At 38.8% G+C, this 1,153,433-nt stretch overlaps 1 protein-coding gene and 2 pseudogenes across 3 annotated transcripts; 1 reads left to right on the top strand and 2 right to left on the bottom strand.

Annotated features, from left to right (window-relative positions):
* Positions 1-43,513: 43,513 nt before the first annotated feature.
* LOC128564153 (uncharacterized) lies at positions 43,514-43,632 on the top strand (annotated as a pseudogene).
* A 335,620-nt stretch (positions 43,633-379,252) lies between these two features.
* Positions 379,253-1,082,429, bottom strand: SNTG1 (syntrophin gamma 1). 3 transcript variants are annotated; one of them, XM_053558928.1, is made up of 18 exons: positions 1,081,638-1,082,429; positions 696,388-696,441; positions 685,654-685,788; positions 665,187-665,243; positions 655,054-655,111; positions 653,882-653,925; positions 653,752-653,793; positions 620,737-620,839; positions 604,287-604,369; positions 597,591-597,721; positions 584,840-584,969; positions 556,413-556,451; positions 488,023-488,139; positions 486,273-486,344; positions 454,654-454,806; positions 450,062-450,154; positions 418,137-418,247; positions 379,253-379,471 (listed from the first exon to the last, which is right to left on the bottom strand). In XM_053558928.1, exons 2-18 carry the CDS (start codon positions 696,412-696,414, stop codon positions 379,313-379,315), a joined length of 1,554 nt encoding a protein of 517 aa, XP_053414903.1. In that variant the 5' UTR covers positions 696,415-696,441; positions 1,081,638-1,082,429; the 3' UTR covers positions 379,253-379,312. The 3 variants fall into 3 exon arrangements, with proteins under 3 accessions (XP_053414903.1, XP_053414904.1, XP_053414905.1); XM_053558929.1 differs by lacking the exon at positions 1,081,638-1,082,429 and adding an exon at positions 833,392-833,468; XM_053558930.1 differs by lacking the exons at positions 450,062-450,154; positions 454,654-454,806.
* LOC128564018 (cyclin-dependent kinase 1-like) lies at positions 795,844-796,646 on the bottom strand (annotated as a pseudogene).
* Positions 1,082,430-1,153,433: the final 71,004 nt, after the last annotated feature.

Raw genomic sequence — 1,153,433 nt, 5'->3', positions numbered from 1 at the left:
GCTAATGGTTTATCAATTTTGTTTACCTTAAATCGAGTAATATTATCTGTTTTATGATTCTGGAAGCTCTGTTGTCAGGTGTGTATACATTTAGGATTATTATGTCCTCTTGTTAAATTATTCTCTTTATCATTATGTAATGACCCTTGCCTCTTTTTACTATTATTGATTTAACATATGCTTTATCTGAATTAAGAATAATACCTCCTGCTCATTTTTGGTTTCCATGTCCCTGGAGTATTTTTTCCCCCACTCCTTTACGTGAGTCTGTAACAACTTTATACATTAAGTGGTTCTCTTGAAGGCAGCAGATGTTTGGGTTGTTTTTATTAATTCCATTAATTTAGATCTTTTAAGTGGAGGTATTTAGAACATTTACATCCAAAGTAATGATTGATATGTGAGATACTCTTACAATCATTGTGTTGATTGTTATTCAGTTGCTTTGTATACTTCATTGTGCTGCTGTTTTATAAGCCCTGGGAGGTTTATGCTTTTGAGTGTTTTATACTGTGAGTTATCAACCTTTCATTTTGATGTCTAGAACTCCTTTGAGCATTTCTTGTAGGATCAATCTAGTGCTGACAAATTTGCTCAGTATTTGCTTGTCTGAGACTTTATTACGCGTTCATTTGTGAAACTTAGTTTTGCAGGATATAAAATTCTTGGCTGACAATTGTTCTGGTTAAGAAGACTAAAGATGGTAAAGATAATACCCAACTCCCTTCAGGCTTGTAAGTTTCTGCACTTAGTCTGATAGGTTTTCTTTTATAAATTACTTGATATTTTTGTCTTGCTGCCATTAGAATTCTTTCTTTCATGTTGACTTTAAGTACACTAATGACTATATGCTGTGGTGATGTCTGTTTTACAATGAATCTCCTAGATGTTCTTTGAGCTTTTTGAATCTGGGTGTCTAAATTCTTAGCAAGACCAGTGGAATTTTCCTCAATTATTTCCTTAAATAGATTTTCAAACTTCCTGCTTGTTCTTTTTCCTCAGAAATTTCTGTGATTCTTAGTTTGGGGGCATTTACGTAAACTCATAATTATCAAAAACTTTGCACGTGTCTTTTAATTCTTTTTTCCTTATTTTTGTCAAAGTGGATTAATCCAAAATATTCATTCTTTAGATTGGTCTATTTTATTGTCTGAGCTTTTAACTTCATTTTGTAAATCCATCAATGTGTCTCTTAGCAGAAGTTCAGAATTTGTTTGTTTTTTTTTTTAAATAAATATATCCCTATAGTAAATTTTTCATTCATATTCTGGATTTTTTGTTTGTTTGTTTCTTTATATTGATTTTCATCTGTCTCTTGGATTTAACTGATCTTTCTTACAAACTGAGTTTTGAATTCTTTTTCTGTTATTTTATCCTTTTATTTTCTTTTTGGTTATGATTCATTAATAGAGAGTTAGTGTGATCCTTTAAGGGATGTAAAAATATTCTGTTTGTTTATATTGCCAGAATTCTTATACTTTCTCCTTATTTGGAGAAGCTATTCCATTTTATTTTTGACTTTACTTTTGTTTGAGTGAAAATTATTTATTTAATTAATTTCATTTCATTTTTACTTTTTACTTTTTCTTCCTTGAGAGTGTGCCTGAAATGTATCTTGTAGTTGTTCATTTAGCTTCAATTTGAAGTACTTTCAGGGTGCCAAGATTCTATATATGTTCCATGGTTATTGATAATTTTTGTCCAGTGTCTTTTTTGAATACTCATGCGGGAGAGAAAGTACAATAAAATGTGTCCCAAAAAAGGACACCATCTTGTGTACCTTAAATATATACAATAAAATTTTTAAATAATGGAAAGTACTAGGGTGTAGTTCATTGAACCACTAAGCCAATGGCAACACTTATGTGTAAGATCCAGCTGTGGTGATGTGCTTGTTTTCTGTCTGCTGTGACAGTGGGGTAGTCTGTGAAATGCCTGCCTGAAGAATTCTTTCTGAAAAATTTCCTTCCTATTCAGCCCTGAAGTAGGGGAGAAAGACTGGCAGAGCTGGGTCAATAAGCTTTCCCTCGTACAAACCAGTGGTGGGAAAAGCACCAATCCTGATGAGGGTGGTGGAGAGAGCATGTGTTGATTTCACAGTGGTCTTATTTGGAGGTGGGGTGAGCAGATGTGTCTAAGTTCATGGCAGTGGGAGGTGGGGGAAAGGGGATATCTCCATTCCCATGTCCCTTCCCAAGCTCTGGTCTGGGCTTTTGGGTAGGAACACTTTCCCACCCTACAGACTCCATTCTCACTTGTGTTTCTACTGGGAGGGGTATAAACAACTTCAGATCACAAGCCAGGAGCTCTCAGGTAGAGGAGAGCATTCACTCTGATTTACTCTGTCCCGGGGAGCACTATCGCCCATGGCAGCCTCCTATCTCAGGATTTCAGGAATCCTGCAGCTCTCCTGTGTCCCCCTGGACTTCTGTGGTTGGCACAGTCAGAGTGGGTAGTGGGAGTGTTTATGTGGGATTCAGTGACCAGGAGACTGAAGCGCTGAGACCCTCTGAGCAGAACACACACACATAAGCAGTATGGAACCTTGGCTCAGGCCTGGGGTTGGGTGACACTGGTTGGGCTGGCAGCTCAGGTCTCTGCCTCTGACAAGCCCTGAGTTTGCCCACTCCAGAAGAGCTTGGGCTTGTGAGGGCAGAGGGCCTTTCCAGCAGTTTGGAAGCTGGCTGTCTGCCCCAGGTATGAGGGGAGGAAAAATAAACACCTGCATCTATACTTTCCTTGGGTCTGCATATTCCTTGGGGATTGATTTCTTCCTATAAAAGATTTTATTTACTTCTGTTTTCTTCTTCTCTACTGTTTTTATATTGTTTGTGTATGCTATGATTTGAAGGTAGGTGTTTTAATTCCAGAATGATAGTATTAGGAGGTGGTGACTTTGAGAAAGTTATTAAATCATGAAGGCTCTGTGTTTGTGAATGAGATTAATGTTCTTATAAAGGAGTCTTCAGAGAGCTACCTGTCCCTCCTTCCCCTTTTTCCATCTGAGGACACAGTGCTCATTCCCTTTGGAGAATGCAGCTACAGGGAACCGTCTTGGAAGCAGAATATGCCCTCAACAGACACTGAATATACCAGTGTCTTGGTATCACACTTATCAGTTTCCAGAACTATTATTTATATATTTCTATTATTCATAAATTATCCATTCCTGAGCATTTTGTTGTAGCAGGACAGGCATACTAATAGAATGTAGATCCGAATCCTGACCTACATGTATCATTATCCTTCTTTCTGAAGAATTTCCTTCAACATTTCTTGCAAGGCAGGCCTACTAGCAACAAAGTTCTTCATACTTTTTTTTTTCTTATTGTTGGGGATTCATCAAGGGTACAAAAAAAAACAGATTACATTGATTCCATTTGTTAGGTAAAGTCCCTCTTATAATTGTGTCCCCCCCAAAAGGTGTGTCACACACCATGACTCCCCACCCCCCTCCCTCCTTCTCTTTTTCTCTGCTTTCCCATTCCCCCACCCCCACCACATACTAGATCATTAATTGTCCTCATACCAGAATTGAGTACATAGGATTCTTGTTTCTCCATTCTTGTGATGCTTTACTAAGAATAATATGTTCCACTTCCATCCAGGTTAATACAGAAGATGCAAAGTTTCCATCTTTTTTAATGGATGAATAGTGTTCCAGGGTGTACATATATTAATGCATTCCTGGGTTGGTGGGCATTTAGGCTGTTTCCACATTTTGGCGATTGTAAATTGAGCTGCAATAAACAGTCTAGTGCAAGTCTCCTGCAATAAACAGTCTAGTGCAAGTCTCCTGTGGTAAAAGGATTTTTTTTTTCTTCTGGGTAGAGGCCCAGTAATGGGATTGCAGGATCAAATGGGAGGTCTAGTTTGAGTTCTTTGAGGTTCTCCATACTCCCTTCCAAAAAGGTTGTATTAGTTTGCAGTCCCACCAGCAGTGTAAAAGTATTTCCTTCTCTCCACATCCAGGCCAGCATTTGCAGTTTTGAGATTTTGTGATGTGGGCCATTCTAACTGGGGTTAGATGATATCTCAGGGTGATTTTGATTTGCATTTCTCTGATAATTAGGGAAGATGAGTATTTTTTCATATGTTTGCTAGCCATTTGTTTGTCTTCTTTAAAGAAGGTTCTATTCATCTCTCTTGCCCAGTGATCTAAGGCATTGTTGGCTCTTTTGATGTTTATTAATTTGAGTTCTCTGTAGATTCTAGTTATCAAGCTATTGTCCAATTCAAAATATACAAGCATCCTTTCCTATTGTGTATGTTATCTATTTGCTTTGGTTGTTGTCTCCTTGGCTGTACAGAAGCTTTTCAGTTTAATTAAGTCCCATTTGTTTATTTTAGCTGCTCCAATTGCCATGAAAGTCTTCTTCATAAAGTCTTTCCCCAGGCCAATATCTTCAAGTGTTTTTTCCATGCTTTCTTTGAGGATTTTTATCATTTCATGCCTTAAGTATAAGTCTTTTATCCATCTTGAATCAATTTTAGTGAGTGGAGAGAGGTGAGGGCCAAGTTTCAGTCTTTTATATGTGGTTATCCAGTTCTCCCAGCACCGTTTATTGAATAGAAATTCTTTCTCCCAGTGCATGGTCTTGTTATCATAGATAGGTGGCTATAAGATGTTCGTTTCATCTCATGGTTTTCTATTTGGTTCCAGATATCTATGTCTCTATTTTTGTGCCAATACCCTGCTGTTTTGATCACTATAACCTTGTAGTACAGCCTAAAGTCTGGTTGTCTGATGCCCCATGGTTTTATTTTTATTACTAAAAACTGACTTAGCTATATAGATTATTTTCTGATTCCATACAAAATGAAGAATTATTTTTTCCAGGTATTAAAAGTATGATGTTTGTATCTTAATAGGGATGGCATCGAATCTGTAGATTACTTTGGGAAGTATAGACATTTTAACAGTGTTGATTTTTTCTAGCCATCAGTATGTATGTTCTTCCATTTGTTAATATCTTCTGCTTTCTCTGTCTCTCTTTTTTTTGTAGAAACAAAGTCTCACTTTGTCACCCTCGGTAGAGTGCTGTGGTGTCACAGCTCACAGCAACCTCCAGCTCTTGTGCTTAGGCAATTCTCTTGCCTTAGCCTCCCAAGTAGCTGGGACTACAGGTGCCCACCACAATGCCTGGCTATTTTTTGGTTGCAATTTGGCTAAAGCTGGGTTTGATCCCACCACCCTTAGTATATGGGGCTGGTGTCCTACTCACTGGGCCACAGGCGCTGCCCTCTTCTGCTATTTCTTTTTTTAGGGTTTCATAATTTTCTTTATACAGTTCCTTCACCCCTTTGTTAGGTATATTCCTAGGTACTCCATTTTTCTTTGAAGCTATTGTGAAGGGGATTGTGTCCTTAATTAGCTTTTCATCTTGGCTGTTATTGGGTTATACAAAGGCTACTGACTTGTAGACATTGATTTTTTTTTTTTTTTATTGTTGGGGATTCATTGAGGGTACAATAAGTCAGGTTACACTGATTGCAATTGTTAGGTAAAGTCCCTCTTGTAATCCTGGTAGACATTGATTTTATATCCCAAGACATTACTGTATTCTTTTGATCACTTCCAGGAGTCTTGGGGTTGGGTCTTTGGGCTTCTCTAATTATAAGATTATATCATCATCAAAGAGGGAGAGTTTGACCTCTTATGTACCCATTTGTATGCCCTTTATTTCCTTCTCTTGCCTGATTGTATTGGCTAGAACTTCCAGCACTATCTTGAATAGCAGAGTGATAGAAAACAAGCTTGTCTGTTTCTAGTTCTAAGTGGAAAAGCTTTCGGTTTTACTCCATTCAGTAAAATATTAGCTTTGGATTTGTTGTAGATGTCTTTGCTCAGTTTAAGAAATGTGCTGCCAGTGACTATATTCCTCAGTGTTCTAACTAGAAAAGGATGCTGGATTTTATCGAATGCTTTTTCTGCATATATTGAGAGAGTCAAATGGTCTTTGTTTTTGCTTCTGTTGATATGGTGAATTACATTTATGGACTTGCATCCCTAGGATGAAACCTACTTGATCATGATGTATGACTTTTTTATGAGAAACTGTAGTCTATTGGATAGGATTTTGCTTGGAATTTTTGCATGTGTATTCATTAGTGAAATTGGTCTCAAGTTCTTCTTTTTAGTTGTGTCTTTTCCTGATTTTGGTATCAGGGTAAGATTTGCTTCATAGAACATGTTGTGGAAGATGCTTTCCTCCTTAACTTTTTGGAATAATTTCTGCAGTATGGGAATAAGCTCTTCTTTGAAGGGTTGATAGAATTCTGGTATGAAGCCATCCAGACCAGGGCATTTTTTTGTTGGGAGACTTTTTATTGTTTCTTTGATCTCAGTGCTTGAAATTGGTTTGTTTAGGAGATTTATTTCTTCCTTGTTAAGTCTAGGGAGAGAGTGTGTTTCCAAATATTGATCCATTTTCTTCACATTGTCAAATTTCTGGGCATAGAGTTTCTTGTAGTATTCAGAGATAATCTCTTGTATGTCTGTGGCATCAGTTTTTATCTCCCCCTCATCATTTCTGATTGAGGTTAGTAGAGATTTTACTTTTCTGTTTCTAGCTACTCTGGCCAAAGGTTTATTTATTTTATTTACTTTTTCAAAAAAACAATCTGTTTCATTAATTTTCTAAATGATTTTTCTGTTTTCAATTTCATTAATCTCTGATATAATTTTGACTATTTCTTTTCTTCTCCTGGGTTTAGGGTTAGATTGTTCTTCTTTTTCCAATTCCATAAGATAGCTTGTGAGTGTGCTGATGGGAATTTCTTTAGTTTTTGTCTGAGAAAATCTTTATTTTTTCCTTCATCTTTGAAGGATAATTTCACAGAAAACAGAAATCTAGGTTAGTAGTTTTGTTCTTTCAACATTTGAAATATTTTGTTCTATCCTTTTCTTACTGGCATGATTTCTGAAGAGAATTCAGATACAATCTAATGCTTGCTTCTCTATTGGTGAAGTGTTTTTCTGACTTCTTTTAAGATTCTCTTTGATTTCCTCAAAGGTTGAATCTGATATGATTATGGGTAGATTTTAACTTTTCCACACTAACCCTCTAACTATTTGTCAACCACAGTTAATTTTTCTGCTCTCAGTGCTGACTTGAGCAGCAGATTTTGCCCCCAGAGCTCTGTCCTGGTAACTTGTGATTCTGTGCCTGTCTGTCTCTCCAATTTTGGGGGTCAGTGATTGGTTTCCTTATTTCATTTCTCTGATAGATCTAAAAAGAGTTTTTGATTTTCAGTTTGTTCAGTTTCTTTTTCTTGTGGTGGGGATAGAAGTAGTGACTTTCAAGGTCCTTAATATCAGACTGGAAACTAGAAGTTACCCATTTTTGTCTTAATCTTTTATTCTTATTCTACCTCATAATTTATGAATGACTGTTACACAATTCCATCTAAAACATTCATTTAAATGGATTTGACTAAGAGTAACTGAAATGGCAAATCTCCCTTTTTGTGATATCTCTAAACTTATTTTACTTTTTCAACAAACAGATATGGTAGCATTAATGAAAGGTATATTAATACTTGATATGTCTATATACCATGTCTTTAGATTGCCAAGCCACTCTAAGTAACTCAGTCCTCTTTAATTACCAAAATTTCAAATATTTGTAAGGCAAGATATTCATGGGTACGAAACCTAATTTAAAGTACTATTTACTTAAATATGTGTTTTAGGCTTTAGTTATATTGACATTACCATTATTGACATTTATGATCCATTGAAGATTAGAGTTGAGATTTTAATTAAATTGGTTTTTGGATTCTAACACAGGTGCTAGCAAACTGATAGCAGTAGGTCAAATTCAGCCCATCAATTTTTTTATTTTTTTTATTTTTAGAGACAGGGTATCACTCTGTCAACCAGTCTACAGTACAGTGATACAATCATAGCTCACCACAGCTTCAAACTCCTGGGCTCAAGTGAATGTCCTGCCACAGCCTCCCGAGTAGCTGGCACTACAGGTGTGAGCCACTGTGCATTCCTGTCCTTCACCTGTTTTTGTAAATAGAGTTCTACTGGATAATAGCCACTTACTTACATACTGTCTCTGGCTGCTTCCACATTGCCATGGCAGAGTTGAGTAGTTGCAATAAAGCCTGTTATGTCCCACAAAGCCTAAGATGTTTACTCTCTGAACTCTACAGAAAAAAGATTACTAACTCTGACCATAAGATGTAGAGAAGATTTTGAGTTTTTTTTTTTTTTCAATATGCATGCATTTAACAAGCTAAACACTTTATCAGGGTAAATTTGCTGAGATTTTAAAGTCTATTCTAAAACTTTATATGTGTTGTAGCTCGTTTGTATTTGTACACCTATGGGGCAGTAATTTAAAAAGGAAAAACTTGTCATTTATATAGTTCATTGAAACAGTTTAGAATAGAGTGGAAATGAAATGGAATGTTTATAAATGGAAATGAAATGTTTTTTGAGTTTATATTGCACTTTATTAGATTTTCTTGATGTATGTCATATGAGCTGAGACAATTAAGTTCATGAACTCATCCTAGAAAAAGTGCTATATACTTCACTGCTGAAGATCACTGTGGTCACCTTCAAAGTCCTCCCCTTGGGAAGTTGTGCACTGATACCAGTCCTAGTTCACCCTCCAAAGCACTTTCTCTAGGAAGAGTTCACGAACTTAATTGTCAGCCTCAGGCTTTTAGGTTACCGCGGCTGCCTCCTGTTTTTAGTATTATCTGCTCACCTCCCACTCACTCCTCTTCACTCCTTTATGACTCTTATCATATGGCTTAACTCTTTCCCTTTCACTTCCCTTTCTAGCACTACTCCTTGTGACTTATACAATGATTTTAGATAATCCTCCCACCTATTCCATCTGCTCATATACCATGTGTTCACTTTCCTCAGCTCTGCCACCCTCCGTTCCATGTCACATTGCTAACCTCATCACCACCAATTGCACCCCCACTGCTCTTTCGCAGTGCCAGTGTGCTATTGAATCCTCCTTACCCAGCCCGGATTTCATGGCATATTGCTATAATTTCTCTTTTCCAGACATTCTTAACTCCCTCACCTCTTTGTCCTGTGCTAGAACATCAACCTTTACGAGTTTAGTCTGTATCTTTGGTTCTTGGGGTGCTCTTGACCAATGGACAACCAGATACCCCAAGGTAAGATAAGTATAAAAGAAAGTTTATTGAGGAAGAGAAATACAGGTTTACAGATTTAAAGCAAGATATAGACTTAAGATACATTCCCCATAGACAGCAAATGGGTCTCCATGGCCAGGGCAAGTAGGCAAAGAAGCGAAGGTTTTGGTCCGTGGTTCTCTTTTATACACCTGGGTCAGGCCTATCCCAACCATTGTTCAGAAGTCCCCTTGGAACCAGAGTCTTACTATACCTGCAGAGCTCTCTTGAGCCTCTCTGAGATTTAAACGGATGACATGATAATTAGCCCTAAGACTGTTGTAGGTCATCTTCAAGGCTCTAGTGTACCTGTTGCCAGGCTGGTGGGCCACAGAGTCTCCTACATCCTTTTAAAGTTGGCAGCTAAGTTCTGATTGGCAGATGGGTGGAGTGATCTCTGTTCCCCAGGTGTGTGCAATCACTCAGGAGAAGAATAAGGTAAGATGAGTACTTGGGGCCCTGCCTTGTCTTTTTTCCCTAGGAGAGCTGATCTCTAGCTATCTACCTAACATCTCAACTCCATTTAATAGAAGAACAAGGTAGTATATATTTACTGGATGGATTTTCTGTAGACAGTGTCTTCAGTTCCTCACCTGGTATTCTTTCCTCCATCCACTCTAGTCAATCTTTGATCTCACCTCTGTGTTGTCAAATGCAGCACCCACTTCTTTGTTAATGTCTGACCCTGCTGATTTTCGGTATTTGGCACAGTTGACCATGCCCTCCATCTCGAATTCTTTTTTTCCACTGTACTTCTATGTAAACAAAATGTACAGTTTTTTCCTCCATAAAATATTTTATCATCTTTTTTTGTTTTCTATTCCCCCCACCCCTGTTCCTCTTCCTTTTCTTTTCATCTTAAACATATTATAGCACTTGCTCACAGGCTTTTGGTCTTATCTGTCTACCTGCCCTCCCTATTTCTCAACTCTTCCATGGCTTTTAATACAATTGTATATCAGTGACTCTAAAATACATTACTTAGCCCTGACCTTTCTCCAGAACCTCAGACATATATCAAACCGTGCCCCTGACATCACCATTTGGAAGTTAAATAAGTTATTTCCACCTTAACATTCCCCAAATAAAACTCTTACAACCATGTTTCTCAAATTCCAAGTTTCGGAGTAATACATCATCATAAATGATTTCCTCTTTCATTGTTAGAGTTCAGATTCAATCCTTCAGCCAGCCTTAGGTATTCTAAGGCTAAAATATGTTCTGAGTCTGACCACTTATCACTTCTTGCCACCTTCATGTTTAATTCCTTAATGGAGTATCTATCACCAAGTATCACCTTATTAATTGCATCTTTATCTCTCTACTTTTAGTTTTAGCTTCTTAAAATCAGTTTTTCACATTGTGATTAGTAAAGAGATTTTTAAAATGTGCCCATGATGCACTTGGTTAAAATTCTCCAATGCGTGTGTGTGTTTATTCCAAACATTTATCCTTGCCTAAAAGTGTCTGAAAGAATTGGCCCGTAAATATATTTTCAATTTTCCCTCCTTAATTGAGTACATTCTGGCCTGATTGACTTTCAAGCACTGAAGTACGTTATGTTCAATCCTAACTCACTAGTGTTCCCTCTATTCAGATGAGTCTCTTCTCCCATCTCGCTCACTTTCCTTTGGGACAGGGTTTATCTGATCAACTGTTGAAAGAAGCCACACACTTACCATTTCACAATCTCATTTAATTCTCTCTCTAAGCCCTAAATGGACACCGATATTATTAGAATATAAGCTCCATGGGAGAGAGAGTCTTCTGTGCCTGGGTTCAACAGGGCCTGGCACCATCTCTTTGTTAAAATATCAATGAGATGGCAAACTCTGGACAGATGATGAAAACCTAGGGGGACATCATGGAAATACCTATAGAAACCGTGGTCTACCCAGATGAGAAGGAGAGGAAAAACATTTCAGAACAGAATTTGACAGTAAATAAATTTGTTTAATTCAGTCAACAGACAAGGGAATTTAGTTGGTGGGGTTTGCATTTAAATCAGGTGACTTCATGTGCCCTGCAGTTCTTAGTAAATCATGGAGATTTATTTTTGTGACTGAGAGGCTTTGTGGTCTCAGCTGGTGTCTTAGGCAAGAATTGACACCTATTTCTGACCAAATTGGTTAATATCAACCTACTTTAAAGGGAATACTGATTCATTTAAAATGATATAATTGTTAGTAGGTAAACATCAGATATGAATTCTAGAAAAACTGGAATTAAATATTAAAGATTATGAAGAAAATAAAATTCATTATGTGAATATTTCTGTGCGATATGGGGAACAACTGTGTATCCTTATTAAACTTAAAATAATTTGGCAGATTAGGGACCTAATCTTATATTTTTATTTGAAATGTGTAAAGATAGTAATTATGTTTACATTCATTATTGGAATGTATAAAGGACGTTTTTACTAAGATTGTAATACTTAAGCAAACTTAAATTTATCAACTTCATGAGCTCAACTGATGAGATTTATAAGACTTATTTAATAATTGGAAACATTTTGTTTGTTAGAAGTTTAGGCATTTAGAAAATTTGGTGTGTGAAGTTTATAATATTTACAATACATAAGGAATTTTAACTAAGATATAAAAGCCTTGTAAGCGACTTGCTAAAATGTACTATATTTATACACACAGCAATAATTTTTACCATCTAAATTTTATAACTTAAAAGTCTTTCTACTTTACCTTGACAAATTAAATAACAGTAATAATTTAAATGGAGTCTTTACTATAAATAGAACCACCCAAGTGAAAGCAGACGTGTCCGAATTCTCATAGATATTATCTAACGTTTTTATCTTCTTTGATCTTTATAAATAAACCCCTCTGAGATTAATATTACAAGTATTACAATTCCTATCTTAAGATAAAATACAGAAATTCATACTGGCTTCATCAATAACCAATACCCTTCGTCATCTGTGGGTCTTATTTCCATGTTTCTGCTGCCTGAGGTGCTTCGTTTATCCTTTTATCTCCTTCCTTTTTTGGGAATAATTCCTACTTTTGTTTCCCCAAATACAGTAGAACTTCTGTAAGTTGACTACCCAAGGGACTGTAACAAACTGGTCATCTTATGGAGGTGGTCAACATAAGGAACAGGCCTCCTTCACGGGTCCATAACTGCACTTTCCTCTCTTGTATAGTCCTTTATTAGGGAACATCATATGATAAAATCATACATACAGCATCATGCAAAATGGATACATTTACTGTTTGCTCATGGTTTAATCATTCTTTCTGAAAAGAGTCAATATTTGTTTCTTGTTCTTATTACAAATGTAATTGGAGCAAGCACTCTCAATGCTGGCTGCACCACTCAGCACACCCGGGCTTTTTCTAAAGCAAATGACTTTAACCTGATTATCAGATGCCTAACGTGCTCTTCTTTTGGAGTCTCTGCAATTTCTGTGTCGTCCCACTTGCTTCTTCCACCTAATCAGCTGCTTCCTGCACTTTCATGCTGGTCTGTACTTATCAATATCGTTTGGAAAACTGCTTCTGGATCAGACACACTACAGATTGCCGCCTCACCATCCATTGCAACAAAACCCTCAGGCTGGACCTGAGCGGAGATGTACCTCTGTCCCCAGTTTCCCTCCTTCATTGGACATAAGGCTGAGGGGTGGGTGGGTGGGTGGGTGGAGGTAGGACTGCTCCCCAGTCAAAACAGACAGTGAGGAGCCCCTAAGGACTTTCACTGATCTGTGCCCATTGGGTCCCTTATCATGTAATTAAACTTGCAAATTTCAGCCCCAGGGGTTCTTCAGGAAAGTTTCAGGGAGGAAACATGTGTATTGAGAAGTTTGTTCTGTAACCCCAACCTGTCAATGACTCTGGAGGCAGGAGGCAGCAGCCAACGCTGCCAGGGGAGGGGCAGGGCAGACCAGGAGGTTTAGTCAGTCTGTGAAAGCCGGAGCAGATTCAGACTCAGGTCCCTTCTCCACCCAAGGGAGGGGCCCTCTCCTCTTGAGACGTATTTTCCCTGTAGTTTGTGTAGTTTGTTCCATAATAATTGTGTGCTGGTGGTTATTGCTTTGTATTTATTATACCAGGTACCAGTGCTCTTTCCTGGCACTGGGGGCCAAGAACCAGGGAACCTCCTTCTCCAGATGATCCAGCAGCCACGTCTAGGGCATTAACTGAGGAAGGAGACCAAGTTGCTTCCACAGGCGGGCCCCAGGTTTGTGTTGTAGCAATGACCCACCGCAGGAGGTGGGCTCAGAAGTGAATTTTAGATGTTTTGGTCATATCTCCATCAAGAGGTTCGATTTCTGAGGTCGTATTTGGAGGCAGAAATTTCAATGTCATGTTTCTGAGACGATCTGCTTGTGGGTGGCCAGGACAGTTGTCTCCTGTCAGTAAGGCAGACCACTTCTTCATTTCTCAGTCGATACCCCTTACCCTCTCCTCAAATAGGGCACAAGACATTCATGTGCATTTGTTTGATCTCCAAGTGAAGGGGAAGCCTCAGGCTTCAGATTCTGGAAAGGCTGTCGCTTTGCTGGCCACCAAGGGCTTTAGTTTCTCTCCAGTTGAGCTAGCGCAAAGCAGAACCAGGAAACACTCTTCGGAAAGTTTTCTGCTGTTATATTTGTCAACCTTCATGACAAGGCTCCTGTCAGGAATTACCTTGAAAGAGTCTGCACTTGTCAGCATTAAAGATGTTGTCATCTTTGAAGCCTGTGGTGAATTCCGGAAACTTTTCTTTTTTCCAGACCAAGTCTCACTCTGTCACCCAGGCTAGAGTACCCAGTCATCAGCCCGGTGGTTTATTTAGCGTTTCCTAGATCCTAAGTTCACTGTTGAAAGGCTCCTATTTTTCTTCCATTTGTTAATGTCCTCTGCTATTTCCCTTCTTAGGGTTTCATAATTTTCTTTATAAAGGCCTTCATGTCTTTTGTTAGGTATATTCCTAGGTATTTCATTTTCTTTGAAACTATGGTGAATGGAGTTGTGTCCTTAATTAACTTCTCATCCTGGCTGTTATTGGCATATACAAAGGCTACTGACTGTGTGGACATTGATTTTATATCCTGATACATTATTGTATTTTTTATGACTTCCAGGAGTCTTGTGGCTGAGTCTTTGGGGTTCTCTAAATGTGAGATCATATCATCAGAAAAGAGGGAGAGTTTGACCTCCCCTACTCCTATTTGAATGCCCTTTATTTACTTGTCTTGCCTAAATGTATTGGCTAGAATTTCTAGCACTATGTTGAATAGTAGTGGTGACAGAGGACAACCTTGTCTGGTTCCAGTTCTAAGTGTAAAAGCTTTCAGTTTATCTCCATTCAGTAAGATATTAGCTGAGGGTTTGTCCTAGATAGCTTCAATCAGTTTAAGAAATGTACCACTTATGCCTATTCTCTTCAGTGTTCTAATTAGAAAAGGATACTGGATTTTATCAAATGCTTTTTCTGCATCTATTGAGAGGATCATATGGTCTTTGTTTTTGCTTCTGTTGATATGGTGAATAACATTTGTGGACTTGGGTTTGTTAAACCAACCTTGCATTCCTGGGATGAAACCTACTTGATCATGATGTATGACTTTTTTGATGAGAAGCTATAAACTGTTGACTAGAATTCTGTTGAGAATGTTTGCATCTATATTCATTACTGAAACTGGTGTGAAGTTCTCCTTTTCAGTTGGGTCTTTTCCTCATTTTGGTATCAGGGTGATGTTTCCTTCATAGAATGTGTTGGGGAAGATTCCTTCCTCCTCAATTTTTTGGAATAATTCTGCAGTATTGGAATAAGCTCTTCTTTGAAGGTTTGATAGAATTCTGGTGTGAAGCCATCCCGACCAGGACATTTTTCTTTTGGGGAGATTTTAATTATTTCTTTGATCTCAGTGATTGAAATTGGCCTGTTTGGGAGATATATTTCTTCTGGGCTAAGTCTAGGGAGAGGTGTGATTATAAATATTGATCAATTTCCTTCACATTGTCAAATTTCTGGCCATAGAGTTTCTGGTAATATTCAGAGATGATCTCTTGGTATCACTGTGGCATCAGTTGTTATTTCTCCTTTATCATTTCTGGTTGAGTTTATTAGACATTTTACTTTTTTATTTTTAGTTAGTCTGACCAAAAGTTTATCAATTTTATTATTTTTTAAAAAAACCAACTCATTGTTTCATTGATTTTCTGAATGATTCTTTTGTTTTCAATTTCATTAATCTCTGATTTAATTTTGGATATATCTTTTCTATAAAGAAAATTTTGAAACCTTAAGAAAGGAAATAGAGGAGGACATTAACAAATGGAAGAACACACCATGCTCATGGCTGGGAAAAAAATCAACATTGTTAAAACATCTATACTTCCCAAAGCAATCTACCAATTCAATGCCATCCCTATTAAAGTACCAACATTGTACTTTCAAGACTTATCGTACTTTCAAGACTTATCGTACGTTTAAGACTTGGAAAAAAGGATTCTAGATTTAGTATGGAACCAGAAAAAAAAGCTGTATAGCTAAGGCAGTTCTTAGTAATAAAAATAAAGCCGAGGGCATCAGCATACCAGATTTTAGGCTCTATTACAAGGCCATAGTGGTCAATAGAGCATGGTACTGGCACAAAATAGAGACATAGACATTTGGAATCAAATAGAAAACCAGGAAATGAAACTAACAACTTATAACTATCTAATCTTTGATAAACCAAACAAGAAAATATACTGGGAGAAAGAATTCCTGTTCAATAAATGGTGCTGGGAAAACTGCATATCCACATGCAAAAACCTGAAACTGGACTCGCACCTCTCTCCACTGACAAAAATTAATTCAAGATGGATAAAGGACTGAAATTTAAGGCATGAAATGATGAAAATCCTCAAAGAAAGCATAGGAAAAACACTGGAGGATATTGGCCTCAGGAAAGACTTTATGAAGAAGACTGTCATGGCAATTGCAATAAAAACCAAAATAAACAAATGGGACTTAATTAACCTGAAAAGCTTCTGTACAGCTAAGGACACAACAACCAAAGCAAATAGACAACCTACACAATGGGAAAGGATATTTACATATTTTGAATCAGACAAAAGCTTGATAACTAGAATCTATAGAGAACTCAATCCGCATGAAAAAAAGCCAATAATCCCATATATCAATGGGGAAGAGAGATGAACAGAACCTTTTCTGAAGAAGACAAATGAGTGGCTGGCAAACATATGAAAAAATGCTCAGATAAATGCCAATCAAAACCACCCTGAGATATCATCTAACCCTGGTGAGAATGGCCCACATCACAAGGTCTCAAAATTGCACATGCTGGCATGGATGTAGAGAAAAAGGAGCATTTTTACGCTGCTGGTGGGACTGCAAAATAATACAACCTTTTTTGAAGGAATTATGGAGACACTTCAAGGAACTCAAGCTAGACCTCATGTTTGATCCTGCAATCTGATTATTGGGCATCTATCCAGAAGGGGGAAAAAAAAAAAAACAAAACTTTTACCATAAGGACACTTGTACTAGACAATTGCAGCTCAATTTATAATTGCCAAAATGTGGAAACAGCCTAAATGCCCACCAACCCAGGAATGGAATAACAAGCTATGGTATATGTATACCATGGAATACTATTCAGCCATTAAAAGAAATGGAGACTTCATAGCATTTGTATTAACCTGTATGGAAGTGGAACACATTCTTCTTAGTAAAGCATCACAAGAATGGAGAAGTATGAATCCTTTGTTTTCAATCTTGATTTGAGGACAATTAATTACAATTAATGACATGGTGGGGGATGGGGAAAGGGGAGAGCAGAGAGAGAGAGAAGGAGGGAGGGGGTGTGGGAAAGGAAGAGCAGGGAGAGGGAAGGAGGGAGGAAGGTGGGGTCTCAGTATGCGACACATCTTGTACCCTCAATGAATCCCCAATTAAAAGAAAAAAGAAAGCCTCCTATTTTTTCACAATTCAGGTCTTGATGTTGTTACATCTTTTCAGAGTGCAGTAGTTCTGAAGGAAATATTGTGAATTAAAGAGGTCATATGTATAAACTCTAAAACCAGAATGTAACCCACTGTTTATTAACATTGAGGCTCTGCTTCTTTCAATTTCATTGTTCCTTCTTCCAAGTCAATGCTTATATTTTAAAAGCCTTTGAAATAAATATTTTATGAAAATGGTTCCTATGACTAGAATGGAAAAGGTGGATATTAAGATACTACCATATCTTTTAAGATTAAATAAATCAGGATATTTTCCTATGTGTTTTGAGTTGATCGTCAGTGGGAAATGAGCCACTGTGTCCATACAGGTCCCTGAGAAATACAGATGGAAGATACCGTATGAGTATACAACATGTTTTCAGATTCTGGGCCTGTCACACTCTGCCTGGCATCGTCAGTATCCTGCTGGCACCCCTAACACACAATGAGACACTCATCATTGCTAAATACAGATTAAAATTGTTCCCCTCTAGTAGCTGAAACTCCACGGGTACAGCAGATGGATAGATAGCCCATGAAATTCACAATGCCAGACAGTGCAGGCTCAGGGACACCAGGTGAGACACAGTGTGGGAGCCTTAGAGAACCCAAAGACCCCGCTGTTGGAGCACAGAGGGGGGCTCTCCTGGCAGAGGTGCCTGAACAGCAGTTACACCAAGAACAGTGCCCAGCCCGAAAAGGAAATATTTGTGGAGTAAGTAAAAGATAGTACAATTAAATCCCAAACTTTATGAATAAAAGATTTTCATTAAACACTCCAAAAATATCTTAGAAAAACTAATCTTCCCTTTGCTTCTCCCACTTCCAATCAATCAATATGTGGGGTTTTAATTTTTTGTTGTCTGTTTGTTTTTAGACAAAGTCTCACTGTGTCCTTGGCTAGGGTACTGTGGCTTCATCCTAGCTCACAGCAACCTCAGCTTCTGGACTCAGCCAATCCTTCTGCCTCAGCCTCCCAAGCAGCTGGGAATATAGGTGCACACCACCAAACACAAGTAATTTTCTCGTTGTTTTTTTTTTTTATTAAATCATAGCTGTGTACATTAATGTGATCATGGGGCACCATACACTGGTTTTGTAGACCATTTGACACATTTTCATCACACTGGTTAACATAGCCTTCCTGGCATTTTCTTAGTTATTGTGCTAAGACATTTACATTCCACATTTACTAAGTTTCACATATACCCTTGTAAGATGCAATGCAGGTGTAATCCCACCAATCACCATCCCTCTGCCCATCCTCCGCTCTCCGTCTGCTCCCTCTCCCCCCTTTTTTTTGTAGGGGGGGTGGTCTCATTCTTGCTCATGGTGGTCTCGAACCCCTCAAGTCAAGTTATCCTCCTGTCTTGGCCCTCTCAGAGTGCCAGGATTACAGGAAGCCCCTGTGCCCTGCCCTGCCCTGTATGTGTTTTAACAGGAATATTTTAAGGCTTTAACCTAAAGAATGATCACAGTGAACTGTTAGAGTTCCATGAGTAACCTATATAGGGAAGCTCTGAGAACTGTTCACAGTTGGGCGTGTGAACAGCTGCCCTCGCTAATCTGAATAAGGCACTGGACAGACACATAATGAGGTTTCGGGGAGGAAGACTCTGGAATCACAAAACATATCCATGTGAGATGAGGATAAAGCAATAAGAAAATAAGATAAAGGGGCTTGGAAAATACATTTTTGGTATGTTTACTTTCATTGTGTTTCTTTGTAGTTTTCTGCATTTTTTTCTGCTTTTACCTTTAAACACATTTATGCTCAACAAGCAAACACCTGCAGTTTCTGAGACTATTTGCAAATGAGAATTTGAAAGAAAATCTTGCAGATAACAACACACTCACACAAAATTAACAAGCTTAGAGGCAGCTCTTGAACTATCAAGGTTATTAAAATGAAATGCAAAATCCAGATTAATTTTATCACATTAAATAAACTAATGGATTAATTAAAGTCCTCACACATACAATGGTTTGAAGGAAATTATAATTTTGAAGCTACTTCTTTAGGGATAATTTCATTTGAGTAGGTCAAAAGATTTAATCATTTTGAATTCACAAATGTTTTTAATAACATTTACAGCATTAATGCAAAACAAGACTTCACAGCAACATTTATATTATGCCCTACATGACCATAAAGCAATACACTCCCTATGTTTAATCTATAGGTACTCAGGTTTTTCATTAACATTATAAGCGTTTTCTGATTAAGTCAGACCAATATAACCCTACACGTAGCATTAATTTTTCAGAGATAGAGAAAAAAAGTTTAAGGGCTACTTTACTTTCTAGATTCATTGACTTAGGTCAATATGTTATTTATAAAAATTACAGCAAGTTTTTGGAATAATTATAAGAATTTTATAATGAATATCAATGTCAAATCCTTTCCATCTCTGAAGCCACAACACATTGAAAGAGGTGCCCTTTAAATGTGTGGGTAATGTTCCAAAGTAGTTTGGATTGTATCATGCAAATTTAAAAATAATTTTCATTTAGCTTTACTCAAGGATATCCAATTAAATATTAATTAGTTTATCTATGAAAGCTAATATCAAGGGGAAAATTTTAAACCTTAATCTCTTGGTGCCAAACATTGTATGTTTTTTATTTCCCACTTTCCTGTATCACTCTTCTTCTTGGTTTTATCTGATGATTAGAATATTCAATTTTCCTTCATGATACACAATCAACCTCATCATTTTAGTACAATATTTTGCTGATAACAGTGTACTCATCTGCACGGCATACTCACCTGATATTAGTTTTGATCAAGCCAATCAGGTTTCCTATCCATGTTCTTTATCATGTAATTGATGACAATTTGAGTTGCTATTTTTAATGCAGGTGTTATTTGGGTGATCCTATTGTAGAGTAAAATTTGATCCAGTCCTTACCACAGCTTCCAGTGTTATGTAAAATATGTTATTTTCCATTATGTTTTTTTTTAAAGTGCACCCAGAACATTAATCAGACTAGACTTTTAAATTATTCAGTTTGGTATCGATATGATACCAAAATTATATGGTACATAATATCAGTATGAATTTAAATTATTCAGTTTGGTATCAATATGATACCAAACTTACATGGTACATAATATCAGTATGAGTGTACAGTGTACCTATCTGAGCGGGATTCCTGTTTCTCCAGGGTTTACTGTCTCTGTATCAAAGTCTATGTAAGAACGAAAGGGCCTCATATATGGCTAGTAATCATAGTTTTGCCCAAGTGTGCCAAAGAAAAACGACAATGATAAAAAAAAGACAGCAAAACAAGCCTCAAATCCATTTAGAGCAGACTTTGGCCACATTTTGAAATGCTCAGTTGAGTCATTTGCTTCCATTTATCTTCTTTTTCCTGTTGCTTCTAATTCTATTATAAATGTGGACAGGCTGTATTTACCTTTTGCTATATCTTTCAAACATGCTAACTACCAGGGGACAGTAGAATTTATATGATTCTTGGCTAAAATTTGGTATAATGTACCAAAATAGAGTAACTTTAAATATTTCTTCATTTATTTATATCACCATGAATAATCACAAAAAATAATTTCAATCTTCAGATGTTCATATTAGAAATGTGAACTCCTGGGCTTCCATTTTCCCTCGCTTGCTTCTGTCTAGTGGAGCCCTCTGCATGGGGACACGGGCTCACTGCTTCCTTGCTCTGTCCTCAAGCTTCACTGCAGGAGGAAAGGCATGGAGAGAACAGGAAAGGTGTCCATGTGATGACGGCAGCTAATTCGTTCAAACACGCCGGGTTTCTATTTCATGTGTAAAATGGAAAAGACGGATTAGTTGATCTTCTGGCAGTAAGCACTTATGAATATACTGTCATGGAAGATGAATTCTTGAGGAAATTACATAAGAAAAAGGAAGATACTTTACACACATTTTTTATACTCTGGAAATGGGTGCAAAGCTTTCCAATTTTTAAATCTTATGAAGTTCTTACACAGAGACAACACAAGAAAAGTAAATTACAGATTGACTAAACCTAGAGTATAAATTGAAATATTCTATAGAATTTAAATAACATCAGCATGAATTAATAAAATTTATTACAATAATAAAAAGACAATAAAGTTTAGGGAATTAACGAAATAACAATAAAATATTTCTCATCTGAATAACTACAAATGAGGATATTATTTATTTGCTTTTCAAAACATTTAATAACATTCAGGAATAATTCCTGATAGAGATCTTGGAAAACTAATAATACAAGACACCCTCTATAACAATATAAAATGTTTATAACATACTATTGGCTAATGTCGTATTCTAGTGAAACATTACTATTAAAATAGGAAAACAAAGATGCCTCCATTCACTATTATCATGACCAAAGTTGTATAAGGGATGAATAAATGAGAAATCTCAGTATTAATAAAGGAAAACACATGGTTGTTATTTGCAAATTATGTGATTATATATTTTGAAAGTCAAAAGAATAGAAAAATTATAGGGAACCTTAACCATAACACTAAACCTAACACTTTAAACTTGTTATGTAGTGAGAACGTTCGATAAAAGTTTTTGGGGAGATGGTCAGGTACTGGTTGAACCTGGGAAAACCAAGTTTCTAATGCATTAGTATAATAACATTTGAAATACAGAATATTCTATATTTATACCTACTTATTTATTTATATTCAATTTATAGAAATTGTTGAAATAGTCTAAAGTTATTAAAGTACAAAAAAATAGACCAACATCCAGGTCTATAAACAACAACTCAACTGGATAGTTGGCACCAATGTGGCTCCTTTGCTCATTTCTTCAAGAAAATGTTGAGTGGCTCATGCACAACCTTGCTTACGCAGTGAGGATTGAAGAGCAAGAAGACAGATCCAGTTTTGTAGTTTCATTTTATATTCTATAATGGGAAAAGGATTACATTCACATAGCAGCAGTTTATTCAATTTTAATTAATGCATTTCTATTTGGTAAAATGCAAAGTTTCTCAGCGGTTGCAAGAATGTGCTTGGAATTGCTCTCAGGCAATGGGAAGCCATTCTTCATTAAAAAAAAAAACAACATGCCAATAGATATATGGAAAAATAGTCAATCTCAGTAGAAAAATATATCAATAGAACATCATGAAGACAAATGTTAATGAAAGCAATCATTCTTAACAGGTACAATGATACAGGGACTGTCACACACGGACAACAGTGTCAAATGATGTGAGCTTTCTAAAAGGAATGTGAATACATCTGTAGTTTAAGACGTGTTCATAATCAATCAGTGGCTGACTTTCTATAGTGACATATTCTATGGAAATAATCAGAGAAGATGGCAAGATAAATATATTCATGATAGTATTTTATATAAAAATGTTTTATTTTTACTAGTAATGAATTGACTTACAAACTAGGGAGTGAGTACAAATGCTTTGAAGTAAAGCAGACCTCTAGGCAAGAATTTCCGCCTCATGCTTTTTCTGTAATCTTGGGCAATTTCCCTACCATCTCTGAGGCTCAGTTTTCCCAGTTGTACGAGACTACTGTAATAACAATTTATTATTGAAAGATCTAATAATTGTAGCACTCTGGGAGGCCAAGGTGGAGGACCCTTGCGTTCAGGAGTTTGAGACCAGCCTGAGCAAGGGTGAGACCCCATCTCCACAAAAATTAGCCTCATGTCCTGGTGGGTGCCTGTGGTCCCAGCCACTTGGAAGGCTGAGGCAAGAGGATCACTTGAGTCCAAGGGTTTGAGGTTGCTGTGGGGTATGATGATGCCATGGCACTCTACTCATGGCATCAGAGTGAGACTCTGTCTCAAAAAAAAAAAAGAAAAAGACCTAATACTTATACAGAAATTCACAATAGAGTATTATCTGAAAAAGTAAAATTCAAAATATTATATATCATTCAATTTTTAACTACATAATCCTTTTCTATGTATACATCTACACATGGATATAAACACAATGTCAACAAGGCTTGATTCTAGGTACAATAAGGACATATTGTATATATGCATCTATGTCAAGTATTAATTTTAACAATTTAAAAAACAAAACATGCACATTCCTGGCTGTCGTAGTGTTTATCAACAAAGAGAAAATAGACATATGATTAATTAGAGAAAATTAAATATTACTAGAGAGTATAAGAGTATTTACCTCAAGGTTTAAGGTGAATCTAACTAAATTATTCCCTTTCTTTTCAAATTTTATAAATGACATGCTATATGTTAGTTTAATCATCAGAAAAATGAAATTTTTGTTTCAATTCATCCATTGATGAATATACTTTCAAAAAATGAATAAGGGACTTTCAATACAACACACACACAGACACATAGACACACATAGCACAAAATATATCTAATATACCAGTGGTGCCAAAAAATGTATACACATTTTAAGGTATTTTGTTGGAAGTAAAATCATCCATTCCCCAAAAGAATGTGAATTGCAAGTAAAGTGGATGTGCGCTAACTTGTCTAGGTACACTTGACCAGTAATGGTCCCCGTAATTCAACTTCAAAAAGCTAATGCACAGATAATATCACTTAAAATGTGTTTACGTTTATTGCCATCCTCTGCATCAATACATTTATATGTAGACATGGATGTCTATTAAAGAGAGACAGAAAAAATTAATATTTTAAATACTTTGATTCTTTTTTTTTTTTTTTTTTTGAGACAGAGTCCCACTGCACCACCCTCGGGTAGAGTGCTGTGGCGTCACACAGCTCACAGCAACCTCTAACTCTTGGGCTTATGCCAATTTTCTTGCCTCAGTCTCCCGACCAGCTGGGACTACAGGCACCCACCACAACGCCCGGCTATTTTTTTGGTTGCAGTTTGGCCAGGGCTGGGTTTGAACCCGCCACCCTCGGCATATGGGGCCGGCGCCTTACTCACTGAGCCACAGGCGCCGCCCTAAATACTTTGATTCTTGAAAGTCATTTCTCTTCATGTCAGTTACTGGGCTTGGGACAAAGTAGATGCCAGACTTCACTAACTACAACAAAAATTCAGAACATTTGTTTGAAAAATGTGCAAATGAGTCTTTGAAAAATCTGAGCAAAGTTCGTAATGGGCAACACTGATCTAACAGACAAGTCTCACCGGCACTGGGACTTTTCGCTGCCACTGCCCAATCCTGGGTCAGGCCATGCTCCTGAGATCTTTCCATGAGAAGCGGCTGTTGCTTTTCCAGTTTTATTCAGATCTCCCCTTTAATGCGTCAATCTCCACGGCTGTCGCTCCTCTCCAGGGTCCAGCTAGTGCATTAAAACAGTTGGCTTGTTTAGTCATGAGGAGAAAGATATTTAGAAGGGAAAGGGAAATTCCCAGATTGTTAATTAATGGGAAAGCAGAAGTAAAAAGAAATTGGGGAAAGTTATAAATAAGGTTAGTGATTTTTCAACTAGGGCCGTGGAGAAATGAAAAGCTCAAAACAAAATTTAGAGTTGCACTTCTGGGCGATGAAGCAGCCACCAAATTAAAAAAATCTTCCTAATGTGGTGAGACACGGGAAGCAAATAGAAAGAACATTAATAATATCTTTCTGGAAGGATATTTGTGGAAAAAAATGAAGAGTTGGCTCTCTGACAAAGAGATAAATATATTCAAAGGACATCAAAAGAACTGTGCATGTGTTCATCATTCATATTTAACGGTTCAAAAAGATTCTTTTCAGGAACTTGGCAGTAAATACAGTCACAGTGGTGAAGTGAAATGCCTTTATAATCCACATATTAATTATTTCAAGTACAGAACTGAATACCAAGACTAGAGGTATGTGGCGGTAGCTTATATCCTGCAGGCAAAACCCTAGTTAAACACTCCTGGGCAAATTCACATTGTAGTAAGTCACAAAACAAGCAAATAGGTATGGGCCTGAGACAAAATATATGTGGTATGAGGACATGACCACTAAATACATCATTCAGTGTCCAATCAGGCAAATATTACAGAAAGCACACCAGGTATATTTATGTTCTACATGAATAAGAAAGTTGATTTAAAATAGTTCAATTGTCACACAATTTGCAGTAACAGGCAAAGTTTGCTAGTGAAAATTAGTGATATCAAATCAGAACATGATGCAAGTTCATTAAGGTTATCAAAACCAGATGCCTCACCTCTGTCACACTGAAAAAGAAAGACGTTTCACTCTAAAAGTCTGTTCCTTGTTGGCATTCTCATTTTTAGCAAGATAGGAACTGTCCTATCATGAAAAATACTGGATGACTGAGAAATATAATTATAGAGAAAGATAACATTTGGATCGACAACTTCAGTTCACATACACTGAATACATTTTAAAATTTTCAAAAGCATACAGACATGTAATGTCACTACTGAGAAAAGCCTGAGTTCCAGAGAGCTGACCACAGTAGCAAAACTGAAGCTTGGATGAAACCTAGAATCTTTGTTTTAAACATTTAGATTTGGTGAGTTTTTCTTTAAATCATCTGTTGCTTATTTATTGGTATGTAACAGCTTATTTGAAATGGTTTGCATTAATAATTCTGCAGTAATTTATCACAGTTTTGAGATTTGGCATTCTGAAGACATGTGTATGCCCATGGATTTGAAGTAAAAATAACTGCGTACTTGCATTTGAGGGTCTGGAACTGACAGGAATTTTTCAGACCAAACATTCAGGAACAGAGCACCCTGACCTTTATGCCCTCAGCTGGAGGGACTGCACTCATTCATTTGTCCATAACATTCATTAACAGTGAAAATGTGTTTCCACTTTCCAAGTCCTGGACAAATAATTCTCAAGACCTTATACCCTTAGACAAAGGACCCACAGGGAGTCTCCACATTTGGGACTTTCCTTCTGCCAGAAGCTGTGGTGCTTTTTACAACTTCCGTATCGCTTTCTGTCTAATAAAATCCTGTCTTACCCACTTGGAATCGAATTGAAAACCAAGAAATGAAGCTAACATCTTACAACCACCTAATCTTTGATAAACCAAACAAGAACATACCTTGGGGGAAAGATTCCCTATTCAATAAATGGTGTTGGGAGAACTGGATGTCTACATGTAAAAGACTGAAATTGGACCCACACCTTTCCCCACTCACAAAAATTGACTCAAGATGGATAAAGGACTTAAATTTAAGGCATAAAACAATAAAAATCCTCCAAGAAAGCATAGGAAAAACACTGGAAGATATTGGCCTGGGGAAAGACTTCATGAAGAAGACTGCCATGGCAATTGCAACAACAACAAAAATAAACAAATGGGACTTCATTAAACTGAAAAGCTTCTATACAGCTAAGGAGACAGTAACCAAAGCAAAGAGACAACCTACACAATGGGAAAGGATATTTGCGTATTTTCAATCAGACAAAAGCTTGATAACTAGGTTCTATAGAGAACTCAAATTAATCCACATGAAAAAAGCCAATAATCCCATATATCAATGGGCAAGAGACATGAATAGAACCTTCTCTAAAGATGACAGACGAATGGCTAACAAACATATGAAAAAATGTTCATCATCTCTATATATTAGAGAATGGCCCACATTATAAAATCTCAAAACTGCAGATGCTGGCGTGGATGTGGAGAGAAGGGAACACTTTTACACTGCTGGTGGGACTGCAAACTAGTACAATCTTTCTGGAAGGAAGTATGGAGAAACCTCAAAGCACTTAAGCTAGACCTCCCATTTGATCCTGCAATCCCGATACTGGGCATCTACCCAGAAGGAAAAAAATCCTTTTATCATAAGGACACTTGTACTAGACTGTTTATTGCAGCTCAATTTACAATCGCCAAAATGTGGAAACAGCCTAAATGCCCACCAACCCAGGAATGGATTAACAAGCGGTGGTATATGTATACCATGGAATACTATTCAGCCATTAAAAAAAATGGAGACTTTACATCCTTCGTGTTAACCTGGATGGAAGTGGAAGACATTATTCTTAGTAAAGCATCACAAGAATGGAGAAGCATGAATCCTATGTACTCAATTTTGATATGAGGACAATTAATGACAATTAAGGTTATGGGGGGAGGAGGAAAAGCAGAAAGAGGGACGGAGGGAGGGGGTTGGGGCCTTGGTGTGTGTCACACTTTATGGGGGCAAGACATGATTGCAAGAGGGATTTTACCTAACAATTGCAATCAGTGTAACCTGGCTTGTTGTGCCCTCAATGAATCCCCAACAATAAAAAAAAAAAAAAAAAAAAATCCTGTCTTACCAACGATCTGTGGTCCATGGGTTCATTCTTTGAATCCCTGAGACCAAAGACCTATTGAAGAAAGAAATTCCAGTACATTGATACATATTGTTTAATTTGTGATATATCAACTTTATAGATCCAAAAAAAACCCCAAAAACAAACTAGGTGAATTCCTTGCTTTCCACTAGGAAAGCTGAAGAACTCAAAAGGACAGACCTGCAAAGCTATTCAGAGTTCACTGGGACACTGGCAGGGGGTCCTTCGTTTAGAAAAGTAGCAACATGTTTAGATTTGAATATGACTAAAAGGGATTTATTTGGTTTAGGAAAATTATAATGTGCAATAGACTAGCAAAGGTTTCTGGTTCCTAGATTTATCAAGAAGATACTTTTATTCTTTGTGTTTGGAAAACATATCCATCTGCATTCAAAATAGCTTCAATTGGTATATAGCTTTTGCCTCAATTGTGGGGATTTAGAATGATTAATTTCTGCATACTTATCTGCATTTTCTAATTTTTCTACAACAACCATTAATTAATGGAGCAATACATTCATTTGGAAAGAAAATAGCTCTCAGACCTCATTTACTAACTTCTCAAAACCCTTGGTTAAGAAAACCTGAACAAAAGAAAAAAATAAAAAGAACCTACCTTCTAGTGGTAGATGAGACTGTTACTAATCTTGTAACCCCTGGGATCCTTTTTCCTATTGACATCACCATGAATATAGAAGGAAAATGAAATAAAACAAAGCATTAGCAGTTGTGTTTCGTTTGTTTATTTCAGTGCATTTGTACAATATATATATTTTTTTTTCTTTTTTTTTTTGCAGTTTTTGGCCAGGGCTGGGTTTGAACCCACCACCTCCCCTATATGGGACTGGCGCCCTATTCCTTAGAGCCACAGGTGCCACCCCCATTTGTACAATTTTTTGAAATACAAATAAAAAGTATGTATAGGTGATGAAAATAATAGTCCAATAAAAGGCTAATAATACCTGTATTGCTTACTTGTTAATTTCATTTTTTCTTTTCTTTTTTGATTTTTACTTTCAAGAACTTTAAAGCTGACCAGCTGTCCTCAGCAGTATCAGTCTGCCCTGCTGTGTGTAATCCTAATTAAAATGGTTCATATGCTTTTAGTATCATGTTACCAGTGCCCCTGGGGTCTCCACGAAACTAACCTCATAGCTTCTCATACTTTCACTCCCCATATTTTTTAAATGTATTTGAATTTCTCTCGTACTTGGTAAGAAGGTTAGAATGTTTCTCAAAGATGAGTGTTTAAAACTCAGTTGTAAAAAAATAAGATTGAGGGACAAATGTTCTCTTAAAGATAATCACTTTTAATTTACCAAAAAGTAAGTTTGGATTAAAAAAATTCTTTTGAGGCACATATTTCAGAAACGTTGTCACTATTTTGTTTGTAAAGAAATATTTCTAAGGCCCTCAAAGGTCTACACACTGAGTTTACCAATATATCTTCTTGCACAACAAAAAGAAAGGAATGTCAGTATTATGTGGGTAGCCTCATGATTAGCATGGGTGACCTCATGATTAAAAAAATAGTAATTAAATTTCATAAGGAAATTTTAAGCTGTGGCACACCTTAGGAAAGCAATTGTCTAAAATAGCATAATAAGATTCAGAACCATGATTTTCCTTGAAGGTCAGAACAAAATGCATCACTTTTTTGTGGATTGCATTCATAATCCAGTGAATTTGTAATTTTTCAAAAGTGACAGAAAAACATTTTTGGAGGTTTTTAAAAGACATGCATAACAAAATGACTACTGTTCTTTGACAGAGTTTTGGGGCATTATATATGATATTTATTCAGAAGTTAATTAAATATATTCCAATAACCACCACAACCCCCCTTAGAAATCTGTCCACAACCATCTTAGATAATCACAATCTGAGGTATTTCATACTATAGTAAGTACAAATACTGGTAACTTTTAAAAATTTAGTCAATTTAGCAGGGTGTGGTAGCTCACACGTATAATCCTAGCACTCTGGGAGGCTGAGGTGGGTGGATTGCTTGAGTTCATGAGTTCAAGACCAGCCTGATCAAAAGTGAGACCCCATCTCTACTAAAAACAGAAAAACTGAGGCAAAAGGATTGCTTGAGCCCAAGTTGGAGGTTGCTGTGAGCTATAATGCCACGGCACTCAACCCAGAGGGACAGCTTGAGACTCTGTCTCAAAAATAAATAAATAAATAAATAAATAAAAAACATTCTACTTAAAATAAATAAATAAAATTTAGTAAATTTTATACTAAAAATGATCTGAGTTTAGGGTAATATATTTTAACTACATTTGTGTTGAGTAAAATTGGTGTTTGGTTACATCCTCAGTGAAAAATGAATACGGAGACATCTTATTGCAAAGAAACAATAAGATTGCCTGCCTCGTCTGAGCATTGGGTAGAACATATCTCATCTACTAGACTCATAACCATGTGTCATCCGTCACATGTGTTTGAATTTAAATCAACTGTATGGTCCTGAACACTAGAGGCTTATATATAAAATAAAAAGATAATGCCAAGATAATGGACTTACGTTTCTGGTAAAATAAATCTCAAAAGATTTCTGGAGTCAGCATTTTCGTGGAAGCCACAGAGGTTTCTCATAAACAAATAGTGCTGAATGAGCTCAAAAGCCGAAGCGCGTAAGAACTGCAGAAACAATGAAGGGCTCGGCATACGGAGGATCGCAGCCCAATGTTTATGAGATATAAACTAAGAATGTTTAAAGCGATCCAAGATATTTAAAAAGAAATACAAAAAGTATGTGAAGGAAAGCGTCTAAGAAAAATACTGGCTGGGTTCTAAAAGAACCAAATTACATTTTTAAGGAAAGAAAAATAGCCATTAAAATGAAAAAAATATTTAAAAAGTTAAATAGATTACACATAGCCAAAGAGAGAATTAGTGAGCTGGACTAATAAGCCAGCCCATAGATCTAAAGAAATTACATAAAATAAAGAACAGATGTGGAGCCTTCTTTTCCTGATTTGAATCCCTTTTATTTTTTTTCTGTGGTCCGATTGGTCTGACTAGGACAGAAAACAAACGGGGGAACACATAGAAAATATAAAAGATGAGTCAGAGGATGGAATGAGAATTCCTCAAATATAATCAAATTGGATTTATAAAAAAGGATATTAGAGGGAATTGAATCAGGCAAATTTTGAAGAGCTGGTTTAGAAATGTCCAGAATTTCTGCTTAATACTTTCCATTGCATCTTTAAGTTATGGGGGCAAGACATGATTGCAAGAGGGACTTTACCTAATAATTGCAATCCAGTGTAACCTGGCTTATTGTACCCTCAATGAATCCCCAACAGTAAAAATTTAAAAAAAAAAAAGATATAAAGTAGAATGAAAATAAATAAATAAATAAATAAATGTCCAGAATTGATGAAAACTCTAAGTTCCAAGAAGGACAAATTAATAATTGTGTAGAGTAAAACCTGAACACCCACCCACGAAGAAAAACAACACCACAAAAAGATAATGAAAACATCTTAAAAGTAGCCAGTGAGGAAAAAAAATCATTTAGCGCAGGAAGAATAATTAAATGGGTAGCAGCCTCACCATGAGCAACAACAGAAGATAGAAGGCAACACGGTTTCTTAGCTCTGCAAAGAGCTAAGAAAAAATTATGCACCCAGAATTTTAACTCAAGTTAAATTATCATTTTACAAAAACTGTAAAGTGTATATATTTTCAAATCAATAAAATGAGAGTTACAGCTATTATCAGACTTTTACTGACGAAAATCCCAGAGCATGTACATGTCTACTGTGAAGAACAGTGAGCCTGAAATAAAGGTCTGAGAGGCAACAGCGACAACAACAAAACTCAAAACCCCAAACAAAACAAAAACAGTGAACAAAGACATTTTGAACACATTATCAAATTTCAGAAAAACAAGGTGAAAATGCAAAGTGGTATAACTGCTCTTGAAAATAGTTTTTATAAAGTGAAAAATATACCTACTTCATGGATGCACGAGAAGCGTTCCCTGGATGGGGGTTTCTCCCAGAGGGCCGGGGGGTTCTCGGCTTCCCCCAGGAGCGAATTCAAGAGCCAGCCACGCTGGAAAGCAAAAGCAGGCTGTGGGAACAGCGGAGAGCAACCAGGATCCCCTCTCCAGTCAGAGCAGCAGCTGTGAATCGCTGGTCACTGTCTTTGTGGCTAATTCTTATATACTAAGCAAGGAGGGAGGGTCTCCTCCCTTTCTCAGCTCTGTAAGGTAGTTTCCTGGTGTTGCCATGGTTACTGCAAACTGTCATAGCACTGATGGGAGTGTTTTGTTTTGTTTTGTTTTAAGCACGGTGCAGATTATAATCAGTGTATAACCAGCTGAACGGTTTGGCAGTGGCTGAGTTCTATTCCATCTCATGGCAGTCGCTTTCAGCCAGTTCTTCCACGTGCTGTTATTTGTTTCCAGAACTATGTAACTTTTGAAACTTAGTGCTGCCCTTTGATCGGTGAAAGCATAGTAAAGCATCACGAGAATGGAGAAGCATGAATCCTAGGTACTCAATTTTGATATGAGGACAATTAATGACAATTAAGGTTATGGGGGAGGAGGAAAAACAGAGAGAGGGAAGGAGGGAGAGGGGTGGGGCCTTGGTGTGTGCCACACCTTCTGGGGGGCAAGACTTGATTGCAAGAGGGACTTTACCTAACAAATGCAATCAGTGTAACCTGGCTTATTGTACCCTCGACGAATCCCCAACAATAAAAAAAAGGAAAGTTGGGGTAGAGCCATACCATTTTCTCTCACAGTAGAAAATAAGAAACTGTTGCTATATATAACATAGATAAACCTCAATTATATTATTTCCGTGAAAGAAATCTATCTCACAAAATTACAAACTGTATAATTTCATATTAAGGACATTCTGGAAGAGGCAAAAAAGAGAACAGATCCTTAGTTTCCAGCTGTCAGGGATGGAGGGAGGATTTGACCACCCAGAATAGTGCAAGGCAAAGCTCTGGATGTTGGAATCACTGTCTCCTGCCAGGGGGGTGTTACATGAGTCTGTTATGTGTTAAAAACTCAGAATTTTACACAAAAATTAATTATAGTGAGTATAAATTTAAATGTATATATATTTTTGAAATACAAAAACGAACAATCTCTACTTTTTCCAGTCGAGCGAAAGAATACATTATTTGGCTTTATCCTTTGATTAGGAAATTCTACCTCACTCAAGTGGAAGTTATTAGTTTAATTTTAGAAGTATACATTTGTGAAAAAACAAGCATCACGTGTATTCAGAACTATCTGAAACCAGTAGATTAACAACTACATGATCACATGACATAAAAACTCCATTAAATTCCAGTTTGGGGGGAAGGGGTTGGGTAAGTTGGTGGGTACATCACATGGATAGATGGCGAACTTCTTGGTTGAAGGGCACAGCTACAATCTGGACTCTAACTATACAAAAGTAAACTATGCAATCTAATCATAGGTACCTTCATATGTGTATTACTCTAAAAAAAAACAACAAAAAAGTATACATTTTAATTCAAAAAAGAAATAGATATAAATCCAGTTAGCAAAAATTAAACACCTTTTTTATAAAAAGAATACAACTATTTGCAAATATTCTTATTCCTTTATCAGGTGATATATATCATACTCTTTTTTTTAAATTAACATGTTTTTCTGAATTTGCATGTTAATTGGTCAATCTAGAAAAGTGAGATTATTTAGATAATTATGTCACTATCTATGAATAAAACATTACACAATATTGACTACGTGAAATAAAAACAACATTCACATTAATAATAATGAATAATTTGGAGAGCTAAAAGCAAAACTAAAATCATGACCAATATTACTTGTAAAACATGAAGACCATAATGATCTTCAAGGGTTGGGTGTCCTATAGATCCTAATATTATTTTTGAGGTGGATGAAGCCTATATAATTCATACATCTCGTGTACGTTGACTGCCACACTAGAAAAAAAAAACAATTTTCCTGGGGGAAAAGGGTTTTCATTAGGTTAAGACAGATCAAGAGACATTTGAGTTATATATACTTCATAAGGCCGTGGGCTGAAAATTTGTGTGAGTTAAATGCAACTCATGTGGCAGTTAATGTGCTTGACCTAATAAATCACTGTGGCTCCACGAAAAATTTCTTTTTTTCTAGTGTGGCAGTCAATGTGTTAATACTGAAATAATCGGTAATATAGTAAAATAAGAGAAAGAAAAGTTTATTTGGAGGGTAGTAATCAGAAATGTCTTTATTTTCAGAAAACATGGTTTTCTTCTTAGGAAATACAATAACCTTTTCACTATTTATTGATTTTGCAATGTAATTTAGCAAGGATGCTCGATATAAAATCCATTTAGGAGAGTGAATTGCCTTCCCATACCAGCAACGAAGTGAGGAAATGTAGTTTTGTAAAAGTACCTTAAAATATAAGTGACCTAGAAGAAAACAAACAACAACAAAAAAAAGGTAGAAGATTTTGTAAAGAAAAGCAAGAATACATCTTTTTTGCTACTGTTAAGGTAGCAGTTCCTCCTAAATTAATCTATAAAGTCAATGCAATTTCAATGAAAATCTTACAGTTTTTTTCATATACTTTATATTTCAGAGATACATGTGGAAATTCCAAGGTCCCCAAATAGTGACAATTGAGGAGAAGTAAATTTAGGCTGTATTTTTAACAGACATAGAAATTCTTTTGACACGTAAGTAATTGAAAGGCAGTGCTACTAAAGAATTGATGGACAGCCCAAAGCTAGAGAGTGGAGAGCTTGGAGGTTGACTAACACATGTTATGGGGAGAGGGACAGTCTGAACCCTCTGTGAGGAAAGAATGAAAGAAAGAATTAAACTAATTAATAAACCATACTGGTGCTATTGATTATTCATATGGAAATAATAAGTTGTATCCTTACCTGAGACATGCAAAGATACTTGGGTTGATGCAAAACCAACCTGTGAAAATAAAATATTAATAATTATATAAAATCCATGTCAATTTTAGAGAAAACTGTAATTTCTCCTACATTACAACAGAGACTTTTATAATCTACAAAAGTCTTTATAAACAACAAAAATAGACATTCCAGAAGCTGGGAAAAGGTATTTGCCATAAAGATTTCCACAGACAATTATAATACAAATATACAAGGAAAAATGCTGCAATTAAAAAAGAAAAGGAAAATGCGTAATTCAGATGGTGATGCTTTTTTCTACAGTTGCGAATGTAAGATAAATAAGCCCATGCAAATCTGATCAATTTTACCAGAAATTAAGAAAATGCAAAGCAATACCAAAATGATATGCAATATAGAAACAATTTATTTAGAAAAAATAAGGTCTGTCAATAACATGTGTAGCAGTTTGGAAAATAGGGATAAAATTCTCTACCAATAGGGGAGTAATTGGTCCAGAAGTTTTGCGGAAAAATCTGCCTAAAAATGTGAAGAGATCCTTATGATGTAACACAAAATTTTTCTCTTTGGCGTGAAATTCCTGTTTATGAGCACAAGGAGATATACACAAATTACCCACGTATAGGAATAAGAATGGATGAATACTGTGTATCGATGAAACTAAATGCTATACAATGGTTAAAATTAATCACCTAGAGTTTTATTTAAAACAATGCAGCAAAAAAACTTGCAGAACAGAATGAAATCAACCAGTTTCGTTATCCACATGGTGCCAGCTCATTTGCTCTCGGTCAGGGCTGGTGTCTCAGAAAGATTCTGGGATACTCCCATATTCCTCATTTTTAAATGGCTGTATTAAGCCATACTTTACAAACCATAAGGTTTATCTGTTTAAGTATGCAATTCAATTTAAAAATTACTAGTGTAATATCTTTGCTTTTGAATAAGTGAATAAAAAAAGACAACTTTTATGTGATTATTCTGTCTTTTATCAATACTTAAAAATTTATCTTTTACCAAAGTTCTCTGGCGTATATTGTGTGTGGATGTTACTGTCTGGTATCGCGAACTCAAACTGAAAAACTTCCCTTAGTCTATTGGAAAGGGAGGTCTGCTAGCAATAATGCTCTGCTTTTGTGTACCTGGGAATGTCTTGATTTCCTCTTCATTTTTGAATAACCTGTACTCTAGAGAATAGGATTCTGGGTTGACCACATGTTTTTTCTTTCAACATCTTGAAGAAGCAACACATTGCCTTCTTCTGTGCACTCTTGCTTCTGAGAGATCAGCTAATGACATTGTTTTTGATTGCCTTCTTGCTGGTGACTCATTTTTTTCTGTTGCTGCTGTTTCAACATTTTTAGTTTTGGCTTTTGACATTTGGAGTATGATGTTTTTGGTTGGGAATGTTTCTGCATTTACATCCTGCTTGTGGTTTATCTTCCTAAATGTGTAGATTAGTGTTTTCAGCACATTTGCAGTTTGTGCCATCATGTTTTGAACGACGTTCTGTCTCTCTTCTTTTGGCACTTCCGTATGCACACGTTGGCAAGCTTAATGTTGTCCAGCTTGGCTCTGAGGTTTTATTAACTTTTCTTCATTATTTTTATCTCTATTTTTCTGATAATGTAACATCTATTATTTTTTTCCAGTTCATTTATTCTTACTCCTAGGAGCTCAAATCTACTGCTGAGCTATCTTAGTAAAATTTTTGTTTTGGTTATTATCCTTGTTAATTTCAGAATTTCCATTTGCTTCTTCTTTCTGATTTCTGTCTCTGCATTGATATTCTTCAGTTGATAAAAACTTGTCCTCATACTTTACTTTTATTCTTTATTCACAGTTCTTGTAGCTCTTTGAAAAACTTGGCTAAATCCAAGTTCTGGGCTCTCTCCAAGATAACCTCTACCACCTGCTTTTCTTTTTCCTCTTTATGGTTTAAATCATTTGAGCCTTTTGCACATCCTATATTTTTATTTCCAAGAGTGACACCATTGTTTCATGAGTGGGAATAAGAGAGGGAGAAACTTGACAGCTCCCAGTCTTCTTATCTTTGTTGTCCCAAAATTGATCTTCTGTTAGACCAGTGCACTATTCCTGGGGTAATCTGGGCCCCAGAATTAGCATCTTTATGTGTTGGGATAAAGGTTCTGCCCTTTGAGTGTCAGCTGGTGAGGAAAGGGAGTCCTCATTCCCTTGCTGCACCTTCTGTACAGAGAGCTGAGGTGTACCACGTTCCTACTGGGTGAAGTACTATTCCCAGACTGGGTCTGTGGGGAGAGGGAGCCCTGTTTCTTGATTGCTTTGTCAGTGTAGAGACCCCATAAAACATGTGGGAGGTGAGTGGAAGCAGACTATGGTTCAGATGAAGCTGACCTTGCTGTTCTTACGGAGACTTGGGAGATGCTTTTGAATAACTGTCTCTCCATTTGATCTATGCCATTAGATAAATCTTCAGGGGCGTTAAGTCTTCATTTATTATACTTTTTACCAGTTCAATCAATATTTTACTGTGAAGAGGATTTGCCTAGCTCCTCCCTCAGCCCTCTGGAAATCACTTATTTATGCTTATCAGCTTATTTTCATTGTAAAGGGCTCAAGATTCCATACACTGTCAGCACTGTAAAGGCAGGGAGCTCAGGAAAGGAAGTGAGAAATAGCACCAGCTGTAAACACCACCCTTCTTCTGAAAAAAAAAAAAAACAAGGCCTCCACCACCATAAATCTATAAATCCTTAGCCAAAATCATGTTCAGAGTGTCTCTAGCTCCAAAACCACAAATTACATTATTATCATTATTATTTTATTTAGTCTTTATGCTTTCTGGTGGAAGTAGCTACTAAGATCTAGGTGTTTGTTACATCAACAAGTAGTGCTTGTTGGGAGGCAATTTTGGAGTGTTAAGCATGGCTGTTATACCTATAATTACAATTTTGATGCAATTAGCACTCCAAAGAAAATTGGAAATACTCATTGCCTCAGAATGAAATAATGATTGCATGAAAACTGGATAATATGTTAATACATACGGGTACACAACTTGATTTAATTTTGGTGAAAAGTAAGTAACTACCTTTTGAATTGGATTGCTAATTCAGCAGTGGTTGTAAACCTACACACTAACAAGAAAGAATCGATGTAATCGTAGATAAAAGCGAAGCTTTCTTGAGTGATGACACGATTACAGTAACATCTGGCTCCTGTTCTCGGTACATAGCACTCACTCTCGTATTTATTTTCCCTTGAGAAGATAGGTTCTATGCAAAGGCCTGACAGTTCTGGGACCCAGATGTTAAGAAGGAGTTTGTAATTTTCTGTAGCACCATCTGGAGCGCCTCTTGTCAGTTACTTTTCTGGCACATAAGGAATTATTTTAATAGCTGGATATTCTCTAGTGATTACTTAACTACTTACAGTGGCTTTGAAGAGAAGATTCTTGGTGTATTTTCTTTACTTTTACATATCATTTACATCATACATATCATAAAAAATTACTTCTTTTCACATATCACAGGTCTATGTTAGAGTCAACCGAATAAAATTTTAAGCAACACTCCTGCCCACTGCAAATCGTAGTCTTTGTGTTATGTATTGACACAGCGCATGTGACGTCTTGGCAGTTCCTTTTTGTCCTAAGCGAGATTAAGTTACCTGACAGCGTATAGAAAGGTAACAGATGTGTACAAAGGTAAGAATAGAGGGTATCTAAGCCTGGTGGTGACGTAAGTGGCTCTTTTCATCACTTTTTCTCTTCTCTCATTAGTAGGGTGGAGCATGAAGCCAGCATAGCTGTGCCTTGAGAGTAAGGAGATGGTCCTAGAGATTCCACACATCCTTTATTTATGGCTGTATCTCTGTACATGGCTGGTTTAAATTTATAAACTGACTTAGTTTTTGATCATTTCAAATGTCTGCTCGTCAATCACTTTCACCAAAGTAGTTGTCAGAAATTTATGTACATCAGACCAAAAATCCCCGAGAGTTTATCTCACAGGGATTGAAGCCACAAAGCTTTCGGGATAGTCGGTAGCTAGGCGAGTCCCTGTGCTTGAATTTGCTAGGCAGGGTGCAGGGAAATAATAAAGATGCACCTAAGCATTCTTTAATTTTTCAGAATTTGCAATTACAGGCACACACCACTTAACAACAGGGATGTGTGCTGAGAAATGCATTGTTAGGCAATTTTGTCATTGTATGATCATAGGATGAACTTGACACAACAGTAGATGGGTCACCCTGCTGCACACCCACACTCCTAGGCCAAGAACCTGGACAGCATGGTGTTGCACTGAATATTGAAAGAAACTGTGATATAGTGGTAAATATAAACATCAAAAAGGTACAGTAAAATACTGTATAAAAGGTAAAAAATGGGCATTAGCATGCACAGGGCTTGCAGAGATGACGGACTTGCTCTGAGGGAGTCAGTGAGTGAGTGGGGAGTGAATGGGAAGGCCTAGGACGTGACTGCAGACTTTATAAGCACGGCACACCCAGGCTACACTAAATTTATAATAATAATATTTTTATTTCATTAATAATGAATTATCTTACTGTAACTTTTGTAACTTGTAAATCTTAACTTTTTTTTTTAACTTCTTGACTCTTCTGTAATAACATTCAGCTCTCAACACACACATACACATTGTACTGCTGTACAAAAAATATGTCCTTTCTTTTTATTTTGCATTTTTTCCAAGGCATTTTTTTTTTTTTTTCAGTTTTTGGCCAGGGCTGGGTTTGAACCCACCACCTCTGGTATATGGGGCTGGCGCCCTACTCCTTTGAGCCAAAGGCACCACCCTATTTTGCATTTTTTATTTTATTTTATTTTTTTTGAGACAGAGCCTCAATCTGTCACCCTGGGTAGAGTGCCGTGGCATCACAGCAACCTCCAACTCCTGGGCTCAAGCGATTCTCCTGCCTCCACCTCCCAAGTAGACACCTGCCACAATGCCCAGCTATTTTTTGGTTGCAGCCATCATTGTTGTTTGGCAGGCCTGGGCTGGATTTAAACCCGCCAGCTCAGGTGCATGTGGCTGGCGCCTAAGCCGCTTGAGCCACAGGCACCAAGCCATGTCTTTTCTTTATATCCTCTTTTTATGAAGTTTTTTATTTTTTCTTTTCTTCTTTTGCCGTTTTTGGCCAGGGCTGGGTTTGAACCCGCCACCTCTGGCATATGGGGCTGGTGCCCTACTCCTTTGAGCCCCAGGCGCCGCCCTGAAGATTTTTATTTTTACCTTTTAGACTTTTTATTAAAAACTAAGACATGGACACAGACATTAGCCTATGCCTACACAGAGTGAGGATTATCTACATCTTGTCCCACTGGAAGGTCTTCAGGGGCGTAACAGCTCCACTGTAATCTTATGGGACTGTTACTGTATGAGTAGTTCATTGTTGACTGAGTCATTGCTATGCAGTGCATGAATGCAGAACGTTGCAAAACTCTTATAAAACAGCTTAATAATCAGTACAACCTTCACTTTGTAGAAAAAGTTGGTATTTATTGTGTATCACCAGCTTAACCTGCACAAATATTTGGGTATGTTTGTGGACATAGCCAGAAAAAAACAGCTTATTTATATTTACAAATGTCAGTTTTTCGTCTCTTAGTGTTATAATTGGACCTGTACAACTCTCTTAGATATAAGAAAAAATTAAACATCACCTGAAGAATTTCACTTGCTAAAAAAAAACTTTTAATAATTAAAAATTATATGAAAAATATCCATTTTGGTCAAGGACACATAAAAGAGTTAGGAGGAACAAATTTCTAGAGCTCTGTTGCACAGCACGGTGAGTACAGTTCACAATGAAGTGCTGTGTTTTTGAAAAATGTAAAGAGAGAATGTTACGTGCTTTCCCAACATCTCAAAGTGCATTTTCTCATTAGCTAGGTTTAAGCATCCCTCAATGTATACGTACTCCAAGATGATTAATATTTGTTCATGCTTTTAAAGCTTATAGTAGACTGGGGTTACTGGGGTTAGTTCCTAATTTACACTCAATTTTATGGTCTAACACATTAAGGTAGAGTGAGGCAATCTGAGTTCAGAATGCACAGTTTTGACAGCTGAAAGTATAAATCATACAACATTAACAGGTATAGCCATTGTGTTAATGGGTTTTAAAAAACATTTTCTGTAACTCGTTAAATCATAGAATGTTTATTGTTGTATATTAAAGTCTATTATAAAGTGATAGTAGATGAGGTGATATAGAATTGAAATAAGGATAGAATCTAGGAACAAAAATACTTCATCTTGTAATGAGAAAAAAGCATCACTGCAATGTAGTGGTGAAAAAATAATGGCCTCTTAAAGATGAAATTGTTAACCCGTTTGATTTAATAATAATTCTTTTTCCTACTTTAATCATTTTTAAAAATCATTTGCACTTTAATTTTAGATTTAGAAATGAAGGGTGAAACAATAAAACCTTTAGACGTGTATATGGAAGACTATTTTTATGACCTTAAGCAGAAAAAGAAAATGCACTAACCACAAAGAAAATGTTGCTGAGTTGCACTTATTTATGCATAAGAACTTCCCATCGAAAGACAAACTTCAACTGAAAAGCCCACAGAGACAGGACACATAATCCTTCATGCAGGTAGAGGTAAGGGGCAGATAGCGATCCAACAGCACACTCACTTTCAGAATACGAAAGAGCTCTAACAAATCAATAAGAAAGAAAAAAGACAATTTGACATAAAACTGGCAAAAGTCTTGAACAGAAACTTTAGATGGGAGGATATCCAAGTTTAAAATTAAGGCCTGAAAATCTTACTTTCCATCAAAGAAGGGCAAATTAGCACCACAGTGCAGCATCCCTGCCCGATCACCAGGCAGGCAAAGAGAAAAACCGCTCTGCACCTGCTGTCAGGTCTCTCTCATTGCCTGACGCTGTCAACCCTGCTGGTGTGAGTGTAAATCAGTGCAGACATGTCAGGAAATGGGCAGTCTCTGTGAAAGCTGGACTGAAGGGTCCTTTCTTACCAATAGTTCCATGCCCACGTATCCAGTAAACTAAAATAAAAACACATATGCACCAAAATACACATCAAAGATTATTATTGCCCAACTATTCATAATAGCCTCAAAATTAAAAAAAAATACAACAAATGTTCTTCAGCATACAGTATATCTATAAATATGTTAATAGAAATAAAATATAATCTATGAAGCCACATACTAAAAAGTGTAAATAATAAACTATAATCTATCAATGAAAATAGAATACTATACAGGGCAGCACCTGTGGCTCAAAGAGTAGGGTTCCAGCCTCATATACCGGGGGTGGCAAGTTCAAGCTCGGCCCCGGCCAAAACTACAAAAAAAAAAAAAAAGAATATTATACATCAATATAAATAAACAGAGAATAATTATACGCAGCAATCTGGATAAACTAATACAATGCTGGGAGAAAGCAGCCAGACACAAAGTGTGCATTCAGGTGGTCTCCCGGTTACAGACAAGATACCTTGCTGAGAATATCTTAGATTAGATTTGCATGTAACTTGGATCCCTGATAACAGCACATACATGGTAATAGTGGTAATGATAATAACAGTACTGTTATGTTTCAGATGTGGTAATGATGATACTAGGATAATCAAAATATTACCTTTGTACTTTACTAATAAGCTATAGGAACTATTGTGCGCTTTCTTTTTTTATTTTATTTATTTATTTTTTTGGCTGGGGCCGGGTTTGAACCTGCCACCTCTGGTGTATGGGGCCCGGGCCCTACTCCTTGAGCCAGAGGTGCCATCCTGGGCTCTTCCTTTTAATTTAAACAGATCATAAAAACAAACTCAAATGAAAAGTTTAGATGGGAGATAGGAGAAAGTTCAAAAGGAATATTAAAGGTTAACCATCAGCTAATGTTGCATCAGTGCTAGGCTAGTAGAAATGGTAAGCTTGTTTTGATCTCGTAACCAAGTAAATAATCATCTATTTATTTTAATGATTAATCCCCTATGCTGCTTAATAATAATCGATGTTTCATTGGCACACTGCCTTTACATGTTTCCTCTATTCTCACTTTATCCTGTTTAATTGCTCCCACAGTCAAGCCCAATGCTTTCCCAGTGAATAATGGCGTCTGCTCTTTCTCTGACACTTAAGCATTTCACTTTTGGTTTCCATTGTAATCATCTTTCTCTTCTCTGCAGGCCACCAAGAATTGCGGTGAACTTTTTGCTTTGGAGAGACCATCATAGGGTAATAGACTCACGAAATCTAATAAAAAATTTAAGGGTACCGAGAATTAGGTTACACTAATTGCATTGGCTAAGTAAAGTCCCTCCTGTAATTGTGTCCCGCCCCCAAGAGGTGTGCCACACACCGTGGCCCCATTCTCCTCCCTCCTCCCCCCTGCCTGCTCCCTGGTTCCCCTATCCCCTACCTTGTATGTGTTTTTATTTGTTTCAAAGTAATATGAGGGCACAAATTTTTAGGTTACATTGTTTTCAATTCTAAGGTAAAGTGCAAGTTGTAGGGAGCCCTTCACCCAGCCGCAGCGCTGGACACCCTCAGCTGTGCTCATGGAGGGAGATCCTGACGATTGCTCTCCCCGTAGGGCCCTTTCTTTCTCCCTCCCCTTCCTAGACTATATTTGTATCTTTTCTTTTGTGTGGGGGCAAGGAGTTGTTTATGCATTGGTTTCATATTAGTATTGAGTACATTGGATTTTTTTTTTTTTCCATTCTTGAGCTACTTTACTAAGAAGAATGTTTCAGCTCCATCCCGGTAAACATAAAAGTTGTAACGTCTCCAACTTTTCTTACAGCTGAATAGTACTCCGTGGTACACATGTGCTATAGTTTGTTAATCTGTTCATGGGTTGGTGGGCATTTGGGTTGGTTCCATGACGTGGCAATTGTGAATTGAGCTGCTATAAACATTCTGGTGGAAGTATCTTTGTGGCAAATTGTTTACATGCATGGAAGAAATTAGTACCCAAATTATTAATTTACTTATTTAGTTATAGATTATCCTTATGGGGAGCTTTGGGAGCTGGTGGTGCTGAAGCCAGGGCTGCATCTGTCTTTAGTGGTAACAGTGACTGGGGAGGAGGCTGCAGGTGTGTTCTGAGGTGCTGGTCATGTTCTCTTTTTACCTTCAAAGTGCATGCAAGTGGATGTTCACTTTTTAAAATATGTATCAAACCGTACACTTGTTGTCTGTTCAATTTTCTACATGTATGTTACAGCAGTTTATTCACAATGTCACTTCAAAAGTATGTTTCCAAGGGCTGTTGGTGGCCATGAGATTTCCCCTGCAAGAGCAATCTGGAGAGCTATGGACAGCTTAGGGCGGCACAATAGCGGCCGCTGCCTCTGCCTTTCCTGTAAGATTTTGGGACCAGGGCTGGAAATAGTCCACTCAAGGCCATGTCGATGAACATATTCGGATCAGCTTCTTGTTTTAGAGCTTTCATGCCCAGCTTTTGTTCTGCAGGTTGCCCCCAAATCTCCTGGAGTGTTGACTACTGAAGAATTTGAAGACATTAGCCTGTTTCTCAAGCTGTGCTTTCGACTAAGATGGATGTTACTGGCTTTCTTCACCTATGACTACAGAGTTGGAAAAGAAATGTGGTGGCAAGAGGCGGGAAAAGAGGCAAGAGGTTATTTTAGGTGGAAACAGTAAGTTCTGTGAGCAAAGTCCTCTGTTTCTGCCAACGCTATCGCAAATACCTGAACTATTAGAAGAACAATAACAAAATCTCTGAAAGTGAAAAAAAAAAAAGCTACTTCAAAGTTATCGGAGACTATTTCTTAAAGATACTTGTAAAGACCTAACTTGAAATTTCTTTTATTCCATCATCTGAAGTCATGACATCGTCTTCGTTCCTGAAGGAAATTTTCCTGGAAGCAGATTCTGGGTTGACAGTACTTTCCTTTATAGCACTTCCTACTGGCCGTGGAGGCTTCAGAGAGAAATCGGATGAGATTCTTACTGTTTAAATGTACAAATAAGGTGTTGTCTCCCTCATTGCCTTCAAAAAATTTGTCTTTAGTTTTAGAAGTTTAAACACGACGTGTCTTGCTGTGGGTGTGTTTGAGTTTATCCCGTTCAGTGTTCACTAAGGTTTACACCTTTTACTCAATTTAGGGAGTTTTCAGCCATTATTTCTTCAAGTACTTCTCCAGACTGGTTCTCCTCTTTCCTTGCAACAGTCTGACAACATGAAGGTTGAAAATTTTGTTAAAGTTTCCTTTGTCTCTGAGGCTCTGTCCATTTCTTTCAGTCTATTTTTTCTATCATTCAGATTGGGTAATTTCAATTATTCTTTGTTTGTCTGTTTGTTTGCTTTTGTTATTTTTTTCCTTAGCAGGCCTGGGCTGGGTTTGAACCCAGCAGCCCTGGTGCATGTGCCTGGCACCCTAACCACTGAGGTACGGGCGCCCAGCCTGGTAATTTCAATTATTCTATCTTCTACTTTACTCTTTCACCTTCTCCCCACTTCTGTCTTTCTGTTGCACACATACATTGAAGCTTTGTTTCAAGTGTTTTATTTTTAAGTTCTAAAATTTCTATTTCGTTTCTCTGTTTCTTTCTTGAGACTTTCCATTTTTATACTTATTTCAAGTATATTTATAATTGCTTTTTAAAGTGTTTTTATAATGGTTGCTTTAAGGTATTAAAGCATTTTAGTTTTTTTTTTTTTTTTTTTTTTTGAGACAGAGCCTCAAGCTGTCACCCAGGGTCGAGTGCTGTGGCATCACAGCTCAAAGCAACCTCCAACTCCTGCGCTCAAGTGATTCTCCTGCCTCCACCTCCCTCCCAAGTAGCTGGGAGTACAGGCACCCACCAGAACACCTAGCTATTTTTTGGTGGGAGCCGTCATTGTTGATTGGCAGGCCTGGGCTGGATTCGAACCCACCGGCTCAGGTGGATGTGGCTGGCCCCTTAGCCGCTTGAGCCACAGGCGTGAGCCACATTTAAGTATTTTTATAATGGTCGCTTTAAGAATCTCCATCATCTTTGTAGCAGCATCTGTGGATGATTTTTTCATTTAAGTTGAGATCCTCCTGGCTTTGGGTGTGGTGAGTGATTTTTCCATTGAAAGTAAAATGTTTGGGTATCAGTTTATGAAGGTCTGGCAGTTATTAAACCTCTGTTTTAGTTGTTTAGCTCAGAGGAATGGGGGTGCCCACTTTATTTGGCAGGCAGAAGCAGAACTCCGTTAAAGACTCCTAAGATTCTCGTAATGACACTGAACCCACCTGGACACTCCAGGATGATCCTCTCATCCCTTGAGTTTAATCACCTCCGCATAGCGCGTTTAAACACATAAAGTAAAATACTTGCATATGACTGAACCTAAGCCATGGACATTTTAAGGGGCCTTTATTCAACTTGCCACACCTCTAGCCAAATCATTGTCAATTTTCATGGTTTTCATTGCCAAAATGTCAAGGTTTTCATTCTCTTTTCTTACCTGAATGTGGGCCACCGTTTCTCCTTTGACTACTGCCATAGAGGCTTACTACTATAGCAAGGATTATCAATTAAAATTCTGGAGGCTTCTTGACAGAGATGGGAATTGAGATACATTTTTAAAAGAATGACATATACCTCTCAGTGTGCACGCGGTGTGCAAAGAGCATTTCAGCCATGAGCGACTGTATACAAACTGGCTCACATTTATTGAGCGTCTACGATGTGGAAGGCCTCGGCACTAATCTCCGCTTGTATTAGTGTACAAAACGTCAAAAAATAAGAAAAGTGCAACCTGTTGAGATGTCTGTAGAGAAACTTACATAGAACATGTACTATGTGTCAGACCTTCAACTGAGAATAGACAAAGTACAGGAAAAATAGTATGCAACACTTGCCTAATTCAGCTTAAATTTAATAAATGGAATGTATCGGGTGGTGCCTGTGGCTCAGTGAGTAGGGTGCCGGCCCCATATGCCGAGGGCGGTGGGTTCGGACCCAGCCCCGGCCAAACTGCAACAGAAAAATAGCCGGGCGTTGTGACGCGCGCCTGTAGTCCCAGCTGCTCGGGAGGCTGAGGCAAGAGAATCGCGTAAGCCCAAGAGTTGGAGGTTGCTGTGAGCCGTGTGACGCCACGGTACTCTACCGAGGGCGGTACAGTGAGACTCTGTCTCTACAAAATAAATAAATAAATAAATAAATAAATAAATAAATAAATGTAATGTTTTATTTGAAATTTGAAATATGATATTATATAAGACAGAATATTGTATCTAAGTCCCCAGAGGATTTGCACAAAATCATCTAGTGATTCAGGAAGATTTTATTTGTTCTGTTAATAGAGGTGGAAAAAGTGGAGAATGTATAGGGTACAATCAGAAAGAACAATTGACAGGTTGCTACAAAATTGGAATGAAAATCAGATACTGGCAGTTTACACAAGTAGACAGGATGGGCAAAATAGCCATCACCAAAACAACTCAGGATATAAGGACAGAGAGGGTAAGAAATGAGGAAAGTTAAAGATAATTTAGGCATTTTGCACTTCCAATTTTGTATAATGTCCTTCCTTAATTTCTCAAAGGTATGATATGTTTTCTTTCACAAGAAACACGGATATATGGAGACAGGCTTGCAGCAGTCAGCAGTGGGTCTTATTTCCATTAATATTACACTGATATGAATTACCACCGTCCTGACCTTTCCCAGAAAGATGTACCTATGTTATGTTTCAGAGTCAAAATATCAACTCCAGTGTCACAGCAAATTTAAAATATCAAAGTTCAAATCAGTTTTCTAGTTACCAGAACACAAATTGTTGAATCATAGCCTACATTCACCTAATGCTCTAGAGACTACAGATAAAATGTGTTGTTAAAAGGAGGGAAATTTGTCTCTGTGTGTGGATTTTATTAAATTGCCATAACCTTCTAAGCCCTTGATAAGTGTGGGTCGTTAATCAACAGGTTCTTGTAATCTGCAGATTGAGTGGGCCATTTTGGGACAATAACCTATGCAGACAATTTTATCACATATCTTAGATATAAAAATCTTTTAAAACTAGACTTTAACATTTTAAATGTGTCTGGCTATTCACTAAATTTAAAAGTGACTCATTCTCACCTGCTGAGACCTGGCAGGTGGATTGTTACGGGAAGTGAACATTCTCAGGGAAACTATAGCAATTTATGTTTCCTCAGCAGGTCACATGCCCTCCACTCACCAAAAATAAATAAATAAATAAAAGAATAGTTGAATGTTAGCAGGGGAAATATATTAATATTTTTCTATTCAAGAGAACAAACTTATAATTTCAGTGCTTTAATAGAGAAAACAACAAAAAACCCAGTTAGACTTCAAGAACAATATAGGATCATTATAAACTATAATATGCTTTGCAAATTTCACACAATGCAGAATTGATTGACAATTAGTTGATTATTATTGCCTGACTTTTAAAAATAATGCTTCAATAAATCACTTACAGGCAGTCCCAGAGTTACAAACATTCGGCTGAAGGGTGGCTCCCACTTAACAATGGAGGCTATTACAGGTACTAGGTAAATGTACCTGTTCCGACTTACATACAAATTCAACTTAAGAAAAAACCTATAGAGCCTATCTCATCCATAACCCAGGGACTGCCTGCAGTAGAGACATCTCATGTTTGTGGATGTTTGAGATGTGGACAGTGCTGAGCAGTTGCTGTTGATGGGAGAATGTCTCTGTTCATGTTTTCTACCCCACAATTTAACGCCTTAATGCCTTTCCCATTAGAGTTTTCTTTGTTTTATCCTAATTTTCAGTACTTAGATACAATATTCTGTCTTATATAATATCATATTTCAATTAAAATAAGGGCTACGTGTGAACACACTGCATCACCAGACCGCCAGAGCCAGTCTGATGATCAAGGCCGGGTGCACAGTGTGGAAATGCCGGGCAAAGTGGGGATTCACTCCTGGGCGGGGCAGAGCAGGATGGAGCGAGACCTGATCCTGCTACTCAGAATGGCGCATAATTCAAAACTCATAAATTGTTTATTTCTGGAATTTTCCATATTTTTGGACCACAGTTGAACAGGGTAACTGAAACCATGGAAAGCAAAACCAGGAATAAAAAAGGATTACCATATTTACAATTACCACCAAAAGGGGCAATATACCTATCAGGGGTAATTTTTACCATAAACAGCATTGCCTACTAACATACACCATTAGATTTTAGGGAACAGAGGCAGGAAATCAACCAAAGGTCAAATTCTTATGAAGAAGGGGCAAAGTTTTATTAAACCTTATGCATAATTTTTTTATTCTATTTATGTTTGATGTGTTACATTATATTAATGGATTTATTAATGTTAAACCCAACTTGTAATGCTAATAAAAGTTTCACTTTGTAATAATATATTACTTTTTATTTATGTTACTTTTAATAAATATTACTTTTATTTCTTGTCAGTCTATTAAGAACAACTGGTTTATAATATTTTTCTTATAATGTTATTGTCAAGTTCTTTATTTCTCTTCTGTTTTCTGAAAGGTATTATTTATCTGTTCTGTGAATTTTTGGTGAAATTCACCAGTGAAACAATCTAAGTTTTGAGGTATATTCCCTATGGAATGTTCATAAGTACAGATTTAATCCTGAAGATCTGAAATTTAAACTTTTCCTTGGATCTATTTTGATTTATTTTTCAATAAATTTATACAATTGATATAATTCTTTCAGTTTATTGACAGAAATGGTTCAATATACATAGGATGTATTGAAATATAATACACCATTTCTGATATTAGTAATTTTTGGTTTAATCTCTTTTTTTCCCTCTTGCTCAGAATTTTGAGACATTTTCTAAATTTGTTAATCTTTTTAAGAATCAACTTGTGGCTTTGTTGATTTACTTTCTTTTCTTATTTTCTATTTAACTGATTTCTGCTCTTTATTTTAAGGCTGAATACTATTCAGGGGTGAGGTTACACCACAAAACGTGGGTCCAGCGTGGAGTCCTGGGCTCCCCATGCTGTTCCTCCTCCGTGTGTGCAGCCACCTTCCCCATGCACCTCCAAACACAGAGGAAGCTGCTCCTTTCTCTTTTTATTATTTCCTTTTCTAAAAACTATGTACAATTGGTCAACAAACACATGAACACGGTTAGTCATGAACAAAATGCATACCAATACCACAATGAAATACCCTTTCATATCCACTAAGATGGTGATAATAAAAAACAAACAGATACAAATCAGCAGATGTCGGGAAGGATATGAAGAAATTAGAACCCTGTACATTGTTAGTGTTACAGCCACTACTGAAAGTTCTCTGGAGCTTCCTCAAGTCTTTAAACACAAAAATGCCATATGACCCACCCATACTCCTAGGTGCATACCTAAAAGAATTAGAAATCAATATTTACATAAATACTTACACACAATTATTCACAGAAGCACTATTCAAAATAACCAAAAGGTGGGACTAAGCCACATGTTTATCAAAGGACATTTGGCATGTGACAAAATGTGGCCTATCCACACAATTAAACATTATTCAGCCTTTAAAAGGAATAAAATCCACTGTATGCCGCAGCATGGATGGACCTGAGATCACCAGGCTAAGTAAAGTGAGCCAAGCGGTCGAAACAGCCGAGACATTGGCAAATCAATTCTAATGTTTACATGTAAAGGTGAGACCTAGACTAGGGAGAACGTGAAACCATGATGCCAAGGCTTCACAAGGCTGACATAACGCAACTGTCTAATGCTGACCAACGAACAACCACACAGGTCAAGGAAACAGAATGTGGAGCCCAGAAACAAACCCACACAAAGACAGTACAGGGAATTTGACTAAGGATTCAACTCACTGGAGAAAAGACAGCTTTCAACCAAATGGTGAATTAAAAAAATACAATGTAAAAAAATACAAACTCTAAACACAGATTTTATGCCTTTTACAAAAATTATCTCAAAATTGATAATAGACCTAAACATAAAATGTGAAACTATACAACTTCTAGAGAAAAATATGGGAGAAAAACTCTTTCACCATAAATTACAGAGGCAGAGCTAAAAACATTTGATAATTGGGACTTTATTAAAATTAAAAATATTTTCTATGCAAAAGACCCAAGAAGAGAATGAAAAGACAAGCCACAGACTGGCAGACAATATTTGTAAAACATGTATCTATTGAAAGCTTCCCCATGACAATATGCAAAGAACTGTCAAGATTCTATATATATATATATATATATATATATTTATTTATTTTTATTTTTATTTTTTTTTTTTTTGAGACAGAGCCTCAGGGTGACGCCCTGGGTAGAGTGCCATTGCATCCCAGCTCACAGCAACCTTCAAATCCTGGACTCAAGAGATTCTCCTGCCTCCGCCTCCCAAGTAGCTGGGACTACAGGCACCTGGCACAACGTCCAGCTATTTTTTGGTTGTAGCCATCATTGTAATTTGGCAGGCCCGGGCTGGATTCAAACCCACCAGCTCAGGTGTATGGCACCATAGCTGCTTGAGCCACAGGCGCCGAGCCAAGATTCAATATTAACAAAGAAACAACTCGATTAGAAATAGTCAAAAGATCTGAACAGACATTTCACCAAAGATATATAGACAGCAAATAAAGCTATGGGGAAGTAATCAACATCATTTGTCATTAGAAGGGTGTAAAGGAAAACAATCCCAGACACGGTTATTATGCCACTATCAGAACAGTTAAAATCCAGAACTCCAACAGCGGTGAATTGGGTCAGGGAAGCAGAGTGGTGGAGACTCGTTCCTCATCAGTGGATGCAAAGTGACACAGTTACTGTGGACAGGTGTTGGAGAGCATCTTACAAAGCCAAACATAAACTCATGAAACAGTAACTAGACTCGAAAGTATTTACTCAATTCATTTGAAAACTTAACGTCTGTCTACACATAATCCTACATGCTTGTGTGTGTGGTAGATTTATTTATAATTGCTCAAAGCTAGAAGCAATGTCTTTCGGGAGGTGCCTGGGTAGACACACTATAGATTAGAATATCTGTACCATCAAATACGATTAGGTATAAAAACAAATGAGCTATACAATCATGGAGAACATACATGACTCTTAAATACACATCGTTTTTTTCAGAACCACGTCTGAAAAAAACGTGGTAGTGAAGATCGTATGATTTCAATTATATGTCATTCTTTGGAAGGAAAAACTATGGAACAATGAAAAACTCAGTGTTTACTCCAGGTTTGAGGTGGGAGGGGATTGAATAGTGAAACCGTTAGGTGTAATGCTCTAATGGTGGATAGATGTGACCGCGCATTTCTGAAAAACCATGGAAATCGACAGCACACAGAGTGAACTTTAATGTGTGGAAATTAAAAAGGATTATTGGGAAGGTTGGATGACAACAGAATGGAATGTAGAATGTGACAAAACTATCTGATAGTATTAAAAAGTCAATATTAAAAAAATAAAAATATATTGTTCAAAACTAAAAAAAACAAAAAAAAAATTCAAGGAACAACCTCACTGATAGACATAGGGGAGTGAGTTGGTACCGTAAATAACTGAAAGCTCACTTTATTTAGCAAGTGCATGAGAATTATATCCCATTAAAAATAAAAGTTAAAAAATAACTGTATTCTAGTTGCTAAAGTCATTTCCCATTGGGGTACTGGTTAATAATCCTATGCATGGACAGTCAAACTGATTGTTTTAGTAAATGGTTGGAGGATGACGAGACCCAGATTCAGAGGGCCAGGCTGCCCTCCGGTGCAGGATTAGAGTTGGAGAGGTCAGTGTGAGCTCGTGTCCACTTTAAGATACATAAAGTTACACATAGAAATGTTTGTGTGGGTGTGTGTGCACGTGCACACCCACACTTATGTATCCTCTTATTTGGTAGCTGAGAAGTCCTGGGTGCAAGGCTACCCCAAACCTTGGTTTTTTGTTCCATTTGCCAAAGAAAGCAGAGTCCCTTAAAGAAATGGCAATACTGGGGCAGGAAATATACAAGATAAGCCTTGAGTATTTTATAGGGTCAAAAAATTTAAAAGTGCTAAAATGCTCCCCTCACCCCCCCAATGATAGGACTATGTCAAGGGGATATAAAAGCCAACAAAATCCTCCCAATGTCTAAATATGGTATAATTTGAGTATTGGATTATAAGCCTAAATAGAAAATATTCATATTCCAACTGATGAAAATGTATAATTGAGTAAATAAACAAACAGAGGAGACTGGAGGAATTTCCAGCTCAGAAGCATTACAAATATTGTGTAGAATAAATGCTCTGTCCTTGAGAACATGGGGATACCTCCCCCCCTTCATTGGATTTGCTGCTATAGCGACACAGTAACTTTCTTCTGTGGAGGACACTATAGGAAGGAAGAAGAATAATTTTATCATGGAAAAGAAATGACAAAGACGTCCCCCCTCAGAAGATCAAGGCTGACATCAACAGGGCAAGTCATGTTGACAGTCTGTACCTTTGCTATGATGTGGTGTGAATGGCACTTTTCCTCCTCAAAACTGAGAGCCCCAGCCTGATCATGCGATAACATCACACAAATCCCAGGTGATCAATATTTGGCAAAATACCTGACCAATAGTCCACTAAATTCTCCTGACATTCAAAATCAAAGTCTGAGAAATTGTCACAACCCCGAGGAGCCTAAGGAGACATTTCTACCAAGTAAGTGTAATTACCTGAGATGGGAACAGAAAAAGGACATCAGAGAAAAACAGAAAATATGAGTTACGTATAGACTTTAGTTAATAATCTAGCAATATTTGTTTAGTAATTGTAACATAATGCACTGTACCTAGGTAAGGTGTCCCTAATAAGGGGAGTAGGCATTAGGACATATGGGAGCTCTTTGCTCTGTCTTTGCTATAACTCTATAAATCTAAAACTCCTCTAAAGTAAAAAAAGTCAAAAGCATTGTTTTTCTTTCTTTTTTATTGTTTGGGATTCATTGAGGGTACAATAAGCCAGGTTACACTGATTGCAATTGTTAGGTAAAGTCCCTCTTGGAATCATGTCTTGCCCCATAAAGTGTGACACACACCAAGGCCCCACCCCCCTCCCTCCGTCCCTCTTTCTGCTTTCTAATATAAATATATCTGTTTCTGAAGGCAAATAATCCTTGCATTATTTGTACAAATACATACAATTTTAAATTAAATTATGAAGGTAACAGCATGAACCTGTCACCAGAGATGACTGCTCTGTGTTGTTCTAAGCATCTGTGAGCCCAAGACGAGCTGGGCGGCCTCACCTCAGATAAACAGAGGGAAGCATTTCATTTGCCTGTTCAGCTTTCCTGCCAAAAAGTAACCCATCTTTTTCATCTTTACATTTATATTTTCAATTTTGTTATTTTTATCTATTTTGGAGAACTACCTCAAATCTATTGGACTAGGAAAATATATGAATGAATAAATATACATATTGCTTACTCTAGTGATTTCAATCTTCTTTGAAAACCTATTATTTTTGAACTTTTTTCCCTAAACACGTGCTCTGTTGTTTTAAGTTTTTGGTATCTTACAGCATTTATCATCAAGTTTTCCACAGGCAAAAAAAAAAAAAAAAAATTAAAAGCAACGGATTTGCAAGAAACTCATCATCAAAAAGTTATCTTTCCATTTGAAGGAATCCAACAAAAAGAGAATGCTGAAGTGTTTAAATAGTTATTAATTATTGGTTACATAAATCTGAGGTCAAGGATTAAAAATTCTTCATTTTCTTAAATGAAGTAATATATTCCATGAGTCTAATGCTAAGAGTTGTTCTGTCTTGCTATGAAGGAGCACCTGAGGGTGATTTATTTATAAAGAAAAGTAGTTTCGTTTAGTTCACAGTTCTGTAGGCTGTATGAGGAACACGGCACCAGCAACTGCCTCCAGAGAGGGACTCGGGAAGCTGCCACTCACGGCAGAAGGCAAAGAGGAGTGGGCACCACAGGGCCCAGGGAGAAATCAAGGGGCAGAGAGGAGGGAGGTGCCGGACTCTTTCTAACAGTCAGTTCCAGCAAAGTAATAGAGAGAACTCACTGGTTACCATGAGGGTGGCACAAAGCCATTCATGAGGAATTCACCTCCCATGACCCAAACATCTCCCACTAGACCCCACCTCTAACACTGGGCATCACATTTCAAGGTAAGATTTGGAAGGAGCAAATATCCAGTTTGAGACGTTTACATGAACTTCTTCTTTTTTTTTTTTTAGGATGTATTGCTTTTAAATTCCCCATTCTAAAAATCACCTTTTTAAGCTATATGATCCAGTCAAATCGTTTTACTTAATACTATTTTTTTCTTTGTCTTTTTATTGTTGGGGAATCATTGAGCTTACAAAGAGCCAGCTTTCACTGCTTGCAATTGCTGGGTAAAGTCCCTCTAATAATAATGTCCCATCCTGAAGAGGTGGGCCACACCCTGTGACCCCCCATCCCCTCCTTTCCTCCCTCTCTCCGCTCCCCCATTTTCCCTTCCCACACTCATGGACTAGCATCAGCTGTCCTCATATCACAATGGACTACATTGGATTCTTCCTTCTCCATTCTTGTGATGCTTTACTAAGAATAATGTATTTCAACTCCATCCACATTAATACAAAAGATGTAAAGTCACCATCCTTTTTGGTGGCTGAATAGTATTCCGTGGTAAAAATATACCACAGCTTGTTAATCTATTCCTGGATTTGTGGGCATTTAGGCTGTTTCCACAATTTGGCAATTATAAATTGAGCTGCAATAAACAGTCTAGTGCAAATGTCTTTATGATAAATGTTTTTTTTTTTTTTCTTCTGGGTAGATGCCCAGTAATGGGATTGCAGGATCAAATGGGAGGTTTGAGTTCTGTGAGGATTCTCCAAACTTTCTTCCAAAAGGGTTGTATTAGTTTGCAGTCCCACCAGCAGTGCAAAAGTGTCCCCTTCTCTCCACAATCACGCCAGCATCTGCAGCTTTGAGTCTTTGTGATGTGGGCCTTTCTCACTGGGGTTAGGCGATAGTGATATCTGGTCACTGCCATTCTACTCTCCAACTCCACGAGATCAATTGTTTTAGTATTTAGCGCCCACACATGAGTGAGAATATATGAGATTTGTCTTTTTGTGCTTGGCTTATTTCACTTAGCATAATGTTCTCCAGCATGTTGCAAATGACAGGATTTTCTTCTTTTTATGGCAGGATAATATTCCATTGTGTGTGTTTACCCCATTTTCTTTACCCATTCATCCGTTGATGGACACTTAGGTTGATTCCAAATTTTGGTGCTGTGAATAGTGCTGCAATAAACGTGGGAGTGTAGATGCTTTCTTTTGGATACATTCCCAGCAGCGAGATTGCTGGCTCATCTGGTAATCGTATTTTTTTTTGAGGAACCTCCATGCTGGTTGCATTAACTCACATCCTCTGCATGTGCAAATTTTAAGGCCAATAAACTCTCCCCTACAAAGTGAGTTAGCACTTGGTGTTCCTGTTTTTACCGTTCTCACTCAATTCCTGATGTCCTTGTTGTTTGGACTGAGTCCCACTGACTATTAAAGAAATCTTAATGATCTCTCATGGGCCCTTGATTTTATATTACATTTACCTATTCATTAATCATGATTAGAGAGATATTACAGTGATACAAAATCTATCTGCTTTAAGCTCGTATGTTCTAATCACTCACCTGCTATAGTTAGCTTCACCTACGTCTTTGATTAAACATTCTTTCTAATTCCCTCTCACTTCACCACATATCTCTAGGTTATTTCGGGGGTCTTCAGTTATTAACCCAAGATGAAAACTGTATGCCTTTAATTTCCTGTAACATAACTTTCTTTTTCCACTTAACTGCCATTTACTGTGTTCCAGGATTTGTACCAAGAGTGTTACAAAACCCTTGCACATTTTAATGAGGTGAATGTTTGTACTGGACTTTAGGATGTAAGGATGCCGAGGCACCAGGAGACCCAAATCTGGTCCCAGAGTCCAGCTCCGCCCCACTGGCACCAATGCCTCTTGCTTTCTAAGACTGTAGGATTTATACTTCCAGATTTGTTTGGTGGCTCTGTCCTGACCTAATTAATTAGAATATTGTTTTACCGAAAGAGAAACCGAAAGGCTGAAATAAGAAATGACACCCATGACTACAGACGATCTAGTTCTACTCTAGAAAATAGTAGCTCAGAATCTGAACTGGAATGCATTATGCACTTTTGCGTTCAGACCTCTGTGCTGCCTCACCCAGCCCACTCTGTCCTGGGAGGCTGAGCCATGTCCCGGTGTCAGCAGTGTCCTCAGACTCTGGCTTCTCCCAGATTCGGACAAAGAAAGCATGTCAGGGAAGGAGAAAGGTGAGCCTGGGGTTTTCATTTTGGAGAATGATTTTCTGTGGGGTCATTTCTCAAGCAGAAGGTATGCCTTTTCTCAGAGAATGAAGGAATTGAACATTGCATGCTTTCTATGTGGTTTGGAATAGCTAATGTAAAAACGTGAATAGATACTACTTTTGTAAAAACAAGATCACAAAATGTTCTTTATTCTTTTGTTTTTGGATAAAAATATTTTTTCTGTCTTAAACTTTTATTAAAAGCCCAAAACACATTATTATGCTAATAGGTAAAAATGTACCATTTAGTCCAATCTTATCAAGAATGTAATAGCCCACTATTCTGCTTTATTTTATAATAATATTTTACCTTGTTATATAAATGTAATAAGCTCTTGAAAATTCGATTTTCATCAAAGAAACCATCTGTTGTGGATACTATGACAACTGGGACACTTCTGATCAACTCTAACACGGGACATAATGTGCCTGACTCTATTTCTGTGTGGGAGTATTGGGCTAGTCAAAGTAAAGTTCAGAAAAGGAATCCTAGGTGACAATGTACACCTATAATTTTTATAGCAAATTTTGAGTCTATATGAGGTTTATGTTCTGGTACTGTTCTATAGGGAATGGAATTCTGTCTATATATACTGCTGATTTTCCTAACACAGCACACTTTTCATAAAACAGATACAAAATAAATATTTGATAAATTGGTAAATACTCTCTGAGCTCATTGTTCAGAAAGCAATTCAGCAAGGATCTATGGAGCCAGTTTTACCCATTCATCTGTATATAATGTTACACTGAACCAAAAATAATGATCATTTCAAACTTTATGAAGGATTTTTGCATATGAATTAAAGGTCATTCTCTCCAAATTTTATTGTTTTCTGAGGCAAGTAGGGTGACCCAGTCTACGCATTGCACATTATTAGCATCTATAAATCCAAGACCATTAATTTACTCTCTTTTCATGAGGAATACATAAGACCTCATCTAAATTTTATTATAATTAAAATGAGTTCGTCTTTTAAATCTTAGGCTTTCTGAAACATCCGACTCTTAGGGATTCTTTTTTTTTTTTTAATTGAAGTAAAATTTCTATACAGTAAAATACACAAATACACAGTGTATATCATTATGAATTCTTATGTATATGAACACCTGGGTAGTCACTGAGCAAATCAAGACATAGAACATCACCCATGACAGAGACTCATCATGGCCCCTCTGAGACAGCCCCGTCCTGACAGTCAGACCAGTATCACAGGGGACTATCATGGCTCCTCTGAGAGAGCCTCCCTGGCCAGTCAGACCACTATCACTGTGGACTATCACGGCCCCTCTGAGAGAGCTTATCCTGAGAGTCAGACCACTGTCACTGTGGACTATCATGGCTCCTCTGAGAGAGCCTCCCCTGCCACTGAGACCACTGTCACTGTTGACTGGTTTGTCCCAGCTTTGAACTTCAAACAGATGAAATAATTTTGTGTACACTTTTTGGGAGGATTAAAATTCGTTTATTTTTCTTGCTTTGAATAATAATTCCATTTTGTTGAGTAAGCAATTATTGCTTTAATAAAGATGATGTGCTATATTTGTTCTTTCTTGTATTTATTGACATGTGAATTATAGCCACTTTTGGTGATTATGACTTGCACTAGCATGGACATCCTTTTGCATGGCATTTGGTGGTCACACTGCTAGGAATGGAAGTGCTGGGTCTCAGTGAGCACATGTTTAGCTGTAGGCAGGTCCTAACACGTGTGGCCCTGCACAGCCCACCCCAGCAATGCATGCAGGCTGAATCGCTTCATTTCCTTGTTGCACTTGGCATTGGCTCTCATTTTTATTTCAGCCGCTCAGCTATGGTTATTGTTGCTTTTCATTCTCATTTCATTTCCAATTTGCTGATAATTGCTTTTCTGTATTCCTCTGATTGACGTTAGCAGTTCTTTATATATTCTGGAGATAAATCCTCTATTGCAATGTACTGTGGCTACCTCCTCCCGGTCGGCCTTACGTATTCGCTCTCTTAATGGAGTCTTGTTGACTTGTGGAGTTCTTTATTACATGACGCTTTTTGCATCCTATTTAAGAAGTCATTGACTTGTGGAGTTCTTTATTATATGATATTTTTTGTGTCATATTTAAGAAGTCATTGCAAACTTTAAGATAAAGCATTCTTCTTTTATTTCTTCTATAACGTGGTAGTTTATCCTTTTACATTAAGTCTATGGTCTGTTTTTGTGTTGCCATTAGTCCTTGGAGGGAGCTCCTCATAGGTTTATGCTGATCCAGGAGAATTTTGTCTTCTCACCAAAAATAAATTGGCATAGGATGAAATCTCCTGTCTGTATAGCCGTGAGGATATTATACCTCACTACACAGCCAGAAAGAGTAAGTTATTCTAAGTAAATAAAGAACAACTGTGTAATTTTGTTGGCTGAGATTGCCCTGAGTAGTAGGAATTAGTAATGGAAAAGCCAATGGTGATGACGCTGATGTATCTGTAAAGGTGATTCCCTCCAACCAAGTGTTAGCCAAACAAGTGTTAAAAGAGAAGTTCACAAAATTTCCCATCACAAAAAGCGTAGGCTTTGATTGTCTAGTATAATTCATTTATGCCTAGGTCAGTTATAGATGCTAGGAGGAAGGCATCTTCAAAAATATGTATTTCATAATGATTATTAATTTATTTTCTTTACTTCTGTTTGCAATTTTATTGACAGTGTTTGGATGTTAACAAACATTGCAAGAGCAAGTTTTAATTCTTTAAAGTAGAGGTGTCCAACCTGCTTGGATGTTAACAAACATTGCAAGAGCAAGTTTTAATTCTTTAAAGCAGAGGTGTCCAACCTGCTGCCCATGGGCCATATGTGTTCTGGGAAGGCTGTGAATGTTGCCCAACACAAACTTAATTAGAACACTCAGATTTTTATGTGATTTTTTGGTGGAATTCGATTATGTGATTCTTGAGCTTGAACTTTGTAGATGATGGCATCATGTTGAATAAACGTACACTATCACTATTTGTACACACTTGCAGCTTTAGTTTTACATTCTACACAGTGTGTGGCCTCCAGTGTGTTACCTTCCAAGCAAGGACCCTCAAATCAACACCATCAGATGTCACATGTGCTTGTGGTGATGTGGTGAGGCAGCTATTATCAATATTAATATTGATAATATTAATTTTAGGTGATTAATATTACTCAGGAGTCAGATGAGCATTCCTATTTGATTATTAAGGTATTTTCACATCTTGGTGGTGCCTCACACTCGCCCAGAGTGCTTTAAATTGGCTTCTGCCTCACCCTACATTGGCTGCCCGGCTGTGGAAGGCCTAACCCTTGCTTTCTATGTTCCTGTCAACTAATTTTCATAATAAAAGTAAATACAGTCCCTTACAGATGAAGCAGAGAGATTATTCAGTGAAAGTGGACAGGAAATTACTATTTTTTTGACACAAATAGTAAGGTACTCTGCTTAATTTATAGGGAATTTGAGCAAGTTTTCAACAACTAGAATTTGAAAAAGCATTGTAAACCATGCTGCCAAATTCAATGCGTATGAAGGATTGTGTCATGACGATAAAATAGTGGAACTGGAAAAAAAGTCATTTCAAATTCTTTTTAAAAAGATTGCAAGAGGGACTTTACCTAACAGATGCAATCAGTGTAACTTGGCTTATTGTACACTCAATGAATCCCCAACAATTAAAAAAAAATAGTCAAAACATTAATAAAAAAAAAGTTACACCTCAGATGGATTCCCTTGTAGAAGCTAGTTATGTGATAGTGTATATAACAGCAAAAAAAATTAAAAAAATAAACCAATCAAAGCCATTTTCTAATGATCAATTTTTTAAGCAATGTGTGGAAAGCATGGCAGATATAATTTGCCTGGAACAAAGGAAGGGCATTTCTAAAATCAGTTTCTTTTACCAGAGACATTGGAGGAATTGGAAAAACTAGCAAAAGAAGTTTGGAGAGTGAAGCTGCTAATTTTGAATTTCATACTTTGAGGATGGATGACAACATTGACTACAAATATGGCTCAACTTGCCATTTTTATTAGAGGTATTGATAGTGAATATAACATTACTGAAGAAATGATTTCTTTAGTGCTATTAATAAATGCAAATCAATCAAGACATTTTATACAAAGAGTGAAAACCATGTTAAAATGATATCCCTTGTCCATTGCCAACATAGACATGTCTGGGGAGTCACTGATGGTGCCGGGCGATGGTAGTGAAAGGAAGAGACTTGTAAAATTAATAGAAGATGATGAAATTGCTTCCCAGACTCACCTTTGATGAAGTGTCATTGCATCAGACATCACGACTATTTATGAGTAAAAGCTTTAAAAAACGTATAATGTCATGCACATCATCATCAAGAATGAATTTCATAAGGGCCAAGGGAATGAATCACTGCCAATTCCAGGCATTCCTTAAAAGTGTGGATGCTGACTATGGAGACATCACTTACTTTTTGAAAGTAAAATGGGTAACTGGAGGCCACATGTCAAGATTTTATCATTTGTGACATGTTATCAAGTTGTCTATGGCATCAAAAATCACATTTCTGCCAAAACTTGACAATGAAATCTGGCTTGCATCTTTTGCATTTTTAGTGGATTTAACTACTTATTTAAATGAGTTAAACATACATCTTCAAGGTGAAAACCAACTTATTAACATAGTGTTTCAAACCATAAGAACATTCTAAATGAAACTGAAATTATGGCAAGCTCAAATTAAGGCAAACAATTTTATGCATTTTGACACATCAGTTAAATACAGTCCTGTGGGCAGTGAAAAAAATTATCAGCCTCACTTTCCAATTTAATATATAAGAATTTGAAAATAGATTTTAAGGAAAATAATCAGTATTGGGGGTCATTTCAACTCCATTTTCAGTTGATATAAGCATGTTACCTGCCAATTTTCAAATGGAATGCCTAAAGCTGCAATCTGACATTCAACTTAAAGAAAAATTTGATCATGTCTCTTTACTGCTTTACTGGTTCTGTCTTCCCAGGGACAAATGTCCCTCACTTCACAATCACACCTCATTCACGTCATTGCTTTTTGGCAACACCTACATTCATAAGCAACTATTTTTCAAGAATGAAGCACATTAGAAGTAACAATTCACAACCCAAATATCAGATGAGCACCTTGAGAACGCCCTGAGAATTGCAGATGCTTCCACTGAAGCAGATACTGATGCATTCGTTTCTCAAATCAATGTCAGACTAGTTTTACATTGTCCACTTTTCTTTTACTTTTATAATAAAAATATTTAAAAAAATTTTATTACTTAGATATGTCCATTTTTATACTAGTCACTGCAAACTTGGGACCTGATGGGGGAATTTCAAAGGCTCTCTCAACAGGCTAGTACATAATTAGGATTTTTTTTTTTTTTTTATTGAATCATAGCTGTGTGCATTAATGTGATCATGGGGCACCATACCCTGGTTTCATAGACAATTTGACACATTTTCATCACACTGGTTAACATAGCTTTCATGGCATTTTCTTAGTTATTGTGCTAAGACATCTACACTCCACATTTACTAAGCTTCACATATACATATACCACAATTTATTAATTCATTCGTGGATCAATGGGCACTTGGGCTTTTTCCATGACTTAGCAAAATGAATTGGGCTGCAATAAACAGTCTGGTACAAATATCTTTGTTATAATGTGATTTTTGGTCTTCTGCGTATATGCCTAGTAAAGGAATTACAGGATTGAATGGCAGATCTATTTTTAGATCTCTAAGTGTTCTCCAAACATCTTTCCAAAAGGAATGTATTAATTTGCATTCCCACCAGCAGGGTAGAAGTGTTCCCTTTTCTCCACATCCACGCCAACATCTCTGGTCTTGGGAGTTTGTGATATAGGCTAATCTTACTAGAGTTAGATGATATCTCAAAGTAGTTTTGATTTGTATTTCTCTGATGATTAAAGATGATGAGCACTTTTTCATATGTCTGTTGGCCGCACTCCTGTCTTCTTCAGAGAAGTTTCTCTTCAAGTCCCTTGCCCAGCCTGCGATGGGATCACTTGTTCTTTTCTTGCTTATACGTTTGAGTTCTCTATGGATTCTGGTTATTAAAACCTTTGTCGGAGACATAACCTGCAAATATCTTCTTCCATTCTGAGGGCTGTCTGCTTGCTTTACTTACTATGTTCTTGGCTGTGCAGAAGCTTTTTAGTTTGATCAGGTCCCAGTAGTGTATTTTTGAAGCTGCTTCAATTGCCCGGGGGGTCCCCTCATAAAATACTCACCCAGACTGATTTCTTTAAGGGTTTTCCCTGCACTCTCTTCTAGTATTTTTATAGTTTCGTGTCTTAAGTTTAAATCTTTAATCCAGTGAGAGTCTATCTTAGTTAATGGTGAAAGGTGTGGGTCCAGTTTCAGTCTTCTGCAATGTGAGAATTTTTGTGCTTATCTGTGTTGGTGAATGTCATGAAAATTATGCACAAATTTTATTTTTGCTCATCTAGGTTTGTTTATTTAATGTGTGGCCCAAAACGACTCTTCTTCCAGAGTAGTCCAGAGAAGCCAAAAAATTTGTACACCTTGCTGTAAGGGATTGATTTGACTACAATAGAACTATTAAATAATTTCAAAGGCATGAAGAAAGTCAGTTTTAAATGAAGATAGCAACATGCTAAAACCTTTTCTCAAATATTGCTTGTTTTATTTTTAATCATAGGTTTTTTGATGTGGAAAAACGATAAATTAAATTAGTAATAATGAGATTTACTTTTTAAAAATTTTCTCAGATTAATATGAATCTCTGTCTTTTTTTTTTCAACTTTTGTCTTATTGTAAGTATTTAACTTATTTTATCAGTAAAGTTAAAGTGAAGGAGTCTATAAAACAGAAATAAGCAGGCTATAGTTTTGAGAAACATTTGCTGCTGCAGAAAGGTTCTAAAGGAGATACTCCAGTTACCTTTATTCGTGTAGAATTTAATCAAGTGGTTCTGGGAGACTCTGCAAAAATTACTGTTTCTCCAGATGGAACTGCAAAATACAACTTCACTTGCAGTTTTGAGTTTAATCCTGAAGGAGGAATCACTTTAGACGACCTCGCTCACAAACTTATGATCTTCAAGTCCACAGGCACGAGAACTTAAAGAGCAAGAGGAAGTGAAAGGAAAATTAGGGCAAGGAAACAGATAAAAGAAATCACTCATGAGGAAGAATCAGCAGAAAACTCCAGGCAACATGAAGAACCAGTCCAGAACAACCCCGCCAAGGGACCATGAGGTAGCTACTGCAGAGGATTCCACCTATACAGAAATGTTAGGAATGACAGAAAGGGAATTTAGAATACACATGTTGAAAACAATGAAAGAAATGATGGAAACAATGAAGGAAACTGCTAATAAAGTGGAAAATAACCAAAAGGAAATCCAAAAACAGAATCAAATAAGAGATGAACGATATGAAGAATATAAAAAGGATATAGCAGAGCTGAAGGAACTGAAACACTCAATTAGGGAACTTAAAGATGCAATAGAAAGTATCAGCAACAGGTTAGACCATGCAGAAGAAAGAATTTCAGAGGTAGAAGACAAAGTTCTTGAGATAACTCAGATAGTAAAAGAGGCAGAAAAGAAGAGAGAGAAAGCAGAACGTTCACCGTCAGAATTATGGGACTTCATGAAGCGTTCCAACATACGAGTTATAGGAATTCCAGAAGGGGAAGAAGAATGCCCCAGAGGAATGGAAACCATACTAGAGAATATTATAAAAGAAAATTTCCCAAATATCACCAAAGATTCTGACACACTGCTTTCAGAGGGCTATCGGACCCCAGGTCGCCTCAACTCTAACCGAGCTTCTCCAAGACACATTGTGATGAACCTGTCCAAAGTCAAGACAAAAGAAAAGATTCTGCAAGCTGCCAGGAGTAAGCACCAGTTGACCTACAGAGGCAAATCCATCAGAGTGACCGCAGACTTCTCTAATGAAACTTTCCAAGCAAGAAGACAATGGTCATCTACCTTTAATCTACTTAAACAGAACAATTTCCGGCCCAGAATTCTGTACCCTGCTAAGCTAAGCTTCAAAATTGACGGAGAAATCAAATCATTTACGGATATACAAACATTGAGGAAATTCGCCACAACAAGACCAGCTCTACAGGAAATACTTCAACCTGTTCTGCACACTGACAACCACAACGGATCAGCAGCAAAGTAAGAACTCAGAAATAAAAGGACAGAACCAAACCTCCACACTGATGCAAAAGATAAAACTAAGCAATGGACTCTCACAAAATAAGACGAATAGAATGCTACCACACTTATCAATTATCTCAATAAATGTTAATGGCTTGAATTCCCCACTGAAGAGACATAGATTGGTTGACTGGATTAAAAAACACAAGCCATCCATTAGCTGTCTGCAAGAAACACACCTGGCTTCAAAAGACAAATTAAAGCTCCAAGTCAAGGGTTGGAAGACAATTTTTCAGGCAAATGGAATTCAGAAGAAAAGAGGAGTTGCAATCTTATTTTCAGATACATGTGGATTTAAAGCAACTAAAGTCAAAAAAGACAAAGATGGTCACTTTATATTGGTCAAGGGAAAAATACAACAAGAAGACATTTCAATTCTAAATATTTATGCATCCAATTTAAATGCTCCCAGATTCTTGAAACAGACCTTACTCAGTCTGAGCAATATGATATCTGATAATACCATCATAACAGGGGACTTTAACACTCCTCTTACAGAGCTGGACAGAGCCTCTAAACAGCAATTAAAAAAAGATATAAGAGATTTAAATGAGACCCTAGAACAACTGTGCTTGCTAGACGCATGTAGAACACTCCACCCCAAAGATAAAGAATATACATTCTTCTCATCACCCCATGGAACATTCTTCAAAATTGATCATATCCTGGGACACAAAACTAATATCAACAGAATCAAAAGAATTGAAATTTTACCTTGTATCTTCTCAGACCATAAGGCACTAAAGGTGGAACTCAACTCTAACAAAAATGCTCAACCCACCCAAAGGCATGGAAATTAAACAATCTTCTGTTGAATAACAGATGGGTGAAGGAAGAAATACAACAGGAAATCATTAACTTCCTTGAGCATAACAACAATGAAGACACAAGCTACCAAAACCTGTGGGATAATGCAAAAGCAGTTTTGAGAGGAAAATTCATCGCTTTAGATGCCTACATTCGAAAAACAGAAACAGAGCGCATCAACAATCTCTCAGATCTTATGGAATTGGAAAAAGAAGAACAATCTAAGCCTAAACTCAGTAGAAGAAAATAAATATCCAAAATCAAATCAGAGATCAATGAAATTGAAAACAAAAGAATCATTCAGAAAATTAATGAAACAAGGAGTTGGTTTTTTGAAAAAATAAATAAAATAGATAAACCATTGGCCAGACTAATGAGGAATAGAAAAGTAAAATCTCTAGTAACCTCAATCAGAAATGATAAAGGGGAAATAACAACTGATCCCACAGAGATACAAAAGATCATCTCCGAATACTACCAGAAACTCTATGCCCAGAAATTTGACAATGTGAAGGAAATGGATCAATATTTGGAATCACACCCTCTCCCTAGACTCAGCCAGGAAGAAATAGAGCTCCTGAACAGACCAATTTCAAGCACTGAGATCAAAGAAACAATAAAAAATCTTCCAACCAAAAAATGCCCTGGTCCAGATGGCTTCACTCCAGAGTTCTATCAAACCTTCAAGGAAGAGCTTATTCCTGTACTGCAGAAATTATTCCAAAAAATTGAGGAAGAAGGTATTTTCCCCAACACATTCTATGAAGCAAACATCACCCTGATACCAAAACCAGGAAAAGACCCAAACAAAAAGGAGAATTTCAGACCAATCTCACTCATGAATATAGATGCAAAAATTCTCAACAAAATCCTAGCCAATAGATTATAGCTTATCATCAAAAAAGTCATTCATCATGATCAAGTAGGCTTCATCCCAGGGATGCAAGGCTGGTTTAATGTACTCAAGTCCATAAACGTTATCCACCATATTAACAGAAGCAAAAATAAAGATCACATGATCCTCTCAATAGATGCAGAAAAAGCATTTGATAAAATCCAGCATCCTTTTCTAATTAGAACACTGAAGAGTATAGGCATAGGTGGCACATTTCTAAAACTGATTGAAGCTATCTATGACAAACCCACAGCCAATATTTTACTGAATGGAGTAAAACTGAAAGCTTTTCCTCTTAGAACTGGAACCAGACAAGGTTGTCCTCTGTCACCTTTACTATTCAACGTAGTGCTGGAAGTTCTAGCCAATGCAATTAGGCAAGACAAGGAAATAAAGGGAATCCAAATGGAAGCAGAGGAGGTCAAACTCTCCCTCTTTGCTGACGACATGATCTTATACTTAGAGAACCCCAAAGACTCAACCACAAGACTCCTTGAAGTCATCAAAAAATACAGTAATGTTTCAGGATATAAAATCAATGTCCACAAGTCAGTAGCTTTGTATACACCAATAACAGTCAAGATGAGAAGCTAATTAAGGACACAACTCCCTTCACCATAGTTTCAAAGAAAATGAAATATCTAGGAATATACCTAACGAAGGAGGTGAAGGACCTCTACAAAGAAAACTATGAAATCCTCAGAAAGGAAATAGCAGAGGATATTAACAAATGGAAGAACATACCATGCTCATGGACGGGAAGAATCAACATTGTTAAAATGTCTATACTTCCCAAAGCAATCTACCTATTCAATGCCATTCCTATCAAAATACCAACATCATACTGTTGAGATTTGGAAAAAATGATTCTGTGTTTTGTGTGGAACCAGAAAAAACCCCGTATAGCTAAGGCAGTTCTTAGTAATAAAAATAAAGCTGGGGGCATCAGCATACCAGATTTTAGTCTGTACTACAAAGCCATAGTGCTCAAGACAGCATGGTACTGGCACAAAAACAGAGACATAGACACTTGGAATTGAATTGAAAACCAAGAAATGAAACTAACATCTTACAACCACCTAATCTTCGATAAACCAAATAAGAACATACCTTGGGGGAAAGACTCCCTATTCAATAAATGGTGTTGGGAGAACTGGATGTCTACATGTAAAAGACTGAAACTGGACCCACACCTCTCCCCACTCACAAAAATTGATTCAAGATGGATAAAGGACTTAAATTTAAGGCATGAAACAATAAAAATCCTCAAAGAAAGCATAGGAAAAACACTGGAAGATATTGGCCTGGGGAAAGACTTCATGAAGAAGACTGCCATGGCAATTGCAACAAAACAAAAATAAACAAATGGGACTTCATTATACTGAAAAGCTTCTATACAGCTAAGGAGACAATAACCAAAGCAAAGAGACAACCTACACAATGGGAAAGGATATTTGCATATTTTCAATCAGACAAAAACTTGATAACTAGGATCTATAGAGAACTCAAATTAATCCACATGAAAAAAGCCAACAATCCCGTATATCAATGGGCAAGAGACATGAATAGAACTTTCTCTAAAGATGATAGATGACTGGCTAACAAACACATGAAAAAATGTTCATCATCTCTATATATTAGAGAAATGCAAATCAAAACAACCCTGAGATATCATCTAACTCCAGTGAGAATGGCCCACATCACAAAATCTCAAAAATGCAGATGCTGGCGTGGATGTGGAGAGAAGGGAACACTTTTACACTGCTGGTGGGACTGCAAACTAGTATAACCTTTCTGGAAGGAAGTATGGAGAAACCTCAAAGCACTCAAGCTAGACCTCCCATTTGATCCTGCAATTCCATTACTGGGCATCTACCCAGAAGGAAAGAAATCCTTTTATCATAAGGACACTTGTACTAGACTGTTTATTGCAGCTCAATTTACAATCGCCAAAATGTGGAAACAGCCTAAATGCCCACCAACCCAGGAATGGATTAACAAGCTGTGGTATATGTACACCATGGAATACTATTCAGCCATTAAAAAAAATGGAGACTTTACATCCTTCGTATTAACCTGGATGGAAGTGGAAGACATTATTCTTAGTAAAGCATCACAAGAATGGAGAAGCATGAATCCTATGTACTCAATTTTGATATGAGGACAATTAATGACAATTAAGGTTGTGGGGGGGAAGGAGAAAGAGGGAAGGAGGTAGGTGGGTGGGGCCTTGGTGTGTGTCACACTTTATGGGGGCAAGACATGATTGCAAGAGGGACTTTACCTAACAATTGCAATCAGTGTAACTGGCTTATTGTACCCTCAATGAATCCCGAACAATAAAAAAGAATAAATAAATAAATAAAACAGAAATAAGCAAATAAATGTTACACACAGGATGTCCCCATGCTCTTAAAAACATAAACTCTTGGGCGGCGCCTCTGGTTCAGTCGGTAAGGTGCCGGCCCCATATACCGAGGGTGGCTGGTTCAAACCCGGCCCCGTCCAAACTGCAACCAAAAAATAGCTGGGCGTTGTGGCGGGCGCCTGTAGTCCCAGCTACTCGGGAGGCTGAGGCAAGAGAATCACTTAAGCCCAGGAGTTGGAGGTTGCTGTGAGCTGTGTGAGGCCACGGCACTCTACCGAAGGCCATAAAGTGAGACCCTGTCTCTACAAAAAAAAAAAAAAAAAAAATATAAACTCTTTAAAGAATTTCTCCTCTCAGCTTCATCAAAGCTTAATTCACAATTGGAAAGATGCGGAAACAACCCCAGTGCCTACCCCTATCGGAATGGATTTAAAATGTGGTACATACCGACCGTGGAGCACCACTCAGCTGTAGAAAAGAACAGTGATCTAGCATCTTCTGTAACAACCTTGATAGAACTGGAGATGGTTTTTCTAAGTGAAGTATCTCAAGAATGGAAAAGCAAACACCACATGTACTCTGAATTGGAACTAATCAGTCAACACTTACATGCACATATGGAAATAAAACTCAACTTAAGTGAAGCAGGTGGGAGGAAGGAGGCGGGAAGGGTGAGTTCACACCTGATGGGACAGTGCACACTCTCGGGTGAGGGGCACCCTTACAACTTTGACTTAATCTGTACAAAGCAAAGTATATAACCAAAATTTGTGCATCCCCATAATATTCTGAAATAAAAAAATAAAATTCTTTCTTAGAAGGCCAAGTAATAATAATTATTATTATTATTATACAGTAAAAATTTAAGTTAAAGACACAGGTGTCAGCATGCCCTGGCTCTTTTGCCCACCGCTGACGCAGGTTCTGTGGTTTCCCCCAGTTAGTGCCTTAATTGTGTTTATCCACTGGGCTTAAAAGATGAGAATGTGTTGGGCAGAAATTCGTCTTATTTGTAAGTAAAACAGGGACTAGCAGCTTGTGCAGAAGATGTTACAATTAAAGAGGCAGGTCAAGTGAACCCCGTGTACCGTGTGTGAGTGCAGGAGCCTCCGGGAAGCTTCTTGAAATTTCCTGTTGCCCATCATTGCTCCTCACAGCGGACACTCAGTCCCCCGAGACTTAATGAATAAAAGTGAAGAAGGCCCCAAACCGTCCTTCCACTTGATGGAAAGACAAACCGTCACTTCCACGTGATGGAGAGCCACCGGGGGCCTCTTCACTTTTAATGGGGAAAAAGCCTAGTCAAACACAGCCTTTTAAAAAAGATTGCAGTTAATAATATTTAAGTTTATTTTTTACCTGTTTCCTTACTCGAAAGCCAGAGCAAACCAGAGAGGGACCCTCATGTGCTTCTTCCACCGTTGACTTGTCAACATTTAGGAAGGTGCGTTTCATCTGTTACTAGAAAAGCCTGTGAAATGTCAAGGATAACCAATGAAGGATTCTAGTTACTACCTTTAGATGTTCTATAAAGTAGGGATTATCAATTACTGATAATTGAAATACTCACTGAAATATATGTGTACACATCAAATTGAACCATTCATGTCAAACCGATTTATTATCTTTAATTAAAAATGATAAGAAGCTGCACCCTGTGAATGGGATCCCTGAGACAGGCTCCCTTCACTCAGTTCACACACCCCACTGTGTGATTCTAATTGCCAGAGAAATTAAGATTTTCTATTAAATGCCAAATGAAAGCTACCAATTGGGAATAATTAATTAACACGTGACATTTCTAGCTAAGAACCTGACATGTAGCAGGCATTCCCTAAACATTATTTTCCTTCTTTACTACTTTCCCACACTGTATTCAGTTCAAAGTCAATTGGAAACAGAGTAGCTCATTTCTGAAGTGTGAAGCCTTAATTTTAATGGTAGGGAGAAATTGCATCTGCAATGCAAATAAAAATACAAAATTTGTAAAATCTACCTACAGTCATACAATAGGAAGCATGTAGGCTCAGGAATTGGGCTGACCTGGATTTGCATATGTATTGCGTCCTTATTAACTGATTAACCTGGGATAATTGCTTTTTTTCTTTTTTGCTTAGTTATAGCTATATACAGTTAGCCCTCTGTATCCAGGGGTTCTACATCTATGGATTCAACCTACCACAGATCAAAAATATTAAAAAAATAAAATATTATAATAAAAATATAACAATAAAAAGACATAAAATATAGCATGACAATATAATGTATAGCATTTACATTATTATATTAAATTAAAATACTAACACCATTTTTGTAAATCTAGAAAAAATAGTTCTACACTTTGTATGGAACCAGAAAAGAACCTGAATAGCCAAAGCAACTTTAACAAAAAAAGAGCAAAGTGGTACAAGGCTATAGAAAACAAAACAGCGTGGTGCTGGCACAAAAACAGAGACATAGAGCTATGTATCAGAACAGAGATCACAGAGGTGAAGGCATCTTCACATTCCCATCTGATTTTTGACAAAACTGATAAAAACATACACCCGGGGGGGAAAAAAATCTCTGTTCAATAAATGGGAAAGCTGGATAATCACATGGAAAAGACTAAAACAGGATCCACACCCCTCACCACTCCCCACAATTAATTCACAATGCATAAAAGATCTAAATCTAAGGCAGGAAACTCTAGGAATTCTAGAGGAAAATGTTGCAGAACCTCTTATAGATACTGGCCTAGGCAAAGAATTCATGAAAAAGACCCGCAAAGCAATCTCAGCAACAAAAATAAATGAATGAGACCTGATAAGGCTAAAAAGGTTTTGTACAGCCAAGAACAAAATCAAAAGAGCTAATGGACAATCCTCACTGCAGGAGAAAGTGCTCCCCTGTCAGACGTTTGATAGAAACTGCAACCAGAATCTGCAAGAACTCAGGCAAATCACAAGAAACTAAACAACCACATTAAAAATTGGCAAAAGACACGAACAGAGAATTTTCAAATGAGGGTACAGGAATAGATAACAAATGCATAAAAAAGTGCTTAACATGTCTAATCTTTAGGGAAATGCAAATCAAAACCAAAACAAGATCTCACTTAACTCCAGGGACACAAGTGGCTTATAGTAAAAAGTACCAAACCAACAGACTCTGGTGTGGATGTGGAGAGAAAGATCTTAAACGCTGTCGGTGCAACCTCTACAGAAAACTGTATGGAGATACCTCGGAGAACTTAAAGGGTTCCTACGTTTGATCCAGAAATCCCATTGCTGGGTATACACCCAGAAACAAAGTTCATTTGATAAAAAGGACCCGTGCACTCGAGTGTTTACAGCAGCACAAGGGTAAAGATGTGGAAACAACCCAAGGGGCCACCAATCTGTAAGGGGGTAAGACAGGTGGTCAGTGCATACTACGGAGTCCTGCTCAGCCGCATACTAAACGGTGAGCTTGTATGTTCTGGGGCAACGTGGATGGAACTGGAATTTCACAAGAATTGAGAAAGGAACATGTGTACTCAATACCGAGTTGAAACTAACTGATCAACACTGAAGTGCACGTATGGAAGTAAAATCTCAAAGAAAATCAAACTGGAAGGAAGAAGGGGCCATGACTGTCGGGTTCAGTGCACACACGACTGTCGGGTTCAGTGCACATACGACTGTTGGGTACAGTGCACACACGACTGTTGAGTTCAGTGCACACACGACTATTGGGTACAGTGCACACACGACTGTTGAGTTCAGTGCACACACGACTGTTGAGTTCAGTGCACACACGACTATTGGGTACAGTGCACACACGACTGTTGAGTTCAGTGCACACACGACTGTTGGGTTCAGTGCACACACGACTGTTGGGTACAGTGCACACACGACTGTTGAGTTCAGTGCACACACGACTGTTGGGTACAGTGCACACTTTCTGGGTAAAGGACACACTTACGTGTATTACTTTGATTCAATCTGTACAAAAACAAAGCATGTAAGCAAAATATCACGATCTCCTAACATTGTGAAATAAGAACTATAGTAGTCTAGATCTAATCTAAAATATACAGGAGGCTGTGCTTAGGGTACATGCCAACACTGCGCCATGTCATGTACGAGACTTGAGAATGCACGGGGTGTGGTATCTGAAGGCGTTTTGGAACCAATTGCTCACAGACGTAATTGCCAGGACTGACTGACTGTGCTGTTGCGGTTATACTTAGTAAAGAAAACTCTGCACTGTACTTTCTTCCATTCCTGAGGATAATCATTTCCAAAATTATAATCATTTCCAATACCACCATGATGTAAGCAGACCGTCACTGCATTATTATACATAACCATATGAAATAGAGAATTAAACATCACAGTTGTGTTTCAATTCTGTCCCTCTTCTTTCTGCCTGAACGTTTTTCTATCTGGATCCACACATGCCAACGTGAAACAGGGGATTCTCATCTGGACGTTACCTAGTCCCACTAACGCTGGAATAGCGTGTCAGTGTTACATATTCCAGTTCCAGATATAATTTTGTTTGAAATATGTTTTCTCGTGTTTAAAAATGTGCAGTAACGAGTCATAGATTTTATTTTTTCATAGATTTTAAGTTTAAGCTCTAGCCTTTCCACATCAAGGGCAAAATTTCTTTCAATAGCACATAAAATGTTTATGATCCACGAGCAAAGGAAATCAGTGCAGACATTACATATGCAACATCGTTGGCATGACAAAAAAAGATGAAAGAGAAATACCGTGTGGTTTAAAAGCCCACATTATACAAAGCGTGGGACTGTGCTTCAGGCATTCCTCCCGTTCAACAAGAGCTTGAGGGCTTGCCTTCCTGTGACAGGAGCATGTGGGGAACTGTCACGATGATCAAACCACCTCCAACTTCACAGGTATTCAGGGTGCCCGTTCCATGTTTGTCTGCTTTGAGGCTTAGATTTCTAAACTGAAAATGGGTATGAGGAGACAGCCACTCTATGGTTAAAGCTTCCCAACAACAAAAATGGGAGTCAGCCTAGACCACGGTGCTGAGGCGGCCTGCTTACCAACCAGCCAAATCATTTAATCAGTTGACATGGAAAGTGAGAGGGGACAAGGGAAGGAGCTTCAAGGGGGACAGGGAGATGCCTGGCCTGCTGAATCAGGAAGTCTGGAGGGCCCATAGCAATATTCAGCTGTGAGGTCAACACTCAACAACTCTCACCAGTAAAGGAAAAGAATGTGGATGTGAGGTAATCGAGGTAATCAATAACCCTCAGAAAAAGACAATAGTCAATAAACAACGCAACAGGAGAAAGGTGACTGGAGGCCAGAGAGACCAATGAAAGAGTTACAATTTCAAATGGAGAGAAAGGATATTTACATCTCTACACTGCCCTTCCCACATCTTTCTCTCCCAATATCTCTCATCTCACTCATGAGTGGGCTTCACTTCAACTCTGTGGAAGTGCTCTGCGCTTTCTCTTTGTTCTTAAATAAAACTTCTCTGTATTTTACTCAAGCCTGTGTGAAGTTACTTTTGCTTCCTATCCCTGTTTCCTGCGCTGCTCCAGTTTTATTTCTGGTTTCTACACTTTCAACTTCACCCATGCCTCAGTTGAACTTTCTGGTTGTACTGTGTGATCAAACTGGGCCAACTGGGTTGGGGGAAACAGGACCTCCAACTTCCAACATAGAGAACTAAAAATGACTTCACTTTGAAATAATTGGGTGTGCTCTCTTCCCTTTCAATTGGTTTAATGTCTTGAAGAAATCTCAATTGAAGAAGGAACTCAAAAAGCTATTACCATCGTTGCCCACCTTGAAAAAGATCTCAAGGCAAGAAATACATAATGATGTCACCTGAAAATATGTATATACGCACAAAGGCAGGAGCACATTTCATATATTGACATTTTTAAAGAAAATTGATTTAAAATGACTGTTTTTAGCAAGCAATCTTAATGATAAGTTGAGCTAATTAAAAAAGCATACTTGCTGCCAAAGGAAAAAAAAGTGAAACATTGATTTAAAAACAAAAATTATAGCTCTGTAGCTATTTAAACCTTCCCAGGAAGTCAATGGGGATGATTGAGTGGGAAGATTTTCTGCTTTTAATTTTACTGATTTAATTTCAAAACTCTGTTACCCTCTGTGAGTGATGATGGGAAACATCAAGTTGGATTCATTGGCATCAGGCAGCTGCTAGGAAGTGAGGGAATTAGAAAGGCAGGTTTCAGCAAGAGCAGAACGGTATCCGTGACCTTGAGGGGGTCATTGATAACTGAACACACATCTGAAAGGAGGCTGTTTAGATATCACATTCAGAAGATTTGGGAGGAGATAGAGAAGAAATGTGTCCCTAATTAGCAAAACAATGTTATGACAGGAAGGAATGACTGTCCAGTAGATGGGGATATACATTATGAATATGTCTCTGGGGGGAAAGACGGTACTTGGTGCATCACAAGTGGGTTCTGTTAAAATAGCTACGAGGCTGAAACAGAACGGTAAGTTCAGGTGGAAGTAATTGAGAATCATTCCAGGATGATTTTTGAGAGGATGCGTGAATCTGTTAGAAGAAAACCTCACTTTAATCCATTATTTTGCTACAGCTTAATGACAAGGTAAGGATTAAGATCTCAGACTCCTAAGAGTATAAATGAGTAGTAATAATAAAAATAACAATAATGATAATTTCTAATATTGTAGACAGAAAAAAAAAGCCATATTCTTTAAAATAATGTACAGAGGTTTATTCTGAGCCAAATTAGAGGACCCTGACCTGGAGCCACCGCCAAGAAGGTTTGAGCAAGTGGACTTGCAGTGGTGGGATTGCGGTTTGGGCTCATACATTTCAGGGAGACAGGAATCACAGGTGAAGTCATAAATCAGTGTGGGCTGAAAGGTGGGACATCTCAAGAGGGGAGCTTACAGGTTACAGGGGGTTTAAAGATTCTTCAGTTGAGAATTGGCTGAAAGAGTTAGGCTCTAACTGACCAGGAGTCAGGGAAAAAGAATGTTAAGGGTCTGCTAATCTGAGACAAACCGCAGGATGTATCCCCAGACCCAACTGGTGTGCTGTGTATGTTGAGGCCCTGAAGGTCTTGTTAATGAGTCACACAGGACATCTCTAAGGAGGGAGGGGACATGATGGGGCCTGTCTAATCTCCTTTCTCATGGCTAGCAACTCAGTTTTAGGGGATCCCCTTGGCCAAGAGGGGGTCCAATCCTGGAGATCTTTCTGGAGGGGAACTTAAGATTTTGTTTTAATTCTGTATATAGTAGTATATGTATGCATTTAGTTCCTTGCAATTTTATCACAGGCACAGATTTACGGACCATCATAAGCATCCCCTGTGGCCCCTTCATGACCACAGCCTTGCTCTTCACCCATCCTTGTGCTGACCTAAAAAGAAGACGCTGAGGCAAAATGAATAAAGAGGGTTTATTTGAGCCAAGGTCGAGGTCTGCAGACTGGGACACACTTTGAGGTTATCACAGAGAACACTATAGAGAACAAAAGGGAGATTCAAGTTTTTAAAGAAAAAAGGATAGATCAAGACGGGGAGGTCATTACAAACGTTGTTTGCCAAAAATGGTCATTGCTGAACAGAAATGCCATTAGTTACAGATTGGCTACACTCCCATGAACTGCACGGTGTGTGTCATTTTGTGGCTACATGGTGTCAGTCTGTCTAAAGCCCACAGTGGGAGGTGACTACAAAAAGTAATTATTTATCTCAAGAGCAAGTGAGACCTAACTACGGTTACATTTTAAATGCCTTGCTGGCTGGCGTTTAAAACTTTTTTTTTTTTTTCTTTTTCACCTAATGCCTAGAAACCACAAATGCCTTCTTCAGGACTATAATCATGACATCTTAAGAATGTTAATTAAATGGAATCTTAAAGTGTGCAATCTTTGAAATTAGCTTTCTCCACTCTACAAAGTCCCCTGAGACCTGCCCAGGCTGAGTGGTCCAGTAGTCCCTTCCTTGTAACTGCTACGCGTTCCATGCTGTTGCTGTGCCCAGATGGATGCTTCATTCAGCTCTTAAAGGACATCCATATTGTCTCTGAGGTGTTGGCTATTACAAATAAAGCTGCTAGAAACATTCATATACAGGATTTTATGTGAATACGCATTTTTATTTTTCTGGCATAAATGCCTAGGCGTGTAATTGTTAGTCAAACTAACCACTTGTTTTGTTTGTAAGAAACTGCCAGCTTGTCTGCAGAGTAGCTGTGCTATCTTACAATCCTGGCAACCAGAACTGTCCGAGTGATTCACTGTTCCCAGCATTTGGCATTGTCATTTGTTTTTCTTTAATTTCAGCCATTGTGATAGGTGTGGCCTATTTCATAGTGGCCTTAATTTGTGTTTTCCTACTAGCTGATAGTTCTGACCACTTTTTTATATGCTTAGATACCAGGGAAAAATATGTTCATGCCTTTTTTCAATTTTCTAATCGTTTTTCCTCCTCTTGAATTTTGAGAGTTCTTCATGTCGGTGCCATCACCGAGGAAGCAGGCTGGACAATGGATTGTAAGCTCAAAGCTTGCAGGAGGTGCCTCCCCATGCATGTCAGGGAAAAGGCCCCAGCAAACTCTGCAGCTATTTACTGAGAACATACGCTCCTCCCCCAGCCCCACCCCCCTTTACTGGAGTTCCACAGCTGATCAATTTCCAGCTGCCAAAGTCTGATCATTAATGTTCAGTAACTGCCACTTTGTCTCTGCAAGCCTGACTCGGTCAATCGCCACTTTGTCTCTGCAAGCCCACTGTCCCATCTTGCTGCACAGGTTGCTACATAGGTTGTTACATAGATCACTACATATGTTGTTACACGGGTTGCTATGTACCCTGTTACATAGGTTGCCACATATCCCCCTTTTTGGATTAAGACATTCTTATGAAGGGTGAAAGAAAAACCTGTAGTTATTTATTTCATTTGCTCTCCTTGTCAAATAGCGTTCCTTCTAGTTAAGTGGGGGGAAAGAAAGAAAAAGGATAAGAAAAAAACACACAAAATAGTTAACAAAACTACATCAAAGGAGTCAGTGAGGGCCTTCACAAAAAAAAAAAAGGGATTTGTGTATATCCAATAAAGAGTCTCTCATCTTTGCTGATATACAAAGTTTGTTATGAGTTCCAATTTCCATTATCAAAGCCGACTGCTTTGTTCAGAACCTTATTAGAGCTTGGAGGGTATGGACTGAGCTCACCTGGGCCTAGAGATTGGGAGGTTTCTTAAGTGATGGAACCCTATATCGATCCTTTCAGAAGCTCTAACTGCCCTTGGAAAAAGAGTGCTGACCGCTCCTAGCTACTTCCTGAGGATGGACGATGATATGGGAGGCTGTTAGAGGATTCTCTGAGGAGGGTGATCTGGGGTTCACCGTAAATGACAATCGGGGTGGAAAGTTTGGAGTAGAATGTTTTCATGAAATTTCAGGCTTAGGAAATTGAGGTTCCTTCTTCAGGCTGAAATGAGGGAACCTTGTATCTGTGGAAGGAGTTACTAAAGACAGATTCATCAAGGTATTGGCAACGTCTCCTGCTCATGTCGAGGTTTAATCCATTGAACAGGCAGCCACTGCTTTCTTTGTTGTTCTGTAATGATATGAGCAAATCGTCGACCGCAGTGTGGCACTTAACCAGGTTTCCATCAGACATATCAGATTTCTTACAGAAAGTAGGTTGCTGCACTTGGGAAGGTGGTGGATGGGTGAAAGATGTCTGGTGATGTTCAGCAGCTGTGTTTCCATCATTGTTGATATTCAAAAATTAAGGGTGAACAGGGCTCTAGTGAGGATATATAAATAGATTAGTTAAAGCATAAGTTAGTAGTCCTAAAGTAGGATATAACCAATTAATATGACCTAACAATTTCTGAATGTCATTCAAAGTAGATAAGAAATCTAACCAAAAATTAACATGTTGAGGGAGAATTTTGGTTTGAGTTCATTTATATCCTAAATAAGTATAGGGGGGTGTGATTTAAATTTTTTCAGGCACAATTTGAGGCCATAGGATTTCAAAACAAATATGGCTTGTTTAAACATGTCCTGTAAAATGACCAAATTTTGGTGAGCAAGTAAAATATCATCCATGTAATGAATGATACAGGCTGTAGGATATTTCTTTCTAAGGGGCTGCAATGGTTTATCCACAAAATGCTGATACAATGTCAGGCTATTCAACATACCCTGTGGCAGAACCTTCTACTGAAGGCGTTAGCAGGGTCTCTGCGGATTACAGGAAGGGACAGAAAAGGCGAAATGGGGTCGATCCTCAGGATGAAAATATATAGTGAAAAAACAATCTTTTAAGTCAATTATATACAAATACCAGTTAGAAGGAGTCATAGAGGGCAAAGGAAGGCCAGTTTGCAAAGAACCCATGGAGATAATAGTTTCATTGACTTTGCGGAGATCAGTGAGCATTCTCCATTTGCCTGCTTTTTTATAATAAAGATGGGAGAGTTCCAGGGGCTAGTGGAGGGCTCAATATGTTCTTATTCTAACCTTTCCTGAATTAAAAATTGTAAACCATCGTTCATGGCCACTGCTCCACCCACACTGGATTAACGCTCTTCCAACATAACCTGAGAGCATGTTTTGAGGCAGTGACATCTAGGTTACTTCGATAAAAGATTTAGAGACATCTTCAGGTGCCTGAACCTTTTCCCAGGTTCAAAGACAGCACAGCTTTGTTTGTATTATAGCTATATCATCATAATGAAGTTGTTTCGGAATGCCCATCCACTGACCAGAGCCAGTGAGCTGTTCTGAAGTCATGGGAACATTCTTCTGCTGGTTCTGGTGACTTATCAAGTCAGCCTCTTCCTTCCACCAAGTTTTAAATTATAAATATTGACCATATTCCAGAACAGTTCTGGCCAGCATGTCCCAATCATGTGGAATAAGATGCTGCTCTTGCAACCAGTCCCTGTAATAAGCGTCTAGAAAACAGGGACTGCATGCCGTACTGTGTTACAGCTTGTTTTAGATCTTTTAGAATCTTAAAAGTAAACTTATGATGACTAAAGTGTGAACTCCCTTAAGGATCATAAGGGGGTGCTGAGGGCAGTGCTGGAAGTTTTATATGAATAGTAGCTGCAACAGGAAAGAGCCCCAAAGTAACTGCTTAATCCTGACTTTAGGGTGTGACTCGACTTAGCTTTATTGAGGGACGAAGGTGGCAATGGGTGGGAGGACACAGAGTCCACAGACTCTTCCACATCCCGTTCTCATTGAACCTGCTGCACCAGCTCATGACCGTCTTTATCAGTCTGAGACTGTTGTGACTCCACGGACCAGAAGCCACCCATTGCTTTCCTGTAAATATTTTTGCTATTTAAAAAGCTCTCTCCCATTTCAATTCTCATTCCCACTGGTAGGATAGACAGGGAGTGGCTTATTAATTTGCCAAAGGTCTAAATATACCTTTGGTCGGTGCCTATGACTTGCCAAAGTTGTCACTCACCCTGAGTGATCCTGTCCTTTGGTAGGTTACCTATGATTTGCCAGAGATCTTAATATCCCTTGGGTTAGGCACCTGTGAATTGCCAAGGGTCTCACTTTAAGTGACGTTACCCCCTTGGTAGGTACCAATGGTGCCCAAATGCTATGTTGTCCCTTGGTCAATCTGGATAGACAGTCCCTTCTCCCTCCCTGTAATTCCCTCCTGCCATACTACCAAAGGGTACACTTACACTGAATGGTTTTCCCCTTTGGTCCAGGTCCGCTACCCTGCCAACTATGCCAGAATGTCAGTGCTATCACCAAGGAAACAGCCGGAACAATGGATTGTAAGCTTGAAGCTTGCAGGAAGTGCCTCCCCATGCGTGTCAGGGAAAAGGCCCCAGCAACCTCCGCAGCTGCTATTTATTGAGAACAGGCGCCCCCTCCCCCAAGCCCCGCCCCCTCCCTGGAGTTCCACAGCTGATCAATTTCCAACTGCCGAAGTCTGATCATTAACCTTCAGTAACTGCCACTTTGTTTCTGGAAGCCTGCTGTCTGTCCCGTTCCTACAGATTTAGCTGCACAGGTTTCTACACAGGTTGTTACATAGATCACTACATATGTTGTTGCATAACCTGCTACTATCCTATTACATGTACCATAGGTTGCTACATCTTTAGATATGAGGCCTTTGTCAGAAATGTGGTTTGTGAGTGTTTTCTCCCAGTCTGCAACGTGCTAAATTCTTAATATCGACTTTACAGAGTTAAAGAAAATTAATTTTGACAAGGTTCAATTGAACACATTTTTCTTTATGGATTGTGCTTTTGGTGTCAAGTCTAAGAACTGTTTGCTAAGCTCTAGGTCACAACAATCTTCTCTTATTTTTTATGCCTTACATTTATGTCTGTGATCTATTCTGAGTTAAGTTTTTAAAATAAACTATGAAGTGTAGGCTGTGGTAGTCCCCCGGTGGACATGCCAGCACTGTTGGTTGAAAGGCAATTTTTTTCTCTCTCAAATTGTCTTTGCAAATTGGTCAAAACTCAGTCAGGTGTATTTGTGTGTGTTCGTTTCTGGGCTCTCTGCTCTGTTCCGTTGGTCAATGCCTGTGTCCCCCCATTACACCAGAGAGTCTTGGCTGCTGGAGCTGTGTGTCAACCTTAACATCAGGTACAGTTGTCACCAAAGAGGGTCCAGCTGCCTGTCACTGTCAGCCAATATGCAGACAGGGGACAGGTCCACCAAACTTTGTCAGAAGGCCAGGATTCTGGAGAGCAGTGAGAGCAGCCTCTCTAAGACCATTCTGTCTTCCACTTCCAAAATCACCTTATCTTAATCGTAATTAACACTTACCTTAAACAATAATAATTACCACAACCCATTACCCATAATAAACAATAATTGACATAACCTATGACCCAAAACAATGTTTCTATTTCAAAAGTTAATCTTGGCTTGGTGCCCGTAGCTCAATGTCAGGGCTGGTGGGTTTGAACCCGGCCCAGGTCTGCCAAAAACAACAATGACAACAACAACAACAGCAACAACAAAAATAGCCAGATGTTGTAGCAGGAGCCTATAGTCCTAGCTACTTGGGAGCTGAGTTAAGAGAATTACTTAAGCCCAAGAGATTGAGGTCATTGTGAGCTGTGATGCCACAGCACTCTACTGAGGGCAACATAGTAAGACTCTACCTCAAAAAAAAAAAAAGTTAATCTCCTAAATCAATTGCCCTAAACTACTCAAGATACACACGTTTAAGGTCAAAGCTAAGTTTACAAAACAACAAGAGTGGAGGACAGGTCACTTAGGACGGAAACTGGGCAGACCAGCTGGGCCGCGTCCGCCCTAGTCCGCTAGGCTCCGTCTTATTCTCACTGCATGTGCCGTCACAGTGATGTCTCCCACATTCCTCTTCATCAGATTGTCTTATGAATTATACAAAGTCAAGGTTTCATGCCTTTCCATATAAGTTTTAGGATCATGTGGTCTGTGTGTACAATAATACCTTGCTGGGATTTTGCTAGGAATTGCCTTAAGTTTATATATCCATCTGGAAAGAGCTGACATTTTTACTAAGTTGAGAATTCCAATCCGTGAACATAATTTCTCTGCATTTATTTAGGTGTTCTTTGATTTTTTTTCATCTGAATTTTTTAATTTCAGAGTACGGATCTAGGACACATTTGTTAGATTTATACTCAAGTGTTTCAAGTTTGTAACAACTGTAACCTATATTTTGTTCTTAATTTTGGTTTCTATATGTTTATTGTTATTATATGGAAATATAATTAAAATTGTGACAAGCATTTCCTTATGAATACTTCTACATTTCCAGACAATGCTGGACACTATGCAGAGTTCCCACTAGCTTCATATCCAGCTATAGCCACTGTCAACATTCCATATCAATATGGAACACTTGTCACAATCAGTGGAACAAAATTAATATATGGTTACCATCCAAAGTCCACATTACAGCAGATTTCCTTACTTCCAACCCAATGTTCTTTCTGTGTAGGATCCATCTAGGGCACCACACTGCACACAGTTCTCACGGATCCGCCAAGGCCTGTCCACCCAAGACAGTCTCTCAGACAAGCCCTGCACTCAGTGACGCTCCAGAGTTCTGGTACACACTGGTCCATGGTGTTATAAACAAAGGATTGAATAAATAAATAACTAAATAAATGGGAAGAATAGACAAATACCTTATGCATAAGAATTGCAAATAATTTATGCATATATTTGCCTTAATCCTTTAAAACTTTTTCTGTAATTTGTGATTCTTGGACATCTTGGGGTTTGTCCTTACCAGGGCTAATTTCTAGAGATAGTAGAGAACTGAGCTGAGAGCCCACCTTTCACATGCAGACTCACCAATCTAGAGCATCCCCAACTTCCTCTTTACCCAATTTACACACCAAGCCCATATGTTTCCTACCCTAAATCACCCAGACACCCAGGGACCATCCCTATACCCAATCTAATTGAAATTAGATTAAGTACATTAAGTACACCTTAAATACAAAGGTGCTTACCCTGCAGTGCCTCACACTTCTCATGAAAACTACAATAGTAACTACAATAGTAACCACTTGTTTCTTCCACCTCCTGGTGGTGCTCCCCACATCTCACGTGGCCCCTCCATTTGGAAACTGAGTAAGAGACCCCCAAATTATACCACAGCAAAATTAAATTTCAACTATTCTTCAATCACAATATTAACACAGTAAAAATCAGTCCACAGGACTTTTATAATTGGTTAAGCATTTCATTTTTATAGTTGAAATATTATTAACATTGAAATTATATAAATAATTTCTTAAGGCAGAAGGCAATGAAAGAAGAGAAGGTCTAAATCACAAAATCTTATAACAAATTTCTCAGGGAAACAAAATCATTGTTTTAACATTAATAAAAAGATAAGTCTAAGACACAAAATTTGTGTGTGCACGTGGAAATGAAATTCATCTATAAACTCAAAAACTCATTCGTAGATTTGATATAAAGGTTTTTTTATGTGATTATTAAGACTTTCTGAAAAAGGTCCAGTCTGAAGCTTGACAGGTTTAAGACCCAGAAAAGGCCAGAGTTTTAGTGGGAGGCCCCACACAGGAGGCATTCTCTTTTCCTTGGGGGAGGGTCTGCTTTTGTTCTAGTCAAGTCCTCTACTGATTGGAGGGGTCCCCCTCCTAGGAGGAAGGGCAGGCTGCTTTACTCCGTTGACTAACATAAACATTACTCTCAACCTCACAGACACACCCAGACTAACATTTGCCAAAATATCTGAGCACCACACAGCCCAGAAAGTTGACCCATAATTTCGCCACCACAGTTAGTAAAAATAGTGTGAAAATTTACATTTTTTATCCATAAAATCTATAATGATGTATTTGGCAAAATAAAATTCTATTTCTTGTAGATTTGAATTAATTTCGCCAGGGACTGCATAGGTGTGATATAACAAGGAGTGGAACAGAACATGGAAAACTAGAAAACCCACATGCAAGGTGTGTGTTTATATATATACATATTCTCTTGGAGAACCCGGATGACACATTTTTCTTGTTTCCTTTGGGAACCTTTACTGTCATGTCTTTTGAATTTAGATATACAATCCACATATTCTTCTCATGTGGAGCAACAAGTTACGAGGGTTATTTATATAATGTTGTGTGGATTTGTGCAAATAACTAACTTTACATAAGATATCATATGCATTTATAGTCCTGGAAAATTTCTAGAAGGAAACTGAGAATTACTACAAGTGATGTTTCTATGGAAGAAATCAAGGTATCATCAGATGCAAGGGGTTGAGCTTTTACTTTATATGAATCAAACACAATGTATTATCATAGTTTAAATGTGCTTGAAATCTATCTCTAGCCAAATAGATCTCAAAAACCATCATTTTAGGGTGCCAGAAAATAATATTGTAGCGTTCCAGAAAAGATTGAGATGAAAAATGCATCAGAAAGTGTCTCTCAGAAAGCAAACACTGCCTTTTTTTTTTTTTCATTTTTGCGCCAAAGATCAAAATCAGAAAATGTTCCTTGTTGCTGAGAATCATTATATATTCTCTCAAATGTCACTTAGATGGCTCCAAACCAGCATGGTTCTTAGTAGTTACACTGTTTTTTTTTTAATAAGTTGATACAGAAAATATCAGCTGTGAATAGGCTGAGTAATAAAGCCTGCAGGAATTAAAAGGCTCCTTATAATCTTCCTGTGATTTCCAATAGGCAAAACTAATTGAATCAAGTCCAGCTCAGGTTCCATTTGCTTACTTTATGGGAGAGCAAGGAATTGAGAGTATCTTTGGAGCAAGCCTATCAACACGTACTGTGCCTGATGGACTTTCAAAGCCAACATCTCAATGATTCACAGCCTAAACAGGGAAGAGTTCTACAATATGATCTGAGACTAGAAAGGCACTTTAGTGCAATGCAACTTACCATATCTGTTCCTCATTTCGTCATGTGGGAAAAGAACGGAATTACGTTAGTGACCTAAAAATGATGACTGTGTCCTTGAATCTAGATGAATCAAAATCTAAGTTTTCTAATGAAAGATTTATAACCATAGGAGAATAAAGAAAACGTATAAATATGGAAGTGATTTTCACCTAGTTAATACTCTGACAAGCACCACCTTCCCCGTCTCACGTTGAGGTGTTGGCATTTTCAACTTATTGAATAAAGTCACCATCATGACTCATGCACAATGATGAACCCCAAATTGTAGTCATTACAAGAAGTCATGAACCTCAATTCCGTAAAGAATAAACCCTCATTTTTTCCTGAATGATAGCAAACTCTAGCATTGCACAAGTATCTTCATTTGCATCTTGATGTAATTCATCCTCAGATCAATACTCAACTTGATCAACTAGTAACAGAAAAGACCATCTGCATATTAGCTGGGAAATGTAGGTCTGCAGTCCCGGGTGAGGGTGACGGTGTTAGGGTTAGCTGACCCGGATATTACTAGGAGAGAAGGCTGCAGCTCCTGTTGACACAGAGGAAAACATCTTGCTTGACCTTACCTCTAGGCTAATTTGAGGAATGATTCCTATTGATGACAGCTTAGCATTTTGGGTTTTCTTCAGGTAATTGTAATCAGAAGCACCTCACACTAGTGGATTTGCTCCTCCTGTGTGACCTTACCAGCTCAGTACTCAGAAAACTCTGTACGTGTAAATCAAGAATATACTGCTGGGTTGAAGTTCAGGAATCCTGAGCTAGACCACAGGGCGTTGCCTCCTGCCTGCATACATTGATTTAAACACAAGACAATCAGCAATTCTACAGAAAAACAAGTGATTATTGCTCTTTTCATATTTTTTAAGTGGGTTAGCAGAGAAGATTCTGGCCTCCTTGTGGGCAGAACCATTTTGCTTGAGTGCCCAGAAGACCCCAGGATAAGCTATTGCCCAACAGGGGGTTAAGCAGGTCGATTTGTCTAGTCACAAATCCTTCGGGATCTCATCGTGTCTGCCATGTGCTTGTCTTTTCTGACTCTATCAATGGAGATAAAAATACTGATGAAAGCTTTTATATTTTGAAAAACAAGAATATTTAAAATGCAAACCTTCATCAGACATGTGGAACAATTTGCCACACAAGAGAAAGTGTCATTCTAATGAGGAGGAAAGGAGCATTCTCCTACTTCTGAACAGGCTCTGTGGAAGATAGTTATCGGTTTGTAGTCTCAGAGCGTCATGTCATTTTCCTTAGAGGGGAAGGTGTCAGTGTCAAGGTGGTTGTGAATTCTCAGACCAAGGGACAGGATCCCTCAGAGCCCCTGAGGAGCAGGTCCTGGAGGCTTGCGGTGAGGTCCCTGCTGCTGGTTCCAAGAGCCTCAGCTCTGGCTGGGAAGGAAGTGATGTGGAACAGGGAAGGAAGGAAACAGCTAATGGTGCTTTGAAGTTCACAGATTTGCTGGAGCTCACCTGTGAACCATCCCTTATAGCACAGCTGCACTCCAAAACATGGCGAGGGGCAAGCTGGTGCAGGGCGGGGAGCCTGGGAGGGCTCACAGGGACAAGAGGCAGTGGACCGTGGGTGATGCCTGCCAGTGTGTCCACGTTGGCATGCTCAGGCTGACAGACTCAAGACAAGTGGGTTTGTGTATTAACATAATATTCTAGCGCAGACTAAAACCACTTGAAACAAGCCTGCAGCATTTTTATTATCAGTATAGACAATTTAACTTATATAAAGCTATTAAAAATACCACATGTCATCTATAAATTAAAAGCTTTTTTTGTTGATAAAATATCCACATACTATTACAATAATTAAAATAATGTATATGTATATTTGTATATATGTGTATATATATGTATAGTCAACCCACTGTTTTATGTGTAAATCTTGGCAGAGAGACAGCATTTCAAAAATCCCCTTATGCTTTCCATAATTTTTATTTGTGTTTTGAAATATGTAAGGATACATCTCTGGAGAATGGAAAGATGTGTGAGAAAAGTTTTCCGTAAAATACTACATTGTATTAAAAAATAAAGTTATTGACAAAAAATGAAGTTATTGACAATGAAGTTACTGCACGACGGAATTGAATGAAGTCTTATGTCTGAGGATTTCATTCTGCTGCAGTAAGTTCTGATAGTTAATGTCAGGATGCTGCCGTAGATATAGCAGTATACTTGTAATTTACTGGGTAGATTTCCTTTTTAACCTTTTATAAAGTACAGTTCATTTGATAGGCTAAATAAAATGTTTACTTTTCCTTAGAAAAACACAAGTATACTTACGATAAGAAATTTGACATTTATATTCAAAATTTCATTACCCTAATTTGAGAGGCAACATAAGCAACATAAACCTTTTCTAAGGTTTAAATGAACCTTAGAAAAATTTTTGTAAGAAAAAAATATGCAAATATGATATTGACTGGGATATAAAAATTAATATTTTCTAGAATTGTGCTAAATTATATCACATCTATAGTATTGAAAACTAGCTGGCTGTTATTTGTTTTAGAATAATATGGTTTATAATTTATACATTATAAATAAATTGACTTTCTGTGGAAATTTTCAGCTACCACTAAAGCCAACAGAAAATTATCCTCACATCTGCTTTGCTTTATGGTTCAAGACGTGGGCCTCATCTTTGAAAGATTATCTGCTCCATCACTGATTAAAGTAAAATGTGTATCTCAAAACAAGAATGACTTATTTTATACAGTGTGAATCAATGTTACAGTAGAAAAAGAAATGTGGTGTATACAGAAAATAGAAAAAATGATACGTTTATGCTGTATTTGGACATCGATGACTTCATTTTTCAAGACTTATGATCTAACTTCCCTTTAAACGGCTTGCTGTCCTAGAAAGACATAATATAAGCAGGACTTTTGCTACTTAATATCAGAAAAAAACAATGTTTACTTGCAAACATGTGCTACTTAATGCTACTTGATACTTTCCTGGGAAGTAGTTACTAACTCAGTCACAAATAGTTATATGCAGTGTGTATAAACATAGATCAAAAGGGGGTTGTGTATATACACAGAGAGGGAGGGGGAGACTGAGGCAAAGGGACAGCTGGACAGAAACAAAAAGAAAAATTTGTTAATATTTCACAATGTTCATAAAATTTCAATTGTTCAGACAAATTAAAAAGAATAACAACACAAAAATAAATTTTATTTTCTTTTATGGCTTTTATTTGAATATGAGATACTTTTTAGTAATTCAGATTAAGATAATGCCTTATAAGACCATCTTTTCAAAGAATTAGAAAACCTCATTCTCCTCAGTCACCCCCTTATTCAGCTATCTGGATGCTTCCTACAAAGATTTACTTTAAGAAATATTGGTAAAAAGCATCAGATTAATTGGCAGACACCCAATTAATGCTAGTTCCCCTTACCTTTGTCATTTCCAATTATAACAGAGATGCAGAAAGCCATTTCTATTTTAATTGTTCAAGGTTAAAATACATTTGTTAAGCCAAAATTTGTTTAATTCCCATTTTGTAAGAGACTACTTATCTGGTCTTTCAAATAAGATAAAAAAATTCTGAAAGCATCTTTTTTTCCGTATGTTTTTCATGAAAAAGTAAACATTTTATTTAAGGTGGAACTCAGCCTACCAAATGAACTATGGGTATTTTATCAGAGATTAAAAAAGAAATCTACCCAGTAAATAGTGCTACTATCTCAATAGTAGTATTCTGATATTGACCACCTTGCTGTAGAAGGAGTGAAACCCTTAGACAGAAGTCCAGACTTCAATTTAGTTGTAGTGCTTGCTGGTTCCTTTACATTTGCAGTTTTGGATTTTTGTATACTTTATGTGTTTGTGTCTTGGTTAATGGTTAGGAACATCCTCTGTAGTCAAGCTGTCTGAATTCAAACCCACCTGGGCAACCTTACTGAACTACGTACCTCACAGGCCAGAGTTTTGTCATCTGGACATGGCAGTCACAGGATCCTTCGCATAAGACAGCTTTGAAGGTAACTGGTATGTTTTAACAGATGCATAAATGTAAGTTATTTTGTCCTCATTCTCAGTATTATTGGAGAAGAGTAAATATTTACACTGTGTTTGCTCAACCATTGACTTATGCAAATGTAATTAATTTTGCCATTACTATTTTGGTTTAAATGGATGTTGCCCAGATATTTTGACAAGTCAATAATTGCAAGCATTGAGTATTTCGTGAGAAATTCTGTAAGAATAAAACAGTACTCAGTATAACTGTTATGTTAGGTGCTAAATAGATGCCTTTTGTTTTATTAACAGGATAAATTAAAATTTATTTAATTTTTTAATTTTCCCTAGAAAATTGCCTCTCATATTCATAAACTTTCTTCTATTTTGTTGTTTCTTATTTCTGGCTAACTCCATAGCAAAGAAAATGCCAGAAGACAGAGCAGGGACAATATTTAACAGCATGATGTCGTAAAACAAGGAGTTATGTAAACTGCTGAGAACCAAAGAAGGAACTTGACAAAGCATCACAGGAGCCCTGGTGAGGCTGCAGTGCCTCCAGGAGCATCACTGACACAGCTCCTTTAAAATTTACAGTAGGTTAGCTGGAAATAGATCATATTGACCATAAAAGATACCGTAAACGAGTATAGCTGAACTTTAGTTTAAATACACCATTTTAATCAGTAAGATTGGATAGTCTTATTCTGGTAGAATAATTATTCAACTTGGATTTTTTCACACTGTTAATTTGGGGGAGTTCTGTGAATGCCCCACATGTGGATGGCAATGACACAGCTGGGCAGAAATCAGAGTGCCTTGCTCTCTGGGATATCTGTCTGGCTGCTGCGCCTGGTTCCTCACAGTGGCCTCCTGTTTGTGAGCTGGCATAATCTTGGTGGGGTTGGGCTCTCAGCTTTATATTTCCGGAAACCCAGAATCATCAATTCCTCCAAGTCAATTGGTCTCCTTAGAATATCTCTTGATGACAAAATTCACAAGAAAATAGCACATGAATCAAAATACAATAAAAAAGTGTAATGCAGACCAAAGATGAAGGGAAAAAAAAAAAACTTTAAATACACTGAAATTCCAAGGAAATAAATATACTTGAGAAGACGAATGTATTCAGAAGATGCTTAGCCTAAAAACCAGGAGAAGATAAAAGTCTGACGCCTTGGCATAAACAAAACTACTGTTTTTTATTCTTCATGTTCTAACATAAATTTCTCAACCTTTTGATTATAAAATTACTATTAAATTTGATTGTTCTTGAACACTGATGGATTCAATTTAAAACTTTTTCTAGAGCTGTGTTAAGGAAAATAGTAAATCTATTATCCATCCTATAATTTTAAATGACTCTCATGTGTTTGCTATAAAATTCTCATGATAATATAACTAATTTTTGCCAGCAGGGTTTATATTTTGCTTTTTACCAAAGTAAGATCTCTCTCTCTTTTATTTTATTTTATTATTATTTTTTTTGAGATGCAAATAAACACAAAAGAAAACTTCCAGCAGTGTTCTTACATCCAATCATCATTCAGAATCTAGGAAGTTCATAAGTCACTGGCAAGGTCAAAATCTCTATTTTTAAATAACAATTGATTGGTTAAGTAATTTTGAAAAAGTTACTTAGGGCAGCGCCTATGGCCCAAAGGAGTAGGGCGCCGGCCCCATATGCCGGAGGTGGCGGGTTCAAACCCAGCCCTGGCCAGAAACTGGAAAAAAAAAAAAAAAAAAAAGTTGCTTAGACACTCTGTGTCCATGCAACTGTGTGAAATGCGTGGAATCCGGAGATAATCATGATAACTTAACTAGCTGACATGCTGTTTGGAGCACACAGGAAAATAGCAGAATAGCGCATGGCAAGCGGCAGGTGTGGTATGGTCACCTATCAAAAAAGAGGCCAGGTCTTCTTAAAGAGTAACTATTGCAGTTCAGCCGCCATGGACTTGCTCCTTCCTTCTGGGCCCTCCGTTTTCCAGCTGGAAAAGTGGGAGCCACCCAGTGACCTTGTAACTTGAGAGGGGACGCGGCTGAGTCCCCTGGTTTTCTTACGGCCTCCCCTGCATCCTGGGCTGAGTCCTGCAGGACCCGCAACTCGGAACAACAGAGACAGGCGAGAAAGCTCCAGGGAAAGCCAACGGTCCAAGAAAGAACAAACTAGAAATGAGAAAACCATTTTAGTAACACCAATTCTAGTGCACCTGAATTCCAAAGGACAATCGGGAACGATGCTCCACCCCAACCCCTCCCCTGCTCGGAGGTTTCCCGCGACCCCCCGGAGAATCCCGAGCTGAGGGAGAGAGAGGTGCTGGGATTCCCCAGAGATGCAGATCTTCCAGGCCCTCTTCTATGGAAGTGGCTTCATTTCAGGCAAGGTCAGTACAGCTGAGCAGGGGCCTCATCGTCCGTCCCTCTCTGGCGGGTGCGAGGTGAAGCTTGAATTCCTCCCACAGGGCAGGGTCAGCAGGGCCCAGCGGAAAGCCGCAGCTGCGTCCTGCCCACCCCAGCGAGGCGGGCTGAAGGCATGTGGCCCAGGGGTGGGTGCCACCTGCGTCCTGGCCCAGCAGCGAGCCGAGCATTCACCACCACCCTGCACCAACCCAATGGTGAATCACTCCCTTTTCCCACTTTGTGTTGAGAAAGAGCTGAACTCACACCACTGCCCGGAGGCGAAGAGGCAGCGCAAGTCTGCAGCGGACCTGCCTGGTGGGTGCTGGCCCGGCTGGGGAGAGCTGACTGAGTGAGGTGCTGTGATCAGTACCCCCCACTGCTGGGAGGGGGGAAGGGGAGATTGAATATACACCCCACCCACCCAGAATTCCTGAAAGTGCCTATGTGAAAATAATGCAGTGCCATAAAGCAGAAATAGTAGTAAAAGTCTGATTTCTGTGAAAGTATAGATACAGCCAAGAGGGCAGCAGCTTTTGTCCCTTAACTTTCCTGCTGCGGTAACTGCTTCCTGCAGAGGGGGGCCGTCCTCCTGCACAGGGAGCGATTTCTGACCTTCCCAACCACTTCTGTAGAGAGCATTGCCATGGGCATGAGAAATCTTTTTTTTTAATTTTCTTTTTTTTTTTTGGTTTTTGGCCGGGGCTGGGTTTGAACCCGCCACCTCTGGCATATGGGACCGGCACCTTACTCCTTGAGCCACAGGCACCGCCCCGGCATGAGAAATCTTTCAGATTCTACACCGGAGGAGGACTCACTGGTGTTCACTGGATCCATGGACGTGGAGGTGGATCCTGGAAGCCTTCAGTCCCTTACCCACGAACTGTCCCATCCTATGAGCTCATCCCCAGCCAATCAGCAGACTCAGTCCCCCCCCACTTTGTTTTCCAAACCACCATCAAAAACCTTAGCCCACAAATTCTTAGAGAGATGGATGAGAGAAATTCCTCCCATCTTCCCATCCGATGCCTTCAAAAATTTAACTCTTCTCCACGGCAACACCTGCTATCTAGTATCTTGGCCTCTAGGGGGCAGTAGGTCAGGGGCCCAATTTGGTGGTAACCTTCCCACTGTATCTCCATAGGGGAAGTGTCTGCTAAAAATTAATAAAGATAAATACAAATATAAAATTGAGAATTTCATGACATAATGTTTAAAATGCCTATGATACAATAAAGAAATCACTTATCATGGGAAAAACCAGGAAAGTCACAATCCAAATGAGAAAAGATAAATAATAGTCATAAACACTGAGATGACTCAGATGATGAAATTATGCAGCAAGGTTATTAAAGTAACTATAAAAATTTATACTACCAACAATTACAAATAATCTTGAAACAAAAGAAAAAATGACAAATCTTAGAAAAGAAATAGAAGTTGTAAAAAAATGAATTACGTACAATTAAAGAACTGAAAAAACATCACTGAAACAAAACCACTCTCTGGGCTCAACAGCAGAGTGGAGATAAGAGAAGATAGAATCAGTGACATTAAAGATGGAGCAATAGGGAAGGGTGATGAGGAGAGAGAGAGGGAGGGAGAGAACAGATCAGAGAAAAAGGAAAAGCTGACAGAGTCTAGGGATCTGTGAGATGATAACAAAATAGCTACTATTACTAACTTGTACTGCTGGAGTTCCAGAAGGAGAAGAGAGAGAGAGTGAGGCTGGACTAGAATCTTCAGTGACATAATGGATGGAAACATCACAAATTTGTCAAGAGACATATCATAAATCTCATCTAGGATAACCCAAAGAAGTAAGAAATCCAGGTCAAGGTCCATCCTAATTCATTTGGTGAAATTTAAGGCAAAGAAAAGCCTTGGAAACAGCCGAGAGAAATAACTGATTACTTATGGAGGAAAAATTGAGTAAAGCTGACTATTCATATGAATCTATGGAGCCAGAGGAAGGGCACACCATTTTCCCTCATTTTCCTTGTGTAACAGTTTTATTGGAACATAAATCACATACCATAAAATTCACCAATTTAAAATGCATAATTCAATGTTTCTTATGATATTTATAGAGCTGTGTCATCATCACCACAATCTAATTTTAGAACATTTTTATTACTTGAACGAAAATCCAATATCTATTATCAGTTACTCCCCGTTCCCTCTACCACATCCCCGCAAGGCTGGGCAACCCCTACTCTGCTTTCTACCTATGTAATTGCATATTGCAATTCCTGTACATAGAGTCAAATAATATTTGCTTTCTTTTGACTAAAGTCTTCAGCTTAGCATGATGTCTTCAAGGCTCGACAGCGCACAGCACGTGTCATTACTGCATCCATTTTTATCACCAAAAAATATTCTCTTGCACAGAAAGACCATGTTTTTCTTTATTCATTCATTGGTTCATGGACACTTGGGTTTTTCCACTTCTTAACTATTATAAACAATGCTATTACAAATATTTGCATTGAAGTTTTGTAGAAATTTCTACTTTTCAATTTTTTGGACATTAGTCTTCTCTGCGAGTGAAATTGCTGAATCATGTGAAAACTATGTAGCTAACATTCTGAAGAATTTCCTACAGGCTCCCCTCTCTTTGTAGAGGCCCTTAGGTTAAAAACACTTCCTTCTATAGATTTGTGAGCTACTTTTTTTTTTTTTTTTGACGTTTTTGGCTGGGGCTGGGTTTGAACCCGCCACCTCTGGCATATGGGGCCAGAGCCCTACCCCTTTGAGCCACAGGCGCCACCCCACGCTACTTTTATCATGAATGACAGTTGATATTTTCTCATACTTTTGCTGTTTTTATCAAAAATGATTAATAATGTGGTCTTTTTTCTTTTTAATAATTCTGGATCAAATTAGCAGTATCTTTCTTCTCCAAAACAGGACCATCAGCACGCATTTTCATTTATTTTCCCAGTTCTTCTCCTAATATTAATTAACAGAAAATATAGTTATTTTGGCTCGGCACCTGTAGCACAGTGATTACTGCATTGGTTATGGCCCCAGCCACATGCACTGAGGCTGGTGGGTTCAAGCCCGGCCTGGGCCAGCTAAACAACAATGACAACTGCAACAAGAAAATAGCCAGGTGTGGTGGGCGCCTGTAGTCCCGGCTACTGGGGAGGCTGAGGGAAGAGAATTGCTTAAGCCCAAGAATTGGAAGTTGCTGTGAGCTGTGATGTCACAGCACTCTACCAAGGGGAATATAGTGAGACTCTGTCTCAAAAAATAACAAAAAAGAAAATACAGTTATTTTGATGTATACACACAATCTTTCCAGTTTGACCCTGAAAGTGGATCCCCAGGGCATATTGTAAGTTGATATAGATTGAGGCCTAGAAGCTCTAAACATTTTACAGTAGTATTTATTAAGGAACATTCACATACTTCTGCTCAGCAAGTAGCCTGGGCAAGGTCATCAAAGGATCCAGGCAGATGCGAAAGGAGGGGATTCTCCCCTGACCTAGAGGTTCAGTCTGTTTTGGGATGTGGAGGCCTAGGGAGGGGTCTGAGTCTTCCCAATCATTAACACTTCACTTATAAAGAGCTCAGCATTTCCCATTACTTCTTGAATTTTACATATGAAGTTTCACATTTAGAGACCATTATGTACACGTATCATGTACACAGCAGTATTTAGGACCTGACTCTGTGCCTGGTTTTCTTTCTTTTTCCTAATCCACATGGCACCAAGTCAGTTATAGAAACTTGGCCATTCTCTGACCATAATCCAAACTAAGACATTAAACTTAGACCTTGTCGTATTTAATTGCTAAGTTCCATAATGCAGGAAAAGGTTGCCAGGTCATATTCCTGGCATCTCACCTGCCCACTTCTTTTTTTTCTTTTTCTTTTGAGACAGAGAGTCTCAGTATGTCACCCTTGGTAGAGTGCTGTGGTGTCACAGCTCACAGGAACCTCAAACTCTTGGGCTTAAGGAATCCTCTTGCCTCAGCCTCCCGAGTAGCTGGGACTACAGGCGCCCGACACAACGCCCGGCTATTTTTAGAGACCGGGTCTCACTCTGGCCCAGGCTGGTTTTGAGCCTGTGAGTTCGGGAGATCCACCCGCCTCAGCCTCCCAGAGTGCTGAGATTACAGGCTCAAATGCCCATTTCTAATGGTGTCAAACAGCAGTCACATAGCGCAAAGCCTTGACTCTGATGCCTGGTCCTGGGTAACAGTCTCCGTGCTGGCATCCAGAGCTAGTGCTAATCCTCACTGTCCTCCACTCAAACTACATCAGAGTCACATTCTGATTTCTTACACCTGTCCCTTATTAGCCAGCTGATTAGCTGTAGACCACAAAACTCTCTTTCTACCTTATGTAGAAAATGACCTATTAATAATGTCAACATATCAAAACTAATGGAAGTATGAAGTGATATTTATTCGAAGAGGATATGACATGTAGGTATAAGAATTCCATGTAAGCAAAAGGTAGGCTATGTATTTAAGCGAGACAATTGCACTATTTAAGGAAACTCAGATATTAATGAGAAGGAATATGTCTTTGGCTTGCAGAAACGTGGAATATTTATTTTCTTAGTGAATTTATTTTCTAAATTTTTTTTGCTGAGAAATTTTATCACAACATTCTATGTAGGATTCTGCTGCTAGAATGGGTGAACAGCCAAGCATTTCGGAAATCACCCAAAGGACACTGTTTGAGAGTCTGGCTACCACACTGAGATTACAGAGAAACTCCCGAGGCGTCTAGCACATTGGCGTTGCTAAGGGTTGGTAGCTGTGTCAATGTTATTTTCTTTTCTTTTTGCAAAATCACTAAAATTGATGCTCTTTGATAGTGTCAAGCAAACCTGCTGTCTTCAACACTAGTAGTAAGTTTTTGTTCTCTTACCAAATGAGATCTGAGGGTTATGACGTGGTGTGAAATATCTCTTCAGACTCTCTTGTCATAGACACGGTCAAGTAATCTTCATGCACAGGAGAAGTAAGGAGGGCTGTTTTGCTTTTGGTGTCAGTTTGAGAATAGCTTCAGCTTTTCACATGTAAGATGTCAGAAATTTCTTGATAATTAACATCGGAAGTAGGCCCCCTCTTCACTAGGAGAAAAATGATTAATTCAAAATGCTCTGTAGTTTTTTGAAGCTCAAATACTGTGAAAGGAAATAATTATATTTTAAAGAATTTGAAAGAGAGATGTAAATGTGTCAGGCCAGGCTCCGGTGAAGGCACTTAAACTACAAATGTCATCGCTAAATACCAGAGAGAGGTGTAAAAATGTGATTTGTGAAGCATATGGCCTTGTCAAAGAAGGACTGACAGCCCTCCTACTGTTTCTAACTGAATAATTCAAGAAAATTTGATAAGCTGAATAGTTTGAAAAAATGGTGAACATCTGTAAAAGCTCAGCTTTCTGCTGTGGCTGTCACCTTCACAAGTTCGGATGTTAATGTTGGTACCTGCAGTACGGCTTCACGTGGGTAAAAAGTTTCATGTCTCTGATATGTGAAAAGGGCCTTGAAGAAATGGGATGTCAACAGGAAAGGGTATCATTATAGTTGACAGAAAACTGGTGATGACCCCAGCTTGTTAGCAAATGTTCCCAGAATAAAGCTGCTATCATACTAAGATTGTCTTTATGAGTTTTGGCCAAGCAGTTGACTCTCCATGCATTAGACATAATTTTAAGTAGGAAAGTTCTGAATTTTAGACCAACCTAAGTGTGTGTTTGAGTTTCCTGTCACTGTAATAGCATGGGCCTGAGCTACTCAGCTGCTGCACGACCGTGATACCCAGAGGCCAGGACTCATCTCCTCCAGGTTTCAATGCAAGTCTGCATTCCTATCATTTGCACAAAAAAAGTAGGAACAAGAAAATGCATTCTACCCCAACGTAAAATGACATACGTGTGATATAAAGAGATAAGGTCATTGCTGGGTCATGACGTTTCTTTTATGTAAAATCTGCTAACTTAGAGTTAAGCATTCTGAAGAAAGTAACAGAACATGGAGGTGGAAACCAGCCTAGTAGAGTAAAAAAGCCTTATCACTTAAACTCAGAATGTCCTGGGTGTGGCTTCTGCTCCGCCATTTACTTCCTTATTATGCAATGTTTCTCGATCATAACTACCTTGTCCAGGTAATAACAATCACTAGAGCAGGGGTCCTCAAACTTTTTAAACAGGGGGCCAGTTCACTGTCCCTCAGACCATTGGAGGGCTGGACTATAGTTTAAAAAACAATATGAACAAATTCCTATGCACACTGCACATATCTTATTTTGAAGTAAAAAAACAAAACAGGAACAAGTACAATCACACCGCCTCATGTGGCGTTTGAGGACCCCTGCGAGGGCTATAAGCGCCAGATGTGTTAATGAATACGAGAATATTTTTCAAGTTTTAACCTCTAAGTCAGAGTCTTTGAAGTGTTTTTATCTCATAGCACACTTGAATCTATGAAGCACATTTAAATTATGTTGATTAAAAAAAAGTAAAAAAAGAATATGCTTACTGTGCTTTGAACTTCATTCAAAGGTAATTTAATTTAAATCTTTAAAGGCGCAGCTAAGATCCTCTCACAGCACACCAGTGTGCCAGGTGAAAATCGCTCCTCGACGTGAATGCTACTTAGCTTTATCAAATACATGTTGTTTTCAGTGACTAGACATGTTTTATTTCTGCTGTTTCAGAATCTTATTGGTAAACTTTCCTAGTGAGTTAGGCTGATGCCATGGCACTCTAGTCTGGGCAACAGAGTGAGACTGTCTCAAAAAACAAACAAACAAAAAACAAACATGGGGTGGGAAGAAGGTATCCTGGTGTTACAGAGGGCTGAGTCGGTGGGCATGTTAGTCACAGACTCACCTTCCCAGGTGTCAGTAGTTTGTTTTACTAACATAACTCTGATAAATATAAAAATGTATAAGTTTAGGGCGGCGCCTGTGGCTCAAAGGAGTAGGGCACCGGCCCCATATGCCGGAGGTGGTGGGTTCAAGCCCAGCCCCAGCAAAAAAACTGAAAAAAAAAAAAAATAGTATAAGTTCATCAGTTCTTTGCATCTACATCTTCGAATAAGGCCATTATTCTTAGAGTGTTTTTAGTGGGGTGCTTCGTGGGAGTTCATGAAAACTCTGTTGAGGACAGAGGTCTCCCACCTCCCTCTTCCACCATCACCTCTTCTGTCTCCTCCTGAAGTAGAGAAACCTCCAGATGTCCAAGTTTTAAAGTGTTCTGCAATCAGTCATTTGTAAGGAAACTTTTTCCTCCTTTTATGTTGGAGGAAATTTGATAGAAGACAACCTTAGAGGTGCCCCTTGAATCTTGGTGTCATGCTGAGTTTTTATGACATGGCTCTTTCTGTTTTTATTTAAAATCTCCTCATTCTCACAGGGCTGCATAAACCCTGGGCAGGAAAAACACAGCAAGGAAAGACACTCGCCCAGAGCTACCCTTTCCTCCAATCCCTACTTCACTTATGATGAAGTTCTCTTCCAAGGAGATTTGTGGCACCTTTGAAAGTCAGTTTAAGGAGGGTGCCCCGAGCTTGTGGGCATATTGAAGTGACTTAGTTTGGGCTGCCCTGTCTGCTTTGGCACAAAAAAAAAAAAAAAAAGAAAGAAAGAAAGAAAGAAAAAGCACATTAATAAACTACATGCATCTGGGCATAGACAATGTTTCAAAAAAAGCCCAAGTGCCCATCGATCCACAAATGGATTAATAAATTGTGGTATATGTACACCATGGAATATTATGCAGCCTTAAAGAAAGATGGAGACTTTACCTCTTTCATGTTTACATGGATGGAGCTGAAACATATTCTTCTTAGTAAAGTATCCCAAGAATGGAAGAAAAAGTACCCAATGTATTCAGCCCTACTATGAAACTAATTTATGGCTTTCACATGAAAGCTATAACCCAGTTAGAATAGGGGAAAGGGGGAAAGGGAGGGAAGGGAGGGGGGAGGTGGACAGAGAGAGGGGGATTGGTGGGATTACACCTGCGGTGCATCTTACAAGGGTACATGTGAAACTTAGTAAATGTGGAATGTAAATGTATTAGCACAATAACTAAGAAAATGCCAGGAAGGCTATGTTAACCAGTGTGATGAAAATGTGCCAAACGGTCTATGAAACTAGTCTATGGTGCCCCATGATCACATTAATGTACACAGCTATGATTTAATAATAATAATAATAAAAACAGAAATGTCACTTGACTCTTTCTTTAAAGGAAACAGAACACTTTCCAGAATCATTATCTTTATTCTTTACCAGCCAAAAAGCAGCATGCTCTGCTACTGAGTTTCTTGAAGGAACCAGGCTGCCTGCCTTCGGTCACTGTTGCTTTCAGCTGAGTTACAACCTCTGGCTTCAGAGTGTTTCAATGCTGGCATCATTTCCATTAGTATTCTAAGAAAAGGAAAAGAAAAGCCATTATCATAATTTTGTAGAAAATAATCGAATTTGTTTTGATGTAGACAAAAGTCATTTCACTTTATATTTTATTCACCTTGAACCATCCAATGGCTTTGTAAAGAAAATGAAAACAAATAGAAAAACAAATACTTGTCTTTGCCAAGAGATCTTTCTTTATGCGCCATTACAGGTGGGTTTATTTTTCAGCAGTTATATAATTTGCATTCTTTGTAGTGATATATAAAATATATTTTTTAATATTATTTCAGCAGCCAAAGAATCATTTACTGCTATTTTTTGGCTCCAGAACACAAAAGCTCTCCTTGTGAGGCTTAACGGCATATTTCATCTTGGACCTCTGGTCCATTTTTCCTGGAATCCCCATTTCTGGGGTGATTTGGTTGACATTCTGCTCATTCACATGGCTGAGGAATAGTGGTATACTCTCTGATACTGGATATACAGTTAGTCTCATTTCCACGGGTATGAATTTCCATCTGTGAGACGGTTAAAATAATATTCTTGCTTTCCAAATATTACCTGCTGAATCACAGTTGAGCAAGAAACAGAAATCCTTTAATGGAGATCCATTGCAATACTTGATTTTTAAACAATGTAGGTTTCATGACACTTTTTTGTATTTATGCAGCATGATTTATAAAGGGCCAAGAGCACATTTGGAGTCCCCCACTGCATCCTCAGCCCTGTGAAAGATTGACTTTTGTGTAACCAGTCCAAAGGCTAGGAAGGCCCGTGGCAGTTTGTACCACGCTCGTGATGAAGGCTCTCTGCATTAGGTGTTGCTGAGGGACCTGCAATGAAGGTAGCCACAAGTCCCCAGAGCCCTTCAGGCAACACTCAGATTGATTGACTCAAGCCAAGTAAACAGAACTACAAATCTGTTTATTAGCCTATACACCAGTAAACTTGGATTGGGGCTCAACTCCTGTGAACTACACACTAATTATGCTATAGGGACATGAACTGGGTGCTGCTCAGGCTGACGTGACATTACAGCTTAGAAACAAACAGGAAGCTGCTCTGATCTCCCCTGTGGTGTCCGGTAGCCACTTCAGAACAGTTATGTCTGGATTATAATTAGCCTGGTAAGGCTTGTCTTAGAGCGGTGAAGCAGCATGGGTGAGGAGCCTTGAAGAAGAAAAAGAGAAAAATGGTCAATGTAATTTGAACATTTTTATAGAGTTCTTGTAGCTCAAAATTTTATGGGGATATAACTTGACTTCCAAAGTAAGTAAACCCCAAATCAATGCTCTTCCTTTTTCTGAATAGAATTTATATATAATCACAACAGGTCACTTTGCAGGACAAAACTGGAGATGTGAGTAATGTGTGAACTAAAATGAAACAATTTAGAAAATAATTTATACTGCTTTCTTCATTTTGTATGTTGTACCATAGAAGTTAAAACAGGATATTTATAGCTTTCATATGAAGGCTGTAACCCAACTATAGCACAAGAATTTGGGGAAAGGGCCAAGGGAGGGGGGAGGTTCGGGTGGAGGGAGGGTAAAGGGTGGGGCCACACCTACGGTGCATCTTAGACTGGGTTGAAGGCTACGTTGAACAGTCTGATGAGAATATTTCAGATTGTATATAACCAGCACCTTGTACCCCTTGATTGCACAAATGTACACAACTATGATTTAACAATAAAAAAAATAAAAGAATAAAAAAAACAGGATAGAGGTCAGCTTTATAGGTAATTATCATAGTAATATTATTTAGTAGTCAATTAGCAGAAATAGCCGATAGAGAGTTATACTATTTTTATTTTTTAGTTCAGGTGAATGTGTGTGTGCATACCAGGTCCCAGTATTTGAATTTTTTAGGTACAGTCCTTTTTGTCATTGTATCTCCCACCCAAAAGGTGTGCAATACCCCCCAGTGATGTACTTGAACATGGGTATCACCTGCAACTTGTTTTTTGCTAATACAAAATGGCCAACGTGAAAGATTTTTACAGATGGAATTAAGGCCTCAAATGAAATGATATCACGTTTATCAAATGAGAGGCCATTCTTGGTGGCCTGATGTAATCAGGTAAAGTCTCTTAAAAGGGGAATAGCTCCCCCAAGGGGAAGGACTCCCCCTTGTAGCTTAGTGAAGTAATTGGCCATGTCATCCCATGTGACAAATAATTGTGGGTGGTGTCTAGACCACAGCCAGTGTTAGAGCCAGGCTCTCAGCCACACTGCTATAGGAGATGAATTCTCCCAAAACATGAATGAGTGTACTCTTTTCCAGCCCCCTTCTTCAGATGAGAATGTGCCCTGGAGACATCTTGCCTGAAGCCTTGTGAGACCCTGAGCACAGAGTCCAGCAATGCTATACCTCGACTCCTAGCTCTCGAAAGTGTGAGACTGTCAATGTGTTGCTTAAATCCACTAAATTTATGATAATCTGTTCTAGTAGTCCTTTCCTCCTAGTGACCTGCCCTAGAAACAACTTTGTTCTTCTTATCACTTTAATTAAAACTTGCCAGAATAATTAGCGATCCAGGAAAGTAAGCCATTTCATTTCTTTCTAGCAATTCCTGGAAAAAAAGAAAAAAAAACTCACGTCTGCTGAAGGAGATCAAGTCTCTTCATCTGTGAATGTCCTTTGACCCATTTTGCCATATTTATTTAATCCTCCTTTTTGCTATCACACCATCATCAATGAAAATCAGCAGCCTCTCTTTTTGCTCTTATTGAACTCATCAATCAACTTATTATTTTGCCAACTCCAATTAATAGATTGAAATTTTTCTTTGTATATTAGATCATATCTTAGCTACAAAATGGAAAATTTTAATGATACACTTTGTTTACTTCCCATGAACAAAGCCATCTATGCTTGGAAATACAGAAAAATATTCTTGTGACACTAAAAGGTAATTCTGTACAATCATTGATCTATAATTTTAGTAGATTTTCTTCTACTGTGTAAGTTCTTTTCCTTGTAAGTCTATGCATCTACAGATATTTTTTCAATACTGATTTGTTGTAGTGCCTTGTATTTAATTCCCCAAGGAAAGTAAATATAGTTCTCCAGCCACCCTTCAAATCAGGTGTACACAAAATTACTGTGGACTTGCATGTTTATAAGCTGCCACAGGAAAATGGGGGTAAAGTCAATGTTGAAACAAGAGTGAAATCTCATCATGAATCTTCATGATAAGGAAAAATATTTTCACAAGTCAGAGTCAGAACAAAGATAGACTCCTGCCCCCAACCCCTTGGGTTCAAGGAGGGGCAATCCCCTTGAACCCAATCCCCTGTGAAGCAGGCACCTGGAGTTGTAACTTGCTTAGGCAATTCCAAGAATTCTAACTGTTGTCCTCTGGTCCCTGTCCAATGATGTGTTTTCTTCTTTTTATAAACTGATCTTATGTAAATACAAAATAATTTCATTTTTGTTTTATCTGCTGATATTCTCTGGAATTTCCTTATTCATTGAAAAGAAAAAAGTATCATCTCTCTTATATTGAAAGTTTTATTGGTATTGAGTTTCCTTTTGATTATAAATTATGCATGGTACATTGTTAGTCATGTTCTGTAATTTCCACGTACCACTCAATAAGTTTGTGTATGGACATAGATTTTCAGGCTCATTTACTTGACAGAATCTGTCAGGCACGATGAAGCAGATGTCTTTTTCTAAGCTATCTCGTGATATGAAAGTTAGATAATATTAACCCAATCAGGCTCATATCAAAAATTTTGATTATTTCTTATTTAAGTAAAGTAAAAATCAGAGAGATAAGAATAAGAAAGGGGAAATGGGGAAGTTATTGGAAGCAAAACACATCTGGCTGTTTTAGCTATCCTAATGAATCCTGATACTCAACTACTGAAGTAGGTGTTATTAGCCCATCTGTCTTGATGTTGGTAAAACTGAAACTCAGAATAAACACATTGAAACCTATTCAGAGCATCTTGTGTTTGTGGAACACTGTACAGTTACTGCATATTCCAAAGTCATGTAACAAATACATAACAAATAACAATTTAACTTGACTCTATGTTAAATGTTAAATTCCATGTTATTTTTCACCATAATAAATTAATAAAGTAAAACTAAACAAAAACATGGTTTTTGGAGCAGGTAAGTCTGTTTTTAGTTCTGGCTCCATCATTTACAAAAGGAGTTATGATGTAATTTCCATCATGATGGACCTTGTCTCTCTTTCTTCCTCATCGACACATTCTGTGACCTTGAGAGACGAGAAGAACTGGAAGTTGACCTTTACCTCCGATGTTACCTGTTACTACTCGAACACTCTTCCACTGAAGAAGGCTCCAAAACTACTCTGTCCTTTTAAGATTTCACAGAATATGTTGCCCTATCTAACTTCTAATTATATCTGGAAACTAGTGGAAAAAGGATTTAGTGAATTTGTTTCCTTGGGGGGAAAACTCAAATCCCACTCCTTGAAGGAAGCTTTTATAATACATTGATATGGAAATGACACCAGCCATCACAAAAAAAAAAAAATCGGGATTTTTTTGTAATGACGTGTGAACATAATTTTCAGACAAAGTTGTCACATATGTAAACTCTTGATTATCTAAATTAATGGAAGGAAGTGGATAGGGTTCAATAGTGAATAATAAAATATTCTGACTTGAAAGTGACTGCTTTGGCCATTTTTTTCATTTAGAAAAGACTCAAGATGAGCTTTAAATAAATTAATTTATGCAGGTAACAGTGAGACATTGATAATAAATAAATGAATAAATAATAGCAAAGATACTTCCTTAGGCGCCATTAAAGGAGAGAGAGGGAGAGAGAAATAGAGACTAATAAAAGATGAAATCCGAGATCTTAATTTGGGCCTGTCCTGGAGCAAGAGAAGGCTGTGGCTCTGGCTGATGTTTATTATGGGCAAACACCTGAAACAAAAGTAAGCAAAATGTTCTACTACCCCTAAGTCCCCCAGGCTCTTCTCTGCAGAGGGAGTAGTCAGGACCATGGCTGATTCTGATGACATTTCACTTTCTGTGCTAATGTTCCTGCTGACTTTGCCCCACAAGCCTTTCTGCCAACCTCAATTTACCTGCTCTTTTTAATTACCAGTTGTTCACAGCGCTTCTCATTTCCATCTCAATATGCTCATATCATCAAGTTTTCATTTGTAAATTAGTACATATGTGATTTTCATAATGACGTATCAATAATCATAACTGATTTATAAAGTATCTGTTTACAATTTTTAGGGCTCTAGTTTTTAATATCTTTTCACAATTTGAATTCTTGTCACTCCAGTTGGAACTATATGTTGAACTAACTTGTTTTAATTCTATCATATCTCAATGTAAACTCATCTTAAACATCTGTGGGTAATGACATTTGAGTGCAAATTGTTATTCATCTGAATGTTTCTCCTTTACTATTCTTGTTATTAATATGACTTTCTGTGTTAATAAGCATCACTCGTATCATAAAGCTCCCAGTTATTTAATGAGCATGGAATTAAACTTGCACAAGTCTTACAAGGGATTTAAACGTGACTGAAAGAATATTAAATAGATATAAGTCTGGCTGCGATAATTACCATCTTCAAGGTCTGTAAAAGTATTAAATTCTGATAGATTTAATAAAAATTATAACTAATGTATTTGGCTTAGTGCTTCCTAAATGTTTTGCTTTATTTTTACTCTTTCCTGAAGATTATATTTTTCCTATACAACTTGCATTTATTTTTTGCTTTTCAAAGTGCATTAAGTATTAACCTGTGATGTTTTCTTTAGATGCATAATAGACTTTTAAAAAAATTATTAAAAAGCTACAAAAGTCCATTATTTAATCCCATGACACAGAAATCTGCAGAGGTGATTGAGAACTACTGGAGCCTCTCTTTGTTCAGAACCTGGCTGAGTGTCCTCTACTCCCATTTAATAGACATAACATTACAAATAAAACACTGGAGAGTCAGGTGATTATTTGACACCAATCCAAACATAACAAGAATGTAAATACACTCACGGCATAGCGGTGCCCAAGTAAGAAAATAGTGCGAAAATGATCAGAACAGATACACACACACAGAGGAAAGGTGAGTAACAACAAAAAAGCAAAACAAAAGTTCTTTTTGAAAACTTAGACCACTAAGAAAAATATGTTTACAGGCCTCATTCTGAAAAACCATAAGTGTAAATAAAACACAATTTGTCACAGAATTTAAGGCCCCATCATGCCATTTAAAAATTATTTAATAAAATTAACTTTAAAAAACACACTCAGGTGAGAAATATTACTTTGGCATGCACAGACTTGAAGGAATTTGTCTGGATAGGCTCTGCTCCCCATTTCTGTTCAGATCCCAATTTATGCTCTTTTTGATGCAAATTCTCAACTTATTACTGTTCATTCAACTCTTTCTGGAAACCTAAATGACCAGTGAGGGGACAGATTCAATACGCATTTTGTCTACAATTCTTCATTTTATAATATGTGTTTTACTCTCTGCTTGCCTTTAGCACAGTGGTTCTCAACTTTCCTAATGCCACGATGTATTTTCATTGTTACAAAGCGGTCGCGACCCACAGGTTGAGGACCACTGCTTTAGCATTTATTTAATGTGAAAGATCGTTTGTGTTTTTTACCATGTATAAATGAGTTTCCCAAATTAGTGGCCGTTACCGATATAGGGTGTATCCATGACTTTATATTTTACTGTGTGAAGCATTTCATTAGGAACTGTGTGTGTTTTCTTGCCTGTTTTTCATTTTAGCCCTTGACTGAGCAAGGATGTTATACTGGTGTGTCTGAGATGCCAAAACAGTACCACGGACTGAGTGGCTAAAACAACAGAGATTTATTTCTCACGTTTTTGGAGCCTGGAAGTCCAAGTTCAAGGTGCCAGAGTGTCTGGCGAGGCCTCCCTCTGGCTTGTAGACAGCCACATCCCGGCTGTGTCTTCACGAAGCCTTCTGTCTGCTCATGTCTGGACTGAGAAAGAGTGATCTATCGTGTCTCTGCCTCTTCTTATGAGGACCTGGAATTAGGACCCCAACCTTAGGACCTCACATAATCTTTTTTTTTTATTGTTGGAGATTCATTGAGGGTACAATAAGCCGGGTTACACTGATTGCAATTGTTAGGTAAAGTCCCTCTTGCAATCATGTCTTACCCCCATAAAGTGTGACACACACCAAGGCCCCACTCCCCTCCCTCCGTCCCTCTTTCTGCTTCTCCTCCCCTCCCCATAACCTTAATTCTCATTAATTGTCCTCATATCAAAATTGAGTACATAGGATTCATGCTTCTCCATTCTTGTGATGCGACCTCACGTAATCTTAATTACCTTTTTTATGTTCCTATCTTCACATTTGGTCACATTCTGAAGTACTAGTGTTTAGGGCTTCAACACATGGATCTTGGGAAGATACAGCTTAGTCCATAACAGATATTTCTTACATATTGTTTATAATATTAAACAGTAAATATCATTAGTATAGTGAATAGTAATATCTTATTCTGTCACCCTCCCTAATTCTAAATAAAATAAAATAAAATAAAACACATAGTTATAACTATGTTCCAGAGTTTGCATGCTGCATATTTATGCTAAACTTTTTTTGTTTATCTGAAATTCATGTTGAACTGAGCATCTTGTACTTTTGTCAAATCTGGCAACTCCAATGCTTCCTCCCACCCACCTTAAGTCTTCCTCCCACCCACTAAAAGTCTTATTCCCTCGGGCATTGACAGATCATCATGATTCTTTTGGAACTTGAGCTGAATAGAGCCTTCTTAGCTAAAGTGCATCCCTTTATAGAGCCTGGATGCTTGCAATTGATGTATCTATAAAAACGTACAAACCTGGATACTTTTCTTCAATTTGTCTGAAAAATCTATCCCAAATCCAGAGCTCCCTGAAAGATTTGCTGAGAGCTTTGTAGCAAATAAAAATAAAATTTTATTTCTCTCTTTTCCCAATTCCACTTTCTTCACTTCTCTTGATCACAAGAATTCTCCCCAGTAAACTTCCTGTTTACAGATCGCTATCTCAGAATGCAAAACCAGATTCAATGAATGGATCCATTTTGTTTATTTCTCTTAATTTTTTTTATTAAATCATAACTGTGTACATTAATGCATTTATGGGGTAAAATGTGCTGATTTTATATACAATTTTGAATGCTTACATCAAACTGGTTAACACAGCCTTCACCCTACTTGTTTAATTATTGTGTTAAGACGTTTATACTCTACTCTTAACAGATTTTACATGTGCCTTTGCAATGTGCACCATAGGTGAGGCTCCACCCAACCTCCCCCATCCCCTCTCCTCCCCTTCCTCTTCCCTCCTTCATCCTGGACTATGGATGAGAATATTTCAGATTGTATATGAAACCCGCACATTGTACCCCTTGATTGCACTAATGTACACAGCTATGATTTAACAATAAATAAATAAATAAAAAAGAAAGTGTGGGTGATCATATATTGGTTTCATAATGGTACTGAGTACATGGATTACCCACTTAGAATGGACTCAAAGAAGAAAAGCACACTGTAAAAGATGCAGGCTTGGGTGCAGCAAGTCAGCTGTCTGGGACACATGGCCTGTTAACCCAACCATGTGAGACTCTAACGTTCTTATCATCCCATGTGGACTCCAGAGAAAGCTCCTGCAGGCAAACTGCAGCACCCACTTGTAGGGTATTGGAGCCAGGTCATGCCATCTGCAGATAATAATTACACATTTAAAAAATCAAACAAACAGGTTTTCATATGCTACTTCAACTGACCATACGCTATTAAACAACCTTGTAGCCTGAACCTCCCATCATGAGTTAAATGATATCAGAGTCCTCAAATGGTAAGATGATTTTGAGCCTAGAGCAATCCATATGAAGGTGGGAGAGGCACCTTCTCAATGAGTAATGGGCAGGCCCAGAGTAAGATGCATTAGCAACATCCCAGACCCCATGTCTCTCATTGCTGCACTGGGCTATGTCTTGTCATGAGAGGGTATGAAGAATGAAGAAATGGTTGAGCTTGGTTCCCAGAGCAGTCAGCCTGGTCGCAAATACAAGCCAAAATAGAAAGTGATGCATTTGAGCCCCATTCAGGGGTACCCTGGAAGACAGTTGTGAGTAGAAATAGGGCAGAGGACAGTGTAGTGCCTGCTACGTGAGGGAAAAGAAGTGGTGTGAAGTAGGGACCTGAGCATATATGTGGTTTACCTCATTGACCAAGGACCTAAAAAATAAAATTGGAAGATTGAGGACAAAGAGGTCTTGGAAAGACTAGAAGGATGAGTTGGTCAGAATGGGCAGTGTGAGGTATAAATAACTGATGGGATGATTCTCAGAGGGTGTCTGTTCTAAGGGAGATGCTCGTCTTCAGGTGGGACAGACCAGGAGGGAGAGACCACCAGTATGGATGTCACTGGCCTTGTTCGCTGCATTTCCCAGGACTTATGTAATCATTTGCACACCACTGCAGGCAGGGGTGGAGGCCACCAGGGGGTCAGCAAGGACTTTCTCTTGCCAGAACAGGTCTGGACACCACTCCCACTAAGTGCTAATGGCAGGACCCTACAAAGAGTCCCCAGCATGGTGTAGTTCCCTGGGATTACGAGCAGAGGTAGAGGCCTCCCAGAGGTCATTTAGTTCGTTGGACAAATTCCATCCTACTTGGGGTAGGGATTTTCTCCTGGGGAAAAATATCGATTTCAAATATACTTCTTTCTTTGTCCACGTGTTTCTGGCAGCATGACTGTCCGGGGACGTTTAGAAAGCAGAGATGGTATTCTACACTTACTGCTTATGACTAAGGAATGTGTTGTACAGGGAAAGGTATGAGACTTGCCACTGGATTCGTTTGGCAAATCCCATCACGAGCTGCTGGCTCCATAGTTCTGTGAGATAGACTACAAATGGCTCCGTCATGGCAGCCTCTAAGAGATGGTATGTGACAGTTTGTGTCTTCCAGGAAACAGACTCTCAGAGGGCGTACGAAGTCTGATATGGTCCTTAATAAATTTCCTTGTTATTTGCACCTGTGGAAAAGAGGGAAGGAAGCAAAATTGGACAGGGAAAGGTGACCTGTGATTTAGACCTGAGAGCCTCTGCAACCCCATAGGCTACCCTAAAGCTGAAAAGGGCTGGGTTGTCCAACACTGGGCTAAACAAGAGAAACTTGTAGCCTATCTCAGCCAGTCATTAGATATGGGAGATATAAAGATAAGAAATGACCTTGGGCTTGGCAACTCTCCAGAGCTCGGGCAATTCCTGAACAGGCTGACAACTAAAGATGGCCTGCTGATAACCACCTAGCACTGTGACAACAGTCCCAGAGAGGGTTTTGGTAATGTATCTCCCTGTCTGTCATCATCTACACTTCAGATTAGTAATATGTCCCTACTGGATAAAGAATTTGATTTAAACACACAACCAGCATATGGAGCTGTTCCCCATCCACAGAATACAAGCCTTCAAAGCCAGGGTGTGGAAGGAGGAGTTGGTACTGAGTGATTCCTCATGATTCCTCCTTTCAGCCACTGAGAAATTTCTGCTTCCAATCTCACCCTTGGATGTGATAGCTTTGGAGGTCCTAGTTCCCAAGGGAAAACCACTTCCACCAAGAAAGTTAGCACATCATTAGAAGCTGGGATGCTCGTTAGTGTGTTGTGGTATCTGTATGCCACTGGAAGGATGGGCAGAGACGGCAATTCTGTTGGTTAAGATGATTGGTCTTGTTGCACTTGTTGCCACCTGTAAGAAAAACTCAGACCCCTCTTCAGGTATAAATCAGATGGTGATTTATTACACCTGTGCAGGGGGCCGCTGCCCTAAAGGGCAGGCAGCCCCAAAATGAGGAGTAGGCTGATTTTTATACTCTTTTTTGTCCTGTGTGACCGGCAAGCAAGTGAGCACAGAAGCAGAACGTGGTGATTAGCTCAGGGCAGGGTTACAGTCAGGGGGCTATAGCCTGGTGGTTGGCATTGGGTCAGCTTGGGAAACTCAGTAGCTTGGGGAACTCAGCTTGAGTAAGCTTTCACCATTGTTTTACCTGTGGCTAGGAGTCTTTGGGAACTCATAGAACTTCCTTATTCTATTCTGAAAACTGTTCCCGGATTTTGCCTGGGGGAGGGGGTTGAGACGTGCCGGGACTCAGACTCAGACAGTTAGGGGCCTTTAGGGGTCTTTTTGCTAAGTCAGTTATTACAGTCTCACTTGCCCAGAGAAAACCATGTTACTTAAACACACGTGGGCCTAGGAGACTACACCTCAAGGCCAGGTGTCCCAGGGCACATTATGGTGCTCCTGTGTCCAAAAGTAAATGCCAGTACCTTGATAGCAACAAGAGCCCTGGGACTGAGATCCCTCAGAATGGAAGATTTGTTTTACACCACCTGTATATAGCCTCGTTTAGTCACGGTATGGGAAGAAGTTAAGGGGAACAGATTCTAAAGTGAAGGATGGCAGACAGAGCTTGTGGATACCTTGCTCTACCAACCATTTCTAGGGGACGATCCTGGTAGTTAGAGGTATTTTATCTCAGTTATGCTCCCCATTCCTTCTTCACTATTCCGTCAGTGTGTAAGTGGAGTCTAACAGCACAATTTAGTTTCCAAATGGAAATATAGTGATAATTGCATCACATCTCGGTACCCAGTGGTCAGAGATAGCTTGCGACTGACTCCCTTATACTTAAAATGAGAATTTCTTCATGTGAATGAAAGACAAGAAAGACTGTTGAGCGGACAAATGGTTGAGTTTTGCCAGTAAGTTTCCATTTTCCTCTTCTGGACACATTCTGTGACCCCCCTTGCCCTGCTCTGCCATGCGTGAGGCTCTGCCGGATGTTCCCGTCACCCAGACCCTTTGCTGGCTGGCTTCTAATTGAGGAAGAGAAATGGGATACTGTCAGGAGAATAAAATGCAGGTCAGGGTGTTTCTTCCCTGCTCCGTGTGCTGCAGTGTCAATGACTTGCTCTTGATGGTTCACACATGTTGCTGTTTTCCTTAATCCTGACCACACTCTAACAGTAGCCCCTTAATTAAGGTGTCAACAATTAAACCATTCTGCAGTGGGTACTCTTCCCTGCTGGGACTTGGATGGTTACAGATTATTTGAACTCACAGTATCCATATGCTGTATCAGAAACATATAACCTTTAAACCCATTAATTGTTTTACACCCGAGAGTCCACTGGCCTCATTGGTGATTCTGTACAGAGTGACTGGTGTCTCTAGAGTCATCTGGGAATGTTATAGACAAGTTTTTCGTCATCTGCTCCTGGTGGATTTGGCCTGATCATCAACACAGGGCTTCAGTCAATAGTCAGCAGGCTGAACCCACATGCATGAATCATGCATGAAGTATCTTCAACTTAATAAGAGCTTTGCAAAGCAGGTTTCTTTATTAAATATGTATAATGGGAAAAAAGGAAGTGCTTATGATAAACAATGCTCTCTAAGCGACACCATGAAACAATGATCAACCCCCTTGATACGTGGATGTGAAACAGCCTTCAAGGCCTGAAGTGATACTTCCTGGCTCTGGGTGGGCCAAAGTGTGCAGGAGGTGCTCAATAACAAGCCTCTCAGTGATGCCGTTGCCTGGAGATAATTCCACACTCAGCCTGCTGTTTCTATTCCTGGGTAGGCCTTAGGGCTCTTTTGCCTTTTCTGTATCTTTATTTCCTGATTCACAATTTTTGGAGTAAAAACCTAGGTAGTCTCCCATTGATTGAATTGCCCCCCTGGCTTAACCTTTAACTCAGACAACGTCTGAGTTTCTGTAATCATATATACAGAGGGTGCCAAATAGAGGTACACACGTTTTAAGAAAGGAAAAAAAAAACTGATTGAAATTATACTATTCAAGTTGTGCTTGACTTCTCCAATTACAAAAAATGCACAAATGTGATTTGTATTCATCTTTTTCTTATTGGTATATAATATAGTTTTATTTTTCTTTCTTAAAAGGTGTATGCACCCTTTTGGCACCATCGGTATTTAGAATCGATATTTTAAGTGCTTAAGGTGAGGAACTGGCACATACGTGCTAAATAAAAATTCTTCCTTAAAAATAAGATGCACATTTGACAGATTACAGGGATGTGGGGGAGGAAAAAAAAACATAGCCTTGCTGTTCTGACCACACCACAGCAAATATGTGGGCTTCATAATCTTCTGTGCCATCCTTCATTTTTATTAAATGCTTCGGCTGCCACCTCAAGCATCTAATGACTCCTTACAAAATTATTATTTCTATACTCTGGGTGACAGGAGATGGATCAAAGCTGCGTGTAGAAATCTAAATAACATCAGTAACATCAGAGAGTTGGTTCTGCTATTTTGAACCTGTCCAGAGTGTTTTTCCAGAACAAAAGTATGTAAATGAAATTTTGAGAAATAGACTTGAGTGTATTTTCAACTAATCGACATATCATGTTAGTTTAAAATACTAATAGGCCTAAAGTACTACATGTGGTTTTCTTTGGTAATGGCTTTAATTAAAATATTTACATGTAGAGTATATTATATATATCCCCCAGTGTTGTATTATATCATACAAAAAGTTATCTGAGACTTTATTCTGATACATTGAGACACAGTTTAAGAGGCAATTGTAGTTGTTTCACCAGGACAGGTATTTATCTGCCTGGCAAGACCGAGTTTATGCAGGTAATCAGTTTATGCTTCTGACTCCATGGAGTAGTCTAAGACATACTACTAATATGGAGAATTGGGAAGTGCACAAAAAAGGTTTGAGGTTTTTAACATTCTAAGTTGAGATATCATTAACCCATGAACTAGCTATTGAAAAACATTCATTTTATAAACAGTTGTTAAATTCTTTCATTTATCTTACAGCTATTTCTTGAATCTCATATATTTTTAACTAATGCCTACTTTCTCACTTAGACATTTTCTTCCCAGTAAGGTAGAAACATGTAAATTGTTAAAAAGTAAAACTTTGTCATTATGGATAGTGCACTTAGATGATCAATACTCGAAATGATTATAACTGCTGTTATCTAGAGAAGGCTTTCATTCTTTCAGGAATTAAGTGCCTTACACAGTTTTCATTTAATCCAAACAACCCAAGTATTATAGTTGTCTCTTTTTTATAAATGAAGAAACTAAAGGTAACACATGGTAAGGATTTGCCAGAGGTCTGAGGGCATATTATTAGGGGCTTAGGGATGTGAGCACAGACATTTGACTCTGTGGGTGGTGTGGGCAGAGGGCTGGACGTTCCATCCCAATCTCCAACCTTGTTTACTCCAAGGCAGCACTGAGACCATGGGCCCTGGGAGGCGGGAGCTCCCTCTGCCACACATTTACAGCTGTAGTGTCTGTTGGATAGACGGACTCTGCAGCAAAAATAAGGAACGACTCCAATTGCACTCAAAGCAAAATGACAACCTTCATGGGAGAATCATCTTAAAGGATAAACTGTGACAAGCTGTGTCTGCAACCCTGGTCATCAGGGGTCTCGTCACCAACTCCAACTGAACTCATCTTCTCCTGATGATTTGCCCATGGTCATGATGAAGGAAAATCAGCCTGACCCTCTCCCAGGATCAATATCTTCTTTAAAATAAAATATTTTATACCATTGGTGATTTATCCACAAACACCAGACAATTGAAATAGTGTACATTTATTAATATTAATTTGTATTATTAAAAGTGCTATATTTATGCAGAGGCTACAATTTAACTTTAGAAATGTTGGTCTCTTTTGCCAGTATGAATTAATGGCATGACACAAATCACCACACAGCATGTAATTATTTGGTAATGAGTTGTAATCATAAGTAATTTCCCAAAGAGTAAATTAAGTATTCATTAGAAAATGCAATCACTATTAATTATATTATTTCAATTAAAAGGCAAAAATACATTTTTGTATGAATCAGTGATTATTTTAGTATCCAACTTTGAAAAAAATCCAGTCTCTGCACTTTCTAAAAGAATAAATACAAAAAATAAAATGGGCATGAATATATTTATATCACATCCAGTGTCTATGGGTTTGAGGACGTACTGAAATGATCTGTGTAGCCATTTTTAGTCTGCACTCACATGAAGCTATTGATTCAGCATTTCCAGAGGAAAGTAAAATCCTTTTCTGGACCATACAATATGAGCCATCCTTCATATTTTAACAACTAAAACCTGCATGATGAGTAATATCTCAGTTTCCTCAGTACAGTGTTATGGTGATGACTTACATAATTCTTATAATTACATTACAATTATTTTGTCAGGCTTGTTTCCCATTATTTATTGCCATTCCTCTTGTGTTGGGGGAACGGGGCTGCGTCGTAGGTCGTGAACACTGCTGCCACTTCCCCACTTCCACATCCTAGCTTGTATTCTGTTATTTGTCCTTTCTCTCTCTCTCTCTCTCTTTTTTAATTAAATCCTAGCTGTGTACATTAATGCGATCATGGGCACCATACACTGGTTTTATAGACCGTTTGACACATTTTCATCACACTGGTTAACATAGCCTTCCTGGCATTGTCTTAGTTATTGTGTTAAGACATTTACATTCTACATTTACTAAGTTTCACATGTACCCTTGTAAGATGCACCGCAGGTGTAATCCCACCGATCACCCTCCCTCCGCCCACCTCCTCCCTCCCCTCCCTATTCTTAGGTTCTAACTGGGTTCTAGCTTTCATATGAAAGCCATAAATGAGTTTCATAGTAGGGCTGAGTACATTGGGTACTTTTTCTTCCATTCTTGAGATACTTTACTAAGAAGAATATGTTCCAGCTCCATCCATGTAAACATGAAAGAGGTAAAGTCTCCATCTTTCTTTAAGGCTGCATAATATTCCATGGTGTACATATACCACAATTTATTAATCCATTCGTGGATCGATGGGCACCTGGGCTTTTTCTGTGACTTAGCAATTATGAATTGGGCTGCAATAAACATTCTGGTAACAAATACCTTTGTTATGATGTGATTTTTGGTTTTCTGGGTATATGCCTAGTAGAGGAATTATAGGATTGAATGGCAGATCTATTTTTAAATCTCTAAGTGTTCTCCAAACATCTTTCCAAAAGGAATGTATTAATTTGCATTCCCACCAGCAGGGTAAAAGTGTTCCCTTTTCTCCACATCCACGCCAACATCTCTGGTCTTGGGATTTTGTGATATGGGCTAATCTTACTGGAGTTAGGTGATATCTCAAAGTGTTTTGATTTGCATTTCTCTGATGATTAAAGATGTTGAGCATTTTTTCATATGTCTGTAGGCCATGCGCCTGTCTTCTTCAGAGAAGTTTCTCTTCAAGTCCCTTGCCCAACCTACGATGGGATCACTTGTTCTTTTCTTGCTTATACATTTGAGTTCTCTGTGGATTCTCGTTATTAAACCTTTGTCGGAAACATAACCTGCAAATATCTTCTCCCATTCTGAGGGTTGTCTGCTTGCTTTATTTACTGTGTTCTTGGCTGTACAGAAGCTTTTTAGTTTGATCAGGTCCCAGTAGTGTATTTTTGAAGCTGCTTCAATTGCCCAGGGGGTCCTCCTCATAAAATACTCACCCAGACTGATTTCTTAAAGGGTTTTCCCTGCACTCTCTTCTAGTATTTTTATAGTTTCATGTCTTAAGTTTAAATCTTTAATCCAGTGAGAGTCTATCTTGGTTAATGGTGAAAGGTGTGGGTCCAGTTTCAGTCTTGTACAGGTTGCCAGCCAGTTCACCCAGCACTATTTGTTAAATAGGGAATATTTTCCCCACTGAATGTTTTTAATTGGCTTGTCAAAGATTAAATAATGGTAAGTAGCTGGATTCATCTCTTGGTTCTTTATTATGTTCCAGACATCTGTTTTTGTGCCAGTACCATGCTGTTTTGATCACTATTGCTTTATAGTACAGTCTGAGGTCTGGTAGTGTGATTCCTCCTGCTTTGTTTTTATTTATGAGTAATGTCTTGGCTATTTGAGTTTTTTTCTGATTCCATATAAAACGAAGTATTATTTTTTCAAGATCTTTAAAGTATGACAGTGGAGCTTTAATAGGGATTGCATTAAAATTGTATGTTGCTTTGAGTAGTATGGACATTTTAACAATGTTGATTCTTCTCAACCATGAGCATGGTATGTTTTTCCATTTGTTAACATTTTCAGCTATTTCTTTTCTTAGAGTTTCATAGTTTTCTTTGTAGAGATCTTTCACATCCTTTGTTAGATAAACTCCCAAATACTTCATTTTTTTTTTTTTTTGGCAGTACTGTGAATGTAATAGAGTCCTTAACTGTTTTTTCAGCTTGACTATTGTTGGTATATATAAAGGCTACCGATTTATGAATGTTGATTTTGTAACCTGAGATGCTGCTGTATTCCTTGATCACTTCTAAGAGTTTTGTGGTAGAATCCCTGGTGTTTTCCAGGTATACAATCATATCTTCTGTGAAGAGTGAAAGTTTGATCTCTTCTGATGCTATGTGGATACCCTTGATCGCCTTTTCTTCCCTAATTGCAGTGGCTAAAACTTCCATTACAATGTTAAAGAGCAGTGGAGACAATGGGCAGCCTTGTCTTGTTCCTGATCTGAGTGGAAATGATTTCAATTTAACTCCATTCAATATGATATTGGCTGTGGGTTTGCTGTAGATGGCCTCTATTGGTTTAAGAAATGTCCCTTCTATACCAATTTTCTTAAGTGTTCTGATCATGAAGGGATGCTGGATATTATCAAAAGCATTTTCTGGATCAATTGAGATAATCATATGGTCTTTGTTTTTTAATTTGTTTATGTGCTGAATTATACTTATAGATTTACGTATATAGAACCAGCTTTGAGACCCTGGGATAAAATCCACTTGGTCATGATGTATAATTTGTTTGATGTGTTACTGGATTCTGTTTGTTAGGATTTTGTTGAATATTTTTTCATTTATGTTCATTAGTGATATTGGTCTATAATTTTCTTTTCTTGTTGGGTCATTTCCTGGTTTGGGGATCAGGGTGATGTTTGCTTCATAGAACGTGTTGGGTAGTCTTCCTTCTTTTTCTACATTTTGGAACCGGTTGAGTAATATAGGTACTGGTTTCTCTTTAAAGGTTTGGTAGAATTCTGACGTGAAGCCATCTGGTCCCGGGATTTTCTTTTTAGGGAGACTTTGTATGGTTGATGCTATTTCAGAACTTGATACTGGCCTGTTCAACATTTCCACTTGATTCTGGCTAAGTCTTGGAAGGTGATGTGCTTTGCGAGTATTGGTCAATTTCCTTCAGATTTTCATATTTCTGAGAATAAAGTTTCTTGTAATATTCATTAAGGATTTTTTGAATTTCTGAAGAGTCTGTTGTTATTTCGTCTTCGTCATTTCTGATTGATGAGATTAGAGATTTTACTCTTTTTTTCCTGGCTAGGTTAACCAGGGTTTATCTATTTTATTGACCTTTTCATAAAACCAGCTTTTTGATTTATTGATCTGTTGTATAATTCTTTTATTTTCAATTTCATTTAATTCTGCTCTAATTTTGGTTATTTCTTTTCTTCTACTGCGTTTGGGGTTAGAATGTTCTTCCTTTTACAGTTGCTTGAGATGTCCCATTAAGTTGTTCACTTCCTCTCTTTCCATTCTCTTGAGGAAGGCTTGCAGTGTTATAAAATTCCCTCTTAGGATTGCGTTTGCGGTATCCCAGAGGTTCTGATAATTCATGTATTCATTGTCGTTTTGTTCCAAATATTTGGCAAATTCCTTCTTAATCTCATCTCTGACCCAGCTGTCATTCAGTATAAGTTTATTTAACTTCCATGTTTTTGTATGAGTATGCAGATTCCTGTTATTACTGAGTTCAACTTTTATTCCATGGTGGTCCAAGAAGATGCAAGGAATAATTTCTATTTCTTTAAATTTACTGAGGTTAGACTTGTGACCTAAGATGTGATCGATTTTGGAGTATGTTCTGTGGGCTGATGAGAAGTATGTATATTCAGTTCTGTTGGGATGAAATGTTCTGTAGATGTCTGCTAAATCCAAATGTTGGATGGTTAGCTTTAAATCTAAAATTTCTTTGCTCAGCTTCTTCTTGGAGGATCTATCCAACACTGCAACACCTGCTTTTTCTGATTACCATTTGCCTGAAATACGGACGACCATCCTTTCACCCTGAGTCTATATTTATCTTTTAAGGTAAGATGTGAATCTTGTATGCAGCAAATATTTGGCTTGAGTTTTTGTATCCAGTCAGCCAACCTGTGCCTCTTTAGAGGACAGTTTAAGCCATTCACATTAACGGAGAATAATGATAATTCTGGTAATATTTTGGGTATCAAGTTTTTTGAAAGTGCAGTGGACATTTTTAATCCTTTCAGACTGTGGAAGTTGGAGTTTGATCAAAAGTTTTGAGTGAGTTTACTTTTGTGGTAGAGTATTGGGCTGGTCATTATGGAGGACAGGTCTGAGAATATCCTGAAGAGCTGGTTTGGTTATGGCAAATTTCTTCAACATATGAATGTCATTGAAGTATTTAATTTATCCATCATAAATGAAACTCAGTTTAGCTGGATACAGGATCCAGGGTTGAAAGTTATTTTGTTTTAGGAGACTAAAAATCGATGACCAGCCCCTTCTGGCTTGAAAAGTTTCAGCAGAGAGATCTGTAGTCATTCTAATATTTTTCCCTTTGTAGGTAATAGATTTCTTACGTCTGGCTGCTTACAGAATTTTGTCCTTCATATTACCTTTAGTGAAGTTAATTATAATATGCCTGGGGGACATGTTATTCAGATTGAGTCATGCTGGGGTTCTGAAACTGTCTGTTAACTGAATTTCAGAATCTCTTGGCATGTCTGAAAAATTCTCTTTCATAATTTCATGGAGAAAGGCCTCTGTGCTTGCGAGGCCACTTCATCACTTCGAGGGATTCCAATGAGACGAGTATTAGCCTTCTTCGAAGTATCCCAGAGCTCTCTGAGAGAATGATCCATTTTTGCTCTCCATTTCTCTTTCTCTTTGAGAGTTTGGGAGCATTCAAAGGCTTTGTGTTCAGTGTTAGAAATCCGTTCTTCTGCTTGCTCCTCTCTGTTACTGAGTGATTCTACTGTATTTTTCAGATCTTTGAGGGCTGCAATTCTTGCTTCAGTGCATCAAAATCTTTGGTGGTTTTGTCTTTAAATTCGTTTAATTCTCGAGACAACATTTGAATTTCTCCTCAAATTTCTAATTCCGACTTTTGAATTGCTCATTGAATTTCTAATTCCAAATTTTCCTCCATTATATTAATCTTGCTTAAAATTCAAATTCTGAATTCGATTTCTGACATCTCAGCCAGCTGTTTATGAATGGGATCTTCAGTTACATCTGCCATATCCTTCCTTGGGGGAGTTGATCTATTCTGGTTATTCATGTTACCAGAGTTTTTCTGCTGATTCTGCCCCATGATTATTTTACACTGTTAGATTTTTTTCCCCCTGGAGCTTTGTCGAGCACCTGTACAGTGTTATGGCCTGAGAAACTGTGGATCTGTTTGGTGACAGTGGTTCTATCTTGTTTTCAGCTGGTCTCTGTTAGACCCTAGTGAAACAGGTACTCTGGGTTGAAGTCTCAGCTATGGAGAAATACCAGCAATTAAGTCACCCCGCCCCCCACAGGCAACAATTGGAAAGGAAAATCAAACCTTCCTACAACCACACACCCAGGGCACCACTTGAATAGTCCTTGGGCAATTGGCTCAGTTCAAAAGGTCCAAATCAATTGTCTCAGTCAGCACCTGTCTCAGGTGGGAAGAGTTTAAAAGGTCTCTGGCAACTGGATCGCAGGGGTCTGGTGACAACTCAGATATGACTTGCTCTGGTGCTCTGTGAAGTCAGGAGGACCCACCCAGCAAATAGATTAGTCTTCGAATGTTGATGCCTCCTTCCCCACCTTGCACCTCTGTCATACCTAGTCACTGATAACCCCACAGGGCTGTGACCCAGTTGCCTCCAGTGAACAGATACTCCAGGGGTTTGCACCTGCCTGAATCACAAGGAAATCTATTTCTGCTCTGCCAGGCTGCTGTGCTCTGCCTCTATCCAGCAGTGGGAGGTGAGGCCTGACAACCTCAGGCGCTTGATGGAGGCTGGAGGGTGTTCATCAGTTCTAGCCCTGCCCCTGATTGATGTTACCGACAGAACAGAACAGAACAACTTAGTGTGAATTTGTTTCTGTCCCTACTAAATTCCCCTGCAGAAGAGAAGCTGTTTTGAGTTCCCAGAGCCTGTGCCTCAGGCCCTGTCTTTGCTCCTGCAGGTTTGTATTCAGTTAGCTGTCAGTTCTAGCCTCCTGCCTTCCTTTGTCTATAGATGATGATGCCCTGAGGGCCGAGTGCTTCTTAGGCTCAGTAGACTGGTCCTCTGGGTCATCCCTGCTCTGGGAATTTCCCGGCTCTGCAGGTATGTTTTCTAGTTCCCATGCTCCACCCAGGCCAGTACCACCTCAGGCAAACCCTTTACTCACAGGGCCTGTGTTTCCATCCTAGATCTGTTCTGTGGTGGTTGCCACCTGAGTAGATGCCCGGCCTCCTCTGATTGACCAGGGAGATGTAGGTGTGGCTTCGGAATATCTGGGAGTGAGCCCTATTGTTGCCAAAAATGGCTGCTGCTCTGCACCTCAGGGCACTGCCGCTCCGGTGTGGTTCCCTCTAAGCCGATCGTCCTCTCCTCACTCCCATGCCACAGAGTCAGCACTGACCAGCTGCAGTCTAGGCCCTGTCCACACCCCTTGAGAAATCATCCAAGAATCTGGACAGTCCTCCAGACCTCAGAGTGAGAGTGGAGGGGAGTGCTGGGAGCTCAGAATTGCAGGTAGAGAATATATACAGTTTTATACAGTTTTATGCCTGGCAGGAGAACGCTGTGGCACCCTAGTAGGTGAGGTAGGTCCAGTTTTTAGAGGGTCTCTCCTGTGGAGTGTAGTGGGAGGACCTTTTAACTTTGGTCATTTGTTTGTGGGGCACTCTGAGCCATTCTCATGGGGGAGGGGACTCCTGTCCTCTTGGTGATGGATTTTGTACCTTTTGTTTATATCCTTGGGGTCACAGCTCACCTCAGCAGTGTTGATGTGCATTCTTCAACCTTATCTCTTGATGCAGCTCAAATCTACCAGGTTATTTGCTAAATTTATGTCCTTTGACACTCCTTCTGGATGGGAGCCTCTGTGGAAAGCTGGCTTCAGTCAGCAACTTGTCTCTGCCCTCTGTCCTTTCTCTTTGGATGCTTTTGATTCACCAATTCATTGAATTTATTGAGTTCATTTACATTATGTTTTTTAATTAAAGTGAAATTCACTAATCATTAAACTGATCACTTTAAGGCCAAAAAAATTAGTGAGCATCATTTATTACATTGCTGCCCAACTTCTGAATCTCTCTAGTTCAAAAAACGTCTATATTGTCACAAAAAGTTCCAGTATTCAATGAACAATTACTCTTTATATCTCTCTTTCTCATTCCCTCAAAACTACTAATGTGAATTCTGTCTATATGGATTTACCTACGAGAAATATTTCCTATTAAAGGAATCAGATAATGCATGATGTTTTGTGTCCTCTTTTATTTAGCATTAAGTTTTTGAGATTTATCACCCTGCAGCATACATCAGTAAGTACCTAATTTTTTCTGTATGAATAATCTTTTATTGTGTGTATATACACAGTATTTGTTATCCATGGATGAACATCTGGGTTGGTTCCTCCTTTTGGCTTTGGCGAATAGTGCATCTATGAACATGCACATTTTCATTTCTTTGTGGTATATATCAAGGAATGGAATGTCTGGATCATATATGAACTAGAGAATTTCAACAGCATTTGGGTAGAGAGAAGAAAGATTCAGCAAGCTTGAAGATAAGACAGTTGAACTTTCTGAGGAGACCAAAGATAAAAGAATGAACAACAGTGAACAGAATCTTAGGGAACCGTGAAACACCATTGGGGTGCTCACAATATGCATTCCAGGAGACCTAAAGGGGTGAAGAGAAATAAAGGGTTAAAGAAATATTTAAATAAATATTAGCTGAATTTTTTAACAAATGGTTAATCTTTAACAAATGGTGCTGGGACAACTGGATTTTCACATGCAAAATAATAAGGTTGGATCCTCCTACCTCACATCATATTAACTCAACATGGATCAATGACTGTTTATGGCGATACAACTCTTAGAATAAATTCATAGGAGTAGATTTTTAAGACCTTGTATTTGGCAGTGGATTTTTAGATATGACACCAAAAGCAATGGCTGCAAAAGAATAGTTGTTAGACTTCACAAAAGTGTTAAACTTTTGTGCATCAAAAGATATTAATAAAGTGATAAAACCTATATGACAGGAGAAACTATTTGCAAATATTATATCTGTTGAGGAAGTAATACCCAGATATGTAAAGAATCCTTCCCAAAGGGGAAAGAGAGAACCAAAGCAAAGGTCAGCCTTTGGTGCCTGTCCCTCAGGAAACCGCAGAAAGGTCAAAACACAGTATTTTACTAACATAAATTTTAAGAATCACAGTCTTTTGTGATTGTGCATATTCGTCTCCTGGCACCAGCTGGCCACAACAGAAACCCAGGAAAATGGGTTGTCCAGTCCACAGGAAAGACCCTGCTGTTGGCTGGAGCTTGAGAGATGGTAGAGGAACAAAAATGCCGCAGCACTTTTCAGTCTTTCTTCCCGTCCTCTTTCTTTCTTTCTTTCTTTCTTTCTTTCTTTCTTTCTTTCTTTCTTTCTTTCTTTCTTTCTTTCTTTCTTTCTTTCTTTCTTTCTTTCTTTCTTTCTTTCTTTCTTTCTTTCTTTCTTCCTTCCTTCTTTCTCTCTCTCTCTCTCTCTCTCTCTCTCTTTCTTTCTTTAGCAGAACATTTATTTCTGTGCTCTTCTGAGCACAGAAAGGCCACAGCATTTTCTTACCAAATGCCTCCTGTTCCTTTCTTCATTCCATAGCAATCCAGTTGCTCTGAGTGTTGGATTAGAGTCTAGAATTACAATAAAATTATTTCAAACATTTTCTTTTGATGTAATCTTCTCTTTCTTTCCTTTGAACATTTAAGTTTTAAATTTAACCCAAGCTAAACTTTTATTACTCTTGGTCTTGCCCAGATCAGTAAATGACTCTTATTTTTTTCTGTTTTCTTCCCAACTTGCCTTATTCTACTGACATAGAAACCATATAAGATCAAGCCTTCCATTTAGTCCACTGCTATGTGTCTGGTATCTCAAAACTGGATGAGCACTCGATAAATATTTGTTGAACAGGTGTTGAACTAAGTCATCATCTTCCCACAAAGTTATTTTTAGGTTCCCACTACGAATTAATCTCTCCTGCTTACCCCGCAGGTTGTCTCTTGCTGTGATTTGTGTTAGAGTCTGCCTCTCCTCATGCGGCAGTACATGGTCTGTAAACACCTGGACGATGAGGACATGTTTTGTTTACCTTTATTAATTATTGTCATTTATTAATGACAGGCATAGCCGCTCAGCTACTGTGAATGGGTTTTAAATCCCTAGATGGATTCTAAGCACAGAGGAGTTTATTTAGAGGAATGGGGAGTCTGCATCACATAAATAGCTGGCTTCTCCCCAGACTGTCTCCCTTCCGTAGGTGGTTGTCTGAACCTAGGCTCTGCTTATTTCCCACCCGATTCTCAGTTGTTAGCAGCTCATCCTCCTTCCTTTCCCCTCTCATATCTCACTGGGTGCAACAAAGTGCTGTTATATTTGTTGATTTTTGTCAAAGACCTAAGCTACATAGTTTGGGCCCAATAATTATTGAAAATAATCAGAGGTATGGTTGAAATGGAGCAAAGTTACTTTCAGGAACCTCTAATATAAATTGTCCTTTTTTTCTTTTTCTATTTGTAGAGTTTTATTGTTTGGAAACACCACGATTTTCTTTTTGTGGGCCATTTATTAAAACTTTTATATTTATCTCAAATCCTTCCTTTCTACTACTTCTCAGATTTTTGGTTGTTTTTTAGTAGTAGACTGGTGATAAAGAAAAAAAGAAAAATACCAGTTAGGACAAAAATGTGTTTAGAAGGTAACTAGAACCCAATATGTAAGAATTATTATTCTATCACAGTATTACTTATGGTACAAGGTGGAACCAATCATCATTTACATTTGTAGTAAGAAAATTGTCAGGGAAGTTTGGAATACTTGTATACAGAAAGGGGTGTCAAGGGACCTTACACAATATTGAGAAATAAATTATAAAATGTTAATTAAAAAGAGAATGAAATCTAATATGGTGTATGATTCTAATTTTGTTTTATTGTTAAGTTATTCAAATAACAAATAATTACTATTTCAATAATGTTTTGGCCCAAACAATGTAGTTTAGGTCTTTGACAAAAATTAATAAATATAATAGCACTTTATGGACCTTATTTCATTTTTACAAAAACATACTCAACATATAAATCAAATATAGCTAATTCTTCATTAAAATTTTAGGCTTGGTGCCTATAGCAGAGTGTTTATAGCTCCAGCCACATAAACCGAGGCTGGTGGGTTCAAACCCAGCATGGGCCAGATAAACAAAAATGACAACTGTAACAAAAAATAGCTGGGCATTGTGACAGGCACCTGTAGTCCCACTTACTTGGGAGGCTGAGGCAAGAGAATCACTTAAGCCCAAGTGTTTGAGGTTACTGTGAGCTATGACGCCACGGCACTCTACCAAGGGTGACATGGTGAGAGTCTGTCTCAAAAAAACAGAAAAAAAAATTCAAAGGCTTTTGTGAGACCTGTTATGCCTAAAATTTATATACTCAGTCAGTCAATTCAACAAATATTTTCTGAGAATGTAAAATATGCTGATTACTTTGCAAGGTGCTGGAGCTGGGTTGTTGAGTGAAATAGGACCTTTCTTTCAGAACAATAGGTTTTTCTTGGACCTGTTAGAACCTGGCATTGTCTTCCTGTTATGTTCACCCACCAGATGAACTGGGTGAAAGTACACGTGTCTTAAGGCTAAGGCTTATACCAGTAATAGTCACCTCTCTCATACCTAGCACCGCGTCTGTCACGGAACAATGACCGAGTGTGTGTTTTCTAAATGAACACATTGAGAGGAATTTTCAAAACTTCAAAATTCATTGTAAGTTTCCAAGTCAAAATTACCAATGAAGTAGTGAATAAGACAAGGAGATAACACATAACTGTACGATAGCCACAGGTCACACCTGTTGTACAGAAATTACTTAAAGAGCTATTTCACATTTTCCTGTTTTCAAAGAAAAATGAAAGTCAAGGTACTTTGATAAGAAAGCAAGAGCTGATGACTGAGAAGTGTGGCTGTTTAGTGTTGCTAAGTTTAATCAAACTTTTTAATTTAATTTTTTATTAAATCATAATCATATACATTGATGGTATGGGGTACAAGGTGATGATTTGATATACAATGTGGAATGCTTAAATCAAACTTAACATAATTATCACCTCACTTACTCTTTGTGGTAAGACATTTGTAATTTACTCTTAGTTGTTTTGAAATGTCCCCTTGCATTGTGCACATTAGCTGAGATCCCATCAAACGCCTTTCATCCTCCCTCCGCTCGCCCTCCCCATCCTTTCCCCTCCTTGCTAGACTGAATGTGTGTTTTATCATTTATATGAGTGTCTAAGTGTTTATATATTGGTTTCATAGTCGTACTGAGTACATCGGATACTTTTTTCCCCACACTTGAGATACTTTACTAACAAATGTTTATTGCAGCCCAATCATAATTGCCAAGTCATGGAAGCAACCCAAATGCCCATCAACCCATGAATGGATTAATCAAAAATACTTTAAGATGTTTTAAAATATATGTTCTTAATAATTAATAAAGCACAATAACATTTTTTCTCATACAATTATAAATTTAAATACATATTTAAGAACGACTTTTCTGCTTCTTCTGAAAGTACCTTTGTACTAACTTAGAAAAGGGTGAGTACTCATTTGGAAGGAACAAGTGTGAAGAGATTTTCTGGGAAGGAAAATGTTCTTGCTTCTGTTTTTTATTTATTTATTTTTTAATTAAGTAATTTATTTTTTATTGTTGGGGATTCATGGAGGGTACAATAAGCCAGGTTACACTGATTGCATTTTTTAGGTAAAGTCCCTCTTGCAATCATGTCTTGCCCCCTCTTGCTTCTGTTTTCAACAGTATAAAACTCTGAGCTCAGGGATGAAGTGGGACTTCTGCAGGTACATTTTGCTTCTTCAGATTATGTGAAACCCCACTGCCCTCTTAGCTTCTCTCGGTTGTAGCCAAGCTGTGATCTAAGCATTCATCAGCTGCATCTGCTATGCAGGAAAGGCCTGGGCTGGCCCTGAGGGTTCCCAAGAGAACTCAGGGCAGTGACTGATGCTCTACCCTGGTCCTCTTTGGTCTCTTCTCCTTTGAGCCTGATGTTGAGTGGATTCAATTTATCAGAGAATGACCACTTGTCAGAAAGAGGTGAGCCAAGCTCTTTCTCCTGCCCCAAGCCCTTTCCCTAAATCATTACAAGTCATATGTAGGCTCTCACAAGATAAGAGATAATGTGGCTATAAAAAATAAAGCTATAAAAATTTTTGTAACTAAATAAAGAAATAAACTTACACTGAGCATATATACGTACATATATATATAATATATATTTGAAATCAGAATGAAGAGAATAACTTAAAAAAACTCCTAACTGCACAGAGTTTGTAGGAACATGGCTTTTATTACTGTTCCTGTAGTTTGCATGGTATTTGTTCAAATATGAAGAGAGAAATTTGTGTGTATTATCTTGTTACAATTTCCTGGTTTTAACTTTCATTATATATATTTATACATTTATAATCATAATCAACATATTTTATATGGCTTCAGAAGCAAAAGCTATTGCTATTGTGTTGAGACCCTCAAATCACATACCTTTTTGATACAATTTTAACATCGATGATGAATTATTGAAAATGTATGCTTTGTCTTAATTCTTTAGGAATAACAGGTAAAAACAGGAAGTAACTCATCTGACCTTCAACAGGCAAATGGTTAAACAAACTATCCTACATCCAGAACCTGGAATAGTACTCAGCAATGAAAAGGAATTGACTGTAGATACATGTAACAACCTGGAAAAGTTTCCAGAGTTATACTCAGAAAAAAAAGCCAATCCCCGAAAGCTACAAACTCTGAGTTTATATTTTATAACATTTGCAAAAATGACAAAACATGGGAAAGGAAAACAGCTCAGTTGTTGCTAAGGGTTAAGCATGGGTAGGATTGATGGTGTAGGCCAATGGGTATGACTGTTGGTGGGCAGTGCCAGGGCAGCAGTGAGGAAAACAGTCTATATATTGTCTGCAGCAATGGTGGTATCTTAGCTGGATATACTTTGATAGTTTTGCAAGATGTTGCCCTTGGAGAAAACTGGATAAAGGGTACATAGAATCTCTGTACATAGTATTATTTCTCACAACTGCTTGTACATCCATAATTATTTCAAAACAGAAATTTTAGTTTGAAAACAGTGCTTTGGATATAAAATCAATACATATATATGAAACTTAGTAAATCTGCTAGCAATGGGAACATTAAGAACTTAATCTCCCTAGGTCTAAATTTTACTGTCTACTGTGCGTAAAATGAGGCTTGCATAATACTGCTGGCAGTGTTTTTGAAGTATCTGACATTATCTATATAAAGAGCACATTTTAAAATATGAATAGTTGAGGCCAGGCATGGTGGCTCAGACCTGTAATCCTAGCACTCTGGGAGGCTGAGGCAAGTGGATTGCTGGAACTTGCTCAGGAGTTCCAGAAAAAGCCTGAGCAAGACCTAGACCCCATCTCTATTAAAAATAGAAGAAACTACCCAGATATATGGTGGGCACCTATAGTCCCAGTTACTTGGGGGGCTCAGTCAAGAGAACTGCTTGAGACCAAGAGTTTGAGGTTGTTATCAGCTATGACACCAAGGTACTCAACCCAGGGCAACAGAGTGAGACTTGGTCTCAAAAATATATATATATATATATATATATTTATACACACACACACATATATGTATGTATATGAATAGTTGATAAATCTAAATACATATATTTTGAAATAAGTTCTTTATGAAAATTCAGCTTTGTTTTTCAATCTATAGATTATAAAAATGCCTAAATGTTTACAACTGCAAAGTATGTATAACTTGTAACCTGCTGTAAACACATGGCAGGCAGATGCCCTCAGGTATGAACTCTCACAGGTTGAAGGAGGCTGATGTTACACCTCTTGGCTTCCTTTCCCCAGGGCTCTAATACACACATTTGAAGAACTATTGATTTATAACATACAGGATTACAGCTTTTTAAAGCATGTGGTAAATACTGTGTAAAATCATTTAAGCACACTGTGTTGTAATTATGTTTTCTGAGAGGTGTAAACAGAAGGTTTTTATGCTTGGTTTTATGATTACATATTTTTAAGTAATACTGTAATAAAAATGATTTACCACTGAGGTTCAAAAAAAAATCATTTAAGTACATGTAAATTGTTAGATTGATGCAAGATAAAATAATAGGTAATATAATTTGAGCTTTAATGTGGATTGTTAACACTCACCTCATTTAGTCCTCGTAGTAACTCCATAATATTGGTCTTGTTCATAAATCCATTATGTTGATTAAAAAAATACACAGAAAAGGGTAATAAATAAGTTTCTAATTCATACAATAGTGAATGAAAAGCTGTTTCTAATATCAAGCGGTATGAGTGCCAATCAGGTTTCTGGATGACTTTCCGAAGCTAAGTATACATGCCGACTCATTGATCTTGCAATTTCTTTTTTTTTTTTTTTTGGCCGTGGCTGGGTTTGAACCCGCCACCTTCGGCATATGGGACCGGCGCTCTACCCCTTTGAGCCACAGGTGCCGCCCGATCTTGCAATTTCTGTATCTTGATTTTTGTCATCAAAATGTACGTATTAACTGCAAATGACTCCCTTTCGTTACCCTTGATTGAAGCTGGCCAATGGCTTCAAGGAGGGTGTTGAAAAATATCTAGTGAATCAGCCTTTTGCAAAGATGGGTTCTACTTCTAATGACGGCAGGTAACAGCAATTCCTATCAAAGAAAATCGTTAAGCAGCACTGAACGTTGTAACAATATTGAGATGGGTATGTGGCGGTGGACAGATGAATGTGAGCAAAGACCCAGAAGGCTGAGGTTTCACAGCATCCTCATCTATTGTCTAAAACTCTGTGACTGCTCTTTCCTCCTTGGTGAGGACTGGATCCCTTCACTGGGCTAAGTGGGCCCTTTCCTCCAGAGAGTCCCCACTGTGACTCATTTCCCACTCCCGCTAAAACAAAGTGGTAACCTTTGTGGAAAAATGACTATTTGCCAGGTATTTTTTTTTTTTTTAACTCCTACAGGGCATTTGTTTGTTTACATGTTTCTCTCTTGTAGTTCACTGGAAGCTTCTGGAAAGCAGCAATTTCATGCAGTTCCTGGTACATAAAGGCTTCTCTTTGAGTGTTTAATTACATTCAATTGGAACTTGAGAGTGTTTTATTGTGTTACACTTTTATTTTGGCCATTCTGCTTGCCTGTTATAACTCAGACTTTTCACGTTTTCCTGGAGATATGTCTTATTCTTGGAAAGACATCTTGTTATTTTTCTGCTCAGTTAATGTATGCTTTAGGTAGACAGATCGACCTTAGAACAGTTAGACACTATTCAATGAACAGATAAAGATACCATTAATTAAAAAGCCATTCCTAATTCACCTAACTAAAGAGAACAACAATTTCCTAAAAGATTGGTACATAGACATTAAACAACAAGATCTTATCAAATTGCTGTGTTGTCTTTAACTCTGGTTCAGTGTGGGTACTTCTGCAAATGATCCTATTAGTACTATTCCCTTCTCTCTAGGAAATAGCATCATTATTGGTTCATCTTCATTATCTAAGCAGGGAACTCTAGTTAACTTTTAATATTTAACTGCCTAAACTTTTCAGATAAGCATTACATAATTAGGTGGTTACTGACCAAGACCAATCACTGTCACAATAAAGTAATCACCGCCTATCAGTATTATTGTCTTCTATTTCTAATCCAAAGTGATATCCCCAGGTGAATTTACTGATAAATATTTCATATAAGAATATGAAAATAAAATAAGGCATTTCAAGGACAAGACTTAATTTGTTAACTGTCAAGAATAAATTTAAATGACCTGAAAAATGTTCATGACATTTCTTGACTATCTGAACATTCATTTATTCATGAATTATTGAACTCACGCTTTAAAATACTGTTCCCAAAACCTGAACAAAAGATATCTGCCCCAACAAACTCTGAAACTTTATAAATGAGAATTTAATGTGGTACAGGAAAAGACATTTTAATGACAACAATGTGAGTCATTGACTACTGAGAAAATGAATACAAATTCTCATAAAATATTTATGCAGTTGAAAATATAAAACCAGCTGATGCATCTGATGCTCGGAATATGCATATTCCAGAGTGAAATTGCATTATCTTACTAAGCAGTGTCAAGACTTTATAAATACGTGAATTTAATAAACGTTCACAGCTCCGACACAGTGAGTGCCGACCGTCTCTGTTAGATTTTTATCTGGTTGATTCACTGTTGGAAGTGGTTCAATAATGAGATCAGTAACAGGGGACAAGTGTCTTCTTCCATCTATGAACTTGTAGTTAGGGATAAGTAGGTGTTAAAGATCTCACTAAAAGGCAGGGAGGCAGCCACCTGTGTGAGGGAAGAGAAGGAAGGCCAGGAAGAAATATGATGTGACTGAATCTGATCTTTAGGCAGAGGGGAAAGAGCAAGGAGAGTGCCAAGAAAAATAATTAGCTCATTAACACAGGCTGTAGCCGGACTCCCTCCCTCTCTGCTGGGTCCTTGGTCTTGGAGATTCACAGAATGAATCCATGGACCACGTGAGTCAGGGAAAGGACAGATTTTATTGACACATAGATAAGCCAAAGAGGGGAGCAGAGCCTCTGGCAGCAGAAGGGGCACCTGAATGGCCGCGCTGTGTGGGCTTTCTATCTAGGGGTTATATACGGCTTTTCCTATCCTATGGATAGGGGGGTCTTAAGGAGATGGAATGTCCCACCATTTGGTACCAGGAGCCTAGAGGCAGAAGTTAATTATAAAACTTCCCCTGTGAGGGACTGTGGTCCAGCTTGGGCATATTCCCTGCTCGAGAGAGGCAGCCCAGATGGGATGCCGGTTAGGCTGGTTTTTACCAGACTGTTTGTGCCTAGAGATGGGGTCTGCAACGAGACTGATCTCTGAGCTCACCCAAGCCTAGAAAATGGGGGTGGGTGGGAAGGGGGAGGTGTTCCTGGCCAGCCCTGAGTGGAAAACCCTATATCAATATTATGAGAAAGGGTATGGATTAGTGATCTTTATGTCGGGTCTGCAGAACCGAGCTTAGTATGTAACTAATTTATAAATTAACTGTTCTTGGAAGGATGGTCACACTTGGACTTTAATGGTTTTCAGAGAGTGGTGCAGTTGGCTTTCCATATCCCGGGCTCTGAGTCTGATAATTCAATAAACTGCAGCTCTAAAATATTTGAAAAAATATATAGCAATAAAAAGTAAAGCAAATAAAAACCAATACAGTGTAAGAACTATTTACATAGCCTTTACATTGTATTAGATATTATAAATAATCTAGAGATGCTTTAATGAATAGTATGTGTGTTGTTGATATGCAAATACTACCCCATTAAAGATAAGGGATTGGAGCATCCACAGATTTTGGTATTTGTGGGAGGTCCCGGAACCACTTCTGTTGCCATGACTGAAGGACAACTGTACTGATGAGAGAAAAAATGCCCCAACAGCTGGCAAAGGCTGCAGACATACAGTAAAGAGATGGCTGCTCGATTTTCTGATTAAAATCATCCTTGGATGTCTGATCCCAGGTTCAGACACTGAAAGGATAATAATCCCCCTACTTGCTTGCGAGGGACCAAGTACATAGGGCTGCCTGCTTTCTGTTAGGCATCTAATTCCACTGACCTTTACACAGTGGAAACACCTTCTGACAACATAGCAAATGTGCATTCTGGCTTTCATTCTTTACATGGATTTCAAGGTGGAGAGACTGTTATTTTTTAGCCTAGACACTCAAAGATTTATAAATTCCCCTCTCTTCTTACCCTCTGTGCAAACAGAGAGGACGAGGAGGAGGGTGACTTGAGCATGGGAGCAGAGGAGCAGAGGAGAAAGCCTGTGGGCAGCTAAGGCTGCCCAGGGATGCAGCCAGTGTTCCCACTGCGCTACCGCAGTCCTGAGAGCCAGACCGCCCCGGCGTGCCCAAGGGGACCCTCACCAAGCCTGGGGCAGGCATTATAGAAGATACAGAAAAGAACCAAAATTAAAGTGAATGGTGGGCCCAAGGAAGGCGTCTTTTGGCAAATGAAAGCTAAAGCAGTGACACAGCGTGTTATTAGAGAAAGCATTTCCACCTTGAAAACAGAACAGTGCATTCTGAGCAGCAAGAGAGCTCACTGATTTGTCAGCAAAGTCAGCCTAAAAAGGACTTCTGTCTACACAGACACAAATGGTCTCAGAGTACCGAGTAAGAATGGATCTCAACTCACGATTGTTCTCAGCCGTTTGTAATTCAAGTCAATGGAAAAATATTATTGGAAATGGAGAGACTTAGAAAATGCATGTTCCATTTTTAAAGATTTATTTGACAACATATTCCCCAGGGTTATGAAATGAATCTACAAGAAGGGCTTAAGACTTTTCAGAGCCATCAACACAACTGGCACCAGTCCAGGCGAGCACCAGGCTCAGCTCCTCCCAAGGAGGGGCCTGTGTTCCCGCCTCCTCCCTCCACCGGGGAGAGTCCCCTTCCCAGGGCGTGGGCTCTGAAATCACTGAGGAAGAATCCATTGTTGAACCACAGAGTTTAGTTTCTCTTTTGACTTTCTTCCTCACATCTGGGCAATCCCAGATTTCTAAAATGATAGATTTCAGAAAATCAGTGTATTCAGAGTAGAGAAGGCTGGCGGGTAAACACCGTATGGTCCAAGGGAAACACTGTAGCATTTTATTTGTCACCTTCCAAGTTTTATCACTACAGTGAGGAAAAGGTTTTCTTCCAATCTGTGGAAGACACACATACACACATAGCCCTCATAAGGACAAAACAGAATTTCACTTACACTGTACTTAAATTCATAATAAAGACCCATACACAAAAAAATTCCTAAAGGCATCAAACTGCAAACCTTCCTCTGCCAACAATACTCCTAATCTGACAATGGAAGGAATCTTTGGAATTAAAGATGCTCTTCAATTTATGATGGGGCTTATGTCAGAATAAACTCACTGTAAATTGAAGATATCTTAAGTGAAAATTTAATACACCTAACTTACACAGTTTAGCCCAAGCTTATCTTAAATGTACTCAGAGCACCTGCAAGCCTGCAGTTGGGCAAAATCACTTACTACAAAGTCTGTTTTATAATAAATGTTAAATGCCTGTGTTATCTACTGGATACTGGACTGAACATGAAAAACCGAACAGTCACATGGGAACTCAAAATGCCATTTCTGTAGAATGCATATCACCTTCACACCATCATAAAATAAAAAAAATTGTAGTCAGCAATTTGACTACAATTAACACTCAATTTAATAGGTTTATGTTTACTTTCTCTTATGTATAAACAAAATTTTCTTATCTGGTCATTATTTACACAGCTTTTGTTCAGTTTATTTCCCCTTTTTTATTATGTTATAATTTATACTGAGGAGGGAGAAATAAATCATACATTTTTTTGATGATCCTGAGAAAGCCACAGGCAGCTGCATGAACTCTTCCTCCAAAGACAAGAACAGACTTTACACTGAACTAAAAAAACCTTGGGGGAAATGAGAGAGGAAGGGAGGGGGTTGGGGGGGAGAGTCTATGTAACAAATAACAGCACCTTGGTTTCTTGAGAAATATAAGCATTAACTCTTTGTACTCCTTGTGATTTTTTTCCTGCTGATTAAAAACTTTCCTTTGATCTAACATCGGTAACTTTAACTATGTAGCTGATTTTGAGCTGAAGAGAAAAGGGCATAAAAGAGTTTGAAAAGAGCTGTGTCCCAGAACTCAGCATTTTACACCTGGAGGCACCTGAACTCTCCCAGTCAATTAAAGGTTCCTTTCTCTGTGTTTTTGGTATAAGTGTCTGTCAGTTTTAATTTGCCATTTTCCTGAAACAATATATAGTAAAGTTAACCCATTTTAATGTCCAATCTTGTGTACATTAAAATGATAGCTAAGTTAGGGACCGTCTGTATATTATCTTAGTCATGACCTATATTCTTACATGCCCCACCCTACCCCACTGGTCTCTATACATGGAAGGGAAACATGTCTCCAACACCCTCAGAGACCAGGAGTCATGTCTTTTTAAATTTGTTTTTAGTTACCTGTCACTTTTATTAATGAGATTCACACCCCCAGACCTCGACCTTGCCGTTGTTTCCCACCACTCTGGCTACTTTCTACGCTTCCCAGTTCTAGGGACAAGCAGCTTGGTGCTCAGTAAGTATTAGGTGAGGTGCAGAGTCAGTTCGATGCTTGCATGTGGTTCCCACGGGGGGGGGGGGGGCGGGCCCTGCTGCAGGTCCACCCCAGCACCCACAGCTGGGCCGTTCTTTCCTCCCCTGCAGCCCACGGCTCTCAGGGTAGGAAATGCTGCTTACCCATCTTCACAGCCTGGTTGCCCAGCCTGTTACCCAGCCCTGACTCCAGGTGGTGTGGGTAGAAGATTCTGGAAATGATCAGCACTCCTCACCCCACCTGCTCTGCCAAGAAACGTGCTCTGTGAGCAGAGAGAGCCACTCTGGTGGTGCCTATCAGGAGAGGACCTGGCACGGGGGGAGAGTGTGGAGAGTATACACACAGCAAGTGGTTGCTATGGGGGATGTGTGGAGATGGGTGGAAACAGACTGAATTGTAGATAAACCTGAGAGACAGGTCTCCCGCTTCAGATGACCTTGGGGCCAGGTCTATCAGTATGCATTAGGGAAGTCAGCAGCCCCTTCTGACTCTAAATCAGGTTACTCAGGTTCTACAGAGGAGAGGCCAGTGCTTTCTGATCATGAGTGGCCTTTAATTAAAAATATTCTTTATACCAACGGGTCATATTTTGGGGTGAAATTTCCTTAGCTCCTTCAATAGCTTCTTTATGGCATATTTTCTAAAGTGTATTGATTAATCTTCTGTTTTTAGAACACATTTACGAGTATGCTGAAATTATCTACTATATTGCTTAATGCATTAAACAACCTAATTGCTAATTTACTATCATAAATGTGTGTTTTTAATTTGTGAGATAGAGACAGGCAGGTAGATCAATTTTACCATTTGGGGGCTAGTCTCGTTCAAAGGAGACATAGAAAGAAAGGTGAAATATTAAGGGAAATTATTACCTTCTGACAAAGGACCTTAATATAAGACTGAGAAATTATTATTGTGAACAAATTACCTGTTTTCGTTTTTGTTTGAGAAAAATAACACAACAAAACCACAAGTTCTCTTGTCGTTGTTCTTTCCCTGCTTCTATAGTATCTAGAAATAAGAGGGTAGAAAAAAAGCATTACTTAAACTACGCTCAGCAAAAATGGAGTAAGACCGTCCACTTGTGCCTGAGGAGTTGGCAGGTGAGAAAAGTCACCATCCAACAGCCTGATTTATTATGAATCGTGCACGTTATCTTGCTGGAGAAAGGTTCCGGACCCAAGGATAAAATCATTCTGAGAAGGGAGAGGAAAGGAAAACGGAGATCAAATTTGTGCAGTTAAAGTGGCCTTTATTGCACCTGGAGTGCAGGTGGGGTGAGATTCCTGACCAGGGAGAAACCCACACCTGGGCTATGGCGGGCAGGGATTTAAAGGGTTAGGGCAGCCAGGATTGGTGGCATTCTTAGTTCCTGGGAGGGACATGAGTCTGACCCTGCCTACTCTTAATTCTATCCTACCAGCGTCTTTAGTTTATTATAAGGAGGTAGGGTGATGGCCGTGGCTTCTCTTTCTTCTTGAGGGGTGGGGGCTGTGGGGGCTGCCTGTGAAAAGAATGGGGGGGGAGAGGAATGGTGTTGATAGGAATTCTTTGATTTTTCTTCAGTTTGAGGTGGTTGGTATTTAGTAGGGTGATGATAGGAGCAGTTTTCAGGTGATTGTCAATAAATGGAGAGATTTCCTATTTCCCGGGAGGGACATGACCCTTCCTGACCCTGCCTGGGCAGGCCATGAATCTGACCCTGCCTGGGCGGGGCAAGTACTCTTGATTCTATCAGCTGAAATTCTGGTTCGAGATTCAGAACCTCAGCTAATCACATGGATGAACTATCCACTAAAATATATCTCTTAAAAAAGACATAATATATGAGAAAAACAATTTTATATAAACTATTCTCATTATGTAAATAGTTCATAAATGTATGCTCTCACGTTGTCCCCATAAATGTGTATGTAACACACACACACAGTGGCTATAAAGTTTGTGTGCTATTTAAATTGCATATATAATGCGTATAATGTGTGTGTGTGCATGCACACACACACATTTATTTAAAAGTTTTTAAAACTTCAGAAGAAAAATACTAGTTAAATAAGAACCATTATTAAAGACATACATTTCTCATGTTTTGAACAGCATCTTTTGCTGCCAAATTGTTTGAAGAAGAGCTAACAAAAATTTTCTCAGAAACTTTTTAATGCCTAAATTTGATCAAATTGCTACCACCCCAGATAGGAATGTAATCTACCACACTTACATTAGAATAATATTCGGCAACTATTTGTTTAAACTGATACCAATACAGAATTTAAGTTATATGTCAGGTATTCCCTCAATATTCCCTCAATCTCCACGGCACTTACCAAGTCATACTAATAATGAAAACTACACCATTAACAGCAAAAGCTTCCCTATGTGCTAGGCATTGTTCAAAACGCTTTACATTAATTACTCATTTAATTACCAAAATGTTCCCATAAAATATGTTGATTCCAACTTATGAATGAGGAAATTGGATACCAAAATATTGAATATCTATGTCTTCCCAAGGTCATAAGCATGCTCAGCAGCAGAGCCAGGACTGAATCCCAGAAGAATGGTTTTAATGTCAACTTTTTACCATTATACACACTATTTTATCTTCGTATAAAACAAACACACACACAGAGCTTTCTTTAAATTCTGTTTAAACTCCTTCTTTCTCCCAGCTGACAGCAATCAGTCTTTTTCTGTGTTTCAGGTAACATTCCACAGAGCCTCTGGTGTGCTGTTAACCTCCGTGCAATGAGTCAGTAAAGCTGTATGTATTAAATTGCAGGTGATCGTATGCTGATTGGGGCAAACCAAAGAAAGATTGCTCCTACAAAAACTTCAAGTAAACCTATGATTCAGTGTAGTGTTAGAACAATTGCCACAAATATGCAAATATCCTGGAAGTTACTTTATTATTTATTATTATTGAGGTTAATTAATTTACTCAAATTTACTTAAGTAGTAATCATCAAAGACAAGACCCACATCTAGGCATGAAAACTCTAGAATCCTCACCCTTGACCACTATGCTATCAGGACAGCAGTCCAAACAAGGGATAAAGATCCATGCCCTCATGTCATCAGCATTTGACAGTAGCTGGAACCAAAATATGAAACCAATGAAATTGTGTGAGGAAAGCAGTAAATTATTTCACATAATTTACTGTGAAATTCAGAACATATAAGCGTTAAACATACAGGCAGAAATAGGGAGTGTCAGGATAAATGCCAGCTCGGTGCCTGGGGCCCGGGAGGACGGCTCAGAGCCACAGGGGTAGCCATTTCAGTTTCAAGGAAGAACGGAGGGGTTTCTGACCAAGAGTTTCAGCAAAGAAAAGAAGTCTGAATCTTATGAAAGCATCTATGATCTAGAGTAGTTTTAGCAGAATCGTGTGCTTGCAAAATATATTTCAGAGATAGAGATTTGACAAGGGAATTGAACATAAAAAATGGAGATAGCAGATGTGAAACCTTTACTTTTTTTATAAACTTGCCTTAGAAAAGAAAAGGAACTATTTTCAAGTGTGAGACAAGGTCAAACGTTGTTTTTTTCCTCCATTGGGTTGACAAAAAAATGTGTAGAGGAAAAACATTCTAGTCTAGAGAAGGAGGTTGAACACAGAGGTGAAAGGAAAAGAGGGAACACTTACTAGAGGAAATTACTGGAAGACATAACAAAAAATAAAGTCAAGATTTTGACTTTGAAAACTTCACAGTTGGATACTGAGAGAGAAGGTCGACACAGATGAATGCTCCCACTGAGGACAATTAGAAAAGGTAAGCAAAATGCCAAAAATTACTTGAAGGAATTGGAGAGCTTTCTTGCTGTCGAGAAATTAAAAGTCCAGATCCCGGAGAGAGGGAAGCTTATGGAGAAAAGCTGAAGCATGTGCAGGTGCCCTTAAACATTGCTGATTTTTGGTGAAGGGAAAAGCTGAGGAGACAGACAGAGGGCGATACTAACAGGAAGGGGCATCAACATATTTTGGACAAACATCACGGAGTAGAAAGAAGAAAATCTCATAGCTGGCCAAGTCCACAGGAAATCAGGGGCCAAGACTGGAGTAGGGATGTGGAAGTGATATTTAGCACCTCAATTCTGTTAAGAGATTGCCTAGACTCATCTATTGGGGACAGCATGACAGTAATCTACGTAGTCATCTACACACAATGCAAAGCCAAAGAAAGCTTCAAAGTAGGGTGGAGATAGTGGCTGTTGTTGGCCGTTCTAGGACACAGAATGGAGGACTCAAAAAGCGGGAATTAAGTATCAGCCTGAGATCTCACTTACTTCCCCTGAGGCATTACACCCTAGGAGTGTGGGCGAACCAGAGAGAGACGCCACCTTACAAGTGTCAAGTGCAGGGACCAGATGGCAGGTCCCCGCATTCCCAGGTTCTTGGTTCCCAGTATAGAAAAATGGTGACTGTTTCCCAGCTGACAGAACACAGGACAGAACAGGCAGGTACAAGCAGGCAAAGCACCGAAGTTGCTTAAAGCACAGGGCTTTCCGGGAAGGAACGGGCGCGCTCCAGAGAGGAGGAGATCCCAGGTTTAACAAGATTTCTCCTTTTATGCTGATTCTCTAATTTCATGTTAAGTGGGGGTAGGATAGTCATGATTTTTCTTGGAAAGGGTGGAGAATTCATGGAATTAGGATCCCTCCCCTTTTCCATCTTGTAAGACAATTTCTGGGGGTTGTCATGGCATTTGTAAAGTGGCACTGGTGGGTGTGGTTTTTACTATGTTAATGAGGGTAGGTCATTTAAGGACAGTTACCTCAACTGTGAGCATGCTCCAAAGACCCTCTTTGGTGGCCTTGATCATATTTCCACTTTGTGGTTTTTCTACTTCTGGTGGGTCAGTCCTTGGAGACCCCCCGTCATAGACTAACCATCTCATCAGCCTTGGGGGACCCACATGATATGTCATCTGTTCTTTCTTGGTGGCCCACTCTAGTGAATTTGTTTCTCCTACTAGACCAAGCATCTCCCGGAGTTGTCTTGTCTTGGGTGTACCAGGGGTCCTCAAATGATGGCCGGTGGGCCACATGAGGTGGTGTGATTGTATTTGTTCCTATTTTTTTTTTTTTGTTTGTTTTTTTTTTAATTTGGCCGGGGCTGGGTTTGAACCCGCCACCTCCGGCATATGGGACCGGCGCCCTACCCGCTGAGCCACAGGCGCCGCCCCCTATTTTTTTTTTTTTTTTTACTTCAAAATAAGATATGTGCAGTGTGCATAGGAGTTTATTCCTAGTTTTTTTTTTTTTTTTTTAAACTATAGTCCGGCCCTCCAATGGTCTGAGGGACAGTGAACTGGCCCCCTGTTTAAAAAGTTTGACGACCTCTTCAGGAAAACCACCTGCTCCCTTCCTCTTTATCTCTCCCTAACACTAGGACTCTGAACAAGCATGATGCAGTTCAGTCTCTACTATATTTGAGCTTATCTGACCTTTTCTTCACTACCCAAACTCCCAGAGTGCAGGATGTAACCTCTGTGGAGGGAGGGAGCATCATCCATAGACTTTTCAATTTCATAGAAAATTCCCAGAAGTCATTAAAAAAAGTTCCACCCATGCAAATGCAAACAAAGGAGAAGAATCGACTATAGAGATGACCCTCCAGGTGACCCACATCAGAGTGAAGGAGGACAAATAACTACCTTTATAAATTTTATAATTCAGTGAAAAAGCAACCAATAAACTAACAGAAAAATAGATAGAAACTTGAGATTTGCAAAATTCCAATAAGCACAATTATACTATATTTAACTTTAGTAGTTACCTGGGAAATGCAAATTAGACTCTCAATGTCTACTTAAAGACCTACGAAACACTGAAAAGTGAAATGTCAGATGATAGGAGGGTTGACAAAGAAACGGAGGAACTGGACTCTTCATACACAATCAATAGTACTGCAAATTTCACAATTACTTTGCCAATGGCTTGTAAGTATCTACTACAGCACACATGTACCCATGTTTATAAGAAGCTCAAAAATGGACCAAATTAATGTCAGTTATTATTACCCAGAATAGTAAGTAATCTTTGGATGGGTAGTGACCAGATAGGGGCACAGGAAGGATGTACGGAACACTGATGTTCAAGGTCATCTGTATATCCCGAATCACATTCTCTTAAGCCTTTCCTTTTAGCCATTCTTGTGGCACTGAGGTGAACGGGGTGCCTTTGGCTACTTTTATGTCATTTGCACCAACTTTTTGGTATTGAGTCTTCAGTCAATCTAAAATGACTTTTGAGTTTGTTGTTTTAAGTAGGATTGCCTTCCCCTAAGAAGTCATTTTTTTCATTTGTGATTTATCTTTTTTGTTATTTTAGGCCATCTTCCAATCTGAGGATGCTTATATTTCTGAACTCCTGGAAACATTGCTGGAATTATACATTAAATATTGCCTCTTCGCCCTGCTCTTTGTTTTTTGCTTCCTAGAAACCTTATTAAATGCAAGTTAGAGTTTTTTAATATACGTTCACTTTTCTTAATTTCTCTTCCATAGTTTCTACCTCTGATTTTTGATAATGCCCAAAGTTTTATTTTCAAATTCCCTATTCCTTGAGGGGGACAATGTCCTAGGCACTAATTTTTCTTAGGTAATTTCAAGTCTATTGTATAATTTTTATTTTATTTTACTGGTTACTTTTAAAATTTCTATGTTAAGTGGGCCAATTCTCTTTCTCTCTTTTGCTACTTTTAAAATTTCTAACATATTCATTTGGTTATTTTTTGTAATCAATTTTTTAATTTCGTATCTGTTTTTATTTTTTCACATGGTTTATTTTTTCTTTATTTTGAAAATAATAATTGTAGCATTAGATAGTTTGATTGATTCTGTTTTGCATGGTTAATTCTCCTCTCAATTGTTGTATGTGTTGAATGCCTTTCATGGAAAGAAATTTTCTAATACCTCTTGTATTAACGCCAATATTAAATATAATTAACATTTAATAAGCCTTTATTTTGAACTGTGTTCTTTATAGCAGATCTGTGTTTCTATCATTGATGTCATGTGAAGTTAAGTAGTAGTACATGTCTAAGAATAATAAAAGCTAACAATTACATAGTATTTTCTTTTTTTTTTTTTTTTTTGTGATTTTTGGCCGGGGCTGGGTTTGAACCTGCCACCTCCAGCATATGGGACCGGCACCCTACTCCTTGAGCCACAGGCACCACCCTACATAGTATTTTCTAATAAGTGTATTTATTCCTCATTAAAGTAATGATACTGTTATTCATCATTGATACTACATGAGGTAGATTTTGTTATTCATCTCATTTTGCAAATAGAAAATTTCAGGAAAGGAGGGCTTAATTTAAATGTTCAAGACCTACGTGGTAGGTGAGAGAATCATAAATAAAAAAGTAAGTACCACTGCTAATGTGAATGAAATTCAAGAACAAGAGTGAGTCTAAGTGTGCTAAGCACAAATATCTATCTTTTTAATATGTGACATTCAAATTCTCTTTTATCTTGAATATAATATTCAAAGCCTAGAAGTTCAACATATAGTTGCAGATATAAGGCTGACACCTAAGGGAATGATATAATTTAATATTCACTCTATCTTATAAAGTATTAATATGTTTCAATAGTTTATAAGGAATGATTTAAGTATGCAAAAGTTTATGTTAGTGTACTTAGAAAATTACTTTTATAAAACTGTTAGTTTCCATGATGATTTAAAAATTCATCTTTGCCTTCAAAAACTTTTCTGGTTATTGGCATTATGTACTAGTTATTGGAAAATAAAAATTATATTACAAAAAGAGAAGCAATTTGGCTTTAGGACAATGAATCATAAAAGGTCATGAACTACACAGAAGAGGGCCCCCCAGCAGGCTGTGGCATTGGCAGCACCTGTACCCAGAGGAGAGGGTCCTTGCAGGCCATCCATGGAGATTAACTCCTTTTCAACAGTGTTGTGTATGTATAACTTTGTAAGAAACTACCAAACTATTCCCGCCGTAATGCATGAGTTATGATTGCTCTGAAACCATGCCAACATTTACTATTGTCATCTTTTATTAAATTTCAAAATATTAAGGGTATATAAATGTTTTGGTTACATGGGTCGCTTTTGTAATGGTTGAATCATGGCCATTAGTGTACACACCACCCAAATAGTGCTAACTGTACTGGTCAGGTAAGTTTAAGCCCAGCCTTTATGCCCTTCCGGATTCCACGGAGCTTTACTTGTCTCTGTGCACACGTGTGCTCATCAGTTAGTTCCAGTTTAGTAAAGGGCATGTGTGATGTTTGCCTTTCCATTCTTTAGATATTCCACTTAGGATGATGATCTCCAGTTCCCTCCTAATTGTTCAAAAGGCATTAATTCATCCCTTTTTGTGGCTGAGTAATACTCTGTGATGAACGTGGGCCACACGTTGCTAATCCACTTGTGAACTGAGGTGTGCTTGGGTTGATCCCCCATCTTCGCAATTGTGAATTGTGCTGCAGTAAACATTCAAGTGCAGGTGTCTTTTTGATAAAACAACTTCTCCTGTGGGTAGATACCCATACAGCAGGTCTGCTTGTAGCTCTTTGAGGAATCTCCATACTATTTTCCATAGAATTTGTACTAACTTTCAGTCCCACTGATGGTGTCTAAGAATTTCTATCTCCCTGCATTCATGCCAACTTCTGTTACTTTTGGACATTTTTGTAAATGCCATTCTAATAGGGGTAAGGTGGAATCTCACTGTGGCTTTTATTAATAATTTGCATTTCCCTGATGATCAGCGGCATTGAACATTTTTTCATATGTTTATTGGCCATTTGTCTATCCTCTTTTGAAAGCTTCTGTTCATGTCTTTGCCCACTTTTTAATGATGTTGTTCGGTTTTTCCATGCTGATTTGCTTGAGTTCTTTGTAGATTATGGTTTTTAGCCCTTTATCAGATGTATAGCTTATGAATCTTTCCCCCTGTTCTATAGATTATATGTTTGCTCTGTTGATTATTTCCTTACCTGTGCAAAACTTTTTAGTTTAATTGAATTCCATTTATTTGTTTTTGTTGTTGTAATTTCCACTGGGTTCTTAGTTATAAATTCTTTGTGTAGGTTGATATGTGGAAGAGTTTTTCCTACATTTTCTTCTAGAATTTTATGGATTCATGTATTTAAGTACAATCATGTACTTAAGTCTTTTATCCATCTTGAATTATTATTGTCATCTTACTTTATTTCAGCCATTCCAAGTATGGCACTGTGACTTTAATCTGCATTTTTCCACTAATATACAATAGGCTCTCCATAGCTGCAGGTTTTGCCTCAGCAGATTCAACCTACAATGCAGCAAAAATATTTGAATAAGAATAAATAACTATAAAATAATGTAAATATGAAATATAGTGTGTCAACTATTTACATTATATTAGGTATTATAAGTTATCTAAAGATGATTTAAATTATATAGGAGTATGTGTTTGTCAGTTATATGAAAATACTATTCCATTTTATATAAGAACTTGAACATCAGGGATTTTGTTATCCCCGAGAGCTGGAGACTGTCCTGGATCAGTTACCTCAGATGCCAAAAAAGACTGTACTAAGCATGTGCTAACTGACCATTTTATACCTTTGTTTACAAAATGATTTTATAAGTATATGAGTTCGGGCCAAGTGTGGTGACTCATGCCTGTAATCCTAGCACTCTGGGCGGCTGAGGCGGGTGGATTGCCCTGAGTGTGGAGGTTCAAGACCAGCCTGAGCCATAGTGAGACCCCATCTCTACAAAGTAAAGCTGGGCGTTGTGGTGGGCACCTATAGTCCCAGCTACTCAGGAGGCTGAGGCAAGAGAATCACTTAAGCCCAAGAGTTGGAGGTTGCTGTGAGCTATGATGCCACAGCACCCTACTGAGGGCTTCAAAGTGAGAGTCTGTCTCAATAAAATAAATAAATAAATAAGAAAAAAAAAGAAAATTAAAAATAAGTCAAACTGAGGCAATTGAAAGCAAAATTTGGAAAAAAAGTATATGAGTTCAGACAATTAACTTTGCTGACTCATTCTAGAAAAAGTGCTGCATACCGGCTGGCATCTGTGGCTCAAAGGAGTAGGCCGTGGGCCTCATATGCCGGAGGTGGCAGGTTCAAACCCAGCCCCTGGCAGATACTGCGGGGGGTGGGGGGGAAGTGCTGCATACCGCATTGCTGAATATCAATGAATATCATTACAGTCACCTTCGAAACACTCTCCTTGCACTTACTGTGTGCTTCAGAGGATTTTGAAACTCTTTCTCTGGAATGGCTATCAGAGCTGTCATCCTCTGAGGATAACAATCAAGTTTGTGAACTTATTGTAGAAAAAGTGCTTGGATGTACTATAACAGTTCTGATGGCCATTCTAGAAAAAGAGTTCCAAAATTGCTTTGAAAGGTGGGCTAGGCACCAGCGTTGGTGCTTAAGTTCCCAAGTGGAGTACCTGGAATGTGACCTAGAGATACTCAGCAGTAAGCTATGCAGGACTTTTTCTAGGATTTGTTCGAAAACTTATGTTAGACCTCACAGTTTTTGTGTAATTTCTTCAAGAAATTTTTATCTACCTCAAGTTCACTAACTTTTCCTCATGTTTCTCTGTAGTGATTTTACGTTTTTGACTCAAATAAGCGGAAGCAGAAGGCCTTTTCAATCCGTGACACAGACCCTGAACTTTTCATTTTCCAAACCCCAAAATAGAAAATTTACTTACTGGAGATATAACTATCACTGGGCTTTGTGCTCAGAAAATAAATTGGTCAACTACTCAATAAACCAACCCACTCTAATGTTTTGGTACTTTTCATCCTCTTTTGGATACAGGGTTTTAGATTAAGCTTTAATCCAGCAAACAGTAAGTACTAAACACAGACTTCCTGGCTCCGTGTCGCTCCAGCAAAGAACAGTATTTTGAAGCATTTGGCTCTTCCCAGTGTCATTAATTACATCACCACGAAGAAAAGCTTCAGAAAAGCCAGAGCACGTCCCTTCAGTATCTTCTGTTCCCAATTTTTATACACCAGATCTCAGTCCTGGGGATTCCAAATGTTGCCTGTGACTTGAAAGACAGGTCAATTACCAGTTTGCGGGAGCAAGTTGATAGGAATTGGTTATTGCTCTATTTACTGTAATGTGAGACTATAAAATCATGTGCCGACCTCTTTAGAGTGTCAGCTCCAGATTGGAGAGGATCGTCGCCTTCTGTTGCTTGGCCTCTGCTCTCATCACTGCCGTATGTGGACAACGGTTTTTTCAAAAAACCTCCTCTACTTGCCATTGCCATTATATTCTGTCACACAAATTTCTGTGTCTACTACAAGCAATGTGGAAAAAAAAGAAGTCCTTATTTTTACTCACTCATTTATGTTTTTTTTTTCCTTCTTTTTCTCCTCAAGTGACATATTAGAAATACTTCTTCAAGACTAACAGGCACAAAAAATGTTTCTTTAAAAAAGAAAAATGTTGATTAAGTTATAATCAAAGCTCATTACTTCCCACAAAAGGGAGGAATGTGGCATCCATGTGACGTTTCCTATAAAATTATGAGCAATTTCCATGCATTTGCCTTCAACTTTAATACATATGTGGCACTTATATTTAAAAAAAACCCACCCAACTTAAAATATAACTTCTGAAGAGTATTTTTCTATGGGAAAAACTATAAAATATGGAACATTCCTTATTATTGCAACACACGTAACATAATTCCCTGCTGAGTTTGTGTAAATTCCACAAATCTTTCAGAGGTATCTGAGGAAAATTATATTTTCAGTTGTGTTCACTGTTTGGGAAGAGTTAGTTTAGAAAATTTCATTTGATCATTTTCTTTGTATAAATTAAGTAAAAGGTTAATCTGTGTTTGTTCCTGTGTTGATACAGGAAGAATCTCACAAGCAAGTTGATTAAAAGCTACGTACTGTAACTATTATTAGATCACATTTTAGTTCAAGCACTTTTATAGTGTGTATTAAAATGTATATTATTCACTTTCTAAAATTTGTTTTTACTGTATTACATTAAAACCTGAGAGTACATTTTCTCCGTTGAGCAACACGCACAGAGCATAGCAAAACATAATGACTACTACGATAGATAGTAGCTTGTTACATTGACTGTGCCAAAAACTCAAGTCCACATCCTCCAGGAGGCGTTTAACAGCCTAGACTTTAGGCCGTACTGAATCATCGCAGAGCAAGTCATTGATGAAGGCAGTGTCCTTGTTATCTTTTAAATGCTGCTATTTACTAGCCATCCTGGAATATTTATCAGTCAGATGTCTCCATTTGTTTGGAAAAGAGAATGTTTTTCTTTAGTAATTGAGAGTTGAAAAATAAATCCATTTCTTTTTTAATCTATAAATAGTATTTATTAAATTTACACTGTTCTCATAACCCCAGGTTTCTTCCCAAGAAAGCTCCAATGCTTGTATTATACCCCAAGGTTAAGAGCTGGAGGTTGTGGAATTTGACTTCTAGCATCTGTTTGATCCTGAAATGAAACCCTTCTTCCCAACCTTCCCCCTCCAGTGTGAGAACGCTCTGGGGGCTGTCCCTGCTCTTCCCGGTCACCTTGCTTCCTGCATTGTCAGCAGATGTGACCCTTAGGACTGCAGCCGCCTTCTTGCTGTGAGATTTAGGATGAAGCTGACAGATCAACCAGGACAGAGGGAAACATGCAGAGAGCTGGCTGCAGAGCTTTGCCACAACTTTACTGAGGCCATCGTGTTTCCAAGCTTCTCGTTTGGTAGACTATAAACGTCCTCCTCGTGGTTTCAGCCAGAATGAATTGAGGATCCCTTTTAATACATCCCGGGACATCTCCCCAGCAAGATTAGTTAAATGTTTTATTGCAACTAACGTTGTGACATTTCCAATTGTTTGAAAAAATATTAAGTGGCTTTATTATGAAATTATCTTAAGAAGGAATGTTCATTCCTCAATATATAAAATGTCCAAGTTGATTAAAGTCAAAGCCCTGTCTCCAGATAAAGCCCAGCATTCACCTCAATATACACATGGCACTTGTATGTGTTTAAATACAGAAAACTGAAATTGTGTCTTATGAGGAATGTATGTGCATAGGAGAAAGCCACAAAATAAAAATCCTTCCCACTGATTAAAACACACTTCATGTGGTCCCTGCTGAACTTACATAAAGAGGGACCTGAGGGAAATTGTATTTTCAGCTGTTTTCACTGTCCAGGGGGAGTTCAGGTTGTAATTATTCTTTTTATTGCCATGAATTAAAAAAAAGAATATGGTTAGACCTTCTCTTCACAAAAAAATTAAAAATAATAAAAATTTTTAAAAATTAGCTGTACATGGTGGGTTATACCAATAGTCCCAGCTAACTGGGAGGCTGAAGCAAGAGGAACACTTGAGTCCAGGAGTTTGGGGCTGCAGGGAGCTGTGGTCATGCCACTGCACTGTAGCTTGGGCAACAGAGAGTGACCTTGTCTCAAAAAAAGAAAAATCGTTTATTTTGTGTTTGCTTCCCCATTGACACAGGTAGAATCTCTCTAGCTAGCTGTCTAGCTTTTATGAGGGCATTTTCCCCAATGTTCAGTATTTGAATGTACAAACTATAAAATGTATGTATCAGTGTATAAAAATAAGGAGGTTTTGGGACAGATGAGAGCAACAGACATCATCTGATACAACAGCCTTAATTTTACTGCTTTTTGACTTTTTTCAGCCAACAGTTTAGGATATATTTTCTGGAAAAAGATACTCCGGAAAAACAATTTTCCTGTACACATTTCATCTTTCTGATCATTCAAATTCATGATTATTAGAGCATCATTTCCTATATATTTAATAACTTATAGTAGAGATTTTATTAATAGCATTTATTCTACCAGTATTAAATCCAATTTCAAAAATATAAACAATATAACAATACTATTTACACCTAACTTAGGGGAAAAATACTCTCATCTAAATTTTCATATGCTGCAAATGGAAAACAAAAACAAAAAGCATGGTTATTTCCTTGTGGGTAAGCTGATTTCAAAGTTATTCTTATTTAAATTTAATCACAGAGTTTCTGTTATTAGCAAGAATTATGCCTTGATTTCCACAGACTCTCATACACATTCTTCTGTATTTTATATCATAGATAGTCCACACCCAGACATCATGTCTCTGACTTAGATCCTGACTCCTCAATTACCATTTTACTATCAACTCTAAAGTCTCAGGTTGTACCAACTATCCTCAGAGGAAAATAGAAGAAAATATTGCCCTTGTTGGGGAAATAAAACGCTGCACTAAGCAGAACTGACTTTCAATATGTTATAAGCATGTACGTCCATCAGGGCCATCACTCGTGTGCTAAGTTGTTGGGGAAAGGAATTGCGGAAGTGATACGAAGTTTTGTTAACATTTCTCCTTTAAAAGCAGTTTATTCATACAACTGTGTCATTTGACATCAGAATAAAAGCAAGTTATGTGTTTTCTCTCTATAATATACTGATGTGAAATACCTAGCAATGATTTGCTGTTTTCTCAAGTCATAACTTGGCCAGTTTAAATCTCTTCCGTAGACAGAAGTCCTGTATACAGGCTTTTTTCTTTCTTTTTCTTCACATGAGGTGGAGAGAGATGGTTCAAAAGCATCCTGTGCTTTAAAACATAGAAGGATGATGCTTCGAAACAACATCAGGGCACATGAAGGTGGTGGGCTTGCTTCTGCCTCTCAACGTTCACCTTCTCTCTTCCGAGACCAGCGCATCCTGACTGGGCTCTGGTAACACAAACCTCAGATGGTGATTTTCACCTGCAGCGTTTCTTCTCAGTCTGTGTAGGAGTGAGTCTTTAAATTATTCAAAGAAGGTGCTTCTGGAACATCTGATATACTGAATAATGAATAAAAATTTAGGAGTGTAATTTAACAGCCTTGTACGCTAATTTTGTTTTATTTTCTAGAAACTTAAATACACTAGTAATTACCCAGCCTATTGGGCTGCTAAAGCAACATTTTAAAGTTTAAAAGATGGGGCAGCTTGTTTCTTTTTGCATCACATTTATTAGGTTTCACATTAGCACCCAAAATGTACACCAGATTCCTGAGATCTATGGCTGAAATATAAAACTTCAATCTTAAACGGTCTGTAAAGCTAGTAAATGATGCCCCATGATCATATCAATGTACACAGCTATGATTTAATAAAATAAAATAAAAAAACTTCGATCTTTTTCCCCCTCTACAATATTTTATTTTCTTGCTAGTGAGGTCATGAGAAATCATGGTGACCTTGACTCTGTCCTATTCTTAATGTATGTTATTTTCCAGCAGCCATGCATTCTCAGGAATAGACCCTGAGGGAACAGCCTGTCTAAATTATAGTTAGAGGGTCTCAAAACAGCTTTTTTTAAAAACCAGATCACCGTGTTCAAACTAGATATTTTTATAATCTTGTTTTACAGAATAAATGTGATCCATAATCAATTGATAAAGGATTATCATGGGTTTTCCCAGAGTTTTTGGAAAAGAACTTTCCAAAAAGTTCCAAAAGAATAAGACTTGCTCAGTTGAAATTACCGAGCAGCAACTTGGAACGTGAGCTTCCCACTTGCAAAGGCGTCTAATCACTGAAATAGACACAAATGGGATATTTTTGTTATTAAAAGAGTAATTGTAATCTAGAAAATTGTTGCGAAAGCACCGGCCTGAACCAATAGCTCCGTGATAATAGATTCTTTTTTTTAAGTTACAAGTTTGGGATGTTTTGGTATTTATTCCGTCCAGCTGGAAAGCAGGATGGCAGCTGACGTGCTGTCCTAGATACACAGGTGCAAGGCTCATGTGTTAGCATATAGTTGAAACGTTTTTCCTAATTTGTAGCTTAAAAATAGTAAAGAAGGACTGGAACAAATATTGGAATTAGTAATATCTCCTGAAATACAGACATATGGTAACCCTAATTGTAAATGTTGGCCTTGGCAGTGTGTATATGGAACATGGGGTCAGCAGCTGAGATTTTAAAGTAATACTATTTCCATCGTGAGGTATATATTTGTTTCCTAAAGAAAGGCAGAACCATGGTATATGTGTATGGTCTCATAACGGGGAAAATAAATAGGCGTAGATTTCTTTTAAATGTTTAATTCAATTTAAACTTGATTTTCTTATTTTCAATTTCCTCAAGAAGAGTGAATTGCTCTTTCTTTGTAATTGTATTTATCCTGCAGTGGTAGCCTTGCTAATCATCATTGCTTATTACCTTTCTTATTCTGGAAGTAGACGACTTGGATTCAAATTCTAGAATGACAGTGCTGGTTGTTTAACTTCAGTAAGGGATGCGATCTCTGCTCTTCATCTTCTTCATCTGACAATGGTGAAAAGGGTGCAACTACCTCATCAGGTTCTGTAATGATGACAGGTAATTAATGTACGCCAAGCACTTCACACTGTCTGGCACACATGGACATTAGTTATTTTTGTTAGTTATGCTATCAGTACACATCACAGTGTATGTATTAATAATTATATATTAATATGTAGTACAGCATAATTACATATTAATAATGCTTATGTTGTCGTATAACTTTTTAAGGCATCAAACATTAATGTCATAATTCTCTTGCTCATATGAATTTTCAAATTGTATACTTATTTAAATATAGATTTTGTGTCACTCGTGTGCATAAATAAAAGGAAAACATAAGAAAAATAATGGATCAAGGTATTCCTTTAAGAACTTTGTTTTAGAGTCTATTTCATTGCTACAGTTTTTAATTCAAAGTCCTTGGTGCCCACATTTTTCTACAAATTATTTTTCTCTGTGCTATAAAGAGCTAAAAGGATAGAGCTTTTCTCATTAAAAAAGATATTTCTGGAATTTTCTTCTATGTGGTTGATGTGCATTCTATAAGTCATGATGCTGAGCTACCAAGACACTGAGCCGCTTGGTAGAGATGGTCAGGGATCCTTTATCTCACCAAACTTTTACTTAGCTTTCTATCAACTCCCCTGACATTCATCCAGGGTTCTGAGGATGCTCAGCCAGAGCACTGAGGAAAATCTCTTTCTTAGGAATTGCTTTGCAGGTTAAAACTAGACACGGAAGCAACTGTCAGTGGCCTGTAGTAATTTTTAGCTTCACAGTGGTATGCTGCTTTTTATAATTTATACTCATGACCTTGATCTTTGCAACATGTTATAATTTTAAAGCATGTCAAAAACTGGATACATCAGAGTTGTCTCTAGTTTTTTCCCCCAGATTTAAATCACTTTAAAAATGAAATAGTTTTTTGTCAAAGTAGCTAGGAAATTGCTAAGACATTAATGTCCGATGCCTTAAAAATGGTTCTAGGTTATGCACGAGTCAGTCACGCCAGTCTTTCCTTGCTGTGGATTTCTTAACCTCTACTGGGGAGAATTTGACATTTTTTGGTGCCTTCATTTACATCAGATGCCATATGGTATGTAATCTTTTTGAAATACCTTTGTAACAAAACATGACTCTTGTAGTCAAGTGCCACACAATAATATTTCAGTCAATGATGGACCACGTGTAGAGTGATGGTTTTATAAGATTATAATACTCTGTTTTTACTACATGTTTTCTATGTTTTGACAAGTCTAGATACACAAATACTTACCACTGAGTTACAGTTGCCTACTGTGCTCAATGCAGTATGGTGTGCGGGTCTGCAGCCTGGGAACACTCGCCCCTACCATACAGCCTAGTGAGTAGTTACACCATCTGGGTTTGTGTGAGTGTCCTCTGTGATGTCCAGACAAAGACAAAGTCACACCGCTCAGGATGCAGCCCCCTTTTAAAGAAAGGTATGGCTGTACCTGAAAGTATCTTCTTAGGTCTGTTAAAGTACTGGGTTTTTGCCTCCCAAGCCAATGTACCATTCTGGTCATCACTTTAGATGATAAACATTCAACAAATTCATTGCTTTTAAGCTTTGATTAGATTCTGCTCTATTTCATGTCTTTTAATTCAGTGTTGAATGTTAGTATATTTTAACATAATAAATGTCAATTAAGTTAAACATATGCACAATGAATCATGCATATTTCTCAAAGCTAGTGAGAACATCTGTTCTCAAATTTTTACACTCATGTGCATTGAGAAATACTTCATGATAGCTGTATAGCTGACAGTAAATTTTAGACACATTGACTGGAAGATACACTCAATTACAGAGATGTTAAATGTGGAAATTGCCCCTTAAAACAGACAAAACATAAACTCACGTAAAACTGTATGTTTTAAGATCAGAAATTGGCCATTTCCAGCTGGTGATTCACTCCTGGCTCAGAAACAGAGTATCAGTGTAGTGTGACTATGCATGAGAAAATCATAATGGCTTTCACGACAGTTCAGTCCAGGAATTTTAAAGTTAATGAACTTTTAGTACGACACTGGAGATATAGGCATGACTTTATTGACTCAACATTTTTTCTACTTATCCTAAAATAATAATTGTAAAATTCATAGAGGTAAGGTATTATCACTGAAAAATATCTACTGTAGCAACATGAAACTTATGCATTTACCATTTTTATGTACCCAAAATAAAAATCCTGTGGGAGTGGTGGTATTTTCACTGAGACGAGATGAGAATTAGACCTTTAGGGAAGATATTTTTAAAGAAAGTCCCTTATCTTAGTTGTCTTGTATGCTGCTATAACAAAATACCACAGACTGGACTATTGACAAGCAATTGAAATTTATTTCTCCTAATTCTGAAGGCTGGAAAGTTCAAGATCAAGGTAGTAGTGGATTTGATGTTTGGAAAGGGCTGCTCTCTGCTTTCCACGATGGCGCATCCTCTAGAGGGGATGAACCTGTGTCCTCACACAGCAGATGAAAGAGAAGGAAGGAGCCACCCCAATCCTTTTATAAGGCATTAATGCCAGCCATGAACTCCTGTCTCACGACTTACTCACCTTCTAAATGCCTCCTTCTTATTACTCTCACATGCACAATTAAGTTTCAACATATGAATTTTGAAGCACACATTTAATCCACAGCAGACGTCAAAAACGTAAGAAGGATAATGGATCACTTCTGAGCAGTCTAAAAAACAGTTAGTTATCAATAAGAATGTTAATCAGTTAGATGCAAGCATTCCAAATTGCATATCAGATCTGCACATTGTACCCCAGAAAGGCAATAATGTACACAGTTAGGATTTAATAAAGAATTTAAAAAAAAGAATTACAATCCCTACACTATTATTTTTTTCCTTAGTGTAATTAATTATTGAAGAAAGTAAACTTTGATGCCAAGATTGGCTCTCCAATAGAGGAAAGCTAAAGGATATATAGTATTTGTAGACCCGTAACATTACCTACACACATGATTTCCTGACAGGGTAGCTCAATAGATTAAATTAAATTCCTAATGAAGATCATAAAATATCAACTATACAAGAAACATCTAAAGGCACGTCCAAATTTTTTTTCCCTCTGGCCACACTGGAAGAATAAGAGTTGTCATGGGCCACACATTAGATACTAACTAAACACTGATGAAAGCTGATTAGTGTACTTTTCCTGATATCTGACACCACATACAAGTAAAAAAAGTCCTCATAAAATCAGCACGCGGCCCACATGGCTGTGGGTTGGACACCCCTGAGCAAACTGTTAATTGTCCTGACCTGCGGGACAGCAACGGGGGGCGCAGGAACCACCTAAAGGAGAAAAACAAACAAGGGGCGCGAGAAAGGGAGACAAGACAGTTTTCTGATCAAGTCTCCAACTTTATTGAAAAAACTTGTGCCTTATAAGCATTACGGGGAAGGTGGGTGTGTCTTGTTGGGAGGTTCAGAGGAGTTGTTAACTGGGGATTGGCTAGAGTAAGTAAGATGGGGCATAAGGTGATTGGTTGGCTAGTTGCCAGGTAAAGTTACCGGGAAAAGGTAAAACTGTTTTTTACTTGAAGAGGAAGTAAGGCCGAGCTGTGCCTTCTTTGGCTTCCGACATCTCCTCCCTTTTTGTTTTAAGGAGGTGGGCATTAACCGAGAGAGGGAGTAGTGACCTGGCTCCTCTTGTGGATTTCCCAGATCCACATTTGTTATTTGCGGTATCTTTCGGAGAGGAGAGGTAAGCGAAATTTTTGATACCAACCTCTATGCAAGCCAGGTTTGCTCTCAGAGAAAAATCAGAGGGGGTCTGATCCTTCATTTGACTTCTCCTTGGGATCGGGAGGTCAAAGGATTGTGGGACCTCCTCTTGCAATGCCTTGCTGTGCACTCAACTCGGTGCCCATACCCTTTTTTCCTTTTTTTAGGAATGGGTAAGTGTACCTCTGATCTATACACTGCCCTCATTATGAGGGGAAGCCATAAAAGTCCGTTTCTTGGTCAGACAAAGCCAGGCGATGGTAGTGAATTTGAATTGGTTTTGCTAGGGCAGAGTCTATTTGTTGTTTAATGAAAGTGGTGACCTTTTTGAATAGCCAGGGGCCGAAGGAAAGGACTAATAGAAAACCTAATAGGGGGCCTAGGAGTGGGAGGAAATAAGGAAGAAGTCCATTGAGGGAGGAGATAAGGAAGAAGTCCATTGAGTCCTGACCAAAGGGGGTTATCAAGAAGTTCCTTTCTTCTTTCTTCGAGCTGGTCTTGCAGGTTTTTTATCTTGTCTCAAACAATGCCTGAATTGTTGGCGTAGAAACAGCATTTTTCCTATAAAGCCAAACAGATACCTCCCTGCTCTGCCGTGAGGAGATCTAAGCCTCTACGGTTTTGTAGGACTACTTCTGCTAGGGAGTCTATTTGATCTTGAAGATCGTGAATTGTTTCAGAAAGAGCTGAGACATCCTCTATTAGTTGATGAGACAGTTTGTGGTAGGAATGTATAGATATTCCTGTTCCGGTAACTCCTGTGGCTACTGCTGTAGTGATGCCTAGTCCTGCTATTAGTGGGATAAGTTGAATAGCTCTTTTAGAGCGTGGATGTCCAGCTATATAATCAAGACTGGGGAGAGGAACAGGTTGATCTCCTAGTATAATAGAGATATCAGGGAGTAGTTGGGCGGTTACGCAATAGCCTGTCCAGTTACCTGGTAGGGCAGTGTAGGCCAAATTTCCTCCACATACAAAAACATGTCCGGGAGGGGGGCACCGGTGTGAGGTGTTGTTAGAAATGGAGGAGCAGTTTGTGAAGGTTATGCTTCCTAAGTCTACATCATAATTATTGTTCTGGGGAGCTTTGTATATACAAGGGGTTTGTATAAATTCTATAGGTTGGACTCTAAAAGGTAGACTGTCGCTACAGTTTAGATGTGAGTTGTTTAGATGTGAAGTGGAGGTGTTTGTTAGTAGGGCTAGGGGCATAGGCGTGCCAAGAGTTAGACATAGCCAGCAGTTTGCCGTGAGGGTTGGGTTGGAATTATTTAAAGCTTTGAAAGTGGCTTCTAAAATATCAGAGGTTTGGACGTCGAGATCTATGTCTCGAGATTTAGGTAAAGCTAAGGGGTGGTATTGTAGGGGAGTATATTTTTCTCTAATTATTTTTTCAATTTGTTTTTGAACTGCATCTTCTCTTATCCTATCTGATGGCCCACTGCCATCAGATGTGTGAATTGGTGGTTTTAGTGGCCAGCAAACATTTTTGCCAATAGTGCCTAAGCAGGAGGCTTGGGTGTATTTGGAGTGTCCCAGGTTATGAGTAGAATCAAGCTCACCTCCAAAGGAGCCAGAATAAGTTCTTTGTAAAATGGCAGTTAGATATGTGTTGCCGTTTGTGTGGGTGCACTGCTGGACACTATTGTAGCACATACAGTGCATTTGATCGGTTATTTCGCACTCCGTGGGACAAGGTCCTGGTTCGTTTTGAACTGGGAGTATTATTTTGGGTGCATTAACACACTGCCAGTTTTGTTTATGTCCTCCTCCTACCTGTGACGTGAAAGTTAAATAGGTGGTTTTGCCGCTGCAGTCAACTTGGCTAGTATGGGAGGTGGGTATTATTGTAGTCGTTCCTCCCTTACTGTCACAAGGTGCCCCATATAATTTTTGGAGTAGTTGTTCTATGGTAATTGGGGGCCCCATGCCACCTAGGGTAGTGTTTAATAAGGTAAAGAATATTATGGCAGGGTTAGAATTTTGGCTACGGGTGACTGGAAATGTAAGAACAGGGGGGTTGTCTTTGGCCCTTTTTGTTTTCCCTATTTTTTGTGGTGGTGAGGGAGATGGATTATTGGCGGTGAGGGTGGGGTTTAGTTTAAAAAGTTCAGTTTCAAGGGCCTGAATTTCTTTAATAAGGTGAAGGTGCTCACGCTTGGTTTGTAATATTTCTTTGAGGGAGGAGACTTCTTGAGTGAGTGATGTTTTTGCTAGTCGGATGGGGTCAAGTGGGAGATTATTGGGTATAGAGGGAGGTTTTGGAATAACTGAGGTGTTGAGGTTGTAAGAGTGTGGGTTATGGGGAGGGGGTTATTGATGACAGGGGCTGTAAGGCCCCAGGGGTTATGGTAATGGACAGCTTGATTTTCTAGGGATTCTTCTTCCTCAGGGTTTAAATGATGTATTTGATTATTAGAAATGAGCGATGGGTAGAGTTTGGGAGATGAAGGTTTTTGAGGGAAAGGGTTGGTAACATTTGGAGTTTTAAGAGCGTTGTTGGGGCTGTTCGGGGTTTTAGGGGAAACTGGGGGGTTGTCAGGAATTTCTACCGTGACAGAGGGGCAGGTGGAAGGAGGGCGAGAAGCCTCTTTAAGGACTTCTTCTCCTACTTTGATGACATCTCGAATGTCAGGATCTAGTGAATGAACTTTTAACATGTCATGAATTAAATTCCAGTAGGAAAAGGCTGTAACTGGGACTTTGTCAGGACCAAAGGTGTGGTAAAAGTCCTGCAAGGCATCTCCTACTCATTCCCAGCATTTTTGGCTGATTGTTCCCTCTAAAGGGAACCAGGGGCAGGTGTCATGAATAAGATCAAAAAATTCTTTAAGGTCCTTTCTTTTAACCCTTACTCCTCGCACTGTGAGTGATCCTTTGAGTCTGTCAAGGAACATTTCATGTGTACTAAGCGAATTCCCCATTATGTTGGCTGGATGGCTCTCTCAGGATCTCGGTTCACGCAAGTCTCCAGTCGACTTGGAACTTAAGTTTCTCTGTGACCATTCTCCCTGTGCCTTACGATCTCTGCTCGCATGTCATAGGTCGGCAGCTATAATCCGCCTGCTCGGACCCTCTCAGGCAGGACAGCTGCCTACCACCCTCAGGCATAGCCTTTGGGAGGCAGCGTCCCTGGGAATGCCCTTGAGGTGGACGACCGTATAAGACGTAGCGAGCTCAGAGTTTGTTAGAGAGTGTTAGGCCAAAAAACTAGTCCAAGTGTTTTGGAGTTCTCACTGCCGAAACGGGTACCTCTCGTCCTTCCCTGCTTTGGCGATGTGAGTGTTGATAAGTGGATTAGATCCCGGAGAGCCAATAATAACAGCCAAGACAAAGGGGTGAAATGTTTGAAATCTTGTAAGTTATCGTTTGCCTACCTTCTCTTCTGATCCGTCTCACGGCGGGTGAACCGAGGCGATCTGAATGGGGAGTGCACGCGGGTCCTCGCTGCAGGTCCGAAGGGTGCCCGGCCGGGGCTTCTGTAGGCAAGCGTTCTCCTCCAGGGGGTCCCGATTGCCCCACGTTGGGCGCCAGGATGTCCCGACCCGCGGGACAGCAACGGGGGACGCAGGAACCACCTAAAGGAGAAAAACAAACAAGGGGCACGAGAAAGGGAGACAAGACAGTTTTCTGATCAAGTCTTAAACTTTATTGAAAAACCTGTGCCTTATACGCATTATGGGCAAGGTGGGTGTGTTTTGTTGGGAGGTTCAGAGGAGTTGTTAACTGGGGATTGGCTAGAGTAAGTAAGATGGGGCATAAGGTGATTGGTTGGCTAGTTGCCGGGTAAAGTTACCGGGAAAAGGTGAAACTGTTTTTTACTTGAAGAGGAAGTAAGGCCGAGCTGTACCTTATATGGCTTCCGACAGTTAATGAGAACAGTTTCAGTCTGTATATTAAACATTAGGTGTTTATGACCATTACAATAAATTTTTGCTTAAAAATATATTCTAAAATAATTTTACAGCAACTTGATTATGGCAGTTAGATGGATATATTTGACATATGAATTAATCAGAAACCAGGTTACCTAAGGGTTTCAGTGTTTTGTCCCATATGTGTGTGAACACATGGGTATATTTTCTTCTGTCAGAAAGAATTTGAAACATATTTCCCCCTAAAGACACAAAAAATGCATTTTCATATGTGGATACTAGAAAGTATCATTGCTATTAAATCTACTGTATCTACTGATAGTCCACTAGAAATCAAAATGCATTTTTTGGAAACTTGTTTTTTCTTTTTGGTTGCAGTCTTGGCCAGGGCTGGGTTTGAACCAACCACCTCCGGTGTATAGGGCTGGCGCCCTATTCCTTGAGCCACAGGCACCACCCCAAGGTGCATTGAAAATAAAGCTATGTCAAAGTGAACTATGCTCTTTTATTACTTTCATCAGGTTAAAAAAAGTGATTCAGTTATTATTTTTCTGATTAGAATATAAAGTTTTAGATCACTGTGCATGATGTATGTTACATGTAAAATTATTCAGTAATTTCATCTTATTAATTTCTGATGTTCATAATCGAACAGGTAGATAAATTCAAAAGTACTTGGTGTGTATTTTAGGTTTGAGAAAACTAGTAAATAATTCAATGTTGTTGGAATTAAGGCTTTCACTGCAAGGGGAGGGAGAGAGAAGTACGGACATGGAGAGACAAAACTCAGCAGTGATGCACACGCACTTAGTACGGTGTTAGACAGTGAACGTCTTAACCCAGGGGTATCTAGCAAAGAATGCAGGAGTGATTTCACACCAGAAAAGAATTCAGTGAAATTCGCCTATTAACAAAGTAGATTAAAAAGAAAAATCACATCCTCATCCTTTCCTCAGGCTAACCAATCCACATGTGGGCCAAATTTAGCCCACCACTTGCTTCTGTAAATAAATATTAACACAGCACGTCCACAGGGTTACTAAGGTTTGCACTGTTTTTGTGCTACAATAGCAGTGGTTATTTGTCACATCAGAGACTATATGCCCTGGAAGAATTAAAATATTTTGTATCTGGACCTTTACAAAAAAAAGTTTGCTGGCCAGGAGGGGTGGCTCATGCCTATAGTTCTAGCACTTTGGGAGGCTGAGGTGAGAGGATCACTTGACCCCAGAGTTCAAGACCAACCAAAGCAACATAAAAAGACCCTGTCTCTACAAAAAAATAAAAAATAGAAAGTTAGGCAAATGTGTTGGTGCACTCCCACAGTCGCAGATACTTAGGAGGCTGAGGTGGGAGGATCCTGAGAATCCATGAGTCTCCACAAAGCAAGACACCATCTTATCAAAAAGTAAAAAAAAGAGAAGGTTATTGATTCCTGATCTAAAGAAATGTGGAAAATGCTATTGGCAAAATGAATGGCTATTTATAATAAAATGAAACTCAATATCTGGATGTAAAAAGGAAGAACTGGTTCTGTTAACATGTGTACTTTGAAAATGTCGTGAGTAAAATGACACGATTGACTTTAAAAACATGTCAATTAATAAACACCACAGTCTAGAGCAGAGTATGTAATACTGCTGTTTGATACGAGACTTGGCAGCGTGTGTGTGTGTGTGTGTGTGTGTGTGTGTGAATAAGTATGTGAAAATGTCAAAAATGACAATCATTGGATGGGTTAATTGGGTATATCTTTAGAGATTGTTATCATATTTTAACTATTACTATAATACATTTTATAATATTTTATGTTTTGAAAACCAACAGAAACTGTCCTTTTTGTGATATAAACCTATGAAGTTGAAGTATGACAAAATCTTCTTGGACTATGGGACGCTCACAGTAGCGCATTTGTGAGTGGGTTAGCAGGAGGAAAATCATTTGCAGTGGGTGTGACTCATTAGCATGTAGAGTTTGACGTCTGAATTTATCAGAAGTGAGACAGATTTTAAAAGCTTAGAGCACTTTTAGAGAATGATTCGATATTATATTTCTAAAGATTAGAATGAAAATCTCTATTTAATAAGATTCCTGGACTCTGACATTTATTTACTCCATTTACTTATATTCAGCACAACATCATATTAATTAAATGAAAAAATTTGAGCATCCATTGAAGTTTACTGTGACTGGATTTAAATAAACATCTTGAAAGAAGAGCTTATTTAAGAGTCTGCATTACACTGGATACAGCGTGATATTGCATGGGGACTTGGGGATTATAAAGATAAAACCAAAAATAGCTTTGAACTTTTCTTGCTGAAAAAGAAAATAAACAGAAGGGAACATGAGAAAATAAAGTCTCTTGGCTCAGTCCGTGTAGCTCAGTGGCTAGGGCACCAGCCACGTACACTGGAGCTGGCGGGTTCGAACTTAGCTGGGGCCTGCAATGAAAAATGACAACTACAAACAAAAAAAGAAAAAAAAAGTAGCCAGGCATTGGGCTGTAGTCCCAGCTACTTGGGAGGCTGAGGCAAGAGACTTGCTTAAGCCCAAGAATTTGAGATTAGCTGTGACGCCACAGCAGTCTACCCAGGGTTGAGATTCTACCTAAAAGAAAAAGAAAGTCTCACTTTCTTAACTGGTCACATTTATATATGAGGAAAAATGATAAAGGTGAATTCACAAATGAACCCCCTATCTCCCAAAGCACCAGTCCTAGGCAACCAGTAATCTACCTTGGTAGTCCATAGGTCAGCCCACCTGGACATTACACACAGATCAGTGGTACCAGCATGTTCCCTCCTTCACATGACGCCTTCGGTGTTTATCCACGCTGTAGCATGCATACTACATCATTTATCTTTATTGCCAAATAATATTTTATTGTGTAGATGGATCACATTTTGTTTATCCATTCCTCAGCTGAAGAACTTTTGAATTATTTCTATTTTTTTGACTTTTAGGGAAAATGCTGCTATGAATATTTGTGTACACTTTTTTTCAAGGACTCGTTTTCATTTTTTCTTTTGGGCATATACCTGGAAGTTATACTATTGAATCCACGTAGCTTACAGTTTAGCCAGTTTGTGATGAGAGGTTGGACCCGAGCCCATACTTTTGCTCTGCATTGAAGAACATGTGTATGCTGCTGGGGGAACACTGGGTGCACCTGCGTGCATGCAGACACACACACACACACACACACACACACACACACACACACACACACACACACACACACACACACACACACACACACACACACGGCCTTCCTAGTCCCCAAAGATGACGTGATCTCAGCGGGTTCTTCTCAGCTGTCACTTCCCTTGTTTCTCTCAGATATGCTTTTGGCTGCTTTTCCTTTTCATGCACTATTTCCACAATTACGCTTGTAACTGTTCTCCCCCAAGAGCCCATTGTCTTTCGTATTACCCTTAGGTCTGAAACCCCCCTGCTCGCTCCCAGACAAGTTCAGTTCCTCAAACAGCTGTGGATTTCTTCTCCCTCCAGCCCTGCCTTTTCATCGGGACACCTGTGCAGGAGCTGAGCTGGGGTATTGGCCGGCATTTCCTAGAGGGACACTCCTGCCGTGCATGGGTACTAAGTGCTCGGCGTCCCCTCATAAGCATGGCTTGTTCTCAGGACAGGATCTGCACTGTACGTGGGAGCTGGGCTTCCGGAGACTGAGGACCCTGCAGGGAGCTCTAGCCTTAGCTACACCTGAGTAGAGCTCTCATTCTAAAAGCAGGTCCTGGTGGGGAATGGAACCTCCGGCTTTGGGGTTATACCCAACCAGAACTGAGTCTCTGCAATACGGTGTTGAGGCGAATGAAAAAGGCCAGGCCCCCACCCCCATCTCTGGGTGCAAGAACAGCTCTAAATTGGAAGCTGGGAAGTAAGAGAGACCTGGAAACTTTGGCCATGTGATCTGGAGTAGAGAAATCAAGGGACAGCTTTTCTAATATAGAACTGTGGAGTGCAGTTAAGGGACAGGGGGTGGCTTAGACACCAGACTGTCACATATTTAATTGCTTTTAAAAAAACGAATGTTTATTCATTTGTTGTATGTCCTTAGGTTTATTTCTTAAGGTTTTAATTAATTATTTTCCATAATTTCTGTGAACCATTTGGTAAATAAGACTTTTTCTAAACATCCTTTATCAAGTGGAGAAAATTTTAGTTTATTCCTAGTTTGGTGATAATTTTTACTAGGTACTAATATTAGATTTTGTGTAAATTTTATTGAAATATACTTCACATACCGTACAATTGACCTATTTAAAGCATGTGAGTCAATAGCTTTGAATGTGTTCATGGCTTTCAATTGTCACCGCATACATTTTAGGACATTTTCATCTCATAATTAAAACCTGTGTCTTTCTTTATTCCCTTTCAGGTTTCCCATGCCACAGCCCTAAGCTAATAATAACTTGTTTTCGGTCTTTATTTCTTAATAAGAGTCACATGCAATCTGTCCTGACTGGCTTCTTTCACTCAGCATTAAATTTTTAATGTTCACCCACATAGTTCTGGATATTAGCACTTCATTGTATGACCAAACAATATTTTATTCCACAAATATACCACACTTTTGTCTATTGATTTATCACTTGGAAATTTGAGTTATTTTTACCTTTTGGATATTATAAAAGCTCTGATGAGTATTTTGTATAAATTTCTATTAGACATATGCGTTTATTTTTATCAAGTATACACCTAGGAAAGGAATTGTCAAGTTAAATGGTAACTCTATTTTTAACTTTTGAGAAACTGCCAGACTGTTTTCCTACCATTTTACATTACTGCCAGCAGTGTATGAGTCCGAATTTCTCACATTCTCGTCAACACTTGTCATTTTCTGAGTTTTATGAATATATCCCTCCTACCGAGAAAAAAGTGGTATCTCATCGTGATTTTGATTTGATTATCCCTTAGCAGTGATGTCCAGCATATTTCCATAGGCTTACTGGCCATTTGTGTGTCTTATTTACAAAAATATCTATTTAGATCCTTTGTGCTTTCAATTTTTTTAAAGTCTGTATGTTATTGAGTTGTAGGAGCTCCTTGTATATATTTTGGACACATTTACATGTGTCCAAAATACACATTAAATATGTAATTTGCAAACATTGTCTTGAATTCTGTAGTTTGTCTTTCCACTTTGTTGATAGTGTACTTTTAACCACAACAATTTTCAGTTTCGATAGAGTCCAATGTACCTGTTTTCTTTTATTGCTGTCGCATCCAAGAATATCTTAGCAAATACAAGGTGGTAGATTCATCCCTGTATCTCCTTCTAAGATGTTTACAGTTGTGGCTTTAGAATTTTCTCTTTATCTATACTCGCATTTTTGTTTAGTTTACTTCGCCCACTGTTATGATAGCCACATCCGCTTTCTTATGGTTGCTTTTTGCATATCTTTCCCTCTGTCCTTTCATCTTAATCTATTCGTGTCTTTAAATCTAAAGCATGTCTCCTGTACACAGCATTTAGTTCCATCTTTTGTTTTTAAAATTCAGTCTGACAATTTTTGCCTTTGATTTGCATTCTCTAAGTCGTTAACATTTAATTAAACAAAAATTAAAATAATCATATTAATTATTAATATAGGTGTTTATATCTACTATTTTGCCATTTGTTTTCTATATGTGGCATATATATCATTATTGTTTTTCTATTCCTTCATTTCTACTTTACATAAGTGAAAATTAATGTAACATTTTAAATTTCTTTAATGTATTTTTAACATAATGCACTGAGTTATTCTTTTCCTTAGGTTCTAAATATTATCACATTAACTTAGTAAAATATACTTTATGTTTATGTAACATTAATTTCAATTATATACAGACATTATTTCTATACAGCTCAATTTCTCTTTCCCTTTCTTGTGAATACATAAGTTACAAACTCAACAATACATAGTTACAGTTATTACCACATACAATTTTATGTCTTTTAGGAAGCTGAGAGAGTAAATACATTTATTTATAATTTTCTTATATTATCATTCTTATTTCCATTTCTGCTTTTATTTATGTATTCCTATGGCTTTAAATTACTATCTGGGGTCATTTCTTTACCATAATACAGCTTTACTCTCCCCTTTATGTGGTTTGTTATTAGTCTGGGACATTTGCTTTCGGCCTGAGAAATTCTCTTCAGTATATGGTATAAGGTTCCTCCAGCAATGCATTATTTGTTTTTACTTTTTCATAGGTGACTATCTCTATTTCATTTTGATTTATGACACATAGCTTTGCTGGATATCTAATTTGCTTTACTGAACTGCACCCCTCAAATATAAATTTCAAAATTTATACTCTGAAACCCTCACCCAATGTTTCAGTTTTTGGAGAAGGGATCTGTAAGAGGTAATGAAAGTTAAATGAGATAAAAAAGGTGGGGTCTTAGTGTGGTAAAAACAGTACTTATAAGAAGAGAAAGAGCTCTTTCTTCTCAATCTCTCTCTTCCTCTCTTGTTTTTCTTTTCATATATGTGTGTGAGTGTGTGTACATGCAGGCAATAAATAAAGGCCAGGGTGCAGCAGACCATATAGCTTTAAGGAAAGGAGAAGTGAGCATTATGCTCGGAATGCTCCGTAAATATAAGAAACACCTGTAACATCTTGGTACTATGACACCTTCATGATAAGGGCCTGGGGAAGGGATTCGGCTCTCCTAACACGAGAGAAGATGAGACGAGAACATCAGTGCTTGGCAGTCTCCACACCGGTGGTGCAAGTAGCCGTGCGGTCACATCTATAAGTAGCTGCAGGAGCAGGCCGTAGAAGCCGCATTCTTTCATGGACCTGCTCATTCTCACTGCTTTGCTTCTCCTGCCCGCAGGGCAGCTGCCTAGTGTCTTTTGAAGAAGACAGTTAAGATTCATTTTTCTATTAAGACTGCTCTTCTCCCTCTAAGATTGTTTTTCTCTTTCTCTCTCCCTTCTGTTAAGGCGAATAGCCTCAAGCACCTAAGGGTAATTGTTCTGGAGGAAGATAATAGCTTAGTAGTCTGTGTCTGGACCATAGATAAGCCCTGCCAGAGACCTGGCCAGTCCTGGCCCCAACACTAGGGAAAGCCATACCCGGAAGGGTAGCTGTCTGTAAGCCAGGAAATGAACTCTTAGCAGAAACTGAGTCAGCTGGAAACATAAACTTGGACTTTCAATCTCTACAACTGTGAGAAAATAAATTCCTGTGGTTAAGCCACCTAGTCTGCAGTGTTTTGTTATGGCAACCCAACAGACTAATACAGATTATCCTAGCGTCCCATCTCTCCCTCCATGATAAACAGCCAGCTGTTAATTTTATTAACATTTTCTGCAAAGTGACAAGTAGTTTTTCTTCTTGCTGTTGGCTTATCACTGGCTTTCGTTATCTTTATTACAACATGTTTGTTTTCAAATATTTTTGTATTTCTCCTGCTTGGAGTTCTTTGAGCTTCTTGAATATGTAGATTAATGTTTTTATTCAAATTTTGTGGGTGAAAGCTAGAGTATGCTGGCATTCCCCCATGAAATCTCCAGTGGGTTATGGCCTCAAGTTTCAGATTTGCCCTTGCAATGCATGACTATGCTGGCGAAGGAGGGTTGGAATGTCCAGCAGATTAGATAATAGTCTGGGAGATGTCTAGTTAGAGATTGACAACTTAGGGACAAGAATATAAATAAAAGTAGAAAGTTAAAAATAAAACTAGAAATTGATAGTTGCCCCTGCAGATGCCCTGCATCCCCAGGCACCTTGGCCTGAAGGCTGTGACTCTCTTTCTCTATCTTTCCCCCCAAGTATTCATTGATTTATAGCTTAGCACTTCCCTGTTCTTCCCTAAACAATGAACTCCCTTTTTAATTGAAGCAGGAAGCTGTTACCTTTTCACTTTTCAGCTTGTGAATACATGCCCCCAATTTTCTAAATAAATACAGCCCTAAGTCCTGGGCTGGGGATGGTGCCTGTTAGCCTCACCAGAGGCTGGCCTGGTGTCATCTTTCATAGGTCAGAACATTCCGTGTGTGTGTGTGTGTGTGTGTGTGTGTGTGTGTGTGTGTGTGTGTGTATTTGTCTCAGCCCTTCTCTTCCTCTATCTGACAGACCCTGGATAGTTGGGTAAGGAGGAACCCCCAGTAGACTGTGTTGTGGCTTGGTTCCTGGGTTGCTGCAAAATTTAGGACATTTTTAGATGGAGTTCTTTCTTTGAATATTTTTTGACAACTTTTTCTCTTCTTTTTTTGATATTCACATGGCACATATGTTGTTTCATTGGTGTGTTTATGGGTCCCACTTTTCTCTGAGATTCTGTTCATTTCTTTCTTTTTAACCTATATTCTTCAGATTCCATAATTTTGTTAATTTATCTTTAAGTTCACCAATTTTTATTATTTCCAGTTTATTATTATTTTATTATTTCCAGGGTATTCTGCTGATACCCTTAGTAAATTTTTATTTCATTTACTGTAATTTTCAGTTGCAGGATTTCAATTAGGTTCATGTAAAGATCTGATAATTAAGTTCATCAACTTGCCACTGTGCACTGACATCGGCAGCACTGTACAAACAACTCGGTAAGATTTTAGAACCTTGATATATCAGTGTCTGTCAGCTGTGATCATGTCAACATGTGGCAGTGTCTTGATGAGTGGCACTCATTATTGTTCCAGTGTGTTTTGCTGTTGTGAGAATGTCAGGGCTTGAATTACAACAGTGAACAACATTACATTTCTTGTTAAATTTGGCAAGAGTGAAAGTGAAATCAGGGACATGTTAGTACAAGTTTATGGGGATAATTCTATGAAGAAAATGGCAGTGTACAGATGGATTAAACATTTTTCTGAAGTGAGAGAAAGTGTCACTGATGAAAAGAGGCCAGGGTGGCCAGTAAGGAACAGAACTGTCAAAAAAAATTGCAAAAACTCATTAAATTGTGGATCAAAATCATTGGCTGACTGTGAGAAGCATAGCAGACCAAATAAATATTGATGGAGAAACAAGAAAATCTTATCTGAAAATCTTAGCTCGAGAAAATTGTGTGCAAAAATGGGCTCTTGCATCACAACCACACACCACCTCACACAGCACTGTTTGTGAGGGAGTTTTTAGCCAGTAAACAAATAATCAGATTGGAACACCACCCCATTCACCTGATCTGGGCCCCAATAACTTTTTTCTTTACCCAAAGATAAAGAAAATATTTAATGGAAGACATTTTTATGACATTCATTACATCAAGGATTATATGATGATAGCTCTGATGGCCATTCAACAAAAAGAGTTCCAAAACTGCTTTGAAGGTGGTGGCATCAGTGCATAACTTCACCATAAAGTAATAAGGGGAGTACTTCAAAGGTGACTGTAATGGTGTTCAGCAATGAGGTATGTAATTTTTCTTGGATGAGTTCACAAACTTAAATTTCAGACCTTGTATATAAAGACTGTCTGGAAAATATCCAGACAGATACATCTCTGTTTTTTATAATATGTGGCTGGATATTCCATGGCTGGATACTTTCCAGACACACCTTATATAGTATTATAGTATATCATCTATCTATATGTATATAACTTCTGTCTTCTTTTTATATTCTCTATTTGATGAGACACTATCATAAAAGCTCCCTTTTCTTCTTCAAGCACAGTTTCCTTTCATTATTTGAATTTGTATATGTATACACACACATACCTGCATAGATCATTGCTTCTTTGAAGTATTTGTCTTCAAATTACAACCTCTGGCAGCTCTCACAGGCAGTTTCTGTTCTCTACTTTTTTCTCTATGTATGAATTACACTTCCCTGTTTCTCTGTATGTCTTATAATTGTTATAAAGGATTCATGGTTTTGGATAAAATATAGTAGCAACTCTGGAAACTGTTCTTCACTTCCCCAGTCAGGGCTTGTTACTGTTAATTGGATTTTCTTTGCCTGTTTACTGTCTTCATTGATTATTTTAGTGGACTCTAACCCCCCTGCTGTGTAGAGACTCTACTGTTGCCCCTCACATGGTTAGCCTGACATAGCATTGGGTTTTGTGGAGTCCTCTTTGATTCTCTCTTTTCCTCACATTTAGCTGTTAAACTCTATCCATTTGGCAGGGTTATTGTTGTATTGTTTTCAATAATGCCCTGGAGTATATATCGTTCCTCAGAATAATCTACCTACATCAAGGCTTCTTCACAGAGTTAGTGTTTGAAGTCATTTAAACTTTGTTCTGATCTTAGGAGGGCTTTTCTTAGCTGACTCTAAGTTCTCTGTGGGAAACTTGCCTGTATTATTTTTTAATTTTATATCTCTAGTAAATCTACCAGTCTTCTCTTAAATTGCTTTTCACTACAACTTCCATTGTTTCTGATATTATTTTAGGCTTGAACTTCCCCCACATTCTGTTGCATATGAAATCAGTTCTTTTTGGAAAAGCTTTGGCCTGCCTCCCCAGGACAAATTCCCTGAGCCTTGGTTCTTGAGCTAATGGGGGAGACAGTGGCATGAGTTTATCTGATTGGCACCCCCATTTGCGAGTGAGATACTCAATGGAGTGGGGGTATGGAGGGCAGAAAGATGCGACTTCTTATCGTCTAGGCTTGCTTCCTCCATTGCAGAATCTCTGCTTTACAAAAAAGCTTGTTCTCTGGTGATCAGGGTCACAGTTTTCTCTACACCCCACATCCAAGGTAGAGTTTCAATTCAATGACTGTGGGCTGTGTGAAGGAGAGGAGACTTCCTACCTCTTAGCTCTACTCACCTGGAATTTAGTTTCTACAACAGATTGCTGAGGCAGAATAATAACTGCTGATATCCTGCCCCTCCTGGTAAGTAATAAGGTAACAATTAGGTTAAATTGTTTGTATTTGTTAGGTACAGTCCAAGAGGTAGTTGAGCCCTTCACAAAGGAGGTTTGCCATATACCCCTACACTGTGCCCTTTAGATGAGAGATCATCAATCCTCCTCCTTCCTCCCTCTCTCTTCCCCCACTTGAGTTTAATTGTGTTTTCTCTTGTGTGTGCATGTGGTTGCTCATCTGCTAGTTTCATATTAGTATTGAATACATTGAATACTTGCTTTTCCATTCTTGTGATACTTTACTAAGAATACAAAAGATGTAAAGTTTCTATCTTTTTATGGCTGAATAGTATTCCATGGTATACATATATCACAGTTTATTAATTCATTCATGAATTGAGAGGCACTTGTTTCTTTCCACATCTTTGCTATCGTGAATTGAGCTGTGATAAACTATTCTAGTACAAATTTACTTATGGTAAAATGATTTGTTTTTCTTCTGGGTAGATACCTAGTGATAGGATCATGGTATCAAATAGAAAATCTACTTTTAGCTCTTTAAGGATTCTCCATACTTCTTTCCATAGAGGTTGTATTAGTTTGCAATCCCACCAGCTGTGTAAGATCAACTCCCACTGGATAAAGATTTAAATTTAAGACATAAAATGATAAAAACTCTAAATCAAAGTGTGGGTAAAACTCTTGACAATAATAGCCTTAGAAAATATTTTATGAAGAAGATCTTATTGGCAATTGAAGCAAAATTAGAAATAAATAAATGGGCCTTGGTGCCTGTACTTTAGTGGTTAGGGCATCAGCCACATACACCAGGAGCTGGCAGGTTTGAACCCAGCCCAGGGCAGCTAAACAACAATAACAACTACCAAAAAAAAAAAAAATAGCTGGGCATTGTGGCAGACACCTGTAGTCCCAGCTACTTGTGAGGCTGAGGCAAGAGAATCATTTAAGTCCAAGAGTTTGAGGTTGCTGTGAGCTGTGACATTACAGCACTCTACCAAGGGAAACACAATGAGACTCTGTCTCAAAGAATAAATAAATAAATACATAAATAGGATATGATGAACTTAGAAAGCTTAAGCTAAGCTCACAATAACTAAAGCAAATAGACAACCTTCCAAAGGGATGAAGATAACTGTATGCTACAAATCTGACAAAAGGCTGATGACTAGATCTACAGAGAACTCAAACTAATCAACAAGAAAAGAGCAAACAATCCTGTTTATCAGTGGGCAAGAGACATGAGCAGAACCTTCTCCAAAGAAGACAGTTGAATGGCCAATGAACATATAAAAAAATGCTCATTGTCCCTAATCATCAGAGAAATGCAAATCAAAGCCACCTTGAGTTAACACTCAACCCCAGTGAGAATAGCCCCCATCACAAAGTCCCCAAGTTGCAGATGCCAGCATGGATGTGGAGAGTGGGAACACTTAGTCTGTGTTCTTGAATACATGTTTGTTCCCTTGCTGTATGACCTTAGGAAAATTTCCAGAGACATTAAGTTCTTTTACAGATATCTTTCAATAGTTCCTGTAGGTAATGTGTTTGTAGAACACTTAATGTTGCGAGGCAGGAAGTTCAGATCCTGTCAAATGTTTTTTCTTTGCCAACTGATATGATCAAATAATTTTCTTTCCTTAGCTTTTTGATGTAGTATATTACATTGGTTAATATTTTAATGCTGAACCAGCCTTGAATGACTTGATTAAATGCCACTGTATATATACATATTATAAATGTTCCTATACATTGTTGGATTCAATTTGCTAATATTTTATAGAGAATTTTTGTGTTCAAGTTTATGACAGATATTGATATCTTATATTTCCTTATTATAAGGGCTTTTTGTGGCGTTAGTATTGGAGTAATGCCTGCCTCATAGAATAAATGATGAAGTATTTTCTATGCTTTTACATCTTCGAAAGGAGTGGGGAGAATTACTGTTATTTCTTCTTCAAATATTGGCGAGAATTTTTCTTCTACTTGTTTAAAGTAAAATTTCTTTCATTTCTCTAGTTTTCTAATGTGGAAGCTTAGGTTATTAGTTTATTAGTTTTAAATCCTTCTTTATTTCTCAAGTATCCATGTAATGCTACAAATTTATCTCCAAGTATTTTTTTTCTGCCTCCTACAAATTATAAGTCTTCTTATTATGATCTGAATATCAACTCTATATAATTTATATATTTTTTAAAAAGTTAGGTTTTTTTTTTTGGTGGGGGGCAAGAATGTGGTCTATGTGGGCAACTGTGCAGAGAATGTGAACTCTATTGCTGGATGAAGCATTACACATGTGCCACTGAGCTCCATATGACTGATGGTGCTGTTGGGCACGGATTGTCAGGACTGGAGAGGAAAGTGTCACCCTCATGGCACAGTGAAGGGATTAACTCAAAATCAATTTAAGCCCATGATGCTTCAGCTCAATGAAGCAACCACTGCCATGGGGGAGGCTGCTAACTTTGAAGAGGCTGATGTTGAGACTCTGGAAGACAAAACTCATATTTATGAGCAGAGTGATAGGAACTCCCATAAAGTATCTGTGGGTCTTTATGAATGTTTTCAGACACACAAAGAAAGATGAAATCTGTGCAGATGGAAACAATGATGCCCTCCCAGCAACACCAAAAGGCTGAGCAAGGTGAAACTCACACAGGTGAGTCAGAAAGGATGCTGCCGACTGAGGAAATGAAATAATGGACCCTAGGATGGGGCATCTCAGGACTTTTACAGTGACCCACATATCCAGTGACGACAACGACGATGGGAATGAGAAAAAGAAGGAGAAATAAAAGAAAGACAGAAACTGAGATAAAGAAGGGAACAAAAACTAAACAGAGACTCACAACTTGGCCCAGCTGACACGTGGGAATTCACTAAAGTACTTTTTATAACGAAGGATAAAAGTGCATGGATCATCTTTTGCACCCCTGCAATGTAAGTTCCAAACTCACTGTTACTATCTAATGAAATGTGCCAACCGTCAGAGCTTCATAGTCATAATTTTCATGTTCTGGGGGTCAAGTTACCAGTGTTCCAGGAAATTCTATATATTTGGTTAAAGTATTTCCTATATTCTTAAGAGACTTTACAAATATAAAATAGATCACAGGCACATGTGCCTCACCTTAACCATGGCTACTATTGCCTTGCCCAAATCCCCCATGATCAGAGCACCCATCACCCTGAAATATCTGAGTGGGCAAGGCCATTAAGATCAAATGAACATTAAGTTTAATTTAATTTTAATTTGATCTTTGGTATTTTCAAATTGTCTTGATAACTTTGGACTCCATGGACCTTTTCTCGGTTAACACACTTGATATGGACCAATGTACATTACAACAGGGGTTTCAAGATTCAAAACCATCATAAAACCTAGTTAGGAACAGAAAAAAGTTTGCTGCTGCTTCTTTTTTTTTTTTTTTAACAATTTGACTTGTTCTTTAAGCTGGAAAGAAAAAGTGGCTCCTCACAGGGGACCCTGCAACCCTGGTGCTGTGGCACATTAAGACCCCTACACACAATATTTCAAAATTGTCTTAATATTTGTTGCAGAGCCAGCAGGCTGGTAATGAATCTCCTCAGATTTTCTTTTTTCTGCCAGTCTTTTATTTGTCCTTCCCATTCAAATGATTATTTTTCTCAATATAGAATTATAGGGGCTTTTTTCTTTCAACACTTTAAATATTTTACTGCACTCTCTTCTTGCTTAGTTTCTGACTAAAAGTCTATTACAATTTTTGTCTTTGCTCTGTAAATAATTGATTAGGAGTAATAAGGTGGTACAGGGAAGTCGGAGAAAACTCTCTGGCCTCCTGGATAGGAAAGTTAAAAAGGGCCCAGCAGCAAAAGAGTTGTTTTTCTTTTCTTTTCTTTCTTTTTTTTTTTTTTAGAGACAGAGTCTCACTTTATCATCCTTGGTAGAGTGCCGTGGCATCATAGCTCGTAGCAACCTCCAACTCCTGGGCTTAGGTGATTCTCTTGCTTCAGCTTCCTGAGTAGCTGGGACTACAGGCATCTGCCACAATGCCCAGCTATTATTTTTTTATTTTTTTGGTTGTTGCAGTTTAGCCAGGGCCGGGTTCGAACTTGCCACCCTCGGTATATGAAGCCAGTGCCCTACTCATTGAGCCACAAGTGCGGCCCAGAAAATGAGTTTTGGAAACCTTGTGACTCAATTGATGGAGTGTGACCTGTTTGTCACAAAATGCAGTTTTTAGCTTGTGACGTAAAGTGAAGTAATGGTCATAGTCACAAAACAGTGCACACAGCAAAGGTCACAAACATCACAGGCTAAAGACACTACCATACAAATGTCAGGAAAACAGCAGGCAGCAATTACGGCCAAAAAGAAAAGAAAAATAAGCGTACGCGGCACCTGAGATCAGAAGTGCGCTGGAACTTTAAATCGTAGGTTCGTGGGTGGTCAGATGAAGAATTGAAACACACCAGCAGCAAACAACAGACTAGTGTGGGCGGGATAAACCCCGGCCTAGGAATAACCCCCTGTTTAGGAATGAACCCTCGTTTAGGAATAAACCCTCGTTTAGGCCCACTCCTTGGAACAGGAGCAACCGCCTCCCTGAAGAAAGCAGCACAGGGAAAAGCCTCTGTGGCCACCTACTGCTGCCGGCCACCTGCCTTTGGAGAAGCCCCTTCAACACACACCTGGGAGGAGCCCGGCCAGAGTCTCTCCACTGGAAATGCTCATCCCAGTGAACAGGACAACCAGGATGAAATAGAGATGCATACAATGTTAGCACACTCAGAGTTTATTGAAAGACCAAGGAAAGCTCTACAAGGTCAAGACAAAGCCCAATAGTTAGAGAGGTGGCGGAGTTAGCTCACCACCCATTGCTCAAGCTCTTACTTCTCAGATATCCTGGGGACTACATTCACCAATGGTGACATACTTTTATCTCTAGTTCTCATCTTTTTTTTTTTTTAACGATTTTTTTTTATTAAATCCTAACTGTGTACATTAATGCATTTATGGGGTACAATGTGCTGATTTTATATACAATTGGTTAACTGCTCTCCGTGGAGTGGTCAGTACCTTCTGATCTGTGGGTCTGCCAGCCTGCCTTTAGGTAAATTCCTCCCTGTCCTGAAATCCAGTTTCCTTTTGTTACTTTTTAACCGTTTCCATCAGGTCTGCTTCCTGCTTTTCAGAGATCCCCCTGCAAGGTCATCTGTGACCGATGAGAAGTGGCCAGAATGCCTAAGGACCTAGGGGGAGCAGTGAAAAGCGTTCTGGATAATTGCAGGGGACTAAGATAAGACACTTAGAGGTGTGCGCTGTCTTTGTGTGGAGTCTCCTCTCCCTCGCGAGCAGGATCCTTTTCCAGTCTCTCTAGAGAGGTCTATGCTTATGATTTACTTTAAATAAATGGTACTTTCCCCCTTTATTTTAAATAAACTTTGCTTCTCTTCTACTGAAGTGGAGTCTTGACTGCTCGTTTCTGCCTCCTGTGTACCTTACTTTCACTTTAACTTGGCTGAACTTTCTGGTTCTGCTGAGTGAGTGGACAAAGTCTAATTATGGTTTTGATATTGTGATATAATTTAGGAGATATTACCTTTGGGAAAAAGAGAATGAAGAGTAAACAATAATTCTCCATGTTATTTCTCATGAATACATGTAAATCTACAGTTATTACAAAATGAAAATGTAATTTAAAATAGATCCTGCCAGAACTTCAAATGTCTGATGTGATCTCATAATAGTTATACAAGGTCCTTTGGTAGACTTCCTACTGGTCATATCCAATGTTGGGAGCAATAAAAATTCGGACTTCAAAAATAGCAGAACTGCAATTTCACTGTTGTGTGATCGGAGATGCGAGAGAGTCAGCAGCTTTGCCACAGGTGTGAGCTCGCTCCTGCAATGTTGATGGGCCCAGGAATGATTGACTACACACAAAAAAAATGACATGTAGCAAAGAAACTTTATTTTGTGCCACCTTATATACATTGGTGGTCACGTAGAAGCTTAATCTATAAACTTATTATTACCTAAATCTTTACATTCCTCTCAGACATGCGTCAACTCTAACTACAGATCTGATTAAACATAACACAGAAACTGCAAGGGAAATGAGGAAGTGAAACTCCTCATAAGCACATTCAATTTACCCAGCATAGATTTATGGCTTTGTTTCTCCACAGCACAGAGACCTATAGGCTCTTTGTGACATAATGTTTTCACATATGTCAACCTCTGATCCATGACTCTAGGATTGAGACTGTAACATCTGTGACCCTTCAGGTCTGACGGAATGCATGACTTCAGAGCCATTGTTCCTGGAATTTTTCGTTTCCATGGAAAGACGCCCTGTGTATGCTCAGGGGAGCCCAGCCCTCTGTCCAGCCTTTTTGCTATTTGCAAAAGCTGCTTCTGTGTTAGCAAAAGCCAATTAACTCCTACCAGGCTCCCTTCATGTGCTTCATATGGGGAGCTCTGTCGCCCCACATTTCACCTCAATGGTCAGCATCCTGAGTGAGGAAACAAACTGAATTAAATGTTTTCGACAAAGACAGCAGGAATACAATAGAATCATGTGGCAAGAGAGGAGAATGCGGGGGAGCATGACATAGCTGTCCATACACTGGACTCTACCATTGTCAAACTGGAAGTCCAGGAGGAACAAAACCTTGAATTCTTTTCCTGGTCATACCACTAAAATCTGTAAAAGAAAAACAACCAGATCACCAGGACTCGTGTGTCCATGTGACCTCTGCTCCAAAGGATTGTGTTACCTTTGGAAAGAACGGTAGAGTCTTTACAGAGCTGTAGCAAGAGGAGTGAGCCAAGTTTGTCTAGTTTCTAGAACAGTTGTTCAAATACAATTCTTTGGAGAGAGAGGAATCATTTTTTGTGGGTTAGCAGTCCAGGCTGAAGAATTGTCCTTTTGTGAGAGTCGTGGTGAAGAGTACGTAGACACTGAGACCATGTGAAGGTCACAGGCAAAATTTTATTCTTTCAGAGTGTGTTATAACCAAGAGAAGGATTGGAGTCAATGCTATTTTCATAGAGAAAAAAATGAGACAAAACACAATCATGGCACTTTCAGAATAAGTCTACAACTTTAAGCTATTTTGAGATTTTTTTTTCATGTCCCTATATTTTTGTTGTTGTTGCAGTTTTGGGCCAGGGCAGGGTTTGAACCCACCACCTCTGGTATGGGGCCAGCGCCCTACTCCTTGAGCCACAGGTGCAGCCCCCATGTTCCTATTTATCAGACTATTCTGAAAAATTTGCCCAGAATTACCAGTTTGCTATTTTCACATGGCAAAGTAGAAATCACTCAAAGCTTCATTCTTATCTGACCTACCTGACTCTAATTTGGAATAATTAATTTTTATACAAGTGAACTTTCCTACAGCTGACTGGGACTGTAATTGTTATCTAAAATAGTGTTAGTATTTGTGGAAAATTTATTTATTAAGTGAAATTGGTTTATTTTAACTATAGACCTTTTTAAAAACAATAGTAAGACTTTTCTATGATGTACAAAATTATCTTGCAATTCACAAATTATATATAAATTTGTTTTGAAGCTCTCTTAAATACTAAAATATTCTGCAGTGTGTGGACAATATTTTCTGTACTATCAAATTATGGAACAAGATGGAATATAGTCACTGATTGAACCAAAAAAATAAAAAAAGAAGCATCAAAATAAAGCTACTAGATATATGTTTAATAAACCTGAACAATAATTACATCCTCCAAAAAATATATGTTTAATAAACCTGAACAATAATTACATCCTCCAAAAAAAATTTTTTTTCTTCAACAATATTGATTTAAAGGCATTGTGATAGATGTTAGCAAGTTAATAATCAAAGACACCATCATCACCTTCAAAAATTGTATATTTTATTTATTTATTTATTTAAAGAGAGAGTATCACTTTGTCATCCTGGGTAGAGTGGGGTGGTATCACAGCTTACAGCAACCTCAAACTCTCAGGCTCAAGCTATCCTTAGCTGCCCACATAGCTGGGACTACAGGTGGCCCCCAAAATTCCTAGCTGTTTTTTTTTTTTCTTTTGCTATTTTTAGTAGAGACAGGTCTTTCTCTTGCTCAGGCTGGTCTCTAAGTCCTGAGCTCAATGAATCTTCCCACTTTAGTCTCCCACAGTGCTAGGATTACAGGTGTGAGCCACCATGCCTTGCTAATAATTTCATATTTCAATAAGACAGAAAGAAAGTCATGTTTAAGGCACAAGAAATTCCAAGAAGATAATAGCAGGAATACATCTCTAGTCTCACTATCCATCAATCCAACCTCTGCTTCTCTTCTGCAAGCGGGTGCTGCAGCAGCCCATCATCCAGGGCCCCTCCAGTCTGCACAGCTGGCTTTTGCCATTGCTCTCTGGATCCCCAGATGTCTAGGTGAATATCAACAGGCAATTGAGTGTTCAGGAAGACCAGGGAGGATGGCCTCTGAAAGGCTAGCTGGAGTAAAATTTTGGTTGGAAAGGAGTTTGTGGGGGCAGTGAAAATGTACTTCCCAGATATGATACTTTGGGAATCACATTTGAGCAGTGGCTCCAGCTCACGTGCTCTGAAGTTCATCCCCATGGTTTCTTACAGGAGGCGACTCCCATGGATGCTCCCAGACCCAGACCAAGTGCAGCAGGGATACTAAGGCACTTGTAGGAAGGAAGGGTACCCTGTGACGGGATACTTTGGCCTGAGGAATTTGCATCATCCTTATCAGCATTCTAAGCCTTCACCACAGTGGAAGACTCGTCCATCCAACCTTCCCCTCTTCCTAGTGTTGTTCATGGAGGCCACCTCTGCATCCTGCTCAGTCTGCTCAACCACCCTCCTCTGGCTCCCACGCCGTCTTCCCTCAAAGCAAATTCCTCTGGTAAATCTCTTGCACCTGTGACAGTTGATCTTGGCATCTGCTCCCCATGGCACCTGGATTAACACATGCTTCTTTATTCACATGTAAGACTGCGGATGCGTGCCCCAATATTTACTCCAGTTACCGCAAACATACAAAAATTATCTGACGACACACCAAAGGGAACCCAGAAACCAGGAAGAACAATTAGAAGTCCATAAAGAGAATGGGAGATTATTGAAGAAATGTGACTTGAAAACTAATTTAAAAATGTAGCAATATAAGAAAAGTACTTGAGATCTAAGCATAATATTTAAAAACATTATAACTGAGTCTTGTAATTTAACACACAAAATCAGTAGATGTGTCTCCTCATTGGTGACTATTTATTTGCAAATTAATGTATCTCTAAACTCAGGGAAAATTTACAAGAGAAAAATCAGATATGATGATAAACTCATAAGATATTGTATGTCAATTATAAGAAGCTCAGAGGTATAAAAGGGAACTCATAGAGGAGAAAAGAATGATTAAATCAATAACATGATATTCTGAGCATGATTTCAGATTCAAAGAATTCAAATATTTTAGGGTAGACTGATGGAAAATCACCATGACATATCTTGATGATTCCTACATGTTCTCAAATTTCTAAATTTCAAAGATAAGGATAAAATTCTGCAGATAATCTTAGGAAGAACATACTACCTGCTAAGGAGAACATTAGTCTGGTATCAGGGTTCTCATCTGAAGTGTTAGGAGATAAAAGCCTGAAATATCTACGGAATACTGAGGATAAAGGTCTGAAGCTAGTAAGGGACACTCACAGGGGGGAGTTCCCCCTGGCTGAAATTTGGGAGAGAGCCATGCAGACTAAGGGACACCCATGGAGGAGAGCTCCCCCAGCTGACATTCAGGAGAGAGCCATGCAGAGTCAGGGACACCCACGGGGGAGAGCTCCCCCGGCTGACGTTCAGGAGAGAGCCGGGCAGAGGCACAGGGATTCTGAGTGCACGTCAACCACATAATGCACTCAAGACAACTGTTTGTAGAATTCTTCTATAGAACTACAACTTTTCTAGCATTCTACAAATATCAATTTATTTTATATTTACAACTCTGTGAGATTGATGTATTTATTCTGTTTTCAGATGAAAATCCATGTCTCAAAGAGGTTAACAAATACAGGCAAAGCACAGAACTGGCAGGCTAGCCTTGGATGAAAATTAAGTGCCCTTGACCAATTTCCTTTTAAAAAGTATCATTTTTTAGATTGATGCAGTTGTGATGAGAACTAAAATACTAGTTTTATATTTACTGTGCTATATTTTTACTGAAATACGAATGTAGGTTTTTGTGTGTGTGTGTGTGTGTAAAAGAGACTTCTTGATAAGCTGTGCTTTAGAGGGTGGACTGGGCACTGGCGCCGATGCAAAGCTTCCCCGGGGGAGTACCTGGTAGGTGCCCAGAGTGATATTCAACACTGAGCTACGTAGCACTTTTTCTAGGATGAGTTTGTGAACTTAACTGTCAGATCTCATGTGTTTCTTCAATACATATATAAATTTAATGGCACTATACAAGATTTAATAAATATTTTAAGGGAACTCACTGTTTTTTATTTTTGTGTTTATGTTTAAATATTTATCCTTCCCAAATCATCAGGATCTCTTGGACAAAAAGGGGAAACGCAGCAGCAATTTTACAGACTTTGAAATGCCAAGGTGAAAATTCCCCAGCACATCAGAAAAAAATTACTGAGGTACAAATGTTATCTGCAGAGATTTTATAAATCTAGGTTTTTCATCTTACAGTGGTGCGTTTTCTTTTTAAGGAGACAAATGAACCATGTGGTACACTACCATGTTAAAATTACAAATGATTACATGTTAAATAGTTCCTAAGAAGCTTGCAGGCGTTAATAGACTTCTGATACTGATTGACCTATTGTTAAGGGGAGGACTAACAGCATTATTCTCCTGAACACACTTATAATGAAAGAATAGGGCTTTGACCTTTGAATTTCCTATAACATCAGTTCCACTTTACTTCTTTATAATTCCTGCCAGCATATGACTGTTGACTATAGTCTGTTCTGTGCACAAGGAGTTCTGCATTATGAAGTGTTAGTTTATGTAACGCTGCAGGATAGCTGGGAATCAGAAATTTTTATTATTTCTCTGCCAAGTACAGAAAAAAACATAATGACTTGTCTTATGAATTCTAAGAAAACCTCATTATTTTATGATCATTTCATAGAAAACTACAATATTCTTAACTTATTTTGGTGGTTAAAAATAAGGAATATGTTGTTTTAAAAAAGACTAGCTTCATAATATCAGTGAACCCTAAAAAGAAAGAAATCTCTAAGGGTAAAACGAGAATCACATATCATAGCTCAGCTGGATGTGTTCAGAGTTAATGTCTGCAGCATTCATAAGGAAGTGAGATTCATTTCTAATGAGAGCATTGAAAGGCATGTGTTAGGTGTTGAACATTTTTTCCATGCTAATTATTAAATTACTGTGGCAAAGATGTTCGTGTTATTGCTTACTTCTTATTTGGTTGCCTCAAATGGTTATTTTTATTATCTTTGATTATGGGCTGCTGTAAATAAGACGGGAAAGGAGTTCCCCAGTCTGTTCTATGCTGGGCTGTTTTATTACACTCTGGTTGAAGGTGCTGGCAACGTACCTTTGTTTGAAAGAGATATAAATTTGAGTTGACTTTAGTGTATGGCCCTGTGATATGGCCAATACACCAAAGCATTAGAAAAACAGTTTTACTGGACACCAAATTTTATAATAATAACTGTGATGTTTCATTGGTATAACAGAGACTAAGTTCTCAGTAAATCATTGTTTCATACACGGTACCTTTTTCCAACTCAGGACTGTATTGCTGCCTTTTAAAGAGATTATTAAATGAGAAGATTGAGTTAAAATGATAGAATGTCTTTATCCATCATTACAGTAATTGTATTGCTTATGTTTCTTACAAAGCAACTAAATGTCCCAAAGGCTGATGAGGCAGACTCAGCACTCAATGACTTAGTTTCCACTATTGTGCAGTTAAGATCTGAGAGAATATCATGTCAGAAAATAAGATAATACATCTGTTTCAGATGAAATAACAATGGAAAAACTCATTCAGAAATACTATGCCTTGTCTCCTTGACACCCTCTCTCACACACAATGAGGAGTCCTGCCACCCATCTGAAAGTCTCCTTCTTTCCATGTGCAGAGGCCAGTAACCAAGCTCTAGCCTAAACAGCTGAGACCTTTGCTGTGTCACATCACAATTCATCTCCTGCAGTTGTCCATTTCTGCCTCCTTCACTCCCTGGCAGGTGTTGACTGGGAGGGTCACCAGCAATAGGGTTCCTGCATGCAAAACTATTTCAGGGTCTGTTCCCCAGAGGATCTAACCTTTGATACTTAACTAAGCTTTATATGATAAGCAAACAAATAAGTTGTACTATAAAATGTTCTTTTCAGTTGTCTCTTATGCAAAGTACATCTATGCATAGATTATTCTGTATAAGATCTTAAGATAAGCAATGGAGTTGACTTTACAAACTCTCATGTTTTTGTATGATGACCATTTTTTTCCCTCTGTGGCCATATTTAAACAATTTCATAAAAAATACTGACAATTGCAGCCACGTTAAATATAGAACTTTATAATTTTACGTCAAACCTTTAAATGCTTCATGTCATGTTTTATCTTTGAAGTATTTCCTATGTAACTAAATATTGTGTGGAAGAGATTTTTAAGTGTAGAGTATAAATGTCTTAACACAACAATTAAATAAGTGAGGTAAAGGCTATGTTAACCATTTGATGTAAGCATTCCAAATTGTATACAAAATCAGCACAGTGTACCCATAAATGCATTAATATATACATGATTTATGTATTTATGATGTAATAAAAAGAAAATTAAAAAAATAAGATGAACATGAGAAAACGTTTTTATCTTGCTGCAGGTAGATTGCAAAATTAGCTCTAAGTTTTCTAGTGAAAACACAAGAAGATAATCTGTACCTCTTAGACATCATAATGCTAATAAAGAAAAGACTGATACCATTTCCTCAAAGCAATTAAATCAAAATCCTCAGGAATGAGATATAGGTATCTTCAAAATACCCATGGCTACTCTGAGTGAGTACACGGGGCTAAATATAAGTTGCACATATCCATGGGTTTGAACGAATGTATAACGATATATATCCACTATCATAGTATCGTGAAAAATACTTCCACAGCCCCTGGCATCCTCTGTGAGCATCATTTATTCATAAGTATTTATGTATAGTCATGCATCTTACAAGGCTGTTGTGAAAATCAAATTATGTCATAAATATAAAGCCTTTGGCATATTGTATAGTTAAAAATAAATACAGTTAACTATGACAATAAAAAGAGAATTTGATATTCAGTATTCATAATATCACTGGTAATTTTAGCAAACTAAGTTTCAGGAGAGTGGTGTGGACAGAAATAAAATTTCAGTGAGACTGATTCATGAATGAGGGACCAAGACATGGGGATGTGCCTGAAGATGATGCTTCCGAGAGGAAAAAAATCAATGTGGAGTGGACCTCCTATTGACAGAGGTTCTTCAAGATCAAGGGATGAGCTTATCTATTTGCCTTAGGATAGAGGTGCCTGAGTAGAAGCTTCCAGGAAGATGCTAAGATAAAGGACAGGTTGCTGATGTGAGAAGACATTGGGTAGGTCGATTACGCTGAAGTCCGTCCCTGGCTATCAAAGCCTTTTGATGTTATGTCTTGGCAGAAATTATTCACTAAATTTGAGTGAACTAGGCTACAAGTGAGGCCTGTGTTGGACTCGTGGCCTGGGTAGGATATCATTTTACCTAATGTTTTCTTTTATAGTTAATTTTCATTTGCTTCTGTAAAATACAAAATGGTGTTTCTGCTTAGAAATTCCATACAGTTGTGTAATAAAGAATGATGTTCCTGATAGCCAGGATATGTTTATAATAAATTCCAGAGATTTCAAATAAAAGAAAAAAAGCTTGGCATTGATCATAAAATGTACTAATGTGACAATTTAACTTAAAATATGTTAAGTACTAGGCCTAAACATTTGTAAACTTTCATGAACGTAATTTTCCTTATTGGTATCACCATTGCCATGAAGCATCTGCCCAGAAAAGTAAGACATTCTTATTCTATAACTTGTATAAATGTTATGCCCATCCTAGGTCCTCTCTGAATTTTTCTTTTCTTTTTTCCTTTCTTTAAATTTGTGTTTAGCCCACTTACATTTAATATAATTATGTGGTTTGATTTATTATTTATTATTTGTTCATGCCCTCTTTTTTTTAATTGTCATTTGTACATAGATCATGAATACATTTATGCCATTATGGGATTCAATGTGTTGATTATTTTTACACATTGGAGTGCTTACATCCTACTAATCAACATAGCCTTCACCTCCTTTACCCAATTAGAGCATTCAGACATTTGTGTTCTACACCTGATAGATCCAACTTGTACTTGCAATGTGCTCCATAAGTGTGGTCCCCCTACTAACTCTCCCTTTATTGACCCACCCACCTCCCCTCCCCTCTCCCTTCCCTTCCCTCCTTCATCCTAGGCTATAGTTGTGTTTCATTTTTCATATGCAAGTGTGAGTGGTTATAAATTGGTTTCACAGTAGTGCGCAGTACATTGGATACATATATTTTTTTTCGTTGAACTTGCTATTCTCGTCTTCTCTGCTAAATTATTATTATCATGTCTAGTTCGGGTTCCATGAACAATATCCCAGTGGGCGAGTGAGATAAATGGTACCATTTTCTATCCTAATCAAAAACTGAAAGGGTCTCCAGCAAAGGCAGCCTTCCGGCGTCCCCCACGTCCTGCACACTGCCGGCTGGTGCTGTTATGGGGCAGCTTTTCTGTCGTGGTGACGAGCAGCGGCCTGACACGCGGCCCAAGAGCGCGTGGCGAGTTGCAGCCTGGTGTTGACGCGGGGTTCTCACTCCAGCACCCATATGGCCTTTTGACTTTCTACTTTCCTGAAGAAAAGAGGAGGCTGTTTTATTATTTTCATGAGGGCCTGTTAGCTCACTTGCCTTTTAAATATTTTCAGGAGAAAGCAGTATCTTTCTGTTCCATTCATGGATTTCTTGTTTGGCACTGCAGGTGGCTTTAAAGAGAGTTAGATGACCTGCTTGACCCTGGCCACTGAAACGACCAGACCAGAGAAAGACCAGGATGCAGTCAGGCAAGTAGGGCTAGAAAAGAATAATTGCTTTCTTTTATTTCTCATATTATGCCCTCCCCTATATTTTATTCCAACGAGTTACTTCTTGGTTTATCTCACAGGCTTGTCATTTTAAATTTCAATGAGTGGTTCTGGAGTTTTGATGAAGAATTATTTATTGCTTTTTGGCTTTGATTTTGCGGTCAGAAGTATTTGAGATGTTTGAATAGCGGAAAGATAAGGGATTCTGGATTTATCCTGCTTTGAATTACTTTTGGAAATAATTCACTAAGCTACCCAGTAGCATTTATTTGCATCACCTCATAGCATCTGGGAACGTCTTATCTTTACGCTGCTGTTGAGATGAGGTAATGGCCTTGGTTACACGGAAATGAAGACATTTGTAGTTGTCTCTGTTCTTGTTTTATTTGGGAACTTAATAGATTATGCAGCTGGCTGTGAGCTCTGCAAGCAAGAAGGGTTCTAGAGAGAGCCATCTATGGGACCTCATATCTCAGAAAAATGAGTTCTGACCACGATGCGCTTCCACTGAAGAGAAGAGTGTTTTCAAATCTCAGGTCATGTTAGTTTGTGAACTAAATGCAGCAGCTGGAGGGGAAGCTTTCCCTCCGGGAGGACAAAGCACAGCCCCTTCTTGAACTTTATAGCTTCCAGTGCACCAGAAAACACATAGCTCACTGATTCCACTAAGAAAAATTTTTTAAAATACGGAAATGTATTTTGTAAATCCCAAGGAAAACTACAATTTGTCGTCTGTTATGTTTTTAATAATTATTCTCTTATTCCTAGGATTTTCTTTCTAAACATATTTAAAGCTTGCTTTTTCCATAAAATTGAATCAAACATGATTGTTAAGTTTTACGAAGTCCTAAAAACAGATACCTGAATAAAGTTAAATAACCCTTCCCAAGGGCCATTTAACTGTAATGTTTTTTTTTTTTTTTATTGTTGGGGATTCATTGAGGGTACAATAAGCCAGTTACACTGATTGCAATTGTTAGGCAAAGTCCCTCTTGCAATCATGTCTTGCCCCCATAAAGTGTGACACACACTAACATTATTTTTAAAATTAAATCGCCCTAACATATTGGAATCATTCACTTTTGAGTTATAATTATTTTTAATAGATTTTCAAAATTCTCTTCAATTTTAGGATAAAGAAATATGAATTTCAAATTTAATAATCCTGCCTATTTTAAAATAATGTATAATCCCAAAGTCCTGAAAATTCATTAGGGGACATGTTCTTACACAACCACAGAACAATTAATAAAGTAAGAGCGCTTAACACTGGCAAAATACTGTAATCTAACTTGCAGTCTGTATTCAAATTTAAGCAGTTGTCTCAATATAAACCAGAAATCCATCCTTTTACCAGTGTAGACTGTGTGCCTGTGCCATAGTTTATAGAAATGATTTTCTACAAATGATCATTTTGAAAAATGTTGGCTTGCTTTCAGAATGGAAGCCTGAGTTTAACATGTTGAACTTTGTTACAGATTTTATTAACTATGTGTTATTTTCTTTTTGTTTTTAATTTTACTGTGGAACATGATATTTTTACCAAGACTTGTGAAAGCCTGTGTGGCAGTATTACTAAATTTATATAGCAATATACTACCAGATATCTGCAACTTTAAAGTGTTTTTATGATCAAAACTGTACATACCTATCACTCACAAATACACGGTGGAAAAATACACAATTATCTTTCAATTAATATATTCAATGAAAAATATTATTCTCTTGTAGGTTTTTTAATTTAATAATTAACATTGTGAACATTTTGAATTAGGGACCAGAATGAAGGTTATTCCAAGGTTAACAGCTGGTTTTGTTCAGCTTTTAAACAAGAGCAGTTTTCCAAGCTTGCTTTTCTCCTAATTAAATTTTAAGAGAATATAGGTATTCTGGATTTCAGTTTCCTCCAAAACAGTGGCACAGGATATTTTTTAAACTATACTTCATAAAAGAATAAATAATGTTCTTCCTTTTTTTTTTTTGCACATTATACAACATGTCCGAAAGGTGAATAGCCCGAGTCTCACAGCCGCTCTTCTGTTTATGCTGAAACACAGATGGCCTGGTATCCAGAATAATGGTGCATAGGGACCTAGTGTCACCACGATCCTGTTTTGATAAATGCACATATTTCTATACAAATATTGCTAAGCCTTCCATGATTTAGTTTTCTCCTTCAAGTATACCTCTTCTTTCAAAACTGGATAAGTTATAAATAAAAGCTTGCTCTTAATTTCATAATTATCTCACTTTTTTTCTTTTCTCCCTCCCTCCCTCTCTTTCTCTCTCTCTCTTTCATTTCTTTCTTTTCTTCATTTTAATCTGCTTCCCAGACCAGAGTGTAATGTAGTGGCTCTGTTATGTCTCAATCCTGGACTCAGGTGATCCCAGTGACCCTTGCATCTCAGCCTCCCGAGTAACTAGGACTATAGGCATATGACACCATGCTTGGCTAATTTTACAAATTTTATTGTAGAGGCAAGGTCTTTCAAATTTCTGGCTTCAATCGCTCCTCCTACCACAGCCTTCCAAAGTGCTTGCATTACAAGTGTGAGCCACCATAGCTCACTTAGCCTAGCTCACTTTTTGCGGTCATCTTTTCTTTTCTATCATTTCAATTTCTTCTGCTTTACAAAAAATAAATGTGTTTGGCTTTCTACAAATTGACTTCAAGGAATTGCTTGCTTAAAGTCTTCACAGATGACAGAAATCAAATTTATTTCATAGTTTTTGCAAATAACCCTTGAAGGCCCTATAAAAGAGAGGCATGGGTCATCTTGCCCTGTGCTCGGTAGGCTATGTTCTTGGGTCTGACCTTGTCCCACCTGTGAACATGTCATTATGATTTAATAACTTTATTTTATCTCTGAATATGTCAGCTGCTCACGTGATAAAACAGAAAGCTAGAATTTTAGCATTGAAAAACAAATCACAAAGAAAATTCCTAATTGCGTCTATTGTCCTATGGTGGCAAAATTCAGAGGGAAAAGATAAGTGACACAAAAATATGTTCTGCAAAGAGCCACCAGGAAGCAGCTAGGTCAACACAGGTAGAGTCAGGAGAGGAAGCCAGTATAGTGCCTCTATCCCCACACCGAAGGCCGTTTAGAGGCCATCCTCAGTTTGAAGTCACAAGATTTGATGTAGAGAAAGGCAGCAGAAAGCTCTCCTGAGGGAAGCCCCTAGAATGACAGGAATTCAGAAGTGGCCTTTACTTCTCCCCAGGTCCGGACTTACAGAGGCTGGCAATATTTTACTTATTTATTTTTTATTGTTTGCGATTCATTGAAGGCACAAAGAATTAGATTGCTTTACACTGGTTGCATTTGTTAGATAAAGTCCCTCTTATCATTGAGTCCCACCCCCAGGAGGTGTGTCGTACACCATGACCCCCATCCCCCTCCCTCCTCTCCTCTCCCTGCTCCCTCAGTCCCCTACCCTATCTCTTGTATTAGCTCATCTACTGCCTTCATATTAGAATAGAGTACTTGGGATTCCTGCTTCTCCATTCTTGTGATGCTTTACTAAGAAGAATGTGTTCTACCTCCATCCAAGTTAATACAAAAGATGTAAGGTCTCTATCATTTTTAATGGCTGAATAGCCTTCCGTGGTACAGACATACCACACCTGTTAATCCATTCCTGGGTTGGTGGGCATTTAGGCTGTTTCAGCATTTTGGTGATTATAAATTGAGCTGTGATAAGCAGTCTAGTGCAAATGTCCTTATGATAAAAGAATTTTTTTTCTTCTGGATAAATGCCTAGTAATGGGATTGCAGGAACAAATGGGAGGTGCAATTTGTGTTCTTTGAGGATTATCCATACTTCCTTCCAAAAAGAGTGCTTTAGTTTGCAGTCCCACCATCAGTGTAAAAGTGTTCCCTTCTCTCCACATTCACACCAGCATCTGAAGCTTTGAGACTTTGTGATGTGTGCCATTCTTACTGGGGTTAGGTGATATCTCAGGGTGGTTTACTTTTTTATTTTATTTTTTGCATTTTTTGGCCAGGGCCAGGTTTGAACCAGCCACCTCTGGTATAAGGGGCTGGCGCCCTACTCCTTTGAGCCACAGGTGCCGCCCTCTCAGGGTGGTTATGATTTGCATTTCTCTAATGATTAGGGATGATGAGCATTTTTTTGTATGTGTATGTGTGTTAGCCATTTGTCTGCCTTCTTCAGAGAAGGTTCTATTCATCTCTCTTGTCCAGTGATATATGGGATAATTGAGTCTTTTTGTTGTTGTTGATTGAATTGAGTTCTCTATAGATCCTAGTTATCAAGCTTTTGTCTGATTCATGATAGGCAAATTTCCTTTCCCATTCTGAAGGTTGTCCGTTTACTTTGGTTATTGTTTCCTTAGCTGTACAGAAGCTTTTCAGTTTAATTAAGTCCCATTTGTTTATTTTTGTTGTTGTTGCAATTGCCACGGAAGTCTTCTTCATAAAATCTTTGCCCAGGCCAATATCTTCAAGTGTTTTCCTCACACCTTCTTCGAGGATTTTTGTTGTTTCACGCATCAGTTTTAAATCTTTTATCCATCTTGAGTCAATTTTTGTAAGTGGTGAGAGGTGCAGGTCCAGTTTCAGTCTTTTACCATTTATTGAATAAGGGTTCTTTCCCTCAGTGTATAGAACTGAATAGAAAACTATGAAATGAAACTAATATCTTCCAGCCACCTGGTATTTGATAAACCAAACAGGATGGCGAATTTTTGAAGCTAGTGCATGAGTCATCAGGAGCCTGACTCTCCCTGCGCAGGGCACTTCTGGCCTGCAGGGGGCGCTGACAGATACTTGTGTCCCCGCAGGATGCAGCCTGTGCTGGCAGATTGGGGGAAGAGCTTAGGCTCAGCCAGCCCTGCAGGCCACCAGGGGCACTTTCTCAGCACCTCTGGGTGACACTGTGAAAGCACGTGGGCTTGGCCACTGGGCCGGGGCTCATGAAGGGATGAGTCCATTTTTAGTGGAAGGAAAGAAAACAACTTCTTAGCACTCTGTACTGTGAGTTGATCCTGGGCACATTCTCCATCCTTCATGCTTCTCTGTTCCCTCCTGCGTACCCTGGAGAGGGCCAGTCACTACACTGGAGGCTGGTTACGAAAACTGTAGAATGCCTAGAACAGCGCCTGAGATGCAGGGAGCCCTTCATGAGCACTGGTAACCCTGACTGCAGGGAGCAGGCGTCGTGCGTCCTGGGTGGTGGGATGTGACAGAACTTGGCTGAGGGAAGGTGGCCTGCTGTGCTCCTGCACAGACAGCACCCTGCGGCCCTCTGCCAGGTCTTCAGCTTGCGCTGGAGGCTGTCTGCACAGGTGCTAGTAAAAGTGGGCGTCTTGTTGTTTCTTTTGATTTGGCTAATTTATCATCGAATGCCTTAGGAAAGTAGTATTTAACTTATAAGAAAATAAAGTTTACTGTTTATTTCCACTGCTTTAAAAAATTGCAATAGGTAAAAATTAGGGAAAATATTGCATTAGAAAACAATATCTATAGTTCTTGTTTTCTAGAATCTCAAGGTGATATCAACACAAAATTTAAAAATTACTTTTGAAATTTCTTAAGAAAATCATTAAAAAGGAAAATTCTGGCTTACTCTGAAGCTGTAGGTACCCAGGTGCTTAGGTGATGTGAGGACAGGTGTGCAGACACCATGCAAAGAGGGGGACCCCTGTGGCCGCCCCCTGCTCTGTGGGGGGCTCATCACTACCTCAGTTCAGCTACTGCAGCCCTTGTGGCCATGCTGGTTCTGTTTGTACGAGGACCACTGCTTCCTGTAATACTCTGGGCAGTTCACTACAAAAGCCAAAGATGATACACATGTGCGTGATTCATCCAAAGTTTCCCAGGCCTCAGGCTATGAAACGATGTTTCAAAGATGCTCAGACCCACAGATGAGCTGCATACTGTGGAAAGATTGCTGCTTTGAGAGTTCTCACTGCCCAGTTCAGTGTTTCTAAGCCAGTTTTGTGAAGGGTAAATATCACTAGAACAAAGAAAGTAGTCAAATCTGTTGGCTTCAGAGTAGATCTTTGAATCTCTGGTCTCTTTGCGTCTTTGAGCCACTTGAATTCTTCTTTGAGTTTTCTCTAGTCAAAATGCTATTTGACTAGAGAAGAAGTATTTGACTAGAGATAAATTCTTGCTTTACTGTAACAAATGCAATGTTTGGACTTGAGTGAGTGAAGATGATCTGGAGATCACAGAGAAGGAAGGAAAGCCCTCCTGTCTGGAGTAGCCATGGAGGGAGAGATTCCTAAGCAGAGAGACCAGAGGTTGAGCTGATAGCCCTGTTAAACCTGCCTCAGTGCCCTGATTGTAGGATAGAGCTGGGTGCATAGAAAACTCATAGAAACTGAGAAAAGCGGGGTTGGAGCCCCAAACATAAGGCATGACCTGACCTCCCCAAGTGCAGCTAGAATGTTACAGGCCAGTAACAGACATGCCGCCAGCCCAGCAGCTGCCAAGTCCCACTATCCTAGAGTCTGGGAGGAGTCTGAAGTGCTGAAGGCCACGAGGGCTCACACAAGTGATGAGGTCAGATCTCTTTGGCTTTGGAATAGGAAGGTTTCCAGACTTGGTCCCCTAAAACACTGGAGGCAGAGGCAGACGATGCCTTGGGGATCCAGATGGTAAATGTATAAGGCTCAGAAGATGCAGCCCTGACCAGAGTCCTCTCTCACGGCCGCATGGAGCCTGGAAGTCCCCACTTTCTGGTACTATCATTGAAACAAGAAGGAAAAGGAGAAAGACTCTGAAAGACTAAGCACTCCCAATAACAGTAACAACGTCCCACCTTTCTATGATATGGCCCACATAAGCTACACTCAGTTGAAACAGTTTTAAACCTTAAGAGTTATTTTTAAGGTCCAAGTTAAATTTCATACATGTGTCCATTTCATCATTCCCTGCTTCTACCCTCTACCCAGCATCTTTTTGAAAATGAAAAGGAACATTAGAGCAATATGTTAATTACTGGAAGTAAGGCTCCCCTGGGGACACTGGCAGCTCTAATGCGGAGGACCTGGCTTGTCATCTCTACTGCAGACAGCTGCACGGCAGCAGCTGGAGCCTCATGGACAGACCCTGTATGCGTTTTGTTTGACTTTCAGTATGGGTGGCAGGTGTCATTCCTAAAAATAGCATTTGAATTAGTTGTGAACATTGAGATATTAGGAGATTTCCTAAGTGAATCTGGATTCTGGACTTCTGCTTACATTGTAAGACTCTCTGGCAAGACTCAGCTGGACTGAGAAACAAGTGCCTTCTTTCAACAAAATGTTCCCCTCCCCAGTGAGTGGCTCACGCGCAGTTCTCTCCAGGGTACCTCAGAATTGTGGGCTTTGCCCAAAATCATCCCTTCAGAGGCACAAGGAAGCAGCAGGAGACTTCAAGACCATAAGGGGATGAAAGTAGTGAAGAAGGGGCAAGGGTTTGCATTTGGTCTGAGGCCACCAGCCATGGCAGCTGCAGGTGGCAGCAGCTACAGCAGTGGCCAGAGTGTGCAGACCAGGAAGGCCGTCCCTGTGGGGGACTTTTGGACTTGGGCACACAGTTGAGTTACCTTGGGAGACCTTGGGTGACCAAACAAGTGACTTTGAACAGAGCTCAGAGATCTGGACTGACTCAGTTGGAAGCCTGGCTCTCTCCTCAACCTGTTTAATATACAGGACTCAACCTTTCCAAACAGGGTCCCGTAGCTAAGCAGTGGCTATCCCAGTAAAGGGTGCATTGTTTGGATCTCTCCGAAAGTTGCTGCCCACTTGTCAGGCACCCCAAATCAGCCTTGCTCTAGGCCCCTGAGGGCTGAGCCTACAAGGCAACTTTCCCACAATGGTTGCCTGCACTCCCTGCAGCCAAACAATGAAACCTCTGTTCTGCCCCAGCAGTTCCGTCCTGGCCTTTGGCCATTGTTCAAAGTCATTTGTTCACTCACCCAAGGTCTTCCAGAACCAGCCTTGCTCTAGGACCCTGAGGGCCAAGCCTGCCAGGCAGCGCTCCCACAATGGCTGCACGTGGCCTGCAGCCAAACAATGAAACCTCTGCTCTGCCCTGTCGGGTCAGTCCAGATCTCTGAGCTCTGTTCACTTGTTTGGTCACCCAAGGTCTCCCAAGGTAACTCAACTGTGTGCCCAAGTCCAAAAGTCCCCCACAGGGATGGCCTTCCTGGTCTGCACACTCTGGCCACTGCTGTAGCTGCTGCCACCTGCAGCTGCCATGGCTGGTGGCCTCAGACCAAATGCAAACCCTTGCCCCTTCTTCACTACTTTCATCCCCTTATGGTCTTGAAGTCTCCTGCTGCTTCCTTGTGCCTCTGAAGGGATGATTCTGGGCAAAGCCCACAATTCTGAGGTTCTGAGGTGCCTGGAGTCTTCTCTCCCCTATGTCCCTGAGCCCGGTTTCAAAAAAGCTGTTTCTCAACCGCTATCTTGTTCTGTCCTCCCCTAGGGTCCTTTCTAAATTTGAACTTCTACCTCTAGAATTCTCCAGTCACGATTACCCATCTAATAAAATCTCAGTTCCTCCTTCCTTAATTTTCTGAAGATTATGAGCCACATTTTCTCCTCAGCCAGCTTTTCTTCACCCTAATACATCAATCAAATAAGAAGTATTTCCTTTTAAGATATCACAAAAGTTCTTTGAGTACTTATATTCAAAGTACAATTCACTTTTTCTTCTAAATATTTTTTTTCCAAATTTTAGAGTTTCTATCAGAAATATTTCTTTATTAAATGTGATCTCAAAATTTGAAATTAATACATGGAAATTTAACAAACTCTTTTATTTCTTATTTGAAGTGAATCATTACATTTTGTCTATTTATTCCTTTCTGCAATGTGTGAAGGAAATATGTATAAGTCTAACAAATTTTTAACCTTAATGATGGGCAGTTATTCTAATATTTGTATAAAAATCATGTATGTTATTATAAACTTGTCAATTCCCATACCACTACTGTATAGTTTCTGGAGTATGCTATTTGAACTGAATAGTCATTTATGGGTCTTATAAGGTAGAATCAAATAAACGTAAATGATGATAAGTTTTAATGTATTTTTATTAACAATAACTTTAAATATTATAATTTTTCTCAATATCTTTTCCAAAGAATTAGAGGAGTATGTACCATACAGTTTGCATCATTTAATCTTTACAAATCCTGATGGATTTTAGTCTGTTGTCTTTCAGGTAAGGAAACCAGGCTATGTGAGGTGAAAACATGCTCCAGGCCTAAAAGCTCAGAAGAGTCGAGGCTCAAGCAGGTTTCATTGACTTCAAAGTCCATGGTCTTTCTATAGTAGAACAAAGTTCAAAATACAGAAACTTAATAAATAGTTTATTCTTACAGTACAAATCACTGGAAATCTGCTCACCCCCATCTTCTAAAAAAGAAAAAAAAAATCATCTCTCTGGAACTAGAAATTTCTTATCTCTAAACTAAGATACTATCACTGTAAGAATTTCCATGCAGCTCACTTTAATATAAATTTTTGACAGTTCAAAAGCTCCAAAAATCTCTTTTAAAAAAAACAATTTATTTTCTGACATATGTTACACAAACAAGTAAAATAATCTGTTGCCCAACTCATACATTTAGAGGGTTTTCAGAAGGCTCCATTCAAGCCTCCACCTACGTCAGGCGGGCAAGCCCTGGATCCCTGGGGAGGGCCCAGAATGGCATTGACCCCAGGGGGAGACTCCTTGAACTAGAGTTTGGTTGACTTTGCAGTGGACATTTGACATTTTGGTTTCAATGTCCCTTAGAAAACCTGATCAGCCAGTGGTGCTTCCAGAGCCAGTCTTTCCATGAGCAGTGAGGATTTCTCACTCCATCCACCAGTACTCCCATAGTCCTTATTTTCTGTCATCACTAACCCAGGAAAGGGACCTCCTCACCTACCTCACGGTCCAGCCCTCCCTCATCCTGCTGAGCTGCCTTCCAAACACATCTGCTAATTAATACCAACTAAGCTCTATTAAAACAAAATGTTAGAAAATGTGAAAAAAAAAATTTCCGTCTTAGTAATATTTTTAAATATTTTGTTTTATAATTAGAAAACTAACATATGTTTGCTATACAAAAAATATGTGAGCTGCTATGTGCTAGATATTATAGACCATTTAAATCTCTCACATCTCAGTGATTGAAGTTTTAATTTTGTTTTGGAAATAAAATAATAACACGTGTGAGGTCACTTGGAAAAATTCATTAAAATGTATAAAGGACTAAAAGGAAAGAATAAAAAATTTCTACTCAGAGATTAAAATGTTAATGCTTTTAGAGATGCTTCCAGAATTTTCTCTGAATATCAGATTCTTACTCTTTTTACAATGACTTTGGATTGCATTTTTATGTTGTGATGTCATAATACTATGAATGTATCAAGACTTTGTCAGCATACATTTGTAGATTTCTTTTTGTATTGCTCACAAACTGAGAAGAATTTTTACATAGTTCAGGGGGGAAAGAAGAAGATTCTATTCCATGACAAATGGAAATTATATGAAATTCAAATTTCAGTATTTCCCAATACAGTCTTGTTGGAATGCAGCCAACCTCATTCATTTGCATTTTGTCAATAGCCACCTTTACACTAGAACAACAGAGTTGATTAGTTGTATGAGAAACTATATGGCTTACAAAGCCTAAAAAATGTATTAACTTGTACATTACAGAAAAAATATTTTCTCTGACCACTTAGATTTAGGAAAAATACTGGACATTATGATTCATCTTCTCATACTCAGTTGGCAATATGACCAGAAAGAATCCTGTACTATACCAGGCCCATCTTCCAAAGGTCTCTTTGTTCAGTCAAAAACCATAAATCATGTTGACAACATGAAACATAAAGTTAATTTTAGTGATTTAAAGCTGGGTGCCCTGAGCAATCATTAACAGTCAAAAACAAAAAAGAAGGGGCAATGCCAGAGGGAAAATCATGCAAACACGTCATGTGACTGCAGCACACACTTTACAACTAGGGGATAAATTGTAACTTTCCTAACTTGCTTCAGTGATTCCCACCTTTGCCTGGCCAGGGCTCAGGCAACAGTGAACTTTAGTTGTTAAGCATTCTGTTCTCAGCCTCAAGATATCAGTTGGGTTCTCTGTGGCACCTGGAGGGACAGGGTCCCCGACTCTGGCCAAACAGGACCTCTGGAATGTTAGCTCTGAGCCCCCGGGTGCCAGATACCCAGTGTAAACCGCCAGGCTATTGCTAGCCTTGAGTGCAGTGTGTCAGCACATGTGGGTTTTCAGGGTCCTGGACTCTGGTCACAGGCCCTCCAGAAATGCCTGGCCTCAACTACACTCCAAACCTGACTCCCTCAGATCCTTACGTATTAGTCACTTTAAACCTAACTCTTATTTCCAATAAAGAAAGCTCAACCACCCAATTCTTCGAATAAGGACAGGCACATATGACTATTATAGTATTAAATAGTCAGCAAAAGAAGCAGTGTTCAGCTAATTTTCCACTGTTGTGCAACCATTTGTCTGGAGTCCCTCTAAAGAAGGGAATGAAACCTCCTACCCACAGTGCCCCATCTCTGATACCAAAATCTAATGGGTACGTGGAAAATGGCATGATTTATTTGGAGTTCAACAACCCCAACAGATTCTACAAAGCTTTGAACAAAAAATTTTCTCCCAGTCACAGTTTGTTATTTTTAGGGGATATGAAGAATTAAACTGATGCTGGAAAGGATTAGTTTGAGCAGTTGTGGGACCACCTGTCACGTGTGGCATGACAGAGACGCCTAGCTGTCTGCTAGCTAGAAATCTGGGTCTACGGCCAACCCCAGAAAAGGTTATTTGGGATGAAATGTCTTTCTATAAAACCTGCAGTTCATTTTATTCCTACATGTCTTTCAATTTGTAGATATTCCCCTGGTGTTCTAATAACTTTTATTAAAATCTTGGATTTTTATTCTTATGAGATTTTTCTTTCATTTTTCACAATACCTTTGTAGAAAAATGAGATGTCTCTGAATATGTTAAAAAGAAGCAAACTAATGCTTTCTAATATAAATTAATTGAATCGCTTATTCTCACAGACCTTGAGTTTCTTTAAACGATAATAGGATTAATAATTTACAATGTAGAAAGGGGAAAGTATGAAGGGCCCAACACACAGAACAGCTGGCTACACATCCGGAAATGCTGACCTGGTGACTACAGGACAGATGTCCAAGAGAGTTTGATATTGGGATGGCCCAGCATGCAGAAAAATTGTGAAAGAATGGAACAGTGCAGGGAGAAATGACAAGAAAAGGGGAAGATTGAGTAGATGAGTGGGTTGAGAAAGAAAGAAGTCATTCACTAACAGAATTCCTCAAAATTATTTTGAAGTTCTGATTCAATGTATATGTAAAAATCATGAAAACACCAAGTCACATGGAACTCTGTATTTAAGTGTCTTTTGTTCTTGATGGGGTCAATGCCCTTCAACCATACACTACCAGGAACCTGCCTCCCAGCCGTTCTCATGTGATCCCTTGTTAACAATGAAAATACATTGCGGCATTAGGAAGGTTGAGAACCACTGCAAGAACAAGTTGGGTATTCATCATCACAGAAGAGGGAAAATGGGAAGAAGGAAACCAGAGTCGGATTGAAATTTGTCCGTTTCATTCCATTTGAGCTTCCATTCTAGGTGAAGTAAGACTGGACATATTTCAAATTTTATTATACTGTTCCACTGATTATGCTTTGGCTCTTCTGTGTGGAGCAGAAAACAAGGGGTCCAGGCCTCCAGTTCTCAGCATATGGGGGAATTCATAATGTTTAGCAAATTGGTGGCAGTGGTACACCTAAAATATTCATCCTTTGATTATTACTGTAGGAAAGTAGATTGTTAAGTGACATCCTAAAGGGATAAATATTAATATTATTGACTAAGGTATTTACTTAATTCTTTAGACAGAGTCACACTTTGTTGCCCAGAGTAGAGTGCTGTGGGGTCATAGCTCACATCAACCTCAATATCCTGGGCTTAAGTAAACCTCCTGCCTTAGCCCCTTGAGTAGCTGGCGCTACAGGCGCCTGTCACAACCCCTGGAGAATTTTTCTCTTTTTAGTAGAGACAGGATCTCATTCATGCTCAGGCTGGTCTTGAATTCCCGAGCTCAGGCAATCCACCTGCCTCGACCTCCAAAAGTGCTAGGATTACAGGTGTTACCCACAGTGCCCAGCCTTGGCCAAAGTTGATAAAAGTTGTGAGTAGATCAGATAAATAAAACATAATTACGACAAATTGGTGTATTTTTTTTCTTCTTATCCAAATCTACTAAATGTTTACTATTAACCATTTTGCCGGAATTTCTTAACCATTTGCAGATTCATTGGTCCATGAGGTGGACTCAGGGGTTCAGCATCTGGTCCTGTAACTCCAGCTTATCACAGCGATACGGTGCAAAGCAGCACCAGACAGCAGACAGACACACGGGTCCAAGTCCATAGGGACTTTGGGGAAGGGGCACACATTTCCAAAAGTGCCCTCCCAAGGAAGACACACAGGATGTGCTTGATTCCTCCAGCAATAAATTGTGATAACAAATACAAAATATTTTCTACCAGGTAGCTTATTAAAGACCCAGTAGTAGCGGGGGTTTTCAATGGAGGTTGGTCACCTAGGTACCCTCTGCCTAGCATGTACCAAAGTGAGTGGTGGAGCCCTCAGTCTTTTATGTATCTTAGAATATCATAACGTAATGTTTTTAATGTATGCTAGGTCAACAAAATAATCTAAGCCTAAATTTCACATAATATGGAGGGCAATAAAAATGCATCTTGCCTAGAAATCCTGAAATGACTCAGTGGACAAAGTAAGTACAAAAGAACAACAAAAGTCTGACAGCTGTTCACAGGGAGAGATTTTTGCCTGTGCTATTTTATGGGAACAAATACTTACAATTTAATTATATCTGACAAGCTAAGGGGAAGAAAACAAAAGCAAATAATCAAAACCACAGTCTGGAATACGTATTCTCCAGAAGCTAATGGGTAAGTGTCTGGAGTTACTGTCTCCTGGAGGATTGGAGTCACACTGGGAACATGGTTAAAGTTATCTTATTGCTGGGGCTGTAATCAGAAAGCTTACCATCAGCCGCGTGCCATTTGTAGATGGTAGAATATTTTGTTCAATGTCCTCACCTGTTTCTGTCTGAGAGGAACCCCGTTCAGGCTGCATCTCCTCCTATATATCAGTAATAATTGATTTTGTTTCACCACCAACAGGGTCTTTTCCTTGGCATTAGTGATTCTAAAACCTTCACATCACTCTTGTGTGGCAATCAATAAAAAGTTCACCTCAAGCAAAGGAAGCCCCAAAGCAGGTAATCACACTATAACCACTGACTAGATTACGGCTCCCTGTTCTCCCAGAGCTCTTCCATTTTCCAACTGTCAGACAAATGAATTAAATTTACGAACTGATCTTGCACATTCGTCTGGGTTTTAATATGATGAATTTTATATTATACCCTATTTCTCTAGGTACTAGATATAAAATAGTGAAGAAAACATGGTCCCTGCCAAGGAATGGAGGGAGGCAGACACATAAACAGACGCTTTTGATAGAGCAATAGATTCTGTGACAAAAATAACTAGTGGGCTCTATAAAAACCCAAGAGATGAGTTGGTTTTAATATATATACTTCATCATTTTAAAGCTGTACACAGATGTGTTGTTAAAAAAATCTTGAAAATGTTTTAAAACAACACTCCTCATTTAGCTGCCAAATGTCCGTGGAATGTTTATGGAGTGATCTTTCACCACCCAGAGGATATTGCATAAGAAAAGCCAATTTAAAAATGGCTTCGCATACTTCTAGCTTGACTGAGAAAAAGGGTTCCCTAGAGACTATCTGAATCTGCGCCCTTTTCATCATATAAGCAGTGATATTCTCAGGCAGTATTTGGATGGCCTTCTCTGCCGTGCTAACGTGTTTTCGTTCATGTGCTTCTCCACACCGGCAGGCCACTTTACACAACCTTCTTAGAGTTTGGTGAAGGCTTTTACTCAAGGTAGGGATGCTGTGTTCTCAAAACCCACACATCAGGGCCACTCCAAGTAGGCCAGCCTCGGCAATGAGCTCATAAAGGGGACAATAAGGGCATACACACACTGAAATTACAGCATCAACAGTAACGTAGAATGTATTTGTGGTTACAGAAAACGCAGAAGCATGTGGGACTTGTGACAATGCTTTAGAAACTGATGCAGGATGGAGGCTGTCCACCATTTAAACTAGTCTTCATTTAAAAATAAAACAAAGAAACTCTGCACAAAGGATAGCCATCCTAGTGTACAGTTTTTGCTTTTGGTTTTTAATTTCCTAAAGGTCTAATTTAAAATGTTAAAATGACTGGAAGGTAAAAACAAAAAAATTACATGACTTCATAAAAAAAGGGACACAGCAGCTACGTGACTAGACACTTTCACAAACTCAGTGCAAATGGAGAGAAAAGACCCCCCAACAGCCTAACACCTGCATGCCACATGCCTCCAGCATCTGTGTGCAAAGAATCTAAAGGAGGAAACTGTGTGGAGGATAAACCCGAGCACTGCGGCCCCATAGACGACCAGGTAAGAGGGGGGCATTTTGCACAATCTGAAATTTGAGTACTAGGGGTCCAGGGTAGAAAGGCTTGAAGAGCCTGAGCTCTTCAACATGGAAGGCCTCTCAGAACTGATGCTCCAGGGCATCAAGGCCCCACACTGAGGAGGAAGGACTGGGGGGGGGGGACAAAAGAAGTAGGAGAGGGAAATCAAAACAAGGAAAGCTAAATCTCAGATAAAACTGACAGATGGAAACAGGCCCAGAGGGCCTCAGAACAGCAAACAGACAGGAAGACCTCCTGCAATGCTGGTAAGGTGTCGTGGACTTTGCAATATGTGCTAAAACACACACACACACACACACACACACACACAGAACCAAAAATTTGGAAAATAGGAATAAAATAAACTATTTCAGAAATAAGTGACAATTAACAAAATTTCAGCATTACCAAAAACTAAAAGGAACATAAAAAATAATTGATTACGTCTTAGGAGAAAAATTAAGCAAAAAGAAGGACAGTTTTAAACATTGAAAAAAAAAACAAAGAGAGATTTCTAGTTCTTAATAATATGAAGCCAGAACAACCAAAAACCCTACAAAAATATGTGAAAAACTGGTTTTCAAGCCCTGGACAAAAGACAGTAGAGCATTATATTCTTTGAGAAGGGGCAGCAGCAATGTGAACGTGGCAGTGACTCCTGATTTGCTGTTGGAACGCGCCGTCGATGGCGGGGTAGGAAGGGGAAGCCCTGACCCAGCCTGGTGACCCCACTGAGTCCACTAGAGCAAGAGCTGAGCTCCAGGAGGCTGAGTCAGCCAGAACGGAGGAGAGTCCCACCAGAAGAGGGCGCGCCACAGACCTGCTGGGGGTTCTCTAGAAAAATACCTTAGGCCAGGAAAGAGCCACTGTTAATAAATAGACAGACAATTTTGAATGCTCTAAAACTAAAACAGGACCCAGAGCAGATCAGACCTCTAAAACTGCTCTCCCAAATCTTGAAAGCAAACCTCAGCTATCTGACTGATTTAAAACAACTATTTTCCAAAGCAAAGAAAAACTTTATTGAAAGAAATACAATAAAATGTGACAACCAAGAACATCAAATTCTAATGGGTGATGTCCAGTCAAAAAGTTTTAGGCATTCTAAAAGGTAAGAAAAGGGACCCATGAACATCAGTAAAACCAACCAGTAGAAACTTCCATGGAGGTAATCAATAGAAACTCACATGGGGATGGTAAAAACAATGGAACCACCAAAGATATCAAAAGATACATTCTGCAGGGGCAGCCCCTGTGACTTAGTGAGTAGGGCTCCAGCCCCATATACTGAGGGTGGCGGGTTCCAACCTGGCCCAGCAAACTGCAACAAAAAAAATAGCCAGGCGTTGTAGTGGGTGCCTGTAGTCCCAGCTACTCGGGAGACTGAGGCAAGAGAATTGCCTAAGCCCAAGAGCTGGAGATTGCTGTGAACTGTGACAACATAGCACTCTACCAAGGGCGACAAAGTGAGACTCTATCTCAAAAAAAAAAAAAAAAAAAAAGACAAAAAAGTAAAAAAAGCAGATAAGTTGATGCAGAAACAAAGAACATACTTGAATTCATAGCAAAGAAATTCTCTAAAATTTAGTCAAAAAGGAAAAAGAATAAAAAACTTAAATAGAACATCAGTGACCTGTGGGATAATATTAAGCAGCATAATGTAGGCATAATTGAAATTCCAGAGAAAGCAAACATATCCAAGAAGCTGAGCGAACTAAAGTAGAATAGACAAAAAGCTATGATGAAGTTGCTGAAAACTGGTGTAAGTTTTCACAAAGAAAGCCAGAGGAAAAAATACTCACTACATACAGAAAACTATTATAAAGGCCAGACGTCGTGAAATGGTATAATACTGAAGACAGGCTGTATTATGTTAGAAACGTCTAACAACCACTAAGAGAAATGGAGGAACTGATAAGACAATAGTAGAGGTACAATAGAAACACTAAACTATCCTAATTTAAGCCTAACCCATAACAATAATCACATTCGATGTAAACTGTCTAAATATCCAAATTAAAAGGCATACATTATATGTCATATTGGATAAAGAACCAACTATAGGCTGTTTAAAAAAAACTCTACTTTAAGTAAAAAATCAAATATGAGTAAAAAGTGAAAGGTAAATTGATAAAAAAGATATATTATGCAAACATTAAACATCACCGTCCGCACTCAGAAAAAGAAAAAAAGGGATCAGTGGCCATTGTAATCTTAAGGAAAAGTAGACTTCACAGAAAGGAGTATTACCCTGTGTAAATAGGCTTATTTGTCATTTATCATTTATCATGTGATAAAGGGCTAATTTATCAAGTGAACATGATTACACTAAAGCATAATATTTAAAATTCAGCTTTGTGTAGTGTAACTGGGACTGCAAAGTAATGCAACCTTTTTGGAAGGAAGTATGGAGAATTCTCAAAGAACTCATATTAGACTTTCCATTTGATCCTGCAATCCCATTACTGGGCATCTACCCAGAAGAAAAAAAAAAAAAAAACTTTTATCATAAGGACACTTGCACTAGACTGTTTATCACAGCTCAATTTACAGTCACCAAAATGTGGGAACAGCCTAAATGCTTATCAACCCAGGAATGGATCAACAAGCTGTGTGAATGTGTATACCATGGAATGCTATTCAGTCACTAAAAAATAGGGAGTCTTTATAACTTTTGTATTAACTTGGATGGAGGTAGAACACATTCTTCTTAGTACAGCATCACAAGAATGGAGAAGCAAGAATTCAGTGTACTCAATTCTAATAGGAAGGCAGTAGATGAGCTAATGCAAGGGGTGGGGTAGGGGAATGAGGGAAAAGGGAGAGGGGAGGAGGAGAGGACGGGGGTGACCATGGTCATGGGGGTGACCATGTATGGCACACCTTTCGGGGGTAGGACACAAGTACAAGATGGACTTTACCTAACAACTGCAATCACTGTAAACTAATTCTTTATACTCTCAATGAATCCCAAACAATAAAAAAACTAAAAAATTAAAAAAACATAAAATTTAGCTTAAAATCATTTAAACAAATCTGTTAATGTAAAGAGAAATAGAAAAGTATTGAAGTAAAGTTGAAGATTTAGACACTTTACTCTCAATAACTGAGAATAAATACATGGAAAACAAGTGAAAATACATAAGCAACTTAACCTAATTGATGATTACAAAGCATTTGACTAAAACCAAATGAATAACTTCATTAAGTGTATGTCTGACATTCACCAGAATGTATCATACACAAAGCCATAAAACAAATCCCAATACATTGGTGAATATTCATTAAAAAGTTATCTTCTCAGACCACAGTTCCTATTACACTATTAATCAGTTACCTGAAGGTAATTGAAAATCCCAAAATGTATAAAAATTTTAAAATGCACTGTCAAGTCACCCCTGGATAAAATAAATCACAAGGCAAATTATAAAATATTTTAAACAAAAGGAAAATTAAAACATACACATGCGGAACTAACAAAATCACTGCTTTTAAACATACATATATATGTTTACTTTCATGAAAGTTTTTTTCTTGTACGTAAGAAAAAAGAATTTTTTAAAAATCAATGATCTAAGCATTGACCTGAAGAAATAGTGAAAGAAGAGAAAAACTTTTTAAAAGGTAACCAGATGGAAAAATTTAATAATGTTAAGTACATAAGTCATTAACAAAGAAAAAATAATAGTAAAAATTAATGCAACTCGGCAGTGCCTGTGGCTCAAAGGAGTAGGGTGCTGGCCCCATATACTGAAGGGGGTGGGTTCAAACCCAGCCCTGGCCAAAAAAAAAAAAATTAATGCAACTCAACAATTATTTGAAAAGATCAATAAAATTTAAAAAGCTAAAATCAGACTGTTCAAGGAAAAAGGAAGAAAACACAAATTAGTAATATCAAGAATAAAAAAACTGTCACTGGAGGTTTTTATAGGAAATAAAGGATAGCAGGGGAATATTATGAAAAATTTTATGCCAATATATTTAATAACTTTGAAGAAATGGACAAATTCCTTGAAATATGAATACTGTCAGAAATTGTAAGAACAAATACATGATCTTATCATCTTCATACATTAAAAGTATATATATATTAAAAAATTGACTTTACCCTAAGAAAAGAAATAGCAGAGGATACCAACAAATGGAAGAACATACCATGCTCATGGCTGGGAAGAATGAACATTGTCGAAATGTTTATACTTCCCAAAGCAATCTACAGATTCAATGCCATCCCTATTAAAATACCAACATTGTACTTTCAAGACTTGGAAAAAAATAATTCTTCATTTTATATGGAACAAAAAAAAAATCCCATATAGCCAAGGCAATTCTTAACAATAAAAACAAAGCCGGGGCCATCAGCCTAAGTGCCACAGTGATCAAAACAGCATAGTATTGGCACAAAAATAGAGACATAGATATTTGGAACCAAATAGAAAACCAGGAGATGAACCAAACATCTTACAGCCACTTAATATTTTATAAACCAAACAAGAACATATTCTGGGGGAAAGAACCCGTATTCAATAAATGGTGCTGGGAGAACTGGATATCCACATGTAAAAGACTAAAACCAGACCCGCACCTTTCTCCACTCACAAAAATTGATTCAAGATGGATAAAAGACCTAAATCTAAGACATGAAACAATTAAAATCCTCAAAGAAAGTGTGGGGAAAACACTGGAAGCTATTGGCCTGGGGAAGGACTTTATGAGGAAGACTCGCATGGCAATCGTAAAAACAAAAATAAACAAATGGGACTTTTTGTACAGTTAAGGTGACTACGACCAAAGCAAACAGACAACATACACATTGGGAAAGGATATTTTCATATTTCAATTCATACAAAAGCTTGATAACTAGGATCTACAGAGAACTCAAAGTAATAAACATAAAAAAAAAGCCAACAATCCCTTAGATCACTGGGCAAGAGAGATGAATAGAACTTTCTCTAAAGAAGACAGATGAATAGCTTACAAATATATGAAAAAATGCTTATCATCCCTAATAACTAGAGAAATGCAAATCAAAACCACCCTGAGATATTATCTAACCCCAGTAAGAATGACCCACATCACAAAATCTTAAAACTGCAGATGCTGGCGTGGATGTGGAGAGAAGGGAACACTTTTACACTGCTGGTGGGATTGCAAATTAATACAACCTTTTTCGAAGGCAGTGTGGAAAACTCTCAAAGAACTCAAGCTGGACCTCCCATTGGACCCTGCAATCCCACTGCTGGGCATCTACCCAGAAGAAAAAAAAATCCTTTTATCACAAGGACACTTGTACTAGACTGTTTATTGCAGCTCAATTTACAATCGCCAAAATGTGGAAACAGCCAAAATCCCCACCAACTCAAGAATGGATTAACAAGCTGTGGTATTTGTGTACTATGGAATACTACTCAGCCACTAAAAAAGAGAGCTCACATCCTTTGTATTAACATGGATGGAGGTGGAACACATTATTCTTAGTAAAGTATCACAAGAATGGAGAAATAAGAACCCTATGTACTCAATTCTGATAGGAGGTCCTAGTACACAGTGGGGTTGGGGGGACCGGGAGAGCAGAGAAACGGAAGGAGGGAGGCCGTGGGGCATCAAGGGACAGGGTTCAACTTTTGGGGGCGGGACACAAAAATAAAGGGTCCATATCTAACAAAAGCAATTAATGTAACCTATTTCTGTGTACCCTCAATAAATCCCCAAAAATAAAAAAAAAATTGACTTTATAGATAAAAACTTTTCCACAAAGTAAACTACAAGACCACATCATTTCAGTGTTGAATCTTATCAAACTTAAAGAAAGGAAAATTAACAATTCAACTTTTCAGAAAGCAGAAGGAGAAACAGCTTCCCAACTCATCCTAGATCTTTATAAATCCAGCAGTACTTTGACAGTGAAACCTGAAAAAGACATTACAAGAGAAAACAAAAGACCCAAAATCATTCAAAAAGTCTTAACAAGTGTTTAGCAAATTTAAACAGTATTTTCAAGGAATGACATATCATGACCAAGTTGCAATTATTCTTTAAATGCGAGGTTTGTATAACATTTCAAAGTTAATCACATTAATCCCCATATTAAGTCACTAATCTCATATGCTTTCAGTAAACATAGTAAATACATCTGACCAAAGTCCACGTCCATTCTCATTAAACACACTCAGAAATTAAGACTAGCGGAAAACCTTATCTTGAAAAAAGCATGTATGAAATGCCTATAGCTTAATAAATGGTGAAATGTTGAATACATTTTTCATAAAATCAGGAATAAAGCAGCAATGATCATACATATAACATTTTTTTAGCACTGTACTGGTGGGAGAACCGGTGCAATAAATTAAAAAAAAAAAGAAATAAAAGTCATCAGCTCAAAAAGGAAGAATAAACTATCTTTATTGGGAGATGATGTAATTATCTTTGTAGAAAATCTTACTAAAACTACAAAGAAGCTATTAAACTAATAAGTGTAAATTTATAGCAGGACATAACAGTGAATATGCCACAATGAGGTGTATATGTTAACAACAAACAATATTTATATTTAAATATGCAGTTTACAGTGCATTTGCAATCATATCAAAATATGAAATATTTAGGTTTGAAATTAATTAAATATGTGAAAATCTCATGCAATGAAATGATAATATTGGCTGTAATTATTTAAAATGTCTGAAACAAATTGATAGTTTACCTTTATGTACTGTAGAACTTCCTATTTTTAATATATCAATCTTCTCTTATCATCTATAAATTCAACATAATCCTAATCAAAATTCCATAGGAATTTTTTAAAATAACATAAATTTCATAAATTTTTAATTTTATGGAAAAAATGACCTAGAGTAGCTAAGTAAAAAAAGAAAAAACAAACGTGGAGGATTTTACTTACCAGACTTCAAGTCTTACTTGCTCAGTTAATGCTCATTTAAAGAAGACGAGATGGTCCAGGCAAAATGAGTTCAGAAACAGAACTACAGAGATAGGTCAAGAGTGTGTTGTTTTGTTTATTTTTTTGACACAAGTGCCTAGACCAATCAATTTGAAATGAAATGAGATTTCAACAAATAGTACTGGAAAAAAAATTGAAAATTCATTTGCACAGTAATGAACTCCAGCCATTTTATCATACCATATGCAAAATTTAAGTGGAAACACATCATTAACAACATTTAAGAAGCAAAACTATAAAACTTTTGGAAGAAAGTGTAGCAGATAATCTTTGGAATAATAGATCAGGCAAAGGCTTCATAGATAAGAAGCCAAAGTCCAAAACATAAAAGAAAAGGATTAACTAGTCTTCAATAAAGTTAAAGACATTTTGTATTCAAAAGATAAAGCCATTTCAAGCTATTTATTTGGTTTTCTTTTTAATTCAAAAAGAGAATAGCTTTTCTTATTTTCTAATCTGACAGATTTTCCCTTCCCTATTAAACACACCCTGCTTACTTTCACACCTTCAAGTTACCTGTCGTTTCTCTAGATCAGGTGTTAGAAACCATTTTTTGGAAGGCTCCAGAGAGTAAATATTTTATGCTTTATGGGCCATAGAGTCTAGTCACTACTGCCCAACTCTGCCATTGTAGCACAAAAAAGGCTTTACAGTGGAAGTAAATACATGGTCCTATTTCCCAATAAACCTTATCGGTCAGGTTTGACTAAGTGTGTCAACCACTGCTCTAAACCAGTCCAGTCCAGTAGAGCCATAAAGGAGAGCTACAAGGAATGTTTGAAAAATGACATTAATTTTAAAAATATATTTATTTGACCGAAATATACAAATGTTATCATTTTACATGTAATCAGCATAAAGCTTTTTTATTAAAGATATTTTACAATTGTGGTTCCATACTAAGACTTTTAAATTCCAATGTGTATTTTGCACTGTGGTGCATTTAAATTCAGACGAGCTGCATTTCAGGTCCTCAGTAGCCACAAAAGGCTGAAGACCACCTTACTGGACAGCTCAACTCTCGACATTTGAGTTTGCCGCCACCCAGATGGGACCTATAGACGTTCCAAGGGAGAGTCCAGATAAATGCATTATCTCGTCATTGTCCCTTGCTTTTCTTTCCTGGGATTATTATATTGTGGAATAAACAAAGAAGAGCATCATTAGAGTTCATGGGTGTTGTGGCTCAAAGGGGTAGGGCACCGGCCCCATATGCTGGAGGTGGCGGGTTCAAACCCAGCCCCAGCCAAAAACTGCAAAAAAAAAAAAAAAATAATAATAATAAATAAATAAAAACTAAAATAAAAAAAAAGAGTTCATGGTTGTTTATTTGTTTGGCTAATTGTGCTTACAATCTTGATTTAAAGTTAATCTTCATGCAAAGATCTCCTCTGTCACTGTTTCATTGTCTGACTTTCTTCCTATCAGGGTGGCTACTCTGTCTTTTCTCTACATTTTGAAATGGGAGTTATACATACAGCACATTATAAACTGATATTTCAGGGACATGCATAGAGGTCACAGTGCTCAGAATCAGGAAATAATGGAGTGCTGATTTTTTAATGTACATAAGATATTTGGATAGACAAGAGTCATATACAGCTCCACGTAAAGTTGTCACACAGCATAAAAATAATTTGAGGTTATGCTTTTTCTTTTTTTTTTTTTTTTGGCCGGGGCTGGGCTTGAACCCGCCACCTCCGGCATATCCTACCCGTTGAGCCACAGGCGCCGCCCAACGTTATGCTTTTTCTAATTAGGATAATGACATCTTTATTACTTGAAGTTTGGGGCATTCCAATTTCCCCCTTCCAAGGTCAACAGGAAGATTTAAGTGGCCTATATGGAAAAAAATTAATAAAACAAAATACATAGCATAGAGGAATTAGAAGGGAAATTAACTTGTATTCAAGGATATTGTCTTGGGAGAAGGGAGGAATTGCCCTCTATTTTCACTCAGGATAGAACGAAAGAAATTAGCTTCATTGGTAATTGAAAAAATTTAACCTACATATTACAAAGAAACTTTTTTCAGCAGGAGGATTGCAAAAGAAAGTGTTATCATGGGAGTCCTTGACATTTCATTTTCACAATTATGTGGGTTTTCAATGAAAATGTAAACAGATAATAATTTGAGAGTATTATTGCGATATAATTTTTCCCTAAAAAGTACAAGGAAGTAATAGAGAGACAGTTGTGGTTCTCTCATTCCTTTAATTTTCTGTTCACTTAGAGATATAAGCATCTGTTTCAAATGAAAACCACAGCTAAAGGGATGGCTGGAAGAGCTGAGGACAGGTGCCGCGGCTGTGGCCCACACTCTCGGTAAAGTGTAGGGGACAAGAGCAGCACTGCCTGCCACATACTACACAGCAGGGCCCAAATCAGACTCACAAAGGATGTTTCAGTATGATCTTTTAAAATACACACGTATGATGGAAAAACTGGTAAAATCCACGTTTTTACAACGTTTTCAAAGAGAAACTGCAACTTTTAGTTTGTCGTTTTAAAAATTGTAGACCATTGCCAAATTTATATTTCTTTTAGAATATGTCTGTTTTAGAATTAATTCTTTTTTATTCCAGAGTATTACAACGATCTTGTTTACATAAGTTGCCTTTGTACAGTTTGAGTCCAGGTTGTAAGTGTGCCTGTCACCCAAACCGTGTGCAACGTACCCAGTAGGTGTGAATTTACCCATCCTTTTCTCCCCCCCACCTGCTTGATTTCCAATGAGTGTTATTTCCATGTGTGCACGTAAGTGTTAATCAATTAGCTACAATTTAATAGTGAGTACATGTGGTATTTGTGTTTCTAGTCTTGTGACACTTCACTTAGAAGAATAGCCCCTTGTTCCATACATGTCAATATGAGATGTATTCATCCACCATCTTATTTCTTATGGCCCAGTAGTACTCCTCAGGTAATTATTATAACTTTTTGACTTTTTGGGTTGTTATGTTGTCTTTTGATAAAGATAACAAAAATCACCCCCAAACTCATTTTTTTTTTTTTGTTTCTTTGTGGAGACAGAGTCTCACTTTATCGCCCTCAGTTGAGTGTCATGGCGTCACAGCTCACAGCAACTTCCAACTCTGGGCTTAGGCGATTCTCTTGCCTCAGCCTCCCGAGTAGCTGGGACTACAGGCGCCCACCACAACACAACCAAATTCTCTTTTTAAAAATACTTTTCACCTAGAAAAATTTCTTTATTTCAGCATGAAGGACAACCTTTAACATTTCTTGTAGGGCAACAACCCATTCTCTAAGATTTTCTGTATCTGGACATGCCTTATTTCTCTTTCATTTTTGAGGGATAATTTTGTTTGAAATAGGACTGTTGGTGAACAGCTATCTGTATTTTGTTATTTTAAATATCTCACCTCACTCCTTTTTGGTTTTTATGGTTCTTAGTGTGAACTTGGCTGTTAATCTTATTGAGGATTACTTTTAGTAATGCATCACTTTTTTCTTGATGCTTCCAGGATTCTCTCTTTGTGTTTCAACAGAGTTATAATGTTTCTCATGTGTAGATTCAGGTATTGGGAAGTTTTGATAATGATTTCTTCAAATTTTCCCTCTACCTTTTCATTGTTCTCATCTTCTGGGACTCTCCTTATGTGTATGTTGGTATAGTCAATGGTGTCTGACAGATCTCTTAGAACTTTTTCTTTCTTTCTTTTTTTTTTTTTTTTTTTAGAGACAGAGTCTTACTTCGTTCCTGTGGGGAGAGTGCTGTGGTGTCACAGCTCACAGCAACTTCCAGCTTTTGGGCTTAGGCGATTCTCTTGTGCATGATTTCCTATAGCTTTTGAGACTATAAATGGCAATTAATTTAAAGTCTTTTTTTCAAGAAAGTCCATATGTAAGCTTCCTCAGGGCTGATTTTTATTGATTTCTTCTTTTCCTCTACATAAGCTATACTTTTGTTATTTATTTGCCTATCTCATTTTTTGTTGTTGAAAACTAGACATTTCGAGTATTATAATATGATAAATCTGAAAATCAAATTATTCACCCTCCTTAGGTTTTGTCATCGTTCTTTACTATGCATTATAGTTTTTTGTTTCACGCCTTTTCTATACTATTTTTCAAAGATTGTATTCTTTGTCATGTGTGATCTCTGAAATCTCTGTTCCTTTTTATTTTATTTTATTTTATTTTTTGCCATCATAGGGCACCATACACTGATTTTATAGACCATTTGACATATTTTCATCACACTGGTTAACATAGCCTTCCTGGCATTTTCTTAGTTATTGAGTTAAGACATTTATATTCTACATTTATTAAGTTTCAATGTACTCTTGTAAGATGCACCATAGGTGTAATCCTATGAATCTCTGTTCTTATAGGTTGTGGTAAGATACTGTTTTTTTCAAAATTTCCATACAGGTCTGGAGCCATAAAATGAGAAGAAAAACAATCAAGTAAAAAGTTTCCCAGGATTTTTTGATTAGTTCTGTGTTGTGACACTCCTTTACCACCTCAACAGTTTATTTAGATCTCTTCCATAGCCTATACTTTCTGCTTATACTAAGAGATCAGTTAGAGGTGAAAGGTTAGGTCTTTGTCAGTTTTTTTTTTCTGAGTATGACTTTTTCTCTGAATATGTGCATGATTTTTTAGATACCCCAATATATACAGGATTTTTCTGAAGCCATGATTTCTTAAAAACGAACTCTTTCCAAATCCTTTTCTCCAAGGCTCTTTTGCATGTCTATTATTTGTCCTGACTGTAATTTTTGTCCCAGGCAATATGCTCTTTAATTTCCCTTTGAATGATGTCAAATGATGCCATCCAGTTAGACACTTTTCAACCCTAAAAGAATCTGCATTAGGCTCAACAAATTAGTTGAATTAGTCAATCAAGGAAGCCCCTTCCAGGTCAAAATAGATAAATATTCCTTGAGAATAAAGTCTGCTCTTCTTTCATATCAAGATACCCACATTAGGAACATAGACATGTTCATCTGTGGGAATACATCCTCTTCAAGACATTCTAGGAAAGTGGGATGAAGCAAGACTAAGTCAAAATGCCACAAAGCCTTGCTATCATTCTTAAGATACCTTTTTCTTGGTTCACTTGATTGCTGTAACTAGTCACTTGGTTGATTTGACTATTCAGAGTTATGGAAAAGTTAATTCTGACATCTTTTTTCACTGTTTCTTTAGAAAGACAGGCATTTGCCATTTTCACTGAAATTACCTTTCTTGCCTAGGTTTTGACGATAGTGGAACATTGAATATATACCTAGAGAGAGAAAGAGAGAGACACACAGAGAGAGAAATTATGATTTTTAGGCTGAGGATATGCCTTTTACATATTAAATAAAATGAATAAACTCTTATTTAATTTAACTTTTGATTGGCTGCTTGGTGTTGCATTTTTGTCAAATATTTTCTGTGTATGTATATTACTGTATTGTTACTCTCTGAAATTTATACATATTTTAATACATTTCTTAATTATGATCAAGCTTTCATTCCTGAAATCAATCCCATTTGGTTATAATATATTATTATTTTAAAGTCTAATTCGATTACATTTGTTTCTACACTATTTAGGGTTGTTTATTGATATTTAAAGATATATTTGTCTGGAGTTATCTATATTGTGTAATTGAATATGGTTAATTATTAATTATACACTGTACCTTATAAGAAGTATGATAGTGCCCCTTTTTCCTATGCTTTGGAGCATTAAAATAGCCATGACATTATATGACATATGCCATTGTTTTTAAACACTATAAAATTTAATATCATAAGGAAAATCATTTAATTTGAGATATTAAAAAAACATTTTCTTTTGAAGTTCAATTATTTTCAGGATACCAGAATAAAATTAGGCAGAACGAATCAAACATATTATTCAATATATTAGTGTTAGAGAAGGATTAATCCATCTATCAAATCAAATAAAAATTATTTCTAACACTATTTCTACCTATTCCCATTTAGGCCTAAAACACACCTTGACTTTTTTTTTTTTTTAATGAAAAGGTAGATAATGTAGACTAACCTTCTCCCTCCAGGACAAATTTCGCATCAAACACATTAGGTGCAAAGAACTCCCTTCAACTTAAAATGTGTGAACATAATGTTAATCTTCCGTTTATATTCAGCAGAACTGTTAATTAAATAGCTCACACTTCTTTAGCTGCTTTTATAACACAGCTTCATTGGATGGAATTTCTGAAGTAGTCTGCAAGGAATTAAACAAATATTTGGAAAAATAGTGTGTTTGCATCTCTAATTTGAGAAGATGGTTGACTAAATATACATATTTAGGGAGTGAGAACCCTGAGTTTTAATGATGAATTCATGATGCTATTATTCAAATGAAAAAAACTGTGAATTATTTATAAAAAATAAGAGAAAAATTGAAGATAAAATGGTTATACACTTTTAAAAAATACCATATAAACTAAAACTAATTTTTGAAGACTAAAGTTACAAATTATATCATTTTCAGCAAAATTTGCTCTACAAAATAATTGATAAATATTTTCTGAATGACAGCATTTCATGCATTCACATATGAAAAATTTCCCTTCTGAGGAAAACCCAGAGACTGTTGATGCATTCGTAATTCTGTGAAATAATTTCTTTTAACTGGGAATGTTATCAGAATTTTCCAAAACTGCTTAGAAAATTATTGAATTAAAATACTGAATTAACAATGCAACCCATCTTCCCAAAATATGGAGAGACAAGTGAATACAGATACCGCACTTGATTTTAACCAAAAGGCCATGAAGCAATGACAAGTGAATACTGAGAAATGAATATTTGTTTAAATGAGGTCTTTCACAGGGGGGCATTAACTGACAGAAACACTTGAAAGGTAATTTTGATGAATAGCTGGAGTCATAATTTGAGGTAGTATGACGCGAGACCCTACTGAGAGTGACAGTCTCAGTGATGGCATAATTTCATAGGCTTTAGCTCCATAAATCCTATCAGGTTGGGCATGTGAGGACCTCCTACCTATGGGGAGAGAGGGAAAAAGTAACAATTGTGAAAAACATGAAGACTTTCTTTGCAACAAAGGCTTCTGCTGTAGGGAAAAGATTCCAGAGACCAATTCTAAAATTTTATCTCATGTTGGGAAAAGAAATTAATCCCTCCATCCTCTAGATTGCCAGGCTTCTTGTGACAGCTGGGGGTTTATAATTCAAGGAAATACATTGACAATGCTGTGGACAGGAAGGAGAATAAGGTTAGGAGGGAGGGGTAACATGGACTATTCTACTGAAGAAACTAATAAAAATTAGAGCTCCAAGATATGGTTCAAATATGAGATTTAATGGAACATTAAATGAAAAGCTTTGCTTCTTTAAAATTACCACCACACTAGGGTTCTAGTATAGTAACAGTAGATTAGAACTGAAAGAGCTACAAGACACATATTCTCTCAAGAGCAATATGTAAGTGTGATAGTTAATTTTGTGTCAGTTTGGCTGCGTTAACAGTGACCAGATATTTGATAAAACATTACCCTAAGTATACAAATTTCTGTGAGAGTGTTTTTGGATGATATTTATATTTTGCTTTTTTTTTTTTTTTTTTGAGACAGAGAGACAGAGTCTCACGTTGCCACCCTCACTAGAGTGCTGTGGCATCATAGCTCATAGCAATCTCAAGCTCTCTGGCTCAAGCGATTCTCTTGCCTCAGCTTCTTGAGTAGCTGGAACTGTAGGCAGCAGCCACAATGCCCAGCTATTTTTTGAGTGAGGTCTTACTCTTGCTCAGGCTGGTCTTGAACTCCTGAGCTCAGGCAATCCACCCACCTCGGCCTCCTAGAGTGCTGGGATTACAGGCATGAACCACCATACGAGCCCTGAGAGTCACACTGAAACCGTTGCACTTGGAGTAAAGAATATTGCTATGCATCTTTACATCGGCATTATCCAATAGGTTAAAGTCCTGTATGGAGCTGGCTGATAGACCTCCCTGGGAAATTCTGGAAGTGGGCTGCCTTTGGACTGAAATGGGATTATCGGTTCTTCCCGTATTTCTACACTGCTGGTCCATCCTTCAGATTTGGACTTGCCAGCTTGCACAATAGTGTAGGCCCATCTTCTTCTCCCCATATTATATATGTGTCGTTATCAGTTTTGAGGAGGATCTGACAACACAACGTGAAAATCCACGGTCAAGAAGAAAGACAAAAGCAGACACTAGACGACTTTGAAGACTCAAGTATTTATATTCCAAACAAACAGTAAACACAGACCAAGTCCCATCAAATCAGCCTAAATACTGACACCAAAATTCTATTTCCTTCAATTCCGACTACTTGATAAATGTTCTATTTAATAATAAATAATTATAAGGCACCTCTCTTAGTCTGTTTATATGGCTACATGAAGACGTCAATGAATGGGTAATTTATAAACTATAGAAATGGGTGCCTTACAGTTTTGGAGTACAAAAGACTCAGTGAAGCTATAGGCAGGTTTGGTGTTTGATGGGGGCCTTGTGTTTTGCATCGGAGAGGGCACCTTGCTGCTGTGTCCTCACATAAAAGAAGGTGGAACGTTAAGAAAAGTTAATTCTCTTTGAAACCTCTTGTAAGGGCATTAATAAGTTTATCAGTCCCGAGCCTTCATAACTTAGTCATTTCCCAAAGGGGTCCACCTCTCAATACTAAAAAAATGGGAATGAAGTTTCAACATAAATTTTGGAGAGGATACACATTCTAATAACACCAGTCTCCAAAAGGCAAAGGAAAACACAGTCTGAAGAGAAAATAATTATGAGAACTAGAACCAAATATGATATAGATATTGGAACTATGATGCAGAATATATAAATCTCATTCATGTGTTAGGTTTTCTAATAGAAAAAGTAGACAACATAAAGAGATAGACGATGTAAGCAAAGGGATGAAAATACTAAGAATAGAATAATACAGAAATGTTAGATAATAAAACGTGTGGTATCATAAATGAAGAGTGCCTTCCATATGCTTATTGACAGACCGGAAAAGGCCACGAGAAGAAACAACATCCTGAAGATAGGTCTTCAGACATATCCCAGATTTAACTGCCAGGGGAGAAAGAATGTGGAATAAAAGAAAACGTCCATGCTCTCTAGTACACTATCAAAATGTGTAACGGTCATGTTTATGGAATCCCAGAAGGGAAAAAATGTGAGAAAAAAGCAGAAGAAATATTTGAAATAACGGCTGAAAAATGTCAAAATAAATTGATAAATATTCATTACTTTGAGGATTAGAAGACTCAATATTTTAAGATATCAGAGTTTTCAAGCTAAATTTATAGATTAAAAAAATAGAATTAGAGCAAGATATTTTAATAGATATTGACAAATTTATCCCAAAATAGTATAATGTCATAAGGTAAAGGACCTCGAATAGCCAAAAAAATTCTGAAAAAGTACAACATTGTTGGAGGATTCATATTTTCTGAATTTAAGACTTATTAAAAAGCCATTAAGACATCTTGGTATTGCTAAAAGAATAAACACACAAATTAATGATGCAGAATCAAGAGTCAAGTAAAGGATCCAAAGAACTATTCTTGACAAAAAATTATCTTTGACAAAGGATAAAATACAATACAATAGAGAAAGAATAGGCGCTGAAAAAAATAAATGGCGCTGAAAAAACTGGGCATCTATATGAAAAAATAAACTTATGCACAGAAATTAAAGCAAATATGTATTAAACCTAAATGTAAAATGCAAAACTATAATAAATACATGGGAAAAAAGAAAGAATAAAGTTGAAATTAAATTATAATCATGAAAGTATAATCACAAAAACGATGAATTTGAACTTTATTGAAGTTACATATTTAATTACTAAATATAATATTGTATCTGGGATGAGATTCTGGGATTTTAAAAAGTGTTTGGAGTTGGGCAGTGCCTGGGGCTCAAAGAAGTAGACCAGAGGTGGCGGATTCAAACCAGACCCCGGCCAAAAACTGCAAAAAAAATTAAATAAATAAAGCGTTTGGAGATTTCCTCCCCAGACTTAAAATATACATACTATTTGATCCAGCAATCACACTTCTGGGTATATACCGAAAAGAAAAAAGGTCATTTTATGAAAGAGACACTTGCACTCAAATGTTTACAGTAGCACAATTGACAATTGAAAAGACGTGGAAATAACCCAAGTGTCCACCAGTACATGGATAGATTAATAAGTGGGATATGCATACTACGGAGTACAACTCAGGCATAAAAGAAATGCTGATCTAATATCTTTTGTGACTAAATGGAACTGGAGATCATTCTGCTAAGGAAACATCACAAGAATGGAGAAACAAACACATGGACTCCACAACAAATTGGAACTAATGGATTAACACAATACTTAAGAGCACTGTGTAAGTAAATCTCAATGAAAATGCAGCTGGAAGGGTGGAGAGGATGGGAAAATTCATACCAACTAGGTACTGGGCACACAATCTGTGTAAAAATCACTTATAACTTTGACTCAATCTACACAAAAACAAAGTATATAAAGAAAATGTGTACCCCCTAATATTCTGAAAATTTTTAAAAGGGGGAAAAGACATTAGGTAAACTCAATAAAATCTGAATAAAATGTGGACATTACTTACTCCTAATGTATTGTTTCACTAGTTGTGACAAATCTAATAGCAGGTCTCAGTAATAGGGAAAAACAAATGGAGAATGTGGGAAGTATCTATACTCTCTTTACAACTTTTGTACAAATCAGAAGCTATTCTAAAATAATAAAAATTCAATTCAAATAGTTTTTTCAAAATAACTTCAGACTATTTCAAAGCAATATTGGTGTTGTCTTGCTTCTTGTAAAAGTATTAGATTAGATGACATTTATAGAGTATCACTATATGCTTTAAACATCTAAATGAAGTATTTAATTACAAAAACTTATGCATTTCTACAAAGAGCTCAAGTTGGGAAGACCCTAAATTTTTACATATATTTATATATGTAAAATTGAAAGTATCTTTTTAGTTATTAGAAACAAACTAAACAACAAATAAATGTTATCTCACACTATTAAAATATATTCTGAAAATTATTTAGATTATTTGAAAAAAGTTTAATATTAAACAATATGCAACTGTTTTTTCTTGCTATAGTAGTCAGAAAACCCAGACAATATTTACTACAGGAGCACTTTCTTAGAGAATACAATTTCATATTATCTGGAGACAAAGTTCAAAAAGTATGTCAGGAAAAAACAAAACCATATTTATGATCAAAGTCTATTATATAGAAAAAGTAAATTTGTTTTTTTAAAGTATATTAATATTTTATTTTAGTACACTTAGAAGACACAAAAATAAATAAAAATATATTGTTGTGAGTTCTACACCAGTGTTTTAACTGTTAGCATAAAGACAAAAAGGCACAGTGGTGAGGATACAGCAGGGAAATTGTAATCTAGGCAGCTAAAAGCTACCATTCTTTCACAGACACATCAAAGAAAAAAGTATAAATTATAAAAAACAATTCTGTTAGAGATCTGGAAAACAGTTGAAGTCTTACGGCAAACAATGTTATAAAGAAAAAGAGAATTTTAAACTCATAGGAAAGCTTTCTGTTGATTTTGACTGCTCTCGTCCCACCCTGGCCTGCACACTGGCAGTATTAAAGAAGAAAGTCCACATTTCAAGAGTGTAATCCTAGTCCCTGCTCCCAGAAGGTGAAGAGTAGACTTTATTTTCAAATTATTATGTTTGTCTTTCTAATCTGTTCACTCTAGACATTTCCTAAAGGATGGATGCAAACACTCATTGTCATTTGGCCTAATTCTGAACTCACTCAGGGTAACAAAGTTGTATTTATTTATTTATTTATTTTTATTTGAGACAGAGTCTCACTCTGTCGCCTTGGGTAGAGTGCCATGGCTTCATAGCTTACAGCAACCTCAAGATCTTGGACTCAAGTGATTGGCTTGCCTCAGCCTCCTGAGTAGCTGGAACTAAGGTGCCCACTGCAACGCCCAGCTGGTTTTTCTATTTTTAGATATGGGATCTCACTCTTGCTCAAGATGGTTTTGAACTCCTGAGCTCAGGTGATCCACCTGCCTTGGCGTTCCAGAATGCTAAGATTATAGGCATGAACCACCACACTGGGCCATAAGCATTATTTTAAAACACCGTAAGGAAAACAAACACTCTCTGCTGATCAGAGGCAAAAGATTACAGCTAAGACACATAATACACAACTAAACGTGGTTAGCAAAGTTTGTGGAGTGTTTCAGAAACTATGGTATGCAAAAGCACTCACATATTCTGAGGAATTTAGAAAGCCACATGAAGACAAGTGTTTCTCCCGCTCCCACATCTCTGGCAGTCAGGAGACTTCCAAGTTCTTAAAAGGCCTTTTATTTTATTTTTTAAATTTCAGGTTAATGTGAGGGTACAAACAACCAAATGACAATATTTCAATTTGTTAGGTAGAGTTCCTCTTGTATCTATGTCTTGCACCAAAGAGGTGTGCCATACACTCCTACATTATAGAACTGGGAGTTTCTTGAGGACAAAGCCCCAGTCTGCCAGCCCTGATAGGGTTGCTCCCTGTCACACAGATGCAAACCAAGATGCCAAATTGCTTTTGCATCCCCTGTGTGCCCTTGTCCTCTCAAGGCAGCTTCAACCCCTCACTTCTCATTTTTCTCATTCCCACACAAAACATTCTCCAGTTTGAGCCAAGACGCCAGGAGCCACAGGGTTTGGTGGGTCCCAGAGGATAAGTGTGACCCAGAGCCTAGACATTTTAGGTGAGCCCTCTTCCAGAAAAAGGGACAGAAACAACCAGAGTTCTAGCTTTCCTCCATCTAGGCCCTTTTCCTTCTCTTCCCTTCCTCCAACTCTACATGTGAAGAGAGACTATTGAGCTAGAACTCCCAGAAATGGTTGCATCCACACGCTGAGGCTTCCACAAAGAGTGGGACTCAAACCCTTTCCTTTTAAAAACCTGCAGAGGACTAAAGGGTGCTTCGACTGTGAGCTCCTACTCACTGGCTCTCCCTGGTACTGCTCACCCAGCTGCTCCACCAGGGCAGGGCACACCCTGAAGCATAGGGAACATCAAACCTGCTTGAGTAACCAACCCACAGGTAACTTGAGACCAGCACACACCTCTTGCTAGTATTGTCATGGATTGATCTCTGAGGGTCAAGTCCTGAAGGTCAGATTCTGTTCCCAAACGACTCCATCATGGTGCTCAGGGGCACAGAACAGAGATTTGTGAACTAATCTTGGGAGGAAAGGGAATCCATTTGGGTAGAAATAAGCAGAAAGTGCCATGGGGATCTGAGCTGCCGTGTGCTCATGGGGCACCCCTGCCCACAGAGGAGGGTGTACTTTCAGCCGAGGGTGGGATGCTAGATAAGAAAGCTCCCATTCACAGCACTACTGCTGGGGATCTTGGCTGGTATGGGCTCCTGCCTGCTGAAAGACACTGGAGAGACACTGTGAAGCAGGAGATTGGGGATAAGAGCAAAATTCACTCACGACACCCACAATGTGAATTTCAGATGGCCTTGACCCCATAAGCTGTCTTTCTGGCTTGGTGAGGCACTGCATTCCCTCCCTGGTGGGTATTCCTAGCAACCTGGGCAAGATCTCAGCCCCTACTGAAATAGCTATCTTAGTGACTTTTGTGTAGCAGACTCACCTGACTGAGACCCATGTAGCCTCACCCTGCCACCTGCCTCTGCTGTAGTGAAGAATACAGACTCACCTATAAGTTCCAAGGCCTTGCCTGCCGGCTGATGCAGTCTAGTGCTTCTCCAGAGAAGCTAGAAGTGGTCACAGGCACAAAAAGCAACAATGTAGCTGTATCCTCCCACCCCCAGCCAGCACTGCCTAGTGGTAGGGAGGTTAATTTGTACAGCCCTTGACAACATTTATTGACTTAATCATATAGAGGGTGGTTGGTTCTTACCAAAAGCATCACCTACCTTTTCAGAGATTAAAATTGGGTGTACCAATATGATTCACATTTTTAAAAAGTCACAGGGCTGGGGAAGGAGAAAGGATTCCAAAAACCTCCATCTTCCCCCATCAACAAGAGACAGAGAATCTGTCCACACATAGCTTATCATCACTTAACTTATCAGCAACTACAAACTGGGAAGAACACCACACAAGGATATTTATAACAAGGTATCCATCCAGAACCTAGACCAACATCAAAGCACTTACCAGCAAAGCCAGAGTTTCTACCCAACATATGCTATAAATATACTTATATGAGTGAAGGGAGAGGAAAAAACCCATTGAAACAAAAGACAATTCAAAATTAAGAAGTGATAGCTGTTGCAGATGAGAAAGAATGAACAAAAGAACACTGGAAGTATGAAAATTCAGAGCAAGGGACATCCCCCAAGGTGGGACAGCAGCTTTCTACCAATGGATCCCAACCCAAATGAAAATACTGAAACAACAGATATGAATTATAAGGAAACTAAATGAAATTGAAGGCAAAGTAGAAAACCAACTCACAGAAACCAGAAGAATAATTTAGGAAATTAAAAAATTATTTCTAAAGAAATAGACATAGTAAAAAAAAAATAGAACTTTTGGAAATGAAAACTTCATTTAACAAAATACAAAACACAGTAGAAAGCTTTAAACAGACTAGAACAGGCAGAAGAAATAATTTCCACACTTTAAACAGCTTTTTTGAATTAATACAGTCAGTCAGAAATAAAGAACAAAGGAACAACAACAACAAAAAAAAGCCTACAAGAAATATGGAATTATGTAAAACTGTAAAATATAAGAATCATAGATATCCCTCTCATGAAAAAGAACATACAAAAGGGCTGTAAAACCTATTTGAGGGAATAAGTGAGAAAAAAATAATTAAGGATGACCAATGCATTTTGCAACAAATTGAATGAAACCAGAGACTATCCTAAGTGAAGTATCTAAGGAATGGAAAAACAAAATCACATGCACTTGCTATTAAAGTAGAACTGATGAGTGAGCATCCGTGTGAACAAAGGAAAGAAAAGCTCAGTGGAAATCAAGCAGGGTGGTGGGGAAAAAAGAGGATTGGTAAAAATTTACCTGATGGATATAAAATACACCATTTTGGTAATAGACGCATTTCTAGTCATGACTTAAGCTCATTATAATAAAAGTGACCCATGTTGTCAAAAACATTTGTACCCCTTAGTATTTTGATATAAAAAAAGAGCATATTAAAACATACATGGCCTAACACTCTTCTGTAGCTGGCTTAAGTCTGTTAGACCTGTCCAAAAAAAAAAAAAAAAAAAGGCTGAACATGAAATAAAGTAAGAGAGACTTAAGTGACCACATATAATAACGAACACAACCCTTGCAAAAACAGTTTGGAAAACTTAGAATAAAAATGGACAATTATAACCTTCAATAATTAAAAAAAGCAAACTCTGGGGAGCAGGAGGAACTAATTTATGAAGTTTACATATTATAATATTCAAATGTCCAATTTTCAATAAAAAATAACTTCTTGATTATCAAAAAAGTTATTGAAAAGTATAAATTTTGAGAACCCTCACTTCTTGATTTTGAAACTTATAATAAAGCAACAATAACTAAAACATTATTATTCTAATTTAAGAATATGTGTTTCTACCAATGAATAGAACTAAAAGTCTACAAGTAAAGTCATCAATAGCCAATTAGTTTTTGATAAGAGAGGCTGTTCATTGGGGAAAGAAAAGTTTCACCAATAAATGATGTGGTATCAACTGTATATGTACGTGGAAAAGAATGATAGTAAGCTCCTAATACACAGTTATACAGCACTTAGTTAAAATGATCAAAAACTTAAATATAAGAGCTAAAATCATGCTTGCTTAAAATGATCTTACTTAAAAGTTTACTTAAGATGGTTCATAAAACAAATTTAAGAGCAAAATTTGCAATATTCTTAGAAGGAAATGGGTAAATTTTTATGAACATGGATGTGGTGAACTTTTAAATATGACTACAAAAACATCTGTAACAAAATTTAAAAAATAGATAAATTGATCATTATTAAAGTTAAAACATTTATTCTGTGAATTGAAGGATATTACCAGTAAAATACATTCTAGAGCAGTGGTTCTCAACCTACAGGAACTGTATTAAAGGGCCATGGCATTAGGAAGATTGAGAACCACTGTTCTACAGAATAGCACAAAATATTTATGACTAATATACCTGATAGGAGTAGTATCAAGAATACTGGTCTTCATCCCAACAATGAGGAAAAACAAAAAGTCTAAAATAAAACAATAAACATTTCTAAAAGATATATAAATGGCCGGCACACACATGAAAAGTTATGAAAAATAATTATACCTTAGAGAAATGAGCAGCACACGAGGTATCATTTCACAGAGACTAGGTTGGCTATATCTGTCCATCTGTCCATTTGTCCATCTGTCTATCTATCTATCTTTTCATCTATCAAGAGGAATTTAAAACAAAACAAGAATTCTCACAAATTGTTGATGAGAATGTAAAATGTCCCAGGGTATATGGAGTGTACAATGAGGCCACTGCACTCTACTCAGAGAAACAGAGCCAGACTCTGTCTTAGAAACAAAACAAATTAAAAAAAAAAAAAAGTGAGAGAGAAGCAAAGTAAATCATAAGGAAGAGAAAATATATTTATTATTCCTTAAGTGGAAATAGATCATCATAAAGGTATTTATCTTCATCATCTTGGTGTTGCATTGTCTGAGGAGGAAGAACACGCGGAGGGCTGATCTTGCTGTCCCAGCAGTGGTGGAAGGAGAAGAGGTGACGGAGGAGAAGGGGAAGACAGCAAAGGAAGGTGCCACCGGCGTTAACTGTTACTGAAAAAAATGAACATAAAAGTGGACCTGTGCAGCTCAAACCCATATTGTTCAAGGATCAATTGTATAACCAAAAGAACTGAAAACTAATAATTGAACACACACATGTTTACAGCAGGCCTAGTCACAATAGCTAAAGGAAACAGTTTAAATATCTATTAACTCATGGAACAACACAAGGATGAATTAAGGCCTTTTGTGACAATTTGGATGGAACTGGAGACCATTATCCTAAGTGAAGTATCTAAAGAATGAAAAAGCAAACACCACGTGTACTTGCTGTTAAATCGTGACAAACCAACCAGTATGTGCGTAGGCAGAGGGAAGTAAAACCTCTGGGAAATCTATCTATCTAACAGGTACAATGGTGAGCGCACTAAAACCCTGACTCAAGCATAACAAAATAAATATATCTAACTGGAACATTTGTATCCCTGTAATATTTCAAAATTTTAAAAAGAGGCCCGACTCAAACAAATCCACATATTATATGATTCCATTTATGAAAAATAACCAGAATATATACGGCATGCTATTGGTTGGTTCCCAGGGGGAGGAGGAGCGTAGAAGAATGGGGACAAAATATTTAATACAAAGAGACTTTAGGTGGATAGAAATGTTTCGGAACTAGATAAGTTGGTGATTGCACAACATGGAGCGTGTACTGGATGTTCACGTTAAAATACGTTTTTTTAAATTAAAATTTGAAAATATTTTAAAATAATTACAAAATGTAATATAGAGAATTATAAACAGTTTTCTTAGCTATTAGTAGTCTTAAGAATTTTAGTGAGACACGATTAAGCTAAGAGACCCTTAAACTGGAAATGTATTGAATGCATTACCATTTCCTTGGTGTTTAAAGCTGTTTAGTTGATGGATGTTACTGAGATACTGACAATTTTTGACACTCTTGAGTGACAGCATGAACTGAGCCAGAGGGTGAAATCAATTTCTGTACATCATCAATGTTGGTGCTTCTTATGAAATTTCATTTTTTATGAGAGTGATATTGTTTATGTATTTTAGACTTACAAAAATTGAAAGCAGAGAAATTCAAAGAGAAAAAGTTTTAAATCTTCATAGAAGGTATGAATAGCAGCAAAATACTATATCTATCCATTTAAATAAAATAATATTATTTTAAATTATAGCTCTGCTAAAAAGTGTATTTATAATTTATATATTTTAAATACTACAATTAAAATCATTAAAGGAGGTATAATACTTTAGAGCACTTAAAATCAGATGCTTGACCAATACCCTACATTAAGTTGATGAGTCATTAGGGTTAGCTTATCTACCTGGTCCCACTAGATTCTGAGATGTTAGTAAGAAACCTGGCTGAGAGCAGGTGCTTCCTAAGCAGCACACAGCTTCCACTTCCGTGGGTGGCAATGAGGAAGGCTTTCAGAGAGGTCAGTTCCCATGGGCTTTTAAAAAGAATCCAAGCGTTGTGCTTAAGACTCATTGTTGATTTCACTATTTTCTACACAAGTGCTTGACAGGGAAAGGATATATTTGTTTGGGGGGGTAAAAAATATTTTATCAATAGTTCTCCAGCAGAATTATGAATCTGTTGGACACATTGAAATCTTTTTAATTTGAATTTATAATTCAAATGTAGATAGAGTGAACTTACCAAGCCATTTCTACTTACTTTGTATAACCAAAGGAGATAACATTAATTTTTATAGTATTCTGGCTGTAAAGAAATTCCTTTTTTATTCTTTCTTTTTCCTTTTCTTTTTTGCCTTGAGACAGAGTCTCACTCTGTTGCCTAGGCTAGAGTGCCATGGTATCAGCCTTGCTTACAGCAACCTCAACTCCTAGGTTCAAGCAATCCTTCTGCCTCTGCCTTCTAAGTAGTTGGGAATAAAGGCCCAATGACTGGCTAATTTTTCAATTTTTAGTGGAGATGGAGACTCATTCTTGCTCAGTCAGGCCAAACTCTTGACCTCAAGCAATCCTCCTACCTTGGCCTCCCAGAGTGCTAGGACTACAGGCGTGAACCACCACAATAGGCCTTAGTCTTTGTTTTACTTGAAGTTTTAAACAAAGCATTACATATATACAGAAACAAACGTAAATCTTGACCATACAGCTTGATGAATTTTTACAAAGTAAACATATCAATGAAACCAGCACTTCCATGAAGAAACAGAAAGTAATGATTATCCCAGAAGATCTCTTGGTATCTACCACTCAAAAATTGCCACCGTCATCACTTGTAATACCATACAAGATTTTTCTTTGTTTTGTGCTTTATTAAGTTGGAGCTACATAGTGTATTTTCTTCCATGACTGACTTGTTTTGTCAACATTATATTTGTGGGACCTATCCTCTGTTTGGATTCAGCAAGAGTTTATTCATTTTCTTTGCTTTATCATATTCCATTTTCTGATTATATCAGAATTTAGTTTTGAATAATTTATTTATTCTACTTTTGATCTACTAGCTACTATTCATTCAATTTTTAGCCAATATGAAGATGACTAGAGTATTGTCATATTTTTATTATGAACTTATTAATACATTTCCCTGTTGGGATATATATCTATTCTATACATGGATAGATTTTTGTATCTATGAGGGCTATATTTCTAGTACACATATAAAAAATGATATTTCTTTGTAACCGAGGTTTTACAAGAAAGTATTTTAAACACTTCACTACTGCTGTTTAGGGGCTGTTTATCCAAGCGCACTGATAAGCCCCTTTCCCTTGGCACTGCAGGCCTCTATGATCTGCCTCTGCTGCCCTTTTTGTTTTATTTTCTTTTTTTAACAAGCTGCAGCTATAATACATTTTTTTTGGTGTGTGGTTTCCCGAGCATGCTAAGCTTGCTATTCAGAGGATTTGCACATGCTCTTCCCTCTGAGGACATTCTCTGTGCCCACTCCTCATGTTTTCACTTGCCTGAAACTTTTTCATCTTTCCAGATAGAAAAAGTCAACCAAACCATTTACAGCAACATCTCTCCATCTCCCCACTTGTAAATTAGAACTTGGACTCTGTGAAGGCTAGAAATGTGTTTGTATTAATCCAAATGTCTATCTGCTACCAGCAGAAGTTATAGTTAAATAAACACTTACATAGGGTTTCTTCAAAATGTACTTGACATTAAATATCCCAACATTCATAAGGAAACTTTATTGGGACATTGTTTTGTGGCTTTAACAAAATATAGTAAACCAGTGGAAATCCCCCTCCCCGTGTCTACCTGCTTCCCTTTATGATATATTTCCTAGGTATTTCAGTGATAATAGTGTTTTCTGGGACATAGTGTTGGGGTCCCAGGCCAGGGGCAGGGTCCACTAAGACCTATGGAACTGGAGGCAACCGATTGAGAAATACAGAGTTAGAAATGATGGAAAAGAAAGAGACATGAGACACAGAATAGAATAAAAAATGGGAACTCTGGGGTCCATTGCCTGTTTATGGGATTCTAGCAATGGCCAGAGTGTTTGCTCCACTCTAGGGAGGTGTTAAAGTTCCCTGTGGAGTAAAACACCACTGGTGTTAATCTCCTTTGAGGAGTCAATGGGAGGGAGGAATTTTGCTCCCATCATAACCACAGAGTATCTTCCCCTGCCATAAGGGATATAAGCTCTTTTTTTTATATCTCAGGGCTCAAGCTACTCCCTTGATCTCTGCCCCAGGCAAATGCAAATCTCCACAATGGATATCTGCTTTGCCTGTTTACTAGGCAGAAAATGATCCAGTTAATGTATCTTTCTAGGTCTTTGCCATGGCCTCTTCTACAACCATTTTTTCCTCAGTGCTCACAGACCCAGCAGGGGTGTCTGTAAGCTGTATCGCCAACAGGCTAGAATTTCAAAAAAGGCAGGAAGCTTGCTAGCAATGGCTAGCTTAAATGTAAGCTAGCTGACTTTTCTTTGTTCCTATTCACTCAGCTTATTTTTAAATTTTCCTCTTTTTCTGGGGGTGCTTTCCCTTGCCAAGAATGGGGTCTTTGGCCCTCACTCTTCCTGCATATAGTCAAGAAAAATTAGGCTAGATTATTTTTAATTAAAACAATATCCCATGTCATATGTCTTTTTTTTAGTCTATTTATTTATTTTAATTTTTTTTTTTGAGACCATTTCACTTTGTCATCCTGGGTAGAGTGTTGTGGCATCACATAGCTCATTGCAACCTCAAACTCTCAGACTCAAGCAATTCTCTTGCCTCAGCCTGCCATGTAGCTGGGACTACAGGCGCCCACCACAACACCTGGCTATTTTTAGAGACGAGGTCTCATTCTGGCTCAGGCTGGTCTTGAACCTGTGAGCTCAGGCAATCCACCCACCTCAGCCTCCCAGAGTGCTAAGATTACAGGTGTAAGCCACTGCATCCAGACCATATGTCCTTTGTTTTTAAGAATGTATGAAATGTAAAAATAAATTTTGTTTTATATTATTCACAGTTTTTAGTATTACTGAAGTATAACATTTATAATATTACTGAAATATAACATTTATATAACAATATAAAATTATATTGTCCTTATAATTATGGGTTTTAAATATTTATAGAAAATAGCATTTCATAAACATTAAGTAATGCAATTGTCTACATGCATTGAGTTTTTATACAAACAAAATTCTGATAATTTACAACTGAACTAAGTCATTAAAAATCAAAAACTACAATAACAAAAGAGAATAATAATTTTCACTACACTAGGGAAACCAAAGAGCATGCTCACTCATATGTTTTCCTGCCAGTTTTCCACATGAATTTTCCACTAGGAGAGGTTATGAATAGCTAAAGTTTGAAAATTAAATAAAAGTAAAATCTTATCTTCTATTGAACACTTAAATTTTCCATGCACTGTAATAAGTTTACTGCACATAGTTTATGTTTTAATGCTGAAACATTTTCTATACCCACTCAACCACCTTTAAAGACAAGAAAACTCCAAGGAATTTGCCTGATTCACCCAACTTGCAAGTGTTTTAAGTCTAGATAAGAATCCCATCACTCTGCTGCAGAGACTGAGTCTCCAAGTTGTCTCAGCTCAAAGCCAATATGCATATGAATTACTGATTCCATAGGTCTGAGTGTCTCTATTCAGCTCCTAAGCTGAGGAGCTCCTAAGTGAGGATGACCATACTAGTCCCAGGACCATGCTTTGGTCCAAGAAGCTTCTACGCTAGATTTTCTCTATTTGAATGGCAGTTGTGAGGACATGGAATACCTTAAGTGATTGATTCACTATAGCTCTTCTATTAAAAAGGAAAAAAAATACATATAACTGTTTAAAACAAAATCATTTTGTATTTTTACCATAGGAGGAACCCAGGTTTTCTTGGGTCATAGTTTCTGAACTTTTTGGAGATGTCTTTTTACTTTCTTAACTTTATAGAACTTTTAAGATTGCCTTTATCATAAGAAGATTGCATAATTTGGGCATAGTACAATACATATTACTTTCCAAATTTCCTTTGGGAAAACTTTCCTTTCTCACCCTATCTGGTTCTGCAAGGCCTTCTAATAATCATACGTCATTAGCTTGTAGTAATTATTTATCTTTAATTATTCTTGTGACTCACTCAAAGAGAATAACACAGAGAGAACTATAGATGGAAAGCCTATAAATAAGCCTTTAAATGGTTCATTTTGTGAAGGCAAGTTTGAAGTCTTTTGTGAGTTAGAAAGGAAAAAAACCTGGATAGAACTTCATATGTGGCTAAAGGCCTGGTCACATAGAAATGATTAAAGGCCTGGCTTCCTGGGGGCAGGCCTGCAGGCAGGTACTTGTATACCTCAGGAATTTTCAGACTACTCCTTAAAGATGAATGGTCTGTTGAAGGTCAAGCATTCAAACAGCTTATTCCCCCAGAACCTTGTTTTGTGGTTTTGTTTTTGATTACTTAGCATAAGAATAGCTTTAGATAATGTTAGTGGAGTGGTTTTCGGTTAATCTATAGACTCATAGGCGCCAGGCAGTGAAAGGCCTGGGGCTAAGGTTTAAGTCATATGTTTATTGATTAATTGTGTGTAGTATTGCCTATATAAGCTTTGGTGGAAGAAATAAAGTTGCTGCATGCCATGAGAGAGCTATAGCCTTCCTTATTCGCCATACAATTTCATTGCAGGTCTTAATCTCTGTGGCACCATACAATTTTGTTCAGGAATCACCAGACCATGATGATGCAATCCTGGAGATGTCTGTGGTCATTTCCCCTCTTCTATACCTCCTACACCCCACTGGGTCAAATATGGATGTAACAGGAGAAAATGACACTGTCAAAGGGAAGGGAGGGGTAAAATCTGAATCAAGATCTTAGGTAATGCGGGAGAGAGGTTAAGAGAATTCTTTGATGTTCATCACATCTAGATTTTCTGAAGTGGTCTTATCCCTACGTTTTCCAGTTTTAAAGGCCAAGGAGGGGAGAAGCTCCCAGACATGGGCAAAGGGAAAGGAAGAGACCCCCCACAGAACACCACGCTCACACAATGGGCCATTATTTTGCTTATTTACAGGAGAACCCCTTGACCCACACAGGAATTGTGACTAACAAAGGGAGCTGCCTAGAGATTGTACATAGATGTTTCTCCAGAGAAGGAACTTGCACAACTTGCACTGAATCCTGTAATCCATATGAGTCCTGAGAAGCTGCAGTTTGGTGTCATTCTGGGAACCCTGCTGCCAGGGTCTGTGCCCTGCCCTAAGGCTCATGCTGCCACTGTCGCTGCTAGGCCAAAGCAGGAGAAGGGAAACCAGGTACTTACACTCAATTCTAGTAAAAATCCCCACTGCTGCTGCTATGAGATGATGTGGTATTGAGACATGAAGAAACTTCATCTCCCACAGCTGTCTGCTTGCACTGTTCCCACTGAGTGACCCCACCCTTTCTGGTGGTAGACAGGTCCACAGTGCAGCTGCTACTACCTGAACATTATGCCAGTACCCTAACCCTAAGGACAGTACCACCCCTAAAATTTATAGCCAGAACCTGAAAGTACTACCAGGACACTGAGGACAAATCTGCTGTTCTGGTCCCATTCCTTTAGCAGTCAAGCATACTGTCCAGGGACCACCCAGACCAATCTGCTCCACCAAGAGTTGGAGAAGAGGCTGATCCAACCTGCGAATTCTGCTGCAGCTGGTGCCCAGCACATGTACTCCCAGCAAGCCAGTGGGCTGGCCTGCCTAACCTGTCAGCACAGATCACTTGAGTCCCAGGGGTCTACTATTGATTGCCACGGTCCACAGTACACCAACTTCCCAGAGACCCAAGAACTTTTACAACACTTGACCCATTGCTCCTACTACTGGTATTTGACCAAGTCACCTGAAGGCCTAATAACTGGCCTGCCTTGACCACTAAACCCTGGGATAGCATATGCTGCACCAGAGTGCTAAGATGGGCACACTCAGCCCATTCCTGCCACCAGTTGGGTTTGAAGACTGGCTAACCTGGTGTCCTTGTCCCCAGAAAAACTCACTATTAAAGACTTGACTAATAACCATACCCTAAACCACTGAGGAAAGACACCACACATGCTTTTTATAGCTGAAGATATCATAAAGAGATTACATTACTGCATGTTCCCCCCACATCCCCCAATCAAAGCCAATGTGCCCGCCAACAAACAACATAAATAGATTTTCAGGAATAAGTCTTCACCTATGAAAGCAAATAAAAAATATTAGAAGTGAGTATTATACCAGGTGAGCAGATACTAAGATAAAGACACAGGAAACAGGAGAAAGCAAGGAAATATGACACCCCCAAATGAACAAAAGAATCATCCAGCAACAGATTTCAATGAAAAAGAAATTCACAAAACAACAGATAAAGAATTGGAAATATTGATTTTAAAAAAGCTCAATGAAATACAAGAGAATTCTTAAAAATAATACAGAGAAAACTGCAAAACAATTGCAAAACTGTAAAACAAATGAGAAATCTTAAAGATAATACAGAGAAAACTTCAAAACACAATAATGCAGAGAAAACTATAAAACAATATGAATCAGAAATTTACCAAAGAGATAAATATTCTTTAAAAATACCCAAATGGAAACTCTGGAACTGAAGGGTTCATTGAATAACATACGAAAAGAATTCAAACTCTTCAGCAACAAGATAGATCAAGTAGAAGAAAAACTGTTGAAACTTGAATACAGGACTTTTAAAATAATTGAGTCAGAAAAAGACAAAGCAAATAAATTAAAAAGAAGGGGCAAAGCTTTTGTCACATTTGGGACAACAAAAAGTGACCAAATATTTTAATTCTTAGTGTCCCCATGGGCAAAGTCAATACAAAAGGGCTAGAAAACCTATTTTAAAAAATATTTGATGAAAATTGGGCGGCGCCTGTGGCTCAAGGAGTAGGGCGCCGGCCCCATATGCCGGAGGTGGCAGGTTCAAACCCAGCCCTGGCCAAACACTACAAAAAAAAAAAAAAAAAAAAAAATTGATGAAAATTTCCATAACCTAATAGACAATCTAAAAACATAGACACAGGAGGCCTCCAAATCTCCATACATATATTATGCAAAAAAGCCTTCATGGCATAGTATAGTCAAAGTGTCTGGCATCAAAGCAAAAGAAGATGGGGAACACAGCAAGAGAAAAGTGTGTAGTCGCCCATAAAGGAACCCTCATTAGACTAACAGTGAACTTTTTAGCAGAACCAAGCATGCTAAGAGAAAATAAGATGGGATATTCAAAGTGCTAAAGAAAAAATTGCCACCCAAAGTTACTATATTCATCAAAATTATCCTACAGATCAGCCCACAAGGCTTATGAAAATAGATATAAAAATACTTAACAAAGTACTAGTTCACCTAATCCAACAGCAAAAGAAAAATATAATACATCATGAACTTGTGGGATTTGTGACAGATATATAAGGATGGTTCAATATGTGCAAATCATTAAACATACATCAACATAATGAAGGAAAAATTACTATGATTATCGCAGTGGGCACAAAAAAGCATTTGACCTCCTCTGCTCCCATGTGGATTCCCTTTATTTCTTTGTCTTGCCTAATTGTATTGGCTAGAACTTCCAGCACTATGTTGAATAGTAAAGATGACAGAAGACAACCGTCTCTGGTTCCAGTTCTAAAAGGAAAAGCTTTCAGTTTTACTCCATTCAGTAAAATAGTAGCTGTGGGTTTGTCATAGATAGCTTCAATCAGTTTTAGAAATGTGCCACCTATGCCTACACTCTTCAGTGTTCTAATTAGAAAAGGATGCTGGATTTTATCAAATGCTTTTTCTGCATCTATTGAGAGGATCATATGATATTTATTTTTGCCTCTGTTAATATGGTGGATAATGTTTATGGACTTGCATATGTTAAACCAGCCTTGCATCCCTGGGATGAAACCTGCTTGATAATGATGTATGACTTTTTTGATGATAAGCTATAATCTATTGGCTAGGATTTTGTTGAGAATTTTTCCATCTATATTCATGAGTGAAATTGGTCTGAAGTTCTCCTTTTTGTTTGGGTCCTTTCCTGGTTTTGTTATCAGGGTTATGTTTGCTTCATAGAACGTGTTGGGGAAGAATTCTTTCTTCCTCATCCTTTTGGAATAATTTCTGCAGTACAGGAATAAGCTCTTCTTTGAAGGTTTGATAGAATTCTAGTGTGAAGCCATCTTGACCAGGGCATTTTTTGGTTGGAAGCTTTTTTATGGTTTCTTTAATCTCAGTGCTTGAAATTGGTGTGTTCAGGAGCTCTATTTCTTCCTGGCTGAGTCTAGGGAGAGGGTGTGATTCCAAATATTGATCCATTTCCTTCACATTTTCAAATTTCTGGATATAGAGTCTCTGTTAGTATTCAGAGATGATCTCTTGTATCATCAACTATGGCATCAGTTGTTATTTCCCCTTTATCATTTCTGATTGAGGTTATTAGAGATTTTACTTTTCTATTTCTCATTAGTCTGGCCAAAGGATTATCTATTTTAATTATTTTTTCAAAAAACCAACTCCTTGTTTCATTAATTTTATGAATAATTCTTTTGTTTTCAATTTCATTGATCTCTGACTTGATTTTGGATATTTCTTTTCTTCTACTGGGTTTAGGCTTAGATTGTTCTTCTTTTTCCAATTCCATAAGATGGCTTGTGAGTTTGTTGATGTGCTCTCTTTCTGTTTTTCAAATGTAGGCATCTAAAGTGATAAATTTTCCTCTCAAAACTGCTTTTAAAGTATCCCAAAGGTTTTGGTAGCTTCATTGTTGTTATGCTCCCTCTTTGCTGATGACATGATTTTATACTTAGAGATCCCAAAAACTCAACCACAAGACTCCTAGAAGTCATTGAAAAATACAGTAGTGTTTCAGGATATAAAATCAGTGTCCACAAGTCAGTAGCTTTTGTATATGCCAATAAAAGTCAAGATGAGAAGATAATTAAGGACACAAATCCCTTCACCCTAGTTTCTAAGAAAATGAAATACCTAGGAATACACCTAACGAAGGAGGTAAAGGACCTCTATAAAGAAAATTATGAAATCCTCAGAAAGGAAATAGCAGAGGATATTAACAAATGGAAGAACATACCATGCTCATGGATGGGAAGAATCAACATTTTTAAAATATCTATACTTCCCAAAGCAATCTACCTATTCAATGCCATTCCTATTAAAATGCCAACATTGTACTTTCAAGATTTACAAAAAATGATTCTGCATTTTGTATGGAACCAGAAAAAACCCTGTATAGCTAAGGTAGTTCTTAGTAATAAAAATACAGCTGGGGACATCACCATACCAGATTTTAGTCTGTACTACAAAGCCATAGTGCTCAAGACAGCATGGTACTGGCACAAAAACAGAGACATAGACACTTAGAATCAAATAGAAAACCAGGAAATGAAACTAACATCTTACAACCACCTAATCTTTGATAAACCAAACAAGAACATACCTTGGGGGAAAGACTCCCTATTCAATAAATGGTGTTGGGAGAACTGGATATCCACATGTAAAAGACTGAAACTGGACCCACACTTTCCCCCACTCACAAAAATTGATTCAAGATGGATAAGGGACTTAAACTTAAGGCATGAAACAATAAAAATCCTCAAAGAAAGCATAGGAAAAACACTGGAAGATATTGGCCTGGGGAAAGACTTCATGAAGAAGACTGCCATGGCAATTGCAACAACAACAAAAATAAACAAATGGGACTTCATTAAACTGAAAAGCTTCTGTACAGCTAAGGAGACAATAACCAAAGCAAAGAGACAACCTACACAATGGGAAAGGATATTTGCATATTTTCAATCGGACAAAAGCTTGATAACTAGGATCTATAGAGAACTCAAATTAATCCACATGAAAAAAGCCACCAATCCCATATATCAATGGGCAAGAGACATGAATAGAACCTTCTCTAAAGAAGACAGACAAATGGGTAACAAACATATAAAAAAAGTTTATCATCCCCATCTATTAGAGAAATGCAAATCAAAACTACCCTGAGATACCATCTAACCCCATTGAGAATGGCCTGCATCACAGAATCTCAAAACTGCAGATGCTGGCGTGGATGTAGAGAGAAGGGAACACATTTATACTGCTGGTGGGACTGCAAACTAGTACAACCTTTTTGGAAGGAAGTATGGAGAACCCTCAAAGAACTCAAGCTAGACCTCCCATTCGATCCTGCAATCCCATTACTGGGCATCTACCCAGAAGGAAAAAAATCCTTTTATCATAAGGACACTTGCACTAAACTGTTTATTGTAGCTCAATTTACAATTGCCAAAATGTGGAAACAGCCTAAATGCCCACCAACCCAGGAATGGATTAACAAGCTGTGGTATATGTACACCATGGAATACTACTCAGCCATTAAAAAAAATGGAGACTTTACATCCTTCGTATTAACCTGGATGGAAGTGGAAGACATTACTCTTAGTAAAGCATCACAAGAATGGAAAAGCATGAATCCTATGTACTCAATTTTGATATGAGGACAATTGATGACAATTAAGGTCACGGTGGGGGTGGGGGAAGGGGAGAGCAGAGAGAGAAAGAAGGAGGGAGGGGTGGGGAAAGGAAGAGCAGAGAGAGGGAAGGAAGGAGGGGGTAGGGCCTTGGGGTGTGCCATGCCTTTGGGGGGCAAGACATGATTGCAAGAGAGACTTCACGTAAATGCAATCAGTGTAACCTGTTTTTTTGTACCCTCAATGAGTCCCCAACAATAAAAAAAAAAAAGAAAGGTTTCTGTTAATGTCTTTTGTCCAGTTCTTAATGGGGTTGTTTAATCTTCGTGTTGATTTCCTTAGTTCTTTGTAGATTCTGGTTATCAGCCCTTTGTTGGCTGATGTAGTATGCAAATATGTTCTCTCATTCCGTAGGTTGTCTGTTTCCTTGAGTGTGTCCTTGGCTGTGCTCAAACTTTTTAATTTGATATGCTTCATTTATTTATTTTTTTGTTGTTGTGATTGCTTTTGAGATCTCGTTCATAAAATCTTTGCCTAGAGTGATGTCTATAAGAGATTGTTCAACACTTTCTTCTAGAATTCTTATTGTTTCATATCTTAGGTTTATGTCTGTTATCCATCATGAATTAATTTTTGTGAGTGGGGAGAGATGTGGGTCCTGTTTCAGTCTTTTACATGTGGCTATCCAGTTTTTCTGGCACCATTCGTTGAATAGGGATACTTTGTCCCAGTATATGTTTTTGTCTGCTTTGTCAAAGTTGAGGTGATATGAGGATGGTTTAATATCTGAGTTCTTTGTTCTGATCCACTTTTATGTCAGTACTGTGCTGTTTTAATGACCATGGTCTTGTAGCATAACTAGAAGTTTGGTAAAGTGATGCCTCTAGTTTTGTTCTAATTGTAAGACTGCATTTGATTTATTTTTCAATTTCATATGAAGTGTTTTTGCAAGATCTGTGAAATATGATGTTGGTATTTTAATGAGAATGTATTGAATCTCAAAATCATTTTGATTAGCCTAGACATTTTAACAATGTTGATTCTGAGATCCATAAGCATGCTATGTTTTTCCATCTTTTTATATACTCTGCAATTGCTTTTGAATTAAAAAATGATTTATAATCCTCCCTATAGAGGTATTTTACTTCCTTTGTTAAACATATTGCTAGGTATTTCATTTTCTTTGATGCTATTGTGAATGGCATTGTGTTTTTTATTTGATTCTCTATGTGACATTTGTTGGCATATATGAAAGCTACTGATTTATGTACATCGATTTTGTAACCTGAGATGTTGTGGTATTTATTTATCAATTCCAGGAGTACCTTTATTTCTTTGTATATTTTTTGCTTGGAGGATCTATTCAGTTCTGTCAGTAGAATGTTGAAGCTCCCGGCTATTATGATGCTATTGTTTATTATTTTGTCTAGATTAAGTAGGATTTGGCTTATAAATCTGGGAGCATCTAGGTTTGGTACATAAATATTTAGGATTGATATGTCTTCTTGTTGACTTGTTTCCTTCACCAATATATAATTACCATCTTTATTTTTCTTTACTTTTGTTGCTTTGAAATCAATGCTGTGATAAGAATTATGACTCCAAGTTTATTTTGGTTTCCATTTGCATGGAATATTATTTTCTATCCCTTCATCCTGACTCTGGATGAATCATTATGGATTAGATGTATTGGAGATAGCAGACACTTGGATTTTTAAAAATCTATTCAGCCAGCCTATGTCTTTTCAGTGGGGAGTTTAAGCCATTCCCATTTATTGAGGGAATTGATAAGTGGGGTGTAGTTTTAGTCATCCTGTAGTGTAGAACGCTATTGCTTTATTTTACCTCTTGGGCCATTCTGATATCTAAGCTTTCCCCTTTAGTTGCCAGGTAGTTTTATACTGGTAGGAGTCTATAGTGCTGCTCCATGTATAATTGCAGATCTGACTACTTCCTGTAGGACAGGTCTAGTGGTAGAAAATTTCCTTAAAGTTTGTTTGTCAGGAAAAGATATAATTTCTCCATCAAATGTGAAACTTAGTTTTGCAGGATATACAGTTCTGGGCTAGCAGTTGTTCTGTTTAAGAAGATTAAAATAGTGGCCCACTCTCTTCTGGCTTGCAAGGTTTCCATTGAGAAATCCACTGTTGACCTTGTGGGTTTTCCCTCATAGGTCAGATGTTACTTACATCTAGCTGCTTGTGCAATTATCTCTTTCATCTAGACTTTGGCCAAGATAATTGCAAGGTGTCTTGATGAACTTCAACGTATAATGTGTCTTCCTGGAGTTTGATGTCTGTCTAATAACTGGATGTCTGAATCTCTGAGAATGCTTGCAGAATTACCAATTATAATATCTTCAAATAGAGTGTCAGTGCTTTTGGGACTCTCTTCTTCTCCTTCAGAGATACCTATAATTTGCATGTTTGTATGTTATCCACAGTCCCAGGTCTCTCTGAGAGATTGCTCTGCAGAGCTTGTCTGCAAGCTCTGAAATTATTTCTTCTCCATGGTTTAATCTGTTGTTGAAACTTTCAAAAGTGTTTGAAACTCCCTAAATAACTATTTTAATCCTTTAAGCTCTATTATTTGTTCCTAATGTTGCCCAGTTCTTTGGTAACTTTTTTGTTAATATCCTGGAACATCTTTTGATGTCTCTATGATTTTATAGTTCTGTTTCTGAATAGAGCAATCTGATTGGCAGTTGCTGCTTGTGCTTTCCCTCGCTTTTCTTAGGAGTGGTGTGTCGGAAAGCCGCTTCTGGTTCACCATTTTCCCCAGAAACCCTTTCTAGCATTTTAGATTCATTTTATGGTTAATGAGGATCTCCTTTAAACTGTAGGATCTGTGAAACACATTTAGGAATTATAACTTTATCATCCTAATAGAACTTATTCTTTTGTACCACTCAGCTCTTTATTATGAAATAATGGTCCCTTTTTACTCATTGCAAATTGGGAAATATGTATATGCATGAAAATATAAGAAAAATAGGAAAAGAAGGAAAAAATACTTTGAGCCAAGAACAAGTACTAAATATTACTAGATTATCTAAGAAAACTGAAAAACAAACCAATTTTTGGAATTCTGTCAATTTCACACTCTTCCACTGAACAATGCTGTCTAGACAGTATCTTGAAAATTTAGGGTTAACTATTGAAAGAACATTATATTTAGAAATAACCTGAGAAAAAAATGCTGAAGTCTCACCCCCAGTAACTCTGAATGAGACTGCATTTGGAGATGGGCCCTTTAAAGGGGAAATTGAGGTGAGCATGAATCCAATATAATCAATGTCCATAAAATATGTATTAATACACAGATATTCAAAAGGTCCTGTGAAGATGCAGCGAAAGAATGGCCATTTACAAGGAGAGAGGCCTTGAGAGAAATAAAGCTGCCAACATCCTGATCCTGAACTTATAGCTTACAGAATTGTGAGCAAATACATTTCTGTTGTTTGAGCTTCCAAGTCTGTGGTTGTTTGTAATAGTCATGGAAAACTAAAGAAGCTTATGAATTGTCTCGATTTCTTCTCACAGTGGGAGAGCGGTGAGTACCTAGAATGGATAACTTGTAGCTAATAAGCACCTGAAAAAAATAAACCATCTGATTAATCCAGCAGATTAGAGTTTGACAGAGATAACACCAAGTTGGAGCATGACAAAATAATTAATGAAGCACAATGAAACTTTTCATTGAATGAGTATTGGAGAGAGAGAAGATAGCCTGTAAGATGCAGTTAACTGACTGCCACATTGAATAGTTTCCAAGTTTCATTCATTGTTCCCAAATATTATAATTCAAATCTCAGCTTATCTCTTTTCGTAAATCATGGAACCTGACTTAATCATTCTTAGCTTCAATTTCCTTATTCTAAAATATGGATGATTATAGTTTCTACCCCTGAGGAGGTTGTAAGACTTCAGAGTTAACACAATTGGATTATTTAAAGCATTGGGTTGCAGATTGTTCACACTTGGTCAATACCATTTTTTCTTAATCGACTTACTGCTAACTCTTTCAGAAACTTCTAAGTGTTTACTCCAGTGCTATGTAAAATATCCAGATCAAATTTGAGCTTTATAGTGTCATACTTTAAAATACTACTTTTATCATTTATGAAGTGGTTTCTGTGAAGTAAAAATTTTTCTTTTAGATGAATATGTTAAATGTAATAGATGTTTGGTAAATGAGTGTGTCTTTCACAACTGGCCAATCATCCTTTATAAAACTTTTGGCCTAGTAAAAGCGGAATATGGAAAGGGTTCATTGGTGGAAGCCATGCAGTCTAAACGAAAAGAGTTTCCAGAATTTGTGGTCACAGATCTGAAAAATAAAATTAGTATTATCTCCCTTTCTCCAAAATATCACAAAGGAAGGTGGTATTGGTATTTCCTTAGATAGGCACTCTCCAGGGTAAATTCCTACAGCCCACCCACCCTTGCCTGCAGTGTGAGCTAGACCTCATGAGTCACTTTTAATAAATAGAATATGGAAAATGATAAGGTGTCACTTTCAAGGCCATATTTACATTACCATGAATTCAGTATTTTTCACACCATGTTGCCTTCTTGCTTGTTCTCCCTGATGGAAACAAGCTTCCATGCTGTGACCCGTGCTATAAAAAGCCCAATAGAGAAAGTGAGGGAAGCCCCTGGCCAGCTGCCCATAGGGAAGAGAACTCAGGCATCAAGCACATAAGAGAGCCTGGACCTTAGTCCCCCTCAGTGAAGTCTTCCAAGGAGATAGCAGCCTTGCAGGGGATGCACATATTATCAGTAGTACAAGATATGCCTGTTGGGCAAAAGGGTCATTTTGTAACCTGGGCCTTTTAAACAAATTCTGAGTGTCTAGGTCATCTGATTTTTGAAAGCCTTCTCTAGTGTGGAGGCTTCTGCTGGGCAATTATTTGAAATATGGAATATGTTCACATTCTGTGCTAATCCCAGAAAATCCATACAGATATTTCTCCCTTAGTTCTTCTTGTTGCCAATTTTCCAATTTTGTGCCTTTCAAGTCCTTGACTATCAGGGAAACTTGTTAATCACTACCACGAATCAACAGGTATCCAAACGTAGAAACATTTTTTTTTTTTTTTTTCCTATCGAAGTAGGTGAATTCTGCTTCGTGGTGTGGTTCCTTTTCCTCATGTATTTTGGTCTCCAACTGAGCAGGGATAGTTTAACGTCCATCACTGCCAGCACAGACTGCAAAGTCAGGCCCCAGCCAGAGCTGCGCACTGTCCTGCTCTGTGAAGCAGAATGCACCGTTCTCCAGCTACACATGTGGAAGGAAACATAGGTAAGGAATCAGAAGGAGCTGCCACTGGGAGTCTGAGTCACCTGCTCCTGTAGTTCATCTACTTTTTTGATCTATTTAGGATGAGTCTCATGCCTTGGACCTTAAAAGACAAGGAAAGTGGTCATTTATTGGGACTGAGAGGTTTATGAGGGAGCCTCCTGATAGGAATCATTGTCTTCCATTGAAGGATGTGGCCCAAATGCAGAAATTCAGCAGTGAGGTGCCAGATACTCGACCTCTCCCTCTGTCCACTCTACACTCCCCATCCAACAGTGTGTCCCACTGGAAAAACCCAACAGTAAGTCAGAGAACAGAAGCAGCTGGTCATGAAGTCAATAAAGTCAGAAGGTCACCCTCCTAGGGCACAGAACAGAATGGAAAATGGTAGGGCAGATCTAAAAGAGTAAGTGAAAGTATCCAGAACCCTTAGTATATATAGTTTATTACACATTGATTTTCAACATTTTCTTGGTCCATAAATTTTAAGTTTACTTCCTTTAATCAGCATATAGATAAATTTTTGTTGTTGTTATTGCTCTGTTGGTTGACTGGCTTGGTTTTAATCTAAGTCCATTACTTATGTATTTTAAAAAGTTTGTTTAATATGTTTTAATCACTACAAATGACTGATTTTTATCAATTTGGGTTGTATTGGACTGCGTACGGTGGAAAACAGTTTAGAGTGCCTTCACCGAATGGTTTAATTGTTTTTTCCTATAAAGAATATCTGAGCTCACCATGCTGGGCTGGTGTTGCTTCAGAGCAAGTTGTGAAGGAAAGACACATGGAGTTCCCCCTCCCAACCTCACAACTGCAAAGCACATGATTTACCTGCAGGCATCATTTCTGTATTAGGCAATCTGACAGTGCTGGCAGGGGGAAGAAAAAAAATAGATGCTAGTGGAGGCTGTATCTTTTTGTATAAAACATGAACTTATGCCAAGATCTATTCTTCTTAAATTTGTTAGCACTGAAACCATCACCATCAGTAGACAAAAAATTATTACTTTTAGGAGAAAAATTACAAATTCTTTTATCAAGAATATTGAGTAAACAATCTGAATGTCTGTGTCCCTATAAAGGTGTTGAGAGTACTGGTTAGCCACATATACAAGACCTAAATTGAACCCACACTTCTCACCACTGGCCAAAATTGACTCTCACTGTATACACAATTTAAATTTAAGACATGAAATAATAATAATCCTAAAAAAGAGTGTGGGAAAAATGCTTGAAAATATTGGCTTGGGAAAAGATTCCTCTGGCAATTGAAGAAACTCCAAAAATAAATCAATGTGATTTGATCAAGCTTAAAAGCATCTATACAGCTAAGGACACCACAACCAAAGCAAATAGACATCCTTGAGAATGGGAGAAGATTTTTGTGTGTTAAAAATCTGACAAAGGCCTGATAACTAGAATCTACAGAGAACTCAAATTAATTAACAAGAAAAGAACAAACAACCCCATTTATAAGTGGGCAAGAGACATGAACAGAAACTTCTCTGAAGATGACAGATGAATGGCCAACAAATACATGAAAAAATGCTCATCATCCCTAGTGATCAGAGAAATGCAAATCAAATCCACTCTAAGATATCACCCAACCTCAGTGAGAATAGGCCACATCACAAAATCCCAAAACTACAGATAATGGTGTACTTGTGGAGAGAAGGGAACACTTTTGCATTGCGGGTGGGATTGCAAAGTAATGCAACCTCTATAGAAAGACGTTTGGAGAATTCTCAAAGAACTAAAAGTGAATCTTCAATTTGCTTTCACAATCTCATTACTAGGTATCTACCCAGAAGAACAAAAATAATTTTGCCACAGAACATTGCACTAGAATGTTTTATCACAGTTCAATTCACAATTGTCATGATGTGGAATCAACCCAATTGCCCATCAATTCATGAATGGATTAGCAAACTGTGGTATATGTATATCATGGAGTACTATTTAGCCATAAAAATGAAGGAGTCTTTACATGTTTTGTATTTACCTGGATGGAGTTGAAGCACAGTGTTCTTAGTAAAGCATCACAAGAATGGAAAAACAATCTAATGTATTCTACATTAATAACTGGAAAACAGTTACTATAATTGGAAAAACAATCCAATGTACTCTATACTAATATGAAACCAATATATAAACAACTACACATCCACACAAAAGGAAAACACAAGTATATTCATTCTAGTGAGGTTGAGGAGAAAAGAGGGAAAGGGGAAATGGAAGGAGAGGGCAATTGGCGGGATCTCACCTAATGTGCACAAGGTGAGGGTGTTCAGCATGCCCACTCGGTGAAGGGCTCAAGTACAACTTGAACTTAGAAATGAAACCAAAGTGACATCAACATTTGTAACTCCTTGATATTTATAAAACAAAACAAAATGAATAAAAATCAATGTTCAGCAATTGACCCCCTCCAAAAATTGAGTAAACATATAGCAGTATCTGCTACACATCACACCCAGATATTTTCCCTCTTTATGTTCTTTTGCTATCTGTACACCAGGTTCCTCCTTGTTTTCGTTCTTATTTTCTTTCTTGGACTTCTATAAGATTGGCTGCCTTTCCTTCATTCCCATTTCCTCCCTCAGTGTGGGCCTTCAATGTCGTGTTTCTATTCTGATGTTTACTTTAGCCTCCAATGCGTGTACTCTAATGTTTCAAACTAATCATTATCTCTCTCCTCCTTAAGACTGATAATATATATTAAATTCTTTCACTCTAATAACCTGGAATATGAAATACTTTACAATTTTTCTTTTCTTTTTTTTTTTTGCAGTTGTCACTAACAAAGGGGCTCTGAGGGACAGCTTAGTAGGTAAGAGTGGTCCAGGCTGGCTTGAGTGAGGCAGAGGGAGGAGACTGGGGAAATGTTCTTGTGTAGGAGATTAATTTTCCAGCTGGTACTAAGGAGGAAGTTCATATGTATAGGGTTTTTAAATTATTATTTCAATAGATTTTGGGAGGGGGTGGAAGTGGTTTTTTGTTACATGGATGATACATAGTGGTAAAGTCTGTTTTTTTAGTGTATGAGGAACATTCGCAGAATGCATATTGTACCCAATAGGTCATTTTTCATCCTTCAGCCTCCTGGTACCCTCCCCATTCTGAGTCTCTGATATACATTATGTTCATGGTTTAGCTCCCACTATAAGTGAGAACATGCAGCATTTAATTCTCCATTCTTGAGTTATTGCCCTTAGGATAATGGCCCTCAGTTCTATCTAGGTTGCCACAAAAGTCATTGTTTTATTCTTTTTTTATGACTAAGTAGTATTTCATGGTGTGTGTGTGTATCTCACATACATATATACGTATATATGAGATATATACATTTCACATTTTCTTTATCCACTCATCCATAGCAAATACTAAGGGAATTTGTCACTCTTGGGACAAGTCTATAAGAAATGCTTAAAGGAGCTCTAAATATCAAAACAAAAGGTCAGTTCTCATCAGTATAAAAACATTCAAAAATAAGAAAAAACTCACAAGTTTTTAAAAACAGTAACACAGAGACTATAAAGCAACTGGGTAATAGTCAACATGATGACTGAAATAATATCTCACATATTAATATTAACTTTGAATGTAAATGGTTTAAATGTACCACTTAATATATATAGATTGGAGGAATGGATAAAAAAAATGACAACACAAAAATCTGCTGCCTTCAAGAGACCCATTTAATGCATAAAGAGTCTCATAGACTCAAAGAAGACAGAAAAAAATATATTTCACACAAATGAAAACCTAAAGTGAACAGTAGTTACTCTTATATCAGATAGAATGGACTTTAAATCAGTAAAAGTAAAACATAAAAAAGACAAAGACAGTCATTATATAATATAATGAGATGAATTCAACACAAAGATATAACAAACCTAAATGTACATGCATCAAACAATAGAGGTCCCAGGCTCATGAAACAAATACAACTAATATTCTTCTTAGTAAAGTACCTCAGGAATGGAAAAAAATATATATCCAATGTACTCAATACTACTTTGAAACCAATTTATAATCACTCACACTTGCATATGAAAAATGAAATACAACTATAGCCTAGGATGAAGGAGGGAAGGGGAGGGAGAGAGGAAGGAAAGGGGGTGGGTGGGTTGATAGAGGGAGAGTTAGTAGGGGGACCACACCTATGGAGAATATTGCAAGTACAAGTTGGATTTATCATGTGTAGAACACAAATGTCTTAACACTGGAATTGGGTAAACAAGGTGAAGGCTATGCTGATTAGTAGGATTTAAGCTCTCCAATTTGTACAAATAATCAACACATTGAATCCCATAATGGCATAAACGTATTTATGATCTATGTACAAATGACTTTAAATAAATAAATAAATAAAACTTACACACACAAAAACAAATATCATCAACGTATAATGCTTGCATAATTTTTGAAACCTCTGTGGTTCATGATTATCTTAGGAGGTGACCATTCTGTTTGCACAAGCCTTTTGTTTTTTATTTATAAACATCAATTTGAATGATATATCCAATGATTTTTAAAATACCTATTTTATTTTCTCCTAAATACTTTTCTTTCTCCTAAACACTTTTTCCTTCATTATATTTGTACTTCTGAAGAGTGTCAAATAAATTTTGGTACACAAACCTAACAGAGGATGAAAAATATACAGAAGTCTTTTGGTCATTGTTGTTTGTTTGTTTTAATCAAATGGATGGGTGAGAGGATCTTGTCACAAAGTATTATACGATGTTCTTCCTATTATATAACTAAACAGACGAAAACATTATTCTTTCTTTCTTTTTTTTTTTCACTCACATACACATTGTCCACTCACAAATACCTAAACTTGAAAAAAATTATTTAGGATACTGAAGAATTATCTGATATTTTACTTACATGATCACATTCACCACCATTGTTATATTTTCAAGCACTGCTATCTGATGGTAGCATCTTTTGATTTTCTAAATTGTGGCATGTCTTTTTCTGTCAATATTTTCTCTTTGCCATATTGATGCAGAGAGACAGATTCATTCTCAACTATGGTCAATAAAAATTAAAATCAGTCTACAAAAATGGTGTCTCTACTTTTCTAGGTGTTTTTGAAAATGAAACATTCTGGGAAATACAATAAGAAAATTGAATGGTGATGAAATGGTAACAGTATATCACAGTTTACACTATCATTTTAAGCCAGGGATAGTCAAATTTTACTGTAAAGGGCCAGGTAGTAAACACTGCAGCTTTGCTGGCTATACAGTCTCTGTATAGCCTGGATTGCACCGCTGTAGCATGAAAGCTCTTATACAGAATATATTATTGGTGCGCTTAGATGTGAACCCATAAATTTTCATTTATGAAAACAGGGGGTGAGATTTGGTTCATAGCCAGATTGTCAACCACTATTTCAGAGATTTTATAAGGCATATATCTCCTTTTTGTGGTATATTTTATCGTAGTTGGGAATAATTTATATACAGTAATAAAATATCACAGGATTAAAATGTAAAACAGCAAGTATAGGAAAATAGCAGATAGAATACAGAAAAATAAGGTCATAAAATCTCATGATGTATCTGAGACTTATAAAAGAGTCCAATAGAGTAATTTCAAAATAGAATGCATATTATTCCATTGAAAATTAGTAAATTTTATTTTTAGATTTTGAATTATTTTTATGAATAAAATCATTAAATATCAATTCTTGTAAACACTTGCAATAGCTTAAAAAATAACTCATATTCAAGACCAGCCTGAACAAGAGTGAGACCCCATCTCTAAAAATAGTCTGGCACTGTTGTGGGCACCTGTAGTCCCAGTTACTTGGGAGGCTGAGCAAGAGAATTGCTTGAAGCCAAGAGTTTGAGGTTGCTGTGAGCTGTGATGCCATGACACTCTACTGAGGGCAATAAAGTGAGACTCAAAAAAAAAAACCCAAAACTAACTCATAAATTAAAAGTATGTCCAGTGGATGCTGATGCTATACTGAGGTTCTTTTTATACAGAAATAGAAGAAAGTCTTAAATTGGATAAATAAAAATGGAACCTTTTCATCACCTTCTGCTCCAAACTTTGTTACCTGGTATCTGCACAGAGGATGACAAAGCTGTGTGAGTTCCAATGGGCCTGCGATCCAGCTACCAATCTGGCCAACAATACCAGCAATGTGAAAAAAAGGACTGGTTTATAAATTGAAGACATATTATAAGAAGAATAAACAAAATCAATCAAGATATAACACAACTACAACCCAAGATGAATAGGGGAAGAAGAAGGGGAGGGAAGAGGAGGAGGGAGGATGGGTGAAGGGAGGGTAATTGGTGGGACCACACCTATGGTGTATTTTGCAAGACTATACGTCAAATCTATTACGTGTAGAGTATAAATATCTTAACACAGTAATTAAGAAAGTTGGGTGAAGGCTATGTTAACCAAATTGTACATAAAACTAGCACATTGTACCCCATAAGTGCATTAATGTATACAGCTATGATTAAAAAAAAAAGAATAAACAAAATTGCAAATATTAAGTCCAAGAATGCTGAGGGGTACTAAATTTATCTAATTTTGGTAGTGACCACTGCTTCTCCTAAGAAGGAACATGAATTCTCTTTGAAGAAAACAATCAATTTAAGCCCTCAGGATATGCACAAAATAAGATTGAACAAATGTAAACACATAAATGTGGTATGTGGTATAAAAAATGATATAAACAAAGAAAAGTTATAAATATCATCCCAATGACTTTATAACCTCATGTACGTTAGATGTCATATTTATCACATGAATGTATAAAATGCTTTTAAAATTAAAAAGTGGCATAAAAAGTAACAAAAGCCATCAAATGATTTGAGATCATCAAAATGACCACTGAGATTTGAAAAGGATATATATCTGTCTTCATGTCTCTCTACCATCTATCAATCACCTATCTATCATAGTAGAGATATCTATCTATCTATCCATCTATCCCTGTCTCCTCTTCCTCCTCTCCTCCCTTTCTCTGTGTCACACACACACACACACACACTCATCATCTCTATTGTCTATGTATATATTTCAAACTTTGCTTCACTTAAAAAATCTTGTTGATTTTTTTTGTACTACATTCTTCTTGCTCAAATCTGTCTTCTCTTCCGTGGCACCACCATCCCTCTCCTAGGTGGCCTCATGTCTCCCTTGTGCTTCTGCAGTATCTTCCAAACTGACTTCCCAGAGCTCCTGTCACCACTCACTATAACCAAAAGGCCTTTGTGTGTGTGTTTTTTTTTTTTCAAAATGCATTTTTACTCATGTTACTTACCTCATTATATCACAATTATCTACCACCACCCTCTTAAAACATATGGCAACCGGGTACTGCTCTTGGGATAAAATCTGGATGGTGGGTGCCTCTGTTTTGCCTCCACTGTCACCATGTTCTCTTTTGCATCAGCCACCTGTATTTTACACCTTCTGGCCCTTCTTAGGTCTTTCTCACTTGCTGTGATTCTGTTCTCTCATCTCTCTTTCAGTGACCCTGTCTGTCCTTCCTGCATGAACTCATCATTATGCATCCATAGAGGAGCCCCTGTATGTTACAAGCAGGGGCTTTCCTCAGTTCAATATAAAATTCTACCACTTTGAATCCTCCTTGCTGGTTTGACACTTTGGAAGAGTATAACTGTACTTTTATCTGAGTGCCAATTTTATTGTTAGCCGTCTCATCTACCAACTGCAGGCCACATGAGGGAAGGAAACAGCACCTTGGGCTCACTATGGCACCTCACATAATGCCTTCCATATTGTGGAAGATAAAAATATATTTACTGAGGAAAATGATTGAATAGTTAGCGTTTATGTGATGGAAACAGTTGGCCTGAGAAAATGCTATTATAGTGACTGTCATGTGAGTATTAGTTTGTTAAATGGAGAGAATCAGTGTGGTTGCCACAGACATCAATTAAACATAATGCAGCAAAGCAAGTGGATTCCAAATTCTTTTTATTTTTTATTATGTACAACACAAGGAGTGTCACTAATCATTGAGAATTAAATGGGTATTAAATAAATTGATATTTAGAACACATTTGCATTTTAAATGAGTACATTTATTCTCCTATATATGGTTAGAAGAGAAAAAAGAACACTCATTGCTTTTCTGAATAATTCAATTGTAAAAAATTTATCTTAAAGAACTTATCTCAACTTTCCTGACCATGACTTTGACCTTGTCTGTCCATCTGTCCTTGGCTGTCTCTCAGCTCTTAGGCTCTCATGCAGTGATAACTGTTTTCTATTTTCAGTTCATATGAGCTCAGTCCTGCCTCAAGTTTCCTACTTTATAGCTGCTTTTTTAGCTGTTTCTTTTCTTCTCCACATTCCTTCTTCTGTTATCCTAACTGGCACCTATTCATTCTTAGAACTTTCATTTTCTCTCTTCTGTGCCTCTCTTCAAAAACTGTAAACTCCATCAGGGCACGGAAGGCAACTTCCCTTCTGCTACAGTACCCACTGATTATTGCAGTACTTGGCACATAGTAAAAACAGGGAGGATGTGCAGAACAAAGGACTCAAATTCATGGGGTCATTTCACTTTTCTATAATTACAAACTGTGGAGATAAGTGCCCAAGTCCTAAATAATGGTATATATATATTCAGTAGTATGTCATGATGCCATTAAAAATGCTAAGTATATCATAGCATTATCAAATGATAATAAAATGACATAATAATGTGTAAGTAGTGTGAAAACAACTATGTATAAAAAATTGTGCGGAAATTATATAAAAGTAACATATTTAACGTATAATAAACATTGTATGAGGACTGATACAATTTAAAAAATTAAATAATTTCTTTATAACATTTCATAACGTATGTTAAGACTATATAGCTGATATTAATAAATAAAGCAAAAATCAACTGAAAAATAATTGAGAGCCTTCCAATGATGTCATGTTTTATAATTTTTGAAAGTTAAGAAAAATGACTGTCTTTGTTGTATTACATGGGATAGAGACACCAGCTGTTTAATCAAAATCATATTCAGAAGTCAAATGATTAGATTTGACTTTTGGTTTTAGAAACAAACATTTAATTTGATTTTACTTCCTATGACCAAAGTGGATTTTTTTCTTCATACATATATACTTGTGTTTAATATCTACTTGTGTAACAGCAAGATATAGTGAGAGTCCGTCTATGTATTTGGTATAAGATTATATATATGGTTTATATACTGTTGCCTATAAATGCATTTTGGCCTAAGTACATACAAATATATGTGGACGCCGACATAAACAATGGATATTTACTGTATAATAATGGTCTCTCCAACATCAAGTTAACACAGCAGATAAGGCCTCTATATACCTCTTCTCTTCTTTTTCAAATCCTTAAAAGTTACATATATGTGGGGAGAAGTGTGTATTTAAAGGGAATGAATCTATAATAGTGATGGCAGCAGATAAAAAGAGAAAGTGTTACTAAGAGAAAGTATATTTTACAAACATTTAATCCAAAAATTTCATTGTCTGAGAAAATCGTACCAAGGCTCATATAATCAAAGACATTCTGCAGAGCTAAAAGTAATTCTAGAATGAGGTATAGCAGGTGGTCTCAGAAGAAATGAACGTAGGGTAACTGGGGGGAGGGGGCATGCACTTGGGGGATGACTAACTGGGAAAACACATTTCTTTTTACTACATTTCTTTCCTCTACTATATAGACAAGGCAACAATGGAGCTGTTTGTCAAGAATATAGAACATTGAAAGAGTCTTCACTTGATCTTAGCCAAAAGGCCAAGAAGCGATTGAAAACGAGCGTGGTCACACTTAGTTAATGAGCACCCAGGAGGAAGACACAGCCTCACACTATAAGAAACACAGATTATGCTGCAATCTTTTGTTAGGTCTTTTAAATAATTGCTTTCACAGAAGGTAAGCAGAAATTTTCAAACAAGAAGGTAAGTTGACAAATATAAATTGCTAAATATCAGCCAAAAAATCACAGAAAAAAAGAAAGGAGGATAAAGTAGAAGACATTTAAATTAAATATAACAAAGATTCAGTAGGCCAGTGCATCTATTAACATGAGATAGCAAAACTATAATTCTGCTTCCAAGTAGGATGTAGAAGACTACAGTCTCATCCTGAAATGACAACCAGAAAAATCAAATAGTTTAAAAAAATCATCATGTGTATATATATTTATGACTTCAGAGATATGAGGAATCAGAAGAGTATAAAAAAACTAAATTTCAGAGTGTGAAATGCTCTTTTCAACTGAAAATCAGTAGCTATTTCTCTTTCTGGGTCTTTATATCTACTGTAAGAGCAGCCAGAAGAAATTACAAAATGGACAAAGAGATTCTCTTGGAGGAGCAAAAACTCATCACGACTTTAGGAGCCATGCAAACTGTTATGACAGATTGGGGGGGTGTTAAGTTCCCAACATTCAGCTGGCTGTCACCTGACAAATTACTGTAGAAGTCTTGTATTAAATAATGGGCAGTGTGAAAAATGAGTATCTCAAATAAAAAAAGACAGAGTGAGAAAGCACACATTTATTTAGTGCTTTGGTCAAAACTTCCAGCACAGACAAGCCTGTGGTTGACCCAGGACAGGGCTGACGCTCCTGAAACCAGCTTAGCTCCATTCGAGGTAAACTTGATCAGAATGGTCATTCCCTCTCCCAGCTGATTTTGATATGTAGCTTGATGATCATACTCAAGGACCAGCGTACTGTTTAAAAATCATGATATCTGAGAAGAAATCACATGTCCAAGAGAGGCAAACCCCGAAGTGGCAGATGCTTAAAAGCAGGTGGAGGCTACAGACAGGCTACGTTTAGCAGAAAGAGTAACAGCTGTCCAGTCCCCTGAAACCACAAAAGCTGGAGATGATGGAATGCCCGAGGAGTGGATTTACTGTCATGCCTTACTTAAAAAAAAAAAAAAAAAAAAGTATTATAATAAAACATTTTTCAAGACATGGGACTAGAGGCTCTGAAGGACGGCGCTTGCCCATGACACTTACACGATGTCCGTTTAGAGGACATTTTAATAGAAAGAGAAAGATGCCAAGTAGAACTCAAGAAATCTGAGGAGTCCAGGGAGAGTTAGCCTGGAGCACTCAGCCCGGAGTTAGGGGGTGCGCGAGAGCAGAGCATCCCACCTGCACGCGAGGGCTCCATCCATGATCCTCAGCCCGTGGGCCGTGAGAGGGAGTCAGGTGTGCCACGAAAAGTTTTAAAGATCATTAATTAAATTATTTTCAAAAGAAGTTCAAAGCACAGTAAGTATATTCTTTTAAAACTTTTTTTGATCAATGTAATTCAAGTGTGCCATGGAAGTTTAACTGCAGGTTCAAGTGTGCCATGAGATCAAAAAGCTGGAAAAGTACTGGATCGCATGGACAACGCTGAAGGAAATCATTTCCAGCCTTCACAGAGCCAGGGACATCGTCTCTTCCCACCAGCCAGATTGGAACAGCTCGTGTTTCTTGGGGCTTTGGTTAGAGTGCTCAGAAGGATCTTGACTTCGTAATATGGAAAAGTAAGTCCTAAAGTAAACTCAGCTGTGGTCTCACCTAAATAATCTTAAAATTCAATGTATGAAAGGATCAGACTAATTTCATGAACTTAACTGTGACCAAGAATAAAACCTCCAAATATGGATAGGAATTATAAAATATCCAGCACCCCAAAAGGTGAAAGTAACAATGTTTAGAATTCTATGAATCATTATCAGAGAGAGAAATAAGCAAATATGTCCAATAAGGAAAAGAAAATGAAAACCAGGAAACGCTATATAGAACATTAGGATTAGTGGACAAGGATATGAAATCAGTTATTATAACTCTAATGCATAACCTTCAATAAGTTAGAGACTTGTAAGTTATTAGAAAGACCCCAAACAGACTTCTAAACCTGAAACTACATCTGTGGTATAAAATACCCTGGATGAATTAACAGGAGATTAGACATGCAGAAGGCGAGGTTAGCAAATTTAAAGACAGTGATAAAAATTATCAAGTTGAAAAACAGAGAGATAAAAAAAGAACAAAAGTCACTGAGCATCAGGGAACTGAGGCACAGTGTTCAAGAGCCTAATGTTTGTGTGATTAGAGACGCTAAAAGAGATAGAAATTTAAATAGAATGGCCTGAAACTTTCTAATTTAATATAAATGATAAATACCACAGATCTGAGACCCCCCCATGCAGCCATGGCACAATAAATAAGAAGAAAACATATCAAATGATACTTAAATCAAACTCCTCAACACCAGCAATTAACTAGAAATTTTTACAAAAAGCCCAGGAATAAAAAGAAGTTACATATAGGACAAGAAAGATAGGGGTGGCCCCTGTGGCTCAAAGGAGTAGGGCACCGGCCCCATATGCCAGAGGTGGTGGGTTCAAACCCAGCTCCAGCCAAAAGTTGCAAAAAAGAAAAAAAAGATAAAGATCACAGCAGCCTTCCCGTGTCTTGCAAGTTGGAGGACGCTAGAGTAACATCTTTAAAATTATTGAAAGAAGGGTAAGCTTTCAGATAAGAGTTATAGTAATAGAAAATATATTTCAAGAATAACAGAAAAAAAGACTTTTTCAGACATACAAAAGCTGAAGGAATTCATCTCCAACAGTTTGTAGAAATTTGGCACTTCATGAAAAAAGGGTCACGATAAAGAATAATTATAGGGGCAAATATACAATGAATCCGTATAATTATTTAAATATCATTAAATTGTTTAAAATAATTGTTTAAACAAACAAATTTTAATATATTTAAGGTAAACTCTATGACAGCAACGGCTGTAAGTATGGAAGTGGTGTGAAGTGGTGTCACATGGCTGGAAGAAGAGGTAGCCACAAGCCACAGAAACACAGGGTACACCTGACTGCAAGCAGATCAGAATGACACAGGACAGCTCTTCTGTCTTGAGAACAAGTAAAACAGAATTATAAAAATTAACTAGTCTTAAAGAAGGCAGAAAAATGGAATAAAGTAACAATGGGACAAGTAGAAAAAGATAAAACTTTATTTTTTGTTAGATACACACAAAAGCTATATTAATATAAAACACTCTGGGACTTTGCCTGACAAATAAAAAAAAACATAGAATAAAGTAGCTCAATGAGAAAAAAAAAAACATATTCTGAATCATAAAACAAGGCTCAAAAATTTAAAGACAAGTCAAGTCATATTAAATATATTTTCTGGCAAAAATAGAATTAAATTAGAAATGAATTATGGAACAATATTTTAAAAATGTATAAAAACTGAATAACACGCATTTTTGTAATCCCACAGGTCAAAAAAGAAATCAAAGAAGAAATAACAGTGAATTTTCAATATAACTAAAATGAAAAATAAACTATCAGAATTTGTGAGATTCTGAAAATAACACTTAGGGGAGACTAACAGCATCAAACGCCTACACTAAAAAGAGAAAGCTCTAAAATCAGAAATTTCAACTAAGTAAGTAGAAAAACAAGAGTAGACCAAATCCAAAATAAGCTCCAGGAAGGAAATAATAAATCACAGCAGAAATCAATCAACAGGTAACAGAAAGGCAATCAAGAAAACCAGTCAAACCAAAAGCTAATTTTTTGAGGAAAAAAAAAGGCGGTGCGCAGTGGCTCAGGCCTGTCATCCTAACCCTTTGGGAGGCTGAGGCTGGGGTATCGCTTGAGTTCAGGATTTGGAGACCCATCTGAGCAAAGCCAGACTCGAACAGAAAAACTAGCTGGGCGTAGTGGCAGGTGCCTGTAGTCCCAGCTACTTAGGAAGCTGAGGCAGGAGGATCGCTTGAGCCCAAGAGTTTGAGGTTTCTGTGGGCTGTGACACCACAGCACTCTACTGATGGTGACAGAGAGAGAGAGCATCAAAAAAGGAAAAAAAAAAAAAGCCTTTCAAAAATAAAAACTAGATCTGGAAAAAAAGGAGCGTTAACACAAATTACTAACATCAAACATTTTTAAAAATGTCATTGGTACATATTATGAGGATGTTACAAAGGAGAGTATTATGCCAATATTCACACCAATAAGTTTGACGACTTCATAAGAACAATTTATTTGGAAGTCGCTACCTGTCGATGTATTTAGAGGAAACCCATGATCTGTGCAGTCCTGACACAATATGAGAAACCGCGTCAGTCGATAGGAGGCTCACACGGCGGCACTGGACTTCAGAACCTGGACAGGCAAGTCAGTCTCCCGTGGTCCCTGCAGTCAGGGGCATTCTCTCTGTCAACTCGGTCCTTCTCTCCCCAGGCTGGGGACAACTTCTCCACGTTCTCTCTTCCTGAGGGGAACTCTCAAGAAAGAGAAAGCAAAGCACTGCCCCTGCCAGCTGACCTGGGAGCTGCAGCTGGAGGCCACCTGGCCCTTTCCTGTGACCAACCTCAATTTGCTCTGTAGGTTTGGTGGCTTAGTCGGTGTGAAGACCCAAACCCTCACTCCTGGGGGGTCGTGGCCTTCCCACGCGGGGCTGCTGCCTGTCTCCACCCAGGGGAATAATGAGACAAGAGAATGGCGGGGCCACCTTCCAAGTCATCCCGAACTGTCTGCAGTCCTCTTCCTGGTGGTGGGATCTGTTGCCACCAGAACTCACCCCCTCAAAAGGCCTAAGAGGCACCGCTTCCTGCTCCGTGGGAGGAGTTCTAAGATGCGAGTTTGCCTTTTTCTTGTGTTAGATTAAACTAAACTTTAAATCAAACTAAAACTTCCTACCTTATCTCTAGTCCCCAGGTAGCAAACTGCAGGCCAAGTTACCACTGAAGCCAACTGAAGGCCTCATTCTGGGGGATTTTTTCTTTCTTTCTTTTTTTTTTGCAATTTTTGTCTGGGGCCAGGTTTATGGGGCCAGAGACTTACTCCTTGAGCCACAGGCACCACCCTTCTTTTTTCTTTTTCTTTTTTTCTCTTTTCTTTTCTTTCTTTGTTTTCTTTTCCTTTTTTGTGGTAACAAATAGCTGAGTCTCAGAGGATCACAGCAGCTGAGCTTCAGCCAGTGAGAGGCTTCCAACAAACCATCCAAATAAAGCAAAGGCCCAGCCACAGGCAGCCCAGCTGTTTCTGTCAGTGAATTCTCCCTGTCCACTGCACAGCGGACCTCTCTGAGCCTCTTCTGGCTCCAAGGGCTACGCTATTCCCAAATCCTACTTTGTGTAGTGAAACCCTGCTACATTTAATTTACCTCATTTCTTTCTTTAACACCTGACAGTGATTATTGTAGAAAACTTCTCTGTATTTGACCCTTAAAAACTTCACCAAAAGTTCGGCTCCCACCGTGGGGGGCCCTTGTGCTCTCCCAGTCCTTCCACTGGGTACAGTGGATGTTGTCATGGACCATGTGACTCCACAGGACGCCCGAGCAGCACAGATGCTTCTGGACGGAACTGTGACAGCTGGAGAGAGCATTCACGTAGTCTTGACACAAACCATAAATGAGCATTGTAATCCCTTCCATCCAAATGTGAACTGTTTCTGATGCTCTTTTCTAATTAGAGTAAAAAGAACAAATTGCCAAATAAATGTCTGCAAACCTCATCCCTGAGGGCTCTCCATCTGCCCTGGGAAGCAGCTGTGGTCAGGTCCCTTGGCTAAGTCTGCAGCATCTCCAGGACTGGACTAGAGTAGCAAGTGACCTGATTTCTCATGGGAAACACCACCCCTGCAGCTTTTAGGTTTTTAAATGTGGTACTAATATCAGTGATATTATCCTGTGGAATATGCCACTTTTTTTTTAGTATGGTATGACCAAAGGCTGTCCTCAGGGCTATGGTTTTATTTAGTGCCTTGGTGGAGCAGGGGGCTGTTTGAGAGGTGTCCTTCCATGTGGGCCTGAGCACTATGATATATCTTACCACACAAGGCCAGGATCGCATGTGCCTGGAGTCCACCTGCCAAGTACACACTGACTAAATACACTGCAGAAATACCACCAGGTGGACCCACAGACACTGTCTACCCATGAGGAGTTTTAGCCACTACTCCATGGGTCACCTGTGTTTCTCACACCATATTCTAAACATTTTTGCTCTTGGAATCTGGGAATAATACCATCTGGGGCTCTGTGGCCTTTTAAATTCAAAAGGCCTGGTTATGCCCTTTCCTCAGGGCACCGCTATTCAAGAAAATGGCCTTATGGGTCTTTTAAGGAAATGTGGGGGATTCAGCGAGCACTGTGCCTGCTTTGCTGCTGTAGGTCCTTTCTCCCAGGGAGCTGACGGCCCACCGTACCCGTCAACAGCTGAGTAAGATATTTTTAGTGCCGCAATTGCCCTTTCCTCTTCCACTATGATTTTATTTTACTTTTTTGGAGTTGAGATTAAGCAGTGCACATGTCAGCTTCCAGGTTTTCCCCTAGAGTCTCTGTGCTATTAACCATTGCCTGCACTTCTGGACCTTCGGCACTCTGTGAACTTCCAGAATAATTGTGACTTCCTGGCTGCCAGGGGCACGGAGAGGCAGGCCTCCAATGCCCTTGGCTATCAACGAGGACATCTCCGTGCATTCCTCTGCCACCCTGGCTCTAGCCTAAAAAGGAGAGCCACTAGCTGACTTGCTCGCACCAGGACACCACAGGGGTCCTGTGGGTTGACATGCAGGGAGCCCTTGCCACCCCCCACACACCTCCTTCCTCAGAATCTCTTCCTTTCTTCCCTATCTGCTGGGGCACTGGGCATTTCTACTTTACCATGTGCTGGTCACTTTTCTAGGCTTTCAAGATCCATTAAAATGGTGATTCCTTGCCAGAATGTTAAATCCCCTGTTCTAAGAAAGTGCCTGGAGTCAATGAGTCCCAGCTTGTTCAGTCTTACATCTCAGCCTCCCTGATCCAGCGTCCTCTAAACCAGCCCAGCTGTGCTCCCCCTTTCAGCAGCAAACATGTCTGTCCATCCCAGGCCACAGAGGTCATGCTGGGAGTTACCCTTGGAAGATTTGCCACTTGCTTGGGGCACACAATTTAAGGGAGTACCAATAAATCAGTAATCAAGGTAACTACCATATTAATCCATTTTTACATGAAAATTTATGCAAAAAAATCCATGTAAAACACAGTCCAAATTTTAAATAAAGGAGGAAAGAAATAGCTCTCATCTTAGTCCCATGTCATCACCATCCTAATCACTGTCCTTGACTGTGGACCTGGTAACCGTCCTCCCTCTCTGTCCTCTTTTAGGCTATTCCTAACATTGTCACAGGCAGGCTCGGCAGAGCTCTCCTCACGTGGGCTGTCTGTCCACAGTTCCAGGCACTGTGCTCAGCCTTCCCCTTACTGCAATCTGCTGATCTAACAAAAGTGATAGAAACTTTCAGTTATAACCGAACTGAGCTTCTCTAAATCTTCGGTTTGCTCTGTATATATTTGTAAAATGGTTTTGTTTTGTTGTTTAACAAATGCTACTACCACAATTTTTCTCCCAAAGCAGTATTATAAATTATAGCTCAAACAGCTTGAAACTTGGTTAGGGAATTTCAAGTTAGCTAGAATTTCTCTCAGTCAAAATTTTAAAAAGGCTGACATGGTTTACACAGAAACTTTTGTCATGGGGGTTATATATATTTTTAGAATAAATAACTTTAATGCAAAGGAATGCAATATGAGAAGCTTTCCATATATTTTTATCTTTCTGAGTCCCTAAGAAACGTTTGTCATTTATGATAACTGAGAAACTTAATTCTCATTATTTGTTTTATTTCAATAGAGTGTATTTTTGTAAGAAACTTAGTTTCCTTTTAAATAATAAAAGTAAGACTACCAAAGCTTGGGAAAATCATTGCAGCAATTAGTGAGATGGAGAGCAGACGCAGGTCACAATGCTGGCCTGCCGCGTTCATTCTCCTGAATTTCTCTTTGTAGGTTTAGAATGGTTATAATGCCTTTGTTCACAATTTCCTTACAGAAATTGTGTGTAGCCTACCCAAGGACATTTTATTGTTTGCAAAGTGCAGTTAGTGAAGTGAAAAAGTAACATGAAAGTACGACAAAGTGAGTGATACTATTTATGGTTTATTCTCTAAGGAGAATATGGAGTAATTATTATCTATAGTTCATTCTATAACACCTGTGCCTATTACTACAAGTCTGAAATCTCTTTTACTTTTTAATTTCTTCCCACTGGCAAAAGGCTTAGTAATCCAATTTAGTTTTTAGCCCTAATGTAAGAGCATATCCATACTCAAATAAAATTATAAATTGTTAAGATAATTTGAAAGTCCTTAAGCTATATTCTGATGTTTACTGCTAGTCAGTTTATTTCAAATTTGAGTGTTTGTCTTCCATCAGGCTTATGTTGCACTTTAATATGTCTTTACTCAGATAGTTTTTATTTAGTCTTTAATGTTGTTAGACTAGTCTTTGTTATGATTTTCTGACTAGAGGTAAAATATCAGTCTTGCTTTTTCAATTTGCCTTTTTTACAGGAATGTGAACGTTCCTTGACACTTAAGAAATCCCAATTCTCACACCTAGTGAGTCATATTATTAAGAAATAAGACTGTCAGCTGATTCATGTGATTGAGACAATGTCCAGTAGGAATCATTGGTGGCATCTTATGATGACTGAATTGATAAACAATGAATAAACTCACATGAGCTCTTTTTTTTTTTTTTTTTTGTAGAGACAGAGTCTCACTTCATGGCCCTCAGTAGAGTGCCATGGCCTCACACTGCTCACAGCAACCTCCAACTCCTGGGCTTAAGCAATTCTCTTGCCTCAGCCTCCCGAGTAGCTAGGACTACAGGCGCCCACCACAACGCCCGGCTATTTTTTGGTTGCAGTTTGGCCGGGGCCGGGTTTGAACCCACCACCCTCGGTATATGGGGCCGGCGCCTTACCGACTGAGCCATAGGCGCCGCCCCTCACATGAGCTCTTAATCAATCTTCAAACGATCTTCTTTAGAAAATATGTGTGGTCTTTGAAGTAAAAAACATGATAACTTAGGCATAATTATTAACGATCAAATGTTTGAAGCTTAGCTGTTTGGAGTTACTCCCCTATGATGACCTAGTATATTAGCTGACACAGAATTTCAGCCCAGGCCTTCTCACTGCATGAGTGTAATTGCTATACCTCAGCTACCTTTTCATATGTCAATAGTAGGTTGGTATGAAGGTTATGAAAGCTGACTGTATTGTTTGCACAGTGCTGCCAGTGTGAGCGCACATTGGCAAATTCACAACTTCAGTGTCAGACCTCCTATAGTAGCACACAGTCCTGCAAGGGCAAAAAATCCTTTCAAAGTTCCAGACAGAGCAATGGAGTTTCACTCATCAAGTGTTGGTATAGCATCAAAGAAGAATATCCAAAATTATCTGAAAGAAACTTCTCATTGTTCCAACTGTGGGAGGCCAGATTGTCTTCCTACCTTCAACTAAAACAACATATTGGAAAGGAGACAGGAGAATCCAGCTGTCTTCTGTTGAGACATTAAAGAGATTTACAAAGCTGTAACCAATACCATTCTTCCCACTAGGTATTTTGTTTTGAAAAATAAAACTTGCCTTTCTCTCTTTTTCTTTCTTTCTTTTCTTTTTTCTTTTTTTTCTTAGTATGTTAGCACTTTTTTTTTTTCAGGGTAACAAAGAGAGATTTTATTTTATTTTTTTCCTTTTATTAAGTCATATACACATAGATCATGAATACATTTATGCATTTGTGGGGTACAATGTGTTCATTTTTTATCCAATCTGGAGTGCTTACATCAAACTAATTAATATAGCTTTCACCTCATTTACTTAATTATTGTGTTAAGACATTTATGTTCTATTCTTGATAGATTTGACTTGTACCCTTGCAATATGTTCCATAGGCATGGTCCCACCGTTTACCCTCCCTCTATCAAACCTCCCCCCTCCCTCTCCCATCCCCCTCCACTTTCATCCTTCATCCTGGGCTATAGTTGTGATCTATCTTTCATAAGAAAGTGTGAGTAATTATAAATTGGTTTCATAAAAGTACTGAATACATTGGATACTTTTGCTTCCATTCTTGAGATAGTTTACTATGTTAACATACAAAAAAATAGAAGAAAAATCATGAAGCCTATCGACCAGTTTACATGGGCATAAACTGAATCCTAGAAAAATGGACTTGACTAAAGTCTAAAACAAGTTTTGTTTCCAGAATGAAAAAAAAAGTCTCTGCCTCTTTTTTTTTTTTTTTTTTTTTTGAGACAGGATCTCATTTTATCACCCTCGGTAGAGTGATGTGGGGTCACATCTCACAGCAATCTCAATTCTCAATTCTCTGGCCTCAGCTTCCTGAGTAGCTGGGACTACAGGCACGTGCCATAACGCCTGGCTATTTTTGTTGCAGTTTGGCCAGGGCTGGGTTCAAACCTGCCACCCTTGGTATGTGGGGCTGTTGCCCTACCCACTGAGCCACAGGCACTGTCCAGTCCCTACCTCTTGATTTCAGACTACAACATCCTTTCTTGGTGAAATGTACACAGACAGACCTCCACTCATAACAGTACCAGGAATGTTCACAAACAGCATTTCATAGCAAGATTTCAATGCTTTAGAAAATACTATTTCAATGCACATTCTATGTCAACTTTTGTTATTTCCCTTTTTTTGGTAACTGCTCGAATCTCATTGATAAACTGATTTTAGCGTGTTTGTTGGTGATCTAAAAACAACCTAAGTATATGCTGTTTCACATTTTAACTTAATTGTTTTGCAGCTCAGGAAGGATAGTTGCTTCCTTTGTGCCTTGCGATTTACATCTATTATTCTTTATTTTTGAGTAGACACATACACAACCTATTACAATATCCTCTCTCAATTTCAGGTTAAAAATAATGTTGAGCAATTTTGGTGTTTACAGTGTTTACTGGGAACTACCAACTGTGGCCACCCAAAATGAGCCTACAATGGTTTTATTTTCCTATTCATTTTTCTTTGCAGACAAGGTCAAATAAATTTTTCACATTAGAAGAGATTCTTAGATCCAAATTGTACTATAGTCATCTATGGATGTTAGGTAGAGGTTGTGGTTTCAAGTTGTCACTTGGCATGAATCAAAATATAAATCAACAAAATCTCAGGAAAATATATGCCGCACTTTTACAAATAGCTTTTGAGGTCCTATCTAGGTGAAGAAACGTAGGATTCAGTTATTTTAAAATGTAAACAACCAGCCACATTTATAATTCAGTGAATATAATCCCTCTTCAGGGCCTTCATCTGACTTTGGGTAGATATTTCATGCATGTCACCATGTTAGCATGTTTAATGTTTTTAACCTGCTTGATGGAAAACTAATAGATTATATTTATCATTCTTTTATTTTTAGGACAATAAATGTTTGTGTAATCAATGAATGATCGGCATATTTACTTGGTTAGTAGGTAACTGTTATCAGAATGAAGTGTTTTCATTCATTTATTCTACTATACCATCAAAAAGATGGCAATAAAGATTGGTGTGGGTGCCAAGGAAGGCAGAGCCTACAACTCGCACAGCATCAGATGTCAGCGTTGAGCAGTCTTTTTCAACCCTTTTTATCTCAGGTTGAACCTCTAGTTATACTTCCACAGCACTTAAATTATGTTGATCAAAAAAAAAAAGTGAAAAAGGATATACTTCTTTTGAAAATAATTTAATTAAGAATCTTCAGAAATTTTTCCAGCACTGCTAAGATGATCTCATGGTACCCCAGTTGAAAATCACTGGCCTAGAGGAAGGAGAAGCCTCGCGGCTGTTGCAGTGATGAGCTACCAGTGGACGGGCTGTCAGAGCATGACGTCCGTTCATTTCCGTGTCTTTTTCTACAAAATGAGGGCAGTAGTTACTAACCCTGTATGCAGGGTTGCTTTCAGGAACTTGATGCAGTTCTTCATTCAACATGGTCTTGCTCTAAAGAATTTTCTGTTGCTCGTGACATACTATCTGTGAAAGTCCTTCAAAATAGTGCATTATACATCCAATAAAAATTAATGAGATGATTTTGTTGTTATGTTTCTTTAACAATATTTTATTAATGGAACCAAGTTGAGCATGTTTTTATGTATGTACAAAGCAGAGTCACATTGGAAACTCTTTGGGCCTATAGATGAGAGAAAAGACAAATGAGGATGTCCAGAGGTGACTGGATAAAGGGACGATGTGCAGAATCCCTCTGCTGGCACTGCTGCCAGGGTCATGGGAAGATTGCAGGGTCTTTCAGATGATGAGTAGACACACTGTATGAGAAGCATAGATGATGCTTCTTGAGAAAGATCCTCAAGACAGTGGGGGAGGGGGATAAGATAAGAATCAAGTTTTTTTTTCATGATTAAACACCTTCAACTTTGTATGTTTCTCTTCTTCTTTCCTGTTTGTTTTCTAGTGCTAGTGACATTGTCCTCTGTGCATTTGTGAGGCCTTGGGCTATCTTACGAGTCATTCTGCTAGGTGGTCAATGTCTTCTGTCTTGTATTCTGTTCATGTTTTATTACTTATGAAATAGAATGAATTTAGTAAAGGTTTAAATCCACCTGCTATTTCCCAGCAATATAGAGAAATTTTGAGAGCTGGTTAAATGCTCAGACTCTTGATTCAAGTAGACTTGGGTATGAATTCCCATTTTTCATACACTAGCTATATTGGCTCAGGTTAATATTTTAGTTATCCATATTTGTGTTAACAACCCACTTAAAACTTAATGACTTAAAATGATAACTTATTTTTCTTATATGTTTATAGGTTGGGAATTTACGCAGATCTCAGCTGGGCAGCTGTTATGCCCTGAGTTATTTGGTATAGTCATCGGAATGGCTACATTCAGCTCGTGATTATTTTTTGGCTTAGAAATTTGAAATAGTCTTCACTTACTTGTCAGATGCATTATCAATCTTCTTGAGGTCTCTCTCTCTCGTTGCTTGGTACACTACCCTGAGCTTATTTATAATAGAACGTGGCAAATGGCTTTCGCCAAACCACAAATGTAAGAAGTGCCAGAACTCTCAAAGTGTGAAACTGCACCTGGCACAGGAACATTTTTGCCACAGTCTATAGGTCAAAGCAAGCATCAAGTCCAAATGGATAGAGAACATTCTGGGCAAGAGAATTGCAAAGTCATAGATTCCAAGGCAGACGCAAACTTGACGTGGCGGGATGTTCTGGAAAACCTTGAGTTGCTCCTCAGTGTAGTAGGAAAGGGGGGAAGTATAAGTGATGTGAGTGACCAAGTAATTTCGGCATTTTGAAACCAAAAAGGAACATTGGATTGCATAAGTATGTATTTCATAAAATGTTCTAGACTGGAGAGAAAGATTTGAGTAATTATTTCAGGGATTTGTATTTTGTGTTGTAAATTTGTAATTAGCTTCCTCCTTTAAGGAAATTGGGGTGGGTGCTATTTATTTATTCAGGGAATTAAATTTCTTTCAGGTCAGCTTGATCTTTTCAAGGCTAGCTTTTAAGTTTTGTTAGGGTTTGGGTTATTGAGGCCATTGGCCATAGAGATTTTTCAAAGAAAACAGTAAGTGAAAAAAAAAAGTGGTAGTAAATGAGAAAGGTAGCTAAAAGTTTAATTGTCAGTAAGTTTTTCAAATCTACAGATTTAAATTTCTATTTTTTCATCACATGATGTTTTTTCTTGAAAATTTTTTGTTTCTACTCATATTTCTATACATGAAGTACACATATTTCTTAAGATTTTCCCCCATATGAATTCTTGTTCAAATATCTTCATCTTAGGTCATCTTTAGCCTTTGAGAAATGTTTACTGTGTGACATTTACAGAAGCTGTCATTGTTTTCTTGGAATCATCTTTACTCTTTCTATGTTTTTGTCTCCTTATGTTAGATCATTACTTTTTATACCCCATTTTTGCTATAATTGACGTATCAAATGGATAGCCACATTATTGAGCTGCACTCCAAATTAAAAGTATACATTTAAGAAATCTATGTTAATATTGACACATGAAAAGACTCATTTCTAAAATTGGAGATTTTAATGTAAGTTAGGTTTCTAAAACCTAATAGTTCTTTTTTAATTTATCATTTGTGTGCATTTGTGCAAATCAAATATCCATTTTATTTATCATTATTGTGTTTGGGGGTTCTGTCTCCTAGATTCTGCGTTTTTCTTTTTCCTGACATTTAAATTTAATTATTTTTATTATTTGTTCCTGTAGACAAAACTGAGCCAGTATCCAGAACGCAGGGCAGTCAGCTGCTGTGATGTTTGCTCTTTATTTTCTGGTGCAATACATCAGTTTTGTTCTTTTGTTCCTTTTGTGTTAAAATGCTTTATAGATATTTGCAGGAGCAGTTTGGTCTTCTACTTCCCTTGATTGAATTTTATACTGATGGAAAAAGTACCTCAAGTTCAAAAGCAATGATCTTCTTTGGCTTCTGTCTTTTGTTCTAGAATACTTTTATCATTTGTTAACACATTCAAAGTGTAATATTAATACGAGGATTTTATTTATTTATTTTGTCTGTTTTTCACCCTCAACCCTTATAGTTCAGATAGGATTTCCAAGGACAATGAAAGAAATATAAACATGTACTCATTGAGCTAAATTAGAGCTTTTTTCCCCAGTAAATATTATAATAACATCATAAAAACTTTTCTGCTCAGACTAGGTAAGAAAAAAGAGGCTCATAAAACCAGTGTCTAGAATAAAATAATCAATGCTATTATGTATATTCACAATAAAATAATATTATGAACAATTCTGTTCTAGTACATTTTAAATTTTGGATTAAAAGCACAAAACACTACCTTATAGGTATGACTAATAAAAACAGATACAAAAATCAATTAAAAAGTCAAATAGTCCAAAATACATTTTTTTAATTGAACTCATTATTAAATTATTCCAACAGCAAAAACAGAAATGACATGCCCAGATGACTTCACAGGTAAGTATTCCAAATATTTAAATAAGAAATAAAACAATCTTACGTTAAATCTTCCAGATAATGGCAACAGTCGAAACTGTTTTCAGCCTATTTTTAAAGACCAGCCTAACCTTGAAACTGGCAAGGATATTATAAGTAAAAGAAAATACAAGTCTATGTACCTCAGGAAGCTATACAAAAATTCCAAACAAAATGTTAACAAAACGTACATACTGAATGTTACACATAGTATGTCTGTATCTATCTATACCTGTAACTCTATATCTCTATATCTGTCTTTCTGTTATGTGTACTTAACAAATCAAAACAATGTGAGGCTACTCTAATAATGCTATTTTGGGTTACCATTTTAATCAAAGAAAACAGTCTCAACAGATATAGAAAAATACTTGATGAAATTTAAAACCTTCTTATCATTTAAATATTTATTTTATCAGATAAAGGAAACCTGTGAAAATCTTTAGTAACTATCGTAATTACAAGTAAAATATTTTAAAATTTCCCCATCAGAAACGTGACAAAAATTTGCACCAGTAATACTATACAATGCAGGGTGAATGGGAAGAAAAATATGGGTGTTACAATAAATTCATGAATTCATCCAAGAAAAAGTGCTACCTACCTCATTGTTGAATATTGTTACATCACATTCAAAGTACTCCCTTTGGGATGCTATGCACTGACACCAATTCCTAGCCCACTTTGCAAAGCAAGTTTGAAACTCTTTCCAGAATGACCAATGGATGGCATCATATTACCCTTGATGTCCTGAATGTCATCAAAATGTCTTCCTTTCGATATTTCCTGTAACTTTAGGTTAAGAAAAAGGTGTCACTGGAGCCAGATCAGGTGAGTAGAGAGGGTGTTCCAATAGAGTTGTTTGTTTACTGGTTAAAGCCTACCTCATGGACAGTGCTGTGCAAGCTGATACACTGTTGTGATGTAAGAGTCATGAGTTATTGGCCAAGATGTTAAGATTTTCCTAACTATTTCTGTATTGATCTTTACTTGGCCTACTATGCTTCTCACAGTCAGCCAATGATTGTGACACACAGCTTGATAAATTTTTACAATATTTTCATCAAAAACATTGGCTGCCTTGACCTCTCTTTATCAGTGACACTTGTCTTCCCTTCAAAAAACATTTAATCCATTTGTACACCATCATTTTCTTTATGGCATTACAACCATAAACTTGGACTACTAATGTGTCCTGATTTCATTCCTACTCTTGCTAAGTTTAACAAGAAGTTGTCAGATCTCATATATTCCCATCAACATTACGAAATATTACTTTTTAAAGTAATAAATTACTAGAAATCCCTGTGGAAAAGAGAAAGTCTGGTATTATTTGCCTGGGATATTACACCCTTAAATGCTGAGGATAGATTCCACGTATAATGGAGATCGTGTGGTGTTTGTTTTTCTGTGTCTGATTTATTGTACTTAGCAAAATATGAGGATGGTGTAAAAATTAAAAGGGAAAGACTTCTTTGCAGGTTGACATAATTATGTATGTCATTAATCCAAAAGAAACTTGTGATGAATCTTTAGAATTAATTTTTACAGCACCCATGACATCAGATAAAAAAAATAATATACAAAACTACACATATTAAAGTAATATTTTAAAAAATGGCATTAAAAAGTCAAAGAATGAGGAGCAAACATGATAGAAGTTTCTCTGTCTTAATTAGCTCAGACTGCAATAACAAATTTCCATAGACTGGGTGGCTTAAAAGAACAAAAATACATTTTCTCGCATCCTGGAGGTTAGAAGTCCCCATTTCTACTGCACTGCACTGCCTGCCCGTCCGGGTCCTAGTAAGGGCTCTGTCTGAGGCTTGCAGACAGCAAACTTCCTGTGCTGTCCTCGCATGTTGTGCACACACACACACAGAGGGACACCGTGGCTCTTCTTTTGTAAGGACACCAGTTCTAATGGATTAGGGCTCCACACTTACAACCTCATTTAACCTTAATCAACTCCTGAGAGGCCCAGTCTCCAATACAGTCATGTGGGGGAGTTAGGAATTTAACTTATGAATCTGAGGACCCTATTTCAGTGCACAGCACTGTTCAAAATATCTACATATCGCATTGCAACATTCATATAGACTAAAAGAATCTAAATAATTGTCCATGTTCATAGACTACAAATAATATTCTAGAAGTTAGTTTTTAGGTGAAATTAAATATCCATCAAATCCTGGCACATCCTTTTGAAGGAACAACCACCTGATTCTAAAATTTATACAGTTGATTCATGTAAACAACAAAAATAGGTCAATAATCATAAAGAAAAAGCATGAATTTGGAGAACTTATCTCTTGGATAAAAAAAATCTTACTATTGTATAATTATAATTTTTAAAGTGTCCCATGGAGCAAATATATTTCAGGACAATGAAATGCTAAAAGAGTCTAATTACTATATATCTGCACATTCATATGTATGTATGTAATTTTATCAATGTACATACCCATACACTACAGTTATATGTACATAGTTACATACGTGTATATATGTGCACACACGCGGGGCAGAACATATGTATATACACATATTGCTATAATTATATGTACTTAGTTACATATATGCACATCTAATCTATATACAGTTACACACATATGGCACAAGTGGCCCTGCAGAGCCTTTTAATGGACCCGTAGTGCTACTATGCTTAATACTGGAGACGCTCAGTCGAATGCTGACAATTAAGAGTCTACAGTCACGGCCTGAACTAAAGCATTATTTCACCTGAATGTAATTCTGAGAGATCGACATTTCTGAATTCATGACACAGAGATATATGGTATAACAAGAAAGGATGGTTTTCTTTTATATTCATTTGCAATAGTTTTCTTGGTCTTAAGTTGAACAGCCCGTATTACCCTTCTTATCTCACCATGACAATAGGGCAATTATTTCTCTTTGATCTAAAAAGTTTAAAATAAAATCAACACAAGAGAGTTTATTTAGGCTCCATGCCTGTAGCAGAGTTACAGCACCAGCCACGTACACCAAGGCTGGCAGGTTTAAACCCAGCCGGGACAGCTAAACAACAATGACAAGTGCAACAAAAAATAGCTGGGCATTGTGGTGGGCACTTGTAGCCCAGCAACTTGGGAGGCTAAGGCAAGAGACTCGCTTCAGCCCAAGTGTTTGAGGTTGCTGTGATCTGTAATGCCACGGCATTCTACCCAGCGAAGACTCTGTCTGAAAAAATAAAAAGAGAGAGAGAGAGAGACAGAGAGAGAGAGAGAGTTTATTTAGTAATTAGGACCTATGGGACTCAGCTGTGTATTAGGTAGTGAAAGGGTATATGAATACACTTTCAAGGAATACACAGTGCCTTTTAAAAGTGATTGGAATACTTGCCTCATATTTGTAGTAATTCAAATATAAAGCAGTATTATGAATGTCAAAACTGTATATGACACTCCCATGAGTCAAAACTATGATACTCTCATGAAGAGAGGGGGAATAAATACGTTTGTTATATTTCAACTCCATATTCTCCACTATTCCTTACACCCTCCTATTATATTCTCAGTTTAAAATTTTATTATTTAAAAAATGATAACATTTTTAAAAGGATTACAATGAGAAACACATCTTACCTGACTTAAATCATCAGGTAAAACATACAGAAATGTCTCTTAATCTGGTCATGCCAATGTATATAAGGTATAGGTAACTGGGATGAAAAAGAGAATAATTCCAGAGAATGAGTTGTAGAACCATGTCTTTCTTTGGTGCTTCTTTTCTCATTAAAATTCATCTCACAAACTTCTGAGTGACACAACTAATCCTGAAAGATTTGTAACATGCATCGTGTTTTCTATGAGATTTTTTAAACAGAAGAATGACAAGGGCTTTTATATGATTCATAATCAATATAGGAGAGATATAGTTGATATTTGTGACTAATTATATAAAATGAAATAAGCAAAAGGTAACTAAAAATAGTGGTGAAATAAGACATAGAAATTTAAAAAGGGACAATTGATAATCCTAGTTTTGAGAACTAAAATTTATATTTTTGGTCAATGCTATGTTATGAGTTAAATGTCAATTTAAAGAATTAATTTCAATTGTTAAAGCCAGATTCCTGCAGAAACATGCTGAGTACCATGTTAGAATAATTAATGGAAATTATTAGAAATTAGAATCAGACATTGCCCAGTGCTTTGGGCATAAAATGTGCATTAGAAGCAAGATATGCAATGCTTGGGAGCTCTGAAAGCAGACTGCCTTGGGTTTTGAAATTTCATTATGGAAAATCTATTAAAATCATGAAGTGAAAATTATAGTATAATAAAATCCTTATTTTCTTTAGTTTACAATGAATCTTAACTAAGTTTATATCTGAGCTATTTACTAGTTCTGTTAAATTATAGACAGGAAACTAATTTTCACTCTAGCTCATGCTAGTTTTTGACAAATTTATGTTGTGTACCTACTGTGTTTCAGGCCCTATTCTAAGTCCCCTGGATATAAGGTATTTTTATCAAAAGGAAAATATTGACTTAGAGTTGATGGCATAGCTGCTCCAAGGTCTGAACTTCCTAAGATCTGAAGTTCCCAGACAGCGTCTCTGCCTGCCTCCAGATGGTTCATACACCCCTGGGTCACAAAGCAACATGAGCAGAAACGAGGATGTTTACAGAGCTCTCTCCCCAGAGCCAATGAAGAAGCACACATCTTCTTGGATTAAATAAATTGGAATAGCATTCCAAAACCAGATGTGTGCTGTTTCTCAAATCTAAAAGAGCCCATTAACTCTTCACCTTCGCGGAAGGAGGAAGTAGATTTATCAACTGTGCTTGGCCTTGAAGCACATATTTTAATCCATCCTAAATCTCTCTGTCCTAAGATTTCACCAAGGGAGTGTATGTCCAGATTTGGGTGAGATTTATTTCCTAACCTCTGGCATATGCGATTGACCAAAGTGTATAGGTGTCTTGCTGTTTGTCTCAGCATGAACCATCTATACAATAGATTAGAATAGATGGTTCATGCTGAGACAAATTAGAACCATCTATAGTCCAGATTTGGGTGAGATTTATTTCCTAACCTCTGGCATATGCGATTGACCAAAGTGTATAGGTGTCTTGCTGTTTGTCTCAGCATGAACCATCTATACAATAGATTAGTGAGACCTCCTGTAGAACAGAGTGAAAAGTCACTGCTCCTGAGTCCTGGTGATGTCAGGGAGCTGGAAAGGGTGTAATAGAACGAGACAGGAGAGCAAATGTGACACCCCACATCCATCAGCGTGAACCAGACTTCCGATAGCCACTCCTCAGAGCACAGGGTCAATTTGTCAGTTCAATTTACCCTAATTTGCTGATTTGGTTTTACGACAAAAATAGAACACTCAGGGATCTAAATGTAGACCTGCTGTTTGACCCTGCAATTCCTCTTCTAGGTGTATATCCAAAGGACCAAAAATCATTTGGCAATATATTTGCATCAGATTGTTCATTGCAGCTCAATTCATAATTGCCAAGTCATATAAGAAGCCCAAGTGCCCGTCAACCCATAAATGGATTAATAAATTGTGGTATATGCCTAACAAATGCAATCAGTGTAATCTGGTTTATTGTACCCTCAATGAATCCCCAACAATAAAATAAATAAATAAATAAAATAAAATAAAAAATCATAAAAAAAGAAGAAGTAATTTGAACTTTCAAGTCTCATTAGTGCGTCTTACAAGGGTACATGTGAAATTTATTAAATGTAGAAAATGAATGTCTTAACACAATAAATGAGAAAATGCCATGAAGGCTATGTTAACCAGTTTGATGAAAATATTTCAAATTGTAGATAAAACCAGCACATTGTACTCCATACTTAATGTACAAAAATAAATAAATAAATAAATTGCGGTATATGTATACCATGGAATACTATGTAGCATTAACAAAATGGAGACTTTACCTCTTTTATGTTTACATGGATGGAGCTGGAAAATATTCATCTTAGTAAAGTATCTCAGGAATGGAAAAAAATATATATCCAAGGTACTCAGTACTACTGTGAAACCAATTTATAATCAGTCACACTTGAGTATGAAAAATGAAACAACTATAGCCAAGGATGAAGGAGGGAAGGGAAGGGTGAGGAAAAGAGAGGTGGGTGAGTCGATAGAGGGAGGGTTAGTAGGGGGACCACACCTATGGAGCATATTGCAAGCACAAGTTGGATCTATCAGGTGTAGAACACAAATGTCTTTAACAATGTAATTGGGTAAACGAAGTGAAGGCTATGTTGATGAGTAGGATGTAAGCACTCCAATTTTTACAAATAATCAACACATTGAATCCTATAATGGCATAAATGTATTCATGAACTATGTACAAATGACTTAATAAAAAAAATCACATCTGGAATAGCAAGTATATTTGGAAACCCCTAATTTAAATGTCTGTGAATCCATCCATCATTCTCTGAAGTACTCCTGTCTTCTGCCCAAGCAAAAAAGACAAGTTGAACAGCAACATGGTAGAAACCATCACACCTGCCTCTTTCTGGGCCTGTCTAATACTTATCTCCGCAACTCCATGTTTCTTTGCGTTATAGTTTAGTTAGGTGGAAGTCCTTCTCATGGCCTGTCCTACCTTAATAGCCCTTGTTCCATATGTCAGGAATCCAGTGTAGAGATCTACTGGTTGCTAAATACATCTGTTCTAACCATGTTATTTTAAAAAGGGGAAAAAACTGTGGGATGTGCCCAAGTATATTTATACCTATTTTTAGATTGACCAGGGACAAAATTCTTTTAATCCCCTGACCTCTATGAGTCACTTGCTGACTTTTGTATCAGGGTATTGTTTTTGATCTCAAGGAATTAATGACAATTCAGTGTCCGTGTCCAGTAGTATTTAAAAGTCTGGCTTTTTTCTCTTCCTTATGGCATGGTAAGTGGCATCCTGTGCCTTGGCCATGGTCAGGAGGATGACTGACCATGGTGTGGGCTGGCAGGCTATGGCTTGTGGGCCATACTTGACTCAGGCACTTTGCTCTGTAAATAAAGTTTTATTTTGTACACCATCTTTGACCTACCCTACAGCTTCTTTAACCCTAGTTGTTGATTTGAGTATTTGCCCCCAAAGCCTTGATTATTTCCTATCTTTTCCTCTATGAGAAAAATTTGCTGACGTTTGATTTATAGTATAAATATCTTGGTGATGTACAGGATCTTTTCTTAAAGTCCTGATCTCTCTTTGTAAGGAGCGCTGGTTTTGTGAATTGCCTCAATTGTGATAATTGGTTGAGAGATCGGGATCCTCCTGTGATGATTTAAGCAAGTCATCCTTTCTCCAGATCTAGAACTTTTCCACTGGACAAATCAGCTTAGGCTTCCAAAGGCTACCCGTCTGTCTCAGCTGTAGAAAAGCCACCATCATTCGCAGGGGTCCAAGACATTTGTGGTTTAATCTGTATGGCCAAGAATCTGCTGTAGTGCCTGGGAAAGCAGGCACGTCCACCTTGTCTGGTAGTTAAGTGGCACCACTTAGCCACTGTCTCTCTACCACCCTACCCACTGACTTTAGAGGGTCCCATGCAATAGCAGAATTTTCCTTTGTCATTTCTGCCTGTGGTAGCCATTACAGAGATCTCGAAAAATATCAGTGAAGCTCTGCTAATTCCACTAAGATGGAATAGCTCCATGCCTTCCAAGTTCTAACACCTACAACCAAAACACCTGGACATAATAGCAAAATGCAAGCTTAAGAAGACTCTGAATGGTGGGATGAAGAAGGATCATGACCTTTGGCCTTTAGGAGAAACACCAGCTTATTTCCTTAGGTTTCCTTGTTGCTTCCCATATATTCCGGACAAGATGCCACAAAGCCCCCAATCCAAAAGTATAAAGCAACGGACAAAAATGCTACCAGCAAACCTGTCACTGCCTCCTCCCCCCAGCAAAAGGTCCATCCAAAAGTTGCCTAACAACTGAAAACCTTTTGTGGCAAAATTCACACAAATCTAACAGGAAAATTCCACCCCACTGGGGTTTCAGCAGAAGTTGATCTTGCTACATTTCCCAGGATAGTCTCTTAGCTTCCTCCCAACTTATAGAAAGGACCAGAGGTACAATTTGAAGAAGTATTTGCACTTGGAGCATCAGTGAAATGTGTTATAGGGTGTACTAGAGAAACTCAGAGATCAGGCACCCAGGGATTTACAATTAACATGATATATTTAACATTAATTAAGTTTCCTGCAGAAGCCTATAAAATTGTAATCATCATGTTATCTTTCCATGTATAAAAAAACACAGAGAAGAGAGAAGAAAAGATAAAGTTTTTGTAATGTCAAAAGAAATAAATATTGATCTATGATCTTGGGAAAGCTGACCCTGTGTCCAGGATGTCATCTACTTGTGGAAAGAACCTGCCAGGTCAGTTTGACTTTGGGGTCTCTAAGGGGTATACAATCCCATGAGGCTGGAGGGGCCCTCTTGAATGGAGAGATGTGAACCCAAAGCTTGAGGATCTGAAGTTTTCCTGCAGTGCAGGTAGTGGGAAAAGTTTGCTATGGCTGCTTTCAAAGGAGTTCAAATAATTTTTTTTTTCCTCCCTCATGTAGTCTCCAATAAACCCAATTTATTGATTATAGATTATGAAAGACCTATTTCTCATCAATTGGTGGGTCATGAAATGCTTCATCTACCTCATCTTTGGCATAATTTATTAAAGCATTACAGCATTGAGTCATGTCAGAGAAGTAGGGGCATCAGAGGTCTTCAGTACATATTTAAGAGGGAGTGAATTTGTCTTTTCCATTGGAGGTGAATCTGATTGCCATCAAAGCCAAAGCAACCAGTTTCAGTTTTAAAATGCTATGGGTTCTTGCAGTCTTCCAAGAAGATTGAAAAATATGGGAACAATGGCAATGCCATTATGTTTGTGATTTTTTTTTTTTTTTACTTGTTGAATGAAACGATTACTCTTATCACTGAGAATTTACCCAGGAAAGCTCCATAAAGGAAACAGATACTCTAATATCTTAGCTAATGTTAAACATCGGTCTTCTTTCAGGGGAATGCTCTATCTAACCAGAGAATGTACAGACTATTCTAAGAACATACTGATATTCCCACAAGGGTGGCAATTGAATAAAACGTCTCCATGAATGTTTAAATGGTCCAGCAAGTGGCAGAGATGGACCACCTGAGGCTTTTACTGTCTTACCAGGATTATGGGTTTGGTTATAAATCATTTAACAATTTTAGAGCAGTCACTTCACCAATATTTTCTTTCATAATTTGTATCATTTTATCTATTCTATGATGGGTTATGGAATGCAGAAATTTAATAATGGAAACTTTATCTACTCAGGAAAAGCCAGGAGACTATCTGGGCCCTACATCCAGAACTAATCCATAGTTAGTATTAAATTTACATTGTTTTTCAGCGGAAATCAAGCAAGAGGGAGCAGGGAGGAGGTAAAGATCAAAGACCTACCTACTGGGTCCAGTGCACACTGTTTGGGTTATATGCACACTTACATCTGTAATTCGGGCATTATAAAAGTGATCCATGTAACCAAAACCATTTGTACCCTCTTAATAATTTGAAACAGAAAAATAAACTTACCATGTTTTTTAAATACCAATTCTGTTTCCGCAGTTCAGGTGCAACATGTTTATTGACTAGGTTATCACAGATGATTTGACTTGGGTCAATCTTAGGGGGTTCATTTGAATTGCATATTTCAATTGCTACAGTACAAGAGAACAGCACACAAATATTTCAAAGCATTTATTTGGTATTCAATTAATTCTTATTCTTTCTGATGTTAGATTTTTATGAACCGGTTTCTTCATTAGAATTCTGGAAATCTTTACCCAGTCCAGTGGTGTGAGCTAAAAGTTATAAGAAAACTGTACTTGTCAGAATTCTTTCTATGAATCTGCTCAAAGAGAAACCCCTTTAGGATTATAGTTTCTTGCAAAAGCTTTCAAGACGATCAGAGTAAATAATTAACTGTCCTATAAGTGATAAAAGATTTAGAACTATTATAGTTAAAGGTCTACTTTTGTAGTTTCAAGCTTCTGCCTCGTGGAACAAGTAGAAATTGCATACAATGAATGTTGCATTTTTATATCCATAACTCTGGCAAAATTCTCAGGGTTTTCTGCTGACACTATCTTTGTTCTTATGCCTCATCTTATGCTATGAAACCTTGCATCTTTCCTCCCCACAGATGCTGGAAACCCTGGCTGCCTCTGCCTTCATGTGGACTTGAAGGCTAGTGGTCCGTGATTAGAACTGCTCTCTGTGTTCTATTCCTGCACTGCGTCTGGTTATGATTTTCTTTTTTTATTTCAGATTAATATGAGAGTACTAATGTTTAGGTTTATACTGTTTTTGTTTCTAAGATGAAGTTCTAGTTGTAGCTGAGCCCTTCCCCCAGGGGCAGGCTGAACACCTTCACATTGTACACAGCAGGTGAGAATTTGCAATCACTTTTCCTCTCTCTCTCCTTTCCTCCTCCCCTGCACTTGTGTCCCTCCATCCTGTGGGCATATAGCTGTTTATATATTGGTTTCATATTAGTATTGAGTACATTTGATATTTTTTCCCCATTTTTGTGATACTTTACTAAGAACCATATGTTTCAATTCCATCCAGAAAATAGAAAAGCTGTAAAGCATCCATCTTTCTTATGCCTGAATAGTAGTGCATGGTTATACACACACCACCATTAGTTAAGCCATTCATGGGTTGATGGACGATTACAACCTCCATGGAAAGAAGTATGGAGAGTTCTTAAGGAACTCTCCACTTTCCATTTGATCCCTCAATCCTACAGATAGGTATCTACCCAGAAGAAAACAAATCATTTTACCACAAGGACATGTGTACTAGAATGTTTACAGCTCATTTCATAATTGCCGAGATGTGGAAGCAACTCATGACTGGTTATGATTTTCTTTAAGCTACTGTAAAAAATACTAGGCCGTTTGCGGTGGCCTATGCCTGTACTCCTACAACTCTGGGAGGCTGGAGAGGGAGGATCGCTTGAACCCAGGAGTTTGAGGTTGCTGTGAGCCAGGCTGATGCCACAGCACTCTAGCCTGGGCCACAGACTGAGTCTCAAAAATAAATAAATCATTGATTAATTATTTCTATGAGATTTTAAAAGAGGATGAAATACCTTGTAAGAGTATGCACTCTTAAATCAATTTGTCATCTCTATGTGGTTGAAATCAAACTCTGAGGATTGATCAAAGACTCCATCATTTTAATCGCTAAGGACTATTGTTTGTTTATTTATTTGGTTGCCTTGTGGCTTTTAATACCCAGCCCTCTTGAGAAGCCCACTTCTTTGGAAACACTTTGCTGTCGTGTTTCCAATTCGTCTCCAATCTATACAATTAAAGACTTCTCAAGGTCCGCCTCCAGGTAATTTCCTCAATGCTCAGTTCTTAGGGGACTGTGTCCCCCTCACGACTTCAGTCGTCAACTCTGACCTATGATACCCAGGTGCGTTCACAGCCCCAGTCTTCTCTGCCATTTCTCCCTTTTGGATATTTTCATTGGTGATGATCTAATTTTAATGTTTAAAATTAAACTTATAATTTCCTAAAATAAGAAATCCCAAGCCCTTCACTGATAATACTGCCATTTGTCTTATGCATTGCTGTAAAATATGCAACTTAAAAAATAAGAAAAACACCCTCTGTGTTTCTTTTTTGTTGTTATTAAGCTAGTCCTTATTCCATATTAATTATTTCCCCATAACATCACTTAAAACCCTCTATTCTCCCTCCCACCATCCGTTTGTATCCGTATATTAATTCTGCAACAATGTGAGAATGTATTTATTCTTCTAAATTTATTTCTCGATCTCAAATCCTTCTTATTGTCATGTCAATTTAATCTTCCAAATACGCGTTACCATGTTTGTAGCCCCAATTTCCTCTTCTTGTATCATATTTTATACATTATAGAATTGTGAAATTTAAAAAAAAGAATTGTGAAATAATAATTTCCTTACTTTATAAGTAAAGCATATATATAATCACCATTTATACTGTATATCACATAAGACTACTGTCCAGAAATGGACTTATTTACTCAAAGTCCTATAGCAAGGAATGTCTACACCAGAGCTTAAAATGAGACATCTGTGAAAACTTGACCCCAATATATCTTTCTGTGGACTTTCATTACATGGATTTTTAAACTATTCCATAGCATGTGATTTCACATATTTTGTAAACATTAAAATGATCAGATTTAGTTAACAACTTATCTCCTCGAAACAAACATTTGACATTTCTCTCTCAGATTAAATGAGAATGTAATTGTTTTAGTATTTCTAAACATTGATAAAATTCAAATGAAGTATATGTGTACAACTGTATCAGATTAATAATAATGAACTATAAGTTATCTTAAAAATATTGTGTCATATTTATTTTCCCAATTGCTCATCATACTATTTTATTTCATTGTGTGTTGGGCTTTTATATAGTGTTCTCACAATATTTTTATCTTTGAATACTTTTTTAAAAATAATTAACTAGTTATACATAAATCCCATAATCAATTGTTCTTCTTGGGTAAAGATTTGGATGGAAATTTTCCCTTTGGACTACAATAGTAACAGTTATAATAATAATTTCTATAATAGGAATAGTAGCATATTAATAATACCACAATAATATCTACATGTAATATGGTAATTACAAACATATTTGTTTAAATGGGTTAAATAATTTTCTGTGGTCAGAAGTGTGTTTATAATAAATGTAATAGATGTGACAGGAGTCAAAGTGCTCATAGAAGACCAGAGGTATGCCAAAATTTTTTAATAGCTATTTTATAGGGTATGAATAGGAAAAAGATTTAATAAATGTAGTACATGTCAATTAAAGTTGCACTTTTTTTTAAGAAAGAAAAATATTCGTCAGTAGGCTAATCATTTAGCTTTGCTTTTATAAGACCGAAGTCGTTGATAAGCTTGTTTTCAGCAAAATATTAGCTATATAAAGCTTTAAAATACTTTAAAGTGCTGGAGTAAAATTATTTTTATATATAATGCATGGAAAATAAAAGTATTCATAAAAGAATTTTATTTGTCTTTTACCAGTATTTGTTCTTATAAATAATCGCTAATGTTTATTCTGTTGGTATACAGAAAATACACATTCACTTACATATAATATGAGCTCCACTGGCAGTTACTCCCATTAGAGGAAAACATTCCCTTCCACTTGATTTGCTACACAGTCTTTTAAAGTATGGCACCCGTAAGTCCTTTAAAAATATGACTTTTCTAACTAAAAATGAAATTGTCAACCTTTTACTAGCACTTTTATTATCTAGGTTTTCATTCTTTAAGTATAAAGGATTAAATTTGCATTTAAATATGGTAAATGAATATAAAAATCTCTCGGACTTAGACTTTTATTTTCTTCTTAAAGTTCTTTCAAGTTACTATATTTTAGGACTTCACCAAATCAGCTCACTTATCATTTGGATACCTTTGTAATTTTTGTACCAAGATTATAATACACATATTTACATCTAAAATGCATAGTTTCTCAGTATCCTATATGCATTCATACATTTAATTTCTACAAAGTAATATTACAGCAATTATTAGTGGATGACACGCATTATTCAGGAAAGCAAATTTAAAGGGCTCGGGGAATTCATATTAGGATTGTATTATTTTCCTGAGACTAGTCTATTTGGAGATGTATCTTTATCATCCATCTTTACTGTTTTTCTTTTAAAATTTATCTCAATTTGTCACAATCTATATATCTTCATTAGCGTATCCTTTAGGTTGAATATCCCTTGTCTAAAATGCTTGAGATTAGCAGTGTTTTAGATTTTGAATTTTTTCAAATTCTGTAATATTTGTATGTACATAATGAGATCTCTTGCTGTTGAAACCCAAGTCTAAATATGAAATTTGTTTGTTTCATATATACTGATGCTTACAGTGTGAGGCTTTTTTTTTTTACAGTATTTTAAATAATTTTTTATGTGAAACAAAGTTTTGACTGCAGCCGATCACACGGAGTCAAGTATGGAATTTTCCACCTGTGGCATCATGTCAGCGCTCAAAAGTTTTAGATTTTGGAATATTTCAGATTTTATATTTTCAAACACTCAACCTATATTTAATTTCCTCTAATGTAAAGCTGACACAAGGTATCAACATATCATATCACCAACATAATTGTAATAAAGATTTAAAGTCCATTTACCCACAGGGAAGCATCTGTCCAACATGTTTCATTATCCCAGAGTTGTCTTCCTAATCCATTGCTCCATCAATGAATTTCAAATTCATCAGAAATTTCTGCAATAATTATATATCTACTACCAAATCCAAAGATTACTATTCATTTGAATTGATTTGATTAACACAGTAGCCATTTATGGCTTCTGAAAACACCCTCTGTGGCAGGCAAGATAATGACCCACCAGAGATGTCAAATTCCTAATCCCCAGAATCTGAGTACATGTTAAGCTAGGTGGCATAGGGCAAGTGAGGTGACAGGTGGAATTAAGGCTGCTGATCCTTTTACTCGGATCTGAGGGGATTAGTCTGGATTATCCAGGTGGGCCTAATGTGATCATAGGAATCCTTAAACGTGGAAGAGGAAGGCAGAGTCTTGGAGAAACAGCATGAGAAGGAGCTGACCAGCCCTGGCTGGCTTCGAAGACGCTGGAAGGCTGCGTGAGCCAATCCAGATGAAGCACAGCCCTGCTTGAATTTGGCTCCGTCAGACTCTTTGCTTTACTGACCTACAGAAGAATAAGGTAATAAATTTGTGCTGTTTTACACCATGTATTTGTGATAATTCGCTGTAAGAGCCGTAGAAAACTAATACCTTCTCTTTTTTGGAGTACAGATCCCACGCCCTCCACGCTTCCTTCTGTACCCATAACCACATTTTTAGATTCCCTTCCTGGGCTCTCCTCCTATTCCTGATGTTGGCTTTCCTTTGCAACTTTTTCTGGGCTGTTTCTCCCTTCTCTATACTCTCTCTTTCCACATGTGCCTGCCCCCAAAATCCCTGTCTCTGGTCCACATCATCTTGTGTCTGAACTCTTATAATCAATATTTATGTGAAGATTCTTCCTGCTAAACTTAATTTATTTTCATTGTTTACAGTATTTCATTGTTTGGAAATTTTACTATTATTTAGCTACTGTGTACTGCCTGCTAGGAACAATCTCTCTTGGTTGTGGCAAATATAAGCACCTATTCCTATTAAGTTCATGCCTAGTGGAGGGCCTATTAGAGCATTAGGTATTGACAAACAGTTTTCCAAAAGATTGTACAAGGGAGATGCCTGTGGCTCAAAGGAATAGGGCGCCAGCCCCATATGCCGGATGTGGCGGGTTCAAACCCAGCCCTGGCCAAAAAAAACTGCAAAACAAACGAACAAACAAAAAATAAATAAAAACTGATTGTACAAAATTAAAGTCTTACCAGCCGTGCTTGGGGATTTTAATTCATATGCAACCTTGCCCACACGTTGTATTATACCATTTGAAAATTATTCTGTCAGTTTCTTTTGGACATTTAGTTTTTTCTTTTTTTTTTTTTTTTTTGTAGAGACAGAGTCTCACTTTATGGCCCTCGGTAGAGTGCCGTGGTCTTACACAGCTCACAGCAACCTCCAACTCCTGGGCTTAGGCGATTCTCTTGCCTCAGCCTCCAGAGTAGCTGGGACTACAGGTGCCTGCCACAACGCCCGGCTATTTTTTGGCTGCAGTTTGGCCAGGGCCGGGTTTGAACCCGCCACCCTCGGTATATGGGGCCGGCGCCTTACCGACTAAGCCACAGGCGCCGCCCCAACATTTAGTTTTTTCTGATGGAAAATCCACTGCCATTTCAATTGGTTTTCTCCTATAGGTAATGTGTCATTTCTCTCTTTCCAATATATATATTTTTATTTTTGTCTTTGCTTCTAAGGAATTTGACTATGATATCGTTTGCTGTGGACTTCTTTAAATTTTTTTCTCTGGGATTCATGCAGCCTTTTGGCATTTAGATTTTTGTCTCTTGTCAAATTTGAGAAGTTTTCATCATCACTTTTCTTTTTCGCCCTCTTCTGTGACTCGAATTACACAAATGATACATCTTTGTTAATGCTTCGGCAAGTGTCTATTGCTCTATTTATTAATTGTCCCTCTGTTCAGATTGGATTATATTGCTCTGTCTTTTGGTTCACTGATTCATTGTTCTGTCTAATTCAATATGTACTTGAGCCCATCCAATAAGCTTTATTTGGTTATTGTACTTTTATAAAATTTTTATTTACTTCTTCTCACTTGTATTTCTTTGCTGAGACAGTTTAAATAAATGTTTCATTGGTTTCAAATATGTTCCTAGTGACTCAGTGAAACATTGTTATGACAATTGCTTTAAAGTTTTTGTGACACAATGACTATAGGTAATATTATGTCCTTTTGGTGTTGCCATGTCTTGGTTTTGGTTTTTATTTTTCTTCATACCAGTTGAGCTTTCCTTGATTCTTAGTAAACAAATAATTTTTGATTGAAACCTTGAGGTTATAGATGCTGTGCTTTGAGTCTTCAAATCTTATTTTCTATTTTACTTGGCCTTTTCCAAAATTTCTACAATGGTTAAAAATAAAAAAGGTGTCATCCCATTACTACCATGTGAGGGTAGCAGTCCAGGATCTCCACTCATCCCCATGTCATGGGGTCCTTACCACCAGTAGGTGGCATGGAAATTCTTGCTCCCCAGGCCTCTGATAATACTTTCTTGGTTGGGAAGGTTGGGAATCCGTCAACATGCTTGCTTCCACATGGCCTCCACCAACTCCAGGAGGGACAGCGATGACCTTACTGGAAAGCCCTAACCACCCGTAGGCCTCCTCTGTGAACACTGCGGCAGGAAGGAAGAGCAGGCCCTTGTTACTGCTGAGGGGTGGAAGTTCAGCATGAAGGGTAGACGTCTTGGCTCTCTGTACAGCATTTGCCAGTGTGGAGGAAGGTGGAACCAAAGGTTTTTATTTTATTTTATTTTTTAAGGTTTTTGCTTTTTTGTTTCTGCTTTTTGCTCTCTGCAGTGATCAGCTAGACCAGCGTGGTTATTGTCTAAAACACACACTGGCGCCCCATGAAAATTTTAAAGATCATTATTTTAGAATGAAGTTCACACAGTAAGTATTTTCTTTTTCTCCTCCCCACCACCCCTGCCTTTTTTATCAGCATAATCTAAGTATACCACACAAGTTTAGCTATAGATTCAAGTGCACTGTGAGATAGAAAATACTGAAATACACGGGTCTAAAAGTTGTTCTTGCTACATTACCCTTTTCCTGGGTACTAAGCTGTGTTTATCTGTATCCATAGTTGACTGCTGTTTGTGGGGCCGGGTTTGTGGGGCCTGGGCTGCTTCATCCAAAAAGTACAGGAGGCAGAAAGAAAACAGAAATGACTGCACTGTTCTTCTTTGGTTCCCAGAGTCTCTAGGTGAGTTGTCTTCCCCTCTCCACCTTTCTGATTGCTTGATATCTAAACACACACAAATCCAGGGATTTTAGATGTACTTATGCTTTTCTAATCTTCTTGAACATAGAATGTTTTTACGATCACTGATTTAATGTTTAAACAGATTTTACCATTTGTATCATTTCTCAGCCTGTTTCAATTGCGGCTTACCAATCACGTTTTCTTGTGCCATTGATACCTCGCAGTTTCTTTTTGGATGTCAAGCATTTTGAATTTGTTATTATTGGGTGATAGATTTCATTACTCCTCTTAAGTCGTCACAAACTTTGTTAGGTGATACTATAATATTTAGTTTCTTGAATTCACTGCTTTGTTATCAAGGTTCAAAAGTAGTTTTCCAGGTCAAGGCCCTTTGGAGAACTTTATTCATTGGATGGTCTATTTGGAAATCCCTTTTCTTAGGCTCTGGGAATATATAGTCATCTGTCCTCTGTGAGCAGTGGGGATCATCATGCCTTCTTCCAGTGATTTTGTCCCATCATTTGTAGTTTTCTTGTAACTTTCTCATGTAATAACATTTTCTTTTTGTAGTTTACTTTGTTGTAAGAATATTTAATATAAAAAATATGGGTGAATGGACTGTTTATATTAGGAGTAAGCTTTCATCAAGTCCATAGTAGGCTATTAGTAGTTAAGTTTTGGGGAAGTCAAAAGTTGTGGAAATTTTTTTTTTTTTTTTTTTTATTGTTGGGGATTCATTGAGGGTACAATAAGCCAGGTTACACCTATTGCAATTGTTAGGTAAAGTCCCTCTTGCAATCATGTCTTGCCCCCATAAAGTGTGACACACACCAAGGCCCCACCCACCTCCCTCCTTCCCTCTTTCTGTTTCCCCCCCATAACCATAATTGTCATTAATTGTCCTCATATCAAAATTGAGTACATAGGATTCATGCTTCTCCATTCTTGTGATGCTTTACTAAGAATAATGTCTTCCACGTCCATCCAGGTTAATACAAAGGTGGAAATTTTTAATATTGTAGGAGTTGGCACCCCTAATCTTTGCATTATTCAAGGGTCAATTGTATAAATATTTTTGATCTTTCAGTATTACCATATATCTGGTAAACTTGATTATTATTAATTCTAGCAAAGTTTATTTTTTATATTCGTTAGGATTTAATGGAAAATAATGTCATGTGTGAATAAAAATAGTTGCATCTTTTCTTTTTATACTTACTTTCATTATTTTTCTTGTATTGGTGTTTTGAGACAGAGTGTGACTATGTCACCCTCGGTAGAGTACCATGGTGTCACAGCTCACAGCAACCTCAAACTCTTGGGCTTAAGTGATTCTCTTGCCTCAGCCTCCCAAGTAGCTGAGACTATAGGCGCCCACCATAATGCCCAGGTATTTTTTGGTTGTAGTTGGCATTGTTGTATGGCAGGCCTGGGCAGGACTCAAACCTGCCAGCTCTGGTGTAGTGGCTGGCACCGTAGCCCCTGAGCTCCAGGTGCTCAGCCTTTTATTTTTCTTGTATTCTTATTCTCAAAACAATGTTGAATTGAAGTGGTATTAGCGCTATCCTTTCTCTCTAATATAATTAGAGAGAAACATTCAATTCGTCATTATTATCATGCTGGTAGCTGGAAGTATTTTTAGAAGCTTTTCAATGACGTGGAATGACCTTTTTTCTAGACCTGACATTCTGAGCATTTTTCTCATGCATGGGTGTTGAATTTATCAAAACCCTATTCTGCACATGTCAAGATGATCATATTTTTTTCTACTTTGTTCTCTTAATTTGATGGGCTATGTTTATGGATTTTTTGTGTGTGTTAAGCTAGTCACATTTCTGAGATGAATTTAACTGGATTATGAAATATTATTATTAGATATTGCTGTACTACACCTGTTCATTCTTTGTAGAGCATATCTATGTGCATAAAAGATATTAATGTGTAATTTTCTTTTCTTTTACATGTTGTGATATGTCCCGAACTACACTCTGAGGGTCTCACAAAATGAGTTTGGAACTCTTAAGTCTTCCCTGGCTTTTGTTGTAAAGAGGAAGGGCATTTCTTCCCACAGAGCAAATTCTGTGGCAAGGCTTGTCCCGTGTTTCACAATCACCAGCAAAATTAGCAAGATCGTTTTGCCCTGGTTGTGCCAGAACTTAATGTTTCTTAGCACTTTGCTGCATTTTCCTCACTAAGCCACAGAAAATTGCCCTTGGTTAAGCCTCATGATATCACGTACACTTACAAGCAGCCAGGTTCGGAGCCAGGAGCCCACCAGGGAGCCCCACACACCCTTCTAAGCACCTGGTTCCTGCAGCGCTCAATCCTCCTGTGCTCTGCTGTCTCTCCTCTACCAGCAGAGCTGGTTCAATAATTTGTGAGACCCAGTGAAAAATCTTATGTAGCTTACCTTGTTAAAAAACAGGGGAAAAAATATCATAATACTAAATGAACAGCTTTTTACTTCTTCAGTGGTCTCTCTTTCTCACTTGATTGGCCATGGTATTTTGATTTGCTATTTAATTTGATTTATTCTAAAAAATGTAATTTTTATAATTAATTTTACTGTTCTTCGTTCTATTGCCAAGTGTCAGCTTTTAAAAACAAAATTTAAGAGCACTCAATTCATATGTGAAACCAGTAACATCACACAGTTTGCTCTTGCAGTTCATATCCCTAATTCATTGTTACCCCTCCGCTGGACACACTGCGGGAACTCAGCTGTGTTAGGGTTGCCTGCTGTTGTACCTGTGTGCTATCCAAGCTTTCTAGCTCTCTACGGCTTCCTGAGAGGTCAGAAGGACCGAAAAGAGAGAAAATCTGGACTGGCCAGTGTTTCCCTTCACTCTGCTATCATTTTCAGCACAGTTGGGTAGGGAGGTGACCCGAGTGAGAACCTGCGTGGCAGAGCCCCTTACCACCTGTCCGCCTCCTTCCTGTGTTGGAAGCAGGCTCTGGGTGGAAGAAGTGTGGGCTCTGGGCTGTCACCTGCCCCTACTCTGTCCCATCATGACACGCCCCTGCCACCCCTACTCGGTCCCTTTGTGACATGCCACCTCGCACGCATGGGAATTCTCACGGGCTGTCGCACAGTGTGAGCCCACGGGAATTCTGTGTCTGCGGGCGTCGCGTACATTGTCTGTGAAGGGGGAGCAGGAAGCGCAGGGCTCACCGGCCAGCAGCTCCTCCGCTCACACACAGGCCCTATCGCCAGGCTGGACCTCGATTCGGAAAGACCAGTCTAAAGACCAAGGTCCTGAGAATTTCAAGACAGCAGCAGCAGAGGAGTAAACCAGCGCCGGCCCTTCGGTGGGTGCGATGCTGGTCCTGCCTGCTGCCCCCCGCCCGCCTCGGCTGCGCCATGACCATCTGTCCAGCAGGGACCTGCCCCCGCAGGGTGGAGGTCAGGGGTCGGCCATCCTCGCAGGGCCCCCGGCTGCTTCAGGCACTCCCCTCTTCCCAGGGGTGACGACGCCCCTATAGCTGTGAACCCAGAGCCGGAAAAAGGAAGCTCGTGATATTAATTTAATATTTATTAATTTCTTATTTATTTTCATTTTATAGCGGATTAAGGGAATATGGAAAGTCTGGTACCACTCTCATGCACGAAAAATGGAAGTTGAATTAATTTAGTTATAACTTTGCAAATGGCTGTGTTTTCTTCGGATTGAACAATGATGATTATTACATAATTAAATTCACTTGAAAATGCTTTTTCAAGTCATAGTGAATTATGATACCAACAGAGTGGCATTCATGTTAGTCACACTTGATACTTTTGTTTCTGAGCAGAGTTGTTTGAAGGTGTTTTCTTAAACTGTGATTCATCTCTTTGCAAGAGTCTGTCATCCCTGGATGTGGCAGCAGAAGATTCTCACTTCTGCAGTGACCATCAGGCCATCAAAGACAGACAAAGGGGACTCAGGGCACCACACACAGTCAGCCACCAGACTCCAACCTTGGATGCTGAGTAGACCGTCTCAGTCTGTCCACTGAAGAACAAGTTTACCATCTATCTAGTTTCCATTTCTGATTTATGAGCAAAAGCTGTTTAGTGGAGGAGTCTTTATGCTTCTATGGAGTTCCTGTTTTCTCAATGGTGTTATAGAAAAATAGTATATTGTGATATTTAAATGTAATTATTTCTAATCCCCCAATATTTAATTTATTCTCCAATAAATTTACATCGCTCTTGTCATAGTTCTGTTTGTTCAAGACTGTAGCAAGGTAAGAAGGGGAATGATCTCTAAGAATTTAAGTGTGATTAACTCCAGGGTAATTTACAAGTAGTCATTTGGATTAAAATGATGCAATTATTCCCTGCTGCTGTATGAATCTTTAATAATTGGGAATTAAAAGATGAGAAAGAGAAGAATAATGAGACTTAATTAAAATGACTATTCAATAGCTAGTCGCTTAATTCACATTTGATGGTAAAGTAAATTTTATCTGTTTTCACATTTATTCAAAAGAACATTTAATGACATTTTTCAATAATTTCCTCTGCCTTACCTCTGTCATTACTGGAGAATTACAAGGAAAGAAACAATGATTTTCTTCTCTGATACTGAAATATTCTATTCTATTGTTGCTAGGCTACAACAGATTTCAAATGCTGTTTTATGTAAAATAACTAAAATTATTTGTCTTAGTAGGAATATATTGGTAGTAGTCTTTAAGGTTACATGTAAGTAAACATTTTTTACTTGGATATGAATAAGGATTAATATAATTCTATTTCTAGAACAGAGGAAGCTTAAGAATTCTGACTATAGATATCTTTTAAAATTTTTAATTTTAATTTTCTCTTAAAATTACAAAGACACATTTCTTTAATAATTTTTTGGAAGAAAAATATCTAAGCAGAAGAATATAGTTGTCCATAAAGTTCATGTACAATTTACTATGGTAAACTATTTTAAATTGCTCACAAATTTTATGTCCATGCTGTATATTTGTTTGGATCCAGATATATTCTTCCTGAATAGGCTTAAATTTAGTATGTTATATAATTGAAATTATTTTTTCTACTATACACAATTTTCTCCTTCATTGAATGTTCAAATGTATTTATTGCTACCTCATGATGTAAATTTATATAAAATAATAGATAAGTTTCTCAAATACTCAAGTAAGCTACTAATTGTTATAAATGCATTTATATCAGAATATATTTCTTCAGACTATTTCTTTAGGGTGTTTATGAAAGGAAATACCGTCTTGCCATGTAAAGTTAAATATTCTCTCTTGAAGTTGCATGTTCTTTTGGGAAATAGATCATCTGGCAAAATGTAGATACAGATAGGTAGAGTTGTTTTTCTTTTTCTATTTCAATATATCAAAGGTGCAATGTTTTTATTTTTATTTATTTATTTGCAGTTTTTGGCCGGGGCTGGGTTTGAACCTGCTACCTTTAGCGTATGGAGCCAACGTCCTACTCCTTTGAGCCACAGGCACCTCCCCTGTGCAATGTTTTTATTAAATGGATATCTTGTATAATGTTTAAGTCAAGATTTTTAGTGTGCCTAGGTGTAGATTTTTTTTAAATGACATTAACACATCAGACCCTACAGAAGGGATATGTTATAGTCCTCAGTAGATATTAGCACTATTTTCATATTTCATAATATAATTCTTTAATAAGGAATTCATTTTCTTTTTGTTGTTGTTTGTGATTTTTATTTTTAAAACAAAAGGAAGAGTACCTGGAAAGTACCGGCAAAATTGAGAGGTGTTGAGTGGATGTAAAATTAAAGTGCATAGATAATAAACAGTTCGCTCCAACAATTTGTTGAAACTAGTAAAGAGTAATTACTTTTTAAAAATAATTGCTCCAAATGATATTAAGTATTTTTTTATGAACATATCATTCACACCATTCTCACCATTTGGGGAACTTCTTTTAGAGTAGAACTATAGTGCAGTTTGGGGGACACTTGGTGAGTGGTGATCAGCCAGTTTCAGCACAGAAGTTCGACCCTGGCTCAGTTTTGTGAGTCGCACTTGTCAGCCTGCTTCCTCGTAAGACACATCCGTGTCTCTTAATGTTCTTAGAGTGTATGTCGGTCTTTATAGCTCTCCTAAGTGGATGGAGTTTGCAAATATATTTCCCTATAACTTATAACGTTTTCCACCAGTTTGTTAGTTCCCTTATTATTATTATTTTATTTTTTGTAGAGACAGAGTCTCACTTTACTGCCCTCAGTAGAGTGCTGTGGTGTCACACGGCTCACAGCAACCTCCAACTCCTGGGCTTAGGTGATTCTTTTGCCTCAGCCTAGTTCCCTTTATTATTAAACAATAAAATATAGGGTTTGGAAACTCCTTAGCAACAAATAGGTGCTTGTGTGTGCTTGTGTATCTCCTAATTTAAGTACTATAAAAAACAAGACAAAAATGTTCACATATGCCTGAGTGACAGATGCCTACAGTGATAATGAAGCCCTTACAATAAGAAAAAGTAATTGAAATTGTAAAACCATCATCCCCCTTCCATGTTTTTTTTTTTTTTTCCCCTTTCATGGTTTTTTAATGACAAAAGGTATTTGGCAGTCTTTCCCATCCTTCCTACTGTCCTTTTCATTGCAGCCATCCTGTGAGGACGACGTTGCTATGGCAACTATTTTCCACCCAGATAAGACTTGCTGTGTTAATAATATCCCATGCAGACTGCTGGCGATCAAGTTAGAACTGCCTAACATCAGTACGTGCATATGAGGAAGGAGCATTCAGAGTTCCTCGCTGTTGTTTATAACCACACCATACATTGAGAGGTCAGCTCAGAATCACTTTCCTCTTGCAGGTGTACACTCCCTTCCCATGTAGTTAATTTTTAAAGGGAATAGTTGTCAAACACGGGCCTGTACATCTACCACCTGGCAATTACTTGTTATGTAAACTGTGAGAAATGAGATGTATGATCTTGAGTAGCCACTGCTGAAGTCAGAATCAGTTTGTTCAAAGATCAATAGTGTTGCCTTATTCTCCCTTCCTTTCAACACATTTGAGGAAAATATTAAATAGCTGCATTTCTGAAGCAAGAATTAAATTTTTTTATTGTAGAAAATTCCATTCCTTGAAACCAGATGCTCTATTTGTATTTTATAAGAATATAGATGTTTTATAAAATTTGCCACAGATTAAGTAAAAAAGGAATACTCTCATTCATTGTATGAAACTGGCATAGTAATTTTTGCCAAATTATGATAAGGCTAGTTCAGGCAAGGCAAAGTACAACCCAGTATCACTCAGAAACAGAAATGTGACAATTCTAAACAAAGTATTTTTGAATGGAAGGTTTTAATATGTGTATCACAATCAAGGTGCGATTGTGGAAAAGTGCACATTTACGTTAGTATTTTAAAAATATTAAATATAATTCCCATATTAAAAAAGTAAAGGGCAAAAACTTATTTTAATATCAATAGATTCAGTGAACCATTTGATAATATTCAATACCTACATCTTAGCTAATTACGTTGAAATATGACTTTAATATTAAAGAAAACACAATAAAAGACCAGGAAAAAACACCCTTCCTCCTAATTAACATTTTCACTACAAGGCCAGACAATAAAGTTCACAAACTCATCTTAGAAAAAATATTACATACCTCATTGCTACATATTGCTCAAGTCACCAGATGGCCAAGGGACCTACTTCTAAGTTTCATCATGCATACTAAAGCATAGTAAATTCTTTGAAATAAAAAATTCAGCAAGATTGTTGACTTAAGGTCAATGATCACATTGTTATTATATAGAAGACTCACATGTCCCAATTTTAAATTTAAGATTAAGCCACAGTAATCACACACACACACACACACACACACACACACACACACACACACCCTGACAAAACACGAGCAAAAACCCTAGCCTATAAGAAGTAAAGTCTGTTGGTGACTGATTGATAGTCATGTTTAGTTTCAACTTTTTACAGGCTAGACAACTGGGAAGGTTTCCCACATAACACATGGTATTTTCTCCATTACTCTTTTCATCTGTAGATAAGAAGGAAATGGAGTAAATGAGGACCTCACAGGAGGAGGGTCACTAGTTGGGGAAACACTGGTTTGGGAGTCCCTAAGCCCCAGAAGTACAAGCAATTCAAAACATAGTCTTTAGGCGCAAAGTGCTCGGCCTCACAGCTCCACCCAGCGGCGTTGCTGCACAACTCGGCCTCGGAGCGGCTGTTGGACTTCCATTCTCCAGAGCCTCCACTGTGCTCACCACCTCCCATTGTGCCCAGGCAGATAATGCGTTCCAGTCATCTGGATCAACAGGAGACAGATTTGCATAGGTTGTAGATCACGCAGTTTTGAGTCCGTGTCTGATGTCCAAAGTGCCTTGGGTTGTTGGTTGAATGAATTTTACATTTCAGAGAGAAATATATACTCATGACCAATAAGAGAAATTGAAATATTACCTCGAATAATTCTTATCACTTTGTGTAATAGAATTATACCCCCAAGCCTTTGCATTGCCTCTAAGTAAACAGTTTCTGTGTGTTTTGATATTTTATCTGTGCAACTTAATGTGGGGAAACTTTCAGTTCTGGACAGAGTATCTAAAGGCAATAGGTTCTGCTACCACCTCTTTTGCATGTGCTGTGAGAAGCGCAGGCCAGGGGAGCATGTCCAGTTACCTGATGACTTGGAATGCCAACAATGAGGAGACTGAAGCCGAAGCCTGTTGAGCTCCACTGAGCCTTGCAAATTCCGGTTGATTCTCACCTGAGGGATTATGAAAGGAAAATAAATGTGGCTCTGAAATCCTGAGCTTGCTTTTTAGTACAGCAAACGATGACTAACGAACGTTGTCACGACTGGCAAAGTAGGTAGTAATCATCAATTAGCAGTTAGGATGCAAGCACAGAAGTATTGGATAAGTTAGCTTTGTTCTCTTTGTAGAGTGGCCAGCGCACAGGAATACATTATGCATTGGTTTGCTAGGGCAATAAAAGTTATCAACAAATGGATGATTTAAAACACAAATTTCTTACTTCACAGTCTGGAGACTAGAAATCTAAAATCAACATGTGATCAGGGCTATGCTCCTTCTGAAGTCACATTCATCACTTCAATGTGTCTGGTGATTGGCTGGCAGTCATTGGCATTCCTTGGCCTACAGGTGCATTAACACAAGCCTTTCTGTGCACATGGCCTGTCTCCCCACCTTCTCTCTGTTTGCACATGGCCTGTCTTCCCACCTTCTCTCTGTATGCACAGGGCCTGTCTCCCCACCTTCTCTCTGTGTGCACATGGCCTGTCTTCCCACCTTCTCTCTGTGTGCACATGGCCTGTCTCCCCACATTCCCTGTGTGCACAGGGCCTGTCTTCCCACCTTCTCTCTGTGTGCACATGGCCTGTCTTCCCACCTTCTCTCTGTGTGCACAGGGCCTGTCTTCCCACCTTCTCTCTGTGTGCACATGGCCTGTCTTCCCACCTTCTCTCTGTGTGCACAGGGCCTGTCTTCCCACCTTCTCTCTGTGTGCACATGGCCTGTCTTCCCACCTTCTCTCTGTGTGCACAGGGCCTGTCTTCCCACCTTCTCTCTGTGTGAGCATGGCCTGTCTTCCCACCTTCTCTCTGTGTGCACATGGCCTGTCTCCCCACATTCCCTCTGTGTGCACAGGGCCTGTCTTCCCACCTTCTCTCTGTGTGCACATGGCCTGTCTCCCCACCTTCTCTCTGTGTGCACATGGCCTGTCTTCCCACCTTCTCTCTGTGTGCACAGGTTCTGTCTCCCCACATTCCCTCTGTGTGCATGTGGCCTGTCTTCTCACCTTCTCTCTGTGTGCACAGGGCCTGTCTTCCCACCTTCACTCTGTGTGCACAGGGCCTATCTTCCCACCTTCACTCTGTGTGCACAGGGCCTGTCTTCCCACCTTCCCTCTGTGTTCACATGGCCTGTCTTCCCACCTTCCCTCTGTGTGCACATGGCCTGTCTTCCCACCTTCTCTCTGTGTGCACATGGCCTGTCTTCCCACCTTCCCTCTGTGTGCACATGGCCTGTCTTCCCACCTTCTCTCTGTGTGCACAGGGCCTGTCTTCCCACCTTCACTCTGTGTGCACAGGGCCTATCTTCCCACCTTCCCTCTGTGTGCACAGGGCCTATCTTCCCACCTTCACTCTGTGTGCACAGGGCCTGTCTTCCCACCTTCCCTCTGTGTGCACATGGCCTGTCTTCCCACCTTCCCTCTGTGTTCACATGGCCTGTCTTCCCACCTTCCCTCTGTGTGCACATGGCCTGTCTTCCCACCTTCTCTCTGTGTGCACAGGGCCTGTCTTCCCACCTTCTCTCTGTGTGCACATGGCCTGTCTTCCCACCTTCTCTCTGTGTGCACAGGGCCTGTCTTCCCACCTTCTCTCTGTGTGCACATGGCCTGTCTTCCCACCTTCTCTCTGTGTGCACAGGGCCTGTCTTCCCACCTTCTCTCTGTGTGAGCATGGCCTGTCTTCCCACCTTCTCTCTGTGTGCACATGGCCTGTCTCCCCACATTCCCTCTGTGTGCACAGGGCCTGTCTTCCCACCTTCTCTCTGTGTGCACATGGCCTGTCTCCCCACCTTCTCTCTGTGTGCACATGGCCTGTCTCCCCACCTTCTCTCTGTGTGCACAGGTTCTGTCTCCCCACATTCCCTCTGTGTGCATGTGGCCTGTCTTCTCACCTTCTCTCTGTGTGCACAGGGCCTGTCTTCCCACCTTCACTCTGTGTGCACAGGGCCTATCTTCCCACCTTCACTCTGTGTGCACAGGGCCTGTCTTCCCACCTTCCCTCTGTGTTCACATGGCCTGTCTTCCCACCTTCCCTCTGTGTGCACATGGCCTGTCTTCCCACCTTCTCTCTGTGTGCACATGGCCTGTCTTCCCACCTTCCCTCTGTGTGCACATGGCCTGTCTTCCCACCTTCTCTCTGTGTGCACAGGGCCTGTCTTCCCACCTTCACTCTGTGTGCACAGGGCCTATCTTCCCACCTTCACTCTGTGTGCACAGGGCCTATCTTCCCACCTTCACTCTGTGTGCACAGGGCCTGTCTTCCCACCTTCCCTCTGTGTGCACATGGCCTGTCTTCCCACCTTCCCTCTGTGTTCACATGGCCTGTCTTCCCACCTTCCCTCTGTGTGCACATGGCCTGTCTTCCCACCTTCTCTCTGTGTGCACATGGCCTGTCTTCCCACCTTCCCTCTGTGTGCACATGGCCTGTCTTCCCACCTTCTCTCTGTGTGCACATGGCCTGTCTTCCCACCTTCCCTCTGTGTGCACAGGGCCTGAGTTCCCACCTTCTCTGTGTGCACATGGCCTGTCTTCCCACCTTCTCTCTGTGTGCACAGGGCCTGTCTTCCCACCTTCCCTCTGTGTGCACAGGGCCTGAGTTCCCACCTTCTCTGTGTGCACCTGGCCTGTCTTCCCACCTTCTCTCTGTGTGCACAGGGCCTGTCTTCCCACCTTCACTCTGTGTGCACAAGGCCTGTCTTCCCACCTTCCCTCTGTGTGCACCTATCTCCATCTGCATTTTCCCTTTTTCTCAAAACATCAGTCCTAATGGATTAGTGTCTACCCCAGTGGCCTCATTTTAACTTAATTACATCTGTAATGACTCTATTTGCAAATATAGTCACATTCTAAAGAAGTGAAGGATTAGGACTTCAACATACTTTTTGAGAGGGAGAGGAATATAATTGAAGGCATAAATACTACTATTATTTGGATTAATGCCATTAATTGTTTGAATTGAAAGTCAAAGTTTTTACCAGAAATAGTAGGTATAAATATTCTTTGTGTTAAGACCCCAAGAATGCATAAGTAAATTCGCACTACATGTCAGTATCTTATGCAAATCCCTGAGGAACACTCCCCCATCAAGAACTCCTTTATTTTTTTCCTAAATAATCCCATCCAATAGATGTAGATCAATGTGACATCACCATATTTTTACTGAAATGAAATTGAAACCCTAAAGGGCCTTCCAAACATACATCTTTAAAATTCTGGGAATGTACTTACAAAATTTTCCAAGTTATGATATATATACCTTTTCATGATTCTACTTTGGTCTCTGATTATTCCAAAAATGACTAGACCCACATTATTCTGAAACTCCTGCTAAGTGAAGCTATTTTTGAAAAATGGGGAGTGACATGGTGATTTATCTTAGTGCCTACGTTTATATTTAAAACATACTATTTTAAACACAAGGAAAGATGTTAAAAATAAAAGAAAATGAATTAAGTTTCCTTTATGGAAAAATGATGTCCTTGAAAAGTCCTATTAAATTACTTCTTTTATTTGTCTGCTTTGTACTTTCCTTGCAGTCAAGACTATTTTGTCTGTTGTCTTTGGCATTACTTTGTGCTGAAGCTACAGTCGTATTTAGAGCATCAGGAGTAAAAGGTAAATGCAGCCCCTCCCACTGACTTACTTTCTTAAGGAAGGAATGCTTTCATCTGACTGGTGTGTCCTCCCTGCCCCCACCCCCCTGCTTTGATAAGCCACCCTCTGAGTAATTCATCCACACACAGTGACTTGCTGCCAATGGGCTCTCGAAACCAGTGAGACAGGCCAGACACACTAGAGGAAGAACTCTGATTGTGAGAAAGGAGCGGTTGAACAGACAACACAGCTGACACCTGCAGTGGCTGAAGACCAGGGCATGTCCCAGATGCCCCTGCTCCAGAGGGGGCCAGGTCCCTGCCACTGCTTATTCTAGAAACTGTTTATTTGATTCTATGAAATATTCAAATGTCCATCTGGCGGACCCATCTTTCAGTAATCACAATCTATTTTATTATTTGGAGCTCAAAACAAAACAAAACAAAACACCCTAATATAATTTCGGTGATAGCAATGTCTGCACATCTTGGCAGGCCCTGGTTAGTGCTGTGCCTGTGGCCGTGTGGGACCATGAAAGCACATGGGCCTGGGGGATCTAACTGGCTCCCTATCACCATTCTCACTTCACTGAAATATCCCAGCAGTTTCCTGAATTCATCCTCTCAAGCCCATCCTGTACGTTACTGCTAGAGTGATATTTTAAAATTGAGGCTGTTAATATAACTCCCTTATTCAAAAGCTCCCAAGCCTGCCTCACCATCTGTGAAAAGTCTTTTTGTGTTCCTCGGACCAGCACTCAACGCCTCATATAATACGATTTGAGCTTCACTTTTTAGCTATAAAGTCTTACTGTCCCTCTCTCATGTGTGGTAAATTTCTGAAAAATCAAACAGTGGATACTCCACAGATACACTCTTGTATCTTTTGATCCTCATGTCTTTGCTTCTGTTATTTTCTCTACTAGAATGTGCGTCCCTCCTCAAACTGTGTATGAAAAATTCTACCCAGACATTAAGTTCATGTGAAAATTTTGCCTCATTATTTAAAAAATCCTTATAATTCTTTTGTCCCTTTATGTTATTGACCCTAAAATCATTAACTAATGCTCTTATATTAATAGTATGCATTTTTATTTTATGTAATAAATAATTTATATAGTAGAACCTCTAAGTTGACCACTCAAGGGACTGTCACAAACTTGTCAACATACAGGTGGCAACCATAAGGAACAAGGCCCACTGTCCTGATACGTACATGTACTTTACTTTCTGGTACAACTTTTATTAGAGAATATCCTAAAAAATCATACATAATCAAAACACAGTAATATCATACACTTGGTACTATACAAAATCAATACATTTACTGTTTGCTCATGGTTTAATAATTCTTTCTGAACAAAGAAAATCAATTTTAGCCTGTTTCTTATTCTTATTACAAAACGAATTGTAGAAAACACTCCCAACACCAGCTATACCACCCAGCACGCCCGAGGATTTTTTCCACAGCAAATGACTCCAACTGCATTATCAGGTGCCTGACATCCTCTTCTTTTGGAGCCTCTGCCATTTGCATTGTCCTCACTTGCTTCTTCCACTGTTTCAGCTGTTTCCTGCATTTTTATGTGGGTTTGCTGTTGCATCATCCATTGCAACAAAACCTTCAGAATCCACTCCTTTGAATTCTTCCGTGGGAGGTAGACTGTGTGATGAACCCAAAACATCATCTCTTGATTTGTGACAATTCCAACTTTCTTGAAACACTTCTGAATCATTTCTGGCTGAACTTCATTCCAAGAACGGACCCCAGGCCAACGTCCAAAGTGTTAACTGATGAAGTGGATGCAGTTGCTTCCACCGGTGGACCTCAGGTCTGTGTTTTAGTAACCACCCACTGCAGGAGCTGGGCCTAGTAGTAAGTTTGGAATGTTTTGATGATGCCTTGGATTTTTGAGTTCATATTTGGAGGCAGAAATTGAAGCGTCATGTTTGTGAGATGATTTATTTGCGGGTAGTCAGGAGAGTTGTCTACTATCAGTAGAACAAACCATTTCTTCTTCATTTCTCAGTTAATACTCTTTGCCCACTCTGCCAATACGGGCCCAGGAATCCATGCACATTTGTTTGATCTCTACGTGATGGGGAGTCATTGAGCTTTGGGTTCTTAAATGCATATGTCTTTGGTGGTTTAACAATCACAAAAGGCTTTAGTTTCTCTCCAGTTAAGATAGTGCAGAGCAGAACTGTGAAATGTTCTTGAGAAATTTTCCCTTCTTAAATTTCTCACCATTTATGACAAGGCTCCTGTTAGGCAATGCCTTGAAAAAGAGTTCACACTTGTCAGTGTTAAAGATATCATCATCTTTGGAACCTCTGAGAAGTCTGGGAACTTTGTGATGAACTTTTCTACAACTTCTACTGGAACATCACTGGATTCACCACACAAGACTTTCTGGGAGATCTCATTCCACAGTTTAAGTATCTCAATCCAACTTGATGCATGGAAATCTACTACCCTGAATTCCTGTGTGAGATTCTTAGCAACGTCTTGGATAATTGACCCATAGATTTGGGTGTTAACTGCCCCTATTCATCTGGACAAGCTTAATGTGGCTTCATTGACTTCACTGAAGGAAGTTTTCCTCCTTTTCCGCTGTAGCTTTCCACTTTCCTTACTGTATCTCTGCAAGTACTCATGTTTACATTTTTGGATGTTGCTAACTGTGGTCTTGCTAACACCAAAATGTTCTGCTGTCTTTGGCTGCTGCTTTCCAGAAAAATGTAGAATTTCAACCCTTTCCTTCAATGTAAGTTCTTTGAGTTCTTCCCTTTGGTCCATCATGTCTTTATTAATTGTAAAACTTCTCAGTAATTACAGTATGTACCTACGATTCATAACAGTTCTTCACATCAAAAAGTATCTTTCGCAAAACATGATAAACACTAGGATGTTAGGTCTAGTCCAATGTGTGATGATAATGCAACGTGAATATAGAACTTTTACTAAGGAAAAAGTAATACAACAAAGGAACAAGCCCACACTTCTACCCCATGGTATATAGTGTACTTAACCAGTCAAATTATAGAGATAAATTAATACTGTGTCTCACAGTCCAAGTGGTCAAGATACAACCTACAGTGGTGATTAATATGCAGAGGTCAGTCTTCCATTGAGTACATGTGGTCCATGTCTGGTCTGTGGAATTAGGCCAACTTAAGGAGGTGGTCCATGTAGGCAGATGGTCAACTACGGAAGTTCTGCTGTACTTATTTACAAACAAAGATAAAATGTTCAAGTAAACACTTTCTCTACCACTATAATAGAGAGAACTTGGAAAAGGGAAAAAAGGGTAAAAATGTTTTCTGTATTCTTAAAACCCCCTTCCCTCTTTTTGGCAATTATTTCCTACCTCTGGCCAGTGGTCCTTTGTTGTTTGTACCATAAGAAAGGGCTTAATACAATTTTCTAGGCAAAGGTCCAGGAGATCATGCAATTGTCTTCATCAGAGAGGGGATTGATCAGAACCATCAAAGATAGTTAAATAAAAATACCCTGTAAGTTGAAAACCCTCCCTTTAAAAGTTCTGAATTTCTGCAAATAATTAGGAAGATGGCATGTTTGGATGAGGATCCCCTCATTTGCTGCCAAATTAATAAATTCCTCTCTCTTTTTCCTCAACCATTTTTCTTCATTCTTCTCATGTGGGCTTGGGGGCAAGGAAAAGTTTTCTGTAATGAAATTTGGCATCCGTGGGTAGACCCATCAATTTCCCGGTGGAATAGTATCCCATGACTGGTAGAAAAGGTGGGGAACAGCCTCAGGTTGACTCATGTGTTTTTATGGGTAGCATGACATCTTTTGAGGAAAGAAAGAAAGGGATACACTCACCCCCAATAGGTGCCAGGCACTGTTTAGCTCCAGGAGGTCCTGACTTTTTCTCCCCAAATTAAATCCAGTTCTGACAAAATTGAAACTAAAATTGAGGAGAAAGAAATAGATTTGGAAAGTTTCCTAACAGCCTTGGCCATGTGTTTGAGTAAGTTCCTGGGTGTGCACACTGAGACCCTTGATTCCACCCATTTGGGAGTGTTCCAGCCCTTCTTCCTCTATGGCAGGGCATTATGTTTGGATTCATTTAAAGGTGCCGTTGGGGTGGAAGTTATGAGGTTGAATGGAGCTAGGAAAATTGGATTGGATACGGAGCTCATTTGCAGTTCCCAGGAAACCTGGCAGGGATTAGACATTGGTTCTCACTTGAGAGAATTTGGCTCTGGCTTTGCGGTTCCCATTTGGTAGGCCTTGGCATTTGGGGGTTGGAAATGCCCTTTAGTCTCTGTTTTTGCTCTTCATGAGCTTTGTTTCACATGGGATGCTCCACTTCTGTTCTCTGTGAAAGTCCCTTAGAAATAAATTTGGCTGAATGACCAACTTACAGCTATGAACCCATTACTAAAGAAACAATAGTGTCAAGTCAACGTACATGCTGTAGTGTCAAGAGATGTGGCTATTGAATGAAATCTTCATTTATTGTACTCTCGTACAACTGGAATTATTTTGGCTAATGGTATTTGGTAAATTGGACAAGATCCCATAGGCATAGTCTTCCATGCAATTGCATAAAGTCCTGGGTGAAAGTAAGATAGTACCTGTGTTTATAAAAGGGAGGAATTAACCAGGAGCTATTATACGGTCTTACAGTTGCACTTATTTTGCTGAGCTGCACTTATTTTGCTGAAAGTCAAGTGGATGGGACAAGATCCCATATGTAACCAGGTTGGATCTCATGAACCTTTTACCTGTTTCTAGCCTATGGGCAACCCTTTGTGATTCTTTGTTTTAAACTGACAGTCAAATTATCATGGCACACACCAGAATCTGGGTAAGCTTCTAGGTGCCAGCCAAAGCAAGGGCTGAGCAGCACTGTAGCTCCAGGGTGCAGACATGGTAGGAGGGGGGACCAGTGGGCATAGCCCACCACTAGGCAGCAGTAGGGATGACCACTCCTTGCTCAATTGCCCCCAGGGCACCCACTGTGATGCCTGCTGCAGCTGGGGCAATCCACAGGAAGTTGCTGATAGGGCCCCGTAGAAGACCACAGCTGGCCATGAAGCTGACCTCCCCCTACAATCACCCTGAGGCAATGGAAACCTGGTGCCATGACTGGAGCTAATTCTTTAGTCCTACACTCACTAGTTTATGACTCAGGGTTGGAAATGATCTCTTCTCTAAGACCCAAAAGAGAACCAGAGAACTCAATTTGGCCAAGGGCGCTCAAAGCCAAGACAGGGCAATTTCCAATATCAGACAGGGGGCTTGAATGTGCATGGAAAGGGCAGAAAAAGTCACCCTAGATGGATGCACAATCAGTGTGCTTCTCAGAAAAAGGAAGGACATTGGGAGGGTCACTGCCAGGGCTCCAGATAGGAAATCCCCAGGAGAGCAAATGTTTGTTTTCAAGGCCAGGAATCAGATGATGAAGGAGGGGGCCCAGAGCCTCCTGTCTCACTAGTTGATTCAGTGCAAATACCCCACAGGAGCCCTGGGTATAATTGACAGTGTGGACACACTGGTAACTAGCCACAGGGGCAGAACTGGTCTGGGCCCCTTCTCCCAATCACTGCCCCAGCCTCTGGCACCAGCTGGGTACAATGTGGTGCTTTGTAAGCCAGATAGGGGACCATGGGGGCAGGGGGTAATGATGAGGCAGCTGTAGGGAAGCAGTGGCCTAGATATGGGCCAATGAGTGACTATGAATGGTACTCAGTTGCACTTGAATGGCAGACTCTTCAGACTGGGGTGGCCTCATCATGCTGCTGGACTGTATTAGGGGTTTAAAAGGGCGTTGTTTCCCTACTTAATGAGAACTTAGCAGAGGACTTGCAGAACCCACATTGGATAAATTTAGAAATAGCAAGTTGCTAAACTGGGGTTCCTAGAAATGGCAGGGTTCTGTCACATCTGGGTCTCAAGCTATGGAATAACATCAAAAAGCCCATATGGGGCCCTCACTATAGACTTTCAAAATGTTTTTGATTAGTAGATACCTTTCCCATCTGACCTAAATATAGAGAGCATATAAACTTACCAGGAACCTTCTGAAGGAACCCACTCTAACATGCGCTCCTACGAGGAGCTACTGGCCTACAACAGGGCCTTCACTGAGTTCCTGAGTATGTACACCAGTGGGAGGAAAGAAACAGGACCCCTGATATGGCAGCAGTGTAGGGGAAAAGGCCAAGCTGATGGAGAAGGGCAGGGTGCTAATGAATGCTGTGGTCAGGCAGCTACAGAGACTGCTCAACAGCTCCTCCTCCAGTGGGAACATTAGCATGTTCTTGACTGGTGACTCCATTGTCAACAGGACTCAGGAGCACTTTAAGTTAATCTGAGCCCCACAGAGGCCTGGACATTCAGCAAAAGTGCTAATGAACCCTGCTCAGGTAACTCAGCAAGTAAGCAAGGCCCTACACCTGGGATGGAAATTGTGTGCATCCTGAAATTGATGCTAGAGTGTGATAGGTGGTGCTGCTTGCCCCTATCTGGATAAGGGTAGCCTCTAGAAACAGGCCTTTCTAGCAATGAGAGGTAATTATGACAATATAACCATGAGTAAGGAAAGCAGAGTAAAACAATATGTCGAATGAGTGGGTCAGAACCAACCACTTGGCATGAGTTTGCTTCTTTTAGGTCCCCACTCCAGTTAGAAGAAAAGTGAAAGGGATCTTATGAAGAGCTTCTAATAACTCACACCTCATTGAAATTGCCAGGAGCAAAAGTCTTAGGTCCATCATATCAGATTCAAGAGATACGCTAAGGAAGAAGAGGATCCAATCTCCAGAAGATGGGCCAGCTTTTGGGTGATGTAATGTATCTGCTTAGCAAGAAGGAAAGATGAAACTGTTCATATTTTTGCCAACCTTTCTTTGGTTATTTGTTATGTCTAAGGACAGAGAGGTAACACCTTAGTAAGGATTTCCCAGGCTATCGCCTATTCTGCTGATCTGTATTGCTGCTGGGTTTGTCATCCTAGACCATGTTTGGTGCAGGTAGGTATTCCTGTGCCGACGTCTGAATTAGCAGAAGCTGATCTCTCAGACAAATGGCATAAGGAGACTAGTAACCCCATGCTGAGAGGTCCATGGTCCTTTCCTACCTAGCCTTGCATCTTTACAGTGGCATAAGTAAGTCTAAACCTTCCAATCCAAAGCATCACCCCAAATCAGCAGGAAATACCTTAATGACTATGTTGCCCCTCCTCCCACATGGGAGGGTAAAATGGACAGTGGGGTATATATTACAGAAGGGACAGCCTGAAAAAGGGTAAAAATGGTTTCTATCTTCTAATACATCCTCCACTCTTTTTTTTTTTGCAGTTTTTGGCCAGGGCTGGGTTTGAACACACCACCTCCAGCATATGGGGCCAGTGCCCTACTCCTTTGAGCCACAGGCACAGCCCAATCCTCCACTCTTTTTGAGAATTAAAATGTGCATCTGTACCTCAGGCCAGGAGTCAAAGTGTTCTTTGTACCATAGGAGGTGGCTCAATGGAACCGTCCGGGCAGAGGTATTGGAGGTCCAGGTCTAGGAGGCCATGAGATTGCCTTTGTTAGAGATGAAATCAATCAGAATCATCATTCATAGTTTAAACAAGATACTTTGAAGCTGAAATTCCTCCTTTTAAAAGGTATGTATTTCCATTTATGATGATGGCAGTTTAAGATGAGTCTCCATCCTCCTCACTTGTCAGCAAATTAATAAACTCCTCCTTCCTTTCCCTCAACCACCTGTCCACATTTTTCTGATGTGGGCTTGTGGACAAGTGCCGAACTTTTAGTAACACCACCTAGACAATGGTCTATGTAGTAGATCCTCAGCAAACATTTTTACCTTGAACAGAAACTTGAATCATTCATACCTATTTTTGTTCTTGGATGTGCCATTTAATGTATCAGATAGGTACTATTAAGCTAAAAGTAATAGAAAAATCCAAATTGGCTTATAACATAAAAGAGATTTATTAACTCATTAAACTATAAAGTTTCAGCCTAGGACTATAAAGAGGCAGGGATTCATAATGTTCTGGCCCCTTTTCTTTCACAATTGTGCTGGTTCTTCCCTGCTTCAAGTAGAGTTTTAGTCTTTGCTGATTCAAGTCAGAGATGACACATGGGCCTGGACACACATGGTGGAGTAGAGACCCTTGTGGGTGGCTCAGAGCAGAAGGAATGCCTTTCTAGAAGATCCAGAAAAAGTCCTTGAAATGCATTGGCTAACGTTGGGTAACATGCCTATGTTAATATCCCTGTGAAATGGGATTGCCAGGTGATAATTCGTGTAGGCCAGACTTTCTGAAGCTATTGCAAACAAAGGGTCAAAATACCCCTAGACCACCAGGCACTGCTATGAATTTAAGAAAGTGGTCAAGTTTTGTTGAGGCAAGGAGACTGCAGAGGAACAAGTATAAAACAAAACTGGGTGCTGAGAAGAGAGAGACCCGGTAGGAGGAGTCACACGTACAATGGGCCGAATCTGGCCCACAGCCTTTGCCTGACACCAGCCCAGGGCCTTGAATTTCTATATCCTCCCTGTTAAGCAGGTCTTCAGAGATTGCCCTCCTGTTTTCCTTTTTAATCCTATACAAATTTTCTGAGATGGCCCTCTTGAAACAGTCAGCTGCAACTAAAGGAGGAATGTCATAAGATCACAGAGATTTCAACCTGATGTCTTTGAGTCCCTGAAACAACTTCCATTGCGCCTGCCTCTGGACTCTGTTATGCATGAAAAATAAAACTGTGAAGTCAGTGTAATTGGGTTTTCTATGACTATGAGATGAAAGTAGAACTAAGTATAATGGTGGGAAAGCAACAATTTTCACCCCAGCAAACATTGAAAGAGGCGTGAAAATCCAAAAATTAAAATGAGTATTAGATAGACCTGGTTCTGCTTTTAACAAGCTACCAGATGTTCAAGTGAGAAATTCATTGAACTTTAATTTTACAAAGCGTGTTGTGTTGAAGTACAAGGTATCTGATGTTTAAAATCCTTTTTCGCTCAAAAATCTGAGGAATTTACAATAATTCTATTAATAGATCTTAAAATATATAGTTTGAGTGATTTACAGTTCAAAATGTGGAATAATTTTATTTATTAAAAGAATTTTCAACTCTTTGAAAAAGAAAAATTACCAGCTATGACCTGAGTGACATTGCCTGCTTTGGGGGGAGCAGCACACAGGCCTAAGTAGGAGCAGTCAAATTCCAACAAGTGCAGAAATGCAGAGGGGAGGGGGATTCCCTTCTGCATCACCCCAGGCAGGCTTTGAGAACCTTGTTTATAATTCCTTGCTTCTGACCTATTTGGAGAAAGATCATTTCTCCTGCCTTCTCCAGTGTATTTCTTTCTGTATTTCAAAACTCTCTGCTCCATTCCTTCAGGGAATGGCTATCAAAGAATACTTCATGGTGCCCTAGGGTCCCCAAGAAAGTTGCAGAGGGTCTTTATATGAAAAACCTACTTTTATGATGATAAGGGACTATTATTTGCCTTTTCCCCGTTGGACATGAGCACTGTTGGGCCATCATCCACAGGGCTCTAGCTGGGGCTCTGAGCAGACGTGAAGGCCTGGACGGCGACTGCACCAGCAGCTGTCACCCCACACTACCACCACCACCACCACGGACAGACACTTATGGAAAGAAAAATAAAGTTGGTTCCACTTTAAATATCCTTGATGACTCAGTAAAAATGATGAGTTTGACTAAATCGCACCTACGGTCTGCGCAGGTCTCAGTATTCGGGTAGTCGAAGGACACAGAAGTGCTTCTGAGGCGGGTGACCTCTGAGGACGCTTAGGGCGTGAGCTGAATTAATTGCTTTAATTAATCGAGCATCATTTTTCCCTGGCAAAAATGACTGACAGGCAAACTAGCATTAATTTGGTTTAGATGCTTGACAGATATTTTCACAAAAATAGAATAAAGTGGGCTGGCCCCTTCCAGGAAAGTCAATGACGACTGCTTCGTTTGATTGTTTTGTCAAACTCAACCCTCTAGGGAGAGTGACAATTTTGGAAGACTGCGCTGCCCGCATGACAGCTTTCTGTCATTCAAAGACATTTTTTTTTGTTGTTGTTGTTGTTGGGGATTCATTGAGGGTACAATAAGCCAGGTTACACTGATTGCAATTGTTAGGTAAAGTCCCTCTTGCAATCATGTCTTGCCCCCATAAAGTGTGACACACACCAAGGCCCCACCCCCCATCCTCTGTCCCTCTTTCTGCTTTTCCTCTCCCCCCATAACCTTCATTGTCATTAATTGTCCTCATAGCAAAATTGAGTACATAGGATTCATGCTTCTCCATTCTTGTGATGCTTTACTAAGAATAATGTCTTCCACTTCCATCCAGGTTAATACGAAGGATGTAAAGTCTCCATTTTTTTTAATGGCTGAATAGTATTCCATGGTATACATATACCACAGCTTGTTAATCCATTCCTGGGTTGGTGGGCATTTAGGCTGTTTCCACATTTTGGCGATTGTAAATTGAGCAATACAAAGACATTTTAATGAGATGGGTGCTGATATAGTAAAGACACTTCCATTAAGGAATGTGTCCTTACAGTTAGGCGCCATACAATGGCGTCCGGTCAGCTGGGAGCTGCCCACTGACATGTGGTCCAGTGCTGAAAAATTCTTACCGCTAGGGGTGCCATAGCTCACAGCCACCAGGAGGACCTAGTGCACCTGTTCCTAAGGTGTCTTTGGTGCAGCTAGTGTAAACAAATCTACCCCACTGCCAGTGGTAGAAAGATCTAGCACATACAATTATGTCAAGTTCATAATACTTGACAATCAGTTATTACTGGCTTATGTATTTACTATATTACTATGCTATACTATTACTATACTAATGCTTTTTCACCATTGGTGTAGACTGTACTTCTGATTACGTACATGCCTTATGAAAGAGTGAACTGTAAACAGCCTCGGGCAGGTCCTTCAGGAGGTATCCAGAAGGCAGCACTGCTGTCCTCCGGCTGACCGCTCCCCGTGTTATGACTGCCCCTGAGACCTTCCAGTGGGACGAGATGTGGAGGTGGAAGACGTTGGTATTGATAATCCTGACCTCTGACAGCCCAGGCTAAGGTGTGTGTTTGTTTCTTGGTTTTTAGCAAAAATGTTTAAAAGGTAAAAAGACAGAAAAATTTAAAAATACAATTCTTCTATAGAGAAAGGGTATTCCCCCAAACTACTTTTGTACAGCTGAATAACATGTTAGTGTTTTGACCTAAGAGTTACTACACGTTACAAATGAGTCAGAGATTAAAAAAAATTAAAGTTTATAAAGCGAACTATTAATATATAAATGTTGCCGCGGACCGCCGGTCGATGGGCCTCAGTCCGAGGGTGCTCAGGGCGAACGGTACAGGTTGGCTGAAAGGTCGACGCAGGATAAAATGACAGACTGCCACACACCACGAGTGATGAAGAAAGCAGCTGTACTTTACTGAATTTTGAGTTGATATTTATACATTTTTGACAAAGCATTACAAATTACAAAAGGTATTTTTACAACTTGATGAGCCTTACAAGTTATTATCTAACCTTGTAGATGTGAGTATTCAACCATCCCACTTGCACAATGTCCTGCCCGCAAGGGGTTTTGCCCGCAAGGGGGAATAAAGGTTATTGGTTATCAGTTGTGTCTTTCACTACCCCTTATCTAAGTAAATGCTTCAAAGGTTAAAGTTTTAAAACGTGAAAATTCTTTCTTTATAACTACTAGTATTAGTAATAATTCACAAATTATTTACTTCTAATGTGATTAAAAGATTTCATATATGTGTGGGTTATGTAAGTGATTATAGTATTAGGAAATATATGAAATGTAAAGGTATGTGGAAAGTTTTAAGTCGTGGGTGGCTGTGGGTGGTGTAAGCACATATCTGGATGGAACATCTTGTTTGCTGCTCCTGCATTGTCTCAATTCACTGACATTTATGATAGGGGCGTGCTATTGCACCGTTCCCCCTGGAGACACTGAGTCTCCACAGGCATTCTTACTATGTTTAATTATGGATCAGTAAGTCATTATGTTTATTCTTAGTTTCTAAAGACAATCAGGCATTCAACTGAACAGACAGGTTTCATTCACAGGCATTCCTCAGGCTTTTATGCCGCACCTTAAGTAATTACGTTCAACAAACAGCATGCTAGGCAACTTCTGCGCTGCTGTGCATACTAGGGGTGCTGGGGGCTTCGCTCCGGGGAGCACAGACCACCTACCCATGCGTTTTACAACGCGGACAGCGCCACCTCGCTGCGGCTTGATGCCGAGGGTGCGGCAAAATGTTATAGTTACATAAGGTTAATTTGATATTGAATAAAGTAAATTTTTTGCAAATTCACTGTAGTCTACGTGTCCAGAGTTTATGAAGTCTATGCTCATGCACAATAATGTCCCAGGCCTTTAAATTCACTCACCACTCACTCACTGACTCACCCAGAGCAACTTCCAGTCCTGCAAACGCCATTCAAGGTAAATGCCACACAGGTGTGCCATTTTCAAATCTTTACAAGAGCTCTCCCTGTAGCTCTTTTATGTTGAGATACGTTTAGATACATACTCAACACTATGTTGCAGTTGCCTACAGTATTTAGCACATGTCTCCCTGCACAGGGTGGACTCTGACATACGGTTTACATGTGTAGGAGGCTCGACCATCTAAGCTTGTGTCAGTACACTCTATGATGTTCACACAACAACAAAATAACCTGATGATGTGTTGCTCAGAACATATCCTCGTAGATTAAGCAATGCATAATTGAATGTGGAAGATCTGTGTAAGTAGTGAGCCAAGCATTTCTAAATGACTCACACATAATGTAGGAAAATCATGCATGGGTAAGAGATCTATGTAAACAGCAAGAGAGAATGATGCTCTTTGATGTAATAGCAAAAAGTTCATTGATATGACTTCAGAATCCATGTTGCTACAAAGTCTACTGATACTTCTTGAGTTTTAGGGTAATATGAAAGAAGAACATTCATAATTGTTTAATGATGCAGTAGATCCTCAACAGTTCCACCTCCCTATACCGACCACCTCCTTAAGTTGACCTAATTTCACAGACCAGACATGCACCACAGGCGTGTCAGTTCAGCAAGCCTTGTTCCTCATGTCGACCCCTCCATATGTTGACCAGGTGGTTACAGTACCTCGGGTGGTCCATTCACAGAGGTTCTACTGCATTTTAAATATTTAAGTTATTTATATTATGTGAGAGATTCAATATTGCCATTTTATATGAGTTAATATGTACCTATTTACTGAATTTCTCATTATCAATTTATATAAGAACTATTGAAACATATGAACAAAAGCACATTAGACTCTCAATAATTCTTGAGATAATAGAATCTGAAAATCATTCTTACATATAATTCTTTTGTATTTTTCTTAGTTGCTTATGCAAAACAGATTATTTGGTCATAGAACAAAATGTTATCCTTTATTAGAATTATTAACATTTGTAAAATAATTATACTGACAGCAATTTCATTAAACTGAATCTATTTAAATTTTAAAGCATATGTATGTATGTTTATTTACACATATAAACAGGATGTGCACAGAAACACATAGACACATGTGTGCCCACTTACATGTCTACACATATAATCTCTGTTTTACTGTTTATTTATAGGCATTCATTTATGTGCATTTGCATATGTGCATATACAAATATAAATGTATATAAGAATGGTTAAAGAGATCAACAGGTATGGATAAAGACATTAATCACAGTAAACATATTTATTCACATTTGTTTGAAAATTATCATTTTGCTTTACATCCCAAACTATGCAGGGTATTGTAAACAATATAACAGGTATGCACATTTCCTGTTCTCAATTAAGGGGCATGCAGTCTAATTAGGGTGACAACTCAAAAATAATGTACATTTTTCTGCTAGGTCCAGCTGCAAAAGTTATGTAATTATGCCTTTGGTAAAAAATATAAATGGGAAAACTAGAGTATATACATGTTATGCGATTATTTTACTTTATTTACTGTAACTGAATGAGGATAAGATTGTAATGCATTTTAATAAGTACAGCCTTCTATTTATCTTCCCACTTTTAGTGTTTGGTGGTATTATCTCTCTAAAGCACTTGAAAAAAAATAATTGGGCACCAGGCTAATGAAAAGCTTAATGGCAGAGAGAGCGTTCAGTGCACCATGGAGCTTGGTGTCCTACGTTCATCCATCCTCAAACTATCCTTTCCAATTTCTCCCATGATTCTGGTACAGATTTATGAGTCACCTTGCTACACCTTATAAAAATAGCATTGGAAGAAATGATCTAAATGAAATGATTTTTCATTTTCATAAGAAATGAAAAATAAAAGTGATTCATGAGGTAGGAAAGCTAGTTATGATTTCATGACTTTTGTAAAACACAAAAAATAAGGTAAAGTAATTCGGAAGACTTCAGGTAGCCTAAAAGTCCCTCAAGATACAAAAGACTGGCATGGGGGAAACAGACCTCAGCTGTTCTCCATCTGTATTAGGAATAGTGAGAGAACCAGACCGACACCATTTTAGTTGTTCAGTTTCATTTTCTCCGCCATTTTATTGTGAAAGTTTTACTTTCCTGTAAAAGCAGGCATTTCCCCAAAATGACAAGTCACCATGAGTCACCGGCTTCCAATCGGGAACCACCCTCTGGATCAGGCCATATGGCAGGCCCAGCGGCAGCCAATCCAGAAGCAGCCCCTTTGTTTAAATTGTATACGCCCACTTTGCTGTGCTACACTATAAAATACCCCTGCTACAGAGCTCAGGGCTCCTGGCTCGGATTCGTTGCAGCGGAGCCCTCAGGAGCCCAAGCTTGAGCTTGAGCTTGCAATAAAGGCTCTTTTGCTTTTGCATTGGACTCAGCTCCCTGGTGGTCTTTGTGGGGGATTTTGAGATCTGGGCACAACAATAGAACAAGAGAAAACCTAAACATTTATAGAATGGCATGTGCAAGTTTGCATTATGGAGATGTATAAATCTAGAAAAAAAAAAGGTATTGAAAGATTTAAGGCATAGAATGTGTCCCCAGTTCTACAGTGCATACACTTAAAACATCCCTTTGATTCAGCTTTATGATTAAAAAGCAAGCACAAGAGGCGCCGAGCATGAGGGACAGGGGAGCAGTTGACTTTAGGGTACAGCATGAATTTAATAGGAAGAAATGAGAATCGGGGTGTTATTTTTTTCTTTGTTGAATTTTGTCTCTGAATGGGAGAAAAGAGAGTTAAAACATCTGAGATTGGCAGTGCTTCTTCAGTCATGCAAAAAGAAATGGAAATAACATTATTTACGCACAAATTCTGTGAATTCTGTGATGATACTAACTGCTCCTGGCCCCAAGTCTTTAGCAGTCATAAACCAAAATGTTAAGTTTGCACAGGGAAACTAAGGCAGTAAGTTTTCATCATCAGAGAACTAATAAGTAGCCAGCCAAGATGGATAAGGGAACCATCGCACAGAAGGGGTAAATGTAAAAAAAGGAATCACACACTCTTCTTGCCTTGAAGTGTTTTATGAAGCTTAAATAAGAGAATCAAATTTGGCATAAACAGAAAGAATTACATATGTAGGCCATTATTCCGAGGACCATACACTTTCTCTTTGTCTATACATTCAAGTTAAGAAGAATCTTACATTTAAATTATATGTGCAGCTGAAAAATTAGCCATTGCCCATAGCTAATTAAAAAGTTTTAGTAAGCTCCTACTTTGTATCCGGAACAGCGGATATAAACATGAAAAGGCTGCTAATTTTATACTGCAAATGGATATGATAAATGCTGTAATTTTCCCCCCAGAGCCTTCGTATATTAACTGATTGTGCTAGTGTAGTGCAACCAATCAAAGCAAGCATCCTGGGACATCAATTAGGACATGTCATAAGCAGGAGAGAAACTGTTATTTGCGTATATGAAACCTAATATAGCTGTGAGGTTGAAACAAGCTTTCTACATATTTCTAACAAGCCCAAGACAGACAGCTCAGATGATCAAGGGAAATGAAACTTGTTTTTTTTGAGGTAAGATTAAAAGATGAAAACTCTGGTGAAAGCTGAATGATCTGTCCTTAGCCTAAAATGAGTAATGTCAGAGAAGAGATAAATTTTCTAAAAGGCTTTAAATATAAAAGATTTTAAACTGAGGGCGGCGCCTGTGGCTCAAAGGGGTAGGGCGCCAACCCCATATACCAGAGGTGGTGGGTTCAAATCCGACTCCGGCCAAAAAAATAAATAAATAAAAAACAATGAAAAAAAAAATAAAAAAGATTTTTAACTGAAACAATGATGAACATCAGAGAGGACTGTTAACCTGAGGATAAAGGGATGGGGCTCAAGTCCACCCTGGCCGAGAGAAGAGCGGTGGAGAGACCCCATCTGTAATTCTAACAGATCACTGGGCAAAGCCAAGCCCAACATGATGGGGTAAAGTCAACTTTGTCACCTTGGAAGTTCAGGGGGAGAAAAATGATGTGGCATGCATAAATCTTTAAGCCATATTCACAAACTCTTTATGAATTACAGCCATCAGGGAGTGGGGAAGGGCACACAGACTGCAGCGCTCCCTCCAGTTCTGCAAGTCCCTCTGTAGACATTGCAGTGTGGCCCAGAGAGATGTCGCAGTCGTAGACGGGATGTCGAGGAAGACTGCCCCCAATTTAAGCAATGCAATTTAGTAGAAACCATCAGTATTAATAGAGAATGCCTTTATGAAAAACTTTAAATGATTTTGCCATTCTCAAGCCAAGTTTTTTTCTGTCATTGCTACTAAACGTCCTCTTTTCTGAGCTGCTTCTTTAGTACAAATGTGTAATAAATATATGTTGATTTTCCATCTTTACTTTCTAAAAGTGCACAACCCCAGATGTGGAAGTTTTAGGTCAGTAATACTGCAGTGGAAGATTACAAATAATTCTGTGTGAATGCTGAATGCACAGTACAGAAGGCATCAAGAGGGGTTTCCAATTAGCTGATAACATGCAAATGGAGTAAAAATGATTCAAAAACACAAGGAATTAGTCTGTGATTTTCATGTCTAGCATCATTGTTCTTCACTAAGAACGGAGATTTATTGTACATCTGACATTCCAAATTCAAACATGAATATTCTTTGAATTATCCACCCTCAGTTTTAAATATGTCAGCTTCTCTCTCACTACTCATTAACCTATAAAATCTAGAATGAATCGCATCTATACCAGTAATGAATAATAAATAATGTTCACAGTAGTGAAACATTTTAACAAATTCCCTTTGGAATCAGGATTAGTCATTTGTCTGAAGTCAAAATATTTTTACAAAAATTTCTGTGACTATTGAATCTCATCCACTATTTTAAGAATTCAGAAGACCAACTCCAAATTTTGTAAATAAATTTATTTTAGGGCCTGTGGGTCAGTGGGTAGGGCGTTGGCCCCTTATACCAAAGGTGGCAGGTTCAAACCCTGCCCTGGCCAAACTGCAACAAAAAATGGCCGGGCGTTGGCGCCTGTGGTCCCAGCTACTCAGGAGGCTGAGGCAGGAGAATCATCTAAGCCCAGGAGTTGGAGGTTGCTGTGAGTTGTGATGCCACAACACTCTACCAAGGGAGACACAGTGAGACTCTGGATCAAAAAAAAATACATAAATAAAAATAAAATTAAAATTAATGTATTTTATTACTACATTTGTCTTATATAATTTAGCAAATGTGTAGACCTTTGCATGTTAAGAAAAAGTTGAATAAAAGGTTTTAAGAGCTAATATCTCACTTTAAAATGCATAAAAGAACCTGAACATAGACTTTATTTTAATTATTTCAGAATAGTTTTGATTTGAGGGACAAAATATAAATAATTTTGTCACAGGATTACAGCTGCTTTTCCCTCTCTCTCTCTGTCTGTAAGTCAGGACGGGCAGGGTGGGTTGATCTAGACAGTACTGCTAATGTGTTGTACAACTCTTCCGTGTCAGTTGATTCTTCAAGCCATATTCACTTGCTGAAGAAGAGGTGAGGACAAAACTAACCAGGCCAGCTCACAAATGATGAGATGGAACTTCCAGTAAGCATAATAATGTCCCCAGGACCTAGATGTCCAGGCTATGCCTCTAAGAAAGGCAAGAAATAAGAAAGTTGGTGATGTGCTTTCTTTTCCAAATGAGGAAACATAATGACCAAAATACATAATGACCAAAATAATGACCAAAATACATAAAACTTCTTCCTAGTCTCACTCACCAATGCCTGTATCATGATTTGGGATTTTAAATAACTACTTTTAGTAGCATCACAAGAATAATAGAAATTTAATACTTACATTAATTGGCTTTTGCAATTGTGGATATTAGCAGTTGACCATATGGCATAATACATGTAAGCGTATATACACACACGTGAACACAGCTGTTTATATACACACATGTATTTCTACCACATTCCTGGGTGTTATGGTAAATGTTTCTGTTAACATGCTTATCACATACAATATAAGAGCTTATGGGACACAAGTCTCCTATTCGTGTTTCCTTGCTAAATGTTTTCATTAATAGAGCATTACCTCTAAGCCATCATATTTTTCCCACTTACTGTGTGTATATATATATATATATATGTATGGTATACATAAAGTTCTTGTGCAATTTAACCCTGTATATATTTTCGTATATATATTAACTTTAGAAAGCCAGTAAAAAAGAAAATTAGTTTAAAGAAAGTAAAATGAAGCCCATAGACTAACAGTATTTATCTATCATTCATTACTTTCATCTGATACTTGGAAGTTCTTTGACTGCGACATTCACTTTATATGAGACTTCCAGGTTCAGCTCTGACTTTTAAGGAGCTTTGGAGGTCATTACTCCATAGGAAGCAAAACACAGAACAAAATGAATAATCAATGAGGTATTTGGACTCATAGAGGTCCAATCCAAGCTACCACTCAGAAACCTGGTGAAACAGGCAACTCTTGGGGTTCACAAGCAAGACCTTCTGATCTGGAGAAACCACCAGAGCCACAAACTGGTGGGATCGCATAAGTGGGAATTTTGATGAATTGGAGGAGGCTGAGTGTGCACTGGTTTGAGAATGAGAAGCACTTGGGAACTGTAATCTTAAGGGCACCCCGCATTTTGTACACTTTGCCTCTGGAAACCCATAGGTGCTCATGGTGAGAATCCAAGCACTCTCTTCTCGTGGCTGAGGCAGGTGGTGGGAAGAGCAGGCTTGTGCTGGATGTGTAGGGCGTCTCATCTCCAGGATAAAACTCTTAGCAGAGCCACACCCCATGCAGAGGAGGCCATTTCTCTGATGTAGGTCCCTCTAGCCTTCCTGTCTCGCTTGAGAATGTCACACAGGGACTCATGTTCAGATAAATGAATGAGGTTTAAGAGTGAAATTACAGAGTGATCCCCAAACTGTAACACCACTCAGGGAGGTTCCCAAGGATTGACAGCTAGAAAAGCCCCATGATACCTGGCATAGACTCTATTTAGGGAGGACTTACAAGAAGCCCTAAAACAGCCAGGAAGTGAAACCAAAAACAAAATCCCAAGCTTTCCGCTTCTGAGGGCTAAGCGGACCCCAGTAAAATCTTACAACTGAGTTCTCAGCCAAGTGGGGTCGGGAGGTATAATGCACAAGTATGCATGTGAATGTTTTCTCTTTCCATAAATATCCCAAACTCCTCCTATAGCTTGTCCAATAAGTATATTTCACTGCCTTATCCAGTATAAATTCCTGTTTCCAATTCTCCTGCCTTGGAGCACATATTACTGGTTTGTTCTTCCTTGCAGCCTGCCAGAGTGGCCACTCTGAGCAGAAAGCATTATGAGAAGTAAAGCTTCCAGGTGGCACCTGTGGCTCAGTGGGTAGGGTGCCGGCCCCATATGCCGAGGGTGGTGGGTTCAAACCCGGCCCTGGCCAAACTGCAACCAAAAATAGCTGGGCGTTGTGGTGGGCGCCTGTAGTCCCAGCTACTCTGGAGGCTGAGGCAAAAGAAACACCTAAGCCCAAAAGCTGGAGGTTGCTGGGAGCTATGACACCACCGCACTCTACCAAGGGTGACAAAGTAAGACTGTGTCTCTTAAAAAAAAAAAACAACGGGTGGCGCCTGTGGCTCAAAGAGTAGAGCGCCGGTCCCACATGCCGGAGGTGGTGGGTTCAAACCCAGCCCCGGCCAAAAAAAAAAAAGAAGAAGAAGAAGGAAAGCTTCCCTTTTCTGAATTACAAAGTTTGTTATTTTTTTCAGTTAACAAAACCAAGCGCCCCAGTGCACTTATAAGGTACAGCTGCCATAAACATTTAAATATAGCACAACTTTGACCCCGTTTTACACAAATCCTATTATCTCAATTAATTTTACCTCTTTAAACAAAAATGACAAGCCCTGCCAGAAAGCAAGAAAAGCCACAGTTTGAAGAGAGAAAATAAACATCAGAACTAGACTCGAGTATAACATAGGTTTTAGAAATTACACAGAAATTTTTAAAAACTATGATTAACAGTAATTGTATTATGAAATTATAGTTAATATGTAAGTTAATATGTTCATATGGAAAACATCAGAGTACCTGAGAAAACAGATGGATAATTTACCCAGAGAAGTAGAAGCTCTACAAAGGAATCAAAAGAAAATCCTGGAAATGAGGAACACTGCCACAGAAATGAGAAGTGATTTTCATGAGCTCATCAATAGACTAGACACAGCCAAGGAAAGAGAAGGCAAATTTAGAAGGCAGTTTAATGAAGTTCCCAAACTGAAATGCAAAAAGAAAAGAATAATTCAAAAAATTGAGAGTAGAACATTCATAAATTTCAAAGGTTGGAGAAAAGGAGGATAAGGAGAGGACGCTGCAGAAGAAATATTTGAAATGATAATGGTTAAGAACTTTGCAAAATTAATGACAAACACCAAACCAGAGAGGCAGGAAGCTCAGAGAACACCAGCTGGACATATATGCATAAATCTACACCTAGGAATATTATATTCACACTAACAATACTTGAGAAAAGAGACACCATTAGAAATAGCAAAAGAGGCCGGATGCGGTGGCTCACACCTGTAACCCCAGCCCTCTGGGAAGCCGAGATGGGTGGATTGCTTGAGCTCAAGGGTTTGAGACCAGCCTCAGCAAAAACAAGACCCACAAAACTAGTGGGGCATTGTGGCGCTGAATCGCTTAAGCCCAAGAGTTTGAGGTTGTTGTGAGCTGTGATGAACAGCACGCTACCAAGGGCCACAAAGTCAGATTCTGCCTCAATAAATAAATAAATAAATAAATAAATAAATATAAAATAGCCAGAGAAATAAAATACCTATTCAACAGACATAATTGTAAGAATTATAGTGAACTTCTAAGAAATCATCAGATAGTGAAGAAAGAAAATCAATCTGGAATATTCTATCCAATGACACTACTCTTCACATGGGAAGGAGAAATAAAAGCTTTCTCAGACCAATGGAATCTGAGAGATCTTTTTTTGCCATAGTATTTTCCCTGCAAAAATGATAAAATGAATTTTCCATAAAGGAGAAGAATATGTCAGAAATTAAAATCTACATCAAGAAAGAAATAAGAAAATATTTTATTTTTCTTATTCTGAATGGGCCTAAAAATAACTGTTTAAAATAATTATGGTTGCAATTTATTGGGTGATAATAGCATCTGGATAATTGAAATGAATAATAAAAATATGATAAGAAAAAAGAGGCAGAAATTGAAAATAAAATGTAAGGTATTTGCTTCACACACAAAGTGGGTTAGTGTGTGTTGAAGGTGGAATTAGATGAGGTAAAACTGTGTAATGCAAACTCTAGGGTGGTTTTTACACTAATAAAAAGAGAACTATAACAAACAAGTCAGAAAAACAGGGGGGAAAAAAAGAACAAATGCAATTAATGCAAAACAGTTACAAACGTGATAGATTTTAAAGCCACCATATTAATAATGACTTTAAGTGAGAATGATTTAAATACACGAATTAAGTGGCAGAGACTATCAAGAGTGGATATACAACATTTTATTGTGTATGAAAACCTGTTTAAAATATAGTGGCTCAGGTTAAAAATTAAGGATGGAGAAAAATAAACAATTCTAACACTAATAAAGAGAAAGCTGAAATAGATATGTTACTTTGAGACACAGAATTCAAAGCAAAGAAAATCACAAGAAATAATGAGGAGTGTTACACAGTGATACAAGGATTAATTCTCCAAGAAAAAATAATCATCTCAAATATGGATGGAGTTAGGAACATCAAAATACACAGAGTTAAATTAATAGAACTTCAAGGAAAATAGAAAGATTGGACAAATACAGAAAAAACTGGAATAATCATCACTTCCTTCAGCAGTATTTTGGGAGTGCTAGAGTTTGTTCTTACAATTTCAGTGTTTTTTTTTTTAACTTGGTCTTTTTATCCTAATTTTGTTATTTGTGATGATTTCTTAGCAGCAAGCTGTCTCAAATTCATCCATAGGGACCATTCTGTTGAGATGTGCATATAGTATTTGCACAGTACATAAGACGCATAAAGTTGTAGGTAAGATTTTTCATACATCTCTCACTCTTCCCATCCCCCCGCCTTTCTCTCACTCTGAGAGCACCAAATAGTTGTTCCAAAGGCCCCCTTTTCCCTCTCTTGTCCATATTCTCCAATGCAATATCCCTAACACAGAACATATAGATTTAGCTTCACTGGCAATCGTCTAACTAGAAAATACTTAAGTTTCTGGCTCCTCAGAGTTCTCATTTCATCCCCTGTTTGATTACATTGATCTGCCTAGAAAAGTCACAGAAACCCGCAGTAGTAGAAAGCCGGTGAGACCTTCTGGGTCACAGGGAGTAAGCCAGTTGAAAGTGTGAATATACATGGCTAATACAGCTCAGATGATCCTTGTTTGATTAGATTTATTACATGTTTATATACACTCATCCGAGGCTCAGAATCAGTTTGAATTCTCTGCTGCACCATTTTCTATCTTCTGATTACAACAGCAGCATCTGCAGCTGTAGATTGACCCTATCCAAGGAGTCAGCATCCAGGGCCCAGAAAGGAACCCCCTCTTGTCACTCACTTTGCTGAACACGGCAGATGTCATGGAAAGGGGCAGAGGTGGAGCTCCCGGCATCATGAGCCTCTCCTGCACTTGTTCAGAAAGGGTTAAGGTTTCTTTCTGTTTGTTATTTATCAGGCCATAAAAATCTAAAGGAAAACTTTGACTGTTTCATAATTGAACAAAAAAATTACTTTGAACTTTCTATCTCAGGCCAATCTCTTTTGGTACTTCAGAAATCCTGTTTTTAAATCAACCATAGGCTCATAACAAAGAATAACTTACAAATCTCTGAAACAAATTGAAACTAGATAGAAATTTCCGGGAAATAAGAGAGGATGTGAATGCATGGCTCACGACAAATCATTTCCAAAGACATGGGCAGATGGAGAGCTTATTCCCTTTAAAAATTCATTACAAAGGGTGGTGCCTGTGGCTCAATGGAGTAGGGCACCGGCCCCATATGCTGAAAGTGGCAGGTTCAAGCCCAGCCCCGGCCAAAAACTGCAAAAAAAAAAAAAAATCATTACAAGTACAGCACATTTACTATGATGAAGAGAAATATAAAAAGGGGTGAAAAAAACTCAGGGCTTTATTCAGAGTATACTTAACTTACAAATTCTAGGGTGACTACTATGACACGTTTTTTATTTTTAGAAACCAAATACACTGTCTTTCTCTATACATGCATACGCACATTCACCACCAAAGCACTGCTATTAAAAAGCTAATAAATTGATCAATTAAAAAAAAATCTTGCCCTGGGAGAATACTTGTCCTGGGTAGCTGTCATTTGTCCCTGCCTGAGACTGTCTCTCAAACCCACATACAAATCTAGTTCAATTATTCCTAGCTGTTTTCCCTTTACCCAGGAGAAAGCAAGGTAAACTTCAAAGGAGTTTTTAAATGCAAAACAGAAAACTGAAATCCTTTTAAATGACACACACACACACACATACATAGTACACATATATTCAATTTTTTATTATCTTAAGCTTGGGGGTAAAGACATTTCAAAAGGAAAAGGCAACTTTTGAAAAGAGGAGTGGATAATGAGAGGGAAAATATGGTTACTTTTAAAGAAAATTTCTTTTTAAACAGAACCATGCCGAGGTAAGATTTGGCTTCTCTTAGGTGATTAAAGACTTCTTAAAATGATTATTCCTGAAATCATCAGAGAAACAAGAAAAAAAAATTAGCTATGAAAAAGGATGAAAAGCAATAGCATAAAATACATTTTTATGTTTATTTCCTGATATTTTCCATTTTATTATAAGAAGCAATATAAGGTCAAAAGCTTTTTATTAACTCTTTTATCCTTAAAAGGATCCTTTGAGTTCTTTCAAGGCCATCCATCCTAAGGACCAGGTCCCATCTCTAACTTTCCCACCACCAACCTGAGAGTTAGAAGGACATGAAAAAAGGTTCTTTCACATACAGTAAGAACTTAAGAAATTTTAGTTGCCTCTCTGAGGCATTATAATCAAAGGCTAATTTGCAGAGAAGTGTGTAGAGAGGAGTCAGGCTCCCTGTTCTACATCTGAGGCTGCAACTGCCGGGGAAAGGAGTGTCTGGAGATTACTCAAAAAAGAAGAATCAAATCACTTTGGGGCTAGAAATTAGTGCCAGGGTCTCAGAATGGCACAAAGATGTAGGAATTCTTGACAGTTATCTAGAGAAAAAAAAATTTTTTTTTTGAGACAGAGCCTCAAGCTGTCACCCTGGGTAGAGTGCTGTGACATCACAGCTCACAGCAACCTCCAACTCCTAGGTTCAAGCGATTCTCCTGCCTCCACCTCCCAAGTTGCTGGGATTACAGGCACCTGCCACAACATCTGGCTGTTTTGGGTTGCAGCCATTGTTGTTGTTTTGGCAGGCCCGGGCTGGAGTCGAACCCGCCAGCTCAGGTGTATGTGGCTGGCACCTTAGCCGCTTGAGCCACAGGTGCCAAGCCTAGAGAAACGTTTATGTCCATAGAGTTTATATGTGTACAATTTCTTTCTTCTTACATTAAAAAAAAAAAGGCAGACAATCACAGAAAGCAAAGTTAAAAAAAAATTCCTTTGTTACATAAAATAAGAAGTAAAAGCTTTTTACAACTTCTGACCTTCCTTTTCCATTCCATTAGTAACTATGGTTAAAACTTTGCTATTTGTGAATAATGCAAAAGGAAAATTAGAAAACTATTCAGTGTATAATCATGTCAAAAGAATAATACTTAGGAGTACGTTTATCCGAGGTGGTAGAAGACTAGCCCAGTGAAAAAAACAAAATACTGCTGACGAAAGTTACAGAAAACCAAATACATGTAAAGGCACCTACCTCCATTAGTATAATTTAAGATTTAATATTGTCAAAAATGACAATATTTCTTAAAGTCATGTATGTCCTCAATGCAATCCCCATCCAAAGCTCAATCCCTCTTTGGAAAAATGGAAATTCAATCCTGCAGTTAATGAGGAGTTGCAAGAGACTCTGGACAGATAAAATAATCTTGAGGACTGCAACATGCGGGGGACACACACACTAGCACATGTTTCTACAAAGTTTCAGAACTTGAGAGTAGTATTCAGTCATAAAATGGTATGACGTTCTCGTGTCTGCTACAACATAAATAAACTTAGAAGACATCATTATGCCAAGTGAAAGAAGCCGTACATAAAAGGCAACTTCTTGTAGGATTTCATTTATAAGAAATATCTTAAGTAGGAAAATTTATGGAGGAAATTTCAGTGGTTTCCAGGAGAGGGGAGAGAAGAGGGTGGGGCATTAGTGATTATGGAGTTTCTTTGGGGGATGATGAAAATATTTTGGGAGGAGAGACTAGTAATGATCACTGGAGATTGTGGTTGTACCAAATGTCGCGTAGTCGTACTCTGTAAGATGGTAAGTCGTGTTATGATGTGCATACTTTTTCCAAATAAAAATTAATCATAATTCCTATTAAAACAATTTAAAAATATTTTGCTCTTTATGTTGCTAAAACTTTATCATTTCTAAAGATAGATCCGTATCGATCCATGTATGTGCAGGTTTACACAGTGTTCTGCTGATTTCCTTTTCTTCTTTTTTTTCAGAGACAGAGTCTCACTTTATGGCCCTCGGTAGAGTGCCGTGGCCTCACACAGCTCACAGCAACCTCCTGGGCTTAAGCGATTCTCTTGCCTCAGCCTCCCGAGTAGCTGGGACTACAGGCGCCCGCCACAACGCCCGGCTATTTTTTTTTTTTTTTTTGGTTGCAGTTTGGCCGGGGCTGGGTTTGAACCCGCCACCTCCGGCATGTGGGACCGGCGCCCTACTCCTTGAGCCACAGGCGCCGCCCAATCTGATTGTTTCTTACTTTCTTACTAATAGTCTTTGCATTTAAGGAAAATTAAATGCCTTATCTAGTATATGCCTTGCAAACATTATCTCTTTTTCTCTTGTTTCTGTTCTCAACTTTATTTATGGTGACCCTCACTTTAGAAGCATTTATAATTCTTAGTAGCCATATCTGTTTTATTTTTCCTTTATGGTTATGTACATTTCCTAGAAAAGACTAATTTGGTTCCGATCTCTTAACAAAAATGCTTTCCATTTTTTTCTAATCACTGTGTTACTTTGAAGAAGTTGCGTTGGTCTGTGCATTCATCTGTGATCATTAATAATCTCAGAGAACATGAAGAGTTTCTGGCTGCAGAAAGGAAGATCATTTAGGAACTGACTGTCCAGACATTCTTTGTTCTGTGAGTCAAGCTGAGCATGGGGGAAACGACTCCTGAAAAGTGTTCTTCAGAGGCAGGACCCCTGGGAGAGATGTGCAGACCTATTTGCCATAGAATGAACATCTCTGTCCTCCTGTGTGAGTGCTTCAAGGCAGACGGGCAGACGCACAGCTCACAGAAGCAGGCAGCTGCTGGCCCCGTTAGGAATGCAGGGCCCACAAAACAGCTGTGCTCCATCGGCTGCAGACGTTCTATCTGTATCTGTGGGGTGAGGACAAAGAGGATGCCAATGACACTCATGACCTATAATGAGTGAACAGCTGCTTCTGTGAAGTAATTAAACCTGAGACTGGCCTCCTCATTCTGCTCTGCCACTTTGATGCATCAATCACAATCTCATAGTCTCCAAAATCTGCTCCACGATGCTCTGAATTAGTCAGGGGCATATGCACTTTACATGGCAGGAAACCCAAATTAACAGCATCTGATTCTGCTCTTGTATTCCAAGCTCCCCAGGCATTGATCAGTCTCTTAAAGCCATCTGAGTTGGCCCTAAATTTTCTGTTGAACCCACGAATGTTTTTAGAAACAATTATGAGGACTCGGATGATATTCTATGATCTAATGTTTTCCAAAACTTAGAAGTGTGTAAAAACTTCGTTCTAAATATGCATCCATTAAAGCTTGTTGTGAGCAGTTGAAGTGACCTTTGGAAATTTAAATTTCAGTATATTAGAAAGCAAAATTTGAATGTTATAGGAGAAAAGTTTGTCTGGGAGACCAATTGCTTCTTTTCAGGACTAACCATTTGTTTTTCATATTTTTCCTATTTCCTATTTCATTTTCACTTATCACTATAATTTGGTAAGTGTATACTTTGCAAAGATTATATATTCTGAAGCATGGAAAATTTGTAACACTAAAAATAAAAATATTTAAAATTGACAAACCTCTGATGGTAAACAAATGTTACTAAATTATGCATTTAAAGTAAATGTGTTAGACTAGTTATAGTGCCAGTATCCTATTTTAGTACTGTAAAATAGGTAATTTAATACACAGATTTGTGGTGACACAAAGTCAATGAATATTTGTTTAATTAAACAGTTCATTTGTCATGAGTATTCATCTTCTGTTATCAGACTTTTCATTTTTGGAGTCATTAAATACCCTTAGTTTTACAAAGGAACTAAACACTTAGAGAACACAAATCACCAAGGGCAATTCACGTATCAGTTCACTAGATTTGTTGATGCACTTGCCTGAATCTCCTGTCTTTTCCTGGAATTGACAAACCCAGAAGGGAAAACATCTGGTGTGGGCATTTCATGACTAATAATATCTTTAGAATGGACAAATAAAGAAGTGGCCACTTAGCTCATGCTATGCTGTATAATTTTAGTTTCAATCACTGACGCCAGGAAATTCAAGATACATTTGTTTTCAGTAGCTTGGATTAAAGACAAGGGCACCTTGGAAAGGTAAAATTAAGAAAAATAAGGCAAACCTCATAATGCCTTTCAAGAAAATTTGATTGCCTAATTTGTGTCTGTGGGAGACAGAAACTAATAGAGCAATATTACAGCCTTCAAGGAGCTTATTAGAGGAACTGAACAAATACAATGAAAAACGATCAGAAAAATTTGAGTGAAGGCTATAGTGGGAAACATAAGTCACAACTGATGGGCACAGTGTGTGGGAGTGCAGAGGAGGGAGGCCGCACCTTACATCACGAAATGAGCAAGAAACCCCGGCAGGTTATCCAAGTAACAGATTGCCTCAAAAGGGTTAAACTCATAGGTTGAATTCAAAGTTCATTAGCAAACAGAAAAAAATGGATTAAAAGGTTGATTTTCTATAAAGTACATGTATTTGTGCATATAATTATTTAAAACTGAATAACTCTTGACAAGCACTTTGAACTAAATGCTCATCTATATACTTTAAATATCAACAAAATCAAGTTCTTCCTATAATTTATAATGCATATGCCGAAATTTAATTAACAACTATGCTAGCCCATCTAAGAGGTATGAAACATGTGTATACACAAATGGCGTCTCGTTTTGTTTTTCATTTAATTACTTCTGGGACCTAAATTTGAGTAAACCTCCTTTTTTACTACAAGTCTTAAAATAAAAATTAAGTCACATGTTTAATTTTGGAAAACATGGGTAACATATGGAATAGAATAATATTGGACAAAAACAACACATACTTTTTTAACACACTCACATTAAACGTTTATTTATCAAAGACTATGGTTAGAAGGGAAGGGGGGCGGATCAGAAGGGAACACAGCTTCAGAGGCTTCCTGGCTGGACTGTACCACCTGGGCCAGCTTCTCTCACTTGTTCATGAGCTTCTAGGGTCCTGTGTGTCTTGTGTGGCTTCACGGCTGTTTCTGTCTGTCACTGAGTAATACTTCATGTTAGGGTGCAGCACGGTGTGCTTATCCATTCACCTACTACAAGGCATCTTGGTTGCTTCTAAGTTTGGAAGTTATGAACAGGCTCTTATAAACTGCTGTGTGGACACTCCCATGGAGAACTGTTGATGGACTGTATGACAGAAATATGTTTGTTTGTTTGTTTTTCTTAAGAAACTGCTGAAGTGCTTTCCACAGTGGCTATTCTCACCAGCAATGAAGGAGAGTTCCTGACGGTTTACTCTATACCATCATCCGGTGTTGTGAGTGTCTTGGGTTTTAAACATTCTAGCAGGTGGATAATGGCATCTCATTGCTTTAATTTGCATTTTTGTAATAACAAATAATGTAGAGCATCTTTTCATATGCTTATTTGCTCTTTGTGCATCTTCTTTGATGAGGTGTTTGTTGAAACGTTTTACCCATATTTTAATTGGATCTTCTGTTCACGTTTTGTTCCTTTAAGAGTTCTTTGGGTATATTTCGTAATAGTCCTTTGTCATATATATTTTTGAAAATATTTTTTCCTGTATGTGATTTGTATTTTCTCTCTCTCTTTCTTTCTTTCCTTCCCTCCCTCCCTTCCTTCCTTCCTTCCTTGTTTCTTTCTTTCTTTCTTTTGAGGCAGAGTCTTACTTTGTTACCCCTGGTAGAGTGCTGCAGTGTCATAACTCACAGCAACCTCCGACTCTTGGGCTCAAGCAATCCTCTTGCCTTAGCCTCCTAAGTAGCTGGGACTATAGGCACCCCCAACAAGATCCAACTATTTTTAGAGACAGGGTCTCACTTTTACTCAGGCTGGTCTTGAACTGAGTTCAAGCAATCTACCTGCTGGAGCCTTCCAGAGTGCCAGGATTACAGGCACGAGCCACTGTGCCCAGACGTTTTTCTTAATAGTGCCTTTCATAGAAGTGAATTTTTGGTTCAAATGAAGTCCAAATTATTTTTCATGGATCATGCTTTTGTTTTTGCATTTAAGAAATATCATCACACTCAAGTTCATCTACATTTTCTCCTCTGTTACCTTCTAGGATTTTCTTACTTTCTCATTTAGTATTTAGGCCTGTGACCCATTTTGAGTTAGTTTTTATTGAAGTCATAAGGTCTGTGTCTAGATTCATGTCTTTCTATTTTTTATTTTTGTATATAGACATCTACTTGTTACAGCTCCATTTGTTGAAAAATCTACACTTTTTCCATTTAATTTATTTTGCTTCCATTTTTGTGTAGTTTTCTTTCTGGCTCTATATCCATCCATTGATCTATTGTCTCCTTCTATAATTTCTAATAAGCATTATTTGATTGGCACTCAGTTTGAATATTTCTAATTTTTCAAATAAATTGTTCCTTAACTTATTAGTGAAATAGAAACATATTGATTGGTTTCTACATATTTGGATTTTTCCAGGTATTTCCCTTTTGTTATATAATGTGACTCTACTATGGATTAGGGACACATTTTTTATTATTTTATTTAGCTTTATTGAAATAGGTATGTTTTATAGCCTGTTACATGGTCTGTCTTAATAAGTCATGTATTTTTGAAAAGCATATGAATTGGGCATTTGGGCAGAGTTTTCTAAATACTTCCAAGGGCTCCATTTAAATAATAACATAGTACAAATATTATTCATTTTTAATCGATCTTTGTCACTTTTAATGTTTTAATTTTTGAGAGAGAAGTATTAAAAAACTACAACTATATCCTTAAACTTGCACATATCTTCTTTTTCTTTCTGTGGTTTTGCTTTACGGGTTTTGATATTTTGTTATTAGCGGCACATTTATAACTGCATTTGTTATGTCTCTTTAATGAGCTGACCCTTTTATCATTGTGAAATGACCCTCTTTTACAGGTAAAGCCCTTTTCTTGTTCATCAGAGTCTCATACAGCCACTCTTTTTATCTTATTATTTGCATTGTATGGTAAAAAAACTTTCCATCCTTTTGCTTAATTTAACTTACTTTGGAATAATTGTAGATTGACCAGGACTTGCAAAAATGCAAAGGTAAGTTCTTTACACCTTTTATGAGTTTTTGTATGTTGTAACATCTTGTAGAAGTGTAGAAATTAACACTGGTATAATCAAAGAGCTTCCTCATATCTCACCAGCTTCACAGGTGCTTCTGACTGCGACTGCACTCGCGCACACATTCATTACAAGATTCCATTTCAGAACCACCCTTATTCCTCACCCTCATTGTTAATGCCTAGCAAACACTATTCCCTTCTCCATTTTTAATTCTGCTGATTCAAGAATGTTATGTAAATGAAATCACATATGTAATCTTCCAGATTGGCTCATTTTCATTCAGCATGAATGTGTTGAAATGTCAAATTGTGCTCACAATGAAATAAAAGGATCACCAAGTGGCTAATCTAAGGAGGAGAACCTCCCAGCCATGGTCACTCATGGAGCATATAGAAAAGGAGGACATCACATGGCTGGAGGCTGTCGTGCTGGCAGAGGGAACCTCCGCCTTGGATGTACACAGTTGTCCTGAGAGGCCAGGTGCTCAGAAGCCGAGGAAAGAAGAAAAACAGTCATGGAACACAACTCTGTCCACAGCTCTAATGAGCAAGCAGATTCCTACAAAAGATTATCAGAGTCTCACCACCACCACTACCACCACAGTGCTTGCCATTGGGGCCAGCAGAGCACTTCATGGTGGAGCCAGTAGGTATGAATTTTCCTACTCCACCTGCCCCTCTCCTAGCTTTATTGTCATTGAGATTTACTTGCTTATGTGCACTTAAGTGTTGATTTATCAGATGGAACCTGGTGTTGAATATATATGCTTGGTTTTACATTCCTGTGATGTTTCACTCAGAAGAATGGTCTCCAGTTCCATCCAGGTTGTCACAAAAGATTGCCTTTTTTTTTAATGGCTAAGAAGTACTCCATAGTATGCATATACCACATGTATTAATCCATTCATGTATGGATGGTTTTCCTCCCACATCTTTGTGATTGTGTATTGTGATGCTATAAACATTTGTGTGCAGATGTCCTTTTTATAAAATGACCTTTTGTCTTTTGGGAATATACCCAGAAATGAAAATGGGGTCAAATGGTTTGTCTACTTTAAGTTCTTTGTAGTATCTCCATACAATTTTTCACACAGGTTATACTGGGGTGCAGTCACATGAGCAGCGTATCAGAGAGTTCTTTTCTCTCTGCACCCTTGCCAGGGTCTGTTGTTTTGGGACTTATTAATACCAGCTTTTCTCTTTGGAGTTTGGTGATGATACCTCTTTGTGGTTTTGATCTGCATTTCCCTAATGATAGAGATGTTGAGCATTATTTCATGAATTTGTTGGCCATTTGTGTATTTTCCTTTGATAAGTATCTTTTCATGTCTTTCATCCACTTTTTAATGTGGTTGTTTACTTGTTTCTTGCTGGCTTGCTTGGGTTCTTTGTAGATTCTGGTTATCTGTCCTCTGTTAGATGTACAGCATGTAAATATTTCCCCCTATTCTGTGTGTTACCTATTACCTCTTTGAATTGTGTCACTGGCTGTGCAGAAGCTTTTTAATTTGGTCAGGTCCCATTCACTTATTTTTATTGTTATTGTAATTGCTTCTGGGGTCTTTTTCATGAAGACCTTGTTTCAGTCTTTTAAATGTGGCTATCCAGTCTTTCCAGCACCATTTATTGAATAGTGGTTCTTGTCCCCAGTGAATGTTTTTATCTGTTTTGTCAAAAATTAGATGGGAGTATGAAGATGATTTCATCTCTGAGTTCTCCATTATGATCCATACATCTGTGTTTCTGTTTTTGTGCCACTATCTAAACTAAAACTATGAGCTTGTAACATAGCTTGAAGTCTGGTAAGGTAATACCTCTCACTTTCTTATTATTATGTAAGGTTGCCTTGGCTATTTGGGGTCTTTTCTGATTCATACTAAACATTGAACTATTGGTATTTTAACTGGACTTGCATTGAATCTTTAAATAACTTAGGGTAGTAGAGCCAATTTAACAATGTTGATTCTGCCAATTGATAAGCATGGTATATTTTTTCATTCATTCATGCACTCTGCTATTTCCTTCCCCAGTGCTTTATAATTTTCCCTTTAGTGTTATTCACTTCCTGGACTAAATGGTTTTACACCTGAATTTTATGAAACCTACAAACAGGAACTTGTACCTATACTCCAGAAATTATTTCATAACATCCTCCCCAGTATGTTCTATTAAACCAATATTACCTTGATACCAAATCCAAGAAAGGACACAACTAAGAAAAAAAACTACAGACCAATATCCCTTATAAATATAGGTGCAAGATTCTCAATAAGATTTTATGAAACCAAATTCAGCAGCACATTAAAAAAATAATTCACCACAACCAAGTGGGCTTCATCCCTGAGATGCAAGGATGGTTCAACATACACAAGTCTATGAATGTAATTCACTACACAAATTGGTGCAAAAACAAAGACCGTGTGATCTTTTCAGTCAATATAGATAAAGCATTTGACAAAATTCAGCACTCCTCATGATAAAAACACTTAACAAAATTGGTATAGATGGCATATATTCTTCAAAGTTATAAAGGCAATATACAACAAACTTATAGCCAACATCATATTAAATAGGGAAAAACTAAAATCATTCCTCCTTAGAACTGGAACTAGGTAAGGTAGCCCACTTTCTCCACTTTTATTCAACATAGTGCTGAAAGTTCCTGCTAGAGCTATCAGCCAAGAAAAGATATCAAGAGGTTCCAAATGGGATAAGAAGTGCTCAAACTATCACTCTGTGGTGACAATATGATCTTGTATCTAGAAAACCCCAAGATTCAACTAAGAGACTCCTGCAACTTATGTATAAATTTAGCAAAGTCTCAGGTTCCAAAATCAATGTACACAAACCAGTAACTTTCATACACACCAACAACAGTCAAGCTGAGAATCAAAGACACAGTACCAGTTTATGGTTCCCCATGATCACATTAATGTACACAGCTATGATTTAATAATAAAAAAATAAAGGCATAAAGCCCATGTCCCCACCAAACAAACAAACAAACAAACAACAACAAAAAAACAAAGACACAGTACCTTTTGCAGTGGTAACAAAGAAAATAAAATATATAGGGTTTTATTTTTTAAATTTAAGTGCCAAGTATAAATCATTTTTTTTTTTTTGCTTTTTCTATGTGTGCCTGGTTTCTACAATTTGTGTGTATGTGGGAGGAAAAGCTGCCCAAGTACTAAACAAATATTTATAGTACCATTTTAGTCCCTCTTTGTCAGACTTTGAGTATACAATTTCTGTTTGTAAGTTTTGATTTCAGTTTTACTTATTTATTTAAATTAAAAATCAGCCATCACATAACAAATCTATAATGTATGAAACTAGATTTTAGTTACTTCTTAGGGACAGGTCTTGAGGGTATCATTCCTCATGTTGTTATGATGACATTAAAGAAAAAGGCATTTCTCAATTCCCTTTAATGACTAGTGTATATTCTTTCATGTAACTCCAGGGAACATTTGTAGAACGATGGAATATAATGAATATGATTAGGCAAAGTGACAGTAACATATGGCACTGTGTAAAGTATTTTATTTAGTAAAACAAATATTTTAAAGGGAGAAAACATTTCTTCTTTAAATGAGAGACACTGCTTGTTTTATTGTAATTTAGATATTTGCCTTATGAGAGTGTGCACGGGTTTTTAATTAAGAAAAATATAATGTCTTCTCCAAGGGCCTGGTGAGCTTGAAATGCTGCACACCCTTTCTGCTTAAAATGGGCTGGTTTGGAGAAGAGAGAACAAATATACTACATGCTTCTTGGAAGTAATCGTGGATTGTATCATCGGATTCTTATTTTCACTTTGGTCACTTATTGGCAAGGATGACTTTGAGAGAATACTATGGTGCTGTATATTCATTTCTAAGATTAGAAATGTATTTTTAAGAATAGAAATAAACCAGCATAGTTTTAGTATCAGGTGTGATTCTCTTTTAACAGGAAAATTCATGTAAAACTTCTGCTATTCTCTGACATTTCAACTGTCTACGGTATAGCCAAGGAAAAAAGAGAAATGGAAATTCCCTTAATATTTGAACAGAAGCCACAAAAGCCATGAATGACTTAGTTGGGAAACATACTTCTAGAAAATACCATTAGACCTCTAAAAATATTTATCATGATTCTATTTATCATTTCTGTCAAGTTTTATCATCTCTTTTTTTTCCGCTTTTTTTTTTTTTTTTTTTTGCAGTTTTTGGCTGGGGTTGGGTTTGAACCCACCACTTCTGGCATATGGGGCCGGCGCCCAGTTGAGCCACAGGCAATGCTTCTGCTTATTTTTGTTTGTTTGTTTGTTTAATATAGGTATTAAATCTTGAATAGCTAGAAGAACTGCCACATTCTCAACACAAAGAAAAGATAAAAGCTCTAGGTGGTGAATATTCCCATTACTTTGATTTGATTATTATATATATATATATTGAACCAAATGTTGCCTGTGCCCCCAAATATGTACAACTATGACATATCAATAACAAATTATTGAAAAATGAAGATGGAGTACCTATTAGAAATTACAGAAGTCAGTGTGGGAGTTGTCACCACTAAGTATGGGTCTATTAATGTTTTAATAGAGACTGAGACATCTCAGTGGCTTTTGGGATTACATGAAGTCATAATGCAATAAAATACTTGATGGTCTTGAGTAGCCAAGTAAATAATATTATTGTATTTTTTTCCTTTGAAACAAAGTCTCACTCTGTCACCCCTAGTATAGTGCCCTGACAGTGTCACAGCTCAGAGCAACCTCAGCCTCTTGGGCTCAAGTGATCCTCTTGCCTCAGCCTCCAGAGTGGCTGGGACTACAGTCACTGGCTGGCACACAGAGCTATCATTGCATTTTCTTTAGGAAGGAAGACTCATTTAGGTAATTCCGAAAAATTATAATCATATTTCTTATGATAACATTATACAGGCCAGGCACAGTGGCTTATCACTCGAATGCTGGCACTCTGGGAGGCCAAGGTTGGAGGATTGCTTGAGCTCAGGAGTTCAAGACCGGCCTGAGCAACAGGGAGACACCATATCCACTAAAAGAAGAAGATTGAGGCCGGAGGATCACTTGAACCCAAGAGTTTGAGATTACTATGAGCTATGATGATATCAGGGCAGCCTGATATCAGGGCAACAGAGTGAGACTCTGTCTCAAAAAATAAAAGAAGATAGATAACATTACAATAAGAAAGTAATGACAATAGCAGCAACATCAATAGAAGCTAGAAAATTCAGAATCACACTCCCCCCCACTTCACCTCCACCCCCAGAAAAGGGGAGGGAGCTGAGTAAAAAGACCTTTCTGGCTGACCTAAAAATCATTTTTCTGAGAAGGGTGTGAGACATCCTAAGCATGAAGAGGCTTCATTCTGGGGTTTCAGGCGTGCTCCCTGGTGTGGGGAAGGAGGCTTCATTCTGGGGTTTCAGGCGTGCTCCCTGGTGTGGGGAAGGAGGCTTCATTCAGGGGTTGCAGGGGTGCTCCCTGGTGTGGGGAAGGAGGCTTCATTCTGGGGTTTCAAGCGTGCTCCCTGGTGAGGGGAAGGAGGCTTCATTCAGGGGTTGCAGGCGTGCTCCCTGGTGTGGGGAAGGAGGCTACATTCAGGGGTTGCAGGCGTGCTCCCTGGTGTGGGGAAGGAGGCTACATTCAGGGGCCACAGGCATGCTTCCTGATGTGGGGAAGGAGGCTTCATTCTGGGGGTGCAGGCGTGCTCCCTGGTGTGGGGAAGGAGGCTACATTCTGGGGGTGCAGGCATGCTCCCTGGTGTGGGGAAGGAGGCTACATTCAGGGGTTGCAGGCGTGCTCCCTGGTGTGGGGAAGGAGGCTACATTCAGGGGTTGCAGGCGTGCTCCCTGGTGTGGGGAAGGAGGCTACATTCAGGGGCCACAGGCATGCTTCCTGATGTGGGGAAGGAGGCTTCATTCTGGGGGTGCAGGCGTGCTCCCTGGTGTGGGGAAGGAGGCTTCATTCTGGGGGTGCAGGCGTGCTCCCTGGTGTGGGGAAGGAGGCTTCATTCTGGGGGTGCAGGCGTGCTCCCTGGTGTGGGGAAGGAGGCTTCATTCTGGGGGTGCAGGCGTGCTCCCTGGTGTGGGGAAGGAGGCTTCATTCTGGGGTGCAGGCATGCTCCCTGGTGTGGGGAAGGAGGCTTCATTCTGGGGGTGCAGGGGTGCTCCCTGGTGTGGGGAAGGAGGCTTCATTCTGGGGGTGCAGGGGTGCTCCCTGGTGTGGGGAAGGAGGCTTCATTCTGGGGTTTCAAGCGTGCTCCCTGGTGAGGGGAAGGAGGCTTCATTCTGGGGTTTCAGGTGTGCTCCCTGGTGTGGGGAAGGAGGCTTCATTCAGGGGTTGCAGGCGTGCTCCCTGGTGTGGGGAAGGAGGCTACATTCAGGGGTTGCAGGCGTGCTCCCTGGTGTGGGGAAGGAGGCTACATTCAGGGGCCACAGGCATGCTTCCTGATGTGGGGAAGGAGGCTTCATTCTGGGGGTGCAGGTGTGCTCCCTGGTGCGGGGAAGGAGGCTTCATTCTGGGGGTGCAGGCGTGCTCCCTGGTGTGGGGAAGGAGGCTTCATTCTGGGGGTGCAGGTGTGCTCCCTAGTGCGGGGAAGGAGGCTTCATTCTGGGGGTGCAGGCGTGCTCCCTGGTGTGGGGAAGGAGGCTTCATTCTGGGGGTACAGGGGTGCTCCCTGGTGTGGGGAAGGAGGCTTCATTCTGGGGGTGCAGGCGTGCTCCCTGGTGTGGGGAAGGAGGCTTCATTCTGGGGGTGCAGGTGTGCTCCCTGGTGCGGGGAAGGAGGCTTCATTCTGGGGGTGCAGGGGTGCTCCCTGGTGAGGGGAAGGAGGCTTCATTCTGGGGGTGCAGGGGTGCTCCCTGGTGTGGGGATGGAGGCTTCATTCTGGGGGTGCAGGCATGCTCCCTGGTGTGGGGAAGGAGGCTTCATTCTGGGGGTGCAGGTGTGCTCCCTGGTGCGGGGAAGGAGGCTTCATTCTGGGGGTGCAGGGGTGCTCCCTGGTGAGGGGAAGGAGGCTTCATTCTGGGGGTGCAGGGGTGCTCCCTGGTGTGGGGATGGAGGCTTCATTCTGGGGGTGCAGGCATGCTCCCTGGTGTGGGGAAGGAGGCTTCATTCTGGGGGTGCAGGCGTGCTCCCTGGTGAGGGGAAGGAGAACTGGAGACAAGGGCAGGCTGTAGACTTGGTCATGGAAAAGTCGCAGAGCTGTGCAGAGAGAAGGGCTTAACCTAGCTAGCCTTGCCCAAGGGACCCAGGTTGACCATGTGACCTGGCTAAGCCTGAGGCAGGCTCTATTCAAGGGCAAGTCAAGGGTTTCTTAAAACTAAAGTGCAGCAGCACCCAGGGAGACCCACAGCTGGGACTCTCATGCACCTTTATTTTCTATCAATTCCTATATCTTAAAACTCATCTCCAGCATTTCATGTGAAACTGAAGCTTGAGTTCATAGAGCAGATTATGATAGCATCCAGAGGACCTTTCCTCCAAAATATAGAGCTAAACTGTTAGCCACTGATGGATGAATGAACAGCAGCCAGCTAGAATGCCAGCAATCCATGAGCAAAGCATATCTAAGAAATGAAGAAAAAATAATTACGGCCTTAAATCACAAAAGTTAACTTTACAAAAAATTTTATGTAACACAAACGTAAAATTTGAATAATATCTGTTTTGATCTTTCTACATGTCTGAGATGTGGACCCCGAGTAGTAAGATGAAAGGCAAGAAATTAGACAACGTGAGTACTTTTTTAAAGTAGATGAAATTTGTCAAAAGTGTGAAGACATAAAACTATTTTGAATTAATTTAAAAATTTCCTATAAGCTGTATATTGCAAAATTGATTCTGTAGGATATCAACTGTTGTTTTGAGACTAAATTTGAGTATCTGAGTAAAACCAAAAAATACCAAAGGAAGAAGTAACAGTTGGGGACGGTACGATGAACATGTGTGGGGCATGATTCAAAGCGCAGGTGACAGTCTGGTGGCTCAGGACAGAACACCTGGCAAACAGGCATCTTCCCCAGGGAGAAAAGTGTGACTAAATCTGAAGCCGGTATACTTCTTGGGCAAAGTTTTGTTCAAACAAAGAAAAGTCCTATTGTTCTCGGACTTCTTACAAAATCACTGTAAAACAACGGACTTATTATAACAGAGGCAATGCTTGGAATATAAGCTCTCAGCTGACTTACCCTCCTTTTAGGCAAACTGGAGAGAGACAAGGTAACATGTATAAAAAATTAGCAAATGTGTTACTTTAGAAAAATGTTCTATTTAAATGAGAAAAGAGGAAAAAAGTTAAAAAGATAAAAACGTAAAATTAAAATGAAGGAGAAAGTTAAATCACTCAAATGAGCTAAATTAGAACATAAGTGCATATTAGAACAAAAGTGCTAACAATGATTAAAAACGGCAGTTTAGGCAGCACCTATAGCACACTGGTTACAGCGCTGGCCACATACACTGACCCTGGTGGGTTCGAACCCAGCCTGGGCCAGGTAAAACAACAATGACAACTGCAACAAAAAATAGCCAGGCATTGTGGTGGGTGCCTGTAGTCCCAGCTATTTGGGAAGCCAAGGCAAGAGAATCACGTAAACCCAAGAGTTTGAGGTTGCTGTGAGCTGTGGCGCCATGGCATTCTGTGAAGGGCAACATAGTGAGACTCTGTCTCAAAAAAAAAAAAAAAGCAGTTTAAAGTTCTTTTTACCAGGGAAGCGTTAAAAACTCAAATGGTAATATATATTTATATAAAATTAATATGTAAATTTGTATACACACAAAATGTATCGTCCTGAAAACAGCAGGAATCATAGCACTACACATTTCTTGATTTAAGATTCATCCAGGGGCGGTGCCTGTGGCTCAAAGGAGTAGGGCACTGGCCCCATATGCCAGAGGTGGCGGGTTCGAACCCAGCCTTGGCCAAAAATAAACTGAAAAAAAGAATTAAAGATTCATCCAATTTTTGGATACTGCAATTCAAAAATAACATTTTTCGTAGAATAAAGTAGATACTTTATTTTAAACACAATTTATTAGTAAGAATTAAATATGTACTAGTTTCTATTTTAGGAAGATAACATTTGGTATTTTATGTTGATCACATTCTTGGAATCATCTGCAATTAAGTACGGCTGAAAGGTAGCATACTGTTATTTTTTTAGTATATTTGTTTGTTTGGTTTTTGAGACAGAATCTCATTATGTCGCCCTCTGTAGAGTGATGTTGAGTCACAGCTCACAGCAACCTCAAACTCTTGGGCTTAAGTGATTCTCTTGCCTCTGCCTCCAAAGTAGCAGAAACTACAGGTGCCCACCACAATGCCAGGCTATTTTTGTTGTTATTGTTCTGGTTGTCATTGTTGTTTAGCAGACTGGGGCTGGGTTCCAACCCGCCAGCTCCTGTGTATGTGGCCGGCTCCTTAACCTCTGAGCTATTGGCTTATTTTTTAAGGTCTATCAGTAAAGGTCACTGGATTAACTGCAAAACAGGATGAAGTTAGGAATCGTTCTTATTTATAATTTATGGAAAACCTTTGTCAACTTATTTAATATATGCTCTTTTGTAAAGTGCTTGTTTGTTCACATTTTTAAATCACTTAAGATTGAGCTAAGTTTATATAATTTATTTTATAGAAGTCAAATACACACACAGAGTCAAATCGCCTTAGTCATGGTAGTTTTGCTGCATAAAGTCACCACAAACATCAAATTACTAAATAAATTGCTTCTAGGAGGAAATACAGGTTTAAGTTCCTGCCAGCCTCTGGTGATAATATTTTTATAAACTGATCAATATACAAGCTGTTCTATGCATGATTCTTTTTTAAATCACCTTATTCGATATGCTGTCTAACTGAACTCAGGGCCAACAGCCCTATTATTTATGACCGAATAAAGCTTACTTACCACGGGTATTTCCCCACAGGGCAATCACAGCCTTGGTGCACTAAGAAACTCTAGACCCAGGTTAACAACAGACTCGGGGAACACTTTAAGGACCAAGTTCCCCCAAAAAACTACAAAAATGAGGGAAACTTTTAACTACACCATCAAACAGACCCTTGTTTATAACATAAAAGCTGAAACCAGAAAGCAGAGGGTCATCTTATCTGACCTTAGAAGGTCAAATTTTTCACCCTTCTGTGCATGACCACAGGTGGCCATGAATGTGGGGCTATGACAATTGCTTTAGTGGCTACAAAAAAATTTTTAGGAAGTATGAAAATGTGAAATACAAAAGTAATGATGATCAACTCAATGTGATATGTATGAGATATGTATACACTTGCATTTAAATTTAGACACACACATACTTGTATATATAATATATGCATTAGGAGGTGTGTGCATTGTTTTGAATAATACACTGTCCAATAAATATATTTTGCATGTCTTTTCCTAGTCAGTGACTTACCGAAACCAGTTCTCAAGGTGAATTTTGATGAACATAAACTCTTAATTTAAACATAGTCTAATTAATCAATACTTTATTAGTGTTTACTGTTGTTTATATCCTATTTAGGAATTCTGCCTAAACCATGGTCACAAAGCTGTTCTCTGTTTTTTCCCATGGTGCTTTTAAAATGGTTTAGAACATTAATTTTAAATATCATGTTCAAGAGTTTAAAAGAATAAAATAAAATCCACTTACAAAGCTTTAAAGTATCAGTATAGATTCATTAGTTAATAAATATAGTTTAGTGATCTCTATTATTTTAATTTAATAAAAAGAAGTATAGTGTTTTCTCAGGCAGAGTAAAATTATTGACAGGTAGGTTAACACTGTGCCGCACCCCCGGCATCAAGCCGTGGCGGGATGGCTCTGTCCGCGTTGTAAAAACTGCGGTAAGGCGGTGGGTGCTTCTCGGAGCGTTGCCCCCAGTCCCCCTGGTTTGCGACAGCAGCGCATAAGTTGCCTAGCATGCCTTTTAGTGAACGTAAGAATTCATGAGGTGCGGCATAAAGGCCTGAATAACCTTTACCCTGAAACCTGTTTAAAACTTGTTTGTTGAGTTGAATGATTAAATGTTGCCTGAATGCCTATAGAAACTAAGAATGAACATAATGATTTACTAATCCATGACTTCATCTACTCTAAGAGACTGAATGTCTCCAAGGGAACATGTTCCCACCATAAAAGTCAGTTAATTGAAACAATGCATCAAGAGAATGCAGAAACGGTGAGTTAAGATGTTCCTACCAGATACCCACTCCCTCCAGCTTCTTATCTCGTTCTTTGAAACTACATTCCTTAGTAAAGTCTTTCTCTGAAATCTATTTTTTCACTATAATTGTTTTCCACACAATTTTACTCATTACTCTTTAAAACTTAAATCTAACACCTAAATCATACACACATAACTCAAATTACATATAAAATCATAATTAAATGTAATGAAAGAAAAATATAAAATGTGAACAAAGCAGTCCCACAAAAAAGGAAGGTTTAAACATAGATTAAAGAGAAGTAAAAAAGTAACTGCTGATAAGCAGCAGTCCTTGTTCCCCCTTGCGGGCAAAAGCATTGTGTAAAAAAGACGGTTGACTACTCACATCTACAAAACTCGATAAGAACTTTGTAAGCTTCAGCAAGTCATAAAAATATCTTTTGTAGTCTGTAACACATTGTCAAAAATGTATAAATACCATGCCTAAAAATCAGTAAAGTACAACTGCTTTCTTCATCATCTTTGGTGTGTGGCAGTTTGTCACTTTCCTGCGTCGCCCTTTCAATCAACCTGAGCCGTTCTCGCCCTGAAAGCCCTCAGACTGAGACTCATTCGACTGGCGGTCCGCGACAGCTGGCGCTTCGAACAGGGACCTGAAGGACAGGTGATCTTTCTTTTTCTTTCTTTCCTCTCTTTTTCAGATTGAAGGCGACTCTCACCAGGGAGCTGCAGTCCCGCCGGTAAAGGCTGACCGGTTAAGTGTGAGTAATCCGCAGGGCAACATGGGGCATACATTGGGTAAGGAAGAACACATGCTCAGTGTCATGATACAGCGTTTATTAGAAAAAAATGGTTTTCATGTGTCTCTCAAACGGTTAGAGGAGCTTATGCATTTCATAAAGTTGGTAAGTCCTTGGTTTCTGGAGGAAGGTTCTCTCTCTCTCTCCGATTGGAAGAGAGTGGGACGCGAAATGCGGAAATATATGCAAGAACATGGGGAGAAGGTCTTGCCCCCTCAGGCTTTTCCTTTATGGTTACAAGTTAGAGAACTTTTGGCTGACAATACCTTTTTAGAAGCATTTATAAGAGAAACTGACTCGGAGGCTGGTGATCATGAAACTAAGGTGGCACCTATTTGTGATGAGGTTCCCCCCGAGGTTCTTAAAGATCCTGAACCGGTACCAAACACTGAGAGCGTTGTCCCTTCGGCTCCAACGCTCAAAGACATTTTACCGCCACTCCCACCGGTTGATAATTCCTCAGACAGTGATGAGTGGGATGTGATCGATGAACTTACTAAATCAGATGAGAGGGACGGAATGAATGATTCTATTCACCCCCGCCGAGCTTATCCGGCAGTTCGCGTCCCAAAGGTCGCATCTAAGACATCCTCACGAGCCCCACTTCCCCGTGTGCCTCCTTGTCTCCCTCCACCGCCCGCGGGCTTTCAAGCGGCGGTGCGAGAAGCCCGTCAGCAGGGAGATTTTACATTTGCTTTCCCGGTGCGCTTTCCCACTGAGGAAAGGGCACCACCCACCTGGGAACCTCTGTCGTTAAAGACGCTTAAAGAACTGCAACAGGCTGTCCGTACATCGGGAGCTTCTGCCCCTTATACTTTACAAATTGTGGAATCAATTAGCAGTCAATGGCTTACCCCGTATGATTGGCAGCAAACGGCCAAAGCCACGCTTTCCCCAGGTGATTATATTTTATGGAGAACAGAATATGAAGATAGATCTAGAGAAAGTATTAATCAGCATGTGGGAAGAAAAGCACAGCCCACACTATCCATGCTTCTAGGAACAGAAGAATTTGCCTCTTTTGAAAATCAAATTAAACTACCCCGACAAATTTTGGAAATAGTCAGCCATAACGCAGTCTCCGCTTGGCGAAAAATACCTCCTCCGGGAACCAAGGGCACAACTTTAGCGGGCATAAAACAGGATATGGAAGAGTCCTATCCTGCCTTTATTTCTCGCCTAGAAGAAGCTATTAATAGAATGCTTCCACCATCAGAGGGAACAGAATTATTACTCAAGCAATTGGCTTGGGAAAATGCAAATACGCTGTGTCAGGACTTAATACGTCCACTCAGGAAAACAGGGACTTTACAAGATTATATTAAAGCATGCATGGATGCCTCACCAGCAATTGTCCAGGGAATGGCGTTTGCTGCAGCTATGCGGGGTCAGAAATTTAGTTCATATGTCAAAGGTGCTTTTGATAGAGACCCCAGTAATACATGTTTTGGGTGTAATCCCCCACATGACTTACCCACTTGTTATAACTGTGGGAAGCCAGGTCATATACAGAAGGATTGTAAGAAATCCACCGGTGCTAATAATAATAATAATAAGTCCCGTGGAATACCCCCGGGACCATGCCCACGTTGTAAGAAGGGCAGGCACTGGAGAAATGAATGTAAATCTAAATTTCATAAAGATGGAACCCCCTTGTCAGACAAGGGTGCTAACTTTATTGATACCAATCAGACAAAAAACTAGATAAGGGGCGTTCTCCTAGCCCCGACTCCAAGGGAGAGTCTCCTGCTTCTACCGCAGTACGACCTAAGTTAGAGCCCACATCTACTATTAATTGTATACCACCTGAATGGACAATTCATGATCTCCCACGTGGGACTCCTGGCAGTGCAGGTTTAGACCTTGCCAGTTCTAAAGATGTTATCATATCCAAACATGATGGTGTTGTGTTAGTTCCCACAGGAATAAAAGGAAAGTTATTACCAGGTACTGTTGGTGTTATATTGGGACGTAGTTCCAATTACACTAAACATTTTGAAGTTGTTCCAGGAGTAATTGATTCTGACACTGAAAATACAATTAAAGTCATGGTAAAGTCTTTAGTAGAAACTACACAAATTCATAAGGGACAAAGAATTGCTCAGTTATTGTTATTGCCATATATACCACTCCCCACCTGGCATTTACATGATGCCAGGGGAGAGGGTCAATTTGGATTTACTGATCAGGATTGTGTGGCTCTTATACATGATCTATATGATAGACCAATGTTAAAAATGAAAATAGAAGGCAGGCCCATTAAGGGCCTGATGGACACAGGCGCTGATGTAACCTGCATTGCTGCCTCCGACTGGCCGAGATCCTGGCCGGTTCATCGAACTGGGTCTTCTTTAGTTGGTCTCGGTTCTGTTTCTGGTGTCATGCGTAGTACATCTCATTTGTTATGTGAATATAAGGACAAGAAAATTTACTTTCAACCTTATGTGTTACCCTCTCTACCCTATACTTTATGGGGACGAGATCTTTTACATGTCCTAGACATGAAACTAGTCACAGGGGACCAACTGAACGATCAGTGTTTTTCATAGGGGCCACTGCAGAAAACTATGCCTGTAAGATAAAATGGTTAACAGATGTTCCTGTGTGGGTTAGTCAGTGGCCCCTAACAACAGAAAAGTTACAGGCATTACAAATTTTAGTACAAGAACAATTAAATAAAGGTCATTTAGAGGAATCCACTAGTCCATGGAACACTCCTGTGTTTGTCATTAAGAAAAAATCTGGCAAATGGAGACTTTTACAAGATTTAAGAGCAGTAAATGCCATTATGGAAGACATGGGCTCCCTTCAACCTGGGCTTCCGTCTCCTGTAGCAGTACCAGAACAATGGTCACTTATAATTATAGATCTGCAAGACTGCTTTTTTACTATTAATTTACATCCTGAGGATTGTCCTCGTTTTGCTTTCAGTGTTCCTTCTCTAAACTTACAGGAACCGTTTAAAAGATATCAGTGGAAAACTTTACCACAGGGCATGAAAAACAGCCCTACTTTATGTCAAAAATTTGTAGCGGCTGCGTTAGCAGCACTCAGAAAACAATTTCCTAGTGCTTACATAATTCATTATATGGATGATATCTTGCTAGCTCATCCTGAGCTGCCAAAAGTACAGCTAATGCTAGAAAAGGCTATAGAACAATTAACTAAATTTGGCTTAGTCATTGCCCCAGAGAAAATTCAGAGAGATAAACCATTAAGTTATCTGGGACAATGGATTCACTCTGATTATATCACACCTCAAAAGGTTCAAATACGAAGAGATAAATTACAAACTCTTAATGATTATCAAAAATTACTGGGGGAAATAAATTGGATTCGACCTTTTCTAAAAATTACTACAGGAACTCTTAGTCCTTTGTTTGCTATCTTACAGGGGAACTCCAATCCCCGTTCCCCTAGACAATTAACTCCAGAAGCCTTGCAGGCTTTAGAAGTTGTTGAACAAACTTTAACCCAGGCCAGGGTTAAACAACTTAATTATCAAAACCCATGGTCTTTACTCATTTTTTCTACTGAGTATACTCCTACAGCTTGCCTATGGCAGGAAGGTATTTTAGAATGGCTTCATTTACCACATGTTCAGACAAAGATTGTTGCTGACTATCCTTACCTAGTATCTTTATTAATTGATAAAGGAAGAAACAGATCACGGGAATTATTTGGTAAAGATCCTCATGTAATTGTAACTGCTTATAATAAAACTCAAGTAGAACAATTATTTCAAAATAATGATGATTGGGTATTGGCCTTACAAGGCTATGCAGGTCAAATTTTATACCATTATCCTAAACATCCTTTAATTGAATTTACAAAAACAATTTCTCTTATATTTCCTCTTATGTGTTCCAAACAGCCTCTATCTAACGCAATAACCTTATTCACAGATGGTTCCTCCACAGGACGGGCTGTAGTTTTCAGTCCAGGCCTGTCTCCTATTATTAAGGAGGTTACACAAGCCTCTGCCCAACAAACAGAGTTATGGGCTCTAATCTCAGCTTTTAATAACTTCGAACAAAAATTTAACTTGTATACAGACTCAAAGTATATTGCTTCTCTTTTTCCGGCTCTTAAAACTGCTCTTTTAACAGGAACCTCAACTATTTTACCTTTATTAAAGAAACTACAAACTTTAATTCAACAAAGAAATAATCAATTTTATATTGGTCACATAAGAGGACATACTAATTTACCTGGCCCTTTGGCCCAAGGAAATGCCACTGCAGATTTGTTGACACGTACTATGGTAGCATCAGTGGCTGAAGCTGAAGAAAGCCACGCCTTACATCACCAAAATGCTAACGCATTAAGAAAAATGTTTCAAATTACTAGAGAACAGGCAAGACAAATAGTCTTAAAGTGTAAATCCTGTCCTATTACTCATCATCCTTTAAAATTCGGTGTCAATCCTCGTGGTTTACGCCCCAATGTATTATGGCAAATGGATGTAACACATGTCTCTAGTTTTGGAAAATTACAATATGTACATGTTACTGTTGATACTTTTTCTCATTTTATCTGTGCCTCTGCAAGACCTGGCGAGGCCTATAAAGATGTTGTACAACACCTATTTTACTGCTTTCAGCAGCTAGGTGTTCCTCATCAATTAAAAACGGACAATGCTCCAGCTTATACCTCTCGAGCATTTGAACAATTTTGTATACAGTGGAAAATTTCTCATTCTACGGGGATCCCGTATAATCCTCAGGGTCAAGCGATTGTTGAAAGAACTAATCAAATATTAAAATTACAAATTGAACGCCTACAAAAAGCTCATAAATATTTCTCTCCTCATCATATTTTAACCCATGCTTTATTCGTCCTAAATCACCTTAATGTAAACTCCAACAATTTAACCCCTGCTCTCTCCCATTGGCAGCCACAATCGGCTGCCACCCTTCCTAAAGTTCTTTGGAAAGATTTATTATCGGGCCAATGGAAAGGCCCTGATGTGTTGTTAACCTCCGGACGAGGCTATGCTTGCATATTTCCACAGGATGCCGACTCTCCCATCTGGATTCCAGACCGGCTCATCAAACCGGCTCCTCCGGAGACCCCGGCGCAGAAGACAACGCCTGCGGCGGATGAAGATCCTATCTGCACAGATGAAGACGACTGTGACAGTTTCACCGAGACCCTCCAAGATCACGTGGACACAGATCCGCACCCTGGTGAAACAAGCTAAACAACTTCTCATATCTCAGACCAGCCCTCTAACTCCAACAATGTACTTTGTTGCCTTTTTATCATTAATTTCTACTCCTACGGTAGAAACTGCAGCTTATTGGTCTTATGTTCCTAACCCTCCATTATTACATCCTGTAGGCTGGCTAGATACAGACCCCATAAAAATTCTTTCTAATGATTCAATCCGCTTAGGAGGTTTAACTGACTCAGAATCCAGACATCATGCTGCGGCTTTGATTAATTTCACTGGCAAAGCCGACTCCTTGCCTATTTGCTTTACTTTAAAAGGCAAAACGCCTCCCTTTTGTTTACCCACAAGTTACAGAGTCTTTTTATCTGATGCTCCTGATCCTCATGATGTCAATAGACGTTATATGTGGGAATATGAAATACAAACTATTGGAAGTCCTGATTATAATGAAACTTGTTTATCTGTAAACCACTTACCTCTCCCTAATTGTAAAGAAAAATATAGAGATAAAAATCATTTCTGGGAATCCTCTTTAACAAAAACCCCTACTTGGCTTTCTTGCGGATTCCCAGACGCTGCTAACAAACATTCTCCCATTAATTCTAATACAATTATCTGGGATTATTCTCCTACTTCCTGCTATGATCATAACCAATATTTATCGAATCAATTAGATAAATTTCATAAATATCAATGGTTTGGTAGCCCTCAACCAGTACGAAGGTGGTTCACACCTGGTTTAGTTGAGCCCATATGGGTGGCTCAAAACAATAATAACACTCAAATACATTATGACTTGTTTAGACTTATTGCTGCTTCTAACTTAATCTTAGAAAAGAAACCTAATATGCCTAAACCTAATCCAATTTCTATAAGAACTTGTGTTGGATATCCATATGCTCTACTTTTAGCTCCAAATAAGTATCTAACTATCACTCAATCTAAAAATTCTTACCATATTTCTTGTACCGCTTGTAAAGTTACAAATTGTCTTACTTCTACTGACTTGTTTAATGAACGTTTATTTAATTCTGTTTTAATTGTTAAAAGACCCTCTTATGTATTACTGCCTGTTGATTTACAAGATGATCCTTGGTATGATAATTCTGCTTTACAAGTTCTACATACTGTTAATCAGTTACTCCGCCCTAAGAGGTTCGTGGCTGCTTTAATTCTTGGTATTTTAGCTTTAATATCTATAGTTACAACATTTGCTGTAGCCACCACTGCTTTGGTTCAAGAAGTTCACACAGCTCACTTTGTGAATTCTCTCAGCAGCAACATCACTCTAACTTTAATGACTCAAGCCAGTATTGATAATAAACTTGAAGCAAAACTTAACATCTTGGAAGAAGTAGTTTTAGCCTTAGGACAAGATATCAAGTTTATACAACATAAACTTCAAACCAGATGTCACTCTTCCTTTCCTGCTATTTGCGTCACTCCTTTACCTTATAATATGTCCACTTCCTGGGACAAAACTAGAGCTCATCTACAGGGTGTCTGGAAGGACAATGATATTACACATGATTTACATACTCTCCAAAAAGATATCACTGCCATCAGTGAAGCTCATTTACCTAGCACTTCTCTTGATTCACTGGCTCAATCCCTCTCTGACAATCTTAAATCTTTAAATCCTGTGTCTTGGATTCAGTACATTGTGTTTATTGTCATTATTGGATGCCTGGTATTTTTTGTTGTCTTACTGTTACCATGTCTCCTTCGTTGTGTCTTTTCCTCCTTAAAGGCTGTTCGCCAAGACCTCTTTGAGCTACGTTTCATTAACAAAAAAGGGGGAAATGCTGCACCCCCGGCATCAAGCCGTGGCGGGATGGCTCTGTCCGCGTTGTAAAAACTGCGGTAAGGCGGTGGGTGCTTCTCGGAGCGTTGCCCCCAGTCCCCCTGGTTTGCGACAGCAGCGCATAAGTTGCCTAGCATGCCTTTTAGTGAACGTAAGAATTCATGAGGTGCGGCATAAAGGCCTGAATAACCTTTACCCTGAAACCTGTTTAAAACTTGTTTGTTGAGTTGAATGATTAAATGTTGCCTGAATGCCTATAGAAACTAAGAATGAACATAATGATTTACTAATCCATGACTTCATCTACTCTAAGAGACTGAATGTCTCCAAGGGAACATGTTCCCACCATAAAAGTCAGTTAATTGAAACAATGCATCAAGAGAATGCAGAAACGGTGAGTTAAGATGTTCCTACCAGATACCCACTCCCTCCAGCTTCTTATCTCGTTCTTTGAAACTACATTCCTTAGTAAAGTCTTTCTCTGAAATCTATTTTTTCACTATAATTGTTTTCCACACAATTTTACTCATTACTCTTTAAAACTTAAATCTAACACCTAAATCATACACACATAACTCAAATTACATATAAAATCATAATTAAATGTAATGAAAGAAAAATATAAAATGTGAACAAAGCAGTCCCACAAAAAAGGAAGGTTTAAACATAGATTAAAGAGAAGTAAAAAAGTAACTGCTGATAAGCAGCAGTCCTTGTTCCCCCTTGCGGGCAAAAGCATTGTGTAAAAAAGACGGTTGACTACTCACATCTACAAAACTCGATAAGAACTTTGTAAGCTTCAGCAAGTCATAAAAATATCTTTTGTAGTCTGTAACACATTGTCAAAAATGTATAAATACCATGCCTAAAAATCAGTAAAGTACAACTGCTTTCTTCATCATCTTTGGTGTGTGGCAGTTTGTCACTTTCCTGCGTCGCCCTTTCAATCAACCTGAGCCGTTCTCGCCCTGAAAGCCCTCAGACTGAGACTCATTCGACTGGCGGTCCGCGACAACACTGTAAGTAAAATGAATCCAAACTCTCAAACTTAACAACACTTATATAGTATTTAATATGTGGCAGACATTGTTGTCGTACTTCACAAATATCAAATCACTCTCAGCCCTTAAAAATTCCATAAAAGAGTATGGTTGCTGCTGTTTTGTAAGAATTACCTTGCAGCCAAGAGAAATTAGTTAACTTACTGCAGTTTATGTACCTTTTAAGTGACATGGGGACTTTGAACCTAGATGGCCTGACTTTACCATTTTTGCTGTGCTGCTTAAGATATGCAACCTGGAAGTAGTAAAGTTAATTAAAATGTTAAATAAAATTATTAAAACCAGAATAAAACAAAAGCATATCATAAGTATTATATACGATTGTCAAGAATTGTGAAGGCTCTGAGATTTCTCTACTTCAAGCAAACTCTTGGCAAGCTCGCAATTTTGGAATATTGTTACAAGATGTAAGACTCCCGAATAAGTGACAAAGCTTGCTTTACTAGCCACAGCAATTGTAGTAGCCAGAGCTTTATTATTTTTGTGCTAGTTTTCCAACCCTCAATTCTGGTAGGACAAAGAGAGGGTCAGGTGACATACACACTGAGTTCCATAAAAATAGAGGGACCCAGAGCTTTGTAAGGGACAGTAAGCATGTCTGAACAGAGCTTCAGAGGAAGGCACCATCTTTATTACCCTGAGCAGTAAGTGTGCCACCCTTGATCCAATAGGAAACATTATCTCTAGTATCCAAGGGCTTATGCCAGCGTGCTATGGACAAAGAACTAGCTCTGACTGTCAAGGCAGTTACTTGGCTATAAAAACGTCCTTGCTAATTGCTATTATCTGAGTGTTTGTGTCTCCCCAAAATTTACCTGTTGAAATTCTAACCTCCAAAGTGATGGTATTAGGATAAGGGCCTCTGGGAGGGCATTAGGTCCTAAAGACAAAGGCCACGAGAACAGCATGAAGCCCGTATATTTTGCGGCATGCAAGGGCATGGTGAGGAAGCATCATCTATGAAACCAGAAACTCTCCTTCGGCGGACACTGAATCCTGCAGCAGCTTGATCTGGACCCAGAACTGTGGAAAATAAATTCATGTGGTTTATAAGTTGCCCAATTTATGGCATTTTGTTGTAGTTGCCCAAACTGACAGAACAGAAAAAAGGGACGTCAGCGGGTCACTTTCGAAAGAGACCATTGGAAAATTGTCTCTAAAAAATTGAGCACAGAGGAAGTTTTTTTATACTCCAACATAAAGGAAGCCATGGAGGAGAAGCAGGTTCATGTCATTAGGTCATAATTTGAGACATGAGCATGTTAAGCAACTGGCAATTCACATATCAAGGAGGAAATGTTTTGTTTTTGTTTTTTTTTTATTATTGGGGCATCATTGAGGGTACAATAAGCCAGGTTACACTGATTGCAATTGTTAGGTAAAGTTCCTCTTGCAATCATGTCTTGCCCCCATAAAGTGTGACACACACCAAGGCCCCACCCACCTCCCTCCTTCCCTCTTTCTGCTTCCCCCCTCCATAACCTTAATTGTCATTAATTGTCCTCATATCAAAATTGAGTACATAGGATTCATGCTTCTCCATTCTTGTGATGCTTTACTAAGAATAATGTCTTCCACATCCATCCAGGTTAATACGAAGGATGTAAAGTCTCCATTTTTTTAATGGCTGAATAGTATTCCATGGTATACATGTACCACAGCTTGTTAATCCATTCCTTTGACAACATATAGTGCTTAGCACTTCACGCGCGTCAGTGTGGGAACATGTGAGAGTCGGGGTACAGCAAGCCACCAACTCACCCCAGAGCTCTGCTGTAAGCAGAAACGCGCACATTTGTAAATGGTCAGTAAGGGTAGAAAAGAAACCTCAACCCTACTAGTAATTAAATAAGACGATAAAATTACATATCCATTCATGCCCATTGGAAATTTATGCTTTTCTATATTGCTGAAAGTCACGTAAAGTGATAGAATATTTTTATGAGGAATCCTTTACATATTTATTGAAAATTTTAGATTATTTATACCTTTGCCCCTACAATCCTACTGTCAAGAATGTGTTCGTATCTTTTATAAGATATCCACATTATGTGCTATATCCATAATAACAGCATTTGGATAAGTCAACACTGGTATAAATGCAAATGTGTAACAACATAAGTTTTAAATTCATGGGCAAATACAAATAAAAGAATACCTTAGCCATCAAAAAATATTGATGTGAGAAATACATAAAGAGAAAAATAAATTTCTTCAGCCTATCAAGTAACATAATAGGCTAGAAAATAAAGTAAAATTTGAAATTTCTCTTAGCTACATTCACGTATGTGTGCATATGAAGATAATTATAAAGATAATAGAGGTTTATGCTGAGATCATGAGTGATTTTTATATCCAAATTTACAATTTCTTTATTTTCCATTTTTTTGTATGTAACTTTTAAAATTTGATATTTGAGCCAGAGGAAGTCGTGAAGATAGTACAAAGCGTCTCTCTGTCTTCACCCAGTTTCTGCTAATAGTCACATCTCCTGTAATCAGAGCATACTGTCAAAATTCACAGTTTAGTTTGTGTGTCACACATATAGATGTGTGTGACCACCACAGTCAAGATACAGAACCAACGAAACTACAAAATATTGGTAAAAGGAATTGAAATGGCCACAAATGAATGGAAAGCTATTCCAGGTCCCAGAACAGAAGAATTAGTATTGTTAGAATGTCCTTATTGACTAAAGTAATCTATAGATTCTGTGTCATCCCTATCAAAGTGCCAATGACATTCTACACAGAAATAGAAAAATAAACTATAGAAATGATCCCTGAAAGTATACGTCAGATTGTATAAGAAAATCAACACATTGTACCCCACATATGCATAAATGTATTCATGATCTATGTGTATATGACTTCATAAATTTTTTTTAAAGAAATAGAAAAATAAATTAAAAAAATAAACATGGAAATGCAAAGACCCCCTTTCAACACCTCCAGTAACCAAAGCAATCTTGAGCAAAAAGAACAAAGCTGTTTCTTCTGACTTTTCTGAGCATTAAAAAAAAAAGAAGAAGAATGAAAGAAGAAAAGGCAAAAAAAAAAGAAATAAAGAAAGGAAGCCGGAGGCATCACACTCACTGACTTCAAAATGCAGTCGTGAGTTGCTGAGGCGCCCAGGGACACATTCTGAGAAACGTATCTGCAGGGATTTGGTTACCAAGTGAGAAAGAAAATGTACACTTACAAACTCAGGCAGCGCTCGGGCAGGCCATGGGGAAAGCTGCTCCCCTCTATGGCCCACTGATCACATCTGGTTGTGTGGTCACTTCCTAAGTTTCCTGGAAGACAATTTTTCTACTGAGCAGGAGAGAGGAATGGGTAGGGTGTGTGTGTGTTGGTGGGGGTGGGTTGGCGCTGCTCTGCAGCCCAGATCCTCACAGGCCCCTCATCAGTACCAGCCTGGGACTGGGGAGTTGGGGACCACAAGGACAGCCTATTGCTCCCAGGTTACAAACTTGTACAGCAAGTTCAGAACCCAGTACTGCAGATAGTTGCACGCCATAGTACTTGTGTATCTAAGCAGAAAAGTTAATTCTATGAAGGCTACAAGCTCCATTATAATTTCACGGGAACACCATCATATATAAAGTTCATGGCTGAGTGACAGTTCCTGATTCTGCACATGACTATGTACTACAAAGTTACAGTAACCAAAACAGAACCATACTGTCATTAAAACAGAAACATAGACCAATGGAACAAAGGAGAGAACCCAGAAATAAATCCTAAATATACGTCTCCTGAAAGAAGACACACAAATGACCAACATATACATGAAAAATGCCCAACATCCCTGAGCGTCAGGGAAATGAAAATTGAAACTACAACGGAGTATCACCTCATCCCTGTTAGAATAACTACTATCAGAAAGATAAAAAAAATAATAATAAATACCGGCACGGCTGTGGAGAAAGGAGAACACTTACACGCTGGGTGGAAATATAAAGTAGTGCAGGCCTACTGGCAGACTGTGGAGGTTCCTAAACTAAAAATAGAGCTAGCGTATAACCATCAGTCTCACTACTGAATATATATCCCAAGTCGGTATGTCAAAGAAATATCTTTATTCCCGTATTTATTTCAGCACTATTCACAATAGTCAAGATGTGCAATCAAGCTAAATACCCACCTACAGTTGAGTCGAGAAAGAAATTACTGTGTATGTATACAAATATAAAATATGCTACTTATATTAAATGTAATACTACCCCACCACACACAAAAAAATGGAATCCAGTCATTTGCAGTGACACAGATGGACCTGGAGGCCGCTGTGTAAGTGACACGAGCCAGTCACAGAAAAGCGAGCCCTGCGGGGCCTCACTCACACACCACATCTGAAATGTTGACTCGCAGATGTGGAGAGTAGAATTGTAGTTACCAGAGCCTGGGGAGGGGAGGGCGGAGTGTGGAAGAGGCTGGTCAGTGGGTACAGAGCTGCAGTTAGGCGGCAAAAATAATTTCTGGTGTTCTATTACACAGTTAGGATGACTATAGTTGAATACCCATGTAGTGTATATTTCACAATAGTTAGAAGAGAAAAATTTTGAATGTTATTACCACAAAGACATGAGAAATGTTTACGGTGACAGAGGTGTGATGAGGCTGTAATTACCCTGATTGCAGAAATACATGCACTGAAGCATACACTGTACCCCATAAATCTGTACAACTATTATGCCATTATAACTACAAATTAATAACAAAAGATACAGAACTATGATCACAAAGACCTGACAGCTTTGCCCTCTCTTCTACTCCCTGTTTCCCTGTCCCCCTCTTTCCGTAGCCAGTGGCAACGAGCCATTGTTTTCAGGATGTTTCATAAACAGAGTCACAGAGCACTGGACCTTGGGGAGTGGCTTTTTATTTTCCCACCGTTGACATCCATCCACGTCCTTGGGTGAATCACTCCTTTGCTCCTTTTGAATTCTGAGTAGTAACTCATGATTAGCTTTCACCCATTAGGTACCATTTTGGTTGTTTCTAAGTTTGGCTACTGCAAATAAAACTTTAATGAAAGTTAGCTCACCAGTTTTCATGCGAATGCACACTTCACATTTTCTGAGACAAATATCCAGGGGCCAATCCCTGCATCAATGGCGTTTGTTTATCTTTTTTAAGAAACCGCCAACCTGTTTTGCCATGAGGCTTTAACATTTTACCCGCTCACCAGCAATTTAAGAGAAATTTTTCTGTATTTTTGCCAGGATTTATTCAGTGTTGTTGGGTTTTTTTTTCTGTTTTGTTGAGTGGTTTTGGGAAGCATGTAATGACATATCATCGTCATCCTCATTGGCATCTCTTATTGACTGGTGATATTAAACATATTTCCATGTACTTATTTGCCCTGTGTATTTTCCCTTCTGAAATGTCTTGTCCTTTTTTGAAATAGAATGTGTTCTTTTTTTAATAATGAGTTTTCAAGTTCTATATATGGTCCCGGTAGTCTCAATAGGCAACCATTGTCATATGTGGTCTGCAAATATTTTCTTGGAATCTGTAGCGCATCTCCACCTCCATAGCAATGTCCTTCAGAGTGTGAAGTTTGGTTGTTAAATGTTTGGATATTTCATATCAGGCTTTTGGGGTGATGTCTAAGAAATCTTCAGCAAGTTCTCAGTCTTATAGTGATTTTTTTCTTTTGTTAAAAGTTTTATAGTTGTATATTATATTCTACATTGAAATTATTGATTTAAGTTAATTTTTACATAAAGTGTACAGTTTAAGTGGAGGTTCTTTTTTCTTCTTCTTCTTTTTTTTTTTTTTTTTGCCTGTGGATATTCGATTACTCCATCAACATTGGTTGAAGAAATTAGCTTTCATTCACTCTTTATGGATGTGATATTGCTGAATTAACTTACTAGTCCAAGGAGTGTTTTTTTTTTTTTTGAGATAGTCTCACTGTGTCACCCTGGGTAGAGTGCCGTGGTGTCATAGCTCACAGCCACCTCAAACTCTTAGACTTAAGTGATTCTCTTGCCTCAGCCTCCCAAGTACCTGGGACTACAGGCACCTGCCACAAAACCCAGCTATTTTTTTGTTGTAGTTGTTATTGTTATTTAACAGGCCTGGGTTGAGTTCGAACTTGGCAGCCCTGGTGTATGCGGCCAGCACCCTAACCACTAAGCTACAGACGCCAATCCTGGAGCATTCTTTTTTTAATGTTTATTTTTTGCAGATTATTTTATTTTCCATGTTGAAACTCATGTATTATATAAAAAACAAGAAAGTAATGTTTCTTCTATTCAGAACTATTTTCTTTACTGGCCTTACTGTTTGGGCTAGAATTCCCAGTGTTATTTTGAATAGCAGCAGAGAGAGCTGAAATCTCATTGCTCTGATTTTAAGGGAAAAACGTTCCATGTTCTCTATTAAGTACAAAGCTTTTTGTCAATATTCCTTATCAAGTTGAAGAAATTTCTGTCTATTCTCAGTTTTCTGATAGTTTTTTATCATTACTGAATGACGTTAATATTGTCAAATGATTTTTTTGCAGCAATTGTTATAATAATGAAATTTTTCTTTTCTTCTTTCTTTTTTACAATAAACTATTTTTGTAATGAGGGAAAAGCATTTTTAAATACATTTCTCTCCTGTTCTTTTTTCCTCTCCTGTTTCTACTGTCTAATTCGAGGACTTTATCCCTTTGACAAGCATTATTCTTTTGAGATTCAGGTTTGGTTTCCATCACACACACACACACACACACACACACACACACACACACACACACACACACATATATATATATATACTGCCCCCAGGTTTTCTGAAACCCTGCTCTGTCACCACGGGCCATCTTTTTCAGCATCTTTAAGTTTTCCTTTTTCTTACGTAATGTGATCATAATGATTTGTTGAGAAATTTTGTCTGTCATCAGTTATTGCTTTGACCTCCTGCTGATATTTTAATGAGGCTGGATTTCAATAGTTTTACTTGGGGTTCTACAAAATATGCATGGGATTCAATGTTCATCCTACTGATCCCCTTTAAAATGTCCTCTTATCTTTTCTGTACTGGTTTTGGGTCTTAAACGTCCTTACAAAACAGTATTCCTAAAGACTTACCTCTCCACAACAATCAAAAAGTTGTCTTCTGTGAGTTTTTATAGTTGCCCCCCTCTAGTGTCTATTTAGTAATAAGCATATATGCTGTTCTAAAGGTAGCTCTGTGTGTGCATGTGTGCATAAATTTGTAAATGTAATTATAAATTATTGAGGACAAATTTCTGTTTACGTTAATTATGCCCAGCACACATGCATGACACACCTAATGAATAATTGTGATTCAAAAGCATGTGTATACTAGCACATTTGGTATTTGTTAAGAAAGAAATCACAGGTTTGTGCAAAATACATTGTAGAGCTACAACTGATACCCATACAGTTACTTAGCAAATAGTGTTCTAGTTGCCGTGGTTGTGTAGCAGAACTCTGAAAAGTTAGTGCTTCTAAAGAAATCAATGACCTTATTTTCTCTCACAGTTTCTGTGGGTTAGAAGCTCAGAGTTCTTCAGCGGTTGCAGTCAGAGCCCCACTGTGCTGGAACAGTGGCAGAACAGTGGGGCACCTCTTTCTATTCATACCCTCTCAGGGCCCTCCCCAGGGCCACCTCTGATGGGCAGGTGTGAGCTTCCACACACAGCAGCATTTCATGACAGTCAGACTGCTCACTGGCAGCCGAAGTTTTCAAAAATGAGTATTACAGCTAATGAATCAAAAGCTTCATTATTCCTTACAACTTAGTCTCAGAAGCAAATGGCTTCAGCAGGACTTAATAGAGAATTGAGAGTTCTATTAAGCTCAGTAGGAAAATTAATTGCATGTAAATCAGAAAGGAAGAAAGAACACATCTTTTGAAAGTTTCTGGTCTTGTCTTCTGCCTCCTTCTTAATGTTTTTATTTTTCTTGCTGATTTGCTTGAGTTTTGTAGATTCTGGGTATCAATCAGACCTTTATTAGATGTATAGCTTGCAAATATATTCTCCTATTCTGTAGGTTATCTATTTGCTGTGTCGTTTCCTCACTTGTCCAGAAATTTTTTAGTTTAATCAAATCCCATTTATGTATTTTTCTTGTTGCTGTGATTGCCATTAGGTCTTTTTCATAAATTCTTTGTCTAGGCCAATACCTAGAAAATTTTTCCTTAGAATTTCTTAGAATTATTATGATTTCATACATTATACTCAAGTCTTTTATCCATCTTGAATTAATTTTTGTGAGTAGTGAGAGATATGTATCCTGTTTAATTCTTCTGTGTGTGACTATACAATTTTCTTAGCACCATTTATGGAATAGGGCTTCTTTTCCCCAAGATATATTGTTCTTTGTTTTGTCCAAGATCAGTTGGCTGTATGTATATGGTTTTAGTTTTGAGTTCTCTGTTCTATCTCATTGGTCTAGTTCTCTTTTCTTCTGCCAATAACCAATATAGATATATAAAACATCAACATCACTAATCACCAGAGAAATACAAAATAAAGCACAATGACATACCACCTTACCTCTGTCAAGCCATTATTAAAAAGTCAAAAAACAATAGATGCTGGAGTGGGTACAGAGAGAAAGGAACACTTACACACTTTCGATGGGACGGCAAATTAGTACCACCTCTCTGGAAAGCATATGAGGATTCCTCAAAGAACTGAAAGACCTACCTGGCTCAGCTCCTGTAGCTCAAACAGTTAAGGCACCCGCCACATACATGGCCTGCCAAATAACAATGACAACTACAACCAAAAATTAGGCGAGCATTGTGGTAGGTGCCTATAATCCCAGCTACTCGGAAGGCTGAGGCAAGAGAATCTCTTAAGCCTAAGAGTTACAGGTTGCTGTGAGCTATGACACCATAGCACTCTACCCAGGGCGACAGCTTGAGATTCTGTCTCAAAAAAAAAAAAAAAAAGGAAAGTAGACCTACCATTCAATTCAGCAATCCCAATACTCCGTATTTACCCAAAGGAAAATAAGTCATTTTATGAAAACCACATGAGCACTCAAATGTTTCCAGCAGCACAATTCACAACTGCAAAGATGTGGAATCAACTCAAGTGGTCATCAGTTGAAGACAGGATTAACAAAATGTGGTGTGTGCATACTATGGAATATTAGCCACAAAGAAGGATGACTTAATGTCTTTTGCAACAATTTGGATGGAACTGGAGACCATCATCCTAAGTGAAGTATCTAAAGAATGGAAAAAGAAACACACGTACTCAGCATGAAGTTGGCACTACTTGATGAACCCACATGCACACAGAGGGAAGTGAAATCCAATGGAGATCACATGGGGGAGGAGGGGGAGGGACAGGTGAAAACCTACCTGGTGGTACATGGACACCATCTGGGGGAGGAGCACACTTGTAACCTTGAATTAAACATTACAGAAGCAACCCATGCAACCTAAAACATTTGTATCGCCATAATATTTGGAATAAAAATGAAAAGAAGGGCGGCGCCTGTGGCTCAAGGAGTAGGGCGCCGGTCCCATATGCCAGAAGTGGTGGGTTCAAACCCAGCCCCGGCCAAAAAACTAAAAAAATAAAAAAAAATAAAAAAATGAAAAGAAAATGAAAACCCTCTCTGTTCTCAGATGACATGATAGCCTCTATAGATAATTCCAAAGAAACTACAAAAAAAAGAAAAAAACACTAAAAATATGCAGTGAATGAAAACAAGTGAGGAAACAGAGGATCAACTCACAAAAAATCAGCTATATTTCAGTATATTACTAATAAATACATGTAAACTTAAATAAAAAATAAAATTCCATTTATGATTGTTCTAATAATGAAATGCTTATGTGTAACCAAACCAAAAATGCACAGTATTTGTATGCTTAAAAGTAGGAAATGCTAAACAAGTCAAAATAGATCCAAATAAAGAGATAATTCATGTTCATAAATTCACTATAGGAAAGACGTCAGTTTTCCCTGAATTTATATACAAGTTTAATGTGATTTCTTATTAACAAAGTCTTTACAAAATTGATATGGTATCGCAAAGAGATTAAAATTGCTGAAATAATTCTGAAAAAAAATAATAAAACAAGGAGAACTACTCTTAATTTCAAGACCTATTATTTACAACGGTAATAAAGACTACGAGATTTTGTCACAGTGATAGACACATGGTTGAATGGAAAAGAGTTGAGAACCCAGAAGTAAGTTCACACAAGTACAGCCAATGGATTTTTCTGAAAGCTGCAAAAGAAATTTAGGAAGGAAGGATAATCTTAAAGAAACAGTATTAGAGCAACTCTGTGTGTGTCTACTATATCATATGTGTATACAATACACATATAAAATATATGTACACAGGCTCTGCACCTGTGGCTCAAGCAGCTAAGGCGCCAGCCACATACACCTGAGCTGGTGGGTTCGAATCCAGCCCAAGCCCGCCAAACAACGACAGCTGCAACCAAAAAATAGCTGGGCATTGGGGCAGGTGCCTGTAGTCCCAGCTACTTGGGAGGTGGAGGCAGGACAGTCGCTTGAGCCCAGGATTTGGAGGTTGCTGTGAGCTGTGATACCACAGCACTCTACCCAGGACAACAGCTTGAGGCTCTGTCTCAAAAACAAATATATATATATATATATATATATATATATATATATATATATATCTCATGAAAAGGACATACTGCATGTGCATCATATATATTGAATACATATGCTGATTATATATACAGGCTGGACAGAAAGCTCGGGTGCAATTTAAAATAGTTTAACATAGTAAATTTCACATAAATTTTGTGTCCACCCTCTGTATCCAGTATAAATCTTGCATATTTATGTATACAAAAATGCACACCTCAATCTAATTCTCATTTCAAAATGGTTCTTAGATTTAAATGTAAAAATGTAGAAAATCCTGAGGAGGTAGGGCTTGGTCCTATGTTCTTAGATATGACACTAAAAGTATGATTATATATAAAACAAAAGAAACTGATTTCATTAGAATGAAAACATTTGCCCTGCTAGTTGAGTTTGCCACATTGAATTGTACTAAATCATTTGAGGAGAGACTTTATATCAAGTATGTCTATCACAGGTGCCGCAGTGATTAATTACAAATCAGGGTTTATATACTTTGGATTTTTTAGCATTTGTTTAGGAAATATTGTAATAATATTTGTTGAACATTAATACTGTACCACTGTGATAACATTTATTATGGAAAATTCTCTGGTGTTGGCTGAGTGCAATGGCTCATGCCTGAAATTCCAGCACTCTGGGAGGCTGAGGCAGGAGGATCACTTGCGTTCATGAGTTCAAGACCAGCCTGAGCAAGAGTGAGACACTGTCTCTACTAAAAATAGAAAAATAAGCCGGGCATTGTAGTGAGTGGGTCAGTGTCTGTAGTCTCAGCTACTTGAGAGGTTGAACTAGAAAAATTGTTTGAGCCCAGGTGTTTGAGCTTACTGTGAGCTAGGCTGATGTTACGACACTCTGGCTTGGGTGACAGTGAGACTCTGTCAAAAGAGAGAGAGAAAAATAAATTTCTAATAAGTAATCTTACTATGTTCACCAGCTGAAAGAATGAATAATCAGAAGAAAAATTAAAAAGAGATTAATTCACTTTCTGAAAAGTTACTGCTATTTAGGGTGAGAACATTTATCTATTTAGAAAAAGCATGCAATAGCTGGGGGGTACCTGTGGCTCTGTGGGTAGGACACCGGCCCTATATACTCAGGGTGGTGGGTTCGAACCCAGCCCTGGTGAAACTGCAACAAAAAATAGCCAGGTGTTGCGGTGGGCGCCTGTAGTCCCAGCTCCTCAGGAGGTTGAGGGAAGACAATCGCCTAAGCCCAGGAGTTGGAGGTTGCTGTGAGCTGTGATGCCACTGCACTCTACCGAGGGTGACAAAGTGAGACTCTGTCTCTACAAAAAAAAAAAGTATGCAATAGCAGTCAGATTATAAAGCACGAGAGAAGGAAAAGGCAGGTGTCGCCACAGAGGAAGCAGCTCTTTGGCAAAGGAGAGACAAGACATCAACAGCTAAAGAGAGGAGAGTGGCGACTCTGAGGCTAATCGTAATCATTCTCTCCTTTTAAACAGAAGATGAGAAGTGGTAAAGTAAGTCTAAGATTGCAAGTATGGCTATATGTAATATGGAATCAATAAAATAATATAACTATCATAAAAATAACTGACAGGAAAAAGTACTTCTTGCTTTTGATTTTGCTTTGTAAAAGGGAAGAGATGCTGTTATTGTTTTGAAGATAATCCTCTGGAACAGCTTTATTTCTAACTTTGTATGATGAAATCTCTTCTGAGAGCCTGGAGGATAGTGAAGGATTAATTTTATTATGTCAACCATGAAATTGAAGTGAAAGAAACAGATCATTTTTTTTTCCTGCTCTTTCAGTGATCTTTTCTCTACAAAGCTCTGTGTCTACCATTCTTTCCCGTCTCTTTCCTTTCTCTAGAAATATAAAAGTTAATTATAGAAGAAAGGACTTTTACGAAAACAGAGTGTGCCCTAAAAGCAATATTTACACTGGTAAATATTGTCAAAATAAACTTGTCAGAAAACTGAAAATTAACCAAAGTTTGCTATAAACTTAAAAGTGTTTATCTAGAAAAATAGATGAATTGTGCTAAAGATGGTAAGATTTATGGCTGTGGAATTTCCTCTATTCTCCATGCTACAGTGGACAGGAGAATCAAGAGCCCATTTACTATGGAAACTTAAAGCTCCACAAATGAGCAATCTCATCCCCAGAAGCTCCTGGATAGGGTTCATTCTCAAGGATTCTCTTTATTAAGATTGTCAGAGAGTGCTGTTTTTAACACTTTACTTCTCCTAACTTAAAAAAAAAAAAACCTTCATAAAACAATCATGATAAAATTATGTTGGGTATTTAATGCATATAAATATGCCAATAGCAGCACAGAGGAGAGGAGAAAATGGGGCAAAAGTGGAGCAATGTTTTTGGGAAATATTGGATTAATTTGGTATCAATCCAAACCACATTTTAAAATTAAGATATCAATTCAATCCCCAGATAATTATTACAGCTTGTTAAAAATGTAATAAAAAAGGACTTTAAAATAAAAGTGAAAAAATCTTATAAGTATGATATTCAAACCCGATAGAATTAAATAACAAGTCAGCATTGATACAATGTTAGCTCATTTTTGAACCTAATAGAATAATGGAAGGAAATCTGATAACTGTATTATTTGGAAATTAAACAACATACTTTCAAATACAAAAATGAGTCAAAGAAGAAACACAAAAGAAATTAAGAGGAACTGTGATGTAAATGAAAAGTATAACACAATAACCAAAATTAATGCTAATAAGAAAGTTTTTAGAAGAAAATTTATAGCCATAAATTCCTGTATTCAAAAAGAATATCTAACATTAATAACCAAGCTTTCAAATTTAAGAAACTGAAAAAAAAAAAATAGAAAGAAATGAAAACAAGAAGTCCAGTGTAATCTCAAATCATGGGTCTAGGAAAGAAAGAAATAATACAGATTTGGACAGAAATAAATGAAATAGACAAAGGAAAAGAATAGGGAAAATGTTAGTTATTGGAATAGAAAAACAAAATTAAAAACATTTTAGCTAGATTAACAAAAAAAATAAGAGAACAGACTCAATTTACTAAAATCAGAAATAAAAGAGATAGTATCTCTTATAGATTTGGGGGAAATAAAGAGGATTTTAAGAGACTACTATGAATAACAGTATGCTAATAAATTAGATAACCTAGAAATCTCATACAAATTTATAGGATGTACAAGCTACAAAAACTCATTCTCTAAGAAATTAAAATCTGATTATATTTATACAAATAGATTGAATTATTAATCCAGATAAAGATATCACAACCAAAGGGAACTGTAGACCAATATCCCTCATGAGCATTCATATAAACAATATGAAATACAATACAAACAAGTAGATTACAGCAATATTTAAAATAATGTTACATAATATGGTCAACTAGAATTAATCTTGGAAGGCAAGGTTGGTTTTTACCTAAGAAAGCCACTTAATCCAATAGGCAGTATCACTAGGATAAAGAACAAGATGAATCACAATCTTTCAATAGGTGTAAAAAACAGCGCTTGACCTAATAAAAATCATTATTTTCAGATAAAAACACTCAATAAACTAGAGTTTATTGAATGTTTTCTCAACCCAGTGAAGGCCATTAAAAAAATTCAAAGCTAACATTGTGTTAATGCTGAAAGACCATTCTTCCTAAGACAGGAAGACCTACCCTTCCTACTTCTATTCAATATTTTAGTGGAGGGTTTAGGCCAAATTGGGAAAAAAAAAAAAAGCATCTGCATTTGAAAAAAGAAATGAATCTATCCTTACTTACAAATGTCATATATATAAAAGCTTATATATAAAGTTTTTAAAAAAATAATTTTCTTTTCAAAAGCAGCTAGAATGAATAAACAAGTTTAGATAGTTGTCGCATTCGATATGAAAAATACATTTGTAATGTGCAGAAATTGTAAGCCTCATGTATTGCTGATGGAATGAAAAATGTTTGCAATACTGCAGAAAAACTGTGGTAGTCACTAAAAATTTAAACTCAGAAATCCAGAACTTTCAGTAATGTTCCAGCAATTTCTCTCCTAGGTAACCAATGAAATTGGAAACACAAGTCCACACAAACATTTGTACATGAATGCTCATAGCAGCATTATCCACAATAGCCAAAAGATGGAAAATCAATGTCTATCAACTGATAATGGATATTTAACAATAAAAACAGATAAAGTCCTGAGGCCTGCAGCGCATGGATAATCCCTGGAAACATTATACAATGGAAAGAAGGGAGTCTCTAAAGAACATAACTTGTATGATTCCATTTACATAAAATATCCTGAACATTCAAATCCACAGAGGCAAAAATTAGGTTAGTGTTTATTGTGGACTGAAGAAATAGGCAAACTAGGAAAATTAGGTGTGGCTGTCAATAGGTCTGGGGTTTCTTTCTGTGATGTTGAAAATATACTGTCTTTTGATGGTGATGGCTGTACAATTGTGTCATTGTACTAAAAAACACTTTTTATTATACATTTTAAAAGGGCAAAAATTTATAGTATTTTAACTATAACTCAATAATTTTCTGTGAAAAAAAGTTAATGATATTTAAAAGGATATATGTACAAAAGTAAGCTGATATAAACAGATAATTCTCAAAATGTCAGGCTCTTATATTGGCAATATTGTTCATTGCTTGCAACTAGAAAGTTTGCACACCAACATTTATATGTTAGCAAGTTAGGAGTTAGAACTGCCATATATATAATAAATAGAAACTATAAAAAATTTATAAAAATGGTGTGTTCAGGTTATAGCAAAATAAAAGTAAGTAATACCACTGGATATAGCTGTTAAGTTTATTGCAAAGCTCATAAAATTAGCTCAATACATTGTGTTTCTCTCGTTGAGTTAAGTGTATACTGGATTTCACCTTCACGCTTGAAATAAATGCACACCTAAGCTTAAAGTTTGTAGGCAACAGAAGCAATCAGCTGCAAGTTTGGATTAAATTTGGACCTGTAGCAAAACCTTTTCGCAACCTGATACTAGAATTGTCACTAGTAATATTAAATAGCATCTTTTGTTATTCATATTTATTTTAGAAAAATTAACAGAGACATTTTCTTACTGTTTTATTTTATTTATTTATTTGTTTATTTATTTATTTATGTATTGTTGGGGATTCATTGAGGTTATAAGAAGACAGGTTACACTGATTACATTTGTTAGGTAAAGTCACTTTTACAATCGTGTCTTGCCCCCCAAAGGTGTGGCACACACCATGACCTCACCCTCTTCCCTCCTTCCCTCTCTCTGCTCTTCCTTTCTCCTACTACTCCCTCCTTCTTTCTCTCTCTGGTCTCCTCTTCCCCCACCCCCACCTTGTCCTTAATTCTCACTAATTGTCCTCATATCAAAATTGAGTACATAGGATTTATGCACCTCCATTCTTGTGATGCTTTACTAAGAATAATGTCTTCCACGTCCATCCAGGTTAATACAAAGGCTGTAAAGTCTCCATTTTTTAATGGCTGAATAGTATTCCATGGTATACATATACCACAGCTTGTTAATCCATTCCTGGGTTGGTGGGCATTTAGGCTGTTTCCACATTTTGGCGATTGTAAATTGAACTGCAATAAACAGTCTAGTGCAAGTGTCCTTATGATAAAAGAATAGTTTTCCTTCTGGGTAGATGCCCAGTAATGGGATTGCAGGATCAAATGGGAGGTCTAGCTTCAGTTCTTTGAGATTTCTCCATACTTCCTTCCAAAAAGGTTGTATTAGTTTACAGTTCCACCAGCAGTATAAAAGTGTTCCCTTCTCTCCACATCCACGCCAGCATCTGCAGTTTTGAGATTTTGTGATGTGGGCCATTCTCACTGGGGTTAGATGATATCTCAGGGTTGTTTTGATTTGCATTTCTCTAATAATTAAGAATGATGAGTATTTTTTCATGTTTGTTAGTCATTCATCTGTCTTAATTAGAGAAGTTTCTATTCATGTCTCTTGCCCATAGATATATGGGATTGTTGTCCTTTTTCATGTGGATTAATTTGAGTTCTCTATAGATCCTAGTTATCAAGCTTTTGTCTGATTTAAAATATGGAAATATCCTTTCCCATTGTGTAGGGAAAGTCTATTTGCTTGATTGTTGTCTTCTTAGCTGTACAGAGCTTTTCAATTAAGTCCCTTTTTTTTTTTTTTTTTTTTTTTTTTTGTAGAGACAGAGTCTCACTTTATTGCCCTTGGTAGAGTGCCGTGGTGTCACACAGCTCACAGCAACCTCCAACTCCTGGGCTTAGGCGATTCTCCTGCCTCAACCTCCCAAGTAGCTGGGACTATAGGCACCCGCCACAATGCCTGGCTATTTTTTTGTTGCAGTTTGGCAGGGGCCGGGTTTGAACCTGCCACCCTTGGTATATGGGGCCTGCGCCCTAGTCACTGAGCCACAGGCATCGCCCAAGTCCCATTTTTTTATTGTTGCTGTTGTTGCATTTGCCATGGCAGTCTTCTTCATAAAGTCTTTCCCCAGGCCAATATCTTCCAGTGTTTTTCCTATGCTTTCTTTGAGAATTTTTATTGTTTCATGCCTTAAATTTAAGTTCTTTATCTACCTTGAATCAATTTTTGTGAATGGAGAAAGGTGTGGGTCCAGTTTCAGTCTTTTACATGTGAATATCCAGTTGTCCCAGCACCATTTATTGAATAGGGAGTCTTTCCCCCAAGGTATGTTCTTATTTGGTTTATAGAAGATTAGGTGGTTGTAAGACATTAGTTTCATTTCCTGGTTTTCTATTCGCTTCCAAATGTCTATGTCTCTATTTTTGTGCTAGTACCATGCTGTCTTGACCACTATGGCTTTTAGTATAGCCTAAAATCTGGTATGCTGATGCCCAGCTTTGTTTTTATTACTGTTTTTTTTACTTTGTTTTTATTACTAAAATCTGGGTATGCTGATGCCCAGCTGATGCCTTAGCTATAGAGGTTTTTTTCTGGTTCCATACAAAATGCAGAATCATTTTTTTGAAGTCTTGAAAGTACAATGTTGGTATTTTAATAGGGGTGGCATTGAATTGGTAGATTGCTTTGGGAAGTATAAACATTTTAACAATGTCGATTCTTCCCAGCCATGACCATGGTATGTTCTTCTATTTGTATTTGTATTTTTTTATTTTTTTTATTATTTATTTATTTATTTTTGTAGCAACAGAGTCTCACTTTATTGCCCTCAGTCACACAGCTCACAGCAACCTCCAACTCCTGGGCTTAGGCAATTCTCTTGCCTCAGCCTCCCAAGTAGCTGGGACTACAGGCACCTGGCACAGCACCCATCTATTTTTTTGTTGCAGTTTGGCCGAGGCCTGGTTTGAACCCTGCACCCTTGGTATATGGAGCTGGTGCCCTACTGACTGAACCACAGGCACTGCCCTGTTCTTCCATTTGTTAATATCCTCTGCTATTTCCTTTCTTAGGGTTTCATAATTTTCTTTATAGAGGTCCTTCACCTCTTTTGTTACGTATATTCCTAGGTATTTAATTTTCTTTGAAGCTATGGTGAAGGGAGTTGCATCCTTAATTAGCCTCTCATCTTGGCTCTTATCAGCATATACAAAGGCTACTGACTTGTGGATATTGATTTTATATGCTGAGACATTATTATTTTTTTTTATGACTTCTGGGAGTCTTGTGGTTGAGTCTTTGGGGTTCTCTAAGTATAAGATCATATCAGCAAAAAGGGAGAGTTTGACCTCCTCTGCTCCCATTTGGATTCCCTTTATTTCCTTGTCTTACCTAATTGTATTGGCTAGAGCTTCCAGCACTATGTTGAATAGTAAAGGTGACAGAGGACTACCTTGTCTGGTTCCAATTCTAAGAGGAAAAGCTTTCAGTTTTACTCCATTGAGTAAAATATTAGCTGTGGGTTTGTCACAGATAGTTCAATCAGTTTAAGAAATGTGTCACCTATGCCTATACTCTTCAGTGTGCTAATTAGAAAAGGATGCTGGATTTTATCAAGTGCTTTTTCTGAGTCTATTGAGAGGATCATAAGGTCTTTGTTTTTACTTCTGTTGATATGGTGAATAACATTTATGGACTTGCATATATTAAACCAGCCTTGCATCCCTGGGATAAAACCTACTCAATCATGATGTATGACTTTTTTTGATGATAAGCTGTAATCTATTGGCTAGGATTTTGTTGGGAATTTTTGCATCTATATTCATTAGTGAAATTGGTCTGAATTCTCCTTTTTAGTTGAGTCTTTTCCTGATTTTGGTATCAGGGCGATGTTTGCTTTGTAGAATGTGTTGGGGAAGATTCCTTCCACCTCAATTTTTTGGAATAATTTTTGCAGTATGGGAATAAGCTCTTCTTTGAAGGTTTGATAAAATTCTGGTGTGAAACCCTCCGGACTAGGGCATTTTTTTGTTGAAAGATTTTTTTATTGTTTCTTTCATCTCAGTGCTTGAAATTGGTCTGTTCAGGAGCTCTATTTCTTCCTGGCTAAGTCTAGGGAGAGGGTGTGATTCCAAATATTGATCCATTTCCTTCACATTGTCAAATGATAGAATTTCTGGTAGCATTCAGAGATGATCTCTTCTATCTCTGTGGCATCAGTTGTTATTTCCCCTTTATCATTTCTGATTGATGTTACTAGAGATTTTACTTTTCTGTTTCTAGATAGTCTGGTCAAATGTTTCTCTATTGTATTTATTTTTTCAAAAAAAAAACCAAGTTTTTGTTTCATTAATTTTCTGAATGATTCTTTTGTTTTCAGTTTCATTGATCTCTAATTTAATTTTGGATATTTTTTTTCCTCTGCTGGGTTTAGGCTTAGATTGTTCTTCTTTTTCCAATTTCGTAAGATGGCTTGTGAGTTTGTTGATGCACTCTCTTTCTGTTTTCGAATGCAGGCATCTAAAGTGATAAATTTTCCTTTTAGAACTGCTTATGCAGTATCCCACAGGTTTTGGTAGCTCATGTCTTCATTGTTGTTATGCTCAAGGAAGTTAATGATTTTCTCTTTTATTTCTTCCTGCACCCAACTGTCATTCAACAGAAGGTTGTCTAATTTCCATGCCTTTGTTTGGGGTTGAATGTTTTTGTTGGAGTTGAATTCCACCTTTAATGCCTTGTGGTCTGAGAAGATTCAAGGTAAAATTTTTCATATCTTTGAGGGCTGCAAATTCTTGCTTCAGTGTGTCTAAGTCTTTGGTGGTTTTGTCTTTAAATTCGGTAAATTCTTGAGACAACTTTTGAATTTCTCCTCAAATTCCTAATTCCACTTTGTCAATCTTGTCTGCAATCCAAATTCTGAATTCGATTTCTGACATCTCAGCCAGTTGTTTATGAATGGGATCTTCAATTGCATCTGCCATATCTTTCCTTGGGGGGGTTTATATATTATGGTTATTCATGTTATCAGAGTTTTTCTGCTGATTCCGCCCCATGGTTGTTTTACTCCCCTTGATTTTTTCCCCTGGGGCTTTGTCGAGCGCCTGTACAGTGTTGTTGCCTGCGAAACTGGGGCCCTGTCTGGTGTGGTGGGGCTAAGTGGTTCTGTCTTGTTTTCAGCTGGTTTCTATTCCACCCTAGTGAAACAGATACTCTGGATTGAAGTCTCAGCTGTGGAGAAATATCAGCAACTAAGTCACCCCACCCCCCACCATCAAACAATTGGAAAAGAAAAATCAAACCTTCCTACCACTGTGCACCCAGGGCACTACCAGATTTGTCCTCAGGCGATTGGTTCATTTCAAAAAGTCCAAATCAATTGTCTCAGTCTGCACCTGTCTCGGGTAAGATAGTTTAAGAGGTCTCTGGGAACTGGATCACAGGGGTCTGGTGACTACTCTGGTGTGGCTTGCTCCAGTGCTGCGTGGAGTCAGGAGGAGCCACCCAGCCAATATATCAGTCTGGGAAGGTTGATGCCTCCTTCCCCACCTTGCACCACTGTCACACCCAGTCACTGATAGCCCTGCAGTTGGCTGACCCAGTTGCCTGTAGTGAATTGGTACTCCAGGAGTTTGCACCTTCCTGAATCACAAGGAAGTCTACCAGGCCGCTGCGCTCTGCCTCTCTCTAGCAGGAGGAGGTGAGGCCTAACAACCTCAGGCGCTGATGAAGGTTGGGGGGTTTTCATTCAGGTCCAGTCTCGCCCCTGATTAACGTTACTGACAGAACAGAACAGAATAACTCTGCAGTACCCCTACAGAAGAGAATCTGAATTGAGTTCTAAATCAGCTTGTCTTTGCTCTTGTATTGTCTATAGGCTGACGATCCCCTGAGGGCCAGGTGCATCTTAGATTTAGTAAAGCCGACCTCTGGGTCGGCCCTGCCCTGAGAGTTTCCCCGGTTTGCAAGTTGGAGTTGCCTCAGGCAAATTCTATACTCAGAGTCTCTGGTTGCCCATGGAGACGGGGTGTGGCTTTAGAATATTATATAGTGAGCCATATTGCTAGCAAAAGAGGGCTGCTGTTTTATGGCTTAGGCAACTGCTGCCCCGGTGCAGCTCCCTTCCGGCCAACCGTCCTCTGTCCGCTCCCGTACCCCAGAGTCTGCACCAACCAGCTGCAGCCCAGCACTTTCTACACCCCTGGAGCAATCGCCCAAGAGTCTGGACCACTGGAGGACAGGCCTCCAGACCTTGTAGCAAGAGCAGAGGGGAGCACGGGGAGCACTGGGAGCCTGGGGTTGTGGGCAGAGAACACACAGCTTTACAGTTTTATGCCTGGCTGTATTGTCACCAAAAGATGGCTGTCGCACTGTGCCTCATGGCACTGCCACTCCGGTGCATTCCCCTCTCCGCAGACCGGGACTGGCCTCCAGACCTCAGTGTGAGTGAAGGGGAGCACTGGGAGCTCAGAATTCCAGGCAGAGACTATATACAGTTTATACAGTTTTATGCCTGGCAGGAGGACACCATGGCACCCTAGTAGGGGAGGTAGGTCCAGTTTTTAGAGGGTCTCTCCCATGGAGTGTAGTGGGAGGACCTTTGATCTCTGCCCAGTTGTTTATGGGGCACTCTGAGCCATTCTCATGGGGGAGGGGGCTCCCGTGCGCTTGGTGATGGATTTTGTACCTTTTGTTTGTATCCTTGTGGTTGCAGCTCGCCTCAGCGGGGTTGACGTGCGTTCTTCAACCTTTTCTCTTAGTGCAGCTCAAATCCACCAGGTTACTTGCTGAAGTTTTGTCCTTTAACTCTCCTACTGGATGGGAGCCTCTGTGGAAAGCTGGCTTCAGTCAGCCATCTTGTCTCCTCTCCCACTTCTTTTTTTTAAGTCTTTTGTACATAGATCATAAATACATTTATGCCATTTTCAATGTGTTGATTATTTGTACAAATTGGAGTGCTTACATCATACTAATCAGCATATCTTTGACCTCATTTAACCAATTATAGCATTAGGACATTTGTGTTCTACACATGATAGATCCAACTTGTACTTGCAATGTGCTCCATAGGCGTGGTTTCCCGTATTATTTCCTATTATCCCTCCTACTTCCTCCCCTACCCTCACCCTCGACTTCCCTCCTTCATCCTAGGCTAAAGTTGTGTTTCATTTTTCGTACGCAAGTGTGAGTGATTACAAATTGGTTTCACAGTAGTACTGAGTACATTGCATACTTTTTTTTCCATTCCTGAGATACTTTACTAAGAAGAATATTTTCCAGATCCATCCATGTAAACATGAAAGAGGTAAAGTCATCATTTTTTTTACTGCTGCATAGTATTCCATGGTGTACATATACCACAATTTATTAATCTATTCATGGGTTGATGGGCACTTGGGCTTCTTCCATGACTTGGCAATTATGAATTGAGTTGCAATGAACAATCTGGTGTAAATATCTTTATTGCCAAATGATTTTTGGTCCTTTGGATATACACCTAGAAGAGGAATTGCAGGATCAAATGGCAGGTCTACATTTAGATCCCTGAGAGTTCTCCAAACTTCCTTCCAAAAGGAACATACTAGCTTGCATTTTCACCAGTAGTGCAGAAGTGTTCCCTTTTCTCCACATCCACGCCAACATCTGTTGTTTTGGGATTTTGTGATGTGGGCTACTCTTACTGGAGTTAGATGGTATCTCAAAGAGGTTTTGCTTTGCATTTCTCTGACGATTAAAGATGAGGAGCATTTTTTTATGTGTCTGTAGGTCATGTGTCTGTCTTCTTCAGAGAAGCTTCTGTTCATGTCTCTTGCCCACAATGAAATGGGATCACTTGTTTTTTGCTTAGTAATAAGTTTCATTCTCTGTGGATTCTGGTTTTTAGACCCTTGTCGGTAGTATAACTTGCAAAAATCCTCTCCCATTCTGAGGGCTGTCTATTTGCTTTACTTAGTGTGTTCTTGGCAGTGCAGAAGATTTTAATTTGATCAGATCCCAGTAATGTATTTTTGATGTTGCTTCAATTGCCCTGGGTGTCTTCCTCATGAAGTATTCTCCCAGGCCAATAAGTTGAGACTATAATCCCTGGGGGATCTTTAATGCGAATATGTTTAATAAGCAAATACAGGGCATATGGCCTCACAGCAAGGAGAGATACCACAGCATCATCTCTCTGGCATTGGCCTTAATTTCTGTGGCTCATTTTTGCCACTTGAGGTCCCTTGTGCCACACCCTTGAGTCCTCTTGGTTTCAACCTTGCAAACCTCTCTCAGTTCTCAGTTGCCCTGTGATCCTTTCTGCTCAGAAGCTTTATATCCAGGGAAACCTCTCCCTGGAAACTCACCAACAAACTGCATGAAAAACTTCTGGTCATTGTTCAGGTTTTATTTATTTTTTAAATTTTTTTGAGACAGAGACTTAGTTTGTTGCCCTGGGTAGAGCTCAAGTGATTCTCTTGCCTCAGCCTTCTAAGTAGCTGGAATATAGGTTCCTACCGCAATGCTCAGTTATTTTTTAGAGACAGGGTCTCGCTCTTGCTCAGGCTCGTCTTGAACTCCTGAGCTCAAGCGACCCCCCCCCCACCTTCCCAGAGCGTAAGGATAACAGGCATGAGTCACCACACCTGGGCCCTGTTCAGGTTGTATTTTAATATTGTTTTTTCAATAGAACTATCCCTAAAATCATGCTTTCCTAACACAATTACCAAGAACTATTAATTGTATTTCATTATTTCTTGTTATATGTTATAAAATGAGAATGACAGCCTATTTATTTGCAAAAGTTAATCAATGGATAAAGTGAAATAGGTTGGATATAAATGCAAGTTTCTTGTACATATTTTATACATGAAATAAGGAAAGAAGGTCCTTGAGAAACTTAGGACCTAAGAAAAAGAATAGTAGAAAACTCCTCAAAATTTCTTGTAGCCTTATGTATCTCAGATTGGGCATCAACTTGAAAAATCTACAACCCAGAACACCAATGAGTGTGAATATTACAGAAAAGCATTTCTTTTTAATCTATTGATACAGGATTTCCCCACTCAGAACCGTACAGAGATTCCCCCATTCTCTAGGCCCAGGTAAGCTCAGAAATCAGACCCCCATTTCCAGGCACAAATAGGCTGCTTTTTCCAGGCCACACAGTCTGGGCTTTAACAAGGTCATGAACAAAGAAGCCTGCGATGTTTTCCAGGTGGTTCCACCTTGAGTAGGAAGCACACACCCCAATCCCTTCCCTCAGACAAAAACTGCAAAGACCTGATAACCTCATCCCAGGGGAAGGACTGCATTCAACTTTGAGAACTTGGGGTGATTGACAGGTTGGGGAGTCAGACAACAGATTATATAACATTACATCACGGGTTGGTTACATAACAGTTTCCCTTTCTAGGTATGCCTTTTCTATGCTAATTAGATGGTAATGAGCTCTAGGTCAATTAAAGGTCACTAGGGCCCCCCTTATCATGTATGTTTCCCAGGGCACAGCTCCTAGCTACAATTCAGTTCCTTGCCACCTGTTTACCTTCTGCCAGACCTAACAGTTATGTATTTTTGATGCTCTATGTTTATAAATCAATATTTTTCAGGGTTAATAAAGATGAAGAGAAAAATTAGTCTTACAACTCAGAAGAAAAATAAAATGAATAAAATTAGATGTGTATTATTAGCTACAATACGGAATGAATCGAAAATAATCTGTGGGCTAGAAGAATTGGATTTTAATGTAAATTCTAACACATTTTTCCCTTTGAATAATTTGAAAGCATTCTAAAATTTGCTTTTGTTCTGGGCAATATCAATAGTGAATACATTTAAATGTTTTGCTCCAAATTTGTTAACTATATATGTATAATTAAATACATTTTCCATCCATAAGATAGATGATCTAGTTATTGTCACTGTTTTCTTTCATGATCAAATTTTGCCCTAAAAATTAAAAATTGAAATAACTCTGACAAAGAGTTGATAATTAGAATCTGCAGAGAGCTCAGAGTAATCAACAACAACAAAAAAAGAGCAAACATTACTGTCTACCAGTGGGCAAGAGATATGAACAGAACCTTCTCTGATGAACAAACATTTGAAAAAATATTCATCATCTCTGATTGTTAGAGAAATACCAGTCAAAACTACCCTGTGGTATCACCAGTGAGAATGGTCCACATCACAAAGTCCCAAAGCTGCAGATGCTGGGTTAGGTGTGGAGACAAGGGAACACTTTTACACTGTTGGTGGGACTGCAAATTAATAAAAGCTTTTTGGAAAGAAGCATGGAAAATCCTCAAAGAACTCAAATTAGACCTCCCATTTCATTCTGCAATCCCATTGCTAGGCATCTACCCAGAAGAAATGTCCTTTTATCATAAGGACATTTGCAGGAGACTGATTATTGCAGCTCAATTTACAATTGCCAAAATGTGGAAACAATCTAAATGCCCACCAACCCAGGAATGGATTAACCAGCTGTGGTATACATATAACATGGAATACTATTCAGCCCTTAAAAAAGATGGATCTTTACATCTTTTGTATTAACCTGGATGGAGTTGGAATACATTCTTAAAGTATCATAAGAATGGAGAAGCAAGTATTCAGTGTACTCAATTATAATACGAAGCCAGTGGATGATCTATTAGACATGCAGATAAGAGATAAATCAATTCAAGGTGAGGGTGGGGGAAAGAGGGAATGGAGAGAGGACGGAGGTTGGGGGCAGTGGGATTAGGGCGCTCCCACTTAATGGGCACAATGTTATGGTGTCTGGCACACCTCTTGGGGGCAGGACACAATTATAAGAGGGACTTTACCTAACAAATGCAAACATTGTAATCTAATTCTTTGTACCCTCAATTAACCTGAAACAATAAAAAAAAAAAAACACTTTATTTTAAGTCAATAGTTTTGCGAATCATTTGAGGTAATTATTTGCTATGATAGACCTCACCCTCCCATCTAATGTGTTTATTAATAAATCACACCTTGAACATGAGATGTTCTACAAAGAGAGAACTCTGTCTTTGTACCATTTCATAATTAACTTGAAGATAGATTATTATAAAGGGCTGTATCAATGTAACAGTTCTATCCACATCAGTTTTGCTCTTACTTTGTTAAATAATCCACAAATTCTTTTTGGAATAGTTTTCTTTGCTGAGAATAGTTTTGCTATTTTTTTTGGACAGTCTATTATTACTTGGTTAAGCTATTGGTATAACAACAGCAGCTTCTCACACATAAAGTATTTCCTTTGCTCTAGGTCAGTCTCCGATGTTTTTCTCACGAATGTTTTGGAAATTCATAAGACATTCCTGTAGATAACTTATTCTACAATATTGAATATGAATAGAAAACAACGTAAATTGTGAACATGCACTCCCTCTTGCAAATACCTGGTACAGTTCATCTTCCATATTTGATAATTTAGATCCTTCACAACGATAAGAGGATTTAAGAAAATACTTTTCATATTCTCATTTGGAATTTATTTCTAACTATTGCCCTGGTTATTGATTTTTTTATTCTCTTCTCTTATTCTCTTCTTTATTATGATTACTTACCATGAACATTTAACAAATTATGAAGGGTTGATTTATTTCTGGATGTTCTCAAAACTTTATCTCTCTCTCTCCTTGATTCTAGTGATACACTTCATATTGTAGATAAAGATAATTGTTTAAATAATAAAAAAAATTTATATAGTTTCCTTGGTTAAAATGTTCTAGTATTTTCCAACTGCCAGTTCACTAAATGTTAAACTCCTTGTCATAGCATAAATTATTTTCAAAGTATATACCCAATGTTCTCTTTCAGCCGTGGCTTCCTTCACAGAAATTACAGGCAGAACTATATTTCCATGTCTTTAAGCTGCATGTTTATGGTATTAGAAATCTCTGTCTCATGTCATTACAAAAAATTTCCAGCTATCTCTATGGTTCTCCTGTAATCATTTGAAAAAATGCATTACCTTACAGTTTCTAATCTTTTTCTTCTCTTTAGCTTGAGTAGATATTAAGATGAAGAGTGGTGATAGATGGAATGCTTTGCCCCTAAGATCAGGTTCAAGGAAAGCTGTCTCCTCTCAACAATATTCTTTAGTGTTAAACTGCAAGTAGTAACCAGTGACATTTGATAGGAAAAAAAATAAAATTTATAGCATATAAAGGGAAAAACAAAAGTCTCTATTGCCAGCGAAATGACTGTGTAGAACATTTTAAAAGATCTACAAAGGGCACTAAAATTGATAAATCCATTACAAAGAATCAAAGTTGTCATGCTTTTAAAGACTCCAAGTCTTTGGGTGTATAAGCATTTTACAAATGCCATCTTTCTTTAAATTTGGGATATGATGGGGATCTCATAGTTAATAATAAATATTGGTGAACTGTAACAGATTATGTCCCAAATGGTCTGCACTCCAACACAGACAGGCCACATTTTCACCATTTTCATTGTAGTTAAACCTTTCGGGATCATGTTTTAAACATGTGTATGTAAAAATTATGAATCAAATCCAAAGAAATGAAAATACAAATGTAATAAAAAGTATTTGTTTTATTTTCTGGTATGCTTCATTAAAAAAGGTACAGTTTTATTAGTAGTACATTAATGAACTGAAAGAACAAAGTGACAAATTTTTGCCACAGATATTTACATTTTACAAACATCCACTAAAACAATTAAAAATGAAATAAATATATTTACATTTTATATTTCTGGTATCTTCATTGCACTTTTAATATGTATAAAATATAAAATATTTATTATATTTCATTTATTTTAAAAGCAAATTCAAATGTGCAAATAAATGATATTGTGATCTTTAAGTGTCCAGTAATAACAATAACTCATAAACAAAGATTTTAGAGGTATGAATAAAGCATTTCCTTAAGGAGAACTCATGAGCACAGCAGTATCAATAGTAGCAAAATGTTTGTTATTAATATCCGAACATCCACACTTACCTTAAAAAATCAAGCACAAGATCATCCTTGTGCTTTTAAAGCTTCTCCACACTGCTGATTTCTAGCAGTTATTCTAAATTATTGTTAGAATTATTATTTTTCCTCAGTAATAAATCAAGCTTCTCTTAAATCCAGCATTCAATGTAGACAAAGTTTACAAACAAGCTTTGTCATTGTAAAGGAGGAAAATGTCAGTCTATAAACTAGTGCACCCAAAGGAAAATTTATCTGCTTGCATGGCTAATACGGACTTGAAATTTATTTTCAAGTAATTGCTTTTTTTCTTGCTGAATGACAGTTTTATGAATGAGGGTTTTAAAACTGTAAGTTGGTACATGCCTGAAATATGGGCAAGACATGATTACCTGATTATTCTCCTTTAAGAAAAAGTTGGGCCGTTAGTGTTGGGGTACATATGACATGTACATGATCTATTAGAGTATTTTTGAAATAAATTCATGTTGCAATATAACAAATTAAAAATGCCCCTGCTGTAATATACTTCAGCTTAAATGAACTGCTATTCTTTATCTGGCAAAAAACGTTATTATAGTAGTTAAGAGTTTTCAAATGATTTTTAACTGCATTCTCTGACCTAAATACTATAATTTCCCCCCGTAAGCCTGTGATATGTACACTGTAATGGACCCTTTAATGATAACACACACACACACACACAAACACACACACACACTCACACTCACACATCCCAAGGCACTGGAGGGGTTAACACATTAATTAAGCATTCAGCTGTTAAAATATGTTCAGTGCATGAGCTAGGATTTGATGAATAAATCTCATGCATCTATTTCTAGAAATAGAAATTTATAAGTATTTTTGTTTTATTCTAAACTTTCTCATTCAAATAATCCAAGTTGTAACAAATAACAATAGCTAATAATCACATCATAAAGAAAAGCATTAGAAACTAATTGCTAAACTGATGAAAAGGAGAATATGTTCCTAATTGATTGCTGTTCCACTAATCATGTTAAATAGCAGTTTAGGCCCATTGGTTTTTTTTATCAATAGTATCAAAAATAATCACATTAAGTTTTGATCAAGCTATAATTTACAATGTAATTTAAAGTATATTAAATTTAGGCATATGAAACTGATTCTTTTAATATAATTAATACTCAGCATTTTATTATATTACTATATACACATATATGTGTGTTTGCAGATATTTTACAGAGAGATACATATATTCATACATATCTCACTGTTGGCCTTTTCCTTCATCATACACATGAGCATAGGCTAAAAATTTATAATACAACAAAATGCATAATTAAGTAAATAGGATTGTTTTATTTTAAAACAGAATTTTTACAAAATTTGATAGTAAGTTTATAAATAATTTTATTACAGGTATGTAATTTTTAATATTTTTTCTTTGATGTTGAATAACTAGCTCATGTCATGTTGTTTTCAGACCAGATCATCACCTCATGGGCACGTTGATTTACCCCACTACGAGGCACAATGAGATTTAATTGTGGTTAGCAGCAGAGATTCTATAATGAACTTCCTGCCACCGCTTACAATCCCAAGGTGGACATATACAACTCCTGTAACTATTTTCCTCTTTGGTGGGATTTTAATTTTATGACTCTTGTATTTGATCCAATTACTGAGCAATAATTCCATCCTGCTAGCCTAATTATAGATGTGTATTTAGTTTTATGGTCAAAATAAATGAAATTGAAACTGTTCATTGTCCAATTTGTCACAGTTCTTTTGATAAAGGTACCTCATATTCAACTCAATGCTTTGCCAGGTACAATTATAACCTTCACTTTTTCTTTTCCATTTGATATGTTTAAGGATTAGTCTGATGCAAAATGAATTATTATAAAAATTATGAAAATGGCTGAATGTTAATTTTCTTGATTTAATGTATCTTTATACAATAATTTTGCTTCCTTCTTGAAGGACTTTTTTCTCTTAATTTGAAAACTGAAAATTGAACCACTGTATTAGATACTTGGTCATCTTCACCAGGAAATCTTCAATGTTTGGTTTAGTTGGGAGCGTAGGTGTCAATAAAAAGTAATTTTTTTCTTTTTTTCTAATAGGGAGTTAATTGTTTAAAAGAAGATCTCAGTAAAGCTGTAGAAAAAGACAGAGGTTTTCGGCGCTGTACACATAGTTGCTTAATACCTGGAAGCTAAGTACCTGCACTGAACGTCCCAGCACTGGAACATTCCCAAAACGAGGTTATCTAAAATAACCTGCATAGGTTGCCATTATTTAGTCACTTCCCATGACAGGTAAGATATAGATTATAGCCTTTATTTTCAAATATCACCTCATGAACTATTACTAAAAGGAAAAGATGTCCTTTAGCTAACGTAAATAATAGCTTTGAGACTGGCCATGATTCACTGGCAGATTTAGAATTACCAAGGATTTTTTTCTCACAATATTATTTGTGGATATTGTTTTCTACACAAACTTTTTTGGTGTGTCATTGAAAATTTAAGAAACTTAAATGTGATAGTAAATCTCCTTAGGTAAAATATAGATATTTTTTAAATGAAGGCAGGGACAAGAGGTTCATGAATGGTTTTATCATTTGTAATTATATTAATATTTGGTTGACATCGGCAGCGAATAAAACATTTCAGTAACCGTGATCCAAGGGAGAATTCCATTTCACACGCTATGTGTCATAAGTAAACATAATTATCCTTTTGCATTTTTTTTTCCGACTAGTTTACAATAAGTTAAACAGAACTGGAGCGCCGCTATCTGTCATGTGAGGAGGACCGCAGGGGAAATTTATAAACACAAACTAAAGCGCCCGGTTCTTTGGTGAACCGTCCCGCGCGCTCCCGGCTGCCACCTGCCAAGCTTGTAGCCTCTCCAATATCCCTCCTAGAACAAGGGTAGGGCAATAGCTCCTGATCCTGCACAACACCTATTTGTCATACAAAATAATCTAAAATACAGAAATCACCATTTAATTAGGTGTTTTTATTTATAGATAGCTTACAATTTTTATATTATTTACATACTTCTTCACATCTTTCCTTCGTCTCCACTTTGGGTGAAAGCGGTGAACCTGCTGGTAAAAAGCGGCCGAGCGAGGAAGGATTCACAGATGGTTTCCAGAAGACCGGTGTTCTGAGACAGCCCAGGACCTCCGTTTTGCTGCTGACACCACTGCTGACTGGGAAATACCAGGGTTTCAGGGTGTAACGTGAGGGCTGCTTCCAGTTTGCACAGTCACAGCCGCGCGTCAAGCCGTGAACTTGGCTTTGCTCGTGGTCGCAGAGCCCGCAGCGCCAGAAGCTGTCGCCTGACTGCCTAAAAAAAGAGGGTCCAGACAAGCCACTTTGGCAGCAAAGAATGAATGAATGCAGTGAAGAACAGCGAATAAATTCGAAAATTCCAGCTCCTGAAAGGGAAAAAGAAAGTAGGAGCACAAACGAGAAATCAATTTCTTTAATAATAGGATAACTATAATTTTTCTTTCATGTGCAATGAATCTGTGATAGGATTAATGATGCCTGGAAACTAATGTCTAATGCAGATATTTCTGGTCAGTGTGTGTGTGTGTCATAGATGTGGCAGGCAGGTTTACTTCAAAATGTGGTGGGCAAGTGGTAGGGATTGATAAACTGTTCATTTTTCCAAACTGAACTTTTGATAATGTCTGAATATCACAAGGGTATAAATCAAAGCTGTCAAGTGTAGAACAAAAATGTCCTAACACAATAATCAAGTAAATGAGGCAAAAGCTATGTTGATTGGTTTGATATAAGCACGTCAGAGTATATAAAAAAAATCAACACATTGTACCCCACATAGGCATAAATGTATTAATTAAAAAATAATAATAATGTATAAATAATGAGAAAGCTGAGAGTACTTTAAAAATCAGGTTTATCTCTTTATCCGCATACCAGATGATTAAATATGGATTAGCATAATGAGAACATGCTCTTTGCTATGTTTTAGAATGAGTTACTGTTTATTATTTGTCATAGGTATCTGAATGAAAAATGTGAAAAGCAAGGGAGGTGCGTGTTCTTGACACACGGAGCCAAATGGTTCACTTCTAAAAAATAACCCATGCATTAGTTTTAATTGTTGCAGCTGCTTACTGAATGATGTATATGACATATTTATTGAAAGAACATAAAAGTCAATTAGAACCCACTAATTTATTTTGGGTTTTTAAGTAGCTCACTTACCAGTGCTAACCAAAAGATATATATTACAGTGAAACAAGGAAAAGTTCATTCAAACCACAAATGATGTCAGACTCGCTATAAAATCATGAGACAATGCTCAGGACAGATTTTGAAAGATGATGTTGCAAATATATTCTATAAAAGAGCATCATCAGGCCCGAAATCATGTTTTAACTCCAAGAGGATTGAGAGGAGACTGGTGTATTTATGTGCTTAATGAACTAACTTTGATGACTCTGTCACAAAGAGAAAAACGAGAGGCTAACCAACCATGGGAAATTGCTGAGAAGCTAGTTGCTATTTTATTATATATTTGTAATAATGAATGAGAATTATAATTGATATGCACACTACTGATAGTGTATGCAATTTATAGTAAAGCATGTGGCTGTGGAAACTAATAGAAAATATCCACTCAGGACACATAATAATTCTGTCATGTACCAGAGAGGTATTGAACTAAAATACTTCACTCTCAGGGTGTTTTCTTGGGTCATGATATAGGAGCACTACAGGGCATAACACATGTTCGTGGCATGAGAAAAGAAATAGCTGTGTGTTCTCAGAAATAGCTGTGCGTTCTCAGTTTCCTTTGAGCATTTAATAATCAGCTTCCTATGGCAAATACTTACTGTAAAAACTGGCAAAAGCTATTCACTTAATCCTTCTAATTCCCTGGAATGCTTCCACCAAAAAAAAATTTTTTTAGTATCTCCATCATGATTACCTTCAAAGCTTCATTTTTAAAGGATCCACTGTTTCTCGCAAAGTAGCCATGCTCTCTTGCCTTAGCTAGCCCTGAAAATTCTCCATCCATCTCATCATTCTTTGGGCAGCCAGCTTATTTTCCATGAAGACTTTGAATATTTTTTTGTATCAACCCATGTTAAGTCTACCCGGTATGAAAAGCGTTGGAAAGTTTGGGAAAATAAGAGATTTTTCTTTGTATTTTCCAAAAGCAACAATAACGTCAACAACAACAAAACCATGCAATGTACTCTTGGTGAAGGGTAGAATATTGCTGAATGTTACAGCTAGGCAGAACTATTATAGTGAATACCTTTTTCTCAGAAATAATTCTATTAAATCTTTATTAAATTGGAGATTATATTTTGATGAAGAAGGAAAAAAGAATCCAAATATAGAAATATCTAAACATTTCAATTATTCATACCTTGTCAATTATTTGGAAATAATTTAATGCGGATTGAAGTTTTAAAATGTTTACAACTCTTTCTTTCTTTTTTTTTTTTTTGGCCGCAGTGGGTAGCAGACAGGAAATAATGGGAATTTAGAATGAACACAGGAAACTGAAGTGGGTTCAAGTTTGGCTCTTGATTCCAATTTCAACTCATCTTTCTTGTGCCTCACTGGTCAGCTTTGCAATCATATCCACTCTCATAGTTTCAAGGGTCCTTGTCATGTCAACCCCCACCGCCTTTTTTCTCCTTTTCCAGGTGAGTCCTACATCTACATTCCCAGCCATCTACCCAACACCCATAATGACATCCACCAAGTTAGTGGATATCCCTGGGAGGGAGCTCTTCCCATCTTCATTAATCCCCCAAATCTCATTAAATACAAGCTATCTTCAAAATTTAAGAACATTCATTTGATAAATATTTACTGAGTGTTTCCTACACTTTTATTCCTTTGAGGGTGGTGAAAGATAATAGCAGTAAACAAAAAAGATTTGCATTCCAGTGACAGGAGACAGCATATAGGAGCATAAATAAATGCCAGAATATGAAAAGTGCAGGGAAGAAAATAACTCAAGTGAGAAAGCAGAGGACAGGGTCCCTCCAAAAGTTCAGGACCCCCAAGTTCTCCACCAGGATGACCAGAGTCTATCATGGACACAAAAGGACATCTCAGCACTTGGCTCACTCAAACATCAACCAGGAATGGGGAGAATAGAGCCCTCAAAACAACTTCCAACAGAAGCAAAGAAGGTGTGGCTGATTCACACTCACAAGTACCATCCACCATCACCAAGAGGCCATTTCAGCCACAACCCTAGAAACAAAGAAAATCCAAGGGAAGAAAAAAGGGCCAGGTGCAGTGACTCACACTCTGGGATGCTGACACAGGGGATACCTTGAGCTCAGGTGTTCGAGACCAGCCTGAGCAAGAGTGAGACTTTGTCTCTACTAAAAAAAAAAAATAATAAGAAGAAGAAGACCATCTGGGTGCTATGGCAGGCACCTGTAGCCCTAGACCAGGAGTTTGAGGTTGCTGTGAGCCATGACAGCACTCTACCCATGGGACTCTACCCAGGGTGACATAGTGAGACTGTCTCAAAAAACAAAAGAGAGTGAGGGGAAGATGGAAGACAGAGAAGTAGGTAGGGGAAGGATATAAAGAACAAGAAACAACACATGAGGAGATATCAACAAAAAACCACTGGCAACAGAATCAGAATAGGTCAACTCCCTAAATGGATCACAATGTAGCTATTATAGAAGAATTGTGGAAATGACAGAAATGGATTTCAAGGTATGGATGGCAAAAACAATGAAGGGAATTGTAGGAAAAGTGGAAAACCAACAAAAAATGAAATCCAAAAATTGATCAGAAGAATTGACATATGCCTGAAATTGATCATTCTCTAAGGAGAATGAGCTCCAGGGAAATGGTACCAAAAGAAAAGAGACACCTTATACTTATAAAGTTTTTCTGTATGAAAGGGGTCATATTTGAAAGTCAAGGTGAACAACTGGAGGAAGAAAGTTGGGATGTCCAGAAAAGGAGGAATTGTGGGAAGAGCAGGATTGGCATTAAAGATCAAGATTTGGGTTTTGGATATGTTCCAACAAGAGCCTGTTAGATATGCTAATCAAGGGATAAGTAGAGAGTTGACCATATCAGGGTAATTTAAGAGAAAAAATAAGAGTTGAAAATAAAGCTTATGAGGTATGAGCATTTAGATGCGCTTGGTCCAGATGAGAAGATCTGGGTGTGAAGGGTGTGTAAAGAAAACGCCTGGGCACTCCTTCCTGGGACCCTGCAGTATGATGATGTAAGAAAGTGGGAAAAACAAGCACAGAAGAGCCACCAGCAGTGGCCACAAAAGTGAGAAGTAAAAACAGATTCTTGTAAAAAGACAACTGGAAATTGACTATGGGATGTACCAACATGGAAGTTATTTTTATCCTTTACAAGAGACTTTTTGTCCAGAGAGACCAAAGACTTTTAGCAATGGGTTCAGGAGAGATTGGGTGGAAAGGAATTAGATTTCTTATAGATGACTTTCTTTTGGAGAAGTCTTTCCCCCCTTACAGGGAGCAGAGAAATGAAGAAATAGACACAACCAATAATATATTTTTGGAGATAAGAAATTAGTATGCATTTGTAGGATTGCTGCTACGGAACAGTAGAGGGCTCACATCTGAGGACAGCTGTAGCAACTTCTTGAGCAAAAGAGAAGGGTGGTGGGCTGTTGTGCCAGGTGGGGAGGTGGCATGAGAGGGAACCTGGGTCCTGACCAGAGTGGCAGGAGAGGTGATGGGCACCACACCACTCGGGAAGATGGAGGAATTTGGGGTGTGTAGATTTGCTTAATTCTGGTCTGTAAGTGAAATAAGAAGGAAGGTCATTGACTGACAGGAAGGATGAAACAGGAAGTGTTGTAAATGTTGACAAAGTACTAAATAATTTCTGAGTATTATTCTAGGCATATCATCTGAAATTAACCTTTCTCAGTCTATCTACTCCTTAGAAACTTTTAACAACTCTCTGAGTCTACGGAATCTATGTGTATATTGGAGAGTAACACTCAGTGGACCCAATAAACCCATCACATACATTTCATACTTGTTTCCCACTTCAACACCATCATGCTGCACTCAATATGTCACTAAAAGAGCAATAAGTCTTCTCGAGTGTGAAAACAAAATAATTATTGAAAATCTGGGGAAAAATAGCATTTTATCAATTCTTTGGCTAATAGCATGATGGTGTTTCCACTCTCGCTCTTGATTTCATGATTGTTCTCTCCCTAAGACGGGTTTCTCTTTCACTTCCACTGTGATGCTCATCCTTTCTATTTTTTTTTTTTTGTAGAGACAGAGTCTCACTTTATGGTCCTCGGTAGAGTGCCGTGGCCTCACACAGCTCACAGCAACCTCCAACTCCTGGGCTTAAGCGATTCTCTTGCCTCAGCCTCCCGAGTAGCTGGGGATGCTCATCCTTTCTTCAAGGCTAAATTTAATCCCTTCATGACCTCACCGTCGTCAGGTAAAACACAGGTCTCTCCATCACTACTTCTTTCTTTCAAACCCCACTAGTCACAGTCAGATTTGCTTATGCCCCTAATGGATAATTGAATATGTTCCCTAGTTTCACAGACCCCAGTCTGTGTCATTCACTTTTTTTTTTCCACAGCAGCCTCATGGAGCTATAATTCATCTGTTTAAAGCAAATAATTAATGTATCACAGCACAGTCACAGAGTTGTACAACCATCACCATTATCAAATTTTTGAACATTTGTATCATCCCCCAAACGTATCCTATACCCAGCACAATTTACTCCCCACGTCACCCCTCTCCAGCTCCTGGTAATCATTCATCTATTTCTCTTTCTATAGATTGGCCAATTCTGGACACTTCATATAAATAATACCATACATATGAGAACTTTTGCGACTGATAGCATTTATTTAATGTTTTCAAGGTTTATCAGGTTGTGCATGAATGGCACTCCTTTTATCTTTATTGCTGGATAATAATTTCTTGCACAGACATAACCAATTTTCTTCTTCCATATTTATTACTTGTTGAACATCTGTGTTGCTTCCATTTTTAGTTATTGTGAATAATGCTGCCATAAACATCTGTACACAATTTCTTCAAGTGTGTATAAGGACATATGTTTTAATACCTAGGAGTGAATTTGCTGTGTCATGTGACAACTTCATTTTGTGCTTATTGAGGAAGCATTGAGCAGTTTTCTAAATGCAATGCAACATTTTACATTATCACTAGCAAAATCTGAGTGCTCTAATTTCCCTGCATCTACTTTAGTCATTGCTATTGTCTGGTTTATTTATTTTTTAATTTTTTAAAATTTTTATTTTTTGGCTGGGGCTGGGTTTGAACCCACCACCTCTGGCATATGGCACCAGGGCGCTACCCCTTTGAGCCACAGGCACTGCCCTGTCTGGTTTATTTTTAATATCATATTTATGCTAGATGGTGGGAAGTAGTATCTCACTGTGGTTTTGATTTGCATTTTTATTGCTAATGATTCAAGCATAATTTTTTTGTGCTTATTGACCATTTGAATATCTCCTCTAGACAAATTCAAAGTCAGATCTTCTGGCAATTATTAAGTGGGTTATTTATGTTTTTATTTATGGATTCCAAAAATCCTTCATCTATTCTGCATAAAAGTTTTTTGGATATACAGTATTTGAAAATATTTTCTCCCATTCTGTAAGTTTTATTTTCATTTTCCTTGTGATGTTATATTCATCACAAATGCTTTTAATTTTGATAAAGTCAAATTTGCTTATTTTTATTTCTTTTGACTCTTGTGGCTTTGGTGTTAAATCTGAGAACAATTACCAAACCCAAGGTCAAAAAGATTCACTTTTATGTCTTTTTTAAAGAGCTTTATTGTTTTAACACTTACATTCATGTCTATGATTTATTTTTAAGTAACTTTTCCATAGTGTGAAGAAAGTAGCCATTATATAATTTTTTTGAATTAGATGAGCAGTTTCCCCACTACCATTTGTTGAAAAACTGTTCCTTTCACATTTTATTGTGCTGAAAAACAAGCATGCCAAAAGTCAACTAACTATAAATGAGCTTTATTTCTAGCCTGTCAGTTCTATTCCAGGGTTCTTTGTGTCTGTTCTTAACGACAATACCTGAAAGCTGTAATTACCACATTGCCTTGAAAGATGAAAGTGTGAGTCCTCCAACTTCTCCTTTGCCAAGATTATTTGTCTATTCTGGATCCTTTATATTTACACATATATTTTAGGATCAGCTTGTCCATTTCTGCAAAAAGGCAATTGGAATTTTGATAGGAATTTTATTACATATGTATATTAATTTTGAGAATATTGCTATATTAGAAATATTACAATTCCTAGTGCAACTACATACATGATCTGTAGTTCCACTTTTTAAATCTTCTTCATTTCCTTTCCATGATTTTCAGTTTTCAATGTATAAGACTTGCACTTCTTTTGCTAAATTTATTCCAAAGAATTTTATTCATTCTGATGCTATTGAAATGGAATTGTTTTCTTAATTCCATCTTCAGATATGCATTGTCAGAGTATAAAAAAACCACAACTGACTCGTGTCTATTGGCATTGAGTGCAGCAACCTTGCTGATGTCATTTCCTAGTTAGTACTAATAGGTTTTTGGAGGATTCGTGAGAATTTTCTCTATATAAATTCATGTCATCTAATCTGTGGCTCAGATTTCCTATACATTGTTGATGGACCTCGGTAAAGCAGAGATCATTGTCTTGATTCTGATTGTTAGGGAGAAAGCATCCAATCTTTCTGGTCTTAAGATTTTTTTCAATGTACTTCTTATAAAAGGGTGTTTGATTTTGCAAATTTTTTGCATCTCTTATGCAATGATTATGTATTTTTGTCCTTTTTAAACTACTATGGTGTATTATAGGGCTTTATTTTATTTTATTTATTTATTTATTTATTATTGTTAAATCATAGCTGTGTACATTAGTGCAATCAAGGGGTACAATATGCTGGTTTCATATACAATCTGAAATATTCTCATCAAACTGTTCAATGTAGCCTTCATGGCATTTTCTTAGTTATTGTATGTAGACATTTATATTCTGCACTTAGTAAGTTTCACCTGTACCCATTCTAAGATGCACCATAGGTGTGGCCCCACCCAGTACCCTCCCACCATCCTGACTTCCCCCCTCCTTTCCCCTCCCTTGGCCCTTTCCCCATATTCTTGTGCTATAGTTGGGTTATAGCCTTCATGTGAAAGCTATAAATTAGCTGCATAGTAGGGCTGAGTACATTGGATACTTTTTCTTCCATTCCTGAGATACTTTGCTAAGAAGAATAGTTCTCAAACTAAAAAGCTTCTGCACAGCCAAGAACATAATAAGTAAAGCAAGCAGACAGACCTCAGCCCTCTCAGAATGGGAGAAAATATTTGCAAGTTATACCTCCGATAAAGTTTTAATAACCAGAATCCGCCTGTAGCTCAAGGAGTAGGGCGCCGGTCCCATATGCCAGAGGTGGCGGGTTCAAACCTAGCCCCGGCCAAAAAAAAAAAAAAAAAAACCAGAATCCACAGAGAACTCAAATGTATTAGCAAGAAAAGAACAAGTGAATCCATCTCAGGGTGGGCAAGGGACTTGAAGAGAAACTTCTCTAAAGAAGACAGATGCACGATCTACAAACACATGAAAAAAAGCACATCATCCTTAATCATCAGAGAAATGCAAATAAAAACTACTTTGAGATTATCACCTAACCCCAGTAAGAGTAGCCCACATAACAAAATCCCAAAACTAGAGATGTTGGTGTGGATGTGGAGGAAAGAGCACACTTCTGCTCTGCTGGTGGGAATGTACACTAATACATTCCTTCTGGAAGGATGTTTGGAGAATACTTAGGGACCTAAAAATAGATCTGCCGTTCGATCCTTTAATTCCTTTACTAGGTTTATACCCAGAAGACCAAAAATCACAATATAACAAAGACATCTGTACCAGAATGTTTATTGCAGCCCAGTTCACAACTGCTAAGTCATGGAAGAAGCCCAAGTGCCCATCGACCCACAAATGGACTAGCAAATTGTGGTACATGTATGCCATGGAATATTATGCAGCTTTAAAGAAAGATGAGACTTTACCTCTTTCATGTTTACATGGATGGACCTGGAACATATTCTTCTTAGTAAAGTATCTTAGGTCTTTATTTTAAAATGCACATCTATCATTTGATCCTGGGATATTGCTCAAGTGATAACAATACATATGTATGTTGCTGAATTTGGTTTGCTAGCATTTTGTGAAGGATTTTTATATTTATATTCACAGGAATATTGATCTGCAGTTTCATCTGCTGACTTTGGTTTTGCTGTCAGGGCAATTCTGATTTCAGAGAATAATTTGGGGAGAGTTTCCTCTTCTTTTCTTTTAGCTATCTTTGCAAAAGATTGGTAATACTTGTTCTTTAATTGTTGGGTTTGGTGGAATTTGCCAGATAACTTTATCTAGCCTTTCTTGTGGAAAACAATACTATTCCAATATCTTTACTGTTTCTCCCAAAGTCTATTTCATGAGTTGGTGCCTTTTTAGAAATATATGTACTTCATTTAATTATGTAAATTTTAGTAAATAATAATTTGGTAATTTTTTCTTTTTAATCAAAATTCAGTGTCACATTCTCATTGTCTAAAGTTTGAACCCTCTCTCTCCATCTTTGTTCATCTAATTAAAGTGCTGTCAGTATTGTGAGCCTTTCAAAGAACTAGATTTGGGGTTTTCCTATTTTCCCAATTATCTTATTTATTCTCCATTCATTTATTTTTGGTCTAAACTTATCATTCCTTCTTCCTGTTTGTTTTTGGATTAATTTTCTCTTTATTTTATTATTGAGAAAGGCTGGGTTATTGATTACAGCATTATTTTTCTTAATAGAATAACCAAATTACCTCTAAACAATCTATAGCCACATATCATAAGTTTTGATGTAGTGTGATTTCATTTTTATTTATCTCATAATATTTTCTAGTTCATTTAAAAATTCTTTGATTTTTCTTTTGACCCATTGGTTATTTGGAAATATTTTTTGTGATAGCATTATATTTGTATGTTTTCCGAATGACTTTCCATTATATATGTTTAATTTAATTCATTTTATATCAAAGCCCATAATTTGTGTGATTTCAGGGTTTTTTTATTTTTTTATGGCCTGACATACATGTGGTATATCCTAGATAATGTTGCTTGTACAATGGAGGAAAACAATGTGTGTTCTTCTGCAGTTAGGTACAGAGTTCTAAACATGTCTGCACATCTGCCAGGTTGATCATGTTGATAGTCTTTTGTGCTCTTGTTAAGGTTCTAATTATTTTATTCATTAATTAAAGTGCAGTATTGAAGACTACAACTAATCAACTGCACTTTCCATTTTCTCTTCAGTTGCATCAATTCTTGTCTCTTAGCTCTATTTTTATCATCAAATGTGGTTATAAGTATTACATCTTCCTGGAATATTGATTTATTTTCCATTATAAAATGCCCTTCTCTGTATCTTGTACCAATTTCTGTCTTAAAGTCCTCTGTGTAAAATTACTGTAGTACTTTAGTTCTTTTTTCATTATTGTTTAAATGGCATTTGTCTTTAAATCCTTTTACTATTAATCTATATGTGTCTCTAACTGTAAACTATAAATAGTTCTACTTCTGGGAAGATGAAGTAGACATATATCTCCCTATTGTTCTCCCTAAGTGCCACTACAATCCTTGTATATCATATGTAAAACAAACATAAGATTTCAAAAGTAAACAGTGAGGAGTTCTAACCCCCCTAGTTAAGGAGGTGTTAGTAGACACCTGTCAGGAAATCTGATGTCCTACTCTTGCACAGCAGATGTGAAGATCCCAGGGCTTAGCTGTCAGTGCAGGTCAATCACGGAGCCTGAAATTCTACCCTACATGGAAAAAGTATGGTACTCTCCTTTGACTTGAGAAAAATGTGCTCATGGAAATTAGAAAAAAAATTAAGGTTTAAGTAAGGTCTAGAGTCTTATAACAAAAAATCAAAATATCCACTTCAATTTGAAAATCATTCATCATGACAAGTATCAGAGAAATCTCAAATTCAATAGAATACTTATAAAACAAACAACAGATGTCAATGCTCATATGATACCGATTTGAGAATTACCTCACAAATATTATGAACTATTCACAACAAAATTATTCACAGCATGCTTGAAACAAATGAAAACCTATAATGTCTCAATAAAAAGATCAGAAATCCTAGCAAAGAAATAGAAGAGATGAACAAGAATTTAATGGAAATATTAGAATTGAAAAATACACAAGTAAATAAAAACTGAAAGGATAGCTCAACAGCTAAAAGAAGGGGAAAGAGAAAACAATCAGTGAACCGGGTAAAGAACAATGACAATCAGTTAGGATAAAAGTTATAAAACAGATTGAAAAAAAGAAAGACCCTGGAGTGAAATGTAAGACTGTAGTAAAAGATATAATATTCATATTGGAGAGACCAAAAGAAGAGGAACAAAATAGACAAACTAAAAAAATTAAAAGAATGTGGGGGACTTAGCTGCCTTACAGTCTTAACCCTCAGGGGCAGAGTGAGACCGGTTTTGGCACACTGGTCCACAGGCACGGGAACTTAAAGAGCAAGAGCAAGAGAAAGGAAAATTAGGGCAAGGAGACAGATAAAAGAAATCACTCATGAGGAAGAATCAGCAGAAAACTCCTGGCATCATGAAGAACCAGTCCAGAGCAACCCCGCCAAGGGACCATAAGGTAGCTACTGCAGAGGATTCTACCTATAAAGAAATGTTAGGAATGACAGAAAAGGAATTTAGAATACACGTGATGAAAACAATGAAGGAAACGATGGGACAATGAAGGAAACTGCTAATAAAGTTGAAAATAACCAAAAGAAAATCCAAAAACAGAATCAAATAAGAGATGAACAATATGAAGAATATAGAAAGGATATAGTGGAGCTGAAGAAACTGAAGCAGTCAATTATGGAAGTTAAAGATGCTGTGGAAAGTATCAGCAACAGGTTAGGCCATGCAGAAGAAAGAATTTCAGAGGTAGAGGACAAAGTTCTTGAGATAACTCAGATAGCTAAAGAGGCAGAAAAGAAGAGAGAGAAAGAAGAACATTCACTGTCAAAATTATGGGACTTTATGAAGTGTTCCAACATATAAATTATAGGAATCCCAGAAGGGGAAAAAGAATGCCCCAGAGGAATGGAAGCCATACTAGGGAATATCATAAATGAAAATTCTGCAAATATCACCAAAGATTCTGACACACTGCTTTCCAAGGGATATCAGACCCCAGGTCACCTCGACTCTAACCAAGCTTCTTCAAGACACATTGTGATGAACCTGTCCAAAGTCGAGACAAAAGAAAAGATTCTGCAAGCTGCCAGGAGTAAGAGCCAGTTGACCTACAGGGGCAAATCCATCAGAGTGACTGCAGACTTCTCTAATGAAACTTTCCAAGCAAGAAGAAAATAGTCATCTACCTTTAATCTTCTTAAACAGAACAATTTCCAGCCCAGAATTCTGTACCCTGCTAAGCTAAGCTTTAAAATTGATGGACAAATCAAATCATTTACAGATATACAAACATTGAGGAAATTCGCCACAAAAAGACCAGCTCTACATAAAATACTTCAACCTGTTCTACACACTGACTGTCACAATGGATCAGCAGCAAAGTAAGAACTCAGAACTTAAAGGACAGAACCTAACCTCCACACTGATGCAAAAGATAAAACTAAGCAATGGACTCTCACAAAATAAGATGAATAGAATACTACCACACTTATCAATTATCTCAATAAATGTTAATGGCTTGAATTCCCCACTGAAGAGACATAGATTGGCTGACTGAATTAAAAAAACACAAGCCATTCATTTGCTGTCTGCAAGCAACACACCTGGCTTCAAAAGACAAATTAAAACTCTGAGTCAAGGGTTGGAAGACAATTTTTCAGGCAAATAGAATTCAGAAGAAAAGAGGAGTTGCAATCTTATTTTCAGATACACGTGGATTTAAAGCAACTAAAGTCAAAAAAGACAAAGATGTTGGTCTTTTATGTTGGTCAAGGGAAAAATACAACAAGAAGACATTTCAATTTTAAATATTTATGCACCCAATTTAAATGCTCCCAGATTCTTGAAACAGACTTTACTCAGTCTGAGCAATATGATATCCGATAATACCATAATAACAGGGGACTTTAACACTCCTCTTAAAGAGCTGCACAGATCCTCTAAAAAGAAATTAAACAAAGATATAAGAGATTTAAATGAGGCCCTAGAACAACTGTGCTTGATTGACACATATAGAACACTCCATTCCAAAGATAAAGAATATACATTCTTCTCATCACCCCATGGAACATTCTCCAAAATTGATCATATCCTGGAACACAAAACAAATATCAACAGAATAAAAAAACTGAAATTTTACCTATATTTTCCCAGACCACAAGGCACTAAAGGTGGAACTCAGCTCTAACAAAAAAGTTCAACCCCACCCAAAGGCATGGAAATTAAACAATCTTCTGTTTAATAAGAGATGGGTGCAGGAACAAATAAAACAGAAAATCATTGACTTCCTTCAGCATAACAACAATGAAGACACAAACTACCAAAACCTGTGGGATACTGCAAAAGCAGTTTTGAGAGGAAAATTTATCACTTTAGATGCCTACATTTGAAAAACCGAAAGAGAGCCCATCAACAAACTCACAAGCAATCTTATGTAATTGGAAAAAGAAGAACAATCTAAGCCTAAACTCAGTAGAAGAAAAGAAATATCCAAAATCAAATCAGAGATCAATGAAATTGAAAACAAAAGAATCATTCAGAAAATTAATGAAATAAGGAGTTGGTTTTTTGAAAAAATAAGTGAAATAGATAAACCATTAGCCAGACTAACAAGAAATAGAAAAGTAAAATCTCTAGTAACCTCAATCAGAAATAATACAGAGTAAATAACAACTGATCCCACAGAGATACAAGAGATCATCTCTGAATACTACCAGAAACTCTATGCCCAGAAATTTGACAATGTGAAAGAAATGGATCAATATTTGGAATCACACCCTCTCCCTAGACTTAGCCAGGAAGAACTAGAGCTCCTGAACAGACCAATTTCAAGCACTGAGATTAAAGAAACAATAAAAAACTTCCAACCAAAAATTGCCTTGGTCAAGATGGCTTCACACCAGAATTTTATCAAACCTTCAAGGAAGAGCTTATTCCTGTACTGCAGAAATTATTCCAAAAAATTGAGGAAGAAGGAATCTTCCCCAACACATTCTATGAAGCAAATATCACCCTGATACCAAAACCAGGAAAAGGCCCAAACAAAAAGGAGAATTTCAGACCAATCTCACTCATGAACATAGACACAAAAATTCTCAACAAAATCCTAGCCAATAGATTACAGCTTATCATCAAAATGTCATTCATCATGATCAAGTAGGCTTCATCCCAGGGATGCAAGGCTGGTTTAATGTACTCAAGTCCATAAACGTTATCCACCATATTAACAGAGGCAAAAATAAAGATCACATGATCCTCTCAATAGATGCAGAAAAAGCATTTGATAAAATCCAGCATCCTTTTCTAATTAGAACACTGAAGAGTATAGGCATAGGTGGCACATTTCTAAAACTGATTGAAGCTATCTATGACAAACCCACAGCCAATATTTTACTGAATGGAATAAAACTGAAAGCTTTTCCTCTTAGAACTGGAATCAGACAAAGTTGTCCTCTGTCACCATTACCATTCAACATAGTGTTGGAAATTCTAGCCAATACAATTAGACAAGATAAGGGAATAAAGGGCATCCAAATGGGAGGAGAAGAGATCAAACTCTCCCTCTTTGCTGACAATGTGATCTTATACTTAGAGAACCCCAAAGACTCAACCATAAGACTCCTAGAAGTCATCAAAAAATACAGTAATGTCTCAGGATATAAAATCAATGTCCACAAGTTAGTAGCCTTTGTATATGCCAATAACAGACAAGATGAGAGAGTAATTAAGGACACAACTCCTTTCACCATAGCTTCAAAGAAAATGAAATACCTAGGAATATACCTAACAAAAGAGATAAAGTACCTTTATAAAGAAAATTATGAAACCATAAGAAAGGAAATAGCAGAGGATATTAACAAATGGAAGAACATACCATGCTCATAAATGGGAAGAATCAACATTGTTAAAATGTCTGTACTTCCCAAAGCAATCTACCTATTCAATGCCATTCCTATTAAAATATCAACATCGTACTTTCAAGATTTGGAAGAAATGATTCTGCGTTTTGTATGGAACCGGAAAAAAACCCATATAGCTAAGGCAGTTCTTAGTAATAAAAATATAGCTGGGGGCATCACCATACCAGATTTTAGGCTGTACTACAAAGTCATAGTGGTCAATACAGCATGGTACTGGCACAAAAACAGACACATAGACATTTGGAATCGAACAGAAAACCAGGAAATGAAACTAACATCTTACAACCACCAAATCTTTGATAAACCAAACAAGAACATACCTTGGGGGAAACACTCCCTATTCAATAAATGGTGTTGGGAGAACTGGATATCCACATGTAAAAGACTGAAACTGGACCCACACCTTTCCCCACTCACAAAAATTGATTCAAGATGGATAAAGGACTTAAATTTAAGGCATGAAACAATAAAAATTTTCAAAGAAAGCATAGGAAAAACACTGGAAGATATTGGCCTGGGGAAAGACTTCATGAAGACTGCCATGGCAATTGCAACAACAACAAATATAAACAAATGGGACTTCATTAAACTGAAAAGCTTCTGTACAGCTAAGGAGACAACAACCAAAGCAAACAGATGACCTACACAATGGGAAAGGATATTTGCATATCTTGAATCAGAGAAAAGCTTGATAACTAGGATCTATAGAGAACTCAAATTAATCCACATGAAAAAAGCCAACAATCCCATATATCAATGGGCAAGAGGCATGAATAGAACCTTCTCTAAAGAAGACAGACGAATGGCTAATAAACATATGAAAAAATGTTCTATTAGAGAAATGCAAATCAAAACCACCCTGACATACCATCTGACCCCAGCGAGAATGGCCCACATCACAAAATCTCAAAACTGCAGATGCTGGCGTGGATGTGGAGAGAAGGGAACACTTTTACACTGCTGGTGGGACTGCAAACTAGTACAACCTTTCTGGAAGAAAGTATGGAAAAAACTCAAAGCACTCAAGCTAGACCTCCCATTTGATCCTGCAATCCCATTACTGGGCGTCTACCCGGAAGGGAAAAAATCCTTTTATCATAAGGACACTTGTACTAGACTGTTTATTGCAGCTCAATTTACAATCGCCAAAATGTGGAAACAGCCTAAATGCCCACCAACCCAGGAATGGATTAACAAGCTGTGGTATATGTACACCATGGAATACTATTCAGCTATTAAAAAAATGGAGACTTTACATCCTTCATATTAACCTGGATGGAAGTGGAAGACATTATTCTTAGTAAAGCATCACAAGAATGTAGAAGCGTGAATCCTGTGTACTCAATTTTGATATGAGGACAATTAACGTCATGGTGGGGGTAGGGGAAGGGGAGAGCAGAGAGAGAAAGAAGGAGGGAGGGGTGAGGAAGGTGAGGAAAAGAAGAACAGAGAGAGGGAAGGAGGGAGCGGGGGTGGAGCCATGGTGTGTTCCACACCTTCTGGGGGCAAGAGAAGAATGCAAGAGGGACTTTACCTAAAAAATGCAATCAGTGTAAACTGGTTTTTTGTACCCTTAATGAATCCCCAACAATAAAAAAAAGAAAAAGAGAAATGATGACTGAAAATTTACCAAAATTGGTAAAAGACTAGATTCTATCATTTAAAAGGCTGAGTGAAACACACAGAGGATAAACTCCAAGTGATCCTTGCCAGACACATCACGGTCAAGGTTCTGGAAACTAAAGACAGCAAATAGTTGTGAGAGTAGCAAGAGAGAAGCAGAGTCTTACCTATAGGTGAACACAATTCAAATGACAGAGAGTTTCTCATCAGAAACCATACAGCCAGAAGGAAGTGGGAAGAATTTTCAATTACTGAAAGAAAAGAACTGTCAATCCTGAATCCTATCAGGCAAAACAATGCTTCAGAATTCAAGGGGAAATCAAGGCATTTTCAGATAGATGAAAACTGTGTAAATTTATAAAAAGACCTCACTTAAAAGAATGGCTAAAAAAGGAACAAAAAAGAGACAAAATAATAAAAGTAATCTTGGAACTTGTGAAGAAAAAAAGAATACAATAAATAAAATTGTGCATAAAAATCTTACTTCTATTCTTGAGTTTTCTAGTTTGTGCTTGAATATTGAAGCAAAAGTTATAATACTGTCTGGTTTGGTTGTTAACATACATAGAAAATGTATTTTTAAATTAATATATAAAATTTTATAATGTGTTATGGAATATGAAATATATTTTAACATAATATGCATTACAAGTGTACATATTTATAATACATATAGTGTGTATAAATACAAATACACTAACATGTAATATAAAATATTACAAAATATAATATTCTATATATTGTAAAATGTAAAATCTCACAAGACAGATAAAGAGATTTAAAATAAGTTACAGTTTATATACTTGAACTGGTTGATAAGCTGTGGACTCAACTGGGATATGAATATTTACATATATGAACTGTAGTTCTTAGACTAATCACTATGAAAAGCAAATGTTGAGCTACACTTAAAAACACTCCAGAAAAAATTGATTTCTAAAAAAGTTCCAAAAATGCACTGGATAGCAAGAAATGTAAACATAAAAATAAAACTAGAGGGTGGCACTTGTGGCTCAAGGAATAGGGCGCCGGCCCATATATCAGAAGTGGAGGGTTCAAACCCCCAGCCCCAGCCAAAAACTGCAAAAAAAAAATAAATAAATAAAAATAAAAAATAAAACTAGAGAGAGAAAAGACAAAAATATATGTAAACTAAGTCTTCACATCTATAATTACATTAAAAGTGAATCATCTAAATACACCAATCAATACACAGTGATTGGCAAAATAGATTAAAAAGAATGTTCTAAATGTATGGTAAAGGATAAGCTCACTTAAATATAATGCTATAGTTATGTGTAAAGTAAATGGATAATAAATGTTGTATTAGGCATACTCTTATGAAGAAAAATTATCTATTACTGTATTAGTATTAGGTTAAACTTTGAAACAAAGGAAATTATTCAACACAAAGAGAGAAATTAAAGGACAAAAGTACAAATCTTCAAAGAAAATATAGCAAATATAAATACGTATGTACCAACAAGCTGCAAAATATGTAAAGTGAAAACTGACAGAATTTAAGGGAGGAATAGATACATTCAAAACTACATTAGAAACTTTAACATCCCTGCTTAACAAAATGACAGAACAGTTAATCAAAAAGTCACCAGTAAAACATAAGAATTTAAAAAAAACCACCAACCAAGAAGATCAAATGGATATTTTTAGAACTTTTGGCCAACATGGGTAGAATGTACATTATTTGCAAGTTTTCATGTAATGCCTATTACAATAGACCACATCACTGGCATTAAAGAAAACAAAACATTTAAAAGCATTAAAATCTTAAAGAGCGTATTTTCTAACCACTATAGAATCAACATGAGGAAAAAAGTAGAGAGTGGCACCTGTGGCTCAGTGAGTAGGGCGCCGAACCCATATACTGAGGGTGGTGGGTTTGAACCCAGCCCTGGACAAACTGCAACAAAAAATAGCTGGGTGTTGTGGCAGGTGCCTGTAGTCCCAGCTACTTGGGAGGCTGAGGCAAGAGAATCACCTAAGTCCAAGAGCTGGAGTTGCTGTGAGCTGTGACGCCGCAGCACTTTACCGAGGGTGACAAAGTGAGACTCTTTCTCTAAAAAAAAAAAAATAATAATAATAAGGAAAGAAAATAGAAACATTTTCTCACATTTGAAAATGAAGGCATACATTTTCAAATAATTCATGACATGGAGAAAAGTCTAAAAGTAACTTTTTAATGGTCATTTGTTTCTTTTTTTTCTTTCTTTTTTTTTTTTTTTTGTGTTTGTGTTTTTTTGGCCGGGGCTAGGTTTGAACCTGCCACCTCCGGCATATGGGTCCGGCGCCCTACTCCTTGAGCCACTGGAGCCACCCTAAAAGTAACTTTTTAAAAGAATATATTGAAATGAATGAAAAAATATCAAAGAAAACCAGAAAGAAAATGTTCTATCTTTTGACTATTTCATTGTCAATATTTTGTTTGCATTCTTATAGTAGAGTGTTTTTGAGATGTGACCACTAGGCAACAATTAATAAGGTTACATAAGACCTTTTTGTGTTATTTCTTACTAGCTCATGCAAATCTACATTTATTGAAAATATACGGTGAAGTCTAAAAATATTCACTATCTAAAGGGTATTATACAGCAATAATGTTTTTAAAAATTCATTATGCTAATCTCTGCCTTTTGATTGGAATGTTTGATACATTTACTTTTAATGTAATTATAGATATGGTCAACGATGTCTAGCATTTTACAGGTTTTAATGTATATGCTAGGTCTTTTGTTTCTTTTTTTTTTCACTTTTGGGCATGTAAATTGATTAACATTCACATTCTTTCTCTCTATTTATATATAATGTACATTTCTTTTACTAGGTATTATTTAGTTATATCTTTAGTCATTCCAAAGAATATATTTCTCATTTTAAAAGAATCTAGTTCAAAACCATGACTTCGTTCCAAGATTATTAAGCAATTTGCTCCAATATATTTCCCTTCTCTTTCTATCCCTCTTTGTGCTCTTATTGTAATACATATTACATCTTTATGTATTATAAGCTCAACAATACCATTTCAAATTATTATTTTATGCATTTGTCTTCTATATTGGTTAAAACAAAAGAAGTTAATATAATGCATTTATAATGTAATTTACATTTAATTATATAGTTAATTATTACAGTGTTAATTATTTCCAAGTGTAGATTCAAATTATTATCTTTCATCCTTTCATTTTATTATGAGGGGATTTTTTATATAGTGACAAATTCTTTTATTTTTCTTAGTCTCATTTTTATACATAATTATGAGTTAATTTTTCTTCATTTTTGAAAGAGAGTTTAGCTGGATAAAGAACTCTTACTTAATAATCTTTTCGTTTCAGTGCTTAGATGCATCATTCTACTTTAAAGCTTCCATGGTTAACTATGAAAAATCAGCTGTTACTGATGGCTCCATGCACGTTGTGATTTTCCTTTTGCTGTTTTCAAGATTCTCTATTTGGGGCTTTTAGCATTTTAACTGTGATGTTTGTATCTCTTTATTTTTTTTATCTTACATATAATTCACTGAGGTTTTCAAATATGTATGTTAATCTCAAGTTTGAAAATTTTCTAGCTCTTATTTCTTCAAATATTCTTTCTGTCTCTTCCTTCTCCTGCTCTGGCATTCCCACTATGTTTATGATAGCACAACATATATTCTTATATACATTTCTAAGAGTCTATTAGTCCTCCTCCTCCTCCCCCTTCTTCTTCTTTTTTGTTTTTTGGTTTTTGTTTTTGTTATTCCCCAGACTGGATAATCTCAGTTTCCCTACTGTCACTGAGATACTGTGAATGCTTCAAGTTCTCTCATTCTCTCTTTACAAACTTAATTTCCTCTAAGGATTTAAAAAGTTTCAGTTATCTCATTTTTAAAATACAGAAGTTCATTTGATCATGTTTATATTTTTATCTCTTCACTGACATTCTGTGTTTGGTAAAAAATGATAATTCTTTGGCATGGCTTATTTTATCCTTGGAACATACTTGTAGTAGACAATTCAAAGTCTTTTTCTAGTAAGTCCACCAGATGATTTTCCTCAGGGAAAGTTTCCATTGATAGCCTACTTTCTTATAGAAGTGCCACAATTTCCTTTTTTTTAATTTTTAAAATGTCCCATAATTTTTTTTTAAAGTGACAAAGAGTATATTATGGAAGTCGGAATCTCTTCTCTCCGTCTAGTCTGCTGTTGTGGAAGCTGATTCTTGCTGTTCTTGCTTTTTTTCTCTTCTAGTGACTTTCCTGCAGTGATTTTCTACATTCTACTTCCTGGCAGCGTGGCCGCCAGAGTCTCTGCTCGGTTAGCTGAGTAGTCACCTAAGGATTTGACAAAGATTTCCATAACTGATGAGAGGTAAAGCCTTCCAGCTTTTCCCTGGGGGTGTGTGTGTGTGTAGTGTGAGAGTGTGTGTGTGGTGTGCGTATGGTGTGTGTGTGTCAGTGAGTGTGTGTAAGTGTGTGTGAGTGTGTGAGTGAATGTGTTTGAGTATGTGAGTGTGAGTGAGGGTGTGCATGTCAGTGGTGTGGGTGTGTGTCAGTGTGTAAGTGTGTGTGTGAGTGTGTGGATTCAGTGTGTAAGCGTGTGAGTGTGTGTGAGTGAGGGTGTGCGTGTCAGTGGTGTGGGTCAGTGTGTAAGTGTGTGTGTAAGTGTGTGTGTGAATTCAGTGTGTAAACGTGTGAGTGAGAGTGTGTGTGAGTGTGTGCGTGTCAGTGAGTGTGGGTGTGTGAGTGTGTGAGTGAGTGTCAGTGTGTAAGTGTGTGTGTGTGTGTGTGTGTGTGTGAGAGAGAGAGCGCGCGCGTGTCCGGCACTCTTCCCAAGCTCTGACAGTTTCCATTTCTTCCCTGGCTCCTTCCTCCTTGCCCAGAGCTTCCAGATCCGCGGGGATGAGAGATCCCAGCGTCCTTGCTGACCATGCCCACGGCCCCCATGTTCTTGTTTTCTTCTAGGTTCTCAGGACCATCCTGGAGCCTTTCACGGCCCCGTATGGACATGTTATTCCGCGGATCTTGTAAAGACTTTCGTTAGTTCTTTGTCTTTACAGCTGGAATGTCCAGCCCGGACGGCTGCGATCCTACAGGCAGCGCTGGCCTTCTCCGGTCAGGTCAATATTTCTGGCGAGGGCTCTCCCGATGGTCACGGCCGAGTGCCGCCAACAGTGACAAGGCCTGAACCTTAGTCCATTTGTGCTGCTGTGATAAGATACCTAAGGCTGGGTAATTTATAAAGGAAAAGAAGTTTGCAGTCCTCGGGGCTGGAAGGTTCATTACTGAGCAGCCGCAGCTGCTGAGGGCCGCAGGTGACTTGACTTACAGGGAACGTGGGAGAGGGGCCGGCGCGCAGAGGGACCAGGTGCCGAGAGCGCAACAGGAGGGAGCCCTGGAAGGCCGGGCCGTTGACAACCCACTCTCGGGGAGGCTAATCTGTTCCCACGACGCCCCTCACCCCTCCGGAGCGTATTATCTGCTCACCCTCCCTCCAAACACCTCCCACTAGGCTGCCCGCACCTCCCACCCTTCAAGCCACATTGGGGTTGAATTTCAGCCCACACTGCAGACCATGGCATTCCAACCTCACTGCCTCTCAAATTTACGTCCTTCCTCCAATGCAAGATACAGTCATTTCATCCCAGTAGTTCCAATAGTCTTGTTCCAGCATCACCTTGAAAGCCCAGAGACAAAAAAATTCTCATTTAAGATTTATGTTTATCTGGCTATGAACCTATAAAATAAAAAACAAGTTGTATACTTCTGAGATACACTAGTGGGACAGATATTTAGTAAATATCCCTATTCTAAAAAGGCAAAAAGAAAGGAGCGGCAGACTCCAAGCAAGTCTGAAATCCGACAGGGCAGACATTAAATTTTAGAGAAGAATAATCCTCTTTCACTCCATGTCTTGGACACGGGGCACACTGGTGAGAGGGGTGGGCTTGCAAGGTTAAGGCAGCCCAGCCCCATGGCTTTGCTGGCGTGTCCCATGCAGCTGCCTTCAGGGGCTGGAGTCTGTTCAGGGCGTTGTTCTGCCCAGGTCTGCGCTGCCTGGTGCTGGTGGCTCTACAATTCTGGGGTCCTGAAGACAGCCCTGACTCGGCAGTTCCACCAGACATTGCCCTGGTGAAGACTCTGTGGAGCTTCAGCTGCTCACACCTGCTGGCATTGACCCATGAAATGTGCCCTGACCTTCTTGTGCTCTGTGACAGGTCTCTGCTCCTGTGTCTTTCCTTACATCCTTTACAATCTGGCTGGAGCAAGTCATGTCACCATTGCTTCCCCGTTCCTGTGCCCACAGCATCCACACCAGGTTGGTGTCAAAGCTGACTGCCATGTGCCTTCCCAAGAAGCAGCCTACACCCTACCTGGGTCACCTAAGTCAGAGCTCCAGCTGGAGCAGCAGAAATGTGGGGAGCAGCATCCTGAGGGCACAGAGCTACGCACCCCAAGCCTGTACCCTGACACCATCTCAGGGGCCTCTGGGCCTGATATGTGCCGAGCATCAGAGGTCTATGAAACACCACCAGGGTCTTTCCCCCATTGTTTTCACTCTCAGCCCCTGGTTCTCGGTACTAGCTGTCACTGGGCCACGCCAGCACCACTCTTGTCACTACCCACACATCTTATAACTTTTCACATGAGCAGTCTGCAAATACTTAAAAATTTTACACTCTATTACAAATTTCACATTTAGGTCATTTCTTTGTTCTCAAATCTTACACATGCAGTTTGAACCACACAGCTGTCTGAACGCTTTGCTACTCAAAAAATTTCTTCTTCCAAGTATTTCTCACTCTTAAGTTTGACATTTTACAAAATACCAACATTGACACATGCAGCCAAGTTCTTTGTAAGGTGTAGTAAGAGTTGCCTTTATTCCTAATGAAGATATTCCTCCATTAAGATATTCATCATTTCGACTGAGACCTCATAAGTGTGGTCTTTAATTTCCACACATCTGTCAGCATTTTGGTTACCACCACTTAACTCATTTTAAGAAGTTCCAAATTTTCCCTCATCTTTTGTCTTTTTTTGAGCCCTTACCAAAATTCCCTTTAATGTTCCATTCATTCCAATATAGGATTTTCCTAGCCTATTAATATTTTCAGTCACTACACATTACCTAGTACCAAAGCTGCATGCACATCTTTAGGTATCTGCAGAGCAGCACCCAGTTTTTTTGTCTTAGCCCATTTTGTGTTGCTGTGATGGTGATTTATAAAGAACAGATACTTATTTGCCTCATGATTATGGTGTCTGGAAGGCTTGAGATTGGACACTGCATCTGCTGAGGGCCTCAGGATACTTCCACTCCTGGAGGGAAGTGCCAGAGAAAGCCAAAGAGAATAGACATTTAACAATATGCTCCCCCTCATGAGCGCTACTGTAGTCCTCTGAGAATAAGAATTCACTCACCATTGAAAGAGCTCATTACTCTATTCATGAGGTCCACCCCATGACCCAGTCACTCCCACTATACCCACCCCCAGCACTGCCACATTGGGGGTAAATTTCAGTAAGGGTTTCAGAAGGCACAAATCATATTGAAGCACAGCAGCCTGTGAATGGACTTTTCTAGAGAATTTCAGATGGGTCATATAATTAAGATCTTCTGGGGATTAGGTTTTTGAGGAGCACCCTTTAGTGGGTTCTGAGCAGATAGGTTTCATAGCTCCCACATGTTCTAGGCCACTTATTCAAGGCAACAGTGGAGGTCTGGAGAGGGTCATGGAGACATGAGTTAAAACACTACCGAGCTCTCTGTTCTTTCCAAACACCCATGTTTATTTTTATTTTTTTTATTGTTAAATCATAGCTGTGTACATTAGTACAATCAAGGGGTACAATGTGCGGGTTTCATATACAATCTGAAATATTCTCATCAAACTGTTCAATATAGCCCTCATGGCATTTTCTTAGTTATTGTATGTAGACATTTGTATTCTGCATTTAGTCAGTTTTGCCTGTACCCATTCTAAGATGCACCGTAGGTGTGGCCCCACCCATTACCCTCCCTCCACCCTATTTATTTTGTTTTAATAAATGCTGTACAGCTATTGCAAACCTTTGATTTATTTCAGGAATTTCGTAAAAAGATGATGCAGAGTGTTTTCTCATTGCTTTTCAAGAGGAGTGTAATTTTAAATTTCCTTATTGTACCATTCTGGAAGTCCAACACTGGCTTTTGATTTCTTAGAATGCCTAAAGCAGGGGTCCTCAAACTTTTTAAACAGGGGGCCAGTTCACTGTCCCTCAGACCATTGGAGGGCTGGACTATAGTTTAAAAAAAAAAACTATGAACAAATTCCTATGCACACTTGCACATATCTTATTTTGAAGTAAAAAAACAAAATGGGAACAAATACAATCACATCGCCACATGTGGCCTGCGGGCCATAGTTTGAGGATCCCTGGTAAGGTATAAGAATTTGTAAAATTTTGTGATCGATAAATACCAATCAATTTTCCTTCCTATATTTATGTGATCAGACAAGATTCCAACCTATTGCTATTATCCCTTCCTCTAGTGGGCTCCCAAGGATGACAGCCTGTATCTCCTTCTGTTTTGGATTTTGGGTTTATTACTTATCTCTGTCTCCTGGCTCCTATTACTGGGCTGGGTAAATAAAAATAGAAATTTATTACATTGTCAATCTGTACTCAATTGTTTGGTACTTTTAACACCTTGATGTAATGGAATAATGTTTCATAATATCTTATTTTTTTTAAGCTAATGTAAATAAAATAAGAGATTGATATCTTAACATCCTGTTTACACCATTCTTTACAAATTAAATCAGTGAATGGAAATATGTCATCCAAGGTCCTAGTACTTGTGGTCACAACCTTGAATGAGGCATGAGTACAGCAGTTAAAAACTTGTCTGGGGCATAGAAAGGCCAAAATTTAATCAGTTAGTGGAATGTCTTAGGCAAACGACCCTAAGGGAAAGTAAGCGAAGGATCCTTCCATGGTAATTGTTTAACTAACCAGATAGTTTTTCACATTGAAATTAAGTTTGTTATTTTTTTTTAATATTTTTATGGTTACTCTATTTTTTGCTACTTTTTCTTTTTTATAAGAAAATAGTACGGAACTTAGTTGCTATGCTATTTATTTTGTTCCTTTCTCTGCATGGAGAGTGCTTTCAAGTAAGTTTTCAATTTTTAATATTTTGATTTTTTCCAATGTTTTTATTTGTTGGAATTAGATAAAAGTTGTTACATTTCTTCTATCTGTACATGACAAAAAGAAAAAAGAGCGTCAGACCACTAGTATGTTTCCTTTGACAGCACTTATTTTGGAAACAAAATATATATACATTATATTTTGCCTAAAATGTGTCAAAGTAAGTTTTATAGTCTACTAAGAAAAAAAGCTGCTCTAGACTCAGGAGAAATGGACAGATAAAATTCAGATTCCTTATGGAAAAAAATGGAAGATTTGAAAACTAAATTATGTATAAAAAAAAAAAAACCTCAATAAGTCATAAAACTAATTTGGAATTCTCAGTGATTCCTAGAAGTTTAAAAGCTCTTTTAAAATAGAGGCACTGTCCTGTTGAGATATCACTTTTACCACATACTTCTGCTTTTTAGTTCAATCATTGCTCATAAAATCAGTAGATACAGAAGTTACGTGCACAGACACACACACTTATGCACGCACACACACACAAACACCAACAAGTCGGAACTTTTTGTCCTCCTTCATTTCTGTCTATTTCGGTTCATTTTATACCATGAAGCATCGCCAGGCACTGATTTTTTGCAAGGCCTGTGTTATACTATTAAACAGCTGCCCCTCCTTCCCTCTTTCTCCTCTTCCCCTTTGTGAATCACCCAGCGCTTTGCATGGCTTGCGATGAAAGAAAAAGAGATCTTAGTTTTAGAAACCTTTGGTTCCAGATGCAGGAAAGAGTTAAAAACTGAGAAAAGCCAGATAGACTGAGAGCTGATCCTTTATTTATGATGCAGAAGAATACCCTTGATCCCAAATACCTCCCAGCTTCGTGAATATTAAAGTGCCTGATTTCTAAGACTCAAGCACCAAACACCAATTCATTTAAATTACCACCCATCCTTGTCTAAAATGCAAACCTCAACACATCATGAATTCTTTAGTGGGGATCTTGGACAAATTGAGCATGCAAATCCATCCATTGTGTTCTGTACTCAGTCTTTATGTTCAAATCACAGACCTTTTCCCCCTAGAGCAACCCTTTAACGTGGTCACTTTCACCCACAATATATAATGAGAAAATGATGATTTTTAGAGATTAGCTGGAAAGTGAGGTTACTGGGATTCACCCTCTATTTCTGATTTGAGTCTCACTTGGAAATTTCTCTTATGGCAAAATACAGTCCTTGAAACTGTGGTAATCAAGAGCAGGGAGAGCTGTGGGGGGAAGGAGCCTTCAATGAGCAACTCTATTTAAAAATTTTTCCAAATTCTTCACAGTTGCACTAAATAGAAAAGGTTTTTTCTTTTTTTCTTTTCTTATTACAGTGTACAAAAGACTCTATCCTGACTTCCACATCTTAAACTCAGTGATTTGGATTAATACACTGTGTATTATCAGCTTAGGAAATATTTTAACAGTATTTTGATGGAGCAAATTGTGATGAATTTCAATGAATAACATTGCACCAATATTTTTAGAGTACAGCCTGTCTTGAAATAAGGAGATTCTCTGGCCATTTTCTATCAAATTACAATTTAAGAAAAAAAAATACACATACATAAAAATAAATATAAAACATTTATAGAACTAATAAATATTTATTAGAACTAATAAAAAATATTTTTAACAAGAAGATTTAGTCATGCACAGCTATGGGATATATTAGTAATCCTAGGTATATTAGTGTTTATTTGAACATCTTATATAAACCACATTTTAAAATTCTCAATAGCAATAAAATGAGCTTTTTGTAAATTGTGAAAAAAGCTACATGGCTTCCATTGGAAACCATGCCCTTGTTCTACTAGGCAAGTTCTAAGAAGTTAAATGAAGCCTTGGAAAACAGATGGGAAATTTATAAATCATATACAGTACATATATGTTTTTTACCACATTGGAAGAGACTAAAAATAAAATATAGAAAGATAAGTCTTCAAATACTTAGCAACTAAACATCCCATTTCTGAAAATCCATCTCTTGGAGACTCCAGTTTCCTGTTCAGCATGTAAGAACCTGGACATCGCTATTCCATCCTAACAAATGAAATATCAAACAAACTAAAATGTTGACAGCTTTCCTTAGCTCTGTCAGAGATGTGAGGCCGCAGAGTGAACCATTGCCTCCAAACTTGTGGAAACATGCAGTCAAGTGCAGAGAATCATGGGCTGCTGGGGCAGAAACCCCCAACCCAAACCCCTGCAGGACCCTGTGTTGAGGAGGGAAAGCAGATTGAACTCTAACTGGTGAACTGCTGGAGGCTCTGAGTGGATGAGTCTAAGAGATAAGAACTCCAAGGACAGCCATTATCGGTCTGTGTGAGTTTTATTTCCAGGAACTGAAACTGGTTCTTACCAAGAGTATTGGAGAAAATCCATTTGGGCCTCTGATGCAGGGAGGGGAAACTCATTTTGAAATAGCTAAAGCACAAAGTCCTTAAGAAGGTCTGCCCCAGGAGAAACTAGATAGCCAGAGCTTAAACTGCAGGGTTGTATCAGAGCCCGAGTGACCCAGGGGAAGTGAGCTGCCCAGCTCCAGCCTCCTCCAGCCATCCTGTCCCTCTAAAGGGGGCTGGCTGAGAAGCACCTGTGAAGTCTCAGCCAGAGGCTTAGGCTTGCTAAGAGGCAGAGACTTCCTCGCAGCACTATAATCATGCCCTGCCCTGCCCTTTCCACCACATGACTGAAGGCCTGTTTATAGCAGTTCCTCTTACCCAGTACATCATGTCCACCTACCAAAAATTACAAGGGTACATGTGAATCCTAGTAAATGTGGAATGTAAAGGTCTTAGCAAAATAACTAAGAAAATACTACAAAAGCTGTGTTAACTAATGTGATGAAAATGTGTCAAACGATCTATGAACCAAGTGTGTGGTGCCCCACGATCAAACTAATGTACCCAGCTATGGTTTAATTAAAAAAAAAATAATAATAATAAAATTACAAATCATAATAAAAGGTAAAAAACACAGATTGAAAAAATAGAACAAGCTTCAGAACTAGATGAAGGTACGGCAGGGGTGTGAATTGATCAAATCAGAAGTTTAAAGCAGCTGTGAATAAAATGTCTTGGGCTTTGAGGGGTAGAGTAGACAGTGTACAAGAAAAGACGGGCAATGGAGCAGAGACAGAAGGCCTGGAAAAGGAAGCAAAAGAAATGCTATGTATCGTGCAGACAATCATTTGCTTAAAATAACAACCAAGTATTAGTTTACAAATGCAGATGTATTCATATACACCTATATGTGTAAATCAAAGACTGACAGCAGTGATGCAAGGGCCGGAGAGAGGAATTAGGATGATTGATTATTATAAGGCACGCACACTATTTAGGACGCAGCACAGTTGTTTTTTTTTTTTTTTTCTTTTGCAGTTTTTGGCCGGGGGCTGGGTTTGAACCCGCCACCTCCGGCATATGGGGCCGGTGCCCTACTCCTTTGAGCCACAAGTGCCACCCAAGCACAGATTTATTTAAAAGCGGACTTGGATGAGTAGTGTTCATTGCAAAATCTAGAACAACCACTAAAAAAAAAGTATAGTTTATGCTAATGCAAATGGAATTTTATACAATGTTTAATTAAAACTACAAAAAGTAGGAAACAATGGAAATATAAGAATAAAAGCAAAGGCAACAAATTGAAAAGAATAACTAACAAAGATGGTAGAAAGCACCCAGTTCTATCAGAAACTGTTTTGAATATCAGGGCCTTAAAAGCACTAATTAAAAGACAGATTTTCAGAGTGAATCAAGAAAGAAGTCCGCCATATATGTTGTATGCAAGCACCTGTGGCTCAGTGAGTAGGGCGCCGGCCCCATATGCTGAGGGTGGCGGGTTCAAACCCAGCCCCAGCCAAACTGCAACAACAACAACAAAAAAAATAGCCAGGCGTTGTGGCGGGCGCCCATGGTCCCAGCTGCTCGGGAGGCTGAGGCAGGAGAATCGCGTAAACCCAAGATTTAGAGGTTGCTGTGAGCCGTGGGACGCCACGGCACTCTACCGAGGGTGGTACAGTGAGACTCTGTCTCTACAAAAAAAAAAAGTAAATAAAAAAAAAAAAGAATTCCATTTGAAGTATACACACACATACAGATTAAAAATAAACGGTTGGAAAAATATTTATCATGGCAATACTAATGAAAACAAAGTAGTTTTATTAAATCCAGACAGAGTAGATTTAGCCAAGGAAAGTGATCAGGGACAAAACGAGGGGCTTTACATAATGATAAGTTGTCAATTTTTCAAGAAAATATAACAATCCTTAATATGTATGTGCCTAATAAAGAGCATCAAAATATGTGAGGCAACACTGATAAACTGCAAGAAGAAATAGATGAATCTGCTATTATAGTTGACACGAAAGATTATTCAACATTTGAAAATCAAAGCCTGTTATACTACATCAACAGGCTATAGGAGAAAAATCACACAGTCATATCAGCAGATGTAGATAAAAGCATCTACTACTCATTCATTATAAAAAATATTTCTCAACATATTAGAGTGTGAGGGCATGCTCAACCTGATAAAGACCACCCACTCCAAACCCTTGGCTCATGTCACGCTAGTGGTGAGAAATTCAGAACGTTTTAACTAAGATAATAAACAAGCCAAGATGTTCCCATTCACAAGTTAGTTTAATTGATATAAACCTAACTAAAAATAGATACAGAAAACTAGAGACTTTGATAAAATAAGTCAAAAAAAGAACTAAATGAACAGAAAAATATTTCATGCTCATGGGCATGAAGACTCAATAATGTGAAGATGTCAGTTCTTCCCAACTTGAAATACAGATTTAATAAACTATCAATCAAAACCCCAGCAAGTTATTTTGTGAATATTGACAAACTTATTCTAAATTTTGTATAAACAGGCAAAAGCCTTGACGCAGTGTTAAAACATAGAAACAAAATTGTAGGATTGGCATTATCCAACTCCAAGACAACCTCTGACACTACAGTTAACAGTGTGATGTGGGAAAAGAACAGACAAAAAGAATGACGGAGCATTACCAGGAGCCCTGAGACAGACCCACACAGACACAGTCCACTGCTCTGGGGCTGGGAGCAAAAGCCTCACCAGGGAGAATGTATACTCTTTTCAACAAATGTTTTTTGAACAATAGACATTCATATGTAAAACAGGAACCTAATCAAAGCTCACACCCTTCATAAAAATTAATTAAAAAGTGTTCACAACGCAGAACGTAAAATGCATATAAAACTCCTAGAAAATAACATACAACCGCGTCCAAGTGACCTTGAGTTTGGTCATGAGCATCTATATTCAACACTAAAGGCACCTACCCATGAAAAAGCAACCGATGAAGTGGATGTCACGGGAATTAAAGTTTCCTGCTGTGTGAAAGATGTCAAAAGAAGAAAAAGGCAACAAGAGAATGAAAAGATAAGACACAGCCTGGAAAGAAATATTTGGGGGAGATATGCTAGATAAAAGTGTTAATAAAAATTTACAAAGACCTGCTAAAACTCAGTGACATCCAAATAAACACTCCAATCAAAAACAGTTCAAAGGCTTTAACAGACACCTTACCAAAGAATATGTTCAGATGACAAATATGCATATGAAGAGATGCTCCACGTCATATGTGGCTGGGGAAGTGCAAATTAAAACAGTGAAATGCCGTTATGCACCTGCTAGATGGTCACAATCCAGAATACTGTCAACACCAAATGCTCACAGAAAGGTGGAGCGACAGAAATGCTCCTTTATTTCTGATGAAGAAGAAAAATCATGCAGTCACTTTGAAAGACAGTTTGGCAGCTTCTTAAAAACCTAACATACTCTTGCCACATGATCCAGGGATAACTCTTCCTGGTATTTACTCAAAGAAGTTGAAAACCAATGGCCACACAAAAGCATGAACACAACTGTTAGGGCAGCTTTAGTCATAGTTGCTAAAACATGGAGGCAAACGGGATGTCCTTCAGAAGGTGAAGTCATGGGGGAGCTTAATGGCACGCTGCCTACAACACGATTCTCCTAACTGACATTCTGGAAAACAATGGATACATGAAAAAATGGGTGGTTTTCTGAGGTTGGAGGGAGGTAAGGATGAAGAGGACTTACAGGGTCCTGAAACGACAGTGCCTGATACCATGGCAGATACTTACCATTGTACATGTCTGTGTATCCAAACTTATAGAATGTATATCACCAAGAGTGAACCTAGTCTAAAAATGTTCTGAGGAATTCATCATTGTAACCTATATGCCACTTTGGTGGGGCATGCTGATAACGGGTGAGGCCGTGTTTGGGAAGGGATAGGTGGTATATGGAAAATCTTTGTACCTTACACTCAACCTTGCTGTGAACCTAAGAGTGCCCTGAAATAATAGTCTACTTAAAAAAGAAAGAGGGAAAAAATTCATTTGTCAAAGAGAAAGGTTTAAAAGAAATACAAATCACATAGGATTAATGAAAATAGAAATAGGACAACATGTCCACTTTGGGGGGAATGTGGCAAATGCAGTGCTAGAGGAAAAATATGCTATGAAATGCTTATATTAGAAAAAAAGAAAGTTTAAAGTCAGTAATTAAAATTCTATTTCCTATTGTCAGCAAACATGAGTAGTTTGACCTCTTCTTTCCTAACTTAGATACCCTTTTTTATTTTTTCTCTGTCCCAATCACTCTGGCTAGGATGTACAGTATGCTGAATAAAAGTGATGACAATGGACATCCACACCCTTTTTCTTGCTCCAGTTCTTAAGGGGAAATGCTTTCAACTTTTTGCCATTCAGTATGATGTTAACTGGGTTTTATAATTTTGAGGCACATTTCTTCTGTGCCTAGTTTGTTCTTGTATTTAGAAAAACATAAAGACTCCACCAAAACACTCCTGGAATTGATAAATCAATTCAGCAAAGTCTAAGGTTACAAAATCAATGTACACAAATTTGTTGCATTTCTATATATTAATAGCAGTCAAGCCAAGAGTCAAAACAAGGGCTCAATACCGCTCACAATAGCTATAGAGAAAACAACATGCCTAGAAACACACTTAACCAAAGAGGTGAAAGATGTTTACAAGGAAAAGCACAAGACACTGATGAAAGAAATCAGGGAAAACACAATCAAATGGAGAAACATCCTTAGTCATAGATTGGCACAATCATTCTTAAAATGTCCATACTGCCCAAAGACATTTACAGATTCAATGAAATCCCTGTTAAAGTATCAGTGTCATATTTCACAGATCTGGAAAAAATAACCCTTAGCTTCATTCAGAACCAGAAAAGAGCCCAAATAGCCAAAGCAATCTTAAGCAAAAAGAATGAATCTAGAGGCGTCACATGACCTGACTTCAGGTGACCCTCCAAGTTTGCAGCATCACAAGAGTGTGGTGCTGGCATAAGGGCAGAGGTGTAACCAATGGAACAAAATAGAGGATCCAGTAATAAAACAACATAGCTACAACCAACTGATCTTGGAAAAAGCAACAACAGGCCCTGGGGAGAGGAAGCCCTTTTCAAAAAATGGTACTGGGAAAACTGGACGGCTATGTGCAGAGGAGCAGAAGAAGACCCTGTGTCTCACTATATAAAAAAACAATTCAAGGTGGATAAAAGATGTTTATGGCCTGAAACCATAACAATTCTGGAAGAAAACAGGATTTCTTTTTTCTAGACATTGGTCTAAGCAAGTATTTATGACTAAGACCCCCCAAAGCAAATACAGCAACAACAAAAATAAATAAATGGAATTTAATTAAATTCAAAATGTTCTGTGCAGCAAAGGACATAGTCAACAGAGTGAATAGACAACCTACAGAATGGGAGGAAATATTTCCAAACTATACATCTGACAAAAGACTAATATCAAGAATATGCAAAGACCAGCTCGGCGCCTGTAGCTCAAGTGGTTAAGACACCAGCCACATACACCAGAGCTGGTGGGTCTGAATCCAGCCTGGGCCCACCAAATAACAATGACAACTACAATCAAAAAATAGCCAGGCATTGTGATGAGCGCCTGTAGTCCCAGCTACTTGGGAGGCTGAGGCAAGAGAATCGCTTAAACCCCAAGAGTTGGAGGTTGCTCTGAGCTATGACATCATGGCACTCTACCAGGGTGACAGCTTGAGACTCTGTCTTCAAAATGAAAAAAGAATATTCAAAGACCTAAAAAAAATTACTAAGAAATAAACAAACACATCAAAAAGTGGGCAAAATATATGAACGTTTTTCAAAAGAAGATAGACATGGCCAAAAAACATGAAAAAAAAATGCACAACTCATTCGTCATTGGGGATATGCAAATTAAAACTACCAGGAGATACCAACTTACCCCTATCAGAATGGTCACTAATAAAAAGTGAAAAAAAATAGATGCTGGTGTAAATGCAGAGAGGAAGGAACACTCGTACACTGTTGGTGGGACTGCCTCTATGGAAAACAGTGTGAAGATTTCTTTGTTTTGTTTTGTTTTTGTTTGTTTTTGGCTGGAGCTACGTTTGAACCCACCACCTCTAGCATATGGGACAGGCGCCCTACTCCTTGAGCCACAGGCACCACCCAAGTGTGAAGATTTCTTAAAGAAGTGGACCTTCCATGCTATCCATCAATCCCACTGCTGGGTGTCTACCCCAAGGAAATGGTGGTATTTTATCAAAAGACACCTGCACTCAAATGCTTATTGCAGCACAATTCACATTTGGAAAGATAAGAAAATAATGTAAATGCCCATCAACTCCCAAGTGAATAAAGAAAATATGGTATATGTATCCCATGGAGCAGTGCTCAGCCATTTATATTGTGTACGTATCCCATGGAGCACCGCTCGGCCATTGATACGGTGTACGTATCCCGTGGAGCAGTGCTCAGCCATTGATACGGTGTACGTATCCCGTGGAGCACCACTCGGCCATTTATACGGTATACGTATCCCGTGGAGCAGTGCTCAGCCATTTATATGGTATACGTATCCCGTGGAGCACCGCTCAGCCATTTATATGGTATACGTATCCCGTGGAGCACCACTCAGCCATTTATATGGTATACGTATCCCGTGGAGCACCACTCAGCCATTTATATGGTATACGTATCCCGTGGAGCACCACTCAGCCATTTATATGGTATACGTATCCCGTGGAGCACCACTCAGCCATTTATATGGTATACGTATCCCGTGGAGCACCACTCAGCCATTTATATGGTATACGTATCCCATGGAGCAGTGCTCAGCCATTGAAACAAATGACATCATGTTGTTTGCAGCAACTTGGATGAGAATGGAGACCATTTTCCTAAGCAAAATGTCCGAGGAATAAAAACTCAAATGCCATATGTCCTCACCAACAATTGGAGGCTAAACAATGGGTACAAAGGGATATAAACAGCCTTAGAAACCAGGAAGGGGGGCAGTAAAAGTTAAAAACTTACCTACTGGGAACAGTGAACACTATTCTGGTGATGAGTGCAGTAAATGCCATGACTTAAGTATTACAAAAGTTACTTATGTAATAAACACATTTGAACACCCTTAGTATTTTGAAATTTTAAAAAAGAAAATAAAATGCTGCTTCAAAAGGTTAAAAAATAAAAACCAAAGTAAGCAAAATATAAGCAAATAATAAAAGAGCCTGATTTATTAAATTGATGCTAGGGCACAATACGGAAGTTCAATGAGAAATCAATGCTGGTTCTTTGAAATGCCTCTGTCACGATTAACAGAAAAATAAAGAGGCACACACACATAAAAGTAAACAATATAATTAGAATTATAATTCTATTTTATAGAATTTTATAATTAATTTTAATTTCTAATTTTATAATTAATTTTATAATGGATAAAAAAAGGGAAAAGGCACTTCACTAAAGAGACTACGTTGCTAGACAATATGCACAGAACGGTTTTTCATCTCACTACACATTAGGGAAATGCAAACTAAGACTATGATGAGAAGAACTGAAATTTAACCCAGTAATGATAATATCCAATACTGGCGGGGAAACTGGATCTCTCAGACTTTGCCGACAGGGATTTAAAATGTTATAGCCACTCTGGAATATAATTTGGCATTTTGTTTCAGACTAAACAAACATTTTCCATTCTATAGAGCCATTTTCACTTCTGGGCATATATCCCAAAGAAACAAAAACTTGTTTCCTAATAAAAACCTCTTTCCTTTCTCCACACTACTTTCCTTTCTCTGCTCCACTGATGGAAGGTAAGCTTACTGCTCACAGGCCTCAGTTATAAATGTTATAAACTCATTAGCGAATGTTCCATTTTTACTTTTAGTTTTTTCTGAGACAGAGTCTTACTCTGTCAACCAGGCCACAGCACCATGGCTTCAGCCTACCTCACAGCAACCTCAAACTCCTGGGATCAAAGTGATCCTCCTGCCTCAGCCTCTTGAGTAGCTGAGACAGATGCCCACCACGAAGCCCAGCTAATTTTTCTATTTTTAGTACAGATGAGGTCTCACTCTTGCTCAGCAGGTCTGGAACTTCGGAGCTCAAGGAATCTTCCTTCCTTGGCTTCCAGAGTGCTAGGATTACAGGCATGAGCCACCACACCTGGACTTATTTTTACTTTTTATTCAACGTCTATAATGTCAGCAGAGGTGATAATTGGGTGATGCACCAATTATGACTAAAAATTGTACAGAGCCTCCATTCTGATTGGCCAGCCTCATTCATGGCTAGACAGCCTCAGTATTTAAGTTGGTATTTCCTGTGCTATACGTGGAGGTAATATTTTTGCTGATTTTACAGATGGGGATGCTAAGTTATAATGAATTTCAGTAACGCTCCAAATATCATAGTCTTTGATTATGTTTAAGACTTCTCTTTCCACCATTCCCACAATTGCTCCTGAAAAGTTTGAGAATTATACTCAACTAAATATTTCATCTAAAACTAGTTTTTAAGGAAATAAATTAAGAAATAATCTTATCAATCACAACAAAAATAATATTTAACATTTGCAAAACATGATACATGCTGTACTAAACTGAAGTCTAAGTACTGTATTTAGTAGTCACTTGATTGTATTTGTCTCTTTTCTTCATGTGCAAAGAGATTCTTAGATCATTCAAAAGTGTTATAAGAAAAACAGAACGAATCAAATATTCTAGTGCTATTGGTAACAGGTGGATGAGGTTCCCCATCAGCCAGAAGAATGCGGAACTGACAGCATTAACATCACTAACAAACATTAGGGTACATGATGGCCTTTGAAAGATTAAGACATTTGAGAAGAGCTAAAAGTAATAATTTTGACAGTATTAATACTGCATTTTTGATAGTAACACTAAGAATCAGTGTTAAGTGGTTGCAACAAAGCTATAGATTTGCCCGTGGTGGTGGTGGGGGAGGAAGGCACAGACAGGTCTATGTTTAGAGAAGAGGCAGCATGAAGATGCGGATATGAAAATTTGGGGGCCAGTTAAAAACAGGGAATAGACGTTATCAAGGCACTTTCTAATCTGATAGAAGACATATACATGGGTCATTATGAAAAGTTTTGAGATATACAAAAATCAAGATCATAAAACCTGTGTGGGCAGAAACAAACCCAGCAACGCTGAGAAGCCCCAAAGGGCGAGACCTGCAGGGTGACCAGGAAGAGCCCTGTCCACTGTGCTGCTTGTCGGGGAAATAATGGACCATGAGACTGGCTATCTCAAAACTTATGTAGTGACCTATAGTCAAGGCTGTGGGAAACACCAATGCCTTAGTGACAGACAGAAAGGAGCCAGGCGAAGGGTGTGGTGGTCACAGCTCCCACTTTAAAGGACCTGCAGTCCTGGCAGTGAGAGGAAGACAAGTTGACAGACAAATCTAAGACAAGAATGGAGCATCCTCGAGAGATTCAGACAAAAGGCTTAGGAGGAAAATCAATAGAAAAGCATGAGGTGGTGTTTAGGGCAAGAAGCAGCCAGTGCGTGCAAAGGAGCGAGTGTAATCTGCACACAGAGCGGCATCACAAGGGACAGGGGACATCACACAGGGCAGTCCCAGGGCGACTCTCAATGTCAGGGACAGCCTTCGTCCCCTGAGTTTAATAGGTACAGATGTATGATAGAATTACGGTATTTTAGTCCATGGCTGAAACATTGCAGTGGATTTTCATGTCCATATAAGTATTTTTTTTTTTTTAATTTTGGTATTTGCTGTCTATCCTTTCCTCCACACTGGGATAATGTGTTTATAATGTATCACAACTCAAACACTGCTATTATGAACTTCACCTCAGATAGTGAAAAGAACTTAGACTTTGAATGTTAAAAAATATGTATTTATAAAAATAAAAGTAGTGGGCGACGCCTGTGGCTTAAAGGAATAGGGCGGCAGCCCCATATGCCGGGGGTGGTGGGTTTAAACCCAGCTCCAGCCACAAACTGCAGAAAAAAAGAATCAATCAATCAATAAATAAATAAAAGTAGTGAATCTTTGTGACACATTCAAAACTGTATAGTTAATACACTCCAGGATACTAAAAATTTGTATGGGGCAAAGCAAAAATTGTTCATTTAACTTATCTTCTTTTTATTTATTTATTTATTTATTTGCAGTTTTTGGCTGGGGCTGGGTTTGAACCTGCCACCTCCGGCATATGGGGCCAGCGCCCTTTGAGCCACAGGCACCTCCCTAACTTATCTTCTTTAACATAGCATTGCATGGGGAAAATGAATTGATTTAACAAATAGTTTTCTGTAGGGATTTATATTCACATTTAAATAGAAAATAAAACATAAGGTCTTACTTGTTCAGTATTCTAAATTATTATTTAGAATGTGAAATCACCCAGTGACTGTCTTAGCTCCCAGAATGTTATTTTAGTGTGACACAAACACAGTTCATAAGGAATTACAACTAAGCGATGTAATTAGTTGTGTGTAATTTATTTGAACAATGCCTTTCAGTGAAAATTTGCCAATACAATCTCAAAGTGAATCCGTTCTTTTGACCACAGAGATCTTCCAAGCTAAGTGAGGAGTGTGGACTTTCACCTTGGTTCTCTGAAATCCCCCCCAGGTTTCCCAGTGGCATGGATGCATTGAGAGATGTGTTACGGGACGAATTTCTTGGGTTTACCTTTGCTTCAATCTGTTTAGTATCTGGATTCTGAAACAAAAATTTGATTTTGCTCTTGCCATCATCTGACGAGCCTTTAAGCTGAGAAAATTTATATCTCCAAAGTACAGCCTAAAGGGAAAGAAAGAGACAAAACATGTAAGTCAATAGAATGAATAGCGCCAGTCAAACCAGAAATAGTCCTTTTTTAAATGGTCAAAGTTAATCATGGAAAGTTTGTGCTATGTCCCAGTATTTAAAATTAAATTAAATATGTATTTATTAAATATTCTAGTTTATTATTCAATACAAATATCCCTTAATTTTCCTAGGTAACATTTGCTTTTAGTATCTTTCCTTAGGAGCACATGAAATACAAATTCTTCTTTCTTTTTCAGTAGGAGTGACAGATGACTTTTGACTGATCATTCTGGAACTCTCCTCTTGAAGCTCAAACTAAAGGCTGTTAGCTTTACTCAAATGACAGATCAGCTCGAATAAACAATTATGACAACACCTTACAGGGCGTGCTCTGGTGACATTAGACTAGAATAAGCATTTCACAGAGCCCTCGGCCTCGGCCTGTAGGATGGGAAGTACAGGGAGGGCCACCTGTTTCCAAAATATATTTTATCAATGTTGCCTTTTCAAATAGTATTACGGAGATACTTCAGCTTTCGTTGGCAGTCTGTGGAAATTGTCTATTACGATTTTTGAAAGTGTTTTATTTCTGGCCCATAGAAACTGTGACTTGATTTCTTCTCTCTTCTGTGTCACAGATCCTGTCACTTGAGTAAATGCTGCACATTGTTCTCGCACTGATACCAAAGTCCCAAATGCCCAGGGTGAAAGGTGACTGTGTATGTGTGATTATGTTATCACACACCATGCACTTTTCTTAACACTCTTTATCTCATTAAATATACGATGCCAAGACATACATTTAATAAATTATGATTTTGAATATTTAAAAAAAAATGATTTCAGGTGTTTTTAAATAATCAAGAAAACAGCTGATATAGTTGAATGTTTATTTAGTGCAATCCTATTTAAGCTACTGACTGATAAGATAGGGAAGAAATGGTATAAGATGCTATACATCTCATGTATTTTCTCATAATAAATTTTTATAGAAAAAAGTGTATCTTAGAAAGATTGTGGGTTCAGTTCTGTAACACTACAATAAAGTGTAGATCACAATAAATTAAGCCACACAATTTTGGGGGTGTCACAGCACATATAAAAGTTATGTTTATACTAAATATATTCTTTATTAAATGTTCAATAGCATTATGTCTAAAGAAAGTACACAGCTTAATTTAAAACACTTATTAATTTAAAAATGCTAATGATCATCGGAGCCTTGGTGAATCATATTTTTTGCTGGGGGAGAGTCTTTCCATGAGTTGGTGCCACTGATGGAGCAGGTTGGAGGCTGCTGGAGTCTGGGGTGGCTGTGGCAATCCTTAAAACAAGACAGTTAAGTTTGCCACATTGACTGACTTGTCTGTTCACCAATAATTTCTTTGTACCAGAAAGAAATTTGGCCACCTCCTCAGGTTCCAGATGATACTGTTTGATAACATTTTACTCAAAGTACAATTTCTTCCAAAATTGAATTCAATCCTCTCAAATCTTGCTCAATCTTGCTGCTACTTTATTAAGGTTATGTAATATTCTAAATCCTTTTTTTTTATCATTTCAGCAATGTTTACAATACATGTTATCTTCACCAGTAGTAGATTCCATCTCAAGAAATTACTTTCTTTGCTCATCCATAAGAAAAGCTGTTTATTCATTAAAGTTTAATCAAGAGATTTCTGCAATTCAGACACCTCCTCAGGTTCCACTCACTCTCTCTCTCTCTTTTTTCTTTTTTTGAGACAGAGTCTCACTTTGTCACCATCGTAGAGTGCACTGGTATCATAGCTCACAGCAACCTCAGACACTTGAACTCAAGTGATCCTCTTGCCTCAGCCTCCCAAGTACCTTGGATTAAAGACACCCGCCACAACACCCTGCTATTTTTAGAGACGGGGTCTTGCTCTGGCTCAGTCTGGTCTCCAATTCTTGAGCTTAAGCAATCTACCCACCTCGGCCTCCCAGAGTGCTAGGATTACAGGCATGAACCACTGCGCCCAGCTAGGTTCCACTCTTAATTCTAGCTGTCTTGCTATTATATTTTGACCAAACCTGCAGTTAATTCCCGCATTGAAGTCTTAAAACCCTAGAAGTCATCCACGAAGGTTGGAATCAGCTTTCTCAGAACTCCTCTTTATGTTGATATTTTGACCTCCTCCCATGGGGAGGGCACACGTGTTCTTTTTTTTTTTTTTTTTCAGTTTTTTGGCCAGGGCTGGGTTTGAACCTGCCACCCTTGGCATATGGGGCTGGCGCCCTATACTTGAGCCACAGGCACTGCCCGACACGTACTCTTAATGGAATCTAGAACGCTGAATCCCTTACAAAAGGTTTCCAACTGATGCTTCCTAGATCCATCAGAGGAATCACTAGCTGTGGCTCATGTAGCCTTATAAAATGTATATTTTCAATAATAAGAAAGTAAAAGAAAACTCCTTGATCTATGATTTTCAGGATGGATGTTGTGTTAGCAGCATGGAAACAACATTAATTTCCTCCTACATCAGAGGTCTTTGGTGACCAAGTGCACTGTCAATGAACAATAATATTTTAAATGAAATCATTATTTTCTGAGAAGTAGATTAAAATAGTGGTATTAAAATAGTAAACCATGCTGTAAACAGATGTATTATCATCTAGGCTTTATTGATTCATTTCCAGAACATAGACAGGGTAGCTTTAACCTGATTAATAAGGGCCTTAGGATTTTCAAAATGGTAAATAAACACTGGCTTCAATTTAAAGTCATCACTATGTTAGCCCCTAACAAGAGAGTCCGCCTGTCCTTTGAAGCTCTAAGCCAAGCATTGGTGGCTCCTCTCCATCTATGAAACTCTAGAAAACATCTTCCAATAGAATGTTTTGTCTCCCCTGAAGGTCTGGTGCTCAGTGTAGCTACGTCCCTTAGTTATCTCAGCCAGATCTTCTGAGTGACTCTCTGCAGCTTCCCCATGAGACTTGCAGCTTCCTCGTGCACTTTTACATTAGGGAGACGGCCCCTCTCCTTACACTTCCTGAAACCAACCTCAGATAGCTTCAAACTCTCCTTTGCAGCTTCTTCACCTCTCCCAGCCTCCATAGCAGAGAGAAAAGGTCGGATCTTGCCCTGGATAGCATTTGACTTAAGAGAATGTTGTGGCTGGTTTCATCTTGTACCCAAACCACTAAAACTTTCTCCACATTAGTGAGAAGGCTGTTTTGCTTCCTTACCATCTAGGTGTTCATTGGAGTAGCACATTCAATTTCCCTCAGGAACTTTTTGGTTTTGGTCTTCACATCCTGGCTAACAGGTGCAGGGAACGTAGATTCCAGCCTATCTTGGCTTTTGTCTTGCCTTCCTCGTCAAGCCTTAATCATTTCCAGCTTTTGATTTAAAGTGTGAGACATGCTACTTTTTCTTTCACTTGAACCTCAGAAGTCATTCTAGGGCTCTAACTGGGCTTCCATCAATACTTTGTGATCAGGGAACAGGGAGGCCCCTACAGAGGGAGAGAAGTGAGGAAGGGCTGCCCAGAGTTGCTGTCGGAACACACACACCATCTGTTGGTGAAGTCCATAGTTGGAGGTGGGCATGGCTGTGTTGCCCCAATTACAGTGGTAACATCAAAGATCACTGATCACAGATCATCCTAACTGACAAAATATTAATGAAAAAGTTGGAAATACTGTGGGAATTGCCAGAACACAACACAGCAACATAAGAGTGAGCATGTGCCCTGGGGAAATGGCTCTGGCAGACAGCTGGACACAGGGCAGCCACAGACTTTCAGTTTGTGAAAGACACAATGTCTGTTCCCTGCAGTAAAGCGAAGCACAGTGAACTGGGGTATGCCTGGAAATAAGCGTCTTTGGATGCTTTGTGTGACTATATTTGCTACGTAAAAGAAAGGTACCAAGTTCTCCACATTCTCACTCAAACTTATTCTGAACTCTCCTCCCTCCCCTTCTCCCCTCCTCCCCTCCCCTCCTCCTTCCCTTTCCTCCTTTTTCCTTTTCTCTCTTTTCTTTTTTTCTTCAATAATAATAACTAGCCCAGTGAGCGTAAAGTGATATCTCATGGTTTTGACTGACATTTTCCTAATGGCTAGAAATATTGAATTATCTTTTCATGTTCTTATTATAAAGTTGTATATCCTCTTTGGAGAAATTTCTGTGCATGTTTTTCTCCATTTTAATTGGGTTGTTTGCTTTGTTGTTATTGAATTGTGGGAGCATTTTATGTATTGTGGGTACTAACCCTTTATCAGATACATGATTTGTAAATATATTTTTCCATTCCGTGACCAGACTTTCTATTGTAGTATTCTTTGATGTACAAAAGTTTTTAATTTTAATGTAGACAAATTATCGATCACTGTTGCCTATGTTTTTGTGTCATATGCAAGAAGTAACTGCCAAATGCAAATGCATGAAGCTCCCCCCCCATGTTTTCTTCTACTACTTTTATAGTCTTAGCTTTTATGTTAGGTATTTCATCCATTGAGTTAATTTTTGCATATGATATAAGCACCCAATTTCATTCTTTTGTATGTGGGTATTTAGTTTTTCTAACACCCTAAATTGAAAAGTCTGTCCTTTCCTCGTTAGATGTTCTTGGCACCCTTGTTGAAGATCCCTTGACCATATAAGTGAGGTATTATTTCTGTGCTCCTTACACTATTCCATTGATCGTTGTTGCCCATCTTTACGCCAGTACAACACTGTTTTGATCAGCTATAGCTGTAGTAAGTTTTGAAATCAGGATTGAAAGATCTCCCATTTTGTTTTCTGTTCAAGATTATTTTGGCTATTTGGAGTAATTTCAAAATTTATATGAATTTTAAGATTCAGTTTTCCATTTCTTCAAAGAACAGCAATGAGATTTTGATAAGAATTGCATTCAGTTTACAGATTGCTTTATACCATATTGTCATCTTACCAATATTAAGTCCTTCAATCTGTGAGTACTGGGTGCTGTTTTATTATATTCCTGTCTAATCTCTTTCAGCATTGTTTTGTAGTTTTTAAAGTACTAATCTTTCTTCTACTTGGATGAATTTATTCCTAAGAATGTAGTAAAATTTTTGATGCTATTAGAAAAAGAATTGTTTTTTCTATTTCTTTTCTAGATTATTCATTGTTAGTACATAGAAACACAACTGGCTTTGTGTGCTAATCTTGTGCACTTCAACTTTGCTAAAATTATTGATTAGGTAAACAGGTTTTATGTGTGTGAGGTATGTGTGCGTGTATGGTTGCCTACTTGTAACATCATATCTGCTGTGAACAGAGATAATCTCACTACTTATTTTCCATTTTGATTGCTTTTCTTTTTCTTGCCTAATTGCTATGGGAAGGGATATCAATACCATAGCAAACAGAGGACGTCAAAGAAGCCATCCTTGTCTTAGTTCTGATCTTATTAATAAACTTTGTCTTTCACCCTTGAGTATTATGTTAGCTGTGGGTTTTTCCTTGTACAGACTTTATCTTGAGGAAATTTCCTTCTGTTGCTTGTTTATTAAATGTTTTTCCAGGAAAGTTTGATGCATTTTGTCACATGGTTTTCTCTGCATTAATTGAAAAGTTCATGTATGTTTTCATTTGATCTTCATTGTATTAATTTGGTGTATTACATTGTTTGATTTACATATGCTGAAACTTCCTTTGAATTCCAGAAATAAATCCCATTTGCTGGCCAGGGCACATTGGCTCATCTATAATCCTAGCATTTTGGGAGGTCAAGGCGGAGAATTGCTTGAGACCAGGAGTTTGAGAACAAGGCTGAGAGCCTGTCTTAGTTGGGCATGTTTCCACGCACCTATAGTTTCAGCTTCTATGGAGGCGGAGGGAGGAGGATTCTTGAGCCCAGGAGTGGGAGGTTGAAATGAGCTCTCGTGATGCTGCTACACTGCAGTTTGGGCAAGAGTGAGGCCCACGTCAAATAAATAAAACAAAAGAAAACAAAAATCCCACTTGCTTGCAGTCTATAATTTGTTTAGTACATTGCTAAATTGTTTAGTTATATTTTTGGAAGATCTTTTTTTTTTAAGTATAGAGGATTAAACATCATACTTACTACAACAGCCACCAATATCATAAGTCATCTGAGGATTACTGAGAACAAGACATTCTCCTGGCAGGCCTCCTCCTCCCACTCTTCTTTCCTCGCTTTCCTTTCGCGTTTTTTCCTTCTCTTAAATCTATGAACACACCACTATACGTTTCCCTTCTTGTACTGTCTTCATTTCACGTCATACATTTTTGTATGTTGTGCTTTGGTTTTCATTTTTCTCTATGTATTTTCTAATTTCATCTGTGATTTCTTCTTTATGTAATTGATGGTTTAAAAGTGTGTTAGTTTCTACTTCTTTGGATATTCTGATTTTTCTTCTGTTACTGATTATAGTTTCATTCCATTGTAAGCAGAAACAAAATTGTGTGTAATCTTTTAAAATTCATCACAATTTATTTTGTGTCCTAACATATGACTTTTGCTGAAGAAAGTTCTGTGTGTGCCCTTCAGGAAAAAAAAAAAATCTCTTCTTATTCTCTTGACCATGAAATCTAGCTCATTGATTGATTCTTTCGTGGACTATGCCTTTGTGTTGTGTCTAACATGCCTATCACAAATTCAAAGTCTTCTTTGTTTACTCCTGTGTTATCTTCTAGTACTTAGTTGTATACTCTTTCATTCACATTTAATTTATGTTTCATTTGTTTACGTTTTGGTCTGTGATCCTTTTTGAATTAAGTTTTGGGGAGGGTATAAATTCTATAAAATGATTAATTTTTTGTGCATGTGGGTGTCCAGTTGTTGAAAAGAATATCTTTTTTTCTATGGTATTACCTATTGCCCATTGTCAAAGATCATTTTGTGATACTTAAGTTGGTCTATTTCTAGGTTCTCTGTTCTGTTCCATTAACGTATTTGTTAATTTCTTCACCAATATCACACTGTGTTGGCTACTGCAGCTTTATAGGAAATCTTAAAGTCAGGTGATGTCAGTCCTGTGGTTCTGTCCTTATCCTTCAGTGTTGTCTGTGCTATTTTGCATCTTCTTTCTCTCCATATAAACTTTAGAATCAGTTTGTCAATATCCACAAAATAACTGTGTGGAAATTTGACTGTTGTTAGTAGGATTGCCCTAGTTCTCTGCTTCGTAATTGGTCTTCTGCCTTGCTGTTTATTTTATGGGGTATATAAGCTTTTGCTTTATAGGGTATATAAGCTTCCAATTCTGTAAATGTTTGCTTTACATATTTTTGAACTCTGATAGTTGAGACATGTTTTTTATGCTTACTATTTTTGTACCTTATTAATGTATATGTATATGTAAATGTATACATGTAATATGTATGTATTTTATATATATATATACACATCAATATATCATGTCCTTCTCTCTATCTTATAACAGCAAATTAAAGTCTTTTTCTTTCCTGCTTTTAGTTTAAACACTCAGATCTCTTTTGGGTTCTATTTGCATGGAATATCTTTTCTCACCCATTTTCTTTTAAATCATCTAATATTACATGTAATATTAGTCTCTTGTGTACACATATAATTAGATCACTTCTTTTAATCCAGTATGTGTGACAAGAAGAATGTGAATTATTGTTTAATGGCAACAGGGTTTCTGTTTAGGGCAATGCCAAATTTTGGAACAGAAAGTGGTGATAACTGATGACTGCACAATGGTGAAAGTTAATTGATGTCACTTAAACATACATTTAAAAATGTTTAAAATAACATTTTAGGCTGCGTGTCTCTCTCTCAAATATTTACATATAGGTATACACACATCATATAAAACTACAATTTTAAAAAACTAACAACAAAAAGGATTCCAAAAACACTATTTAAAATTTTCATGCCTCAAAAATATAATAAAAATAAGAAAATCATAAATGCCTCAATGATAATTGTAGGAAAATTGTCCAGTAAAATGTAATAATATTGAGACAAGCATGAATTTATATAAAATGTCTACTGTTTTAATGTAATTATCACTAAACCTTTTGAAGTGGTTACTGTATGTTGAACATTTTTTCTAGATATTTAGAGAGAAAAATACATTTTCATTATCCTGAAGACATTAATCTCTGTATAAATAAATTCCCACACTTTGTTTCTTACCATGAAAAACTATGCAATTTATCAAGAAGCAATATCTAATCATTTCAAATAGTCTTACATGTTTTTTTTAAACCTATTTTTAGGCAACACCATTTGCCAATAAAATTATCTGGTACAATTAGCTGTTTTAGAAAAAAAACAAGTGGCATTCTTTTTTTTTTTTTCTTTTTTGCAGTTTTTGGCCAGGGTTGGGTTTGAACCCGCCACCTCTGGCATATGAGACCAGCGCCCTACTCCTTTGAGCCACAGGCATCACCCCAGTGACACTCTTTATCTCACAGCTTTCAATAAATCAAATCTCTTATACTTAACATTTTTAAGTGAAATAACTTAATAATCTAAATTATAGGAAAATATCAAGGATTATATAACTAAATATTTACTAATTTTTGAAAAGAGTCCCAAACTTAGGAGTAATAAGAAATTAGAAATTCATTTTTGAACAATTACTTAAGTTCGTCAAATAGTAAAATATAAGAAAACACCCAAACACCTGATTTAAAAAAAAAAGGATAATATTGTAAAAAGAAACCATTCAAAAAAGGGAAAAAAAAACATTATTCTTATATGAATAAGAATATAAATTTTTCATATAAATATATGAAAACATGTTCAGTTTCATTAGAAATCAAGATTATATTAATATTTCAATGACTCTTTTCCAATTGTTAAATTAGTAAATGTGACTAAAAATTATATTAAGAAGGCTAACAAGGTTATGTTGAAACAAATACTTTCATAACATTGCCCATGATAGTATAAAATCTTAAGACAGCAATTTTCAATACATATTTTAAGCTTTAACGTTGTTAATATTATTTGATTCAGAAATTTTATTTCTAAAACTAACTATGAGGAAAGACAGCAAAAAATAAATACATTAAAAATTTTTCATTAGTAGAGAGAATTTTACAACACTTTTTGTTAAATAATGCTCATGAGAATCATGTGAATACATAGAAAGATGCAAGTAACATAATATTCAGAGGAGCATAAGGACATGAAATTAATTGAGATAACTCTGCTAAAACAGAGATGCTCATGAACCAGAGAAAACATGTGTGACAGAACACGGCACCATCACGCAGGCTCTGACATTAACCTGCTATATAGTTTTGGAGAAGAAACTTTTATTTCAGTGGCGCCCATAGCTCAGGGGCTAGGGCAGCAGCCACATACACTGAGGCTGGCAGGTTCAAACCCAGCCTAGGCCAGCTAAAACAACAATGTCAACTGCAACAAACAAATAGCTGGGCCTTATGGTGGTCACCTGTAGTCCCAGCTACTTGAGAGGCTGAGGCAAGAGAATTACTTGAACCCAAGAGTTTGAGGTTGCTGTGAGCTGTGACACTGTGGCACTCTACTGAGGGTGACAAAGTGAAACTCAGAAAGAAAGGAAGGAAGGAAGGAAGGAAGGAAGGAAGGAAGGAAGGAAGGAAGGAAGGAAGGAAGGAAGGAAGGAAGGAAGGAAGGAAGGAAGGAAGGAAGGGAAACAAAATGAAACTTGTATTTCTAGCTTGGTTTAGCTATAAAATGAAAAGTTTTCAAATTCTCAGATTATATTTATAAATTTGAGAATTTTTTATATGTAGTCATAATAGTATAAAACAGAAATTTCTTATTTCAACTAGATAAGCTTTTAAAAATGAATATATTTTAAAAACTTGTTTTAAGTAAAACATAACAAAGTCTTCCGGATGTCAGAATGCCTGTGTGTTGAGGGATAGGAAAATGGTTTAAGACTTCTTTCAATATGTAGCATGTGAGTAGGGAACCCTTTGATGGATAATGTACCCATTAGTGAATAGAATTATTGACCAAAAGATTTATCATTTAAAAGTAATTCAGTAAATCATGGAAAGAGAAGAATCTAGGCAAACTGTGTAAATAGATAACACTTTAAAAATGTTCACTAAGGCTAATTTGTAGTTATTATCAATGAAAAGTTATGAAGCGCTGAAAAAATGGTTCAATTCAAGGAGCCTTTGGCAATCATGTCCAAGGATTATGCCAATATTTTGTTCTTAAGATTCTGATTAGCATCGTGGCAATTATGTTAAGAATATTAATGATGAAAAAGATGAGTAGGTACCACCCTGTACCTACTCATAGCATGGAAGCATGTAATTCCATGACAGCATGTGATTTATCTTGCTCTGGGTGAGTATGACTGTGGATTCCTGCACTAGCTCTGAGACAGACCAGATAGGACAGTGCTTGGAACGCTGTCAGACGTGGATGGTGAGTGGGATCGTTTGTGGTTATTTAATATACTTTCATATACTCAGAAACAAAGTGCTAGTGAAGAAACAAAGCAAAGGGTATTTCTTGCTTCAAAAGTGGGCTAGTCTGGGCAGAAAGTAAACAAAGATGTAGTAACAAGTACTCTATGAAACACTTGTAGGATGTTGTCAGAAAAATTAGTTTGCATGATGCCATAATCTAACTTAGAAAATAAGTAAATTTATTCACATTTTTTTTAATTCTCCTAGAGTTCATGCACAATGGTGTAGTCAGTAGGGGTCTACATGGAATCAGCACAAAGGATTCTCAAGACCAGAAACTCCACTCTCTCCTCAGCACCCACTTTTGTGCCAGCTTCTCCATAGATGTGACTAAATTCTATACCAGAAAATGAAGATACTTTCCCTTATTACAATGTATATATCCTAGGGAAAGTAATGCATTTTTTGGCGGTGTACTGAAATAAAAATGAATACTAATCTTAAAGCCATAAATTCTGAAATGTAATCCAAATTTTATATACTACTTAGAAGCCACATGACTTTGGGCAAGATTCTTCATTTATTAGAGCCTGAGTACATTCTTTTGTAAATTAGAAGTAATCATGTCTGACTATTCTACTTTAAAGGTTACTGTGAAAATGAATGAGATAATAATTCTTATAAGATTGCTTTGTAAATTGCAAAGCACTATTTTTGAATTCAAAAACATCCACTAGTTAAAACTAGTTTAATACAGTTTTTTTTTTAACAGAACAGTAATCCGAGGGCAAATTATAATGTGGAAAGTCCCCTGAACGTGAATACGGACAGTACAACTTCTGGGAGTACAGGGAAGCAGAGGTGAGGAGTTTTATGAGATAAATATTGCATACTTTATGTATTGATGGACTTTTCCATAGTCTTCTAGAAAAAGTTGTAATATTAAAATGTCATTTGATCATAAGCCTAAGTCATATAATACATCCTCTTTTAATAAAATAAGTCCCAATAAATGTCTTTAATGATTTTTCGGGACCCCTAATGATATGCACACAGACTATAGCTATGGGTTCTGCTATATCTGCAAAGAACATCCTCACTCTGAATTCACTTCTACGATCTTGTGTTTTCTCCTCTTTACTGCATAAAGCCTTCTGCCCCTAACTTGAAGCCATCTTTTTATGGCTTCATATGGTTTTGTTCCATGGTCCACATATACAATCCATTCATGTGTTGAGGGCACTGGGTGGTTTCCGCATCTTTGCAACTGTGAATTGTGCTGCTACAAACATTCCAGTGCATGTTTTCTTTCATTTATTACAAACTGGGTGGTAAGCAGTGCAAAGATAGTGCAGAAATAGAGAGAACAGGTATAATTTTTGATTGCGAATATATAGATCCTTCGGGAGATATTCATTAACTTAATCCTTCATTTTGAAATATTTAAATGACAATATTATTTTTCAAACTCTTAATATATCTACACATTCCACCCCTCTCAGTATGTGGCATGGCCCAGTCCACAGGCCACATCAACAGAGAAAACTCAGAGTGTCTTTCCACAGTCCTTGTTGCCCTTCCAAATGGATTTTTTGTCTCCATCAATTCAAATTACCTTTCTCTCATTAAAAAAAAAAAAACTAGATTAATATTAGAGTACATATGATTAGGTTACATAACTTGCTTTTGTAAGGTTAAAGTCCAGATTGTAGGTTGCCCTTCACCCTGGAGATGTGCAATGCACCCGTCAGGTGCGTATTTACTCAACCCCTTCCCCTGCCCACCTCCTTACTTGAATTAAATTGTGTGTTTCTCTCATGTGAACATTCTTGTGATACTTCGCTTAGAACAACGTTTTCCAAATCCATCCAAGTTGTTACAAGAGATACGAAATCTCCATCTTTTTATGGCTTCATATGGTTTTGTTCCATGGTGTACATATACAACCCATTCATGTGTTGAGGGCACTGGGTGGTTTCCATGTCTTTGCAACTGTGAATTGCGCTGCTATGAACATTCCAGTGCATGTTTTCTTTCATTCATACAATGAACTGAATCTTGTGCTTTCCTTGTATCAAATTCTGGATTGCATTTTTCACCTTCCAGTCTCCTCTGAATCTATCAACCACCATCTATCATGCCCTTTTTAAAAATCCAACCACTCTGTGGCATCACAGCTATATGCTGTGTTGTGAATACAGGGTGCTCCATCCAGATCAGGGCCAGCACACACATCTGCCAGCTGCTAGGAACCTCCACTCCTAATGGACCAGGATATCTGTGTCCAGGATAGTGAATTCCTTGGCCACAGGGCACGGTCTTGCAATACTAAAATCCTAGCTGACATGGAATACAAATTTTGGTCCTGTTGCTGCTGTTGTGATGCCTCTGTAGGATAGTCCAGGCTTTGGAGTTACCCTGAGGTGTGATCAGCACTGAGTGCAATTAGCTGTGAGTCAGCTGTCCCTCTTCTCCAATCTGCTCTCTTTTCATACAGGTGCATCTCCAGAGAGCATTATGTAATAAAATTACAAAGGGACTTAAAAAATCCAACAAGAAATGGAATTAAAAGATAACATTTTCAAAAACTCTATTTCTCTCTTTTGTAAGTGATGATACCAGCCATTTTGTTCATCTCTAAAGAACTGAGATTCATGGGAATCTAACCTTGCCAATGGAGTCTCTTTTACATTATAAGCTGAAGAAAAATTTTTGGCCTTCAAATTTTTTTATGACCAGGAAATGCAAAGAATTCAGAAGGAGCAAAGTCAGGACTGTAAAGTGGATGCCTAGTGCTTTCCTTTTGAAACTTTTGCAAAATTGCCCTTGTTTGATGAGGAACAATCAGGAACATTTCCTTGTAGAGAAGCACTCTCTGGGGAAAGTTTTCCAAGGGCATTTTTCTGCTAAAGCTCTGGCTAGTTTTTTCAAAACACTCCCATAATAAGCAGATGTTTCTGTTCTTCAGCCCTCCAGAAAGTCAACAAGAAAAATCCTTTGAATATCCCCCCAAAACTCTTGCTGTGACCCTTTCTCTTGATCTGCAGGCTTTTGCTTTGACTGAATCATATCCAGCTCTTTGTAGCCATTGATTTGGTTGTGTGTTGTCTTCAAGAGTGTACTGGTAAAGCCACATTTCATCTCTTGCTAAGATTCTTTGAAGAAATGCTTCAGGATCTTAATCCCACTTGTGTAAAATTTCCATTGAAATCTCCGCTCTTGTGTACAGCGACATGGGCAGCAATGGTTTTGGTGCCCATTGAGTGGAAACTTTGCTCACCTTTAATTTTGCATTCAGAGTCGTGTAAACTGAACCAATTGAGATGTCTGTGGTATTGCCTATTGTTCTGCTTTTTATCATGGATTCTTGTCAATTATCTTTTTCTGGGGATGATCTGCCACTGCAGGATTCATCTTTAACATCATCTTGTTCACTTCTTAAAACAAATTACCCAATTGCTGATTGTATTGGGTATTATATTTTCCCCATAACCTTTATAAAAAGCATCAATGATTTCAAAATTCTTCCACCCAAGCTTCACCACAAATTTAATCTTTGTTCTTGTTTCAATTTTAGCAGAATTTTTGTTGCTCTGATAGGGGCTGTTTTCATACAGATACCTTATTTTTCTTATTTTCGTGCAAAAAATTTGAAGTCCATCCATAATATACTTTCCATGAGCTTTATGAATACCCCTGTAGTTCTCTGCCTTGGGTACTACCTCATAGCATTCAGTCCAAGGTAGTTCATGCTGTCATAGTCCTCCGTGGAGAAGCAAAGGTGCCATCTTGGCAATAGCTTGTTTGCTAACAGTCTGATGACAGAATATCCTATCACTGGTTGCAGAGGAAGTGAAAAAACTTAATTTTATTCATTATAATATGCTATACCCTAGACATGAAAACTATGTATTCTGGGAAAAATAAACTGTAGAATTTATATTAAGCCTTAATGAGACAATTACAATATAGACCCCCTGGTAAACTAAAGGAGTAAAGTGATGTCATCTCCAGAAAATCTGTCCACCATTTCATAGGCATCCCTGGGCATGCCACTAGGTCTTGGCAGAGACAGAAGTTCACATGGGGCTAAAGCTATACATCATATTTGGATTCTGCTGCCCTAGTATGTTATCATGTGTGACAGGTCTATTAAAAACAAGTTGTAAGATGTAATTGATTCACTAGGATCAGGGATGAACAGAGCCAGAGGACAAGCAAGCTGCACCAGCGAGCAGCCCGATCCAAATCTCATCACCAGCCTAGGACCTGCACCACCTCATCAACTCACAGACACGCCACATGGGAATAGTCCCTATGGCTGCCTAATTAGGACAAAAAGGCTGAGATTCTTTACAAAATGAGAAGCTCAGTGTGTTAGTTCAAGCTGAATATTGAAAGTTACTACACAACATTCTCTGTGTTAGACGACTCTCATATACAGCAGTGAGGAGAAAACTCTGCCACTGCACTGAAGCTTGGGCAGTGCTTCTAGGTATCTGCTTTGCACAAACACAAGTTACCTGAGATGAAAATAGACCTGGATTCACAGGAAGAGGTGAGAGACTTCATTTAGTCAGGGATATAGAGGATAAGAAAAATCAGAAGATTAGGAGCAAAGGGGTCCAAGGGTGCCATAATACCCAAATACACATAATATTTCAGCAGCTTTACATCAGCCAGCCTCTGGCATTGGAATAAAAGATGTTTGAACTAAAGGAGTCCAGAAATGATCCCAACAGAATGGGGCCCCACTTGCCAAGGGGAACCCAGCCTCTCCCACAGGTCACTATCCAACTGTTACCTACAGCAATCAACAAGGAGCATTCAGGATGTCACCAATGTTCCCCAGTTAATGATACAGATTGATGGCATTGGACCCCTTCACCCCAGAGAGGCAGGAAAAACATACATTCTGGCCATGGGTTTGTCTTTCCTGTCATAAAAGCTCAACATTTTAGGACCTACGGAGTGTTTTCAGGGATGCTCATAACTTAACCCATACCAAGGAACTCATCTTACAAGAAAAAACAAGCAACAAAAAAAGATACGCAAGAGCGGGACACAGCCATGGGCTCTAGTGTCTCACTCAGTGCTGAATCACCCAGGAGCATTGGGCAGGAGAGCACCGCTCACTGGCTTCTTAAAATATAGCTAAATAAGTCATCCAGAAGAGGGACACAATTCCCAGGGTGTGGTATATACCCTGAATTTCGGTCCAGCATACTGTTCTGTGTCCCCAGGGGGCAAACCACATGCATCAAAGAATCAAAAGATCGATTTAGAGCTGGTTGTAGCTATGATCTTTCCTCTGCTACAAAATGCCTTTCAAGGGTAGTTTCATCAGATTTAAACCCTTCTTAAAACACGGGTTTTGGAAGATCCTCGAAGATAAGATTTAGCCCTTGCGTAAATCTCTAAACTCATATTTTGATGTCAACGTTCAAATACACTCTGCTCCAGCCATGCTACTACTGGTACACACAATTCACAGTCTCAATGCTTTTCCCCAACACTTTCACGTTGCCAGCTGCCCCTGCTGGCCCTGCAGCCTTAGGGATCTTGCTGGAGAGTCTGTCCACTTTGGCTACTTAGTATCTCATTTTAAGTTTCCTCTCCAGCAATATCATACTTCCTCAAGGAAGGCTTTTCAAAAATACACTAGAGGTGGAATAAGTGCCCTTATTAACTGCTCTACAACACTTTGTGTGATAGAATGACAATGTGCTATTTCTATTTTTTAATTTTAAGAAATGAAGGATGACAAAGCTGTTAATGACTTCAGTGAGAGCATTTTCAGTGTAGGATGTCCGTGCCGTGAGGAGCTGCTGGTCAGGTGTTAGTGAGGGTTTAGGAAGTCAAATCTTCATGTGTAGGATGTACATTAAACACACACCATTTGGCCTTAAAGGAGGATAGAATGTGAAGACTTGAGTTATAGGTTAGGATGTGGAGGGAATAGAGTAAGCAGAACTTTATTTCTGTCTAAAGTGTGGAGGAACAAATAACACGACCAGTCCTCCAGGCCTGCTCAGGATGTGCGAGTGGAGGAGGCACATTCCCTTCTGTGACTCAGCTTCCCTTGCACCAGCTTTGTGTCTGCTCATCAGCATTCATATCATCAGCAAATATTCTACTGGGTCAGCATGAATGGAGCAGGCCTGGTACTCGCTGGCAAAATTAAGTGCATTTGGCCAGCAGGTGCTTAAAGACAGCTTGTTCTTCAGTCTCTTGCAGTGAGAGAAGTACATGAAAACTTTTGTTATCTGTGGACCAACACACTTGCTGTGACCTGTCGCCTAGTAACGGGCCATGGAAAATAGAAGAAATCAGAGGTGGCGTGTAGATGAAATAGGTGCAGGAAACAGAGGGTGACTGGTCATTCTGCAGGGTTTGTAGGCAGTAATCTGAAGACGCCTAAGAAGTTTTGTTATTTATTGTATGATTTAAATATGAAACTATTTTACAGATTGGAGTCTTTAAAAGATGCATGAGATTATTTCAACTAAAAAATAAAATAATAGTGAGCATTTTGTGAAAAATTAACTAGTGAATTTTAGTAAATAAAAAAATTGATAACAAGTTTGCAATTGTACAGAATGTTTCATGAAGTTCGCCCAGCCACGTGAGAAGAAAGATATCACTGACCACATAACAGCCAAATAAATCATATAGTTAGCCTCTGTTTAAAATACAGGACTAATAGTTACTTAGCAAACACTGCCCAAATAAGTTGATCTAATACTGTGTATATTTAGATGGAGAAAGTGTATTTGCGAATCATTCTTTATGCATAACTCTTTACTTAGATCAAAGGACTCGCTGTCTACAAAACAAATGTGTTCATTTTGGATTTCACATTTTCTTATTTATGTATCAAAATGAGACAATTCATATTGATATGTCTCCATTACCACTAGAACTTCGCAAACAATTAAGTGGCATCAGCTTTTTATCAATGCTTCAAATAAAAATCAGTTACTCTAATAACTGGTTTGTTTGTTCATTCCATTTACAGATTTCTAGCAAAGTTTTAGAAATTTTATTCTTTCAAAATTGAAATGTCTCTCTTATTTTGAAATCTGTCATAAATTCATCTAAGACTTTTACTTATCATTGGTCAGCTTATTTATTATAGCACTGACCATATGAATATGTACTGTTGATAGAGCGCAGTGTTATAGTAAAATCAAATTCTCCTAAATTAAGGAACATATGTAACTAAAGTGTACTTGAATTGATTTTGGTGAATATAAAATTTGTAATTGCATATCAACAAGCTGTGTGATCCTCTACTGAAGACCATGTAACAAACATGTTTATTCTCTGTCTTAAAGCTTAATCAATACAAATGTCTCTCAATTTTTCTTTAATGTGCCTCATACATGTTTGCATTTTAGACATGACAGCCTTCTAAAAATAACTCTTAATAGAACAATTTTACAGGTGAAGTCATATCAGGAAACCAATTTATTAGCTAATAAACATATATTGCCACATTTGGGACAATAAATTGCAAGGTCACCCTACTCATTAGCCACAGACAGTCCCAACATCCAACTAGAATGACAGGTAACTCAGAGCACAGGAAAATGTGTGTGTGTTTCCCAGAGATCAAGCCTTCCAATAACCACAGTTTCACAGTATCTTTCATGTGGTACCTGTGTTGCTTTGTTTGTGATTATTCCCCTAATGTCTGTGATATCTTTATTATCTCCCAAAGCCACTAATGACCATCCTGTTTCTGGTTTCTGAGATTCTTTTTTTTGGAGACAGAGTCTCCCTCTGGTACCTAGGCTAGAGTACAGTGGTGTCATCATAGCTCACTGCAACTTCAAACTCTTAGTTCAAGCATTCTCCTGTCTCAGCCTCCCCAACAGCTGGGACAACAGGTACAGGGTGAGCCTTGAGTGGACAGTGAGTGATATCTCCTGTCGTGCCAGCCCAGGTCCTCCTCCTCTGCAAGACTTCACCCAAAGGACCTTGGTTTCAGATAGGACAATTCCTACTACCACCAGTCATCTTAATTTGTTGAACTTGATGGACATCAAGTCTAAAAGGAGGGGAAAAGAGGAATAAAAAAACCCCTAATTGCAATGTATGGAGAAATCAATGAATGTTTTTGAAATCTAAAATTTGGCCAGAATGGTCATGATATGCCATCATTGGCAAGATTTTTACTTTCCCAAGTCTTTCTATGGACTTGACCATCTCTCACTTGCTCCCCTAGAACAAGGAAGGCAAATGTGGCCCAGTATGTTTGATGAGCCTCATAAGCACAACAAAATCTGAGAACGTTTTTATAAAAGAAAGTCATTTCACAAGGTTTGACCAGGCCTCTCCCTCCATGCAGCATATTTTATGCAATGATAGAATATGTACTCTGAAATAAAATATTTAAGAAAGATACATATTGTGATAATGGACCCAAAATGCCTTATGGACCTCTGTAAACTTTTTTGATTTTGACAGTCAAAAAACAGTGTTTGACTTAGGGTATCCTTTGGATGATTATGTGAAATGGGAAATACGAAATCTACCTGGCCTTTAAAAATATGACTAAACATCTGACGTACATAAAAGCTACAAAGAAAGATGGAAAGGGAGGACAGTGGGGGCAGCACTTCCGACACCCAAGAAGAGTCGCAGAAGATTGCAACAGAGAGCTGTAGGAACTATAGACCCAAACCGGATCAATACTTTCATAAGTAAAGAATTTGAGAGAAACGTAAGTTCCAGACATTAATCATTGCCTATGAGCTACTATCTGGAGTAGATCCATATTTTTTTTTTACAATGGTGCACGCAAACAGACAAATGCAAAAGAAGCTCAAATGCAAGCCCATTTGGGGTTCACAATTTAAGCTCAATCTTCTTAACCAGATAGTAGTGTTTACATCATATGATGACAAATAATGATTAAGCCATGTGCAGTGGAAGATGAAATATTGAAATTTTATCAAGCAGCATCTTTCATGTAAGGGAAATGAGACATGTAAGTAACCCATTATTCATTCCTGATGCTGAATCATGTGATGGGTGGACACATGCACAAACCTTAACTCATCTGAAAATGCTTCATTTTATGTGTGCAAAGCATTCTGAGGGTCTGCCGCATCCCCGCAGTGGAGTCTCACCTTGTTATTTGTTAGCATGAGCATAACACCGTGCTTGGCTCTTTCATACGCTATCTCTAACAGTAGCTTGAGTTGCCATTAATCAGATACGCAATTAAGGAAGCGTCATCCACATTCACAACACCCACAGCCAAGAAGTAGGAACTAAACCACGTCTGTCATTCTCCACACTTCATATTTCTTCTTTTATGCCAACCTGCCTCCTTGATTTTCTATAATTATTTTCCTAACTAAACATCAGGGGCCCATTTATTGAGCACGACTATAAATGAACTTTTATTGCAAACACCTGACTCCTTCCTTAAAATAGAGGAGAGACTCGGAATCCCATTTAGAATAAGACACTAAACCCAGAAAAGTAATTTACTGATTTACTCAAACAATGTGCTCTGAGTCATCAGTTCTTCATAATAACACCGCTGCTGCTATTTTAAACTGCCTTCCCCTCTATAAGTAAAAAGGTTCCCATAAGCCATTCATCTGCGTTAGATCTATTGTTAGAATTGGCTTAAAGTTTGGATATGCCAGTGAGCTACAGCACTTCAGTGGGAAGAGAAAAACACTAATTAAAAAAAACAAAAGAGCAAAAGCCTTCCTTAGCTCTGAGTTCCTTAGATGCAGACCATTCAAAAAACGTAATTCATTAATAATATGTAAATGGTTAGCATCATTGCAGTAATGATCATGAAAACTTGCATGCTGAACAAAAATAAGCCCCCAAATTCCCAGTGTATCTTTTATCAGGTTTTCTTATCAGCTCACTGTTTTCATGCCCCAGAGAAAAATTCCTCTTTAAGAAACCGAAGCAACTTTTACATCTGAAGGTCTATTAAACACTGTTTGTTAACCATTTTGAAAGAAATAGAAGTAAGGTATTTTGCTACGTGGAGTGTAAAAAACACTTGAGATCAATCTATACGGTTTATACATAACATTGAACATGTTAAAAATTATAACACAAATTTTTTGAAGGGATCGTCTGTTTATACCTCCTCCAGCACCAACCACCTGGAATTTGATCCTTGACTAACATGCGCCAATGACAACCACAAGCCCGCCTTTCGGGGTCCCCAGCTAAGCGGGGTTCAGGTTTTCCTGCACAGTTCTGTTTCTCTTTTGCGTTATCCCTCTGCTTTGGCAAGAAGCCCCGGTGCACAGATCACCTCCTGCCTCCATCAATCTCACCTTTCACTCCTGGAAATGAATTCCAGGCTAATATTATTCTAATAAGTAACTCTATTTCTTTTGTTTGTGAGGGAGGAGGCTCATTTGGGAGAAACCCATTAGAAAACTCTTTAAAAAGCTTTTTTAGAAAACTTTTTAGAAAACTTTTTTTTTTAAAGTATTGCAATGCATATTTGTTTTCTTTAAATGTCATCAATGTAAAATCATTTTGCAAGAAGACTTTCTTGAGTAATGTACATTATGAAATCAATATATTTTTTAACTGGGGTATTGTTTGCGCACAGAGGAAGGCACAGATCGCAGGGCAGAGTTCAGTGAGTTTTAGACACGAATGTGCACAGGCAATCGATTTTGAATTCAAGACCTCACACATTTCTACCCCTCCAGATGCCCCCTCAAGTTCTTTTACTGTCCACGCCCCAAAGATAGTAAGGAGCTGATTTTCATAATCATTATAAAATTTAGAAAACAAATTTTTAAAGAGATATTGATTTTTACCTATATTCATACTTCCCATTCATTCTCTGAATTCATGTAAATTTATTTTATTTAAATATGTCTTTAATTTATTACATTTTTCATTAAAACCAGACCTTCAACTGTATGTTAATTTTATGACTGTAAATTTGAATGATGATAAAGGGATAAAACAAGAACTATTCAAAGATTATAAATTGGATAAACGCTTACGTTTGCCATTTATTTCTTTTGGTGATATTATATTCATCAATATATTGGTTGCTACTCATTGAATTGATTCTGCGTTTTTGAACAATGCTTATGCCTGGGCAAAGAGATTAGAGTTAATCTGTAGATTATCTCTGTCAGATTCAATTGCAGTCTATTGTGCTGCATGAGATGAGTGTCTGCCATGCTCTGCTCTCGAACAAGGGACATCTAAGTCAGATTCCTAAAGAACGTGTATGTATACCATGGACTACTATTCAGCCATAAGAGAGATGGTGACTTTATATCATTTGTGTTTACCTGGATGAGTAGAAACATTCTTCTTAGTAAAGTATCTCAAGAATAGGAAAAAAAAAAGTATCTAGTATACTCAATACTAACATGAAACCAATATATAAAAAACTACATGCCCGCATGAAAGAAAAACACAAGTTTAGTCTAGGGAGGGTGAGGGGAAAGGTGGGAGAAGAGGGGTAGAAGGAAGGGTGAGGGGGGACCCTCACCAAATGTGCGCAATGTGAGGGTGTGCAGCCCGCCCCTTGGGTGAAGGGTTCATCCACAACTTGAACTTCACCTTAGAAATGAAAACAGCGTAGCCTAAACATGTGTACCCTCATAAGAATCTGAAATCTAATAAATAGTGTTTCTGGATGAAGATTTGCATTAAGACTAAATGCAAGCTGGGCAAAAATCATGTGCTCATGTGTAAAGCATTGAGTCCTCCTGAGCCACTGAATACCGTGGACACAGCAGGAGATGAAGCCCAATCTCAGAGACCAGTGCACGAAAGAACTTGTATGTTATGCAGAGATGTTGTCATATAAGCAGCAGGAAGCCTCTGAGGTGATGTGACAAGGGACACTGGCGGCACGGCCAAATTCACATCTTACAAGCCACATTAATCTGTCAACAGTGTGGAAGACGGAACCGGGAGGGATGTGACTGTCCTCATGACTCTTCAGCTTCTCTCCACACCCTATGAAGGTGCCGGACCCAAACCTTCCCCTTCATTAGACTGCAGACTTCTTGAAAGCGGGGACTGCACCTGTTTTTCTATTCCTGCTGCTGAGTGAGGGTCATGAAGCACAATTCCCACACCGTAAGAATGTGTTCAGTAAAGAAATTAAGAGGTGCTACTTGGAATATAGGCCGTGATCCAAATGAGGAGAGTTACCCACGTTGTAACGGCAGCAACTGAAATGAAGGAAGGCCTCACAGATCAGTCACTGGGAGTTCTCTACAAGACCGAATGGGAAAGTTGAGGTTGAAGCAAGTCGTACGGTTGCCAGATTTCTTTTGACAAATGAGATAGGAATACAAAAAGAGCCAAACTAACAGACAACGACACCATCGGCATGGACCGCACGGCAGGAGATGTGGTTGTGTCCAGTCCTGTGGAACAAGACGTGCGTCTCAGCTGGAGCTGATAGAAGGGAAATGCACTATCTTTAGGACAGTTGCCCAAATTAAAGATCAGATGAGATTGTCTAATCAATCAAGCTCAGAGCTTCGCCTTCAAACAAATTTCATCTAAATTTATTTCCCCCAAATTCCCTCCATGTATATGGGGAAAATATATATATATACACACACACACATACATACATCTTATATATTAACCACTTAGAGGAGTTTTCACTTTGAGAATTTATTTGAAATTTATTAAGAAGATTAATATGGTTCTGTTAAAAGGTGTTTCTAAAATTCAGATTATAGAATAGCTTAAGAGTATATCAGTCTGGTGAGTTGATGCTCAGAGAGCTTATTTTAATTATATGAATTAAAAATTTTGAAAAGAAAGTCCAAAATACATGTTGTAAAAATAAAGCACTGGTTGGGTGGCATCTGTGGCTCAGTGAGTAGGGCACCAGCCCCATATGCCAAGGGTGGCGGGTTCAAACCCAGCCCCAGCCAAACTGCAACAAAAAATAGCCAGGCATTGTGGCAGACGCCTGCAGTCCCAGCTACTCGGGAGGCTGAGGCAAGAGAATCCCTAAGCCCAAGAGCTAGAGGTTGCTGTGAGCTGTGATGCCACAGCACTCTACCCAAGGAGACGAAGTGAGACTCCATCTCTAAGAACAAAATAAATAAAAAAAATAAATAAATAAAAATAAGGCACTGGCGGGTGGCGCCTGTGGCTCAGTGAGTAGGGTGCTGGCCCCATATACCGAGGGTGGTGGGTTCAAACCCAGCCCCGGCCAAACTGGAACAAAAAAATAGCTGGGCGTTGTGGCGGGCACCTGTAGTCCCGGCTACTTGGGAGGCTGAGGCAGGAGAATCGCCTAAGCCCAGGAGTTGGAGGTTGCTGTGAGCTGTGTGACGCCATGGCACTCTACCGAGGGCAATAAAGTGAGACTCTGTCTCTACAAAAAAAATAAATAAATAAGGCACTGGCATATGTCATGTCTCCATACTATTAGACATGGCATGTTATTTGGTATTCTTAACATGCTAATTTTGTTTGGGGAAATTTTATATGCTGTTTATGTAATGAAAATACATAGAAAAACTTGTTTTGTCAGAATGTATTTCTTGGGTTGTAAGAGCATCTCAGTCTATTCCTGCTGCCATAACACAATACTCAAGACTGGATCCAGTTATGAACAGGAGAAATGTATTTCTCCAGGTTCTGGACACTGGGACTCCAAGATCAAGGTGCAGGCAGCTTCGGTGTCGGGTGAAAGCTTGCCCCCTGTTTCCAAGATCACACCTTGCTGCTGTATCCTCACTTAACAGAAAGAGGAAGGCTGAAAGGGGCTAGGCACTCCCTTCAGCTTCTTCATGAGTGCTCTAATCTCATCCATGAGCTTGGAGCACTCAGGACTCAGCCACTTCCCAGAAGGCGCCACCTCTTAACACAGTCACATTACATGTTACGTTCCACCATAGGAATTTGTAAGGACATATTTATTTTTAAACCATAGGTAGTGTTATATGTGTGTGTTTGTGTTATATGTTGCTACTGTTGTTTTTTTGGAAACGTGATAAAAATTCAGTCACAGTTATGACTCATATTATCGATTCTCTGTAAGAGCCAACTTTTCTAGTTACCTTTTTTTAGTATCTGAATACACAGTGGCCACCGTAATGGGCAGCAAGGGCATCAGTGAGACGACTGAGTTTTCTGAGATCACTGCATCTGAGTCAATACATCTGGGCAGTCTAGGAAGCAGCCACTATTTCCATTCCCCTCCCATTTGTCTGTTGGCTGGGCCACGGACAGAGATGGAGCACTTTATTAAATAACTGCCAAATAATACAGAGGTGTCTGCATATTTTTATTGTTGAAGCAGCACTATCCTTCATATTTATTCATATGATTTCTAAAATTTAATTATGACGTTTATAAGTATGAATCAATTGTTTATTCTTTATTTCCATGAGTATACCATAACATTTCTACAATTCAAAGAAATATGTATTTCTAGAAATCAATGGTTTACATTTGACTCAAAGGTAAAAAAGCACCCCTCAGTAAACTATTGTGTCCACTAAATTAAAAACATAATGAATCGCTTTGGGATGTGTAATCTTTCTGTGTTGAGTCATCTTGATTTAGACTATGTTGCCGTGGCCATACTACTGCAAGTGCTTGAAGCCGAGAGGCTGAATTGCTCAAGCTAAGTAAGGGCAGGTCCCTGTTTCACGCCGGCATGGCTCTGCATGTGGGGTTGTTCCAGCCAGAACCCAGACTGTATTTACTCAAAGAATTTAGGGTTTTTTTCATATGTCAGTTTTCTCGGGGCAGACACCAGACTGCCAAAACTTTGTTTGTGTGACACCACAGAGTCTTCTGGGGAGGAACTCATCCTGAGCCAGGCAGAGAGGGTCCCACAGGATCACACAGTTCAGGGAGAAGCTGTCGCAGATGCATTTCGGTGTCCCCAGTAACCTGCCTGCTCTGCTCACCATGTCTAAATACGATCGTGCACCACAGTGCGCTTGGTGTGCTTTTCCAAGAGATTTAGAAAAGACAATTGACCCAGTGTCAGAGGCACAGCGTGACTTCTTGTCACCCAGAGAGTGAGAAGCGTCTCATTTCACGTTGTACACGACTGCGAGGCGAGTGACATCTCATTTTACATGTACATGGCAACTACGAGGCGAGTGACATCTCATTTTACCTTGTAAAAGTGAGAATCTGTCTCTCCCCCCAAATAAATAAATAAATAAATAAAATTAAAATGTCACCATAATCCTTTGAGAAAGGTGCCATTTGCACTTTCTATAGAGAGTCCACTATAGAGATGAAGAAAATGAGGTTTATGATGGCTGTGTGATTTGCAGAGGTCCTGTAGCTGTTAGGTTCAGGGAGCAGCAGCGGCTCACTCATGTGCTCTGGCATGATGGTTCCTAGGTGCATAGAAAAGGACAGAATGGGAGCTGAAGAAAGATCCCTGGACTATGAGCAACGTGGAAACACTACTGAAATACTTCAGCAACTGTATCTTTCATTTCAGAGTTTATTATTTTCAACATGCTATCTCATTTAATTTTAGAATAATACTGCGAGCATTAACGTAATGTAATAAATGTAGGTAATAATACAGGGATAGTTATTCCCAGTTAATACTTGTGAGTTTCGGAACTTTCATGAAAATCCAAACTGATGAGCCCAACAAAGACAAACTCAAGATGGTGGTGGTGTCAGAGATTCTTAATAGTAAAAAAAACAGAAAAAATAAACTTTTTCAAAAGCCACAGAAAGGCAGTAAAATTAAACGTTTAAAATAAAAATAAAATATATCAAAAGCCACAAAAGGCAGTAAAATTAAAAATTTAAAATAATTAAGGAAAAGAAAAAAGATATAAAATTGAAGAGTAAGAATATGGTAAGCCAAAGGCTTTTTGACACTAACCTGCTTTTGTCCTTTATATACTTTAAATTGTAAATATGGGCCATAAAGTGTATGTTAATTTTCACATTACTTTGTCATTAGTGAATGTTCTTGTATTTCAAGAAATGAATTAAAAAAGGCAGAAAATTTTAATTTTATATGGATAGCATCTAAGTAACATATTGTGGGAAGATAGGTTAATGTCTCTTTTTTGAATCTTTATTTTAAAGATCTCTTTGAAGTGCTTGAGGACTAGAAAAAAATGTTTACCTAATCAATAGTTTCCCTATATGTCTGAGTTTGTTTTTCAATACATGCAATGTCTTCATTTCCTAAACGCAAAAAAGAAATCATTCATCTGAAGAATATAAAAATGTCATGAAGTAGATGTTTTGGTCCGTCTTTTAGAGCTGTAACTTACACAATTAGAAAAAGATCGAAGGCATTCTTAAAAACTGCTGTGGCTCATACGAATACTGTCATTGCTATGACATAGGTGTATGCATATTTAAGATTTCTACTTATATAGAAGATATTTCCAAAAGCATTCATTTTGATATTTTCAAATTTTCCTTTTGGTTTTATAATAATTATCTTTGATGTGAAATAGTTGAAATAGTATAGAATAAAGAGCTTGAAATTTTATTTAGAAGATTGAATCCTATTTTGAGAGGTTTAGAGTATGGAATTTGTATAATAGTTATAATGTTGTAAATGTTTTGCAGAAAAAAATCAAACAAATATATCATGTATTTGTGTGTGCGAGTACATGAAAGTCACACACCTTTGGGAGAAACAGTACTCAACACTCCTTCCGTTTATGGAAGCCATATCAGGGATGTGTGAAAATGTAAATATACATGCACAGACCATATTAATTTCTTCTCAAATTTTACTTTGACATTTGCAGAAACCAATGTGATTCCATGGATTAAGTGGATTACTTAGAGTGATATATTTCATGAATTACAGATGTTAGTGAGTCAACAATGAATTTAACTCTGAATCACAATTATTTTGGAATAGAAGGCAGTCCTCTAATTTTATAGAGAAACTCTGAAAAACTGAAAGGAAATGATTTCACTTAGGGTTACATTGATTCTTACTGTGCAACACACTTTCCAACCATTTTTTTGTTTAAACGTCACAATAGGCTGGCCCCTTGGTGTGGCAGCTCACACTTGTCATCCCAGCACTCTGGGAGGCCGAGGTGGGTCGGTCACCTGAGCTCAGGAGTTGGAGATCAGCCTGAGCAAGTGACACCCCTGTCTCTACTAAAAATAGAAAAACCAGCATGCCCCTGTATTCCCAGCTGCTTGGGAGGCTGAGGCAGGAGGACCTCTTGAGAGCAAAAGTTTGACGTTGCAGAACTTAAACAGAATGTAAGTTCCTAAAATGAAGGTCACCATACATGTATATGAATTTTACATTTCCCTGATAATAATGCCTTTAATTTTTCTTCAATGTAGATTATTAACGGAGACAAGAAGAAAACATAAAATTGTTATAATCACTTCTCACATGCGATAGAGCTGATTCATTAGAATGTTGCTATTTTACTTCAGAGTTATTACCTTCATAGATCTGTTAGCCCATTATAATTAAAAAATATATCTTTTTAACATACTATAGGTCAGTACTGCCTCATAGGTTTTCTGAAGCAAGGAAGCCTCTTTAAGAATTCCAGCATTTATCAATTTCAACTATTAAAACATTGAAAAAATAATAAGAATTATCACGCTAGGAGAATTTTAAGGAACTTAGTGATTCCAGATGCCCCACCCACTCCACAGGGAAATAGCAGTGATATGAGCAATACCTTCACTCAGGTGCAAGAGTCCAGATTTATGCTGCTCCGTTCACTGCAAGGTGCATTTACAAAGAAGGAACATTCCCAGTGCTCCCGTTACCGTGCTGGAGCCTGCGATTCCTGGATGGCAATAGGACACGGCATGAGTGGGTGGCACAGCCTTCATCCTTGATGCCACCATTAGAGCTCCAGTTCATCCGTTTAATACAGACAAAAAGCACAGCCCCCAAATTTGTTTTTTATAGAATTTCATGGTTTTAAAAGTTTGAAAGTTATTCTTATAAGACATCCCAGGGAAACGTAACTTTCCATCAATTCAGTCTTGCCGCCATCATCGGTGGAATCTGTGCCTCTGCCAGAGTGATCTTTGCAGGCTAGAAATTAGATCTGTGTCAACCAAGCCCCAGACCCTGACCTTGTGGACCAGTTGATTTCTCCAGCGTGGACTCTCCTGGGCCCTCCTTGAACCTTCAGCTTCAGTCAGCTGAGCATGTCTTAGTGCTGTGGAGATACCATGATCCTGTGTCCAGCCTCCTTTTGCATCACTGTTTTCCTCAGGACTTGCCGTTCATGCACAGGGTTTTTTCAGGCCATCGTGCAGTGGTGGATGCCAGCGGAGGGCAGAGCTGCAGGGTGTGTAATCTGGGCCGCGTCAGGCTCTCTCGCACTCAATCATGAGTTCTTCCACTAGTTTTATACTGTCAGATGCACATCTGATCATTTCTTTCCTACCTCTCAAACACTTCGAAGACTCTTAGGATGACATCCAAATTCTGTAATAGGACTTCTTCATAATCAGGATCTGAATTATCTGCAAAGCTGACCTCTCATCTCCTCTGCCCTCAAATGTTATGCCCTTCCTCACTTACAGGCATTGGTCTGAATAATTTTTCCTTCCCATCTCACAGTAACTTCCACGACGTCCTCTTAAGCACCCAACACTGACCGTCTGCCCTCCTGTGCATCTCCACTGATGACAGGAATCCAGTAAATACTTACAGCACTCCTGCAACCAAACGTTTCACAACTCTGCTGGACTTTCAGTGCATTCTTAAGGATAATTTCTGCATGAGTATGACTTACAGTCTCTAGATATTATTTAATTCTTTTAATAAAATGTTGGACGACATTTGAAGTTACATATAACAATTGTCATTTTTCTATTTAAAGATTACTTGTAGGCTCCCTTAGTGAAGTGGGGCAGGCTTCTCGCAGTCAGGTTGGCGCAGATGTGTACCCAGGACTCTCTCCATTTATGGCTGTTGTGCTGCTGTCCTGCTATAATTATCAACAGCTAGCACTTTAACTGTCCAAGTGGCCCTCTGGATACTACAGCCCTCTGCATTATGTGTATAGATTCCTTTCATGCTCTCCTGAACCTCAGATTGCTTTGAGTTAGATGCCTCCAATGATAGAATCAGAAAACAGGAAGAAGCAACGGTGACTCCTCAGAGCCTTTCCTTTTTCCCAAGTGTCAAGTTTAAGCTGACTAAACTCACATTTCATAGTAAGTAGTTTGCCCTAGGGGGCATCATAATGAAGGAGTTCAGGAACTTTCACCCAAAATATGACTCCCGGATGTAAAGAGTATTTTGAATTCAGGCCCTTAGAGACCAGTGGGTCCTGGAAGGGCCCCACCTGCATAAACCAGAGAGATCCATCAAATAGACCAAAGGCCTCCGTTCCCCTCCAAGGTGTTTCAGGGAAAGAAGATCAAGAATGCAACCTGACCAGCCCAGACCATTTTAACATAATACCTGTCTCTTAGAGTAATTTAATTTGCTAAGAGACTCATTTACAGGTCAGTCTGTCTCCCCCATGCAAACATCCGCCCTATCAAACATGTACTGCCCCTAAACAAAGTTACCTCTCTTCCTTATACTCCCCCCACAAAATGGGGCTAGAAAAGTTTCTGGATCCCACTGGGACATGTGGCAGTGGCTCTGTGATTCTTTCCATGCATACAGGAAATGACCCTCTCTCTAAACCTAACTGCCCTGGGAGTTGCTCTTTCAGCAAACTTTTGGGGAAAGGGCAAGTTTCCCCTCACTCCCACAACAGCCATTTCCTTAGACTCCCTTGCTGAGTCACTCATTCCTGACACACTTAGGGCAGAAGCAGAAAGGTATGTTGGAGAGGGCACTGGTGTCATGATTTTCCCCTTATAGGCAACGTTAACAGGACATCAGCTTGACTTGGGTTAGACTAGACTTAACTCAAAACAGACTTACTGAGAAATGTGTTCAGATGAACTCTCTTGTTCCCCTCTCACTTACTAGTGGAAGCCTCTTCCACATGGATGCCATAGAGTTTGGTGACAATCTTGGCAATGATTTTTTCTTTTCAAAGTTATATTTCAACTTCTATTCAATCAGTTTATTTCTAAATTTATCTATTAATTTAACACTCACAGGTGTATCCTGATTGGATGAGTATTTGAATCAAAAGAAAGTCTTTAGTATTAGAAAAAGTTTAGGACAGTTCCAGCTAAGTGTAATCAACAGAGACACTGTCATCTGAAATTTCTTAATTACAAAAATAGTCTTTTGGCACCCATGCGAAGGTGCTATGCCAGGGGATTACCAAGTATGGCCAGCATATCTGTGTTATATACTTTCACAATGTTAAAGTAAAATGAAATACTGGCCTCTTGAAGTAATACGAACTTCTGCATCATAATCTTGACCGTTGAGTTGCAAAGAAGAATAGCCTGGTCTCTGAGCAGCTGGACCCCCCCCCACCCTCCGGTCAGATGCTCACCTTTTCCAAAATGACAACATGGCCCACGGTCTCCCAGACTCGCCCTGCCTCTCGTGTATCACTGCCCTATTTTGTTGACATTTGCTTTAGAAAATCCTGCCTCAGCCTTAATTTCTAGATAAAACATGTGTATCCAAGTAGGAAATGACTCATTATTCCTTAAAACTAGTGATAAGGAACAAATTAGCCAATTTACGTTTCATACTTTGACAGAGTGGAAAGTGGAGTTTATCTAAGGAATTGATGTCTTTCAAGAGAGGGAAGAGGTTGACCTCCTGTGACCAGAGCGCTGACTTAGAAACTATAGCAACTGTGGGGAGGAGGTTAGCAGTTGGATGGGGGTCAGTTGAGCTTTAACATCACCTCCAATTAAAATAATAATAATAATGATGATGATGCTTTGCAATGCTTTGACTTTGCCGTGTGTTACTTCTTAATCACCAAGGATAGGACTTTTCAGATGTGACTGGCTGAGAAGGCGCTGTTCCTCCTCCAACGTGTGTCTCTCCCAGAGACACCTCACTGTGCAAAGGGCACCTGTCCATTTTGCACAACATCATTAAGTCACGTGTTTGTAAAGATTGCCCTCACTGGTAGGAACTTCAAACTTCAAATCGCACCACAATGTAATTCTAAAATGTCAGCTACAACGACTAGAAAACACGTTTTTCTTATTTTTATGTTGTAGCTGTTGATGCAGAATCATCATAAAAGAATAGCTTTTTAACAAAATTATTTTTTGGGGGAGAAAACATCCCCTCCATTATGAATGCACACCTTTAGGAAATGAGATATCCTAAATAGATTGATATTGATTTTAACATTGTTAAAATGTTTTGTTGTACTACATTCATTTTATTAAAAATTCAAACTTTTTTCCATAAACTATTTGAATGATAATTTACCTTCCATTACAGAAATGAGGATCTTAAATTAGACGCCCAACAACCCATTAGAATGCCGGGAGGAATTCAATGGTATCTCAGCGGTTCCTAAATCAGAATGCCCACGGCACAGCTCTCACAGCCGACCCAAACGCATTACCTTTGTTGCGGTATCGAAACAGATGAACCCTGTGCTGAAGTCGATCGTGAGTCCCATCAGGTGACTCTCCAGCACACACGGGTAGGTCTTGCACTAGACGGAACAGAAAGGGCCATTACTTCTCAAATGGCAAGTCAATCTCAAAGACGGTGACAACTCCCACAATAAGCATTTCATAGCATATCTACCTTACATTAACAGTAATTGTGTGAAGACAGTATTATCAACATCCTAAGGCTCATGGGACAGAAGCTGAGAGTGGCTGCTGCTTGTTGTGTTTTTGTGACTTCTCAAAGGGCAGACAGGGACACGTTTCCAATCCTGCTCTAACTTTGTCTTTCCATGGTGTCATTCTCTCTCTGCTACATTGACAATGAAAATGGCATAAAAATATTTACATATGAGCAAGAATATGTTAAGTTGCTATATCATGTAGCCAAATTCATTCAACCAAAAGAAATCGTTTCTAAAGATTAATGATGTAGATAAATTCTCAGCCTATCAATTCCATGGATATTATTAAAAAAGACTTCCAGGCACACACATGCAGATGGGTAGCAGAGGCAAAAGGAGACACCTTGATCTTAAGATCTCTACATGTTCTTTCATATGGCACAAGCTATTTCCCAAAGCCGTTTACCACTTGCCTGCTTATTTGTATAAAACTACTGATTCGTTACAAATTAACAACTAGTGACTTTTCACATGGAGATCAGATTATAACTTTCCTTATATATAACAAACATATTGTGATGCCTAATAAATATGGACGCTGAAATATAAAAAAGAGGATACTAATCAAATATGAAATAAAAACTTGGGGCTTATATACAACATGATAGATATCTATAGGCTAGTTTATTTGCATTTAATTTCAAACAATAGTGAGATTCCAATGGTGAAAAGTCCTTGTGATTCACATACAAGATGAGAGATATTTATCTATTTTAAGCAAATCTTTCATGCTAATGCTTATATTGTTTTTATTTTTACAACACTGCATATAAAATTTATTGATTGAATCACAGTTTAACTGCAATTGTGATTAAATGCGTCTAGCTGCCTTCACCAAAAACCCATATTCATGCATTTAAGCCCAATTTGCATGAGAACATTATAACAATACCGAATTATCCGCTTTGAGTTAAATTTTTCCAAAAAGCAGACTAGAGAACATAATAGGCCTCAAAAGTCCATTTTGAAGAGCAGTTATATTTGTTTAACACGTGAACATCTCGTATGCTTACATCGCTCGTCAGTACTTTATTACAACTATTATCAGCACCAAGGAATATTCAAGGCGATATAATTTCATTCTAATTTAGACTTAATTGTTTGCTGTTTTCAAATCTGAAAATGCCAGGTTATAACACATTTAGCAGAATGCATTAAATTTTTCTTATGAAGTTCAGCATTACATCGTGTGCATGAGGAAGCAATAATCAACTCCGTATTAAGTAATATTTCACAAAATCACTAACCTGTACTCTTCAAAACAGTCAAGGTCATGAAAGACAGGTAAAGGAATTGCTCCAGATTAAAAGAAACTGAAGAAATCAGACAATATAGTCTTAAATTGGATTCTAGTCCAGAAAACATGCATTTTCCCTTCTGCTATAAAGGACACGATAGGTCAATTGATGAAATGAGAATCAGGTCTGTAGATTAGATAACAACAGTGGACCGTACCCAGGGTCTTGCTCTGGGGCATTAATGTTAACTTTGGTCGCTTGGTTACGGCAGTGGGTCTAGGTTTCTTCACTATAAATTTTGTCCCTTTGTTTTTTCCCTTTGTAATTAAAAAACACTCTGTGCATATATACGGCAGGAGGGGCGGTACTTTGAGATGATGTAGAAACCCTTTATTCTCATTAAACATTTATCCTCTAGTTTTAGCATCAAAAAAAAAGTTCAGCATTACAAACTAATGCTGAACTGCAAACTAGATTACAAACTAAATTAGATTTTATCAATGATCATTAAACTAAAACCAACAGATATGTTATAAATTGAGACCCACTGAAGTTTAATTCTATAACTTATAATCTTAATAACATATCATGAATATACTTAATATATGCTTAATATTGGAAAATAGTTGGTTTATTATTTAATTTCTGTTTAATAAAAGAGAAAAAGAGAAAATTTCTGTTTCATGTAAGAAAAAAGTAATAAAGTTATTCTCTTGGGGAAATTCAAATAAATAAGAAACACTTTGAAATTCAATTTGTTAATTTTCTTTCTGACTCTTTCACAATAGAACTAGGGTCCTTTCTTATTTAATTATCTACTAATTTTAATGGCAGTAAAATATCAAGAATATAGAAGAAAAACATGTAAGGTTCTTCATGTCGATATATCACACCTTGAATTTTAAAAATAACATTAACAAAGTGTTTGGCTATTGATTACTGATTTCTGGTATAGTAAATAAGAAATTATAAAATCAGTAGAATGAAAAGCTAAAAGGGCATCAAACATTTTACTTTTCACTTCCAACATTTTTATTAAATTGGAATTGTGAATAAGTAGATCGTCCAATGTGTTTTGCTGAACATCAGTGTGGAGAATACAAGTTCAGATTCAAAGAACAGAATTAAAATACAAAGCACAAACAAAATTTCATCTCTATTTCTTTTCTAAACTTCAGGAATCTTAAGTTGGCATAAAAATGTAGAAACTGCCATGCAGTTGTTTCTACATGAATTAGAATATTCTAACAAAACACTAATTAAAAAAACCTAGCAGTGTCAATATAAATAACCAATATGTCAACCATCATTCAGTTGTTATATTGTATTACTTTAAAATGGTCGTAGTCATTGACACTTGGGAAAAACAATATTTAAGATAGTTTCCACCTTTCCATTTTTGATATTAGTGTATTTTATTGAATGGTGTTTCTATAAGCTAAATTATAAAAAGTATATTTCAACTACTTTAACTTCTTTTGGATATATGAAAATAAAAGCAGAATTATTAAACAGTGTCTATTGAGCAATAAAACAATGGAAATCTGGGTCTTCTCCTTGTCCATGTCCCCAATTGTCACATCACCCTGATGCAACTTGATGTCTTGCCTATAGAGGTTTGTAGTCAACGAAGGAAATAAGTTTACTATGTTGAAAAAACTGTAACCTCCGAATTGCCATTATAGTCAAATGTTGGGTTATCATATTTGTTTTCAAAATTAAGCGCCCTTGTGTGTGTTCAATGTCTTACCCTGTGAGTCCATTTGTGTGTGACAAGCTCACCACAGCCTTTCTATTTTCTCACAGCCACAGAACCAAGTGTGGGGGCCTGTCAGATTCTATGGTCTCATGAATCACAGAAGCTCAGGGCTCTATGGAGTTTGATCTATGGACTTCTCACTTAAGAAATAATCTGTTGGGGGCAGCACCTGTGGCTCAGTGAGCAGGGCACCGGCCCCATATACCAAGGGTGGCGGGTTCAAACCCAGCCCCGGCTGAACTGCAACAAAAAATAGCCGGGCGTTGTAGCGGGTGCCTGTAGTCCCAGCTGCTCAGGAGGCTGAGGCAAGAGAATCGTGTAAGCCCAAGAGTTAGAGGTTGCTGTGAGCCGTGTGACGCCACGGCACTCTACCCGAGGGCGGTACAGTGAGACTCTGTCTCTACAAAAAAAAAAAAAAGAAAGAAAGAAATAATCTGTTGGACACCTGTGATTTGCAGAACGCAGTGAATCCCAGGCCACCTCTGACTTAGTGTAAGGAATGGCAAGCATTCATCATTCCACTGCAAGCCACAGTGGGTGTCTGAGCAGTCCCTCCAAACAAGAAAGGGACCGTGTGTTCAGCCTTGGGAAGAGGAAAGAGTTTGAAGGATCATTGTGAAAGGGGGAATGGGAGTCAGCGGGCAGGGCACGTGGATCTCAGGAACACCACATCGTCTTTGTGGATATAAGATCTTTTGAAAAAGTCTCAAACACTGTATTTTTTTTGAAGGGCAGAGTCAAGGAGAAGACTTTCTAGGACAAAGAGCATTACAAGTGAATAAAGCTAAGAGGTTGGAAATGAAATAGTCCTGTTTGGAGAGCAGAAAATGACCTTGTAAACAATTAAAATGAGAGCATTGTGTATATTAGATTAAAACTAAAGCAGTGTCTAATTAAAATTAGAATATAGTTTTGATGAGTACCAGGAAATGGCTTAGAATGATCAAATTATGGGAACATTAAAATTAATTAAATTAATTAAAATTCAGAGCCGTATTACTAGTCATTTAACAGCAATGGCTAATCATGGAATATGCAGAGGGTGCCAAAAAATGTGCATACATTTTAAGAAGAAAAAATACCTGTATTAAAATCGTAATACTCAATATATACTGACAAGTCCTGTTATCTTATGTACTGTGTCTTCTATCTCTTGTAATTGCAGATGTCAAATGTGACTCGAATATTACAATCTTAAAACATTTTTCCCTTCTTAAAATGGAAACACTTTTTTGCACCCTCTGTATTTAAGAGGAATATCAGGGCACTGTTTTCATCCCACTTTGGGTTTATATTAGAACTCTAATGCAGTGGTCACATCTCTCTGGGTGTCACAGAGTTATAGTCACACAGCTCCTCACCTGTATCCGTTCCACTTCTAGGAAAGTTGCTGTTTGGAAGGCTCTTTCCCACTGCGCCAGGTCACAGTCTAGTTCGACAGAAAAGTAGAGGTCTTCGCCCGACTCAGACTGCACAGTGAAGCAGTGTTTCCGCCGGTCCAGCAGGTCACTGTCCTGGTGAAAACCTGGAGTTACAAAGGCTGACATCCATCCATCCCTGTGCACTGCTAACACCGCTGTTCCTAACTGGAACAAGGGTGGATGCCACAGTAAAAAAGCAAACTGTCTATGCGACATTGAGTCTTCACTAAAAATGGTTCAGCAATCGAGACTCCAGGCCTCAAAGTCCACAGCTAGCACATCTGTCTTCCCACCGGAACAGGCCGCTAAATAGAAGTTAGAGTTTCTGGCTTCAACTCTGCCTAGGAACACAACTACCAAAGTGTTGAACACGGGAGACTCAGCTTATTACAGTTCAAAGGGGTGACACACAATCTTTGCTCTTCCTTACAGAACTGTCAAGACGTTGAAATTAAATAATTCTTGTGAATGTGTTTGCAAATTTTAAAGAGCGTTATAAGCATCCTAGGTTTTAATTGAATTGATTTCTGAAGCACTTAAAGAATCATCAAAATACTTTGAGAGAAATATAAGGGAAATGAGTCTAACTCAGCTACAGCAATTCTACCGCTTTAAAAAAAGCACATTTACCTTCCTTGTAACTCTATTGCAGTGGGTCAGAATGACTTTGACACTGACAATTTCTGGGTCTTACCAGAAGTTTTTAACTAAAAGATTCACAGATGTATGTGCCCTCCAATTGAGTAGATGTTAAAATAAGAAGAAAATGCATTAAGAATTTATGAAATGGGATAACCTAGTGTCATCTGTGAGACATGGCCTTTGAAATGTGGTCCTACACTGCCTGTGGGTGTTTGGTCCCCCACAACCCCATGTACAATGCTGGCCCCACAGGATTAAAATGCAGCTGAAAATTTCTACCTCCTGGTGACATGGCAGCAGTCCTAACATTGCAGTAAAAAGCATTACCCAGGTAGCTGTGGGGATGCCAGTGTTGATGCAGCTATTACACAATAGTCAAATAAAAGTATAGCACATACAATTGCACAGTACGTGATACTTGATAATGATAACAAGTGACTGTGTTACTATTTTCTAGATTTACTACACTGTACTTTTTGTCATCATTTTAGAGTGTACCACTTCCACTTTTTTTTTTTTGAGACAGTCTCACTTTGTCACCCTCAGTAGAGTGCTGTGGCATCACAGCTCATAGCAATCTATGTGTGTAAGTCAACATGACGATGTTCACACAATGATGGAATCAGGTCTCAGTGCGGTGGCTCATGCCTGTAATCCCAGCACTCTGGGTGGCTGAGGCGGGTAGATTGCTTGAATTCAGGAGTTTGAGACCAGCCTGAGCAAGAATGAGACCCCCATCCCTAAAAAATAGCTGGGTGATCTGACAGGTGCCTATAGTCCCAGCCACTTGGGAGGCTGAGGCAAGAGTATCAATTTAACCCACGAGTTTGAGGTTGCCATGAGCTATGATACCACAACGCACAACTGAGGGCAGCAAAATAAGACTGTCTCAAAAAAAAAAAAAAAAAAAACCAAACCAAAAACAAAAACAAAAACAATGGAATGAGCAACCAGGGCAGCATTTATCAAAAAATACCCCATCATTAAAACAGCTGATGACTCCATATATGTAGGACACTAAAAATTGTCAAAAAGTTAATCATTGATATCTTTAATCTTTTTTTATATGTAGGTATATAAACTGCCAAATGTTAGATGGAATCCTCTGCTTTGGAAAATTTTAGAAATAATGACTACTTTCCTCTTTTCTCACTGTGATTCTTTTTTTTTTTTTTTGTAGAGACAGAGTCTCACTTTATAGCCCTCAGTAGAGTGCCGTGGCCTCACACAGCTCACAGCAACCTCCAACTCCTGGGCTTAAGCGATTCTCTTGCCTCAGCCTCCCGAGTAGCTGGGACTACAGGCGCCTGCCACAACGCCCGGCTATTTTTTGGTTGCAGTTTGGCCGGGGCCGGGTTTGAACCCACCACCCTCGGTATACGGGGTCGGCGCCCTACCCACTGAGCCACAGGCGCCGCCCCCTCACTGTGATTCTTACGATTGCTGGGAGGGAGCTAAGGAAAGGCAGTTGCCTCCACGCTGTAGAATTCAGCTCTGATGCTGCTGCAGCAACACTCAGGATATTGAGAGGGCAGGACACAGTGTTTGTAGGTACTGATTTTCCTATTCTGTCTGAAGGGAGAAAAAAATGGATGCACAACATTTTGGGGAATATAATCCAATGATAAGCACGTTTCAATGTTCTGTTTTGCAATTTGGAACTCACAATGTCTAGGGAAGACAGCAACAGATAATAACCACACAAGAAAATATGTTAGTACAAACTATGAAAAATGTCATTTAAAAAAAGAATAATGTGATATTGCACCAAAATAGACTGGGAAGCCAGAACAATGTTCTTTAGGAAGTAACCTTCTACATGGTGGGAAGATGAGTAGAGGATGGATGCTAAATACAGAGGGAAATGGTATCCTTTCAGAGAGGGTGACAGATTAGCTGAGGTCAAAGCAAGAGTAAGTGGGAGAATCTAGAAATCAAGAGAGAGTGGGGCGGTGGGGAGAAGCTAGATGGGGGAGGACCCTGAGCCATTAGTCTGGCTATGAATTTTGGACTTGAACATAAGTTTAATGACAGCTACTGCTGCACAAATTTTACTATGCCCTTTCTTTTCACTGCAGATATTTCAGCATCTACATTAGCTTTTGAATTGATAACATTGGCACAAAAATTATAACTAAATACTGCAGAGTTTCCAGAAACTTTGCCAATTTTATGGTTTATTAAATTGGCCTTCACTTTCCTTTCTAATATAAAATGTTAATCAATGCCATTACTAGCCAGAAAATTTTTATTTTTTTTCTTTTCATAAATTTCATGTTGCAATAGGACCTTCCAATGACATTCATGTAAGATTTCCTGTTCTCTTGGCAAACCTTTACCTTTAAATCTCTTAAAACTTAATTTGATGCCTTTTGTTAATGTTACCCAAGCATTCTTCACACAATGAGCTGTGAGGAACCCATAGTGTGAGGAACCAGGGCCTCAGTTTAATGATGGAGACAAATATGTAAAAATAATATAAACCATTATGACAGTGCAATAGAGGTTAACATACTAAGGAAACAAAATGAGGGGGACTAAACCATCTTTGAGAGAATATAGGAAGAGGAAAGTTGTACTCTTGGGAGAGACCGAGGCATCATCTAGGACTTAGAGACAAACACAAGGGGCCTGTGTGGTCCCACTGTGAAGTCCACAGGAGTGAACAGCCAGGAGCAGCCACTAGGGGCTGAAGGTCTGGGTGGTCCCACTGAGAAATCCACAGGAGTGCACTGCCAGGAGCAGCCACTAGGGGCTGAAGGTCTGGGTGGTCCCACTGAGAAATCCACTGGAGTGCACTGCCAGGAGCAGCCACTAGGGGCTGAAGGTCTGGGTGGTCCCACTGAGAAATCCACTGGAGTGCACTGCCAGGAGCAGCCACTAGGGGCTGCAGATCTAGGTGGTCCCACTGAGAAATCCACTGGAGTGCACTGCCAGGAGCAGCCACTAGGGGCTGCAGATCTGGGTGGTCCCACTGAGAAATCCACTGGAGTGCACTGCCAGGAGCAGCCACTAGGGGCTGAAGGTCTGGGTGGTCCCACTGAGAAATCCACAGGAGTGCACTGCCAGGAGCAGCCACTAGGGGCTGCAGGCCTGGGTGGTCCCACTGAGAAACCCACAGGAGTGCACTGCCAGGAGCAGCCACTAGGGGCTGAAGGTCTGGGTGGTCCCACTGTGAAATCCACTGGAGTGCACTGCCAGGAGCAGCCACTAGGGGCTGCAGGCCTGGGTGGTCCCACTGAGAAATCCACTGGAGTGCACTGCCAGGAGCAGCCACTAGGGGCTGCAGGCCTGTGTGGTCCCACTGAGAAATCCACAGGAGTGCACTGCCAGGAGCAGCCACTAGGGGCTGCAGGCCTGGGTGGTCCCACTGTGAAATCCACAGGCGTGCACTGCCAGGAGCAGCCACTAGGGGCTGCAGGCCTGGGTGGTCCCACTGAGAAATCCACTGGAGTGCACTGCCAGGAGCAGCCACTAGGGGCTGCAGGCCTGGGTGGTCCCACTGAGAAATCCACTGGAGTGCACTGCCAGGAGCAGCCACTAGGGGCTGAAGGTCTGGGTGGTCCCACTGAGAAATCCACAGGAGTGCACTGCCAGGAGCAGCCACTAGGAGCTGCAGGCCTGTGTGGTCCCACTGAGAAATCCACAGGAGTGCACTGCCAGGAGCAGCCACTAGGGGCTGCAGGCCTGGGTGGTCCCACTGAGAAATCCACAGGAGTGCACTGCCAGGAGCAGCCACTAGGGGCTGCAGGCCTGGGTGGTCCCACTGAGAAATCCACTGGAGTGCACTGCCAGGAGCAGCCACTAAGGGCTGCAGGCCTGGGTGGTCCCACTGAGAAATCCACTGGAGTGCACTGCCAGGAGCAGCCACTGGGGAGTGGCAGGGCAGACAGGAAGGAGGCTGAATGGCTCCACGGCCAGAGAGACTGGAGCAGGTGACTGGGAGGAAGGAGAAACTGCAGAAAAAGTAGCATGGTTGGCTTCTACCTCAGATAGTTAGTGAAAAGTGACTAGTACAACTATTTTAAAGATCTTCTTTCAAATAAATCATTTAAAATAACTGATGCTGGATTCCCTCTTTGGCATCTCAACCTCAGCTGTCTAAGACAATTCAAGAGAAGTGTCTCTTCAAGTGGTTGTAGACATCATTGAGTTACATACAAGTTATAATACAGGATGTCCCAAAGGTTACCCATAAAGTCATCATACATAGGGAAAATGAGAAATTGTAGCCAAATGTACCTTTATTTGCAAACTATTCGTTACAAAACTTTTTACAAAATATTCTTTACATATTGGCCGCCTCTTCGCAATACATATATGTATATGTAATATATATATTTCTATATATTCATGCAGTTTTCTCATTCACCCCCCTCTCTCTCTTGCCTGTACATGCACACACCTGCTATAGGGAGGTGGTAAGAACCCAGCTGTAGCTTGAGACAGCTGCCTGGATTTATTTATTTATTTTTTATTTATTTATTTTTTGAGACAAGTCTTACTATGCTGCTCTTGGTAGAGTGTGTGGTGTCACAGCCCACAGCAACCTCAAACTCTTGGGCTTAAGCAATGCTCTTGCCTCAGCCTCCCAAGTAGCTGGGACTACATAGCTATGTTCAAACCAGGTTCGAACCCTCCTAGCCGCTGAGCTACAGGGGCCGAGGTGTTGCCTGGATTTAAATCAGATCTTTTCCCTTTAGCATCAGGTAATCTTGGGCAAAATGATTGCCTGCCTTCACTCATCTGTTAAAATGGAAATAATTAATTGGTCTCATAGGATTAGGTAAGATATTACGCATAATTTTAGCTTAGTTTCTGATGCATACAAGTTCTTATTTTTGACATTTAGTGATATCAATACTCAGTAATGAGAATACATACATTATTCCCTAACCTCACTCTCTTTGACTAGCTCTCTGTACACATTTTTCTGTCTGTGTTCGTGTAACTTTTGCCTCTGTAGAAACAATAGCCTCCAGAATAATTTTCTACTCTTTGAAAAGTATCTTTTAAGAATGGTAATAGTAATAACAAACATATCTTGAGCACTGTGGTGCATATGTCTCAATTTTCTCACTTCTTTAGAAGTACCCTCGATTATGTCAGATTAGTTCCAAGTCTCCTGGACACTCTGCAGACCAGTAACCATATTCTGTCCTTCCCAGGGCACCTCTCAGATTTATAAAGCAATATTCCAAAGAAACAACACATTAGAATATGTTTGCTCTAAAATACTCAGAAGTCAATGGGTATAACTGAAGTTTATTTTTATTATACACATAAAAATAAGCTATGTTTAAAAAATAATTCTAGAGATTATAGATATCACTAGCCAGAAATTTTCTATTTTGCTTATGACATACAATACTAAAGGCAGAAAAATCTGCAAAAAATTATATGTTAAAGCTTTTGTGTGCGTCTCCCCTTTACACTGAACTCACTCACCCAACATTGCTAACTGGATGAGTCACCTGTTTCACATTTCTTGGGGAAGTCCACTTACCATTGCTCCAATAACACCTATTATTTTTTCCCTTCAAGTTAATGGCATCTGTGGATTTTAGAACAAAATGGAAAAGAAATAACCAGAACAAGGATAAACATGTGCTCATTATTATGTTGAACATAAACTCAAAAGCACATCACTCATCACTCATCACTGCTGGGGACTGTTGAGTGAGCTACTGTTTCTTCACTGGAACTTATGAGGAATCAGGAAATAACTCAGTCCTTAGGCCTGCAGTTCTCTAAATCCACAAAAATTCTAATTTTTAAGGAAAAAATAAGAATGGGTCTAGGAAGGATTCTTCAGCAACAAATAATTTTTATTCGTTTGCTGATATTCCAATAGTTAAAAATGTAAGAATAAAACATACTAGCAGAATTAAATCTTGCCAGAATTAAAACTTGACTAATTTAGAATTAGACTTCTAAGTATAATATGGTGCTAAACTGTCTAATCAACTCTACATCAAGTCCTGTACAGAAAATGGAGTTTTAATAACATATTCCAATGCTATTTTTCATTTTTATGAAGAATATGATTTCATAAAAATGAACAATAGTGTTCTTGACATTACCACAGAACAGAACTTTTCATGAAATTAAAATCCTGTCAGTCATTTTTTTCACCATTAGATTTTGGAAAAGACAAAGTTGGGAAATTGACTCAAAATTTTATAAATCTGACTCCATATATCACCAAACAGAAAGGATATTTGAGAATTATTCAGCTAATGTTACTAATGTAGACAGATTAACTTTTAAGTCATATTAACTGAAAAATTATGTAATCTCCACTTTAATTTTTTAAAACTTTTTGCTATGTAGACATAAATTAAAAATCAGTGCAGGTAATACACATGAATTCTGACTATTTCCCTGTTTTATAACTATGGTAGACCATCAAGAGATGAAAATTACTTTTCTATTGAAATGTTACCTAATGCCCACCACAGTAATTATTTTTAATATCATCTAGCCTTTAAGTTATTACTAAAATAGTCACAAGTAAATTTCATGATCTAAAAGGGAAAGGAAAATATCTCACTTTTATTGAAAAATTATAGATATATATATATATGGGGCATGAAGTTGCATTATGATTTTTGCTTATAATGTGGAGTGGTTACATAAAGGCCATCAATATATTTATCATTTCTGTGATAAGAATATTTGAAATTTGCTTTCTTAGAAAAATGTAAACGTACAGGACTCAATGAATAGCTACGTTTATCATGAGGCGAAATTGATTTCAAAAACAAATTTAGATTTAAAATACACCTTCCTGAAGATTCTTGTGAAGGTTAAACAAGTCGCTAGATGTGTATCACTTAGAGGAAGGATCGGGGTGTGTTAAAGTCCTCTATAATGTCCCTTCATTTTACTATAATATTAACCATCATTAATGTTGACTATTAAAAAAAAAAAAGAAAATATGACTCTGAGTCCTGTGTGTATTTCAGTACCCTAGAATATAGCATGGCCCTACAGTGGTAGGATGTCAGATGCATAAGGCAGAGCCAGGATACCTCCATCTTCCAACAAAATCAGCTACCAGGATTCACTCAAAAGGATGCATCCTTGTCAGAACTGTGAATTATACAAGGCTTGACAACTAAGTTCCAGAATTTGCCACTGTGTGCTGATGTTGACGCCCTGTACACACAGGTCTGTGGAGTTTCATAACCTTGATGCATCAATGCCTCACGTGGACGTGGTGGCATCTTGGTGAGTGGCGTTCACATTTGTGTTTGAGTGTTTTTGTGTATCACTAACAATGTCAGGGCTTGAAGTAGAACAATAAACGAACATTAAATTTATCATTAAACTTGAAGAGAGTAGAAGTGAAAACAGGGACATGTTAGTTCAAGTTTATGGGAATCGTGCCATGAAGAAAACGGTAGTGACAAATGAATGAAACATTTTCTTGATGGGAGAAAAAGCATCAGTGATGAAGAGAGAGGTCAGGGAGGCCAGTGATCAGAAGGACTGACAAAAACATTGCAAAAATTCATCAAATTTTGCGTCAAAATTATCTGTTGACTGTGAAAAGCACAGCAGACCAAGTAAACATCAGTAGAGAAATAGGATAAATCTTAACTCAAAATCTTACAGGAGAAAGGTGTGGGCAAAAATGGTCCCAAAATGTTCACTGATGAGCAAAAAGAAAGAGCTCACGCAGCACTGAGAGGGAGTTTTAACCAGTAAACAAATAACCATATTGGAACACCCTCCCTACTCACTAGGTCGGGCCCCCAATGACTTTTTTCTTCACCCGAAGATAAAGGAAATATTGAAAGACAGACATTTGATGAGATTCAGAGCATCAAGGGTAATACAATTCCAGTTCTGATGGCCATTCTGAAAAAATCTTTAAAAATTTCTTTAAAGGGGGAATTAGGCACTGGCACCAGTGCATAGCTTCCCAAGGAGAGTACTTTAGAGGTGACCATAGTGGTATTTGGCAATGAGGCATCCAGCACTTTTTCTGGGATGTGTTCATGAACTTAATTGTCAAGCCGTGTATAGACAAATCTGATATTCTCTAGAGATCATGTATGTGGTGTATGTGGGTGTTCTTTTACAAGTGTGTGATTTCTGTGCCAGCTTAAAATAACTACGTACATACTAACCTTGATCCCTATACAGATTTATTTATATTTCTGTTAATAGCATTTTTCATTAGAATAAAATCATTTATATTAAGAAATGATTGTATAGATACTATCTCATTTTCCATTCTGCATTTGAGAAAATTAAGGCTTACAAAAACCAAATGACTTAAGTCCACACATTCTGAAAATTCAGAGCTAACTGGAATTAATAGGTAAGATATGCTTTTTAAAAACATGACCACCATCTACACATTTTTATTATTGTAAGAGTAACAGGGCCGCACCCGTAGCTCAGTCGGTAAGGGCACCGGCCACATACATCTAGGGTGGCCGGTTTGAACCCAGCCCAGGTCTGCCACACAACGACAACTGCAACCAAAAAATAGCTTGGCATTGTGGGGGGTGCCTGTAGTCCCAGCTACTTGGGAGACTGAAGCAAGAGAATCGCGTAACCCCAACAGTAGGAGGTTGCTGGACACTACAACACTCTACACAGGGTGACAGATTGAGACTCCAACTCAAAAAAAAAAAAAAAAAGATGCGTAGTCTAAGATTAAAATTTTTATATTTAGAAATCTGAGAGAAAGTGGTTTATATAAGGTGGTTCTGAGATAAATTTCCCCCTACCTTTATGGCAGTTTAAAATGACAGAGTTCTTCCCACTGGCATTTCTCATGTCACCAGAACTTACCTGATTCGGAAGCAAATACATTAGTCCCTAACTGGGAGCAAAATCAGAGTTATTTCTCCAGGACTTTGATGAGCAGGGACTACATCAACCCCAACCAACTTCCTGTACTTGTAGCCATGCTAGAAGTAACATTCTTAATGATCCCTTTATTAAATCTGGATACAAGCATTGCGTTACCTCCTTCACTAACTCAGTTATGTCTCAGGTGGCTTAGAGAACCCATCTAGAAAAACACGGGACATCTTCAAAGCGAAAATACATTTTATATGCTAATGTTTATAAGAAGCGGAAGGATCACATATGAAATGCAGTCATCGAACCCCCCACTTTTTATCTTTGCCCTTCATTTGCATTGTTGATTTCCTATGCAATATATCTGAAGCCGTTTTCATTATTATTTTGATTAATATAAGACAGAATTTCCCCTTCAACACCATTATCATTGAAACAAATAAGATGCTTTACCAATATAAATGAGCATTATTAGAAACAGAAAAGCAAACAAGTAAGAGAAACACAAAACAACAAGATTAATTTTGTGTATTATTGAGCAGGATAACTTTCAAAGTTGCCTAGTGGGATTAATGGTTTGAATTAATAGTTTTAAGTTTTATCTTCCAGATTTCAATCCTAATGTTCTATCCCCGAGAATAATTACGTTGTAATAAAAAAAGTTTTCAAACTCATGCTTACACAACTCACAGGCAAAGATTGTATGGTTTTCCAGAGAAACAGCTATTCAGAGGGGGCAATGACACTTGTCCTATAAATGGAGATATTACAAGTCCACACACATTTGGAATGGAGACCGGGAGTTGGTCCTGCCTTCAAGAAATAATTCATATAGTCCCAAATTTAAATGCATCCTAAGAATGGAATTTTAATTCTTAACTTATAATACGTGGTATGTGGAATTTGTTCTTCAACGTTCCAGAGTTCCTTTGTGAAAACTCCATTCCTTGCACAGCAGTTTATACTAAGTTTTTCTTAATTTTTCCTCAAATGTGATTAAAACCAGGTGGTCATCAGTTTTTAAAAAGTAATCTTTTATATCCTTGAGGATAATTATCAAGTCACCTCTCGCTTTCTTTTTATGAAATCAAATGAAGCAAATTACTACTTCCCTCCTGGGTGCTATGGTTTCACTGTTTAATGGTCTTAGTATCTCTCTGCTGCAACCCAGCCAACTTTCCACAAATCCCACAAGTAGTAAAAACCATACACTAGCAGAACAGACTCATAAGGCTCTGACCAATGTGGGGCATAAGGACATGCCTGTGTCCCTGGAGCTGCACGTCTGTTCATGTTCCCTTGTATCAGGGCCCTGCCTGGGAGGGTGCAGAAAGTCCAGCTCATGGTGGGAAACTGTACCTGGCAGCTCTCTCCCTCCTAAAATGTGTTCAGTTAATCCCACACATTTTGTCAGATGAAAGGGAAGTGTTCAGCCAAACTGTCCAACTGGTCTCATTTACATAGAAGACATAATCCTTGGCCTGGCTACTGAGTCCTCTTCCAAAAGACTGACTCAGGACCCAGGGGTGCTATTCCAATCCCTGTCCCATTAGCTGCTGTCCTCTCCCAACTCCTCGCTTTACAGCTCTAAAATATAAATAACTTTCAGCTGTGGAAACCTTTTCTTTTTTTTTTTTTGTGGTTTTTGGCTGGGGCTGAACCCGCCACCTCTGGTATATGGGACCGGCGCCCTACTCCTTGAGCCACAGGTGCCGCCCTGTGGAAACCTTTCCAAGGTGTGCTTGAGACGGCAAATGCCTTCCGGATTTCTGCAAAAGGCATTAATTCATCCTTTTTATGGCTGAGTAGAATCCCATGGGGTGTGTGTGTGTGTGTGTGTGTGTGTAATTGCACATGAACTTTATATCCACCCTGTATATATATAAATACACACCATATTGCCTTTATTTTTTCTACTTTTTTATTTCAGATTACTATGAGGATACCTCATTAGGCTACATTGTTTGCGTCAGTAAGGTTAAGTTCAATTTGCAATTGAGACTTCACCAAGAGGTGGTACTGCCATTTACTAAGGATGATAAGAAAAGGCGCCTGTGGCTCAAAGGAGTAGGGCGCCAGCCCCATATACTGGAAGTGGTGGGTTCAAACCCAGCCCCGGCCAAAAAAACTGTAAAAAAAAAAGGGATCTTGAGGAAGTGACATTTGAGGAGAAGCGTGAAGCAGAAGGGAAACCATGTGAGGTATCCGAGGAGAAAGGCAACGGGATCAAAGGCCCTAAGGCCTGCGTGTTCCCACATGTGACGGGAGAGTGATCTGAGGTCTGAGTCAGTTGGGAGCAGCAGGAGGCTGGAGCCAGCAGGTGCTGCCACAGGGACCCCATGGGGGGATCTTAGAGACGCCCTGGCCTGAGAGCTTCCCATCTTCCTTGAGCCAAATTGGAAGCTAAGCGGGGAGGGTTAATGCAGGAAATCAGGTGAGAAACGTGATAGTCCACAGGAGGCCAGGGTTTGGGAGGACTTTGCTGATGTGTCTGTTGAGGGCATGATAGATTTCTGGGGCGACTCCAAGGTCTTGGGTGTGAGTAGCTAGACATTTAGAAATGGCTGCTGGCAGTGTGGGGAGATCTGGTAAGTTTGAGATGCGGATGTCACTTGGAGGCATCTAGAAGGCACTAAAAGCATTTATTTGAAATGCAAGGATGATCTCTCAATAAATTCAGCATCGGTGGCTGTAAGTGGCATTTAATGCAAAGCGATTGAAAATTGGCTGGTAGTACCCAAGGAGCGAGCCTCCCACAAGGTCTGTTAGCATTGCTGGGTTATTCTGAGTAACTCTGGGTCCTCCTCTCTCATTTTTCTACAAAATAGTACAACCATCAAAACATCTCAAGAATAAATTTCCTTTTACAATCCCACAATAGCATTATTGTCAGTTTTACACATTCTCTTAAATGAAAAGCAGATTACATGTTGTGTAAGTACAAATAGCATGCATAATTTAAAACTATAAAATGCCATATATCAATATGTGTATCTGTGCTCATTAAATATATTTTAATCTATATAACATTATTGGAAAATACATGTTATGAAAATAATTGAGCATGAAATAACTCAGATCTATAATTCATATCTGGAATAAACATATCCCTCTCTTTTTTTAAATGTTATCTATACGCTTTATAATGTTTATTATATTAGTTTGTTTCAACATAAAAAATATAAGAATATCATTTTTATACCTCTGATTTTGTATAAATATGAAGCATATAGGTGTTCTTCTGTCTAAAGCAAATTATTACATCTGCACTCATATTTGATAAACCCTTAAAGTCCTTCATTGATCTATTATATAGCTTTTATTATATTAGGTCTCTAATTATCAATTAAAATAATTTCTATGTCAGTTTATCTTTTGTTGAAAGGGTTATCATTCTGTTTATTTAAAGTATTTCTCCAAAAATAGAAGTATACTGAGTAAGTATACACAAAAGTAAATGAAGTTTATCCATCTGTTCAATTCTATGTAATGTGTGTTTGCACCTTCCCTTCCTAAAAAGGCACTTATCCTCAGGGTCATTCTGACGGCGCTTCAGTGCAGAGAGGGGCTGTCTGCCTGCAAGCCATTTACTCTCAGCCTCTACACTGGACTGAAGTTGCAAGAACGTAGCTGTTCTTCCTTATGCTTACTTTTAAGTGGCAGCCCAGTCTTTCCTGGTCACCGAAGCCCTACGATGTTGCACTGAAGGACTGTGGGTCAAAGTGTGGGCTGGTGAACAGGGGACATAGGGAGAGGGTGGGGCAGAGGGTATTGGCAGAGATGCTGACCAGAGCCACTGCCATTGGTGACTTATACTCTAGCTCAGGGGTCCTCAAACTGCGGCCCGCGGGCCACATGAGGCAGTGTGATTGTATTTGTTTCTGTTTTGTTTTTTTACTTCAAAATAAGATATGTGCAGTGTGCATAGGAATTTGTTCATAGTTGTTTTTTTTTTTTTTAAACTATAGTCCGGCCCTCCAACGGTCTGAGGGACAGTGAACTGGCCCCTGTTTAAAAAGTTTGAGGACGCCTGCTCTAGCTGATAGCACTCTGCCCTGTCACGATTCAGTGTGTGCAAGCTCAGCAAAAAGGGAATCTCACAACGAGGCCTACTAAGGACCACATTTATGGTCCAATGAGGAAAAGTACATGTATTATGATGATGATGATGATGATTTTGGTGGAAAAGATCTTCATTGATCTTTTGTCTGTCTTGTACATTTTTTTATTGACAAGTAAAAATTGTATATATTTATGGCCAAAAATGAACTTTTAATATATGTATTCATCTAAGTGAATACCATCCTGGAATGGTTATATCAAGCTCATTAACATACATTTTATTTCTCATACTTAATTTTGTAATGAAAGATAAAAATCTACTATCAGTAATTTTCAACTATATAATATAGTATTATTATAAATAACTATTAATCAGCATTTTCAATGTGTAACTTGAATATAATACAACTCAGCAGCTTTAAAAGAGTTTGAAAAGCATGATATAAAGTATTTCCACCACTTCAAAATGTTTCTTCATGCCCTTGTGTAGACAGCACGTTCCCGTCTCCTGCTCCTGATAACTACTGCTCTGATTTCTGAAACTTTTCCACAATGTCAAATAAATGAATTGGAGAAATTTGACTCTCAGATCTGGTTTCTTAATTAGCATTTTGAGTTTCATCCATGTTGTTTGATATGTCAGTATTGCTTTTTCAGCTGTACAGAATTCTATTGTAAGGATATAACATAATTTGTTTATCAATTCACAAGTTCACCAGCATAAAAGTTGTTTTCAGCATCTGGATATTATGAATGAATCTGTTATGAATTGTCAGATACCAGCCTTCATGTGCACACATCGTTTCATTTACCTTGAGTAAATTCTAAGGATTTCTAGGTCTTCTAAGAAACTGCTAAAGTGTTCTGGATTCTGCCTGCACCATTCTGCATTCTTACCAGCAAAGTGTGAGATTTCTCTTTGTATTTTATCTTCCCCAACCCTTGGTGTCCGGTCTTAGCAAAGGCAAAACACAGCCTATGAGGTTTGTGTTTTGTGAACATACCCTTCAAAAAGACTCCTGCCCAGAATATCTAATTCTTCAACATAAGAAGAGAAGTCAATTTAAAAAACATATATGTAAAAGTTTGAGAAGACACTTCAACAAAGAAAGAATTATTCTTAGTGCTTTGATGTCATGCATATAATTTTGTGCTATATATATTGACCATCTCCATCTCCATCAGCCTTTTGTCCCTAAGTCAAGACTTGGAAGCTATAAAAAGAGCAAACAAAGATTCCTGACGTGGTTTGCAAATTCCATGTGAGATCAAAAGGAGAGTACGCTGTTTGATTTGTTCTGTTTGAACTGTTATATGTAGCAAATCTTTATAATAAAATTATCTTCACATGCAATTTCCTTTTTGAAGAAGCTATCTGCCCTGCATGTCTGGCCTCCTCCTCCTGCTGACAAAGGATTTCAGCAGATGGATCATCAAGTTGTAGGAATTTCACATGACGGAGCCAGTTACTGTCTTCAAAAGGCTTCTCATACCAAGGGCAGAGGAGAAAAAGCAGCATGTTAAGGGCCAACTGAGCGAGGTTATAGTCCCATGTCTGCCTCTGACTCCATGCAACAGAAGAACAGCAGGTCCAGGGGACCCATCCCACCCTGATAAAGCGTCTGCATGTCACGCCCACTTAGATGGGATTGCTGAGAAATGCCACCATTCAGTGACGGCCTCATTCTGACCACTTTCAGTCTCCTTTCCTGTGGTGTATATGTGGGTGCAGTGGAGCTTAGACCCACGCAGAACAAAGGAATCTTCCAAGAGTCACAAAGATGATCAAATGCCAACTCACCACTCCAGAAATTCACCCATTCTCTTAATTCTGAGCACTTGGTCAAAAGTCTGTCTTTGGATTCCAAGGATGGAGGGGCCCCTTCATTCAAATACTACTTGGACCAAGGTATAATAAACCTATATATTTAGATTTGTCATAAAGAAGTTACAACATACAGAAAATGGGTGTAGAGACTACATTAGATAAAACAACAGAAGAACTGTCTGAACATGGTTGTTCATGCCTTATAATCTTAGTACTCTGGGAGGCTGAGGGGGGAGGGTTGCTTGATGGCATAAGTTCAAGACCAGCCTGAGCAAGAAAGAGACCCATCTTTACTACTACAAGAAAAAAAAGAAAAGAAAAGAACTGCCTTGGACAGGGCTGATAATGCTTCAAGGGCAATTTAGAGACAGAAATCACTAACATATATTTAATGCTTACTAAGCACCCATTTTAATCAGCTTTATTTATACTACTAACCCTATAATGTAGCCATAATTCTAATTCCTGATTTAAAAACGAGGACTCTTATGATAATTAAGTAATATATCATTGACACATTGCTAGAAATTTCTGGCGACAGAATTCAAGCCCAGGAAACATGAGGCTGGTTCATTCTATTAAGAACATACTTTTGGATATACACCTAGTAGAGGAATTGCAGGATATCCAAAAGACCAAAAGTCATTTGGCAACAAAGATATTTGCATCAGATTGTTCATTGCAGCTCAATTCATAATTGCCAAGTCATGGAAGAAGCCCAAGTGTCCATCGATCCATGAATGGATTAATAAATTATGGTATCTGTACACCATGGAATACTATGCAGCATTAAAAAAGATGGATACTTTACCTCTTTTATGTTTATGTGGATGGAGCTGGAAAATATTCTTCTTAGTAAAATACCTCAGGAATGGAAAAAATATATATCCAATGTACTCAGTACTACTATGAAACCAATTTATAATCACTCACACTTTTATATGAAATATGAATCACAACTATAGCCCAGGATGAAGGAGGGTAGGGGAAAGGCATTGGAAGGGAGAGGGGTGGGTTTATGACTGAGGGTTAGCAGGGGGACAACACCTATGAAGTGTATCGCAAGTGCCAGTTGGATCTATCAGGTATAGAACACAAATGTCTTAACACTGTAATTGGGTAAATGAGGTGAAAGCTATGTTAAGTAGTAGGATATGAGCACTCCAATTTGTATAAATAATCAACACATTGAATCTCATAATGGTAGAAATGTATTCATGATCTATGTACAAATGACTTAATAAAAAAAAAGAACGTAACTGCTATTCTTTCTCTCTCCATCAACTAATCTAGTAATCCATGTTAATCAGCCATACAGAAATAAAGTAATATCTACTACATATTGAATGAATGACATATAAATATGCTTATGGGAATAAAAGGGTTATGAAATTATTCCTGGAAATACATTGTAACCATGAATATGTTTGTAAGATTTGTTTCAGTTTCTGTGAAGTCCATTGGCTGTTACAGAGAAAATAACAGTGGAACATTATTCTATGTGTCAAAAAGTTAGCTATATTTCCAAACATTATAATCAATATCTTCAAGACACAGTGACAAAATACACACACATGTGTGTATGCATGTGTTTATGTACCTGCATCCTTAAACATATCCGTGGAAAAGAAAACACTCCACTTGAGTGCCTGTTTCTCTTGACTATTCTGGCCACGACAAGTTGGAACATGATAAAGAGTGTTCTCGATGGATGGATTTTTAAAAGATTATGAATAACATCCATTTTGACAAGAGTCTACCACAGAGGCAAGTGATTCCAAAGGTAAAGTTTAAATGTTCCTAATTATATTAGCTAGGAAATGAGTTAATTGAAAATATTTCAGATATTTCAGTATGGCTGAATATCCTTTTTTCTTTACATATGTTAGAAAATAATTTTAAAGCTGCCAATCTGGAAGGAAAAAAATAAATAATGAAACCTAACCCCCAAAATTAAGTTTAGTAAATCAGGTCCATGTAAGTCTTAAAAATCAAAAACAGGACTCTCTCCAAATCCCAATTCAAATTGGATAAAGATTTGACCCATTTAATGTAAATATCATAGCCCTGCAAAACCACACTGTCCAAGTATAGGCTAGTAAGGACAGAGAAGTGGTTGTTCCAAAAACTTGCTTCCTGACACATCCCTGGTACCGAGTAGCTGAATAGTTACCACAGTGACTAAAATCTTCACCTTCTCGTCCGTTAAAAGGTATGGTGAGAAATAAAACTGATCAATTTTTTTAATACAAAAATTTTAACTAGCAGGAGGTAGAAATCATTTTATATATGTTGCTGCACTTCTATAAAAAATCAGTCATAGAAGTTGATGTTATTCTAATGAAAATAGGAAAATGTCAAGAACAATGTTCTTACTGTTAATAACACAGTGTGTGACAGCTAAAATATTACTGATTTTATTAATAGTGAATTAATATGATTGAAACCTTGCACTGCCCATTGTCTGTGCCACTGTATCATTTTATATTCTAAATAAATTTAAGGATATTTCAACACTTTTATACAATATTTCTTAATGGATGAAGACCTCAGAAGAGGATGGCACCTAGTTTCCAAATACTAAAACCATATTTTCACTTTGAAAAATAATAATACCTATCAGATTTCAGAAGGGAGAACAGTTTTAAGACCATCTGCTATAGTAAATATGCAAGGCAGAAAATTTCTGTAAACAGAAAACCAAATGTATAAAGTTTAGAAAGATTATGGGAAAACCTGAAATAGATGTGAAGGAATTGAAGCAGAATAGAGGATTACAAATAAATCTCTTCCTAAGGGATGAATCTTATGATTGGCACCAAAATGATTTGGGTGACAAAACCTATTTTCTAGCTTTCTTCTTAGATTAAGAATATGTTCAGAATAATTTTTAATAACCACAAATTAGTACAGAAGACAAATAATTTATTCTAAATACTTTTGAACATTCAATTTCCACATTTTATAATATTATAAATATTTATTTTGAATGTGTGGGCAGATTTTCCTAATGTAATCAGACTCACATATTTTTACTTAAATTTTTGGAATAAATTAAAATGTTAGGATTTAAAGCAGCAGTGTGCTTCAGTGCTTATTTTCAGAGTAATATGAAAAGATTTAAGGGGAATAGATTTCTGCAATACAGAAGTTTGTAATCATCCTAAACATTATTGCTCTGAGATCTTCTTAGATGGAGAAAGAATGCTCCATGAATAACTAAACTTTGAGTAAGACAAAGATCCAGTTTATGCTGCATATGTGTGAGTTACTTTCACCATAAATAAAGGAAAGCAGAATTACATATAATTTTTGTGCATATTATGTTTATTTGCATACCAGTGGGCGTTTAGGGACATAAGAAAAAAAATTGTCCTGGCCCTCCCATTGGTATGCAACTGTTTAATAAGGTAAAGTTACTGAATCCTTTATGACTACATTCTTTTGCTAATAGATACTTGTTTCCTTAAATGAGGACCTTGAGTTGCTTCAGAAGTATCTTGTGAAAATTGTATGAATGTGACTTTTATAAATAAAAGGCAAATATTTTGAGAATCATGCCATAATTTAGAGACCATATACATTGATTTAAAATGTTTTGACAGATTCAAGCTTTGTTCCCATTTGATATATGAAATGCAGTGCAAATGGCATTACTCAAAAAATAATAATGTGAGAAAGATAATGGAAATATATGTGCCACTAAATAAGAACAAACTGAAGGACCAGAAGCTCTCAGTTTGAAAACAAAGCTGGAAAAGCATATGAAATGATGCCTTGATGTCTTTGAATGTTCAAGAGTATAAAATCGTCAATGAAAGAATGTTTGAGAAGTGAGATGTAATACCCCCAGGCTTAGAAAATGTCTTGAAAAAATAAAAATAAATACTTTATATAACAAATTATGAATTTGTGAAAGTTTCTATCAAAAGAGAGTAAATGCTAAAGCAGTAGTAAGTCTAAGAAAATGTTATAACACAAATATAAAATCATATTTTTTAATATGATTATTGCATTTTATTATGACAGGAAGCTTGGTTTGAAGTTACTGGGGTTGGCTTTATGATTGGCAGTAATTTCCTCTCTTATGTGTTATTATAGGGCATGTTCACAGATAGAACTCAGGATGGCTGCACCTCAGTTTTTGCCCAGAGCAGCAACCCTGAAACTTTAGTGTATAGCTTGAAAAACCTCTTAAAAGTAAATGAAGTTCTGTTATCAGAGGAAAAAAAAATAAAAATGTAATTTAAGATGCCTGGATTTTAGGAAAGGATTAAAGGATTAAATATTTTTTAGCAATTTAATTATAAAGTATTCAAAAACAAAGAACCATTATCTCTATAAATGACTTAATAAAATGTAAAACGATTAAAAAAATCAAAAAAAAATATCTTCAAAATCAAATCTGATGATTGGGGACAGAGCAGATGGTGGACCAGAAGGATTATTCAGCTGAGCTCATGTAGAATGACTGGGGAAAAGGAGAATCTAGCCATACCTGGCACAGGGACCTTACCCAGAGTCAGCTCAGAGAACACAGCAAGAAGGTGGTGAGCTGGATGCAGCATATGATCCAGAGTGGTGGAAATCTAATGAATTAGGCAAGTGACTGGGATCTGCTTGTCCCCCACAGATGTTCGGGAAAGGAGGAAACCTATCCAGAGATTTCAACTGTTGGGGACAGCTGCGCATTGAGTGGAAAGCTTGGAAGAGTGGGCAGACATGAACAGTATACAGCAACCAGATGTGAATGCCTATTGGAGTGGAATTGCCATAGGTTTGGTGGCTGGCAAGGCAGCCGTACTGAGATGGTCTCAGAGGTTGGGGGCTTGCCATTGTGGGAAGGTCATGAGAAGGTCTTAGCAGGGGCCTGAAGCATGGCTATCTTAATTCCGCCTTCCAGGATCAGAACTTCACTCTTGGGACAGGCTGAGCAACTCCTGCACCCCACAGCAACTTGAGTCAGAGGGCACTGTGAGAACTGCTCCTGAAAGATTCTTGTGAGCTTTAAGATCCCAACATGGCAGGGTCTGAATGCTGGGGAAACAAGCAGTTGATCACCAAAGGCAACTAAGTATGGAATAAGGACCACAGAGGTTGCTGACTGCATTCTCTGTCTCAAAAAACAAAAACAAAAACAATTACCACCTGGTGTCCCATTGACACGTTGCAACATATTGTCATCAATGGCAAAGACTTCTATTGTTTTGTTTTGTTTTGGGGAAGAGGGGCAAGAGGAAGAGTTTGGCTTGCACAGACTAAGGTCATATCAAGATATAAGTGCTAAGACAAAATAATTTTAAGCAAATGAAGCAGTGAAAAGGAAAAAGGAGGACAAGGAGTTGAACAAGAAGAAAAAACACATGAGGAGGAACCAACAGAAAAATTTGGGCAACATGAAAAACCAAAACAAAAGCACTCCCCCCAGGGACCATGAGGGAACTTCTACAGAAGATTCTGCCTATAAAGAAATAATGGACTTGACAGAAATGGAATTTAAAATATTGATGATAAAGACAATAAAAGTAACAGACAAGACAATGGAAATACAGAACCAAAAGTCAGATGAGAGGTATGTAGAATATAGAAAAATATGACAGAGCTTAAGGAAATGAAGAAGACAATCAGGGAATATAAAGATGCAGTGGAAAGTAGCAAAAATAGGTTAGACCATGGAGAAGAAATAACCTCAGAGCTAGAGAATAATGTTAACTCAGGTAGTTAAAGAGGCAGAAAAGAAGAGAAAAATAGCAGAGAAGCTGCTTAGAGAACTTAGAGACTCCATGAAGCATTCAAACATACAAATAATAGAGATTCCTGAAGGGGAAGAAGATTATCTCAAAGGAACAGAAGCCTCCTGGAGACTGTCATAAATGAAAACTTCCCAAGTTTTACTAAAGACCCCAACACACTACTTTCAGATGAATATCGAACAACAGGTCATCTCAACTCTAACAGAGCCTCTCCAAGACACATTGTAATGAACCTGTCCAAAGTCAAGATGAAATAAAAAATTCTTCAAGCAGCCAGGAGTAAGTGCCAACTGACCTACAGAGGTAGATGCATTAGGATGAGAGCAGACTGTTCAATTGAAACCTTCAAGCCAAAAGAACATGGTTATCCACTTTCAACATTCTTAAACAAAACAATTTTCAGTGCAGAATTCTGTATCTTGCTAAACTAAGCTTCAAAATTGATGGAGAAATCAAATCTTTTGCAGATATACAAGCACTGAGACAATTCGTCACAACAAGATCAGCTCTACAGAATATACTTAAAACTAGTCTCAGCACTAAGCAACACAATGGGCCACCATTGTGGTCACACCAGCAAAGCAAACACCTAGAAACTAAAGGACAAAACTTAGCTTCCACAGTGGTGCAAAGGATAAAACCACACAACAGACTTTCACAAAATAAGATGAATAGAACTCTACTACACTTATCAATTCTCTCAATAAATAATGGACTGAGTTCACTACTGAAGAGGCACAGGCTGGCTGGTTGGATAAAAAAACACAAGCCATTAATATGCTGTCTCCAGGAGACACACCCAGCCTTGAAGGATAAATCAAGATTCAGAGTTAAGAGATGGAAAACAGTATTTCAAGCAGGTGGATATCAGAAGAAAAGGAGGAGTTTCAATCTTATTTTCAGATAGGAGTGGATTTAAAGCAACTAAAGTTAAGAAAGACAAAGATAGACACTTAATACTGGCCAAAAGAACAATACAACGAGAAGACATTTCAAATTTTAATATTTATGCACCCAACTTAAATACTCCAAGATTTGTGAAACAGACCTTAATGGGTCTGAGCAATGTGATATCCCATAACACCATAATAATTAGGGTATTTTAACACCCAGACTTTAACAGATCTGCACTGATCTTCTAAACTAAACAAAGATACAAAGGACTTAAACGTGATCTAGAACATCTAGGATTAATACACACATACATAACACACCATCCTAAAGCTAAGGAATCTACATTTTTTTTCTTGTCAGTCCATGGTACATACTCCAAAATCAACCACATCCTAGGACACAAATCAAACCTCAGCAAAATTAGAAGAACAGAAATTATAACTTGTGTCTTCTCAGACCACAAGGCAATAAAGGTGGAACTCAACTCCAACAAAAATGTTCATCCCCACACAAAGACTTGGAAATTAAACGACTTTATGCTGAATTATAGTTCAGGAAGGGATAAAAGAGGCAATAGTTAAATTCCTCAAACATAACAACAACCAAGACACAAGTTATCAAGACCTGTGGGATACAGCAAAAGCAGTCTTAAGAGACAAATTTATCACATTAGATGCCTAAATTAAAAAACAGAACATGAGCTCATCAACAAACTCATGAGCCATCTTAGGGAATTGGAAAAAGAAGAACAATCTAGTCCCAAACCCAGAAGAAGAAAACAAATAACCAAAACTAAATCAGAGATTAACAAAATTGAAAAGAAAAGAATCATGCAGAAAATTAATGAAACAAAAAGTTTTTTTAATAAATAAAATTGATAAACCTTTTGCCCAATTAACTAGAAATAGTAAAGTAAAATCTCTAATAAACTTAATCAGAGACAATAAAGGGAAAATAAGAACAGAACATATAGAAGTATAAGAGATCATCTCTGAGTACTACAAGAAACTCTATGCCCAGAAATTTGACAATGAAGAGGAAATGGATCAATACTTGGAATCAGACCCTCTCCCTAGACTTAATCAAGAAGAGATAGATCTCTTGAACAGACTGATTTCACAAGTTGAGATCAAAGAAACAATAAAAAATACCCCAACAACAAAAAAATTCCCTCATCCAGATGGCTTCACACCAGAATTCTATCAAACCATCAAAGAAAATCTTATGTACTTACTTCAGAAATTATTCCAAAAAATTAAGAAGGAAGGCATTTTCCCCCAATATGTTCTGTGAAGCAAACATCACCCTAATCCCCAAACCAGAAAAAGACCCAACTAAAAAGGAGAATTTCAGACTAATTTCACTAATGAATATAAATGCAAAAATTCCCAATAAAATCCTAACAAATAGATTACAGCTGCAATTTAAAAAAACCCTTCATCACAATCAAGTAGGTTTCACCTCAGGGAGGCAAGTCTGGTTTAAGATACGCAAATACATAAACATGATTCACCATATCAACAGAAGCAAAAACAAAAACCCTATGATCCTCTCAACCAATGCAGAAAAAGCATTCAATAAAATTCAACATCTTTTTCTAATTAGAAAACTCAAGAATTTAGGCAAGGAGGCACATTTCTTGATCTGATCAAAGCCCTCTATGAAAAACCCACAGTGAATATTATACTGAAGGGAGTAAAACTGAAAGCTTTCTCACTCAGAATTAGAATGAGACAAGGTTGTCCTCTACTATTCAATGTAGTGCTAGAATTTCTTGCCAATACAATCAGGCAAGAGAGAGAAATAAAGGGTATCCAAATGGGCCCCGAAGAGCTAAAACTCTTGCTCTTTGCTGACTATATTATGTTATACTTAGAGAACCCAAAAGACTCAACTGCAAGACTCCTGGAAGTAATCAAAAATACAGTAAAATCAAAAAAAAAAATACAGTAAAATCACAGGATATAAAAATCAATGTCCACAAATAAGTAGCCTTTGTATATGCCAATTACAGCCAAGATGAGAAGCTAATCAAGGACACAATTCCCTTCACAGTATCTTCAAAAAAAGTGAAATACGTAGGAATATAGATAACAAAAGAAGTGAAGGACCTACAAAGAAAATTACAAAACCCTAAGAAAAGAAATAGCAGAAGATATTAACAATTGGAAGAACATACCATGCTCATAGCTGGGAAGAATCAACATTGTGAAAATGTCTATACTCCCCAATGCAATCTACAGTTTTAATGCAATCCCTATTAAAATACAATCATCGTATTTTCAAGATCTGGAAAAAATAATTCTTGTTTTGTATGGAACCAGAAGAAACCCCATATGGCCAAGGCAATTCTTAGTAATAAAAACAAAACTGGGGTATCACCCTACCAGATTTTTGGCTATATTACAAGGCTGTAGCAATCAAAGCAGCATAGTATTGGCACAAAAATAGAGATATTGACATTTGGAACGGAATAGAAAACTATAAGATGAAACTAACATCTTACAATCACCTGATCTTCGATAAACCAAACAAGAACATAACGGGGGCAAGAATAACTCGTGTTTGAGAACTGGATAAGTACACGTAAAAAAATGAAACTGGACTTGCACCTCTCACCACTTACAAAAATTGATTCAAGTTGGATAAAAGATTTAAATCTAAGGCATGAAACAATGAAAATCCTCAAAGAAAGTGTGGGAAAAACAAAGTTATCAGCCTGGGGCAAGATTTTGTGAAGACGATTTCTGTGGCAATTGCAACAACAAAAATGAACAAATGGGACTTAATTAAACTGAAAAGGTTTTGTACAGCTAAGGAGACAACAATCAAAGCAAACAGACAACCTTCAGAATGGGAAAAGATATTTGCATATTATTAATCAGACAAAAGCTTGATAAATAGGATCTACAAAACACTCAAATTAATCAACAAAAAAAGACCCCACAATTCCATATGTCACTGGGCATTAGTAAAATTTACTAAGAGACATTAGTAAAACTTATTCTATAGAAGACAGACAAATTCCTAAAAACATGAAAAAATGCTCATCATCCCCCCAAAATCATATATATATGTAAATATATATAAATATTCAAAAATGCAGACACATCTTTTTTTACTAAGATGTTACTAAGGTTTGAATGTATCCCCCAATTTTTTCTTTTTTGTTTAGAAATTTAATACTCAAAATCATATGTTGCTAATGAGTAGAGCCTTTGGGGGCTAATTCGGCTTACATAAGCTCCTCAGGGTGTGGCTTCACAATGACATTGGTGACATTATAAATGAAGAAACCTGAGCCACTAGGCTTGCCCAGGGAAGTTTCTATCATGTTATGACTCAGAAGGAGGCTGTCAACATGCACTTGAACTTCCCAGCCTCCAGAACCATGAGCTAAATAACCTCTACTCTTCATAAATTACCCAATCTCTGGCATTCAGTTATAGCCACAGAAAACAGGCTAAGACAGAGGGTCAAACTAAGAAAGTAACTTTTTTTCCAAAAGTGGTAACTTCAAAGGCAAGTGACACTATTTTCCATGAATACTTACCATCGGCATTAAATTCTACTGTAAGTTTATTCTTAATATAAATATGGACTTCTGGAAGTATTTTCATCTTTCACAATCCTTTAGCACTTGCCAAATAATGATATCAATACACTCAGATATCAAATATTATATTTTTTATATTTTGTTTCTGTTATATCTTCATTTCTGAGTATAGTATGTATTTCTATATTGTTGTACATTGATTTATTTTTTTTTATTTTAAACGAGTCTATAAGAAGTACACTCTAATTTATAAATGTCCCTAATTTATAAGTAAGTGTCTCTTTTCTATTCTAAGTGTCAAGTAGTTTTGGTAAAAGAAATAATAATATTGAGTTTGGCTTTTTAATCATGGACACAGTAAATATATGTCTAGAAAATATATTTGATATCAAAATATAAGGATCATAAATCCAGACATTATTTCTTAAAATGTAATTTTGTCTTACTTTTAATTTTAAAACCAAAGTATTTTGAATATATTTCTTTCTTTAGTCCACTCATTTTTACTAGTATTTCTTTTCAGTTATTCTTGATTTGAGGATAGTTTTAGTCAGTACTGCTACAGAGTGTTCTTGCCTAGCCTGACTGCCTCTAGGGGTCTCTCATGACCTATGACTTGGTCTCTGTGTGAAGGTTTGCTTATTCTTATTGCTTGGTTTACAATTCTCTTTCTATAGCAATTCCTGAACTGTCATCATTTTTAATATAATCAGATTTAAAGAACATTTGCATGTGAATTGCAAAGATTTGTTTTCTGAAACATATGTGAACTACCAGTGTGATAAGTCATGCCCCCTTAACCCCATACATCAGTGAGCATTTTCTGCAGATAAGAATGTGAGGGCATTCATCTACGTAACTACAATATGACCATCAGAATATGGCATTTGACATCAGGTTTTGCTGTTGTCTAGTCTTTACACTAGAGTCATGACCCGTCACTTCGGAATCCCGTGTTGCATATTGTGTCCGTGGTCTCTTCTGTTGCCCTCAGTGGGAACAATGCCTTGGCCTTACCCTTAGTTAGCGACTTTGACACTGTCAAAAGCAACAGGCCAGTTAGTTTGTAGAATGGGCCTCACCTGGCTCAGACCGGAGTAGATTAAATCCTGGTAGATTTGTTTAGGTTAAGTTGTATTTCACCCTTTATGACATGACATTAATGGATATTTTATCCTGGTTAGACTTCATGCAAACTGTTACCAGGAACACCACCATCCCGCTGTTCTGCTAGCTGAGACATTCTACCACCCTACAAGACATGCATGATTTTGATTTGTTCCATTAGTAACATATTCACTTTGATCAATTTACAAACACAGTGCTGCCATTCTTGAATGCTGTAAAGTTTCTCTTTCTTAGAGAAATTCCTTTGTGAGGTGAAACTTTGAAACTATGTAATCTACCCCTCATCAAATTGTCCACTTATTTGTTTTTATGAAGATGGATTCATGGTTTCCTGTTTTATTTGCTGAGTTATGACTGATGACGATCACTAATATTTTAACCCATATTTGCTCTCAATTTGTCCAAGCTTTCCCGTGGATTCTCATTTCCTATGAAGTTGGTTTCTGTGTCTTTTGATCTGTTTCTATCCTTCTTTGAGTGCCTTTTTATTTTATAGCACAATGAAATGATTTAGTCTTACCTTTTGCATTCTGTACTGTAATACAGCCATCAAAGCATTTCTCTACAGAGTTCTGGTTCCTTATAGGGGAGAATGGTATTTAGAAACCTGTGCTGAGTATGTTCCTTGGTGGTGAGACTCTGACCCAGGTGCCCTGAAGGCTCTAAAGGGACAGAGTAAGGTCGCGTGTCTGTGCACACACATTCCCATCTATATTTTTATAGCTAACTATAGTTTATACATATTGCAAACTGAGGTCACATTCAAACATTTCTAATTCTAATCCAACAGGTCAGGGTTAACCTAGTCTTCTTTCTTTGTTTCCATGTTTATAACTCTCATCTCTGACAGGTGAATTCAGGCTCCCATTTTACTTACCCCATGACATAGGTACTTGGTTGAGCCATCTCTCTCCCTACCTTACCCCTACACACTCCCAAAACCCTTCTCACTCAGCCCTGTCAGGTATGTGTTCTTGGAATATTTTTTAAATGATTTAGAAAAATATCAGTGTGACAATATTGATCATTATGTGTACTTATCAAGATTTTAAACTTGATATATGTAATGTAAGTCTGAAAAGCAGTGCCCTTTTAAAAAATAAAGCAAAAATCAGCTTTATGATAAAAATACTTGTTCACACCAAATCTAATGCTATTTCTTAAAAGGGAAGGCTTTAAATACCAGCAAAAAATGCCTGCTGTTTTTGAAGGGTTTATCAACCAAATTATATTAGGAGGTGCCTTTTGAAAACAATGGCGTAGGACTTGGCTATTCTGAGTAAAGTTGGACTTCGATTCATTCCTTCCATGTTTCCCATTTTTGATCTGTTAACATAACACCTGCTATATCTTGGCTTCACATCATGCAGTTGGTCCTGTCTTCAACTGAACTGCCAAATTCAGCTGGAGGATGAAATCAAAGTTCCACTGAGTTGTACATGAGCTAAGGACCTTGCGTGTCCTCCAGGAGGGATATGACTTTGGTGCTCAGATACAGGAGGAAAGACGCAGGGGTATCCCTGTCTTTCTTGTAGACACTGGCATCATATAATTCATGTTATCCGAAGAGGTGATCAAAGAATACACAGCTCTCCAAAAGCATAGGAGGAAAAGTTCTAAACAGGCATGCTTAGTGAATTAATAAAAAATATAAGATATTTTAATAGATTTTATTATTTATTTATTTATTTATTTATTTATTGAGACAGAATCTCATTCTGTTGCCTGGGTTACAGTGCCATGGCATCACTAGCTCACACCAACCTCAAACTTATGAGCTCAATTAATCCTCCTGGCTTAGCCTCCCAAATAGCTGGGACCATAGGTGCCCCCCATCACACCCAGCTCATTTTTCTATTTTTAGTACAGACTGAGTTTTGCTCTTGCTCAGGTTGGTCTCAAACTCCTGAGCTCAACAACCACCCACCTTGGCCAGTCAGAGTGCTGGGATTACAGGTAAGAGCCACTGCACGCTGCCATGTAAAATAGATTTTAAATATTTATATTTGTTAACTTTAATAATTATTCTACATTATGATTCTTTTCTCATACTCAGTATTCACTTTCATGCCTAATTTTGTATTCCTAATTTTACATTTTATTTAATTCATGAAGGCCCAAGATTGAGTAACTGATAGGTTCCCTAACATCTGGACACAGCCTGTTCATGAGCACAAGAGGGCCTCTAATGCTCAAATGGACTCAGTACTATGACTTAGCTCAGATCAGCTAAGTGCCTGAGGATCAAATGGACGCAGTACTGTGACTTAGCTCACATAAGCTAAGTGCCTGAGGATCAAAGGGACTCAGTACTGTGACTTAGCTCAGATCAGCTAAGTGCCTGAGGATCAAAGGGACTCAGTCCTGTGACTTAGCTCAGATCAGCTAAGGGACTGAGGAGTGTTGACTTTTATTTCAACACTCTAGGAGAGGAGAGGTGGAGAGGAGAGGATCTTGATCTTGATCTTGACACACGAGAATGTGCTAGAACATGATTTGCATGCAGGAAAATAACTGGGTAGCACTGAACCAAATGGCCACCCCTCTGTTCTCAGCTGCACAGAAGTCTCCTTTGGGGAAGGGGATGATTGAAAGATGATTTTTGTATGTTAAATGGAGAACTGAGAGTAGATTTATCTTTTCTTTGATGTCTGAGAATATTTATCTCCAGGCCTCACTAACTTATGTGAAAATTTTCCTAACAACTCATAGGCTTATATTGAATGCTATGTAAGAAGTTAAAATGAGAACTACTCTTTGGTTTTAATTTGGTCAGAGTGCAAATACAGGCATTCCCATAGTTACTTGCGATGGGAGTTTAAGCTGGTATGGATTCCTTAGGAGGCAGTGTAGACAAATGAATTTAACACCTTGAATCTATCGATCGGTCTATAAAATATATTTTTTCATACAGGATTTCCAAAACTCAGAATTTATATTAAAGGAAATAACTTAGAATTTACATCACACTCGGTGAGTAAAGATCAGTTCTTCCCTATTCTTTTTCTTGTTTCCTTTATGTATTTATTTACTGTTGTAGTCACCTTAACAAAGTAAGCTCAATGAAAGAAGTGACTTTTTCTACCTTGTTCTCAGCCATATATCAAGTGCTCAGATTACCTGGAGTACAGAAAACACCTAAGAATTTTTTGTTAAATAAGTCAAATGATGACTCAAACTGTGATATGCCTGATAGCAAGAATGATTGAGGAAAGAATGTAAAATGTAAAAATTGACTAAATATGGTGAAATGATAGAATTGATCCAATCTATAAAAGGATACAAGTTTTTTTGAAGAAAATTAATTGGCTTAGAAGAGAAATCTTAAGACATTTTAACATGAAAGAGTAAATCAAAAATAGCATAATGTTAAATTGGTCGTAAACTTATAATTAGAGAAAAATCAAACATTGAGTGTTTATGTATGGTGACCGAGCCAGAAGTCAAACATGATTTTTATTTTGTCCTTCAAAATTGTGCTTATTTAAAGTATGGTAACAAACTGCATGATGTTGCAAGGTTTAAACAGTGTCTTTTGCTAAGAGGGGCTTATTGAGAGTATGTAGCTATTTGGGGAAAGTTTAGAAAGTAATTTCTCTAAATAATAACATGAAATATGTGTTGGATTGTTAGGATGCAAAAATGAAGCTGATTTGAGGAGTGGGTTGTTGCTTGATTTATTCTAAGTCCCTCAGCATTTTTGTTAAAAATAAAAAATATGTAATTAGAAAACTGTATCATTATCTATTTTTTTTTTTATTATTTAAAGAAATCAGAGTTGGGTATGCTCTCCTTTCCACAGATATTGGTCCATCTTTTAGGAATTGCCAGAACCTTCTTTACTAACAATAAACTCACATGTTCTAGGTTGTTCTTCCACTATTAGACACTACAGAACTCAAACCACACACGGTGAGGAACAGTCTATAAGCTACGTTTTCAGTCAGATCGCATGTGATAGAGAATGTCAGCTTTAATCTATAGTTCTCTGTAGGGAGGAACACCACGAACGCTGAGGTAATTACATCTTTCTGTCTCTCTGCCTTCAGACAATTTTGAACTATTTATTATATTTTAAGTCTTCCAGCACTGTCTACTCTACAAAGTCTTTAACTAGAAGAGGAAACCTCCATACAGCACAGGAGACTCAGCCCCTCTTGGTTACAGGCACGACGTTGAATGTAAGCAAAGATTTAATTATCAACCTGTAGTGCTTCCTAGCCTGCAACCCCCAAAGCGGAAAGCGAATGTCAATTGGTTTTCAAGTCATATAAGCTATTTTCATTTTAATCCTTTAAAAAAGGCTTTGGCACCAATTTGGAATTTTACAGAATTCCTGATGACTTGAAATTACAACTATCACGAGTGTAGCTCAGAAGTTTAACTGATTCCTGACAACGGCATACTTAGCGAAAGACACCTCAGGGTTAAAAGCAAAACAAAATAAAATCTTTCTGCATTGACAATGATAAAGTCTGCATTTCCTAATTCCAGGCCTTGCCTGAATCTTTGCACATTTTGTTCATCCAAATAAATAAATAAAATAAGAAAAAAGAAAAATATCTTTAAAAAAAACCTATGCTAACAACTGAAGTTTAAATTCAGGCTAATTCCAGTCAAAATTCTTCCTTCTTCCTCCATGAACTCCTGGCCCAGCTTCTTCCCGTTTCATCTCCCACAGGGACAGCGGCAGAACCTGTCAGTTATCTAAGCCTATGCACTTTTCTGCATGTTGTACTTTCTTATCCTTTATATATTTTATTGTCTTTATTTTTTCGTTCATATCTGTGAGTAATTTGTGGTTTTGAGCTTCTGATGAAACCAGACCTGCTGTTTGCTATCCATTGAAATGATGACTACTTATCGATCATACCTTGAGAATCTTGCACATAATCTCATAAACTGAGAAGGTTTTTTCTGCTCTGGTCCAATCCCAGGTGGTCACCTTTAAAAGATTAAAAAATATATATATATGTCATTTGTTTTAGAAAGTTGTTTTCCTCTCTATTTTGGTTGTGTAATATGGTGGATGATAAGGGAAACTTTCAGAGATGTATCCTTTTAGACACTCAACTGTGACACTCTTTTCCTAAAGGTCCTTGTATCATATTTTTATTTCCTCTATTCTAAGTTTTGTCACCGTTTCTCTTTTCCTTTTAGCAAACATTTTACATCATGTACAACAATTTTCACTCGCCCAATGTCCTATGTATCTTTTTTTAAAAGTGTACATTCTCTACATATAAATAATAAATACACTTCACACTTGGGTGGCACCTGTGGCTCAAAGGGTTAGGGCACCGGCCCCATATGCCAGAGGTGGGTGGGTTCAAACCCAGCCCCTGCCAAAAACTGCAAAAAAAAAAAAAAAAAAAATTCCACACTTAAAATATTTTTTCCCAATTTACTACCAGATAAACAGAGAAAATATTAAGTTTAATTATTAAAAGAGGATATAATTTATATTAAGAAATTCTAATATGGCTGATGATTTTGTAAAGACATCAAAACTACAATGAAGTTGCTTTACTTATTGATATTTAAAACATATATTTGTCTCATTCCTTTTCATAAAAAACATTCAAAATAGGGCTACAGTAAAAGACAAATGTTTATCTTTTCCCTGACTTCCTGGTGCTCTAAACACCGTGTAAACATAGACATTTACAATGCCAACAAGTCGAGCCGGATGACTTCTGGAGCTACGTATCTTTGGACCTGTGAAGGAGGCTCTGGCATTTGTTATTTATGTTCAGTAAATATTTATTGAATGTCTACTGTGCTGTAAGGCACACATTTCCAAAAGCAAGATTTTAGGGGCAATAGGTCTCCATCCATATTTAGTACAAAGCCCAAGGACTAGAATATAGAGTGTAATAGATGATCAAAAAAATATTGATTTCATTTAGAGAGACCTGGATAACACAGATAAACATATTTCGACTGTCATAAATGTTAGCTCACCAGAATGTAGTTTCGATTCTTTACCAAGAATAAAGCCTTCTAATTTAAACTTTAAACACTAAAAAAGTTTGCCTAAAGTTAAGATAACTTCTAACTAGACAAAATGCTATCATTTTGAGTTTTACTTAACTATAATTTGGTGATAATAAATTAAATATAAGTTAAAAACTTACTATTAGTAATTAAAAGTGTCAAATAAATTTAAAAGAGCCATCAAAATTCTCTTTAAATAGAAGAGGTTCATAGCATATTGAGTATAATGAATCTTTAAACTACTTACTTTTATTCTACCCTTGATAAATTCATTGCTTTAATTTTTAATCAATTAACAAAATACACTTAAAATTTCCTTTCTTGGGACTTCATGGTATTTTTAATAGTATTATAATTTTATTCATTATTCTTCATGTTCACCATCTAAACAAATGATTTCTACACTTTTCAGGGTTTATAAAGTAAATGTTTAATGCCAGAACATGTTCCTTTTAAAAAGCTACTTTAGCAACATCTGTACTAATGGTTTTTTTGTTTGTTTGTTTGTTTTTTCTGCATCTTATTTTCACACCATATTGACAATATGCTATTTGGTATTGTTAAGTTGGGCATCAGTTGGTTGTGAAAACATGGGAAAAACAATAAATTGGGAGAGAAACACTCACTGGAGGGGCCAGAAACTTGTACAGACACGAACCCCTGAGGGCCAGAAACGCTGGCGAGTACGCTTGGTCCTGAAGGGGGTCCTGCTCTCGTATTTCACACCAGCCCATGTAGACTATCTGCAGGGAAATCAGATGCAGTTAACTGCCAAGAAACTTCTTACTTTAGGTATCTTACACATATTTAACATGCATGGTGTTATTATAATCTCTCATAAAATTATGAAATTAATTGGTACGAAAGTACATTGAACAGATTTACCTTGAATAAATGAATACTGGCCTTTGACAAGAGTTTCTTATATGTTTTCATCACCATTTATCATGTGTTTTGATGTTTGTTTTTATAATCCAACCTACCATGAGTTATATTACCCAACCTCTGCCAGTTACTACTACAAAAAATATTCAATTGTGCCAGGCGCAGTGGCTTATGCCTATAATCTTAGCACTCTGGGAGGCTGAGGCAGGTGGATTGCCTGAGCTTGCAGGTTCAAGACCAGCCTGAGCAAGAGAGAGACCTCGTCTCTAAAAATAGACAGGTGTTCTGGTGGTGCCTGTAGTCCCAGCTACTTGGGAGGCTGAGGGAAGAGAATTGCTTAAGCCCAAGATTTGGAAGTTGCTGTGAGCTGTGATGCTCACAGACCCCATGTTTTTCCAGGCATTATATTTATTCACAAAAATAATTGAATTAGTCACATCTCATTATTTCAGCTTGTCTTAAATTAAGCCTATAAGATAAGAATATAAAGTTTATGATTAAACAAATTAAGCAATTGGTGTTTGGCATACCTTTTGGGGGCAAGACATAATTACAGGAAGGAATCTACCTAACAAATTCAAATATTGTGATTTGGTTGTTTGTACCCTCACATAAACCTGAAACAAAAAAAATAAAATAAAATAAAGAAATTGTGATTTCAATAAATTAGCTGAAAATAAATCAAACTTGGTACAAATTACAATAGGAATTGAAACAAAAGTCTCTTGCTCTTTTGATGAAATTACATATTCTCTGATCTCTTAGATTACAAATGTATGCTTTGAAATTTATACCATAAGGCATTTATTCATAGAGACATCACTTTTTAATAATAATGTAATAAGAACCAGCTATAAAAACTGATTATTTTGTATTTCTTATATGGCCAGGAATATTTAATCAGATAACATCCTAGTTTTAAAAGAGTGAATGAAGCTTAACAGATGACATACCATAAAGAAAAATATAATTTAGTGAAATATATGAGTATATTTAAGGAATCATAATAATTGAGAGAAATTGAAAAAAGAATATAGTTAGTTTACATCTTTTATGGTTGTGTATTAAGCAATTTGCCAGGGAAAATTGGGGAGAAAATAATGTGCTCAAAGCACTAGATATTTTATAAGGTATTGAAGAACAACCCATAGTAATATGAAAATAGAAATGATTTAACATTAACTCAAATGTAGGGCCAATTTTTGACACAAGGGCAATTTTATATAAATGTCACATGAGAGACTGGGCTGATTTGCCCAGACTTATAGATTCAGGGAAAAATATTAAAGTGCCGGACCCTCCAAGTGTGACAGCCGTAGTAAGTAGACTCTGCTTTTATTTAAGGATTAAAATGAATCTTAACAACAAATGTTAAAGTAGAAATCAGTGAGCCTTTGCAAGGATGAGAGCCCAGATTTAAGCCATTCAGACGGTCCAGAAAACGTCAGGCTTGAAATGGTTCATGGTGGTCTTGGGTCACAGTTCTTCCAGGCTCCTGGCTAAAGAAAGTGAAAACTCTCTGTGGATAATAATAATATTACATCTTTTGTTTTATTGCAACTATTTTAGAACAGAATAAAAATAACTAAGAATGAAGGGAAATAAAATACTATGAAGGACAAATAAAAACAATAGAAAGCAGAACCCAACATTCAGACATTTCTGATTTTGACATTTTATCCCACTGACATTCATTTAGCTGTGCTTGTAGTGGGTAAGGAGTCCAATATATAGAAATTCAAAATAAACAAAAGGAAAAGAAAAACAAATATTAAATAGTACTAATCAATCCAAAAGAAAATAAGGAGATAAAAGGAAATAGAATTGATGGGAAAATGGAGGCCCATGGTAAGGTGTTGAATGCAGCCAATCTAAGGTACTAAAACAACTGTAATTATGATTTTATTGTAGTCATAATAACAATATAAAGCAGTTAATTAAATAAATGTGCTTTCATAGATTCTCACAGTGCACTAAAAAAATAAAATAAATAGCAAAAACAATCACCCTACATTCTGTCTCAGTAAGACACATCTAACGCATAAAAGTACAGCAAACTTGTAAACAAAAGAATAAAAAATTTTATACCCAACAGAGGCCAAATACTGGAATATTAATATTAGAAAATAAGCCAAGCATGGTGACCCAACCCCTACAATTCTAGCACTTTGCGAGGCCACAGAGGGAGAACTGCTTAAGGCCAGGAGTTTGGGATTAGCCTGTGCAAAAATGTCAAAAAAAAGTTGCCTAGTATGGTGGTGTCACTTGGGAGGCTGAAGTAGGAGGTTTGCTGGAGCCCGGGAGTGGGAGGTTGCAATACTGTAGCCAGGGCAGCACTCTAGCTAGACCTAATCTTGAAAAAAAAAAAAAATAAAAGGGGTGGTGCCTGTGGCTCAGTGAGTAGGGCGCCAGCCCCATATGCCGAGGGTGGCGGGTTCAAACCCGGCCCCGGCCAAACTGCAACAGAAAAATAGCGGGCGTTGTGGCGGGTGCCTGTAGTCCCAGCTGCTTGGGAGGCTGAGGCAAGAGAATCACGTAAGCCCAAGAGCTGGAGGTTGCTGTGAGCCGTGTGACGCCATGGCACTCTACCGAGGGCAGTACAGTGAGACTCTGTCTCTACAAAAAAAAATAAATAAATAATAATAATAATAATAATAAAGAAGAAAGAAAGAAAAATGAAAGAAAAGAAAATGTAGACTTAAGGCAAAAATCATTTCCTGAATAAAGAAGGACATTTCATAATGATAAAGTGTCAAATCTACAAAGAAAAGGAAGCGTGGCATGCTTGGAATTCATGTATCTGATAATTCATGTATCTATCATGTATCTGCTAATTCATGTATCACCTTTAAAGAAAGTAAATCAGGGCGGTGCCTGTGGCTCAAAGGAGTAGGGCACTGGCCCCATATACCAGAGGTGGAGGGTTCAAACCCAGCCCTGGCTAAAAACTGAAAAAAAAAAAAAAATTATAAATCAAAATCTGAAAGAACATGAACCCAAGAAATGGACAAATTGATAACTGCAGAAAAATAATTTAGCAAAATTCACCAACTAAGTAATAAGATGAGAGTAAAAATTACACTGAGGCATAAAAGTTTTAAATATCACATACACTTTTCTGAATTTATTATACCCGAGGCACTGGATTTGACAAAAACTGAGCAAAAATTATTTTCAAGTACGATAGAAATGGCAAGAAACTGTTATACATTTAAAATAATTGCATTACTGTAAATGGTAATAAAATCAGTTATAAACAAATTTTATCATATTATTCAGATGACATGTGTCCTAATTGGAATTAAATGAGACGGCAATATTCACAGATAATTAGAATACCCCCTTACAAATATTTCAAAATTAAACAACGTACTTCCACGAATCAAAGGAAAAATAAAAAATAAGGTTAGAAAAGAGTTTGAACTAAGTGATAGTGAAATATGATGTACCAAACTGAAGAGATTCAACATGGCTATTCTTAGGTTTTTGAAGTCTATCTGGATGCCTTTGGTAAGGCTGAAAATCTAAATCAAGAATCCAGATCAAATTTAGAAACAGAGAGTCTTGGAGAGACCAAAAACCAAAGTTTACAGAAAATAAGTATCAGATGTAGCTATTAATAAAATAGAAAATAAATATATAGTAGATATTCAACACAAGCAAAAATAATTATTAATAAGGAATAGTAATGTAATTACTCACGCAAGAACTACCTTAAATTACTAAGATCCATTATAACAGATCCTACAGATGTTATAGTTCTGTTAAAGGATATTATAAATAATATATTGCAAGTTTATTTGAAAATTTAATGAAATATATTAATATTGGAAGAATATCAAAATGGATACAGGAAGAAATTTTTTTTTTTTTTTTGCAGTTTTGGCTGGGGCTGGGCTTGAACCCCCCCCCTCACTCCTGGTATATGGGGCCAGTGCCCTACTCCTTGAACCAGAGGCACAACCCTGGGAAGAAAAATTTTACATAAATAATGCTATAATTATTAAAGCAGTTTAATCTATAATTTAGAACATTCCATTAAAGAAAACCTGAGAATCTAATGAATCTATCATCAATGGATTAATTGTTAATTAATTGTTTAAAAAATGATCTGAAAACTTGGACAGTCTTCCAGAGAATAGATTCAGTTGGGATCAATTCCAATGCAGTTTATTGAATAACCATAACCTTAATAGAAAACCTGGAAAGAATGTTTATTATAAAAAAGGAAATTTACATTTTAACCATCATTTACACAGGAAAAATTAGAATAGAAGAAAACCTCTAAAATCTAAAATAGGGTATTTATATTTTAAAAAATCTGTTAGTTTGTTTAAAGATTTCCTTAAGATCAGTAACAATACAGAAATATCCATTATCACCACTAATAATAGACAATTTTTAACTTTTACCCAATGTGGCATGTAAAGAAAAAGAAATTAAAAGTGTTAGAGAACAGTGGGATGGGGGCACATCTCTGGCTAGCAATCTACTTTTCTTGTCATGGATAAGATTTGTTTTTTAAAAATTAAATTGTGCAGCTATGTTTTAGAACCATTCTGTATATGTATTAACAGTTTGTAAAATCTTATATTTAAAATACCATATAAGCTACATTATTAAGAATAGGCATGTAACAATATTTCATTACAATAATTTAGGGCTTTCCGAGTCCTGTCAGAGAAGAGTGTCCTGACAACCATGTTTATGGTGCCCCATCACTCAGGGCCTATGGCACAGAGATGAAATTTTACTTATGATGCATTATTATATTCCTTTAATCATTATTTCTCAGTAAGTCACAGTTTTTTTTTTTTTTTTTTGTAGAGACAGAGTCTCACTGTACCGCCCTCAGGTAGAGTGCCGTGGCCTCACACGGCTCACAGCAACCTCTAACTCTTGGGCTTACGCGATTCTCCTGCCTCAGCCTCCCGAGCAGCTGGGACTACAGGCGCCCGCCACAGCGCCCGGCTATTTTTTTGTTGCAGTTTGGCCGGGGCTGGGTTTGAACCCGCCACCCTCGGCATATGGGGCCGGCGCCCTACTCACTGAGCCACAGGCGCTGCCCCAGTAAGTCACAGTTTTAATTCCATTTGATGAAACTCATAGTTTCTCTGTTTATAACTCCTGAGTAAAAGTTAAAACTCATCTATTATTAGTGGCGATAATAGGTATATTTCTGTGTTGTTATTTATCTTAAGGAATTCTTTCAACAAACAGAATTTTTTTTTTTGCAGGTTTTTTTTTTTGGACGGGGGCTGGGTTTGAATCCACCACCTCCATCATATGGGTCCAAAGCCCTACTCCATTGAGCCACAGGCGCCGCCCAACAAACAGAATTTTTTAAAATACAAATACCCTCTTTTAGATTTTAGAGGTTTTTTCTATTCTAATTATTTTCTGTGTAAATCATGGTTAAAACATGAATCTCCATAAACATTCTTGCCAGGTCTCAAGGAAAACTAGATTGGTGTGATGTGTACAGTCACGGGAAGAAATGTTTAGTTCCCTGGTGACTCCCTCCTGGAGTGAGTTGTCCTTTGAACCTCCCTACTTTGCTGCAAGCTGAATTATTAAGAGTGGTGAATTATTACCATTCAAGAAATATCTTCATTGGATGCAATTTTATTATTTTTAAACTGAGTGCAGCTTTGGGGAATAACCAAGACTGTAACTGATAAAAATGAGACTGTTGGCTTCTTACCTATGTTTCCTCACTCTCGCCCTCTGGGTAGGAAACACTTTTCCTTCTAGGACTGCAGAAAAGGAAATGGGGTTCTGCTTAATTGTGTAGCGATATCAAAAAGTACCTTTCTTTTTCATCATTGCCAAGACTTATGTACAGTGTCTAAACAGTTGGAGAGACATAAATTTTCAGTGACTCTTCCTACGTGTATCTGAGGAAATCATTCTAAAGAAAAACTATTATTACTTCTTTTTTGAAGTTAAAAATGGCACATAAAGCCATAATAGAAACAGGATATTTAATAAACAGACAGAATTAAAAGGAAATAGTTTCCTATGCACTTGACATGACCAGGGAACTTCCAAACATTCATCTTGTTAAGATAAATATTGTGGAAACTTTCCTACTTTAAACCAAATGTATAATTGCCTCAAAACACACCTGGTATGTGATATCTGAACTACACTGTGATCATTTATTTTTTATTATTTTAAAATTGATTTTACTTTATTCTTTTAAACAGATTTTGTTTTAGTAGGGACATTTTAGGCTCACAGCAAAACTTAGTAGGCAGCACAGAGTCCCATGTGCCTACTGGACCCCAGGCAGCTGCCCACTGCCAGCACCCTCACCGCAGCCAGACCCATTTGTGGTCTGCAGGTTGTTTCCGATGAGGTGTCTCATTAGGTATTTTGCCTGTTTTTAGTCAGAGTATCTCTTTACTTATGGTTGAGCTTTACGAGTGCTCTGTATTTTTCAGATAATGTTCCATCAGATGTGTCTTTTACACATATTTTTCCCTACGTCTGTGGCTTGTTCTCAAATGGGGTCTTCAAACTATGGCCTGAGGGCCACATAAGGCAGTGTGATTGTATTTGTTCTTGTTTTTTTTTTTTTACTTCAAAATAAGATATGTGCAGTGTGCATAGGAATTTGTTCATAGTTTTTTTTTTTTTTTAATTATAGTCCAGCCCTCTAACGGTCTGAGAGACAGTGAACTGGCCCCCTGTTTAAAAAGCTTGAGGAGGGGGGCGGCGCCTGTAGCTCAGTGAGTAGGGCGCCAGTCCCATATGCCAGAGGTGGCGGGTTCAAACCCAGCCCCAGCCAAAAAAAAAAAAAATGGTAAAAAGCTTGAGGACCCCTGTACTGAGCTGAAGAGGTTTTTACTTTTAATGAAGTCTAGCTGATCAATCATTTTTTTCATGGATTGTGTTTTGGTGTTGTATATAATAAGTTATCATCATACCCGAGGTCATCTAGACATCCTGTCTCATCTTCGAGAAATTTTATGGTTTTGCAATTTACATGTAGGTCTATGATTCATTTTGACTTAATTGTTCTAAGGGTGTAAGATCCCTTTGCATTTTTTTTTTTAATTTTTTTTTTTTAAAAGTACTTTTTTTTTTTTTATTAGTTTTTTTTTTTTTTAATTTGGCCGGGGCTGGGTTTGAACCCGCCACCTCCGGCACATGGGACCGGCGCCCTACCCGCTGAGCCACAGGCACCGCCCGATCCCTTTGCATTTGGATTTCCAGTGGCATCTGTTAAAAAGACTATCTTTTCCTTTTCCACGGTATTGTCTTTTTCCTTTTTCAAGGACTAAAAGATTCATGGGAGTCAATTTACGGGGCTTTCCATCCTGTTCACGATCTGTCTGTTTCGTCACTGCCACCACAGTGCCTGGCCATCTAGCTGGGCATTGTGAGTCCTGCAGCTCTGTCTTCTCCTAACCATATCTTGTTGGTTACTCTGAGTTTTTTTACCTCTCCACATAAACTTTGGAACCAGGCTGTTGATATCCACAACAGAATGACCATATCTGTATATTTATCTCTAGTTTTTGGAAGACAAGAGAAAGGCCGGGCATTAAGGTGTTTTATAAGCAACAATCAACAAAACCTGTAGGGACATACTCATCTTTACTAAAACTGAAAATGATGAATTACTGCAGCTTGCTAACGATAATACTTTAAGTCCTTGACTTTATTATAAAATCAGCCCCCAGGTTTACCTGTACTGTGTCTCGGCTGAGGTGGAGACAGCAGGCCTGGGTGACAGCTCTGCGGCCGTGCGGCTCCCAAGCCCAGCAGCATCAACCTCACTGCAGACTTGGTAGAAATGCAGGCTGGGGGGACGGCGCCCATGGCTCAAAGGGGTAGGGCGCTGGCCCCATATGCCAGAGGTGGTGGGTTCAAACCCGGCCCCGGCCAAAAACTGCAAAAAAAAAAATAAAAAAAGAAAAGAAAAGAAAAGAAATGCTGGCTGGAACATATTCTTCTTAGCAAAGTATCTCAGGAATGGAAGAAAAAGTATCCAATGTACTCAGCCCTACTATGAAGCTAAATTATAGCTTTCACATGAAGGCTCTAACCCAAGTATAGCACAAGACTATGGGGAAAGGGCCAAGGAAGGGGAAGGGAGGGGGGAGGTTTTGGTGGAGGGAGGGTAATGGGTGGGGCCGCACCTATGGTGCATCTTAGAATGGGTACAGGCGATTGCACTAATGTACACAGCTATGATTTAACAATAAAAAAAAAAAAAAGAAATGCTGGCTGGGTTTCTGCGCCAGACCTACTAACTCACAGAGAGAAACTTCAGGGACAGAGCTCACCTCCGAGCGTCTCAAGGAACCTTCCAGATGATACTGATGCTGCCTCACCTTGAACTTACATGGATCCCCGAGTCAGGGACAAAGCCGTCTAATTGTATTAGAATCCAAACAGGGTAAGGCCGTGTGTCCAGGTGAACAGGACTTACTACTAAAACGGAAGAAACCATAATGTTCCCGCATGTGTAACAGAGTAAGAACTGACGGCCTTTTGGTGAACAAGGTATTTCCAAATACAACAAGGTGGACCAGTTTATTGCCAGCCAAGTCGGCTTCAGGAACAATGAGTTAAACAGGCGGAAATCTTTAAAGGAGGATGAAGATGTTTGAGAGATTGCTACAGTATTACCAAGGCAACGCAGGCAGCAGCAGCCCAGGGTCCAGGGACAGAAACCTCCCCTTAGCACCACTTCCCCATGGGCATTTCTTCACTGTAAAATAGTTGCCGAGAGGTTCAAAGAGTGAATCCTAGCAGTTTCAAAGGGGTAAGTGTCACACGTTGGATTTCAGAGCCATCTAAGAAAAAATCAACAGGATGTAACTCAGGAGGACATGTCAGCCAGCCACAGGCCGTGCCTGAGAGGGGCCGGAACTCTGCGCTCGGCCTCTGCTCAGTACCTCACTTGTATCTGATTTTGTTTTGCCAGGAATAAAAGTAGTTTCTCCCTGGAGGCAGAGTCCATCAGTAAGAGCCTCCAAGTACACCTGTCTATTTACATGCCATGGCTATTCTCTAATCCATATTTATACACCATACAAGGAGATAAGAATGCAACTTAGAAACCAAGAGATGAAATGAGTTAGAGGGAAAAGGAGACACACACACAGGAGGTTCAGATTTTAGAGGCGCCAGACAGACGCTCAGCTACCATGTTACATATGTTAAAACATCAGAGGAGCAGTGAGAAAATTAGATTGGATAGCTGGAAATAAAAAAAGTAATAATGAAATAGATCCCTGGAAATAAAAATAAAATAACCAAAAATACAAACTCAAAGTATAGATTTACCAAAAAATTATATTTAATTGAAGAGAGGAACAAAGAATACTGTGATTTTAATAGTCACTGTATACAAAATAAATGTAACATTCATAAAATAAGTGTAACAATGAATTACATTTTTGTTGTTGTTGTTGCAGTTTGGCTGGGGCTGGGTTTGAACCCACCACCTTCACCACCTTGGATATATGGGGCCGGCGCCCTACTCAGTGAGCCATAGGCGCCACTCCCAATTAATTACATTTTTGTATTAAAAATATCATTTTTGTGCTCTGATGTGTGTGCACATATTTTTAGCAAAAAAATTAAATGTTACAACTCAAAGCAGCCAGAAATATGGGACAGTCCTCTAGGCCACAGCAACATGAGAGGATATGGTGTTAAGATGATCTGCCTGCTTAGAGACCCCTCACCCCACAGCACTTGACACCCTGCACAGCTGCACAGTTAGCCTCGAGCTCCCAAGGGAGGGGCTACTTGCATCTTTGAAATTACCCTTCGTCCTTGAACAACGCAGAAGTTAGGTCAGCTGCTGAACCCCCAAACCCTGCACAGTCAAGAGGCCCACATAAAATTCTGACTGCCTCCAAACTTAGCTGGGAATAGCCTACTGGAGGTCTTACCGTAGTGTAAAGAGTGTAAAGAGTCAGTTCACATGTATTCTGTATGTTATTCGTATTGAATGCCATATTCTTAGAATAAAGTTAACTGGAAAAAGTTACTAAAATAAAAAATCAAAGGAGGACAAAGTATATTTACTACCCACTGAGTGGAAGTGGCCATGACCAAGGTCTTCAGCCTTGTCATCTTCACGCTGAGCAGAAAAGGGACAGGAGGGCTGGTCTCCAGCCTCAGGCAGGGCGGATCCATATGCAGGTGGACGCATGAGGTCCAAACCCGCGTCGCTGAGGAGTCAACGTCACAGGCATCTTCCTGTGCCACCTGCTTTCTTATTCTTCTCGACAGCAACATGAAGCCCTCCCCCCACCCCCCATGAATCCTATGTCTGCTTTTGATGTTGTTTACAGGAGACTTCTGGAAGAATTACAGTTACACTGTTGACACCATGTGATCGCTGCACCCAATGTTTACACACTGGTGTCCTCTCTCAGTGTCCAGGGCAGTGAGATGAGGCAGTGGGATCCCTGCTGCGGAGCCCCAGGTACGTCTTGACAGGCTCCTCCACCTTCCGATGGGGGCATGGGGGCGGGGCATCCTTTGTGCTCCTTCTGTGTTTCCTCATTCAGGGGTGTCACGCCCAGTATTGAAGCCATTCGAGTAACAGGCCAGCTCACGTCTCATCATGGCCTTTCATGTCATGATATTTGGCATCCAAGTTCAAGTTCAGCTTCCCTCTGAAACCAGGGGTGTCAGCCTGCTCTTATTTCCTCCAGTGCAGCCATCAGACTCATTGCCCAAGTCCCTCCCCCAAGCTGCCCCTCTCCCTAACTCTCCTGTTACTGTGATAGATGTTTCTCCATGTAACTTTATTTCCCTGGGCCTTTTACAAGACTTTTGTTGTGTTACCATTTCTCTAAGATGGATCTTAATAAAACGAATTTCAAAAGGAGCTTTAATTGGACAAGAAGTTTCAAAATGAACTCAATATACCCGGAATGCTCTGGGATACCCAGAAGGCACATGGTTGACTGTGAGTTTACACAGGAACCTATTGTTTTGTATCAGCTGTAGGAGGCCATCGCCCTTCCCTTCTGCCAGCTGCTCCCTGAACACCACTGCTGAGATAGCAATTACTGTGCCGGCCCAAAGCCCCTCAAATGGGGGACTGTGGAAATTACCCTGATTTGTCACCACAGAGGGTTGGCTATAAGAGCTTCTTTCAAGACTCTGAAATAAAGCAGTTTGGGATTATGCCAGGGCATCTTGGAGAGCAGCAATCAGAAAAGAAAAAAGAGACACCAGTGTCAGCCCAAGAAAGCAGGTAGCCGGGCAGCTGGCCGTGTGCACAGAGAGGAAGGGGACAGCCATTCTCTGCTGACACCGCCTCAGTGTCACTGGAAGTAACGTTGTTTACCCTAGGTTGACTTTTTTTCTGACAATTAAAATAGTTCTAGGCCATCTTGATTCATGATTAAAGAGTAAAACTCAATGCTATTTGTTTGGGTTTTTGCTGAGAAATATGTCAGATATAATGACATTCACAGCATCTGCCTGTAAGGGTGACACTGTCAGACGATTGGAAGCCTCAATACTGGTCACCTCACCCCCATCTCCTTCACCAGCAACCACTGTTGGGAGCAGTGGGGACGCAGCAGTGATGTAAAATAGATGCAAATACCTGCCTAATACAACTGAGAGTCCACTTTGGATGACTGATAATAAAAAGGAGAAAAGTGAAACATGTGTTATGTGAAATGGAAAGAGGTTCTAAGGGGAATAAAGTCAATACATCAAGGAAAAGAACACAAAAAATATTGGGAAGGCTCTGAAATTTTATCTCAGGTTTCCATAAGATCCCACCGATCCCACTGAGAGAGGCACAGGTGGGGATGTGGAGGAGAAGCATTGAGGCAGAGAGACCAGCAGAGGCAAAGGCTGAAGTCCCAGGGCCTCTCCAGCTGTGGCAGTGGGGGCAGGGCGGGAGGCGGCCGTGATGCTGGAGAAAAAGGATTTGAATGGTGCAGGGACAAGAACACCATACGGCGCGTGACCTCTGCTGTGCACAGCCTTGCAGGCCACTGGAAGAACTTTGACGTTAGCTGTGAGTCAGACAGCAAGCTCTTGGAGGTGTGGACAAAATTTAATCTGCGTTTTGACCTGAAAGTGAGAAAGGAAGTGAGGAATCCCCTTGAGAACGCTCTGCGATAGATCACGTGAGAGGTGATGGAGGCTGTGAACAAGATGGCTGCAGGGAGACTTCACACAGGGGTTGGATCTGGATATATTTTGAAAGTGGAATTTAACATATAATGTAAAAAGAAAACCAAAGTTAAGGGTGATACAAAGTTTTTGACGATTGCCATCAGGAGACTGGCAGAGACTCTTATGCAATGGGAAAGGCTTTCAGAAAACTAATTTGGAGAGAAAACCAAGAGCTCAGTTGTAGACATTTTAAGACTCTTGACCAGGTGTGGTGGCTCACATCTACAATCCTGATATTCTGGGAGGCTGAGGTGCACAGATCGCCAGAGCTCAAGAGTTTGAGACCAGCCTGAGATGAGACTTATCCTCTATAAAAATGGAAAAATTAGCTGGGTGTTGAGGAAGCTGCCTATAGTCCAAGCTACTCAGGAGGCTGAGGCAATAAGATTGCTCAAACTCAGGAGTTCAAGGTTGCTGTGAGCTGTGATGCCATGGACTCGACCCAGGGTGACAAAGTGAGACAATGTATTTAAAAAAAAGACACATCCAGTGTGGTGGCTCAGGACTGTATTCCTAGCAGTCTGAGAAGCTTAGGTGGAAGGATTGCTTGAGCTCAGGAGTTCAAGACCAGCCTGAGAAAATATGAGCTCCTATCTCCTGGGCATTGTGTCCTGCACCTGTTACCCCAGCTACTCAGGAGGCTGACGCAAGGGGTGCCCTCGAGCCCAGGAGTTCAAAGTTGCTGTGAGCTATGATGACACCATTGCTTCTATACAGGGCAACAAAGCAAGACTCTGTGTCTAAATCAAACTAAAAAAGACTGATGTGATAATTTTAGAAAGTAAAAGGGAACATCAGCAAATAAACTTGAAAAGCATTCTGGAGTTCAAAGTAGAGAGCAAGACTTCTTATGTAGTGTCTTCAGTCTAAGACTGGTATTGTAAGGACTGAAAGCAGAGGAGGTCCTGGAGCAGCAATGTTTGGAGTGAGGGAGAAGAGGGGAAAATCCAACCAATTCTGATGTCACGGAAGACAGATGACAAGAGGGTACTGGAATGTGTCAAATGCTATGGACGACTCAACTACTGTGAAGACCAAGAATTGATTATTAGATGTAGCAAACACAGTGTTCATTATGGCCTTGATAAAAGACGTTGCCTGGGATTCGTAGGGGCAGATCATGATGGGATTTGGTTAAAGAAAGAATGTCAGGAGGCTAATTGGAAATGGTGGCTATAGGCTCTCTTTCAAATAGGTTTGCTTTAAATGAGGGCAGAGAAAGACAGAGTCGTAACAAAGGTTCAGCAGAGAGAGAGACAATGACTATGCAGGGACAGAGAAGGGAGAGCGCCGAGCAGTGGGCCTGAGTGAGCGACCGTAGGGGACGGAAACACACCCCACTTCCAGCCTTGGTGGAGCTCAGTGCAGGGGGGGCAGATGTGCTCAGTCCCCCTCTGATTGCTTCCATTTTCTCAGTGAAGTAGGAAGCAAAATTACCTTTTGAGACTAAGGATGAGGGCAGTGGTGTTGGAGGCTTAAGGAGACAGCAGAAATTCATTTAAAAGAGATGGAGAGAATGGCCTGGGGAAAACTGGAAAAACTGCAGGCAGCTTTGGGCATCTACTTGAGGTCAATGATCCTGAATTTAATGTGAGAGTCGTCACCATGGCTGTTTGTTTTTCTTCAGTGATATTTAGCTAAGTGAGGCTCACCATGCAGAAGGAAAATTAGGTTTAGTCTGAATTCAGGGAAAATAAGGAAAAATAAGGCAGCAACGTAGCTGAGGATATATGCTGTGCTCTGGTGACTGTACCTGACTATGAAATTGAAGCAGTATAGGGCATGCGATGGAGGAGGCAAAATGAACAGCGATAGATCAAGAATGTGAAAGTTCATTAGAATTGGAGTATTGCAGAATGGGCACTGAGCTGGACAGAGTGAAGTGACACTCTAGGGAAGATTTTTAAAGATTTAGATGATGGTTGTGTGTCTGGGATAGTGGATGTTGGGATTGTGCAATGCACGTAATCTTGAGCTCAAGCAATTCTCCCGCCGTCGCCTCCCAGAGCACCAGGATTACAGGCGTGAGCCACAGCACCCGGAAGAAGCGTCTTAAATATCTAAAACTGGGCCCCTGATTTTCTCTCCCATCTGGTTTCTCAAAGTCTTTCTCATCTCATAAGAGTTTTCACCACTGTCGTGATCGCAAAAGTCAAAAACTTCATAGTATCAATCCTTAACTTCTGTTTCCCTTCCACATTATCTGTGCACATGCAGCTGGGTGCGGGTATGTGTGCATGTGTGTGTATAATACAGGGCTGGAGAAAAGATCGGACAGCAAGAAGAATGCCTATTCATGTCCAAGGTCAAAGGATAAAACCAGGGACTAAAACTAAGCATCCCTTGAGGAACTGCAGAACTGAACCTTTCTCCACAGGGCGGCCAGTTTTCAATCAGAGCAGGAGGGTGAAAACAATACAGAGGAAAGAGACGGAGGAAAGAAGGGCTGTGCAGGTGACTGACCCTGTCTTTATAAATCTTTCCACCTCTACCACGTTCAGAATAGCAGAGCCGGAGGGGAAGAAAACAGCCTGGCACTAGCCTCCAGACAGTGCCAAATAAGAGAAGCCCTTCCTTTCCATAGAGGGATCCACAGTAAAGGAACTCAGCGTTCTTGGTTTCTTTTATCTAACCACATTCCCCATATAGCTAAACTTTTTATTAAGCAAATTAATTGATCTATAATATCTAATTAATGCTTTCAATATTAAGTCACATTCAGTTTTGGTGACAATATGTTTAAATCCACAATGATAACACCCCCAACGCATTTCAGGACCAAATAAGAACTTGAAGTGACTGAAACAGCAGGGCACAACATGAGGTTTGCTATCTAAAAACAATGAAGCCATTCCTGGATCGATGGGCACTTGGGTTTCTTCCATGACTTAGCAATTATGAATAGGGCTGCAATAAAGATTCTGGTACAAATATCTTTGTTATGATGTGGTTTTTGGTCTTCTGGGTATATGCCCAGCAGAGGAATTACAGGATTGAATGGGAGATCTAATAAATTGTGGTATATGTACACCATGGAATACTATGCAGCCTTAAAGAAAGATGGAGACCTCACCTCCTTCATGTTTACATGGATGGAGCTGGAACATATTCTTCTCAGTAAAGTGTCTCAAGTATGGAAGAAAAAATATCCAATGTATTCACCCCTACTATGAAACTAACTTAGGACCTTTACATGAAGCTATAACCAAGTTTCAACCTAAGAACAGGGGGAAGGGGGCAAGCGTGGGGAAGGAGGCGGGAGGTGGGTAGAGGGAGGGGGATTGAAAGGGTCACACCTGTGGTGCATCTTACAAAGGTACATGTGAGCCTTGGCAAATGTGGAATGTAAATGTCTTGACAAAGTAACTAAGATGATGCCAGGAGGGCTATGTCAACTAATGAGATGAAAATGTGTCAAATATTCTATGAAACAAGTGTATGATGCCCCATGATCATATTGATGTACACAGCTATGATTTAATAAAAAAAAATAATAATAACAAAAAATAAAAATAAAAACAATGAAGCTTGGCCTGCCACTTAACTGAATAACAGGGGTCACAGAGGTAAAAAGATGTGTCAATAGATACCTATGGAGCAAGGAAGCTCTCATTAGAATGGTGTGTTGAAAAAGAGACTCAAGGGGTTTCTTCTGCTGGAAAGTATGTCTACTGAGACACATGCACTTAGAGATGTAGATTCTTAAAATCTCAACAAGATTCTAAGAAAAAACTCAAGCTCTCCAAAGTTACTGCTTCTTTTCTTACTGGGTACACCAGTACCTTGAAAGGGGTTTTCTAGGGAGATATGGAGGAGTGGTTTTCTCCTGCACAGCCTTCTTCAACAGAGGACGGAGTCTAGTACAGTGTTCTGGGAAAATTCTGGGAAATCTATTCCTTGATTTTTCACTCAGGCCCAGCAGAAAGGAGAACAGTACCAGAAAAATCAATATTATTATGCGATAACTTTGAATCTATGCTAATTTACAAATAATTACAAATGTGGTACTTTACAGGAGCATCTCACTTCCAGGTAGCAAAATCTGTGTTAGTGCTCGTCGTGCCATAAAACAGCACCACTTTATTATAGTATAATTCTGTGAATCAGAAAGCTGAAACAGGGCCTACTGATCTAAATTCAAGGTATCATCAGTAAGTGGGTGGTTTCACCTTCTGGGAGCTCTAGAGAAGAGTCCCTCCCCTTGCCCTGTCCAGCTCCTGGAGTCCACTTGTTGTGTTTCATAGCTCATAAACCCTTCTTTCTGCAACTTCAAAGTCAGCCAGGGAGCATCTCTGCTCTGCTTCCATCAGACACAGGATTCCCCCAATCAGGGCTGGACAGGGGCTCCCTATTTCCTAGGCCTGGGCAATTTCTTGTAAGTTTCTTCTGCCTGCACAATTAATTCCATGTCAGCTAGGCCTCTGGAGAGCTGGAGGGACTGCATTCTTTCATTTGTTAATACTCTCATTAACATTGAAAAGGTGTTTTCCACACACCAAGTCCTGGTCAAATGTCAATCTCAAGACTTTAGACCCCTAGCAAAAGACCCACTCAGAGATTTTCCACTTGGGTCTTTCTCTCTGCCAGAAGCTCTGGTGCTTTTTATTCCTTCCGTATTTTCTATCAATAAATCTTATGTTACCGCTGATCCCTGGTCCATGGGTTCGTTTTTTGAATCCCTGAGACCAAGGACCTACTGCAGAAAGAAATTCCATCAACACATCTTCCATCTTCCATAGGCAAATCATCTCTCTCTCTCTCTCTCTCTCTCTCACACACACACACACACACACACACACACACACACACACCCTGCAGGAAAGATTATCTTTAAGGATTTATGTGATGACATTTGCTGCAGCTGAATAATCAGATAATCAGTGTCTCCATCTCAATGTCCTCCCCTAGTATTATACCTGTAAAGTCTCTTCCCATGTAAGGTAAAATATTCATAATTGCCAAGGATTATGAATTTTTAACATTGTCTTAGGGTGACATTATTCTATATAGGACATCATTGATTACTTATGTCTTGAAAGCAAAATTGTAAGGTTCAGTATGTTGAGAGACTGTGCTTGAAGAATTTAACTTTAATATATTAGCGTGGTTTACAGAAATTGTTTCACAGAAAATTATACTATTTAATTTTAATTAACTCTTGCATCTTAAAGTGCTTTAATTCAAAAACAAAATAATATCTAGATAGTTAGAAACAGATATATTTTAATAGATTCTTTGAAAAACTAAGTTAATTAATATTGATATCTAATTGAAATACATTAGCAAATAATTCAAATTAATCCTAAGGTTTTTTTTTTGTTGTTGTTGTTATTCATCTCCCCTTCATCAATAAGATAAAGCAACTAATTCTGTGTGTTGTTTGCATCAAAGACTGTACTAAAAATCTTGAAAAATAAGATTTAGGACACCAGGATCCTAAACCTGTTTGTAACATTTACTTGAATTTGACCTTGGGTGAGTCAAGGCTAGAAGAATTAAAATGAAATAAAAATGGTCAAGCATTTGTTAAGGAATATAAAAAAGCAAGAGCTTATTTCCTTAACTTTTAAAGCTGAAGACAGCAAGAAAGGACAGAATACTTTTTTTCTTCTTTTTTTTTGAGACACAGTCTCATTTTATCACCCTCAGTAGAGTGCCATGGTGTCGTATCTCACAGCAACCTCAAACTCTTGGGCTCAAGTGATTCTCTTGCCTTAGCCTCTCTAATAGCTGGGACTATAGGCACCCACCAAAACAGCTGGCTATTTTTAGAGATGAGGTCAAGCTCTGGCTTAGACTAGTCTTGAGGCTGTGAGCTCAGGCAATGCACCTGCCTTGGCCTCCCACAGTGCTGGGATTACAGGCATGAGCCACTGTACCGGCCAAGGATGGAATACTTGAAAATGCCTGTTTAGGCCTTTTGGAATAGATCATTAGTTTAGATTAGAAGGTAGTGACACTTGGCCCCTGTGGTTAATGTACACTCTTTTTTTAAGGCCAATTTTAACATAATTTCTCTTGTCTACTCTCCATACTTTCTTTTCTCAGACTTTGAAATTGGTGGACATAAGACCACCTGCATGTCATGAGTAGGATCAAAGTTCCTCCCTTCCCCTCAAATTATCCTGATGATTTCCGTATTATTTGAAATGGTTCTTTTTTTTTTTTTTTTTTTGAGATGGACTCTTCCCTTTTCACCCTGGTACAGTATTGTGGCATCTTAGTTTACAGCAACCTTAAAAAATTATTGGGCCCAAGCAATCCTCTTGCCTCAGCCTCTTGAGCAGCTGAGATTACACTCACCACAACACCTAGCTACTTTTAGAGATGGTGTCTCAATCTTGCTCAGGTTGGTCTTAAAGTCATGAGCTTAAGCAATCCAGCCACCTCATCCTCCCAGAGTGCTCATTTGAAATGCTAACATACTTAAGAACACAGTAAAAACCCTGTGAAGTTTTAGGTGTGGGGGGGCACTTCCTTATGATTATCTGTGCTTATGAAATTGCTCACCTCTCCTAGCCTCATTGATTATTAGATTGCTAATACCTGAGCGAGTGAAGTCATCTTTACAACATGACCCTCCTCCTTGATACCTGGCCACTCTGGGGTGCAAAAGGGGGCACAGCAGTCTATTTTAATCTCCTTAGGAATAAGGGCCACTTACTTATATTTAAAAATTATCATGTGTAGATAACATAACGAGTGGTTACTAAATTGAATTAAACTTTTGGAATCTTTCACTTTTTAAATGAGTGAACTCAAGAATTCCTAAAGCTAACTCTAAGTTAAGGAATTTAGCTATATACAAGAGAATTTTCATCATTGTAAAACATCTGACCATAGGAAATAAGGACAAAATGCAAAGATGTAGAGATAACTTAGTAAATGAATGGGACAGATGCAGTTATAGATTCATAGGGGCTCTAGTTCCCGTGCTTTTTTGCAAGTAGGTATTACCATATATCTAGATCTGTCCTATATGATGTGAGCAGAAATGATGCATGTATTCTCAGGAAAGTCTTTATCTTATTCTACCAAACAGATGCATTTTGATACCAAGAACTTGGCATATCGGAAAGCTACATGAAAACATCTGAATCATGGTATGGAGCAAAATTGCCCACCAATCAAGAACATGTATCTCAGTCTGTGAAACAGTATAGTGTTGGAGACATTAGACATTTGGGAGCCTATTATGGCAGATAACTTTCTCTACTCTAATAATTACAATAATTAGAGAAAATTGTATTGTTATAATTAATTTTTTCACATATGAGAGCAGCATTGTTGTAATTTTTTGAAATATTTATATAACATAACTAAATATAAGATGGTCTATACCAAGATATTATATCCTTTTAAGGCTTAGTGTCTTACCTATGCAAAAATAAGATGATGGGTTTACAATAATTCCCCTTTTTTGTTGTAATCAATTCCTTATAGATTGCCTAAATTTGTGAGGCATTTACAGGGTTTGAGAAACGAAGAGACTAATTCATGAGCTACACTAAGCAACAAGTACTCTTTGAGTTTCTAGATTGTCATAAGACATTATTACAGGAAGTTGCTAAAGACCAAATGTTTGTATCCTCCCAAAATTTATATGTTAAATCTCAGTGTCCAGTGTGATAGTATTTCCAGGTGTGGTGTTGGGAGGTGATTAAGTTGTAAGGATGGAGCCCTTGTGAAAGACATTAGTGTCCTTACCAAGGAAGCCCCACAAACCTTTCTGACTTCTCCTGCATGAGGGTAAACCAATAAGACAGCCATCTGTAAACCAGGAAGGAGATGCCCCCAGATACCGAATCTGCTGGTGCTTTAATCTTGGATTTATCAACTTATAATATTGTGAGAAATAAATATTTGCTGTTATAAACCACCTGGTCTCTGGTGGCTTGGTTATAGTAATCTACTGGAACTGGCATAGCAATCATGGAGTTGTAATAGAATCCCTAAGAATTATTTAGGATTTCTGAAGGATCAAAAAGTCCATTAGGGAGGAAAAAGGTTTAAATTCTAACATGCTGCTCAGTGCCCCCTACTCTTAGTAATCCATTTGTCCTGAGTATGGTAGGAACTCATGAACACATGGATTTTACTCCCATGAATATCTAACTTTATATGGCAAAGAAGAGGAGTGAGTACCTATACAATTAAAGTTCCTAATTAGTTGACTTTAACCTAATCAAGTGTGATATTATCTGGGAGGAGGATAATCAGGTAAGCCATCTACAGGAGATTGGAAACAGCAGGGACACACAGCCACTGACCTTGACAGAGCAAGCAGTCTTGTGGAGAGAAGCCTGTGTTAGGAAGTGGCAGGTGTGTTCTAGGAGCAGGGGGCTCAGTTGGTCCTATAATCTGAACTGAATCCCTGAAGAGGATTTCAAGTCTCAGATGAGATAACCACCCTGGCCACATCCTTCACTGAAGCCTTGTGGGATCCTGAGTAGTATCAACCCAAGTCAAGCCCCAACTCTTGAACATCTGGAACTGAGAGATGGCAAATGTGTGTTATATAAAGCTACTGCATTTGTGATCATTTATTATGCTGCAATCTGCACGGTAAAGCTAATATTGATTTTAGTAATAGAAATGGTGTTGCTATAATAAATATATAAGCTCCGGGGGCAGCTTTGGAATGGGAAAGTGGGTAGAGGCTAGAAACGTTTTTGAGGAGCATGATAAAGAAATCCTAAACTCCCTTAGAAAAAGACTTAATTAACTGGAACTGTTACTAGAAGTATGGGTTCAAGGACGCTATTGGAGAGAATTCGGAAGGACAGGAGACACACATTATTGGAAAGTGGAAGAAAGGAGATCTTTGCTATGTAGTGGACATAAGCTTGAGAATTTGTCTTAACAATTCAATTATGGAGACAAAGTTGTAAGGAGTGAACCTGCTCACACACCTCTGGAGATTTCCAAGCAAAGTGTTAAAAGTTCTGCCTAATTCCTTCTTGCTGAAGAAGAGAAAGAAAGTCTCAGTGAAGAACTAAATGCAAGGAAACAAGGATGGAAATTTATAAATGTTCTCGCAGGTTCTCCAGGTAGCAAAAGATGCTGAAACCTGGATGGTCCCTGAAAGTTGTAGCCCAAGTCACTTGGACTGGGACTATGTATTCTTTTGTTAAAATCTCAGAAAAATCAAATTTTCACACAAAGTGTCCTTTCAAGAGATTAAAGTTATAACTCAGAGATATTCTCGACCAAACTGGTGGCTATCTAGAAATCTGAAGACAGTTGTTCCTCAGCCCTGTCAGCAGAAAACCAAGACAGAGAGGGGGTTAGCGCAAAAGGATTTGTGAAGATGGCTGTTACCCAATGGAGCAAAGAACCCTGAAACCTATGATAAATCCATAAATAATTAAGAGAATTATTTCAGCATAAATCCTGTCAGCTTGAACTACGAATGGGACAGAGTGAGTGTAGAATGAAAGAATTTCCTAACTCCCTAATTTCTAAATTCTACTGGCAGGAAGCCGTCTGGTGAAACTGCTCAGCAGCAAGCATGTGATGGTCACTCAGAGGGTGTGCCCCAGACCCTGGAGGGCAGAGGCAGAGACACCACCAGGTCTCAAAACCCTATCAAAGAAATCCAGGCTTTTTCCTGCTGGGTTTCAGAGCTATTATGGACCAGTTTTTAGACTATTTTTGTCTGTACATTTCCCCATATTTTGAACCAGAGTGTCTAGTTGCCATCACATGTGCGTCCCACTGCTGAGTGTGGTGTTGGGGGAACATAAACAATTACGTTAGTTTCACAGGCCCACAGGTGGACAACAGTTGAGCCTCAGGAGCTCTTCAGTGTATAATAACAAGAAGTGTCACCTGTACATGGTTTATGTGATTTAGATGACGGGCTGGACTTTGTCATGATAAAATTTAGATGAAACCCTATTTTACATTTGGGAGGAACACCAGACAGAGGGGCCAGAGTGCAGGATGTCACAGCCAGCACCAAAAGGTCACTTGAAAGGTTGTTGTGTTTTTATACCATTTTTAAAATAAAATTTTAGAATGGAAAACAGATTATTGGTTGTCAGGGCAAAGCATTGGAATGGTTATAAAGGGCAATAGAAGGGGGCACGGTGGGGGTGGCGGGGTGAGCATTTCAACTGGTGGTGGATATATGGACACATAGGTGTTCTAAGTCATTTGAAACAAATTACACACACAACAAAAGTGTGAAAAACTAAAATTATAAAAACACTTAAAAGAGAGAGAGAGATTTTTTACCAATATTATTTTCCTTGTTTTGCAAAATGATGCCTTTGGGGAAACTTGGCAAAGGGGAGCAAGTTCTCTTTTCTTTTTCCTGAAAACACATGTAAATGTACAATTATCTCAATTTCAATATTTCAACATTTACTTACAACAAAGCAACCTGGATGAAAAATTGTGTTTGAAAAGACTAAAGATGATACGAGTTCAAAGACCTAACAGCACAAGACAGGAATTGGGTCCCGGAAGAGGGCTCGTCTTTCCTGTGGGCATCCGTGAGTGGCCAGCTCTGCAGTGGTGATTTGTGCCATAGCTGTCCCCCCAAAAAGAGGGCCTTGAATCTGCCAGTTGGACATTTCCAAGAAGCAAAGGTGCTGGCAATCATTCATGCATGTCAGTAAACACATGACAAGATTTCACAGCATATTAGGGGCACATTGACAAGAGCCACAGAGCAACCTTGCTGAGCCCGCTGAACAGAGGGACCATGTCTGCAGGATGGGTGCTGAGCCCAAACAGCTGTGGCAGCCTGGCGCACATCTCCAGGCTTCTGCCGAGCTGACCCACTGGTGACCCAAGCCCAGGCATATTGGGGAACCTCTGTGAATATACAGCTACAGAGAGCCAGGGGCTTTATTTCAGGTGGCAGAACGGGGAATAACATTTGCCCCTATGTGGAGGCTGTCACTATTACATGTAATGCCAAGACGCAGCTAGGCCAGCTGGCTGTGTTCCTGAATACCCCATTTCCATTTGGCAAGTTGAGCCTGCCTCATCCTTTCCCCCTTGTTGGAGGAGTATCTCAGTTGACCCACCCCATAGCAGGGTTAACTCAGGATGTCCTGGGCTTCCCTGGGTCAGCTCAACAGCAGACAAAGAGATGCTTTTCAGAAGGGCTTCAGAGCAGCTGTATCAAGGCAGGACTGAGTCCTGAGAGTAACTCCATCCCCCTCCTCCGGGGCTCTAATGAGCACAAGGTCTGAGCTCTTCTCTGCGTGTAGCTATCCTCCATTCAGAGGGTCTCCTCTGGCACTTAGGGGACAGAGGAAAGTACCAGCTCACGATGTGTGAATTCCTGATTACTGTACACAGGGATAGGAAGCACCAGCCAGTGTGCACTGAGGTGGCTCAAAAAACTGAACACCAAGGACACCGTGGCTCTCCTAACCTGTGAATCCTTCCCTAACCCATCTGTTGACCACTGACATACCTCATGGGAATAAGTAGGTAGTGACCTGGACATCTGTGATAGGCAGAGCCTTGCAACTTTAAGTCTGTTTCCTACCCAGTGTTCCCCAGCACATATGACGGTTATGTGTCAGCTCCCTTTGGGGGCAGAGACCTCAGCACACCTCTCCTGCCCCCATAGTGATATTTCCCTGATACGCGGCCAGGGTCGAGGTGGACACTCAGCGAGGCTGAGGGCATAGAAAGAGAAGGTTGCTGTGTGCTCGTGAGCAAGGTGCATTTGCCGTCCTTGATGAGCACAGCTCTTGCCATTCATCTCTAAGACATAAACACCTTCCTCTCTATTCCTTCAGGGGAACCAAGAAAGTTCTGACTATTTCCCTGTTTTTTATCCAAAGTGGCTATGACTTTTCCTTCTTGAATGCTCAGAACAGAAGCATATCTGTAAACACTGGCTAAAAAGAGAGGAATCCAGCTATTTCAGGGTGATGGACCTGAGGTGGGCTGCTAATTTGGAGAGCAAGACCACACCACCCTGCTCAAAGAACAATTTGAACCACCTACGGCATCATTTGGGAGGCTATTTTTGAACCTAATTCTCAGCCTTCTGCTTGTAAATTCTCCTCAAATTACTCCTTGTTAACAGGCCATAAAATGAGGACAGCTTTATGGGCTGGTTGACAAATTTATTTCACTAATATATTTGTCACGAATGTCCACGGCCTTGTCTCCAATCTAATTAATCATTCTCCAGGCCCTCATCCTTGTTTCCACCCAAAAGCCTGGTCTGTCAGCATCTCAGTCTCACTGCCAAACGGTTATGGACCATGAAGGGTTCAAGGTTTTACAAGTGCATAAGTTAGTCTATCACAAGATTATGGACACTGGCAGAAAGCACAATATTTTTTTTTTTTTTTTGTAGAGACAGAGTCTCACCTTGTCGCCCTTGGTAGAGTGCCGTGGCGTCACACAGCTCACAGCAACCTCCAACTCCAGGGCCCAGGCGATTCTCCTGCCTCAGCCTCCTGAGTAGCTGGGACCACAGGTGCCTGCCACAACGCCCGGCTATTTTTTTGTTGCAGTTTGGCGGGGGCCGGGTTTGAACCTGCCACCCTCGGTATATGGGTCTGGCGCCCTACTCACTGAGCCACAGGCGCCACCCCAGAAAGCACAATATTTTTGAATTAGACATGAAGAATTTATTCACCATGGCACAGCAAACATGTTGGGCAAACATCTTGTGCTGACAAATACGGACTAATAGTCTGCACCGCACCTTGTTCAAATACAACAGCCTTCCTCAGATTGCTAGTTTGGGGTTTTCATATACCTTACTGGTTTTATGATATTTGACTCATAGCCATACATGATTTACCCTGTTCTACATATTTATGATTTCAGAATACAAATAGCACAAAAAATATATTTTTCTTAAGCTGATAACAAATAATATAACTGATATTTATTTACTGTTTTATCATTTATTCTCCCAACTCCCAAGATTATACCTATCCTTTATTAATATGATATATATATATAAACATACTGTAGTACACGTCTGTATTTTGACCTGGTTTTGTCCTCCAGTGAGTGGCATATCCCAGGCTTGTGAAAATTAAGCACTATTGAGAAATGTTTCTCTTAAACAGAACAGTATTTCTGCTTCAAGTGAGTTCGATCAAAAGTAACGTATTAGTCATGTCTTCTAAGTTAGACTTTGACACTACGAATAACACTGAAACCTAGACTAGTAAAATACAGCAGCCATGAGCTCTGGTTTAGTGCCTGCCTCATAACCAGCAGGAAGGGACAGTGCAGTGAGGGGAGTTTCCACAGAGTCTGGACCGTGTGGCCCAGAGAAATTCATTAAACCATGGAGAGGGCGATTGGGCCTCTTCAGCCAAACACTCTTACCATATTTCCATGGCTCGTACCACTCACATTTCCCTTCATGTATCAAAGGGAATAGATTATAGAGTTTGGAAAACGGAATCACTCCTAAAGAAGTAATATAATCAGAATCATTCCTGGTGCTTAGGAAGGAGTGGAAGTCAAGAAAGTGTTGTATTTACTTTCAAAATAATTGTGCCCACATATGGTACTGTGAGGAAATAAAACTTCCGGATTCCTGAGTGCTCCCTACACAGCCCTGCCTCCTGAGATGGGAATATATTTAGGAAAAGGCAAAAATGTTTGCCTCTACTTCTACTAGAAACTTTTCTTTTTTTCATGTACCATGAGAATTAGATCTGTAGTTATTGTTCTAGCCAATTGTTCAGATGTGAATAGAAAGCATGACAAGCCTTCCCTCATCTTCCCAAGAGTGTGGAGTGGCTGTAGCCCAGACCAGGTCCCCACCAACGTCCCCTCACCTGGAAGGTGTCTGGAAGACCAAGGTTTTCTCTCCCTATATATGTGCATTTCAGAAAGGGGAAGACCAGGGCGGCACCTGTGGCTCAAAGGAGTAGGGCACTGGCCCCATATGCTGGAGGTGGTGGGTTCCAACCCAGCCCTGGCAAAAAAAAAAAAAAAAAGGAAGGAGAAGACCAGTGGGTGTTTTTATCTGCTTTGTCAAAGATCATTTGGTCATACCTAGATGGTTTTATTTGTGGGTTCTCCATTCTGCTCCACTGGCCTCCGTCTCTGCCTTCAGGCCAGCTCCAGACTATTTGGGTGCTATGGCCTTGTAGTATAGTGTAATTTGAAGCCAGGCAATGTGATGCCTCCAGATTTGTTTGTTTTGTCAAATATTGCTTTGGCTATTTGGGCTCCTTTTTGGTCCCCAAAGCAACATGGGATAATTTTACTTAGTTCTATGAAATATCATATTGGCATGTTGATGGGAATTGAGCTGAATCTATAAGCCGCTTTGGGCAGTATGGACATTATAATTATGTTGATTCTACCAATTCATGAACGTGAGATGTTTTTCCATTTGTTTTTGTCATCTATGATTTATCTCATCAGTGTTTTGTTGTTCTCCTTGTAGAGATCTTTCACCTACCTTTTAAAACATATCCCTAAGTATTTTATTTTCTTTGTAGCAATTGTAAAAGGTATTGAGTACTTGGCTATCAGCTTAACTATGTACTAAAAAATATACTGTGAAAGCAATCTATTCAATAAATAGTGCTGGGGAAATTGGACAGCCACGTGTAGAAAAATGAAACAGGACCTCTTTCACTTGCATACACAAAAATAAATTCGAGATGAAATAATGACTTACACTTATGACAGGAAATAATAAAATTCTAGAATAAAACATATGCAAGACTCTTCTAGACAATGACGTAGGTAAAGGATTTATAACTTAGACCCAAAGGCAAATACTGCAACAACAAGAATAAATAAATGGGATTAATTACATCAAAAAGCCTTTTCACAAAAAAGGAAATAATCAATAGAGTGAATAAAAAATGTAGAAAGGGGGAGAAAATATTCTTGAACTACTCCTCTGACAAAGAACAAATGTCCAGAATCTACAAAGAACTCGAATAAGCAAGAAAAAACAAAACAAAACAAAAAATAAATAACTCCATCAAAAAGTGGGCAAGGGACATGAACAGATTTTTTTTTCCCCCCAAAGGAAGATAGACAAATGACCAACACACATATGAAAAATGCTTACTATCACTAATCGTCAATGAAATGCAAATTAAAACCACTCATTTTAATTTCATTAAAATGAGATATCACTTTTACCCCTACCAAAAAGCCCATTACAAAAAATAGTGATTTAGTATCTTTTCTAACAACCTAGATGGAACTTGAGAGCACTCTTTTAAGTGAAATATCACAAGAATGGAAAACCAAAAATGGCATGTACTTAATACTAAGTTGAAACTGGTTGATCAATACTTATGTGCACATACAAAACTCAATAGAAATCAATAGGTGGGGCGGGGAAGAACGGGAGGAGAAATTCAGACTTCAGTGGTGCAATGCACACATTCTCAGTGAAGGGCACACTGAAAATGCACAAAAGCAGATTATATAACCAAAACGTGTTTACCACTATAATATTCTGAAATTAAAAAACGAAAAACCAGGGCCTGTAGTACCAGCTACTCAGGAGACTGAGGCAAGAGAATCGCCTAGGCCAGGAGTTGGATATTGCCGTGAACTGTGATGCCAGAGCAGTCTACCGAGGGCAACAAAGTGAGACTCTGTCTCAAAAAAAAAAAAAAAAAAACCAAACCCAAATTTTGAATCACAACAACAAAATACTGAATAGCAACAACAAAATTTAGAAAATGCTAGATGCTGGTGTGGATGCAGAAAGGAAAGTTTACATAATACACTGTGGGTGGGAAGATTAGGTCAACCACTATGAAAAAGAGTACGGAGATTCCCGAAAGAACTAAACGTAGACCTACTGTTTCATCTGGCAGTCCCACTCCTGGATATCTACCAAAAAAATGAGTCATTTTACAAAAATGACACTTGCACTTGAAAGTTTATTTTAGCACAAATCACAACTGAGAAGATATGGAGTCAAGCTAAGTGCCCACAGTGCACAAGTGGATGTGGAGAATGAGGGCCATGCGTGAGGAACGAGACAGTATCATTCACCTCAACTTGGATGAACCTGGAGACCGTTATCCCAGGTGAAGTATGTCAGGAATGGAAAAACAAGCATCACATGTCCTCATGAATAAGGGACAGCTAAATGACGGGCACACACAGGCACCAAGACGGAAGGGACATTGGGAACAGAGAAGGGGGATAGCTCAGAGGAGGGCAAGGGATAGAAACTTCCCTATCAGGTACGGTGAACACTATTCTGGTGATAGATACAGTAAAAGCCCTGATATAAGCATTATATAAGGCATCTATGTGACAAAAACATTTATACCTCCTTAATATTTTTAAATAAATAAAATAATTAATCGCAATTTCTAAATAAAGCTACCACATTGCTTATAATCCTTTCATTCATTTTCTTATTTAAATAGTCATGTGCTTTCTCTATTTTATGTTCAAAAGGAAAAGTAATATCTATTTAGATGTTAATGTCCATGTAAATATGAAATTATCTCTAATAAAATTAGATTTAAAATTTTGCAATTCTTACAGAGAATTTTTCTGTGGTGTCACGTATTAAGTTTTCATTACTACTAAGCATTGCTTGCTAGTAAGTGGATGATTTTTTTGTCTTTAAAGAAAACTTTTACATGATGGTGAGTGGAGTTTATGCTGTGAAATAGTAGACAATTTAATATTTTCATAATGATTAATGAATGTTTATACATAAATCTCCTATGGAACATGATATGGTTAATATTTATAGTAACCATTAAAATAGGAAATGTATTGTCATACTTTCAATGAGTCAACAAGGTCACTATCATAGAAATTTCTTTCTCATATCTATCAATCTCTAGTCAATTATTCCATATTTTTGCACAATTTACCTTTTGACTGTGAGCTTATCTTAATCACTAACATGTATCTTTACTCTTGTGCAGGTATTATGTTTATAAAACATGATTTTTTACAGTTAAAAAAGGACAAAAAGGAGACAATTTTGGTCTTGGAGATATCTCTAGGTCATGAAATCCAGAGATGCCTGGGATTTATCAGCTCTTGGAGACACAGGTTTACATTCCAGAAGATTAGGCAGGACGTTCACAGTCCTTTATATGCTGTCTCTGAAGGTCAAGTCCTAGGCAGGTCTCCTCTTTCAGGACACAGTGGGACAGTTGTTATTCATTAGGCCACAAGTAAAGAAACCTGTCATTCTCTCATCTGTCTCCTAGGAGAGTAACTTGGTTCACGGAGAAACATGACATCAGTTGTCATTGCATTGCCTCCAGGTGCAGGTTCCTGACACTGAGGTCGCTTTGCTGCAGATACGGCTTCATGTGTGAAGAACAGGCGATTTGTTCTCCCTGTGCGTGTGGGTGTGTGTACATAAGCACACACACAAACGCTGGAGGACATGGTTCCGAACGCAGATTAACATCTTAGAACTTTGTAGGTCTTGACAAAACCAATGTATTTACTATGTGTTAAACACAATTCTGTGTTATTTACATCTATTAAATCACATTTTTCTTTGAAACAACCTTCAGCAGATAAGACAACTGGAAGGCAGAGTTTAGGTCAACTTCTAAGGGCATTCAGGCTGTAAGAACTGTGGGGAAAAGAGATCTGGTTGGCGTAACTCCAAAACCTCTGGTGTTGATTTCTATGTTGGCTTTATCACACACAGTATTTATCAGGATGTGGGAGCTCAGGCCAGTTAATTGCTGCATTCTGTTCTCTTAAATCCTTAACCTAAGGTAAGCTTACCTCTCTTGCCTTTTTCAAAAGCAGAGATAGTATGTACTATTCTTTTTTCACTCAATGAGAGTAAGATACAGATAGAGATATGAATTTCAAGCCTCATCTTACATTTCATGACCCTGGATAGATATACAGATTATCTAAATAATTTAGACCATCCATAAATCCCTACTTGGCTTTTATCACCTGTCAGTTTTCAGCAACAAATACTCCAATAAAAATTTAATCATGTAAGTGTTGATAGTTGCACATTAATCAGATATAAGAGGTAATCAACTGATTTTTCTAGGCCAGGACATGGAACGCCAGGCAGTGCATAGGCCCTGGCCTTGAGCCAAGGTCACATGTCATTTCCTTTATCATGGCAGCCAAAGTCATTAAGCAATAAAAAGCAGAGAAGATGAGGAATTTACAGTTTACGTGAGCAGAGGAAACAATACAGTCCGTATGTCCCTGGCATCTCTAGAATAAAGCACTGTATATAAACCTTCCAGAAAAGGGCTTCTAGGAGCAGGGCCTCCATTCCCAATGTTAAGGATTTGACCATTCTCTCAGCTTGAAAAAGTGGTCAGTATCATTGAGGACACATTTAAACAGTCCCCAGTCGTAAGAAGCCTGAGGGATTTGCAGACACGATGTATTGCCCCAGAACTTTACATTCATTATCTGAGTACTGCCAGTAAGGATTACATGGTGTGGTAAACTCTTCTGGGAAATTTTCTCTGTATCCGAATACAGTTGGCTTCTCTCTATCTTTGACCAAAAAGAATGTATTTGAAGCAACAAGTATAAGACGGCTGTGAACTAACTACAGCACAGAGAGATGGTAAACAGAAAATACTATTTTGAAAAAGAATATTAACAGAAAATACTGAAATAAAATTCAAATTGTGATTAAAAATTACACAAATGAAAAGAATTTGTAAAAAAAAAAATCTCTCTATAGATGAGTAAGAAAACAAAGAAGATATAAAGACCCACACAAACAACACAGGCTGTGCCTTCCATCCCCGGACGTTCTCTATCTTATACCTGAAAAGTTTCACTCTTTGGCCAACATCCCCCATTTCCTCATTCCACAGCCAAGAACCACTGTTCTACTCTCTGCTTCTACAGTTTCGCCTTGGTCAGATTCTACATATGAGTGAGGTTGAAGCCAGAAAAGAGGCTTAGGAGGTGGCGTCTGAGAAGCTGAGCGGAAGCCGTCCCGCTGACCCAGCCTGCTCGGCCCACATCCTTTCCCACGTGTTCTGCCGAAGGTTCTGCCACGATTGAGACGATGTTTGTTTATCTCAGAAGATTTTGGAGGAGGTAGGAGCACATATTTCTACTGTGACTACTACTACTATTTCTACTGTTGTTATATTGTTAAAGATTACTTTGCAGTTGTTTTCTTTGATGATTCTTTTGATATTTTGTTAAAGGTCACTTTTATTGTTACACTGGTAGAGTGAAGGCTATTTTATGTTGTTTAAGCATGGTTACATTGTTACAGTAAAAGCTACTTTAATGTTGCTTTCTTTCAAATAAAGTTAAAATTTTCTGTTTGTTTCTTTGTATTCCATTATAAAAAATCACTACAATTGTAACTGAGGCAGAATTCAGTGTTTGAGAGATGACTGTCCCTGTTCTCCAGAATTCCTGGCCTTCTGATAATAAAGCTTGTTGGACCCAATTCCCCTGTGTCTCTGCATTTGGTTGGCAGTGATAGGAGCTTGACCCTCCTCTTCCTGTAACAAGATCATGCTTTGTATTTTCGAGGGGGAAAAGTCAGATTAGTGGTATCACTAAGAGTGACAGAACACAAACTGAGGGGACATGCAGGGATTTTGGGGGGTGCTGGGAATGTGTACATCGTGATAGGGACTGTGTTACTCAGGCACATGAATTTGGCAAGACTCAAATTTGTTTTAAAAATTTGAAATTTTAAATTTTACAGGCGCAGTGATTCATGGCTGTAATCCTAGCACTCTGGAAGGCTGATGGGAGGAGCATGTCTTGAGCTCAGGAGTCCAATACCAGGCTGAACAGGAGTGAGACCCCATCTTTATTAAAAATAGGGAAGAACCTAGCTGGACTTGATGGCAGGTGCTGGTAGCCCCAGCTACTTGGGAGGCTGAAGCAAGATCACCTGAGCTCCAGAGTTTGCGGTTACTATGAGCTATGGTGATGCCACAGCACTCTACCCAGGGCAGCAGAGTGAAACTGCTTAAACAAATTAAGTAAATGAGCAAAAACATCCAGATGGGCTTTATTAGTCTTTAAAAATATAAAATATAAAATAAAGACCAGCAGTGAAACAGGAGAAGAAATATAGCTTACTCCCTTTAGAGAAGAAATGGAAACCAAGTTGAAATTGAAAGTCACTGTCAGAATTGATCCTGCTGAAAACGTGAAGGATAATGAGCAGAGCTGAGAAAACAAGGGAGTCAGAAGAGACACAGGTGCAGAAGATGACAGCCCCAATGGGGACCTGCCGGTCACAGCAGAAAAGCAAAGCAGACCCTGTGTGCCCAGTAGTGCCCCTAAGCAGGGTGAGAAGAACTGAATGGAAGCAAAGATAATAGTAAAATTGTGAGGAAAAATGTGCAAAATATAAGATGGTTTGCATCTATGAGTTAAATAGACACACCTTGTTCCAGCAATAATCAAACTGCCGAGTCAATTGTGAGGCCTAAATCCATCAAGGTATTAAGGTATTAAGCTTCAGAAAAAAGAATAGAATGTCCTGCTCAGCCAGGTCAATAACCAAATCTCAAACAAGGAAAGAGAAAAAACAAGTTGCTCCGTCACCTACACTGCAAAATTTAGCATGAGAAGGTAGTAATGTTCTAAATAAAGAAAATATGAACTTTCCTATAACTCTATGATTCTGTGAAATATACATTTAGTCCTTGCCCCATTCACCGCTTTACAATCTCTGGGGCCACGAGAGGAGCTGACGGATGATTGGTCATCAATGGACAACGATGTGAAGCAAGGGCTCAGATGGGCTTTCAGGTGACTGAGCACATGGACGGATGTTCCTGGAGGGCAGTGTGCATGGAGAGGACTCGGATGCTCCCACCCCTTAACCCATAGCTCACCCCGTGCCTCTCTTCCATTTGGCTGTTCAACTGCGTCCTTCATGAAGTCCTTTGTGATGACCAGATGTGAGTCAAGTGTTTCTCTAAGTTCTGTCAGCTGCTCTGTCCAGTTAATCAAAGCCAAGGATGGAGTCACGGGGCCCCTGGTGGATCAGAATTATAAATGATGCCTTTATTCTCTCACAGTTCTGGAGGCTGGAAAATTCATGATCAAGGTGCTGACAGGTTAAGGCCCAGCATTTCTGCTTCCAAGGTGAGACCTTGAAATCTGGGTCCTCTGGAGGGAATAAACAATGTGTCCTCACATTACAGAGGGGAGGAAAGATGGGGAGCCAACTCCCGCATCCATCCATTCACATCCAGACCACAGAAGGTAACTGCCAACAATCTTATAACTGGCATCCGAAGATCAGGGGTGGGGGGCAATCTTTTGGTACTGAGCCCCCAGCCTGCAGGGTCTGACCTGGAATCTTCAGGTAGATAGTATCAGAATTTAATCAAATTTGAGGTCATCCAGCTGATGTCCACCGGAAAACTGCTTGGTGAGTATGGGAGGGCAGAACTCCACATGGCTAATATCAGAAGTGTAGTGTGGATTGGAGCTAAAGAACGCGAAAAATACTTTGCTATTTTTCCTACCCCCAGTAAATACTGACATGCTGTTCAATGTTAAGAGATCCTGTTTAAAAAGTTCTGAACATGTAAAAAATAATATTTTAAAAGTTGTTCCCATAACACTTGAAGAACATGTAGGAGGACAAGCTTATTCAACTGGAGAAATGATTAGAAACAAAACTAAAGTGAGATGGTGTGGAATAGCAGAGACTCTGCCCTCTGTGAAGAGCAGGACTGAAGCAGAATGGTTGTTATTGTTACAACAGAAAATTAAAATGCTGCCCATCATCACACCGGAGAGGATACGTTATAGCTGGGAGTGGTTGGAGAATGAGAATAAGATAATTAGGTTTCTTGTTATATGTGGCCACTTGTTGAAATACATCATTGAATGCTCAAAAATCTAGTGCTAAGGAAGTAAATATATCAAAGGTATCAATGTTATTTATTAAATCATAAAAACATTAGTGAAGGAAAAAAGAAGAACAAATTTATATATTCTCTTATGCTTCAAATTAGGATTCTACATCTTACATCTGAGGAAGGGTGGGATAATTGCAGATTGGAGGATTACAGTAAGGTAAACACTCTTAACTAAAAGTAATGAAGAAAGTGAAATATTAAAAACAAGCAAAAAAGGCATACTCAAAGGAGGTTGGTGTTCAAAGGAAATTCAACACATATTCTCTTAAGTATGGTAATGCCCCCAAATATAACTAAGAAGATCCTGGATCTAGAAGAATAATATGAAAAAGCACCCGCCGTCAGACCAGGAAAGCCTGTGTGTGAATTTACATACACTTTGAACAACTTCGTAAGTCTGAAACGGTGGGTGCCCCAAGTCTCGCTGGGAGGGAAAGCACACAGGAGTTCTCTGTCCTCTAAAAGAAGCTTCAAAAATAATTCAATAAATTTCTCTCTCTCTCTCCCTCTCCTTCTCTCTCTCTCTCTCTGCTAGCAGCATGGATCATAGCTGCTACACCTAGCAGAAAACTCAAGTAATTTTTGACAAGTTCATGACTAATTTGGATGAAAGCAGAAAATACCCTTATCTACAGCAGAGTGGCACAAAGTGGAGGCTACCAGCTAATACATGGGAGTAGAAAAGCAAAACTTAAATACTTCTGGACAGAATGACATAAACTGATGGAATTTCAGAGTATTAAATGTTAAAGCTGTCACTGACTTTTAAATGGAAGTTAACTTTGTAAGTGTGAGTGGGATACCCCACAAAGGCAATACTTTCAGAAAAAAGAAATAGCTGCCTGAATGGTCCCAAAAGCTAACAATTTGTTCTGGGCATTTTGATCTTTACTTATTTTTTCATAGACAAAAAGTGCATATATTGACAGTGCATAACGCGGTGTTTTGATACATGTATGAAATGTGGAATGGCTAAATTGAGCTCATTACCAGGTTCATGACTGTACTTTGATGTGGCTGTCAGAGGTGTTGACAGAGCCTCCAAAATCTTCATTAAATATGGTGCTTACACATAGGGAAACAATAACGCCTCCTGTGATCTACATTAGTCTGCCACAGCTGGAGCAATGTGTGCAAAGTAGTAAGGGTCCAGTGTCTAACTGTGTCAATAACTAGCTGTGCGGCTTTGTTCAGGTCTTTCTCCTTAATGGACTGCCCATTAACAGTCCATTAACACAGGGACACGGCCCATCAACATGATGTGGGATTGACTGGGGCAGTGCATGTGAAGAACTTAGGAAAGGACCGTGGTTATCGCTATTCTGAAACTATATTTGAACTCAGAAGTTGACCAATCACTATAGGGTGATGAGGGAAGACCAAGAGAATACCGGTGATATGTGAAAGCAACTGCCAAGGAAAACAAATAAAGAAATTGAGTATTTGGATCTTGACGAGAAGATGCGGAGAAAGAAACATTTCCTTGATTCTACAAATGTCTCCATGTGGAAGCCGGCCCGGCCTTTCTTGTTGCCCTCCAGACTGTGTTGTGGTGCCCTTGGGTGGATATTGCCAGAATCATGACTTTCTGTCAGTTTTGAGGAAGCTTTCAAAATAGAAATTTTTCATGAATAGAAAGGACTAACTTACAAATAAAGGAGTTAGTGGTTGTGAAGGTGTGACGCTAAGTACCGTGAGCTGCAAAGATGGCGTAAGGAATGGAAGTTGGGCCACACACCACAGTTTGCAGCCATTCTTTTTCAAGATTAGAACATTGCAGCTCAAAAAAGAAAAGTGTCAGGACTGCCTCAGACTGCGGTATTTCCAAATGATTATGTTTTCTAGTAGCTGTGACACCACCCTGGTCTTCATTCTCTCAGACAATGCTAGGAACCGTGTTCCATTTGTGCCTCTTTTGACTTAAAATGACCATAAGGGTCATTTTGTTCATTTTGGCAAAGTTGATAACAATTGAGCCGTGCCCACAGTGACCCCCAAAACAGCCAGAACTTCTTGGTATGGAAGCAAATAAAACACTTCTTTAGAACTGCCACATAAAGTGTGAAAAGCTACTTGTTAGGATTGGTTTACAGAAAAATTTTTTTAAAGAGATTAAGAACTAAATCATGTCATAAAAATACATGAATTCTAGCATAAGGCACTGAAATTAAAATGGTACTCGTGGCTCCTCCAACATAGCTGTAAGGGAAACATTTTTTACAACATTTGTTTAGTAGATTTGTTTTATGTGATTATACATATATAGTAAAACCTCTCTGTAAGTTGACCACCAGGGGACTGTAACAAACCAGTTCACATATACAGGTGGCCAACATAAGGAACTCGGCCTACTGTGCCAATACCTACATGTGGTGCATGTCCGGTCTGTGAAAATTAGGTCAACTTAAGGAGGTGGTCAACTGTGGAAGTTCTATTGAATAGCCATAGTCATGAAAACATCTCTGACTCAACAATTACACGGTGAGAAATTTTCTAAGGAAATTATTAGAAATACAACAAAAAAGAACATGCAAGATTATTTCATTGAATTTGTGTTTGTGGGAGAAAAGATATAGAAAAAATACATTTACATTGCGAGACAAAATAGCTCGACACAATTGTAGGAAATCAGAATTCAAAAGCATACAGAGAAAAACTCACACTAAAGTAACTGAATATAACTTTAAATGTTAAATGATAATAAAAGTAGGCTCTCAAGTAAAAATTATTTAATGTTTGGTATAAACACAAAGAACACATATTGATTATTTTTAAAACATAATTAGCTCTGTATGTTCAGCTTATGACGCCCATGCTTCTTTTTTCTGTTTTTAAATGTTTAACAATGTTTACTTCATTTACTTCTCTTGTAAAAATAGGTCTTCACTCAACTCCTGGCCTCAAGTGATCCTTACACTCCAGCCTCCCAAAGTTCTGGGATTATAGGTGTGAGCCACTACATCCAGCCTCTTTTGTCTCTTTTGATGTATTTTACAATTTTTCATACTGAAGACATTTATTTTAAAATAGAAATGTTATAAAGTATTTCAATATATATATAAAGAATTAAAAGTCATTATATATATATATATATTTGTTTGTTTGTTTGTTTGCAGTTTTGGCCGGGGCTGGGTTTGAACCCACCACCTCCGGCATAGGGGGCCAGCACCCTATCCTTTGAGCTATAGGTGCTGCCCAAAAGTCATTATATATTTTTATGTTAAAAGTGGTGTGAAGGAAAAGACCAGGGCAAGGGGAGTTAAGGTGGCTAACTACATATTCCTGATACTCATCTCTTCCACGAGGAAGAACCCAAATAGGGAGCAGATAACCACACTCAGAATAGATCATCTAAAAGAGAACACTGGAATTCAACACAGAATGACAGAAAACACCCACACCCAGGAAGGAGAGAGGAGCAAGGCCGCCTTCTTGGCTGGGATTGGCTGGAACCTAGAGAGGCTCCCTTGAATGGGACCAGGAAAAAAAAAAGGAAAGGTGAGACAGCCCCCTAACCCCATTGTCGCATTTCCATGTAGATTCCTGCAATCCTGCCCACAGGAGAGCCCCTCGCAGGTACTGAGGAGAGGGAGCTTCCTGGAAACTGCACAGTGGCACTGCTGCCTGGAGCTTACAGGCACATATCCCCAGCTGCAGCAAGGCAAGGTTTGGAGAGCCCAGCCAAACCAATCTGCACCCGGTTCATCAGCCCCTACATCTTCACTTTCCCAAAGTTCCATAGACAATATCTGTCTATGGCTGCCAAAGCTGAGATGTGAAACACTGGCTGCAACCCCTAATCCTAGCAGAGGGCAACCAAGCTTTTTCACGTGCCATGAGGACAAACTCCACTGCCACAGTTCCAAATGCTGTGAGCCACTGTCACTAGGGCCAAAGCATGAGCCAAGCTCATGACTACCAGCAGTTGGCCTATGGTTGCTACCACTGAAAATAACCCCAATCTCCCTGGAGGTAGGACTCCAGTGCAGCTGCATTGCACCTGAGCATTTTGCTGAGGGCCTGGGCATCATTCCATCCCTGCCCACTATAACCAGTACAGGTGCACACACCACTAAGGAGCAAGAGGACAAGTCTACTCAACCCAGCTCCATCCTCTACCAATCCCTGAGTACTGTCTATAGCTTGAGGATTACTTAGCTTAATCCACCACCACTGGCATCTAGTGCTCCTCCCAGACAGAGTCTGAGGTCAGCCCCACACAACTTGCCATTATCACCACAGCTGGAACCCACCCCCTACCCCCACCATATTCCACCTACAGGCATTGGGACTGGCCCACCAGCCCATGGTCATCACCACCAACACTAAGTGAACAGCTTGGGACCCAGAGCGTTGGCCCACCACTGCTACTACCATCACTCATGCCACACTGACCTCTTATGGGCACAATACACTCAGCCTTTTACCTCACTGCTGCCATTTCTAGATCCTGAGCAAGGAACCTAGAATCCCGAGAATTGTCCACCAACACTGGTAACACTGGTACCACCAGATTCTGCAGCAACAAATTCCAACCAAAGAGAAGTTTACGAAATCATAGAAAAGAATTCAAAATGAAATTAAGGAAGCTCAATGAGATACAATGAAACACTGAAAATGATAAAAAAAAAAAAAACCCAGAAAAACAATTCAGATATGAATGAGAAATTCACCAAAAAGGTAGATATCATAAACAAGAGGCAAACGGAAATTATGAATCTGAAGAATTCATTGAACAGCATGCAAAATACATTCAAAATCTTCAATAATAGACTAAATCAAGAGGAAAAAAATCTCAGAATTTGAAGAAAGATCTTTTGAAATAACACAGTGAGACAAAGATAAAATAGAATAAAAGGAATGAGAAAAGTCTATATAACATATAAGACAACCCGAAGCCATAGCCATTTGCATTTTCAATGATACAAAAGATAAAGCAAGAAATGAAAAATTTAGAAAACCAATTTAACAAAATAATAGGTGAAAACCTCCTAAGTGAAGAAAGAAAATTAAATTAAACATCCACATACAAGAGACTCAGAGATATACAAACAGACATAATTCAAAAAGGTCTTCTTTGAGAAATTTTATAATCGCTGTCAAAGACAAGGACAGAATTTTAAAAATAAAAATAGCAAGGGAAATTTCTAGTCACTTATAAAGGAACTCATCCAGACCTACAGTGAATTTCTCAACAGATACTTTATAGGAGAAGAGAGAATGGGATGATATATTCGAGGTGATGAAAGAAAAAACGAAAGTCAGCCAACAATGCTATTTACAGAAAAATCATTCATTAAAAAACAAACAAATAAACAAAACTAATGTATTTCTGAACCAAGAAACAGTTGAGGGAGTTCATCACCATTACACTGACCCTGAAGAAATTAAGGGAGTCCTATATGTGGAAGTGAAAAAACAATATCTGACATCATGGAAATTCATAAGAATATAAAACCCACTACTTGGGCAAAAACACAAATAAAGAAGAATGTTACCACTACAGATAACCACTAAGCACAATGACAAACAATAAGAAAAAAAAAACAAAATAATAAAGCATATATGAAATAACCAGAAATCAATTAATAAAATGTTAGAAATAAACCCTCACATATCAATAAAAACCTTGTATATAAACATACTAAACTTTCCACTTAAAAGATAAATATAGGGTGAAATAGTTTTGAGGTTTTCAAATGTGATCAACTATATGCTGCATACAAGAAACTCATGTCAGTTGTAAGAACACATGTGGATTCAAAGTAAAAGAATAGAAAATGATATTCCATGCAAACAAAAATAAAAAGAGAGCATCAGTGAGTGTATTTATATCAAATAAAATAGTAAAAAGAGATAAAGAAGATCATTGTATAATGATAAAAGAATCAATTCAGCAAGAAGATATTAAAATTCAAAATATACATGTCCCTAATATCAGGGCACCTACATAAATACAGCAAGATAAGTAGACATAAAGGAATAGATAGACTCCAATACAATAATATTGGAGACTTCAACAGCCCACTCTCAGCATTAGACAGATCTAGTCATAAAATTAACATAGAAACATTTGGTTTAATTGCACATTAGACCAAATAAACTTAACTGACATTTACGTAACATTTTATCCAACAACTACAGAATAGCCATTCTTCTCATCAGCACATGGGACATTCTCCAGGACAGACTATATATTAGAACATAAAATTTAGTCTCAATAAATATTTTAAAAAGTTAAAGTCATATCAAGTATGTTCTCAGATCACAGTGGAATAAAACTAGAAATCAATAACAAAAATGCTCCTGAATAACCACCCAAGGAAGACATTTAGGAGGAAATAAAAGAAATCTTGAAAAAAATGAAAATCAAAATACAACATTCCCAAGCATATGAGAAATAGCAAAAACAGTATGAAGAGGAAAGGTTATGGTGATAAGCACCTACACTGAAAAAGCAGAAAGACTTCCAGTAAACAATCTAACAATCCATCTCTTAAAAAGCATGGCAAAATTAGTAGAAGAAAAGAGTAGTAAGTATCAGAACGCAACAAAATGAAATAAAGACTCTTAAAAAGAGAATAGAATCAATAGAAAGAAAAGTATTTTTGAAGAGACATAAATCTCTTGCTAGCATAACCAAAATAAAAAAAGAGAAAACCAAAATAAACAAAATCAGAAATGAAAAAGGGACATAACAGTTGTTACAACAGAAATACAAAAGATCATCAGAGACTATTATGAACAAGTATAACATTTACAAAGTGGAAAACCAAGAGTGGATAAATTCATAGACGCTTACAACATACCAAGATTAAAGTAAGGATAAATTTAAAAACCTGAAGAGACCTACAAGGGGTAATGAAATTGAATCAGTAATAAAAGATCTGACAATTAAGTTCACGAACTTGCCACTGTGGGCTCACATTGGCAGCAGTGCACACACAACTCAGTAAGGTTTCATGTCCTTGACATAACAGTGTCTCACATTTGGGTTTACATTGACATGTGGTGGGGTCTTGCTGAGTGGTGTTCATGATTATTGTTTCTTGTTTTTATTATGTGCTATGGCAAGAATTTTTGAACTTTAATTAAAGCAACAAACAAACATTCATAAATTTCTTGTTAAACTTGGCAAGAGTAGAAGTGAAATCAGGGACATGTTAGTCCAGTGGTTCTCAACCTTCCTAATGCCTCCTAATGCCATGACCCTTTAATACAGTTCCTCACATTGTGGTGACCCCCACTCATAAGACATCAATAGCACAAAGTGTGTGAGGTGAGGCTGTAAAGCAATAGAGTTTTTTTGTTTGTTTGTTTTTTTTTTTTTTTTTTTTAGAGACAGAGTTTCAGCATTTCACTTTATTGTCCTTGGTAGAGTGCTGTGGCATCACAGTTCACAGCACCTCCAACTCCTGGGCTTAGGCGATTCTCTTGCCTTAGCCTCCAAAATAGCTGGGACTACAGGTGCCCATCACAACACCTGGCTATTTTTTTGTTGCAGTTTGGCTGGGACCAGGTTCAAACCTACCACCCTTGGTATATGGAGCCGGCGCCCTACCCGCTGAGCCACAGGCACTTTCCAAGAATAGAGTTTGCATATCTGATTTAAGTTATTTATTATCAGTATGAATTGGACCATTATAAGTTTAGGATATTATATGTAATCTCCATGGTAACTAAACGAGAATATCTATTAAATGTATGTAAAAGGAAAGATGAAAAGAATAAAAATTTCATTATTTAAAATAAACTAAACACAAGCAATATTATAAGGAAACAATTGAAGTATAAAAAATATTTAAAACATTCAGAGAAAAACAAAATAGCCAATATAAGGCCTTCCCTATGAGCTATTACTGTAAAGGTAAATGGATTAAGCTTCCCAATCAAAAGATACAGCTTCGGTAACTATCCACTGTCTAAAAAAAGACTCACTTTACATCTAAGAACACAGATAGCTTAAAACTGAAACAAAGAAAAAGATATTTCATATAAATAGTAATGAAAAGAAAGTAGGACTGACTATAATAATATTATGCAAAAGCTTGATGCAAAAAATTGTTACAGAGAAAAAATGAGAATCACATTAGAGTCAATTCACCCCAAGAACTACAACAATTACAAACAAATACACATCAAATATCAGAGCTCTTAAATACAGGAAGCAAACACTCACAAAATGGAAGGAAGAAATAAATCTGTAATAATAGGAAATATAAATATCACTTTCAATAATTGATACAAAAATCAGATAGAAGATCAATGAAGAAATGGAGAACTTCAACGATGCCATAAATCAATTTGACTAAAAAACAAATACAGAAGATTCTGCCCACAACTACGACATATGCATTTTTCTCAAGTTCACACTAAATGATGTTCAGAATAGACCATGGATTATCACAATGTAAGTCTCAATACATTTTAAAAGATTAAAGTCATGCAAGTATCTTTTTCTGGTCACATTGGAATAAAACTAGAAAAAAATAACAGAAATCTAAAAAATCCACATATGCGTGGAAATTGAACAGCACACTCATAAACAGTTGGTGAAAGAAGAAATCACAGGGAAATTAGAAAACTTGAGGCAAATGAAAATAAAACTATAATGTGTCAAAATATACTGGATACAGTAAATAACAAAATGTAAAGCTGTAAAGGTATACATTACAAATTAGAAAGACTCCATATTAGATAATATCAGAGAAATGCACCAAAACACATTAAAGAGATACCACTATGCACCTATCAGAATGGCCCCAAATCCGGAATGCTAGCAATGCCAAATGCTGGTGAGAATGTGTAACAACCAAAACTTTCAATCTCATTGTAGAATTCTAAAATGGTGTAGCCACAGTTTCTTATACACTCTTACCTTGCAATCCAAAAATTATGTTCTTTGGTATCTACATAAAGCCAGACAAAGACCCTACAAGAAAAGAAAACTAAAGACCAGTATCCATAATTAAAGAATCCTCAATAAAATGCTAGCAAACAGAATCCAACAGCACATTAAAAGGATTATGAACCATAAGCAAGTAATACTTATTCATGGAATGCAAGGATGGTTCAACCTAGGAATATTAATATAATAAAACACATTAACAGAATAGAAGAATACATAATCATCTCAACTGAAGCAAAAAAAAAAAATTGACATATTCAACACCCTTTCATGGTGAGAACACTCAACAATCTAGGCATAGAAATACAAAATATAATTCTAAAACAAAACAAAAGCCATATATAAAAACCTATAGCTAACATGATACTCAATGGTACCAAACAAAAAATTTTGCTCTCAGATCAAAAACAAGAGAAGATTACTCATTCTTAGCAATCCTATTCAACATAGTACTGGAAATTCTTTTCAGAGTAATTAGTCATGAAAAAATAAAAATTAATGCTTCCAAATTGTAAGGATCAATTAAAACAATCTCCATTTACAGAGAACATGATCTTCTATGTAAAAAAAATCCTAAAGATCTCTCTCTCACACACACACAAAAGCAAAATATAGTTAAAGCTAGTAAATTAATTTGGTGAAGTTTCAGTATTCAAAATCAATGCACAAAAGTTAGCTGCATTTTGTATCTTAATAATAAATAAAGATTATGCATTCATAAATGGAACTTCTGGAAATATATTTATAGAAATCATCTCTTTTATTTTGCAACATTTAATTCTGAAGAGACATAATTATGAGGAGATATAATTGATCTATTCAAAACTCCTTATTAGTCAAAAAATTCTACTTTATTCTGTTTTTAGAAACTTAATTTTGGTTGGCTAACATGTTTAAAATAATAGAAAAGCAATAATGTTGGCACAAACTTTATTTATATTATTTTTTAATTATAAGTAATTTGATATTTGCCAATATATTCTTTTTTGACTATAGTCACAATCATAATTTCACCTGGAATATGGAAATGTCCTTGCTAAAGTGTAATTTTTAAAAGTAAATTGATATTACGGTGAATTTACAAATAATGAAAATTTACGGTTTAATGAAATGACTAACTAAAAACAGAAACTATGATGGGGAGCTTCTCAAAGACAAAGAACACGTCACACGTTCACATTTTCAAACATGTTCCCCCCCTAAATTATCTGTAACAATCTAATCTGAAGTAATAAAACAGATTATTATCAAAATATAGCATTAAAATAGCATTAACTCTACAGCTGGGGTGTTTGGGAGTATGTAAATAGCATTGGCATCATTTATAGAATACTATGTACTCTTTAATGCAGAAATATTTACTAGGTGCTGATTATTTTCCAAGTGCCATTTCATCGACTTAGGATACCCTGATGAACCTAACTGACATTCTTTCCACAAGTGGTTCTTAAATGCAGACCAGAACACTGCATGAGGTGGTTGCAAAGAGCTTAATCAGAGAAGTCAGGGTGGTGCAATAGGAAGGTTGCATGTGAGGAGAATCTTAAGGAGGTGGCAGGCAGGGCAGCCTGGAGATGTCAGGTGGAAGAGCATTTCTGCCATAGAAGGGGCAGCACAAAGACCCAGAGAGCCACAGTCCTCCGTGTATTTGCCCATTGGCCCCCAGAGAGGCATGACTGTACCAGAAGGGAGAAAGACACAGAGCTCTGGATATGAAATCAGAGAGATGCGATTTTTTTTTTACTGCAAGTTAATTTTTTTCTCCCATTATTCCTATGAGTTTTATGTAATGAAACAAAATTAAATACTTGTAAATTATTATAGTATTAAAATTTATGTCCAAGGTAATTTCTAATCCAATAAATCTTGCATGTGCATACTCAATTACTTCCCAGTACAAACTTGTCAGGAAATGAATGAAATGAGGCTTTGCGGTTGATCTTTTGCTGTCTCAGGCAAATTACAAGCCAACTCTTTCTCTCTGACTGATTCTTAAGTTTATATTTTCTCTCGCTCATCATCTATGCATACTCTCTATATGTCTGAGTTAAAAATCTAGAAAACAATGGACATAACATCTTGGCTTGTCATCATCTCTAACTAACAATACATTAGTAAAACCTGTTTAAATTTCTCAGCACAAAACACGTCAAGGGAAATAAAAGACAAGAACCTCCTTCCTCCAGCTTCTCTCTACTCCTATTCCAGCTGTTGAGACTTGTGAAGTTTCTTCACACAACCCTCTCTCTGGGTTGCCCAGAGGCATGTGTTGCCCAGCCAGGGGCATGTGTTGTTTTTCCCAGGAATGTGAGAGCATCTCTGTGAAGTCACAGGTCTGAGACATGGCCGTGTTCGGTTCTAGGGCCAACATGGCATCTCAAAGAAATCTGAATCTATGTAAAAGATCCGAGAAAAATCTAATGAAGAAATATGAAATTATGACTACATCATAATGAAAGAAAATGGCCTAGAGGGTAGAATTCTCAGTAAGTAACCACGTCTCACAGAATGGTACCTCTTTATGGTCCCAGCCTTGCTTAACACTCTGATTTTCCATTTTAGTTAATCATCTCCAACCCTCTCCCCTGGGTAGAAAGCCCTTCCTGACCCAGCACGCGCCTCCTCTCCAGGCTCACCAGGGATCTCTTACTCTAGCCTCCACCCCTCTCCAGCTACAATCACTTTAATTCTAGAAGGCAGCCAAGATTAGTTATTCATAAACAGGTTGCTCCTTTCAGGCATCCTCAAACTTTTTAAACAGGGGGCCAGTTCATTGTCCCTCAGACTGTTGGAGGGCCGGACTATAGTTTAAAAAAAAAATCATGAACAAATTCCTATGCACACTGCACATATCTTATTTTGAAGTGAAAAAACAAAACAGGAACAAATACAATCGCACAGCCTCATGTGGCCAGCAGGCTACAGTTTGAGGATCCCTGTCACCTTTCCCAGGCTGGTGCTTTCTTTCTATCTAGATCTCATATGAAAAGATCACTCCCTGGGTGAGAACATTCGGGCTGAAATTGCCACCCAGTCTCTACATGGAACAAGCTGGTACATTTCCTGTAAATATGTTTTTGTTCATTGTTTTCATGCCTTAACCAGAATTATAATGCCAATTCTATAGATGAGAAAACTGAAATCCAGAAAGGGCACCTGTTCTGGATGAGGTTCCTCAGAAAGATGAGCTGGCCTGGCTCCCAGCCCTATAACACGCTGCAGTCTTCTGTGTGACAGGCAGGCTGGGACCCCTGGTAGAGCAGACATGCTTCTATATTCCACTCCCTGGATCATATGAAAATGTTCCTCTACATGCTGAAATGGACTTCACAGATATGAATTAAGGTTCATGAGTTTCTGATGGAGATATCATCCTGGATTATTCAGGTGGGGTCTTAAAAGTGAGTCCTTACACGTGGAAGAGAGAGGCAGAAGAATACATCCAGACAAATGTGACCAAAGAATCAGGAGAGATCCAAAGCATGAGGTGGCCTCAGAACACTATCGCTGGTTTTAAAGATGGGAAAAGATTGGCAAAGATTGTAGTCACCTTCGAGAATTTTGGGATGGTCTCCCTCCACTGATCACCCCAGGAAAGAGGGAGCACAGACCTGCAGCAAGGAACTGTGGGACCAGCCGTCCCAATGAGCAGGGAGACGTCTCCCTTCGAGCTTCCACAAAGGAGCACAGCCCTGCTGACACCTTCACTTCTGTCCATTGAGGACCACATGAGACTTCCAACCTACAGAGATGCAAGATGATCAATCTGTGCTCTCTGAGCTGCTGAATCTGTGTCAATTTGATGTGGCTGCAGCAGAGAAAGAACACAACTGCATTACTTCCCTGCAAATGCGTGAGGCAGAGAGGCTCAAGAGCAGCAGGCAATTCATTCCAAGTGGAGCGGGGTCAAGTCCGAACTTTATGAAAGGAAAAAGACAATGGGAGTATTACCAGCATGGGCAAGAGCCCACTCTGATTCCTGTCAGCTGTGTATCTTACACAGACTCAGAGGCCATGAAAACTTTGGTAAACTATTTTAAAATAAAAATAAGAGTGCTCGGTGCTAGCCAGAACCCAGAGGAAGCCAAACTCTCACAGATGCATAGGTACCGTGAAGGCTATCCTAGGATCCAGTGTTGCTGTTAGTATCAAAATAATTGAAAATATTGGTCACATTTGAAATAAAATTGATTTCTGAAATGAATCTTAAGTTCCTAGGCAGAACATACGGAGCATCTGTATGTGTGATGGTGTTCAGCACAGCGCTATGAACCACCTACAGTGCTGTCATAGAGAAGCCAAACATGTGCATAACAGAGAGCTGAAACTATGCAGAATAAAATGCCACTTTGTATTTAATATATCACAAAAGGTAACACAAAGAATCGACGGCCTTATGCATAAAAGAAACTGGAGAAAAGATCATGGTTATGGTGATTGCCCTTGGGAAACAACAGACGTCACTTTACATGTTATATGTATAATTCCATCCTGCTGGCACAGTCTAAAACGCATGTCCCACTGACCTCAAAGAAGCAAATAGCCATGTTGTGAAGTCCCTGACCACGCAGCCCCATGGCAGGGAATTGGGGGTGGTCTGAGAAGCTATGTCTCCAACTGAGACCTGTAGGAAACTGGTCCATCAGTCACACAGCTTCAAGGATCTGAATTCTGTCAACAACCTCCTGGGAAAGGAATCGAATCATTCTGCAGTTGCGCCTCCAGATGAGAAGACGACCTGACTAACAACTGGATCGCGGCCTGCCGAGACCGCGAGCGGAGGAACGAGCTAAGCTGTCCAGGAACCCTGACCTTCAGAACCGCATGCGTAAACATGTGCTGTTTTAAACTGGTTAATTTGTGCTGTTACTGAAGCAAGCAAAACTAATACAGGCTTCCAATGAGATACTTAAAAAAAAAAAAAAATCTTACCTTAGAGAGAAATGTAATACATGGTGGGAATATCACATGAATAGTATGTAGGTACTAAAATAGTGATTGTGAATAAAAATAAACAGTGAAAAACATTTAGATGAAAATCACTACACAAAAAGTAAATTCCTTGGTGACATGAAATGTACAGAAAACCTTTAGAAAATATTAAGGCAGAACAAAGTAACAGTTACAGAAGCACTTAGGTATTTTGTTGTTATCATTGAAGTTATGAAGGTAGTGGTTGTTTCTCTTTTGACGATTTTCCAGTTATTTGTAATTTTTGCAGTTTTATAATAGACTTCACAAAATTAGAAATAACTTAATGAAAACATCATAGAAACTTAGGAAGAGTTAAGTACTGTCTTTAACATTTACTTTTCTTAAGTTAATGATGAAGAAATTGCAATCTGCCAAACTTTCTTCCGTGCACAGCAACAAAAGAGCAGTAAGATTCCTAGTTTTACAGACCTTGAATTCTTAGCTCATCTCACCTTTCCCAAAGGAGAGCATTTTTCTTTTTGTCTTTCTCTCTCTCTCTCTCTTTTTTTTTTTTTTTGGTGTACATGTATGTATGTGAAATTCTTAATTTATATTACTGCTATAATCATACTGACCTTTTTATTTACAAGATTCATTTGTTCACTGAGATTTGGAAAAAAAATGACTAGCGCAATTACAAGAGAAAGCTCTGGGAACGCTAATGGAAAGTCCTTACCCATCCAACTTGTTTTATTATAAGTGCAATAAGAAGAAAAAGAAAGAAGGGAAGAAATGGAGGGAGGGAGGGAGGGAGAGAGAGAGAAAAAAAGGGAGGGAGGAGAGAGCGAGGGAGGAAGGAAGGAAGGAAGGAAGGAAGGAAGGAAGGAAGGAAGGAAGGAAGGAAGGAAGGAAGGAAGGAAGGAAGGAAGGAAGGAAGGAGAAAATTAAGTATACCGTGGTTTTTGTTAGTGATAACTGCTATGCAGACCAGTAAAGCAGAGTGGGTGAAGTAGAAAGATGGGACAGTGGAGACAATATTCTAGAAAGGTGCAATTCAGAAGTGGTAGTTACTAAGATACACAGGAAGTGAGGAAGGTGCCCAGCCCATAGGAAAGTTTTCTGGGCGGCGTCTGTGCTCAGTGATTAGGATGCCACCCCATATACTGAAGGTGGAGGGTTGGAATCCGACCCGGCCAAACTGCAGCAAAAAATAGCTGGGCAGGGCGGTGCCTGTGGCTGAAAGGAATAAGGTGCCTGCGCCATATGCCGGAGATGGCAGGTTCAAACCCAGCCCCAGCCAAAAACTGCAAAAAAAAAAAAAAAAAAAAAAAAGTTAATGAATAATGAATATTCTACAATAATTTCTTAGAAGGAAAGCATCTTACAAGGGTACTTGTGAAACTTAGTAAATGTAGAATATAAATGTCTTAACACAGTAACTAAGAAAAGGCCAGGAAGGCTATGTTAACCAGTATGATGAAAATATGTCAAACGGTCTATAAAACCAGTGTATGGTGCCCCATGATCGCATTAATGTACACAGCTATGCTTTAATAATAAAACAAAAAACCTTAAAAAAATCTAGAGATTAAATGGATCTGTGTCTGAAGAAGGAAAAATAGAAGCCAACACATTAGTTTATTTTGACCCATAGTTTAAGTCATCTTAAGACTTTCACGTGAAGAAAATTATTCTGCTGTACTTTTCAAAGAGGCCTTGAAAGAAAAGGATGAAGAGAAAGACTAACTGTGGGCAAAAATGATAGACGTCATGTTTTTACTAGGTGCTGAATGATTTGTTGGAGGGAGAGAGTGGGAAATTGTCATTTCTCAAGAACTCTCCAAAAGCTTCCAATTATTAGAATAATACACATACAGCTAATTTTTGTAATTTTTTCATTTTTGATTTTTTACTTTGTATCCTCCACTTTATTAAATTCAATTATTTTATTAGGGCTTTATTTTTTTTTCAAGGGAGTTGTATATATCTGTATAGCAATCATAAGGTTTATTTTTTTTCAAGGGAGTTGTATGTATCTGTGTAGCAATCATAAGGTTTTATATATATATGTAAATCTTGTCTGTGGAGAAAAATAATTTTATTTTTTTCCTCTTAAAAAAAAAAAAGAATACTCCTGATCTCATCAAGAAATTACACCAGTTATTTAAATAGAGAAAATTTAATGTAAAGAATATTACCTCAGGTGTAAAATAAGTTAGTGGAAAAGAAAGAGACCATTACGGTATCACAAAAACAGCAGCGAGAGGAATCAGCCCAAAGGGAAAAAGGAAAGACCGTGCGTGCTTCCAAGCTCCCGTCTGTCCTCCCTCCGCAGAAGCACTGCAACAATTGGCCCAGGGGACTGTGGAGCTGTGGAGCCCCAAGCCTGCAGGAAGGAAACCGGGCAGAGTTTCTAGGTTAAGTCATGAGACTGAATTTCTTCTTCTCCAGGCAATCTTGGGGTTTGCTCGGAGGCCTTGGCCTGACTCCTAGGGCCACCCACCCCGGGCACCTGCTTTCGTCTAAGCCCTCTCTTTATAAACGTTCGTCTCAGTTACAAAACAGCTTCACAGCAACATCCGGATTAGGGTTTGACCGAACAAGAACATATAAAATTCACCACCGCAGACGGGAATAACTAAGTTACGCGAACTCCGTGGGGGTGGGGGGTGGAGTCATTCCTCGGCGAGTGAAGTTCAAGGGCGACCTTCTGGGTTGGGGTCGCGCCCGCAGACCTGGGGAAAGCGCCCTTGGCAGGTGTCTTGCGGGAAGGCTCACACTGAGGCGGGTCCTGCAAACGCTGGAGAACTGTCAGCAGGATTCAGCTCCGCTCCGGACCGCACCTGCCGCCGCCCCGAGGAAGCGGCCTCCCCGGGACGCTCCCGGAGCGCGGAGCGGGTGGAGCCCGCGGGCGGCGGGAGGAGGGCGCGAGGAGGGCGGGGGCCTGCAGCCTCCTCCCCGTCCCGGCCTCCCTCCCCGCAGCCTCCTCCCCGTCCCAGCCTCCCTCCCCGCAGCCTCCTCCCCGTCCAGGCCTCCCTCCCCGCAGCCTCCTCCCCGTCCTGGCCTCCCTCCCCGCAGCCTCCTCTCCGTCTCGGCCTCCCTCCCAGGAGCCTCCTCCCCGTCCCGGACTCCCTCCCCGCAGCCTCCTCTCCGTCCCGGCCTCCCTCCCCGCAGCCTCCTCTCCGTCCCGGCCTCCCTCCCTGCAGCCTCCTCCCCATCCCAGCCTCCCTCCCTGCAGCCTCCTCCCCGTCCCGGCCTCCCTCCCCGCAGCCTCCTCCCCGTCCCAGCCTCCCTCCCTGCAGCCTCCTCCCCATCCCGGCCTCCCTCCCCACAGCCTCCTCCCCGTCCCAGCCTCCCTCCCCGCAGCCTCCTCCCCGTCCCGGCCTCCCTCCCCACAGCCTCCTTCCCGTCCCGGCCTCCCTCCCCGCAGCCTCCTCTCCGTCTCGGCCTCCCTCCCCGGAGCCTCCTCCCCGTCCCGGCCTCCCTCCCCGGAGCCTCCTCCCCGTCCCGGCCTCCCTCCCTGCAGCCTCCTCCCCGTCCCAGCCTCCCTCCCTCCAACCTCCCTCCCGAGCCCGCAGAGCCGGAGCCGGCTGCACCTGCCGCCGCGGGGAAGGTCCGGGCCTCCCGCGCAGAGCGGCGGATGACTGAGCAGCGTCTGGCGTCTTGGCGGTGACCCGCTCTGCGCCACGAGCCCTCCCGTAACTGTCACCCGCGTCCGGCCACGCTGTTCCTTCACTGCGTGACTCGCACGCGGAGCCCATTCCCAGCTCAGGAACTGGCGTTTGCTTCTGCCTCTGCCCAGAAAACTTTTTTTTTTGCCGTTTTTGGCCGGGGCTGGGTTTGAACCCGCCACCTCCGGCATATGGGGCCAGTGCCCTACTCTTTTGAGCCGTTATTAACTTACAAATATCCTATATCATTTTCTCTTGAGGTAAAAGAAACTGCTTCTCAATACCTCTGATTATCTTAAAATACCACATTATCAGAGATCTTTAAGTTATTTTTATTAAGTAATAATATTTTGTTATATTTTACATATACTTTGGCATACATAATGTGTTTTTGGTTTTGCCCATGAAACAAAAAACTATGCTAGGATTCCATAAGATATCCAAGTAAATTTTATTTTTGACAATTTCAGTTTGTCATTAATAAAAATTGAGCACATTATTATAGTTATTCTTCTAATCTGCCTCTTGTTCAAACTGTGATTAGTGTTCACTCATGCCACAGTAGGTAGGATTATGTAATTAAAATGCAAATTTCAACATAGGTCACTGCTCACTGAGTAGTTAAAAATAACTACAAATGTTATCATGACATTCTACTATGTGTCAATTTGTTAGAACATACTTGGAGGCTTAGACAATTAACTGTCCCACTAGACATCTAATTTCATTTGGGGGGTAAAATAAAATTAATAAGTGAGAAATTTTCCATATATGGGATAAGAAAACTATCTCTTTGATTCCTTGTGGTTGCAAATGGTCTGATTTTCCTGCTATGAGAATTATAGGCAACTTATTCTAGAAAGAATTAGGCTACTGAGTGTTTAAAAATTATTTCAGCAATATGTTAATATTTTAAAAAATATAATTGAATTAAAATTTACCTGAAACTTTAAGAATCATGTTGTCACAGAAAATCATGCCTAATCTAGCTCTTATTTCTGTGTAATAATTTGTGTATAGTATGTGATTGTTTTCATTTTATTTTTCATTTATTGAAGTTATTAAATAATAAATAAATGTTTATTAAAAATAAGTCCAACGTACAAAAATACACAAAAGCCAATCCAATTCGAAAGTTCTGTTCTTACTCTTCTTCAGCTAATTTGCCCCACACAGGAGGACCACTCCCAGAAACCATCTCATGGATACCATTCTAAAACTTGAAAGAAATCTGTGCATGTTGACATAAAAAACTTAAACAGATGGAATTATTTTATGAGTGCATGAGTGTTTTACTATAGAACTTTTGTTTTCTACACAAATAGGCCTATTCAAGTATGTTGGTATAATTTGTAAAGTGATTGATACAAATTTATGTAACCAGTCCTACAATAAAAATAATTTACGTTGTCTTTCAGTTTTCTATTTTATGTAATTTCTTTGTCAACAATATTCTTCTAAAAATGAAAATTGTTGGGAAAAATGGTGTCTACAATTTAAATTTTGATACTTAGTACAAATGGTCCTCCAAAAATTATATAAAAATTCACACTCTCGGTAACAGTATATGTATATGTCTGAAAATTTAAATGTATTAAAATCAATGTTTTGAAAAAAATCTATATTTTGAATAGCATGTGTTTTTAAAAACATAAAGAGATTAATTGAATCTAATTGATGAGACCTGTGCTGTTCAAAATATCTGTGTTTTCACAAATTAATTAAGTGTGGGAGAATGTAGCTAAAATGTATCTTCATACATTTTCTGTTTCCATTTATCTCTCACTCGACCATAATAAAATCATAAACAATAGAGTTTATACTATTTCTTTTGAATTTGCAAATGTATTATTGAACTCCATTACTGCTACTTACAAAGAATACAGTCTTGGTGACAGATGTCTTAGTTCAAGGAAAACATTCTTTTAATAGTATAGCAAGACATGCCTTTCACTTCCTCCAAATCTCAAAATAAAGGTGTCTTAAACTCAGGAAATTTTGAGTCATTAATATCCTACTTTTCTAGTCTCACCCCAATAGGCTCAACTTCATCTATGAATTCTACATGTATTCTGTATAAGGAAACATGGGAATGAATTCACTAGACTGAGGAAGTGAGACTTACCAAAAACTTTGCAATTTCCCTCCCCTCCCCTCCTCCTGTCCCCTCCCTCCCTTTCTCTCTCCCTCTCTCTCTCTCTCTCTCTCTCTCTCTCTCTCTCTCTCTCTCTATATATATATATATATATATATATATATATATATACAGAGTTTCAAGCTGTTGCCCTGGGTAGAGCGCTGTGGCATCATAGCATCATAGCTCACAGCAACCTCCAACTCTTGTGCTCAAGCGATCCTCTTACCTCAGTTTTTCTATTTTTAGCAGAGACAGGGTCTTGCTTTTGCTCAGGCTGGTCTTGAACTCGTGAGTTCAAACAATCCACCTGCCTCAGCCTCCCAGAGTGTTAGGATTACAGGTGTGAGCCACCACATCCAGCCTCTTTTGTTTTTAATTTTCATGGTCCCCTGGTTCTGTAGCAATTTTCCCAATTATAAGATTCTAACCTTGCACTTGGATTTGACAAATACTCTTCTCCCCCTTACCCACTTTTTACTTGGGACAATTTCTTTCTTTCTTTCTTTCTTTTTTTATTTTTTTTATTTTTTGAGACAGAGTCTCAAGTTGTTACCCTGGTGTACTGAGCACTGTGGCGTCACAGCTCACAGCAACCTCAAACTCTTGGGCTTAAGCCATTCTCTTGCCTCAGCCTCCCAAGTAGCTAGGACTACAGGCACCTGCCACAATGCTCGGCTATTTTCTTTTTGATTGTAGTTGTCTTTGTTGTTTGGCAGGCCAGGGCTGGATTCAAAACTGTCAGCTTCAGTGCACGTGGCTGGTGCCCTAGCCACTGACCTACGGGCACCAAGCCTATGTGGGACAAGTTCTTGTCATATACACATTGGAGTTCAGACACTAAATGTATATCTGAAATGGTTCTTTAGGACTAACCTGCACAGATGATCTGGAAAATTAATTGGCCAATGTGGACTTCCTGAGAAGGATAGATTAGAAACTTGGCTTTGTACTCAAGGTAGAGAATAAACTCAGTTCACACAGTGAAGCACAGATAACAGAATATGTTCAATATCTTAGGCCTAGGAGGGAGGATAACCATGACTCTAATTCAGATTTTCTAACTTCCATCTTGCTGTCTCCTTGCTAACCTCATATTCATTTCATATAAAATACTCAAATGTAATCCTTCCTTCTAACACACAGCGCAATGCATGACAGCATTAACAGAAAATGGCAATAGAGAATAGCTGAATTCCACTTTCCATTAGTCAAAATTCAGTGCATTATTATCAATTTTTCTTAAGGCATGCATAGAACAACGTTTACTGAGAAAGATAAAGGTAGTTTACGGGGTAAGGGCAAGATGAAGGCGTATGGATGAAGATGCTTTGCCACACACACCCAGCAGGGCTTCATTGCCAAGACACGTAAGCAAAAAGGCAAAAAAGCCTCAATGTATTAATTATTAAAGATAAATTTAGAGAAAAAGTTTAGAAAAAAATTACATATTTAGTAAGACATGGCAATACATTATAAAGCATCAACATATTACTCAAAGTTCTAAATCTAAAAAACATTTTTTCTTTAATCTTTTTACTGTGAGTTAAGAATATGCAAAATATTTTCTGTATTTATACGACCTTAAAAATATCTTTCAGTTGTTATAAAAATAAAAACTCTTAAAAACGTAAAATGCACAAAGGTTAGCATGGTGGTTTCAAATGCCGTGTTATGCATTTGTTTATTATAAGGTTACTGCAAAGTGCATTATGCGCTTATTTGCACTTAATTTTTTTGAGGTGGGGGTCTTGCTATGCTGCTTATCCTAAACTTGAAATACTGGGTTCAAATTCTTCCCACCTCTGTCTTCTACGTAGCTGTGGCATCATCAGTATACTCGTCTTTGTCCTTCATAATTTAGAGAGTGAGATACCCTTTCCAGTGAGTGGTGGTGCAGGGAAAATTGGATAGCTCTAGGCAGAAGAGTAAAAGTGGACTCCTGTCTTTTACCATATACAAAAATCAAGTCAAGATGGATTAAAGGCATAAATGTCAATTTGTTCTCAATTCTGTTCCATACATCTGCCTTTCTATTTTTGTGCCAGTATCATGCTGTTTTGATCACTATAGATTTATATTATTTCCTGAAGTCTGGTAGAGTAATTCCTCCTGTTTTGTTTTTATTTCTAAAAATAAGATCCAAACAAACAGAATTTAACAGCCCATCAAAAAAATACACCATGAGCAAGCTGGTTTTATCCCAGGGTTATAAGGTTGGTTCAACATACACAAATCTATAAATATAATACATCACATCAATAAAATAAAAAACAAATACCATATTATTCTCTCAATTGATGCAGAAAAAGCTTCTGATTATATCCAGCATTCTTTCATGGTCAGAACACTTAAGAAAATAGATTTAGACGGGTCATTTCTTAAACTGATAGAGGCCATCTACAGCAAACCCACCGCCAATATCATATTGAATGGAACAAAATTGAAAACATTTTCACTCAGATCTGGACCTAGGCAAGGTTGCTCATCGTCTCCACTGGTATTCAACATAGTAATGGAAGTCTTAGCCATCACAATCAGGCAAGAGAAAGTGATCGGGGGGATCCAAATGAGGTCAGAGGAGATCAAACTGTCATTCTTCCCAGATATGATCTTATATCTGGAAAACCCCAGGGACTCAACTGCAAAACTCTTAGAATTGATCAAGGAATACAGCAGTGTCTCGGGATACAAAATCAATACTTAAAAATCAGTAGCTTTTATATATACAACAATAGTCAAGCTGAAAAAATAGTGAAGGACTCTATTCCTTTTACAGTGGTGCTGAAAAAGATGAATTATCTGGGAATTTACCTAACAAAGGCTGTGAAAGATCGTTATAAAGAGAACTATGAAACTCTGAGAAAGGAAATAGCTGAAGATGTTAACAAATGAAAAACACACCATGCTTATGAGTTGGAAGAACCAATATTGTTAAAATGTCCATATTTCCCAAAGCAATATACAAATTTAGTGCAATCCTTATTAAAACACCACGGTCATACTTTAAAGATATGGGAAAAATAGTACTTCGTTTTATGGAATCAGAAAAATCCTCGAATAGCCAAGGTTTTGTACATTTTCTAACTCTGTCCCTGCAGTGGCTGCTAAGGTTTCAGTGGGACCCTTTTCTAAGATGACGTCTTCTCTCAGACATTCTTACCCGTGTGACGTCCTTTTGATGACACTTATAATAGCTCCTCCCCCTTTGCCTTAAGCCTACATATCGTCTCTGCAGTAATTATACACCATTTCTATTTTGCTACATCTTATCTACTCAGATCCTGAATGATACAAAATAGAAATATAATTTTCCATAAAACAAGTTTAAAGCTGGAACATAAACTGCCAAAAACAACCCTTGTGAGGCTCCAACTTAAGACAGATCAGAAATCAAGAAATGTTGTAAAACTCCTGCTCCCGCCATCAGTCCTCACTCCCAGCGAGATGATCACATTGCTCCTGCGCACCTGTCAGGAAACACAACGGCTTTCAGACCAGGCTGACCGGAATCAAATGCAAGTGAGTAACATTAACTTGAGGCTTTGACGATTTAAACAACAAACTGGGTAGAACGCAAGGGAGCAAATCTCACAGTTTCTTAAAGTAAGGGTGTGACGTTTATTGGGGACATTGTCTGACAACTCACAAATTTAACAGGTTGACTCTAGAAGGGAGAAAGCCAAGTAAGGGTAAATGAGCTCTCCACATATGCCTGGCTGACTGGGAACCAGACACACGGGCAGAAGAGACCCACAGGGCACAGCAGAGAAAAAGCCAAGAGTCACTCGGGAATCGCAGAAATTTGAATTCACTTCTCAATGTAAACAGACCAATGAGCGGATAGTGGAAACCTACTGATTTCAGATGCCTTCACATAATCTCTCCCCAAATCATCCATAGTCATAAAGGTATAAAGATACAGGAATCATACCCAGAAACACAAATAAAAAGTAAAAATGAGGGTTAAAAAAAGTGACTAGAAATATCAGTGGCTGTATACCACAGGAAAGACAGATCCTGATGTTTATGCCTAGGGATCTTATAATAAAATACAATTAAAAACTGCAAGAAAAAAATAAATACATAATTGAAAAAAAGTGTCTAATTTGTATCTAAAGATTATGTGATAAGAAAAAGAAAAGAAAGTTTGATTCATTCCTAGGGGAAAAAGCAGAAACTGCCTTTGAATAAAAATGGATGATAAATTTTCCAAAGAAATCATAGAAGCTATTAAACATATGTTGACATAGCTTATTAAAAGACAATATAGTGTTAATGCCTCAATAAATTAACATCTTCAATACAGAATTAGAAATTACAAAAAAAAAAGAAGAATGAAAATTCCAGAGTAGAAAAAAACAGAAAATAGAGCAAAAGAGAAAGAGAAGAAGAAAGAATTAGTCAATTCTAAGATATGTTATTAAAAATTATCCAATTTAAAAAGCAGAAAGAAAAATGAGGAACAAAAATAAAAGAGGGCTGGGTGCCCATAGCTCAGTGTGTAGGGTGCCGGCCACATATACCCAAGCTAGTGGGTTCGAACCCGGCCTGGGCCAGCTAAACAACAATGACAACTGCAACAAAAAAAAAACAGCCGGGCGTTGTGGTGGGCACCTGTAGTCCCAGCTACTTGGGCGGCTGAGGCAAGAGAATCGCTTAAGCCCATGAGTTTGAGGTTGCTGTGAGCTGTGACACCACAGCACTCTACCGAGGGCGACATAATAAGACTCTGTCAAAAAAAAAGAAGAAAAGAAAAGAGGTTTCTTTTAGTACAATGTTAAGCATAACAACATATGTGTAATGAGAGAGAGTAAGGAGAAAGTTGTTACTATTCAAAGAAATAATAGCTGGCAACTTTTAAAAACTCAAGGAAAGACATTAATCTAGAGATTCAAGAAACTGAATAAATCCCAAGTGGAGAAAACACCAAGAGATCTGTTCCTAAACACAACATGGGTCAAAACCCAATAGCCAAAACAATCATTTTGTGTGTGTGTGTGATTTTTTAAACTTTCAGAATATTGTGTGGGTAATATTTTCGGTCAAAGTTCTAAGTGTGTCCAGCCCCCTGGCAGTGTGCATTGTACCTGTTAGGTGTGAATGCACCCATCCTCTCCCCCATCACCTGCTTAATTCCCACTGAATTTTACTACCATATACATTATTATTCAGCCATAAAAACAAAAACATGGCGAACTAATACCTTTTGGTAACAACATAGATGGAACTGGAAATTATCCTCCTACATGAAGTATCACAAGAATGGAAAAGCCAAAAGAATAAAGTTAAAAGCATCACTGCATTGACTTCAAAATAAACAATAAAGGTAGAGTAATCAAAACCTGCATGATACTGGCTTAAAAACAGACACACAGACCAGTGGAATCGAACAGAGAACCCCAAAACAAATCCATACATTTATGGTAAATTCATTTTCAACAAAAGCACAAGAACGTATATTTGGGAAAGGAGTGTCTCTCATAAATGGTGCTGGGAAAACTGTGTATCCATATACAGAAGAAACTAGATTCCTGTCTCTTACCATATACAAAAGTTAACTCAGAATGCTTTAAAGACTTACTGTAAGATCTAAAAGTATGAACCTAACAGAAGAAAACATATGGGAAATGCTTCATGAAATTGGACTGGGTAAGGATTTTGAAGACCTAAAAAGCACAGGTAACAAAATCAAAAATAATCAAATGGGATTCCATCAATCTAAAGGCTTCTGTACAGCAAAGGAAACAATGGAACAAAGAGATGGGCTGCAGGATGAGAGGGGCATCTGCAAAGTATGTATCTGACAAGGGGGTTAACATCCAGAATATATAAGAGACTCAAACAACTGAACAGCCTAAATAAATAAATAAATAAATAAATAAAATATTTAAAAATACAATTAAAAATGAGAAAAAAACCTGAATAGACATTTCTCAAAAGAAGCCATATAAATTCCAGTATGTATGTAGGCCAGGACATCTGCCCAGCAGATATATAAAAAAAGGCTCAACGTCACTAATTATCACAGAAGTGTAAATTGAAACCACAGTAAGATATCACCTCCCCTCCAGTAGGGATGGATATTATCAAAAAGACAAACACTGGCAAGGATGTGGAGAAAGAGGAACTCTTTTTTTACTGTGTGTGAGAATGAAGAAAAATGGGTGCAGGCATTATAGAAAACAATATGATGGCTGGTGATTCCTCACAAATAGCAAAAATAGAATCGCTGCATGCCCTGGAAATCCCACTACTGGGTTCATATTTAAAAGCCATGAAATCGGAATATCACAGAGATGGCTACATGCCCGACTCCAGCCCCATTCACAGTATCCAAGACATGGAATCAAAGGCCCATCCACAGATGAATGGGTACTATTCAGGCTGGAAACAGATTGAAATCTTGTCACTTTGTCAACCACGGATGAGCCTGGAGGACACTATGTTAATGAAATAATCAGGCACAGAAAGACAAACATCATATATCATCTTACCCATATGCTGAACCTAAAAAATTTATTTCGTAGTAGAGAGTATGGCAGTGGTGATCAGCGGCTGTGCAGGAGCGTGGGGAGAGGACGAAGGGGGGGTGGTTCAGTGAGCACAAAGTTACAAGGGGGGAGGGTAAGTGTGAGCATACTGCCACACACGGCAGGGTGACTGCAATAAAAACGCTGTATTGTACATGTCAAGATAGCCACAAAACAAGGTTTTGAATGTTATCACCCAAAGAAATAATAAATATTTTAAACAACAGATTTGACAATCACCCTTATTTGTTCATTATACATTCTGTACATGCATTGAAATATTTACACCCCACCCTATAAACCTGTGCAATTATTAAGTTTCAATTATAAATATAAAAAAGAATTTAAAAAAATTAGGCCATACGAAAAGTTTTAACAAGAAAAAGAAGCGAGGAGACTTATACTATGGGTGACATGACTTTGTAAAACTGTAAAATTCGGGACAATGTGTTACGAATGTCCATATATAGAAATAGAACAGGCAGCAGACTTGAGAATTCACAAATGCACTCACACACACGGCCAACTTACATTTTATAAAGAAATAATAAGAGATGATAATAAAAGAAATAATAATAATTCTTTCAGTGGAGAAAGAATAATATTTTCATGATACTGGCTTAACAACAAATTTGTTCCAAATGTGTTGGAACAATACTATAAAATATCCCTTTAAAAATAACTTTGATCTAGGCCACACTTTTAAAACAATAACTCCCAGAGATTCTAGATCTAATATAAAAACACTATAAAAATCTAGGAAATATATAGCTGAAAATTTCTGTCCTGGGTTAGGCAAAGATGTCTTATATATGATTCCAAAACACAATCCATTAAATTATAACAAATTGGGCTTCATCAAAATCAAGACCCTCGGCTCTTGGGCAATATATTTGAATAGATGTTTCACGAAGAAGATACACAGGTGGAAAATAAGCACGGGAAAAGGTGCTCAGCATCATTCGTCACTGGGGAAACGCAGATGAAAACCACAGTGATCGATCACCGCGTGTCTGTCAGAATGTCTAAAATGTAAAAGGCTGACCGCACCAAGGGATTATCTGTATGATGTTCCTGTGAATGTCAATGGTAAAACTTTTTGAGAAGCAGCTTTGTAGTTTCCTAAAATGTTCAAAATGCGTATTCATAGTATGTGCTATTTCACAACTAGTTTTTTGCCCAAAAGAAATAAAAGACCTGTTCACAAACATTTATAGCAGCTCTACCTGCAATATACTACAACATAGAATAGAACCAATGTGTGCTGACGGGAGCATCTATACACAGCTCTGGTAACAGCATCGGAGAAGTAGTGCCCAGCAGGAAAGAGGAGGACGTCTGCATGCCCAGGGTCACGTTTACAGAACTAGAATAAGAAAAGGGGCCTCGAGCATGGAAGAAAAAGTAGCCAATGTACTCACCCCTAGTAGGAAACTAATTGAGGACCTTCATATGAAAGCTATAACCCAGTTACAACCTAAGAATAGGGGGAAGGGGGAAAGGGAGGGGAGGGAGGGGGAGGTGGGTGGAGGGAGGGGGAGGTGGGATTACACCTGCGGTGCATCTTACAAGGGCACATGTGAATCTTAGTAAATGTGGAATGTAAATGTCTTAACACAATAACTAAGAAAATGCCAGGAAAGCTATGTTAACTAGTGTGATGAAAATGTGTCAAACGGTCTATGAACCAAGTATATGGTGTCCCATGATCATATTGATGTACACAGCTATGATTTAATAAAAAAAAAAAAAAGAAAGAAAGAAAAGGGGCCAGACAGAAATCTCATGGCAGCACTATTTAATTTATATAAAATTGTGGGAAATGCAAACCAATGCACAATGGCAGAGGCGTCTGGGGTGGGGCGGGATGGAGGGAGGAGCACCTCAGCTCCGTGGTGAGCCACCTGTCTTCTCCAGTCTGGGTCTTGGGCTCACTTCCCATCTGGAGTGTGCAGCAACCTCACCAGCATCACAGGCCCACAAAGGCGGCTGAGAGTAAAAACTGAGAACAGTTCTTTCTGAGGCAGGAGCTATTGGTAAGGATGTTCACGGATATTTGGGCTTGGCTTTTTTGGCCTTAGCTGTACGTGCAGTAACAATGCCATCCTGTATTTCAATATCCAATTTCTTTCCTAAGGAGCCCTTCTTTAGTATAAAAGACGGCACACACCGCGTATTAGCCTCATCTAGACTGTCCACCTCAACTTTCTATCATCTGTCTTCATCACCAGCTATGCTCTATGTGGGAATTGGTCAGTCTGGGACTGTATTAATCTCCACGTGTGTCTCAGAGTGTCTGTGTGTGTGTGCAGAGTAGGAAAGAACACAGTTTTGCTATATGTGTTCTCCCTCTTCTCAGGATTTTGAAATTTTATGTATTTAATCAAGAGGGAAAAAGAAAATTAATTAATTAATAGTTCTTCCAATAATCAGACTTAACTATGTATGTGTATAATTACAACACACACTCAGAGTCACTCACAGACACAACTCTCCATCTCTCCTTTCTTTCTTCTTCTTTTTTTTTTTTTTAGAGACAGAGTCTCACTTTGTCACCCTCGGTAGAGTGCTATGACGTCACAGCTCACAGCAACCTCCAACTCCTGGGCTTAGGCGATTCTCCTGCCTCAGCCTCCCCACTAGCTGGGACTACAGGTGCCCGCCATCTCCATCACTTAAATAACGTACTTGTAAGCCTTCTAACATGTAGTAAATTTTATTTTAATTGTCATAACTATTTTTTTGCATAATTAGGTGTAGGTTCTTTTTGTTCAACTGTAAAATAACATTTATATCTCTAACTCCCTATGAAACCTCCATCATTGCTTTTAACAACGACTTACAAACTAGCTGCTGTTCTAAGAATTGATAAACAAAACGTACTTTTTTTGAGGAGAATTCTCCCTTAAATTATAAAACACCATGCATGTTTTATCGCCAAATTTTATAAAACAGACCAGAACAACAATAGGCTCATTCCCCCAGTTATGTAGCTCTATGATTTGTTGTCAACATTTTATAAATGAAATATATAAAGAACAAAGAGTTTTTTCAAAAAATTGGGAAAAAATTAATTTTGAAATCCCTACCCAAAGATAGAGTGTCAGTTTCATTAATAGAATATTTTTCCTAAAAATGCACACACATTTACATACATATCCTTAATAAAGCTAAAATTGAATTAAGCCAACATGCATCTTACTGGACTACAAATTTTAGGCTGTCTCACTTTAAATCATGCTTGGACCAAGACTAGAAAATTAATAGATACGTGGAGATAGGCCACTCTGGGAGTGTTCACTGTTACTTCTGAGCAGCAATATTGCTAGAAGGTCAATTTAAAATGTCATGAAACTCTCTGTTCTTACCAGGATTCAGCTGTTTTTTCTTGAATCAATGCTCCCTACATGTGGCAAGGTTCTGGGGAACTTCTGAAAAACTGAATCTGAACTTTTTTTTTTTTGCTAGTTTTTTGTTGCTCTCATGGAGTAGCAAATTTTTGGATGTCCTTATGATGTCAGCCCAGAAGTAGAAGGTGTCCTGTGATTCCTGAGCTCTTTCCCACACAACAATAGACAGCTAGGCACCTGTGATTCTGTTGACTCCCAGAATTCTGTGTATTCTGTGTAGATACGAATAATAATGCGTCCAAATTATCATGGAGAGTTAAATGTGTATATTCCCACAGAATTAGCTATGAGCTAATGTTTTCTTTGTTGAAAATGAGTATATCATTTTTATTTATCCAAGCTATTATAGGTGATTTAATTACATTTTACATAGTGCCTGCTATAAACCTTATGACATCAATATTTAATAATGAATTAGTTAATTCTTTATATTCTTTTTGTTAATTATAGACAAAATTTATTGCAAAATTATATTTTTGTTGGAATAATTAGATGTACTTTAGAATGAAGGAATTTTAGTTTAAAATGATAAATGCAATAATGTATGGCCTAAAGCAGTGACTTTCAACCTGTGTGCCATAAGAGGATCTTAGTGTGCTGTGAAAATTTTTAAATATCATTAACTAAATTATTTTTCAAAGAAGTTCAAATTATAGTAAGTATACTATTTCTTTCTTTCTTTCTTTTTTTTTTTTTTTGATAAACATAATTTAAGTATGCCTCTGAAGTTTAACTAAAGGTTCTAATGTGCGGTGAGATGAAAAAGGTTGAAAGTGCTGTCCGAAGGGTCATGCCTGGCGGGAGGGACAGTAGCATGAAGCAGGTTTGGTTGTCGGGATCCCTGTGCTTCGTTCTCCAGAGCCCCGAGGGAATTATCAACATAATTTGAACACACATTCAATGGCACTGCTTCATTCTACAGCAGGGCCACTGTGCGCCTTTCTTGTTTAAATAGCCAGTTATCAGAGAATGCTGTATTTCAGTGTGTTCTCAGTACAAATGAACTAGATAAAAATCTTCACAGGAAAAACCGATGGCTACATCCAAGATGCATAGAGAAAATGAGAAACTTAATCCTAGCAAAGAATGATGTAGGAAAGGCCAGTGCATTTTCAAGTGGAGACAATGATTCTGTTCACTTACTGGGGAACTCATTTTAATTTAAATTTGCTTTTCTCACTGGTATGCTCCTATTGGGTTCTTTTGCAATCCCAAATTTTAACACCATGTCCTCATCTTTTCATATAATTGTAAGACTTTCATTTAAAAAGAAAGCTAATTAGACTATTTGGGATTATACTTTAATTTCTAGACTATGCTGTAATTTATAATGGTTTGTTTTCCCTGTGATTTATGATTTGGGGACCAGATTTCTTCTTCAGTGAGAGGATTTCCCTGACAGCCTCCTGCATTCAGGACTGCGGGAGCTGATCATAGCACTGGCCTCGGTGCACAGCCGTGATTTTCCTTAATCCATTATGTTTTTTTTTTAAAGAGTCTCACTTCGTCACCCTCGGTTGAGTGCTGTAGTGTCACAGCTCACAGCAACCTCCAGCTTCTGGGCTTAGGCGATTCTCTTGTCTGTAGTCCAAGTAGTTGGGACTACAGGCCCCTGCCACAAGGCTATTTTTTTTGTTGTTGTTGCAATTTGGCCGGGGCCGGGTTTGAACCCACCACCCTCGGTATATGGAGCCAGCGCCCCACTCACTGAGCCACGGGCGCCGCCCCCATTTTGTTTTGGTTTTATTTTAATTTCTCAGGTTGGGGCAATAGTACCATCTGGGTAGCATAAATTCAAAACCAAATCTCACACGAAGAAGAGGACTTCTAATCCAATGTATCCTAAGTGACTTTTTTATTTCTTTTTTGGTACCCAGCACATTTGGAATATGAAGTGGCTTTTCAGTGTATATCTCTTTATAACATTTGAGTTTTTTAACATATACATGAACTGTCCAATTAAAAATGTGTGTGTAAGTCTATGTACACACACATGCATGTGCACATTTATATCTAATCTAAGTTTTAGAAATCCATGTAAAGTTAGGAAAAAATTTTTAAGAAAACAATTCCATGTGCTTTAGTCCAAGGTAAGAGTTCAGCTGGAACTCTAAAGTTCAATCAGAAATGGAACTATGATCATATGTGTTTTTAAATTTTAATTATTTACAGTGGCTAAGATTTTACTAAGTGGGAGGTTACACCTGGTTTCCTAAGGCATTGTTATCTTCCTCTGCAGGTGGCTTTTTCTATTGTGCAGGTGTCTGCAAATGTGGGACTACAAGCCGGCTCTAGTTCCTGAAATTCTTCATCTTTATGATGAAGGGGAAATCTATTAACTCCTGCTTTCAGGTTTTTCAAATGCCAGAAAGAATTCATTATGAATTTCGAGACTATGAAATGCTAAGTGAATTGAAATAAAATCTGAAATAATTTCAAATCGTCTCATTTGAAACAATGCAATTTGAGATTTGTATCAATTATATCAGAATAATATTAAAATGCTAGCGATAAAAATCATGAACACTAATGAACATTTATGTTTGTGACATGTGAATGTGTGTCAGAGTATTATATACAGTATCCGAATAGTAAACAGTTTTTAACATTATATAGTCTAGAGGTGATTTTCTTTGGATTCTCATTTATTTTACTGAGCACGATTCTACACCTAGATAAAAGCAAAGGTGGGAAGGGGGGTCACGGGTGGGCGAGCTGACTGAGCAGGGAGCGTTAGACGGAGTTGTTCTCACACAGACAGAGCAGCTCAGGGTATTCATAGCATCTCACTCTGTTACTCTGGGTAGAGTACCTTGGGATCATAGCTCACAGCAACCCGAAACCTGTAGGCTTGAGCAATCTTCTTGCCTCAGCCTCCTGAGGAGTAGCTGGGACTACAGGCACCTGCCACAACACCTGGCTTATTTTTCTATTTTTAGTAGAGACAGGATCTCACTCTTGCTCAGGCTAGTCTCAAACTCCTGAGCTTAACTGATCCACCTGCTTCGGCCTCCCAGAGTATTAGAATTACAGGTGTGAGTGACCGCGCCGGCCTGACACCAAGTAGTAACATCTTACATGCAGAGATACATGCTAGAGTTATTCTTAATAATAAAAAAAGTCATCAGTTTTTTATTTAGGGGGAAGAATTCACAAAACTAATAGATTTTCATTTTTATATATCTAACTGTAAAACAGGCTTGTCTATGGGTGGGCATTACAACATTCCCCTACAGCTGATGTTTTCTCCTGTTTGAATAATATCTTATAAATGGAATTTCCCTTCTACTGGAAACCTGCACAGTCATTAGGCATAGTTCTCGAGATGTCACCTAACCACCTGAGTGGGCTGGAGCTACCAAGAGAGTGTCCTAGCATCAGTGTGGAGGCGGTGGCAAGGCTCTGCTTTCTACACTGGAGGTGAGGGAGGCCTCCAATGCTACCGTAGCTTGCTGTGGAATATGGCGAGGCACATATGTCTCTCCAACCTGTTTCCAAGATTCCAACGTGGCTCCAATGGGAAGTGGGGGATGCCCAGGTATGAAAAGATACAGTTCAGAGCGCTGTAGACACACTGAACTCTGCAGTGGTTCATCTACACATGGCCTTGGGGGCTAGGCTGGGCTTATAGCATCATTAACGATACACTTCCCATAAAACAGCAATTCTGCACTCCAAAAGTAAGTTTAAAACACTACTTAGAAACACTACTGATAATAATAGCACATGTTGAGAATTTTAAAAGAACTTAAAAGATCGTTGCCCTTCGATAAATGTTACAGGTAAGGGAAGTGAGGTATCGATAAGAAAATAACTTACTTTTTATAAGTTGAAGAGCATTTAAAATTGTTACCATATAAATTAATTTGTGAATTGTGTATCATTTACGCAGAGCTGTCTTTGATATTTAGATTTTGATCGATGGTTGCAAAACAGGGTTGATGTCAAGAGTAAGAAGTTTGGGACTAATCAAAATTATTTCCCTTCTATGCACTAGTTTAGACTCAATTGAAATGCTACTGGAAAACTGTGAAAATCCTGGAACTTTGAGATTAATTAAACCAGGACTCCTGTCCTTTGCTTTGTCACACCAATGGGGCCCGGTCACTGTCTACGGCGAATGCGTCTTGCTTTGTAAGCCTATGTATTGCTCTTACTCAATAAACCTATATTTTTTCTTTCTCAATAAACTTTGTTTCATGCTTGCTTTATAAAACTATAGGTCTCCCCAAGGTTGAGGTATGCTGACACTATCTTATATAAACAGCACGGTATGTTCTTCAACACTGTATTCAAATAAATATAATTATTTTATCAAAAAAAGCATTTGACTCAGTTTACTTAGATATGTGTTTAAAAACGACTTTTAAAAACTATTAGAGGAACAAATAATATTACATAATATGAAAGAATCTGTTAAATTTTTTTTTCCTTTGTGGATAGCAAATGATAGCACCAATTATTTGTGTGTAAAAATCAGATACAATCAAGATTACCTTCTATAATAGAAAAAATTAAAGAAATACATACTTCACTTTTCCAAGTATTTTCTGCTCTTACCTGCTGGTTTACAGGAAAGTTTCTGTTGATTTTTTTAATCTGTAATGATAAATAAATAACGAAATAGTGAATAACAAGGATAAGGTAACATAAGGTCCCCCTAATTTTATAAGGATCTAGTTCTAGTAATTTAATAGTCCATCTTGACTTACTAAAATCATTATCTATCAAACACCACATGTGAAAGGCTTTTTTCCTTTAAAAAATTATGTATCAAAATTGCTCAAAATTTCACATGTAAAAGTTTATTTTATTTTATTTTTATTTTTTTGTAAAGACAGAGTTTCAATTTGTCGCCCTTGGTAGAGTGCCGTGGCGTCACACAGCTCACAGCAACCTCCAACTCCTGGGCTCAGGTGATTCTCCTGCCTCAGCCTCCCGAGCAGCTGGGACTACAGGCGCCCGCCACAACGCCCGGCTAGTTTTTTGTGGCAGTTTGGCCGGGGCTGGGTTTGAACCCCCACCCTCGGTATGTGGGGCTGGCGCCCTACCCACTGAGCCACAGGTGCCGTCCCACACATGTAACATTTTTTTAAAACAATTTTATCTATTAAAAACCAAATCTATATCTCCCTAGAGTTTTAAATGATTTTCTAGGAAGAATGCAGCTGGAGAGTAACTTTCGGTATTTGTGTTTGCACCGTGAAGATGTATTATACTGTGAAGTTATATTAGACACTGTTTGTTTTAACACTCTAGGGAACATAATAAATGAAACTTCCAAGTATTAAAGGATAAAGTGTGTATATTGAAATATTTTCTGTCAGGATTCCAAATAAAGTATAATATTTACCTTAAGACAATTTAATAAATGACATTTTATATGAATTTAAAATAAATCTTCTGGGAAAGCATTTCCTCTGTAGCGTGCTATAGAAACAAACTTTAAAAACCATACAAAAATTAATGTGAGGCTTAGGTAACTGACCTTAAACTGCACAAAATCTTTGTTTAACAATGGGTTTGCTGATTATAACCAATGATTTTTCCATTGGCTTCGTAGTGAAATTTAGATGATGCTCACTCTGTATGATATACACTCACATAAAGTAAAGGCAGACTATTGTCACTTACAAATTATATTATTGATTTTTAGTCCCCTTTTGTCTTACTGATAAATGTGAAATCGCAGGTAATTTAATGGATACAGTGCACAAATTGGGAGAATCATCAAAGGTGACATCTTCAAGAACAGACCTACTGGCAAAATATTAATAGTTCTTATCTAAAATGTAAAAATAAAAGGAAGTTTGACCACACTTGTAGTATGTCACAAAAACCATGTCCTTCTAACATTATTGTAACTATTTTAAAATAGTCTTTGCTCCAATGAGGAACCAGCTAAGGAATCTCTAAACCTACTTGTGTCTTCAGCTGGGCATGTAGGTGAAAACGCTGATCTCTAAACATCTCTTATTAATAAATCAAAAATTCTATGCTGATTGTTTTGTGAAACTATGCTAATAGTTTGCATAGTTTTATAGCCCCTTGTGTGGTCAACTTACAGAAGTTCTACTGTAATTTCATTCTTACCTAGAACAAGTGTAGTAGTGCAGTATAAATTAGCAATAATTTTTGCAAATTCTTAAGAATCATTCATATGTCTGTAGGCCATGACATATGAACAATTAAGAATTAGCAAAAATTATTGCTAATTTATACTGTACTACTACACTTGTTCTAGGTAAGAATGAAATTACAGTAGAACCTCTGTAAGTTGATCAAACAAGGGACTGTAATATGAAAAAAAGCTCATAATCCTTAATCATCAGAGAAATGCAAATCAAAACTACTTTGAGATATCATCTAACTCCAGTAAGATTAGCCCTATCACAAAATCCCAAGACCAGAGATGTTGGCGTGGATGTGGAGAAAAGGGAACACTTCTACACTGCTGGTGGGAATGCAAATTAATACATTCCTTTTGGAAAGATGTTTGGAGAACACTTAGAGATCTAAAAATAGATCTGCCATTCAATCCTATAATTCCTCTACTAGGCATATACCCAGAAGACCAAAAATCACATCATAACAAAGATATTTGTACCAGAATGTTTATTGCAGCCCAATTCATAATTGCTAAGTCATGGAAAAAGCCCAAGTGCCCATCGATCCACGAATGGATTAATAAATTGTGGTATATGTACACCATGGAATATTATGCAGCCTTAAAGAAAGATGGAGACTTTACCTCTTTCATGTTTACATGGATGGAGCTGGAACATCTTCTTCTTAGTAAAGTATCTCAAGAATGAAAGAAAAAGTATCCAATGTACTCAGCCCTACTATGAAACTAATTTAGGGTTTTCACATGAAAGCTATAACCCAGTTATAACCTAAGAATAGGGGGAAGGGGGAGAGGGAGGGGAGGGAGAAGGGAGGATGGGCAGAGGGAGGGTGATTGGTGGGATTACACCTGTGGTGCATCTTACACAGGTACATGTGAAACTTAGTAAATGTAGAATATAAATGTCTTCACACAATAACTAAGAAAATGCCAGGAAGGCTATGTTAACCAGAGTCTTTCCAAAAGACATTTTTCATGTTAAACCTCTTAGAAAACAATGGTAATTATATATTATTAGAACAAACAAATTGTATTATAAGTTGCTTAAAAATTAATGTAATTCTGAGCAAAGTAAAGCAGTGTCTGGACATGAAGCCTCGTCCAGATGAAAGGCATAATCGTGGTCCCTATCACCAAGCCGGCCGCTAACGGAGCATGGTTACTGAAGCTATTAATCTGCAGCCTATAAAAGCAGCAGACTGATTTCAACTAGGATTGCCCAACCTGTCATTCTGTAAGAACAGCATGGCCCATAAACCACTACAAGTAAAATGCATTCACATGAGCGAATGGCACATTCAGGCTTTCCAAAGTTCAAGACAGAAAGCAAGCTCATAAACTACTGGATATGTTCATCTGTGCTTGATTTCTCGGAAGATTACATCTCACCAGCTATGGCAGCAGATTGTATTTTCTTGTAGTAGACCACTAAGTTCCTATTTTTGAAAATACCCCTTCAATAGCCCAGATCCAAGGCCTGCATCTATGGGGAAACTTTTCTTTCCCAAACACTGGCTTCAGGCTGCCTTGGCTGAGGACACTTAATGTTCCACTTTGGTTTTCTGGGACGATGTAGAGATGAACAGTGGTAGCCCCAGCATCCACCCAGGCCAGTGGTTGTCTGCTATAGCACAGCAGAAGGGCACATCCAGCCCAAAGGACATGGTATTCGGCTTGCACAGCTGAAGTAGGTTTCAGATCACAATAGAAAGAGTTGTCCTCCCCTTCCAGGCCCACACAGATGCAACATCCTTCCGTTGCTAAAGTAAATCTAGCAACTGTTTCTCGCCAGCCACTGCTGTTCAGTTGCTGTGCTGAAATATGCTGGTGACAGCAGAGTTGTTATCTCTCCCAAGAACTAACGTTCCCCGTCTTAGCAGTCACCTTGGATGGGAGAGTCATATTTCACACCTGTTTCATTTGCTGGTCTAACATAGCCCAGGGGGTATTATTGCTAAAAACAATGACTTACTTTGGACCTACACCGTATGATACATCCTTGGTTTATTATTTATAAAGCAATAAGTTTGGGCGGCTGTTTTTAAGTAAACTTACTGAGAATGGATTCTGTTTTCCTGTTTTGTTAACATTTCTTATTTCCTGGTATACACATACCTTCCCGAACACATTTAGATGGAATAAATATGCATGTATAGAAGGACATTTTATATATTTTGCATTTCCATGGGATAATTTTCTCAAATATGAATCCATCACATAAAGCAATAATGTTCCATATTGTTCCTAGGTACATCAGTTTTTAATTATGTGTTGTCAAAACATGCTATTTTAACATAGTGCTGACTTAAGCTAAGAATAGGAATGCAATTTATGCTTACTTGGAGATATAAGAGATGCAATTTAGATTGTGCCGTTTTTAAGGAAGCGTTCGTAAGCTCACAATAAAAAGAAAGGCACCCATGGATCCATACTTCCAAATAAAATGTTAAATATACAAAATCGCAGGCAAAAGAATTCCAAATAATTTTGGAATATATAACTAGAGTATAAAATTAGAACTTTTTACCACCTTAAAGAGGACAGTTATTTCAAAGACAGTAAAGTATTTAACCCTTTAAAACTGCAGACCTATTTACAAACCTTATGATTTGATTCTGATCTGATCTAATTTTTTGACCTTCTAGCAGAAAAGTCATGCTCAGCATTTTGTATTTTGCTCGCAGTTTTATTTATAGACACCCTGAGACTTTATAGAGACTTCTAGCAAAGAAGATAATTAACATCAGAGCACCAGAAACATTTGATCTGATCTGCTTCCCTCAGGTAGTAAAATTACAAACGTCCTGCCTCAGAGAGGATGACTGCAGCCAAAAAGAAAAGAGACTGGGCGTGATTGTCTATGGCTGAGAGCACTGCATCTCCAAGAATTTTTGGAGCATAAGAATTGATAGAATAAGCATAATAGTTGATGTAATAATTTGTGCATTTCTACAGAACATGTCTAAATTCAGGATGGTGAAATCTACACAAAGGGAAAAAGTCTAAGTTAAGTTCTTTTTTAAAAAAAAATCAGTTTCATATAAATGAGGTATGAAATTCAAATATTTTTGAAAAATCAACTTATATTTGTTTTATGCTGCAACTGTGGTAAGGCAGTGTCCAACTCACTGTCATTCTTAGAATTAACTTCCAGTCCTGTAAAACTGTAAGCCCTTGGAGCCTGGAATTCTGCTTTCTTTGAGGCGTTAGTCCTCAAAACATGTGGTTTCATTTCTATGAATGACATAAACATGTCAGACAATTACAAATGACACTTCTTTGTGTAGTATTTACTCAAAACAGCATTCATTAAAAATTTCTCTTCAAAATCAAGCCTATGTCATCCTAGTTGTGTAAACGGGAAGCTTCAGACCTGTTAGAGAAGGAAATATACAGCGCTTTAATTTCTATTTTTTCTATATTGTATAGAGACATTTACTTCTGTGTGGGAAATTGCAGTAGTTCAGGTAACTTAGGCAGATACCTTCAGCTGGGCAGTGTATGCACACACATGAAAAACTTAGAGCTCATTATGTTTTTATGTTGCCAATAATCCCTGGAGGTCTACAAAATTCTGTGGTTAGTCTGTATTCATATTGTCTCACTAGGGGATAAATTGAATAATGTTACATTGAAAATAAAAAAGCAGTTACCTGAGCAAAATAACTTCGGCACAATAGGCGAAAGGATTAAAAGAAAAAAAAAAAACCTTTTAAGTTGTCACAGTGTGAAAAAGAAAGTTGGAAAGAAAATTGATGCTTCTTCAAAGCACTCTAGGCTTTGAGGTGGCAGAATAAAAATGTGAAATAGTACTCTATTATATATGATTTTTTTCTTCTCTATTACTTAGCATCCTCTAATCATGGTTTATTATATTTTTTGTTTCATTGTTTCACCTCCTGATAAAAACTAAATGCTAGGTATGTTTCACTCATTCCATCACCACTTGCACCTAGAGAATTCCCAGGTCTTAGTAGGTGCTCAATTAATACTTGGTGAACAAATAAAAGACAGAGAATAGCTTACTTAGAACAGAGCCAGGCTCCTGTATTTAAAATCCACCTTAATCTTGAAAGCAAGTTATTTTAAAAGAAAAAATAAATCTAAGTTCTTGGATTTGAATGTCTCTTGTGAAAAGTTACCACTTTTGCCAAACCCAAACAAAATAAGGCTGGGAGTGGGTGAGGGTGGGGAGGCCTGTGATTTTATATCTGAGGGAAAAACTATTTCCAAGGACCGTCTAAACCTCACAAAACCCCCTCCACACCCTTCATGCATCTCCGGCTTTGCTATGCATTTTGCACACATACTTGAATTTCTGTGACAAGGTTTATCACCAGACATTCTTTAGCCCTGCAGTAATTCAGAAAGATGTGCTTGAGAGGACGTTTGCTTGGTAACGGCATCTCTGCCAATGAATTGACAGCTCTGGCTTTGGGCCTCTGGAGGCAATGAACTTTGCTTCTAATCTAAGCATCTTATGTGACCTCTCTTTTTGCTAATGAAATAAAAGCTTCCCTTTAATCTTCCCTCACCCAATGCACTTGCTGTAATAATCCTCAATTAACCTCCTGAGGTTATATTTCTTGTCTATCACCTCTGACTAAATGCAATGTTATTTGGAGATCATTATCTCTAAAGTCTTTCTTATTTTTTAGGTTGATGGTAGTCACTCTGCTGGTTTGAAAACGTAGAGTTTATCCCATACATAGAAGAGTTGGAAGGAATGTCAACTACTTGAAAAGTAAGTTGTCATCTTGTAGGAAGAATTGTTTCTGGGCTGAGACGAGACAGGGCAGGGGGAAGGAGGAGGACGAGGAGAGAGATATTTGGCTCCTGAAACTCAGTACTTGAGACCAAGTCTTAACTATAGCAGTGGCCAAGGGAAAGCAGCGGTCAGCCTGGGAGAGTGCGCTGAGGGGGTTTGAGCCTCCTTCCCCTGGTGCTCATGGAATGCCTGTGATCAGCACAGGTGCACAAGGACAGAGCGGCACAGAGGGGCACCGGGCATCTCTCCCTCCCTCAGCACAGCTGAGATGACTGGGAGCTCTGTATGACAAGCAGAAGCTCCAGGCAGTGTGAGCCGGAGACACAGGCGGGACCACACAGCAGACACAAGTCCACGAGGAGAGAACGTCACACCAGAGCTCACAGGAAGAAGGCAGAAGAGGCAAGTAACCTCTGCAGGAAGATGGGGAGGGAAAGGAGAGGAAGAACATGCGAATTTGTGTATTTACCCCAATTGGCTGAATTTTAAATTAGAAGTGACTAGACAGTAAAAGCACTAGCGCTGCGGTGTGGGAGAGACGGCCAGGGCCGGACACTGAGGGTCCCATGGCTCCAGCTCAGAGTGAAGAGAGCAGCTTCTTATGAAACACGAGCTTTTCCAGCTTTTTATTAAATATAACCTTCTCAGTAGGATGTCTGCACTTCCCAACTTCCACAGTAATCCACATCCTTTGTGTTGTAGGGAGATTTTGGAATTTAGTCATCCCATTTATCCTTTAACACAAAAGGACATCGTAGGAAAGGTGCACGTTCCTATAATTGTCTGCGCTCTTGATCAGAGGTAGATGATGATACATAATATTTCAGGTTTGCCTTCTAGTGTGCATGTACATACTGCTTCCGGGGGAGAATTTTAAAAAACGCAAATCAGAAATGGCCAGTTTTTAAGTAACTTAATTGATCACTGCCAATTTTTACAATAATGAAAGGGCAAAATCACATGCTATTCAAATCCCCCGCGTAGTAGTCTGACTCCTTCCTCCCTCAGGAGTTACCTCCATAGGAGCCTCTGAGCAGAACCGCAGGTGCCTGCCTTGTCCTCCGTGCCCAGCCCTCACCGCTCCTCGGCCCACTGTGCTCACTTTCTCCCTCCCTCTCAGCCCCCTCACTTGCACTCTCAAGCTGCCGTGAGCCCTTTCTCTCTCCTCCATCGCTGCCTTTATACCTGCCCTTCCTTGAAGATGCTATTGAAAGCTACCTTAACAGAAGATATTTATTTCAAAGATAATAAAGTGGATAGCCTTGAATCTATTTCATTTTGATGTTTATCTGAGGTACACAGAGATTAGATAGCCTTTAATTCACTGAATCTGAAGGCCGTGCTCCCAAACCACATAATCAAGAATCATATCCACCATGAAGATGAGTCTGCAGATTCAAGGAGAGCTGCCCAGAGGCTTTCTCTTTAGCATTCCCCCGGGCCTCTGTGTTCTTGTCTTCTTGTCCTTGGTGGCACATTTACTGACCACCCTGCAGTCTTACTCATTGGTCTCTGCTCAGCCAAGCAGAGGGCCCCCATCACCTTTAACAAGGAGGGTCCACACCACTGAGATTGACGCTACTTCTAACTTTTCAGACTCTTTGGGAATCCTGGATCTAAAACACAAGAATGTCGTTTGCTCTTTCTGGGCTGTCAGAGTTTTACAGCTTATACCAAGGTTTGGCCCGAAGCTCCCGTTCAGACTTTAAAAATCTATATCTGTGCTAGTTGGGTTATAGCCAAGGGCCAAGAGAGGGGAAGGGAGCGGGGGAGGTTAGGGTGCGGGGAGGGTAATGGGTGGGGCCACACCTACGGTGCATCTTAGAATGGGTACAGGAGATACCTACTGAATGCAGAATACAAATGTCTACATACAATAACTAAGAAAATGCCATGAAGGCTACATTGAACAGTTTGATGAGAATATTTCATATTGTATATGAAACCAGCACATTATACCCCTTGACTGCACAAATGTACACAGCTGTGATTTAACCATAAAAAAATTAAAAAATAAAAATAAAAATCTATATCTGGGTCAGGTATCCTAATTCTTCTTAACTTGAATTTGATTCAACCTCTGTCTTAGTTTAATCTTAACATCTTGTCCTTCGTTGAGGAAATTCTGTGTTTCCCCTTTATCAATGATTTCCGCATAAGTAAAGTGAACAGAGATGCAAAAATAATGGAAATTACTAAGTTCTGATGAAAGGGGGAAGTTAGTCCTAGGATGTATTATACTCTTGCTGTGCCAACATATAATCCAGCATCCTCACTTTACCATTATTTCTAGAAATGTATTTTTATGCCAAAACTCAGTATATAAACATTTAAAGGAAAAATAACATCGTCCTCAAAATATTCTGAAAAATTTGAGAAGCAGCACTTCCTAAGGTAAGGCCAGTAGTAGTCCGATACCAAAGCCAGACAAGAAAAAAAGAAAAGAAACTCACAGACCAGTATCCGTATGAACTTAATGCACAAATCCTCAAGAAAATTCTATGAAAGTGGAGTTAGCAGTGTTTTGAAAAGATCATACATTGTTACCAAGTGGATTTTCTTAGATAACTGTGGAATGGAAGATGGGTTCAACATATGAAAATCGATTGATGTAGTATCACATGAACAGAATGAAAGGAGGAAAGCAAACAATAGTCTCAATTAAAGCAGAAAAGATACCAGAAAAAAGCAATACTCTTTAATCCCTAATACACACAACAAACTAGGAAGAGAAGGAGACTCTGTTAACACAATAAAAGCCATATATATAAGAAAACCCCACAGGGAACAGCATATTCAATGGTAAAAAGACTTGAAGCTTTTCCTGTGGAAAGGATTATGTGTTCTTATATGATCAGAAATAAGACAACGCCTGCTTTTCACCACTGTACTTAGCATGGTATTGACCTAGCAAGAATAATAAGGCAAGAAAAGAAGTTAAAGGCATATAAATTAGAGAAGAAGAAATAAAATTATCTGTGTTTACAGATGACATGATCTTATTACATAGAAAATTCTAAAACTTTCACCAAAAACAACTATTAGAAATAATAAACAAATTTAGAAAAATATCTGGATACAAATACAACACACGAAATCAGATAGCACTTTTATACACAATAGTGATTTCTGAAAAGGCAATTAAGAACACAATTCCATTTCCACTAGTAACAAAAAGAATAAAATAACTAAGGATCAACTTGACCAAAGAGGTGAAAAATTTACAAATATAGCCTAAAAAACACTTCTTAAAGAGATTAAAGAAGACAGAAATAAATGGAAATCCCATGCTCATGATTTGGAAGACTTAATATTGCTCAGATGTCAGTACCAGCCCAAAGGATCTATACATGCCATGCAATTTACATGAAAATCCAAGGTTTTTTTTTGCATAAATAGAATAATCCATCTTAAAATTTACATGGAATCTTAAGAGATCCTTAAATGACCAACATAATCAGAGCAGAACTAAATGAAATTGAAAACAAAAGAATAATACAACAGGTCAATAAATCAAAAAGCTGTTTTTTTGAAAAGGTCAACGAAATAGATAAACCTTTGGTCAACCTAATCAGGAAAAAAAGAGTAAAATCTCTAATCACATCAATCAGAAATGACAAAGATGAAATAACAACAGACTCCTCAGAAATCAAAAAAATCCTTAATGAATATTACCAGAAACTTTACTCCCAGAAATATGAAAATGTGAAGGAAATTGACCACTACTTGGAAGCACGTCACCTTCCAAGACTTAACCAGAATCAAGTGGAAATGTTGAACAGGCCCATATCAAGTTCGGAAATAACATCAGCCATACAAAAGAAAAGCCCAGGACCAGATGGTTTTACGTCAGAATTCTACCAAACCTTTAAAGAGGAATTAGTACCTATATTACTCAACCTGTTCCAAAAGGTAGAAAAAGAAGGAAGACTACCCAACACGTTCTATGAAGCAAACATCACCCTGATCCCCAAACCAGGAAAAGACACAACAAGAAAAGAAAATTATAGACCAATATCAACTTTGAATATAGATGCAAAAATATTCAACAAGATCCTATCAAACAGAATCCAGCAACGTATCAAACAAATTATACATCATGACCAAGTCCCAAGTCGGTTTTATCCCAGGGTCTCAAGGCTGGTTCAATATACGTAAATCTATAAATGTAATTCAGCACATAAACAAATTAAAAAAAAAAAAAGACCATATGATTCTCTCAATTGATACAGAAAAAGCTTTTGATAACACCCAACATCCCTTCATGATCAGAACACTTAAGAAAATTGGTATAGAAGGGACATTTCTTAAACTGATAGAGGCCATCTACTGCAAACCCACAGCCAATATCATATTGAATGGAGTTAAATTGGAATCATTTCCACTCAGATCAGGAACCAGACAAGGCTGCCCATTGTCTCCATTGCTTTTTAACATTGTAATGGAAGTTTTAGCCACCGCAATTAGGGAAGAAAAGGTGAGCAAGAGTATCCACATAGGGTCAGAAGAGATCAAACTTTCGCTCTTCGCAGATGATATGATTGTATATCTGGAAAACACTAGGGACTCTACTACAAAACTCTTAGAAGTGATCAAGGAATACATCAATGTCTCAGGCTACAAAATCAACACCCATAAATCTGTAGCCTTTATATATACCAACAATAGTCAAGTTGAAAAAACAATTAAGGACTCTATCCCATTCACAGTAGTGCCAAAGAAGATGAAATATTTGGGAGTTTATCTAACAAAGGATGTGAAAGATCTCTATAAAGAGAACTATGAAACTCTAAGAAAAGAGATAGCTGAGAATGTTAACAAATGGAAAAAATATACCATGCTCATGGCTGGGAAGAATCAACATTGTTAAAACGTCCCTACTACCCAAAGCAATATATAATTTCAACGCAGTTCCCATTAAAGCTCCACTGTCATACTTTAAAGATCTTGAAAAAACAATACTTCATTTTATATGGAATCAGAAAAAACCTCAAATAGCCAAGACATTACTCAAAAACAAAAACAAAGCAGGAGGAATCACGCTACCAGACCTCAGACTATACTACAAATCGATAGTGATCAAAACAGCATGGTGATGGCACAAAAACAGAGAAGTAGATGTCTGGAACAGAATAGAGAACCAAGAGATGAATCCAGCTACTTACCATTATTTAATCTTTGACAAGCCAATTAAAAGCATTCAATGGGGAAAAGATTTCCTATTTAACAAATGGTGCTGGGTGAACTGGCTGGCAACCTATAGAAGACTGAAACTGGACCCACACCTTTCACCATTAACCAAGATAGACTCTCACTGGATTAAAGATTTAAATCTAAGACATGAAACTAAAAATACTAGAAGAGAGTGCAGGGAAAACCCTTGAAGAAATTGGGTTGGGCGAGTTTTTTATGAGAAGGAGCCCCCGGGCAATTGAAGCTGCTTCAAAAATACACTACTGGGACTTGATCAAATTAAAAAGCTTCTGCACAGTAAGTAAAGCAAGCAAACAGCCCTCAGAATGGGAGAAGATATTTGCAGATTATGTCTCTGACAAAGGTTTAACAACCAGAATCCACAGAGAACTCAAACGCATTAGCAAGAAAAGAACAAGGGATCCCATCGCAGGCTGGGCAAGGGACTTGAAGAGAAACTTCTCTGAAGAAGACAGGGGCATGGCCTTCAGACATATGAAAAAATGCTCATCATCTTTAATCATCAGAGAAATGCAAATCAAAACTACTTTGAGATATCATCTAACTCCAGTGAGACTAGCCTGTACCACAAAATCCCAAGACCAGAGATGTTGGCGTGGATATGGGAACACTTTTGCACTGCTGGTGGGATTGCAAATTAATGCATTCCTTTTGGAAAGATATATGGAGAACACTTAGAGATCTAAAAATAGACCTGACATTCAATCCTGTAATTCCTCTACTGGGCATATACCCAGAAGACCAAAAATCAAATCGTAATAAAGACATTTGTACCAGAATGTTTATTGCAGCCCTATTCATATTTGCTAAGTCATGGAATAAGCCCAAAGGCCCATCGATCCACGAATGGATTAATAAATTGTGGTATATGTACACCATGGAATATTATGCAGCCTTAAAGAAAGATGGAGACCTTACCTCTTTCATGTTTACATGGATGGAGCTGGAACATATTCTTCTTAGTAAAGTGTCTCAAGAATGGAAGAAAAAGTACCCAATGTACTCAGCCCTACTATGAAACTAATTTATGGGTTTCATATGAAAGCTATAACCCAGTTACAACCTAAGAATAGGGGGAAGGGGGAAAGGGAGGGGAGGGAGGGGGGAGGTAGGTGGAGGGAGGGGGATTAATGGGATTACACCAGTGGTGCATCTTACAAGGGTATATGTGAATCCTAGTAAATGTGGAATGTAAAGGTCTTAGCAAAATAACTAAGAAAATGCCAGGAAGGCTATGTTAACTAGTGTGATGAAAATGTGTCAGATGGTATATAAAACCAGTGTATGGTGCCCCATGATCATACTAATGTACACAGCTATGATTTAATAAAAATAAAAATTGCCAACATAATTTTGAAAGAGAAGAAGAATAATGAAGAACTCACATTCCCTGATTTAAAAACTTAATACAAAGCTATAGTAAACCACAAGTCTAAACAAAGAGGCACAAACCAATGGAGTAGAATAGAGTCGAGAAATAAACCCTTGCATATATGATCAAATAGTTTTCAACAAAGTATCAAGACCAGTGGAGAAAAGACAGTCATTTCCACTAATGGTGCTGAGAAAACTGGGTATCTACTTGCAACAGAAGTGCCCCTTTTCCATCCACTATATACAAAAATTAACTCAAAGACCTAAATGTAAGAGCTGTAACTACAAAACTCTTTTAGGATCCACGCAATTGGCATGTTAAAAACAAAACAAACAAAATAAACAGAGAAAGAATGGAATACTGAGAGAGAGCTCAGCATTTTCCAAATGGATAAAGCTGTAATATACAAATGCAAGGCAATTTATAAACCATAACCTCATCAAAGTAAAAAATGCAGAAACCAAAGACAGGGAAAACTATCTAACGCAAACAGAGGGAAAGGGCACTCCGTTCAAAGAAACAAAATAAGAGAAGAGGAAGAAAAGATGGGTGATATTTCTGTGAGCTTTTGGAAATATTTTCTAGAAATTCCCAGCAATGAACAGCCCCTTAGATTCAGATTTGAAAGACTAGAATATGTTTGAAGAATACAGAAAAAAAAAAGCCCTGACTCACTTTCCTTTTGTTTCATTATGGCTCAAGTTTCCCACTGCTGACCCTCAGCACTAGCAGTACAGGGCAGCGTGCATGACCAAGGACACAGGACTGGGGCTGGACTCTCAGGGATGGACGTGCATCCAAACTTTACCCTCCAGAGATCCAGGAGGAAGGAGGCACCCAGCACGCACGCCAGACAAGTGAGGACACAGGCCTGCTGCCTCCACAGGGGGCTGTGGGGAAGAGGCCGAAGTGCACTTCAGCATGCATCGTTGTCCCCACAAATGTAGGGACATTCTGTGAATTCCTACCCCTGCGTTGGGTTATTCTCTTTGCCTTCTGGCATATTGAGGAGTTAGATGCATTTAGTCTTGTCATGAACTAGTCAAATTCAAGGCTGGGCATTTCAATAGAAAAGTTAACAAATATGCTACACAAAAATAAAGATTAAAAAGTAGGCCATTTAGGGCAGCACCTGTGGCTCAAAGGAGTAGGGTGCTGGCCCCATGTGGCGGAGGTGGTAGGTTCAAACCCAGCCTCAGCCAAAAAACTGCAAAAAAAAAAAAAAAAGTAGACCATTTAAAAGGTCCCATAAACAAACGTTAAGCTAAGAAAATATTACAAAAGATTAATAGCTCTACTATATGATAAGCTCTTCTCAAAAACGCACATGCTGTCCTGCAGAAGTGCAGCTGTAGGGCTGCCCTGTCTGGAGCTGACAAACTGTCACACCAAAGTCAGCCCCCTGGACACAGCCCCAAACAAACAAAGCAAAACAGAAAGGACATCTACTTAAAAGAAGATTTACATAAATGTGAAACATCAATATAAGTGACATTGTAAGATAATCTGTTTATTATATAAACAGATTAAAGCAAAAATGTGATTCTAACTGATTGTGATTAATATTGGAAGCATATTAATGTATTAAGACACACAGTTATCACTCTTCATGAAGTCTATTTAGGTTTAAAGAATAAAGAATGCTGGCTTTTTTTATTCTTTTTATAAATACATATGAAGAAATATTCAATGTTTTCACTGACTAGTATGCCAAAAAGTAGGCCATTGCTGTTTTAATAATTTATTTTAAATGATTTATATGGTAGATATTAATCTATATACCAATTATAATATATACAAATAATAAAACAGTTATTTATTCACTATAAGTGGCAGATTAGTGTCAGGAGAAAATGCTCATGATTAAATATTAACACAGAATAATGTCATCCACATGTGCAGATTTTAATATGTTTAAACAAGACACATGTTTATAATAAGTGTATATCTAATATACACCTTCACAAAAATGTGGGCACACATATGCCATTATTACCGCTGCATACTTCAGTTTTGTATGCTTCTGCACTTACTAAATTATGAAACTAAAAATATGGAGGCACGTAATTTAAAACATTTTTTTTTACCAACTCTACACAGTTTTCATGCTTTAATTTTTAGAAAACAATTTTCCAGAAAGATAAACATTTCAAGTACAGGTAGTTATACCCTTTTAGAAAGCTATAATAACAATGATAGAATGCTACCATTTTACAAATCACTCAATATTTACAGAACATTTTGCTCTCAAAATTGAATATTTGCTCGGTATAAACAGTATTTTAATTCACTTTGGCTAAATCTTGGGAGCAATGATAATTATGTTTCTTTTTCATTTGAAACTCATTTTGTTGAATGTTAATGATGGAAACCTCTTTAAAAAGTTGAATTATGGGTGGTGCCTGTGGCTCCAAGGAGTAGGGCACCGGCCCCATATGCCGGAGGTGGAGGGTTCAAACCCAGCCCCAGCCAAAAACTGCAAAAAAAAAAAAGTTGAACTATTGCAGATCCATTAAATTGGAATAATCGCATGACTGCCTCTAATAAAGATTTATTTGGAAATGATTTTGTTAAAGATAAATTTAAGAAACTGAGCACACACTTATTTTAAATGCTCCTATTTTTCTAATTCCTGACTTTTGTATATTAACTTTTAGCAGCATTAGCTTAAGAGTAATTTATAAAGTAACTGTAGAGTAACATCCTCTTTCAACTATCTCTTTAGAGCGACAGTGAAAGTAGAGTATTCCTTTTTAAATTGCTCTTTTTCTAATTTAAATCCCTTTAAGGAAAAATTTTTGTTTTCAGTTAAAGGTTGACAGTTTAATAGAGATCTTACATGTTAAAATTTTATCCTACTGCTACTAATATTTTAATTTTTTAAATCTCACGTCCAAGGCGACTCAAAGCCTATGAAGTGTGCTTTCCAGGCAGAGATGGAGGATCTGATTTGCGCTGCACATTTTTTCATGAAGAACAACTTCGAAGATTTAGGCAAGAAAATTGCGCTAATGGAGGCAAGAAACATTCCTCCAGCTTCCTTAGGAATTTGTGGACAATATTATTTAACAGATGTTTGAGGACCTGAAGGGATCCTTATTCTGTAGATGCAAACGCACCAACAGCAAGTGGGGCCCGTGCGTGAGCCGCGTGGAGACAGCACAGCCATCTGGAACTGCTGATAAAACGCTGCCCTCACCTCATAAAGGGAAAAATCAGAAAGCGATTTTTTGGTTCAAGAGCTCACATTTCAGCTCCCATTTTTTTATTCCTTTATTCCCATTCCCTTTGACCTTGGTTATTTCCCATATCTACATATAAACAACATCCAAAATCATCAAAATCATACCAGCTTGTTTTTCAAAATATACACATTGACAGTACATCAACGCCTGCAGAAAATCAGCTGTAATACCTGACTGTGCTTTCTTAAGCTTTATTTTTTCTAGTACCAGAATTATTTGATTTTAACTGTTTTGGTCATCATCTCTAAAATGAGTGCATGCACACACACCACTGTAAATTAAAAACGTGAAAGTAAGTTGCAACCATTTACAAATGTCTGTAAATCTGCTGAATCACTGCTGAATCACTCTTTGCATGACTCCATCGAATATCAGAAATGACCATTTGTTAGACATCAGTTGAATATTAAGGATACTGGGTTCTTTTCTTCAAGAATAATTTGATAGTAGGTACAAAAAATAAGAAAAAATCACAACAAACAATTCCAAGTCTCCGAGATGTATAATAACAACTTGCCACAAGGAAAATGAGAAGAAGCAGAAAACTGCTGCAGGGCAGAGTGTGTGAGTACCACTCACTGCAGAGCTCAGGAAATAGGGATATGGTTTTCTATGTGTCAGTCATCGCCGTAGGTAAAGAAAAGAGCTTCAACACTGCCTGATCACTAGCACTCTAAATAGAGGAAACACACAGTGTTTACACACAAGAATCCAGGATGGACTCTCCAGTGACGTCCGGGGCCACCTTTGTTCCCACTCAGGGATCCTTAGCACGAAAGTGCACTCAGTGGAGCCACTACAGACTCCAAGTAACTTCTTGAATCATTTCCAAATGGCTCTTCATCTCTCTACTTAGAACAATGCAGGTACATCCACCCTCCCAAGCTCTGCCTGATGAGTACCCTGCAGTGCATCTTTACAGGGAAAGGCTTTCCTTAGTCCTGCTTACCTGGACATGGACCAGAAGGCAAAGCTCATAGTCCAAAATACTGGGGGACAATGTTCAATACCATAGAAGCAAGAGTATCATGAAGCCCAGCAAGACAGGGCAGCAGAAAAGAAGCACCTGGAGGAGAGCTGCCGGAGTCACCCTGCTGGTGCTTGGTCAGTACGGCCCGGCACAGCACCAGGGGGAGCTGCCGGAGTCACCCTGCTGGTGCTTGGTCAGTAAGGCCTGGCACAGCACCGAGGGGAGCTGCCAGAGTCACCCTGCTGGTGCTTGGTCAGTACGGCCCGGCACAGCACCGGGGGGAGCTGCCGGAGTCACCCTGCTGGTGCTTGGTCAGTACGGCCCGGCACAGCACCGGGGGGAGCTGCCGGAGTCACCCTGCTGGTGCTTGGTCAGTACGGCCCGGCACAGCACCGGGGGGAGCTGCCGGAGTCACCCTGCTGGTGCTTGGTCAGTACGGCCCGGCACAGCACCGGGGGGAGCTGTCACAGACACCCTGCTGGTGTCTGGGTTGGCGTGGCACAGCACCAGGGGGAGCTGCCCGAGTCACCCTGCTGGCAGCTCAGTCAGTGCCCGCCACATTTACAAATCCAAACAGTCATCTTCTCTGTTGAGCAAGGACAAGCATTTTGTCAGCTGGCTTCCTCGTGGCCCTTTTGCTGGACAGTGCATGCCTCATGGGGTTAGCCGCTGTCTCTGCAGGCCTGACTAGGCCATTCTAGGGTAGGGACGCATCCTAGCACACCCACCTGGACACCCTCTTATCCCCCCCTAGTCAGGCCAACAGAGACGATAACTGTTTGGATTTGTAAATCCAAACAACAGTCCTTCAGCATCTCAAACTACTATTCCATGAACAAAAGTGTGGAAACTCTTATAAAAGAAATGGAGAAAAGCTGCCATTTATGGGTGGCGTACTACACATGAAGTCATCTGATTTGGAATGCAACAGGAAGCAGGAAAAATGGCAATTCTTTCAGCATGATTTCAGGGGCAGAATATTTAAACGGCTGCTTTTATTTAACCCTCACAGTGACTTAAAGTTACTTAGTTCCTGTTTGCAAGAAGAAAATTAAAGTTCAAGTACACCCAGCTGGTGGATAGAGGAGCCAGCACTGTGTTCTCAAGTTTGATGACATTAAACTTCATGCATATTTCACAACACAAAAGTACTTCTGAAAATGCAGAATCTTCAGCTTTCTTTGATCAAATGATAAAGTGTATTGAAGTTATAGTTCCTTCTACTTTCAAGTTTAGTATATTCAAATACTTTTAATAAATACTTGCTGTTTATATTACTTTTCAGCTCAATCATATAGATGGGGGGGTGAGTAGGGGAGAGAGACAGAGAGACAGGGAGTGGGGGGAGACAGGGAGGGAGGGATAGGGAGATGACATCATCACTTCCCTTCAGCCCCAGTACTCACTGAACTCACGTTAATAATCTTAAAGTTTTCAGTTGTTTTAGGGATGCCACTGGACCTGCCCTATCTGGCAACTTCTGACTTAAAGTATTTTGAGATATATATTTCTGGAGCACTAAAAGTTTCCATAGTAATGTAATTGGTAAAAATTATTTTATTAAACAAAGATATCTATGGCTCAGTGAGTAGGGCGCCGGCCCCATATACCAAGGGTGGCAGGTTCAAACCCAGCCCCAGCCAAACTGCAACAAAAAATAACCGGGCATTGTGGCGGACGCCTGTAGTCCCAGCTGCTCGGGAGCCTGAGGCAAGAGAATCGTGTAAGCCCAAGAGTTAGAGGTTGCTGTGAGCCATGTGACGCCACGGCACTCTACCCGAGGGCGGTACAGTGAGACTCTGTCTCTACAAAAAACAAAAACAAAAACAAAGATATCAGATAAAGCAAAACTTACCTATGACTACCATTATTTCATAAGAGAGTTGACATTTAACTCCAAAACATAGGAATACTGAATATCAAATTGAAGTTCTGTCCTTTAACCCAAGACAAGTTAAAATCTCCACAGTTGATGATATCCATCGCTGTGATTGAATGTATCAACCGTCATCTTGTACAGATGCCGTGGACAAGCTATCACATCTGTATTAAACGTCTTCCCCCCACCAATTCACCTTCTTTACTCACTGTTCATGTATGAACTTTATAAATCATTGTTCACATATAAACTTTATAAAACCCTCTACATATCTCTGACTCTCCCTCTCACAGTGTTCCTCAGTTATCAATGGGGGTTGTGATTTCACATTTGCATATGTGTTTCTTTGGTTAACAGCTTCCTCACCAACAGCTTGCTCCATGGGGGAAAAGACTAACCATTTATAAGTAATCTTAGAGCAATAGTCCCTAACAGATTGACCCAGCAGGTCTTTAAAAATAGCTGTTGAGGCTCGGCACTCGTAGCACTGTGGTTACGGTGCCAGCCACATACACTGAGGCCGATGGTTTCGAAACCCGCCCAGGCCAGCTAAACAACAATGACAACTGCAACAAAAAATAGCCAGGCATTGTAGCAGGTGCCTGCAGTCCCAGCTACTTGGGAGGCAGAGGCAAGAGAATCGCTTAAGCCCAAGAGTTTGAGGTTGCACAGCACTCTACCTAGGGGGACATAGTGAGACTCTGTCTCAAAAAGAAAAAATGAAATAGCGTTGAATGAATAAATCACGGAGATGACAGTTATCTCAAAAATAATTTAATTCTTAGGTTTAACTTAATTATACCTATAGATCCTTAAGTTTAAAAAGGCTTTTAAATTTTACAAGTTACAGATTTACATAAAATTAGCGTAGAGAACAAAGACCCCTCATGTACTAGGTGGATAGTCCCCCCCCCTTTTTTTGGCATTTTACATTTAATAACTATCCTATCTTTGTTATAATTAACAAATCAGTATTAATATACTGTTGTTAACTGAAAGTGCATACTTTTTTAGATTTCCTTAGGTTTTTCTAAAGGAAAGCTTTTTTTGTTCCTAGGTATCATCTGGAATGATGTATATTTAGTCACCATTTCTCTTTAAGCTCCATGAGGTTATAACAGTTTCTCAAACTTTCCTTGGTTTTGAAGACATTTTGAGTCTTAAGGAAAGATGGTCAGGTATTTTGCAGAATGATCATCACCTGAGATTTTCTTCCAGTGTATTTCTCATGATAGACTGGGGTTATGGGTTTAGGGGTAAAGATCAAAAAGTGCCAATTTTTGGTCCGTCATTTCAGTGAAACACACTGGCGCCGGGACGACCACGGCTGATGGTGACTCTGATCACCTGGCTGGAGCAGTGTCTATTAGGGTCCTCCCCACAACGTCATATATATCTCTTTTTTTTTTTCTGAGGGAAAAACCCTATTCACATTAAGGGACCAGATTAAGAGAGAAAATGTGTTTTTGGTAATCACATATTTCATTAGAGATGCTACATCATGTATGGATTTCTCCTCGATGTTCTTCTCAAATAGGGGAAAAATACAAGCCCTCAATTAATGCTTAAAGGATGACCAGTGTTTATGAAGAATTTTTGAATGTCATCATAACTTAGTAAAAAAGGCAAGAGTGGTGAAATCTTAATTTTATAAAAGTAAAGAAACCGAGAAGCTGAATTTTTGCCTGAATTGTTCAGTATGGGGAGATTTGCACCACTTTCAATATTTTCTGTTTTGTATCACAAGTATAAGAACCAGGTTTTCTGACTTAATGAGTGACCTTAAATATGAATACATACTTGAATTTTAAATTGTCTATTGGCACTAAGATATACAGTTTTAATTATTGTGAAAATATAGCTTTGAGTAATCGTTATAATAAAATGCAATGGCATTGAGTGCTCTTGATACGTGAGTAAATATAGATACACAAAATTCATGTAAAACACATGAAGATGTAATGAATCTTTACTTTAGTTCATGGCAATGCCCGTAATAAACACCTAAATGCATCATCATGACCATATTTGTTCTAAAGAGCTTCTATAGCCACAGTGACCAGGATGGGGAAAGTCTCAGCTGATATACCAGAGAGGGGCAAAAAGGAGCCAGTGATATTTATATCAAAAAATTAAAATTAAAATAAGAAAAAAACAGACTGCAGCCTATGCTACTTGGCTCTACATAGTTGAGGAATTGCCAAATGAAAGAGGAAGCTAAATTATTGCCTGTCTTTCTCAAGGCGGACCTACTACAAATGACTACAAGCTACAAGAGACAGATCTTTCTTCAGTGTAAGGAAATATTTCTTAATGCTGAATTGTCAAAATTCAACTTCTGCATTGTGAAGCTGTGGCTTCCTTGTCATTGGAACATTTCCAGCAGCCAACTGTCTGGAAGAAACTTTGCAGTAGACATTTATTAACTGGGTGAGAAATGGTGCTGAACAACCCTCTTGATCCCTTCCAGGGAGAGGGTTTTAGGAAAGCTCAAGTCAATACGCTCTTAAAAGAGTCCAAACTGTCCATGATACAGTCTTCATCACCAGCTGTCTCGAGCTGCGGCTAGGTATGTTCACTCCATCCCTCTGGCAAATCTATTTTTCTACCCTTGCTTCTTAGAAAATCATTTAGTGAGTTAGATAAAGGTTGTTTATTTCAAAAACACTTGTTTTTCAGACATTTCATTATGAGAGGTAGAGATTCGTGAGGTGCAAAGTGACGACACCCATGGACTGCCCCCTCCGCCTGGCAGCCACTGTCCAGTTCAGAGCAGGCGGCACCCGAGTGTGAGAATTTAATAGGACGTGAATGAATGAGTCTGTCAATTAACAGGTGTTTGAAGGAAAGATTGCTGAGAAAGTGAAGGAAAAAGGGAGAAAGGAGAAAAATGACTCATCACTGCAGTAAGAGAGGCATAGACACCACTCAACTAAATTCTTACAACTTCTCAGGTGCTGCCCTGCCTTACTGTAGAGAAAAGTAGCTGCCCACTGGGGACGCCAGCAGCCCCCACACCAGAAGAGCAAGGTCTTTCTACTAGCGTCTGTACAGGAAATGCATGCCGTTCTGTTCTGTAGACATCTGAATTTCAGATAAGCCGGGCTTTACGGAGTAGTTAGAAAATGAATTTCTGGTAACACGCTACAACAGCTTCAGGAAACAGATTCCCTATTGCTATGTAATGCAATGCTTCAAAACACAGTGACTTAGCCAAGTGTCTATTATCTTACAGTTTTGTGGATCAGGAATTCAGATGTGGCCTAGCTGGGTTTTCACTCTGCGCCTTTCTCACAGGCTGCAAGCAAGAGTCACCTCCAGCTGTGGTCTTATCTGAAGTCTGGACCAGGCAAGAGTGTGTCTCCCGACCTCCCTGCAGCCCACACGGAGGTGATGGGCGCACTGCCGAGTTGACCTGCCCCCCAAGACTGCCGCCTGCCCAAGATGACTCACCTCCCTTCTGCATGCAAAATGCATTCTGCCACTTGCAAGGTTCCTCAAAATTTCACCCCATTAGAACACTAGCGTATTTTAAAGTCTTTAATTATTTAACATGAGAGGATCATGCAAATAAAAATTAGTAACTTTCTTCCGATGTTTGACTAGATATTTTGAAATCTGTGATAGATTATTGTTAACCGCAGTCACCTTGCTGTGTTGCCCAACACTGGGACTTGCTCCTTCTATTTAACTCTATCTTTGCACCAATCAACTACCCCCTGGCCTCTCCTCCTTCTCACTGCCCTTCTTGAGCCCTCAGCAGCCTTTGCTCTCTTCTCCATCACCTTTAGTTCAATTTTTTTTTTTTTTTTTTTTTTTAGCTCTCACACATGAGTGAGAATGTAGGACATATTAGATTTGTCTTTCTGTGCTGGCTTATTTTACTTAACATAATACCCATCAGTTCCACCCATACTTGTCACAAATGAGAGCATGCCTTTTCATTTCTATTTTCAAATTTACTTTTATTCTGATGATCTCTTGAGTGGAATTTCTCTATGTATTTTTCTCAATATTTTATTTTTTGTATGTATTACTAGCAGGTAAACCTTCAACTCAGATTTCTACAAACCGATACAGCCTCAGAATATTGGCCAAAAAAAAAAAAAAAAAGAAAAGGTTCTATGTTTTCTAAAGATATCTTTTTCAGTATCTATGTAGATTAAAAAAATAATAATAAAAGAACGAGATCTAGCAGCTGATCATCCTAAACAAAACCTTCCTACATACTCTCAATCTGCCTAATTTTTTTCTTCATACTAATAAAAAGTATCAACCACGAATCATGAATGCAGTGCTGGACCTTCTCTGAAGTCAGTGCAACGTTCACATTTTTATTGCTAGTCAACTTGTCAACATGTCAACTTGTCAACATGTCAACTTGTCAACATGTATGCAGTACTCTTTATATCAGAGTTGTATTTTTTTTACAATATTATTCAGCCTTTATTTTTTTAAGCCATATATACATAGATCATGAATACATTTATGCCTTTGTGGGATTCAATGTGTTGATTATTTGTACAAATTGGAGTGCTTACATCCTACTAATAAACAGTTTTCACCTCGTTTACTTAATCATAGTGTTAAGACACTTGTGTTCAATACTTGATAGATTTGACTTGTACCCTTGCAAGATGCTCCATATGTGCTCATCAACCCATGCATGGATTAATAAATTAGGGTATATGTATGCCATGGAATACTATGCAGCATTGCAAAAAGATGGAGACTTTACCTGGTCTATGTTTACATGGAAAGTACATTGTATTTTTTTTTTTTTTTGGCCAGGGCTGGGTTTGAACCTGCCACCTCCATCATATGGGGCCAGTGCCCTACTCTTTGAGCCACAGGTGCTGCCCCAGTACCTTGTATTTTTAATTAGAAACTGATTACAAGAACAAAAGGAAATGCAATCAGAAAACAAAAACAGGGAGGTAAACAAACAAATAAATAGCAATGTTATTATGGGACCTCCCAGCAGTAAAACGACATAGTATCATGGGCTTGTCTGATTTCCTAACTGTGAGGATGAGGGACAAGCAGTACAGACCTGCTTATCCTTCCTCAGGTTTACAGGGAGTAGAGACATTCGCATTTTCACTTTATTTGTTTTTGTTTAAAGCATTGACTTTCCAAATGTTTGTCAGCTGGACTACAACCTTCTAACTTAAACACCTTTTGAAGAAACACCGTTTGCAAGAGAGTATCCCTAGGATTTTAGGTCAATGCAAATTTGAATCTAGATGAGGAGAAAAACTTTGGATTTGAAGTTTAACATTCTATACTTCTTAAAAATGTTTTTCTAATAAATATAGGACCACGGGTCATTTTTGAGGCACTGTAATTATTTCCATAATGAAATGGGGGGGAATGCTGTCTTGGTATTTTTGTCTCTCATTTAACTCAAGAAACAATTGTGTAAATCAGGGGAAGGGAAGGGAGCAATCTGAAAGCTACTGCCCTCTAGTGAAGCCTCAACTCTGATGTGGTGGTACCAGGAGATGGGTAAACACTGGGCTAGGGAGGGAGAGGATGACTTCTGTCTAATGAGACATAATCGGTCACACCCTCGTCAGGCAATGCTTCCAGGTAAGGCTTGGTACATTCAGGCACCACACAAAACATCCATCTGCCTTTATGCACACTAGGGATGTACTTCACACATACCAAATGACTGGAAATTTACAAGGCGAGATGTTGAGAACGAACTGTAGAGACATGTCCGGGGTAAAGAGCACAGCCTTGGGATGCACCTGGCCTTGCCTTCTAAACTGGGACATGTACATGTGCCCTGACTCAGTTCTGCTCCAGAGCGTCCCTTCATGATGGCATTGTTAGAAAAGCCGGGTACTGGAAATAAATCATTGTCCTTAGTGGATGGTGGGCGTCCTATTCTTAAGAAAGGTCTATTTGCCACCATTGTGTCTTAGATTTCAAAGCAAAATACATTTCAAAGATACATGAATCATTTATTTAAAAAACAGTTTTGTGTGTTCATGAGTTGGTGAGATAGTTACAAACTTCGGTCAGCCATTAGACTTCCGAATTTCCCTTAGAACTGGTTTAATGCCTCAACATGGCAAGAAACAGTTGCAGTCAGAGGAGAGGATTAAGACAAAGGCCTGGGTAATATCAAGTATTCCTTTATAAATCAGATCTTAATGCACCTGCATCAGCACTCAATGGAGTGAGGTTTGTGACTTTGCATATTCTGTTAGAGGATACTCCAAGAACTAACAAGGAGGAAGGACGGTTCAATTATTAAAGAACAATTATAAGGAAAGAGAGCAACCATAAATACACATAGGAATGGGGAGGCAAAAAAAAACTACTGTGGAAAGACGGACAATGAGGAGAATCCTTGCAGAGTAACGTGGGCGGGCCTGCACTGTGGAGTTGCTGGACCCACAGGGATACCCTCCCTCTGCTCCCCCTGGGTACACGGCCTTCAGTCTCCAGCTGGACCCACAGGGACACCCTCCCACTGCTCCCCGTTGGCAAACGGCCCTCAGTCTCCAGCTGGACCCACAGGGACACTCTCCCACTGCTCCCCCTGGGCACACGGCCCTCGGTCTCTGGACCCACAGGTACACCTCCCACTGCTCCCCCTGGGCACAGGCCTTCAATCTACAGCTGGACCCACAGGGACACCCTCCCACTGCTCTCCCTCGGCACACAGCCCTCAGTCTCCAGCTGGACCCACAGGGACACCTCCCACTGCTCTCCCTGGGCGCAAGCCCTCAGTCTCCAGCTGGACCCACAGGGACACCTCCCACTGCTCCCCCTGGGCACATGGCCCTCAGTCTCCAGCTGGACCCACAGGGACACCCTCCCACTGCTCTCCCTGGGCACAGGCCCTCAGTCTCCAGCTGGACCCACAGGGACACCCTCCCACTGCTCTCCCTGGGCACATGGCCCTCAGCCTCCAGCTGGACCCACAAGGACACCCTCCCACTGCTCCCCCTGGACACAGGCCCTCAGTCTCCAGCTGGACCCACAGGGACACCTCCCACTGCTCCCCCTGGGCACACGGCCCTCATCTCCAGCTGGACCCACAGGGACACTCTCCCGCTGCTCCCCCTGGGCACAGGCCCTCAGTCTCCAGCTGGACCCACAGGGACACCTCCCACTGCTCTCCCGGGGCACAGGCCCTCAGTCTCCAGCTGGACCCACAGGGACACCTCCCACTGCTCCCCCTGGGCACATGGCCCTCAGTCTCCAGCTGGACCCACAGGAACACCTCCCACTGCTCCCCTGGGCACAGGCCCTCAGTCTCCAGCTGGACCCACAGGGACACCTCCCACTGCTCTCCCTGGGCACATGGCCCTCAGTCTCCAGCTGGACCCACAAGGACACCCTCCCACTGCTCCCCCTGGACACAGGCCCTCAGTCTCCAGCTGGACCCACAGGGACACCTCCCACTGCTCCCCCTGGGCACACGGCCCTCATCTCCAGCTGGACCCACAGGGACACTCTCCCACTGCTCCCCCTGGGCACAGGCCCTCAGTCTCCAGCTGGACCCACAGGGACACCTCCCACTGCTCTCCCTGGGCACAGGCCCTCAGTCTCCAGCTGGACCCACAGGAACACCTCCCACTGCTCCCCTGGGCACAGGCCCTCAGTCTCCAGCTGGACCCACAGGGACACTCTCCCACTGCTCCCCCTGGGCACAGGCCCTCAGTCTCCAGCTGGATCCACAGGGACACCCTCCCACTGCTCCCCCTGGGCACAGGCCCTCAGTCTCCAGCTGGACCCACAGGGACACCTCCCACTGCTCTCCCTGGGCACAGGCCCTCAGTCTCCAGCTGGACCCACAGGGACACTCTCCCACTGCTCCCCCTGGGCACAGGCCCTCAGTCTCCAGCTGGACCCATAGGGACACCCTCCCACTGCTCCCCCTGGGCACAGGCCCTCAGTCTCCAGCTGGACCCACAGGGACACCTCCCACTGCTCTCCCTGGGCACAGGCCCTCAGTCTCCAGCTGGACCCACAGGAACACCTCCCACTGCTCTCCCTGGGCACAGGCCCTCAGTCTCCAGCTGGACCCACAGGGACACCTCCCACTGCTCTCCCTGGGCACAGGCCCTCAGTCTCCAGCTGGACCCACAGGGACACCTCCCACTGCTCTCCCTGGGCACAGGCCCTCAGTCTCCAGCTGGACCCACAGGGACACCCTCCCACTGCTCTCCCTGGGCACAGGCCCTCAGTCTCCAACTGGACCCACACGGACACCCTCCCACTGCTCCCCCTGGACACAGGCCCTCAGTCTCCAGCTGGACCCACAGGGACACCTCCCACTGCTCCCCTGGGCACAGGCCCTCAGTCTCCAGCTGGACCCACAGGGACACCTCCCACTGCTCTCCATGGGCACACAGCCCTCAGTCTTCAGCTGGACCCACAGGGACACCCTCCCACTGCTCCCCCTGGGCACAGGCCCTCAGTCTCCAGCTGGACCCACAGGGACACCTCCCACTGCTCTCCCTGGGCACAGGCCCTCAGTCTCCAGCTGGACCCACAGGGACACCCTCCCACTGCTCTCCCTGGGCACAGGCCCTCAGTCTCCAGCTGGACCCACAGGGACACCTCCCACTGCTCCCCCTGGGCACACTGCCCTCATCTCCAGCTGGACCCACAGGGACACTCTCCCACTGCTCCCCCTGGGCACAGGCCCTCAGTCTCCAGCTGGACCCACAGGGACACCTCCCACTGCTCCCCCTGGGCACATGGCCCTCAGTCTCCAGCTGGACCCACAGGGACACCTCCCACTGCTCCCCCTGGGCACAGGCCCTCAGTCTCCAGCTGGACCCACAGGGACACCTCCCACTGCTCCCCCTGGGCACAGGCCCTCAGTCTCCAGCTGGACCCACAGGGACACCTCCCACTGCTCCCCCTGGGCACAGGCCCTCAGTCTCCAGCCCACTCTCTACATCTAGCCTCCCCCTCCTTCCCACATTTCAGATGCAATTTTTTTTCACAGTTTTTGGCCAGGGCTGGATTTGAACCCACCACCTCCAGTATGTGGGGCTGGCGCCCCACTCCTTTGAGCCACAAGCGCCGCCGTTCAGCTGCAACTTTAAGATCACCAAAGGTAAACCAGTAATGCTGTCTTGAAATGCAGTGCTGCATGAGTCCAGAATACTTTTACTTAGATATATTTAGGGTTTATGTGCTTGCTTAGGATGTTTGGAGGTGGAACCCTCTGTGTGAGAATGTTATTGATCTGACCCCCTGTGGTAGAATTCTCAGGGTAATTTGCTTTCAACAGATGTTCCGCACTCGCCTTCCTAAGGGAAGTGAAGTTCATTCCCAGAACACGATGCAGGTGATTCAAAGTTACATATATGTTGGGTAATCTTTCAAGGGCTGAGACCCTCTATGGCTGGGGACTCTTCCGATCACTACTTACATTGTGCTTTGTGAGGTTTGAAATGTTGGTCGCTATTGCTTGCAGCCAGTCCATACAATCTTCAGCGCAGAGGCACTGCAGGACGCCGCTGCAGACCCCGTCCACAGCAGTGACTTGGAAGGCGTGCTGCCTGCAGACAGGGCAGAACAAACCAGGTCAAACGTCATGTCGCTTATCCGTTTGCAATTTACAAAAGTATCTGTTGTAAAGCTCTTTTTTCAAACAATATGAATATCAGCCTCCAAATGCATAGTTGGTTACTTGCCTTTATAAATATCTCATTATTAAGTTGAACACTAACGATAGACCCAGTTAACTTAGAATTTCAAATTAGTGGAAACCATCCTTAGACTCTGATAACTATGGAGAACCTTTAACTTATAAAACACATCCTATGTAAACGCAGGAGAATCTAAAAATTTGTAGAAGCATTCTTTTCCCAGATTTCTATCAAATTATGCATGGTTTATTTGTTATTTTGACTACCATCAGCTCTTCCTAACATGTGTGAATACATTTTCTGACTTACAACAGAGACATCATGAACATGGGCAAACCAGTATTATACATGTTGTGAAAAAATCACTTGAATAGTATTCCATGTTGGAGACTTTACATCCTTTGTATTAACCTAGATGGAAGTGGAAGACATTATTCTTAGTAAAGCATCACAAGAATGGAGAAGCATGAATCCTATGTACTCAATTTTGATATGAGGACAATTAATGACAATTAAGGTTATGAGGGGAGGAAAAGCAGAAAGAGGGACGGAGGGAGGGGGGTGGGGCCTTGGTGTGTGTCACACTTTATGGGGGCAAGACATGATTGCAAGAGGGACTTTGCCTAACAATTGCAATCAGTGTAACCTGGCTTATTGTACCCTCAATGAGTCCCTAACAATTAAAAAAAAAAAAACTGTGGTATAATAAAAAATATATTTGGTCCTTGTTCCAAAAAAAAAAAAAAAGGAAAAAATCACTTGACCACCAGGGGCTGCAGCACTTGGTCAATTGTCATGTTTCTTCAACCTCAGTTTATTTATCTTCTCAGAAACAGCTTAGGGCCATAGACTTATGTGCTCTGCGGGTCTAATGATCATGGTCTTACTTTTTAAGAGTGCTATGTATCACAGTAGTACCACCCTTTTAAAAAATGCAACGATAAGCTTAAATATTCCTTTGGTCATTTTGATTTTATTTTTTGTTAGAGGAACTTAATGCTAAATTGTTCACAAAAGGGCTATGCAATTTAAAGCTGCTTTCTACAGCTTGAATGATTCACTATATATATATATATACATATATATAGTATCAAGTTCTTTCAGTGTTTAGATATAAGCTTAAGGGAAAGGAATAGATAAAATTCCAAAATGAGTGGAAGCGAGCCGAATACCTCACGCTTCACACATAACCCCTCTGTTTAGAGCACTTCAAAAAGCCTCAAACTGTATTTCTTTTTTTTTTTTTTTGTAGAGACAGAGTCTCACTTTATGGCCCTCGGTAGAGTGCCGTGGCATCACATAGCTCACAGCAACCTCCAACTCCTGGGCTTAAGAGATTCTCTTGCCTCAGCCTCCCAAGTAGCTGGGACTACAGGCGCCTGCCACCACGCCCGGCTATTTTTTGGTTGCAGTTTGGCCGGGGCCGAGTTTGAACCCGCCACCCTCAGTATATGGGGCCGACGCCTTACCAACTGAGCCACAGGTGCTGCCCCTCAAACTGTATTTCAATCCCAGTCAATTATGAAGCAACAGAAAACTTCTAAAGTTCAGTATTCAAAATGCTGGGTAAATTGTACAAAGTTTTATGTTTTCTCCAAATATGCACCTTTCCTGGCTCTTCTGAGTTTTGTAATAAGGTATTTGTGGATATTAGATATAATTTCACTTCCCCAAACAAAGGCAGACCCACAGAGCGAGTTGGGCTCAGAGTCACCCCCAGGCCTCTGTCACTCTGCCTTTCTGACTCAGAGCTGAGTGCACAGAGAAGCTTCTGGTATCCAAAGATCTGTTCACTCAATTTATTAACACTTTTAGAGAAACTGCCTCTCATGTCCTTGACACAACACTTTCTACTGAAAACACAGAAATGCTCACTTTTTTTTTTTGTTTTCTCTACAAGCACACATTAAAAGAATTTATGAAGTATAACTATTGCCCATCTCTTTGAAATAAGGTTCCTGAATTTGCAATAAGAAAAAAATATTTACAATATGAAAAAAAGACCATAACTTTACATTACATTTTTAACTTTATTTTCATGTGTAACAAAGAGTAAGACATTTAAAATATCCAGACAGAAGCTCCATCATCCATGGAACTGAGAAATAGTTTGAGGTTACCAATACGCAATTCTTTCCACTCTCTGATTATCATAACTATTGCTTCACGTACCATCAATTAAAGCATGTCTTGAACATATTTGTACTCTCTGCTTTAAATAAATTATGGAAGCTAGATATTTTTAGCTGATTAAAACATGTCTTGAACATATTTGTACTCTTTAAATGAATTATGGAAGCTAGATATTTTTAGCTGATTAAAGTCAATACACTTGGAACAAATTTGCAATCTATGTAATCATGTATGTTTCATAGTCCCTAGATAATAATTCTGAGGGAGTAATCTTTTAGAAACCTAGGCTTATTATGTTAAGATATACCACTTTTTACATTCTGTGTCAACTCTGCCAAATTGATAGAAACCCTTTAAAGAATATTAGTAAAATGCCTTAACAGTTTCTCTGATTACATATGACCTCTTAAACATAGGCATACCATAAATATTACCGTTATCTGAATTATAGTTCTCTTCTGCTACTGAGTAAAGGGGAGGATTGGTAAATTAGTCCATTCACTTGTGCCTAAATTTTCCCTAAAGAAAAATGAGACTAAAATACTTTACCAAGTTAGCAAGTATTCTGCTGAATAATCAATGGATACAAATATTTTTACATAGGTTGAAGATATATGGGTAAGTTTCTTTTGAATAATTCATTAACATGTAGCCTTGACTGCAATATTTCAGTGTGTGGGGGCAAAATCTTCACATAGACTTATGGTTTCATTGAGCACTTAGGAAGAAATTTTGTTTTCATTTGCAGTTTTAGAAAATATTCCTTTGAGTCAAGATAAACAATAATAGACTTCTTTGTCTTATCTTATATAATCATGCTTTATGAAACCAATACGCTCCATTACCTGGCAACTTAGTACTGTGTGATATTAAACTTTAATAATGTTTATAAGCAGTCTTAAAAATACTCAGACAAAATTATGAATCTAAGTTTAATGTGTAAATATATGTGCTAAAAGATAGTTACATAACTGAATAGATAATGTAAAGTTTTGAGTTCAAGGTGATTTTTTCACCTCTTCATAAAATATTTTTTTTATAATTTTCTAAGCATTCTTGATCATTGCTTTGGCAATAAAAATTGTTCTCAATCATTTCTGAATTTCAAAGTAGGTGTATTCATTTAAATACACACTTAATCTTCCGTATGTGAACAATATACTGCTTGCTATAAAAATTCATGAATAATTTTCAGTCCAACATGTATACACATAAATATGCATGTGTTCTAATTAATATAGTTAATAATGCATGTTGCAATTCATTGTTGATTTTCACCACATGCAGTCATGGGGGAAGATGTTAAATTCGTGAGGGTGAATTGGAGAAGACAGGCAGAGAATAATGTCCTGCCCGTCAGCACTATTGAGCCTAAAATATTTAGATATATATAGGTTTGGAGTGGCTGGACTGCCACACCCGTGAGGGATCACCCTGGAGAAGGGGATGGGCTTAGAGGGAAGTGGGCTTTGGATGTCTCGCAGGGAGGTAAAAGTCTGCAGGGAGCTGTGGCTGAGCTTCACTTCCAGGACCCCCATGTCCTGCTCTGTGTGGCCTGAGTGGCCCTATTAACCCAGTGAGGCCAGCACTACAGAACTGATGGGACAGGAGGTGATGGGACCTGAAGTGAGTTACAATGCCCCCGCTGGTACCATGAAGAAATTGCTAACAGCATTAGGAAGGGTGTGCTTCAAGATGTGCTTTTTAAACATGTTCATGAGAGAGAGGCTAGAGTCAAAATTACTCCAGCGTGTCGGGCTGAAGCAGTGAGTTACCTTAGTTAAGGGAGACAAAGGGAAGCATGAATTTTACACAGAAGATAAACTCATCCAAAAATAAACATTTAGAGGTATGTAAATCACAGCGTGCCGAGAGCTGTAGGGCTTGTCTGGCGTGTGGCCTGTGCACACACGGAAGAGGCGGTGGTGAAGTTGTGGCGGGTGGTGAAGTTGTGGCGGGTGGTGAAGTTGTGGCGGGTGGTGAAGTTGCACTCACGCCAGGCGTGATCAGGAAGCACTTGACCAATCCTGGTACAACCCATCTACCTAACCCAAGTGCCAGTGAGAGCCGATGGGAATATGTAAGCATTGGAATAAAAGGAGCGCATTTGTAGTTTAGAAATGTCTCTTCTGGAAGTGAAGAAGGAAAAAAGTGAGAGATGTGAGGAAGCTATTGAAATACACCACGTGGACAGAGAGCTGCCTCTGTCCAGCAGGGTGACCTGTGGGCAAGAACATGGACTCGGATGGTGTTGAAAAGATGCCAGTGATATGACTCAGGTATCAACGGGGTGGGGGGTGGTGTTGGAGGAAAGGAAGAGGCAAGAAGAGGCCTCTCAGGCGAGTCGGGTAGCGTTTCACTGTATTTCTCAGTGAGTTCAATCGCTCAGCCAGGTCGGGCGCATTCCCGCCTGTGTGTAATATCTCGCTCCAATGCCTCATCCTCTCTGTCATTTTCAGGCACAAAGCCCTGTCTGGTTACATCAGGAGCTTTTTAAAACCATTTTTGTTACTTATTTTACAAACCCATCATTCATGATTTGAAACCAGATAATTTGCTCTCTAATAAAATAAATTGTTCCCTAAGAACCAGATGACTCCTGCTGTGCCTGAGTCCATCTCCCCAGTATCCCCTTGGTCTAAAATGCCTTCTATCCCACCTGACTACGCCTGAGGTTATTGTGAGTCATTTAACACAGTGACACTGTCTGACCTGCATTTTCTCTGCCTGCAGAATAAAGACGAAGCAGCATGTACCTGTAAATCTCAGGTTGTGTTTTGAAAACTGTTCACTGGGCTTCTGAACACCTAAAAACCTGTTAAAGATGTTAGTGGTGTTATTTCTACCTATTACAACCCCCTTCACATGACAAGAATTTAACTCAGGCCGCCAGGCCCACGTGTCCTATCACCATGTACATAAGTGACTCTGTCCCACCAGTCTGCTGCACCCAGACTGCCTGGTTCTTTCGTTACAGCACTTCTTCTCTCTGACATTAAATATTTTTGTATACTTGTTACACACTGTGCTTTCTTACTAAGCTGTGAGCTCCTGGGAGGAAAAGCCATGTGTGTCCCTTTCTTTCACTCATAGTACCAGCACAATGCTCAGAGTCTTTGATCTGTCCCTGAAAAACAAAACCAAAAACTAAACCATCTTTGCCTGGCTGCAGCAATCCCTGCTGTGCTCACTTGAGATCTGGCATTATCGAAGATACTTCCAACATCAGACTTGAATTCTGAGATTTCTGTTCTTTAACTTTTTCCTGTAGGTCACCCCTGATTTAACGCGTTCTTTCTGCTCTTTTTCATCCTTTCCAATTATCCGAGTTCATAAATCTACTCAGGATATCTCTGCATCTCTCCCTAGACCGGGCTTCCCACTCATCCATTCAAATTATATGTTTTGTTTTTTTTTCCCCACCTTAGAATTTCTTGTCACTTTGACCTTCAGCTTTTCTTAACTTATCAATTCCTGGTCCTGAATAACTTAATTTAACTTAATTTATACCCCTTTTTTCCTGGGATTCCCTGGCAAAAGTTGTAAATTGTGCAAAGAAGTCCCAATACAGTCAGTATCTGGTAACTCAGAATGTTTAGTGGCTCTTTTACAGGGTGGCCATAAAATTTGTGTGCAACTTACCCACGAACTCTGTGGCCACCCCGTACTTTTCTTTCTTTCTGTTCTCACAGTGGTCAGTCAGCTTTACGCACTGCAGTCTCATCCCTATGTAGCTATCGCTGTATCTTTCTCCTCCTGGATAGTCTAATCTGCATAATAGCTCTTGGGTAGGGTCTCTGTTCTTCATTTCCTGATTCCTGCCTATTTCTGGCTCATTCTGAACGTACAGCTTTGCCAGCCAAACCTCCAACATCTGCTAGAAGAGCTACATTGTGTGTCTTTAATGTATTTTTATTAAAATTTACACCTTAGAAATATAAATATTATATCATTGTCTCAATTAGAAGTTTTCCATTTGAGACTAAAGCTTACTGGAATATTCTTTGTCAAAGGTTATTCATTATTGATTTTTTTTTTCAATTTTCCATATACACCCAAACTCCTTGGAATCCTGTTCTTTCTCTGGCTGTGGAAAACGTTACAATTAACATGCATGATAGACATGTATCATTGAATAAATGCAATGCAAATGAGAACTGCAACAGATAGGGAGCCTTGGGCCAGACAGCTCCCCAGGTTGTGCAACTCCTGGTCAGTTTGTGAGGATGGAACAAAGTCAATCAGTTCAGTCTCTCTGTGTCCGGGCATGCAGGGCCACGTGGTGCATCAGAACAAGGATGGGACAGGAGTGACGGGCATCAGAGCGTCATAGGAGCCATGCCCACGTTATGCTTAAATATTACGACCCGTTTCCCCCTCATCACTTTTCATGTTTGGCACATCCTCACACATGCGTCCCTTTCATGGCTTTCAATATTCTTCTTATAACAAACTATTTTTCTATCGAAATCACTCCTATAATTATCCTTCACAAAGTCAGCCTGACGTTAATCACTCCTCGGTCCTTTCAGTATTTCTCTTATGTAGCTGATGTGCATAAACACCTTCTTCTCCTTCAAATTCTGTTGGGAATAGCTTCTGAGATGTGATAGCACCATAATTCTTTTCTCTTTTTTGCATATTTATTTCTTTTCTGCTTCATACATTCATTGATCCTGCTCCCTCCTCATTTCCCCTAAAATAGACATTCCTAAAAGTCCCGTTATTCAATGAGCGACCATGACGTGAGTGTGTACTCTGAGACAGCATGGTTACTGAGGATGCATTGGCTAGAATTCTTGTATTTTTGAGAGCACAGTTCTCATGAGCATTGTCCTCACCTACAGTTCAGACATTAACCTTCACCCCTGGGTGCCTAATCTTTCACCAGCTCAGACTAAGAACAGGGTGCACTCTGGGAAGAAGCTAGGGAGTCTCTTGTCATTTGAGATCCTTAAGTACAAATTGGTAGGCTTTATTCCAAGGCTATTTGTTTTTTTCGGGACATTTCCTCTGTTCTATTTTGTTTTGTTTTGTTTCTTTTTCTGGTAAAATACACATATTTATCACCTTAACCATTTTTAAATGCCCCTTCAGCTCTGTCATATGAAATATGCTCTTAATGTTGTGTAGCCACAGCCACCACTCACCTCCATAAGTCTTTTCAACTTGCAAAAGTCAAACTCTGCATCCATCTAACAGTAACTTTGTGTCCCCTCCCTGCTGGCCACCCCAATTCTGCTTTCTGTCTCTGTGATTTTGACATCTCTACATACTTCACATAAGTGAAATCATACAGTGTTTGTCTTTTGTGACACAGTGAAACCCGTATATATTCATATACTCATTTTGCACATAAAGAAAATAGAACTTGAAGAGATTAAAAGACCACCCATAGCTCCCATAGCCTTTATTTCCTAGTCTAATAATCTTGACACTGCAGTAGTGTGCAATATTACAACACACTTCAGAACGTATATCTGAATCTGCAATTACAACATGGCAAACATAAACTTTCTTGTCACCAAAAAATATTGTAAAGGTGAGGGTTCAAGATGGCTGACAAGACACATGGAATGCCAGGTCTCCGCAGAGTGAAGGAGCGAGTAACGGGTGAAGATATATGATTCTAAAAGAATAACGGGGGAGAAGGTGGAGTGTGGCAGAGAGTTCAGGAGAAGCCAGGCACAGAGAAAAGGAAGAAGGCAAGAGGCTGGCAGACCCTGAAGAGAGATCTGAGGAACCTGGTATTTCACCTGAAGGGTCCATGGGAGTGTTCTGGGTCCTGCCCCCATGGAAGACCAGTATCAGAACCATCCAAGAGCTCCTCTGCCCTTGAAAACCCAAACACCATGGTGGAAAGCAATTTGTGTGACTTCCTAAGGACATTACACTGGATTACCAGGTTTTACAAGGTTGGTGGCCCTCCTGGGGCTCAAGTTACCTTGACAGTCATCATATCTGGGAGTACACCCACTGGGGGACTGTGTCCTGCCCGGGGAGCCCCAGCCCTTGTGTCTCCACATCGCTAGAACCACTGTAGACATTTTTGGTACCCACTCGGATTGTGGCAGCCAAACAGGGACAGCTGGGACCAGGGGAGTTGGCACATCAAGGGGACATCCCTTGAGACAAAACCACCAGACACTGTGCTTTCTTGAGCCCCAGGTGGCGAGTGACTGCACTGCTTCCAGTGGTGACGTGCACGTTGTGTCAACTCTACAAGGCAAGTGTGTGGCTCCACCCACTGCCCAGGTGGCCTCAGCAATCAAGAATTGCTGTGAAGAAATGGGCTTCTCCTCCCTGGCCTTCTCCCACTGCAGATGCAGCTGCAGCTGCTCCCAGAGTCAACCATTCTAGGACTAAGTGTGGCTTTGGCCTCACTGGCAATGTGTCCACCAAACAGGGCTTGCAGGAAATATGGAGCCTCTCCCTCCATCTGTACAGAGCAGCAGTGCCCCTGCAATGCAGAGGAGGACAGCTGCAGAGTCATGTGTCTGGGGCACAGGGAAGAGATTCTGCATGGGAAGGAGTCCGTCAGAGCACTCAAACCGCAGCCTGGAGACAGACAGCAGTGCCTGTTCCCCCTGAGTATCCCAGGCACTAGTACGAGTGTGACATGGAAACAGATGTCTTGCCTGTTGTGGCTATGCAGATAAGGAAGCCACCCTCCCACCCCTAACTCTAAAGACCTCAGCACATTTTACAAGGCCCTCCAGCCACCACCCCCTGGCCAGAGCAGCTGCTTGTGCCTGCCACTGGAGTATGGGAGGGAAGGCTTAGTGGCTCAGCCCACCCAGCTCTATTTCCCCCTCAGAGGTTGACTTGGGAGTTCAGGCCATGGCACACCCACAGACCAGGCCATTGCTTGAAGTAACAAAAAGCTTTTCCTAGAAAACAAAGATCAAGCATATACCCATCTGCTTCTGACCTAACCAGATCTTAGCCATAAACAACGCCTATTGGCTGGAAGGTTGAGGTGCACAAAATACAAGTCCGCTGATGTAAGCACCCAGCACCATAGCCACACGCCACATGCTTGAGAATGAAACTGGACCCATATCCTTCATGATTTACAAAATATTTAACTCATTATGGATTTTAGGACTTAAATGTAAGATCTGAAACTACAAAAGTTCTTAAAAAAAAAAAGGAAAATCTCTTCTAGACATCAGCCTAAACAAAGAATTTCTGACTTAGACCTTAAAAGCAAATGTAACAAAAACAAAAATAGATAAATGGGACCTAAACTACAAATCTTCCACATAACAAAAGAAATCATCAACAGAATAAACAGACAACCTACAGAATGGGAGACAATGTCTACAAAGTATGCATCTGACAAAAGACTAATATCCAGAATCAACAAGGAACTCAAACATCTCAATGAGAAAAAAACAAATAACCCCATTTAAAGAGTGGGCACAGACACAAACACACATTTTTTAAAGGAAGACATACACATGGCCAACAAATAACACAGGTTAGTTGTAATTAAATACAACAAGCATCATTACGTCCTTGAGATTAATATTATGAATTTGGCACAAAACAACCATGAAATCATTGCCTAAGTTTTGAGCTAAACTAATTATTTTTTTTTCATTATGGGACTTTTTTTTTTTTTCTCTACTTCACTGAATCTAATATCAATAGCCTGTGAACTTTCCCAGAGAAAGGACCAATACAATTCCTCCCATTTATAGACATTAAGTCAATACTGATTAAGTGAATGAGTGAACAATAAATTAGCTCTTGAATTTGAATATCTGTGAAATCCGTTCTGAATAGCATCATGTTTGTAACTGCTTATTACTGTAATATTTATTGAATGTAATTAATTTTGCTGATAAAAGCTATTGATGTGTCACGGAAGTGCAATAAAAATAAAAATTAAGGAGTCCTCTGCAATCATCCAAACAGTTCATTTCTTTCCTCAGAAATTGCTTTAGCTAAATGCCTTAACATAATGTAACTGCATTTTTAAAAAGTAAAAAGAAAAACAAAAAAATACCCAATGTGTGCATTTAAAAAATAATACTGGGCGGCACCTGTGGCTCAGTGAGTAGGGCGCCGGCCCCATATGCCAAAGGTGGCGGGTTCGGACCCAGCCCCCGCCGAACTGCAACAGAAAAATAGCCGGGTGTTGTGGCGGGCGCCTGTAGTCCCAGCTGCTCGGGAGGCTGAGGCAAGAGAATCTCGTAAGCCCAAGAGTTAGAGGTTGCTGTGAGCCGTGTGACGCCACGGCACTCTACCCGAGGGCGGTACAGTGAGACTCTGTCTCTACAAAAAATAATAATAATAATAATATTAATAGGAATATTAAGAGAGTTAAGGCACAAGAAAAATAAAATCAATAAGAAAGAATAAAGAAAAAATTAAAGGTAAGATACATGTTAATAGTTATATGAAAATAATAATATAATATTTTAAAACATCTAAGTTATACTTATCGTTAAAATTATATAAAAAATATACCCAAGCATAAGAAAAGGAAAAGGAAATAAAGTGTTCTAAATTTCTAATAATTTTCTAAAAGAGGGAAAAGTAATAAATTATGGTCAACATAAAGAGCTAAGCCTCCTATACTGATACATACATGTGGCATATGTCTGGTCTAGGAAAATTAGGTCAACTTAAGGTGGTCAGTGTAGAGCAGTTGTCAGCTATGGAGGTTACTTGAAAATATCTCCAGAGAATTCTTCTGACAACACACACACACACACACACACACACGCACACACCAGTGGAACAGAATAGAGAACCCAGAAACAGATCCATGCATTTACTTTCAACTCATCTTTAGCAAAGGGGCCAAGAACACAGTAAGGAAAGGGCAGTCTCTTGATAATTGGTGCTGGGAAAGCTGGATAACTATGTTCAGAACAATGAAACGAGACCCCCATCTTTCACCAGACATAAAAATCAGCTCACAATGAATTAAAGGCTTAAATCTAAGACTTGAAACTATGAAACTACTAGAAATAAAATGGAGACGTGCTCCAGGACATTGGTCTAGAGAAAGATCCCAGTAGTGCAGGCAACCAAAGAAACAAGTCACATGGCATTGCACCAGGCGAAACAGGTTCTGCAAAGAAAAGGGAATGATCAATAAAGTTAAGAGACAACTCAAGCATTTGAGAAAATATTTGCAACCTACACATTTCACAAAGGATTAATAAGCAGAATATATAAAGAGCTCAAACAACAGGGGAAAAAAGGCAAATAATCCAATTAAAAATGGGCAAAAGATCTGAACAGACAATTTTCAAGAAAAGATAGAAATGGCCAACAAATATGTGAACAAATGCTAATATCAGTAATTATCACATAAATATATGTAAAGCACAGTAAGACATCATCTCACCCTACTTAAAACAGCTTTTATCAACAAGTCAGGTAATAACAGATACTGGTGAGGATACATAGAAAGGGGGATCCTCAAACACTTTGGGGGAGAATGTAAAACTACAGTCACTATGGAGAACAGCATGGTGATTCCTAAAAACACTGAAAATAGAATTACTAATAGATTCAGAAATTCTACTACTCTGTATATATCCAAAAGAATGTGTCAAAAAAAAAAAAATCTGCACTTCTATGTTCACGTAGCACTATTCACAACAGCCTCTGTCATTTGCAGAAACATAGACAGTTGTTATGGCAAGTGAAATGCATCAGGCTCGGAAAAACAACTAGCACATGTTCTCTCTCATGTGTGGGAGCTAAAAAAGTGACTCTCATGAAGGTAGAGGGCAGCCTGTTGGTTACCAGAGGGCAGGCAGGGTAGGTGGTAGAGGAGATGAAGAGGAGCTGAGTTAGGGGAACAAATCCAGAGTTCAATGGAAGAAACAAGACCTGTTGTTAGACACATCAGTACGGCAGCTACGCCTAATTTATCATGATTTATTACACATTTCAAAATAACTAGAAAAAAGAATTCTAATGGGTCTAGCATAAAGAAATAACAAATATTTTAGGTGATGGATGTCCCAAGTACTCTGATGTGATCTTTACAAATTACTTGGATGTATTAAATTGTTACATGTACCCCAAAACTATGTACATGTATTAAGCAACAATAGAAAATTGAATTCAGTAAGGTTGCGTAGTGTAGAACTCCATTTACACATGCACTGTGAATAGTGTTGTGAATAGAGCTACGTGAACAGGGAAGTGCAGTTTCCATTTATTTTTGAGAAAATAATATATATAAATGAAGAAGAGATTGGCATTTGTCAGAGATTAGGGATGTGGTGGGGAGGCGGGCAGGGGCGTGCCCGAGTGGTGATAGAGAGGCTACAGGAGGGTCTACAGCCACGTTATGTTACAAGGTTGATTTACAACGTCTCTTTTCTTCAGTCAACAAATGGTCATCGGGGAGGAGCATGGACTCACCGGCTCAGATCCGTCCTGGGCACGTACTGAGAGAAACGACAGTGGAGCAGGGGGATGAGTCTGAGGTCGCACCACCGCTTTTCCCACCTTAAGCCTGGAGACGTCGGCCATGAGGAACATGACAATGTGTCCTGAAAAGAGTAGAAACATTCAGAATTGGGGGTTTTCCTTCTATGTTTTCAATTTCTGCGTCATAAACCCTTTTGAACTGAAAGAGATACTTTTTTCCTAAACAAGCAAAAGTCTTCTACATAGAATGTCATGAGAAACCCGAACTCTTGGCCCTGAATTTGTATTTGTTACCTCCTTAATGAATGGACTCTTGTGAGAAGTAAGAAATAGATTACTGTGGTAAAGACTACAGGTGAAAATAGATTTTATAATAGGGTGGAGAGAAGGAAGGAAAGGACAAAAGTGCAACAGAATGAAATTCATTCAAGGATGGGAAAAAGGAACAAAATTAGAACTATAATGAGTCAATGAGAAAAATAAAAACCAGCTCTAGTTTGCTCATTTAGCCAACAGCTTTGGAGTGTGAAGTACCATTCATTACAAGCGCTTGTAATGTATCATTTGCTGGCAGATGTTTGTGAATAGAATGAACTTGCCTATTAACGAACTTTCAAAGCTGCTCAAGAAGCCTTAGCTCATTATCTGCATCTGATGTTTAGGAGAAGGTTTCGCTTTCTTCAAGCCCTGTCAAGCCAACTACTGCCGGTTTAAAATGACACATATTTTAAGGCGTCTTTTTTCTTAGAGTTTTTTCCTTATACATAGAAAAGACTTGAATAAAATTTTGGTTTTTCACTTGACATTGAAGTTCACTATTTTGTTGTCACTGTTGCAATTTCTCTGTAGTACTAGAATATGGAATAATGTTAAGGGCTCAAGTTAGCATGGGCTCAGGGTGACCAGAGAATTCTTAATGCTATTTCCTTTTTATTCAATAATTTTTGAGAGATGGTGTTAGAAGTGGGTTGGGGGAGGGTCAATAGAGGGAGGGTTAACGGTGGGACCACATCTATGGAGCATATTGCTAGGGCACAAGTCAAATCTATCAAGTATAGAACAAAAATGTCTTAACACTGGGATTAAGTAAATGAGTTGACAACTATGTTAATCAGTAGGATGTAAGCACTCCAATTTGCACAAATAATCAACACATTGAATCCCACAAAGGCATAAATGTATTCATGATCTAGGTATATATGACTTAATGAAAAAATCTAAATGTTAAACATTATTGAACATTACTTTCAAGTGTTAACATTTGTAAGTGCTAAGGAAAAAGAAACCATTATTTTCACTACAGGGCAATGTCCCTTGGCTTATAAATAATATGTTATTTGTCACAGATCCTGGTGACAAAAATGTATTAGGTTTGTAGAGAAGTTTGGAGTAATTGGAAGGGGGACTGGCTGAGATTACTCTGTGAGGCCCTCTGTGGGTGACGTCAGATGCCCTTCAGCCTCTAGGTCACCCATCCTTTGATGCCAGACAGTTGCTTTGCAGGCTCATCTGGTGGCTGCAAAAGTGCAAACCCACGTTTCATGTGAGTCTCTCTCCTGGCCTCATGTCAGGCAATGCAGGTGGTCAGTACAGGGTCTAGCCTTGGGTCAGTCCTCCTGTCAGATGGTATAGGGGTCAGCGGGCAGGGGTCAACAGGGTGGTGAGGGCTCAGGTTACAAATCAGAATTAGACCAATTAGTTCTGAATCCTCATTTCCCAAATGACTAGTCCATTAACCTAAGAGCAACTTACTGAAAGTCTCCATCCTACTATGCTCATCTTCAAAGTGGGGCTAATAACAGTAACAATTGGTAAGACTATAGAGAGAAGTGAAGGAGGAAGTATTTAGACTATACCCCAGTGAAGGAACTTCATGAAATTGTCAATATTTCTAAATGGAAATTTTGCGTCACTCATTAACAGCAGCCTGGTCAGAAGCACAGCTTTCTAGCTAGCTGTAAATTAAAAAAAAAAAATAGAAAATAATGTATTCTGCAAAAGAATAATAAGTTTGAGTAACAGAAAAAATTACTTTAAAGATGGGACTTTGAGGAAGGACATTCTTACTCGTACTAGCCGTGGTCCATCATCACACACTGTGGCTGCTGCTGGTACTATTAATAACACTCCCCTAGTCTAAGTGCTTTGCGCGGAACTTCTTTGAGGGACAAAGCTATTGCTATGTTCATCATACAGAGAAGAAACAGAAGGCTTTTTAAGCATTTTTGTCATTGCTTTCACACCTTGTTTTCTTTTTCTTCATGACAGCGTATGAGGTAGACTCAAGTAAACAGACCATATTTCTAGAGCTAGGCCAGAGCTGACCACAGGGACTGAAAGTGACCCGAGTCCCACTAAGCTGCCCTGTAACAAGGCCCATATTGGCTTGTGACTGAAACCCCCTCCCGGTACTCCAGACCACACACAATCCTGAGCTGCACCGTAGGTAGTGTTCAGCCACTGAAGGCCAGACCAGGATGGCTGCAGACGGACAGCTCCCGATTCCAGAGCCAACAAGTCTATCTCAGCAAAACATTTAACTCTCCTGATCAGAGGAGGAGATTCTTTCCATTGTCTGGAATTCTTTCATTGGAAAGAATAATTTAGAGTTTTTTGTACTTGATTATTTCACATTTCTATTATGTAATGTTAGGCATATTATTTAATGTGATTCCCCATCTTTCATGAAACATTAGAAATAACTCTTCTCACATTTTATGGTCCATGAATGAATGGGATGGAAAATGTGGAACATAAGAAAAGGCAAAGGCCAAGAAATGTGGAGGACTGTGATCATCACCAGGAGGCGCGTGTAACTTTCACAACCCATTCTGAGAGACTTCAGAGACTGGCAGGTATGAAAGGCCTTGTACATGATTTTGTTGTAGCATTTTGACTTGATGCCTTTCTGTAGGAAATTTATCAATATATCACTTTCTTTTACGTTTCTTTCTTATGAGAAATATGAAATAAACCCCTACCTTAGTGACTATAAGTTTGATGTATTTCAAATAACAGGCCTGTAATATACAGTGAAATACCTAGTATTATTTAATTAGTTTTCACCATTACTTATTTCATTATGTACACATAATTTAAATTTGGATTTTAATCTTTTTATTGGAATAGAACTATTTTGAATTGTATAAAAGTAACATAAAAACAAAGCCATTATGGCGGCATCATGAATATTTTTCAATAGCTTTACTCATAATTATAAGAAAGGAGCTTCCAAAATATTAATGAGAATGGACAAAGTATCATTTGCAAATAGTTTGCTTTAAAACACACTCTTTTTCCCAAAACTCAACATGAGACACACAATAATCTCAAGCACAATTATTTTGCCAAAGTGGAATTGCCCACAGGGCAGAATGCTGATCCAGATTTTGTCAAGGACTTGACATAGAAAACATTTTTAAAGGTTACAGTATGAAAAATGTTTCTCAGAGCCGGGTTAACTGATTACCTGAATCAGAGTCTTCTGCTCAAATTTCTTTTCTCCATCTTTAGAGAGGAGAAATTCAGTGAGTCTTAGCTGGGATTCAGATCATTTCTAGGCTGGGAAAAGAGTTAATGCTGCCTGCTCTAAAACCTGTGACATGTCCTCAGAGGGACTAGGTTATATTTTTATGCAAAATAGTGGAGTGATATTAATATATTGTAGCCCTTTATTTTCTCTTATATATGTGATGCTGCCCTAAATCACAGTAAGGATATTTCAGAAAACTAAAATAGTATCCATTTACTAGAAATTTTCTTCAAAGCCAGACATAGGAAATAAAAAGAGATTTCCTAAAGCTAGAACAGAACTGAGAATTTGCACACATCAGAGAATCACGTCTTTCTCTTCAAGGAGACTGAGTGCCTGTACTCTGCAAAGATCGTGTAGCCAACGTGTAGCAAATGTGTGTCCTCCTTCCCCGGCCCTCTGTCCAATGTCACTCTATGATGGGCCAGAAGACTTATCTTTGACTTCTCCATATTTTGTAAACCTCTCTACTCCTACATCAAAGCTTATTCAAGTTACAGCAGAGCAACTATGGGAGAATGCTGTGCGAGTCAGCGTGACCAGACTCTGACAGGAGGTCAGAGCCCTTTATGGGCAAAGGAGCAGACGCTGGTTGGGCGCCTCTCAGACTCTGCTGGGTTCAGTCTGAGCAGATCTTCAGAGTCCCCAGAGCTCTGGTCTGCTACTGGCTGCTGCTGGCCCTTGTCTTTTCTTCCTGCTTATATTATAGTTAATTGTCTGAATCTACTGACTCATCTGGATATTTAAACTCATTGGATCATGGATTGGAACTAACTCCTTTCCAAAGTACCCAGAAGAGTATTCCACAAAGTAGATTCTCAACAAAAATGTATTTGATCCATATGCATTGAATTTTTAAATTTATTTTGAATTTACTTTGTCTTATTTACATATGCTTTAATTTATGACCTCTAAAACATTGTGATAAACCCCTTTAATGTACTTACACCAAAATATTCTCAGCAACATCAAAAGTGTATTTAATTCTCATGCTAAAAATGGGAATAAAATGTGCATGTTGGAAATGAAAAGACTAGCTGCAGTATGACAAAACTCTGACAATTATTTTTTTGTTTGTTTCATGCCCAAGTGCCCATCAACCCAGGAATACTATGCAAGCTTAAAAAAGATGGAGCCTTTAGCTCTTTTATGTTTACAAGGAGGGATCTGGAACAATTTGTTTTTTTTGAATTTTATACAACTGGATTTATTTGGAGCATTCATGTTAGACAATTCCTGAGTGGGTTTTCCTGCTCTAACTATAGCTTTCCAAAGGAAGACATTATTCAATAGATGTTTTCTGTATGTCAGTAGAATGAGTTAAAAACAAACCAGAATGATTCCTGCGCTGAGACCTTCTACCCTGACATCTCATTATTGCAGAGGGTAGAACAACCACAACATCACCAAACAACTTTCTCCCATCTGAATTATGGTAGCTTTTACGCTTTCCTTGTTAGAAGAGCTGAGACAAAAATCCTTGTATGAGTGACATGCACAGGGGACATTCTTGGGAGAAACCTGAGGCCTGAAGGAAGCAGGAGATGTGGGCTAGAATGTGGCGAAGGTGTGGGCACCTCCAAGGAGCCCTCCGTGTCCTCTGCTGCACTGGGGGAACCTGCCTCTGGTCCAGCACTGGGGCACATGGGCAGTGGGGAAAGGAAGTTCTGACTTCCAAGCAAAGGGATCCTAATAGAGTGGAGAGCCGTGAACAGGGGCAGCCGATACTCACAGCAGCTGGGGACAGGTAGCAGAGTGTGGTGAAGTGACTAGGACAGCATCAAAGTATCAAAAACATCTGGATTGGAAGGCAGGAGGCAGGGAAAACAATTGCAAAGGCAAGAGGTAAAATGTGTCAAATGGTAAGAAGTCTATAGAATTGAGAAGGAAGCTGATGGGAATGCATGTGTGCGTATATGTATATACGATTCATTTTCTCCATAAAAAATCAATATTTTACGTCACTCAGATCTTTCCATCTTCTGAAGATCAGTATTTTTAATGTTATCTATTGTGCAAATAATTATTTAGCTGGTATGATGAATTTAAAAGGCCAGATGTGGTTGGTTTTAGAAAATATTCTTACGTTTATACAGATAGCCTTTGGTCTTCTCAAGTGTCTCTTTTATAAGGACAAAAAAAAGGGAGGGGGCGTGAAAATGTGAAGACATAAAGGCCACTTGTCTAAGTGATAATACTGGGATCATTAGGGGTAAGGAAGGGCATTCAGGCCTGACCATGTTCAGAAGGAGTATTTGATGTAAAGTGCCACAATTCTGAGAAGAATTTCAAATGCAGGAGGAATCCTACAAGTCAGAAGAAAAGGGTATATAAGTTCTATATCCTAATAGGTGTTACGAAAAAATGAAATTCTATTCAAGGTCAGCTCTGCTACTCTTCGTGTTCGTAAGCACAGAAGAGCTACATATATGTTAGATCTACCTTTTCTCAAAGAGAATTATTTTGTCTTTAGAATGTGTGAATATTTTGAGGGGTGAAATAGAAGAAACTTCAGAAATTTTTATAATAGCATAAAACTACTCAATCCAAGCAGAAAATAAAACATAAAATTGTATTAAACGTCTACAAAACAAACATGTTAACTTTGCCTCTTATTAATGCATGCATGGTTTAAAATTCATTATAGTTAAACATAATGTATAGATGAGATTTCTCACTTGGAAATAATTCTGTGGTATGCATAAAGACTCTAAGAAATCCCAACAAATAGCAAATTAAATAGCTACTTTTAGCTAAGTAATTTCCAAAGGAAAATGATGGGGAAGCATTTAGAGCATGAAATCACATGTAATGTGCCATGTTCTAAAAGAGTGTACGATGTTACCCATGACCTCTCCAAGCTAACAGGATCCGTAGCTTACCAAGAACTGACTACATACAGACCCAAGAGCATCAGAGTGGAATAAAAAATAATTAACCTACATATTTTCCCTTCCAGGCTCATTATTATAATTAAATTCTGAAGAAACCACAGATTTCGTATCTATCAGATAAATCAGATTTGATCACAGTTTTTGCAAACTATAAATAAACGTATTTATCCTGTTGTGTATACATCTGTGTTACGTCTATTCTTCTGGAGTTTCCTCTGTGTCATCTCTTTATGGATCTGAGCTGTGCCGGGGTGATCTTACTGTGTTGTTGGGGTGGTAGTTGAGGTGCAAGCCACTGTCACAGAGAGGAGAGGAGGTGCCGCTGCTCTGGTCGCTGGGAGCACCTGCAGGAGACAAAGGAATGGAGTCACACTGGTCAGAACGCTGTGCTACTGCAGACTGATACGCACATGTTAAATGTTTATGCTGACTCAATAATATCAAGTAAATTAGGTCCTAAAGTAAAATTTTATTTTACTATACTCAAAATTCAGAGCATTGCAAGGAAGCCAAGTGACTACAAGTATTAGGGTACTGAAAGAAAATCAGAGACATTTACTTTAGATTTTAGAGACACTAAGGCATTATTAAGGAAAGCATGCAATCTTACAAAAAGCATTATTTTGTTCCATTATCCGTGGTGGCCTATACTTACAGACCATACCTATAATAGTGCCATGTTTCCTTTGTCCGCAAGGCTCTACTTAATATTATATTTTAACCTACTAGCAAATTCTGTCTTTAGAAAGCATAAGTTTCTGTGATGCAAAATTGTGTGCGTGAGCTGTGTCTTACTGAGTGCTTTTAGAATGTCTTCAAGATCTCATTGAAGCTATCTAATTTTGTGATGGTGCAATGATAAAATTGTGCCCCATGAGAAACCCCCCATATTAGAACCCCATGAGAAAATAACTAATGTCTATCTTGAAGCTTTGTAATTTTCCCAGATTTCATAATTTAGTAAGTATTAAAGTCAGAATTAGCTGCTTAGTCTTTTAAACATTACCACACTTCTCTTCTGAAACAATATGTTTACTATATGAGTACATGCTTGTTTAAAGTATTTCCATATTGAACCGAAAATGAAAACACAACTTATCAATTTCTGTGAATGAATTTCACTCAGTCACTCAAGAGAAATTTAAGCACTTAAATGTGAACATGAAAAGAATGTAGGCGTAAACTCAATGATCGATGTGTGCACCTTAAGAAGTTAGTAATGGAAGAGCAAATTAAACTAAACTAAATACAAGACAGATGGCAATAGATAAAGTAGAAGGAAATGAATTATAAAACATAAAGTAACAGGAAAATTAACTAAGACAAACAGGAGATCTCTGGAAAGATTAATAAAATAATTAAACTCCTACCAAAAATAATCTAGAAAAAAGACAAATGAAATATAATATCAGGAATGAAACAGAAAGTTAACACATTAAAAAATAGTAAAAGTGTAGAATAAAAACATTATGCAAAGAAAGTGAAAACTTAGTTGAAATTGACAAATACCTTACAAAAAGTCTAACTGAAATGTAAAAGAAAAAAGAGACTATCCAAAGAATCCCATATTCATCCAAAAGATTAAATTCACACAAAAGAAAAATTATAATTCTAGGCTCAAATTATGTCCCCGGAAATGTAGTCAGCATTTAAGGAAGAAACATTGTCATAGTTAAATAGATTCTCTCAGGAAATAGGAGTTACCACTGTACTGTTGTATGAAGACATAAAAATTTTATTACCAAAACCCCACTAAAAATTATGGGAAAGGTAAAATATAAAGTCCCTCATGAACATAGACAAGGAGAAAATAAATCTTAATATATTAGCAAATCGAATGTAGCATTACAAAAAAAATCACTTTATGACTAAATGATGTTTACTGTAGGACAGAAGTTGGTTTGGTTTGATATTCAAAATCAACTTTTAAAAATTTGCCGTATCAATGGACCAGAAAAAGAAAAAAGACATATATATATAATATTTCAATGTAAGTATCAAAAAAAATAAGAAAATCCAACAACTTATGTTAATAAAACAAAAAGAAAAAAATTCAGTCTTCCATGACTAGAGTAGGGGTAGAGTCCACTTCCTCTACCTGATAAAGAGAATCAGTGAACACCAGGAGCTGATACCCTAATTAATTGTAAAAGACCAACTTCTCCCTCCCCTTAATATCAGGAGCAAGAAGAGGATATCTACTCTAAATACTTTATTTGATATAATATGGAGGTCCTCACTATTTCAATGGAAAAAGTATAATAAAAGAAATTAAGGAAATGTAGATTACAAAGGAAGAAACAAAATTTATTATTTCCGGATGATGTCATTGTATACGTAGAAAAGTTAAAGAAAACACAGCAATCCTACTAGAATTAACAAGAAAAGCTATATTGGAGCATGTCAGTATATAAAAATAAATTGTATTTTTATGTGTGGCATTTATAACAGACTAAAAATATAAATTACATGGAAACAAATTTAATAAAAAATATACAATAATTCCACACTGAAAAACACCAAAATATGAATGAATTGCTTTCCATGAAGAAGCAAAGGAAGTGGTTTCTGAAGATGGCGTATACTCCTGGTCAAAATGCTGCACACATCTTTGAAATGACAACAAAGATGCAGACTGTTACCTACAACTAGTGTGTAGAGAAACGGCAGGTTTTATAAGATTGTCTCCAATTTCAAAAGAAGTTCTAGTGTGGGCAAATGTTTTACAGAAACCAGCCATGAAAGGAAAAGTCAGCAGATGTGACCAACTTCATTGTCTTATTATTCTCCTTTTTCCTTCTTTGTAAATTTCTTTTCTCTACTCATTCAGCGTGTAGTTTGCTCTTGGTTTTCTAGTTCTTTAAGATGCATCATCAGGTTGTTTATTTGAAGCTTTTCAATTTTTTTTTTTTAAGTAGGTAATTATTGTTATGAACTTCCCTCCTCTTGGTACTGCTTCTGCTGTATCCCGTAGGTTTGGGCCTGCTGTGTTTTCTTTTCATTTGTTTCAAGAAAGTTTTAAATTTTCTTCTGTATCTCTTCATTGACCAACTTGTCATTCAGAAGCATAGTGTTTAATTTCCATGTGTTTGTACAGTTTTCAGTGTTCATCTTGTTACTCATTTCTGGTTTCATTCCACTATGGTCAAAGAAAATACTTCATGGTCTTATTTTTAAAAATTGCCCCAATCACGTTAACATTCAACACAACCCTGACCAGTAAGCAACCCCAACACCAGAGCAAAAGAAGCTTCCTTCAGCAAATAAGGTATGACTCAGTCAAGTCTCTGATGATCATTAGTATTTACTAGCAATAAAACATTTTTTAATTAAGGCATGTACAGCAGCATTTTATAGAGACAATGCTATTAACATTTAATCCACTACAGCATAGTAGAAACATAACTTTTATACGGGCTAGGAAACAAAAACATTTGTGGGACTTGCTTTACTGTGATATTCACTTTATTGTAGTATTCTAGAATTGAACCTGCAACATTTCCTGGGCGTGCCTTGTATATATTATCTACCAGAGACTAGATTCAAGGACCCACAGAGGCTGAAACTAAAATAATGGTGAAATATAATTGATGTCAATGGTAACTAAAAGAGAGTAGGGTGACCATTCTTACTCCAGACAAAATAGACTTTGAATAAAATCAGTCACAAGAGACAAACAGGGACATTATATAATGGGAAAAGAGTCAATTCACAAAGAAGATATGCCAATTATAAAAATATATCTACCTACTAGCAGAGTACCCAAATACATGTATATGAAGGAAGCATTGACAGAATTTAAGAGAGAGACAGATGAGACAATAATAGTTTGATATTTATTGACTCAACTTCTAATAATTTACAGAATACCTAGACAGAAAAAACATAAGGAACAATGTACTTGGACTACATTATAGACCAATTTGACTTAAAACATACAGAAATACAGAACACTCCACCCCCAAATATTATTATGTAACTTTTCTGATAAAATGGAATGAAACTTGAATTCAATAGCAGAAAGATAACTGGAAAATTCACAAATATGTGGAAAGTAAACAAGACACTTTTGAACAATCAGTAAGTCAAAGAAAAAAATCACAACAAAATTAAAAAAAATCTTGGGCGGTGCCTGTGGCTCAAAGGAGCTGGGCAGCAGCCCCATATGCTGGAGGTGGCGGGTTCAGGCCCAGCCCTGGTCAAAAACTGTAGAATAATAATAATAATAATAATAATAATAAATAAATAAATAAAAATAAAAATAATCTTGAGATTTTCAAGATGGTTGACTAGAAATATCAAATACCAGTTCTTCTTAGAAAGAAGAGTGAAAGTTATAATAATTATCAACTGAGTGTAATATTAAGGGAAGAATGCTAGAATCCATTAGAAAACCTGGAAGAAGCAGCTCAGGCATAGGAAAAAAAAAAAAACAGACGAGAACAATAACAAAAAACACAAGAGTTTGGCAGAGATTGAATCACAAGAAGCTTGGAGTACTGTGGAAAGATAGATGGAGGTGATCTTTGCTCCACTCACCCATGAAGCAGAAGTCTAGCTTCCAAACTGTTGGAGACTCTCTCTTGCCAGGTAAACCCAAATAGTGCTATGGGCAGTGATTCTGGTACTTTTGGAGGGCAGAGCTGCCAGCAGGTTCATTCCCCATCCCCTCAGGCCTGAGCTGAGGCAGCAAGTGTTATACATCTTATGCACTCACCGTGGCCTTGTGTTTTGCCTGGGGAGTTTTAGCCTTTGTGTTGCCTCATCACTTGCCTCTAAACATTTCTACGCAACTGCCTGGACCGCTGAAGGCAGTCCTCCTCCCTGCAGGCAACCCTCCAGGGTTGATGATACCCAGGGTAGGCAGAGAATGCTTTGAGTTCTAACCTGCAAAGTGGGCTGCCCCTAGAGGAAGGGCAAGGGCAGCGCCAAAGTGCCCCTTGGAACAAAGGATACCAGACCATTCTCATTCCTCTGCTCAAGAACTCCCCATTCGTGAGCTAAACATGGCTGTGCCTTATGCCAGTGGATATGCAGGCAATGCACTGAGTTCTTAGTGGAAGACTTGGGTTCTGCCCCAGTGACCAGGCAACACCAGCACCTGGGAATGGATGTGTAGTGGGGAGACAACTCCTCATGCCCCATTCACTGCTGTGGGTACAGCTAAACTGCTCCACATGGTGAGAGGGGCACCTGGTGAGACAGCAAATGCTGAGTTATTAGGTGCAGATGAACTCCCATTGACAGTGTGCCCACCACTCACAGGCTTACTTGAAAGTCAGGACTCATCCCACTACCTACATGGAACAGCAGAAAAATACAAATGACCCCAAAAACTGTTTTGGCCTGAGGAAATAAGGTTTTCCTCAAGACCTTTCAGTACAAACATGTAGGACAGGTATTTTCCTTAGCCCTCAGCTACACTGAAGCCTGAAGGTAAATAACAGTGTCTACCTGAATTCAAAGTCATGATCTCCAGGAGAGATACAAGACGGGGATGAGAATTGCATTCCTGCCTCCCAAGAACACAAAGCTTGTGCAGTGCTGTCCCCCCAGTTGGAAGCACAGCAAACTTACCACAAGCTCCCCTGCCACCTCGGTCAGGCATGGTGCTTCTACTCATCACCAGAGTGTCTGAGGGTGAGCTCAGGGATCTATATCCACCTGGATTTGTCTACACCCCCAGCAACAGAGCAGGGAACTCAGGGTGCTAGTCATTCCATAGCCTAACCTAACTCCCAAAACAACTGGAAATACCTCCTGGTCAACAAAGATCAAGCACATATCCATGGCCTGTAGGTTGAACACACAACCCAATATAAAACCTGCCCATAAAAGTTCTGATGAATAAGATAGGCTTCCTGAAAACTTTGCAAATGCAGCCCGACAAAAGGTAATGAACCTACCCTTGTGCACAGTATATCACTACTACAATCAGCATTTGAGAAAGCCATCGAAAAAAGCCTATCTCTAACCAAGGAAGGCACATAGAGCCTTGGCAACCTGAAAGCACCCAAATTCAAAGCCAAATGACTAAATTCAACATACTTTACAATCATACCCTCAAGGGGGAAAAAACAAAAACAAACAAACAAACAACAAAAAAAAAAAAAGGCAAAGAAGAAAGAAAAAAAGAAAGCCCGATCTAAGTAAATTAAAAAAATATTAAGTGACCATTTCTTCAGATGAGAAGAAACCAGTATTAGAACTCTGGCAGTATAAAATAAAATAAAATAAATCAGTGTTTGGCAACCCCAAGGGATTACACTATCTCTGGCAATAGATGCTAACCATAATGAAAACTCTGAAGTGAAAGATAAAGAATCAGCATATATATTATTAGAAAGCTAAAGGAAATTCAGGAGAAAATTGAAAGCCAACAGAAAAAAGTCATAAAAATAATTCAGGATATAAATAAAAAATTAATAATGAGGAAAATAATTTTAAAAAATCAAACAGATCTTCTGGAAGTGACAAAGCATCGAAAGAATTACAAAATACAGCTGGAAGCTTTAATAATACACTAGACCAGGGAGAAGAAAGAATATCAGAGCCCAAATAAATGTTTTTTTGAATTAACCCATAAACACAAAAACAGAGTACAATGAATTTTTAAAAATGAACAAAGTCTTCAAGAAATACAAGATTATGTAAAGTGACCCAACTTATATGTGCTATAGGTATTCCTGAGGAAGAAGAAGAAAAAGTTAAAAGCTTGGACAACCTATATGAGGTAATAATTTAGGAAAAATATTCTCTGGTCCTTCCAAAGAAATAAACATGCAGATCAAGGAAGCTCAGAGAGCACCTGGGAGATTTTTTACAGTGGGATGAGTCCTGACTTACAAGTTGATCCTCATGAAGATACATAGTCATTTGATTATCCAAAGTCAACATGAATGAAAAACTTCTACAAGTAGCAAGACAGAAGTGTCTAATTACTTACAAAGGAAATTTCATCAGACTGACAGTGACTTTTAGCAGAAACGTACAAGCTAGGAGTGATATTTTTAGTCTTCATTAAAAAATGAAGCAAACAAAAAAAAAAATCTGCCAGTCAAGTATGTTGTATCCTTCAAAACTAAGCCTCAAAAATGAAGGAGCCATGAAGTCTTTCCCAGACAAATAGACACTAATATAATTTGTGACAAAGGACTGGTCTAATAAGAAATGCTCAAAGGAGTTCTAAACATGGAAACGCAAGGTTGTTATTCATCATCATAAAACCATGTAAAGTACAAAACTCATAGATCCCATAAAATAATTATACAATTGAAACTACAAAACAACTGGGTAGTAAATACCATTATTACAGAAACAAAACCTCACATATCAATATTAATCTCACATATCAATATTAACCACACTTAGACCTGGGACTAAATGCTTCATTTAAAAGTTAGAGACTGGCAGAATAGATTAAAAACAAACTAATAATCCAACTATATGCTGCTTACAAGAAACCCATATAATGGGCAAATACATACAGACTTAATGTAAAGGGGCAGGAAAAGATATAGTCCATAGAAAGGGAAACATACAGACAACAGGAGTGGCTATGCTTAGAAACCTACAACCTCCCAAGCTTGCAATAGGAAGAAACAGGAACACTGAACAGACTAATAATGACTAGCAAAATTTTGTCAGTAATAAAAATATCTCATTAAAAAAAATGAGTACCAGATGGATTAAAACAAAATTTTACCAGATGTACAACAAAATTGCCCCCCCCAATTAAAGAGGTAATTCTCCCTAACTCACTTGATGATCTTAATGCAATAACTAGGTAAGCACATAGCAATAAAAAAAGAAAATATTTCTGGTGAACATAAATGCAAAAATACTAGTGTATACAATAGCACAGAGAAAATATACCATAATCAAGTAAGCTTTATTCCAGGGATGCAAGAATGATTTAACACACACAAATCAATAAATGTGATTCACCACATAAACAGAATAAAAAATAAAAAACATGTAATCATCTCAATAGATGCAGAAAAATAATTCAGTAAAACTCAGCATTCCTTCAAGGTAAAAACACTCAACAAACTAAGCATTAAAGTGTGACGAAAGTGTGTCAAACGGTCTGTGAAGCTAGTGTATGATGCCCCACGATCATATCAATGTACACAGCTATGATTTAATTAAAAAAAAAACATAACTCAAAGCAATAAGCACCATAAACAACAAACCCGTATCCAACAATATACTGAATGGTGAAGAGTTGAAATCATTCCTTGAAGACTGGAACAAGACAGATATTCCTACTTTTAGTGCCTTTTTTAAAATATAGTACTGGAAGTCTTTGCAGAGCAATCACAAGTGAAATAAATAAAAATCAAAGCAGAAGTCATTTTAATTCTGTTTGCTGATGATATGATCTGATACTTAGAGTTTTCTAAACGCCAAAGACACCTCTGAAAGACTCCTAGACTTGGTAAACAACTTAATTGAAATACTAGGATACAAAATAAACATTAAAACATTAGTAACATTTGTGCACAGCAATAACAATCAATCTGAGAACCAAATCAAGAACCAATGTCATTTACAGTACATACAAAAAAAAAAGCTTAGAAATACATTTAACAAGAAAGGTGAAATTTCTCTGCAAAGAAAACTACAAAATACTGATGGAATAACAACTCATGCTCACAGATTGGAATAATGAATATCATTAAAATGACCATATTGTCCAAAGATCTATGGATTCAACACAATTCCTATCAAATCACCAAACATCAGTTCTTACAGAATTAGAAAAAAAACTAAAATTCATATAAAACCTCAAAAAAGTCCGAATAGCCAAAGCAAAGGTAAGCCAAAAGAACATAAATAGAGAACATTATTTGACTTGATTTAGTGTTATACTAATCAAAATTACATAACACTGATATTGAAATAGATACATAGATCAATGGAACAGAATAGATAACTTAGAAATAAAACTATATGTTTACACTAACTGATCTTTGAACAACTTAACAAAAACATATACTGGAGAAAGGACATCCTTTCAATAAATGATGCTGAGAAAATTGGATAGGTAGAAGAAAGAAACTGGATCTGTATCTCTCATCATATGCAAAAATTAACTCAAGGTGGATTTAAGACTTAAATGTAAGATCTAAAACTATAAAATTTCTAAAAGAGCACCTAGAAAAAACTACTCTGGTCATTGGCATACACAAATAATTTATGACCAAGTCCTCAGAAGCAAACTTAACAAAAATAGAAATTGAACCAAAAAAAGCTTCCACATAGCAAAAGAAATATTCAAAGGAGTAAATGAAAAAAAAACTACAACATAGTAGAAAATATTTACACACCATGCATTTAACCCCTAGGACTCACACCCAGAATCTATAAAGTACTCAAAACAAGTCAACAATAAATCTAATACTCCATTAAAACATGGGTTAAGAACATGAACTTTTTTTTTTTTTTTTTTTTTTTATTTTGGCCGGGGCTAGGTTTGAACCTGCCACCTCTTGCATATGGGACCGGCGCCCTACTCCTTGAGCCACAGGCACCGCCCATGAACATTTTTTTTTTAAAGAAGGCATTCAAGTAGCCAGTGAACATAGGAAAAATCTTCAACATTGCTAATACAATTTAAAATCACAAGGACATCTCATAACAGTCAGAATGGCTATGATTAAAAAGTCTAGAAACAGCAGATGGTAGGGAAGATGTGGAAGAAAGGGAAAGTTTATACACCGTTGGTGTAAGTGGGAATACAACTTCTATAGAAAACAATATAGAGCTTTCTCAAATAACTATTAATAAAAATAGAACAGTCATTTGATCTGGAGTAGATATCCAAATGACATGATATCATTATAGAAAGAAATATATCTGCATTTGAATGTTTATAGCAGCCCAATCACAATATTTAAGTCATGGGATCAACCTAAGTCATCAAGGAATGACTAGATAATCATGCCATGGAATACTTAAGTAAATTAACTCACTAGCTGAGAGTCAAATACAGCATGTTTCACAAAAGGTGGGTGGGAGGAAGGTAAGGGATGAAAAATTACTGTGGATAAGGTACACTATTACAGTGATAAGCAAACTAAAAGCTTAGAATTCAAGCCTATGCAATATATCCGTCTAAAAAAACTGCACTCAAACTCTCTACATCTATAAAAACAAAAAATAGGAATAAATAAAAAATATAAGGGACACTGAAAATTTTGAGATACACAAAAATGAATAAATGCAAAACATTTTTATTTGATTACTGTATTTTCTCAAATCAATCACCACAACTTTCTATGCACTTTTTTCATTCTTACAAACCAGTTTTTGAAAACACTCTTTCCACTCATTTTCTTCAAGTGCTATCAGCTCACTTTTGTAGATACGATAAGTTTCTTCAGGCTGGAAAAGCTCTTTCCACACATGTAATTTTTTTGACTGTAGGGAACAGGAAATAATCATACAAGACCAGGACAGGACTGTAGGGTGGATGAGTGGTATGCTTAACCTCTGTGGACTCCAGCAAGTGAATGGTGATGTTGATTGTGAGGGTGGACACACTGTCAGGGTGCAAGATGGTCCTGGACCATCACTCTTGATACTGCTCCAACACTCTTGATAGGCACCTTTGTGTGCTCCTGAGCAGTCACTGTCCTTTGTTCCTGCAGGGAACACCTGTGACATGACCACTTTTTGGAGAAGGAGGTTGCCACCATTTTCTTTACAACACTTTGGGTCCACTTCACTTTTGTGGATGGATTTTCACTGGGAAACGACAGTGCCCACTGTCAACTGATGCTTATTTTCTGGACCAAACTGGCAGATCCAGGCGTCATCACCAGTGACGATACCAGAAACTCACCTAGCCTTGCCTGCGTGGAATCTGACCAGCATTTCTTCACATCATTCAGCACAGATGTGCTTTTGTTCATCTGTCCAAGCGTGAGACACCATAGGGCTGCAACTCTCCTGACGGGAAGACAACTGCAGGATTTGGACACTGCCGGTGACCCATCTTCAGTGCTACCTCCTTGTCCTTACACGTCACTTGACTGTTTCCACAAACCATTTTTCCACAGCAGCGTCATTTTCCTCGGTCACTGCAGCCACTGGACGCCCAGGCCTCTCCTCTTCTTTCAGTAAAGTTCAGCCTCTTCTAAATTCTTAAAACTATAAAAAATTGTCCTGCGGAAATGAGTAAGAGCCCTAAACACTGTTGCAAATGCTCAAGGCTTTGAGACTCCCCACTTTAAAATCCTAGAAAGTCATTGTGTGAAAGTGCTGTCTCGATAGCTGACGCTGCCTCAGTACTATGTGGACAGTGACAAACGAAGCCTCCCAGTGACACAGGTAAACCAAGCAAGGTGACACTTGACAGCTGAATCAGAAAGGACACAACTGCTGACTGTGTTTCTTAGAAGTGAAAGAATGGGCTATAACACAGTTTGTCTCAAAAATGTTATAATGACCTTCCTAGATTGAAAAAAAATGAAAAAAAAAACCCAAAATACCAAAATTTATGGAATGCAGCAAAAGCATAACTAAGAAGGGAATTTTTACCAGTAAACACTTGTATTTTAAAGGTCTACATTATAAAAGAATGACCTCAAATCACAGCCTAACTTTCAGTCTTCATGAACTTGGGGGTGGGGGAGTCCTAAATCCAGGTTAGCAGAAGGAAGGAAATACTAAAGCATCTTTTGTAAAAACCTGGATGGAAGTGGAGACCATTCTTCTAAGTGAAGAATTTCAAGAATGGAAAAACAGACACTGAATGTACACAATACTAAATCAGAACTAGTCAATGCACACTTAGGTGCACACATGGAAATAAAACTCAACAGGAATTAACTACTGCGGCGGGGTTAATCCACATCTACCTGGTACCATGCACACATTCTGGGTGAAGAGCACAATTATGACCTTAAACTGAAATGTACAAAAGCAAATTATATAACCGAAAGTAGTATACCCCTGAAATACCATGAAATTTAAAAAAAAAAAATTAAAAATGAAATAGAAAATAATATAGGAAATCAACTGAAGAGTTATTTTATTAAAAACATCAATATTATCAAAGTTTAGGAAGACAAAGAAGAAAAGATACCAATCAAATAAAAATTGGAAATGAAAGAGTAGACGCTGTAAGTCATGTTGCAAAATCAAAAGGTCTGTCTATCCTAACGTGGACAGTTACACACCAGTGAAAGGACAACCTAAAACTGCTTCTTGAAATATACAACTGACCAATACTAATCGTGAAGACATAGAAAATGTAGGGATATTGAATCAGAAACCAAATATCTCAGAAAAAAACATCCAAGACCAGATAGCTCAGCTGGACAACTCTACTAAAAATGTAAAAAATAATTAACACCAATCCTTTCCAAACTCTTCAAAACAGTTGCGGAGGAAACACTTTCAAACTTAAGGCCAATAACAAAATTAGACAAAAATACTACAAAAAAGAAAACTGCAGACCAATATTTCTGATGAATATTACTGTAAGGTTCCTCAACAAAAATGCTAGAAAACTGAGTTTAACAACCCATAAAAAAGGATCACACCATGACCAAGTGTCTTTAATTTCTGAAATGCAACAATGATTCATCATAAAAAAAAATCAATCCAGGTAATGTATCCCACTAACAGGATGAAGGAAAAAGATGATATAATCATCTCCATTGATGCAGAAGAAAGAATTGTAAAAATTCAACATCCTTTCAAAAATGAACTTAACAAACTAGTAGGAGAAGAAAATTACCTATCACAATAAATGCCATATAAAAAAACCTCATAGCCCAACAACGTATTGAATGATAGGAAACTGAAATCTTTCTCTCTAAGATCAGGAACTACACAAGGGTGTCCACTCTTGACTCTTCTATTTAACATAGTACATGAAGTACTACCCAAAAGAATTAGGTAAAAATAAGAAATAAAACTCATTTCAAAGGAAGAAACAAAATTATGTGTTTGGAGATGACATAGCTTTTATGTAAAAAATCCTAAATATTTCAGAAAAATGGGTTAAAGCTAATAAATTTGCAGAATAGATAATATACAAAAATGCATTTTGTTCACTAAAATTTAACAATCAAAATAGAAAATTAAGGAAACAAGTCCATTTACAATAGCAGCAAAAAGAATAATATAATTAGAAATCATCCAAACCAAGCTGCCTGGGCACAGTGGCTCACACCTGTAATCCTAGCACTCTGGGAGGCCAAGGCAGGTGGAGTGCTTGTGCTTAGGAGTTAGAGACCAGTCTAGCAAGAGCAAGAACCTGTCTCTACAAAAAAATAGAAAAATAAGTGGGCATCATAGCTGATGCCTAAAGTCCCGCCTATTTGGGAGGCCAAGGCAGGAAGATGACTTGAGCTTAGGAGTTTGACATTACTGTGAGCCATGATGCCACAACACTCTACCCAGGATGACAGAGTGAGATACTGTCTCCAAAAAATAAATAAGTAAAAAAGTAATAATCTAAACCAAGGAGGTGAAAGGCTTGTATGCTGAAAACCACAAAATATTGTTGAAACGTTAAAGATGACAGAAGTAAATGGAAAAGCATCTCATACTGATGAATTAGAAGAATTATAGTGTTGAGATGGCCTTGCAACCAATACAACCTCTATAATATCCAGGTTCAATGCAATTCCTATCAAAATCCCAATGGCATTATGCTGTAGAAATAGAAAAAAGAATGTTAAAGCTAATACTTTTTTTTTTTTTTTTTTTTGTAGAGACAGAGTCTCACTTTATGGCCCTCTGTAGAGTGCCGTGGCCTCACACAGCTCACAGCAACCTCCAACTCCTGGGCCTAAGCGATTCTCTTGCCTCAGCCTCCCGAGCAGCTGGGACTACAGGCGCCCGCCACAACGCCCGGCTATTTTTTGGTTGCAGTTTGGCCGGGGCTGGGTTTGAACCCACCACCCTCGGTATATGGGGCCGGCGCCTTACCGACTGAGCCACAGGCGCTGCCCTAAAGCTAATACTTTTAAAGCTAAAGAACTTCAAAGGATCTTTAATAGCCAAAAATTCTGGAGAAAGAAAAGCAAAGATGGAGGCTTTATATTTTCCCATCTCACAATGTGTCCAAAGCTACAGTAACGAGAGCAGTGGCCTTGGCATTAAGGCTCATGTATGAACCAGGGGATCAGAATGAGAGCCAAGAGATTGAGTCTCGATATATGGTCAAAGGATTGTCAACAAAGATGTCAAGGTCACACAATGAGAAATAAATTGTCTCTTCAACAAATTATGTTAGGGAAAGTGGATATTCACATGCAAAAGAATGTGGACATTCACCTTACACTGTATATAAAAATTCACTCGAAACAAAGACTTAAACATTAGACATGAAACTATAATATCACTAGAAGAAAATTCAGGAAAACCTTTTATGACATTGGATTTGGTAATGATATCCTGGATATCACACCAAAAGCCCAGGCAACAAGAGAACAGACAGACAGAGGTGACTGTGGAAGGATCAAAAGTTCTGTGAAGCAAAGAAAGCCATCAACAGAGTGAAAATATAATGTAAGAAATGGAAGAAACCATTTGCAAACTATATGTCCGATAAAAAGCTCTTAGCCAGATCATAAAAACAATTCCTACTATGCAACAATAGCAAAAAAAAAAAAAAACCATGAAACAAATAACCAGATTAACAAAATAGACAAAGGACCCGAATAAACATTTCTTTAAAAGTTATGCAAAAGGCCAAAAAGAATTTGAAAAAATGTTCAACATAACTAACTATCAGGGAAATTTGAATCAAAACTACAATGAGATTATCACCTCAAAACCATTAATGTGGTCATTATCAAAACAAAACAAAATAAAATCCAGAAAATCACGAGCATTGCGGAAGATGTGGAGAAAATGGACTCCCTCGGCACTGCTGCTAGGAATTTAAAATGGTGCAGCTCCGATGGAAAACAGTAAGTTCATTATTCAAAAAAAATTTTAATTAGAATCCATTAAATTAGAATCCATTAAAATAGAGATTATATTTTAAAATAAAATCCTTTGGATATATACTTCTGAGTATATATCCAAAGTAATTTAAAGCTGGGTCGTGAACAGAGTTTTCTTCACCCATATTTGCTGCAGCATTATTCACAATAGTTGACCAGTAGAGCCCGTCTAAATGTTCATTGATTGATGAATGGATGGACAGAATGTGATAAATACATACAGGGGATTCTTATTCAGCCTTAAAAAGGAACCAAATTCTGTCAGATGCTACAATGTGGATGGGGGTTGAAGACATTTTGCTTAGTGAAATAAGCTAGTAATAAACAGACAAATAGTATATCGTGCTACTTTTATGAACTATCTATACCTGTTAAATTATTATAAACAGAAAATAACATGGTGTTTTCCAGAGGTTGCGTGTGGGGAAATGGGAAGCTGTTTAGATATGCAGAGTTTCAGTTTTGCAAAATCCCAAAGTTCTGGAGGTCAGTTGCCCAACAGTATGCAGAGTCCCCACTGCTGCCTTGCCAGATTAGAAAGGGTAAACTTTATGTTATGTGTTCTTCAAATAAGCCCACTTTGAAAATAAGGTTGGAAATGTATTAATAAGTTAATTGTAAGTTTATCTAGTCACTCAGCAATTCCACTCAGGTATTTATTGTAGTGAAATAAAGTTATAAAACTACCAAAAACCTTATATAAGAATGTTTACAGAAGCTTTATTTATAATAAAAAAGTATTAGAAACATCTCTGGCATCTCCAAAAGGATAAAACATTAATGCATTTAGGGTGTTTACACAATGGAATAGTACAGAGAAATATAAGTGAATAAACTGCTAAAATATATAGCATAAATAAATCAAAAAGAAATTGTTTCTAATGAAAGAAGCCAAATATGAAAACTTAAATATAGTGTAATTCCATTCTACAAAGTTCCAGAAGAGACAAAACAATAAATAGATGGTGCTGAGGAATTGCCAGGGATTCTCTCTAGGGCTAGATTTTACTGGCCAGGGGCACAGAGAAAATATGATTGAAAAGAATATAGATAAGCAAATTTATGCCTTTTCAGAATTCATCCAACTATGTGTTTCAGATCTTTGCATTTGAATTTCATGTAAATTATTCCTCAGTTAAAAATCTATTTCTTTTTTAGCAAAAGTATTAGATAATATATATTTTATTTCAGAGACAAGGACAATGAAGTAAAATTGATAAAGAATATTTTTAAGAGCTTTTACCTAACTTAGTATATTTCTATAAAAGCAAATGCTCCCTTCAATCTTCCTACTCTTATCAGGACAGCCTAAGTGCAAATTTATTGAGCAAGACCAGTAATCAAGTCAAAGTACATCATTTTCTGATCAAAGAAAATGGATTTGCCAAATATTCTGAATGACACTTAATAGGTATACATAATACATATATGATATTTTAATATGATGCCTATTTATAAAACAATTAGTCTCAAAACGTCTTAAGATTTGAGACAGTCTCAGTGTCTCAAGGTGGATAATAGTCCGCCAATTGTAGCATGGAGGATAACTACAATGTGATGAATACCGTCTGTAACAAAAGTAACATTGGCTCCCTTTTCTAAAGGGCATTATGAAAATGTCTATATTCAGGCAGGAATTTACACTTTAAGAAGAAATAAACAGTTACTGTCAGAAAATCATGGTCTACAATATAAATATGGTGATGTGGACCAGTTATCTGCTCTTCATAAATGCTTACATGCACAGTCTTCATTCAAGGGGAGTTTGAGGAAAGCAGGTGCTCTTTTTAAAAAAGACACTGTTAGGGTCACTTCTTCTCCTGCATTCCGAAGAACTTGAACCTAAAACAATACAAAGAAAAAGAATTCAATTATGTTTCTGATTTTTAAACGATTGAAGTCTTGAAGTTATTTGTTGTCTTTTCTACCTCCCATTTTTTCCCCAAGTGGGCAGAAACATTTTATAAAAGATAGAGGGAATAAATTATTTATCACTGCAGCAATTCAGCCACCAATGTCCATCTTCTTCTCCCTGTTTTGTGGTCCCCGTTCATACACAATGTAAGCCTTTCATTCACATTGACTGAGGCCTTCCTGTGCTTCTGGTTGGTATTAGGCATTGGGAGGGTGCTCAAATCTACAGAAACACTGATGTGATGTACAGGTCAATGTATTTATTAATACATATTTCTTGAGCATATGTTACACTCCATAAGCTTTGGCGTATCTATTTTACATCATAAAATTGGCTAAGATATAAGAAAAAATGATTATAAAAAAGGATTCTCCATACATTTACCAGAGTGGCAATTTATATTAAACATAATTGACCTAATTCACTCAAACCCTTTAAAAAATAAATAGGTATTACTTTCCTAATTCATAATTAAATGTTTCTTTTTCTGCAAACCTGTTATTATTATTAATGGGGCTTATGATTATAAAGTCTGTTATTATCAATAATTCTCAATACTTTTTAAATTATGAAATTAATAGGTCTAGTCCTCCCAGTTGAAATAATGCTAATTTCTCCAAAAATCATATGAAGGAAAATGTAAGAAATGTAAAATGTAAATTTAAAAAAAATTAAAAATACAACAAGAAACAAGGGAGCTATAGCAAGCATAACCAGCATAATATTTATAGCAAGCATACCCAGAAAACTTATAAAAATATTTATAATTTTAAACTCATATAAATTAAAGAAATAATCAACAATACTTAACAAAGGAGCAATTAATAAACATAGAAATACAAGTTGTTATGAAATATATAGAAAAATGGCTCAACCTCAAGTAACTAAATAACTGGCTATATAAAAACAGTTTGACTTCTGGTCCTGCCAAGATGGCATTGACCCATCCCTCTCTGTTCCTTCCCAGAACCTAGAACTGTAAACACTGAAAAGAATGCAAGAGGTAACAAAAAGAGAACTTGACGAGGCAGGGAAAACAAAAAAAAAAAAACTGATTGGGGGTCTTAGGACTGGAGTGATGGCATGGGAATTGGGTGTCTCCCATGCCCCCACACAATAGAAGGACACTAAGTGGGAAAGGGTGTCTCACAGGCCCCTATACAACAGAGGAACACTACCTAGTTTGGCAATTTTCTGACCCCCAGAGTAAAAGCAGAAAGCAGACTTGCTAGTTTCCTGGGGTTCTTCACTGAATGGGTGAGCTGCCAGCACAAGGCTTGCCCATCAGAGCCAGTGAAGGGAAGTGGTCAGAAACCCTGGTGACAAACAAGTAATCCAGATCTTCCCACTGGGCCTGAGAATTCTCTTTCCCACTTAGAGGTATCCTGTGATTGGGAGCACTGAGGGTCATCTCATCACAAAGGCTCACTGAGAGAAGAAACTGTCACTGAGGGTCTAAGACCTGAGACCTCACCTGAGACCTCACTGTGGTAGAAAGTGCCCACAAAGGTATGGCTGTCCCCAACCCCCTCAGCCTACATTCTCCACAGGCAGAGGTAACCCTCCATAGCAAGAACTGACCTGTAAATGCTCTTAGTCACAACTCTTCACCTAATTAGTGCAGGATAGGGTCCAATCTAAGAAAGCAATTTCCATCTTTTTGAATAGCACCACCAGAGAATGGTGGGCACCCCAGGGAGATAAATCAGTGAGACCAGAGTTAACACTAAACAAGCTCTACATTGTACGTTGTAAATGCAAACAAGCCTACAAAGCTATGTGCTACACAGTAAATTTCTACTTTAAAAAATTCTAAATAAGATTTAGAGTTAGCTAACCTAATAAATAAAATGGCAAAATGGCCAGGATATAATCAAAATTACATGTCATACCAAAAACTGGGAAAAGCACAATTTGAAAGATAAAAGATTGTCAATTAACAATAATGAGATAAAGTACCTAGTGGAATTATCTGATAAGGATTTTGTAAAAAACATTAATAACATTTCCTTAACAAGAAATTGCAATTTCTTTTGAACCAAATGAAAAATTATGGAATTTTGTCAAAGAAATAAGTTGTATAAAATATTTGAATGAAAATTAAAGAAGTAAATACATAATTAAAAAATCCTTTCTGAAAAAAAATAAATAAAAAAAATCCTTTCTGGATTAGCTCAATGACAAAGTGGAGGAAGCAAAGTATAGAATTAATGAAGATAAGGATAGGACAATAGAATTTGTCCAATTGAATGAAAGATAGATTACAGACCAAAAAAAAAAAAAAAAAAAAGTGTAATTTTCCCAATAAATTGCGATAAATTGTGTAGGTACTTGGATATCCTCATTAGAAAAAAAAACAAAAAAACGAATTTTGATCTATACTAACCATATACTAATACCACCTTGAAATAAATTAGAAACCTAAATGTAAAATCTAAAATTATAAAACTCCTAGAAGCAAATTTTGGAGGAAACCTTATAACATTGGGGTGTATAAATTTGTTTAGTTATTATACCCAAAACATAGTCCATACAAAAACAAACTTTTAATTTGGAAGTAAAAATTTAACTACTCTATTCTATGAAACACACTTTTAAAAGAGCCAAAAGCTTAGAGAAAATATTTATAAATCCTTGCCTGTGTATAAGGGTACCTGTGAAACTTAGTAAATGTAGAATATAAATGTCTTCTAAGAAAATGCCAGGAAGGCTATGTTAACCAAGGTGATGAAAATGTGTCAAACGGTCTATAAAACCAGTGTACGGTGCCCCATGATCACATTAATGTACAGAGCTATGATTTAACAATAAAAAATAGAAAGAAAAAAATAATAATAAATCTTTGCCTGATAAATAACATATACCCACAATACACATATTAAAAAAAAAAAAAACACTTAAAACTCAATAATAATACAAATGACCCATTAAAACATGGAGACAATACTTAGGTTGGTATGGCCCAAAAGAACTTACACAGAGTTTTAATTAGTATTTTTTATTTCGGAATATTATAGGGATACACACGTTATGATTACATAATTTTTTTAACGTTTGAAGTTGAAGTTATAAGTGTGTCTGTCACCCAGAATATGTGCACTGACCCGTCAGCCCTGCGCCTTCTCCCTCCCACCTACATAATTTTCGTTGAGTTTTACTTCTATATATGCACATAATGTGTTGATCACCTAGTTCCAATTTGGTATTGAGCACACATGTCATGTTTGTTTCCCCATTCTTACTTCACTTGGAAGAATGGTCTCCAATTGCATCCAGATTGCCACAAAACATACTATATCACCATTTCACCATTTTTTTTTTTTTATGGTTGAGGAAAACTCCATGGTGTACATATGCCTCATTGTACTAATCCATTCATGTCATGATCCTACATCTTTGCAATTGTGAATTGTACTGCAATAAACATTCAAGCACAAGTGTCTTTTTGATAAAATGTCTTTTTCCTTTGGGTCCAGCCTAGTAGTGGGATTGCTGGATCAAAAGTTAGGCCTGCTTTCGGTTCTCTAAGTCACCTCCGTGCTGCTCTTCACAGAGGTTGTACTAGTTTGCCGTCCTGCCAGCAGTGAACGAGTGTTCCTTTCTCTTCTCATCCACGCTCGCATCTGTAGCTTTTGGACTTTTAGATGGAAGCCATTCTCCCTGGTGCTAGGTGAGATTTCATTGTGGTTTTGATCTGCATTTCCTTGATGATTAGAGATGTGGAGCATTTTTTCCCATGTGTTTCTTGGACATTAGACTGTCTTCATTTAAAAAGTTTCTGTTCATGTCTTTTGCCCACTTTATAATTGGGTTGTTTGATTATTTCTGGCTGATTTGCTTGAATTCTTTGTAGATTCTGATTATCGGTCCAAATGTGGAAAGAAGAGATCAAACTACCACTCTTTGCTGATGATATGATCTGATAACCAAGAGATTCTAAGATTCAACCAAGAGAGTCCTAGAGTCAATAAATAAATTTAGCAAACTCCAAGTTACAAAGTTATGGTGCAGAAATCAGTAGTTTTCATATATGCTAACAATGGTCAAGATGAGACCCAAATCGAAGACGCAGTACCTTTCAGACCAGCAACAAAGAAAATAAAATACCTGGGAATATAGTTAGACAGAAAGTGAAAGACCTCTACAGGGACAGCTATGGAACTCTGAGGAAGGACATTGCAGGAGATGTAATAGATGGAAAAACATACCATGCTCATCAATCAGCAGAATCAGTATTGTTAAAATGGCTATACTGCCTAAAGTGATATAGAGAGTCAATGCAGTCCCCATTAAAATACAAATATTTTTCGGAGATCTAGAAAAAACCAGGTCTATTCTTTGTATGTGACTGAAAAAGACCTACAATAGCTAACACAAGCTTACATAATAAGAAAAAATATCTGAAGGCATCACTTTATCAGACTTCAAGCTATGCTACAAGGCTATAATAGCAGCACTATGTCGGCATAAAAACAAAGACATAGACTCATGGCTCAGAACAGAGAACTTAGGGACGATACCACCTTCATATTCTCATCTTATTTTTGACAAAAAGAAAACATATATATGCATATATATATACACACTGGGGAAAAGAATGCTTATTCAATAAAATGTGCTGGGAAAACTGGATAGCCACATGTAAAAGACTGAAACAGGATCTGCACCTCTCACCACTCACAGGAATTAATGTAGGATGGATCCAAAACTTAAACCTAAGGCATGAAACTATAAGAATTTTAGAAGAAAGTGTTAGAAAAACTATTAGAGATATCAGCCTAAGGAAATAATTTGTGAAGAAGACCCCAATGACAATCACAGCAATAACAAAAATAAATAAGTGGAGCCTGATCAAATCAAAAAGTTTATGCACAGCCAACAACACAATCCATAGAGTAAACAGATAATCTATAGAACAGGAAAAAATATTTGTATGCTGTATATCTGAGAAAGAACTTCTATTGATGGTAAATGACTGCATGAAAACATATTCAACATTAGCAATTAGGGAAAACAAATGACAGTCATAGTGAGATATCAGTACAAATCGGCTACAAGACTTAAAATATAACGCCCTGAGATGCCAAGTAGGTAAGGTTGTGGAGACACTGGGACTGTCAGAGGCTATTCATGGAAATGAAAAACAGACAAGTTTTGAAAAGTAATTTAGCAGTTTCATAAATGGAAACATTTCCATGCCCGATAACCCAGTAAATCCAGTTTAAGAAATTCACTCAAGAGAAGGGACAGCGTATGTTCATACAAACATATTTTGTGAATTCTCATAGCAACTGTATCTGTAATCTTCAGAAAGTGGAGAAAATTTAAATATCCATCAAAAAGTGAATGGGTAAACAAGCTGAGGTAGCCCTCGCAATGGAAGGTAACTCAGCAATAATCAGGAAAATGAATGAGCCATTGAGATTGGCTACAAGGGGAAAGAATACCAAAGAACTGTGTCGAGTGAAAAAAGCCAAGCAGTGTACCTATTCTATGATTACAGTTAGGTAAAATAGTAGAAAATGCAAACAAGTGCGTATTGTCACAGGTTGTCCATGGAAAGGGAAAAGGGAAGATGTCAAGGGGGGATATTTGGCAGAAGCATCCAACTTTTAAGATAAGGGTGTATCTGATTCATTGGATCAAGTGGGTGACTTCACAGGTGTATGCATATGTCCAAATGTATCGATTGTACACGTTCAGATTGTACACTTTATTATACATCAGCATTTCTACACTGCTGGATGTGAACAATGGAGAATACTAAACAAATACAAAAATCAGTGTATTTTACCATATTAAAAATTGAAAAAAAGTAGAAAATTATACAATCATTTTGACAGATCCAAAGTAGTATTTGATAAAACTCTTAGAAAACTAAGTATACAAATGATTATCCTTCATAGTATAAAGAGTATGTACATTAATTCAAAATATTACTAATAAATGAGAAGTAAAAACTATGTACAAATACACATTATGGTGAATTACTGAAACATGTCTCTCTGAGACCAGAAATGGGGAAAAAAATGTTCACTATCTCTTTTTAATTATATTTTTAGGTCAGTTTGTCAGAAATATGACAAGAAAAGAAAGCCTGCATAAAAGTTGAAAGAGAATAAAAGTAGCATCATTCAGAGATGATATGATTTTAAACACAGAAGTCCTTAAGAAACTATTGACAATATTATCAAGATTGATAAGTGAGCTTACTATGTAATTGTGGCATAGATGGGAAGTTAATAGACAAAGATCATTTGGGTTTGGTGTAATATCAACAAACAAATACAAAATGTATTTTTCCAAATAAAAAATATATATGTTGTAATTTCTATATATAATATCTCAAGATAGCAATTCTGTTCTGTTTTTCTATAAATTAAAGACAATTCCACTGCAAGTCCCAGTATTTTCCTTAATTTTTGACATAGTATAGACTTATTAGCTTGCTGGTATTGACATTATATTATAAACAATATTGATATAATCAATGTTATATAACATTATTGGAGATTTCTGAGGAAGTACTTAGCACAGTAGTACTACATAGCTAAATACCCATATTCTACAGTAAGTGTATAGAAGATAGTGTCTGGTGTTAAATAATAAAGATACAACAGTACAAACATCTTAAGAATAAATATGATATTTATAAATTAAACACGATGCCTAAAAAGTAGGCAATGGACCATTTTAAAGCTTTAAATGTGTGCTTCAATTTAAAGTTTTGTACATGGAAGAAGCCCAAGTGCCCATTGACCTATGAATGGATTAATAAATTGTGGTATATGTATACCATGGAATACTATGCAGCCTTAAAAAAGATGGAGCCTTTACCTCTTTTTTGTTTACATGGAGGAACCTGGAACATATTCTCCTGAGTAAAGTATCTCAAGAATGGAGGAAAAAGCATCCGACATACTCAGTACTTCTATGAAACCTACTTATATTTACTCACACTTTCTTATGAAAGACAGAACACAACTATAGCCCAGAAAGAAGGAGAGAAATGGAGTGGGAAGGGAGGGGAGGAGGGAGGTCTGATAGAGGGAGGGTAAAAGGTGGGACCACACCTATGGAGCATATTGCAAGGGCACAAGTCAAAGCTATCACGTGCAGAACATAAATGTCTTAACACAATAATCAAGTAAATGAGGCAAAAGCTGTGTTGACTGGTTTGATGTAAGCACGTCAGATTGTATAAAAAACCAACACATTGTACCCCACATATGCATAAATGTATTCATGATCTATGTGTATGTGACTTCATAAAAATTTTTTTGTGCACATGTAACTGAGGAGCATAAGATCTTTAAAAAATTATAAAATCTCCCACGGATTTCACCTCCCCCCTCCACCCATCCTCTTCTCGACTTCTTTCTGGGCTGTAATTGTGTTTTATCTTTCACATGAAAGTGTGGGTGATTATATATTGGTTCCATAATAATATTGAGTACATTGGGCATTTTTTCCCATTCTTGAGATACTTTACTAAGAAGAATACAATCCAGCTCCATCCATGTAAACATAAAAGAGGTAAAGTCTCCATCTGTTTATAAGGCTGCATAATCTACTGTGCATATTGCAAGGGTACATGTCAAATATGTTAATTGTAGAGTATAAATGTCGAAACACAGCAATTAAATAAGTGAGGTGAATGCCACATTAACCAGGTTGACGTGAACATTCCAAATTGTATAAAATCAGCACATTTAACCCCATAAATGCAGTAATGTATACAGTTGTGATCTAATTTAAAAAATTATAAAATCTCATCCTAGAGAGAAGGTGATTTTCAAAAGTTGAAGGTCATGTGTGAGTAGCTCTCTATGTAGTCACAATTTCAAGTCTTTGACATATACACATTTCTTAATGAATACAGGATTATTAATATTTTGGGAGCCAGATTGAAATAGCATTTTTAAAACTAGTTTTCTCCTATCCTTTGAAAGCCTATTTCATCAGCCTGATACTGTCAGATTACGTTCCATATCATGAATAATAATAATTAGATTCTTCCTGCCAAATCAGAAAACTGCACCGATAAATCCAGTTGCTTTTTTCACTTTCATTCACATTTTATGATTTCAATGAAATGTTGTGAATTTTTATCATATAAAGTATTAGCGCAGTTATTCTCACGAACTGCCTTCATTGAGCAAATGTATCAACCTCTGCCCCCTCTGATCAAAGTTGCAGAGGTTGACACATGATCAGTCAGTAAGAATACAAAAGGGAAATGGAATTAAAATAGATATTTATGGGTTTAATCTCATATTAAAACCACGGCAAATCTAACAACTCAGTTCATGAACTGAATGGGCTTAAGTTGCACTCAGCTATTAAGAAGAAAAAGTCATAGAATCTTCCTTTGCCCCCTGGGAGGCTGTTCTGTCTCACACGAGATGAGATTCTCAAGGGGAACTGAGCTCCTGCCACTGCTCTGTCTGTACAGGGAACCAAGAAAGCGAGGTTTCACACGGCGAGGTCGACTGCAACTGCTGTAAGGATGCTTTTTAAGCATGCATCGGGAAACACACATCACAGACACACATAGCCCTTCTGAGCTACTGTGCATGGTGAGATTAGCTTGTGAGGATCACAGTTGCTAGCCTCACATGATTTGGGGACAATGAAATAAGATTTAGGTCTTGAGAGAGCAAAGTAAGTATTGCTGCCCACCAATGTAGAGGATGGAAAACAGTCTCTTCGAATTTCACCTAGCAATGGATTCATCCCCCCTAGCACTGTGTTCAGTGCCGGGAATCATTTTCTTAAAGTTCTGAACCCTGGCTGACAAGGACTATAGACATGATTTTAAGGACTGGTTTTGAAATAGGTCACTTTACAGACAAAATAACTAGGCTAACCTCATTGGAACATGCTTTACAATTCGTGCTTATGACTACATGGCCACCATGGATCTTTTTTATTCGCAGGCTTATGAATTGAGGTAAAAATAAGGACTTATCACATGTATTATTGGGTGACACTTTGAGATAAAAGTTCAGCCTAAAGGGTTTCATACCGGGGTAAGTGCAACTCCCTGCGCTTAATGTGTAGCTCCTCACATGTTCGTTATTATTCTTTTTTTTTTTTAATCAAGACAGAGTCTCACTTTGTCATCCTTGATGGCACCATGGCGTCAAAGCATGTTCAGGTTTATAGAGGCATCTTGAGGGTGGCAGCCTGAGGGAGCTGTCACCTTCTGCAGCTGTCAGTTTTTAAGGCCAGCGGAAGGGCCTGCTTGAGCAATGCATATGACAAGGGTACAAGTCAAATTTGTCGAGTGTAGAACATAAATGTCTCAGCCCAATAATCAAGTAAATGAGCCGAAAACTATGTTGACTGGTTTGATCTAACCACATCAGATTGTATATAAAAAAAATCAACACATGGTACCCCACATATGCATAAATGTATTTATGATCTATGTGTATGTGACTTAATAATAAATAAATAAATAGTAGTGCCTGTGGCTCAGTGAGTAGGGCGCCAGTCCCATATACCTGCAAACGCTGCACTGGCCAAAATGCAACAAAGATTGCAAGAGGGACTTTACCTAACAAATGCAATCAGTGTAACCTGGCTTATTGTACCCTCAATGAATCCCCAACAATAAAAAAAAATAAAAATAAAAATAATAAATGTCTAAACTGAGGAAACAGTCTGTAATATCTGCAAGAGTTGATAATGTTGGATTGGATAGTAAATCAAGGGCAACAGTAGAAATTCTCCCTCTGGAAAACAGAGTGTAGAACTGTTATCTAAGACAACCTGATCATGTCACGTTTGGAAGGAGCGGGTGAATCAACGGTGTGAAGTCAAATATGATTTGGAAATTGGCGGGGCACGTAACGAAGACGAGAGAATTGGAGATGACAGAGACACATCATCTCTTGGCCTGAAGTGCTGCACCCATCTGCTATGAAACCAGGCTGTAGAATTTAGAAATATGTCACATTAAGGATGGTGGATAGCTCAGAAAAGGTAATATGGCAATCTTAAGGATGTGTTTTATGCATTCACTCATTTCATTATCTTCCTGCACTTTAATTTGTAAAAAGACTATCTAAATATAAAGATACAGATATAAGGATAGATATAGTCAACAGGAATGCTAATGGCATTTCTAGTCTAATCGCATATCATTTTAAAACAAAAAGTCACAGAAAAAATGTGTCTGAAATAAAGAACCATTGAACTTTCAATATTTCAGAATTTCTAAAGTTTCAACCTAAAATAGTATACAAATACACAGTAATTTTTATATTTCAATAAATATTTATTGCAATGAAGACTGTACACTTACCTCTCAGCTCTAATAAACTTTAGTTTTAATAATAATTGATCCCAATTCTACTAATCAGAATATGATAATAATAAATCATTGAATTTCAATATGGAAAATACCCATTTACCTAAGTGCGGCAAGAATGTTGAAATAATTCATCAAATTTGGCTATAATATTCAAAGCTATGACTAAAAATAATGCCATCATTTTTAAAAGCCCCATTAAAACAAGAGTCCATGTAATAAAAGCGTGGGAAGAGTCATATCCCTCTTTGAGTTACATTTCAATTCAAGTAAAATACGTTGTTAGCTAATTCACATAGGTATAAAAATACTATTTCAACATTTGTTTCAGTTTCAAGATGATTTCCTTATTGATTCACAGAATGTTTTACTTTGTTTTCTTATAATGTGGCCAATTGAATACCTCAGTACCTATTATGCAGGCTAAGTTAAATTTTTCAATTAATCAATTGATAAATAAATAAAACATGAGGAGCAGGGTGTAGGGTAAAACTGAGTCTTACACACATGTCTAATTCTTAAAGAAGAAGAGATGCCGATAGGAAATACTGATCTCCTCAATTCATTTTATTGAATTAAATTAAAATAAATAATAATAAAAGACTGAAATAAATAGAATAAATAAAAGAAACAAAATACCATTGTTAAAAAATGGTCTTTTCTCGGCGGTTGCCTGTGGCTCAAGGAGTAGGGTGCCAGCCCCATATACCGGAGGTGGCGGGTTCATACCCAACCCCAGCCAAAAACTGCAAAAAAAAGGTCTTTTTTATGTGAAAATATATTCTAATCATGTGTTATAAATACACTATTAGAATATAGAATCCAACAAGTGACAAATTGAAACTTGCTATGATCAGGTGGACTTTATGTCACAACTGCAGGCCTGTATAAAAATCAGGAAATTATTATCAATATAATTGATGTCATCAGCAAGTTAAATATATACAAGATAGATATATATATATATTTTGTCAATATATGAGTTCTGACAATTAAGTTTGTGAACTCATCCTAGAAAAAGTGCTACATACCTCATTGATGAGTATCACTGCTGTCACTTTCGAAGTACTCCCCTTGGGAAGTCGTGCACCAACGCACCTAATCCACCTTTCAAAGCAATTTTGGAACTCTTTTTCTAGAATGACCCTCAGAGCTGCCCTCCTATAGCACGCAAAAACACGCAACAATAATAGTGCTTTCCACTCAGCAGGACACTGCTATATGGAGACACACACACAACTGTGAGGCCCTGATGGACCAAGGTTATGGCACCTTACTGAGCTTTTTGTACAGTACGGCCAACCTAAGTACATGGTGGCAAGTTCATGAACCTAATTGTCAGAACTTGTATGATGACGCTGTGATGGTCTGCAAGGAAAATAAGTTCAAAAATTACTCTGAAGAATGGACTAGGTGCTGGCGTGAGTGCATAGCATCCAAAGGGGAGTCCTTCAAAAGTGACCATAGTGATATTCAGAAATGAGGTATGTAGCACTTTTTCTAGGACCAGTTCATGAACTTAATTGTCAAATCTCATATATATTTTTCCCTTCTCTTGATGATTCTGAAAGGACACACAGTTAGATTATTTTATTCATTTATTTATTTATTTTTTGAGACAGAGTCTTTCTTAGTTGAACTGGGCAGAGTGCTTTGGAGGCATAGCTCACAGCAACCTCAAATTCTTGGGCTTAAGTAATCTTCTTACCTCAGCCATCCCTCGATAGCTAGGACTATAAGAGCCCACCATGATACCCAGCTGTTTTTTCTATTTTTAGTAGAGACAAAGTCTTGCTTTCCTTAGGCTGGTCTTGAACTTCGGAGCTCAGGCGATCCACTTACCTTGGCCTCCCAGAGTTCTGGGACTACAGGTGTGAGCCACCTACTTGGCCCATGCAGTCAGATTGAGCAGCAATTCCTAATAAAAACACTGAGAAAAAGGGGAATGGGTGTGGTGGCTCACAGCTGTAATTCTAGCAAATTTGGGAGGCCAAGGCAGGTGGCTTGACTGAGCCAGAGCAAGACCTGGTCTCTAAAAAAATAGCCGGGCATTGTGGCAGGCACCTGTAGTCCCAGCTACTTAGGAGACTAAGGGTAGAGAATCACTTAAACCCAAGAGCTGGAGGTTGTTTTGAGCTATGATGCCACAGCACTCTACTGAGGGTGACAGAATAAGACTCTTTCTTTAAAAAAAAAAAGAAAAAAAAACTGAGAAAAGTAAGACCAGGGCAAAGATCCTGGCATGCCTTCCCAGTAAGGATTGTCCTCAGGATATTTTTAAAAGTAATTTTATTTATACAGCAACATTTTTGTTCTATTATAATTTCTAGAACTCATAAAATAGTGTTGAAAAATAATAATAGTAGTCATCTTTATCTACTACCTGATAGTAATGGACATGGTTTTATTGTTTACATTTTGGGGCAATTTCTGTTATTTTGTAATCTTGACTTTATCAAATTTATTTATTAAAACTATTTAATAAACTCTCTAGGGGTCAGCACTGTGCTGGGTTCCTTAAGTACATCTGTGAACAGGATACGGCTTGCCGTCACTGCACAACACACATTGGCGAGGGACGGGGACAGATGACAGCAGAGAAGACGTTCCAGAAGTAAACAGCTGGCAGGAGGGTGGTGGGGGGAAGGTGCTAATGGGCCCAGCGAGCAACAGGAAGGGCAGGTGAGCAAGCCCGGCCGCGTGGTGATCTATTTTAAATACTCTGGTGAAGGTAGAACTCATTGGTATGACTTTGACCAAAGTGTCGATGGGGGTAAGGATGTTAGCCATGAAAATATTTAGGTAAAATGCATGCTGGGCTCTTCGCAAACATTGAAAATCCAAGCGACTTATATAACAGCTGATATAATGGGAGACTGAAAACTAAAACTGTGCGTATAGATGAGCTCTGCTTCCTCCTCTGTGCCGTTTTCCTAAAACGACAAGAACAAGTCTTACATGAGTTTATAAAAAGTGTATTTTACTTTCATAGCAATTTCAAGAGGCTAATCATGACCTATCAGCTTCCACATGTCTACAGAGTCCAGCTGGGCAGCTCCACTCCAGCCCCAGTCCTAAGGGGACGAGGGAGAGTCCACTGAGGTTCAGAATACCAGATAAATTAGGCTGTGTCGCTTCTCTGTGTTGCTAAGACTGCATTTATCTAAGTTACTGGTCCACGTTCTCTTAGGGGGTTAACAATTACACAGTGTAAATCAACTCAACAGACACAGATCAAATGTTTGTTGTATTCAGAACACCCCCTGAAGCAACTGTGCAATGTTGAAATGACAAACACCCTCTCATCCTAGTGACCACCAAACTGATGCAAAGAAAAATGCTTACGAACAATTAAAATGAAAAAAAAAAAAGGAACGTTTGTAAATGTAAATAGTATTTTGGAAAGAATTCAGTCCCAAATCTAGTAAGTATGAAAAAATGCCCCAGTGTTTTTTCTAATCATCGACATCACTGGAGTTTTACAGAGTCCCCTCTTCTTAGTAAGATAGAACAACCAGGCAAACCAACAAAGCCTATGTCATCCTGCCCTCCCAGTTGAAAGGTCCTGGCAGTCCAGTTTTCTTCTTGGTAATGACCCTGAGAGCAGCAGCAACTTCTTTGAGTGAGCAAAGGCTCCATTATTACATCAAATATAATCAAATATTTGCTGAGGCCCTGCAATCCTTAAATCGGACCCCTTTGTATGAATGCCTCTCTGTTGTCTTTCAGTGATAGAGACTATATTTATGAAACGCCAGCATCGCACATTAAAGTATCCTCAGTTTAAATCATGAGGGAAGGGGAAGAAAACACATCTTTTACAGACTGAAAAGATTACAGCACATCTCTTATACATGGCCAGGAGGCAGTTGAGGCAGAATACTGGGATAGAGAGCATCTTCGTATCTAAGAAGCTCCAGAGTTTAAATAAAATCTCGTACAAATGAAAACAGTGCTAACACCACATTAGATAGAAATAGCAATGCTTGTATCTATTCTAAATTCGCAATAGTAAAACCATAACCATTTAAACGTTTAGTTTGTAAATCATGTACCAGATTTAAATAGAATGCGTGAAAGAAAAGAGAGAAATCATAACACGTTTGCTTATTTTGATAGAATTCTATATAAGATGATCTCAAGCATAATGAATTACCAAGATCTGAAACACAAAGCTTAAACTCTATCACACCCACATCAGATCTGCAGCTGCAGCACACAGTTGCTAAATATTTGTTTACCCATATTATCACAAGATGTTTGCATAACATGGAACTAAGAAGTAAATATTTTAGAACTGCTTACCCTGTTCCCTGACATATACTGTCATTTCAGTCCATTGCATGAGTCATTTAAATGTTATTCTGAATTCCAAGTGCCACCCCCGTGAGCCACACCGAGCATGGTATAAATACTCTGATACCATTAGCAGCACTGTCAGGCCCCCAACAAGTGGGCTGTGCCAGCACTTCTGCCGTGACTGAGTCTGCACAGGGAGAAACACAGCTGTCCTGCCACGGAAAACAGTGGTTTCTTTGGGAGTCCAGTAATTCCAAACCCTTAAGATAGATCTATATGTCCAAAATATAATGTATTAAATGAGTAAAGAGAAAATAGTCTGGCTCATGTGTTGCTAAATGCATAAGGAAATATATGTCCCGTCTAGTACTTAATGGTCAGTTTAGATTTCCGCCTCTGCCATGCACAAAATTGTCCAACATGATAATCGTAAAAGCCATTGACATACTCATCAAATTGAACAAGGTACTTTTATGAGATTTCTTGAACATCAGTGCTTGGCAGTCTCTATACCTGTGGTGCAAATAGCCACAGGATCACATCTGTAAGTAGCCACGGGAGAGGTGAGTCTGGATTCAATGTTCATTCCTTCACGGACTCGCTCACTCTGACTCTTGGTCCTCCTGCTTGGAGTGCCCCTGCCCAGGGCCCTTCTAAGAAGACTGCTAAGATTCGCTCTCTTACCCTTGAAGACTCTCTCTCTCTCTCTCTCCCCGGCTAAGATGAATAGGCCTCAGGCACCTAAGCAAGCAGTTGTTCCTGAGCAAGATAGCACAGTGGTCTATGTCTGGGCAATAGATAAGCCAAGGCCAGAGACCTGGCCAGTCCCAGGGCCCCAACACAAATCCGTCACCTGGTACCTGAACAACAAAAAACAAAAATACCTTAGGGAACTTTCCATGTTCACTCCATGGACCTTATGCTCAGATAACAGCTTCATCTCCAGCCTCTCCAAATCTGGTGTCCCATTATCTCCACCCCAGCAGTACATGTAGCAATGGTGGTAAGTTAGACACAGTTTGGTACCAGCCAATACGCTGGCCCTCACGTCTCCTGACTGCATTTTATCAGAGCCCATTTGCAATCCTTGCATCTGTGTGACCTCACAGCCATGGTGAAGTAAGAGGCTACTTAGGCTCCATCTCTTTAACTGAATTGAAGTCTAGTAAATGCCAGTTTCAGAAATCTTTCAGCTATTCACTTGAGACATAGATGGAAGTGGTTTATGTTACATTAGAGATTTTAAAAGAGTGAGTGATCATTGGAAGTGTGTGAACTCAACAAATAAGACTTTCCAATAAAACCACGCCTCAGAAAGTGTCCGATCCTAATTCTCTTGACCATTTCCTTTGCAAAGCAGGTGGTTTGGTGGTAGGGAGAGTGAAGTCGGCTCCCGGCCCAGGTGAAGGACTCACGTCTGCGGAACCTCCTCAGTTCACTGCATCTGCCTCAGTCATACCTGAAGTCTCCAGTAATATCCGAGCTCATGTCTGTCGGTAATAAGAGAAGGAAACAGTGCGGCAGCTTCTTACTCCAGATGCTAATGCTGTGGTCTCCATAGCAACTGGGGCAGACGCGGCCCCAGACTGGGCTCCTGTAAAACTACAACTAAAGGAGGGAAAGAGGAAGCAGGAGAAAGGCGTCTCCACAGAGTAACTGGGGCAGCAATTTGTCAGATCACTGGGCTGGGAAATGGCTACAATGCTTGCTGATTCTGTTCCCATCTTAGCTTCATACACTAGGGACCGAATAAATATGTCTGTAGCATGTTGCACACAGGGCTGAGATCTTGGACCAGTGCTGTTTCCATCGACTACTTGAATTGACCATCTCACGTCCATAACTGCAGAAATCACACAACTGATTGGTATCAACCAGTATTGCACTTCGAGGGAAGCCATTTGGAGCAGTAAAGCATGGCTACTCTCAGATACTGGTTTGTGAAAGAGAGGCAAAAGGGATTGTAGACATGTTTCATGCCTGTCATGAAAGCTTCCCTGGATGTAAATGGGAATTCATGACTTCATTCCAATGATTGATAAGCAAAAACTCTCATATCAATGTTATTATTTCTTTCATTAAGTCTGAAGTAATACGGAGACCAAAGTGTAGGCTTCTTGCCCTCGACGCATAATCTCAATGGCTTTTCTGGCATAGGAGAAGGGCAATGTTTTAGAATTTCACGGTGTGTAGTCAGAGCTATCTGCTGCCTTTTAAGCCTAAAACTTCACAGTCCTTAAAAATACAGACACAATTGACTGCAAGAGATAGTATAAAAATCCCCCAATAAAGCAAATGCTGTGTACTGTCTGTCATGGAATCTAATGATAATTTACGCTGTCTGCATGTTGATCAGCTGTGCCTTTAAACTATTAATGATACAGCATCCCCCCTGATTCAAGGCTGGACCCTAGGGAACCCCAGTTTTCCTAGGCTTGGGCAAGTCCATGAAGGGAACACCCTGACCTTTTTCCCTGAGCTGGAGGGACTGCATTCATTCCTTTATAAATAACATGCATTAACAATAAAAAAGTGTCTCTATTTGCCAAGTCCTAGACAAGTGTAATTCTCAAGACCTAATACCCCTAGATAAAAGAGCCTACGTGGAGATCCCCCACTTCAGTTCAATTCAGTTCTTTACCCCTTCCAGAAGCTCTGGTGCTTTTTACTTTTTCTGTATTCCTTTCTAACTTCTAATAAAAATCCTATCTTACCACTGATCTGTGGTCCATGGGTTCAATTTGAATCCCCAAGACTAAGGACCTACTGAAGTGCGAAATTCTGGTATCATTACTGCTTTGTTCTGTGGGCTTGTCACCTCAAACAATAATCTCTTTATGGGCAGAAGCAGATATTAGTAATGATTTGTATACACGAGAGGACACTGTAGGTAGATCAGATATTCAATACTTGTTTATTAATAAAAATGATTATGGTTTTGTGTCTGTTATGTAGTAGGTAAGCTATAAAAATTATTAAACACTGCGATGTATTTTATATCTGGTCATCAAAATATAATTTTTTAAAGAATAAAAAACTCTCTTTGACCAAACTTTAACACTGGGCCACTGTGAAAGGAACATTTTAAAGATTACTAATGTCTTGTGGATTTTTCACGTTGTTAATCTTTTTATGCGAAATGTTTTGTCCATTCATTCTCTTTGATTGTGTGGGATGCTACCTGTCAGAACCTTGTAATTTATCTTAGCAGCTTTCCAATTAAAAAGAAAATAAAATTAGGCTGGGCACAGTGACTCATGCCTGTAATCCTAGCACTCTGGGGTGTCCAGGCAGGTTAATGAAGTTAGGAGGTCAAGATTAGCCTGAGCAAGAGTGAGACCCCATCTCTACCCAAAATAATAAAATCAGCCAGGCTTAGTGGCAAGTGTCTGTAGTCCCAGGTATTTGGGAGGCTGAGGCAGGAGGATCCCCTGAGCTAAGGAGTTTGAGGTTGCTGTGAGCTGTGATGACATCACTGCACTCTAGCTGGAGGGACAGAATAAAATCCTGTCTCAAAACAATAAAAAACTAAAAGGCATTAAATAAACAAAGCATTATCATTCCAGCAGTTAATTTAGACACTCTCCTTCCCCCCTCCCCCCCTTGTACTTACAAGATATCTCAAGTTACTGAACTGAAAGTGGTCCCATCCTTTCCAAAACAGACTTCACACACTTGATCATGGGCTGGCCCCCAAATTCAATTTGTTCATGTTGGAAAACATCTCAGGGATGGAAAATATGGATACTAATGCCACAGCTAACTTTAATCTCAGTGATCAGAGTGGATAAAAATGTGTATGGGTCGAGGATAGAAAACATGAAGGTGGAAGGAGAATCTTACATTGAAGCCTGTGAGTATTAGTCTTAGGAGGTACAGACACACACAAAGTAATTTATACGTACTCTATTTTAAGATGTAATTTTAGCCAGAAGGGGCTCTGTCCTCAGTTAGATGATCTCTTCTTACTACTTTCTTGTCTCCGTAATTAATAATGTATCTATTTTTATAACTTTCTTCATCCAATTTACTACCCTAATCAGCTAATACTCACTGAACTTCTGCAATGAAGCTGTGTAGGCTAGAAGCCCTGGAAAATAGACATTGGTAATTGTCAGGATCTAGTTGATAGAAACCGATTTAGGCGCTCCACATGGGGTAATTTAATCCAGGATGTCTTGGGAAATCTCAACAGGAGACTGTGAGGCGGCATGCACATTGAAGCAATGGAAACCCACCACCACCCACATGGAGGGCAGCTGAAGAGATGCAGGGTGGCAGGCTGGGCCCGCACCAGTGCTGGGTCAAGGGCACGACTCTCCTGGGAATGCAGGGGACAGCTCAGCAGGAGAGTTACAGTAAAGCCAGGGTATACAAAGCTCATCCCCACGAAACCACACTTCTTTCTGATTCAGGGTTAATACAGAGCTAAAGGAAGCATGAGGGACATTAAGAAAGTGGAGGAAAGGATGGGAAAAGGAAGGCAAGAATCTCCCCCAAGGGGAAATAGAGAGAAGACAGCAAAGAAAATTCACTCTGCATTCTCCAGGAGAGGAGAGAAAGCATTTTCCTGACACACCCAACACACATTTGGAACATTTAAAAACACCATCAGACACTTGGCATCAGATGAGATTCACGTTCGTGCAGAAAGTTAGATAATCACAGGAGCCCCTCAATGCCCAAGCTCCTCAACATTCCTAGAGGAAAAAAAAAAAAAAAAGAAACCAAGAATTTCATTTCAATTATATTCTCAGAATAAAGATTATAGTAACAAAATCAACCCAAACTATTGACTATAAATGGCATATACTAATTAGAATTGGGGCTCTGGAGCTAGATTTTATTTGTCTGAATTCTGTTTCCACGATTTTCCAGCTGTATATTCTTGGGCAGTTGATTCATTCTCTCTGCAGTATAGATTTCTCCCCTATGAAATAATAGTAATAGTCATATCGATCTAACAGTTTTATCAAGATTAGATGTTTTACTCCCAACATAATGTTGAGAGAAGAGCTTGGTACTCCATGTTTACTTAATAAATATTGTATTTCATAACTAGAAAGTATATTTAGATTATGGAATTTTAATGTATTCCTAGGATATAAATATTTTAGTAAATAAAAGTATTCAATAAATGTATGGAATTCCAATGAAATAGAATATCTGGCCTATGTACTCATTCACTTTCTAACTTAAAGGACAAACTCCGGAAAGTCCCCAACAATTAAATAACATAGCTGTTTGAAATAAGATGAATCTCTAAGAAAAACAAAGGCAGTTTCAGCCCCACAAGCACAATACCAGCTTTGGAAAAAGAGAAGAAAGGCAAAATTTTAAAATATATTTTCAATGGATATACTTTACAAAATAAAAAAAAAAAAAGGAAAGAAAAACAGTTATCCCAGAAATCCTCAAATTAAAACACAGAAACAAAAACTGGTGATTAGGAAGTTGATTCAGTGGTTAGAAGATGGAAATGACTAATGATAACCAGAGAATTTTAGGAACAGGGAGAAACTTCAGATTTCACCTTATCAAATTTCACCTCTTTTAGAAATCTACAATTGAAAAGATGTATCAATAGTTAACAAGAAATCCAAGAACCTGTAATGAAAGAATGACACTGAAATAATCCCCAAGAAAGCAAGTGTATAAATCCATTAAGAATGAATTAGAGTCCAAATAAATAAATAAAAATATGGCTTGGCGCCTGTAGCTCAAGCAGCTAGGGCATCAGTCACATACACCTAGAAGTGGCAGGTTCGAATTCAGCCTGGGCCCACCAAACAACAATGACAACTACAACAACAACAACAAAAATAAAAAAAAAAGAATATATATATATATATACATATATATATCTCCCAGCGTTGTGGCAGGCACCTGTAGTCCCAGCTACTTGGGAGGCTGAGGCAAGAGAATCATGTAAGCCCAAGAGTTGGAGGTTGCTGTGAGCTGTGATACCGTGACACTCTACCCAGCTTGAAACTCTGTCTTAAAAAAAAAAAAAAGAATGATTTAGAGTCTAAAGAAATTTTTAAAGGGAGGATTTTAAAATGGTTGGTGGTTATCCAAATTCTATTGATCCATCAGTAATCTCATGGTTCTGTGTGGGAATAGTATAGTTATCTTTTAAAATCCGTAGACTGAGGGCTGAGGTCTAGAGTTCTCTTTCCCAACTTGATAAAAGAACTGTTACATCAGTTGAATGTAAAAGCTGTATTCATGGGTAGTGCCTGTGGCTCAAAGGAGTAGGGCACCAGCCCCATACACTGGAGGTGGTGGGTTCAAACCCAGCCCTGGCAAAAAAAAAAAAAAAAAAAAAAAAGCTGTATTCAGAAACAGAAGAAAAGGGAGCATGATCTGCTGGGAGGAGGACAACTATTTTTCCAACTAATAGACTGAGGTAGAAAGACTATTTCAGCATTTAATCCATTCGTGAGATCATCGTACATAATAATTTATTCCAACTTTTGAAGATACAATTTTTATGTCAGAACAGTTTTAGATATACAGAAAACTGAAATAAATATAATTCCCACTTACCTTCCATCCTGTTCTCCACATTCCCACCCTACATTTCCATGGTTAGAGAGCCAGTGCTGACGTGCTCTTCTCACCAAAGTCAACCGCTCGTTCGGATTTCCTCGGCCTCCTGAACATCTGAGGTTCCTGGATCATTTGATCCCCATGTCTTTTCAGTCTCCTCTTGGCTGTGACAGTCTCTCCAGTGACACCATTCACAGTCTTGAGGAGGATTGTCAGGTATTTTGTGGTATATTCCTGGACTGGAAATTTTCTAATCTTTTTCTCGTAATTAGACAAGGTTTATGTGATTTATGAAACAGGATCACAGAAGTAACGTGTCATGTTCTTCAGCCGGGCACGTCCTGTCCACACGATGCTCACGGGTAACAAGGCCCTTGGCCAGCTGTCCGAGGCCTCCTGCCAGCCTTCTGCACTCTGAGGTTGCTCCCCGCCCAGGCTCTCCATGCCCTGTTTTTTGGAAATTTCTGTGCATTGCCCACACTCGACAGGCAGACGCTATGTCATCGTAGTGAGTGCAGCTTATCTACATAAATTACTTGAAATTGTTCTGCACAAATTTGTTTCCCATCCTTCTACCATTTAATGACTTATTTACACTTTTATAACAGACAGAACTCACAGATGTAAATTTTGCATAAGGAGTTAAAATCCAATTGTTCAAAGGTTTCATCCATTGCCTTGGGGGCTCTTTCAGTTGGCTGTTTTACTGTTTGACAGTCCCCCGTCAGGGGAGTGTGAGTGTGTGTGTGTGTGTGCGTGATACTGTGAGAAACTCCCTCCCGTCTGTGTGTGTATATATCCTGTCCCAGACTTGGAGCCATCCATTTGTCCAAACCCTCATGGTTCCCTTTATTGGAGAACGTACTGGATGCCAAGACCTGGGTATCAGTTGTGGTCACTGCCCTTTGCAGTTGCAGGGCCTTCTAAATACTCTGGCTGGCAGGGCAAGGAAATCTGTATTTGTTTATGGACTTGTATATATAAATGTATGTGCAGTGACATGTACCTGAATTAAGCAAAACAGGAATTCATACTCAGATCTCCCATGTCACCTGTTACCCCATGGACCATTCTGACCTCTTCCTCTAGCTTATCTGCAACCTCTCATTCCAACAGTGAGAAACCTCACTCTGACATCCACCATCCTCTGCTGAATTCTTCAATTCCAGTACTCATCAATAGTGTTTTAGATTTTTTAATGCATACCCAATAGAAAACAACTATATCAACTTGAGTACAATACCCTACCCCTTACCTGCCAAGGTTACGTTCCAAGATCCCTAGTGGAGGCCCAACCACAGATGGTACCAAGCTCTAAACACACTGCATTTTTCCTATATATACACACATGGTCATGATGTAGTTTAATTTATAAATCAGGCATGGTAAAAGATTAACAATAATAACTAATAATACAGTCTAATTATAAGAACAAGCCAGCATCACTGCCTTTGCACTTCAGAACCATTATTAAGTAAAATCACAATCAACTGCGACAGCTGATCTGATGACTGAGATGGCTATGAGGTGACTAATTAGTGGGCAGTGTATACGGTGTGAATAAGCCAAACATAGGATGGCTCACATCCTGGGAGGGGTGGAAACGGATGACAGGAGCTTTGTCACGCTACTCAGCGCAGTGTGCAATTTAACCTTGGGAAATGTTTATTTCTGGAATTTTCCATTTAATATTTTTGGAACATGGTTGATTGCAGGTAACTAAAACCTGCCAAAACCACGGATAAGATAAGAAGGAACTACTGTTCAGGGCTGATAGAACATTTCTTTGACGTTAGTTAAGACTCCCATCTTTTCCCCCCAAATCAACGCCTTATTTGTAATGTACTGAGATTATGTTGTCACATTTCCTTCCGATCCTAACATATTTTTTTAAATCCTTTCCTTCACCAAACATTTGAATTACTTTGTTTTAACTAGGCATTTCTCTTGGAATTCAGGTCATGTGGTGTAAGACCAAATCTTGTCACCCTTGCCTCTCAGTTTAATTGAGAGGCAAGTGAAGAGGTGCGTATGGTGCAGCTGATTTGGGTGGGCTTCATGACAGGGTGACAAAGGGTCAGAGAGCAATAGCTTCTGACTTGGGTACTGGGCCATGGACAATCCTGACAGCCAGAAAGACAAGTGGACAAAGGAGGGTAGCTGGGCAAGTGTGTGGCGCTGCAGTTGCCAGAGTTTCTGGTTTTTTGTTTTGTATTGTTTTAAGAAAAGCCACATATCCAAATTTCCATGTGATCATTCTTGATTTTTAAAACATTGTTAATGGTAGCAAAATATGTACCACATAAAAATGATCATCTTAATCCCTTTCAGTAATGTTTAGCACACTCAAATTTTCTGCAACGTATTCCCACCACATTTTCATCTAGCACAGCTGAAACTTCATACCCTCCAAACAATTCTCAATTCGCTGCTTCACAGTCCCTGGAGGACACCACTCCGCTTTCCATTCCTGTGGATTTGACTACTCTGGGAACCTCATATTACTGGAGTCAGACAACATTTATATTTCAGTGACTGGCTTATCTCACTGAGCATAATGTCTTTAACATTGACACACAATGTAGCATGTGTGAGGACACGCTTCCCATTTCGGTAGAACGATATCTCCCTGGATACACCAGGTTTCGTTTATCCATTATCCACTGGTGAACATCTGGGTTGCTTCTTCCTCTTGGCTACTTTGAATAATGCTGCTAGGAACATGGGCGTGCCACATTCCTTCAAGACTGTCCATTTTGGACACATACCCAGAGTGGGGTCCTGGTGATTCTATCTGAATTGTTGAGGGACCACTACAGGTAGCTGCACCATTTTATAATTCACACACAGTGTACAGGGGTCCCAGTTTCTCCACATCTTCACCAAGATTTGTTTTTGGCTTTTTGCTTTTGTTTTTTTGACAGTTGTCCTCCTAACAGTTATGAGGTGATATCTCTTTGTGGTTTTGATTGGTATTTCCCTAATTATTAGTGATGTATTTTTTATATGTTGATTAGTTTTTTGTGTGTATTTTTTTTTTCCAGAAATGTCCAGTCAAGTCCTTTGTCCATTTTTAAATTGGGTTTGCTGGCTCTCTGTTGTTTAAACATAGGGCTCTTAACATATTCAGAATATTAATCCCTTATTAAATATATGATTTTAAAATGTTATGCCATTTTATAGGTTGCCTTTTCACTGTGCTAATGCACAGAAGGTTTATTTCTGATTTACTACAATTTATCTATTCTTTCCATTGTTGCCTGAATGTTTGTTGTTATATTCAAGACATTTTTGCCAAATCTAATATTATGAAAGTGGTCTCTATATTTTCTTTTAGAAATTTAATATTCTTAGGTCTCACCATTGAGGCTTTAACCCATTTTGAGTTAAAATTTTATATTGCATAAAGGAACAGTCCAGCTTAATTCTTTCACACATGCATATATAGTTTTCACAATGCCATTTGTGGAAAAGTCTGTCTTTCCCTACTGAGTAGTCTAAGAAACCTCAACAAAAATCATGTGCTGGGCACTTAGTTTTCTTCCATCAGGCTAGTCAGTCATATCCACATGTGACGCCCGTCTATACTAGGACCATATTATTGCTTTGACTGTAGATTTGTAGTAAGTTTTGAAATCAGGAAGAGTAATATTACCAATGTTGTTCTTGGTTTTCAAGATTATTTTGGCTGTTTGGTGTTTATTGAGATTTCATACAAATTGTAGAATGGGATTTTTTTTCTACCTCTTGAGGGACTTTACCTAACAATTGCAATCAGTGTAACCTGGCTTGTTGTACCCTCAATGAATCCCCAACAATAAAAAAAAAAAAAAAAGAAAAAAGCCATAGGGTTTTTGACAGAGATTGCAGCAAATCTGTAGATTGTTCTGGGTAGTATTGACATTTCAAAATTAAGTATTCCAATCCATGAACATTAGTTTTCTTTCTATTTAATTTATTTGAAATTAAAAATCTTTAATTTCAGCAATGTTTTGGAATGTTTCTGTGTGTAAAAATCTTTTGCCTCTTGAAGCTTGTAACTATTTTATTTTTCGATGCTATTATAAATGAAACATTTTTAAATTTCTTTTTTTCAGATTGTTAAAAGTGCAACTGATTTCTTGTGATGATTTTGTATCTGAAAACTTTGCTGAATTTGTTTATTAGCTCTAAAAGTTTTTTTTATATAAAATCTGTAGGATTTTCTAAATGTAAGGTCAGATAGTTTGTGAGTAGAAATAATTTTATTCCTTCCATTCCAATTTGGATACTTTTTATCTCTTTTTCTAGCCGAAATATTCTGCATAGGGCCTTCTGGACCACAGCTTATTAATCCATTCCTGGACTGATGGGCATTTAGGTTGTTTCCACATTTTGGCAATTGTAAATTGAGCTCAATAAATAGTCTAGTACAAATGTTCTTATGATAAAATAATTTTTTTTCTTCTGGGTAGATGTCCAGTAATGGGATTGCAGTATCAAATGGGAGGTCTAGTTTGAGTTCTTTGAGGATTCTCCAAACTTCCTTCTTAAAGAGTTGTATTAGTTTGCAGTCCCACAACAGTGTAAAAGTGTTCCCTTCTCTCCACAACCATGCCAGCATCTGCAGCTGTGAGTCTTTGTGATGTGGGACATTCTCGCTGGGGTTAGGTGATATCTCAGGGTGGTTTTGATTTGCATTTCTCTGATAATAAGGGACGATTAGAATTTTTTCAGATGTTTGTTAGCCATTTGTCTATCTTCTTTAGAGAAGGTTTTATTCATCTCACTTGTTCATTGATATAGGGGGTTGTTGGCTTTTTTGTTATTGTTGTTGTTACTTAATTTGAGTTCTCTGTAGATCCTAGTTAGCAAACTTTTGTCCGATTCATAATATGTAAATATCTTTTCCCATTCTGATGGTTGTCTATTTGCTTTGGTTGTTGTCTACTAAACCATATAGACCTTTTCAGTTTAATTAAGTCCCATTTGTTTATTTTTGCCATGGAAGTTGCTTCATAAAATCTTTCCCCAGGGCAAAATTTTCAAGTGTCTTCCCCACACTTTCTTCAAGGATTTTTATTGTGTCTTCATTGTTGTTATGTTTGAGGAAATTAACAAATTCATCTTTAATGTCTTCCTGAACCAAACTGTCATTCAGCATAAGGTTGTTTAGTTTCCAAGACTTTGTGTGGGGATGGGCATTTTTGTTGGAGTTGAGCTTCACCTGTATAGCCTTATGGTCTGAGAAAAGACATGGTATAATTTATATTCCTTTAATTTTGCTGATGTTTGATTTGCAAAACATCAATAGGAAATGATCTATTTTGGAGTATGTACCATGAGCTGATGAGAAAAAAAGTATATTCTTTTGTTTTGGGATAGTGTGTTCTGTATATGTCTATTAATCCAATTTGTTATGGGGTCATATTTAAGTCTTTTATATCCTTGTTTAGTTTCTGTTTAGAGGATATGTCCAGTTTTGTCCGAGGAGTGTTAAAATCCCCAACTATTATGGTGTTATGGATATCAATTCCTCAGACCCCTCAAGGTCTGTTTCATAAATCTGAGAGTACTTAAAGTTAGGTGCACAAATGTTTAAAATTGAGATGACTTCTTGTTGTGTTGTTTCTTCGACCAGTATGAAGTGTCCATCTTTGTCTTTATTAAATAAAGTTGCTTTAAATCTGCTGTGTCTGAGAATTAGATTGCAACCCCTTCTTTCTTCTGATTTCCATTTGCTTGAAACACTGTTTTCCATCCCATAACCCTGAGTCTTGATTTTTCCTTCAGGGCTAGGTGTGTCTCTTGGACATAGCATATGAATGGCTTGTGTTTTTTAATCCAATCAGCCAGCCTCTGCCTCTTTTTTCCATTGCTATTTATTGAGACTATTGATTAGTGTGGTGGAATTCTATTCATCTTATTATGAGATAGTTTGTTGTGTAGTTTTATCCTTTGTGCCATTGTGGAAGCTAAGCTCTGGCCTTGGTTTCTAGTTGTTTACTTTGGTGGTGGACCATTGTGGTGTTTAGTAATGAGAAAAGGTCTAAGTATTTCCTGTAGAGCTGGTCTTGTTGTGGCAAATTTCCTCCTTGCTTGTATATCTCAGTGGCTTCCGGCGGCACCTGCCATTTGGGGCTTTCGTCAGCAGCCCAAGCAAGGCTTGCCTAGCATGTCTGACCTCCAGCCTGCTGCTCCAATTCACATGCCAGCAGTGCACCCCAAACCATAGCTCCAAGCAAAATCTCTTCTCCAAATGCTGCCCAACTAACTAGCGTTTCTCAGTTGCTCTAGGAGGGCTCAGCCTGATGGTCTTCCTGATTTGCCATCTTGCTCTGCCCCTCTCTTCAATGGAAATTTTAAAGTAAGTATGCATCATAACAATGAACATGCTATTAATCACAAAATCAGTATTTTACAGTCATTTTCTCAGGACTTGTTTTATTTGTTTAAATATGTCATCTTAACTTATATAATTTAATCTACTCATTCTGCTGTTGTAAGAATTATGACATTTTTTATTTAAAGTTTGTTTAAAAATTAAAAACTGAGAATTAAAGTGTTAATTATTTGCACTTCAAATCATCTAATATTTTCTTTTAATGAGAACCCTGGAAACTAAAAGTAGATGAATTACTTTTGGAGGACCCATAAATCTCAAACCTGAAAACAAAAACATTACATTAGAAGGAACCTCTTGAATAATCTTCTCATCCATCCTGCTTTGCTACTGATGACCTGCCCTATCTTAAAACTGTTAATTAGGTGAAAAATTTAGTTAAACTAATAGTCTCTTGTTACAATCAGGATGCTTCCTAAATTCAACACAAATCTTTCTGCAATAGTTAAATCTTCTTTCCTATTTTTTCTAGTTAATGTAGAAAGAACACCTTTGCTATATTTTGAAGGCCATTGTCAATCAACACTGTTATCATATGGCCCCTACCTTAAATTTTCTCTAATTTTTATATACTCAATAATAAAATTCCAAAAAAAACTATGTCCACATACTAACAGGTTATTGCCATATAAACTGATTTATACACTCTTTCTTCTCACACAAAGTTCTCAGTATCAGTGCATTTCACATAGATGGCACTCAGATATGTAATCAGTTTACTTATTAAGTAAAATTAAAATGTGGCTGAGGAGATATAGAGATTACAACCAGCTTAACATGCCCTGGGTTCAGTGGTAAGGAAAGTATCGTTAATTTTAACATCAGCCCTGGTGACAGATCCAATTCTCCTTGAAAAAAAAAAAAATTGTGCATTAAAGACTTTGGTGTTTTGGAGGTACGACTCATGAGAAATAAAATGTGTTCACATGGAACATAAACCTGGTTCACATGGACCTTCTGCTAGAAGAAACAAGAAACTCTGTTTTTCAAAGTGCCAAGCCAGTCTTGTGAGGGGTTCCAGCCAGAATTGGTGAAAGCAGCTTGGCATAGAAAACAGCACTGCCATCTGTCCTGTCTCCACGCAGCACTGCCCAGGGCCCAAGTGCATCCCACACCTACACAGCAATTCCCCAGGGAGGTGAGCAGGAAGAAGGCTGGTGACAAGCCAGTGATGGCATTTGGTGGCTTTTTGAAGCCTGACTGACTTCATTTTGTACTGGCTGATTCCGTCTTGTGCACAGTTTAAAACTTTGCAGCCCCCACTTCCTCTCCCCTCACATATTGTTACAGGCGCCTGAACACATACTCCATGCAGGAACAGAAAGATAAGTTTAGATCACAAGACCTTGAAAACTCCCACTTGTATCTAAAACCTGCTCTTCTTCAAGGCCTTTTGTGCCCTCTATAAACTCGAATCTTGCAAGTTTTGCTTCCATATCTGCTTCACTCTTAGAAACCTCCCCCCACCAACTGAAAGCACAAGTTAAAATTCCTGCTCCCCTGCTTCTCTGGGCCAAGAGCTTTTTTCAGGTATAATCCTCTCTTGGTGCCAGCTAAATAAAAGGACCCTAAAACTCTATTGGACTCAGTGTGCTGGGGTAATTCTTGGTAATCCCACTTGCGTTTGGGTACAATAGCTTCAATAACATCTGACGGTTCTTGACTGCCAGGCATATACTAGGAGTTTCATACAAATTATTATTATTCAACCCCCATAACAAGTATTAGTAGCTCCTTTTCACTCATGAGTAAGAAAGCAACAGAAAGGGTTACTTCTTTTGCCTAAAATTGCACCATCAGTAAGTGTTGGAGCTAGTATTTGCATACAACTGTGTGCAATTGTTTGCTTTCCACTGAAGACTTATATACACACCACTTTCATCCCCAAGCAGCACTTTGCACTGGTTCTCATTTTCCTTAATGAGGAAACTTTGTGAGCTTCCCCTCTTTAGCCATCACCCAGCAAGGAGAAAGCCTTGGGGGGAGATGGGTTAAGTCTGGAATTGACGGATGGCACTCCCAGACTGGTGCCATGAGATACAAACACAGGAGATTCAAATGTGTCAGTGATCTAATGCTAGGCATGTGGGTAAAGATTATATCCCCAAATCTACTGAGTGTCTTCAGTGGACAAGGTAGAATTCTCCTAGGTAGATCAAACCTTGTAATTCCAACAAAGAAGTATCAGCTCCACTGTGGAAGCCTTCCTGACAGTGAAGCTGATTGGAGTGTGAATGCAGGATTTCTGACAGTATCAATTAATAGAACAGGAGAATAATAGAAAAATTACATGCACACATAACATTTTCCCAGACCTGCCAATTTGCTCCTGAATTTGGAACTCTACAACGGATGTGGAGTATCAGTGTGCTATATCAGAACCACCCACATTCTCCACACTTGCTGTGTCTTTTCATGGAAGTTCATTCCTTAATGGTTAATTAATATCTCTGTCACACTGAGGTCTATTCAGTGCATCAATGCACTCAGGTAATAGGCAGTGGGGGACAAAAGCATCTAACAGCTTTTAGAAAGTCAAAGAATGGAATATTAGTGCCTAAGTATGAATAGGAAGCTTATAGGTATGTTTCAAAGCTGGTAGGGTTAAGCTTTTCAAAACAATTTATTATGAAGGAACATACATAATTTGCAATACCATTCTGAATTTCTTTCCAGTCTAACAGAATGAGCACCAGTGAGAAGTAGAATTATTAGTGCATTCTTGATCTTTCAGGCTGCACTAATCTGTTTAATTGAAGCTCCATCTCACTCTGTCTAAGCAGGCTGCCTGCCTCCAAAGGGCAAATCGCATCGCATCTAACAGCATGTGCTTTTAAAAGAGAATGCACTTGTTTTTACTCCCTGGATAATGAGTTTAAAATCACTTGGCACTTTTGAAAAAAGACTCAAGTTACATGTGTCTTTGCTTATGTGGCTATATTTAAAATTGACATGTGGGTCTGTAGAAGAGAGGGCTCTGCGTTGTATTTTCTGTTGCTTAAAAACTGCTCTAAAACACTGATTTTCTCTGCACATATATGAAGGATTTGAGACCTGAAATACACACACATACACACACACACACATATATGGCATGTTATGTTAAGAAATATACACACTCTCAAGTGTGTGTGTGTGTGTGTGTTTTAATATGCCATTTGTAGGATAATATTTAGAAATAAACATATCCTACATCAAGCACATAAAGTGAACTCAGTGTGAGTTTAAAATGACTTGCTTTTCTTCCAGAGGCTTAAGGGACCTGGGCCCCCCCTGGGACACATGCAGAGTTGGCTTGCCTGGAGTTAAAAATTCCACAAGTCCATTCTCTGAAGCTGTACACCCCGTGAAGCCTGAGATCAAAGGGCATGCCTCCCTTCCTCAGAGATATGGGCCAGAGGGTTGACGTATGTTAACAACATATTGTCAGAGGTCTCTAGGTGCTCTGCCCTGAGGGAAAGACACAGTCGTTACTTCATACTGAGTAAACTGAGTGAACACTTGAAGATAGTCTTCCATTAAATCTGTTCCCCTGTGGCTACTTTCTTCTTTGTGATCTTTATCTAGATACCTGCTCAGAGATTAGTCAGTGTCTAGAAGAAGATGTTTACTGCAAAAGTGATTGTATTGATATGGTAACAGGATATTTCCTTTCAAGTTAATTTAAGATACGTAAAATGAGGTAATGGTGAAACTAACAGATAATAAATTAAGTGTGTACTTGACTAGAAAGGTATAAAATCAAAACCCTGAATAAAGAATTTTGCTACATGCCATCCCATCCCGTGTAGTCTGTTTCTTGACTTAATAATTACAGGAGCAAGTTTACACCCACGGCAAAGCTGCTGTTTTTTGCATCTCCGGTCACGCAACACCATTTAGCACGGAGTGGCAACAGGATGGCCAAGATCCTATTTTGAGAAGACAAAATAACATGATGACCTCTAAGGAGCCTTGATCAATTATGCTGGGAGCTCCCAGTAGAAACCCTCTTCATATCATTCCTTGTGTAGCCATGGCTTTTCACAGACACTTGAGAAAGCCTCTCTGAGGTCTGAAATCTATCAACATAATTGTCTGCAAATAGCTTTTAACAGAGGAGCAATGTATTCAAAAGCCAAATAAACTAGAGCTGTGAGAAGCAAGAGGCTTACAGTGTTTTTCATTTTGGTTGACCCTTGAGTATACACTTTGAAACACAATTTCTCCTCTACTCCTTCCCATAGGAGCTGATACAGAAATTCAGTGAAGGTTTCAGAGTGACTTTTAATCAACCATGACAGACATTTCCCAGAATGCTGAGCACAGCCCAGCTCCTTCTGAACCCTGTTTTATGCAGCCTCACCATCCCTACGCAAGCTCCTCGGAAGTGTGGTTTTAGAGGATGCCTACAATAGAACCACTTAGGCTGGTTGTTAAAATCCAATTACTAGGCCCAGTCCAACTTGCTGAAATAGAGTATCTCATCCCAGGGCCTCAGAATCTGTGCATTCACAAACATCCAAGGAAGGTAAAGCTTGATGACTGCTCTGCCTAGTGCTAAATCTGCCTTGAGATTAACCCCCTCTCTCCCCACTTCTATACTTCTCTCTCACACACACACACAGAATCTTTATTTGCTCTTCCATTTGTCCCTAGGTATCTCTAGAAGATTTGGTCCAGCCTCCACATGCACAGTGCCCCATCCACAGATGTACCAGTCCCTTACATAAAATGATGCAGTTGGTGGACATCCCCTGTGCACATCTTCCCACATACTTTAAGCCATCTTTATACCTAATACAATGAGATGGTATGTAAGTAGTTTTTGTACTGTATTTTAGTGTTTTTTTGTGTGCTATTTTGTATTATTGTATTATTATTTTTTATTGTTTTTCCCCACATATTTTCTATCAGTGTTTGGTTAAACGTACCAATGGAGAGTGTGGGTATGCAGAGGAACCAATGCACTGTGTGGGCATCTGCAGGCATAAAGGTATTGTTTATAACCTTTCAAACATTTGCAAAGGCTTAGAGATATATTTAGTGGACATTGACTGGTAGGGATTAATAGAAAAATTAAAAAAACATATTAAACAACTATCCCTAAGTATTTCATCTTGGATAATATTCACTGAACATTTTTTTCTAATAGGAAAAAAATTCAACCAAGAGATCATTTGATAGCCCACTGGACCAATGTCATATCTTTGTAATGAATGAAATGAAAAAATTGTGGCAAGGCAGTAATGCATTTAATCCTTATGGCACATGGGGAAAATTATGACATTAAGGAAAAGTCAACTCACCACTTCTTCATGTCTGCATTTTCTCACATTAATTCCATTTATCTGCAATGAAAAGAAGGGCATAGTTTCACCTGGTCTATGGTAAACCTACTCAATGTTTGGTTACGCTGTAATAAGGGTAAGTGTGTACCTGTAGAATTGCATCCCCAATGAAGAGCAGTCCTGAAAGTTCCGCTATTGAATAAAAAAGGACAATTGATAATGCAGCAACTACTTGCAGATGAAAAAGTTTTTAATTAAATAAAGGCAAAACCTGTAAATGAAACAAGAACTTAAGTGTTTTATATGATTTGTGTCTTAAAAGGTCCATAAAGAATGGAAATTCAAAAAAATAATGTGACTTAGTCCACTTCAATCACTAAAACACAACACAAGATGTTTCTATTTAGTTCTCCTACTTCAGGTTTCTGGTTGCTACAAATTGGTCATTCTTTTGATGGTGGATGACCAAATTTTCTCATGCACTTACAATTTTTAGGCCTTTGTGAAAAAGTCTGAGATGTAGACATTTAATCCATCAGATATGGAATTGGCTCCAAGTTCACTTTTATTTTTATTTAAGTAATTAATTAGTTTGTTCATTTTGAGACAGAGTCTCACTTGGTCACCCTTGGTAGAGTGATGTGGTGTCTTAGCTCACAGCAACTTCAGATTCTTGGTTTCAAGAAATCCTCTTGTCTCAGCCTCCCGAGTAGCTGGGACTACAGGCACCTGCCACAATGCCTGGCTATTTTTTAGAGATGGGGTCTCAGTCTGGCTCAAGCTGGTCTCAAACCTGTGAGCTCAGGCAATCTATCCACCTCAGCCTCCCAAGTTCTGAGATCATAGGTGTGAGACACCACGCTCGGCCCCCCAAGTTCGCTTTCAAACATGACATTGTTTTACTGATTTAGGTCAGTATAACAGTGGCTTTATATCTCCATTGCTTTTACTGGATAAGCTTCAACTGAAAGTCTGACTAATGAAAGTTGCATAAGAGAACTGGAAAACAAATACCTAACATTGTGTGACTTGTCATTATTAGCTTTGTTTGTTTAAAGAAACGATTGAAAAGCTATGCAGTCCCTAATTCATGCCTGGTCCTTAATTATCTCTCAGTCTTGCTCGGCTTCTGTGAGAGAAGCACTCCTGCAAAGTGATAAAGGGTGAGGACTCAGGAATCAAACTTCCCAACTTACTGCCAGATCTAGGGGATCTGAAGCTCATCACTCATAGGCTAATTTGTGATTTGAAAGTTTGTCACTCTTTAAAAACAATGACTTACAAAAGAATGGTCACTGTACGATTCTCTGAACATGTTACCTCTTTGTTCCTTGGAGATTTTTGAAACAACAACTGGAATGTTATGTTCTGCTCCTCCCTGAAAAGAGGAAATCATATGTTATACATCTTAATCTAAAAAAACACGGCTTTTAGTTAAGAAACTACACAGCGTATGAAGGGAATGTTGAGTAGATACCAGGCAGAATTTAAATAAACTTGTGGAATTTCTCCACTAAGTAGAGTGTGCTCCCATGAAACTTATCTACCTGCTTAGAATTATGCTCAGACTTCCAATAATTAATAACCACTGCCCTTGAAATTTTTAAATTATCAAAATATCAATTATGACTTTATATAAATATTCCTTTCAGTGTGTAGCAATGCTATCCATTGTAGGGATTTTTATTTAGGATTCTAAACACCAAATAATTATGTATTTCTGCTATCTGGCTAAATTGGTGAGTAAGTGGTACAGGGACCTCTTTGGATGGGAAGGGATCAAAGAGACCTTTACCTGCACAAATGGATGAACCAAATCAGAATGTGCATTTGAATGATGAAGAGATTCATCCAACACTTCTTAATTAGTGTGAGAATCTTCCTTGTGTAGGAGCACATACTAAACAATTTATAGAATAAAATAAACTATCAAGAATATTCAGTAGTGCTTTGTTATTTGACCAAATAAGATATGAAAAAAGAAAGACAAATGAGTAAACTAAACTGGTGTAAAGTAAAATAAAATAATACCTTAAAATTATTCTATAAAGATCCTATTTCTTTACTATAAAGTTGAGAAGGTTGAAAGCTGTAGTTGAAAAATCAAGTAAGTACATTAAAGAAAGAAATGTGCCATAGAAAAGAAGCACTTCTCACACTGGATGGTTGAAAAGACCATCTCTAAACTCCTGTGGAGTTCCTCTAGTTTCAGAATATGTAAACTTCTAACCTTTTTACTTTTTAAAGGATAAAAAAATTATTTTAGCACCAACACCTTTTCCCCATGAATGCCCATTTTTAACACTGAATTTCCAGCATGCTTCAATATAAGATAGTCAACAGTTTTTGAGAAAAATAGTGGTATTCATTTTTGTTGTTGTTGCAAATTGAGTCCTTTCTAGTTCTGGAATATTAGGAAGAAAGGATAAATAAGGTAGTGAAGATGGTCCCGCTCAGGTTGAATTTTAAGCCCACTACTCAACCAACCCACTTCTCCTCACTATTTTCCATCAACCCACTGTCGATCTACTCTACCTTCAAGACACTGGCAGAGGCTACGACTCCTAATTTGAGTTCTGCCTTTTAGGTTATATGTCCCTAACAGGCAACTAACCAATCCAAAATGACCCTGCCTCTGGCCTAATCAAGAGAATTGTGATTTGTACCTGACAGTGTGATGGATTTTATCCTAGAGCAGTCTAACAATTAAGATTTAATAAGTAAAAATAAATAAATAAATAAATAATGAGTTAAATGACATGGCATTAACGTTCTAAATAATATTAGAACCAATCCATTCTAAAACCTTTCATATTTATTAGTTTAGACTCCAAGTTCCCAATCCCTTATCTTCTATTCTAGGCTCCCTGCATTATACTTACTTGCTTCCAACCTGCTCTTTATTTCTTAACGCTTACTCTTTATTTTTCCTTCCCATCCCTAACTCATACATATGTTTCTTCAGGGTATTTAAAGTTTTGTTAGTTTGTCTTGTGTGTTGATATAACCCCAGGGCATGGGATGGTACCTGCTGTATCGTGGAAAGGATTGCTAAATTGAAGGAATGAATGAATCAATGAAGTCTAAAGCTTTGGGGGCCTAGTTTACACTTGCTGACAGCTTCTAGAGATACTTTGAAATTAGAAGGGACGTAAAGAATACATCTGCATCTCTTAGAAGAAAAAACTGTGAACTCAATAAAGCATTCGCAGATGAGCTCGGGGGTAGTGCGAAAAGGTGAAAAAATGCTGCAGATATTGTGGGTCAGACATCTGGGCAGGCACAATACTCAAAAGTGGATTTGGTCAGAGCGGCTGTCATGGGCAGGTTTCCCTTCCAGTGTTTTTCTGTTTCTTGCTGTTCTCTCTTTCCACTACTGAGTCCAAAGATTTTTTAATGCTCAGATTTTTAATGCAAGTTACCAAGTTGGGGTCCATCTAGAGAAAAGGCTGCTCAGATAGAGATCTTCCGAGGGTTGACTCAGTAATCCCATCCCCCCTCAGTATTCAGATTTGTACAATAGTCCCCCCCTCATCTCCTATTTCCCCTCCAGTGGTTTCAGGTATTTCAGGCACAATCCCACAAGGCATTTTGAGAGAGAGAAAAACCATATCACATAACTTTTTCTACAGCATATTGTTATAAGTTCTATTTTATTATTAGTTATTGTTGTTAAACATTTACTGTACCTACTTCATAAATTAAACCTTAGCATATGTATGTACACATGGGAAAAAAACATACTATATATGTACTACGTAGATACCTAGGTACACACACAGGCTATATATAGGGCTTCATCAATACTGTCTGTGGTTTCAAATGTCCAGTGGGGGGTCTTGGAACCTAGCACCTGCTGACTAGTGCTGCTACTGTAATTACCTGTGAAGGGTAAGATGTAACTGACCCCTATTTTGTCAACATTTTTCTTTCCTATGTAAACTTTCTCCTAAAACTTGAGTGGCTTGAATTCAGACATGGTGTTTATTATTACCATATTCTTCTGCTTTTAAATCAGATATTTGTAGCCCTGAGATAATTTTTTTAATTTATTTAAGAAAACAACATCATTAATTAGAAAATTTTAAGACAAAATTCAGAAGATAAAACTGGAACTTAAAAATCACAATACCTTCATTAATTGGACAAAATCTGACAACAGTCCGGCTCTATTAAAGTTAATTAGATTTCGTTTAGGACCTAAAAGGGAACTTAAGGTTTTCTAGTTGAGAATCAAATTATGCGGCTCATCCTGTTGAAGCAGGTGACAGGCTTCCCACTGTTCTCAGAAAGACAATGCAAACTTTTGACACCCCTTCCTTCTGCAGCCTGGGCAGCCGCCGGGTTGCAGTGCTGAGCATAGAGGCCTTCAGTATTCTGTTCCCCCTGTGGGGCCAGTCTGTTCTTTACTCTGAACCAGACAAATGCCTACTCACGTTGAAATTTCGGCTAAAAGACTCCTCCTTCAGTGTCTCTTAAGGTGAGTTACTTCCGTAGTGGGAGCCATGGCTGTGATTTACCTTTATTCACCTAACAATTTGATCAATGTCTGCTTTCCCACTGGAGTGGAAATGGCCTGAGGTCACCATCTTCTCCCTGGGTGCCCTTGACCCAGGGGCATGTGTCTGTGTGTATTTGGAGGGGTTGGAGTTTGAGGGGTGTGACTCAAAATCCTGGATCTCCAGTATTTGGTGAAACCCAAGACTGGGAAAAGGCAGGCAGTGTTGTGAACAGCCCATGTAATAATGCCACAGACTTCCTTCAACTTGGTTGTATTCTTTTTACAAAGCATAGTTGATTTTATGCCCAGCTTTGTGGGCATAGGGACATAAAGTTCCATCTAAAGCATTTTGAGGACTTTATACGATGGTTTGCCAGTGTAGCTGTGAAACAGCACCAAATCAAACCTGTAATGCTTCAGGGCATCGAGAATCTTCCCAAATAAATCTTTTTAGTTCAATAGTTTTATATTCCAATGAACCAATCAACCAATCGATCATATTCTGGACTTTGGAAAAAAAGAAGAAGAAGAAGAAGAAGAAAGAAAAACAGAAGAAGATGCATAGACCTCCCCAATATTCTTTTATTTAGAATAAGGAAAATACCTATAAGCAGATAACACAGGAATCTGGGTTAAGAAACGGACAGGCCTGGAAGAGGCAACTGAAAAATCACCTAAAACAATGTGGACAAGAACCCTAAATGCAACCTTTATCCCCCAAATCACTCAGTTTGCATTTGGCAAAGTTAATTATCTTTACTATGTACTATACCATCGCTTTCATGTGAAAGTCCCACATAAGGAAATCTATAAAGAGAAAAGAGAGATTAGGGGTTGAGCAGGGCTGGGTCACGGGAGACAGCGGTAAAGAGGTGGCAGCTACAGGGAATAGGCTTCTTCTTCGTCTTCTTTTTTTTTTTTTTTTGGCTGGGGCTGGGTTTGAACCCACCACCTCCGGCCTATGGAGCTGGTGCCCTACCCCTTTGAGCCACAGGCACTGCCCAGGAATAGGCTTCTTCTTAAGAGGAAGTAATGCTCTGAAGTTGACTGCAGTGATGATTTCACAGATCTGTGGATACACTAAAAACATCTGAATTTACACCCTAAATGGGTAAACTGTGTGCGATGTGAATTATATCTCAATAAAACTGTTTAGTAAAAACACTAATGGTCTCTGAAAAAATAATTGGCAGTGTTTTCAACTGGTTCTTGGGACTAATCTATAATGTCTAATGTCTGAGCTACAATATTTGCCTGTGATCTGTTTTTTCATTGGAAAGGTACACACCCATCTTATCTGTGGTGTAAACAGGTAACTCAGACTTTAGTAAAAAGAATGGGAGGACAGAAGGGAGAGAAAGGTAGTGTTCTTCAAAAACATCTGCCCAGAAATGGCTAATAAGTTAAAAGGCAGAAATATATTACAGTTACGTTACAGATATTTTAATTTTGAAAATTTGATATGATTAGTATACAATCCTTGATACTGGGAAATTACTTGTTTGATCCTGGTCATTTTTATACATTTACTTCAGTTTTAAATAAACCAGAATGTTAGTAACATAGAAAAGAAACTCGATTCATGTCCCAGGTATAAAATTTAGAGATTATTTAATCCAGGTTTATAGCTCTGAACATTGTTATTAAGAGTAACGACTTTGCCATCAGCTTTATGTGGGTTTCAGGCCCAGCTCTGCCACTTATAACCATGACAATGAAATTCTTGATACGTAATCTTACCGTCTGTGAGGAGATGATAGTACTTGTCTACTTTGTGGAATCATAAAACCACATTAAATAGCATGTAAAGTATTTAACTCAGATTCTGGCACTTAATAAGCAAGTCATACATATTAGCAATTATTACCTATAAATAACAAGATGATTAGGGGTGATAATAATAATTATAATTATATATTTGATTGCTGCAAAGTTAAAGCTGCCAAACAGAAATCACCTTTGATTGCATACATTACTTAATGAACTTAGATAATTTATTTTTACAATAAGAAAAGTTGTGACAGTTGGAAATTACCCCATAAAATATTTTTCTATTCATAATATTTAAAACATCTTCTCCCTAAAAGGTAATTTTTTAAATGGTAACAAATGAGATGCACTTTAATCATATGCAAATGGTAATATTGTATTTTAAAAGACATGGAAGATAAAGTCTCAGAAGGACAAGATAGTGGCTTGCTTTACCGTCGCCATCCCTGTGGCTATTCTTAGAAGAATGAGACAAAAATACAAAAATATTGAGCTCTGTGATGCAAAGTGTGGTTGTTTCTGTGGTTATAGTCGTGGAGACCATTACGTTATTTAGAGAAGTGGTAGGGGCCAGAGAGGAAGCAGAAAATGCCAGCAGGAAGGGAGCCGCGCCAGGCCCCAGGGTCTGCAGGGTCCCCTCGGGCAGGAAGGGCCTGTAGGAAACTACACCAGGCACCAGCCAGCCTGATGAACACGACCCCTGCAAAGGAAGCAGTTTCTGTTGAGAGAAAGGGATGTGATTGTGAAGGTCAGTGGTTCTTCTGTACAGTTTTTGAGGAAACTCAGATGTGGGCTTTGTGGAAATTGGAAACAAGTAATACTGAAGGGCCAACTAATACAGGACAGAAAGCACATGAGGTTAAAGACTCATGAAAGAAGTTAGATTGAGGGATAATTAACAGGCAGGAAAGAACGGACAAAGACCCCGAGTTATAGCCGGCAGGGAACGCCTCTGACAGGCAGCCTGAGAGGAAAACCTCTTCAAGCAGCGAGGCTTCCTGCAGTACTGGGATCAGGAGTGAGCAGGGTCCAAAAGCCAGAGAAGGGTCCTGATGCTGTCAGGGTCAGGATAAAGGTCTCTGAAAGACAGACAGGCGTAAATGTGCACGGATCAAGCCTCCAAATTCCATCTCATTAACATTCTGACTTAGTTACTTACTTCATCTTTCTAGATTTGCCAAAATGCAACAAACTGCAAACTTTCAAACAAATACAAGAAGGAATGGGAAAGCAGAGAAAAGGTAACATATTCCAGAAGTGGGGAACATGCCCGGAGGTAAAAAGAATACTTTCCTCCCCAGGAGGCAGGATTTTGGGAGCAAGTGCGTGGGCCCCTGGGGGCCCCTTCCTGGGCAGGGCGCCCTCCACCCACACAGCAGGAGCAGAAGTCTGCCCCTGAGCTCAGAGGTCACTTTTGTTTCTGTTTTATTTATTATTGTTGTTGTTGTTGTTATTTAGAATTACGTGGATATGTAGGTAATTTGGGTCTCTACATTTTCATGCTAAAATATTTCAGTTATAAAATGATATGATTTTAGGAATCTAAAGGATAAATGTGTCTATCAAGGAAAATCAGTGATCCCCACATAAAATCTCAATGTCCCTGATGTCAGGCGTTCTCAGATGGCTGCGTTGGAACTTGAGTGTCTACAATTTGGGGCTATGATTTGAAAAAAAGCAGTAAGTATGTCAGTCTCAGAGTTTATAAGCAATTCCCAGAATGCAAACCACAAAGTGTGTTAAGGAGCAAACTTAAACAATAACGGTAAGGGAGACAGACATGATTTGAAGAAAAACAAATTAAAATGTACTTAAGCCATATTTTAAAAATTTAAACCTAACACAACATTCTTTTCATTTCTATTGAATTTATACTTTCCTATCATTCTTTGGTATTTGAGGCATTTTTGAGAGACAGCCCCCTCAGCAGGCCCTGCATCACAGCTGTTATCGGCCCTTCCAGGCAGAGTCAAAATCCTGGAATTCAGTTGCCAGACCTGTAACTGTCTTAATTCTAAGCCACACACACAGCTTGGTCCAAGAAGTGTCAACATTGTCTCATACAAGGTAAAGAAAAGAAATGGAGGTAAAAGCCAACTTGTATCTCACCACCAACGTAGAACCCTGCCAGCAACTCTTTTGCCTGGACAGAGGGCTGGGAGGAGACCAGGACTGGACAGAGGGCTGGAAGGGAGACATCAAGGGTTTGGGGACGTGGTGGCTGCAGGGACTGCAAGCTGCCAGTCACCTCCAGCCACAGAGGCACGTTAGTAGACAGAGCCTCACAAACAGACCCACAGGGAAGCGCCTCCGTGTTGCACCTCCCCACTGCTGTGGCACTGAGTGCACCAGCAGGGGTGAGGCTTTGCCACCCCCACTGTGGAGACTGTGGCAGGAACATCCTGGTGCCAAGATGTGCTGGGAGTGCAGAGTGTGGCCAGCTCCTATTACACGACTTTAGTGTTTTCTGACACAAAGCGCGGTGGCTCACACCTGTAATCCCAGCACTCTGGGAGGCCAAGGCAGGTGGATTGCCTGAGCTCACAGGTTGGAGACCAGCCTGAGCCAGAGCAAGACCCCCGTCTCTAAAAATAGCCAGGGGTTGTGGCGGTGCTAGTAGTCCCAGCTACTGAAGGAGGATCGGCTTCAGCCTGCGGGGTTGAGGTTGCTGTGAGCTGTGATGCCACAGCACTCTACCGAGGGTGACAAAGTGAGACTTTGTCTCCAGGAAAAAAAGAAAAATTCTTACCCCTCATCCAATTTTTTAGAAAGTATTTTTGAAAGTAAAACTGAAGTACCGCATGTCCTGAGTATATCAGAGTCACTGGTAAATGCCACCTTCCTTATGCTCCTCCAGTCAAGATGGGAAAGGCTTTATTAATAATAAACCTCACTACAAATCCTCCTCATATGCCGGCCATGATTGCTTAACTAAAGCGAGTAAGGGCAAAACATAGACTTATAGATTGATGCACATATTTATATTAGTGGCTTAAATTGCTCAGGAAACTAAAAATACATAGTTCAACCATAAAATTTTAATTCTGCTTTGAGCCTAAAATGAACCTTGTAAAAAAATGTTTATTTTATATATTTAATTCACGAGCCTAAAGAGTATAGTCCTAAAAGGCAGAGTAGTCTATCCAGTTCACACAATGACAGGAAACAGAGGTCTGGATAGTAACTGCTATTTAAAAGAACGAAATAACAAATTTTGATATAAATAACCATAATGACAGATAGTTAAAAAAAAAAAAAAAAAAGAAAGGCAAAATTCAGAGTTGAGTACTGGTAAAGCTCAACTGCAAAACCATATAAAGTATTTCTTTGGGATGAACAGTTTCTAATCAGTGTATGTGTGTCATAGGGTCTTAAAATAGTGGGAGTTTTGGGTCTAACCTCCTAATCTATGATGCCGAGCACAGTTCCAATGTTACTTTTGTGGTCAATAATTTGAATGGGGAAATACATATAGTACTTACTTAGTTCAGCAAGTTATTTATCATGTCTATAATATTTTTTGAGTTGGACTAATTAGTTTTTTGAATGAAAAGATTCATTTAATAAAATTATTTATGCTTTAAGAACTATTTAGTTTAAAAGTATAGTACTTAATAAAAATAAACAGCATTGTGTAATTGGGCTTGAGTTATAAATATAAATATTAAATGAAAGGAAAAGAACATTTTTAACTGGCACAAAATTAATCTAGCTTCACTACAAATTCATTCCAGGATCAGCAGAAATGCTTATCTCAGATGAAATTAACTTTCTATTGGATTTCTTTCATGCACTTTCTGGTATCTGTAATGCTACCTTTACATTCTTCACAGAAATCTCCGTAAACATCCTGGCTAAAGGCAAAATTAAACTAAAAGAAAAAGACTTGTCTATTGAGTGATGGAGTTCCCACGAGGTAGTTTCCACCTCCTATAATTTCTACATTTCTCCCTAGTCTTGGCATTAGATAAAGACAAAGTACAAAAAACATTTTAAAACCAATGCTTTGAAATGTACCATTGCATCAAAATTATTAAGAAATGAGTATAATTGTGATGGATGTGTCACTTAGCTCAGTGTAAGAATTTCACATTGTATATCGAAGCAGTGCCCTGAACCCCATAAATGCAGCAATGTACAAAGTTATGATTTAATAAAAAATAATTTAAAAAATATAACCAATGCTTTATACAGTAATATTCCTATCACTGACAACAGCACTGTTCTGTGCTGATGGTTTTTCTGAGTCATGTATTCACAAATTTAATTAGAGCTGATATTCACAAAATTTAGAGTTCCACTTTTCTTCCCATATATGACTTGAGCTGTGTTAAAACTTCATGAAAAGTGTACCTATGATGCAGAAATGATGCAGAAATTATTTTTAACCCTACATAAATACAATGCCTAAACCAAGAATCAAGATAACATTAAATTTCATTTCTCTATACAAAGATGTAGGTTTATTAAGGCCATTAAAGTCATTGAGTAACTCCTCAATATTTATATAATTTGCTGTCCTTTCAAGATTTCTTTTTGGTTTCAATTATAATAAATTTCAAGTGTGGTACATTTCTAATAGTCAATAACATACAGAAATAAAAACCTTTAAAATGTAATAAAAAATGCAAATGAACAGATATGTTTTTCTTTTTTTTTTTTTTTTTGTAATATGAATCCTGTGCTAAAGTGCAAGTGTGCCCTTTGTGTTTGGCAATGTAAAATGAGATCTACTGATTTCTTGAATTAAAAGGAAAAATAAAACAAAGAACATGATGAATAGGCTGTAATTCTGCTTCCTGTCAGGGCTATGGGTATGAAATTTGTTCATGCTCCATTAACCCCAGACCATCATTCCTTCTCTGGTTGGTTAGAGAAAGATGTGCAGAAGGCAACATACGTATAAAATTATAGAAGAAACCAGATCAAGAAAAGGTAATGAGTTATAGCCAATACTGGGTAATATAAAATTCCCAAATGCTTTCCTAAAATGTCTATATCCAAAGGTAAAGCCTGGCCAGGGTACTGTGAGGCTTTCCTACCTAATTTGCATCCTAATCTAAATGTTAAAGAGTGTGCTTTAGCCCTTTCTGTGTAATTTCTAGTCAACAAACTTGACAATACACCAAATTTGAGCTCTCCCAGCGTGGCCTGTGTGAGGATAGGCTGGAAAGGCCGCTACCTTTATGCTTAATCCAAATCCTCCTACTGTCTGTCTTCTGATGGTCACGCTTCTTTCCTGAAAGACAAGATTTTAGAGAGTGGTTAGTGTTTTCCTGATACTTTACTTACACACCATTTTCTTTCTCTGGGGTTTGCTTTTTTTTTTTGTTCCAGGGCTGGGTTAGAGCCCACCACCTCCAGCATATGGGACTGGCGCCTTACTCCTTTGAGCCCCAGGGGCCCCCTAATTTTGCTTTTGATCTTCAAAAAAAAAGAAAGAAAGACTTTTGATAGAATAGAGGCTCCAAATCTTGCAATAAATGTAATATTTTATAAGTATTAAATTGAAAGTCTGTCAAAATAAAAGGACCTACATAGGTGTTAAACTCCTCAATTCTTAAAAATGTAAGTTCCTTTCAATGATTATTTTAGATAGACTGTGGAATCTTAACTTGGTATACTTCTTACCATGTTCATAGTATGTATTTTTTGTTTATCTAGACAGGACAAGTTTTAGGTGAGGTGGAAGTGACTCCACGTCAATAGTAAGGATTATCTTTGTCCCTCAGGGTCTGGCCTCCCCCTCCAGCAGGTCAGAGGCCTGGGGACTGGGTTGTGGAGAAGCCTGCGGGGAGGCAGGGTTGGCAGCAGAGAAATCATTCATGTGTGCATCTCCGATTCAGACAAAATATGCCAGGTTCAAAATAATGACTTGCTTGTTTGAAAACAGAATGGATTGTACACCTAAATAGTAATGATAATGGAATTATCAATTTTTTAAATCAATTTCCTTTTGTCTTCCACAGGAGAAACAGTAATTCAGTCACTGGCTTATGAAATTTAAAAATCACCAAGATGGTGGTATGAGCCACATTTGGACAAATCCTATAATTCCAATTTAAAAAATCAACGTTACTCTGTTATGAGGCTATCATCTCTGCATGATATGTACGGGAGAGGCACATGGGGTGGAGGCTGGAAGCTCTTATTTATAACCTGCTCCATTAACATCAGCCTTCTTGGAACTTCTCCTGTGTAGAACTTATTCAGGAACTGGCTTGTCCACCCTTGTCATCTGATCACTTTATCTCCACAAATGCCCAGTTTATTTGGCTACATTATCTGTTTCCAAATGTAAACACTGCTCTCTTTCTTACAGATGTGAATTCTTTCTCTCACTCTTTTGTTCTTTGGGGGAACAGATAATATCATTTAAAAAGAACTAACAACAAATTTGAAAAAGTGTGACTCTTGCTAAATATGTTCAGATAGAATAAAAATTCATCACTTTGGCAAAATTGAAAAGTTTTCTTTAGCTGAAAATTTAGCTTTTATAATAGAAAAAAAATAATTCTTAAAGAATAAGATGGCTACACCAGAAATTGAGATATACATTTTTTTATTTATTTTGAATAAAAAAGTCTTTGTGGTAGAGATAAATATGAATTCATTTTTAAAATTCAGTGTAAATGAGTAGCATTCCATAACCAAAAGATTTTGGTTTGAAATCATGCTAAGTAATTTCATCTATTTTAAAAATATATATTTTAGTTTTATAATCTCTCATCAAATCATGTTTTCAAATAAGCATTCAGATTATATCTGTGCAGGTAAGATCTGTGTGGATTAAAATGCATGCATAGCAACTTAAAACATAAAGCAAACTACTCATATTAAATAACGCCGTAAACTCTGTGTTTCTATTTGTGGGTCTGCTGTGGCATTAACCCCACAAGTACAGCCACAAACATGGGAAAATACAGTGTTTTATAATTCATGCTACAAAACCTATGCATGTTAACATTCCTCCATGCACAAAGAAAAAGGAAGTTAAAAGTGCACATGCATACACAAAAACTAATTTAAAATAAACAAATATTTAATAGAAATTTTTTTTGTTGTTGAGAAGGACATTGTAGTTTTTTAAGTAAATTAATCTCTGATTTACTGTTAAAGAAACAATATTGGAATTGAAGTCAGAGAACATATCAGTGACTCAAATATCCACCATTTAATATATTGTCGAATTTACTTAAGCCCTGCAGACCCCTGTTTCCAAATTTGCAAAATACTGATAAATAATATATTATAATGACTTTGTGTTGAGGATTAATAGTATTTGCAAAGGACCCTGGCATATAGTAGAAAATTAACATTGAAAAACACACACTTTATGGGGGCAAGACATGATTGCAAGAGGCACTTTACCTAACAATTGCAATCAGTGTAACCTGGCTTATTGTACCCTCAATGAATTCCCAACAATAAAAAAAAAAATTAAAAAAAAAAAAGAAAAACACACATGCACACACAAAATCTATTATTCTAGACAGGAATTCTTAAATAACCATCAGTTAAATATCTCATCAATATTTATCCACTTCACATTTAAATTTTTACACACTAGAGTAGCTGAGTTACAGACTCAGGGATAGGTATATCAGTGACCTTTATTCTTATGATAGACAGACAAGCAAACAACTTTGACGAGACTGCCCATCCAAATAAACTTTTTTGGATGATAGAAACTACTTCCTTTAATCCTTTTCTGTAAGGAGTACAATCTCAATTTCTTAAAATAGTATCAAAACCAACGGTACCGTCAGCAGAGACAATCCGTATCATGTGTCTTAAAATATAGAATTCAGTCAGAGCAAATACATTTTAGTTAGTAAATGGCATCATTTAAATTTTCTAGAACCTCTTCCATGGTTATCATTAGGCATGAGGACAGCCAGGTCAGTAGTAATGGTCAGTGGCCGGGAGTATACTGAAAAGAAGCTTTCATTCGGAACACTTCGCGTACCTGGGGCCTGACTGGTCTTTACTTTGAATTTCCTTACTCACTTCTCTACAAGTCTGCAGTCTGATCTTTGGTGGAGAAAATTTAGAACATGTTCCAAATCAAATTCAAAATTGCTGGCACAGAAAAGAGTTTGGAGAGACTTAAGAGTCAGCAGAAACTGCCCCAAATCTCCGAAACAGCACTTATTTTAACGTTTTTTAAATACCAGGGCACAGGGACACACATGCCCATCCCAGCCAGCACCTCTATCAGGGGTTGCTTTATTAGCTTACTGTGAAGAAAATAAGGAAAGGCGAACCAAACAAATTGTTTCATATTACATAACCAAAATCCTAAAATGGTGACTGCAAGCAGCATCAAAGGGCAATTAAGTGTTCTCAGTCTGGCCCCTATCTGATGTTCTCCCAGTGGTTTCAGTATTTCTGTCATGAGGTCCCCTCCACCTCTTCTTCTTCCCTCCTGCTCCCAAAATTATGGGGGAAAAAATGAGTGAGCTGTTTCAAGTGCTGACCTCATAAATCAGATGATACCTGAAAACTCATCTGAAATCGTGCTCAGTTGACACATCATGAGTGTCCTAAAGGATGTTGCCTGGTAACAAAGCACTGTCTTTTGGAGACCAAGGTATTGTCAGTTATTTTATTTTTAAAAACACAATTTCCAGAATGGTGTTCCTATACATTCATATATATATAAAATATTTTTTTCTTCATCTTCTTGCTTAAAAAATGCAAAGAATTGAGCCCCAGAATAATAATGTGAGACTTTATGAAGACATTTCACACTTAAATAATCAGCAACAATGTTATGAAAAAAGCTTGCTTTAAATAATTAGTATTCTTTCTAGAAAAATATAATTATTATCGTATCTTCTCTCTGGAATATGAACTAGATGTTACCACCCCCTCCAAATGTTGGCATCACGTAACCCAGCTATAGAAATTCTTAGAGATGCATGTGAAAGAGTTAGGAAGTAGTGGAAACAAGGCTTAAAGTAGAAAGATTATCAACTAGACAATCATTTGTACTGATTTTCTGTGATCAAAGCAAATGATGTGAGAAAACAGACAGGAAATGTCTTTAGCTGTGACCAAATTGGAGAAAGAAATAATAATGATGATTATAGCTTTTAATTATTAGAAGCTATCAAAGCACTTATAGCTCTCAAAGCACTTATGAATAGTGATTGAAAATGACTGTGCCCTGGACTTTTTCTTTTTTCTTTTTTTTTTTGAGACAGAGCCTCTAGATATTGCCCTGGGTAGAGTGCCGTGAAGTCACAGCTCACAGCAACCTCCAACTCCTGGGCTGAAGCGATTCTCTTGCCTCAGCCTCCCGAGTAGCTGGGACTACAGGTGCCCACCACAATACCTGGCTATTTTTTGATTGTAGTTGTCATTGTTTGGCAGGCCTGGGCCAGATTTGAACCCTCCAGCTCTGGTATATGTGGCTGGTGCCTTAGCCGCTTGAGCTACAGGCACCACCCTGGACTTTTTCTTATGATAGGTTTCTAAAAGTTGGCCTGGTCCTTGCTCACAGATCTGTATCAAACATTTATCATCAGGCCTACATCAAAGTTAGATATTAAGGTGTCAAATGAATAAAGCATTATTAAACATTTTTTTCTGAATAATCATCACAAGAGCTCACTGGCATAGGAAATGTTTTTCTAATTTAGAGATAAAAAACTGAACTATTTTTCTAATTTAGAGATAAAAAACTGAAATGTGAAACCCTGAGGTTAACATGGCTAAGATCTAACGTCTGATTGAAACCAAAGTTTCTCTGTTTTCTGCTTTCCTTTCTATTTCACCAGGTCTGAGATGAGATGAAGAACTAAGACAAAAAAGGAAAAAAATCCTGCCAAACTTATGATGCAAGTTAGTAAAAAAGGGGAAAAAATGTAAGAAACTTAGTGTTTCTTCTCTGGGACAAGGAGCGAGCAAAAATGTTCCTGCTCACCACCACGCCTCATCATCCTCATCATCCTTGAAGTTCCAGCAAGTGCAATAAGACAAGACTCTAAAAAAGTCTTATTGGCGAGGCTGAGGCAGGAGAATCGCCTAAGCCCAGGAGATGGAGGTTGCTGTGAGCTGTGTGACGCCACGGCACTCTACCGAGGGCAATAAAGTGAAACTCTGTCTTTAAAAAAAAAAAAAAAGTCTTATTGGCAAGAAAGCAAGAAAACTGTCTTTGTTCTACATAGAAAACCCCAACGAAACAACAGAAATCTGCACTAGAAGTAATTATAACAAGGTCCCAGAATACAAAGTTAATATGCAAAGGTCAACTAGTTTCCAGCAATGAGAAATTGTAATTAAAAGCACAACACAACTCATAATAGCACACACAAAAGGGGAAATATTTTGTTACAATTAAAATGAAATTATTATAGGATTTCTATATTAAAATTAAAAAGCCTGGAGAAAAACTCAAAGATGATCCAAAAAATGGAGAGATATTCCATATCATGGGTTGGAAGAATCAATATTTTCAAGATGTCAATTCCTTCCGAGTCATGGAATTAACGTGATCTCAGTAAAAATCCCAGCAAGTTATCTGTGTATATCAACAAATTGATTCTAAAATTTAAATGGAAAGCCATCGCAATACTGAAGAAGATGAAGAAAGTTGGAAGGTGCAGGATGCTTGACTCAGGACTTATTAAACAGTTCAGTGATCTAGAAAGCATGGTGTTTTAAAAGAGTAAGTTAATAGATCAATAGAAAATGCCATGAAGGCTATGTTAACAAGCTTGATGAAAATATTTCAAATTGTATATAAAACTAGTACATTGTACCCCATGATTGTATTAATGTACACAGCTATGATTTAATAAAAAATTGAAATAAATAAACAGAACAGAGAGCAAAAAAAAATTGAAGTAATAATAACAAAAAATAGACTCAACTGATCTTTGACTGCAAAACAAGAGTAAATTAACAGCAAAAAGAAAAAATGGTCTTTCCAATAAAAGAAGCAATTTGACATCAATATGAGAAAAAAATCTAGACATAAATGTTACACTCATCACAAAAATTATCACAAAACAGGTCATGGACCTAAATATATAAATGCAATATGATAAAACTGCTAGAAGAGAATGTATCCATGCAAGTCTGGATTTGGCAATAAGTTTTTAGATACAAGCCCAAAAGCATAGTCTGCAAAAAAAAATGTGATAATTCAGGATATATTAAAATTAAAGACTTCTGCTTTGCAAAAAAATACTGTTAAGAGAATGAAAAGCCATAAACTGGAGGAAAATATTTGTAAATATTCACATATCTGGTAAAGGATTTATATCCAAAATATACAAAAAACTGATAATACTCAGTAAGAATACAAATAGCCCAATTTAAAAATGGTCAAACTATTGAACAAACACTGTATCAGAAAAGACATACCAATGGGAAGTGAGCATAAGGGGAGATGTATGCTGACAAGAATCGGGCTCAGGGGTGATTCTCAGTCCTTGTTGGTGAGTTTGCCAGTTCCTCCCAAAGCTAATCTAGCCTTAGCATATGATCAATGGTTGCATTCCTAGGTATTTACCCAATGAATTTGAAACTATATGTTTATACAGAGACCTGTCTGCAGGTGTATCCATTGCCGTCTGTGACTGCAGGTGACAAACCAAGATGCTGTTGAATAGGAGAACGGATGAACAAACTGTGACGGATCTATAGCGGGAACCACAGAGGAAAATGGGCTACCACGCTGCCAAAAAGACATGGAGATGATGTGCCAACGTAGGATTGTCTATTGCAACAAAAGTGCAACTTTGGTGTTGTTGACAGTATGGGAGGCTGTGAATGTGTGTGGTGGGGGGAGCTACTGGAGCAATCTCTTTACCTTCCTTTCAACTATTCTGTGAAGCTAGAACTGCTCTAATGCAATAAAGTCTTAAAGAAACCTCAAAGGTAGGTGAAAACAACCAGTCTGAAAAGGCTTCATATTCTGATTACTTTTATATGACATTCTGGAAAGATAAAACTATAGAGAAAGTAAAACACTTAATAACTTCCAGGACTTCGGGGGAGGAGAAAAAGTGGAATGGGCAAAGCACAGGGGAGTTTTAGGGCAATGAAACTCTTCTATATGAAATTATAATAGTTACATGATGTATTGTCAAAACCCATTGGACTTGAGAGAACAGATAATAAATCTTAACAGGTGCAAACTCTTAAAGATCATTTAGATTAAAGGAAGAAATGCAGCTTGTGGGAGGACAATTGAATCGTTACAAATACGTTTCCAGATCAGTGTGGAGGGAGGAGGAAGTGTTGACCTGAGTAACTGTGAAATGGAACAGAGTTTGTAAGGACAGACAGAGTCCCCGGGATAAGAGCTGAAGGAGCTGCCCAGGGCAGCGTGTCTAGTCCGTGACGTTGCTTTCCAGGAAGAGTAAAGGTAACACCTCGAGTGCTGCTACACATTTATTCTCAAATTAGATAAGTAAGTGGATGGTTTGTGGGGTGGGGGAGCCAGCTTTTAACCGTCTAACCATTGAGAAATTTGTACATTAGCAAGAGGAGAAGGCTAGATTGTTCTCTGGGGTAATAAAAAATAGTCGGAAACATTAATATAATCTCATCTTTGCTTCATATGGACACTGATGACTCTGTATAAAAATATAGACACATGAATATACACAGCCTTTTTTTAAACAATAGTTTTATTGAGATATAATCCATATACCATGAAATCCACTCACTTAAAGTATACAGTTCAATGTCTTTGAGTATAGAGTTGTACATCACCACAATCAGTTTTGGAATTCACTACACACTGCTCCAAAAAGCAACCCCACACCTGTCAGCCAGCATCCATCACCCCAAGTGTAGGCAGTCATCCGCCCAATGGCTGTCACTACAGACGTGCACATCAAGGACATTTCACATATGGAGTCAGGCCATCTGTGGTCCTCTGAGTCCAGCTTGTTAATATGTTTTCAAGGTTATTTATGTGTGTATCAATATGTATTTTTAAATCGTCAAATAACACTCCACTGCGTGGGTATACCTTGGTATATTTATCCATCCCTTCACTGATGTACACCTGAGTTGTTTCTACTCTTTGGCTGTTATGAATAAAGTTGCTCTGAATATCTGTGTACAAATATTTTTTGTGGACATATGTGTTTATTTCTCTTGAATATATATATATATATATATATATACACACCAAGGAGTGAAACCTGCAATTGTCAGACTGTTTGCCCATGTGGTTCTGCCACTTTATACTTCCACCAACAGTGTGTATTTCAGTTTTTCTGGATCCTTATTAAACCTCATCATCTGTCTTTTTGGTAACACCTATCTCAACAGATACACAGCTATAATTTATTGAAGTATAGTTTTAATAAGCATTTCTTCGATGGCATTTTTTCATTCGCTTATTGACCACCAATATATCTTCTTTAGAGAAACACCTGTTCAAATTATTTGCTCCTTTTTGATTGCTCATTTTGTTATTGAGTTATAAGAGTTTTTTTGTTACTTATTCTAGATACAAAGGTCATATTAAATCTACAATTTGCAAAAATATTCTCCTATTTTATGTGGTATCTTTGTACATTATTGATGTGTTCTTTGAATTGCAAAACTTTTTAACTTTGATGATCTGTTTTTATTTTTGTTGACTGCACTTCGGTGTCACGTATATAAAGCCTTTGCCTAATACATGACAACACGTATGTTTTCTTCTAGGAGGTTTAGCTCTTATATTTAGATTTTCAATTCATTTAGAATTAATTTTTGTATCTGTTGTGAAGGTGTACAAATTCTTTAGTATGCATGTAAATATCCAGTTGGCCCAGTGCTATTTGGTGAAGAGACAGCTCTTTCCCTCACTGGTTTTGGCATTTTTGCTGAAAATCAACTGACTATAAATTTGAGAGTTTATATCTGAACTCTCAATTCTATTCTATTCATCTGTATGTCTATCCTTATGTCAATACCGTGCTGTCTAGATAACTTTCTATTCATAGTAAGTTTTGAATTCATAAAACGTGAACCTTCAAACTTTTTTCTTCCTTCTGTTTTACAACATGAAATACTTAATTAAGTCAAAAACAAATAAATATCTCAGGAAAACAGACAGTAAATATCCTTACATTTGGCTTTTCTAAGTTCCTTGAATATTCACATGAATTTTAGGATCAGCTTATTTATTCCTGAGCTTTTGATGATCAGGTTGGGGATTATTATTATTATGTTAATAATATCGAGTCTTTTAATCCATGAAAATACTATGTCTTTCAATCTATTTGTCTTCTTTAGTGTCTTTCCCTCATTTGTTTTAATTTTTCAGAGTATATGTTTTACATTTTTGTTAAATTTATTCCTAAGTATTTTATCTTTTTATTCCATTTTAAATAAACAATGTCCCTTAAAATTTAGCAGTCCTTGGTCATAAGAAAGTAAAAGCATTCCTTTAGGGACAGCTTACGCGTTAAACTCACCTCCCTAGATTGTTTTACAAAAACCTAAGTAATTAAGGAGAATAAATTACATAAAACACATCTCTCTTGTATATTTTTTTAGAGATCACCTTTCTAGCAATTCTGGGTAGCTCACTTCATCCCTTTGGTCTGTTTCCTGGTCAAGTTCCACGGCTATTGCTTTTCTTGCTACAGGTGTAGTGAAGAGAAAAGGGTTGGCCTTTTCCAGAGCCCACGGAAGACGCCTCTGCAGCCAGTTCTTCACAGCTGACTTGATTGGTGTTTAGACAATGGGACTATAGGAAATTTAAATATTCTTTGTTCAGCGTTGAGGAGGGCTAAGAATTGCATAATTCCACTTCTGTTTTCCTCACCCTTAAAGAAAAACTGGACTGTTAAAGTCTTTATAGAGAGCCTCTGTAACGTAATGAGAGGCACAGGAGGCTAAACACCTTCCCCATCTCAGGGAGTGGCGGCTCCTCCCTCCCTTCTCCCGTCTCATATTCCTTAATTCTTACTGAGATGATAACGGCTCTGAGCAGTCCTGTATTAAACATTGCAAGTTCCTTGTGTCTAATCTACTGTTTCCCTAAATGAAAACTAGGCCATGGGACCACTAATTGATTTAGACCAATACATATAAAAGGCTTTGTGAAAGGAAGACTCACTACTTTTAATCAGCAAATGAATTGTGTTTGAATATATTGTCCCCCAAGCCCTCAAGGCATAGTGTAGGAAGAACACTTGAATATTTGTCCTAGAATATGCTTAAATTATTATGTGAAAATGTAATTGGATATTTATATTAGTTTCTATTATTTCATTTAAAAGTGTGTCTATAATAACCTATTTTCAAACTAGATCCATATCATTTATAAATATTGATATTAATAATAATCATTGTGCTTGTATTTCTGCAATGTGCAATATTTTATTTAGTGGCATCTAAACTTAGATTATTGTTAATTAATAATTGTTGTAGTCACTCTTGTCCTAAAGCTGATATAGGGGGGAATTGTAGTTACATTAATCCTAACCCTTGATTTTTGCGCTTAGTGAGCTCTTTATTGTGATTGGCAAATTTCATATAGACTCTTTCTTTATATGTGTAGAGGTATCTGTGTTTGTGTGTATTGTACATCCCACGATATCTGTGCAAGGTTTGTTCCAAGACCCCCTTCAAATACCAAAATCTTTAGAAATCTAAGTTCTTTATTCACATTTACGATGGAGCAGGGTTTGCATATAACCTACCGACATCTCTCTGCGTACTTTCAATTATTTCTAGATTACCTGTCATACTTAGTACAATGTAAATGCGATGCAAATAATGGTTATACTATCTAGTTTTAAAATTTGTATTATATTTTGTCGTCTTTTTTCCTTACTTTTTTGAGTTTGCAGGACTGGAAGTTTCCCTGGCTGTCAGTGAGTGAGTGGTGAGTAACTATGAAGACTTTATAAACACTGGACTCTGGCTATGCTAAATTTATTTTTAAAAATGTTCTTTCTTCTGTAATAATTAAACTTTGCTTCTTGTAACTTTTTTACTTTATAAACTAAATATTTTTCAACTTTTGACTTTTAGGAATAACATAACTTAAAACACAAACACTGTACAGATGTAAAAAGATAATTTCCTTTTTAATATCCTTATTCTCTAAGCTGTTTCTTTTTTTTTTTTTTTTTTTTTAGTTTTTAGGCTTTTTTCTTGGAAGCTAAGACACAAACCCACACATTAGCCTGGGCCTGCGCGGAGCCAATCAGTGTGTCACCAGGTCGCAGGCACATTTCAGCTCCATTATAATGTCGTGGGGCCACCTTTACATGTGCTCCTATCTTATCCTTGACCAAAATGTTGTTATCTGGTGCATAACTGTACACATGCACATGAATATAAGTGTATGAGCATATATACATATATGTATATGCTTTTATACACAGATAGTACATATACGTGTATAAAATATGTGTGTGTGCTTGCTTTTCTAGCTGAGAGGGCCTAACAGAAATGACTACTCAGAATACATATTTTTCAGTGATAAATAGATTGGATCTATACATTTTTACTTAAAAACATTAGTGCCTGGGGCAGTGCCTATGGCTCCAAGGAGTAGGGCGCTGGCCCCACATGCTAGAGGTGGCAGGTTCAAACCCAGCCCTGGCCCCCGCTAAAAAAAAACTGCAAAAAAAAAAATTAGTACCTTATGTGTTAGTTTACATTTTCTGTATTACCAATGAGAATAAGTGAAATTACTCTGCTATTTATTTATTTTTTTTTAGTTTGCAGATCCCTTTATTTATTTATTTATTTTTTTCAGATTTGTCCTCTGTTCTCTAGGAGGTGAACGGTCGCTTCCCACTCCTGTTTGGGCTGTGCATAGCGATGTCCCTTCAGAGAGTTCAGCAGGCAGCCTGGGGAGTGGGGAGACTAACCACAGAGTGGAAAGCCCGCCTGGTGCTGACTGATCTGGGTGATCAGGGCCGATCACACTGCCTTTTAGCATGATGTGACCAAATTGGCAGTTTAGTTCTGTTATCTTCCTTCCAGAAACATAACTTCATTTTTACCATGAGAAAAGCATAAGAAAAAAATAGAGGGGCACCTTAATAACACCTAACCATTACTCCTCAAATCTGGAGCAGTAAAATGATCAAACACGACGAAGACTGTGAAACTATCACAACCAAGAGGTGCCTGAGGAGGGGTGAGGACCAGAGGCAGTGTGGTGTCCTGGACGAGACGCTGGGCAGCAGGTGTGAACGGAGGGGAGCTGCACACACGGAGGGCTTCAGCCAAAAGTTACCCAGCGGAACATGTCCATTCCCTATAACTAACTTACCATACTAATGTAAGGTGTTAGCAATAGGGGAGCCTGGTGTGTGCTTATCTTTGCCATTTTTTTTTTTTTATAAATATAAAACTACTCTAAAAAATAAAATGTGTTTTTTGGGTGGCTCCTGTGGCTCAAAGGAGTAGGGCACTGGCCCATATGCTGGAGGTGGCAGGTTTGCCAAAAACTGCAAAAAAAAAAAAAAAGTGTTTTCTAATGGGGGAGGTTAAATTTAGTGAAGACTTTCTACAGGCCAGACACTATGTTAGATGTTTGTAAATGCACTTGAGTCACAGAAGAATAGAAAATGACAGCTGGGCTTAAAGGCCTGGTCCCATGCTCTCCCTCCCAGCCTGGAATAAAGGCCTGGTTCCATGCTCTCCCTCACAGCCTGGATTAAAGGCCTGGTCCCGTGCTCTCCCTCCCAGCTAGCTCACTCTGATGCTCCTGCTGTGTCCCTGAGATGGTCTCTCGGGCCCAAAGGTCCCTCTCATTTTTATCAATAGAATCAGAGTGACATTGATTTCATGTAATTAAGCTTTTCCTTCATATTTTTGTCTCTATTAAAGTCGTGCCTGTATATAATGTCACAATTCTAATGGTCCTACAAGTTCATGTATCAACAACCCAAACATCTCCTTCTGCACTTTACTCAGACTCCGCTGCCCAGTTGCGGCTCTTTCCCCATTTTTCTTGGACTATTTCTTTGTATGATTCATCTCACATTTCTAAATAATATGCTTATTTTGTGATTTCTTGATCTCCCCTGGTAAGATAAGATCTGTACTACAAAAGAGATCGATTCATCATAAATGATGCCGCCTCCCTCCACACACACACTTCTGATACCATTTTTTTACCTCCCCCCTGATTATCTAATAAACCTATCACCAATAAGTGCACTTGTGATTTAGATGCAATCTGTCTCCTGATCACATTTTCACAGCTTCAGAGTCAGACCCTGCATCAGGACACACCTCTGTGAGGGCCGGTACAAACTCCAAGGTTAAAAGTAGATATTATGTTCTCTTAAGGTTGCCTCCAGGAAATGATGGTTTCACCAGTGGAATTGCTAATTGCGTGTTTTCTCCCGCAAGGAAAACTGGAGGGAGTCGTTCTGTTGATTTGAAGTGTAACACTGCCTGTTAGAGCTCCGTGGCAGCTCTGACTGTACTGAACTTATCTGTCTGCTGGTTCTGCCATGTTTGGAATTTAATCTCCTGGATTTTCTTATCTTTTACTAGAGACACCTTTGAGAATGATGCGTCTATGGGGAAATAGATTGCAATCTTGTTTGCTCTTAGCCCCATTTGCCTTCTAAAAATATTTTGTTGATATTTAAAACTAGCGTAGACTAAATTAGATTCTCCTTCAGGACACGGTGAAGGAGATAGTATCACCAGCGCAGCCAGAGGTGTCTCGGATTTAGAGGGGCAAATCAGTCAGAAGGGTGACAGGCACTGAATGCTTGATTTCCAAGCGCCACGGGAGGATGGCGGCTTTCTTTCATGTGAACTGAAGCTTTAACGCATCTATCTGACAAGAGCCATGCATTGCTCTGATCAGCTGTCACTCTGCTCTCTGCATCCACAGATCTTGAATAACTGCTGTCTATGGTTTGTTACTGTTTTCAAATTATCACAGATGGAACAGGTTTTATCTGATATGAAATCAATGCTAAAACTTCAACTGTATAATCTCTGACTAAATCATGGAATGTTCCTCAAAGTAGCTAATAGAAGGTCCTGGGGAAAACTTCAGGATTTTGTTGGCAGAAATGCATTGGCTACTTTAGTTTTTACTCTCTGGCTGTCTCTGGTCAATGAAAACGTTTGCTCACTTTGTGAATGATCAATGGAGTGGAGGTGTGGGCAAAGGGCCACCACTCCCCAGGCCCCAGAATTGTAGACCCACTAGGAGTGTGTATTCTCCTCCTGAAAAGTCACAGGCATTGGACTTCTCATCTGTGACAGTGGCCACAGAGGCTATACCCAGCAACGGCCTTGGAAGCCCACCGTTCCTGCCAGTGTGCCTTCATGTCTGTCTGCCTATTGGGTATTGGACTTGTGTGGGGCTTGGTACACCTTTCTTTTGGTCAATTACTCTCTTTTCAAGTGAAATTGTTTATCCAATGTCTGTTGGATAAATAATTTAATTTTGATTTTATAGCTTTGTAGATGGAAAAAACTTGCCTTGAATCTCAGATGAGACATTGGACTTTGGATTTTTGAGTTGATGCTGGAATAAGTGAAGACTTTGGGGAGTAGTGGGAAGAAGTCGGTATATTTTGTAAAGTGAGAAGGATATATGTTTGGGGGCACCAGTTTGGATGTTGTCCCCTTTAAATCTCATGTTGAAATGTGATCACCCCTTTAGGAGGTGGAGCCTGAAGGGAGGTGTTTGAATCAGAGAGGGGAATCCTTCATGAACAGATGAATGTACCTGGCAGAGGGTGGTAGTGAGTTAGTGTTTGCTCTATTAGATCCAAAGAGCTTGCCCCTTGCTTTCACTCTCTGGTTGTGTGACCTCCGCACCCTCCAGATGCCCTTCACCAATGCAGATGCTGGTGCTGGGTTCCTTATATGGCCTGCGAAACTGTGAGCCAAATTAACCCCTTATCTTTATAAATTACAGGTATTCCTTTATAGCAACAGAAACAAGAAGAACAACAACAAAAGGACTAAGACACACCGTAAGGATTTTTTCTCTCCAATCCAGAACAAGACAACAATGCCCACTTTTATAACTTCTATTCAACATGGTATTAAAAGTTCTAGCTAATAATTATCCAAGAAAAAGACATAGAATGCATCCAAATTGTAAATGAAAAGGAAAATTATCTTTCATTATGGATGACAGGATCTTATGTAGAAAACACTAAGTCTTCACAGAAAACTATTAGAACTAATAAATTCAGCACAGCAGCAGGATAGAAAATGAACATGCAAAACTTCAGTTACTTTTCTATACGCTAGCAATGAACGTCTAAAAACAAAATTAGGTGAACAATTCCTTAACAATTTTATCAAAAGGAATAAAATAGTAAGGAATTAACTGAGGAGTTGAAATAATTTATGTACCCAAAGCAATAAAATATTAATCAAAGAAATTAAAGAATATAAATAAATGGAAAAACATCCCATATTCATGGCTCAGAAGGCTTCATATTTTTATAAATGTCCATAATATCCAAAGCAATTTATAGATTAAATGCAGTTTTTAGTAAAACACCTATGACTACTTTTTCTCAAAAATAAAAAAAAATCCATTCTAAATCTTCGAGGACCCCCAATCATCCTAAACTATCTTTTTTTCTCTGTCCATTGTTATTTCAAAATATTAAGGAGGTACAAATATTTTTGTTACATAGATACCTTGTATAAGAAATGCTTAAGTCAGGCTTTTTGGTGTGCAGAATAGTGTTCATTATACCCAACAGGTGAGTTTCCACCTCTCAACCCCTCCCAATGCCTTTTTCACATCTTGGTGCCCATGTCTGTCCATCATTTAACTCCCCATTATTAGAGAGGACATGTGTGCTTGTGTTTTCATTCCTAAGATACTTGCTAAGGAGAATGGTCTCTAGTTTCATCCAAGTTGCTGCAAAAGACATTATTTCATTTTCTTAATGGCTGAACAATACTCCATGGTACGGAATGGTACTACATTTTGATAATCCACTCACAAATTGCTAGACATTTAGGCTGATTCCACATCTGCAATTGTTAATCATGCTGCAATAAACTGAGTATAGGTATCTTTTTGATAAAAATGAGTTATTTTCCTTTGGATATAAACTTAATATTGAAATTTCTGGATTGAATGGTAAGTTTACATTTATATCTTTGAGGACTCTTCATATTATTTTCCATAGAGGTTGTACTAATTTGTAGTCCAACAGTGCATACGCACTCCTTTCTTTCGGCATCTATTGTTTTTTGACCATTTTGATAGGGGTAAGATAGAATCTCATTGTGACTTTAAATAGAATTTCTCTGATGACTTGTGATGTTGAGAATTTTTTCATAAATTTGTTTGTCATTTGTCTATATTCTTTTGAAAACTTTCTGTTCATGTCTTTTGCCCACTTTTTAGTGGGATTTTTTTTCTGAATTGTTGAAGTTCTTTTTAGATTAAAAATTGTTAGCCATTTATCAAATCTATAGTTTGCAAATTCTTTCTCCCATTCTGTAGGTTGTCTATGAGCTCTGTTGATTATTTCCTTTGCTATGCAAGTGCTATTTTAATCCCACATATTTTTGTTATTGCTACATTTGCCTTTTGGTTCTTAATCATAAATTCTTTGCCTAGGTTAATGTCTAGAATTTTCGTCTAGAATTTCTATGTTTTCATGTCTTGCATTTAGGTCTTTTATCCATCTTGAATTAATTTTTGCATATAGCAAGAGATATGGGTCCCCTTTCATTCTCCTGCATGTGGCTGTCCAGTTTTCCCAGCACCATGTATTGAAAAAGGCTTCCTCTCCCTGGTGAATGCTGCTGTCTGCTCTGTTGAAGATCAGTTGGTTACAGGTGTATGGCTTCCATTATGGGTTCTTTATTCTGTTCTGTTGGTTATGTCTCCATTTAATACCTGTACCATGATGTTTTGGTGACTACAACATTGTAGCATAACTTGAAGTTAGGTAACACAATACCTCCAGATTTGATATTTTTTTTGCTCATGATTATTTTGGCTACTCAGCCTCTGTTTCGGTTCCAGATAAGGCATAGAATCATTTTTTCTAGATCTGTGAAATACAACATTAGTATTTTGACAGGGATTGTGTTCACTCTGTAAATCATTTCTGGAAGTACGGACAAGTCAACGATGTTGATTCAGTCAACTTATGAGCAGGAGATGGTTTTCTGTTTCATTATTTTTTAGTTCTCCTGGTAGAGATCATTCACCCTCTTGGTTAAGTACATTCCAAGGTATTTTCTTTTCCTTTCAGCTATTGTAAATGGTATTGACTCTCAACTTGACTATCATTAGTATAATACGTAGAGATGGTACTGACTTTGTGAACATGAATTTTGTAATGTAAGACTTTGGTGATTTTACTCATTAATTCTAAGAGTGTTTCCTGGAGTCTTTAGAGTGTTCTGGATACAAAATCATATAATCAGCAAACAGGAATAGTTTGATCTCCACTTTCCGTCTTTGTATGCTCTTTATTTCTTTCTCTTGCCTGATTGCTCTGGCCAGGACTTCCAGACTATATGAATAGAAGTGGTAACAATGGGAACCCTTGTATAAAATTGTAAAGAATAAAGCTGGATCACACACTTTTTCATTTCAAAACTTGCTATAAGGCTATATTAAAAACAAAAAATAATCAACAGGGGAATGAAAATGAAAACCCCAGGGAGATTCAACCTCAGACCCATTTGGATAGCTATGATCAAAACACGGAAAACAAAATGTTTGGGATGGATCTGGAGAAATGGAGCCTTAGGTGTCGCTTGTTGGAATGTAAAGCAGTATAAGTATCGTGGAAAACGGTATGGTGGGTCATCAAAAAAGTTAAACAAAAAATTGTCATTTCATCTAGCAATTCCATTTCTGGGATAGTCACAAAAGAATTCAAAGTGGGGGCTCAAACAGATATTTGTCCACCCATAGTTAGGCAGTATTTTTCATAGAAGCCAAAAGGTAGAAACAACCCAAGTGTTGATTATCAGGTGACTGGATAAATAATATGTGGCATATGCATAAAATGGAACGTCATTTGGCCTTAAAAAAGAATAAAATTATGATGCACCTTTCAACAATGATGAATCTCGAAGACATTATACTTTTGAAATAAGCCAGACACAAAAGGCCAAGTTTCATATGATCCACTTCCATGAGTTACCCAGGATATCAATACACAGAGACAGACAGTAGGACAGCTATTACCAGCAGCCAGGAGGAGAGCGGCGTGAGGAGCACTGTGCAGTGTGCACAGACGTTCACTGTGGAGGTGGGAATTCTGCAAGTGGGCAGTGGTGACAGCTGCATGACACTATGAACACACTCAATGGCACTGCACTGCACACTTAAAAATAGTCAAAATGGTAAATTTATATCACACCACAATTAAAAAAAACTCAATTGACCACAAACATGAGTCTCTTTTTCAGCTACCTGTAATATTCCATAGCTTCAATGCCAGCATTTATGACGTAACATGATGTTTACTACTGAGTCTTCTAGTCAGCTCTGAAATTAGGGAGGATAAGACCTCCAATGTTATTTTTCTCATTCAAGGTTGTTTTAGCTACTATAAGTCTGTAGTGCTTCCATAAAAATTTTAGTCTCAACTTGTAGATACCTAAAAACACATTTTGAGGTTTCAACTGTGTTGGAATATTTGAGAGGGTGTGATAATTAATCAATACTTAGCTTTCAATTTAATCACAATCTGTGGGTCCATTTTCTCATTTCATTTCCTTCATCGCAGTTTTCTGATGGGTAGAGGTCATGCACATCTTTTGTTAAATTTACTCCTGTGTTATCTTTTTGATGTGTTGTGAATTGCATTTTATTTCATTTTTCTTGTTTCTTGTTGCTACTTAAAGAAACAAAATTAACTTGGGATAGTGTCCTTACTCCAGCAACCTTGCTAAATTTTTTTTTTTTATGTTACTCTATTTTGGGCAGATTTCTTAGGATTGTCTCTGTATTCCATCATGAAATCTATAAATAAAGCAGTCTCACCTCTTCCTCTATAATTGTCATGTTGCTTATATTGACTCTCAGAGTTGTTGCCCCAGCGAGAACATCAAGAGCAATACTGAAGAGATGTGAGCTGAGGTGTGGTCCTTGAAGTCCTCTGAATCTCGGACAGAATGTTGACTGTTAGCCGTCATGATCCCGGCACGTGCTCATCAGACGCCTGTCATCTGATGGAGTAACTTCCCTTCCTCCTTTTCCTATTTATTGGAAGTGTTTCTTATAAATGGGTGTTGAATTTTCTCAATGTGTTTTTGCATTTCTTGACATTAGCTTAGGATGTCTCCTTAATTCTCTCTGAGTCCTTTCCAGCATTCTAAGCGTTATTCAAATGCACAATTATGTATATTAACTATTTTGACTACAAAATTTATAGTTAATAGCATTATTTCACTGTTGAAGTTCTGTATTTTACTGATCTGGGACCTGTGTGATATATTTATCCTAGAGGGTTATATGATTCATACCTCTTCTCTATTATTAACCAAAGGGAAGAAAGGGCAAGCCCACGGGAACAGTTTAATCAGCCTTGACATCCAGGCCCATGATTCAGGATGATTAAATGGTCTGTGACAAAAGCATAGTTAACAGTCTGCAAAATGTCCTTTATTTTACTTAGCAAAGGCCTATTGATTTAGGACCTTATGTGACTCCCATAGGGTGTTAGTAAGAAGGGATGTGAAAACTCAAGTTCAGCATTATTCACCACTAACAAAACACTTCAAGGTAAGTGTGTTAATAGGTACAAATTAAATCTTCATGCTAAATAGCTACAGATGTCTGGGGAAACTGGAGTGCAGACCATTTGATGCTTTCTATAATTTTCTTTTGAGATCACATATGGCAACACTGTTAAGATGATGCCTTTAATGATATTACACAGTAAACGATAAACTCCAGAATCTGTTTTGTTTTATAATAATATGTTCTTGCTGAATAAAAACTGATCCTGCTGAAGAGGCCTCCCCCAGTAGCTCTGCTTTGCCACAGCAGGCACAGCAGGCAGTTTTGGTGATAATCTGTGGCTGGATTATCAGCAGCACAGGGCATCCGTGGGTTGGCATATCGGAGAGAAGAACTCACTTAGGCAAAATTCTATTAAGGAAGTCACAGAATCATTCAGGCATCAGCCCAGGGGGAAATCATTCACATGGAGCTCAGTGACGGCGGCTGCCTGAAGCCTCCTGCTTCACTGATTCTGAAGGACGGCTCCCACCATTGGGTCACCTCCAAAAGTTCAAGGTGATCCAAGACAAGACCAGGTCAGGAGCCACTGCCATGCCCAGTTCTTATTAGCCTTCAGTATGAAAAGACAGAACGCACATGTTATGATCAGAAAACAGCCGGGTCACACGCTTCGCATAACGACATCTGGGAACCAAGCTGGGGATGGGCCCTAAATGTGCTCATCTAGGAATCCTGCTTACTTAACGATGTGAACAAAAATTGCACACAGCGCCATTGATTTTGTTCTGAAAATAAAATGAAAGCATATTAAGAGTTTTCTGTGAATGTGATTTTTTTTTTTTTTGCAGTTTTTGTCAGGGGCTGGGTTTGAACCCACCACCTCCGGCATATGGGGCTGGCGCCCTACTCCTTTGAGCCACAGGCGCCGCCCTGAATGTGAATTTTTATTAAGAGAAAACAAAAGCAGAAAATTTCAACAGAAGGAATAGCTACTTACACCAGAATAGAAAGGCCCACCAGACACGCATATCACATCCTGTTCCTGGATCATCAGAATGTCTTTGGCTAGGTGCAGCCTGACTTTGAAAGGCTCCTGATTACCATCCTGCAGCAAACATATCCCTGTCTTTGTCTTCAGACAAAAAAAAAAAAAAGGAAAACAGAGGAAAAAAAACATTTAGTTTATAGATGATAATTTCACAGCCTATTTACAGTAAAACATGATGAGTAACATTTGAGAGCTGGAAACAACATATTCTGATGAGCTTGAAATGTAATACTTAACATAGGTGCAGAGAAAAAGAATAACTATTTCCTGTAAAGCAGACTTCCAGAGAACAGTGTCTGTGTCCAAAGTCCACACTAAGATTTGGAAGGTGAAGATTGTGGCCTATGTACTATATTTCAAGAATAATAACATCTTTTATAATACTTAAAATCCAAATATATAAAGCTAATAGGTTTATTGAGATATAATTCACATTATATAATTCAATCCATTAAAGTGTACAATTCTCAATTTTTAGTATTTTTAGAGTTGTTCAACAATGTTATGATCAAGTTTAGAAAATTTTTTTCACTCTAAAAATAAACCATATACCCCCCATTTTTCCATCCCTTCCTCCGCCACCCAGCCTACTCCAAACCCACTTCGTCCTCATGTCTAGCTGCTCAAACACCAACATACACACATAGGCATGAACGCATGCACATACATGTGTGCACACGCGCACACGAGCACACACGCAGGTACATAGGCACATACCTACATACTTAGTACCTAGGAGAAAATGAGGGTGAGGAGGCAAACTCTCTAAAACTCAGTCAGTTAAATACAGCATCCAGTTAAAGGTCCAAGGTTTTTGATTCCTAATCAGGTGATTTTGCTTCAGATATTTTTGGGAATTGTGAAAACAGACTACAAACATTTCTGAACTTGGCTCAGTGCCCATAGCTCAGCCAGTAGGGCGCCGGCCACATACACAGACGCTGGGTTCGAGCCTGGCTGGGGCCTGCTAAACAACAATAACAACTGCCATCAAAAAATATCCGGGCATTGTGGCGGGCATCTATAGTCCCAGCTACTTAGGAGGCTGAGGCAAGAGAATCGCTTAAGCCCAACAGTTTCAGGTTGCTGTGAGCTATGATGCCACAGCACTCTACTGAGGGTGACATAGTGAGACTATGTCTCAAAAAAAATAATAACAATTTCTGAACTTGTACTACATAACTTTAAACTGGCATCTTGTCACTGAAGTCCACAAGTGTTGTCACTCTCAAAACATATTGATATCATAGTATTTATCCAGACAAGTATGAATAGCTTCCCCAGCAAGTGCACTTCACATTTCCATTTGTCACAGATAGAAAAGGAAATATTCTTTGATGTATAATATAGTCTTTGGCTCTTATTCTGCGCCAAAACGTTAACAGTAAAAATGACTACTTTGGAAATGACATTGTTACTTGATAATTATCGAGCCAGTCATCTCAATGGACAAGTACATAGAGACACATGTGTGCAACCTCTGTACATTGACCACCCAAGGGACTGTCAACATGAGGAGATGGTCAACATGAGGACAAGGCCTACCTGACCGATACGTGCATGTGGTGTGTGTCCAGTTTATGAAAGTTAGGTGAAATTAAGGAGGTGGTCAGTGTAGGTTGGTGGTCAGCTATGGAGGCTCTCCTGTATTTATCTTTAGTGCTTATTTATTTAAATTGATGCATAGTAATTTACATATTCATGAAGTACAGTGCGATAGTGGCATGCATGTGTACATTGTGTGTATTCATCACCCTAAACATCTACCATTTCTTTGTTATGGGAACATTCAAACTCTTCTAGCTATTTTTGACAGGCAATGCATTACCGCCAGCTACAGTGACCTTACCATGTAATGGGACACCAGGACGTGTTCCTCCCACCTAGCCGCAACGTTGTACCTGTCAACCACCCTCTCCCAACCTCCCCTCCCACCTTTCTCCTCCAGGTCTGGGAAGCACTCTTCTACACTCAACTTCCACACCATTGACCATAAACAAAATGCAGACACAGCATCTCACGCCATTGAGAATGGCTGTTATGGGAAAGGCAAAGAATAACAAACACTGGCGAGCACAGGGAGAAAGGAGAGCGCTCACACACTGTTGGTGGGAATGTAAATTATACAATCATGGTGAAAACAGATGGAGGTTCAGATTGTATATGAAACCAGCACATTGTACCCCTTGATTGCACTTATGTACACAGCTATGATTTAACAATAAAAAAAATGGAGTTTCCTCAAAATATTAAAACTTGGTCTGTCCTATGATCCAGCAATCCTATTACTGGATATGTAGCTAAAGCAAATGAAAGATTGAAATGAAAGTATGTTGAAGAGACAACTGCACTCCCACTTTTATTGCAGCAGTGTTCCTACTGGCCAGGGTATGGAATCAACCTGAATGCCCACCTGTGGACAAAGGAATACAGAAAATGTCGTAACACAGATACACAATGGAACACGGTTCATCCATGATAAAGAACAAAACCTTGTCCTTTGCAAAAACACCGATCAGCCTGGAGAACGTTTTGGTAAGTAAAACAAACCACACACAGACAGACAGATACCACATGACGTCACTCAGATGTGGAATGTCTTCTTACTATTTAAGGAGGAAAACAGCCCAGGCAAACAATGCCAGACTTTCTCTTGAATATACTTTTCCATGGAGATTGCTAATCATTTATTACTTTAAAAGAATACGTCATAATGTTGATGGGAATATATTTACATACTTCAGCCTCCAAAGATAATTCTGTTTTATCCCATGTAGTGAGGACTCTGTACTTTTTTGCCCTCTGTCACATACAATACCACACAGTTAGTCTGAGATTTATCAAAGTTATGATGTCTTTTTAGGAAAAACAGAAACTTTTTCAGTAGTAAAGACAGTGTTTTTTCCTCAGCTGTGGCCATAACACACAGCAGGTGCTCCTTAAATCATGTTGATTAATCTATTCTAGAGTAAATTCCCCACAATATGTCTGAAGGACAAAAAAATCTTTCAGCACAAGCAGATTATACTTTCCTTTATGGAGAACGTAATTTTTTTATGTTTCCACACGGAGAATTGTCTCCTCCTTGCCGTGTGATCCTGGCCAGGGGCCAGCAGAGAGACCCTAAGAGGCAGGACGAGGAAGGGGGGTATGAAATAACACATCAGAGCAGAGTGATTGTAATTGGACACATTTGCTGATTTTTCAATGTACAGTACATTCCGGGCCAATTTTTTCCCCGGAAGTGTAAAGAAATAGCTGGTAATCACAAATACTACTCTGTTTTGACTCCAGGATGAGAGGGAGTGTTCCCCTGAGAGTGAGGGACTGTGTGATTGTCACACATCAAAGAGTTAGGAAAGATCAACCAAGGAAAATTTGAGGGACTAGAACACAGAGATGTGCGTTTTCTCATCACACTTCGGATGCAGCCAAAGCCAGCATCCACGCAAGAAATGTGTACAATGTCCTCTAATTATGAAATAGTTGTCTGGAAAACAGAATACAGGTTTTGAGCTCACTCCTGCATCCTGAGAGGATAAGGACGAATCACAGAAAACACAGACTGAAGAGACCTTCATTAGAATAAAACACACAACACAACCCTTAATGCACAGCTGGCGAGAGAGAACAGCAGAGAACTCAGGGCAAATTAACGCTAAAATGCCTTCTCCAGGAGTTAGAGAACTTATATGTACTCTACTATGAATATTCAATGGCTGCATATGCAAATGCATTTAAAATCCCATACATTCATTAATTTTGCAAAAATTGTGTGACAGTCACAGAGGCTGTGCCAGGACCCAGGCCAGAGTTCCTGACCTTGGAGTCTCCCCTGGAGACGCAGCCAAGGAGCTGAGCTGCTCAGAGGCCACGGGGTGAGGAGCCCAGCGGGGGTGACCAGGCAATCTCAGCCTCCAGGAAGGGGTGCAAGGGAGGATCCAGAGATAGAAAAGAGGGGTGGTTCGCCTAGGGTGCCGGCCCCATATGCCGAGGGTGGTGGGTTCAAACCCAGCCCTGGCCAAACTGCAACAACAAAAAAAAATAGCCGGGCGTTGTGGCGGGCGCCTGTAGTCCCAGCTACTCGGGAGACTGAGGCAAGAGAATCGCGTAAGCCCAAGAGTTAGAGGTTGCTGTGAGCTGTGTGACGCCACAGCACTCTACCTGAGGGCAGTACAGTGAGACTCTGTCTCTACAAAAAAAAAAAATAACTGAGGCAATGGTTACTGGAAGAGCAAGAGCCGTTTCAATCAAGAGGGAAAAACGGAGTGACGGTGGCATCATCGTGGGGAGTGGGCACGGGGGAGGGCGAGGCCGTGGGACATCCCGGGGATGAAGGAGCGGGATTCCTGGAGAAATGGGAGCAAAGAGATGGCCTGTTCACTCTGAGGTCTTCTAAATTCATTCATTGCAGCAGTGTAGACGATGGACAGAATATGGGAGAGTTGAAACCCAGCCACTGCTGATCCTGTTGATGGGAACAGACAGACCAGGAAAAGCTGGAGACTGACAAGCACCTGCCTTGGCCTCAGCAGGGTTCCAGGAGACGAAGGAAGATGGATGAGACTATTTGGGGGCCCTCCCCCAGTTAGGTGCAGCCTCGCCGCTGTGGGCTCCTCCTCCCTACTGACATGTAGTTACGTATGTCATTTATCTGTTGTTTAATAACTACTTCTGCAGTGTTCACCACGTGCCATGCCTGTGGCTCAGTGAGTAGGGTGCCGGCCCCATATACCAAGGGTGGTGGGTTCAAACCCGGCTGAACTGCAACCAAAAAATAGCCGGGCGTTGTGGCGGGCGCCTGTAGTCCCAGCTGCTCGGGAGGCTGAGGCAGGAGAATCACAGAAGCCCAACAGCTAGAGGTTGCTGTGAGTCCTGTGACATCATGGCACTCTACCGAAGGTGGTAAAGTGAGACTCTGTCTCTACAAAAAAAAAAAAAAAAAGAATGCGTCTTTCTCCCCTAACAGCCCAGTGTACCCACTCTCACAGCCCAAGCAGGTGCACGCAACCCGGAGCAATCCCCGGAGCAGCCCTGCAGCCCCTGCAGCCCTAACCCTGGTGTGCGTCCTGCAGGGCTGTGTAGGGAAGCCGGCCCAGGGCCTCAGTGCAGGGACACGAGTCAGTAGCATCAATAGCATTGTAGTCATCAGATCTCCTAACGGTGAGGGAAAATTCTCAACAGGACACCATCACCTGAGACCAGGTCCTGTTCATGTACCAAACTAATGGCACCTGGATGGAGAAAAATGAGTGAAGACCACCCTGCCGCTTAGGGAAGATTTTCCCCAAAGCTGTGCTAGAAGAGAGCGCAGGAGACTGAGGGGGTGAGGCCTGAGCTCCGCGCCTGTACCGGGTGCTTCAGGGAATAAAAAAGGGAAACGGGATATGAGAATGGCTGTGGGTACCATACAAGCTAAATCAGCCCCACCTGCAAGATGGCTACAGATCTGTGCACCCAAACTGTTTCAAAATTAAAAATGGACTACATAATCATAGCCCCAAATTTTAGTATAAACTTAGGACATGCACTCAAGTTTTTTCTTTTTTCTTTTCTTTTCTTTTTTTTTTTTTTTTTAATTAATGTAGTGATCACTTGTCTGCATGCATCACACAGACAGGAAGAAATGTACGTGAGACATTTTAGAGACAGAGTTTCACTTTATCACCCTCAGTAGAGTGCTGTGGCGTCACAGCTCACAGCAACCTCCAGCTCTTGAGCTTAGGTGATTCTCTTGCCTCAGTCTCCTGAGTAGCTGGGACTACAGGTGACCACCACAATGCCTGGATATTTTTTTTTTTAATTTTTTTTATTAAATCATAACTGTATACAATGATATGATTATGGGGCATCATACACTCACTTCATAAACCATTTGACACATTTTTATCACAGTGGTTAACATAGCCTTTCCGGCGTTATCTCAGTTACTGTGCCAAAACATTTACATTCTACATTTACCAAGTTTCGCAAATACCCCTATAATATGCACCACAGGTGTGATCCCACCGATTCCCCTCCCTCTACCCACCCCCCCCTTTCCCACTTCCCCCTATTGTTAAGTTGTAGCTGGGTTATAGCTTTCATGTGAGAGTCCCAAATTAGTTTCATAATAGCTAAGTCATGGAAAAAGCCCAAGTGTCCATCGATCCACGAATGGATTAATAAATTGTGGTATATGTATACCATGGAATACTATGCAGCCTTAAAGAAAAATGCCTGGATATTTGTTGTTGTTGTTGTTGTTGTTGTTGTTGTTGCAGTTTGGCCAGGGCTGGGTTTGAACCTGCCATTCTTGGTATAAGGGAGCTGGCACCCAACTCACTGAGCCACAGGCACCACCCGTGATATGTTTTTGTGTGTGTGTCTCTGTGTGTGTATACTACACAGATTTATCATGTACATTGTAAAAATACATAAAATATTACTTAAAGGGATGATTCATAAACATGAGCCAGGTCTAGTACTGTTTTCCTGTGTCTGATGGATCATCCTGGACGGCAGCTAGAATTTTCAAAATCCACGCTTGCGATTATTTGCTTAAGGAATTATTAAAGGGTAATATTTCTTAATTTGCCTAAAAGGTGATACTTTTAAACTCCTATCATTGGTTATGCATTCGGGATTTATTCTTCATTATCTAAACAAGCCTCACATTTAAACTTCCTAGGAATTTATACCTGCTCAAGCTTTGGACCTAGTTTGGAACTTTAAAAGGTCAGATCTCGTGCTTTTTCTCCTCAAAAGTTAAGATCCTTTTTCATTTATGTTCTAGTCTTTCAAAGAATATAGAATACATTTTTATGAAACTTTTATACTATGTTTTTTGAATTTTGAAATGTAGAATTCACAATATCAGATGTAAGAAACTACAAACTACAGGGAAGGGAAACAGGCAGAGACCATGATATAAAGTGCAAATCCTCTTGCAGGTATTCTCAGGATTTCTATATTTTGAGCGGAAAATACAATTTCATTTGTTTTCTAAACATCTAGTTTTTTTTTTTTTTCTGCCGTTTTTGGCCGGGGCTGGGTTTGAACCTGCCACCTCCGGCATATGGGGCCTGCATCACATAAATCTTTCGCCTTTTACTAACCCTCTAGTTTTAAGTAATATGCTATGCTGTTTCTCCCGTGTGGCAGTGGTGAGTGAAGCCCTCTGAGGCACGGTGCTTCCCTCCCAGGACTGCCTCTCTTCATGGTCTTTCCTTTACTAAATTCTGGCCATTTCTCAAGTCCTCGTACAAGTCTCTCTTCTCTTGAAACCATCTGAGACCACTCCATTTAAAAAGGAGTCCTCACTTTGAAGAACTCAGTGCTTTTTTAATTTTATTATTTTATTTTACTACTTTTATTTTTATTTTATTTTACTTTATTTTTTTATTTTTTTGCAGTTTTTGGCCGGGGCTGGGTTTGAACCCGTCAGCTCCGGCATATGGGGCAGGTGCCCTACTCCTTTGAGCCACAGGCGCCGCCCTATTTTATTTTATTTTTTTGAGACAGAGTCTCACTTTATGGCCCTGGATAGAGTGCCATGGTGTCATAGCTCACAGCAACCTCCAACTCTTGGGCTCAAGTGATCCTCTTGCCTCAGCCCCCTGAGTAGCTGTGCCTACAGGTGCCTGCCACCACACCCGGCTACTTTTTTGACTAGAGACGGGTCTCCCTCTTGCTCAGGCTGATCTCAAATTCCTGAGCTCAAACAACCCACCTGCCTGGGCCTCCCAGAGTGCTAGGATTACAGGCATGAGCCACCAGGCCCAGACTAAGGTACCTTTTAAAATATATATTCACCCTCAAATTGATCAGTATTATATATTGAAAAACCTGTAGTGTTTTACATCACATTATTTAAATTCCTCTTACATAATGGTGTCTCTAGAAGATTTGAATAATAATAGGTTATTATACTTTTCATTATTAAGAATCACTAACCCTTAAGTAGAGTAGTTTACTCACCCTGGGGCTTCTCTCAACATTTGTTGGTTGGATCATAGTCACAGATGATATTTCAGCATAAGAAGAACTAAACTAAATTGCATCACTTATATGATTTATTCAATTATTGAATATTTGTTATAAAAAAACATGTATTTTCACAGTCAACACAACAGTGTAGACCATATTTTAAGGAATGTAGATGTGAAAATGAAGTGTGCAGGGAAAGCTGGACTGGCTTGTTTTAACACATAGATTTATTTTGACAACGCTTTTTCAAAACGGAACTAATCAGTAATTATATCCCAGGACATGTACATTTTTTCTTCTAAATTATATATTTTGCACTTTTCCCAACCATATTTTCTGAAAGTCTCTACCCAACTTTTGCTTCTTCCTAGACTTCTAAGTACCAACTCCTTAAAAGAATTGCAACATTTTCTTTTTAAGAGCAGAAATTTCTTAATAAATAAATCTCTCTTTCAAAAAAGGATCTGTATTAGATTCTTAAGTATCTTTCAAATGGAAATTATCTGGACAAGCTTCTTTTATTTCTTTAAAAAGAAGAAACTTCCTGACAGCCACACTTAGCAATGGTAAAGCATTCTACCTTGATCTGACAGCCATGAATATCATATTTCATCTTTTCCTTATTAGCAGTCACGAGAAAACACGTTTTATATCTTTCACTACAATACAAGTTCCAGCCATGCAGGACCTTAGGAAGAAGTTTAAATTAAGAATCAGGAGTTCCAAACTACGCCTTATGACTCAAATTTTAACTAATTAATTAACTGGCACTGGGTATTTGGTAAAACCTTTCAATGCCCTCATATGTAAAGTGACAGGCTAAATTATTTTTATGGCTCCCGTCCACTTAAAGGTTCTAAGACTATACATTTCAGGCAAACTCTTTGACTATGGTCTATTTTCAGAGCCATTTGATCATCTTCAGAGCATTTATAGTCCTGTGTTTCTGCCAACACAGCCAGTACAGGGAAGACACGTGGCTGTTGTAGTCCAATAGCTCAAGTCAGTTTTACTCACTATTAGACACAGAGTCTAAAACTGTAGTGATTCCATGGGGCTTAATCCAAGAAAAAAAGGAACCAAGGGTAAGATGATCATGGTATACTGTTATAAATTAATCTTCAGAACCATAGCATTTGTTAGCTTCTCAAATCATTACACCACAACAACTTTGTTTTAAAAAAGTCTTGGAAATCTTACCAGCCAATGAAGTTAAAGAGAAAGCATTTGTTAAAATAGTATTTGGCCACTGTTCAGTCTCTACCATCTGAATCACAATGCCCACGTACATCTCATCCACAAGAATGTCAGCACAGATCCAATGAGTGCTTTGCCACTCAAGGGATAGTATAACGTAACCCAATGATGAAAATAGAAGGCTTGCTACATTCAAGATTATGTATGCCATTAAAACTAGAAATGCACAGAATTAAAATTTAAGCATAGAGTAGCACACAATGCTTCTAGTATACTAATTCAACGTTTAAAAATCTATGAACTGACAGTTGTTGAGTTTTAAAAAATGAATAATTTATACACTCTGACCTTATAGTGTACAGGGGGCACATGAGAGAAGTTTGTAAACAGACAATTGCAATGTAATTTATATTTAAATTAATTATCATCTATTACCATACAGATTATGTTTAAAATGTTAGCATATTTAAACTATTGAAAATAGAAGCACAAAGATAGAAAAAGATGTATAAAAAGAATTTATTAGTTTTAAGAAAGATCTTATACTTACATTCTAAACTTTGTACCAACTGTGACAAATATTTTTTAAGCAGATATTTTTGGTATTGTTTTAGAGGAAAATAAGGAATTACTTTTTACAAATTGATGCCAGAAACTTAAACACATGGCATTTCCCTAAAAAACAAAATCTTCACAAGACCAAAAATGAACGTTTTTCATCAGTTTGATTAACACCACCATGGAAATCCAGTTATGGTTGGGTTTTGTCCGGTAATTTCTACACACTGAAAAATACTTTAAACCTTTTAAACAAATGCAAAATATTTTTAACTCACAAATATTTGTATTTTGTCTGAAAATTAAAAAACAATGCTTCAACTGTGCCATTCTTAGTAAAAAATAAAAATAAAAAAACAGTCTTTCTTCCTGGGGTGGAATGCTTACATCCCCTGAGGCCCAAGTCCATGCACTATGGAACTGTACACTTGCACAGTCTCTAACGACCTTGAAAGAGTGATGCAGTCCTTTAACCCCTACCACCAAGTCTGATGACCGCTCTACCAAGAATCAGAATCACCATGTATTAATACTTAAGTAACACTGAAATACCTAAGTACTGGAATCATAAAATCATAGGATTTTAATTTTGAAAGAAACCTTAGATTTCAAACTTTTTTTGAAAAATTTTTTAAAAAATTAGATTTTTTTATGAAAACAAACAAAAAAAACACCTTCCATTCTTCCTGGCCCTAAAATCATGCAGTGCAGAATTGATGGAGAGGAGTGACTCAGTATATGAAATAAGCTCCATCTTCTTTTAAAAAGCTTTAAAATACAAGCTTTCTCCAGACAGCTTTGGTTTTCTAGTTTTGCAAAAGGAGAGCACATTCTGGAAATGAAAAGGGCCCATCATCTGTCTTCTGCCAAAAGGAGCATCCCAGGTTAGCAAAGGAGACCCAGCGTTTCCTGTTTCTAATCTGTTTCCTCTATTTGAAAAGCAGAAAGCCGTTTACTCACCTCCTCACAGGTGGTTCTGAAATCCATGTGCTATGGCACCACAGAGGATATCTTCTGGAAAGACAGAGAAACAGTAAGACATTAAGCCCAGCATCCAGGATAAGATGAGAACGCTAATAAAGTACACCAAAGGGAAGCAGAGCCTGTGGGGAAACTGTGTCCACAACTGCCTACGATCAAGAAAACTCCAGGGGGGGCTGAAAAGCCGGAGGGGGGAGATTATCTCCAGCTTGTGTGCAGGGTAAGCCCCTGTCCTCGTGCGGCTGAGGGTGGCAGAGAGTGTGCCTTCGCAGGCCCTTTGCACTCCTCCCGGTGGCTCTCAGACACAATTTTCCACGAGATTAACCTCTGCTCTCAGGGGTTAGCTCATTTCCAATGTTCATTTTGAAATCTGAGTTTGCCATTGGGAAGGAACTTCAAAAAGAGTAATTAAAGGTTGCCTTTCATATGGTTATCGCAAGAAAAAAAGTAGACTAATCTTTCTCTTTTTAATTAAAAAGCTACATGCATGAATAATTCTCTCTAGAACTTAAAAATTTATTCACAAACAATATGATGTAAGCAAGCAAGCTATTTATCAGAGTGACTAATAGTACATTAAGAGAAAGCTCTGTATGAAATCTCTAATACAGATTCATTTAGGGATCCCTATAATTCAGTATAATACTAGGTGAGGGAGGTAGATTTGAATGCATATAAGGGGTTTTAGAAGTTTTTGTTTTCATTATTTGATAAAATTAACACAATTAAGAGTTGTCTTAATTGGCACAAAGGGTTCCTATATGCTATTAAATGAAATGTACAGGAGGCCACTGATTTGAACTGAGCTCCTACATTTGGCTCCAATAGATCAAATGAAAATGAAGTTACTCATGATAATATTCCATATCACCAAGCCATAACCAAGCTGTTTATATGATCTTTAAAAAAATCAGGGGAACAAAATAATAGCCAAATCACCAAACAGGCCAGTTTTAGCATAAAGAAGTTTCATCACCTTTAATCCTATAAGGAAACCAACTTTGAAATGAGCAATCCACTTACTACTTTTCTTATTTTTGTATTTTTCCAGCCTTTTTTTACCTATGAAACCCACCTGCTGTGCTCAGCTCATCAGAACATGATTCACGAATCACAAATTAAAAACCAATTCCATCATGTAACTTCGTTTGTTTTGTTTTTTTCCTAATGTTTTTATAACGGTTTCCTCATCCATTTTTTCTCTGTTAACACCTTATATGAGCATGACACATTTGTCACATGAATGAAGCAGGATCTAAACATTCTTAAGGTCTAAAATCTAAACTTTCAACTTTCTTTAGTCCTTTAATTGTCAGTTCCAGGGTCCCGTGCAAGCTCACATCAAGCTTAGTCATTCCGCCTCCTTAGCCTCTTCTTGGCTGTGACTGTTCCTCAGACTTTCTCTGTCTTTAAAGATCTCGGTAGTGTTGAGGAGTATTAGTCTGGAATTTCTAAAATAATCTTCCATTGAGATTATAGTTCTGGTGTTTTTTTTTTTTTTTTTTTCATGACTAGGGTTCAGGATTTGGGGGACAAAGACCACAGAAAGAAAGGTACAGGGTGCAGGTGTGAAGGCGGGGTAACCCCCGGAGGGGTTTGTCAGGTTTTCTATACCAATGTGACTCTTTTTACCCCCTCTCCATACCGTTGCTCCCCATGGACAGCTGAGCCAGCCTGGGACACACAGGTCTGAGACGTCCCCCTGGGACGGCTGTGCTCCCACCCTGCACGGGGGTGCTCCCACCTGCACCTTATGCCCCCTCAACTGAGAGAGCAGAGAAATGCGTGTGTGGTGTGAACCCATGTTTGTGTGCACATCTCTCTAACAGTTTTATAAATAACCGTCTCTAACTAGATCAAGCTAAACAGGAGCTGGGGTGAAGTTCCGCCTCTAGTGCGTAGCCGCGAGTGTCAGCTGAACCTCCTCCCCTGGCTTACCTGTGAATTCCCACCCAAGAGTGAGAAGCCCACCTCCTGTCACACTCGCTGTGCATCGCGGTGGATGTGCACAAGCATGTCAGAACTGTGGGAAGCCCCTTCACCCGCTAGGGTGGACTATTTTGCCTTTAATCATACAGACTTCATTGATTATCAAGATTTCTTATAATTGGGAGAAGTCGTCATGTGCTAGTTTCTTTAAAGTTTCGCACCTTCCTCCCGCCCTCTCGTATTTCTGCCAGGCGTGAGAAGAACTCTCCTGGAAGCCACCACCCAGCTGACCTGTCATTAGAGGGGCACATGGGGAGCAGACTTCCCCAGACGACCAAGGGAATGGGGCTGAAGCAGAGACAGTGTCACAGCCTGGCCTGGAGCAGAGCTGCCTCAATCACGCTGCAACCCAGAGTCAAACAGCTGCCTGACACGCTGTGTGTCCCCAGCTGGCTCAGTGCCACCAGGGGTGCCTGTCACTGCGGGCTGCGCTCTGTGTCCCAGGCTGGCTCAGAGCCACCAGGGGTGCCTGTCACTGCGGGCCACACTTTGTCCCAGGCTGGCTCAGAGCCACTAGGTGGTTGTTCCATCAAACACTGTTTCAGGTGGTGCCTTCAAGGTTTTCCGTATATCAGCTTTATGTGAGTAAAGAAGGTGGTTCTCAGTAAGGAGGGGCAGCCTCCCCACATTAGTTGAAAAGTCTAAATGCAAACACTGTTTTCTGTGAAGAAGAGATGGTGCCTCTGGAACTCAGCATCAGCAGGTGCAGGAGAGCTCCCAGCCTGGGGGGCTGAGTGGAAATCTTGAGCTTGCTGCCCCCACAGTCACGTTAGCCCAGTGTCATACTGGCCAGTTTCTCTGGAACAGAATTCTGAGGATGGGCTTTCTGAATTGGTTCTAGGGTTTCAGTAATTGATTTTCCAATCTGATTGGAAATCATTTCCAGTATTAACAAGACTTTGTCGTTCATGGTGTGAAGAGAGGATGGCGACACACGAAGAATCACCATTGGACACTCCTAATCAAAAATGCGCGCAAGCCAAATTCTGGATTCTCCTAATCAAAAATGTGCGCAAGCCAAATTCTGGATTCTCCTAATCAAAAATGCGCACGAGTGAAGTTCTGAGTGACCATGTATTTGATAACTTAAAATATTTTTGTTAAATAAAGAGTATTATGAGACTGATGTTTGCTGTTCACCATGCTTGAGAAAGTAGAGAGAAAAAGAAGAGGCTGAGGATTTAAAATTCCTAGCCTGAGTGCTGCATGTGTGACATGAAAATTTCCATGCCTGGCCTAAGAGAAATCTCCTGCGGCCACCAGACTGGGATTAGTGAGCATGCACCCAGAGACTCATCCTGCTAGTGGCTAAACTATATCACAAATTAAATGTTCAATCTTGCAGGAGGTCTTCTGTTTAAAAAGACCTGGGGATTTCATGTCTTTTTTTATTTACCTGGAGAGATTTGGATAATATCCTCCTGAATAAAGTATCACCAGAATGGAAAAGCAACCATCCCATGTGCTCAATATTAACATGAAACTAGCAGATGAACACCCACGGCCCCACGCAGAGAGAAAAACACATTTGCCCTCAAGAATGAGGAGGAGGAGAGAGGAGAGGAGGACGGATGTGGGGATGGCTCACCCAGCAGGCACGGTGTTGGGGTGTGTGGCATCTCCTGGGCCACGGGCTCAACTGCAACTGGGACTTCATGTAACAAACACAAACCATGGAACATAATTGTGTATGCCCATAGATTAATCTGAAATTAATAAATTAATAAATAAAAATGAAAAGAGCATTCATGGGGAACAAATGGGATCCTAACTTTTGGAACAGAGACATATATAAAAATTGGAATGTAGATGGGGCCAGGGGACCCCTCAATTCTGCTGAGTCTCCTTTTCCAACAGTGTAATGGCCTCCACTGAGATCTTTGTCCTGAAAGATAATGCTCATCCTCCTCAGGGTCCAGCCCTGACACCTGTAAGTGGACTCAACTCTCACCTGTCTCAAAGAGTGACGTACAAAGTATAAAAGCATAAAAAGGAACACCACATGGCAAAATAATTCCATGTTGTTGTTTTTTTTCCCCAATTTAGATGGAAAGAATTCTGGGGATATGTGGTGGGGATGGATATTACTGATGTGAGAGAGTAGCGGAAAGAACATAAATTCAGATCAGACCCAGTTTATTAATGTAGCCCCAATTTACTTACTGTTGGGGTGTTAGAAAGGGGTCTGTTTGCTTGGTCGTTGAAGCGTTAACAGCTGACACCGACATGGCGGGAACGCCTTGGGGCACTGCAGGGGAAGGTTCTGGGACAGGAGTCCTGGGAGGGTAGAGTGGATTTATTTTGTTGATATGAGACTCGTTTGTTTATGTACCCTGTGAGGGCCCAGAGAAGGTACGTTTCCCCTTGACTGTGAGGAGCTTTGTAAGGGGAGCGCCACACTGTTAAACTTTGTAAGGGGAGCGCCACACTGTTAAAGAGCTTTTGGGTCACTGTTGTCTACAGGGAAGAAATTACTGTGGGAACTATAGTCACTGCACTGGGACCCTTAAACGCAGTGGTGGTGATTGGATCCTGGGGTGGCAGGAGCTGAGTGTTGGCGCTGAATTAGCAGAGACAGATGGGGCGTGGCTGTGCTAAAGGGCCACAGGGCCAAAGCAGTAATCAGGATAGTTTGACTCAGCGAGGCCTACGGTGCAGAGAAGATTATCACCTGTCCCTGAAAGTGAAGCAGACAGGAAGCCTGCCGCACTGTTACTTGATTGTCAGAGGCATTCTAGGCTGAGTGAACAAAAGCTTAGACTCCCTCATACCCAAACTTGAGCAAGTTTGCAGAACTAGAACCTCCTTGAGTGAAAGGGAGTTTGGAGCCACTTAAAGAAAGACCTGGCACCAAGGCAGAAGTGTGTACTGCTAATCTTTCTCCCCATCTTGCCTACAGGCGCTCATGGACTTTTACTGGGGCAAATGTGCAGTGGGGTCTAGAAATCATCAGAGGTTTTGGTAACAGCTAGACACTTGCTCTGAAGTGATACTGATTCCAGAAGACACATGATGTCACTGTGGCCAACCAGTCAGACGGGGGTGTGTGGAGGACAGGGGCTGATGAAGAAGAGGTGGCTTAAGTTCATCTCAGAGCTGGCTGGCCGTCCACTAACCCACCGTGGGATTTTTCCCTCCATTATGGAGCCATAATCAAAATAGATTATGCTCAGCACTGGCCAAGTCCCCTCATTGCTTCCCTGGATATGGAGTGAGGGCTTCTGTAGGGGACGTCCCTAGAACTTCCTCTGCCTAGTGAAGTGGAGAGCCAGCAGCAGGGCCACATTCCTGGGGAGATTCCAGAGACCATCTACACGTCAAGGACTCCAAAGGTGTAGGGGCAGTGATTTCTCTATATCCCAATTCCACTGTCCTAGTCAGCCCATGCAAAAGGCAGATGGACTTTGGACTCTGACAGTCAGGGCTACCCTAAGCTTACCTAGGTGCCGCCTCTAACTGCAGCTCTGTCTCATATGTGGTTTCATGGCATGAGCATATTATATTAGCACATTCCTAGGCACGTGGTATGTAGTGCCTGGCCTGGCAAATGATAAAAATCAAGAAATGTCAAATCCACCCAGATGGAAAAAAACCAAGTCCTCCCTGTAACAGTATTAAGGCGAGCAAGGTTAAACTTGCACGGGTGACTCTGTCAACCATGTTCCTTGGAAGTGAAATAATGGATCATAACACAGTCTGTCTCAAAACTTTTGCAGTGTTGGGTGGCACCTGTGGCTCAAAGGATTAGGGTACCAGCCCCATATACTGGAGGTGGTGGGTTGAAACCCGGCCCTGGACAAAAAAAAAAAAAAACTGCAAAAACTCTTGTAGTGACCCACAAATATGTCTACAAGAGGAACATAAATTTGCAAGGACAAAAAGTATCCTCCCTTCTCCTTTTGGTGGGGAGAACAAGGTTTAACCACTGGAAACAACTTCAGGCTCTCATCAGCCTGCAGGTGACCCCAGGGGAACCCACGTGAAGAAGCATTCCTAACTGGCCAGTCACGTTTCTCTTCCCCCCAAATTGCTGCCTGTGGAGAATTGAAGTCCTTTTACTTTGTTTTGTCCCTTCTTCAAAATCCACGAGGTAGGGGGATTGGTGGGATTACACCTGCGGTGCATCTTACAAGGGTATATGTGAAACTTAGTAAATGTGGAATGTAAATGTCTTAGCACAATAACTAAGAAAATGACAGGAAGGCTATGTTAACCAGTGTGATGAAAATGTGTCCAACAGTCTATGAAACTAGTGTATGGTGCCCCATGATCACATTAATGTACACAGCTGTGATTTAATAAAAAAAAAAAATCCACTGCTTTTTCTTGTTGTTTAAGATGCCATATTATCAGGAGCTGAAAGCCACCTCTTTCAGACCTACTCTTTCCCTGGGTGTCTCCCATGCGTGCATGAAATATACATGTTAATAAATTTCCATTTGTTTTTCTGTTGGTAACCTGTCTCTTGTTGGGGTCCATTCCAGCTAAGGACCTATAGGGGTTACTATTTTCCCCCAATACAGTAATGTACAATTCCAATCATTCGTCACTCCTTGAGAGTGTTTTGTGGATATCTATAATCCTGGCCCCTTTTAAATGGGAATAATATCCCCAAGCAAGCACCTGCTAGGATTGTAAACTTTCACTACTCCCTGTGAGTAAGCGACAAAACCCAAACGTCTCCCGCTCCTGCCCTCACGTGTGCGAGTGTTCAGTGCCCTGCCTCACGGTCGCTGGTCTCCTCAGCCTCTCTAAGGTCCTGTTTGTTGAACGCACAAACTCTTAATTCTCTGTAAAGTTCTGAGGCTGGTCACCCAGGTCCTCCAGTCACTGCCGTGCCTCCCCAGCACACCAGCCGGGTCCACCTGGATCCCCTCCACCCAGCCACGTGCCTGAGGGTGACCCAAAAACAGGAGAGTGAAGATTCCAGGCTCCCTGTCCACAGAAGCAAACCATGTAAGTGTCACATTTTATCAGGATCACGCATAGCATTTCAGAGATGATGTTGCTTCAGAAACATTATTTTACCCTATATTGTCAAGTGTCCTCTCTATGAAGAATTCCCAAAATAACCAACGGCCACATCTGGCCTGTGGACACGTTTTGTGTGAGTGTTAAATTTTCATCCTGGCTGGATGTTCATCTGTAGTTACTGGGGCAGGTCCCTCCTTATCCCAGACACGTCACCCCTTCTGTTTATTTTACCCACCAGGCCTGAGGCATTTGAGTCTGTGACCTTGAAAACATTTTCATTTATGTGGAAACAAGTTTCCAACCTAAAACAGTTTTCCATCTTCTAAGAGAAAGATCAAATTGCCAAGGGAATTTTATTTATTCATTCAACCACGGGGTGCTTTGTTTCATCAAAATGGTATGTAGAAGTCAAGTATGAAAAATACATAACTGCTGAGCAGTTTGTGTTAATTTGGGCACAAGGACGGGCTGGCGTTGGCCAGGTTCATGGTCTCTCCCACTGCAAAGTAGGCCACCCCATGAAGCCCAGGGCTCTGCAGAGAGAAGATTGATGACCACTAAGCCAGGTAATTACTGTGGTCCCTGTGACTCCAGTGACCCAAGTACCTGGTCTGGGCAGAGGTGTGATGCAGACGGGACAAGAAATCAAGACCTGTTGCTTTCGTTACTGTACCAGTGCTGTCCGTGTAAAAATACACCATCCATTACATCCATACAAGACATAAGTTACTGGACCGTCAAAAATAGTAACAATATAGGAATGATGCTGACTAAATGTGTAAGAACTGGTATAATTTGGTTAAACAGGATATAGTTAGTATGATTATTTTCTGGACTCCAAAAGTAGCACCCTTGATATTTTGACTAATTGAATGGTTAGATATTGAGGGAACAAAAATTGATTATACTATTTCAAAAATATTACCACATTTTTCTATTGCAAGAATAATAGTTTTATCAGCATGCTTTTAACACTCAGCTCTGATTTTAAGCAATAATGAATCATGTGGATAGAAATTTATCTTTTCTCTCTCTCTCTCTCTCTCTCTTTTTTTTTTTTTTTTTCAGTTTTTGGCCAGGGCTGGGTTTGAACCCACCACCTCCGGTTTATGGGGCCAGCGACCTACTCCTTTGAGCCACAGGTGCAGCCTTATCTTTTCTCTTCCATTGAAAAGAACTACTGTTATGAATGTAAAGTGGAAAATGCATTAGGGAACTGTAATAATATCAACAGCTCTCATTGAAAATGAGGGACTTAAATCAGCTTAATTCAGAAGCTATACTAACCTAATAATAGGAAGCTTGTCTGTGTGACATTGGTTTTTATGCTTTCATCTTTTGACGAAATATATCCTGAGATTTTAGAGATAGAAGATATTTGGAGAATACTTCTTCTATCTCTTCAAGTTAGAGGTAGTGACACTGAGGTCAGGGGGAAATCATGACTTAATTAAGGTAACAAAGCTCTTTGCGGTGAGTAAGGACTAGCACTCAGTTTTTCTTTGGGCAATCCTACCCTCCCCCACTAATCCACAGAAATTAAAATCCACTACAATATTCTCTAGATAAACATTTCTTTTATTAAAACTGTTTTTATTTTTTTTATTTAATCTATAAAGATTGAGAATCTTTATTTGCAGACTTCGAGGAATTTTGTTATACAAAACATAACCATTTAAGCCTATGGATTTAAAGACTTTTGAATCACAATTTTTTTGTGCTTTTTTTTTTTTTTTTTGGAAGAATTAACTATGTTTTAAACAAAATGTTAGGGCCAGGAATTGTTTTAATTACCACATCCCATCTCCTTTTTTTTCCCTGGCAAAATAAGTTATTCTATTGAAGCTATTATATATTTCAGCTGTGTGATGTAAAGCTATATCTTAGTTCATTATATATGTCTTACTTTGAAAAAGATTTCTTTCACAGTGAAAATCAGAATAAACAAAATTAAAATTTTATTTAGAATAAAAATATCAAAGAAATAATACATTTGTAATATAGGATATAATCTTTAGTCTTTGTTTTTTTGTAAATATTGTTATTTTAGTGTTTGTGAAAATAAAACCTTGACTCAAAGTACACACACACACACAGGCACAAAGTCAGGGACTGACATTAATTGGAAAAAATTCAAACATTTATGATTTTGATTTTAAAGAAAGGCAAAACTTAAAACGAAACAAAAGACCCCTGAAGTTATTGTTCATAAAGTGGTCTATGGGAATAATTGAGTCATATTTTAGGGAAATGCATCTTAAAATTTATTATGCACAGGAATCAACATAAACCCTGTTAACATGCAGATGGCCATTCAGTAGGTCTCTGGTGGGGTCTCAGGAGATGGTCTCTGAACACACTTACTAGCAACACTATAAATTATCAATCAGCCCCAAGGAAATTTAAGATTTTAGCCACAGCAGAGAGGTCTCAGACGGCCTACAGGATGGCTGAAGTTTAGCAGGATGCCATTGGCAACACCCTTTTCTTCACCATCAGAATATGCCTTCTGCTAGCAAGCATCTATCCAGCACTCACAGGCAGAGACGGCATGGTTCACAGCAGAGGACGCATACATTTGGCTCAATTTCAGAAGAAATAGTTTTAGTATTTAGAAATATTACTAAAAGGCAGCGAGAAAACTGTTTAAAATATGGAAGAATAACTTCACAATGGCTGCAATTAAAATAAATCACTTTTATAAATGAATTTATTAGTCAAGATGCTTAAACATTATCTGCATTTATGAATACATGAGTTATCTAACCAATTAACAGATGATAGAACATTGAAACCAAGCATAGCCTTTGTGATCATTTTATTTTATTTTTTAGTTATTGTGTTAAGACATTTATATTCTACATTTACTAAGTTTCACATGTACCCTTGTAAGATGCACCGCAGGTGTAATCCCACCAATCACCCTCCCTCTGCCCATCCTCACCCCTCCCTCCCCTCCCTCTGCCCCTTCCCCCTATTCTTAGGTTGTAACTGGGTTATAGCTGTCATGTGAAAACCATAAATTAGTTTCATAGTAGGGCTGAGTACATTGGATACTTTTTCTTCCATTCTCGAGATACTTTACTAAGAAGAATATGTTGCAGCTCCATCCATATAAACATGAAAGAGGTAAAGTCTCCATCTTTCTTTAAGGCTGCATAATATTCCATGGTGTACATATACCACAATTTATTAATCCATTCGTGGGTCGATGGGCACTTGGGCTTTTTCCATGACTTAGCAATTATGAATTGGGTTGCAATAAACATTCTGGTACAAATATCTTTGTAATAATGTGATTTTTTGGTCTTCTTGGTATATACCTAGTAGAGGAATTATAAGATTGAATAGCAGATCTATTTTTAGATCTCTAAGTGTTTTCCAAACGTCTTTCCAAAAGGAATGTATTAATTTGCATTCCCACCAGCAGTGTAGAAGTGTTCCTTTTTCTCCACATCCATGCCAACATCTCTGGTCTTGGGATTTTGTGATATGGGCTAATCTTACTGGAGTTAGATGATATCTCAAAGTAGATTTGATTTGCATTTCTCTGATGATTAAGGATGATGAGCATTTTCTCATATGTCTGTAGGCTGTGCGCCTGTCTTCTTCAGAGAAGTTTCTCTACAAGTCCCTTGCCCAGCCTGCAATGGGATCACTTGTTCTTTTCTTGCTTATACGTTTGAGTTCTCTGTGGATTCTGGTTATTAAACCTTTGTCGGAGATATACCCTGCAAATATCTTCACCCATTTTGAGGGCTGTTCGCTTGCTTTACTTACTGTGTTCTTGGCTGTGCAGAAACTTTTTAGTTTGATCAGGTCCCAGTAGTGTATTTTTGAAGCTGCTTCAATTGCCCAGGGGGTCCTCCTCATAAAGTACTCGCCCAGACCGATTTCTTCAAGGGTTTTCCCTGCACTCTCTTCTAGTATTTTTATAGTTTAATGTCTTAAGTTTAAATCTTTAATCCAGTGAGAGTCTATCTTAGTTAATGGTGCAAGGTGTGGGTCTAGTTTCAGTCTTCTACAGGCTGCCAGCCAGTTCAACCAGCACCATTTGTTACATAGGGAATCTTTTGCCCACTGAATGTTTTTAATTGGCTTGTCAAAGATCAAATAACAGTAAGTAGCTTGATTCATCTCTTGGTTCTCTATTCTGTTCCAGACATCTACTTCTCTGTTTTTGTGCCAGTACCATGCTGTTTTTATCACTAGTGATTTGTAGTATAGTCTGAGGTCTGGTAGCATGATTCCTCCTGCTTTGTTTTTATTTCTGAGTAATGTCTTGGCTATTCAAGGTTTTTTCCGATTCCATATAAAATGAAGTATTATTTTTTCAACATCTTTAAAGTATGACAGTGGAGCTTTAATAGGGATTGCATTAAAATTGTATATTGCTTTGGGTAGTATGGACATTTTAACAATGTTGATTCTTCCCAGCCATGAGCGTGGTATGTTTTTCCATTTGTTAACATTTTCAGCTATTTCTTTTCTTAGTGTTTCATAGTTCTCTTTATAGAGATCTTTCACATCCTTTGTTAGATAAACTCCCAAATATTTCATCTCCTTTGGCACTACTGTGAATGGGATAGAGTCCTTAACTGTTTTTTCAGCTTGACTATTGTTGTTATATATAAAGGCTACCAATTTATGAATGTTGATTTTGTAACCTGAGAAGCTGCTGTATTCCTGGATCACTTCTAAGAGTTTTGTAGTAGAATCCCTGGTGTTTTCCAGATATACAATCATATCATCTGCAAAGAGTGGAAGTTTGATCTCTTCTGACCCTATGTGGGTACCCTTGATGGCCTCTTCTTCCCTAATTGTGATGTCTAAAACTTCCATTACAATGTTAAAGAGCAGTGGAGACAATGGGCAGCATTGTCTGGTTCCTGATCTGAGTGGAAATGATTTCAATTTAGAGGGCTGGAACTTTTAACTTCACCTCCAAACAAACTCCAGGAAAGGGGAGAGAGACTGAAGGCTGAATTATTCACCAATGGCCAGTGATGAAATTAACTGCCTGGGCATATGCATTTCTTCCAACATCCTGAGCTATATCCTTTTATGTTAACTCAGAAATCTGGTAAGTAAACTGTGAGCTATTCTAGCAAATAAGATTATGGGAACTGTTACGTACATTGTGAGGTGCGTATGAGCTGTGCACAGAGGTGTACTACTTGTGTTTTCATAGCATATTTTTACTATACCCTTTCTGTGTTTAGATACACCAATGCTCACCTTACGTAGCAATTGCCTATGATGTTCAGTGCAGCATCACACTGTGCAAGTGGTGTCCTGGGAGCAGCAGGCTGCTGAAGTGAGTAGCCTGTGGGTGCAGTAGGCTAGATCATCTGGGTTGGTGTGAGTACACTTTGATGTTGGCACAATAACACAATCACCCAAGGATACATTTCCTAGAACATATTCCTATAGTTAAGAAATGTGTGAATGTATTTAAATGTGTTAGAAGAGAAAATTGATGACAACCCACCACGTTTTTTCAGACTATCACATGCACATCACAGTGACAAGGCTGATAAGTAACTTTCTTCAAGATGAAAGAAAACTCCGAAACAAAAATACTAAAAACTAAACTAAAATAAAATAAAATAAAGAGAGACCTGATCTGGTAGATCTGGCAGATGTTGATAGAAAACTGGATAATCTAATAAATGCTGAGCATCCCAGGTGACTGTGAAGAGTAGCTATTTTAACAATGGGGGTGGGTTGCCTAGCAGATGTTATTCATTTCCAGGTTCCTTCTCCAGTTTTGTTTGATCAAGGAAACTTTGAACAATTTGCAGTGACGCTGATCTGTCTGGTCTTGTGGGGCTTGTGTATAGTAGTTACGAACTGAATTGTTACACTCGTCAATAAGTTTTTGATTATCCTGCTTGTCAAAAATTAAAATTTAGTCAGTCATTAATTTGTCCTAATTTTCTACACAAAGTGTTACATTTCTAGGAAAATTACTTTTTTTTAACATGAAAATTTTAGTGCATTAGTTGGGAACCAATGTGATCATAAAAATCTATAATGCATTCGTGTGAAAAGAGGAAATGAAGGTATCGTAATAGAGACAAAGAAAATGGAAAACTAGAGGATTAAATGCAAAATAAGAATTGAAGAAACAAATAGCATAAGACCTAGAAAGGACCTTGGAAATAGTGTTTTAAAGTCTTTACTCTTGAAGCTTTCTACCGTACTACATACTCCTATTGTGCCGCAAGATGGTTTTTTTTTTTTTAATGTTGAGTTTCTTTCACACATTTGATTTAGCATTCATTCATTTTCACTGACAAGACAGTGGCATATTTTAGACAGATTTACAAAGTCACTTTAAGATGGAAAAACATTACTGCTGTCATTCCTGCAAGACTAGCTGAAAGCAAACGTTCTTTAAAAAGATTCTCACGCTGGGAACAAGAGGGAGAACAGAGATGCAGAGTTGGAGAGAAGACGTGGGTATGTGGGGCTGGAGAGCGCGCAGGCCGGCAAATCCAGGATGCGTAAATGCCAGCGGCTCACAGCGTGCAGACCCGGAAAGTGAGTGCACAGAACAGCTCCAAACCCTGTCCCAGCCCGGGTGTCAGATACATCCTGGTGGGCACAGTGCCCAGCCTGTGTGCTGAGAAGTCTGCCCAATACGAGGCTGGGTCATCTGGAGACCCCGGGTGACTTTCAGGACTAAGGCAGTGATTTCAAAGGAAGATCGGGCACAGAGCAGAATCCATGGCATGCCCATTTTGGGAAATGTTGATGTTCATGTACCCAAGGAAAGAACGGTTTCAGTTATGACAGCAAAGATGGAGGAGGCATAGGGTAGTCTGTGGTTAGAATGCAGAATGTTGGCTTTTGCCTGTTAGCACTTCACGGTCTGGTGATTTGTGCCTGGATAATTAGCAGCTGGGGCGTCAGTAAGGCCACATTTTGAGCTCACACTATATTAGTATGCGTAACTCTTAGAATATTGACAAACAAAGGAATATCAAACTGTGTGCAAACTCACCTCTAACAATAGGAAATGTCAAGTGGGAAATTGTTATTATTGTCATACTTAATGATGGTTTGAACTTGAATAGCTAATCAAGGTTTAAAAGCATAATCATATTTCCAAAGAAAATGGTAATTTTTCTTAGGACAAGATGCAAATGTATTAAATAATTTGAAATCTGTTTTAAAAAATTCTCAGCATTCATCCTGATGCTGCTAAAAATATTTTTTTATGCTTTTGTCAAAGTCATTTGGTAATTTACAGTTATGCAATTATCCAAAAATCTTTATAGAAGAATTACTAAAAAGAATGAAATTGTTGTTATGAAAGTTGAGTATACTGGAGTTAAGTTGGAACTTTCCAGGCCCAACTCACTACAACCCTCAGCAGAAACTGAATGTGAACGAGCGCCCTGGACTACTTGTGTCAAGGTCATCTGTCTAGCTTTCCTGTGGTCTTTCCTTGAGTGTATCAAGGTCAAGTACGGAAGTGATTCCCATGTGCTGTCCTCAGGGCCTTCAGAGAACACACAGGGCACAAAATGGACCTGACCTTTGCTTTTACCCTCAGTTAGTAAAGTTTAAAAAAAATAATAAAACCTTAGTCTAGTGAACACCAAGTAAATACAAGAGTGTGAACATTCTTCCAAACACATGGGAAGTGCCTTAAGATACAATTTGCACAGCAAAACTGCTTAATGTTTCTTTAAATTTCACTCTTATAAAGTTTAAGGTGCTCAGAAAGTGGCCCGTGGGCTTCTGAGAGATTTTTCTCCCAGCTGGTCAGCATAGTGTCACCAGCACCCAGTACATGCCTGCCACAAAGTTGAACAAAACGAATATTTAAATGAAATTTTCATTATGTCAAGGTGATTGGAAAAAGCTTTTATGAGTAAGCCAAGGCTTAGATTTTTTTTTTTTTTTTTTTTTGAGACAGAGTCTCACTTCGTCACCCTGGGTAGAGTGCCATGGCATCGTAGCTCACAGCAACCTCGAACTCTTGGACTCAAGCAATTCTCTGGCCTCAGCCTCTCAAGTACCTGGGACTACAGGTGCCCGCCACAACGCTCAGCTATTTTTAGAGACAAAGTCTTGCTCTAGCTCAGGCTGGTGTCAAACCTGTGAGCTCAGGCAATTCACTTGCCTTGGACCTCCCAGAGTGCTGGGATTACAGGCGTGAGCCACTGTGCCTGGCTGCAAGGCTTAGATTTTTAAAAAGTAAAAAGGGAGACCTGAACATAAAAAGGGAAAACAAACCACAACTTCTAATTCTACACACAGTTGGTGTGGACACACCCAAATATCTGTTGTCTCGATTACTGAGGAGAAACAGTGGCCATATAATTCAGTTATTATTTAAAGTTAGGTTTGGAGTTCATCAAACTACATCAGTTTGTATGTAGTTTATTTCATCATTTTTAAAATAACCTGAAGTAAAACTTTATGTTCCTTAATTGCATACCACTAAGCAGTTATATACCTGCTGAAAAATATTCTAGGTGACAAGAGAAAATCAGTGGGGAATGTAGATAAATGTAAATGTTCTGACAAGGATAATCCACAGGTGACGGCAAGTGACCGTCTCGGTGTCAAGGCTGGTCAATTTTCTTTGAAGTCCAGTCTTATTGCATAGGAAATGATGTTAATACACTATAACATCTGTTCATCTTGGTAATGGAACATGTAGTGATAATAATTCCCAAATGCCAAGGACACTTACTTATATTGATTTTAGAATGTAATTTTGAACTTGCTTCAGAATATGACTGTGTCTGATGCTCTGACAATTCATATCACTTCAAAGTAATAGTAAGCCGTACGGTGAAGAGTGTCTCAGAACCAATGTGCACACTTGTTCCTTCATTTCAATTCAATTCAACTTGGCAGTTGTTGATTAACTTCCACCAGCCAGGACAGCATCGGATGTGGGGGACGGAGCTGAAGAGGACCACATGGCAGGTGCTGTGATGGCACAGCCACATGTGTCAATGGAATTCAGTGTGGTGAGGAGTGGTCACAAGGCATCTCACTGGGGAGGGGAGGCCAAGTCTGGGAGGAAGAGCCCCTCAGTTACACCACAGGGCAAGGATGCTCAGAGGGAGAGGGATGGACATGTACAAAGGACCCCAGCGTGAGTTGGGATATGAAGATCCCCTGTTCTGCACTCACTGAGGCAGGAACGGCGTGCCTGTGCCCCTGAGCCGTCCTGAGATGGCTGGATGTCCGAGGGCCAGTGATGAGCCCAGCGTTTACTGATACTGTCTTAGTGAAGTTATTCATACATTATGGAGACAAGGAAACAGACTCAAAACTGCTATTGTTTGAATGTGTCCCCTCCAAAATTCAAGTGTCAAAACTTAATGACTGAAATAATGGATTTAAGAAGTGGGGCCTTTGGGAGGAGATTAGGGCATGAGGTCTCCTCTCTCCTGAGTGGGACAGTGAGACCCTAACACCAGGGCTTGAAGGAGGGCATGTCCTTCCACTTTCTGCCACGTGAGAAGACAGCAAGAGGGCAGTCACCAGTCATCAGATGCTTGTGCCTTGAGCCCAGGCTTCCCAGGCTCCAGAATGGTGAGAACTAAATTTCTGTTCTTTATAAATTACCCCATCTCAGGTGTTTTGTTATAGCAAAATAAATGGGCTAAGACAAAGAGCACAGAACACTTGCTCAGTATAACCATGTGAAATCCAACATTCCTTACGTGCTGTAGACCCCTGACTCTGTCCACAGCAGTGCTGTGACGCCCCCTTGGGTCCTGCTTCCCTGCTGGGAAACATGCAGGGAGACGGGAGCAAGGTTGGGAGGGACTGCTGGGTTCCTTCTGCTGCACCCTCACGCCTTCCCTGGAAAGCTGAGCCACTTGGTCTGGCTTAGAACACCTTGGGGCAGCCCCGTCAGGCCAGTGAATTGACCAGGTGTTTGACTTGTATCTCTCCCCAGACCCCAGGGCATAAATGAACAGAAGAAATAAACCCCCCACATAAAGATAGTATGTGAGTGGAGGATCAGGCGTCCAAAGGCCATTCCAAACACACTGGGAGACAGGAATAGGAGAGTGGAAAATTTGGGCAGCAGAAAAATCCAGAGCCCAAGATAAGCTCTGACAAGTTTTTAGGTGGTGGTGTGAGTGTGGACCCCCTTCCAACTGGAAGGGGCCTGAGTTCAGAATAGTCACTTCCACCCAAAGCCTGCAATGACTTCAGTCTAAAGGTCATGGTAAACTCCAGGCAAATGATCAGGAGCGTTTTCCATGAACAGATTAAATTTACTCTTGGGATAGTTAAAACTAAAAATGAGGATTTTGTTGTCCTAGAATCAGCCCTCTTTATTCTTACAGCATAGAAATCTCATAGACTTAGGGAAAACCCTACAATCAATCTTTACATGAATGTGAAATATTTGGGCATCAAATTTCTCATTAGCTGCAGTTGATGCTAAAAGATACCTTTTTTTTTTTTTTTTTTTTTGTAGAGACAGAGTCTCACTGTACCGCCCTCGGGTAGAGTGCCGTGGCGTCACACAGCTCACAGCAACCTCTAACTCTTGGGCTTAGGCTTACGCGATTCTCTTGCCTTAGCCTCCGGAGCAGCTGGGACTACAGGCGCCCACCACAACGCCCGGATATTTTTTTTTTTTTCTGTTGCAGTTTGGCCGGGGCTGGGTCCGAACCCGCCACCCTCGGCATATGGGGCCGGCGCCCTACTCACTGAGCCACAGGTGCCGCCCCGGTAAAAGATACCTTAAAGGCATCTTTAAAGTTCTGGGGCAAAATATTGTTTTTCGTCTATCATTCAAACATGAAGACAGAACAAAAACATTTTTTGCACCCAAAAAGATTCATGAGAATTTTACATTTTATATATTATTTCTATCGGAAAGCAAGTGAGTATATCGAGAAGCATGTAAGGTAAAAGATACCATTTCATTTCAAAATGCAAATATAATTTTCAAATTTAAGCGGAAGTGTCAGGGCAACGTGAGATTATTTAAATGAAATTAATTTTTTTCTTTCAATAGATAATGTTGAGTTGCTATGCCAGTTAGATTCAAGCTGGTGACCCAATTAGTAAGAAAATCAGTAAATGCCTGTGAGAAGATTAGGTTCTTCCATTCCCAGATCTTTTATTGAATAGATGCTCGGCTTAAAGCTGCTTGCTTTAGGTTTCTTCATTTGTAAAATGAAATATTTGAACTTAAAGTCTCTGAGAAGCAGCATGATTTGAAGGAAATAGTGTAGGGTTGAAAGTAAATGGACTTGCTTTTAAATTCTCCTTCCACAACTTGCAGAACTCAAAGTCCTTTGTCTGAATTAACAAATGCTTCTCAAGAACAGTGGGTTTTCTTTTGTTCAGAGACGGATGAGTTTCTGATCTAAGTACATTTCCCTGTATCCCTCACCTGTGGGAAGATCAGCAGTATCAAAATTGTGCTCCAATTTCGATTTCATTACTTTGCATCAGCAAGAAGATGGGGAGCTCAGTCCCGCAACTGCAGGGAACTGAATTCTGCCAGGGACACGTGCAACTTGAGGACCCTGATTGCAGACTCGGCTGAGCGCTGCCTGTGCTCCCAACATCTGCAACTGAGCGATAGTAATGGACTCGGTTTTCAGCCATTAAGTTTGTGGTCATCTGTTGTATAACAACGGAAAAAAAAAAAAAACAGAAGGGAAAATAATAGAAGAGACAGTAATTGTGAGATTTGCCTATAGGTAACTTTAATGACAAGGTGAAACAATATATAATTGTGGCTTATTTATTTTATAACCACTATATACAAGATCCAGTGATGATATAACACAAATAAAATGCTATGGCAAAAAAACTCCTAAAATCTACTATCAAAACGTAAAGGAGAAAAATTGTCATGAATAGAGTATTCCAGACAAATTACAGTGATGTTATAAAGACTCTTGGTAGAGTCTAATTTAAAGGAAGGTTGACTCTGCTTTAGTTTGCAGAGAGTCAATAGCATCTTTTGTAAAAAGTCAGATCTGTGACTATTTGTTGCAGACATGAAGAATTATTTGTAACTTTTAAGCCTTTGTGGCAAGGAAAAAGTCAAGATTTTCTTTAGTAATAGCTGATAAAGAACAACTGAGGTTTCCATCAGCAGGAATGCTGAAAGATGAGTCAGCCTGCACATCAGGACGCACACGGGAAGGGATCTCTCACATGCATGGAAGGTCATCCTTTGGAGATAATCACACGAATAGTTCACTGCTCTGCCCGTCGCAGATAGGCACACTCCCTGAGGAGGGCTCATGCATCACCCTCACCTGGGAGCCAGGTAAAAATCTATTAATTAGTCTTTTTAAAGCACTATGAGTTTCTTTTGAGGCCATTTAAAAAGTATTGTACACAGAAGCATATGAATTGTGCCTGAAGAATGAATGTTTTCATCCATGCCTTTCCAGACAGCTTCTTGTCTTGATTTACCAATTCTTCATCCATTCATGTTTTTATTCAAAGCACCATTCCTGTTATTACACTGAGTGTGGGTTTTGTGGTTGAACTTGATCTTGTTTAAATGAAAAGCGATGGTTTCTGGACTCAGTTCATTATTCTGTGATGGTGTAAAAGAATCCATTGTGTGCACTTATGTGACTGCACGCACACATACAAAGTGGCTAAACATACTTAATAAATGCTCACTCTGCATATGATTTGTGGTGATATCAAACAAATCCCAAACTCCTCAGAAAAGGGGAGTGCTGACTTAAATCACGGCAACATCAAGGTAGCATCCTGCATTTTTAAAGTCATTGGTTAGTTCTGCTTTCATGAAAACAAAAAAAGAAAGAAAGAACAGCAAAAACGGAAACGTTCCTGCCCATTTTCACTGCTACCTTTTTGGGGGGTGGGTGAGGAGGGCAGGGTCAGGTTTGAACCCACCACTCCGGTATATGGGGCTGGCCCCTACTCCTTTGGGCCACAGGTGCCGCCCAATCACTGCTACCTTTAATGAATAGGATGATGTTAAAAGTTGTCTCTTACGCAGGTATTCTGAGAAGTCTAAAAATTGTGAGACTAGGCAAGAGAGTGTTAACTCCTTCTGAAAATCTGTCTAATAGCTGTCTTAATTTGTACTTTGGGTGTTTACCAGAATAGAGTCAAAGCAATTAAGAAAATTTCAGGTGTTTTGTGATCCAGGGAGGATGCCCCAACTTCTCCATGGGGCTCCTAGGAATTCAAAGAAAGCAGTAAAATTCCCTTACCCTGGAGTCAATTAAAACAGGAACACATTAGTCCAACTCTGTTCTGAAAATTACTTTTCCAGTCTTAAGCTGATCACCTAATTTTAGTTACCCTGAACAGTTAATCTGGATAAGTCTACCTACCTGGGTCTTAGTTTTGCAGTGTATAAAAATGAAATGTTTACAAGTAAGATTCTTATAGTCTGCTTTACACTGAAATTGTCTAAGCACATCTGACCTGGAAAGTGTGCTCATATGTTTACACTTCATAGACACCCCTCCAATATCCAACCAAATCACGAGCATTAAAACCTCAATGCCCAGGGTGTTGTCTTTCTTTTGTCCTTTCCTTTTGTACCAGAGCACTTTCAACTTGGAGGTATTTATTTTTAATACATATAAGCCAATTAAACCAATTTTTTCCTATTTGACAGAGTATTTACCAATCACCAATAATCGCTAAAGATGTGGAAACAACCCGAGTGCCCATCAACACATGAATGGATTGATAAACTGTGGTCTGTGTCACCACAGAACTCTACTCAGCCATAAAAAGAGAGATTCTGTATTCCTTATCACAACCTGGATGGATTTGGAGAATATTCTCTTAAGTAAAGTATCACAAGATTGGAAAAACAAGCATCACATATAACAGTGTCAGCATGAAACTAGATCAACCATCACAAACCCACGGAGAGAAAACGTCAATTAAAGTCAAGATGGGGAAAGCAGAGAGGGGGGGTTCAGTACCTTCCCACACAGTGGGTACAATGCACGGATAGGGGGCACATTCCCTGGAGCAGGGCACAGATGCAACTGGACTTTGTGCTTATTATACTACATGTGTATGTTATATTACATAATGGTTTATCTCCTCGAAGTAATCTGAATTTAAAAAGCAAATTGAATTAAAATATATATATAAAAAAATCCTCAAGCAACTATCCTCTTACTTAAGGAAAGACACGACTTTCGTTACCAGGTTTTAAAAATTCTCCCCAATCTGGGCGGCGCCTGTGGCTCAGTCGGTAAGGCACCGGCCCCATATACCGAGGGTGGCGGGTTCAAACCCGGCCCCGGCTGAACTGCAACCAAAAAATAGCCGGGCATTGTGGCGGGCGCCTGTAGTCCCAGCTACTCGGGAGGCTGAGGCAAGAGAATCGCTTAAGCCCAGGAGCTGGAGGTTGCTGTGAGCTGTGTGAGGCCACAGCACTCTACCGAGGGCCATAAAGTGAGACTCTGTCTCTACAAAAAAAAAAAAAAAAATTCTCCCCAATCAGCCAATCACTTCAGGATTTTTTTTTTACAGGTTTTTTCAAACCAAGGACATACTAGTACTAAAAAGGAAACTTCCAGCTGTTCCTACTCCTTCGTATTTCTTTAAATTAAAATTGGTTTTAAATTATTGATTTTTCCTTCACTGTTTCCCCTTCCATTTGTCACTCCAAGGTCTGTGTCTGACCACGTCATTAAAATTTCTGTGTATAGGCCTACTTATTTCAAGAATAGTGCACCGAATGCTTGATGAAAGCCCAGTGTTAAATTATAAATTACAAAAAGCAATAATATAAAAAGAAAGAAAATAAAGCATATTAAGCAAATTGGATAAACACGATGTTTTTAAAGGTCAGTTCTCCAGGAAGCTCCAAGAGTAGCATTGATCATTTCTATCAAAAATACCAGCATGCCTTTCCTGTGTAAACTGTACCCCTGCACAGCCAAACAAGACATTCTGTATCTCATCAAAGTAACTAACTTGTCCCAGTTTGCCAGGACTTTGCTAGTTTTGCACTGAAAGTCCCAAATCTTGGAAAGTTTGGACACCCTAATTATAGCTAATATGTGAGAACTGACTAAATTAGAATAGCATCATTTGTTTCCCCGATGAACAACGGGTCTAGGTAACTACCACCAAAAGCCTAGCATGCACCAGCCCTCAATCTCATCGAGTCTCTAGAACAAAACAATTTACAGAGAGTGCAAAGATACATCAACCTGCAGAAAAGCAGCACGGAGATGCTGTCATCACCATCCAGACTGAGAGACTCGGCCAAAGGGGTCTGGTCGCTTCACAAAAGTAATTTCAATGAAAAGAGGGAAAATCTGTAAATTAAAAGTTGATTTTCCTTGCAAAATTTGTCCTTCTAGGCTGTGGAATCTGAAGTGCCCTGTTCCTGATGCACCTGCAGACTCCTGTCACTTAGCATCTACCATGATACAAAAACATGGGGGGCACTCAAGGGCTATTTGTTATGTATGGAATACGTGGAGCTTTATCTGCTTCTTCTAAAGCAAGTGAAATTTCCTCTTATGAAATCTAATAATAATTTTCTCATCTCATAAACAGTAAAGCAATTAATAACATGGACTCTTCGTATTATTGTAAATACAAAGAGAGTCTTTGTTTATAGCGCCTCCAATGAAGGGGCCTCTGATTACAAAAAGAAATATATCTCTCTTGATGTCATATCTCTAACAGCTAAACAATATGTATTATAAGAATTAAATTAGGATGAAATCCACATGGGATAATAGTTTTTAAATACATGCAAATATGGAAGTATACTGAAATTGCTTTCTACAAAGTCCTAGCCCAGCATTGCTGTTAAAAGGCTAAACTCAAGCTGAATCAGTGAGTAAGCAGGCATGATGGCGGGAATCAGGAAGGATCGCCTTTTCCATTTACCTTCCTAACCTGGAAGCAGGAAAAAAAAATCGGTGTAAGAAGTGTTTGTCTTACTTCCATTGGGTGCTGTTTATACTTAACTTGTCACATTCATCAGATGCAGTATATGCTGTCTGGGTTTTATTAACAATATTTATATTTTTTGAGACAGAGTCTCACCCACTCATCCTGGGCTAGAGTGCCGTGACATCAGCCTAGATTACAGCAACCTCAAACTCCTGGGTTCAAGCAGTTCTCCTGCCTCAGCCTCCTGAGTACCTGGGACTACAGATGCCAACCAAACACCCAGGTAATTTTTGGTATTTTTAGTAGAGATAGAGTTTTGCTCTTGATCAGTCTAGTCTTGAACTCCTGAGCTTGAGCGATGCTCCTGCCTCAGCCTCTCAGAGTGTCAGGCTTACGGGTGTGCCTGGCAGATGTTCACCTTCATTAATTTTATCCTGAATGAGCATACAAGGTATTCTGGATCAAAGAAGGATTTCTAATTTATCACCTTACATTAAATATTAAGTGCATAGGGCCAACTTACCTCGGCCTTTACTCAGAGGTGACTTAAGGAAAGCCAGGTCACACGCCTTTACAGGAGTAGACGGAAATCCCATGGAAGGAGTGGAGAACAAGGACTGGTCTCTACTCATACATGAGAGAGACAGGAAAGCCAGGTCGCATGCCCTACATGAGTAGACGGAAATCCCATGGAAGGAGTGGAGAACAAGGACTGGTCTCTACTCATACATGAGAGAGACAGGAAAGCCAGGTCACATGCCCTACATGAGTAGACGGAAATCCATGGAAGGGGTGGAGAACAAGGGATGGTCTCTACTCATACATGAGAGAGACAGGAAAGCCAGGTCGCATGCCCTACATGAGTAGACGGAAATCCATGGAAGGAGTGGAGAACAAGGGATGGTCTCTTCTCATGTATGGAGCCTCCTGTGGCTCAAAGGGGTAGGGCGCCAGCCCCATATGCCGGATGTGGTGGGTTCAAGCCCAGGCCCAGCTAAAAACTGCAAAAAAAAGAAGAAGAAGAAGAAGAAAACCATTTGCTCCACTGAGAGTAGATGGAAAACATTTGAGTTGTCACTTTATCATTCTCAAATGTAAATATGTCTTCCAAGGGCCAAATTTCCGTTCCCTCCACCCTCATCTCTCTTAAGGCATAATGATGTCTCTGCGTTCCCTGATTTCCTCCTAGACAGACAGGGCTCCAGTCTCCCTGCCAACTTGGGATCTAACCACTACCAGGATGTGCCCTGTTGGCTTTGGGGAGATGTGAGACGTTTTCTTTTCCATTTGTGTCAGAACAATTAACTGCATCCTTAAAGGAAAGCTTGTCTACATATACAATCCTTAGGGCATGTGAACATGTTTCTGGGAAGGTGAAAGCAAGCGTTCTCTAATTTGATATCATATATACATGTATATATATTTGTAACACTTAAGACACATTTGGCTTCACGAGAAGTGCTCAGGGTGACTTGTGTCCATCTTTCATTGCTGTTGTATATTGAGAATTATAATTTAAAAACAGTTTTTCCTTTCCTAAAATGTGGATGCTTTTTTTTGCGTCCTCTGTATTTCCGTGAATCTTGAGGGACTCTTCCCTCACAGTCCTATTTCAAGTATGTTTCAATATTTACGTGTGCCTCGCTCATGCGTTGAATTGAAAAAACTCCTTGAAAAGCCCCCAAACACCATACTTGCCTGCAAAGAATGAACAAAGAAGAGGTATTAGACAGACACTTGCTGTGGATCAGTTACTAGAATAATTCAGGGTGTAAAAAGATGAGGAATGTGTTTCTGCCCTTGAAGAGCTTACAGTCAGTTTTTTAATTTCAATTTTTTGCACGTGTGCCTCGTGAATAATAGGCATTTAAATGAACCTTTAAATAAGTTGCAGGTTAAAGTCTAAGGAAGTCCCATGTTATCACAATGGTTTCTAATGGCATTTGTTAGTTGCCTAGAAGGAAATGTTCATTTGTCTCTGATTAATGTATTATAGTTAAATGTTTGCTACACGCATGTCTTGGAAATATTACAGATTTGGTTTTAGATCACAGTGAGCCACACAATTGTTTTGGTTTCCTGGTAATATAAAATTGTGTTAAAACTATATTGTTGTCTATTAAGTGTATAATAGCTATATGTATAAAAAAGTAAATACCTTAATTATGGCTAATCAATGCTAATGATCATTGCAGCCTGCAGTGAGTCATAGACTTTTGGAAGGGAAGTCTTGCCTTCATACTGATGGCTGCTGACCTACCAGGGCAGCGGTGATGGAAGGTTGGGTGGCCGTGGTATTGTTTAACAGGACAATGGAGTTTGCCACACTGACTGGCTCGCACTTTCACTTGTGACTGCTCTGTGGAATGCAATGCTGTTTGGTAACATTTCACCTACAGTAAAACTTTGAAAATTGGAGTCAGTCTTCTCCAAGCAGCTTCTGCTTCATCAACTCCATTCAAATAATATTTTAAATACTTTGTTATCATATCAACAAAGTTCACAGCATCTGCACCAGGAATAGATTCCATCTCAGAAACCACTTCCTTCGCTCATCTATAAGAAGTATGTCCTCATCCCTTCAAGTCTGACTGAGACTGCTCAGCCCAGGCACCTCTCCAGGCCCCAGGTCTGACTCTGCTTCTCTCGGTGTTTTTACCACATCTGCACTTACTCTCTGCACTGAAGCCTGGAAATCTGCTTCCAAACTCCTGTTAATGTAGCTACTTTCACATCCTCTTGTGAATCAGAAATATTCTTAATGGCATCTATTATGATGGATCCTCTCTAAGATAATTTCAGTTGACTTTGTCCAGATCCACCAGAGGAATCACTCTCTATGGGAGTTGCAACTTTATCAAATTTGTTTCTTAAACAGTAAGACTAAAAGGAAATTACTCTTTGACCCATGGTCTGCAGAGTGCACATTCTGTGAGCAGGCATAAGGATGATATTGAAGTCTATCTATACCTCCATCCGTGCTCTGGGGTGACCTGTGTATGAGCAGTAATATTTTGAAAGGAATCTAAGCTGTGAGTCTCCACAATGGGCTTCAAATACTTAGTAAACCATAATTTAAACAGGTGTGCTGTCATCCAGGCTTCATTCTTCCATTTATAGAGCACAGGCAGAGTAGATTTAAAATAATTTTTAAGGGCCCTAGGATTTTCAAAATGGCAATGAGCATTGGTTTCAGCTTAAAATCACAGGCTGCAGTAGCCCCCAACGAGTCAGTCTCTCCTTGATGCTTTCTTTCAAGAGAGGCATGTACTTATCTTCTCCAGCTATGAAAGTCCCAGATGGCATCTTTTTCCAACAGAAGGCTGTTTGATCCACATTGAAAATGTTTTATTCAGTGTAGCCACTGTCACCAGTAGCTAGATCTTCTGGAAAACTTGGTGCAGCTTTTAGGTCAGCATCTGCTGTCTCACCTTGAACTTTCATGTTATGGAGACAGCTTCCTCCCTTAAACTTCAAGAACCAACCTCTGCTAGCTTCCAAGTTTTTCTCTGTAGCTTTCCGAGATTTTTTCCCCCTGCATTCACAACTTGGCTAACTGTTAGGTGTAAGAGGCTGAGCTTTTGGTCTGTCTAGGCTTTTGACATGCCTTTCTCACTAAGCTAAATCGTGTGTAGCTTTTTCTTTAAACTAAGAGATGTGATTTCCTTTCACTTGAACACTTGGAGACCTTTATAAGGTCATTTATTTATTGACCTAATTTTAATATCATTGTGTTGCAGGAACAGGGAGGCCTATGAAGCAGAGAGAGATGAAGAATAATTGGTTGGTGGAGCAGTCTGAACACACAGCATTGATTAAGGTCACTGCCTTATCTGGGCACGGTGTGTGGCATCTCAAGTCCTTTACAATAGTACCATCAGAGAGCAGTGATCACAGATCAGCACAGAAGATGTAATAATAATGAAAAAGCTTGAAATAGTGTGAGAATTCCTAAAATGTGACACAGAGACAAAAGTGAACACATGCTGTTAGAAAAATGCTCGAAGCAGGGTTTCTACAACCCTTCAATTTGTAAAAAAAAAGGCCACATCTATGAACTACAGCAAGGCAGACAGCTGTAAAAAGAAGTGCGCTGGTTTAAGTAGCATAGGTCTCTGGCGATCAGAAGATGATTTTGTTGTATTATGGTCTGTTATCATGTCAAATAATGTATTAATAAATTAAGACAGGAAAAGCAAAATCATAAAATTTAAGTTTACATAAACACTAGCGCGAGTAATCTTTTTTTTCAATGTTACTTTTAACTTACGTGGGGAGTCACTCCTCTGAATGACTAATACATTCTTCCTAGTTTTTTGTTCTTAAGTATATGGCTTTGATTTTGTTGAGAGAATAAATTTTTGCAAATTATGGGATATAATTAGTCTCTTATTAACTATAAAAATTTCTTGTCTTTAAAACAGCAGAAAATAAGCAGTCCAATTATTGTTCACAGAAAGCATATTAAAGTCTTCAGTTGAATTTGCACATCTCTGTATATATGTGACTGGCCTTAAAAAGTGTATATTTTTATAAGATACTTTTTCATGTTGATTACGACTTCCAGAAGGTGGCAGTCTATAATGTTAAAAGGATACATGTTGTGGAAGCTTTCAAACTACTCCATGCAGAACTAAAATAAGCAGAAGAAAAAAAATTGCCTTTTATAGCTGCCTATTTATTCTTTAGAGGAAAAACAAGTTTATATATTTATTGTCATTCTGCAAGTAATGACAAAATCACTACTGTACAAATAATGATGCCACTTTTATAGACATCCAGACTGTAGGAGTGGCTTGGATAAAGTGAGATTGAAAACCATAATATTTGGCGTAGTAATTTTAATCTGGGAGTATGGAAGTAGGCAATCACACAAAAATCATTTTGGGGAAATGGGAAGCTATTTTATTATTTTCTAGCAAAGCTGAAAATGAATAAAAATTTAACTTTATTTGCCCTTAGCTTGTTATTCTCCAAGGATAATTATTGTCTTTTACCTATGGCTTTTAAACACCTTCAATGTTAATAATTTTACAAGACAAAGATGCTATTGCCACCTCAACACTGGCACCACTAATATTTCCCCTTAACCCTACTCACATTAGTTGTCCTGGAATGCATTTAAGTTCATTTCATCTAGGAAATAGAATCAAATAATTAAGCTGCTTTTCTACCATGCTTTCTCTCCCGTTGTATAATTTCTTCCTTTCCTCCCATTACAATTTATTCTTAGCTGCAAATCTTATTTCTCATGCCAATCTTTACCTGGTGTTATTTCACCATTCAGTATTCAAAGGAGTAGCAAACAATGGGATGATCTCATAAATATTTGTTGAATAAATTAGTATAAATGTTTATTAAATAAATAATGTGTCAGAGTGCCCAACATTTCTCATAGAAATGAATATAGGAAATAGATATTGAACTTGAAACCTGGTTACTGACATGAGGGAGAAAAAATTCCATTTATGAAGCAATCAGATAAAAAGTATTAGAAACTGTTGCTTCAATTCTTGTTTGTCTCTTGTTTGAAATCGAACTCATTAACTGCCTATATTTAAAGTGCTAATTCCATCTGAATGTGCCAAGAGGATTACAAGGTCAAATATTTCTGTAATATAAAACAAGTACAGAGACAAATCTCTCCAATTAGCTTGGGACTAACCCTCTCTACCTAATGCTGGGTTGCACACAGCTGGCCCAATTGTTGCATGGCCAGAAAAATGTGTGTGCCATTTTTATCTATTGTGTAATCGGTAGACTTATAAGATCCACCAACCCAAACAATGGCGAAACAACTCTGGGAGAAAATTGCTTTTAGTTTTTTAGCTAAAAAAAGAGGAAGAGGAAAGAGAAAGAGAGGGGGAGGGGAAAGGGAGGAGAAATAGATGATGGTTGGATTGGAAGTCACAAGTGGTTCACAAACTGCTGTTTTTCACAAACACATACAATTATTTTAAGGATTTCATATCTAAAAATACTTTTAATTGTGGAATCACAGAATTTGAAAGGCGGATAGAGTGCTCAGACTCTGTACAGCACACTCTACTCAGGATACTCCCCTGCACAAAAAGAATGAGACAAGGAAGGTAAATCCTGTTCAGAAATACTTGATTAATCCATCTGACGTCTTGTATAAAGAGTATAACTTTTTATAACCCTTGTAATAAGTATTTTTGTGTGTAAGTGGAACCTGTGTAAGCTGACCACCCAAGGGACTGTAACTAGCTGGTCAACACGCAGAGGTGGTCAGCACGAGGACCTCGGACCCCTGTCCTGACACGTACACGTGGTGCAGGTCTGGTCTGTGAAAATCGGTCACCATAAAGAGGTGGTCATGGTGGGGGTGGCCAGCTATGGAGGTCATACTGCACGTTCCTGTGTGCTTGGTGGCAACAGGCAGTCTACAGTTATTTGCCTTTTTCAAATAAGTGAGTTGGAGTCCAAAAGACCAGAGGTAAAATCCTGGTAATTTTCCCTCCCTTTTTTGTAATTTTTTTTTTTTTTTTTTGCGATTTTTGGCCAGGGTTGGGTTTGAACCCACCACCTCTAGCATATGGGGCCGGCGCCCTACTCCTTTGAGCCACAGGCGCCGCCCCCTTTTTTGTAATATTAATAGACTTTATTCTGAAGAGCAGTTTTCAGGGTATAGAAAAGCAGAGCAAGAAGCACAGTGATCCAGTACACACCCTTCCACCGCACATAGATCTCCCCATTAGTGTTCTATTTGTTACAATTGACTAATGTGGCTACATTATTATTAACTAAGATCCTTAATTTACATTAAGGTTAGGGTTTGCCTTTGGGTTTTACAGGTCAATGGGTTTTAATCAATGCCCTGTGTCACATACCCCCCAACAGAGCATGCCACAGAATACTTTCCCTGTTCCAAAAATCCCCAGGACCCCATCTACGTATCCGTCCCCATCCCCCCAAGTTCCTGGCACCACTGAAATTAATATTGCCATTACAATTTGGCCTTTTCCAAAATATCACACAACTGGGATTATGCAGCTCTTTGAGACTGGCTTGTTTCTCTTATAAAGATTCATTTAAAGTTACCCTATGACTTTCAGTGGTTTGATAGCTCAATTTATTTGTCACTAAATAATACTGGTTTGTGTATCCATTTGCCTCCTGAAGGACGCCCTGAAGTTGCTGACTGTTCTGGGTCATAGTGAACAAATCTGCCAGAATCATTCATGCTTAGGACTGATGTGGACACAAGTTTACAGCTAATTTGGGTAAATATCTCTATGTTCAGCTAATTTGGATAACTATCTGTATGTTAAGAGTCTGTTTAGTTTTTTTCAGAAACTGTCAAGCTGTCTTCTGAACTGTGTGTACTATTTTGCATTCCCAACAGCAAAGGAAAAAGTTAACGTAGCTCCGCATCCTTGCCAGCACTTGGGGTTGGCAAGTTTTGGTTTCTGCTATTCTGATAGGTGTACAGTGGTATCTGTACAGGAGTACAGGTATCTAATAGGCATATAGTGGTATCTCGTTTTAATTTGCAGTTCTCTAATGATGTGTGATGTTGAGCACTTTTTAATATGCTTATTTTTCATCTGTATATCATCTTTGATGAAGTGTTCAAATTTTTTGCCATTGTTTAATTAGGCTATTCTTTTTCTTATTGTTGAGTTTTAAGCTGAATGAATAAATTCATACTTTGAACAAATCCTTTATTAGATGTGTCTTTTGCAATTATTTTCTCCCAGTCTGTGGCTTGTCTTCTTAATCTCTTTTTTGATAGACACAATTTTTTTTAATTTTAATGAAGCCAAATTCTGAATTTTTTTTCTTAAATGGATCATCTTTTTGCTTTTTTCTTTCTTCCTTTCTATTTTTTTTTTTCTTTTAGAGACAGAGTCTCACTTTGTTGCCTTCAGTACAGTGCCGTGGAGTTACAGCTCACAGCAACCTCTAGCTCTTGGGCTTAGGCAATTCTCTTGCTTCAGCCTCCCAAGTAGCCAGGACTACAGGCGCCCGCCACAACGCCCGGCTATTTTTTTGTTGCAGTTTGGCCGGGGCTGGGTTTGAACCCGCCACCCTCGGTATATGGGGCCGGCGCCCTACTCACTGAGCCACAGGAGCCGCCCCATTCTTTTGCTTTTGTAGCTAAACATTCACTGCCAAATCCAAGGTCACCCAGATATTCCCCTGTGTTATTTAAACAATTTAATAATTTGGGGATTTGTTTTCAGTTCGGTGATTTATTTATTTTGAATTTTTCATGTCGTGAAAGTTGTAAAGAATGTATCTATATTCATTACTTGCATGCCCATTTTCAGTCGTTACAAGGCTGTTGAAAAGATTGTCCTTTTCTGAGGCCTTTGCTCCTTTGTCAAGATCTATTGACTATATTTGAGTGGGTCTGTTTCTATCTTCTCTATTGTGTCACAGACATTAATTTGTTTATTCTTTTGTGAATACCACTCTGTCCTGGTTAATGCAGCATTATAATAAATCTTGAGATTTGGTAGTATCAGCCCTCGCACTTTTTTTTCTTCACCACTTTGCTGACTTTTCTGGCCCTCCTGCTTTCCTGGTGAGCTTTACATTTTATCAATATCTGTGAAACAACTTGCTGGAATTTTGACTGAGATTGTGTTAAAGCTGTTGATCCAGGTGGGAAGAACTGACATCATAACAATATTTTTTACCACTTTTGAAAATGGAATATCTCCCCTTTATGTGTGTCTTTTTAAATTTCTCTCTTCAGAGCTCTGTAGTTTTTCCAGTATAGGTCCTTTACCTGTTTTTACAGTTTTTCTCTAAGTATTTCTCTTTCTTTCTGCTCCCTTTACTTTCCAACTGCATCCAACTATTTCAAGTGGATTTCCTGTGTACAACATATACTTGGGTCTTATTTATTTTTATCTACTCTGACAGTCTATCATGTAATCGATACATTAGATCCCTCACACTTGATGTCATTGTTAGTATAGTTAGATGAAGAAATACTATATTTGTATTTGTTTCCTGTTTGTTGAGCTTTTTCTTGGGTTCTTTAACTTCTCCCCTTTGCCTGCCTTCTTGTGCTTTAATTGAAATTTTTATAATGCCGTTTTCACTTCCTTTTTAGCATATCTATGTTATTTATTTTTTCAATTTATTTTAGTGATTTCCCTAACATGTGCAGTATACGTATACAACTGATGTCAACCTACTTTCACGTAGCACTCTACCCATTCGTGGATAACGCAGGTACTTAGAGTGTTCACACCCCCTGTCGCCAGCCCCTGCTGTCTGTCATTCCACTTGTCTCTAAGTTATGATCACCATATACATTATTTCACACATATTTCACACACACAAAGAGACTTATGTCAGGTAAATTAAGCATAGGAATAGTAACTTTCATGTATTCTTTTTTTCCTTACATAGATATATCTTACTGACCTACATCACTTTCCTTCTCCATGAAGATCTTTTATGCTTCCAACAAGGCTGGTAGAATAGCAACATGTTCCAACAATTTTTGTTTGACTGAGAAAACCTTTATTTCTTCTTCACTTTTGAAAGATAATTTCACTGGATACAAAATTTTTTTTTTTTTAAACTAAATCTTAAATATTTTAATATATTTAACTCCATCCCTTTTCTGTTTGCCCATGTTCTAAGAGAAGGCCAAGGTAATTCCAATCTTTAAAGCTTTATAAGTAAGGTATTAGACCTGCCCTCCTCCCCAGCTTGTTTTACAATTTAGTCTTTGACTTTCTGCAATTTGTATGTAACAAGACTTAGGTGTAGGTGGGGGGAAGCGGTTGTTTGTTTATTTGTTTTTAGTTTCTTATTTATTTTTGTTCTGTTTGATGTTCTCCAAAATTCCTAGATATGTGGTGCGGTATCTGTCTTTAGAGTTGGAAAATCTTAGCCATTACTATTTCAAATACTTCTTGAGTTCTTTTCTCTGTGCTTTTTTTTTCTTGCTGGTTTTCCCATGACACATATGTTGTACCTTTTAAAATTGATCCCAGAAAGATCTAGGATATTGTGTTCTGTTATTCTGTTCTATTCTTTTTTTTCCCCCAGAACTTTTTTCTCTTTGATTATCAGTTTACAAAGTTTCTATCAACATTTCTTCAAGCTCACCAATTCTTCCCTGGGTTGGGTCTAGTTTAATGATAAGACATGAGAAACACATTTGTCTTCATTTCTATGACTACATATTCCATTTTCTCCATTTCCTTTTGATTTTATGTATGGTTTTCCATTGTCTGGGTATATCCCATCTGTTCTTGAATGCTGACAACTTTTTTCCCATTATATTCCTTAAGATACTATAGTTAATTTAAAGCAATGATTCCAAAATCGCTGCCATGTCTGATTCTAATCCTGGTGCTTGGATTGCCTCTCCATGCTGTATTGTTCACCTTTGAGCGCGCCTTCTGTTTTACTGAAAGCCTGACAAGATGTCCCGGGTAAAAGAATGTGATAGGAATAGATCATTGGTGTGTGGTCTTACGTTCATCTGCTAGGAGACAGTCTGTGTTTCACTGTTTGCTAGTGCTGTAAATTTCAGAGGTTTCACTGTTCTACAGGGTACTTGTTTTTATCCCCTTGTTTCTTTTTTCTTTCTTTCTTTTTTTTTTTTTTGAGAAAGAGTCTAATTATGTCACCCTTGGTAGGGTGCCGTGGTGTCACATCTCACAGCAACCTCAAACTCTTGGGCTTAAGTGATTCTCTTGTATCAGCTTCCCAACTAACTAGGACTATAGGTGCCCACCACAACACACAGCTATCTTGTATTGTAGTTGTCATTGTTCTTTCTTTATTTATTTTTTATTAAATCATAAACAATAGGTGATGTATACATTAATGCATTTATGGACTACAATGTGCTGATTTCATATAGAATTAGGAGTGTTTACATCACACTGGTTAATATATACCTCATCTCATTTACTTAATTATTGTGTTAAGACATTTATACACTATACTTAACATATCCGACATGTACCCTTGAATTATGCACCATAGGTGTGATCCCACCATTCACCCTCCCTCGATCTGACCTCCCCCTCCCCACACCCTCCCCTCTTCCTTCCTTCATCCTGGGCCATAGCTGTGATCTATTCTTCATGTGAAACTGTGAGTGATTAGAAATTGGTTTCATAATAGTACTGAGTACATTGGATATTTTTTCTTCCATCCTTGAGATACTGTAATAAGTAGGATGTGTTTCAACTCCATCCATGTCAACGTAAAAGAGGTAAAGTCTCCATCTTTTTAAAGGCTGCATAATATTCTATGGCATATATATATATACTGCAATTTATTAATCTATTCATGGGTCAATGGGCACTTGGGCTTCTTCCAAGACTTGCCTATTATGAATTGAACTGCAATGAACAATCTGGTGCAAATATCTTTCTTATAAAGTGATTTTAGGTCTTTTGGATATACATCTAGTAGAGGAATCGCAGGATCAAATGGCAGGTCTACTTTTAGATCCCTGAGTAGTCTCCATACTTCTTTCCAAAAGGGACATATTAGCTTGCACTCCCATCAACAGTGCACAAGTGTTCCCTTTTCTCCACATCCATGCCAACATCTGCAGTTTGGGGATTTTGTTATGTGAGCCACTCTTACTGGAGTTAGATGATATCTCAAAGTGGTTTTGATTTGCATTTCTCTGATGATTAAAAATGATGAGCATTTTTTCATGTGTCTGTAGGGCATGTGTCTATCTTCTTCAGGGAAGCTTCTGTTCAAGTCCTTTGCCCACAGTGAAATGGGATTACTTGTTCTTTTCTTATTAATAAGTTTGAGTTCTCTGTGGATTCTGGTTATCAAATATTTGTCAGAAGCAAATTCTGAAGGCTGTCTGCTTGCTTTACTTACTGTGTTCTTGGCCGTGCAGAAGATTTTTAGTTTGATCAGATTCCAATAATGTATTTTTGGTGTTGCTTCAATTGCCTGGGGGATCCTCCACATAAAGTACTCTCCCAGGCCAATTTCTTCAAGTGTTTCCCTTGCACTCTCTCTAAGAAACTTTATAGTTTCATGTCTTAAGTTTAAATCTTTTATCCAGTGAGAGTCAATTTTTGTTAATGGTGAAAGGTGTGAGTCCAGGTTCAGTCTTCCACAAGTCACCAGCTAATTCTCCTAGCACCATTTGTTAAATAGGGAATCTTTCCCCCAGTTTATATTTTTGATTGACTTATCAAAGATCAAATGATAATTAGTGTCTGGGTTCATCTCTAGGTTCTCAATTCTGTTTCATACATCTAACTCTCTATTTTTCTGCCAACACTATGCTGTTTTGATCACTATATATTTATAGTATAGTTTGAAGTCTGGTAGCATGATTCCTACTGATTTGTTTTCATTTCTGAGTAATGTCTTGGCTATTCAAGGTTTTTTCTGGTTCCATATAAAATGAAGTACTATTATTTTCAGATCTTTAAAGTATGATGGTGGTGCTTTGATAGGGATTGCATTAAATTTGTAAATTGCTTTGGGTAATATGGACATTTTAACAATGTTGGTTCTTCCCAGCCATGAGCATGGTATGTTTTTCCATTTGTGAACATCTTCAGCTATTTATTTTCTCAGAGTTTCATAATTCTCTTTATAGAGTTATTTCATATCCTTTGTTAGGTAAATTCCCAAATATTTCATCTTCTTTGGCACTACTGTAAAAGGAATAGTGTCATTGAGTTTTTTTTTTTGGCTTGACTATCATTGGTATATATAAAAGCTACTGATTTGTGAGTATTGATTTTGTATCCTGAGGTGCTGCTGTATTCTTTGATCACTTCTAAGAGTTTTGTGGTTGAGTCCCTAGGGTTTTCCAGGTGTAAAAACATATCATCTGCAAAGAGTGTAAGTTTGATCTCCTCTGACCCTATTTGTATACCCTTGAGTGTGGAAGGCTGACACCACAGCATCTATTTTGTAGGTCAAGTGCTATTTCCGGTACTAACAGACTTAAGTTTCTATTTCCCTGCAAATGCTAGGCCTAAGTTTCTATTTCCCTGCAAACGCCAGGCCTCTTCTCGTAAATCACGTGAGCAAAACTTGGAAGCTTGTCGTTTGGAACTTATCTCCACCAAGGCCAGGTTGCTTAGATACCTGGTGACGTAAACCTCCTCCTTCACCTACCCTTATATACCCTGGAAGAACTTTGCAATAAATGAGACTTGATCATACTCCTGTCTTGTCTCCATTCTTCGCGCCCCTTGCCCCTTCTCATTCTCACCCCCTCCTCCAGGTATCCCTGTCGACTGACCCGCGAGCCGGGTCACTTGATCGCCTTCTCTTGCCTGATTGTGATGGCTAAGACTTTCATTACCATGTTAAAAAGCTATGGAGACAATGGGCAATCTTGCCTGGTTCCTTTTATGAGTGGAAATGTTTTCAATTTTAATCCATTCTGTATGATATTGGCTGTGGGTTTGCGGTTGATGGCCTCTATCAGTTTTTAAAAAGTCACTTCTATACCTATTTTCTTAAGTTTTCTGATCAAGAAAGGATGCTGGATATTGTCAAAAGCTTTTTCTACATCTATAGAGAGAATCATATGGTCTTTGTTTTTTTGTTTGTTTATGTAATTTATTATATTTATAGATTTATGTATATTGAACCAAACTTGAGACCCTGGGATAAAACGCACCTGGTCATGGTGTATAATTCATTAGATATGTTGCTGGATTCTGTTTGCTAGAATCTTATTGAATATTTTTGCATCTATGTTCATTAAAGATATTGGTCTATAATTTTCTTTTCTTGTTGAGTCTTTTTCTGGTTTGGGGATCAGGGTGATATTTGCTGTATAGAATGTGCTGGAAAGTATTCCTTCTTTTTCGATGTTCTGGAAAAGGTTAAGTAATGTAGGTACTAGTTCCTCTTTAAAGGCTTGGTAGAATTCTGATGTGAAGACATCTGGTCCCAGACACTTCTTTCTGGGGAGATTTCATATAATTGATTCTATTTAAGTACTTGATATAGGTCTGTTCAGCATTTCCAATTCTCTCTGATTAACTCTAGGAAGTTGGTGTGCTTCCAAGTATTGTTCAATTTCTTTCAGATTTTCATATTTCTGAGAATAATTTTTTTTAGTATTCATTAAAGATTCTTTGAATTTCTGAAATGTCTGTTGTTATTTCAATTTTGTCATTTCTGATTCACAATATTAGGGACTTTAATTTTCTATTTTTGGTTAGGTTGGCCAAGGTTTATTAATTTTGTTGAATTTAAAAAAAAACATTTAGATTCATTGATCTTTTGAATAATTATTTTGTTTTTGATTTCATTTAATTCTGCTCTAATTTTAGTTATTTCTTTCCTTCTGCTGGGTTTGGGGTTGGAATTTTCTTCCTTTTCCAGTTGCTTAAGATGTCCCATTAAGTTATTGACCTCCTCTATTCCCGTTCCCTTGAGGAAGGCTTGCAATGCCATAAATTTCCTTCTTAGGACTTCTTTTGCAGTATCCCACAGGTTCTGATAATTCGTGTCTACATCATTGTTTTGTTCCAAAAATTTGGCAATTTCATTCTTAATCTCATATATGACTCAGCTATCATTCAGCATAAGGTTATTTAGTTTCCATGTCTTTGTATGAGTATGCAGATACCTGGTATTGGTGAGTTCAACTTTTATTGCATGATGATCTGAGAAAATACAAGGAATAATTTCTATACTAAATTTGCTGATGTTAGACTTATGACCTAAGATGTAATCAATTTTGGGGGATGTTCCATGGGCTGATGAGAAGAATGTGTATTCAGTTTTGTTAGGATGAAATTTTCTGTGGATGTCTGTTAAATTTAATTGTTGTGCGGTGAAGTTTAATTCCAAAATTTCTTTTCTTAGTTTCTTATTTGAGGATCTATCCAACACTGCCAAAGGATTGTTAAAGTCTCCAACTATTATGGTGCTGGAAGATACTAAATTGCTCATGTCTTTTAGGGTCCCCTTTATAAATGGAGGAGCATTCTTGTTGGGTGCAATAAATGTTAATAATTGACATCTCATCATGTTGAGTATTTCCCTTAACAAATATGAAGTGACCATCCTTTGTTGGTTTAAAGCCTAATGTATCTGCAAATAAAATTGTCACCCCTGCTTTTTTTCTGATCCATTTGCCAGGATTACAGATGTCCATCCCTTCACCCTGAGTCTATATTTATCCTTTAAGGTAGGATGGGATTCTTGTATACAGCTGATATCTGGTCTCAGTTTTTGTATCCAGTCAGCCAACCTGTGCCTCTTAAGAGGACCATTTAAGCTGTTCACATTACTTGAGAGTATTAATAAGCCTGGTAATATTTTGGGTGTCAAGTTTTTCAAAAGTCCAGTAGATATTTTAAATCTTTTCACCACTGTGGAAATTGGGTTTTGGTCAAAAATTTCATAGTGAGTTTACTTTGGCTGTTATTGTTGTTTAACTGGCCCAGGCCAGGTTCAAATCCACCTGCCCCGGTGCATGTGGTCAGTGCCCTAATCACTGAGCACAGGCGCAGAGCCTCTCCCTTATTTTTTAAATATAGTTTGATTCTAGCATCGTTCCTCACTGCATTTCACTGTTACACTTAATCCCTGCTGATGTTGTGGCAAGGTATGGGAGAAGAGGAAATATTCCACAATCTCCTGGTCAGGTCTCAGGCTGTTAGTGACACTGTGTCCCTTGGTGTCAACCTTCACAAGTGCATCTCAGCTTTTCCTTTCCCTCACTTAGGTGATAACAGAAGAGCTCAAATGGTCTATAGGTGGTATATGTCTTTATCCATATTGGTTAGGTTCTAATAAACTCATTTTCCTTTAGGGGAGACTTTTGTTAAATAGAAAAGAATGAATGCTCCAGATACTTCAAAATGGTTGCTTTTCTCCTTGCCCTGCAAAAAGCAGATAGAAATTCTTTTCATATTCCTATGCTGAAACCTGCTGAGTCCTTGGAGGTAAAATTCATGAAAGAGCAGACTCCACCAAAGCTCGACTCCTAGGAGATTTAACTCCAAAACTAGTCCACACTGAGCTTCCACCAAGTCATTAATTACCATTTACATTTTCCTATCATTTATTGGTACCAATGATGTTTTCTGCTCCTAGTTAGTTGTGGTCCTCTGTATTTGCCTGTCTCCAATTTTAGGAGTGGCAGTTTTCTCCAAGTCTAAAATTTTCTATAATAGCTGAAGAGTTGTTGATTTATAGTTTGTTCACTTTTTTCTTGCTGCAGGGAAGGAAGAGAGTGACAACTTTAAGCCCTTTATTTTGTTAGAGCAGAAAGCAGGCTCCTGCGTCTTCAATTTTCTAATCTGGTGAAATTCAGGGAAAAAAGGGGGAGACTAATAATAGATTTTCTATGTGGAATTTGTGAAGATTAAAAAGAGCCAATATTTCTAAAGCAACAATTATTATGTCTGACACATAATATATACCAATAAAAGTCATTTTATTTAATAATGTTTTTGTTTGTTTGTTTGTTTGTTTGTTTTTGAGACAGTCTCACTATATTGCTCTCGGTAGGTTGCGTGTTGTCACAGCTCACAGCAACCTCAAACTCTTGGGATTAAGTAATTCTCTTGCCTTGGCCTCCCAAGTAGCTGGGACTACATGCACCTGCCACAATGCCCCGCTAATATAATGTTAATGTTAAGAGGTATATTAATAGTGAAAAATGGAAACTCAGTAGTTAGAATGTGTGTTTTCATAGTTATCCCTATAATTCCTTAAGTCATGAACTTACAAAGTTACTACTTCACTGTTCGGTGCCTTATTTTCCTCATTATAAAATACTGGTTCATTCCACATAAGAAGGTCAAGATAAGCATGTATTATTACTGTCAAAAAAAATTAATTCAGTAAATTTATCTACTAAGATATTGCCAGGATATTCATTTATAGATTACTTCTTCTTTCAAACAAAGAAAAGTGTGGATTTACCATATGCATTGAATTGTGCTAATGCTTGGCCTTCACAAGTATAACCTCTGCCTTGAGAAAACTTATGCAATCTGAGGAGAGAGTCTATACCCATGTTTAACTTGATATGTAGCATATAAATAAGTTATTGTGAAAAAAATAAGAAAAAAATTACTTCCTCTGGCTCAAACAGTCAAGAAGAACCTCACAGTACTTCCACCAATGTTGCAAAGGTTTGATATTGATAAGCAAATGATCCTTGTCTGTACAGGTGAGAGGGAACAAAGCATCTCAGGAATAAGAAAGCTTGCCATGCACAGGAGCACTAGGGTGGGGCTAGATGCTGGGGGAACCTCTGAATACATCCCAAAGTATAGTGGAGAATATGTTTAAAAAATCTTAGCAAAGTATCTCAAGAATGGAAGAAAAAGTGTCCAATGTACTCAGCCCTACTATGAAGCTAATTTATAGCTTCCATATGAAGGCTATAACCCAACTATAGCACAAGAATATGGGGAAAGGGTCAAGGGAGGGGGGAGGTTAGGGTGGCGGCAGGGCAGTAGGTGGAGCTACACTTACACTGCATTGTAGAATGGGTACAGGCGAAACCTACTAAATGCAGAATATGAATGTCTACATACAATAACTAAGAAAATGCCATGAAGGCTATATTGAACTGTTTGATGAGAATATTTCAGATTGTATATGAAACCAGCACATTGTACCCCTTGATTGCACTAATGTACACAGCTTTTATTTAACAATAAAAAAAAAATCTATTCAATTGTGCACTTTCTACAGAGTGGATAGAATGTTCTGTGTTCTACAAATACTTTTAATTTTTCTCTAGAACACTCAGGGAAATTAAATTTCTCCATCTCTATGCAGTTTGCTACATCACGGCCTGAGTTTTGGTCAACTGAATGTGGACAGTACTGATGTTCCCAACTCTATGCAGAATGCATGAAATTCCCATGCCATTGTTGATTCTTCCCTTCCATTCTCAAGCAAAGTATGAACACACATCAAAGACGGTGGTTTCAGATAAGAGAGGAGGACTAGAATATCTGAGTAGGATCTTTGTTGTTTAAGGCACTGGGGTATTGAGATCATTACATATCTATTTAACATGACTAAACTTGACCAATATAGAAATTGGTTCTCAGAGCATATGTGATCCCATAAGAATAAAACAAATAAAATAATATAATAAAATGCAATGTGAAACAATGGAGGCGGCATAGCACTTTGTGATGGAACATCATCACAGGAGCCTTTAACAACTGAAAGTTTCTCCCATTGGAGTCAGAGCGGTGTGACACAATAGAAAGTCAGACAGTCAGAGAAGGATTCGATGCAACCTTACTGGTTTTGAGGCACATGGGCTGTGAGCACAGAACAGCAAGAGATGTCTAAGCACAAAGGCTGGAGCCCTCCTGGCTCAGAGCCACCAAGGATACTCACTCCTACAGCCAGCATAGATTCCTACCATGCAGAACTGAAGTCTTCCAAACTCTTGATTAAACTAGGAAGGAGATATTTCTCCAGAGACTGCTAACGTGACACAACCCTGCTGCTCTGGGATTTTGGTCTTCTGCAATGCCACAAGGAGACCGTTTCGCTGTGTTGTGTGCCCAGATATTTGGCCAAGAACATGGTGAAAGAGTGAGTGGAATCAGTGTGAATTTCTAAACTATCAACTTTGTGGTCATTTGTCATGGTTGTCATAGGAAACGCTTACAAAGAGTGAACATTTGAAAGTAGGAATAGAACAAGAAGGGAAGACAATACAAAACGGAGAACAAAAGCTGATCTGTGAGACCGTGTCAGGTTAGGGAGCAAGTGACCCTGTGGAACAACCATGTTGTAAATATGACCTTAACATGTAACTGTTGTTACGTGTAATAGACACGTATTGAATAACTACCTTTTTAGGTACTGCACCATACACGGGAATACCATAGTGCACCAAAAGGCTTCAGTAACATGTAATGTAGACTAGTAGAAGTGTTAGGTATTGACACATTCTTACAAGTGACTGCATATTTATAAATTAGATCACATTCAGGAAGAAGAGGGAGTGAGCACTCTGTAAGCATGGCCTCACACGTTTAAAATTCAGAAAAAACATCCTTTAGTAAATGACATTTAAGATGTTCCAAAAATACTTCAGCGCTTCTGTCTCTAAAAATTAAATAAATAGTATAAAATATATTTTCAAAACATTATCCCATTGAACCCATATCATCTTATAAGAAAAGCTCACTTTTCATTATTCTTTTGTAAGGAAATTTAAATAAAAGATACTAAGCAATTTTCCTAAATAGCATACATAGCAAGTGGCATTTCTGGATTTTGTTGTGTTTTCTTCCCTTCCAGCCTGCTCGCTCAGGTTAATTTTCACTTGCTATAGAAATCAGGTAAGATGAGGAATGAAAGACACTTTTGTTGAGCAATGAAAGCAGCTGTTTCTCATTGCCCGCAGAGATGCAAATAAAGAGCAAATGCCCAGCAGAGGAGAAACCCACACGAGACAGTCCTGAAGGGGCTCGCTCGTGCCTGGTTCGTATCCACTCCCATTGCTGTCCTAACAAATCACCACAAGCTCAGCAGCTTCTCACAACTGCGCTTTATCAGCTCCTGGGTCTGTGTGTCAAAAGTCCAGTATGACATGTGAGTTCTTGGCTCAGGGTCTGAGGCTGAAATCGAGGAGGCTGGCAGGTGCATTTTTGTTCCAGCTTGACTGAAGAAGAATATGCTTCCAGCTCTTTCAGTTTGTTGGCAGAACCCAGCTCCTTGTAACTGTAGGACTGAGATTTTTGACTCTCTGCTGGCTTTAGGAAGGCCCCCTCTCAGTGGCTGCTGGCTGCCTCCCACCTCAGATCTTATGCACCCTCCGTGGAGGTGGCATGAAAGTCCTACACAGCCAGAGCAGAGCTCCCCCATAAGGCATCCCACACATACCTCAAATTTTTCTGCCTTCTTCTGTCAGCAACTAAAGAAGAACTCTGGTTTGCAAGGACTTGTGAGATTAGATTAAGCCTGCCTGGATAATCTTCCTTTTTTTCATAAAATGTAACATATCAAGAAAATGATAGCTCATCCTATGCTCAAATTCCATCTACTCTCCAAAAGGAGATTATGGAAATGAGAAGGTCATTGAATTCATTCTTGCAGTTCTTCCTGCCACGTTGATGATTGCAGTTATTATTTTAATGATGGGAGAGAATGTAGCATACTTATTACATAAGGATAAATAGCCTTTAGGGAGGGGTGGAAGACAGAAGAAGAGTTAGGGTCACTGCAATATGTTTGGACACAGTGTCTAAAATACAGGTGATATTTCTTAATAGACAAACCTTGATTTTTAGTATGATAATGATTAAGTACATTATTGTTTTTGACATAGGATCTAAGTTACATACATTACCCAAAGAAGATTATGTTCATTCCTGTGACACTTTAATAGAAAAAAATGGGAGCTCAATTGGTATCTAGTTCCCCTGACAATCATCTTTTCTTTCTTACTTCATTGTTTAATTTACTATCTTTTTCCTGTAGGATTTGATCTTTTGTTTGGTTTACCTTGATCAATCAAAGAAGAGAAAGTTAAAAAATGTATGGAAACAATGTTAGCCTTATGAAGATTTTGGTTCTTATGAAGATTTTGGTTCTATCTGTCTCTGACAATACTAGACGTCAAACAAAAGAAATGTTGCAGCTACAGTCTCAACAACAACAGCAACAACAAAAACCTTTTGTCACTCTTTTTAAAGAATGCCATCCTACTGTCTGGGAATGTTTCCAATAGTAATAGAAAATAAAGAAAGGTGTTCATTAGAAAAAGTAGTAGGAGCTGGCTTTGAAATCTAAGAGAAAGCTAAAGTATTAAGAGGGATGATAGCAGTCACTCAGCTAGGACTTTAGGTGATCAAATTATGTTCATAAATGAGGTAAGAAGGCATACAAAAGTTTGGAAAATATATAAAATCACATATATTTACAAAAACATCAGGCCAGGTATGGTGGCTTACACCTGTAATTCTAGCACTCTGGGAGGCTGAGCCAGATAGATGGTCTGAGCTCAGGAGTTCAAGACCAGCCTGAGCCAGCTGCTTGGGAGGCTGAGGCAAGAGAATTGCTTCAGTTCAAAAGTTTGAGGTTGCTGTGAGCTGTGATGCTGAAGCACTCTACTGAGGGCGACAAAGTGAGACTCTACCTCAAAAAAAAAAAAAAAAAAAAGACCAGCCTAAGCATGAGTGAGATCTTGTCTCTACTAAAAATAGAAGAATTAGCCGTGTGTTATGGAAAGTGCCTGTAACCACATCTACTTGGGAGGCCGAAGGGGGAAGGATTGCTTGAACCCAGGAGTTTGAGGTTGCTGTGAGCTATAGTGATGCCACAAGATTCAGGGTGAATGAATGAGATTCTGTCTCAAAAAAAAAAAAAAGTACATGCAAAGCACTTTGAATAGCATTTAGTATGTACAGACACCATTATGTAGACATAAAAAATATTAATTCATTTAATCTCTGCAGCAGCCTTGTGTGGTGAGCACTTTTACTATCGCTGCTTTATAAATGATGAATTGCAGGCATGAAGAGGTTAAGTTATTGTACTCAAGTTGCACATCTGTGCAGAGGTGGGGCAGAGACCTGAACCCAGAAGTCTGAGTCTAGAATTTTCCCCTTAGTTATTGCTTTAAAATGTACCTAGAAGTGCACGGCTTTAATCATCATTTAAAATATATCATGGTTAGGAACCTGAACTAAATAATTAAGCACTGACTCTTGGGGAAAATTAGTGAAATTATTCTGCAAACTATGTATTAGGGAAAAGGTTGAAAAGCTCCCCAAAGCATTAAAAAAATACATTAAGTTTTCAAAAAGTTAGCAGTGACTTTTAAACATGTCTTTTTTTTATTTTGTACTCTTTCACATCATTAATTTTCCTCTCATTAGTGTTTGTTGTTATAAGCTTACATTGTCTCTTACTGATATTTTAATTTATTTTAGAGGCAATTCCCTTATATCTGAAGTCACATCAAATTATTATAAAGTTGACCTCAAATATAAGAAATTTAACCATATTTTTATTAGGCTACACTGTGAAAAACATTTACAGTCTGAAAACAGAGAAGAAATGGACCCACGCAAATGATTACATTAGTTCTGGAAACAAAGTAATTGTACTTGAGAAGAAAGCAGCTGCTCCAGCTGTGCTGTGCTCTAACATGTCTCTGCTGGTGACCCTGCAATCATTTAGCAGTGAGGTCCTCAAATGCTCTGCATGAAAAGAGCACCTGCTCTCTTCCTGCCCCTGGACAGCTGGCGTACAATCTATTATGATGATGGTTGATATGAATTGCCTGCAGTTTTCATTTTATCATCAGAGACAGACAACTGCCTCAGTGGCCCAACAATCATGAAGAGGTTGCATACGTTTTTTTCTTTTTTTAAGATAGAGTCTCTCACCCTGGGTAGAGTGCTGTGGCATCATAGCTCACAGAAACCTCAAACTATTGGGATCAAGTGATTCCCCTGCCTCAGCCTCATGAGTAGTTGGGACTACCAGTGCCCACCCCAATGCTGGCTATTTTCAGAGACAGGGTCTCACTTTAACTCAGGCTGGCCTCAAACTCCTGAGCTCAGGTAATACATCTACCTTGGCCTCCCACAGTGCCAGGATTATAGGCATGAGCCACTGGGCCTGACCTAATTATTTTTTTTTTATATCAAGCCTTTATTAGTCATTTTCTCTTAAATATTTGACTTTCTCTAATCTGGTGGGAGTTAGGGATATGTGATATGGCAGTTTGTAGAGAAAGGTCCTTTATGAAACAAGGGCATAATGAAGTGTTTAACTCTCTAGAAATCAATTTGTATTTTCTGAGAAATGAATAATAATAATCACCTAAGGGTTGGGAAAGGAATTAGAAATAATATTCCTGGTTTTTAGGAACCCTCCCAGTCCAGCTCCCTCAAAATCCTTGAGTTACAAGCGTGATCTTAGCACCATCCTGATAAATACCATTTCTTCTGTTACTCTCAGCCTCTCTTCCTGACCTCCTTCTCTCTTGTTCTCCAAGTTCTTTTTTTCTTCTGTTATTTTTTCTTTTTTCTTTTCTTCTTCTCTTCTTTTATTATTTCCTTCTTCTTTCTCTTTCTTTCCTGTTGCATCTTCCTGCCATCTCCTTAGTTTTCTCTCCATTTTGGCCTCACCACAAGAAGTTTCTTCATCACATAAACTGTGAAACAAGGTAATATGAAGTAAAGGAGGAACAGAGAAGGAAAAGGATGCACAAGAAGGTGAGCAAGAGGAAAGCACACATGAGGAGGAACCAACAGAAAAATTTAGGCACCATGAAAAATCAAAAGAGAGCAACTCCTCCAAGTGACCACAGGCAGCTCTTACAGAAGACTCATCCTATAAAGAATTAATGTATCTGACAGAAAGGGAATTTAAAATGTGGATTATTAAGACAATAAAGGAAATGGATGAGAAACTAGAATGATAGAACCAAATGTCAGATGAGAGAACATAGAATATAGAAAAGGAGACAATCAGAGAGTGTAAAGAAGCAGGAGAAAGTATCAAAAATAGATTAGACCACAGATAAGAAAGAACATCAGAGTTAGAGGATAAAGTCTTTGAGTTAACACAAGAAAAGAAGAGAGAGAAAGCAGAGCAGGCACTTAGAGAACTATAAGATGCCATGAAGTGTTCAAACATACAAATAATAGGAATCCATGAAGGAGAAGAAGATTGTCCCAAAGGTATGGAAGCCCTACTGGAGACTATCAACAATGAAAGCGTCCAAAGTTTTACTAAAGACCCTGACACACTTCTTTCAGATGGATATTGAACTCCAGATCATTTCAACTCTAACAGAGCCTCTCCAAGACACATTGCAATGAACCTGCCAAAAGTTAAGATGAAGGAGAAAATTCTGCAAGCAGCTAGGAATAAGCACCAATTGAACTACAATGGCAGAACTGTTAGGATGACAGCAGACTTTTCAACTGAAACTTTCCAAGCCAAAAGAGCATGGCCATCCACCTTGAACATTCTTAAACAAAATAATTGTCAGCCCAGAATTCTGTGTCCTTTTAAGCTTAGCTTTAAAATTGATGGAGAAATCAAATTTTTTGCAGATATACAAGCACTGAGGAAATTCATCCAACAAGACCAAGTCTATAGGAATATGTATACTTATTCTCATTACTGAACACCAAAATAGACCACCACAAAAGTAAACACCTAGAAGCCAAAGGCCAGAGCTTAGCTTCTACAATGACACAAAGAATAAAAGTATACAACAAACTATCTCATAATAAGATGAATAGAATTTCACCATACTTATTGATACTCTCAATAAATGTCAATGGATTGAAATCTCAACTGAAGAGGCACAGGCTGGCTGAGTAGATAAAAAAACACAAGCCATCGATTTGCTGTCTCCAGGAGACACACCTAGTCCTGAAGTACAAATCAAGACTCAGGGTGAAGGGAAGGAAAACAGTGTTTCAAGCAAATGGAAATCAGAAGAAAGGAGTGGTTGCCATCTTATTCTCAGTCACAAGCAGATTTAAAGCAATTTTATTAAGAAAGACAAAAATGGGTGCTTCATACTGGTCAAAGGAACAATACAACAAGAAGACATCTCACTTTTAAACATTTATGCACCTAACTTATGTGCTCTCAGATTTATGAAACAGACCTTGAGGGGTTTGAGCATTATGAAATCCTGTAACACCGTAATAGTTGAGGATTTCAACACCCCTCTCACAGACTTGGACAGATCACCTGAACAGAAACTAAACAAGGACACAAAGGAATTAAATGTGACCTTATAACAACTGGGATTAATAGATACATATAGAACACACCATCCAAAGCAAAAGAATATACATTTTTTCTCATCAGCTCATGGCACATAATCCAAAATAGATAACATCCTGGATACAAATCAAACCTCAGCAAAATTAAAGAAATATAAATTATACCATGTCTCTTCTCAGACTACAAGGCTATAAAGGTGAAGCTCAACTCCAACAAAAATGTCCATCCCCACACAAAGTCTTGGAAACTAAACAACCTTATGCTGAATGATAGTTGGGTTCAGGAATAGATTAAAGACAAATTTGTTAATTTTCTCAAACATAACAACAATGAAGACACACGTTACCAAAACCTCTGGTATACAGCAAAAGCATTCCTGAGAAGAAAATTTATTGTGCTAGATGCCTACCTTCAAAAACCAGAAACTGAGCACATCAGCACACTCACAAACCACCTTATGAAATTGGAAAAAGTAGAACAAGTAGAATAATCTAACCCCAAACCAAGAAGAAAAAAATAAATAGCCAAAATTAAATCAGAGTTTAGTGAAGTTTAAAACAAACAAAAAAAAAATTCAGAAAATTATGAAACAAAAAGTTGAGTTTTTTAAATAAAATAGACTTTTGGCCAGACTAACTAGAAACAGAAAAGTAAAATATCTTGTAACCTCAATCAGGAATGATAAAGGGGCAATAACAACAGATGCCACAGAGATACAAGAGAGAATCTCTGAATACTCTGAAAATTACAAAAAACTCTATGCCCAGAAATTTGACAATGTAGAGGAAATGGATCAATACTTGGAGTCACTCTCCTTAGACCTAATCAAGAAGAAACAGATTTTCTGAACAGTCCAATTTCAAACACTGAGATCAAAGAAACAATAAAAACCTCCCAATAAAGTGCCCTGGTCCAGATAGTTTCACACCAGAATTCTATCAAACCTTCAAAGAAGAGCTGATACCAATGCTGCAGAAATTATTCCAAAAAATTGAGGAGCAAGGAATCTTCCCCCAACATATTCTATGAAGCAGACATCACCCTGATACCAAAACCCGGAAAAGATCCAACTAAAAAGGAGAACTACAGACCAATTTCACTAATGAATATAGATGCAAAAATTCCCAATAAAATCATAACCAATAGATTACGGCTGCACATTAAAAAAATCTTTCATCATGATCAAGTAGGTTTCACCTCAGAGAGGCAAGTCTGGTTTAAGACACGCAAATCCATAAACATAATTCACCATATCAACAGAAGCAAAAACAAAGACTCTAAGGTCCTCTCAATAGATGCAGAAAAAGCATTTGATAAAATCCAGCATCCTTTTCTAATTAGAACTCTGAACAATAAGGCACTTGTGGCACATTTCTTAAACTGATTGAAGCCATTTATGACAAACCCACAGCTACTATTATACTGAATGGAGTAAAACTAAAAGCTTTTCTACTCAGAACTGGAACAAAACAAGGTTGTCATCTATCAACACTACTATTCGATATAGTGCTGAAAGTTCTAGCCAACATAATCAGGCAAGAAAAGGTAATAAAGGGCATTCAAATGGAGGCAGAAGAAGTGAAACTCTACCTGTTTGCTGATGATACGATCTTACATTTAGAGACCCCACAAAGACACAACAATAAGAATCTTTGAAGTAACATTTTAGGATATAAAATCAATGTCCACAAATCAGTAGCCTTTGTATACACCCAAAACAGCCAAGATGAGACCATAATTAAGGACACAATTCCCTTCTCAGGAGCTTCAAAGAAAATGAAATAACTAGGAATATACTGCACAAAAGAGGTGAAGGACCGCTACAAAGAAAATTACGAAACCCTAAGAAAAGAAATAGCAAAAGATATTAACAAATGTAAGAATATACCATGTTCCTGGCTGGGAAGAATCAACATTGTTAAAATGTCTACACTTCCCAAAGCAATCCACAGATTCAATGCCATCCCCATTAAAATACCAACATTATACTTTCAAGACATGGAAAAAATAATTCTTTGTTTTCTATAGAACCAGGAAAAAACCCATGTGGCCATGGCAATTTTTAGTAATAAAAACAAAGTCATTGCATCAGCCTACCAAACTTTAGGCTGTCCTACAAGGCCAGAGTGATCAAAACAGCATGGTATTGGCACAAAAGTAGACACATAGATATCTGGAACTGAATAGAAAATCAGGAGATGAAACTAACATCCTACAGCCACCTAATCTTTGATAAACGTAACAAGAACATACACTGGGGGATAGAATTCTTATTCAATATATGGTGCTGGGAGAACTGGATATCCACATGTAAAAGATTGAAACTGGACACAGAACTTTCTCCACTCACAAAATTTGATTCAAGATGGATAAAAGACCTAAATCTAAGGCACAAAACAATAAAAATCCTCAAAGAAAGTGTGGGGAAAACACTTGAAGCTATCAGCCTGGGAAAGACTTTACGAGGAAATCTTCCATGGCAATTGCAACAACATAAATAAACAAATGGGACTTAGTTAAACTGACAAGCTTCTGTACAGCTAAGGGGACAAAAACCAAAGCAAAGAGACAACATACACAATAGGAAAGGATATTTGCGTATTTTGAATCAGACCAAAGCTTGATAACTAGGATCTATAGAGAACTTAAATTAATCAACATAAAAAGAGCCAGCAATCCCTTCTATCACTGGGCAAGAGAGATGAATAGAACCTTCCCTAAAGATGAAAGATGAATGGCTAACAAAAATAAAAATATATGCTCATCATCCCTAATTATTTGATAAATGCAAATCAAAACCACCCTGAGATATCATCTAACTGCCAGTGAGAATGGCCCACATCACAAAATCTCAGAACTGCAGATACCAGCATGGATGTGGAGAGAAGGGAACACTTTTGCACTGTTGTTGGGACTGCAAACTAATACAACCTTTTTGGAAGGAAGAATGAAGAACCCTCAAAGAACTCAAAATAGACCTCCCATTTGATCCTTCATTCCCATTACTGGGCATCTACCAAGGAGAAAAAAAATCTTTTTAGAATAAGGACACTTGCACTAGACTGTTTATCACAGCTCAGTTTATAATCTCCAAAATATGGAAACAGCCTAAATACCCTCCAACCCAGAAATGGATTAACAAGCTGTGGTATATGTATGCCATGGAATACTATTCAGCCATTAAAAAAATTTTGGAGACTTTATATCCTTTGTATTAATCTGGATGGAAGTGGAAAACATTATTCTTAGTAAAGCATCACAAGAATGGAGGAGCAAAAATTCTATGTTGTCAATTCTGATATGAAGACAGTTAATGACCTAGTACACGGTGCGGGGTGGGGAAAAGGCAGAGCAGAGAGAGGGACAAAGGGAAAGGACCGTGTGCAGCACACCTTTTGGGGGCAGGACACAATTTTAAGAGGGTCTTTATCTAACAAATTCAATCAATGTAACCTGATTCTTTGTACCCTCAACGAATCCCCAACAATAAAAAATAATAATAACAAAAAAGAAATAATATTCATGTAACAGATTATATGGTACTTGTAACATTTATAACACTTGGTAGTTCATTGGAATGGATATGGTGATTAAGGGAATGTTTCAGATTTCATAAAGTTGTCAGCTTGACTAGCTCAATATGGGAGTGCATACATTTGGGAGTCAGAGACGCCCAGCATTAAATCATGGATCTGTAACTAATTAGCAGTGTGACCTCAGAATTCCATATCTACCCCCAAGATTCCATTTCCTGTTTATTATTATTATTATTATTATTTTAATTTGCCATGTGCACCTCCTCCTTAAGTCTGGCATGACCTAATTCTGAGAGAATGTGCAAATTAAAAACATTAATTGAAGACTCTTTTTGTTGTCTTCTGCTTTTCAAATGATAGCACCTTTCTTTTCACCATAGCTCTGAGGCAAAGAAGTTGAGGAAATCTCCTTCCCTCACACCTACCATACAGATCCATCACCAAATTCAGGCGGTTAAACCCTCACAGTCTCATGAACCAGCATGCTTCTCTCCATCAGCAGCCCCAAGTGAGGTAAGCCACTGCCAACTACTCCTTTTAATCATATCCTCAGTCCTGTCTCCACAAGCACACAGATGGTGGGTTAGAGCAAACCCATGCCAAGTCAGTGTTCAAAGGCCACCAGGGAAAGAATAGAACAGGGAAATCCTGTCCAAGGACTCCACATCATCTGATAGCCAATGTACTCTCTCTTCTCTTGCTTGCTCATCCCAGCCTTGTTGGCCTTCTTTCAATAACTAAAATTGTCATGCTCTTTTCTCACCATGGGCTGTGTGTTCAGCCTAGTACAATAATAAAAGGTCCTTTTGATCTCATGTTAATAACACATTATCAGAGATTCCTTTTTCTGGCTCCCTGGACAGAGGCAGAACTCCCAGTCACTTTCCACTTTGCCCCACGAGGTTTGCCGTTCTAAACAAACACTTAGGAATAAATAAACCAGTATCACTATATGTGTATGCCCACCTGTTTGCTTATATTTCCATTTGTACCAGGCAATGACTTTCCTGAAAGTTACTCAGCATGAATAAACACACACACACACACACACACACACAATAAATATCTAAAGTACCTATTCAAGCTTCAGAAAATCAAAGATCTTTTTTTTTTTTTCTTTTTGCTCATCAGCTTTCATTAGTGTTTGTATATTTAATGTCTAGCCCAAGACAACTCTTCTTCCAGTGTGGTGCAGAGAAGTCAAAAGGTTGGGCACCCCTGTGAGTGATATCCAAAAGGATCACATTCTTTCTCAGTAACTGAACTCCATCTCAGAAGGAGTCTTAGTAACAGCTATAGCAATACAAAAAGTATCCTGGAGTTAGTATGGTAAAATTTACAATGTTAGGCATCTAATAAAAATTACCAAGCATGCAAAGAAGTGGGACAATGCAACCTATAATTAGTAGATAAGGAATCAGTCATGATTGGCTCAAGATGCTGGAAATAACAGATGACATTAAAACGATAAATGTAACTGGAGTCCATATATCAAAGTGGTCAGTAGAGGGATGGAAGATATAAGAAAGTACTGAGTCCAAAATTGATGTAAATAGTACAAAATATAATATTAAAAAAAAGATGTATGGGGTTGATGGCAATTTAAGAGTTACAAACAAAAAGCTAGTTCATTTGAAGATCTAGTAGTAGAAATAACCCCAAAATAAAACACACGGAGAAAAAAAATTGAACAAATAATCACAACTGACAAATTGTACTCATGATTAGAATGTCCAGAGTAAAAGAAGGGACAAGAAGGGCTTTTTTTGTGAAAATATAAACCTGTAGGCTCAATGAGAAAATCCACACCCATATCACAGTCAATTTGGTCAAAACAAGAGACAAAAAGGAAAATCTTAAATGAGCCAGATAGTAAAAGAACCAAGATTTGTAGTATCGGGGGATAGAGATGATGTATAATCTCAAAAAATTAAGTGAAAACACAGCAACCAAATTTGAATTAGAATGCTCACCTTATTTTTTAAAAATAACTTGTTCTGCTGAAGAGGCACAGAGTAGCAATGGGCATTCTTCACAATATCAAATGCTTTTAGTGTCCTAAGTTGGACAAACCAAGGTTGAAAAGACAACACAGAGAAAAATCTTTAAAAGTCTATGAACATTTATTGCTTATTAAATACCAAAAATGCATCAATAATTTTTAGAGCAAAAATGGCAAATCAGATATATAGAAAAAGAAAGTCCTGGTATCTTAGGAAACAAACTGAAGCATTTAGGACAGAAGGTCCAAATTTATTTTTAAATATTTCTGAAAAATGTTGGTGCTGAGGAAAGATAAAAGAAGATATTGATCACTAATAGTTCTGTATATCTGTTTATGTCCTTCATAGTAAATAATTTATTATAGCAGCTTCAAACTAAAAACATATTCTTCAAACACCAGTTTTTATAAATAAGTCCTATGTAATTTTGGCATCACAAAATAAATTCAAAAAGTACAATTTAACATCTTCTGCACATTCTCATCTAGCATAGTTTCTCCACTTAAGGAAATAGGTAGTGATCAAAAAACAAAATATTTTCTGTTAACGAAAACTTCCTGCAAGGAAATGAATATAACATGAATGTGGAGATTCAGACTAGGAAATTTCAGTTGAAGTGGAAAGGCAGGTTTTAAATTCTAATGCACCTGTTCACTGTTTGTCCTCAATGATTCTGTTCATGTAAGACAAATTGTAAAAGAAACGAGTTTCTCTATAATCAAAGCCAGCAGGTAACTGAGGCTATCTGCTGTAGGGGATGTATCAATTAAGCAATCTTTCAACTGAAATGCATAAAACTATACTTCAGTTAAATCAATTTGATTTTTGGATGCATGAACACATCTGGTAATAGAGAAAAGCTTACCTACGTGGTTCGTCCAATAGTTTCTAAGTAAATGGGCTCTAACAGCAGCATCCCCACAAAGGCAGTGGTTGGACTCCATGTTGATTAGCTCAAATCAACTGCATATGGTACGTGAGCCCAGAAAGCCATTCTGAAAGTTAAGAGCATTGTTTCTGCCACCTTGCTGCAGCTCAGGCATCCATATATTCTAAAATAAGTTGGTAAGCTCCATACCCTTAATGCCTTAGCATTTGGAGGTGTTGATACATAAGTAAACTCTATCATGGAGGGCTGACCCTGTGTAGATTTGAATTTAAACATTATATAACCTCATTTGATCCGAAATGTCTTTACTATTTTTAGTAGTCTATGATTAGCTAGGTATACGAACAGGGATTCAGCAAACCCCTGAAATGTTTAATATTCAACCCCCATGGATCAAGTGGTAGCAAAGTAACACACACACACACAAACACACACAAGTACAGAAATGATATTTTTGAGATTTGAAAGAGAATAATAGAAAAAGGTCAACCAAATTTTAAAAAATGCAAAATGAGAAGAAAACATAATGAGAATGAGTAGAGAAGATAGTAAATTAATAAAATCAGAGAAAATGTAATTTGAGGAAATAAATTAAAAATGATGGACTCTGAGGTCTGATCATAAAGATGGTGAACTTGCCACCCTGTACTTAACTTGGCAGCACTGTACAAACAACTAGTTCATAACTTGGGTATATCAGAGTCTCACAGCTGTGTTCCTGTCAACAGGTGGCAGTGTCTTGCTGAGTGGCATTCATTATTGTTGTGTGTTTTTTGTATGATGTCATAAGAATGTTGGAGCTTGAATTAGAATAATGAACAAACGTTAAGTTTCTTGTTAAACTTGGTAAAACTGTAAGTAAAATCAGGGACATGTGAGTCTGAGCTTATGGTGATAATGTCATGAAGAAAACAGCAGTGGCCAAATGAATTAAACATTTTCCTGAGAGGAGAGAAAGATCCCTGATGAAGAGAGGTCACGGAGGTGAGTAATGAGCAGAACATTGCAAAAAGTCCTCAAATTGTGCATGAGAATCATGGGCTGACTATGAGAAGCACAGCAGAGCAAGTAACCATCGAGAGACACACTTGAAAATCTTAACTGAAAATCTTGGCATGAGAAAAGTGTGTGCAAAAATGGTACCAAAAGATCTCACCACTGGACGCTGAAAGAGTTTTTAGTCAGTGAACAAATAATTGTATTAGAACACTCCCTATTCACCTGATTTGGGCCCCAATGACTTTTTTCTCCATGTGAAGATAAAGGTAATATACATGACAAGAGCTCTCATGGCCATTCCAGAAAGAGTTCCAAAATTGCTTTGAAGAGCAGACTAGATACCGGTGTCGGTACATAAGTTTCCCAGAGGAGTAATTCAAAGGTGACCAGAGAGATATTCATCAGTGAGGTAGGTAGCATTTTTTCTAGGATGAGTTCACAAAATTCATTGTCTGAACTTGTATCAAATAATAGATTTTATTTTACTTTATAATGAAGTGAAGGAAGAAATGCCTTTACAATATGAAAAGATCATCCATGTAGGGTGGAATAATTAATTAAACATGTGGGTTATACCATCAAATACTAAAATATATTGTGCATAAATCTGAGGTCCAGCCCGAAAGTGAAGAATATGGTCCCTATTCTAGGAGAAAAAAAATTGAAAGACTAAAAAAATATAAACTAGATTTCCACCGAGCATCATTTATGTAGAAAACACATGACAGATGGTAAATGCGTGCAGACCTATGAATAGTTTTCATGTAATCTAATCAATGAATGTGGATTAAATGTCACTGGATCAATGCAGATTAAATGAGACATGAACAAGGACAGAAATGCCGTATCACTAAAAGAAATACCTAAGCACAACAAAAATATAAGAGTTACAATATTTTTATTTTTCCATTTCTCCTATTCTAATTTGCATGCAGAGTTCTGTAGGACATTTGTTCCAAAATTATTTTTTTAATAAAGTGAGATGTGAAACATCTAGAAGCTTATTTGGACTTGGAAGAAGTAGTATTTAACCTCAAAGGATCTGTAGGAAACTATTTGTGTAAAAACAAGACTAAAAATCCCAACAGTAATGCTGTTTCTACTTAAACACAAATATTTAACCTCGAAGGATCTGTAGGAAACTCTTTGTGTAAAAATAAGACTAAAAATCTCAACATCAATGCTGTTTCTATTTAAATAAAAATATGTTGGTAGTCTATTTTTAAAATATCTAGTTACACCACCAAAAATAAAATGGAATGAAAAAGTCTTTATAACCAAAACATCACATTGCTGCACTGTACACAAGATGAAAATCTTTTAAGTTCATGTACAGCTCTTTCCCATGTAATATCATACTCCACAACGTTTGGTTACATCTCACTTTCCTATCTTTGAATAATAATTACGTCTAGTGATGGGACACAGATACCGTCTCATGATATATGTATATAGTCCATTGTGTCATTATTAACCCACATTTCATTGTGGTAAGATTTTAAATCTACTCAACAGTTTTGAAATATCAATTACATTATTAACTGTGATCACCGTGTTGTTCAATTCACTGGAATTTATTACTCTTGTCTCCATGAAACTTTGCTCCCTTTAACTAAAGCCTCCTCTTTTCCCATCTTCCCTCCTCCCCTTCTCTTCTCCACTTGTATAAGTTTGGATTTTGTGGATTCCTCATACGTGCGCATCTGGGGGAGCACATGGGCCTGTCTTTCTGTGCCAGGCTTATTTCACTGAGCATAACATCTTTTAGATTTATCCGCGATATTGAAAAGGACGAGATTCCCCTGTTTTTTAAGGCTGATGTGTTCTCCTGTGTCTATAACCCTACTTTACTTCACTTATCCTTTGAGGGGCACTTGGCGAGTAGAGAATGGTCAAATGATGCTGCAGTGCGTACGACAGTGCAGGTGTTTCTTTGATGTACTGATTTTAATTCCTCTGGATATGTACCCAGATGTAAGAGTGCTGGCTCATGAGGTAATCATGCATTTAGATTTTGAAGGGCTCTTTCGTCTATTTTCCAGAATGCAAATAATAAATAAAATAAAATAAAATAACTGTACTAATTTATATTCCCACCAATATTGTGCAAGTGTTCCCTTTTCTCCATATTTTTGCCAATACCTATCTTTCATCTCTTTGATACCAGTTATTCTAACAGATGGGAGGTGATGACTCCTTGTGGTTTTATTTTATTTTTTACTTTTTCTTATTTTTTTTATTTTCAGAGATAGAGTCTCACTCTGTCACCCTGAGTAGAGTGCTGTAGGGTCACAGCTCACGGCAACCTCAAACTCTCAGGCTCAAACGATTCTCTTGCCTCACCCTCTCAAGTAGCTAAGACTACAGGTGCCTGCCAGGACACCTGGCTATTTTTAGAGACAGGGTCTTTTTCTTGCTCAGGCAAAGTCCTGAGCTTAGGAAATCTAGGTGCCTTAGCCTCCCTGAGTGCTAGGATTACAGATGTGAGACACCACGCCCGGCCTCCCTGTGGTTTTAATGTTTAGCATTTTAAAAAATGTATTGGTTCTTTTTATGTCTTTTGAGAAATGTCTATTTAGGTCGTTTACCCCTTTAAAAAAAAAAGTTACTTATTTTCTTATTATGGAGTCGAATTCCTTACATTTTGGATATTAACCCTTCTGCTATGGACTTTGCAACTTATTTTTCTCTCAACCTGTGTTTTTCTTTTTATCTTGTTAATTGGCCCTTTGCTGTGCAGAAGCTTTTTGGTTTGATGCGAAACTGTCTATTTTTGCTTTTGTTTCCTAAGCTTTGGGAGTCACATCCAAGAAACCATTGCCCAGAACAATAGAGCTTTTCCTCTGAGTAGTTTTATAGTTTCAGTCTTACATTTGAAACTTTAATTCGTTTTAGTTGATTCCTTTTTGTGGAGTTAGGTCAGTGTCCAGATTCATTCTTCTGAATGTGGGCTGCCAACTTTCCCAACAGCACTTATTGGAGAGACTGTGTTTTCCCCAGGGTGTTCTATTTTGTGCAGAATGACAATGGACTTTTTGTAAATTTATTTTGTACTAAGGTAAAATATACAAACAGAATCTATCACCTTTACCATTTTTAAGTTTGCAGTTCAATGGCAGACAATGGACTTTTGATGAAAATTGCATTGACTCTGTCAATTGCTTTGGGCAGTATGGGCATTTGACAACATTAATTCTTTGAATCCTTGAATGTGAACCATCTTCCTACTACATGTCATTGTTAAAATTTGAACTCTTTAAACTTGAAACCTGACTGGATATTATTAATTTCTGGTAAAATAATTATTTTTCATTATAGATAGTATCTGTAAAGTTCATGTGCAATTTAAAATAGTTGACTATTTAAATGCCATTATATTTGACATATGCCTAATGGAAAGTTTTTCTGATGAAATTATATGCTGGCTGGTTATTGCTTTAAAATAGTCCAAGAAAAAGTGTTAGGAGTCGAGAAAAGGTGTATCCAAAGCCTATTTTGTCATATAGATGGAAAGTGGTGGTTTATTATGCTGTTTTCTGTGACTTTATATGTACTTGAGATTTTCCAGCCCACACCTTTGCTTAGTGAGTAGAAGACTCCAGCACACTTGCTTCAGGACCAGCTTCTCCCTGGTACTCAGCTTACATATCTTTGAATTCTGTCATGAACACAAAACGATGTTATATTTTATCTAGAATTTTTAGAAGTTTCATATTAAATGTAACATTTTAGATTATTTCATTTTCCATATTTTTGCAAATAAAAAATAATTTAATGAAGATTATGAGAAAAATAACCTGTAGTTAGGTTAAGTGTATTATTTTGTATTTTGCATTATTTTGAAGACAATTGCAAAACATTCATCTTTTTGGGAAACAGGACTTGGGAGGAATTAGTCAGAAAGGGTAGGCGGAAATAAAAAGTATTGGTTGGTTTATGCTTTTACAATATCACTTGAAGATAATATTCATGCTAATATTGTTTACTGCGTTCAATTTTCACGTTTTCAAGATAGGAACACAGAACCCACAGTGAAACCTGGAGTGAACTAAAGTAACTTGTCCCTTATCACACAGCTATAGTAACATCTATTTGAAGAGCATAGAGAAATAAATGTGCTTTATGAAAAACATCCCCAAACCACGTGTGTTACCTTTATTTACTATAATCATGAAGAATAACTCTTCTAGTCCTCTCCATTAGTGAGGATAATAAACAATCTATGGTGATCCCAGGACAACAGATAACAGACAAATTTCAAATACCTGAACTATAGAAATTAAGTACAAAGACTGGGACTTGGTTACCATAGCAACGTACTTAATTGAATACATATTTCATTTTACTCCAGGGTGAGTCAAAAACCATACAAAGTATGTCTCTATGTATTTTCTGCAGAATATTTTTTGAGAATATTCTCAGATGCATAATTTCCTACTTTAAAATTTTTCTTTTCTTGGTAGGGTCCATTAGAAATATTTATTTGTACGTAATTGACCCAGTTGTAGGCAACAATGTTTTAAGATTCTGAAATACATTTCCAGAGTCTCAAGGTTCATGGGACAAAATCATTTGTATTCTAGTCACATTATGTACATGCAAAAGATACATTTTATGAATAAGGCACTTATGGAGAAAAGGTTATTTGTACTTGAGGCACAAAACCTACTCAATGTGGCCACTTCAAGGTCCCCTATTAATAAAAGGTTAATTTTGCTTTCTGTCAAATGCCACACGCACCTCATCAAAGCATGATTATAAAAGTACTTAGGCTCTGCATTTAAAATGTGAAGCTTGAGGTTAATCAGCACACATACTGCTGTTGACAATGGAACATAACCTTTCCTAAAGTGGCTCAGTACGGTGCCCAGAGTCCCTCCTAATGAATGCCAACAGAGGTGTCCAATTATCCAGGCTTGGCTGCAGCCACAGACCCTGAGCTATGTCTGGTGCGTGGGGTGATAGAGAATGCAGAGATAGCACACAAACCTTAGCAGCCTATGACAAAGTCAGAGAAATAAATGTTCAAAAGCAAAACTTAAAAGCAGTCATTTTAAATTCATAAGAAGGCTCCTAATATTTCTTAGAAAGAATCATGACCTAGGGTAACAAACAATTAGACAGAATCAGGACGTAATTTTGGCTCTGGCCTTAAGTTGCTGTGTGATCTTGAAATAAAACTTTCTGGACATTAGTTTCCTCATGTGTCTAAAGGCGGGGGATAATTGAGAGATGAAATAAATTAATTGCAAGACTATTTCAGCATGACATTTCACAATTCAATTATACATAATATATTTGCACACACAAATTCTTTATGTCTGGGGAGCGTGCATTTTAGACTAGGTTGCAGATCTTACCTTTATCTCATCATGCTAATGATTGAACCAGTATGGTAAATCTCATCTAAAAGCCTTTAACAACCTCACGGACTCACTGTCAAAGAACATCTACTTGTTAATTACAATTGTCTTTGCTTGAGATTCTGGAAACCTGACTCTTAGAACTGCTTTCAGAATTTCAGTAATTTTCCTTAGCAGTGTAAAATCTTCATCCTTTAAAACTGAAATTTTACAATACTCCAAAGAATTCATAAGCTATTTTATTTAATAGAACTAGAGAATAAGCTGGGTAACAAGTTTGAGATAAAAACAAAACAAAACATATTTCAAGCAATTGCAGAATCCCTGGAGTACGGAAACTCATTTCCAAGGTGACTGATTTGAATAACGACATTCATTTTAAACTACAATTGTCCTAATTCAATATTAGTTGGATATTGCCAGTGGGATTTGTGGACAATGAATAAATTCACTGTACCATTAAAAAACATTTGACTATGACATGAAGTAGTAAAATTCTTTGCTCTTAAGGACTTAAAACTTTGGGAAGAGAATTAGTTAAAACTAAATTAGATCTATATTTGCATTAAATGCCCACTTCCTCTCCCAAAAGCCAATTTTCTTTGAAGTAGCTGAATAGTAATGCCACCACTAAGATGTGGTATTCTTGTTCCAGCCCTAAATGTCCCCGACCACTTTTGTAGCTTTTTGAAATCTTATTAACAAGATGCATTCAATTTCTCCTCAATGAATAAATGAAGCTTGTACTCTAAGCACAAAACCCACCCGATGTGGTCCTGAGTTTGAACATAGTGTGGTCAGATCTGATGCCAAACTCATTTGTTTGCCCAGAGTAGTAACTTCCATCAAATTATGTGGGGAAAGGAATCAAAACCACCTGACTATCTTTTCCTGGAATAATCAATACATTTTTACAGAAAGGTTATTTTGTTCATGTAAAAAGAGACCAACACACAGTCCATTTAATGTTTAGAAGTTTAAAAAATGAGAGAGAAGTATAAATATCCGGCTCCCTTCTTAACATGAGATACTGTTATTTTTACTTTAGAAAATGATATACAGGTTTCAAAAGAAACTTAAATCTACATGCCCTTTCAGGTATTTAACAATAAGGAAAGACTTGTGGTTTTCTGCATCTCCTGAACTTTAAGCCTGATTAAACTCAGCAAAGGGCTATGAACACCACAGACAGCTTTAGAAGATATTTTTCTTTGCTTCTAAGTCTTAGCTCTTTCCAGATGACTATAAATGCCAAGACTTCATGCGGATATGTTTGCCTTTTCTCATGGAAACCATTCAAAGTCATCTTTGATGTGTAGATCAAGACAATCACTCCCTAGTTATGCAGAAACCTGGGTTATAAATAGAAGTATCTTTTAGAAAATGAACCACCATTTGTGTAATTATGTAGCTCTGGAAAACACTTGCCAGGTCATGTGAGCAGAAAGTTAGCAAGAACATAGCAATCTAAATAATATTTATGATTTTAACAGCTAATAATGGCAGGGATCACACACACAGTCTATCAATCCAGAAAATATTCTATAAATTAGAAAATTAATTTGAAATTTCATATGTAAATAATACATATTAAACCTGAAAAAAATCAAGTTCAAATAAGTGACAAACACAAAACTAGTAAAAATACTAGACTCTAAAGAAAATTTTTTAAAAATTATTTTCATCTCCCAAACAAAAATTGAGTAGGGAAATTATAAGACAAAGAAAAGGAGACTGTCTGCTTTGTGTAGAAAGAAAGTGGAGCAAAATATATAAGATACTTAAGAAAAGAAAATAGCTAAGAAATTAAAATATAAAGGCCATAGCCAACTTCTGTCAATGTAAGATATTCTTGTGAGCACCTCTTGAGGAAGATACTAGAGAAAAAAGCTCTAAATAACCAAAATGACAAGAGAGACAGTAATATAAGAAGTGGTGGTGGCCAAGCACGGTGGCTCACGCCTGTAATCCCAGCACTCTGGGAGGCCAAGGCAGGTGGATTGCCTGAGCTCACAGGTTGACCAGTCTGAGCCAAAGTGAGACCCTGTCTCTAAAAATAGCTGGGTGCTGTGGCGGCACCTGTAGTCCCAGCTATTTGGGAGGCTGAGGCAAGAAAATCACTTGAGCCTAAGAGTTTGAGGTTGCTGTGAGCTGTGATGCCATGAGACTCTACCAAGGGTGACAAGTGAGACTCTATCTCCAAAAAATAAAAAAAAAGTGGTGGTCACATACATCATATCACAATTAAACAATGGCTATAATGGACACAGTCTGAAATAAGCTACATTCTCAGAGTACAAAGATATAGTACAAGAATAGAAACTTGGTGTGAGCAGAATAAAATAAACTTTTTGTTCTGTTTATTTACCTATTTTTGCTCTGAAATGTATCTTATCAAGTATGAACTTTGCAATCTGTGCTTTCTTTCTGTTTGATGTTACCTGGCATGTCTTTGCTTTTACTTTTATCTTAACCTCACCTTAATAGGTCACAGCCAATCTATTTCATGGCAGAGAAAATCAGTTGACATGATGTGCTATCTTTTAATTAACCCAAATAAATATTTCATTCAAAGGAGCTGTAATTTCGTGGTGAAGAGGGGGTGTCTTGGTCTATTTTATGCAGCTATAACAGAATACCACAGATGGGGTAATTTATACAGAAAAAGAATGTATTTGTCTCATGGTTCTGGAGGCTGGAGAGTCCAAGAGCACAGCTCCAGCACCTCTCAGCATCCAGGGATGGCCTTGTTGCTGTGTTGTAACCGGATCAGTGACAAGAGTAAATCAGACAGGGAGAAAACGGGAGCCCAATTCCCCCTTTTATCAGGAGGCTATGCCCAGGAAGATAGCATTAGTCTCATCATGACCCATCTGCCCTCATGACTTACTGCCATTTAAACAGATCACTTTGTAACACCGTCACAATGGCAATTACATTCCCAGGTAAGTTTCTGAGGGGACATACAAGCCACAGAGTGGGGAAGTGCGTGTGTATCTGTTTACTACAACACCACTGTGACCCATCCTATTGCACTACATGTAACAGAGTTAGAAGAAGGCAGCTTGCACATTAAGTAAGATTCTTTCTTTCAAGTAAACAAGATGGCACACAAACATTACATGGAGTTTTTCATTTTACCACATTGATTAGGCAAAACTCACAGAGAGCATGTGCATGGCTTCTATACAGACCCAGAACAAACAACAGCACCTGAAACCTGGAGGTATGAAAGTGTTCTTGTACAGTTAATCATAAAAACAAACAAGTCTTTTTCAGAAGACCAAAATACATGTGTTCTAAATGTAACTAACACTTTTTTCTTACATCTGGGAGAGTGAAGATGTTCTACGTAATTATATACCTTACATAGTTTAGATACTTTTATATTTCTATTTATGTCAATAAAAATTAATTTCAAGCCTAAGGTATATTATTTTAAACATACACCATTGTATAGTTAGTAAGCATCCATGAACATTTTATAAATAATATATTTATTCCCTTTTTGATATATAACATTGAAACAAATCCCAATAAGTTGACAAATTTTGTCACAATAATTTTGTCATTTTTACTGGGATAGTCTGTAATTAAATTACAGAATAATTTTAATTAATTGTAATTAAAAAGAACCTGACTCTCAGCAAGGAATTTAATTTCATAATTAAATTGAAGTACTTGGAAATTCAGTAACTTTCATCGATTTAAAGATTATTTGGATTAAGGGCATGGATTCTAAGTCACTAGCTAGTTAAAGTGTCTGGGAGTCCACTGTGGATTTTGGAGCTCAGGTGAGAGGTTCTGTTCTTCTAAGACACAGACATGCCCACAGCACCGAACAGCACATGTTTGCTTTATTTATCTTAGAATCAATTTGCTCTTCATATACCGTCAGGATTAGGTCTGCAGTCAGGTTTCCAGTTTCTCTGATCCAATGGGTGATAAAACTTCTCTTTTCGGTCAGAGACAGACAAATGGTCATGGCCCAGACTAGGTCTCCAGAAAGGTCCTGAGTATTGGGAAGACAAGGGCAGCCTCTTCCTGTGTATTGCAAAGAAGAATGAAACCTGGGAATTCGGAAATGTAATAGGCCGGAAAGATCCAGATATGTGGGACTATTTAGCTCCTGGAGAGACTATTTATACTGGAAAAGGTTGGACTTAGAACTCAAATCCGTTACATTTCCAAGGAGACCCTAAGAGCAGTGGGGGTCAGCTGCCTTATTCCCTTTATAATCAGAGAACCTAACGTTTTTAACCCCTTGTCTATGCAGTGTCCAGATATACTGGAAATTTTTTCTTCAGTCCTCATGGTATGAGATAAGGTATTTTATTATTTAAAATAATAAGACATTTGTCTCTGATTCAGAATACTTCATGTTTGCAGATGAATTTAATACACATGAATATTAGAAACCTAAGAGGCTGCAATTCATGTCATATCAAGCAATTCTTGATGATTTTTGATGTCTAATTCTCAACTTTCCTTTTTATTGGCCACGTAACCCTGTATTTATGGAAAATTTTATATTTTTGTACAAGCTAGGAGTGACTGTTTGCCCAACCCCGTAATACTATTGTGGAGTATGTTTGCATGCAAAACGAAATACAAAAACCCAAAGGAAAAAAGGAGAATAAAAGAGTAGCTAGCAAGCTATTCCTACCAGGTGCCAATTTCCTTGTTTTCTCTGAAGTATTATGTTTCGTGCTCGTCCAAGGTCATGCAATTTATAAATCACTGTTTCAGGCTTTAAGTCCTTTGTTCATGCTGACTCCTTCACCTGAGTCACCCTCCTACTCCACTATTTAGCTTTTATAATATGACAGCATTCTGACAAGTTCATCACTTGTATCTACATATAGATATTATTCATAGCAACTCAATGTAGGAAGTATATTTATCTCCACTTTGTAGAAGAAGAAACTGATGCTTAAGGAGATTGCCTGCAAATGTAACATAGTAAAGTGAAAACCAGGCAATGTGATTCTGATAGTAAAATTTCTTAAACTATTCTCTGGCCAAGGAAGATCCACTGTTGCTTCAAGTCTCAGGTCATATATCCAGTCCTGTGGAAAATATTTTATGATCTCCTAAGCCAATGAAAAAGCCTCGCCCTGTGCCCCTGAACACATCTCCAGCCTGGTCCTTTTTACCCCCTAGTCTAATCACGCTCTATTCCCGCTGTCAGACACACACACAGAGGTACAACCCTTATCATATGCCAGGTGTAGTGGGAATGCAAGAAGGAACAACACAGAGCTGATCTCTCCTTGTTCAGAGTCATAATTTAATGACTCCATAATAATGACTTATTTACATAAATAAAGTTGCCGGATTGCTCTGGAGGAAAACACAAAAGCAAGAGCAATGAAGCCCTTCAGCAATGCAAGGAAGCTAGAACATGTGTCCTTGTGAGAAGGGATGAGGGTCGGTGTAGATCATTAAAGACAAAAGAATCACCTGGGAGAGCTTGGGGAGGAAAGTGCAGAAACAGCTAATGGACCAAGACCATACCCTGAAGGACAGAGACACCTGGGCAGGTGTAGAGCCTGGGACCCAGAGATTCCACCCTTCCATGGGGAATTTTTGGCTTTTCAACTGGTGAGTGACATAAAGTCCACCTGTCTTCTTCCCTCCTCCATTACCCTGTTTTAGACAGTGAAAGACTTTTACTTTTGTTTTCTCATTGCCAGAGTGTCCTCACACAATAAACAGGATTGGTTGTTATTAAAAACAAACAAATAAACCAACAAAAAAACAGATTATCAACGCAACCTTCCTCTGCCACCTCAGCCCTCTTGCTACCACACGTAATACCCTCAGATGGGTGGTTTCTTTTCCTTGGCTTCCCAAGTTTTTAAATCGCCGACCATTCTCAGTAGCATGATACAATCTCACATTGTTCCTCTCAGGATGTGAACCGTCCCTCAGTCCCGTGAATCTGTGCAATGGATGCTCCCCACCCCTCAGTCACCATCCAAGCATCTCAATGTTCGTATTCAAGTAAACTTCATTTTACTTAGAAATGGCCCTAATGTGCCAGAGCCGTGATGCTGGGAATTTGGATAGGCCAAAGAGAAGCCTTGAAGTGCTTCCTTTAAGTGAAAAGCTGAAACTTTGTGACTTAAGAAAAAAAATGAGAACTATATACTGAGGTTGCTAAGGTCTATGGCAAGAACAAATCTTCTATTTGTGAAATTGTGTACAGCATTTTGTTATAATTGTTTGGCTTTATCTTACTTGTTACTATTAACCAATCTTACTTTGCTTAACATATGAGTTAAACTTTCTTGCAGGCATGTAAGCACAAGAGAAATCATAGTGTGTTCGGAATTTGGCCTCTCTTCCACACTCTTGTGTGCGATAACAGCTCATTGATCAAGAGTTTCCTGCTCAACAAGCCTCTCTGATTAACTTAACAAAGTCTTCACATCCATGAAATTAAAGACCCTAAGCCAGGGGTCCTCAAACTCCACATGAGGTGGTGTGATTGTATTTGTTCCCGTTTTGTTTTTTTACTTCAAAATAAGATATGTGCAGTGTGCATAGGAATTTGTTCATGGTTTTTATTTTAAACTATAGTCCAGACCTCCAACAGTCTGAGGGACAGTGAACTGGCCCCCTGTTTAAAAAGTTTGAGGACCTCTGCGCACACACTGGGCCCTGTAGGTGTCCGTGGGGCTTAAGGACTTAGGAGCGGTTAACAGGTGGACCCTGTCCTTAAGGAGACTACACTTAAGTTGATAAGGCATAAATCTCCAAACAAGTGTACGAGATACGTGGGGCCACATGGAGGGAGTACTTCTGTGTTCACTTCTAATAAGCAGAATTACTGACTTCCCCAGACATGATGTGAAGTTATGGAATAAAGGTTTTTACCTTTTATTTTTCCGCTGTAGCCTTCAACCTCGTCTTTGCACCGCCAGTGTTTCCTCCTTTAATTACGACGCAGAGCGCAGCGCCGTGGGGGCAGGGGAGGCTTTAGTGGTCTCCGGGAGAACAAATTGAATCCTAGATAATTTCAAATCTAAAAATCTTCTTAAACACTTTAACATGCTCTCCTACCTCAGGGTCATATTAATGAGCTACCCACGCTCAAATGCCATCATAGGGTCTGTATGCAGGAGACACATTTTCTGCATTACGATGTTCTTTATTAACAGGTAAGAGTTGAAAGTTTTAGAATGGAATTTAACTCGAAAGAAGATATTTTTACATTTTGTCCAAAGACATCCTCGTCTTTAGCACTTCTGTTTTTAGCATGGTATGTGGGGACATTGCCATTTCTAAATCTCCCTTAAATTGCTGTTTTGATAGCTAAGCAACTTCTGGCTGTGGCAGTTAAAAGACCACAGACAACAATCAGAGGAGCTGTCTTGTTGGAAGGTTGTTTGTCTGTTCTCACACTCACCACCAGCAATGTGTTTATTCTTTTAACCCATCTTGAAAAAGAAGAAACTAAGATTTGATAATGCAGGTGTCTCAGATAATATTTCTATGATGGCAACTAGACAATCACTTCTCGAATCAAAACTACTGCAATGTCTAATTTAGATCATAATTTTTATTAAAAATAAATCATTTACCTATTTTAATAAAAGAGAGAAAAATGATTCAAAGTTAACTGTAAAACTGTCAAGTACATATATGAAACTTTCCAGAATAAGTAGTGGTATAGTAACTCCATGAGTGTTTGAAGTAGCTATTGGCAACTCATATGATTTCCTCTGCTCAACCACCCAGCAACGTTAGTGTTATTCGTATTTTCATCTGTTTATAGTGGGCTAGGTTATAACTGTTAGAAACATGATTATTTCTTATTCAAATTGTAGTCCTAAAATGTGCTTTATCCCTAGGCTTGATTTTAATTGTCTTTGCTCTTTTGCCAAATTTGCAAAGTATCTTGGAGGTAGGAATCATCTTAAATTATCTCTTCCTCAGATTAGTTCACCCACGGGCATGAAAATGATTTGTACAAAGATCTTCTACTCGTCTGAGTGTTCTGGTTTGAGCCAGCGTCTGCCGACTGAGGGGAGAGGTGTGGTGTGCTGCTGAATGGAGTGATTAAGTGCTCAACATAGCCACAAGAGCTCTCTGCTGGACAAAGGCCACCAGAACCACTCACCTGTGTGTCTGACCTCCCAGCCGCCTCCCTAATAGTTCCTTCCTTATTTCTTCTAAACTAGTCAGCCTGGCTTTCAGTGGATTATGCTCTCAACTACAAATGTCACCTCTTACCCCTACTAGAATGGCCCCTCTCCCTCCCTCATCAGTGACCACTCACTGCAGCCCCAGCCCGTTCCCTGCCATTTGCTGTTCTGTCCACATTACTCCTGTGACAGGACCCAGGCCCAGTGTTTTAAATGCTATCTACAAAGACTGATGGGCACAGTATTTATGCCTCTAGTGTGAGCCTGGCTCTGTGCTTCAGACTCAAACCTACTGACCATTTCATTGCCCGTGAATGTGTCAGAAGCAAGGCAGACCCCACTGTAAAACACACACACACACACACAACTTTCTTCATTCTCCTCCGCATCACAAACTTTTGTCTATTTCAAATAAATAAATAAACAAAAAAACAAACCAAAAAAACATTATTATACCACCAATCAGACCAAAACTCTAGGCCTTATCTTGATGCCTCTTTTTCACTCACATCCCTGATCAAATCCACCAAAATATCCTATATTCTCTGGCTTCCAAATGTGTCCTAACTATGTCTTCTATGTAGCTTTGTTCCTCCACGAGTCTTGTCTACTGCCCTGGCAACCTTCCCCTGCATTATCCTGTTACTCTCTAACAGGTGCCCTGATTCCTGTCTTACCTTCTTTCAGCCCATTCTCCACTCAGAAGCCAGGGACTTTCTTTTTTGTAAAGACAATCATTTTACCATGTTTGAAGCTTGCATCAGCTGTCCAGCGTTCTAGCAATGGAATCTCAAATCCTTACCCCATCCTAGGAGGCCTTATGCAATTTGGCCTGCAACGTTCTCCCTGAGATTCCCTCTCACTTGTCACACGGCTGGTTCCCCCCTCCACACACACACACACACACACACACACACACGTGTCACAGTTTCCCGCCACATGGCATGTGCAGTTTCCCTTCCCTCCACCTGGGAAAGTTTTCCCGGAATATTGACACGGTCTGTTCCTCTACTTGATTCAGGTCTTTGCTCAACTCAGAGAGGTCATTCCTGACCACTGTTTTAAAACTAGCCTCTCCCACTCCATCCCTGTTTGGTTTCATCCCTCTTCACATACGTGTGTTTCACTGGGACGCAAGACTGCTGGGGAGAGACCTTATCCCTTCTGTTCCCGCTGCAGCTTCAAGGCCAGGAGGATTGAATCACCCATCTCGATGATTATTACTGGAGTAAAATGCATAGATGTGTGAATGAAGGAATAATAAATCAATGTGTAGATGAGTCTGATGTCATTAATGTTACACACAGCCAGAAGAAATGAAAATAAGCAGGCATGCGAACGAAGGAGGACAGTGCAGCCATCTGTGTGCTGTCCTCAGGGCTGTGGTTAGGAATCCGCGACATCAGAACTCAGCAGAACTCTTCAATTCCTGGAAACGGCAACCCTACTGTTTCCAGATATCTGAGAAAGATTGCATTGCATAGTTAGCCAAAGAGTTCAGTTTCTAAAGACCCAGTAATCCAAAGAAAGATATTTCCCTGCAATGGCTTCGTGGATACAGAGAAAATAGCAGCACAGAATGGTTTAATTAACCCTACAATTTTTGAGATCAAAAATAAGAAAGGAAAAATAAGAAAGGACCTGTTAGCAAACCAACTGACATTCTGAAATCCAAATTGGGGCATTTTCTATGGAGCCAAAGAGAAATAATGTCACAACTCACAAAGCACATTAGATTAACTCCAGATACCTAACATAAGCAGGATTTGGAAGAACGTGGGTGCAGGAGTTCCTTAGAGTCGCCACCCTGTCTGGGCATAGAGCTGGACTTTCTGGGACACCAAAGGGCTCTTCCTGCAGTGAGAGAATGGAAGAATCCACACTGGAAGGGCAGGAGCTCAGTTGCAATAATCCCCGTCCCCTGCAGGCCTCTGCTGCAGCCCGCCTCACGTATTCTTGGGCAGATGGTCATTCAGTTTCTGTAGTAAATTCTGAGAAATCCACCCTCTGCTGGATGCATGTTCCACGGATTCCCTGGCTATAAAAGGGCAGAAGCATACCTGTCCCAAAGTGGGGTGGAGGTCCCTCAGCCCACTGTGCACGTTTCCCTGGGACCAACCCTGACTACGACCAGCCGTGACTCACACATCTGCCTTCTCCTTTCATCCAGTAGTTAGTCAACCAATATAATCAATATAATAATACATTGATTACTGGTTTATTTATTGACATTTTATTGGTCCCTGTTCTAGTCTCTGGGAATACAGAAAAAAACAAAATAGACAAAATTTCCCATCCCGTGCAGTTCATGTTCTAACTTCTACATAACATAGAAATAGCTCAACATTCTCTGACATCTCTGTAAGTCTGAAGAATGAAGTGTTCAGGAGCTTCCATGGTGTCCGTGAAACAATAAGGTGTGCGAACCATTTAAGGTGCACAGCGGTGTCTCTGCATAGCTAAGGCACAGGCCAGAGGAAGCACCTGCTGTCCGACCCTGACCTCCCAGCTGTGCTTTCTGCGGCTGAGGTGCTTCACTGCACCACACAAACATTATGGGCACTGAGATACTTGCAAACTGGAGATTTGCCCCAGGTCTGAGCATCCCTGTCAGAGATCAACTTAGTAAATGATACTGAAAGAGTCAGCAAACTTGACGTAGTATCTAGTGAAGACAGTTTTCTCTGGATCCTCCTGAACATAACATAGCATATGAGTGGATGTTATGTCTGTTTATTTTTCGCAAAGCATTAAACAAAGCACTGCGTTTATGTGGCAATCTTCTCGAGGGCGCATCGTAGTCTAATTATCATAAGTCTGAAGACTGAGCTTCATTAGTTTGCTCCTCTCAAAAGAAACTTGCAAAGTAAAACAGAAAACTACGGGATCAATGCCTCTTGGTCAAACAGGTCACAGTTCAGAACTATATATTATACTTTTCCTAGTAAATAGATTTAACCTTAGGACACAGCCCTGTTCCTTCAGCAAGAAAAGGATAAAATAGTTGTGTTTATTTTAAGGAGAAGAGACATTGTAAATTAACATTAGTAACCTACGACACACAATGCTTGGGGGGAGTAAGAATGAAGTATTATGGATATTAACTTCTGAAATGACAAGGTAGCCTCATGTTTCAACATCATGTAATTGTGTAACTAGAAATTATTCTGTTTATTGTCCTCTTCATTCTTCAGATGACCTTAAACAACATGATTCATAACTCTACACAGAAAACTGATTCTTTGATGTTTGTGAGCCTGGGAGTCTTCAGAGAGTTATCAGAAATGAGCATTTTAATTTATTGTCCATCTAACCCGAGCAAGAGCAGAGTGCTGAGTGAGTCAGTAAATGAAAAAATGATATGTGAGAATTACCTCCACTCTCAAAGGCAGTATAAAAGTAGAAATTCCTAACATAGTAGATTAGATGCCTTTAGTTACAGGGAAACAAATCATTTACATTATTTATGTTCTACAGTATATAAACAAATTAAACCAATAGTTCAATGGCATGCTATTTATAAATGTTAAAAAGAAATTTTGTTCCTTGAGTAAGTTAGTGATTTTTTTCTCTTTCTCTAAAACAATTAAAAATACAGGGGGAGAGGGCTTTGGATGCAAAAAATATGATAAATCTAGGTGTGAGAAACTCAAACTGTTATCCTTTTTTTTTTTTAGAAAAAAAGCATCTTTATTCAGAACTAATGACGTTTACTTTCTCCACTGACACTGTTATATTGTTCCCTAATGAATGACGGGCGCGTCTCGACACTAGAGACAAAAACGTGCATATTCTTGTACATTTAAAGAAATGTGCAGTTCTTAGAGGTCCATAGTGTAAACGGCATACTGAGAGGGGTCAGCAGGGAGTCACAGAGGCTTCTCAGAGACAACTTTTGCAATATTGGAAAACACAAACTGGGAGCCAGGTGGACAAGGGGTGGACAGGAAGGGGAGAACGAAGTGGCCGCTGAGCATTGGAAAAAGCTCTGAGGAACAATGTTTTCTAATTTGGTGCAGAACGTTGTCACCAGAGGCCATCTGAGGATGAGGGATTAATAGAGGATGTTGGGGGCCCAGTGTGAACTGACAGTCTGCAAACTTAGGCTTGAGGGCCTGGAGGTCAGTGAGATGTTTATGAAGCATGTGCTCAGAACAAAGAATTAAAAGAGAGGGGAGGAGAGGGGGATGTGAGAGGAGGGAGGGAATTGGGGGGACCTCACCTAATGTGCACGATATGATGGTACCTTTCAAAACTATTAAGAAATGAGTATAATTGTGACGGATGTCTTACTTAGTTCAACGTAAGCATTTCACATTGTATATTGAAGCAGTACCCTGAACCCTATAAATGCATCAATGTACAAAGTTATGATTTAATAAAAAATAATTAATAAATTTTTTTTTAAATGAAAGGATTGTTCAGACAATGTGGAAGGTGGACCAGATGGTGGTAATTCTGGAAGCAGAAAGACCAGCTGGGAGCGGCAGGAAGAGCCCTGGACTGTGACGGAGGCAGAACGGAGGTGATGGCCCACACAGCTGTGATTAAGGTCATGTCTAAAGGATTTAGGAGTCATTACCTATGTGCTGGGGGGCTGCTGCCAAGCCCAACCTCATTCTTGTGTTTGTTAGGAGGTGTGAGTCAGACAGTCCCCTGATTGGGGTACTATTTGGCACTCTGTGACTTGCTTAACTGCACGTGGGAGCTCAGAACCAAGGGCATGTTGGCAAGGAGCCAAACCTTCTGACCGTTCAGCTATTCCACTTACAAAGACCAGGAAAACAGGAAAGGAACAATATTGGTAAAACTTCAAAGGCTGCAACTTTGTTCCATTAGCAGGTGTTCAGTGAGTCTAGATTTTGAGAGTTGGACTTTAACTTGATATATATTTGGGGCAGTAAGTGAAGAGGTAGCTTCTAGGAACCTGCAAACAGACATCGCCATTTAGGGAAAGAAAACCAGGATGAGAGGTGGGACGAAGGCAAAGCCAGTGTTTCACGAGCAGCCCAAGGAGGAAAGGCATGCAAAGATGACAGGAAGAACAGTCAAGTGGGTCAGAGTGTGGCGAGGGGAGGATGACACAGTGACAAGAACAGAAAAGAGGATTTTTAGACAGAAAAAGAAATTAATGATGATAAATGCTGGAGTGCAGTTGAGTAAAACTAGGTCTGAAAACAGGCAGCTGGATTGGAAACGGAGATGTTGACTGTGACTTCAACCAGAGCTGCTTCAGCGGAGCCATGGGGCAGAAGCCTGAATGTGTGGCTTGGAAAAATTCAATATAGCTACTTTATTGATTACAGGAGCACATTAAAACTATGAAATTACTTCACCAATTATGAAATTAATAAGAATTTTATAAAATATAGCAACAAATTCTCCCACTTCAACCTAGACATCAGAGTGCTACCTTAGCGCCATTAACATCTTAAACTAATGAGCAAGAAAAAAGAAAAGTAATAATGGGGGGCCAACCATGTATGTCAGACCAACATCACCTCCCAAAGGTGGGGGGGTCAGCAACTGACCTTACTCATGTTTGTTTTTGTCTGTTCTGTTGTCCCACGTAAACGATATGAAACAAAACATCCGGGGGATCAGTCCCTATACACAACTTCCAATGGCTCATCATAAAGTATCATCATAAAATAGACAGATTATTACAAGCTGTGTATGTTCCACAAGAACTAGCAGTTATTCATTGTAAGAGACACCAAAAAACCCTCGATGACATTTCTGAAGGTAACTGACTTGCTGATAAGGAGAATAAAATGATAGCACAGAAGGGAAAAATAAATACCTTGGAGGCACCCCTCGTTTTGGAGGGATCATTTGAGAATCATTGCGCCTCAATATACCCAAAAAGAAAAGGAATGGGCTTTGTCCAGGGACTATTCACCACTTCCATCAGGCAGGATACAGAATAGAAGTGGAGTTTTGCTATTACCTGCTGCAAGTCAATGGAAAATATTTAAAACTTTACATCAGTGTTTTCATTTTGGCACTGAAAGTACCTATCAAATGGCTACAGCTCTCTTTAATGGAAGGAACTTATTTAAAACCATAAAACAGATATCAAGGACTTGTGAGGTATGTCAGAGAAACAATCCTTCAAATCACCATCTAGCTCCCCCAGGTATACAGAAACAAGGTAGATATCCAGGTGAAGATTGGCAAATGGATTTCGCTCACCTCCCTAAGGTACATGGTGTACAATGTTTGCTAGTATTTGTGGATACTTTTACTAATTGGGTTGAAACATCCTGCTGTAGGACAGAAAAGGCCCAAGAAATTGTACTGGCTTTAGTATGTGGGATTATTCCCAGGTTTGGAGTCCCTCAGAATTTGCAGAGTGATATAATGGTGTAGCCTTCAAAGCAGCTATTACACAGGGTATATCAAAAGCCCTGGGCATAAAATATCTACACTGCCCTGGGATGCCCCAATCCTCCGAAAAGGTATAAAAAAATCAATGATAAAATCAAAGGACAGTTATGAAAATTAACTCAAGAGACTCATCTCCCTTGGACTAAATTACTTTCCATTGTTCTCCTTAAAATAAGAAATTTACCTCAGAAACTCCATTGTAGCCCATTTGAATTATTATATGGAAGAGCCTTTCTAACTAATGATTTATTATTAAATCAAGAAACTACAGAATTAGTAAAATATATTACTTCTTTAGCTAAATTTCAACCAATGCTTAAAAACCTCTCAATGATATTTTCACATTCAACTCTAAAAGAACTTTCCTCTCCTGGAAATCCAGTGATGATCAGAACTCTTCCCTCCAAGGCATCTTCCCTGACCCCAAGCTGGGAGGGTCCCTTTCCCGTTATCTTGTCTTCTTCTACAGCTGTGGGAATAGATTCTTCTTCTACTTCTTCTAAAGTTGTGGGAATAGATTCCGGGATACGTCATTCACCAGTAAAATCTCAGAACCCACCACTTCCTACAGAAGCACACCATGAAGAGAATCAACCACAGTCCACCCGCACTTGTGAGCCTAAAGATAAGTTGAAAATATTATTTAAAAGCCAGCAAGGAAAGTGTTAATTTAGTTTTCTTTTGAAGTCACTGACTTTGTTATCCCAACCTGACCCCACTGACGGTGTAATCAACCCCCTCCTCTCACTGTTCTACCCTTGTTTTAATGAGCTAATCAGATTTGTGTCTTCCAGAAATTTCATCAAGCCACACACAGTAAAGATGATTCCAGTCCAACACCTGATTCTATTGCAGACCCTGGATCGCCCTCCCTCCAGAGAAACCCCAACTGCCCCCTTCTAACATCGCCTGATTAATCAGAAAGCAGCTAGATCAAGTCTTCATCCTTTTTTCCTAACAGCAGTTAGAGTTTCTACTTGGAGAGGGAGAATTGACACAGGGTGGTTGGGACCCAGCCAACCCCACGAGCTGAGGGGCGGACCTATCACCTCCGCCTGTGCAGTGTTGGTGCTGAGGGAGCGGGAGAAGAATCCGTGGGCTGGTGGTGGGGGTGGGGGCGCAGGAGGGTCCAGGAGCTGGAGGGGCCAGACAATTGCCTGGAGACACCAACACCTGAGTGTCTCCCTCCCCTTGCACTTGAACTGAACAGAGAAACCCCCATTTCCCAGGCCTTGACAATTTCATGTAAGTTTCCTAGGCCTGGCCAATTTCGTGAATGAACATATCCAGGCATTAATGCACTCATTCATCTTGCCCCAGCCAAGGGACTGTGTCCATACATTTGTCACCAAGTCCTGGCCTAATGGAACTTCAAAGGACCTCATGCGACTCTATATACCCCAGACAAAGAGCCCAGGCAGAGAGGGGAGGTTTTCCCCACTTGGGTTTTACTCTCTGCTGGGAGCTCTGGTAGTTTTTTTTCTCTGTCTTTTTCTGTAAAATAAATCTTATCCTACCACTGATCTGTGGTCCGTGACTCATTCTTCAAATCACCAGGACCAAGGACCCACCGAAGAGGAAATTCCAGTATCATTATCAGGCACTTTAATTCAATATATAAGAGCATAAAGGTGAGGTAATAAAAAAAAATGAAATTAAAAGAGAATTTGCCGGGCGGCGCATGTGGCTCAGTAAGTAGGGGCACTGGCCCCATATACCAAGGATAGTGGGTTTGAACCCAGCCCCGGCCAAACTGCAACAAAAAAATATCTGGGCATTGTGGCAGGTGCCTGTAGTCCCAGCTACTCAGGAGGCTGAGGCAGGAGCATCACCTAAGTCCAAGAGCTGGAGGTTGCTGTGAGCTGTGATGCCACAGCACTCTACCGAGGGCAACAAAGTGAGATTCTGTCTTAAAAAAAAAAGAATTTTCCAATCGAAAGGATTCATGGAGGCTCAAAAGAAAATTTCAAAGCAAAGAAATACTATTAAGAGTCAAAAACACTGAAAAAAATGTGTATCTAATATAAAGAAAAGACTTGTGAAAATCAGAGTGAACTTAGGTTAAAAAAAAATAAAGCACTTAGATCAGTGACGGCAAAGATTTTTAACATGAATATTGAAAGAGGTGTGTTAAAATATGTAACAACAGAAAATTATCCTGTGAGATATATATGTATATATACAATCATAGAAATTTCTACATATAAATTTATAGAAATAGCACAGAATTTCTCAGGAAATTTTGATAATGGAAGATCAACAGCAAGAAATTCCTCTTAACCTATTTAGTATGAAGCACAAAAGATTTTTAAAAATCAAAAGTACGTTACACATATACATAATAAAAAAAGTCTCCAAAGACTATGGGGGATTAGAGTTCTGACTAAAAGAACACGTGGACTCAGCAAAATATTAGTAAATCAAATTCAATAATTTATTTAAAGAATAATAAACCATAAACTACACAAACAGAATTGGATTTACCAAAGGCCATTTTTAGATTAAAAATGTCAATTAATCTATTATATTTGCTCCTATTCGTGATAAAAATTCTAAGTCAACTAAGAATAGAAATGAACTTCCACAAACTGATTAATAAGAAAATGTCAGCAAAACTCCTACAGTTAACATCATATAATGGTGAGAAACTATTTGTTTTTCCATAAAATGAAGAATAAGGCAAGATGTCTTCTCTCCCCACCCCTTCCAACATTTTGAGGAAGTCTTAGCTATGAAAAAACACAAGAAAATAAAAGAAAAATCATGCAGATAGGGAAAGAAGAAATAAAAGTATCTGTTCATAGACAGCATGAATGTTTATGTAAAAATTTCCAGTCACATAAAAAATGTCTTGGAACTTATAAATGACTACTGCAAGTTCATGGGATATGAAGTTAATATACAAAATTGAAATGCTTTAAATACTCTCCAAAGGGATAATTAGATTCTGACGTTAAAAACACGGTAACATTTACCTTAGAACTGAAAAAAGTTAAATGCTTAGGTGCAAAAGTAAGTATAGTATCCAAATGAGGAAAACCACAAAAATCTGAAGAGAGAATTTTTTTTTAATATGAAGTATTCCACATTCATAGAAAGACTATTAAGATTTCATTTTTTACCAACATAACTTATAGATTTAAAGGAATCTGTAGTCCAAGTTCCCATAAAGCAATTTTAGGGAGGCAAACGGATCATAAAGGCTGTCTAGTAAGGCAAAGACCTCAAGCAGTCAGATAATACTGGAGACGAACAAAGCTGGGGATTCCAACCACCAGACTTTAAGACCTATGTAATCCCAAAGGTGGTGTGGCATTGGTGTGGTATTGGTCTGGCATTAGTGAAAGAATGAACACATGGATCAATGGAACAAAATAGAGAATCCAGAACTAGATCCACGCAAATATAGATAACAGATTTTTCACAAAAAAGTAAACACAATTAAATGGAGAAAGATAGTTTTTGCAACAAATGGTGGTGGGAAAATCAGATATCATGAGCAAAAAATGAATTACACATTTTACAAAAATTAACTCAGATTATATAGCAAAATGTAAAACACATTTTACATTCGAGTAAAAGCTAGAAAACTTTAAAAAGAAAATGTAGGAGAAAAGCCAGTTAACCTTTGGTTTGACAATGAGATTTTAGACACAACCACCAAGAACAAGATCTATACATGAAAAAAACTGATGAGTTAGAATCTGATATACCAAGTGCACTGTTAAGGGAATGAAATTACCACATACTGGAGGAAATATTTACAGAACACATATATGATGAAGGACTCACATCCAAAATAGAAACCTTGGACAAGTCAACAAGAAATATAACAACCCCATTAAATATATGGGCAAAAGATCTGAACAAACACCTTACCAAACCATACTGAGAGGTGGTAAAACACCACACACAAAGACACGCCACAGTATTTGTCTTTAGGCAGCTACAAATTAAAACAACAAGGAGACACCACTAAGCACCTATTGGAATGGCTGAACTTAAAAAAAATAAAACCAGACAAGATACTTTGGCAATTTCCTACTCAGTCTATCGTAGTTTAACCATATGGTCAAGCCATTTATCCAACTGTTTTGGAAATGTGTGTCTATGCCAAAAGCTGCACAAAAATGTGTATAGTAGTTTTATTCATAACTGCCAACAACTGGAAAGGAGCCAATTCTCCTGCTGTGGGTGATTAGATAAACAGAGGGGCTATGTCCACACAATAGAATATTATTTGCAAATAAAAATAATTATCTGGCAAGCCATGAAAAGACATAGAGGAAACTCAGATTCATATTACTAAGTAAAAAAAAAAATTCTGAAAATAGAACATAAATTGTGATCCCGTTATTTGACATTCTGGAAAGGCAATTCTACGGAGCTAATAAAACAATCACAGATTTCCACGGACCTGCTGAGTGGGGCAGGGAGTGAGCGGGGGAAGCACAGGGGACATTAGGGCGGTAAAATCTGAATAATGCCATGCTGATGGGTACGTCAAAAGACAAAATTACTAAGTGAATTTAGATTCAGTATCTTAATTGGCTTTTATCTGCATTTCTAGAATAGGGCAGTACCCCAGTCAGTAAAACAGAATGAGTGTTCCCAGGAGCTGAACAGAGGAGCTTGGCTTTCTAGATAGAAAAGGACTGAGCGAAGCAGGAAGAGGAGAGAAGGCAGATTTTTTCCCTCAAAGTTACTTTCTCTGTAGTGATTACAGCAGAGAGGACTTCCTCACCGATCGTGCTGACTGAAACGGATCTGTGTGGGATTCTCCCCTGATTTCTGGGAAGGTTAGACAAGCAACGTTGTTTTGTCCTGGTGATGTGGAAATTCAGCATGAGTACAACCCCATTTTGCTTTGATCTATGGAGCCTCATTCAGGAGCTTGGCCCAAACCAATGGCCTCCTATAAATTTTATTGAACAGGCCCAGGACACTCTGCCTTCATGAGCACTCCCAGAAAGTAGATGGCTGTCCTGAGTCAGACAAGCTGTAAGAATAAAAGCACAGATGTTCTATGGTCTGCATCAAGATTTTGACTCCAATTGCAAGGAGTTTGAATTTAAATACCAAGTTAGAAGGAGCACTGTCCACATACGATCACTCCCACAGCTGACACCCACTGCCAGTCTGGGTTTGATAACCACCCTCAGGTGTCATAGTCACTAGGAGGAGCCACAGACCTCACTAACATCTGTTATACTTGTGGCTATGTTTTTTCCGGGGAAAAGGTATATTAAAATCAGCAAAGGGAAGGATACGTTTGGCAGAATTTGGGAAGGTTCCAAACGGGAAGTTCCCATTGTCCTCAGGACATGGAGGACAAACGGCACGGAGATTGCCACCTCAGGCCTGGCACCCATGCTCTGACGTCCAGACGCTTTATTACATAGGCCTGACACGTGGTTGAAATTAGCTCTAGGTTAACGGATACCGTGTCATCCAGAGCGTCACACTGGAACATACATTTGGTCTTTCTGACAATACCAGCTCCCAGCCTAAGAGGATCAGTTGTCAGTCCAGTGATCTCACGGGAGGAGGTGTTGACCTCAGTAAATTTAGAAGTAAGTAGAGTCTCTGGGGCTGAAAGTTTGAGAGGGAGGAGGACCTGTCAAAAGCTCTTTTCTCTGCTAGTAACGTTGCCCAGGGGACACTGCTAAGCAGTTGTGAAGAGCTGGCCTTGTCCACCAGAGCGGAATGGTTCAGGACTGGGTAAAGAACAGTGGCAGACCAGGCTCACTTTTGGAGCAGGAACTCACACAGTGAGCAAGGGGCTACAGGATCAATGGTGGTTGGAATAGAGAGGGTATCAGGGGGACGTCACCCTCGGCCCCGCACAGAGGTGGTACCATGCGAGTCACCATATGCACTCACGGAGCAGTATGCACAAGTAATTTCTTTTTTTTTAAGGATATAGAAGACTCTCTTTTTATTGAGGTAAAATATACATATCTAATTTATCTTTTTGACCAATTTTAAGTGCACAGTTCATTGTGATAAAGTACAGAATACATTTTTATTCTGTACTTTATCACAATGCAACGGCACCAAGTAGCAAACAATCAGCAAACTCAGGCCCTGAGTTTCAACATCACTTCTCCACAAAAAGGACCAGGTGTCCTTGGAAAAATCCCCAACTGTCTGATTCCAGGACCAGGAGAGGAGCTAGATGAAAGTGGAGCACCTTATGGTTCCAGAAAGTAAGCAATGCTCCACCAATCCACAGGGCAGCAAGGAGCCACAGACCTGCTCTGACCGGGACGTTCAAGGAACACAGGGCCCACCAGAGAAACGCTCAGTGGTGGGACCTGAGCAACTTGCACAGCAGAATAATCAGATAGTCACACAGCATGACCCGCAGTGGGAGTCCTGGCGACAGGGTGTGTTCTGATACAATCGGATGAAAATGCTGCCTTCCTTCTGTGGCCTTGCTCCCAGAAATTTACAATCCAGATCTATTTACAAGGAAAACAAACAAACAAACAAAAATCCAGCTAATTCCAATAGAGTAACATATACAGAATTTCTGGCCAGTATTCCTCAAAATTTTAGAGTCATCAGTAACAGGGAATGTCTGTGACCACATGGCAGGTAGGGACAGCCTAAGAGAAAAGACGAATAAAGCCCTGGGGTGTCCTGTCCTTGGACAGGAACAGGACAGTAGGTGAAAGATAAGGACAGCCTGGTGAGTAGTAACGCCACTAGAAGCGACACAGGTTCTAACTTCAGGAAATGCACCAATTCACATACAGTTATAGATTAATAACAGGGATACTGTGTGCAGGTCACATATGAAACACTCTATATTTTAAGTTTTCTGTAAATCAACAGCTGTTTTGAAATATGAAGTTTATTTAAAACAAAATACTATGTGATCTCAGGTTAATTTTCCTACATCAAGGGAAACATAAACTTTCTCAATTAGGACAGCTTGGAAAAGACCGTATCATGTACCCTCTACAGAAACTACTTGACAATTTAATAGATTCAGCTAAGAACTGAGTGAAGGGCGGTGCCTGTGGCTCAAAGAGTAGGGCACCAGCCCCATATACCAGGGCTGGCAGGTTCAAGCCTGGCCCTGGCCAAAAACAGCAGAAAAAAAAAAAAAAAAAAAACTAAGTGAAAATGGGAGCACGGAGCTGAGGCCTAGGGTTCCTGACATGGGCTTGTCCACTTTAGCCTTTGAAAAAAATCTTTATAAATTAGTACCCACCAGTCTCCACCTCTGAGCCTGTGTTTAGGTTCTTTACATTGAGAGCAAGTGGGCCCAGAGTAGGACCTGATGCTGGGAAACCAGTAACGAAAGGGTATGCTGAGGAAATCCTGGGGGGCCTTGTGCTGGATTGCTCTGTCGTCACCAGGGACAAAGTGTGGGCTAGGCTGGCGGGGTGCTTCACACCTGTAATACCAGCCCTGTAATACCGGCCCTTTCCGAGGTTGGTCGGGGGGAGGTAAGAGCAGATATTTGCTTGACCCCAAGGAATTGGTGGTTACCGTCAGCTCTGATGGCAGCACTGCGCTCTAGCCTGGGAAACACAGCAAGCCCCTGTCTCTCTGTCTCTTTCTCTCTCTCATTTTTTTTCTTTTTTGACTGAGTCTCACTCTGGTTCCCTGGGTAGAGTGCTGTGGCGTCACAGCTCACAACGACCTCAAACTCTTGGGCTTGAGCAATTCTCTCACCTCAGCCTCCTGAGTAGCTGGTACTATAGGTGTGAGCCACCAGTTTGATGAGTTTTTTTCTATTTTTAGTAGAGTTGGGTCTCATTCTTGCTCAGGCTGTTCTTGAACTCCTGAGCTCAAGATACCCACTGCCTTCATCTCCCAGAGTGTTAGAATTACAGGCGTAAGCCACTGCACCCAGCCTCATTATTTGTTTTTAAGTAAGTAGTCCTTACTCAACTCACATGTCAAAAGGTCAAACTTAAAAATTCTCCCTTCCATCCTTACTCCCAGCCTTAAAGTATCTCCTTCCTATCCTTCCAGAGATATTTTATACAAATACAACCAGAAGGGTACATGTATGTCTAAGTAATGTTATCCCCTTTCTTACCGCAAATTTAAGCTTTCTTTACACATTATTCTGCATTTTGATTTTTTTCATATACCAATGATTTTGAAGGTTGTAGCTGCATAGAATTCGATTATTGATGTGCCATAATTTATTTAATCAATCCCCTGTTGATGGATATTAAGACTGTTGCCAGTCTTTGCTATTATAAATAATGCTATAATCAATAGCCTTGTGAGTATATCTATAGGTTACATTTCTAAACTGGGATTTCTAGGCTGGACATGGTGGCTCACACCTGTAATCCCAGCACTCTACACTCGAGGAGGCCAAGGCGGGTGGAATGCCTGAGATCATGAGTTGGAGACCAGCCTGATCCAGAAGGAGCCCTTGTCAAAAAAGAACTTCCCTGGAATGAGAAGCCCTGTAAAAAACAATAGTAAATTGCAGTGAGTACTGAATTCACAGAAGTTGAATGACCAAATAACAATACCAAAGACTTTGGGAATTGAAGGGTATGAAACAAAAATGTGAATTTACACAAAAGTCAGTTTATTTCTATATCCTGTATTTTCTGTTTTTATGAATATCAATTGCATTGTAATTAATTTTCATCCTATTTTTAGTTATGGCTATTTTAAATCACTTTTTTCATCTGCATATAATTACCTGTTTTACTAGGATGCTTTCCTGAAAGTTTTTGCAGCAACTATAACCTAAATGCACTTTGTCTTCAATGAAATTCATGGTAATCACTACCAAGTACAAATTTCTAATAACTCTAAGAACACACCATTGAAATGCATAAGAATTGTCTGAACTTTAGGGGAAACACAGGATTCATGAGACTGCTAACTCAAGACCAAGCTCAACGATAATCTATTACGTGAGACTGAATTAACTGATGTGCATGGTAATTTTTATGACTTTTTGTTTCAAATATGGTTAATTATTTAATGTTTGTTTTCCAAATTTAAGAAAACTTTTATTGCCCCCTTTCCCTTGGGCAAATCATAGCTTGCAGCAACCTGGTAAAGTATACATTTATAAACAGAAGTGAAGCCTTTGCTTTTTCTCCCTAAGTGATCCCTCCAGAAGTTAGAAACTCTTACTGAATATTCTTATTTTCATGGCAATATATGATAGTTATTTGCGTGCATTCATGAATAATTTGTTCTCTTGTAGCAGAACACAGTTGGAAACATTGGTTGTATTAGGAAAGGTTTGAGTGGAAGGTCACCTTTGAGTATGTGCAGAAAATCATATATGACCAGCCAGTTTAAGGAACTAATGTTGACTTTATAAAATCAATAGAGACCTTTTGGGGGTGGGAACTGACCTAGCACCTTGCTAAAAAAGTTTCCTGGCCATAAAGATTAAGTCAGATAACTTTCAGGCAGGCCCATTCAAATCCACAGGTTTGCAGCTAGAAGATGACATCAGTTCCTTGGCTTTCTTGGCTTGAAAGGCTTTTAAAAAATTAATCTGATATTCCTTATTACACATTCTACCAAAACATACTTAAAAGGAGCCTATATATTCAATTACTATTTTTGTCTACTTATGTAAATAGTCAAGTTAATTAAAACTAGACTTAAGTTGCAAACCAATTAATCTTCTGGTGATTATCTTTCAAAAAATAGGTATGACTAAAAAGAGAAAAATCACAGTGCCCTGTCAGATTCTGGTCCTGTTCATCATCTTCCAGGTTTGGTTATCTATCTGCCAACTGGACCGGATGTTGAATTTTTCTTAATTTCCTTTAATATCTGTCTATGATTTTCAAAGTAGCATTTCCAACTTTCTCTCACCCTTCTAAGTTGGAACAACTAAGAACAAAACTGTCCTTTTCTAAAACCCTTGCAAAGTGCAGGATTTTAAGCATCTTCATATAAAAGTCAGAAAGATCAGTTCAACAGCTCAGGTGTGTACAAACTTGTGTGGTTGATGTGTAGGCCACTCAGTCCACCAAAACCATTGACATCACTGGAGACGTTCAGACCGCAAAGTAGATCTGACCCACCTAGGGGAAAGCTCAACTACCGGCCCTACAGACGCAAAGTGGTTTATAATTTGCTCCAACTATTAACTGCTGTTTTAATTTATTTGTTACCATAGAAATGCCTCTTTAATTGATTATGAGATATTGACCAATGCATTTTCTGAACTGTGAAATCACATCCAGCAGGTTCAAACAGAGAAATGACAGAGCTCAGGCCCATCACGGGGTGAAACAGGACTGTGGGAGCCCAGAATATGCCACCCCACTGTGCCCCTGTGGCATGAGTTATTTTGACCTAATTATTTTGAGAAATGTTAGACACAGGAGCCTGAAAAACATAGTAGAAGTTACCTTTTTGCAAAAGAAATGTACATCCATAAGAAAATATGTTTGCAAAGGAATCTCCCTCTGCACCAGGAAGAGCAGAAGGAAATCTGTGTGGAAGGTTTAAACCCAGGCCCACTTAACAAATTTCACTCCTATTAACTACGCTTTTCTCAGCAATTTTCCCACAACTGTCCTTTCCCCACACTCTTCTGTCCTTGTTTCAACAAAGAATAGTATTTAAGCCTGAAGTCAAAATCACTTTTTTTTTTTTTTTTTTTGGTGAGTCCTCCAACTTTGTTATTCCTTTTCAAGATTGTTTTGACTATTCAGGGACCCTTGAAATCCTCTGTGAATTTGAGGATTCATTTTTCCATTTCTGTGAAAAATGCTATTGAATTCTTTTTTTTTTATTTACATTTAGTAACTTATTTGAATTTTCTTTTTTTTTGTTAAGTCATTTGCACATAGATCATAAATACATTGATGCCATTATGGGATTCAATGTGTTCATTATTTGTACACATTGGAGAGCTCACATCCTACTAATAAACATAGCCTTCACCTCATTTACCCAATTACAGCATTAAGACATTTGTGTTCTACACCTGATAGATCCAACTTGTACTTGCAGTATGCTCCATAGGTGTGGTCCCCCTACTAACCCTCCCTCTATCGACCCACCCCCCTCCCTTCCCCTCTCCCTTCCCTTCCCTCCTTCATCCTAGGCTATAGTTGTGTTTCATTTTTCATAAGCAAGTGTGAGTGATTATAAATTGGTTTCACAGTAGTACGCAGTACATTGCATATTTTTTTTTAATGGAGACTTTACCTCTTTTTTGTTTACATGGATGGAGCTGGAAAATACCCTTCTTAGTAAAATCACTTCTTTGAGATCTACTCTTGAAATATGCTAATTTCTCTGGCTTATCTCCCAGGGAAACTACGCATACATGCACCATACATTATAATAAACTGCTTCTCTTGTTAGTCTCTGTTTTGTATCAAGCGTCTTTTGCAACTAAGTGCTCGAGAAAGAGGAAATACTATTTTGTCTTCACCTACTTACACGACACACTTTCAAAATAAATACAAACATATACATGATAAACTTATTTCATAGGTCAGCTTCGTCAATATGTTATGCAGTCCGGTGAATTAGTACAAAAACGTCCTTGTAAAGTCCAGTAAGCTGATATTCAAAATGTAAGCACCAAAATTTCAATGTTTTACTCAGATTTTTGTGTTTACTTAGTACCCAGAAGCAGGCACTAAAAATCATAGACTTTTAAAAGAATTTTTCTCAAAACTATCATGGACACATTTTATTGTCTTCCTATAAACTTTATTTTATTTATTTATTTATTTATTTATTTAGAGACAGGGTTTCACTTTGTCACCCTTGGTAGAGTGCTATGTTGTCACAGCTCACAACAACCTCTTGGGCTTAGGCTATTCTCTTGCCTCGGCGTCCTGAGTAGCTGGGACTACATGTGCCCTCAGCCTCCTGAGTAGCTGGGCCTACAGGCACCTGCCACAACGCTTGGCTAGAGTTTGGTTGTAGTTGTCCTTGTTGTTTGGCAGGCCCAGGCTGGATTCGAACCCACCAGCTCCAGTGTACGTGGCTGGCGCCCCAGCCGCTGGGCTACAGACGCCGAACCCCTATGATCTTTCTGTTTATTTATCCACACTCTTACTACTTTTATCAAATACCAATGTTTCACAAATAAAATCAAGTTATTTTTTAGTTAGATTATAATTTATTTATAAGTATGGTCTTGGTTTTCTGTGTTCTTTATCCATCCAGGATTACATAAAGAACAGACATGAGGAAATATTTGGAAGTATTTTTTTATGTCCTAAACTCATCCTCTTATTAAATTATGTTGTGAACTGTGTGACAGCTATAACTCTGTAACAATGACAATGACAAAAATGATCCCTTAGGGCTGGGTGCCTGTTGCTAAGTGGTTAGGGCGCCGGCCACATGCTCCAGGGCTGGTGGGTTCAAACCCAGCCTGGGCCTGATAACCCCCCCCAAAAAAAAGAATGACCCCCTAGGACACAAATACTCCTGATATCTGTGTAGCAGAGAATGTTAGTCTAATACCTTAAAATTTTTTCTCAGAGATTAAAAGTTTAAAAAAGTAATTAAGACAATAAATATTTATCTTTTTTGAAATACTCTAATCGAAATGTGCCTGCTATTTGTTTCCAAACACAAGGTGGACATGAAGTTTGTATGTAATTACATGAACGTTCTGTCCATACATTTAAAAAAACTCTACATGTTTTGAAATTCATGTTTTTAATTATATTTCATAAGCTCAAAGCTTTACATTTGATGTGAGTGACTCAGAGTCCACTGAGTGTTCCCAGAACATTTATATAATTGAGACAGTACTGAAAGGGACTGTTTCAGTATTCTCTGAAATACAATAAGGATAAGCAGCCCGTAAAAGCCTAAGAATTTAACTACGAATCAATATGCAAATTGTTTTATATTTTAAAGAACCTTGTTTATGATTCACAATAAATTCAATCATAAGGATTTCTGAAGAGATTTCCATTTCAATAAGACAAACCTCATTATCATACTTTTAGTGATGCAGAAAGTACATTACAAGGTCAAAGAAATGGAAAAAGATAAAGTCGAAAACCAGGAGAAAAAAAATCTCTACAGTTTCAAGGATTGAACAGGTAAAAAGAACTAAACAACTCCTTGTCTTTGAAAAATATCATACTGATATTGAAAAAATCATACAAAAATTCTAGAGAAAAAAATTGGAGTTATTGGAGTTAATGTTAACTCATGAGTATAAATCCTATTCAGATGTCTTCCATGATCATCAATAAAATTTGATCAGGATAATTACAAAAATTAATGAATGAAACAAATATAATTAATTAATAAGTAAATTTATACAAATTCTGATCATGTGCCTTCCACAACCATCAATAAGATGTAGGACAGGATAACATCTCATAAAAAGTAGTGGTTTTTCTTTATGTAACATGTATATAACTTGGAAATGGAGGTTGAGAAAAGTTTACAGAACACCCATACCCCTAGACAAAAATAAACCTCTTTGGGGTGGCGCCTATGGCTCAAAAGAGTAGGGTGCTGGCCCCATAGGCCGGAGGTGGTGGGTTCAAACCCAGCCCCAGCCAGAAACTGCAAAAAACAAAAATAAATAAACCTCTTTTTATAGGACCAGATCACATAAGAGTTTCACGGTGCTCTGGATTTCAATTTATAACATCTATCAGCCAGACAGCTTCATTTTCAACCTCACTTAAAACAGATTGAAATCATCTGAGTCTGCCTCACTTCAGATAAAGAAATCATTTGGTGACTTATCTAATATTTTAAAAATACATATAATTCTTCTGTCTGGAAAAAGTTTCCATGAAGCCATGGTAATTTATTGCATATGAGAGAATATTAGGGCTTAACTAGATTTTTCTTACTAAAATAATCTATGTCCAGTTTCAATAGTCTAGGAAAAAACATTTTTTAGTTTATGATAATTTGTACATTGTAGAACTTTATATACAAAGACATTATTATTGGTGGTGAGTAAGGACTTCAAATAAGCAAGCAGCTACATACACACATGCCTGATATGTGCCCTAAGATTAAAAGATAAAAGCTCAGCGTAGAATTAAGGGTTGTTTTAAATCTATGTCTTGTCCAAATTAGTCCTGGCACTTGTAATTAATGCAAAATGAAGAACCAATAACGGTTCCTTTCAGAATGTCAAAATCATTGCTTTGTAGGTAAGTGACAAAAGGAAGATTCAATTCAGTTTTAGGTCATGTAAGACATAATAAGTTAGAAGCTTTTTATTTAGTTGATTAACATATCATAGTTTGTATGCTAAAATCTAAGTTGAACCTCACTGATGAATTCTGAATAGGTCACAACATACCGTTACTAAAACCCTCTCGTTTTATCATGGTGGTGAGTGTCGAGAGCTTGAAAGCTTATAGTGAGGCAGTGATTCACTGAACAGCCCCATAAACTATTAATTAACAAAGGTGCAGACAGGTGCATCGTGTCTACACATGGCAAAGCACAGCTGTCTCCCGATGCCTATTCCCTCAATGAGCTCTGAAGCCAGAAGAGCAGCTTACGGGCCCCGAGAAGCTGAGTTGAGGAGGGCAGGACACTGACCCAGTCTGCAGCACCCACCCTTCCCACACCTTCCACGCTTATCTAGTGAAGGTTCCACCATGACTGAGATATTATCTCAGAAGACTTTGGGAGGGGTAGTCACACTCAGGTAATAAGTGTTATATGGTCAGAGTAAAGGTTACTTTTAGGTCATTCAGGTATTGTTACTTTGTTAGAGTATAGCCTCCCTTCATGTTGTTTCCTTGATTCTTTTTTTTTTTTTTTTTTGTAGAGACAGAGTTTCACCTTATGGCCCTCGGTAGAGTGCCGTGGCATCACACAGCTCACAGCAACCTCCAACTCCTGGGCCTAAGTGATTCTCTCGCCTCAGCCTCCCGAGCAGCCGGGACTACAGGCGCCCGCCACAAAGCCCGGCTATTTTTTTTGTTGCAGTTCAGCCGGGGCCAGGTTCGAACCCACCACCCTCGGTATATGGGGCCAGCGCCCTACCGACTGAGCCACGGGCACCGTGAAAATTTAGATTAATTAAAATATTTTTGATTTGTCTCCTTATATCTCATTGAGAAAACGATTAGAATTGTAACTCGGGTAGAACAGGTTTGAGAGGCTACTCTCAAGGTTCGCCATCTGCTTTCTGATAATAAAGTTTGTTGGACCTGACCCCAACCTCTACATTTGGCTGACAGGAGGCCAGATGATAACACTTTGTCTGGTAACACTTTGTCTGGTAACACTTCCGCTTCTAGATGAGCCTCGTAGGTAGGGATTGCTGTCAAAAAAAGAAAGTGTAGAAACATAATTTGACAGATATAAAAATATTAAAATAATTTTTAAAAAATCATAAAAATAGACATTTGCTAACAAATAAACAGGATAAAAGTTGGTTCTTTTGGAGGTTTCTGATTTCCGTGCTGACATCCAAAGAGCTTTAAAATAATCACTTCATCCTTCAGCAAGAAAAAGCTGAGCAAAGTGAAAGCCAATGTCTCTTCTTAGATCTAAGTAAGAAGTGTAGTCCTGCCACCCTGAAATCTGAAGGGCCAGACAGGCACACCCAGGGAATCCTAGTGAGGTCAGCGGGTCAGGAGCGGTTTCGCTGGCGTTCATACCGTGTAGGAAAACCTGCATAGTAGTGTTGATGTGCTGCTGGGGCTGAATGTGGTGCAACTTGAGAGTGAAGGGTGCCCGGCCCCGTCCCTGGAGGAAATACGCTATGGGGGTCTCCACCTGCAGGGCCAGGACTTCCTACCAGTCCCAGTGGTGAAGAACAGAGAAAACCCACCTCATGTGTTGGGCAAAAGCTTTAAGGCACCTGCATTACCTGTGGAATTATATTGTAATTTGAAGGTGGACTTATATTACTTTCAAATATGTATTGCAAATTTGAAGAGAACAATTAAAAGTATTTCTTAAAGATTTTAATATGTGAAGAGAAGAAATAGAATTTAATAAAATAATTACTTAGCAGGAAAGTAATAAAAGAGGATGATTTAAAAAATAACAAAGAATCGGGAGGCAGCTGTGGCTCAAAGGAGTAGGGTGCTGGCCCCATATGCTGGAAGTGGCGGGTTCAAATCCAGCCCTGGCCAAAAACTGCAAAAAAAAAAAAAAAAGAAAAGAAAAAGAAAGAAAGAATAACAAATAGAGAACAATTATAAATATTGTAGGTGTTAATTCAACTGTATTACTTTAAATATTAGAGATCCAAATACCAATTAAAAGACAAATGGTGGATGTGGTGGCTCACACCTGTAATCCCAGCACTCTGAGGGGCTGAGGCAGGAGGATCTCTTGAGCCTGGGCATTTGTGACCAGACTGAGCAAGAAGGGTGTATCTACAAAACATAGAAAAACTATCCAGGCATGGTGGTGCAGGCCTAGAGTTCCAGCCTAGGAACCTTCCAGCCTGGAGGTTGAGGCAGAAGGATCACCCGAGTCCAAGGTGTTTGAGGTTGCAGTGAGCTGTGATAACATTATTGTACTCTAGTGACAGAACAAGACTCTGTCTCAAAAAAAGGAGACACATACTATCAGAATTAATTTAAAAAGGCAAAAGAATACATTGTCTAAAAGAAACTCTTTCAAAATAATACATAGATTAACAATACAAGGATGGAAAAAATATACACTAATTTTGTGATACTGATCAAAACAAAGTTTAAATAATTGTACTAATATCAGATATCGTATATTTGATAAAGAAGATAATTGTATAATGATAAATGGATCAATTCTCCACAGAGGCTTATCAGTCTTTAATGTGTATGTGCTAATACCAGAACACTGACCATACACGATGCTGCAATCGGGTACAGTGACAGCCTGGCAGTGATTGCTGCTGGGTGTGCAAAATCGTAAAGCCGCTTTGAAAGACAGTCTGGCACTAGACTGTTTATTGCAGCTCAATTTACAATCGCCAAAATGTGGAAACAGCCTAAATGCCCACCAACCCAGGAATGGATTAACAAGCTGTGGTATATGTATACCATGGAATACTATTCAGCCATTAAAAAAAATGGAGACTTTACATCCTTCGTGTTAACCTGGATGGAAGTGGAAGACATTATTCTTAGTAAAGCATCACAAGAATGGAGAAGCATGAATCCTATGTACTCAATTTTGATATGAGGACAATTAATGACAATTATGGTTATGGGGGGGAGGAAAAGCAGAAAGAGGGATGGAGGGAGGGGGGTGGGGCCTTGGTGTGTGTCACACTTTCTGGGGGCAAGACATGATTGCAAGAGGGACTTTACCTAACAATTGCAATCAGTGTAACCTGGCTTATTGTACCCTCAACGAATCCCCAACAATAAAAAAAATAAAAATAAAAATATATAAAAAAAAAAAGAAAGACAGTCTGGCAAAGTCTCCTTAAGCTGCACATGGTTTACCATGTGACCCGGCCGTCATCATCCTAAGGTGTATACGGAGCTGATCTGAAACGTGTGTCCACACAAAGCACTGGGCGCCAATGTCTATGGCATTGATCAATGTCACTGTGATGAATCCTAATCGCCAAAAACTGCAAGCGACCCCATGCCCTTCAAAGGAACTGTGGAACAGTCACCAGTGGATGATTACTGTGCGTTGAAAGAAAGGAGCCAGGAAGTTACGAGGAGGCCTGGAAGAAGGTGACATTTATTCTACTATGTGAAAAGAGTCAGTATTAAAAATCTACATACAGCCTGGTTTCCATGACGTTACGTTGTGGAAAAGGCCAAATTGGAGAAGGTGTCAGTAGTTGCGGGGGCTGTGGAGGGAGGGGACTGAAGAGGTGAAACTGAGTTTTCAGGACCCTGAAAAGACTACGTACAGGGGTGCTCACGCCCCGCTGTCCCAGACACTGGTTAGTGTGGCCTCCTCAAAGCCCGTGCATCTCTGCATTACAGGCAGTGGGCCTTCCAGATACACGCTTTACTTAATAATAATGTGCTGAGTCATTAATTATAACAAGCGTATTTTACAAACGCAGGTTGTTAGTATTAGGGGAACTGTGCAGGGAGTGTGAGAACTTTCTGTAGTCTCCAATTTTCTGTGAAATCTAAAATTATTATAAGAATTAAAGCCTATTCATTAAAAAAAACTTGTTCAGAAGGGATAGGTATCAGGATGACTAAGAAAGTTTAAACAAGTGAGACGTGTCCCTTCCCAACCTTGACTCCTCATGTGCTATGATCAAAATGCCCCATGAAAAGTACCCCTTGCTCATTGTAATGATTCTTTTTGTCTTTATAGAACTAAAGTGCTTTGGTTTTCACTACATAAAATGGCATATCTTATTGTGAGCTATTATCTATTCTATTCCAGCTTTATTTTATTACAGAGTGAATATAAGTCTACTGTGCTACCAGCCTCTGCGCTTAGCATCAATCTCTTCTCACCAGAGAGGTTCTAGTGACACTGTTCTCCCCCTGTCCCTGTCCCCAGAGCAATGCCTGGCACATGGACTGTATCCAGTCAGTGTTGGTTTAATGATTGCACAATCTTTTTCCTGGATAAATCTGCTCAGTTTAGGAGAACAAGAGAGGGCAGATGACTGTGGTCCCAGGGAGGCTGACCTCTGGCCGCATATGCCTTCCAGTAAGCATAACCATGCCCCCAAAGGGAACAGATGTGTTCTTGAAAAGTTATGCTTCATTGCACAATTGCTTCCGATACACTAGGGCTTGGTAATTCTTTAAATCATACTTTCAAATACATAATGGGTCCACGCTAACTTGTTAATCCAGATTTTCCTGCCTCTTCCTGGCCTGTCCTGCCACAAGTTGTCAGCATTTCCCAACCTGGAAAAATTAATTAATGAATTATGAATTATTATTGCTTACCTATATTTTCAAAAGAATACTTTGGTCAAGCAGGTTAAAAAGTCTTCTGCTTAAGCAGAGTCAAAAAAGTGTGGGTTTTATTTGTTTGTTTATTTGAATCAAAGCGTTCTCAAAGTCTGAATGTATTCTAATTCTCGAGAAGGGTTTATATTTGCAGAATGTTCAGCCTTATTAATACTCCTTTAAAAATTCTATCCCATTCATATTGGAAACTTACTTTGAATACTAATACCATTTCCAATTGAACTTACTAAAAATGAACACTCGTTCCTCTTATCTGAAATGGTTCCCCCCGGGCCTTCCTCAGTTTGGGGACAGCAAGTCCAGCCCTCCTGCTTCTCAGGGCACAGGGGAAGCTGCCCCGTCTCAGTCATACTTCACTTCTGTCCGTCAGGAGATTCCACTGGCCCCACTTGTGAAACACACCCGTGAACTCAGCACTACTTCCCTGCAGGCTCCTCTGCTGCTCAGGAGTCACGACACCCACCGGGAATCCCTCAGAGGACTTTGCCCCATGAAGTTAACTTTCTCTGTAGTAGCCAGAAGGAGCCTTCAAAAATGTTTTGTTCTGAATGTATCAATCTTCCTTTCAAACCCAGAGAAGGCTCTGGTCTCATTCTAATACAAACCGCAGCCCAAGTAGACAGAAATGTCCCCAAGTCCCTAAGTCCCGCCCTTCCAGGGACCCCCCAGTGAAAGCTCCGGCTTCAGCCCACCCAGGCCGGCACCCTCGCCCCCGCTCAGGCTCAGCCGTCAGGAACTCCACTCAGGGTTGGCGTGAGTGTTCCCAGAACGGCATGTTCACCCGCTTTGTCACTTCGTCACTCTTCCCCCAGGGGCCTGTGCTAGCCATTGTGCTTGGACCTGCCACATGCACCTGCCCCTTGGGTGCCGACATGGATGCTTCTTGTGTTGACTTTCAGTTGCATCTGTTATGAGATTTAATATACGACATATTGTCTGGTCGTGGCAGTCATAGCTTTGTTTTCTGTCTTTCCTGAGTATAAGCTTGAGAGGGGGGATTCTTCCTTGATGTAACCCACTCTCTAGCACAAGGCCTGGGGCAGGTTCTAGCTGCCGTGCAAATGAGTGGACTGCAGAAACTGCCAGGCATGGGGCATTGGGCATAATTCTATCAGAACTTGGGTTCTTCAGAACGTTGGAATTCATGTTGGTTTTTTCTGTATGAGGCCCTTAGTGTGCAACTACACAATTGTATTCCGAAGGCTGTTGCTGTTTCCCTTAAAGCTCTTGTCACATAACCACCTAAGAATTATTTGTTAGAAATATCCTAAAACTGTTGTAAAGGTCACAAGCTACTAGCCATCTTACATGTTGATTCAAATTCCAACTTGTTCCCAGAATCATTTGAGATAATTTCTTATTTGTCATTATGGAAACTTTGAAGAAATACTAACCTTTAGAAACATAGAGGATCACAACTGATGTGATACAAACATAATGGCACACAGTACAGGTCAAGGTTCAATGCTCTTGTCTGTGTTGGCTGCTTAGAGTCCACAGCAAAGGCCGTCAGGAGGGACGGGAAGTATGCAGAAAAAGCAAAGTTGAGAAGCAATGATCCCCAGCTGTGAGGCAGGCGCTGAAGGCCCCAGGAAAGCCTGGAACTGGTGTCGCTTCACCTTGTATATGACCCTGACAGCTTCGAGGCCGTGTGGAGCCAGGGGGTCTTGTTATGGAGCTAAGTACTACCCCTAAAGCCCTGGCCCAGGAATGAAGGAAGCTGAAGGACCATCCAGAGAGAGATGAGCAGGGGCATAGGCAGAAACAAACCGACTGAGCTGCACAAAGCTGCTTTTCCTCTGGCTTCAAATCGCCCCCAGGCATAGCCCTGCACCCCACTCCCACCAGAAACACAGCCAGGAGGGTCCCAGGAATGCAGCGCAGATGAGCCATGTAAGCTTTAGAGAAAGGCTGGACCAAACTGATGACATCATAACCAAATGGCTCAGTCTGTCTGGTGTGCTACAACCAAACCCCTGAGACTGCGTAGCTGTAGACAACGGAAATGTGTTTCTCACAGCTCTGGAGGCTGGGAGGTCTGAGAACAGGTGCAAGCAGATTCCCTGTCTGGAGCGGCTGCTTTCTGTTCATAGACGGTGATTCTAGTGATGTCTACAAGGTCTGCTTCAGGCCTCTTTTATAGCAGGACTCATCTCATTTATGAGGGTTGGATCTTCATGAACTAACTACCTCCCCCAAGTGCCACCTCCAGATACCAGCAGCTTGGGAATTAGGATTTCACTGCATGGATTTGGTGAGGACACAGATATTCAGGTTATGATTCTAAGTATCCATATTTTATACTTAAACAGAAGCTTTCCCAAAGAATCTTAGTTATGAAATTTTTCAGGGTCAAAGTGTTTAACAGGCAAATTTCAAACAAAGATGTTGACTAACTCCCCCCAAAACTCAGTTCAATCATCCTGATGAGAGAAGACTAAATTATATCTTAATTTTGGGACTGCTAATTTAGTTATTGGAAGGAAAATTGCTATAAGCAATCTATGTAGGTATAAAATACGACCTGCTGAATGTAAACAGCAGTGAAAGCAGCTAAAATATCCAAAGCTAATTGAAACATCACTACCTGTTCGCTTTCCTGAAGACTGATGAGCCTTCAGACTTTACAGAGACATCCAAAGAAAATATTCTTTACTGATTTTGAAAAGAAGTAAATTAAAAACCCACCTTTACTGTGAATAAAAACATACCACCTTTCTGAGTTCTAGATAAGTATGAAAATTGCGGAGCATTAAGATGGAAAATTGTATTGTTTGCAGTTCTTCGGTAAATGTCACTATCATTAGTCTTACACCAAGTTCGTTGACATAATAACGGAGATTCTGAGAGCCTTAGGGATGAAATACCAAAAGCTGACATATTTTTAGTAGTGCTGTGTATTTCTCACATGCTTCTATAATCTTTTCCCTACGACATGTTTGCCAGAAATGCTGTTATTCCGTTTAATCATCAGCCTCACAGCGCTCGTCGTTGATTTGAATTTGGTATGTAGTAGCTCATGTTCTCCCTCAGAAAAAATAACCAGGTTCATCTATTTCTCTGACTCTGAGTATTTCTAAGTGGCAATAACAGAGGCAGCAAGAGCGTATTTAGAGTAACTCTCATTGTATTCCAACTACACCCCAAGGCACTGCAAACAGCTGAGTGGTGATTGGCTCATAACTCACACAGCCCGGCTGCGACTTTCCTGATTTTTTATTGGAACTCTATTCTCAACAGACACCAAAACTGGAACAGCTCTTTGTTTTTCAGTCTTTTCTTTCTCTTGGCAGAATATGTGCTAAGCCTGCTGATTCTATTTCATGTGTGTACACATTCATAATTCATTCAAAATACATACCAACTGTTATTATGCTCCAAACACTGTGCACAGGACTGAGGATAGAGCCCTGAGGACAGAGCCCTGAGGATAGAGCCCTGAGCAGGAGCGCGGCTCCTTCTCGCGGAGCTTTTCAGGAGCAGGTTCTCCAATCTACATCTTCAACCCAGATCTAGTGGCCAGTCCTTTGACCTGGACTATTTTGATAGCCAAATTATAGAGCACCTCTGTGAAACCCCTATCATAACATACTTTTGGTGTTGAGTTCACAATTTTTTAAAAATCTGTCAACACGATTAGTTTATTAAATGTTGTTAAAGAAATGTCCACAATACAGGTTCCCCACATATTTCTTACCTATTTTTTAAAATCTAGAATAGGACTGAAAGTTTTCACATGCATGTTTTAATTGGATTGCCTACTTTACCTCCGCAAAGACTTCTATTATATAGAAAAAAGTAAAATTCTTGACATGGCATTCAAAACCTTCTAACATCTGGCATTCATTTTTTTCTGACAACATTACCACACATAGCTCTTGCTTTAGAAGGAATAGGCTAATTGTATTTTGCCATCTCATGATCTCTGCTTGGATAGTCTTGTTCATGTTGAATTTACCTTAAATTTTCATCTACTTCTTTACATTTATAATAATGTTTTTGTCCTTAAACATAATCACAAAAGGGCTGTGTTCCATAGAAGTTTCCAAAAAGCCCTGTCATCTTTCTCCTAAGTTCATAGAGTAGATACATATTTTTTTCACTTTTTTTTTTAAGTTTCATACTGAAGGAAAGTACTACCATAAGAATGTGACCACCTCTCGCCCCCTACCATGAGAATGTGACCTTTTGTAACTGTTCCAGGAGATAGCCCCGAGCTGAAGCAGATAAAAGGGCTAAGCAAATGTTTAACTGTTAATCTTGTCTTAAGACAGTTGAGTAATGAACCAGAGTTCTTCTTATCTAGAAAGCCCCTGCTATGTCTGCTACCCCTCCCTACTTTGTGGTTAAAGCCCCTGCTATGTCTGCTACCTCTCCCTACTTTGTGGTTTTTGCCTTTATAAGCTTGTAAAACCTGCTGTTCGGGGCTTAACTCCTCTGCTCCTGAGAGTTACGAGCTAAGCCCCAGCTTGCTGGAATAAAACCCTCTTGCTAATTGCATCAAGTGCCATCTCTTGCGGTTGATTGGGGTCGTCATGGTCCAGGACAGAGTGGGGGTCTTGTCCCAAGTCTTTCAATACCTGGTTTTGATTTATATTCCCAGTAGAAGTCTACAAGTAGGCATCTGTTAATAGGCTTTTGTATTTTAAATCTCAGTACTTTTTGGCATATAATATAAGACACCTAAATAAATACAGTGAATTTTACATAGGTTGTCCTTCCGCTCGGAACCAGCACATAAGCTGAATGGTCAAAGCCAGGGGTGGGGAAACTTTTTTTTTTTTTTAATGTTGGGGATTCATTGAGGGTACAATAAGCCAGGTTACACTGATTGCAATTGTTAGGTAAAGTCCCTCTTGCAATCATGTCTTTGTTGGGGATTCATTGAGGGTACACAGAACCAGGTTACATTGATTGCTTTAGTTAGGTAAAGACCCTCTTATGTTTTGTGTCCTGCCCCCCATAAGTGTACCAAAGCCCCGTGAGCCCCAACCCCTTCCCTCCTTCCCTTCTCAGCTACACACATTGGCTTACACTACAGTCTCCTTCTGTCTTATTTTCTTACTAACTTATGAAATCCTTGAAGGCAAACACCCTTTTTTTCTTTTTGTTTTCTATTTCATATTATGTTTTCACCATATGCTAGGTATTATACATGGGTGGGTAGGAAAAGTTTACACATATGTATAATAGCAATTTACCATACTTGAATATCATCCCATACTTGAATATCATCATGAGGCATGTTCAGATATAATTTTGCCTGCACATGATTTTTTCTTTAACTTTTGACATATTAGATTGATTTGCAGTTGTAAAAATGAATACAGAGAGATCCATTACATCCTGCATACAATTTCCCCAATGATAACACCTGGGAAAACTTGGACAATGTCACAACCAGAATTATGACATTGGTACAGTCCATTGATTTTGTTTGAATTTGCTCAGTTATGCTGGCATCAACTCGTATATTTTTATGGGTTTAGTAATAAGCCAGAAGATCACATGTAGGTCTGTCACAAAATGATGCCTCCAGTGAACTCATGGACAGGATGTCTCTCAATTTATTTAAATAATTAATTTGGTGGACCATAGACTAACATTTTTGAGAGCAAATGTAAGACATTTTCATTGGAATAGGTTACTAGGCTTTCTTGGGAAATGCATGCTTATGATCCTGTGTTTCTATTCTGGCCACATTTCATTAGTTGCCTAACACTCTAAAAATACTGAAGAGCTGACCAGTTTCTGAATCCCCATGGAAAAGTCATTCCTTAGTTCTAATTACTCATTTCTAATTCTGCAAATATTGTTCCTATAATCTCAATGTCAAGTAGAGTTGAGTGATGAGCTGACCCTGGCAATACTTCTGGGGTTCTGTACCACAGGGTTACTATCTCATGTGTATGCACTCTAATACGTATTCCAAGGGTCTGGCAAAGCCAAAATCAACCAGTTTAATTGTTGCTCTTATCAATCAATAGATTTTAAGGACTTAATTATTTGTGATGAATTCTTCTAGGGTGATGGAACACAATCCCCTATAGAATCTGGTATGAATAACTCCTAATAAGTGAAGAATCTATGAATTGACCTGGAGGGATAGAATACAAATATTTATTATGATCTATGGAAATAAAGTCAACAATGTGATATGGCCTGGAATCCTGCATAAGCACGTCTTGAAGATTGACTATATTTGGACAATGAAGCTCTTTTTTGTGTGTGTGTGTGTGGTTTTTTTTTTGGCCGGGGGTGGGTTTGAACCCGCCACCTCCGGCATATGGGACCGGCGCCCTACTCCTTGAGCCACAGGTGCCGCCCTGGATGATGAAGCTCTTTTAACCAAGAAATTTCCCACATTGTGGGACTGTGCAACTCCATCCTCTTCACTTTCTAGCCTGATTTTCTTCTTGGCTACCACATGATCTGTAGTTGATGTGAACCCTTATACACAACTCCGTAAGTACCTTCTCCAATTTTCTCTATCTTGGCATAATATTCCATAGTTACACAAACAACAGTTATGGCAGATCCTGGGTTATTATCCCAGGGGGGCCGCAGTGCAACTACCACGTCAGTGTTGCTCCTGTCTCTACTTTCAGGAGCCAGCTTTGAAGCTCAGTCTGATTCAATCTTTCTTCTCTCCTGATACATGCATTCAATGCTATAAACTTCATCAAAGCATTGCCTTAATGATTTCACAAATCTTGGGAAGTCATATTTTCATTTCGTTCAAAATATTTCTTAACATCTACTGGGATTTCTTCTTTGATCCATGTGTTATTTAGAAATACGATGTCTAGCCTCCTGGTATGTGAGGATTTTCCAGTTATCTTTCTGTCATTGATTCCTTATTTAATTCTATTGTGATTTCAGAGCATACACTGTATGATTTCTATCCTTTTAAATGTTTTAAACTTTGTTGTATACCCAGGATATAGATTACAGTGGTGAATGCTTCATGTGTGTTTAAGAAGAAAGTGAATTTTGCTGTTTGGGGTGAAAGAGTATATGAAGGTCAATTATATTCACTTGATTGATGGTATTTTTTGAGTTCAACTATGTCATTATGAATTTTATTCCTACTAGATTTGTTCATTACTGAGTAACGGGTGTTGAAGTCTCCAACTATAATAGTGGATTTCTTTAATTCTTGTAGTTTTACTCAGTTTTTGACTCATGTATTTTCACAATTTTCTGTTAGGCGTATATGGATTTAGAATTATTTTGTCTTTGTGGAGAGTATACTTTTTTGATGATGCAAGTTCCTCTATATCACTGTTAATTTGTGTTGCTCTTAAGTTTGTTTTGTCTATAATTAGCATATCTACTCCAGTCTTTTGTTTTTCATTAGTACTAATGCTGTATGTCTTTCTCTATCTCTTTATTTTTAATCTAGATGTATTTTCATGTTTAAATTGAGCTTCTGGTGGATATCATATAGCTGGGACTCCTCCTTTGATTCAGTCCCATAGTGTTGGTGTTTTAATTGATGTGTTCAGATCACTGAAATTTGCACTGAGTATCCACACTCACTAATGTGATAATTCCAACATCCCCAAATCAGATTATGGCTCTTATTCTTGCTTCTCTGTTTCGAATTTTGTCTTTTGACCTTTAGTAGGCCATGTAAGTTTTTTGTGTAGATGTTAAAGTCTGGGCATAATGTACTGAGTAAAAAGAACTGCATTGAACAGGACTTCAGTGGGGTGCTCGTAAGTTGTGTGCGGAGGAGACGTCTTCTACATTTCTGTGATTAGTTTTCAGTCTTCTAATGAGGCTTGCAATTGTGCTGTGACCTTTACCAGTGAGTGCTTCTCAGTTCCCCATGCTCAGGTGAGGCAGAAGACCAGGGGTTGGATTTGCACTTTTCCCATCTCTCCCATAAAAGTTTAGAGTGGGTTCCCGTAGAATATTTTTCTTCCTTCACATAGAAGTGGGCTAGAGTTTGATGTTTCCCTTCCCCCAGGTTTCGTAGACTCTGGTAAATCCCATCTGTTAGGCTCTACTGAAGTAATTTGTTTTGAGGGCCTTCCTTTTTAAGAAAAGAATGTTCCAAGTGTACTTCAAAAGGTCTACTTTTTCCTCCTCCTGCCCGAAACATAAGGAGAATTTTTTCTCAGCTTCTCTGCAAACACCTGGTAGGGTTCCCAACATTAAAATTCACTAAAGTGTTGGAAATCTTTCTAAGACAGTAACCTCTTGGAGTTAACTTTCAATTATCCACACTGATCATTCAGCAATTTATCAATTACAGCTTAGGTTTTCCTGTCCCAAACTATGTCTCGTGGAGGTTTGAGTTCCTAGATTTGTATTGCTGTAGCTGTGATTTTTCTTTATCTGCTCACCTGCCTCTCCAATATGTGTGGTTATAATTTGTCCTGTTGTCTCCCTTCTCTGATGGAATTATGGAGAGTTTTTGAGTTTCAGATTATGTAGCTTTGTGTGAATGGCTAAGAAAACCTCCAAGATCCTTATACACCATATTAAAAATGAAAAGTCTTGGGCGGCGCCTGTGGCTCAGTCGGTAAGGCGCCTGCCCCATATACCAAGGGTGGCAGGTTCAAACCCGGCCCCGGACAAACTGCAACCAAAAAATAGCCGGGCGTTGTGGCGGGCACCTGTAGTCCCAGCTGCTTGGGAGGCTGAGGCAAGAGAATCGCTTAAGCCCAGGAGTTGGAGGTTGCTGTGAGCTGGGTGAGGCCACGGCACTCTACGGAGGGCCATAAAGTGAGACTCTGTCTCTACAAAAAAAAGAAAAGTCTTTAGTAATTCTTTTAAGGTAGATCAGTTAGCAACTAACTCAGTTTATATTTATTTGAGAATGTGTTCTCTCTCCTTAAAATCTGAAAGTTGATTTTGGTTAAAATAAAATTCATAGTTCAGAATTCTTTATGTGTTTCCTAACAGTCTCCTCATAAACAATGAGAAGTCAGCTGCTAATCTGTGATCACCTTGTATTTTGTTGTTTTGTGATTTTTTTTCTTTGTCTTTTAATATTTTTACTATAATCTGTATGGATGTAGATCTCAGTTCATTTTTCCTGATTGGAGATTGTTGAACTTCTTGGATGTATGGATTAATGCTTTTAATCATATTTGGAACATCTTTAATTATGTCAATATTTTTTTGCTCCTTTTCTTTCTCCTACTGATAATCTCATTTTGTTTAAATTAGTATAGTTAGGGTGGCGCCTGTGGCTCAATGAGTAGGGTGCTGACCCCATATACCAAGGGTGTTGGGTTCAAACCCGGCCCCGGCCACACTGCAACAAAAAATAGCCAGGCGTTGTGGCAGGTGCCTGTGGTCCCAGCTACTGGGAAGGCTGAGGCAAGAGAATCGCCTAAGCCCAGGAGGTGGAGGTTGCTGTGAGCCGTGGCAGCTCAGCACTCTACCAAGGGCAATAAAGTGAGACTCTGTCTCTACAAAAAAAATAAAAATAAAATACTGTAGTTAATGGCATCACACATTTCTCCTAGGCTCTATTCATTTTCTGCCTTTTTTTTTTCTTGTATTCTTCAGATTATGTAATCTCTGTCTGTATCTCTCCAAATCCATATGTTGTTTCTTCAGCAAGTATAAATACACTATTGAACCCCATTAATGAACTCTTTATTTTAACGATTCTACTTTAAGTCTGATATTTCCATTTAGTTCTTTCATAAAATATATTGTGTTAACATTCTGTATTTAGTTAAACATCAACGTTATACTTCCCTTTAATTCTGTCATTTTCTTAAATGTTTGAATAATATTACAACATCTGCTTTGAAGTCTGTCTGTTAACTCTACAATTGTAACCAATCCATCAAAAGCAATTTCTATCGCTTGGTTTTTCTCATTTTGTGTAATTCACACCTTCCTGTCTCTTCTTGTTTCATGTTGTTTTGCTGAAAGTTGACATTTTTAGATAATATATTGTAGCAACTATGAATATTAATCTTCAATGCCACCCTAACGCTTTCCATTGTGATTGTTTTTCTCATTTGTTTGTTACTAACTCAGCTGGGGTTGTGCCGTGAATCCTGTTTCCCCGCTGTGTGCAGCCTCTCGCACACTCGTCAGGTGACAGACATAGCTCTGGTCGTGTTCGGCGTCCCTGTGGCTGAGTGTCGCCTGTGGCTTCTCCTAGGCTCTCTTTCTCTTGAATCTCTTTCTGGCTGCTCCACCTCTCTGGTTTCACACCCAGCTGTTAGCTTCCATTCGTTGCCAGCTGATTGCCCGATTGTTTTTGACAAGACCCTGGGGTATAATTGCTCCACCATCTAGTTGCATTAAATTTGGGCCTCTTTGCAGGGGTAGGGGTTTTCCCTTTTGTGAACTTGCTCTTAACCCCCGAGTGTTCTTCTTTACCGCCTTCTTTTTTGGTTCCTTCTCTGTAACTTGCAGCTGGTCTACCCTTTACCTCTCTTGGTTACTCACCAAAAAATCTACACTGTTTCCAATAACACACTTTGTTGTGGGATCTAATGCAGCCACACACAAATCTTTTCCTCTCCTCTTCCCTCTCTCCTCCTGAGACACAGACACAAAGAATCTGGCTAGCTGCCCTCCCACCCCCACAAGAAATTTATGCCAAAAGATCCTAATGTCCCAGGCAAGCTGTGGAATTTGCCCACCCCATATATAAGGGGTCTCTGCACCTGGGCACAGCGGCCACCTTTGCACTGCCCAGGCAGGTCACCCTCTTTTTTTAATAAACCTGGCCTGAACATCTCCTCTGCAGCCCTGTTTCTGGGCACCACTGTTTACCCCTTTCAGCCTTAACAGTTAATTCTAAAAACAAAGTCATCATCCTTGGGGAGACCTGTGGGGCTGTTCCTCTGTATGGTAGATCCTCTGCACTACTGCACCAGAGATGTGGACAGGGACAATGTCTTCTCTCAGAGGGAATTTCTGTAGCTTTTCTTGATTAAATTGTTCTCCCTTTGATGTATGCTTTTAGAACAATCTCTACTTTAAGCTTTCTCCTCCTGGGGAGGAAACGACATTCTGTGAGTGAGCTGGGTTGGGGAGAACAGGGCCCAGCAATCTCCAGATGCAATACCTTGGCTAGAGCTTTCCTTTTATTTATTTTTTTCTTTTTTTTTTTTTTAAATTCACATGAATATAAGGGTACAAAGGATTAGGTTACATTGTTTGCTTTTGTTAGGTAAACTTCAAGTTGTCATTGAATCCTTCATCCAAGAGGTTTGCTGTGTTATTTACCTTGTGCCATTAGGTGAGAGCTACTAATCTCCCTTCCTCCTCCCCCCCCACATTGAATTTAACTGTGTTTTTTTCTCCTGTGGATATGTAGCTGTTTACCTATTGGTTTCATATTAGTATTCCATTTGATCCTGCAATCTCATTACTAGGTATCTACCCAAAGAAAAAAGAAATCATTTTACTATGAGGATATTTAGACTAGAATGTTCATCACAGCTCAATTCACAAACTCCAAGACATGGAATCAACTCAAGTGCCTGACTCATGAATGGATACACTGTGGTATGTGTATACCATAGAATACTATTCAACCATAAAAAGATAGAAAATTTACATCTTATATTCTAACCTGGGTAGAGCTAGAGAACATTCTTCTTAGTAAACAATCACAAGAATGGAAAAGCACGTGCCCAGTGTACACCATGTTAATATGATAGAGCTTTTCTTCACTATTAAGCATTTGGTGAAAGAAGAGAGCCATGCCTGCCTCAAAGAGAGCTGTGGCTGCCCAAGCTGAGAGGTGCTTGATGAGTGTGGGCATGTCCCTGCCAGGCTAAACCGGAAAGCTAGGGGCAAGGAAGCCCTGTGTTACACAACACACCACATATATCTTGGCACATGTCCTGCAGTTGTCTCTGATTAATAGACCCTTACCTTTACTCGGCATTCTTTTCCACTGACGCCTGGTGTATTAGACAAAGCCTAACTCTTTCACCCACTTGTCAGCTACAGAATCTTTAACTGCCCTATTACCTGTAAGCCCTCGCTTTGAGATGACCCACCTTTTCAGCGTAAACCAATGTATGCTTTCTATGCATCGAATTGTGACTTCACCTAGAATTCCTATCTTCCCCCAAATGTATAAAACCAAACTGTCACCCCACCACAGACAGTCCACTTGCTCAGGCAGTCTTAGGCATGGCTCTGGGTCATGCTCCTCACATTTGCTCAGAATAAATGTCTTTACATTATTTCATAGACTACAGCTTCTTTTCTATCGACATATTATAGTGAATATATTATTACGTCCACCTGTATAACATTTGATAAAATTGTTTAATAAAATTATAAATTTAATGTTTTGAAAATGAACAAGGATGGTATTTTTTATAAAAACCCCATTTGGAATTCTACTGCTTAGTGCCTTATTTTTGTTGTCAATTAAAGAATTGGTATCATGCTCCATCAATGCATACTAGACCTGCGTATGTGCAGCATATTTAGTAACAATATGTTTAATATTGCTCGATGTTTTTTGCACCTAGTGATCGCTGTTCATGAATACTTTCCTAATAGTAAATACTTCTTGAACTGCAACTTGTTAGCACAGAGTACACAAAAGGGAAGTCTGGCTCTAATTGAGTAAGCATATGTTGTTACTAAGAATATGTTGTTTCCATGAATCTGAGAAGTATTTACCATGGTTCTCAGTTGCCTTTTCTCTTTTTTTTTTTTTTTTGTGGTTTTTGGCCGGGTCTGGGTTTGAACCCGCCACCTCCGGCATATGGGACCCGCGCCCTACTCCTTGAGCCACAGGCGCCGCCCCAGTTGCCTTTTCTCATATACGAGCACTTTATTATTGAACATTCTCTCTGTTTTTTTATGTAGTTCAAAGAACAAAGTTCATGGTACTCAGAAAAGCAATCTTTCATTTTAAGGACATAGGGAAGTAGATATAGTCAAAGGTTTCCCTGAACGTAAAGGTGTTATCCCTAGCCTTGTAGAGTCCTTAGTCCTCCTGTCTGAAAGCTTGACACTGGGCCCACATGTCTTTTAAGACGGTATTGCTGTCTTTGTGATACGTGGAGCTATAAAAAGCCCATAGAGCCCAGTGTCCATGGAAGGATGTAACCACATTTCAACTATGTTCACTGTATACAATGTATTTTTTTTTTTTTTGCAAGGTCTTGTTTCATTCATTATGATGCATACTTGATAGTGTTTAGGCATTTTAAAGAATTTGTATTTTATTTCGGTAATGCTGGCTACTGGATTCTGTTGTATGGAAATCCCACTCACTACATCGAATTGATTTATATCGGCAGTTTTGCTTAATCCTTCATTAATTCTAGCAATTTGAGATTTCTTTAGTGTTTTCTAAGGGACAAATACTTATTGTGAAACAAGTGACAGCAACTTATTCTATTCTTTCACTCCATCTATTTTTGAGTTATCATTATTTTTGTATGACTAGGGCATAAGTGCTACATTGAAAAGAAATTAAACATTTTTGTCATGTTGCTGAATGTATAGGATTTTTATGTGATTCTTGTATCTATTGGACCTAATATTTGCTGTAGCTCTTTTGAAAATATGCTTTATCTGATTGAGACAGTTTCTTTTCATGTATACTAACTTTTGAAAAACCTGGCTTGTTTTCTTTTGTTGTTTTTTTTGGTTTGTTTTTCTTTTGTAAACAGTAGTCACATTATTTTTTGCATATAAGATGATTTTTTTCAATTTAAATTTCTTTTTTTTTTTTTTTTTTTTTTGAGACAGAGTCTCAGTGTGTTGCCCTCCCTAGAGTGCTACGGTGTCATAGCTCACAGCAACCTCAGACTCTTGGGTTTAAGAGATTCTCTTGCCTCAGCCTCCCAAATAGCTGGGACTCTAGGCACCCACCATAACGTCTGGCTAGTTTTTCTAATTTTAGTAGATACGGGGTCTCACTCTTACTCAGACTCAGTGACTCTCTTGCCTCAGTGTCCCACAGTGTTAGCATTACAGTTGTGAGCCACTGTGTCCTATTGCCTATTGAAGCTCTCTTAATGCCATTTTCCCCACTTTAATTCCCATTTTCATTATTTTTCCCTTTATTGCACCATCCTTAATATTCAAATTAATTTTCCATCATGTATTTTCCCTTATTAAATTCATTAAAACTACACATTTCTCTGTGTCCTACAAATTTTTATATTTGCTATTTTCTATATTGCTCTATTTTATAAATCTATATACCTTCTCATATTCATTTCCTCTTCGAACTATGAGTTATTTAGATTCATTTTAATTTCCGAGTGTATGGTGGTGTTAATGCTTGTCTTTTGCTACCACTATTAACTTCCTTGTGCTGCTGTCAGGGGACTCTCCTCTGTGGTCCCAGCCCTGTGTCCTGGGCTGCCATTGAAAGGAAGAGGCTTCCTGCGGCTGTTCTGGGTAAGCCACAAGATGCGCTTCTGTAAAGCAAATTCGCTCCTGTGTGATTAGTTAATAGGGAGATTGATTTACAATGAAGTAGAGATCGAATTGGTTCATAGCCTAGAAGAAGAGCAGGCTAGCAGAATTCAAACCATTCCTGGGAAATGGAAGTCTTCAATGTTGTTGCTGCCACCCTGGCAGAAAAAGTACAGCAGCATCTGTCTTAGGAAAATCAGGACCCAGTAAGGTCTCCATGGCCTGGGCCACGCGGCCCAGACAGGAGCACTGGCCGTGATCCCTGCCATCCCCCATCTCTGCACCCATCTGCTCTGCTCCAAAAAACCTTGGACATCATTTGCACTCTATTGTTCTGGGACATTTTTAGTAACCACTGCAGCAGCATCTGCTCACAATAATACATCTTCACAGCAGACAGATCATCTCCTTGAGTCCCAGCAAGTCTTCCAGTTTCGTGCTCTTGTTACAAAGCCACGAGCTTGTTTACATTGTTTCATAATGTAACCGCCCTCCCAACTTTTTGTTCACAATCCCTGCCGTCTTTCGTATGTATTTTCCAGAACAACATATTTTCCAGGAAGAATATATTAGTGCGGAGATAACAATATGCCCTTCAGTGATTTCATCCTGTAGTTTGTATGTAATTTTTCATACACTTATTATTAATTCTGAAGACAGAGGCTTTGAAAATCTCCCTAGAGTTTGGTAGACACATCGATTTTCCCTTGTAGCTCTTTCACTTTTTGGCTTCGTGTGTTTTAAAGTTATGTTAGGATGTTTGGGTAAATTTAGAATTGTTATTGCTTCCTGGTGAATTGAACTTTATGTATTTGATCGCTAAAAAGGCTTTTGATTATATAATTAAATTATATATTAATGTAATTAATATCAATAGAATATTATTAATACTTTAAATAAAATCTTCTATTAATAAAATTTCACTACTAGTCTATCACTCGCTTTTGTAATCCGATCATTCCGTCTGGAATGTTCGCTGCTTTGATGCTGGTGGCTGTGCTTCTGCCCACACTTTAGGTGACTTTGCACATTGCGATATCATGATCAACGAAATGTTACCTATGGGATTCTGAGGCTTTGGTTCAGGCTAGATTCCTTTTATTCTTTCTGTCAGGGACCTGAGAAGGGTCACCGTTGGGACCTTCTTCAAGTTTAATTAGAGGCTTAGGTCCTTTGGGGACCCACAGTTGAATGGATTCTGCTCTGAAGAGTGTGGTAGCCAGCCTGTCACTGGAAGTCCTTTGTTAGAGCTGTTTTTCCTCCTTCCACATAAAGCCGAAACATCAGTTTCCCCACTGTCTTATTCCTTGGCTGCTGGATTCTTTTCATAGTTTGTCCTCTTTTTGAGAAAAGTCACCTTTCAGAGCTTGTTCTCATGAGAGATTCTCATAATGCTTTCCCACCTTGTTAAGACCTGGACGTTTTCTCCTGTTTTCCTGTGAGGTCCATTAAAATGGGGAGACTTAGGCCAAGGGAGAGAAGAAGTCTCTGATGGCGCCGTTGGCTCTGATGCTCCATTTTCTTCTAATTTGTAGTTTCTGCCTTTGCCAATTTCTCCTACTCTCTGGCCGACTCAGTTCTGTAGGTACAAAGAATATTTATATCTAGTTTTTTTTTAATGTGATGTATTGCAAAGGTTATTCGGATAATTAGTCTACTATATTGCTGGAATACAAAGTCTGATTATGATTGCTCTTTATAGTGTAACTGTGCTCCTGTAGTTTTAAAATTTCCATAACTATTGCATACTGTAATCAAGACAAAGTGATATTTTAATCATAATAGCATTTGTTTAATCAAAGCCTTTACTGTAACTCCTTTTACTGAAAAGAAAGCATGGGGACAAAGTTCTCCTAATTACAAGACACTTTTTAAGTTTCTATACATCTAAGATAAATAGATCCTTTTATGTCCTTAAGAAAATAAGATCTTTAATCTTACTATGAACATTAATCAATGGATTTGTTTGTGTTTTTACCATAAATAAGTCTATTCTGTTTGAATGTGATCATTAATTCAATGCAAGGGTACATGTGTAACTTACTAAATGTAGAGTATAAATGTCTTAACACAATAACTAAGAAAATGCCAGGAAGGCTATGTTAAACAGTGTGATGAAAATATGTCAAATGGTCTATAAAACCAGCACATGGTACCCCATGATTGCATTGATGTACACAGCTACGATTCAATAAAAAAATGAAAAAAAATTCAATTTTGCCATAAAACTAAAATTAAATTAGAAATAAATAAACTGGACATTATTTCTAAGAAGTTTTGCATTGATTTTTATTACCCATGCAGCAAATATATTGTGAACAGTAAGCTGGGACTGAATTTATTTAAGTTCATAATTTCCTTCTAAATTTTTTCTAGAAAGTTTGAACACTGTTAGATTTTAGTCTTGGAACATACGTCTCTGCCTATCATCTCCTGAAGGAAAAGAGCGAGGATTTGATCAGTTACTTAGATTGCAATAGTTTGTCTGGATTGGTACTGCCTTCCAAGTTGTTTTAAGATGTAGGCTATAATTTATCTCTTATGTTGTGAATCTTACAGTGGCTGTTATGGTCACTCTACACGTCAATTATAATAAAAATGACAGGATATCTTAAAACAACCTCATAACCTTACTCCATGCTTAATTATAGATGATATATCCAAAGAGGAATGTTGTTATAACAACCCTGGTTAAAAAGTATATTATGATGAGAATTGCCATTTTTAGGAAAACATCCTTGTTTCTTGTTATTGATTGTTTCATAATGTAACACGCACATAATTACTTTATGCCAAAGTGTCAATGTGTAGTACAAATAAAAAGGAAAAATAATAAGACTTCTTCACAAGGTGAGGTGTCATACCCTGTGGTGTGGCTAATTTTACTATCTCCTGCTTCATTTGTGGTAACAAATCAAAGCCTACAGAGCTCAAATCAAACTTTTACTAGAGATACAGTATTAGATAAAATCAGGCCAACTTCGTTGCAAAAATAACCCCAAGGCGATTATCAGGGACAGAAAACAGGAAGCAGTGGATGTGCGCACAGAAGGTATTTTCTTGACCCCAGTTCCAGGAAGTAGAAACTACAAAACACAGGGCTGTGGCACCCTCTTCCCAAACTGGTGTAACATCCACTCCAAATTTGGTTTTCTAGCTTTTTTATGAGTCTACATACAAATGATGAGAATATAGGATTTTGATTTGTCTAAAGCTACAATCGAAAGTAAAGTGCATAATTCATTCTTTCAAAAGTGTGATGACCAGATACCTCAGATTATTTCAAATCAACTCATATGTGTATGCCAAACAGCTTTTACCTCCCCTAAATTGGTGTGTGGTATGTCACAGCCTACATAATTTTGAAATGATTATTTTAATCCGTGCTACTTTCATTCCTTTTGAAGTTGCTTTTATCACTTAATAATTAATCACAAAAACATAATTTGGTAAGATGGACCCAGTTGAAAAAAAAGTAGACACAGGACGCCACACTGAGAAATCTCTGTTCAGACGCTGCGATGTCACTACCTACACTCACAAATGATGGCCTATTTCCTTCTAGAAAAGCCTCCCTGTGACTTTTTTGCACAAACAAGCATGTTTGGTATCAGTGGACACATAAAGGCGTGAGGTGCCTACACTGTTATGAGGAAGGTGTTCCTCAGGCATAGTACAAAAAGGCAAGAAGATGCTTGGCAGGGCCCCCGGAATAGCGCAGGCCCTAAAATAGAAGTGTTCAGGGGCAGAAGGAAAGTGTTTTCCAAATAGAGGCTGTTGGGAGAGGCCTCCCTGAAGGGCCGTGCACCCTTACCGAGGCAGGCCCACCCGACGTCGTGGCTGCATCCACAGTTTCTCTGACAGAACATCTCTGAGAACTTCTATTCAGTTTGGTTAGCCCGATCCTACAACACAGCTGCTCGGAGGACGGGAATGGCACTTCTGGGTTCCTGCCAGACATGCCGCCTCATGGCCAAACCGAGCCTGATCCATTCCGAATACTTACAGAATTTGAATTTTTTCCCACAGAGTATATATAGACACAGCCTTGGTGACTAGACTGCACGCTAGAAATGTGGATTAACTAGCTCGTACCACCTGCCTGTCGTAAGGGAAAGTCTGGATCCTCACTGTGTTCCCTGTGGGGAAGTCGTGCAGCTGTTTTTCCCTTCTTCCTCTGTCTCTCTTTCTAGGCCATGATTTCTTGGAGAGCAGGGGTTTGTATCTTCCTATCTCTGCCACACATGGCTTAAGGGCAGACAGAATGTCAGCCTGACAGGTGACCGTGTCACGGCCTCTGTGTAATCCTGCATCACAACGGGCAGCCTTACGTTGTTCTATAGGGAGACGCTTCTCCTTCCAGAGATTTTCATTTCCTCTAATTTGATAGAATCCTTATCATTCTTTGAATGCTGTAATCCTCCTGTCTTTACTTATGGTTAAAATGGACTCCTCTCTAGAACCGGACAGATACAGGACAAGAGAGTGTTACCCCGGCAACAGAGCTGCTTTGTGTGAACGGCTTTTCCTTACCACCACAATGGGAGTTAAAGGAGATAATGTGCAGGGAGTTGCTGAGTTTGTAGGAATAAGCCTGTGATGGGGGCACAAGAGAAGAGCCACTGCTTTTGAGCAAAGGATGCAAAATCTCTGGATTGTTCACTTGTATGAGAATACACTTGTCTTCATTAAAATTAGTACTGAGATGTCTGAAGAAGTTCCTGAGTTTACTGCAGAGCACATATCCCACCCTGTCATTCATTTTTTTACATGCTGCTTGTTTATGATTTGATTTTCCTTTAGGAAATGGGAGCATCTCAAGAAAAGAACCCTTTTGATCTTGCTCATGGCTGGGGACACTCAGACCAGAAATTCGGGAGTCACAATATAATGAGAAAATACATTTTGAAACTGGGTGTCAGACGCTGTTTAGGGTATGCATTTTTTTGTCCCATTGAGACAGATTTGTAATTGCAAAACTTCTTTTAAAAACACAAAATATTTTTTAAAAAGTTTGATATCTCCCTTTTCAAAAGAATGGGAGGTGGAATCTTACAGCTTATTTTACTGATAACTGTTTTATTTCTGTTAGAATTGTCCTAGTTGAGAGGTAGCTGCGTATATACAGAAGTTATGAATAAGATAGCTTGTGTTGGCATCTTGGAAATCCTGCACTGAGACTAACAGTTAGTTACTTCATTGGTGTGATGGGGTGAAAGTTCAGTGACTACACAGTGATGCTACTAGGGTTAAAAGAGACCATGCATTGAAGAATTAGCACAATGCATGGCACAGTAAATATGTAATAGTGGCCATTATCATCAATTGAATAGATTCCTATGGAGGAAATGAGATATAATGTTTCTCTGAACAAAAATCTTACCAAATTTGTTTCAAATGCCAGGTAACAGCTTTTGTTTATCTAGGGTCTGCATATGGTACTGAGTAAAAATTCATCCTCTAACCTTTTCCTTAAGTCAAATAGATGTTTTACATCTGTTTGATGGTGCTAAATAATAAATTTTCATATTTCTGTATAGTGATAAACTTTATCTGACATAGCCACCTTGTAATATAAAAAAGTTGCTTCTAGAGTGCGTATACTTTTGTTGTGATTATATCACATATTTTTGGCCCAGTGGTAACACCCTGTTTAGTACCATTAAGGAACATTGATTTTAAAATATAAGACTTGAAAAAGAAATTCCAAATTTTCAATGCATGAATTATACTCATGGCAGGAGGATGTTATTTGCAAATAACATCCAGGATGATATTTGACGTAGCTAAGAGCGAAGACAGTTAATTAGTAACTACATACAGTTAGGTCTAGTTTCTGAACTGGTTCATTTTTTACTCTGCCACTTCTAATAATTAACGCACAGAAGAATTAATCCTGTTTTTAAAATCTGTTGGTATTATTGCAATGTTTTTAAAAGATATTTGAAGAAATACTTGAGCATCACAAACTCAATGGTGTGAATTTTTTTTTTAATTTGATTTCCTTATTTGTTATTTCTTTGCCTTTGTTGTTGTTGTTGTTGTTGTTGAGACAGAGTCCCATCCTATACCCCTGAGCAGAGTGCAGTGGCAGCTTGACTCACTACAACCTCAGACTCGGGCTGTGGGCACCCCACTGCCTCAGTCTCCAGAAGCCGCTGGGATTACAGGTGCTCACCACAGCACCTGGCTGGGTTTTTCCATTTTTTTCATGAGTTGGGGTCTCTCTCTTGCTCAGATGAGTCTCAAACTCATGAGCTCAAGCAGTTCTCCCTCCTCAACCTCCCACAGAGCTCGGATTACAGGCCTGAGCCACCAATCTTAGTCTGACTCTATGCCTCAGTGAAGACGGTTATCATTAAAATGTTTCTATTTGATTTTAGGATTAGATACATTTGTTTTCAGCAGATTTATTTTTAACAAATTTATTATCTCATTTACATAATTCCTAGGTTAATAATATTTTACACACAATGTATTTGAAGTTTACATGGAAAGTGTTTAGGCCAGACAAGATGTTTTCAGGTAAGGGAGAAATTGAAAGGGAAGGACAGAAACTGGCTCTTATGATGATCCAGTCCAAACGGGATTCAAATTCATTCCAATGCCACATTTACTGAACAACAAAAGATGCATTCTCTGTGTCAAATACAGACCTAGGTATAGTGGAAATAATATGAACTAGAAAAGTAATTAAAAGCTCTTCACGTGAAGGAAATAAATCCCATGGAGATGTGCAGAGGGATGTAAGGTGACTGGTCAATTAGCTGCCCAAACTTGGGGAAATCAGACATTCCTACTTCCTGTTCAATGTATTTGTAAAATGTTGAATTTAGGTTAAATTTTATCTCTGTCCAAAAAATGCATCTAGTAAATTTTGGGGGGATATCATTGTGTGTATTTTTCATAACCTTGTAAAATGGAAAAGTCATGACAGCAGAGCTGTCCTTTACAGAACTCATCTATAAACCAGACATTTTTAAGCTGAAAAAGTACACATTTGTTATAAAAATTGCATTGACGTTATCTAGTTATTTCTAGTTATCCTACATTCCTTTTGTAAGTCCTTACTTTTTAAACTAAAAATGTCACATTACTTTTGAATGCAAATTCCACACGATTTTATTACACACATAAACTTACAGAATATGAGCACACACATGTGTATTTTAAATCCACCGAGTAACATGGTGAGAACAGCACAGTGGATGAACTTTTGTACTCATGTGGACTAGGCCCCTGTCTCTGGACCCGAGAGCCATTAGGATCGCCCAATTAAAAAGTACACATTTAATATCTTTACTCACAGTTTTCTGCATGCAAAGTAAAACCGTAAAACAAAGAGCCTGAATGCTTCCACTAAAAAATAGCGGGCTTCCTGCTTCAGCTCTGGTGTGCCACAAATGTAGCAGTTACTGTCATCCTTGCAACAAGAAGACAGCTGAGCACATTGAAACTCGATGACTTTCATGGGACTTGTCAGAGAACCAAGGTCTCAGGACAAACTGCCTCCGGAGAAAGGGCCGGTGACTACAGAGGAACAGCTGAGGTTGGTTACCTGGCAGAGAGGCTGCTGGAACCGCAAACTCAACTCTTCTAGAAAAAGTGGGCAGCATGGAAGAACAGGTAGGTAACGTGAGTAGGAAAACACAAACTTTAAGTAAGAATCAAGGGAATCCCAGAACTAAAAACCTCGGCACGGAAACAGGCCTTTGATGGACTTAGCAGAAGCCTGGGTATGTCCAAGGAGGAGCTCAGTGAGCTGGATGGTGTGTCAATAGGAACTTTCCAAACTGAAATATAGAAAGAAAAAGGAGGAAGAAGAGGAAAGGAGGCGGGAGGAAAAGCAGTAATAGTAACAATAACAGCAGCAATAATCCAAAAATTGTGAGACAGTTTCAAAGGCGTCGCAAACGGGCAACGAGAAAACAAGAGGAAGGAAGGAGAGAAACTGAGAAGTCCGGGAAGTGACCTGGCCAGGAACTCCCCACATTACTGACACAGGAGACTGCAGACCAGGACACTCAGAAGATAAAGCAGGGCAGCTATAGAGAGAAAAAATTACAACTACCTCTATAATTCATTGCAAAAACTAATAAACAAAAGATAAAATCTTGAAAGAAGCTGTGAGTAGGAGGTGGGGGAACTCTTTACCTATGGAGAAAAAGGGTAAAAATTAGTTTGTCTCTTTCACCCAACTTAATTTAAAACTGATCCTGGTAGATAAGGCTGAATGGAACAGAACAGATTTCCAGGGAACAGAGAAGCTGCACGTCTTGCCGCAAAGAGTTTCCGCTTAACCACTCTGAACAAACGCACACCTGAAACAGCCAGGCCTTCAGGGTGGAGTCGAGTGGCCAGCTGGGCCTCAATTTAAAACAGAACTGCCTAAATTTAAACTAGACCCAGTGTGGACACGCCGCTGACTCGGGGTCACACATGGACTCTGTGTGCCCTGAAGACCCACCCCGTTTCATCTTTGGGACTTTCAGAGCTCACCTGAACCAACTACTCAGAGGGTCATTTTATCACCCAAACAAGGCTCAGCCACACTGACCAATCAGAATTCAGCCAATCAGCACTAACCAGGTTTTAATTCTTCATTTGCATAAACAGACTTCATTAGGAATCTTGGACAGGAAGATTCACTGTACATGCGTCATTACAAAAGTTTTGAGACACACAAAAATCAAGAAACATGCAATCTGCACAAACTACTGAAACCTTCCCAAAAATTGTCTAAATCCACTTTAGATTCCAGAACGTTATAGATAATAGGAGGAGGTGGGAACTGCGCTGATGAATCAAAGGACTGTGCTTCTTGGAAATGAAATAATGGACCATAACCAGTCTGTCTCAAAACTTTCCTAGTGGCCTGTGTAAAAGCTGAGCCTTCTCTCTGCTCCCTGGACTATACACTTTCATTTTAGATCCCGAGCCAAGTCTCCAGTTTGCAAACTGTTCACTGGAATACAATCTGTCCTCAGGATTCCTTTTCAGGAACTTTCATTCACACTACGCTTCCCATGTTTTAGCCCCAGTCTGGGGACTGAGTCTCACATGTTAATGCTGTAGTCTGATGAAAGTGTGACACTGTGATCATTTATTTTCTTCATATCCCTGTCATCGTGACCTTGGATTTTCCGGTGTCATAATATGGAGGAGGTTCAAATATTTTAGCAAAGGGATTAACAGTATAGTGATTAAGTGAAGGCACTTTAAAGCTAAATTGTCTGAGTTAAAGTCCCATTTAAGGCATTCCCTCAGTGTGACCCTGGGAAAATTAGTTTCATTTTGATGACTTAGTGTCCTCAATGTAAAGGGAAGATACTAATGGGGCTTAATTAGCAGGGACGTTTGAAGATTCAATGGATGTAAAGTGCTTAGGGCAGCCAGACACAGCAGCTGCTAGGAGAAGATTTGCTGTTACTGTGTCCCACGTACCTTCCTAACACAGCCCGGTAGGCAGACAAAAGTGTCTGTATCGTTCAGACTCTCCAAAAGGAAAACCAATTTATTGGGGGAGTAGTAAACTAAAAAGGACTCGTTAATAATTGCATTAATTGCCTATCATCGCATTAACCTCAAAAACCTTCTCACTAAAACACACACCAGCAATATACATGATCCGAATCTTCTTTCTCCATGTCAGTCAGGATCACTGTTCTCCACTAATTACAAGTCACGGATGAAACTTAAATCACACAGAATAATTCTGGACTCTGTAGCTGTGCAACCTCTGCTGTGTCAGAAAGGACATTGAAAGGAGACTGGGATGGGTCGGCTGATCCACTTTAGACTCCAGAACCTTATAGATAAGGTCACGTCCACAACTGGGGATAGGGTGACAGCAGGCAACCTGGCGATGGCTTCCCAGAGTCTATGCTCATGAGGGGGTCTGGTGGCCCTGCCCTGCGTCCCGCGAGGCTGTTTCAGTGGGATCTTAGGCTCAGCTTCCCAGGGGCTGACTTGCTCCTTTTGAGCACATTGGAGTTGAAGACTAATGCGTTGTATTTCAACAGTTTTATCTAATTGAACAAAGCAAAGTGATCTTTTTTAAACACTAAAAAGAAAAAAAAAAAAACTTGGACAGAATAGGGGAAAGTATCTTTCAGCTTCTCCATTCAAGAGAACGCATTCCAAGCGCCATTCCTTTTTTCAGTCTTGACTTCCAGGTAAGGGACTCTAAGCATATATAACGGAATCCTCTCCATAAGCTTTCATACGCACTTCTCACCAAACCAAAGGAGATGATTTGTGCAGGATCACAATGAACAAGTGCTTGGGATGGGACTTTAATTAAGCTGGTTCAGCTGTGAAGTCCCTTCACTTCACCATCACACGGTTGATGCTCTGTGAAATGATCCGGTCCCGCTTGGGATGTGACACCAGAAAATGGTCACCATAAATGCTTGTACTTGGTTCTGTGTTCCTTGAGTTGCAGAATCAACAGCTTTTTTTTTTTTTTCTTTTTTGCTGCTTGAATATAGAACAAGTCCTACAACATGTCAAGTTCTTCATTAAAAGAAAATACGACATTAAAAAAAAAAGAAATGGGCGCTTTACTCTGCACTGTGCTTTGCTGATAGGCTGATAATTCCGGCCATCACTCTGCCTCCTTTTCCACTGAATACTTCTTGAGGCCTGTTCTCTGTCACAAAGGTCAGGGCTTGCAGAGCCCCGCAGACTTGGGGAGCAGATGAGGCTCTGTGGCTGCCTGAGGACCGAGTCGAGGCTGGAGAGCATCTTCTAATTCAAGTGGTACTTGCCCCATGTTGCTTTACAAAACCATTTCTTGTCCCATTTCAGGAAACTAATCAACAGCAGCTGAGATCGACAGTGTGACATGGTAAAACCAGAGCCTGAGAAACAAATGCTGGCCGAGGGAGCCGGCAGGGTGCCTATACCTCCTTTGCCCCCTTCTCAGCCGGCAGACGAGACCCAGGAGATGGCTGTCCCAGCGGGCTCTCTTCAGAGCTGTCTCTTCCTAAGATCTGAAGCTGGCCTTGGACTTGCTGGTGCAGAGGCAGCAAATGGAAGAGCTCCCCACACATGCAGTGGGGCACACGCTGCCATCTGATGAGGGGCTTGTTCTGAAAAGAAGAGAAATGGGCAGATTTGCTGCCAGACTCAGAAATAAATATCATGATGCTGCAGGACAGCGGCACCAGGGAACAAGGGAGAGATGTCAGTCCAGTTTATAAGTGGTAACTGAAAATACAATACATATGCCTCTAAAACCAACGGGAAAAATAGATGGTGTAGCAGATGGTGTTAGGAAATGCTTTACTATTATAGAACAAAAGATGAAGCCTTATCCCTGTATAACACCATGTTCAAACGTTGAAAGCAGGTGCAGTGAAGACCTAAGTGTGAAAAGTAAAATGGTAACGATGATAGGAGATAACAAAGCAGAGTATCTTTACTGTCAGGGATGGGTTGGCTCCACATTCTAGGGAGTAATTTTACAACAGAAAATGAAAATATGTGTAAGTCTCAGAAAGTAAGAATGCAGATAAATACTCTAAAGAAATTCTCCCACTAGGGACACTATGCAAAGATGGTTACCAAGGGCTGTCCTGTAGTAATGAGATGCTAGAAATAATCTGAAGGTCAATGTCTGGAGAACAACACAGAAAAGTTAAAAGGTGCAGACAAGGCCTACATGTTAACACGGACAAATCCTGTGAAACCAAATGTTGAGTAAAAATACAACAAGAAAGAATTTGAGCACAATAACCTATACAGCCTTAAAAAGATGCAGCCAATAGAAATACCTTTTATAAGAATATACGTGATGCCCCATGTCCAGGCACACACAGCAATGTAGGAAATCAAGAAAGCCTTGCACAAACCAAGGTGATAGTGTGCACAGACCCAAGAATATGATGAATTTAACTTTTTTTCCTATCTTTCAGACTAAAATCACAGAAACTTAGATTTTATAAGGTAGTATAGAAGAAGGGTTCCCATCCTTTCTTGAACTCCAACAGCAGTGAGATGGGAATTCATTGTCTATTTAATCAATTACACTGATGTATGTTTCGACTGAGAATGTTTTATATTTATATCTAAAGGTAAAACAGAGTACTCAAAGGCCTTAGCAAAGCAGTTAAAATCACGATCATTCTAATTGTATATGAAGGGGAAATTAGGCTTTCAAGTGCGAAAAGAGGACTCTAAACCATAGAGAAAGTCTCCTGAGGAAAACTGAAGTTTTAGGATTTTTCCAGGTCTAGGAATGAAACATTATTTTAAAATAAATGTACACGCGCTGCGTTCATGGCTGCCTTCCCTGACTAATCTGTATGTGAGACAGAGTCAGACCTGGCTCTTTTGTTAACACGAGAGAAAAGTAAGACAAGTAAACACACAGTCAAGAGAAAGATAAGGTTTAATTTATATTTTTCTTCCAGAAGTAAGTCCTTAGCTATGCCGGTGAGCAGTGATGCCTTCATCCTTGAGGGCAGCGTAGTTAGAATATTCTAACGGCACAGACCTAACTCTCTTATTTATTACAGATAATAATAAATTATAATTATTATAATTATAATAATATTATAATTATTATCTGTAATATTATAATTAAATTACAGATAATAATTATAATATTAATAATATAATAATATTAATATTATAAGTATTAATAATTATTATCTGTAATTTATAATTTATTATAAATTACAGATAATAATTAATTACAGATGAAAACTAAAGACCAAACAGAGCAAATAAGTTTCTCACATTCACAAAGCAGATAAATATTTGTGCCAGACACTCCTACGCCCCAGGCCAGTGGACTCATAACACCAAAGTGTTTCCGGTCCTGGTCTGTGAAAAACAAAACAAACAAGACCCAGGCCTTTCGGAGCTCCAGCTCCTGCCCGGGGCTTTCAGAGCCAGCACCGGGCAGCCTGGGGCTCTCACTTCCATGCGTCCTGGCCCCAGCCTGCCGGCTCTCAGTACACCAGTCACACACACTCAGCCTTCCTTGCACCCGGTCAACACTGAAAGGCAGAAACCATACGGCACAATTTGGAAATTCTCACGTTTATTATCCAACTGTAATATAGCAACTGAGGTAATATACCGAGAGGGCAAATATTTAATGGTGATTGTTATCTCTGGTGCCACCTTGACAGTATGTTTCCCCTCCTAACTCTGCATTAGGAAAGGACGGGTTTTACAACATAATTCATAGCTAATTAGCTAAAGACAGCAAGGTAAATGATTTCAAATTGTGCTTCTGAATAAATGGATCACAATTTGAAATCATTTCAAATTGAAATCATTTTCAAATTGTGATCCACCTGGCACCTTAGAACCACCTGTGCCAACAACACGATATTTCAAAATTACCTATTTGCCAAGCGTCCTTCTCCTTTTATCTTTCAATATTGCTTCTGATGAATCAAAAACAGATACAAGTAATTTTTAAAAGACAATCTTAATTTTCTTACAATCACCAAATGGTTACATATAATGCGTATAGTTTAGGTCAGAGAGGCTTTTGCTCCCGGGGAAATGACCATCCTGTGTGTGTGTGTGTGTGAGTGTGTATATATGATGTATACCCCAACATAATGTTTTTAACAGACAACTATGAGCTTTGGAAAAAATGAGTGCTTATCATGTATGAAAAGGCAAAAGAAAACAGAAAATACTGAAATGGAAAAATGTAAAAAGAAGACCAGGGAAAGAAAAAAACAGCAAAGTGCTTATCCAGAAAACACGGTGAGCCAGCCCCGTGCGCTGGCAGTGAGAGGCTTCACAGTGTGAGGGGCGCTCCCTCCAAGCTGGGCTTGCTCCGGTTCCCCTCCCGTCTCACCTTGCAGCCTCACATGCTCTCGCCCCTTCCCTTCAGCCGCTGGATTGAACAGGTGGCTGCCTCCTCATTGGGAGCCGTCACACTGCCTGTCCCCGGTGACCAAGCATGTGACGTCTGCCATACATCTAGGGTCTTGCAGTTTGTCAACAGGAAGGGATAAAACACCTTACAAAGATTCTGCAAGAGTGTGCAAGAAGCTTGATTGAAACAATTTACCTCTAAGCAGCACACGCAAGTGTTTAGAGAAAAAAAGAATACCTTCTGTAACTAGACCTTCCTTAGATTTTTGAATGAAACAAACAAAAAAAAAACCCTTATGATTTATGACATGGTAATTAGTTACCACCAGTTTATTACTTTTACCCAACGTAAATAAATCAAATGGGGCTGTGCATTTCCCTGTAGGCTGTCAGTATTATCCACAGCAGCCTTAAATCAAACATATTGAGTAAAAATAAATCGGATTTGTAATCCTAAAAGTAGAAAACCTGGAACATAAATCTGACTGCCTTTGACTCTCACTGATCTCCTCAATCAGCAGTGACTGCAACACATGGTTAACAATTGGATTTTGCGTGAAACAATGTGTCTTATTCAATGAACTATGAAATTGTTCTAGGAAGAGTCAGAAGCCAAATGCTGCCCTTCCTCTGCGAAGACTCAGTCATAAAACACTAGCCAGTGTGCTCCTTGAAGGAAGCGAATTATTTAATATTTTTCTTTGAAGTTTAGTAACCAATGCGCACTCTAGTATAAGAATATTAGGTAGGAGTAGAATACTAAGAATCTAGTACATATTTGTTAAGAGGATTTATAAAAGAATTTAGACTACCAAATGACTCTATGAATAATTTAATTTTCCAACAGAATACCATAACACAAACAAATGTTTCCGCACTGTTGGTAAGATAAGTTTAACTCAAACACGCTCTAAGAATTAACTGAAATAAGAACTTAATTTACGGGCGGCGCCTGTGGCTCAGTCAGTAAGGCGCCGGCCCCATATACTGAGGGTGGCGGGTTCAAACCCGGCCCCGGCCAAAACTGCAACCAAAAAATAGCCGGGTGTTGTGGCGGGCGCCTGTAGTCCCAGCTACTCGGGAGGCTGAAGCAAGAGAATCGCTTAAGCCCAGGAGTTGGAGGTTGCTGTGAGCCGTATGACGCCACGGCACTCTACCGAGGGCCATAAAATGAGACTCTGTCTCTACAAAAAAAAAAAAAAAAAAAAAAGAACTTAATTTACATTAGAAGTTAGAATTAGAATTTGGAGAACTTTAGTTCTTAGAGTTGCTACCACAATCATTTAAAAATTCATTTTTTTAATTTTTATATATTTTTAGAAAGTTTAGATTTTATGCTTACAATATTAACATTCATACTAATTAAAATGTTTGTTTCTTCTGAAATACATTAACTGCTCTCCTCTGCTGTATAAATGCCAGCAGGTACTTAGATGCTGGGAGAACAAAGGGTTCTGTTGCTCATACAGCCGCCTGCTACCCTGGAGTTTGAACGTGGCTTACCTCCCTCTGCACAGGGCTGTAATCCTTTCCCGCACAACAAATTCAGTACAAGCCACTGTCAGTGACAAATCACAGGACAGTGACCTTTGCTTTCTGACATAAATCATCCATTTCCCCCTCTACCTAGTGGCTCTCACAGTGGGGTCACCACATTAGCAGCCCTGGGACCCGAGTCAAGCTGCAAATTCACAGCGTTCATCCCATAAGTGCCAATTCTGAAACTTTATGATTGAGGCCCAGAAAACCCATATCGTACCAAGCTGTCCAAGTGATTCTGTTGTGTACTCAATTTTGAGAACCACTGCTCTATGATAAATCAATAAAAAAATTTATAAAGACACAACTTAACAATAAAAATGTACTACATTTTCATTTTATGAATTTTATTCTTCAATTCATAGTTTCTATGTTGGCTTAATTATGTTTCTCCCAAAGCTTCCAGTGGTCTGGAGATTGTCAAAATATCTCTTCCAGGGATAGGGATAAATTGTTACTTCTGAACCTTTGTACTATTCCTAACAGGCCGCTTTGGATTTTGGAGGAATCATATATTTATTTTATTTGTTTTTCTTTCTATTTATTTATTTATTTTGGTAGAGACAGAGACTCACTTTACTGCCCTCTGTAGAGTGCAGTCACATCACAGCTCACAGAAACCTCCAGCTCTTGGGCTTAGGTGATTCTCTTGCCTCAGCCTCCTAAGTAGCTAGGACTATAGGTGCCCGCTACAATGCCCAGCTAGTTTGTGTGTGTGTGTGTGTGTGTGTGTGTGTGTGTGTGTGTGTGTGTGTGTGTGTGTGTTTTGTTTGTTTGTTTGTTTTTCTGATTGTTGCAGTTTGGCCGGGCCGGGTTTGAACCCGCCAACCTTGGTATATGGGCTGGTGCCCTACTCACTGAGCCACAGGCCCTGCCCAAGGAAGCATATATTTCATCGCGAGCGCTGCTCCAGCCCATTTACAGAGTGACCCAGAAAGCCCCCAGTGTTAGGTGCAGCCTGGAGAGCAGAGGCCTCTCCTAGAGGGCCGGGCTGCTGCCCCTGCTCTGCCTCTGAGGTCGCAGGACCCCCGTGCTGGCTGCAGACAGGCAAGCTCCATGGAGATCACAGTGCAGTGCCTTAGGATTTTGCAGAAGGACTCTGCTATCCTTAGTAGATATTTATTTTCTTTTTGAAAAACAGGTTTGGGCCTGCAAGGGGCAGTTAGTAGAAACTGAAAGCTTGATCATGGGCCAGCAGGTTACCTGTGCCCTGAGCACGAGCTATGCAGTTTGGCCCCAAAAGCCAGGAAGCCGCCTATACAGGTGCGTGTGGGAGCCCCCAGGGCCCAGGCAGCCTGGAAGGAGGGGTCAGTCCCTAAGGAAGTGTCCCAAATGCCCCTGGTCCTCACGCCTGCTGTCTTAACCTTCTCCTGCAGCCTCGTGGAAACTATGACAAACCGAGAGTGAGGAAACCGCTCGCTTACTTCACTGATGGATCTGTGAGATGTGCAGGCCGCCCTGAGAGTGGGCAGGCGGTGCTACCCACCGGCCAGGCCGGGCCTGAGCACCCCCGTGGGCCAGTCCTGGGGGAAAGGGGGCAGACCTGGAGTGGAAGTCTGTGCTGCTCCGTCTGGCTGAGTGGGGACAGTACCAATTCATGCACAGGGGCTAATGTTGGCTGTCTGGGTAAGAATTTGGAGGAACCTGATTTGAACGAGGGCAGAGTGGAGCTCTCAGAATGCACTTAGACTGTAAAGACACTTGGGTTCTACATACCAAAGAAAATCAAATGCTTATGCTGCTTTGTCAGCCAGTCTTTTCCTCCAGCCATCACTGTCAGGTTCCGCACTGGTGACAAAGTGGCTGAGGTGCAGTGAGAGGTGGCCTGGGTGGACAGAGCAACACGGATCTTGCCCACCTGGGATCCAGTGAGAGCCGCTGTGACTTGGCCCTGTTTCCTGGGGGATTAGCCTGGTGGATACGTTGGACCACTTCCCTCAGGAAAAGGGTGATACCCTGTTCTTGTGGAATGGACATTCAGTATTGATTTGCTTTCACTGATTATAGTGCTTTATTGAAATTATCATCCACGAACTTATAAAATGCCTGTCAAATACCAAGACATCATACACATCATTGCTTCTGACCGTGGAACATTTCACAGCGAGAGAAATGGGTCATGCTCGTGAATTCTCTGCAACAGTTGCTTCCTAAGCTTCTTTCTGTATGACACTGTACAGTTATTTCTTCTTTTAATTTTATCAGTTACAAATGGGCCTAGGAATATCATCTAGTTTAGTCTACTTTACTAGACTACCATAAAAATAAAATAAAGTTTTGTTTTTTTTTTTCTTTTGAGATAGCGTCTCACTGTTAGTTCAGCACAACTTCAAATGCCTAGGTGCAAGCAATCCTCCTGCCTCAGCCTCCCAAGTAGCTCGGAATACAGGTGCCTGCATAACTTATGGCTCATTTTTCTGCTTTTAGGAGAGACAAAGTCTCATTCTTGCTCAGACTGGTTGTAAACTCCTGAGCTCGAGAGATCCTCTTGCCTCAGCCTCCCAGAGTGCTGGGATTACGGGTGTGAGCCACCACACTGTGCCTAACAAAATTTTAAGTATAACATTTCCCAAAATTATTTGCGCACTTTAAAGCCAGAATAAATCATTTGATAAACATTGCATATCACTTTACACATATCATCATCCATCAATTCTTATCATAACATTACAATCTATGTGGGAACTAACTCTGAGAATTTAAGAACCTGCCAAGGGTGTCACAGCTACTGAATGGTAGCAAAAAGTTGGACCTAAGCAGTATTTCATCAGATAACTTTAACATAGCTTGTGTCTGTTTCCTAAGCAGGCTACAGAACTCCATCACCGTGTGAGAGAATTTGTCACTTCAGAGAAACTGATATCACCAAGTATTACCTTGATTAAGAAAAACAGTAAATTTGCCTTTGTTTTGATAAACACAAAGGTTCATAATTGGTTTACAAATGATAAAGAACTTAGGCATTTAATGGGAATAAATACTGGTCATTTAAAAAAATAAAACCTAAATTCTATAAAAATGACATTTAATTTTGAAGTGTGACTACTTTAAATTTTTCTCCCAAAATATGCCAAGTATTTTATTTTTACATTTGTGAGTTCACTGTATACTGTTTAAACATGTAAAAGCATCCTAAGAATTGATGGTGAAGAAGGGTGTTAAGCTGAGAACAAACGGGTAGAGACGCACATTACATTTCCATTGGTCACCTGGGTAAGAATGGTTTCCGTGGAAGGGTAGGTCAAAGCCTATTTGTAACAGTTGCAAAGTGAATAAAATGTGAAGATTTGGGAGCAAGGAATACTTATAACTACTAGACTTTGATGATTTGGTATTGTGGGAAGCAGACATTTGAGGATGGAGCTAAATACAGAAGTGGAGGCAAAGAAGGAATTTTGTTTTTAATTTTAACGCAAAACCACGTTTGTGTCCTGATATAAATAGAGAAGGCGAGCAGAGAGAGAGATGGGTGATACGTGAATAAATAGGACACAATTTCAGAACAAAGTCCTTAAACAGATGAAAAAACATCCTAAGTAAAAGTGAAGAATTTTGGCTGACAGGGGAGCACAGACGTTCCACTCATAGTAAGAAGGGACATGGGTGTCGATGCAGGTAGTCTGTAGATTTCTTGATTAATAAACAGGTAATTTCCTTTATAATCTTTCCATCTCAATAAAGTAAAAGTAAGATTATTAGATATGATATTAAGGGATATGTGACAAAGCCTTTGGAAGAATGACAACAATAGGAAAATTAGGCAAATGATCACTGACCAGTCATAGTTGTGACCTGATGGAGGTTTGGGTTCACAAATTAAAAGTGTATGCATTGGCACTGATTTATAAATATATTTATAAAATGCATTATATAAAACACGCAAATGTTTTATAAATATATTTATAAAATGCCAATTATGCTTTGGCATTGTTTTATATATAGTTATATTTATATATATACACACACACATATATATATAAAACAATTTTATATATGTATATAATTTTAACTCATGTTCTGCAGTTTGGGTAAGCAGATAGAAAATTGCTTTAACACTGGTTAAGGGTTTTGTTTGTTTGTTTGTTTTGAGTTTGTCTCTGTTGGTAGAGTGCCGTGGCATCACAGCTCACAGCAACCTCAAACCCTTGGGCTTAAGTGATTCTCTTGCCTCAGCCTCCCCAGCAGCTGGGACTACAGGCACCTGTCACAATGCCCGGCTATTTTTTGATTGTTGTTGTCATTGTTGTTTGGCAGGCCCAGGCCAGGTTCAAACCCGCCAGCTCTGGGGTATGTGGCTGGCGCCCTGGCCGCTGAGCTACAGGTGCAGAAACAACACTGGTGAAGGTTTTTCCAGGTCATTTACACGAAGGAGATAAAGTCCAAAACTGGAGGGTGCAGATCAGTCTGCACACTAATATATCTTGGAATCTAAGTTATATAAAGATGGCAGGAAGGAACACACACAGTGCTTTGGACATTGACAGGGTAGAGGGTTGAGGATTAGAAGTCTTTAACAGACTCTAGAGTTGCATACCTGATGTACGTGGGTTGTAAAGATGGTAGAGTTATCTTACAACCTGAGGTATCTGAGATGGGACAGTCATACACAACGATGGGGTGTAGGGAATGACTGTGGACAAAAGGATGGACAGCTGGTGGGAAAGCAGTGAAGAATGGAAAGCCACGCCGTGGAACGGAGCATGTATGTCAGTGCCCCAACCTAAGAACTAAAGGAGCAGGGTAGAGAAATATCGTTGTTAAAGTCCGAAAATCTTGAGTAAATGAACAGTGTGTCCAGGTAGGAACGTCTGCTGAGACAGATGATGTTGACAAGGGTGGAGATGATGAGTTAAGTCTGAGGAGACAAAGAAATGGGACGAGTAAAGAGCAGAAAGGTGAGCAGCTGCCGATGGTTCCCAACACGCAGGAGACGCGGCCACCATGGGAGGAGGCCAGAGATGGAGCATCAGCCCCATGGGATGACCATGCTTGAATTAGGGCACGAAGACAAAGATCATGGGACGTGAGGAGGATAAAGAAAATTTTGTTAATGGCAAAGTAGTAGAGAGAATAGTTTCAGAGTTCGAGGTCTTAGGAAAGGGTGGAAGACTGGGGCAGCCATCTAACAATCCACGTTGGCTGCCATTTGACATGAAGTGCCAGTGGCTTTTCAGCTTGTCAGAATTGTACCTCTGAGCAAACGGGAGGAAGGACGTGTCTACTGGCTCCAGTCTCCAGATTTGCCTTGTGGACCATCACTTCCATAGCCCTTTTTTCAGTTCATTAATTATATGTTTCTCCACTGCTGATTCATTTCTTATAGTTTTTAAACCATGCAACATTAAAGTGGTTTGTGTCATGAAGAAAAAAAAAAACAAACATTTGGAATAGTTGACAAAAACCTGAAAAGGTAATTCTTGATCTGGCGTTATCTCAACCTGTAACTTTGGAGCAATGAAATTGACAATAATAGAGCTTGCTGTGTATATATCAAAGCTAAGTGGTGCATTTGAATTTTCAAAAGGCATAATACATGGTGTAATTGGCTTATGTTATTATTACAGATACATTATCTTCTGTCTTTTCAACTCAGGGGTGTAGGCTGGGATTCTCGCTTTGTAAATAATATTCTTCTAAAATGGTTTCTTTATATAGATCTTGTGGTGGAAAATAATCTTTTATTGTTATTTAGATGTCACCATTTTCTCCATTGAATTCATACATTATACACTGTAACACAAAAGTGTACAATAATCTTGATAATACGGCTTGATTTTTAAATAGCACAGCAAGACATTCATTTCAAGGGAACTGTATTTCTTCATTTGGTCAATTGGCCCCTTCTATAACACTCAATCTTCCTTTACATTGGAGGAAAATCTATAGTTTTCCTTCTTATATTTTTGTACACATCAAAAAATAATATGTAGACAGACCGAAATTTGGCTTTTAGAATAAAAAAATTATATAACATTTCAAAAGCATATAAATATTTCTATAGTATTATTCTTCACTGAGAAATCTAACATTAAATTTGCATCATTTTCTTTAATCTTGTCTACACAGACTAGCATCTCCACTAGTTAAAAATAAAAATGAAAATCCTTTAAACATCATCCATTGTTATTTTCTTTCTTAAATACTGTTGATGTTATTTTGTCTCTTAAATACTCCAGATAATAAATTGTAGAAGAAATAAATATTGTGAGTGCCAGTTCAGTTCAGCTAAATTTACAAAATGAGGATGTAATGTGTGTGAACAGAGCCTGAGAACTTCTACTGACCCATCTCCCCCACCTATCCACGGAGTTAGGAATGATGCAAAGGTCAGCCAAATGGCTATTCTTGCAGAATTAGTTTGTGGAAATGAAAGGAGGCTGAAATTATAGTGAAGTAATTAAAACAATCAAACAAACAAAAAACAACCCAGAGTCATGTTTATGTTAAAGTTCATCAGGAAAAGCTAACACAAAGATCCAGTCCAGAGATGCAGAGGTACTGTCTGAATCAGAACTAAGAATGTGAAAAAGCACAGGATGTGAGCCAGATTCAGTGAATTAAAAACAAGATCCAGAAAAAAATATGCCGACAGTGTGAGCCTGGAGAAAGTGGCTCAGACAGGCTGGATGAAAGGGCTAGGATCAAACAAGGACTAGTAATAACAGTTATTCAAGACTTTGTCTTCAAGAGTTCACAATTTGGTAGAGGAAACAAAAAATAATCTGAACTGTTCTCATATAGGAATATAGAAAAGGACTTACTAACATCGGCATGCGAAATATTTGTTACAGGTGATAGAATTTGTGTCTGTGTTCTGCATAATAGAAAGAATGTTTTCCTCTTATTTTCTTGTACTTGTTTTTATCGAGGTAAAATACACATACAATTTGAAGGCATTTAGTAAATTCACAATGTTGTATACATATTATGTCTCTCTAGTTCTAAGTTCTTACTTTCGTGTGTGTTGTGGTAAAGAACACCTTAGCAAATTGTAGTCTGCCACACAGTGTCATTACTGGAGTGCTGTTCTCTGGATCTACACTAACTCATCTCATAGAACTTCATGGGTGTAGCTTTTGACTTACATTTCCCCGTTTCCTTTCCCTCTGTACCCCTGGTAACTCTGACTTAAGATTCTACATGTAAGTAAGATATTAAATTATTTGTCTTTCTGGTTCTGGCTTATTTCATTTTTTTTTCCCTCCAAGTTCATCCGTGTTGTTGCAAATGTTAGCATCTCATTCTTTATTAAGTTACATAAGGAAGAATCATAGTCCACGGTGTGTTATATACGGCAATTTCTTTATCCATTCAGCCATCAGGGAGCCCTTCGTTTGTTTTCCTATCTTGGTTATTGCGAATGATGCTGCAGTGAACACGGGAACACATATCTCCGTGAGGTGCTGCTTTCCTCTTCCATGTCTTTGCATACATATCCAATAGAGGGATTGTTTGATTATGTGGTAGCTCTCTGTTTAATTTTCTGAGGAAACTCCATTCTGTTTTTCACAAAGGTTCTACCAACTTACTTTCCCACCAGCTATCCAACTTACTTTTTTAATCTAGCCATCCTAAAAAATGTTAGGTAATATCTTGTTCTGTACCTGTCAGTCATTTATATGTCTTCCTTTGAAAAAAGTCTATTCAAATATTTTGCCCATTATAATTACTTTTGTTAGTGAGTTATGGGAGTCCCTTATATATTTTGAATAGTAAACTCTTTTTTGATATATGATATGTAAATGTTTTCTCCCAATTCCTAGGTTACCTTTTAACTTTCTTCATTGTTTCCTTTTCATCCAAAAGTTTTTAGTTCTGAGCGCCACATTTATGAATTGAAAGGATTGCTATTGTTAAAGTGTCCAATAGTACCCAAAGAAATGTATTGATTCAATAAAATTTGTATCAAAATTTCAGTAGCATTTCTCACAGAATCAGGAAAACAACCAATTCTAAAATTCAAATGGAACCACAAAAGACCCAAATAACCAAAGCGATCTTGAAAAAATCGCACGATCTAATTTCAAATTATATTAACCACTGACTGTAATCTACACGGTATGGTACTGGCATAAAAATGAACACCTAGGCCAGGGACACAGAATGCAGAGCCCAGAAATAAACCCAAGCACACGTGGTCAACTGATTTTTCTCGAGGTCAGCATGGTGGTGTTGGGAATCTGGGATACTTGTGTGCAAAAGAATATAACTGGATGTGGCCTTGCCCCACACCTGCAAAATCAACCCAAAGCAGATTGAAGGCCTGAACACGAGACTGAAAGGTGAATGTTCTACTGAAAACAGTGGGGGGAGCTCCTTGAAACTGGTCTTGGCACTAATTACTTGAATGTCATGTCAAAAGTGCAGCAGCAAAAGCAAAAATCAGCAAGTAGACAACACCAGGCTAGGAGAGCTTTTAATAAGACAAGGAAGACGTCTTTGGAGAAGCATGAGATGTGAGGGTCACGCCAATCCCTTTCTCCATGTGAAGAGCAGAAACAGCGCTCAGAGTGTGAGGAGGTGGCGGGAAGAGCTCTGGGCCCGGTATTGATGAAAAGTGAAATCTCAAGAAGGAACTTTCACATGAAAGCTAAAACCCAGTTACAACCTAAGAATAGGGGGATGGAGGAAAGGGAGGGGAGGGAGGGGGGAGGTGGGCAGAGGGAGGGGGATCGATGGGATTACACCTGCTGTGCATCTTACAAGGGTATATGTGAAACTTAGTAAATGTGGAATGTAAATGTCTTAGCACAATAACTAAGAAAATGCCAGGAAGGCTGTGTTAACCAGTGTGATGAAAATGTATCAAACAGTCTATGAAACTAATGTATGGTGCCCCATGATTGCATTAATGTACACAGCTATGATTTAATAAAAAAAAAAAAAAGAAGAATCAGAGAAGTGGAGAGAGATGCTAAGTATACGCTGTGTTTTTGGAATGAGGCTTCCTGTTGCATCAAAACTGCACCTTTCATTTGTGTTGTTTGTAATGGTATTTTCCACTTTGCTCATTCCAAAACTAATGTACTGGGTAACCACCTAAAGTTTCCTGCAGGTCCCTGTGGAGGGGGAGGAAGGAGAGAGAAGGGGAAGGGAGAACAGGAGGAGGAGGAGGAAACATCAGTGACAGAGCCAGAGTGGAACCACGGCGGTGGGGAGACAGGGGCTCACAGAGCCGCGTCGGAAGCCGCAGTCACACTGTTATGAATTCAGGCAACTGCTTGGAGAGCTTGTGGAAAGCCTGAACATGGAGGTTTATGGCAGCTTTATTTATAACCACCTTCAGCAGATGAATGAGTCAACAAGCTGTGGTACATCATAGAAAGGCATCTAATTAGGAAAAAAAATTACCTGTCAAGCCACAAAGAGACGGGGATGGATGTAAAACACATCTTGGTAACTGAGGGGCGCACGCAGGTCTGCAGAGGCTGCGTGCTGAGAGGTTCTAAGGGGGTCTGGGAGAGAAAGCTGCAGAGACGGTGGTAAGATCCAGGGTTTCCAGGGCTTCAGAGGAGGGATTAGAAACACACGGAAATGCTCACCCGGGTGGCGAAACTTCCTGCATACGGAATGTGGCCACAGGACGCTTTGTTTGTCAAGGCCCGTGGAATGTGTTAGCTCGTGGCCTGCGAGGCTGCAGCGCTGCGCCGGCTTCTTGGGCGGACGTTGGACCTGAACTTGAACCTGGTGCAGCGCCTCTCCCCCGAACCAGCGCCCCTGCCTGCAGTGGGAGACGCAGGTCAGGGGAGGACTGGCCTTCGTGTCCAGGACAGGAGAGACATCAGGGATGTGAGCGAGGGGGGCCCTGACAGCCGCGGAGGCCGGGTCAGCACAGGGGTGGCCGGGTCACCGGGCAGCGGCTTCAGGGGAGAAGCGGAGGGCCGAGGGGCCGAGGGGCCGAGGGGCGGAGGGGACACGGTCAGCCCGGGAACCGGGTCCGCTCCCAGCCCACACGCATCGCTCCATCAGCTCGGCTGCCCTGGGCCCTGCTTCTCTAAAACTCCTCTGCAGCTGTGATACGGTAACTGTCATTTGACATCATGTTCACGAGAAAATATTTTTTGAGAAATGTTTGTTGTTTTCTGTATCACCAAAAGTGTCTCACGGTGGCCTAAAGATTTTCTTTGAATCTTTTCCACAAACAGACACAAATCTAGTCTTGGGAGGCTGCCAATACTGTCTTGGCCTGGGCAGTACTGTCCAGCCTGAGTTTTCAGGGGACAGGCGGAGTCACCCGGACTAACACAGCCTGGATTAATCTGCCAGAAAGAAAGCAGCCCGCGGCCTCCCAGAACTGCCCTGGGGCTGACCATGGGGGAGAAACACAGGCAGCGCAAGTGCTTCCCAAGTGTAGCTGAGCTTTCTCAACCATGAGAGAAACTCTAAAACGGGCAGAATGTTGCTAAAAACGTGTTCCGATTGATTGAGTTTTCTGAAATGTTTATAGAGACCCTGTGCATTTTGGCACAGTAGTAAATGCTGGAGTCACCAAGAAAAATTATAGTTTCTTCCTTCAAACTCCAGTAGAAACAGACAGTAAACAACCAAAACAAAGGTCAGTTTCTGCCTCAGAACTAGCTCTAGAAAGTTTCTAGAGGCAGCTCCTTGCTATGGGCGCCCTGGCAGGGAGCTCCATCTGCGTCCCCATGGGAAGCTGATTCGGTCAGACCCGGCCAGCGAGGGTGTGGCCAGTGCAGCCCAGTCATGTTGCCCAGGATGTGAAGTCGTAGGAGGCTCAAGGCCAACCTCGCCTGCATTCCATGTCCATGATGGGCAAATAGTCACCAAAAGAAGAATTAGAGATACCTTACCAGTGAAGCCAGGGACCCTAAAATCACAAATGTGCCAGAGAGGACTGGGAACGTGAGGAAGCACGCTGTTGGCAAATGGGCCGAGGGGACAGACCTCAGGAAGACCAACTGAAGTACCAGGACAGATGCCTGCAACAGGCCAAAGCACACAGAAGCAGCAGTAGCATTAACTGTACCCATCATGCTAGTAAGTATTTATATTATGGGAACCTTGTTCTGGCAATAAAAAAATGCCCAGGGACAGCGGGCCCGCAGCGCGAGGGGGATCCTGCTGTGGCGGCTGCTGGCACTCAGGCCACCAGGGTCTATTTTCAGTTCTAATGGAAAGCAAATCTAGCTTTAAATGTCAGCAGGATAAGTATCTATAAAATGTAAGTAGGCAGAGATGTATACTTAAGGTGATAGCGCAATGTTAGGAAAGCACCCAGCCATCGTTTTTTAAAATAGCAAATGTTAATTTCTTTTCCTGATTGTCCATTGTCGGAAGAAAGTGTTTTAAGAATGGAAACAGTCACCCTCAAGTGAATTTTTTTACCCGGCACATGCGGCCCTCTTCCTTTCTTCACCTGTGACCCTGACGCTTTATGGGGCTTCTGTCAGGACTCTCTGGTGTGACACTTTGCAGTCACACGGAGTGGGCTTTGCACATGGTGAGGTGAGTGCACACAGCAGCACCTGAGGTGGGGCGTTCCCTGCGTGAGTTATGACAAATGACACCCTCTCCAGAGCAACAGCTTTGCACGTTTGGCCAGCATAGCTCCGTTTCAGACGTTCTCACTTCCATTCTTGGCTCTCCGGGTCCTTCAGTTACTTCTACGTGGGCTTTTATTTATTTATTTATTTATTTATTTATTTATTTGTAGAGACAGAGTCTCACTTTATGGCCCACAGTAGAGTGCCATGGCCTCCCACAGCTCGCAGCAACCTCCAACTCCTGGGCTTAAGCGATTCTCCTGCCTCAACCTCCCGAGTAGCTGGGACTACAGGCGCCCACCACAACGCCCGGCTATTTTTTTTGGTTGCAGTTCGGCCGGGGCCGGGTTTGAACCTGCCACCCTTGGTATGTGGGGCCGGCGCCTTACCGACTGAGCCACAGGTGCCGCCCTCTACGTGGGCTTTTAAATGAAGGAGGGAGAAAGCAGGAAAGCTCACAGAAGTATCGATGCCTGTCTGCTCTGTGGTTTTGAGTAAGGAGGACTGGAGTCAGGAGTCAGGAAAGCACTGGCACAAGGGCTCAGTCCTCGTCACCCAAGCCGGTCGCCATCCGAATGCTCTTTTAGCCTCCTAAAGAAGTGCATTGCTCTTCTGGGCTTCTCTACGATGTTTTATTTGAAGAAAAGGTCTAGCTATGGAGTATCACTTGAGAACTTTAGGTATAGTTTTGCATTTATAGGGCACTAGAAAGAGTTCTTTTTCCTTTGTGGGGAATAGTGCTCTAGAAATTGTGTTTATTTGAATAATGAAAGTACAGTGTTTAAGAATGAGAAAAAAGGCTACTTGGATTCTAATAATTAGAGAGTAGACTGGGATGGAGAAAAGAAGACTCCATCTATTAGCAACCCGTCTGTGTGTAGATTCTCCTAGAAGAAATATAGCGTAATATGGCCCCGACACCTAACAGAATAATTAGAAACCAGAGCAACTCTGAGGCCTAACTGCCTAAGCCTAAGTGCCTCCAAATGTTGGCTTAGTCTTTGAGAACCCATCTTGGAAACATCTTTATAGGCCATCTGCATGGTGCATCCAAGCCCTAAAATTCCTTTATTTTCATAACATATGAAAGTATACTCAAATATTCTTGTCCATTTAATGTCATATTTAAGTTTAATTTAATGTCTCAGTATGTACACAATATCATTTTCAGTATTAGCACTTTTGAAACATAAAAGATAACAATGTGTTTTATGATTCTTACTAAAGCCACACACAAGTCTTTGGACTGCCAGGATATAGAACTCAAAAACACGTTGACAGTTTATTAGAAGAATAGATTTAGTGACTTCAGTCCTAAGCTTTGGCAGCCAGGTTCTTCACCTTCTAACAAACCGCGTATGGTTCCCTCTGGGAATAATGCTTGCCTAGGTCAAGGTCAGAGAGAACATTGATCTACCTGCATCACATATGCTGACTTGCACTCTTTCTGAAGGTGTATTTAATCCATTTTACTAGTTTAATACTTATTCCCACCTTGTTCTGAACAAATAAAAGGGCAATGTGACAGTCGTGGGTCTCTTTGCCAACCTGGATCATTGCCTAGCTGCCCTTCCCAGGACTCTACAGCTCACAGGCCTATGTGACTGCCATTCTCATCTTGATGAGAAGTTACTGCGCCCTTATCTAATAAAGTAGGTTTTTGAAAAACTGAAGTATACTTCTCATTTCTATGAACAGTGCTTATGAAAGGAATAAGATAAATTCAATGTGGTTATTTAAATTGGATATTAATGGAAAGATGCATCCAAATACTCCCTAACCACGATGAAACACTGAAGTATGTGGTGATCCTTATTATCCTCCCCATAAAAGGAGATTTTTAAAAATTGACTTTCTTTTCTAGAACAGAGTAAGAATATCCAGAAGGCTTAATACCAAAGAACAACATCACTTCCTAGAGATTTTGAGAAATGACTGTTTTTTCATGATACTTTTTTGTAAAGTCATGGTCTTACTTGAATTTAGGTAGAGCAATCTTTTCCTTTTGCTGGGGTCACTTCTCTGGCAGTCTCAACATTCTGGAGCGCAGTCTAGATGCAGAAATAAAAGGAAACAGTGTGAGAAGCCCAGTGAGCATTTACATCAACAGTAAGGAAAGGTGCACGCAGAGCCACTTCCTTGACAATTTCTAGAAAAAGCTCAAATCTCTGTGCATGTTCAAGAGGGGAAACAGGATAATAGTTTCCAAATAGCTAGTGTGACAAGATTGAGTTTTATAGAACACACTTAGGGAAAATTTATTTTTAAAAAGTACAAGAGGATAGTTGGTAGTCTGCCCAGATTTCATTTGCTAATAGTTGCCTTTTGGATCTAAAGTGCTAGCAGTGCAGCCTTTAGAATGAGACTCCAAGTTAAATCAGTGATAATACTTAAACGCATTCATCGTGAGGATAGTCTATTGATCTGAAGCCAAGAAGTGAGGACTTTTTTTATGAGACTCAGCCATTAACACAGTTTTATGGCAGGGTGGGGGACTGAACCTGTAAGAGGCAGAGTGATTCAAGACATGAGCCACACGTTGCTAATTCTAGGGGCTGGAATGGTGTTTCTGCCTTTGCCATTTAATTTTTGATGACTCTCTTTATGTTATTCACCCTCTCATGAACTCAACTGTAGTTTGAAAATACTTTACTACCTTCATACAGTGATAGCTAGGTGAAATGTCCAAATTTAATAGGGCAGTGGTTATCAAGAGTCCCAGGGGCGTCCAGCCGGGTGCAGAGTTACTTGTGTAGCTTATTGAAAATATATGTATCTGAATCAGGAGACACAATCCAATTCTGAATTTGGTTCAGATTTGCATAGAAGCCTGTAAATATGCATTTTAATGAGTCTCCCCCAAATGTGAAGTGTAATAAAGTTGGAAACAAACTATAATGAAACCTTGTGAGATAATAGGAATGATTCTTAGATGGTCCCGACATACTCTGATTGTGAGCAGAGCTTGTACTAAAAGGGATTTCACTCCTGCATTGAGGTTCCATCAGCCACAAAGGCAAAGAGGCATTGCGGCCATAATCTCGCCAAGTCAATTAATTCCGAGTTAATCATATTAAGGAGATTAGCTTGGGTGTCCAGGCTCCATCAGATAGGAGCTCTTACAAAGGGTCAGAGATTCAGACTGGGACAGATTCTCTTGCTGTTGTGTTGAGAGGGACACAAGCCAATGTCCTTTCAAAGGCAGTGGTCAGGGACTCAGAGCAAACTTTGGCCAGCACCCAAGAGAGTGGGGCCCTCAGTCCTACAGATATAAAGGGCAGAACTTTGCCAACAACCTAAACAGGCGTGGGAAAAACCCCCTGCTCCAGATGGGAAAGCAGCCGGGCTGATACCTCGATTGCAGCCTGTGAGACCCTGAGCAAAGAGCCAACTGATTCATTTTATGCCCACACTTCTGACCTATGGACACTGAGAAAACACATGAGTGCTGCTTTAAACCATTACATTTGTGGCATTTTAAAAACACAGCTGCAGATAACCAACATGTGAGACAAGACTTACGTCTCACTCTCTTATGACTGTCTCCCAACATCTTAGCACAGTGCGTGTGTGTGATTCAGGATTTTATTTTTTAATTTATAAGTTGCAGAATCCAGCTGCCCTTCCACCATTGTCCTCCTTTCGAATTTAAGTTTTTTGCTTCCTTAGTTACAGAACATAAACCAATAATTTTAGCCTAATCCCATTTCCGCTATTCATTTTTCTATATCTGTGTAACTTTTATTTCTGAAATAGTAAATATACATTAAAGCTTTCCATAAAAGAATGAGTCTTTGTTCTACAGGACCAATGTTGAGATGTGAAAACAGAAACATTCCTTACAGAACTGCGTGCCGTCCCCACTGAGCCGGGTCCACACTGGTTTCTGTGGAAACAGGTGAGCGGCTGTTAAACCTGGAGTTCAGAGCCAGAGTGACCACACTCACACTTCATGTGGAAACGGTGCTGAGTACGAAGAGCCAAAGAAGGGAAAAGAAACTCCATGGCTAGAGGCCTCAGCTGCATCTCCTGTTCACATGTTGACCAGCCTCAACCCTACAATTACCCATTTATTTTTACGCTTGAACTTCTGCAAAGAATTGAATGTAACAGTGTCAGGGAAATGAAGAGACCAAATAAAAACTAAAGCAAAGCAACAGACAGTCCAAAGAGGGTTCACTGCAGCTGGGGAAGTAAAGAGCAGCCCACAGAAGGCAGGTCGATGATTCGCTGTGTAACAGGGAGATGGAAGGAAGGAGGGATATAAAGTTTCTTTCCAACCAGGATGTCTGAGGCAGGACAGAAACCCCAGGCTCTCCCACCACGATCCTCAGGTTCTGAGCTCCCCACTGGTTGTGAGTGTTCCCCTTCCCTTTCTGAGTCTTCACATATTTTTCTACATGTCATGGCCAAGATTTCCAGTTGCACTTAGGTGGGAGTAAGACACAGACCTGCTTTGACTTCAGTTTGCTCAGAAGCAGAAATCAGCTTCCCTTATTGATAAAGGAATTGAACTGGAAAAATTTAACGTGAAACTTAAGAGTAGACACATGATTTTTAAAATACATCCTCCACTTCAGTGATTCAGGCTGTGTTTTTTAATATAGATATACCCATACTATCTGTGTGCCCTATAATGGCCTTTCAGGAAATAAATTCTTATCCACTGAGAAACCTGAAACACAAGTATCACTAAGGAAAACAAATTCCACCATAAATGACAAGTACAGAAAAGTTGAAGGAAGAATGAAATGAATAAAATGTGAAGTATTTTGGAACACTGTTCATTTACGTAAAAATTTACAACAGTCACTTTCTAGCCTATTATTTAATGGGATGAACCTTCCTCAAAATACTACTTGAGTTTTATCATAAACTTTATAAAAAAAAAAAAATCAACATGATTCTTCTGGAGAACAAGTTTTATTGTGTTTTCAAAACCAATTTTTTTTCTATTTCATGAACAATATGAGTCTCACAAGTCAGAGCTCTGTTTAAAAGGAATGTCATGATTTGAAAAATGACATCCGCCTTGACATTACAAAAAGAGCAAACAAGCCTTACCCTACTGGCGTTAGGAGAACCGCACCCTGCTAGAGTTAACGAAGATATTTCTGTGTCCTCAAAACATCACAGGCTTTTGTTACAGAATAAAATGTCTTCTAACTGAATTTCAAGCTCAAATTAAACTCCCTGTCCGCAGCTGTAAATGTGCCTACTGCAGCCTGCTGAAAATACAGAGGTCAGGATTTATTAGCAGGGAGAAGTCTGTGTTAGTGTTTTTATTTAAGAATATTTTAAAAAATAAATAATAATTGTATAATATTTACAGAAAAATGTTAAGCTGTTCAATAATATGTTCTTGACCTCATTACATTTCAGAATGAGTTTTGCCAGGTCATTCTGCCGTGGCAGCAAGCTGATTTATCAGCGTCAGCTCAGGATGATAGACAGATATAAATGGACCATGCACATTTTTCAAAATGACTATGGAGATTGTAGGAACAATCACAACTGTTAAGTCCCCTAGAAAGAGCACCCAGCCACATATCCCGAAGTCTCTGCTGGACTTGGTCAGCTCTGAACAACGGTGTGCAGCAGCAGTGGAAATGTGCCCCGTCCCCGTTGTGGGGTGAGACTCTGATCCCAGAGCACCACTCCACTCTCCCTAGACCTTCAGAGCTGGTCATACGAGTCAGCCTAAAACAGAGGGCGGGATGATGACAGCTCATGCCGAGTGGAGACCAGCTGTCCCATCTGAGGCTGTGGCCATTTGAGAGTCTAGGTAAGATCAGCGGATTTGCTTACCTGGCCTGTGCTGACCACAGAAGCAAGAAAAGGTAAAAACGAGAGCCTCTCAGCGATCCACAGACTCATGAGCAATAATAACTATCATTTTAAATTACTAAAATTTGGGTAGTTTTGTTAGCCAGTGAACACTAGATAACATAGTGATAGAACTGGAATAATTATGCCTGCAATTGCATGCTTACAAGACAAGGTCATGGGTCTGATATGTTTCTAAGTCATTTCCCTTGGACTGTTCAACCAGTTTTCATGTGTGGACGTGTCAGCACAGTGTCCCCCACTGTGGGTGTTGACGTCTACCAATGTCGAGGCATGATAGATTTTCACACAATTATTGCCAAAATCAAAAGCCATGGTGGCTTCACTGTAGCCACATCAACTCAGCCCGTGTTCCCTGGACTTACTGCAGGGAGAGCAGTTTGGTGGTTCCTCACAGCGGGAAACCCACGGCTTCACGTGTGAAAAGCCACAGCAGGAGCCTGTGCTGGTCTCCAAAACAATGTGTTAAGTAAAAGCAACTCTCTGAGAATACGCATTTTATAATACAATTCTCATTGAGAAAATACCAGAAAATTAAACATCATATTCTTCAGAAATACTTTCAAAAAGCCAGGTAAGTGGGTTACAGTTCTGGAATAAGATGGGGTACACTCACTTCTCCCTGCAAACAACTAAATACTCTGAAAATAATTCAAAAGGCAAGCTTTTATTATTATTTTTTTTGGGCCGGGTCTGGGTTTGAACCTGCCACCTCCAGCATATAGGACTGGTGCCCTACCCCTTTGAGCCACAGGTGCCACCCTCAAAAGGCAACCTTGGTAAGAGCCCTTGTAACCTAAACTATACTAAACTAAATATGGTGCCTGCTAAGACAGATTTAAACAGGATCAAGACTCTTCTAACATAATATACAAAATATCCAATATCTGCGTATAATCAAGAATAACTCAGGGTACCAATAGCCATTGATACTACAGTCAGGAAAGACAAGCAATTGACATCAGCACAAAAGTAGATCGGATGGTAAAATATCTGAAACGAATTTTAAAATAGCAATCACAACAATTATGAATTCTCTTGAAAATTTTTAAAATTGAAAATACGAGCAAAGAAACTCTGCAACCAACATACAATAGCAAAATGTTTTAAAAGCACTGAATGAACTTAATATGAGAAAGGAAATAGAGGTTATGATCAGTGAACTTAAGATAGATGAATAAAATGCCATAAGCTGAACAATAGAAAGAAAACAGAGTAATAAAAATTAACATCTACTCAAGGACTTAGAGAACAATAACAAAGGATCTAATTTGTGTATCATTGGGGTTCCATGTGGAAAGGAGAAAGAAGGGGACTAAAATTTTTTTTGTTCCCAGAAGTAATGGTTGAAAACTTCCTATGTTTGCCACATAAACTTAGAGATTTAAGAAGCTGAGCAAACCCCCAAAGAGTACACCAGAAGAAACCCACATAAACATGCACGGTAATTAAAATTTTGAAAACTAAAGACAGAAGAATAAAACAGAGGAACAGAGAGAGAAAAAAAAAGCACTAATTCTAGAGAAACATTAAATCAAGTGCCAGATTTCTCATCTAAAATTACAGAAGCCAGAAAGAAAGGACACATTTCCAATCACTGACGGAGAAACGCGACCATCATGTACAGTTCTGTACTTGGAGAAGCCGCCCTTCACGCACGAAGGTGGAAGAAAAAATGTCCTCAAATGGGGAAAATTGAGGAAATAAAACTGAGGGAAAAAAAATAAGAAAAAAACTAGAATAATTTGTTGTTGGCGAAACCACCTGGAAAGAATGGCTAAAATCAAGCTCTCCAAACAAAAGGAAAGGCATAGCTGAAGAATGTTGGAACATTTGCAAAGAAAAGAAAAACAGTGGGAAAGATTTTAACAGGTAAATGTAACTGAATACCTTTCCCTTCGTTATATCTGACGGTTGAATGAAAAATTATAACAGCAGCTGATCCGGTGGCCTGTTATGGAGGAAAGATAAGTCTTGTACGCATCCTCGAGAAAGTGGACGTCCCTCATCACTGAATATGGTTACCTTCGAAGGATTCCCCTGGGGAAGCAGTCTGATGTGCAGACTACATAATTTTCTATGTATTAATAGAAAATCCCAGGAAATATACAAAATAAAAAAAAACACTAAAACTAAAAAATAGGTTTAGTAAAGTACAAAGATACAAAGTAAACGAACAAACATGAAGACTTTTCTATATACTGACATCACACAAGCAGAATGCAATACCACTTGCTATCACCCCAAAGAAAGACATTTAGATATAAAAATAACAAATATGTACAGGACAAGAAGCACTTAAATTGAGGACATAGCTATATATATTAATTAATAGACTCGACATAGCAAAAAATGTCAGTTCTCCCCAAATTAATCGACTGCTTAAATGAAATTCCTATCAAAATCTTAGAAAGACATTTTGTAGGCAGGGATAAGCTTTTCTAAAATTTATTTGAAAATTATTAAAGACTCTAAAATGCAAAAACGTTTTGATTCAGAAGAATGGAAAAGCTCACTCTCTTTCTTTTATAACATACTACTCATGAAGTAATTAAGAGAGTCTGTTGCTGGGAGAGGGATGAACAGGGAGATCAACAGGACAGATAAAAGAATCCACCCATAAACTTATGCAAATATACCCAATGAATGTTTGGCAAAAGAGCTAAAGCAGTTCAATGGAGAAAAGATGAAAGAAAGTTGGCACAAAACTCACATTCAAAAAAAAATACTCAAAATGAATTACAGACATTAATATAAAAATTAAAACTATCGCACTTTTATGAAAATGGTATAGGACAAAAACTTCAGAATCTCCAATTAAGCAAATATTTATTACACCAAAAGTGTAATCCATAAAATAAAAAACTAACAAGCAAGAGATCTCATCAAAATAAATAACTTTTGCACTGCCAAAGACCCTATTAATGTGATTAGAAAACAGATTACTCACTCTGGAAATATTCGCAAATTGCATACCTGAAAATGGACTTGAATCTATAATACATAAATGTAAAAACTCTCAAAATTCAACATTACACAACAACAATAAATGCTAAAAATCCATTTAGACTATAGCCAGAAATCATGAACAGAAATTTTACTGAAGAGGTTATACAGATGGTCACCGAGTCTACAAAGAGACTTATGATACCATCAGCTGCCCAGTAATGCCCTGACCACCGCGATGCCACTGCACACCTATCAAGGGGTGGGGACAGTGCTGGCAACAATTTGGAAAAACTGAATCACTTACATTGCTGGAATGTACAATGGTACAACTCCTCTGGAAAATAATTTGGCAGTTTCTTTTAAAAAGTAAAAATAGACTTACAATATGACCTAGCAATTGAACTCCTGGACATTGATTCCAGAGAAATGAAAATGTATTTTCACTCCAAAACTTGTGCACGGATATTTATAATAGCTTTACCTATTATAGCTCAAATTGGCAACAAACAAAATAGTCTTCGATGAGTGAGTGGTTAAATCTGTGAGATATCTGTGCCATGGGGTATACCGAGAAATAAAGAAGAACAAACTCCGGATACACACAGCAACTTGGGTGAAACTCCAGGGGAAAATGCCAATGTCAATGCACTCACCCTCCGTGACTGCATTGTGTGACACTCCTGAAGTGCCACAGTCTTAGACATGGAGAGCGGATCAGCGGCTTGCCAGGGTTTAGGGATGGGTGGGTGCATCCATGAATATAAGAAAGAAGTCTTTTGGGATGACACAGTGAATTATTGTGTTTGTATAAAAGTCACACAACCCTAACTCATAAAATCACACACACACAGGGTGTTAAATTTGGGTGAAGCTGGGTGAAGAGTATATGGGACCTCCCTGTATATCTCTTTCCAATTTCCTGAAAATTATAACTATTAAAAATTTTAAGTTATGGGCGGCAGGCATCTGTGGCTCAAAGGAGTAGGGTGCCGGCCCCGTATACCTGGAGGTGGTGGGTTCAAACATGGCCCTGGCCAAAAAATTGCAAAAAAAAAAATTAAGTTATTTTTAGGAAGCAAAAAAGTAATGAATGTGAAGTTTAGTGAGTGTTAGCCATTAAAGGAAGATAGAACAGGTAAGTACAAGGGTTACAAAAAAATGTGTGAATTCCTAGTTCCTATTCTGTTTCTTAAATTGGGGGAAAGATTCACAGGTTCCTGTGGCTTCAATAAGCTTTATTTACAAATATATATATATGGGTATATATATACACACACATACATACTTGTGTGCACACAAATGTGAAATATAAATTTTTGCCTATGCCAACTATTATATTAAAATAATTTAAACATAAGACTAAATGCACATTCACACTTTATTTCAGGTACAGATTTTGTCTATTTTATTGTCACAGAAAGACCCAGATTATTCCTCGAAAGGCAAAAGTATAAGGAACCAAATGGCCTGATCTTGACAGTAAATCTATAATTTTTAGTCATATCTACATTTAATTGTTTTTATGTTAACAATGTAAAATGGTATGGGTTTGCATAAAACACATACAACAATAGAATTAATAGTTGCTAGGTTATATTGTAAGTTACAAATCTAACACTTCCTAACAATGCATAGAATTTCAAAGAAATTGGGAAATATTAATTCTAGAAAATTGGTTAATAAATGCTAGCTTGTTTAGGTTTTAAGACACAAATTTAAAACATTATTAAATTTATTTTTACATTTCAATAAGTGGAATAAATAAAGTACATGAAATAGCCACATAATATCAAATTATAAGTTAAAATTTAGATGCTTTCATTCAGTAGACATTTATGTTATAACACTGCAACAACAACAAAAAAAAATAGCCGGGCGTTGTGGCGGGCGCCTGTAGTCCCAGCTACAGCTACTCGGGAGGCTGAGGCAAGAGAATCGCGTAAGCCCAAGAATTAGAGGTTGCTGTGAGCCATGTGACGCCATGGCACTCTACCGAGGGTGGTACAGTGAGACTCTGTCTCTACAAAAAAAAAAAAAAAACATTTATCAAAGTAATTTTTCAATCTTTAGAAAAATTTATAATTGATATTTAAACTAATGGCTTTTCTGCTCTTAAAAAAAAAACCTAACTGAAATAGAATTACTTCTTACAAGAATCAAGACTGTTATATATGATCACTGTCTGAAGATATCAGTGTGATCTGAAAGAATGTGGTAAGAAAACTTTTACATACATAAGACTGAGGGGCCTGCAGAAAAAAATTAGTTTAGAATCAGACTCTTTTGCTTACTCTATTTCAAAGATATTTTACTTAGCATAACTGGAGGACTTCTAAATTACAACCTGCCTTTAGCCACAAATAGCAATGCCCATTTGTTATACACCAAATATATATATGGATAGATAGAGAGAAACACATGTTGAATTTTTTAGAAAATGCTAAGGTTTTCCAATACTGAGTTTCTGTTACATTCTGAAAATTACAGTTGTGAATCACTGAAAAAAGGAAAATAAACATGGCAAAAAATACTGGAATCAATTTCAAAGCAGATAATAAGCAGAGCAAGGTAGTTGAGTGTCCCTGGCTGGGGATGAAAACTGCCACGTAAGCTTAATTGCTTCGCTTAGTTAAATTAGGCTATATTAAGTCAAACGTACTCTTCCCGGACATGGAAGCTCTACCTGGGGATGGGTGCAAACAGCAAACATCAGTATACAGGGCACGGAAGGACTCCGGGATGCATTTTGACAAGTACCCATTTTTTAGACCTTGCTTTAAATAAATCATAACTTTTGAAAATGATCCCTGCACATCCATACGTCAGTTTGCTAAAGCCTCATCCCCAAGGCTGACTGCATTGTGATGTAGAGAGCTAATCTTTCCACTCAGGCAACTTGCTAGAAAGATGAATGGGAGTCTTTGGCTGGGGATAGATGCTAACTTTTAAGTTAAATTGACTTCACTTAATTAAATTTAGCAATATTAAGCCAAGTGCATTCATTTCAGTAAACAAAGCTGTACTTGTGAAGCTCATCAAAAGCAGAACATAGCATTTATCTATCCAAAATAGTGTACGCACTTGGCACAAAGTTAAAAAAATTAAAATTAAAAATGATTGCTTTTCCAAGGAGAAAATGAAAAGCTTAGTTTTTATGGGTTAAAGTTGCCATTTTCTTAAACCACACACAGATGAGATAAGCTAAAAGCAAATTTTAATACCTGTCAATAAGGGATGACTCATTCTTAGAACAGAATGTTAGAGTAATTTTAAGAATGAATTTTATCCCCTGGTGTTTTATGGTTATACCATTTCACATAGCCAAGGAGCATAATAATAAGATGTTAGCAATAGAATTAACAGTTGGGGATTATATTTATTTTCCAAATGTCTTCCAAACAGTTGACATAAGGATTATATACTATAATTATTATTTTATTAAATCATAGCTGTGTAAATTAATGCAATCATGGGGCACCATACACTGGTTTTATTTACAATTTGACATATTTTCATTACACTATATGTTTTGAAAGGTTGTTTTACTCACACATTTACTATCTTTGAGTATTTTCCAGGGACCCTACATTGCTCCAGATCTGTGAATACAGCAGAGAAAGCAAACAACGAAATATATAAATGAAATGTATATTATGACATACAACATGTATGCACCAAAAGAATTGCAGCCAAATATTCCTTAGTGACGTAGAACACGCCCATGTGTGGTCTATTTAAAAACCCTATCTACTTTACATATCTCTTGATTTTACAGAACTAAACCGTCAATTCAGTGAGAATGTCTGAGAGTTAACTTGACAAGAACCAGAAAAGGGGTTTGCCATGTCATCTGCTTACATGCCTGTCAATGAAGACTTGCATGTTGTTTAGGAAAAAGGACTTCCTTCCAGAACTTAGTCCCCGTGCAGAACATGCTCATGAGCAAAGTTCACTGTACCAGGGTCACACCAGCCAGGGCAAAACATCTGAATAGCACGGAGTAGTATTTTATTTTCCTTAGCCATTTGAGGCGTGCATGTGAAAAAACAGTTTTCTGTTCATTTTTATTTATGACCATATTTTAAGCATACTTAGTAAGCCCCTGGTGCCATAGAGCACAAAAAACAATCTGTGTATTTTTTATTACAGTCTCTGCGATCAAGAGACAAGTTAAAATGAAAGGAAAGGCAAATGTAAAAGGTAGATAAAGCCCACAGATCTAAACAGGTCTGTTCAAAATCTGTAGTGCTAATGGTGGTGATTGTAAAGGTGTAATCATTAACTTGGCACGGTAGGGTCCAACGTGAGTGGCATTTTTTAGTTTTTAAAATTTGTCATTTTGCATTTTGGTTTTTAAACGATCATAACCTCAATCTGGTGGTATAAAGCAAACTAATTTTATGAGAAATACCCTAAGAGAATCTTGTAATACTTTTTCTATAAGAAACTTGCACTTGTAACTAGAAGATCCAAGTTTCAGAAGACATTACATTTTGGAATACTCAGAAGAGGCATTAAAAGGGACGCAGAGAAATCATTATCTAACCTACACAATGATTAGTATTGTATAGGTTAGGTATTTGTCAAAATTTCAAAAGAAGGAATATGGGACCTCATTGCTGCCTGCCAGGGAGGGGGGACAGCTGGCCAGGCTGGGGACACTTGCTCTGTGCTCCCTGCTGGCGCGACTGTAAGGAGCTGCTCGGCCGGAGGGGACTGCGGGGCAGCGAGTGGGTGGCTCAGCCTCTGACGAGACCAGGACCCTGCAGCGCGCAGCTGGAGGTGGAGGCAGGCCGAGGGAAGGACGGAAGACACGAAGCGGAAAGCAGCCCAACTCTAGGTTGCTCAGTCCCCTCTATTTGCCCGGTCAGTGAAATCTCCCCAAGCGTTTCAGAGGCGCTGATTTGCGGGGTGAGAGGCAGCTGTGAAGGCGGCGTCTCCACTGGGGGCTAGGGCCAGGGCAGGTGGCAGGAACAGACCCACGTGACTGCACAATTTTAAGGGAGTAACCAGGCTGACATCAGGAAGATGGAAGGGTTTGTTTTCGCACAGGTGGTACAAATGCCCCTTCGCATCTGCTTGCTAGATGAGCCAGCACCTCAGAGGCCCTGGGCGGGTGAGAGGGGCGATGGAGGGGGCGGCCCTGCAGGTGACAGGTGCCTCCGGCCAACCCCAGGCCTCAGGGGTGCGCTCTGGGTCAGCCCTGCCTGCCCCTGGCTCCGCGGCATCCCAGCCTTAGGCTGTTCTCTGAGCTCCCCTGTCAAGAACCCAGCAATTATGAATTGGGCTGCAATAAACATTCTGGTACAAATATCTTTGTTATGACGTGATTTTTGGTCTTCTGGGTATATGCCCAGTAGAGGGATTACAGGATTGAATGGCAGATCTATTTTTAGATCTCTAAGTGTTCTCCATATCTCTTTCCAAAAGGAATGTATTAATTTGCATTCCCACCAGCAGTGCAAAAGTGTTCCCTTTTCTCCACATCCACGCCAACATCTCTGGTCTTGGGATTTTGTGATATAGGCTAGTCTCACTGGAGTTAGATGGTATCTCAAAGTAGTTTTGATTTGCATTTCTCTGATGATTAAAGATGATGAGCATTTTTTCATATGTCTGAAGGCCGCATGCCTGTCTTCTTCAGAGAAGTTTCTCTTCAAATCCCTTGCCCAGCCTGTGATAGGATCCCTTGTTCTATTCTTGCTAATGCGTTTGAGTTCTCTGTGAATTCTGGTTATTAAACCTTTGTTGGAGACATAACCTACAAATATCTTCTCCCATTCTGAGAGCTGTTTGCTTGCTTTACTTACTGTGTTCTTGGCTGTGCAGAAGCTTTTTAGTTTGATCAAGATATTTGTACCACAATGTTTATTGCAGCCCAATTCATAATTGCTAAGTCATGGAAGAAGCCCAGGTGCCCATCGATCCACGAATGGATTAATAAATTGTGGTAAATGTACACCATGGAATATTATGCAGCCTTAAAGAAAGATGGAGACTTTACCTCTTTCATGTTTACATGGATGGAGCTGGAACATATTCTTCTTATAAAGTATCTCAAGAATGGAAGAGAAAGTACCCAATGTACTCAGCCCTACTATGAGACTAATTTAGGGTTTTCACATGAAAGCTATAACCCAGTTACAACCTAAGAATAGGGGGAAGGGGGAAAGGGAGGGGAGGGAGGGGGAGGTGGGTAGAGGGAAGGGGATTGGTGGGATTACACTGTGGTGCATCTTACAAGGGTATATGTGAAACTTGGTAAACGGTCTGTGAAGCTAGTGAATGATGCCCCATGATCATATCAATGTACACAGCTATGATTTAATAAAAAAAAAGAAAGAAAAGAAAAAAATTTAGGAAAAGAATAAAAGAAACATGGATATCAAAAAAAAAAAAAAAAAAGAACCCAGCTAATTCTCTGACTAATCCATTTCCCTCAGCATTTTATTTTGTCCTCCCAAGCAAGTGGCACCCAAGCCATTTCTCCTGGCCCGTCTGTCACTGCCGAACCGCGCTGCGCTCCTTCCTCCTCCCTGTCCCATCCCCTCATCCTGCCTTCCCTCTCCTTCTCTCCACGTCATTCCTTTCCCCTTCATTCTTATAAAGCAGTTCAGAGCACACTGGGGGGGGTCTGGAAGGAAGGCCAGGAGCAGGTGTCTGCTTCACCAACGCACGTGGGGGGTGAATTGGGTTTTTGAAAAAAACAATTCCCTCCCTGTAATTTGTGGTCTCTCCTTTTATTGCCTTAAATATTGCTAGCCAGGATTTTTTGAGTCAGTTTTCTTCTTGTATACTCCTTTCCTCTGGAAACTGTCTTCTCCCTACAAAAATCCTTCCAAATCTGTAGCCCGTCTTACCTCCCGCACTCAAGGATCCGTCACCGATTTATGTGTTGGGGCCAGAGTTTTCCTGAATCCCAGATATACTCATGCCACTTGCTCCCAGGTAGCCCTTCTGGAAACGTCCTCAGAATCAACACACTGACACTGAAAGTTGGCCCTTGTCTACTCAAATCACATCTGTCTTTCCACATAACCTATTTCTAGCAATTGTATGTGGGTCATTACAAAATTTTTGAGACACACAAGAATCAAGAAACGTAAAATCCGCATAAACAGTATGAAGCCCTCCCAGCTACATCAACAAGACCAGCAAGTTGAAACTTGCACAGGTGAATCAGGAAGGATGCTGTTGACTGTGTTCCTTGGAAATGAAATAACGGATCATAACACAGCCTGTATAGGAATGGACACCATGCTTGCAAAGGACAGTTACTGATTCTTATCACATTAGAAGGAAACACTGAAAACAGGACAGTCTCCTGGCAAGCCCAGAGACGTTTTGTGACTTAGGGGCAATCCCCCAAGTAACTCAGTGTTCCGGAATGAGATAAGATCCGTCCCTCACTAGTGAGCAGGTGTTAAACATGGATGCTTAGTACTTCTTCATGGGGGGTGTGGGGAAAGAGCACGTGAGGAGAGCACATGGCAATCCTTACACATGCAGCCCTCGTGTGTAATGACCTTAACTCTCCACACCTGTTGGGTATAACCTTAATAAATAGCTGTTGCAGAGGGGGCTCGGGGCTACCCTGCAACTAAGGTTAGCTGGCCTCCCACAAGCTTGTACTTCTAATCCGTGTCACGCCTGGTTCCTTCCTGCGGCAACTGAGACCAGGGTCATAGGGGTCGCCGCAACAGCCTATCTCAAAACTTTCATAGTGACCGGCACAGTCATAATTCCCATCCTTCAAGCCATGAAACTGAGCTTTATATTTCATTTCTTCCTTCATCTCAGCTTTTCACCTCCAATGGGTCAAGTTTTACAAAAATTCCCTAATAACTTCCGGAACTCCAACACCTCTTGAATCTTTCTTTTTTTTTTTTTTATTAAATCATAGCTGTGTACATTAATGGGATCATGGGGTACCATACACTGGTTTTATAGACCGTTTGACACATTTTCATCACACTGGTTAACATAGCCTTCCTGGCATTTTCTTAGTTATTGTGTTAAGACATTTATATTCTACATTTGCTAAGTTTCATAGGTACCCTTGTAAGATGCACCGCAGGTGTAATCCCATCTTGAGTCTTTCTACCTCCATCGCTCACTGTTTGAGCTTTTTTCCTCAGACCTTCCTCAGCCTTCCATGATCATGGGAGTGCTGATCACACGGTGTTTCATATAAAACCCTGATTTGTCCTGTCGCCTGCTGCTGAAGTCATCGATCCCAGTTAAAAATATGTAAGTCTCTAAAAATACAAATAATTTATCATTTGACTCTTCATCCTCAAGTGCTATCGTGGAATGGCTTCATCTTCTGGAAACAATAAATATCACTCAAGATGACATTGATGGCCCCTAGAGATGGAACTATCGGCCTTGGCTTCACCATCTGCTCTTCTCAGTGTCACTGCTTTGAGGTCACTGTTGTTCTCCCTTTGCCCCAGTGGTGACCCACACTGGTGATGGCGTCTGGCTGAGCTCCCCTTCGCCTGCAGACTTCAGCTCCCAGCCGTCTACCAAGCCTGCACCTAGTTCCCAAAACTCATACTGAAAATGTCCACTCCAGTATGTTCACGTCCAAGTCCTACTCTCCTAAAGAAAGACTACAACCAGCTTGTACTTCCGTAAGAGCCCAGGGATATCAAATAAGCTAGGATGTGTGGAAGTGGGATGTCAACTTCAAAATGCATGAGATATAATATATCATGAAGCAATTACAAGCTCACGTATTGCCTCTGAAGGAGTTTTCTTACGCACAGTATAATTCAGAGAGATCACAAACCACACATTTTGTATTCAGGTAAATTTAATAATAGACTTTGTTATTTTATTTACGTTTCATTCACCATGAAACGTAAAACTTAAACAGCCCCCTAATCTGCGATATAAAATCAAAACACAAATGGGAAAAGCCAGTCCCGGGCCTGTAAGGGAAGAGGGATAATCATGAGCAATCTCTGACACCCTGTAAGAAAATGGAAAGGTTCTCCCCTCCCTTGGAAAGGTTCCCCCCTCCCTTGGAAAGAGATAATTATTTTAAAGGAATAGGATTTTTCCCTTAAAATTCATCTCAAAAGTCAACAAAAGATTACCAGTTAATCATTAGAATATTGTTTATATCATTTCTTTCACACAAAATTTTCAGATGTTATTGAAGGTCAATTTACTGTAGCAACATTGATGTGTCAGAAATTGAATTCAATTCCATAAGGAACCAGTTGAGTATTATCTAGGAACGGTTCTTCCAAGCCTCGGGATTACTAAATTTTTCTCAAAAGACTTGGCATAAACAGCACAGGAAATTAAGGGCAATGCCCTGGAGCATGTCTTCCCTTTATTAGAAAACCAGGAAAAGCCTTGTTCAATGTGTTTCCCCAAATACACGTCAAACATGCAGAGTTTGCTACTTTTTTCCTGTTGTAAATTAAAATTGCTCCCAGCTGATTTCTCATTTTTAGTTTTTCAGGCAAGTGCATATTTTAGATAATTGGGCATATTTTTCAGTAGGAAAAGAAGCTGCAGGTGGATTCAAAAAAACTTGGTTTAATTTCTTTCCTCTCTCTCTCTCTCTTTTTCTTTTTTTATTGTTGGGGATTCATTGAGGGTACAAGAAACTGTGTTACACGGATTGCATTTGTTAGGTAAAGGGTCTCTTACAATTGTGTCTTGCCCCCAAAAGGTTTGTCACACACCAAGACCCCACCCCCTCCCTCCTTCCCTCTCTCTGCTCTTCCTTCCCCACCCCTCCTCCTTCTTTCTCTCTCCCTTCTCCCACCCTCACCATGTCATCAATTGTCATTAATTGTCCTCAAATCAAAATTGAGTACATAGGATTCATGCTTCTCCATTCTTGTGACGCTTTACTAAGAATAATGTCTTCCACTTCCATCCAGGTTAATAGAAAGGCTGTAAAGTCTCCATTTTTAAATGGCTGAATAATATTCCATGGGGTACATATAGCACAGCTTGTTAATCCATTCCTGGGTTGGTGGGCATTTAGGCGGTTTCCACATTTTGGCGATTGTAATTTGAGCTGCGATAAACAGTCTATTGCAAGTGTCCTTATGGTAAAAGGATTTTTTTCCTTCTGGGTAGATGCCCAGTAATGGGATTGCAGGATCAAATGGGAAGTCTAGCTTGAGTTCTTTGAGGTTTCTCCATACTTCCTTCCAAAAAGGTTGTACTAGTTTGCAGTCCCACCAGCAGTGTAAGTGTTCCCTTCTCTCCACATCCACGCCAGCATCTGCAGTTTTGAGATTTTGTGATATGGGCCATTCTCACTGGAGTTAGCTGGTATCTCAGGGTGGTTTTGATTTGCACTTCTCTAATAATTAGGGATGATGAGCATTTTTTTTCATGTTTGTTAGCCATTCATCTGCCTTCTTTAGAGAAGGTTCTATCCATGTCTCTTGCCCATTACTTTTTTTTTTTTTTCTAATTTCAGGTTAATATGAAGGTACAACCAGGTCACAATATTTGAATTTCTTAGGTAGAGTCCTGCTTGTAGTTGTGTCCTTTGTGTCCGACATCCAAACGTTGTGCCACACACCCCTACCTTGTGTCTCTCCCAGAGAGTGGAAGCAACCAAGCCACCCTCCTCCCTTGTTCTCCCTCCCCTCAAATTGAATTGAATTAAATTTTTCTCCTATGTGGGCATGGATTAGATCATCTACTGCCTTCATATTAACACTGCATTCATTGGATATTTGCTTTTCCATTCTCATGATCCTTTACTAAGAATAATGTGTTTTAACTCCACCCAAATTAATACAAAAGATATAAAGTCACTATCTCTTTTATGGCTGAATATTGGTTTAATTTCTAGTTCTACCTTACCCGTGATACTTCAGATCAAGATAATTAAGGTCTCTACACTGTGATTTTTTCTGTCATATACAATAGAACTAGGAAGACCAATGAGGGCTGATGAAGTTGAGGATATAACAAAAAATGTGGATGTGCTATGGAAATGTAAGGCCCATTTGCTGAATAAAAATCTCTGATAGAGTCAAGGACTTGTCCTTCCACAGAAACTTCAAAAAACACTGACAACTACCTTAGTCCCTTTTTTGAAATATATATCAAATAGTGAAAATATTCTGTACTTAAACATAATAAATTAAGACATAAGTTTTCTTTTTTTTTTTTCAACAAAACTCTCATTAAGGTCACAGTCAAGGGATTTAAAAATCCAAAATTAAAAATTATGAGTAGTAGGAGAAAATACAACAAAATTTTAGAGTCAGACGAGTAAAGAAGAACTTATGGGAAGGCCAAAGAATGGTCAAACCTGTCCTGAGCCAGCAGTTGCAAAACCCAGAAATTGGACACTTTACATTGCAGAATTCCTGTAAGGGTAAGAAATGTAGAAAGCAGATTAGTCTGAAAGTTTTACTACAGTGGGACTGAAAATGAAAGGACCGACTTAGAGGATACCTAAAGAATGTAGTGACAACACACTTATAACCAAAAACATTCAAAAATCCTCTAAGTCAGTAAGAAAAATGTCTGATAACCCAACATAAAAATGAACCCAAAACGGGAATAAGCATTTTAGGGAAGAGGAAACCCAAACCAATAATCATATCAAAATCACTCATGCTCATTGGGAATTAGACAAAAGAAAATTAAGTTTACAAGACGGCGTGAGCAACCATCAAATTAGATCCAGATAACAAATGTTTGTGGCTAAAAGGAACAACTGTTTTTTCATCCTGTTGTAGAAACATAAACTGGTAAAATTCCTATGAAAAATGCCCTGGTGTTACTTATTAAAATTGAAGATGTCCATATCCAAAGTCCCAGTAATTCTATTACTAGATATGAAGACAAAACCAAACAAAAAAATCCTACACATGTGCATGAAGACATAGCAGAATGTTTGTTTGTTCACAAAAGCATTTTTTTCTTTTTTTTTATAGAGACAGAGTCTGTCTTTATCGCCCTGGTAGAGTGCTGTGGCATCACACAGCAACCTCCAATTCCTGGGCTTAGGCGATTCTCCTACCTCAGACTCCCAGGTAGCTGGGACTACCGCAAAGCATTTTTTATCTTAGCAACAACAACAACAAAAAAAACTGAATAAATAAAGAGTTGAGTCTATTAGATACAGAATAGACACAAATCGTGCCCTAGCCCTGCAATGGAAGGTCGGTTACAGCAAGCAATGTGAATCAACTCCAGCTGCACAAATTGATATGGATAAGTAGGAAAATGTCATCAGGTATCCAATAATTACACAGCTCAGAAATCACCAAACATTTACTTTCTAGTTTACATTTTGAAGTATTCTATTAACCTGTCTAAATAGAAATACTTTTCACATTCCATTGTCAAAGGAATCATAGGAAGAGCTTTGCCTCAGTAATGTCAGTTACTGGGGATTCCACCTGCTCCCTCCCGGCTGCTGTGATCAGGACAACACTTCATATATTTAAAAATTGTTGAAAACCCACCCGAGAAGTTATTTTGTATACTTATTGACATGGATAACTAGGAAAATATCATCAGGTATCCAATATTTACACAGCTCAGAAAGGTACAGTCTACATTATTTTCTTTAGAGACATGCTAAAAACAAAACGGCATAGGAGAGAAATGAATAGATTTCATATAAGCTGAAGAATTTCCATCTTTTCTGAAATTGCAGCCATGTAACATTAAAATATCAAATTACCCTTGGATGTCACAGTTCCATCATAATCTGAACCTAAGAATGGGAAGAAAACTATTTACTCCTTATAAATGCAATCATCCCAAAGAGCACATCTTAATGTCCAAAACGGAGCCGTCCCCCAAACGGAGGTGAGCATGAAATTTGCCATCCAGACCAGGTCACTTGTGAGAGAGATGTGAAGAGTTACTCATAATTCACCAGGATGGCAGACAGACCCACCCCAGGGATGTTCTGGGAGAAAGAGAATATATATTTAACTTATCTGAAACTGACAATCACTTTTTATTTTTGTCTATCAATTAATATTTCTTTAGAAATTTTTGAAAAATGTTTATTTTTGTCTAGCTTAGTAACCACGAGGGTCTTCATTCTGCGGGCTTGTTTATTTTCATTCATACAAATGCACAAGATAAAAAAAAGTACCCGAGATGTGAACAAAGCATCAGTACCAATCTCTTGAAGGTATAAATCATCCTGTTTCCTTTCTTGAATTTTGCTTTATTTTTTATGGTTTATCATGAAAACTTCTAATACTATTTTTTTGGTATCAGATAACTCTATCTGCAAGCTCTAAGAAATTCCATAATTCGATGTATTTTGCAAAAACTTTAGCTGATCTGATTTTTAAACTTCCTTTTTATTTGTAAGAAAATAATGAATAGTTTGAAAGGATAAGTTCTTAATTGCATTATGTGTTAGATAATATATATTTTGTATATATTAATATATTGTACATTGCTATCAGATTTATCTCACAAAATTATTAAATAATCTTAGAACAAAATGTTTTATTTGGGCATAATTTAGATAAAATAAAATACTCAGGTATGAGGATCACAATTTAATGGGTTTTAATAAACCTATAGCTTTCTAACAATTCCTCTGATAAAGGTATAGAACACTTCTATAGTGCCAAAGCCTATTCACTATTCTGATTTTTATTTCCCTAGTTTAATTTACTCAGAAGGGAAATTAAGGACATAATACTACAACTATATATCTAAATATTCATATATAGATATCTACATCTATTTTTAACTGGCATCCCTAGTTCAAAAATGTGATTTGAGATGAGCGTTGTTTTTCCGTCTGTTTCTGGGTCATTCTTTGTGTTACCGTGTGGCAGCGCCGGTGCATGAATAGAACACAACATCTGTTCATTTATCCGTGAGAATTTTGTGTGGTTCTCCATTTTGATATTAAAAGGTACTAGGAACATCGTGTAAAGTTTTTTTTTTCTTTTTTTTTTATTAAATCATAACTGTATACAATGATATGATTATGGGGCATCATACACTCACTTCATAAACCATTTGACACATTTTTATCACAGTGGTTAACATAGCCTTTCCGGCGTTATCTCAGTTACTGTGCCAAAACATTTACATTCTACATTTACCAAGTTTCGCAAATACCCCTGTAAGATGCACCACAGGTGTGATCCCACCGATCCCCCTCCCTCTACCCACCCCCCCCTTTCCCACTTCCCCCTATTGTTAAGTTGTAGCTGGGTTATAGCTTTCATGTGAGAGCCCCAAATTAGTTTCATAGTAGGGCTGTGTACATTGGGTACTTTTTCTTCCATTCTTGGGATACTTTACTAAGAAGAATATGTTCCAGCTCCATCCATGTAAACATGAAAGAGGTAAAGTCTCCATCTTTCTTTAAGGCTGCATAGTATTCCATGGTATACATATACCACAATTTATTAATCCATTCGTGGATCGATGGGCACTTGGGCTTTTTCCATGACTTAGCTATTATGAATTATTATGAATTCATGAACATTTTTTTTAAGCGTCCCCAATCTTTTTATTTTTTATTTCGGATTAATATGAGGGTACAAATGATTAGGTTACAATGTTTGTGTTTGTTAGGTAAGGCCCTTGCTGTAGTTGCTCCCCTCACCCGGGAGGTGTGCCCTATACCCTTACATTGTGCCCGTTAGGTGGGAGCGCACCCAGCCTCCTACCTCCTCCCCTCCCCTCTTCCCCCCTCCCCCCTAACTTGAATTGAATTGTGTTTTTCTCTTGTGTGTGCATGTATTCGTTTGGCTACTGGCTTCATATTAGTATCAAATATATTGGATATTTGCTTTTCCATTCTTGTGATACTTAAGAGGAATGTTTGCAATCCCACCAACAGTGTAAAAGTGTTCCCTTCTCTCTACATCCGCACCAGCAACTGGAGCTTTGGGACTTTGTGATGTGGGATATTCTCACCGGGGGGTTAGGTGATATCTCAGGGTGGTTTTGATTTGCATTTCTTTGATGATTAGGGATGATGGGTTTCATGAACATTTGTTTTCATACCTCTTGGAAATAGATTAGTTATATTACTTTACCCTCCAGACAATGCTGGCAAGTTCAGAGGCTCCACTTCCTAGCTGGCAGGTAGTGCTGTCCACGATTCTCACATGGGCCTGGTGGTGAGTGTGAAGTGCAGCTCAGCCCGGTTTGGTCTCCACTTCCTTGATTAATGAAAAGGTCCAGCATCATTTCAGGTACTTGTTCACAATTTTCACTTACTTTAGGGACACACGTGAAGTGCATCAGAGCATCTACCCATTTTTAATTGGGTCTTTTTATGAATAATTTTGGTATTATTCTGGATATACTCCTTTTTATATATCCATATATAATAATACATAAAACTATACATACGTAGCTGCACATTATTCCAGTCATCCATTGTTCAGCACAGACATCAGTGTTGGTATATTGAAATAACCTCAGATTTCTGGCCTAAAACTAGGTGGTCAAGGTGCGTTATCCTTTTAGGTATTGCTGAGTGAGACCTGATAATATGTCATAAAAGACTTTTGTGTCTGTTTATAAGTGGTACAGGTCAGTCATTTTATAGATAAAATTTATAAAATATATAAATTTATATATAAAATATATATTAATATATAAATTTATATATAATATATAAGATATAAATTTTTATATATAAAATATATATATAAAATTTTATAGATAAAGAGAATGAATACTGGGAAATGTATATTCTTTTCATTCTCACCCTGCTATCATGTTTTTCACATGTTAGATTCAGAGCCATCATTACCTAATAAAACAAGTTAAAACTATTTCTTCTCTCCTCATTTTCTGGAAGATTTTGGACAAGTTTTGGATAATTGCTTCTTGAACTTTTTGATAGACTCGATCCTTGAAGCAACCTGGACCTGGTATATTTTGTGTAGTGTTAAATCTCACCATCATTTATTTTAGCAACATAAGGCATTCAGATTTTCTCTTCTTTTACTTTTAGAAAGCTTTGTTTCTCAATAAAGGTTTTTTTTTAATTTGACAATTTGTTTAAACTTTGGGTGTTTTTGTCCTTCCCTTAGGGACTCCCATGTCTCTTGTCCTCTGCAGTGATCATCACTCTTGATAACGGGAATCTTTGTTTTTCCGTTTGTCTTCTTACACTATTATAGGTTGAGATTTATCAGTTTTGCTAATCTTTCCCAAGAATCAGCTTTGTCTTTGTTGCCCCTACCTATGTTTTCTGCATCACTGATTGTTGTTCTTACCTCTAGGATTTGTTTTCTTCAATTTATCTTTAATTATATTACTTCTTCCTCTAGATAACCTTATAAGGTGAAAGATGATACTTGTATTATAAACCTTGCCTTTTTCCTAATATAAAACCTTAAGAATGTACATTTCCCAGTATTCATTCTCTTTAAGTTATCTTTAGTTTCTAATTTATTTTGTAGTTTCTTATGTGTAGTTTATTTTGCCAATATGTGGGAATTTCTAAATATCGTGGCATTATGTATTCCTTGTTTAATTGTGTGGCATCACAACTTAAACATTACCTGCCTAACCCAAAGTCGCAAATATTTTATCCCACATTTTTTTTCTATCTATGTTATGGTTTTAGGTTTTACATTAGGTCCCTGAAATACCTTGAATTAATTTTTGAGTTGTGAGTTAAGGTTCATTCTGTGTCCTTATGGATATCCAATTGTTCTCCTGCCTTTGCTAAAACGATGATCCTTTTCTAAGTTAAATAATTGACTGTGCAACTCTGATGAAAAGCAATTGACCGTGTGGCTCTGGGTCTGACTGGACCCTGTTCTGACCCGTTGATCTGTGTGTTCACAACAGTATCACATCTGTTCACTACCAGGTCTTCATTCTCTGCTTTGAAATGGGGCAATGTCACAATTGTTCTTTCAAGCCAGATGGCAAATTTGGTCTCTGTTAATTTATCTTATGTGAAAAAAATAAATCTAATTCTTTCAAAAAAACATTTTTTATACCATTTTAAATTGTCTTTCTGTTTCATAATAATTTCAGCTCTAAAGGAAAGTGATAAAAAGGCGTATAGAGAATTACTCTGCAACTTCACTGAGGCTCCCCTAAGATTAACCACGTAAAAAGTTAGCATTGCAACATTACTATGAACTAAACTGCAGTGTTGATGTTCAGACTTCACCTTTTCTTCACTAATGTCCTTTTAATATTCCAGGATCTTGCCTGAGACAGCACATTGCACTCATCAGGCCTCCTTAGCCTGTTCCAATCAATGGAATTTTTTCTGACTTTTCCTGTTTTGCATGACCTTGACTGTTTTGATCAACATAGATCAGTTTATTTTTATTTATTTATTTATTTATTTATTTATTTTTTGCAGTTTCTGACTGGGGCTGGGTTTGAACCCACCACCTCCGGCATATGGGACGGGCACCCCACTCCCCTGAGCCACAGGTGCCACCCAGTCAGTTTATTTGTAGAAGGTCTCCCCATTTTGGTCAGTCTGATGCTTTCTCGTGATTACACTGGGTTTTGGGATTTCTGTGAAGACTACCATGGAGGTGAACTCTTCCTGTTCCATTGTGTTAGGAGGTACATGGTTCTCCCATGACATTTCTAGTGATTTGTACCTTGAACATTGGGGTAAGGTGGCATCTTCCAGGTTTCTCTATTGCAAAGTCACAATTTCCCTCTTTATGTACTTTATTTTGTCACAATGAGTCTCTAAATCCCCGGGCCACCCTCAAAAGAAGGAAAATTAAGTTTCATTTCCTAAAGGCAAGTATATTCACAGAGTGTATTTGGAATTCTTTCATGGAAGACCATCCCCCCCGCCATATGTTTATTTTCTCAATCATTTTTATGTAAGGATTCATGTATAATAATTTTATATTTTAATTATAATCCAATACTATGTTATATATTTCCTTGCTCAGACTATACTAGCTTGGGTTATTGTGAGCTCTCTAAGGTTGGTTTCTGCCCATCTTTATTTTATTTATTTATTTTTTTTTGTAGAGACAGAGTCTCACTGTACCGCCCTCGGGTAGAGTGCCGTGGCGTCACACGGCTCACAGCAACCTCCAACTCCTGGGCTTAAGCGATTCTCTTGCCTCAGCCTCCCGAGCAGCTGGGACTACAGGCGCCCGCCACAACGCCCAGCTATTTTTTGGTTGCAGTTTGGCCGGGGCTGGGTTTGAACCCGCCACCCTCGGCATATGGGGCTGGCGCCCTACTCACTGAGCCACAGGCGCCACCCTCTGCCCATCTTTATTTAACTTTTTCTTTTTTAAAACACTTTCCTACTTTCTAGCACTGTAATATATACCATATTTATCCTATATTTTCCTTGTCCCAGGTATAAAATCAGCTATTCCTCCAGGGAGTCCTGGTTCATTATATTACAGATTATTTAGAAGCTGAGACATGGACATGATGTGTATTGTGGGTACTAGAATTTCACTGTGTCACAAACCTGTTAGTGACCAATATGCTCACACATCTATCACTTCTGTATCCATTTGCTATCAAAGCATTTGCTATTAAAATATTAAAGTAAAGGAGTTCAAGTCTCCACATCCCCTGGCTTCTTCCTTTAACAAGGAAAAACCTGCATTACTTGGTTAAGGTTCATCTACTCTAAAGTTGCTATTTATAGTAATCCATCACCTATAATTTATTTACTCAGTATAATTGTAAAGTGGTTTTAGTATGGCTAACCTGTACCGCTGTTAAAAAAAAGGTTTACCAGGCGGCGCCTGTGGCTCAGTGAGCAGGGCGCCGGCCCCATATACCAAGGATAGCAGGTTCAAACCCAGCCCCGGCCAAACTGCAACCAAAAAATAGCCAGGCGTTGTGGCGGGCACCTGTAGTCCCAGCTGCTCAGGAGGCTGAGGCAGGAGAATCGCCTAAGCCCAGGAGTTGGAGGTTGCTGTGAGCCGTGTGACTCCACGGCACTCTACCCGAGGGCGGTACAGTGAGACTCTGTCTCTACAAAAAAAAAAAAAAAGGTTTACCAAATAAAGCATAGTGATTAAATATGTAAGTCTCATGTCTGTATTCTGACAGTGTTCAGTGAAAACACTCCTTGTATTTCTCAGGTCAGCTCTTGGTTTTTTCCATCACCACCTTCAGTGAAGTTAAGCTACACATTTATACTGTAGGTTGATTCATGTTTCACAGTTTGCATTTTGTTCTGACATCCTCTGATATCCTGGGTGGTCTTTCTTTTAACTGGCGCCCACGTTTTCAAGTTCCCTTTCTTGCTTTATACAGTTCTGTGGGTTTTAACAAATGCAGAGTCGTGTATCTACCATCCACACACCGAGAAGAAACATTCATCACTTTCAAATCCCCTGTGTTCTCGTCACATTTGACCACTCCTGCCTCAGCTTTAGATATATCATGAACAGGAGATACAGAGGAAAAAATGAAAAATTGGATCTTACAAAAATTTAAACTTTTGCTCTGTGAAAAACATGCTATTAAGAGACCAAGATGAGAGAAAATATTTGCATATCACTTATCTGACAAAGGACTTATATTTAAGAATATATATAGAAAACTCAAAACTTAATAACAAGAAAAAAATAAAGAACAAAAACAACAACAACAAAAATCATTCCCAAGACCCGAACAGACTCTTAACTATAGAAGAAATACAGATAGAAAATAAGAACACAGGAAAGTACAAATTGAAACCACACAGAAAGCCTACCACGTAGACTTTAGAATGTAAAAATTAAAACAAAAACCTGAGAGTATCACATGCTAGTAAGGAGGGGAGGCCCGGGAACTCACAAGGTTCCGATTGGGTGGCATGTCAGGTGCGCAAGACTTACCACAGGACCAGCAGTCCTGCTGGAGTGAATGGAAAATTTATGTTTAAACACACACAAAAATAAGAATTTTTATTAGAATTTTCTTGTGTGGCTGTCAGGTGCGCAAGACTTACCATAGGACCAGCAGTCCTGCTGGAGTGAATGGAAAATTTATGTTTAAACACACACAAAAATAGGGCGGCACCTGTGGCTCAAGGAGTAGGGCACCGGTCCCATATGCCGGAGATGGCAGGTTCAAACCTAGCCCCAGCCAAAAACCACAAAAAAAAAAAAAAAAAAAGAAAAAAACCACACACACAAATAAGAATTTTTATTAGAATTTTCTTACATCCTCATATAAAATAATATTAAATATAGGCATTTTATTTTTCCTGTTTTTTTCAAAAGGATTTAGTAAGCTCAACTGAATCATTTAGATATATTTAGCTATATTTCTTCAAATTTTCACCTAAAATTTCATACATAGTTTGTCATCTATATATTTCATCAGAATTTGAATAAGCATATTTTATTTACCCTTTAAATGCATTGAATTTTATTTTCCATATGTATCTAATTATTCAGAATTAAAACTGGATATTTAAATTATTTAAATGACTAAACTTCTTTCCTTCTTTGAGAACCTCTGCTCTGTAGTCTGGCTAGAGCCCCTCCCTGGTTGGCAGCTCCTTGTCAGGAGGTAATGCTGGTTACTTGTGTTAAAACTGCAAAAGGGAGGTTCAGCATGAGACAGCTGATTGGAATCAAGAGTGGGGAAGCCTGGCCAAAGGGCTGGCTCTGCCGGCCTGTCGGAAGGAAGCGTAACAGAGGCAGGTCCTACCATCCTACCATGTGTCATGGATGGGAACTCAGTTTAAAGGTTTCTCTGGGGTCCCCCTTAGCCCAGGTGGGGTCTGTTCAGTCAGTTTGGAAATTTAATGTTTTATTTTTGTTCATAGTACATTAACACTGGCTGGGCAGGATGACTCATGACTGTAATCCCAGCACTCTGGGAGTCTGAGGCAGGTGGATCTCCTGAACGCAGGAGTTCAAGACCAGCCTGAGCAAGAGCAAGACTCTGTCTCTACTAAAAATAGAGGGCAGGGTCTATGATCTCAGCAACTAGGGAGACTGAGGCAGGAGGATCGCTTGAGCCCAAGAGGCTAAGGTATCTGTGAGTTATGATGCCATGGCACTCTACCCAAGGTAACAGTGAGACTCTGTCCCAAAAAGCAAACACAAAACAAAACAAAATGAAACAATAACAACAAAATTCATTAGCATTGGATATGAGATGATGTTTCTCTCCCTTAGAGTATCGTAGTCTGTCCCCTGGCACCTGCTTTGCTGAAACTGAAGTCACTCTGAAGCAGTTTTCCTTCTCACCCAAGTGTGTTATTGTATTTTAGGTTGTTTACTACACGTCGCTTTCCAAAGAGCCCTGTGGAGCCCCAAATGTGTTGTGCCCTTTTTCGCTTGCTGAAAATCCTCACTTGTTCAATAGAGAGTTGAAAATCTGTCAGTTGTAAAGCCTCTCCCGGTGTCGTCCCCATTTATTTCACCCCGGTCCCCAGGGCCCCATGTGGGCACTCCGGCAGAGCACCTCTCCCCGTATGGAGGCCGACTGCCTTGGGGCTCCTTCTCATGATGTCCTTGAACACAAGGGCAGATGTAGCCATCTCTGTGCCTCTTGCAGCTCAGAGCTAAAATAGCATTCATCAAGTATCAAATCAATGCTCAGGAAGGAATGGAAAAGTTGGGTGTGGGTGGCCCTGAAGGAGACAGATGATGAGGAAGAGAGAAGGGGAGACCTGGAAAATGAGAGCCCGAAGAGCGATGAACTGAAATTACGAGGAATCCGTGAATAATCCCAATGGAACATATAGATCATGAAGAAGAGGTTTCCAATATTTCTGAGGAGGAGTCCTAACCTTGCCAGAAAAGCTAAAGAAAGACAGATCGTGTAGGTGATAAAGAAAGTCAAGACAGAAATGAAGATTGCCCAAGGCGGTAGACTGTATGGTCAGATTATTATTTAATCAAAAATTCAATAATAAAAACTAAGCCTGTAATTGAAAGATCCAGAAATTAGTTATTGCATTTTCTAATTTAAAGATAATTCGTGATGTTGAGATTATTCTAATTTTAATAGGATAAAAAGAATATCTTTTTGAAATGTTCCACATTTTCTTTTGTGTTTTCTTTTTGTCTAACAGGAAAATAAAGAAAGCCATAGAAAATCATGGAAGATGACAGCGTAATGTGAATGACCTTACACTCATGAACAGATAAGAACAACAATAAAATTGAATAGTTCTTGCTTCCCGTTAATCATTTTAATATATTAAAAATTAAATATTTTAAACTTTATGCATTGATAGTACCTGTGAACAAATTTCTGTGTTGGTAAACACACAAATAGAACTAATAAAATTCAAATAATGACAAACGACTACAAAAATAAAAACAAACGTAAAAGAGGACCGAGCTTGTTTAGTTTCATTCTGGTATGTAATATTGGATTTTTTCACTCATCTATTTACTTATGTATTACCACATGATGGAACATTATTTAAGAATTTTAAGGATTTTAATTTAGAATCAGATTCAAATATTAATGCACAGAGGATAAAATAAAGCCCCACTTTATTCAGAAAGCTTTGAAAACAGACATGGTAAGGGGGCGAATTCCCAGGAAGAAGATCAAGTCACTTTTGATCCTTTTTCTTGTTGACAGGGGTAGGGCTTTGAAAGAGCTTAGCTTTTCTCAGAGTGCAGCGTGCAGCCAGGCAGGAGAGGAAATTGGAGTCTCAGAAACGTTCCCATCCAGGCAGACTATGGAGTTAGATATGTGAACCTGTGGCGCTGTTCCCTCTGGGATCACAGGAAACAACTAATTAGGATTGGATCTGTGCTATAGTTTTTATTTATTTGACCTTTTTTTTGCAGTATACATACACAAAAGAGGTCTGGAAATTACTTTATAACCATTGAAGAGCAGCCTCGAAGCTGGATCCATTTTTCTTTTTTTTTTTTTTTGGCTGGGGCTGGGTTTGAACCCACCACCTCTGGCATATGGGGCCAGTGCCCTACTCCTTTGAGCCACAGGTGCCACCCGCTGGATCCATTTTTCATAGTAAGTTTGGACCCTTCAGTCCCCTCTGCGGAGTGAATCCTCCCTCAGGGCTCTGAGTCTCAGCTCTTACCGGGCTCTCAGCCCAGCCGTTACTTGGCTGCGCCCTCCCCTCTGCTTGTCTGCTATTCATAGCCCCTCACCTACTCTTTCTCCTTAAGCACCTGCGCGTACCTGTGTCTGTCATTTTAAAAAATTTAGGAGGAATGTAGTTTGTCACCCACACATTCTCCACATCATCATTCTCTTCATCTCTCTACAGCAAAAATTCTTAAACTTGTCATTTTCACTTGCTGATTCTATTTCCTCCAAATTCCACTGGAACAGCTTCTGTAGAGATTAGTGAGGAAATTACTGACCAAATCCACTGTGCCCGTATGAGTCCTCCCCTTGCCTTACGACTCTGTGACAACCGACATCACCATCCATCATCTCCTCAGCTCTGCAATAGAATCCTCTCCGCATCTCACTTTACAGTGAAAGCCTCTCTTCCTGTGAATTTTTCATAGATGTTGGTAACTCCAGGTTCCATCCTCCCACTTCCCTTCCCAGCTGTGCATGTCTGCTCTACCTGGGGACCTCCTCACTCCAGGGGGCCGGTGCCATACTCTCTGCTAGAGCTGCCCCACCTGTTCCCATCGAGGTCAGGATCTGATGGTCTCAGAAAACAACCCTTATATTAACCCACCAGCTATTTGGTATAATTTATTGAATCTGAGGGAAAAAACCCTTCTTTTCTATGTATTGGTCTTAAGTAACTCACACTCAATGACATAAATGATGTAACCACTGCCTCCTTGAAGACTGCCCTGCTAGGAATCCCCGTTTGGAAGAGCCATCCTTTTTCTCTGCTAGTATAAGTCCTTTGTTAACCATGTTGAAGCTTCTTATTCTGAGTTATAACATGTCCTCTAAAAAGATATGCTAGTGTCCAGTTTATAAAGTGTCTTTTTTTCCTCTGGATAGATACTCAGTAGTGAGTTTGCTGGATCAAATGGTGGGTCTACTTTTCATTCTTTGAGGACTCTCCACACTACTCTCCATAGGCCTGTGCTAGTTTTCAGTCTCGATGTTTACAGCAGCACAATTCACAACTGCAAAGATGTGGAAACAATCCAAGTACCCAAAAATCCAGGAGTGGATTAACAACATGTGGTGTATGTGTACCCTGGAGTACTATTCAGCCATGCAAATAATAGTGAACACCTCTTGTAATTACCTGGATGGAGCTAGAGAACATTTTTCTAAGTGAAGTACTTAGAAATTTTCTGCCCTGAGCACAAACACCACCTGTGCTCACCATTAAATTGGAATTCATCCATCAAGACTTATGTGCATGGGCAGCGCCTATGGCTGAAGGAGTAGGGTGCTGGCCCCACATACCAGAGGTGGTGGATTCAAACCTGGCCCCAGCCAAAAAAAAAGACTTATGTGCACATGTGGAAATTACACTTATCAGCAATCAAGGGGTGTTGATATGAAGAGTAAATTCACACCTAATGGGTACAAATCTGGGTGATGGGAATACTTATAACTTTGATTCAAACTATACAAAAGCAATTTATGTAACAAAAACATTTGTACCCCTGTAATATTCTGAAATAAAATAAAATTAACATCAAAGATAAAAGGATATGTGGAAGTTTTAACCCACAGTGTCTCAGAATGTAAACTTATTTGTAAAGAGTTATTGCAGGTGGAATTAGTTAGGATAAATTCATACGGGGGTAGGGTGAGCGCTTTATGCAATCTGATGATCCTTTCACTCAGAGGAGAGGCACACAGGAGAACGGCAGGTGACAGTGGAGGCAGAGACTTCAGTGACAGAAGTGCAAGGCCACCCATGATGGCACCACCAGAAGCCAGAAGTGGGGGAGCGGCAGGGGAGTAGGGGCTCAGAGCGGTGTGGCCTATTGACACCTTAGTCTTATATTTCTAGCCTCAAGAATTTCGAAACAATAAATCTCTGTTGTTTTAAGTTACTCAGTTTGTGGTTCTTTGTTGAGGCAGCCTAGGAAACTAATACAGATGCTGGTAAAGGAGGGTGCTGACCTCACAAGCAGCTAAAAATGTGGAGTGATGTTGGAACTGGGTAACTAGCAGAGGCTGAGACAATTTGAGGTGCTTAATAGAAAACACCTAAATTATCTTGAAGAGATTACTACTGGAACTCTGGTCATTAGAGGTGCTTCTGATGAGACCTTAGGAAGAAGCGATGAACATGTTATTGGACGGCAGAGGAAACAGGAAAGGCAATCCTTGGTGTGAAGTGTCAGAGAACTTGCTTACACTATGTTCCAGACTTGGATGAAAAGTAAAAGTTTCAAGTAATAAACTTGATCATTTAGCTGAGGGTATTTCCAAGCAAGGCATGGAATGGGAAGATTGGTTCCTCCTTGTTACTTACCATAAAACATGAGAGAAAGAAAGAAATTAAGGAATGAACCATTAAGTAAAAGAGGAACCAGTACTCGATGATTTGGAAAATCCTCCCCAACCAGAGAGGGTGTGCTGGAAACAGGACTGAGGGTTTGTCTAGACAATTGTTTGATAGAGAGCCCATGCGTAACAGACATTGCAGCAGAAGCCAGGGATACACACCCACCCCCCCAGGAAGGGTCTGGGCCATGCACCCAGCTCTTGTCTGATGGGTTGGAGCCCCCAAGTCCCTAGGAAACTGAAGGGGCTTTTGAGAATTTTCTGCCCTCAAGAACACTGCCAACTTAGACTAAAAGGGACAGAGATGGAACAAAATGAAGAAAAAATGTCTCTGAGGGTATAGCCATGGATGCAGAGGGCAGACCCAACAGGACCTCCGTGGGCTCAGAGGATCTGAGTGACAGAAGGGCCCAGGACACATTATGAAAACATATTGAATTATTGTGGCCTTGAAATTTAGTGGGAGTTTCCATGCTTGGTTTCATACTTGTATGGGATCCGTGATACCTGTTTTCCTTCCAGCTCCTCCCTTGGGAATGAGAATGCCCATCCTATACCCATCTCATCACCGTATCTTGGTGATACAAGATGCACTGAGATACAAGGGTGTATCCTGTTTCTCCAAGTTTCACAGGTCCACCGATAGGATTTTGCCTCAGTGTGAGTCTTATCCTTAACATTTCAATTATACAGGTGATGAAATTTAAGGCTATCTGAGCTGATAATATACAGATGGGATTTTGGACTTAGAGTTGATACTGGAATAGTTATAACTTTTGAGAATATTGCAATATGGTCAACAGATGAAAAGACAAGAAAATACCTTGTGTGTGTGTGTGTGTGTGTGTGTGTGTATGGTACCAAATATACTATTCAGCCTTAAAAAAGTAGATCCTGCCACTTAGAACAACATGAATGAAGCCAAAGGTATTATGCTGAGTGACCCAAAGCAGACACAGAAGTGGGTGTGTGCGTGTGTGTGTGCGCACACGTGTGTGTGCGTGGGTGTGTGTGTGCACAGGGGTGTGTGTGCATGGGTGTGTGCGTGCGGGTGTGGGTGTGCGTGCGCATGGGTGTGTGCGTGTGTGTGCGTATGTGTGCGTGTGCAACGGTGTGTGCATGGGTGTGTGTGCGCAGGGGTGTGTGTGCACAAGTGTGTGCATGTGCATGGGCATTTCTTCTCCTTTATCTTTCTTGATATTTTTGGTTGCTAGATCTGAATAATTTTGTCTTTCCTCGATTATGAAAAGAAATCTATAAAATCGTGTTTCTCATTCTTATTGTTCTCTTTCTGAAACTCTAGTCAACTCTGGTGAGAGCATTTCCTTTTGGCTGCTTTGTGTCTTAACCTCGTTTAATTTCAGTTTTCATCTTTTCAGTTATACATTCAGGATAATCTATTTTGTTATATTTCATAGACCTGTGTGTCCTTCTAAAGCCATGATAATCCACTAATTATCCTTGGTGTTTTAAACTCAGAATTGTAACTTGAAACATTTTGTTCTGGACATTCCATATGTTTCTTTTTAAAATTTATATGAAAAATTTTTGTTTAATGTTATTGCATAAAATTTTAACTTCCAGTTTTATTGCCTTAAATACATTAACTATACTTAATATCATATTAAATCGACCACTCAAACACCTGATTCTTAAATCTAATATAGCTTTGGGTTTATATTTTCTTCTGACCCTCAGCAACAGAAGATTTTTTTTTCCTTGCTCTATTTATATGGCTGACTTATGAGCTGGGAATTCATAAGTTTGGTTGTTTTTAATCTTGAGAAGCCTATAATAGGTGAGTTGAGGATGGTTTCTCCATAGTAAAATTGGGAAACTTTCAAGTCTGAACAATTTCTCCACCAGAGTAGTAAAAATTTTAATTCAAGGATCCTGAAAGGGTGAGTCCGCAGGTCAAAGTGTCACCTGTAGTAGCTTGGGCCCCATTAACAGCCCAGAACAAGATAGTCTTAATCCTATGTTTTCAACTTTTGCAAACAGACTGATATTTTTTCTGGACTTTATTTTTGCTTCCTTAAGGGTCTGGACTTTAAACTTCCAGTGAAAATTTATTGAGGCCCTGGCCTTCTGCCTTCTATTTGGACGTTAAAAATCCAGGCTTTCTTTTTCTATGTTATAAATCCTTGAAATAAGAAATCTCTGAACCATTCGTGTCCCTCCTCACAACTCTCCACGCTCTGTATGATCAGGCAGCCTAGTTTTGATTTTGCTGTGTAAAATGTACATAATAATGTGCAAGAGTTTTTTAATTCAGTTGATTCATTCCCATGTCCTTAGTACATAGTGTAGCAATCGGTACATAATAGGTACACAATAAGTATTTGCTGTCTAAATAAATAAGTTTGATGCTGTAAATTAAGATAAATGCAGTTTTGGAGAATCAAGTTGACTGTCATCAATTTTATTTTCTTCAATTAATATTTTGATGTCAATTCTTTGTCACACTGGGTTTCTAAGTGATTTCCTTATCTTTGTGACTGACAAAAGTGGCTAAAACAGCACACAGATACAAAATGTATTTTCAAGTTATGAATATGTAATGATATAAGGATAAAATTGCGTATTCTTTAAAGAATGGTATGAGCATATATGAGATGTTCTCATAGAATGGACAAATATTTATTTAAACATTTTTGGAATTGGCCAGGCACTGTGGCTCATGCTTGTAATCTCAGCAGTCTGGGAAAACAACATGGGAGAATCCCTTGAGTGTAGGAGTTTGAGACCAGCCCAAAAAAGAGTGAGATTCCATCTCTACCAAAAAATAGAAAAATTAGCTGGGCACTGGAACAGGCGCCCACAGTCCCAACTACACGGGGGAGGCTGAGGCAGGATGATCCCTTGAGCCCAGGACTTTGAGATTGCTATGAGCTATGACGCCAGGGCTCTCTACTCAGGGTGACAGAGTGAGACCCTGTCCTCCCCCCAAAATTGTAATTATAATTATAAATAACATTTATGGAACTAACTACAAGTCTAGTGTTGTATTATGAGATCGTAAATGCATTATCTCAATTACTCTTCAACAGTCCATGAAGCTGGTTCAGTTATTTTCTCTGCTTTATAAGAGGAGAAATAAAAATAATTGTCATGCTATTATTAAGTTATGACATTGGCATTTGAGCTTAGGGTAAAGCACTGAGAACAGCATACAGTTAATTTATTTCTATGGACAATGGCGTAGGCATTTTTGAAAGAATATAAGGAGTTCTTGCTTTCAAAATCCATGAATTTTAGTAACTTGTTAGAAGTATGAAAACTTTCAAAAGTAATTTTTATTGTATAAAGTAATATTGGTTTTACATTTCTACAACTTATAGGAAGCTTTAACAGAAGCTCTTGTTATGCATGAGACATTAAAACACAGCAAGGTATTTCTTGCGTATGCCTTGGTCCTAGGCGTCATTCCCTTCACTCTGGGCCTGGAGCAGCCCCCATCCTCACTGCTGCCCACGGTCAGTCAGGAGGGAGGGGAAGCTAAAGGATAGACACTGACCCGGAGGTCAGCCAGTAGTTACTGTGTGAGTTCTGCTCCTCATCACAGAGTAATAAGAGTTCCACCTCAGAAACTTAGTATGCAGTGCAACTCATTTCTAGTGATTTAAAATTTAATTCGTCCCATTTGTTTGCAATAACAAGCCTTTCCTTAGGCCCTCTCCCCAATCTAATGGCCAGTTTAGCGTGATAATGACTCACATACATTTAAAATGCACATATTGAATACAGACGTGATGCTAAGTGGGCGTTTAGATGCTGTGTGTGGCCATCCACAGGCAGAAAAGAAAAACAACTAGACGTGCAAAACAGATGGAAAGCTAACAATGAAAATAAATAAACAAAACCTTTACTGAAGAAAAATATACCTTAATGGTATTGTTGGGGTCAGAGAGTTTATAGATGTATTGGAAATATAAAAATAACAATTTAGGCATTCAGAAATGACCCATTATTACAAACTAATCAAAATGATGTTGACAAATATGGAAAACGTACTCTATACCTTTGTAATAGTTGTATATATTTATGATGTAATGTGATGCTTTGATACAAGCATGTGATGTGTAATTTAGGGAAATCAGGGTATCCATCACCTCAGGGTACTGGGCACCAAATGAAAAATGAAAGAATTTTTTTATTTCTTTATATTAGAAAGGTTCCAATTTCACTCTTTTATTTTAAAGCTTACCATAACTTACTGTTGATTGTGGTTACTTGGTTGTGCTATAAAATATTGCCCATCTTACCTGTCTTACCAGATGTTTGCACACATTAATCACTCTACTTAATCTTCCTCTCCCTGGTACCCTTCCCAACTCTGGTAACCATTATTCTATTCTCTGTCTGCACAAGATCCATCGTTTTAATTTTCGACTCCCACATATGAGTGAGAGCATGCAAACTCTGTCTGTGTTTGGCTTATTCCACTCAACACGCTGTTCTTCAGTCCCATCGATGCTTCTGTGCATGACAGGGTTTCAATCTTTTGCTACCTACACAGCAGTGAGACTAGTGGGTCATGTGGTAGTTCTATTTTTTTTTTATTTTACCTATACATGTATTCATTAGGTTTCCATTTTTTTTTGCTTTCACAAAATTAAAAAGGCTTAAAATTTAATAACAATAACAACGTTTAAGATAAGAACTAGAAACCAAAACCTTGTAAAGAATGAACGAACATAAATACATTCGGAAAAGGAATCAGACAATTGCTACATCTAAATATTAAGCATTAATAATGCAAAGAAAGAAAAAAAATAAAAAAATAAAAAAAATAAAAAAATAATGCAAAGAAAGTAACATTCACATTGTCAAATAAGAGTATGTCTATCATAGAATGCTTTGACTCTGAGATTCAGTATGGAGTCATCAGTTAACTTCTTCTTACTATTTTTTTTAAGTCTCAAAAGATAGACAACTAATATTTATAAATAAAAGTAAATGATAATTTCGAAAAACAGATCATGCCAAATCTTATAAACAATAGAAAAAGAAGAAATACTTCGAAATCATTCTACTTGATCTGGGTACACCTGATATTAAAATTGGAGAAAATATATTATTATAAAGGGGAAATTATAAAAATATGTCACTTATAAATGAGGATGCAATATCTTAACAACATATTAACAAGTTGAACTAAAAATTAATGTTTAAGTAATTTACTTTTGAGTAATCTATTACTCAATCTATTTTGAGTTTTTTGAGGAACCCCCACACTTTTCTCCATAGCAATTGCACTAATTTAACATTCTCAACAACAGCGCGGGGAGGGGGGAGGGTCCCTTTTCTCCACAACCTCACTAACATTTGTTATTGTCTGCCTTTTAAATAAGTCATTTTAACTAGGGCTCTCTGTTCTTTACTGTGTGTGTTCATGGCCAGAATTGGGTGGTATGTCAGTCAGTCCCTAGTGTAGAGAATCACTGTTACTTTGAACTTACTCTATTTTATGGGAAGAGCCATCTTAAAACATAAACAAAAAAAGGACTTCTGCTAGGAAGGAAGATGCACATTTGAGTTGGAATAAGGCATAATTGTTGGGTAGTTGCTGTATGCAGAATGTTTATTTCCTTCCAAAATTTATGTGTTCAGATCCTGACCCCTAAAACAATGATATTGGTGGCGGAAAATTCAGAAGATGAATAGGTTATGGGGCAGAACCTGTGTGAATGAAATGAGTGCCCTTATAGAAGATCCTGAGAAAGACCCCTGCCCACCTGTGAGGACATAGCTAGAAAGAACCATCTATGAACCATAAAGTGGGTCCTCAGCAGACACCACGCCTGCCAGCACCTGATCTTAGGCCTCCCGAATGGTGAGCCATAAATTTCTATTGTTTATAAGCTGCATACTGTATGGCCATTATTTTATGGCAGCATGAAAGTACTAGGAAAGTTAAATATTAAAATTAAATTAACAAATTAAAATTATTTGTTAACATGTGACTTCAATATGTACTTTCCATAGTGTGAAATAATATAAGGAGACATCATTTAACATTACATAACAGTTGCTGAATATGGTATAGATGCTATGCTGAGATGCTAGTGATTATCACCTAAATTTGTTTTCCAATCCTACCTTATGCCCCGTATACCATACTCAAGATAAACATTAAAAACACAGTCAAAATATCCCATACACGTCCATGAATTCATTTATTTTGTCCTCTGCCTGATTACCCACCCATATGTTCAACTATTTCTAGATGAATATTGGTGATGAATGGTGGTGACTTCTAATTATTGAACCATGAACATTTGCTACAAATCAAGAATAATAATTATATAGCAGCATTTATTGAGTGTTACTATATGTGAATTATGCCGGCAAGAGAATTTACACACATGTGCTCCTTTAGTGTAAACCCTTAGCGTATAAAATGGTCTTCCTTTTAGACAAGGAAACGCTTCTGCACTAAGAGCTTCCACATCCTGCCCACGTTCACTCGCTACCTGGTGGTGGGCATGGATTCAAAATCAAATCCTCGCCTAACACTAGAGTCCCAATTTCAAGTGTTTCATACATAGTCTGTCATTTCCTTTTGACAACTGTATCAATGTGATAGTATTAGGTCCCTTTCACACATCAGGATTCAAAGATATTAAATACTTTTACCAACCTCACAGCCATTGAAAGGGGCGGAGATGCAACTTTGGCTTGTCTGAGCCAAAGTTTGGTTCTTTCATCTATTTATTGTTTAGAGGCAGCTAAAAGGTTACCTCCTTTATTAGGCATTCCTTAATCCCACCAACAGTAATGTGCCCCTTACCTTCCATGGACTCATGCACAGGGCAGCTGGTACAAGGGCATTTAGCACACACTATTATGGGCATTGAACATACCTTCCTAGGCACTTAACAGGTTGCCAGGCCACACGATCAACATTTTGTGTCCCATATCGTGGGCCCTTAGCACATCAGCACACGACTGGCACATTGGCACTTGGAACATCTGAGTGTGTGTGTGAATGTATCATACGATAGACACTTAGGATCCAGTTCTCCATGTCAGAGTGGACTTGAGCCCAGGAAAGCAAGCTTGCATATCATCTTTCCATTCACAGAGTTGCATAGTTCTTAGCACATAGTATGAATTCAATAACAGAGTGCTTATTACAAAGGATGTCTCGGTATATAAAAATATATCATACTCAATATATGTCAATAATGCTTGTTATCTGGTATATTATATCTTCTCTCTCGCCTAGTTGCAGAAGTCAAAGGTGTGTTGAATGTTACAATTTAATACAGTTTTTTTCTTTTCTTAAAATATGTATACATTTTTTGCACCATCTGTATTTTATGTGCTTTTTGCTAAAAAAAAAATAATAAAGAAGCATGTTCTAATAGTACATATTTAAACTTGCTACATATTGATTGATACATATTTTAGGGATTACTAGGGGAGACACTCATAAATAAAACCCAATGCCTATTTCAGAAAACAAAAAAGATATTGGACCCAATTCTTTGACGTAGTTAATACACTTTTAAAAATGATGATTATTACTTCATCTTGAGAGTGTTTAAAGGCTGGAAAAACAACTGGTGGTTGTTTTAAATTCTATATTTAGAATTTCACCTGTAATTGGTTCAAATGAGAGTGAATATTCTTTGCCAGGATTTAATGCCACTTTAGAGGAGAAATTGATTACTGAGCTTCTGACATTAAAAATGTGCATGCTCCGGGCAGCGCCTGTGGGTCAAAGGAGTAGGGCGCCGGCCCCATATGCCAGAGGTGGAGGGTTCAAACCCAGCCCTGGCCAAAAACTGCAAAAAAAAAAAAAAAAAGAAAAGAAAAGAAAAAGAAAATGTGTATGCCCGTTCACATGTCCACCCACCTCTCAAATGAGAGCCCTGCCGTTGGCTTCGTATCCATACAATCTCTTTTAACAACTCTAAGCTAAAAACTAAATATGAATAAGCAGCTGGACTCTTACACAGCAACTACAGCATCCGAGTGCTTTCAGAAACAGCTGTGCCAGTAGATAAGTAATTACTGTACAGTGTCATTTACAAGATGCTGGGCCACGGAACTAAGATAACATATGCTCAGTGCAAGCAGCGACGTACCAGCAGTGAAAATTTACAAACCCATTAACAGAGCAAATACTTGGAAAATTCTATGCAATATTTAATCTGATTCTTGTTCTTTCTTCTGCCTAACACTCAAATTTTAGCAAAACGCTGAAATGACTGTGGCCAATTTCTTTAGACATTTGGCAACAATTTTCTTCATCACTGCCTCACACAAATGGAAGGACAGAAAGCCTGTTGGAAGAATTTGGCATGTGAATAGGATAATTTTCTGCCTTATTCACCAATAATTTGAAGCTATATCAATAATTTATAAGCAGACAATTAACAATAAAGCTTCTATGTCTATTCCATTCATGTATAAGACTATATTGCTTTTCTTATACCTTATGTTTAAATGTTAGCTTTGTTAATATGCAGTGTTAATTAAAAAAAAATTATCTTTTAGAAACACCAAGTCTTATTGGATGAAGTCTTTAAAAAAATTTCTAAACAGTTACATTTTACAGACATCCTTAGCAGAAATGCTGTTTTATACTAAGAAGGGGTTTAGTTTGGGAGGGCTGCCATAGCAAAGTAGCATGGCCTGGGTGGTTTAAACAACTGAGATTTCTCTTCTTACAGTTCTGGAGGGTGGAGCACTGAGATGCAGGCATCAAGGTGGTTTCCCCTGAGGTCCCACTGTCCCTTCCCCGGCTTGCAGCTGTCCATTCCGTGTCCAGCGTCTTCACATGGCCTTCCCTGTGTGTCTGTCTTCACCCAAACCTCCCCTTTTTATGACACAAGTCCTAGTGGATTGGTGCCCATCCTAACTGCTCTATTTTAATTCAGTTACCTCTTTCAAGATGCCACCTCAATGGGCAGTACTAGGGGTCAGGAATGCCACATGTGAATTTGGGGGACACACAATTCAGATAATAATGGAAGGGTTTTGTTGTTGTTTTATGTGTTCGTTTTTTGAGACAGAGTTTCACTCTGTCACCCTGGGTAGTGTGTTGTGCATCCCAGCTCATTGCAACTTCAAACTCTTGGGATTGAGCAATCCTCTGGCCTCAGCCTCTCAAGAAGCTGGGACTACAGGCAGGTGCCACCATGCCTGACTATTTTTTTTTTTTTTTTGAGACAGGGTCTTGCTCTGGCTCAGGCTGGTCTCAAACTTCTGAACTCAGCCAATCCATTCTCCTCAACCTCCCAGAGTGGTAGATTATAGGGGTGAGCCACGGCTCTCAGCCTATTGTTTTAGTGCTAAGAAAAAGACGCTGAAAATCTTGCATTATATTTATCCATATTCAACGGTATTAAAACCAAAATTACCCTTGGAAATAGGATTTGTATTTTTGAATTGCTACCTGTATGACCTTGGAGACATCACTTAACAAAGCAAAGATGTATCGACCTTTGCACACTTGTAATTGTGACTTGTAGGCTGCACAGCTGCTCATCAGGCAGGACTGGTTTGCTGAAAGTGCCCCCTCTTCAGGCTGCAGGACCCCACCATTTCCCAGTAGGAGAAACAAACAAACAAAAAAACCAAATAACTAGTGTTTAGGACACACCTAAAAGGCAAATTGTATTTTAAAAGGGAAGTTTTTCTTTGGAAGTTCATGCAACTATGGGAACTGATGATGGATTATAATAGGAATCTCTGAACAATTTGCCATCTCATCATTTATAATATATATGAGGAAAGACTGCACTTTCTCTTTCTTCATATGAAGGTATTCTTAAATACCTGATCTGTGTATCTTCCACAGCAGTGATTGAAACTGCACAGAGATGTGAGCTGAGTTTACCTGCACTGTTTTCTTACCCTTGTATGATGGGTTTTCTACTCATCATTAGAAATTCCTGTAAGACCTGCTCAGCATCCTACCTTCTCCTTTCAGGGACACTGAAACCAGCAAACACAACCATTCCGTCAAATTAGCTGCTGATGATTTAAATACCTGTGCTTTTATGTATAGCGTAACTGTGTGTTGGATCCGAGCACTGAGGTCATTCCCACAGCTGGTAGTTTCTATTCAAGTAAATCTCTGCCTCATAAAAACTGATAAGCGAGGTTTTTGCTGGGTCACATGACTTCTCAGAGGCACGTGGAGTGTGCAATTTGGATGCCACCAGTACACGTTCATAGTCCAGCAATGTCCTTATCACCTTCACGGGGGCGGCCTTTTCCCGACACGGGCTTCCACTTCATTCTTGAACCTTCAACACTTGCTGGAAGTTACGAGCCCCTTGAGTCCAGGGAGTGTGCGTGTTTAGCATAGAATAGACTCTCAGGAAACATTTGTTACTTGCACCGCCATCTCCCTTCCACAAGTGAACTGATTAAATTCTTCTCTCTCTTCAGGTGGGAGCGCACGGTTCCCTAATGAGAGGAATGGTCTATATGGCGTCTTCCCAGACATATGTTTCAGATTGCTCTCTCAGTCACTCTCCCCATTCAGAGAGTCGCCAGTGGTCTCACAGGCATCTTCTCGTCCCCACCAACAAGCCTCTGCTCAGGCCAGGGCTGCTATTCCTTGCCCGCCCTCTCCCTGGGTTCTGATCTTCAGCCTGGGTCAGGGCTGCTGTCTCCGGCCCATCCCTCCCTGCCCACCCTCTCCCTGGGTCCTGAGCTTTCAGCCTCTGGTCAGGGCTATCCTCCCCTGCCCACCCTCTACCTGGGATCCTGACCTTCAGCCTTTGGTCAGGGCTGCCCTCCTCACCTATCCCTCCTCTGTCCGCCCTCTCCCCAGGGTCCTGAGCTGCAGCCTCTGATCAGGGCCGCCCTTCCCTGCCCGTCCCTCCCAGCCTGCCCTCTCCCCGGGGTCTTGAGCTGCAGCCTCACCCTCTGATTAGTTACCGGCATTGTAGCCAGAGCTCTTTTACTTTCTTTCTTTCTCTTGTTTTTCTTTATGTCAGAACATTAGGGGTTACACGCGTTTTGTTTGCATACTTTGTTTTTGTGTAGACTGAGTCGAAGTTACACACAGGAGTGTGACCCTCACCAGATAGCGTGCGCTCTGTGCCAGAGCTGGGTAGTTACCCTTCACCCCACAGCGTGGTTTTCACTGAGACTTTGAGGCGTGCACTAAAATGGTGACTGAGCAGGTCCAGCGGTACTGAGTGTGTGTGTCTCTCCATTCTTGTGATGGTTCACCTAGAAGAACGGCTTCCAGTCCCCTCCAGGGAGCCCATAAAGGTATTGGGTCACCATTGATTTCCTGGCTGCGTACTCCATAGTACACATGTACCACATTTTATTATCCATTCATGTTTTGGGAGCCCTTGCAAGATCTCCACACCTTTACAATTGTGAATTGTGCCGCTATAAACATCTGACTGCAGGTGCCTTTTTATAAAATGAACTTTTACCCTTTGTGTAAATACCCAGCAGTGGGATTGATGGATCAAACAGTAGGTCCACATCGAGTTCCATGAGGATTCTCCATACAACCTTCCACAGAGGCTGTACTAGTTTGCAGTCTCACTAACAGTGCAAAAAAGTGTTCCTTTCCCTCCACACCCTGCCAGCATCTGTTGTCTTGGGACCTTCTACTCATACAGTCATCCCCACCCAAGATTATGATGAGGATGGAGTCCAAATAGCTCAGCACCGTTGTGAATCTCTGGCGAAACTTTCCTCTCCACCCGTACCCCCTGCGTGCTCCTGTGCAGCCTTCTCTCTCTACCCGTGTGTTCCTGTGTGTCCCAGCACACCCGGGCCTCCCAGACCGACTGGAGCTCCTGAAAGGGACGTTACTTCCTCTTTTCAGGCACACAAGCACACTGGAGCCTTCTGCCCACAATGTGCCTGGAAATGTTTACACGTTACTGTGTTTCGCAAAGTGAGTAGAAATCAAGGGGCAGCAGGTCACCATTGCCAAGGATGTCTTGAACATTGTTTACATTTATCCAAAACAATCATGAACTCCATACACATAGCCTGGGCATAGCCTGTCTGTGGGGCAGAGGGGACGTGGGGCCCTAAGCAAGGGCAGTGGGCAGTATTTCTGAGTGTCCTGGGGAGAGACCCACGTAGGCAGCCCATCGGCCAAACAGCTCTCCGGGTTCCTCCCCACCGCAAGACTTGTACCATCAGAAAACACAGTTCCCATGGGCATTCCCATTAAGATACCTTATGTTTAAGATTTGGATTTAAAATTCATATTCCTGCTATATGGCATTTGTTCTCTCCTCATTAAGTTTTAAGCTTGAACGTTGCATTATTTTCATGATTTAAAATTCATTCCATTCTTTTTGGTTCAATTCTACTGTCCTAGTTTAAATACTGGATCAATTTTAAGTCTGCCTTGCTAGTCTGGCAGTCTTTTAACAATGTAACTAGAGTTAGTTTGCTGTTGTTTACCCCACTGGATGGTGTTACCTCTCTGACAGCCTCCCTTCCTTCCACAGCTCATCAGCCTTGTTTCTGGCAAGTGATTTTAACACAATTTTTCCTTTTGTGTATCAAATTTTATATGTACTGTTAGTGCATGAGGTTAAAAACTCTATCACATCCTGAGTTATTATGCATTGTATATAGAATTAGATATGTCAGAACTCAAGGAGACTTGAAGACCACAAAAAGTATTTATTTTGCAGGGCCAGAAAGGGGACTCAAGAGGCCACAACTCACCCGAGTGTACAGAAACAGTAAGTTGAGTCAGAGTTGAGTCAGAAACCAAAATTAGGCTTCAAGCAGCCAGGATAATAACTTTTAATTCGATGTGAAGATGTTGTTATTACATTCAGAAGCACTTGTGTACAGAAAATAATGGTATTGAGGGACTATTTTTTGTGTGTATAGCAAGTGTGCATTTATTGGCAATAATAACAGAAGTCATTTTAATAGTCTTACTATAAAAATAAATATTTTATTTGTAATATCTAGTCTAATTTGATATGTTCACAAAGTTTAGGCAAACAAAATAAAACAAACAACAACAACAAAAAACAATGGGGTGTTTCTGTAGGCAAATCCCCCTAGTGTGTTTGTCAGTGCAACCCAGTCGTTGGCCCGGAGGGGTCCACTGCCTGGAGGGGGGTCCGCTGTCCGGCTCGGGGTCTGCTGTCCCTGGGGGGTTTGCTGCCTGGCATGGGGTCCGCTGTCCGGCACGGGGTCCACTGTCTGGCTCGGGGTCTGCTGTGCGGCACGGGGTCCACTGTCCAGCATGGGGTCCGCTGTCCGGCACGGGGTCTGCTGCCCAGCATGGGGTCCACTGTCCAGCGCAGCCACTTTCGGGCCTCACTGCACTGCCCAGTCCCCCAGGGCCACCACACGGTTTCCTCACCAACTTAGTGAAGGTAACAGCTTGATAGACACTTCTTGACTAAATGAAGTACGAGACACAAAAATAAAAGTAGGATGTGGAAATTAAAAGGCGATTAAAACTAGTGGGTTCAGAAGAAGGAAACTCAGTCTCAGGAGCGGTGGTGCTGCCAGAATTACAGTGACAAGAGTCCGGGGTGCGGTGGCGGCGCGGGCAGCAGGCGGAGAGGCAGCTGTCCCCGCAGGGCTGGCGGTGGCCGTGGCATGGTGGTGGCAGAGTAAGAGCGGGGACATTGGTGGCAACAGCCGTAGTCGCCTTGACCTCAGTGGTACTGACGGTCGCACGAGCTGGGCTGGCGCTGGAGGCGACTGTGGTGGTGGCAGGGACAGTAGATGTTAGTGGCAATAAGAGAAGCTCTTTCTTAGGCATTTACAGGCCGAGGCATTATTTGGATATTAGGAGTATCCGTTCACTGATTTTCCCTTACAATAACCCAAAAGGCAGGTCCTATTACTATTCCCCCATTTGACAGAGGAAGGAAGAAAACCCAGAGCGTCTCTGAGAGGCATGTCCAGGGCTCCAGAGCTGGTGAACGGCAAAGCCACAATTTTAACCTCAAAAGATGACAGGCCCCAGGCTCTCAGCGGCGGCCCCTCCCAGAGCAACATCCTGGATTATCCTGAGTGAGGCTGACGAGTAATTGCCAGTGAAGAATGGGGGATATTTTTATAATCCTGCAATTCTGAGTCTGGTTCACAGATGATTGCACCATCCTGTAAGACCCAACATGGTTCTATTATTATAGTGTATTAATTCTGCCTTCTAAATTTACTAGATGTGAGCTTTTGAGGCACCTACTTAGTATCTGTGTTCCTCAGTTACTCATCTGAAAGACGGATAGTAACTGTCCTATGTCATAAACTTGTTATACATACTGAATCAACACAGAAGGCGCTGGTTAAAAATGATGGCTAGCTAGCTGCATGCTAGCTATTATTATTACTTATTACCCCTCAGTTATTACAATATCATAAGGTGTGTGATAGTTGAATTGGTTGTACTTAGTTGACCCAAGGTTTGAATCACTATTTCTACAGTGCTTCAATCCCATATTCTCGCCACCTGAGTTATGATGGGACTTGTCTTGGGTCTGCTGGGTTCAGACCCACGCAGGATCCGGGGACCCAGGCTCCCAGCCCCACTCCTCTGAGCAGGCTAGTGCCTCCCCTCTGATGGCACTTGACTAACCCAAGGAGGCCCTTCTCCAGCAACATCAACCTGAATGCTTTCCTGAAATGGTTCAGATTGCAACTGAAAAAGAGAATCAGTCTTCTTTCAGCGATGGCAGTGATAAAATATAAAATTGGACACTTTCACTGGTTCTATTTTTCTATTATGTGGAGACAGGCAGCACAAGAGAGAAAAAGGCACACTCAGGAAGAAAATGAGAAATAAAAAAGAGGAAATTGTGGGCTGGAAGTATTCTTTGAGCTCCCAGTTGTGTCTGAAGCCAAGCTGCGTGCCTCCACTCCCCAGCAAGGGGAAGGTAGAATTCTGTGCAGACCACAGGTGTCTCTATCTGGGGCTAATACACAGAACACATTACTCTGCCTCCTTTTCTTTTAATGGAAATACATTATTTTTTTTTGTATTCTAAATGAGCATGTTTTAAGTATCAATCTATATATGACTCTTTAGAACAATAACAAAAATCTGGTGATTTTTATCATTTGAAAAACTAACAACTATGGGATTTAAGAATGAATTTTGATTTTATAAGCCAGAAAGAGAGAGAAAAAACAGAAGAAACAACATTTGTCTTCAAGTCATAGGCTCTTGATTTTTCTCAAAATTCTCAGGATTCTTATCTGACGTGGAACAGGAGGATGAACCAGCCTCTTCAGTTAGTTCCTTCCATAATTGGCTGGGCAAACTGTTAGCTCTGCAGCCTTGAGTAAATAATGAAAATCCTTTTTAGTTCCATTTTCTTATACATAAAGTAGGATCACGATACCCCTTCCTCTCAGGGGCAGTGGAAGGCTTGCACGTGTCTGCACGTACATGTATGTTAAGCATTGACAACAGAGCTCGACAGGGAATAAAACTTACTTCAGTGATCATTTCTTACATATCCATTTGAAATAAATATTGGATATTAGGGTAAAAGTAATTTTTAAAACTGAGGATTAGGTGGTGCCTGTAGCTCAGTCGGCAGGGCACCAGCCACATACACGAAGGGTAGCGGGTTCGAATCCGACCTGGACCAGCTAAAATAATGACAACTGCAATAAAAAAAATAGCCGGGCGTTGTGGTGGGCACCTGGAGTCCCAGCTACTCAGGAGCCTGAGGCAAGAGAATCGCTTAAGCCCAAGAGTTTGAGGTTGCTGTGAGCTGTGATGCTCACACACACACAAAAAAAACCCCTGAGGATTAATAAAATAAACTGTTGCTTCTTGGAATTATATTACCTTTTCCAGTCACAGATACATAAGTGTCAACTCCATAGGGTGGAGTGCTTTGTTAAGACATTCATTATATCAAAGACCTCAAATGCCTGAACAATTAGGGAATTCCAAGCTGACAAAGAAAATCATATCTTCAAGTTGCAGGTACCCAACCAAGATCCTGTACCAAAACCCTTTGTTATCAAATGGATTGTTCTTAAATCATAAACTTGGAAAACAGAGATGCAAATAAATGCTTTTGTGAAATACAACCTAAAAAGAATGTGTGTAAACTATCTTCCCAGGGTCGGGGTCCCTCCATTCTCCAGCGATGGTGATGACCTTCACCTCCCTCTTGCCAAGTCACCAGGGACTCAGCACATCTCCGCTTTACCAGTACAGAGCTCTAACCAGCACTTATCAGACTGTGAAGGGAAACCAACACCCAACCTGGCTCCCAGCCGGATGCTAAAGAAGAAAATAAAAATGAATAGGGGAAGTATTGCCTTCCTCCTGGTTCCTGAGACTTTCCAGTGACAGGTAAATGCTTACAGTCTAGTGGCAACGGGAGGATAACTAAACTTGCTGACCTAAGAGGGAGAATTTAGTACTCACTGGAAATCCAGGGAGAGCTAATTCTCTGATGCTAATTGAAGTGTTTGGAAAAATTAACCTAAAGATAAGCAAATTTTAGGATTCCGACAAGTGTTCAGCAAAGGTGATTTTGCTCAGAAGCATGAGAACAGGTAACATCCCTTCTCCTTCTCCTCTGTGACCCATTTACTCTGAAATATGGGCCTTTCCTTGTGTGTGATTAAATCACACACATTTCGATCATAAATGATAAGCTGCCTGTTTGTTTTCTGACATGCTGACTCTACAGCTATATTAATAAATGAATCTGAACAAGTCAGAACTGTGTACATACTCTGAAAATTCTATCTTTGAATATTTGGATCATACGTGAAACAATGACAAACAACAGTTCTGTTCAGCTGAGGGATTAGAACTTTTTCTTTTTTTTTTTTTTCTTTTTGAGACAGAGCCTCAAGCTGTCTCCCTGGGAAGAGTGCCCTGGCATCATAGCTCACAGCAACCTCCAACTCCTGGGCTTAAGTGATTCTCCTGCCCCCGCCTCCCACGTAGTTGGGACTACAGATGCCCACCACAAAACCTGGCATTTTTTTGGTTGCAGCTGTCATTGTTGTTTGGCGGGCCCGGGCTGGATTCGAACCCTCCAGCTCAGGTGTATGTGGCTGGCGCCTTAGCTGCTTGAGCCACAGGCGCCTAGCCAAGATTAGAACTTTTTCAAGCAGAAATAATGGAATATGTTGGTTTGAGTATTATTAAAGTTGTTTTACAACATGAATCTTGAAGATAAAATTATCACATATAATATTCTTCATGTTGCTTCATTTCTCATGCTCCGCTGAGAAAATGAGTCATAGCATAAAAAAAGGCTAAGTGCTCAGAAGCTCTCATCTTCTGTAAGTAAAATATAATTTTCAGCTTAGCTTTAAGCACTAGAATAGTTTATGACTATCTCTCACAGTTCTGAAGATTATTCTGCTAATGACACCATCGGGTGGAGTCATATGTAAATTGTCAGCATGAATAGAATGGAGTTTAGGAAGTTACTGGAATATGGGTTCAGCTTGGAAACAGGAGCAACAGCCACTTCAAGCCTCTAGCTAAATGCTCTTGGAAGGTGAGTCTAAAGTACAACAGTTCTACCTGCTAAAAGCCTAAACAAGCCAGAAAGACAAAGAAGTAGATCAGATTGTAAATACATAAAACTTCGCACAGGAGAGCACCCAGCAGGCAGGGCGTGAGCATACGAAGACAGCGTGTGCTCAAAATGCCTGTAAATTTAGGAATGTGAGTAAAATGAGCAAAGACTGGGGAAGGAGAAGTAGGCCCAGATGTCATCCTGTCTGGTTTTAAAGTCCTTTCCAAAGCAAAGTCAATGACTCTTATAAATTACAAGCAAAGGAAACTAAAGGGCAATTAAGAATCCCAGAAATCAAACACCTAAGAGTGGAGTTGGGGAAAAGCCCACATCTGAGAAGTCAGCAAGAAGGACCCATTGTCAGGCTAACACTAATCCTGGAGGAAAGTCTTACTTCAAGGAGGCACAGTGAGCCCTACATTAAAGAGGAAAAGGCATTTGGAAAGTGTAAAATGCTAGTTGGGATTAGTTATAATGGCTCAGAGCGGGGGGTCTAGAATATGACATCCAAAATTTTGCAATTTAATAGCCATTAACTACCGGCAGCCACTAATTCTGGCCACACTGTATTTTCTTCCCATGTGACCTAGACATCAAATGATGCGTATTTCATGAAGGATTGACTAAAAAGACACATGAACGCTTGAAGAGTGCTGTGAACTGTGATCAACACTGAGTCTTCACTGGTGGCCCTGTCACCATAAGCACAATGCTCTGGTCACTGTTTCTACTGCAGGGGACATATCTCACCTGCCTGAACTCTACGATTGACGTCTGATTTACTTTAAACCAAAATTCTCTCCAACGGAGGAGGAATAAACTTTTCAGTAAATGGCACTAGAGCAACAGGATATCTAAAATCAAAGTAAAATGAACCTTCATCTGAATTTCACATCCTGTAAAAAATTGTCTCTAAATGGGCCCGTCATCACCTTATATGTAAAATATAGAACCATAAAAGTTCCCGAGACACACGCCAATGCACCAGCACACACGCAAACACAGGCGCACCCGTGTCTATCTCTGAGCTCTCCATCAGGTGTCTTCCGAACTGTGGATCATCCTATTAACTTCCTGGCAAAGGCCTCCGCTGCCTTTCACCCCTGGCTCACACTGTGAAACCACATCCTTGCTGGGATCCAGTTAACATGTTCTCCAGTCTCATACTGAGCATCTGATTTTTTAATTCATGATGTCAAACATGGGCTTTCATGCTTAGCCCAGTACGTTTCCAATTAAATTCATTTTTCCCATGATTTTTTTAAGGTTTAAAATATTTAATTGGTAAATACTATATATACTCAAGATGTCCAACACAATGATTTGATATATGCACACACCGAGTAATGATCGTCATAATCAAATCAATTGGCACACCCACCACAACCGCTACATCCCCCAAACTTGTTCATCTTGTAAGTGAAATTCTGTGCCCTGTGATCCTTCCTAGTCCCCACCAGCCACCATCCTACTCTCTGCCTCTGTGGGCATGGCTCTTTAAGATTTCTTAGATGAGTGACACCCCATAGTGTGTGTCCTTCTGCATCTGGCATAGTTAACCCAGCACAGTGTCTTCCAGGTTCCTCCAAGATGCTACAAATGGCAGGATTTCCTCTTGTTAAAGGAAGTTCTAGCATATTCACCACAGTTAGCAATGAGACATATTATTTTATTATTTATTGTTAATATAAAGAAAATCTAACAGCTCTACATTTTGTTTTCTACATAGCTATCTTACCAAATTGTCCAGAATAACTCCAGTTGCTTTTTCACTGTCTTTGATTTTCTAGGTGTGCAATAACGTAAATGAAAGGAAATCAGTGTAACTCTTATGCAGTCTAGTTTTGTTTGTGTCATTCTTGGGTGACTTAACTCTTATTATCTTAGCACTCTCAATTTATTCCAAACTTAACATTGTCAACTGTCATTTTGCGAGTTAGTTTTCCTACGATAATTTATGTTGAGTTGAACCATCCATGCATACTTAGAATTAAATATTTCATCATGATAAGTAATTCTTATGGTAAATCTTTTGATTTTGTTAACTAGTTTTTAAAATAAGATTTTTAAACTTACATTCTTAGGTCCAATGAGTCTACTCCTTTATTTTTATGGTATGATGCTGAATTTCTGATTTGGGAATTATAATAACCTGCCTGGTTTGCTATATATATGCTTTTGGTACCACTTTAGATTTAATTTGCTAGGATTGTAATAGGTTGATGACATCTGTATTCTTAATGCAAATTAAGAAACAATTTTTAAAAATCTTTTTGTTGCCTGAGCTAGAGCTCAGGGACATCATCCTAGCTCAGTACAATCTCACACTCCGGGCAACAAGCAATCCTAGGCCTTGGCCTACCAGAGTGCTGGCTAGTATTATAGTCATGAACCAACATACGTGGCCACAAATTTAGTTTTAATCATATCTTAACCACATTTTCATATAAAATATATGTCCACTATCTTTGCTGTAATCTCAAATTCTTTGGTAGAGTAGATGATCATGTGTCTTCTGAAGGTTAACCCTTGACTTTTGTATTCACCCTTTTTTCTAGCATTATTATATTCTTCAAATGTATGACCTCTTTTACAATAGAATTTTATAAAGTATAATTTTCTTAAAATAATTGATCTTCCTTTTCAAATTTATGCCATTAAGTAACTTATATTGTGACTATGTCTTTTGGCCTAAAGAATTGTTTTTGTTATATCTACTTATGTGGAATTTTTCATTTTAAATATAGTATCACAAACATTTTTTATAGCCTCTTTTTCTCTGATTCGTTCTTCTTCTTACTTTCTATTCCAACTCCTTTAATTTGATCATAGAGTGATCCTCCACATCTTTTTTGTCACTCCTAATTTCCATTTCCTTAGGATTATGCTTAGAGCCAAGGCACATGTCCTCCACTGGGCCGTGGCAAATACTACTGTGGTTTTACATATAGTCATCATTTTCTTTGCTATTAAAGTTTTAATCAGGGAAGGTAATGTGTTAGTCTGCTCAGGCTAGTGTGAGAAAATCCCTCAGACTGGGTGCTTAAACAATAGAAACTAATTTTCTCAGTTCTGAAGGCTAGAAGTTAATGATCAAGGTACCAGCAGGACTGATTTGAGGGGTGGGCTTCCTGACTTGCAGACTACTGCCTTAGCACGGTGACCTCACATGGTTTTCTCTGTAGGTGCAAGGAGAGTGAGCAAAAGAGACCCAGAGAGAGGCGAGAGCCTACTCCCTGGCGTCTTCCCATAGGGACACTATTCACATTGGATATGACCCCACCTTCATCACAGAGGTACCATCTCCAAATACAGTTACATGGGGGGTTAGGCCTTCGCCCCTTTGGTTTGTGGGGAGACAATTCAGTCCATAGCAGGATGGAACAATAATTTACTTGGTACATCATTCCAGGAGGCAAATGTAAGGCAGTGGGGAGCGTTAACACTAGAAGAAAAAAATCCCCTGGTACTCACATATATTTATTGTCATCGATGTTGTATCTAATAGAGTTATGATTCTTCCAAGAGTCTGGAGAATCATACTGAATTCCTCCCAGAAACTGTGTCTAAAGCAGAGACCACGGAATAACAGCCTGCTGGCCGTGTAGGCAGGTAGACTGGCCACAAGACACCCAGTCAAGCTTTAATTGTTGACTGTTTAGGACATACTTGTATTTAACAAAATTAATTATCGTTTATCTGAAATTCCAATTTTTGCATTTTTACATGCTAAATATGGCAACATTACCAGTTGGCCAAATTTAGCCTAGGGCCAGTTTTTATAAATAAAATTTTGAAGGAACACAGCTATAGCCATTCATTTTTTTTTCTGTAGTATTTTTTTCTTTTTTTAAATTAAATCGTAGCTGTGTACATTAATGCAATCATGGGGTACAATGTGCTGGTTTTATATACAATTTGAAATACTTTCATCAAACTGGTTAACATAGCCTTCACCACATTTTCTTAGTTAATATGTTATGACATTTATATTCTACATTTAGTAAGTTTCACATGTACCCTTGTAAAATGCACCATAAGTGTAGTCCCACCAATTACTCTCCCTCCCACCCCCTCCCTTCCCCTCCCCCTCCACTTTCCCCTTCATCTTGGTCTGTCCTTGGGTTGCAGCATTCACATGGAAGTTTGGGTGCTTATAAATTGGTTTCATGGCTCGCAACCCAGCTCCTGCGATCCATGTCCAGTGGTTGGCAACACTCACTTTTTTTTTTTAATTTTCTTTCTTTCTTTTTTTTTTTTTTTTTTATTGTTGGGGATTCATTGATGGTGCAAAGAACCAGGTTACATTTATTGCATTTGTGAGGTATAGTCCCTCTTATAATTATGTCCCGGCCCCAAAAGATGTATCTCCCACCATGACACCTAACCCCCCTCCCTCCTTCCCTCTCTCTGCTCTTCCCTCCACCGACTCCCTTCCTGCTTCTCTCTCTCTCTGCTCTCCCCTATCCCCAGCCCCCACCATGTACTAGGTCATCAACTGTCTTCATATGAGAATGAGAATTGAGTACATAGGATTATTACTTCTCCACTCTTGTGATGCTTTACTAAGAATAATGTGTTCCACTTCCATCCAGGTTAATACAAAGGATGTAAAGTCTCCATCTTTTTAATGGATGAATTACTATTGCATGGTGTACATATACCACAGCTTGTTAATCCATTCCTGGGTTGATAGGCATTTAGGCTGTTTCCATTTGGAATTGAATAGAAAACCAGGAAATGAAACTCACATCTTACAGCCACCTAATCTTTGATAAACCAAACAAGAACATACACACTGGGGGAAAGAAACCCTATTCAATAAATAGTGCTGGGAGAACTCGATATCCACATGTAAAAGATCGAAACTGGACCCACACCTTTCTACAATCATAAAAATTGATTCAAGACAGATAAAAGACCAAAATTTAAGGCATGAAATGATACAAATTCTCAAAGAAAGCATAGAAAAAACACTTGACAATATCGTCCTGGGGAAATACTTTATGAAGAGGACTTCTGTGGCAATTGGAACAACAACAAAAATAAACAAATGGGACTTAATTAGACTGAAAAGCTTCTGTACAGCCAAGGAGACAACAACCAAAGCAAATAGACAACCTACATAACGGGAAAGAATATTTTCATATTTTGAGTTGGACCAAAGCTTGATACCTAGGATCTACAGAGAACCCAAATTAATCCACATGAAAAAAGACAACAATCCCATGTCAATGGGCAAGAGACACGAATAGAACCTTCTCTAAAGAAGACAGATGAATGGCTAACAAACATATGAAAAAATGCTCATCATCCCCAATTATTAGAGAAATGCAAATCAAAACAACCCTGAGATACCATATAACCCCAGCAAGAATGGCCCACATCATAAAATCTCAAAACTGCAGATGCTGGCGTGGATGTGGAGAGAAGGGAACACTTTTACACTGCTGGTGGGACTGCAAACTAGTACAACCTTTTTGTAAGGAAGTATGGAGAAACCTCAAAGCACTCAAGCTAGACCTCCACTTTGACCTCCCATTACTGGGCATTTACCCAGAAGGAAAAAATATCTTTTTACTGTAAGGTCATTTTTTTTTTTTAATTATTATTGTTAGGGATTCACGGAGGGTACAAAGAACCAGTTTACACTGATTGCGATTGTTAGGTAAAGTCCCTCTAATAATTGTCTCCCATCCCTAAGAGGTGTGTCACACTCCATGACCCTTTTCACCCTCCCTTCCTTCCCTCTCCCTGCACCCCCCTTTCCCCACCCCCCAGCATGTACTAGGTCATCAACTGTCTTTATATCAGAATTGAGTACATAGGATTCATGCTTCTCCATTCTTGTGAAGCTTTACTAAGAATAATGTGTTCCACTTCCATCCAGGTTAATACAAAGGATGTAAAGTCTCTATCTTTTTAATGGCTGAATAGTATTGCATGGTGTACAATACTACACTTGTATTGCTTGTTAATTCATTCCTGGGTTGGTGGGCCTTTAGGCCTTTTCCACATTTTGGCAATTGTAAATTGAGCTGCAGTAAACAGTCTAGTGCAAATGTCCACAAGATAAAAACATTTTGTCTTCTGAATAGATGCCCAGTACTGGGATTATAGGATCAAATGGGAGGTCTAGTTTGATTCTCCATACATCCTTCAAAAATGTTATATTAGTTTTCAGTTCCACCAGCAATGTAAAAGTGTTCCCTTCTCTCCACATCCAAGCCAGCATCTGCAGTTTTGAGATTGTTTGATGTGGGCCAGTCTCGCTGGAGTTAGATGATATCTCAGGGTGGTTTAGACCATTGTGACTAAAATAAGATGGTACTGTCACAGAAATAGAGACATAGACATTTGGAACTGAATAGAAAACCATGAGATGAAACTAACATCTTTTAGCCATCTAATGTTTGATAAACCAAACAAGAACATACACTGAGGGAAAGAATCCCTATTCAATAAATGGTGCCGGGACAACTAGATATCCACATGCAAAAGACCGAAACTGGGCCCACACTTTTCTCCACTCATTAAAATTGATTCAAGATGGGTAAAGATCCAAATCTAAGGCATCAAACAATAAAAAATCCTCAAAGAAAGTGTGAGGAAAACTTGAAGATATCAACCTGGGGAAAGATTTTATGAAGAAGACTTCTGTGGCAATTGCCACAATACCAACAATAAAAAAATCAGACTTAATTAAACTGAAAAGCTTCTGTACAGCTAAGGAAACAGCAACCACAGTAAACAGACAACCTACACAATGGGAAAGGATATTTGCATCTTATGAATCGGACAAAAGCTTGATTACTGGGATCTACAGAGAACTCAACTTAATAAACATAAAAGGAGCCCCAAATCCCTTATATCACTGGGCAAGAGAAATGAATGGAACCTTCTCTAAAGAAGGTATATGAATCACTAACAAGCATATGAAAAAATGCTCATCGTCCCAATTGCCATTCACTTTTGTATTGTCCATGGCTGTTTTTGTATTACAGGGGAATTGTTGAGTACACACACAAAAAAAAAACTATGGCCAGCACATGCTAAAATATTTACCAAAAGTCTTTTAGCAAAAATACTTTGTGAACCCCGGGTTCAAAGGACAAATTCCCCACATCCCAGTAGCTGGTGATGGTTCCAGAGTCCCTGCTTGTTCAGGCTCTGTGTACCTGCAGGAGGGCTGACAGGGCTCCGCTGGGGAGAGACTGAAGGCCAACACACAGAGGGCTTGTCTGTGCTGCAGGTGAAATCATGAGTGTGGCACATCAGAGACGTCTGCTGCCACCAGACAGCAGCTGGGAAGGATGGATGACGGCCATTGATGTCACTGCTGCCTGTGCCTGGGCTTCCCACTGAATGGGATGACTCAGTTACTGGGTTTTAAGCAATCATGATAGGATTTTCTGTTCAGTAATTTGAGTATGGTACTGATACACATATGCACATGTTTTAAGCTTTGCAGAACATAGTGTGTGAGCTACTGCTCTAAAAGTAAAATTAGTGCCACTAGTTTTACCAACGCACTTTACCATCATTCCTCTGTGTCTTTTACTTCCCATTGAGGCTCATGATTGGGACTCTTTGTGTCATGTTTTTGGTAATGTCATTTTCCACAGAATATAAGAATCCATGCTTGCAGAAACTTATAACTGAATATGAATTCCATCTGCTTAGAAATTCTCATTAGTTAGATATTAATGTTATCTTTGTACATTTAAATATTTGCCTATTTATGTCAGTGGATATGAAAGTCAGATTGTTGGGTCTTTTGGAAAGAGAGGCAGTCAAAGGTGAAGAGGAAGACCTTCCTCCCGAGTTCTTGTGTTCTGCCCTGGCTTCCTCTGAGAGTTCAGGAGGGAAAACATATATACATACACAGAAGTGATCACTGTAGACAATGTCATATCACACCTGCAAAATCCTAGGTCTCTGATCAGTTCAAAGTCTACTTCAGACTTCAAAAGTAGACCACAGTTGTTTTAGCGTGAGTTTTCCTAAGCAGTATATTGGATATAACAATAATTAAAACAAAACAAATTTGCTCAGATCTCTGTCTGACCAGACTCCTTCCCCAAACAACTTATCAAGGAGCTGGCATGCAGTAGGTTTAAACCAAGATTTCATAAATGGAATGAAAATATATAAAGTATGTTAGCTTCAAGAAAACCACAAATTAATTAGACTACCAAGTTTTTGTTGTTGTTTTCTTTAAGTGTAAATTATAGCGAGAGTTTTGTGAATTTTTTCCCTTCATGGACCTTCTGTTAAAAAATAAATCTTGCTTTTTTTGGAGTATCATCTTTACAGCAGTGAAAATCATTTTATGTCTTCTTCATCCTCAGTATTGTTCTTACGCAGCATCAAATTCAACCTAGCCTCATGTGAAATTATTGCCGAGAATGACAAATATAAATTATTCTTACTACATGCGCCTTTGACTTGCCCTCTAATGTGCCACAGTATAACCTGTCTTGGTTTTTTGTAACATCTCTTCATTCTTCTGAAGACAACCTAATTTTATACAACATGTCAAGTCAAATAATAGTAGTCTGTTCATTTGCTTGGTGGTGTTTTTAAAATAACAAGAATTGCTTTATTTTGCTTCAATGTTTTTTGAACAGAGTTCTGCGTGGTTAGTAAAGGATGCTTGCTCAAGCATTTGACAGAAATCTATGTGAGGTAGAATTGGTGGGAGCCCTGTTAGAGGTTTCCTCCTCATAATCTGGAATCTTGCCTGTTGCAAATACTTAATGTATGACGTATACAGGTGGGAGGTGATGACCACAGTGGGCACCAACTCCTTCTTTAATGTATGACTTGGAAAATGCTCATGACAAAGGCAAGGAAACTAGCATTTATCAATTCAAATTATTTATGGGATACGAAATATTTGGTTCTTACAACTTTAGTGAATTTTCTTGTCAAAATTATGATTCCTAATTAATATTACTTTAATCCTCAAAATAATCTTTGAGATAATGTCCTACACCTTAAATAAACCAAGGGCATTAATTGTAGAATTATTCCAGATAATATAACTAATATAAAGTATTTTAAAACAATTTACAATACAAAACTAACCTTTAAATAAAATCTATGTATGTTAATCTATCTACATACATATCTACCTGTCTATGCTGCTAACGTCTTATCTGGCACCCTAATGAAGGATGGGAAAGGTGAAACTCATAGTTGTGAGAGTTTTACACTCAGAAGATGAAAATATAAAACAGCATTTAATAAAACTTATTTTAATGAACATTGATAGCATTCGCTTTCTAGTGAGTTTCAAGTCCTGAAACTGTCCTAATTTACAGTGGAAAATTCTCCTAACTGCCTTTTCAGCCACCCAGGAGCTCTACACTCTCCTATGTTCTCCAGGCTTCCTGGTGCCTGTGCACTCTGCTCCTGCCACTCATAAAGCTTTTATGTAGGAAACAAGAGCTAGTCAGCTATGCTTATCTCCAAACATGTTTATGCCAGCATTGCTATAATTATATATTTTTAAAAATGGATAATTTGTTGAAATGTTCATGCTGAAAGATAGAATTGAGTGTATTCTATCTATGTATTTGGGGGTAGAAGTAATAAAGGTGAGTTGTCAAGCACAAATATTATAAAACTTGAAGTAATACAGGCAAAAACTATTTAAGAAATTTATGGAAATATAAAAAGGATTCTGTATTCAGATTGCCTTTGAAGAATATAAGTATTATTGCAGTTAAAAAGGAACCCCAAATAGAAATATTTACATAAAATCCAAACCAAATACTATTTATGAATTTAAAAAAAGAGATTAGACTCTAATGAGCAAGCTTATGCTCAAAAGAAATAACTTGCTCTTACCTCAAAAGTTTGACAAGTAAATATTTACTAACAACATTTGATAATTACATTTGTGAACTTGTCACCAGGGACTTACATGGGCAGCACTGTACAAACAACTCAGTAAAGTTTCATAACCTTGATATATCGATGCCTCCCAGTTACGTTTGTGTTGATGTGTGGCAGTGTCTTGCTGAGTGGTGTTTGTTATTTTGTTGTATGTTTTTGTGTGGCCTTGTAAGAATGTTGGAACTTGAATCAGAGTAACTAACAAAAATTAGTCAGTTTCTTTTTAAACTTTAAAAGTGTGGATGTGAAATCAGGGACATGTTAGTCTAAGTTTATTGAGAGAAAGAAAGTGTCATTGATGACACAGGGCAGACAGGAATGAGCAGAATTGACAAAAACATTCCAAAAACTTGCCAAATTTTACATCTATGTTCTGGAAGCATAGAAGAACAAATAAACAATAGAGAAAGAGTTAGGAAAATCTTAACTGAAAATCTTGGCCAACAACTCATAGTTCTGGCATCAGGACAATCATTGGCTGACTGTGAGAATCATAGCAAATCAAGTGAACAAAAATAGAGAAACAGGAAAATCTTAACAGAAAATCTTGGCATGGGAGAAGTGTGGCTCTTGCATCATGACAATGCACCAGTTCACAAGGCACTATCTTTGAAGGAATTTTTAGCTAGTAAATAAATAACTCTATTGGTACAGCCTCCTTAATCACCTGATCTGGCCTCCAGTGATTTTTTCTTTACCTGAAGATAAAGGACATATTGAAACAAAGATATTTTGATGGCATTCAGGACGTCCTGGTAAAGTAACTAGAGCTTTGTTAGCCATTACAGAAAGAGACTCTCAAAAGTGCTTTGAAGTGTGGACCAGGCACTGGCATCCGTGTTTAGCTTTCAAGGAGCAGTATTTTGAAGGTGACTGTAGTGATAGTCAGAAATGAGTTATGTAGCACCTTTTCTAGGCTGAGATCTCAAACTTAATTTCAGTCCACATATATCATTGCTAAAATGGTCTTCTAAAACAATAATCAATTATAAATTTTGTTAACTAATATATTTGGGGGAATATGACATTTTTAATTGGAACACATGATAATTGTACATATATGTGGGGCACCTCGGTGAATTTCAATCCATAACAATATTCAGTGGTCAAATCAAGGTATTTGGCATATCCAAATTAGTCATTTCTTTGTGTTGGAAACATTCAAAATCCTCTTCTCTTCTGTAACTATTTGAAAGCACATAGTGAGTTATTGTTAACTATATTCATGCTGCGGTGCTCTAGGACAACAGAGCTCTTTCTTCACATCTACCTCTAATTTTGTACCTTTTAATCAACTTCTCCCTTTCTCCCTGTACCCTTTCCCTTCCCAGCTTCCTGCAACCACTATTCTAGTCTTTCTATGAAATCAACTTTTAAAATTTCTGCACATGAATGATAACATTTATTTTTCTGTCCTGGCTTATTCCAATTAATATAATGTTCTCTAGGCTCATCTGTGGTGCTTCAAGGGACAGAATTTAACTATTGCACATAACTGGATTAGTATTATGTTGTGTACATTCACAACATTTTATATATTAATCTGTTGACGAATATTTAAGCACCAAAAGCAAAAAATAGGCAAATGGGATTATAAGAGACAAAAAAGCTTCTACACAGCAAAGGAAACAATTAACAACATGGAAAGGCAGTCTACAGAATGGTAGAAAGTATTTGTAAACCATTCATCCAACAAGTAATTGATATCCATAATACACAAGGAACTCAAACAACTAAGCCCCCAAAATTCAAATAATTTATTTATAAAATAGACAGATGATCTGAATAAACAATTCTCAAAAGAAGACCGGGAATGGTGGCTCATGCCTGTAATCCCAGCACTCTAGGAGGTTGAGGCGGGTAGATTGCCTGAACTCAGGAGTTGGAGACCAGCCTGAGCAAGAGTGAGACCTCTCTTTAAAAATAGCTGGGCACTGTGATGGGCGCCTGTAGTCCTAGCTACTTGGGAGGCTGAGGCAAGAGAATCACTTGAGCCCAAGAGTTTGAGGTGCTGTGAGCTATAATGCCACTGCACTGTATCCAGGGTGACAAAGTGAGACTCTGCCAAAAAAAAAAAAAGTCATAAATATCCAATAAACATTAACAAAAAATTGACATCATTAATCAGCAAGAAAATGCAAATCAAATTCACAATGAAACGACTATTCAGAAATAGAAAAGAAAAATGACACAAGTTGGTGGGGATACAGAGAAAAGGGAGCTCATTCACTGTTGTAAACTTAGGCAGCTACTCTGGAGAACAGTATGGAGGTTCCACAAAAACTGTGACAGAGCTGCCACATGACCAGACTCCCATCTCTGAGTATCTATCCAGGAGAGTCCAACAGATGGTCCAACAGAGATACCTGCACCCCTGTGTTTACTGCAGCACTGTTCACAATAGGCACGATTTGGGAACATGTCATTTGTAAAGATTCTCCTTCTATCCAATGTTTTCAATTACCAATGACTTTGGTTTCTGTATTATTTTGTGCATGTGTGTGTGTGTGGGGGGGGGGGAGGGGGGTGCATATGTCTTTTAGCAATATATACCACTAAAAATGTGAAAAAAGACTGGGTTCTGCATAGAAAATAATATTTTTTTAAAAAACTGCCTAAATTATCAAAGACCAAAAGCAGAAAATCTACTTGCATGGTAGAGAACATCATTAACAAAGCGTGAGGGTAGAGATTAATCTTTTCCTAAACATCTCTCTCATTCAGGCAACAGAAAGTCTGAAATTCTACCAGTAGAGATGTACTCCTTTTGTTTGAATCACTCGTTTTTTATGATGTGCTTTCAAATATTTTTAAAATTCAGCATAAAATGTCAAAAATTTAATAACTTCTTCTACATCCTTTAGATGAACTTTGCCTCCTTGTTCTATATGTACAGGGAACATTGTACACTTGCTACCAGAAAACACTGTAAAAAGTTACCCAACTGCTTTGTTAGAGTATGGGCTCCATGGGAAAATGCATTTCTTTGTGCTGGGAACATTCAAAATCCTCTTCTCTTCTCTATTTGAAAGTACACAGAAATATTTACAAATATTAATGTTCCACAGAATCTCCTCAACCCAGAACAGTGCCCGAGGGATAGATGAATGCATACATCCATTTCAAACCCTCCCCCAAATCATACAATTTATAAGAGCTGCTGTGCAAAGAAATAATTTGTTCATGATCACATATTATGTGGATCTTCTGAAATGGGCTTGTCTAAACCCTAAATCCGCTGCTTTCTCCACTATAACGAGAATAATTACAATTATTCCCCAGATACTCAGTATCTGCAGATCTCCAAAACCCATGGATATACAATTCCCTAACATAGAATGGCCTAGAATTTTTATATAATCTGTAGAGTGCCTCCAGAATTCTTTAAATCGTCTCTAGATTATCTATCATACCTGTTACAATGTAAATGCTATATGGATAGTTGTCAGAGAATAATGACAGAAAAAAATCTGATACATTTTCAGTACAGATGCAATTTTTTCCTAAGATTTCTGCTCGAATCCACAGATGCAGAGCCCACTAATATGATAGGCCAACTGCACATTACTCTCTTTGAAATATAATACTGATGGAAGAATATTTTGTTCATTAAATTGTAATAAATTACTTTGGCACATGGTCCCTTCTTCATTAGCAAAATAAAATCACTAGTAACACTTTGAGTTCATTGGAAAGATGCTTAAACCATGAAAATAATTAAAAACAGTATCAGGAGACAACGAAGATAAAGGTACCTCCATCCCTGTTGTGCCTGGGTTTAAAGCTACTTTAATTAATCTTAAATTTCTGCTCCCATAAGAAAATAGTAATGACAGTGTAGGATTTGGAGAAGTAGAAAGCAAAAAGAATTCTAGTAGATTTCATACCCCAAAACAAAGACTGACAGGGTTAGAAATATTTATAGTACTTACAGAAATTTCATATACAAGTTTATGTAAGCCAAGTACAATCATTAAAATAAAATCCATGCCATAAAAAAGTTGGAACAAAATAATGCAGCCTACTTAACACACATCTGTCTTACATAAAAGCTTCTTTTATATTTGGTAGCTGCGAAATTCATGATGAGTGGAAATTCTAAGTTTTTCTACTCTCAATCCGAATTAAGAAAACTGTACTTTTTTTATAATCTTGAAAGTTTAAAAAATGTGTACTATACTTGTAACTGTCCTTTGCTTCAAAATTGGCTGAAGCAGCAATTTCTCTTAAGTTCTAATTAATTTTTGGAACTAAAAAATCCTACAAAGAAGGAACTCTGTGATTCTGAGTGTGGTTTACACTACTCTAAAGACCATAAGAAAGAAATTGTCTTTTCTTCAACTTTGGGGGTTTTTTGCAGTTTTGGCTGGGGCCAGGCTTGAACCTGCCACCCCCATATATGGGGCCAGCACCCTACTCCTTGAGCAACAGGTGCCGCCCTTTATCTTAAACTTTTAACAACTTACAATGAGAATTTAGAGTTTAATTATTCCTGCAGTAATTTCTATGTCCCCGCTGTGAGCAACACTGTTTCTTTAGTCTGTATGAAAATTCCCTTAGAGTCTTATGATGTAAGGACCCCAAAGCTGTGAAGAAACAGGTTTGGCTAAAATAATGACAGTAATCAGCCACTGTCCCCTCATTTGCTTGATAATAATCACTGTCCCCTTGTTTGCTTGTCTATAATTGCTACTCTCAAGGGCAGATGTGGTAGCTATAAGGATTTTTAACTTTTTTTTTTTTGCAGTTTTTGGCTGGGCCTAGGTTTGAACCTGCCACTTGCAGCATAAGGGGCCGGCGCCCTACTCTTTTGAGCTCCCAGGATTTTTAACTTTTCTCCCTATATAACATTACCTCATCCAGGGGCAGTCTTTGAGATATCTTCCAGACCCTGCATGCCAGTGGATAGATTGACTCACTGAGGCCAAGGGACTGACTCAGCTGGTCTAGGACCCCCAGCCAAGGTCCTGCCTTCTAGTAACTGACCCACCCAGACAGAGGGCCACACTACAGGACTGATGGTCACATCCTGAAACCAGCCTTTAGCAGACCCTGACTGCCTAAGCCTTTGCCCACCAAACTGTCTTTAAAGACGCTACCCCTCCCATTCTTGGGGAGGCAGATTTGAGAGATTTCTCCCATCTCCCTACTTAGAATTATGCAGAATAAACTCTTTCTCTGCTGTAAACCCTCTGGGTATTGGCTTTCTCTTAGGCAGCAGGCAGATGAATCTGCTTGGGCAGCAACACTTACACATACATGTTTGGGGAATTTGTTCATTTATATCCTAAATGGCTAATTTGAATATGACAGTAGGCCCTGGAAAGAAAGTCAACGTAGCGTATTCATAATTGTTGTGGAGAACTCCACCAAATCCTTGAGAGCTGTTCTAAAAAGAAAACCACATTTATAGGCAGCACTTCTTTCCAGAAAGACAAAAACAGTATTTTACAAAATGTATCACCTATTCTAGTTCATAACTATGATATCATGCGTCACCATCTGTACATGCACATTTTTTGTTTTCCTTTGGCAGTGGGTAATACTAGGAACAGACAAACACAAACAGTCCATTCACTTGAAAAGACACCCCTTTACAATTCAGTTTTTGGTACAATTACACCAATTGTGCGATAAACACAAGGAAATCTTTTGTTTGCTTCAAGGGTAGACTCATTTGAATTTCAGTGTCTTCATTGACAAATCCTCCCAAACTTCCTTCAGAATATACCCGTCTCTCCTATCCTGTAAGAAGTATCCTATGCCCTCCTCTCCTCTCCTATCCTATTTCTTCATGTCCCAAGTGTAGCTCCAAGATTTTAGGAGCAATGGAACTGTTAGTAGCTACTTGGGATAGGCTTTCCTGGGGAAGGGGGCAAGGAATCCTCCAGGCCCTGTCTCAATGCTGCCCACCTTATTCCTGTCCCAAATGATTGCTCACACTTGAGGAGGAGGGGGGTCACTCTACAAATCCACCGATGTGAACTTAGTAAGCCAACTGCAAAAGGATGTAGAGGTCCCCATGTGCAGCAAGACAGTGAGTCCCAGGTGACCTCGGGATCAAGAGGTAGGCCTGACCCACTCCGTATAAAAGAGAACCGCTAGCCAAGTTCAAAGCTTCTTTGCCTACTTACCCTTCAGTATCTATGGAAATGCATCCTGCTTTGTAAACTTTCTTACTCCGTAATCCTATCCTTCTCTTTCTCAATAAACTTTGTTTCACACTTGCCTTACTTTGGGGTTCTGCTCATTTTTCAACCAAAAGAGCCCCAAGAACTGAGGACCCACGAAGCTGCCTAAAACCCTGACATTTTAGGACAAAGGTAGCTGCCTTGAACCCCAACAGAACAAACGTGAATGATTATAATTTTAAAACGCTATTGAAATCCTCCACAATTATATTAGAATATTGTTTTTCTATTCTCTTTGATTTGACATTGTCAGGAAGTGCATTTGAGTGAAACAGATATTGACATGAATGGAAATTCAAATCCTGGTCTTGGACTGTGACAATTTCTAAACATCCGACCTTGGAGAGCCACATAATCTAAACTGTACTTCAGTGTGAAGATTAAAAATGGAAAAATAAATTACAGGGAAATTACTATGTTTTTGCACTTTCTTGAGTGGGGCTCCTTTGTCCTTAAAAAATGTTTGCCATTCATAGAATTGTATCTTACATTTAGGTAATAATAATTAGGACAGAACGTCATAGTGTTATGTTAATTTCCACATTCCAAAATAATTTACATATTGTTAGGTCTTTTAATTATCGTGACAAATGTCACAGATAGGGTCATGCTTATTTTGGAGAATTTGAAAAATAAGGCCAGTAAAGAAAAGCTGACCCAAAAAGGAGAGATCCTGACAAACCAAACAAAATCTTAATCTCTATTCAGAGTTTTATTTCCCGTTGTCACAGAAGTCAAACTCTGTAAAATAATTTGAAGAGGTTTATTCTGAGCCAAGTTTGAGGCCCGTGGTCTAAGAAGCCTTGAACAAGTTGACGGGCTGTGATTGGGTTACAGTGTAGTTTTATACATTCCAGGGAGACAGGAATTACACATGGCAAATCAATACACAAAAAGCAAATCAGTTTGGTCTAGAAAAGGTGGGTGAAAAGTGACAAAGAAGACTAAAACTAGAACTGCACCTCTCATCAGTTACAAAATTGACTCAGGATGGATAAAAATGATTTAAATCTAAGACAGAAAGAAACAATAAAAACTCTAGAAGAAAATGCGAAAAAAACTCTTGATTATGTTGACATCACAGCAACAACAAAAATAAATGAGTTTGAAGATTCTTTGATTTGGAATTGGTTAAAGAAGTGAAGCTTTAAATTGAGGAAGTCTGTAAATCAGAGATGATGCTCCGAACACCTACCCAGACTCAAGTGGTTTGTTACGTACATTGAGAACCTAGGGGGTAGTGGGGGGTAGTCCTGTAGGGCCTCAGGTCTGTTACTGAGTTACAGAGGGCATCTCCAAGAAAGGAGAGGGGGCTATGATGAGGCTGGTCTGACCTCACTTCTCAAGGGCACTAACTCAGTTTTAGGGTATCCCTTGGCCAAAATGGGGTCCATTCTGTTACCTTCTGGGAGTGGAGGAAAGGCTTAAGATTGCATTGTAGTTCACACTACTTTTTATTATTTATCTGTATTTAGAGGCATTCAGCACAAATAAATAAAACAAAACAAATAAATAACTTATCCTGGTGTGTAGACAATGCTTTACATGCTCTCCAGAGTATGAAGTGGACAGTAACCTGCACGGTTATAACCCATCGTCTTCTGGTTTTGCAAATAGAGCTGTTACAAGTATACAAAATTTATTGTGCTACCATAAGCAAAAAAGCAGAATTTTACCTCTTCTTCAATATGCCAAATGAGCTTGACACAGGGTACCCCTGCTCAGGGATAGACAAGGACCCCCCATTGTCTAGGCCTGGATGAGCTCTGAAATCAGACTCATCTCAGGCCTCATTTCTAGGCTCAAACAGATTCATAAAAACCTGCTTAAGGCATCTCTCCCCGAAAACAATAAACACACCCTAAGCAGACCTCATTTCTACACAAAAACAATTTTAAAATTAACTTCTACCCCCAATCTCCTAGCACAAAAGGGTTGTGACATTTCATCTGTCCAAAATCTGCCTGCCCCCAGGATATGAAAAACAGTATATAAACCCCTAGGGAGATGGCCCACATGGAGTACCACTTGGGTCTCCTGCTCACTGCAGGGAGGCTTGTAGGATAGAGCCTAGGGTTAAAAGGGCTAAGAACTAGTAACAGAGTAGTCTGGGAAAAAGTCAAGAATCACTCCTGACCAGGATTACTAAAAACAATACTAGCTAGACACAGCATACTGTCCCAGTTCTAAGTCGTAGATTAACAGTGATAAGATTAAGGCCAGACAGAAGTGGAGTAAACATGACGTGTTAAGATTTCGATCATGCAGTTAAAAAAAAAAAATGCTGTTTGTTTTTTACCTTGACTTTCTCTTCTGCTATACTGTATTTTCTCATGGCTGAGATTTCAAGCTGGTGAGGAACATTGGAAAGGGTGGCCCCCTTTTTTCTCTTTGCAGAAGGAAGACTTGCTGGTGTTGGCATCCTGGGTCCCTCAGTTAAATGCAAATGGATTAAGTAGGTGTTATTCATTTTGCATTGAGTTGCACCAAGAGAAGGCTTTCCTTTCTGTCTTATCTTTTTTATCTATCAATAAAATTTGCTTACCCTGTGTGGTCCCTGGATTCATTCTTTCAATCTCCAAGACCAAGGACTCAGCAGAGAGTCACAATCTCAATGCCATCCACCATGACTTCTTGAAGATCACATCCAATCAAAAGCTTTCAGTTCTTATCCTACTAAATTATTATGCAGCATTTGACACTACATAGTTCCTCCTCTGAACTCTTTTTATTTCCTGAGCTGATTCAACAGCTCAGTACCATTTTCTTTCTCCTAGTGCAATAATCTTCATTTCCATGATATATGTTCCTTTTGAAATGTTGAAGTTTCTTTGGTGCTGTTTATCTACTTCTTTGTGCCCTCCCCGAGCAATCTTAAACTCACCCATGATTCTAGCAAACATCTAGACAAGACTCAGAAATCAATATCTTCAAGCAATATATTTCCCCAGACTCCAACTTTCTCCTAAATATATAAAGAGAAAACCAACCACATAAGCAAGAGACTTCTCCTTTGCCTTTGTTTTATCTCAAGTAATGTGCTTATTCTTCTATCAAATTAACTGAGCTAGAATCTTGAGTTTTATTTCCAGGTTCTGTTTCTCTTGGATCTGTCATCTGAATCCTCAGAAAACTGTGTTCATCTTTCTATATCATGTCTTTTGGGGCTTAATCTTACATGACATCTCTCCACCACCCTGGAATATAGGCTTGTCTAAATTTGTTCATAGTCTAAACCTTCCTTTTAGTCTATCTGTATTTTTCGCACCTTTGTGCTAACCATCTTGAAGGTCCTTAAAGGGACCTCATTCTTTCACAGAATAACATGCTTCTGTCTGGGTTTTATCATCAAATCTGAGTGAATCTCCTTTAAACCTCAATCCATTTCACTCCCTCAGATGTTCTTGTAACCCTTTCTTCTAGTCCTACCTAACTCTCTGTGAAGACTCTGTCAAGACTGAAGTTCTGCCCTGCCATGAAGCCAGATGGATGTGGGATGTGGGTTGCTACTTCACACGGCTTCACAGAAACCAGTTACTGGTGAGCATCCTAGCCCCCTAGCGCCTCAATATTAAAAATGGAATCTGCTTGATGAATACATTCTAACATTAGGGAATAGTGATGATGTATAATTGTGAACAAGCTAAAAGACATAGAATTGCATAATTTTAAGGAGTTAATTTTATGATATGTCAATTATCACTCAGAAAAATTATTATTGAAAAAAAAAAACATATGGTCTCAGACCTTACCCCAAACCTAATGTGTTTTCATCAGGGTTTCCGAGTTGTTTGTATGTATATTAGTATTCAGAAACTACTGTAACATAAGGCAGGGATTGGTAAACCTCTCACTAAGGTGGAATCTTTAATGACTGTCCCCTGCGTATGACTCTAATGATCAGGTGTATTTGCTCCTCAGCTGAGATCTAGGCATTGCATGGCTGCCTCCGTCCAGGTGAGTGTTAATATTCCTCACTAGTCAGAACTCTCCTTCAACAAGCTCCATTGGTATGTTGTCTCCAGCCACAGCCCTTTCCTTTTAGAATAAATCTATACAACATAAGTTATTACACTTTTACTGTATTGTACTCTGTCTCCCAATACAGCATGGTTTTATTAGGAGTGTTGATTTCTTTCATTGCATTACTAGACTCGAGCACAGTAGCATTGTACTCCGCAGACATGGTCTAATAATATGAACACAAATTGTCAGTGTAACATGCTTGCGTTGGTCCTGATCCTCTGAGAAGCAAGGGAAAGATGGATTCAATGAGCAAGAGTTTTATTAGGAAAACACCTCTGAGAAAAAGTGCAGAGCAGGCCCAAGGAGTCTATGGGACCAACACACCATGAGGCAAGGCTGACTCTGAATGAATAAAAAGGAAAGGGAAGTGGACTATCCTAAACACAAGTTACACTGAAAAAAGTCCATCAAGGATACCCAGGAGACCTTAAGCCTAAGTCAGGTGTGAGGTGAATCCCATGTTTTCCAGACATGGGTCTGCCTATCATTATTCCTGCCAGTCAGTCAATGGCTGGGAGTCACCCACGGAAAACGTGGTTTGGGGTACACACAGCGACAGAATTCACAGCACAGAGATGGCGAACTGTGTTCCTGAAGGGAGGAATGACTTTCCGAAACCTCCCAAATAGTGAGTATCTAAATTGTCCACCACGTATTCACTGATGGTAATAAGCATCTCACGTAGGTCTTTGTATCTCTCTGCATTTAACCCTGATTCATCTCCGCTCATGAGGTGCTGCTATGTCCTCAGGCCGGCAACAGAGACCAGGTGGGCAGGGGGTTCTGCCAACAGAAAGCTAAGGCTGTAAAACAGCAAAACTGTGCAAGGCATTTATTAATTACAATTTTGTTAAGGGGTACAAAAAAAAGTGTCATTATATTTTCCTTAGAGTAGGAAAAAAATGATGAAAGGATTTTACTGTTTCATTTTTTTTTTATTAAATCATAGCTGTGTACATTAGTATGATCATGGGGCATCATACACTTGGTTCATAAACCGTTTGACACATTTTCATCACACTAGTTCACATAGCTTTCCAGGCATTTTCTTAGTTATTTTGCTAAGACCTTTACATTCCACATTTACTAGGATTCACATATACCCTTGTAAGATGCACGACAGGTGTAATCCCATTAATCCCCCTCCCTCCACCTACCTCCCCCCTCCCTCCCCTCCCTTTCCCCCTTCTCCCTATTCTTAGGTTGTAACTGGGTTATAGCTTTCATGTGAAGGTCCTACATTAGTTTCATAATAAGGGTGAGTACATTGGGTACTTTTTCTTCCATTCTTGAGATACTTTACTAAGAAGAATATGTTCCAGCTCCATCCATGTAAACATGAAAGAGGTAAAGTCTCCATCTTTTTTAAGGCTGCATAATATTCCATGGTGTACATATACCACAATTTATTAATCCATTCGTGGATCCATCAAGTGCTTGAGGTTGACAGGCCACACCCACCCCCTGCTGGATAAAGACAGAGAGTAGCGGCCTAGACGAGCAGACACAGACTACCCTGTGACTTAGGCAGGTGCAAACCCCTGGAGTATCTGCTTGCTACAGACAACTGACTGGGTCACAGCCCTGTGGGGATAGCAACGACTGAGTGTGACAGAGCTGCAAGGTGGGGAAGGAGGCATCAATCTTCCCAGACTGATCTATTTGCTGGTGGCTCTTCCTGACTCTACGCAGCACTGGAACAAGCCATATTAGAGCAGTCACCAGACCCCTGTGATCCAGTTCCCAGGGACCTCTTGTTTCATTTTTTTAGATTGAAAGTTCATAGAAAGTTCAAAGAAACAGATTTTATGTTTTGTCATTACTGTTGGCTCAGCTGAGGTCCTACCATATTGTGTATTTTACTCAAACTAAATTTGACATTGTAGCTAAAATTATAGTGAGACTTCTAGAGACCATCAAAGAGAAGAAAACAGTCTTACATTTTAAAGATTAGTTATAATAATTGTTTATCATCCTGTTTATAAATTATGCATAATTTAACATGCTGCCAGTCAATCTTCAGAGATTCAGGGATACCATCAGCCAGGGTACTTTCAAGAAAGAAAAATATTTTACATTCATGAAATATACTTAAGAAAAACATAATTGTGATGCAGACATACATACAATGAAATGTTACTTGGTCTTAAAAAATAAGGAAACCTCGCTATTCGTAACAACATGGATGAATCTGGAGGACATTGTGCTTAGTGGAGTAAGCCAGACACAGAACGACAAAAATACCCCATAATCTCACTTGCCTGTGGAATCAAAACAAGCTGATTATGTAGAAATAAAGTAGGAGGACAGTGGTTACCCGAGACTGCGAGGTGGAGAAGAAGAAAGTGTACAAGGTTGCAGTTATGGACTGTGAACGTCTACAGATGTAGTGTACAGGGTGGTAGCTACAGTTAACAAATGGTGCTGTATAATGGAAATTCAGTTAGAGAATAGATTACAGGTGCCCTGAGCACACACCTATACAGATATTTCATAACTGAAAAGAAAAGAAAAAGAAAGGAAAGTAAAAGAAAAGAATTAAAAGAGAAGGAAAGAATTGAAAAGAAAAGAAGAAAGGAAGGGAAAAGAGAAGAAAAAAAAGAAGACAAGAGCAGAGTCCCTATGAAAGGAGACCGGTGTATTAATTCATCTTCTATCATTTAACTGTGTATACGTATATTGAAACATTATGCGTACACCTTAAATATAGATAAGAAAAAAGACAAAAGCAAGAAACATATATCTACTTTTTATCTAAATCCAAACTAAGAAAAATATATACATATAAAATTTTTACCTAATCTTTCAATTATCCATGCCACTCTTCTTATTTCTTATTCATGAAAAACTAAGAATGAATCCTAAAAGCATTCTACTTGCATTGCTGAGAGCACTTCTCATCTTTTTTACCAGCTTTGAACATTTTTTAAAAGTAAACGAGTCTTTTCTAAATTAAGTTTCCCACTGTTTCCTTCACTGCAGCACGGCGCTTTGGCCCTTCCTCCACTCCTTTACCTGCATTCAATTCACTTCATATGCTGTCTGGATTCTTGGACTTGAACTTGCGCAATGTGTGTTCTTCCTAATAATCATATTTTACTGGCCTAGCACACATCTTCCCCCCTTTTGTCCTCAGCCCTTGATTTTTCTTGGGGCTCACGTCCCTTTCTGACTCCTATCAGTAGAACTAGGGAGAAAGGGAGTGTTAGGTTCTCTTAGGAACAGGATCCAATTAGCTCCTTGTCTTCACCTGTCCATGGTAATAACTTAAAGAAGTAGACCTGGACCCAAGCTGGGATTTCCAGAATGAATATTGGGATTCTAGAGGACTTTCTGGAAATGAGCCTCTCTAAATCTTCTATTCTTTGCTTTGTGAGAATGTAGGACTGAAGCCATCCCACCACCAGGAGAGGAAAGCCCCGTCTTGAATGAGAACCAAACCACAGGAAGAGAAGAAGAAAAATGAAGAGAGAGGAATTGGACTCTGTGCCATCTCCTGAAATGTCCATCTAAGATGAGCACAGCACCAGCTCCATCCTCACACCTTTAATCACAAAGTATATGCCCATCAGTTCTTCTTTTATTTAAGCCGATTTAGAATTGGATTCTATGATTTGCAACTGAAACAGCCTGAGTAACATACAAAATTAATCAAATTAAATACTGGCCCCGAGATCTTAGAATATTTTATTGGAGAAACAGAATCTTCACATTGCACAGAAAGCCCCACTGGAGGTACCATGAGAGGCAATATGACATCCTCAGTGACCACTACAAAGAAGCAAGCTGTGGATACTTCTGGCAAACTGGGAGTACTCTGCCAAAGAACACCACCTTTGGCTGAGGCAAAACTGAATAAAGACATTACAGGTAATGGGGAAAACACTGCTAAATTTAGAGCAAAAATGATGCTCTGTCCCATTTTTTTTTTTTTTTTATTTCACAGGTTGGAAGAAGGTGATGTCCTGAGTATTTGGGATGATTTAAATGTATTTTATGAATTTGCTAATTGTGAACTTACTATCAGTTACAATTCACCAGCCATGCAGAGGAAACAGAGAAATGAATAATTAGTTGATGTTTATCCAATGTATTTGCACTGAAATGCCAGGATTCATTTTCATTTATTACTTGGAGAAGAAAGTTTTATGACTATGACTTCTAAAATATCTGTAGAGTAGAACAGACATTTTCATGGTTGTCTGTCTGATAATTTAGATTTGAAGTATAAAAATGAATACTATCCTGGGTGGTACCTGTGGCTAAAGGAGTAGGGCGCTGGCCCCATATACTGGGGTGGTGGTTCAAACCTGGCCCTGGCCAAAATTGAAATAAAAAAAAAAAAGAGAGAATATTATCCTCACGTATTTTGCAATAAGGGAGATTACCAAGTTTATATTGTAAGAAAACATAGTCACATTAGTAGAATTTACGCATAGACTATTATACGCCTTAGATATATAAGGATTTATATAAGGATTTATTTTCATGAATGTACCTAAAATACTGTATTTTATAATAAAGGAAAAAAGTGGAAAAGGTAAACAAGAGAAGGTGCAATTTTTAAATACCATTTTGACACAATGTAAAAATGTTTGAAATTCATGAAACAAACTTCTTTACATGCTCAGTAAAATAATAACTAAAAAATTCAGACCCTTTAAAACTGGAAAGTCTCTATTTGAAATATCAAACTTAGGGCTACTTGTGCTGCAGTCTTGTTCCAGTCAAAGATAAACTTGACCCTTTCAGGGAAACTCATAACCCCAGGAGATTACAACTGAGGGGAATATCATATACACAAAAGAACCTGAAAATGAGGCAGGTATGCTTGAGTCCTTCTGAAACACATCTTGCTCACAGGGTTCAATCACAGAGCACAGTTTAAAAAACTAGGCATGGCAATCGCTTCCCAATTCCACAAAAACTATCTGGAACTTAGTGGTATAACACTGCAAAAGCTACAAGTATTCTTAATCCTGACAAGCCCTTGAAGTGATTTACTGTGTGAAACCAATAAAAAGAACAATGACCTTGACTTAGAACTTTCAACAACCATAGAACAAAAGTATCTTCAGAAGGAGTGTTCTCAAAACACTGCTCCTTTCCCGCCTCGGAAGACCATTCTTCTGTTCAGTACTACAGTTACCTGAATGGTTTCTATTACCACCGTGTGAAGTGACCTTCATCACTCTGCAAATATGTAATAGACTTACAGGTTTTAAAAAAAATAAACTTTTTTTGTGTGTGTTTGTTTATTTCCTTCTAATGGTCATCATTAAACCCACATTTTCAATCACCTCTTGCAAACAGCACAGACATCCTTGAACCTAGTCATGAACACACTTCGTAGATGGATTCCCAAGATTGCCACCCACTGCAACCTTGTGCCCTACAACCTGGGCACTTTACACACCACCCACAACATTGCTTTCCAAGCCTGTCCATTCTCTGGTTATTTTCTACCTCTATCAATGACCATTCACTCAGAAAACTGGCTATCATGCTACAGAAACATGTCTTCTTCGTCACAGAGGCCAAGGCTAATGATTACCCAGTGATCACCCAATGACCTTGACTTAGAACCATCAACAACCATAGAACAAAAGTATCTTCAGAAGGAGTGTTCTCAAAACACTGTTCCTTTCCCACCTCAGAAGACCTCGGAATCCAGTGTTTATCCCATTGGATCAATCCTTTTCCTGTGTATCATTTCTCTGTATCCAGGTTCTTTTCTACTAAGTTAAAACAGGGCGCAGTCCTTCTTAATGAACTTTACACTGAGAGCTTCCCAGGAGTCTTCCTATATTCAGTTTCTTTCTCCAAACCCCTAACTGTCTCTCCACTGCCTTCGAGGAGAAGGGTCCACGCTGACAGTTTGATCACTCCTGACAACTGCCTGCTGAATTTTACTAATTTTTTAAGACTCAGCTCAAGATCAGGTGTAGCTCTCTGGTCCCCTAGCCAGACTGCTGTCCCCTTGCCTCTTTTCCTTTTCTTTCTTCTTTCTTTCTTTTTTTCTTTCTTCTTTCTTTCTTTCTTTCTTTCTTTCTTTCTTTCTTTCTTTCTTTCTTTCTTTCTTTCTTTCTTTCTTTCTTTCTTTCTTTCTTTCTTTCTCTCTCTCTCTCTCTCTCTCTCTCTCTCTCTCTCTCTCTCTCTCTCTCTCTCTCTCTCTTTCTGAGACAGAGTCTATGTCACCTTTGGAAGACTACCATGGTGTCATTGCTCACAGCAACCTCAAACTCTTCGGCTTAAGCTATTCTCTGGCCTCAGCTTCCAAGTAGCTGAGACTACAGGCACCTGCCACACTACCTGGCTATTTTTGTTGTTGTTGTTGTTGTCATTGTTGTTCTTTAGCAGGCCTGTGCCAGGTTCGAACCCTCCATGCCTGGTGTGTGGCCAGCACCCTACCCTCTGAGTATGGGCACTGAGCCGCTGTCTCTTTTCTTGCAGCACAGTGTCCACGTTCATCTCAACTTTGAAGACAGTTGTGAAGAATCATATGGACATGGTTGGTTGCTACCCTAAAACTGTCCTTCCTGTCCCAGAGAATACCAATTAAATGGTGGTGTCCACTCAGTGAGGGAAGTCCTCATCATGTTGCGTCAGGAGTCCTCAGGCCTGGCAGGGTGGAGCCTATAACAGATGCGATGCATGGCCAAGGTGTGAGGATCACAGATTCTGATTTAATGGGTCCAGCATGGACCATGTGTGTCCAGGACATCCATGTGTGTCAGGAGCTTTTCCTGAACACCTAAAGTTATGGATGAGAGCATTCGTGTGAGAACTCCCCAAAAGGTGTTTACTGTTCAGGGTTTGGTGCTTGAATTAATGAGCTAATAGGGTGGAAAGGAATGACTTGTATCCCAGGCTCTGGCATGCTTCCTCTCCTGCTAAGCATGATCAGGAGGGATGAGGCGCAGACTGCAGCAAAGATGGTCACATGATGTGACGAGGAGAATGGTATAAGAAGGAATTAAACACTACAAGAAACAGAGAAGACAAATAGAAGGACCCAGAGGTTTTAATAATATTACCAAGGTGCTTATTCCTCTGTGTCTAGAGCTTTCTTTCTGGTATTTGAATCTTGGGAGGAAGGAACTTTCCCAGAAGAATGAAATCTAAATGATAAACACATTTTGTTTGAGCTACCCAGCACTGTGCACCCACAAACACAGGAGAGTTTGTTATCATCTGTTACTAAGTTTATAGTATGGAAGGAAGAAAAGAAGAAACTGAAGAGGGAAGTCGGTCTTGCTAATTATTAAATTTAAAGAGGAGAATGTGGATGTGTCTGCTGAGTTGTTCAGTGATGGACAACTCAAATGATGGATTTTTCTACAGTGAATGAGTCCTCTAGATTATTTGTCTCGACTCACATACATTTTCTTTATGTTCATAAAATCCTGAAGACGGAAGGAAAGTTATTTTCAAAGATGAATCTAAGAGATTTTACTAAGTTACTCCCTGGTTACTTTCTTTTGCTTTCTTTTTTTTTTTTTTTATTGTTGGGGATTCATTGATGGCACAAGAAACCAGGTTACACGGATTGCATTTGTTAGGTAAAGTGTGGACAATTGGGGTCACCTGGGGAAGATGAGCAAGGTAGTGGCTCCGGGGTCCTGCACCATCTAACCTGAGAAAGCACATTTACTGACACATGTGGTGATGACTGACATGATCGTAATCAATTATAATTACAAACATCTTGTCTTAGTTCCCTGTCTGTTACTACAGCAGAATACTACAGACTGGATAGTTTATAAAGAACAAAAAGTTCATCTGGCTCACAGTTCTGGAAATCCAAGATTAAGGGGCCCCATTAGGTGACAATCACTGTGTCATCACAAGGCAGACGGCAAGGGAGGTCATAGAGATAGAGAGAAAAAGGGCCCATCTCCGACAATGACTAATCCATTTCCATAGTAACAGCATTAATCCCTTGATGAGGGTTCTTCATGGCCTGACTTCTTAATACTGTTATAACAGCAATTGGATTTCAGCCTGAGTTTTGTCAGGAACATTTATTTACAGGTGTTCTCAAACTTTTTAAATAGGGGGCCAGTTCCCTGTCCCTCAGACCGTTGAAGGGCCGGACTATAGTTAAAAATAAAAAAAGACTATGAACAAATTCCTATGCACACTGCACATATCTTATTTTGAAGTAAAAAAACAAAACGGGAACAAATACAATCACAGCGCCTAAAACCATATTATATGTAATATGTTATAATTACAAACATGCCCCAAATTAGTAATTTTAGGCATCACAGCACATTTGCTTACTATGATTTAATTAAGGCAAGAACCTACAAATGACTTTCCTGAGTTCATATGAATTTTGGTTATCTAGATTTGACAAATTATAGCTATAGAAAGATTTTTTAACTACACAATATTTAGCAACATTACACGGCACAGTAGTTAGCATTTCCCCCAAATAAGCCATTTAGTACTAGTGATATTTTTAAGAAATGGCATTTGGAGTATATATTAAATTAGAATGGTTACACAAATAAAATAATTTGTGCATTTGACACTATAAAAATGAGGGAGTTAGAATTCAAAGAGTTTCTAGATAAAAAATACATTAGTAAATTAAAGATGGCCAAGAAAATATTACTTTGCTGTGCTATTCTCATTTTTCTGGAAATTGCAGAATAAAAAATATTGTATTATTTGCATAACTGAATATTTACAGTTTTGCACCATACTCCGATATTGCAAAATTACTGACGGGGCAGTAGGATCATTAGCATTATTTTTAATTATTGGATTCATTTTATATTTAATTTGTAAAAAAGTGAAGCATGCTCAAAGTGAAAATGAACGTTATGCGCAGGTGTTTGCTTTAATGATGACAGATATGAATAATATTCATCAAAAACCAGAAAGGGGAAATGTAGGATAATATTTAGAAATAAACATATCCTACATCAAGCACACAAAGTGAACTCAGTGTGAGTTTAAAATGACTTGCTTTTCTTCCAGAGGCTTAAGGGACCTGGACCCCCTGGGACACATGCAGAGTTGGCTTCCCTGGAGTTAATTCCATAAGCCATTTCTCTGAAGCTGTACACCCCGTGAAGCCTGAGATCAAAGGGTATGCCGCCCTTCCTCAGAGATACGGGCCAGAGGGTTGACGTATGTTAACAACATATTGTCAGAGGTCTATAGGTGCTCTGCCCTGAGGAAAGACACAGTCGTTACTTCATACTGAGTAAACTGAGTGAATGCTTCAAGATACTCTTCCATTAACTCTGTTCCCCTGTGGCTACTCTCTTCTTTATGATTTTGTTTACACACCTGCCCAGAGATTAGTCAGTGTTTAGAAGAAGATGTTTACTACAAAAGTGATTGTGTTGATGTGGTAACAGGATATTTCCTTTTTAGTAGATTTCAGATAGGTAAATTGAGGTAATGGTGAAAATAACAGATAATAGATTAAGTGCATACATGACTAGAAAGGTATAAAATCAAACCCCTAAATAAAGATCTTCACTACACACCATCTCATCTTGTGTAGTCAGTTTCTTGACTAAATAATTACATGAGTGAGTTTACACCCACAGCAAAGCTGCTGTTCATTCGCATCTCTGGTCACGCAACAAAAACCATGAAGAAATGAAAAGCATAAAGAAACATAGTCCTGTCAATTTAGCACTAAGTTTTTTCTGAGAAAGAGGTCAATATTGTAAGGCAGATATAATGATGGATTTGAGAAGTAAAAGTTTCTAAGAGTCTTTAGCTTTCTGTATAAGCATTTATATTAAAATATTCTTCTGAATTTTGGTTGAGGAGTCTGATAAAACTTCTCAAAAATCAACTACAAAACTAAATAAGTGGTCAAAATAAGGTATTTCAGAGCTCTTGAATTTAAGCAAAGTCATACAACAAATTGAGACTTGTTTTTTGATGAAGCCTACTGAACTTGAGCTAAGAACAGTGAAAAACTTGGCCAACATTCTGTGATGGATTTGCTCACAGTGGGGCCAGAACTCCATGAGTTCTGCTGGTTGAGTAGTTTAACCTGAGTGGGAAGGCAATGAAAACCACCAGCTTCACCTCCACTGTGGGAAAGGACTCACTTGATTTGGAGGAGTATAAATTGGAAATCTCAGTGGCAATTCAGAAGAGAGCTCTATAGCTCTACTGTCCTGGTATTGAGGCTGCACCTGGGCAAATAATGAACTGTGGGAGTAGCGTTGGATTTCCATAGGGACTGATAGAAGTTGGGAGAGCCATGGGGAGACTCCCTGGATGAGTTGGCCACCTGTCCCTGCCTGGCACAGCCAGTAAGCATGTCTAGCACAGAGTAGAGGGGCACAGAGACACCAGAACATTCTTGGCAAAGAAACCAGAATGCATGTGTAGAGGTGACACAAAGAGTCTATGGGAATGAAAAGCTCGGAAAGCTTTAAAATGGCCTGACATTTAAAAACCTTCTCCAGGCCACACATAGATACATCAGCAGGGGGGAGAAAACTTACCCGCTCAAGGTCTTTTAGCACATGGTGTTACCATTCTAAACCCTAAGCCATTCAAACACAGCAATTGCAGTAGGAAACAGACTTAAAAAGAAATACAAGAAGGAGGAAAAGGGAGCAGATAAATCAACAGACACACATTTCAGGGGAAAGAAACTTAACAACCCTTATCCACTCAAGTGGCAGAACAAGCAACAAAAATCAGTGGGAAAAGGCAGAAAGGTATAAAAAGAAAAAAAAATGTACCCCCCAAAATTAAACAAGAAAGTGTGACTAATTTTCAGCCTAAAACATAAAAAGTCCATAGATTTTGTTTTTGACTGTCAACAGATATGAATTTCAGCAAAGATCTCTAGACAGCAGTTTGACCACCTCCCTACGCTGGTCGCCTCCTTAAGTTTACCTAATTTTCATAGACTGGGAATGTACCACATGTGCGTTATTTGTATAGGAGGCCTCGTTCTTTACATTGACCACCTCTACATGTTGACCAGCTGTAAGTTGGATGGTCAACTTACAGAGGTTCTACTGTATGTTAAAAGAATTAGAGAGAATCTTACCTAAAGTATTAAAGGAAAGTATAATGAGAAGGTGCCTGCAAATTGAGTACCTCAATACACAGAGACATATAAGGAAAGAAGCAATTAAATGGAAATTCTTAAGGTGAAATGCACTGGTAAGTAAAATACATTCCCTAGAAAAACTTAACATAAGATTTGATGGATTAACAAGCTGTGGTATATGTATACCATGGAATACTATTCGGCTATTAAAAAAAAAATGGAGACTTTACATCCTTCGTATTAACCTGGATGGAAGTGGAAGACATTATTCTTAGTAAAGCATCACAAGAGTGGAGAAACATGAATCCCATGTACTCAATTTTGATATGAGGACAATTAATGACAATTAAGGTTATGGGGGGGGAGGAAAAGCAGAAAGAGGGAAGGAGGGAGGGGGGTGGGGCCTTGGTGTGTGTCACACTTTATGGGGGCAAGACATGATTGCAAGAGGGACTTTACCTAACAATTGCAATCAGTGTAACCTGGCTTATTGTACCCTCAATGAATCCCTAACAATAAAAAAAAAAAAAAAAATGAAGGCAAGGGGCGGCGCCTGTGGCTCAAGGAGTAGGGCGCCGGTCCCACATGCCGGAGGTGGCAGGTTCAAACCCAGCCCTGGCCAAAAAAAAAAAAAAAAAAAAAAAATGAAGGTAAGGTATAAAGATTCTCAGAAAAAGAAAAAATAAAGAAAACTGTTGCTAGCTGACTTGAATTACAAGAAATACTATAGGAAATTCTTTAGGCTAAAAGAAAAAAACCAAATGGTAACTCAAATTAAGAGGTAAAATTTAAGGGTGTCACAAAATGGTAACAATGTAGTATATGTGTAAGATCAATAAATATATTTTATGTTATTCTATTAACTTAGTTTTAAAACATAGGCTGTAAATTGGTAATCACGACGCTGCAATTGGAGTTTATACATATATATAACATATATGACAATATTAGCTCAAAAGTGTCAGGGAGAAAGGGAGATACATGGGGACAAAGTTTGTTCATTTTACCAGAATCAAGCTATTATGACTCTAAAGTAGATGATAACAAATTAATGAATATAATGTAATCCCTAGAACTTGAAAGGATAAGCTGTCAACCATAGGTCAAACTTCCCACCTAAACACATTTTTGCTGGGAAACAGTTGTGCTTATCCATTCCCACCAGGCTGCTTTCCCCACCGTAACAACAGAGTTGATCAGACCAGATACAACGAGGAGCCCAGGATGAAAAAAATGTAAAGTATTTACTATCTGGTTTTTATGAAAGAATGTTTGCCAACCCCTACCATAGACAACCGCTGAAAAAATAACTCTAAATAGTATAGGAAAATAGCATAGGAAAAATATAACACAAACAGAAATTAAGATGGCTCAGTAAAACTGCTTACGTAGTGCAGAAAGAAACAGTAAACGAGGGGCAGATGGGCTGAAAAAACATGAAATGATCAAAACAAAGTAGCAAATGGTTGACAAATAAACAGATTCATAATAACTTCAAATATGAGTTGACCATTCTACTCACGAGGCAGGTATTGTCAGCCTGGAAACACAAACAAGATGTCACCAACAAGAGGCGCATCTTATACGCCAGGATGTAAATAATTGAAAGTGAAAGAATATCAAATGATATGCACGAAATTGTGTCCGTGAAAGAGCTGGACTAGTTTTACCAATATCTGACACAATAGATTTTAAGCTGAGAAATATTTACAAAAGGTAAGAAAAACATTTCATAATGATATGTCAGGTTATTATATAAATATGGAATCACAATGAATCTATACAACTAATGAACGAATTTAGTAGTCACAGGTTAAAAGCTCACCACAGATAAAATTTTGTCTGTATACAGTGGCCATTAGAAAATGAGGTGAGTAAAACAACATCATTCACCAACAGCAAACCAAACTATCAACTACCTGAGAATAAAATTAACAGAATAAATGCAAACTTGTAAACTGAACTCTACCAAACACTGATAAGAAATATAGCAGAAGATGAAAATAAATAAAATAAATACGGTCATGGAATATTCTGAAGAAAGCAATTCTATGCAAACACATCTGTATATTCAATGCAATCTCTCTTAAAAGACTGGTAGGCATTTATTGTAGAAATTCACAAGCTAGACCTAAAACTTATATGGAAATACAAAGGAATTAGAATTGCCTAACACAATTTTCAAAAGAAAACAAGGGTGAAAGATATACCTAACTCAATTTTCAAACTTCTACTGCTCTAGAAATTGAGACCATGTGGGATTGTCTAAAGACGTCATGTACATCAATAGTTCAGCAACGAGTCTTTACATTTATATTGAAATGATTTTGACAAATGTGCCATGACAAATAAAATGGGAACGTTCCCTTCACAACTGGATCTCCATATCCAAATCTATACATGTACATATAGATGTAAATATAAATATATGTATATACACACATCTAGAACCTTTATTCTCACCATAAAAACAACCTTACAAAAGGAATAAAAGACCCAAAAGTAAGGGTCTTTATAAAACTTTTAAAAAACACACATGCTCATGTATACATGTACACACACACACAGAAGAAATCTTTTTTTTTTTTGCAGTTTTTGGCCGGGGCTGGGTTTGAACCTGCCACCTCTGTCATACAGGGCCGGCACCCTACTCCATTGAGCCACAGGCACCACCCAGAAGAAATCTTTTTTTTTTTTTTTCCTTTTGAGACAGTCTTACTTTCTCCCCCAAGTTTGAGCACCCTGGCATCATCATAGTGCACAGCAATCTCAAATTCCCAGGCGCAAGCAATCCTCCTGCCTCAGCCTCCTAAGTAGGAGGCTGAGACTATAAATAGCAGTCATTAGGCCCAGCTATTTTTCTATTTTAAGTAGAAATGGGGTTCTCACTCTTGCTCATGCTCATCTTGAACTCCTGAACTCAAGCAATTCTTATGCCTCAGGCTTCCAGAGCTCTACAGAACCACAGCACTTGACCCAAAATAAATCTTTATGCAATTTAATTAGGTAGAAGACACATTCCAAAACAACTGGTACTGGAAAGTAGGAATTATTTCCAAATGGCCACAAGTAAACTTTTGGGGATGATAGAATTCATCTAAAATTAATTGTAATGATGGTTGCACAATAATATAAATTTACTATAAATTTATGATTTGTCTGTTACCATTGATGAATTTTATCTTACATAAATTATAGCTATGGCTGTTAAAATATTTAAGTTAGAATAAATGTTCAAAATATGTATTTTAAGACAGTGAAACAATGAAACAATGCTTAATAATTTGAGTGATTATATGTTAGAAAATTAAACCGAGTTGAATTCGGTGCTGTCCTCAAGGAAAAAAAAAATAGAAAAAAATATTCCTTATTACCCTGAGCAAGAGAGGGGATTGGACTTTCAGCAACATCCTGTATAATATTAGAAAATCGTGGAGAAATAAAATGATGTATCCATTTATACGTCAGAAAATGTTCCTTTGATTATCATGGATTACTTTTTGGCCAAAAGATATGCCAATCCAATCTGGAAGGAATAAGGAGAAAGTACTAGACTAATTCTACATGGAGCTGACAAGTTAAATATTAAATTAATTCCTTCTGTTTCTAAAACTTCTTTGTAAGCAGAATATGTGTTGGGATTCTGTGCAGTGCATTTGTAACCCGTTAATAATAAAAGGAGGAAGACATCAGGGATCAAAAGTAGAAGGTAAGCCAGAGGCAGAGGAGACGCTCGCTTCATTTTCACAACATTTTCGTGCTTTTTTTTTTGTTGTTTTTTTTTTAGTAAATCATAGCTGTGTACATTAATATGATCATGGGGCACCATACACTTGTTTCATAGAATATTTGACACATTTTCATCTCATTAGTTGACATAGCCCTCCTGGCATTTTCCTAGTTACTTTGCCAAGACATTTACATTCCACATTTGCCAAGGCTCACATGTACCCTTGTAAGATGCACCACAGGTGTGATCCTTTCAATCCCCCTCCCTCTACCCACCTCCCCCCTCCCTCCCCATGCTTTCCCCCTTCCCCCTGTTCTTAGGATGTAACTGGGTTATAGCTTTCATGTGAAGGTCCTAAGTTAGTTTCATAGTAGGGGTGAATACATTGGATATTTTTTCTTCCATTCTTGAGACACTTTACTGAGAAGAATATGTTCCAGCTCCATCCATGTAAACATGAAGGAGGTAAAGTCTACATCTTTCTTCAAGGCTGCATAGTATTCCATGGTGTACATATACCACAATTTGTTAATCCATTCGTGGATCCATGGGCACTTTCATGCTTTGAAAGACTGTGTGCTGGGCAGCGCCTGTGGCTCAGTGAGTAGGGTGCCGGCCCCATATACTGAGGGAGGCAGGTTCAAACCCGGCCCCGGACAAACTGCAGCCAAAAAATAGCCAGGCGTTGTGGTGGGCGCCTATAGTCCCAGCTGCTCCGGAGGCTGAGGCAAGAGAATCAGCTAAGCCCAAGAGCTGGAGGTTGCTGTGAGCTGTGACGCTACGGCACTCTACCGAGGAAGACAAAATGGGACTCTGTCTCTAAAAGAAAAGAAAAAGAAAGAAAGACTGTGTCCCATGTCGTGAAATTCAAAAGTTTGTGATTACCAGAGAAATCGTTTATTTCATATTTCCCCCTTTCAGATCAGCTCTGGATAGTCATAATTTTAATCTATGATACTTAAATTTTTCAAAAAAAAGTTGCAGCCCTAAAGGTCTCTTGAGTAAATTTAGCTTTAATCTTATAAATACAGTACATGTCATAAATAATGGAGCTGAATAATTTATAGTGATTATTGCAAAAGTTTATCTTCCAAAGGACCTCAAAGTATTGTACCCCAGAAGTGTACGAGAGTTGAATTACTATAATTTACATAGGAAAACAAGGCATCCACCTGTACATGATCAAAAGCTAAGTGAAAGACCTGAAAGTCATGTTTAAATAAGAAAATAGGGTAAGTAGGTCCAAATAAGTGTCAACTTTTATTTGTTGATTAGTCCTTATCCTTAGTAGTTTTTCATTTTGATTCAATGGTAATCAAGATGAAGTAATTAGGGGATCCTATTTTATAATTCATTCAAAGTGCTTCTTATAGGAAAGAGAATTTTATTCCAGACTTATCCATCACATTGAGATGTGTTTTTATGGAACCTACATTATGTAACATTAAACATTCATAATATACTGATGTCTTATTAATGCAGATAAACCAAATTTCCAAGGAATTCAGGACTTTTTGCTTGGTTGTTTTTTTTTTGTTTCTTAAGCAACAGTCCTTGCTGTTTGACTTGACTGAGGAAGAGGGCTGGACCTCAGCTACAGGAGCATGTGAAATTTCTGGGCCCTGCTCAGTTGACGGCAGCTTCCTGACCTGCTGGAGAGTCCTCCGGCCCTGTCCACAAGCCTGGCCCAGCCTTACGTCCTTTGACTGTGCTTCACTTTATTGTGTTTTGCAGATAGTGTGTTTTTTACAGATTGAAGGTTTGTGGTAACCGAGCTGAGTAAGTCCCTTCATAACACTTTTCCAACCGCACACACTTACTTTGTGTCTCTGTGTCACATTTTGGTAATTCTAGCAAAATTTTAAACTTTTCATTATTAGGTCTGTCATGATGATCTGTGATCAGTGATCTTAAATGTTATTATTGTAATTATTTTGTGGTTCCACGAACTGCCCTCACATACAACTGCAAACGAAATCTGCCACTGTTGTGTGTGTTCTGACTGCTGCCCCGGCCGGCCGTTGCCCCATCTCTCTCCCTCTCCTAGGACCTCTCCTAGGACTCCTTATTTCCTGAGACACAATAATAATAAAATTAGGGTGATTAATAACTCTACAATTAATTGATAGGGAGAAAGTTTGAATGATCTATAATAAAACATGCCACAACATTTCTCAGTCCAAGATCTAATCCAAGCAGGGCCCAAATTCGCTTCAATTCTATGAAGGCTGAGAGGGCTGAGAAAGGAAAGACAGAAAGACCCAGGGACTGGTTCATAAAATTTAAGGTACAAGCCATCTCCATAACATAAAAGTGCAAGAAGAAGCCACAGGTGCTAATGGAGAAGCTGCAGAAAATTATTTAGAAAATTTAGCTAAAGTCACTGACAAAGGTAGCTGCACTAGGACTGCCTGGCCAGAGAAGAGAAGTCGCGGCTTGGCTTCAAAGCTTACGAGACAGGCTGACTCTCTCATTCAGGGCTAAGGTAGGTGGTGACAGTAAGTTGAAACCAGTGCTTATTTACAATTCTGAAAATTCTATTTCCCTTAGGAATTAGACTAAATCTACTCGGCCTGTGCTCTAGAAATAGGCCAAAGCCTGGATGACAATCTGCTTGTTGACAGAAGGGTTAACGGAACATTTAAAACCTGCTATGAAGACCAACTAGTCAGAAAAAGATTCTTTTCAAAGTATTACTGCTCATTGACAATGCATCTGGTCAACTAAAAGCTCTGATGGAGCCATCCAAGGAGGTTTGTGTTTTTTTCATGCTAACGTTGCACTCATTCTATGGTTCATGGACCAAGAAGTCATTTTGTTTTTCAAGACATATTATTTAAGAAATATGTTTTGTAAGGAGATAGCTGCCAGAGATAGTGATTCCTCTGATGGATCTGGGCAAAGCAAATTGAAAAGTTGGAAATGATTCACCATTCTAAATTTTATTAAGAATATTTGTGGTTCATGGGAGGACACCAAAATGTCAACAATAACAAGAATTTGGAAGAAGCTGATTCCAATACTCATGGGTGACTAAGGCACTCCAGACTTTGAAGAAGTAACTGCAGATTTGGAATAGGAATGGAATTCGAATTATGAGAAGGACTGGAAGATGTAACTGTATTGCTGAAATCTCACAAAAAAACTTGATGCTTCTTATGGATGAGCAAAAAAATGTGGTTTTTCAGAATTTACTTTTGATGAAGATGTCGTGAACATTGTTGAAATGACAACAAAGGTTTTAGAATATTCTATCAACTTAGATGACACAGGAGCCATGGGGTTGGAGGAGATTGACTCCAAATTTTGAAAGTTCTACTGTGGGTTACATGTTATTAAAAATCATTGGATGCTACAGAGAAATCTTTCAAGGAAAAAGGAGTTGATCAATGCAGCAAACTACACTGTTGTTTTATTTTATAAAATTACCACAGCTACCTCAACGTTCAGCATTCACCACTTTGACCAGTTAGCAGCCATCAATACTAAGAGCCGATGCTCCACCAGCAGAAAAGTTATAATTCTCTGAATGCTTTTGAGCCCAAAAAGTACTTTCAATTAACATATGTGCCTTGCTTTTTACATATAATATTGTTTCACACTTAATAGACTATAGCATAGTATAAACATCAATTTTATATGTGCAGGGAAACCAAAAAAGTTTGCTTGACTTGCTTTATTACAATATATGCTTTATTGTAGCAAACAAACAGTCTGGAACAAAACTGGTAACATCTCTGAGGGGTACTTGGAGGCAGCGACAGAGCCCTTGGGAATTATCATTGAAGGTAGACAAGCAAGGGGGGATAATAGTGATCAAAAATAACATACTAGAATGTCCTTCTGTCACATTTCTCTGACATGGCAGGCTAAGAACCCAGCCAATACTCAAATAGAATTTAAGATTGTTGAATTACTATCCTAGATTAATTGAATGTGATCTGTGTAGAAAAATTTTATGGGTTTTGGGTGGTGCCTGTGGGTCAGTGAGTAGGGTGCCGGCCCCATATACCAAGGGTGGTAGGTTCAAACCCAGCCCTGGCAAAACTGCAACAAAAAATAGCCGGGCACTGTGGCGGGTGCCTATAGTCCCAGCTGCTCAGGAGGCTGAAACAAGACAATCACCTAAGCCCAAAAGCTGGAGGTTGCTGTGAGCTGTGTGATGTCACAGCACTCTACTGAGGGGGACTAAGTAAGACTCTGTCTCAAAAAAAAAAAAAAAGTATGGGTTTAATTGTATCCTAGATTTAATTATTATCCTAATTAATTGAATGCGATCTGTGTAGAAAAATTTTATGGGTTTATTTGTATCAGTCACAAAGAAATGTTAATCCCCAGTACCTATAAACCTGCCCTTATTTGGAAATAGGTTTTCTTGCATGTAATCAAGGTAAGACAAAGTTGTTAGTATTGGCCCTAATCCGATATGGCTGATGACCCTTTAAGAAAAGGAAACCACAGTGTGCTGTCACAGACACATGGGAGACTACCACATGTAACAGAGTAAGGCCGGGAGTGATGCTGCCCCAAGCCAAGGAGAGCTGGGGCTACCAGAAGCTGGGTGGTCAGAGGATCGTCCCCTGAGGGTGTGGAGAGAGCGTGGTCCAGCAAAGGCCTTCAGACTTCCAGATTCATCAATTTGAGATTAAATTCCAGTTGTTTTAAATGACCCAGTTTGTGATAATTTGTAGCAGCAGCCCTGAAAAACTGATACAAATTTTGGTGGCAGAAAGTGGAGTATTGCTGTCACAGACACCTGAAAGTGTAGGAGTGCTTTCGGAAGTGGGCCATGAGTGAAGACTGGAAGAGTTTTGAGACAACAGAAAAAGCTGTGATTTCCTTGAAGAGAATGTTGGCAGAAATAGGGATGTTAAAGGAAAGTCTTGTGAGGTCACAGACAGAAAGGAGGGATGTGTCATTGGAAACTGGAGGAAGGACAACCCTTGTTGTAATAGGCATCTGGGTGGCAGTCTGTTCCACGGTTTTCTGGAAACGCAGACCCCGTACGCAATGAACTGGGTCTTTAGCTCAGAGATTTCCAAGCAGAGTGTAGAAAGTGTGGCCTTCTGCTTATCAAAAAATATGAGGAAAGAGATGAATTAAGTCAAGCAACTGTTAAAGAGTAAAAATAAAAAAGGAATTAGTGTTGCTGATTTGGAAAATTGGTTGCATAGCCAGAAGTTCTCAGCATGTCCTGGAGAGTGGTCCAAGGCTGTGGCCGGACAGCCATTTTCTACGGAGATTAAATGTCTTATTCTTAGATCCAATTAAATATCTCAACAGGAGCCCGGGACGAAGAGGCAATTTTCTGTATATGACTGACCTCTTTGATGGAGTGCCGTAAATTCAACAGGAGATTAAAAAGAGTTTTGGGAATTGTTTACAGGCAGATACATCATTATCCTGGGCTAAAAGGAATAAATAAGACAAAATGAAGGAAGAAAAAGCCAGGTGAAGAGGGTAGACTATCTGTCCAGTGAGCAGAGAGGGACGGGGTGCAGCCGCCGTAGTCAGCACAGCAGACAGAGCCTGAAAACAGACGGCTGTTCTCAGGCGTGGAGATTCAGCGGAATTGTCCCCGCTAGGGTTTAGCCTTGCTTGGGATATTTGACCTCTTCTGTCAAAACAAAAAGAAAGAAAATAAAAGAAAAGGTACCTTTTTAAGATGAGAAGAACATCATGTGAAGAGGAAGACCATACAGGGGAGCGCTGGGTGAGGACTGAAGAGAGACCACAGCAACACAGGCCAGGACTCCAACCATCTGCTGGCCACCCCAGAGGCTCCAACAGCCCAAGGAGGGATTTTACTGTGTGATCCCCCTACTGACTGCTTGATGTTGGACTTCTAACCTTTAGAACTGGGAAAGAATTAATTCCTGGGTGGCTCCTGTGGCTCAAGGGAGTAGGGTGCAGGCCCCATATACCAGAGTTGGTGGGTTCAAACCCGGCCCCGGCCAAAAAAAGAATTAATTCCTGTGGTTTCAAGCCACCTTGTTTCCTATATTTTATTACAACAGCTCTATAAAACTAATATAAGAAATTAATTTATGAAAAGATAAGTTGCTTAGATTGTCTTTTTCTTGTTAAAAAGACTGAGCTCAGGCAATTAACTGCACGAACCAGAATTTTACGCATTTCGTTAGTCTTTTCCTCCTATAACTTGTAAAATGGAGTAGGACTTCTCCCGCTAACGTTTTTACAAATAATATTTTATTGGGGAGGCAAGTGTGTCTCAGCAGTGTGCTTGCTAAGTAATTCGTATATATTCTCATTTAATAGTCGAACAGTTCTCCGTGGTAGTCACTGTAATTTCCTTAGCCATCACAGCAGAATATCCTGAAAGCTATAGGTGACTGAGCACCGGGCTGGTAGAAGTGGTCACTGGATCTTGGGGGAGGGGCTGGGAGCTGGACGATCTCCAGGGGCGTGGAGATGTTTTGCAGCCTGGAGACAAGCCCCAAGCAACTGCATGTGTTAATAAGACTGGTGGCTCGTTAGCAAGCACATGTTAAACTTTGGACGTTTGTGGTGCAACAGGGTGGGAGTCCAGCCCGTGGGGAAAGAGCATGTAGCATCATTAAGCAGGTAGTCCCAGTACGCGGCCCCCCACACCTGCTGTTTAATGTTTCAGTAACAGACCACAGCACAGGTAACTCGGAGCTCTTCCCCGCACCTATGGGAAGCCCACCTCTTGTAAGTATGTACTTCTAATCCACGTCCCGGCTGTTTTATTCGCACAGGGACGTGATGGGGTGCCACAGTGGCATGGACTGAGGGCCATTAGTGATATTTAACTTTCAAAAGTACGAATTTGAGAATGAATTGGTACAAATTACACTAGGGGAACGTCATGCTATATATATACATATATATATATATTTTTTTTTTTTTTTTCAGTTTTTGGCCAGCGCTGGGTTTGAACCCGTCACCTCCAGCATATGGGGCCGATGCCCTACTCCTTTGAGCCACAGGCGCCACCTGTCATGCTATATTTTTTGATAATTTAAATTTCAATAAATCATATAAATAATAGTAAGGAAAATATTCTTTCATGGACTAAAACAAAAGATAAAATGGCTCCTACTATTTTTATATTTTGTCACTGATGCTCCTATTGGATGGCAAAAAATTGTCCACTAAAACTTTATATTGTTGAATAATTCCTCATTGCTTTCTTTTTTTTCTCATTTCTTTTTTCTCTGTATTTTCTCTCTTTTTCTCTTTCTCTCTCTTTTTCTGTGCACTAGTAAGTTCTCCTGAATAAATCTGTATTCTAAAAATCTCATAATCTCTTAAAATAAGTTTGCACACATGTCATGAATTAAAGATGGTTGCAGATTCTCTCACATTATTCTCTCAAGAGCTGGGGTCTGCCCCCCCCAACCCCACCGCCATGTGAATCAAGCAGTTTTTGTGGTCATTTTGGCCAAGAGAGTACAGAGTAAGTGGACAGTGCCATTTGGGGGTACAGGCCTTCAATCATGGCTGGTTCCCACTGCCTCTGTCTGGAATCACACCCCTTTCAGCCTGAGCATCCCGGATAAGACCTACAACTCCTCAGTGAAGTACTCAGGGAAGTCTCAGTGTCCGTGGGATGGGAGACAGAGGAATGCTCAGCTTCCAGCCACCCACAGCCTGTAAAGACTACAGCCATGCTCGGCTCTCCAGGGCAGCACGGCCAAAGCCTGACACCTTCTTACTATGACAAGCCCTCAGTTAGCCCTGTCTGACTCCTTGACTCACATATTCATTAGACACAATAAAATGATAGCATTTTTAAACCACTGACTGTCACGGCTGCTGTATTATACATATGGCAATAGGTGATCCAGTCAGAGTCCTCAGTTGCGCTTTGTGGATGGAGTTAAAGCCACTTCCTTTTTTTTCTGTTGTTGTTTGTTTGTTTCATTCCAAATCTCTAACATGAAGGCCCCATCCAGCAGCTTTCATGGAATTTGTCTAATGAGACCAGTCATTTGGCTTGACCAGTGATTTGCAGGTGCATGGCTGTGCGTATTATCTGATTTAATGGTTCTAATTATAATAGAAAAGAAAAAATCAGATTGAATTTATGGTTGCATCTGCCTACTGGAAGACTTTTAGTTTTTGGTGCCAGATAAATTTTCAACACTCTTTCCAAACATTAAATAAAGTTGGAATAACAGAAGAAAAGCTACTTTTTTATATGTAAATGATAGAAGCTAGAGTAAAACAATTTTTCTTCATCTGGAGCTCCAAAAAGGCAGAAAAAAGCACAAAGGTTTCTACAAATGGCCTTTAATTTTTCCCCATAGCTGGATGACCCCCTAAGCTAAGGTCTTTTTTGATATTCTGAAGTAAATGTATATGTCTTTTTGAGATTTTACCAAAAGACTGACTTGCTTAGAATACCTTATTAACTACCATAGTGAATAGACTTTCAGGATGACTTCCATTCATTCTTTACCATTCTACTGCACATCCATGGAGTGTCCTGTGTTGTGGGTATTTTACTGCAGATATAGGCCCATAAATGATCTTCAGAGGAGATACCAACAGGTAAAAAGATACCGCTGCCCAGACTGATGGGCCCTCAGAGCGGCACCGCAGATGCAGCCCTGGGGGTGGGGGTCAGGGCAGCCTCTGCAGACTCGCTGGGGCAGGCAGCGCTGGGCAGTGGGGCACCAGGCAGAGCAAGAGCCAGGGGAGCTGGCCAGCCGGACAGGGGCTCCTGGCCCTGTCCTGCGTGCATTTGTGGGAGGGTGTTCAGAGGAGGCAGAACGCAGTGGGGGGTGGAGTGTTTGAGAGGAAAAGAGTTCTGACTGTGGAACTGTGTATTCCTGCTGGAGAGAAAGCAAAAGGAGAAAACTTGCTCCCGACCCTACTGTACTGCCCAGAGATAATCACTCACAGTCTATTAAAGTATAATATTTATTTTCAAATTGGTTTCATTAAACAAATTTTCAGACAGGAATAACTTTATAGAGCTTTTTGTATTGTGAACATTTTCCCATGCCAGTAAATACTCTGTGGGAAAGAACTTTATGATCACTGAACTATTCGTCCTGGTGTTCTGGTAACATTTAACAGGATGTGCAGCACTCATTGGCTCTTGTAACATGAATACCCCCACACTGGCCAATTTTAAGCTGCCGACATGTTGCCGCTGACTCCAAAGTTGGGAAGAGATGTGTGCAGTGGTCTGTCCTGACGGGGTGTAGACACAATCCAGCACATCGCTGAGTTTATTTTCAATTGTGTAGGAAGAACAAACTTTATTGCACTTTTCTACTGTTGCATACTTAATTTACATGCATTTCCCTTTATAAATAATATCTGACTGTCAGCTGGCATCTCGGTTTGGAGGGAAGACGCTGAGTAAAATTTTATAAGTGGTATGACACTTATCAATTTCTAGAAAACAGATAAACTGTAAATCATAAGCAAAATATGGTTTGTGCTTGCATTGAAGAAATTAGACACTTAGACACTATAGTTGTATAAAACCCTGCAATGTAAAAATGTTTCAAGTCATAATAATTACAGATGGATTTAGGAAGATACACAGGGATGACTAATGTGACAGCGGCCAGGGAAGGGGCAGTTAACACCAGCTGGATAAAATCAAAACCAAAGCCATCTTCTCACATCAACAGCAGCACTCACGTTTACCAAACACCAGGCGCCAGCCCAGGATGGACCATTTTAGGCAGGACAGACACTGATGTGAACCAAGTGGAAAAAGAGAAAAATCTACCATAATTGAGTATCTATTTCTATAGAGGACAGGATGACAGACAAGATAAGTCAGGAGCACAGAGTATGTCAGAAAGGACTTGGTGCTCCTGGACAGAAGAGCTCAGGAGAGGGGACTAGTAACTGTCCAGCCAGCGGGGAGCAGGGCCTGGCCACCCACCACAGGCAGGCCAGTCTGTGCTTATGCCCCAGTGGTGACCACAGCAAATGTGTCCAGGGTTTTTGTGCCAAACACCTTGAAATGCATGCAAAGGACCTTTTCCTCAGGAAAGCTGACTGTGGTGGTGGGGTTTCTCAGCACAGATGTAGAAAAAAAGCTTCAGACTGAGAGTACAGCACAGGGGATAATAACCCAATGGGTGTGAGAGTGACATTCCCAGATCCTGCCTCCACTCCCACCCACTAATCCCAGTGAGGTTGTAATCAGGATTGCATCCAGCCCACAATTTCAGAAGAGCAAAATATTCCTATGCAGCTAACTGACCAAGGAACATACTGCCCCGTCCTTCTCATTCCTGCACATGGTCCATGCCCCTCACCAAGGTGCTGGACCTCATGACTGCCCCCTCCTTCTCATTCCTACACATGGTCTATGCCCCTCACCAAGGTGCTGGACCTCATGACTGCCCCGTCCTTCTCATTCCTGCACATGGTCCATGCCCCTCACCAAGGTGCTGGACCTCATGACTGCCCCGTCCTTCTCATTCCTGCACATGGTCCATGCCCCTCACCAAGGTGCTGGACCTCATGACTGCCCGTCCTTCTCATTCCTGCACATGGTCCATGCCCCTCACCAAGGTGCTGGACCTCATGACTGCCCCGTCCTTCTCATTCCTGCACATGGTCCATGCCCCTCACCAAGGTGCTGGACCTCATGACTGCCCCGTCCTTCTCATTCCTGCACATGGTCCATGCCCCTCACCAAGGTGCTGGACCTCATGACTGCCCGTCCTTCTCATTCCTGCACATGGTCCATGCCCCTCACCAAGGTGCTGGACCTCATGACTGCCCCGTCCTTCTCATTCCTGCACATGGTCCATGCCCCTCACCAAGGTGCTGGACCTCATGACTGCCCCGTCCTTCTCATTCCTGCACATGGTCCATGCCCCTCACCAAGGTGCTGGACTTTTTTCCATAAGAAACTCAGATTTATCTTTCAAGTTTTCCAGCATCTTCTCTGATGCTAGAATGTTTGGGGGTGCTTGTGTATGAGAGTTGGGATGATGATGAGACACTCTTAGAGGGACTTTGGGGTGAAATATAAATTCACCTCAAAGATGCCTGCAGTGTCGGCAGAGAGCACAGGACAGCCTGCAGGCCGTGAGCAGGGGCACTGCAGACGGGACTGCATACACGCACAGGTCCTGGTGGTCTGCAGCTGGTGGTGACCCAGCCGGCCACCAGGAGCAGCATCAACAACGGCTGCTGCTCAAGACAGCAGTCCAGAGAAGGCTGACTCAGGGCTTGGACTGTCACCTAATAACATAGTAAGTGTGTGGATTTTCACCTAATAACATAGTAAGTGTGTGAAGAAGAAAGAAATAGACTTTGGAAAAAAGATAAAAAGAAAATGAATTACAAATTCTTAAAAGGAAGACCAAAAAATATAAGCACAAGGGTAGAAACAGATTAATTTCACACTGAGTTAAGTAAACAAGTTCATTCCAAATAAAATCCCACATCAGAAGCCGGGACCTGAAACAACCACATGCCCATAATTGTCTTTCCACTAATCTTATTTTCTTAATGGCTTAAAGGTAAATTTAAAGTTAAATTAGGTTCAGAATGCAATTGGAAGTTAAATGGTGTGTACATTGATAGTTCAATTTTTAAAGTTGTGCCATTAGTTTGGAATTTGAAATAAACTGATGAAAACGCACCTATATGTAAAATAAGAATGTTTGCAACTTTATAAAACGTCCCCAGAAATGTCTGCACTGAAACATAAAAACTAAAGAGAGAGAGAGAGAGAGAGAAACAAAACTACACGTAAAATCACACAGCCCTTCAATGTCCTTCCTAAGACGAAGATTAAGATGAATGTCCTTGACAGAAGGATGGCTTTGTACATCTTAAAAAAAATAAATAAATAAAGACATAAAAAAGAGGTGGGGAAAAGGGGGTGGCACCTGTGGCTCAAAGGAGTAGACACCCTCCCCATATGCCAGAGGTGGCGGGTTCAAACCCAGCCCCAGCCGAAAACTGCGAATAAGTAAGTAAAAGTTTATGATATTTATGGTATGCATTTACAACTACAATCAAATTCATGTCCTGTTTTTTTTCCAATGCACTTTTCCACATAAGGGTACAATAAGGGTACATTTTCTTTAATTTTATATTTCCATTTGAGAATTCTCCAATACCTGGACTAGTGGGTGCTACAGAGCCCTGGGGACTAGGCAGCCTGACAGTGAGAGCAGTCTGAAGTCTGCAGACAGTGGGGGTGTCTGTTGTGATAAGGACGACGCAGGTAGGCTACTTTCATTAAATCTGGTATTTTGAACACTAAACATAAGCAGCTTCTGCTTATCCTGCATGGCAGATTTTCACCATAAGGAAGGGGAATTATGAACTCAGACATTTTTACTTCAAGGTTTGGATTCATTTGTGGCTGGAAACATTTGCATTGCTGCAGCACAGACAGAAACCAGCACACCAACACAAACGGAGGGGAGAGAAAAGAAAGGAGCTTAATCAAGTTGGCTTGTGCTGTTATTATAAGTATTATTATTTTTTTCTAGTATAATAAGGAGAAAGTTTATGTAAGAACAGAGAGAAAGCTTAGAGTATGTTCAAAGATAGTTGGAAGTTGGTTGGCTCATGAATGCGAAAAGGTGAGAGAGACCATTAAGTATTATTGTTAAAATTACTTCCCAGAAAGCTTTTGCTCAAGTTCTTATCACAGAAAACAAACACAAAAACACCTTAAAGCATTACCTTTGTGAAAGATATGTTAATTAGCTTGATGGTAGCGAGATACTTTTACAGCGTGTATGTGTACCAAATGATTACAGTGAAGGTTGTTCACTGAAATACCCCCATGTAAAATTTACTTCAATAAACCTGGGAAAATCCAAGAAAATCAAGAGCCATTATGGTGTGGTGACTATTTTAAGCTGAGAAAGCTGGGCTTTATGGACCTGTCCTCTGTACCCTGGGGACACATCTGCACCGGGAACAGGAGGCGCCTCACCATCCCGGCCGGCTCCTGCCTCTGAAATTTCCTTCCATACGGATGCGACGTCTACACTCCAGCCCACACACTGCTGTGAAACTACCAGGTACGTATAACAAAATGCCTAACAGTCTATTTGCCCGGCAGTTCAACGTCCTGCAGTGATCCTGGATATGTCTATCATATTTCCTGACACAACATTTCTTAGAAAGGATTTTATCGTACCCTTTAAGATGTGATAGAAGAAGGACATGATAAAGTCATATATTCTTTTCTTAGAGGTCGTATTTATATCATTATAGCCTGTTATTTTTGAGAGGTCATAACTAGAGAAGGCCCTGCAGCTCAGGTTTAGTAAACTGGATTTTAGATTAAAATGCCATTTTACTTCTTCAGTGTATTTATTCATGTTTCTATGTGTTCACTAGTTTGCCTCTGCATTTTCATTATGTAAAATTACAATTGCTGAGTATGTCCTCTGTAGTTAATCAAAAATAACATGAAAAGCATAGGCTTTACATCAACTTCTTCCCGGCAATAGTGAAAGACATTTTTTTAATTATAGAAATTTAATTTCAATTTATGGCATTTCATTAGATATGCAACATAATTCAATTCCTTTCTTTGAAAATCATCTGCCAATATTAAGGATTGATTATTTTATTGAATCGTGATATTTTAATGAATGTTTGAAGGCTAATCACTAACCTAAACTTCTTGGCATTTTCACAATTATATTTAAGTATTCAGTTTATTGCTTTCTATTTAAATTTCATCTATTCTGCCAACACTTATTGAAGAATCACTATTTGCAGTCACTGTCCTGAGCGTGTACATTGAGAGGGGATTCATATTTTAACATATCATTGAGAGGGAAATAAAAAATAAATGTGAGATAATCACATAAAATTTACAACAGGTCTGAACACAAAAGATCCTGGTGATGTGAATGACAGCATCTAGAGTCAGTGAGTATTTTAGATATTTTTATCAGGGTCATTTCCCTGAGAAGCTAGTAACTGAAGTGGAACAGCAATTTGAAGAAGCGAACGTGCAAAGGCCTGGCCATAGTCTTGTAGGCAGAAGAAACAGAGTGAGCTTTGGCCCTGAGATAAGAACAAGCTTGATGGACTCCAGAGCCCGAGAGACAGGCACCCAGGAAGAGACGAGGTCAGTGGCGTGGCTGCGGCCAGATCACGGATGGCCGTGTAGGTGACAGGAGAAGTTTACAGTGATAAGCAGTGAGGATGAGAGACTTCTGCATGTAAAGAGATGATTTTATTTATTTATTTATTGAGACAGAGTCTCACTTTGTTGCCCTGGTGAGAGGGCCGTGCCATCATAGCTCACAACAGCCTCAAACTCTTGGACTCAAGCAATTCTTTTGCCTCAGTCTCCCAAGGAGCTGGGACTACAGGAGCCCACCACAACACCCAGCTATTTTCAGAGATGGGGTCTCATTCTGGCTCAGGCTGTTCTCGAATCTGTGAACTCAGATAATCCCACAGTCTCAGCTGGGATTACAGGTGTGCGCCACCACGCCTGGCCAAGAGAGGATTTTATTGTTTTTGAGACAGAGTCACTGCTATCCAGGCTGAAGTACCAGGACGTCATAGCTTATAGCAAACTCAAAGTGCAAGGTTCAAGCTATCACCCTGCCTCAGCCTCCGAAGCAGCAGAGACTACTACAGGCACCTGCCACAGCACCTGGCTAATTTTTTTCTTTTTGTTTAGTAGAGACAGGGTCTCACTCTTGCTCAGGCTGGTCTTGAAGTCCTGAGCTCAGGTAATCCTCACGCCTTGGCCTCCCAGAGTGCTAGGATTATAGGTGTGAGCCACTGTGCCCACTCCAGAGACTACTTTTTATGACTTTTGGATGAGGGATTATGGTGTGGTGGAAGTGACAAGGGTGAGAACTACGAAGAGGACAGTTGTCCAGGAGATGACTGCAGAAGTCCACACAGGAGCCATGGAGGAAGGAGAAGGTAATTATGAGCTGGAGAAATGCTCAAGAAAAAGAGGGAAAGAAACGCCAATTACCATGGCTGATCCATGAGCCTGAGAGACTGAATTGATGCTATTTCTAAAGACTGGGGCAAAGCTATCTTTCAGGATGAATATTAGAATCAAAGCCTCTGTGTTAGACATGTTATTCCTGGTAAGGCTGAGAAATTATCGCAAGTAGCCAGTATCCACAGAGTGCTCCAGTGATGCCAAGCACTGGTCCAAATGACCTGTGGACACTGCTTAATCTCCACAGTTGGCATCATCATTACCCCATCCTACAAAGAGAAGACAGAGCCACGAGAAGTTACTAAATAGCCCAGAGTTAGTAAGGTTCTACAGATAGATTCGCAGCTATGCCATTTGAACTGGAGTGTGTGCTCCTAATACCACATTATAGAAGAAGCTCAGCAGGAGGTTGTGAGATACGGAAATGTGGAGGTCATGGGCATCTGCAACAACCTTGGCAGATGTCTTCAGCATTTAGAGTCTACAATGAACTTTACCCTTCCTATATAAAAATGGGATTGATTTTGTGACCGTTAAACTATTAAGTCACTACATTTTTAAAATTAAAGGAAAGGGAAACAATCACTTCCAGAAGGAAAAGGCTACCGTCTGTCCAATGATCTGACAGAAACAGCTGTATTTCTACATCCAAAGAATGTGTCAGCAAACAGAGGTGGGGACAAAGGGAGATGTGGCCATCAGCCCTCGCAAGGCCCGCTCTGTGGAGCCAGCACTGCGATTCCACTGGTCAGCAGCAAGATGGTCGGAGCATCCCAGTCTCACCAGCAATATGCTCTTATTCTGTGGCCTGATGACAATTAACACTTGAGTCATAATTCACTCCCATTTTCTTCTTTTCACGAATTCTCCCATTATGAATTGTATTCTGACATCAGACACGAGACCGTGTGCCCCTATGATGAAGTATGCAAATGTATGGCAATGCAAACATGAATGGATGGGCACTTTAGAAATTTTAAGTATTTTTTTAAACAGTATTTTACTGTTTTTCTGAATCCATCTCTCAAGTTCAACTGCTCTAGGCTGACCTCTAAAAAGTGTATTCACTTTCATTTTGCTGATAATTTTAGGTATTTGAGTTTACAGATCTGAGGCACTGACTGCAACTTTAATATATTTACAGTCTTAATAGTGCTTCACTTTGATGCCTCCTGGAAGACATTCTGACAATCTTTTCCCCAAAGAAGCAAAAATCAACTTGATGTCACAACAGGGCTGAGCACCCGGGCGTAGATCTTGTATCTCCTTATAAATTTCACTACTTTGACAGAGGGATTAAATCTTACTCTGCAGTCACTTATTTTACGTGTTAAATAAGTCTTTTAAGGTATTTAATCACATTTTTCTTACATTTAACTGGATTCACTACGGAAGCACACAAAATTTGGGGTAAATATTCCCACATAATACATGCAAACAAAATAAGTAATATTTAGAATGTGTAAAAGGTGTGCAAGCTTCATTCACATCTATGGTATATAAATTTATGCATTCAACCATTGTTTGTGAACAAATCACCTTTCCAAGTTCTCAAAATTTAATGCTGAACAAGGAAAAAGCAAATTCTACTGAGATGAATTAGATTATGCTGACTACAAGAAACTCACTTCAAATTTCAAAGCACAAGTAGGTTAAAAGTAAAAGAACAGAAAAAGATTTAGCATGCAAACATTAATAAAAAAGCAAGGCGCGGCAGCTCATGCCTGTAATCCCAGCACTCTGGGAGGCCGAGGCAGGTGGATTGCTTGAGTTCACAGGTTCGAGAGAAGTCTAAGCCAGAGACAGACCCCGTCTCTAAAAATAGCTGGCCATTGTGGCCGGCTCCTGTAGCCCCAGCTACTTGGCAGGCTGAGGCAAGAGAATCACTTAAGCCCAAGAGTTGGAGGTTGCTGTGAGCTATGACATCATAGCACTCTACTGAGAGTGACAAAGTGAGACTGTCTCAAAAAACAAAAGCATTAAAAAATAAAACAGAAGTGCAGTGTTAATATTATTTAGATAAAACAAATTTCAAAATTAAAAGACTTGCTAGAGGGAAAAGCAATGATGCATAATGATAAAAGCGTCAGTCTAGCAGGAACACATAGTAATCTTAAATGTTTATGCACCAAACAACAGACCTGTAAACATAAGAAGCAAAAACTGACAGAGTTGAAAGAAAAAATAGGCATATCCACCTTTGAAGTTGGAAATTTCAACATCCTATTCTTGATATCTGTTACAACTACTAAACTTAAAATCAGGAGAGGTGTCACACATGGGTTGCATGCTGATTTTGTGAGGACTTTTTTTGTAGATCTAAGGTGTCAGATATCATAAAAAGCATGGAGGGACTTTTTAATTGTTAATCAGCTTTCCTCAGTTATCATAGTTCCTTTGTAGCCCAAGACAAATTTTCTCTTCCAATGTGCAACAGAAAAGAAAAAAGGTTGTAGATAAAGTGGAGAACACAAAATCAACCAAACATATTTAGTATAATATATTCTACCCAATGATAGCAGAATATACATTTTTTGTCAAGTATGTATGAATCATTTACCAAAAGTTCCCACATCGAGGGCCATGAAAAAAATCTGAACCAATTTGAAAGAACAGAAATACTCTGACAATTATGGATATAAGCTTGATATCAATAATAACAAGGCAACAAGGGAAAATACCTGAGAACTTGAAAATTAAATAATATACGACAAAATAATAAGTGGTAGTAAAGGAAATCTGAAAGAACATTAAAATTACATAAAACAGAATGAATAAGAAGATATAGAATATTAAATTATGTGGGATGCACTTGAAAGAGTGATGACAGGGAAATTTAGACCACCAAAGGGTTGTTGCCTTAAAAACCTGGAGAAAAAGAACCAAATCAAGTAGACAAATTGAAATACAATACTAAGAGCAGACAAAATTGAAATTAAAATCTAGAAAACAATAAAAAAATAAATGAAACAAAAAGATGATTTCCTAGAAGTATCAATAAAATTAAAACAACACTGGCATAACCAACAAAAAAAAAGAGAAGACATGAATTACTGACATGAAGAATCAAGTGAGGGTTTATCACTATTAAATACCAATCTTGAAACTATTAAAAGTACAATAATATAACAGTATAAACAACTGTATGCTCAGAGATTTGAAAAAACTAGGAGAAATGGACAAATTCTTTGAAAACTCAACCAAACTGGAAAATTAATCTAAGTAGTTCTAAACTCATTAAATAAATGTTAGTGATAACTTAAATATTCCCCCAACAAAGTTTCTAAGACCAAATGGTTTTACTTTTGAATTCTACCAAACATGTACATAAGAATTAACAACATTTTTACATAATATACTCCATAAAGTTAAAGAAGAGAGATCATTTCTGATTTTTAAGGCCAGTATTACCGAGATAAGAAAACCAAAGGCAGGGCAAAGATGAAAATATACGTTTAAATCTTTGTCTTATCTATAAATACAGAAAGTTTCAACAAAACATTAGCCATCCGAGTTATACTGAGTGGGACTTATTCCAGGTATGGCTGGTTCAACGTGCAAAAGTCAGTGTAACCGACCATATCAACAGGTGAAAGAAGAAAAATCAGAAAATTATATCAGTTGATACAAAGAAGCATTAGACAAACCTCAACACATATCCATGGGGGGTGGGGGAAGCTCCAGGCAAGAGAGAAACAGAAGGGAAATACTTCAAGGAGAGAAAAAAAACATTGAATTGTTTGCCTCAAATGGATGAATTTTATATTATATGAATTATAGCTCAATAAATTCAAAACAAAAACAAAACAAAACCCAGCTAACCATGCAATCACCAAGCAATTCAGCAATTACAAACTTGACCATTCATCCTGGTGAAATGAAAACTTAAATTCATACAAAAACCCAAAATGTATGTTCATAGCAGCTTTATTTATAAAATCCATAAAGTAGAAATAGCCAAATATCTTTTCATTCAGGAGTGGTTAAACAAACGGTGGTATGTGTATACTATGGAAGACCACTCAGAAGTAAAAAGGAATGAGCTACGGAGGCATGCAATAACTTGAATCTTGAGGGAATAATAAATAATTCCAAAAGCTTGCAACTTGGATTTATATCACATTTATATAACATTCTTCAAGTAACAAAATTGTGGAAAATGGAGACCACTTTATTGCTTGCGAGGGGTAAGAATGGCAGCTGGGAGGTGAGAGAGAGGGGTGGCAGGGATCCTGTGGTGGTGACGGCTCTGAATCTTAGCTCAGGTGCTCTATCCACGGACCTATATCTGTGATAAAATCGCACACGTTTCTTGGTGCTAAACACACACAACTCTCCGCAAAACCGTGGCTCTGAAAAAGATTAGTTACTTCTATCAGTGTAGATATCCTGGTGGTTCTACAGTATAGAGCTATAGTTTGAAAAGTTAACAGAGAGAAACTAGGTAAAAAGAAGCACAGAGTCATTACATATTTCTGCATGTCAATTAATATTATCTCAAAATCAAAATTTTAATTTAGAAGTTCTAGTCATTTGTTTAGAGGACTGCGTTGGACAGTGTGGGAGGACGTACTTTCTAAACTTTTCTGTGCCACCTTAAAAAACATCACTTGACCACCGTACACTTTAGTTTCTTCCCAGGAAATGGAGGGACTTAGGGCGTGTGATTTCCAGCTGATTTGATAATTATTGTTTATATGTCACAGCAAAGCGTGTTCAGACCCTCCCTTGCCAGTATCACCACCAGGACTTTATTTATGTAGAAACCACTGAGGGAGATTTTCACATTAAAAAACCCCTCATCTGTGTGTTTCTGCTGTTAATCATCACACATAAATATCTACGTACACTTGGTAAAAGTGTAGCATTTGCTGTGAAAATAGTAGTCACCTGTTCCACAGCCCACACTTTCAGACCGTGCAGGTCTGAGGCCGCTGTGCTAACTCCCCAGCCCCTCAGAGTCTACAGTCCAGAACTTGCAAATGGGCTCGGAAATCTCAAAGATCTTTTTCAGACCTTGGGCTCTGAGGTGGAGTTTTAGACTTTTCCACCCTAGAAATTTATTATACTTTCTATCTTCCCATCACCCACTGACTCGGTATATGAATCATATTTTCCAATATGTTGGAAGTACCCTGTCAAATTGCGTGCAAATAACACTCAGTGAGTTGCTGGGTATACATGACATATCATCAATCACAATACTTCTCTGCTTATTATTCTGTAAATTCAAATGCCACTGTGGGTGCTGGGATCCTTCATAGGACTCATCTCCCTGAGAGATGATCATTCCTGTAGTGACATCCAGGAGGTGAATCACAGGGACTAGATTGGTGCTTCTGCCCACACAGACGGCAGGGGCAGAGTCCCAGCTCACATGAGGACAGAGGAGGAATGATCTCGCTCACGTTTGTACCTTACTGGATGCACATAGTGCTATAGACCCCAGCACCTGTACATCTAATCCTCAAACACCCTTAAGACTAAACATTGTCTCTGTTTTACAGATGGAGGCACACTGATGCTTGGGGAGGTTATAGATCACATGTCCAGGCAAGTACCAGACCTTGAATTTGACTGGAGTTCTCTTTTATTTTAAAGCCCACGGACTTCCTGCTGTACTGTGGCATTTTATATGAAGTCAGAAAGATTTAAACACAACTAAAATCTCTCAGTCTTCAAAATGAGAAGAAAGAAAACAAAAGTGTAGGCTTAGCCCAGGCACCTCTCCCAACAAGAGGCAGCTCGGCTTCCGCCTCGGATGAGGTCAGAGTGAGCTGCGTGTCCACCCAGCGTGTTCCTCTGACAAGCACACGAGACACAGATGTGTACCACAAACTGCCTCTGTCCCACTGGAATGCCCCATTCTCAGTAATCCAAGCCTTTCCCCTAAAAAGAAATTAGGGGGCAGAGGTGAAAGGCAGGGACGGGGAAAGAGAGATTGTCCAAGTAATCTGTTTCTTAGCAGCCATCACAAATGTAAAGGTTTCCTTCAGATTATGTTTTGCTGAATTACTAAACAAATACATGATGCAATACGGCTGACGTTCTTACCTCCTGTGACAATATATGTGGGTTAGATATAATAAATTACAGGTTAAACCTCATAATGCCGTGCGGATGACAGTCAGACTCTGTAAACCTAAGCCTGGGGGCTCAGTGAAGCTTTGCTGGCTGGCTTGCTTATTCTGAAATAAAACAAGTCTGCCCTTGATCCCAGCACACACACGCAGTGCCCCACAGTTGTGGCCACCCCCCACTGCCTCCACGGGGCCTGTCCACTGCTGTGTTGACATTGTGGGAAGGTGAAACTTGACAATTATAGCTAAAGCTGATGGTGACTTTGCACCAGTGTTCTGAAACACTCTACATACAGTGAACCACAAGGACACTCTAGCCAGAAAGCACTATTCTTGTCATCCCTGTCTTACAGAGGATGTCGCTGTGCACACAAAGTGGGTGACAACTCTGCCTCGTGTGGTTTGCAAATGGATTTGGACCACTTGGCTTTGTATTTTAAAAGATGATTCCAAACTCCTGACTTGTCCACAGGTTTTTCTGGCCTGCCTGAATGTTTAATTAAAATACGAGAGAAAAGTTTCCATAGCAACAGAAGGAGAAAGCTGTTGTAGCATTGAGTAAGGTCCAGGCCCTTTTCTTTCAGACAAAGGCCCAAGGCTAGTCCCAGGTCCAAGACCTCCGAGCCCACTCAGCTTTGACCTTTCTGACCAGGCTTGATGTCTTACATGGGGAAACACAGAAGGGCACATGGGCGTTGATTAACTTGCTCTCGCTCAGTCCCTCTTCATGCCCAAGGACAAAAAAATCCTCAGGTTAAAGCAGAAGTACCAGGGGAACCAAAAAAAATGTCCTGCAGCTAGAAATTTATGCTTCAGCTATTGTGAAGTGAAACAATACAAGGCTATTTTCAAATCCAATTTGACAATCCAAAACGTATGCACGGAAGGTGATGATTCATTTTCCCTCCCTTTGGAACAGCTTCCAAGCCCTTGAACATAGAAAGGGCAGAAAAATGGGGTCAAATACAAATATCTGGTATGGTATGTGATCCACCGATTTTAATAAAAAGACAGTAAAATATATTTTCTAAGAAAACTAGACACTATAAAATCTCTACAACGAAGAATTTTTAAAATAACAAAATGCATACATATGTTTATTTTCCTATCCCTTGCTTAGAAATAATGCAAATGGTTTGATTTCTTGTGAGAGTTAAAAAAAAAAGGAAGAATGAGTTACACCCTTCTCAAGCCCGACAGGTGGGGGGGAGAAGTACTGAGCAATATGAGATAGGGAAGAATGGCTGCTCATTTCTGGAAAACGTAGAAGATAGGCCCTTTCCTCCGATGCCAGCTGTCTGAGTTCATATGGATACTACAGTGGGACCTCCATAGCTGACTGCCTCCTGCAGTTGACGTGATTTTCATAGCGTGGACATGCACCACATGTACGTGTCCGTACGTGGGCCTCGTTCCTTACGTTGCCACCTCCCTGTCTTGGTCAGGAGGTTACAGCCCCATCCATGTGTTGGTCAGGTGGTTACAGCCCCATCCATGTGTTGGTCAGGTGGTTACAGCCCCGTGGTGGGCGACTCCCAGAGGTTCCACTGTGCGTACAGGTGCCACCTCTCTGTTTCTCCTCTGACAGTCCTCATGTGCTACCAGGCTTTTTATACATTAGGAAATTGTGATTCAGAGATGTTAATAAACTTACCCACACTGGAAAAGCAAAACTATCTTTTCATCTCTGCCACACACATTCCAACCCCCTCAGGACCTGGGCTACTAGAGAAATGACCCCCTGACATGTTTTTCAAAGTTTATGGAAAACCTGGAAGCCCCCTTTCATGCTGGATTCCATCCATCCATTCAAAAATATTTATTGAGCCCCAGACTTTTTTCAAAACAAGCTATAATGAAATAGGAATGATTCCTGCTCTTCCAGAGATAACACTGTGTAGGGCAGAGAAAACGGAACACATAATCACTTGAAGTCTTAAGGGGGATCATAGCAAGGCTACTTCACCAGGTCGGAGGTGAGCAGGGAAAGGATTCTCGAAGCTGTGCCATCTCAGTGAATTCTGGACATTTGTTAGTAGCTAGTTTAGGGCCTTGAAAAAAGTCAAAATTAATATGGGAAAAAGTGAGTCTAAATTATAGACAACTGGGAAGGATGGGAGGCTTGCAGCCCATATGAAGAATTTAAGAAAGGGTAGGGAGAGTCAGCCATACAGAATTGAAGAATTAAAATAACTGAGGCTGGAACAGAATACAGGGGGTAGCTCATTCAATAATTCCGTTAAAAAAGGTATCTGTTACCTTGAACAACGGAAGCTACTGAGAATGCTCTGATGAGAAGGAATATTTGGCAATGGTATGAAAAACGGTTTTAAAGGATCAAAGTTAGAAACAGTTTAAGAGTTAGTTCAGTAATCTAGATGTGAAAAGATGATGGCTTGGGCAAGGCAAGGACAAAATTGGAGAGACCTAAAATATCTTAGATGGTCAAGGGCAGAGACTGTGCTGATTGGTTGGTTGTAAAATCTAAGTGAGAAGGAGCATTCAAAAATCATGCTTAGGTTTCCAGCTGGGGCAAGGGAAGGTGAAGGAAGATGATGAGAAGGGAACTGCCGGAAAGAAGCACATTTGGAAGAGACGAACCGTGTTATCTTCAGCTGGAGTCAGCTAAATAGGGAGAGGGGAAGGGAGTGGGGTGGGTTGCTAGAGGGAGGGTTAGTAGGGGGACCACACCTATGGAGCACATTGCAAGCACAAGTTGGATCTATCGGGTGTAGAACACAAATGTCTTAATGCTCTAATTGGGTAAATGAGGTGAAAGCTATGTTGATTAGTAGGATATAAGCACTCCCAATTTGTATAAATAATCAACACATGGAATCCCATAATGGCATAAATATATTTATGGTCTATGTACAAATGACTTAATACAAAAATAAAATAAAAAATAATAATTTTAACTCAGGAGAGGTGACAATGCTGAAATTGGAGACTTGGGAATATCCCATGTAATGATGACAATGAGTTTGTCTTCATTCTTGAGTCGATATGACAGTCAGGTCAGAGATCCAGAACAAGATTACAAATGTCACTTCCCAGAGGCAGAAACACCACACATCAACTTTTCCCCATGCTTCAGGCATCTGATACAAACCCCCCTAACAAAGAAAATTTCTGGAAAGTCTTGTTCTTCACCTGATGAGAGTTCAGTATTTTTAGTGTTGTAAAGATCACTTGAAAAAGGTAACATGGATTTAGAACTTCAGAGCAGACATCCAAGTAATCATCAAATGACGGCAGCATAGCTCACGGAGTGCGTGTGGCGGCCGGGAGGACAGGAGTGAGTGTTGTAGATAAAGTACAGGCTGGGATTAATCTCAAGAGATGACTAAGAGTTCATAGACCAGTTCGTGTATTACTGATTTGAAACTTTTGGAGGCTTACAACCTTGCATTTATATATATTTTTATATATAAAATTATATACATATATATGAACATATTTAATATTTAAAAACAAATTTATTGGAATATAATTCACATATCAGAGCACATAAAATTCACCTCTGGAGACTACAAGTCAGGGATGTTCAGTACATATATTTTCCCAGTGTTGGGAAACTATCACCACTCTAAATTTTAGAATATTTAATCACACAAAAGAACAGTCACTCCCCATTCCCCACCCCCCTAGGCCCTGGAAACTGCTAATTAACTTATGTGTCCATGAATTAGCCTATTCTGATGTTTTATGTAAATGAAATCATTCCATATGCCACCTTTTGTGATTTGTTTTATTTAGCTTAGTATTTTCGAGGTTCATCCATGTTAAAATATGTGTCTGTACTTCATTCCGTTTTATTTATTTATGTTTTGTTTTTACTTCATTCCTTTTTATTGACTAATCCTCCATTGTGAGTGTATACCACTCTGTACTGTCCATCCTTCAGGTCCTGGTCACTTGGATTGTTTCCATTTGGGGACCACTATGCCCCAGGCTGCTATGAGCCTTTTTGAGAAAGTACTTTGTGGATTTGCTTTCATTCATCCTGGCAGAGGAAATTCTGGGTCATATGAAAACTCCAGGCTAAGGCGTTTGAGGTACTGCCAATGATTTTCCAAAGCGGCTGAATCACAGACCATCTAGCAAGGCAGGGGTGTTTCAGTTTCTCCTCATCTGCTTTTGAAACACGGCCATCTTGGGTGGCGCCTATGGCTCAAAGGAGTAAGGAGCCAGCCCCATATACCAGAGGTGTCACGTTCAAGCCCAGCCCTGGCCAAAAACTGCAATAAAATAAAAGAAAAGAAAAGAAAGAAAGAAGGCCATTCTTAGCGGGTATTCAATGGTCTCTCAGTGTTTATTGATTTTGACCTTTGCTTCAATTATGACTAACAATGTTGAGCATCTTTTTCTTTTATATATGGTTCATTTGTAAATCTTTTTTTGAGAACTATTGAATACTTTTGTTTTTAAGTTCAGATTGCCATTTTATTGAGTGAAAAAATGTTGTATATATTTTGGGTATTAGGCTCTTATCAAAAATGTAATTAGCCAATATTTTCTTTAATTTTATATACTTATTTTTCACTTTCTTGATAGCGCTCTTTGAAGAACAAAACCTTTTTTAAAATTTTTTTGTTCGCTTTTTTAGAATTTCAAATTTGTATGAGTGTACAAATGTTTAGGATACATTGTTTTAAAGTCTAAGGTTCTTCGGTTTTAATTTTAATGAAATATAATAATCTATTTTTTAAAAAAATGCTCATGATTTGAGTGTCATAACTAAGAAAACATGACATCGTTTAACATAAAGGCACAAAGATGTATTTTTATACTTTCTCTAAGAGTGTTATAATTTCAGTTCTTCTATTTAAGTACATAAACCATTCTGAGTTAATTTTTATTTAGTGGGAAGTAGGGATTCAATTTAACCCTTTTTGGATATGAGTAACCTGAAGACCTAACACCATTCCATAAAAATACTAGTAGTTATTTATTGAGTTATCTTAGCTATATTGACGACACTCACATAAATTTAAATGTAAAGGTCTATGTTTGTATTCTCAGTTCCACTCCATTGATCTCTGTGTGTCTGTGTGGTCCTGTCATGAGTCTGTGCCCTATTTTCTAATTACTGTACCTTTTTTTTTTTTTTTTTGCAGTTTTTGGCCAGGGCTGGATTTGAACCTGTCACCTCTGGCATATGGGGCTAGCGCCCTACTCCTTTGAGCTACAGGCACTGCCCTAATTACTGTACCTTTTGATGAGTTCTTAAATCAGGAAGTACGTGTCCTCCAATTTTTTCTTTACTTTTTAAGGAATACTTCAGCTATTCTAGGTCTCTCGCATTTCCATGTGAATTTTAAAATCTGCTTGTTGATTTCTTTAAAAACATGAAGAAAATAAAAACAGTTGTAATTTTGCTCAGGATTGCGTTGTTTCTTTATATCAATTTGGGAAGTAGAAACATCTTAACACTATTAAGACTTAAAATCCACAGCAATGGGATTTTTTAAATTTCATTTATATCTTGTTTAATTTTAATTTTAATATTTTGAGGTCTCTGGAATGCAAATTGATATGAATTAGATTGTGTTCTTCCACTGGGAAAAAAAAATACATTGGAGTCCTCCCCCCTAGTACCTCTGAATGGGAACATGTTTGAAGTAGGGTCACTGCTGCACACAGGTAAAATAAAGTCGTGAAGTAGGCTGGGCCCATCACCCAGTCTGATTTGGAGTTTCATTAGAAGGGGATGTGAAGGCCGAGGCCTCTGGGAGAACAACTTGTGACAGCAAGGGCAGCGAAGGGCTCAGGTAGCTGTAAGACAAGGAGTGACAAAGAGCCTGCAAACTGCCGCAGAGGAGGATCCACAAGGAGGGATCAAACGGCCTTATGGCACCTTCATTGCAGAATTCTAACCCTAAATAACTACATTTCTGTTATTTGAGGCCACTGATATTTTAGTGCTAGTTTGTGGCACTTTGATATGGCAGCCCTAGGAAACTGACACAACTTTTGGTTAAATTTTACTTATTTGTTATTTGTGTCAATCTCAGGGGTAAAGTGTGATTTTGTTGCATGGATATATTATGTATTATGAAATCTGGGCTTTTAGTGTGCATGTCTCCTGAATAGTGTACCTAATTGCACCCATTACATAATTGCAGTCAGCCTTGAAAAATGATCCCCCCAAATAAGTTATTTTGTGTTATCTTAGACTTTAGCAGTCAAGCCGAACAGCCAGATTTAACTAACCTCTCCACAAGACTCACCATCCATCCGCAACAGCATGTTCTTGAATCAGAGCACCTGAATAAGACTGAAGAACTTCCAGCCCCTCAAAACCTGACCAGCATTCCACGACCCAGTCTCCGGACACCCATCTTTTGTGTTAAAATTCTTTCCTTCCCTGGCAATCTTCTTGTCGCATTAATTAGCTCCTCATGCAGCAAGTGATGAGACCTTGGCTGGGCCCCTTTGTGGGGTTGATAACAATTTGGGGAGCTCTTGTGGGATTCTGTTGCTTATGACTTGATGGCTGTAGGGTGATGAGAATTCCAGAGGCCTCCATAGCACCTGTGGGGCTACGGTTTTACTGGAGGTTTCAGTTTCTCCCACCACCTCAGCCACTGCTGGCTTCACATGTCTCCCTGATTTCCATGGAAGAATGAATCTCTGAATGTGGGCTTTTTTGTCCAGACATATGAGCTGTTTAAAGGTACTACATAACTGGGGATGCCCCTACCAACTAGGGAATTCTGACGGGAATTCCTCTTTGAGTTAGATAAGCCCGTGACCATTTGTTAGGAGTAGAAACTAATCTGTTTTGATTTCCCACTCCTGTAGCTTATTAGTTATTACTGTGCTTCATTTGTCTGAAGCCAATCTTGATGTGTGGCATGTGAGTGGAGTCTGCCGAGCTCTTTGTCTCTATTTTCTTTTTGGCCACTTTAAATTTGCTGTTGATGGTATTATCAACAAGTCCAAGATCCAGGAGGTTGAAAGACACCTTTGGTGATAGTTTCTCTAGTGGCAGTTTCTATGCCTGCAAGGATAAAAAAATATCCTTATCCTAAGGACTAGCAGAGTGGAAGACGTCTCTATCTGATGGTCTGGGAGACTGAAAGACATCTCTATCTATGGAGGGAACCTGGCCAAGTGCAGGGATGCTGCTGTTGGAAAGGGAAAGAGGAAAAGAAATAAATGTATACAGATGACTAGGAACTTTAGAAGGTCTCAGGGCCGGTGTGCTGAGATAAACTATTGAAGCTTTGTGTGCATGTGTTTACATTCCGATGTGTTTTGTGTATATATATGTACTATGTTATATATATATTATGTCTACATGGTAGCAATTTGGTTTATGAAGGGGTGCTCATAACTTAAATAAATAAGCCCAAATTCTTTTCAGGTTCATGTGAATTTAGTAATCTTTGGTAAATAAGCTGGTTTATTAAAAGAATAAAAATAAAAGTCTTACATTGTCCGTATACATTTTTCCTGGGATTTGCTAGCCATTTATGTTTGTATCCACTAAGTATTTGAAAGTGAAACAGGCTCGGTGCCCATAGCTCTGTGGTTAGAGCGCTGGCCACATGCACCGGGGCTGGCAGATTTGAACCTGGCCCAGGCCTGCTAAACAACAATGACAACTACAGCAAAAAAAATAGCCAGGTGTTGTGGTGGGTGTCTGTAGTCCCAGCTACTTGGGAGGCTGAGGCAAGGGAATTGCTTTTGCCCAAGAGTTTGAGGTTGCTGTGAGCTGTGGCACTCTACTGAGGGTGATATAATGGGATTCTGTCTCAAAATAATAATAATAATAATAATAATAAAGTGTCTGAAACAAGGATTAAATGAGAAATACATCTACCTATGTGGTTAAGGTTCTCATTCAAGTTTTGAAAAAATGTTGGCAGGCACATTAAAAAAATAAGTGTCAGTAAATCAGAAGAAATAGAACTTCAGGGAAAGGAGAACACAAGACCCTGAAACCTGTGGTCGAGGTTTGATGAAGATATTTTGGTCTTGGTCTCTTACTCTCAGCGGGACATGCAGTTCCCTCCGTTGACTTCAGAGTCTGTGGGAACGAACACACAGGATGTTTCCGACTCATTCTTTCTATCAGCTGATACTGCTGGAGATTTCAAGCTTCCTAGGAGCTGCAGTTACATGAGCATAAATGGAACTGCAGGAGTCAGGTGGCACTTTGATCTTGCTACACACAAGTTGGGGGAGATGTGTTGATCTTACTCAAATGCTTATGTTTGTTTTCTGGATTTTTTTTTTTAAGTTTAAAAGTGGTAACTTGGGCTGGGTGTAGTATTCTGTACATGCCTGTAATCCTAGCCAAGGAGAAAGGATTACTTGAGGCCAGGAGCTCAAGACCAGCCTAAGCAAGAATGAGACCCCATTTCTACAAAAATTTTAAAAAATTACCCAGGTGCAGTGGTATGTGCCTATAGGCCTACCTAACCAGGAAGCTAAGGTGGGAGGACTGTTTGAGCTGAAAAGTTGGAGGCTAGAATGAGCTATGATCCTGCCACTGGTAACAGAGAAAGACCCTCTCTCAAAAAATAAAAATAAATAAAAGAGTAAAAGTCTTAAGTAAACCTCTTTTTGTGATTATTTCCTGTGTTTTGTAATTTTCTCCCCCATTTTGTATATAAAGATATATTTAGATAATAAATTTATTTAGACACTGAATGATTTTGTTGAGGCACAATTAATCGCATGGGTTATATCAAAGCTATAAAAATAGTAAACGGGTAGATAACTTGAAGGGATAGCTTTGTCTAATATCTGACTTTCATAGCAATGTATGTAAACCATTAAAATAAATAATCAGGTAAATGCAAATGAATAAGTGGTCATGAATAACATTTTCCTAAATATTATGAAATGGTGTGGGTCATGTTTCCCCCTGTTCTGAATGCCGGTTTCCTGGTTTCTCCTTTCCTTTATAATGTTCACTCATGATCCTGGACGTGCTTTTCTTATGTATGATTTCAAGTGCAGAATGATTTTCATTATCGTTTGGAAACTCACCTATGAATCAAAGATTTTATCAAGATAATTTCTATGCTATCCTTATTACATTTTTATTTTTATTTTTTTATTTGTATTTATTTATTTATTTTTGCAGTTTTGGGCCTAGGCTGGGCTTGAACCTGCCACCTCTGGTACATGGGGCCGGCGCCCTATTCCTTTGAGCCACAGGCGCCGCCCCTTATTACATTTTTATTACTTGGGAAAACTGAGCTGAAGTAAGTGAAAGTTTTTACATCCATGTAATTTTCTATATTGCCTTCAAAACCTTTTAATTATCACTCTTGGTTAAATGAATTGCTATCATTTTACACTGAGTTGGGACTTGTTTTGATCACACATTTTGAAACCATTTAGATTGTCTTTCAAACAGCTTGATCTTGATACTATTTGAAGTGGTAAGGATTGATGCTGAAGGTTTATTAACTACTTCCTAATGACAGTCAAGTGATGTCATGTCACTAAATTTTACTTTAGGATGCTAGTATTTTACAAAGACATAATTAGTTAACATCTTTGAACAGAATGTGTTCTAAAATGTATTTATAGAACTTACTAAAGATGTCACATTATTCAGAACAACACGCCGTTCTAACATCTTTGCCTCAATTCAGTCTCTGACTTATCAGCTCCTGGCTCCTCTTTCCTTCCTGAAAGACCCAAGGATATGATTTCCCCCCTGCACCTCCCAGGGTCTTCAATTCGACTCCATCCCCAGTAGGGCAATTTCCTTTGAGGCAGTTCCCCATAGTGGAATTATATAAAAACAGACAAACTGTGGGCGGCACCTGTGGCTCAGTGGATAGGGTGCTGGCCACATATACCGAGGGTGGTGGGTTTGAACCCGGCCCCGGCCAAACTGCAACAAAAACATAGCAGGGTGTTGTGGTGGGCGCCTATAGTCCTAGCTACTCCAGAGGCTGAGGCAAGAGAATCGCCTAAGCCCAGGTGTTGGAGGTGGCTGCGAGCTGTGATGTCACAGCACTCTACCCAGGGCAATAAAGTGAGACCCTGTCTCTAAAAAATAATAATAATAATAATAAAAACAGACAAACTGCTGGATTTATGTGGATTTATAGAAATAAGACAGGAGGCAAATGAAAACCAGCAGCCCAGTTGGAAAGAATTTTAGAAGCATCAGCTGTAGTCATATGAGGAATCCTGAAAACTTAAGGCTGATTAAGTTAAGGCTGATTAAGGCTGATTAGTCAAAGCATGCCTGATACCCTGCCAACGTTAGAAAAATTGGAGGATGGATTAACCTTGACAGTATCTCATCTAGTTGAAGTAGCCTATAAAGCTTTTCAGACCACAGAACAAGAAGAGGAAAATCATATGTATAAAAGGAAATAATGAAGAACCTCTCTAAGCTGCAGCAGAGGGCTCAGAAGCCTCCTGCGACCGGCTGGGCTACCTGGAGGACGACGAGACGGAGTGGGCTGGAGGGCTCTCCGAGGAACACGTCCCACCTGGGTAGAAACTAACCTGACAATTAAGGTCGGGGTGGCCTGGCTGATTTTTTTTCTTTTTTTTGAAACTGGTGGTCAGGAATTATTTCCAGAGTGCCCTTGCTTATTGTTGCATTGAAATCTTCTCCCTAAATTTCAGGCTCAAGTGATTTTTTTCAGCTTCCAGAACATGCCTGTGCCTTGTGAGCAGCTCTGCTGGTTCCCTCAGACGCTTCTCAATCAAGTCAACCCTAAGATACAGGCTACTGCAAGGGAGGGCCCATTACAACTGAGGCCTTCCCCACTGACTCAGACAGCACCAACCAGAACCGCAAGTGAAGAAGGGTCGTCAACCCCTAGTTTCAGCCCTTTTGGAATATGGACTTCTTTGAATTTGCATCTTCTGATGACACCTACATTGTGCTGGTTCAAAAACCTGGAATCTAGCAGAACTGATTTGTTTAAGATCTCAAGGCTGTGCCTGAGGGAGACCCCAGGTGTACTTTCTGCTAGAATCCTATTTTCTGCTTATGGAGAGAATGATGGGAAAACAATCTTGTGGAAGGGGATCGGTGATGAATAGTCCTGCGGAACTTGTGCACAGGAGGAAAACCTCAGAGGAGCTGATTCCAAGCAGGGTGGAGACGCTAACGCTTCAGTAACAGATGAAAAGCATAGCAAATTCCACCAAAGCTAAATATTCAACTGGGAGAAAAAGTGAACTGGCTCTGGGGCACAAAAATAAAATAAGTAGGCTTTAGTACAAATGATCTATCTGCGTCCAAGTCTCCTGGGATGGGTGCTTTTGGCTGATTTTGGCTGTTCAGATATTTCAGATTTTAATAAAATATGACTAGATTTTTGATGTTATAAATATGAAGCAAGAAACCAACGTCATCTAGGATAAAGTACCATCCCTTGCCCTGCTGAGGACTCAGGTGGCCCCAGAAGCAAACTGGCTTTAGCCCCTTTGAAATTTTGTAAGGGATACCATTCCTGCAGGCCTCTAATCAGGCACTAAGAATGGACATTCATTCATTCACGGAGCTGAAACTGCTGGCGACACGTTGACCAGTATCTCTACGTTTGCCTCCTTTCACTGAAGCCAGGAGACTGAGTGCTGCTTACAACCTGGAGAAACGCAAGCCCTGACATGCTCCCTCATCAGCCAGGCTAGAGGAGCAAAAACACCATTCATCATGCTGGGCTAAAATTTCCCCTCTGACCCTAAGCAAAGGAGCAAGCCAGCCGGGCATGTGAGTCATTAAGTGATCTTAAGTTATTTTGAACTAAGTCTACTGACAAATAAAATGTGCAGAACTTGCTCTTCCTCATGTCCCAGATACGTCTCATTTCAGCAGGAGGCAGCCACATAGATTCTGCAAGATTGGGGAATGAACAAAAAGAAGTGGGGATTGTAATCAGCTTTGCAAAATGACTTCTTCTCTCAGTTATTTTTTTGTTCCCTCAGACTTTACCAAACTTAACAACCAGACTTTTCTAGCCCATCCTCAGGACTCACCATCCATCACAACAGCTGACGCTTAAATCAGACCACCTGAAGACCCTGGGACTTCAAACCACATGCCCCTGACCTGCCTTCCACAACCCCCACAAAAGCCCTGTCCTTACTTGGTCAGGTAGGCAGGTCAGAAGGGGGACCATTCCTCCCTTCTCCTGACAGATGTCTTTCAAGTTACAATTTCTTTCTTGCTGTGGTCTCATTAACTGGCTCTTTGTGCTGAGAGAGACAGGAACTATGCTATACCCCACTGTGGGTTCCCTGACATACTCTCTCATCCCCACCCTCCCACACTGTCACATTTTTGAGTCTAATGCCCTCATGTCACACTCTATGTCCAGGTACGAAACATGTAGCTCCCCCTTATAAGGGAAACACCCAACATTTGACATTCTATTTCTGAGCTCTTTCTCTTAAAATAATTGCCTCCCATCTCATCCTGATTGCTGCAGAAACATGATTTCATTCTTTTTTATGGCTGAATAATATTCCATTGTGTATATAACCCCACATTTTCTTGATCCAATTACCCATTGACGGACACTTCTGTTGGTGTCACATCTCAGCTATTGTGAATACTGCTGGAACACGTGAATGAGGGTATAATGTTGATGTAATAATGTCTTTTCCTTTGGATAGAGACCCAGAAGTGAGATTCTTGACTGAATGGTAGGTCTACATTTATTTCATTGAGGAATCTCCGGACTGTTTTCCATAGAAGTTGCACGAATTCACACTCCCATCACCAGTGTATAGGGACTCACCAACATGTTACATTTGGACCTTATTATAAGAGCCATTCTGACTGATATATCTCTTTGTGGTTTAATTTGCATTTTTCTGATGAGTGGTGTTGAGCATTTTTTATATGCTTGTGAGCTATTTGTGTGTTTCCCCTTGTAAAGTGCCTATTCAGGGCTTTAACACCTGTGGCTGTGCCCCACATGCTGATTATCTGAGGAATGTTTTGCTTTTCCTGAGGAGGATATTGCAAAAATAAAAATTAAAAATAGGCACAGATCTTTTTTTTTCTTCCTAATCTTTTGTTAGTGTTTGTGTATTTAATGTGTAGCCCAAGGCAACTTGTATTCTTCCAATATATGTCAGAGAAGAAAATAAAGGTTGGACACCCCTGATACTTTGCCCACTTTTTAATGGAGTTATTTTACTTTTTTGATGAGTGGTTTAAATTTCCTCTAAAGAATTTCTTCTAAAATCTAGATATTAGTCCCATGTCAGTTTTTCAATTTATTTATAAGCAATTTATTCTTTTTATGCTATTGTCAGTGACATTTTTCTCAATTTTACTTTTGGATTGTATATTGCTAGTGTACAGAAATACAATTTACATTTAAAAATTGACTTTATATATCACTACTTTGTTGAACATATTTATCAGTTCAATACTGTGTGTGTGCTCCTGTGATAGGATTTTCTATATAAAGTTAACATTTATATCCCAAAGCAGGGTTTTTCAACCTTTTTTATCTCTCAGCACACTTGAACATGTAGTAAACTTCCATGGCACACTTAAATTATGTTATCAAAAAAAGTGGGGAGGAAGAATATACTTACTGTGATTTAAACTTTTTTTGAAAATAATTTAATTATGATCTTTAAATTTTTTCACAGCGCACCAGAAATCCTCTCAGGGCACACCAGTTGAAAATCATTGCCCCAAAGGGATGAGTTTTTTGCATATTTGTTTGTTCAGGACAACAAAACATACAAAAACAAACCATTAGTGGGGTCAGTCCCTGGCCCCTCATTAGTCTGCTACTTAATGTCCTCAGGTAGTTTTAATTCTTTCTTTCCAAAAATCCATGTCTTATCTTTTTCCTGCCTTATTGTCCTGGCAAGAATCTCCATTACAATGTTTAATATAACTGACAAAGACTTGTTCTCAATATAAGTAGCAAATCCTTCTCTCTTTCATGATCTTAGAGGAAAGTACTCAATCTTTACCCATATGTGTGATGTTAGCTATAGGCTTTTCATAGACGCCTTTCATTTTACATTAAAGAATTTCTCTTCTATATCTACCTTGTTTGTTCTTTTTTTTTTTAATTAAATCATAGCCATGCACATTAATGCAATCATTGGGTACAATGTGCTGGTTTTATATACAATTTGAAATGTTTTCATCAAACTGGCTAATATAGCCTTTCTGGCATTTTCTTAGTTACTGTGTTAAGACATGTCTATTCTACATTTAGTAAATTTCACACGTACCCTTGTAAGATGTACCGCAGGTGTGGTCCCACCAATTACTCTCCCTCCACCCATCCTCTCCCCTCCCCTCCCCTCCCTCTCCCCTTTCCCCTTCTTCTTGTGCTATAGTTGGGTTATAGCCTTCATATGAAAGCTATAAATTAGTGTCATAGCAGGGCTGAGTACACTGGATACTTTTTCTTCCATTCTTGAGATACTTTACTAAGAAGAATATGTTCCAGCTCCATCCATGTAAACATGAAAGAGGTAAAGTCTCCATCTTTCTTTAAGGCTGCATAATATTCCATGGTGTACATATACCACAATTTATTGATCCATTCATGGGTCGGTGGGCACTTGGGTTTCTTCCATGACTTAGCAATTATGAATTGGGCTGCAATAAACATTCTGGTGCATATATCTTTGTTATAATGTGATTTTTGGTCTTCTGTATATACTTAGTAGAGGAATTATAGGATTGAATGGCAGGTCTATTTTTAGATCTCTAACTGTTCTCTAAATATCTTTCCAAAAGAAACATTAGTTTTCACTTCCACCTGAAAGGGTACTAGAATCTAGTACCTGAAAGGGTACTAGATTTTATAAATGTAATTTCTTCATATATCGCCATGATCATGTGGTTTTTTATCTTTATTCTGTTGATATGCAAAGTAAAATTCAGTTATTTTTATATATTAAACCAACCTTATAGTCCTGGGATAAATAAGTTTCTGGACTGTGTTACCTTTGTTATATTGAAGACTTGTATGTCTATATTCATAAGGGGTATTGCCTGTAGTTTTATTTTTATAAAAGGTACTGGTCTGTTTATGTCAGATAATATTGTTCTCATGGAATGAATTTTTATGTCCTTCCTCCTCTTTTATTTTTTAAGTATTATGTGAAGGATTGGTATTTCTTCAATAAGAAGTTGGTTTGATTTACCAAGCAAGTATCTGGACTTAGGCATTTCTTTGTGAAAAGATTTTATACAACTCAATGTATTGATTTTCTTGAATTTAGAGAAAGGATTTGCAAGTAAATTACCTTCTGTTTTGGAAGGTTACTAGTCATTGATTCAATTTTTTAATAGATATAAACCTATTCAGATTGTCTATTTCTTTCATTGTGAGTTTTGGCAGGTTATATCTTTCAAGGAATTGTTTCATTTCAAATAGGTTATTTAACTTGTGGGCGTAGAATTGACAATAATATTTACTATATTATTGATGTCTATGGAATCAATAGTGGTGGTATTTCTTTCATTCTGAACATTAGTTATTTGAGTCTTCTCTCTTTGCTACCTAGTTAACTTGCTCAAAGTATATTGATTTTGTTGATTTTTTTCCCCAAAGTGTCAGCTTTGGGTTTCAATGACTCTACTGATTATCTATTTTTAATTTTATTGATTTCTGCTTGAATTTTTATCATTTCACTTTCTATATTTATTTTTAATTTCCTCACTATTTCTCTAGTTTTCTAAGGTGGAAACTTAGGTTATTAATTTCAGATGTTTCTTCCTTTCTAATATATGTATGTATGTAAACATATACATGCACATATATATTATATGCATTCAATGCTATAAATTTCCCTTTAAATATTCCTTTTGCTGTATCCCATAAATTTTAACAAAAATTATTTTTAGTTTCATTTAGTTCATGATACTTAATTTTGCATTAAAAAATTCCTTGGCCCATGTTTTATTAGGGAATTGATTAATCTATAAGAATTTTAGAGCTTTCCAGGTATGTTTCTGTTATTGGTTTCTATTTTAATTCCATGTGGTCTAAATATATATGTTTTATAATTATAACCTTCAAAATTTTGTTAAGATAGTCTTTATGGATAAGAATGTAGTGTACTTTGGTAAATATTTCAAGTCAGTTGAGAAAAATGTGTATTTTACTATTGGTGGATAAAGAATTCTAGGGATTCTGGGCGGTGCCTGTGGCTCAAGGAGTAGGGCGCCGATCCCATATGCTACAGGTGGCAGGTTCAAACCCAGCCCCGGCCAAAAACCACAAAAAAAAAAAAAAAGAATTCTAGGGATTCCAGTTAGATTTAGTTTATTAATGGTGGTGTTTAGTTCAGAACTATGCACTGATCTGCTGGAGATTCATCTATTCCTCCTTAAAATTCTGTTCCTTTTTTTCTTACAAATTTTGGTGCCACGTTTTTTAGGTGCATCTGTGTTAAGAATTATCATATCTTCTAGTGAATTGATATTTTTATTATAGAATGTCTTCTTTTATCCCTTATTATTTTGCTAGCCTTAAAATACGTTTTGCTTGAAATTACTATAACTAATTCATCTTTTTTTCAATTAGTGTTAACATAGTATATATTTCTCCTTTCATTTACAAGTCATTTATCTGTGTCTTGATATTTAAGGTGAGTTTCTTGTAGACAACATATAGTGGGGTCTTATATTTCATCCATTCTGAAAGTCTCTGTCTTTTAAATAATGTATCTAAAACATTAAAAATTAAACTGATTACTGATATAATTGGCTTAACATATACCATATTTGTTCATCTTTATTACTTGTTGCCTTTTTCCCCGTTCTTTTTATGTGTCTCTACTATATCCTGCCCTTCTTTAGCTTTAAATGAGCATTTTACATGACTCAAGTTTGTATTCTCTCACTATATCAATTATACTTCTTTCTAAACTTTATTTAGAAAAGTAGTTTAGAATATTTATAAACACTTTTTAGGGGCCAGAGATCGTGCCTTCCAATATCTTAAATAACATACTGTGAGACTCAGATAACAAACTACAATGTAAAGAATAATAAAATTGAAATTCAAACCAAAGGTATTAGAGAAAAATTCAGTTGACAGATGTCATCATTTATAACAATGCTAAACTTATTCCAAGTCCCAAAATATTAAGGCCTAACACTCTCTCTCTCTCTCTCACACACACACACAGCAGGTTTATCACATTGCCAGTGATTACCTAAATAATACTGAAGAGTATGAGCTACCATGTACAAAAATAAAACTAATGCATTAACTGAAAAAAATAGTTTCATCATTTTTATTTAATATTTGCTTTGTTAATTAGGTTCTGATCATTTTTTATTTTATGATATAATGTGGAGAAGAAAAATTTGGAAAATATTTAAATTAATAAATATTTCAAAGGAAGAAAAGGAAATAAACAGAATATAGTGATGAATGGGCCCTCTTGGAGTCACAACATGGATGAGGAAGGCACAGGTAATGCTGCACAGGAGGTCACAGTGTCTGCTCCTGCCCCTGCCCGGCACGTGGCTAATAGCAGCCGACACAGAGACAGGGTGCCAAAGCTCTTGCTTCCAGGGATATTTTTCTCTCTTTCTCTTTTTGTTCAGTGATCTTCAGGGATTTACATTTTCCTCAATCCCAGTATTTTTTAAACCTATATTTACCTCTTGCTTTTGAAGAAGATAAACTAAAATTCAAAGAAGTTAATAAACTTGCTTAGTTGTTTAAGGAAAACTATTATCCCTGATAAACAAACTGATATATCTGTAATGTTTTTAGTCACGAATACCAACTTTAAAACAATTTTATATTTTATTATACTTATTAGGACTGTTTACTTATTTATTTGTACCATGTCTTGAAATAGCCAATTACATTTGCCCTCTCATTTAATCCTCACATACCTTGAAGTTAATATTATCTTATTTTAAAGCAGAAGATGCTAAAACACTAAACTGGGGGTTACCTAACTTGCCTGTTGGAAAAAATAATCATTTTATTCACTTGTCAAAATACAGATTTTTTTGGCCTATTTTCATCTAGAATGTTCAAAGTCTGGACAGTGATTGATTTAAGGTGTGGTCTCCAAGGTTGTTATGAAATTCAAGTTTAGGAAACTCCATGTAATCTTTTCTATCACCACTAGTTTGAGGAAGGAGAGTGAAAGGACTTTTTATGTTTAGCCTATAAGATACATTTTAAAAATGATAGTTATTTGGTTAAAGTCTTAGGACTAGAAAGTGTTCTAAAATATGAATTATTTCTTTCATCAATTTGCCACAGAAACATTCTGGTCATGTAATTAATCTGGTCATGTGACAAAAAATAACTTTTAATAATTATCTATTATCTCTTAATTTTGAATCCTTCCTTGGATCTGAACTATCTCTCTCACATTTCACATAAAGCCATTTTAACCTAAAAAAATCTTTCTAAATTTATAATTTTAAAATAGTTCTGCATATGTAAAAATGATAATATTTACAATTCTATCCTTAACTCAAAAATATGTTCCTTTTAACTTTATTTCACATAATCCATGAAAATCTAATACTTCTAAAAGCTAAAATAAAAGTAGGAATTTTGGAATTAGGGCATTTAATGTCACTTATCCTAATAATATAAATGATACTCTAAATATCTTTGGAATAATGAAGTCTAACTGGAACAAAACTAAATACAGGTAAATCATACCAAAAACTTATAAAAAAGCGAATTTGGTTATGAATGAGCATCAAAATCTATTCAGTGAAAATAAAAGCAGCATAAAACTACATAATACATCAAAAGAATCAGATACATAAAAATTTGAAATAATGCAAAAATTGAGCAATTGAACACTTGGGGGGAAGAAAGTCATTTTTTCAATTTACATAAATAAACATACATAAAGAAATGCTAACATTATTTATCTTTGTTCCGCAGTATGTGGATTGCTTTATTTTAGGTATACTTAAATTGAAGTTAATAAATAGTTAATCTTAGCCCAGTATAAATTCACTTTAGAATGAGATTTGCTAGGATTATAGACCTCAGAAGAATATTTTGAAAGGAAGAAATTAACTTACCATTTGATGATGGAAAATTAAATATTGGAGAAAAAAGTGCTTTCTTCATGTATAATTGCCCTTCAAAAATTATGAGCTTGTAATTATAAGGTAATTCTTGGAAAGACTATCAGATATGCAGAAATGGGGATGTAGATGTGAGAATGAGAAAAATGGATCAAGGAGGGGCAGTCACAAGAACAGAATCAAGAATTTGAGACTGTAATGGGTGTTGGAGACACTCTAGTCTTGGAGTCAACAAGCACTGGCCTGGCACCAAGTCCAGTCTGCCACCTGTTATTTACAGCCTGTAGCTAAAAATCATTTTTAGATTTTTAAAGGTTGAAAAAGTCAAAAGGAGAACATTATTTAATGACAAATGGAAATTATATAAAATCCAAATTTCAGTGTCTATAAATAGTTTTCTTAGGTCATAGGCACAGGATGATTTGTTTATGTCTATGACTACAACCTCACTAACATGGGATACCATGTGGCCTCTTGGAACCTAAATTCATTAGTCTTTGGCCATCTGCAGAAAAATTTGCTAACCCGTGGTCTAGTTAAGCTTCTGCACATAGCTAGGAAGTTTGTAGCACTTTGTTCACTTAAGGTCCTATGAATTGTTCCCAGCAGAATTAGAATCAGAACCCAGATGGGCTACAAGGTCATTCCAATAGGAACCATTACATTCCCGTATCTCTTTAGTCCTAATAGAAGCACTTGTATATAAGATTTGGTGCTAGAAAGGAGCATGAACGCTAAAAAAAAAAAAAAAAAAAAAAAAAATCACACAGTATTAACCCTACTATATATATTATTTTTGCGAGTATGTGATTTTTCCGATTTGATCATAACGTTTAACTTTGACAGATATTTTTTAAATATTTTCTTAAAAAATTAAGAAACTGAGCCCCCTCCAAGAAAAAAAAAGTTAAAAATTTGGGGTAGAATATTAAAGCAGGTATTCTCACTTTCAATGCCTGTGCCCTGGCCCTGCACCCCATTGTCTTGCAATACTGGGACCATTCCTTGCACATGGGACCAGGAACAGAGTCCACATCCAACAGATTTACTTGTTCAGACTGTGTATCTGTCTGTCTACCTACCAGTCTGTCACCACTATCTAAGCCCACAGAATGCTTCCTGGATGTTATAATAAGCACTTTTCATATGTTATTTAATTCAGAGAATAATTAGAAAATTTATTTATAACCATAAATCTTTTTATCTGGAATTTATTTATTTATTTATTTATTTTTTAACTCAAGCTGTCGCCCTGGGTAGAGTCCTGTGGCATCACAGCTCACAGCAGCCTCGAACTCCTGGGCTCAAGCGATTCTCCTGCCTCTGCCCCCCAAGCAGCTGGGACTACAGGTGCCCGTCACAACGCCGGCTATTTTTTGGTTGCAGCTGTCATTGTTGTTTGGTGAGCCCGGGCCAGATTCGAAACTGCCAGCTCAGGTGTATGTGGCTGGTGCCTTAGCCGCTTGAGCCACAGGCACCAACCCTATCTGGAAGTTCTTAAAAAATCAATAACTTTTTCTATCCTTGTCAAACCAAAACTTTCAGAGGCTAATTTGATGAAACAATTTGTCAGTCTTGCTGAAAAAATTAGCTATGTCTGTTTATAGATAAGATTTTTACGAGAAATCAGGAGGAAATCCAAAGGCTCTACTCCCTGACCTCTCTATTAACCTACGGTTCTCACCCTAGAGCACATTTCAGGTTACTTTACTGAGCTACTAAACGGTACAGGTTCCAGGCACCAAATCACATTTCTTGAATCACCATCTCTAGGTGAAGTCAGAAAATGCTGTGTTCAAAATAATGATGAAAAAAAAAATGCACAATGTTGATACTCAAATTGCCCTGGTAGGGAATGATCAAATCAAAACTTTTTTTTTTTTTTTTAGCTTATTTCACCATTAGAGAACATTGAAATCATAATTTAATTTCATTTTAACAACTCATGCTTTATAAAGCCTACTTTCATTTTGGCAAACAAGATATAAATTTAAAAGACACTTAGACTTTTAACTGATACATTTAACAATGTGAAGGATTTATGTCTCCCTCTAAAACATGCTTAGAGGAATTTCTCCCCTTTTCTTATAGGAAAATGTTGGCAGTCCAAGACTTATCATTTTTGGCTTAAAAATTCTGGGGTATCTCTAACTTAGAAACATTCTTAACTTAGTGATTAAATATTTCTGATGTTGTGTTATATTCAATGCATTGGAATTGATTTAAATTTGTGTCTTCTTCTCTCCCCAGTTGATTTCTAGAGGGGAAAATGTTGATACAGTCTTTCTCTTACTGGCCATGTCCCAAGGTTGCAAATTGTGATTTAAAAAAAAAAAAAAATCTTTTCAGTGTTATATGGAGGTAGCCATGTTCAGGGAGAAGTCAGAAAGACAAAGCTTCTATGTGATTGTTATTATCATAGATATTTTCTTTTTTCTGGAACTGGGAGATGTTTCAAGTTTATTGACTGTTTTGTTCTTAAGACATCTTCACTGAGAAACTTTTCCTGGACTTACCATGATGTGAGTAATGCATTTGCCTCAGGATGGCGGCTTGCCCTTCAGCCATGCTGCTGTTCCTTGTGGGATGGGAGTGGGGAAGTGCTTATCTCCCTATGTTACAATTTTATTGTTCCACAAGAAACTTTCTCTAAAAAAGTAGGAATGCAGTTTGATTCCGAAGCATTTTTAATTCTGTTTGAAAGTAGGAGCTTCCCAATGTCTCAACTTCTAGGGTATCTGGCATGAGTCCAATATTTGTCCAGATTCCTTTATTGCAGGGACACATGGTCATCCGTGGGAGTGGTTCCATAGGGGCCACATGCACTTGTTTAAAGAAGGAAATAGGTCACCCCTGCAGCTCTGTCGGAAGACATCACCTTTGCAAAGTATTTTACTAATCAGACAGCTTTTATAAATGCAGCGTAAGTAGCCAGAAATCACATAAACAATTTTCAGTTATTCATCCTTAAAATTTTCATCTTGTTCATGATGGTGGGCCATATATTGTATACATTTCTGCCTTAGTCAAACGTTCTAATTTAACTTCCTGCTATGCAAGATATAATTCCAAAAGCCATTGGAGGTTCCATACATGGAAATGATCAAGATCATTTAGTTTGCTCATAAAAATCATACTCCTGGCTTCATGTCAGACTTGCTAATATGGACAGGAACTGATAATGCAAAATTTGTATTATAACAAGCTCTTCTTAAGTGATTATTTTGCATATTAAAGCTTAATTAGGTACATAAAACTGTGCTACCATCATTCTTTAAAGTGGAAAAAAGGAAAGTAATGGAAAAAAGGAAGAAAAGTGGAATTATTTCCTTAGCTGTGCAGAAGCTTTTCAATTTAATCAAATTCCATTCATTTATATTTGTTGTCGCTGTAATTGTCATTGGGGTCTTAGTTGTAAGTTCTTTGCCTCGGCCTATGTCTAGAAAAGTTATTCCTACATTTTCCTCTAGGATTCTTATGGTTTCATACTTCTACTTAAGTAGTTTGTCCATCTTGAGTTAATTTTTTTGAGTGGTGGAAGGTAGGGGTCCTGTTTCTTTCTTTTGAATGTGGTTATCCAGTTTTCCAATCACCATGTACTGAATCAGGCATCTTTTCCCCAGCGTTCATTGTTATCTGCTTTGTCAAAGATCAGTTAGTTGTAGGTAGATAGTTTTATATCTAGATTCTCCACTTTGTTCCATTGGTCTATGTCTCTATTTTTGCTCCAATACCACACTTCTTTGGTTACTATAGCCTTGAAGTATAGTTTGAAGTCTGGTAATGTAATGCCTCCAGCTTTGTTATTGTTACTTAAGATTGTTTGGCTAATCAAGATTTTTCTAGTTCTTAACAAAGCATATAATTTTTTTCTAGGCCTGTGAAATATGGCATTGAAATGTTGATGGGGAGAAGAACAGGAGGATCAGAGCGGACCGGACACAGCGAAGGTGAAATGGGCGCAAAAAGAAAAAGCTACTCGGTGGAGTACAAGAAAGGAATCGTGGAAGACTCTTGGGGCCAAAATCTTACTGCTTTCTGTAAAGAGAAGATGTTGAGTATCTGATTGGTCCAAAAATGGCGAGCAGAGTATGGTAACCTCATTGAACAAGTGGACAAGGGAAATGCTAAAAAGCGCAAGTGTGGATCAGGTCGGCAACCATTATTTTCCGAGCTGGAAGACCTGATCTGTGAATGGGTTGTTGACAGGAGAGCAAAGGTTTTGGTTGTGAATAGGGCTCAGATTCAAGAATTTGCCCTTGCAATGGCACCACAGTTTGACATAGCCCCCGAAGACTTCAAAGCATCACAACACTGGCTGGATAATTTCCTTCAGAGAAGTGAACTGTCTTTAAGAAGATCCGCAACACTGTTTAGGCTGGAAGATACTCAAGTTACTACCGTACTGTATGCAGGATCAAGTCCAGATCAAAGATGCGAACCCGTCCTGCTCAAACCAAGGTAGAAAGGACCCTACATCATCATCCAGACCACACCCACGGCCGCAAAGGTAGGGCCTCACCAGGATCCATCACAGCAGGCTAAAGAGAGCCCCCAAAAACAAGTCCTGCCAACCCTGCAAGGTAACTTGAAGCAATCACCATATCCTGCTCCAGCCCTGTACTGGGAGCTGGCTGGTCAATGCAAGGCTGAAGCCTGAGGAAACTCCTCACGGGACTTGTCTTAATTAGACTTTGGACTTTGAGAAAGTAGGAAAAAAAAAATGTAATTTGTGCACCCACACCACTAACCTAGAACTCTTTTACTAACCTATTCCCAGGAATGGAAGACTGGTTTACTAGGGTGTGAGGCAATGTGCTTAGATCTGTTCTTTTCTGTTTATTCATTCTCAGCCTAATTTATATTCTTGTGTCCCTTTCAAACATCTTATTACTAAATTACTAACCTGCTTGCTCTCCCCACACTTACCAACTCAGCTCTTAATGGGTGAAACTTCTAGGAAAGTTCCAGACAAGGAGAATGAAGGAGCTAAGGAAATTTTACCCCAAAATACGATTCTTTGGTATAAAGAATATTTTAAATTTAAAGGCCTTTTTTGACCAGAAAGCTCCGGTCTCTCTATAAAAGCTGAGTAAGCTGATTTAGAATCAAAAAAGACTGCTAACCTCCTTATCATATGCTAATAGACCTGGTTCCAAGGTAATTTAAAGCACAATACCTTTCTTTCAGGTTAATTTACAAATCAAACAGTTTCCAACCCATCTATACTCTCCCCCTCCTAGCAACCCCTTACTAAATTGTAATCTTGCCACATTCTCCCCCACTCCCTTCCAAAAGGTATCTGATCATCCCTGAAACTTGGGGAATCATTTTTGTGGTTCCCCCCATCCTCATAGTATTTGGAAATAAACCTTTCTCTTATGAATCTACCTTAAAAAAAAAAAAAAAGGAAATGTTGATGGGGATTGCATTGAATCTGTAAATCACTTTGAGTAATATAGACATTTTAATAAGGTTGGTTCTGCTGATCCACGAGCATAATATGTTTTTCTGTTTGTTTGAGTCACTTGTGATTTCCTTCTTGGTGTCTCGTAGTTCTGTTTGTAGAACTCTTCCACCTTCCTGGTTAACTACATTCTTAGGCATCTTGTTTTCTTTGTAGCTTTTGTAAATTGTATTGAGATTTTGAGTGTCAGCACAACTATTAACAGTTTATATAAATTCTACTGATTTGTGTACATCGATTTTGTAACCTGAGACTTTGCTGAATTTATTTATCTATTCTAGGAGTCTGTTGTTAAAGTGTTCAGTGTTTTTAGACATAAGATAACATCACACACCCTACAATGGGAGAAAATATCTGATTCATTTGATAAAGGACAATCTACACAGAACTCAAGCAAACCAGCAAGAGAAATAACCCCATTTAAAAGGGGGCAAAAGACATGAACAGAAGCTTTTCAAAACTAGATAGCCTCATGGCCAAAAAACAGAGAAAAAAATGCTCAACGTCACTAGTAATCAGGGAAATGCAAATTAAAACCACAATGAAATATCATCTTATCCCATTTAGGATAGCTTTTCCTAAAAAGTCCCAAAACAGTAGATGCTGGTATGAATGCCGGGAGAAAGTAAGGCTTATATACTGTTGGTGGAAATTAGACTTTGAACTTTGAGAAAGTAGGAAAAAAAAAATGTAATTTGTGCACCCACACCACTAAGATAGAACTCTTTTACTAACCTCTGAATATAACATCTATGGAAAACACTGTAAGTAGACCTACCATTGCATCCAGCAACCCCACGTAGGGTAGTTAGCCAAAAGAAAAGAAGTTATTTTATTAAAAAGATGCCTGCACTGCAGTATTTATTGCAGGGCACAATTTACAAAGGTGCAGAATCAACCCACGTGCCCATCGGTTCATGAGTGGAATAACAAAATGTGGTACGTGTATACCATGGACAATTTCGATAAAATAGGAGACCACTACTCTAAGTGAAGTATCTAAAAACTAGGAAAACAAACACGAAATTAGAACTAACTGAAGAGCACACATGTGAACAGAGGGAAGTAAAACTCACTGGAAACCAGGAAGGAGGAAGAAAGGAGGAAAGATGGGTGGAAACTTACTTAATGGTTTAAGTGAACATTACTCTGGTGACTAGGCACACTTACAGTTACAGAAGTGGTCCATATAACCAAAAGATTTTTACCCCCATAGTATTTTTGAAATAATACAAGAGGGAAAAAGAGAGAAATACACACACACACACACACACACACACATATATATTTTTGAGATAGAGTCTCTCTATGTTGCCCTCTGTAGAGTGTTATGTTGTCACAGCTCACAGCAACCTCAAACTCTTGGGCAAAGGGATTCTCTTGCCTCGGCCTCCCATGTAGCTGGGACTACAGGTGCCTGCCAGAACACCTGACTATTTTTGTTGTTGTTGTTGTCATTGTTGTTTAGCAGACCTGGGCCGGGTTGGAAACCGCCAGCCCTTGTGTATGTGGCCAGCGCCCTAACCACTGAGCTATGGGCACCAAGCCAAGAGATAAATAAATTAAAATAAAGCTAATAATCCCAACAGTACCAAAATTAAAAAAAAAAAAATCAAAATACTGTTTTTTGGTTTTGCTTTTGTTTTATGCATCAATGGCTGATACATGCCTGCATGGACCCAAACCAAGGTCTTTTTGTTGCTTGAATTGCGAAATTATTGGTGATATAATACAATGAAAACTTTACATGCACATGTGAATCTTAAAAGGTGGGCATTTTCAAAGAGAATTGATAATTTCTGCAAATGAAGTTAGTTGTTATCTTTAAAGATACTTATTTCATACTCTTCATTACTTAGATGCCAGAAAATTAAGAGTAAAATTAATACCAATTTTAACTACAGAGACAGAAAATCCCTATGAGACATTAAAACTACAGAAGAAGGATTCAGTATAAGCTTTGAATTTCATCTAAATAACAAAGGCCAGTAAATTTACAATGTAATAATTATTAATCATACTCTTTTGGTGAATTTTCAAAATAAGCAAAAATAAGCACATAATACATATAGATCCATTACTTTAAGAGTTTTGTTTTGGGTAATCCCTGCCTTAATGTAATTGGAATATGAAGTGTGAACAGACATATTTTTTATAGCAACATTAATATACTTTTCAAATTCCTTAGATTTCACATATTTATATCTTTTTTAAATTTATATCTTTAATTCTTTTATAATATAAAGTTTAAGCCCACAAAAATTACTGAGATTAAATTACAATCAGTTCTATACAGAAAGTTTTAACATGATTTCTATTCAATAAAACTCAATTATTAGTTGAAATTATATGGTGGTTAGTTAAATAGTGAAATGCCACACATCAGGAAAAGTATGTTATCACAAGAAGCTGAAAACTGACACACACAAATGGGGTTTTGCAGATAAGAATATAATCACATTCTAGAGTTTTTATTGTTTTAAAAAGTATAAAACACATCTCTTAAAATACAGCTGTTTACCCAGAAAGTTTATGTAGCTTTTTGTGGATTCAGTAAATATAAATCTCTTATGTATAGTCCTCCAACATTAATCCCTAATTCTGGGGTCTTAAAGCACCCAGGATCTTACCTCACTGAACATTCAGCCTAGCACACTGAAAACACCCCTAAAGTAACTTAGCAAACATTCCAGAACCTGTGACACGGGGCAGAGAAGATTCAGCACCCTGTGGGGACATATACACAAAGGTCTACATTTGTCTAGGAATGGAGGAGGAACTTCCTGAAGAAGTGTGGTTTAAGTTAAGGCCTGAAGGAAAAGCAGAGTACTAATGGAAAGAACATTGTGTTTTGTTTTGTTTTATTTTGTTTAGAGACGGATGTTTCACTCTGTCACCTAGGTTGGAGTACAGGCGTGTCATCATAGCTCACAGCAACTTTGAACTCCTGGGCTCCAGTGATCCTCCTGCCTTAGCCTCCTGAGCCGCTGGCACCTGCCATCATGTTAGCTAATTTTATTTATTTTTCATTTTTATGTGTACAGACAGGGTTCTCATTGTGTTGCCCGAGCCAGTCTTGAACTCTTGGCCTCAAATGATCTTCCTGCCTCAAGTTCCTGAAGTGCTGGGATCACAGACATAAAGTTGGGACCACCTGGAAGAGCATTTCTGAAGGACGTGTAGAAACATGCAAACACTCGGAAGAACCCTGCACTGAACTAACATTGTCAGAATTATAACTGGAACGTGGTAGGTCAGGAAAACAGTGACAAGCAGCTGGGGAAGGAAGTGGTCAAAATGCAGAACAGAACACATGGGCATCCACATCTAACAGAGGAAAATGGGCCCAACAGAAGATTTTACATCAAGAGAATTATTGTGGGAGCTGCATTTTTATAGTTTCCTCAACCTGCTTTGTGTAGAACAGTTTAGGAGTAAGATGTGCAACGTATTAGTAGTCAACTGGGGAGCACCTGGTGATGGAGGCTGGACAGGTTGCCCTGGAAGTGAAGAGATGGGAGTGGATCCCAGAGAGAGATGTTGTATGTTGTTGTATGTTGAAGGCAACGAACATGAAAGATTGGGGGAATTATCTCACATCCAAAGCCTGATAACAAAATATGAGACTAAAAGTTGAGAAATACAGATAGACCAGGGTATAGAAAACGTTTTCAACTTAAAATGGGTTTAACAGGACAGAACGCTGTTGTAAATTGAGAATCATCTCCGCAGGACAAGATGGAGACGCTCTAAAGGGCAAAGTGTGAAGGAGACAGGTGCAGCCAGGAATTTTACAGCCGGAATGATAACTGGTATTTCTGCTTTGTTCCAGACTGGGAGGAAATGCAAAGTTCATATTGTCTGGATTAGAAAGACTACTAAAAACAAAGTCTAGGAACTAATTCCATAACAGACAGGTGTGAACCAGGAGGGAAAGTTGTTGCTTTTCAACCCAGGCACGAAGAAGATTCCATAGCCCCTGAAAACAATAGCTTTCTGAGGCTCCTGGGTCTATTCAGAAAGAAGGGAAAGCATTATAAAAGCCATATATATTTTAATGAAATAATTAAAATGGTTTAAAAGAAAAATAATCTTGGCACTCACAGCTTCTTCAGAGTCTGACCCTTTTAATTCCAAATCTACTTTTTTACATTAAATCCAGTTCTCATTTTTGTCTTTTATCTTTCTGGCTTCACAGTGTCTTACACTGTCATTAATCTTACAATATTAAATGTTGAAAGTCTTTAGTAATGTTCTTTTTTTTTATGTTATGTGTTTTATGACAAATTTTCAAAAATTCATGAAATTAGACTGGGGCCGTGGCCCTGCCCATACTGTCCTCACACGTCCACCTGCGGCCAACACTTGGCCACCTGCCTCTCCTCTCCTTCCCTAACCCTTCTTTGTTTGCTGAATTTTAAAGCAATTCAATGACAGAATTTCATTTCAACCCTAAATATCTCTTTGTTCATGTCTACCAAATAAGGACATTTTTAAAACAGTAAAGGTGCCGTGAGAATCCCCTAGAAAATTAGTAAAAATTACTTAATTCTAACTAAGTTAGGATTCTAACAAAGTTATTTTTAAATTTGTCCTGAAAGTCTCATAAATCTCTTATTTTTTTTTTTTTTTAAATCAAGGTCTATACAAGGTAGATCTATACAAGGTTCACATGTTCTATTTGTTTCCTTTGTCTTTTAAATGTTTTATGTTTACAACCAGCTCCTTCCCTTTTTGTCCCATGTCACTTATTAGTTGAGGAGATAGGGTTGCTTGTCCTGTAGAATCCCTCACACTGTGAATTTGACCACAATACTTAGGAACCCCTACATTAGCTTAATCACAATCGCTCTTCTCAGATAACTTTTTAATCTTGTGGTTTTAGGCATTTCAAGAGATCCCTAGCAATTTAAGATCTATTGTGTAATTAAACTATACCAATTATAAGTGCTTCATAGGAAAGATAACAGAAGATCAATTAGAGGACAAAAAAATGCTATCGTAAGTTTCACAGCAAAAAAAATGCTATCATAAGTTTCACAGCAAAAAAAAACAAAAACAAAAACAAAAGAACAAATGTTTGGCCCACTTATTTCTAAAAACCTTTGGCAAATATAAATTCTAAGAAAACCACAGTAAGCATGGTGGGCTTTAGCGTTTGGTATAAATATTTCTTCCTGAAGTGCGGGTATGGTCTGGTTGGTCTTCAAGCAAGGCTGAGCCATCTGTGCTGATAGCCAGTGACACCTGAGCAGCACAGGTGGCCTCCTGGTGCTTGTCCAGAGACGTTCTCAGCAGACCTCCATGCCTTTCTGCTTCTCTGTTTTATAAGCTGCACAAGTCCTTGACTCAACATGACTCATCTAAGTTCTCATTTAGGAAACTCAGCTTGGCTTCCAAAAGACAGTGTATGCGTGGCCTCCTTGGACACCTTCCTCAGGCACACAGAGACTCACCCTCACATGCGCTGTGGCTCCGGTCCACGCAGGCTACTAAAGCAGGCCAAGGCCACGTCCACCCCTGCTTCACATGAAAAGCAAGGTTGGCATCTTTCGAGTTATGACTTATGGGTCTGAGATTTAACTTTATTTCACCCCAACCCTAGAAAAGACGTAACACAAATATGATTCATTTGTCATAAAACAAAAGCATAGAAAATGCACATTTTTTAAAGCACTCAGAGGAATTCAGTACAAGACTTGATATAGGAAACAGGGAGATAGCCATTGGGCAAATAAAAAGTAAGCTATTAATTTATGGAGAATGATTAAAGGAAGATGATCTTTTCGATTAAATCTGGATAAAAAGGACTGAGTTTTTAACCCAGAAGTTATTTATTGGACACAGTACTCACACCCAACTGGAGACTAGGCGATGTACTATGGCCATTTTAAGCAGACAACACCCCCTTTTTTTTTCATTAAATCATATCTGTGTACATTAATGCGATCATGGAGCACCATACACTGGTTTTATAGACCGTCTGACACATTTTCATCACACTGTCTCGCGCCCAACTGGAGACTAGGTGATGTACTATGGCCATTTTAAGCAGACAGCACCCCTTTTAATGAACTTTCATGCTGTATTTCTGACACCAGAAGCAATGGGACTCTATTGCAAAGCACAGATGTCTTTGTGTTCTATATGAGCACCCCTAAGGGTTCCTGCCAGCCCCAACACCACAGACAACCCACAGGGTCCCGGTCAGCCAGTTTGAAAGGCAGATCAATGCCAGGCTCACCAAAAAAAATTTGTGAAGGGCACTCTTCCCGACTGGGCGCTGGCTCAGCTGGGCATTCTTTCCTACTGGGTGCTGGCTCAGCTGGGCACTCTTCCCTGCTGGGCGCTGGCTCAGCTGGGCACTCTTCCCTACTGGGCGCTGGCTCAGCTGGGCACTCTTCCCTACTGGGTGCTGGCTCAGCTGGGCACTCTTCCCTACTGGGCGCTGGCTCAGCCTGGCAGCTGTGGTGTCCTGGTGAGGAGTCATTTACTGTCAGAGGAGGCATACAGTGTCTGACTGGCCCTGTCTTTATTGTGCGGGGAGATCATATTTACTTTTGATGGCCACCTTCTCCTCCTGGGTTTTACCTCAACCTTTTTTGGATTCTACCTTCTCCATCCACCGTCTTACACTTGAGTTTCTCTTAGCTGTGAAGTCCTGACAGTCAGCATTGAAATTTCCCATTGGTCCTCATGATTAGAAGGACCAAAACTATCACCCATGCTTTTAGAACCTCGAATGACAGGAGTCATTAACTTGCATAACATAACTTCATAACATTGGCACCTTTAATATTAATATTCCTTTCCATAACACTAGAGCCAATTGTTAAGATGGGAAATAGAAAGCAGAAAATATTGCATTATATAGATAATCACAAAAATTAACTTGAATTACGGTGCAATCACTTCAATATGTATCTTCCAACTTCTAACAAAATTTGCTAATTAATCTTAAATTTAGTGCATATTTTGTTTTTCTCTCACCAATTTACTAAAATACTTAAAAAATAAATTTAATAAATAAAAGTAACCAAGACAGAAATGAGAAAAATCAACAAGAGACCAATTAACCTATAAATGAGATAATTTGCCATTAAATAAATGTGCATTAATCCTTTATCCTTCTGGTAACACTAACATATTGGCTTAGAAAAAGTAGCCATAATAAAAATCATAACTTTATAAAACATCAAGGACCTTTCTTAAAGTATCATTTGGTCATTATCATTTCTGTTTGTTAAGAATTCTCCTTTCCAGAATTTTTATCCATCCCTTTGATAAGGACTTTGAAGTCAGACTAAACTTTCTTCTTTACCTTTGACCCAAAAGGAGGAGGAACAGAAATTTCATTGATGGAAAAATTCTCCAAATCAACGTGGACTGGCCTGCAGCTGGTGTAGCAGGAAGGTGACAAGAAGGGAACAGGAATGCCTTAGACAGACAGAGGTGACAGGAACCAGCGGATCTACGGTCTATCAGCCCCTAAACCCACTGCCTTAGGGGGTGCAGAGGGAGTGACAGAGTCGTCCATGGGGACGGTCAGTTGAAGTCTCCACTGAGTCGGTTGAAATCCAATGGTGATGTGGCCACAGCACTGGTGCAGTCCTGGGCTGTATGAAGAACGCTACTCTTCCCAGAATCAGAGACTAGGATAGGCCCTTTCTCCAGTGCATGTCTGGAACTAGTCCACCCCAGAGTCAGGGCGTCACCTCTGCAGAGTCTTTCTATATTGGAGGTGCAGAGACCAGCACCAGAAACACAGGCAGAAAGTGGTGCCTCCGCTGGAGGGAAGCTGAGACAAGCTAAGGGCAATGGTCACACAGAGAAGCACAGACCCTGGAGAAAACGATGAGTCCATCTCCGCGGGAGTCCACAAGAAAGAACGAGACCAGGGTGGAAATTCGAGGAAAATAGATTGTAGCTGCAGTGTGGAAGGAGTTTCTTATGATTAAATTAAAAACAAGTACAAAGGGCGCTCAGCCTCCCCAGCAGGGACGGTACATCAGAGGGGACTTGCGTGTCAGATGCAGATTGAAGTTAAATGAACAACAAAATCTGTTTTGCCCCTAAAATCGAAATACTCTTCCATCAGTTACAAAACTGACATTATTATAGTCGTAATATGATTTATTATGCGTTTATGGTATCTCGTGCTTATTGCTATTACCTAAATGTACCCATTTTACTCAAAACAACTCCCAGATAAGGGACCTGAGGTAGTAAACAGCCCACTTGCAACCAGACAAGACAATGAATGAAGTTGCCCAAAGATAACCAGCTACAAGAGTGACAATCCAGAAATCAAATCCAGGAAATTTAAAACTCATGCTATATCCCCTTTTCTCTTCAAATACAAGAAGGATTAAAGGAAGCAAGATAAATTTAATTCACGTTAGCAGATTAATCTGAAGCGCTGACATTCTAGTTGTTCATTGTATTCGTATTAGCAAACTTACTATTCATTCCATTCTCAGGATTAGGAAGCAGAGGTGACCCAGATGAGAACTCCTATTTTAGGTCCTGGCCTCATTTTCACATGAAGCTGGTGAAAGAAGCAGATGTCAGGCCCACACTAGACCTGCTGGAGCTGAATTGCCACTTAAACAAAATCTCCAGATAATCCATCTGAGAGAAAGATTGAGAATCATTGGCTTATCATATACTCCCCCAAAACCTTGAAAAACACCCGATTTTAAATACCTCTAAAAGTATGTATGCTTTATCAAAACTGTCTACTAATTAAATTATAGAAATAGAAAATAAATCTACTGTGTAACCCAGTTGTCATGTGAACTTAATTAGGAAAGAAGTCAGGATCACCTGACACAGAAAATCAAGGGTTATAAAAGTTAGCTGTCGGCAGTGAACATGAAAACACTCTACAGCACGCTGGGAGGCCCAGGCAGGGGGATCACTTGAGCTGAGTTTGAGACAAGCCTGAACAAGAGCTAGAGCCTGTCTCTACTAAAAATAGAAAAATGAACCAGGTGTTGTGTCTGGCTCCTTGTAGTCCCAGCTCCTCAGGAGGCTGAGGCAAGAGAATTGCTTAAGCCCAAGAGTTTGAGGTTGCTGTGAGCTGTGACGGCATAGCACTCTACCCAGGGTGCATCATGGGAACCTAAGACCAGCGGCTGCTTTCAGAAAATAACATTAATTGCTAAAACCCCACTATCCAGGATGGAATAACATCCCAGGTGTGGGGCAGAGGCCCCCACCAGGTGAAAGCTGAGACCCCCTCTGCTCTTAATGCTGCAAGACTTTCATACAAAATAATTATCATTGATTTAAAGATGCTGGCATTAGCCTTGTAATTAAACGTCTTAAACAGTGAAGACAGTCAGCATTTCTTTCTAGGAGCTCAGACAACCCTGTTTGTTTTCTAAGTACATTAGGTTACAAGTCTCAGAAAAACTACATCAAGGTCCCATCGTTTCTTATTTCTAATGAAATGGATGTAGGAATGTGATTTTTATCACCTTTCTCTCCTGTTCTAAAGCTTTCTTCTAATGCTTTGTAAGCATTCTGGCAACAATTCTGATGATCCAATCGCTGAATTTATTTGGATTGAGACTGAAAAACACTCCAAGTTTTCCTGAAGCCAAGATCCTTAGGGAAATGTGGCTGATTGGTCCAGATTTTTATGTTATCTACTTAACAGGAGAAAACCTTTCATCTTTGCCACCCTGTTCTTCACTGAACCTCTACAATTAAAATGTGCAAGTAATATCTTTTATCACAGTCCAAACAATGCTAAAAGTTGCTAAAAGTCCAATGTCCCTTCTTACTATTTATCTCTTCCCATCTGTGACTTCTAACAAATCAACCAAGAGATCGCACAGCACCTTCTGATTACAAATAATAAGAGGAGAAGAGTTCCACACCCATGAGGTGGCAGTGCTGATGCCCAGCACCTCAGAATGTGGCTTCCTTTGGAAATAGGGCCTTTGAAAGGGATTGAGTTAAAATACGGCCAGTATTGTGGGCTTCGATCCGATCTTCCTGGCATCCTTATGATAATGAGAGGGGTTTAAGACACAAGGTGATGCGAGGGAGGCAGGAGCTCCGAGAAATGGGCACCTGACAACACAGGAAGGAGGCAGCCACCTGCAAGCAAAGAAAACCAGTCTCACCATCATGTTGACCCTGGACTCTCAGTGTCCAGAACTGTGAGAAAACAGATTTCTGTTGTTTAAGCTACCCTGTCTGTGAAGTTAGTTATGGCAGCCCTAGCAAACTAGTACAGGGGCCTTGGGTATATATCAACTCCAGAATTGTATATACAAAGTAGGTCTATAAGAGGATGCTGCAATTTGAAAATATGGCAGACCAGTCAGCAACCGGAGGATGACTGAAAACTGGTTACTGTCAGTGACCTCAAAACAGTGCAGACAAAAAATATCCCAAGAGAGATATGCTCTCTCTAGGACAGAAGGAGCCACCTAGCGAGACAGAAAACTTCCACACTGTGACTGTTTCACTCCAGCCAAACATCACAGATAATCCGGCCCCACTGAGGCCTGGACGCATCCTGGTGGGGCTGCAGTGGGGTGTGCACCATGCTGGGCCGGCACAGAGAAGAGAGGGAGGGAGACACCACCCCCCACCCCACAGGACAGAGGGAGGGAGACCCTCCAGCCTCTTTTACAAGGGACAGCCACAAAAGACCTGAAGATTAAATTCCAACTTACAAATTTGGGGGAGACACCAATATTCAGATTATAACAATACCCCCAAATACTTAGATTTCATAGGAAAATCACCTGTGTAACAAAATCTAGAGTATTGTAAACTTGAAAGAGAAAATGCAATTATATGCCCAGACTGAAATTACACAGATGTTAGAATTATCTAAAAAGAATTTTAAAGCAGTCATTCTAAAAACATTTCAACAAGCAATTATGAAATCCTTGAAACAAATGCAAAACTTAGAAAGTCTCACCAAGGAAACAGAACATCTAGGAAAGTAATTAAACATATAAATGAAAAAATATAGCAAACAGAATAGAAATATTAAAGGGTGAGCTCAACTACTGAATGGAAAAGGGAGGTAAGAGAATCAGTGAACACTTAGATAAAGCAATGGAAATCACCCAACTTAAGCAGACTAAAATGACTAAAAACAAATAAATTAATTAATAAACAGAGCATGGGGATCTATAGAACGACACCAAAGGATCCAATATTCTTTTTTTTTTTTTTGTGGTTTTTGGCCAGAGCTAGGTTTGAACCCACCACCTCCGGCATATGGGACTGGCGCCCTACTCCTTGAGCCACAGGCGCCACCCAGGATCCAATATTCTTATAATCAGAGTTATAAAAGGAGCACAAAATGAGTGAGGCTGAAAAAAGAATACTTGAAAAAATAAGGGCCGAAGATGTCCTAATTTGACAAAAAACTTAATCAGATTTAAGATTTATCCCACGGAAGATAAACACAAGGAAACCATCCAAGTCAAATCATACTCAAACTTCAGAAAACAAAAGATTAAGAGAAGAAAACCTTGAAAGTAGCCACTGAAGCATTAATTACAGAGAACAAACAAATCAGGTGATAGAAAATTTTTCTTTGGATCTCCTGACGTCACAAAGAAATGGTCAAGTGTTTTGATAAAAGATCTGTTGATCCAGAATTTCAGACTGACTGAAAATATCCTTCAGGAATGATGACAAGATAGAGACTTTTCAGATCAAGGAAAAGAGAATACTTAACCTAAAATAATAGCTATAGAAAGTTTGCAACAAAGAAAGACCCTATTTTTTTAAAAAAAAAACATATAACAAGGGGGGGAAAAAGAGAAAATGGAAAGAACAAAATTATGAAAAAAAATGTTATCTTTATTTCAGTTTTCCAAATTAAATTTGGGGGTAGAAGTGGTAACTATGATGTGGTTCTCAATATATGTAAAATAAATAGAACAGTTCTCCTCTGTTAGAAGGATCTAACAGAGATGTAAAGAGAAGCAAGAATTCTAAGCTTCATGTGAACTGGTTGGAAAAAAAAAAAAGGTACACCATAAAACCATTAATCAAAATAAAGCAGCAGTGACTATGTTAACATCAGACAAAGCGGACAGCAGAGCAGAGAAAATTACCAGGACAGAGTTGGCTATGAAGTAATGATAAAAGAGTCAAGAAGATTAGCAATTTTAAGTGTGTATATAATAAACAATAGCACTCCAAAATATGTGAAGCAAAAACTGACAGTAATGACCTGTCAGAAATTATATTTGGAAACTACAACACTCCTTTTCAAAAATTAATTGAAAATGTCAAAGATGAACCCATCAAACAAAAGTATTGAATCAACACGTACAAGATATTCCACCCAATAAATTCATATGCTATTTTTAAGTGCCTAGAGACATATATCAAAATAAACTATATTTTCAACTATTAAAAAAACACAAAAATATAAAATAATTTAAATAACATGAAATATCTGACCAGAATGAAATCAATAACAAAGGGATAACAGGGAAATATCCAAAATTTAGAATCTAAACACATACTCCTAAAAATTCCATGGTCAAATGGGATAAAGATGACAATAAGCACAAAATTTATGAGGCTGAACTAACAAAGTTCTGTGCTGGGAGGAAAATTTATAACATTAAATATTTATTTTAGAAAAGAGGAAAATTCTCAAGTCAATAATTAAAGGTCCCATTTCAACCCACTAGAAAAAGAAAAGCAACATAAACTCCAATCAGGAAAAAAGAAATGAAGTTCATAAATACTTAATTCAAAAATAGAAAAAGCAGAAACATTAAATCGATAAAACAAAAGTTCATTTTTTGGTTAAAAGCAATAAAATGGACACATCTATCATCAGGCTAACAAAAGAAAAGCAAATGAAGATACAAGTTATGACAGGAATGAAGCAAGGGGAACATCACTACAGAGTCTATAGACGTCAAAAGGATAAAAAGTGTTACTATAAACAACCATGTGCACATAAAACTTACAAACTGGACAAAATGGACAAATTAATGGAAAAGTATACTAGCAAAATTCATCTGAAATAATTTCAATTCAACTCTGAGGCTAATAAGAAAATTGAATTGATTAAAAACCTTCTGAAAAGAAATCTAGAGATTCCATGGTTTCGGGGAGAATTGTACCAGATTTGTAAAGAAGATTAATAAAAATTATACACATTCTTTTCCAGAAAATAAAAGCAGTAACAGTTTCCTACTCTTTGTACACATCCGATATTACTCCCAGCAATCCCAGGCCTAGAAAGTACAAAGAAACTGCAGACAATATTATTCATGAATATAGATACAAAAATTCTGAACAAAATACTGTATGACCTCTGTAAGTTTACCACCCAAGGGACTGTGACAAAGTGGTCGACATATGGTGGTCAACATAAGGAACTAGGCCTACGGTACGTGTGGTGTGTGTCTGGTCTTTGAAAATTAGGTCAACGTGAAGTGGTCGATGTGGGAGAGTGGTCAACTATGAAGGTTCCTCTGTTATGAATAAGGTTTGTCAATACAAAACAGAATTACGCATCATGACTGGGCTGGTTTAACATTTGAAAATAAATCTGTATGATAAGCCACCTCATAATTTAATTTAAGGAAGAAAAATAAAATAATCATATCAACTTAAGCAAGAAAAGCATTTGTCGAAATTTAGTGCCCATTAGTAATAAAAATTCTCAGTAAACTAGGAATAAAGGGGTAACTTTCTTAATAAAGATTATCTACAAAAATATACTTCTTGTATGGTAAAAGACTAAATATTTTACCACCAAAATTGAGACCAAAGCAGGGATACCCACTCTTACCACTACTCCTGAACACAGTACTGGGAGTTTTACCCAGTGCAGGAAGGGGGAAAAAAGGGAAAAGGAACCTGGAAAAATGAAACAAAATAGTCCTTATCTGTAGATCACATAATGATCTATACAGAAAATCTTGAAAATTATGCAAAAAGGCCTAAGATTCATAAGTGAGTTCACAAGATCACAGGATACCAGGTCAACACACAAAAATAACTATATAATAAAAATTATAAATAATAATATCTCTAAAAAATAATCAATTCTATTTTTACATATTAGTGCCAGCACATGGAAACAGAAGTTGAAATTTAATATCATCTCTATTAACTAAAAGATTATTCAGGTTTAAGTCTAATAAAACTATACAAATGTTGTCTATTGAAACGATAAAGAAATATTGAAAACTCGGGGCGCTGTGGCAGGTGCCTGTAGTCCCAGCTACCTGGGAGGCTGAGGCAAGAAATCGCCTAAGCCCAGGAGTTGGAGGTTGCTGTGAGCTGTAACCTCACAGCACTCGACGGAGAGGGATAAACTGAATCTCTGTTTCTAAAAAAAAAGAAAGAAAGAAAAGAAATATTGAAAACAAAATTGAAGAAGACCTAAAATAAATACAGTGTCCTACCACAGTTTTTAGTAGATTTATATAGAAGTTATTCTGAAATGTGACTCGAGCGTAGGTAAAGCAATTTTGAAAAGAAGAGTGAGGTGGAAGAAGCTATTTCACTCAGTCTCAGAAGATAGTAAACACTAGTCAAGACTGTTTAGCGTTGGCAGAAGGACCTATGTGCATATCTGTGGAAGAAAATTGGGACTCCAGGAATAGATTCACACGAGTATTGGCAGCTGATGTTTGACAAAAGAGGAAAAACACAGAGGGGGGGGAGGTATACAGTGTTGAAACAACTGGGTGTCTTTAAGCAAAAGCATGAACCTCTAATTAAATTATGGCATGTATAAAAAGCACATTCAAAATGAATCATGTAAAAATGATTTAAAAATGTAAAATTTTTAATTATAAATTTTTTAGAATAAAACTTAAATAAAAATCTTTGGGGTCTACAGCAGGTAAAGAGTTCTTAGACATAAAAGCAAAAGCAAAGTCATTTTAAAAAATTTAAAATGGAGGTGGCGCCTGTGGCTCAGTGAGTAGGGCGCCCACCCCATATACCGAGGGTAGAGGGTTCAAACCCAGTTACGGCCAAACTGCAACAACAACAACAAAAAATAGCTGGGTGTTGTGGCAGGTGCCTGTAGTCCCAGATGCTGGGGAGGCTGAGGCAAGAGAATTGTGTAAGCCCAGGAGTTGGAGGTTGCTGTGAGTAGTGTGACACCACGGCACTCTACCGAGGGCGGTAAAATGAGACTCTGTCTTTACAAAACAAACAAACAAAAAATTTAAATGGACTTCATCAAAATTATATTTATCTTTTACAAAAAAAATCTTGTTAATAGGATGAAAATACAGACTATAGACTGAGAGAAAATGTTTTCAATTCTCATGTCTGCCACAGCATTTGCATCTACAATACGTAAGTGATATCAAAGCTCAACATTCAAAAGGTAAAAATTCAAATTTGAAAATGGGCAAAAAACATGACATTTCAGGAAGGGAATACATATATGGGAAGTAATGTTGAACAGGAAGATGTTCAACATCTCCATCTGGTAAGGAAATGTAATTAAAAATTAGAGACATGTGGCTCATATATTAGGATGCCTGAGCAATTAAAAATATAATGAAAATATCAATTTTTAGCAAGAACTTGGAGAAACAAAATATCTTGAACATTCCTCATGGGAAAGTAAAATGGTATACTCTGGAAAAATACATTGTCAATGTCTTAAAAAAAAAAAAAGAAAGAAAAGGAAAAAAGCTTAACATACAATTGCTATAATATCCAGCAATGGTATAGCTGGTCATTTATTCCAGAGAAATGAAAACTTACATCCACAGAAATCAGTGCACAATTCTTCATAGTAGTTTTCATTGTAATAGCCAAAAACTGGAAATAAACCAATATTGCTGAAATAACTGAATGGTTCAATTGCAGTGCACCCCTACCATGACACCATGGAAAACTATTCAAGAATAACAACAGCTGATTATTGGACCTCAAGTCATTGTGCTGGTTCTGTATGATTACATTCACATAACATTCCTGAAATGACAAAATTATACAGATGAAGGAAGTTGGTAGTTGATAGGTTACATGCACATATACACACATAGACCAACAACGGCTTAGCAGGACGACTGGGTGGGGAGTGGTGACTAGATGTATGTGTGTGTGGAATAGTTCTCCAGGTTCACTGGCTTCAAGAACAAGTAACAAAATGACCCAAAACCATACACGTAGTGCACCAGCATCACGTTCCTACTTCTTATAGTCTACGATAGAGAAATTGGGTGAAGGGTACACTGACATTCTTTGTACTCTGAGAATTTTAAAATGACTAATTGGTTAAGACCTTTTTGGCATCGGGGACCAGTTTCATGGGAAACAATTTTTTCATGGGCCAGGGGTGGAGGGGATGATTTTGGGGTGATTCAAGTGCATTACACCCCACCTCAGATCATCAAGCATTAGATTCTCGTGAGAAACACATGATCCTGACATGCAGTTGACAGTGGGGTCGTGCTCCCACATGAATCCAATGCCGAGCTGATCTGACGGGAGGCAGAGCTCGGATGGGGATGCCAGGGACGGGAGTGGCTGTGAGTACAGAGGCAGCTTCACTTGCTCACCTGCTGCACCTCCTGCTGGGTGGCCTGGTTACCTACAAGCCAAGGACCGGTACCAATCGGTACCAGACTTACCAGATGAGATAAGTTGAATGAGTAGGGAACAGGAGCAAAAAGGTATGTAGTTCTGTAGTCTGAACAGCTAAGTCCAGTGTAATGGCTTATGTTAGTATATTAGAATCCTTGGTGGCTGCAAGTACATGCCATAAATCGTTTGGATTAAAACAACAGAAAGTTATCCTCCCACAGTCATGGAGGCTAAAAGTCTGGAATGGAGGTGTCTGTGGGGCCAAGCTCTCTCTAGAGGGCTCTTTCCTTGTCCTTTCTGGCTTCTGACCAAAGATTGGTCAGCAATCTTTGCCATGACTCCACTCTCTGCCTCCCCTTTTGCCACATGGCTCCATCTTTCATGCTGTCTCCATTTTCACAGGGTTTTCCTGGGGTCCTCCCTAATCAGTATGACCTCATCTCAATAACAACATCCGAAAAAGCCTTATGTTCAAATGTTCTCACATTCTGAAGTCTTTGTGAAAAGGGATTTTGGAGGATACTAGCCAACCCAGTACAGATGGGCACCCAAGTAGCATAGGATGTGTCTGGACGTGGCTGGTGCCAACACCTGGTAACCAAAGAAGAGAATGGGGAAGCCAACACAGGAGATAGGACAACACAACCCCGGCACAGAGAAGGCGTGGAGAGCACGCAGCCCTGGGAGACAAGGCTTTTGGTACAAAAATCACCATTCTTCTCTCCTTCAACCTTTAAAATACCCTCCTTTATCCACATTTTTGTTTTAAGCATAGAAATGACATCATTAGTAATAATATGTAAGATGATTGGTCTCAGTGGTGTTTAGGATGTCCTCAGAAGGGAGGTGGCTAGAAGTGGGTCCCCACGTAGGGAGATGCAGCAGGCCCAGACATGAGTCACACCAGGGCTTCAACACCGGGAAAGTACATGAGAGGCAGTGAACACACACACATGTGCATACACGCACATGCTCACATACATATGCACACACGCACATGCACATGGGTGCACACACATATGCTCACACACGCACACACACACACATGCACACACACACGCACACACACATGCACGCTCAAATACACGCACACATGCACGCACACATATGTGCACAGACATGCACACATACACACTCAAGCTTTGTTCGTTTGACCCTGATTCACACCCCCATTTTAATATTCTTTTATCATTGACTCTTCCAAACCAGGTTTTCTTAATAGTGAAAAAAACATAGTTTCTAAACAACACAAATCCTATAAACATAAAAATCTACAAAGCCATCTCCTTGTGCTGTTTTGTGCAGAGTTTAGCATTACAAGAGTAACAAGATAATTTTAGGAGACACACATATATGGTATAAATACGACTTTTGAATAAAGATAATAGTCACCTATTTGGGATTTCTTAATCTGAGCTGTTTTTCTATTTGTACTTGGTTTTGTGTTTCTGCTAAACCATCCTCAAGCTCACCAATTTTACTCATGTACAACATTTTGCATTTGTGATCTAACACTCTGAGGCAAAAGAGTTTGGAAAACTCTTATGAAGTTAATTGGTCATTAGGGAGTTTAAACCTCAACCTTTTTTTCACCATGCACTTCCTTTAACCAACTAAGCTGACCCACTGGATAAGTGTATTACACTTAGAGCAGGAAAAAACCCACTGGACTCCATTGCAACATTTGTGGAGCTAGTCCAAGACAATATGGGATTAAAATACCAGACAGTTTTCAGAACAGGAGGCCTAAAATAAATGTAGAACCACTACCCTCTGCACATGTTTAAAGGCATTTTTTAAAGTCCTGCAAATACAGAAAAATCATTACTGGCAAGATACATAAGGACTGAAAATAATCTAGAAACTGGACTTGGAAATATACAGTTTCTATATTAAATCACCATCAGAAGACACACTGACAGAGTATGGCAGGCAAGTGATCAAAGCAAATCTTCACAGATAAACATATGAACTCTTTGCAGCATGGAGCAATTTTAGAGAATTTATGTTCTTCTGAAACTCATTTGTATTCTACTCTAAATATACAGCAGCCTAAAAGTTTGAGAAAATCTGGGCCAGAGACCTAAATACAGAACTCCAGGGAGGATGGCTGGCTGCATGCAAGCTCGTTTATGTAACCAGTAGTCTAGCATTTTATCAATGTAAGAAATGGTCATTTGCTTGCCTGCAGCTGGTGGGACCCAGCTGTACACCAACATGTAACCACAAGAGAAAAAAAAAAATCACAGTCTGTAGATTAGGAATTTGTTTCCCAAAGCTATAACAAAGTTGAAAGAATAGTTTGAATGGTTCTGATGTTTTTATCATGTTGAGAGTTCCATATGTTTTTTACAAAAAGGAAAGTTTTATAAAAATATGGGATTTTCCTCAACATCTGACGTCTTAAATTGCTATTGAAAGGCTTATTATAACAACACAGATTTTTCTGACTGCAGGAGAAGATACCATAGGCCATTTATTTTCCCACCTGCCTTCTTCAAATATTCTCACTTCACAGCTCTTTTCTTTGATTAATTGTATGTTTTGAGTATAATTATAAAAAGAAAATATACTTCTTGCAACGAAGACATCACATCATCTCATAGAACTAAAATTCTCACCTTTCATGAATTTCAGAAGGGCAAATGTAACATTCTAAACTAATTAATAGTTTAGCAGACCCAGGTGAATTGCAGGGTAAAGTCAGCAGAGGAAAAAAAAAAAAGCCTAATAATTAGAATTTCAGTGAATCAGGGTTAAGATTAAAGATAAAATGTTCTATTAGAGATGACTGAAGTGAATGTGTATGCCCTTTGTGAATTAGTTTTCTATTTTGTGCTGGAAAAGTTCCAGGAGTAAATTTTTTTATATTCAAAAATATTCATTAAAAATATATTTTCTTGGGCATCACCTGTGGGTCAATGAGTAGGGCACCAGCCCCATATACTGAGGGTGGCAGGTTTAAACCCAGCCCTGGGCCAAATTGCAACAGCAAAAAAATAGCTGGGCATTGTGGCAGGCACCTGTAGTCCCAGCTACTGGGGGGGAGGCTGAGGCAGGAGAATAACACTCTACCAAGGGCGACAAAGTGAGACTCTGTCTCTACCCAAAAAAAAAAAATATATATATATATATATATATATCTTTTCTAAATTTTCCATGCATTCTGGTATGTTTTCTACTAAAAAAATTATTACCCAGGAGTAATGAATAAAAGATTAATTACACTTCAATAAAGACAACTAGTATTACTAAGTAACAGTGCCTAGATCTCCTGGATTCTCTATGGTTTTAGTTCTGAGGTCTCAGTTACCCATGGTGAACTCTGATCCAAAAATACAAAATGAGAAATTCTGGAAATAGGCAAATGATAAGTGTTGAACTGAGTGGGTTCTGAGGAATGTGATGAGAACTTAGCGGCCCTTCTCCATCTTCCTCCTGAAGGTGAATCAGTTCCCTGCCTGTGTCTCCAGGTTGTGAACACTGCCCGGCCCGTGCTGGTCACCCAGCAGCCACCTCGCTTACCATCTCACGTCCTCCTCAGAAGGGCGAGGACAGTACAATAAGGCAATTTGAAACAGAGAGACCACGTTCTCTTAACTTTCATGACAGTGCATTGTTTTCATTATTCCATTTTATTGTTAGTTGTTCTTAGTCTCTTCCTGTGCCTAATAAATAAATTAAAGTTTATCCTGGGTAGTCTGTACAGGAGAAAGTGCAGTGTAGAAAGGATTCCATGTTGCCTGTGATTCCAGGCAGCGACGGGGGTCTTGGGATGTTTGCCTCCCTGAAAGGGGGACTCGCGTGTTGGCGTTTGGACAGAAAACATGACTGAGTGTGATGAGACGTGACTAACAGGAAGTAAGTTATTTTCATATGTTTAAAAATAAGCTTTCCTAAAAGAAATCGCATATGCATGACTTTGCAAGTTTCCTTTGGTGAGTGACTAATGCCATCTTGCTTTGATGTTACATAACCATTCTTGTCCCCAGTTCTCCATTCTGTTTGCCAAAAGTGCAGGTTCCCAAACGTTACCAGGCCTCAGAACCACCTGGACGGTGCATTAAAATAAGCCCCTGCCAGACGATTCTGTCAGAGTAGCTGGCTCAGCAGCTCCAGCATGGCATCCACATTTGAATTTCCAGCAACCTCCCAGGTGATAATGATGCAATCATTCCAGGCATCACTCCTGGAGAAACAGTGGGGTCAAAATGAGACTGTCTTCCTGCTGACCACCTTGTCCTCTAGACTCAGACTGACCTAAGAAACCGTCAGGTGGAACCAAGTTGGAATGCGAGGGCATTCTCTCATCACACGCATGCCGCGTTCAGGGCTTAATGTGACTCAGAGAATAAGGCCGAGAGCCCAAACTGTGTGGTCAGGTGGCCATATCCCCTGAGGACCTATGAAGGGCTCACGGGGGACGGCCAGGAGGAAACGGGCACTCCTCGGTGGAGCCTCCACTCACTTCAACGATTATTTGTACTTCTGGAGATCGAGAAACAATTTTTTATTATTTTCATTAATTCTTTTAATTTAGAAAAGATCAACTCTCTGCGTATGGACGCAGGGAAGCTGCATTTTCTTGGCTCTGAGGCAGCAGGAGTTTGTGGAAGCTGCGGGAAATGTTGAAAGAGCAGGGAAAAGTCCTCGTATACGTTTCGTGGTCAGGATACTTTGAAAATTGTCCATAGAACCCTGCTAAATGTCATGGAAGGCATCCAGTTTTTTGAAATTCAGATTTGCAGATGTGAGTCAGCTTTTTATGACAACAGATGACAGACTTTAACCTTTGCCCTCTGAACCTCGTACTAGTGGACATGAGGATTTCCACTGTTTTTGCAAAGCCACCATCAGCAAAACGGTGCCTTCCTCAGTGCCACTTTGCTTGTTTTAAATGTGTAAGTTGGGTGGCACTGGCACTGAGGCCCAGTGGGTAGGGTGCTGGTTCCATATACCAAGGGTAGCGGGTTCAAACCCGCCCCGGCCAAACTGCAACAAAAAATAGCCGGGCGTTGTGGCGGGCGCCTGTAGTCCCAGCTACTGGGGAGACTCTGTCTCTTAAAAATAAAATAAAATAAAATAAAATAAAATAAAATAAAATAAAATAAAATAAAATAAAATAAAGTGTAAGTCTGCCAGTCTCAATGAGGATAAAACAAACTCTTCTGTCCCTCATTCCTTACCTATTCTAACCCGTGCCTGTGAGTCCCCGCAGACACAGATTGTCTAACTGTGGCACTCGTGGGGGAGATGATTAAGGACTAGATGATTAAGTCCCAAGCATTAGTGTCACTGCTGCACCTCACAGACTCTTGGTCTCCCTCCCGCCTCCCTCACCTGTTCCTCTCCACAGGCTCCTTCCCAGTGAATGTCAAACAAGTTTAATTCCTCCTGAGCCTAAAAAGACTCTCACTTCACTGCCTTATCCAAGGCTAATGGTGTTGCTCTTCTGTTGACGGCCAGCCTTCTTAGACTCGTGTTGAGACAGTTCTCCTACCACATATTTGCTGAGAACATTAACTGGGTGGTTCATATGTTTTTGTTTGCTGTGCTTGTGGGGTTTTTTGGGGGGTGGGGTGGGGTTACTGCTACAATCACTCTCATTAGGTGCTTACCTCTCACTGGGCCAATTCTGAAATACTCCCCTGACACAGGGGTCCCAGAGTCCCCTCCTTGCTCCTCACTGTGTGAGAGTGACTTAAAAGTAGAGATCAACCCAAGCAATCCTTCATTTGATCAAAAGTGCATATTTTGGGTTTGGCCCTGCTGGGAGCATGGGTGACACAGACACTAATTATTTTGAACCCCACATATGCTCTGGCACCAGAGCACTTTCTGAAACCACAGGTGGTAAATGGTCCTGCATAGGCAAATAAACAAAAGAGCAAAATAAACAGAAAAGCCAACCTCCGGGCAGGCTGCAGCTAATCTGTTCTACCCAGTTCAACCCAGTCTCATCCAGTACGGTGCACCGTGAATTGGAGACCTTGGCCCAGTTCTGGGCCTCCTTTGAGGAGGTCTGTCAGCACCAGGGAGGCCCTGTGAGGCCCTGCGGCTCTTGCTGGTTAACTAATCTGCCTGGATTTTGTTGTTGTTGTTGTTGTTCTTGTTTTTGCTTTTACTGGCTTCCCAAGATTTGGTGGCACTTGCTCTCTCGCATCTACCCTATAACCCCTGCGTGTTGATAAGACTTCCTGGGGAAGTGCCAGCTCTGGTCTAGCTGCCTTCTCAACCCGAGTTAGGCCTGTCTCCTCCACACCTTGAGGCATGGTTGGGCACTTTGCCCCCTGCAGCCTAAAGCATCTTGTACAAATGTCTATTGCAGCATTTCATAGGCATCATTATCTCATTTACCTGCATAGCGGCCCAAAGAGTTTGTTCCTTTCTCCATCATGATGGTATTACTTCCCCCATGCTGAGCCCCACAGAGGTCCTACACCTCACTAAAAGAACACACTGACAAAGCCATGGGGCTTGGAACCTCAGTCACTATGTGTTCTTTACATCATGATGTCTACTTAGGCGTATGATGATTTTTTTAGGTTACTGTTTTGCTCTTTAGAATTATATTTCTTTAAAGTAACTCTCAATATCCCTCTGTAGAATCCAGGACACATGTACCACATACCAGGGGCAAACAGAAGGTGCTTAGTGGGGATTAGGACTGATTGTGGAGCCCCTAAGTCACCACTGCACACTTCATGCCTGCCGTCGTCCCAAGAATGCCCGTGTTAATTAATACTTATAGAAAATCTCTTGGGGTGGCACCTGTGGCTCAAAGGAGTAGGGTGACGGCCCCATATGCCGGAGGTGGTGGGTTCAAACCCAGCCCTGTCCAAAAACTGCAAAAAAAAAAAAAAAAGAAAGAAAGAAAGAAAAAAGAAAATCTCATTAGTTTCATTAACTACATGGGGAAATACATTTATCAAATTAAATATTATAACAAGGATTTGAAGAAAGGAGTCATTGACTATATATAATATTAATGAGAGAGATTAACAGACATCTAGAATCTGGGAAGGATAAAATGACTCTGTGCTAGTTTTGAAAAGATGGCAAAAAAAAAAAAAAGAGAGAGAGAGATTAAAAATGACAGGGTTCAGATAAAAGTGGTGAGAAATGACAAAGTAGGCAGCAAGCCTTGTAGGAGTCCTCAGGATTTTGTGGGCATACCCAATAATTGAAACTGCGGTTCAAATGCAGCCTTCTCTGCCCCAACCAAAGAGATTCATCGCTGTAGGTTACAAAGGCTCCTCATCACACTTAGCAGGCCTGTAGACTACAATTTTAGAAACTCGTGATTTTGCTTGTATCTAAGATTTTCAGGGTAAAAAATCTATTCATAATAGAGTTTAATATTTCCCCATCAAATTTCTTAGACTCTGTGGGCTTATCAACGACACAAGTAAATTCCTTTTTACCCTACGTAAAGAACAGTTTATTCAACAATCCCAACTGCTTTGGATCGTGCATTTATAATGTCCAGTCTCCTCCCTACCACAGCTTATCAGATCACTACTCATTTATCCATACAAGAGGATCATCTCTATGTTTTTGAACAGCAAAATTGTTTTCTATTTCTTTAAAACTTCCCCCACATCTTGAAAACCGAGACCTGCATTTCTGCCTCAGGTGCTGGTCAAGAGGGTCAGGGGTCATCTTTTGTAGCTTGTGCTACAGCAAATGTTTCATCTGAACTGTCAAAACAGAGGCAGAGGGAGGTGGAGGTCCTAGTTTTGTCTTCAGTGGAGATGGGAGATTAGAGTCATTAACCATATTTGAAGGACAATACTCCTTCTCCTTTAAAAATTCTGTTTCTGCTACTATTTGAAAAAATTTGGAATTTTTAGGCAAATGGTCTGACATTATTTCTCCTTCGCTGGCAAAGTAATAAATCTCCTTTTCCTTCTTAAAGCACTTGTTTTTCCGACGTGGCTTTGAGAGCAAGTATGGAGTTTTCAGTAACATTTTCAATATGCTATCTGCTCGCCAATAAAAAGTTCTTTTGTTGAAATATATGACATCAGAAACAAAACAAAAGCCCACACAGATGAATGGTGTGTCTAAATAAAGTAGACAATAATTATTACAAGAAGAAAATATTTTACATATAAAATATATTTCAAGAAGAATGCAATTGAAAGTTTATTACCCTCCAAATGATTGCACTGTGCCCAGTAAAGTTTATTACCCACAAAGGTAATTAATAAACCCGGCTTGGCTGTGTTTGCATTATGAATAGCCGCTGCCAGCGGGGGAAGCCTTGCCTCTGCCTCCTACCTCAAGGAGAGCTGGGGTAAATGTGCCCAAACCAGCCCAATACACTATCACGGGAACTTCACCTTTTCCAATTAAACAAAACATGAGGAATAAAAGGTAAAAATGGAAGAGCTGAACGGATTTACAGCAAAGCAAAATATGTTCCTTTTGTATTTCAGACTTGTCAATGTGCTGTAAGAAATAAGTGTCTCTGTTCCGTTTAATACTCAGTGAGAAGGGAGACTTACGGGGAAGGATGAAGCAAAATGGCACAGAAGGCCTGACTGGGCTCTGATCTTTTCCTAAAGGTCAACAATATGAGCGATTATTAACCTGGTTGTCAAATTGCCATCTATTTTAATGTTGATGTCTGAAAGGTGTAAGCGGCTGTGCCCAGAGACGAGACAAGAGAGCAGATGTTCAAGCCAGGTTTATTGAAAAGGGAGGGTGACCTGCCTGGGCAGCAGATGGGAGGTGGCTCTGCGACCCAGGGCTGTCAGAGACCCCTTTACATGGGGCCCTCAGGAGTGGGGACATGCCACAGCTTTCCCAGAAGGCTTCGGTGGGTTGGTGACCTTTGGCAGGAACTTCTTGAGGGTGAGGCTCACTAGGTCTTTTGTTTTAGGAGGCGAGGAAGCGGTGGAGAAGGAAGGTTCCTATGTGGCTGTGTTAGGCCCCAACAATATCGTAGCCACTTTTGTAAAGATTACAGTTTTTTTTGTTGTTGTTTGTTTTTTTGCAGAATCTCAGTTTTGCTCAGGGAATAAAATAGCATTGCTGTTCAGAGAGCACCTTTCTGCGTTTTGGCACACGTGTCAGTATTTTCTTCAATGTTTGGCACACGGTGGAAGGTCAGCACGGGAACCCCATCTGGACAGCAGGGTGCCCAGCCCCGTTCTCCGCTCCTTCCTCATTGCCATAGTGCGCTCGATTCTTGATGTATCCTTGTATATTGGGGGGATTATTTGATTTTGCTTTTTTACTGAATGTTGTAGCCACAGTTTTATCAGGGCACTCTTGCTTTTTGAACTAGGAGGTTCATAAGGTGTCTTGAATGAATGCACGGATGGAGAAATGGATCAGTGGTGCCTAAACAGTTGACAAAAGGATGAACAATATGGGAAGTATAGTAAACTGGACCACCGCTGACAAAAAGTGGAAGTAAAAAGAGTGCATTAGGAGCTCCCTCAACTCAGGCAATGTTCTTCCATCTTAAGAGAAGACAATGTATTTCATATACTTCTGCACATTTATTTGTGTTGGCTGTGTTTATAAACCTATCCTTGACAGCCATCCTCTTTCAAGACTGGATATCTTGTATCAGAAAAGGAAACTTGCCTAATATTCTTCAAATACGAGTATATCAGAAAGACAATGGAAACTATTTCCTATACCTTTATTGACAACATTTTGCATATTATAAAATTCACCCATTTAAAATGTTCACTTCTTATTTTCAGAGGGTGTGTAACCATGACTACAATCAAATTTTAGGACTTTTATCCATAACCGGAAAGAAATGTCACGTACACCAGCCATCACTCTTCTGCCCTGCTTTTTCCTCACCCTTCCCCTGGGTCCAGCTTTGTTGACCATTACTGTTTGTATCTGAGTATTTGCCCATTGGAGACATTTAAGAGAAAGAGTATCTGTCACACCATATGTGCTCTAACGCAACTACATTCCTTCAGTGAGCACAATGTTTTCAAATTTCGTCTGTGTGAGCCACATACCAGCCACTATTCCATCCTATGGATATTCCACAGTAGATTTAATTTATCCACTCATTGGTTGGTTGACAGAATATTTCCACTTTGGGGCTATTAAGAATAATGCTCTAAGGCTTCACATACAACTTTTTGCATGGACAAGTGCTCATTTCACGCGGGTATATACCTAGGAGTAGAATTGCTAGGTTATCCATATATGACCATTCTATGGTTAAGTTTTTGAGGAACCACCGAACTTTTTTAACAGAGGCCTTCACCAGTTTACACCCTCAACAGCAACATACAAGGTCTCCACATCTGGCCAACACTTGCTATTTTCTGGGGCTTTTTGTTTGTTTGTTTGTTTGCAGCCATCCTAGCGGGTGGGAAGTGAAGCTGTGGTTTTAATTGCATTTATTCAATGGCTAATGCTATATACCTTTCATACATACTTATTGGCCATTTGTATATCTTCTTGGGAGATGCATCTACTCAAATTCTTTGCCCATTTTTTGGCTTGTTTTTGTTTTTGAGTTGTGAAAATTCTTTATATACTAGGTACTAGACCCTTAGATATGTGACTTAAAAATACATTCTCACATTCTCTGCATTATGTTTTACTTTCTTGGTCTTTTTTGACATATAAGTTTTACACTTTGATGAAGTCCATTTTACCTATATTTTTTCTTTTTGCTTTTTTTTCATAAGTAGAAAAACACTAATGTATAGTCATGAGGGTTTACTCATGTGTTTTCTTCCTGGAGTTTTATTGTTTTAGTGCTTACATTGTAGTCATGGTCCATTTTGTGTTGGTTTTTGAATAAAGTGAGAGTTAGGAGTCTAAGTGCATTCTTTGCATACAGATATTCAGTTATTCCAAAAAAAAAAAAATTGTCAGCAAGAATATTCTCTCCCCATTGAATGATCTTGGCTCCGTCATCATAAATCAGCTGAGTGTAAATGTGAAGGTTCATTTTTTTTTTTTTTTTTAACAGAGTCTCAACTTGTCATCCTCCGTAGAGTGCGGGGGCATCACAGCTCACAGCAACCTCCAGCTCTTGGGCTTAGGTGATTCTCTTGCCTCAGCCTCCCGAATACCTGGGACTACAGGTGTCTACCACAACACCTGGCTATTTTTTTGTTGCATTTTGGCTGGGGTCAGGTTGGAACCTGCCACCCTCAGTATATGAGGCCAGCGCCCTACCCACTGAACCACAGGCACCGCCCTGAAGGTTCACTTCTTGAGTTATCTGTGTGTCTCTCTTTATGCCAGCATTTCAGGATATTCATTACTAAAGCATTGCAATGGTTCACATTGGGAAAGATGAGCATTCCAGTGATGTTTTTTCTCAAGGCTATTTTGACTATTAAGGGTGATTATCTTCCCATATTTTATGAGCATCATAAAAATATATGTAAAACAGTTTCTAGGGATTTTTTATAGGAAATATGTAGAATCCATAGATTAATGTAAAGAATATTGCCATTTTAACAATGTACAGTATTTGATTGATGAACATGAGTTTTTCGTTCATTTATTTAGAAACCTTTTAATTTCGTTTACAAAGTCTTACATTTTTCAGCATTCCATGTTCATTTGAGAAAATTTAAATTATGCTGTTTTTAAGTGTTGGGTTCTTTGGGTGCCTGTTGGATACCTGGGAAAGGTGCTGCCTTGGACCAGGTCTTCTCAAGGAGACCACAAGGACACACCCACACTTCTCCACGGTGATTCGCTCTTAGGAACTCATAGACTCAACTTCCTGGAACCTGAAAATTTCCATTTCTGTGAAATCCTATAGTTCTATGGGGGCTAGAATAGCATCTCCTACTTGATTCAAACTGACCAATGAGAAAGGCACCTGTGGGTTGGAACTTTTTGACTGGAAATAAAATGGGAAAGACCAAGCATGCAGGAGAGCGTGACCATTTTGAATTCTTCTATACTGTTTGCTCTGCTGGCTGCAATAAAGCCCTTCCCCTTATAAACCTGGTGTTCGGGTGCTCTTCCTCTCCCTTAGGCCTCGTTTTCCTGCAACAGGCCTAGCTATCAGCCACCTCCCCCCTCCTCCTCAAGTTCTCTTTACATTTTCACTTTAACCTCATTTACTTTCTTCCTCCAGTTTCTGATATGGGGGCTGCTCAGTCACAGATTCCCCTTTCTTCACCTTTAAACTGCTTTTTCACTCACTTCTTGGCTATTTCCTGACCTTAAACCTAAACGCCTCACCTTTTTCTATAGTACTGCCTGGCATACGTACAGACTGGACAATGGCTCACAGTGGCCGGGATAGAGCACATTTGACTATCAATCCTTGCTGATCTCAGTAATTAGTGTTAGGCACATGGTCAGAGATTTCCTACATCCAGGCCTTTCTCCTCTCCTGTAACACTCCTTTGTTCGTCTCGTGAACCTTCCCAGATTTTCCGTTCACTGGCCATGCCACCCCTCCCTGAGCCATCTGAATCTTTACTATCTTCTTTTGACCCCACAGACAATCCTCCTTGTTCTGCCCCTCCACAACCACTCCTCCCTGAACCTCGTTCCTCCTCGCAGCATATTCCTACCCACAGAATTCCATCCCCTTCCCCTCTCTCCACCCAACCTCCCCCACGTGTGGTAGAGAGAGACAAGATGGCAGAATCAGGAGAGAAAGGAAACACGGCAGACCCAATTTCCCCCCCTCATACTAGGTCTGGCTCCCTGTTAGGCCTTCTATTTCAAGACCACCGCAACCTCTAGACCCACTCCAGGAGGTTGTGGGAATGGAAGGCATCGTCGGGGTTCACATCCCTTTTTCTCTCTCAGACCTGTCCCACATAAGTCAGAAACTAGGTTTGTTCTTCACAGATCCCACAAAATACTCTCAAGAATTTAGATATCTAACACAATCATACGATCTGACCCAGCAGAGTTTATATGATCTCCTCACCTCCACCCTATTAACATACATTTTATGTCTCAGTCTGCACGTGATATCTGGGGGAAAAAAATGTCCAGAAATTCCCCCAGGGCCCTAGATCTCATTGACTAGGCTTTCAAGGTGTGGCAGTGCCTCTCAGAACTCCAGTTATGGGCTTCTGCCATTAGACAAAACGTGGCTACTTCTCAAAACTCCTCTTGGCAATCCAATAATTCTCAGTGGACAGCCTTTCTCTACCAGCACTTTAAAAATTTTGTTTATAATAGATTAATAAGAGAAAGGTTTATTTCCAAATACCATGCACGTGGGGGGAATCACAGAATGATTACCCAAAGTGTCAATGATGGTCAGAGACTTTTATAGATGCCTTTTGGAAGGGAGAGGGGGAAATGTGGAAAGTACAGGTGTAGTAAGTGGTTGCTGGTGGCGGGGATGTGTAAATGGAGAAAAACAGATTGATTTTTAAATTAACTTGAGAGATGAGTATTATGTTTTAAATGATTTGGGACCAGGTCTGTACATCCATGTAAAAAAGGAAGTCAGGGCGGCGCCTGTGGCTCAAAGGAGTAAGGCATCAGCCCCATATGCCAGAGGTGGTGGGTTCAAACCCAGCTCTGGCCAAAAACTGCAAAAAAAAAAAAAAGAAGTCAGCAGCCCCTTTTGATTCCCAAGCAGGTTACTCAGGTTTTATGTAGATAGAGGAGAGGCCTCTTTCAATGCTTCCTGATCATAAGTGGCCTTTACTTCAAATATTTTTTAAATTTTGGGGTAAAATTTCCTTAGCTCCTTCATTCCCCTCATCTGAAACTTCCCTAGAAGTTTCACATATTAAGAGCTGACTTGGTCACTGTGAAGAGAGAGCAGTTTAGTAATTTAGTAATAAGATGTTTGAAAGAGATACAGGAACATAAGCAAAAAAGAACAGGTCCAAACACATTTCTTCACAACTTAGTAAACCCGTCTTCCATTTCTGGGAATAGGTCAATCTAATAGAATCATTTTGCTTTATTAATTTGATGAAGAATATTTATCTTGTCCTTTAAGAGATGTCAGTCCATCACTACTTGCCCTGCTAATTTACATAAAAACATTTTTCTTCAATAACAGCATAAGCTCTTCCTCGCTGAGCTGTCAAAGTGTCTAAGAAGCAGCAATTTTGAATTATAACAGATGCTGGAGTATTAACCTCTGCTTCAAGTGTTCCCAGTGCTTGCATGGTGATGTTGAATTCTTGTTTTATTACCATGGAGAGATTCATGATTGCTCTTTGAATTTCATAAGTTTTAAATATTTGGAAAAAGTATCTTGAGCACTGAAAAGAACTTTGAATTATGATATGCAAGGGAATTTTTTATAATGTCACATTCTCTGCCAGCACTTTGACTAAGTCAGCCCACTGCCTTTTGGATTCCTTGATTTCTGATGAGAAGTCAAGTGTTTATCATAGTCAGAGTCTCTCCTACATGGATCATTTTGGATATGTCCCGGGGGAATCTCTCTGAATTTATTTTACTTGGAGATTGTTGAGTATCTTGAACACAAAACATAACATTTTTTAATCAAATTTAGAAAATTATCAGCCATTATTGCCTCCGATATTTTTCTGACTCTGTCTTTCTCTTCTCCTTCTGTGAATCCCACTACACACACACACACAGGATAGTTGCCCACACTTCTCTGAGGCTTTATTTTGTTTCTCTTCCTCAAACTATATAATCTCTATGACCTATATACAAGTTGTTTTTTTTTTTTCTGACCTTTTAAAATCTGGTGTTTAAGTACTGAAAATCTCAGACTTCAAATTCTACTTTACAACATCAAAATTCCTATTTGTTTTTTTAAAAATTATTATTTCTTTTTGTTTGTTTGTTTGTTTTGTTTTGTTTGTTTTTTGGCCAGGGCTAGGTTTGAACCTGCCACCTCCGGCATATGGGACCGGCGCCCTACTTCTTGAGCCACAGGCGCCACCCCCCAAAATTATTATTTCTATCTCTGTATTGATATTTCTTTATTTTATTTGTTGTTGTTGCAGTTTTTGGCCGGGGCTGGGTTTGAACCCGCCACCTCCAGCATACAGGGCCGGTGCCCTACTCCTTTGAGCCACAGGCACCTCTCACTCTCTGTATTGATATTTCTATTGGGTGAGACATTGTTTTCTTACTTTGCTTTATTTGCTTAGATGTAGTTTCCTTTAGTTTTTAAACATATATATGTGAACTAGTTTAAAGTGTCTTTCTATTATGTCCAAAATCTAATTATTTTGTTAGGACATTTTTTATTTGCTTTCTTTTTTTTGCCTTTGCATAGGGCATACTTTTCTATTTCTCTAAATGCTCATGATTTTTTCCTCAAAACTGGACATTTTAGATTATAACTCGTTTGGTGGCTAAGTTTTCCATATCATAGCTCCCGACAAAGTCTCTTGTTATTGTTATTTTTCTTTCTGTTATTTATTTGTTTGGAAACTTTCCTGAAGAAATTCTATGGAGTCTGTATTTCCTAAAGTGTGTGGCCCCTGAGATTTCCTTTAATACTGTTTTATAAAGTTCTTGCTATTGTTGTTAAGCCTAGTTTCCTAGGAGTCACATCTTAACTGCCGTAATTTAGTGGTTTGCCCGTGATCCATCAGAAGTTTTCCTTGCACGCTTTGCCATCCTTCGCCAGGGTGGCCTGGGTGTGACTGTGCATCTTCCAGCTCAGGCATCTTACCAGGCAGACTTTCTCTTCCAGTTTGTGCAGGGCTTTCAGGTCAACCACAGGGAGTACCTTTTCACTTTCTTCTTTCTCGACCTTTCATAGGTGCACCCCCTCTTAAACATCTGGGAATATGTCAGAGATTTTCAGTAGTCTCTATCATTGTGTTGATCCTGATATTTCTTTTTAAATTCCCACCAGGCTCATGTTTTCCCCAAATGATATCCTAGCCTTAAGTGCCTAAAATGTTAACCAGCAGTTTCCTATTATTTTGGTAATAATATCAGGGTAAACTTTTCTGAGCTGAACTCTGGATCAAGTTAAATAGCTAGCACACTGAGATTTCCTGGGGAGTGCAAATTTATACAAAATATTGACTGTACACCGGGGATATTGTTTTTAATAGAGCTCCAAAAATGGTCACATCTCTTCACAGTCTGCAATGCTCTTGCTCACTGCACCACTAAGCTGGCAAGTGTGTGTGTGTGGTGGTAAGATGGAAATGATGCCAAGCTAGGACACCCAGAGCCTGCTGGCACCCTGTAATTTAATATTTTCTCTTGGATAGATGATCTTCACTTCATTCTGTGGCCTCCCTTCATTTCCAGAGTTTGTATATGGGTTGTATAACTGCTTTGTTGTATTGTTGTTGTTTTACAGGAAATTGAGTTAATAAGAATCCCCTTACTGTTCTTGAACTTTTTTCTCCAACGTAAACTCTTCGGATTCCAAATCTGTCTCTTTCACATGAATAAGTAATAAAACCCCTGGGCCTGTGATTATGTTTACTTTTTCCTCTTAGTAATTTTCCCCAGGAACATACACTGAATATATGTAAAGTTTTATAGAATAATATAAAGAAAAAACATTTAAAAACCACAGTACACCAATTACCCTGATCTGATCACCATATATTATATGTATTACAACATCACCATGTAAACATATTTACCATGTAATATGTACTATTTCAATTTGAAATTTAAAAGTTTCCTAATCTGTAAAGTCTGTAAGGACTAAATGAGTTATTCTAAGAAGTAAACCTTGAAGAGCGTCCAGCGTAACTGAACACAATTATTATTACTTGCTGGTATTGAGCAGACATAATTCCACTATAGAAAGAACCCGAAAGTGCAAAATCTTTAATTTTATACGCTTTAGTAACTTCCTTTTAAAACCAATAGATTGGAAACAAACTAAGAAAGTAAATTTAATCAAGAAGACTTGAGGGAAAGGGGAAAAAAGAGGAGGGTCAGGAAATAAACCATACGACAGAGTATAAACATTACCCATTTCTTATTTGAGTAATGATTGACAGTTTGCAACATTTTTTCTTCAATATTGCATAAATGAGCCTTTGTGGATTTTGAAACATTGGCAACAAATTAAAAAAAATTTTTTTCAGATAAGTTTATGCCAGGCTAATACAGGAAACAATGGCCATGAGAAGAATTTGTTCTCACACCGGGAACATAATGAAACAAAATGGCCCAAACCTCCAGGTGCTGTGCTTAGGCTAATGCTCGGACTACAGACCTCCTTCCTTCAGGATGCGCTTAGGACACGCCAAATTACATTTTCATGCTCCTTAGGTCCAGAGAAAAGTACTCCTAGTTTACTCAAGGAATTCCTAAGGAGCAGTACTTATATTCCCATTCCTATACTAGACACAGTAAGAACATTAAACTCCACAAATAGCCAATATTTAATTTAAAATTCACAAAAGCATGGCAGCTAAAATGAAGTTATACATGTTAAGTGGGATTAATTAGCTATATAAAAATCCGTCCCCGGTCCACAAGCACGCAAGTGACGTGGCATCAGTGTGCAGAGGAATCCAGAAATGATGCTCAGGTAGCTGAGCAACTTTTCAAAGAGTCACATCCAACATCCTTTACAACCAGGCCTGGGGAATACCAGATGTGATTTTTAAAAAATCTGACAATTACGTAAATAATAGGCTGACTAAGAAATTGATTCCCTGTAAGACTGAGGCTCAGTGCCGGTCTGTGGCCTGTTAGGATATATATATATAATATATTTATAACATATACCCCTATATTTGCATGGCTCCCCCATCTGAGTGCCATCTCCTGCCAGATTCCCCCATCCTTGCAAGCCTCTCCCCACTGCTCTGTGGAAAAACTGTCTTCTATGAAACTGGTCCCTTGTGCCAAAAAGTCTGGGGACCACTGCTGGAAAAGACAAACTAGGATTGAAGAATAAAAATTGAAATTATTCAAAAATTACTCAGGACTATTACTCACAGGTTGTGAAAAAACGTCATGGTGCCTCTTTAATACACTGATTTAATTTTGTGACTATGGACAAGCATCTAATCGCCAACAGGAGCTACACATAGCATGCGTTAAGTAACGCATCTGTATAAATCTGAGCATAATCATTGTAAAATCTTATGAGGAATCTAATTTACTCGTTCTAACAAATAAGCAGGACCCCCAGCGGTGCCAACTTCGAGGAGAGAATGTTCTCCTCCCAGGAACACAGAACGGCGAGGATACCCGGGCACGGCAACGCGCCTGCAGAGAGCCACCTGCGGGCGTTTCTCACCATCTCAACTCCTCTCACGGGTCTGATTTTGTAGTGGGTGGACATGCTTTTCAGCTCCACCAGACCAGGGCTTCCTTTCCCTGATGAGTGCTCCAGGGAGGTTGGCTGGGGCAGCTACTTCTATCCCCTCCAGTGGCACCAGCAGGGACCACTAGATAAACATTCAGACCAACCTGCACCATACAGGCTCAGAAATAGAGCTAACAGAGCCCGACAATCAGTCAGGCCAAGACGGTGTTCTAAACTAAACTGGGTGAAGACCTGCTTAAAAAAAAAAAGAAAAATAATAAAAAAGAACTGAAATAGTACCCAGAGTCTCCGAAAGACACAATGACAGTGGACAGTGAAAAATTATGTGTCACACTGAGAAGCAAGAAGATCACAACTTACAGATAAAAGGCATTCCTCCAACACCAGCAACCAGATGAATCACATATTGCAATTATCTGACAAGAATTATAAAGCAATCATCATAAAAAATGCTTCAACAAGCAATTTCAAATGCTCTTGGGTCTACAGCCATACCACCCTGAGCACACTGGATCTGGTCTCACGAAATGCTCTTGAATAAATGAAAAAATATAAAATGTCAGCAATTCATTAAAAGTTACAAAAAAAATACCTTACAGAAATGAAAAGCAAAATGATGGAAATAAATACAATAAACTGGATAGATGTGGTTTTAGTGTGGAGATGACAGGGGCAGAGAGTGAGCTGGGGGACAGGCTCCCAGAAGTTAATCTAAACAGCAGAGAAAAACATACTGAAGACACGGTGAGGACAGCCTCAGGGACCCGAGAAACACCAACCAAACATCCCACATTCACATCAGCAGTCAAATTAATTCTATCGCATGGAGTTTTATGTCTGAATTTCAAATATGCATCACATAATGCCTGAAATGAGGATCTGTATATAGAAACCAACATTTACATTCTGCTTCAAAAATAATGCCATCAGGTAAACATAATTAGGTCCTTATATGTACAGAGTATCATACCAAAATATTGGTATTGGATGCATATAATATTGTATGTATATAATATCAATGCTGTCCTTCCTTCTGCTAACTTTGCAAGATGTTAGGTTCATTCTAGTGGTGGTTCCCCTTTTGATTCTAAGTAGCCGTGGGCCTCGCTGCTTCTGCTTAGAAGGGTTGATGTGGGGGACGGCTGCCTCATCACCCCCATGAGATGGATACTGCCCGCCACCGACGTGCACCAGGGGGCTGGGCAGGATAAAAGATGAAAGGACAGAAGGATAAGAACACGGTAACTCTGAAAGGATGACAGGCATTCAGCTAAGTAACATTACTCTTAGATCAGGCCGCAACAGGACAATAAGAATGAATGGGCCAAGTACCGTCATGATGAGAGTTAACGAGCTAAGTGCTGCGACAAACTGTTTTACTCATCCATTCGTTGCTAGATCTGCATCATGTTCCCTTATTGGTATCTAACTGCTCTTCATGTTACCTATTGGCTAAATTGCTAAATTGCAAGGTTCACTTCTGTAAAAGGGGTCATCGTGACCCCGCACTGGCTTTTTGCTTCTTTTGCCAACTTTCTTTTTGCTTCTAATTGCTAACTTCCAGCCCACCTGTTGGGCCCTTTGCCAATTTTCAGACTAGAAAAACCCCAACTTCAGACCCCTCAATGCTCTCTCACTTATTCTGCTTTAGACTTTGCTGAGACAGCCCTGCGGTTAATAAAAGACTCCTTTTGAAATTCTAATTTGAGTCTGTGGTCCTTATCTCGCCCCATAACAGGATAGAGAATTTCTTCTGGAAGTTATTTGAGATGACTGAGGAAGTTTTTTTCTCCAAAGACCTCAAAGATCTCTACATAGAAATAATTGGAATAGGTCAGGTCCGATGCCAGACACTGTAAGAGCAAATACTGGATGGGACGTAAAGTCCCAGCAATTTGCCCCTTTGGCAGGGAAGATCAAGTTGGTGTTAGCAAAAGCAAATTGGCAGAGAGGGGTGGAGCAGTTAAGAAGAGGAGGGAAGAGGTGCTGGGGGGCAGACACAGTGGCTGCCACAGAGCTGCAATTGTACAAATCCTACAATTTTGTACAAATCTTCTAATCCTGAAAGGAACTTAATCCCAGTAACCATGACTTGCTATGAAATTTGAGAAACCTCCTTGTAATATTCAATGATTTTTTTTTATCTTCATTAAAGAATGGTATTGTTAAAAAAAAAAAAGAAAGAAAGAAATTTGAGATACCACCACTTCTCCTGAAATCTGAGAAACCACCAGTTTTTGTTATGAATGTTTAAAGTGACTGTTTCCCAAACTTACTAGGAGTTCCAGAATAAACATCTTTTGGAAATTATTGATCTCCAATTTACATGAAATGAGTTGGCCAAATGTAGATTAAAAATCCACAGGGCAAAAAAGAGACTAGAAGTTCAAGTTGCTGAATTTTCATTATTACAATCACTTGAGAGAGTTCTGCTAAAGCTTTGTGGACACTGTCACATCCCCCCTTCAAAAATCATTAACAGTCACTTCATATCATTCCCAAAGAAGACTGCAAATTCAGGCTCAAGGATAGTGAATAATACCCCGTCATTCCACGGACATAACATTTTTCTGATCTCAATCTATGTGCTGCTCAACGCTACCATAATGTGTACCCTTTTTCAAATCTTGAAGATTAAAATAAAAGTCCTAACACAATTTAGGGTTCTTGGCAAAGTCTTTTTAACCAAAACAATAACCATCGGTCAACTACAAATGCAATTTGCCTCTCCTGGGTTGTTCTGGATGGAGCCCAGACTCGGGGACTAGCGTAGAGACACCAGGAAGGATTATTCCAGTCTCCCTGAGAAGGCCAAGTGAGCAAGCAATTTCCATTTGGGCATTTTCCAGAAATAAAATGAACAAATCAGGTTTGTTCCCCCTGGAGTCATTAACACAATGTTTTAATACAGAAAATGACAGATCCTCTTAGAGAAAAATACAAAGTAAGTATCAAGTAATTCCAACAGAAAAATATCTATCTTCTAAATAGAGTTTTCTTCCAAGAAATTCTTTAGGGAAAAAGTAAATTTCACACTATAACATTGCTTTTTAATTAAAGTAAGACCAAAAAAATCTTTCCATAAATACATCAACAGTTGAAATGTGTTGTTTTATTCTTGAATTTAAATGTATCTTTTAAATTAAATAGAATGCTTTAGTTTAAGAGCTTAATAAAAAATGACAATTATTGGGGTTTCCATGAATATTTTACTAAAGTTTCTGATGTTCATACAGGACCACCATAATTATTTGAGGAAAAAAAGAACAGACACTTAATCTTCACTTCTGTTTTACATAATAAGAAGAAACAATTTTCTTGCCTCTTATTTTCAATAAAGATAAAATGCTGTTACATTTTATTATAACAGCTGTATTAAGATAATTCATATTTCATTAAATTCACATTTTGAAAGTATGCAACTCAGCTGTTTTTAGTATTCATGGAGTTGTATAACAATCTCCACAATCTAATTCCAGAACGTTTTAATCATTCAAAAAACACACCTTGTATTCAACGTTGGCCAGTCCAGTCTCCCATCTCAACATCCCCGCACAGCCATTAATCTGCATTCTGTCTGGGTAGTTCTGCCTCATATAAATGAGATCATACCACACGGGGGCCTTAGCGACTCGCTTGTCTCTCCGAGGGTGATTTGTGACAGGTCTATCTGCATTGTGGCCGGCCTGTGCCCTGCTACCCACTGCTGCTGGGTGATATCCGGTCCTCTGACTCCCTCAGTTTATTTCTACATCTGCTAATGGACATTGGTTCGCTCCTTACCTTTTGGCTATTATAAATTATGGTATTATGAACATTTTTGTGCACATTTTTGTGTGAGTAAATGTTTTAATTTCTCTGGGATTTGTCTGCAGTAGTGGAGTTACTGAGTCATATGGTAACTTATTTTGTTGTTACACAGTGTTCAGATCTACCCAATTTGAAGGAAGTGTTGCATATAATCTCTAAAATAACTTTAGAATTTAAACCAGAAGAAAGCTTACAGGGCAGAAACAGAAAAACTGAGAAACCCTCCCAATATAGTTTCATATTTCTTTCCAAAACAAAGGGAAAATTATACTAAGATATTAAAATTGCATTTATGAGTTTTTTACTGTCAAACTTAAAGGACTGTTCATATCCTAAAATATTTCATGGTTATGATTAAAAAATACTTCAATCACCTTTCAGAGAAATAGTCCCTATTAACTTTTTCTTTTTTCTTCTTATTTCTTTCACAATTTGAAAGGTTAACTGAGTGTACTATGGTCACATTTATTGACATTTCTGGCTGTTTTTACTTTGCCTCACTCCTCAAAAACTGGATTTTCTTACTAATACTGTTCCAAAGTGACACACTTGTACGGACAGTGCATGGGTCTGTGTGTGTATATAGAGTACTTAAAGATAGTTACAACAGACACCTGCAGAAACCACTGGTCATATGTACACCCTTATCTGTCACAGTGTAGCTGGGGAAAAAAAGAAAAGAAAAAAAAATACGGTGGATTATCATGACAGGTAAACAGGACTGGCACATGGTCATGTAACTTGAAGGGGGAGAAAGCATTTGAAGTTGGGCCTTTTGAAAAATACCAACTTTATGACAAGTCACCTTTCCATGCTACTGACTCAGACTCATCACTTCATTTGTCCCCGTGTTTCCTCAGAGTTTCCAAAGAAATTATTCTGTGATAGGGCTTTCAAGCGGCATATGTCATCATATGGCAAGTGTGTAACAGGCCTGGTGAGACGCCAGGCGCAGCTGGAAACAGTCTTGGCCTAGGAGCCCAAGACCCCTCCCAGCAGACTCCTGGCTTCATTGCCTCACCGCCGCTGGCAAGCGCTTACTTTTTCTTAATGTTCTTATCTATGGAACATGGTTCAGTTCTTCTTCTCAAGGAAGTTTGTATAAATCAAATAAACCGATACTTGTGAAATTGCTTTATAAAACATACATTTTGCTGCAAACAAATTGCTCCACCTTCAATAGCTGTATGGTTGCTGAGAGTGTGATGTCCAGGGTGGAAAACTTTGTTTATTTAAGGAGATTGAGTGAAGCTATTCCACTATATCTGAACTTGCAGATCTGAAAGGACCAGAGGGTGGTCAGAGCCCAGAGACACTCAACAGCCTGCTACTTCCTGACACTCAAAGGGAAGTCATTGCTGCGTTTCGACAAGCACTAATCAAATCACAGAGGTTTACAGCAATGAGAGAACGTAGGCTTTAAGTTTACAACTATCTACATGATGATGTGTAGGTTGCTGTGTGTGACGGGACGCCTGCCTTATGTGTGCAGAGGGGTTGTTTAAAAGCCACAAAATGCTGTGAGCATGTTGGTGCCTCGGTGGTAACATGAGTTAGAAGTTTTGATTGTGTTAGATAGTAGATGACAAGGGTCCTCGCCTTCCCCAAACTCCAGCCCAGGTCTTCTGGGCCTTCATTATGACCAGGCCTCAAGCTCGGCCTAACAAGACTTGAACAAACAGTAATGTGTCTCTCGCAGCTCTAGGACACACCCTAGGCTGACCCTGCCCCTCTTCAGTGCCAGCTAAGGAAAGCCCAAGGCTGCCTGAAGAGTCTGCCGTTTGTACCACCAGCCCCTGGAGGGGCGGACGGGCTGCAGCCTAACTCCAGTGATCGCCAGTTAGCAAACCCAGATTTGCTTCACAGGGACCAAACCCCTCTCCACGTCCTGTAATTTTTCGCTTCCCCAATTCTACTGAGCCCCACACCCCTACTGGCACCCTCATTCTCTCTTCAAATCACCAGTCATCTCTGCACACATCAGTTCATGCTAAACACTCTTAACTCCTACGATGGCATATGATTGATGAAGATCTGTCCTTGCTACTTTAACTGGTGTCCTGCTTTGCTTATCTTTGCAATAAATTTTCTACAAAGAAAGTAGAAGGAAAATAGAAGGCAAAGGACAAGTTTCAGCAACAGAATCTCTTGCCTCTGACCATGCTCTGATCCTTTCAGATCCGCAAGTTCACATATAGTGAAATAGTTTCCCTCAATCTCCTAACCCTGACATGAAGGATAACCTCTTGCCCAAATCTATAGGAAACTAACAAGAATGGAAGGAAATATGATAACTAGAAGGAAGCAGTTACTTCTGATGTGTTTGCAAAACACAAACATATGTCTTACACGTTTACATGACATTGAGGGGCACAAAAGAATGGAAGCTTGAATTACAGGAGCCAAGGAGAATATTTGACATTGCTTATGAGAATCAGCGTGGAGCCCTGGGGGCCAGCTCGTCTCAGGCCAGGCTCCGAAGTTTGTTTTTTACAAAATTGTCAAACTCCAGACACTGCTGTTGCTGTGTGGGGGCTGAAAGTGGAGCAGAGTAAGAGCAAGGCAAAAGCAGAACATGAGGAAAAGAATGCCCTTCCCAGAGTCCCAGGGAGAACAGGTGTGTGCAGAGTGCACCTGGGTGCTCCAGAGGCTGGCGTTTAAAACTCACAACAGTAGAAACTAACAGATTTTTTAGAAATATGGTTGATGACACTTGTGCTTAAATTTGAACTATAATAATGTCAGTGAGGGGAAAAAGAACACCAGAGAAGTTTTTGCTATGGATATTAAAAGCCCAGATATAAGCAATTAATCATTTCAACATGACGACAGGAGGGAAAAACAGAAGCAGATCTTGTAATGTGAAACATGAAAAGACAACGGCTTGGCTAGGTTGGCACAGTACTAGTTGTGACGGTCAGAACCAAATGAAAAATAAATGTCAGATGAGTGAATGGACTTTCTCTTAGCCTTACCAAGCTAAGCTATTATTTCTCTTGGAATAAGGAATGATTAGAAGTTAATACAAGCTAAGATTATTCTATTCAACAATATTTATTGAACCAGGAACATATCAAAGTCCCAGGGATACACCAGGGAAAAAATAGGGGGAAATTCACCCCAGTTCTGTTGGATTGTGCATGCTAGTGGGGGCACGCATACTTTAAGCAAATAAAAGTAAGCAAAACATTTAGTGTAGTTAGTATGCCAGTTACCAACAAGTACCATGGAGGAAAGTCAAGTGGATGGTAGTAACAGGCAGCACGGATTCAGCTGGAAAGTGAAGCACTGGTCTTAGCAATGGCATCTGAGAATGCCCGGCCTGGCCCTGAAGGTGACATTGGGGCTGGCCAGGAGGGAACAAGGGGGAGAGTCAGGCAGACATCCCAGGAGAGGGTTCCAGCCAAGGTCCCACGTGGCCCTATGCAATATTCACAAAGAGTGTGGACGAGTGGTCAGACTCATCACAGGCCATTGAGACAACTGCAGCTTCAGGAGAGTGAGATGGAAAGTCACTGAGAGGCAGCAATCAGACTCGAAATGGCTTTATTTTAACACGATCACTTGGTTTGTGTCAAGAATAGACTGGAGGGGGGAGGGTGATGGCAGAGGCAACGCAGCACTCTGCCTCCAGTCAGAAGGCTGCAGCAATGGTCCAGGCAAGAGAAAGCGCTGGGTTGGATGAGACGGTGCAGAGAGACAGAGAGAAGAGGCAGATTCTGATGTATTTTGGGAGAAGAGCTACTATCTTAATGGAGAAATGTAGAGGGAGGGAGAGGAAAGACTTCTGACTTCAGCAAATGTGAAAACGGGCACAGTAAAGAAAATTACAAAGGAATCGGACTGAGAGTAAATGTCGAGAATTAAATGTGGACACTTTAACTTTAATATTTTTGGACATCCAAGGAACTATGTGGAGCCACATGCACAGTTACCATCGTGTGACAATGTTTTGATCACTGATGGACGTGCGCCGCCATGGTCTTGTAAGATCACGGCACAACACGTTACTCAGGGGTTCGTGGTGGTGCTGGTGCAAATGTGCCTGCTGCACGGCCAGTTAGGACTCTAGCGTGTATTATTATTATTGTGTATTAACTACATAATACACAAGAACGATACCACATGACCAGGGTACTGGTTTATATATTTATCATACTGCACTTTTATCATTATTTTAGAGTATACTTTTACTATTTACATAAAAGTAAACTGTAAAGCAGCCTCAGGCAGGTCCTCCAGGAGGTGCTAAGAATAAAATAATGCTGTCACCAAAATGAAAAAAAAAGAAGAAACTAAGAAAAAATCACTAGGAAGACTGAAGGACAACCAGGATACAGGTCTTTTTTTTTTTTTTTTTTCTGGAAGTCAAGTTATAAAATACTTTATATGTATACATACACTAAGAAAGGAAAAACTGTATTAAAATTGTAATACTCGATGCATACCAAAAGCATTTGTTATTTTGTGTATCTGTTATCATTGCAGAAGTCAGGCATGACCTGAGCATTACAATTTTAATACAGTATTTTCCTTTCTTAAAAATCTGTATCCATTTTGTGACATCCTCCGTATTTCTAAAATAAAGCAGTGATCAATCTTGACAAATACGCTAATCATTAACCGACTCCCACTCAGGGGAATACTAAGAATTGGTTACTGTTTGGTCAGCATAAAGCTCAGTGGTGCCCTTGAGGAAGTTGAGTGATGGAGTGAGGGAGAAATATGACTTGAAGGGGCTCAGAGAAATAGCGCATGGGGAAGAAATTGGGGACACGCAGTGGATGAGAGGAGAGAAATAGGTGGTAGTTACAGACGGTCCTTTTTCAGCTTTTTTTTTTTTTTTGATGGAACCAACAACAGTATGTTTTTAAACTTATGGGAATAATGCATTAAGGCAGAAGGATAAAGGGTACCCATGAAAGTGGAGAAGTTCTGGAGACTGTTGCCCTTGACTAGACCAAAGGGAAGGAGGAACAATGCAGAAGTGGATGGTGTGGCTACAGACAGCCCCGTGGCAGGTACAGACAATTGCATTAAAATGAGACAGAGCATTCTCACTCCACGGCTCAGATTTAGACAGAGCACAGCTCCGTGGATTCACGTAGTTGCCCAGTTAAAGCAGATCTAACTTAAAATGTATATTTTCCAAGGACAAACTAGGTAAGAGGTTCACAGAAGACTCCCATTAAGAAGCTAATTGTATCTAGGCTGTCCCTCTTTGCACCTACTTTGGATAAAATAAGTACATTAAATACAATTGTTCTAGGATGGCCACAGTCTAAAAAGTCTGCAATACAGGCTTCTAGCTTCAAATTTAAGTTACAAAGCAAGAAACTGTCATACGTCCCTGCCAATATGAAGGCCCCAGGTATGAAAAATTCAAGGTCTGTGAAATGATAGTTGGTAGGACAATAAACTTTCTGATGGTACTAAGTGGTGAAAAGCACTGGCAGCCCATCTAGATAATCGTCAGATAATCTAAAGACTTTTTTTTTTGTAGAGACAGAGTCTCACTGTACCGCCCTCAGGTAGAGTGTCGTGGCGTCACAGCTCACAGCAACTTCTAACTCTTGGGCTTACGCAATTCTCTTGCCTCAGCCTCCCGAGCAGCTGGGACCATAGGCACCCGCCACAACGCCCCGGCTATTTTTTTGTTGCAGTTTGGCCGGGGCCGGGTTTGAACCCGCCACCCTCGGCATATGGGGCCGGCGCCCTGCTCACTGAGCCACAGGTGCCGCCCAATCTAGAGACTTTTAATAAGCATTCTGAATGTCATTTGGTTATTTCTTCTTTTTTTAATGTCTAGCATTTTTAAAAGAACCTTTTAATAAGCATTCTGAATGTCATTTGGTTATTTCTTCTTTTTATAATGTTTAGCATTTTTAAAAGAACCTTTAGAAAATATATTCCATATTTTAAGTGTGTCCTTATTTCCAAGCTATACAGTGACAAAATAATTCTCTTCAAAATGCAATATGAGGCTCCTTGATAAAATTAGAACTGGAGGAAGAGGAGAAGGCAAAGACCCAGTGAATGAAGTGCTCTTTCTTTGGAGAACGTTTTAACAGTGTGGAGAAATATAAAACACACCACTCCTGCTCCAACTTTTTCACCTTGATACATGTACCCAAGGTTAATGAGCAGACCAGGCTTATTTCCAAGATGTTTAATACTGCAGGGAATTTGTCAATGGTCTGGTCTTGTCCCTTAGAAAAGTTACACTGCCCTGGAACAAATAAAGCCGTTGTCATAGACTATTAACGATATCCTTCCATTTTATTTACTATTATGCATAAATGTGGAGAAACGGAAGAATGAGAAAGTTTTTTGAAATGACAAAAACAAGGGAAATTGAAAAAACAGAAATGCTACTTTAAACATTAAAGTGAATAACATACTTCCTAGTTTTCAGTAACTCTTAATTTTCAAAGTCTTTTCCTTTTTCCTTAAAATTTAGAGTTGACACATTTTCTTCTAGGTCTTCTCTGTAGCTGCCAACATAAAGTTATAGATCCACTAAAATGTAGCCAAATTTCATGTTTAATGGTGTGGATGCTTAGGCCTAAAAAAATGAAAACCTTAGGGCATATTAGTTTCTTGATTAATTTGAATACATGGTATTTAAGTAACAGATTTCTGGGGCTGTTCTGGACAGGCAGAGAGTGTTGCCTGAGCATAACGCCGGGAGCCGGAGCTGCGAGACCCTGGAGGATGTGATCCTTTCAAAGGTGACTTTTCATCATTCTTTATTGAAGGTGGATTCTGGTATCTATGTCAATATCCCAATCATTTTGCTGCAGTATTTTTCTTTTACACTAACCAGGGACTTTGTGTATGGGAACTCGGAAGAATAAATCTGTTTTGTCTGCCAGGTTCTGAAAAAACTCTGAACAGCTAGATGATATTGGGAAAATAATCCAACAGCTGCAACTGCACATATTGATTTCCAGATTCATCCGGGCTCTCAGCTTTGCCCACCTGTCCTTCTGGGTCAAAACTCTCGAGTCCTGGGTGGCGCCTGTGGCTCAAGGAGTAGGGCTCCGGTCCCATATGCCGGAGGTGGCGGGTTCAAACCTAGCCCCGGCCAAAAAAAAAAACTCTCGAGTCCTGGGGGCAGCGCCTGTGGCTCAAAGGAGTAGGGCGCCAGCCCCATATGCTGGAGGTGGCAGGTTCAAACCCAGCCCCAGCCAAAAACTACCAAAAAAAAAAAAGAAAAGAAAAGAAAGAAAAACTTTCCAGTCCTCCTCAACAGATAGGAATGGAAACCAATTTCTCCACCAGCCTCAAATGTGTAACTCTGTGGCCGTCCCATTTATTTTCACTAAATAACCTTATTTTCAAGTTTTCTTTCAAAAAATCCATTTAAAAATATTATCCACAGGCACTGCCCTAGTTGTCCATTTTTTGATACTTAAAAAAAAAATAAGAAGTTAACTGATAAGTCCATACTGAATCTCAGAGTCAAAGCATTCTATAAAAGACATACTCTTATTTGACAATGTGAATGTCACTTTCTTTGCATTATTATTGCTTAATATTTTGATGTAGCAATTGTCTGATTCCTTCCTTTTCTTTTTTTTTTTGAGTACACCTGATACTAAAATTGGTGAAAATATATTGTTATAAAGGAGAAATTACAAACATGTCACTTATAAATGAGGATGCAATATCCTAAACAACATATTAACAAGTTAAATTAAAAATTAATGTTTAAGTAATGTACTTTGGTCAAAATTAAATCCAATTTATGTGAGAAAAAATATTATCAACATTTATCCAAAATCTAACAAAATTCCTATAGCTGCATCATCCTTTCTTTTCCCCAAATTTTCTGCCTCACACCATACTGAGTGGCTTTGTCCATCTTAAAGATGAACTCCATCAGAGTTTAGGATCTTATTCACTCCAGAATTTTTAAAACCTCTTCCAATTGATTATTTCTTCTTGTCTTATATCATAAATCTTCATTTCAATGAGTCTTGCTCAGTCTCTGGCCTTTCCCGTCTTAAAACAAAATCATCTGATCATTGAACCTCAATATTCTTTTTTTGTTTTTCATAGTGAAACATTTTTTAAAAGTTTATTTCAGAATAAAATAAACATTTTGAACATTTTAGTCACATACATTGCTTTTGTATCATTTGAGTCAAAGGTGGACGTGTGCCCAGACAGGGGGCATTGTACCTGTGAAATAAATTTGATAAAGCGATTTCTACATTTTAGAAATTGTACCTGTGAAGTGATTTGATAAAGCAATTTCTACATTTTCTCTAGCACTTACATTCTATAATTATAAGATCCATGAGAGGGTGTTTAGGAAATAAACTATTCTTTACTGCATTTTAAGATCTGGGATGATTCTCAATGGAATGTAAAAGTAGACATTGTTATTTTTAATGCCCTACCTTCAGGCTACCCACTAGTCTATTCAATATCTAATCTTCCTTTCTTTCCCACCATCTTTCATCTCATTACTCACGATGATCGTTGGGCTCAGAGAAAAAAAAAATGAGCAGCAGTATTCAGAAGTGAGAAAATTATATTACATAAATTTAAACAGTTATTTTCAGTTATGAAAGAATATTTCATTAGGTCATCCCTATTCAATGCCCAGCTCTTTAAAATATTTCCTAGTAAGAATAATAATTTGGAAGATTATACCCAGTATCACTTAGACAGTAGGAAAGAGAGGTTTAATTTTTCATGCATCGATTATGCTAAGACAAAGCGTATTTTACTATAGAAAATAATTTATGTATGTATATCCATATGCTTGTACATATATAAACACATTCATAAAATTTTCATACCACTGAAAGAGGTATACAGTAAGATTTAATAAATAATAGACCGTATGATGGATGTCCTAATGAACTAGAATCTCATATGTTAATAGGTAGAAGGTAGAAAGGGACATAATTGGTAAGAAGTTTTCTCCTGTTTAGATGGGTAAGAGTTTTTTATTTTTTTCAGACGGAGTCTCATTCTGTTGCCCAGGCTAGAGTACTGTGAAATCTTAGCTCACAGCAACCTCAAACTCTTGGGCTCAAGCAATCCTCTTGCCTCAGCCTCCCCAGTGTCTAAGACTCCAGGTGCCTGCCACCATGGCCCGCAAGTTTTTCTAGTTTTAATAGAGATAGGGTCTCCTTTTTGCTCAATCTGGTCTGGGACCCCTGAGCTCAGGCAATCCACCCACCTCAACCTCCTAGAGTGCTAGGATTACAGGCGTGAGCCCCTGCACCCGGCTTCCTGGGTAAGAATTTAAAGGTCTTCTTGAAAGGAATGTGATGGCTCATCTAGTGTGAACCTCCAATAAAGAACCAATACCACTATCTTCAAAACAGAGGCCAGGGAAGTCTTATTCTCCCTGTAAGTGTGAAAAAGTCCCCATGTGTCACTGTCCTTGATCTTCTTCAAGACATAATAATTTAAGATGCGTAGGTATATATATATATAAGCATGCACACACCAATTATATTTTCTTCACAAAGGAAGGTTTTCAGAACATGTAAATATTAACTATGTATAATATGTTTCTGCAGAAATAATACTCTACTGTTCAACTTTCCAATGTCTATATGTATTTAAGTCCTAGGTAAGAAAATGAGTCAATGCAAAATTATAAATACCACTTGGTTGAATTTAAGGAAAGCTGATTGGAGTATTTCTGTATTCTCTTTATGAAGAATACATTTTTAATCTTATACCTTGAATTATGACTTTAATGTTCAAAGCAATACATAAAACCTAATTGTTCTCAAGAGAGCCATGACTAAGTGGATGGAAACCCACTTTTGTCCCTACAGGGATGGTAAAATATTTTATTTATTTTTTTTTGTAGAGACAGAGTCTCACTTTATGGCCCTCGGTAGAGTGCCATGGCATCACACAGCTCACAGCAACCTCCAACTCTTGGGCTGAAGCGATTCTCCTGTCTCAGCCTCCCGAGTAGCTGGGACTACAGGCGCCCGCCACAACGCCCAGCTATTTTTTTGGTTGCAGTTCAGCCGGGGCCGGGTTTGAACCCGCCACCCTGGGTATATGGGGCCGGCGCCTTACCGACTGAGCCACAGGCGCCGCCCATGGGATGGTAAAATATTTTAATCAGGGGAAATGCACTACTTAGAATTCCACCTTTCTGCTGATGGGAAGCACTGTTGTGAAAGGTAATTTCGGTTTATTACAGCTCTACCGTTTATCAGTGCAGATGTCTGGTTAACAAAATGTCTGACTCTCTCTGTGTGTGCTTAAAACTTTAACCCAAATAATCTGAAAGTTCAAATCAGTTGTTATGCAAATCTATGTAGAAAATCCTATAGAAAAGAACAGTTTTCAAACTATATTTGAAATAGAAAATCCCAAATTAAAAATAAATACTTTAAGCCTAATGTGCACAATTAAGTTCTAATATGAAAAAATTGCAGGAAGGCAGCGCGTGTCTGACCTCCCGAAATCGAGTGCAGGTCACCGTAGTCCTTGCTCATCCTCAGCCCTCACCTCTTCCACCCACACACCCTCATCTGTTCTGCAGTTCTAAAAATTCCTTATATTCTTACATTCCTAGTCTGAAAGCTCCTATAATAATGTAATTTGTAAGTTATCTTTCCACATGGAAACCTACACTATGAAGCTGTGAGGATAGGGGCCTTCTGGGTGAGAGTTTCCAAAATGTCTGAATTCTGTTTCTGCCCTGGAAAGCAGATTGTGAGGGAGAAAGGGGGAGAAAAAAATGAAAGAATTCTCCTCTAATACTTTATTTATTTATTTATTTATTTATTTTAGAGGCAGAGTCTCACTTTACTACCCTCGGTAGAGTGTCACGGCATCTCAGCTCACAGCAATCTCCAGCTCTTGGGCTTAGGAGATTCTCTTGCCTCAGCCTCCAGAGTAGCTGGGACTACAGGCACCCACCAGAACACTCAGCTATTTTTTTTTGCAGTTTGGCCAGGGCCAGGTTCAAACCCGCCACCCTCGGTATACGAGGTTGGTGCCCTACTCACTGAACCACAGGCGCTGCTCTACATTATTTATTTTTAACAGCTTAAATGAGATAGAAATTGCAGACCACAGTATTTGCTGATTTAAATGTTATAATTCATTGCTTTTCAGTATTTAGAACATTGTACATCACCACTGTCTAATTTTGGAACATTTCATCATGCCAAAGAAACGTAGTGCCCATTAGCAGCCGTGTCCCCTCCTTCCCACCCGTGTCCACAGGCCGCAGCCCCCTGATCTACTTTCTATCTCTGTGAATTTGCCTATGCTGGAGATTGCATATAAATGGAATCACAAACTCGGCCCACTTTTGTAACTGGATCACTTCACTTACCCCTTGTTTTCAAGGTCCGTTCACTTACATAGCGAGTCTTATAATTTTCTTGTTTTTACTGTAGAATATTCTTCCATTCTAGGGGTGGACCACAGTCTGTTTATCCCTTTATCGGAGGATGGATATCTGTGTCGTTTCCACCCTTTGGCTATCATGAATAACGCTTCTATAAACATCCATGTACAAGTTTTTCTCTTGCGTATATCCTCAGGAGTAGAATTCCTGGGTTGTGTGGTTAATGGTTTCGCGTTTTGAGGAACTGCTAGACTGTTTCAATCCCACCAGCAATGAGGGCTGTTATTCCACATGTTCAACAACCCTTGTCATCACCTTTCTTTTTGAACACACCCATCCTAGTGGGCGTGAAGTGGCATCTAATTCTTCATTTACAGATATCCACCTGTACAATACACCTGCTTCTGAGGAGCCTATTCAGGGTCTGTGCTTTTTTTTTTTTTTTTTTTTTTTGCATTTTTTGGCCAGGGCTGGGTTTGAACCCACCACCTCCAGCATATGGGGCTGGCACCCTACCCCTTTGAGCCACAGGCACCGCCAGGGTCTGTGCTTTTAATTGGATCATCATCTTATTGAGTTGTGTAAGAGTTGTTGTCTGTTATGTATACAAGCCCATTATCAGATAAATAAGGTCAACACTTTTCCAGAAATTACAGAGTCTCTTTTAATTTTATAAATGATGTCACTTGAAGAACACGAGACTTTCATTTTGATCACGTCCAATTTATCCACCTTTTCTTTTGCTGCTTGAGCTTTGTTGCTGTATCTCAGAAGGCTTCGTGTAACCCCCAAACCATGAAGACTTTCTCCTTTATTTTCTTCTACGGTATTATAGTTTTATACCTTATAGTTAGGTCTATGATTCATTTTGAATTAATTTTTGTGTGTGGTGTGAAAGAGTCAAGCTTCATTATTTTGTCTGTGTCCCGGCACTGCTTGTTCACAATATGCATCTTTCCTCATTTGAATGTCTATGCACAAACCAAAAATAAATTGACTACAAGTATAATCGTTTATGAACTCTCAATTCTATTCTGCTCATCTATGTGACTGCTGTCCTGCCAATGGCGTCATCTTGGCTAGTGTACTTTTGTAATGAGTCATAAGATCGGGCATTATGAGGCTTCCAAACTTGTGCATCATTTTCAAGATTATTTTGGCGATTCTGGGGCCCTTGAATTTCATATAAATTTTCAGATCACCGTATCAATTTCTGCAAAAACATATATAAATAACCAAACTGGATTTCACTAAAGATCGCATAGAACATTTTGGAAAATCTGGAAGTATTGTCACTGTAACAATATTAAGTCCTATAATCCATAAGTACAAAATGTTGGTACATTATTGTAGGCCTTTTCGACTTCTTTTAAGAACCTTTTTCAGTTCTGTGTGTTACACTCTTTCTGTTGATGTTGAAATTGCTCTCTTAATCTCATGTTCAGATTGTTTATTGTAGTGCATAGAAATATAATGGCTTTTTTCATAGTGATCTACTAACTTGAAATTTGCTGAATTTGTTTCTTAGCTCTAATAATTTTTTAGTAGATTCATTGTAATTTTCTATACACAAGATCATTCCATTTGCAACAGACAGAGTAGCATTTTTCCCTTTCATTCCTTTTTTTACCTCTCAATTCCTCTCCCTGGAACTTACAGTTGATGACAAGTGGTAAGAACTTACATCTTCATTTTTCTTCCTGTCTCAGGGTGAGACATTCTCTTTTTCCCAATTAAGTTATGTTAGCTCTGAGTTTTTCATAGATACCCTTTATTAACTTGAGGAAGTTCACTTTTATTCTTGATTATTTGAGTGCTTTTATCACGAAATGTTGTCGACACTTGTCATATGCTCTTCCTGTGGCTATTGCTATGATCATGCAGTTTTGTCTGTTATTCTGTTCATATGGTGCATTACTTTCATTTTAAAATATTAAACCCACCTTACATTCATAAGATGAATTCTACATGTTGATGATGCATAACCCTTTTAATTAGTTGCCGAATTTGGTTTATTAATATTTAACCAATGCTATTTGAGTTTGCAGGTTTCTTTTTTGGGTTGTTCTTGCCTGGTTTTTGCTATCAGGGTAAACTTGGCCTCAAAGAATGAATTGGGAAATGTTCCATCCTCTTATGTTTTAGAAAGATTTTGTTAAAATAATTTTAATTTTCATTATAGGTTTAGTAGAATTTGCAAGTGTAGTAAAGTGTAATAAATCCTTTGATGTATTTTGTCTTCATTTTCATTCATCTCAGAATACTCCCTATGACGTACTCTCCTTATTCAGACATTGGTTATTCTCTAAAGCCCTGTACATTTTTTGATTTTTTGCTCTGTGTTCTTTGGAGTGCGTAGTGTCTGCGTAAAGTACCTTCCCTTTCCTTCCGATTCCTTCTTCTCAAATCCACTGATGCACACAAGTGATATATGTATTTTTTCATTTTAATTATTAATTGTACTTTTCTACTCCCAAATTCCCACTTGGTGCTTTTTAGGCTAACTTTATCTATTCATTGATATTGCCTATTGATTAGGACATGGTCCTTCTATACTCCTTTACTTCGTGTATGTTCATATTAGTGTTTGAACACATTAATAATAGTTGCTTTGAAGTCTTCTGCTAGGTCTGACATCTGACAATTACTGTTACGTGTTTTTCTTTTCCTGTGTATGGATAACACTTCCTGTTTCTTTTTTTGTGTCTTAATTTTTTTGTTGAAAACTGAACAAAACATTGTTTTTGATAATATACTATGATAACTCCAGATACCAATTTCTACTCACATCGCCCCAAGGATTCTTGTTCTCTTTGCATCTGTTCTTTTTCTTTCTTTTTTTTTTTTTTTGCCTCGTTCCTTTGCTGGACGGTCCCACTGGAGTCTGTTCTCCAGCCTCTCCCCACATCAGGACTGGGAGCCTGTGTGCAGTCACCTTGGGGCAAGAGTAGTTTTTCCCTTTCCACTATCTCTTGCCTTGATCACCTTGTACTCTGTCAACCTGAGTCTGTTTATATTATAATGAGCTGTTAGCCTATACTAATTTTAGGCTGATTGCTTCACTATATCCAAAAAGTTCTGGCCATAAATTTTTCCACAGTCTGATCCAATTAAACAAGGGCCTCACTGAAGGAGTATTCTCTGAGGACAGATGCCAAGGTTGCTCTGACCCCAGGAAGGCCCCTTTTAGCTGTCTCTTTTCTTACTATATGCCAGTGAGATAATTCCAAGATACTTTTAATCAATGTCTGTTTATTTATTTGTTTTATAATTTTAACCAGGGTGGTTGCTTCACACTGCCAATGTAGAAATTTTTCTCTTGGCTCATTCTTGTTCCTATATATTTTTTATACATATGCTTGAATTTTTATACACATGCATGATTTTATGTTTGACCCTATTCTATTTTCTTTCACTATAGGTTCATTCTCTGCTTCTTTCTTGGGGCCCAATATGACTCCACAACTTGATTATAGGTATCTTTTCATGGAAACGAACATGCCATTTAAGATCAATATTCACCAAATGGACTTTGTTATATTTTCCCAATAATAACCTGCTTCTTATTTGTTGGATTTGAATCTCAACATCCTGCTAGAGAAGACTTTTACTTTCCATTTACAGTGTCCACAAGTTTATCAATTAATCTAAGCTGCACAGAGTATGGACCATACACAGAACTCTGCTCTGACTAAAGCAAGTTAAGAAATTGCAATAGTAATCAGTTTTGCACAATCCCCATGTTTTTCTCCATGTGATCCCTCCATGTTAACCACAGGTGATTTAATTAAGATCTTACTCAAATTCAGGCCAGTTGTAGGAGAAGGGGTCTTAAAGAGAGCTCAACCATTAGGGGTCTTAAAGAGAGCACCCTTCATTAATTAGTTCTCAATCAATTAGTTCTCTTCTCAGGGAAATGGGAATAAATATGTAGAGTACTGCTTAGCCCAAGAGATTCAGATTATGACAGCCTTTCTATGGATCTGAATATGTGATTTCTCCATTGCCATCTTAAACACTACACTAATGCCAGAAAATTATGTCTATAGGTCTTACCCATGTAACTTTTGCTTAGAAACACCTTGGAGTGCTTCATAATATAAAATATTATGATATAACTGATGCCAAAATATTGTTCCCTTCAATGAATGTAAATGATCCTAATTCCATTAGTTTTAAAAATATAGCACTTCTCTGGATAGTCCATCTCACATGGGCCTTTGTTATACAATGCATTATTTGAACTTTTAATAAGTAGAATTTTATGAGTAATATCGCATTTACAAGCACAAATATGGATCTATATAGGTATCATTATCCTCAGGGAAAGAATGCCAATGAGCTGGTGATAGGCAGAAGTTTTGAAAATAATCAAGTGAACTCACTTGATGTCATCTATAAAGAAGGACTGTGCCACCAAAAACTCAGGATAATTGACAAGCATCCCTTCTGCTAAATTATTTAAAATAGTAAATTTGATTGTCTTAAAACTCATATAGCTTTTGTCTACATGTGAGTGTACTTTGACTATATGTACCATATGTTATATAATTTATATGAACTATTTTGAGTCATTAACTTCTCAAATTATAATTGTTAAAAAAAAATTCTATTTCACCTCTAACCAAAAGCCTAACCTACATTAAAGAAATTTTATTGTAGTTTAAGAACATTAATATCCTTTAGTGAAATAATAAAAATTGTGACTCCAATCTTAATTTTTTTTTTTTTTTTTTGCCGGGGCTGGGTTTGAACCTGCCACCTCCGGTATATGGGGCTGGCGCCCAACATCAATGTCAGAAAATTATGTCTATAGGTCTTACCCATGTAAGTTTTGCTTAGAAACATCTTGGAGTGCTTCATAATATAAAATAGTATGATAGAACTGATGCCAAAATATTGTTCCCTTCAATGAATGTAAATGATCCTAATTCCATTAGTTATAAAAATCTAGCACTTCTCTGGATAGTCCATCTCACACAGGCCTTTGTGTGAGAGGACCGACATCAGTGTTAATTTTAATAGAATAAAAATATTACAGTTGCTTCCACTTTTATAACATGTTAAGTGTATTTCAGCCCTTGATTTGTTCCTCTTACATTCTCAACCCATTATTGTGGAGTTTTATTTCCTGAGGAACTTACCCTGAGCACCAGAAGAAAAGCTGATTAATTAGAAGTCAGTCAGTCAAAAATACTGTTCAGATAATTTTCCTTCTGGGAATTGATAAGGCAGAGATGAGAAAATGTACCCCCAACAGGAGAACAAATTGCCTCCCACCACAGATGGTTAAGAGTCTAAGATTACAGAGGCAATGTGCCTTCCATGACACTCCTCCAGCCAAATATTTTTAATGTCATCACTTGGGGAGTGTGCCATCTCATTAATGAAATCCACTGGGCAGAATACCTTAGAGCCTCACTGTACTTAGCAGGAACTTTCTTCCTGTTATGAATTATCAGTTCTTCATTTTACTTCCCAATCTAGTCATGACTTTGTATGTTGTTTCCTTCAAGCAAAAATGATAGTAACTGAGGCATATAAACTATACATCTAGGTCTGAAATATTAAGGAACATGTTACATCTCAAGTAATTCATGTGATATTCTTGGAAATAATGTATATTTGATCCCTTTGCAATCCAAGAGAAATACACTATTCAGAAATAATAAAAACAAGAAATGGTTACAGCAGCATAAATTATAGTTTTAAATGTTTGTGAATTATTTCAAATCAGATTATTATTTTATCAACTATTTGAAAGATAAAATACCCCAAAAGGAATCTAATAGCAAGGCCAGTAGGAAAAATAATAACGTAGACAAAAACAGGACAGAATTGTGTCTCAGAGTAATAGACTGAATTTGCACAACCCCAAAGTTAAATCTCACCAGGGCCACAGGACTGCAGTCATCCCCTTCATCTCTTGAGTAAAATGAAGCACAAAGTTTCAAATTTTCAGTAGGGCCATATTCTCTGCCTATTGCAGAAATGGGGGATGGAGTGAGAGTGCAGGCACGGGTTCCTTTCTACGCCTCAGCACCTGCAAAAGCCTCAGCACAGGGAGAAGGAGGACCCTCTCCTGGCAGTCTGGGTGGTGCCTGCTGGCTGCTGTGGCCACCAAGGGATCACACCAGGCCTTTGCAAGAAAGTTAGGAGTAAAAAGAGCAAAAATAGTATACATGACACTGGACAGGCAGGCACCACACTGAGCGGCCCAACAGGTTATCTCATTTGACTGCTTAAGTTTATCTCATAAATGTCTCAATAATAAAAGGGAAATGAGATTATTTATCAAGTATTTGGTGATATAAATGAGAAAATAAAAGAATTATTTAAATGCACCTATACAAAATTTATGTTCTTTGTATAACATACTTAATTTGATCTTTTTTATTAAACTCAGAATAAATGATGTCATATACCCAGAGTCCTATTAAATGTATAATTTCCTAAAGATGTTTGAATTTGAAAAGTATAGAAATGTTTTGTTCTTATTCCAAATCATCTGACCTTTTGCTTGATATATAGACAAAACTATTTCTTAACAAAGATTAATCAGAAGGTTCTTACATGAACGTTTTCCCCTGTCAATTATATTTGATTTTCCATAAAATATTGTTATCCATCAAAGACAGGTTGTCAGGCATCGGAGTGAGTGTGTAACTCTGCACTGATACTGAGGTTTTACGGTCTTTGAATGACTAAGGGATGAATCCCCCTCTGCCTGCGTCATCTCAAAGCTAAGAATGAAAGGAACCTATATTCATAAAGATTCGTTGGTCTGACCTTAGTCAAACATTATAACCTTTGGAACCCTACATTGAAAGCGTACACATTGTATAATGCTTCATGCTTTTTCAAAGTTAATAACTTTCCAACTCGATTGAATGGAATTACATCAATTTGATTGTATCTCTGCCTCTTATGGTTTAATACTAACTTTGAAATATTCTAACATCTTCTGTGAGTAAATATAGAAAACATGGACATAAGTGTTCCTAGGCAAATATTCATTTGATTATTTTTCTAAAAATAAAACTAGGTATGACCTAAACTAGATGAGATTAAGCCCTCTAGCTTTTAAAGACAAATACAAACTAAATTAATACTCTTAGCCCTTGTCAAATGCACATAATTCACATTTATAAACCTGCACACACTATATATGCGTACATACAGACATAGTATTTTGCACAATATAGTGTGTGCATACATACAGTATTTGCAGATTCAAAATTCTTTAGATTTCAAAGTTATTTCCCTATTTCCTGAGTTTAAAATAGTACCTAGCAAATGCAATGTGTGTCCAAAAACATTTTCTAAAGGAATCAAAGTCACTTGAACCCACAAAATATTTTGAATTTTTCAAAATGAAGAACGCAAATGCCATCTACTTCAACAGCTGCATACGACTGAGACTTATGGATTTTTATGTGACCATACACATTATAACAGAAAGAACTGACTTATTCATTGTGTTCTCCAGAGAATCCTTGCAGTTTTTCTTATATATGAACAGTGTTTTCAACTTAACTGAAACATGAGATGGATTGGATCAAGACATTTTGAGAACTATATACATTTTTTCAAAGATTTTTATGTTTAAAACTACTTTTACAATATCTATTGGGTATTTTAATAAAGATCCGTGGCACAATATTACTAATATGCATATCCAAAACACGAGCACTAAAATGAAGATATTCTAAATATAGCATTTCTTAAATGCTATATTTAATAAATGCTTTTATTTCACTACAAAGTTTTTTTTTAGAAAGTCTACATATTCTAAAAGCCCAAAGAGAACAATTGTTACTTTCATTCATAACATATTGAAAGCAAAATAATTTCATGCAGCTTTGAAGGTCAGGAAAATATTTCATATACATAAAAATGAATAAAAACTATAGCATTTCTACTATTCTTGACCATTGCAAAACAATATGATTATTCAATTTAATTTGTTTGTCATAATAGTAATAGTATGTGGTGATAAAACAACCATATTATCTTTTCTAAAGTCTAATGCAACATAGTTGGTGGCAAACAGCCACCATAACCGTAATACAAAACAGACTATGGCAGAATGTATTGGTCCCTCTTTTTCCTCTGCTCTCATCAATAACGTCCTTACAAACAGTAGTGCAATACAGTAAACCTTAATGTCAGGGAGTCCTGACTCCATCATTTCAGTCTAGCCCACCTGCAAGGTAAATAAAACAATGCCTTTCAAGGTTTGGCAAAGTAATGGGCGATGTTTGAGAGCCTGAAGACGGATGAGGCTCGGGTGTGTTTGCCTTTGTGTTAAGTGACTCCTCTAATTTTGAGCCTCCCACAGGTGCCAGTTTATTCGTTCCCCTCTCTTTCTTCCTTGCCTTTGAGCTGTTACTGCTAAGGTTACTTCAAGTACGACTGTCTGCTTTTGTTCTGTGATACTTTCTCTTCACTTGCAGGCCTTTCCTTCTCAGATTACTGCCCTGGCCTTCCAGGGGCTCAATGCCTGTGGCGAGGAAGCTGCTGCCTCTTGCTGGACACGTGCTGGGCGCGCCTAAGGCCCTCCTTGTGGGCGGTCACTGTCTAGCTGCCCAGGGCTCAGAAGGGCACTTGCAGACCCGCGTACTGGGCATTCATTCTGTTTTTATTGGAGTATCATCAGTTCTTCTCCAGGAAGTTTATTTTTTTCTTTTTCTCAAGCAAGAGTGAGAAAAACGTGAATAGAAATCTAAGAGGGTCCAGTCTGGGAATGAACCCTTAGCAAAATCAGGTTTAACGTGTCTAAAAGGCTGAAAACAATGTTTCCCTAAAGAATGATTTTTTATCACATTTTTAATTTCTCAGTGTAAACTACAAAGTCATATTACCAAAAAGTACCTGAAATTAAATTTTATTTTGACTACACTGTAGTATATTTTATAACACCCAAATAGAATTTATAATTTTCAATTTAAAAATAGCCAGGACACGCTGTGCTTGTGTTAAGTCAAGCCTGTTGGAGACAGAGTCTGCTGGAGGGGGAGGCCAGAGCCAGGGAGGGCGCCGGAGGGTGGGGCGGGGCGGGGCCGGGGCGGGTCGGGAACAGGCGGGGGCGGAGCCGGGCTGGGGCGGGGCAGGGGGTGGGGCAGGGGGCGGGGCAGGGGGCGGGGCACAGAGCAGGCATCCCAGCTCCGGCATGGGCGTGAAAGCTTGGGTCACACAGGAGAGTCAGGAATGCAAAGGGCCCGTTCCACTAGAGCTGTGACCAGCTGGAGTTCAGGGTAGTGGAACAAGCGTAGGCATAGCAGCATGAATGCTGGCCCAAACATTTAATTTCTTCACAATGTCAAGCAGGCAACAATTAAAATAAGAAATGGTATCTAGAGTGATAAAATTCAAAGAGATGGAAAGGAGAAAGGTGATTGCCAGCGGCTGGGGGTAAGAGAGATGGGGAGTTGTTTAATGGTGCAGAGCGGCGTATTTTGCAAGATGAAAACGTCCCTGAGACGGGCCGCACAGCGCTGTGAACACGCTAATGCTGTTGAACTGGACGCTTAAACGTGGTGAAGATATTTAATTTTGAGTTAACTTGAATTGTACCACAATTAAAAATAAGCGTGCACAGTGGTTACGGCTCCAGCCATATACCCTGAGGGTTGTGGGTTTGAACCCGGCCCAGAACAGCTAAAAATAATGACAACTGCAACAAAAAATGGCCGGGCATTGTGGCGGGTGCCTATAGTCCCAGCTACTTGGGAGGCTGAGGCAGGAGAATCACTGAAGCCCGAGAGTAGGAGGTTGCTGTGAGCTGTAACACCGTAGCACTCTACCCAGGGCAACATACACTCTGTCTCAACAACAACAACAAAATAAATAAATAAAAAGCGTGATTTAAGATGTGACATGATGTTCATTGTTTAACAGTAAAGGAAAACAAAATTTAAGGTGATTATCTAGAAAATGTAGATGGAAAATACATCTGTCCAAACTGGAGAGAAGGTCAGAAAAGCTCGTGTTACGTGTTTACTCCCCTCGCCGACCCCTGTTTTCAGACAGACATGGGGCCTCCTTACGCTGTTATCTGCAAACCAGCGCCTTCTCTATGGAGAAGTAACTGTTTTCCAACAGCAAGCTTTTTCACCAGTGTTAAGAGTTGCCCATAGAAATAATATCAAGATAAAGATAATCACTTTGCATTTGCCTGGCTGCCTCTGCGTGCACACACACCTGCGTGTGCATACACCTGCGCGTGCACACATGCACACACATGCACGTGTGCGCACACATGCACAGACACGTATGAGCGCATGCACACACACAGAGCTGCTAATTGCAGCACACACGACCCCCACACCCATAAACTGTGAAAGGGACACTGCGCCGGTTCCCTCTGCCGGTTAGGACAGTGCACACTGTGGGAGCCCAGCAGGGTGGCACCTGCCGCAGAGAGTCACCATCTGGAGCGACAGGCTACTGAATCACCCACCGTGCCACGGCCAGGCCTGGGAGCCACAGAAAGCCATGTGCAGGGTCCCAGGCCAGGACAACTCAGAGCCAGAAAATGAGGGGACTCTGAGGACACAGGCATGCAGAGGGAGGGGCTGCATATTAAAACGATGCGGACCAGAAGAGACATTGTCATCAGAAACACAGAATCCTGATTATGACCCACACACTTTGGGGACAGGAGATAACCTGGCTCTCCAAGAGCCCCACACCCGCACACAGACATGGGGTCGCGTGGAGACAGGCTGAGGTACACAGGGACAGCCTGGGCTCTGTCACCCTTGAGGCTGCAGAGCCACATATCAGCCTGCCTTGGTGTTCACTGATTCGCCTTACAGGACATTTTAGTTAAAGTGCAAAGTTCATTCATTCTGCCCCCAAATGTTCACAGAATAAAGCTTTCTACTGTACTTAAATGGAGCGGTTTCCAGGTTGCCGAGGCACTCCTCTGGCCAGCTTGCTTCTCTCAGGCTTCTGCTCCATGGTGGAAGAAGATAAAGTTCATTCATAAATGTCTTCGGTATTTTCTTTTCAACAGCATGTAGGGACACTTATCTTTGGGATCAGTCAGACCCAGGATTGAATCCTACAGTCACCTAATAACTGGAGGGTATTTGATATGTTGCTCACTGTCTTAAACATCCATTTCCTTACTTTTAAAATGAGGATAAGTGCCAACTACAGACCCTTCAGCAGAGGCCACCAGGCTTCATGCTAGCCAGTGCCTAACTCCACTGAGGCTCAATACCAGGGCTATTCTTTTAACTGTCATTATTATTTTTATTACTGTTTCATTGAAATTTAAGTATTGTTACAGTGTCCTCATACTTCTGGTAAACTATGAAATGAAACAAAAATCTTTACAATGAAGGTACTAATTTTAATTGTATATTTAAGAAAATCAAAACAAGTTCATCTTGCAACAGGTCTTTAAGCCACTTCGGGGACCATGGTCATGAATGAAGCGTGGCCCAGATGGATTCAACCTCCAACCCAGCAGAACACTTCCCGGCCCTGCTCTGTAAGCACTGGAGGCCTCTGGGCTTCTGCCTTGGCTTGCGTTTGGGTTTTCCTGCTTTACTTTCTGTTTCCATTTTTGTTGACCTGCTTTACTTTCCTTTGCATTTTTGTTTGCATTACTCTCTTTTCCTTCCTTCTAGTCCCTGTTAACTCCTGACAACCTCATTTCTATTCCTCCTCCCCCGACCCTTGTCCTCTGTCTCATCCTCTTCTCCACCCGCTCTTTCTAGTGCATTTGAGTCTAACCTGAGCAATGAGCTGTTCCAAATGCCTTTCTTAAGCCAGTACCTCATTCCCTCACAAAGAAGAAGAGCTTTCAAGAAAAAGGGGCAGCCAGTTACTGGTCTGCCAACAACCACTGCCTGAAGTATCCTACAGGTATTAACAAACGGTCTTCTCAGCACCTTTGAAGTGTGGGGTACTATTCTTTCCCACTACAAAGACATGGAAATTAAGGCTCCAGGAAGTTCTGTCCTGGTTATGAAACTTGTAAGCAGCTGACCAAGGAAGCAAACTTAGGACCATCTAACTCCAAAGCAGGGTTGCCCCCTGTGTCTAGACCTCAGAGGCTGTGTGTGTTGTCTTGCTGTCTAACTTTGCCTTTGAACTTTAACTTCTGTCTACCCTTGCTGTAAATTCTCTCCTTTCCATCTTTTACCTACAAAAGGGTTTGCGATGGAGAAGAGGAATGCGAGTTGGAGTGAAAACTTTAAAGACTCCCTGGGTAGGGTTTCAACAACCACATACCAGGACACACTTCTGAGCACGTGAGAGGTTACCTCCTGCCTTCCAAAACCTGTTGAACAGGGAGCACCAATATGAGAGAAGGCAGCTCAGGCACAAGCCATAGTGCTGCACAGACTGGCTATGCAGCTGCACTCCCAGTGAGGCCCTGACTCTCAGTATCTGGGGATGGCAGGTGCCAAGCTCCTCAGACGTCAGAGTGAAGCATGCCGGCCCTCGGAGGAGATGATGGTCAGGGGGGCAAGTGGTGGCAGAGGCAATAGTGATGACTAAAGGAGAAAAGGACACTGAGATTAAGGGTATCTGGGTTTTTGTCATCCTTGGAGGGGAGGGAAGTGAACTGTCATGGGATCTTCATGAGCTTTTTTACCCTCGTGGAACCGAGCCCAGACGGATGCCCAGACAGAGCGGCTCTGCCTCTTAGCCTTGGAGGCTGCCAATGTTCTTCTGCTTGGTGTCCCTACAGGACTGGTGGTGCCAAGACCTGCTGCCTTAGCCTGGCAGTGTTAGCGCAGCTGCAGCCACCAGCAGAACCAGCAGCAGGCTGGAGGGTAGGCAGGGGCCCTGAGTTTGCTCCAATTGCTGGAGGCGCAAGAGGGGCCGGACACCTGCCAGGAAGAGACAAGTGCCTTGGTGTCTCCTTCCCGGCAGGAAGGGAAAACTCCACCCTTTCTAGGGCTGGTCAATTTCATGTGAGTTTCTAAGGCCTGCAATTTCTGGCACCTGTGCTAAATAGAAGGCTGGCTGTAACTTTAGAAGACCTAGCCCTAAAAGTAAACATTGAGTTCTGGCAAAACAACCCGAGCCACTATATATACCCCTGAGCTGATAGCCAGGAGACGGACTTTGGAGAGGGAACAAGTGAGCTTGTTCCCCACCTGGGTTCTCTCTACCAGGAGCTTTTGTGTTTTTGTTTGTTTGTTTGTTTGTTTTTCCAGTTTTTGGCCTGGACTGGGATTGAACCCACCACCTCCAGCATATGGGGCTAGTGCCCTACTCCTTTGAGCCACAGGCGCCACCCAGGAGCTTTGGTTTTTGTATATTTTGCATTCTTTGTGAATAAATCCTGTCTTACCATTGATCTGTGGTCAGTGAATTCATTCTTTGAATTGCCGAGATCAAGAACCTGCAACACCCGTATCACTACCCAACTTTTCTTTTGAAAAGTTTCTGATTTTCAACTACACAAATTATAATTCAGCATATGAAGGTGAGATCTAATTAGCAAGCAAGCTGGACTGGGTATCCGAAGGTGAGGGTGACCTCCCTGGGTGTGAGAACCCTAGTTTGCCAAAATATCCTTCCTGGCCTCAAACACAGGATTCTGCACTCAAAGCGAGAATGAAGAAAAGCACAGTTTGGGCATTTTCTTAATGGCTTTGACTGATTTTTTTTTTAATTTTGGAAAAAAATAAACTAGTTATGGGGATAGTGCACACAGTTGAAGAGGGCTCACCAGGGCGCGTCCGTCTGTATGTAGTGCTGAGTCTACATAGGGCTGCCAAGAGGCTGCAGCTCACCCTCCCCTTGTGTTCCAGAACACCTCTCTCTGCTCCCCACTTCCCCCCACCACCCCCTCAGCTGGTCTCTGTTCTCTCTGAATGGAATGAGCTGGAATGCCTGTGCCTTCCCACACCTCATTATTAAAACATGAAACCAAAGCCTAAAATATACTCCTTTTCCCTCACAATCACTTCCTGCCACAAACTGTCAGCCTCTGCCCCGTGGTGGCTGAGAGGAGCCCCTGGTTCCCCAAGCTGCCTGCCGGTGTCTCCAGCTCCTTTCTGCACAAGTGGCCAGAGCAGTTGCTTAGAAACCAGGTAAAGCATGCCCAGTAATCTTGCTTAAAACCTGCTGGTGGCTTCCTACTGTACTCATGATCTAAGTAAAACTTCTCTTTTCTGCTTTCAAATGCCCCACACAATGAGGACTCAAATGCCCCACATGATGAGGACCCAGGGCCCCCTTCTTCTTCCTGCGGCTCTAACCCAGGGTTCATCCCTCCCAGGTCCCTCAGCTCTGCTTGGGGGTTTTACCCTGATACTCCCAGGGGTATCTTGGTTCTGTCAATTACATCTCAGTTTGAAATTTACTTCCTCTGAAAAGGCTCCCCGGACACATTTCAGTTACTCTTCTGTTTAAATGGCATTTAAAAATTCTCTGCAAAACAGTGGTGAACTGTTTCTCTGTTTCTCTATTTGCTTTTTTCCTGTTCCTTTGACCCTTTCCAACATAGGCGGTGGATGCAAGTTTGATGAAAATAGGAAATTCACTTTATTCATCTCTCTTTCTCACTGTCTCTCTCTCCATATATATATATACACATCACACATACATATAAATGCAGAAATTGGGAAAATATGAATAAAAATGCAAAAACACAAAAATAAGTGAATGACTATCCAACCCTCCCTACCTGTCAATGTTGCTTAAATAAAATAATTTCATATAAAAATCACTTAACAAAAACAAGAAAATCTCTCCTCCATTTCTGTTTTCCACATAAATATTCCCACACTAAGCCTGCAAATAAGGCCTTGCATTCCTCAAAGGATATAAAATCTAATTAAATTTGCCACTTATTGCAAGGTACATCTGAATGAATCATTGCTCTATAGCAAATTAGGATGCACACCTTGGAAATTAATAAAGTCCTCAAGAATGGTAGTAGGCCTTCTTTCCAATTCTCTCTGCATGCCAATTTTTTAAATAAAAAGAAGAACAGATAACTCAGGGAGCAAATGTAGTTTGTAAAAGGAGCTGTTAATTGAAAAAAAATAAATGAAGCTTACTGCCATGCACATCAACAACATGAGCAAATATAAATAATTAAGAGTAAAAAATGCTGAAGTCAATATAATAAATTGTCAACTCATTAATTTGTCTCGAAGACAAAAAATGTTCAATTATCTATCACACAGCACAGCGTTTACACCTGTAAATATGTTTCTGGTACTGCAGGCACACAGTGAGTGTTCTGAGCAGGATAAATCTTTCTTCATACTGCAAGTAGTAATCCCCTTCTTGTGAGCTGCTCATGATTCATGTACACGAGAACCTGTCTGCTATGGTTATTGCAGAGCTATCTTCCAAGGCCTGTGGATGCCAGAAGCATTCATATCAGCTTCCTAGTCCTCTGATCCTGAAAACAGTGACGAGAAAAACATTCTCAGAGGTGGACAAGGTGTACCAACCCCGGGACCCAATACAGTCATGAGGCCCTTGAAGGCAAATGCTGCTATGTGCTTCATGGCAATTAATTGAAATCCCACTTAATAGTTTTGGGAAACCTCATTAAATATTTTTGTAATATACCAATTATAACCTGAGGACTTTAAGGACCAGAGCAGGCACTGTGATGAAGTTTTCAGAGACCCATTGAAGGGACTTTCTTATAAGATGTTTCTCCATGTGGACTGGGAGGTCAGTCATGTAGAAGGCAGACTCTGTACATCTGAGGAATTTCCCGGAAGGGCTTTGAAAGCAGAAGATCAGAGTCTGTTGTTTGGCCTTGAAGTCACCAGAAACTATTACTCCCCAAATTTGGTATTTTGTTTTTTAGTTAGAGAAGTTTATAGATGTATTTGTTAGATTTACTAGTTCCAGGTGGTGGCATCAGGTGATATTATTGAAAGGTTAGTAGATTGTAGATGAACAAGTTTTATGGTTGTTTTGTTTATTATTGTTAGGAACAATTGATCATTATCGTTAGGAACATGTGATGAAAGTTAGTTAATAATGTAGAATGTGTACGTGTATGTATGTGTAGAATTTGATATTGTTAAAGTATATAAGGTTGTAAGAAATAAACCAAAGTTGCCACTTGCCAGAGAGAGCGATAGCCTTCTCTTTCTTCAACATTTCAGTAGCGGGCTTAATCTCTGCGATTCTGGCTCGGCACACTTCACACAACAATCAATACCATCATCAAGCATGCAAAGACAAACTGTGTTCATTATTCTTAATATGAAAGCCCAAGAAATTCCAAAAATCTTTTCATCCAGCACTATCACAAATCAGAAAGAATTAACATAGCTTACAAATATTGCTGAATAATCACTACAGTTGAAGTAACCATGAAGACATTCTAAAGATTCAGTTTGTAGTTATGTATACTAAGAAATCTTCTTTAAATTTTATTCTACCAACTATGTCTTTAACTACACAGCCCACCTCAAAGTCCGGGTTTGGAAGAGACATGGTTTAGATCAGTGTTTGTCAACCTTTTTTATCTCACAGCACACACACTTGAACCTATAGTTAAACTTCCATGGCATACTTATGTTGATTTGTTTAACAACGAGTTAAAAAAATGATTATATGTACTGTGTTTTGACTTCTTTCAAAAATAATTTATTTAATGATCTTTAAAAAATTTTTGTGACACCCTTAAGATCCTCTTACTGCACACCTGTTGAAAATCACTGGTTTGGATGGACTTGATGATTTGCTGATTGAGAATCACTGCCAACTGTTTTAGCCAACAGGTTTTCCCAGGGAACCTTCTTGGGGAACATCCTTCCCAGAAACATGCCCCTGGAACACACCTGACTGTGTGCTTGCCACCTTCCTTTTTCTACATTCCCTCTGCACTTAGCAGTCCGTTTCAACCAGAAGTGCTGTCATAAGGAGATGTATGTCTACTTCTGTTTCAGCCTGCATTTCCCCAAACCAAACTGCCCACAAAACTCTTATATGTCATAATATATATTAACATACATGGAACTGTCCTTTGAGAATATGCTCTGGGAAGCTTTTGGTCATAAAATTTATTATAGATGCATTTTTTTCTGAAGCACCATGAATTATTTTAAATAGAATCATCAAATTTTACAGCTAAAAGTACTGAACGTGGTCTAGTTCAAAGCCCTCGGTTTACAGGTGAGGAAAGAAACCACAAGGCTATGCAGTTAGTAAATCACCGATCTGGCATCTGAAGATTGTGCTCCACAGATTGCTATGCCAGAGCTCACTCTCTACTGATGCCAAAAGAAAAATCCCTGTTGCACTCATCTTGATAAATGGTTGAAATAGAACAAAAATTGAAATCCACAGACCTGAAGGTATTTTTAACACTTAATAACTATATGTACTTGGGCATATAGAGTTTTCTTCTGGAAAATAGGCATTTTAATCATATTTCATCTGCCTAACTCATAGAATGATCAAGAAATCCAAAGAAGCGTGGAGTCCGTGGAAAGCACTCTGTATGATGTGAGGTGGCTCATGGCCCTGTTCCTTCACTGTTCTGTGGGACTTCACTGACCTCTGTTTGGAAAAGACCAAAACTCTAAAGTCATTTTTGGTAATTAATGTTATCAGCCATTAGTTTTTCTGGCTTGCTAATACAGTTGTGGTCTGTGCTTGGAAGAAAAGACAGATGTATGATTGGAACTTTTGGAGCTTATATTCATTAATTTGAAAACAATAGGTTTCCTAGTATTAAAAAAAACTTGAATAGGTAAAAAAATCTAAATGAATTCAAAGAGAAAACAACTTAACATTCTCACATGAGGAAAACTGGAGTTTATAATAAAATAGTAACATAATTTCCTCTAAGATAGTAATAAACATAGCATGAGGAAATCTTCTCTTATTTAATTTGAATCAAAACAAATTAAGAGGTTCGTAGGCATATTGTTTTGTTTAAATGAAATGCTTAAATGAAATAGGTTAAAAAATTGTGTCAGAATTATCACTATTGTTTTCCATTTTATTTTCTCCAAATATTCCTTTCTCGATCACTGCATCTCTAATTTTATTACAAAGTTCTAAATTCAATTGATTTGATCTATGCCAAATAGATGGGAAGAATACTCTTTTCTCTAATATTTACTTCTTTTCATATATTTTGATATCTTGCTGATATGATATTTAGTTCTTTAAGATATGTTGGAGTGTATTTTATGAAAGCTGAGACTCACCAAATTGGTGAATTTTATCTCACTTGGACCAAATCCGGATTCTTTTTATCTGAAGCCAGCTGGGAGTTGAGTCTTTAGAGTCTCCCAGATCTCCTGTACCCTTAAGCTAGCTTTGCTTAGACCTGGCATTGCTCCCTAACCACCGCTGCCAACTCCTTAAGAACGGAGTCTCTGGCATTGACAAATAAGCCATTTGCCAGCGTCACTGGCTGTAGAATATAAGACAGCAGAGTGCTGTTCCCCAGAGACCTGCGAGTTAAAGGACAGAGGTTCTAACTTCTGCTTATCCTCAACTTGGGCAGGCATTTTACAGAATTTTGGATTCCAAGGGAACAAATATTATTTCTCTAATAAAATGGGTAAATCACTATTGATTATTTAGGAAGCTGAAGGGTAGAACCAATCAGCTAAAACAACTAAAGGACTCATGAGAGGAGTCACTACTCAGATCAGAAAAGGTCACTAAATACTAGATGCTGGATGATTATAAAACAGAGCAGCAGGACATGCATGACTGAGAAGCAGAGACAGCACAGCAGAGGCTGACACCTCAGCAGCAGGGGGCGTGGCCCGATGTCAGGATCTCTGCAGCAGGGGGCGTGGCCCGATGTCAGGGTCTCTGCAGCAGTGGGCGTGGCCCGATGTCAGGGTCTCAGCAGCAGTGGGTGTGGCCCAATGTCAGGGTCTCTGCAGCAGTGGGCGTGGCCCGATGTCAGGGTCTCTGCAGCAGGGGGCGTGGCCCGATGTCAGGGTCTCTGCAGCAGTGGGCGTGGCCCAACGCCATGGTCTCAGCAGCAGTGGGTGTGGCCCGATGTCAGGGTCTCTGCAGCAGGGGGCGTGGCCCGTTGTCAGGGTCTCTGCAGCAGGGGGCGTGGCCCAATTTCAGGGTCTCTGCAGCAGTGGGCGTGGCCCGATGTCAGGGTCTCTGCAGCAGGGGGCGTGGCCCGATGTCAGGGTCTCTGCAGCAGTGGGCGTGGCCCAACGCCATGGTCTCAGCAGCAGTGGGTGTGGCCCGATGTCAGGGTCTCTGCAGCAGGGGGCGTGGCCCAATTTCAGGGTCTCTGCAGCAGTGGGCGTGGCCCGATGTCAGGGTCTCTGCAGCAGGGGGCATGGCCCGATGTCAGGGTCTCTGCAGCAGTGGGCGTGGCCCAACGCCATGGTCTCAGCAGCAGTGGGTGTGGCCCAATGTCAGGGTCTCTGCAGCAGTGGGCATGGCCCGATGTCAGGGTCTCTGCTGCAGTGGGCGTGGCCCGATGTCAGGGTCTCTGCAGCAGGGGGCGTGTCCCAACGCCAGAGTCTCTGCAGCAGTGGGCGTAGCCCAACACCATGGTCTCAGCAGCAGTGGGTGTGGCCCAATGTCAGGGTCTCTGCAGCAGTGGGCGTGGCCCGATGTCAGGGTCTCTGCAGCAGTGGGCGTGGCCCGATGTCAGGGTCTCTGCAGCAGTGGGCGTGGCCCGATGTCAGGGTCTCTGCAGCAGTGGGCGTGGCCCGATGTCAGGGTCTCTGCAGCAGTGGGCGTGGCCCGATGTCAGGGTCTCTGCAGCAGGGGGCGTGGCCCGTTGTCAGGGTCTCTGCAGCAGTGGGCGTGGCCCGATGTCAGGGTCTCTGCAGCAGGGGGCGTGTCCCAACGCCAGAGTCTCTGCAGCAGTGGGCGTGGCCCAGGCTTGCTGCTTGTTAGTGCCTTTATGGTCTCAGCCCCCTACTCACCAAACAGGCTCTGAGCACCTTTGCAAGTTAGTGAGATGCCTGGACATTCCTGGAGGTGTCAAATGACTGAAAAACTCTTTATAGTGTGACGTCACTCAGAATAGAAGTTGGATTTTTCCCATTCCTACTGTCCAGTCATCCAGCATTGTTCTAAATGTTCCCTAGGCCACTATACATAAGGGCAATCGGATTCAAATAAATAATGAAACCATGAGACACTTTTATTTTGTAGGAATGCAACGGCACACCAGCCTGGAAAACAACAACAACAAAAACATATAACCCTTAATTCCACCATCAAAAAGCAGCGACACTTGGAGAGTGACTGAGGAGGGAACACGAAGAAGAAACAGCTACTTCTCCAATTCTACAAACCTGGAATTTCCACTGCTCTATCATTGTTGTTTGCTGTTATTTTTGATAACACAGCTCTCTCTTTTCTTTGACATGACTCATTCTAGGGAATGTGGGTAAAGAATGTCATCTGAAAAATCAAGTGAATTAAAATAATTTGCTTTTGAGAATTTTCCTAAGTTGTGTGACTCTACGTAAAGTAATTTATGGCATTCTGTAGTAAGTCAAATCCAGGGTTTCTCTGAATTAATAACTGCCTCTGAATGATTACAGACTCATCATCAATTAAAAAGAGGAAATTTAAAAATTAGACCAAGGAAAAATTATTTTCCCCCTCATTAACAAGAAAAATATTCAGGATGGAATACTTTAATGAGTTAAGCAGCACACGTACACAGCAGGAGTTCTTCAGGCACCTGATCTGAGTACACTGCCAGCTAATTTGTCTCTCGTCCCACCTTCAATTCACTTATACACCCTTTCCCTATTAAGATTTCCAAGCTCTGAGATGTTCTCTCCCCACCCCATTCATCCAGATGTCTCCAAACTCCTTTCTTGGCATTATCCCCTTTCAGTTTTAAATGCAGCCTCGTTTTTATTCTTCTGCCTCAATACTGCCTTTTGCTTAGAGCAAACATCAATCCAATGTGAAGATCTCTTGTGTGCAGCTGTATCCTTGCCTTCCAGTTTTCTGGAATGCTGTATCCTTGCCTTCCAGTTTTCTGGAACACTGGAACATAGTACATATAAATAACTATGATCAAATTGGAGGAAATAAGCACTGTCTCATTGGCTGGGAGGATCTGTCTTCTGGGAGGAAGTCTTCAGGATTCTTCTAGATCTAGGTTCAGTATTATCTGTGTCATGAAGTCACCTCTGGTTCTCCCAACTCCATATTCTCTCTCCTCTGAATAAGAAGATACCTGGGGCTTGTAGTAACCTGGAAACTTTACTGGAAGTTCTTTCAGAGTGAGAGTCATGGCTGGTTCATTTTTTATCCTTGTGGTACCTCAGCTCAAGTTCTGGATCTTTCCATCTGAGATTTTATGAAAATGTAGTGACTAAAAATTGCCACAATGTGATCCACTGTGCCAGCTACTGGGGGAAAATATTTTTGGATGTGTTCTTTATGGGTGCCTCTCAAGTCACAAGAAGCAAAAGAAAATTAAAAAAATCTATCCTGAGAGAAAATACAGCATGACTCAGGGAAGGAAGAGGGAGTCCTGAACGCCCATAAGCTAATGTGCCATGTGGTTTGTGAGGTGACAGACAGACTGCAGGGCGGCAAAGAGAATTGAGGGAACACAACATGTTATTCCATCTTCTCTGCTCAAAGTTTTTGCTTCCATACAAAGTGGTGTATACAAATATAAATCCATATCAAACAGCCGCCATTTACTCCTTTGTAGAGAGAAAGAGTGTTCACCAGATATGGGGGAAGCGTACTTGGAAGATGAATGGGGCGATTGACTCCTTGGAATGCTGCAGGACAGTACCGACTGACAGAGACTGAGGAGGGAACGTCCTCGCTCTCGGATCTGCAGACGATGAGGGCACCCTCACTTCTGGGGTCAGTGAGGAAGACACCTGAAGAGAGGTTACTCTGATAATCATTACCGTAAACTACATCAGCAACAGGATGTACTAAGATGTATTGTTAGTTAAGAGCTTTCCATTAAATGACAATCCGGTGATTAATTCTGCTTAGAGGAACTTTTCACTGCTCTTGTCTCACTTTCAGTGATCATTAACACTTACCAAATCTTGCTACAAATGAAAGACATACTCCAGAGAAAGGGCTGACCTGAGGACACCTGGCATTGCCACGGCAAAGGTAGATTTAGAAAAGGCTAAAGTATATTGATTGAATTTCTTTCTGCCTATTAATCCATTTGAGCTCAAACTCTACACATTACAGTAAATGGACAAAAAGATTTCAAAAATGGATGAAAAGTGAAGATGTTACAGATGAAAAACTTGCATCACTGTATATAGGAAATAAGCAAATTTGTATACCAAAATAAAGTTCAAAATACAGAAAACTTCGTAGGCTCATATCTACAAAGGTAGGTTTTATGGTACATGAAACAAGACACAGCGGCCATGCTGCCTGCGGCAGACACCAGAACAGGAATGACTGTAACCCTGACGCTCTACATCTTGGTGAATGCACACAATTGTTAAAGGTACAGAAAGCCAAAGCCAGACGCATTCTACAAGCCCCATTTTACCATAGCCATGTGATTTTGGGCAAGTCATTTAATTGCTACTGTGCATCTGTTTAATTATCTGTAAAATAAAGATCAGAACAGCCCCAGCTCTACGGGACTGTTATGAGGATTATAAAATGCTTACCAGCCGCATACCAGTGAACGGGTGGGTGGCGGGAGGTCAGGGACTGACCCCTCTGTGGCTTTGTTGTAGTTAATCTGTTTATGTGGAGTACGGTTTCACCGCTTGTTGCTTTTTTATTAGACCCTTCCCCTCCTGTCTGGGACACTGCTGTGTGTCAGCCCTCACAGATCAGCACTTACTTCCCCACACTTTCCTTACCAGCGGCTGTAAGTTGTGGTTTCTTTTCCAGGAAAAGCTGGTGCTGTATCTTTTTTTAAAGTATTCTTCATAGTGAAGTTAGTGAGCCGTGTCTTTGTGTTTGGTGAGGATCAAAGTATGTATGACTAAAAATATAGAATATCTGATCATTCTGTAAATACATTTATATCAAGCAAGACCTTTCTTTTTCTCACGATACAGCCACAGATATGGCAAACAGGCAATGTAATTGGTTGGTAGCCGAGATAGAAGAGGAATTGATATTGTCAGATTTTGAAGGCAATGATGAGGACATTTTTACTAGTTCAGATAGAAAACAAGAATTGTAGAGATGGAACGTGAAACTATTCACTTGAGAAAGAGAGTGAAGAGGAGGAAAAAGATGATGCAGATGGAGAAGAACAAATGCAGGATGTGGAGGCCGAGAGAATCAGACTTCTCCTGGTTGTAAAAAGATGACAGCACAGTCAGGAATGATAGGGGACTCACACCGGGGAAGGGTCGGGGAGACCACAGTCCCCAATACAGTAAGAGTGATCAGGATGCAAGACTCCATCAGATGCTTTCCGACTAATTATTTGGAATGAAAGTGTGGATGTAAATTATCAAGTTTACAAGCCAGAAACTACATGTATCAAAGAGTTATGGAAGGATGTATTTATCCAGAATTCTGCTGATTTTGTAAAAGAAGAAATACTAAGATTAATTGGAATTCTTCTAAATTGGGCGTGTGCTGGCAAAATAAAGACAATACCCAAAATCTTTTCAAGGAGAGTTTTCCAGTTTACAAGGCTGCATTTTCGGAACACAGAATGTGACCCCTACTGAGATGTCTATGTTTTGATGATGCTGCAACATGTGATCTTTCCACAAACTACTGTTTTGTGGCAGAGCCATTTGCAGGGAAATCAGAGAACCTTCAGAGAAATTACAATAGTGGCTCCAAGTCTGTAAAAAGACTTATTCTGAACTGTCTTTAGGATCAGTTTGGAAGAGATATTACCATGAACAGAACATTTACCTCCATCCTCCTGACTATTGATTTGCTTCTAAAGAATGTGAGCACAGTTTGTACAGTTTTCAATGATCAAAGAGTTTTGCCTCTGTTTATTTTTTGTTTTGTTGCTTGTGTTTTTGCACTCGTGGTCATGAGACCAATGTCCACAAGAGTTTTCCCTGGGTTTTCTTCATGCATTTTTATGGTTTTAGGTCTTACATTTAACTCTGTCATCCATCTTGAGTTACTTTTCATAAGAGATGGGGATCTGGTTTCATTCTTTTACATAGGGCAATCCACTAAGGTGTCCTTTCTGTCACAGAAGTTCTCATCTACTTTGTTAAAGATCAGTTGGTTGCAAAAATGTGACTTATTTCTGGATTCTCTACTGCGTTCCATTGATCTGTGTGGCATTTTTACCCAGTACCATGTTTTTGTATTACTATAGCCTTGTAGTATAATTTGAGGCAATGAGGCTGTAAATCACCTTTTTAACAATATTAATTCTTGGGCGGCACCTGTGGCTCAAAGGAGTAAGGCGCCAGCCCCACATGCCAGAGGTGGCGGGTTCAAACCCAACCCAGGGCAAAAACTGCAAAAAACAAAACAAACAAACAAAAAAACAATATTAATTCTGCTGGTCCCAGAGCAGGGGATATTGTTCCATTTATAGTTTTCCTCATAAAGATCTTTCACCTCCTGGGCTAAACACATTCCTAGTATTTTTGTGGGGTTTTTTTTGTCTCTTTGTTTCTTGGTGTTTTTATTTTTCATCTCCTTTATGGGATTGCCCTCTTGTTTTGGTTCTCAGTTTTTTCTACCTGTCTTTTTTATTTTATTAAATAAATCTATTAATTTATATTATTAAATTTATCATCTTGTTTTAATTAATTTTATTTTTATTTTCATTTTTTTATTTGTTCTCATAATTTTTTAGGCATAAATGGTAATAGAACTAGTTTCTATACACTGATTTTGTATCCTGAAATTTTGCTGAATTCATTTATTCAAACTAGGAGATTTTGTTGGAAACTTTATGGTTTTCTAGATGTATAGCCATATAATGCATTTAATAAGGGACAACTTGACTTCTCCTATTCCAATTTGGATGCCTCTTATTTTATACTTCTGTCTGAGGGCTCGGAGAAGCCAGATATATTTTAGAGATGAACATTGCATGCTGAAAATACTAGGAAATAAAGCACAAGAAGATGTTCAAAAATATTACTGCATAGATAAGCACAGCAATGAGAAGGTCTAACATAAAGGTTAAATAACAACAAAAATTGATAAATTTACTCACTTTAATTTTCACATAAACAAAATAACAGAAAGGCTATGAAAGATCTCAGATGACATTAGAAAAACTCTATATGAATTGATAAAAAAACACTCTAGGAAAAGAAAGATAAAGGGAGAGATTGAGAACTAAATTTGTAATATACCAACTTAGTGTGAAATATCTTGAAATTGCAAAGGCTAGACTGGGCCTCTCTGTATTATTTTCATAGGAAAATCTCGTGTTGACCTAAAAATAGTGTCCTTCTGGTGATGAAATCGACCTTAAGGAATGCAAGGCAGTGTCAGCTCCCTGAGATTTCACATTTCCATGGAGCTTGCTGCCCTGGCATGTACAGCTGCTTCTCTGGAGCTCCCACCGATAACCTCAATTATTCATATTCTGAATTCATTTTCTGTTTGTCCAGGTGAATAATCATGAAAATCAGAGTGATATGTTCTTGAGAGGAGAACAAACTGATTAAACAGCACGTAACTGAATCAGCAAATACATCCAGGCCCCAATCACTATATACATAGCCAGAATTTCATGGAAAAAGCCACGTAAAGAATGCCATTGAATTCCATCATGGCGACAGTCATTCTTATCACTCTCACCTACTGAGTGGCCTGTTCTATCACGAGATCTATTAAAATCCACAGGAGCATTGAATCCTTACTGTTGATTCCGTGTGTAACCTGTCCACCATTTAGTTAAAGTGAATCTATTACTGCCATAGAGGTGAACAGAATTCAAAGCAAACAAATATTGCCGATGACACGTAAATCACTCCTTTTAATGTGCCATGGAAATCACTATCAGAGTGTCACGCTGGACTTCATTCCATGAGAAATAGTTTTGGTTCAGTATTTCCTGTTTCAACTAAAACTAAAGATCAAAAATCTCATGTCTTATCCTGTTCTATATGCCATCAGTAATGTTGTTTGCCTCCGTAACTACTGTACAAATATACTCTAACCTATATGAACGTCTGCTACTACTCTGGCTGGATGATACTTCAGTACCATAAATGACTATCAATTCTAGAAGGAAAAAATGTACTAAACTTCAAAATGATACTGCCCGTAATTCCATCTATTTTGGAGGCAACTAAGATGATTTTTGAGACTTCAGTGGATCAAGGACATGAGTAAAGCATACTTATGTCAGTAACTCAGCTGGATTAATAGCAACATGCTGGTTTAAAAGGAAAAAGAAAATACAAAACAAAAATGAGAAAAAAGGAACTTACTTTGGTTCAATCAATGTGCCTAAAAAAAAGGCAAAAAAAACAATAACCTTGTTTTTCACCCTGTACCAGGGTGAAAAACGAGAAAGGAACAAATGGGCTGTCACGAGGTGTTAGTTGGGGTTCTCCGCAGGAACAGAGTTGAAAGAGGGTATGAGTGTGTGTATCTCTATCACCCATCTATCTACCATCTGTCTATCCTGAGAAAGAAAGTGAGAATGATTTTAAGGAATTGTTTCTCATGGCGTGACTGGGGGAGCTGGCAAGTCTAGAATCCACAGGATGGCTGGGCCTGGTGGCTCACACCTGTAATACCAGTACTTTGGGAGGCCCAGGTGGGTGGATTGCTTGAGCTCAGGACTTCAAGCAACCAAGTAAGAGCAAGACCCTGTCTCTACTAAAAATAGTAAAAAACAGCTTTGTGACAGGCGCTTATAGTCCCAGTTACTCGGGAGTCTGAGGCTAGAGGATCACTCCAACCCAAGAGTTTGAGGTTGCTGTGAGCTATGATGCCACTGCACTCTAGCTAGGGCAACTAGTGATTCTGTCTCAAAACAAACACACAAACAAACAAAAATAAATGATAAAAAAAATAAAATCTGCAGCGTGGGCTGGCAAGCTGGAGACCCAAAGAAGAGTGGACATAGCAGTCCGAGTCCCAAAGCTATCTGCTGGCAAAATTTCCTGCTTCTTGGGATAGTCAGTCGATATCCCTTAAAGTCTTCAACTAAGACTTCAGTTGAAGTTATGGATTACTATAACTTTAAATCCATAACTTTATAGTGGATAGTAATCCACTTTCCTTGAAGTCTACTGATTGAAATGTTAATCTTATGTAAAAAAAAAAAAAAAGTAAAGCCTTCACAGAAACAGCTTGAATAATAGTTAACCAAAAATCTGGGTACTTTGGCCTAGCAAGTTCCCCTGAGTGCCTGCTATGGACAAGGCACTGTGACTATGTGTGAAACATACACTTAATTTAACTCATATTGAAAATAAGTTGAAAATAAGTTCTGGGACTTTCATAGATTTGATTCAACCCCCTTCTTTTTTTCTTCTCATTTTGAGCTTTCGAAATAGGTTTTAAAAAATTGGATATTAGAGGGAAGCCAAAGAAAAATTCTTTCTAAATTGACAAGATTTACAAAGACACATTTTGTCACATCAGCTATAGAAAACAGAGAAGAAAATGAAGTTTTTATGAAGACTTAATTTTTATACAATTTTAAAACTCACTGAAATAAAGGGAGAGCTACTCAAAGAACTGCCGAATGCTTTTGAGCTTACGCAGTCATCCAAAGGTGCTGTATAAAGACTTGTTGTTTGCAGGAAAGGAGCCCAACCCAGTCAGAGGGCTCTGAATTCCACCCCACACCCCAACACACACACCCACACACCCACATCCCTAATCTCCCACCCCCTACCCCGGCACTAAGAGGATCCAGGCACAGAGGCAGTGTCTACTCCCTCGGGGAAGTTCCTTCTCTGTGATGTGAAGAAGGAAGGAAGACCAGTGACCCTTGATTTTTTGGAAAACGTACTAAATACAAAAAGAGAAATTCTGTTGCATTAAAATAGAAATATAAACCATGTCCTTACAAACTGTGACTCAAAAAAGATAATAAAATTGTGAAATAGCAGTATAAAAATGAATACTGAAAGCCCAAGACTTAAACTAAAACAAAATCAAGCCTGCCAAGATAAGAATTGGGGAATGTGCCAAAAGGCATTTTCCAACACTAGTCCCTGATCTCCTGTTTATTCAATTCTTGGCAGAGTGTTTGCAGCAAAATGCTCCCATCACACATGCTGTGGGCAGATGTCTGGGCTCTTTGCTTCCTGAGGAAGGGAAGACCAAGGAGGTAGCAGTGGTTAAGGATGAAGAGGTTTCATAATTTCAGGATGAATTCATCGCTAATATTTTATTCACTCAACCAGTCATTTATTCTTCTAACTAAGCTGTTCAGGTTTTGTCTACTATGACTACAGTTAGGTGCTGTCATGAAACTGTAAGAGGGTCACTTCGTGGGTTTTGCTTCCCTCCTCTGGCCTGGGCAGCACTCACCCAGGGTTCATGGAAACCTGGCTGTACTGTACCGTACCCCTCCGTTAGCCAGGACCCCGTCTGCCTCCCAACCACATGCAGCCCAGGGAATCTGTCATTAGGACCCCACTCTGCACTCCGAAAGTTCTAGAACCAGGGCCGCCCACCTGTTCTCCTGTCCCATCTGCCCACCTGACCACCTGTGGTCAGGCTCCCACCCCACAGCTCTCCCCGTGTACCTCTGACCTCGATAGCACTGAACATCCCCTGACTAAGGCCTGCTAACCTGGGCCCTGGGGAGGGCCAAGAGCAGGGGAGACACTGGCAAGCTACTGGCCACCATCAGTGTGTCTTTTCTTGCTATTCTCAAATTCCCTAAATGTCAATTATAAATTATTTTTGTAAAATAACTTGAAACAATTTTTCCTATACTTTGATGGACATTTTTTCTATACTTTGGTGAATAATCAAGGTGTGACCAAATGCTGCTTAATTCTATGATTCCTACAAGGCACTGAATTCCCCTAAGTCTCAGCATCCTAGTCCATTGGAAGGAGTGACGGGAGCCCCAGATTCGAGAGATAACTGTGACCCTACCTGGAGCAGGCATTTCCACAGGTGTCTGGCCCAGCAGATGTTAGCCATTGTTGTTCTCTTTTAGGGGGATCAAACATGTTGTAGTACAATCATCTATGGTAGAAAGTCTTATTCTAGAAAATACCACTAACATATTATCTTTATAAGTTATAGAATTATTCTCACCTCCTATTTTTCATTTACCAGGGCAATACTTATAAACACAGGGCTATAACAAATAAAAAGGCAATATTGAGATTTTTGTTCTAGTAAGAACATGGGTCAGGACACAAGAACAATTGTTAGGACCAACACAGGGCCCAGGAGGGACTCTGCCTCCCACAGCGAGAAGTTTCTCATCCATTGCGGGCCCATGGAAGATGCTGGGATACGGATTTCCTATCAGGAGAAAGTTTTTTTTTTTCTATTTATTGTTGAAAATGCTGGTCAATCATAAATACTATAATTATGTTAGTAGCATTGCTACAAACTATTGTGCCTGGAAAACAACACTGAATAGACATGTTCTCTAAACAGTTCTGCAGAGGGGAAAAAAAGTCCAACTCTGCTGGTGAGGCAGAGTCTGCACACAGCCGTCTGAGTAACTAAGCTGCAGCTACAACAGTCGCTCGGCTCCCAACCCTCCCAGTTGTTTTATTCTTGCCCAAGCCAGCAACTAAGATTCTGTAACATGCAGTTCTGGTAAGTAGAAAAACAGTTTTTAGGGTAGTATTTTAGTAAAAGCATATTTCCTTAAGTACGATAAGTCTTTCTTCTTCTAAGAACACCGTTCCTGTAAAGGGTCCTAGCCAAGTGCAGGGCAGGAATCCCTTGCATTTCCGTGGCCTGCGAAAGACTTTTACTACCACCCAAGAATGGACACACCATTATCTCATCACGTCCCAACAAGGCAGGCCTGTCTTTTTTTTGTTTTGTTTTGTTTTTTTCTCCAGAGGCAAGAAGGTCTTTCTCTCGGTTGCTGTGGCTGGAATGTAGCAGCAGTGCCATCCTGGCTCACAGCAAGCTTAAACTCCTGGGCTAAAAGAGCCTCCTGAGCCCCGGGATTACAGGTGCTCATCACCATGCCCAAGTAACTTTTAAGTCGCAGGAGCCTCCAGTAGCAGAATGGAGGAGGAGCAAGATGCAGCCCTGTCTAGAGCTTTTTACAGCATGACTTTGTCTCTCTCTCACTCACTGACGTGTGGCATATGTGAGCACCTGTTCGTTCTGTGTCTGGATGTAAGTGTATGTTCCTCAAAATAACACACTATGTCTTTCAACAGAAGCATTTCATGGATGAAAGATCCTCCGGATGGAAACATATCCAGTCTTCTTAAAGATAAATGTAAATTACATGCCAAGAAATAGATAAGATTTTATAAAGCCATATTTCTAATTACTATTAAAGATGCAATCAAAATCTATATGTTAAGGGTGGCTCTTGTGGCTCAAGGAGTAGGGCACCGGCCCCATGCACCGGAGGTGGTGGGTTCAAACCTGGCCCTGGCCAAAAACTGCAAAAAAAAAAAGACAAGAAAAGAAAAAGAAATCTCTATGTTAGCAGTCAAATCAGTCAAGGCCAACTATGCTGTAGTTGGCCTTGAAACAAGCAACTTAATGTAGCTTCTCTTCAGCTGCTTCCTTGATCATTAATTGTTGCACTATCTTGACTCCTTATTACGGGCGTAGTGTTCTTTGCATTCTAAGACATCCAACGTGAAATGCCCAGTAGATATTTGCCATTGGACCAAATCCATACAGATTGAGAGTCAAGAGAACATGAATAGAATCTGTTATGAGATGATACTTGTAAAGAATGTCATGGAAACATTGTGTGAATAGGAGCACAAACTGTTAATGCCTAACATATTGCATACACACATTCTTTCTGAAGCATCAACTATGGTACTTAAAATTTCAGTTACACATAAAGATTTTTATAAAACACATCTATTATCCAAAAAATAGCAATTATAAGATGTAGCTTCCCTGTCCAGCTCACCCGATCTCAGTTCAGATCAGACGCATCCAGGTTGGTCTTTTAAGTATAAAGATGGCAGAGCTCCAAGGCCTGATAATTCGGCTTGTGAACTCATCCTAGAAAAAGTGCTACACACTTCATTGCTGAATGTCACAATGGTCACCAGAGACCACCTTCAAAGGTGACCACAGTGATACTCTTTTTCCAGGATGAGTTTGTGAACTTAATTGCCTGACTTCTTAAGTCTTAAGCGGATTTTGAAATCAAATTGTTGATGCTAACTAGCTGCAAGACCTCGGGTAATGTCCTAACTTCACAGGTCCCAATTTTCTTATTTCAAAAGCACAGAATTTGAACTACAAAGTCTCTCCCACTCTAACCCTAAAGGGCTCTACTGGAGTTCATTACCACTCGTGGATCAGCCGGTATGCTGTGAAGATGAGGAAAGGTTACCATTTGTCTTCTAAAAGCCAAGTGTGATTATTATGAGCTTCTACACCAACACTTAAGCACAAATGTACACAGAAGCATTATTCATAATGGCCAAAGAGCAGAGACAGTCAGAGAACCCGTACTTATTAAATGGATAAACAGAAGGTGGTACCTCCAGGCAACAAAGTGTGGTTCTGTTGTAAAAAGACACATGGTAGTGATGTGCTACGGCAGGGATGCACCTTGGAAATGTCATGCCAAGGAAAAGTGCCAGTTGCCAGAAAAGTGCCAGTTGTATGTTTCCATTTGTATGAAATGCCAAGAATATGCACACCTAGAGACAGAGGTGGATTAGTGGCGCTTAGGGCTGGGGAGGGGCAGCGTGGGGGGACTGCTGGTACGCTGACCACATCCCTAGAAAATGACTGACTCGGGAGTCTGCTGGGCCTGGCGCCTCAGCCTGCAGGCTGCGAGAACGGGCTCCAGGGCGGTGTTGTCTTGTTTCTCAGAGATATTCAATTTTTAAAAAATAACAGAAAGGACTTGTCCTCTTCTTTCCAGCCTTTCACGCCCTTCACGCTTATCTGGGGGCAGCAGGTAGGAAGAAGAAAGCTCTGCACCATGGGGTAATTTTCCTCTGAGCATGATTTCCATGAATCAGAAGGTGCCTGTAACGTGACTAAACAGTTTCCAACGAAAATATCAAGAATGCGTCACCCTCATTTTTGGTAGTTGAGAAATAATGAAACAGATAAACAAATTCAGAAGAGCTAATTAGATAAAGTTCATTTTTATATTGCAAGGGCCATATGTTTTACACATCAACTAACAGATCAAAAAGCACGCCCCTGGACACGCAGACACACGTCTCCAACCACAAAATATTTCAGGCTTTCAATGAAGCTATGTTTGCGCTTTTATGAAGGTCATAACTATGAACCTCTGCTATGGAAACGCAAATGGAGAAATATTTCTCAAAATAATAAAAATCATCTTTGTACTCCACAGCCAGTCATGGTTCACCTGTGCTCGGATGCTGCACTGTTTCCAGCGACAATTATCTTCATCAGGCTTTATAGTAGTAAATTCCCAGAGGAGGACTGACCAGTGGCTGGGCAGGGGAGCTGTCCGGTCGCGTCCCCTTCAGGTGTCCATCTCACTCCCGGCTCATTCTCAACGGTCACTGTCCCTCCCATCTGTCAGCAGTTGTACCCCCAGCCCCACAGAGGTGCTGATCTGCACTTCTGCAGGCCAGGCCTGGTCCTCTCGACTGTTCTGACACCTCCAGGTGGCTTTTCTCTCTCCTTCCTTCCTTTCTGGCCTTCCCATGCGTTCACATCAGTCACCTCTTTCTAACACCAAAGAGTTAAATCTTTAATCATGGAAGAAGTTCAAGCACTAGACATTGGACAGCAAGGACCCTATAAGAGCAAGATCCCTACTCCGCACTCCCAGGCCCCTTGTCACCGGCCCAACCTAAAGCCATGTCCCCTTTCTGAAGAGTCCGACAAAAGCACCAGCCGTGGGCGCCATCTGAGTAAAGAACTGGCTCGGACTCACCAACACTCCAGGTTTTATGTTTACCTGCACAACCGAGGAAACAAATAACCAGGCTCTTTGCCTTCTGGAAAACGTTTTCTTTCCTGTGGGGCTGCCCCCACCCTGCGTCCTGTTTACGCTGACAGCTGCCCAGAGCTTCGTGCCTCTCTGCACCTCACACACCCAGCAAGGAGGGACGCTCTCCAAGGTCGGATCAACTGCCCAGGATACCCCGGGCAGATTTTTATCACTTACTTATCTTTAATGAGAAACAAATTAATGTGACTTACTCTTAACAAGCACTCAGTAGTATTCCTTTCATTTTAATGGACTTCATGCTCACAAATGCTGTTCACCACAAAAAAGGGCTAAGCTCACAATGTTGCCTTTGGTGCTGCTCTTTTCAGTAACAGACCAAAGCAAAATCTTTCCTGAGCATTAGCAAAGGGGCTGTGACACCACCGTGGTGGCCCCCACGGGCTCCACGTGGCTCCAATTCACCACTGTCTCCCCAGAGAGCTCAATGACTTTTCTAGGTTTTTCTCACGCCAATCTACTGCATGGACAGTAAGCTCCAAGAAGCCCTTGGCCTTGTTGTCCAAGCTCTTGGCAAAAGAATTTCAGAGCCATGTACATCATCTCATTTGTTCATGATAGTTCTCTTCGGCTTTCTCTTGATTTACATATGAGTATTTTTCATGCTGATTTTGTTCTCTCCAGCTAGATAGACCTGTTCTATGTGGTACATATATCAGTTGCTACATGTAATGTTATGAAAGTTTTAAGACAGTGTCATGGCCCGTTATTTCACTTTCAAGAAACACAGTCAGCAGTGCCCTTTCAGAGTCTCCATGCTGGGCTTGTGGGTGTGACCCAGAGGGCTTCATGACCCACATATTTATTTAAAAGGAGTCTTTGGTAAAAAAGCTATACAGATTTTAAATTGTGATTTGAAATTTTTTACATTCTGCAGAAAGAAATTTAAATTTTTACATGTATAGTAATTTTAAGTTCTTCAATGGCATAATTTAGGCATTTGAACAAAATACATGGTATGATGAGTTTAAGAGCCTGTGAAGCCAATTTTACAGCATTGACGCAAACTCTAAAAAAAAAAAATCCTTTGATTGAATATCTAATTTGACAAGGTCTAATCTTTCCAGATAACTGGAGTCTTGAAATTTATTCTGCTGTTGTGTAGAGAGGGTCCAAATGTGTCTCCTCAGCGCTGGGCAGAGCTGATGTGGGTGCTTAGAAATGGGATGGCCCAGGCACAGACAGACAGGTGGCATGTGGCCCCTGGTGGCTCTGACCTGACACGGCTGTGCCTGTGCCCACATGTGCAGGTGGGACCTCAGGGAGCTTGATGAATAAGATCTTAACTGAGACAACCAGTGATTAATTTAGTGTGTGTGTGTGTATAAATAAAAAATATATATACATAGTTTTTATTATTTAGATTTTCTTATTTCCCCCACTTAGCTTCATTTAAGCCAGAAACAGAAAGATAAAAATTGCCTGTTTTCACTCACATGTGGGATCTGAACTTATAGAACCAGAGCAGAAAGTTTGCCAGGAGCTGGGCAGTGGCAGGAAGTGAAGGGAATCGGGGGAGGTGAAGGGAATTGGGTCAAAGGGTATAAAATTTCAGTCACAAGAAGGATAAGATAATTTAGTCCTTTAAGGCCACACAGTCAAAGGCTCTGACTAAAGTCCAGTAGCTGGTAACCTACCCCTGTAGAACCACACAATGAAAGACCGTTCTGTGACCCTAACCGGTGTTCATGTGGTCTCGGGGAAAAGGTGTGTGGGCCGTCCCATTCCCTCACTTAATAGAGCGAAACTTCGTAAGTAAAATAGGAGCAGCAAAATCTCCTGAGCTAACTTTAGTTATGTCTGTCCTATATTTAGTACACATTTTTTTCTTATTGTTATGAAATGAATTCTTTAAAAATGCATTGTTAACTACAGTTGTGATTTTTCCTTATGTTTTTCTACTTCACTGGTCTCGTACTTTGAAGTAGTTTTGAGCAATGGGAGTCAGCATGGCCAAGTGTGGGAGGGCGAGTGTGTCCTGACTTGCGTGTATCCCCTTCCACCAGGGCAAGGTGCACAGGAAGCTGGAGGTTAAGCCTCCTGCCATTGAAGCAGTGGGCAGCTTGGGCCCTGCTGGAAAAAAAGGCCACTTCACTGCACGAATACCACGTTAGGTTTACAATTCTATTAGCACATCTTTTCACACAGCTTTTAGATGAAAGTGCTGTGTCCAATCAGTACACACTCAATAGTTCAGGAGATAATCGGCAGTGCATGGAGATATATTACACAAAACCTTCGATCTCAGAAGGAAACAAATTATTCCCAGCATTTCGGCTAAGGATATTCTGGCTCCTGACATACATAGATTAGGAACCTTTAATAAACAAAAATACAGAATATACCTAATAAAAAATGGTGCCAAGCCTAATTCTTCTTTTTATGTTCATGGAAATATTTCAATTTCTTAAAATATTTCAGTATTTTTCATAGTTATTTGTAACACCGGCAGTCAAAGAGATGCCAGTTATACACTCTGTTTAATCGACCATAAACATTTAGCATATGTAGGTCTTATATAACTAAAAGTATTGTAGTTTCTGATTTTTTTGGATCACAATAATAAGGCATACATTACTTAAAATAATATTGTAGACCAATAAATCAATAATATTTTGTCCTTTATGGAAATAAAACATATTGTTATTGAAAAAGTGTTGACCTGCTTTGCTAGAAACTTATAATGATAAACACAAGCTTTGGCATCATTCCTTGGCTCAACATTTCATAGGAGATAAGAGCTACTGACTTAACCAAGGGATTTGTTGTGTAAAATTTCAATTTACCATGACAATTTAGAAATAGTAAATTTGAACAATGAATGAAAGACAGAAAAGAGAAAATACACGTCCCAGTTATTTCAAGTTTTGCTTTTGACTTCATAGTTCTCTGTGAAAAAATCAATACAGAATTAAGAAAATATAACCCAATCACCTTTCTCCCCCTAGCAGCATTTACTAATTAGTTTTAACGTACTGCACTTAGATTTTACAGCCTAACCTAGATTCTACTAAGGAAAGCTGCTGGTGCCTTTTATTTTTGATACATAGCTACCCATCAGTGCGCGGACCATTTAGCTATTTGACATCTCTCTAAATGCATTCCTCCAATTAAATCACTGTACTTTTTGACAACAACATTCACTTAAGTTTTAGTTTCTAGTCATACGGGATTCTCTCTGTGGTGGAATTTCCTTTGAAAAGGTACCCAGTGCCTACAAACCTTTCTATGCAAATCATTCTTATATCCTTGCTAATCATATCTTCTACATCTACAATTTGGTTATAATAGAAAATATGACAGATGATTTCAATTCTTAATGTTTTCACTGATAAAATACAGGAAAAAAATATATCCTGAGACTCGCATTTCCATCTTTTGGTTTCTAATCACAGAGAATTTTTTGTTATAGATCTAACAGACATACTTGTAAAATAAGGGCAGGATGGGAAAAGCAGCAAGTTGTTCTTACCGCCCAAAATTATTTCCTAAGTTGCTTACCCAGAGCATCTCTTTTAATCAGAGATGTGACTTTCCAATAAATAAACTGATTCTCCCAAAAACCGGCTTTGTTTTTTGCGCAGAGGCAGTGTTTTCCTTCACTCTACGGCAACCCGACCTCAGCAATAACAACACCAACAACTGCATGGCCATAAACTTTTCCAGGCAATTTCCGGCATCTAAAGTAATTTAATTCTCATCATACCCCAGTGAGAGAACAGAATAGATATCACCTACATTTCCTTTGTATTTATATGCCATTAAAAAGTAAGAAAAAAGAGTTTGAGCTCTATAATCATGGTTTAAAATATTTACTCTCTGTGTTGGGCACTTTCTATTGGGTCCTTCAGGTGACACATACCCCCTCTTCCCCCCATCTACAGGCAGTACCACAGGCACCCTGGCCTGGATGATTGTACCCAAGGCTCTGGAAACCTCCAGATTCCAAGGTGACCTGGCCAGTAGGCAGCATCCGCAGAGGACAGGTGGGAGAGAGTGGAGCATGAGGACGGGGCCTTTGTTCGCTGGGCCCCACTAGGGTCTGCTCAGACTCTCTGGGTCCTTGGAGAGCAAGTCCAGCGGACTGTCTGCTGTCTCCATGAACTCAAGAGGTCGGTGGTCCATTTGCTAGTGGCACCTTTGAGGGTAAATCCCTGCATCTGCCCTGACCTTTGCTTCCTATTGAGACCCTGACTGACACAGTCTCTTTTGCTGGTTTCTCTTAATCTATCCTCCCTCATTCCTAGACTTTAATCTTGTTGGCACCCTTGGTGGTCTCCTTCATTCTCTTGGATATAAATCTCATCTATGCCCTAGTAAGTTCTAAATGTATATATATCCAACTCAAACTCCTTGGCGCCCTGGACGCGTGGATCAACCTGTTGACTGACATGTCTGCAGGAAGGCCATAACATGTCCATTCATCAACGTGAACATCCCTGATACTGAACGCCTGATTTCTACCACCCAAAACTTGTTCTTACCCAAGTTATCTCCATTCCAATAAATCAGACCCACCCAACTAATTTGCCAAGCTAAACTTACCTGGAAAATTGTTTTGGTTCCTTTTTCATGATCACCCATCAAATCAAGTCTATCAACACATCCTCTATATTTGACTCCTGTAACACATTCCTCATCTATCTAAATATGTACGTCGTGGTCCCAGTCCATGCTATCTTGATGCACACCATCAATGGCTACAATTCCATCCCTGCCCCATCCCAAGTCAGGTACCCGTTGGTAGCCACTGATGAAAACAGCAACGATAAAAATACAGAATGGATTGTACCATGTACCTGCTTAAGTCCCTATTTCTCTACTGCTTGTTTCTCTAATCTATTCTAGGCCATCATCTCCTTCATTCTTAAGCTCCTGCCACAGCAGCTTCTAATTGTTTTGGAAGGACAAGAGCTTCACATGTCTACACCTGTGCATGAGTCATTTATCTTATGTGGAACACCCCCTCCATGGCTGTGTGCAGGACTGACTCCTGCTCTGCTGTGCTCACCCACATTCTCACCAGACCTCTGCATTAGTTAATGCAACAGCAGCGTAAGAAGTTCTCATGAGCTGGGTACTGTCTCTCCTCAGAAGCTCTGTGAGGACAGGAGCTATGTCTGTTCTGTGTATCATTTTATGATTTCATGGCATTATGGAACATAGCACATGGTAGCTGCATAAAGACAAACAGTGGAAGCAGTTCACTGTAAGAACAGTCTGTTCATTAGGAAGACATTCAAGTCTAAAATAACATTGCTGGCAGAAAGTTTTCTCTAGACTTGGAAGTCTTCTTGAGATCAATCCAGCTCTAACTATTCTCATAACGTGACAAACAAAAGAGCAGTTCTAGGCGATATATTTATTGGAACCCACCCTGGCTACTTCCTGAATTCACAAAATGCCTAAAGGAGTTAAATGAATATTATTCAAGATTCACGCTTTCCAGTAACGGTGCTGCTGATTCCTGGTTATTTAACTGGGGCAAGTTCATACACTCTTTGTGTTTCTCTGATTTTCAGCAGTAAAGTGGACTAATTATATTTGCCTCTCAGGGTTTGCAAGGATCCATTAAGTAGTATATTTAAAGCCTAAACATAGAAGGTATTTTGTTAATAACACTGATTATTATTACTTTTATTTCTTCGCTCAGCGATTATTACCCTTTTCACTGGTAGAATATTACTTGCTTCACTTTTAAATATTTGCTGTAGGATAAAGGGATGATGAATTAGATCAGTGCTTCTCAACCTTCCTAATGCCGCAACCCTTTAATATAGTTCCTCATGTTATGGTGACCCCCACCCATAAAATTATTTTTATTGCTACTTCATAATTGTAATTTTGCTCTGTTATGAATCGTAATGTAAATATCTGAAATGAAAATAATTTTATGGTTGGGGGTCACCACAACACGAGGAACTGTATTAAAGAGTCATGGCATTAGGAAGGTTGAGAACCACTGACTCAGACGTTAGCAAACTTAATTTATTATTATTATTTTTTTTAATTTATTGTTGGGGATTCATTGAGGGTACAAGAAACCAGGTTACACTGATTGCATTTGTTAGGTAAAAACCCTCTTACAATCATCTCTTGCCCCCAAAAGGTGTGTCACACACCAAGACCCCATCCCCTCGCTCCTTTTCTCTCTCTGCTCCAGCAAACTTAATTTCTAGTCTTACTTTGGCCACTAATTAGCTACATGAAATTTGAATAGACATACATTTTTTTCTAAGTCCCAATTTTACTATCCTCAAAAATGCAAGAATAGATGAACTTAATATCCTCTGCCAACTTTCAGATTAAAAATATTTTATCATATATAAAGCTAATGGGGAAAATAGCTATCTATGTTGTCTAGACAGCAGATTTATAAAATTTAAATTTTTTTTTTAAAAATTGAAGTGAGCAATTTGCGAGTAAAGAAATGCACAGCTTCAGACCAGTGGCAATATTTTCTGGAGCCCTGGGAGGATTTCACACATCTCAGGGCTCTGAGAAGGAGACGACAGCCTAATTCGCCTTCAGTATAACCCACGCTTAGCAGACGGGAAGGTGAGAATTGACAATTTCTACGTGGCAAATAAACTGCCCAGATATTTAACACGTGATAAAGTTTATCATTTTCGGGAAGTAAAACACTTTCTTTTTATACATCCCCTTCGTGACAAAATCTGAGATTTTGATATGGTGCCTCCTACTTGATTGGCAGAAATAAGAATTTTCTCTGAAATTCTGGCTTCATTTAAAAAAGGAAAAAAAAACAGCTTAAATGTTAGTACAAATAGGAACCACTAGAAGAATATCATGCAAAATGCTGAGTACTTTTTCAAAACCTTTGCAATTGTAATTTAAGAGAAAATAGAAAATAAGTTGTTTCATTTTATGAATCGCATGTATACATTCAACTTTCGTTTTAATTGAAATTAAGCAACCAACCTTTAAGTTTTATCTACAGAAGAAGAATCCGTAAAGATCTAATGAAAATGCTTGTCCTTTGAACTTTCCTTTAAGATCAGAATACTCCAATAGCACTGAAATATGCCTGAGAATTTCAACCACTAACAATCACATCCACAAAAAGATTACCAAATAGGCTCAATGAACCCAACCTAGTGTGCTGACAAATACTCCCTGTGCTTTTGGCACATTCCAGCATTCTCAGACAGTACAATCTACCTCTGAGCACATGGAATCCAGATCTCTTAGTTCTCATAATGATAAAAATATAAAAATTAAAGACATAGCTGAATCCATCTGTGAAGGACTGCTGTTTCTGAGGGAAAGCTACACATCGGTGAAGACTGAGTAAAGCTTACTCTAACTTTTTCACATAGATTTATGCAATTCAAAATAACTAAATAGCAATTAAGGTATTATGACTTTAATCTTCATGCCTATAACAAGAAAAATAGAGAAGTCTTCTCTTAACAAAACTATATATGTGAATTATATATGAAATATAGGGCTGAGAAATGGTTAGTGTAACACACAAAGGTTTAGTATTCATTCTTGACTTTCAATTCAGCTGTAAATTGCCCTTTTCATGGGAAATAGGGTACTCTGACTGTACCATTTCCCCCCATGATGATACAGGCTTCCAATGTTCAAAGAAAGTCCAGTGCCACTTCAAGTGACTCGGCAGTCACTAGCCACAAACCAATAACCAGCCACCTGCTTAAAAGAGCAGCTCCTAGAACCATCATCCCTCAATGGAGTCAGTGTGACTTCAAGCACTTACAGTGCATAGACTGAGAAAACCCACAGGAGTGTCCTGCCAAGCCTGAGGAAGCTTTGGCCCCAGGGAAGGTTATGTTAATAGTCTCATTGACTGACACCTTGAAAAAGTGGTCTTATGACTTTACTACCTACATTAACTGAGCCAACTCAAAAGACATGTGCCAGGAATTTGACATACAAAAATGAAGTGTAGGACATTGTGTTTAATTAAGTGAGCATTTACAGTGTGTGTCCTCAGTGATCAAAAGCCCTTAAAGCAGTGATTCTCAATCTTCCTAAAGCCACGGCTCTTTAACACAGTTCCTGTGGGTCATGACCCACAGGTTGAGAACCTCTGCCTTAAAGGGCTATGACAGGACATGTCCTGGGAATCGATTATTCAATTAAACCATCCATTTACAACTGGCTACAAATAGGTAATTTATAGATGAGGTTCTAATGGGTAATAAAATAAAAGCATTTACTAGAAATAATAGAATACAAATTCAAGTTCCAACATATTAATTTACACTTATCAGACAAGAAAATTAATGACTAGATTATACCACAGTTTATCCAGAATATGAAAAATAGAAATTTTCACATACTAGTAGAAAGAATATAACTTCCAATAGCCATTCTAGAAAACATTCTACAGTACTAAATGAAATTAAAAATTAAAAAGCATCTGACCCAGCAAAGCCATAAATCAATAGGAGACATATACAGAAACTTTACTCTACTACTGTACATAGTAGGTGGTAACTGAAAACAACCTAGAGATTCACCTCTAGAGATAGGCAGGTAAAATGTGGTACATGACCACCATGGCAAACTATGACACACTTAAAAGTATTGAACTACAGTTTCATAAACAACATGGCAAGTCTTAAAAAACATTGCTAAAGGAAAAAAGCAATGAATAGAACACAATTTGTTACACAATACATTTGTGTAAGTTTATAACAATGTAAACTATGTTACCTATTTTATAATAATATTTCCATATTAAAAAATATGAAACACTTGTGATGAAGTCCAAGAAATAAGGAAGAAAAAGGGAAGGAAAGAGAGAGAGAAAGAGGAAGAGTAACAAGAGAGAGCAAAGAAGAGATTAAATGTTTTGATCCTGGCAGAAAAGTACAACAGTGGATTTGAATCCTGCGTAGTCATGATTTTACCCAATTTAACACACATGCACCCTGTTGTTTCATCTATAAAGTAATGGGGATTATAATTGTTATTTACCTTTTAGGATTCATGTACAGATTAAATTAGTTATGATATGAAAAGTGCTTAGCACATGCTGAGCTGATCTTGTTATTCTAGAACTTATCATGGGGAATGATCATAGATAAGATTAAAGAAACAAGTGGGCTTGGCTTGAGCATAGCTCTGCAAATTATACCAAGAAGTTACACCATCAGCTGTGGGCACCAAATAGAGGTCAATAGACAAGCCACAAAAAGAATAGCATTTGTGTTTTAGGAAATAAGGCTGAAAGTGGTGTGAACTTGAAAATAGTCAGAAGACCAATGATGAGGCCAAGCTGAAAGGTAAGAACAAGGTGGCATTCAAGGCTCATCACTGATAGGCCGTGGAGAAGCAGTCAGTGAACTATGTCCAAAATATTAGCTTGTGAGTCTTATTGGAACAATGTTTCACCAACTGAGGAACCAAAAACAAGAGAGGGAAGGAGAAAGAGCAGAGAACACACATGGACTTCATAATTTCTCAGAAAAGAAATGTCAAATCAAGGTTCAGGAACATCACACATCAGATTGGGTTGTTATTTTCTTATGTCCCTTTTTACATGCAGCTTTCCTTGTCATTATTTGCTTTAAAAGACTGGCATTTGTCCTACAGTTCCCACATTCTGAATACAGCCAGTTGAATCCCAGTGGTAGTGTTTGAGATATCCCATTGTCCTTTGCATTTCCTGTAAAGCTAGAGTTGGCGCTACGTCAGTGCCCCTGGCATTCAGAGGGGTAAATGTGAGCAACAGAGGTAATTTTAAATTTTCTAGTAGCCACTTAAAATGCAAATAAAAATAATTTTACCAAGCAAAAATAATTTTACAACGGCTTTATTGATGATAATTCATAGGTAATAAATATATTTAAAGTATACAGTTTGAAAATACGGCCAAAATCAAGGTGTACATTCCTGACCTCTGAAAGTTTCACAAGCCTTGCCATCCCCTTCTCTCCCATTCCTGCTTTTCCACCTGAGCTACACCTGAGTTACTTCCTGTCACTATGCCTTGTACTTTCTAGAGTTTTATGCAATTGGAATCATGTAATATGTACTTTTTTTTGTCTGCATAATTATTATGAAGCTCATCTAGTCAGATGTATGTATCAATGGCTATACCAAATTTAACTGCTGTTTACTGCTTAAAATTATTGCCTTGTATGGATGTACCAGTTTGCCATCCACCTGTTGATGGCGTTTGGGATGTCTCTAATTCTGACTCAATAATGGTGGTGTGAACATTTGTGTACAAAAGGAAAAGAAAAGGGATGAAATGGAATGACTAAGTGGAAGGAAAGATTTTATGTAAGTAGAGACACATTTTTACAAATCAGAGAAAACAGGGTATGTTGTAAAAAAGCATAAATAGTCTCAAAGTGAATTTCCTGAAGAAAATACTGTTGATATTTTTCATTCTCATAACTATTTATGATATTTTTATCACTTCACTTGAGCTAATTTGGAAATTTATATATTAATTACTAAACATGTAATGGTATACTTCCACAACAACTCTCTAAAATTAAAAGATGTATAATGATCCTTAAAAGAATCTTAAGTGCACTATAAAATCAACTCAATGACAAACAGATCTATAAAAGGGACTTTGATATTTTCAGCACACAAAATTTTCAAAGAAAGTAATGAGAGGAGCCACAGGTCAAAGTTAGAAGAAAATGTTTGTTTTATCTAAATCAATTTTTAAATTTATTTTTTTAAAGGTATTAATTTAGTTGACATAACTTTGGTCAACTCTGTTAATGGTCCTTACTCCTATACTGAGCTTTTTAAATCACGTCCACTATGTCGTAATGACCCCTCAGTCCTTGCATTTGGGAGATTCGGCCACAGCCAAGTATTGAATCCATTTGATCCATCCTAATTAGGATTCTTTTTAGTGTCCATAATTTTTTTTTCAACTTGCTTCAATTTTAATTGGATTCATTTTCATATAATCCATTGGTTCCTTTAAATTGCAAATGCCAAAGCTCGCCACTATCTGTATCGGAGGGAAGATCATAAGATTGCGGTAGGCATTCAAAAAATGGAGAAGGCACAGTCATACCCCAGAGTCCAATAGGGAAATGAGAGGAAACTGAAGATGGAATAAAAATGTGAAAGACCCTGAATGAGGGCATCTGCCAGGCTCTCTGATGACTTGCAGAGCTGGGTTTTGCAGGTGTCAGGGTTTGGGAACTCTGGCCTGCCTCCCTGGGCTGCAGGTCAGGACAAACAACTGTGCTGAGAATATGAAAGAAGATGAGGGAGGACAGGACAGGATGGTAGAGGATGGGGGAGGATGGGGGAGGACAGGAGAGGACGGGAGAGGATGGGGACGACAAGGGAGGACATGAGTGGACGGGGAGCACAGAATAGGACAGGAGAGGACGAGGGAGGATGGGAGAGGACAGGAGAGGACAAGAGAAGACAGGAGAGGATGGGGAGGATGGGTAGAATGGAGGAAGAGAGGGGAGGAGAGGAAGAATGGGGGAGGAGGGGAGAGGACGGGGGAACACAGGAGGGGAGAGGATGGGGCGGATAAGAGAGGGCAGGAGAGGACAGGGAAGGGGAAAGGATGGAGGATGGGAGAGGACTGGGGAGCACGGGAGAGGACAGGAGGATGCATCAATCTGAGTCCTGCTAACCTGGTTTCAACTCCATGTGGGGTCTTAAGCAGGTCTGAAAGGTGGGAGCCAGCATGCATTTGCGTAGAGCCCTTTTTCATGCTGCATGGTAATTTCCTTATCTCAGATCTCCCTCCTCACTTCTTCCAGTGATCTAGCATTTCCCACGTGTAAAATTTGTCCTAAGCATCTCTGGAGTTATTTCAGGCCTGTACTTAACACCAAAATTCAATTATGGATGTGGGGACCTATCATGAGAGAAAGAGTACTGGGTCCTAGAAGACATGTTTAAAATCTGTATTTCAGTAGGCTCCATAAACACTTCTTCTTCTGAGACATCAGACTGGAAGGTCGTAGCACACAGGCACATACGTGTGCGCGCGCGCACACACACACACAGACACTTCTGCTTGGCTGCTCTCACTGCACAGAGAAGGTTAAGAGTTAGCAGGTCTGAAATGGGCTGTTGTCCACAGTGAAGAGTCTCCTACAACAGCTTGACCACTTTAATCAATGATCTAAACAATAACTTTTTGTACTTTCCTCAACTTTTATGGTACTGAATGGTTTAAAATTACTGATAGTACATAAGAGAAAAAATGGTTTCTTTTTGAAACACATTTGATTTTCTCCTCCCAAAGTACAGAAAGGAACACTTCCTCTGCTATTTTCACATGCATACACAAATGGGTTGCTCTGATATTTGCACCTGTACTTTTGGTAAAATATCATATGAACTATAGGCATAATCATGACAATGATAATTATTGTGTTTATTTTGAAAATATTTCACTTTACATAACAAACATTATCATAACACATACTTTTCAGGGATGTGGTTTTTTTTGGGGGCAGTATGCAGACAGAGCCTCGCTCCATACCCTGGGTAGAGGTAGAGTGACCTGGCATCATAGCTCACAGCACCCTCAAACTCCTGGGCTCAAGCGAGCCTCTTGCCTCAGCCTCTGAGTAGCTGTGACTACAGGTCCCCACCACAACACCTGGCTAGTTGTTCTATTCATAGTAGCGAGGGGATTTTGCTCTTGCTCAGGCTGGTAAGGACATGCTTTCCAGGAAATAATTCAGTCCCCCTTCTCTCTGACTTATCTTTCTACCCTCCCATTAGTTTTCACTTTCTCTAGGACAGCATTTTCTCCATGAATCAGGCATTTAAAATTTCAATGAAATTTCACTCAGATCCTCATGAATTGCCTAATTCACAAAAACCATTCTATTATGGTGTCCCTCAAAGAAGGCCAATATGACAATAACTATATGGCAGATAGATCTATATGGTAAATATGACCAGAAAATATGTTCGCTGTAAAGAAAGCTATGCATAATCAGGAAAGATATCCACATGAGTATACTTGATAGATACCAGAGAATAAATAGCCAAATGTAGATTGGTGTGTTGGGTAGCAGCATAGGCCCACTCACTAAATAAGAGATTGGCTCTGACACACTGGTCACACAGAAGTACTGGTCACTGTTTGTCTTGGAATATTTGATTTCTGTTAGAAATTTATTGAGCTACAGAAAAAAGCGAGCATCTTGTATGTAAATTTTAACATGTACTTATTTTTTCATATTTGTGTGTTTTCTCTTTCCCAATTAATTTCTGACTTAAACAGAGACCAAAAATATGTATTGGTATCCCCGTCAAACCCCCCAAACTGAGTTGAGGAGGTTACCAATAATATACATCACCTGGGTTAATTAATATCGAACAAGATCGAAAAGAATTGAATGGGCTCTCAGCTGCCTACTTCAAATCCCAGTGCAAAGACGCAATGACAAGATTGTGTGGCAGAGGCATAAAAACAGACTTCCAGGGCAGTGCCTGGGCTCAAAGGGTTAGGGCGCCGGTCCCATATGCCGGAGGTGGCGGGTTCAAACCCAGCCCCGGCCAAATTAAAAAAAAAAAAAAAAAAAAAAGAAGAAACCCTTATAACTATGACCAATCGGTTTTCAACAGTGTGCCAAGATCACCCAATAAGAAAAAATAATCACTTAAACAAATGGTGCTGTCACAGCTGGAAATCTGTATGCATCAATAAATAATTGATAAATAAATTTGGCCTCTGTGACATGGCCAATACAAAAGTTTGCTCAAAATGAATCAAAGACCTAAATATAAAAGCTAAAGCTGTAAAATTCATGGGAAAAAATATAGCTTAAATCTTGAGCTCTTGAATCAGGCAATAATTTCTTAGATGTGACACCGAAATCACAGGGAGCAAAAATATTGTTAGATGAATACAAATTTAAACACAAACAATACCACATGGTGGTTAGGAAGTGACAAAAATCAGAAACTTCATGCATTATTGGTGGGAATTTGAAATACTGCAGCTGCTTTGGAAGACAGCTTTGGAGTCCTTCCAATGTTAACCCAAATGATCATCCACAGGACCCCACCATTGTTCTCTTAAGTGTATACCCAAGAAAACTGAAAATATATTTACATAAAAACTTGTACATGAATGTTAATAGGAAACTTTATTCATAATAATCAAAAACTGGAAACACTAAAATCCTTATCAATGAATAAATGGATAAATATAGTGTGGTGAAACAATAAATGGAATATTATTCATTTATGAAAATGAATGAATCAACTTATTCATGATACCATATTAACAAACTTTGGCAACATTATGCTAAATGAAAGACAGCAACCACATAAGAACACATATTTTAAGAATCCATTTTGGTGAAATGTCCAGACTAGGAAATCCATTGAGACCAAAAGTATGTTAGTGTTTCCCATGGGCTGGGAGGAGAGGGGGATGAGAAATGACTGCTAATGGTACAATTTCTTTTTGAGGTGGTGAAAATAATCCGAAATGAGACAGTGGCAATGGCTGTACAATCACTAAACTCTACACTTTAAAAAGGTAAATAAGAGCGGTGCCTGTGGCTCAAGGAAGTAGGGCGCCAGCTCCATCCATATACTAGAGGTGGCGGGTTCAAACCCAGCCCTGGCCAAAAATTGTGGGGGTGGAGGGGAAGGTAAATACGATGGGAATTATATCTCAATTTATTTTAAAAAACAGGGAACAAAGAAATTGTCAATAAATATAAAGAAGTTCTTTTTTTTTAAGGCAATAATGACTAGTTGAGATGGATAAAAACTTTGTGTAACTGAATGGGACACTGGACATCAATAATGAAAGATAATGATATTAACAAATAGTAAATATAAGTGAGGATTTTGTGTGTGTTCATTGTACTGTTCTTCCCATTTTTTTTTTGTTAAGATTGATATTTTTCAAATAAAAAGTTAGGAGAAAATTGAATGGGAATGCTTTAAACAGCACACCACAAACAGCATGTTCATCATCTTTACACCAGTAGACATTCACTCACTCAACAAATGTGTCTGAGCACTTACGATGTGGTCAACAAGTGCCGAGCCCTGCAGACGAAACAGGAGTACACCAGGTCTGGGTGAAGAGGGTCCCTGCCACCACGTGGGTTTGGGCCCTCATGAAACGGGAGGAGTGAGGGACCAGACTTTCTTTCCTGTTTTGGTTTTTTCAGTTATGTTAATTTATGTTTTCTTTAATTATGAAAATTTATGTGCATAAAATGTGTTTTATTTACATATTTTTTTACATTATTTTTAAAGCTAGCAACTAGCAATGACTATACAAATCAATGTAATGGATATTGCTAGAATCTCAGAACCCTCCCTCCTTTCCCAGGGGCTGCCCCACCCTAACACTGGTGCTATTCATTTCTATACATCACAAAACAATACTTTTCTGCCAGTTTGGACTTTCATTCCAATGGAATCATATGTACCGTTTTGCTTTTGCATCTTGATGTTTTCACTGGATATCCATCATGAGACACACTCCCAGTCCCCATCGAGCCTGCAGCAGTCTCTCCTTGCCCTTGAGGGACAGTTTTCCAGTGCATGAACTCACGCCATTATTTAATTTGGTTCGTTAGTTTATACATGTTTAGCTATTTTTACCTGGATTTTTATAAACTATTCTCCTATGAATTTTACATGTATTCAGGTGTATATTAGCAAGAGTTTCTTCAGGATAAGTTCTCTGGTTTATGTGATGTGTGGACATTCAAACTTAAAAAACAAGGCCAATCTAGTTTCAAAGTGTGTAACAATTGACACTCCCACCTGCAATGTGACAGTTCCTGTTATTCATCAAAAGCTTACTAAATGTAGCATTTTTAAATTTTATCCATCCAGTTTTACGGCTTTAATTTTCATTTCCATGATTATCATTAATGTTAAGCATCTTTTCTATAAGAGCCATGTGGATAGCCTCTTTAGTGAAGGATATTGTGTCGTCTTTTAACATTACTTTTCTCTCGGATTGCCTCTCTTTTATGATTGTTTTATGTAAATTTTTACTTTTTGATCATTCTTAATTGTTACGTGATCATTAACAGGTACATATTTTATATGCATCATTTCTATAGATAGGTTATGTACATATGCTGACATCTAAGAATAAAATGTATTTTTGAATATTTGCATTGTATTTAACATCTCTTCAGAGTGTTATTAATTTTAATATCTTATCTATCAATTTGAGGATATTTTCTATAATCAAATATTAGAGAGGAATAGCAGGTATTTTTATATTCTGCTCTAACCATTATAGTGTTTTCCCGTTGTCTTTAATCTGTTTACCGTTCTGGAAAAGGCCTTCATTGCAAAATGGAATGGAAGTGGTCGTACTGGTCTCCTTTTATTATTTTTTTTTTGCAGTTTCTGGCTGGGGCCAGGTTTGAACCCGCCACCTCTGGCATATGGGGCCGGCGCCCTACTCATTTGAGCCACAGGCACCGCCCTTTATTGTTGATTTCTAATATAAAAGTTCCAACATATAAGTCCAGTAGAATCTCCAAATCTGGCCACCTCTCTACACTGACCACCTCCTTACGGTGACCTAATCTTCAGAGACAGGACATGTACCACATGGGTGTCAGGACAGCAGGCCTAGTTCCTCATGGTGACCACCTCTGTATGTTGACCAGTTTGTTACGGTCCCTTGGGTGGTCAACTTACAAAGTTCTACTATATGAGGAATGATGATTTCTGTAATACATATGTACACATATGGACTCAACAGAATAAGGAAGTCCCCTTTTAGTCCTAGATTGCAGATTTCTTGGAGGTTTTATTATGAGTTTAAATATTTCATGTTAATGAAAGCCTATCCTTTGATACTAAGATGAATTTTTTTCACAGTCTATTAATAGTGCAAATGCTTTGTAACTCTTCCAGTATAATTATCTTGCTAAGCTGCTATCCATGTAATGAGGTCATGAGGAGCGATTGTTTTTAGTGTGTCTGGATATAGTATCCTAATAGTTCATATTTTGATTTGCTTGCTTCATGTTATTTTGTTGTTTAGGTTTTTCTGGTTTTCTGTCTCTTCATAAAACACTTTGTGAAAGGACTGAGTGCTCAACAAAACACCCAGGGTTCAGGGATCTCACCCGAGTGTCGGGCTCCATGGACAGTGTTGATGCTGCCTGTCAACCAGATGCCAGGCAGCTCCTTCCCGACTCCAGTGCTCACGAGCCTATGTGGAGGTCTCCAAGTGGGTTGCACAGATTACCTCATGAAACATCCTGATTTCAAACCCCAGGAGTCATACGGCTCTTCTAGGACCCGTTCCTCACAGTCTGTGGATTCTGTGCTTGTGTGCTGTGGTCAGTCCTAACCAGGGAGGTCTGCACAGCATTCCACAGGGAGAGCTGTCCTCCCAGCAAACAGTACTGACCAGCAAGCCAGTGATCTGCATACTCATGAAGAGATTAGAAAGAGTCCAGAGCCTTTGTTACCACGTCCTGGGCAGAGGAATGAATCACATGTTTGCTGCTTTCATTCTTTCCTCCAAGAGAATTACAATTTTCTAGGAACTTGTAAGTTCAAGTAAAATTTTGAGTACATAATATACCATCGTCTGTGTAATAAATTTTATCTAGAGTTGACTTCCCCGTTTTTCTTCCTTATTAATCAGTTATATTCTGCTTTATCGCTGACACCCAGCTGTAGGATGTTCACTTATAAATCTGTTGAAAAAAGTCTCTTTTTGTTCATTTTTTCCATCCCCTGCTTGCATTTGTTTCCATTAATTATGTTCTTATATTAATTATAGTCTATCTTCCACTTCCTTTGTGATTGTTTTTGTATTTCTTTAAACTTTTTGACACGAATACTTTGTTTAGTTATTTCTTTTCTTTGTTCCTTTCTAAAAACCTGTTTAAGGTTAGAGAATTGCTTTTAAATTATCTGTATCACATAATTTTTATGTGTAGTGTTTCATAACTTTTCAGTTTTAAATATTTTCTAATATCTCTAAGATTATTTTTCTATCATGGGAAAAAAGTTTTTTAAATTTACAAATGTATGAACATTTTCTGGTTTGAAAAAAATATCAGTAGACTATCATTATCTATTGTTTTGTTTTTTCATTTTTTATTTTTGCTAATAAAGGAAAAACAATGGTATAAAATCTGATCTGTTTTAGAAATATAAGTGGTCTTTCCAGTAGATAATATTTCATATATCAAAGTTCATGGTGAACATACAATAAGAAAATAACATAACTCCTATGAACAGTACAGTATTTTAAATCATAAAATAACCTCCATAAAATACAACCAGCAAGTGATTCACAACGCAGCCCATATGTGACTTACCAAAACTGTCACTTGAATGACTCAATACAGCTTAATGATTAATTTAATACAGTGGTACCAAAATACTCAGATCAAATACAATGTATTTAATCAAAATCATTTTTTTAATTGAACTCTTTTCTTTCTAACATCAAGCTTTCCTCTCCTCTCTTAGACCTACCCTTTTTGCTTCCCCAGCACTCCCATTCCTGAAAGAAAGTTTCAAAACATATACTGTTGCTGGGTGTGTGAATATAAATGCTACTTATGAGGTGTTGCATTAAGCTTCTTTTTTCTTCAAGTGTTTTTGCTTTTGTCTAGCAGTCTGTTAGGCTTAAGTTCCTCTGCTTCTTACCAATATTACCTCATCCAGCAAAAATCTATGATTTCTGCTCGGTACTGAGGAATGGACCCTCCCCCCACCCCCCATCTCACACACTCACACCCTTAAACCAGTGACTATCCTGTGGGCTTTATTCATTGCTGTTGAATGCAGCAATCACCAAAAATATACCCAGACGTTCAGATAACCTCCCTGCACTTTAGGAAACCAAGTATTCCCTGGAGGCAATTTAGTACATAGATTGGCTTAAACATTTTTTTTTTCTTAAACACCAGCACTAAACATAATGCTATGACACTGGCAGGCTGACATCATCTTACACTCAGAATTCAGTCTTTCACTTTGTAACCAAGGAAGGAGAGTGGTACACAGTTATAAAAGTGACTTTGCTACCAGAGTCTGTATTTTTTTAGAGCAGTTTTATGTTCATAGCAAAAGTGAGCAAAAAGTATGCAGCCCCCATTCAGATCCTCCCTGTCAACCTCTTACACAAGAGTGCTTCATTTGTCACACCCGAGAAACCTCCACCGGCACATGTCACCCACAGTCTGCAGTTCACCTTCGGGTTTACTCTGGGGGCTGTGCCTTTTATGGGTCTGGACAGTTTCACTGCTGCATTAAAAGTCCTCAAGGCTCTGCCTATTCATCCCTCCCACCTCTTAACTTTCCCCAACCACTGATCTCATTACGGTCTCTCTAGCTTTGCCTTTTCCAGAATGTCATATCACTGGAATCATGCACTATTCAGCCTTTCCAAATTGGCTCCTTTCAATTAGTAACACATACTTAAGACCTTTCTGTGCCATTGTGAGGCTTGACAACTCATTTCCTGCCCTGGTTAGTACGCCTTTGTCTGATGTACCAGAGTTTATTTATCCATTCATCTACTGACGAGCAACTGAATTGCTTCCAAGTTGGGCATTATGAACAAAGCTGCTATAAATACTCCTGTGCAGGTTTTCTGGGGAAGGAGGTTTTCAGTTTAGCTGAGTAAATAGTAAGAAGAATGACGGCAGGATTGCAAGGGAAGAGTACGTTTAGTCTCATAGGAAGCCGGCAAACCCTCTTCCTCAGTGGCTCTGCCACTTTGAATTCTCACCGGCAATAAATAAGGGTCCCTGTTTGTCCACAACCTTGTCAGTGTTTTAGATGTCGGTCTTTCTAATTTTCTATTTTTGAGCGTTGTGAATAATGAGGCACCTCATTGTTGTTTCAGTGTGCAACGTCCTGATGCCTGGTGGTGCCGAACGTCTTTTCATATGCTTATCGCCATCTGTATATCTTCTTTGTGTGTGGACTTCATGAATGGTTTCTTTTTTTGTAGTAAGCCCTAAAATTTTTTTATTGTTTTATTTGTATTATGTATTAGAAACTAGTGCTCAGAGGACAAATTTAAAACTTAGCATGACTGTTCCAAGCCCATTATTCCATCGAGTATCTTGCCTGACTTCTCAGTATACATCATTAACATGTCCTGTTAAACATTCAAGAGTGTGAAAGTGTTCCCTTCTCTCCACATCCACGCCAGCATCTGCAGTTTTGAGATTTTGTGATGTGGGCCATTCTCACCGGGGTTAGATGATATCTCAGGGTTGTTTTGATTTGCATTTCTCTAATATGTAAAGATGATGAACATTTTTTCATGTGTTTGTTAGCCATTCGTCTCTCATCTTTAGAGAAGGTTCTATTCATGTCTCTTGCCCATTGATATATGGGATTGTTGGCTTTTTTCATGTGGATTAATTTGAGTTCTTTTACACTGCTGGTGGGACTGCAAACTACTACAACCTTTCTGGAAGGAAGTATGGAGAAACCTCAAAGCACTCAAGCTAGACCTCCCATTTGACCCTGTAATCCCATTACTGGGCATCTACCCAGAAGGAAAAAAATCCTTTTATCATAAGGACACGTGTACTAGACTGTTTATTGCAGGTCAATTTACAATTGCCAAAATGTGGAAACAGCCTAAATGCCCACCAACCCAGGAATGGATTAACAAGCTGTGGTATATGTATACCATGGAATACTATTCAGCCATTAAAAAAATGGAGACTTTACATCCTTCGTATTAACCTGGATGGAAGTGGAAGACATTATTCTTAGTAAAGCATCACAAGAATGGAGAAGCATGAATCCTATGTACTCAATTTTGATATGAGGACAATTAATGACAATTAAGGTTATGGGGGGGAGGCAGAAAGAGGGACGGAGGGAGGGGGGTGGGGCCTCGGTGTGTGTCACACTTTATAGGGGCAAGATATGATTGCAAGAGGGACTTTACCTAACAATTGCAATCAGTGTAACCTGGCTTATTGTACCCTCAATGAATCCCAACAATAAAAAAAAAAAAAAAGAAAAGAAAAAAAACATTCAAGAGTGTGAACAGTGGGATACACTGGTTATCCATCACTGAGTAACAAAAACCTTGTACATGAATGCGCACAGCACCCTTATTCAAGGCAGCCCCAAATGGATGCAGCCTAAATGTCCATCAGCCACAGAATGAGCCAACAAACTGTTAGATTCACCCCATAAAATACTAAATGAAGAGCTATCTATTCTTTGTTAGAAAGAATAAACTACTGATACATGCAGCAACCTGGGGAGTTCTCAAGAGCGTTTCTCCAAGTGCAAGAAAAAGTTGATCTCAAGCGTTACACACTTTACAGCTCCGTTTATGTTAAACATTCAACATGGCAACATTATTAAAATGGAGAGGAGAGTGGTGGTTTCCAGGGAAGGTGTGTGTGGGTCACACCATACAAGATAGGAAAAATAAAGTTATTTTGTGCTGATAAACACAGCAGTATTTCTTAGTTGTGATAGTGGTTGTATAAATCTGGATAAATTACACAGAACTACATACACGCACATGCAAAGGAGTTCAGGTAAAACCTGGTAAAATTCAAATAAGGCAATTTAGGCAGCATTGTACCAATATCAATCCCCGGGTTGGGTTTTATGCTGTAATGCTGTAAGGTGTTACCACTGGGGAGTACGGAACGAAGGTTTCATAAAAAACTATGACTACAACTTACTCTGATTTATAGTCATTTTAAAATAAAAAGTTTAAGAAAATAATTGTCTAAATATAATGTGACTATACACATAGCTGCACCTAGTATGATGGAAATTTCCACAATGCTTCTGTGAAACTTTGTAGGACTTACAACTCACCTCCTCACTTGCTCTGTCTTGACATCCCAGGTTACTCACTTACTCTTTGAGAACCACAGTTCCAGGAAGAGAGCTCTGCTAAACATTATCCAAGGTCCCTTTACCGTACCATACCTTAATTTATGGTTCTATCTCAATTCCTCGTGAACTAAACGTGAAGCCTGAAACAAATGGCAGACAGTTTCCGACGGTCGGTTTCCTACCCTGATGACCTGTGAGTCCGTTTCCAGCTTTCATTTGTAATGACATCGTGATTCTGTGATAACCTCTCTTTGCTTCATTGGGCTTTAATGTCCTGAGCTTTTAAACACGTCTGTATTGCTTCATTTTGCTGAGATGGCCTGAAAATACTTACACAAACAGCATTGGTGAGTTATTAGCTGTATCTGTTCTGTCCATCAGCATTCTGCCTACTGGGTGCTAAAATGTAGGCAGAATGCTGATGAACAGAACAGATACCAGCAAAACAAGTGTGGAACATAGATTTTCTAACAAACACTTCTTTTTTTTCTCTGCAAAGCAAATTCACCTTCCTTTATGAAAGACTAAATAATTAAAATGGCTGAAATACTGTATCTCCAGGTATTAACATATAAATATTATTTTAAAATTCTGTATATTATTGAAATTTAAGGGTGTTTCAGCATAACTTTATCAAATATATATCCCATGTTGTTAGGTTTAGCAGAGCTAGTTGACATACTAATCTTGTTCATTAAAAATTAATCTGCCTTGAACTTTCCTTCAAAATATCCTAGAAAATTCTAAGACCACTGGTGCACTGGTGTTACAGGAGAACATTTATTGCTTTAACAATTGAATATATAGATCTCAGAATGTTCTCTAAGACCTTGATTCAGTATTATCTGTTAGACATTTATTGCTAATTCTCTTTATAACATACTTTATTAAAAGTCATTAAAACCAGCAGCTGCATCCTGTAATCATTTCCTAAATATAAAGACAGCATTTATAAATGATCTCCTTGTTCAAAACACTGCTATACAGCTCACAAACTCTTTGTGGGAAGGCAGAGAGCCTTTATTCTTTACAAAAAAAAAAATGCTAACTAATTCATCAGATGCCAAACCTTTTTTTTTTTTTTTTTTGCTGCTTATTGGACTTATTCCAAGTGTTCAAATTCCAATGTTCATGGGGAATGGTTATAATATAGTCTGAGATAGATGCTTGAAACTTTCCTCTAATTGAGCACCATCTGGCTCCTAGGACTCAGTTTCTTAATTAATATGTACCCTTGATAAACTTGAAAAGGCACAGTAATTTGGCTCACTGTAGTGAAGCTCTTATGCAGATATTCTGGAACTATATGTTGAAGGAAGACACTGTTTCACTTGGAGTTTTGTTAATTGTGTTCAGGAAAAAATAAACCACTGAAAGCTTTCTAAGATTGTAAAAAATGCAAAAGATTTCTAGCATAATTTGATTATTTAACTATTATATTTACTTCACCCATAACTGGCTCCTCAAAAGATTTAAGGAAACAAAAGTTGCATAAGATTTAAAGAAATTTTATTTTAAAAAGGAAACATTGAATTGAATGTAGTAGAAGGCTTATTTCTCAAGGCAATTTCATTCACTTATAACTATGACTGTCAAAATCATAGGATTTGCCAATATTTTTGACAGTATTCTCTAAAAGCAATGTAGGATGCCTATGATTTATTTCGTAAAAAAGTATGTAAAATGTGTGTGCATGTGTGTGCATATGTGTAATGGTATGTAATGTGTGTATGCATGTATGTGAATGTGTGTGATAGTAGGTAATGTGTGCATGTGTGTAATAGTATGTAGCATATGTGTGCATGTGTAATAGTGTGTAACGTGTGTGTGCATGTGTGTGATAGTATGTAGTGTGTGCAATGCATAATAGCATGTAACGTGTGTGCATGTGTGTAACAGTATGTAATGTGTGTTCATGCATATGTAATAGTATGTAACGTGTGTTCATGCATATGTAATAGTATGTAACGTGTGTTCATGCATATGTAATAGTTTGTAATGTGCGTTCATGCATATGTAATAGCATGTAACGTGTGTATGCATGCATGTGCGTGTGTGTATTTCCCAAAATATGATTCATAAGTAAAAAAAAAAACTTAAAAAAAATTATTCAGTTGAAATTCCAGTTATGACTGGTTATTCCAGTCATCTATTCCAGATAGATTCACAACAGGAGATAATAATGATTAATAAAGTAGACATGAATCACTGAGGTTACCAGTAAATTTACATAGAATCATAAGAAGGGTTAGAACAAAAAAGAGTAACATTTACTAAGTTCACTTACATCTAAGTAATGGATTTTTTATAATTATTAGGAAAAAAAATTACCCCATTTCACAGACAGGGTCAGTATGAAAATGTCTAACAATCACTACAAGAAAAATAAAGGAGTTGATTATTTACAAAAGAACCTTTTATACAAATCTATAACCAGATAACTCCTTGTGGCCATAGGTTGCTAATTTGTCTACTATTGCTAAGTAAACAGATAATGATACAGGAATTCCATCCTGAACATAGCTGAATTTTTCAAAATTTGAGGAATTTCATAGCCTGTCTTCCTCTCCATGGTGATAATCCCTTCCTCCACCATTCTCTGCGGTGATAAGCCCTTCCTCCACAGTGATAAGAACCTCCTCTACCATTCTCCATGGTGATAAGCCCCTCCTCCATGGTGATAAGCCCCTCCTCCACCATTCTCCATGGTGATAAGCCCCTCCCTACCATTCTCCATGATGATAAGACCCTCCTCCACCATTCTCCATGGTGATAAGTCCCTCCTCCATGGTGATAAGCCCCTCCTTCACCATTCTCCATGGTGATAAGCCCCTCCTCAACCATTCTCCATGTTGATAAGCCCCTCCTCTACCATTCTCCATGGTGATAAGCCCCTCCTCCATGGTGATAAGCCCCTCCTCCACCATTCTCCATGGTGATAAGCCCCTCCTCAATCATTCTCCACAGTGATAAGCCCCTCCTCCACCATTCTCCATGGAGATAAGCCCCTTGTCTACCTTTCTCCATGGTGATAAGCTCCTCCACCATTCTCCATGGTGACAAGCCCCTCCTCCACCATTCTCCATGGTGATAAGCCCCTCCTCCACCATTCTCCATGGAGATAAGCCCCTCCTCCACCATTCTCCATGGTGATAAGCCCCTCGTCTACCATTCTTTGTGGTGATAAGCCCCTCGTCTACCATTCTCCGTGGTGATAATCTCCTCCTCTACCATTCTCAGTGGTGATAAGATCCTCCTCTACCTTCATGGTGTGTCTTCATAGAGGCTGGTGACTCCATGCTCCTCTGCGGCTCAACTCCAGAGCCCTGGTGATGAAGGAACAAACTTCCCACTGTGTGGTAGAACTCCTTTGTGTTTCTGGAGAGCCTTTTAGGGCTATGAAAAGGCAACTTGCTAACAGGCATAATAGTGTTTTGGAAAACTTAATTGGCCTCTAGAAAGTGGATAATTTACTCCTGCAGTAAAATGAAGGCAGGCAATTATCTAGATAATGTGAGTGGTTTGAGAGAAATCTGAATATCAGACGAAATTAAATTTTTATTTGCCTGAACTCTGGGAAATTCCAGCTGTTCAGACAAACCTGGCCTCTGTTGGTCTTAGTGGTCATCAACCCCAGTGAGAGACAGATCTTCAGATCTCCTGTACTCTTTCTTCATCCTCACAAATTACTCTTAGAGGGCACGCCGTGGCTCACTCTGGGAGGCAGAGACAGGTGGATTGTCTGAGCTCCCAGTTGGAGACCAGCCTGAGCAAAAGGAGACCCTGTCTCTGAAAATAGCCAGGCATTGTGGCAGGCACCTGTAGTCCCACCTACTCAGGAGGCTGAGGCAAGAGAATCACTTGAGCCCGAGAGTTTGAGGTTGCTGTGAGCTGTGACGCCACTCTACCAAGGGTGACAAAGTGAGACTCTGTCTCAAAAAAACAAAAACAAAAGAAATAAAAAAGAAATTACTTTTAGGAAAACATAAAAATTTTGCACAAGATGACAGAGAGGACTGAATACTATACATGACACATAATTAAAAAACAGTATTATCTGAGATTAAAATTAGCCTCTCAAGTAAAGGTAATACTGTGTTGTATGTCACCAGCCGGGGAAACTTAATTTGCCAGAGGCTACAACAAATTTGATTCATTACTGAATATGGCATGTATTTTTTATATTATCACTTAAAAATGAATATATATTTGTAATTAGCTGTAGAAAACAAAATTGTACTCAGATATCTTCCCAGGTAGTATGTCTACCTTTCTCTTATCAGAACCCCATCATTAGATCAGACAGAACAATCTAAGGTGACAAAGCATTCACATTCCTGGAGCACAGGGACACCAAATTCTACAGGAGGCTGTGAACCGGCTGTGACGGAGCAGACACCACACAGCACCAGCAACAGTTCCACACTACTCTTCCCCTTCTAGAAAACTCTTCACTGCTTCCTACCACCTTCTCAGAATGGACGTGGTCGTGCACTTGATTTGATCCTGAGGATCTGATTATGACAACCGATTTTCACAAATTGTTCTCTCCAAGATGCCCCAAGTTCTGCTTTTGAGCAAATCCAAAGGCATCTTAAATCTTTAACCCTTTTGCTTCTGTGTGGTCTCAGCATTTAAGAGGTTTACACTGCTTAGCCTTATCCTCTTCCCTTACGCGTCTGAAGTACTGTTTTGTGACCTTTCTGTTCTTTCTTCCTTTCAAAATGTGGGTACTTAGGTGCATTGGTTTTCCTACACTCTGTCAAGTAGTTGATACATTTTCATAGCTTCAGTAACAATCTCCATCGTGATGACTCTTAAGATGTAATTTTTTTTTCCTGAAAATAATGGTTCTTTCACCTGCCATTTGGCTGTTACCCCATTTCATCATCCATTTGACATGTCCCAAGTCTGACACGGTATCTTTCCTTCCAAACAGAAGCACTTTACACTTATCAAACACTTCAGCATTTAGCTAACTTGTCACGAGCACATCATTTGGTTTGGTCTCCTCTCCATTCTTGCTGTGTTCATCAGTGACACCACCAGCATCTGATTACCTAGCCTTAACTGACTCATTTCTAACCTTCATCCCATTAGATCAAGCTCTCTTCACCTTGAACCTGGATTCTGGAACAGAATTTTCCCTGATCTATCAAGATTCACTGACTCTCCTCAAATAGGACATTCATTTAGGATTATGCTGTTCAAAAACTTCCCTTTTGTATAGGATTAAAATCAAGATAATACATGAACCTTTCAAGATCCTTGATAGTCTAAGCCCCTCCAATCACTTAGGGGTCAGAAAAATGAAAGTCTGTAAAATAGAGTTGCTCAGCCTTTTGGTTTGTGTTTTTTATTCATGACAATGTGAAGCAATTGAAGTTAAGAAACAGGTGGAATAAGTGGAGAGGTTCCTCCAAAACTACCGATAAAATGTAGAAATGTACTAAATATTGTGCCTAAATCCTAATTTTGACTTACTCTATAGAGATTCATTTAACTCTCTTGGACCTTAATTATCTCATTTTTAAAACAGATATTTAAAAATCCAGCTTGCCCATCCTACTGTTAGAATCACATGGGATGATAGCCGGGCATTGTGGTGGGCGCCTGTAGTCCCAGCTACTCGGGAGGCTGAGGCAAGAGAATCACTTAAGCCCAGGAGTTGGAGGTTGCTATGAGCTGTGTGAGGCCATGGCACTCTACTGAGGGCCATAAAGTGAGACTCTGTCTCTACAAAAAAAAAAAAAAAAAAAAAAAAAAATCACATGGGATGCCCTAAGCAGGACAGCAGAAATCACTGACACCGCACACAAAGCTGGAGAGTGATACCACGGATGGAAACTAAGTCAGAGGGTTATGACTCTTAAGGTATTTATTCTGTTCTGTGAAGAGTTTATACAGCCGCAAAAAGCTCTAACACAAACTTCAAGGAACTTTCCAGTAACTTACTATCATCAAAAGAAAACGCAAAATGGGAAATAAAAATAAATTGATCAGGTAGGTAATGGGTTAATTTTATTTTTTTCTAATCACTTAAAAGGATGAGTAAGCAGATGAAATTACGTGCTTAGAGAGAAAAGTAAGGAGCCTTTTAGGGTAATTAATGAATTAGACAAGCCCCCATAATGACCTAGTCTGACTCTCAATGTGCGCTATTGTGTTAGAAATAGCATCTTTGTTCTTTCATATGAGCAGAGTAAAAGGTAGGCAACTAGATTAATTTGCTTTTAGGACTTTCAGTTCTTCAAGATTAAAACCAAATCAGGAAAATGAAAGGTAAATAGTTCAGGCTATTTACCTTTTATTGGAGCAGGCTTACAATATGATAAATAAGGAATATTATTTAAATCCATTGAAAAAAATCACCAGACATAGAATAAAAAAACACTCAAGAAGAAGTGCGCTTGTTCTGACTGGTACTTTACTCCATTTTTGTGTCCTTTTGATATTACTTGGTTTTTCTTGTTTTTGTTTTTGTTTTTTTTCAATAAGTAAAAGAATACCCACAAAGCTTTGGTGTATTAATCACCTGATGGTCACACTGTGAACATTCATTTTAAGATGATCTTTTGTTTGAAGAGAAAGCTTTTAGAGAGACAAGAAGCTGATGAGCCCACTTTTGCTGAGCATTCCATCAACAGTAGACAAATCAAATTCCTTGGAAATCTTTAGTAGATTCTACAGCACTATGGTAGCCAACAATTGTTGTTCTTCCCAATGACAGTGCCCACCTTCTGCTGAAAACAACACCATGGTAGTTATTTAAAGATTACCCTTCTGTCAATGGTGGCTTTTGTGGTGTCTACTTCAAGATCACATGCAGTGGTCCCAGAACCAATTCTAGGGCATTGACTGCAGCTATCTAGACCTAGGAAGGTAACTTGGATGTGGAGGAGGAAAACATAGACCTGGAAGCAGTGATGAGGAGGGGCTGTGTATGTGCATGTGTGTGTGTGTAAGGAGCGGGAGAAGGGGAGAGAATAGAGACAGAGGCAAACTGATCGCAAGAGCAAACCCTTCTTTAGAATGAAGACAACGTTGAGAAATGCAGACGATAATATTTGAATGCCTGAATCAAGCCATGACCATTACTGTTAAGTGAGCCTCTAATAAAAAGATACTAAAAAGAACTTAAAATATACACATACCAGTTAGGCAAAATGAGCTCCTCTCTTCCATCAACCACGGTAGAGCTGTTTTCCCCCTGGACACAGTTGCTATTAACAAGGTTGCAAAGCAAGGACTCACAGGGAATTGTGTCAAGTCCAAAGTGTGGCCTTACTGCCCCATGCATGTGTGTGCCCCTGAGGACTTCCATGGCTGCACATACAGCAAGCCTTTTACTCCCAACATGGGGATCCAGCAGAACATTCTATAGAGTATGTTTTTATCTATTGCTGAAAATGTAAAATACAACTTTCTAAAGAAATTATCTGGTTTTTAAGCATATGAGTAAGTATAAAAATAGAACATGTATTCTGGAGGAGGGGACAATTTGTACTTATTGACTACTAATAACTGGTTATTGTTCCTTAGTCTTCCTCCTAGTCAAGGTCATCATCTAGGTTATTGTAGCCATTGCATGGATGAGAGGCAAGGAAGACCATAGCATAGTGGTTCTCAACCTTCCTAATGCCACAACCCTTTCATACAGTTCCTCATGTTGTGGTGAGCCCCAAACATGAACAAAAATAATTTTATGATTGGGGATCACCACAACATGAGGAACTGTATTACAGGGTCATGGCATTTGGAAGGTTGAGAACCACTGCCATAACAGAAAGAGAGCCAGAATAAAACATACTATGGACTATTGTTGACCCATCTTCATTCCTATTGATTCCATGAGCTATTTTCCCCCCCCCCACAATATTTTTGCTCATTCAAAAAAAAAATTGACTAGTTCATCTCAATTACTCATTATTTTTTGAGATTTATTTCTTGGTTGACAAGAAGTTTATTTTGAAAGTTATGAAGAGGATAAGACTTTTTGCCAAGTCATAGTTCATTCTCCAAATTTTTTAGATAAAAATAGAAATGACTGGAAAAGAACTCTGATTATGTTGGGTAGGGTTTTTGATAAATGCTCCCAAACATGGAAATGTGATAGCTCTACAGCTACTGGCCATGGAAGGCCCCTGTGGGCTAAATCTACTATGTAGTCTGCTTATGTTTTGTGCAAAACACTGAAGATTCAACTAGGTGAAAATAAGTAGATTCACACAAAACTCTGTATTTGTGGTTCCTGTGTTGGCTGGTACTGAGTGAAGAACTCTTTTGGCTGTCTTGCTCTCTGCAGCGTGCTGCTCATGGCTGGCTAGACTCACATTTGAATGTAAAACGGATGCAAAGAGATGTAGGCCTGGATGAGTAATCAGAAATGGGGGGAGTCTAGGATAGAGCATGAAGAAAAGGACTAGGAAGTTGCAAGCACATTATGTTTGGAAGAGAGTTCACAGCATGGGGGGAATATCCAGAGAAATGCTAAGAGAACTACAGTCTATAAGAGCCACTGATTGCAAGCTAGTCTAACAAGCTAAGACCACTTTAACTGCACTCCTGTGCACAGACAGGGTAGGAGCCTGACTATGTACCCGGTCACATTAGCTGTGCTCAATGGTATACTGAGGTGAACATCTTTTTTTATTTTACATATAAAGATAAGTAGACTCAGAAAAATTATATTCTTTGCCCAAATTTGTTTCATGAGATCATTTCTGTACCAGGAATCAAATTCAGGTCTGATACTACATCCCGTGCACGTCCCACCATAAAAGTATGGACATATTTTCAACAGGACTCATATGAGCAAAGTGGAAGAAACGTGTCTGAGTTCAACTAAACCTATGAATTGTATTTGTTTGTTTGTATGTCCATGGACATGATAATGATTCCTCAGCAGGACTAAGAAGACAGGTGAACTATTAACTTATAGTAAAGTTATTTATCCAAGATCACATAACCAACTATTGAGAAGCCATGTTGGACCTCCGATTTCATATATAGCAGATGCATTTTTAACCTGATGCCACTCTTTTCTTATCCACATTCTTAAATTTCTTAATCTTGGGTAATTATTTCTCACCGTGGCTCACTCTGAGAAGATTCAAAGAAAATGCAGTACTCTTTTTTTGTCATTTTACATAAGACAAACATTACTGTTAAAATTCCCATACCATTGCAAAAAGATTTTTGCACACCATTCATTTTTTTTAGTGAATTTACCAGGTAAGGATTGATTCCTTTATAAAATTAAATCTTGAGCTGAAATTTTGAGTGAATATATGTTACAGAAAACTGGAGTTATAATTAATTCACAAATATTAACTTAAAAATATATGCATATATATATATACATTAAACTTGATGAAGTGATAATTAGTCACTATTCAAATAGTTTGGCTTAAAGATGCTTAAAAAAAAACACATTAGTTTTGCTGACAAATTGAGAACAAATTCATGAACATCAAAATGATCTTTAGAACATGCTGAATAGCTTCACGATGATAATTCAAAAATGAAGTTCTTGGCCCCCAACCACTATTTTAATGACCACTCTTATTTCTTACCCTTCTCCATCTTCCTTTATTTATTTTTTTCCTTTATATTTTTTGTAATAGATAACAAATTAAACCAAAAAAATCAGAATCGTATTGCCAAGTAGGTAACTATATAATTTTTCATCTCTGGTATAGTTAAATAGTTTAACCACAAAACTCTACTGGAAATGACAATAACCCCAAGGAGACACTTATATTTGTAAGCACACTATCAGTACATGTTTAGTGATAGTCCAGAAACCAATATAAACCACATGTTAATAAGTTACATTTGGGAAATCCTGGTCATTTTAAAAACTTGAAATGAGAAAAGCCAATAAGCAATAATACAAGGCTTAACATGGGATGTTCTGAAGACGTCTATGAATAGAATCTAGGCTTTGGACTAAGTCAAGATTGCATCTTCACGGCATTTCCTGTCTCCTTTGGATCAGTCCTCATGCTGTCCACATTTCACAGCGTCCCCATTAGCCAGAGATCAAATCACGATGCTGTCTGGATGTATTTTCAGATACTGAGTTGTAAAGTCCATTTAATCCCATAGATGAATGCTAATCCTCCTTTATAGACTAGAAAATTATGACACAAAGATAGTAATGGATTCTTTGAAGGTCAAAATGCAAGTTGTTAAAGGGAACTCAGGTCACGTTTGACCAATTGGTGTAAACCATGGTGTCAGTTCCCAGTGATAAATATTTTTAAACCAAATTCTGCTTGCATTGAAATATCATACTATTAAGAGATATACAGAAATTTCCTGCTAAATTATCAGAAAAATATATCCCCCACAATGAGTGTTTTTCAATGTAAAAGGAGTGCCTGCCATATAGTAATTAGCAGGGAAATTCTTGCTAAATGAATGCTACTAGAAATTATTTAAAATGACTCACAGATATAGCACTTACATTTTCAAGGCACTCTCAAAAGGATTGCATTTAAACTTCCTAATATTCCATAAATGAGGCATCATTTATTTGTCTCATGAATATTTAAGTGTTAACTGTATGTAAAAGATTCGACCATAATTAGCAGGTAAAGTTTCTCCTTTTTTAGGAAAGGCAAATTAAGTTAGAGACTTCACAAGATCTTATGACCAGCAGCGTGGTAATCCTGACCTTTTGACGGTCAGACAATACCTGTTTCCTAGTCATGATGCATAACATGATTCAGACTGCCACATCTTGTTTCTTTCAATGCAATCTACCTATAACTCACTCTGCTCAGGTAAACAAGAAGAAAATACCAAATAAGAGGTTTCTCTCCCTTTGAATCCTATTCTGTGACACTCCATATAGGTTTCTGGACAGGGGAGATGACTATAAAAATAATTTCTGGCTTTATAATATGCTTTTCTTCATTAGTAGGGTGATAGAACCAGATGAAAAAGCCTGGAATTTACATCTTTTAGATGGTATTGGGGAAGCCAATAACCAAATTTTAAAGAGCCTTCTTAAATTTCATTAATAATCATCTCTTACTTTTTTTTTCTTTTATAAATTTTTGAAATTGGTTCAAACCTAAGCACAGAAATCCAAAGGCAAACTTTGGGCATTTAAATCCAATACGATCTCATGGTATCATTGATTACATCAGAAGAGCCAAGTGATATTTAGATGGTCTATATAAAATGTTATTCAAACAGTGTTTTCACCATATTTTATAATTTAAAGATTCAGGCCAGAACTTAAAGTTCCCCACAACTTTCTTGTCTAAAGGAAAAACAAACTGAACAGATTCCAGGGCTTATTATTAATTATCTTCTCTTCTTATGCGCACTTCACATTTACTTGATTGTGCAATCCTATTTCACTTTTCCCTTTTGAGTCTCGAAAGTAAAGAGCAGCCAACAACATTTAGCCTTACTCAACAAACCTTTTTTAACTGAAAGGTAAAATGTTTCCTTGAATGGAGTACAGATGTCTTTGAATAAAATACTGTTCTTTTTTTTCTTTAAAGACAAGTGATATTGTAAGAAATGAAGCTTGGTTTTCCCCGACCTCTCTCTTTTTGCTTGTTTGGTTTGCAGTTAGAGACTGGCATCAAGTTGGTTTACAAAACACTGTCTCAGTGTAAGAAATTTCCTCAGATATAGGGATGGATAGGAGGGTTTCCATAAACTTTCGTGAGTTTTTGAGGGTGAATGAAAGTTTTTATTTCTGTGTCTAAATCTGTAAAGGCATTGGGCAAAGGAAACTTTTGCCCTGGGAGGTTCCAGCTATACGTAGAGAAAGTCTGCCCCCTCTGGCGGAGAGGGGAACTGCGGCCGCGTATCCACAGTCAAGCTTCCCCATGGAATACATTCTTCCGTTTCATTTTCTGCACTTCAGATCAGGGGAGTCGGTCTATGTTAATTAAATGCCAACCAAAATAATAGTCTCAAAACACGTTTTAAGTCTGTTAAAACATGCTCAAGTTTTCCAAGCATAATTTTATTTCCATGTCTCTCCAATTGGAAAATAAATGGGTTATTAGGATCACGCTGCAGGATTTCTGGGAAGAAATCCAAATCAATGATACATGTTTCTGCTCCTCAGATAATCATTTGTGACCTATATAGGGCAATGGAGCCCCAAAGGAGCTCAGTGACATAGATGCCTCTGCTTCCTTTCTGCTTAGCAAGCAGGTTCATGGGAACTGGTAAGTAACAGTGAAGAATGATTTTTCCTCTGAAAGTAATTGCCACTCTCAGCCAGCACAAAACAAGGGGCCATCAGCCCACCAACAGTTGCCTTCTAAACTGCCTCCAATGATTTTTCTGTTAACACTGAGGAGTATAGATATGCTTCAGAGGTATTTTAGTGTCCGTTGTATATACAACCTATGAAATGAAAAGGAAAACCTAAAGAAAGTCCTATAATTTTTCAAAGGGGCAACTCTTTTCACAGCGTTGGTTATGCACATACCATCACATCTGTTTACAAGATTGTAAAATTCCATCCTTGCAAGTTAACGCTCTCCCATGAACTGAATGTATTCATTGGGATTGATCAAGTTCTTAGTGAAATGTCAGGCGTGGGCTATAAATTTGGGTAACTGCTTTTACCCAGTGAGCCCTTTTTATTAAAGCAGAATGCTTATCAAGGTCATGGAGAAAGACTGTAATTTTAAAGTTCCAGGAGAAGACTCCAGAAATAAGAATCAACAGAAAACAAATTTAATTAACATTGTCAAAAACCTATTGGCCTCTTTCACTTTCTGGATTTCAGTGACAAATGTATTTTGTAGAACTAATCAGTCAGACTGCTATTGAAATCCAGCTCTCCTAAAGAGACACACTAAAGCTTCTCATTTTCTGCCTTCTGGTGGATCTGGTTTGAGCAAATCTTTCTAGCCTTTTTAAGAGGCTAGAAAGGGGCTGTTGTGGGAAAACATGTTTGTTTCTTTAGGTGAAATTCTACAGGTGTAGTTAAACTCAGGGGTTGGGATGGAAAGAAGAATTCCATGTGTGTGATTTGGCAAATTATAATCATATAAAATATATGAGAAAGCATGGCTAAACCATCTCTATTTTAACTTTTTGAATCTTACATACTATGTAACATAGGCAGGATTCGTTTTAATTGTGTGCAGAACACAATAAAATTCTCTTGACAAACACCAGATGATATTAGTTTTTTAAAAAGATACACACCAATCCAAAAAGATATTTGATAAGCCACAAAAATGTGGCAAACTGAAAGTTTACCATAATTATGTAAGATAGCATATATGTTATTTTTACTATTCTTGACACATATGTGACTTTGGAGAAGTAAAATATCTATTTTAATTAGGCAAGAGATTTCCTAAAATCATGATCCAAGAACAATTATTAAAAATGGAATTGCTTATAAGGAAAAAAAAAATAAAAACACGGCTTATATTTTTTTCTGTTAAGCCTTCACAGAAGTCATCAGAGTTGTAAAACACAGAGATAATAGTATCATCACTTACCTGTTAAGTAGTGGAATTAGAAGTCCTTTCAGCACATCCAAAGCAGAATTTTGGGTAGATTTCCACAAAGCTATCTCCCAAACAGTTGCAATCCTCTGAAGAACATCCTGTTTATTTCAAGAAGTGTGGGCCTTTGAGCTTTCAACCCTCACCGCACAGCCCATGATTTCTCAGAGCTGCTAAGAACTTCCTCTTTACTCTTTTGCCTGCACTGCTTCCAGCCCCCTGTAGCAAAATTATTTGTGAAGTTGCTGCTGAGAGTTGAATCCGTGGAGCAAGAGAACTCCTCAGAGCCTTGTCAGTAGGCGCGGCGTGTGTAGAGGGAAGGGTACTTTTCGTCCATCGGAAAAAGGGACCCGGTGGCAAAGGGGTATTAGCAGGCACTGCCTTCTAACTGCGAGAAGCCTGGAGCTCCGCTGCGGGAGGCGAAGGCAGCGGCTGGAAGCGCAGCAGCAGAGGCCGCGGCGGCCGCAGCGCGGTTCCCTGGCTGTAGCGGGAGCCCAGTCCGGAGACGCTGTCCATCCCCTCTGGTGCTGAAGGAAGGAGCCTGCAACTCCAGAACCCAGCACTTTCTGCCACCAGCGAATCCAAGCAGCTTCCTCCTCTTCCAGCCTCTCCTTCTTTCCTCCGATGATTTATTTTTTTGGCAGAGGTTTATTTTTTCTCCAAAATAATACTCGCATACTAATTGGGTGGCAACGTTTCCGGAATGGCAGGCATCCGTGGGGAATAAGATCTGAGCCTCCACTGACTTTTCAGTGGCCCTGAACGAGTTTCCTAACGCCAGAAATGAAAGATAAGGCGCGCACCCGCGCACACACGCGCGCAGGGGGTGGAGGAGATGCAGGGAGGGGGAGAGAGAGACTGAGATTCCTACCATGGAAAATCCAGATCTTTGGAAAGCTTGTGGGTCTCTAATTACATAAGATGAAAAGGGCTATTTTGAAATACTCCGCAATCTTAATTATTAATCTGAGGGACCATATTTAAATTCTGAGAAGCCCATTATGAAATTCCTGGATTAAACATAGCAAAGATTCTTAGACTCTGGGCGCAGAAATGACAGGTTATTGTTAAAAAATACACAAAAAGAAAATGCAATAATGGAAAAGAAAAGAAACAGCATCTCGGCTTTGCTACCTTTCAAAACGTCGCTGAATTGATGGGGAATCCTTGCAGAGCAGCTAAGAGAACCCGGAGGCCCTGCTGGGGTGAGTGTCCGCCGGGCTCCGCGAGCTGGGGGACCCGAGGCTGCGTTCCCAGGGCGGTGCTCTCCGGCCGCCCACAGCCCAGGCTCCTGCAGGGGGGCAGGAAATGTAGAATAATATTTAGAAATAAATGGCTGGTTTCACAAAGAATGGGAAAGAACGAGCAAAGTCAGCAGGAGGGCTCGACCATCCCTGCCCTCGAAAAGCGGGAACAAAGTCCAATGCGCCCGGCCTTTGGCCTAGGTGTCCAGCCCATGTTTTCTCTGATCTCCCACGCGGCCCCTGGCCTCCCCACTCCGCAGTCGGCGCTGTCCCCGAGCCTTGCAGGATCTTCCCTCCCTCCCCTTATCGCCTCCCTCCTCCCCCCCAACTCCTGTTTGCCCCACTGCTCTTGGCAACCCGCTGATACTGACAGTCAGGAAAGATTTGGGAGGCTGGTCCAGAGTGCTGTCACCCTGAGCTCCTCCACCCACACCCGGGACGGGCGCAGACCCGAGCGGAGTGAGCTCCGGAGTTGACGTGCGTGGCACTGAAACGGTTAAAACCCGATCAAGATCACAGCCACGCGGACCCTCCAAGCGACGTGCAGTAAAGGGGAAGATGTAAGGGGCAGGCGCCGGGGTCTCAACGCCACCAATTCGTCAGGCCTGAACTTGTGCAGGGCAGACTAATGCACGGGGCGGGGGGGCTATTAATAGACTTGAGAGGGAACTCGTGCAAGACTGGCGAGGGGCGTGCGTGTGTGCGTGCGTGTGTGTGTGTGTGTTTATGTGCACGCGCGCAACACTAATTTCTGGAGATCAGCGGAAAGGAGGCGGCCCCGGCTGCCGGCCTCCGCTCGCAGGCAATTCTTCCTCCAATTCTGATAGTAGAGGGAAGTCCTGGAGTCGAGCTCTCCTCCCAAGTCTCCACAAAGACCAGGCTGTGCGACCGCGGTCCAGAGCCAGCCGTTCAAACCCTGCTCTCCGCCTCCGGAGGTGCCGGCCCAGCGGGGCGCGCGGGGAGACAGCGGCGGCAGCCCGCGGAGTCGCAGCCTCTCCAGGAGAACAGGATGGAGCCAGTAATCCCTAGGGACGGAAAACCAAACAGGCTGCTTGCCTGTCCACAGGAAAAGTCCAAGTTTTTGTAGGACTTTGAGCCATTTCGCTGTAGCTCATGCCTCTTTACACCCCTTGGGGTGGCCACTGCCGCCGCTGCTGCGGCGCGTTTCAGACCGTGGTGGATGCGGGGAGCTGCCCTCGGGGAACGCGTGGCCCCCGGGCACTGTCAACTTCCCCCCCATCCTTCTGCCCCAGGCTCTACTAAGAGATGGGAGGCAGGTTCTGTCTGCTGAAGCCATCTGACCTCTCTAAGACACACAAACTTCAAGAGAGTGTTCGCTACTTGAGACACCTTTGTAAAGGGATGTCTTGTTTTCCGCTCAGAACTGTGGTCAGTGAAGTTTCCCTTTTCCTTAGACACATGTAGATAAACGCGTGTTTTTTGTGTTTGCAGACCAAAAACTTCCAGAAAGCGCTGATCAGAGGAGGTGATCAGCCCTGAGAGGATGCAGGCTGCACCCCTGCGCCCGCCCCCTGCCTGCCCTGGAGGCTGCTGCCTGCTGTGTTTACGCCTGCGCTTATTTCAGTTGGTTTAATTGGTTGTTTAAATTGTTTTCTCAGGACATGTAGGAACATGAATAATAGCAGAAAACACGCCAAGGAGGAGAAGAGCATGTAAATGAAGCACAGGTACAAAGATATTGCTAATTAAAAACATAAGCTTGATTCTTCACACCCAAAGGAACAGAATCTCTGCTCTGGAGCATGGACTGAGGTTAATGAAGCCTGGCTCCCTCCTTCTGTCCTGCCAGTGAAAGAAAAAGAAAGAGCTGATTAATTTGAACTGTCGTTCCCTGTAGGATGATGACAGTTTGGATGTCTTTTCTTAAAGAAGCAAAATCCACTCCATATTTTTCCTCATCTGGTTGTATAACCACTTATGGAAATTAAGACGATGACAATTAAATGCAGCCCTTCACCGGCTGCTACCAAAGCCTATGAAGGGAGTACACACAGGACTGCAAAGCCAGGGGTGGAGAAACAGAGGCAAGTTAAGAAATTTCATCCCAGAGCAAATTGTTAACCATTTATTTTAAATATATACTTTACATTCTTCATCCTTATTTTGAAAAGTCAAGCATAGGAAAATATGAATGTAACTGGTCAAAATAATGTTGTTTGCACAGGAAACTGCTGTACCCTGGAGTCTAGGGCTGTTACTTTGAATCCTAAGCCAGCTCATTCAATCTCTCTGTGTGTACAATGCTAGGATGTCATCCCCAGCTAACACACTCTACACAGTGTGCGAATCTCGGAAAACAAACAACTTGTGTAACATTTTGAAAACAATCTGAAGTCCATGGCGAGGGTTTGAAATGCAGAGCCACCTTTGTATGGTCTAAAGCAGCGTTTACAACCTTTTGTATCACATAGAACACTTCCTAAATTATAGGAAGGTTAGCCTATTGTTAAATTGCCATGAAATTTAAATTATGCTGATCAAAAAAAAAGATTATACTTACTGTTCTTTGAATTTCTTTTGAAAACAATTTAATTGATGATCTTTAAAATTTTTCGCCAACCTGAGATCCTCTCACAGTGTATCAATGTTCCCTGTGTTTGAAAATCACTGATCTGGAGGAACAATCACAATATGTGCATGAACGCCAACACTGTGTGGCTTCCACAGACATCGTGTCTTAAGCCATCTTGTTGCCATATACAAAATGATAATAATATAATTTCTGCCAACCTCACTGAATTGTCATACACAAAATATGACTTATGTAAAACCTTCATATATCTTGTGTATTTTTACACAAGTAGGTAATATTATCTATGAAGCATCATCTGTTCACTATTTCTACACCTCAATTGCAATACTAGTGATTCTGTGTAGGATTTCCACTTTTGTTTAACATTTCTTTCTTTCTTTCTTTCTCTCTCTCTCTCTCTCTCTCTCTCTCTCTCTCTCTCTCTCTCTCTCTCTCTCTCTCTCTCTCTCTCCCTCCCTTCCTTCCTTCTTTCTTTTCTTTTTTTTTAGACAGAGTCTCACTTTGTCACCCTCAGCAACCTCAAACTCTTGGACTCAAGTGATAGTCTTGCTTCAGCCCCCTTTACTAGCTGGGACTACAAATGCCCACAACAACATTCAGCTAGGTTTTCTATTTTTAGTACAGACAATGTCTGGCTCTTGCTCAGGCTGGTCTTGAACCCCTGAGCTCAAGCAATCCACCTTCCTCAGCTTCCCAGAGTGCTTAGATTATAGGCATGAGCCACTGTGCCCAGCCTAACATATATTTCTCATTATTTCTAGGCTTCCCTTCATGTTCCCCAACAGAGATAGAGCTATATGAGTCCCACATCCGTGTCTGAACACTTTTCAGTCATGGTTTTGATACCTTCTGTATAGTTTTGAGCTGATTTTTTAAGTTGGTTTCAAGTACAACTAAATACTACCCACCAGTTACCAACAATTTCTGAGTTAGAAAAATGTTCTTATTTCATATCCTTCTGTGGGTTTCCTAGCGAAATATTATTGAATTTATATCATTTTGTCCCCTTTATATTTAAAAACCCTTATTCAACCATACCCTTACTCAGAGAAGATGTTCTGACTTGCTGAATGATGACGGTCTTGATTCCTTTGCATGTATTTACACTGTATCAGGGGAACGCAGTTCACTTAGACGCAGGCCAAGGCAGACAGGGACTTGAAACTACAGTGGCCAAAAATTAACTGAGATGCAAAAATCTATCAATTGTATTTGTTTGATTTGCCATTTGGGGGAGGTAACAAGTGGCAATTAGAGAACTTAGGGAACTGGACACTGTGAACAACAACTACCCCTGAGGGATTTCCCTTTATCAGCATAGTCTTTTTATGTTTTATGGTCTGACGTTGACCGTTGACTCACTGGGAAAAGAGTGCTAGTTCCTGCCACCTGAAGAAGTCACTCAACCTTTTTGAGTCTATTTCTTCATTTTAAAATGGAAACAATATAGCCTACTTAGTAAACACATCAGGGTCTTGGGTATAAAATGCTCCATATATGACCGGCAACATCTCTCCACATCTCTCTGACAGGGACAACACCAGGAAGAATTGTTCTCATTATTTAGCATCAAGCAGGAAATATTACTTTATTCCTAACATATCAATGTGAGTAGAGTTTGTGTATAAATGGATGGAAACTCCACACACAGGACTGTGGTACTATGGAAATCTCTTCACAGCTCAACAAATCCTCCATGGTAGAGAGTTGCTAACCATTCACTAAAAGATCAGAAAACTGTCCTTACAGTGTATACTCCCATTTCTGCCTAGGAATTTGAAATAATTTTTGAACTCCCTGGTATTTTGCTCCTGTTCTGGTAAGCATATATGTATATAAAAATACTATACTTAATATTTAAATACACTTTAAAAATAGTTTATAATATATTTATTTTAATATATCATATTTAATTTATGCATATTACATTATATTTTATATTTAACCAGGAAATAATATATGCATATATAGCACATCTACTGTACACACACTTTAGTAACTTCTTTAACAAAATATGTGTCTGTGTGTCTGCATGCAGGTGTGTGTGTCCAAGTTCATGTATCTAGGCATATAGAAACCAAAAATAAATAAATATTACATTGACACTTTCATCTGGTGCCCGGTTATTTACAAAAGAAAATGCTTGGGGAGGTGGCGCCTGTGGCTCAAGGAGTAGGGCTCCAGCCCCATATGCCAGAGGTGGCAGGTTCAAACCTGGCCCCCCCCCAAAAGATGCAACCAAAACAAAAAAAGAAAGAAGGAAAGAAAAAGAAAATGCTTGGAAAAACTGTCTAAAGTGGTCTCATCTCTTGTGTTATTTTTTTCTCACCTTCTATCATTCCATTTTCTCTTTGTCATTTAGTTAGTCTCTCCATCAAGGGAACCAGTGAATTCTCTCTTTTCAAAACCATGGGATAGCATGGTCAAAGTGAGCGTCACAAGCAGAAATTATTAAGGTGTGATTCTGCTTGCTTGTTTCCTCACTTAATTCACCTCACCTGACTTGTAGACTGCCTTTGAGTCATTAGATGACTCGCTCCTTGAGGAATTCTTCCCTGGGCTGTTGTAAGGACACACACACAAATGGTCAAATGGTTGTTTTTCCTGTTTTTCTTGCTGATACCTTCTTTGATCCAACCTCTGAATATTGGATTTCCCCAGAACTGATTGCTTGGCCCTCTACTTTTCTTTATCTGCATCACTTGCTTAATTACTTTCATCCATTCTCATTGCTTTAAATATCATTTATATGACATTGGCAGCCAAATTTGTAAAGGAGTCCTGATCTGTCTGTTGAGCTACAATGGCTTTATACAGAGAGAAACAGAGACATAAGTTGCATATTCGCTTGCTAGCCAATTTAAAATTAAAGTAATTGAAAGAAGACTCTGAACCACTGTTAAGACCAAATTCCGCCACTGAGAGATCACCAGACACACATGCAAAAAAACAAAGGAGTGACTTTATTCAAGCATGCTTGAGCCATACCTCAGGCAGGACTCTGCTCAGAGGGGACGACCCCGAGGTAGAGATGATATCAGGGTTTATACTCGTTGGCATGATGCATTTTGGGTTGCAACAAAACGGGGAGGTGGGGGGGGAGTGTAATTTCTGTGTGTGGGGGAAACGGGACCAAGTTGAGGGGTTAGTTGGTGCAGGGATTAAGGTAATTTAGGAGGTTTAGGACCGGCTCCACCCAGAGGCTGTGAGAACAAAGTGCATGTTGGATTGGCTGGCTCTATCTAGAACTGACCCCAACCTGAGGCTGTGAGATTCCGGAGGGCCGGCTTTTCCTGGTTGTGGCTGGGGCACCAGGGCCAACTCTCACCCACGAAAGACGGACTCTGCCCCGCCCCCCTGCTAACTAGCCTTTTTATCTTCTCTCTTTCTTATATCCCCCATGTCTCCCATTGCCCTTAACATCTCTGGGTGGGAGTTAGTTAACATTGTAGTGTTGCAGCCAAAACCCTCTCTTTCCAGCAATTAAAGAGTTACTACAGAGTTTGTTAAAAACTATTTTTTCTGGCTGCAAAATAAACTGTGGTTGCTATGTTACAGTTTTGAGATAAGGTGCTTCAGCAGAAGACCCAAGGTCAATTACTCATTTAGAACAAGAGAAAAAAAAAAATTGTCTTCTTAAACTGTAGCCATTTTTCCCCCACTTCTCTGCCCCACCGCAGGGCCCTTCACCACCACTCCTATGAGGCTGTACCTCCAACCATTGTCAACTAAGCACGCCCTGTCACCCACCCCAGCAACAGTCAGCTCAGACTTACCTTCCCTCACCTGCCATCTGTAGACTCAACAAGCTCTGTTGTTCCTGTTCCTAAACTACATCCCAGCTCCATCCACTTCCTCTCGTATATAATCTCTCTCACGCTAGTCCAGGCTGCTACAATTTCTTATCAGAATGAATGCAGTAGTCTACTAATTTATTTCATCGTTGCCCCTTTTTCCCCTTAGAATCCTTTCCCTGCACAGAGCAGGAATGAATTCGTGACAACATAATTCATGCCCTGTCAAGTGACTGTTTAACCCTCCCCAAGTTTCCTTGTGCACTTGGGGCAGCATCTGGCTTTGCCTGTCTGGGTAGCAGCTCATCATTCTTTCCCCTTTGTTATCTGCATTTCAGGTCCTCACACTGGAGTTGGCCGTGCGGTTCCCATAAGCTGGAATACCACCTCCAGATCTGCACATGGCTGGCGCCCTCTTTTCCTTGTGATCTCAGCTCAAATGTCACATTCTCCACCAGACCCCCTCTGACCCGCCAAGTTAACAGCTCTGTACAGCCTCATTGTCTATCCACAACTTTTCTTAATTTCTTTACAGTGTGCATCACGACCAGAAGCTGTTTCTCCTCTTCCTCTATAATACAGGCAGCATAAAACAGTGACCTTGTGAGCTTTGAATGTCTCTTTTCCTAGAACAATGTCCCAGCACATCGTAGGTGCTTAGTAAACATTTGGTAATTGAACAATTGGAGCAATAAAGTTCTGAGATAATTGTTAAGGTTATAAAACTAAACAAAATGCTGTGTTTGCTCTTCGAACCCGGAAAATATTTGTTATTTATAGGCACAAGAGCCTAATACTATGATTACTTCCCATAATAATGGCTTTTAAATATATACTCAGCCATTTTGGAACTGTCCAGGGTATATTTTCAATGCTGAAATAAAGAATTTATTTTTAGAGAAATCCACCTTGTATGTCTCTGTAATTATAATCTTTTAGTTTAATTAACTGGATGGATATTCATGTGTAAAATTACTAAAATTATTCAGTGTAGTAAAAACAAAAGTAAAGGCGTAGGCACAGATTTCATTGTAAACATTTTCATGTTCTTGACCTACATTTCAAATGCTTTCAGTATCTCCACTTCTCTAGAAAGAATAACCTGTTTCCCTGAAAATAAGACAATGTCTTATTTTAAGGTGTGCTTCCAAAGATGCGCTAGGTCTTATTTTCAGGGGACGTCTTATTTTCAGGGAAACAGGGTAGTATGTAATGATTTTCATTTATAAATGTATCTTTTATTATAAAATCCAATATGATAACTATAGAAAAATTAGAAAGGAACAAAGAAAACAACCTGGTACCTCTTTACCAATTAATTACATCACAGTTTTATATAGTATTTTTTCTAAACTTGTTTCCCATGTACCACCTCCCCATTATCACAGTATACTTACAATTTTCACTAAGCCTTTTTAATTTAACACAGTATCTAAGACTTTTTTTACATGTGTTATATAGTCTTTATAATCATTTTTTTTTTCTTTGAGACAGCCTTACTCTGTCACCTGGGCTAGAGTGCTGTGGTGTTGACCGAGCTCACTGCACCATAAACTTCTGGGCTCAAGAGATCCTCTTCCCTAAGCCTCCTGAATAGCTGGGACTACGGGATCCCACCACAACACCCAGCTAATTTTTCTATTTTTAGTAGATATAGGGTCTTGTTCTTGCTCAGGCTATCCAATTCTTGAGCTCACAGGATCTTCCCCCAGTGGGGCCTCTCGAAGTGCTAGAATTACAAGCATGAGCCACCGCACCTGACCTTCAAGAGTTTGATGGTTCAAACTCTTGAAGTCTTTATGATCACTTTTAAATGCTGCATATGACTGTACTAGGCAGAAGTAACATAATTTGTAATATTTTTATTTTAGGACATTTAGTATATTTTGTATTTTCAATTCCTGATATTATATGAATAGCTTCATGGATAAACCCTTTTTATCATTTGCTTTGTTGGGGAGGGACAGTCAAAGAAATGTAAATATTATGCTTATTTGTATGGTTCATAGTATCATAATAGAACTCTACACATCAGCTGGTTCAGCTTAAGCAACAAGAAGTGTCACTACAATAGGCCCATGTCGGCATGAATTGACCTGAGAAATATATCTGGGAGGTGAAGGGTGAGATAGAAAAATTAATTTGTGGACAAATAAATAGATGGGTAAATATATATTTCAGTCATAGAAAAAAATTAAGAGTTTAGTAATGTTATATCTTAATTTATGGATTTTCCTTCCACCAAAAGATATAGAGAGCACAAACAGGTTAGAAAGCTAACTCGTTGCAATGTGGAAGAGTGAGTCATCTGTTTCTGCCTAAGGGACTCAGAATTCATTGCAAGTTTCCAGGGCTCTCATTTTGATAAAAGCCTCCATGGTCCCTGAGTGGGTACAGAGGACAACCATGGGGAGTCTTCACTGTCACTGAAGGAGGGACTTGGAGCTAGCAGCCCCTCTCTGCCTCACCCCGGAGCTCAGCAGTGCTGTGCGGGAGGATGTGACTACACAAGCGAGTGTTGGGCTCTTCCCTTTGCTGGCTCAAACTCTTGAAGTCTTGATTCCCAACTCAGCAGCTGACAATATTTTTAATTAAATTACAGAATGCCCTTCTCACTTCAATGCCAGGGGTCACCCCAGCCTAGAGTGAGCCCCCATTCCACCCTCAATAGAGGGCAGCCTTGGCAGTGGGGCCACCCTGAGGCTACTGGCTGCAACAGAGACAGGATTGGTACAGGGGCCACGTCAATGCCCAGGAGCCATTTGTGACCAATGGGAGAGTGAAGCTCAAGCAGCCCCCTTGCTCTGTGGTCCTTCCCTACAGAGAGAACTGTAACAGCTTCCAGAAAGTGGCCCCAGAGGTCAGGCCGTGGACACAGGCTGAGAAGAGAGCCCGAGGGTGAGTTGAGAAGGTTGTAACAGGAACTTACTTCCACTCTGGAGCAAGTCAAATTTCAGATCACATTAAAAAAGGAAATGAACTTAGAGAAAGAAAATGTTAGACTTTCCAACTTACAATTGATTTGCATCTTGAATATTCTTAAAAATATTTCTGTCCAAAATATTTGGACATTTAGAGTTAGAACTAAGATATGTCTCAATGTCTGAAAAACATAAGAAATAAGTTATATGTTGCTGAAATCTATCAAAATAATGTCTCACTTTGCTTTCTATCTCAAATCATACCACTATCAAATTTATAGAAAAGATTGGAGGACAACTTAGCAGTATTATAATGGACTATTTCTGGACATTTAAAAGTGACATGGGCCAATTAATGTAATTATAACAGTCAACAAACAATTCTCAATATCAGAAACATTTTTTAAAAAGTGCTATATAGGGCAGCGCCTATGGCTCAGTGGGTAGGGAACAAGCCCCATATACAAAGAGTGGCAGGTTCAAGCCCAGCCCTGGCCAAACTGCAAAACAAAAATATAGCCAGGCATTGTGGCGGGCACCTATAGTCCCAGCTACTTGGGAGGCTGAGGCAGGAGAACTGTCTAAGCCCAAGAATTGGAGGTTGCTGTGAGCTGTGATGCCACAGCACTCTACTGAGGGCAATAAAGTGAGACTCTGTCTCTAAAAACAAAACAAACAAAGTGCTATATAAAATCTGAGAATCTTGGCTATAATTTTCTACTTAAAATTCTTTACACAGGTTAAAGGAAATTTTGTTTATCTATTAAATATTTGCTGCTGTGTCTGCATAAATTCTATTTAAGGAAAATTTCAATAAATATATTTGAAGAATTCAGAGGAAAACCTTAAAATTCATCCACAGAACACTACCTTTTATATCCCCAATTATAATTGTTATTTTACATTTAAAATATGGTTAGAACTATCGCATTTTTTTAGATAATTATGTACATATGTCTTATTTCTTAATTATGTATTGTAAAATGGTATATAATGAAAACATAGAGCTTAATAATTTAATTTGCCTAAAGGCCTCATTAAATTCATGCTAAGCACAACTTCAGAATGCTAATCCTTTTGGATCAGAAGTGAGACAGAAATGTAAGTGTGAAATTTTGTGTTTCAAAGCTATAAAATAGAAAATTATTTACATTTTTAGAAGTATTACTTTGACAATTTCTTCTTTACCCTACTACATCTTAGATAATATCTAAAAGAAAATATCTTTCATTCTAACTCAAGATATTCAGACTTAAGGGAGCCAGATTTGGGGATAGGAGTGTTCTGTACAGAGTTTCTACACGTCTTCTGAGAGCTTCTGTCCTATACTATCTTTTCAAGAATATTTGCATAGCAGACATCCTTGGAAGATAGATTTAGTACAGAGCCTTCCTCCAGGGCAAAGGGAATATTTTTTTCTAACAAGGATAATAATGATAATCTTTTCCTGTGGGGCAAAAGTTGAGCAGGTCTATTTGCAGCTCCCTTACAAAACGGAGGGTTTCTTAAATTCAAAGTTCCTCAACTGTGGCACTAACCATCTGTGAGTACAGCATCTACCCAAGTAGAACTCTGCACCATCCTCAGATGACTTACAGGACCAGAGAGACTGACGTGAACATGAGCCTTTGTCTCTGACCTTGGAGTCTTATGTCCTTTGTCAGAATGCATTTAACTGTGGCAAGCTAACTTGTTAGCTTATAAATAGGGAAAAATCCCAGTCCCCTCACAGTTCTTGACAGTAGAGAACAGAAAAGCCCCAGAGTGCGACTGGGGAGATCGGTGAGGACATGAAAACAGTTAGGCCTGTTAGTCTAGATCTTTAGCTTTGTATTTATTTTAACCCAAATGAGAGGGGAAGTAAAAATATCTAAAGTGCTTCATAACTCATACCGAGAACAAATTAGAATTTTAACTTAATATTTTACATAAACCAGTAAGACAAATCCAGAGACAAGTCAATTGGTGAAATTAACTGAGGCTAATTTATAGTTTTTAATCATCTAACCTTAACCAATGTGTTCTTACCCAGAAAATCTTGGAATTCCAGCTGAATCATCACCACTAAATTATTCCTAAATGTGTCAGTATAGTTTTTAAGTATGAGGGTACCAAGGAGAATTCAAACAACACAGTTTCTAATATCGACTAGATTAATTGATTTTTCTTTGTCAAATATTGGCATCTAAAGCTAAGTCAAATTCATTCTGTCTTTGCTGAAAGGGAGAAAAAAGACCTATCTAGCCATCTCGGTACTCTGCCTTCTACAAACTGTTTATAGCTTTTTATATACTTCATAACAAAACCTTTTTGATAATGCATTTATTCACCTCTGACCTTGTCTTCCAGTTATTTAAATAAACTTGTTAAAAGAACTAATGAATTTTACATGATAAACCTGAATTTTATCTCTCACATGAAATTATCTAAGACAGATGGCACATTTTACTTTAGAAAGTGATATATAAAAATGTATTATTTTGTGCAGGTAAACATGAAAGGCAGTAAAGTGAACCTCGATCTCACTAGACCCAGCGGTTAAATCTGACATCAATTGTAAACGAATGCTTAGGAAAGTATTTCATTCTTCTCTAACTAACCAGTAATTTATGAAGATGCTTTAAATTCTTAGTTTTTCATTATTGAAGAAAATGATGAAGAGAAAAGGGAATATCATATTCTCAGTCTCTGTGGTTACTGTCTCCATCTTTCATAGCTTTTCAGGTCTCTTTTTTTTTTCCCCATCCCTCTGCAAAACAGCAGATTCATACGGTTCTAATAGATTTGCATCTTATTATCCTCCCAGAGATGCCCCTGGAAAGGCCCTCGAGGGGCTCTCCCTGTGCGTGAGAAGAACGATCCCCTCTGGAGCTGCTGGTGGCTTTCTTCATCTTTCTCCAAGATTTCCGTTTCATTTCTTTGTAAGAGACAAGTGGAAGTACAGAAAGGAAGCAGAAATTTTCCATTGAGAAACCCTAACAATGGCTACCCCAAGAAGCTATGGAAATTAAATGAGTTCTGAGAGAGAGAATGTATTTGACTTCTGTGAAACTTCAGGCCCTTAAAATATTCCACAGGGAACTGGGAATCCACCCTTCCCGACAATGGCATGAAAACAATTTTGCTCTGATTATTTAGCTGTTTTATTTCCTTTTTAATTGCCATAAAATTTAGATAGCTTATGCTATTCATTTCCCTTTTAACATAAAAGCTCCATTCTCTGTTCTGTTCAATATGGTCCCCAGGCAGATAAAGAGTCCTATTATCAATCTTAAAATAATCTTATCCAGGAAATAATAGTCTTCATAAACCGATATGCTAAAACCGTCTGTATAAGAGGTACCAGGCATAGTCGAATTCATACAATCAGAAAGTACAGCAGTGGCGGGACTGGGGGGTGGAGAATGGAAACTTCGGGTTTAATGGGGACAGAATTTCAGGTTGGGATGAGGAGGAAGTCCTGGACCTGCCTGGTGCTGATGGTCACACCAGGTGACGGTAGTCAGGGCTGCTTAACTGTTCACTCAGCTATGGGTAATAGGATAAATTCTCGCTCATATGTACATCATTACAATAAAATAAAGCAAAACAAAAGAAAACATTTATTTTCTCAAAAAAAACAAAACAAAAATCCCTCTTTTCTCTGACTTGGCTTCCTTTTGTAAAATACCGCATAGTTTTCCAAAGCTTTCTCTTTTTTCCATCTCCCCCAACACCATACGAAATTTTTTCTAGTTGCCTTTACATAAACTTGGGAGAGAAAGAAAAGTTATTTTTAAACATTTCCAATGTCTCATTTTTATACGTCTCAGCCCAATTTATCTTTTTCCCAAAGGTATACTGCTATCAGTCAACAATTAAAAAAAATAATAACAAAGACATTTTTTGCTTTCTTTTTTCATTATGTCACACCTTAGCTGGAATGTCAACTTTTTAAACTAATCTTTTCAAGGGAAAATGATGAGAACAAATCAGAAAATGGAAACTATAGACGCAAGGCAAAGATATATAAGGGCAATTGTTTGAGATTTTTCAAAGAGACTGTAATAGCTACTAAGACAGCAAGTGCAACTGTCTCTTTGTGAAAGCTCAGGTTAGGCTGGTCCTGCTCAGCCTCATCGTGGTTAATATTCATTATCTAATTTCAGCAGCAAGTGAAACAAGCGGTCAATGGGAGATTATTTAGTAACTTGAGGTTACCCTTTAACTGAACTTGGAGACTGCCCTGCAAATGTCAATATTATTTCTAATTTGCTCAGCTTCCATTTCATTCCATTACAATTAGTATGAGCACCTTTATAAACTGCACACAAACCCATATGTGAGAAAGGCTTTTGAAATGTTGAAATTTCAGGGGGTCCTATGAACCACAAGAATTGCACGCTGAACTGCTGAAATATAAAACATAGGCATTGTTCTCGGTAAAAGTGTTTACAGTTCTTATGAATCGCCAAAGTACCCGTGGTACTAAAGGTAGTGGAATGATGTTATTCACCTTGAGAAAAAGAAAACCTGTGTGCTGAAGACTGGCCATCAAATATGTCCACTCACTTATTTAAAATATGAGAAGTAGTGAGACGTAGGCAGCTTTGCCAATTGTGAAAGGTAGGACTGTGTGCTATTAGGAGAGTACATCATTTCTTCTTTGTGTTGTTATGATTTTTAGACTTTCTAGAGAAAAGAAATGCCATTATGATACCCCTCCACTCCCCCTGCAAAAAAAGTCAAACCTCTTTTCAAAATAGCTTTGGAGAAATAAATTTTTGTCTTTCACATAGCTTGCATTACATGTAAAAGTACATCCCTTAAGAAGGGCATTGTGGAGAATAATAGAGAAACACAAAAGGATGAGCAACCTTGACATTGCCCTTCAAAGTGCTTCCCAGAGCTCAGGTAACAGCGGGTGGGAGCAGCCTGCTGTGCACGATGCCCACGAGTCCTGGGGGGCATGTCTGGAATTGGTGGCCTGATAACACGGAGCCCATCTGTTTACCATGACCTGCTACAGACCACATTATCACGAAAGAGAGGAAGTGACTTTACATCAACTCCTGCAGGATTTTGGACTCCACCGAGCACAGGCGCTTACCAGGCCTGTCTGCTTGCTACTTGTTGATGTAAAGTAAAGCACCATAAATTACTTAAGGAAGGAGAAATCACCTCATCCATATGTAAAGACTTTAATTATCAGGCAGCAGTCTCTGTAAAAGGTACACTGTATAGTAATTTAACTGACATTTAAATTCACTGAATTGAAAACGTTTATTGCTTTTCAGATATGTGTTTATTTCCATCAGAGTTATGCTCAGAGCCTTTATCGGATTGGCCCACCTGAACCGATATAGCTTAAAAAGAAGCAGGCTGCTCTTGTGAGGCATCACTGGGAAGTGGCTGAACACTATAAGCTTCCCTGATGTAAAACATTCCTACTTACACAAGAAATGATGATAATGAAGATGATGATAATTGTAATAGTAAAAAGAGCCAACCTTTGTTGGAGTTTTCTAAGGGCCAATTCCTCAAAGTTCTATGATCCCCTTTTGATGGATGCCAAACTAAGGTTCAGAGAGGTAAATTGACATGATTTGGCCAAGATTACGCAGGCAGTGAGTAAATCAAGAGTCATTACTCAAACCTAAGCAGTTGTGCTTGAGAGCTCACACTCTCCTATTAAACGCCCCCTCAAACAACTTTTTTTTCCAGTATTTTTACTATTTTAATAGTTTTAAGGTAAAACTTGCCGCACCCTCGGCAACTGGCCGCAGCGAGGCGGCGCTGTCCGCGTTGTGAAAACGCAGGAAAGGAGGTCAGTGCTCCCCGGAGCGAGGCCCCCAGCACCTCCAGTGTGCACAGCGACAGAAATGTTGCCTAGCATGCTGTTTTTTAACGCAATCTCATGAGGAACATGGCATATTATTAAGAAACCTTTATGTTCTGTTGAATACCTGTCTGTCTTGTCGAAACAATCTATAAGATTTTAAGAATAAACACAGTGGTTTACTGATCCAGATTAAGCACAGCAAGAATAGCTGTGTCAGACTCAGTGGCTCCAAGTAAGCCTGGTCAACAGCACGTCCCTACCATAAATGTCAGTGACTTGAGACAATGCAGGCACAGCAAACAAGGTGTTCCAACACGACATGCACTATCACCACCTGCAGTAAAACTTTACTTAGAAAAACATCTTACTTCACTAATTTTCATATGTAATACAAATCAATAGAGTAGTTTAATGTTTAACAAACAATCAATTATGAATCAAAATATAATTACTAATAAAAGTAAAAATATATAGAAAATATATATAAAAGTAGTCAAGCATTATACATAAAAAAATATGTCCAGCTATTTTAAAAATAAGATCATAAGAAACTGAAAAGAGTTACAGAACTGAGAGAAGTTGCAAACCTTGACATTCCTGAGAAAAGAAGGAGTAAGCAGGTGTTACTGATAAACCACCTCCCTCCGGAGAGCAAAACCTTGAAAACATGTAATGCATGATAAACCGCATATGCAGACACAAAGATAATTTATAAGCATAAGCAAAATAAAGATTGCATTGTTTGAACCTTGGAAAGAAAATGTATAAATACCAACATATACTCTCAGTAAATTTTGCAGCTGCATGCTTCACTAAGTGCTGTATGCCAGACTGTCATTCCTGCGTCGACCTTTCAACTTTCCTCGTTCCTTCTCCCTGCTTTCCCTCGGACTGAAACCCACCGGCAGGGCGGTCCGCGGCAAAAACTGTAGATTTTTTACCTGCTCTATTTTTATTCTGAAGGTTGTCTGTATGTTATTTGGCTAATATCTGATATGTCCCTTCTTGAATTGGAATTCTACAATATAAGTGATAGAATCAGGTGTACCTGCAGGAATAGACCTGCCCCGCCCAGGCCAAGGTCAGGTTCATGACCCGCCCAGAAAGGGTTGGACTCATGTGCCTCCCAGGAAATAGGAATGCCACCATTGCTGTGCTCCCTGACCATTTAAATCCCCTCCTCCATAACCCATGCGTGGAATTCCTTTCTTAATTTCACCGCACCTGCACCCAGGTGGAAGTAAAGACCACGTGATTTCTACAGAACAGGATTCTATTTTCCTTCATTTCGTGCCTTGGAATAACCTTTCTTCCTTTTTCCAGAACCTTTCATATGGTACCACATGACTTGGATGGGGAGAAGCCCCTTTATGGGACTGAAAATATACCCCACTGAACCTGACCAAACAGACGCTTATTCCCACCAGTGAAAGAGACGCCGTGCACTCTCTGACCTTGCCTAACATTCATCCATTTAATACTGAGGTGAGCCCTTGTCTAAAAACTTTTTCTGCTCTTCTTTCCTCTTCCCATTCCTGCTCTACCGCCCCATATCCCCTCTTCTTTTCACGCTCTTAGGTATTCATGTATGATCTCTCGGCTCCTTTTACCAACTGGTGGTTGCAGGCAGAGGCCAAGTCCTCTCTCACCCTAATTTTGCCCCCCTCCAGCTGGTTAAGGTCATGTGCTGAGGCCAGGCCCTCTTTTGACCAAAATCATACATGGAGAGTCCCAGTGTCAGCCTTGCCAGCCCCACACGGGCCGGACCATTTTCAGTCATTCAGTGAACCAGGTTAGACAGAAAGGCCAAATGGGTGACCTGCTTGGGACTCCCCTTCTGCTGCCAGAGGCTTTTCATCTATCAACAAAATCTATCTTGTCGCTCACTATCGGTGGGACCACATTCCTGCACAATTGAGAGCACAGGTAGTGAGAATAAGATGCAGTCTGTCAGGCTAGGGCTGAAGTGACACAGCTGGTCTGGTCAGTTCAGGTCCCATATGACCTTTACCTCATGTTTCCCATTCTTGTTGTTCTGTAAACTTAGCTTTAACTTATAAGTATATATCTTGACTAGTTTAGGGCAATTGATTTAGGAGATTAACTTTTAAATTAGAAATGTTGTTTTGGGTTATATTGTTTATTACCGGTCGTGGGTTATGGCAATCTCTATTGTTTAAGATGAATGTTAGTTACTGTTATTTAAGATAAGGGTTAGTATGGTTCTTGCTTTAAACGTTTATATTTAAAACTGTGATTTTGGAAATGGAAGAACAGAAGTCTTGGAGACGCTATTCTCATTGTTCTCCAGAATCCCAGCCTTCTGACAAAGTTTGGTGGACCTAACCCCATCTCTGTTTATTGACTGACAGTGATAGATGGCTGGACTCTCTTGTCTAGTAACACAATGGCAATTTTAAAATTAACTTCTGCTCAGAGGCTGTGGCTGACTGTGACATATTCTAAACATACATTCCATCTCCACCCCACCCACCTGCAGGGTAAGCAAAGTTGCACGTAAACCACTAGTCAGAAGGCTCAAATGGGCAACCTGCTTGGGATCCCTTGCTGCTAGAGGCTTTTTTTTTCCTTTTTTTTATTGTTAAATCATAGCTGTGTACATTAGTGCAATTGCCTGTACCCATTCTAAGATGCACCTTAGATGTGGCCCCGCCCATAACCCTGCCTCCACCAAAACCACCCCCCTCCCTTCCTCTTCCTTGGCCCTTTCCCCATAGTCTTGTGCTATAGTGGGGTTATAGTCTTCATGTGAAAGCTAAAATTTAGCTTTATAATAGGGCTGAGTACATTGGATACTTTTTCTTCCATTCCTGAGATACTTTGCTAAGAAGAATATGTTCCAGCTCCATCCATGTAAACATGAAAGAGGTAAAGTCTCCATCTTTCTTTAAGGCTGCATAGTATTCCATGGTATACATGTACGACAATTTGCTAGTCCATTCGTGGGTCGATGGGCACTTGGGCTTCTTCCATGACTTAGCAATTATGAATTGGGCTGCAATAAACATTCTGGTACAGATGTCTTTGTTATATTGTGACTTCTGGGTATAAACCTAGTAAAGGAATTATAGGATCGAATGGCAGGTCTATTTTTAGGTCTCTAAGTATTCTCCAAACATCCTTCCAGAAGGAACATATTAGTGAGCATTCCCACCAGCAGTGTAGAAGTGTGCTAGAGGCTTTTTATCTCTCAATTTTATCTATAAATAAAATCTATCTTGTTGCTCACTAGCGGTGGTCTGTAGATTCATTCTTCAAATCTCTAAGACCAAGGATGCAGCAGAGAAAGAGATTCAGGCTACAGTAATAAATCTATCATGGCTAATATCATGTGTGATTTGCACATGAATGGTACTCTTTCCATACCTATAAGTTTGAGGATAGTTGAATGAGAACATTAGGGCAAATATTAGATTCAGTTGTTAACAAACTCATCATAAAAATAAAAAGTAATCTGGGAATAAACTCAATTATCATAATCCAAACTACTATCGTGTTAAGAGAGAGACATAAAATATAAGAGTTATGCCTCGTTTTTAGAAGAACAGAGAAAAAGCCATATTCTAAAATAATTTAAAGTGGTTCATTCTGAGCCACATCTGAGGACCATGACCAGGAGCCACACACAAGAAGCCTTGAGCACGTGGGCTCGCTGTGGTCGGATTACAATGTAGTTTTATACATTCTAGGGAGATAGGAATCACAGACAAGGTCATAAATCAATACATAGAAGATATACATTGGCTTGGCCCAAAAAGGAGGGACATCTCAAAGCAAGGACTTACAGGTTATAGGTTGGTTTAAAGCTTCTTTAGTGTCAATTAATTGAAAGAGTTTAGGCTGTCTAATAGAACTAATAGTTATCTAATTGTTAGCAATAAGGAATGCTGAATTAAGACAAAGATCTGTTGATCAGAGACAAACTACCAGACATATGCCCAGACCCAACTGGTTTGTTATGTATGTTGAGAACCTGCAGGTATGTTTGGCAGAGCTTTAGGCATGTTAATGAGTCACACAAGACATCTCTAAGAAGGCAGGAGGAAATGATGAGGGCTGTCTGATCTTCATTCTCAGGGGTAGCAACTAACTATTAGGGGACTTGGAGTCCTCTTAGCCAAGAGGGGATCCAGTCAGTCAGCCACTGGGGGAGGAGCCCTTAAGATTCTTTTAGTTAACAAAGATTAAGATCTTATATGTAATTTTGTTATTTTAAACATTTTATAAGCATCTAGTTGAAAATATTCTAAACCATTTATTGCAAAACTACTGACCATTACTGGGTATTTGTCACTGTGCTTGGTGCCAAAGATATAAGGGTAAATTTACTTCTTTAGTAGAAAGTAAATAGGAATTCAGAGAGATTGCAACAGTACTCTGATAGAGGCATAAGTGAGAGGAAATACCTTTTTTGCCCCAATGGGGCAGGAACACACTAAAAATCAATCCTATATCTAGTGATCTTTGAGATTTCAGGAATGAGAAGTTCACCCCTCAAGGAAGGCAAGCATAGTTTATTCAGGCACAGATTAATGAGCTAATTAATTGATATACAAACTCAAGTACATGAAAGACCGCATGTCATTTTAATATGAAGTGAGAAGTTTAGTCTAAAACCTCAAAAACCACTTAAAATACTGGTATTTTAACACCAACTGAGTCTATAGTATTTTGCAAATTTGGGTGAAGAAAGGAATAAGAAGAATAAAAGTTGGATGTTGCTTAGAACGGTTGGTAATCTGCAGTACACACATACTGTTAGAAGTTTTTCATCATATTAACACCTAATAGCAATTGTTATAAACATTTGTGCTTCACATTGAAGGCAATAAGAAGAATGTGATTTAGCTCCTGCCCTCCAAGAGTTTATAGTGAGTGTTAGAGACACATGTGTAAGTAAGAACTCCTAAAGTAAATATACAAAGGCCAGGTAAAACAGCACACAGGAAACCATGGAGACAAAGGAAAAGGCATCTGTTCCACATTGAGTGGAGTCAAAGAAGCAATTCAGAGAAGGTGACATTTTGTAGCAAGTAGAAATTAACCAGCCTAGGGCAGGACGAGAGCAGGGGAACCACCTCAACAATGATGGAGTGAAGAAAGTGGCAGGAAATCCTCATTTCCCTCTCCCAAAAAACAAAATACAACAAAACAGGTAAAAAAAAAAAAAACTATAAAACTAAACAAAATTATTAAAAATACTTTTCAATTGTCAGGACTCCAGAAATAGATCAATAAGAAACACAAATAGAGAAGCATTTGCTTCTGGGGAGCTGTTGTGATTGGAGTGAGAGCAGCTGTATCTTCCCTGGAGCAGCTCCCAGCACTGTCTCTCCCTGCCACCCACCAAGCTGGGTAGTGTGAACTGGAGACACTGGCTGTGACAGCCTGTGGCATCATTGACAAAGGGAGTAACTTGCTTCAGAACAGAAAGGATAAGCACACACCCATCGGCACTGTTATTAACAATAGCAATCTCGAGGGGAAATGAGTGCGGAGAGCCTGCAGTAAGCCACAGAAGAAACAACCAACCTTTTTGATGATGGTAAAGTTACAGAGCCCTGGAGCAGGTGAGCACTCTACACATGCCAAACTCATTGGGAGGCTGTGATCATTCATGAAGCCCTGGAAGGGTGAAGCTGAAAAGAAAACCCGGGGCAGCATTGAAACCTTCCAGCACATGGAATGTGGTCTGTAACTCACGTGGACACATCTGTGGATAAGCAGATAGAACCCCATTGGCCAGGAAAAAAAGGTTACACACAGAGAGATCAAAGGCTGCACACCACTGCGCAGAGATTTTTTTCAGATTAAGTTACTAAAACACAAATAGCAATCAGACAAACAACAAGAAAAGACAAATAATGACATAATTTAAAAACAAAACCACAAAACCATTAATCACTTAAGAAAAAAATAAAAACAAGGGTTCCTACAATATAACATATGAAATTACCAGCTTTTAGAAAAAATTATGAAAAAAAATAGAAAAAAATTACAACAAAATGGGAAAGAGTGGTTTATATCCAGGAATTAAAAAAAGACTGGTGGAGGCATGGTAAATGCTGAGTGTTGGAACCAAAGTGGAAACATCTCTCACCTAGCAGCAGCATTAATAGAGCAATTTGCTGGGGTCAAATTTCAGAGAGACACCTCCTCAACTCTGTGGCCTGCCAGAGGGAGCTAGACCTCACATTGCAGGAATACCAGAGGAGCAGAGCAGCTGGGGCAGAGGCACAGTCACTGGGGGTGAAAAACATTTGCTGCTTTGTTAACCTCAGGTTTTGAATGAGCTCAGGTGGAACACTCCCCAGTTTCCATTGAGCCCCTGAGGTAATCAGACTTCAACTCCCCCAGTTGGCTGGTGGCAGAGTTGAGTCACCTGACTGATGAAGCATTGACTTCCCCCTGACTCTAGCAGGCCAAATGTGACTCTGGCACATTTGCTCATTGGAGGAAACTGGACCACAGCCCCATGGGGCTACCAGTGCCTGGGTATGACAGAGGTGCAAGGTGGGGAAGGAGGCACCAGTTCCCCCAGACTATTTTGGTGGGCAGGCCTTTCTGACTCCACAGAGTACCAGAGTAAGCTACACTGGAGCTGCCAGTAGACCCCCTCACTACATGCTGAAGACTTTTTGCTCTCCCACCTGATCAGTATTTGTGTTGACTGAGACAATTGGTTTGGAATTCTTGACCTGGGCTGATCACCTAGGGACCCACCAAGATTGTACCCTGGTTGTGTTGTTGTGGGAGTGAGAGATTCTCCTCTTCCAGTTATTGCCTGTCAGGTGGTAGGGTGTTTTAGTTGCTTATATATATCCACAGTTGAGATTTCAGCCCAAAGCCACTGATTAACTAGGATTATACACAGACTAGCAGAATACAGGTCAGAGCCATCTAGCCCCACCATACTAAACAGTTCCTCAGAGTTTCAGGCTGTACTACTGAATGGGACCTTTGTAAAGCTCTAGGGGAAAAGCTGCAATAACCAGTCCCAGTTCTTTGGTAAAGGGCCAGTTAACTACACCTCCAGGAGTCCTCCATTCAATTTCATCTTACCACCTTCTCTAGCCAAATGGTCAAAAATAATTATGGGCCAGAATCAGCAAAAAATAAAAAATAAATAAAACAACTCTGACAACATGAATAATCAGTGTAGATCAACTCCCCCAAGGAATGACAAAGGAGACACAACAGAAGATCTGATTCATAAACAAATGGCTGAGATGTCAGAAATTGAATTCAGAATTTGGATTGCAAATAAGATTAACAGGATGGAGATAAAGTTGGAATTAGAAATTCAAGGAGCAAGTCAAAAGCTGTCTCAAGAATTCAATGAATTCAAAGACAAAATCACAAAAGATTTGACATATTGAGGCAAGAACATACAGCCATCAAAGATATGAGAAATATAGTAGAATCCCTCAGTAACAGAATGGAGCAGGGAGAAACAAGGATTTCTGACATTGAAGACAAAGCTTTTGAATACTCCCAAATGCTCAAAGAGGAAGAGAAGGGGAGAACAAAAATGGATCATTCTCTCAAAGAGCTGTGGCATAATTCCAAAAAAATAATTTTCGCCTTATAGGAATTCCTGAAGGTGATGAGGTTGCTTCAAAAGGCCCAGATGCTCTACTCCAAGAGATAATCGAGGAGAACTTCCCAAACATGGCAAGAGATTCTGAAATTCAGATAGCAGACAGTTTCAGAACCCCAGCACAACTCAATCCAAATAAAACATCTCCTAGACACATTATAATTAACTTTGCCAAAGTTAATAAGAAGGACAAAATTCTGCAAGTAGCCAGACGTAAGAAAACCATAACCAACAAGGAGAAGAATATTAGAATGACTGCAGATCTCCCTACTGAAACTTTTCAAGGTAGAAGAGGATGGTCATTGACCTTTAATCTCCTAAAAGAAAGTAACTTTCAACCCAGGATCCTGTATCCAGCTAAACTAAATTTCATTTATAATGGAGAAATTAAATACTTTAATGACATTCACATGTTGAAGAAATTTGCCATAACTAAACCAGATCTCCTGGATATACTTAGACCCACCACAATGACAAGCACAATGCTCTACCTCCAAAGTAAACTCACTCAGAGACTTGTGATCAAATTCCAACTTCCAAAGTTGTGAAAGGTTAAAAATGTTTACTGGAAAAAAAAAATGTTTACTGGCCTTTTGAAAAACTTGATACCCCAAATAATACCAGGATTATCAATACTCTCAATTAATGTGAATGGCTTAAATTGTCCTCTAAAGAGGCAATGGTTGGCTGACTGGATAAAAAATCCTCAGGTCAGATGTCTGCTGCATACAAGAATCTCATCTTACCTTAAAAGATAAATATACACTCGGGGTGAAAGGATGGTCATCTATATTTCAGGAAAACGGAAATCAGAAAAAAGTAGATGTTGCAAATTTATCCACAGATGCAATAGGCTTTAAACCAACAAAAGTAAGGAAAGATAAGGATGGTCACTTCATATTTGTTAAGGGTAACACTCAATATGATGAGATTTCAATTATTAACCTTTATGTACCTAACCAGAATGCACCTCAATTTATAGGATAGACTCTTAACAGATATGAGCTTGCTTTCCTCCAGCACCTTAATAGCTGGAGATTTTAACACCCCTTGTGCAATGTTGGATAGATCCTATAATAATAAACTAAGCAAGGAAATTTTAGACTTAAACTTAACCATTCAACAATTGGATTTAATAGACATCCACGGAACATTTCATCCTAACAAAACTGAATACACATTCTTCTCATCAGCCCATGGAACATCTCCAAAATTGATAGCATCTTAGGTCACAAGTCTAACCTCAACAAATTTAAAAGTATAGAAATTATTCCTTGTATTTTCTTGATCATCTCACAATAAAAGTGGAATTCACCAATAACAGGTATCTGCATACTCATACAAAGACATGGACACTAAAAACCTTATGCTGAAATATAGCTGGGTCATAGATGAGATTAAGAAAGAAATTGCCAAATTTTGGGAAAAAAGCAATAATGAAGACACAAATTATCAGAACCTCAGAGGGAAATTCATAGCATTGCAAGCCTTCCTCAAGAGAATAAAAATAGAGGAAGTCAATAATTTAATGGGACATCTTAAGCAACTGGAAAAGGAAGAACATTCCAACCCCAAGCACAGCAGAAGAAAAGAAATAACTAAAATTAGAGCAGAATTAAAAGAAATAAAAAAAAATTATTGGGTGGCACCTGTGGCTCAAAGGGCTAGGGTGCTGGTCCCATATGCCAGAGGTGGCAGGTTGAAACCAGCCCCAGGCAAAAACCGCAAAAAAAAAAGTTGGTTTTTTGAAAAGGTCACTAAAGCAGATAAATCTTTGGCTAATCTAACCAGAAATAAAAGAGTAAAATCTCTAATTTCATCAATCAGAAATGATAAAGTCCAAATAACAACAGACTCCACAGAAATTCAAAAAATCCTCAATAAATATTATAAAAAACTGTATTCTCAGAAGTATGAACATCTGAAAGAAATTGACCAATACTTGGAAGCATGCCAACTTCCTAGACTTAGCCATAAAGAAGAGGAAATGTTGAACAGGCCTATATCAAGTTCTGAAATAGCATCAGCTATAAGAAATCTCCCTAAAAAGAAAAGCTCTGGGACCAGATGGCTTCACATCAGAATTCTACCAAACATAAAGAGGAACTGGTACCTATAGTACTTAACCTTTTCCAAAACATAGTAAAAGAAAGGATACTTCCCAACAAATTCTATGAAGCAAATGTCACCCTGATATCCAAACCAGGAAAAGACCCAACAAGAAAAGAAAATTATAGGCCAATATTTCTAATGAATATTGATGCAAACAATAATCCATCAGATCCTATCAAACAGAATCCAGCAACATATCAAATGAATTATACACCATAACCAAGTGGGTTTTATCCCAGGATCTCAAGGTTGATTCAATATATGTAAATTTATAAATATAATACATCACATAAACAAACTAAGAAACAAAGACAATATGATTCTCTCAATAGATGCAGAAAAGCTTTTGACAATAACCAGTATCCTTTCATGATAAGAAGAACTTAAGAAAATAGGTATAGAAGAGACTTTTCTTACAATGATAGAGGCCATCTACAGCAAACCCACAGCCAATATCATATTGAATGGAGTAAAATTAAAAACATTTGTCAGATCAGGAACCAGGCAAGGTTGCCCATTGTCTCTACTACTTTTTAACATTGTGATGGAAGCCTTAGCCATAGCAATCAAGCAAGAGAAGGCGATGAAGGGTATACAAATAGGGCCAGAGGAGATCAAACTTTCACTCTTCACAGATGATACGATTTTATACCTGGAAAAACCCAGGGACTCAACTCCAAAACTCTTAGAAGTGATCAAGGAATACAGTAGTGTCTCAGGATACAAAATCAATACTCACAAATCAGTAACTTTTATATATACCAGCAGTAGTCAAGGTGAACAAACAGTCAAGGACTCTATTCCCTTTAAAATAGTGCCAACGAAGATGAAATATTTGGGAATTTACCTAACAAGGGACGTGAAAAATCTCTATAAAGAGAATTTTGAAACTCTGAGAAAAGAAATAGCTGAAGATGTTAACAAATGGAAAAACATGCCATGCTCATGGCTGGGAAGAATCAACATTGTTAAAATGTCCATACTACCCAAAGCAATCTACAGATTTAATGCAATCCTTATTAAAGCACCTTTGTCATACTTTAAAGATCTGGAAAAAATAGTACGTTGCTTTATATGGAAACAGAATAAAAAACCCTGAATAGCCAAGACATTACTCAGGAAAAAAAAAAAAAAAATTAGGAGGAATCATGCTACCAGATCTCAGACTATACTATAAATCTGTTGTGATCAAAACAGCATGGTCCTAGCACAAAAATAGAGAGGTAGATGTTTGGAACAGAATAGAGAACCAAGAGATGAACCCAGACACTTATCGTCATTTGATCTTTGATAAGCCTATCAAAAATACAAATTGGAGGAAAGATTCCCCATTTAACAAATGGTGCTGGGTAAATTGGCTGGCAAGTTGTTGAAGACTGAAACTGGACCCACACCTCTCTCCTCTAACAAAAATTGACGCTCACTGGTTAAAGGACTTAAACTTAATACATGAAAGTATAAAAATTCTTGGAGACAGTACAGGGAAAACACTTGAAAAAATTGGGCTGGGAGAATACTTTATGAGGAGGACCCCTGGGGTGTTGCATGAACGGAGACGCAAATGAACAGCAGCTTTGCCGTGGGTGTAAACTCGCTCCTGTAATTATTAAGTCAAGAAACAGACTACACAAAATGAGATGGCATGTAGCAAAAATCTTTATTCCAGGTTTTGACTTTATACTTTTCTAGTCATGTATACACTTAATCTAAATATTATCCTACACTGGGGCAATTGAAGCAACATAAAAAATACATTACTGGGATCTGATCTAACTAATAATCTTCTGCACCAACAAGGACACAGTAGGTAAAGCAAGTAGACTGCCCTCAGAATGGGACAGGATTTTTGCAGGTTATATTTCCAACAAAGGTCTAATAACCAGAATCCACAGAAAACTCAAACTAATTGATAGGAAAAGAACAAGTGATCCCATTTCATTGTGGGCAAGAGACACGAACAGAAGCTTCTCTGTAGAAGATAGGTGTGTGGTCTACAGACACATGATAAAATGCTCATCATCTTTAATTGACAGGGAAATGCAAATCAAAACCACTTTGAGATACCATCTAATTCCAGTCAGAGTAACCCACATTACAAAATTCCAAAACTATGTGTTTTTGTGGGATCCATCACAATATCCAAAAGATGTGGACATGAATGTGGAGAAAAGGGAGTACTTTTGCACTGCTGATGGGAATGCAAGCTAGTATGTTCCTTTTGGAAAGAAGTTTGGAGAACACTCAGGGATCTAAATGTAGACTTGAAGTTTGATCCTGTAATTTCTCTACTAGGTATATATCCAAAAGACCAAAAGTCATTTGGCAACAAAGATATTTGCACCAGATTGTTCATTGCAGCTCAATTCATAAATCACCAAGTCATGGGAGAAGCCCAAGTGCAACCCAGGAATGGATTAATTATGGTATATGTGCACCATGGAATAGTATGCAGCTTTAAAAAAGATGGGGACTTTACCGCTTTTATGTTTACATGAATGGAGCTGGAAAATAGTCTTCTTAGTAAAGTATCTCAACAATGGAAAAAAAAATCCAATGTACTCAGTACTACTATGAAATCAATTTATAATCACTCACACTTTCATATGAAAGATGAATCACAACTATAGTCCAGGATGAAGGAGGAAGGGAAGGAGGATGGAAAGGGACGGGGTTATTTTGATAGAGGGAGGGTTAATGGTGGGACCACACCTATGGAGCATATTGTAAGGGTACAAGTCAAATCTATCAAGTATAGAACACAAATGTCTTAACACTGGGATTAAGTCAATGAGGTAAAAGCTATGTTAATTAGTAGGATGTAAGCACTCCAATTTTTACAAATAATCAACACATAGAATCCCACAAAGACACAAATATATTCATGATCTATGTTTATATGACTTAATAAAACAAAGAAAATATGAAATTAAGAAATAATAAAAGATAACTTTATTAAAAACAAAACAAAAAAACAGAAAGAGCGATCATACAGTAGATTATAAAATTATATTAAATATGGACAAAAGCTGGGAAATAAAATAAAATATAATAAAACCCAACCAAAATGAAAGACTTCTTCACACTCATTAAGATGGCCATATTTTATAAAAAGAAAATAACAAGTTTGGGGGAAAATGTGAAGAATTTGAAACCTTTGTGCTCTGCTAGTGGGAATGTAAAATGTAGCTTCTATGGAAAACATTATGACAGTTACTCAAATATTAAAAATACAATTACCTTATGGGCCAGTAATCCCCCTTCTGAGACTAAATCCAAAGGAATGAAATTAAGAACTTGAAAAGATAATTATACACGCATGTTCATTGCAGCATTATTCATAATAGCCAAATGTAGAAGCAATTCAAATATTCATCTATGGATGAATGGATAAACAAAATGTGGTACATAAAAAATGTATTTACAATACAGTATTATTCATCCTAAAAAGGCATGGAAATTCTGTCAAATGCTATGTGTATAACCTTGAAGACGTTATGCAACGTGAAATGAGACTGTCAGAAAACCACAAATACTACATGACTCCATTCACATGAAGTTCCTAGAATAGTAGGGTTGATAAAAAATAGGGGCTGGGAGGAGAGGGATGGGGGTCAGGATTTCATGCATCTTGGATTTCACTTTTTGGAATATGAAAAAAATTCTGGAGAGGAATGATGGTAATGATTTTTACAACAGTTTACATGTACTTAACAACCACTGATCTTCATACTTGAATATGGTCAACATGCTAATTTTTTTTTTATTAAATCATAGCTGTGTACATTGATATGATCATGGGGCATCATTCACTAGCTTCACAGACCGTTTGACATACTTTCATCACACTGGTTAACACAGCCTTCCTGGCATTGTCTCAGTTACTGTGCCAAGACACTTACATTCCACATTTACCAAGTTTCACATATACCCTTGGAAGATGCACCGCTGGTGTAATCCCACCAATTAAAAGCACAGGAGGAGAAAATACGTTATAATGTATTGCTTAGTGTTTTGTCCTAGTTTTGTTTTTTTCTGTTTTTAGCAATGTGAATGCAACAAAGCTAAAATGTTTTGAATAAATTCCCCGCATAGGTCCTTGAGGTGCAATGTCCGCCTGGTCACAAAGCTACCCATTCTGCTGGGCGCCCCTGCTTCTCCATCCTGCCCTCATCCCCCAGGTCTCATCTGGCGGATTATTTCTGCGCAAACGTCTCCCTCACTTCCAGGATATATGAGGTCACCTGTCACTTGATTCCCAAGATCTATTCAAAGCCTTCAGTTCTTGTTTAACACTTTCCTTCCTGTAAATTTTAGGAATGGAAAAATAATGTTTTTTGAAGTTTGTAAAAACAATCCCTGTTTAATTTCCTCCAATATTCATGTTGTCTCCAAGTTTTTCCTCATATAAATAATGAACACTTGTACACTGACCTTTTCTCACACCACACTTCACTCTTTTCCAATGATACATTTATAGAAATTGAATTGGTAGATACAATACTATGTCCATCTGTATAGACTTCTGGATTCATTTGCATAATAAAGAGGAACTTCAAAAATATTGTGATCATTAGCCACTACTTTTGAAAATTATCTTGTGTGGAGTACATTTTAATTAACCAATATCTATTTGCAATTTTCATGAAGTTTAATGAAAGATTATAAATCATAGAGTGATCTGGGTTTATCAAGTCATTACTTACATGATTTGCTTTAGATGAATTATCCACTGGTTTTGAAGAGAGAATTTTTATGTAGGCTTGCTGCACTGAAAGAATACGTAATTATATAGTTTTAAGATGTTGCAGTGGTCACTTGCCTTACGCCCAGGAGCTCCAGAGCATGAGCTGGTAAAAGTTGATAATAGCTCAGATGAGGGTGGATTTTGCTGGTTCACAGGGGGAAAAAAGAGTCACATACTGGCGGCAGCAACAAGGTACACAAAGGTTACCAAGCCAGAAAGACAACACGTCCTGTCACTTAGCTTCCTAGCATGGCATGGTTTGGGCAGAGTTGGTGAAATTCAGAACAAAGTAAGCTGCTCAAAGACACAATGAGGCTCATGTTACAGTAACCACTAGTGAGTGTAAAACATAAAATTCAAAGTGACAGCTGTTAGGGAAAGAAATATTAAACACTGACACCCCAGACTGAAGCCAGGTCCAGTTACGAATAGATGTTGGCGCTGTGGATGTTGGGCAGGTGGGGCCCCTCGAGCCCAGGGCAGCCAGGCCGGCAAGGGCGGGAGTGGCTTACAGAAGCGGGGACTGAGGCCCCACGGGCCCCCCTCTCCCAGGAGGTCCTCAGGAGATAGATTCTCACCCCTGCCAGGTTGGCAGGGGCAAGGGCTCAGCACAGAGGCGGCGTCAATGCAGCCTGCACTTGGCACCTCCAACTCCCAGTGAAGCCGTCTTTACACCCTGTGTGACTGAGAGTTATGGACCGCTGGCACCTCTGGGTTACTCTTCTTTTTGCTGTCTAAACATAAAGGCTAGTCATCAGTCAGGGCTCAGCCTTGCCTTTGGGAACCACAGCTTTCTGCAGAAGTCTCTTGTGGTCAGGCTCTGGGAGACCCAACCAGCCCCTGGCCACCCTGGCAGCCCCAGGTCCTGGGGCCAGATGTTCTGTGTCCTTTACAACCAGAAGCTCCAGCTGCCAAAGAACTCCCTTCTGTTCCAGCCCAGGTCTGGTGAGAGCCTCCAGCCTTCCACTCACTCAAGGCATTTACTAGAAGAAACTTGAAGTTACAGGTCCCTTCTCTGGCCGGTCAGTAAGCATATTTATCTTCCACACACCAGAAGTCCTTTCCTCTTGACCGCCACTCCTTTGAAATGTCATTCCTCACAGTGGCTTTTCTCTAGTGTCCCCTGAGAAGGCAGTCTGGATGGAGCACACGCCTCCAGGGCCAGGCCTCACCCCTCCAGGCTCTGCCACCTTTCCTTTGACACATCCCAGGTGCACCTGCTTTCAGGTTTTTGTTCCCTGAGTACAGCTTACAGTGGGGTCTGTCCTCTGCTGCAGCCACACTGACAGAGCTCACCTCACCACCTCTAACCAGGGCCTGGCTCTGCGTCTCTTTGCCATTTTGTGTTGCGTGGGCCCCACCCTGCCCTGCCTTAAGGCACTGCAGTCTGCCACTGCCTGTCTGCCTCATGTGAGCCAGAGGAGCCTTCCAACTTAAGGGAAATCCAGTCACTGATTGCGCTACTGTCTAAGAAGCTGACATCCTCTGTGGTGGCTCAGGGTGCCATGCTCCAGAGCTACCAAGCCCCAGGCTCAATCACAGTGTGTAGTCTACAGGAGCCCCCATGTGGGGTCCTGGTGCTGCCAGGCAGGCTGCCACAACGTTGGTGACACCCAGGGGAATCTGGCCATGGTAGGCACAGACACAAACTGTCCCTTCTGTTTTCAGTATCTTCTCAGTGGGGGACATGACCTTAAAGGCGTGTGCTCCATCCAGCCCGACTGCCTGTGACCATTTTCTATTCTTCATATACAGTGGAACCTCCAAGATTGACCATATTCCCACCTCCCCTCCTTAAGTTGACCTAATTTTCAAAGACCGGACATGCACCACAGGTGTGTATAGTCGGCCTAGTTCCTTATGTTGACCACCTCCGAATGTCGACCAGCTTGTTATAGTCCCTTGGGTGGTCAACTTAAAGAGGTTGTGATGTATGTTTTTGCCTACTTAGATCATAGTTTAACTGTTCAATCCTCCTGGAAAGCTGGGCAAAGTAAGGAGGAAGAAGTGTATTATGAAAGCAGCCTGCTCTTTTCCAGAAAGTAAACGTGTGGGTTTGACCGAAGCTGAAATGCCAGTAGCCTTTTAGTACTTCACTGGCTCACCCTGGTTCTAATTTTAGTTTCCAAACTATGTCAGAGTTGATAGGTGAGTCTGACGGACACAATGCAATACTTATGTGACATGTCCCTATAGGTAATAATTTCCAGAAAAGATAAAGGTGACTTTTGCTATATTTAAATCTAGATGATCAATGACAACACTGTTACACCTGCATTTTAATAGTTGCATGATTTTTATATAAATCAAACTTTTCATAAAGATCACAGTTCTTTGTTATGCCCACCCGCTGCAAGATCAAGGTAAACAAGTTTCAACATTACACAAGTGTTTTTCCCCTAGTGCTCTGATGTGGATCATTCATACCCTGGCAAAGAATATTTTGCCAAGAATCCTCTGCTCCATCTGTCCATGTGAGGCTGGATAATGGCCAGTTCTCTGCCTCAGATAAAGTCCTTTTAAAAGCAGGAGGTAGAAATTACAAGTGAAAACTGTGCAAAGTGGGAAAAATTAACAATGGGATACAAAATCTGTTTCAAAATATACGTCTGAATTTTCCTATTCATCAGGTTAGTGAGGCATGCTGGGATTTTAGAGTAGCTACTTGGAAGAGAGAGGGGTGTGTGGCAAAGCCAGTGGGGTTGGGGCACAGAGCTTGGTAATGAAGTTATCTATTGATATTTTTCAGCAAACTGGAAACTTAGGAGTCAGAAGGGTGTGAAGAGAAGTATATTTTATAATGCACTTATACTAGACATATTTTTCATTTATGCTCAATTTAGAACTGAAGGCAAAAAGAAAAAAAAAATGATGCAAAATGAAACTTCAAAAGCTGCAGAGGATGGGCATGGCTGCATATAAATTGTCCAAACCAATGTGGGCATTGGTGTTACAGAGTATTTGTTTACCTCCAAGCAATTTTTTGGGTAGGGCTGGCAAGTCAAAATCCAAAGGGTGGCCAGGTTCAGTGGCTCACGCCTGTAATCCCAGCACTCTGGGAGGTTGAAGTGAGTAGATTGAGCTCAGGAGTTCAAGACCAGCCTGAGCATGAGTAAGACCCCGGCTCTACTAAAAATAGATAAACTAGCCAGGTGTGGTGGTGTGTGCCCCTAGTTTCAGCTACTTGGGAGGCTGAGTCAAGAGGATTGCTTAAGCCTAAGAGTTTGAAGTTGCTGTGAGCTGTGATGATGTCATGGCACTCTACCCAGGATGACACAGTGAGAGTCTGTCTCAAAATTTTTCTTTTTTTTTTTTGGTTGGGGGGCAGGTCAGCAAGCCTGACAGGGGATGAATGGAAGAGCCTTATTTTATTTTAGCTATCACCTTTTTAGAACTTACTTAAATTCCATATCCAACATGAACCAAAATCTGCATTTCTTCCAAAGTGGTGCTTGTATGAGCTGCATTTTATGCTACATGTGGTTGACTGTGTCTGAAATGTTCTCCAAGCATTTTGTGTGTTTTCCCATAAATGGCAAAGACTGATGTGAGAGGCAGGTGGGCACAGCACAGGACCCTGAGATGACAGACAGCATGCTGCTCATGACACGTAGGATGGCAACTTTGCAAATCTTAACTGCCAAATGTTGAGTTTATATCTGTGTACATGCAATTGTCAGAAACACTATCAAAATGACACAAGACTGAGACATTCCAAAGTTTCAGAGGGGCCGGCTGCTTCCTCCCAGAAGCCCACTGCCCCAGGGTCAGTGCTGCGTCAGTGCTCAGATGGCTGCATGTGACCCTCAGAGTTGGGCAAGTCTGCCAGGACGGCAGTAAGGAGGGGTCTAGCGAGTCCCTGGCCTACGCTGCTCGTGGTCTGATGAAACACAGTGCTCTCCTCCAAACTGAGACAGTGTCAGCTGTGCCTTGGTTGATTTCTGCTCTTTAAAATGCTCATACAGGCTCAGCGCCCGTAGCACAGTGGTGACAGCGCCGGCCACATGCATCAAGGCTGGCAGTTTGAACCCAGCCTGGGCTGGCTAAACGACAATGACAACTGCAACAACAACAAAAAATAGCCGGGCATTGTGGCAGGTGGCTGTAATACCAGCTACTTGGGAGGCTGAGGCAAGAGAATCGCTTAAGCCCAAGAGGTTGAGGTTGCTGTGAGCTGTGATGCCACAGCACTCTACTGAGGGTGACATAGTGAGACACTATCTATAAATAAATAAATAATAAACTAAAATAAAATAAAATGCTCATACAGTAACACTATCTAAAAGACAGGGTAGAAATAGGCAATATACTGGAAATATCACAGTACTTGAATGATAATCTCAGGGGTTTTTTAGGTAAATTATTATTAAAATGTTTTAAAATGGCATGGCATTTGTCATTCAAAATACGTTTCTAAAGATCCTGGACCATAATAATGACTGAAATGCTTGGATGGAACTTTATAATTTGCCAAGCTTTTTCCCATTTACTTTCATGTCTTCCCTTAATTGATAACATGAAAATTGATAATTTACTCTTCAAACATTTCTGCACTAACTAACACTGATTGAACTGGTAGAAAAATCTTTGTATATATTCTTTTCCTTTTTTCTCTCACTATTTCATATCCTTCCCTTTCATCTTTCATTCTTTTTTTTTCTCCTATTCTTCTTTCTAATATTTTTTTAATGTCAACATAGGTTTAGCATCTCCAAGATCACTGTGTAGCACTGCAGAAATACAACACTTCCAATGTCCCTGGACATAAGAAACACTGGAGTAGAGCAAGGCCAATGTTTACGGACTTTGACATTGAGACATTTGAATCTTCATATGCACATTGTAATATTCAAGGAGCTGTTTCTAAGCAATTATCAAATCAGATCCAAAAAAGTGCAATGCATATTGAATGGATTTTCACGTAAGCATCTCAAGTTAATGTAATTTTTAAATATTCAATATACCTATAACCCACACAGCTAAAAAGGTGAAAAGGTCAGTATAGAGTATAACAATTAATTATATGGGAAACACTCCACATTCCAGTCATCTAAGGCAAGAAAAAGACATTTCCAGCACTGCAGAAATGCTGTTGTCTGTTCTTCCTCACATTCTTCTCCACCTCCACTGGAGATAACTTCTGTCTTGTCCTTTGTCATAATTAAGTCCTAGTTTTTCTTCATCGTTTTCCCTTTAATGTATTTTTTTAATTCAATTGGTTTTTTCTGTTTAGGAGCTCCGGCATTGTTCACCTTAGTGCACTTCACACACACTGATCTTTACAAAGTGCAGATCTGTGCAACCCTGCCTCTGTGAGTCTCCAGCTGGGCCTCCTCTAGCAGCCCCTATCCATTCCTCTCTGTGTGTCACAATTTGGTAATGGCCACAATACTTCAAACTTTTCCATGACTATTGCTATTGTGTCTGTTCTGATGACCCATGATCAGCACTCTTTGATATTATAATTGTAATTGTTTGGGGGTGACATGAGTGACACCCACATAAGATGGCAAACTTAACCCATAGCTGTTGTGTATGCTCTAACTGCTCCGCCCATTGGCCATCCCTGTCTCTCACCCTCTCCGTTCCCTGAGACAAGGCCTGAGCAACAGTGTTGAAATTAAGCTGGTTAACAACCCTACAGTGTCTTCTACAGTATTCAACTGAAAGGGAGACTTGCACATCTCTCACTTTAAAACAAAACCAAAAGAGATCAGGCTTAGGGAAGGAGGAGGTGAAAGCTGAGCTAGGCCAAGAGGGAAACCTCTTGCACCAGACAGTTAGCCAAGCTGTGAATGCAAAGGAAAAGTTCTAGAAGGAAATGAGAAGTGCTGCTCCAGTGAACCCAGGAGAGTACAGAGTGCTGAGAAAGGGTAACACCTCACCACCAATGCAGAGAGCATTTTGTTGGTCTGGGTAGAAGGCTACACAAGCCAACAGCAACATTCCCTTAAGCTAAAGACTAATCCAGAGCAGGTAAATTTTCTCTTTAAGTCTAAGAAGCCTGTGATGGGAGGAAGCTGCAGAAGAACGATCTGAAGCCAGCAGGGCTTGGTTCATGATGTTTAGGAAGGGAAGTGGTCTCCCTGACGTAGATAGGCAAGGTACTGCAGGAAGTGCAGGTATAGAAGTTGCAGCAAGAAAGAGACATTTACTTTCTTTCTTTTTTTATTTATTGTTAGATCATAGCTGTGTACATTAGTGCAAGCTCCACGAACCTCCCCTGTTTCCTTCCAAACACATTCTCCATCCCACTAGATGTAACCTCTACCTTCACTTTTGTCACAATTAAATCCTGGTTTTTCTTCATAGTTTTCTCTCAATGTGTATGTTTTTAAAAAATTTAACTTAGTTAAGGTCATTGAAGAAGGTAGTAATGATAAACAACAAATTTTCAGTGTTCATGAAACAGCTTTCTACTGGAAGAAGATGCCATCTAGGACTTTCATAGCCAGAGAGGAGAAGTCAGGGGGCTTCAAACTTTACAAGACAGCTCTTGTTAGAAGCTCATACTGCTGGTGACTTTCAGTGGAAGCCAATGCTCTTATACCATTCTGAAAATCTTAGAGTCCTTGAGAATGATACTAAATCTATTCTGTATATGCTCTATAAATGGGACAACAAAGCCTGGATGACAACATGTCTATTTACAGCGTGGTTTGCTGACTATTCTAAGTCCACTATTGAAACCAACAACTATAAATAAAAGATGCCTTTCAAAATATTGCTGATCATTGACACTGCACCTGCCACCAGCGAGCTCTGATGGAGATACAGGAAGAAATTCACATTGTTCTCACACCTGCTGACACAGCATTCAATCTGTAGCCTGTGGATCATGGGTTAATTTCAACTTTCAAGCTTTGTTATTTAAAAAAATACATTCCCTGAAGGTTGTAGCTGCCATAGATAGTGATTTCTGTGATGGATCTGAGCAAAGTAAACTGAAAATCTTCTGGAAAAGATTCACAATTCTAGATGCCATTACGAACATTTATGTGTCATGGGGGAGGTCAAAATATCAATTGACAAGAAATTGATTTCAACCCTCAGGGGTCGAAGGGGTTTGAGGGGTTGAAGACTAGTGGAGGATGTAATTGCACATGTGCTAGAAAGAGCTAGAATTAGAAATGGAGCTTGAAGATGTTAATGAATTGCTACAATCTCATTCTAAATTTGAACAGATGAAAATTTGCATTTTATGAATGAGCAAAAGAAGTGGTTTATTGAGATGGAATCTACTCCTGGTAAAAATACTGTGTGAAGCCTACTGGTAAAAATGCCGTAAACATTGTTGAAATGGCAACAAAGAATTCAGAATATTACTAAATTTAGTTTAGAATACAGTGTCAGGGTTTGAGAGGTTTGACTCAAGTTCTGGAAGTCCTACTTGTGCATGAAATGCTACCAAACAGCATTGCACACTACAGAGAAATCTTTTGTGTTAAGGAAGAGTCAATCGATGTGGCAAACTTCATTGTCATCTGATTTTATGAATTTGCTACAGACACCTCAACCTTCAGCAGCCACCACCCTGGTCTGTCAGCAACTTCAGGATTCCAGACTCCCCACCAGCAAAAAGTGTACAACTTGCTGAAGGCTCAGTGATCATTAGCACTTTTTATCAATGAAGTATTTTTAGATTAAGATATGAATGGTATTTTTAAACATAATGTTATTGCACATTTAATAGACTACGTTATAGTGTGAGAATAACTTTATATGCCCTGGGAAGCAAAAGAAAACAATGAGCATCAAGAAAAAGTAACTGTCATTCTTGTTTGTGTATTACTCTGCTTGTGTTTTTTGCCATTTTTATGGCAAAAACCAGACCAGTCGATTTACTATGACTAATAATGGAAATTAGAGAGTGGGAGATTGGTGTTTGAGTAGGAATAGACATAACAAAATTAGGGGTAATGGATGAAGATAAAGTACGTCCAGAGAGAAAAGAATAGACTTATCATTGTTTGTTATTCGAGGAATCTTGTGAGTCAGCTGAAACACCGTATCTTTTACAGATGATAAATGATTATAATTCAGTTTAAGAAAATGTTGACACCATACTTAGACCAGGACCAGGAGAGAAGTGGATCAATTAATGATTTGCTAGAGTAGAAAAGCAGATAAAAAAGTCATTCCACCCAGAAGGATCAACGTTCTTGAATTTTATCTGTATAAAATGCTACTTTTAAAAAATATATGAATATGATTATGTCATTTCAATATAGTTATGATGGGAATGTTTATCAAATTTGGGGGTTTTATAGTCTCTAAAAGAATTTTGCAAAACTATGGGCTTCCCTGTACATTTTTAAGTTGATATCTCTTTTTTCATGACTTTAAATAGTTGCAAAAAATGTAATTTTCCACATTATATATTTGATAAGTACTTCAAATAGTTTCATCAAAACCTAAAGAGCCATATTTAGTCCATTTCAACTCATAAAAGACACGTGCCATATATTCTAATTGGCAAGTCTTCAATATGAAACTAATTCAGCTAATTAGATTAATCAGCTAATTCAGACACACTGTCTGTTAAAAAATGGGCTGAGAATTTTTCTATTTGAATGGATGTATGTTCTCATGACAAACACCACCCTTCTGGATTGTAGAATGACTACCCGGCATGGTCGCTGCAGTATCATTCATGAGGTGAGTTACCTCAGGGAAGTTTTTAATCTCTCAGTGATATCTTCATCTATAAAATGGGAATATAATAGTGCTTTCCTCAAGGGTCAACATTTACTAAGTACCTTGAATACAGTAAGTATTATATGAATGTGTTAAATAAATAAATTTAAAATGAAAGATAAAAAAAAAAAGAAAACAATGAACATGGCTCCCTTTCTTGCCATGTTGCTTTACCGCAGTGGTGGACCCACACCACAGCACTCTGAGGTGGCCTTATGTCTTGCTCCTTGCTCTCTGCATTGTGTCTGTAAGAAGTGTCCTCAGGTTGAGGCTCTAGTCTATTGATCCTCATTGCTGTATAACATTCACATTTATAAATATACTAAAGACTTTTTAATCCTTCCTAATATTGATGAACACTTGGGCTCTTCTAGTTCCTTGTTTAGCTCTGTTGTAAACAATGTGGTCAAGGAAAATCCTTACGCATCTTGCCAGGGCTCATAGTTTAGTCCCCAATGGCCCTGGTCTCTCCGCTTTCACACCCTCGTATTGTTTGTGGTCCCCTCTCACCTTTAAGCAGGGCTGATTTGTGTGGCTGTCAGCAGTAGGTCCAAGTGATGGGATGGCACTTCACAGACAGGATTATAAAAGTCTATAGAGCTGTCTGGGGCACTCGCTGGCTTTCTCTCTCTGTCTCTCTGCCTCTGTGTTTCTCTCTCTTTTCTTTCTCTGTTTCTTTCTCTTTCATAATTTTTGCTCTGGGGAAAGCCAGCTGCCATGTTGTAACCACAGTTATGGGGAGACCCTTGTAGTAGAGAACCGAGGGCTCTGACCAACAGCTACTGAGGGAGTGAGGCCCCCTAGACAATATGTAAATGACTTTGGAAGAAGAGTTTCCATCAAACCTTGAGATGACTATCCAGTGGTCCTTAAACTATGGCCCATGGGCCACATGTGGCAGTGTGATTGTATTTGTTCCTGTTTTTTTTTTTTTTTTTTTTTTACTTCAAAATAAGATATGTGCAGTGTGCATAGGAATTTGCTCATAGTTTTTTTTAAACTATAGTCCGGCCCTCCAATGGTCTGAGGGACAGTGAACTGGTGCCCTGATTAAAATGTTTGAGGAACCCTGCACAGACCCTCCCTGAAAGTTTCACGGGAAATCTTGAGCCAGAACAAAGCAGCATTTCTCCCAGATTCCTGGCCATAAGAAAACATGTGAGATTTCTTACAGCTCAGTGGTTATGGCACCAGCCATATACACTGAGGCTAGAGGATTCAAACTCACCCCAAGCCTGGTAAACAGTAATAACAACTACAACCAAAAAAATAGCTGGGTGTTGTAGCAGGTACCTGTTATCCCAGCTACTTGGGAGGCTGAGGCAAGACAATTCCTTGAACCCAAGAGTTTGAGGTTGCTGTGAGTTGTGATATCACAGCACTCTACTGAGGTCCACATAGTGAGACTCTGTCTCAAAAAAAAGGAAAAAGAAATCATGTGAGATAATCAATTTGTGTTGTTTTGAGCTTCTACCTTTTGGGATAAATTACATGCAGCAATATATAAAGTTGGTTTCTCTTTGGCATTAGCTTCTGTCTGACATACACATGAGATTAAAATTAGGGGCCCCAGGTTTTGCATGTCTTAAACTTAATTAGATAATAAGAATTTTGCTGAACAGTGTGGTATATGTGATAACGCTTTACTCAATGCCATGAGTCTTTATGGAGCCAATACATGGTTACAGTGCTATGGAACCATGTCTGAGTGTGCCAGTGACTAAGGATTTGCCACACATTTCCCTGTCTTTATTTACATTTAGTTTCCCTCCTTTGTTAAGGAGTTCATCAAGTCCCTTGGTCATTTATCTGCTGCTGAATATATGTTCTCCTTATTAATTTTAACTTTAGCCTGTTGCATTTAGTGAAAAGTGATTATATATATGTATATATATATATATGTAATGTGAAGTACTGATTTTCTTTTTCATCTATACAAATACCAATTTACTGAAAAGTTACATCTATTTTTTTTTTTCCTGGATTACCAAAAATTTTCAGGACAAAAGCAGTTCTGAATGCTGGTTTTAAAACCCAGAGAACTCTTTTTCTATAGAGTTTGACCACATAATTTCTTATTAGCTTGTTAGCATTTGCGAAGGTTTAAAAAGGATTTAATAAGTTTTTGTGAATTTCACATAGAAATTTTCATTATGCTTAGTGAGAGGGTAGGTCTGAATTATTTAATCTTTCACTGCTAGAATACATTTCTACTCCACTATTTCAAGATTTATAGGGGCTTTTGAATTAGATAATATCTAGTCTGTCTAATTTTAGGACATATTAGCTTCAGCGCTCTATCCTATATTAACTGAATAGTAAAACAAGATCTCATAGAAAGTCAACTTCTTTATCATTTAAAAATTAATAAAAATATATGTTAGGTACATAAAGTCATTTGACTGTCAAAAATGAAATTAATAGGCAGTTCTGGCATATTTTAATTATTGACAAAAATGTTGAATAACAAGCCAGCCCAATAACTGTATGTTTTAAAATCATAACTTTTCACTCTGGTTCCTGTGTGTGCAGATGAGCCTGTTGGATCTGCAGGTCTGGTCTAGGAAGTGGCTCTGTGTCTCCATCCTCCATGCACCTGCAGGGCCAGTGGGCTTGTGGGATTGTTGTATTCTGGGCAAAGACAGAACATTTTGGTACATTTCAAGCTTCTGATTGTTTTAGTAAGTATGAAATGTCTGATTTCTGTAAGTACTAAGTTTGACAGTTGTTATCCCTGACACATTACTTGGATAGTTCTTGTTTTATTTTTATTCTGAAGGTACATCCTTATTATTTTCAAACAAATGTTATGGCTTATGATGATCTTTCAATTGTTGGCTTACAGCAATTTTTGCAAAACCGTGGATAAGTAAAAAATTTGCATTAGTTTTTAATATGAGTTTCATTATGGAACCAATGCAGCATAGACAGCTGGAAATATCAACAACGTGTTTGGGAAGGATGTGGCTAATGAATGCATAGCACCTCAGTGGCTGAGAAGTTCCATTCTGGTGATTTTAATCTTGAAAATGAGCCACATGAGCATCCTAAGACCAAGGTGGATAATGATGCGCTGAAAGCCGCAATGGAAGGGAATCCATCTCAACCTGCATGTCAATTAGCAACAAGGTTTGATGTTACCATTTCAACAATATTGGACCATTCGAAACAAACGTGCAAGGTAAAGAAGCTGGATAGACAGGTCTTGCATGAATTAAACAGTATCCAAAGGTACACCGTCTAAAGTTTGCCTTTCTTTGCTGCAACAACATAAAGGAGAGCCATTTATTTCTACAACACAACTTCTATTTTAAGTGTGACAAAAATGGATTCTTTTTGACAACCATGAACATTCAGAACAACGGTTGGATAACTATGAAGTGCCAAAACACAGCACAAAACCAAATAGTCATCAACAAAAGCTAATGGTGTCTGTTTGGTGGTCCAGCACTGGTATTATCCTATGCAGCTTCATGAAATCTAGTCAAATGATTCTAGAGGATGTCTACTATAACCAGCTGCATGAAATGATGAGGGCGCTGTGATTCAGCAATGGAGACTGGCCACTAGACACAGGCCCATCCTCTTGTAAGGTAATAATACAGTCTTGCAAACAACGCTGCTCAAACTACAGAAGCAGGATTTGGAAACTCTCTGTCTTCCACTGCGTTCACCAGAACTTTCACCAACTGAATACCATGTCTTCTTGGTTTTGTGCCACATCTAGGAAGAAAAAATATTCAAGTCTCAACAAGCTGTAGAAAACACCTTTCGTGGTTTCATTGCTCTCCCCGTGTCTTTGCTGCTGTCCTGAACAAACTACAGTTAATATGGAGAAACTATGTCTACAGCTACAGCACATATTTTGATTAATCATACTGTCTCTTGTTTGAGATATAACAAACTAAACTTTTGATTAGAAATTGGACATTTCCTATTTAATGACTTAATATTACTCCTGCCAACATCCATTTGGCCAAGTGTTGTGGACTTAGAAGGATTCTCCCCTTTGGTGGGAAGAACCCCAGAGTTAGATGGTGGGAGGTGAGCACTCAGGGTGGTAAAAAAACAGGCTAGTGATTCAACTTATCCCACATTCTCTAACCCCAGTACGTAGATGCATTTGAAAATGATGCTGTCCCTAGTACACAAGCATGGTTTAAGCAACACATGGGTACTTATCAAAAGTTGTTATATTGGGATGATTTTTTCAATTATATATATGTTATATATATATAGTTTTATATATATAGTTTTTTTTTCTTTTCTTTTTTTTGAGACAGAGTCTCACTATGTCCACCCAAGGTAGAGTGCTGTGGCATCACAGCTCACAGCAACCTCAAACTCTTGGGCTTAAGCAATTCTCTTGCCTCAGCCCCCCAAGTAGTTGGGACTACAGGCACCTGCCGCAACTCCAGGCTATATTTTGTTGTTGTTGTTATTATTGTTTAGCAGGCCAGGTTCAAACCCACCAGTCCCAATGGATGTGGCCAGTGCCCTAACCACTGATCTACAGGTGCCAACCCTCAATTATATTTAGAATATTTACTTTTTTGTGTGTAGGGGGAATATTTGAAGCTACATAAAACATGATTCTTAAAACTCTGTGTATATAATACTATGAAAATATGGTATAAACTTCATGTATATCAAATCTCTTGAAAAATCACTTGCCAATTTAATTGATAGAAAATGCAGACCTACATCAGTGGCATACCAAGTAGTATGTTTATATCAATAAGGAAGAGAACTCTGAATGTTTTATATACAATATATGTTTAGGGCCATTAATCATATATTTTGACCTATATTAATTTTTTGATGAGTCGACATGTTCAAAAGCTGACATTTCCACGTGAGCAATGCTGTGACTACCTGGTGTTCCTTCCATTTGTCTCTTCCTATCTTCCACCGGGCCACACGTGGTGTTGTTTCCAAATCAGAGCACAAACACAGAGAGTCAATACCTTTCCTCTGAAGTTTTAACTGTACAACTGCAGGTGCAAATATGCAGACGTCTTTGGGAAAGGAAAACTTTTCCTTTTTGCTTCTAAAGGCAATTAAAAAGTTCACAGCAAATTTGTGACAGGGGTATTGATGATAATAAAGTTTTCCTAACAAAACTTTTATTTATTTATTTATTTTTGAGAAAGCATCACACTCTGTTGCTCTAGGTAGAGTGCCATGGCATTGTCATAGCTCACAGCAACTTCAAGCTCCTGGCCCCACGCCATCTTCCTGCCTCAGCTGGAGTAGCTGGAACTACAGGCACCTGCTGTAAGACCAAGCTACTTTTTCTATTTTTAGCAGGGACAGGGTCTCACTCTTGTTCAGGCTGCTCTCCAACTCCTGAGCTCAAGCAATCCCCTCCCCACCTTAGCCTCCCAGAGTATTAGGATTATGGGCATGAGCCATCTCCCCTGGCCTCTAACAAAACTTTAAATGAACTTCTGCAAGCAAGAGGCCTATAAGACGTGGAGCAATTGAAGTATATTCAGTGATGCTAGAGAAAGGTGTATTAGATCACAACATTGACCGCTTCACCCAGGAAGTTACTATAAATACACTACAACAAATGCAGTAACATTTAATATAATTACTTATATGTAATATCTTGATTAACAAAACTTTAGCAGCATAGAGCGCAGGAAATGTCCCCTTTAGACACAGAAAAACCTTGAGAAGCCCTGTGCCAGGCTCACAGGAAGGAAGGACCAGCAGTTCAGAAGGAACATAGGGTGGGACCCAGTCAGCACTGTTGCCACCTGGCAGGGGGCTGGTGGTCCTGCCTGGCCTGTAGTTATTAAGAATTTGGTTTCTGGGCGGCGCCTGTGGCTCAGTCGGTAGGGCGCCGGCCCCATATGCCGAGGGTGGCGGGTTCAAGCCCGGCCCCGGCCAAACTGCAACCAAAAAAATAGCCGGGCATTGTGGCGGGCGCCTGTAGTCCCAGCCACTCGGGAGGCTGAGGCAAGAGAATCGCTTAAGCCCGGGAGTTGGAGGTTGCTGTGAGCTGTGTGAGGCCACGGCACTCTACCAAGGGCCATAAAGTGAGACTCTGTCTCTACAAAAAAAAAAAAAAAAAAAAAAAAGAATTTGGTTTCTGGGTGGTGCCTGTGGCTCAGTGAGTAAGGCGCCAGCCCCATATACCGAGGGTGGCGGGTTCAAACCCAGCCCCGGCTGAACTGCAACCAAAAAATAGCCGGGCATTGTGGCAGGCGCCTGTAATCCCAGCTGCTTGGGAGGCTGAGGCAGGAGAATCGTGGAAGCCCAAGAGCTAGAGGTTGCTGTGAGTCCTGTGTACATCATGGCACTCTACTGAAGGCGGTAAGGTGAGACTCTGTCTCTACAAAAAAAAAAAAAAAAAGAATTTGGTTTCTCCTCCTGTAGAGAAACTTAAGGGATAAGGTGTGTGGTCTGAGAAAAGTGGAGAGTTGGAATTAAAACTCGTGCTTTGAGCTGTAACCCCAAGAGGGACTGAACACCTCCAGGCACTGGCCCAGGAAGCTAAGGAAGCAACTTGGTGCTGCTGGACAGCAGGTGAGAAAAAATTTCTCAGGTCAGATATAAATCTGGGGCTTACCCTTGGTTGGAATACAGATTCTCAGTGACTACTAACAGAAAGCCCGGTCTCATGTCAATGCTATCTCCAGGGATCTTCATAGAAGAAACGCTCCACCCTGGCCGATACATGCATTAGAGGTGAATTTTCATCTACACCTTATAACTCCATGGGAAGAACAATCCACCTGCATTGTCAAAGCAGAGCAGGTAGAAATATTAGTATTGTAGGGACCTACGTAAATAGGAACATAAAATAAATATTTAAATTGTTAGGAAGATGAAGTAACCTTAAAGAAAGATATAATACTCTAAAATTCAATATAAAAATACACACTTTAGAAGATGCACACTGATTTTTTTTAAAAACAAGCTATAACTTTCTGAAATGAAAAGCATGGCCATTGAGATATCAGAGGCAGTCCCTGGGTCACAGCAGGGCAGACACGTCTGGAGAGGGAATCACTGTACTGGAACAATCACAAACGGAACCTTCTGGAACACATACAGCACGGTGAGGAAGGCTTTACAGGCATCAAGGCATCTCATTCTCTCATCAAGTCTAAGAGGAGAGGGTTAGTATAATTCTTACTTTAAAGGTAAGGTAGTTGAAGTCCAGAAAGGTCTAGAACTTTCCACGCCCTCCCTCACCAAACTAGTAGGTGAAAGAGCCTTATTCAGACTCCAGATTGGTGCCATGTTGCTGAGTTTTATGAGTATCCCCATCTTTTATTGGTTACACGTGACTTGTACACATATATATGCTTGTGAAATGAGTCACAGGTGTACCGTAGGACTTATGGAACTTAAAGTTTAACCGTGTGTATAAGATATTCTTCAAGTACCAACTCCCTCCATCTTAATGTCACTTGAAAATTTCTGCGGGGGGGCGGGGGTGTGTGTGATTGTTTTAAAAATGACTGTACCTATTGTAGACTCTGTAACAAATGAGGGTTGACATTTTATCACTATCGGTGCTTTTCTGGGTTTCTTCTCTCTCACACCTTTGGCTCTGAATTACTTTCCTTTTCGTTCGGATATATTGCTGTGTTTATCTAGTGCCTGAGGGTAGTGAAATATCTTCGTCATTGTTTGTTTCTAAATATGTCTATTTTTCTTCACTCCTGTATGATGGCTTTTGGGATAAATCTCTAAGTGTATTGGTTTTTCTCTGCACCCCGAGAAGCTCATCTTTTTTCTTCTGGCATCTACATAGCAGGTGAGTAGCCTGCTTTCAGACCTTTGTACTCTAAATGTTCCTCTCTTAGCTTTTATTTTTCTCTTCTTTTTTTATGTTATGCATTTTCACTACAATTTTCTGGGTTTGGGTCAATATTTATTTATCTTTCTTGGAAACCAGATAGTCTATTTGTTTCTGTTTTTGTTGTTTTTTTATTTTTTTTATTTTGTTGGAAGACTTTATTTATAGGAAAATCTACACTAAGTTTTTCTCAATTTCTTCATCTGATGCTCTGGGTAGACACCGCACTGAAACGTCTCACTTGATTGTCTGTTTCTTAGCCCCCGGGGAATGTATTCATGTCTGCTTTCCCTGCTGGGCTGCAAAAGAATGCCCTGTGTCTGTGTAGCAATGCTCCAATTTCTTTCCTTAACTATGATCAGTGCAGAATTTTGGTTTATGTATTGCTTATTATTATTTTTTAGTTCTCCTGGCTGTATTTTTCATGTGAGATTTTTAATTATTTCTTATGTAGACCTTTTCTAGCGGCTTCATTTCTGCCTATTTTTAGGGTCAGAGTTCTTTGCCTCTTTGGTAGCTGTCATTCATGGATTACTCTCTTGGACATGTTAGATGTGCTTATTTTAAGTCTTCCTCAGGCTATTCCACAAAGCAGTTTTACCTGGAATGTTTTCATGGGCCTGATCCTGATTTTGCTACCTGGCTATTTTGTCAATAGTTCTTATTTTATATCTTTTGGGATTGGAGTTTTCAGACTCCTGCTGAGGGGCAGCCTTTTCTCTTTTCTGCTCTTTTACTCTGTGAGTAGAAACACACAGGTCTAGCAGCTTCCTGTTGGGCTCTTCAAAGTCCGGAGCCAGTTCTTAGAATGCTGGTCTGGGTCTCATGCCTCACTGTGTTAAGAACAATAAATAACTAACATTTCTTAGGTTGTAACTTGGTTATAGCTTTCATGTGAAGGTCCTAAGTTAGTTTCATAGTAGGGGTGAATACATGTGAGCCTTAGCAAATGTGGAATGTAAATGTCTTGGCAAAGTAACTAGGAAAATGCAGGAGGGCTATGTCAACTAATGAGATGAAAATGTGTCAAATATTCTATGAACCAAGTGTATGGTGAACCATGATCATATTGATGTACACAGCTATGATTTAATAAAAACAAACAAACAAAAACAAAAAAAAACTAACATTTCTGAGCATGCCCAAGGGTAGGTGCTCTTCTCAGCAGCTCATCTGCATTCCTGTTCTCCCCCTCCCCACTTAATATGAGGGTACAGACAACTAGGTGACAACCTCTGTTTACAGGGTGTGGTCCCGCACCAGGTGCCATTACACCTGCATGGTGCCCCTTAGGAGGCGCACTCTCATCCCCTTCCTCCTCTTCGCCCCCTTTTCTCACCTCCCGGCCCCCCAATTTGAATCGAATTGAGTTTTTCTCTTATGTGGGCCTGTATTAGAGCGTCTGCTGGCTTCCTATTAGTATTGAGTACATGGGATGCTTGCTTTTCCATTCTTGGGATACTTTACTAAGTAGAACGTGCCCCCATTCTAATTTTACATTTAACTCTCTGAAACAGGTGCCCACTGTATCCCCACATCCCAGGTAAGAAACAGAAAGGTTGATCTTCCAAAGATCACTGGGTGGTAAGGGGTCAGGATGTGAACGCAGACATTCTTTAGCAAAGTTATGTCTTCTTAAGATGTCAGCATCACCTGCAGTGTGGAGGACAGAGGGGCCCAGGCGGACACCTGGCTCAGCCCTGAGCGGGCCTGGGTGCGGGGCCTCCAGACTCCATCCGGGCCTCCAGACTCGTTCAGGGCCTCCAGACTCCCCCAGGGGCTCCAGACTCCAACGAGGCGTCCAAACTCCCTCTTGGCCTCACCCCCGCAGCACTGCTCTCAGCCTGAGAGGGAAGCTCTGCGCGTCCACATGGACTGAGCCAACCCCTCTTTTGGGACAGATGTCTTTTCTTTCCTGGACTCTCTCACAACGCACATCCAGCTCCCTGGCCCAGCATCTTGCCACTTCCTGTGCATTTAGTATCTGGCACTTCATTTTAACTTGTGCTGAATGGAGCTGTTTGTAAACCTGCTTCTTTGTTGAAGACTGAGCTTTTTGTGCTGTTTGGACAGACAGGTTGTGACAGCTGCCTCCGTGGCCTTTTCTTCGCTGCCAGGACATCACCACAATTTGGACAACGCCCAGTATCTTTGCTAGTTACACCACCAGAATACTATTTTAAAGTGCAGAAAACAGCAGCAAAAACAATCTTTCAATGTCTCAAACAATTTGGCAGCCTGGCATTTGTGCTGCAGGCGTCTGTGCTGGGAAGGGGTCCAGCCGGGGCTCTGTCCTTACTGAGCTCAATGGCTTTCTGGAGTTGAACCATCATGGATCTTTGGCTCTATTTTTGAGGACTCTCCAAAGATTTTCCCACAGCTTCCTCTCATCCACCAGGTATAGGGAAACATAACCAAAGGTTTCTCAAAGCAGCTTGTCAACCGGGCAGGGCCGGGAGCCCACACCTCTGTGTGATGCTGGCTACCTAAGCAAGTTTATGTCAGGTTACCGTGGAAACATCCCCTGCCAGGCCTTGGCTGGAATGTGGCCATTGTAAGTGACACCAAACTCTTGGCCATCTTCAGTTTTCCTGCTGTAGGGTGAAGGCCTTTGACAAAGAATGCAGATGGTCTCCTGAGTTCCTCACCTCTGCCTTTTTTAGGCTGAAACTATTGCTTTTTGATTTAGCTAGCAACTTCTGCATTTCAAAGAAGTTGCCTTGTGATAGTCCTTCCCATCCTCCTAATCTGCCTTAAGAGCCTTCCTTTGCCCCACTAGCCTTCCAAGGATCATCACAGTACTTATGTGTTTCCAAACACATATTCTGTCCCTGAACTGTGGTAGCTCCTTCTCCACACATGAGGTTACCATTCCAGAATATTCTTCAGCACTTAAATAGGATCTACTTCTAGAAATGTATCTCCCACACCATGGCCTCATGGACACCCAGTCATCCTCCCACACATCCTCAGAGCCTGTGGGTTTTCCTGCATGTCAACTGCAGGAACAGCAGTGTTCTCAGCCCCAGGACTGTCTCATTTGAGGGCGGGGGGTGCCGAGGGACGCTGCTGATGTTGGGGCAGCCTTTGCAATTCAAACATAGGAACCTAGGAGCCTTGTAATTTGGGGGGAAATTGAAGCAATCTTTATTCCTACCCCATGAAATTCTTTCCTGGTAGTGTCCAGACTAGCTAGCTCTCTAAACACCTGTTCAGAAATCACATTATATATTATTTGAATTAGCCTGCATGATCAAATAATCCTTTGGTTTTTCTAGCCCAGGAGTGATCCTATGGGAGTCTGGCCTGAACAGCAAATAGTTACTATAAAAAAGGATGTTTTCTTGCTTCCCAACCCTAATAATACACTATGTCACAAATCTACTGCTTATACCCAGAAGAAAATTTGAAGTTTGGGCAGTGAAATTTACAGAGACCTAATACATTAGCTTATAATTAAAGTGTTCATTCCCATCTGATATCTGTCTAAGCAACATACAGAACTTGGAAATGTTTCCTTACCTTTCCAACTTCTTATATTGAGAAGTAACTCCTCATCTTATGGAGTGAATATTGTCTGTTATAACCATCATTTAAGCTGACAGCTTATTGATAATTGTTTGAAAGTAGAATTGACTACTCCTACAGAGGACAGGGGCATTTTTCCATTTCTAAGACGACCCCTAGTCTGTGGTCACTATGATGTGATCACAGTAGATATGTTAATATTCAATGGGGGATGATATAAATATATCTGCAAATTTCTGATACCAGCTGTATTATTTGTTTAAATTTATAGTTTAAAGTAAACTATGGGAGTTTCAAATAAATGCACATTTATTTTAACAATAGAATCATTGATTTGAGATACGAAGTTTTCCGGCAGTGCCCAAGAAAAAGGAAAGCCTTTCGGGGCAGCTTTAGAGAAAGAAAGGATGAAAACAAGCTATTGCTGTGAAATGGCTCTTTGAATTTGTTTCACCTTGCAGTATGATGTCTTTATTCTGTGATTTTTGTCATATTTCCATCAAAGGGGCTTAAAAACATTTAGACTGCAACGAACCAGACCCACAAAAACTCATCTAAACCCAAAAGACCAGAGAGGTGAATTGAAAAGTAGCCATGCTCTCAAATTGAGAAGGAGCTAAGTGAAGAATTACAGGAGCATTTTTCCCTGAATGCTGCCAAAAATGAAGACACCATGGCAAGCCAGCATGAAGCCCCGTATAACCAAGGTTGGGAGGATCTCAGGGATCCTTAAAATGGTTTTAAGGCATTTTGAACCAGCAATGGCAAACCATAATGACTTAAAAGCCTGAGAGAAAAAAACAAAAAAAAAACAAAAAAAAACTTTCACATAAAATAGACTTATTTACTTTTTAAAGTCATTTGATTTTTCATTCGATTTTGCTTATTCTCAACTTATCCCCTCAATTTATTACAAAAGATATTTGGGAAGAGATTTAAAATTTTCGCTATAAAGGCTGGGCATGGTGGCTCACGCCTATAATCCTAGCACTCTGCAAATGCCAAGCTGAAGGAACAGATTACTTGAGCTCAGGACTTTGAGAGACCCGTCTGAGCAAGAGCAAGACTCTGTCTCTAGTAAAAATGATAATAAAGAAAAACTAGCTAGCCTTTGTGGCAGGTGCCTATAGTCCAAGCTACTCAGGAGGCTGAGACAAGGGGATTGCTTGAGCCCAAGAGTTTGAGGCTATTGTGAGCTTTGATGATACCAGTGCACTCTAGCCTGGCCAATAGAGTGAGACTCTGTCTTAGAAAAAGAAAAAAATCATGCTATACATTCACTGAAAAATAGTTAAAGATGTGACCTTACAGAGAAAATAAAGGTTGGAACAATTAGGACCAGCGATGAAAATAATATACAACGTAAGTCATTTATTTCTAAGAATAATACAAATGGTCAGTAATTTGGCCTTGAACTTTGAAGCGGTCCATACAAAAAAGGAAAGGAAAGAGTAATATGACTTAGTGCTTTCATAAAGGAAAGTTAACTGCTGAGAAGACAGATGTTAAAATCTGAGACATGGTTCTTCCGTAGGTCATGTTCATTGGGCAAGGTTTTATTGTTACTTTGCAATTATTCCAATGCTATATCTTAAAAAAACCTAATAATTGTTGGGATATTATGAAACTCATGCCCCAGATTTTCATTTCTGCAGCCACGTATTCTCCATAGAGTGTGCAGGGAACACTTTGAGAGCCGCTATAATGGGGGCAAACCACATCACGCCAGGTGTTCATTCCAGGTTTTCTGAGTCATAGCTGACTCAAGGTTCATGGCTCACCAAAGTTAAAGGATAGCAGACATGATTTGATTTGAGTCTTTTACATTCTTATTTATCATTTATAATCTTAATCTTGAAGCATACATGTATATTGCATGACTATGAATGAATATTGCAATGACATTCTAAAGGTGGTGTGGTTAATGAAATAATAAATAATTTAGAAAGAACTACTGTTTTAAGGGTAAGACTGGAGCCAAAGAGAGAAAGAATTTATAGTCACTAATTAACCCTGGTGTGTGTTTTCCCGCCATATACATAACGAAAAATTTCTGTGGCAAAAACAATTGTGGCAATTACCGTTCATTTCTTAAACAGGAAATGGTGCATTTGGAGATGTCTTCTCCCTTCTTCCTGCCTCCTCTCTTTGCATTTTGGAGACTCCCTGTGGACCCTGACCACCTTCTCCTCCAAGGTCATGTAGCTTCCATGCAGGTGCCTTCTCCTGGCAAAGCTCCACCTTGTCAGCACTGTTGGGGACTCAGCCACCTTTGAATGCCACCCCCTTTTCTGTCCAATATGGCCACATTCTTTTGCTAGACTTGGTGTCCATTGTCTGAAGTGAAGACACCACACCAGTGCCTGGTTCTCCGTGGTCCAGCCTGATGCACAAGGGGCTAAAATGTTCATTTTTGGAGCTGCTGTCACTGTTGCAGCAGCGAAGAGAGAGGGGTCTACTCCTCAAGTGAAAATGTATGCGAAGTACTGATTTAACTCTATGCTCTAGCTTAATACATTTTAGAAATGTAATAGAAAAGTCTTTGTTCAGGAAAACTAACGACAAATGTCAAGAGCTTCTACTCCATACCCTTATCTTGATTAAGTAATGTTCCCAGTTCTCAACTGGTGCAAGAATCTGCAACAAAATAGAACCATTAGCCTCTGTGAAATCTCGGCAGGAGAGCACTGACCAGCAGCTGTCTGCACTGAGTGTGACCCACTTCACTCCAGGTGAGGACAGCAGTAGTGGTCTCTGGTTTCCCTCAGTACAGGGACCATCCTAGGACACCCCTCAACGCCACTTGTGGATAGGGGTCCCCCACAGGCTGTGATGTGGTGAAGGTCATGGCTTACGATGAACGGCTGACCTCCGTGGATGGTTTCTGACTAGACTCTATCTCTTAATTCCTTTAAAGTCTTAAGAGTGTTGCTGTGATTAAGGGCAAAACCATATTTTCAGTCTGTGCTCACCCTCCTATTTAGAAACCATATGTCCCATAATTTCATCATTTGCAGAGGATTATTTTTAACCCTGCCCTTACAAGTAGCCTGGCACCAAGAAATCCCTTATTACATACTTACATTATCCAACTGCAGCAGCACTTCTGACTAACTTATGTCCCTTATATCTCAAGACTGACCTAGCCCACAGTGCTTGAATGAGACTCCTGTAAGCAAAGGCTGGCCACATGGGTGCTAGGCACCTTGGGCCTCAGTTCTCTGTCGCAACTACATAAATGATCATGCGAGACACAGATTGACAGTACAGGCTGCAAGAGGTGAGGCTAACCACAGGTGCAGGATCACACTGGGCACGTCTTGCAGAGTCCTTTTATTGAGAAGATACATAATAGGTGGAAAGATTACCAAGCAAAGATATGCAGGGGCTGCGTGCTCGGGGAGATGATCTCAGAGGTGCCAACAGAGTATGTACTCAAGGAAATGATCTTCAAGGGTGGTAAGGAATGATCTTTAAAATACTAAATGCAATTTTTCTCCACTAATCCTTCAAGGAACTGCCATAAAATGCTTAATGTTGAACATTAGCCTTGCTACTACAGACTGAACTTTGCTCCTCCAGGATTACTGAGTTACTTGGTGGCTTGCCTTCCAAGTCACAAGAGATTTCCAGGCTTGCCAGGAGAACATCTTGTTCTCAGTAATTCCTCAGATGAGTTATGATATTGGTGACTATTGCAGTAAGTGTATGTTTAATCCTTTACGGTTCTCCTTCTGACAAGTGGGAGATAAATATGGAAACCGCATTATAAAATTTCTGTGAATATTAAAGAAACACACCTTAATCTGTTTTGGCACATAGTAAGTTCTCGAAAACATCTGTTTTTCTTATGTTTATGTTTATGATTATCATTATCATTACTATGTACTGAAAGGTGGTGAGCCCTAGGGTTACTCTGACCCAGGCTCTCAGACTGCAGAGAGCAGCCTGTGTGTTTCTCTTTGTCTTTCTTAGCCATGAATAGCATGACAATAGTTTCTACTTAAATCTATTATTAAAATCTAATTCAGGATGCCCTGAACTTGAGCTCCAAAGAAAGGTAACTCTTAACCAAATTGTACTCTGCCTGGGAGTATACATAACACAAAGGTTAATTTCTGATGCATAAATACCAGGGTCCACCAGGGCTCTGCCTTAGCAATCAATTTCTTTAAGCAGAGACCTTCTGTCCCTGATCTGGAAGAGAGATTGTCCTGAAAACTCCCACAGGTGTGGGAAACCCAGGAATCTGGTGTTGGTGGCTTTTCGTCCAGCATCACCTCTCCCTTCTTAGACAGTGTCTCCTGACAAATGCATGGCTTGCTTTTTCTGAATGTCTTTTTGTGGGCTGCACCTTAGTGAATCCCTGAGGACAACACTGTCTGTCAGGACTTTCATTTCTCCCCACCCCAGGAACTCTGGAGCAGACGGTGGTGGTGATGACCTGGATGCTGCTGTCTTCACATGCTGTTGGCACCACTGACCACAGCACCTGGCACCTCCAGGCACACAGAGACTGAACTCAGTGTTCTTCCTCGGCTTCTTGTAAGTAAGACCTCTGAGATGGTGAAGTTGGATTTGCCAGGGGACGGGCCTGAGTGGCTGCTGGGGAGAGCTCCTGCTGCCATTGCACTGACCGGCCTCCATGCTGCCTGCCCTCTGCTCCTTCCATGTGGGCACGTGAACTTGCCTGCCTCTGACAGTGAAGGGTTTGTCCATTCATTTTGCTGCTCCCTGGCAGAGGCATTTAGTGATCTGGCTCCAAGTGTCTTGAGGAAAGTCTTCAGCCTCTATAGCCACATCTGCATCAGCCTCTCCTCAGGCACCGTTGTCTTACAAACAGGAGTAAAACTAATAGATTTGAGCAGAGAAGGGATTTATTAAAGGATGTAAGGTAGCTTAGTCAATCTTCAGAAGAGACAGAGGGATAAAATTCAGGGACATACCTCAGAAGTCATCCAGTTTGTCCCACTGGCTTGTACCCAGGTGGCAAAGAATGGGTACATATTTTCTAGAAAGTCAAAGACTTGAGCTTGGTTCCAAGAGGCACACATTTCTCATGATTCTTTGCAGCCCCAGATCTCTGTTCTTCCATAAAGCCTCCTTGCATCAATGGGGAAGGATTTGGAGGGGCCTCATGCACCGTAGGATCGACAGGCAGGCTGGGGTTCTGGCCCTTGAGCAGAACTTGTGATGTTTGCTTCCTTCTCAGCATGGGTGCTTCACTTCTTCTCGACTTGCTTTCTATATAAAGTTAATTTGTTATCTGATCACAACACGAAACCACCCCTTGGCCGTGCACGGGGGTTCCTAGCACTCTTGCAGGGAAAGGCAGCAGGATCCCTTGAACTCAGGAGTCCGAGGTTAGCCTGAGCAAGAGGGATACTCGTCTTTACTAAAAATAGCAAAACTAGGCTGATGGTGTGGCCGGCACCAGTAGTCCCAGATATTCCAGAAGCTGAGGCAGGAGAATCACTTGAGCCTAAGAGTTTCGGGTTGCTGGGAGCGAGGCTGACGCCACTGTACTCTATCCAAAGTGCAGATCACCTGTTATTGGAGCAACTTGTTTTAAGTTTTCTCCACATTTCCTGTCAAAGCTGGACTCAGTTCTCCCAGCTCCTCCCATTGTGGCAACAGTGTCGTGGAGTGGCCAGTGTTCTGTCCTGGACTTCCAGGAATTGTTCTCTGCTGGTAACTTTGTGAATGATCCTACAGGACACAGTTAATTAAAGACCTTGGTAAAGTGGAAAAGTCCACCAGCATGTAAAGTTTTCAAGTTCAGAGGCAAAAAAAGAAACAACCATGGTTTTTACCCAATAGATGATGATGATGGTGTTGAATGACGGAAAATACTTTGCAAGGTTTACCTGGATTAGATGCTCTGAAGATGCCATCTGAAAACACATGGGTTTTTATCAAGTGTTAACTACGTGTTACAAATATTATACAGTAAATATCAGGAGATTTTTCGATAGAAAGTGTCCCTTAGAGATTTTTTTTAAATGATGACACTTGGCTATGAAATTGTGGTGAGCAGATTTACTAGAGACAGGAAGATGCACCTTTAACAAATCACAGAGACAGAAAGATGGCATTTTTGACAAATCACATGAAGAGTTATGACATTCAAAATGAAAATTGAAATTCATCTAAATTACTTTATTTTCCATAAAATAGAGTAATGCCTCCCTAGTTAGTTTTATAACCATGTTATGAAGTATGTACTTCATTAAGATTTCATAAATTATATTATGGAAATACAGCTGCAACCATGCCTTATCAATACATTTTTGGTAGACATTATTGTTTTAGTGGAAATATACTCTATTAACATTTATGGTTCTAGGGCTTTATTCACCTGCTTGATATATTAGCTTGGATGCTATGAGACAAGATGAGGTTGCATATATTACATTTCTAATTATTTTTCAAAATCTTTTAATTTAGGAGGAATCCCAGAAGGTATGCAAATATATAGTTTCTGACATTTCCCCAACAGTAAGCTGAAAAATCCACTGAGTAAAATTTTCCAACTTTTTTAAAAAAATTATTATCCTCTCTGTAAAGCTGAATGTCAACTGAATTAGGTGAACTTATTGTTGCCACCCATCTCCTATAAATATTGTAAAAAGAAGATAACTTTACCAGAATGTGGCCTGTGATGACTTCCTTTTTTCCAATCTTTCACTGTGACATCTTGAAAGATGGAATTAAAAATTCTTTACTAAGAATAATGTCTTCCATTAGTTATTCTTAGTAAAGCATCACAAGAATGGAGAAGCATGAATCCTATGTACTCAATTTTGATATGAGGACAATTAATGACAATTAAGGTTATGGGGGGGGAAGCAGAAAGAGGGAAGGAGGGAGGGGGGTGGGGCCTTGGTGTGTGTCACACTTTATGGGGGCAAGACATGATTGCAAGAGGGACTTTACCTAACAATTGCTATCAGTGTAACCTGGCTTATTGTACCCTCAATGAATCCCCAACAATAAAAAAAAAAAAAAAAATTCTTACTTCTAGGGCGGCACCTATGGCTCAACAGAGTAGGGCGCCGGCCCCATATGCCGGAGGTGGCAGGTTCAAACCCAGCCCCCGCCAAAAACTGCAAAAAAAAAAAAAAATTCTTATTCGTAGTTTGGGGAATTAAACATGAGTGTCTGACCATGAAACAAACGCTGCGGTATCTAAACATGACCCTTCAATCTCCCACTCCTCATTCCTTCATTTATGATTTAATTGAAGAAGCCATTCATTCCAGTTTCCTGGTTTCATAGCCAAGGACACTGAGATTTAAGAGCTGAAGTGACTTATTTAAAGTCACGTGACAAATTATGGGCCACCCAGGTTTGTAACTCTTCCTTAGACGAACAGAAAACCCGTCTTGCCAGATTGTGAGCCCATAAGGTATATAAGTCCAAGGAGGTGGACATACGCCCTGCCATCACTGACAGTATGGAGAGAGAGCGTAGGAGGTCTGACAACTAAATTTGTGAACTTGCCACAGTGCTCTTACACTGGCAGCACTGTGCAAACAACTCCGTCAGGTTTCAGAACCCGATGTGTCAGAGTCTCACAGCTGTTCATGTCAACGTGGGGAGGTGTCTTGCTGAGTGGTATTCATTAGTGCTGTGGCACGTTTTTTGTGCCATACAATAATAGCTCTGATGGTCATTCAAGTAAAAGAGTTTCAAAATTGCTTTGAAGGGTGGACTAGGCACTGGCATTAGTGCAGAGCTTCCTGAATGGGGGTGCTTCAAACATGACGATGGTGATATTCAGCAATGAGGTAGGTAGAATTTTTTTCTAGGATGAGTTCTTGAACTTAACTGTCAAATCTTGTGTGTGTCTCTCTCTCTATCTATGTATCTGTATCACTGTATCAGTATATCATATTAATAAAATATCCAAAGAAACAATCTTAAAGTGCTATTAAGAGTAAATATTCCCTCCCTATATGTCTTGTAACATAGTCATTTTGTAAACATACATATCTTGGAGGTGAGGTGCCCATCCTCCACGTGGAAGCTATGGAGAAAAATGTCACACGGTATCCATCTAGAATTTGTGTAATTTAAAATACAGTGCAATAATTTATAGACTTTTTTTTTTTTTTGCAGTTTTTGGTGCAGGCTGGGTTTGAACCCGCCACCTCCAACATATGGGGCCAGTGCCCTACTTCTTTGAGCCACAGAATAATTTATATTTTTGACTGGACACATTTTTCTCAATTTGATACCTAATTATTTTCAAAAGACCAGTGCTATTGTTGACAATGTTTACAAATATCACAGGAGTCTCGGAATAAAAAGAAAACACCATCTTCAGAGTTGGGCTACTTTTCTCTCATTATTGTAATTCAGAAATGATGAGCTGGGCCTGTGTAAATAAAATTATAGAGAAATAAAATAGGGTACCGGAAATAAGTTTCAACACATTTAATGATACCATCAGTTTCTTCATAAAACCTCTCATGAAATAAATTGCTCACTGGTTTTCTCCAGTAAATTTGTAATATGCTATGAAGTACTACCCAATTGTTTTAGAAAATTAATAAACAAAACTGCAGCAAAACTTGGCAATGCACTTTTTATTGTTATTTTTTTAAAAAAAACAATTCACACGGTTTATTTTTTTTTTCATGTATACATTAATGCCTTTATGGGGTACAATGTGCTGATTTTTATATATACATTTAGAAATGCTTACATCAAACCAGCTAATATAGCCTTCCCCTCACTTACTTACTGTATTAAGACATTTACACTCTATACTTAATAGATTTGACATGTTATTTTAATGTGTGTTTTAACTTCTAATTCCTTATTGAGGTACCAGCTATTTAAAACAAAAGAATTTCAAATTTATCGTCTCTAACACTAACAAGTTCCTCTTTGCAACGCTCCCTGCCGCAGGCCTGGCTGGCCCTCCCGTGAGTGCACCACCATCTGTGTGGTTAATGAAGCCAAAAATCCCTCGGCCTCAGTCTTGCTTCCTCTTTTTCTCTAAATCTAGGATAAATGCATGCCCTGATTTCCACCTCTCACCCTGACCTGGTGATAATCACCTCATTTTATTTTAAAAGTGTGTGGTTTGGACAGTAAACGGTCTGATAGCTCTTGCTGTCTCCTAAATCTGTTTCTTCACCAGCCCAGCAAGAGTGACCCACAAAATGCCAGTCTCAACTGCCCAGTGTTCCTTCACCATTTGTCACTACCGTGGCTCAGGCCTCTGTCATCTTGAACCGGAACTGGAGCCACCTCTTGTGCGTTCCCATGTTCCTCTCACCGGTTCTGGAAGCAGCATCCAAAGTGCTATTTAGCAAATGTAAACCACTTCCCTCAACCCCTTCCATTTCGCAGAGAAAATCCATCTTCCTTGCTATGGCCACACCTTCAGTCCCTGTGCTTTATCCAGTGTCCCCAGAAAGCCAGGCTTCTTTCTGTCCCCAGCTGTCCCCCTTAGTTCCAGGAGCCCTGGTACCCCAGGCTCTGTCTTCTGGCATTTGTGTGGTCAGCCCTTTCTCTCTGTTCTTGTCTTAGAACAAACGCTGACCCCTCAGAGACACCTTCCTCGCCACCCAACACAAACAGCCTACTCCCTTCACCAGCCTCTGCCTCCAAGCTAGCACCTCCCCTCCTAGCAGGATCAGATCCTCAGCCAGTTTCCTTCGTCAAAATTTCCTTCTTCCAAATCAGGGTATAGTTTACAAAAACTATATATATTAAAAAAAAAAAGTAATCCTCATCATTCCCCTCAAAATTCAGGACTTGAAATGATATTCATTAAATGTCACAAAGTGATAATAAAAATGTTACTGTTATTATAAACTAATAAGCAATGTAACCAGCATGGTTGATCCTTCACAAACTTGAATGTCAAACAAGGGCCCATTCATTGTCTCCACATCAAAATAAATCAGACTTTCTGCCACTACTTTGCTGTGATGGCAGCAATTTCAAATACAGTCATTTACCTGTCCCTTATCTGAGTGGGGAGTTTGGGCGTTAGCAGGATTTGGGGCTCCACCTTCCCAGGAAGCTGGGTGAGTCACCCTTCCTTACTCTGGGAGCCCCAGCACCCAGGTCTCCACCTTTCTGTTTGTCGCTCAGGATTTGTACCCTTCAGAGGCCTCCCAGTCCCTCTAGAGGGCTAGTGAGCCGTGCGTGGTCCCTGCTGCGGGGAACCCCTTCTTTTCCCATCCCATTTCTATCTCTACTACATCTTTTTAGGATGATCTCTTTGAATGTCTCAGAAAACTGTATCAGGGACAGTGCGGTGGCACACACACAATCCCAGTACTTTGGGAGGGTGAGGTGGGAAGATCACTTGAGGCTATGAGTTTAAAGCCAGCCTGTGTGATATAGTTTAATACCCCATCTCTACCAAAAAAAATATATATGTGTGTGTGTGTGTGTGTGTGTGTGTGTGTGTGTAGTGGGCACCTGTAGTCCCAGCTCCTTGGGAGGCTGAGGTCAAAGGTTCCTTAAGCCCAGAAGTTTGAGATTGCTGTGGGCTAGGCTTACACCACTGCACTCAACTCCAAGTGACAGAGCAAGATCCTGTCTCTTAAAAAAAAAAAAAAAGAAAAGAAAAAAGGCAGCATTTTTTATCCTGCTGTTGAAAATTCCATCTTAACAAAAGTTTCCAGGCTTTGCCAGTTCTCTGGCAGTTTGTGCCTAATAACCCTTTCTCAGAAGAATGACTAAACTGTATATAATCAGAAAGGAAACAAATTTTACTGTGATACAAGTTTAAAAGTGCTTCTTTATTAACCACATTAAATACAATCTAATAATGGTAATACTAATTACCATGACTTAATTAGAACTGCTTAATGTAATAACTGCCCCAATTACAGTGATAAGCAAAACAATATTTTGACATATCTGCAATAACTTTACATAAATATTAAAATATTTAAAAATTGTGCACATTGTATTGGTATGTCAAAGCTACTGTGATTTTGATTTATATCCATATTTTTAAAAGGCCTAAATTTCAGTTAGAAGTTGGTGAAACAGAAGACATTTTTCTTCTCCTCCAAGTTCACAGACCCCTCCCACCCCCATTAAGAACCTGACTTACTAAATGCTACCCGTAACATCTACACTATGGTCAATAGTTTATCTCAGAAACAAACAGTCCTGATTTATTCTTGAAGACCCAGTTTTGGGTGCAGTGATCAGTACTTCTCTCCCGGGCTGGGTCTTTCCAGCCATGCACACCACGGGGAGCCCAACCTGCCCACTTTGCCCAACCAGTACAATTAATCTCTGTCACCAGATCTGGAAAATACACTATTTTGTTTCTAATTTGATGCTGGAAACTTTCCTAAGTGCAGGTTTAGATCATATAGAAGAATGTGAGCCATCTCCTCCATGCTAACCTAATTTTTATTGCTGCTGAGTGCAAGTGATATGTATGAATGAATGAAAAGTTTAGACTCATTTAGATCCTCTCCACATCCTTGCATGCTCAGAACTGGCTCTGACAATCTTGGATGCTTAGGTAAGACCAGGTGAAACCATAGCACTATGCTGAAAATCAGGGCTGGAGTGGTGATCTCACTCTGTCTATGCCACTATTTTGGTGTCAGTCCCAAGCTGTTTTGAGCACTATGGCCTTGTAGTGTAGCCTTAAGTCTGGTAGGCTGATAACCCCCCAGCTTTGTTTTTATTGCTAATAATGGCCTTGGTTATACCAGGTTTTTTCTGGTATCATACAAAATGAAGAATTATTTTTACATTTTTTTCATTTCAACCTTAAAAGTATGATGTTGGTATTTTAATGGAAATTGCATTGAATCTGTATATTGCTTTGGGAAGTATAGACATTTTCACAATGTTGATTCTTCCAGGCCAGGAGCATGGTATATTCTTCCATTTGTTAATATCCTCTGCTATTTCTTTTTTTTTTTTCTTTTTTCTTTTTCTTTTTTTGCAATATTTGGCCAGTGCTGGGTTTGAACTCACCACCTCTGGCATATAGGGCTGTCACCCTACTCCTTTGAGCCATAGGTGCTGCCCCTATCCTCTGCTATTTCTTTCTTAGTGTTTCTTCATTTCATTGTAGAGGTCCTTCACCTCTTTTATTAGGTATATTCCTGGGTATTTTTGCTTCTGTTGATATAGTGAATTACATTTATGGATTTGTGAATGTTAAACCAGCCTCGCACCCCTGTGACGAAGCCCACTTCATTGTGATGTATGATTTTTTTTTTTTTTAATGTGTAGCTGTAATCTACTGGCTAGGATTTTATTGAGAATTTTTGCATTTATATTGATTAGTGAAATTGATCTGAAATTCTCCTTTTAGTTGGGTCTTTTACTGATTTTGGTAACATGGCAATTTTTGCTTCATAGAATGTGTCGGGGAAGATTCCTTCCTTCTCAGCTTTTTTGAATAATTTCTAAAGTATGAGTATAAGGTCTTCTTTGAGGGTTTTATAGAATTCTGGTTTGAAGCCATCTAGACCAGGGCATTTTTTTTGTTGGGAGATTTTTTGTATTGTTTCTTTTATCTCAGTGCTTCAAATTGGTCTGCTAAGGAGATCTATTTCTTCTCAGTGAAGTCTAGGGAGAGGGTGTGATTCCAGGTATTGATCTATTTCCTCCACATTGTCATATTTCTGGACATAGAGTTTCTTATAGAACTCAGAGATCATCTCCTGTGGCTCTTCAGCATCTGTTGTTATTTCCCCTTTATCATTTCTGATTGAAGATATTAGAGATTTTACTTTTCTATTTCTAGTTAATCTGGCAAGTGGTTCATCAATTTTATTTATTTTTTCAAAAAAGCAACTTTTTATTCTGTTACTTTTCTGAATGATTCTTTTGTTTTCAATTTCATTAATCTCTAATTTAATTTTGGTTATTTATTTTCTTCTGCTGGGTTTGGAATTAGTTTGTTCTTCTTTTTCCAATTCCATAAGATGGTTTGTGAATTTTTTGATGCTCTCTCATTCTGGTTTTCAAATGTAGTCATCCAATGTGATAAATTTTCCTCTGAAGACTGCTTTTACTGTATCCCCCAGATTTTGGTAGTGTGTGTCCTCATTGTTGTTGTGTTTAAGAAATTTAACAATTTCCTCTTTTTTCTCTTCCTGAATCCAACTATTATTCAGCCTAAGGTTATTTAATTTCCATGTGTTTGTGTGGGGGGGTGAACATTTTTGTTGGAGTTGATTTCCATCTTTATTGCCTTATGGTCTGAGAAGATACAGGGTATAATTCTATTCTTTTAATTTTGCTGAGATTTGATTTGAATCCTAAGATATGTTCTATTTTGGAGTATGTACCTTGAATGATAAGAAAAATGTATATTCTTTAGCTTTAGGATGGTGTGTTCTGTATATGTCTATTAATCCCATTTGTTCTAGGGTCACATTTAAGTCCTTTGTATCTTTGTTTACTTTCTGTTTTGAGGATCTGTCCAGTTCTGTCAGAGGGGTATTAAAGTCCCCAGGTATTAAGATGTTATGGAATATCATATAGCTCAAACAATTCAAGGTCTGTTTCATAAATCTGGGAGCATTTAAGTTGAATGTGTAAATATATAAAATTGAAAGTCTACTCATTTTATTGTTCCCTTGACCAGTATGATGTGTCCATTTTTCCTTTTCTTAACTTTAGTTGCTTTAAATATGCCTGTATCTGAGAATAAGATTGCAACCCCTTCTTTCTTCTGATTTACATTTGTTGAAATATCATTTTCCATTCATTAACTTTGAGTCTTGATTAGTCCTTCAAGGCCAGGTGCATTTCCTGGAGAAAGCATATGGATGGCTTATGCTTTTTTAATCCAATCAGCTAGTCTGTGCCTCTTCAGTGGGGAATTCAGTCCATTGACATTTATTGAGATAATTAATAAGCATGGTGGAATTATATTCATCTTGTTTTGTAAGTTCATTGTGTAGTTTTATCCTTTACAACATGGTGGAAGCTATGTTTTGATCTTCAGCTTCTAGGTGTTTACCTTGCTGGTGGTCCATTGTGATAATCGGTGTTGAGAATAGGTCTAAGTATTTCCTGTACAGCTGGGCTTGTTGTGGTGAATTTCCTCAATGTTTTTATATCTGCAAAATATGTGATTGCTCCATCAATTTTGAAGCTGATTTTAGCAAGACACAGAATTCTGGGATAAAAATTGTTTTATTTAAGAATGTTGAAGGTGGATGACCATGCTCTTCTGGATTGGAAAGTTTCAGTTGAAAAGTCTGCTGTCATCCTAATGGCTCTGCCTGTGTAGGTCAGTTGGTGCTTACTCTTGGCTGCTTGCAGAATTTTCTTTTTCATCTTGACTTTGAACGGGTTCATTACCATGTGTCTTAGGGAAGCTCTGTTAGAGTTGAGATGATCCAGGGTTTGATATCCATTTCAAAGGAGTGTGTCAGGATCTTTAGTAAAACTTGGGAAGTTTTCATTTTTGATAGTCTCAGTAAGGCTTCCATTCCTTTGGGACAATCCTCTTCCCCTTCATGGATCCCAATTATTCATATGTTTGAGTGCTTCATGGAGTCTCATGGTTCTGTAAGCAACTGTTCTGGTTTCTCTCTCTAGGTTTCTGTGTCTTTAACTACCTGAGTTAACTCAAAAACTTTATCCTCTGTCTCTGAGCTTCTTTTTTCTCTGTGGTCTAATCTATTTTTGATGCTTTCTACTGAATTTTTACATTTTTTTATTGTCTCCTTCATTTCCTGAAGCTCCACCATATCCTTTCTATATTCCACATATCTCTTGTCTGTCTTGGTTCAGTCTTTCCATTTTCTCATCCATTTCCTCTATAGTTTTCACCACCATATTTTAAATTCCCTTTCTGTCAAATCCATTAATTCTTTATAGTTGGAATCTTATGTATTAGCTGCCTCATTGTCCCTTGGAGGAGTTGCTCTGCTTTTATTTTTCATGTTGCCTTATTTTTTTCTTTTCATTCCTCCTCATATGTGCTTTCTTCTTGTTCACCTCTTTGTCTTCTTTTTCCTTGTCAATTTCCTCTTTGCTTCAACTTACCTTGTCTCAGAGCTTAGGTATTGTAGTGACTTCTTAGTATAAGGCCAAAAGGAAGAGAAGCATAAAGAGCAAGCAGTTGAAAACAAAAGGAAAAGAAAGAAAGAGGAAAAAGAAGGGAATAGAAAAACATAAGAAAAAGAAAGGGGGATGAAAGAAAAGAAATGAATAACAGGAGAGAAATAACATAGGAAGAGAGGATGAGAGTGATACAAGAAATGGTATTGATAGGAACAGTGCTAAGGCCATGCCTGTAACTCAAGGATTTTGAGAGGCTAGGCTGGGTGGGTTTCTCGAAATCAGGAGCTCCTTACTATCCTGAGCAAAGTCAGAGTATTCCTCTGCCAAAGATAGGAAGAGAAAGAAAAGAGCAAAAATAAAAATCGAGTAGGAAAAAATAAATGAAAAAGAAAAAAAATTCTGCAGTGTGGACTTGCTAACACTATCTTCCCAGAGCCAAAGGTAGAAAAGCTCCCTAACCCATGATCTCTTGGCCTATTTGAGCCAGACTATTGCTGTGACTTCCCTGCCAGATCACAGCCATGCCATCCCAACTCTCAGTGAAAAAAGAAAAAGAGAAAAAAAATTAAGAAGAAGAATAGATAGTGAAAATTAAAAATACAGTTGTATTAAATAAAAGAGAGAGGGGCAGAAAGAAAAAGGAAAGTAAAAAGAAAGACCAAAAAAAGGAGCAGATATCTTAGCTGTTGCATGAATGATGTATGTCAGAAAAATGAGAAAAGTAGAAAAGTCTCTATCAAAAGATAGAATGGAGAGAAGTGAAATAAAGAGAATAAAGACTAAAATACCATAATGAAAAATACAGAAGCCCTTGCTCTTGATGAAAGTAAAAATGGAAGTTAAGACCAAGCAGACAAATTAGCAAAAACAAAACACAACAAAGCAAGACAAAAAAAAGCTCAAATAGCCAAAAGCAGCAACAGAAAGAAGGAAAAAAATACTAACAAAAAGAAATGTATATATACTTTATATATATATACACATATATATGTATATATATTTCTTTTGTACTTTATAAATATATATGTGTACACATATATACATACTTTATACTTTATATGTACTTTATAAATATATGTGTACACATATATACACATATATTTATAAAGTATACATATATACACATACACGCACACACAACATACACAAGATATGCATTATATGTACACAGGGATCACATATACTAGCTAGATTAGTTATCCTTGGTGATTGCCTGATTGTTCATTAGCATTCAGAGCCTCCTGTGTTGGGATCAAAAAGCTCTCCAGATTCCTTCAAAGGCAGGTCTCACAGTACCCCCTGACAGTTCCTGTGGGGTGTGGGAGCCACTCAGCCTATCCCAAGAGTGGAGTTCTGATCCCTGCAGGCAGAACCAAGACACCCGTGCTTTAAACCCTTGTTATGAGACCCATCCTCACAACCTTCTCACAACCTTCCCACAATGGCAGCCCCCTCACAGCAGGGATCTTCCCAGTATGGCTACCTCACCAGCCACCAAATGGATGGCAAATCCACTCCAATCAGTACTTAAATGTGGCTGCTATATACTGTTTGAGTCGATCTATTCTTCCAAGCTTTCCACTCAAGTCACACATTCCCCTTATATACAAAAGGTGCAGAATGACTTCCTCCCATCCCCAGACCTATGTGGAGGGGCTGTCAATTCCTGCTGGGTTCTAAACATTTGCCTACTGAGTCTAATCTCCACATCTCTGGATCACATGCTTTCTCTCGTACACCATCACCTTGCTGTGCACCCTGAGTTATATGACTCTGGGTAAGGTCCCCATGCCCCGTATAGCTGGGTTCTCTTTCTTTCCCTAGTTGTACTTGGAGAGCACAGCCAATAATCCTTCTGTTTCACCATCTTGCTCCACCCCCCGTACTGTGTATTTCTAATTAGAGACATTCCCTGAATTTCATTAGACACAATTTGTTGAATTTAAAATTCTATTTTTCAAATTCTGATATTTCATCTTTTAATTTTCTCAACAATTCTTTATCTTTCATGTCATTATTAATATAATTTTAGAACTTTCAGAAAACATTCTATCACTGGTAAAACTGAATGAACTATCCTGAAACATTAAACATTAAATGCCTATTTATATTCCAGACTATATAGTACATAATAAATCTCAGTTGGCATCTCCATGTTAACATCTGAAAAATATAATTATTTAAGGAGGTGCATTTGAACCAGATGTATTATTTTTAATATAGAATAATTTATATATCAATTTATTAAATAGAGGACTCAATGTTACTATTATTTGTATAACTCATATGTATTCCACTGAGTTTCCTTCTCATATTGGTATTCTTTCCTGTGATGTTGCTATATATACACATACATATTCTCTTAATTTTGAAGTGGAATAAATATGCAAATTCCAAAAAAGGGAGATGCATTTAATCACGGATAATTAAATATTTCAAGCACAGCACGAGTAGTCTATCTTGTCAACACAGCCTCCACAGGCATTTTAAGTGTGCTTCAGTTGTACTGATTGGTATAATATATTTGCCTGTCAGTAAAACATGCAAGGGAATTTGCAGCCTCAGCACTGGGATGTTGCTGGGTGACGCTTTGCACTACATGGCCTCAGTTGTTATCGAGGCACTGAAAGAAAAAACAGTCATTGTATTTCACAAAGACAATATAAAGATGAAGTCACTATATATCAGGTAAACAAAAAGAAACAACAAAATACAAATACCTGATAATTTCACTGAACCATCATTATTTCTCTATAAATGATTATTTCATCATCAGGCTAAAAATAAAATACGTTTGTTATAAGTAATCTTTAAGTTAGATAATTGAATCATACGTAATAACATTTATTTATATCTTCATTATTTATGTATTTAATGGGTAGATTTCAATTTGATGTGTAAACAGCTTACGAATGGAGTTTCTGGATCCCTTGGAAGAGTGACAATACGCATGCACTTAAGTGTAGCGGTTGACCTGGTACCACCTTTGTCCCAAAGAAGGCACACCTGACCCTGACAGCAGAGACCCAGTCAGAGCCTAGAAACAGGGCTTGCTGCCTTTTGTCCTCTCAGGCTGGTGCACAGGATGGAGTGCACACTCAGAAGATCCACCCTAAGTGGCTCTTTCAGGAAGACTAACCTCTCCACCTGATGGTGGAGACTTCCTACCCTCAGCTGGTTCACGTTCCCTGTGCAGCAGTCTTGACTGTGTCCTGCTGTGCCCCTTCTTGTCCTCCCCATACCAGCTCTCTCCCTGGAGAAAGGAAGAAGAATCATTAAAGTGGGAGAGGTGTTGCAATTTTAACTCTTTAACTGATGTATTAGTTTGCATGTACTCCTATTTAAAGTTTAAGTTATATTTCACTACACTTACTGTTTTTAAAGCTTTTGACGACCCAGACAATTTTAGAGTTTGAGGTGAAATTAACAATTTTTCATAGGCAAAAAAATGTGCATTTCAAAGAAGATAAAGGATTTGTGAAATTTCTCAGAGAGACATGGTTAACTGGAGAAGACTTTTCCAAAACCTTGTCTCTTGCAGGACATCAGGAGGCGTAGAAAGAGGAGAAAATAGAATACAGGAAGTGGTAACATTATGGTTCTTTTATGTTCAAGAATTATTTTACCTTATTGAAATAATCCTTAACATAAATCAACAACCATCAGATAATTTTTCAAACTCTTTTCAAGGGATGAAGAAACTCAAAGATATACAGCCTGAAGCCATCTGGCGTGTGGGTAAACCACATGGCCCCCAGAGCCTTTGTTGGGGGCACACCTTTCTCTCTTACTCACAAAATTCTCTTTCCTTTTTTATCAGGGTGCAGGTAAAGAGGGAATGAAGATAACATTCGTTTCCATTTTATTCTACAGTTGGTGCAGGTTTCCTGCTCCTAAAATCCTGCAGCCAGCAGTTGGGTCTGTAAAGGAGATAGGAAGCAGATTCTCACTCAGCCTACAGGGATGCTCTAAACCCTGTTTTCAGATGTGATTTCTAAGCCCTGCAGGTTCTAAATTATGTTGAGACTCACTCAGTGAGTAGCTGCTGTAGCATGTTAATAGAGAAGCATATTGATTGGACTCAAATTAGAAAACTTTTCCATACACTTTAATCACCACAAGACTATGACTTTCTGGGCACTGTCAGTACATTCTGGGAATCTTTACAATGTGAAAATGTAAGACAGGAAGTGAGTCTCTCCCATGCTCCTCAGAGAAGAGGGAAGAGGCCACATTCCAGGAAAGTTTCTAAAGCTGAAAACATCTGGAATATTTTCAATCTTCAGAAAAATCTGTCCCAAGTTGAAGGGGCTCTTTGTGACTTTACTGTATGTTTCAGGGACTATACAACTAAGCCTGAAAGGACCCCATAGTGCTGGAGAGTAAAAAGTGCACACACACACACACACACACATAATGATGGGCCTGTCAAAGAGATACAGGAGTCAACTAAATGAGCTCCCAATGGAAAAACATAGGGCAACATCATCAAATAATCCAAATAAAATAGGTAGGAATTGAACTATAGCATAAAAACCTGTGAGTCCATGTTAATATAAATAATGACTGAATGAATATCTGAGTGACAGAACAGGCAAACATGCCTTGCAGAGGATTCACATTAAATTATGTAGATATTCTGCCCTCAGGTAGGAAAAGCATCTCTCCCACCTCCTTATGGGTAGGCTTCACATGTGAGTTCCTTCAAAAGAGTACAGAATAGAAAAGGGGCAAAAAAAGCAACTTTGCAGTAGAGAAATCTGACAAGCACTCCTTCAGTCAAGTGATTAAGATAAAAATTAGTAGAGATAAGTCCTGTTGATCCTATGTGGGTGATGAAACTGGCACTCTACCTAACATCGTAGTCTAACAACAGGAAAACATTAACCCCAAGTGAGAAATAAAATACCTGACCAGTACTTCTCAGAACATGAAGACAAAGATACTTAATGAAACATTAGCAAACCAAATCCAGCAGTACATCAAACAAATAAAATATCAAAATCAAGTGAGATTTATAGCAAGGATGCAAGGATAGTTCAACATGCAAATTGATAAACATATCAATTCAGCAGAAATGAAGGACAAAAACAATATAATTATCTCAAAACACACACAAAATATTTGATAATATTCAACGTTCCTTCATGATAAAGACACTCAGCAACAAGGCATAGAAGGAACATATTTCAAAATAGTAAAAGCCATATACCAAAAAACCCCACAGCTAACATAATATTGAATTGGTGTAAAACTGAAAGCTGTTCCTCTAAGAACTGGAACTAAGCAAAGCTTCCCATTTTCACCACTCTCATTCAAATAGTACTGAAATTCATAGCCAGAGCAATTAGCCAAAAGCAAGAAATTAAAGGCATTCAAATTGGAAATGAGTAAGACAGACTGTCCCTTTTTTGTTGAAGAAAATAATCTTATGTCTAGAAAAATCTAAAGACTCTATCAAAATGCTCTTAGATTTGATAAAGTAATTCATTAAAGTTGCCAGATACAAAATTGATCTTAAAAAGTCAATTGCATTTCAACACACAAATAATGATCTAGCTGAGAACCAAATCCCATTTGTAATAGCTACAAAAACCTCAACATACTTAGGAATAAATTTAACCAAAGTGAAAGATCTCTATAAGGAAAACTACAAAACATTATCGAAAGAAATTAAAGAAGACGCAAACAAATGGAAAAGCATCCGTGTTGATGGATCAGAAGAATCAATATGGCTAAAATGACCATAACACCCAAAGCAATGCACAGACTCTACACAATCTCACAATCAAGGTACCAATATCAGTTTTGACAGAATTGGAAAAAAAAATCCTGAAATTTATATGGAAATAAAAATGAGCCAGAAAAGCCCAGGCCTAATCCAAATGAATAAAGCTGCATACAT

Source organism: Nycticebus coucang, chromosome 13 (genome assembly GCF_027406575.1).
Source record: "Nycticebus coucang isolate mNycCou1 chromosome 13, mNycCou1.pri, whole genome shotgun sequence".
Classification (NCBI taxonomy): Eukaryota; Metazoa; Chordata; class Mammalia; order Primates; family Lorisidae; genus Nycticebus; species Nycticebus coucang.
This window is presented reverse-complemented; position numbering and strand designations above follow the sequence as displayed.

Excerpts from the sequence above, each read along its gene's own strand:
- SNTG1 (XM_053558928.1), bottom strand. The coding sequence starts at position 696,414 with ATGGATTTCAGAACCACCTGTGAGGAG. Across the intron at positions 597,722-604,286 it reads ACTACCACCCCAACAACACA|GACACATTGTCATGTTCCTC; the intron begins GTAAGATCACCC and ends TACTCTTTTCAG. Across the intron at positions 379,472-418,136 it reads CTAAACAGATTGAAGCAAAG|GAGCTGGAATTTTCGAATTT; the intron begins GTAAACCCAAGA and ends TTTCCCTTTCAG.